The sequence below is a fragment of the Sorex araneus genome, chromosome 7, assembly GCF_027595985.1.
Source record: "Sorex araneus isolate mSorAra2 chromosome 7, mSorAra2.pri, whole genome shotgun sequence".
In the NCBI taxonomy this organism is placed as follows: Eukaryota; Metazoa; Chordata; class Mammalia; order Eulipotyphla; family Soricidae; genus Sorex; species Sorex araneus.
Genome location: NC_073308.1, coordinates 27,280,532 through 28,433,964, shown reverse-complemented (window position 1 = coordinate 28,433,964; position 1,153,433 = coordinate 27,280,532). Strand labels below are relative to the sequence as shown.

Genomic DNA, 1,153,433 nt, shown 5'->3' with positions numbered 1-1,153,433 from the left:
ATATTTTCTGGTGGACACACTTGGCACTTCTCAGGGCTTACTCCTGGCTCTGCACTCAGGGATAAATCCTGGTGGTGCTTGGGAGACTATAAGGGTGGAGAATAAACCCTAGTCAGTTCAGTACAAAACAAGAATCCAGCACTTATACTCTCTCCAACCCCAAGGAGAAATATTTTTAATATTGATTTTTTCCCAGTAACTTTATCCTGGTATACATGTTTGTACATTAAAGATGTTATATTGATAGAAATATATAATGGGAAAATTCTTGAGTTTATTACTTGAAAAAAAATGTCACCAAAGGGCCCTTTGACAAAATATATTCACATTAGACTTTGTATAAAGTCAAATACAATCGAAACATTTAATGCTACTTAGTTCCTTTTTTCAAGTGTCATAAAGATGGCATTTTTAATTCACTCAGAGAGATGTGAGAATTGGAACAGTATCTCTGACTATATGAAACTTAGGAAAGTGGCACCTGAATGACATGAGCCAACATTTATGTTGGGTTAACATTACTTTTCTGCAGTAAATTGGAAATGGAACAGGGATAATCTAAATCAAGTAATGTATAGGAACTTTACTGCGTGAATGCTATTGCAAATTGCTAGAGAAGAGTTTGAGAATGCCTATAACTCCAAAACCGAAGTTCCTCACATTTTATATATATTATATAGTTTTCAAAATCATAAATTCACATCAGTTTAAATGGAGTTCTATTACTAGTATTTAAGTTACCCTAGAAAGAAAAAAACTGTTTGCCTTAATTCTTGTTATTGGATCTCTTACCATCTGTCTGAATAATCATAGTGACAGAAATCTTAGTCATGAGGAGTCAATCCAGCTGCTTTCAGCAGATAATGAGTTCATTAAAAGGATATTGAGCAGTTCACAGAGAGTGCTGGCAGAGAAGCCCGAGGAAGAGCAGCCAGGAGTCATGCCCTAACCACCATGCAGCCCTGGACAATAGAATGAACTGTAGTCACTGTCAAAAGCTACTAAGAACTGTGACTCACACCACTGTCAATTGTGAAATGGGAACTAAAACTCACTGCAGTTACTAATAGAATCAATGCTACAATGTATTCTAAATGTCCAGGCTTCTGGTATTATCAACTTTCAATGAACATCTGCTGCTTAAATATCTTCTGGCAGTCTTCAAGTATCTATTGAAACCTGTAATAATATCACTCCTGGCTTCTGTATGGTTTTGTAGAGACAAATTTGTCCAAAATAATTGTGAAGAAAGTGTGGCTAGGTTCTTGTCAATAAGATATGAGGATTTTATCAAGAGAGAATATATAAATATATATTTGTATATATTTATATGTGTGTGTAGTCTTCTTTCCTTTCCCCTTTTAACTGACTAAAAATGTTAAGTGGAGAAGCCATTTTTGACTGAGCAGATGAAAACACCCTGAAGAAATTGAAAAACAGCTATAATCCTTCTTTACTTCTAATTCCTGAGGAGAAGGGGGAAATGTGGTACTAGTGGAAAGACTTTTTATTTAATTATCGAATGACAATTAAATTAGTGAGTCATACAGTTACAAAGTTTTTCATGACTTGATTTCAGTCATATGATGTTCCAAAAATAGTGGAAGTATTCTGGACATGTTCACTAACTGAAAGAAGTCTTGAGAAAGTAGAGGGTATTTTATCAAAGAGTGAGAAAAGTACTCTAGAAAAAAATGAAGGATGAAGGAGATCTAATGATAGGTATAAGAAAAATGATTTTATAAATTCTTTTTAATCTCTATTCTGGTATAAAAGCACCGCCTTTGTAGCTTACTAGACTAAACTGCTATGTATATTAGAGTCTCTGGTTTTTCACTGCCTATATACTTACCATCAGCACGCTGCTGTCTTTACCATAATTTGATGATAAACATAGTACTTATAAATATTGAAATAGTATCTTTTTAATTTAATTAATTTATTCCATTTAATTAATAAGCCATGATTTAATTTAATTAATAAGCCATCATGTAATACTTAAATTTACAAAGGAAAGTTGAATATCAGAGATTTTATATTTTGTGTACTTCAAAATTAATTCAGAAGCCTAGTGAAACATTACAGCCTGACAATTCCTTGCCATACCTGCAGCCAACCCCATTCAATATCTGGTACACCACATGATTTCATGAACTGCTCCGGACTGATCCCTGAGCACAGATCCAAAAATAAGACCTGTGAACCACTTGGTATATCCCAAAACACAAAAACAAAAACACACAAAAAATAAAGTCAATTCAAAAATACTGGAACAATATACTGGCACTAAGTAACTTGGTTTTCCAGTGAATCATCATATATTTATCCCCAAATTTAATATTTTCTTCTCAAAGTTTTCCTTTCCACAGTGGGTAGGGCATTTACCTTGCATACAGCCAACCTGGGTTCGATTCCTCCGCCCCTCTCAGAGAGCCCAGCAACTTACTGAGAGTATCTCGCCTGCACAGCAGAGCCTGGAAAACTACCCATGGCATATTCAATATACCAAAAATGGTAACAGTCTCACGATGGAGACGTTACTGGTGCCCACTCGAGCAAATCAATGAGCCACGGGATGACAGTGATACAGTGACAGTGATAGTTTTTCTTTATACTTCCCTTCCTTCTTGGCTACCAGTTAGCCTCAGGTTTCTATCCTCAGCCCACTCACCTCTCTGTTTTCAGTGGAAAAGTGACCTTCTCATCTTCATATAACATTGTAAATTGTCAAATCAATCTTTATAGCTGAGTTCAGAATCTGCTCAGGATAAAAACAATATAAATTCATGGAATATTCATTTACCCTCTCTCGGTGCTCCCTTAAGTGGTCAGCAGCTACTGTTCCTACCTACATCATGTCCTAGATCATTATCTTATTGTTTAATTAATATTTTCAAATGTTTCTTTTTTCTTTTAAGTGTTTTATTAGTGAATCACCATGAAGTACAGTTATAGACTTACAAACTTTCTTGCTTGTGTGTCAGTCATACAATGGTCAAGTACCCATCCCTCCACCAGTGCCCATTTTGGTACGTCTACACAATGGAATACTATGCAGCTGTTAGGAGAGATGAAGTCATGAAATTTGCTTATAAAATAGACATAGAGATTATCATCCTAAGTGAAATGAGTCAGAAAGAGAGGGACAGACATAGAAGGACTGCACTCATTTGTGAAGTATAAAGAAATATAACATGAGACTGAAACCCATGGGCAGAATATTGCTCCATAGTTTGAAGCCTGCCTCCTGCGCAGGGGGAGAAGGCAGCTGGAATAGAGTAGGGATCACTAGTTCAATGATGATTGGAGGTATCAGTCGAGGTGGGAGATGTGTGCTGAAAGTAGATAAAGGACCAAATGTGATAACGTCTAATTATCTGTATTACAAACCATAATGCCCTAAAATAGAGAGAGAATATGGAGGAAATTGTCTGCCAGGGAGGCAGGGGAAGGGTGGAAAAGGGGGATATACTGGGGAGATTGGGGGTGGGGAATGTGCACTGGTGGAGGGATGAGTGTTTGATCATTGCATGATTGAAACTTTAACATGAAAGCTTGTAACTGTACCTAATTTTTCAATAAAATTTTTTTAAGTCAGTGCTTTCAAGAGTCAATCCTAAAATCCCATTTTACCAGCTCAAATGTTTTCTATATGTGTTTTTAAATTTTATTCCTAAAAATATTCATTTTTACAACTCCCATATGATCTTGACTATACTTCTACAGGGATTTCTGAAGTGCTATTTGAGCTGAGTCATTCATGTATTCAATAATTTTAATGTGCAGTGAATATAACAGATATTGTTTTAGACACTAGTGAAAGAGAAATGACTCCCAGGTAAAATATATTCTTTTATACAACCTCTCCCTGTATATGAATATGCAGAGCATAAAAGTAAATAAGTTTAAAAATGAAAGTCATACATGATAACATAATAGAATGAAAATGAGAGTCAATAACTATAGAGATTTTGGCTAGGGTGATCAATTGTCATATTGTAATAATTATAAGGGCATTTGTACTGAACAATACAAATGATTGTACTAACCCAGTAACTAGGAAACCATTACAGCTGAAGTGGAAAGAGTGAAATAGAGATTGAAATGTACAACATTGGCGAGTTAAGGAGGAGGCAGACCATATGCATGCTCATGTCAGAGGGTTCCTGGGCATTTTATCAAAGCGACAATTGTTGTTTTGTTGTAACAATCAATTGTGCCCCTTCATCCTCATATTCTTTTACATGAGAATCACATGATCATTCTACTTAAAGAATAACAAAAGATCACCTAAAAGATGTATGATTAGCTGAGAAATGTGTGGACTATTATTGGTGAGGAACAGAGAGAGGAATAAGAACCATTAGAGGAAATCAAAATTGTACATTGCAGTAGTGCTAGGATTGCTAACTAGGGAACTAAGAAGGGCTAAGACTGCATGAATGGAGCAGAGGAAATAGAGCCAAAATCTGTTCAGGAGACAACTGCTGTTTTCAGTTACTAGTGTATTATCTTCCTCCATGCAAGTTCAGATCAACTGTATTAACCTTTCTCACAATACAAATATATTGAACCCTTGTTATTTTTCTTGCTGCACTGGGATGTAAATAAAAGTTTTGAGTTGAACTTAGTAAAAAAGAGAACTGATATCTGTCAGCTAAAATATATTCTTTTATACAGAATATGTTTTAATCTATATAACCTCTCCCCGTATATGGAGACACAAAGCATAAAAGTAAATAAGTTTAAAAATGTGCCCCTTCTGGCATGCTAAGGGGAACATGTATGGTGCTGGAATTGAACCCAGTTGACTTTCTGCAAGGCAAGCACTTTTCCCACTGTTCTATCAATCTGGTTACCATAAGCTTCATTTTATAAACTGCAACAAAGTGATTTTATAACCTGTTGAAGTTGTTACATGTAGATAGTTCAAAGGCCTATACCATGCTACTTGCATGCAAGAGGCTCAAATTTGATTCTTTCACTGCCAGGGCTTGCTCCTAGGTACTACAAAGTGTGCCACATAATAATAATAATAATAATAATAATAATAATAATAATAATAATAAATTATTTATGAAGCAAGTGCTCAAGAAAAGTGGATACTACTTCTAAGTTATGAATGGAAAGCTTATTTTGAGATTGATAAAAAGAAAAGAAACATAGCCATTAATTTTTAACCTTTGCTACCATTAATTTGAATCCTGCATAGGTCATATCTTCTTTCTGAGAGTCTCTTGCCCGCATGCCTGGCTGTCTTCCCCGGGGCCCCTCGGAGGGGATGGGCTCCAGCTTCCCTCCCCACCCTGAGCAGAGCTCCCGGCGGCCGAAGACCACTGGAACCTAGCCACAGTCATGCTCAAGGCCCCTCTCCACACATTCGGACAGGCCTCATTCATGAAGGTACGGCAGAGGAACACAGGTATGTGTAATCCCATCAACGGCCAACATCCAGAGACTTAAAAGCAAGCTCCCAGAAGCGATATCTTATAACCTACTTCTCCCTCTGGGAGAAACTAGCAAGCTTTACTGAGTTTCTTGCCCCTGTGGGACAGCCTCTCAAGCTTCCCATGGTGTATTCATATGCTAAAACCAGTAACAAGCTGGATCTCATTCTCCTGACCCTGAAAGAGCTTCCAGTGCAGCATCATTGGGAAGGCTGAGTGGAGAGAGACTTCTAAAATCTCAGGGATAGGACGAATGGAGAGTTTACTGAGCCCGCTCGAGAAATTAATGATCAACGGGATTTCATGATTTGTGATTCGTGAATTTGAATCCAATTTAAAGAGAAAATAGCATGTTAACTAATATTAACCAACTAATTGATACTATATCAGAAATAAAGAATAAAATAACCACAATTATAACAGGTTTCATACAATTTTTTAAATAAAATTATCAATTAATCTGCTTAGTGAAAATAGACTACTTTATTAATTCAGTTTATCTTGAACATGAACACTGGCCTATGTAGAACTCCAATGACTTTTAATTTTTTAATTTTTTTTTTCTTTTTGGTCACACTCAGCGATGTTCAGGGGTTACTCCAGGCTCTGCACTCAGGAATTACTCCTGACAGTGCTTGGGGGATAATATGGGATGCCGGGGATTGAACCAGGGTCAACTGCGTGCAAAGCAAATGCCCTACCCACTGTACTATCACTCTGACCCCAAACTTCAATGACTTTTAAAACTGAGCTTTGTGCTTAGATTAATGGAAATTGTTAATAATTCAAAAACAAAGAGAGCAGGAGAGAGAGCTTAATGGGGTCAGTATATGCTCTGCATATGTGATATACAGGCAGACTGACCCCTGCACCACATGGTCCCCAAGCATTGCCAGGAGTGATGTCCAAGCAAGGTACCAGGAGCAGGCCTTAAGTTGCTGGTGTGCCATTTTTTTTTTTAATTTAAGCAATATGAACAAATTTAACTTTGATTCTGTGATTTTCCTTCCCAGTTCCTTATGCATCCTAGAGTTGCAAGAAAACTTTAAAATGATTTTATACATTCATAATCACTTTTAGTTTTTGCTATTTAATCTAATCTGTTTATACATACTCTTCCTGAGTATGTACATTGTCATTATTTGACAATAGTCATTTAGAAACCAAGGCAAAACATAACTTTTACCATTTCCTCTACAAAAGGTTTGATTTTCAAACTTTCAAAAGAGGACCTAGTCTTCTAAAGCCTCATTAACTCAAAAAAAATACAGAATGCTTTATGATATAATAAATCATTAAATTGGCTTCCAAAAGAAACAATAATTTTAACTGACACTTTCTTTTACATTCCATGTGGTTTTGCTCCCCAGAATAATAGATCTGAGTAAAATTCAGAATAGCAAGAATGTGTGTTACTTTTTCAAGTGGGAAATATTTGGAGGGAAGAATACATGGAAATTTCAACTAGAATAATTGACATCACAGCAGTGCCATGAAACATGAGTAGGCTCTAGCTAATTGTTATGATTTATATCATCACCTGGGTCAGCAACAGTAGTGGAAAGAATATTAAAAATTCTCAGGTAGAATGCAAAAGTTACTGTTTTTCTTCCACAGATAGTTTACTAGGGTCTTAATTCAAGTTCAAAATTGATGTAAAGTGAATTGTAAGAGTTATATTTAATTTTCTAATTTAATAATCAATCTGGATTTATTATAATTTTTCAGTTTTTACAAACTTGTGGCCATGCACTAATTCCATTGTCAAGCAATTTGCAGCATTATATGAATCCTGCTATAAAGCATAATTAGTGTGGAATGATGATTATTTGCAGAGGATGGCAAAAAAGCCATTGGAAGATTACACATCCCAATTCTGGACTGAAAAAAAAAAGTGCAATTTCTAGATATTCAGAGTGCACAAATCTAAAGGGTTTTTCTTTTCTTATCTCTTCCAGAGTAAGACAATGGTTTCTACTCTCAACACAGTTATTCAACAGAAAATTAAAAGCCATACCCTCAGGATTAGGCACTGTATCACTGTATCACTGTCATTGATCATCGATTTGAGTGGGCACCAGTAAAATCTCCATTAGCCCTAGCCCTGAGATTTTAGCAACCTTTCTTTACTCGTTCTTCCCAGCATTGCCACATTGGAGGCTCTTTCAGGGTCAAGGGAATGAGACCCATCATTGTTATTGTATTTGGAGTATCGAATATGCCATGGAGAGCTTGCCAGGTAATTAGGCAAGAAATATAAAGAAAGGATACACATTTGAAAAGAAATTAAAATATGGCTTTCTTCAGAAAGAGAGGGACAGGCATAGAAAGATTGCACTCATCTGTGGAATATAAAATAACAGAGTAGGAGACTTACATCCAAAATAGTAGTATATAATGCCAGAAGGTTGGCTCCATAGCTTGCAAGTGGGTCTCACATGTTGGTAGAAAGTCATCCCAGATAGAGAAGGGAACACCAAGTAAAATGTTATTGGAGGGGCCGGAGTGATAGCACAGCGGGTAGGGCGTTTGCCTTGCACGCGGCCGACCCGGGTTCGATCCCCGGCATCCCATATGGTCCCCCAAGCACTGCCAGGAGTAATTCCTGAGTGCAAAGCCAGGAGTAACCCCTGAGCATCGCTGGGTGTGACCCAAAAAAAAAAAAAAAAGCAAAAAAAAAAAATGTTATTGGAGATCCTGCTCAGGGAGGGAGATGTGTGATGAAAGTAGACTAGAGACTGAACACGATGGTCACTCAATGCCCCTACTGCAAACCACAACACCCAAAAGGAGAGAGAGAGAGAGAACAAATTGGAATGCCCTGCCACAGAGGCAGGGTGGGGTGGGGGATGGGATTGGGGTGGGAGGGATACTGGGTTCATTGGTGGTGGAGAATGGACACTGGTGGAGGGATGGGCTCTTGAACATTGCCTGAGGGGAAAACAAGCACGAAAAGGTGTGAATCTGTAACTGTACCCTCACTGTGACTCACTGAAAAAAAATTTTAAAAATAAAATAAAATATGCCTTTATGTAGATGGCATTATAATACACACACAGCACCCTAAAGGTACCACTAAGAATCTATTTAAAACAATAAAGCATAGTGAATTCACTTGTATACAATCAACAGAAAAATATATTGTATTCTTAAATGCAAACAAACAAGTAGAAGAGACAGAAAAATTTAAATCCCATTTATCACTGATTATAAAAGAATAAAGTACATAGTTGATTTCAACTTAAGAAAGGAGGTAAAAGAATTTTCATCAAAATTTCAAAACCAACACAGGGGTTAGGCACTCATTTTTCAGTTTCAATCCCTGGTAGAGCATATATATACAAGCATCATCAGAAGTGATCTCTGACAAAAAGTCAGAAGTCAGTTTTGAGCACAGGCAAGTGTGCACCCTCTTCTCCAACAACAACAGGATATTCAAAGCATTAAAAAAAATTCCAGCACCATGATTTTTAAAAAAATTACGTTAATGAAAGGAAAGAATAAATATGAATATTGTTAAATTGGTCATCCATTCTACCTAAAACATTTTATATATGTATATATATATATATATATATATATTCAAAGTGCTCCCTGTCCAACTCCAAGTGACATTCTTCAAGTGCCAAGAACATGCATTCATAAAATTGTATAGATGCATACATCGCCCAGAAAAATGAAAGGAATCCTGAGGAAAAGAAGAGAAAATGAAGACGAGAGGCATCATGTTACCAACTGTAACCTGTATTTAAAGTAACACAAGGGCTGGAGCAGTTGAACAGTAGGTAAGGTGCTTACCTTGCATGTGACCATCTCAGGTTCAAACACACAGTACGCAGAGCCCTGCCAGGTATGATCCCTGAGTGTGGAACCAGGAGTCTGAGTTCCTCTGGGATTGCCCCATAAACAAACAAAAAGTAATCAAGACACAAAAAATTAGAAAAAAATAAGACACTCAATATCAGCTAACTGTAATTAAGAACATAAATATACACATATTGACGGTTAATTTTGAGGTAAAAGAGCAAAGAACATACTTTGTAGAAAGTCTCTTCAACAAAGTAGGGAAAAACTTGACAGTCACATGGAAATACTAAACAATCACAACCTTACACAATCTATGCACAAAAGTAGAGAAAAATGCATCAGAGATTTATTTACCCAAATTTATACAAAAGATAAAGAAAAATAGGTAAACTGTTGCATACGTTTGACTTGACAAAGAAAAATAGGTAAAATATTGCATAAGTTTGACTTCCATAATGGATTCAGTGATCTGCTACTGATGGCAATAGTAACAAAAAAAAACTGATGGGGTCATATAAAACTTAAAAAGTTATGCACAGTGAATGAAATAATAATTTCTAAAACAAAATGATGTACTATTGAATGGAAGGTAAGTCTCTATAAACTTTACAACCAACAGAAGACTGATATTGAAGATATATGAAGAATTCACAACAGTCAATATCAAAAAAACTTAAATACCACAATAAAAATGGAGAAAAGTGCTAAACAGACATGTCACCGAATGGCCAACAGGTCCATGAAAAACCGCATTATCACTGATCTCCACAAAACACAAGTCAGAGTGTCAATGAGATATATCAAACTGCCTGGAGAAATAAGTGCAGGTGGAACTGTGGAAGACAATGAACTCTTAAACACTTGGTGGGAATGTGAAACAGTAGAGGATGTGTAAACCTGTAGACAAAACTCTGAGAATAGAAGAGTATCTTCAGTATGATCCAGCAGTTCTCCTCTGTATCTATCCAAAGAATACAGACACTATAACTTAAAAAGACACCAGGACATCTATATTCATTGAAGTGCAATAAATAATAGCTAAAATATGGAAAACCTAAGTATCTTATATCCCCCAGGAATAAAGAACATAAGGAGAGGAAAAGAAGAAAAAAAATTTACTCAAAATAATCACCCAAAACCTCCTTCAAAATGAAAATTTTCTAGCAGAAACAAAGACATTAGATTACAATCTACTAATTCACTGTGATTATTTCCTTTATTATGAAGTATCACATATTTATTGGTTGAACTTCATGATAAAAATTATTTCATCATCATCATCATTATCATCCCATTGATCATTGAATTTCTCAAACGGTCTCAGTAATGCCTCCATTTGTCCTATCCCTGAGATTTTATTTATTTTTATATATATTTTTTATTTTATTAGTTTATTTTTAATTAGAGAGTCAACGTGAGGGTACAGTTACAGATTTATACATTTTTGTGCTCATGTTTCCCCCATACAAAGTTCGATAACCCATCCCTTCACCAGTGCCCATTCTCCACCACCAGTAAACCCAACATCCCTCCCACCCTCCCCAGTCCCGTCTCCCCCCACCCCACACTGCCACTATGGCAGGGTCTTCCCTTTTGTTCTCTCTCTGATTAGGTGTTGTGGTTTGCAATAAAGGTGTTGAGTGGCCATTGTGTTCAGTCTCTAGTCTATATTTGGCCCGCATCACCCTTCCCCCACATGACCTCCGACCACATTTTACTTGGTGGTCCCTTCCCTGAGTTACCCAGAATGAGAGACCAGCCTCCAAGCCATGGAGACAACCTCCTGGTACTTATTTCTACTATTCTTGGGTATTAGTCTTATAGTCTATTATTCTATATTCCACAGATGAGTGCAATCTTTCTATGTCTGTCTCTCTCTTTCTGACCCATTTCACTTAGCATGATACTTTCCATGCTGATCCACTTATATGCAAACGTCATGACCTCATTTTTTCTAATAGCTGCATAGTATTCCATTGTATAGATGTACCAGAGTTTCTTCAACCAGTCATCTGTTCTAGGGCACTCGGGTTTTTTCCAGATTCTGGCTATCGTAAACAGTGCTGCGATGAACACATAAGTGCAGATGTCACTTCGACTATACTTTTTGGCTTTTCTGGGATATATTCCCAGCAGTGGTATTGCTGGGTCAAATGGGAGCTCAACCTCTAGTTTTTTGAGAATCGTCCATATTGTTTTCCAAAAAGCCCTGAGATTTTAGAAGCCTCTCTTTACTCGTCCTTCCCAATGATGCCGCATTGGAGGCTCTTTCAGGGTCATGGGAATGAGTCCCAGAATTATTACTGTTTTTGGCATATGAATATACCATGGGGAATTTGTGAGTCTCTCCCATGTGGGCAGGAAACTCTTGTTAGCTTGCCAGGTTCTCCCAGAGGGAGAAGTAGGCTATGTCCGGGAGCATGGCTTTAAGTCTCTGGATGTTGGCCATTGGTAGGATAACACGGCACCGGGGGCAGTCCGTGGGTGTGACCACCTAGCTACTAGAAAATGGGAAATCTGGGTGGAGGAAGCCCAGTCCCAATCTGAGCAGGCTTGAAGGTCTCAGCCTCAGGTCCCACATACCTGGGTTCCTCTGCTGGTACCTTCATGAATGAGGCTCATCTAAAGGTGTGGAGTAGGGCCTGGATCATGACTGTGGCTAGGGTCCAGAGGTCTTTTGCCATGGGGGCTCTGCTCGAGGCGGGAAGTGAAACTGGAGCCCACTCCCTCGGAGGGGCCACGGGGAAGACAGCCAGGCACATGGGCAAGAGACTCTCTTAAAATTATTTAGGGCCATAAATTTCTTTTTTCCAGTTGAACACTGATCCTGATTTTTTTAAATGCAACTTTTCAGAAAAATGAATATTTTATATGTATATGCATCTATAATATGAGTTACAAAACATGGTACTTTTTATGGATTCATGGAATATCTAAACTTACCAAAATTCATTTAAGTGCTACGAATCAAAACTGAAATAGCAGATAAACTGAATCAGTTATTTTTAATATTAGCTTTCACTCACTTTAGAATTAAAAAAATTCAGAATCCTTGCATTCTGTGTCTCATATTTCTTTCATAGTGTATGTAGAAGAGAGGTCAATTAATCATATGTCTGACAGAGTGAAGCCTTGAGAATTCCAGTTACTAACTCAAAGCCTTAAACACGGGAACTAGTGGAAGATTTTGACACCTAAAAACTTAACAATGATTATTTACGGATTAACATGACTTCAATGTAATAAAATGGGATAGCCAACTTTGGAGTAAGTGAATAAGGTTTCATGGGCCAGAGAGCTAATACAGGAAGTAAGGTGCTTGCTTTATATGTAGTCTAGCTTGATTCACTCTTTGGCACTGCATAAGGTCCCCTCTGCAGCACCAGCAATGGTTGGACACAGAACCAGAAGCAAACCCTGTGGATCACCCAGTGTGGTTCAAATGCCACTCCCCTCAAAGATGCCAGGTTCAATATTGTGTATTTTAATACACTTTATTTTCTCAGGCTGGAGCAATAGCACAGCAGGTAGGGCATTTGGCTTGCATGCGGCCAGCCTGGGTTTCCCTCTTGAAGAGCCCCACAAGATATCAAGAGTCTCCCGCCTGCTTGGCAGAGCCTGGCAAGCTACTCGTGGCATATTAAATATGTCAAAAACAGTAACAAGTCTCACAATGGAGACACTACTGGTGCCCGCTTGAGCAAATCGATAAGCAACAGGATGACAGTGATACAGTGATTATTTTCTCAGATATAGCTTTTAAATGTCTCAATACCCTTTTTTAGGTATTTTTGAAGCCAAATAATTTGAGAAACAATTCTAAATAACTTTTAGTATATCACTGTTATCTGTATACCTCAATATAAAAACCAATTATCATTCATTCCGCCATAGTCCTTAAACTTACGCATTGCTTATTAAAGGCTACCTAAGAATCATGTTTTTTATGTGAAATATTAAATCAATTTCTGAAATAAACATTTTTATCTTTTCATTATAATAGAATAAAATTACATTACATGGGCTGGGGCTGAGGGTTCCAGCTGCCTGCCTTATCATCGGCTTGGTGTGCCTGGTTCAATACCACAAGGTTCCTTAAGCACAGCCAGGAGTCACTTCTCAGCAGTGAAACTGAGGAAAGGGGTAAAAACATCTATCACAGTTATTTAAGAAAAGATAACAATTCTAGAGACTATCTCTGGTTAACTTTTTGAATCAAGACACATAGCCAAGAATAAAATCTGAGCATGTACAAACTTGGGAGACAAATGCATCCTTCAAAAGATCTGAGATATTATCTAGTCAAGAAGGGAATGTATTGAAATGACTCCTCCAGTCACTGCAAAGTGGTGCGAATTGCGGGATATGAGACTCTGATCTTTTCAACATTGGGTGCTTGGGCAAGGCAGTGTGATGCTGCTGCTCATGTCCAGTGGGGATGGCAGCCACAAGGAACAGGGTGTTGCTTGGAGGCCACCATGGCAAACAACTCACCTGATTGGTCTCAAGGGACCAAGCAATACTAAGCACCCAATTCAGTATCTCTGCAAGCAAGACAAACACTCCAATCCTTGGAATTTTCTCCCTGGACCAATATATTACTCCGTTTTATATTTCAACAAAATTAAGTAATGCTAGTACAACATTAAGGGATAGTAAGAAATATCTACTTGCATTTATAAATAAATAAATAAAATTATATATAAATTTATCATATGCATAATTAATAAAATAATATATAATTAATATATTATATTATATTTTTATTTTATAAATAAATATATTATAAATATATAATTAAAATATATAAATTTATTATATATAATTAATAAAATTATATATAATTAAAAATAAAATAAATAAAATAAATATATAAATAAAATTACTGAACTGAACAAAGTATTTTGCTCTCACATACTAACCATATATAATGCACCATGGGTATGATTTTGCAGTTAAATACACAATGTGTGTTCTTCGTGCTACTTTTGAGTTTTAAGCAACTTGTGTTCAAAGTTATTTCAGAGAAGTTATAAAGGTCATTTCCCCACAGATTTCACAGCTTCTCACTTCTAGCTCAGTTCATTGAAGTGAACATCTTCAAAAACTGATCTTTTTTTTTTTTTTGAGTTATCATCAAAAGAAGTGACATCAAAATCTTAGCTTATACTCCTTATTAGTAACTTTGTTCTGTACATGGGAAAAGGGACAAAAAATTCACAGTTACATCTCACATACACCAGTGACATTTTGGCTTAGGAAATTGGGACAATAATTTTGTCTTTTTAAAGAATAGAAGTGGCATACTTGAGAACAGTGAGAAAGATTGACTGCCTGTCATCAAGCAGTTGCATGCGTTCTGGGACCAAAATAAAAGCAAGTTGTTTTTTTTTTTAAATTGCCATTTTACAGAATGCTTTAATTCTTGAGTCTCTTCCTAAATTCCCTCTACCTACCCACTCAACCTGTCTCTTTTTGGATAATTTGAAGCAGTTTATCCTTCTATATTTATAAGGATTCAATTAATTTATGCATTTATTTTCCATTATAATTGCTTTAATTACAAGGAGGGTGAAAAAGAGAGCAGATTTGAAGCAAGGCAAGGATCAGAGAGATCAGCATTATCAAGAATACTTTGTAAATTACAAAGAAAAAATGAAGAACAGAAAAAATATGTGAATATTTCTTATCTAGACTCAAGAATTCACAAATGGAATAATTATTTGAATTTATGTGTGCTCTATTTCTGTGTCTGCATGTTTTCATATTTGCTGCTATATATATAGATTAAATGGAGAGAAAAATACTCATTGTTCACAAACAAGAAAAATAATAAACATATTTCTTGACTCCAAAAGCTTGCTATGTCCTTTTTAATATTTTGACTATTAATGCATAAAAGAGCCAGTCTTTAACAAAAATTTAAATACAATGCTACATTTTTCAAACATAGATATGGTATTGTATAATTTCTCCAGAATTTATTTAAGAACATTGTCATATAATTCCTGATCATTGTGTGTTCAAGTTCTTTGCCTATTTTTAGCTTAGTCAGTTTTGTTTTTCCCTATTTTTATGCTGTTTAAATGACATTTTTACATATATTTTTCTTTCTTTTTTGTTTTTTGGGGGGAGGAATCAGCCATGTGGTCAAAAAAAAAGTGTAGTCAGAAAAGAGATCTTAAAACCAGGTGAAGAAACTTTATCAGGAAAGAGAAATCAACTGTGTCATATGCAGTTGAGAGTCCAAGAAAGCTTATAACTGAAAAATTGGTCCCTGAATTTTTCACCTGATATATAACCATTAATCTAAACTAAAATTCTACCCAATTTTACTTAAGTAGAATTGGTAAGTAAAATTGGTGGGTGAAAAATCAAATTTTAGTGATATCTAAAGGAGAAGGTACAGTAAATAATTGCATAGAGACACAAAAGCACAAAAGAGACAATTATAATGTATTTTGAATGGAAAATGTGGTCAAAGGACACTTTAAAGATAAAAATAATACACAAAAAGTATGATTGAACAAAATAAAAAGTGTGTGTTTGTAACAAAGGTATGAGGCATACAAAATGAATGATGTCATGGAAAATGATTTATTTCTATTATAGCTTCAATATTTGGTCATGACTAACTGGTTCAGTGATGCAGACTATCTCTGAGTTGGTCACAAATATATAATATTTCTCTGTAAAAGGAAGCCGAAGTGCAATTTCAGGATTGATACCGTGCTCAAAACAGTAACTGAAGTACTCATAAATTATTTGGGTTAAGTTTTAACTGGGTCATGACCCATAACACACAAAAAATAGTTTAGTATTTCTTCTGATAGACACTTGATCTACTCCATATAACTTATTCAGAGACTATGTTCAAAGAATGAATTTTAGGGGCTGGAGTGGGTGGGGCCTTTGCCTTGCACACAGCTGACCCGGGTTTGATTCCCAGCATCCCGTATGGTCCCCTGAGCACTGTCGGGGGTGATTCCTGAGTGCAGAGCCAGGAATGGCCCCTGTGCATTGCCGGATGTGACCCAAAAAGCAAAAAAAAAAAAAAAAATCAAAGAAAGAATTTTACCCTAAATCATTTTTCATCAAATGCCTAACATATAGCAGTGAATAAAACCAAAGGGGAGAGGATAACAGCAAGAAAGGGCCCTCCTCTGCCGCTACAGAAAAATAAACAGCATAACTAACTTTAATTTTGACTTGTGAGTGCTATTCAGAAATAAAATTGTGGCACACTATCTTCATTTATGTAAGAACTTTAAAAATACTAAAAAAACTATCAGACATATGAGAACAATAAATGCTGCAGAAAAGGGGAGATTATATTCAGATTACTATCATCTACTGAAAATATCATTTTTTCTCAATTTGAATTAACATTAATAAATTGTACCTGCCCTAGATAGCTCAGGAACAAGCCCTGAGTTAAGCATAGCAAGAACAACACAGTTTTTTCTCAGAATCTAGATGAATTGCAAGCAACTCATTAGTTCAGCAAATCATGTGTGGCTTCGCTTGGCAAACACATCCTTTAGATGTCAGTAGTTTTCATTTTCTCATTAGATCTGCAATAGCTAAACTAGAAACCTTACTCTGCCATGAAATTCCATTTTCTTGTACTTAGGGTGAAGTTAGAAAAACTATCTCTGCAGTGCTAAAGTCTTTTGTAAAAAAAAAAAAAAAAGGTTTTGCATCATTTTGTGCTCAGCATATTTGGAGAGATCCTCTGGCCTTTCAATCTCCTGTCAATGGAACTTCTCCAATCAACATGCACATTAAAGTGATGTTTTGAAAGTACAAAATTATTCATACTAGCCTCCCACCTAAAAACTTTATATTCTAAGTTAATTTAGTAATTACAGGTACAGCTAGCTATAAAATTGTTCTCAGGGTCAGAATGATAGTACAGCAGATAGGAATGCTTGCTTTGTTCACAGCCAATACGTGTTTTAGCCCAGCACCCAATGGTCCCCTGATCCCCACCAGGAGACCAGGTGCGATGCCTGAGCACAGTGCCAGAAGTAAGCCCTATGCACTATAGGGTGTGTCAAAAATCCAAAATAAATAAACAAATGAACAAAAATGCTTTGTATTTGCAGTGTGTATTTCAGACTGGTGCTTTAGAAGATATTTTTCAGCTGGTGATATAACAATTAACTGCTAATAACTGAGAACTTTGGCACACAGACATGTTCACGATCACGATCACAAAATCCTGTTGATCATCAAGTGGCTCGAGTGGTCTCAGTAACCTCCACATTCATCCTATCCCTGAGATCTTAGAAGCCTTTTTCTTCTTGGCCATCCCAAAGATGCTGCATTGGAGGCTCCTTCAGGATCAGGGAAATGAGATTCAGCTGGTTACTGGCTTTGGCCTATGGATACACCATGGAAAGCTTGTGAGGCTGTCCCATGTGGGCAGGAAGCTCTCAGTAGCTTGGGAGTTTCTCCTGGACCAGAGGGAAAAGTAGGTTATAAGATACCTCTTCTGGAAACTTGTTTTTAAGTCTTTGGATGTTGGCCGCTGATGGGATTACACACAACTGGGTTCCTCTGCCTGTACCTTCATGCATGAGGCCTGTCCGAACGTGTGGAGAGGGGCCTTGAGCATGGCTATGGCTAGGTTCCAGTGGTCTTTGGCCGCTGGGAGCTCTGCTCGGTGCAGGGAGGGCAGCTGGAGCCCATCCCTCGGACGAGCCCTGGGGAAGACAGCCAGGCATTCGGGCAAGAGACATGTTAGTTTTTAGTAATTCCTTATGCAATTATTCACCGTTTTCTCAAGTTAACGGGAAATATCCAAATTTTCAATAAGAGCAAGATTATTAAGTGTCTCTATTAACTATTTATGCTTTAAGGAATATTTATAGTTAAATTTTTTTCTCAGTTTTGAAATCAGAAATAAAATAACATATATAAAATTTAACAGCAATATTTCCCATAAATCAAGTATTGACTTTTCAGTAAAAAAATGATTTTTTTATATCAGTAATATTCTAATTATTGTTAAATGGAGTTTTATTTTTGTATGATGGCAGTACCATTTTCTAAATCTTTTCCTTGCTTTGAAAATACTTTGCAGAATATTATTTGCTTTTTTACTTTTTAATTGTATATGTCATATAAAAAATAATAATTATTATTCAGATAATTTATATAATCTATATAAATTCTCTTTCCTATCACAATTTGTTTAAAGTCCTTTTTATATATTTTTTCTTTTACTTATTTGTTAAACAAGTTGAAAACATACAGAATTATGAAATATGCATATTATTTCTTTTTTGTGATAATTAAATAGATTTTTTAAATTTTATTTTTCCCTTACACTTTATATTAACACCATGGTTTACTAAGTTTTTCACAATGACTTGTTGCAGACAGTCAATATTCCAGCACCCATCTAATCATCACTATTTACAATTTTTGCAACCACGCCTTAAGCCTTCCTCCATAGAAGATCTTCAATCATTTATTTTATATTGCTTGCTATAAACAATGTGCTAAAAGAATGATCAAAAAATGTTTCATTAGAAGAAAGTTAGTGAAGATTCTTGTATCTCACCACAAAGCCATTATAAGAGATTACTAAAATATTGTTACAGGTTAAGTTTCTCAGTATATAGTTTGTTAAACGAGATTAGATACCTTCTACATTACATCTCATCGAACTTTGTGTACTTCTCCAAATTTATCAGTGTAGCATTGAAGATATTGCTCCAGAAAATCCAAAATGTTTAACAAGGTGTTACAGCCGGAGTTTAAGTTTTAACTAGATGGCAATTTGGGGCATGTATGTGTGTGACTATCAGGGCTTCTGAAAGTACAGAAAGATGGGTGGGAAGAACTCAGTGAAAGCCTGGAGATTTCAATCACAAAACCCAAATACCTGAGTTTTTCAACAGATTAATTCCTGAATGAGGCTTAGCCCAGAGTGAACTCTCACTGGGAGCATGGTGGTGACTTTGGAATGTGGAGGTTTTCGGCTGCTTGGGCACTGGGGTGCCTCAGATGACTCAGCCTTCGGGGTCCAGAAGAATCTCTGCAACTTGTAGAACTCTTTCAAAATTTATTTCTGAGTCTCTGGATCAGAGCCAGTGAATGAGTTTATTTGACTCCAGCTGGTTAAGCTTAATCCCCAGCACCACATTTGCTCCCCAGAACCCTGCCAGAGGTGGTAAGTTCTTTAGATAACATGGTATGAAAGTACAGGTGAATCGTTAAACATACTGTTTTAATCTAATTTTTGTGCTTTAAATATTAGTTTCTTATTGATATTATTTCCTTCACTAGTTATTGAATGTTACCACTAATTTGAAATACTATCGTTATTAAATTTAACTTTATATATGAGTTTTTATAATTGGTATCTAAAATCAATGAATTCAATTTTAATTTTTTCATATTTATAATCCAATAGACAAACTTTAGTATTCTAATTTAGAAATGCCTCCTTATTTCAAAGTGACCATTCTACTCAGACTGCTATTGTTTAGAATTTACTCTTGTGAATAATTAAGTTTTTCTCTAAAGCAAAAATATTGGCATTGTTTAACTTTGATTTCTCTGAGCTTGTTTATTAGAACATCACTGTATCACTGTATCAACACTGTATCAACACTGTACCTGTTGCTCATCAATTTGCTTGAGTGGGCACCAGTAATGTCTTCACTGTGAGACTTGTTAATGTTTTGGGCATATAGAATATGCCACAGGTAGCTTGCCAGGCTCTACCATGTGGGCGAGATACTCTCAGTAGCTTACTGGTCTCTCTGAGAGGGGTGTTAGAACATAAACAATCTAATTCAATACATTTTTTTCATTATAACACATTGGGTAGGGTGTTTGCCTTGCATGGGGCCGAACCAGGTTCGATTCCTCTGTTTCTCTTGGAAAGCCCGGCAAGCTACAGAGAGAATCCTGCCCACATGGCAGAGCCTGGCAAGCTACCCGTGGAGTATTCGATATGCCAAAAACAGTAACAACAAGCCTCACAATGGAGACATTACTGATGCCTGCTCGAGCAAATCGATGAACAATGGGATGACAGTGCTACAGTATATAGTCACTTTAAAAGTCTAAAATTTGATAATAGACTCATAACTTTCAGTGATATATGATTTTACTGAAAATGCTTAAGAATGTGCAATATTATTAAATTTCCCATAATAATACAAAAAAACAACTTTGCTGTTTGGCAGAAACCACTGAAAAGTGCGATCTTTAACCTGTAATTTATACAATCAAGATCTAAAAATTGTTCTTTCAATCCTATTGAGATTCTTACTTTACATCTCCTTAATTCATCTTTTATGAACCACTAGATCTCTTAAGTCCTTTCATTAATTATACAGAACATTTATACTCTCAAGACATTTCACACCTGTAGCATATATAAATTTTAGAATGATTTTAATGATGATAAAAGTCATAACAAATCTATACAGATATGAATTAATGAATGCAGGATAGTGATATTAAGAACTTCAAACAATTTCTTTATTTTTAATCATTAATCATTTGCTGCTCAATACATTTCGCTTGCTTTTGTGAATACAATTTTATTATTTTTATTTTGTATGAATTCCCTTGAATATTAAAGGAAGGTTGAATCTAGGTCATTTTTTCTTCTTATACAATGATAAAGGTATTATTTGCAGATAAAATGTGGAATTCTATAACCATTATTCAATAACATTATTATATGCACAGACATATTTATTATAATCCATGTACAATTTTAAAGACTATATTATTATACAATTATTAAATGGATTTTCCTCAATAGAATTTTTTGCCATCATGTACTCAATTTAGCATAGATGGACACTTTAGTAACTGTTGTTCTATAGCTCCTTATTCATGTGGAAGAATAATTTGTATCAAAATTGAAACTGCATCTAATTTTGACACCTAAAATCACCATCCAAATTCACATACTCAGTAGAGAGTATGATATCATAATCTCTGGACATAACACTGTCCAAAGTATTATGTCCAACACTTTGGACATAATCACTGACGTAACATCAAAGAAGGCAACCATAACTTGAATAAACTCAATTCTGCCTGAAAAATGAGTTTTTACTAAAACATTTTAAAGTGCTTGAGAAAATGAATATGTAATTTCTAAATAACTATTTTCTTTGAAATTTTTATTTAGTTTTATTTCTACATGAGCTTGAGAGTGCAAATTTAAAAATATTTCCAAAATGCCAAAGTAATATGTACAGATTTTATTGTAACTTTTTTTGCACAAAAAAGGTTATGCACAAACACATAACCTTTAATTTATGTGTTTAAAGTTTATTATGCATTTATCGATAATAGTTCCATTGCAATTTACATGAGTATAATATGCTTACCTACAAATTATATATAATGATCTATACACATAAAGATTAATTTCAAATGCCTCAATAATTATAAGTTACTGCATATAAGTTTACTGCATATTAATAGCCAAAATATTTGAAAATAAGTAATTCAAAAATGCGTGTACACAGAGTTTTAACTGATGTCCTTCTAAAAAATCTGTTTAGAAACTCCATAGTAGGGACAGAGCACTATTAGAATGGAAAGGGTCTTTCCTTGAACGCAACTGGTCAAATTTAATCCCCAGCATCACTTTTGCTCCCAAGAACCCTGCCAAGAGTTCTGAGCACAGAGTACTGAGTACTCACAGGTATAGCCTCAAAATGCAACAATAAAAAATTAACTCCACAATAAAATTGCTTTTTCCCAGTTTTATTGTAACAAATCATTCTAAATCATTAACTTTTTTTTATCTTCATTGCTTTCTGAATATATCAAGACTTATTTGTCTTTATGCCTCCCTCTTTACCAGAGCATACAATATCAAATCATATAGATTTTGATATTAATACAAAATTAGTATCATATATTAAAGTACCTTCAATTGTGTGACAAATCCTCAGAATATTAAATATGTTAAGAGTATGTAAATCACATCTTTCCGAGCCATATCTCCTAGTCATGCATCTCCTCTTCATACACTATGCTTTGGAATAAAGTGAAACAAATTTATAGGCAAAATTTGCCTACCAGAGTACTATTGTGCTGAAATTAATGATTAAAATTCAGAAGTGAGAGATTAGATGGTTTTCCAGGTACTTAGTACACAATTATAGGTCCATATATCTTTGAGAAATTTAGCTGGAAACAGTCTGGAAATCTGACAGGAATAAACATTCACTACCTCCCTCTCCCATCCTCCGCGCCAATCTATTGGCAAGACCAGAAATGTCATGAGAACTAGACTGTCACACAGAAATATATTTTCTACTTCACTGGTTTCTGAACTGCTGCAGACACCTAGTTCTATGCATGAATACATTAAATCATATTCTCAAAGCTGAGGAAAAAAAAGGGGGGGGAAGCAGTAGCATTCAATTATCCTCAAGGTTTTGTGCTTTTGTTCGAAAATCAATTGATCGTCGAGATAACACCTGGTATTTCTGTTTGGAAGGAAGCTCAGGCTAACTAGATAGATTTTATAAGTGCTGCTTAAGTAAACATATGAGGCAACACAAATATTAGTTAAAAACGAATTCAATTTTTCAATATGTAAATTCCTATTAAGATTGTGGAGACTTATAGCTATTTAGTTTTATTTTTTTAAGGATTTGATCTATGTACATAGAGAGGTAGCATAATACCAACATATTATTTAAGTATCCACCTCATTTCATTTTATTTTACTCTGGGCACAATTAAGTCTAGATAGCACCGTTCGTATGTTTTATGGAGCATTGAGCTGGAAGCATATGAGAGAGTCACGGCCGTTACTGCTTCAGTTTCTGACCGAGTGGGGAGATAATAGGCCAATCTTCTCTCCTGATGACTCCTTCCTGACCAGGGAAGATGAGGTGGTAGTGGAATTGAATCATTTTAAAAGAGGCATTTGTGCAAAATGGAGAGCGAACTATCAATTGAGTTGTACTTGACAGAAAATGACACTTTGCCTTTGGGCATCTTTTTGAGAGTAAGAACAAAGTTATATTTAATACCTTCTTGATTTCAAGCAATGAACATTGAATTTAACTGTACATATATCAGAATAAATGGTGTCCTCGTGTCAGTGTTATTACCATAGATAACTTCACAGAAAACAGACTATAACTGTATTTAAGCACACATTTCTTATGATTGAATTTGCTTATATGAAAGTAATGACTAAAAAGATGCATTGGAATTTCCACACACTGAATTTAGAATACATAAAAATAATGAAATTCCCATATATTACATAATATGCATACAAACTAAATTTTACTTACAGATGATAGTGATTCATAGTCATAAAATATCATGAATACTATTCACATGTCTATTGGGCTAGAGTGATAGCACAGGGTGTAGGGCATTTGTCTTGCACATGGCTGACCTGGGTTCAATTCCTCCATCCCTCTCAGAGAGCCTAGAAAGTTACCAAGAGTATCTTGCCTGCATGGCAGAGTCTGGCAAGCTACCTGTGGTGTATTTGATATGCCAAAAACAGTAACAATAAGTCTCACAATGGAGACGTTACTGGTGCCCGCTCGAGCAAATCGATGAGTAACAGGATGATAGTGATACAGTGAGAGTGATACATGTCTATTATTTTCCTTACCTATTTAAAATAAAAAATAAATGTTCTTTCTGTGTCTTCTGAGTACCCATAAAACAAAATAAATTACCTAAAATTTTCTTTTCCTAATGCTTTGAATTTGACTTGCTTTCCAACAGGGTATTATATAGCCTTTCAATAATGTAATCATTTTTATTCTATTTATCACAATAATTATAAACATATATACACATCAGAAAACCTATGAGTTGATTTCAAAGAGATATTGAATTAGTAGAGAACATTTAAGCCTATAATACTTTAGGTTTAGAAAAGTTTCAAGTTAAATACAGTGAACTCCATTGAGCATATGACAAATTTGTATGAATACATATCAAGTGAAATTTTTCTAAATTAGTGAAATAGACATTGGTAACAAAACCATAATATTTTAAATATATTTTAATAAGAAAGGAACAAAGGAATTATTCTGAAAATACATTACTAAACTGCTGAGTCCATTTTCATCACTGTAACACTGTCATTCCATTGATCATCGTTTTGTTCAAGCGGACCCTGTAACGTCTCCATTTGTTCCAACCTGAGATTTTACCAGTATCTCCTCACTCATCCTTCTCAACGGTGCTGCATTAGAGGCTCTTGGGGGTCAGGGGAATGGGGCACATAATTGTTACTGTTTTTGGCAGATGAGTACACCACAGGGAGCTTGCCAGGCTTTCCCTTGCGGGCAGGAAATTCTCTGTATCTTGCCAGGTCCTCTGAGAGGTAGAACTAGGCTATAAGATGTCATGCGGCTCCGAATGCAGCCACATGCTTCCGGAAGTTTGGTTTTATAGTTTCTGGATGTTGGCCATTGATGGGATTATATGTCATCTGGGCATTTTGTGGGTGTAACTGCCTAGCTACTGGAAAATGGGGTTTCTGGGTGGAAGAGGCCCAGTCCCAATCTCAGCAGGCTTAGAGATCTCAGCCACGTATTCCACACACCTGGGTTCCTCTGCCAGTTCCTTCATGTGTGAGGCTCATCTAAGCTTGTGAAGACTGGCCTTGAGCATGGTTGTGGCTGGGTTCCAGAGGTCTTTAGATGCTGGGACTCTGGTCGGGGTGGGGAGGAAAACTCAACCCGTCCCCTCTGAAGGGCTCCACGGAAGACAGCCAGGCAGGGGTGTATGAGACTCTGCTGTTCATTCTCAAATATATATATATATATATGTATATATATATATTTATACGTATATATATACACACAGATATATGTTTGTATATGTATATATACATGTATAGAAAGCATATATTTATATATGTATAAGGATATGTGTGCATATATATAGGATTAGATTGATGATGTAAGGTGAGTATATATTGTTTCTATGAATTGGTCATATCAAAGAATAAAATTTTTTAAACCTTCTAGTTCCTGGAGCAGAATATTAGTATAGGGGGATGAGGTGTTAGTCTCGCATACAGATGGCACAGGTCCATCACCAGGATCACATACAACTCCCCACCACTTTAGGAGTGACTCCTGAGCATTGAAGAAGGAGTAAATCCTGAGCACAGTCAGGTGTGTCCACAACACCAAACTAAGACAAAGCAAACAATATAAAAATTCCCTTTTTGACAAGCCTAGAAAGTTACTAAAGTACTTAAACTGCACTCCTTCTTTACTTGGACAGATCTGATAAGTACTTGATGTTACTTGCTTAAATAATCCAATGGATAGAAGGGATAAAGATTTATCTAAGGGAATGAGGAAAGTTGTAGTCTTTTCCTAGTACCCATGAAAGATAAATATTGTTCAGAGAATTGTAAAAAGGGGCAAATGTGTGTCCCTCATGTGATAAATGTATATAAGCTAATCATTCAGAGCAACAGACTTGAATATAGCATAATACAGGGCATGACTCAAAGGACAGGAGAACACTGACCTCACAGTAGATTTGTCTAAACAACAGTACCTTTGAGATGTACACTTCTTAAGACTTATAATGCAGAAAGCATTTGCAATCAGATATCCTCGCACTGGTATTTGGTAATGCATATACTTCGAGGAATTAAAAATTAAAAAAAATAAGAAACATAATACCTTTAGGTAATTTTTTTTAGAGTAAGAAAGAACTGGGCTTGCCATTACATTTTAAGAGAAAGGATGTCTATATTTGAATGAATATTTCTCATTTACAAAAACTTCAGATGAAAATTTAACTCCATTTAAGACAAAGCTGTGATCTTTATTGATATTGTACTATTTTTAATTTATCACAATCAATTTCTTTGAAAATCATTTCTGCCTTCTCTCTTTTCAATGTTTCCTGACATTAATAAAAGACTAGACAGACCCAAGCCAGATAAACTCCAAAGTAAATTACTGAAATATTTTAACAGAAGTTTCTTCAATTCATCTCAGGAACTAGATTCTGACTTTCTTTCATTTTTCAGTCTTACTTTATTAGGCTCTGAAGCTCAATCACAGAGATGAAAGCACACTATATCATGATGTCTTTTTGAAACTACAATTCAGAATGTTCATTTCATATTCCTTGTGTACTTTCACATATAATCACACTAATGAGTTTCCATGTATATTCCCATAGATTTTGCTACTGATAATGAAGAATTAATTTGCTAGCATCTTAATCTCCAAATAAATCATTTATTATTATAGTGCTATTTTCAATTTATAAATAAATGTGGTTCCTAATTATCAGAACTTCTAGGACTATTAACATTTATTTATGCTTCAAATTGAAGACAATCAGTTGTTTCATGTTGACAAATGAAAAACAAAATATTCATTATTTGTTTTCCAAAATGCAATGATATTTTCCATCTGAATATTTAAAATTATTAAAAATATTACATAGCCTCAGAATTTCAGAGTTTTAAGGCATATTCAATATTATTCATAAGGAAAAACAGAAATATTTTATGTTTAATTTTATCAATTTGTATATATGCGTTTATCTATACTTCCATTACCATAAGTGAGTAATAAATTCATTGCTCTCTCCAAAAGTGTCTTAAATCCTTTATTTAAAAAATGATTATTATTTTGGTATCAGCCATTTTTATTGTGGTGTCAGAGTTTACAAAATTTCAATACTCTTATAGTGAAGAGATGGTACAGTATTTAAAGTTCTATATATGTATAGTTCAAATCAATTTATTTCAATGCATACATACTTATTAAAATTTAGCTGACTCTAAATAAGCAATTCTAAGAATCTTACCTATATTTTTACATTTCATATAATTCCATTTGTTTTGTTATTTTGTGGAGGTGATATAATTGGGCATTACTTAACTCCTCTTCTGCATAAAATTCTACTGAAAAGACTTGCTCTTCAAAGACATGCTTATAAAAACATATAAAAATATATATACACTTTTGCATATATGTTTATATAACAAGGTAATATTAAACATTAAATAGTAATATATTATATACTGTACCTGCTAATAATAATTAAGGAAGCTATACAGTAAAAATTTCAGAGTTACAAAATATAAAAGAGATTCTAGCATTCCATGGAGTCTCTAAGTATAAAATTATTATTATGATTGGCAACAAATGGCTGAAAATTTGCTCTGAATAGCACTGTAGATAGATATAAAAAACATACTGAAAATTGTAGCAATATAGTTTGAATCCCTTTTTAATTTAAAAATTCAATAGACTTATTTATTCTGTATATACAATAAGATGCACTGATATTCTATAGTATTCATTGAAACTATTATTAGAAAATATGCGAATCTATTGAAAAGGTTGAGCTAATAGGACAGTAATGGATAAGCTTAGAGTATTAACATATGGATTTGGAGGCCATACTTGGAATTATTCCAAAACAACTTCTGGCTGAGTGCTTGATGTCACTTCTGGTTCAATGTCTGGAGTACCAAGGATATAAAGCATGAATCTGGAGCAAAGACATGCAACCATCATACTTTCTCCAAGGCCCATGATTACATTAGTTTTTTTTCAAAAAAATTTTTTTTTATTTTTGGGGACCATGAATAATCCTCTCCATTGCCCTTCTGGGAGATGTGTTAGATCCATCAGGATGTCAGAGGGCAGTCACCTTTGTCTTGAACTTGGCTGAGGACAGGTGAACATTGCAAATACTTTCCCAACTTTTACTCAGATTTCATCGACAGCCACGTCCACCTGCCCACATACCAAATTCCACAGGATGGATTTATCATTCACAACGTCCTCCCTTCCAAAATCCTGCATGCCATTTCGTCAGTAAAGACGCGTACAAACCTGGTCCAGACAAGGTCAGACCCGAATACCTGAAGAATCTGCTGCCCGTACTCATCAATACACTGGCTCGGCTCTTCACATGCTACCTGTGCATATGCAAGGTTCCGTCCCATTGGAAAACCAGAAGGACCATTCTGTTGTACAAGAAGGGAGACATCCGTGACATCGGCAACTATCACCCAATCTGCCTACTGCCTGTTATCTACAAGTTGTTCACTAGAGTCATCCTGAATAGAATAGGCAGAACAGTAGGTGAAGGACAGCCATATAAGCAAGCCAGGTCCCGAAAAAGGAATCAGCATGATCAACCATATCCACACAATGACCAAACTCACTGAAGTTTCATGAGAGTTCAAGATGCTGCTCTGTCTAACATTCATTGATTCAAAGAAGGCCTTTGATTCTGTTGAGACTGAAGCAGTCATTGAAGCCCTTGTCAAGCCAGGTTGATAGTGCATCAAGATTCTCCACAAGCTGTATTAAAGATTCACCACCAGGATCTCACCATTCTACAAGGAAGTAATTATCAACATAAAGAGAGGGGTTTGGCAGGGTGATACCATTTCACAAAAACTCTTCAGTGCCAACCTTGAGAACATCATGAAAAGACTGGAATGGGAAGGAATGGGAGTGAAGACAGATGGTCGGCAACTATACCCCCTCTGCTTCACTGATGACATAATTCTATTAACACCAAACATTAGCCAAGAGGCACAAATGCTGGCCGACTTTGACAGCAAGTGTGGAAAGGTCAGACTGCAGCTGAATCTCAGCAAAACAATGTTCATGAAAAACGAACTAGCCCCTGACGTTACATTTGCTCTCAACAGAACGAACATCTCCAAATGCAGCAACTGTATGTATCTGGGTCGAGAATTCAACTTGAGGAACGACTTGGTGTCAGAACTGAGCAGGAGGAAGAGAGCATCGTGGAACGCCCTCAAGAGCATCCAAGAAGTGGTTAAGAGAATGAAAAACTTCCGGCTCTGGGCACATCTTTTTGACTCCATAGCTCTCCGTGCACTAACATAGGCCTCAGAGACCTGGGCCCTATGCAAACAGGATGAGAATGCTATTCAGGTCTCCCAAAGAGGAATAGAAAGAGCTATGCTTGGATTAGCACATTTCACGCAAGTGAGAGAAGGAATCCAGAGTTCCGACCTCCTTCGACGATCAAGAATCAGGGATGCTGTCTAATTTGCCAAGGCGTCAAAAATCAGCTGGGCTTGACATGTAATTTAGAGATGAATGCTAGTCTAGAGCTGTCATTGACTGTACTCCACAGGATATCAAAAGACCGTGTGGCTGCCCACCTACGAGATGGTCTGACTTCCTTGTCAAAACCCTGAATGAACAATATGAGGCTTTCCAAGTTCCTGGAGTGAGAAGATACCATTGTACTACACTAGCACGTGACAGGGACGAATGGAGACATTACTGGGGCCCGCTTGAGCAAATCAAAGATCAACGGGATGACAAGTGATACAAGTGACAAGTTTGGTTACCACATCTAGTAGTACTCAATGCTTAGTCCTGGCTCTGCAGACAAGGATCATTCCTGGAGGTTCTGGGGGTTCACACGGGGTGCAGGGGTCCAAACCAAGGTCAGCCCAGTGCAAGATAAATCTCTTCTGTTCTTTATTTAAAAAATAAAATTAAAGAGAGACCATGTAAAAGAAAAGTTATACAAAGATCAATTTCTAACTAGTAAACTATTGAGCAATCAATTATTTTGCTTCAAGATCTATGTAACATTTTGTTGAAATTGACTATTTAGGGGCTGGAGAGAGACAATTCATTTGCTCAAGGCTGATCCTGACTTGATCCCCGGCATTTCACATGATCTCCTGAGCACAGACAGGAGTAATTACTGTGTACAGAGCCAGATGTAATATAACCCCGGAGCATCTTTGGGTGTAGCCCCAAACAAAACAAAAATAGTGATTACATCTGTACATTAATGTAACGTTTTTAACTTCTATTCCAAAGTTCCCATACTCAGTCAGATACACTCATTCTCCCCTAACCTTCTTGCTTCCCTGTATTACTGATGGGGAACCATACACCTTTCAAATGCCCCATATTCCATAAAGCTTTATACTGCAGGAAGAGTTATTCAATATCAATTCTTACATTAAACACAGTGGAGTTTTTGTGCTATTTAGCTAAAAATAAAATTATGTGAGAAATCATATTCTTTAGCACTATATTAGATTACTGAAGAATAAGAATACCTCTTCAATCCAAGGTAGGGCTTGGGAAGATGCCAAGTGGAAGCAGAAGCAGAAAGTGGGTGGATAAACATCTTCACTGGCACTGTCATTGTCATCCCGTTGCTCATCGATTTGTTCACGTGGACACCAGTAACGTCTCTCATTGAGAGACTTATTGTTACTATTTTTGGCATATCCAATACTCACGGGTAGCTTTCCAGGCTCTGCTGTGTGGGCTCGATACTCTTGGTAGCTTGCCAGGCTCTCCGAGAGGGGTGGAGGAATCGAACACAGGTTGGCTGCGTGAAAGGCGAAGGTCCAATCGCTGTGCTATGGAAGCAACTTCAGACTTTGTCATAAGTATAATTGTTCTATTTAAGTTACACATTATGGTACCTTTTGCTTTTTTACTACACACAATTTAAATTTTAAGTGTAAGTCAATTGAGTCTCCTTTGCTCAACTCAACTGCTTGCGCCCCAGACATATTTCAAAGCATTGTCACTTTATTCTTTACCTAAATGTATGTAAGTACATGGCCCACACAAGCTCTTGGTTTGGCCCTGGAATAACACAGCATAGACACATCTGCTTCTTGTTCTCTGCCTGTGGCCATCTACCTGCACGTTATGGTTTCTGGATAATGTCCCAAATATCCAATGGCCCTTGACAGAAATATGTTCCACAAATCTGAGACTGTAAGGATTTACACATTTGACTGCATGTCAATTTCTTTACCATTTTCCTTTTTTTTTTTTATTTTGGAAGTGTTGGGGAGGGGCACACCCAGTGAAGCTCAGGACTTACTCCTATCTCTGTGTTTAGAGAGCCCTCCCGGCAGACTCAGGGTACCATATTCAGTGTCAGGGAAGCAATCCCGGTCTTCGGTGTACAAGGCAAATGCCCCATTTCTGCTGTACTTTCTCTCCAGCCCTAAAAGCTAAGGTATTTCAATGAGTGAAAATCATTTTATCACATTACTTATATTTTATGTCAAAACAGTCTTTGCAATTTAATAATATATTCATTTTTAATCATTTCACTTCTTGATATTTTTGTTTTCATGGGTAGGAGCATTTATTCCTATATGGAGACCACATTTCAGTGAGCTAATAAAATGACTGTCTCTTTAATAAAGGATCTCAACAACTGACCACCAGGCTTTCCAGAGCTTGAAACCAAGTTGGGCAAGTACATGTTGTTTAGTGCTGTTCTATTTCAACCTGATGAAGTATAACAGATGTATTGCTCATATGGATCTGGAGATGCGCCCTTAACAGATTTGTGTGAACAGATGAGCAGTCAGAGAAAGTTTAGGAATGATATAACCAACAATATAGTTATGACCTTTAGAAACATTGCTCACTGATTAGATCTTATCTTGTGACTTTTGAAGTTATTACAAAATAACCTCACATATATTTGAAGTCATCTTAAAATAGCCAGGCATGTGTGGGGAAGATTTTTCTATCTGAATTGCTCTGATTTCAGCTGAAGAAGTTTCATTTAACACAACTCTGCTTCAGCTATTTACTTTGATGTCATTATGTCTTAGGAAAGTATCTTATTAAAAATCATAGCCTTCTTAAAATACACTTCCCATGTGTGGCAAATGCAAAATTTATTAGAGAAAAATATTCTTACTATTTTTAAAGTTCTCTTTCAGCTATTGATTTTATTATGCTCTATTAAAGAAATCACGGAACACTAAAAATATTTTATTTCTATGGCTTCAGTTTGTTATACAGATTTTCTTGTTTATGTTACATTCTCATAGTGGAGCTAAGTCAAGTGTACATACATAATTTGAAGAGTGAATACAAATGCTTGTTCAGGCTGAAAGTTGTATGCATTTAGATAAGAGAATGCAAGTAGCAGTAAGACAAAATAACCTTGAAAATCGTCTTATATGTTTGCTAATTTAGTATGCTTAAATAATCAAATAACTTTCATGAATTTTCAACTTAATCTTTATCATAAAAATACAAAGAGGAGCTCTTTATAGAATTAATGTTTATTTTCAAATATTGCCTTGAGTGAAGTTATGTTAACAATAATATCTTGAAACAATATATACTAATAAAATATTTGAATAAAGAGCATCAATTCCCACAACTTTTTACTCTTATAGTTCTACTTATATGGCAGAATAAAGAAAACAATATTCCTCATTGTAAACTAAAATGTTGTTATAAAAAATTGTAGTGGGGGACTGGAGTTTTAGCACAGCGGGTAGGGCGTTTGCCTTGCACGCGGCTGACCCGGGTTTGATTCCCAGCATCCCATATGGTCTCCTGAGCACCGCCAAGGGTGATTCCTGAGTGTAAAGCCAGGAGTAACCCCTGTGCATTGCCGAGTGTGACCCAAAAAAAAGCAAAAAAAAAATTGTAGTGGGTTTGGTAAATAATTTTTATAATTTGAATGAATTTACTCCTTACTTTTCAATAATTAGCTTATTTGACACCATGTTTTATTTTCTCTTCGTGTAATATTTTATATTAAAAACAAACATTGGTAAGAGATGAGTATAACATATTACAAAATATGTATAGAATATATTGACTTTGGAGATGCAGAGACAGTACAGCACTAGAAGGCTTGCCTTATACGCAGACAACCCAGGTTCAATCCACTGGCATTCCATACATTCCCCCATGCACCCCAAGGAGTAATCCCTGAGCGAAGAGCCAGGAGTAAGCTTACTCCATGATCACTTCTGGCTTTTGCACAAACAACACCTACACCCTAACGATTACCCAAAAATTTGGTGTAGATGTTTATAATTCCATCACAACTATTAATTGGTAATGAAAAAATCTGATTAATATGTCAAATAAATATTTGTTTTTATTTAAATTAAAGAATATTATGGCAATGAATCACATTATCTAAGGTGGTATAAATAACTATTTCATCAATAAATTCAAGCATGTAACTGTAAACTGAACATAATCTCAGAAGTCATGTATGCACTTCTGCATTTTTAGTGTAGCAACTAAATACTCAACTAAAAATCTGTATTTGCTCAGGTTGAAGTAGTGAAATTTGTATATAACAGGATAAAGTTTTAATCTGTTTAGATACAAGCTTTCCAAACTATGGGGCTATTTTCTTTAGAACAGTTGTGCTGTAAACTGTTACAAATATGAAGAACATTGTTACTCTCAATTAATAAGTCACACAAATAAATAAAGCAGATTATCACTATCATAAAAGAAGTTATTATAATAGCCCTTTTATCACCAGTTGAGGATTTTAATTAAAGGTGTTATCTTTAATGTTTTAAATTTGATGGCAGGTAGAATATTGGCAACATCTAATTCACTTTTAAAAGGCTGCCCATAAAATTGTATTTGACTAAGGAAATGTAATATGATTTTGTAGTTAAATTAAAATTAGATTTTTATTTCTAATTTATTCCATTTCATCTATTTCCTAATTAAAATTAGAATTTAAATTAGATGAATTGCAATTAGTATTTTGCTATTATTCTTGTTGTAGTTTGTGGTTCCAGACTCATAAGCTATTTTCTGGTATTCATGTCAATATAAAATCCAAGGAACATTTCAGACCATGGACATTAACATAACCTGATAACCTCTAATAACCATATACAGCATTTGGCCATTTACAAAAATTGAGCTGAATGCATCATTAAGCAGTTTTTATATATGGTGGTTATTTTTCCTAGTTGTACAAAGTTAATAGTACATTAAATGTTTTACTGGATTACACACAAAATTAAAAACAATGATATTATGGAATGCATCAATATTTTAAACAAAAATTAATTTAAGAAAGCAAAATAGTTTTTGGGCAGAAAAGCAAAACAATATAATAACATGTTTTATTAGAAATTGGGTCCTTAAAGGCAGGGATTGCATCGCACGTATTATTTTATTCTGCTCTAACAAAACATTGCTGCTAAAATGCCAAGGTTAAAAAAGCATTTAAGTCACTCTGTTCATCAGTCTCTAATTACCCTTTGTAATACATATTTATTGCTTATAATTCTATGATAATGGTAAACAGTTATCTTTAATTTTAATTTTATTAATTTTAATTATATTCATTTATTTTTATTTTATTTCATTTTATTAATTTTAATTTTAATAATTTCTTTAAGGACAGTTATCTTTAATCCATGATATAGTAAAAACATAATAAGTCTTTGGGAATAAGTAAAATATTGAATTAATTATGAATAAATTAGTGTTCCAACCTATTGGAAGAGAACACTCATAAAAGTCTCAAGTTTTCTCATGTTCTATTAATATTCCTTTTATCATTTGACTCTCATTTTGCTATGTGTTTTCATTATTTCTAAGGGAGAAAGATAATTTGATATTCTGTCTTGACCTACTGATCCAACCATGTGTTTCTGATATGTACTAAGTCACTATTTTTTTCCTTTTAATGGAATTAATGAAATTAAAAATGAGTCACAGAAGATTTCAAATATTTCCACAGGGCTTTTTAAGTTTGATGAAACTGGTGCCATGGAATAATTATTGTCCTGATCAGGTTTATAGAATGATTTAATTAAATAATAGTTCAAACTTTACAGAGAACATTTTAAAACCAACTTTTTTTGGTGGCTTTCCTATGAACTCTGAAAAACTTTGAAAATTGAAAATTTTCCTGGGCAAGAAACGAAGACTTCAGGGCCAGAGAGATAGTCCATTGGGTAGGCACTTGCCTTGCACAGAGATAACTTGGGTTCCATTCCTAGAACAGGAACAAGCCCTGAGTACTGCCAGATATGGCCTTCAAATGAGCAACCAAAAAAACCTAAAAAGTATCAGAAAATCATAAAGACTTGTCTAAAGGGTCTGTGGAAGTTTCATCTGAGGAAGTATTTTTTTTTTAATTGGTAAAAGTTTGTCACTTAATTTTTGTCTGGGGGTCATGCTCCTGGCCTACTTCTAGCGCTGCACTTAGGGATCATTCTTGGTGGATCTTGGGGGACCTTATGTGGTGCCCAGAATTGAACTTGTATCGGCGGAGTACAAGGCAGAGCCTACCCACTGTACTACATGTCCAGCCCCAAGTATGCCAGATTAAATAGAATGAATTATAAATAGATTGTAACTAAAAACTGAATTCATGCTTTATATTCTATTAGGCATATACACATGCTTATTCTAAAAACGTGCTCTATTTTTACAACAATAAGTGTATATATTACATATTTTCATGAAGAAGAGAATCAATTGATCAATTAGCAATTATTATGCATTTTTAAATAATAATATATTGTGCAACTATATGAGTTAGTCAGAAAAGCAGCAGAATGTTAGATAGACAAAGAGAATATCATAAATTAGTCATTAATTTTAAATGGTAAAAATAACTTTCAGTAGAGAAAAGCAAACACTAGTGCCTCAAAATAATAAGACTACTATCAGTACTATATTAGTAGTACTATATTAGTATACTACTTTTATTTTATTTTATTTTTTTCCCTCACACGGCAGAGCCTGGCAACCTACCCATGACATATTTGATATGACAAAAATGGTAACAACAATGTGCTCTTCGTGTTCCTGGAGTGAGCAGATGCCATTGAGCTACACTAGCATGTGACAGAGACAAATTAAGACTTTACTGGCACCCGATGGAGCAAATCGATGAACAACAGGATGACAGTGATGCAGTGATCAGTACTATGCATCCACATCACCATCCCATACATCCTATTCGCATACACTATGAGGGCAATCTAAGTCCATTGGTGTCCCTGAGAAGTATTTATCCAGAACAGAATCAGCATGCAATCCCAACATATACTCACTCTACAGAATGACTATTCACTTCTAAAATAACAAAGTTAAAAAACACACAAATTTCATGAGACAGTGCTACTAATGAGAAGAAAATCGAAAGAATTGGCAAGCAACTAAAATACATTTCATTTGCCAGAAATTTCATAGGCTGGAATCAGGACTGGAGAAAAACAACTTCAAAGCCATTAATGGGAGATGTGGCTTTTTCTGGTGTACATGTTAAATGTGACAGTGATGGATTATATCATTTAGCCCTTTAAATAAAATAATACATTGTTTAACAATATGTAGATATAGTCAGAAATCTGGATATAAATAGAACATGAAATAATAAATTGAATACAGCTAAGTGATAATTAGATGTAGGAGCAATAATGTATTTATAAAGCATTATAGATGCTTAAATTAATGAAAATTTGATGAGGGACATGATTGCATGAATATATATATATGTAAAAACCTGTGTTCACTAATAGGTATGCTTTGTGTGTATCTCCAACTATCATATAATGAACACATATTTGTGAGTGTATCTTAAGTTAACCATTATGTATAAATGAACATCTAATTTTACTAGTTGCCTAGACAATTCATAAACTATGACATATGATTGAGATAATTTTTGATATGAAAATTTTATAGAAGCATTGTTACCTTTTTTTAGTATTTTCTTCAAGGTTCAGGAGCTTGCTCTCCACAGCGCTGACCTGTTTCAAATCTGCAGGGCCATGCATGGGGTCCTCAAAACATCACTGACTCTAAAGCACAGAGCCAGCTGAATGGCTTTAGAACAGCCATGTGTGACCCAAACCCCAAGCCCCCCAAAAATATATCTTTCCATGAATAAATCCGCCCCTCTCCAAGAGCCCAGCAAGTTACCAATAGTATCTCACCCGCATGGCAGAGCCTGGCAAGCTACCCGTGGTGTATTCGATATGCCAAAAATGGTAACAAGTCTCACAATGAAGACATTACTGGTGCCCACGTGAGTAAACTGATAAAAAACAGGATGACAGTGATGTAGTGATACTGTCAGAATTAAAATTTTCAGCTTTGAATTCTAATTAATGTCTGAGACATATGAGTCATAAAGCCATTCTGAAAATGATACTATACACAGAGTAGCATTTCATTGCTGAATAGCTTAAACATGATTTTACAGATATCTCTCAAATCTCAAAATGAAACACAATGCTGCCCTTGTAACGAGCACATTTATACTCACAGAAAATTCAGGAAGACAAAAAAACAGAATTACATGCTGAAATTCAGAATCTAGCATGTTATAATGAATACCTTCCGGTGCGTGACACATCATCATAAAGGGAAATATATATATGCCTCTTGAAGAGCCTGACAAGCTACTGAGTGTATCATGCCTGCACAGAAGAGCCTGGCAAGGTCTCCATGGCGTATTCGATATGCCAAATACAGTAACAAATAACAGCTCTCATTCCACTGGCCCTGAAAAGAGCCTCCAATCCTTGGGATAAAACAAGTAAGGAGAGGCTGCTAAAATATCAGGGCTGGGATGAATGGAGACATTAATGGCTCCCACTCGAGTAAATTGATGAACAACGGGATGACAGTGATACAGTGATAGAGTGATTAATTGAAGTAAAATAATTTAGAATTTTTTTTTGAGAGGAGGAGTGTGAATGAATATACTTAGGGTTTATTATCACCCTATCTCCTAACTTAAGTTCTCAATCTTAGTTCAAAAGTCCTTTCACCTAAATACATGAGTATAAACCATCCACATAAAAGTTCCGTTTCTTTTTAAAGGCAGGGAGGGACCTGCAAGGTGGACACAGCCTGGAGTGGAAATGTGACTCAGATTTGTTCGAGCGGGCACCAGTAATGTCTCTTATTGTGAGACTTATTGTTACTGTTTGGGGCATATATAATATGCCACGGGTAGCTTGCCAGGCTCTGCTGTGCAGGCGCGATACTCTTGGTAGCTTGTCGGGCTCTCCGAGAGGGGTGGAGGAATCAGAACACAGGTCAGTCGCATGAAAGGTGAACGCCCTACCGCTGTGCTATTGATCCAACCTGGAAATGTGACTACTAAGGGTATTAGCTAGCTCAACTCTGTACATTTTCTACACTTGAGGACAGACTGACCACAAACTTAGCATCTAACTGCAACACCCATTCATTATCTTTTATTTACCTGAGGCCAGGAATTTGGCACAGAGTAACTAGGTTTTCTTCTCAGAGTCTCGGAGGTGTTAAGCAGTTAAACTTAGATTAACTGCTTAGATTAAGATTCTGAGAGCCCTAATCTCATTTAAGGTCCATAGTTTTCCTCCCAGCTCGTCAGCTGCTGACTGAACACAGTTGCTTGTTATTATAGAACTGAGGTCCCATCTTTCTTCTTGACAGTTCACCAGACTTACACAAGTGCATAAGGACTGCCTGCCATTCTCTGCTGTGGGACCTCATCTACTACATACTGGTTTTGTTTATAGAAGCAAGAAGGCTGGGGCTTCAGTACGGGGGTAAGGGTTGGGTGCTTACCTTGTGATAGGAGTGGCCACAAAACAAACAGAAAATACAACCAGAGATTTTGTCCTCACTTTGACACAGCCACCCCTCTATCTCTAAGTCTGCAGTTGAGTTCCCCACATTTGGGGAAATCTCTGGGCTCAGCACAGCCAGAGTTCAATGAGTGAGCCTCGATCTGGGAGGCTGCGTGATCGTGGTTACCTCCCCTGGAAGGTACGTATTCACTCTGAGTCCTTTAAGTGTTTCCTCTGATTAAGTCAGGCCTCCCCGAGTTAAGAACTCTGTGGATTAACTGAAAGTCAACTATTCAGCACCATCACCCCATCTTTGAAATCCTTTTTTTGCATTTATAGAAAGAAATAAAATGACGTCTATTTGCAATGCCCATTGCTGCTCAAGGGTACAAAATGACAGAAGATGTACTATAGGGGCCCAGAATCTTAGCAATCTAATCATTGGTGGGATTATCTACTGGGGAATGTTATATTTCTAATGATAAGGTTTAAAGGAAATACCAAAAAAAAATAACTACATTCCTAAAAGTTATAGATAGACCTTATTTTCTGGGACTCATGCCAGCTGTTTTTTTTTTCTTTAATTCTGGGAATTTTCTCTCACCTGTGCAAAGTAATAATAGTGAATAAATATTTATAATTCTATATCCTCCACCCCCTCAGAGATCCTGGCAAGCTACCGAGAGTATTTCGTCCACATGACAGAGTCTGGCAAAATACCCGTGGTGTACCCGATATGCCAAGAACAGTAACAATGAGTCTCACAATGGAGACATTACGGTACTTGCTCAAGCAAATTGATGAGCAACGTGATGACAGTGATACAATGATATATACACACACAATTATGAGGGATTCATGTATCTCCACATCACAATGTATCTATTTTTATAATATGCCCTTTTCCTACATGAGGAATAATAAAACTGTTGATATGAATATGTGTTACAATAAATTGAAATAGTAATTCTAAGTCTACTTAGCTCTTAATGCATGACTAAAAGGTATCTCCTTTCCCTTGTGTAATAGGATAAAGCATATTTGACAAACTCACATAATTTAGTGCTATATGTTCATTATTACTCAGATTTACTATTAGGTGCTAATGTGAATCATAAAAACATATGTCACATGATAGCTGCAGATAATGAAAACTAAATTCTCAATTTCACAGGTACGAAAGGAGTATTTAGAAAACACATGGGAAGACATTCACCCTGTGCCGAGAGTGGCAGGTCTGACTGAAGACTTGTGTCAAAGGAAGCAAAATAGCTTGCCCACCACCCCACCGCAGTCAGACAACACCTGAGCCAAAATTGTGTAAGACAACCTGCAAAACAAGCACCTCAGGCTTCCACATTTCTTATATTTTTTTCCACGCATTTGTAGATGGAATAATTCTGAAATTCCTTGATCATTTATTGCATTTTTTCATACTTCATTAATGACTACCTTTTAAAAAATATTGTTATTAGTGAATCACTATGAGGTACAGTTACAAACTTATGAACTTTCATGTTTGCATTTTGTTTACATCCCTCCACCAATACCCATTCTCCTCCACCAATGTTCCCAGTATCCCTCCAACCACCCCCACTCCAATCCCCACCACTTTATCCTGCCTCTGCGGCAGGGCATTCCCTTTTGTTCTCTCTCCTGTTTGATGTTGTACTTTGCAACAGAGTCTATAGTCTACTTTTGATGCCATAATTTTATAATTAAACTTAGCTACTATAGTTCTCAGTCCTCTCTTTCACTCTCTCTCTCTTTCTCTCTCTCTCACTCTCTCGTTGGTTTTGCTAGTTTTATTAATATTTATTTATTAATATTCCCTTTCCTATCATCTTTATTTTGCATACCAAAATTCAAACTTATTCCTAATTATTTGGAAGTTCAGTGGCTGGAATTGAAACCTGGATCCAGGAGGGAGGAGAGAGAGCACGCAGACGACCTGAGTTCAATCTCTAGCACCCCATTTAGTCCCCTAAACCCTGCCAGGACTGATCTCTGAGTCAGAGTCAGCGGTAAATCCATAGAACCTCTGGGTATGACCACTAAACAAAAAAAAATACATTAATAAGATTTTAAAAATAAAACTTTATGCCCAATGAGTGGATCTAAACCTCCTCCTCATCCCATCTAGGAGTCGGGATTTGGCTCTCTTGAATTCAAACTCTTGAACAGGTCGTATGGTAACTTCTAGCAAAAATATATATGTGAGAGCAGAAACATATTTTAAATATGTCCTTACCATGCTATTTTTGACTCTACATAGATAAGCTGGTCAGGTAAATTACTATGGGGTAATAGCCAGTTCTCTTGTTCTCCAGTACCCAAAAGCTGAACATTACTTCCCTCAGGAGGACCTACTTAAAAGCATAAAACAAACCCTGTAAAAACGCAAAGTTCAAAATTCCACATGCTGTTATGATATTTTAAATACATACATTTAACAATTTAAGTCCAGAAACATTATCTGACATAATATGCAAAAATGCTTGCTAGCTTTTTTTTAAGCATTTATTTTAATGCTTAATTATTTTAAGCATTTTGCTTAAAAATGACTTGAAGTATATTTAGGTCTTTGATTCTAGAGCCCTTTGTTTGCTCTACTGGCAAAAATTGGGCTATTATTCTCTTGTACCCTTTCTAATTATGTTAATTTCCATGACCATAATTTAATTTCCTTTCATCTCAACAAGGAAAATGCTAACATTTTCTCTTTAGTATATCTAATTCTCTTCACTGTGAATAGAATTCTTATAAAACTTAATGCCAAAATCCAATTAATACTCCAGAGTTTGTGCTGTGTGTGTAATTATAATTGTTTTCATCAGAAATATCTGCCACTAAGTATTCTTTGGTGGTAAATTGTATAATGACCGCAGCATGCTGAAGTCTCAATATGGCTTGGAATAGAAAGGAGAAAAATTCACTGTGGCTCCCAAATCTTCAAGTCTGATTTGTCACACGCTTGTTTTCAACGTTAATCTCCACTGCCTGCCTCACTTTGTCTTTGCCGTGAATAAATGAACATATACCATATATATTGGTTTCTACCATCATCATTATATCATCATTGTCATTGTCATCCCATTGCTCATTGATTTGCTTGAGCGGGCACCAGTAACGACTCCATTGTGAGACTTGTTGTTACTGTTTTTAGCATATTGAATGTGCCATAGGTAGCTTGCCAGGCTCTGCCATGCGGGCGGGATACCCTCAAAGGCTTGCCCAGCTCTCTGAAAGGGATGTAAAAATCAAACCCAGGTTTGCCGTGTGCAAGGAAAATGACCTACCCCCTATACTATTGCTCCAGCCCGGTTTATACCATAAGAAAATAAATTACTCCAATCACTATATACACTCAGGTGTTGCAGAATTATCATATAACTTAGATTTGTAATATATTGTAAAACTTAGTTGTAGAAAAGAAAAGAGGCCTCGGCCTTCATGTTGTTTTTGCATAAAAATGAATAGACTGACTTTGTGCCTAGAAGAATTCTAGTTTTATTTCCACTTAGTGAGATCAATTTGGCTGGAGCGATAGCACAGCGGGTAGGGCATTTGTCTTGAATGCTGATCTGGGTTTGATTCCTCCACCCCTTTCAGAGAGCCCAGTAAGCTACTGAGAGTATCCCGCGTGCATGGAAGATTCTGACAAGCTACCCATGGCGTATTCGATATGCCAAAAACAGTAACAACAAGTCTCACAATGGAGACATTACTGGTGCCTGCTGCAGCAAATTGATGAACAATGGGATGACCCCACCTTTTTTATACTACCTTGAACCCCTTAAAGAACTATTCTTTAGGGGCTGGAGCACAGAACAGTGGGTAGGGCTTTTGCCTTGCGTGCTGCCAGCCTGGGTTCAATCCCTGGCATCCCATATGGTCCACGAAGTACCTCCAGGAGTAATTCCTGAGTGCAGAGCAGGAGTAATCCCTTAGCATTGCTGGGCATGACCCAAAAAGAAAAAACAAAACAAAACTATTCTTCAGAACTGGGCACAGATGTCTCTTTCTCACACACTTTTTCCTGGCATTACTAACAGGCGTGATGGCATTATTCTCTAGTAGTTCAATACATTTTCATGGTCAGAAAATTTTCCTTATACCTTTCAAGCAGGACTGGGCTGTCGTGGGATTGTCCTGTTAACCCTAAATATGTGGAAATCCATCTACCACATTTTGTCCAACATAAATGACAACTCCAAAGCATAATAAAATGCCCGTGAGGATGGAATAAAAAAGTGCAGAATGTCATCAAAGCTGATGTCCAAAGTATCAGAAACAAATAGGACAAGGAAATAGCAAAGCTGAAACCAAAAAGAAAGACAAAAGTGCTTTCACTGTTTTTTGCCTTTCTTCTTGGTTTCAGCTTGGTTTCAAACCCTTCTGATAATTCACATCATTTTAAAAGTTTAAGATCAAAACCAGAAAATATTAAAAAACTAGAAACATTAAAATTCCAAGTGTGTGCTTGTTTTTTGGTTAATGCAAAAGCTCATTTAAACATATCTATGATAAGTTTTTATAGGTTATTAAACCAGCACTGCTTACTTGAACATCTTATATTTAAGTATATAGGAAGCTTATTAAAAATATGCATCTTATCCAGTTTCTTAAAAAAACATCACATAGGAAATATAAGCTTAGAAATTTTATATAACATATTTCAATATTTATTTCTGTCATAAAATGCATATAGTATTAATAACATGAAATCTAATTATTTTGGTTTATGTGTATTAATATATACAAGCATAGCTGGATACAGCAGGTTTCAGTCAGGTCAGTAACAGTCATCAACCTGCAAATCATTAACATGTGCCAAATCATTAATGTGTAGCAATAGTTCTTTTATTTATTTGGTTTGTCCTACATCTTCCAAGAAAAAAATTCTCTAAAGGTTACTACTCTGTGTGGAGAAAACAAAATTTGACTTCTTATACTATCATTAATCCAACAGAATGCTCACAAGCTAATTAAAATATTTATCCTGCAGATTATTAGTAAGTCACCTGTGCACAGTGTGGGTAGAAAAATAATCGTTTAATACTTTTGTGGTTGGTAAGATGTGTTTTCTATTCATGGAACTGATAAATACTGCTAGACACTAGGAAGAAAAAGGGAATAACATTTGAAAATTTCAAATGGTATGTTAGAATCTTTCCATAGCTTTATGTGTGTGTATGAGTATATATATATGCATATATACACATACATATATATGATTACATATATTTTACTGGTTTCATATAGAGACATATAACTTTGTTGTTTGTTAGTTTGCATTTCTTTGGACTATGTATATTTTATATTTAATTCTGACTATATATGTTATGTACATATGCATTTTGGTTTTTAGTTTTTTAATTGCTTGAGGCCCACACCCAGGTCTCTAAACTCCTGGTTATTCTGCCCACAGGCAGCGGTACCCTGTGATGCTCACGAGCAGGTGGATCCAGCACTGGCTTTCTCATCCAGGGCCTCGAGTATATAAGGAACTTGAGCCATATCCTTAGCTTAAATTATCTTTAGTGCTTTTTCTATTAGTGAAATTTCTTTACGATGCAAAAGGTAAAAAATATGATTGAGTTCCATGTTGTGTTTTCCAGCTAACTCCTATAGTAGAAATTTCTAATAAGAACCTTAATAACATCTTTCTTAGCATCTTTCTCGGTTCCTCTGCAGGCATTTCAGGGACAAGGCAAGGTGAAAACCAGGGTCTCAGTGCTCAAGGACAGACAGGAATCCAAAGTTCATCCAACATCTCGCAATGAAGCTAACTGGTTTTGGGTGAGAAGGTGACAACTTCCCTATTTGAATAAAGATTTTGCAGGATAAAAAGCAGAGGGAAAAGCCTACAGAGTGAAATAAGAAGTAGACATACACATACATATATTGTTGTTGTTTGTTTGGGGCCACACATAGTGGGACTCAGGGCTTACTCAGGGATCTACACTTACAAAATATTTTTGATGATACTCAGATGACCATATAGATTTTTTGGGATCAAACCTGGGTTGGATGTGTGAAAGATAAGCACCCTACCCACTGTACTATCACTATGGTACTCATGCAGTATTTTTAATTAAATTTTTTGGGGAAATTACAATCCAATGGATAAATAATTGAGATCAGTAAAAAAATGCATATAGACAATTTGAGGGTGAACTCATTATTTATGAGTTACTTGTAATTGGTTTAAGTGGAATGGATATCCAATTGACATTTAAGAAATGTCATTTACCATTTTGTCTAGGATATTGAATAGAAATTTAAAAATATATAACATGTAAATGGATATTTTCCACTCTCCATGGAGAGTCTCTTGCCCACACACCTGGTTGTCTTCCCCAGGGCCCCTCAGATGGGATGGGCTCCAGCTTCCCTCCCTGCCACGAACAGAGCTCCCGGCGGCCAAAGACCACCGGAACCTAGCCACAGCCATACTCAAGGCCCCTCTCTACATGTTTGGACAAGACTCATGCACGAAGGTACCGGCAGAGGAACCCAGGTGTGTGTAATCCCATCAACAGCCAACATCCAGAGACTTAAAAGCAAGCTCCCAGAAGCGCAATATCTTATAACCTACTTCTCCCTCTGGGAGAAACTAGCAAGCTACTGAGAATTTCCTGCCCACATGGGACAGCCTTGCAAGCTTCCCATGGTGTAATCATATGCTAATGCCAGTAACAAGCTGGATCTCATTCCCTTGACCCTGAAAGAGCCTCCAAAGCGGCATCACTGGGAAGGCCGAGTATAGAGAGGCTTCTAAAATCTCAGGCATAGGACCAATGGAGAGGTTACTGAGACTGCTCGAGAAATCGATGATCAACGTGATTTTGTGAGTTGTGATTCGTGAAATGGATATATCAACATTTTAGAAGGATAAATGGTGACATCTGAATCACCAAGGTGGTAATGGGCAGGGATAGAAATGGAAAAAAGAATTTGGTGTTCTAATTATAATATGTGGTGATGAGTGGAATGTGTTGTATGAGAAAAATACAAAACTTAAAACCTAGGACCCAGGTAATTTTGAGTGAATAGGTGTATGGAAGTAGATCAAACATAAGAAGGAAAAAGAGGAGCTGGAGCAATAGCACAGCCAATAGGGCATTTGCCTTGCACACAACTGACCCGGGTTCGATTCCCAGCATCACATCTGGTCTCCTGAGCACTGCCAGGAGTAATCCTGGAGTAACCCCTGTGCATCACCAGGTGTGACCCACAAAAAAGAAAAAAAAGGAGGGAAAAGAAAGGAAGAGGCCATGAGATCCTTGAGTGAGGTAGATGGGTTCAATGCTGATGGATGTTGTATTTGATTATGAGAAAGAGAAATCATCATTAGCAGTATTATAAATCAGAGGCTCATCCAAACTTTATCATCATCATCATCATCATCATCATCATCATCATCATCATTCCATTGATCATCACATTTCTCGAGCAGTCTCAGTAATGGGATTTTAGAAGCCTCTCTACTCGTCCTTCACAATGATGCTGCATTAGAGGTTCTTTCAGGGTCAGGGGAATGAGACCCAGCATGTTATTGGTTTTGGCATATTAACATACCATGGGGACTTTGTGAGGCTCTCCCATGTGGGCAGGAAACTCTCGTTAGCTTTCCAGGTTCTCCCAGAGGGAGAAGTAGGTTATAAAATGTCCGGGAACTTGCTTTTAAATCTCTGGATGCTGGCTGTTGATGAGATTACATGGTGCTGGGGGCAGTCCCTGGGTGTGACGGCCTAACTACTGGGAAATGGGAAATCTGGGCAGAGGAGGCTCAGTCCTGATTCGAGCAGGCTTGGAGGTCTCAGCCCCGGGTCCCAAACACCTGGGTTCCTCTGCTGGTATCTTCATGCGTGAGGCTTATCCGAACCTGTGGAGAGGGGCCTTGATCATGGCTGTGGCTAGGCTCCAGAGGTCTTCGGCTGCCGGGAGCTCTGCTCAGGGAAACTGGAGCCCATCCCCTCTGAGAGGTCCTGGGGAAGACAGGGCAAGAGACTCTCTGCAAACTTTATAAAAAATTAAAATTCTGGGCAATAGTGAAATCATATAGCCACTTTTGATATGAGTATACACTGTAACACTGTAGCACTGCCATCCTTTTGTTCATCAACTTGCTTGAGCAGGCACCAGTAACGTCTCCATTGTGAGACTTGTTGTTACTGTTTTTGGCATATTGAATATGCCACGGGTAGCTTGCTAGGCTCTGCCATGCGGGCAGATACTCTCGGTAGCTTGCAGGCTCTCCAAAAGGGATGGAGGACTTGAACCCAGGTCAGCTTCGTGCAAGGCAAATGCCCTACCCACTGTGGTATTGTTCCAGTCATCATGCATCATATGAGTACGATGTTACAATATTCATAAAATTCTTTACCCTTTTAATGAATGGAGAGTGTTTAACCCGCTGAGTGAAGCTCCAAATGTAAGTTCACTTTCCAAGACTTTTTGATACCCCAGTACTGCTATGAGCAACAACTGTATAGCCTTTGAGCACCTTTAAGTGTGAACCAAGCCTCCTTCCACACTCCTAAAACAACAAACTTCTTCCAAACTCTGTTGCTTCCAAAAATTTTTAAAAACAAATTTTAAAAATGTGATGACTACTAGGGCAACATTGAGGATTTTAAATAAAAAAGGTGGATAAGTAAGCATAGGTATAAACAGATATGCTTAGAAAGCGATTGTAAGTGGATAGACATGAAGGCAAAGTTATTTTTATTTTCAAATTCCTAGTGTCTAGAATTATATAAAGTATGGACGTGCCAGATCAGATTAAATTTAAATGATTATATTTATCAAAACATCATTAAATATCTGAAATAAAAATATTCAAAGCTATGTGCTTATATTGTAGCACTGTCACTGTCATGTTAAAAGCTATAAATCAGTATTAAAATACAATAGAATCAATTTTAGCTTTCAATATTAAATTATAAAAAATACAACACGACTGTTCATATCACCATAAAAATGCAATGTTTTCCATAAACTGACTTATTCCTATGCTACATCCAAGAACTATGGTTAGCTGTTTAAATAAAGAGCCAAAATTGAAATATGTATTTAAATATTTATAGTAGTTTGAACACAGAATGAAAATAATGCAAACATTTTTCACTTTAGTGATGAGCAAACTTGGTCCAAATTATGAAATTATGCTAACAAAAAGTATAAATTATTAATACAGAAATCAGAAATCCCTACGAAACAGGTATGAAACTTCAAGATGTCAAGTGAGGTAAGATCCAAAGAAACACTGTAACAGTCCTACCATACAATTTGTTCTCTTCAATTTAAGCTATCTGCAAACACACAAATGAAACTTGGACCCAAGAAACTTGTGGCAGAAATGGCTCTGGACTTTGCAATAGGCCTTTTTTGCCCTGCCACTCTAATTAGAGGCAGGTGCTCTCCTTCATCATGCCCTCTAAGAATCCCAGTGGTCACCATCTTCTAGAACTCAGTGAAAAGTTTCAGGAATGGGTGGTGGTGGTGGGAAACGCTGGGCCTCACGGGACTGGGGAAGAGTCAGTCCTTCTCCTTCCTCTTATACTATGAAGAAATAGAATAAAATATGCTATGAAATATCATAAAATAGTCTCTGCTGCTAAAGACTATAATCCGAGACGTCTTCTAACCCATTTTAGCACCCAGAGTGGCTTCTTATAGAAATGCATCTAGACTGTGAACTGAGCTAAAATATAAGAAATCCAAAACGGCGTGGCCACGAGCTCATAGAGACTTCATTCTCAACAATGAAAAGAAATTAGTAAATGATGCCATTTTAGCAGGCCTGATTATCGGGGGAAAATTCCAGACAATAATAGTGAGTTTTCTATTGAAATATTGAATGTATTCAAAGTATAGAGAGAATAAAGTGAAGATCATTAGCTACTTAGGTGGGGGGTGAGTGGGAGGGGGGCATATTCGGGTTCTTGGTGGTGGAACATGTGCACTGGTGAAGGGATGGGGGTTTAATCATTATATGACTGAGACTTAAACCTGAAAGCTTTGAATTTTTTTTCATGGTGATTCAATAAAATAAAAACTTAAAAAAAATAGCATAAAATAGCCTTCATAAAATGACGTCCCCATGGCCATGCCACCGGACTCCAAGCCAGGCTTTTTTCACTTGGGGTGCCCAGATGGGAGTGGGTAAGAACCCCCCCGCACCCCAAGGGACACAGCCCCTGCAGCCGACCTCCACTACCCAACTCCCAACACGCTCCAGGCCGCTTTTGGCTGTGAGACACATTATAAGACATTTCTTACCCATTTTCCATAATTACAACACCATTGATGGGATTACACACACCTGGGTTCCTCTGCCGGTACCTTCATGTATGAGGCCTGTCCGATTGTGTGAAGAGGGGCCTCTATCATGGCTGCAGCTAGGTTCCGGTGGTCTTCAGCCCCCGGGAGCTCTGCTCAGGGTGGGGAGGGAAGCTGGAACCCATCCCCTCCGAGGAGCCCCGGGGAAGACAGCCAGGTGTGCACACAAGAGACTCTCTGCTGGAACCTAGCTGCAGCCATGCTGGAAGCCCCTTTCCACACGTTCGGACAGGCCTAATGCATGAAAGTACCGGCAGAGGAACCCAGGTGTGTGTAATTCCATTAACAGCCAACATCCAGAGAGACTTAAAAGCAAGCTCTCAGAAACGAGTTTGCCTACTTCTCCCCCTGGGAGAAACTGGCAATCCTCTGAGAGTTTTCTGCCCACATGGGACAGCCTTGCAAGCTTCCCATGGTATATTCATATGCAAAATCCAGTAAAAAGCTGGATCTCATTCTCCTGACCCTGAAGAGCCCCCAGTGCAACATCATTAGGAGGGCTGAGTTGATAAGATCTCAGGGAAAGGACGAAATGAGATGTTACTGAGCCAGCCCGAGAAATCGGTGATTAATGGTATATCGTGATCATGATCGTGACCACACCATATTTGATGGAGTTCAGACAGTAGGCAATAAATCACAGAGAGTAATACACATATACATACATATATTTATGTATGTATATATTACACACACATACATAACTCTCGGAGAGCTTGGCAAGCTACCGAGAGTATTCACCCACACGGGCAGAGCCTGGCAAGCTAACAAGCTAATATAGCATATTGGATATGCCCCAAACAGTAACATTAGGTCTCATTCTCCTGACCCTGAAAGGGCCTCCAATCGTTGACAAAGACGAATAAGGAGAAACTGCTAAAATCTCAGGGCTGGGGAGGAATAGAGATGTTACTGCTGCCACTTGAGTAAATTAATGAACAACAGGATGACAGTGACAGTGACAGTTACATTTCTCCATAGTTCAGCTTGAAGTGTACTATTCAAACCCCCATTTTATTCTGTTTCACTTATGTCAGTATCTTTTGAGGTTATTTGGCGACCTTTGTACTTCAACATTTTGTTTTTTTTTGCTTTTCGGGTCACACCCAGCGATGCACAGGGGTTATTCCTGGCTCTGCACTCAGGAATTACTCCTGGCGGTGCTGGGGGACCATATGGGATGCTGGGAATCGAACCCGTGTTGGCCGCGTGCAAGACAAACGCCCTACACGCTGTGCTATCACTCCAGCCCCACAACATTATTTTTAATGATACTTTTTTTGGCAATAAATTATCAAAGTTAGGGTCTCATATATGTGAATAATATATATCCCCATCCCCTAAATATTTTGACTTAGTGTTCTATTTCTGTAAAAAATATTTTGGGCTTTTGACTTTTAACTAATTATACTAAATGTGTATATGCTTTAGGTAATCTAAGCATTTTAATAATATTTCTTCTAATTTTTGAGTGCAAGATATTTTTCTATCTTTTTGTTTCTATATTCATGCTACATGCTGAAATTTTCAAAAAATACATTTTTAATATTTGGATGACTTACTTCAAGGCATTTGTTTCTTTTTGACACAATTGTAAATGAGGTTGGTATGTGGTTTGCCTCTCTGTTAGCCTGTTATTTTCATATAGAATGGCAATAAAAGATTTTGTTAATTTTTGAGCCTATTATTCCAAATATTATTATTTCCAAAAACTTTGTACTTGACTTTGTAGAATTACTTCTATGTTAACACATTTTCATTTTAAATACTGTTGATATTTTAAGATTCATAAAACTTATTGCCTGCATTTTAATGAATGACACTCATTGTTACATTTAACAAAACAAGGATTAACATCTAATGAAATTTGGTCATTATATAAGAGTAAAATATAATATTTTACTCTTTCTGCTTTTATCAAACAAATGATTGAAATATAGTTCAGATATATTTGAAGCTCATTAAAAGCAATGTTTTACAGAAATCCTATGGCTATAGGAGCCACCTAGTCAGAATAAAAATGCAACTTTAGTCAAATATAATAGTAAACAAATATAAATATTTTTAAAAGTGAGCTGGAGTGAAAGCACAGCGGGTATGGCATTTGCTTTGCATGCGGCCTACCTGGGTTTGATGCTTTTGCCCCTCTTGGAGAGCCCAGCAAGCTACCAAGAGCATCTCGCCTGCAAGGCAGAGCCTGGCAAGCTACCTATGGTGTATAAGATATGCCAAAAACAGTAACAAGTCTCACAATGGAGATGTTACTGGTGCCCACTTGAGCAAATTGATGAGCAATGGGACAACAGTGACAGTGACAGTTATTTTTAAAATTATATACATTTTCTTATGATTAAAAGAAAATTAATTTCTAATATTAAAGCAAGTTTTTAATCCCAATTATCTAACTACTGCACTTGGACCAAGGTTCATCTCCTTTTTGAGCTTTTGACCTTTGAAATACAATTTAATTACAATAACATTATTGTTTATCTATTTTAATGTTTTGCATTATTAAAAGCAATGAGACTATGATAGAGATATAAATTGGAATAAATGATATGAAAATTCTATTATTAAACTTTACCATTACAATTGCTCATTATTCACATGACTAAAGGAAATCATCAGCATTAATTCTAAGCTCTAATCATTATATGCAAACAATAGTGTTATTTCCTTTCCCCCACCCTTTAATTTTAACTAATTTTATGCTATGTGTGAGCATATTTTATTTTGGCAGTATTTTGCATACTTCTCTAGTAATTATAAATGTTCTTATTCTAGAGATTAATTTAAAATATATTAAAGAGATATTAATTATTATGCTAATTAAAATTTCCACTAGTAGACTTTCATTTACATAAGCTGCCAACATTTTATGTGTTAGCATCGCATGCTATGATCAATGGCACATTATTTACAATTTATTGATCATGCACTGTATTTTCTAAGCTTGTGAACTGTCTTCTTCTATGGGGAGTTTAATTCCAATTATCTGAGTGGTTGATCTACCAGAAAAAATATCCAGTTAACTTTAGCATTCAAATTATGTTTGGAATTTTCTAGAAGGGTAGCTACATTACTGAATCATCAAATTGTTATTTACAAAACAAGCCCGATGGAACAGGGAGGAACCATGTTGAATGAAAAAAGTCAGAGGGAAGACACTGCCAGATGATTTCACTTATATGTGGTTATAGAGAAACAAAACGAGGATAATACACAGAATTGAATTATGACAATCACCTTGGATTACTTCTAAGATTAATTAGTATTAAGGAAAGGAAGAAGAGGAATAAAGAGATAGAAGTAATGTAGGGACAGTGGTGGAGGTTCTTGGCACTTGGTGGTATTGGTGCAGTAATCAAAACCATAAATGTGACTTATGTAATTTTTATTTTTAACTGAAATTCCAGCATCATCTAGATATGGATAATATTTAATCACAAGACTTTTAGGCTATAAATTTATGGAGCCTAGTAGTTCCTTATTTTAAAGTATCATATTAACTTGACATCATATTAGCTAAGAGAATTTTACCTTTATCTTCCTTATTAATTTTAAGATGATTACATAATTCAGATTAAGAATTGGGATTAAGTTTCTATGACACATGACTAGTGTTTATAAATCACCTGAAAAAAAGGTATGTAAGGAGAAGCTTGAACTAAACCCCCCCATACACACACACACACACACACACACACACACACACACACACAAATCAAATGACATTTGAAAACAAAGTAAAGACAATTCCACAAACAAAGTATCATCTTGCAACATGTCTGAAAAGGAACAACTGGATATTCATATTCAGGAAAATGAATCTTCAGAAAAAAATTATCTGAAAACACATCACAGACCTAGATGTAAAATGCTAAAGATATAAAGCTCATACAATTTAAAATAGAACATACACATAATTTTAAGGTTGGCAATGGATATTTAGATGTGACAAACTAAAAAGACAAACCCTGAAATAAAATGCTGATCAATTACACTTCATTAAAACAAAAACCTATGCTCTGTGAAAGACGCTGTGAACACAAGGCACTAAGTAGAAGAAAGTATTTGCAAAACACATCTGATAGAGGGCTTTTGTACAGAGCAGTGGATTCTTCACACTTAGCTACAATAAAAACAGTCACAAATCCCCAAGTAACCTAAGCCAGGGAGGTGGCTCAGAGAGACAGAGCACAAGCCTTAGTAGCTCATGCTAATATCTTGCAGTTTCCCCACTGTTGGATATCATTGGTTTGTCCTTTCCCCCTTGCCACTAGGAGCTTAGGTTTATCAGTCACACCCATCAAAGTGCTCCCGAGTCACTCCCATTCTTTTGTTTATCTGTAACCAATTCTACCAGTTTATCTGCTCTTCCTTAATCAAACTCTGTTAATTGGTAAGGTCAGAACTTCCTAGGACACTGAATATTATAACATTGCCTTTCTCTCCTCTTTATGCCTTTTGAATAATTTACTTTAAAGCTATGTCTTTTTGTATAGACACAAGAAGACAATATTATGTTCTTATAACTTAAGACTTAATTGGCCTCGATATTCCCTTCTGGGCATCTGCTCTCTCCACTTAAGCCTCAGTTGCCCTCAGTTCCTAGCACCCCAAAGTAGGGTCCCCGACGTGGGACGGGAAGGATCCAGGGCAAGCGGTGAGTTATGTGCTACCCTGGCATCGAGATGGGCCTGGCCAAAGTGCCTAATTCTTAACTATAAGTTAAGAGCTTGATCATAGACAAATACTGTCATGATCCAATAGTAATTATGAGACTGGGACCCTGCCAGGGCTAGGAAAGACTGATCTGGCCTGAGCACTGTAGTCTGAGATTGAGATGGCCCCAGGAGAGCAATTCTATAAGCTTTAATGCATCTCTTATTGTGTCCATACAGAATGATTAATATTATGAATTCTTATATGCTTGCTGGCTGAGGAGAAGAGAAACACATTCATGGGACTCTGCCCTTGGGTGGATCCTCCTGCTGAAAGAGAATTAAGTCCTAGGAGAAGCATCCCCTGAGGGAAAAGAACCTTACCTGACCACACCTATGTGTATGCCCCAACCCCCTCATGCGGTGGAGATTTAACTAGGCTGGAAGAGTGGGTTGGGGGCCAGATCCAGATCCACAGGGGCCAGAGCCAGATCCACGGCGCCAGATCCACTGGGGCCAGACCCACGGAGCCAGATTCATGGGGGCCAGATCCACGGGGGCCAGATCCACTGATCAAGAGAGAGACCGAGAGCCGGGAGAGAGGCAGAGAGAGAGAGAATGAAGTAGGATGGGGGAGAAAGAAGCAGGAGGAGAATCAGAGGAGAATGGAGATGGACATGAAATAAACCGATCGAGCAACCAGCTTGGCCTTGTTCCTTCCTTCACCTGCCTCGCCGCCTGCGCGCCCTTTCTTTTTCTTTTTATTATTACACACCCCACCAGCTGAGTGTCACTACAGTTCACCCTGGAAGGCCCGAGTGCCACAAGAGTGGCCCAGGACCACTGGGTTCATCCGTATTGAAATCCTTGGCTCTAGCATGGAAAAATATTGGTTGAAGATGCACACAGGAAATATGATTTTTATTTCTGACTACATTCCTGAAGTCATATAACTTTTCTTTTTTGTATAGACACATACCAAAAATAGGTCCTTTATAACAATCTTTAATTCTTATTTCTGGATTAGACTATTTTGAAGATTGGCCCTAAATGGTTGAAAACAAACCCAAAGAAGACAGTATGGCAAGAAAACTAGCCTATGCTGGTTATTTAACTACCCACGAGAAAGTTCCCTGGAGTGAAAGCACACCCAAAGAAAACTATATGGCATGAAAGTTGGCCTTTGCTGGTCACTTAACTACCCTTGAGAGGGTCCCCCGCTTGGTAAAATATTAAGTGTTCAGAGTTAAGGCTATGGAGGCAGAGATGGTATGGAAGCATAGGTCCTTGACCTTCCTTGCCTTTCATGTGGTTGACCCCAGTTCTATCCCTGGCACCAGTTTTTCTACTGAGCACCGTCAAGAACACCCCCTTAGCACACGGAACAGGAGTAAGCCTTAAGGACAGAGCCAGAGCACAAAGCCAGGAGTAATACTTGAGTAAGTAAAAAATAGCCCTACACACACACACCCCCCAAAAAATAAAGACTATAAATAGAAGCAAATCCTTGGACTCATAACACTGACTCCAGAAGGAACAAGAAAAGGGAAAGAGAGATGTGGGAGGTATGTGAATCAAAGATTATAGTGGTAGGATCTTGGAACCCTCCTAATGCTGTGATGTAGTGACAAAATTTAAAGAGACAAGAAATTGTGTCCTTAATACACAGTTATGGAAAACAGTGTCACTTCAAAATAATAAAATAATTCAAAGACTGAGATCTGTGATTGACAGAGTGATATCCATTTACCCCATCCACTAATGAGGCTCCTTCTTTCAGGCCTGGCATTTGTGGGAACCTTGTATTCCATGGCAAAGCTGGGATGAGTCAGGTTTGCAGGTAAAGAGAAGTTTGTTCATCTGACATTGAGGCTGCCCTGAGATATCCAAATGAGCCCTGAGGAATTACAAGGTCCTAAAACAACTTGAAAGGAAAGCATTAGAACTGAGAACAAGTGGGCGTATGCAGTAGGACAACTTAGCCCCCAGTTACTGGCAATGAGGAGCAGGGTCACTGGCCAAGAAATAATGCATCCTCCAGAAACGGGAAAGGCATCCAGCACTGGGGAGAGAGTGGTTCATTAACCAGAATATTTCAGAAGGAGTGCAGCCTACAGCCTGATTCTTGGAGCCCAGATCTATTTCTGATTTCTGACTTTCAGAAATGGAAGATTTTTTGTTTAGTGAAGGTGCTAAATATGGAAATGTTTGATATTGTAGTAGTTAATTATAATAACTAGCATAGATCTACTACAGGAGAAATCATAAAGTTGAAAGTCACATGGTGACCCACGGAATGGGTTTTTCATTTCTTGCTTAGTAACTTGGTGACACAGTTCACAATTCCCAAAAATCTTTAGTTTCTTCAATTATAAAAATGAGAAAATAGTATTTTCCTCTTATTCTTTTGTATTAAAAGATTTTTTAAAAAATTGTTACAGACTTACACACTTTGGTGATTCCATTTCAGTCACAGAATGTTCAAGTACCCATCCCTCCACCAGTGCCCATTCTCCACCACCAATGTTCCCAGTGTCCCTCCCTCCCGCCACCCACTCCTTTCCACCCCGTGTCTGTCTATCTCTCTCTCTCTCTCTCTCTCTCTCTCTCTCTCTCTCTCTCTCTCGCTCTCTCTCTCTCTCCCAGGTGTAATTAAATGATTTAATTTCCTTCTAAAAGCTGTCTTTTTTAAGAGCTGGCTTATTTGTCTGTGTTTTTATTGCTACTGATAACATTTTGGTCTTGAAACTGTCAGCAAACCTCCATGCTTAGGGACCTGATGTCCAGAATGCAGCTGTTTTTAGACTTTCACCTACTTGTGTTTTAATAACTGCCAGAATCTTGAGCCTTTGGGGAGTAAATAAGTTCTCCCTTATATTGTGTTCTGCTGTACTCGTGCTATATGTATTGATCTGTTTCTAGAATTCTTCTTGGGAATCTCTTAATCATGGATCCCTGGTACCTGAAAATGCAGACAGATTTGTCTTTTGACTCTGTTTAGTCCCTTTGCTTCAACAATCATGTATTTGGATTCCCCTTTGCTGACCCATTTCCTGCCTAATGTTCCTTATTGCCTCTCCTACTTTCAGGCCTTTCACCTGTCACCATGATTGCTACCTCTTACATTTATAGACTCTACTGTCTGTGTGCATGGAAACAAACAAACAAAAAATTAGATAACAAAATAACTGTCTTTAAAAATAATGCTGTTAAATGCATATAATTGCAGTATACTTTTTTTTAAAGTTTCCAAGTCTAAAAATTGCATCAAGAAATTTTAGATAAAATTTGCAAGTGCCTAGTGCCTTGATCAGCATACTCAAAGGGAGGCATTATGGTACCTTCTGTAAAAATCATCAGCTCTACTCTTTCCTTTTCTCTTTAGGTTCATGTAATTGCTTGCTGTCATTTTGCCCACTTTTTTTTTCCCTGGGTTTCACATTTAATTTGTGTTAGCTTTTCCCTAAGGATGTTTCCTAAGAGTGATACTCAAACATGAAAACACACATGGGAAACAAACAAATTAAGTTTAGTCCTGCAAAAAAACACTTTGTTAGTTTTGAGTTATTCTTATTTTATATATATATATATATATATATATATATATATATATATATTATTGAGTCACTTTTGATTTACCCGAGTGTGAAGAATGTGGCTATTTCTGTGATTTATCGACCCAGTGGGACTGTTGTCAAGGGCTAGGTCAAGTGGGGCCTCTGCCACAAACACTCAACCTGGCTTGGATCCAGACTGGCACAGTCTATGGTGAACATCTATATCACACAGATGTTAGAGTCCTGCCTGCCCCAGGAAGCAGCCATCAAGCTGGAGGTTTTATGCATAAAAATTTACCTGGGCATTGTCAAGCGAATGAAAACCTTGCACTGCTGATGGTCTTCTCATAACTTCAGCCCTTTCTGATGATCTTTTCTTGAACTCATACTTTCTTCTGTGTCTTCTGCTTTTCTCATGGTTCCACCCTTCTCTGGGTGAGGGCTTAAATTTCTGCATCTGGGTGGTGCCTCAATTTCTTCTTTCCAAAGAGCTCAGGATTTGCATCTCAAAGAGCTGTGCTCTCCATGCTTTTGTGGTACTTCTGGGATAGGCAATCTCTTGGGTGTTAGTTATTTCCTAAACATTATGGCCACTTAATGCCAGAATTGAAAACCACAACACCCAAAGGGAGAGAGAGAGTAAAAGGGTGAGGGGGAGTGGGGATGGGGTGGGGGTGCTGGGAGGGATACAGGGGACCTTGGTGGTGGAGAATGGGCGCTGGTCGAGGAATGGGTACTCTACCATTGTATGACTGAAAGGTAAGCATGAAAGCTTGTAAGTGTGTAACTGTTCCTCATGGTGATTCATTAAAAAAAAAATCACTGTATTACTGTATCACTGTCTTCCTGTTGATCATCAATTTACTTGAGTGGGCAACAGTAATGTCTCCATTGTGAGACTTGTTACTGTTTTTGACATATCGAATATGCCACTGGTAGCTTGCCAGGCTCTGCCACACAGGCGGGATACTCTCAATAGCTTGCCAGGCTCTCTGAGAGGGATGGAGGAATCGAACCTGGGGCTGGCCTCATGCAAGACAAACGCCCTACCCGCTATGCTATTACTCCAGTGAAATTTTATTTTATTTTTTTTATGGGCATGTCAGGCTCCCTACCTACTTGCCTGCATCAGAACCAAGGCCCTCTCCCACCACAGCACCTGCAGCCCTCAGTCAGCTGAGTTTATTTCCTTCCTCCCAACTGCTTCTGGTTTGCTCTTTTGTTGGGTGGGAAATCTCAAAAGTACTTGCAGGCATTTCCTATGTTTCTCTTCTGCTTTATTCTTGGATGTTTTGTTTAATGTAGAAACTGGAGGCTAACAAGTGTGTGTCTCAGTGTCCAGGCCGGAGGACACCTCTCTACATGGGTCTATATGGGTCTCCACAAGACATGCTAATTGTTTTTTATCACTTATTCCCCCAGCTCCCCCCCACACACATCTTTTTTTCCCTTTTCTTTTATCTGGAGGAGTGGGGATAACAACTCATCCAGTTGTGAATAGGGGTTACTTCCAGCTCTCTGCTCAGGGGCCCTTCCTGCTTAAGACTTTTTTTTTTTTATCTTATTTTGGTTAGGAGGCCCCTCACCCAGAGGTGCTCAGAGCTTGCTTCTTGCCCTGTACTCAAGGATTACCCCTAGCAGTGCACAGTATCCCGTCTGGGGTGTGAGGGGATAGAATCTGAGTCAGCTGTGGGCGCACTAGAGCCCTGCCAGATGCATTGTCTTTCTGGCCCCAAGGCCCCTTTTTGTCTCATTTAAATCCATTAAGTCATTAGCTCTCTGTGCAAATGATGTTGATCTACTCATCTACTCGATCTACACAAAATGATTTGGCAGATGGGTTGTACAGAAGCAAGCAAAACATAAAAATAGTCACTTTCTATAACTTAGGCAAAATAAAGGATGTATAGCTAAAATAATGTGGTATTTTAATGATTGTTCATTTCTACAAAGACCCAAGCAATTTCCTCTCTCTTGATTAAACTGCTGTTCATTGAAATTTCACTTCAACTCATGATACATTTTTAATACTAGGGAAAAATTTCTATCACTGAACTACCAACTTAATGGCACTTTAAGAAAGAAGGCCTGACTCAGGCAGAAAAATTTCTAGCTGTCCCTCAAATTGTATTTACTCCCTGCCCTTTGGTAATAGAACCATAGTTTTACCTGAAAATCTGACTGCCAGAAAACTGACCTCATTTTAGAATCTTCTCTCAATCTATTTATGACACTTAATATCCCAGAGGAATGGAAGAAATTCCAGACTGCATATAACTTCCAAATCATACTCCTAAAGTGAGAGGGGTTCTCTCTACTTTCTCCCTTACCATTCTTTTATTAACAGAATAGTGCTCAGCTTCGAATTTTTACTGATGTAATTCACTTATGTAAATTACCCCCAGATCAAGTAACAGAATCTAAAATTAAAATTAAAATTTTAACAGATTTAAAAGAAAAAAAGAAAAGAATGGGATGATGTCTATTCTGATTTCTCCTAGCAAAGATTAGTTCAAGTATTTTTAAATCTCCATACTTAAATAATATAATCTGTGTGTGTGTATGTGTGTGTGTGTGCGAATGTATTCCTTTTACTTTTAGAATAGATGCATGGATACACAGAGTATCGTAGGTGGGTACTTTCCTCGAATGTGGCTAAACATGGCATCTCTATGTGGAGCTAGGTGTAAATCCTGAGCACAGTCTGGTGGGATCCCAAAAGCAAGCAAATAAACAAACAAAAAAATCCCCAAACAAACAATCAAACACACACACACACACACACACGCACACAGACACACACACAAACTCTTAGAAATGTTTTTTTAAAACATGACACAATAATGAGTTTCTGAATTGTCAACAATTTTCAATTCTAACTCCTTTCCCAAATTGTTATTAGAGGTTTTCATAATTCTGCACTCTAACTTCCTGTGAAATATATGTTAGCCCAAACTCTAGTGTTTTGATATTTTTAGCTAGATTCTATGTCTTCCTTTGCCAAACTGGGCTGAACTAAGTCTTGCACTTTCTTCCATAGTTTATTTTCGTTATGGTAATTCTAAGATCAGATCTATTTCTAAACCATTTCTTCAGCAATGATTTTAGTATTCTCTGTAGATGCTGGAATAATATGGAGATGATATTCTTCTCCCCTTTTATATAACAGAGCTGTGGTGAACCTCAGCGCTATAGCAGGAAACGAGACTGTAGTAACCTGTGTGATGAGTAGCAGAATGCACTAGGCCGAGGTCACTAAGAGATACAGGAAATGAGAAGAGTTATTTTTTTCTCATAGCAAGATTTAAGCTGATAGTTTGAAGTGCCTCTTCCACTTTTATATGCATCAGCTTAAGAATGAAGCACATGTTCAATAACAAATATGTCCATAAATCACAAAAGACTAATGCATGCCAGCTTAGTTACTCCCAAAAGCCGACCTGAATCTAGGAGTAGTTTTTTCATCATGCTCCAAAATAAAATTTACACAATTTCTTCTTTATATAGAGAAAACAGAGGGCAGTCTCCCTGGAGCAATATGTACTTCTTCCAAGTGAATTTAAAACAACATTTGGAACTGGAGCTGGAAGGATCGTGGAGCAGGTATGGTGCTTGCCTTGCACACAACCTAACTGAATTTGAGAACCCAACACTACATACAGTTCCAGGGAGCACCATCAGGAGTGACCCCTGAGCACAGAATCAGGAGAAATCGCTGAGCACAGCATGGTGTGGCCCCCAAACCAAAATAAATAAATTATCACATTAATGATAGTTGTGATAAACATGACATAATTCCACTGTAAAAAATGAAAGTTTATTAGACTCAGTGCCTCTTAGAGTTTCATTGTCAGTGTGTAAATTACTAAACGATGTTTCTTGATCCTTAAAGCTTTAAAACTCTTTTTCTAATTCTTACATGAACTTTTAAATTTAGAAACACAAGAATTCAAGATGCGAAATACTGTTCAAATATAAGCTATTCTTAAAATAACTGGTGAATCACATTAAGCAAATAATTAAATTTGATAAATACTTTGCTGTAAAATTAAAGAGAAAAAACTAATTCTTTTTCTTTTTAACATAAAGCATTTGTTTATTATTGCTATAATCAAGGCAAAAATCTCTTAAAACAATTGGCCTTGATAATGGAAGTATAATCAGAATCCATGAATTTACAGTTTGTCATTCTCTTCTGCTGTCAGACCTGTTTCACACACACCATCCACCACAGACCTTACTTATGGAGGGAAGGGATGTAGAAGTCACGAAGTATAATAATAACCACGTGTCTGGTTATCGATTTCAGACCAATCACGCTCCCACTGTGAACAACCTGCCTTATCCTGTCTAATGGTGAGAGGGTAGGGACAAAAGGGGTGGGGGGAGGAGGACACCAAGAAACTCATTCCCGCAATGAACCGAGATAAAATGGGAGATACTAAGAACTCAAAGGAAACTGACCTGTGAACACAGGGGAAAAAATGATAAAAAATAGACATCACTAATAACAGTGCTTATAAACCTTGCCTAGAAAGGGTAGGAATCATCACCACAATCTGTATTCCTGGCAGCCTGCATGACAGTCTCCAAGAATCAAAATCCCTGGGGTAGGACAAAGGGTGCTAATGGCCATGCCTCCAAACTCAACTGAGGAAGGACCTGGCTTGATAAATCATGTAACATGGACCTAGCTGCCCTAAAAACAGTGTCAGTTTTATTTTTACATTAATATACAGTTGTACAAGCAATAATAAAAAAAAACTATTATTACACAATGATTGGTGAGGAAAAAACTAATTCTTATAATGAGAAATATCAAATGGCATGTTGCTATGACTTAGGCAAAACATATGGAAAATCTAATTTATTTCACTTCGCTTTCATATATTTTCTGAGGACTGAGCAAAACAAGGAGCTGAACCATCACATTTCTAATGAAGAATAAAAGCATAATGACTGAGATAAAAAGTTCCTAAAATGTGACTCAAAAATGATACTATAATTTTGATGATTCATTAAGTATTAAAAACTCAGTAGCAAAAAATTGGAAACACTTATTTAGGCACTGATTTAAACTTGGCCTTTGCTTTTAATCACTTATATATTATTCTACCCACAAAAAGTATTTCAATCGGGCACCAGTATAAGACAAAAAAATGGGAGTACATAATAGACGTGAAAGAAAATGTTTACCACAATAATGAACAGTTAATGGAAGAAAACCTGTTCTATATCACACAAGAAATATGTGACATGCTTACTCAGCTTGAAAATTCTCACTGCAAGTTTACACATTTTTGTTAATATCTGCAAATTCAGCAGTTACTAGCTGACACCCTTCAATTTACAAAAGAAGTATAGGCATGACAAGTAAAGAAAATGAAAATTGTTCATTTTAGGTAACAGCATATTTTGAATTCCAACATGTCATTTAAGATAATATAATTATTCTATCCAGTTTCTTGTGATGTTACATTAACACATTTTTCTACTTAAAAAAAGAATATTCCTGGGGAAGGTGGGGGTATACTGAGGATTGGTGGTGGGGAATGTGCACTGGTGGAGAAATGGGTGTTTGATCATTGTATGATTGTAACTCAGACATGAAGGCTTGTACTATATCTCACAGTGAATCAATAAAATTTTAAAAAAAGAATTTTTTTAGAAAAACGCATGTTATTTTGCCTATATACCTGAATAACATAAGAAAATATTAAAAATGTTTTAATTGTTGAAATTAAAGAAAAAATATTAAAGTATTTTGTAAAATGCAGAGTACTTCATTTATAATGTAGATAGACTTTGTTATTATAAAGCAGTTCTATGGTAGATTTTCTTAAAGTCACATCACAAGAATAAAAATTATAAATCTAGTTTTCATAATATTTCTCTTTTTAAAATATAGAGCTAAGGAAAAATGATGTATATTGAAATGACTTTATCATAATAATATCTGAAAACTGTTACAAACTTTAACTTTTTTTTGAATGACTTAAAAATATATTATTTTATTAATTCTCTTGACTAAATCTTGTACTGAACTGATAATACCAGAATAAAGATGGTATCTCCCTATTTCTCCTTAATCTACTCACCATTATGTGAATTCAAAGACACTAAAAAAAACTATCTATTTGATTCCATAGTATAATCCCGTCATGCCCCTGTTAACAAAGTCCCATCTCTTTTTTCTATGCATATTCTCCTTCAGTCTCATAATTACCTTCATGTAGTTGGGTCTTCTATTTTTTTTTTAAATCTCCAATAATGTTTAATGTCTTTCTAATATTTTTACTAAAATAGGCCCAATTATAGTGGTTTTGGGTAAATATTTCAAAGTTGAATTCATACATAGTGCTACAAATAAATCTTTCATTCTTCCTTTATCTATTAACCTTTTAAACTGTTTAACATGAGAACTTAAATGCTATTGGTAAAATTTAGTTAAAAATCATGAGGGTTCAATGGCCATGGTCCCAGAGACACACAAACAAATCTCGGAACTCAGCGGCCTTTTGGCAGAAATGCTTCCGGACTCTGCATTAGGCTACTGCACCAGGCCACCCCAGATGAGAAAATGTGTTGTTCCTCTGTCTATTCTCAGTCCAGTGGCCTCCATCTCCCAGAGGCCATTGTACAGTCAGGTACAGGCAGCAGTGATGAGACACTCAGGGCCTCACGAGATGGGGGTGGAGCCAGTCCTTGTTCTCCCCAACACCAACAAGACCGAAGTTGCTGCCCACGAATGGCCCCTCCAGCTATTTATTAAGCTCCTCAATGGCCATGATCCCAGAGACACACAAACGAATCTCGGAACCCAGTGGCTTTTGGCAGAAATTCCTCCAGACTTAATTATTAAAATTTCAGAATTCCAAAATTGTGCAGCCGCTATCATGGCCACGTAACCTCACATGCTATTTATAATCAGAAATAGAAAACAAATTGTCTAATGTTACCTTTTCAGAAGGTCTGAGGGTTGGGGGAAAATCCCAAATAATAATGTTGGGTGTGGTGGCAAAATATTGAATGTGATCAAAGTTGAGAGAGAGTAACATGGAAATCATCTGCCACACAGGTAAGGGAAAAGGTGGGATGGGGGGGTATACTGGGGTTTTTGGTGGTGGAAAATGTGTACTGGTGAAGGGATGGGTATTTCATCATTGTACAACTGAGACTTAAACCCAAAAGCTTTGTAACTGTTCTAAAGGTGATTCAATAAATAAATTTATTTTTTAAAAATTATAAGGTTATTTTAGGTGAACATCTAGCACAGAAATGTAAATATTTAATGACAAGGTATTCTGAAAATTTTAATTTAAAATTTAAAATTTTGTTTTTATTCTTCCATAATTTATTTTGGCACTTCTGAAATAATAAGTTGCAATTATTTATTACTCTTTGTACACTAAAATTTATTTTTAATAAATTATTAGGTGATAAGAATCCACTAATGAATAAAACATAAATGTCAAACGATTTAAATATTAGTAATAACACTGATATTGGAACAGATCTAACAATTCTATTCAATCTATCAATCCATCAGATCAAGCTAATTGTGGTAAATAATAGTGACTGGTTAAACCCAGAAATGACTGTTGATGAGATGGGTCTTGGTTTCAGGCAAAAGTTTAACTGTCACAATTCCTATATATTAGTTAAAAGGAGAATGCATATTCTCCTAATAATGAGTACTTTTTGGTTTCTTTGTTTAGGGGCCAAACAGCATATTAAAGGGCTCCTTTTGTCTCCGTGCAGAGGAATGATCCAAGGCAATGCCCAGGAGACTAAATGCAGTGCCATCTCTCCTGTCCTATAACTGAGGCTTAAAATCTGAGAGTGGGAAGTACGAAGGTCCATTTGCTACTCTTATTCCTGGCACTGCCAGGGCATCATAAAGCTATTACATTTTGTATCTTACTACTGCTATTTCAAACTAATTACCCTGAGTCTTAGTGTCTGAACTTCATAACCATTTACTCAACTCAGCATACACTACTCAGTGGGGTTATTGTTGTGGGTATGATTTATGCTGTCACGTGCCTATGTTCTTGGCTGCCAGTGGTAACTACCTACTGAAAATTGTGTACTTGTGTGTGTATATAGAGAGAGAGAACAAGTGAAAAAAACCATTGGTGGAAGGAAGTGACTAATAGAACTTAATAAATCAAGTGAAAGAAGCAAAATAAGGTAGAAAAGTAATCTAATCACTGACTTGTGGAATTATACATGACACTGTTAAATAACTAGTCAAGATAATGAGAAAAGTAAACAAACTACCAATATAAAACTTTAAAACTTGGGGGGCGGGAGGGGTACTGGAACATTGGTGATGGAAATGGGAACTGGTGGAGGGATGGGTACTTGATCTTTGTACAACTGAAATGTAAATCACGAAAGTTTGTAAATCTGTAACTGTATCTCACGGTGATTCATTAAAAAAATTTTAAAAATTAAAACTTTTCATAGTAATATAAATTATTAAACAAAATATGAGACATCATAAAAACTCCATATCAATACATTAAATAGATTGAAGATATGGGTACATTCTCTAAAATGTTAAAAATTTCAAAGTTGAGTGGACAGAGTAACATTACAGTTGGTAAGGCACATGACTTGAAGAAGGGCGACCTAGGTTCAATCTCCAGTATCCCATATTTTCTCTGAGCACCAGTAGGAGCAATTCCTGAGTGCAGAGCCAGGAGTAATCCCTGAGCATCACCAGGTGTAGTCCAAAGCCAAATAATAAAAAAAGTTTTTAATGCCAAAGTTGAATAAGATACTATTACCATCCGTGTATGTATTAAACTTTTTCTATTTTTTGAAAAACTTTCACAGAATGAGAAATTCCAGTGTGCTTCATTGGTGAATTCTGAAAGATATTTCAAATAGCAGATAACAAATTCTACACAAAGTTTTCCAATCCCCATCTTGGATGTTATGGACATTATAACAATAATAAAATAAGTGAAAAAATACCAATATTAACAAAGATTTCATAACACTGATAATAAATGTTAATTCATTGAAAGATATAATCTACAAAAACCATATAAGGATGACACAGGTATATGGTTTACCTTTATTTCTGTTGATTGACTCACTAATCCATAACCATTGTAAAAAGAGCAGCAGGACTGAAGAGTTAGTACAGAGGCTAAAAGCACAGGCCTTTGGTGATACTGACGCCAGCTGGGGCATCTCCAAGTTAGACCACAAGTACCTCTAGATGTGGCACAACAACAGCTGCCCAAAACAGAATAGAGAGACCACTAAACAGAGACAACTATCCAGATAGTTTCCTGATAGATTCTACCATTTTAGGAAGAATCGAGACTAATCCTCCACAATGATAGACAGATCAAGAACATAGAAAACACCACCTAGCTAACCCTATGACATGATTGTTATCCTATTACTAAACTTATATGAATGCATTTCCCGAAAGGAAAATTACAGATCAACAGTTCTCTTGATCATAGATGCAGAATTTCAGCAAACTAACCTAGCACTATATCAAATACATCATTGCACTATGTTTTGCTAGTATTTAGGATAGATATTAAAGAATATTTCAACAATCAATAATCAAGGATGGAAATCCATCACAAAGACAAAAGAGGAACTTTTATGTAAGATAATATCTACTGATCAATAATAACAAAATAGCCAAAATACAACATTTGTTCACAATGAAACTATCAGCAATCTCTAACAACTACAAAATCATACCTTGATAGAAAATATCTATTAAAATTTATAATAAATGTAATACTTAATGCTGAGTGACTGGTGTGGACACTTTTCCTCTAAGACAAGAAGGGAGCAAGGCTGCTCTGTGCTTACTCACTAATGACAAGAAATGTCAGCTAGCAGAATGACCAAGGAAAAGAAAATATATGGTGATTGGGTACAAGTTAAACTACTCGATGCAGATGAGATAGTAGTGGTGTACAGAATTTTAAAGAATCAGGAATTTCCAGAAATATTAAGCATGATCATAGGACAGAAAATTAATATACAAGAGTCAATTATGAAATGTGATGGTATCAGTAAGCTGAAAGTTTCACCTTCCCTCCCCTAAGACCTCTAGTTCGATAATGACCATGGATAAAAGTATTATGTCCAATAGAACAGTTTCAGGACAGTAATTCAAGAAAATAACAACAGAGATTGGATAAACTCAACAGTATACGAGTAATTTTCCTTTTACCTGTATCACATTTCCTCCATGCCAGCCCAGTTTAAAGCCAGGAAGGAACTCAGCGTTGAGTTCTCCTGCAGGAAAAAAGAATGAACACATAAGGAGAACCTGATTTCCCTGCTGTGCAGAGATTGTTGAAGAGGTGCCCCAAACAGGTGTCAATGGAATGATTCTCTAAGGTAATAGCAGCCAGGATCAGGAATGAGCTGTATCAAAATGAGGCATGTTCTAGAGAGCTCAGAAGTAACAGGTGTAGTTGTCTAGAAATCCCCTTAATTACCAGAATGCCCAGTCCATTAAGTGCCTTGCATATATGCACCCTCATCCAGTGGGCAGCCCCTTGGATGTAGTCATGATGGCATTTACAGGAAAAGCTTTTTTACATATTAGCATAAATACGCATGCACACACAAATACACACCCAACCCAGCCTGTCTCAGGAAGTGTGAAAGAACACAAAACTGAGCAACACCCTGTAGATAAGCAGGAGGTCTGGCCTGACTTTTCAGAACCAAGTGATTTCATACAACTGGAAGAATTCAGCTAGAAGACCGCCAGAAGCATGGGGTAAGAGTGTCCATGGGAAGGTCAGAGAAACCTCAGAATCACTAGGACTAATAGATTAGTCTTGTCACTCCATGTCGATAAGAGAGGGCGGCTTCTGTAATTGCGAAGACCATGGGCCAAGATGCAAGAGGAGGAGGAAATTTTTTTTTTGCATTTATCAAAATATATTGGTTATAAACAGATAATTCTTTGCATTATAATAGAGAATGCATGATTTATAGCAAAGTTATAATTGAATGGATTTATTTATTTATTTTTAATTTTTTTTAAATTTTATTGAATCACCATGAGATAGTTACAAGTTTTCATGATTGGTTTACAATCTCACAATGATCAAACACCCATCCCACCACCAGTGCACATTCCCCACCACCAATATCCCGGGTATACCCCCCTTTCCCACCCACCCCTGCTTCTAAGACAGACAATATTCCCCATACTCTCTCTCTACTTTTGGGCATTATAGCTTGCAACACAGACACCGAGAAGTCATCATGTTTGGTCCATTATCTACTTTCGGCATGCATCTCCCATCCCAACTGGTTCCTCCAGCCATCATTTTCTTAGTGATCCCTTCTCTATCCCATCTGCCTTCTCCCCTCCTCTCATGAAGCAGGCTTCCAGCTATGGGGCAATCCCCCTCTCCACTGTATCTACCATCCTTGGGTGTCAGCCTCATATGATGCTACCCCACACTCCACAAATAAGTGCAGTCCCTCTATAGTCTGTTCCTCTCTTTCTGACTCATTTCACTTAGCATGATACTCAAGGATGAGGAAAATTAAGGGCATGTGACACCATCGGTGGGGCTCATGTGGTGGAAACACCTGCCTGGCAAATGTGAGACCTCGAGTTCCATGCCCAACACCAGCTGGCTCTGCCAGAGGTGACCTTCAGACATCACCAGCGACACTTCAAAGAAAAACAGAATTCACACTAGTTTTAAGAATGTTGGGTGAACAGCAAAAACAAAACAAAATGAAAAATAGCAACAGAGATAAGTGAGATACATTAATTATTTAAACTACAATTCCATTATGTCATCAACGTCAAGAGACAATTCAAAAATCAGGAAGATAATATTCAGACTCACACACACACACACACACACACACACACACACACACACACACACACAAGTCATTTAGGAGGTTCAGGAATCCCAGAATGGGATGTGAAATAAAACAAGATCCATTATCTAAGGGGTGTTCAGTAATGAAATCTGTCTATAAATAACATAAATAACATGTGACATTAATTCAATAAAAAGAAAACTAATAAAAAAACCCAAGAACTTACTGTCTGGTTAGTGTTAACTTTTGCTCAATAACATTCAAAAGAAATAGTTCCCAAATATTTACTGTGTGACAGATTCTATGTCTAAGTTATTCAGGTGAATCTAGTTTCTGTAACTAGAAGTTAAAATTATTTAACTATGAGTTATCTTGATGAGTGCAGTGCAGTAAGCATTAAGAATGCAATCAAGAAATTGCTATTTGTGGGCCTGGAGTGATAGTACAGTGGGTAAGGCATTTGCCTTTCATGCGGCTGACCCGGGTTCGATTCCCAGCATCCCATATGGTCCCCTGAGCACCACCAGGAGTAATTCCTGAGTGCAGAGCCAGGAGTAACCCCTGAGCATTGCCAAATGTGACCCAAAAAGAAAAAAAAAAGAAATCTCTATTTGGGGAGTATTTAATAACTCTAGAAAATAGCTTGGTACTGATAAAATTAGAAGCTATTTCACCTCCGGTTTTATGAGGAAGAGATTTTCTTTCATCAAGATCTTAAATATTCTTTTCTTAACCTAGTAGAGAAATCACATATCCTCTGCTGTCGTTCATTCAAATTATAAATGAGAGGGAAAGAAAGAGAGAGAGACTATAGACTATGATTCTACTAGCTAATGTTTTATAGAGATAAGTGAGATATATCAATGGTCTAAATTATAAAGGAAGCAATACTTCTATTATATATTTGAAGCAATATTTTGACAGAAAGAAAAATAGAACTAATAATAACAAAGAACATTTACCCATCATGTATTTTACATAAAATCATGCTGAAAGGACCGAAACATGTACAAGAACCTTTGAGAAAATTTGTCGTACAGTGATCTTCTATCACTAACAATGAGAAGGTACAAGCTGATAACCAATCAAAGTTCTAGCTACAACATTTTTATGTCACAAGCTCAATACTCTTCATTTTTTCAAGCCAATTTGGTTAGCAATTATTTTTTTCTTGTAATTCATTTTACTTCACAAAGGAATATGAAAGTTTTATAATTTTTATAGCATGCTTTGCAATACTAAGAGATTAAGTTCAGAATCGATTGGCTGACAAGTGACAGTACCCCAAAGTTAAGTTAGTTTAAGGCAAAATGAAATTCTGTTGCCATAAAAAAAAAAAAACTTATGTAGAAACTTATGTGAAAGATGACTTCAGACACGGCACCAGGCTCAAATTCATTTCCCAGGCAACACAGAAGGGGCCGGTAGGCCCAGCACCAGCCTCAGGAGAGCCCCAGCAGCTGGAAACCTCCAGAACCCAATCACCAACATGCTCTTATCTCATCTCCATGGGCACAGGAGGAGCTTCATCCATGAGAATGAATCTGCTGAAAAATTTAGGCTTTTGTGTTGGAAATTTCCAAGCTCTCATCAATTGGAAATGGGTGACATCCCCCCCTTTCTCTGCCTTGCCAGGAGCTTGGTGGCCATGCCCAAAAATTGCCTCTAGCACCATGTAAGCTCATTAAAGGCCGTGATCCAGAGACTCACAAATAAATCTCAGAAGAGAACAACAAACTGCAGAGATGCCTCCAGACCCAGAAGTCATCTCCAGTTGTACCACTGTATCACTGTATCACTGTCATCCTGTTGTTCATTGATTTGCTCGAGTGGGCACCAGTAACATCTCCATTTATGCTAGCCCTGAGATTTTAACAGCCTCTCTTTAACTGTCCTTCCCAACAGTGCCACATTGGAGGCTCTTTCAGGGTCAGGGGAATGATACCCATCATTGTTACTGTTTTGGGGGTATTGAATACTTCACAGAGAGATTGCCAGGCTCTGCCGTGCGGGCAGGATACTCTCGGTACCTCGCCAGATTCTCTGAGAGGGAGAACTAGGCTATAAGAGGTGGTGCAGCCACATTTGCAGCCATGCTCTTCCGGGAGCTTTGTTTTATAGTCTCTGGATCTTGGTCTTGATGGGCAGTGCACCTGGGTCAGGTTGTGGGTGTGACTGCCTACCTACTGGAAAACGAGTGTCCTGGGTGGAGCAAGCCCAGTCCCGATCTGAGCAGTCTTGGAGGTCTCAGACTCAGGTCCCATATGCCTGGGTTCCTCTGTCAGTTCCTTCACGCATGAGGCTTGTCTGAGAGTGTGGAGAATGGCCTTGAGCATGGCTTGGATAAGTTCTGGAGGTCTTTGGCTGCCGGGGCTCTGCTTGGGATGGGAAGGGAAGCTCAACCCAACCCCCTTCGAGGGTCCCCAGTGAAGACAGCCAGGCACGACGGCAAGGGACTCTGCCAGTTGTATCACACTATTTAAAATTTTAGAAGTCCTGGCCACTGAAATCTACAGTAGAGTAGATTTTACACTCTATTGCACAGATGTACCAAGAGTAGGATACTACATTTGATAGGGTGTTAGGTAGAAGGCAACTGATCTTGATCAATCAATCAATCAATCAATCAATCAATCAATATTACCACAGAAGGCTCAACATATAACAACATGTTAGTAATCTCTTATACAAGGGTTTAATGGCCCCAAAGTGAGATAACAATCTTCACACATTTCCCCTAAGGCAACTTTTTGGGATCATTTTTAATAAATTATTCATAACAAGCAGTACAAAACAAATTACTTAGGACCTGCTTTTGGGACCCTGGGTTCGATTCCTCTGTCCATCTCGGAGAGCCCGGCAAGCTACCAAGAGTATCCTGCCCGCATGGCAGAGCCTGGCAAGCTACTCATGGCATATTCTATATGCTAAAAAGAGTAACAACAAGTCTCACAATGAGACGTTGCTGGTGCCACTCGAGCAAATAGAGGAACAATGGGATGACAGTGCTATAGTGCTACAGTGCTTTTGGGGCAGACTTGGGTGGTGGTGGTAAAATTTAAAATAATGGCGGTGGGAAGGTGTAATTGTGGTCGGAAGGTATAATGGTGGTGGGACTGGTGTTGGAATATTGAATGTAATAAATTACTGTGAATAATTTTATCACTGTAGCACTGTAGTCCCATTGCTCATAGATTTGTTCAAGCGGGAGCCAGTAATGTCTCATTTTTCCCTGTCCTGTTTAGGGTCAGAGGAATGAGGCCCATTATTGTTACTGTTTTTGTCATATCGAATATGCCACTGGTAGCTTGCGAGGCTCTGCCGTGAGAGTCCGCATTGCTCTCTTCCAGGAGCTTTGTTTTATAGTCTCTGGATGTTGGTCGTTGATGAGAATATATGACAAAAGGGGTGGTTTGTGGGTGTGGCTGCCAAGCTACTGGAAAATGGAGGATCTGGGTGAAAGAGGCCCAGTTGTGATCCGAGCAGGCTTGGAGATCTCAGCCATGGGTCCTGCAAGCCTGGGTTCCTCTGTCGGTTCCTTCACGGGTGAGGCTTGTCCAAGAGTGTGAAGAGTGGCCTTGAGCATGGCTGTGGCTGGGTTCTGGAGGTTTTCTGCTGACAGGGCTCTGCTTGGGGCGGGGAGGGAAACTCAACCCCCCCCCTCCGAGGGGGCCCCAGTGAGTACAACCTGGCATGGGGGCCAGTGAGTACAGCGTGGCGTGGGGGCAGGAAGTTCTGCCTCCTGAATAACTTTGTAAAAATGAAATTGGGAAAATAATATACGCAGCTCAAATTTAAGCATGATTTGAACAGAAACTAAATTTTCACTTGGGCTTTCTTTTTAATGTATTTTTATTTATTATAGTTTGGACTGGAGTGATAGCACAGGGGGTAGGGTGCTTGTTTTGCACATGGTCAACCCGGGTTTGATTCCTCTGTCCCTCTTGGAGAGCCTGGCAAGTTATCCATGATGTATTCGATACGCCAAAAACAGTAACAAATCTCACAATGGAGACATTATTGTGGTGCCCTCTTGAGCAAATCAATGAACAATGGAACAATAGTGCTACAGTGCAGTTTGGATAACAATATTGCAACAGTGGTAACATTTACAGCATGTATACATGCAAAGTCACTGCACTGCACCACCACTCAAACACCCAATATCCTTAGGTTGCTTCTATTCCATTCTTCACTCCCTGTTTCTTGCTTGATCATCTGTTTAACCTATCCTCTGCATTTTCCATTTGCCTGTGTTTCATTTGTTTAGATTATTCTTTAGCAATAATCTAAATTATTATTATTAAATCTAAATAGCCACAATAGCATCCCACTCCCTTGTCATCACAAGACTATAAATTTCTTTACATAAAAAGGAGAATCAAATTCTTAAGTACTTTGAAAGACTGATGTGACTTCCCTCAAACTAAAGTATCACCAATGAATATGCAATTTTTACACAAGTTCAATCATTAAAACATAGTAGCCTTGGTTCTCGTCCTATCCCAACCACTGCATCCTCTTCTCACTTTGCATAAAACAACTAATAAAATTCACCATCTCTGTTCTAATGATAATCTACTGGAACATAAAAGGAAGAAACTCATACACTAATGCCATATTGTGATAAACCGCTGCAAAAATTAAGTAAGTGTAGAAACAGTATGAAGAACAAAGAAGCAATGCTCTGTTTAACATAAGGTGGTCAGGGAAGGTTCCCCTGATATGGCAAAGGCAACATGTAAGGAAAAATAAAAAACTCGAAGGCGGTTATGAACATATGGCTCTCTCCATCTGGCTAGAGTGGAAAGTAGAGAGATACTGTGCAAGCAATCAGTACCATTCCAAAATGTGCTGGGCAGAGTCTAAAATAATAGACTGACTCTGCCAATTTATAATGCTTCCAATCCGTCCTCCCATTGCCACGGCCATTTTTGGAATATCCTGGTCTTTTTCAATGTTTGACTATTGCAGGCGAGATCAAAATAGAACTGATTTGCTCTTTGAAATTTGAAGTGCTTACCTAATTTTCACATAGCACAAAAATCATGCAGAAATGAGTGCCCATTTTATTTTTCACAATAACCAGTGAAATGTCTGGTAGTTATAGGGAATTGTGAATAAAAAAAAAGAGAAAATAAGACCAGACATAAAACTGCAGATTTTAGTATAGTCTGGAAATATTCAATTCCATAAAGAAGATAGCTATTTAGTTAGAATCTGTCTCTTCACATTATTGCATTCTTCCTGCTGTACAGTCTTTGAGACCAAGGATCATAAAAATAGCCACTGTATCATAAAATATTAGTACATGTCTTTAATATATAAGCTATTAAAGTTCTAGTATCATGCATTTCTAGACCAACTTTTTGTATTTTGATAAATGGCTAGGAATACATCCAACTGTGCCAAAGTATTTATCCAACAGTACTTCCATGCAAAGTGCTAACTTTGAAGCAGGGAATATGGCTTAAGTTGTCACCCCAATGTCGTTCAGTTGTGTGGCCCAGTCTCTACCCCCAATATCATATAACCATCTTAGCATCCACGGTTGCCCTCATTGACCTCTGAGCACTCAGAGGTCTCAACTGATCCTGGAGGACCAGAAATACTGAGAGGTGTGGCCCTGGTCCCAGTGCTACAGGTGCATATTTGCAAGGCATGTGCTCTACCTTTGAGCCACTTCCTAGGCCCATAAAATTAATTGTGAAATACCTTTTTCCCCTTCAGAGTCATTTTTACTGCTTTCATGAATATGTAGTATACTTATATATATTTATTTTTCCATAATTAATATATTTATATTTCCATAATTAATATATTTATATTTCCATAATTACTAGATTCTGGAATATATAAAGATCTATTTTATATAATATTACATTCATTAGTAACATAAAACAATGATATATTGTTTACATAATTTCATACTTATATGAACAAAAATGATGAAAAGTCAGTATTTTTCTTGACTTATTGTTAAGTGTTTATACTTTTTTGTACTTTTGGGAAACAAGTATAATACTACTAAAGAAAAGGAATGATCAAAGCACCTTCCATCATTTATGTATTTAAAGAGAATGGTTTCAATGTGCAATAATTCTGTGTGGAATTCTATCAACATTTTGTTAATATCATTTTTAAAATCAGAGTTGTCTTTTTAAAAATGTCAGATCTCTTTCAGAGTTGACGAGATGGTTCAGTGGATAGGACACTTTTCTTATAAGAAATCATCAGGGTTACTAAATTCCCAGCACTTCATATGGTCCCCGTAGGCATACCAGGAGTGATCCCTGAGGGAGTCCTGATCATCATGGGGTGTGGCCCCAGTCCTCCCTCCAAAAATAAGGCATGTTCTAAAATTATCAATTGTTGAAATTATATTATTTCTTAATTACACTGAAGTCATTTTCTACAGCTATTGAAAAAACATTTCCCTTATTTTGTTAAAGTGAAAAAATATATATATTTAGTGTCAAAGCACTATTTGATTCTTAAAAGCAACCATCTTTGAATGACAAATAACAAAATTTTCACTCTTCAATGCTTTTGTTTTATTTAGCATACTGACATATGTACTAATATGCCAAAATGACTAATTCACATCCTCCTTATCAAGTGGGAGAGGTTTATGAGACCAAGGTAATTCAATAAGGTAAATTAGTAAGTACGACTTAAAAGATGTCCATATAATGACCAACAAAACTTCACATAAAATTAATGCCTAATGGTTGTCATTTCTGATTTGTATGGTTATTTTATAGACATAAAGATAATTTTATAAATATTTTATAAAAATATTTTATAAATATTATTTTATAAATAAATTTTATATTTATCTAGGTTTACAGCCTTTGAACATTTCTAATATTTTTCACTTTGTGATAAAATTGTCTACTTTTTCAAATTTACCAATCAGTTTACCAATCAATTTGTGAAGGTTTTTTTGTGCCATACTTGGCAATGCTCAGGAGTGTTCCCTGATGATGCTAGAGAGACCATCTGCAGTGCCAGGATTCATACCAGGGTCAGAGGGCTGAAGGGCAAGTGTCAAAACTCCCTTACTAACTCTTCAGTCCTAACATTTTTTCAGGTTTTTACTTTCCTCCTTCTCCTCTCTCTTTCCTTTTCTAGTTTTTCATCCATAGATCCAATTTTAAGCTATGCTGGATATTGAATTTATTTTTCATTTATTAATTTTTATCTTCGGATATTTTTTAAATTCCTTGTTCAATTCCCTTTGGACTCATTCTATTTATCTCTCCTTTCTCTCTATACCGGGCTGGAGTGGTAGCACAGCGGTTGGACATTCACCTTTCACACAGCCGACCCGAGTTCGATTCCTCCGCCCCTCTCGGAGAGCCCGGCAAACTACCTAGAGTATCTCGCCCGCGCGGCAGAGCCTGGCAAGCTACACGTGCGTACGGGATATGCCAAAAACAGTAACAATAAGTGTCTCAATGAGAGACGTTATTGGTGCCCGCTCGAACAAATCGATGAGCAACGGGATGACAGTGACTCTCTATACCTGAGTTTAGTTCATTATATTTTAGCATTTTTGTTTAATAGAAGTTTAAAATATTCACCCTACTCTCTAAATTCCACTTAATATGTGTTGTGAATAATTTTATCATTTATTTTCAAGAATTTCTACTACTCATTATATTTTGTAATAGTATGCAGTGTTTAAAATGCAAGTCTTTTTGCTACAGAGATGAGTAGTGAGAATTTCTGTGTTAACTCATACCCTCCTATGCAGTTGTTTTTCTCTGTGAGCCTCTAGGGACTTGCTCGTATGTTCCTGCAAACTCATTTATGCATTTAAATTATACTTGTTATACAATGCACAATATTACTTGGCTTTTTAAAATAGCAAAATGTAGTTCACAAATTTGCTGGGAATTTTTTAGAATCCCTTTCATTTGAGACCCAAGCCTTTCTGTTCCTTAGCTTGCAATCCTCATGGAAAAGCTCATGCAAACCTCAAGTCCATCTGATACATTTCTAGATTAGATCTATCTAACTAAAATGTACAATTAAACAGTTCACAAACTAACTCTGTTATCTTTATTTTACTGTATTTTTGGTTTGGGGTCCACACATGCCAGTGCTCAGGGCTCAGTCCTGGCTCTGCACTCAAGGATACTCCGCATGGACTCAGGGGACCATCTGAGGAGCCTGGGGTGGAACCTGGGTTGGCTATGTGCAACACTAAGCACCCTACCATCCTACTCGACACAGTCTAATATACTAATACTTGAAGGGAATTAAATAATCAAATAGTTGTATTATGTTCAATAAATTTAGATTCATCTTGAACAGATTATCTTATTTTTATTTTTAATATACTATCTCCTTAGCTCATCATTAAGAGTTTTTAATCAGAGGCCAAAGAGAGAACTCAGTAGTCTGAGTATATGCTTTGTGTACTGGGGTACCAATTTGATTCCTGAAATTATAGTCCCCCAGCACTTCTGGTACCATCCCAGATCACTGAATCAGGGGTTGTCCCGTGCACCAACAGAGTGTGCCCATGCTTCCCCGAACAATGCTTTTTGACCACTAAAAATTTATAGAAAGAAAAAATGCTTTAAATTTGAATGCCTTTCTATATAAATCTGGAAAGCATGAATACTTTAATTTTCATGGGAGTTCAGAATAATTTTTTGTTTTAAAAACAATAGTTATGGAACAAATTGTTAGCAAATAGTTAAATTTAACACAATAAAAATAACTTAAAAAATATTTGACTTTTTCCCACAGATTTTCTATGTCATTCAGAAGGGTCCCCTTTGGAATCTGGGAGCAGGAACATAACATCACTCAGTTCGGCAAAAAGTCAGCGGAAGCTTCCGCTAAGTCTGTTCTTTACTTTCATAATTGTATAAAAGTTTGCCTTCGCAGCTTACACTTATCTCAAGAATCTCACAAGGAAGTGCGAAGTTCTTAGTCATGGGAAATCTTGTTCATTACATTATTTTCTTATTAAGTCACTAATATTAGAGTCAGAAACTTGACTAAAATTAAGGAATGAACAATTAGACCCTGGTGTGTCTGTGGGTGTTTTAAAAAATATAAAAATATATTACAGAACTCCTTCCCTTAAGACACTGTGAATGCCACAAAAATATTGGCTGAAAATCACTGAACTGACACCCTAAACACGTATTGGACATATCCTTAAGCCATCGGGGCTCTGACTTTGCTATAAATTCCTAAAAAGCCAGAAATGTGATAGGATGCCACATCCTCACTGCAGCAGTGATCACGAGGTCCTCTGTATCCAGGGGCCCTGCTGGGGTCCCCTGCAGCTGCTGCCGTAAGTCTGCTGCCGTGGACAGATCTTATCACCTGTCACCAAAGAGATAGCGAAAGGAGACATGTTGGTGGGGCAAAAATTCAAGTGATGATTGGCAGCAAAACCAAGCAGAACAGTAGGAAAACTCCCGGCTTGTCGTGAGCGGCACCACTGCTAGTGAAGAATCCTGAGCAGGATCCTGCCAAGGCAGAATCGCTTGCTTCCGCTTTTGACATTTCTTTAATGAGGTGGGCAAGCAATTTGTAAAGTTCTCTGATTAAATTTAGATGCTGCTAGTTTAGTTCCACGATTATTTTGCCATTAGGCAGTCTTATGATAGCCTCTAGCTCTACGGCAAGAGAATTCTGGAGCCATCCTGGACACCAGTACAGAGAGAACCAGCTAGAACAGCTTGCTTGGAGAGGCGGGCCAGCCAGTGGGGATGGGCCCGTTTCCTAGCAACCTCACCCACAAGACAGTGCCCCGCGCCTGGACTTACTGATGGACTGGGCAGTGAGCCAGGCAGGTCTTCAGCTTCTGCCTTGAGGCTGGACTGGAGGGAGGCCCTGGCCATGGCAGTCAGTCTGACAGCCATTAAAAAAAAAAGGCAAGAAATACGATGATTCTTAATCTTTATGCCTGTCCTAACTCAAAACTTCTCTGCTCTAGATTGTTTTTCTTTTTTTTTCTCCCCCTCTCTCTTTTTTTTCCCCCTCCTTTCAGGTTCTTAAAACATTCATTAGAGTCTTCAGTCTCAAAATGTAAGGTTTTGAACTTTTTCCTTGGGCATTTTCCCAACTTCAGTGCAGTGTCTTCATTCAGTCGAGACTGTGTTTTCTTGACTAGCTGGAATAAAATATTGGTAGTTAATTACCCAAGACACAGTCTGTGTTGCATAGAATTATTTTAATAAGATGCTACTTTGTTTATTTAAACATCCAGAATTGAGGTTTCCCAAGTCATTATCAACTGTGTAAATTTTTCATAACATTAGAGAGAAATTTCACTAAAAAAGAACACCGCGAATCCAAATTTTATTTTAAAAATAATAAAAAGAAGAATTTTGGGGTCATCTCCATGAGAAGTTAACTTTAATTTGTGGAATAATATAAAAATGAATTCCTTGTAACAGGATATCATAATCTTTACTATAAAATCTATTAACCAGAGTCCTTGTGCAAATTGCAGTATTAAAGTTATGAAGGGATCATGGCTATTGTCTGATTCATTGCAACAATTTCCATGGGGCTAAAAATGGAGCAAACTTGATTGGTTCCAACAAATCTGCAATTAAATATAAAATAACCAATATAAACATGCATCTTAAATTTTATTTTGACAGTCTCAGGTAGATGAATAGAAAATACTCCTTTTCCTTAATATACTAGCAGTTAGAAAATTTTTAAATAATACATATGATATTCTACAACCATAATGAAAACATGTATTAGATAGCCTGCATATTTATTTCAATAATATTCAGAGGATAGAGAATGAGAAGCCAATTTTACTTTAAAGACTTTTCAGATGGATCCGGAAAACACTAAATAATCATATTGGAAATTCGGAATGGTCTCCAACTAGTACAGACTGAAGTGTTATGTAATTAGAGGAAAATGTTCAGCTTTGTTCCGTTGAAGATTTCCCAAAAGCACCTGGAAGGGTTTCTCATGGAATTTGGGAGTAGGAAGAAACAGCAGTACTCAGGCAGCCATAGGGTCTGTGAACACCTCAGTATTGCCCTTCCATGAAAGAATCCCTAAAGATAAAACAAAGGCTCCAGAACAATAGAGCCACTTTTCCTATCTTTGGATGGCCTGGATATATATTATATATATATATATATGTCTACAGAGGAAAAAAGATACACTTTGTTTGTGTGCTTGATTTGGGGAGTTTTCTGAAATAGACAGCAGGAACTTCCCTGAATAGAACAGGCCTTCTAAACTGGAACTTAATGAACTAGATTTTTCTACTGAACTAGACTTTTATTTTTTTTTCCTGCAAGAATTTATTGAGTTTACTGTTCTTATTCACTGCGTAGGCTTCACATTGCACCTGGGGTGCTTTAAAAAGATGTGCTGGAGCCTAGGTACCATCTAAGACCAATTACTACCTTTGAAAGGGGTCCTGACATTGGTAGATTTTTAAAAGCTCCCTAGGTGATTCCAGTAACGGTCAGCATTGAGAACCACTGTTCAATCGCTTCCTCTTTAACCTAGCTGAAGAAGTCGCTATAAATCCTCTTTGCTCTGCCAGTCCTATTCTACAAGATTAATGTTTTCACTATATTCTCTGTTGTAAGACCAAATACGCAAAATGTGATTGCTATGACGAATTCAACTCAAACCCTATTGAACAGACAATTTTTAGCACTTTCTTTTCAAAAAGTTTTGCTTCTTATTATATACATATTATATATAATTATAGAAATGTGATATAATATATATAATATATATTAGGGCAGTCGCAGTATTCTGGCCCCAAATGTGTTCTTGATTTTGTACTAGACACATATGTGTGTACTGGTCGTAGTAGTCACTTAAGTCCACTAGGCAGAGTCACAAAATATAAAAAGAAAAAATCAAAACCAGAAAAACTCCTTGACCATGCTCTAAAAACAGGGAATGCAGACTGCATTCTATATGTATTTATGTACTATGTAGGTAGAAAGACATTATAGGAAGCAGAGAACTACACCAGGTCAGCACTTGCCTTGTATATGTGTAACCAAGAGTAATTGCCCCGCACCACAGCATGTGGTTCCCAAAGAAAACAATAAAAAGTCAAGGTACCACGAAGCAACACACTGATAACTCACTTTACTTTTCCACCAATTACAGACTTGAAATCTGCTCATTTTCTTCCATGCCCACACACAATAATCAAAGGGACCCCATCACACAAGGACAGAAGTTGTACCACAGTGCAGTTTATGGAAGAAATATATGTCACAGGTTAAGCTACATAGTTTCATTTATCCAATAATTTTAAAGGTAATGTTGTTTTTTTTCTATTTAGAAAATAATTAGCATTAAGTATTTGAGTAGTTTTTAGCATTAAGATTCATGATTTCTCACAAATCTGAACAGATTAGTTTAATCTGATACAGTGGAGTATCTTAATTTGATACTGCTCATGATTATGCCATTACTCCTTTCAAAAAGGAAAATCAGATATACTCTTTATTCTCTTGGATTTTCTCCTTAAAATAAAACTTGAATTAGCTTCAATGTTTATTGTCAGTCAATGCTATATAATGAGAAGCACAGTGATAAATAAATTTGTTAAACACTTGACAATCCACACCAAATAGTAATTGTAATGCAAAATATATACCAAATTGTATTATAGTATGTAAAACAGATTGTATTACATTATGCAAGAACAAAAAATGAGAAGGCTTGTATGTTGAATAGAATAAATTTTACATTTTTTAAATTTTACATCTTTTAAAAAATTATAAGAAATTTCTCTTAATAAAAAATCTAAGGTACTGAAATTCCAAAAATTCCTCCCCTCAAAATGCAAAGTTCTAGGCAATTTCATGTTATGGGGAAATTACAGATATCTTTATTAGGGGTATATGCGACTGAAACTGAAAATCACTGTGACTGAAAATCAGATTTTCCAGTCTAGAAATGAAGTTCAAGTGGTACAGTGAATTCTGACAATTCATGGCTTCCCAACTACCCTCAGGTGTGGCCCCAATAACCAAAACTTAAAATATTTATTTACAAATTTTCATGCTGTGCACAAGTGATTAAATATGGAGATTTGCTCATTATCTATTGGAATCACTCAGCTATCACTCCTATCAGGAAGCTATAACAAAACAAAACTGATATTCTATATTTTTTTGCAAACATTTTAAAATCATTACTTTCATGAAGGTAAATCTCAGGTGTACATAAGTATATGCAAATTTCCAATGAATGACTTTTTTCCATATTGTTATTCCTTCCTTGTGCCTGAGTACTTGTCTAATATACATTCCTTTCCAATTTCCTTTTGAGTTACCTGTGAAATACCTTTCCCTGTCTTAAACAATGTGGAGAAAAAATTGGCAGAATATCTCCTACATTTATATTTTAGTTTTATTATTTACAACTGTATGCATCAATAGATATATCTCTATTGAAAAGAATGTGCATAATGTGATGGTTTAACCAGTTTGTGGAGTCAGATAATAACTGTTTAAATTAACAATTCACCACTAATCAGCTGTTTGCCTCTGGGCAAGATAAAAGGATTTCTCTGTATCCCAATTTTCTCATCTTAAGTAGAGATAATGACAGAACATTCCATAAAATTGTTCTGAATACTAAATTACAAAAAAAGTTTGTATATTTGTGTATTATAAAACTTAGAATGGTACTGAACAATCATTTGTACAAGCCTTATTAACTAATATGAGTCTCTGCAGCTACCCAAATGTATCTAAATGTATCATAAAATTTTTTCGTTCTATTTTCCTTTTGGTGTAGTGCTAGCAAATGTGGAACATGACATGCTGACATCAATTATCTTGACTTCTGGTGTTTACATCATGCCACAATAATCATTTGTGAAGGTAGTATTGTACCATTATTTTTTTGTCTATGTACACAAGAGTTCTCTAACAATGTTCATTTAATACAAAGATTATATTAAAGTAATAGAATATAATAAGCTTTCATAGATATGATTAAATGTTTCCTTTGGAAATTATTCTAACATCTCACTCCCATTTTCAAAAAATATGGTATTTTTGAAAACATTTTCCATGTTATTGATTTAAAAATTCTTCACTTAATGCAAATAAGTAGCATCCTTTCTAGCATCTACTTTTAAATATCCAGAGAGAGAGTCCAGGAGTAAGACACTTGTCTTTCATGTCAACAAACCAGATTCGATCCCAGCACCACCAGGAGCAAGTCCTGAGCACTGCTGAGTGTGACTCAAAACAAAAAAATAATAAAATGAACCACAAAAGGTACCAGACTCCAATGGCTAATATATTATGGTTGTATCTGAAGTCTGCTCACTCAAAACCTACATATTTATGAAATCAGAAATAAAAATAGATAACAAGAAACAAGAAAACATTTATTCTTAGGGCAAGATTTTATTCTTTCTCTTGGTTTTACATACACAGCATCACTGATATCCTGCCTCTTAATTTTACCTATTTAATCTCATTTTCCAACTCCTAGTTTTAATTCTTCTAGTTTTTCATTGAAACATTTTCACTGCCTGACCTCGGAAATATTTCTCTGTATTAAGTTATTAAAATGCTTTGATGAACCAGCCCCAGCGCCTCCAACTCCATCCATCCTAATTTCAGTTCATCATTACTTCAGGTTTGGGCTTAACATTTAGATATAAAACTGTACTCTCTTTGTCTCTCTCTGTCTTTCTGTCTCTGTCTTTGTCTCTGTCTCTGTCTCTCTGTCTCCCTCTCTCTCTGCATCTCTCTCTCTCTCTCTCTCACACACACTCTCTCTCTCTCTCTCTCTCTCTCTCTCTCTCTCTCTCTCTCTCTCTCTCTCTCTCTCTCTCTCTCACATCCTTTTTCTCCTGAGGCAACCGCTTCTTCTCTTATCAGGGGTCAATGCACTGCAACCTCTTCCGTTCTTTACTTGCATCTGCCGAGATTCTCTATCTTCTCTGCTAAATTTTAGCAACAACATCACTTATCTGTGCTGGTCCAGACTGAGCAGCTAGCTGCAACGCAACCTTGAACAGACCTCATGGTGCAGACATAAATAAACTGAGTGAGTGCAAGGAAACGTGTATGGAAACAAGGGAGTTCCCAGAGGGTTAAAAAAAAACACCTCAATTTAAAGCGAATGAAAGTCAGTGGGCTAGTGGGCTGGGTGGGCGCCTGTGACCTGGCACATCCCTTACTTCCTATGACTGCTGAGATCACAGTTTTGAGGGTGTTTTATGTTGTAAAGGATAACACTGTAGAGTTTCATTTATCCATTTCATCTCTCCTTGCTCTTGCATATCTCTTTTTCACTGCTGGCTTGCTGGCTCGGTAGGGAAATAAATAGTAAGTGAACTCAATTGAGTCCAAGCAATCCCTCTCACAAACCTTTAAATCTCGACTAGGCTTGGAGATCTGGTCTAATTTATGGATCCTAAACATAGCTTAGGCTCACCACTAAGGAACTTGCAAGTGCGCAGAGTTGATAAAGGTATGTTCATAGCATATTAATCTGATTATATATATACACATTTAATTTCTTTTATCCATGAAGCTCAGAAAAATACTTTTTCATAGCAGCCTGAGAAGAGAATAATTTTTCAAAAGGAAAATTCAGAGAAATTTTGTCTGATATTATCTGCAAAAGAAAATACCAATATCAAACCATTGGTCCACAGTGCCTTTTGGTAAAAAGATGTTTTGTTTTGACAAGGGTTTGAAAAGAAATTTTTACTAAGTTCACCAATAACTTACCTAGGGTCCACTGGTTTATATCTCTGAGCCTTGGTTTCTCATCAGCTAAAATTACAGTTAAGAACAACAAGTTCAAAACATGTAAACAAGAAAATTTATGTGTGATACTCCCAAAATAAAACAAAAAATAAGTTAAAAATAAAAACATAACATTTATGTAAGATATATATATTTTGCAATAAATATGTTTTTCACAAATTGTGAAATCATTGTGATTCAAGAGTAATTACTGATGCCTTAGTTCAGTTAGGAATTATTAAAAACACTCTTCTTTTGATAATAATGTGCTGAGGTCATCTGGATTATGCCCCTGACTAAACATAGTAACTCATCTATATAAACTTTATAGTATGGGAAGTTGGGACAAACATCTGCCCATATTAGAGCTGCCAAGATTAGCTTCATAAGGTCCTTTCACAAGCCCACTTATTAAAGATGCCACCAACCAGTTTAGAGTCTACCTCTTTTCTCAGTCTCTCTTAGTTCTTGGTGTATGGGGTCATTGTCAAACTTCACTTTAAATTGAGGTGGGTTTTTTTAACCCTCTGGGAACTCCCTCATCAAACTCTAGAGATTGAAAACAAAACAAAACAAAAAATCACCCCAAACTACTTCTAATACTTGAATTTATCTCTACCAACATAGGACTTCAATTATAAGTGTGCTTTCTTTCTTGACAATTTCATTTTTTTCCTTCCATCTTTGAAACTTATTTTGATTAATCAAAACAAAATTACGTAAATTAAGCACGTTTTAATATTCTAATGCCCTGATAATTATTGAGAAAATAATTATTGTTAATAGAAATATTTTTATTTGTAACTCTGGTATTGTCAATATAATTTCTTTATTTTGTATATTAAATCCCTTTTCAAGAAATAAGTGTAAGAACACACTTCTTAAACAGATGCTTCTATTTTCCTTACGTTTCTAATGAACGTTTTCCCTCATATCTGTTCAATAGAGAAATGCAGTTATAAAAACATTCTAAGTACTATTTAGTGTATGACAATGTCAAATTTATATAAAAACACAAAGTAAAATAGATAAGACCATTGTGAAACTTAATTCTATTTTTAATTTATTTTGCTAAGAGAACATTAAAACTATTTACCTAGCACTATTTTGTTTATATCATAATTTCAGTGATGGAGCTTAAAAATATAATTTAGCACACAAATTATGAGAAATTTTCAGATAAGGAAACTCTCTTAACTGTATGTAATCACACCACACACATACACACACAAACACACACTTGTAACTGTCACTGTCATCCCGTTGTTCATCGATTTGCTGTATCAGGCACAGGTAATGTCTCTATTGTGAGACTTGTTACTTCTATTGTGAAACTTATGCTATAGCTCCAGCCCAAACACACACCAAGACAGATAAATATCTGTCCAGTCTCTTCCTCTTAACTCTCTACTAGTGCTGTTACTTTTAACACCCTAAGTATAAATCATTGTATTCTGTAACCTATGATAAAAATAAGTTACAGAGTAACTGTCATAGATTGTTAATCTATGATAATAACAATTATCATTATCTGCAAAAGAAAAAAAACAATATCAATATCAAAAAAACATGAATGATGATAACAATTAGAATCCTGCTGGCAAATGCAGTTATTCTGATGTCCCAATGACCAGGTTTTTAACAGTGCAAATCTGTAGAAACAGAAAAAAAATTGCCCTTGTCTAAAATACAAAACTAATTTTATGCATATTTCTCAAATATTGTGAAACTACCAGAAACTGAATAGCTTCGTGCAATATATTTTATTTTTCTTAAAAATCCATTTTGAATTTTCACTGCTACTCATGCATATATAGAAATGACTTCTATCTATATACTCTTTTTGAAGTAAAGAAGATATATTATTCTGAACTGAAGGTAGGCAAGAATAGAATAATTTTTAGGTTGAATGATCAGCAAAATATTTTTCCAAAACATGCAAAATCACCCTGACACTATGCAATACTGAATCACCTTCAAAGCGCCAGGCATCAGGGATTTGGGTGTTCAATTTTTTTTCACTGAAATATCTATTTTTGATTGATATATTAAAAAGACTACTTATTCAGATGTGCCTGGTTGTGAGGAAAGAGGAATATGACTAAACTCAATCACCAAAGCCCTTCCTGACAGTGATGATAAACATATCGTTTTAATATATTTAAAAATACTTTGTATTTTGTCATTTGTTAAATAATGTGACATTTCCCAGTCTGGCTATATTTAATATGAGACACCCTGAAGAAATAAAGAAACTTGTACCGCCTAGCACATAGCAATGTTGGATAAAATATCACAAGATAAAAATTATATAAAAATTAGGATTGAAGGAGCCAGAAAGTGGATGGGATCATTGCCTTGTATGCGGTTGACCAGGGTTCCATCCCAGGTATCCCTTATGGTCCTGCATGTACCACCTGAGTACAGAGCCAGGAGCAATTCCTGAGCATTGCCATGTGTACCCCCTGCCCCCAACACACACATGAAAAACAATTTTTTTTTTAAATAGCAAAATTGTACCAACTCACAAACTTCACAACCAATGGCTATGCTAAAACACATTTACACAGCATCTTCACCCCTGCATTTCTCTAAAAGGCTAACAGAACAGCAATTCCTCACCATCTAAAAATCCCACATAGGCATTCAAGCAACACTCTTGGCTTACAAACTAGCCTGACATGCCCAACCATCATTAATGATTAACTCCAGTTCCCTAAATTCTAAGTAATTTTTTTTCCCTAACCATCTTCTTTCTGAGCTACTTCTTGGGTCCCTTGATATGTATTCCCTGCTGCTTCACTACATAAAACTTCATTCAAGTAGAGGCAACAATTGTCCGGTGAGTCTACAAAGATTTTATAAGATTTTACTAGAGAGTTAAAACTCCAGACCTAGTAATAAGATTTACGATGTAGTCTCATCCTATTCCAGAACAATTTATTCCTTATAATTTCTATACTTAATTAAGAATTTAAAAATTTAATTGAAATCTTCAAGAGTTGAGCCTACTTACTTTACCCTAAAACTAAGCCTTCCCACCAATGGATTTCTGGTCATATAATCAGATTTATACTCATGTTCTTTGCCGAAAGTCTGCAGAAACACAGTGCTGCAATATCCATTCGATTTGGCTGTCTACGGGCTACATAGTGAAACGTCGATCAGAGGAAATACATAAGGCAGGAGACTGAAAAATAGTTCAGTCTATCAGCTTCCCAAATAAATCTCAGGAGATAACAATTTCAGTTTCCCTCAGCTTAGTATCATTCCCATAAATTACAAAACCTTATTAATCTAGTTCTGAATATTTACTGTACAGGACAAATTGGCTTCAAAAGGGAGCCGCTCTTCACATCTCTTCTTTCTTGGAGGATACTGATATTTGCATCAACACGTTCTCAAGAGACGCTTCACTTCTGACTATCAGGCAGTTCCTTATGGACTGATTCATGGGCAGGTTAGCACGCACATCCTCTGACTGGAAAATATATTTTCCTTCTTGATTTATCTTCCCAAATGACATAACTTCAAGCACAATAATAAATTTCAGTTGCATATTGGAGGAATTCTAAGATGAGCCAAAGTTTTCATAATAAATTCTCCTATAAAATGCTAATACCAATACTAACTAGAATTTCCATGTTTAAAAAAAAATTATTCTAAGGCAAACTTCTCTGTTCAAATGTCAACCCTGGAAGGCTATATCAACTGTAAATTAAAGGGAATTTGCTTGCTTATCAGTTGATTGGCTTAAAAAATAGGTTGGAAAGATTAGAGATTTTAAACTAGATTTTTCAGTCTAAGTAGTGATGTGTTTAAATTGAGTTTTAAAGGTACATAAAACAAGGTCAAAAGCAGTAAATATCAAATAGGGCATTTGCCTTGCACAGAGCTGACCAAGATGAGATCCCTGGCACCACACACTCCGAGCATCACCAGGAATGAAACCGGAGCAGAGTTAGGAGTAAGCCCTAAGCAATCAGTTGTGGCAAAAAAAGAGAAAAAAAAAGTTCACAAAATGGCTTCTCAAGGAGAATCTTCTTATAACAGAGTCATGTGTAGAGCCATTCACATTATAAAGAACAACATGGTGATACTCAAACAAATCTAATAGCTTCAAACATTTTTGGGTCTTAGTCATAAAAGTATTATTAATTACTAACTCATTGTATTATCTTCTTGCCATGGAAGAACACAATTTTATTTACAAATGACACATTTTGCTGCAAAGCCTTTCATATTTTCAAACCCAACTCAGATGCTTTTCCTTCCACATAATCTTTTCTGAATTCCCAGTTCAATCATGAACCAAATTGCCTGTATAACCCAACACAGTCCTGCCTAAATATCATTCTTTTATACATTAATCACACATAAAAGCTGTTTTGTTCATGACTTCCTAAAAAATCCTTTAATGACAATTTATATAGCTTTGTATATTTGTATATTTTTATTTATATGAAAAGGGTATTTCCAACATCCAGAGCTAATTATTTTAGAGGAAGGGATTTTGAAGACTTTTTAATCAATGACACATTTATAATCTGTACATCTTGTTGTATGAGCTGGAGCGATAGCACAGTGGTAGGGCTTTGGCCTTTCACGTAGCCAACCCGTGTTTGATTCCTCTGCCCCTCTCGGAGAGCCCAGCAAGCTACCAAGATTATCTCGCCTGCACGGCAGAGCCTGGCAAGCTACCCTTGGCATATTCAATATGCCAAAAACAGTAACAATAAATCTCACAATGAGAGATATTACTGGTGCCCGCTCAAACAAATCAATGAGCAATGAGATGACAGTGACATCCTGCTGCATATTATGCTAAATCTAAAGTATTCTTAAAAATAACTTAAGTATTAATGACACAAGTAATATTGATGTTTACTATGAAGTTCATTAACTTAGCATTGCACTGTAGCACTGTTATCCCGTTGTTAGCTTGCCGGGCTCTCCGAGAGGGGCGGAGGAATCAAACACGGGTTGGCTACATGAAAGGAAAACGCCCTACCTATGAACAACGGGATGACAGTGCTACAGTGCAATGCTAAGTTAATGAACTTCATAGTAAACATCAATATTATTTGTGTCATTAATATTTAAGTTATTTTTAAGAATACTTTAGATTTAGCATAATATACAGCAGGATGTCACTGTCATCTTGTTGCTCATTGATTTGTTTGAGCGGGCACCAGTAACGTCTCTCATTGTGAGACTTGTTACTGTTTTTGGCATATCGAATATGCCACGGGTAGCTTGCAAGTCTTATTAACTTAAGAATAAAAATACAATTTTTGTCATACAAGTTCAGTGAACATCAAGGTAATCTGAAGTATTCTTTGTTACATGAAAAAAATAACATTTCACAATCCAGCCATTTATGAAAATTTCAAAAGACAGAAATGTTTAATGATTTTCATGTATTGCTAAATTGTAGCCTAAATTCTAAGATTTACATTATGTATTAACATTTATTTTCCATTTTCTAGCTCAGAATTTGACTCAGTCCTACAAATTTTTGACCTCTAAAGATGTAAAGGTTAGCTTGAGTTTTAGAATTTTCTTCCCTCTTGTCTTCTCTATTTTCTTCTCTAATGTCTCTCAATTGTTATTATATTGGTGAAGCTTTAACAGAGAAATGTGTTCCAAAATGGTATTTGAGAGACATCCCCAGCCTACTTCTAGAAACGTGCTTATCTGCTGAAAGGAAGCAAAAGGAAAAGTGTAGATAGAAACCCACAAAAAGGAAAGAGATTTGAGGGGCTGGAGCAATAGCGATTTGAAATGTCTTTAGTCGACTACTCCAACATTGGTCTGTTAGTGCCCTACTTACTCCTTTAGTGTCTGATCCAGATGAAGTGCTAGAAAGGTAGCGGCTTGAAGTGATGAGGAGGAGGCGAAAGATCAGAGATGAGAGCAGGAATAAGAAACAAGTGTTGAAAGAGGCTATGCTAGTTCATTTGGAGACCAGGATAAAAGCAGAACACATTTCAACTGCTTCCACATTTCAAATTCTAAGAAGATGGAACTCAACAAGTTCCAGGAAGCTTAATAAAGAACAGGAGAAGTGTCAAGCCCTGGGGATTTTAAGGCATATACCATTAGGCAGAACGATGCAAGGATCATTCTATAATGTGGCATTTAGTGGTTTCTATCCCCATTCCCTATTGTTTAAGAATCATAATTTATAAAATTGTTACTTATAAAGTGTGGGGCATTCAAAATTTCAATTCCAAATCACCACCAGTGTCAGTGTCCCTCCACCCGTGATCCATATTTCTGTTCGTAATGTGAACTCCTAACCTATGTTTTACATATGACTAAAATATGATTTCTATTACTCATATATACTCCATTACTCTGCAGCACCAATTCCTAGTCAGCACTTCAGATTGCTGTATTAGTAGTGATGGGATGGTGGAAGTACTGTGGCAACTCCATGTTAAATATAAATAAGAAAATAAATCATTAAAATTAATGAGGGGCTAGAGTGATAACACAGCATGTAGGGCATTTGCCTTCCACGCAGCCAACCCAGGTTCGATTCCCAGCATCCCATTTGGTCCCCTTGAGCACTTCCAGGGTTAACTCCTGAGTGCAGAGCCAGGAGTAACACCTGTGCATCGCCAGGTATAACCCCCCAAAAATAAAAAAAATATAAATTAAATTAAATTAAATTAGTGAGCACTAGAGGCTAGAGCAATAGCACAGTGGGTAGGGCATTTGCCTTGCACGTGGCCAACCTTGATTCGTTTCCCAGTATCCCATATGGTCCCTCAGCACCACCAGGAGTAACTCCTAAGTGCAGAGCCAGGAGTAACCCCTGTGCATCACTGGGTATGACCCAAAAAAGCAAAATAAATAAATAGATAAATAAATAAATAAAAATTAATGACTACTATAAGACTATATTCAGCAAGTGACAATTAATATATATGAGTCAATGTATTGTCTTTATAATTCCTAATGTTACAACATATTCATGATCATATTTCTCAAAAAAAAGAGATGTATAAGTCTCTTTTCATAGAGAAGTAGGTGCTTAATAATAAATAACTATTTGAAAATGATATTAATTTATTGGAAATATGTACCCAAGTATGTTTAGAAACATGTATCCAAGTCATTTTGTATTGTTTGGCTCTGGTTTGATTCTATCAGAAAGACAATATTATCCGTAATTATTTAGCAGAAAATAAAATCTCTGGAAAGAATCAAAATAGAGACAAAACATCAATGATAAAGTTTTGGGCAAAAATAAATGATATCTAATGCTGTTATTGTCTCCTATTTCTCATAATTCTAAGAATTTATAAATAGTAAAAGTGCAAAGGAAGGTAAAAAAACAAATTATGAGTGCCAACTAGTAACATTAAAAATACTTTATATTTTTTAAAATATTTAGAAAAGGCTGCATTGTTGAGGATACTTAGAAAACTGTGCTAACCAAGAAGAATTTCCATTTCAATGATAGAATTTATTTGGAGAATATAGCTTTGGAAATATTTATAATACAAAATCTTTCCTTTGGGTGTTCTATAGATTTAAAATAACGTATTCTCACTTTATAGTTAATGACTTTTTTTCTTTCTCCTACACATAAACTTTATCATTGTTTTTCAGGAAATTTCATATATATGTAAATTAATTGAATTTAAAGTGTTACAATCAAGTAAAACATAACAGACTCTTTAGTGTAAGTTGCATTTAGTATACTTAGGCCATTATAGTACATATACTTTGGGTTTTGTATTTGTTCTGTTACTTCCTGTCATCACTGTATAGGAGGTCTCTTTCCTAGAGTATTAAGAACTGAGCACCACCAGGGGTCACTCATGAATACTGAGGTAGGAATGGTACCTGAACACCAGAATATGGTTTCCATTCCCCTTAAAAAAAATAAATAACAACAAAAAAAAGTCATGTGGTTGTTATAATCAATAACACGTTTATGCAAAAATTATTAAATATATCATTAGTATGGGCTGGAGCGATAGAACAGTGGGTAGGGGGTTTGCCTTGCACGTGGCCAACCTGGGTTCCATTCCTCCATCCCTCTTAAAGAGCCTGGCAAGCTACCGAAAGTGTCTCGCCCACCCAGCAGAGACTGGCAAGCTACCCATGGCATATTCGATATGCCAAAAACAGTAACAACAAGTCTCACAACGGAGCCCTTACTGGTGCCCACTCGAGCAGACGTGGGTATAGATGAACAACAGGATTACAGTGATTCAGACAGTGATTCTCATTAGTATATATCTCACTAAATATTTTTAAATAGTTTTCCTAATAGTACATTTACTCTTTTTCTCCTTAGATGTTAATAATATATGCTCTGAATATATTTTTAGCACTGTTTATACTAAAGATTCTGTAAATTTCAAAACAATAGACATTCATAAAAAAGAACCAAACCCGAATATGCCTAATTAAATAACTAGTGCAAACTTGTTCATGGTAGGTCATTTTAATTGCAATTTTTGTTTGCTTTTTAATTTGGGATGCTGTCTTTTTAAATGAAAACATGTATATTTCAGAGTCAAGAGCTATAACACAGGAATTAAGGTATATGCTTTGCACACAGCTGGCAATCCCCCATTCCAGAAGGTCCCTGAGTGTCACCAGGTCACACCAAGCTGTCAGTCTAGTTACTGGAGGATCCCCAGAAGGAGCCACCAGGTCACCTGAGCATAGCTGGGAAAACTGGGGAGTGGGAGGATACTTTTCCCCTTTTACATCCTATGGGCTTAAAATGGCAGCAAAATTAGAGGAATTCAGGCAAGTAATGTAGATGAAGAGACAGCTATTCTAGATTATATATAGAATAATATTTCAATCGCTCTATTGATTGTTAAGTAACCATTTTTATCCACGAATAAACATAATGAAATCATGAATAATTAAATATCAAGATTATATATAAGTATTTGATGACATGGTCATATAAAATTAAAAATAAGTGAGATTGGCACTTATTGACTTGGCAATGACAATATAAATTTTCCTCATACTTTCTTAATTTTTCTAATTAAAAAATTCATAAATTACTTATTTCAAAAAAAATACAATAATGTATCTTAAAAGTTCAGTCAACCTATATCATTTAAAAGGGAAAAAAGGCATGGGTTTAAGAATAAATTGAATAATACATGGTATTGGTCATTCAAGAATGTAAAAAAAAGATACACAAAGCTAATAATCTTTTAGTTCATTATGATTTTTATTTAACAAGCTGTGAAAATTCTATCTGCCCAAATTAGGCAAAACCTAAATTAACCTAGGAATTTGATTGCAGCAAAGACAGCATGCGAAATTAATGATTTAATAATTTATCATATTTGTTCAATCATCAGTTTAAATCATGATTCACAATTTTCTTAATTTAAGCAGGTAAATATTTCAGCATATTTTGCTTCTATTGTATGTAAGACTGTTAATGCCCCACGTGGCTTGAAAGGGTAAGATGAATGAAGTTAAAGTGTTTTTCAACACTATCAAATTGTATAAAGAAAGTGGATTCACAAGTGTATATTTACGTAGGATATTTCTTATAGTTCTTGAACAAGTAAGAGTGATGACCTGATTATCTCCTGAGAGTCTAATAAGCTGCCATTTATACTTATCATTGGTTATTGCTAAAAAATATGAATGAAATATCTTAACATTATTAATATTTTTCATACTGAAGTCGCATTTGCTAATGCATTTAGATATTTCAAGTATTCCTCATGAATATGATGTAGCTAGGGGAAGGTCACACCCCCACCTCCGAATTCATGGCAGTGAAATTTCTGGGAAGTAATAAAGCCACCAGTCCTGAGTGTGACCCACCTTGTGGATACAGACACCTTGTGGACAATTAATAAGACCTTCCCCAGTAGCCAATCCTGGAGACTGGAGCCCTCCCTACAGAAAGGGCCTGAAGCAACTTACTGCAGAACCCTCCATTCCTTCCAGTAGTCTGATGAACTCTCCAGTAGACCAGATCAGAGAAAGTTGGGCCCACCTCCCTTACACAAAGGTGAAGAAAAGGAGTTTCAAAGAAGACCGTTCCCAACTCTACCCATTTAGCAACAACCCTAGCAACAGACTTACCTAGTCAGAAAGCCCCAAGGGGCAGCTTGAGAAAACCTATCAGAGCCACCTTGAGCAAAGGAAGGGCACACATATGCTGCCTGAGCCCATGTAGCCAAGCACATATGGAAATTGAGCCCATGTGGCAACTGCATCTCCCCTTGAGATGTATACTTTCATACTTCCATATCTAATGCTGGGGTGTGTGCAGGAGCTCTCTCCATCCTCAGAAAAGCCCGAGTACTCTCTTGGGTGCATTATTCTCTCTGTCTCCCTCTTTCTCTGTCTCTCTTGTTCTCTTGTTCTGTCTCTCTCTGTCTCTGTCTCTGTCTCTGTCTCTCTCTCTCTCTCTCTTTCTCTCCCTCTACCCCTTCCAAAAACCTCCAAGGTTTGTTTTACTTCGCTATTCATCTACTCCTGAAGTTCTTTTCTGTAAGACAAACCAAGAACCCGGTAGCCCTGCATTAAGGTCTAAGACTGGCTCTCCTTTCCGGCAAAGAGTGATACTTCAACCCAACCTGAGTCCGTGGCTCCCTGAGAAATTGGGTGGTGGGGATCATCAACTCCCTAGAAGACCAAGCAGATGTCAGGTGTGGTTAGCTGGCCACATGGTGGGGACGGCTGGGGCTCTGATAGTGCCCAGCAGGAGCACATTGCAGACTTCATCAATCCTAAACTTCCCAGGTGGGTCTCAGGGTGGTAGAGGTGCAAGGGGATAAAGTGACCATCTCTCTCTTCCCCGCCTCACATAAGCCCCCATAGGGGCCACAGACTTCAAATTCTGCCCACCATTTTCATCTGAGTGCACAATAATGGCACACAATGGAATTCCCTTGTGAGAGTAGACAATGAGACCTGGTCCAGAAGGGATGTGAAGATGCACTTTTCCTGTTCTGAAGAAGAGCCTAATCTTTTCTCCCTTGGCCTTAGAACCATAGCTCCATTAAAACTGGGGGAAAGTGACCAGTTCCCACACCAGACAGATTTAGTGGAGGCCACTGATGCTGGCACAATCATGACGCCTTGCAGGGCAGTTATAAGGACCAGCTTGATCTGTCCTGACTGTCCTCACCAACACAAATGCCGGGCTGTGCAGGAAGAGTCCTGTTGCTATTGGGGATTCCTAGTGCACCCTTGAGCAGCAGCCTGATTACTGTACAAATGCAAACACTGAGCCATATAAACTAAAAGAGGCCACATTATTAAAGAACATTCCAGGAGGCAACAGATGGCAAAATTCAGGCAAAACTCAACTGCTGATGAAACAGAAAGCAAAACTTGGTGAATTGTAAGACTTGTGGTGAAATGGAGAGCTCCCTTTATCTTTGGCCTGTCTAAAGATAAGCAAACTCACTCATAATGTTCTTCCCTTGCTTGGAGCAAAATCCCCTTCCCCACTGTAGTTAGGCTTCATCCCTCCCCCAGAAACTTAAAGATAAAAGGTCTGACACTCCAGATGATTACATTTCCAAAGGAGGGCTCCAGAGTCCTTGAGAAAGATAGTCCTTGAGTTGTAAAGCAGGCAGGAGGTGTTTTGAGAGATTTACATCTCAAAGAAGCAGAAAAAGGATTTACAATGACAGGTTTTCTAAAGTAAATTCTCTAAGAAAAAGAAGGTCAGGAACCTAGAATAAAAGAGAAGTCTGTCTAAAATTAAGCCAGACAGAGGGAAATGGAAAGGTCAAGAGTCTTATCAGTCACATGTTCCAATTATTTTTAATAGAAAAAACAATCCATATCCATATCCAATACGCATGGGTAGCTTGCCAGGCTCTGCTCCGTGGGCTCGATACTCTCAGTAGCTTGCCGGCTCTCTGAGAGGGGCGAAGGAATCGAACTCGGGTCAAAAGGTGAACATCCAACCGCTCTCTCTCAATGAGAGACGTTACTGGTGCCTGCTCGAACAAATCGATGAGCAACAGGATGACAGTGACAATGACAGTGACAGAAAAAACAAATATGTAGAAATTTATATTTTATATTATTCCAAAGCTTTTTAAAATTAACCTTTTAGTAAATTAAGAATGTTGATTGAATATGTAAAAGTGCTATTTTGTCTTAAAAATGATACCTATATCTATTTCTATAATATTAAGATTATGTTTGCAATTCATATATATTTTTCTTAAAGTGTATAGCTATTTCTGCATGAGTTCCAAAAAATTGTATTATAATTGAAATTTTATTTTCAGCTGATGTCTGGACTGGAACGATAGCACAGTGGGTAGGGCATTTGCCTTGCATGCTGCCCACCCGGGTTCGATTCCTCTGTCCCTCTCAGAGAGCCTGGCAAGCTACCAAGAGTATCCCGCCTGCACAGCAGAGCCTGGCAAGCTATCCATGGCGTATTCAATATGCCAAAAAAAAAAAAAAAGTAGCAACAAGTCTCACAATGAAGACTTTACTGGTGCAAATCAATGCACTTGAGCAAATCAATGAACAACAAGATGACAGTGCTACCGTGCTACCTTTGATGTCGGTGGGTCCCACAGGTGGCTTATGTGAAGCAGAGAGCAGAAAGCAGTCACTTTCTCCAGATGCACTTCTGCCAACAGGGTCCCAGGGCTGCTGGGTCCTTGTCTCACTTCACAGAGAAGAATTTCAGGAGTAGAGGGGCAGTGAAGTAGAATGGGTTTATTTGGAGGGTTTTTATAAGGGGTGGAAGGAGAGAAAGTAGGAGAGAGTGGAGACTAATGTGCTCAACAGAGAATCTGACTTTTCCAAGGGTGGAGAGACCTATCTGAGTGTCAGATACGAAAGTATACATCACAAGAGGGGAGATTCAGGCAATGCATTGCTCAGGCACCACATGTGCTTGTCCACACAGTTACAAACAGTATGTGCACCCTCCTTTGTTCAAGGAGACTTTCTATACTTTTTTTTCCAACCCCCCACCCCCTCCCACACACACATGATGGAGCTTTCTAGCTAGATGAGAGTCCTTGCTAGGGTTCTTCCTAAGTGGGTAGGTTTGGGAATGGTCTTCTTTGAAACTCCTTTTCTTGACCTTTGTTCCTGCTGGATCTTCTCCCAGAGGGTGAGTCCAGCCTTCTCTGATATGGGCTAGCTGAGGGTTTATCAGATTAAAGGAAGGAAATGGGGGTTCTCCAGCAATTTCCTTCAGGCCCTTTCTGTGGGGAAGGGCCCAATCACCTTGGGGTCTGCTACTGGAGAAGGTCTTACCAGGTCTTGCTTTCTGTATCCACAGAGTGTCAGACGTAGGAATATTGACTTTATTACTTCCCAGAAATTTCATAGGGGGGAGCTTCCCTTAACCCACCTGCCTATATCACCTTTATAGACCATATTCCTTTCTTTCAACTACTTATAAACATACTTTCTTACTCATGAAAAGTCAATAATTTTAAACATTTTCTATCCCCTTCTTATGTAACTCTTATTCAAAAAATGTTTATATTTAACTGTATAAATTGGTAAGTATATTGGAGGATTTGTCTTCATTTCAGAATTACTTGTATCACTTGTCATCCCGTTGATCTTCGATTTGCTCGAGTGGGCGCCAGTAAAGCCTCCATTTGTTCCTGTCACATGCTAGTGGAGCCCAATGATATCTGCTTGCTGGCGGAACAGGAAGAACCTCAAACTGTTCATTCAGGGTTTTGACAAAGAGGTCTAACCATCTTGTTGGTGGGCAGCCACATGGTCTTTTGATTTCCCATGGAATCCAATCGGTAACAGCTCTAGTCCAGCGGTAGTCTCTAAATCACATTACGTGTCCAGCCCATCTGATTTTCAAGGCCTTGGCAAATGAGACAGTGTCCCTGATTCTTGATCATCATGGAGGTCAGAAATCCAGATTCCTTCTCTCACTTGAGTGAAACATGATACTCCTAGCATAGTTCTTTTGATTCCTCTTTGGGATACCCGAATAGCATTCTCATCCTGTTTGTATAGGGCTCATGAGGTATATGTTAGTACAGGAAGAACAGTGGAGTTGAAAAGATGTGCCCAGAGCCAGAGGTTCTTCATCCTCTTAACCACTTCTTCAAAGCTCTTGAAGGCATTCCATGCTGCTCTCTTCCTTCTGTGCAGTTCTGGCGCCAAGTCATTCCTTATGTTGAGTTCTCAACCCAGCGACACATAGCTGCTGCATTCGGAGATGTTAATTTCATTGAGAGCAAATGGAATGTCAGTTCATTTTGCATGAAAATTGTTTTGCTGAGATTCAGCTGCAGTTCAACCTTTCCACGATCACGGTTGAAGTCAGCCAGGATTTGTGCTACTTGGCTAATGTTTGGTGTGATGAGAACGATGTCATCAGTGAAGCAGAGGTGGAGTAGTCGACAACCGTCTATCTTCACTCCCATTCCTTCCCATTCCAGCTATCGCATAATGTTCTCAAGGGTGGCACTGAAGAGTTTTGGTGAAATGGTATCACCCTGCCGAACTCCTCCCTTTATATCAATGATCACTTCCTCATAGAATGGTGAGATTCTGGTGGTGAATCCATAATACAGCTCACAAGGATCTTGATGTGCTTAGTTTGAAAACCCTATTTGGCTAGGCCTTCAATGACTGCTTCAGTCTAAAAGGATCGAAGGCCTTCTTAAAATCAATGAACGTTAGACAGAGCAGTATCTTGAACTCTCGAAAAACTTCAATGAGCTCAGTCACTGTGTGGATATGGTCGCTCATCCTGAATCCTTTTCAGAACCCGGCTTGCTTACATGGTTGTCCTTCATCTAGTGTTCTGCCTATTCTATTCAGGATGACTCAAGTGAACAACTTGTAGATGGCAGAAAACAGGCAGATTGGACAATAGTTGCCGATGTCGTGGATGTCTCCCTTCTTGTACATCAGAATGGTCTTGCTGGTTTTCCATTGGGACGGAACCTTGCATATGGACAGATAGCATGTGAAGAGCCACGCCAGTGTATTGACGAGTACTGGTGGCAGATTCTTCAGATATTCAGGTCTGATCTTTTCCGAACCGGGTGCTGTACACGTATATACTGACAAAATGGCGTGTCAGGTTTTGGAAGGGAGGACATTGGGAATGACATATCCATCCTGCGGAATTTGGTATGTGGCAGGTGGACATGGTTGTCAAAGAGATCTGAGTAGAAGTCGTGAATAATTTTCTCCATTGCCTTTCTGGAGGATGTGATAGATCCATCGGGACGTCAGAGGGCAGTCATCTTGGTATTTAGTTGGCAAAGGACAGGCGGGCATTGCAAATACTTTTCCTGTCTGCTGCCACATCTCCAACACTACTGCTCTTCTCTCTTTGAGGTCTTCATTTATCACTTTTCTGCACAGCTTTGCGAGCTCAGACGTTAGTTTGTGACTGCCTGAGGCTCATGCCAAACCACATTGGCGAATGAGCTTGAGAGCTTCTGCAGACAGGCATCTGTTTGTGGCTTTCCCACTATCAGCATTCTTGGGGCAGTTATGGAGGTGCTAAACCAGTCGATTGTATCCCTCGTCGATGTTGTCAAGGATGGCATTTTCCCATGTTGCCACAATAGTGACAAAGAGCTCCCAGTTAGTGGTCATTCTGGGAGTTCTCTTCTTAACCTTAAACTTTGCAGACCTTTCTTCCCGCTCTGTGAAGTAGAATTTTGCACAAAGGAGAAGGTGATCCAATCGCGTTGGACCACCTTCAACATTGGTCAGGCAAAAGCTTCGTTGAATATAATGTGGTCAATTTCATTGTGGAACTGTCCACTGGGAGACACCCATGACCAATGTTTAGATTTGGCCTTCTGGAACTGTGAGTTACCATGGATGGTCTTGGTCGACATAATATACTGTCTGTCACCCTGTTCGTTCCATTCTAGGCCATGGGACCCAATGTGGAATTCTTCTGGTGACCTTCTTGGTCCAATCATGGCATTAAAATCACCAACAATGATCGTGTAGGTGTGGCCTTCTTTGTAGAACTTCTCCAGCTCCATGTAGAACTTCTCAATTTCTTCTTCAACATAGTTGGATGTTGGTGCATAGACGACGAAGATAGAAACTGACGGTAGTGAGCCACATCTATTCAAGTGTAATCATCTGATTCGGGTTGTTAGGCATTCGAAAGAATCAATGATCATGGCCAAGTTCGTGTTGACAAGGACACCAATGCATCCAATGCCTCTGTTGTCGCATGTTCCAAGGAACAGTTCTTCTCCAGCATCAAAAATGGCGTGATATGATTGATGCCTTCTCATTTTGGTCAAACCAATGATGTCGTACTTGATCTTCGGCACTTGAACAATCAGGTCCTTCATGGATGCTTCTAATGCCAGCGTACGTGTGTTGAATGAAAGTACAGACAGTCATTTTAGTCTTTCTTCATTTTGGCAGTATAGTTTGTCCCTGAGATTTTATTAGCCTCTCCTTGCACATCGTTCTTAACGCTGCTGTATTGGAGGCACTTTTGGTGTCAGGCAAATGAGGCCCATTGTTGTTACTGTTTTTGGCATATCAAATATGCCATGGGTAGCTTGCTAGGCTCTGCAGGGCGGGCGGGGTACTCTCAGTAGCTTGCCAGAGTCTCCGATAGGGATGGAGGCTCCAATCGCCCTTATAGGTGTACCCATGGTTCACACCATATTTGAAACCCATTAAATATGATGTTGACATTATGGAAAATTGGTATTAAGAGTCTTATGCTGTGTCCGGAAAGTGGCCTGGAGCGTGGTGATGGCTGGGTAGTGGAGGTAGTGGAGGCCTGCAGGTAAGGTATTTAACTGGCTCCGGTAGTGTGAGTCATCTGGGTTTGATCCCTGGGCCGGGCACCAAAGATTGGAAGAGGCAGACAGAGAATCTTGTCTCTGAACTAGGTAAAGCGGAACTTTGTAACCTTGGATTCCAGGCTCAACGAAACCCAGAAACAAAATCTTCTAACACTAGGGCCAAATCTCACACATTGAGTGAAGTCGCACAGAACCAGATAAAGTAGACCTTTGTGACCTTGGACTCCAGGCCCAACGAGATCCGAAAACATTTCAGAATATGCTTCAGATATATATATATATATATATATATATATATATATATATATATATATTTTCTTACAAAAATTTATGTATGTTTTCTCTGTTCTTCACAAAGTATCATAATGTTCACCATATAGCTGGGCCAATTTGCAGTGCTGTCGGACATAGAGCTGTGGTGGCAGTGCAAGAAGTGACTCAACCCCTGTGGGGTTCTGTCAGCCAACCATCGGGTGACCTGGGACTCAGCACAGATGTTTGACCTGGCACAGACCCTCTTCGATAGGGTCCTGCTCTGCCAGCTGCTCAACAAGCTCCGGGTGCATTCCATCAACCTTAAAGACATCAACTTGAGGGTGCAGATGCCCCAGGTGCTGCCCAGAGTTGCAGGCAGGTGGGTGTTTGTCAGTATACAGATCATTACAACATGCCAGTTGACCAAAAAATTACATTCAGTAGACTGGGAACATTGTAAAGGCGATTAGAGACTGCCCCAAAAGCCTCTGTTCCTCTCAGAGAGCCCAGCAAGCTACCGAGAGTATCCCGCGAGAACGGCAGAGCCTGGCAAGCTACCCGTGGCATACTTGATATGCCCAAAATATAACAATGACAGTCCTCATTCCCCTGAAAGAGCCCCCAATATGCCATCGGGCTACATTAGCACATGACAGCGACAAATCGAAACATTACTGGCGCCCGCTCAAGCAAATCAGTGAACAACGGAATGACAGTGATACAGTGATACAGTGATATATACTTCCAAAAGTTATGTTTATATATTAAAATACTTCAATATTTTAATGTATATCTATCATTAAGATTATTTACTCATCTTTTGTATAGAAGTGATGTAGGAAATTAGATGGAGAAAGGCCCCCAGGGCAATAGAATTCCTAGGGAATAGTAAACCACCTAATCTTAAGGCCTCCACCTTGTGAAATAAGGGCCTTTTAAGATAGTCACCTGGTCCATTAGACCCAGAGAAGGCTCCTAGGTCCTCTCTTAAAGAAGATCCAGCAGGAAGAAAGGCCAGAAAAGAATTTCAAAGAAGATTATTGACCGCTTCCAACTCTACCCCCATGGCAAGTACCCAGTAGTGGACTTTTACCATGGGAAATCCTACCCCAAATTCCCACAGATATAAAGGCAACCCAGGAGAAATACTAAAATATCATTCAAATTGTTACCAACCTGTTGTACTAATAAGGAGAATGTGACATACAGTACATGTGTATTGCTTTTCTGATCATAACTCATTAAAAAAATGTATCTGTTGATGCCAAAAGCAAGTTCTGTAAAAAAGGTATGCAACACAGTAGTCTATATAAAAATTAGGACTGCTAAACAGTTTTGTGGGTAATAAATGCTATGCAATCTACTCATTGATGAGCTTTATAAAACGCAAATTTAGATCATTTGAGTGCACGCATTCTATAATTATTGTGATAGAAGTAGTAATTAATTTAGATGTTGCTTTGCTTTTAGTTCATTGGGTTTCCATTAGCTAATGCAGCATTATTACACTATTCCATTAGAATAGAAAGTCATCCATCTATTGTGTAATTCTTTAAAATAGCAACTGTAGTTCTATTTTAATAGATTACATAAAATGTAATTATATACAAACAAGTTTCATGAGTAATGATCTTGGCTGCAAAAATATCAGGTGTTCATATATATTATGACCTTGTCATAACATTAGGAAGTACCACCATGATGTTCTGGTGTCAATCAATGCCACTGTAGAAATAAATAAATATATGAATATATCAGATTTGTGGAGCAGAGATGGTGCATGCCTTGCACACAGTCTATGAGTTTGATCAAACATAAGTTTGATTTCTCTCATCCATTAATTATGGTTCCCTAGCTCAGACAATAGTAATCTCTCAGTGGAGAGGCAGGACCAAGCCTTGAACACTCCAGATGTGGTCACAAACAAACAAACAACAATACCAGGTTTGGATCTTTGAAATAAACATTTTTAAGTGGTACACAAGCTACCCGTGGCATATTTGATATGTCAAAAACAGTTACAACTAGTCTCACAGTGGAGACATTACTGCTACCTACTCAAGCAAATCGATGAGCAAGGGAATGACAGTGATACAGTAATACATACTGACATCCTAGCATAGCCATTAGAATTCTCTACAAACATCTTCGCTCACACTTACCCTCTGTCAAACTAGAACACTAGTTACACATACAGACAGCTCAGTAACTTTGGCAAACAAGTTGAACTTCAATAGCAGAGTTAGAAAAGAGGTAAAGCAAAATATACATGATTCAATGTCTTGGACTACCACCAGTGAAAAACAGAAACTAGGAGAGAAGAATGGAACAAATTCTCAGTTAGAGCTTCCACAGAAAACTGTCCTTGGAAACACTATGATCTTGGTCTCTAGCATCCCGACAACAAAACACATTTTTAAAAAAATCAGTTTGAACAACACGGCTTATGACACTTCTCTATACAAATACTACCATAAATGATATTTAAATGATAGAAAATTGACCTACTAATGTAATAATCTATCTTCCTCGGGGCCCTTAACTAAAACAACATTTTAATGTGATTGAGAAAACTTTAATAATGGACTATCACTGGATTAATGTCATCTCATGGTTTCAAAAAAGTTAGAAAGTAATTCCAACTCAAAGGTGGTCACAAAAATAGAAAATGTTGCTCACTGCATTTTAACTCACCAAAAACTGAGTATGCTAACCACTTTATGTTAAGTTATTGCATAAAGCACATTATCTTTAGTATGAAGCAAAGAGAAAGCCCTTGGAAATAATTAAATTTACATGTGTTATGGTTGCATTTTACAAATGAAACTAATAATTTATTATAAAACCATTAGCTACAAGTGAATAAGACATCATGTTATGGTTTGTAACATACCATTTTGTTTTTTATTTTTATATTTTTTGCTTTTTGGGTCACACCTGGCATTGCACAGGGGTTACTCCTGCCTCATGTACTCAGGGATTACTCCTGGCAGTGCTCAGGGGACCATATGGGATGCTGGGAATCAAACCAGGGTCGGCCGTGTGCAAGGCAAACACTCTACCGGCTGTGCTACCACTCCAGCCCCTATAATACACAGTTGTGTAACCTAATGCTATATCATTCAGAAACATTAAAAACTAAGCAATTAAAGCATTTTTAAAACTAGAACTAAGAATACTCTTGAGCTAAAACTTCCCCTAACAGTTCTTTTTTTTCTTAAAAATTATAGACTTTTTAACATTGAGTCTTCCTGTATTGAACATTGAACATTGAGCTTGCCAAGCCAGGGAGGGGAGATGGATGAGAGAAAGAACAATTCAATAGAGATGGTAGGACATGGTACTCTTATGGCCGATGCATTTCAATAACACTGCATTCCTAAAACAGTAGCATAAATCATAACATGTCAGTAAAGAAAAAGACTAACTTTGTAAAAGTCTATAATTTGTGCTACATAGCTTAATTTTCTGTATCTCAAATGAAATTATAAAATGATGACATATTTAAGTATTTAAATAAACTGAAATGCAAGGAATATTTTCTTTCAACATTGTGTGTTACACAAATTAACTCTGAAAGCGTTAAACTCTTGACTATTAGACTTCATAGGTTGCCTATCTGACATCTATTTTAGAAATTTTATGACATTCCTAAAAGCTGTTTCAATGATAATCTGAGCAATATTAAAGCAATAGCTTTATCATTAGGGGTAAAAATGTTCAGATAATTTAGCATAAGAAATATAAGTGAAAATTAACTTAAACACACATAGTCACCTAAAATAACTGATCCTTAACATTTTTAAACTTTGCAATTACATGATATTGCAGTACAGAGTCTACAAAACATTTATTTAAGCTACTTTGTGCTAAATTTGCAAAACTAAAATGTGTTTCAATGAGTTAAATATTTTTACTTTTAATATTGACATACACAGTTATATGTCAAAATATATTATAGCAATAATCATTAAAAATTAGAAATAAAAATCTAAAAATTCTTTAGCTGTCCCAAATTTACTTCTTGAAATTAGATAAAAAAAAAAAACTCGAGTTCCTAATATATTATGTAAAATAGCATAACAATAATGAGAAAAAAATAGCATGTGATTATTTATAATGGTAAAGAAGAGCCAAGGAAAATCAAGGAGAAACAAAGTTAATCTAATAGGTTGTTCAGAATACGTTCTGGTAGGGCTATGATATATGACATCATCTATTGATATGATCAACTTGGATAATAACTTCAACTATAAGGAGACAATTTTTACTTTATTCTTCTGTAGGATTTACTTTTGAAACTGCATTCTCTGATTTTTTTAAATGTACTATTTCTATTTGCAGATTTTTTAATGAATAATTAAATGAACTTTTTTTTCATAGATAACCTAACTCCAATATATAGGTCTAGGACTATTATCATCTATGGGAGAACAAACAACTATTATACCTAACTGGTCAAAAATAACCAACATTGTTAAGTGTACAGACTCCCTGAAATAGAGAATTAATACAATGTAACACTTAAAGTTTAGCCTGAGGAAAGAAATTCTCTTTACTAGAGATTAAGTGTGCTGGAATTGATATAGGAAAAACAAAATCATTAAACCTTCATGTATGAAAATAAGACTGACTCGGGGCTGGAAAGATAGCACAGTGGGTAGGGCGTTTTTGCCTTGCACGCGGCCAACAGAGATTCGATTCCCAGCATCCCATATGGTCCCCTGAACACCGCCAGGGGTGATTCCTGAGTGCAGAGCCAGGAGTAGTCCTTGTGCATTGCCAGGTGTGACCCAAAAAGCAAAAAAGAAAAAAAAAAGACTGACTTATTTTAAATGCAAACTTTCATAATTCACATCCAAATATTTAACACTAGAATATCATTCTTAGAGTGACTGAAAAAAGAACGACTTATGAGTCACAACTTCAAAATTTCACTCTAGGGGGCAAAGAGGCGGGCTTAAAGGGATGAAGTACATGCTTTGGTTGCAGGAATCCTATATTCCTTCCTCCCTGAACACTGCATGGTCACTGGAGCACTGCCTGCAGTAAACCCAAAGCAATGAGCCAGGAGTCAGCTCTGGGCACTGCCAGAGGGCATGCTCCCCAGACCCAATTTTTAAAACATTATTGAGCCTTTTGTTTTTAAATCTCAGTCAAATAATGATTGAACCACTATCACTTCACCAGTGCACATGTTCCACCACCAAGAACCCCAAAATATCCCCCTCCCACCCAGCCCCCCCTAAATAGCTAACAATATTCACTTTATTCTCTCTATGCTTTGAATACATTCAATATGTCAATAGAGAACTCACTATTATTGTTTGGAATTTTCCCCTAACAATCAGGCCTGCTGAAAAGGCATCATTTAATAATTTCTTTTCATTGTTGAGAATGAAGACTCTATGAACTCATGAGGCCGCGACAGCAGCCACGTGGTTTTGGATTTCTGATATTTTAACTCAGTTCACAGTCTAGATGCATTTCTGTAAGAAGCCGCTTTGGGTGCCAAAATGGGTTAGAAGACCTCTGGGATCATAGTCTTTAGGAGCAAAAGGTCCGTTTCGCACTCAGCAGCTCCGGATCTTATCTGGGCCAAGGGCGTGAAAATTATTCAGCGATACATTTTCGGTAGATGCAACATATTTCATATGTTCCTAGATGCAATAACTGAAGAAACAGCACCCAAGCAAATCTCCTGAAAAGTAAAAAATAAATAAAATTAACAGCTGGCATATATTTATGCATAAGAGATAATAGTCTAAAACAAATTCATAATGGATAAACTATAAAATACATATACGAGGCATTATAGAGAGCAAACTTTGGAGTATATCGAAATGCATTGTATTAGTGTGTCAACAACAACAACAACAACATGTACTATGAGTAATTTTAAGCAAATGACATCCCTGAATTTATAAATAAAAACCTCGTTATTAAACCTCACATTTAAAAAAAAAAGCTGGAAGGGCATATAAAATGAAAGCAAAATGAAAGCAAATATATTTTGAAAACACATGGGTGACTGGTAATACATTTTTTTTTCAATTAGAAAATGTTGTAAACACAGGTGCAGTATTTGTAAATCTACTATTTGAAGTAAGTGTTGAAAACATGAATTAATTTAAAATTGTTGAACGGAAAATAATGAAAGCAAAACCTGAAAATATTGTATTTTGCCAGTCCATCTGCATATCTCTCTTGGTTCTGCCAGTCAATCTCAAATTTAGAAAAGATATTGTTGTCATTAACCACAAACACAATAAAAACATTTTTAATCATTTGTATCACTTGTCATCCTGTTGTCCATCTATTTTTTCAGGCAGGCCGGGTGCCAGTAACATCTCCATTCTTCCATTCTTCCCTATCGTGTGCTAGTGTAGCCCAATGGTATCTGCTCACTCCAGAAACACAAAGAGCCTCAAACTGTTCATTCAGGGTCTTGATGAGGAAGTTTAACCGTCTCGTAGTTGGCAGCCACGCGGTCTTTTGACTTTCCCTGAAATCCAGTCGGTAACAGCTCTAGTCCAGCAGTCCTCTCTGAATTGCATTACATGTCCGGTCCATCTGATTTTTGACACCTTGGCAAATGAGAAATCATCCCTGATTCTTGAACGTCGACAGAGGTCTGAACTCCAGATTCCTTCTCTCACATGAGTGAAATGTCACTCCAAGCATAGCTCCTTCAACTCCTCTTTGGGATACCTGAGTAGCGTTCTGATCCTGTTTTCGTAGGGCCCAGATCTCTGAGGTGTATATTAGTGCAAAAAACATTTTGAATACCTGCCAAAATATAACGCCAAACATTAGCCAAGCGGCACAAATGCTGGCCAACTTTGACTGCGGGTGTGGAAAGGTCAGACTGCTGTTGAATCTCAGCAAAACGATGTTCATGAAAAATGAACTAGTCCCTGACGTTCCATTTGCCCTCAATGGAACGAACATCTCCAAATCCAGCAGCTATGTGTACCTGGGTCGAGAACTCAACATGAAGAACGACTTGACGCCAGAACTACGCAGGAGGAAGAGAGCCGCATGGAACGCCTTCAAGAGCTTCAAAGAAGTGGTTAAGAGAAAGAAGAGTCTCCAGCTCCATGCACATCTTTTCAACTCCACCATTCTTCCTGCACTAACATATGCCTCAGAGACCTGGGCCCTACGCAAACAGGATGAGAATGCTCTTCGGGTATCCCCCAGAGGAATCAAAAGAGCTATGCTAGGAGTATCACATTTCACTCAAGTGACAGAAGGAATCCAGAGTTCTGACCTCCATTGATGGTCAAGAATCAGAGACGCTGTCTCATTTGCCAAGGCATCAAAAATCAGATGGGCTGGTCATGTAATGCGATTCAGAGATGACTGCTGGACTAGAGCTGTTACCGACTGGATTCCACAAGACGTAAAAAGACCGCGTGGTCACCCACCTATGAGATGGTCAGACTTCTTAGTCAAAACCCTGAATAAACGATTTGAGGCTCTTCCTATTCCTGGATCGAGCAGATATCATTGGGCTACACTAGCACGCAACAGGGACAAATGGAGACATTACTGGCACCTGCTCGAGCAAATAGAAAATCAATGGGATACCAAGTGACAAGTGACCAAAATGTAGGATTTTAAAAAGTTAATCATTGGGTAGAGTGCTAGCAAACGAAAGAAAAAGAAAGGAGGAATCAAAAAAGTATAGAAATGCACAACAAAAAATAGGGGGTGGAAACAGTATGCATATATTGTCAATTAATTTAAATGATCACTGAGTAACATGAGCTGGAGTGATAGCACAGCGGTTGGGCATTCGCCTTTCACACTGCCAACCCGAGTTCGATTCCTCTGCCCCTCTTGGAGAGCCTGGCAAGCTACCGAGAGTATCGAGCCCGAGAGGCAGAGCCTGGCAAGCTACTCATGCATATTGGATATGCCAAAAACAGTAACAATCAGTCTCTCAATGAGAGACGTTACTGGTGCCCGCTGGAACAAATCGATGAACAACTGGATGACAGTGACAGTGACTGAGTAACATAAAACAAGGGGATTTTTTTTTGTATTAAGTTGGCCCCAGAAGTCAAGAAGAAAGCCCCTGTTTCTCCCAAAGCCAAAGTCAAAGTTTTGAAGGCTGTGAACACAGCACCAAAAGGCTTCCAGAGCCACAAGGAGATCTGCACATCATTGACTTTCCAATGACCCAGCATGCGTCAGAGAAGGCAGCCCAGAGACCCTCAGAAAAAAAACAAGCTTGACCATTATGTCATCAGTAAGTTCCCTCTGACCACTGAATCAGCCATGAAGTAGAAGATAATGACACACCTGCATTCATTGTGGGTGTCAATGCCATGGAGCACCAGATTCCACAGGCCATGAAAAAGCTCTGTGACATGGATGTGGGCAAGATTAATACTCTAGTTTGACCTGATGAAGAAAAGAAGGCTTATGCCCCCGCTGGCTCCCGATTATGAGACCTTGGATATTTCCAACAAAATTGGGATCACCTAAACAATCCAGTTGGCTAATGCTACATTTAGTTTTTTCACCAAAACAGTTTAATTTGAATATTAAGCTATGAGGACTTCAGTAATGGAAACATCGGAAATTTAATAATATAGAATACAAAATGTGAATAGTAACATCAAAGCCATTCAATTTTACCTATAGTTGGCAACATGACATCTGACCTCTAAGACTAGCAAGGCTAAAATAGGATGAAAATAAGAGAGAGAAGAACACTATATAGTTGAAAGTTTGTAGTGAGCAGGGTCAGAAAGAGAGTTCAGTGGGTTAGGATTTTTGCACACACTCAACTGGAGTTCATTTTCAGCACTGTATACGGTATCCCAGTGAAGAGAACAGATGCCTACCAATTCTCTTGACAGTAAGTACTATAGGCTTATGGAAACAAGAAAGTTTTAGGTCCCACAAAGAAACAAGTAATCTAGTCACTACACTGAGTTTCTAATTAAACTACTGATTAAAGTAAGGTTGAAAGCAAAGCAGAAAATTTATACAAAACGAACTTACTAAAACAATATATTATGCTTTGGTTGCTTCTGGCTCTGCACTCAGGGTTATATTTGGCAGGACTCTGGGGACCATATGTAGTGTCAGAGATCAAACCCAGATCAGGCTCAGCCTCGTGCAAGGCAAGCACCTTATCTGCTCTACTCTCCCTCTAATCCAACTAAAACCAAGTTTCAGACAAATTCATGGAATATTTGATTGGGTATATTGTCCTAAGATTTTGCTAAAGTTTAAAAAATAATGTGAGTTGGAGAAGAGAATGCCATCATCATTTACAAGTTATCTTTTTATATTTCTTTCTATTCGCTTTTTTCTTTAGAAAGCGGACAAAGACACTTAAGCAGAGTTCAGGGGCTCAGGGACAATTCCTGATTATTTGTGGCCAATTTGGCAGACATTGTGAGTGCTAGAGCCCGAGTAACTTCTCTGGTAGCTAACCAAATATTCTGCATTGCCTGATTCTGACTACATTTTGTTTAATCTGGGATGAGATTCAAGGCCTATCTGATTTTTGATGCCTTGGCAAGTGAGACAGCATCCCTGATTCTTGACCGTTGATGGAGGTCAGAACTCCGGATTCCTTCTCTCACTTGAGTGAGACGTGATACTCCTAGCATAGATCTTTTCGATTCCTATTTGGGATACCCTAATAGCGTTCTCATCCTGTTTGCGTAGGGCCCAGGTCTCTGAGGCATATGTTAGTGCAGGAAGAATGGTGGAATCAAAAAGATGTGTCCGGTGTCGGAGGTTCTTCATTCTCTTAACCACTTCTTCGACGCTGTTGAAGGCGTTCCACGCTGCTGTCTTCCTCCTGCGCAGTTCTGGCACCAAGTCGCCCTTCAATATATTCAAAAAAGTTGACAACATATAATGTTTCCTAAGCCTTGTGGAATCTTCAAATTCTGTGCCAGCTGATGCCTTCACAGTATAAAGAATAACAGCAATTTCTTTGAAAGACGCTTTGTCAGGAAAAATACTTGTGAGCATTCTCAGGTCTGTTGGACTCCCTGGCAAATGCTTAATGGGATGTTGTACTTCATTGCCGCATTCAGCAAGTCCATTAGCCTTTGAGCAGACATTGGGTTTCACCGTGGGCTCCAAAACTCTCCTAATTTTGCTCATGGAATCTAGTCAACATTATCTAAGTATTACATTCACTCCTCGGACCCTTTCCAAGAGAAACAACACCCTGTCTCAGGAAGGACGTGCCCTGTAATACTCCCCAGCAGCTCATTGCCAGAAAGTCCTGATGAACATTTCCTGCTTCCCCAGCTCTATTTCCCAAGGACTTGACAATCAAAAATATTATTATCAAAAGTAAAATAAATGGTAAAACAAACTATTTCTTCCCCACTCCCCTCTAATCCTAGTCCTTTTCTAACCACTTTCATATGCATCTTTGAATGAATTGGTTAAACTCAGTTTTTCTGCTTGGATGTTCTGACCTTCCAGTCTTGTTCTTAGTTCCACTTAGATTCTTTCTCTAAAGCCTGCCCATGGGTACCTATAAATGAAGTGGGGCACCTTGGTGCTGGAACGTTTACTTTATCAATGATATGTGTCACTTTTCACCATTCCTCTAATGCATTTTTATTTGAAATGACAGGGGATTTCTAAGAAAGATATTGGTTGTTTACAGAGAGGAGTCATATTCTTTGCATACGGCAAACTGGAAAAAGGGTAGATTAGTCATTTTCAGATCTCTCTCAGATAATCATTTCTCCCAGGAGCCTCTGAAACCCTGCTCAGCTTCCATACTGCCAGGAATAAATTTAGGATATAGTCGGTTTATAAATGACTCCAAAGAATCTATTGATTTGTTTTTTATCCTTCAATTTAAAGGTGTCCTATTAAAAAAAATACTTCCAAATAAGCATAAAGAAAATGCTGTACACTTATTTATATAAATTTGTATTTTAAAGAAGAAACTTTAGTCTTTTTTTCAGAATTATATTTGACATATCTGATCTGGGACCAAGGAGATAACTCAGTGGCATCTAATGTTAAGTCCTTCAGTATTAGGTCTTGGGTTCAATCCCTGCCACCACAGGCTTCACCCTGGTCACTAGCACCACTTGTGTGCTGGTCCCCAGCATGTCTGCCTCTGACCACTAAGCCAAGCTTTCTGGCATGGGCACCCTGAACACGTCATGACAGTACACTGCCTCCAACTGCCTAGAATAAAAAAAATAAAGAAAAGATTTTTTGCCTATTAGTTATTACTGTGGACTGGAGCAATAGCACAGCGAGTAGGGCACTTGACTTCCACATGGTTGACCCAGGTTCGATTCTGCCATTCCTCTTGGAGAGCTTGGCAAGCTACTGAAAGTATCCCACCCTCATGGCAGAGCCTGGCAAGTTGCTCATGGCATATTCGATAAGTATTACAACGGAGAAGTTACTGGTGCCTGTTCGAACAAATTGATGAACAAAGAGATGAAAGTGCTACAGTGCTATTTATTACTGGGTCACCTTTCTTCTGATTTCAAGTTTTTGGTTTTTCAGCTTCTAGAAATAAATGAGGACATGATAAATTCATCAGTGTTTATGTGCCACTTAATTTATTTGAAAAAAAGATTTATTAGGAATCCTTACATTCTGCATACTATAATACAGATAAAGGAGAGAATGTCTTTAGACTCTGAACTCGAAATTATTACTTGTCAGTTGTCATTTGTCATCCTGTTGATCTTTGATTTGCTCAAGTGGGCACTAATAACATCTCCATTTGTCCCTGTCACGTGCTAGTGTAGCCCAATAGTATCTGCTTGCTCCAGGAACACGAAGAGCCTCAAACCATTTGTTCAGGGTTTTTGGCATATCGACTACGTCATGGGTAGCTTGCCAGGCTCTGCCATGCGGGCAAGATACTCTTTTTTTTTTTTTAATGGCTTTAATACATCGTTAAAAGATTTTAATTTTTTTTTAAATTTATTTATTTTTAATTAGAGAATCACCGTGAGGGTACAGTTACAGATTTATACACTTTTGTGCTTATACTTCCCTCATACAAAGTTTGGGAACCCATCCCTTCACCAGTGCCCATTCTCCACCACCCGTAAACCCAGTGTCCCTCCCACCTTCCCCAATCCCATCTCCCCCCCACCCCACCCTGCCACTGTGGCAAGGCATTCCCTTCTGTTTTCTCTCTCTAATTAGCTGTTGTGGTTTGCAATAAAGGTGTTGAGTGGCCGCTGTGCTCAGTCTCTAGCCCTCATTCAGCCCGCAACTCTCTTCCCCCACATGGCCTTCGACTACAATGTAGTTGGTGATCGCTTCTCTGAGTTGACCTTTCCCCGGAACGTGAGGCCAGCCTCGAAGCCATGGAGTCAACCTCCTGGTACTTATTTCTACAGTTCTTGGGTGTTAGTCTCCCACTCTGTTATTCTATATACCATAGATGAGTGCAATCTTTCTATGTCTGTCTCTCTCTTTCTGACTCATTTCACTCAGCATGAAACTTTTCATGCCCATCCACTTGACTACAAAATTCTTGACCTCCTTTTTTCTAACAGCTGCATAGTATTCCATTGTATAGATGTACCAAAGTTTCCTCAACCAGTCATCCGTTCTGGGGCATTCGGGTTTTTTCCAGATTCTGGCTATTGTAAACAGTGCTGCAATGAACATACATGTGCAGATGTTGTTTCGATTGTACTTTTTTGCCTCTCTGGGATATATTCCCAGCAGTGGTATTGCTGGGTCAAATGGGAATTCAATATCTAATTTTTTGAGAGTCGTCCAAATTGTTTTCCAGAAGGGCTGAACCAGTCGGCATTCCCACCAGCAGTGAAGAAGGGTCCCTTTCTCCCCACATCCTCTCCAACAGCGGTTGCTTTTGTTCTTTTGGATGTGTGCTAGTCTCTGTGGTGTGAGGTGGTATCTCAAAGTTGTTTTGATCTGCATCTCTCTGATGATTAGTGATGCAGAGCACTTTTTCATGTGCCTTTTGGCCATTCGTATTTCTTCCTTGGTAAAGTTTCTGTTCATTTCTTCGCCCCATTTTTTGATGGGGTTGGATGTTTTCTTCTTGTAGAGCTCAACCAGTGCTTTATATACCATTGATATCAACCCCTTATCTGATGGGTATTGTGTAAATATCCTTTCCCATTCTGTGGATAGTCTTTGTATTCTGGTCACTGTATCTCTTGCGGTGCAGAAGCTTTTTAGTTTAATGTAGTCCCATTTGTTGATCTCTGTTTTTACTAGATTGCTTAGTTCCGTGTCACCTTTGAAGATACCTTTATCTTCAATATCGTGGAGGGTTTCGCCGACCTTGTCTTCAATGTACCTTATGGTTTGTGGTCTAATGTTGAGGTCTTTAATCCATTTTGATCTGACTTTTGTGCATGGTGTCAGGTCAAGGTCTAAACCCATTTTTTTGCATGTGGTTGTCCAGTTGTGCCAGCACCATTTGTTAAAGAGGCTTTCCTTGCTCCACTTCACATCTCTTGCTCCCTTATCAAAGATTAGATGGTCATACATTTGGGGTTGTGTGTAGGGATATTCCACCCTGTTCCATTGGTCTACGGCTCTGCCTTTGTTCCAGTACCATGCTGTTTTAATTGTTACTGCTTTGTAGTAAAGTTTGAGGTTGGGGATGGTGATGCCTCCCATCATCTTTTTCCCAAGAATTGTTTTAGCTATCCTTGGACGTTTGTTATTCCATATGAATTTTAGGATTGCTTGATCCATTTCTTTGAAGAATGTCATGGGTATACTTATAGGGATCGCATTGAATCTGTATAATTCTTTAGGGAGTATTGCCATTTTGACAACATTGATTCTCCCTATCCACGAGCAGGGTATATGTTTCCATTTCCTCATGTCCTCTTTGATTTCATGGAGTAGCGTTATGTAGTTTTCTTTGTAAAGGTCTTTTACTTCCTTGGTTAAGCTGATTCCGAGGTACCTGATTTTCTGGGGCACGATTGTGAATGGGATTGCTTTTTTCATGTCCCTTTCCTCTGCCTCATTGTTTGCATATATGAAGGCCATGGATTTTTGGGTATTGATTTTGTAGCCTGCAACTTTACTGTATAAGTCTATTGTTTCTAAGAGTTTCTTAGTAGAGGTTTTAGGCTTCTCTAGATATAGTATCATGTCGTCTGCAAATAGTGAGAGTTTGATTTCTTCCCTTCCTATCTGGATGCCCTTAATCTCTTTTTCTTGTCTAATAGCTATCGCAAGTACTTCCAGTACTATATTGAAGAGGAGTGGTGGTGAGAGTGGGCATCCTTGTCTTGTGCCTGATCTCAGAGGAAAGGCCCTTAGTTTTTCCCCGTTGAGGATAATGCTCGGGCAAGATACTCTTGATAGCTTGCCAGGCTCTCCGAGAGGGGTGGAGAAATCAAACCCAGGTCAACCGTGTGCAAGACGTACGCCCTACCTGCTGCGCTATCGCTCCAGACCATAAGAAATCATAACAAATATATTTTATCTGAAGAAATTATTTTAAAAATTATATTCGATATGCCAAAAACAGTAACAACAAGTCTCACAATGGGGACATTACTGCTGCTCACTAGAGCAAATCGGTGAGCAATGGGATGACAGTGATACAGTGATCTTTATCATTTTTAGATATTCTTTATCTGACAGCAAATGAACAACAATGTTGATATCTTATCATGACATTCTGGAAACTTTTTTTTTTCTAGAAAATAGGCTCTGTTTACGATCCACAACACTGAAATCATGACACCCATACTTTAACAAACTAACTTAGAAAGGTGTGTATCAAGAAAGCAGGTGGGGGTGGAGATTTGGGGAGATATATAGAAGAGAACCTGGGAACATTGGCAGGGGGAAGTGGACACTGGTGGTGGGACTAGTGCTGCAGTATTGTATATCATAGAACTCAACTATAAATAACTTATTCATAATTTAATAAGTTATAACATAATAAGTTATAACATCACTGTATCATTGTCACTGTCATCCCATTGCTCATCAATTTGCTCAAGTGGGCACCAGTAACGTCTCCACTGTGAGACTTGTTGTAACTATTTTTTTGGCATATTGAATATGCCATGGGTAGTTTGCCAGGCTCTGCCGTGCAGGCGGGATATTCTTGGTAGCTTGCTGGGCTTTCCGAGAGGGATGGAAGAATTGAACCAAGGTTGGTCGCATGCAAGGGGGCCACTGGGCTATTGCTCCAGCCCAAGTTATAACATAATAACATAAAACACAATGCTTTATGTTTAAAAATGTGGAAAAATATAAGCTAACGTGCATTTCATCAACAAAAGGAATCTACAATACTCAAATATGTAATAGATATTATTCATTAATATTAACATATATAATATCACTATTTGTAGGGAGCCATTTTACAAGCCCGGCTCTTATCCTCTAGTCAAGTGGAGGCTTACTTGGGATTCCTGTAACAAGGTCACCACTGCTGACCTTACTGATCTTATCAGTTCGCCATTCCTCTCACTAGCCAACGCCCATACCTGATCTGCCCAACGCCCATGCCTGATCTGCATTTTACTATTGTTCCTATGGGGGTCCAAGCATGCGTACTGCCCCCTCCCACCAAGAGGTATAAGTATTGTAACTGCTGTGAATAAACTCTCTCTCTCTCTCCTCCTCCTTCTGGCTCTGCATCTGTTCATTCGGTTACATCCCCTCCTTAACTCCACGAAGGGTCCTCCCTGCGGGACAGGACGGGACCCCACAACTATTTTAAAAATATAACCTCTTTTAATTGTATTGAACCATATTTATGTTTTACAGATCAAGTATCTAAAATTTAGGAGATTAAAAAGGTGACAGACATAGTAATTGGCCCCGCATCTATTTCATTTTTCTTTTTTTTCTTTTTTATTCTTTTTGCATCACATCCAGCAATGCTCAGGGGTTAGTCCTGGCTCTGCACTCAGGAATTACTCTTAGCAATGCTTGGGGGACGATATGGGATGCCAGAGATTTAACCCGGGTTGTCCGTGTGCAAGGCAAACGCCCTACCTGCTGTACTATAGCTCCAACCCATAACCCTACATCTGTTTCACATTATAAACTGTCTCAGTAAAAATATACTGAAACAACTGAATGTCACATATCAGAGAAAAGGGCATCCAGATATTTAGTATCTCCACCACTTAGCTTAATCTTATTATCGGAGCTTTGCATCAGAATAAGATTAATTTAGCTTGAGAAAATCAGACCAAATAGGCTGAAACTGCATGCTACTGATTTCAACAAAATGAAATGCTCTCATTTTAGATTATATGCAAATAAATTATCTCTATTTATTTATACAACTGACCTGGGAAAAATTCAGTAAGGGTAGTTAAGATTTTAAAAATTCTCATTCTTATAATGCTCTAAGTTTGATTCATGGTTCTTTTTTACTTAAGAAACAAAAAGCTAAGAACATTTAAAAAAATTCACAGAGCTTAAAGTTTAATGACAAATCATGTTTGAATACAATAGCTACAGTTTAGAATTATATCATAAAACATGGAGAAAATTAGGAGCAGTTGTAACATAGCAAAAAACATCAGGATATAGAAGATATCTAATACTCATAAATATCAGGAACTCAAAAATAGTGACACAATGATTGGTTGTCAACAGTGTTTAGTTGAAGAGATAATTTAATACCTAAACTTATTTGTATATATTAATTTGTAAGAAAGAAAATAAGATTGCCTTTGGAATTATCATTAAATTCAGTGACATTAATTTATATAAAGAGTATCTGGCAGGACTAACTTTACACATAGCTGTCCATTGTGTCGATCAATGAGTATCAAAATAAAAGTTTCTATTTTTCTAATGGGCACTTGAGAATCACTATTACCATAGTTAGATTAATAAATAAAAATATACCATTATATTTTAAATTATAAAATATTAATAATTATCCAGTATGTGATCAAGCCAACTGTGTTTATTATTTCTTAGCAAACGCAGAATCAAGTTATATTGTTGCCTTTAAATATATTGTTCATTTTTATCTATAGCTATCATTGTGAAATAAACATACTAAAAAAATTCTACTGCCTGCTCTCATTTAAAAAAACACCTTACAATAAAATGTGTATACTCTTTTTCCTTTGAATAGAAGGAAAAATTGGGGATTTTTATTTTTGCAAGAAAACCAATTATATTCCTAAAACTGTACTACAAAAAGACCTCATAGATATATGCAACAATGACTCTGCTGAAAATTGTTATTTTTCTACTCTCAGTGAAAATCCAATTTCCATTTTAATGAAGCTGTCTTCAAATACCATATACAAACACATTTTAATATTAAATTTATGCAAGTCCTACTACATTGGAAAATCTGTCTCTTTTACTTATATCAGTTTTATCTATACTTCATCAGGTTTTCTTTGTATATAGAGCTAATACTCTTAAACTGCCATCAACTGACAAGTACATTTAGTTGTTTTGTCAATAACAGTGACAGTTTTGCCCTGAGCAGTCTTAATTATAACATCCAATTTCTTTTGTGACAAATAACATAGTTTTATGAGATATGAATGTTTGAAGGTCTATGAGTAGAGAAAATAATCATGCTGCTTGAGGTAGTCAAGTCTTTCTGTCAGAACTAAAAATTTAAGATGATTATAAAACACTTTAAAACAAATATATTAGGACTTCAACTCATAACTATACTATGATATATGTGTAAATAATACACATAATCATTAAATAAGATTTAAAAAGAACATGTATAACAATCCTGATTGTGAAAATAATTACTTTGCTATCTGGAGGAAATCTGTTCTTGAGAACTTACATCAGAATACATAAAAGAATCAGACACCACTGTAGTTAACTCTGTGGTTCCTGGTACTATAGAGAATGAGAATCTAAGCTTAAGCATATAAATATGTATTTGATAGCAAAGGACTGTTGTCAGGATTATTATTTTGATAGGATATTCCACTTTTAATAATTGTATGCTATATTTCATTTATTCATTCATGTTGCAGAAAATTGCTGAGCCCTAATTATTTATAGAAGAGATAAATATGAAAAATCAGAATCACTGACAATGCGTGCATATTTTTATATCTAGTATATAATTCCATAACCAAATACTTTTAGTAACTCATTATAGGCAAACATTTTATTATTTATTATTTATTTGTTTATTAGCTCTGTGCTCATTCTCCTCTGGCAGAGCAAGGGAAATGTATATAGTGTCATAGATTCGAACCTGAGCTGGTCACATGCAAGGCAGGTGTCTACCTGCTGTATGATCACTCTGCCCACTTATTCTGATTTGAAAGTAGACACAATTTAGAAACACTTTTACTATCTGGTGTATCTTTAGAACATACTTTATAATAGTCATTTAAAAAGTACAGTATATATATTAGCCTGTCTTTTGTTCCAAAGTGTTATTTAATTATTGAAAATCATTCATGCCTCTGGCTGGTATGACGTATTAAACAGCAGTAGGGAGTTCACCTTTCACTCGGCCGACCCATGTTCGATTCCTCCGCCCCTCTCGGAGAGCCTGACAAGCTACTGAGAGTATCTCGCCTGCACAGTAGAGCCTGGCAAGCTACCCTTGGCGTATTGGATATATAAATAAGTGTCACAATGAGAGACATACTGGTGCCTGCTCGAACAAATCGATGAGCAATGGGATGACAGTGACAGTGATACATGCCTCTGTTAGATAAGTACTGTTATCATACAATTTATTTTTACCATTTTCAGATAATTTTTTAAAACTGAGAATTGTGCACTTGTGACAGATGATTTTTAATATGTTATTGTGTGCTCTTTATTAATCAAGAAATATAAATATTTCTTAAAATTTAAATATATAATGCACTATGGACTGGAGTGATAGCACAGTGGGTAGGGTTTTTGCTTTGCACGTGACTGACCCGAGTTCGATTCCTCTGTCCCTCTTGAAGAGCTCAGCAAGATACTGAGAGTATCCCGCCTGCCCGGCAGAGCCTGGCAAGCTACCCGTGGTATATTTGATATGCCAAAAACAGTAACAAGTGTCACAATGGAGATGTTACCGGTGCCCATTCAAGCAAGTCAATGATCAATGGGTTGACAGTGCTACAGTGCTACAATGCACTGCAGTTAAAAAAAAATGCATTACAATTAACTATAGGTAAGATGGTCATAGAAGAGTGTAGAAATTATTCATTTTGCAGAAGTGAAATTTTATAACCAATAAAGAGAAATCCCCAAATTTTCTACTCCCTAGTCACTGAAAATCACCATTCTAATTTCTGGTTTTATGAATATGACTATTTTAAATACCTCAACTAATCGGAATCATTCAGTATTTCTCCTGCGATTGGTTACTTTTATCACATACTTTTTTCAACATGTACTTCTTCAAGGTTGTGGAAAACAAGGTAAGTCGGAAAAATTATCCCAGCCAAGAGTAGCCTAAATGAAGTAAGAACTATTTTCAATGACATTCTGTAATAACAACAACAAAAGTAAGAAGTTAAGTTACAAACTAAGGAAATCTGTACAAAGTATGAATTTTAATCAATAACAATATATTAATATTAGGATCTGGAGCAATAGCACAGCGGGTAGGGCGTTTGCCTTGCACACGGCTGACCCAGGTTTGATTCCCAGCATCCCATATGGTCGTCCCCTGAGCACCGCCAGGAGTAATTCCTGAGTGCAGAGCCAGGAGTAATCCCTGAACATTGCCGGGTGTGACCCAAAAAGCAAAATATATACATACATATATTTGTAAGAGACTCTGTCGGCAGAGGAACCCAGGTGTGTGTAATCCCATCAACGGCCAACATCCAGAGAGACTTAAAAGCAAGCTCTCAGAAGAGAGTGATGCAGAGTCTCTTGCCCGCACGCCTGGCTGTCTTCCCCAGGGCCCTTCGGAGGGGATCGGTTCCAGCTTCCCTCCCCACACCAAGCAGAGCTCTCGGCGGCCGAGGACCACCGGAATCTAGCTACAGCCATGCTGGAGGCCCCTCTCCACACGTTCGGACAGGCCTCATGCATGAAGGTACCGGCAGAGGAACCCAGGTGTGTGTAATCCCATCAACGGCCAACATCCAGAGAGACTTAAAAGCAAGATCTCAGAAGCTTTGCGGCCGCACAATATCTTTAGCCTGCTTCTCCCTTTGGGAGAAACTGGCAGTCTTCTCAGAGTTTCCTGCCCACAGGGGACAGCCTTGCAAGCTTCCCATGGTGTATTTATATGCAAAATCCAGTAACAAGCTGGATCTCATTCCCGTGACCCTGAAGAGCCTCCAGTGCAACATCGTTGGGAGGGCCAAGTCCAGATGGATTTCTAAGATCACAGGGAAAGGACAAAATGAGATGTTACTGGGCCCGCCCGAGAAATTGGTGTTTAATGGGCTATTGTGATCGTGATCGTGATATATATTAATATTAGCACAGCAGGCAGGACGTTTGCCTTGCACGTGGCCCACCCAGGTTCAATTCCTCCGTTCCTCTTGGAAAGCCCAGCAAGCTACCGAGAGTATTTCACCCGCACGGTGAAGCCTGGCAAGCTACCTGTGGCACATTCAGTATGCCAAAAACAGTCAACAAGTCTCACAATGAAGATGTTACTGGTGTCCATTCCAGCAAAGCGATGAGCAACGGGATGACAGTGACAGTGACAATACAGGTATTAACATTAGGTGAATCTTGGTATACAATCACTAACTCTGTATTAAACTCTGTATTGTTCTGAAAAATTTTTAATTAGGATGAGAGAAATGAATTAAATTTAAGGCACTTGCCTTACATGCAGCTGATCCCAATTCACTCTGTTGCCCCACATATGCTCCCCTGAGCACCACCTGAAGTGACAATTGAATACAGGAATAAAACCTGAACACTGAGAGGGTTTACTTCTCAATTTTACTGCTTAGCTTCTCCACTTCCAATAAAAATTAAAGTAAATAAAATTTTAAATTAAATTAAAACAATGTTAATAACACAAATGAAAACGAAAGCATATAAATACAATGATAAACTCAAGAAAACCTATTTTATTTTTTGTTATTAAATTTCTACCCCACAGAAAGCTTTTATATGCTTATGTTTTTTGCCTTCAATATAGGCTTGCAAGCTTCAATTTATAATAATAGTATATTGATGGACTATGGTATATTTTGTATATAGATTTTAAACTGCAATACAGAGTTTTCCCTAGAAGGAAATAATCTAATATTAATGAGAGAACTATTGATGAATTATATGTGCATTAATTGATTAAAAGGCCTTAGAAAAAATAGGAATAATTACATATTGTCATATAAAGACATGGTGGTTCTTTTTGAGGCATATATGATAAATTGATATAATAATAAAGATAAAAATGCAAATGAAAATGGCCTTTAAAGTCTGTTGTGCAATCATAACATTGTGTAATTATAAAATTTATTTTTCTATTTGCTCGCTAGAAAATTGCCAGAAATATTTTTCTTCAGAATCATTAATTTGCAACTTGCAAAATAATATTGCTCTATATACTTATCAATGCAGTCAATACAAGTATTAATTTTTTTTAAAATGCAATGAAATTCAAAATCAGGGTATCTGCATAAAATTCATTAGAAAAAATACATAAAATGTGAGCATAATTTCTAATACTCAATAGCTAAATTCACTTTAAAAGGCAGGGAGATTTATGATCCTTGTGCTAAAAATACCTTCTGTGTGGCACAAACACATTGACACATCTTTGTTTTTCAATGGTTAGTAATAATGACAACAGTATAAATGAAGAAATAGTAATGGTGTTTGGGAATATAAAAAAAAATTATTACTAAGTTGGTAAAATTGTTTTATGGAAGAAGTATTCACATAATGGAATATTCACAAAGGTTGGTCCCCACTTAAATGTTAGACCATTGTGAATCAATGTAGAGAATAGGTAACAAGAGAGAATAACTAGTGATATCACTTAAATGAGACATTTCAGATCTTACTCACAGATTCCAATTAAGCACACCTCTGTATTCAAAGGACTATACACTATATAAGAGACAGGCAATCAAATCTTCACTCAATTAAAAAAAGTGAAATTTACATCATGCTCTTAACTGGTAAGTGTATGTATAAAATCTATCTGTTCCCTAAAATGTTTTTTTCCTAAAATAAAAAAAAATGTAACTGTGAAAAAAAAAACTTGAATACATACTTCTAAAAAATGTCAAACAGATGGCCCATAGAAACATGAAAAAATATTCAACAACACTTATTACTAAGGAACTTTAAATCAAAACTGAAGGAGAGATCACTTCACACTCACGATAATGATGTATTTTAAGACTGGAAACAAGGGTTAGCAAGAATGTAGAGAAAAAAAAAAAGAATGTAGAGAAAAAAAAATTCGATAGGCATTTATCTAAAGGATAGGAAAACAATAATCCTAAAAGATATTTGCACTTCTATTTCATATTCAAACCAGCATTATTTACAGTAGCCAAAACATTCAGACTAAATATATATACATATATATAATTTTAAATATAAATATATATCAGAAGAAATCCTACATGAATTATGAGACAACTGTCAAATAAAATATTATAAACATTAGATACAAGAAATAGAAGAAGGAGCACACAAATGAACCTCGGACCCAAGCAACTTGCTGCAGACATAGCTCTGGACTTTGCAATAGGCCTTTTCCACTGGGCCGTTCCAGACGGAGGCACGTGCTGTCCTTCCACCATTTTCTAGAAGTCAGCAACAAGCTCCAGGTACGAGTGGCGGCAGACGTCAGGCCTCACGGGACAGGGGAGTGTAAAAAACTAAGGCTCGCCAGCCAAGGGGCGAGTGCACTCGTGGGCTCTCCGGGTGGTTCTGTCTCACCGCCCTTGTTCGGTGCCCTGGAACCACCGCTGTGTGTGCTGTCGGTCAAGGGCAGGCTGACGGAAGGAAGAAGGCCAAACTGGTTGCTCGATCAGTTTATTTTATTCTCTCTCCCTGCTTCTCTCCCGGCTCTCGGTCTCTCTCTGGATCTGTGGATCTGGCCCCCCTGGATCTGGCCCCATGGATCTGGCCCCCCAACCCACTCTTACAGCCTAGTTAAATCTCCCCAGCATGAGGGGGTTGGGGCGTACACATAGGTGTGGTCACCATCAATAGGGTAAGGTTCCTTTCCCTAGGGGATGCTTCTCCTAGGACTTAATTCTCTTTCAGCAGGAGGATCCACCCAAGGGCGGAGTCCCATGAATGTGTTTCTCTTATCCTCAGCCAGCAAACATATAAAAATTCATAATATTAATAATTTTGCATGGACACAATAAGAGATGCATTAAAGCTTATAGAATTGCTCTCCTGGGACATCTCAATCTCAGACTACAGTGCTCAGGCCAGATCAGTCTTTCCTATTCCTGGCAGGGTCCCAGTCTCATAATTACTATTGGATCATGACAGCATTTGTCTATGATCAAGTTCTTAACTTATAGTTAAGAATTAGGCACTTTGGCCAGGCCCATCCCGATGCCAGGGTAGCACATAACTCACCGCTTGCCCTGGATCCTTCCCGTCCCATGTCGGGGACCCTACTTTGGGGTGCTAGGAACTGAGGGCAACTGATGCTTAAGTGAGAAAGCAGATGCCCTGGAGGGAATAATATTCGAGGCCAATTAATTCCCAAGTTATAAAAACATAATATTGTCTTCTTATGTCTATACAAAACAGACATAGCTTTAAAGTAAATTATTCAAAAGGCACAAGAAGAGGAGAAAGGCAATATTAACTTATATAATATAAATTCAGTATCCTACGAAGGTCTGACCTTGCAAATTAGCAGAGTCAGATTAAGGAAAAGCATCGGATTAACTCTTTTGGGGAAGAGAGCATGGAGAAGTGATTATAGCTAAACAAAGGGATGGGAGAGATTCGGGAACACCTTGATGGGTGTGACTGGGGTAAACCTAAACTCCAGGGAAAACCAGGACAAGCTACTTGTGGCAAGGAGGGAAAGGACAAAGTAATGTCATCCTACAGGGGAGGAGTGGGCCCTTTTCCTTCCACCTGCCCTGATGGGGATTCTGAGACAACGCCACATCTGGCCACCATCTACCTTAGCTCCCACACAGCCATGATCCAAAGACACACAAAAGAACCTCGGACCTGAGCAACTTGCTGCAGTGATCTCTCCAGACCCTAATTATTAAAATTTTAGAATTCCTAGAGTGATGACATTATATTGGATCCATAAAAAGCAATACAAAACACATTGTCTAGCATTGTCTTGTTGGCAGGTAGGAGTGGTGGTGGAATTGGTCTCGAAGTACGTAAGGCAACTAAAGTAGAGAAAGAGAGAGTATTGTGCAAATTGTCTGCCACACAGGGAGGGGGAGGTGTGGAATGGGTGATGGTTCGGAGGGGTGCAGATTTTGGTGGTGGAAAACATGCACTGGTGAAGGGATGGGGTGTTTGATGACTGTATGATTGAAGCTCAAACATGAAAACTTTGTTACTGTACCTCACGGTAAATTATAAAATAAATAAATAAATAAATGCACTGTAGCACTGTCATCTTGTTGCCTGCTCTACCTGCAGTGCTATCGTTCCAGTCCAAAATAAATAAATAAATAAATATTTTTTTAAAAAAAGAAGTGGAAGAAATGATAAGTGGGTGGAGGCCTAAGTAAAGAAATAAAAGCTTCCAGATATGTGACAGGATATTCAGGTACAAGATGCTCTAAGACACCAACTGATTTAATCCAAAGAGATCTTCGCATTCAACCTAAAAAAAAATGGAAACCTGCCTTTTGACACTGAGGAATCTGAAGGGCCATGGTGCCATGAAAAATAAGCCAGATACTGGAAGTCTGGTAAAATTTTAAAAAGACAATTCAATTTTTTTAAAAAAATAAAATGCTTGTTGCCAAAGGGTAGTATATGGGATGTTGTAGCTCAAGAGGTACACATATTTTCACATATAATGAGAATAAGTTCTAAGGGTCTTATTAAAAGTTTGGTTCCGACAGTTAATTTTATGGCTTGGCAGAAATTAAAGTTGATGAGAGTATCCTTAACACACAAACCCACACACGAGTTCATTGGGTGTATCCATGAACACCCATTCATGAACTTCGAGCAGATAATAACTAATCTATACTATGTATTTTATTTGTTCTAACAAATAAAAAGTTAAAATAGATAAAGATTATTTCTTACACAGATCTCAGTTTGAAGGGCTATATTAATCACTGAATATGTTTTGTCAAGGGAAGGATTTTGTAGAAGTTAGTTACGCTTCACTTTATTGCCCTGTGCTACAATAGAGTGAAGTACAGGTGCTACACCCCAGAAGTACTTGGGGTGGAGAAGGAGAAGGATTCTGTGGCTGGGCAGAAGACACTAAGGAGCCACCACAGCTACAGTTGTTGTGTCGAAATGTTCATGGCTGGGAACATATCCAGGGCCTCATGAATGCTACACAATTCTGCTCCCACCCCTCCCCACCTCACCCATACCCCTGAGATGCATCTTATGGGAACTAATAAACATTTTAATCAATTATTGTGTTTTATTACAATTTTAATTATTTATTTATTTCATAAAAAATTGAGTCACTGTGAGATAGACCCTTTAAAAGCTGTTCATGATCAAACTTCAGTCGTACAGTATGCCAACACCCATCCCTCCACCAGCGTACATTTCCCAACACCAGTGTCTTCAGGTTCCCTTTCATCACCTCCTCACCCCCTGCCTGGCTCTACACCAGGGTTTTTTCTTCTCTCTCTGTCTCTGTCTCTGTCTCTGTCTCTAACTCTTTTTCACTTTTCGGGCATTGTGTTTTGCAATATTGATGCTGAAAGGTGATTAAGAATATTCCTTTACCTACTTTTAACACTCAGTTCTTGTCCAGCATGATCATTCCCAGCTATTATTGTCATAGTGCTATTGTGCTAATGTCATACTGGTCTCTTCTATATCTTACCTAGACTCCACCCAAAACACACATGTGGTTGATTCCAACCACTCACTTGTCCTCCTAGCCCCTGTTTTCCCTGGCCATGGATATTAATCATTTCCTATATATGTTTTAGATGCCACAAATGAATGCAGTCATTCTATATGTGTCCGTCTTCTGACTCCTTTTGCTCAGCATGATACTTTTCATGTCCATCCATTTATAGGAAAATTTCATGACTTCATTTTTCTTAACAGCTGCATAGTATTACATTGTGGAGAATTGCCATAGTTTCTTTATCCATTCATCTGTTCTTGGGTACTCAGGTTGTTTCCAGATTCTGGCCCTGGTTAATGACCAAGTGGGATTCATCCTGGGATGCAAGGATGGTTTAACATTTGCAAGTCAATCAACATAATTAATCATATTAATAAAAGATAAAAACCATATATCTTATCGATAGATGCAGAGAAAGCATTTGACAAGATCCAGCACCTGCTTATGATGAAAACTCTCAGCAAAATATGAATTGAAGGAACTTTCCTCAATATAGTCAAAGCCATCTATTACAAACCCATGGCAAGTATTATTCTCCATGGGGGAAAAAACTAAAAGTGTTCCCTCTAAAATTGGGGACAAGAAAAGAATGCCCAATCTTGCTACTTCTATTCAATATAGTACTGGAAGTGTGCTTGTCATAACAGTTAGGGAATAAAAAGATATTAAGGGAATCTAGATAGGAAAGGAGGAAGTGGAACTTTCACTATTTGCAGATGACATGCTAATATACTTGGAGAATCCTAAAGCTTCTATGAAGAAACTCCTAGAAACAATACACTTATAAAGCAAAGTTGGAAGCTATAAAATCAATACTCAAAAGTCCATGGCTTTCCTATATGCAACTAATTAAAGAAAAAAAGTGATATGGAAAAATGCAATCCCATTCACAATCATGACTCAGAAAATCAAGTATCTTGGAATCAGCTTAACTAAGGATGTAAAGAACCTGTACAAAAAAAAATTACAAAATGCTACTTCAAGAAATAAGAGAGGACACTAGGAAATGAAGACAAATCTCTCTGCTCATGGGTTGGGAGAATTCACATTGTAAAAATGGCAATACTCACCAAAGCACTATACAGATTCAATACAATCCCTATAAGGATACTCATGACATGTTTCAAAGAAGTTGATAAAACACTCCTGAAATCCATATAGAACAGTAAGCCACCATAAATAGCTAAAGTAATTCTTGCAGGAAAAAAAAAAGTGGGAGGCATCACGTTTCCCAATTTTAGACTGTGCTACAAAACAGTAGTAATGGAAACAGCATGGCATTGGAATAAAGACAGATCCACGGACCAATGGAATAGGGTTGGATATCCTTACACACACCCTCAAATATATGATCATTTAGTCTTTAATAAGGAAGCAAGAAATATGAAGTGAAAGAAGGAAAGCCTCTTTAACAACTGGTGCTGGACACCTACATGCAAAGAAAGAAAAAAGAAAGAAAGATAAGAAAGAAAGAAAGAAAGAAAGAAAGAAAGAAAGAAAGAAAGAAAGAAAGAAAGAAAGAAAGAAAGAAAGAAAGAAAGAAAGAAAGAAAGAAAGAAAGAAAGAAAGAAAGAAAGAAAGAAAGAAAAAGAAAGAAAGAAAGAAAGAAAGAAAGAAAGAAAGAAAGAAAGAAAGAAAGAAAGAAAGAAAGAAAGAAAGAAAGAAAGAAAGAAAGGAAGGAAGGAAGGAAGGAAGAAAGAAAGAGAGAGAGAGAGAGAGAGAGAGAGAGAGAAAGAAAGAAAGAAAGAAAGAAAGAAAGAAAGAAAGAAAGAAAGAAAGAAAGAAAGAAAGAAAGAAAGAAAGAAAGAAAGAAAGAAAGAAAAAGTAGGCTCAGAACTCTACCTAACTCCATGTACAAAAGTCAGATCAAAATGGATTAAAGACCTCAACATCAGACCAGAATCCATAAGGTACATTGAAAAAAGGGTAGGCAAAACCCTCCATGATATTAAAACTAAAGGTATCTTCAAAGATGAAACACCACTACAAATGGGACTATCTTTAAACTAAGAAGCTTCTGAACCTCAAAAAAAAAAAAAACAGTGACCAGGATACAAAGACAGTCTATGGAATGGGAAAGAATATTCACCCGGTACGCTTCTGATAAGGGTTTAATATTAAAGATATACAAGGTATTGGTAGAATTCTGTAAGAAAAAAGCATCCAAGCCCATCAGAAAATGGGGCAATGAATTGAACAGAAACTTTCTCAAAGATGAAATTCAAATGGCCAAAAGGCTCATGAAAAAATGCTCTGTATGAATAAATATCAGGTAGATACAGATCAAAACAACAATGAGATATCATCTCACGCCACAGACATTGGCACTCATCCAAAAGAACATGAGCAATCAGTGCTGGCATGGATGTGGGGAGAAAGGAACTCTCCTTCATCATTGGTGGGGATGCTAACTGGTCCAGTTTTTATGAAAAACAATATGGACATTACTGAAAAAACCAGAAATTGAGCTCTCATTTGACCCAGCAATACCACTTTTGGGAATATACCCTGAGGGCCAAAAATCACACAGCAAAAATACCTTCTGCACTCCTATTTCATTGCAGCATTATTACAATTTGAAAAAAAAACTTTTTCAGGTATTGTGTTTTACAATGTTGTAATGTTGTTAATAAAGTTTTAGTAGGGTTTTATGCATATAGCATCCCAACACAATACCCAGAGAGTCCGTTGTCTCAGCCTTTTTATCTGCCCACCCGCCACTTCCAAATAAGCTCAGTTCTGTTTTACTCTCCTTAACTCACCAACTTCATATATTAATAACTAGACAAATTTTAAGACGCTCACTGAAGCCTCTGATTTAAAGGTGATTAGAAACATAATCACAGTTAATCATCTCATTAGTATCTTACAGGCTACTCAAAATTATGTGAATCCGCTTTTAATAACACAGGCAAATTTTTTGCCTCACTCTCAGTCAATTTTAGCTGGTTTCAGCTTAATAGACTGCAAAAGCTTTCATGATTCCTATGGCTTCTCAACTTCTTGATTTCAATGTCTTTTTTCTGTTATGTATAAATTAGTGAGTTTTCAACACTGCTTAACTCTTGTTCAAGCTTAAAACTGTTGTAGAGAAAGTCTACAATGTGTTCACACCAGAAGTAAATTTTATGGCACTATTCAAAATGGGTAAATCTCAATTATCTGGCCTAAGTTTTAATAAAGTAGGCATTAATTCTTGACAGAGCATTTATCAGAACATTCAAAGACCTTCTAGAATAAGTTCTCAAGAAAAGCATTTTATTGTTTCTTACACACTGAAATTGTGGAAGAATTATACAGAAATAAATTCAACATTCTTAAAATGTCATAATTTTGACACAAACTGAAGAAAATATCTAAAGAAGCACATAAACTACCACTATTCTCTTTATCCTTATCATTGATCATCCCTTCATAGATTACACTAGAAATAAATTTTTAGAACTATAAAATGTTCTTGCTTAACTGCTAATAATTTTTCCTTGAATCGTGTCAAGGTCAGAGAATCCTAATCCAGCAAAGTTTTATTTGTGAGTGTATAAATACCTTTTACTTCTTTGAATTATATTAAATTTAAATTGATTTAGTTATATTATCTTTAAGTTAAACTATATTTAATTATAGTACCTTTAATATTGTTATCTTATAGGTAGTAATGAATATAATCAAGGCTCTAACTGTATGTTTTTGACAATAAATCATACCAATGTACTTGAGAGAAAAATTGTACTAGTAAAGGATATATTTTATTTGCCACGTTGAAATATTAAAATCTGTAAATCAATGCAAATAAATAAGCTATTCATGAATTCAGATCACATTATTTTGACAATTTGATAGGTCATAAAATTTCAAAAATATATGATAGGGATTAAAATAATACATCTATAATCATATTTGGGGTACCACGTGTTGACATTTTCTTTTTTGTTTAATTCATTTTAACTTAAATTTTTTGTATTTACTTACTATAATAGCTAATTCAAATTAGACAGCATAAGACACTTAATACCCATCTTCCATAATTTTTGCACCATATTTGATGGGGCTCAAATATGGTATGAACCATGAAAACACCTGTAACCGTGATTGGAGGCTGCCCTAAAAGCCTCCATCCTTCTCGGAGAGCCTGCCAAGCTACCAAGAGTACCCCACCCACATGGCAGAGCCTGGCAAGCTACCCATGGCATATTCGATATGCCAAAAACAGTAACAACAATGGCCCTCATTTGCCTGTCACTGAAAGAGCCCCAAATATGGCAGCATAAATAGCTAATTCACGTTTAAATTTTTACTAATAAAAAATTTTCCTTTTCTTTGTAGGTGTTTTTATGCTACTTACAAAATTTCTATGTTAAATGAAATAGACTGTTTTATTTAAAAATCTTTTAAATAAACTATATTTTAAAATAAAAATCTATGAACAATTAATTTAAATTGAAATATGGGTACACACCTCAATTAATAAATAATATAAACTATGCAAAATTGTGTACAGAAAACAAGTCTAGAATCTCTCTTAATCTAGTTCTTTTTGTCTGTCATCAGTTCAGTCAATTTATCTTTTAAGGGAATTAAAATCTCTCAGAAAGGCAGCTAGAAAGGAAGATATAGTATACTGAACTCCAATTATACAGTATTTTATACAACATGAATAATATGAACATAAACAAAAAAACAATGTCCATATGAAAAAATGTTAAAAATTGGCACATAAACAAAAAAAAGTTAGGGGCTAGAGAAATAGTAAGTGGGTCAAAGAACTTGCTTTGCACCCAACTGACAGGACGGATCCCCCATACTCCATATGCTCCCCTGCACTTTGCCAGGAGTGATCACTGAGCACAGAGCTGGGAGAAATGCCTGAGCACTTTCAGATGTGGTCCCCAAACAAGCAGCAACATACACAAACAAAAAAATTTAGTGATACTTTTTTCAATTTTAAACTTGAGTATACCACAGTCCAGAAATTTCAAGACTCTTTGCAGCTTTCATTACATAGACTATAAATGTGTGTGAATTTAAGGCAAAAATCTGAAACTGTAAATTACAAAATGGATTAAAAAAATCACTGCATACTTATTAACAAAGAAAAAAATTAAAAATATACTGCAATGTGAGATTCAATCTTCTTTTAAAATTACAGTGTCCTCTGAATTTTTATTTTGGATTTTGGGTCACACTTGACGATATATAGGGGTTACTCCTGGTGGCACTTGGGGGACAACGTAGAATGCTGGGGATCAACCTGGGTCAGCCTGGTGCAAGGTAAACACCCTATCTGCTGTATTATCACTCCAGCTCCTGCTCTGTGAATTTTTAACTTGATTTGTAAATACTGAAACTATTGTGTGGTGTTTATAAAATTTGGTGTATATAATATACATCAGGAGTACATTTTGCTCTGTTTTTTATTACTTAGTAGGTTTTCATTATAGTCCTACTGCCGTGCAAGCAGCTAATTAAATTCTGTTAGTATTTCACTTTACATAAAAATGCCTTGTTTTATATTAATTACCTTTTCCAAATTCCAGAGGCATAAGAGTTGTTTTTCTCTTTGGGTCACACCCGAGCGATGCACAGGGGTTACTCCAGGCTTTGCACTCAGGAATTACTTCTGGTGGTATTCGGGGGACCATATGGGATGCTGGGAATCGAACCCGGGTCGGCTGTGTGCAAGGCAAACACCCACCTGCTGTACTATCGCTCCAGCCATGCGAGGGACATAAGACTTTTAAAATGATAATAGTAAATTATTATGTACAAAGTAAAAGGGAGTGTATTTATGATTAAGGCTTTGTTTCTTTAAAACTGAAAAACAAATATAGCTAAATTAAAAGGTCAAATTTTACATTGGATATGTTTCATTAATAAGTGTCTAGAGAGAGTAAGATCTATATAATCATCTAAATAAAAAAAAAAGAAGGCGTACCAGAATGTAACTCAGATATTATAATGGAATTAAAAACAAAACTTGATACTTAGCTGGCAGGGAAGATTTCACAATAATGAAGGTGGTTTTCCTAGGACAAGGCTTATCCATTGCCCTGTGGATGTGCCAAGTCCCTCAGTATCCCCAGATGTGGGAATCTTGACTGCAGAATTTGTATTAGTGGGGAACTGTGTTCACACTCTCCTCTAGGGGGGAAAATTGTGGCCTATTAATTAATTATATAACTCCACAAATATATTCAAGACAGAATGTCTAATTTACTGCAAAATTATATTTATTAATATAAATTAATTGGACACCATAAACACTTAATACCCATTTTCCATAATTTCTGCACCATATCTGATGGGGTTCAAATATGAGTGAACCATGGGAACACCTGTAAGGGCAATGGGAGGCCGCCCTAAAAGCTTTCATCCCTCTCAGAGAGCCCAGCAAGCTATCAAGAGTACCCCATCCGCACTGTAGAGCCTGGCAAGCTACCCGTAGCATATTCAACATGCCAAAAACAGTAAGAACAATGGGCCTCATTCGCCTGACACTGAAAGAGCCACCAATATGGCAGCGTTACGAAGGATGTGCAAGGAGAAGCTGATAAAATCTCAGGGACTAGCTAGACTGCCAAAATGAAAAAGGACTACAATGACGGTCTGTACTTTCAATGCACATATGCTGGCATAGGAAGCATCCATCGGAAACTGATGATGCAAGCGCAAAAGATCAAGTACCACGTCATTGGTCTGACTGAAACCAGAAGGCATCGATCACATCAAGCCATTTTTGACACTGGAGAAGAACTATTCCTTGGGACATGCAACAACAGAGGCATTGGTGGCATTGGTGTCCTTGTCAACACAAACTTGGCCATGAGCACAGATTCATTTGAATGCCTAACAACCCGAATTGGATGATTACACTTGAATAGATGTGGCTCATTGACGGCAGTTTCTATCTTCATTGTCTATGCACCAACATCCCACTACGATGAAGAAGAAATTGAGAAGTTCTACATGGAGCTGGAGAAGTTCTATAAAGAAGACCACTCCTTCTACAAGATTATTGTCGGTGATTTTAATGCCAAGATAGGACCAAGAAGTTCACCTGAAGAACTCCGCATTGAAACCCATGGCTTAGAATGGAACGAACAGGGTGAGAGATTGAGTTCATCATGTCGACCAACATCATCCATGGTAACTCACAGTTCCAGAAGGCAGAATCTAAACGTTGGAGATAGAAGTCTAGCGGTGTAAAGTTCTACAATGAAATTGGTCACATCATATTCAATCAAAGGTTTTGCCTGACCGATTTTGCCGTTGTACCAAAACTCCAAATGGGATCAGACCACAGTCTTCTTCATGCAAAATTCTACTTCATAGAGCAGGGAAAAAGGTCTGCAAAGTTTAAGTTTAAGAAAAGAACTCCCAGAATGACCACCAACTGGGAGCTCTTTGGCACTAATTCGGCAACGTGGGAAGATGCCATCGTTGCCAACATTGACGAGGTATATGATCAACTGGTTCAGCACCTCCATGACTGCAGGAGGAATGCCAAGAGTGGAAAAGCTGAAAACAAATGCTTGTCTTCCAAAAATCTTGAGCTCATTCGCCAATGTGGTTTGGCACGAGCCTCAGGCAATCACAAGCTAACGTCCGAGCTCACAAAGCTGTGCAGAGAAGCGATAAAGGAAGACCTCAAAGAGAGAAGAGCAGCTGTGTTGGCCGAAAAGGCAGAAGCCAGTAAAAGTATTTGCAATGCTTTCCTGTCCTCGCCAACTGTAAGACCAAGACGTCTTCTTGTCCTGATGGATCTATCACATCTTCCAGAAAGGCAATGGAGAGGATTATTAACGACTTCCACTCGGATCATTTAGACAGCCATCTCCACCTTCCCACATACCAGATTCCGAAGGATGGATATGTCATTCCCAACATCCTCCCTTCTGAAAGCCGACATGCAATTTCTTCAGTAAAGACTCGTACAGCATCTGGTCCAGACAAGGTCAGACCTGAACACCTGAAGAATCTGTCGCTGGTACTCATCAATACACTGGCTTGGCTCTCACACGCTACCTGTCCGAATGCAAGTTTCTGTCCCAATGGAAAACCAGAAGGACTGTTCTGTTGTACAAGAAGGGAGACATCCATGACATCGGCAACTATTGCCCAATCTGCCTGTTGTCTGTCGTCTATAAGTTGTTCACTTGAGTCATCCTGAATAGAATAGGCAGAACACTAGACGAAGGACAACCATGCGAGCAAGCCAGATTCCGAAAAGGATTCAGCATGATTAACTATATCCACACAGTGACCAAGCTCATATAAGTTTCTCGAGAGTTCAAGATGCCGCTCTGTCTAATGTTCATGTATTTAAAGGAGGCCTTTGATTCTGTTGAGACTGAAGCAGGCATCGAAGCCCTAACCAAACAGGGTGTTCAAACTCAGTACATCAAGATCCTCTGCAAGCTCCACCAGGTGGATTCACCACCAGGATCTCACCTTTCTACATTCTTCATTGACATAAAGAGAGAGGTTCAGCAGGATGATACCATTTCACTGAAACTCTTCAGTGCCACCCTCCAGAACATCATGCGGTGACTGGAATGGGAAGGAATGGGAGTGAAGATAGACAGTTGGCAAATACACCACCTATGCTTCGCTGATGAAATTATTCTCATAACACAAAACATTAGCCAAGTGGCACCAATGCTGGCCGACTTTGACCTCGAGTGTGGAATGGTTGGACTGCAGGAGGAGGGTGAAAAATGGGGGTTATACCGGGGATATTGATGGTGGGGAATGTGCACTGGTAGAGGGGTGGGTGTTTGATTATTGTGTAATTGTAACCCAAGCATGAAAGCTTGTACCTATCTCGCAGTGAGTCAATAAAATTTTAATTTTTTTTTTTAAAAAAGAAAGTTTGGACTGCAGCTGAATCTCACCAAAACTATGTTCATGAAAAACTATTCCCTGACATTCCATTTGCTCTCAATGGAACAAATTGTCCGAATACAGCAGTTATGTGTACCTGGGTTGAGAACTCAACATGAGGAACAACTTGGCGCCAGAACTGCGCAGAAGAAAGAGAGCAGTGTGGAACGCCTTCAAGAGCATCAAAGAAGTGGTTAAGAGGACAAAGAACCTCTGGCTCTGGGCACATCTTTTCGATTCCACCATTCTTCCTGCACTAACAAAGAACAAAGAACACCACAATCAGAGAATCACAAATCAAAATAAATCTTTTTCATATCTCCAACTACTAGCAACACTTCCTTATCATCAGCCATCTGGGTCAACTATATGATTACAACACATGGTGAAAATACTGAATAAAATTCTGCCCATTGTAATATCATTCTAGCCCCAACCTGGTTGTTTTAAATGTATGTCTATTGTATGAATATGCTTGTAAACAAGTAATTTTAGTAATATTATTCAACAAGTGGAAACTTAGTGACCTATCATATCCTGGTATTAAAAGAATATTTTAATACATAAAATGATGTGATTTAAGGCAGGTATCACTGTTTTTACTAGAAAGACAATAAACATGCTTCACAAGAGAAAGTGTCTTAAATGTATCTTAATTGTAATACTAACACCTTCCAACTATAATTTTAAATAAACAATTACATACTTTTGACAGAAAATTCCATGATTAAGTGCCATGTCTTTTTCACACAGAAAAGCCCTGACTAGAATGCAGATGCCATTTGCTGGGTGAGAGGTAGAACAATGGGAGTGGGAAGAAATCATGGAGTGGATCTTGGAGCATGGACTGCAGTGCAGGTGGGAGAAATGTAGCAGAGACAACAAATGCACTGTGCAAAGCAATCAGAATATAAAATAGATTCAGGATGTACCAATGAAGGGGTCGAGTGTGTGTGTGTGGGGGGGGCGAGTTAAGTAACACTTTCAAGATTGTCTGGCACACCCAGATGGAAGAAGACAGTATCCTGTCTACGGGAAAAATTACTGAGAAAACAAAAATAATATTTAATTGGAAGGACATGCAAAGGCTTTTAGAGCTACATAATTCAACACTTGTTATGTGTTATCAATATACTGGAAGCATTTAAAATATGTTTGAGGGGTCAGAGTGATAGTATAGAGAGAAGGGCATTTGTTTTGCATGTGGCCAATCCAGGATTGCAACCTTCAGGAATGATTACTGAACACAGAGCCAGGAGCAAGCCCAGAGCACAGATTAGTGTGCCCTTCCAACTTTTCATAAATATAGATAGATAGATAGATAGATAGATAGATAGATAGATAGATAGATAGATAGATATCACTGTATCACTTTCATCCCATTGATCACCAATTTGCTCAAGAGTTTCTCCTGCCTACACGGGAGAGACTGGCAAGCTCCCCATGGTGTATTCATATGCCAAATACAGTAACAATGATGGGTCTCATTTCCCTGACCCTGAAGAGCCTCTAATGTGGCACTGTTGGGAAGGATGAGTAAAGAGATGCTGCTAAAAAGAAAAAATATATATATATACATAAACATATATACATACATATATAATATACACATATATACATATATATTTCAAGGTACATATATTTGAATATCCACACTTATTTTTTGATATGTGTTTACTAAGTTTTAAAAGTTAACAATTCTATTAGTCAACTGAGAATGACAGCTTAAGGACATTCAAATGTCAGTAACTGATAGCTGATGTGTGAATTTAAGTTTCCACACATACTGTTTATATATCAAAATCTGTAAGATAAATACATTAGCATATGAAAATATAAAAATAAGAAAAAAATTAAGTACTTATGGTAAAAAATATATTCAATAAGGAATCATAGTTTCCAGTTCCTTAAAACACGATTTCTATATGCATTTTTCAAAAAAGCTTTATCAATAAAGCTGAATACTGGGTCATTTTAAATTAGTAAGACTAATATAAAAATTCCACTCCCTTCTGGCAACATGTTCTCTGTTTTAGCTACTGTCATTTTCATATTTTCTTACTCTTTGCTAATGCAATGAATCATTTTTAATATTTTACATAGCTTTTTCATATATCATTACTAATTCACAAATAAACTATTGTTTCCATATCTAAATATTATATTTTTTGAAATGCCAAACTTTAGTCAGCCCAACTTCTGTTAAACATACAATATTCTACAAAATTCTACAGTATTTATTATTATAGTTTCTATATTGAATAAAACTAAAACTTTCCACCCATGATACAAGAAAGTAACTTGATAATAATGAAGTTATTCTACTTTGTTTTATTAATAATTTTACCAGTTGTCCATTGCATTAACAAATGAGTTATTATTTTATTATAAACAATAATAGTTGTATTAATGTAAGCAGTTTATTACTGTCAAAGAAGGACTAGCTGTGAATACACACATACAGATATGTTTGTATAATCCTTTGGAGAATATGTGATATATAAAAGTATAACATCTTTCAAAACATCATAAGATTAAAGATCAAATATATATTCAATAGTTAGAAGAGATAATATTATTTAAAATTGTTTTTTGCACGTAATGTATGTAGGTCTGTTGTATAAACTTGTAAGTGAATGCAGGTAGAGAAGAGATGCTATAATATTGTCGCTTATGCAATCTTAGGCAGAGATGCATGTACACAGAAGGTACAGAGTGAGGAGTCTGTACAATGTACACTATCATAGCATTAGCATCAGTTTCAAATTATGTTATTATTTTCCCCTTCAAAAATCTTCCAAGATTTGGTAGCACTGTAGCACTGCCGTCCCGTTGTTCATTGATTTCCATTTGCTCGAGCGGGCACCAGTAACGTCTCCATTGTGAAACTTGTTGGTACTGTTTTTGAATATGCCACGGGTAGATTGCCAGGCTCTGCTGTGTGGGCAGGATACTCTTGGTAGCTTGCTAGGCTCTCCGAGAGGGGCAGAGGAATCAAACCCTGGTCGGCCATGTGCAAGGCAAATACCCTACCCATTATGCTATTGCTCCAGTCCCAAGATTTGGTATAATAATTAATGTATATATTTGATAACTGTTTTTTTCTTCAATGTGCACATAAAGTGATTAATTTGTCTTTATGAATCATGGAATAATAGATTATTGATGCTATGAACACTTTATATGCCAATACTTACATGTAAAATGCGATTCAATGTGCATAGGTTCTGAAAGATCTATATGCCATTTTTATGCTTCTCACTAATAAAGTATGCTGCAAAATCATTAGCAATGCAAATTATAGATCATAAAGTGAAATATTAGATCAAATTAAAATTCAGTGTTAACTTTTGAAATCTATGTTTTAAAAGTAAACATTCCACTACTGTTTATAAAACATCAAACAAAATAATCTCAGAAGCATCATTATAAATGTGATTTCACAGAAGTTAAAGTCATAAATTATTTTCTGAATATTTATGAGGCTAAAGAAATAGAAGGTATATTTCAGAAGACTGACAATTGTTGCATAATGAGAATTCCTGATTGTTCTTTCATTTATAATGAGTTTTACTAAAAGAAGACATGTGAAGTCTATTCTTTAACTTTCACATACTCTAAAGAAAAATTATGATTATTCAAATATATCTATCAGCTCCACACAAATAATTTAACTGAATGTAGCTCTACAATAGGGAAAATGTGCTGATTTCTTAACATGGAATATAATGCTCTACCTCTTAATTTTCAAATTTCTCCGCTTTATTCATTTGATGATGTCTGAACTAGTATGTGAGGACTTACTGCTCTTCCTTGTTCTATTAATATTTTCAAACAATGACCCATGGAGGTCCAGGGAAATCTAGAATAGTACTTTACATTAGCTTTAAGAAATCTATAAGGGTAATATTCAAACACAGTATGAGTTCACTTATCTATGGTATCTAGAATAACTGGACCAGGGAATGATACATTTCAAAGTGTGTGTGTTGGCGGGGGGGGGGGGCGCATGTGTACCTATATCACCCTAGATGCCAGAGTAAGAGAAAAACAGAGGAGGAAAGAAATTAAGCAGGGAAAGACAATGAGAAAGGGAATTAACAGGGGAACACGAGTCAGGGGATTCAGGTATAGCAATGATGTGGGGGCGTGGTACAGCTCTATATGCAAACCATAGACTCAACAATTCTGAACACATGAGATCCAAGCTACAACCACCAAACTCTTTAATTTCCCTGGCAGGGTCGCAGGGTTGGGAGTGGGGAAGGGAGCCTGGATGCTGGTGGAGGAAGTTGTTCGTGGTGGTGGGATTGGTGCTAGGCCATCATAAGCCTTATAATAACTTTGTAAATCATGGTCATTGAATATTTTTTAAGACAATTGTCAAAGCTTTGTTTACATACTTGACCATTATTTTTATGACTTTGCCCTGGTGTGGAAAATGTTTTAATTGCTCATGTCCTGCCCAAAGAAAAAAGACATCTAATACCATTTTGGAGAAATGTGTATTTTATCGGAAAAAGAAATGGTTGTGCCAAAAACTTTATAGATTTAGAATCTAATAAAATAAAATTAATTATTTCAGTTTTACTTAAAATGAAGAAACACAATTTTGAATTTTGAGAAAAACCACCCATATTCTACTTTTAAAAGTTTTGGTATACTTTCTTACATATTTCACCTACCTAAATTTTATTATCATTTTATAAAATTGCAATAAAAATTAAATTTGACCTTTCTAAACATAGAAATCTTGTAGAGGTTGGAGTTTGTCACTTAGAAATATTTTGTTATGCAAGTTCCTGATCTGCTATACTCTCTCTAGTTCCGAATTTCCTACTTTTACTTTATATAATTATTTCTTTACATTGAAAATAAAATAAATTTTACCTATTTGCATCTTTAAAAATCACTTGTATGACTTGTCATCCTATTGATCTTCAAGTTGCTTGAGCGGGCGCCAGTAATGTCTCCATTTGTCCCTGTAGAGTGCTAGTGTAGCCCAATGATATCTGCTCACCCCAGGAACAGAAGAACCTTAAATCATTGATTCAGGGTTTTGACGAAGAAGTCTGACCAATCTTGCTGTTGGGCAGCCACTCGGTCTTTTGACATCCCATGAATTCTAGTCGGTAACAGCTCTAATCCAGTGGTCCTCTCTGAATCGCATTACGTGTCCAGCCCATCTGATCTTCGACACCTTGGCAAACAAGACAGGATCCCTGATTCTTTTTATTTTTAATTTATTTATTTTTAATTAGTGAATCACCGTGAGGGTACAGTTACAGATTTATACATTTTTGTGCTCATGTTTCCCTCATACAAAGTTCGAGAAACCATCCCTTCACCAGTGCCCATTCTCCACCACCAGTAAACCCAGCATCCCTCCCACCTCCCCAGTCCCATCTCCCCCCACCCCACCCTGCCACTGTGGCAGGGTATTCCCTTTTGTTCTCTCTCTCTAATTAGGTGTTGTGGTTTGCAATAAAGGTGTTGAGTGGCATTATGTTCGGTCTCTAGTCTACATTCGGCACGCATCATCCTTCCCTCTCATGGCCTCCGACCACATTTTACTTGGTGGTCCCTTCTCTGAGTTTCCCTCTCCCCAGAATGTGAGGCCAGTCTCCAAGCCATGGAGCCAACCTCCTGGTACTTATTTCTACCATTCTTGGGTGTTAGTCTCCTACTCTGTTATTCTATATTCCATAGAGAAGTGCAATATTTCTATGTTTGTCTCTCTCTTTCTGACTCATTTCACTTAGCATGATACTTTCCATGTTGATCCACTTATATGCAAACTTCATGACCTCATTTTTTCTAACAGATGCATAGTATTCCATTGTATAGATGTATCAAAGTTTCTTCAACCAGTCATCTGTTCTAGGGCACTCGGGTTTTTTTCAGATTCTGGCTATTATAAACAGTACTGCGATGAACATATAAGTGCAGATGTCATTTCGACTATACTTTTTTTGCTTCTCTGGGATATATTCCCATAAATGGTATTGCTGGGTCAAATGGGAGCTCAACTTCTAATTTCTTGAGAATCGTCCATATTGTTTTCCAAAAGGGATGAACCAGTTGGCATTCCTACCAGCAGTGTAGAAGGGTCCCTTTCTCCCCACATCCTCTCCAGCAGTGGTTGCTTTTGTTCTTTTGAATGTGTGCTAGTTTCTGTGGTGTGAGGTGGTATCTCATGGTTGTTTTGATCTGCATCTCCCTGGATGATTAGTGATGTAGAGCACTTTTTCATGTGCCTTTTGGCCATTCGTATCTCTTCCTTGGTAAAGTTTCTGTTCATTTCTTCACCCCATTTTCTGATCAGGTTGGATGTTTTCTTCTTATAGAGTTCAACCAGTGTTTTATATACTATTGATATCAACCCCTTATCTGATGGGTATTGAGTAAATATCTTTTCCCATTCTGTAGATTGTCTTTGTATTCTGGATACTGTATCTTTTGCGGTGGAGAAGCTTTTTAGTTTAATGTAGTCCCATTTGTTGATCTCTGTTTCCACTTGGTTGGCCAGTTGCATGTCATCTTTGAAGATACCTTTATCTTCAATATCATGGAGGGTTTTGCCGACCTTGTCTTCTATGTACCTTATGGTTTGTGGTCTGATGTTGAGGTCTTTAATCCATTTTAATCTGACTTTTGTGCATGGTGTCAGGTCGAGGTCTAAGCCCATTCTTTTGCATGTGGTTGTCCAGTTATGCCAGCATCATTTGTTAAAGAGGCTTTCCTTGCTCCACTTCACATCTCTTGCTCCCTTATCAAGGATTAGATGATCATACATTTGGGGTTGTGTGTAGGGATATTCCACCCTGTTCCATTGGTCTACGGCTCTGCCTTTGTTCCAGTAGCATGCTGTTTTAATTGTTACTGCTTTGTAGTAAAGTTTAAGGTTGGGGAGAGTGATGCCTCCCATTGCCTTTTTCCCAAGAATTGTTTTAGCTATCCGTGGGCGTTTGTTGTTCCATATGAATTTTAGGATTGCTTGATCCATTTCTTTGAAGAATGTCATGGGTATCCTTATAGGGATCGCGTTGAATCTGTATAATGCTTTGGGGAGTATTGCCATTTTGATAATATTGATTCTCCCTATCCATGAGCAGGGTATATGTTTCCATTTCCTCATGTCCTCTTTTATTTCATGTAGTAGCGTTTTATAGTTTTCTTTGTAGAGGTCTTTTACTTCCTTGGTTCTTGACTGTCTACGGAGGTCTGAACTCTGGATTCCTTCTATCCCTTGAGTGAAATGTGATACTCCTAGCATGGCTCTTTCAGTTCCTCTTTGGGATACCCGAATAGCGTTTTCATCTTATTTTCATAGGGCCCAGGTCTCTGAGGCATCAGTTAATGCAGGAAGAACGATGGCGTCAAAAAGATGTGCCCAAGCTGGAGGTATTTCGTCCTCTTAACCACTTCTTGGATGTTCTTGAAGGCGTTCCACGCCGCTCTCTTCCTCCCACGCACTTCTGGCACCAAGTTGTTCCTCATGTTGAGTTCTCGACCCAGGTACACATAGCTGCTTAGATTTTTACTATTTAAAAATCACAGATAGATTTTTGCTATTTTAAAATCATAAATATATTCATTTCATGTAAGAATTGTAATGAATATCAATCATATTCAATCCTGCATGACAAATGGGGGGGGTGGTTTGCCAACTTCGGTCAAGCAAATAACTTCCCTTCAGCAGTAGACACCATGGAGATGAATCTATAATTAGACTCCCCACTGCACAGAGCACTACCTGACTACCCTACATTTTAATGAGCAATTTTCTCTCTTTTCACATCTTCTCTTCTTCCCTCACACTCACAGAAACAACTCTTAGTAAATAACCTTTATTCCTATTGACCAAGGAATAAAACCTATCACAAGGCATGTACAATATTCTATAATCATTCTCCCACATAATCTTTAACCCATATCTTGTTTTTCCTCCTTATAATGTATGAATTTTCCTTGCTTCTCACTGTTTCTAGCTCATTTTGATATTAGATTCCATCTTTTGAGCTATTCAAAGGAGATGATCCTTTACTTCATTCCTTTTTAGAATGAAAAGATTTATTTGTCACTGGATTATTGCTATCAGAATAGAAGTGACTCTTCTTAAGATAAAACTTACAGACCAACATGTTCTTCCGTTCACTGCTCTGATTCTCTTTTATGGCAAAACATTGAGGAGAGCTGACCAAGTCAAAGGTTTTGACTTTCTATGATGTTATTCACCTTTGGATTGGCAGCTATCTGTATACTTCTCTCTGCGGATCACTGAAGCAGTGGTGAAGTGGGTCAGCAATATAAGATGGATTCAGTAGTTATATCTCACTTCTCACCTTAGCAGAACAACTTCACTGAAGCATTTGCTGCAGTTATCGATTTCCTCGCAACCTTCATGAAGATTTTTAAACTCTGAAGAAATGGGTTGGCACCAAGGAGGCGTCGAAGGTGGTAGAGCATATGACTTGCAAGCGTAAGGCCTGGGGTTCATCTCTGAAGCACATTGGCACCTTGTGTGTCACTGCATGGAGTGGCCCCCACATGAGCAACAATGGACAAAACACCCAAAGGAGATTTATTCAATTCTCACCAATGTGTTCTGTCTTATGTTCTACTTAACATGTAAGTGCTAAATGCAAATGCTTCAATTTGTTTGGTTTAAGTTCCTAAACTTATTTTCACCACAAATTAATAAATTATGTATCAGAGACAAATGTATATTCATGAGCAAATATACTTAAAACATGTTTATATCTAAGTGTAACATGCAGTTAGTATTACTCAAAATTATTAAAGAATGGTATATAAACAATATCCTATAAGAAAATTATATTCAACTTATTTTCTCTATGTTTATCTCCTAATTATTAATAACCAAAAAGTGTTCACCTATTACTCTGTCACATAGCTATTTAATACATACAAATAAACATATGCACCAAGTACAGAGATACTTACATAGTTGTTTTCCCTGTAAAACTGCTGTTAAATTTGATTTTACTTAAATGACCAATTTACACAGTGCATTCATAACCCTTTCATTAATGCCCAAATCTTGATTCTTTCTAGTAATACCAAACTCACTTCTTAAAGATCAGAACTTCCCATTCACCTTTTACTTAGGAACAAACAAACTGCGAATGGTCCCAAAATCCATTCTCTTCCTTTATCAGGGACAGTCAGGAAAGTAAGAAAGATGATCTAGTCAAATACCTTGTAAGATGCTAATGATACACCTCCTAGAAAAAATATATAGTGTCCTTTAGGAATGGAGAGTCCTTATCTGGTCAATGTTAGATTCTTTTACACAAACACAGTTTCTATGAATTCAAGGGTATAGATCTCTGAAATGTTCACAAAAATAATAAAATGCTAGCAACTTATATACTATAGATATAGTAAAAATCTAACAGAAGTTGTAGATGGGAAGATGAGAGAAAGGAAGAGATTTAAATTAGGATACTAACACATGTATCTCTAATATATGTAATTTATGGTATTTGATATAGTAAGAAATATACATCCTAACAATGGATGAGCTCTAAAGTTTCTAATTCCTCTGAACAGAAGCAATAATGAACTAGGACTAAATGCATATCTTTCATTTCTTATCATTTTAGTGAGAGATTGATAGATAGTACCTCAGTTGCATAAACAAGAAATAGAAGCATAAGGTGAATGTTCAAATCTTTAAAAATGTATAAGAATTTTTTTTAAATGATTAGAAGATGTTAGACAGGAAAAAAAAGCATTATGGCTTTTTATGTGATTGACTCTTCAAGAAAGCATGTATTTGTATTATATTTCTATCACCATAATATCAATTAGCACAGTTGGAAAGGCTTAAGGTGACACAAATATATCATAATTCTCTGTAGTTTATAATTCCAAGATCTGCCTAGTGCTACAGGGTTACTGTCCTTCTGAGCGCTTTAAGAGTGATTGATTATTTTCTTGCCTTTTCAAATTTTAGAGTTGTTCATTTCAGATATGAAATCTTGCATCTTACAACCCAACAATCTCTGACCATAGTTCAGAGACCATTGCTATGAGACCCTCTAATCCTCTGCTTCTCTCCTTCTCTCTTTCACTTGTAAAACTTTGACAATTAGTCTATAATCCAGGCGAAGGTCATCATTTTAAAGTCAATTAATAAAAGATTTTTTTTGGTCCCTCTTTTGCTTAAAATTCACATACTCACAGGGATTAGGATGTGAGCATCTGTAAGGTCATTATTCTACTTGATATGATATTGGACTTTATAATAATTTTAAGTTATTCACTGTTACTGTCCCTGTCATCCTGTTGCTCTTCGATTTGCTCGAGCAGGCAGGCATCAGTAACGTCTCCATCCTGAGACTTATTGTTACTGTTTTTGGAATATCGAATATGCCACAGGTAGCTTGCCAGGCTCTGCCATGTGGGTGAGATAATCTTGGTAGCTTGCCGGGCTCTCTGAGAGGGGAGGAGGAATCAAAACCAGGTCGGCGATGTGCAAGGCAAACGCCCTACCCGCTGCGCTATTGCTCCAGCCCTCTTAAGTTATTATAACAAATATTTTTATTAGTGATAAATGAACACATACTTAAACTTTTAGAGTGTTCCAGACGTAATGTAAGAATAGACACCTAAGAAATACTATAAGCAGAAATCCAGTTTGATCCTTACCATCACATATGCTTTCTTGGACCCACTAGGAGTGATCCCTGAGCACAGTGGGAGGAGTAAACCCTTATCACAACTGAATATGATCCCCATGGAAGGAAAAAGAACAATCTGAATTAAGCAAATCACTTAATCAAAATCTACTATAATATATCATGTCCCTGGGTTCAAACCCAGCTTTATAGAATGAGAATGAGCATAAGTTATCATAGTTGATATTATGAAGTGCTTTAAATAATTTGGGGGTGGGGGGAGAAGGGGTTAGCAGACACCAACCAGTGTTCAGAGAACTATTGGATCTGTGCTCAGGGATCACTGCTGATGGTGCTCAAGAGCACATGTGATTGCAAAGATTGAGCTGGGGTTAATTACGTGTAAGACAAGCACATTATACCCTGCACTATCTCTCTGACTTCTATCCTAAATATCTTTTCTATAAGAATTGGAAGTCTAGGGGACTGGAGTGATAGCACAGAGGGTAGGGCGTTTGACTTTCGCGCAGCCAACCCAGGTTCGATTCCCAGCATCCCATATGGTCCCCCAGCACCGCCAGGAGTAATTCCTGAGTGTAGAGTCAGGAGTAACCCCTGTGCATCACTGGGTGTGACCCAAAAATCAAAAAATAAAAATAAAAAGACTATTATGAGGATGAAGATGTCATTTTCTCAAAGAAATAAATGTTAGAAATATGTGCAGGAGAAGCCATTATTAAGAGCCATTATTATTACAAATCATATAATCTCAAAAATATATAAACTAAAAAGAATACAAATAATACTGTATCACTGTCATTCCATTATTAGTTGTTCATCTATTTACTCGAGCAGGCACCAGTAACATCTCCATTCATCCCAGTCCTGAGATTTTAGCAGCATCTCCTTACTCCTCTTTCCCAACAACTGGAGGCTCCTTTCAGGGTCAGGGGAATGAGACTGCTATTGTTACTGTATTTGGCATATCGAATAATACTGTCTGTCACTGTCATCCCATTGTTCATTGATTTGCTTGATCGGGCACCAGTAACATCTCCATTGTGAGACTTGTTGTTACTGTTTTTGGCATATTGAATATGCCAAGGGTAGCTTGCCAGGCTCTTTGGTGTGGGTGAGATACTCTCGGTAGCTTGCTGGGCTCTCCGAGGAATCAAATCCTGGTTGGCCATGTGCAAGGCGAACGTCCTACCTGCTGTGCTATCGCCAGCCTGTGGAATAATACATTATACAAAATTCATATAAACAGAATAAATATAAATGTTTTATTCACAGGATATAATTTTTTAAATGCTTCTAAAAAATGTTGAAATAACAACCACTAGGGGGCAGAAAGAAAGCCCAGAGGGTCAAACAGATGACTCTAGGGGAAGAACATAGAAATGACAGCAAGGTCCAAAGCTCAATTCCCAGCCACGTGTGACCCATCGAGAAGCCCAAGTGTGGTTCTGGTGGGTCCCATCATCACCTGGCCTGGGACTTAGCACTGCTAGAAACGGTCTGGGATCCTGAGCAAGAGCACATGTGGCCACTGTTGAAAAATCACTGGAGAGGGTCTGAAGATTAGTGAAAGAAATCTGAATTCTGGATGAATACGTAACAGGAAAAAATGTAATTTTTGTGTAAATTAGTAAAAAGGTGCACAGTTTTCTCTGTGAATTATTTAATGTCATTGGTATTTATAATATACACTTAACACAGCATATCTAGAAACATAAACTAAACATCTTGTATGGCCTATATATTAATTTATAAGAAAGAACCAGTGAAAATTCTTAGTAGTAATATTCCATTTCCTCCTTTGTTGTTTATGCATGAGGAGTCTGGCCACAGTAACTATACTTAATGAACAATCATTAATCATCTGGTGGCAGACATGAGCAATAAAAGCAGAGTACATGGGAGGAATTTTAAAGGGATTCCAAGAATTGCTCTGAAACTTCAAGTTCTTTGACGTGATGGAAAAGTTCATAAAGACCCAGGAAGTTGAAATGTAAAATGCGATTTTTAAATCTGGCCAAGTCATTTCATTCTTTATGTTGTTTTAAGCTCTTGGGCTCTTTGCATCTAAGGGGTTCTTTGTATCTTTAGGGCAGAATTTATAATAGCTATGAGTTAGTATCTCAATGACCAAGTCTAATTTATCCTCGTATACTGTTTTAGACTTAAAAGCAGAGGTCGCTTATTTTTTGTATACGCGACCCTAGCTGCCAAAAGAGTACCTGGCATTTAACAACTGGCGAATAAAAATTAGCACCATGTGCATTTGAAATGAAAATAAGGAGCAGAGGAGATTCTGTTAGAAGCTTATTTGTGGGCTCACGCAGGGAATCACCTGCCCTGTATGTGTGGGGCTGTGGGTTCAATTCCCGGCCATACAAACAAATAAATACATGTTTCTAAATGGCTTTCTAAAAAGAATAGAGCTCTTCAATTCAAGCAAGGTATTTTATATTCTCATTTGTTGGTTTGTTTTGTCGTTGCTACTTCCGACTAAAGAATATAGCAAAGTAATTAATGCTGTGCTTAAAAATTACATAAATGCACAGAGAATGTTTTCCTCATGAAATTATTGTTTATAAAATATTGAAAGTTTTTTTCAATAAATATATTAAGATTAACATTGTTAATAGATAGCACTGCACTGTAGCACCGTTGTTCCATTGCTCATCGATTTGCTCGAGCAGGCACTAGTAACGTCTCCATTGTGAGACTTGTTGTTACTGTTTTTGGCATGTCCAATACGCCACGGGTATTAAATAAAACAATGTACAAATAATAGAAAGAATCCTAATCCCCTGAATATAATCCAAAGAGGCAAAAATAAAAACTCACGATGATCAAGATTTGAAAATAGATTATGATCCTGATAATCTGTTGACAAAGTAATTTCTGTAAATCAATAAAAATGTTATTCTTGAAGTAAAATGAATATTAATTGCATTGCTTTGGAATAGTATTTATTTTAATGTTAAGTTTAAAATATTTTAAAATAAGAGGTCTATGTTGCATTTTTATGTATTCAAAGATGAGTACAACCTACATAGTATAGGAGATACATATTAAATAGGGAATTTATATTCAAGATCCATCCAGTGCTTTAGTAACTAATTAGATATGTATAGAAAGTCACGGTAAAGATGTTAAGAAAATATCTAGCCACTTAAATGGAGTTCAAGTATGTTAGCTGAAGCAAATTACATACTAATAGGCAAAAAATATTAGATGAAATGAGAGAAAATTATGTGACAGTGATGAGACATATAGGAAGTTTAAAGAGATCAGGGCAAGTATAGGGATTGGAAAGATTAGCTGAGCAAAGCAAAGCTCACTGAATACTGCAGGGCCAGAGCCATTGTACAGCAGTTAGGGCACTTGACTTGCACATGACCATCTGGGTTCAGTCCCTGACACCCCATATGGTAGCTCAAGGCACAAGGAGTGATTCCTGAGTGCAGACCAGGAGTAATCCCTGATCACTTCCAGGACTGGCTCAAAAACTTAAAGAAAAAAATCCTACTAAACATTAAATCAACCTTTATATAGTCAGCTTTGGGGCAATGGAAATGCCTAAAGAAATGAATTTCATGTGCTAAATGTGTGAGGCCCCAAGTTCAGTCCCCAGTACCAGATGACTCTTCCTTCAGCAACACCATAACTCCCCTCGCGGGTCCCAGCACTATGGGACAAACGACCCCACTGTAATGGGTGTGGGCACAGGATTTTTATGACTGAAGAGCTGAGTTGAGTGTCACTAAAAGTCATACACTAGTCCTCTGAGCATGGTTGGGAGGTCCTCTGCAAAGTGAAAAAGGGAAAAAAAATCTATTTCCATCAATACATTTTTCAGTAAGGGAGCTGGGTATTGTAACAGGTTCTGACTAACAAACCTGGCAGTTTTACAGACATTCTACATTTGGTTTTGAGTAGTAAAAAGATGTCTTTCCCTACCAGTGTCACAACTCAGTGACATTGTAAACCTTGTGTTCCCATGTTGATATCACCTTGTAGAGAGGACTAGATTTCCTAGTCTCTGAGAGCATGATAGTCCAAGCAAACACAATAGGATACTGTGAGAGGCATAAACATCCTGTTTTGTTTTGTTTTGTTTTGTTGGTGGTTATACCCTGCTGTGCCCAAAACTTGTTCCTGGTTGTGTGCTCAGGACTCAGTTTTAGCATTGCTTGGTTAAAATCGATAAAATCCGAGTTAATAACATGCAAGATAAACAACTGTAACATTGTGCTATCTTTCTGTCCTCAGAACAGTGAGGTTTTTTGTATGCCTGGTGGTCATCTGAATGTCTTCTTTGATGAAATTTGTATTTAGATTCAGTCTTTATTTTAAAGAAACTGGCTGTGAGATTTTTATTGTTGATCTGTATAACTTTGTATATTTTATGTTAATTTCTTGTCATATAAACACATTTGCAAATAACTTCTATTCAAGAGGGCTCTTTTATACTGTCAACTTGGCTATTATGATAGTTATTTTACAGTGCACATGTTTCTGTTTAGTCCTATTTATTTACTTTTGCTTTTCTTTCACTTATAGTTGGAAATGAACACACAAATAAAGAATAATCTAAGGATCAATCAAAAGAGCATACTGGTAAAGTTTTCTCCTAGAAAACGGATGATTTCAACAACTGTATTCAATTTTTTTATAATTTTAAAATTTTAAATGTGGTTTAATCCCTTTTACTACTACTGCAAATTATATTCTGAGTAATTTTTCTTTCTGCTAGTTCATTTTTCTTATCAAAGAGTCAATTCATTTGTAGCCTACAACCTTACTCTGTGATTTTTAATATTTATGGCAAAATCTTTCTTTTTTCCAAATGTATATCATGTTATTTGCAAATATTGGCAATTATTTTATCCTTTCCAACTTGAATATTTTTTATTTCTAGTATTATGTTAAATAGTAAGAGTAGACATATTTGTCCATTGTAACTTAAAGAAAAAGCTTAGTTCTCATTAAGTACGATGTTGTTTCTTAATTGTTCATAGAAGGCCTATATTATATTTAATCATGTTCTTTGATATCAATTCTTATAGGATTTAGAAATACTGGATCCTATGAAATGCTTTATATGTAACTACTGAGATAATAACATATTTTCTTTACTGCGGTAACATTTGTCGTAGCATGCTTATAATGTGTTAATGTATTATGGTCATGATGTGCAGTTACTGCACCTCACCACAATCTAAGTGCCCTAACCCCTCTACCGATGTTGTAATGATACTTCTAGTCGCCCTCTTCATTCATTCTGCTGTGCCCTTCCAGCTTGATAATCTCAGTCCAGGATCAATGATCGATGATTATATAACTTTTATTCTTCATTTTGTTAGTCTGATGCATCATGTTGATTGAATTACAGATGCAATGTAATACAATGTGATTCCTATAAATATATCACTGCCATTTTTCATAGAAGTGAAAAAAAAATCCCTGAAATTTTTATAGAACTACAAAACCAACAATCAAAATACTCTTGATGAAAAAAATAATTAAATAGGCAGGTTCATGCCTCCCGAATTCAAACTACACTACAAAACTTTAATAAATGGTGTGGTATTGGAATGTAAACTGACTAATGAAATGGAATTGAGAGCCCATAAAGAAAACACGTATGTATGGATCTCTAATTCACAATGAAGGAGTCAAATATAAACGTGTTCTTTTAAATATATAGACCTCAAAAAATTGGATGGACATGAAGTGCATTTTCTCAATCATTTATATTAGACAAGAATTCATACACATGTACATTTCTGTGCACTATATGCACTGTATTATTTCAAGAACTAAACACAGTCAGAACAATGTCATTGAAACTAGGGTACTGTTTATTACTGTCTTTGAAACTAGGGTACTGTTTATAGTAGGAATACTGACTATACGATAAAAGTGGAACCGTGTCCTTGTACAGTTGGATTCATGTTCTGAGCAGGTCTATTTAATTTATTATTTCCCTGATCTCTTATCATACATACATAATCTTCTTTTTCCATCAAAACCAAATTCCTAAAGTAGCTTTTGATGTTTTGGCTTCTTGTTTTGTTTGTTTGTCCATCACCATTTTGTTTGTTTGTTCTGGAAGGATTTAGGGCTTACTCCTAGCTCTATGCTCAAGGATCACTCCTGGCAGGGGCACAGGGAATCAGATGGAGTGCTGGGGATTGAACCTGAGTCAGCTCTGTTGCAAGGCAGTTCCCAACCTGCTGTATTACTTCCGGTCCCTTCCTATCACATTTTAGTAATTTTGACTCTTCATCCCATTCCAAATTATATCCTAAATCTATTACTCAATCATCTAATATGTCTGAATTACTTTATGTCTGTTTCAGTATTAAATTTTGCAATGAGCAATACTATTTGTGATCCCTCAAAAATTTTTCAATTCCCATAAATTTTCTTCCATCATTATGCTTCTATTGATTTATTCATTTTAAGCTACTTGGTTGGTAGTTGGTACCCTACTTTAAGTATAATGCATATAATAAAATTTCTGTAATTTAAGATATAAAGAAATAAAGAAACCAATGCATACATAAAACTTGCTCTAAACCCCCATACCCAAAGTGGACATTGTCAATTAGCCGATACATCAATCAGTTAATTATTTTTCTAGGAAGTTGTAAATCTTAAGAAATTAAAATATTATTATGTCTATGCATATAATTTGTGTAGCCTTCTGTTTAATTTACAGAATAATAATTCATATGAATGTTAAGAACTTTTACACAAAATCTATTAGGTATACTAAAGTTAATAAAATTGCTTGCACTTATTAATACTTAACATATTATCTTTCAAAACAAAAACATGGATGAGGAATCTGAGTGATCTGACCTTAGAAAGGATAAAAGAAAATACAGATGGGAACAGGAGACATGTTACAGCAGGCAAAGAAACTTTTTTTGCACACAGTTCACTCAGGCATATCCCTGGCACCACATCTGGTCTCCCGAGCACCTTAAAAGTGATTTCTGGGTATGGCCGCCAAACTTCAAAACCAGTAAAAATAAAAAAAAATTCATATCCCAAGGTTAGTAAAGAAACTAGAATTTAACCTAGTCTTTCTGAACAAGTGCTCCAGTCTGCGTCTGTATGGTACGTTTGCAATAAGGAAGACTTCTCCAGGGAAGAGAGGAATCTTAGGCAACAGTGGACATACTTCTATTTTTCAATTTGGAAGTTCACCTGTTTACAAAATTAAATTATAAACGCCTCCATCACATAATTCCCATTACATGTCTTTTCATTTCACCCAAAGCTTCATTATTTATACATTTTCATTTATAGGGCATTAGTCTATTTGCCAAGGTATTAGAATCATTTTTAATACCCTTTACACAGTGCTGGAAGAACAATGGAAACGGGCCTAATATATCAGGGCAAGCTGTGGTTGTACCTACATTAATCAACTTGCACAAAAGTACATTTAGCTCTTGGTTTGATAAACCCTTCTTGGGAGACACTTGTCACCTGAAGAGAAAGGTTAACGTTCCCCTGTGTTGTGGTGTTGTCACAGTAATCAAGTCAAAGGGTCAGGTTGTTGCTTTATACAATACTGCTGAGTTAGCTCCTTGGCAGAATGTGAGGGGCTGTGCCAGGCTTTATCCTGGAAGAGAGCTCTCTGGGACAGAAGGATGCATTACTCCCATCCAGAGCAACATTTGCATGTCTCATTACAAGTCTTCCCAGTCCCACTTTATCACTCTGGTTTGAATATCAGGGCAGATCTATCTCAATGAATGCACCTCCTGTTTTCTGGGTCTGCCTTGCTGCTTATCTCATTAACTTTCTGCTCCAAAACAATCCATTTTCTCCCTTTAAATTCCAAATTCTATGGCTTTCAAATTATTTTGATGGGAAGTTGATAGGGGAAATTCACAGGAAAAGCTAATTCTGCCCAGATAAGGCATATTCTTTGGAGGTGACAGCATCTTAAGAGCAAGACTTTCTCACACTTGCACTGTTCCAGAGACAGGTGATTCTCTACCCATGCTTAATTGTTTTCTCAGCCTTTTCTTTCTTGCAGCTGGGAGCTAAATTCACTTGTCTGCTAGAAATTCCACTGGCATGTGCTTGGAATTTCACTACTATTAGGTTTTAAAGGCTCACTTAGATTGCTAATAATTCTTTCTCTCAAGCTGCAGCTCTCAAATGGCATAGTTAACCTGAGTTTTCAGGTTAAAACTGTAAAGTTAAGCATTGCCATTTTCATGCCACCTGGCCTTTGTTTTATGCAAATCTTTTCGAAACAGGAATTGTATGGAAAAATATCCTGAGATACACTTCTCTTTTTTTTGTTTTTTTGGGTCACACCCGGCGATGCACAGGGCTGACTCCTGGCTCTGCAGTCAGGAATCACTCCTGCTGGTGCTCAGGGGACCAAATGGGATGCTGGGAATCAAACCTGCGTCGGCCACATGCAAGGCAAATGCCCTACCCACTGTACTATCACTCCAGCCCCAATGCATTTTGTTTTCAGTACAAGTTTAACTCTGGCTTTACAGGCTCCTACTAACTTAACAAATTTACTTAATTGATTTATACATGATTTATACAAGGGCTGGAGCAATAGCACAGCAGGTAGAGCATTTGCCTTGCATGCGGCCATCCCAGGTTCAATTCCTCTACCCCTCTTGGAGAGCCTGGCAAGCTACTGAGAGTATCTCACTCACACGGCAGAGCCTGGGAAGCTACCCGTGGTGTATTCGATATGCCAAAAACAGTAATAACAAGTCTCACAATGGAGATGTTATGGGTGCCCGCTTGAGCAAATTGATGAGCAATGGGATGATAGTGACAGTGATTTATACAAACATAAATTATGTATTACATAATTATGTTATATATGATATCACTGTATCACTATCATTCCATTGTTCATTTATTTACTCGAGCAACCAGTAATGTTTCCATTTGTCCCAGCCCTGAGATTTTAGCAACCTCTCCTTACTCATTATTCCCAATGCTGCCATATTGGAGGCTCTTTCAAGGTTAAGGGAATTAGGCCCATTATGATAACAATATATGATATGTATGTTACATTATATGCAGTATATGATATATCTGTTATATATTATATCTTTAAATGCCAGCAGGTTTTTCTGTCTCCTTTAAATATTACTTTCAATATTTGTTGTACTTAAATGAAAAAATCTATTCTCCATTATTTTTTTTCAAAATTGAAAGAATCCATTTTTTTTATATTGTGCATCAATATATCAGATGTTATAGATTAGCAAAATTAATAATGACTGGGGATGATCATTAGTAAGGAGCTTAATTCAAAAGTTAAACAAACAGAGTGAAATTAAGGATTTTACATTTGAGGTCCAAATCAATGTGATCTCATACCTTCAGAAAAAGCAATTTTCAGTCATTATAATGAGATTCATTAGTTGATGTGAAGTAACTATTCAACAGTGATAATATAAAAATTATTTTCTTAAGTCAGAATATTTTAATTATAATGATATGCAGTACAAGTTAGAAAATGACAGAAATTATAAACAGAATATACTTGTTCTGATTTACCACTGACAAGAAGTTTCAAATACTCCCATAATGGGACTTTTCAATCTGAAAAGTACAATGTGTCAGACAGGAGAGTTGGGTCCTGAATGAAAATTTGTAATTCTAAGAGAAAATCAGGGGGACTGAAAGTCATTCATCATTTTAACTCTTCCCTGCAGACTTAGCAGAGATAAAGGATTCTGCTCACACAAGAATTTCCAGGTTTTTGAAAAGATGTATCACTCCTCATCTACTACAATATTATATCGAAACTCATGAAGCATTTGCAGATAAAAGTGATAGAGTTTAGAGGTTCATGAAAAATAGTTTCTGTAGTCACCACAATTGAAGTCTGCATTCTAAGTAAAAGTATATTGAAGGGGAATTTTCTTAAAAGGTCAAAAACCATATAACCCACAGTTGATCATCTGGCCACAGTAAACAGGGCAAGATAAGCAATAATGTTAGCCCAGGTTGGTAAATTGAGGAAGAGCACATCATTTATATTGTAAATTGTAGTTTTGCTTTTACTACTCTATAAAAAGTAGTAAAAGCCAAATAAATACAACTTTCTTTGGTTTATATTTGATGCCATGTTTCTTTTTCCCCTGGAACAGGCTTCTGTATTACATGAGACTAAGAAGAGGTCAGATTTTAACATTTCTTCCTATTCATCTTATGTGGTCATATTTACTTTCATGATTGATGCTTCAGTATAAAAAGCTCAAGATTCATGAACTTACATTTTTCAGCAATTCCCCACTGCAAATGGACTATGTGGGTCATAGATGTCCTCCAATTTTTACTAAAACCCCATCTGCTTTAAATTCCTTTAAAATAAAGAAGTATCTTTAAAATTATTAAGATAATCTTTTAAAGTAAAAAAAAGTAATTGATGTATAGATACACACAAGTCAAAACTAGTTGATAAAAAGGAACACTAGGCAGTGAAGATTCTAATATATATATATATATATTTTTTTTTTTTCTTCATAGCACAATGTCAATTGAGAGCAAAGGTCCATTCTAGAAATTCTCAACTAACAAGATATAGTAACTAAGTAAGAAATAAGAATATATGCATATGTATGTATTTATGAAATATATATTTATATATAAGAATATGTATAATATGTATATGTACATATAAACATATATATTTAATCTTTAGGGCTAATAAAAACACTATGTAAGGAACTGGAGTGATAGTACAATGGGTAGGACATTTGCCTTGCACTTAGCCAACCCAGGTTCTATCCCTGGCACCCCGATGTTCCACTGAGCTCACTAGGAGTCATCTCTGAGTACAGAGTCAGATGCAAGCCATAAACACGGCCAATGTGGCCCCCAAATAAAAACAAACAAGGAGAAAAACACTCCTTAAATCTGCTATGTTCTACAGGTTTTACCTAAAATTTCCTATTGCTGACTGACAGATTGAAATCTTATACTGAAAGCCTCAGTTTTGATTCTCAACTTGATTTTGGAAACAAAGACAGTATCTAATTAGTCTTGGCAGGGATGTGGAGAAAATATGAACCTTTGCACCTTGTTAGTATGAATGTGAATTGGCACACTGATTATGGAAGATAATATGGAGGGTCTTCAAGAAACTGAAAATAGACGTTCTCTAGTATTCATTCCTCTTAAATCTGTACCCCCAGATACCAAAGAACTGAAGCAGTAAAAGAAGTAGTTCAAAAATATAACTGCTCCCATATCCACAAAGTATTCCTCACAAAAGTAAAAAAAAATGGAAAGAACTAAATGTTTGCCAGTAAATTAAAAATAAAACAAAAACAAACATAAAATCCCTACAGTGACTATAATTACTAATACTGAATTGAATACTATAAATTTTCTCTGAAAGTAGATTTAAGTTGCTTTTATCTTACACACCCAAATGTGTGCACGTGCACACGCACACACACAGAGTAACTGACAAGAAAATTATATGTTAACTAACTTGACTGCAGTAATCATTTCACTGTGTATTTATATGCTAAATTATAAATTTTTATACCTCAAGAAAATGCTGAGTTCTTTTAAAAGCAGTTACCTCCATTTTAACTATTTAAAATATCTCTGATAATTCTGGCAAAATTTTTCTCCAGAAATGAATACAGTACAAAATTTACTTTTTGCTTTCTTCCTCAACATAAAAATAGCTGATCACTCTACTTTCAATAGGGTTGATTTTATTTCAATATCTAAATTTCTTGAAAATCTGAATAAATCTATTTAACCACATATAGGTTTGCAGGTAAATATTAGGAAAGTAGTCATAGCACTCAAACAATGAACTTGTAAGAGCATATTATGTTATATAACTTTATTTGGTTTCTAAACAAGCTTGTTTTCTCACAATCTCATGAAAAAATTACAGTCAAAACAATCACCCTATCACTTAATCACTGTCATCCTGTTGCTCATCGATTTGCTCAAGCGGGCACCAGTAACGTCTCCATTGTGAGACTTGTTTTACTGTTTTTGGCATACTGAATATGCCAGGAGTAGCTTGCCAGGCTCTGCTGTGTGGGTGAGATAATCTCTGTAGCTTGCTGGGCTCTCCGAGAAGGAAGGAGGAATGGAACCCAGGTCGACCGCATGCAAGGCAAGCACCCTACCCACTGTGCTATCACTACAGTCAAAACAATAAGTGGACAAATAAAGAAACACAACTTTCAGTTTGGACACAATTCCCATACATTATGTTGCAATGTTTAGCAAAAAAACAAAAAGGTTTTGGTATATTACATAAAATATGATATGGAATAAGAATCATAATCTTCCATTCACACCTTAAAACATTTTTACCTCAATGATAACGTATACTTAATCTTAGATTTCTTATTTATTCAACAAATATTTATTTAGTAATTGTCCAAGAAGAGATACTGCTCAGTACTAGAGTTAAAAAATTAGTAAATATAGGTTTGGGGCATAAATAAGTTCAGTGCCATAAACAACATATTTGGTTGCTAAAAATTACTATTATGTGATAAAAAAAATTAGATGACATAATGAAGATTGTGACAAAGTTTGTCCAGATTTCTCTGAAAGTATAATGTGATAAGCTGACCACCTGATTAGAAATTAAGGATTATATTTGATTGGAAGTATTAACCAAATACTCAGTTCTAGTGATCTAGTGAAAAGGTTGATAATCAAACAAAAAAGATAGACTTCGGGATGTCAAAATATCTAAGCTAAATATGAATGTTCATGGGGGTCTGGAGAGATAGCACAGCGGGTAGGGCATTTGCCTTGCACGTGGCCGACTCGGGTTCGAATCCCAGCATCCCATATGGTCCCCTGAGCATGACCAGGGGTAATTCCTGAGTGCAAAGCCAGGAGTAACCCTTTGCATTGCCAGGTGTGACCCAAAAAGCAAAATAAATAAATAAATAAATAAATAAATAAATATGAATGTTCATGTGGGAAAAGCAGAAGTTTAAATCAATATGCAATAGATGATCATGTGAACAAATTGCTGCTGTGAGCTTTATCTTTTGGGAGAGTCAGCTTCTTACCTGGCTATGTAATGTTAAAGCAATGTCATGTTCTCAGTTTATCTTCAAACAAACACATAAATATATAAATAGAAAAAAGAAAAAGATGACAATGATATTACAGCATAGGTATGGTTTAATTGTAATTATAAGCATTATCTGATATATGCTATTTGCTACTTAATATTATATTTCTTTTTATCTTTTTTTGGATGGGGGAATGTTGGCAAACACCTGACTGTGGTCAAGATTTACTTCTGGCTCTGTGCTTGATGAGCACCGCTGGCCAGTTCAGGTAACATATGTGGTCCTGGAGACCTAACACAGGTTAGCTGCATGCAAGGCAAGCATCTCACCTGCTATACTGTCTTTCCCGCCTTCTTTTGGCCATTTTGAATGTCATTATTCATTGTTTTCTGATTTGCTAGGGGATCCACTTAATTACTTAAACTATAGGAGTAACATGATCAAATGTAACTGTTATTAAAGTCATGCGTCTATAATGTACTTTGCATACTGTCCTCATTTACAGGAAGGCTGATGATGAAATGTAGTGGGGCGGCAGTGATTTGACAGAGAAAAGTAAATAGATTTAAGTAATAGTAAAAAGAAATGCAGAGCTATAGGATAACATTGGGTTTGTTCTTTTAGCCTTGCGGCAGGGAACGCAGTTTACCTTAAAGCAATGTTCTTTCTGTATGGACACAGGAAGACAGTTAATATTATGCTTTGTAACTTGGGAGCTGATTGACTCCAATAATATTTACTCCTGGGTATCTGATTTCTTGACTCAGTTTCCCTTAGCTCCTAGCACCCCCAAAAGCAGTGTCCCTAAGAGGGACGACTGGACCCAGGACAAGCTGTGAGCAAGCCTCCATCCCTCTCAGAGAGCCCGGCAAGCTACCAAGATTATCCCACCCACACAGCAGAGCCTGGCAAGCTACCCATGGCGTACTCAATATGCCCAAAACAGTAACAACGATGGTCCTCATTCCCCTGACCCTAAAAGAGCCCCAAATACGCCATCAGGCTACACTAGCACTTGACAGGGACAAATGGAGACATTACTGGCGCCCACTCAAGAAAATAAATAAACAACAGGATGACTATGGTACAGTAATACAGTGATATTAAACACACATACACATATATAGATACTTAAATAGATAATGCTTTTTACCACAAATTCTTAAGTCCAGTTTCCCACAATTGGGAAATGCAGGGGTCATAAGTCCCAGAGTGCAATGGTTAAGCCATAGCCTGGAAAAAACACCTTCATTATCATGGTTTCTCTTCTGTTAGTTAAGTATGGGAAGTATATATTTTTTAAAAACTTGGTGGTAAAGTAGAATTAAGATACCACTGTAGCACTGTCATCCTGTTGTTTATCGATTTGCTGGAGCGGGCACTAGCAATATCTCCATTATGAGAGTGGTTGTTACTGTTTTAGGCATATTTTTGGCATATTGAATATGCCACGGATAGCTAGCCATTTGAGCGGGATACTCTCGGTAGCTTGCCAAGGTCTCCTAGAGGGATGGAGAAATTTAACCTGGGTTGGCCGGTGCAAGGCAAATGCCCTACCTCCTATGCTATCACTTCAGCCCTAGAATTAAGATAAATTAATAATTGAAGGCAATCTGGAGGTAAAGATAGGTCTTCACACAAAACAGGAGAGCTAAATGTGTACATAACTGCATGTGACTCACAATCACAATCACGATATCCCCTTAATCACCGATTTCTCAGGCGGGCTCAGCAACATCTCATTTCGTCCTTTCCCTGAGATCTTAGAAGTCTATCTCAACTCAGCCCTCCAAATGATGTTGCACTGGGATCTCTTCAGGGTCAGTGGAATGAGATCCAGCTTGTTACTGGATTTTGCATGTGAATACACCATGGGAAGCTTGCAAGGCTGTCCCATATGGGCAGGAAACTCTCAGAGGATTGCCAGTTCCTCCCAGAGGGAGAAGTAGACTAAGGATGTTGAGCGGCCACTTTGCGGCCAAGCGCTTCTGAGAGCTTGCTTTTAAGTCTCTCTGGATGTTGGCTGTTGATGGGATTACACACACCTGGGTTCCTCTGCCAGTGACTAGTTAGAAAATAAAGGTTCATGAAAGCAAAGAATAAACAAAGGTGAATATTTAGATGATAGGCATGTCTTGTCTCTAATGAGTGCTATATAAAGGAAGACTGAAGATTCACAGGAAAGAGGCTAGGGATTTAGATAAGGGTGAGAGCTCATGGGAGTAAGTGTCTGACACTGACTCCATTCCTGGTACCAGTGTCCTCACCCTCAAGCATTGGAGGGTATAGTGCTGGAAGCTCCAAGCATCACTAGATAGAGACTTAGAACTGCCAGGTGTTGTCTTGAAGACACACCAGCACTACCGGGATAAGCCTGGATGTCCCCAGCATCCTTGGGCCTGAGAGTACCACATCATCATGCCCAAAACTGAACCATGGATGGGCAAGGTTGGTTATCACAGACCCAATGTGAGGCTGGAAGGCTATAATAAATTCATAATGAAGATTTCTTGGTTAATAGACAGTTTATATGTGATAACCTATAAAACATTCTTATCTTCATTGCTTATATGCTGATCAGAAAGAACTCCTATACATGGAGTCAGAGAGATAGTGGGTAGAGCATTTGTGTTGCATGCGGTCAACCCAGGTTCAATCCCTGGGATGCATCATGGTCCTCTAATCCCCACTAGGAGTGATCCTGAATGCAGAGTCAAGATTAAGCCCTGATTTCTGTATTTCAGTATTTTAGTAACTAAGTCCAGAGAAATTTCTGCCAGAAGTTGCATCATTGCTAGCTCGTACCTCTCAGCTACATTATATCCCACATATGAGTGCAATCTTTCTATGTCTGTCTTTTTCTTTCTGACTTATTTCACTCAACATGATAGTTTCCATGTTGATCCACTTATATGCAAATTTCATGACTTCATCTTTTCTAACAACTGTATAGTATTCAATTGTGTAGATGTACCAAAGTTTCTTTAACCAGTCATCTGTTTTAGGGCACTCTGTTTTTTTCCAGACTCTGGCTATTGTAAACAGTGCTGCAATGAACATAGAAATGCAGATGTCATCTCTACTATACCTTTTTGCCTCTCCGGGATATATTCCCAGGAGTGGTATTGCTGGGTCAAATGGAAGCTCAATTTCTAATTTTTTGAGAATCGTCCATATTGTTTTCCAAAAGGGATGAACAAGTTGGCATTCCCACCAGCAGTGAAGAAGAGTCCCTCTCTCCCCACATCCACGCTGACACCAGTTGCTTTTGTTTTTTTGGATGTGGGTGACCTTGCGGCTGCTATTGTGGCCACACGACCTCATATCTCTTCATCCTCAGCAATGGAAAACAAATTATCAAATGCTTCCTTTCCAGCAGGTCTGACTTTGGCAGAGGCGGGGGAACTCCAAACAATAATAGTGAGTTTTTTGTTGAAAAAATGTAATCAAAATAAAGAGAAAGTAAAGTGAAATTTATCAGCTACGCAGGTGGGGTGGGGGTGTGAGGGGTGGAGGGTGGGGGGAGGTTTACTGAGGTTCTTGGTGGTGGAATATGTGCACTGGTGAAGGGATGGGTGTTTGAGCATTATGTAACTGAGACTTAAGCCTGAAAGCTTTGTAACTTTCCACATGGTGATTCAATTACAAAAAAAAAAAAAAAAAAGATTAAGCCTTGAGCACAATTGCTTGTGCCCCAAATCCCCATCCTGCTGCCATGAAGGAAAAAACCACTGTACTATGAGAAAAAAACAAAAGGTGTTGCAAAGTTTAAACCATAATACTTTGAAATTAAATTATGCAGAGTATAAATAACATTGTTTGCTTTATAATGCTCATCCATAAGCCTTTATAAATACAAAATTTGATGGTGGAATTAATGATAAATTGTGAATGTGGCTCACAATTTGAAAATTCTACAATTATGATCTATGAAATATAAAGTGAGTGTTGAGAATATTGATTCTTGCTGCATATTCTATTCCCACAATAAGCAGGACAGACTGAGGCATAAAACATATTATCTAATGTACTTAGCATTCACTATTATTTATAAGGATTGAAATAGTAACAATATAGTGAGTAGTTTGTATTATTTCTATCCACCCTCCTCCATAGAGGAATGGGGGATGAACGTGAAGAAGAAAAAGTATCAATATCTTGGATAACATTGTATACCCTACTATGTGATTTTACTTTTATACATGGGAAATAAAGGCACACTGATAAATTTTAAATAGATCTGAAATGTATATTAAGAAGAAAAATGGCAACAATGAAAGCAAAGTGCATATAATTTGACAATAAAAAACATTATGGATCAAACAAAACGAGTAGAAGTGAAAATGAAAACATATGTAAAATTAAAAGATATTTTGAAGAGGCATTGACGCAATGAAATACCAATCTATGTGATGACTGAGTTGTTATATGCAAAGGAAATGTCATTAGTATACGTGTAGTTTCATACCAGTACTGTGGAAAAGTATTCATTGGTACTGTAAAAAAACATTTTGCATAATCTTTAAATAAGCCAAAGTCATTTCCCCATTTATTATATGAAAACAGGTGATTTAATCTTGCATGACCTTGCATGATCAGCCTACAATTCATCTTAATGTAATATACTATTTGTTGCTTGTTTTAAGTTTAGACAGTTTATCATTTTAATTAACAAAACACAGAAGAATCTATAAAATCATGTAATATACTTTTTATAAAAATTTTTGAACATTAAGAAAAATTAACAAAAGGGCATTATATTTAAAATACTTAAAATAGAATCTCTGACTATACTAATTATATGAAAATTAATTCTTCACAGTGTAACATAAATATCTTTTACACTATCTAAACCTTACTTATGAAATAATAACTCTGTGTGGAAGATATTCTGCCTCACTGCCCTTTATGAAGAAAATGCATTATTTGAATTTCAATAGATCAACCTCCTTTTTTTATAAAATTTCATTCTGTTGGAATAAATCTTTAGGATATAATTTAACTTAATTGTTCTCCTGTCATTCATAAACTACTTACTCTCAACTCATATAGTTTATGATGTCAGCAGAAATTAAATTATACCCTTGTGTTCAGTTGGGAATCATTTTAAAAAAATAATCTGACATCAGAAAGTAAAAAATTGTCTTTTTCTAATATGAGATAATTGTGGTTCACTATGAAAATGGAACAAACTACTGACATTCTCATTTTAGATTTAAAATAACAGTATGTGAGGACTCAGATGATTTGATAAAATGAGTTTGAAAGAGAAAGTACTATAACCTACTTACAAAACGTAACAAAATCATAAATAGCTGAAAAGAATTTATAAATACAAGCTGGCTTATTACTCTCATCAGAAACAGAAAAATTTATTGTAAAACTCAGAATATTGTTTTCTTTAAAAGCTACAAAGGGACGGGGAAAAAGATAGAATCAAAGGTGAGAGAAGGACAGTGCTGAGGGTCTTGTTGGGGTACTTGTGCAAAGTGACTTTCTGCAGCAATATCAGAAACTATAACTCAATCCTAATATTACCTAGAACATAGTAACTTCTCAAAAGAAATAAATCGTTCTATATTATTTCTAGAGGAATTACACAAAGTTTAATTGGTGAATCTAAGTTGGGTAAATTTAAAACAATTGCCTTTGTGCCGCCATGAGAGATCGACCCCGGAGGCAACTGAACCACTTTGGACACGAGTGGTGCCCCCAAAATGCCTCCAAACTGTGTGCTCGGAGATACTGGCCCAGGCGCTGCCGGCAGGGTATGGTCTTTTCTCTCTCAACTCTTTCTTTTTGAACGCAGCGAGGCAACAGCCAGTTTTTAGACTACGCAGGAAGCCCGGGAAAGCCGGACTTCCGGATCCGCCCTGTGCCGAGGATATTTAAGCACAGAGCCATGTGGGGACGCTCGTTTGTGCCGCCACGCAAGATCGACCCCGGAGGCAACTGAACCACTTTGGACACGAGCAGCGCCCCCAAAATGCCTCAGAACTGTGTGCTCGGAGATACTGGCCCAGGCGCTGCCAGCGAGTGATGCAATTACCAAAAGAAATTTCCTGGACTTCATATAGAAATCCAAAACCGCACGGCTGCTATTGCAGCCACGCGACCTAATATCTCTTGATTGTCAGCAATGTGTAAATGTTCCTTTTTAGCAGGGCTTACCTTGGGGGCAAACTCCAAACAATAGTACTGAGTTTTTTGTTGAAGGGTAAAAGATTGTAGCGATAGAATTTTAGGCAGAATTTTCCCTGGACTTTATATAGAAACCCAAAACCGTGCGGCCGCGGCAGCCTAATGTCATCTAATCATCAGCAATATGAAATGGTTCCTTTGTAATGGGTTGGACTTTGGGGGGACCATAATAGGGTTAAAGTTTGTAGCGACGTGTAATTTCTGGCTGTACTTTCCCTGGACTTTATACAGAAATTCAAAGCCGCGAGGCTGCTGCCATGGCCGCGCAACCTATTGTCATTTAATCATCACCAATATGAAATGGTTCCTTTTTCACTGGTCAGACTTTGGTGGGAAATCCTAACAAGAATAGTAAGTCTTTTGCTGAAGTATTGAAGGCAATCAAAGTGGCAGCCATCTCTATAGACTGAACTAAGCCATATCCCCACGCCGGCTGAGAAGAAATATCCTTCTTTCTCGGGAAGAAATGCGGCGTGGCGTTAACCATAGTATGATGTCCATTAAGCTGACACGGACCTGGTGGTGTGGGAATGGGATACAAGGGAATAAATTATTATGTACTTGGAACAGCGGGACGCTGGTGGAACCTCGAGCTGGGGCCGATACTAGCGTATTACTTTTGGTTCCAGAAACTGCGGGCTGACATTCTACCAGACCATCAACTAAGCCAGAGCCCCACACCCGCTGATGATGGGAAATAACCATCTTTTTCATTTTTTTTTTTCCCTTTGTCAGGCAGCGTGGTGATTACTAAACAGGCGTGAACTCGGTGGCGCGGGACGAGGGGGGAAAAAAATAGAAAAGTTATGTATCAAACAGCGGGACTTAATATCTCTACATTCTCAGCAATGGAGAGCCATCAAATGCTTCCTTGACAGTAGGACTATCTTTTCTTTTTTGGGGGGAAACCCTAGCAACAATAGTGAGTTATGTGTTGAAACATGGAATGTAACCAAGATAAAGTGTAAACGAAGTGAAATTTATCACTTTCAAGGGCGGGGACTGGAGAGGCGGGAGGGGGCGGGAGGTATAATGGGGTGGTTGGTGATGGAATATGGGCACTGGTGAAGGGAAGGGTGTTTGAGTATTGTATAACTGACTTATCCTGAGAGAACTATGTAACCCTCCACATGGTGATTCAATAAAATTTATAAAAAAATAAAAATAAAAAAATAAAAACAATCATCCAACCTTTCTCTCTTTTTTTTTTTAATTTAAATTTTATTGAATCACCATGTGGAGGGTTACATAGTTCTCAGGATTATGTCAGTTATACAATACTCAAACACCCTTCCCTTCACCCGTTCCCATATTCCATCACCAACCACCCCATTATACCTCCCACCCCCTCCCGCCTTCCCAGTCCCCGCCCTTGTAAGTGATAAGTTTCACTTCGTTTACACTTTATCTTGGTTACAGGCCATGTTTCAATACATAACTCACTATTGTTGCTAGGGTTTCCCCCCAAAAAAGAAAAGACAGTCCCACTGTCAAGGAAGCATTTGATGGCTCTCTATTGCTGAGAATGTAGAGATATTAAGTCCCGCTGTTTGTTACATAACTTTTCTATTTTTTTTCCCCCCTCGTCCCGCGCCACCGAGATCATGCCTGCTTAGTAATCACCACGCTGCCTGACAAAGGGAAAACAAACCAAGAAAGATGGTTATTTCTCGTCATCAGCCGGCGTGGGGCTCTGGCTTAGTTGATAGTCTGGTAGAATGTCTGCAAGCAGTTTCTGGAACCAAAAGTAATACGCTGGTATCGGCCCCGGCTCAAGATTCCACCAGTGTCCCGCTGTTCCAAGTACATAATAATTTATTCCCTTGTATCCCATTCCCACACCACCAGGTCCGTGTCAGCTTAATGGACATCATACTATGGTTAACGCCACGCCGCATTTCTTCCCGAGAAAGAAGGATATTTCTTCTCAGCCGGCGTGGGGATATGGCTTAGTTCAGCCTATAGAGATGGCTACCACTTTGGTAGCCTTCAATATTTCAGCAAAAGACTTACTATTCTTGTTAGGATTTCCCACCAAAGTCCGACCCATTAAAAGGGAACGATTTCATATTGGTGATGATTAAATGACAATAGGTTGCGCGGCCATGGCAGCAGCCTCGCGGCTTTGAATTTCTGTATAAAGTCCAGGGAAAGTACAGCCAGAAATTACACGTCGCTACAAACTTTAACCCTATTATGGTCCCCCCAAAGTCCAACCCATTACAAAGGAACCATTTCATATTGCTGATGATTAGATGACATTAGGCTGCCGCGGCCGCGCGGTTTTGGGTTTCTATATAAAGTCCAGGGAAAATTCTGCCTAAAATTCTATCGCTACAATCTTTTACCCTTCAACAAAAAACTTAGTACTATTGTTTGGAGTTTCTCCCCACATTAAGCCCTGCCAAAAAGGAACATTTACACGTTGCTGACAATGAAGAGATATTAGGTGGTAAGTTTCACTTCGTTGCGATAGCAGCTGCGCGGTTTTGGATTTCTATATGAAGTCCAGGGAAAATTCTTTTGGTAATTGCATCACTCGCTGGCAGCGCCTGGGCCAGAAGTTCCGAGCACACAGTTTGGAGGCATTTTGGGGGCGCTGCTCGTGTCCAAAGTGGTTCAGTTGCCTCCGGGGTCGATCTCGAGCGGGGCCGGAAAGGAGCGTCCCCACATGGCTCTGTGCTTAAATGTCGGCCGGCACAGGGCGGATCCGGAAGTCCCGCCCATCGGCTTTCCCGGGCTTCCTGTATAGTCTAAAAACCGGCTATTGCCTCACTGCGTTCAATAAGAAGGAGTTGAGAGAGAAAAGACCATACCCTGCCGGCAGCGCCTGGGCCAGAAGCTCCGAGCACACAGTTTGGAGGCATTTTGGGGGCACCGCTCGTGTCCAAAGTGGTTCAGTTGCCTCCGGGGTCAATCTCGCACGGGGCCGGAAAGCCAACCTTTCTCTTTAAATTCAATATTTACATATTTCCTTGAGGATTCAAAGAAACAATAAACCAGTTGTCACTGATGGTCGAATGAAGTTAATAACTCAATCTTGCAAAATAGCACAACAGTATTCCCAGTTGCTAGATGATTAGCACTTATTTATAGACAAGATGCCATACCTGTAATAAATAGCACATGATCAATTTGTAGACATTTTAGCAATAAGAATAGGACAAGCCAAGATATCCCATTGCTCAAAAATAAGCGTATTTCTCTTGTAACAATAAATAGCACTGTAGCACTGTCATCCAGTTGTTCATTGATTTGCTCAAACAGGCACCAGTAACGTCTCCATTGTGAAACTTCTTGTTACTGCTTTTGGCATATCAAATACGCCAGAAATAGCTTGCCAGGCTCTGCCGTGTGGGCTGGATGCTCTCAGTAGCTTTCCGGGATCTCCGAGGGGAACGGAGGAATTGAACCCGTGTCAGCCGCATGCATGGCAAACGCCCTACCTGCTGTGCTATCGCTCCAGTTTCCTTGTAATAATAAAACAAATAAATTCATCCAAAAAAGTGGGGAGAAGAGGTGAACATACATGTTCTTATGAAGACATATACATGAGCAATAGGTATATGAAAAAAATTCTGTTATCACCTGAGACATGCAGAGAAAATGAAAATGAAATACTAACTCACAAAAGTGAGGTTAACACACATAATAATAAATCAAAACAATTAGTGTTAGTGTGGATATAGGAACCCTCACCCTCTGCTGGGAGATACAGAAACACAGAACATCATATGTTAATCCCTTTCCAAAGCAACAGTATCAGCAGCTGATGTGGGCCAGATGTGACCTCCTCCAACATGGCAATAATCCCATCTGTATGGAGCACTGTCTGCTCATACCACCAAAAAAAATAGGTCTGTTGAATTTCTACACACCAAGTATATTATTATTTTTATGGCAGAGTTAGAAGCATAAATGTTTTCAATCTGAAAATTTGCATCAAGATTTCTTGATAACTTCTTCTGGTCTGGGTTTATCTGCATGTACATTTAGTACCATGGTGCATAATAGCAACATTATGGAAACAACAGAACTTTTCTAGAAAGTGATATGCACAAATAAAATGGCATGCAATGCTAACAGGAAAATAATAAAAATATTTAAACATATGTATGACACTTTATACAATCATGTGGGAAAATATTTTCAAAAACTTATAGAAAGTTTAAATCTTTCCAATCCTGATGATCTAGAAATTCATCAGGAACAAATGAAGGTAAGTAGTTGAACAGACATAGGCACTCCCCCCCTGTTCACTGCTGCATTATTTATAAGAGCCACAGTATGGATATGACCGTTGTCCATCAATGGACAGATGAATAAATAAATGTATATACAACAAAATATCTCAGCTATAGAAAGAGAGGGAAATCTTATTTGTGACAAAATTATAAAGCATCATGCTACAGCCAGTTTGGGTTCAATTTCCTGCACTCTATATGATTTCCTGAGCAGCCAGGAGTGATCCCAGAGCACAGAGCTAGGAGCAAGTGCTGATCATTGCCAGGGATCCCCACCTCCACCCCCAAAAGCATTCCGCTAATGAAAATAAATTAGAGAGAGTAGACAAATACCTTATAATCTCATTTATTCAATCTATAAACAACAATAAAATTTCAACTACAAAAACATCAAGAAAGATTAGTAGTAGGTGCAGAAAAAATCGGGCAGGTAATGATCTGAGATTAAGTGTGTGTGTGTGTGTGTGTTGGGGGGGCAAAAGGGAGGTAAAAAATGTATGACTTTCCAGTTATAAAATAAATGTAATAAGGATTTAATGTAGATCATGGTGATCATAGTTACAAATTCTATATTGTATATATAAATGTTACAGAGGGTAAATCTTAAAACATGCTCAGTGCAAGAAAAGAAATTGTGTGGCCTGGAGATTGTATAGGGGTTAAGTTGCATGCCTTGAGGTTGGTAGCCAACCTTGGTCCAATTCCTCAGTGTCTCATGGTCCAATTCCTTCAGCATCTGAACATCCAGGATGTGGCTCTGGAGCCCCCTGAGTACCATTGGGATGGTCCATGTCACAGCCAGGACTACAGTTCCAAGCAGTAGGTCATTCTCAAATACTTGCACTGGACCTTTGGCCAAGATGGCTAAGAATCTCTGGAGGGGCCTCCAGAATTACAGAGTACCACTTGAGAACCCCGTCCACCCAACGCAAATAAGTTAAGCACATACGTATGTTGGAATCAACCAGACCTTCTGTAGCCACCATTTCACAAGCTATCAAAATACATTAGTATTTTACTTTATACTGATAATGAATATGCATTGTTAAGTACAAATTATGAAAGTAGTGACACACTAAGGTTATGAAGTTGCATATATCTATGTGAGTCATTTATGTACACACATTTATGCACATATATATGCATAGACACAAACACACACTATATATGTATATATATACACATATGTGTGTATATATATACATATATATATATATACACCAGGGGTTGTGGCTTAAGAAAATGTTAAGAACAACTAAGAAGTAATTGTCAATAAATGTTAAATGTAGGTTGACAGGATGAGAGAGAAATGCATAGGTAGATACAACTCAATGACATCATATCAAATTTTCAAGTTGGATGCATACTACTTGAGCCTGGGTAAGAAAATGGGCAGAATAACATAGATTAAAAACATAACCTCAGGAAAAATCTTTCTTTGAGTACTGGAGAAAATGAAAAAAAAACACTCTAACCACAATGAGATGCTATTTTTTACAACCAACACTGAAATTCCTCAAGAACTGTCCAAATCAAGCTACCCTTGGAGAAAAAAATGCATATTCATGAATCAATGTTCTGGTAAATGTCATCATGAAAACTTTTCTCACACATCTAGTAAATTAACACCACTTGACCTGTTCTCCTTTTGATTCAGATAATTCCCAGTACCAGAGTACAGTACTGGAATAAAGGCTGGCTGTGAACCAGTGGAACAGAATTGATGGCCAAAGATAAAAACTTCATAAATATGGGCAGTTGCCACTCCTTAGACTATTGGGGAAATGTGTCCCAACAGTTCTCATGCATAAACACATATTCAAATACACAATTCCCACATGCTCAACTTTCCTACATATTCATTTATAAAATCTATCAAGCCAACAGTAGGTCAAAAGCATTCTCTCAGTGATGACAAAAAAGTTCCTCCACTACCACCATCACCCTCTTCCATCTGTCCTTGACCCTTTAACCATAACCATGTTAACTTCAGGAAAGAAAAAGACAAACCCCCAACCATCTGGAATCTTACCCTGGGGTTATTGCAAGCACCAACACCAGTAACAATGCAATCCGTGATTTTAGAGAACATTTCTCAAATGCCTACCCAGAGACTCCAAAATCTCCCTCAGATATTTCTATCCTTCCTTTTGAGTAGTCATAGCAACGATTCTCTTTAAAATGATTGTAGTGGGACTGGTGAGATAGTACAGTGGGTAGGGCACTTTCCTTGCATGTGGTTGACCTGGGTTCAATCCCCAAATCCCATATGTACCCCCAAGCACTGCCCAGAGTAATTCCAGAGTGCACAGTCAAGAGTAACCCTGAGCATCAGTGTGTATGGCCCCAAAACAAATAAAAAAGTGTAATTTAGTTGATAAGGCCATTGATGAAATTACATGGTACCAGGGGCAGTTTGTGGGTGTGACTGCCAAGCTACTGGAAAACAGGGATCTGGGTGGAGGAGGCCCAGTCCCAATCCGAGCAGGCTTTGAGATCTCAGCCACGGATCTCACATACTGACATAGGAACCCAGGTATGTGGAACCCAGGTAAACTCAACACATCCACATGAAAATCCTACTGTCTCACCATCTCAGTTTTTCCCTGTAGTGTCTACTCATTATTCTTCTAATTGCATTTTACCTTGATTTGGCTTCCCAGAAGAAGAATCACAGCCACAAACTCTAGAGAGAGCAAATTGTGTTTGTAGATAAGAATGTCCAATAATCTTATTGTTCATGAATTTGATATACACATCCACTGCACAACATAGACACCAAAGTGTCCTAGACCTTCAACTCCTATCCTAATGTTACCTTTAAAGCAATAATTCTTGTACAGAAGACAATGCTTAGGTCCATATCCTTCAGAGTTCTGACTCAATATTCCTAAATGTATGTGTCTCATGAATTCTGGTCCAATTTATAAGTATTTAATCCTATACATGAACTAATAATGAAATAATTCACTTTGAATAAATTAACAGTATATTATACCTTGTATCTTCTTTTATTATAAAATTTTAAAAATGAACTAGGTTAGAAAAAAATCAAAATGATAACTCAATATAATAGTGTCCTAAGGAATCAACTTAACAATGTATGTGAAAGACATAAACAAAACCTGTAAGTCACAATTGAAGAAAATTAGACACCAGGAAATAAAAACAAACTTCATTTGTAAGTAATATTTAGCATTGTTTAAATGACTATACTACACATATCATTATATACAAACTCAACATCACTGTATCACTGTCGTCCTGTTGCTCATAGATTTGCTTAAGCAGGTGCCAGTAATATCTCCATTCATCCATGTCTCTTTCAGGATCTTGGGAATAAGGCTTATTATTGTTACTATTTTGGCATATCGAATATGCCACAGGTAGCTTGCCAGGTTCTGCAGTGTGATATTCTGCATTTCTCTCTTCCGGGAACTTTGTTTTATAGTCTCTGGATCTTGGCCATTGATGAAATTACATGGTACCAGGGGCAGTTTGTGGGTGTGACTGCCAAGCTACTGGAAAACAGGGATCTGGGTGGAGGAGGCCCAGTCCCAATCCGAGCAGGCTTTGAGATCTCAGCCACGGATCTCACATACTGACAGAGGAACCCAGGTATGTGGAACCCAGGTAAACTCAACACATCCACATGAAAATCCTACTGTCTCACCATCTCAGTTTTTCCCTGTAGTGTCTACTCATTATTCTTCTAATTGCATTTTACCTTGATTTGGCTTCCCAGAAGAAGAATCACAGCCACAAACTCTAGAGAGAGCAAATTGTGTTTGTAGATAAGAATGTCCAATAACAGGAAGCAACAGAAGTTCAGCCAGGGAAGGGAAAACAAATAATGATGGGTATATCAATTTAGGCAGTTTCTACAAGTAATCTTTATATATAGGCATAATATAATCACTATCACTGTCAATCTGTTGTTCATCGATTTGCTCAAGCAGGCACCAGTAACATCTCCATTTTCCTATCATGTGCTATCATAGCCCGATGGCATATTGGGGCCTCTTTCAGGATCAGGGGAATGAGGACATTTGTTGTTACTATTTTTGGCATATCGAGTACCCACAGGTAGCTTGCCAGGCTCTGCCACGTGGGTGGGATACTCTCGGTAGCATGCCGGGCTCTCCGAGAGAGACGGAGGCTTTGGGGGCAGCCTCTAATAGCCTTTACAGGTATTCCCAGTCTACCAAATGTAAGCTTTTGGTCAACTGGCATATTGTAACGACCTGCACACTGACAAATATGCAACTGCCTGCGTCTCTGGGCAGCACCTGGGACATCTGCGGCCTCAGGTTGATCACCTTAAGGTTGATGGAATGTGCCTGAAAGTTGTTGATCAGCTGGCAGAGCAGGGCCCTATCACGGAGGATCTATGCCAAGTTGAACACCTTTGCTGAGTCTCAGGTCACCCAGTGGTTGGCTGACAGCACCCCATAGTGGATGAGCCACTTCAAGCGCTGCTGCCATGGCTCTATCTCCGATGGCATTGTGACTCAGCCTGGCCATGGCAGGCGGCAACGCTAGGGCCGCCATCGCGGTTTCTCTGTGCCCCATCTATGCCATTCTGTCTGAATCTTACAAAACAGCCAGTGATGTCCATCAGTTATCACTTGTAGAGTTCCAGCAGGGATCACGCATAGAGTTCCATACCTGGCGTGCTGAGCCACACCTTGTCTAAGGCGAGATGGTGAGCCGGGTTTGGGAGAGCACGAGGGGTTTGGGCGGTGTCAGCACCATCTTGTCTCTAATCAAATATGGTGTGGTAATTATGGAAAATGAGTAGGGAGTGTCTTATAATGTTGCAGTCATGGGGTTTAGGAATATGTTCACTCATACATGAAGCTTGGCCTGAGCATGTGGATAGTGGCCTGGAGTGTGACGGTGGTTGGATTGTGAAGGTCAGCTTTTGGGGCTGGGTCCCTTGGGGCTCTCACTCTTTGGGGCACCCTGAGTGAAAACAGCCTCACTTGGAGTATGGCGGCATGGTTATGGGGGCCTCATTTTATTCTCCCTTCTGGGAGAAGCAGCCGTGAGTTCTGGATGGTGGCCGATGAGATTGTCTGGCGCCAGCAGGAGGTGGTTTATGGGCATGACCCTGGATCACTGAGACTGGGGGAAGTAGGCAGAGGATCTCTGCTCCCGGGTCCCATTGAGCCCAGAGTCCGTGAGATACTGAAAGCATCTGTGTGTTATGTATACATATATGTACATTTCAGTATGAATTGACTCCACTTGGAAGTCACTTATCAAGAGGAAATATTGTAAGAAATTATCCTCCAGTACTAATACTAACAGTAATGATAAAGAAATGTGTGTGCACAATATAATGCACAATAATGTGCACAACAGTGAAAACCAACAAGAAAAGTGGAAAACTACAAACAAGTAAAAATATATACTGGGAAAAGCATAAAACTGCAAGAACGTGAACCACTGCCTGGACAAGAAATACAAATGAATCTTGGGAAGAAAGCGTTGAATGAAAACAGCAAGACACAAAATCACAAATACTGAATACTTTAACACTACAAAGTTCAAAATCAGTCCAAAATTATCACCAACTGAAGTAAGGATTGAGAGAGTGAAGAGTGACAAAAAGAGCAGAGGGAAGGAAAATTTTAAGGGATTTTTTCTATTTCTATTCCTAAATTTGGTCATGTTTCTCTGTGAAAGCAAGCTATGCATTGGTGATTTACATATTTTTCTATAAAAATGATACCACTTGTATCACTTGTAATCCTGTTGCTCATCGATTTGCTTGAATGGGCACCAGTAATATCTCTATTCATTTCTGTTTCATGCTAGTGTAGCCCAATGGCATCTTCTCGCTCTAGGAATACTAAGAGCCTCAAACCGTTCATTCAGGGCCTTGATGAAGATGGTCAGACCATCTCATAGGTGGGCAGTCAGGCATTCTTTTTATGTCCCATGGAATCCAGTTGGTAACAGCTCTAGTCCAGTGGTCATCTCCAAATCGCATTACAGGACTGGCCCATCTAATTTTTGGTGACTTGGCAAACGAGACAGCATTCCTGATTCTTGATTTTTGATAAAGGCCAGAACTCTGGATTCTTTCTCTCACTTGAGTGAAACATGATACCCCAAGCATAGCTTTCTATTGCTCTTTTAGACCCGAATAGCCTTCTTATCCTGTTTTCATAGGACTCAGGTCTCTGATGAGTATTTTGTGCTCAGAAAGGTGGAGTCAAAGAGATGTGCCCAGAGCTGGAGTTTCTTCATCCTCTTAACCACTTTTTCGATGGTCTTGAAGGCGTTCCACACCACTCTCTTCCTCCTGCGCAGTTCATTTGTTTGTCATGTTGACTTCTCGACCTAGGTACACATAACTATTACATTCAGAGATGTTCATTCCGTTGAGAAAAAATGGAATGATATAAGGGTGATATAGTGTAAATTTTACCAATATACAGCGAACTGAATGACAGTCATCACTTGGATACATTTCATTTGTTATGTCTATAAACTGCAGCACTGTAGCACTGTCCTCCCATTGTTCATAGATTTGCTAGAGCTGGCATTAGTAACGTCTCCATTGTGAGACTAGTTGTTACTGTTTTTGGCATATCAAACACGCCATGGGTAGCTTGCCAGGCTCTCCAAGAGGGACCAAGGAATCAAACCCAGGTCAGCAGCAGGCAAGGCAAATGCCCTACCTGCTGTGCTATTGCTCCAGTCCGTATAAACTGTAGATTTAATTTTTCTAACTCTAATCTTTCTATTACTAGGGACAACTAAGTAAAAGTTCTCTACTTTGTAATTTGAAAACAAGCCCCCACTAAATTTTGTACAGAGGTCTTAAATAGCAAGAGAGGCAAAGGATATTAATCAAAGTTTTAAATCAGTGACTAATTTATTTTCATCGGTATTAAGTCTTTGAATTCTTTATACTTAACTCTTTTCTAAACTGCATTTTTTTCCTGTTTTTAAATGACAAGATATTTTTTTCTAGGTCTATTCAAATTTCATGGTCACACACCAGTTATTTTTACAAGCTCAAATACTACCATACTTTTGGGACATGGGATTCTTTCTTATCGGCCACAAGGATACAAGTCCTTTGGCATTGCTTTAACTGAAGGAGAGAAAGATACCATTCTCCCATCTTGATTCGTATAAGGAATTTTACCTAAAGGAGAATGTGCACTGCTTCCCAGAATGAAATCTCCTTCGTGATTAAATTGGGTATGAAACTAAACCCTAACAGACATATTATAATCTGTAATTAACAGATTTTGTGAGACTTCCTGTCTTCACCCTCTTTACTACCAAGATTAATAACCACACGAGGGCCAGAGCTTGAGCAGTCATGAATAATGCTAAGATAACCACATGCTTTAACAAAGTGCTCAGACAGTCGAGAACTGGATTCCCCAGTAAAGTACAACCTTTCATGAGAGAATGAACACTTTAGATTTAAAGGACTGTAGCTGATTATCAGCAAATGATACATATATTCCACTGACTGAATACAGTTCTTAATTTATATGCTTATGAATAACTTAATGATTCCTATACTTTTTTATTAGAACTTAATATAATTGCTTATGGTGCTCTATGAGAAAAGGCAATGTATTTTGTTGTAAACAAGGCTGCAATAGGGAATAAAGTATGTGAAGTAAAAGATAAATTTACATATTACATAACACATTTCCTCCTTATCTTAATCTAATTCCCAAATCTCCTTTCACATTTTAAAAATTGCCCAAAGCATATTTGTTTATTGAATGCATACAATTTCTATATGTGTGCGAAAAATGTGAGCAATTATCTGTTTGGTCCAATTACGTGGTAAATGTTTATGTCTTACATTTTGAATTACATTTCAAGCATATCAGCAATATGGATTGTTCACTATTTTGAATTATCCCCCTAATTATATGCACACAGTATTTGATTAAAAGAATAACAAACAGGAACAGAGAGAAAGTATAGGGATTTTGGTGCTTACTTTGCACACAGCTTACCTGAATTTGACCTCTAACATCATGTATGGTTCCCTAACTATTGCCAGGGGTGATCCCTGAGCAGTGAGTAAATGTAAGCCCCAAGCAAAAGTGGATGTGGTCCAACAACTCCCAAACAAAAACCTAGAAATATATTTAAATTTTATTGACTAAACATGAGAACTCTTATTACAAAAATAAAAAGTGTTCATAATCTAGTTATTTTCTATGTTGAATTTCTCAGAGGGTATTTTTAGATATAGATATTTAAAGAGAAGATGAATAGATGAATATATCCATAAACATAGAATGTTGTAAAAAATTGAACCTCTCTTTGGTAAAAGAATAAAGGTGTTTTTAATGTATTCAAATATATACATGTATAGGTACAATACAAGTATAAAGAATGTGCAATAAAAATAATGCAGAACTCCAATTGTTCATTAAGGTATATTAAAGATGCTTAATTAATGTAGTAAAAAAAAAAACTTTCTATGCTCTTGATATAGTAACATACAGCCTGCATTACTTTTGTTTTATGTTATTTTCCAGTTCTGAGATAACTAATGGTAGCGCTTTAATACATATTTGCTTTGATTTCTTCTAAACACAATCTTTCGTTTGTTCCATTTTGGGGGTGTCACAACCAGTGGTGCTAAGGACCTACTTCAGTATTTGCTCTCAGGAATCACTCCTGGCAGGGCTTGGAAGGACCTTACGGGATGTCAGAGAATGAATCCAGGTTGGCCACATGCAAGGTAAGTGTACTACAAGCTGTTCTATCGCTCTAGTCCCCAAATCCAATATTTATACTGGGTATATATCAGTAGACTGGTGAGAACCTTACACTTTCTCTATGCAAAGTTACATGCCAACTGTAGCTGTATCATGACCACTACAATTCTCAGTTTCACTGGCATGAATCTGCCAACTCTGTTTTTGCTTTGATCTTCTCTTTAAGGCATCTACATTTTCTATATATAGTCACTGTTCTCTTTATGAATATGTTATGGGTATAAAAATCTTTCTAACATGATTTTTTTTAAAAAATAAACTTTGATATGAAAATAATTCCCAGTATCACACCACTCTATATTTCTTAGAACCACTTGCCCACGTATAAATTTGCCACTGTTGTCTATATGTATCATGTTGCCATTTTGCAAATTTTATGAAGTAGATGTTTTCTCACATAAAGGCCCAATGAGTATAATATATATGGGAAATAAAAACATCAGAGAAAATTAAAGCAACTGCTAATATAAGTTAAATTTTTAAATGCAAATTCAGTTAGTACATCATGGTTCTTATAAAGAATAAATAGTTGGTTTTTTTTTTTTTTTTGGTTTTTGGGTCACACCTGGCGATGCACAGGGCTTACTCCTGGCTCTGCACTCAGGAATTACTCCTGGCGGTGCTCAGGGGACCATATGGGATGCTGGGATTTGAACCCGGGTCGGCCGCGTGCAAGGCAAACGCCCTACCCGCTATGCTATCACTCCAGCCCCAAGAATAAATAGTTGTAAACCGCTATTACAAAATAGAAATACGTAATAAAATTAATGCATGATTTAAGTTTGTTTACTGCAAGTTTAATGCCAATCATGGAAGTGAAAAATTCCAATAACTCTGACAATTCTTATTAAATTAAAATACATTTCATAGAAAAGGTAAAGAAACTAATTTATTACTATTATAACAAAGCTTCATGTTACAGTAAATAATTTGAAATCATACTAATAAGAGAGCTATATGATATGATATATATTATATTTAATTGAGGATATCATTTAATGCACATATTCAAAACCAAATTATTTAGTATACTTTTGCATATTCATTCAGGGTTTTGACGGAGAAGTCTGACCATCTCATTGGTGGGCAGCCACGTGGTCTTTTGACATCCCGTGGAATCCAGTTCGTGAGAGCTCTAGTCCAGCGGTCGTCTCTGTATCGCATTATATGTCCAGCCCATCTGATTTTTGACACCTTGGCAAATGAGACAGCGTCCGTGATTCTTGGTTGTGGACGGAGGTCGGAACTCTGGATTCCTTCTGTCACTTGAGTGAAATGTGATACTCCTAGCATAGCTCTTTTGATTCCTCTGGGGGATACCTGAAGAGCATTCTCATCCTATTTACGTAGGGCCCAGGTCTCTGAGGCCTATGTTAGTGCAGGAAGAATGGTGGAGTTGAAAAGATGTGCCTGGAGCTGGAAGTTCTTCATCCTCTTAACCACTTCTTCAATGCTCTTGAAGGCGTTTCATGTTGTTCTCTTCCTCCTGGCACCAAGTTGTTCCTCATGTTGAGTTCTCTACCCAGATACACACAACTGCTACATTCGGAGATGTTCGTTTCATTGAGAGCAAATGGAACATCAGGGACTAGTTCATTTTTCATGAACATCATTTTGCTGAGATTCAGCTGCAGTCTGACCTTTCCACACTCGTGGTCAAAGTCGGCCAGCATTTGAGCCGCTTGGCTAATGTTTGGCATTATGAGACGATGTCATCAGGGAAGCAGAGTTGGTGTAGTTGCCGACTGTCTATCTTCACTCCCATTCCTTCCCATTCCAATCGTTGTCACATGACGTTCTTGAGGGTGGCACTGAAGAGATTTTGTGAAATGGTATCACCCTGCCGAACCCCTCTCTTTACGTCAATGAGCCAGATTCAAAGTTGTTATAAATACCTCATTTAAAACTTAGATGTCTAGTAGGGTGTTTATTTTGTATGTGGACAACCCGACTCAATTCCTCTGCCCCTCTCTGAGAGCCCAGAAAGCTACTGAGAGTATCTCACCTGCACGGTAGAGCCTGGCAAGCTACCCAGGCTTAGCATATCGTGGTGTATCTGATATGCTAAAAACAGTAGCAATTCTCACAATGGAGACATTACTGGTACCCGCTCGAGCAAATAGATGAGCAACAGGATGACAGTGACAGTGACAGTGACTTTTGCATAGTTACATTACTATTGCAAGTCATCCTTGTGCAGGGGCCATGCTAATCTTCTCCGTTGTTCTAATTTTAGTATATGTGTAGCACAGCTAAAACCAGTAACAACAAGTCTCACAATGGAGATGTTACTGGTGCCCGCTGAAGCAAATCAATGAGCAAAGGGATGACAGTGATACAGTGATACATTACTTTTAAAATAAAAGTCTTGAGAGTCCTGGAAGGTAGCTCAAAAGGTAAGGAGCACATATCTTGCTTGCAAAATGCCTGGTCCCAGAATTGACACTGCATCATCCCCTGAGCACCAAGCCAGATCAGGTCATGAACACTGCCAGGTATGACCCAAATTCCAAACAAACAAAACTAGTCTTGAAAAGTTAATAATGTAGGTGTACAACTAATATAAAATAACACAAAAATTTCTGGGTATTATATGTAACTAGTTTCACTTGAAAACCAAAATATTAATTGTATCCTCCCACTTCCTTCCTCAACTCCACTCCTCATCTCCCCTGTCTCTCTGATTCTTTTTCCAAAAAAAAAAATGCAGTTCCACCCAACATGAAAGAAGCAAAAACTAAAAAAAAAAATTATGCAATCTCCCATTTGCTAATGTATCATGTTTCATGCAAAACTATAAAATCTGTCTGAAATGTTTAATATAGTATCAACCAAAAACATTTCTGGTGTCACAAAGCATTACTGAAGTAAAATATCATAGCAATGATAAACAAACTCCCATTATATGGCCCTAGAAGAATTTTAGATGCTTCTACTTTTTGAGAATCTGGACATCCTCCTTTGTAGTAGCCCTACCACTTCTCTTTTATTTCTAGGACAAAAAAATTCTAGGACAAGTGAAAATACGTAAATGCATATAAATATATATACATATATGAAGGTATTAGTAAAATTTTGACATGCTTTAGGGTAATGACAAAATATGTCTATTTGTACACAACCAAATTAAACAGAATACTTCATATGAGACACAATATCATTTCTCCCAATGTCATCAATTATGAGAAAAAAATTGACAAATATTGAAAGTCACAAAATTATATGTTTAAGCAAATGGAAAAGTTCAGGCAAAATATAAATGTTTAAAAAATGTGTTATGGGTTTTAATGCAGCTTTTGTTTCTTGTACTTGGAATTTGTAAATGTTAATATTACCTTTTGAAACACTATAATTGTGTAAAATTAAGAGACTAAGATTACATGTATAACTAAAAAGCTGTAGTAGACATAAGTAACATTTGAAATATTAGTTATGCTATTGGATGGGAAATCACATTATAAAGACAAACCCAGCCCAGCTATGTGTATGTTCTGTTTTCCTCTTTCTGATAACCAGTTTGGAGGAATTTTCCAGGAAGTACTGGAAATCATGGGTTTCCTCCAGAATTACAGACAAAGAAAAGTGAGCAAAAAATATGTACATGAATGTTATGGCTATAAGTGTTCAATTGAAACATGCAGATTTGAGTCATTTGATTGTATATGCAAATAAAAATATTCTAGAAGCATTTATTTTGAATTATAGTCATGTTTGATTATCTCATGCTTTCAGTTATTTTATAAGTTTTTTCAAGTATCTAGTATATTGTTTACTTAAAAATGGAAAAAAATCTTTGCAATTTTTATTTGTAGCCATATATATTCTAAATCACACCTGAAAATGTAAAACCATACAAATGTCACGAAAAAGAATATTTTAATTTCTAGACAGAGTTAATTAATTTCTACACTTCATCTGATTATTAAAGAAAGTACTGGAAAGAACTTAATTTATTAAATGCAAAGTATCAAATAATGTTTATGTCTATATTTCATTCTCCAAAGTATATGTAACATAAGTACAAAAATATTCTAAAAATACTTTCTAATATGTGTATGATGCATATCGCTTTTGAGTTTAATATATATCCTATTAATATAGTAACATACTTAACTTCTTCCAATATATTTTGATGTTGACTCATATTTGTACACTTATATTTAAATCATATCTAAGTTACTAAGAAAACACTTTGGGAGTTTGAGACCACACATATATGTGCTCACGGTTGCCCCACTCTTTTTAGGGATCACTCCGGGCAAGGATCTGGGGACCTGTGAGGTACCAGTGATTAAACCTGGGTTGGCTGTGTGCAGGGCAAGCACCTTACCTGCTGTACTCTCTCTCTGGCCCAGAAAAAAGTACTGGAAGTACTGGAAATACTTTATAGGAGCTTTAATTTTTCCTAGGAGTGACATTGAAATAGTGTTATATATTCAATACTTCAAAACTAGCAATTTAAAATGTATTCAAGATGTCTTTTAAATAACTTTAATATCATGGATGTTTTGCTGATTTCATTTAAATAGTTTATGAGATGGACATGTATTTACATTTATTTTTCACTATATAATTATCATTCTAATTACAATCTCCCATAAAAACATCTTTGGAAGTCATGCATACTCTCAAAAAAAGTTCAACTTTTGCATGCAATGTTAATTTCATATATCTGTAAAGAGGACTATTTGCAAATTGGCAAAGAGCAATGAAAAAGAGCTGCTGAAAGCATTCATTTCACCAATGCCATTATGTATGAAAGAGTTTGCGTGCTTTCCAAAATGGTCCTTTTGCCAGGCTTGTCAGAGATGTTTGCTGGAGGTTGGACGGAAATTTAGCATATTCTCTATTCTTGGCAAGAGCATGAAAAAATGTTTTCAACAATAAATTTTGATCCGCTGGTATATACTTCAAAATTCATCATTTTCAAGAAAAAAAATGATTCACTTTAGGACAAAAATAACTGATATGTTATAGCTACTTAAGTATGTATTTTGTTTTGTTTTTTTTTGTACTTTTGCAAACATTTTAAAGTTACTGTTTTTTAGTAATATTGTTATCTTCAAATCACATTATCACACCATGTGTTGAAATGATGAAACTTTAAAATCCATACTGCATGCCATCATATAGCTATTGTCAAAGTACACACTGCAAAAATTACTAAAGAACTATACTGATGGTAGGAGGGGTCAAATCCATTAACTCGATCAATTCATTAAAAATAAAAATAAAAAATATATGAATTATTTTTACTGTCACTGTCACTGTCATCCCTTTGCTCATCAATTTGCTAGAGCGGGCACCAGTAATGTCTCCATTGTGAGACTTGTTGTTATTGTTTTTGGCATATCAAACATACCACAGGGAGCTTGCCAGGCTCTGCAGTGCAGGCGGGATACTCTTCGGTAGCTTGCCAGACTCTCTGAGAGGGACAGAGGAATCAAACCCAGGTCGCCAACATGCAAGGCAAACACCCTACCTGCTGTGCTATCGCTCTAGCCCAATTATTTTTACATTTATTAATAAAATTGGGTGATAATTCACAAAATACCTCACTCATTCTGGATAAATTAATAAAAAGTCAAAGAGTTACTAATAAAATACTATTCAATTAAGTTAATCATATAAATTATTGAAATGAAAATATGAATACAACTTAGAACTAAAGAATTAAAATTCAATCATTTTGCTCATGTGAGCTGTATGCCAAAGTTAAATATGTAGAAGAGAAAAATCTATGATTCTTAGTGCTAAAAACTGTCTTACATTCTTTCATTTAAGATAAAATGAATTATGTAAGGGAACTCTGGAGAAGGTCAAAACCATACATTTTGAGGAACTAAAACTCATTTGAACTTAGAATGATATTATCTCCAGTGGATATTCAAATCTGTACTTCACAGAGGCTTTTAGATTTTTCATTTTCTATGAAAGCTGTGATATCCTTCCAATATCATTTGTAGGAAGGGTCAAATCCATTAACTTGATCAATTCATTAATTACTCCTGAAAACTGTGAAGGATTTGACCTTGCTGTAAAGTTTGGGGGGGTCCTCCCATGTTTTGCTCTGTAAGCCAGCAGACCCCTCTTGTAGATTCTTGGCCAACTGGGCCATCAGGACAATGCAAGAAGCCAAATCTGCATGCAGGTCAGACCCCACAGTGCCAGGAATCACCAGAGGGACAGCCAGGGTTGTTACCCTATTGGATAACATTGGTGTGTCCTTTCTCCTCCTGCAGGGAGGTTAGGTTTATTGAGTTGCACCCTTCACAGTGCTCCAGAGGCAGACCCAATTCTATCGGGCACTCCTAATCCTTTATTGCTTTTCTCTTTCCTTTATTTCATTTGCATGACTTAGCAATGTCCTTTTTGTATAGACACAGGAAGACAGTTGATGCTATACTTTTGTAACATGGGAGTAACTTATTCTGAATAATTTTTGCTCCTGGGCATTTGTCATATTTACTTCACTTAAGCTTCAGTTACCCTTACTTTCTAACACCCCCCTAAAGGAGGGTTCTGGCAAGGGACTACGATGGACCCAGGGCAAGCTATAAGCTTCTCTGGCATCGAAAAGGGATGGACTAAACACCATTAGAAGCAAAGATTAAGAACATGGTCATGGAACAAACTCTGCTATGATCCAAAAAGAAGTAACTGAATAAGGACCCTTAGGGTTAGGAAAGATTAACCTGGCCTGAAGACTTGGTCTGGGGTATATAGCAAGATATCCTTAGGAGAACCACCCTTTATGCTTAATATGTCTCTCACCGAGTCCATACAAAATGACTAGAAATATTATTAAGAAATAAATTTAATATGATTGTTTAAATGAATACTGGTTAAGGAAAGAAGAAAGAAATATACCCTTGTTGGAATCCTGCCCTTAAGCAGATCTCCTAGTAATCTTGAGTGCTGAACCCCCAGAAAAGATTTATGTCCTTGAGTTAATCTCCTAGAAGAACTTCTTCTGAAGGAAGGGCTTTACATCTGTTTATTGTTACGATAATGTCCAATCACACCTATGTGGATTCTCATGCCTCATGATTTCTATATAACTATTGCAGTGAGCCTCGAATAAATGGTCACTGATTACCAATCAGGCTGTGGTCTGTCCCTTTGTTTTTCCTTTGCTATCAGCCAACTGAGGTGGGGAGGCAGCTCTTGGCCACTGAATTTATGCTAGGCACACCCACAGTTTGAACTCACAGTGCTCGATGATTAAAGGCAGGATAGGAGATACTGGATATTGAACCGGGATCAGTCACATGCAAAGCATGTCTTTTAACCCTTATATTATCTCTCTGGTTTCCCTGCCTTAAAATATTTAATGAATTAAAAGAATACTATAGTTCACTAAAAAATTTCTTCTGAGTTCTCCTGAATATTGCATAAGTTTTGTTAGTTGGCCAGTGTTTGTTATTGTTTCCATTGGGTGGTGGATGGAGGGGGGGATGTTTGTTATTGCTGCTGTTTTAGCATGATGCTGGATATACACTTAAAAGGCAACACTCTGGCAGTAATTTAGAAAGGAAGAAGTTTGCAATTCTGCAGAGTGGCACTGCATTTCCTCTTGAAAAGCAGGAGTATTATTTTATCAAGGAAATTGGTAGTATTTTATAAGTTGTATCTTACATTTCACAATAGCTAGCTAGAAGCAATAATAATTTATTAAAGACACATAGCTGTAGAGGTATGTATTTCTGACCTATTATCTATTTACCTATTGTCAATCAACATATTCCCAAGCTTCTGAGGGTATTACTAATACACAGTTCTTGGTTGTAAACAAGTTTCAGGAACTTCCTCTATTAAGAATAAAAACACTCAGATTCCTGGCCACTGAATTTATGCTAGGCACACCCACAGTTTGAACTCACAGTGCTCGATGATTATCTTTATGCAGTAAAACTTACTTGCCTCATTTTCTGAATTAGACACTATTGTAGGGTATCACCCCCAATCTGGAGTACCTTAATGAAGTCTGCATGGAAACTGCTTCTCAGTGATCCCAAAGAATCTATCCCAAACAGTACTCAATTTTAGAGTATAGGTGAAAACAAAACATAATTATCCTAATGCATAATACCGAGGTCTAAATGATAATTTTCAAATGATGAAGAATCCTGTATTTGCATTGGAGAACAAACACACAAGTGAATTTCTTCTCTTAGTGGCTTTGTGTTTTTTATGGATAATGTTGGAATACAGTTTCGAGTCAACCAAACACACCAGAAACCAAAGTTGTTAGACAATACTGCACAGAATAGCACTCTATCTCCACTTAAATAGCAGTGAAATTGCTGTTGTACAATGGATGGTATCTTGATGTTTTGATGTATTTTCTTATAATGTGAATGCACTTAATTTGTTTAACTCTTGCCACCACAATAAGATTGTATTAAAAAAAAAACTCGAAAGTGGCATAGTAGCTTTCAAGCATGCTTTAGATAAAAAGGCAAATTTATATTTTAGCAGATGCATCTTTGTAATCTTTCACTGAGTATCCAAAATTCTATTCAGCGGAGTCATTAACATGCTGTCAAGGTTTTTATTATTCTGAGAAGAAACTTCATATCTGATATGTAAATAACTAACAAACAAAATAACACACTCTTTCACAAACTGCTGAGGATTCTAATACGTTTTTAAGATTACTTCTGAAAAGATAATTTCAGATTTTATACTATAAGTGCTTCATATATTAGTATTTTCCAACATAAACCCAATTTATTTAAAAGTACTGGAGATGTACTATACATATAGACAAGATCTTTATTTGGAGAAAGAAGTGTGGAGGACTTTAAGGTGCAGAAGTCACTTCTCCACACCTTTCCAGACCCAGTGATGCAAAGTTAAGTTGATTTTTTGCCTCCGCCTAGTACCAGTTCAACTAACTTATACTGAATGTGGTCCTGCCTTCTATTTGCTCCTCTCCCCGAGTTAGGCAGAAATTCTGTAACAGCATGGTATCGATCCTCTTTTAATATAAAAATCTAAAGTGGATCAGAGCTTGCTAAAGAGTTAAAATGTCTCATTATCCTCATGATAGCAAAGCCTTAGGGCAAATTTATATGAAACCTGCTCTCTCTCTCCCACTCCATAGCACATAAATGAAAGTGAGCCAATATAAGAAAGAGAAGGCACCATGCCTGTGGCTTGAGGATAAATGGAGATAAATTAGGGAGAAAGGAAGAATAGATGGATAGTCCAAGAGGAATAATATGCTGTTATCCTCCATGGTTTGTACATAGAAATGGATAACGTACCAAGTTCCTAGCTGGGGAGAAAAGTATATGGCAGTAGCGATAACTGAGAAAGGCAGAAGGATCAATGTTGATGATTTAACTATTCGTATTGCCTTGTTAAGAACTGAATGCACATCTCAAACCCAAACTAAATAAATGTTGTTGCTCCTTCTTTACATTCTTCTAGGTTCTATGGATTTTTACTTAAAGGAATTGTATTTGGACACCAAATGCAGTACCCTCATTCCGACGATAATGGTTTAATTGTGGTATTGTAAAATGATTCAATAAGTTTTATTTAACTGGTTAATGTAAAATGATAAGAAAACACATAAATCAATAGGTTCCATTTGAAGGTTTTAAGTGGGAAACTGGAAGGGAAGACAGATTAGAGAGGGTTTCAAGGAGGAGTCACTCTTTTCGAACTGAATAAGGTGATAAAATATGTCACAGGCAGAAGCTCAAGGATAAACAAAAAGATGCCTGGAAGTACTTTCCACCAAGCCATCAGAACCATTAAAGAAAACGGTAAGAGAATCAATAAGTCTTAACTAAATGTCATTTATAGGTTCCTGGAAACCAGAACTTCAATGAAACAAATTTTTAATAAAACTCATTTGCTCAATGGCTAATTGAGATAAACAAAAGTTCCTGGGATATCAATGGTTGAATAAGAGCCCAAACACTTCAAATGCCCAATAATAATTTATATTTATTTATTACTTTATCTGGGCTGGAGCAATAGCACAGCAGGTAGGGCGTTTGCCTTGCATGCAGCTGACCCGGGTTTGATTCCTCTGCCCCTCTTGGAGAGCCTGGCAAGCTACCGAGAGTATCTCTCCTGCACGGCAAAGCCTGGCAAGCCACCCGTGGCATATTCAATATGCCAAAAACAGTAACAACAAGTCTCACAATGGAGATGTTACTGGTGCCCACTCGAGATTTACTTTATCTATTCAGTCATTTCCCAATCTATTTATTCCAACTTAACGTGGCAGGTAGCTAAAGTTATCTCAGTAGTTCACGTTACAGGCAGGACACAAGGCTGGACAAGACACCCATCCATGACATGCTTCTCATACACAAAACATACACACATTTACCACTCACATACTCTCCTAGTCTCTTTCAGTCACTCTCTTACATGTGCCAATGAACCTCACCAGTACCTATCTGGGGTGTAAAAGGGAACCAGTGTGTCTGCACACAACACACATAGACATGAGAAGAACATGTAGGCTCTGCAAAGTCAGTGACCCAGGTCCAGCATCAGTTTATTTCTCCTCATCAATATTGCAGGAAAAAGACTTTAGAAATTACACTATCAGAGGACCTGCTGTATTCTAAGCCTGCGTATGCAGGAAATAAAACAGAAGTAACCGTTTGGTGGCCATTGTGAAGGACATATATGCCCAATGTTGCTGTCAGACATGCTAGACAGGCAGAGGCTGTCCTAAGCCCCAGAGTTGTCCCTTCCTCACTTGCGATTGGGGTGTCTGTGTCCCCCAAAGTCCTTGCATGGAAATACCACCAAGGTAGTAACAGTGAGAGTCAAAAAAGAAGTAGAAAAAAATCTGGATATTTGCAAACATGAAGTTTCAAAGTTAACACAGGACACGGTTGTTAGGAAACTGACTTGAAAATTAGAACAAGATAAGAAACAGCATGAAAAACAAGCACTTTTATGTCTAAGAAAAAATAGCAAGAAGTGGAGACAATAGATACCACTGAAAGCAAATTTGCATTAGTTTGATACAATAAGATTAAAATATGTTAAAATATTTCTAGCTATAGATCAAATTTGATCTTTTTAAAAAGTAATTGACAGGACACTCCAGGCATTCTATGGCAGTGCCCTTCGGTATGATGCCCGCTTTCCTTCCCATTCTTCAGTATCCAGCATCCATTCTCAGCTTCCTCCCTTGCATAAAATGACCACAGTATTCCTGTCACCATGACCATATTCTATATCATAGTATGAAGGTCCAATACAAAAAATCCAGTCATGTTACACATTTCAAACCAGATGTCTTAAAAATATCAAAATTAGCTCACATGTCATTGTTAAGTACATAGATAGAAGATTGGATTTAGTTTCAAGGTAAACCAGCTAATAAATCTTTATTCTAAAAACCAATAAGCCTGTTTTATGGAGTCAGAAGGATATACAGTCACTAGCACAGAAGAGATATAGGTAGGGATACACAACTGAAGGAAATTCAAATGTGCATAAGTGTCTCTTGATCTCTAGAGCTCTTCTATTGCTTTGTGTGACACACAACTACACTCCCACCCTAATGAGACTCAATATGCCTCCTTTAAGAAGAAACTAAAAAGCAGATTTTTGATCATGTGAATATCAGTCAGAAATGAAAGCGAGAATGTGCTGTCAGTTAGGAAACAAAAGAAGGAACTGGTGAATGTCAGTATACCGAAATGTTACAAACACCCAGGACATTCCTCTAACTCAGTCTTCATGTCCAGGTGAATTGGCTAGCCCACAAGGAAATCCACAAATGCTCATCTCAAAATCCCAGTAGATTTTGATGAATCTTCCCTCCATTACCCTATGTTATAACCAAATAATTAAAAAATTTCCTCAAATTACCCAAAGTGTCAGATCTTCATATTATCTGACAGCTGAGGATATTCAGGAATTATGGAGAAATCTAGAAGAAGAGATAATCCAACCAAAAACGTTTGAAATCTGAGGCAAAATAAGATCTGGAAGGAAGTTAATGAAACTATTACATAGCCTGGTTAAAATTGTATGAGTCATAGTTCAGCGGGTATGACACTTGCTTGCATATCAATGACTGAGGTTCAATCTCCAGCCCCACAAATGGTCCCCTGAGCTCTCCAGGAGAAATCTCTGAGCATAGAGCCAAGAGTAATCCCTAAGCATTGCTGGGTGTGGCCTCTAAACCAAATAATAATAATACACTGTAGCACTGTCATCCTATCGTTCATCTATTTGCTCAAGCGGGCACCGGTAATGTCTCCATTGTTTGACTTGTTGTTACTCTTTTTGGCGTATTGAATATGCCATGGGGAGCTTGCCAGGCTCTGCCGTGTGGGCGAGGTACTCTCGGTAGCTTGCTGGGCTCTCCGAGAGGGACGAAGGAATTGAACCTGGGTTGGGGCACATGTAAGGCAAACGCCCTACCCACTGTGCTATTGCTCCAGTCCAAATAATAACAATAACATTAAAAAGTAAAGTTGTTAAGATATTCATTAAAATATTTGTTAAGATATTTGCTCCTATAAAATAGGAACAAAAATAAGTTTGTTCCAAGATGGCAACTACAAAGAGCTATGTAAAATTGTGCATTAATGACAGGCATTGAAACTTTCTTCTCCATTACATTCCCAAAATAGTATTGCAAATTGTATTCAACAACATTACTATCATCATTTCCAAGGTCTACCAACATAACCTTGGTTAAATGACCCAAATTAAATTCATGCAAATGTACCTCCTTTGATACAGGCAAAAGAATTGTGCAATGAAATATTCAAGTAAGGAAAAATGTGTGTGCTTTCTTGGGCCACACCTTCCAGTGCTCCAGGGGTACTTCTGGCTCTGTAATAAGGAGTTACTCCTAGCAGTGTTCAGGGGATCATATGTGGTGCTGGAGATCTAACCCAGGAACACTACATTCAAGACAGGCACTTTATCCCCTGAGTTATCTTTCTGGCCCTTGAGCATAATATTTTGAAAGGAAAGAAGATTTTTAAAAAATTGGGACAGAAGAGATAGTGCAGTTAGCAGGATACTTGTTTCAACCTGGCTAACTCAGATTTGGCCGTAAGCAACCCCATAAGGGTGCTGTGAGCACTGTTTGGAGTGAATCCTCAGCACAGAGACAGGGATGAGCCTTGAATACCAAAGGGTAAGGCTACTAGATAGATAGATAGATAGATAGATAGATAGATAGAGAGAGAGAGAGAGAGAGAGAGAGAGAGAGAGAGAGAGAGAGAGAGAGAAATAAATGTAGCACTATCGTACTGTTGTCCCATTGTTCATTCGGGTACCAGTTGTTTCCATTTTTGGCATATCGAATATGCTATGGGTAGCTTGCCAGGCTCTGCCGTGTGGGTGGGATACTCTTGGTAGCTTGCCAGGATCTCCAAAAGGGACAGAGGAATTGAACCCGAGTTGGCCGCATGCAAGGCAAATAAATGCCCTACCGGCTGTGCTATCACTCCAGTGCATATATTAAACAACTATATTTATACAATTGTTCTAAATTAAAGCATGATTTAAACTGTCTACTTTTTTTAATGTAAAAGGAGAAAGAATGAGTTAACAAGGGCAGAGTTTAAGGGAAAGGAAGAACTGAGGACCCAGAGAAGTCACTGTCACTGTCACTGTCACCCCGTTGCTCATCGATTTGTTTGAGCTGGCACCAGTAATGTCTCTCATTGTGAGACTTATTGTTACTGGTTTTTAGCATATTGAATACACCACGGGTAGCTTGCCAGGCTCTGCCGTGCGGGCTCGATACTGTCAGTAGCTTGCCGGGCTCTCCGAGAGGGGCAGAGGAATAGAACACAGGTCAGCCGCATGAAAGACGAATGCCCTACCACTGTGCTATCGCTCCAGCCCACCCAGAGAAGTACTATGACAATTCCCTTGCATGCTGATGACCCTGTATCAATCCCATCCACTTCCTTTGGTCCAGAGCACTACCGAAAGTGATGATGAGCACAGATTGTGCCCAGCCTATGGAATTGTGTCCTGGAGGTGAGCACACTGTGGGGAAAATATTTCTTGGAAAGAAAGACAAAGACAAAGAAAAAGAAAGAAACAAAGAAGAAAAAGAAAAAAGTGAAAATTGAGAAACCCATGCAAAACATTGTTAATTTTTTTAAACTTGTTTTATAGCTTTTCTTGTTTTGACAGACTATATTGACAAATATAAAATCCCAGACCTCCAAAGAGATATGAAAAAAAAGCAATTCTACCTCATAGAGAATTCAAAAAGGAACATTCTGAGTATTTTGATGAAACAAAATTATATCCTTCCCTTCACCACTTTCTGGGAACTACAACTATATTTCCCTGAATACTGAGTATCCTAAGGTAAAAGCAATAGATAATGCATTATGGCCTAAGTACCCAATGCTTAAAAAAGTTATAATAAAAAAACACATATTTCAGCTTATTTGTAAATGACTATATGTTACACACAGATGCATACAAAATTGAGAAAAAAACGGAAAACTAGTAAAGCATGAATCTCAAGAAATTATAAGTATGATGAGAGAAGTTTTTAAAAACGCCTTTAGAAAAAAATCACATAGTTTCTGACATATTAAAAGTGAACTTCACTCCAGAAAGACAGTTTTGCTCTGTTTTAAGTCAGTTTATATATATAACATATGGTGAAACAGCTGCTTTACAAACTCTCTTTTCCTAGAAAACTGTATGAAAGTAGACTTCTTATTGTAACCACCTTGGGACCAGGGTAAACTCAACAGGGTTATTCTAAAACGGGGACAATTTTAGAATAACACCATACCATCCACATAAAAGTACATATCAGGAAAATAAATTCAACCTATCTGTTGTTTAGCAAACTCAACTGCAATTGGACCATCCATAAAATAGGAGTCCAACATAGCAAGTGACATAATTACATGCAACTAAATGACTCTTTTACTAGTATCTGAGGTCAGATACTGGGGAGGGGAGGAAGGGTATGGAGTGGCTGAGGTAAGAAAGCAATAAAGGAAGGGAGACCGAAGTAGAAAGGTGAAAATGTCATTTTCCATTCTAGAAACACATTCTAGAAATAAGGACTTATATATTAGAGGCCTAGAGCTTAGACTAAAGGTATTTTATCTCTAAGGAGTTTTGTGGTGCTGCTGTTTTTGATTTGTTTGGGGTCCACATCCATGGTACACAGGGCTCATGCTTGAACTCTATGTTTAGGGAACACTAGTCGTGATAACCCAGGGACCACACCTACTGCCAGCTATTAAACCAGGGTCAGCTGTTTGCAAAGCAATTGCCTTAACTCTAATATATCTCTCAGAAGTCTAAACAATGAGAATTACATAAGTTAAAGAAAGGCAAGGGGTCAACTTCCCACACAAAGACACTAACAGCATAGGACTAGAAACAAAACTGAGAAGAATTATTTATGTACTCTGATTAGAAGTTGCCTGCTAATGCATGACTATTTTTGGATCTGTAATGGATTTTACCATACATAAACTCCTTCCACAATTAGAGGAATAGAATTTACACATATAAACCAGCTCTTATTTTCTTATTGCAATGCAATTGCCATTAATTCAGGTAGAATTTTGCCTAGAATGTCTAAATAATAGGACAGTTCTCTGTATAAGAAGATTGACTGCTGGAGTGGATTAAAAGCTTTCAGAGAAATCCTCTGCTCAGTTATATTAGAGTGAGAGAATTTGATTTTCCTTCCAACAGAAATAGCTGTTTTATCCAGTTTGTGTTTCTAAAGGGCATCCTAAAATATTGTTGATTTTTATGCCACTCAATTGTTATGAAACATTTATCCTGCTTAATTTTATAGTTTACTTTCTGATCCTCTCAAATATGAGTTTTCATCTCAAAATACAATAAAATGTCTTTTAGTAATATTTTAATATCATATGATAGCCTAAACAAACAATGGTACAGTATGTAGTTAAACAATAACTCTATTAATTTTACTTTTATTTAAAATATTCCTGTTTTGAAGTTTGATTCAACAAAGCTAAAAGTCCTTTTGCATATATTCCTTGTCAGAATTCATTATTTTCTCATTATTTGAGAATTTCAGTAGGCTAAATTCAAATTATCTTAATACCTATGCCATTAATATCATCTGACTTCTTTTCTCTATATCTTTAACATAAAAACCACTGACTTTTCTACTCTATATCTTCAAAGTTTAGAAAGTAATAGAAGCTTGTTCACAGGACGGGGACACCGGCCTCTAATCCAATAGGCTGACATGATGAACAGCCCTAAGCAAATGGGCTGACTCCAGAGAAGTCCAAAATGAACAGAAAGTTCCATCTCCTGTCTGCCTCCCCTGTTAAAAGTACATTTTGTATTGCGGTATTACATTTTGTCATAATAACCGAGCTTATTTATCTTATTTTTCTGTTTTTCACTTGGGATGGGCTGGGGAGAGTTGAGCTAAAGAGAACGTAAGCACAGCTGACAGGTGGAATGATTTATAGGGAAGAACTCTGGTCTCCTCCCATAATGCAGGTCCCAGACTTGCACTTTGGGGCTTGCACAGCCAGAGGACTCTGTTTGACAGGATGGGGTTTATTAAGGATATTGGGAGGAAAGTGAGTAAAATTTGGGAAACAATTGAGATGGCATAGCTGGTGGCTATGTTCTGAAGTGCTTCTTTATCCAGATGAAAAATAAATACCAAAAGATAAATACAGGATGACAGTTTTTGTGACTGACAGAAATATCCCTTGTCAAGCTGTCCACGCTGTAGCAGAGGAGGTGGCACAGTCTCTGCAGATAATCTCAAAACCTCCCAGTCATGTAAAGGTTGGCCTGCTAGGCGTAACTTAGCTGCATATGCTGCTGGCAGGCTGCTGGCCCACACAATTAGTTGTGGCAGGAACTCATCTTCAAAGACAACAGGGGGGTGATTGGAGATGAAGTAATTGGGAAAGCTTTGAGGCCTGAGTTATTGCACAAAGGATCGGGTAATTGTCTTACATGTGACCAGTGTGAGTTCAATCCTTGGCACCACCTATGGCCCCTGGAGCATCACTAGGAGTGTTCCTTGAGCACCAATCCAGAAGTAAGCATTGAGCATGGCCAGTTGTGGCCACATCACATATAAACACATACACAAAACCAAAATGTGGAAAGCTTTGATGGTCAATCTCATGTCCTCAGCTGCTATTGAAATATAGAACCAGTTAGAACTGCTAGTGAGAAAAAAAAAAGCTTGGACTCTTGAAGGGAAGTATGGAAGAGAATTGTGTATCACTCAGTATCAAATATCACATGTTTCTGATTCTGAAATCAGGAAATTCCAAGCAGAAATGCATCAGAATCGTATTATACCCATTACCTAGTGGCAGATGGGGAGAGGATTATAAGAAACAATTAGCTCAATACATAAAGAACAACATAGCTCCTAACTCAGTGCACTGAGTGAAGGGTCACTGTACCTTATAGCATGTTCTCTGTGAATTCTGCTCTGCCCCAGACACTGGGGTACCATAGTATACAAGGATTCAATGATGCTTGTACCCGGGAAAACCTTGTGCAAATCAGATAGTAATCTCTACTCTGATCTCCGTGTCCTATTGCCTTGCTCATGTTCTCAATGTCTGTGGGTGAAAGAAGACTTGTGGGGCAGAGGCGATGCAAGAGAATTAGCTGTTGTTATTAAGCAGGCATAGGCAGCCATTAGTTCACTGAAAGGTCATTTTAGTTTTCCTTCTGTCTCTAGTGGGTTTTCCTGCAGTCATTCAATCAATCAGTAAGGAAATCATGAATCTTTGTGTTCTTAAGATAGTACTGTAACTAATATAAAATTACTACAGGCACACTTTGATGACATTAAAAGATGGTGCTTTTATAACAGAATGATTTTTATATTCCCTAAATGGAAGTAGTGGCTCACAAAAAAATGTATTTTAATGGAATTAGTTCATTATTCATTTTTATGTTAACAAATCAAAAAATATCCACGGACACTTCAAAAAGTATATCAATAGACATCTGCCTAATTAAATGACCTCAATATGAAGTCAGGGGCTAGAGAGATAGTACAGAGGTTAAGGACTTGCCAATCCCAGTTTGAATCTGGGTACCACATATATTCCCCTCAGCACAACCAGGAGCTACACCTCAGCACTGCTGAGAGTGGCCCAAAAGCAAAACAAAAAAAATTAATAAAATATAAAGTTAGCTAAAAGAAGAGAAAAATTAACAATTCTATTAGTACAGTTTAAACTAATAAATTAATTTTAACATGTAGCCCATTTAGTTATACGCCACAAAACAAAGCTTACAGACTACTTGAACATGGCTTTTGATTGTTAAATTTTGTAACTGTTTGAATATAAAAAACATCTGAAACTATGACCTAGTTATGGTTACTGAAAGGATGAAACTGGCTAACAGGATCTGGAACCTTCTCTACTATACAAATTATGACCCCATCATAACGTGAATATTTAAAGTACATACTACTGAAGTTTTTTTTAATCTAAGTAGCTGGTTTTCTATTTTGGAGTAAGTGCACATCTTACTAAAATTAACATGAAAATATAATTTATTCATATTAATTGATCTGCCAAGAATTACAACAATTATTTCATCTTTTCCCAATCCCTAGCATATAAATTAGAACATGCACTATAATTTAAGGGAAATGGTGATAATTACCTAAGTCCTTAGAGTCCAACAGCATTTAAAAGCTTCCTTTTAAGTGTTTCAAAAGGATGTCAGTTTTTGGTTTATGAAAAATATATAGTAATCTAAATTATTATCTTTCAGAATAGACCAAAAAGAGGAGTATCCTTACATAAAGGGCCAGTTTAAATAAAGCTTAAACTATGCCAAAGGATCTTAGTGTTCCCCAGAACATTGAGCCTATTCAAATGCAGAATCAGTGTGTATCCAAAAGCATATAAATACACATAAAAGTATTTTAAAGGTAATTATTTAAGAATTTAGGTGGGGAGACCATCAAATCATGAAACTACTCTTGTATCATTTCACATGTCACCTGGGTACACTTGTGCTTAAATAGAATTGTTTATCCCCAAGACCATCATTGCACATTTTACTTAGATGTTCAAAAAGCTGATGAAAAGGAAATTCCTTTATAAACACTGATGCAGAAATGTTAAAAAAAAATCCTCCTGAGTACTCAGTATTTACTGGGTCACTTAGAATCAATGCTTCAGTATTGAATTTATAGGTCTGAAGTTTTATTTTATTTTTTAAGATGCTTAAATGAGCATTTAAATACATAAACATTTAAACATTAATTCTAGGAGATATAATGTGAAAAGGAAAAATTCCAGGAAAATATTTCATCCTAATTGCTATAAAACTTATCTAGAATGCTAATTTTTTAGAGATAACTATGTTTTGTTTTGTTGGATTTGGGACCACATCCAACAGTGCTCAGGGTTTACTCCTATCTCTAATCACAAGAATCACTCCTGATGGTGCCCAGGGAAACATAAGAAGTGCCATGGAACAAACATAGGTTAACTGCATACAAGACAAGTACCCTACCCATTATATAAACTTTCCAGACCCAAGTTCAGAGAAATTTTATACAGACATTATAAAATTCAGAAAAATAGCAGAAAAAAAGTGTTTTGATTTAAAAAAAATCAAGTCACATTTATCATTTCCAACTTACTATTAATTACATGAGTTTAATTTTTCAGCTATTTTTCTTGGTAAATTGAAAATTAATGCGATTGCGTGTGCAAATACACATTAACTCTCAAAATATCAAAAGTAGATCTACTGCATATTCTGGTAATTCTACTCTTAGGAATCTAATCATAGAACACAAAAACATTAATTTGAACAGATACAACCACACCTACGTTCACTGCAGCCCTATGTGCATTAAAACTTTTGGGTTAGTTAAAAAGAGAGGGACTTCTACCCATTGATTTCAATTCTTTGACGAACATTGTAAACAACACATACTGTATCACTGTCATCCCGTTGCTCATGGATTTGCTCAAGCGGGCACCAGTGACATCTCCACTGTGAAACTTGTTATTGTTTTTGGCATATCAAATACGCTATGGTAGCTTGCCAGGCTTTGCCGTGCAGGTGGGATACTCTGGGTAGCTTGCCGGACTCTCCGAGAGGGATGAAGGAATCAAACAGGGTCAGCGGCGTGCAAGGTAAACACTACGCTATCGCTCCAGTCCTAAACAACACATACAGTAGGTGTAAAAGAATATTTAGTGTAAAAATTCAAAAGGAACAGTAAACTGGAAGCATTGTGTGAAAGGGCTGGAGGGATAGCACAGCAAGTGGGGTGTTTGCCTTGCACATGGCCGGCCTGGGTTCAATTCCTCCTTCCCTCTCCAAGAGACTGGTAAGCTACCGAGAATATCCCGCCCAAATGGCAGAGCCTGGCAAGCTACCATGGCATATCCAATATGCCAAAAACAGTAACAACAAGTCTCACAATGGAGACATTACTGGTGCCCACTCAAGCAAATTCATGAACAACGGGACACCAGTGACAGTGATCGTGCAAAAATATTCAGCCTCCCTGCGGTGCCCAGCGCAGGCATCCCTGCTTCTGTATCTTCTCAGACGGAGCAGACTGGAGTAGGCCCGGGTTTCAGACCCGTCCTGAAGCAGGACGAAGGGAAGTCAGTGCTTTTCTGGTATGCTCAGTCGCTCCGGTGGCTTACGGTTGGCAAGAAACCGATGTAACACTGGGGAAGGGCCTTGCCTGCAGGAACCCCAGACGCCGCCTCCTGAGCCTCTGTTTCATTCCCTGCAGGCAGTTCCTTGGAAAGGAGAGACAGGAAGCAGAGGCATCTGAACCCCCGCTTCATCTGGGCCCAGTTTCACTAAATTAAAGGGACGAGGGCCCAGTGCACTTTGCAAGGAGGAGCAAAAAGCCGATGCCATGTGGCGAGAGAGTGCGGCGCTGGACCACCTGGTGCACGGAAAATACATGCTCATGTACCACCTGCTCATCCCGCCTGCATCCACTGTGCAGTGCAACCTCGGGGAGCATCGGGGGGCAGGTGCTGGCATACCCGACCCATGGCCGCTGCCTCCGTAAACACTGCCGGCTCCTCCAAGGATGTGGACCTATTTAGTTCACACCCGAGAGGGGGTCTGGGACTTTCTCCCACGAGGGCCTCTTGATCCCAGTGTCTCCCCCTGCTCCAAGGTCGGCTTCCCTCCCATCACAGACAAAGCGTTGACAAAGCGGGAGAAAAACAGGCCATCCGGGACTCGGCGCTCCTATGCCGTCGCAGGGAGAAATGAGCAGGACCTTGATGGACTGGTGGACGCCTGAAACTTTGACATCTTCATGCAGGTCCAATATGTGAGAGCCCCTCCACGGCTGAGGACTTGCCTTTTATAGGGTCCCGCCCACACCTGGAGCATCTCAGGGCAGCGCTAGGAAACAGAAACCTAGTTTCAGATTACCATTTGGGCAGGTGAGTGTTCCGGGTGTCAAGTGCCAAGGGAAGGTAGCATCAATACTGTGGAATCACAGAGCCCTCTTGCACGAACAGTGTTTATTGAAGAACTCACTATAGGAAACAGTTTTAATTAAGATTCCACTCACCATTGTCATGCACTGACCTAAAACAATTTCAGAATTATTCCTAGACAAGGAATGTTCCTTTTCGATCACTTACTAATAACAATTTTTAAGTAGTACTACCACCGATACTAAAGGGACTAGAAAATATAGCCTAAATATGTGAATTTCTGCACCATAGATTTGGTGGCATGCATTTTTTTTGATGATTAAACAGGAAAATTACCCTTCATACACTTTATTCAGCTGCTTTTCTGAATAGTGGTTTTTCATTTCAGTTGCTGGTAATAACAATTCATAGTTATTTTCTATGTAGATGAACAACTTGTTTAGGCTACTGAAGAATAATAGAAACTTAAATATCCATTATGTTTACCCTTCAGCAACCAAATTCCTACAGTTTATAGATGAGATTAAAATGTGTAATACATAGACATCAAGTAGAACTGGGAAATCTGAAGCATCTTAGGAAATAAGAATCAAATAGCATCTAACTGCTAGATTTGATTTTTAGATCTCACAGGGCTTAGTTGATGTGCCTACAAGAACAAACAATCCCTAAATCCAGAGATTTTGAGGACTCCAAGGCAACAGTTACATTTGTCCTAAGAGAGAACTCTCAAGATGTACTTATGGGATATACAGAGTAACTAAGGCTACTAGCAACATCTGAGGTCAGTGGGGAGTACTAAAACTTCAAAACTGTGACATAAGCAACTCTATGATACATCTTATTCCCTCATTCCTGTAAGAAAATGGTCTAAAATACGCTCCAGTCCTGAAAATTAATGAGAGTAAAAGCCATGTCCAAGTGGACTAATATATTAATTTTATTGAATATTTAAATAATAATTCTAGAAAAGAGAAAATTCACAAACTCCTGAGAAAGGGGGATAAAATTCCCTGGCCTGGAGCAATAGCACAAGGGGTAGGGCATTTGCCTTGCACGTAGCTGACCAGGGTTCGATTCCTCCACCCCTCTCGGAGAGCCCGGCAAGCTACTGAGAGTATCCCAACCACACAGCAGAGCCTGGAAAGCTACCCCTGGCATATTTGATATGCCAAAAACAGTAACAATAAGTCTCACCATGGAGACGTTACTGGTGCCCGCTTGAGCAAATCGATGGCAACGGCATGACAGTGATACAGTGAAAAAATTAATAAAATCACGGGCCTGTCATACTACAGTGAATAGGGCACTTGTCTTGCACAAAGCTAACCCGGGTTCTGTCTCCAGCATCTCATATGATCTTCTGAGCGCTCTAGGAGTGATTCCTGAGTGCAGAGACAGAAATAATCTCTGAGCACCAGCAGGTATGCCCCCCCAACCAAAATTAAATTAAATAAAGAAATAAAATTCTAAAAGTTAATTACCCATGTATTTCCTGAAATAAAATATTCTAAAAAGTAGAGATATTTCAACGGAATAGTAGAATTGCAAAAATATACATAAATTTAATATTATAATGCTTAGTTTAAAATTATGTTTTGTTAATGATGTATAATAACGATATTTTAAGTGACAATTATGTAAACATGCAAGTTGAGTGAAGAAGATGCAAAAGATAGGACTTAACTTCACTTAATGTTTTATGTCATTTGGTTATAAAATATATTTGTGTATATATATTTGATTAACGGCAATCACTAAAAATATCACTAGAAACTTTTTATTATTCACTAAAATGAAAAGTGAGTATATATCTTTGAAAATGTTAGGGGAAATGAGATAAAATATAGGCATCAGAAATTAGAAAGGAAAAATAATTTTAAAACATAATGAGAAAAACACAAAATAAAATAGAATGAGTATGTCAGATTAGGCTAATATCTGAATGAATCATGCAAAGATTTATCACTGACTGGGAATTTACATATAACCATCTTAAGCTTTGTCAATGCTTATAGTCTTACTCCATTTTTATGGCATATAATTTACTAATCTGCCTCTTTTTCTATTCTTAATTGTGCATAGCATACCTTTCGTAGACTTCTAGTCATTATTTTCACAAAGACACTGATTTAGCATTCTTCCTAAAATAGGCATAGTACTATAATATATTCCGTGCAAATTGAGAACAACATTTATAACATTTGCAGGGACATCTGGCTCACTCTATGTGGGTGTCCAAGCTACAGGAATCCATCTTGGATAAAGTAATCCTACCTCTAAATGCACACACCCTGTATTTGTGATGTTTCTGTTTCCTCACATGATGGGTAACCACATTATGGTTAGTAATGACAGTTGATGGCTTCCTGAAGAAGAATAAAAATAATAAGAGTTAATGAATAAAGACTGGGGTCTATGTTCTCCCCAGAAACAGCTTAGTAAAAACGAATGTACTGATTGAAGTGCTTTAGAGAAATTTCTGGGTGTTCCCATATCAAAGAGACAGAATTTGCCATTTGCCCATTCTATCTCATCTGTATATGACATGATGACTTACTCTAATTAATTCCTGCTTGGAGGACAGTAGAAAGTTTAGAGTGGTTTGATTTTCATAAGTTATCCTGCATAAGGAAGGCCCAATCCTCTGCCAAACTTCAAAGTCTTACTTGGTAGCTCTGGCCTTAAATGGATGAAAAATATAGTACTACTATCTGCTCATTATAACTTCCTTCCATGCCCTTTTATCTGTGAAGATTTTAAGAAAGAAAGAAACTTCTGAGAAAGAAAAGGGCCTAGCATGCAGTATATTCTGTATATTATAGGTGTGATCCTATTTCTGGATGTAAATTATCTGTACAGGAAGCACCAGGGTCACCCATGAGATATTAGAATGTTTTTTGAAATTCTTTAGTAAGGGAACTATATTGAAAAAAGAGAAGCTATAATTGAACCTAAAGGTGACTCAATTCAAAACAAGTAATTTTTTTACAGCACTATTATTCAGTGGTCAATAAGCACATAAATACATGCTTAAAAGTATTTTCCATTATCAACTTGAAAATCAAAACTATAATGTAACATTACTACATGCTGAGAGAATGGCCATAATCAAGAAGACATTTTAACTGTTACATATTACTGCTGATAACAAAAACTAAAGGAACCTGTTCAGAAAACAATTGGGCAGCTTCTCAAACAGCTAAAATTAGCATAGAACCTAGAAATTCCATTCTTCAGGGAAATCACTTCAAGAAAAATGAAGATATAAAAGCTAAGTTATGGCAAATATACACTCAAAGAGTTAAAATTATAAATGTCTTAAGTAGATATGAATGATGAAAAATGTGTAAGAAGCAGTATTTCTGTGCAATGCAAAAATATGAAGTATAAGGCACAGAGATAAACCTTGAAGATATGCTAATTGAAGAAAGCAGTTAGAATGGACCACAAATTGAATATGCATATGCAATGTCAAAATTAAGCAAATTGTATTAAGAAAACTAAATTACCTGTTTCTCAAAGATCAGGCTTTGTCAAAAGGGAGATGGAGAATGAGCTTGCTTTGGGGACAATTATGTAGGACTCTGAATATAATAGACACAATCTTATCATATGCTTCAACTGTGTGGTACATGGCATCATCAACAAATTGTTTAAATAGTTGGAAAACCAAATTTGTTAGGAAACATATAACATGAGTTCTCACTGAAGTCTCACAACATGTATTTTATTTCAATGTCATATAAAAGCATAATTTAAAAATAAATAACATCACAGTTCTATTTTTCAAATTTCTCTACCTTCAAGGTAATGAATATAAACTTTAAATTTCCTTATGAAATGAAAATAAATTCATTATAGAGAAGGGAACACCAAGTAATATGTGATTGGAGATCCTGCGCGGGAGGGGAGATGCGTGCTGAAAGTAGACTAGAGACTGAACAGGATGACCACTCAATACTCCTATTGCAAACCACAATACCCACAAGGAGAGAGAGGGAACAAATTGGAATGCTCCACCACAGAGGCATGAGGGGGTGGGGGGATGGGATTAGGGAAATGGGAGGGATACTGGGCTCATTGGGGTGGAGAATGGACACTGGTGGAGGGATGGGCTCTCAAACATTGCATGAGGGAAAAACAAGCACGAAAATGTGTGTATCTGTAACTGTACCCTCACTGTGACTCACTCACTAATTAAAAAATAAATAAATTTAAATTAAAAAAAGAAAAGAAATTCATTATTTCTTGAGAACAATAATGTTTGGAATCTTCACAAGTTTATACATGAATAATCTGTTACAATGGATACAATGTGCAAATATATTTGCAAAATAAATCTTAGAGACAAAAACTTACCTAATCTGTACCAACATATAACACAGCCTCGAAAAAAGACCTTAAGTCATATTATTTTCCTGCCCATTGGACTTGTACTATATAATAAAGAACAAATTCTCTGTTTTCTTATGCCAAAAAGATCATTCCACAGAACTCAGTAAAAAGGAGAACAAGCTAAAGCATCCTGCTGGGCATCACTGAGTGACTCTTGTAATTTGACCTTTCAGCCATTGAGTTTATAGGAAAGATCATTACTACATTCAGAGAAGAAAGAGTGATTTCCTCTTGCTTTCATTAAGAAAGCAAATGTTTTCTTGTTTATTCATTGATATACATTTGCGCATTCCAAAATGCACTGCATAAGGAAATACAGGTTTTCTTTTCCCAGGAAAAACTCACATGCAACTCTTATTTAACTTTCAGAAAGGAGTCATTGGAATGTTTTTGTCTTTTATCATTTCGGTCACATATGCTGTTCCCACATGAATAGACCTAACTATGATTGTGCCAACTCTAGCGTCACAATTCTCTTTATACAGGCTTTTTGGCTTTTGTAGATTTGCTTAAGGCTTTTTACATTGAAGGGATAAGTTTTTCAGAAGACTGGACTCGACAGAACCTTTTGTGCATCGCCAATAACAACAGTAGGCTTCTGATGTCTGAAGGGCCACATTTTAACTCTGATACAACAGCATTTTGAAACTACTTTCATACAAAAAAGGAACTGATAGGGTGCTGGTATATGTAAAATTAAAATATGACATATTTGGAGATAAAACAATGTTCTTCAGCATTCTAAACTATCTTTTCAATGATGAAGAGGTATTATGGATGTTCTATTGATAATAGAAATTAGGGTATTAATAATGCTTATATTTTAATATACTATTATCTGTCCAAACCACGTTAAGAATCATAAAAAATGAAATATATACTCTCACTTTTAAAATATGGTGTATTTTATGAGTTAGCAACTTTACCTACAGAGTTATCCATAATCAATTTTGTTACCTGTATTATCCAATATACAAAGCTCTTCTTAATGGATACAAACACATTTCAGAATTTGAAGTCCTTAAGTGCAAAAACTGAAAATAGGTGTTAAAGATAGTATTTATAATTTTATTATTAAGACTTTTTTCCTCTAGGAAAAATAATTTTCTTCAGTAAAATGATATGTGTGGTGATAAAGTGGAATTTATATCTAAACAATTATCCAAGCAATAAAGACACAATAACTTTGGCAGAAATAATATATTCATTACTCAGATTATATCTTATTTTCACATATCTAGATACTTACCTGTGAGTTTACCTAGAGATACCTATATGCAGTAATCACAAATAAATGTGCATAACTAACTAAAACTCAAAACATGTATGTGTACAAAGTAAGGACTATTTTAGGTAATCTAGATCACAAAATATAACATGAAATTGTGGTGTTTTTTAAGTACTTTATGAATAATTATCACAGTTGTTAGAACATGGCTTTTTAAGTCATAAATATCATTCAAGTCAGACATTAAACTTAAAATCATATAGATTGCTCTTTCTGTGTGCAAATTCATAATTTTTTCCAAGATTCTATGAATTCCATTTTATAAAACAGTATTACAAACATTTATTGAAATGTTAGACACATTTTAGTCTATAAAGTTTTATAAAATATTATTGTATTTTTGGGGGCTGGAGCTATAGCACAGGTGGGAAGGTGTTTGCCTTGCACACAGCCGACCCGGGTTCAATTCCCAGCATCCCATATGGTCCCCCGTGCAACGCCAGGAGTAATTTCTGAATGCATGAGCCAGGAGTAACCCCTGTGCATCGCGAGGTGTGAACCAAAAAGCAAAATATATATATGTATATATGTATATACATAATTGTATTTTTTATTCAAAAATCATAGGGATAGCAAATGAAATTTCAGTTCCCTGGATATCAGTCTATGCAAGTGGTAAAATTGACAATTAGAGACTCTCAATGTGGTTTTGCTCTATTACTATATTTAGCTGAACATAATATAACTGTACATGAATGAAGATTGTTTACATGCTTCCAAATAAATTCAATAGTAGAAAGTATATTTTAATATGCCTTTAGCAGCAAATAATATCAACTTTTCTGTTAAATATTTTATTTACTTTTTATTTACTCACTACTTAAAATACAACAACATTAAGTTATATGATATGATGGAGGAACATAGTAAAGAGAAAGAAAGAATTATCAAAAATACAAAATGGCCACCACTGTGTATATTAAAAATTTTTAACAAAGATTCTTAGACTACCTCATTCTCATAAAGAAAAGAATCTATAAAATACTATGTAATAATTCTATTATTAATCACATTATGAATATATTTATAGCAATATAAAATATTATAAATTCATTTCTTACATAACAGAGTTAAATACTAATTTTTAATTTGAAAATAAAGATAATGGGAGTTAGAGTGATTTGGTAAATTGATTCATACAAAGCATTGGTCCTAATACTAGGCTATAAGAACAAAGCTTCTCCACATTCAGCATCTATGCTATTATTGCCCAATAATATTATTTATTTTAAATTTAAATACTAAATTAGTATATATATATATATATATGTATATATGTATCTTGGCCATTGATGGGATTACATGGCACCAGGGGCAGTTTGTGGGTGAGGCTGCCTAGCTACTGGAAATTGTAGGGTTAAGTTGAGGAGGCCCAGTCCCGATCTGAACAGGCTTGGAGATCTCAGCCCCAGGTCCGCACACCTGGGTTCCGTTGCTGGTTCCTTCATGCATGAGGGTCGTCTGAATGTGTGGAGAGGGGCCTTGAGCTGTGGCTGGGCTTCGGAGGTCTTTGGCTACCAGGGTTCTGCTCGGGGTGGGGAAGGAAACTCAACCCACCCTCTCCGAGGGGCCCCCGGTGAAAACAGCCAGGCAAGGGGTTGAGTTTCCCTCTCTGACCCAAGAGGAGCCTCAGCATCCAAAGACTACCGGAACCCAGCCACAGCCATGCTCAAAGCCCCTCTCCACACATTCAGATGAGCCTCATGCATGAAGGAACCAGCTGAGGAACACAGGTGTGCGGGACCTGAGGCTGAGATCTCCAAGCCTGCTTGAATCGGGACTGGGCCTCCTTCACCCTGATCCCCCATTTTCTAGTATCTTGGAAGGCAAATCCACAAACTGCCTCCAGTGCCATGTAATCCCATCAACGGCCACGATCCAAAGATTATAAAACAAAGCTCCTGGAAGCGCGACCTCTTATAGCCAAGTTCTCCCTCTTTGAAAACCTGGCAATGTACCGAGAGCATCCTGCCCACACAGCAGAGCCTGGCAAGCTCTATGTGGAGTATTCGATATGCCAAATACAGTAACAATGATGGATCTCATTCCCCTTACCCTGAAAGAGCCTCCAATGCGGCACTGCTGGGAAGAACAAGTAAAGAGAGGCAGCTAAAATCTCAGGGTTAAGATAAATGGAGACACTACTGGTGCCTGATCGAGAAAATCGATGATCAATGGGATGACAGTGACCAGGATATATAAGTGTGTATAATATGTGGTTACATATATATATATATATATATACATATGCATATATGTATATATATATATACTTACTTGTAGTTGATTATTGTAGGAGAACATTGGCTTGTCCTTTCTCCTTGGCCACAGGGAGCTTAGGTTTATTGAGTTACACCATTTACAGTGCTCCTGAGGCACTCTCTTTTTTTTTTTTTTTGCTTTTTGGGTCACACCTGGCGATGCACAGGGGTTACTCCTGGTTCTGCACTCAGGAATTACCCCTGGCAGTGCTCAGGGGACCATATGGGATGCTGGGATTCGAACCCGGGTTGGCCGCGTGCAAGGCAAACGCCCTACCCGCTGTGCTATCACTCCAGCCCCTCCTGAGGCACTCTCATTCCTCTGTGTTTATCTTTAACTTCTCTGTGCTCTCTTCCTGAACTGGTTAATCACCTTTATCCCCAAGCAGTACCTGTGACTTTTAAAGTCAAACTCCCCAGAAATCTCTGGAATTTTGTTTGTCAGTGAAATATTGCTTTTCTCCTTCCCTTATGTCCTTTTGCATAGTTTACTTTAGAGCAATGTCCTTTCTGTATAGACACCAGAAGACAGTTAATGCTATGCTTTTTAATTTGGGAGTTAATTGATTCTGAATAATATTTACTCCTGAGCATTTCATATTTTCTCAACTTAAACCTCAGTTACCCTTAGTTCCTTGCACCCCAAAAGCAGAGTCCAAAGGAAGGAACTGGATGGACCCAGGGCAACCTGTGAACTACCCTGACATCAAAATGAGCCAGGCTAAACACCACAATACTTAAGTCTAAATTAAGAGCATGGTTATGGACAAATTCTGTCATCCAAAGAGAAACAACTGCTTGGGGTTAGGAAGGGCTTCTGAACACTGGTCTGGGATCTATAGCAAGATGTCCCCAGGAAAGCCATCCTGCAAGCTTAATATATCTCTTACTGTGTCCATACAAAATGACTAGAATGATTATTAAGAAGTAAGTATATCTAAAATGATTATTTATTTTTTTTCCATTACTGAGAATGCTTCTTTTTCAGCAGGTCTGACTTGGGGGGGGGACTCCAAACAATAATAGCGAGTGTTGAAATATTGAATGTAATCAAAGTAAAGAGAAAGTAAGGTGAAATTTATCAGCTACACAGGCTGGGGTGGGGGGGGCAGGGGGACCTATACTGTGATTCTTGGTGGTGAAATATGTGCACTGGTGAAGGGATGGGTGTTCGAGCATTGTATAACTGAGACTTAAGCCTGAAAGCTTTGTAACTTTTCACATGGTGTTTCAATAAAAAAAAAAACACTAGCAAAATAAATAAAAGAGGGCAAAAAGGAAAAAAAAAGATTATTAATATACTAAGGAAAGGAGAAGTATGTCCTTAGATAAAATTCCACCCTTGAACAAGTCTCCTAGCAGGAAATCTTTGTCTTTACTTCGAAGAGCTTCCTCCCTGGAAGGAAGGGCTTTCATATGTCGATTATGCTCTCTGACCTATGTGTCATTACTAACCCCCCAGTCCTTGCTCTATAACTAAGCTGTGGGAGTGGGCTGGGGAGAAGAAGGAATAAGAGGAGAGGAGGGGGCAGTGGGTGAGACAGAAGGCTGCAGAGGAAGAATAAACGGCAATTGATCACCAACCAGCCTGTTCCCCGTTTTCTCCTTTCCCCTACCTATTGCCATCGGCCATCTGGGGTGAGTGAAGTGGCCCGAGACTACCCAATGCAGGAGGCAAGAGAGCGCTGCGGCTTCCTATTCATTTTTTGCATACACAGATTATAATCTTGATTACTAAATTTTTACAGCTGTCTGCTCTAAACATAATACATATGTTATATTAAGAAGAGTTAGAGACAGAAATAAAATTAGTTCCATATTTTTTCTATTTGAGGGGTGGGGGAAGATAGGGTCACATATTGTTGCTTGTGTACATGGCTTACTCTGGGGTCTGGGCTCTGGATCAGTCCTTGTGGGGTTTAGGATACCAGTCCTTCAGAGACCGGATGTGATGCCAGAGTCACCCACATGCAAGGCGAGTCCTTTAACACTTGTACTACCTTTCTAGCTCCCCAGACTTTAGTTTTATGCTTTTGCTTGTTTTGCTTTGTGGGGCCACACCTGATGATAATCAGAGCTGACTCTGGCTGTGTCCTCATGGATCACTATTTGCCGTGCCTGGGCATCTTATGGGGTGCTGGGAATTGAACCTGGGCCAGCTGCATGAAAGGCAAGCATCCTGCCCTGCTCAAACCCCCATTCCAAATGTTTTCTTTTTTTTTCTTTTTTTGGTCACACCTGGAGATGCACAGGGGTTACTCCTGGCTCATGCACTCAGGAATTACTCCTGGTGGTGCTCAGGGAACCATATGGGATGCTGGGATTCGAACCCAGGTCAGCTGCAGGCAAGGCAAACGCCCTACCTGCTGTGCTATTGCTCCAGCCCCCCCAAATGTTTTCTTAATTGAAATACATTAACAATTTGTTGGGCTGGAGCTATAGCACAGTGGTAGGGCATTTGCCTTGCATGCAGCAGACCTGAGTTGATTCCTCCGCCCCTCTCAGAGAGCCCAGCAAGCTACTGAGAGTATCTCGCCCACACAGAAGAGCCTAGCAAGCTACCCGTAGTGTATTCAATATGCCAGAAAGAGTAACAACAAGTTTTAAGATGGAGACGTTACTGGTGCCCACTCGAGAAAATCGATGAGCAATGGGGATGACAGTGACAGTGGCGGTAACAATTTGTTATTTCACCAGCATATATTCATTCATGTTTAGATAGAATTTTAAAGTAAAATAAGCCCTCAACTTTCATACAGCAGCAAAGGTAAAAATCAATAGACTTGTACTTTTTTAATATAGTAAAGGCTTTCATTGTACACTTAAGTTTCAGAAAAGTATAGGTAATTCATGTATGTAAATCTTAATGCAGATCATCATTCTGCTTTTATTTTAATGAAATGGAAGTCAGTTTAATTACTATGAACTCAGTTGCAATGCTATAAAAAACTGATGTTGCCATAACCTTCAGATCTATGATTGTGTTTTTCTTTGGTGACATTAGAATAGTCGCTTCACCTTCAATTAGTTTTCCCAGCGTGTTGTCAAATAAATTATACTGAGCTGCTCTATCTAAAGACTGTGCTGAAATTTGAGCTTCCTTCTCTGACATGATGCTGTAGCTTCCTTAAGTGAACTCTGTACTAGCTGTCCCGCATCTCTGTTCTATAGATTATTACATACTTTCAGCAGAGCCATAGGTTGTGTTGTGTCCAAGTTTCAGAAGCCCAATCATGGAGAGACCAAGTCCACACACAATAATGCAAAAACAAAGGAACTTTATTGCTAGCTCGAGCTAGGATCCAAGTCATGACAAGGACCCTGACTCCAACTCACAAGCAGTTGATGTAGGGTTCAGTTAAGAAGCGATTTTCATTGCATTGGATGAGACCATTAACTACTAATTGTGTAAAATGTAAGCATGTTAGTTTGTCTTGGGGGGGGTTATGGCAGGGGGATAATATCATGCAGTACCTAGGTCTTACTCCTGGCACATTTCTCATGTATTACTCCTGGTATGCTCAGGGGACCATAAGGGGTGTCAGGGATCAAACTCAGGTTGACTGCATGCAAGACAAATGCCCTTCCCATTGTACTATTGCTCTTTGCTGCTTTTTGAAGAGAATATTTTAAGAAATAATCTGCTCAAATTTTTATATCCCTTGGCAAGAGATCTTTGAAAATATATATCAAATTTCAGAGTATTTACAGTGGGCCGTGGATAAATATTGTGAAACTTTTCATTAGTATGTAGTATTACTAACTAGTATTAGTAGTTACACAGAGAATAATATAAAATCTATCTATGTCTATTCAAATAGTCAGTCTTCAGGATTTTATGTTCATTCTGTATTTTGTTCTTCTTTGCACATGTTGTCTTTAGGCAAAATTTAATAAAATTTACTTTTTCATGTCTAGAATTCTATCAGATTTATATAATCCCATCAACATCATCTCAGTACTCTTTAAAAGTATGTTTGTATTGATTTACAAGACAGAATTCAATTTATTAGTAATAGATCTCCCACTTAAGAGATCATACAATCTTCCAAATACATTTAAATCTTGGCATCTTACAGATTGGGAAAATATGATATTCTAAAATCATATCTAAACTTTTTTACTCTGATATTTTAAGTATTTTAGAAATTTACTTGCTCAAGTTTACCAGTTTTATGCCCACTAACTGACAGTATAAGTCACTTGTTCCAGTAATCTTCACTGTCTAGTTTCCTTCATGTAATTAATGTTTGCCACATTCACTTCTATGATTGTACTATGTCTTGTTAGACAAAGTCTTGTCTAAACTTTCCCTATTACTTTCATTATAAATCCCAATTTTCTCATCCATTTTGGTTTAAAGTTTCCTAAAAAGTGTTTCTTTTGGGTCAGTTTAATATTATGGTATTTTAAAAATGCTCGAGTGAAAAAATAATTATTTGCAATTTGTTATTTTGATTGAGTTAAAGAAAACCCAGCCCCTTGGGGAGAGAGAGATAGGACCACAGATAGGGCAATTGCTTTGCATGCAGATGGACTCAATTCCATTCCTCATACCTCACATAGTTCCTGAGCCCACCCAGGAATAATCCCTGAGCACAGCAAGAGGAGTAAATGCTGAGCACTGCAGGGTGTGACTCAGCCTTCTCCTACTCCCCCCTCTTCCCAATTCTGCTCTACACAGATATTTACTAGTAAATTGAAGAAGCATACTTGTTTCCTAAAATAGGCATTCTCAAAGTCCTCCAGCTACATACTGGTTGAAATCCCTTGTTAAAATTCTTTCCCTTTATCATTTGAGACTTTTTATAAGTCCTTCAAACATCAAGTGTATGTAGTAGTCTTGAACATAGTGAAATATTTTTGCTCTCTTATTTAGTATGCCTTTATTTTAAAATAGACTATGTTTCTTTTCTATTTCCAAGTATGGCAGTAAGAAGTACTTCAGTAGCAAAATTTCTTGGGTTCCTTTTCAGCTCTTGCACAATGAGCCATAAAGGCAAATTCTCTCACTTCTCTATTCTTAAAATTTTTAATGTATAAAAGAAAGACAACTATAGTGCTCATGTCATAGAGTTCTTTGAGATTAGTTAGATAAGTGTGTATATATAAACGCCGAAACATATAAACAGATGCACATACATAACTGAATCCCTTCTACTAGAGTGTTATTTATATTTTCCAATATGGTAAGGAAATTGTGATGTGGTTTTTAGGAGCAAAACATAAATTATATTATGTTCCTATTCATATCTGTAGTAATGTTCTCTAAAATTATGAAAATCAGAAACTAATATTCACAGCAAGAAATTTGGAAAAGAGCCAGAGATTTGCAATATATCCATATTGGAAAAAGGTAAAAAAAATAGAGCAATTTCTGCATAATTAGACACAGTTAGGTGATCTTCTCTTTTAACTTAATTGTTTATTTTACTGGGTTTTTCCTGAATGGGGTCTATCCCTCATATCCCATCTCTCACACACATCTATTATGGGTCAAGATAATTGAATAGTGTACAAAATCTATAAAGATCTTTAATTATGTAGCACGTTAGAAAATTCTTTTTTTGTTTTCTATGTTATAGTAAAGAAAATATACTTTTCTTATACTATAGTTTTCTTATACTATACTACAGTTTAATAATTAATTTTTTTTAAGAAAACAATCTACCCAGATACCTTCAGTATAAGGTTAATTTAAAAATGTTTTATTTTGGAAGAGCTAAAGAAATAGTCTTGTGGGTAGGGCACTTACCTTGCACATGGCCAACCCAGGTTCCATCTCCAGCACCACATATGTCCCCCAAAGTCTCACCAGGAGTAATCTCTGAGTACAGAACCAGGAGTAAGCCCCAAGCAGAGAACTGCTGGGTGTGGCAAGAAAAAGTATTTTTATAGAGGCTCTAGGAGAGTTTTCTGTCAAAAAGTGAACACCTTGCGAAGGTGAGGCTGTGTCCCATGCTTGCACACAGCTGAATCCTAACAGATCTGCTATCCGGGACCCCTAATGCCACAACAAAATATTTGATCTCCTGCCAATTGTGTGTGGGCACCAGCTCAGCTCCAGAATAGGTGATCCCTGGCAAGCACCTCAACTAGTGGTATGTAAGTGCCATAGCCAGGAGAGTGGCCATCTATGCACATTTGTGAGTACCACACATCATGTCAATTGTGGTGTGTGCCCCTGGTAAGCAATACAGCCTAAGATTGGACCTTAGATAGCATCTTGGCAAGAGAGCGAGACTCTGTGGTTGCTGCAACAACAGTAGTGAAGGGAAGGGGATAGGAGATGTAGGATCGGGGAAGGGAGAATGCTATTTGGAAAGGAAAAGTTTGAGAAATAAAACAGTCTACATTTTTTAATAGAGATGTGATCAAATGATGATCCGAGGGTCTCACCCCACATTGAAACACACACACACACACACACATATACACACACACTCACAACTACCAAACTACATATTACACATGCGCCCCACCCCCGGCATTGTACTTGGAAGTTTTGTTCTCTGAACATTTATTCCATGTGAATCCTAACATCATGTTCAACACCTTCTGGCTTCTGGCTAGGTTTTACTAACAAACAGTTTCTAGGGGAGATTAGAGGCTGAGTGAATAGCTTGGGTAGGAGGGTTTGTTCAGTTCTGCATATTTTTTTCTTTCTCCCTATTATAACAATTTTTTTCAATCCTTCAAACTCTACTGTTAACAGTTTACAAGCATGTGTTTGTAACTTTAATCTAAATAAAAGGAAACCAGAGGTTTCTAAGATGTTCTAAAACCTAGTTCAAGTTGAATGAGTTTCAGTTTCTGAACTCTCAAGAGTATGTTTGTACAAAGAGAGAATGAATGGAGTACTGAAAAATTAATATGCCCAGCCTTGTAGTAGATACTGAAGAATACAGATTAGATATTGTATTTATATTTAAGGAGCCATAATTCACAAATTCTTATTATGTGTAAAGTAAAAAAAAACATATGACCCATGTCTTATATGAAATCTATATGAATTTATAAAACTAAGAATATCCCAGAGATGAGTCTAATGGGGTTAAGTGCATGCCTTGCGTGTGCCAGTCTTGGAGTTCCATCGGCATCACTGCCTGCCACCACTGAGGAGTCTGCAAGAATGTGTGCAGGAGGGCTTCAGAATTGAAAAGTCCATAGAAATCACCGGACTCTTGGTGGTTTGGCTTGAACCATGAGCCTAGAAGGGAAATAGAATATAGATGCTGTCTGTTTTCCTTTGGGGTTAAAAATCACTGTATCACTGTATCACTGTCATTCCGTTGCTCATTGATTTGCTAGAGCAGGCGCCAGTAACATCTCCATTCATTCCTGTCATGATCAGGGTCAGGGGAATGAGGCCCATTATTGTCACTATTTTTGGCATATTGAATACATGATAGGTAGCTTGCCAGGCTCTGCGTGTGAGATTCTGCATGGCTCTCTTCCGGGAGCTTTGTTTTATAGTCTCTGTATATTGGCTGTTTATGAGATTACAGGGGTCCCACATACCTACCTGGTTTCCTCTGATGGTTCCTTCATGGGTGAGGCTCATCTGAGCATGTGGAGAGTGTCTTTGAGCATGGCTGTGGCTGGGTTTTGGAGGTTTTCAGCAGATGAGGCTCTTCTTGGGACCGGGAGGGAAACTCAACCCACCCTCCTCCAAGGCGGGCCCCGGTAAAGACAGCCTGGCATGGGTGACAAATCACTTGTATCATTTATCACCCAATTATTCATCAATTTGCTTGAGCAGGCTCCAGTAAAGTCCCCATTCGTCCCTGTTCCGTGCTAGTGTAACCCAATGGCTTCTGCTCGTTCCAGGAACATGAAAAGCCTCAAACCATTCATTCAGGGTCTTGATGAAGAAGTATCACCATCTTGTAGGTGGACAACCACGCGGTCTTTTGATGTCCCATGGAATCCAGTCAGCAACAGCTCTAATCCAGCAGTCATCTCTAAATCACATTACGTGTCTGGCCCATCTGATTTTCAGTGCCTTGGCAAATGAGAAAGCATCTCTGATTTTTGATCATCGACAGAGGTCTGAACTCCAGATTCCTTCTCTCAATCCAACAATGTCGTACTTGATCTTCTGTGCTTGCACCATCAGGTCCTTAATGGATGCTTCCGTTGCCAGCATACATGCATTAAAGAGTGCAAAGTTATTTTAGACCTTCTTCATTTTGGTAGCCTAGTTTGACTCTGAGATTTTATCAGCCTCTCCTTGTTCAACCTAATGATGCCGATGCCGTATTGGGGGCTCTTCCAGGGCCAGAGCCCCATTGTTGTTTCTGTCTTTGGCATATCAAATACACCACGGGTAGCTTGTCAAGCTTTGTTATGTGGGCGAGATACTTTTGATAGCTTGCCAGGCTCTCAGAGAGAGATGGAGACTTTTAGGGAGACCTCTAAGCACCATTATAAGTGTTCCAATGGTTCACACCGTATTTGAACCCCATCAAATATGGTGCAGTAATGATGGAAAATAGGTAGGATGTGTTTATGGTGGTCTGGAAAGAGGCCTAGAGCATGGCGGCAGTTGGGTAGTAGAGGTCGGCCAATGAGGAATTTATCTGGCACCAGCAGGGTGGGTCTTATGGTTGTGACCCCTGGGTGACAAATAAGTTCGAAAATTGATTGTGATCATGTTTGTACAATTCTTTGAACAACCCAGTAAGCAAGCACCCTGGATCAGTGGCTGGTGAAGCCACATAGGGTGTGTTTAAGAGGGGGTTGGGTGCTTCAACACCATTGCTGTCAGTGTCAAAACTCTGAGGCTGGTAGCGAGAAAGGTCTGGCTGGCCAGGGGCCTGCATGTGAACACAGCAGGCAGAGGGTCCTCCTTTCTAACTGGGTGTGCTTTGGAAGTTATAGTTTCCATCTGTGAAGGTGTGACTTGCTTGCTCAAAGTCTGATCCCTTGCTATTTGCTAGGAGAAAGCAAGCACTTTCCAGAAGAGTCTCAGTCCTCAGCTAGTGCAGCTCTGCACAACAGTGAATGGAGCTCTCTCTCGAGGGATCTGCCTTCAGCATTGGTTACCAAGGAAAGTGAGATTCCATTTTCTGAGGTCACTATGATGGTAATGGCCAGGCCAGCAATTCCATCCCTTGTTTAACTTCAAAGTATAAACTGTGTAGTGTAGAAAAGCATGCAAATTGAGGATGTATGATTCGGTGTCATGCAAAACATGGAAATGCCTTCTTCAGAGTTTCAAGAAGAAAGTGTCCCTTGATTTTTTTTTTTTTCCCTCTCTCTTCCTGGAAATTTGGTCTTAATACATGAAGTACTGAATTTCTCAGGGCACAGCCCCACCCTTTTCCTTTCTGGAATGCATTACAGATAGGGCCTGTGATTGTCAAGGGGCTCAGAAAGGGGACTGCTTTCTTATGCTTCCCGACACTTCATCTGTCTCACAGTTCCATCACCTACCCAGCCCCCACTTCAGGCATTTCTTGACACTTTCTCTTTATTCTTATCTCCTTACACTGGCAGACTGAGATAAATGACTGAAATTTCTTCTTTTTTTGAAAGAGTGCTCAGGTCTTTTTCAGTACACATTTGGAAATTTTCAACTCTTAATCACGTTTTTGCAAAATTTAAGCTCCTTCAATAATGTACGTTTTTGTGCCTTTTCTTTCCCTGCTAGAAAAAAGATATTTCACACCTAGCATGACAGTAATCTAAAAAAAATAATAATAACAGGAGCTACATAGCCCACTGGCACTTTTATCAGTTGTCACTCTGAAGTTGTACAACGCCAAGAAAATATTCTGTTCTTGCAACATCTGCGGAATTGAAATAGTGAATTTCTTTCTAGTTTCAGTTCACTCAACTGCAACTTCAAAATTCCAAAGAACTATCAGAGTACTTGCTTCAGAACCATCTTTTTATTCATATAAACCTACAAATCTAGACTTTTTCTCACATAAATATTTATGTAAAGAAATGACACAAACATCTAGGCTATTACATGGTAAAAAAAAATTGACTGAATACCCAAAACTATCATTTCAATTTTTTTTTAAAGTAGGTTCCCATTTTGTTGAAAGTGTTCTGGATTTAATTTGAGAGGTTTAAAGGGAGCATATAAAAATAAGGAATAAAGGATAAAGGAAAGTGAAATCAGAGGCAAGTAGTTCAATGACAGGCCAAATTGGAAGAATCTGACACAGAAGCCATGAGGATGTGTGAGTCATCTGAAGGCCTGCAGGTTAATTAAAGGAAAGTTGAGAGACACACTCCATGTGAATTCAATAGATGACTAAACAAATGATCAGGCAAGGATGGAGAACCATCAAACAGAGGGGACCAAGAGCAGCTAAAGGAAGTCAAAGCACCCTTGGTCTTGATCTGTTCTTGATCCAGGAAGCAAGAACATTCATATGCATGTAAAGTGGCTGAAAGAAGATGAAGGGTTGGAAAAAATTTGGGGGAAAAACATCCTAATTGGCACTGTAGAAAATGTGAAAAGAAGCCAATTAACTAGAAATAAAAAAGTTGCTGAGTCGGGTTGAATACCTAGCCAAGGTTAGAAATTATAAATTTTGATGAGGCAATTAACGCTGTGATCTGATTTCTTTGTACAAGGCCTTGACTGCGGGGGGAGAGGGGGGCAAGGATGTTAACCTAAGGAAGGGGCATTCATTGAGTGGTAATGAAGGAAAACAGAGAAAGAATTAAAACTTGTTTCTGGTTTGAGTGTCTGAAGTGTGATTTAGAGAGTTCTTAGATTAGTACTAAAAACTGGATCTTTTTTTCTTAGTGAGCACATATGTTAAATGTGTGTTGACCATTTTATAAATACCCCTTAATGTACTATTGTGACGGTTATAGTTTCCAGCTCCTGATTCAAAGGGGTAACTCTGTGCCACGGCCAGAGATCAATTATGTTCTTCTCTTGATTAGGTTTTATAATTGCTACAGTTGTCCTGGATTTAAAATGACAGACATGCAATGGATAGAGAAGGTACTGTTTGAGCACATGTGTTCAGTTTCAGCTAGTCTACAATTTCAATATGAGGATATATCTGATGGTATTTTCCATTTTGATGCAAAGCTTTCAACAAAGAATGAGAACTTTGAGGTTGATTGAATCTGCCTAAGAGGTTCTAAAGTACAGGAAAGTGAGAAAAGTGATTTTTAATGGCATCTGTGATACCTAAGAGGTTTTGCATGTATTATCAATGTCAACTCCAAGATTCCACCTCCTAATAGATATTATTTGGGTGTGTAGTTTATCTTTGTATTATCATGTTATCTATAAAATGAGTTAGGGTTGTTGAATACTAAGGAGACTTATCTGTATAATTCTATGCATTTTTTTTATCAATTTTGATTTGGAGCTGGGGAAGTCAATGAAAGAATATTTGAGCTCTTCTAGAAAAGTAAAGTATCAAAATTTCATTACATCCATTAGTCCTAGAAAATATCCTCACTGTATCATATGTATAGCACGTAGTGATTCAAACCTTCAAAACTACAGTATAAATATTAAAAGAATGTTGAGAAAGGATGCCATAATTTATGCATTTAAATTGAGAAAACAAGGACCCTCTGCGCCTAAAGACTTTGACTCCAAAGATGTAACACATTCGGGCATCCAGCGCGGCACCCGAGAGCGATGCACTGGGACACCAAACTGGGCTACAACTCGGTGCTGCTGGGGGTGGATTTTTTTTTCCTCCCCACCCTGTCTTCCTGCATGGAAAGCGGCGGGCTGGCGGCACCATGTGGCAGGCGCCATCTTCTGATTCCAGACCCACAGGTATTCGGATTTGACTTTGGGGGCTCCCAGGAACTCATGGGAAGGGGGCGTAACCGGCACGCCCTCGGCCCAGATAAACCCGGAGCTGCTGAGCGCGAATCGGACCCTCTGCGCCTAAAGACTTTGAACTCAGAGACTTCTTACAGCAATGCACTGGGACTGTGAGCTGGGCTATGTAATTTCTGGCAGAATTTTCCCTGGACTTTGTGCGGAAATCCAAAACCGCGCGGACGCAGAAGCGTCCGCGCGACTTAACATTTATAATTGTCAGCAATGTGAAAGGGTTCCATTTGAACAGGTCTGACTTGGGGGGGAAACTCCAAATAATAACAGTAAGTTTTTGATTGAAAATATTGAAGGTTTTTAATGTAGCAGCCACTTCTGGACTGTGAACTAAGCAAAAGCCCCACGCTGGCCGACGTGGCGTGGCGTACACCATACTATGAGGCGCAGGCAGGGGGATGAGGGGGAAAAAGAAAAATAAAAAAAAAAAGGAAAAAGAGAAAAAAAAAAAAGAGAGAGAGAGTTATGTCAACTATAGTGAGTTTTGTGTTGAATTATGGAATGTAATCAGGGTAAAGGAAAATGAAGTGAAATTCATTAGTTATACAGTAGGGGGTAGGGGGTGGGGGCGGGGGGTATACTGGGGTTTCTGGTGGTGGAATATGGGCACTGGTGAAGGGATGGGTGTTTGAATATTGTATTACTGACATATAAACCTGAGAACTTTGTAACTTTCCACATGGTGATTTAATAAAAATTTAAAAAAAAAAAAAATTGAGAAAACAAGGGTAAACTCAATGCAAAGAGAAAAATGAAAACAAAGCAAATTTGAATTTGAGAGGTTTTTTCAAAAGATTTGTGATATAGGAAAAGAGATGAATTTACGTAGGCTCAAAGAGGCTACTGTTACAAGGACAATGATCTGATTATTAAATTATCAAGTATCTCAAGAATTATGCAGAAAGAGGTTTTCTCTTGTAGTAAAGACTAAAAGCATCACGTATTGGGGAAAGTGGATGAAAATGTGCTGTGATCAGATAGTACATTAGTAGATCTGAATTATGATTTCTTCTATTTTTCAAGCGAGATTGCTGATTAGTGATTATGTGCTAGTGGTGGAGCAGAGTTCTGGGATCTGGTGATGGGCCAGGATGTTCTGGGGTTCCGTGAAAGAGATATATCTGAACCAAAGATTTTTATGTTTTGTTGTGAAAATCCCATGCATGGAGGTGTGTAAACTCCTTCGCTCGGGGATTACACGCGGAAGGATGTTTGAGGGCTCTCCGGGAAGCTCTCTCTAGCCAGCCGTGCTTGGAGCTCTCTAGCCACTTCTCCACCTGGGAAGGCTGTTGCCTTGGACCAAGCTGGTTGCTGATCAGTTGCCGTTTATTCAATCTCTCGTCTCTCCCAGGTCTCTCCAACCACCCTCCCCCTCGATGTGCCCATCTCTCTCTAATCGTGCAATTCTTTCCTCCTGCTGTATCTGTCTCCCTCTCTTCTCTCCTCCTTCAATGCCCCTTCAGCAACCTTTTCTCTCCTCCTAGCAGCCACTGTTTTGCTTCTCTCACCTTGCCTTCCCAACCACACCTCCCCCCCGGAAGGGCAATCAAAAATGTTTTTCTAGTCGTCCAGACCACCTGCGGCCCACAAGGGCAAAACAGGCCTTAAGGTGTGTTTCTCCTATCCTTAGACCAGCAATGTAATTAGCATCTTTAACTCTACTTCCTAATATTTACCATTCTGTATGGACACAGCAGTAGACACTTTTAGACTTGTAGGGTGACTCTCCTGGGGACATCGCACCACAGACTCAGACTACAGTGCTCAGGCCAGATCAATCATTTCTAACACCAGCAGGGTCCAAGTCTAGTTATACCTTTAGATCATGACAGAATTTGTCCATGACCAAGCTCTTAACTTATAGGTAAGCATTAGGGCACGTTGGCTAGGCCCTTTTCAGTGCCAGGGTAGCTCATAGCTCACTGCTTGCCCTGGGTCCAACCAGTCCCTCGTCGGGACCCTGCTTTTGGGGATGTAGGAAGTAAGGGCAACTGAGGCTTGAGCCAAGAGAGCAGATGTCTAAGAGGTAATATTTTCTGGAGTCAATCAACTCCCAAGCCACAGGCTTTTTTTTTTTTAACTGTCTTCCTGTATCCATACAAAAAAAATTGCTCTGAAATTGCTAACCATGCAAAGGACAGTAAGGAGAAGAGAAAGACAATATTTGCAAGTTGGAGTCTGATCAGGAGACAAAGATAATTGCCAGGTTGAGGGGCAATCAACAAAGACAAGCTCCCAGCGACCAGAGAGGAAGGGTAAACCAACGTTGTCCTACAGTTTCTAAATAAACATTTCTTCTGATTGATCACTAGTGAACAGTTCAAATAATGGTTAGTAAAACATATAGGGTCCATCTTTTTAATTTTTTACTTTTTATTGTTTGAGGTTCTGTGATTTACAATATTGTTAATGATGGTTTCCTGTGTACAGAATCCCAACTTACACCTATAACCAGAGTACCCACCTCCCTCCACCATGGTCCCTGATGTCTATCTATTCCATGATCCCTCACCAACTCAGTAGTGTGGATTAGCTCCCCACTGTGGTGCCTATAGTCCTTTGTTGCTGGCATGCTCTGAATCTTTTAGTCCCACCCATGAGAATTATCATTCCGTATCCATCCCTTGCCATGGGAATGACTTTACTCAGCATGATACCCTCCACTTCCATTCATGCCATGGCAAATTGCACTGCTTTTTTTCTTTCTTAGAGCTTCATAGTATTCCATGGTGTACATATGCCACAACTTTTTGATCCCCCATCCATAATTGGGCATTTGTTTTCTTTTCCCTATACCTTAGCTACTATACTAAGTGCTTCAATGAGCACAGGTGTGCACATATCCCTTCAAATTGAAGTTTTTGTGTTTGGGGAATCTATGTCAAGAAGTAGTATTACTGGATCATACAGTTCTATTCCTTTCATTTTTCTTTTTCTTTTCTGTCTTTCTTCTTTTTTACGAGACACACACAGAGACAGAGACAGAGATCTTACTGCTTTCCAGAGAGACTGAATGTTTTTTTTTTTTTTTTTGCTTTTTGGGTCACACCTGGCGATGCACAGGGGTTACTCCTGGCTCTGCACTCCGGAATTACCCCTGGCAGTGCTCAGGGGACCATATGGGATGCTGGGATTCGAACCCGGGTTGGCCGCGTGCAAGGCAAACGCCCTACCCGCTGTGCTATCACTCCAGCCCCTGAATGTGGGTCTACCTTTAACCTTGTCATCAGTAGATAAATGAGGCACCCTGTGAATCTTACCCAGATAAACTGGTTGGTTGTTGTAGTTTTTCATGACACAGGATTCACTTAAAATCAATACTACTGTGGTTATGTTAATATCAGTACAGAATTAGATCTTATTAGAAGAATATAATGGCAGAAGAACATAATGTTGACTCAGAAAATCTGTACAACTTTGACTCCACCTAAATTTAACTACAACCATCCGTTGGTTAACAGTGGGGGAATTTTTTTTCAGGACATCCTTCCTACTCATCATCTAATCCCCTAGATATCAAAACACACAAATCTCCAACCCTTTATGATCAGCCCTACATTCCTGCAGGCTTGCAACAGAGGATTTAATCAACCAACTGCTGAGGTTGGTTGAGCATGCAAATTCAGAACCTCAAGGATAGAACATTTTAATATAAGTTAGACCCATGCAATTTAAACCTGTGGTGTTCAAGGGTCAACTATATAGGTATATTTTAAATATTTGCTTTATTAATAAATTCTATGTTGTATTAAATCTAAATAAGTAGCTCAGTTTTAGTTGTCTTTTAAATATGAAGTGAGAAATGAAATGTCTTAGTGCCTCCAAGTAGTCTTATTCCTAAGATATAGGTGGTAGGATAATATATTAAATATAAAATAACCACCATCAATAGTATTATAAGCCAAAAATAGTAAACTTAAACAGGATAAAGTAAGTATAAAATAAACTCTCTTCTCAGTAAAGAAATCGAATATGACCAGGCACCACTTATTGTCTTCATATGCAAAAAATAAATGTTTCTATTGAAAAATAATTATAGAAAAAAATTCATTGGTGTACTTCGGAATGAATAAATTCCCATTGAGAAAATCGAAGATTAACGGGATGACAAGTGACTTCAGAATACAAAAATACAAAAAAATGTGGGTGTATGTTAAAAATATGGTAGCATTTATGCAGTGAAATACAGGGTAAGGTCAAAGAGAACAGGTAAATATTTTACACAGTTATTCTTTTCTCATTCAAGAAACATAGACAGCAATGCTTGAGGGTCGTTGCAGTTCATTTTTGAGATCACAAGCTACTCATGTGATCTCTCCCTTTAGCCACTCACAGTCCCTACCTATTTATCTTTATAGTCTTTTCAATTGTCTCACACTGAATCAAGACCAAATACCTTAGGGTGATATTATAGTTACCCATATTTTTATAATTATTATACAAACATGTGTTTTTATTTTCTTTAACTTTCTAAAGTAAGAAACTTTAATAAATCAACATTTTAATACCACATCTATGCAAAAATATCTTCATCTGCTTATTCTGCCAACTGAGCTCAAATTATTAATAGTCTGCTTGGCAATATTGTATCACAATAATTCTTTGTGACAGATAAGTTTAATACTTTCTGGAATTTTTTCCACAAGATCTTCAAAATATCATGTGGGAAGAACTATTTACTCAAGGCCAAAGAAAAATGGATTAGGTGCTTGCCTTGTACATGACCAACCCAGTTATGTTCCCAACACCAAATATGGTTCTCTGAGCAGTACTTGAGAGAAATTATTAAATAACTGGTATCTTTGCCTATGATGTATTTATAGAATGATGCTGCCACATTAGAAAATTTTTGGTCAGATTGAAGTTCCTAAGGATTTATTAACCCATGCATTCTCAATTAGCTATTTATTTTACATTTATTATAGTGATTTTCTGCATTTGAATTGCAATAGACATCAAGATCCAAAAGCAACTGAAATACTTTACCCAAATAAGCTTATGTGTTGATATCCAGTTGACAAACATAAAATTGACTTTTAATAATATAAGTATAAAAATTACCCTACAGTTTAAGGATTTTTACAATGACTACATTTATGCAGGTTTGACCACTGTGGATCTTAGGTGTGACTAAAATATCCCCATGTTAATCTGTTTCTAAAAGCACATTATATGTCTTCAACTCTAAGCCAACAGCAAGAAATGTAAAACAGATCACTAATTATTGTATATTGAAATGTGAAAGTTTAGTGAGGTAGAGAGACATATTCATGAAATGTATGCTCTGTGTTTCTGTAGATAATTGCAATATCATTAAAAGATGAAGAACTTGCACAGAGAAATTTGGGCATGATGGACATCAGTGGAGATTGAGTCTGGAAGGTAACTAAACTGAAAGATTCCCTGGAAAATTTAGCTGCATGAAATGACCAGTATTCCTCACCTACCTAAGACTTCTTTGCTCTATAATTTCTAGATACTATAAATTTAATTCAGTAATTATACTTTTTTTCCTCACAGACATATGTACTATTGCATTTGAGTGAAAAATTCTCCCACTTTCTCTTACAGTTATGTTTAATACTTTGAGATCACACACTGAAATTTATTTTTCTGAAAATCTCCTTTTAACTTTAAGATTATATGATACATTTATTATGCTCCTTACATTTTTATCATAATAAAAATGTAGAACTGTAGCACTGTCATCCCATTGTTCATCAATTAGTTCGAGCAGGCACCAGTGCTGTCTCCATTGTGAGACTTGTTACTGTTTTTGGCATATAGACTATGCACAGGTAGCGAGCCAGGTTCTGCAGTGCAGGTGGAATACTCTAGGTAGCTTGCCGGGCTCTCCTAGAGGGACGAAGGAATCAAACCCGGGTCAGCCATGTGCAAAGCAAACATCCTACATGCTATGCTATCGCTCCAGTCCAATATTATATTATAAGTAAACTATGTATATTCCCAAAATGAAAGAGTTTCAACAATGACTAAAAATTATGTTTTTAATTTTAAAATTAAAATTTTAGGACCAGGAACATAGTATAGAAATTAAATAACTTGCCTTGCATGATGCTCTGTTTTAAGGCCAGCACCACAAATAATCTCTTGACAGTTATTCCACAAAGAGCCAGAGTCAAGCCCTGTGCACTGCTGGCTGTACCTCAGTATCCACCTACCCAAAAGAATAACTGAAAATTGATTGTATAATACTATAATATTAGTCTCTTTATATGCAATGGTATGTAGAGGGAAAATATTCTCATGATGTGTTTTTATTTTGTAATTTTTATATCTTGGATAAGTTCCGAACTGTCTCAGTCACAGTCATATGCTAGCTCTCTTATTAGAAATTATGAGATAAATCATAGGAATATGCTCTTGTCAAGTGCTACATACTGTATTGCCATCATTCTCCTTTCAATTTAAGTGTAGCGTGCAGAAATGAATGGGTGAGTCTACATTTTATATATATATATATGTACATATATGTATATATAACAATGAAAGAGAAAGTAGTACTATAATATTAATATAACACTGTATTGTATTATGCTCAAATGGCCACATGATTATTATGTATTTTGTGTTTTTATAGAAGATTAATGTTATCAGGATTTTAACACCTCAATGAAATTTTATCTTATTGTTAGCATTGTTTTAACTAATTGATAGGTTAATTTTAAAGAGCTATTGTTTTAACATCTTTTTGAGGTCAATTCACTGCTGAAATAAGAAACCACTTATAGCCCCATCAGTTCTTTTCCCAGGAGAACTATCATTTTATTTCATCCTTCTTTAAACTAATCAAATAAGTCCAATGCAACATGCTATAGCACAGCTTGTTATATTAGTTGGCTTTAGCTTTTGCAATCTGACACTCTGCAGTTCAAATCTTCCACATTTTATGCATTCAATTGGAAAAAGGCCGTTTTGTAGAAGCAGCCAGCTGCAAACAGAAAAAGAAGAAAGGGGGGAAAAACAAGATTTATCTTATCCGTCTCCATCCAAAACAAGGTGCTATACTTTCTGTGACTTCAATTTGACAAGTAAAGCCCTGGGCAAGCTGTAGCATCACTGTGTGTCACTGTAAGGCAGCAGAGTGGAAAAGATAGGGAAGGAATCAGCAAGTCTAGCAGGTAACTAATTAAGATTAGGAAGGAGTCAACAGTGAAAGATTTTCCAAATCCAAGATACCCAGTCCTTCCATATCTAGCACCACACAACACTTACGTAACTGCTCTGCAGAAAGTGCATCTTCCAAAATATAAAGAAATTTTTGGTAACTTTAAAAATTAAAATTGTATATGAAAATCTGCAAGTAAGACAAAATTGTGAGCATTGTTTGTTTTGTGAGTTTGTTATCTCTTTCCCTCATCTTTCTGTCTCTCTCACTTTCTCTCTCCTGACAACTTGTATACATATTTTTATAGTATGCGTAATATCATGAAAGCCAATGTGTTACATAGAATCATTGTGGTTTAATTTTAAATATGTTTTGTGGTGTTTGTTTAGATGTATTATATTATTAAAGGAGAGATTGTCTCCAGCTAAATAGTATAATGTATAGAAATGTACTAGTAAAAGTAGGACAGATTTACTAATATAAATAAGGATTATTTTCATGTCTGCAGTGCTCCAGTTTTCAAGGTTAGTATTTGCTGTTCTAGTTTCAGGGGTGACAGGTGAATGATGTAAAAATCACATCTGTGCATCTTTCTCCACATAAGGAACAGATGAAATGGGTTAAACCAACGCTACAATTACTAGAATATAGGACTAAGATTGCATACCTTTTATAAATAAGTCCTTTTTGTAGATGAACTCATCCAGTTGTTTATTATAATTTTAGAGCATTACTAGGTGCTTCCATCCAGCCTGTTTTTAGTACAGAGAGGAATAGAAATTTGAAGTTTACGTGGTGCATTTACTGCTGTTCTCCCGGCCTCACATATTACTGGTGACCCATAAACATTTCAATTACAACAGTGTAAAGCATACTGTGATCATGCTATTGTGCAAGAAACAAATTCTGTAGGAGGTTAGGAAGAGTTATACTTCCTCCGGGATGGAATCATCTTCCGACAGCGCACTGCTGACAGCAAGCTTATTCGTATTCACAGACAGTTCAGAGTTCTGTGATGTTGCTCCCACACTTTCCAAGGGTAAAACTCTCTCTGTTCTTTGAATGGGGCATAGAATCCTGTGGCTAGAACATAACGTAGTCAGGTGAGAGTTTGGAGTTTAGACTTAAGCCATTTTGAAAGATTTTCAGTTGTAAGGGTGTGTGTTGGGGTGGGGTGGGGTGGGGGGTAAGGACGGGGGTTTGGCAGGGAGAGGGAGGAGGTGATGCACACACAGGTTTTTATTCTGTACACCATGTGGAACCATAGTCTAAGTTTCACAAAGGTGTAGTCAAGATATCAGACATGAGGAAAAGTAGAAGGCCTAGAAAAAGAGCAGTAACAGACTAACAATTATTGGGATGTTGGTTGAAGAGAAAGAACATTTTCAGTAATTTAACTGAGAATAGGGGTAGTGACCAATGAGGAAAATATAATCTGTAGACATAGAGTAGAAAGTTTGGTTAGGTAGGTCTAAACTTTTGATGAATTAAGTGAAATATCCAGTGGCAAAATAGAAAGGATTTAGCAGTTTAGAAGGCAGTTCTTTAGTTAATAAATGTGACAAGAATATAGAACTTTTAGTTGGAATTCAGAGAAGGAATGAGAAATTTGAAGAATAAAATGTATAAAATAAGGGAAGGGAGAGTAGTAAGTAGTTTGGTGATTTTTTTTTAATTTGTGTATTTTTAAGTTGCTGAGAAACCAGAGAACAAATGCAAAACTTCAGTACACTAAGAAATGGAATGAAAGCCAGGTGATTCAGGAAAGATGAAATTAAAATATTTTAAGTCATGTTTGTTTTTTACAATAAACATATTATTTAGTGATTTTACAATCACTAAATTGATTTTATCAATTTACAGAAGAAACTACTGGGAGCAAAGATATTAAATAACTTTCTTTATATAAGTGAATAATAGAACTGGGAATTTACTCAAATCAATATACAGCAATAAATTTCCCTGGATGGAATAGAATAGGCAATCATTGGTGCATTAGAGAGGATAAATTACATTATATTGCAGCAAGAAATTAACCCTGCAGTCTCAGTTGCTAAAGACCACAAATATTCTATAATTGTATGGCTAACATGTATTGATACTATGGTTTGAGATGGAGAGTCCTGAACCAAATTCATTGTTAAGTCACATATAGGCCATCACATATGAAATGTTACCATTACTGGCAGGGAAAAATTCCACTGCAAGTGTCTTCACTTTCTTTCCTATGCATATTTCCCAAAGGGAATACTTGTCATTTCTGTACACAGCCCATTCCATAGAATCCCTGAGAAAGTTATGAACAGCTGGAAAACGGTTTGTAAATATGAGAGGACAAATGTTATATGTGAAGAGCTTATCCAAGGTAAAAATAGAAGGAACAAAAATTTTAACTAAGAGACCAATTAGGATCAAAAGATAATTGAGATTATTTATGGTTATAGACTCAGGAACTGTAATATAAAGAGAAATTTTTTAAGAAACGAAAGAAGAAAAATATATATGAAAAGAAAAATAAGATTACCACCTAAGTGTATGAAGAATCATTTTTTTAGGAGGCATCTCTCATAATCTAGGAACTTCCCATCATTCCTAATCCTTCCCTTAATAAAGTCTTCCTGAATTTAGCTATATAAAAATAAATAAAAATAAAATGAAAATGCATCCTACTGAGTAGGTGTATATATTTATATACATTATATCTTACAGAGAGCTAATATCTTATATATGTAAAGATTGCACAAAGTTCAATGGTAAGAGAAAACAAAATCCCATTCAAAAATGGAAAAAAAGTATAAAACAGCTCTTTCTCCCCCAAAGATGAAATGATAGGTATGAAAACTGCTAATTTTCACTTGTTAACACAGAAATGCAAATCAAAACCAGAGTTTGAAATTTCCTCCTGCCTGTAGGAATCACCTATTATAGAGGTCAGAAAGTTCTGAAAGAGTACATAGAGAGGAAAGAAACCTCAATACTGTCTTTTAGATTAGTAAATTGATCCAGCTCCTATGGAAATATTATACAGAGCTCTCGGAATGTTAAAAATACATCTACAGTATGATTCAACAATTTTACTCCTTGATATCTAATCAAGGAACACAAAGACTGGTTCTGCATGGTACATACAAGCTTGTGCTGTCTAAAACATTTTTTTTTACAATAGCTGAGATCTGGAAACAACCCAGGCATCCAATGGTAGATGAGTAGACACAAAAGATTCAGTACAGGACAAAATAGTCATGAGGATAAATAAAATCTTGTCTTTTGCCACGAGATAAATGGAACTAAAGTGGGTTATGTGAAGCAAACTAAGGAGAGAGAAAATGTCATATGAGAGATGGTCTCATTCCTCTGTGATTAGAGATGAAAAGAGGAAACTTGACAAAACGTAACAAAAAGCAAATCTCTGGATTCAGAATGGTGAAAGGAGATTAACAGAGGTGAAAGAGGAGAGGAGGATGGTAAAGGTGGAGGACAATCAGGGGACTCCCCAGTGGAGGAGTATATGTACTTTGGTGGCAGTCGAGCTTCAAGACATATACTTGTATCACTTGTCATCCTGCTAGTCTTTGATTTGCTCGAGCAGGCACCAGTAACATCTCCATTCGTCCCTGTCATGTGCTAGTGTAGCACAATGGTGTCTGCTCACTTGAGGAACACGAAGAGCCTCAAACCGTTCATTCAGGTTTTTGATGAAGAAGTCTGACCATCTAGTAGGTGGGCGGCCATGAGGTCTTTTGAACTCTTGCGAAACCTCAATGAGCTTGGTCACTGTGTAGATATGGTCTATCATGCTGAATCCTTTTCAGAACCTGGCTTGCTCACATGGCTGTCCTTCATCTAGTGTTCTGCTTATTCTATTCAGGATGACTTGAGTGAACAACTTGTAGATGATGGATAACAGGCAGATTGGGCGATAGTTGCCAATGTTGTAGATGTCTCCCTTCTTGCACAACACGATGTTCCTGCGGGTTTTCCTTTGGGATAGAACCTTGCATACGGACAGGTAGTGTGTGAAGAGCCAAGCCAATGTGTTGACGAGTACTGGCGACAGATTTTTCAGGTGCTCAGGTCTGACTTTGTCTGGATCGGGTGCTACCAACGAAATGGCATGTCGAATTTCAGAAGGGAGAATGCTGGGAACATATCCATCCACCAGAATTTGGTATGTGCACAGGTGGACAAGGCTATCAAAGAGATCTGAGTAGAAGTTGTGGATAACCTTTTACATTGCCCTTCTGGGAGATGTAATATATCCATCAGGACGTCGAAGGGCATTCATCTTGGTCTTATAGTTGGTGAAGGACAGGCAGGTGTTGCAAATACTTTTCCCGGCTTCTGCCTCTTTGGCCAACACTGCTGCTCTTCTCTCTTTGAGGTCTTCATTTATCGCTTCTCTGCACAGCTCTGCAAGCTCGAGCATTACCTTGTGATTGCCTGAGGCTCACACCAGACCACGTTGGTGAATGAGCTCGAGAGTTTCCGAAAACAGGTGAATTTTTGTGGCTTTCTTTCTCTTGGCATTCCTCGCACAATCTTGGAGGTGCTGAACCAGTAGATTGTATTCTTCATCGATGTTGTCAATGATAGCATCTTCCCATATTGCTGCAGTACTGCCAAAGATTTCCCAGTTAGTGGTCGTTCTAGGAGTTCTCCTCTTAAATTTGGGAGCCCTTTCTCCCCGCTCCATAAAATAGAATTTCACATGAAGGAGACAGTGGTCTGATCCTGTTTGGAATTTTGGAACAACAGTGACATTGGTCAGGCAAAACTGTTAATTGAATATGATGTGGTCAATTTTATTATGGAACTGTCCACTAGGAGACTCCCATGTCCAGCGTTTAAATTTGACCTTCTGGAACTGCGAGTTACCATGGATGGTCTTGATCAACATGATGAACTCAGATAGTCTCTCACCCTAGGGAGATGTTCCTTCCATTCTAGGCCATGAGTCACAATGTAGAGTTCTTCAGGTGACCTTCTAGGTCCTTTCTTGGCATTAAAATCACCGACAATGACCTTGTAGAAGATGCGGTCTTCTTTATAGAACTTCTCCCGCTCTATGTAGAACTTCTCAATTTCTTCTTCATCGTAGTTGGATGTTGGTGCATAGACAATGAAGATAGAAACTGCCAGCAACGAGCCACATCTATTTAAACGTAAGTGGTTTGAAAAAAAAGACATATATTTAGAGGCATTAAATTGCATGTACACATTTATATAAACTAATGTTACCTGCATTTAAAAAAAATGGTTCATAAAAGTTCAAATTTTAAAATTAAAGATACAAAAATATCATGAAGAAATATTAACAGAAAGAAGAGGTTTTAATAAAATTTTCATAATAATTAGAGGAAATCAAAATGTAAAAGATAACATCGATAAAATGATAGTATTTTTTTTCTTTTTGAGTCACACCCAGCAATGCTTAGGGCTCTTCACTCAGGAATTACCCCCAGCCGTGCTTAGGGGACCATATGGGATGCTGGGAATCGAACCCGGGTGGGCCGTGTGCAAGGCAAACGCCCTACCCGCTATGCTATCACTCCAGCCCCCTAAAATGATACTATTTGAATCTTATTATCACAAAAGTACAATTTCAGTTTGAATCATCAGGCAGCAAGTTTGAAGTAAAAATTTTACAAGGAAAATATTGTCATAATTATAAAACCAGAAGTTCCTAAATTTGGCTCATTATAGTTTAAGAAAGCAAGTACAAAAATCCAGAAATTGATATTATCAAAATAATAATACCATAAATTGTTATTTTCTACAGAGTACAATAAAATGATACAGAAATATACAATGTATATATAAAGAAAACACTAATTTTTTTTTTTGTCTTTTGGTTGCACCAGGTGATGCCCAGGGGTTACTCCTGGCTCTGCACTCAGGAATTACTCCTGGCGTTGCTCACGGGACCATATGAGATGCTGGGGATCGAATCCGCATTCAAGGCAAACATCCTCCCTGCTGTGCTATCAATCTGGTCCCCAAACACTAACATTTCTTGACAAAGCAAAACTATAAATAAAGCTAAATATATGGATCATTGAATAGACACCTATTGTTTTCTTATTGTTTCTCTGGGCAAAGTTCAGGTAATGAAGTAAAACTCATAAGAGCTCCTTCAGAAAAAAACTGATTTTGAGCATAGATTCTATCCATGGTAAAGGAATTAGATTACCCAAAGAGACTTTCTAAATGCAAGTACTTATATTGTTAATAAGAGGGTATATGAAAACATCGGCAAGCAATAGAACATTAAAAATAATGTAGTTTGATAATAAAATGGTAATATATCTGTTTAAATTAAAGATGAGATGCTAAAACATGCTAGAATATTTTAAGTTATGTGGAAGAATGCAGAAAAATGGATGTAGAAACTACTTCTAACAGGTGTAAATGATTTATAAAAATTATTTCTTCTATCCTTGTATCCAAAAAGTGGCAGGAGTGAGCTGGAGAGATAGTCTGAGGGTAATGTACTTGTTTTGTATGCAGCTGACCCTGGTTCAGGTCGAGGTTCACATATGGTTCACATATGGTTGCCTGAGCATTGCCAGGGAACACAGAACCCCTGAGCACAAAACCAGGAATATTACTGAGCACCTGGGGGTGTAACCTAATCCCATCCTCCCCAAAGGGGATACTGGTTAATTTAGGGTATTATCTATATTGACAGGTTCATGGATAGCACTGAAGCACTGTCATCCAGTTGTTCATCTAATTGCTCGAACAGGCACCAGTGACATCTCCGTTGTGAGACTTGTTACTGTTTTTGGGATATCGAGTATGCCATAGGTAGCTTGCCAGGCTGGGGTGGGATACTCTCAGTAGCTTGCTGAGCTCACCAAGAGGGACAGAGGAATTGAACCCTGGTCGGCCAAGTGCAAGGCAAAAGCCCTACTCACTGTGCTATCACTCCAGCTGATACAATAAAAAGAAATTCATAAGAAACAGGTCTATGATGATTTGGCTCACAAGGTCTATACCTGGCAACCTCTTATATAGTAATTATTTTAGTATTGTCCTGGTAAAATACTGGATGTGCATATGTATACTTTGTCACAGATCAAAGAGTCTCAGACAAACAAACATGCATTCTATTACATTTTGGCCAGAGTCTCCTTTCTTTTCTTTTCTTTTCTTTTTTCTTTTCTTTTCTTTTCTTTTCTTTTCTTTTCTCTTCTCTTCTCTTCTCTTCTCTTCTCTTCTCTTCTCTTCTCTTCTCTTCTCTTCTCTTCTCTTCTCTTCTTTTCTTTTCTTTTCTTTTCTTTCCTATTCTTTTCTTTTCTGCTTTTTGAGTCACAGCCAGAAATGCACAGGCATTACTACTGTTTCTGCACCCAGGAATTACTCCTGGAAGTGCTCAGAGGACCATATGATGCTAGGAATCAAACCCGTGTTGGCTGCATGCAAGGCAAATGCCCTACCTGCTGTGCTGTCACTCCAGACCCCAGAATCTCCATTCTTATAAGCCACAGAACAGTATAAGAAAGTGACATGTAATTTTAGTGTTATCATTTGCATCAACTTCAAGTTTAAGATTCCTGGGGCTGGAGAAATTGCAAGTTTAAGTTACAAATGACCTTCACAATATACAATGAACCTTATGGGTATATAGTTAAATTTAAATATATCTTACTATGTAGAATCATAAAGAAGTAGAACTTTTTGTGGACTGGAGCGACCACACAGTGGGTAGGGCGTTTGCCTTGCAATCAGCAGACCCAGGTTGGATTTCTCCATCCCTCTCAAGAGCCCGGCAGGCTACAGAAAGTATCTTGCATGGCAGAGCCTGGCAAGCTACCCGTGGAGTATTCAATATGCCAAAAACAGTAACAACAAGTCTCACAATGGAGACATTACTGGTGCCTTCTCAAGCAAATCGATGAACATGGGAAAATAGTGCTACAGTGCAGTGCTACTTTAACAAAATCTAAAAACTATAATTTATTTGTTTTCTTTGTTGGTTAGAAAACAATGTTTGCTAAATTTGTCTCAAAACGTAGCTGTTTTTATTATTATCCTAAAGTTTTCAAACTACCAATAGATGAAATAATTAATATAAATGAATTTATTGAATCATTAAATCTATTACAAATTTGAGAGCAAAAAACAACACAATGAATTTAGATACATTTCTGCAAGATGGATATAGTCAATATGATATCTGAAGCAAATCCTCACTTTTTATTTCATTTTATTTATTTTAAATTTTTTATTAATGGATCACTGTGAGATATAGTTACAGACTTACAAACTTTCATGATTGCATTTCAGTCATGCAATGATCGAGTACACATCCTTCCACCAGTGCCCATTTTCCACCACCAATGGTCCCAGCATCTCTCCCACCACCCCCACCCACTTCCACCCCACCCCGCCTCTGTGGCAGGGCATTCCCTTTTGATCTTCTCTCCTTTTGGATGTTGTGGTTTGCTATAGAGCTATTAAGTGGCCATCATGTTCAGTCTTTAGTCTATTTTCAGTCTCTCTCTCCCATTCCAAGCAGGCTCTCCTAGCACCCTTTGCTTGGTGGTCCCTTTTCTATCTGAGCTGCTTTTTTCCCCAGTTTGTGAGGCCGGCTTCCAAACTGTGGGGCAATCCTCCTGGTACTTATCTCTACTATTCTTGGGTGTTAGTCTCCCATTCTGTTACTTTTATTCTGCAGATGAATGCAATCTTTCTATGTCTGTCCCTCTCTTTCTGACGCATTTCAGTCAACATGATACTTTCCATGTTGATCCACCCATATGCAAATTTCATGACTTCATCTTTTCTATCAGCTGCACTGTATTCCATTGTGTAGATGTACCAAAGTTTCTTTAACCATTCATCTGTTCTCAGGCACTCGGGTTTTTTCCACATTCTGGCTATTGTAAACAGTGCTCCTCAGACTGTTTAAAAGCTTATGTAGAAGACTAGAGCTGAGCCATCCGCAGTTCCCACCAAGACTAAGACTTCCAGGCTCAGAAGAAGAGCAGAGAGCAGAGGTGTGCCTTGGTACAATATGTTGGCCATCAAAGAAAAGAACACCCAGTTCTTTCACCATCAGCCTTACCTGCATAAAACACAGGAGTCAGATGTTGGTCCAGGTGTGTGTTTTCTAAAGAACTTTACTAGGATGAAAAAGAGAAGTGGTTATTTTCAGGGGAAGGATACTTCTGAGCTGTTGGGTAGAAGGCGCTCTCAGATGTTTTTCCATCCAACTTCTTGAGACTCACAAATGATACAGATATTCCCAATACAACCATCACAACCATCAATCTGTTTTGTAACCAAAGAAGGGACCCTGTGTGACAGAAAGGAAACTCTCACGGGAGTGTGAGGTACTATGGTGGGTAGGGCATGTGGCCTTGCATGTGGCCAACTTGAGTTCAATCCGTAGCACCAAGTATGGTGTCCTGAGTAGAGCACAGAGCCAGGCTTAAGCCCTGAGCACCCCTAGGTATGCTCCGAAGCCAAATTAGTAAATAAAAGAAAGATTTTAATGACAAATATACAACATAAATTGACTTTTATAAATGCAAACTGACAGTAAATAATAAAATGAATTAATGAATAAGATAATCTTATTCAACAAGCTAGTTTAAAGAGTATTAAATTATTTAGGAATAATTATATTAGTGTAATTACAGTTTGAAGATAATAGTGTACTTCTAAGATAATAGATGCTCTCTAATAGAAAATCACACTTCGAAAATTAAAATTTGAAGATATTAACATCATTAAAATTTTCTAATAACTTCAGATTAAGAAAGCAAAATAAAATATGAAAAAAAGGTGTAAAATACACAGAGGATAATCCAGGAGAAAAAAATCTTTTATTGGGTGAAATATTCAGATCATGAGACAAGCAATTATTTAGCAGTGTAATGAAGAATAAAATTTAAGAGCAGAATAAAGAACACAAAGATAAAGCAATCTGATAAAAATTTCTTATGATTTTCAAAGCTACAGAAAAATAGTTTGAATTATCTTTATGAGAAGATATAAATATTGACTTAGGAAAATATATGAAATGAAGGCAATTATATCTGGGACAAAAACAAAGCTGTAGCAAAAAACTCTCAGTTCATATAAGAGGCGAACACTAAGGACTGTAATTTTAAACACCAGATGATTCAGCACACCCCCTCAAAAAAAAAAAACAAAGAAAACAAGAAAGTCTATAATTTTGAGGAACAGATTACCAATACAATCCCGCCAAAACAAAGAAATACCTATAACAAAATTGTGGAATATTTAATTTTGTTAAATTTGACTAATTGAAAATTTATTTGAATAAGCAAATGTGACCATAGAGTACAAGTATAGATCTAGAATGTTTCTCTTCATATCTGTTTTCAACAAACATTTGCATCAGGATTATCAAAATATATTTGCAAGTGGATTCACTTATTATCTACATATTTCTGTAATTACAAAAATTAGCATCATCATTATGATAAGAAATTTTTTTCTTATTAATCTTGAATGGCAGGAGAAAAATTTGTACCTTCTAACTTCCTAGATTTTTGTACGTTGATCATTAGAAAACAAACAAAAGAGAAGCTCAAGTAAGATTTATTTGTTTTCAAAAAGATAGAGAGTAAACTTTTACAAAAGTTACTCAAGAAGGTGGGCTGGAGTGATAGCACAGCGGTTGGGCGTGCGCCTTTCACACGGCCGACCGGAGTTTGATTCCTCCGCCCCTCTCAAGAGGGAGAGCCCGGCAAGCTACCGAGAGTATAGAGCCTGCGCAGCAGAGCCTGGCAAGCTACCTAACAATAAGTCTCTCAATGAGAGACATTACTGGTGCCCGTTTGAACAAATCGATAAGCAACTGACAGACAGACAGACTCAAGAAGGTAAGGGGTGACAACACAAGAAGATTTTCAGTGGGGAAAAATACCAGGAAAAAAAAAAGACAGAAAACAGAAAACCTTAGCAACCTTTTATTTTTATTTAGAAATTTAAAAGGTGCGGCTGGAGCAATAGCAGAGCAGGTAGGGCTTTTGCCTTGCACTCAGCCGACCTGGGTTCAATTCCCAGTATCACATATGGTCCCCTGAGTATTGCCAGGTGTGATTCCTGAGTGCAAAGCCAGGAATAACCACTGAGCATGGCCGGGTGTGAGCCAAAATGGGAAAAAAAAAGAAAAAAATAAATTTAAAAGGTGATTTTTATGACTCTAGATCCCTTCATGGACACCATTTTCTTTTTAGGTATATTTCTCTTGTGCACCAGAATAATAAACAAATCAGTTTTCACTTTTGCTAGAACAATAAAATCATGCATGAATGACAAAATAAAATTATAACCATGAAGATCTACTTTCCCAACTAATAAAAAGCCACATGGGATTGATTGTTCACCATTTGAACAGATGTAGGCTCCTTCACAATTTGTCAGAAAGTGACCTAACATCTGAAGGGCGAATTCTCTTTCTTAGAAAGATAAATTCACAGTGAAGGGGAAGGATAGCTGAAGAAAAATATAGTCATAAAATCTTTTCTAAATTTCATTTAGAAATAGCAAGAAAGTTTGAAGTCAGAAGCATGTCAGCATTTTTGGTTATTCACATACATTTAAATATATCATCCACACAAATATATTGTATCTATATAATGAAAGCATGAAAACTTATGAATGGGGTGGAGGTCAGGGAGATAGCAGTTAAGGTACTTGCCTTACCTATCAGCTGACACAGGTTTGATCTCTGACACTGCATGTGTTCCTACAAATTCTATGTGATCTCTGAGCACATAGCCAGGAGCAAGACATGAGTACTGTTAGGTGTGACACCAAAACCCAAAGAAACCAAATTTTGAGATATGGGACACAAGAGAGATATCTCAAGTACCCCTACGTGTGACCATTGGAAATATAAAAAATCTGTACATATCTTTGGGATATGAAATAACAGATAATTTTGCACTTTTAAGTATTATTAAATGGAAACCACATGGTTTAAAAATTTAAAAATTGAAAAGGAATTCGCAAAAGAATTTTTCCCTGGCTATGCCTATATTAGAAAAATGTAATGATTAGATCACTGTGCCTTCAAATAAATGCAGACACTTTAGTACTACTTATCAATAAAAAAACCATAATTCAACTATTTGTTTTCTGAAATTTCCAATGAGGTCTTTTATATTTTATAGAAATGTCTGAAGAAAGTCTATAAACAGACATAGTTTCATTCTAAAATTGATGACTTTCCGTGAAAATACATTGATTACCAAATCTATGAAGGCATCATTCATAGCATTGACATTTTCCCAGTAATCTTACAAAAATCTTTAAAACCAATGAATTATGTTTATCTGGTATCTTATACCTAGAAACAGGGAGGACAATAGCAGAAAGTGGAGAAGAAAAGTCTAAATTGGCAAATCGGGGAAGCAATTAAAACCATATTCATATAAGAGGCCAAAAAAGAATAACAGGAAGGATAATCCACGTCATTATAGTGATGCTGTACGTGTTAGTGTTGATTGGCTCTTGTCACCAGTCTCAGAAGACTGAGACACAGGAAATAAAATATTCAAACTAAAATTAAGTATTTATTTGAAGGCACAAGCAAAACTGCAGGGAAATTCCTGGGGGGTGGGGGGGGGGTCTCAGAAGAATAAGTCCACCTAGAAGTGATTGCCCTCCTTTCTCCTGCTATTTTTAACTCTGGTGGTGGACAAGCATGTCTTACCTGTTTTGTTTTTATCTTTCTTCTTTAAGCCATGCTCCCACACAACTGGCTTACACAGAATCCTTTTGACCTTGAAGCAGAAGGTTGAGACTGCTACTGTCTGGTCCGCCGTGTTATTTCAGACCAACTTTGAAAGGGCCGATCTTGAAACACTCCATTCCATTCCTTTCCCAGTGCCCCATTTTAACCTCCCACCTCTTTTTTTTTTTATCTCATAAAAGAAGCTGCATAGGTCAAAATGGATGACAATTTAAATAGGCATGAATGTTATTTTCATTCTTCTTATCTTGCTTTCACGAAGCATATGAATGCCACAAACTAGAACATGCATCTATTTTTGAGATAAACATCTATTGCTTGGAAATTAATGCTGAATAATATAGATTGTTCTCAATTCTTATATTGAGCCTAGGGTTTATGTAATTCTTTCCCCATTATTTTTTTAGGCACCATGATTTAAAATTCTAAATAGAAGAGTTTCTGGCAAACAGTAGTGCAATCCTATATCTGGGAGAAGTGTCAGAATTCCTCCATTAATGCCTCCAGAGGTTCACCCCTTGGCAAACTTACTGATTTATTTCATTAATTTTTTCCTTGTTTTTTACATAAACCACACTAGGCTGTGGTCAGAGCTTACTCCTGGCTCTGCACTCAGGAATTCCCTATTCTTTATTAACTGCTGCACAATGCGGTCTCAGGGGAATTGAATACTGGTCTGGTCTGCCTGTGTAAGATAAGCACCCTACATAAAGTACTGTAGTTTTGATACCATATTTATAATCTGTCCATGACCCTTTACCAATGTTCTTATGGTTCACTTTTAACTTTGAACAGAAACAAATATTTCACAATTCCTCAGCAAATCAAAAACCCATTTGTCTTTGTCCAAGTTTCTTATCTATCTTATTCTTTCTATACAAATTTCTGGTCTACAATTTTTATTCCACATCATTCATGATTGCTAATTTACTAAAAACTACTATACTTGTACTTTATATATATCAATAAATACAATTTTCTAACCTTTTCCTACCACCTAGTTGTGACACTGAGAAAAGATACCATAATTATCAGAAGGATGAGATTGTGGCTTTCATCATGCAACTTATAAATGGTTTTAATTAATTAATTATTTATTTGCTTTTTGTGTCAGTGATGCTCAGGAATTAATTCTGGCTCTGCACTTAGGATTTACTCCTGGCAGTGCTTGGGGGACCATATGGGTGCTGGGGATCGAACCCAGGCCGCCTGCGTGCAAGGCAAACACCCTACCTGCTGTACTGTCGCTCCAGCCTGAATGTTTTTGTTTTGACCAAGAGAAATTTCTTAATATTTGAGACTAGATCATTTACCACTCTTACAGAACTATGATATACTAAGTTCATTTTACAGTTATGTAAGATGAATTCTTGAAAATTGAAAATAGGAAATTTCATATGTTAGGAACATTATAAATTGCCAAATATAAGCACTTTTATAGTAATGACAAAGCTGAAAGCCAACTTTGTTATTCAATTGTCTATCAAACACTTACTGAACACTTCTCTAAACCACTCATTGTACTAAGTGCCAGGAAATCAAAATGAGTAAGTCTTTTAGGTATATAATGGTATGGTAATATGCAAAAAGCTGGGGAAAATACATAATTTTTGTAACTGTCAAAAACATGAACAGGAAATTATGGAACAAAGAATTATAACTCTACAAAAGGAAGCCAGAGGAAATCAGGTAAATTTATCCAGAAATGCAGATACCTTAATTGAATCCAATAAGGTTCGTGAGAGGTAGAGAGGTTCAAAAGATGAAATCTAGATTTGGAGGAGGACTATCCTATAATCCTATAGACTCAAATTGGGGGAGGGAGGTTAAAATCACTGATAATCATTAATTCATTTAAAATCAACAGCCCTGAATACTAAATACTTGTATTCATGGACAACATATTGAGATAGGACTCCAAAGAAATATGCATTAAAGGAAAAATCTCCAAAGAGAAAAGTAAAACTCTAAAAAGTCTCTTAGTAAATTCTTTTAGTAACACCTCCTGCTGTTCTCTGAGCTGAAACAGATTAAGGAACACCAGCAGAGAGAGTAATGCATCTTTTAGAAGACTCTGAAACAGTAGCATTTAACCAGTCAATAAATCAAATCCAGGGCAAGCCTAATACAGAAAGGAGAATTGCAGTACTTTTAGGTCCAGGTAGGTAAGCTTATGAGCCTAGAGCCTTTATCTGAGCATGTTCAAGGGAGCCTTGCTAAAATGAAGTCAGGGGCCTTCCTACTGAAACAAGATGCAAAAAGTCTGCTTAGTGAAACTTAAAGAAGTCAATGTTGAAAAATTGCAAAATGCAACGCTAAACACAAGACTTTAACCTCAGCTTTTCAGGGCATCAGCTACTTCCTCTTAGAACAGATTCTCTTCCTTTTGACAGATGTGAATGATTAAAAGTGGGGAAGGCTTGAATCTATGAAGGTCACAATCCTAGGACAGCGGAAGAAACACAGGAACTGGGTCTGATACATCAGTTGTGACAGGGTCGTACTCCTTCAAATCCAGAAATGTATTCTACTTAGGTTATGGATCAAGAACTATCACTGACCTTGTAGCTTCAAAAATAAATTTCATACTGCATGTGAAATCTTTCAATTTGTCGACAACTACTCCCTCTTGTTCCTTCACTGACAAATCCAGATTAGCAAAAAATAAGCCTAAGAGCTCTTTCCCAGCCAAAAAACCCTAAACAACATGCAGCTTGTGGCTCCATCTGTGCCTCATACTTTCTCTCCAAAACAATCAAATTTGCCTCAATCAAGCCAAGACAAGGTAAGAAATTGAGCAGTGACTCATACCCGAAAGGAGAAGAGGAATCAGAGTGATGGCATAGAGGGGCTTGTGAAGTTAAAATGATTTTGCCCAGGACTACAATATCATTTGATTCTGTAGAATAGCTTTTGTGATGCATGTGAAACTTTAGGAAGACAGGCATATATCTTGAGCTAGTTACTGTGGGTTAGGGGGCTTGACTTTCTGTTCCAGATCTGCTTCCAGGTCCTGCTACTGTTTTCCAAACAGCAAAATAGAGCAGTTCAACTAACTTACACTTTTGATCTCCTCAATACCGGTGTGAATGAGCAAAATTTTGGGTATTGGCAGTGGATATAAGGTTCTCTTCTTTGCTGAAGTTCTTTTTTTTCCGCCCCCACTGGCACCTTATTGATTTCTATGAGGTTTGGGAGAGGTAGAGGGGTTAAAGCCGTGAAATCCAGACTTGGAGGAGGCATATCCTGTAATGTTATAGACTCAAATTGGGGCGATGTGTGTGGGGGAATCACTGACAATCATTCATTTATTTAAAATCAAGCCCTATACAATGTTGCAGTTTCTGGCAGATATTTCTCTGGACTTAGTTACTAAAATACTAAAATACAGAAATCCAAAACCGTGCGCCCTCTAGTGTGGCCACTCGACCTCATATCTCTTCATGCTCAGCAATGGAAAACAAATTATCAAATGCTTCCTTTTCAGCAGGTCGACTTTAGGGGGGAGAAACTCCAAACAATAATAGTGAGTTTTTTGTTGATATATTGAATGTAATCAAAGTAAAGGGAAATTAAAGTGAAATTTACCAGTTACACAGGCGAGGTGGGGGGTGGGGTGGTGGGGGGAAGAGGGGAAGGTATACTGTGATTCTTGGTCGTGGAATATGTGCACTGGTGAAGGGATGGGTGTTCGAGCATTGTATAACTGAGACTTAAACCTGAAAGCTTTGTAACTTTCCACATGGTGATTCAATAAAAGAATAAATTTTAAAAAATAAAATAAAAATAAAATAAAATAAAGCCTTAAAGATTTAATACTTGTATTCATGAACAACATATTGAGATAGGACTCCAAAGAAATAGCAACTACAAGAGCAACATGTAGGAAGATGGAGAATTGACTTAACTTCAAGCTGTGGCAGAAAGGTTGCATTTGTCAGTGCTCTGGGTCCTGCAGCATGCTAAGCGTCAGGGCTGTGGTTTGCAGAATTTAGAGATTATCCAGGGGTAAGCAATACCCAAGTAAAAGAATTTGTGACTCAAATACAGAATTTAAAAACTGGAAACAATGACACATAAACCAACAGCAGAAATTTGTCTTAAGTCTAATTAAGTGGAAAAAAAGTAAAGAACAAAATTAAGAGGCAGATAATGGAAACTTCACAGGAAGCCTTCTTAAGAGAAAGTCACAAGAGAGGTTGTAAATAGCATAAGCTCTCTTCTAAAATGCCAAATTAGAACTAGAGCAGTGCAAGAAAAAATATAAGACTTCAAAGCAACAGACATCTAGGAATTTTTTTAAAGAAATTAATCTGTTAAACAGTTTGCAAAGCCTTATGATGAACATCAGAATAAAAATAACAACTAAGATAGAAATTATAAAATTAAGCTCAAAGAAACCAGAGCATAAGATATCAAGAAGAATATTTTGACACTTTTAATCAATTAGTCATTTACTGACATCAGATAAATATAATTTTAAAGGGTGATATTTCTAGAGAAAATTGTTCACTTGTCTAGGAGAAGAAAATTTTCTCACAAAAATACTTTTACTATAGTGAATTTATCACAGTGTATCAAAGTAACAAGAAGAATTATTCAAGTGATGGCAGTCAGTTTAATCTTAAAGACAAATCAAAAGTGAATCTAGGTCAAAAAGTAAAATAAAATACCTGTAATATAATAACAGTGAGCCTCAGAAACTATAGCTACATTTACTTTATGAAACAATGGAGCAATGCCAACAAAATCTGAGAAAAGTAATTAACAAAAGATGTTATGCATTTGTGAATAATCCTTTAGTATGATTGTAACAGACAAACACGTGTGACATGACAGAAATCCAAAAATATAAGAGCAGGATATGATCCAAACTGAAGAACAAAGGAAAAAATAAATTAAAAATCAATTTATTAATTACTAAATATATTTTAGAAGACAAAGATATCTGAAAATCTCTGTAAGTACTATAAATCATTTGTATTTTAAAATTAACACCTCAACTATAATCAAAAGATAGAAATTAGAAGTTTCTGTGACAATTGTTACTTATTTTATATAACAAGAACTAAATGTATAGGGTCCAGAATGATAGTACAGCAGGTAGGGTGTTTGCCTTGCATGCGGCCAATTCAGGTTCAATCCCTGGCACCGTATATGGTCCCCTGAACATTGTCAGGAGTGATTCCTGAGTGCAAAGCCAGGAGGAACCTCTGAGCATCGCCGGGTGTGACCCAAAAACTGAAAACAAAGAAAAAAAACCTAAATGTATAGAAATGAAGAAAAATACACAACTTTATTTTTCTATTTTATTTTTTTTGTTTTTATCAGATTTTATTACATGAGGTCAAGGACACAAAAGGCATCTAGCAACACAATTCTACCTCTTTAGACACAGATTCTAAACATAACATCCATTCTCATTCTCCGGGGAAAAAAGGAAATCAAAAGATTCGCAACTTTCATCACATTTTGCCCTTAAAGTCCTGTAATAATCATTGACACCGTGCATAGTACTTTTGTGGTCACAAAGAAGAGCTGAACACAAGTGAAAAAAACAACTAGTGTTTCCATGGCCCTTGGTTTGGTGGGTCAGACAGCTTGAGGCAGTGTGGCTGTGTAGACAGATACAGGGCTGAGCTGCCCGCCTGCCAGAGAGCTTAACAAGCTGTTCTCTCAGCTACCTTAGTGCCTAAACAGCTTGAATACATTGATTTTAACCTATTTGTGTTTAAAATGGGCCTGTGTATTTTATGTATCACTAACTTCACTGTAGCACTGTCGTCCAGTTGTTCATCGATTTGCTTGAGTGGGCACTGTTTTTGGCATATCGAATACGCACCACAGGTAGCTTGCAATACTCTGCCGTAAGGGTGGGATACTCTTGGTAGCTTGCTGGGCTCTCCGAGATGGATGGAGGAATTGAACCCAGGTCAGCCACGTGCCAGGCAAACACCCTACCTGCTGTGCTATCGCTCCAGTCCATCACTAACATCACTTATCATAATTACTCATCTGCTATAAATTCCTAAAGATGTTTCCCACAATCCCCCACTTTTGGACAAAATCAACTTGGATGTAGTTGGACAATTTTTTTGGATTTTTTTGGCTTGGGAACACACCCTGAATTCATTTTTGTTCTTATTTTTTTATAGTTGCCCATATTGTTAGAGATATCTCTATAATTATTACCCAGAAAATAATAATAATTTTAGGGTTTTGGGTGATGATTTTTTACAACAGTTTTTTTAGTTTTACATATATTTAAGACGTTTTTGTGGTTTAGTGTCATTTTAATAAAGTTAAAAACTTCATAAATAAAATTCTAAAGCATGATGTTCCAAGCTAATTGTTGAAAATTATTAGTGTGTCATTGTTACATTTCTCATCTATTTGAATTAAAAGTGTTTTTCACAGAATAATTCAGAGATAGCATGACATAGAACATATTTGGAGAAGTTTCTCATTTAATTAAGCAGAAATTAATTGTTAGCAACATTAAACTATGATGAACTATCATTAATTATAGATAATTATCTACATTACTATAGTTTTGCTCACTTGAGTTATAGAAGAGTGCTAAAATCTTAACCCCAATAATCTCTATATGTCAATAGAATTAATATTTCAAGTGATTTCCTATGATTAATGCATGTACATATCCTTATTTCATAGAAACACAAGAATTAATATGGCATCTACTTGAAAGACAGTTATAAAGCCCAGAAATGGAAAACCAAATTCATAAGAAATATTTAATTTACTTGCCATAGGAAAGAACAGAAATTTTATCCTAAATACACTTGACCTGTTTTTTTTTTTTAGCAACCCACACAGATCTGTTAGGATTTTAAGCCCTTTCGAAAGAAAGTAATATGGTACCATTTTATAGATATCAGTTGAGTCTGCCTTGGTGGTAGATTAAACCATATGGCTAATACCAACAGGAGGTTTAGTGTTCATCCCAACAGGGGAAAAATGAGTGCTTGCCAACAAGCTTAAGCTTTCAATAGCAACACTTGTGCTGTAGCTCTTCTGAACTATTAATCAACAAACCCCCCAAACCCAACTGCTTCTCCTTAAAAAAAAATAAAGTACAAAATGCCAACAATCAATCAAAATTCCAAAGCTTGTGTGCTTTAATTCTTCAATATTTGTGGGGAGGGGAGGGTTAGACAGAAGTGAACTCCTAAAGCGGTTAAGTTTTAAAGTAATGATTAATTACTTGATCTGAATCAGAAAAAAAATATTGTTAAATAAGAAATTTAAAACTAGTTAATAAAATGTCACTAATATTTCTTAGATCTTCTGTTTATCTGTAATCTATGAAATGTGACTGTCTTCATTTCTCACTACATGGATTGTTTTTTAAATAACTGTTCAAATAAGCAAAACTTGTTATACTCCTTTTCTGCCCAAATCCTGTTTTTCTTTTCCAAACTTATTTATTAGACAAAGCCAAATTTCCTTAGTGCTAGTCAGTTTGACAGATAATCAATGAAGACCGGAACCATCATATTTTCAGTAAGTCACCCATTATCAACCTGAATTCACAGAGATATGCAGAAGATATTTTGTTGCCTTTAAAAATGCTAAAACTTTGGCCTCACACACTGATCCATAGGCCAGGAGATGACTTCAATAGCTTAAGCTTATGAGGACCCATTGCCTTAGCAATAATTGGTTTTGAAAACAATACAAAACAGTTTAACAAGTGGCTAACACATCTTTTAGCCTTAGAACACTGCCAAGTATCCCCATTGTGAGTTATTATGGAATGACATGTAAAAAGGAATTTATAAAGGCAAAGAAGAAGAGCATTGCAGCAAAGAGCAATAAAGATATCTGATTTCAAGTCACCATCCCAGGTCTTCCCAGAAAGCCTCTTGCTAAGTTGTAGGCACCAGGCCCAATTACCTTGTTGACTTCTTGACATAACATGACCTTCTATCTCTATAAATTATTCAGTTTATACTTGTTTCAACATAAGTTTTAGAAGAAAGTGGAGAGAGAAAATTTCACCACTAAGAGGTTGTATATTTATTCAGCATTATCTGACCCTGCAAAAGTTTATTATTCTACCTCTGCATATAGCATCCAGTCATGAATTATTTGTAGCTAACCAAACACTTTCTATTATTTTTTTTAAGCCCTTTCTCCTCACCTTGTCTGAATTGGGTGCTGGAGCTCTGAATTCTAGAACACACAAGATCACATGTATAGTGCAATTATTTATCTCTTCCAGTAGACTGTGGTTTTTGAGACAAATGATAGCCTCTGTTGCCTTATATAGGAACTTTAACTTTGACCATCATTTTATTAAGTATTGGATAAGAAACTAGACAGAAACTTCCTCTTAAAGATAAAATTCAGTTCATGACTGGAGGTGATAAATTATCTAATAACAAATATATTGATTTTATATTGTAGAATATAGAAAATCAATTCTCGGGGCTGGAGCGATAGCACAGCGCGTAGGGCGTTTGCCTTGCACTCGGCCAACCCGGGTTCGAATCCCAGCATCCCATATGGTCCCCTGATCACCGCCAGGGGTGATTCCTGAGTACATGAGCCAGGAGTGACCCCTGTGCATCGCTGGGTGTGACCCAAAAAGCAAAAAAAAAAAAAAAAAAAGAAAACCAATTCTCAATCACAGACCTTTTGAAATAAAACATTCAACTATATGGGAGGACATTAATTTACCCCTTACTCTTCACCAATATTCCCTTTTCAGGAATCCAGACAACACTGGTTGCTTTTGTTCTTTTGTTTAAATTTATTATGTTTTAATTTAAAGTAGAAAAAAGCCACCACTGTTGATACAATTCTAGAATTAACATTGATTAGACTATTTTTGTTCTTTTGGATGTGTTCCAGTCTCTCTGGTGTGAGATGACATCTCATTGTTGTTTTGATTTGCATTTCCCTAATGATTAGTGATGCAGGGCACTTTTTCATATAACTTTTGACCATTTATATTTCTCCCTTGAGAAAGTTTCTGTTCATCTATTCTCCCCAAATTTCACAGCTATATAAAATGTCCATTATGTTTATTTTGATTCTTCATAATTTCATTAATAACATATATATTGTCAGAATGAAAAAATACAGCTACAGAGGGAAATGAAAGAGGATCTTGAAATTCTGAGAAATTGAGTAATTGATGCACATCAGAATGGCCTACTGGTTTGAATTCAGTATCTTCACTTTTACTTATCCATTTCTTTTCACTCACTCGAAATTGAAAAGAGAGGCAGTGAATAGCACTTGGTCCAATGATCACACTTACTGGATAGATTCAGAGAAAAACCTTTAAAAATTGAGAAATTATAACTTATTTATTCAAGCACAGTATCACAGAAAAGAAAACATTTTAATGAAAAGTGGTTAAAATGCCACAGCGAGATAAGAATATGTAATGTAAATAAATGATAAGGTTACCTCTATTTTTAAATTTTAACGTCTTTAGTTTAATAAAATACTGTCCTAAGAAGCAGGTGCTTGCTTTTAGAAAAGGGTCTCAGAAATTATTTTTTCTCCCTGTTTTTCTGAGCTGATATAATTCATATTCACTAAGCATTATGCTGTTTGACATTTTGACTTTTAGGCCTTAGGGTTTAAGCATCGTGGTTATTCTTTCAAAGAACTATTATAATAATAACTGTCAGCCATTTAGAGTCCTTTTAATTACAGAACACTTACTTTGCTGTCAAAGTATAATAAACAAGAAATTAAATTCTATATTTACTAAGATACTACATAAATTTTATTCTAAAATTTGGCATTAATATTTTTCAGGAAAAAATGAATAAACACCAATTATTATAGGATTTTACCTTGATAAACACAGCTTAATGTGTTCATATACATAGAAAGTCAAATTTTGTATTCATCTTGGTATCTCAAAGACAGTTTGCAATATCAGACAACTCATGTCAAACTTTAATTTTTGGAATATCATTTTGCTTACACTGATAAATCACTAATTAAAGACCTGACAGGCTTGGGGCCTGGAGTGATAGCACAGTGAGTAGGGCATTTGCCTTGTACTCAGCTGACCCAGGTTTGATTCCCAGCATCCCATATGGTCCTCTGAGCACCGCTAGGGGTAATTCCTGAGTGCAGAGCCAGGAGTGACCCCTGTGCATTGCCGGGTGTGACCCACAAAGAAAAATAAAAAAAAATAAAAAGAGCTGACAGGCTTGAGAGCTTACAGACTAAAAGACATTTGCAAGAAAAATTTAAGGAAGATTAAGAATGAAAGTAAATAAAGCTCTTCTCATATCCATTTCTCTGTTTTTCTTAAGAAGTAATTGGACTGAAAGTTTAAGGAGAAAGTATAGAATGACATGTGCTACGGATCAAAGGTAGTATATTTTCACTGAATGTTTATGTTCTATGTCAATATAATAGGCAACCCATTAAATATAACATAAAATGCAAAGGGGAAATGAAACTTTAATTGATGATTGTTCTAAGGATGTACAAAATTGAAATGTAAATCTAAAAATATCTTTGGTTGCCCAAATTAAATCCCTTAGAACAGTAAAGAGAAAATATCAATCACAAATTGGATTTAATCTATAGGATACCATTTTTATGTGTCTATTTATTTATATTAATGCCTAAATTCCTCATGCCTGACATCCATATATAAAACCCTCAAGTCAGTATTTTTTCAAAATGCATTAGTGACTACCCTCATTTCTAATTTAGTTGAGTTGTCTGGTCCCTGTGAAGTAGTACCTCCTTGGACTTCAACCCACACTGCTTTCTTCCATGTTGTTATTATTGCAATCCTGTACTCATTCCTCTTGCATAGTAATGGCCGACTTCTATATCTAATACTATTCTCTGTAAGTACACTTCTACTTCACTTGCTGTTCTTTTACCTTAATTTTAAATAATGAACTTGAAAAAAATCACTGTATCACTGTTCTGTCAGTAATGTCTCCACTAGTCGTAGCCTTGAGATTTTAGCAGCCTCTCTTTACTTGTTCTCCCCAGCAGTGCCACATTGGAGGCTCTTTCAGGGTAAAGGGAGTGAGACCCATCATTGTTACTATATTTGGCATATTGAATACGCCATGGAAAGCTTGCCAGGCTCTGCTTGCAGGCAGGATGCTCTCGGTACCTTGCCAGGTTCCCCGAGAAGGAAAACGAGGCCATAAAAGGTCACACTTCTGGAAGCAGAAGTCTCTGCTTTATAGTCTCTGGGTCTTGACCATTGATGGGATTACACGGCGCTGAGGACAGTTCCAGGTCCCAAACACCTGGGTTCCTCTGCTGGTTCCTTCATGCATGAGGTTCCTCCGAATGTGTGGAGAGTGGCCTTGAGCATGGCTGTGGCTGGATTCTGGAGCTCTTTGGCTGCTGGGGCTTTGCTTGGGGCTGGGAGGGAAATTCAACCTGCTCCCCCTCTGAGGGCCCCCGGTGAAGACAGCCAGGCACGAGGGCAAGAGACATAATAAAGAAAAAGGAGATAAAAGAAAGTCAACCTCTGGGCATACTTTTCAGCCTTCTTCTTGCTTTCCATCCACTTTGGACTATTTAAATCACAAGACTACTGCAAAGACCAACTCTGACATGACTCTTAAATCTTCAACCCTTAGCCCATAAACTGCACACACTAAATCTTCACTACTCCTTTCAGAGGAACGTGTGGTTCTCTCAGATTCCTCACTCTAATTGCTGCTCCATTTTCTCTATTGACTTCCTCCTCTCCTTCAAAACAGCTCACAGATTCACAGACTGTGAAGGAAGGCTTCTGTTACTTCCAAAGGAAATCAGTACTTTCAATTTCTGTGTTCACAGAGTTGCATTACTATATCTAGCCCTCACTACTCTCTATGTGATTTCTTTCCATAAATATATATATGCATATATATATATACACATATATATGTATATTTGCCACATTCCATTCTGAACTCTCTGAGAGAATAGCCCATTTTTTAGTTTTGCTTTGACAATGAGATCTTAAGTGTCCCTAAAAGTTTATGATAATCCATAAATAAACTGCTATGATATACTGTCTCTAAACAGCAAAGTGCAAGAATAAATTGTCTTTTTTTCTCTTTAAGGAATTATATTTGATCTAAATTTAGAATCTCTGTGAGATCTATTTTCAGTATTGTCTCTGGGACTATCTTGTTGTAGGTGTTATTGCTGCTACAGCATAGATTTATTTATACAATGCAAGTGAAAATTGATTTTTTTTTGGTTTACAAATAGGATATGTTTTAAATGTACTAGAGTAATTTCTTATTTAGGCATAACTTGAAGAGTATAATTAATTTTTATATCCTCAAATATAACCTTAGAATATTGGATCTGTTGTTTTCTCTCTTAGTGTTTAAAAAAAAATTTGGAAGTAAAACAGATTTTTATTTGGCGGTCTGGAAGGGAAGGAGGAAGAGAAAGTGGGAGAGAGTGGAGAGTAACATGCTCAAGAGAGAACCTGCGCTTCTCCAAAGGCTGAGAGAACCCCTACACACATCCCAGCAGTAGACATGAAAGCAAGAAAGCACACATCTCAAGAGGGGAGATGCGGCAGACACATGTGCTCGGCTACATGGGCACAAGCAGCACGTGGGCTCAGGCAGCATATGAGCCTCTCTTTTGGTCTCTTATTTATTTCTCATTAAGGGGCTACATACAGTAGTATGTGCTTGGAGCTGCTCCACGCAGTGTTCAGGGAACCCTGTGGTGTGGAGGGTCGATAGAACTCAAACCTCCTACACGAGAAGCATGAGTTTAGCAATTGTGCTCACCCCCAGACCCTTTTTGTTAGTCGTTTAATCTGAGAATGTACAAACAGCTTCTCTTTGCTATACACCCATTATATCCATTCCTTCTGCACTGCTCTGAAGATTCACTCATCAGCTTTCCAGAATGCAAACTTTTCCTACTGGAGGGGAATAAAGGCAGATTTCTCAGAATATGTCTGACAGAGTTTAATTTTACTTGAGGAACCATAAAGGAAGAGTAGAAGTTGCTTTGTTAGAGATATTTCTGTGTAGACATCTCACTCACCACACTCTCCCTGGAAGACCTGATTTCATTATCAGAACTGAAATCTGCACAGCGCTAGTTTCTCTGCACCTTCCTTCATAATCTTCCTAATTGAAACCCCACCTTTTTCCTCCAATGTCCTCTGTGTTAGCCAAGTTATTAAAAGATAGTGTCTAAAACAATGGGATGAGTTCCTCAACTTTTCTGGGTCTCTCCCAGGTTTATAAAAAAGTAGAAATGTCCTTAATTTAATTTTTCTTAAAACTCTATTTTTAATTTTTTAAATCAATCTGCCCCATGCTTGTTTATTTGCTGAGCCTCTGAAAAGCCCAGAGGTATACAAATGATTTCATTTGTACTACTCTGACACTATTTATTTTACTGTCTTCTTTCTTAACCCGCATCAATTTTGTCCAGTTCTGCAACAGTGGAATTACAATGATGCAGTTTTCCAATGAAAAACTATGCTTAGAAAAGCTTTTTATTGCTGAATATAATTCCATCAATTTGGTTAATTTTCACATTTTAAATATAAATTTAAATATGTTTGTTTTCTTTTTTTTTTTTTTTTTTGCTTTTTGGGTCACACCTGGTGATGCACAGGGGTTACTCCTGGCTCTGCTCTCAGGAATTACCCCTGGCGGTGCTCAGGGGACCATATGGGATGCTGGGAATCGAATCCGGGTCAGCCACATGCAAGGCAAATGCTGCTGTGCTATTGCTCCAGCTCCTGTTTGTTTTCTTAATGATGACACCTACTGATATTTCAACTAGCCCTATTCTGTACACTGATCATAAAAGAATCACCATTATAGTTTATTCTATACAGATTTTTTAAAAAAACAAATGAATAGTTCAATATGTGCCTAGAACTAAACTTGAATAATTAAAATCACTGATCTATATTCACACATACATACCAGGGTTCTAAAAATATTCTTACCACTTACTAAATTCTTAGTATTAAGTTTTACTTGGGATGTTTTCATAAATTAATAATAATTTATTAAAGAATTATTTATTGATTTTAAAAATAAAAAGTGCAGAGACATCTTAAAAGACAGTTTTGCAGTATGGTTATTTTGGTATGTAATTTTTTTTAACACTATGCCTGCTAAAGACATATATATTTAATCTAAATTTAGGATTTCAAAATTTAACTATTTACTGTATAAGGAACTCTTTAAATGGAGTAAACAGATTCGTTACCATCAGTGCTTATTTAACTTAGAAATTCCATATCATTAAAATATTGGTGCCAGTCAATTTAGATTCATGCAGAAAAATCAAATTTAAGGAAAAAATATGCAAATCTAGATGTTCAAGTGATTTGATATTAAAGTTAGAAATAGAATTTTGCCCAGTGTATGTGTGTGTGTGTGTGCATGTGTGTGAGTGTGTGTCTGTGTATGGGGGGGGAAGCCATATGACAGCGGGTAGGGTGTGTTCCTTGAATGTGACTCATTTGGGTTTCATTTGCCCATCCCCAGTGGCCTATACAGTCTCCCAACACCGCTAAGAGTAATCTGAGTGCAGAGCCAGGAATAATCTCTGAATATAGCCAGGTGTGACCCCAAAACAACAACAACAACAACAAATGAAAAAAAGAAAAAAAGAAAAGATGCCAAATGATCACTGGAAAAAAGGAAGAAGCCATATAGTAATTTGGCTAATAATTTTTTTAATGGCTTATATTTATTACTGGGTGGGTAAATGGTTTAAAGGATCATTCTTGGGAGAGGAGAAAATATTCACCAGAAGCTTCTGTTGTTCAAGCTTAATCCAAAAGAGACAAATTGTATTATTCTGCATTATTAGTTTTGAATGTTTAGTTTGCACTGAGAAGGAGGTGCTTGAAGATGTTTTAATTCCCCCAGTAGCTCTGCTCGATCGTGGAGATCTGAGAGCACTATTAAAGAACAGCTTAAACCAGAGTCAGAATTTGATCTGCCAGAGAAAACAAGGCTTATATTTGAGGTCTTCAGGAAATTGAAATTCAGGAACACCACATCAAAGCAAGGACATGCAGGTGTTTCAGTGTGGGAAGCAAAATAGGAAGCTTATCCAAGTAGAACTGACTCTTACAGATACTTAAAATCCTTTAAAAGGTGAAAGAAAATTATTTAAAAAGAAAGGAAGCTGCATATTTCTTGGTGACATTTATGATATCAAAATTTCACTGTAAATGATGGGGCAAATACAATGAAAAAACACTATCATTAAAATTAACATTTAAAGTAGTAGATCAGGCCAGTTTTTTTTTTTTGGGGGGGGGTAAGTGTTGGGAATCACATCCAGGGCCTCAGACATGCAAGCTGGGTGGTCTGCCACAAAGTTACACCCTTATACCCTTGTGCCAAAATAGTAAGTACTGAAATACTTAATAACAATTTGGTTTATTTTCATATCATTCCATGATTATGACCTTTTAGGGTCTTCATCTTAATTTTCAAAGCAGCTAATTATAAATTTCACTTTAAATTCATTTTCTATTTTATCAATTTCATAATATATGTAGACTTATGTAATTTTCAAGAGCTATTGGGGAATTTTCAACCATTTTCCTTGAAATTAATGAAAACTCTCAGCTTCTTAAAAATGATAGTGTTTACAGTGTCCTAAAAATACATTTAGCTGTATAGGAAGTAGATGTACTGTGTTGGACTTCTAGCTAATCATCTAAAGATTAAAACGGTAAAGAAGTTGTAGAGTTATTTTCCTCAAGTCAACCTAAAATTTGTAATACCGTAGCTAGTGGTATAAGACCTATTTATCAGTTTAAAAATCTCAATATGTTGAACATAGGTATATTTATATTTTGCCTAGAGATGTCTGCATAATGCCCCCCCCTTTTTTTCTGTAACAACAGATGCGTTTTTGAAAATCAGTTATCATACCATCCAGAGAATGTTGTGGGCATCATCAAGTTGATGAAAAGAATTTGTGCTGGTCTTTCCATACCAGCTATTAATAGTTGCGGTTGATGAAAATGCTTTACCAACCCCATTTTGCTTTACTTCAAGGGTTAACAGTGAAGGCCGGTAGAATGACAGCTTTTTTCCAGAGACATCATAAACTACCACGCATAACACATTGAGATAATATTTTACAATGTGTTTAGGACTGGTATAAAGTGTAGATGGCTTTGTTGTTGTTAGTGGTGGTGGGTTTTGTAGTAACTTTTTCAAAGTTTTTTTCATACGCTTGTCTTGGAAATAGACACGTTCTCAGCAAACATGGATTGGGAAGAGTTGATGTGCTTTATAAATTTCTGCCTCCCCCTTGTTAATATTTCAGTGTTAAGATTTTCAGGTTTATAAATCCTGCTTTTATTAAAAAAAAAACACACATTTGCTCCATGAAGTCTGTTGTCTTTGAACTTCTGTTCTCCAAAGTTATTAACAGCAACACATATTTCGAACACTGAATATAAAATTCTAAGACAAGGATAGCCTTGTCTCCTATTCAAAATAACTTGTAGAATAGTATACATTTTATTGTCTTCATAATCACCATCACGATATCATTGGAGATGCTCAGACAGGTAAAATCTATTTAACTTTAAATGCTTTCTTCCCTTTACACTAGATTCAAAGTTTTGTTAAAAACATCTTGTTCTACTTTACAAATATTTTATGTTTCTGACAATTTTTTCCATTCCTTCCTTCCTTTTTTTTGAGAGGGATCAGATCCTTAAGTCAGGCAGGAACTGGAAAATCCGTCAGAATTCTAGATGTGAGTCACTTTTGTTTCTCTTTCTCTCACATTTCTTATCCAATTGAATGGAAAATTATTAGCCTTGTTATCAAAACCATATTTAGAATCTTAATCTCACCACTTTTTATGTATTCCAATGCTATAGTCCCCATAAGAGCTACCATTATATCATATCCAGAACAACGGGAACTTTCAAAGGTTTCTTTGTTTCTACTTCCCACATCAAGAGCCACTTTTAAAACTAGATTAACATAAAGTCAGGGCCAGATAGTACAGCAAGTAAATCATTAGACTTGCTATATAGAGGGATAGCACAGCGGGTAGGGTGTTTGCCTTGCATGCAGACGACCCGGGTTCGATTCCTCCGCTCCTTTCGGAGAGCCTGGCAAGCTACCCATAGCATATTTGATATGCCAAAAACAGTAACAACAAGTCTCACAATGGAGTAACATCTCGTTAATTGTTAATCAGTGAGCAACGGGATGACAGTGATACAGTGATGTGTGTGTGTGTGTGTGTGTGTGTGTGTGTGTGTGGAGGGAGAGAGAGAGAGAGAGAGAGAGAGAGAGAGAGAGAGAGGAGAGAGAGAGATTGGGTAAAATCACTGTCACTGTCATCCCGTTCCTCATTGATTTGCTCGAGTGGGCACCAGTAACATCTCCATTGTGAGACTTGTTGTTACTGTTTTTGGCATATCGAATATGCCACAGGGAGCTTGCCAGGCTCTGCCATGGGGGCGAGATACTCTCGGTAGCTTGCCAAGCTCTCTGAGAGGGGCGGAGGAATTGAACTCAGGTCGGCTTTGTGCAAGGCAAATGCCCTACCGCTGTGCTATCGCTCCAGCCCTGGGTAAAATCAAATCAAGTTTATACTCAGAAATTTACAATAGCTCCCACTCCCCATTTTATTTAGACTAAAACCTTCCAAATTATAGTTTCTTTCAAGTTTCTTCATTATCTACATGTAACAACACAATTCCTTTCTGCTCCACTTGACTCTCTACCATTGTTCTCCATCTACATTATTCCTCTCCCTTCCTCCTCTCCATCTACATTACCCCAATGATGAAGCAAATACGTGTGAAGACACTAGACCTTTGCTCGACCTGTAATATCTAATGCATTGTACAAGTATCTAATTAAACCCTCACTATAAATTTTATACTACGTATCACTCATAGACTTACACACTTCTATACTAGTACATAATTTACTTGTACATATTTTATCAATATTTTAACTAAAATATAAACTCTACAAAGGAATAATTCTTTATACATTTATAGTTTACTGCTTTAGATCAATTATAAAAATATATTTGTACAGTACTTAGCAGATACACAATATTTAGTATGTTAAGTATTACAAAATGAAAGAATTTTGAAAATTGAGTGAGTGATTCTGAAAACAAAGTTATATTTATAATTGTTTCGGGGTTTGGGAGGCTTTGTCCACGTGTGGCTGTGTTCAGGATTTACTCCTGGCTCCACAAATAAAAACTACTCCTGGTGGTGCTCAGGGTACCTTATGTAGTTCCAGGGATAAAAACTGGGTAGGCTGCAGGCAAAGCAAATTCACTACCTATTGTACTATCTCTTCAGCTTATCATAATATGCCATATAACTTGAAGATGTCTTACATTCCTATGAATTATTGAATTTTATATAAATTCCATTTTTACTGAAGCAACATTTTGTTTTGTTTTGTTTTGGGGCAACACCCAGTGGTTTCCAGGATAAGTTATCCCTGGCTCTGTGCTCAGAGATCTCTCCTGGCATGATCAAGGGACCATATGAGGTGCTGGGGATCAAATCCAACGTGAATCCTACCTGCTGTACTGATTCTCTGGCCTCTTAAAGTAACTTCTGAAGTAAAAACATTATATCATCTATTTGTCTTAAGAGTCTCCTCTCATAAAGTATAACAGATAAGCAGGAGGCAGGGGTAAGATACTATATACAAACAAATCTAGGAAAAAAAGCTATTAAGAGATTCAAAATACAGAAAGTAGCATTATCAGGTTGAATTAAATTTCAAGAGCAGGAATTGAACCCCAGAAAAAAAAAGCCCAGGGGAAATAATACCAAGAAAACTGTATCTTATGTGAGAAGTAGGAAAGAATTACCAATAATGCCATCCATAAGTTATGGAATTGCAGTTGGTCTAACATAAAAGTAAGATAGAGGTGGCTCTGTAATGAGACTAGAGGCAGAAGGTAGTCCTATTCAATGGGAATACAAGCTAGATACTTTAAAATCTAGCTAGATACTTTAAAATCTGTGAGCACTGCACTATATGACAGATCAATGGACAGACACATTCACTGAGTCTGGCACCACCTTTTTCTGTTTCAAAAGTGTTCATTCTCATAGAATATCTACTTTAGACCATGTGGTTTTCTAATATCCCACCTAACACTAAGGTACTGGCACAAAGCAATCCAAGGCATGTTATGATTTTACACAGATCCATTTCTTTAAACACACACACTAAGATATATAGCATTGTTTCTTGGATGACATTTGTCTTCACAAGTCCATTTATTGCTGCTGGTCAACATAGCACATAAAAAATCTATAGGAAGAGCTAATAATCGTGTCTCCTTCTATTCAGAGCAATGAAAATGTCAGCATTCTTATAAGATCCCAGCTATCCCTATACACCAGAACACACATGACAGTTAACTTAATATCTGGCATAATGGAAAACTCCAACAAATTTAACAACTCCCTTATGGCTTCTTGCCACAGCTGCTTGATGGGGGAAGAGAGTGTATCAAATTTTTATTCCCAGTTAAGCTCTAGAGAAACAGGCTTGTTTATTTATAGCAAAACAATGCTTCAACAGCAGCACTTAAAATATATTGCCTGCCATTTTTAATATTTATTATGTCATAAGTGACTGATAAAAACTGAAAGAAATAAAATGTTAAAGACATAAAGAGACACAGATTTGTCAAATTCCTTCTGTAACTCTGGTTAAGAAAGCTTTCCATGACAGCTACTTTGGGGAAAGAGACATTATGGAGTCAAATTTCAAATAACAACAAATTCTATGATAACAGATAAGAGAAACCTGGTATTTAACATATTTGTTTTATACTATAAATTTATGCTGTTAAACAGATACTCCCTGATTCTCTTTATAAAGTAGCTATGTGGACAGATAAATGAAAAACTAAGGAATCAAAAAGGTGTAGACATCTGCTTCCCTGTGTTGAAGCATGCCGAGTCATTCTGAGGGGAGATTTTATTTTAGTTTCGTATTAAGCACCATAATTTGAAAAGTTCTTCACTGTTGAGTTTAGCCACACTGTTCTATACTAGTGTCAACCTCTTCCCAGCAGAGATCTGAGGTCTCCTCCACCTCCTTCCCCTACGTCCCAGCCTACTTCCTGGACAGGAACATTTTATTTTGTTTTGTTTTGGGGGACGCTCAAGGATTCCTCCTGGCTCTGCACTCAGTAATCTCTCCTGGCGGTGATTGAAAAATCATGTGGGATTCCAGGCATTGAGCCTGAGCCGACTGCATGCAGGGCAAGTGCCCTACCCGCTGTTCCATCACTCCCGCTCCAGAAAGGATCATTTTAAAGTGTGGTTGCTGTGGTCTGGCTCTCCTCCTCCCCATTTCAGTGCTATCTCTGTGCTTCGAATGTATAACTTTGCTGCTCCTCTACATCACCCATGTATCAGAGTTTCTAGACTCCCGCCCTCTGTTTCTTCTTGCTACCCACCTTTATTTCTTGCCCTCTCTGTTTTAATCTTTCTTACATTCTGGGACCAAGGTGATCAAGTTATTCCTCTTATTTAGTACCTTGCATTCCCTCACCTGGTTATTCTTTATATCACAATGTACCCCTCTTCCTTCAAAAACCTCAGGCATGAATATAATCCCTCCTTAACATGATCCTTCTGAGTTGGTTTCCCCTTTTAATCACCTTCTCTGTCTCTGGTGGAAACTTTTAGCCAAACTTTAAAACTGAGCAGATAAAAATTAAACACATAAGCAATCATTTGTATTCAGAATATTTCTTCTAGTCTGTATTTGGAAAGAAGCAAATTTTAATTAGTTAATTGATAATGTTTGTGCTTTGGCCATACTGATTATACTTTCAGTGGGCTTACAACTGGCCCCATGCTCAGGGATCACTCCTGCCAGCTCACAGGGGACTATACAAGGTGTCAGAGGTTAAACCCAGATTGGCTTTTAATACAATACACATGCCTTAGACAGTGTATTCTATCTTTATTTCCATATTACATGCATTTTTAATGCCATGAAATTTTTAAAAGTCACAAGAAGAAGGGTTTTTAAAAACTAGGTGGACATCAAGAAAATTTCAATAAATCAGAATGAAAAAAATTATAACATATAATATACATACACAAAAATTCAGAATATTATGGATATTGACATGTTAAGAAGTTGGACAGACTAGAACTGAACATATCATTATACAGCATCCAAACACTAGTATACAGCATCCAAACAAGGATTCAGAAAAAAACAACATTCAGACAGATCAGGATTACCCATTTCCCTAAAAATCAGGAAACAGAATAAAATGGTCTCCAGAATCTCAGGAAGAGAATTTCAGAAATTCTTTCTGTAGAAACAAAGGTTCTGGGGTTGGAGAGATTGTACAGTGGATAGGGTGCTTACCTTCCATGTAGCAAACCTAGGTTTGATCTCCAACACCCTATATGGTTCTATGAGTCCCACCAGGAGTGATCCTTGAACACAGAGCTAGGAGTAAGCCTTTAGTACCATCAAGTATGCCTCCTGAACAAATAACAAAATGAGGAACTTAAAAATATTTATCATGAAAGACTGGCATTGTGCTAAGAACTTGACTATCAATTAGGGGTCATATTGCCATGAAATCTGTGGAATTAGCAAGTAACTGTTGTGTTCCAGAGCCATGCTATTGGTTGTATAGCATTATCAAAACAACTCAAATCTTAAAATGGATTACATATCTCTCAAATATATGGACCAAGTTGGATGTTATAGTAATTTCTTTTGCCTATTCTGCAGCATTTAGTGTGATGCTTTGATGTGGTGTGACACATGACAAGATATTAGAGTACTTAACAAGAGAAGTAAATGTCTGAAGAAGGAAATTACTGGCATTATTTTGTGTTCAATGTGCAAAACTTCTTGGCTTTATGCGAAGAAGTAATTTCTTCAACTTAAGGTAACATATTAACAAGAAAATGTTAATATACAAGGTAAAGTTTTATGATGATTCTTTGTCATATCAATAGGTGAGCACTGCGGTAGAGGAAAAGGGGCACAGGAGAGGGAGGAAGGAAGGAAGGAAGGAAGGAAGGAAGGAAGGAAGGAAGGAAGGAAGGAAGGAAGGAAGGAAGGAAGGAAGGAAGGAAGGAAGAAAGGAGGGAAGGAGGGAGGGAGGGAGGGAGGGAGGGAGGGAGGGAGGGAGGGAGGGAGGGAAGGAAGGAAGGAAGGAAAGAAGGAAGGAAGGAAGGAAGGAAGGAAGGAAGGGAGGGAGGGAGGGAGGGAGGGAGGGAGGGAGGGAAGGAAGGAAGGAAGGAAGGAAGGAAGGAAGGAAGGAAGGAAGGAAGGAAGGAAGGAAGGAAGGAAGGAAGGAAGGAAGGAAGGGAGGGAGGGAGGGAGGGAGGGAGGGAGGGAGGGAGGGAAGGAAGGAAGGAAGGAAGGAAGGAAGGAAGGAAGGAAGGAAGGAAGGAAGGAAGAAAGGAAGGAAGGAAGGGAGGAAGGGAGGGAGGGAGGGAGGGAGGGAGGGAGGGAGGGAGGGAGGGAGGGAGGGAGGGAGGGAGGGAGGGAGGGAGGGAGGAAGGGAGGGAGGAAGGAAGGAAGGAAGGAAGGAAGGAAGGAAGGAAGGAAGGAAGGAAGGAAGGAAGGAAGGAAGGAAGGAAGGAAGGAAGGAAGGAAGGAAGGAAGGAAGGAAGGAAGGAAGGAAGGAAGGAAGGAAGGAAGGAAGGAAGGAAGGAAGGAAGGAAGGAAGGAAGGAAGGAAGGAAGGAAGGAAGGAGCATTCCTTTTCTCACAGAACCCTGGCTGGTCTTTGACATGCAGATCTCAGGTATTAGCTGGCCTGATCTTTGATAGTGTAAATCACAGGCTTTGGCCCAGCCTAGTCTTTGGGGTGTAAATCCAAGTGCCTGTAGCCAAGAAAGGTTTCAGTTTTGGCTTTGTATCTTCCCCTGCTCCACCCCCACTCTCACCCCCCACCCCCGCCCCAGGCTACAAACCTGCAGGTACAAGGAAACAATATAAACAATATGTTTCCCTGTCTCAATGTTCTTTCTATAACTTCCTTTCATGTCTTTGATGATATCACTGTATAGTGCCCTTTGAGGTACCATGATCAATAAAAGGAGATTATTACAGGGCTCTCTACTTCTGTCACAGAGTCAGAGAGAACCTTGGCCCTCCATGAAATAGATTTCTTCCGTGTTCCTTGTCTCAGCACCTCCAACTGCACAAATATTCCAACTGCAACAAGGAAAAAAGGAAGGAAGGAAGGAGGGAGGGAGGGAGGGAGGAAAAGTAGGAGGGTGGGAAGGTGGAAGGTAGGGTGGAAGACAGGGTGGTAAGGAGAGAAGGACAAACAGGAGAAAATGGGAAGGAAGATTCTAAAGTATTAATACTTTCATCGAAAGTTATTCATAATATTAACATTAGACTATAGAAAGTGAAATCATTCTCTCCATATTAGTTTATGTGGTGTAAAAAGTATTCAGTTTTCCTTAAAACATGAAAGTCAACAAGGTCTTTATGAATATCAACTTGACTTAAAGTTTAATCTACAGTTAATTGAAAGAGAAAAATGGAAAACAAACCCCTGGGGTCTTTGAAATGTTGATGAGATTCTTTTAAATGTAAATACTATTGAGAATGTGGTCATATGCAAATTTCCTAAATTAATAACACTGAATAGAAGATACAAAAACATGAATTACAGTTATAATACTCAGACACCAATGTCAAGCCTCAATCATGATATTGGCAAGTGACTCTCTCTGAATATAACAGTTTATTTTTTCATATTTATTCATATAAATAACAGAGTGAGTAATTATATAATCAAAATTTTATAGAATTTAAATATTCTGACACCACCTAAGGAACTCTGTTAGGGGCGGCAGATCTCTGCCTGGGGGAGGCTCAGAGAAAACAAAAGAACACAACCAAGACAACTCTTTCTGCAAATGCATGGGGTTTATTTAAGCCAATATAGCTATATTGGGACCTTCAACCATGCCTCAATAGCATGGCATAGCCAGGTCCCGAACTCCAAAAAGCAGGCTGTATTTATACCCTTTTGGGGGAGAAGGGAAAATCACACATATTGCAACATCAAAGGGAAATCATGCCTATAGATCAAAGGGGATCACAGATAGGTCACTTAATTTGCGTATCTAAACATTTGTTGACTGTTAACTATTTCTCTGCAAATGTTTGCTTAGAGTTCCTTGGGCAGTTTGTTGGCCCATTTGGTGACAGTTTCCTGCCCAGCGGGAGGTCAGGAAGAAAATATCTTTCAAAGCAGTCAAACAGTTACAGAGGCAAATTTAACTCTTAACCTGCCCTCCTCTTCAACTCTTAGTTAAGTTTTACTCTTTAAAATAATGTATCTGCAAAACTTAAAAAAATATATTGGAATGATAGTACAGCAAGTAGGGTCTTTGCCTTGCACAAAGATAACCAGTTTTGATCCATGGATCCCTGTATGGTACCCTGATCCCCACAGAGACTGATTACTAAGCACAGAGCCAAGAGTAGTCCCAGAAGACCACTGCGTATGGGCCCAAAACAAAAACTAAAAAAAAAAAGAATTCTATGTCAGATTCTGAAATATAACAACATCAATTCATATTTCTTTTACTCATAGATTTGCAAATAGAACTCTTAGAAGAATTTTATGAAAATTTGCATGTTTTTCTTAGGAAGAATGTTCACTTATCAATCATTACTCCAATAATATCAAGTCATTTTAAGGATGTTATTTTGTCCCTTGATCAGCATACAGGATGATCAAATTGTTCATTTAGCTTCTATAGTAAAGAACATGATAAAACATAACAGCAGCCTGTGTACCTGCAGCTCAGCAAAATAGCATACTGGATATTGACCCCAAGTGTTTTAGGATTCATCGGCGAATTGTTCCTTTTCCTCTCCGAAGCAAAGCTTACAGTGCTCTAAAGAGCATTCCAAATCTCCCAAGTTTTATTCTAATCTTTCCTTTGTGCTTTACCACTCTGTTAGTTACAAAATTTCCCAAGCTAGTCTTGGTTACTCATAAAGTCAAAACTTCTGGTATCTTTGGACTTTGTATCTGTAGTGAAATATTTGCCTTTCTCTTTCCCCTACAACCTTTCCACATTTTACTATAAAACAGTGTTCTTTGCAACAGAATGGAAGACTAACACCCAAGAATAGCAGAAATAAGTACGATATTTGATCCATGGCTTGGAAACCGGCCTCACATGCTGGGGGAAAGGGCAGCTCAGATAGAGAAGGGAACACCAAGCAAAAATGTGGTGGGAGGACCTGCTCGAGATGGGAGAGGTATGCTCAGAGCAGACTATAGACCGAACACATTGGCCACCCAAGACCTCCATTGCTAACCACAACACCCAAAGGGAGAGAGGGAACAGAGGGTAATGCCCTGTCAAAGACAGGGGTGCGGAGGGGGATGGGGTGGGAGGGGGTGGGAGGGATGATGAGGTCATCAGCAGAGGATGGGCACGGGTGGAGGGATAGATACTCAAGCTGTATATGACTGAAACATAAGCACAAGAATATGTAAACCTGTATCTGTACCCCCACAATGATTCATTAATAAAAAATTAAAAATTAGATTTGTATCACTTGTAGTCCCATTGATCTTCGATTTGCTTGAGCGGGCACCAGTAACATCTCCATTTGTCCCTTTCAAGAGCTAGTGTAGCCCAATGATACTTGCTCGCTCCAGGAACAGAAAGAGCCTTAAATCGTTCATTCAGGGATTTGACGAAGAAATCTGACCATCTAGTTGGAGGGAGGCCACGAGGTCTTCTGACATCCCGTGGAATCCAGTCTGTAACAGCTCTAGTCCAACGGTCATCTCTGAATCGCATTACATGACCGGCCCATCTGATTTTTGATTTTTTTTTAATTTTTAGTTTTTCACTAAAAATTAAAAAAAATTAAAATTGGATTGAAAAATTTTTTAAAAAACAGTGTTCTTTGTTTAAACACAATAATAACATGAATGCTATGCTCCTAATATTTGGGAGCAAATTGACTTTGAAATATATCTTATCCTGGGCACCCATCATAATTACTTGAATCAGGCTTCAGTCACCGTGATTTCTTGCATCCCCAGGTGCTGGGTCCCATCAAGAGCTCTCTGGATGGGCCCAGAGCAAGCAGCAAAACTACCCTGGATTCGGTGTGGGACAGTCTAGAAATCACGGTCTTGCTACAAGCCATAATGACCTAAAAATGTACTCCCAGTAGAGTAGGCAAAGCTAAACTGGCCTGAGGACTTAGCCGAGGATTACAGTAAAAGCCTAACCAGCTTTTAACCTTAGCCCCCAGAGCCCAGAGAACTAAGTTCTGGAATTTATGTTTCTTACTGTGTTTATCCAAATAACTGCATATATTAATATTAATTAAGCTTAATTGTTTAATATACTAGCGGCAACAGAAAGAAAAAGCATAGTTGGAATATGGATCGCCCCTGGGGTGGAATTTCTCAGTATAGCCTCTAGACAGAGCATCTCTTTGAGTTAATTCCTCAAAAGAATCACCTAACTTGAAACACTTTGCCTCTGTACATGATCAATCATACCTACGTACAGTTCTGTATCTCAGACTCCCTCAGATTCTCTATAATAAGGCTCTCTGATTCTGAATAATGTCCACTAACAATCAGTCTGTGGTCCCTGTCTCTTCGTCCTTCTATTGGGGAGGCAGCTTTTGGCCACCACCGAATGCGTTATACCAAAGGACCCCTCTGAAACATGATTTTCAATCACATCTGGGTAGGCTAGAAACCTGTGCACACTTTATTCATAATGACAGTGGTAGAAAAAAAACTGTCATCAAGTAAACTCTTGAAAGCAAGAATTAGTCAGGGCATGTTTTCATGGCCTTGCCCAACATTAGCAAACTTCTGAGCTATAATTTGCCTTCATTAGCTCTGGTTCTTATGCCAGGAACTGGGTTCAAACTCATACAACTGGATGCCACCCTCTCTGGAACTACAAAGTCGTGGCTGTCAGCACCCATCAGAATAAGCAGTTATTAGAATTCCACAGAGAAATTAGGCTACAACTTGCTTACACCTCAGTCTTTGAATCAGTTCCTCACCTCAGGAAATTACATGCACACAAAACATTGACTGCGTCCTTCTCCCTCTCCGGTCTTCTGGGGCAAACAGAAAGTTTTTTATTCCTTTCACTCACAGTTGGGACTTTAAATACTTCATATCCTGAATTCTTATTATCACAGCTTGAGTTTATTAAATTTCTGTGGCCTAATCCACAAGAAAGCTTCAATGTCAAGGGAAGGTGTAATAACTATAAAAATTTTCTGAAAAAGTTGGATTATGAAGACTATTATCTTGAAACATTACTTGTCTAGTAATCAAAAGAAAAGTCTCTTCTTTCTTTTTGCATCACTACTGTAAATCCTATTTATTTTTGAGACAAATGGAACCTCCAGAATACTAAACAAGGAGTCATGACATAGAGGAAATATTTGTTTTTAGTTTACCATCTTCATTTTGCACTCAGGCAAATAACAGACAAAACAAAGTAAAGGAGTTTAATGCTGTGTGAAAAAATAAAGAACCAGAAAAAAACCTAATCACGTTGTGGTTCAAATAATTGAAGCCTAAAGATTTTTGCTTCCTCTTGCCATTTCTAAGGTTATCCCCTGTATGCCAGGGATAGGGTGGACAGAAATACCGGTGGTTCAAGTAGGAAATATACTAGTAACATGTCTGTGAAATACATCATCTGACCAGCAGACAACTTTGCCTAAATATCAAGAAATAATCTTGCTTAGAGAGTTTTGTTCCAGCTGGTAAATTCTTTCTTGGAATTTCTTAATTTTCCTTTATTTTAATGTTTCTTCTCTTTCTAGTGTAGAATATCTTCCTAGTCTCCTGTGGTTTATAAATAATTAACAATATCCTGTAGGTATGAATATTTTCTATCTCCTTCCTCTCGTAGATAAAGAGAATTTAGAACTTCTGGTCCTATGCGTAGAGAAACATAAATAAATCAGTTACCTGATCTCATTTCCAAGTGCGAAGTGGACATATTGCTGTGGCTATATCTAAAAGTAAAATCTAGATGTCTGAAATGACAAAAATTTTCTGAAAAGTCTCAAATTTCAGTGAAAGCAGTTATTTGATCATAAGTAGTAGAGAGAAATCACATCCTATCCCGGATAAAATGAGTTTTTGTTCATTTTATAGATTTCTTTGGACTTACTTTGCCCTCCACAGGACTGGGCAATCAGAATGCTAACAAGTGTCTCCAGCCAACAGGTAAATCATATGCTGGTAGGGTAAGTGCATCCTGCTTTGGGATCACCATCAGGGTGTGTGATCTTGGTTATTTCAGTACTAAACTCTCCATGATATCCCAGCTCTTTTCCTTAGGCTTTGTCCATCTTCCTCATATTCTTGTACCAAATTCCTCCCTGAACTGATGCCTAAGTCATTTTTCACTATTTCTTTCCCAGTTTCTAGAATTCAGTCTTCCTTCTACCCAGGCATAGAAAGTTTTACAGATATATCTGATAACCAATGCTATCTCATTTCTATCTTTCCACTTTTTTTTTAATGATTAGGAAAATTTGGACTGGAGCGATAACACAGTAGGTAGGGTGTTTGTCTTGCATGCAGCTGACCTGGGTTCAATTCCTCCATCCCTCTCTGAGAGCCTGGCAAGTTACCGAGAGTGTCCCGCCTGCATGGCAGAGCCTGGCAAGCTACCTGTGGCATATTTGATATGCCAAAAACAGTAACACCAAGTCTCACAATGAAATGTTACTGATGCCCACTCAAGCAAATTGATGAACAATGGGACAACAGTGCAACAGTGGTATAGGAAAATTTATCATTTATCTGGAACGTAGACCCAGATTGCTGTATTTGATGTAGTTTTCAGCTATGATGTCACTCCTCCATCTTGAATACATAAAATCAGTCTGAGTCAACAGCTCTCCTTCAAGTAGTGACTCTTTGGTGACTGGTTCTGCAAGCAAGTCTAATCTATCCAGAGAAACAAGATCTGTCTGGTGGTAACTAGGATTTGGGGAGCAGGGGCAGAAGATCTCTTTCTTATTGGTCAACACTATTGGCCAATAGTGTTGACCAATTCTATTTTCAGGGAATAATAGTCTTTTCTATTGCTGAGTAAGAGAAGTAAAAGTAGACAAGCATGTGGTTTTATTCCAGACAAGGAATCACAGTTCCTTGATCAAAGTAAAAATTTGATTGTGACAATTGGCCAAGGAAAGCATAAGAGGTCATGTGATAATTTAAATCTCTGCCTTGGTTTCATTTAAGACTAAAACAGTCATAATATAAGTTTAGAAGGTATTTTTCAGAATATTTTTTCACATATTTTAATCAAAAAATACTCTTGGCTCATATTCATAAAAATACAGGGTTTTCATTTTTGATGCAAATTGAGTATGGATATCGCTTTTTTTCAATTTTATTTAACCCTAACAAGTACATAGCCTAGTTCTTCCTCTCGGAGGACCTGGCAAGCTACCAAGAATATCCTGCCTGCATGGGAGAGCCTGGCAATCTCCCCATGGCGTATTCATATGCCAAAACCAGTAACAATGATGGGTCTCATTCCCCTGACCCTGAAAGAGGCTCCAATGCAGCACCGTTGGAAAGAACAATTAAAGAGAGCCTTCTAAAATCTCAGGGCTAGGACGAATGGAGATGTTATTGAGACTGCTCGAGAAAATCAACAATCAAAGGGATCATGATGATGATGATGAGTATGATGATGATGATGATGAACAAGTACATAAAATGTAATGGACATGTCATAAATTGACTAAAAATATGCATCAAAGCTGTTCTTACAGATCCGATTTGTTTGATATAGATCGTTCATTGAGCAAAATCGATAACCAATGGGATGACCGTGCTACAGGGCTATGGAAATACATATATTTTTAGGGCTTTTTTGAGGGGAGGTGGATAGGGTCATGCCCTCTGTGGTCAGGACTTACCCCTGACTCTGTGCCTAAGAACCATAAGTGGAGCTTGGGGGGAAATATGTGGTATCAGGATCAAACCAAGGTTGGCTGCATGCAATGTAAGTAGCTTAACCTGCTATACTATCTCTTTGGCCTCTTTATGATCTTTCTTAAACCACTGTAAAAGATTCTGTGACATATAAATAAAATTTTAAGCCATGCTTAATAAGGGTGTCTTTTAAAAACTGAGTATGAGTTTCGTAAGTTGTCTTTCACATAGCAGTATATCTTTAAAGTGTGAATGAGAAATGCACTCTTTAACTTTAGGTGGTACACTTTATTATAAATTAAATTATGTTGAGAATATATGTTTAAAGTTGATAGATGCATTATAATGCTGTTCTAATTCTGAAATATGAATGAACTTTAAATAAGCATATTTAAATCTGGATTTTTTTAAAAAAGTTCTTCTCCCATGGAATATATCTAGAAGGTATGATAAGCCACTTACAAAATATCTGCTTAACTATTTTTCCTAAATTAGCAAGTTAATATGAGCTTACAGGTAAGCCAGGGGCAAGGGCTCAAAGACAGCCATTTAAATTTTAAAAATCTATTTTTATCACAATCCTCGTTATTCTAAAATGAAAAAAGTTTTGATTCACCATTAAATGTATATGGTGAAAGAAATCCCATTCTTGTCTACCATTTGTGTCTATCCTTTCATTATTTTTAAACTAGTCTTAAGGAACATCTTCTACATTTTATGAACTATTATCTTGCTCAGAATATATTCCACCCCCATCTATCTAATAAATGGCTATTATTTATTATCATTGCTAAATTTGCACATTTAGAAAATATTTATTGAACACCAGGACATGAACACTATTTTGTGACTTCTGTGGTATATCACCAGAACTCACAAAATAGTGCTTACCTCCTGGTGTTCAAACAATATTTTCTGAACACCATAAAATAAGAATGATGGGAAGTCTTTGCTAGGTCAGAGAGTGCAGATTTTTAAAGACTTGCCTGGTAAACAGTAAAAGTAACAAGTTATGCTCCAAAGTCTGACTAACATTACTGATTAAATAGTAGGGGTATCACTTGAGAATGTGAACACTGGAAAAGGAGATTATGAAAAAGAGCACATGCTCTAATTTCTTAAGTTTCAAATTGTCTCTTAGAAGTTTAGGTAAAGAAATACATGGGACATAGCAGAAGTGTATTGGCTAAAGATATGCATTTTGAAATCACTGGGATATATGAAGTGTCAAAAAATCACTAAGTGTGATTTGACAGAAGGGGATAGAACCAATTATAATGGGGCCAGAGTTCTACCTTGTGGTAGAGCATGTTTGTTGCATGTGTGAGGCAACAAGTTTGATCGTGGCACCAAAATCAAAAAATGGAGATGTTACTGGTGCCCGCTCGAACAAATCGAAGATCAATGGGAAGACAAGTGATACAAGCGATGCAAATGACATGGTATCAGGTACTTAAGGACAATAATGAGTAAGGGTGCTTTGAGATACTGACAATGAGGATAAGGCAGTGGTGATTAAGACAGCATAAATTACAAAGAGCAGAGTAATTTCTGAAAGAGTAGAGAGCTAATGATGTGATTTTTGTCCATCAGTTGTTAGCTCTTTCTGCTTCTGCTTTAACACCCACTCTTTAGATTTCAACGCTAGATAAACTTTGATAATGGTTAATAAACTTTGATAATGGCAGAGTCTCTTGCCCGCATGCCTGGCTGTCTTCCCCAAGGTTCCTCGGAGGGGATGGGCTCCAGCTTCCCTCCTCACCCTGAGCAGAGCTCCCAGCAGCCAAAGACCACCGGAACCTAGCTACAGCCATGCTGGAGGCTCCCCTCCACACGTTCGGACAGGCCTCATACATGAAGGTACCGGCAGAGCGACCCAGGTGTGTGTAATCCCATCAATGGCCAACATCCAGAGAGAGACTTAAAAGCAAGCAAAGCGGCCACTCGATATCTTTAGCCTACTTTTCCCTCTGGGAGAAACTGGCAATCTTCTGAGAGTTTCCTGCCAACATGGACAGCCTTACAAGCTTCCCATGGTGTATTCATATGCAAAATCCAGTAATAAGCTGGATCTCATTCCTCTGACCCTGAAGAGCCCCCAGTGCAACATCGTTAGGAGGGCCGAGTCGAGATAGACTTCTAAGATCTCAGGGAAAGGACGAAATGAGATGTTACTGAGTCCACCCGAGAAATCGGTGATTAATGGGATTTCGTGGTCGTGATCATGATTTAGTGAATGGTTAATATCTCATTTCCTAACACAACTGGATTTTCAGTGCAGAATCAACCTTATCAAAATAGGTTACAGAAGAAATATTTTCCTTTTCAACCTAATCAGTTGTTTAATATACTTCACAATCATCCATGCACATATGCATACAACTTACATTCTTCTACATAAAGGTATTTAGGGGTATAGTATTGCCAAATATCTACCATTCTTTTATTACTCAAAAGTCTTTCTTTATACTAGGAGTAGAATAAAACTTATAGTGTATTGGAAAAAATATTAAGACATAAAAGCATGGGGCAAGTCTAGGCATGCAACAGGTATTTGGTAAATGTTACTTTGATTCTTTTGCAAATTGTTATATCTGAAGAAATCAGCATGGAAGGCAGCCCAGAGTTCTACCATCATTGAAAAGGAGTCATGATTAATTAATTAACACTTATTTCATGGCTCTTCTTCATAAATACTTGTAGTGGTAGCTTCACTTGAGCATTGTCCTCCTGTTATTCATCGATTTGCTCAAGTGGGCACCAGTAACATCTCCATTGTGAGACTTGTTGTTACTGATTTTGGCATATTGAGTATGCCATGGGGAGCTTGCCAGACTCTGCCATGAGGGCAGGATACTCTCGGTAGCTTGCCCGGCTCTCTGAGAGGGACAGAGGAATCAAACCCTACCTGCTGCAATATCGATCCAGCCCATGAACACATGATAGCTGAAAAAAATGGAGCAAAGGGAAGCTTAGTCTTGACAAAGTTATTGTGTGAGCCTGGTGCCATTTTAATATCCTTTTCACCATCAATTCCACTTATAACATTTATTTTTACGTTTAAACCAAATGTGTAGTGAGAAAAGTAAAGGTGACAATAAGAAAACATGAAACATTTTGGTCAAATAAGTTGGAGTGTTGGATTGCAATGAAACATTAATTATCAGCATAAATAATAATAATTGTATTATTATTAGATATGATATCAGAAAATAATAGATAAAATAAAACTAATAAAGTCAATTTAGGGCTTGCCAAACTGTTGCACAGTGACTAGGGGATTCAGGGATAGAATCTTTAAGGAAATTGCATTTGAGCAGAGAATTTTATTAAATAAGAAATGAGTCATATGAATATGAGGGGAAAACATTGAAAGTAGTCAGTAGTAGATAATGCCATAGTTTTGGCACTTTTGAGGAAAATGATTTTAATTATATCTGTTGATTAAAATTAAAGTCTAATTTAAATCACTGTGTATTTGACTGCCATCTCTAGTTTCATTCCTCCCCTACACTCTATCTTGGCTTTTATTTTCTGACAAAGATTGCATAGATTGGTAATAATTCCAATGCATGGAATTAGTATAATTTGCTTATGAAGCACCTGTGCCTGGATATCTCATTTTAAAAGCTCTTAAGTTGTGATTTTAATCATAATAGATGTTCAAATGATTCCTTTTCCACTGAGTTGGTAATAGGAATTTAAAGAATTGTTCTGTTTCATCAAAGTTGTTGAAATGATAAACATTCATTTATTTGATTGTTTTTAATTCCTTTAGTTTCTGTGGGTAGAGTAGTGGTGCATTCTCCTTAGTTCTTCATAGGTATTATTAATATTTTATCTGTCTTTTGTCTGTCGATCTTACTTGAGGTTTTTCTATTTTTGGATTTTTTTTTGTCTATGAATCAGCTTTGGCGTCACCAATTTTTCTTTTCTTTTTTTTTAATTAATAGTTTATTTTTAATTAGTGAGTCAACATGAGGGTACAGTTACAGATTTATACATTTTTGTGCTCATGTTTCTCCCTTACAAAGTTTGATAACCCATCCCTTCACCAGTGCCCATTCTCCACCACCAGTAAACCCAACATCCCTCCCCCCATCCCCAGTCCCGTCTCCCCCCACCCCACACTGCCACTATGGCAGGGTATTCCCTTTTGTTCTCTCTCTCTGATTAGGTGTTGTGGTTTGCAATAAAGGTGTTGAGGGCGTCACCAATTTTTCTGTAAAATTTTCTGTTAAGTTTTATTCTATTCTGTTATGTTCATTATATTCCTTTTATTTAATTGATTTTTTTTCTTTTTGGTCACACGCAGTGGTGCACAGAGGTTCCTTCTGGCTTTGCACTCAAGAATTACTCCTGTTGGTGCTCAGGGTACCATATAGGATGCTGGAATCGAACTCGGGTTGGCCGTGTGCAAGACAAACATCCTACCCGTTGTACTATCGATCCAAACCCTATTTAATTAATCTTTAAGTAAGTCATTATAGTAGTGGTTATATGTGTGCTCTTGGTATAAAATAACCTGCTTATCTACCAACACCAAAGTGTAAAGACAACACATTGACACCCCAGTGGCTCATACATGGATTTGGCTTATTACACAAAAATTTCACTGTTGGTGTCAGCAAGTTGAGGTAAAAAATTTTGCTGTTATTTTTATATCATACTATTTTTATGATATCATACTACTTTATGATATATTTATGATATCTATATTATATTATAGATCAGTCTATATACTACTTTATACTTATTGCACGCAATTTCATGTGTTGTATTTATTTTTTCTTCAGTTTAGTAGCACTGTAGCACTGTTGTCCTGTTGTTCATCAATTTTCTCGAGCAGGCACCAGTACCGTCTCCATTGTGAGACTTGTTGTTACTGTTTTTGGCATATCAAATACACCACTGGTAGCTTGCCGGGTTCTGCCACTCGGGCAGGATACTCTCCATAGCTTGCCGGGCTCTTCAAGAGGAATGGAGGAATCAAACCCAGGCCGGCCAAGTGCAAGGCAAATGCCCTATTGCTGTGCTATTGCTTCAGTTTCATAGACGTAGAAAATCGATAGCCTTTGAGCAAGACAGAACAGCAGGTAAGTTGCTTGCCTTGCACTCAGTTTACTCAAGTTCTCTCTCCAACCCCCAATATGGTCCCTTAATCCAACAGTAGTGATCTCTGAGTGCAGAGCCAGGAGCAAGCCCTAAGCACTGCTGGGTATGGCCCAAAAAGGATTATAAAAAAAAAAAAGAAGGAAAAGAAAATGAATAGTCTGATTATTTTAACCTTCTTTGTAACATTCTTTTTGAACCATGTTTTATTTTTGGAAACAATATTTCTATATATGCTAAATATCAGTAAATGCCTCCATATATCTTATTTTTTCCAACTAAAATTTTAGTTTGTTCTCACTCTAGTGTGAAGACACATTACTGTGAAAACACGTTAATTGGATTGGAGGCAAGATGGTGCCAATGCCTCCCAAACCCCTCACACTCTCCTGAACCCGGCTCACCATCTCACCTTAGACAACGCGTGGCTCAGCACTCCAGGCATGCAACTCTATGCATGATCCCTGCTGAAACTCTACGTGTGATTCTTGATGGACATCGCCAGCTGTTTTGCAAGACTCGGACAAAATGGTGTTGGTCAGCATGGAGAAACTGAGGCGGAAGCCACAGCACTGCTGCCTGCCCTGGATGGGTGGGCTGAGTCGCAGCTCTGTTAATATACAGCCCTGGCGGCAGTGTGTCCAGTGGCTCATCCATTGTGGGGTGCTGTCAGCCAACTACTCAGTGACCTGGGACTTAGCATAGGTATTCGACCTGGCACAGACCTTCCACGATAGGGTCCTGCTCTGCCAGCTGCTCAACAACCTCCGGGCACATTCCACCAACCTTAAAGAGATCAACTTGAGGCCGCAGATGTCCCAGGTGCTGCCCAGAAACAGAGGCAGGTGTGTGTTTGTCAGTGTGCAGATCATTACAACATGCCAGTTGACCAAAAGCTTACATTTGGTAGACAGAGAACATCTGTAAAGCAGATTAGAGGCTGCCCCCAAAACCTCCATCCCTCTTGGAGAGCCCAGCAAGCTACTGAGAGTATACCACCCGCATGGCAGAGCCTAGAAACTACCCGTGGCATACTTGATATGCCAAAAACAGTAACAATGACGGTCCTCATTCCTCTGACCCTGAAAGAGCCCTCTATAAACCATTGGGCTACACTAGCACATGACAGGGATGAATGGAGACATTTCTGGCGCCCGTTCGAGCAAATCAATGAACAACAGGATGCCAGTGATACAGTGATACGGTGAAAACACAATTCATGAAATTTCTAGACTCTGAAGTTTGTGATGTATTTATTTTCTTGTCTATTATGTGGTCTGTCTTGGTTCCAATTAAACTAGTGAATGTGTGTGGAGTGTTCAATAGAATGTTGATTAGGACACACTGATAATGTTTTTAAGTTATCTATATAAGTTATACACGGTCTGTTTATAGTTTCTCTTTCTTTATGCTTCAGACTTAGACTACTGTATATTTTCAGTAATTTTTTCATATCATTTCTATTTCATAATTTTTTGCATATCATTTAGACACTGTGGTCTCTATTAGTATGACGATCAAATATCTAATCATACATTCAGTATCAACTACCACTCTTTTTTTTTTCTTGTTCTTTAGTTTACAGCTCTTGAACACTGAAATCTCTAAGTTCTAAGGCGACAGGTACTTATCTGGGAGGCCTGTGTATAGTTTTTCCTCTGCCATCCAAGCTATCTCTGAGTTTTTAAGTTATATTATAATTTTCTCAAAAGCTAAATTTTATTGAGTTATGACTTGTGATTCCTTCAGCACCCTGCAATAAGGTTCTCACCAAAGCAATCCAGAGTCTTTTTTATATAATACTTCTAATAACACCAAATAGGAAAACTACTCTTGAGTAATAGGGGAAACTTCTGCTCCATTTTGCACTTTTGAACATAACTAAAATATCTTGGTTTAATGTTATTTATGTTTATAGATCAAATACATATATATTTCTAGGTTTGTACTTTCCTAAAGCAGCTAATAATAAGGATTAAACGAAAAGTTTAAAATCTCAATAAAAGACTATTCAGGGACAATAGTATAGCAGGTAGGGTGCTTGTCTTTCATACTGTGGCTGGCGTGAGTTTGATTCCCAGCATCCTGTATGGCCTCCTGAGCCTGCCACAAGTGAACTTGCTTAGCACTGCCACTTGTGGCTCCCAAACAACAAAAGACTATTCAAATATTAATGTAGGTTAGCACTGGTTTTGGAAGTGTTAAATTTATTTCTTAGATACAAAATGGGCTGGAGCGATAGCACAGTGGATAGGGCATTTGCCTTTGCATGCCGCCAACCCGGGTTCTATTCCTCTGCCCCTCCCGGAGAGCCCGGCAAGCTATCCGTGGTGTAGTTAGTATGTCAAAAACAGTAACAACAAATCTCACAATGGAGACGTTATTATTGCCCAAGCAAATCAGTGAGCAATGGGAATACAGTGATACAGTGATACTTCTAATAACTATGATAGTTCACTTAGTACTCATTTTTTATTAGGTAGTTCATATGTATGTTTTCAGTAGATGATTTTATAAGGATTGTTGAAAATCTACATTATATAGATATTTGAAATTTGGTAATGGGTAGAAAAATAAATATGTTGGAGCATATGGAATAAATGACATTTACACATATATGCCTACACTTTATCTAAATGATAGTACATTTTACTGCCACTCTTTTCTGTCTTAGGCAATCTCTGATCCAGCATCTTCTGAATTATCAGCCTAACCAAATTCATGGTGATTGTAAGCACTTAGTACATTAAAAATGTTTATAGAGACAGGTTGCTTTAGCACAAAATTTAAGAGTAAGGATTCTAAGGACATTAAGCAAAATACATTTGCCATATATTATGAAATTAGTGTATATTTACAGTTGTGTATTCTACAACTTTATTTAGGCTGCTGCTTTTCTGAGAACTTTATTATTCATATAATATATTTTGAAAAACAAAGCAGCATAAGATATTTTTAAAATTTCAATAAGACTTTGAACATGGATAATAGCCATATTGTTAATGATACTTGAAACTGTCAGAAATGTGTTTCATCTCTTTCAAGTTTTAATTTTAAAGTAAAATTGATTCACTACCAGAATACATTGTGTGTCTTACTTCTGATATACTGAGTTATAAATGATACTTCCCTTCAGAAGCTATTTCTGGTTATAGAGAGATTTATTTTGGTTTTAATCCATATCAAAAGAAAAAGGTACATTATGCTACTCCTTGCAACCAGTTTTTAACAGAAAAGATGAATAAGAATCCTCATCAATCTTTCTGTCCTAGCAGTTCATTATACAGTTTTTCTATCTGGTTCACTAGGAGAGTTTTGAATAGGTCCCATGTATTCATTTTTAAATTGCAATTTGAATCCTTCACACTAAATCATTTAGATGATATTTTTTTTTGCCTCTGAAGATTAAAGAACAAAAATCTTGACACAGTTTTTTAAAAATAATCTTTTAAAAAGAAGATGAACTCAGCCTCAGCGTTTCTTTGCTTTTTTTTTTTACAAGTATACTAATTAGAAATGAGTCAATGGCAGAAGATAGAAAGAGTTGAAACCCAATTTAATTTCATTTCCTGTAGAACAGAAGTGGGTTGCTGTATTATTCCAGGTAAGTATTAAGAATCATTTTGTATTATTAGTAAAACTAATAAAAAATCATCTTTTGATCATTTAACTTGAATTCTATCTATGTTTTCAGATTGATTTTAATTGAACCATGGAAAGTTTAATATTTCCCCAGAATTTGTAAGATGTTCTTGAAATATTTCCCCAAAATGGAAGATGTTTGCAAAACTTACAAGTTTTAGTAAAGATATAGAGCCATTTGGAGTAGTTAGTATAAAATCCTGTTATTCTAGCTGATATAATATCAAAGAAACTGTAATTTCACAAGTTCTTTGCTCATTAAATGTCCTGGAATTCATTTTGTAATCAGAAAATGTTTCAAAACATCCTAATAGACTGATAAAAATGATTTCTAATATGGAAAAATTTATATGAGGGTAAATTAATCTACATAATACAATGATATGAAATGAATGCATTGAAGTTAAATATATTGATAAGTACAAAATATTATTATATAAGAAAATTATTGTACAATGTGGAAAACATGACTATATTTTATTTTTGGGAGTGCAGACGGAGATTGGGTCCTGGATCTTTGCTTAGAATTCACTCCTGGCACTTCTTGAGTGTAATATTTACCTCATAAAAAGTGTATGGAAGAATTCCCTTCAGTTTTTTTGGAATTCCTTGAAAGGAGGGGTAATAGGTCATCTTTGAATGTTTAGTAGAACCCATTATTGAAATCCTCTGTTCCTGGACTTTTGTTTGTTGACATTTTTTGATTACTATTTCAATTCATTCCTTGTAAATGGTTTGTGCAGTTGTCTGTGTCCTTGTGAGTCCTTTCATGGTGGTTGTATGATACGAGGAACATGTCCATCCTTCTAGTTTCTCATGGAAGAAAATTGTTCATGGTAGTCTCTTAAGATCCCTTATTCTCTTTTGTTATCTGTTGCAACTAACTTTCCTTTCATTTCAGATCCTCATGAATTTTTTCTCCTTTTTCCCCCCAAAAAGTCTCATTGTAGAAATTTTGTTTATTCTTTCAAAGAACCATCTCACTGTTTTATTGTTTCTATCGTCTTTTGTGAATTTTCTTCTGTTGATTTCCATTCTACTTTCACTATTTCCTTCCTTCTAATGACTTTAAGTTTCATTTATCCTTGTTTATTTTTTTTATTTGAATATTTGTTGATATTTTTATTTTCTGTTAAGAGCCTGCATTTCTGCGTTTCACTATTACTACTATGTTTTTGCTGTGTCTTGTATAACCTGTGTCTCATATCTATACTTTCATTTGTTTGGTCTATAAAAATTCATTTATACAATATGCACTCATTACTATTTGTATATTCTCCATATATTTTAGATTTTCTCAGATTTCTTTCTATGCTTGTTTACTAGTTGTATAGAATTATGGCATTTTTAGACCACAATAACTTTTAAACAAAGTTAATATATCTTAATTTTGATGAGTTTATTGAAATTCATGTCTTGTGACCAAATATGACCCCAAAATGTTCTAAGATGGAGTAAGAATTTCAATAAATTCAAGTGCACTTGGATAGTATGAATATTCAGCCTTTGGGAAGTGTAAATGCAGTAATGTTTGCAATATTCACTGTCACTGTCATCCCGTAGATCATCAATTTGCTCGAGTGGGCACCAGTAATGTTTCCATTGTGAGACATGTTTGTTACTGTTTTTGGCATATCGAATATGCCACAGGTAGCTTGCCAGGCTCTGCTGTGCAGGCGAGATACTCTCAGTAGCTTGCCAAGCTCTTCGAGAGGGGCGGAGGAATCGAACCTGGGTCAGCCGCATGCAAGGTGAATGTCCTACCACTGTGCTATCGCTCCAGCCCTTATAATACTCATAAAGTCAAAATCCCTATTTAAGTCTATTATTTTCTTCTTAACTGAAATCTAATTATACAAGTCTAATTGAAATTTCATTAATGAAGTGTGTTAAAATTGCTACTACTAGTGTGTTACTACCAATGATTCACTTCATGTTTTGAAGATTTACATTATCTAGTTTTATTCTCCTTCCTTTATGTCTATGTCAATACTGTTTAAAGTTCTCTTAAGGAATTGATCCTTTTATCATAACATAATGAGCCTGTCTGTCCATAGTTACTTTTTTCCTAACTTAAAATATCTTATCTGATATAAGATAACTGCCTCTGCCTTTATTTTTCATTTTGTTTTGTTTGGGGACCACATTCAATGATGCAAGGGGCTACTCCTAGCTAAATGCTTGGGGATAATTCTCAGCAGTTCTTTGGAACCATTTTTATAATAAATGGGTTCCAATTGCATCTTGTTATTATTTTCTTCTATTTTTGTATTGAATATAACATGATATTTGTGCCTAAATTACTAATCCTATAGCCTATTTTTAAATGAAAAGCAAATATTGAGTTGATTGCAGAACTCCATTTTATTACTCTTATTTTCCCCACATTTTTAGTTTCCAGGTACCTCTTCTTTCAAAGTGAATCTTATTTTCCTTTCATTGAAGTACTTCCTATTGTGCATGGGCTGTTTTCTGAAGATGAATTTCTTTATTGTTATCTCAAAAGTTCTTTGAAATGTAAGTTGAGATATCTAGGATATCTAATAGAGTATTTTTTATTATTATTAGAGCCAGTCTGAGCAGTGAAGAGATTTCCTGACTGGTTTTTCAGAGTCAACTGTGTGTTAAGACTAAAGGAATCTGGATGACAATGATTGTCTTAAGATTTCAGTGTGTATTCAGTAGAGACCAGATTACTTTGGTTGGTGGCTGCTCTGCTGCTAATGGTGAACTTTGGGTAAGGTACTTAAAAAGTGGTGATAATAAAAACACTGTAGTATTAGAACAAACATGTACACACAAACCAATAAAATAAAGCTGCTTCTCCAGAATAAAATTACCATACATGTGTAAATTTAATTAATTTGTGATAAAAGAATCAAGAGAATAATATGGAAAATTGGAAATGTGTTCCAAAATTAGTGGCAGTAAATCACCAATCTGGATAACCATATTTCATGAAAATTATACTGAAGTATTGTCTTATACTATGCAAAAATTAGCCCAAACTGAACTGAAAACTTTTATCTTATACATGAAAACATAAAGGGCATTTAAGCAAATATTGGAAAAGCATCCCATGTTATTGGCTTCTTTATGCATTCAAGGATTTTCTTCTAACATAAAGGGAAGCAAAAGCAGAGATACATGAGTGGTAATGTAATAAGCTACAGAGCTTCTGAAGAATTAAATAAATATTCCACTGATATGAGTATTTCCTTAGCTCTGAATGAGGAAAATTGAATGGGGGAAAATATTCACTCACCATACATGTAAAAATGGGATAATTTGTATGATATATAAAGAGTTAAAAAACTAAGCAACAAGAGAAACAAACAAAACACCAACTCCATCAAATATTGGGAGAATAGCTGATAAACAGATAATGAGCAAGCACATGGAGAAGGTGTCATTTTCATTCATTATCAAAGAAATGTGAGTCTAATATGAGATGTCACACCTGTTAAAATAATCTACATCAAAAGGATGAGAAATGGCAAGTGCCAATAGGAAAAGGAACACATGTGGGGTGAAAAAAGATCCTAGTACACTATTATTTGTAATGAAAGTTGGTTCAGACTGTGAAAAATAGGGTGGATAACTCTCATATGACATGCAGATCTACTCTGTGACTCAGCAATACCAACCAGGTGTCTCTTCAAAAACACAAAATCACCATTTTTTCTTAACTTTATATCTATTAATGGTGATATATATGCATATATACATTTTAGTTTTTAAATTTTATTAAATAATGTGATTTATAGTTATTAATAGTTTAGTTTTAATACTAAACTATTAATTTAGTAGTATTAACCACTGCCCTAGTTCTAATCCTACCACCAGTGTCAACTTCCTTGTACCAGTGACCCAGGTTCCCTCTTGCCCCTCGGTCTGACACCCTGACAGGCACATTTTTTGATTGGTTGTTGAAGTTTTAATTTCATGATTTAGAGTGGTTGAGTCTGTGGTGTGGGCATTTAGCTATACCACTACCTGACACCAACAATATACCCAAGACTCTTGACCCCTGATCTGATCCCCACCCCATTACTTCCCTTCCACCTCTTCCTACTTTCCCTCTTGACTGTTTCCCCTCTGTGTCCTTCTCCTCCCTATATACCAGTTTTTAAAGATTTATGCACACCTCTGCTTACAGAAATATTTACAATTACCAAAATATGAATGCTTAGCACAGCAGGTAGGATGTTTGCCTTGCACGTGGCCAACCCAGGTTTGATTCCTCTGTTCCTCTCAGAGAGCCCGGCAAACTACCAAGAGTATCCTGCCCTTATGGCAGAGCCTGGCAAACTACCCATGGTGTATTCGATATGCCAAAAATTATAACACGTCTCACAAAGGAGAGGTCACTGGTGCCTGCTCGAGCAAATCAATGAAAAAGGGGATGGCAGTGGTACAGTGCAGTGCTATCAAGATATGAAAACCACCAAAATTTAATGACAGATTAGTGACTAAAATAACATGGTATAAAAGTGGTTTATATTCACTCTTCAGGTATAAGAAAAGTTGAAATTTTTCCTTTTGTATCATGGATGAAATTGGAGATTGGTCATGTTACGTGAAGGAAGGCAGAATGACAAAGACAATTGTATGAAATCATTCACACACAGGATATAGGAATGCCATTGTCAAATAAATTTTAAAAACTCGTGGTTTCTAACCACTCATCTGAATCTCACATGGGAGAATGTATAGGGAATAGAGCCATGTAGATTGGAGGGAGGGATATTTGAACTTTGCTGGTGGTTAAAATCATGTGAAAGGTAAAATCATGTCTCTAAAATATATGCAGTCTTTTAAAAATCCTCCAGGCTCTCCCAGTGTTGAGAATGGGCCCTTTCCCCCACCTCACTTCTGGCTTCTGGCTACCTGCAGTCATGCCCATGAACTATCTCTGGGTGCCATATCAGCTCATTAACAGCCATGATCACAAATAAATTTGAGAAGAGAGGAACATGCTACAGAGATGCCTCCGTACCCTCAAATCACCATCCAGTTAAAAATTTAACTCCAGCTCTAGTATTCTATTTAAAATTTTAGAATTATGGGATCGACATCTCATACTTTATGCCACTGATATACCAAGAGTAGCATACCACACTTGATTGAGTGTAAATTGGAAACTTGTAACAACATGTTAGTGATCACTTATACAGGGGATTAGTGGCTCCAAGGCGAGATAAAACAATTTTCACATACTTTCCTCTAAGGAAAACTTTTTATCGTTTTTTAGTGGATTATTCATAATAAGCAATACAAAAGAAATTATTTAGTATCTGCCTATGAGTAAGGCTTGGGTGGGTGGGAAAACTCATATTAATAGTGGTCAAAAGGTGTCATGGTGGTGGGATTGGCATTGAAATAGTGAATGTAATAAATTATTGTGAACAACTTTATAGAAATAAAATTTTAACTAACTAAAGCTAATATAAAAATTTTGGGAGATCAGGGACTAACATTTCATACAAATGAAGAATTTGAAAACAGTTATTTCAGTAGATATAAGCCTAAGTCTCTTTGATAATTAAAATGAACAAATTTATATGTTTTTTACAATTAGAAGGGTTTTTAATTTTTTTTTACTATTTTTAACGAGGTACTAGGATTTACAATACTATGATGCAAAGTTTTTATGCTTGCATCGCTCCAACACCAGCTTCCCACCACCCATGTTGAAGACCCCTTACAACTCTCATCCTCCCACCCCAAGTAAGGTCACTTCTATAGACAACATTTTCAGTTCTAATAATTTTATTTTTTAAATGATTTATGGCAGAGAATCTACTATATTGAGGTAGGGGTAACCGATATAATTCTATTACCTTCAAAGTCCTGCTATCTCTAATTTAAATGTATCCATCAGTAGGTGTTAAAATCATCCTCTCCTTTGAATGCATGTGCCTCTGCTTTGGAAGGAAGAAAGATCACCACTCCCATTTTACTAACCAGTTATGTGAGACAAGTTGTAAATCAAAGTTTTTAAAAATCCTTAAAAAGGGAACTGAATGAACAAAATCCAGTATATGAGGAACCCTCCTAGCAGAAATGCTCCCAAAGACCTTTTTAATGAAGGGAGGAGGACAAAAATCCCATGGGTGAGAATCCAAGTTGAAAGTATAGCTCAGTGAGGGCTGTCATAATGATTGAAAGGCATTAGGGCTTAGGACCGCGTTAAGGGCACACCCTACCACCTTCCCTCTCGTAAGCCTTTACTGCTGCTCAGATGCACTACCTGGGGAAGTGGGGAGCTGAGAAAAATGGTCCAGCCCAGGCTCTGAAGTCTCAGAGCAGGAGAGCTGGAGGAGATCTCGGTCCAGGTGCAGGCTCATGGGCTGAGGGTAGGGCAACAAGTGAGCGACCTTTATCAGAGGAAACGTCTGAACACACTTGAGAGGAAGCTGTAACCAGGGTCATAACTGTGGAGGGAAGGGTGGACACAGGGAGAGGAATCTGTGCGTTGGCCCACCAACATGGGGAAGGGTCTAAGTAACTTCAAACCATATTGTTCTTTCTCCCTAACTCACCTGTAATCTGATTGGTTAGTGCCACCCGTGGGTGCCCCTTTGTTTTATTTTTTCCATACCTGGCTGACCACTCAATTTCTTCTTTTTACTGATTGGCTGACACTATATGGAAGCATTGTAAATTTTGATGGTTCCTTTCCCTTTGCCAATATGTAGTCTCGGGTTCATGCCCAGTTCGGCCATCAGTTACATAATCATACAGAAAAGCAAAATGACTACTAACAACTAAAGTGGCTGTACTTTGGTTCTAACAATAGAAAGATTGTTTTCAATAAAAATTTACTTTAGTCTCGTCTACCATTTTGAACACAACGTATTACACACCAAGCTCTGATCTGTAAGAGGACGTAAGATGTGATGTATTGGTATGTTTTTTTTCTTTTTAAGCAAGCAAGAATCTTAGAGATGAAACGTATCTTAGTATTCAAACTAACATTTTTAAAATAGCATATATGTAAAAGTATTCAAATCTTGGAAGTTAATGTTTAAAACATTGGGTCAAAAAGTCAGAGAAATAAAATATAAATCAAATAACACTGTAAACATAACATCAAAGTTTGAGGAATGCTGCTAGACGGTTTAGAGGGAAATGTTTGGAATTTAATTGCTAATTAGAACATAAGTAATGATGCTTGTTTTTAGTGTTAGAATTTAGAATGCTGTATAGTAAAAGCAATGTCAATAGAATAAATCAAAGAAACAAGTGTAAATCACTGATGGAAAAACACACAGCTACGGGACTAAATCAACAAATTTACCATTTATTAACTAAAAGTAATAGCAATATTATCAATATTGAAGCTTAATAATTAGAAAAATTTATGCTGTGAACATTAGGTGTTTAGAGTAAATTATAGGAATATCAAAGGATAAATAAGGAATATTAGAAAGTGTTTCGACGTCCAGTAACTTTGATAAGCTAGATGAATTCTTAGATACAATTATATGTCTAAGATATATGAGCACAATTTATGACTCACAAATACTGGAAAAAGTTGAAAATCCTAATAGTTTTATATCTTAGACAGAAATTGAATTTCTAATAGAAACTTGTTCCACAAAGAAAACACCAGACCGAATAGTTTCTCAGGTGAATTATATATATATATTTATTTATATATATTTATTTATTTATATTTATTTATATATATATTTATATATATATAAATTTCTTTTAAAGCCGTCTTATACAAATTCCTTCAGGAAACAGAGAACATAAACTTCCCAGTTCATTAATGAGGCCAGTATAAATCTCAAAATATGAAACAGAAAATGGTGTGACAGTAAACAAAAATTTCAGACCAATATCCTTCACATTAACAAGTTGCTAATCCTGGGGCTGGAGTGATAGCACAGCGGGTAGGGCATGTGCCTTGCATGCAGCTGACCGGGGTTCGATTCTCAGCATCCCATATAGTCCCCTGAGCATCGCCAAGAGTGATTCCTGAGTGCAGAGCCAGGAGTAACCCTGTACATCACCAGGTGTGACCCAAAAAGAAAAAAAAACATGTTGCTAATCCTTCATTAAATATTATCGGGATTAGGGTGCAAAACCCAACACCTCATTCCCACTCCCTACCCTCAGCATCACCTGCTATAGTCATGGGAGCACTCGAGATGTGTCACTGGGCGGCCTGGTAGTCCCTAGCCCTTAGGGCCCAAACAAAACCAAAAAGTTATGTGGAATATTATTCTACATAAGTTTAATATTCACTTTAAAACTCTTAAATGAAGACAGCAGGATCTTGGTGAATGAATGAGTGTGCAAATAGATAGATGGAACATAATAGATCCTGCAAACAAAGAAAAACAAACCCAGACACAGATTGCAATGGTTGTGAAACAAGTCTTCAAAATAATTAATAATAGAAAAGAATCTATTATGATCAATAAGCTTATAAAGACAATCTATTTAAAACCTAAATACTTGTTCTACACTCTACATTATATAACAATTACTTCAATATTAACATAGACCTTAATATATAGGATAAAAAGGGAATGTTAGAATAAATTTAAAAATACCTCCATAAACTTGTAGTAAAACTTTTATATTACAACTCCAAAAACATTAACTATAACAAAATTAATTATATACAACTATATATGCACATATATAGTAATATATATATACGTGTATGTATATATATTTTTAACTGAACCACCGTGAACAACACTTACAAAACTTTCATGTTTGAGTTTCAGTCATACAATGATCAAACACCCATCCCTCCATCAGTCTACATTTTCCACCACCAATGTTCCCAGTATCCCTTCCTCACCCTGTGTCCTACCTCTCCTCCTCCCTGCCTTTGTATGTTTACACACACACACACACACACACACACACACATATGTTTGTTTAGGGGCCATCCCTGGATATGCTCAGGGCTTATTCCTAGCTCTGTACTCAGAGATCAATGCCAGAGGAACTGAGGGGAACATTGTGTTCGTATCAAGTCAGGGTCAGTCACATGCAACTCTTACCCATTGTATTATCTCCCTGGATTTAGATTAGACAGTTTTTGTTTGTTTGTTTGGGAGCCATATCTAGTGATACTCAGCTTACTCCTGGCTCTGACTTAGAGACCACTGCTAGCAGTGTTCAGCGAACCATAGGGGGTGCTGTCCATTGAACCCACTGATAGTGTCACACCCTACCCCATATTTTCTCTCCAGCCATCGAGAGCATAAGCAATGTGTTTCATAACAGCATACTTGATTCCAAAGGGGAGGTATACAGAGGCAAAATGAACAAATGGAATTACATCAACTAAAAGCCTTCATCCCTTGAGGAAATTATTGTTAATACCAAAAAAACTCACTGAATGGAAGAGAATATTTTTATATAATCATCCAACAAGTGGTTGATAACCAGAATGTATTAGAAACTCATAGCATTCCCGTTAACAAATAACATTAAAATAATAGCAGAAGTTTTGAACAAGCATTTTAGAAAAAAAAGATATATAAGATGACCAATACACATATCCAAAAATTACTCATTATGATATATAATAAAGGTAACACAAAACATTGTCACTATGAAATTATTACTTCAAAAATACAGTGCTTTAGATAAAAAAGACCCAAAACTATACATGCTTATAAGCAAGAGGAGAAAGATAAATATATCGTTCTTTTTCCAGAGCACTGGTATACGAGCATTTTATATTTTGACATTATATAAATAAAATATTTACAACTGTCAGTTCTCTAATATAAGCAAATTATTTCTATATCATCATTTTATAGGTTATTATTACATCAGATCAAAGAGTTGTATGTACTACCTTTACTGTAGCACTTACCCTGTAATAACAAAAAAGTAGATAATTCTTACTCACCAATGACTTTATAGTTAAAGACTGTATCTGCCAAAGGAAAAAAAACACTAATCACAATTTTTAAATCCTTGCTTGATCATTCCTTTTGCCAGTTAAAGTATGTATCTTGCATTAATATGATTTTTTAATAACCTTCAATTCAGTGGGGTAAGAATGTAAATGAATGCAGCCTGTATTAGCTAAGCCATGTTCTGTGTCTTTAAATATGTATTTTATTATTTAGCACATTCTTTATATTGATTCTTTACTTCAAATATTTTTATTCTAGATACTTTTATAGAGTCACCAGAAAACTCGTGGCCAATATTGATGAAATATATTCCCTTTTAAACAAAGCAGTATATTCATAAAAAAGGATAACACCTTATTTTATTATCTTTCCGTCTCTAGATTAATGAATTCCCATATCCCCTCTCATTATTTACATTATTCATTATTCTATGTTCTCTCCTTTGGTTAATAAATTTTATAAAATTTCAAAATCTTCATTGACTATCACCAGGTGAATATCTCAAATAGGTATTTTTATTAACTTTATAAAATTTCATCATTTGAGGCAAATTTTTAAAGACTTTGTTTTTGGAATAGATTAAAGGAATCCCAGAAAAATTGAGAGGAAGAAATCGATATTTACCCATGACCCCTCTCAACACAGAGTCTCTCCCATCATCATCATCATAGCCAGAGGGTATATTTATCATGATTTACCAGTCTGCACTGACACTTCCTTGGCACTCAAAGTACATGGCTTACATTAGTCTTAACCCTTGTATTATTTATATACAATAGGGGTTTTCTTTGTGGGGTCCTACAAATGGGTTCACTCATGGTGATTCTTGGTCTGGCTATGTGGGCCTGATAGTTTGGTTCTTAGATGGTTTGGTTGATAGCTTGGATATGTTTCTGCTGGGTCCTGGCGGGGCTGAGGGCTGATGGGGCCACACATGAGAGTGCTGTGGGAAAGGTGTGTGGTTCTTGGATTGAAACTGTGGTGTCACATGTGCATGGCACATGTGGAAGTGTTTTCAGTGATCTCTTTGGCCTTGGTCTTATTGGAATTGAATTGGAAAACTAGATAAATGTATAATGAATATGTCATGACTATAGTAGCATGCAGAATATTTTTACCTTCCTCAATAAGTATATATTCTTTGCCTTGATACATTGCCTATAGATTTTTTCATATTATGACATTTTATGGTGTATTTTTTTGGTTTTATTATTTAAGTAGCAGGATGTACCATGTTAAATTTTTAAACTTATAAAATGCTTATGTAGATGTTTATATTTTTTGATAGACATCTTATTTACATTTTTTAGCCAATTAAGGGAGAAAGGTAGTTACAAGCACCTATGTACATAATTTTGTGAGGAGATTTTAAAATTCTTTTGGATAAATGTCAAGACACATGAGAAACAGATCTCATAACATCAGTCGGTGTAATTCTTTTTTGGAGGGGTCTGTATCTAGTGGTGCTCAAGGCTTATTTCTAGCTCTGTATATACTGAGGGATAATTCCTGGTGGGACCATATGGGATGTGGGGGATCAAATCCAAGAAGGCCAGTGCATTAAGTACTGTACTATTACTCTGACCTTTCAGTCAATATATATTTTTAGAAACACAAAGATTCTGTCTCATTTTGAATTTCTATCATTATTTTGTTTTTTATTTTATTAGTGTCCATTTATTTAACTTTCTCATTGTGTAAGCACTATTTCCTGTTATTGGTGTTTCGGATTTTTTTTTGGCATCTAGCTGTGCATTTGTCTCAGCAAAGAGAAATATTATTTTTGCCTCCTTGCATTGCCTCTGCTACTTTAACAAAGAGCAGTTTCATAGAGTTGCACGGATCTATTTATGGGCTATTATTTCATTAATCTCTGGTATGTACTTTTACCAATACCACAGTCCTACTGACTGCAACTTTAAACTGAGTCTTTTATATTGATTGTGAAGTCAAATGCTGTTAGTCCTCAAAATGTTTTGTGAACGGAGGAAGGTTGAGGTCATACTGACAGTGCTAAGAGCTGATTTCTGGCTTTGTAGTCCATGATTACTCCTAGTGGTAATTTGAGGATTATATGCGGTGCAGGAAATAAAACTGAGGTTTTCTGCATGAAAGGCAAGAACCTTAACTCCTGTGCTATTTCCCCAGCTTTCTAGTAAACTTTTACACAACCACACACACACACACACACACACACACACACAAATCTAAAACACTAATTTGAAAAGATATACATGTAACAGATGTTCATTGCATCACTATTTATAATAGCTAAGATTGAAAACTTAAATGCAGTACTATAGGTGAGGGGATAAAGAAGTTGGGAAAAAATGTGTATATAAAATGTAATTGTAGTGAGCTTTGATCATCATTATCATCATCATCATCATCCCGTTGATCGTAGAATTTCTCGAGCGATCTCAGTAATGTCTCCATTCGTCCTAGCCCTGAGATTTTAGAAACCTCTCTACTCGTCCTTTCAACGATGCCGCATTGGAGGCTCTTTCAGGGTCAAGGGAATGAGACCCAGTTTGTTACTGGTTTTGGCATATTAATACATGATGGGGATCTTGCGAGGCTCTCCCATGTGGGCAGGAAACTCCCGGTAGTTTGCCAGGTTTTCCCAGAGGGGGAAGTAGGCTATCAGATATCGCATGGCCGCTTTGTGGCCAAGCGCTTCCAGGAGCTGGCTTTTAAGTCTCTGGATGCTGGCCATTGATGGGATTCATTGGAACTGGGGGCAGTCCCTGGGTGTGACCACCTAGCTACTGGGAAATGGGAAATCTGGGCGGAGGAGGCCAAGTCCCGATCTGAGCAGGCTTGGAGGTCTCAGCCCCGGGTCCCACATACCTGGGTTCCTCTGCCAGTACCTTCATGCGTGAGGCTCGTCTGAACGTGTGGAGAGGGGCCTTGAGTATGGCTGTGGCTAGGCTCTGGAGGTCTTCGGCAGCCAGGAGCTCTGCTCGGGGTGGGGAGGGAAGCTGGAGTCCATCCCCTCTGAGGGGCCCTAGGGAAGACAGATAGGCGTGCAGGCAAGAGACTCTCTGCAAGAGACTCAGAGCTTTAACAAAAGATGAAAATTTGTCTTTTTGCTACCACACATATGGAACTGAAGGGAATCATGCTAAGTGCAATAAGTAAGGAGAAAGACAAATTGCTGGTAAATTCTTTCATAAGTGGCATATAAAAAATAATGCTAGGGAATAAACATCACCCATGGAAGATCAGCAGTCTGGAGTCTCAGGACAAAATGGTATTTACTTAAGCAGAGATGGGGGAAAGGGAAGGGCCTTTGGATAGTTCTGAAGGGATAATGCCATTTTGGTGGTGAAATGGTAAAATAACTACTACTAAAACATATAAAATTTTAAGTAATTATAAAGAAATGTATCTCTTGCAAATGAAATCATAAGAGAGAGAGAGGGAGAAGAGACTGTACAGGATTTAAATTTTCCTTGCATGTAGCCAACTCCATTTCGAGTGTCAGCACTGAATATTTCCCCGAGCATCACAGGTTGTAACACTCAAGCACAGTTAGGAATAGTCCCTGAGCACCACTAGGTGTGGCCACATCCCTATATTAAATAAAAGACATGATTACTAGTATCCAAAACTTTACCACTGGGAATGGGTCAGCATCATACAGAAAACCAGGTACTGCAACCTTACTATCCTATACTTACAAGCATTGAAATAGTGGCAAGAAAGATAAGAAAAGATGGGGTGCAACGAGTCACTGACAGGCATCGTTTTGTTGACATCCTTGCCGAGACCTGTGCTGATGGATGCCATATCGAATCTCCATAGCAACACAGCCCGAGGGCCAATTCCCCCAGAACTCCGGGTTACCCCTAGCAAGTAGCTGAACTATCTAGGGGCAGAGAGCCCCTTCTGCAGTGCTGGCGCCCTGCCAGTCCCAGTCAAGCTGTATCCTCTTTCGGAGAACACGCCCTGAAGACATCCCTGGGCAGAGCCCGCTAGCTGTGGAGCTCCTCTCTGCCGTGCTCCCTTGTCAAGTCACTGTCAGCCAGAACCTGCTCCGCGCAAGCCTTCCAGGGCGGAGTCCGTGCAGGTAAAAGAACCTTGAAATCCACCGAAAACGATTCCCCAGCCAGTGTTCCTCCGGTGTGTGAAATCTTTTGGCAGGCGGGTTGCTTTCAGTGTGACCCAGACCACAAATTTGACATACTGGTGCCTCTGGGTACCTGTAACTGGCATCCCGAGTTGTCAGCTGACACTTGGCATGCAAAAGCCTGAGAGTATGTGTTAGCCCAGACCCTGCCCACCCGCCCCACTGGAACTGAGTACCGCAGCTGAGTCAGGTGAAATGCGGGCCTCTTTTTCGCTTTTATTTGTATGGGCTATAGTTGTGCTTCAAGAGCAGTAATGAAGCGTGAATTGGTATAAACATAGGAGCCGCACTCAGTTAAAACACAAATCCTCACTATGACGTAGAAGAGCTATCAGAGTCGGAACCAGTCTTCTCCCCAGTTCCTCAGAACTGATCAACCACCCTGCCCTTCCACACGCATTTCAATCTACTTACCTCCTTTGGTTTGCTTTATTTTGCCTCATGCTTTTGAGCTTAACTTTTCACTTACATGATTGGTCATTTTCACCATCAGTTTAATGGGAAAACACAAAATGTCAAAGAGGAGATTATTTGCATCTCCCCCACCCCCACCCATCATTATGTGGAGGCGAATTGATTCAATGCCTATTTTTAATGAATCAGCTTTTGCTTTTATTTATTTTCTCCTTGGATCTCTATTCCAAGTAAATTGAATTCTGGTCTAATTATTATTATGTATCTCCTTTATTCGCACCTTGTGGATTTGTCATTCTTCTCTTTTCTGAAAGTTGAAGTGTAGATACTTGTTCTTAGATTGTCTTTTTATTCAAAAAGATTAAGAAAAAGGCCCTTCCCTTGTATTCCATTGGATGGAAAAACTTATCTCTGCTCTTACATTAAGAGCTGTTTTTTTGTTTGTTTTTTGGACTCTCGCTTGGTCAAGATTTTTTATGTTTTTTTTTATAACATGAAAATGATTTGCTAAGATTTCAGGTTTTCTTTGTATCCTTTAATTTATACTTCTCTGATGTTCTCTTAAATCTGTGGTTTAGTGTTTGACATAAATTTGAGGGAAGTTCTCAGTTATTATTTCAAATATTTCCATTCTATTGTTTTTCTTCTATTATAGTATTTTCATGATGCTTATTTTAACTTTTGTTGTTGCTCCACAATCTCTAGATATTGTTTCGTGTTTGTCTTTGTTCTTTTGGTTTCACAGTTTTCAAGGATTCCATTGAAATATCTTCTGGCGCAAAGGTTCTTTTCTCAGCTGTGTCCTTTTTACTGGAAATCCTTTAAAGATATTGTACATTTAAAGGAGTTTTTCATCCTAGATTTTCATTTTGGTCCATTCTGACTTCTACCTTCCTGCTTATATTGCCCATGAGCCCTTGCATGTTCCCCATCAAATTAGTGTTCTTTGTACATTAGTTATGGTTGTTTAAAATGCTGCTGGATAATAATAATATCCCTGTTGTGTGTGATTCACCTGCTGATTCTGTCTCTTCAAATTGATATCACTCTTTTGGTTTGTCTAAGTCATTTTTGCTTGGGCATCTCAACCTGGTGCACTCTGAAAAAAACCATTGTAAACAGGCCTTAAGAACATTCAAATTAAGTGTTTCAGAAGAGAAACTCTATATTGCCCTCTGATTAGGCTCAGTTTCTACTAAGATATGTCTCTTGACTGAGCTGCAGAAACATTTTTAAGTTGTTCTTGCCTGTGTGGGACAGGATGTCGAAAATGGGCTGGACTTGGGTTTATCTTTTCTCCATTAAAATTCTGTAGCTGTTTAGAATTAGATCTTTGGATCCCTCAAGCCAGAAAGGCTCTGATGAGACCCAAGCACGTGTGACTGGTTATTTCCTTAGTTGGCGGACCTTATTAAGAGCAGAGTGTTTGAAGGTATTTAAGGCAGCTTATTTCCCTCTAAGGTGCTTCATTTTCCAGGTCCTCTACTAGACACTAAGGGGATTTGTTCTAGATTTTACTACAAGAATCTGGTTGGTCTCACAACATATGGAGCTTCATGGATGATACTATCCCTTGGGAGTTTCCCACTTGTTTGCATTGAGTCTCATGTAATTTGTCACATGTGGTTCAGCTGGAGTTTCTGCTCTGGTAAGTTGTGATTCTTTGTATCATTGTTAGTGCAGTTTCAAGAGCAGCTGTTGGCTCTGTGGTCCTAAAAAAACACTGCTGATGTTTTTTTGCTTTCCATTTGTTCAGTTTCGTGTTTGCTTAGGACAGAAGGATGACTCCCATGTTTCTTACATGCAGAACTAAAAATATGTGAGACCATTTTACATTTGACATTTAGAGTTCAAATATTTAGTGAATTTGTATTTGTCCTTAGAGGTGACATGCACATTTCAAGAATGAAAGATCATAATACGGTTTAGTCTAGTTGTAAAGAGCTAAAATTACTCTGTCTAAAAAAAGAACTTGTGTTTTCATGCTTTTTCTCGGTTTACGTGAAATTTTATTTTCCCAGCTGTTTATGCTTTTCCTCACAGAATCGTTCTCGTGGTCCTCACTCTGAGCGAGGAGCTGTTCTTAGTATTGGAACTACCATGATATAAACACAAAATGTTGCTTTGTGAGTCTTCCAGTGAGGTTTTTAAGTTGTGTCGTTTTATTTGTAGATGCTCCATTTGAAAGCTTTATTTCTCATTTACATGTTCTATGTTCCTTTATTCAAATGTTTATCTCACAGAGTTAGAGTAGTTGATTTAAATGCTATGCTGATGTTTCTGACATCTGAGTCAGGCTTGAAAAAATGGCTTCCTTGGTTCCCTCTTAAAATTGGACACTTTTTCCTAGGTTTTTGGTGAGTTTTTTTTTTTGTATGTTACTTTTTTTTTTAAATGGCATCCTCCACATTGTGAAATGTCATGTTGTATAGACTCTGGGTTTTGTCATAATTCTCTGCAGAATGTTGGCTTATTTCTGGAGGCAAATAACTTTTTTGTGTGAGCAGACTGCCAGTTGTTATCTTTTGGCCTTTTACTTCGGTGTTCAGATCTCAGTTCTCAGCCTTGGCCACACTTACAGGGCTTTTCGGTTGGATTATTAGGCTGAAGAGCTGCAGATGATCCAAATGGCAATTGATCTCTGAGTTTGTGTCATGCATTTAGGTCTGTGCAGACTTGTATAAAGTTTTCTGGGAGTGGTAGTATTTCTCTACAAGAAACCTTGTTTTTCTTTCAAGTCTTCCTACCCAAGGCTTTTGCTCGTGTTCTCTTGTGCAAGGAGTTGTAGATTACTGTGCAAGGGGATGTGTGCCTATGCAGCACACCCCCACCATTACTGCAAAATAAAATAGAAGTGACAAAAAGAAAACCAGGAAACTCAAAGATGATTTGTGTTTTAAGCTTTAATTCAGGTCACCTTGTGATTTTGATTACTTCTCTGAGTCCTCTAGTCATCTTTTTTTTTTTTTCTTTTTGGGTAACTTATCCCAACATTATCATTGTAACCAATGAGTTACCTATTATAACTGTTGTGACTCAAAAGAATGGGTCACAAGAGGTGACCCCATTGAATGTCAACCTTTGGTAAGTGATATTTTCCTTCTACAGTGAGATGCTGAGAGGATTATCATCACACAGTTTTCAAAACTAATCAGTTTGCAGCATTTCTTAAGGAGTGTTGATGAGTCAGCAGATGGTACAGGTTTGTGACCCAGTAGTTATTGGAGTCATTGCTAAATTGAATACACATGCCAATGAATTGGCACCAATTAGTTTAGCATGCTTTGTAGCTGCCCAGCTGCTTGACAAAGAGCAAATCAACTTTCATGGTTGTGTCTGAGACTTCTACACATATATTATTGTTGAATTTAAGCAGCAGTGCTCTCTTCTGAAAACCAGAAAAACACATTTATCTTAGCAGAGTGCTTGATTTAAAGGACAGAAATGTTTCTGTAGTGACATTTTAAAACAGATTAAATCCTTTTGCTACTACAACTCTGGTATTTACAGACAACTTACTCTTGAACTAGGAAATAATTTCAATTGAGTTATACATGCTTTTATCATTACTGACTTCTAAGAGGAGACAAAATTAACAGAATTGGCTGTTTGAATGCTTAATCTTCAAATGGGTAACAGCAACAGTCAAATCCAAATTAATGATCATATTTCCAAAGAGTTATATTTTAGTTGCTTACTGGTGGTAGTCTGATATCCTGAATATGGCTTGTTAACTAATTTGTACCTGAAAATATTTTAAAACCAGCAGTGGTACAAAGTATTGATTTAATAATTCATGTACATCTGCAGTATAATGGGGAATATTGGCATTAATAAATGCAGGATATGATTCTATTTCAGTAATTCTCTAGAGGATAATCCTGAAAATCTGTTACAATTTTCTCATTAATGTTCCTTTTATTTGTGTATTAATCCCTTGTGTTAGTTAACTGGGTATGCAATTTCATTTTCTTGTAACAACATACATTGATTTGTGATTTTTCTAATTCCAATAAATTTTATTCATTTAGTTTGTCATAATGCTAAGTATAAAAAATATAATGTTAAATTAGTATGTATCATAATTTTGAAGATTTATTGATTTTCCCTCTACAAGTCAATTTACTTCTAAGTAATAAAACCATATATTCATAATCAATTCATTCATAAATTAGCATATTTTAAAACTCAATTTAAATTGCCTTTAAAAAAATCTCACATGTACATCAATAAAATGTTAATTTTACCTTAAAAATGTTAACATCTGAGACTCTGCATTTTATTCCTGACATCACACATGTGGTAAAAATGGAATAAATTGTAATACCAACTTAGGAATAATATCAACATTAAAAAAAGACACAAACTTTTGAGTGCTTCACTTCCCTTCTATTATGTTCACTTACTTAATTCTGAGACTCATCAAAACTTAAGCTGAATCTAACTGCCTCTGATGGACTTTTATTTACACTTTTCTTCAGGAAAATAACAAGTACTTGAAAAAAATCATTGAATAGGCAAATTGGCAAAATAAACAGGAAATAGACATTATTTTAAAATTGCACATGTATTTAGAGACTAGTGTTTAGAGAGAGTTGAGTGGAGTCAAGTCTTTTCAAAAGCAAATATTTATTGAATAATTACTTAAATCATGCCTTTTACTGCAAAACAAACTTGAATTTCATTCTTGTCTGAGATTTCTTTATAACCATTTTGCTGTACAATTCCCATGAGTAGACAGTCAGCTGAATTATAATTGCCACTAATTCAAAGAACAGTAGTTTACTTTATCTTGTTTTTTAGTTTTGTATTCTTTCTTATGATAAAAGCACCTATAACTTTAGCCAAGTTCTATTGAATCAATGAGTCATATAGCTGTCAAGATCCTTATATACTGTGGAGACGTAGCAAAAGACCAACCAACTTGTAATCATGATGTGAATGTCTTCCATTGTGTCATTCCATCCAGTCAGTGCTTATCTTCTTTTTGGAGAACTATGAATTGTAAGATGAAAAAAAGACATATTTTCATTTGACTTGTTAAGTTTGTTCAAGTAACTTAAATTTGTTCCTTTGTTTCTTGACTTTATACATAAAATGACAAGGACAGGAACTCTAAAACCTATTCTACTCGTGATGTATAATATAGGCATACCATTTTATTAAATTTTTAATTAGTTGATGTATTTAATTTGTGATCACTGCATTTAGAAACTGTTTCCAAAGACGTTGTAGCTCCATCAAGTTAGGGTTGCTACTCACAATTTAAGAAGCCAGATTCTCTTGACAAATAAATTCAAGAACATGTTAAATCCAGGAGTCTAAATGAGTAAGAAAGTAACTTTCTTTGCTCTTCTTATTCTACTTTATTCTGAATTTAACTTAGGTTCTAGAAGGATATATTTTGGTGGGGTGGATGAGTAGTTGAAGAGGTGTTACATTGTATTTGATATTCTTAGAATTGCTTATTTAGTTTATGGTAGCCTGCTGATTGCAAAGAATGTCCCTTGCTCAGTGTTTTCATAGGAGCTAAGATTGGATTAATCATTTATTCTTGCATTTATAATTGTTAAAAATGTGTAGCAATACCTTTTAAAATAGCTAAAATCACCTGAGACTCAGAAAGCTCAGATTCAGTTTTCACATTCTCACCTATATGTGTAAGGAATTAAATAGATAAGGATGCTTAAGTAGGTGACAACAGGTAAATGACATTGCAAGGTTTTAGTTATATAGCACTGTTGTAGTACTGCCATCCTGTTGTCCATCGATTTTCTCAAGCGGGCACCAATAACCTCTCCATTGTGAGACTTGTTACCGTGTTTGGCATATCGAGTATGCCACGGGTAGCTTGCCAGGCTCTGCTGTGCAGGCAGGATACTCTTAGTAGCTTGCTGGCTCTCCGAGAGGGACTGAGGAATCAAACCCAGCAAGCTACTCAGAGTATCTTGCCCTCACCTCAGAGCCTGGCAAGCTACCCGTGGCGTATTTGATATGCAAAAAAGAGTAAAAAGAGTAAAAAGTCTCACAATGGAGACATTAATGATGCCTGCTCGAGCAAATTGATGAGCAACAGGGTGACAGTGATACAGTGATACCCACATAGAATAGCAACTTCATCAGGATTACAGTAACTTTTGAGCAATTACACAAATGCTTATGTGCTTAAAATTTTCTGATCTTAATGATGTCCTCAATTATTTTCAGTGTGTTTATGCATCTTTGTCAGAAGCAAATGAGACTTACATTATAAAAACTTATATTTATAGTAACTATCTGGAAGTAAGACTTTTATCTGAGTTCTATTCAGAAAGTGCATGTTCTTTAAAAGAATGAAAATGTCAGATGATTATAAAAGTTGCATTCATAGTAATTTAGGTGGATACTAGAATATAATAAGGCAGGAAATCAAAGACCCGGATAGAAACTAAAATGAAAAAATCTGTAAAATTCAAGAAAATTTTAAAAATAAGACTGTTTTCATTTGCATATGGTTGCACAATAGAGTTCACCTGAGGGTATTTTGTCTTATTTATATTTAAACCTATGTTTTAGTTTTACCCAAGCCTAAATAAATGGGGCCAGGTACATCAGTATTGTTCAGATGTTTTCCAGATGGTATTAATGAGAAGTCAGCTTATTCAATAGCATAAAATTCTACTTGTTGGAAGAGTACTCCCCCTACAAAATTTTAACAGTCCCTCTGATCTCTGCTAAATGAAAGGACCTCAGAAAGCTTCAGAGACTACACCTGTCTTTTCCTCTTACATATGGTAATGCACAAATAATATTTCATCCTTGCATATCTGATCATCTCAGTACTGGTCTTGAGCAAAAATAGCAGTTGAATAGTGAAGATATAAAAATGTGATTTTCACAAAATTATAATCAAAATAAATTTATATATGTATAAAATGTAAGGTATGAATATAAAATTTACAAATATAAATGACCTTTAGTTCATGTGATTTCACAGAAATAACTACAGTAAGTGCTTGTCATAACTAAGAGAGTAAACTCTGCAAATTGAATATTCATATTACAACCAAAAGTTGATCAAAGAATTTCAAGGGAGAAAGGTTAATGCCCACAACAAAAGTATTCCATATTCTCAAATAAATGGATACAAATAGATGTGGGAAATGTGCCCAGTGAGAATTTGTAGTAAGCCATCAAGTAAACTAAATATTTTAAAGATACTTGTTAGAGAATTGCTAAAGTCCATATGTAAATAAAACTTTTCAATTTATATGTTTTCAACTTAACTCAGCAGCATTATAGTGGATGAAAATAGGGTATATTTCAACTGCAACTATCTGGAGTGTTAGTATCTTATTTTTCTAAACATATTTTATTACCTGAAATTTGTTATTACATATTTACAAAATGATAAAATGTATTATTTAGTATTACTGGTCTTCTAAAATAACCAGAATTTAGAAAACTTTCTAAGTTTTACTTTCATTACGTTTTACAGCAATACTGAACTGATTTCATGGAATGGCTGTGAACAGAGATTCCCTACAGAAAACTCAGTCATCTCCATCAATAGTCATTGATGAGACTGATGAGAGATTTCCTTAACAAATGCTCCCTTGAATATGGTCGGTAACTTTGATCTTGCTGTACCTCAAGGACCACAGTAATGTGCTGACTTGCATCCTATCCCTCCTGAGATAAATGAAATTGTCTATGATTAACTGCAGTCAAAATTGATTTCACATAAAACAACTAGAAGTTTACAGGATAAAGGTGGTAACTAACTTCACATTTTCAAAATGGAAGATAAGATCAGAATCCATTTTGAAATTTGTCATCAAGAAAAACTTAACAATTTGTAAGAAAGTTAAGAAAAAAGTGCTTGGTAAAATTGTTCTAGGAAAATACCAATTTAGGTTAATATAAAATATATTCTACATTTTTCCATCAAGGTTATTTATGGTTTCAGTTGGTTTGAATAATTACCAAAATACCATCTATTGTTTGACAATTTCAATATGTTAGACATTGCACATTTTAGCTGATTTTCAGATGATATTTTTTCTGTAAATTTCAAGAAACTTCTTCATACATTGCCTAAATATAAGCACAGTAAAAATAAATACTAATATTTATTATAATAGTATAAAATTATAAAAATAAAAATTTCTAAAGAATTTTTAAAAATATAAATAATAATAATAATAATTTGTTCAAGCGGGCACCAGTAACATCTCCACTGTGAGAATGTTTGTTACTGTTTTTTGGCAATCAAATATGCCATCGGTAGCTTGCCAGGCTCTGCCGTGGGGGCGGGATACTCTCAATAGCTGGCCGGACTCTCCAAGAGGGACGGAGAAATCAAAGCCGGGTTGGCCGCATGCAAGGCAAGCACCTTACCCACTGTGCTATCGCTCCAGTCCATTATCGCTCCATTATAATAACATCACTCCATTATAATAATAATATATTTTAAAGAATTACTGAACATAAAATTTTTTACTCAAATCCCAGTTTTTTGTTGATATTTTCTCTGTATATAGGAAATCTCATGGGACCTTTTAGCTATTTATTACCTAAATATCACATTAATAAAAATCTCCAGCTTTCAGCACACACTTTGTTTTATATTCAAACTTGATAGAGTTTGTGATGGTTTTTACAGGCCTATCAAACTACATGTTACAATAATATAAACTGAACTAACAAAAACATTAATAAGATAGATTATTTACTTTAGGATTTTAACATATATTCACAGCATGCTTGTGCCTATGGAATCAATGACTTTAGAAAAGGAATATCATTCCCATATTTAAGAGCCCTTGTTTGAACTCATAACCCCCCAAGGAAATACTCTATGCCCATCAAATGCAAGATAAAATAGGTCTGAATTAATCACCCGATCAGTATACACGTGTTAGCATTTTTCTCCAGGGATAAATGATTAGATATATGCTTTCTTGATTTCTGACATGATTATATATTTTTTTGACTTCAGAAGATAAATGACTAACCATTAACCATTACAAAGATTGACGTTGTAGACTATGCTCTTTACTGTCATCGAGAAATGGTGGAAGTTATTTACTCAATAATGTGAATCTGTGTCATTTTCAGATATTTTCATCTAATAAAACTGTCTTATACCTAGCAAATTGCTAGTTTGGGGAAATAAAACTTTGTAAATGGAACTGAAGAAATAGCACAAGGGTAAAGTAATGAGAATTTAGATACAGAATCTTGTATCTAAAGACTCAAGTTTGAATCTTTGACAGCATATATGGTCCTAGAGCACCACAGTCAGTCCTAAGCAGAGAGCCAAAAATAGCCCTGCAATATCACAGTTAGAGCCCCCAAACCAACCCCTCAAATTTTTCTTTATTTTTTTAATCAATTATTTATTTATTTTTAAACTTTTAATTAAATCACCATGTGGAAAGTTACAAAGTTCTCAGGTTTATGTCTCAGTTATACAATATTTAAACACCCATCCCTTCACCAGTGCCCATATTCTACCACCAAAAACCCCTGTATACCCCGCCCCCACCCCCTACCCCCTACTGTATAACTAATGAATTTCACTTCATTTTCTCTTTACCTTGATTACATTCCATATTTCAACACACAACTCACTATAGTTGTTGGAGTTTCCACCCAAGAGAGACAGACCTACTACCAAGGAAGCATTTGATAATTAGTTTTCCATTGCTGGGAATGAAGAGATATGGAGCCCCACTGCTACAAGTACATAACTCTATTTTCTTTTTCTTTTTCCTTTTCCCTTTTTTTTTTCACCCTCATCCCCCATCCTGCGCCTCATAGTATGGTGTATGCCACGCCACAAAGGCCTGCATGGGGCTTTTGCTTAGTTCACAGTCCAGAGAGGTGGCTGCTACGTTAATAACCTTCAATATTTCAACAAAAACTTACTGTTATTATTTGGAGTTTCCCCCCCCCCCAAGTCAGACCTGTTCAAAAGGAACCGTTTCACATAGCTGACAATAATAGATGTTAAGTCGCGCGGACGCGGCAGTGTCCACGCGGTTTTGGATTTCTGTATAAAGTCCAGGGAAAATTCTACCAGAAATTGCATAGCCCAGTTCACCGTCCCAGTGCATTGTTACTAGAAGCTTCGCTGGATGCCCGAAAGTGTTAGGTCTCTGGAATCAAAGTCTTTAGGCGCAGAGGGTCCCCTTCCCGCTCAGCAGCTCCGAATTTATCTGGGCCGAGGGCGTGCCGGTTACACCCCCTTCCCGTGAGTCGCTGGGAGCCCCAAGTGTAGAAATTGAGTACCTCTGGGTTAGGATTCTTTAGGATGGCGCCTGCCATGTGGTTGACGCCGCTGCCATTTTTCATGCAGGAAGACAGGTTGGGGAGGAAAAAAATCCACCCCCGGGCAGCACAGAGTTGAAGCCCAGTTCGGAGTCCCAGTGCATTGTTATTAGAAGCTGTGCTGGATGCCCGAAAGTGTTAGGTCTCTGGAATCAAAGTCTTTAGGCGCAGAGGGTCTGCTTCCCACTCACTCAGCAGCTCCGAATTTATCTGGGCCGAGGGCGTCAAAATTTTCTTTAACATATTTCTTTGTTTTTTTTTTTTTTTTGGACGGGACTGCCTTTTTATTTGGGGGAAGGGAAGGTGCCACACTTGGCAGTGCTCGGGCCTTTCTCCTGGCTCCACATCCAGGGATCGTGTCTGGTGGGACTTGGGAACCATATGGGACGCTGGGGATTAAACCCAGGTTGGCCGCGTGCAAGGGAGATGCCCTACACACCGCTGTGTTATCCATGCCCCCATCCAGGAGGATGTTAGGTTCTACGTGTTTCGGCGTTTGAATTTGGTGGGAATATGCCACAGGGATGGAGTTGTCTCAGCAGTCAGCCTAGGGCCAAACCAGCTTCCTTTTTGCCTGGTCTCTTAAAAGCAGCAGCTCCAAGACCCTGTCCAGAACAGGAAGTGACATTCTGCACCCTAGAAACGTGGGTGGACCCCTGGGACTTGCAGACCAGGTGGATCTTGTGGATTCTTGCTTCGATGCCGTGCTCGCCAGGGTGGTCTTGCAAATCCACTGCACTTCTTGATGCCAAGCTCTTGAGAATGGACTTGAGTGCTCTGCTGGGCCCCACTTCTGATCCAAGGACGCCCGACTAGGCCAAAGTCATACTACAGTGGAATTAATGTTCAATTCATAGTATATGAAGAGAACCTTCTTTTAACATAATAGAACTACCATTTAAACAAATGTTTAACATTTTGAAATAACAAAATAACTTGAAATTCCTTGAAAAGCAAGTTTTGATTTCAAATAAATAAAATACTTTTTGGACAATATAAATAAAATTCACTTTAGTAACAGTTTCTCCAGTTTAAATAAATAAAATATAATAAGCCTATAACATACTTATGACTTGGTTATTATCTCTATTTTCTATATTCAATTCTTGAATTTTACAAGTTACTATTTTTACTATAAGCAAAGTGATGAATTATAAAAATTTTATTTATATTTTTTATTGCTCATTGTCAAATATTTTCTTGTTTTCAAAATCAGTGCCAATGTTTTGTATAGGTGATATTTGAGTTAGTTACAAGTCGGTAAAATATGGAAACATCCTTCAGAAAATTAACTCAAATAGAAGTTTTACTTTATCTGGGCCTTTGTAACCACAGAGAAAGTGACTGCAGGAAGTCACAGACAGAACGCTTAACATTCTGATTTCAATACCCAGAGAAACTCCATGAATATTGGATGAAAAACAATATTAAGGAAGGAATGTTGGGAGGTGTCCCACAGAAGTAAGTAAACTGCTTACTACTTTGCTTAGAGTGAAGTTTGGTATAAAGAAGCACTTTTAAAAAGTACAAAAGGGAGATGCAGAAGTTTTAGGAAAAAGAGCCTCTATGTATTGCCCTGAGTAACATGTCTTTTTACTCATAAAAATGACATAATGGAAAGTACAGAAAAAGACCTTAGCAGCTGGAAAAAATGCTTCGGTAGACAGAAGAAAAAACAAGAGATGCACAAGTGTGAGGAATCTAAAAAATAATATTTCAGAGAAACATAATGTGACATAATATTCATTTAAACATCTCAATTTGTAAGGATGTTATCATTTTTTGCTAAGAATTTGCACTTGGAGCTAATAGACATTGTTGTTATGGACAGGGACTGTGACATCTATCTGCTGGTATAAAACGCATATTTATCTTTTTGCATCCTGAACTGCTTTCTAATTAGACCTCAGTGTATTAGCTATATTCTTCTCTTTTGAAAACAAGAGTCATGGTATAGAATAAGTGTATCAAAAATATAAAGCATGCCTGTACTGCTTATATTATGTAGACTGCCAGGATTCTGATATATGGTAAAAATTAAATATCTAGTGAATTAATTAAAAATAGGTTGTTTTTATAAGTCAATGGTATGTGAGATTTTATATTTTTTATATTTGCACCTATGCATTTTTCTCATTCTCTTGTGTTTGCATCCCAGTTCAATTAGATGACCTGTTCATGTAAGATCATTCTAGTCTAAGATCCCGTGTGTATGTAGACTGTATTCACACTGTGTTTGCCAGAGGTACATAATAGTAATATCCAAATGTCATTGCTGATGCAAAATATAACTGCTTATAATTTTTAAAAGAATTTTCAGATTTAAGCATTATTAGTTAATCGCTAATTTGAGGGATAAATTGGTGCCTTTTTTATGCCACATTTTTTGCAAACTAATTCAAAATGTTCCGATGATTATACAAAATGAAGAACTTTCTATGAGCTAGCCTTTTAATAGTCAATAAACATTGTGGTTCATAAATAAGAAACAATAGAAAATATGATGCAAGATGGATGCATAAATTTGCTTATTTTGGTTTGAAAATGACTTAGGAACACTTTGGCAAATACTGTGGAAGCAAACTCTGAGCAAAGATCAGAAATGGGTGTCATCTGTGTGTGTGAATGTGTGTGTGTGTGTGTGTGTGTGAGAGAGAGAGAGAGAGAGAGAGAGCGAGAGAGAGAGAGAGAGAGAGAAAGAGAGAGATGATCACCAGATCCCATATTTCTTTCTTAATCTATGTGCAATTCTGTTAATAGTTACTCTAATTAGAATAAAGTGAATTGTAAGTTTCCTTTTTATTAGAGATGAACAACTAGGGAACTGTATAATCAAGGATGAAATGTAGGTTATTAATTTGTATTCAAGTCATATCATTTTATCAAAAAATAGAAAACCTTTGTATAGTCACAATTAACCATGAACCACAGACAATAACTGTCAAAATTTAGACTCATAAAATATGTGGATTTTGATTGAAGTGAATTGCCTTTTTAAATTTGGACTGCTGTATTAGAAGTATTGAAGTGCTATTGTCATTTCAAAAGCACACTTTCAACATCAGGATGCTGTGGAGTCTCGAAAAGTTATTATGCTGGGGCTGGGACACAGCAGGTAGGGCATTTGCCTTGCATGCGGCCAACCCGGGTTCGATTCCTAGCATCCCAGATGGTCCCCTGAGCACCAGCAGGAGTAATTCCTGAGTGCAGAGCCAGGAATAACCTCTGTGCATTGCCAGGTGTGACCCAAAAGGCAAAAAAAAAATATTATGCTACATGCCAAGATTCTTTGTTCCAAGTAGGAACATCTACGTGCTAAAAAATCTTTGAGACTTAGAAGAAGTTAAACAATTTGTACAAGCATATTTTGATTCCAGAATTAACAGTTCTGATATTATTCAGATGCTCTTTTTTTTAGAACAATGGTGGTTAAAAGTGAATGGGGTGATTGTGTGTGTGTTTGTGTGTGTAGTATGGTAGATTTGATGAAGTTAGCACTGTAGCACTGTAATCCCATTGTTCACTACTGTTTTTGGCATATCGAATACACCATGGGTAGCTTGCCAGGCTCTGATGAAGTTAGGTAACTTAAAAACAATACTTATTGACCTCAATTTTGGTGAGGATCCAGGATCACTGTAACAGTTAAGCTCCTCCCTTTTATGCTTCTGAAGCTAATTGAGTATTCTTTGGCTTCTTACGTTCTTTATTAAATAATTATGATTGGCACTAATTGGTAGTTAATGTTTAGACATACAATGTTCCAGTCCCACCACCATTGCCTCTCCTTCCCTTAACCAATGTTCCCAAGGTCCTTTCCACTGCTCCACCCTGCTACTTTGACAGGCACATTTTAAAGTTCTGTTCATATGTTTTATTTTAATATTTTATTATATGTTGTTAAAAAAATTCAATTGCTATCGTTAGCAATATACTAGCTTCTCTTTTAGATGCTTCTGATTCCTAAAATTACTGTGATGATTTTTCTAAGAAGCTTTCATAATGCACATACATAGAATATTTTATGACTTTATGTCTTAATATGTACTGAGTTTGCTATAAGGTATCTTTAACTTTTATGATTACATCTGGTACATCTTCTAACATTTAATAGGTATGCATAAAGCATCCAGCAATAATGTATGAAATCTGCCTTTAAAATTCACAATCTCAAAAATTAGGAAATTGGTGAAATGTTTTTCTTGTGTGGCATTAACATTTTTTTCTTCACACTATCAAAATACATTTTTATAAAGTACTATAATTGATGCCACTAACACATACCAGATGTCAGTTCAGATTCTATTAAAACATATTTCAGTTAGACACTGTAATAAAATTTTCTTATGCTCAGATTCTGTGCCACAGCAATGTTTATTCTAATAAAAGTAGACAAGTGATATCAGTATATTGTGTATTGGAGCTGATGTAAAAATGAATCAAATGAGAGCTACATGCCCTGCTGTAGAATAAAATGACAACAAAATGTGGAAGGCTTCAAAATCATCACACTTTTCTAAGTTCAATTGTGTGAAAATATTTTAATTATTTGACCAAAAATTTGCAGTTCTTAACTTCATGACATTGAACAGATTTAGAAATAAATTTCAGCAGCAGGCATGTCTGTCTTCTTCCAAGAGAAGTGAGTGTTTTTCAAAATCAAAGTTTCCAAAGAGAATGGTTGGGAATCTAGGCACTCGTGGAATAATCAAGGAGTGGGAGATCAGAGTGTTTCAAAAATGACAGCACTGGCATAAGAAGTAGTAAGACTTGAGACTGGAGAAGTAATTCGGATGTTAATATTATCTTGCACACAGTCAAACCAAGTTCAACCTCCAGTATGGCATATGGTCCCCAGCACTGCCAGGGGTCCCTCCTGAGCATAGAGCCTAAGGACACTGAGTGCGACATTGCAGAGCAGAGCACTACCATATCCTCAGGCCATAGCATTGTACCATCTTGCCTCATTGGTTTAAAATCGGTGATGATAGTCTTTCCTTGCCAAATAATTTGTGATGCGTGTGTGAAAGCTGTTACTTCATAAAGCTGCAAAGTGTGGGTTGAAATGAAGTAGCAGTGCACTTTTTCAGTTTTCTTTACTTATGATCAATCCGGAATCACTTTGTGGAGGGGAGATGGAAGACATGAGTAAATCAGACACTTCTAAATTCTCAAAATAATGTCGGTATTTCATATTGTCAAAGCCTTTCTACCTTTATTGAATAATATTATGTGTAGAGTGATCATCACTCATTTTAGGGAAACTCCTATAAGTAGTGTGGAAAATAGTGAAGTTTAAAAAATTATTAGAATATATTTATAAATAACTTCTTATTTGCAGCATCAAAGCACATCAAAAAAGCATATTAATTAATTGTCTTAAAGGACACCTTGGTGGAAGTTTTTAATGAATAACAAATGGACTCTGTTTCATGTGGACTCTTGAAATACTATTTTTATTTCAATGAACTGTTGTGAAAGTACAACAGCAAAGAAATTAAATGGAACAAAACAGCATAGTCTGTTCCCTGGAATAATGTTAGTTCTAATAAGAAAAGGAAGAATAGTCTTATTCAGAGGCACAATAGCTGAATTTCCATTTGTTTCTTCTAAATCAAGATACACTTAATAACTTTTGCATAATGAGGATGTATTTTGTTTGCACTTGTAAAGCTTTGTCTTTCTGCCAGTGTCACTAATTTTATAATAGAAAATCTTTTTCTCATATCTCATATTTTATAAACACAAAATAAATCTTCAAAATTAAGTTCCAACAAATAGACTAACATGTTCAATGGACGGTATCATGTTGACTTTGAAAATGTGAAAACCTGTATATAAAAATTCCATTCTCTTCAGTGATAACAGAAATTTTCTGAAGAAGAAAATTAACAAATAATTGAAAAAATATAGCTCTGGGTCCACTTTATAGCATTATTGCTATAATGGGTTTTGCTACAAAACAAAAAATTGGCATCTTTTTTAAAAATTGTATTTAATAATACTTTATACAAATCCTATTAGCAGTTAAAATTAAGATGTTAAATATTATAAACAAATCTAAAGTTAATAAGTATTTAAAATATATTAAACTCTTTATTCTCTCTCTTCTAAATAATAGGTCTCTCGTCTCTCTCTAGAATTTAATTCTTCCAAAATACTTCTCTTATTTATATCCTCTTAAGTTCACTAAGTAATTTTTTAAACTCTCTTCTGTGCTTTAGCTAATATTTCTATGGTAACTATAGGCTAGTCATAAAAACTTAGAACAATATAATTGTGTTCATAAAATAAAATATTTTATACCATATAGACAAAGAGAATAATTGTACTAGAGTGAAAATGAATTTTGATATCACAAAACATGTATTTCTGTGTAACCAAGAATTCTCATACAGATTAAGATCATTTTAGGTATCTACACAGAAAAAGATAATCTTTAGGTTGAACTTAAATATCAGAAATTGTTACTTCAATTGTTGCTTGTTTTTTTTTGTTTGTTTGTTTGTTTGTTTTGTCACACCCGGAGATGCTCAGGAGCTCCTCCTGGCTCTGCACTCAGGAATTACTCCTGGTGGTGCTCGGGTGACCATATGGGATGCTGCAAGGCAAATGCCCTACCCGCTGTGCTATCACTCCAGCCCCTATCTTTGTAAGTTAAAGTTAAACACTACAGAAAAAAGGTGTCATATTGACTTGAGAGTCCTTTCAGGATAGTTGTATGAATCAAAATAGGATTTTTTTTAAATGCCCATTGCATTCATTTTCTTGGCATTGCAGTGCAGTGAGTTAGTGGAACAGTAGTCAATTTTGTCTATTCTGTTTAGTTTGACTGAAGAGCAGAAAAGTCCTGTCACTAGCTCAGCTTCCATGGGAACACAGCCCTTCTGTCCATTCTTTAGTGTGGACCCCCACTCTTCCATGGCCTCATGCTCTCTTATGAGCAGCTCTCTTTCACATCAAGTTACTAGCACAGGGAGCAGTTGCTCTGTGTCTCTTTATTCTTATCAATTGTTCTCATTGCTATAGAGTAATAGGGTGAGGGTCTGAAAGTTTGTACCACCACTGCATTCACATGTTGAATCCTAAAGCCCACCCATTGCAATGGTGTTCTGAAGTGACACCTTTGGGGAGGTGATTAGGTCATGAGGTGGAATCTTCATGAATGATGTCCTCATAATGGAGACTCAAACAACATCTAGCCTTTCAAGTATGTAACATACAGTTACAAGTTGGAGACTGACTTCTCAGGAGAACTATAATAACACTTGATCTTGGATTTCTCATCTTCAGGACTGAGAAATGCATTTCAATTCTTTTTGAAGTACCCAGTTTGAAATATTTTGCATGGAAATCAACAGGGTGTATATTTCTTAAATCTTTCTTTTGAAATTTATATTCTGTTCCCATATGAGAACACTGGGGAAGGGAAGTTAACATGAGTGGAGGGATTGGTGTTGAAATATTATATACCTAAAAACTGTTGATGACTTTGTGTCTTTAGAAACAAAAATATTTTTAATAAGACAAAAATAAAATTTATATTCTGTGGCTTACATACAAATAATGGTTTCTCATGTACATAATTCCAACACTACATCCAACACCAGTATACCCTACTCCCACTCCACGTACCCCAACACCCCATCCTCTCAAACCCTCCAATTCAATTAAATGGATTAGTTTTCTATTATGTTGCCTTTGGACCTACCTTGCAACCTTGTTATGTTTCTTTAAGTCTTATGTATGAGAGAGATGATGTTGTATTGATCCTTTTCCTTCTGACTGAACAGAGTACAGGTCTTCTTCTGTAAAGCAAACTTCATGCCCCACAGAGTTGGTTTGATGAACTCCCATTAAATTTTAATTTCTGCTTCCCTGCTTTGAAAACTGCCTTCCCCTCCCACAACTATTGCTCTGTAACCCAAGTTATATGTTGTTGTAAAACATATTTTGAGATTTACTGTGAAGTATAGGGAGGCTATAGAGTGACCACCTATGGCTAAAATGCAGCAAGACAAGTTGGGTTAGAATTATTTTTCAGGGAGCGAAGAGGCAGCTTTACCTAGAGACAGATTATCTGACCACTTAAATGACAAGCCTCAGGAAAGTTTGTTTTAGCTTTTCCAAGCCCCAAAGCGTCCTTTTAAGTGTTTAATTCTGGGTGCTAGGAATAGGAAGAGAAGGGGAAAAGTTGCAAAAAGTGTTGTCATTTTAGTGTATATTTCTATTTTACTTGTTAACATTGTGAAACCATGATGAGACGATATTGAACATACAATCTTGGTCTGCTTTTCTGCTTTTGTCAGAGTTTTTATTTTGACCAACATTTTTCAGTCTATGAAAAGTTTTGTAACCAATTATGAAGATTAAATCCCATCCTATTGTATGAATATTAAATCCCATCCTATTGTATGCAAAGTCCTGTTTGTTAAATATGCAAGCAGTTTCCTAAACCATTTTGGTTTTGATTTTGTTTTTACAAAAATGTCCCCAGCTCCCAGTTTTCTAAGCTTTTATTTATTTATTTATTTATTTTTGCTTTTTGAGTCACACCCAGTGATGCACAGGGGTTACTCCTGGCTTTGCACTCAGGAATTACTCCTGATGCTGGGAATTGAACCTGGTTTGGCCACGTGCAAGGCAAACACCCTACCCCCTATGCTATCGCTCCAGTCCCCAGTTTTCTAAGCTTTTTAAGTAATTCTGTATTCTCATGCATAACAGGAGAGCCTGAGATTATGCCCTACTCATCAGCACCATACATATATTAATTAATGTTTATTGGACATAGCAATAGACATTTTATTCAGATTATAGCAACATAGCATAAATGCTAAGTAACCAGCACTAGTTTAGGAGAGTTTCCTAGTTTAATTTATCACCAAGGAATAATATATTGACTTCCTTACCCATATGTTCCCTTTTTGCACAAGGTAAATTTTGCTGGGAATTAGAAGTGCTCTTAAAGTTCCTCACCAAGGGTATATACGCCTGAACTTCTGGGACATTCCTGAATATATTCTTCAATGTTTTTATTAAATTCTTTAAATTTGTATCTAATTCCATCATATTTGCCTTTATATTATTTTCTTTAGAATTTCTGGCATTTTTTGATTGGTGGACATTATTTTTCTAACCAAATTATGAAAAATTTGGCAATTATTTAGTTCAAGTGGTAGATAAGTGAATATTTCAGATGTTTTCTGATATTACAAAGCCTCATTGCTTACAGTTGGAGCATATTACAAACACAGATTATGTCTCTGGCTTTGTAATTTTTTGTAGTGTTCTATATCTTAAAATTAAGTACTACTTTATAGCTCACTGTGATTTTTGCAGTGGACTGGTTAGACAACTTTATATACTGTATTTGCACGTTGCCTGCTTTGAATAGGTGCTTCACAAATGTTTCCTTCCACCTTTTAATCACTTAAATGAATGACCTCCTCATGCTTTATTATTAAAAGGCTAAAAAGACATAATGGTACTATTAATCAGAATAAGAGAGTGAAGTCACTCAAAAGAGTCCAATTTTACTTGACAAGACATGGAATGTGTTGTCTGATTTGAACTGACAGATACTATACATCTTGCCACAATCAGACGTGGGGAAACTGTTTTTTGCCATAGGCAACTTAGATAGTTCTAATGTCATTTATAAGCCTACCTTTAACTTAAAGAGGAGACATAATACAGGAGCTAACACCAGGATTTTGGAGGCCTGATATGGCCCATGGATCAGATGTTTCACACCCCTACTGTAAATGTTTAGAATGGGAAAAAAATATACATCCAATTTTAATCCACATTCACAAATTTTATGTATAAACATTAGACTCCATATTTTTAAGTCACAAAAATTATCAACAAAAAAGAAAACTATTTTATATAAATTGTTTCTAATATATGTCTACTATATCTATAAAATACAGCTCAGAATACAAGAAAATGCATATGAGAATATGGAGTGAAAGATTCAACTAAATGCAGGAGCAAAATACAGAGAGAGTAAGAATTTAAGATAGCAATTTGTTAAATCCTGAAAGACAATAAAAGAAAGACCACTAATTAATATAAAAAGAATTCTTAGAGGTTGTATAGAATCATGTAAAAGAAAATGGAGAGCTAATGGAATATTTGCATAGATAATTTAATGATACGCAGCATGATAACATTTACTTATATAGTGACTTAATGTCATTTATATAATTTTATTGAATGCAAAAAGGTATAATTAAACCAAATTATTACAATGGATGTACTTTAAAATATGATAATGCAGAGGTAGAGAGATTATGACTTTTCTAACTTACCTAACTCTTAAACATGTTGTGATTTTTAAAATTTATTTTATTTTTGGACTTTAGTTCCTAACTCTGTGCTCAAGAGTAGCAGAGTGACACAGGCTGTGCTCAGCAATCATATGCAGTTAGGAAGCTTAAACCCAGGTCAACTGAATGCAAAGGAAGAGTAACCCCAGCAATCTGACTAATTTGAAGATGTCAGTTCTTAATGGCCAATTGTGGCTTTGAGTCCTGATGTTTAACCCTGGATTCTAGGCTGATACTTACTAAACAATTTCTTATTCTGTAGAAATTGTTATACTAAAAGTCTTTCTGTTCCATTACCTCAAACACCAAGTGTTACACTGAGATTATCTACGAGAGAGGCAAATCTGGAGATAACTACAAAACTGCATCTTACCAGAAGGTGATTCATTTAAGCCACTTTAATCTTTATGCATCCTTCACTTTAATTCAGTGGCAGAAACTATCATGAGGATGGCTTTTGCAATCTCAGTTTTCTGTAGTATAGTTATGGCATGTAGTAAACTAGAAGTTTGTGTAAGGAAATCTGTAAACATGAATGTTTTGTTTGTTTAGTCTGATATATAAATATACACATATAGAAAGCAGACACATAACAAATGAATCAGAAAACTCCATATATAGATAAACTAACCTAAATATCTAAATTTTGTTTGAATAGTTTTATTGTTTTCATGGTAAACTTAATGCATGCTTCCTGCTGTATGAAGTGTGAGTTCGAAATGTGGATGTGTAACACATGCACTCTGTATCCGAGAGCCGCTTCCAGATCTCCCTTGCAAAGGAACAAAGAGACGGGGGACCACAGAATGATGGTCAAAATGGCCTGTTTAATGCAGAGCTGTTAGCATATTTATAGCACATCTGAGGGGGTTGGAGGTAAAGGACTGCACGTAGGTGGGACTGATATTTACAGAGTAAAGCGTTTTGGCAGAGGCAATTCTCTTGGGATGATTAACTCAAGGAGACACTCTTGCAGGGACATCTATATTGCTTTTCTCTTTCCCTTTAGTTGTACATATTAAACAATTAAATATACTTCTTAATACTATTTTCAGTTATTTGGATAAACTCATTAAGAGATACAGATTCCAAAACAGTTACCTGGGATCCCAGGACAAGTAAGGGTTTCACTGTAAATCCCAGACTAAGTCCTCAGGCCAGTTCTGCTTGTCCTTCCTTAGGGGGTTCCTGTCTCTTAAATCACAACTGCTTGCATTAAGACTATGTTATTATGCTTTCTATTTCAATGCCTAGGTGCCAGGGTAGCTTTGCCACTTGCCATTCAAGACCAACAGTGGGACGCCCCTTTATGGAGAGATAGGAACTAAGGCAACCAAAGCCTGAGTCAAATTATTATGATGGATGTACTGGAGCGATAGCACAGTGAGTAAGGCGTTTGCCTTGCTGCAGCCAACCCAGATTCGATTCCTCCGTCCCCCTCAGAAAGCCCAGCAAGCTACCGAGAGTATCACGCCCGCACAGCAGAGCCTGGCAAGCTACCCATGTTATTCGATATACCAAAAAAACAGTAACAAAAAGTCTCACAATGGAGATGTTACCGGTGCCCGCTCAAACGCTCAAGCAAATCAATGAATAACAGGACAACAGTGCTACAGTGCCCAGGAATAGATATATTTCAGAGCAATCAACTGCCAAATATTACGAGCATAGCATAAATTGTCTTTTTGTCTTTCTGTGTTTAAGCAAATGATGTTGCTCTAGAGTAAAATATGAAAAGGTTATAGGGGAAATAGAAAAGCAAGTCATAGTATAAATACAAAGTCTAGAATCACCAGAAGTTTTGACTTATAACTAACCAAAAGTGACTTGGATAATATAACAATGAGAGATAAGCACAAAGGAAAGGTTAAAGATAAATTCAGGGCATAGAGCTGCTCTCTAGAGCACTGTATATTTCTCTGGGAGGAGGAAAAGGGAACTTCAATGATGAAACCTAAAACACTTAGGTTTCAACAATGAGGAAAATGAAAATAAAATTATAAGAAAAAAAGAATAAAGACATTGTAAAACTATACATTTTGTGTCATTTTGATCATCCTCTACATTTATTGTAAGATATTAATCTGGGACTAAAACAAATTCAAAGAAGCAAGCACTAATACTGCTGTTATATGAAACACAGTATTTAATTTAGTATTAAACTAAAGAGGAGGTTATTAGGACAATGAGATTATAATACCTTGACAATTAAATTATAATACTTTAGCAGCATACAAACAAGTTGAAAACTGAGCCAGAATATTCAATGTCAGCAAGAGCTGAGACAGAAATAGTATAGGAGATAAGATCCTTATCTTACATGAGGCCGACCTAGTTCAAATCCCCAGGACAATATAAGGTTCCTTAAGCTCAGAGCTATGGGTGATCCCTAATTACTTCCATGTATCGCCCATGTATTTTTCCATTAAAAATAAGATCATTGAAACCCAATCGTGAACATCGTTGTAGTTCTGAATCTCACTGAAATTCCATTTTTAAAATATCAAAAACTAAGTACAAACTTAAATACGAGCTGGAACAATAGGTTTGCTCATATAAAGTAATCTCTTTAAGTTAGAGCCAAATTTCTCCTATGCTTCTCTTCCACGTTTTCAATGACTTTTCCTTGCTCTTACTGGTGTTTTTAGTGTTCCTAGATTTTTTTTTAATGGCTAAATCTTACTTTTGAGGAAGTGAAGTTGAAAAAGAGGTCAATCTGAAGGTAAGAATGTTCAATCCTAACCTATAAAACCCTACTAGTAATCATAACATTAATCATAACTAAATCTACAAATCCCTAAAAAAACTTTAAACCAAATCCTAAACAATTACAACTAAACTCTCAAATGGCTATTAAGATTTTAAAGTCTAATATCTCATCTGCCAAGTGACCCTGCAACATGAGTTGAGATTATGTAGTCAAAATGTCATTGGAAATAAATTTTAATTTTAATATATACCTATTAACAAACTCTTACTAAAAACATGCCTATATATGCATAGATTATGTATATATGTCTGTATATACTATATATCTTTCTGTTTCAATGAATTTAAAGTGATTATTACTTAAGATAGCAAAACTGCAAATATATAGATGAATCCTATTGAGGTTCTAACTGCAGCAATATTGTTTAATCTTTTGAGAAATTATAAAAATTCATAGTAACTTGTCAAGTTTTCATTTTATAAAGTATTTTTGATGCTTTAAAATTCAGGACATCATTATCTCAAAGACAAATTTAGAAGGAAAATCAAATTAGGGATGCAAAGTAGACATTTGTGCAAATTAGAAAAAGGATAATCACTTACAGTTCAATGATAATTTATCAATTAATTAAAATACATCCCTGGCTTTCACTATTACAGGGAAGCTAGCATGTTTATTAGAGTGATTCACTTCTCTTGTATCTGTGGTTCTCAATGTTAAAATATATCAGAATCACTTGGATGGCTAATTAATATACTTTTCTAGAACCTATCCACAAAATATTCTGAAATTATCATTCTGTAAGTTCAGAATGATATGCTGCATTGCTAGTTTTAAGTTTTGCAATGATATGGTGATAGTTTTATTTGTCAGGATCACTCACTGGTCTAGCTTATTCTTTGCCAATTTACACGAGCATGAGTCATCATTCAGTTGAACAACTGATACTTTGAAGACATGATTTCTCTGACATTAAGTTTGGGTGGCTCCAGATTTTTTTTAAACATCCTACATTATTTTTCAGATGAAGTAAAAATTAAAAACACATATACAAATATCTAACTGAATAGAAGGAAGATGAACTGATTCAATGCTTGCCTTGGCTGTAGTGTCTTGGGTTCCCATCTCTTTGTGAGAGACACTTGGATGATCAGACCTTTGTACAAACTGGACCATCCCCATCTTCCCTTTAGCCTGTGTTTTGCCTTGGTAGAGCTGAGAATTACTTTAAAATGTTTAAATAAAAATTCAGTTTTGGGACACTCTGCAATCAAAACAACTGCTGAAATACCCATCTCTGAAGACAGAAGGTTTCTGTTTTGAAAAGAATGACTGTACTCGATGTTTTTCATTGGAAATGCCTTCAATTAATAAATGAATTTTATCAAAAGGAAGCATGTATTTTTACAATAATTTCAATTTTAAGACACTGAAGAAACACATTAGCTGTAATTGTTGCAGTTATTTGGAACATCTTTAGCAATAGACCATTTTCCTTTAGCAATAGAACATTTTTCTTTAGCAATAGAAACATCTTTAGTAATACACCACTTTTGTAATGCATTGCAATAAAGTGTGATTTCATAGGCTCAGATTTAAGCATCAAGATTATTACATTTTTGTAATATAACCTAAAGTATATGGTATTTAAGTATATATGAAGAAAGTGTATGGAGTAGGGCAAGATATGGGAGGTCCATAACTTACTGTAATTAAGGCTTACTCCTGGTTCTGTGCTAAGGGGTAACTCCTAATGGTGCTTAGGGGTCCATACGTGGTTCTAGGGATGAAAATAAGGCCAGTTGCCTGCAAGGCAAGTGTTTTACCCCTGTTGTTGTTGCGTGAACGGTCATGCAGTCGGAGGCGCTGAGATAGGAACGCGGAAGAAATGCATTGATTGGAGGACTAAGGCTCGCTCTGGCTCTTAGCAAAGGCAGAGGGCCTCGTGGACCTCCTTTTACTGATCATGGTACCCCTAAAGGGCGCAATACAGTGACGTCACCAAAGGCATTAAAAGATGTTACAGGAAGAACATTGAGGCAACATTTTTCCTTCTATCCGCAGGCCAGTAATCTAGGCCTCCAGATAGAAGATGCAAAGCCAAAACTGAAACCTTCCTTGGGCTAAAAGCACTTTGATTTACATCCCAAAGACAAAACTGGGCCCTGCACCTGAAATCTACATCCCAAAGACTAGGCTGGGCCAGAGCCTACAATTTACAATATCAATGGTGAGGCCTGGCTAACACCATCTGCATGTCAAAGACCATCCAGGCTTCTGTGAGAGAAGGAAAACTGCTCTTTTCAGTAGACTGAAATTATTTTTCTGAAGGCAGCTTGAAGGGGGAAAATGTTCAGCTTCATCCAAACCAGTCAGGACACAGGAGAAGTCTCGCCCATTTTCATGGGTCCCTATGTTCCTGTCCGTAGTACACGGTACAGTATACATGGGCTCGCCCTGGTAGCTCAGTCCAGCCCCAACACCCTGTATTATCATTGTGGCTCTAACTGGAAGCTATTTTTTCCTCAATATAACAAAACACCAGTTGAGAAGAAAATTACTGCCTTGAAAGCCTTACAAAAATGCAATAAAATAGAAGATTGAAGATTGGTTTTAGAAACTGTATGGGTGATAAACAGGAAAAATGAGATAACATATCATTAAATACTTTATAAGAATATGAAAATATTAAACATTGTGTTTCCCTTAGAAAAAACACCAAACTCATATTTCTAGTCATTGTCATACTTTAAAATCCAGAGTTTGTAAGGTAATAGCATAGTGGACAAATGGTAATCCTAATCAGATATGACTATCATACAATATAGCAAGGTGTACTAACTGCTTTTTGGTTTTTATAAATGCACTATTTCCATAGCTCTGACAAGAATAAACACTTCCAATATAATATAATGCATATTTTTTCGGTGAGAAAAGTGCCCATTTCTGGAGGAAATTCTTCATAATTCTCAGGAATGTCATTACAGTCAGCAAACAATTTCACACAGGTATGTATACTGATATGAAATACCAGTTCCATTAAATTCGAGGAAAATTCTAAACAGCACATGAATTCAGCCACATAAATTATACAACTTAAAACCCAACATAATTTATAGACCTGTATGTTTGAAGTGGTAAAGGTTTATTTATTATCATCTGTAATTATGCAAACATTGATAAATAATTTTGTTGCAAATTAGCCTGAACATGGAGAATTTTTGGGGTGAAACTTGGTCCTGTTACCTCTGGCACTACAATCAGGGGTCACCCCCTGGTGGGTCTCAGAGCACCATATTTGGTGCCAGGGATCAAACCTGGTTTTCCATGAGCAAGGGCAGCACCCTACCTACTTTACTATCTCTCCAGCCCGTAAACACATTTTTATCCCCTACACAATATGTAGTGAACTCTATGCAGACCTTTTAAAATCATTTCATTATTCCCATTTTATGGAAAAGTTGACTGTTTCTGGACATGGTGTTCAAGATGAATTCTTGCTTATTCTTGGACTAAATAGGAGAATGACTTCAAGAATAATTGAACTGTCACTTAATAATGAACATGGCACCCTACATGGAACTAAATACATGAGACGATTTTCATTTGAGCAGCATGAGTTACCATGCCTCAACTGGTAAACAAAAATGAGGTCCAGATCACCAGTTATCTGCCTACATAAAAACTAGAAAAAGCAATGAGGTGGAAGTTGAGTATACCAGAGTATATTGAAAGTTGTGAGGAATTGTTGTTGTTGTTTTCCCTTTATTTAAACGTGAAGAACTGGGAAATTTAGTATTGTCTGAATAACAAATATGTTTGGACATTGACTGGAAATTTAGGTATGAAGTCATCTTCCTAAACAAGTTTAAATTTGAACCAAGCCAATGTTCAGTGATGAATTACCATATTGTTTTCTATGAAGAAACTCCGCTTCCATGCAACTAGTTGGAATTCCAGTCTTCTTTTTCTTCCCCAATCTTCCTATCCATCAAAGATCATTCAGCAAAATCCATGGTTACATATATTTGAATCTCAAGTATTGCTAGTTAAGATTTTCTCTACTCCTCTCTTGCACTTATCTGAAAGTAGAGATCTGTAAAACTGAATATTTAAAAATTAGTTAGCTACCTTATAATAACCAAAGCTCTTCAAAACTCTCATTCTTCCAAAACAGCTTACTCACATACCAGAAAATTTATATGTATTTATATGTACTTATATTTATTTATAAATATATATTAAATTTATTTATGCTCACAGCCTATTATCTGTGCAATATGCAATATAGAATGTGTGTTAAGAATCCCTACCCCTTCTCATGGCTATTTTATGTATTACTCTAAATGGGTTGTGTAGACCTTATGAACCTTTTCTGTATAAATAACTCCAGACCTCATGTAGACCTTCTAGTTCCTATTAGTTTCCTATTTCTACCTCAGTATTTCATGATTCACTTGTTCTACTGTAGTTTGACTTTTCCATGTTTAAATATATTTAGTATATTCATATAACAACTCTAAATTTTGTTTAAAGGATAGAAGAATAGTTACTTATCAACCTTGGACGCTTTCAATCCAAGGAGAAAACAATCCTAATTCTGACCATAAAGTAACCAGTAGAATAATTGATTTTAGGGAAGAGCAGAGGAGTTTATCCATCATCCCTGAGTGCATCCTTCTCTGAGGCCTTGGGTCCATTCTTGATGGCACTTGGGTACTTGGGTCCACCAATCTAGGTGACATTTGGGGGACCATATGTGGCACTGGAGATCAAACTGGGATGGTCACAGGTAAACACTTAACTTCTATTTGACTACTATAGAACCCTTATTTAGATCTTGAATCCAAAGTTTTGCAGTATTATGAGTGAAATAATACATTTACAGACATTTTTATGAAATTCAAAATGAGGTTGATGAATTACAGAATGCTTTTAACTATGTAGTTTTTACAGCTGGTGTTGAAATAAGGATGCCAAGATTCAGTAAAGCAACTGTTGTTTAGTCTGAATCACTTTCTTGAGAATTACAAGATATCATTAACTCATGAAAACTAGTGGTAAAGAGTCTGACACAAATTATGACCAATGTTCCATAAGATTCCTTTAAATTTCCTTTGCTTTGAAGGGAATCATGAAAGATCAAAATGTGATCCTATATAAAACAAACACTTTGGGGAGTTGTTTTATTCTCAGAGCTTTTCTAATTTCTTAATTCTGTTTTATAGAACTCCTGTTTCTTTACTGAAAAAAATAGAGATATAACAAAACATAATAAAATGAGTAAAATTAATTGGATCATCCTTATATTTGAATTTGAATTCTTGACTATGTGAGTTAAACATAGCATAGATTTTTGATACGTGTATTTATACAACAATACATTAATATGCTTAGATATAGAGCTTAGAATTCAATGATTAGGGCACAACAAACTGAACTCATAAAAGCCTTTGAATATGAACATGACTGTGGCCAGTAAGAATTCCTCCAGCTAACTACCGATCTACCTGTTGATTTAAATTTGAATCATATAAGTAAGCAAGTTATGTCCAGGAAAATATACATAGAAGTTCAAGGAAATAGTGGATAAGAAACCTGAACATATCTATGAAGCTTTTCTAGTGAGATGGTCTCAGAAGGAAAAAAAATAAAGAAAAGAAAAGAAAAAAATATAATAGGGTCTGATTGTTTTTCACATTCCATTGACTTATATGGACCCTTTACAATCTTGGCTACAGAGAAAATTTATTTCATAATTATTACTCTGCCTTCCCAAGGTTCTGTTCTGGGACTCCACACTTCATCCTAACAGAACAGGGAAAAAGGCATGAAGAAAATCATAGTGAAATTCAGCTACCTATTGGTCACAATGTATACCTTGAACTGTACCTTGCATTGTCCTCCTCCTATATGATCAACCCAATGTTAGAATTTTGTCATTTTCTGGCATTTGTTGTTTGTGCTACATCAACAGGTCTTAGTTATAATCATATAACCAACAAAACCAGACATATCACTCACCACACAGAAAACCAAACACACAGACAACAAGAAGCTTTCCACTGAGAAATCTTCAGTTTTGAAGATACCAACCAGGGAGATTAGAGCCCAAACAAACAAAAATATGAAGGTAAGGTGAAAGAGGTGCTTAAGGGACATGATTATCATGAAGTATGGAGTATTTGAGAATGTCTTTCACATCAGCTTGGTACAACTGAGAGGTTGTGCTCAGTGAGTGGTTAAATAATTTCTGGGAAGGAATGTGCTTAGTAAGGGAATAACATAATAGATGGTATCAACACTGAAGAATGAACACAGGAAATTTCTAGTTTATGTTGTCCACTTAATTAGGGAAAAAATCAAGCTGGGAAGGCTCTTGTACCATCTGCCTGATAAGGTTGCCAGTACTGAAATCAATGTATCAAATGCAATTGGATTTTTATAGTATATCAATATCAGCTATAATACGTTTTCATGCAATGGTTAAAAGTTATTTGGAAAACTGTGAGGAAAACTTAATTCTTTTTAAAAGTTTGTATGGGGGCTGGAGTGATAACACAGCGGGTAAGGCATTTGCCTTGCATGTGGCCAACCCGGGTTCGATTCCCAGCATCCCATATGGTCCCCTGAGCACCGCCAGGAGTAATTCCTGAGTGCATGAGCCAGATGTAACCCCTGTAAATCACCAGGTGTGACTCAAAAAAGAGGGAGAAGTTTGTATGGTAGTTAATATAATACAAATATAATAGTGTTAACTTCCCTGGTTTTGATATTTGATCTATAATTTTTTTGAATTTTCACCACCAACAAAATACCCAGGAGCCTCTACTTCTGTCCTGGCAAAATTTCTATTGAGTGTTTTATACAGATGGCAAATCAAGATAAAATAAGGCCCAAATGTGATCTATAAAACTGAAAATAGGGTTTTTAATTCTGGGGAATTGGATCAGAGGTTGCTAACTTGTATTAATAAATATTCAAGGTATAAATTAACAAAAAAACACACTTAACTGTAGAAATTAAAAATTTTCAATAAAACATCACATCATATACTTACTCAAAAGCAACACATTCTGTATAAATATACCTTACTCTAAAATTTGAATTAAAATCAAGAATATATTGAAGTGTGGATTCATTGATATTACCAGTTATTTAGCAGTAAGAATTTACCAGTTAAATTTATCAGTTAAATCATTTTTTTCTTTGTATGTGAAAAAGCATTTTCCATTTTCTCTTTGTCTTCAAAGTTATAAATGATACATTTCTGTTGCTAGCATATGAAAGGAAACTATTACTATTTTGGCTATTTTCAAGGATTTTTTCCTTTGTCTCCAGATTTTTAAAAGTATGATTTTAATATTTTTAGTTTTGTATCTCATGGATTTATTATGTTTGCTGTTATGTAAATCTCTTAGAACTCTAGATTTTATTCTTTACCAAAGCTTGGACATTTCTGCTATTAATCTTCAAATATTCTTTCAACTCTACTTTCTTTGGGGATTTCAATAATAAAAAATACTGGAGATTGTCTTCCTGTTGCACTGATCTCTGAAGATTTGTTCCTTTTTTTATTCAGCTAATTTTGTTGTTGTTGTTCTTCAGATTAAATGAACTCTCTTTGTGTCCCAAGTTTATAGCTGTTCAACTTTGTCTACTAAAAAAACCCTATGAGATTTAAATTTTAATTTTTATAGATCCAATTTCTTTTATTCTTCCTTATAACTTTCTTTGCAAAGATTTTCTATTTTTATTTTGCTCCAAGAGAATTTAGAACTGATATTGGAAGTAATTTTATGAGAACTGCTTTAAAATTATGGCCAGATACTTCCAATATATGATACTAATTTGTGTTGGCATTAGGTGATATTTTTTCTCATTCAAGTTTACATATTACTAATTATTAGTATGATGAATGACTGTTTATTACTTCTTGGACTTTTGTTGGGAGACTGTGTTTCCTACTTAAATCTTTTATTTTAGCTGATAGTCATTTAAAAATAGCAAGTGGCATTGGCCTATTTTGATGTTGAAATATATTTGTTTCTTTTTATTTTTAAATTTTATTTTTATAAGGTTATTCACATTAATTGATTACATTCATTATTTCAACACCAATCCCACCACTATTACAGCTTCCCATCACCATTATTTCAAATTATCCCACCACCATTCGAGCCTGTCTGTCACAGGCAGATGCTAGATAATTTATGTTCTATTGCTTATTATGAATATCATGAGAGGTCAAGTGGATATGTGGTCCTGGAATTCTATAATTATAAATGATTGGGGTCCGGAGACATCTCTTTAGGGAGCTAATCCATTTTGAGATTCATTTGTGAGTCTCTGGATCATGGCCATTAATGCACTTAAATGGCACCTGGAGGCAGTTTGTGGGTATGACAGCCAGAACCCTGAAGGGGCAGGGAGATGGGAAGGAACAGCCAATACCCACCACTGCCACCATGGCCTGAAGTCTTCAGTCCCCAGTCCCATGTACCTGGGGTTTTCTGGCTACCGCGGCATTCATCTGGAGTGGGCAGAGTAGGGGATACCTGCTCCATCTGAGGTGCCCTGGTGAAATCGGCTCAGCACAGGGTCTGGAGAAATCTCCAGCAAGCTGCTGTCTTCCAGGATTCACTGATGAGCCATTGATTTTCAATGATACTTTTTAGTCTTACACTGTTATTATGGCTTGCTTGATTTTTCAGCTCCTATTGTTATTCTCCCTGGATGCGCTGTTGTTACAGCCCTTGCAGAGCAGAAGGCATAGCCTCTACCAGGCTATGTCCCTACCAGGTTGCTTGGCATGGTGTGTTGAGGAAGGGATGAGGAGGAAACCTATCACAGTGCCTTTTTGCTGCTGGGTATCACTGAACAGATGAAAAGATACCAGAGCCTGTAGAAAAGCAACTTCTGGGCTCCTACTAATGGTGGTGACTGGGTCCGTTTTTATTTTTCTTTTATTTTTTCTCCATTCACTTGTTAGACATTTCTTGGTAGTCTATCTTAAGAATCTCTAGGAGATTCTTAAAATATAACTCCCTCAATATTACTTGGCTGATCTAATGCCATACCACCCTCCACATGCCTAATCTCCTAAATATGACTTGCGTTGTAATCAGAAGAGCAAGGAATAAAAGTCAATTACTCTCTCCTGATTCCATTTACTTCTCTTGGCTTTCCATGGTCAAGAGTATACATAACAACTCAGCCTTTCTTTGTTCATGTTTTTATCTTCATAAATATGTTCTATAAAAGTGAGGTGAATTTTGGGGCTGGAGTGATAGCACAGCGGGTAGGGCGTTTGCCTTGCACGCGGCCAACCCGGGTTCAAATCCCAGCATCCCATATGGTCCCCTGAGCACCGCCAGGAGTAATTCCTGAATGCAGAACCAGGAGTAACTCCTGTGCATTGCCAGCTGTGCATTGCCAGGTGTGACCCAAAAACCAAAAAAAAAAAAAAAAAAAAAAGTGAGGTGAATTTTGCAAACATTCTGTCCTCCTCAAACCCACTCTCTTTATCTTCTCTCTTTTTTTCTCTCTCTCCTTTTTCTCTTCTCTCCCCTTCTCCTCTGTTCTATTCTTCCCTCTATTATTCTCTTCCTTCTCTCCCCATGTACATAGACTAAGGGCTTATTTTCAATGCAAAACAATCTTTCAGTACCATTAATAAAAATAATACAAGAATTCAGTGTACAGCCAAATTGTGAAATAGGAGCCAGATTTATTCTTCTAACTGTATTAATATAAAAATAAAGCAACTTATATGACATAGTGGTTTTCAAGTACTGACAAGTAGAAAAGTTATTCTCAAACATATGAAGATGACGTAAAGAACTCCAAGGCTTGCTGTCAGAGAGATCATTCGCTGTGGTACAGGATGAAAATGCTCATACAGAACCTGCATAATATCTTGAGTTGAAGTGATGCTTACTAGATTCTGGGAAAAACATCAAATACAAAAGGCCATAGAGGTAGAAAGGAACAATCTTTTCTAAGAATATCTGTTATCTGCAGAAGGCCATCTTAAGTGCTGAGTTAGAATAATGATGAGCTCACATGTGAGAGGTATTACTTCTGAACGGAACAAGGAAACACATGAAAAAATAAAATGAAACAGTGCTCAATACAGACAGGTGGCCAACATCTGGGCATATTCTCATTATAAAATATGAAACACGGAGCCAGAGTGATAGCACAGTGGGTAGGGCATTTGCTTTGCACGTGGCAGACCCAGGTTAGATCCCTGGCATCCCATATGGTCCTCCAGCACTGACAGGAGTAATTCCTGAGTGCAGAGCCAGGAGTAACCCCTGAGCATCACTGGGTGTGACCAAAAAGCAAAAAAAATATATTTTTAAAAATAAAATATGAAACAGTAGATTAAAAATCCAAAAACATCTTACATTTTCAATGAAGGAAAATTAGCCTATACCAACACTATCTTAGACTCTGTAACAAGTTCTGAAAACAAGGCATGGTAATTATTGAACAAATTCTCATTGTTCAATAGATATAGTTTAATCTATGCTACATAAACACATTCTAAATATCTGCTCCTCCATACAGTACCTGTAAATTCTTCAAGAGTATGGTATTGTGAATTTCTAAACTGAAGTATTCTATAACAACAACAAAAATTGACCAAAACTGACAATACAGGAGAACCCTAGAATTATTAAACATGTATATTTCAAAGCGAGCCACGTATATGAAAGTCTAGAGAAGCTTGGACTAGAAATAGTTCACAGGTCAGAGAAAATGAAATGAGGAATTCATAGAAAGAAGACATTCAATAATGTGTAACATACAATAAAATAATCCTAGGCTTGAGCAGCAGATGACTACTTACATTCATCACGATCACAAAATCCCGTTGTCAAGTTGCTAGAGTGGTCTCAGTAACCTCTACTTTCTTTCTATCTCTGAGATTTTAGAAGCCTCTCTCTTCTCGGCCTTCCCAGTGATGCCGCATTGGACGCTCTTTCAGAGTCAGGGAAATGAGATTCAGCTGGTTACTGGCGCTGGCATATGGATACACCATGGGAAGCTTGTGAGGCTGTCCCATGTGGGCAGGAAGCTCTCAGTAGCTTGCTAGTTTCTCCCAGAGTAAAAAAGTAGGTTATAAGATATCGCTTCTGGGAGCTTGCATTTAAGTCTCTGGATGTTGGCCGTTGATGGAGTTACACATACCTGGGTTCCTCTGCCAGTATCTTCATGTGTGAGGCTTGTCTGAATGTTTTGAGAGGGGCCTTGAGCATGGCTGTGGCTAGGTTTTGGTGGTCTTTGGCTGCCAGGAGCTCTGCTCGGGGCGGAGAGGGAAGCGGAGCCCATCCCCTCTGAGGAAGACAGTCAGGCATTCGAGCAAGAGACTCTCACTAACATTCATAGGTAGAAAAAAGTCATTCAGATGAATCAAGTCATAACTGACAATGATTCTAGAATTAGCAGAAAAGGTGCAATGTCGGGTTGTAACCAAGTTAGATAAGTTACATTACAACTCCATTTACTCACCAAAACCATCACATATGCTTTTAAAATAAACACATTGATTGGATTTCATCTGATGAAAACTCTTAGAAAGATAATGTTAGTGTTAGATGTGAAGTAAGGAAAATAAGTTGATTTGAAGCTATGATAATAAGAAGTATTGAATATGAAACACAGATAATAGAAGAAAGAAAAGTTTATAGTATAAGTGTCCCTTTAAGAACTTAAATAAGCCTAATATGCATTTATTTAGAATCCCTGAAGAAAAAGAGATAGAAGGGAAGAGAAACATAAAAATATGGGGAAATAGCCAAAATTTTTCCAAATTTGATGAAAAATATAACAATAGATTCTACATAAAGTACATAAGAAAACTGCATCTATTTCCAACAAAATATATTCCTCGAAATAAAGAACAATCAATTTTTAAAATATTAATTTCCTCACAATTCTAATGTCTCGATTTCAGAAAACAAGGTACTGATTGGGTGATATGATGGGGCCTCTTTAGGTATCTTTCTGAGTCTTAATTACGATGGTCTTTACTTCATATCTACAGGTAAATTTATTTTTCATATCATCAGCCTGGATTAAACCTATGTTAGTGACCTCAATTAACTATGCAATTACCCTTTTAAAGATCCTGTTTACAAATATAGTCACACTCTTAGGTATGAAGGTTAGGAGTTCAATTTTGGAATATGGATATGGGGTCATGGACATCATTTAGTTTAAAACATAGTATGAATCTTAAATGATGCAGAAGGGGAAAACAAAGTATTACAAAGGAAAGACAACAAAGACATATTTATTAATCATTAAAAACAATGAAATCATTAAAAGCAATGAAAAACAAGGAAAAATGTCTTTGTAGAAATAACATATTTACAATACTAAAAGAAAAACAACAAAAATACTCAACCTAGAATTCAACTGCCCACCAAAAATGCCTTTTGAGATTAAAAATTAAATCTTTTTGAAATACAAAAGCCACAGTAAGTCATCAATAATAAACCAATATTATAAGAGTGATAGCACAGCAGGTAGGGCGTTTGCCTTGCCCTCGACTGACCTGGGTTTGATTCCTCGGCTCCTCTCAGAGAGCCTGGCAAGCTCTCTCTCTCCCCCTCTCTCTTCCTCTCCCTCTATTTCCTCAAGATCCCACCACTTTGAATTAAATATGCACTACTAGGCAGAATATCATTTTCTATTTTTTGAGAATATCTTCATTTTGATAATAGTTTTTATTTTTCTGTTAAAAATTTTAGTTTCACGTAGGCCTCTTTATTTTTGCTATTTTTCCCTTGCCTTTGGAGTTGAGTGTCTAAATATATCTTAGCTCCAGCGCTGAGAAGAGTTCTGTCTGGTTTGAATTTTATGATTTAAGGTGTTATATTTAGGATCTTAATCCGTTTTGAATCTTCATAAAGAATAGTTATATTTAATGCGGCCTCCCAGTTTTACCGATATCATTTCTTGAAGAGAATTAGCCTGCTTTTTAATTTATGCTTTAAAATCACTTTAATGAACCAAAATTTAACAATGTTAAGAGTTCATGTCCTTTATTATTAATCCATACAGGTAAATTATTTGTTTTCTGGTTTGTTAAAACAGTATGTCAGACAACACTTGCCACAATGTCTGTCAAAGTGTTTGGCCATAAGCACTCCATCAACACATTCATCTGATGGGCATATCTGGTGAAGGAGGCTGATTTTTTCATACTCATCCACCTTGTAATATTTCAAGACAATCAGTTTAACCTTGTTTCTCTTATGCTTATTCTTAGCAGTAGTGTAAGACTTCTTCCCTTTCTTTGAGACACCCCAAATTCTCAAAACAAGATGAAGAGTGGACTCGTTTTGGATGTTGTAGTCAGACAAAGCACTTTCCCCATTTGTTTACCAGCAAAGATTAATTTTGGTTGATTGGAAGGAATTCTCGTCCTAGATCTTGGCCTTGACATTTTCTTTTGTATCCGAGGGTTCAACCTCAAGAGTGATAGTCTTCTCTGTAAAGGTTTTCATGGAAAGCTGCATCTTGGGAGGGGGCCCACTGTGGATGGTGGATCAGAAAGCTAGCCTGCTTTAAAAAAAAAAAAAAAACAAAACAACTTTGCATACATTAGTTGCCTGTATATGTGCCACTTGACTCCTGGAATTTCAATTCTTATTGATCTGTGTGTCTCTCTGTGTTCCAACTTCATACTTTTATTATAACATTAAAGCATTATTTAAAGTTATAAAGCATAATTTCTCCAATTTGTTTTTAAGTAGTTGAGGGCTATTCAGTGTAGTTCCAAATACATTCTACAGGGAGCTTGATGTGTATTTCATTAAATCTGTGTGTAGTTTTAGGAAATATAGTGATCTTAATAATGTTAATTTTTCTGACACTTTAACACAAAATAGTTTTCCATTTCTCTGTAATTACTTTCACTCCCGAGTGTCTTATAGTTTATGCTTTATTCCAATGCGTATAGTTCTTTCTGTTGTGATTCTAAATAGGACCATTTTCTTAATACCTTCACTAGTTTGTCATGTGTATGCAAATGCAATGGACATTTTATACTGATTTTGTAGCCTGTCTCTCTATAGTCACTGTGTATTATTTCTAGAAGTATTTTAGGCACTAATGATTTCCTAGGTATATTATCTTAACAGCAGAGAAGTGGGAGTTTTGCTGCTTCTTCCCAGCTTGGATACCTACACTATGCTCATCTAATTGCTCTGGCTTAAACTTTGAACCCTATATTAAATAATGTGATAAATTGTGGCATTCCTGAACTCAGAGGAAAAGATTTCAGCTTTTTATCATAAATTTAATTTTTGTTGGCTTTTATTATAGATGACTATTTTATATTTAGGTTTTTTTTCTATAGTATTGTATTGTTTTTATTTAAAAAAGACTACTGAATCTTCTCGATAATTTCCAATTCTATCAAGATGATCATATATGTTTACCTCCCTTTATTGACATATAAGTGTCATATTTATTGAAATATCCTTGCTTTCCTGGATCAATCTTAATTTTTTAATGTTTTGTTGGATTTAGCTTTTTATAATTTGAAAACTCCTTGCTTTACTGATTCACCTAATTTTTAATGTATTGTTGAATTTGGTTTGCTAATATTTTAAAGAATTTTTCTACCTATGTTCATCAGAAATTTATTTTTAATATTGTCAATTTTGGAGTCAAAAAATGAGTGCCTAATTCTTCTTCAAATATTTTTGTAGAATTTATTTTTAAAACCATTTGATCCTAGTCTAGTCTCTAGTGTGTCGTTTTAGTGTGTTGTTGATTTCAATTTCCATAATCTGATTTTCAATTTTTTTTCATTGAACTCTAAAATATATATTCAATTTTTTCAGTTTGAATTGACTATTCAGTTTTCCCCATAAAGGTCTTTATAAAATTATCTTGTAATACTTTATATTTCTATGCTATAAGTTGTAATTCCTTTTGTTATTTTGAGTTTTTTTTCTCTTCTTTGTGTGTCTAGAAAGTTTAAATGATATTATATATTACATAAAGCTCAATGCTTGTATGAAAAATCAGATAGATGAGAAGGGCTGGAAGAAATAAACACGCAGGAAGAAACATTCTGGTTAATGGATATGTTCATAATTAGGTCATGGAAACATATGCAAAGAGACATAAAATTAAATATTTTAAATAAGTGTGGTAAATTTTTTACAGTTCATAAAAAGCACCTTAATTCACTTTCGAGTGCAACACATGGGGCCATATTTTCCAACATATGTCATATGTGTTACTCAAATATTTGCAAAATAATTTCAGTCACACACTTAATTCTACAAAGCTTCACATTCTTAATCACAGGCATCTGTGTACAGGTATTTAGGTAGATAATGTAGCTGATGTGATATGTTTATTAAGCCCTGTGAGCAATGTTAACAATTATACTCCTCAAGCTAATAGAACATTCATGTTTGATGTTTAAATAATTTCATTATCAAGATGAATAATAGGATTGACTTTGACAACTTTCTTAATTGCTGATTTTGACAGGAAGCCAACACTAATTAGAATTTCATTTTTAAAAAATGAATACACTGTTTGTAATCAGCCAAACATCCCTCAATTAAATCAGAGCTCTAATATAACCCATGTTGTCATTTTAATTACTGCATAATATATGTAGAAAATAAGTATTTGTGTTAATTTTAAAACATTACTTTGTAAGCAGACCAACTAACTCATGTGAATTTGAGGGGGTCTACTCCAAATTCTGCCATATCTGACAGCCTTAAGAAATATATTTAAATTTACTTCTTTCTAAGAAACACACATTTTTAAAGATTAAACTTTCCTTTAAAAATCAAAACTTTTACTCTCCTCTAGGAAAAGGAACTTTATAACAATCATAATGGAACTCAAAGAACTTGGTTGGGGTTCCTCAATTTTGACTTGTCAGACACAGGTAGATGGTGTTTCAATTTGCATATTCTCCTCAGCCATCTGGTAGACCATATGGTTCCTAGTAGTTACAATTGTAGAATCTACTGTTTGTGGCGGAACTGCCCAAGGGATATCATTTCACTATGGTCTCTTTGTCCTTAGTTAACAGTTAGTGGGCATCTCCACCCCATGAAATGATGATGAAAAAATAATACTGCTTGTGGGTTCCACAGCAATGGTAAATAACTTTTTCTTTTTTTTTTTTAAGTGTACCTGTGTGCCCTTGGGGGTTTCAGACTTTGTATAAAAAGCCAGGTGTTAATTTTCATTCCATAAAATATGTGAACCTTAGAATTAGTCATATGAATTCTTCAAGTCATTAAGGTCATGGAAAATGTCAGGGCAGGTTTAGTTGGCAGAATTATACTACATGGAGTTTAGGTTAGAACCTGGGCATTCTTTTATATTGCCTGCTTTATCTTAATTAATGTCTTAGGCTATGCCAAATGTATGAACAAAGCCACCTTATTTCCTAAACAAGATACTGAATATTTACAGGTTTTATTTATTGGAAATGTGGTGTGCAAGTCTGAAGTCAATAGTACCAATCTTCTTCATTTAGCTGTTAGGAAGCTCTTGATAGTAACTTTCACTAAATGTCACATAAAACAATGTGAACTGATTAGTTTCAGCCCCTATCAGTCAAGTTAGAATCAAAGTAACTGCAGATGTGATACATCTATGAAAAATATCCCACCAGAAGTAAATGGTATAAAAATGAGGAAATGGATGTTTTGGGGAGATAATTCTCCTGAATCTCTCTTATTTCAAATATTATTTTGTGTACTTTGCTGTACAAACACCCTTGAAAAAGTCAACCAAATAGCCCTGGAAGAGTGTCTCACTCAGGGCTAGAATATACATACCTTTGTGAGCAGTATATTTTACTGTCATCCCGTTGCTCATCGATTTGTTTGAGCGGGCACCAGTAACATCTCTCATTTTACTAGTTATCATATTCTTCCATGAAAACAGCAAGGTGTATTTGCAAGTTCACCTATTTTTAAAAAGTGGAAAATTTCGGAATTTGAGGTATTTCAGCAGTAATACATTCAGTACATCCATCTGGGACTTTTCCTATTGCCTGCCTGGTCTCACCAGGAAAAAGAAACTCTTAAGAGCATGAATCTCATCTGCTTAGTATATCCTAATATCTTATGTTCTGACCTGTAAGTCTCAGCGTCTCTTATCCACATCTATTAAACTAGGTCAGGTTATTATTTGCAATCGGGGTAATATTCACTTGGTAGTTCTTGATATTCTTTACTATATTCTAGAACCACATAATTACTTCCTGAGCTCAAGATGGGTAATTCTCTTTGCTTCTTATGCACATCGTTTGGCCAATCTATAGAAACATTGCTACTTAGTGATCTACAGACTTTGAGTTAGCAAAGTTTGAAGTTCCTGAAGGTTTGGGTGTCATTTCTTGAGAATGTAGTGACTCTATTAAATAGCCTCAAGTCCCTCTGGAGAAAGGATCGAGGGAATCAATACTTTGTAAATTAACATGGCTCTGTGGGATCCTTTTCAGTGATGACCCAGATGCCTATTTTAATCAAGTAAGATGAAGAACTAATTTAAGGTCAAATTGGCACGAAGTCTGTGACTTTAACTAGTGTGGTCAACAATTGCCTAGGCTCTTTTCTTTTTTTCTGGGGGGGGGGGAGGATAAAAGCTGTAGTCTATGATATACTCTCATATATCATCCAACTGACTGCTGCTCAGATGTTTTTATATATTTTCTTCATTTTTTAAATTCTTTTTTTGCTTGTATGTCATACTCAGAGAAGCTCAGGACTTTCTTCTGGCTCTGTGCTCAGAGATCACTCTCGGCAGTGCCCAGGAGACCATGTACAGTGCCAGTGGTTAAGCTGGGGTCAGCTCCATACTAGGCAAGAACCTTACCAACTATACTATTCTCTGATCTCAAATATGTTATCCATTATAATAATTGAAAACAATGTGCTTCTAAAAATTAATCACCAATAGCTTCTGGTGTCAATTTTCCTGTTTTTTTTTTGTTTTTTTTTTTTAGGTTTGACCAATTCTCAGCTCTGGCACACATGAAATATTCAGCACTTTTCTTCACAGTGATAGCAATGCCCTTCTTAAAAATCTCCCAAGCCTTCAAATCTCACCCAATTTGTAGGCACTTGATGTGACATAGTATGTCTATTATATTGTGCCAAACTTTGTGTAAGTCATCTGAATATATGCCAATCTGCCATGATTGTTATTTTCACTAGTTGGAGACCATCACTTTCTCGACACTCAAAGGGCTTTGCTAGCAGTGTGATTGAAATCTCCGCTGGCATCTTTACCAGAGTGTTTATTCTCTCATCAGAAGCTTGCCCCAAGTGGAAAATAGTTACCAGCATCATATTCTGTCCCTCTTTTTCTAGCTACTTTCAGATGCATTTCATCATCTATTTCCAGGACACCTGTGCTGATTTCTAGAGATCAGTAAAGATAGAGCGTTATTCCTCCTTTGCCTGACATAGCACATTATCATCAGAAAACATCATGACAATCCTAGTTATTGATGACAGTATCATAAATCCGTACATTGTGAGGGAAACAGATACATTCTGAGTGAGATGATTATCCTGAAGTGCAGTGGAGTGGACTGCTTCAGAACATCATTTGAGATGAGAGTCTGAGATTTCAAGATTTTTAGTGCTCCACTGGAGTTTCTTAGAACTCATGCTTAGGGTACAAGGTACTAAGAAATAAGATAAAGAGTGTGGTTTCTAATGCATCTTTTCTGCCCTATATGTTTCAGTCACCATTTCTGCATAATTCCCTCTCTTCATATTTTACTCAGGTGCATTGTGTGAGGTAGGAGTTTTATCCTTCCAATTCCACTGTATACATAAGGAGACAAAGAGGGAAGTGAAGGAAAGAGAAATAGAGGATAGGGATAGAAGCAGAAGAAAAGGATCAAGTATTCATTCTGCTCCTGTTGGTTCAATATTGGGAAGCTGGCCCATATTCTAGTTTTATCTCACTTGTACTCTTTAATCTGGTATAATAATAAGAACTGGAATGTGTTCCTTGATGCCTGCTAAATCCACTGTCCTTCTTCAGTAACACTGACATATCTCCCTTCTCCTATTATCGGGGACACCCCTGTAGCCTTACCACCACTGAACCCGCCTCCTATTGTGTTAATTTGACATCTATAAAATATGGAGAAGAACCAAATTTATTTTCAATATGGCCTTTGGTCTTTCACCAGTCCCCAGGCTCAGGAGTCTAGACTCAACCCCCATCTCTCTGACAGCCTGCTGTGGCTGATAGAGTTCCAGTTCTACTCTCTATATACACAGTGATATCCACAGAGAGTCTCTTTGCTCTCACACTGGTGAAAGACACTCCATTATAAACCTACTTGTCAACAATGGAGATCAAATATAATAGCCTGATTTGAAGAACCTGTCTCACTGATTTAGAAAGGGATGGATTAATGAGCTAGTTGCAAGCTGCAGTCTTATTAACAGTTGAGATAGAGGTAAAATGGAGGTAAGACAAATAATAATTCATGTATTAATGGGAAAAAATCTACCTCAGGATAAGAAACATGATAACTATGAGTCTTTGTATTGAAACATGACCAGTAGAATATAGGAGATTTAGAACAAAGAAAAAGATAAATGTAAGAGGAGGTGGAAAATGCCAAAGAAATTTTTAAAAAATTTATTAACTGGCTTATTTAGTAAATTTTGATGGAATCAATTCATTGTCAATAACAGTATGTGAATTACTAATTTAAGATAGTAGTCATGCATGTTTAAACAAAATTAGCATTACAATAAACAAAACACTCATATTAAAGTCAACAAAATTAAAACTATATTTCTTTTGTCCTCTTATTGACACTTTCAGGAAAAGACAAACACTAAGAACCATAAAATCAGTCATTGTGTGCAGTTCCTTTTAATTTGAGAAGTACTGCTGAATTCTTTTTTTTTTTTTTGGCTTTTTGGGTCACACTCATCAATGCACAGGGGTTATTCTTGGCTTTGCACTCAGGAATTAATCCTGGCAATGCTTCGAACCTGGGTCAGCTGCGTGCAAGGAAAACACCCTACCCACTGTACTATCACTCCAGCCCCAGGACTGTTGAATTCTTATCAACAAAATAACCTTTCTAAAACAGAATATAGTATGGACATACATATGATTGTTTTCTTCCTTTCTCACTACACATAAAATAATCTCATTCGTAAGTTTTTGTCATTATTCTCATAAACCAATTTCCTTTAAATATATATGCATATATATACATATATACATACACATATATATACAGCTTTTGGGTCACACCCGGTAATGCCCCAGGGTTACTTCTGGCTCATGCCCTCAGGAATTACTCCTGGCGTTACTCAGGGGACCATATGGGATGCTGGGAATCAAACCCGGGTCAGCCGCGTGCAAGGCAAATGCCCTATCTGTGCTATTGCTCCAGCCCACATTTAAATATTTTAACAAGCATTACTAGTAGAATTCCAGTACCTGGTATAGTTTAAGAAAAAATGCTTGTGACTTTAGAGAACATTATCAGTTTCAAGAAAGTATTCTAAGTCAATTATTCTCTTTGGAAAGAAAATGTCTAACTACAGAATGAAAATATAAATTTTGTAAACCTGATATTATATAAACAGAAACCAGCTCCAAATGATACATGTCATGAAACAACATCAATAATAAATGTTTAGCAAATTCTTAGACATGTAGTCCGTTCTTGTGATGCAAATGAAAATATGGAAAACTTATCTAGAGCAAATTGACTTAGAGTTGCTAAAATACAGCATCTGAACCGCGTCAAGAGCAGAGTGTCAGAGGAGTGTGGATGGAATATCACCATCTGGGAAAAGAGAAGAAAATGAGGCCCGAGGGGGGGGTCTGTGTAGGGCATTTTGAAATATATGACACATTTCTGCTTACATGTGAGATGTTTTAAGCAGTTAGAAACTGAGAAGAGGTCTCATCTGGTCTTTATAAATGATTATTTATATTGATATGCAGAGAAGAGGTTGTAAAGAGAATACAATGTGAATTTTAATAGAGGATAACAAGTTAGGACTATTTCATAGTCAAATAGCTACCAACAGTAAATTGGATTAAGAGAAAAGTAGAATTTTTGACAAATGATGGACTGAAAATATGCATAACTATTTATATTCTCTCTATGCTTGCAAAAATATGTACACACATACTACTTTTACTACCTTCAGAACACATTATTGAAAAAATCAAGTAAGGTTGTTTCCAAATTTTTCAGCCTAAGCAATTGGATAAAGAAGTTGTACATATATGCATATATTTAGTGGTATGCTGTCTAGTGCTGGAGCGATAGCACAGCAGGTAGGGCGTTTGCCTTGAACGCGACTTACCCAGGTTCAATTCCTCAGCCCCTGTTGGAGAGCCCGGCAAGATACTGAGAGTATCTGGCCTGCATGGCAGAGCCTGGCAAGCTACCCGTGGTGTATTCGACATTCCAAAAATAGTAATAAGTCTCACAATGGAGCCGTTGCTGGTGCCCACTCAAGCAAATCAATGACCAACGGTATGACAGTGATAGAGTGATAGTGTCTAGTAAGAAAAGGTGAGATCATGCCATTCCCAGCAATCTTGACGTGACAAATAGTAGGATAATATTCATGATTTCAGCTGCATCATATTTGTGTTTTTATATTAAATATGATTCTAAAATATAGATTAGATAGCATGTGACCAAAAAATACTAAAGAATCTCATAATCCAGTCTGATTTTTTCCCTAGTCAACACCTTTCCCAAAGGTAATTTTACCAACTTTACCATATAAACCAACAAAAAGTCTTAAGTTTAAATTCAGATGTTTAACAAATTTAGAATTTATGATAATATGTCTTTCCCTCAGCAAGTATACTTCTTTCTGTTACAGATATGGAAAGCAGTAGAAGTGCCAGTCAAGTGCTCAGCTTCAGTAGATACGACAAAATTACACCTATAGTTTCACTCAGTTGTTAGTCTTTTTCTTATTAATATTTATAGCATTTGTAATATGTTGCAAATATTTTCCTAAACTGTTGTTTGACTTTGTTCTCAAAAAGGTGAGATTCTCTATTTCCCTGTCTTAATCTTGTTCAGTTTATTCCTTTTCCTTTGGGTTACATTTGTTTCCATTTTGGTGGCGGTTTGTGGTACCAGACATGACAATGCTCAGGGATCACTCCTGGTGTTCTCAAGGGACCACATGTAGTTCTGGGAATGGAATCTAGATCAGCCACGTGAATGGCAAGTGCCCTACTTGCTGTGCTGTTGTTCTGTCTCTAGATTTGTTTTCTTATTAAGATTTTATTTTTTTTTTATTTTTTTATTTTTTTTTACCATCTTTTTATTAGAACCATTGATTCATTTTGGTGAAATAAAATGCTTGCAAAGTAGATGTAGAATTCACCATCATGGTGATGTGAAGAACCTTTCAGATTATTTTTGATGGTAGGAAATACACCAAGGCACCAGACGAGCATCACTAATGTACCTTACACAGTTGGCCCAACTTAAAGCAACAGTCCTGGGAACTTTCCTCTCCACCACAACCCACACCATAAACATAAACTAGTCTTTCCGCTGTTCACACTGCATTAAAATGAACAATTTTATTTCCCTCTTGGATTATGATTCCCTTTCAGATCTCTGTGTAGGATTAATGAGTGTCCATGTGCTGAACTAGCTTTATCAAGTAGATTGAGGGTGCTGCTGGGATCCTCTGACCTCAAGTGCTTATTAAAGAATTATATAGTAAATATGTGGGATAGAGAGAGTATGAACCAAGTCTTTTCTTATGCAATACTGAAAAAAAACCTTGGGTCTCTGGGTTATCAGTAGGAGCTTTGCTGATAGGGTAGCTACCCTATGAGAACTCTGGCTGCCCCTTTTGTCTTATGAAGTAACTGGAGTCACTGAGATGATGACTGGGGCTAAGGACTCTCTGTCAGCGATAAACCCTATTCTTGTGGTATAGGGCAGACAAATCAGACAAGGGCACATTCTGACTCCCACCGTCGTACCCATCTTTCCAAATTTCTTCAGGTGAAGACTGTAAGACTATGTATGATGTGGAGTGGTGTGCATTAGCATATGTGTGCACTTGTATGCATGTGTGCTGGCCATGGTGAGAGACAGGAGGGAAGGCAGATGAAAGAGATAAGAGGGAGGCAAAAAAGCGAGGGAGAGAGATGAACCGAGAGCCGCGGCATGAGAAGCAGAGCCTCCGCGCCCATTGACCGCGATCCTGAGGTCTCCCAACCCATCTTGGCACCAGAGCGGATGCTCGAGCCATGCATCTTGACTGCGAACCGAGCCACAACCTCGTGCAGCCCGGGGAGGGATCCCTTTCCCTCTCCACCCCATTTCCCCGAGCGAAAATGGCGGCAGCGGCAGCAGCCACGCGGTGAGAGCCACCCTCCAAGACCCCTCCACCAGGAGGCAGGACCTTCTTATTAAGATTTTAAATAAACATTTCCTATGTTTTCTTCTATACGGTTTATTGTCATTTAAATGTCATCATTTATGAGGTTATTACATTTAAAGTCATAGTCTGTCTAAAGTTCACATGTGTTTTATGATGGAGTCAAGATTGTACATCATTTACTGAAGACCACTCTTTCCATGTTAAGAAACAGCATCTATCCACAACTTATTATAGGTCTTGTTTGTGATTTTTAAAAAATTTCCTGTGTCGGGGCTGGAGCGATAGCACAGTGGGTAGGGTGTTTGCCTTGCACGCGGCCGACCCAGGTTCGAATCCCAGCATCCCATATGGTCCCCTGAGCACCGCCAGGAGTAATTCCTGAGTGTAGAACCAGGAGTAACCCCTGTGCATCGCCGGGTGTGACCCAAAAAGGAAAAAAAAATTTCCTGTGTCCCTTTTCTCAATGCTTAAGTTAATTGAACCAGTTACTTCATTATCAGTTGTGATATATCACACTGCAAGTCTTCCACTATAGTTGGTCTTCAAGATTATTCTTAATACCCTAGCTTTCAGCCATCACCATATAAATTTTGAAATCAGCATTAAAAAAATAAGTGAGTTTTGAGTGCATAGAGACATCTCAAAGGGCTGAGTGAATGTGTTGTGTGCGCAGGAGATCAGGGGTTGTCCCTGGCACCATAGCAATAATGGAGTACTGAGCTAGGAGTAGCCCCTGAGAACCACAGGGTATGCCTTCTCTGAAAACGCAACAAAATTAACTCAAACCCATGGAAACATCTTCAGAAGATAACTGTTTGATAAATACATAGATTTGAGATCATGTAAGAATTTTCTATATTGTGTTATCACTGTAAATGTAGCTTATCTTAAAGAGCCTACAAAATAAACTTCTTTGGTTAATCTTCATTGATATGGTTATATTAATTACAAAATTAATGCATACAGTATACATTCTATATACATAATGCGTTATAGACATCATGACTATTTTTTCAGTACCACAAGAGTAACTGTAGTAGTTTGTCTTCAGAATATTATTTTGTAGAAGGAAGTGGAAAAAAAAACTTACATTGATTATTTTAAGGCTTTTTAAAATGAATTAAATTTTTGTTTCTGTTCTGCACTAAAAAATTTAATTCTGCATTACTGTAATATGTATCTATAATTTTCAGTATTACATTGCTGAAATTTATAGAATGCTATAATTCAGTTTCTTTTTAAAAAAATTAGAATAGAAAATAATCTTTAGAAATTTTTAAGATACTTGAAAAAACACAGTAAATATGCTTAGCTTGTTTTAAACTATGGCATTTGTAATATTGTTACCAAGATAATGGTTCTATTTAATCAAAACATCCTTTTACTGCATCAGAATTGAGACATTAGAAAGTTCAGTTAATAATAATTTGTGCAGCGGATGCAAAACAGAAGTAACCTTTTGCTTATTAGAAGGGCTTTATTCATTTCTTTTTTTAGATGAAAGAGTAGCTTTAATGGATTCTCAAAATGCTTAATTATTAGAGGAACAAAATGATACCTATTTAAAAATGACTGGAGGTCATAATAAGTAAATGAGGAGTCTGTTCCACTTACCTTTTTTAAAGGTACAGGTTCTTACTTTACTGGTAATATTAGATGAAGTGTAGCTGACTGAATTTTTTGGGAGATGTTACTACATTCTAATCATAAAAGTTCAATAGTGAATTAGTAAGACACTAACATCATGAATGAGATTACCTCCGTGTCCCACCAATTAACTAGCTATGATTTTTTGAGATCATCATATCTCAGCTTCTCATCTTCACAATTGTGTAAATAGATATTACAAGATTAATATGGGAATTAAGTTACTTTATGAAAGGTGTTTCCTCAAAACACCTGGAGTAATAGTATAGTGGGTAGGGCGTTTGCCTTGCACGCGACTGACCCGGGTTCAAGTCTCAGCATCCCATATGGTCCCCTGAGCACTGCCAGGAGTGATTCCTGAGTGCAGAGCCAGGAGTCAGCCCTGAGCATTGCCGGGAGTGACCCAAAAAGCAAAAAAAAAAAAAAAAAAGGTGTTTTGAACTGTCAATAAATATTTTAGGAATTGTTGTTGGGCTCAAAACTGAGCTATTTCATTTTGGTTTGTTAATGTTTAAGGGTTACACCTGCCTCTGCTCAGGGCTTACTCCTGGCTCTGTGCTCAAGACCACTCCTGGTGGGCTTGGGGGACTGTATGGGGTGCAGAGGATCAAAAACAGGTCAATCACATGCAAGAAAAATGCCTAACCCATAGTACTATTGCTCTGCTCCCCAACTGAATTAGTTGCTAAGGGAGAAAGGCATATTCTATTTTTTTTTTGAGAAACAACAAATTCTTCAATTTATTATTATTATGACTAAAAATACAGGTGGGAAAGCTACTAACAACAAGAGATTGTAGTAGCCCACAGTTTCACAGTGTAACATTTTTAAATGTGAGGAATCAATCATATTGTCAAGACTTGATTTTATTGTTCAAATTAATATAAAGAATCAATTATGGGTATTTATGTTTTCAACACAGTATATTAATGGAATAGAAATAGACCTTTTAATTAAAAACAGACACTGTAACCTTTTGATCTACTCTAGTCTTTAATGTACAATATTTTTCATAAGAAGTTGTTTCAAATTAATCATATATTATTTCTATTCTACCCCTAGGATCATTAATTTCCCTAACACACACTTTTTCTTTGAAATAGAGTGCTGTGTTTAAAAATCTGGTAGAAACTAAGACTTAGCTAGCAGTAACTTCATAACTAACTCAAACGTAAAGCAGGGATTTTCATCTTTAGTCTTATGTACAGTGGAATGTACAGTATGCATATTTTGTTTTGTTTGGGGGCTATAACCAGAGGTGTTCAGTGATAACTTCTACCTCTAAGTTCAGGATCATTCCCGGTATGGCTCAGGGGAACATATGAGGTGCCAGGGATTGAACCTAGGTTGGCTGTGTGAAAGCCAAGTACCCTACTCACTGAACTATCTCTCTTCCCTATTAGAACCTTATCCTGAAAATATACTGGGTTCAACTTTTCATAGTAAGTGAAGATGAAAATTTCATGAAATCATAAAATAAAGAAAATTCTAACCACTCTTTAGTCATCTGTCTTGATCAACTCTAGGTGTTAGTACTATTTATTTATGAATATATTTAACAACAACTGTCCACTTACAATTATTTATGAATATTTTTCTTGTCATTTGCATCAAACAATACTCTTGATTAATCTAAAAACTTAATTGTGGCATTATTCAGTGGATAAATCATCTTAGAGAAGTTACTGCAAGAAAAATTAAGCCATAACCATATATTACTCAAAATAAATGACATTATTTTCTTGTGGTATGTAAAGGTTTATGTTTTCACAGCATCTGCTCAATGTCAATTCATATCCTTTCTATAAAAGTTATGAGTAGCATAATCTTTCATATTAGTCTGCCTCATGCCAGTCATTAATCCTGCACATATAACCATTTGTCACTTTGTTCTAGACGGTAAGCATTGAGCTAAAGAACAATCATTGGCAATATATAGGTCTATTTCTTCTGCTCAGTCTATTTTAGGATGAAAGAAATAATTGCCATTTGAAGCTTAGTACAATGAAAGTCAGTGGATTTTCTGAGATAATGTAAATATTTTTTATCTAGATTGATCACTGTATTTGCCAAAAAAATCTTCTATTTTCACATTCCAGTTTTTGAAATCTACAAATAAAATTAGAACATTTTTTGTGTTAAATTATACTTTAATAAATTCATTATGATGAGGTAAATTAATAGCAGTAAATGGTACAAGAGCCTATATTGGCTAGTTTGAAATGCCTTCATTAGATACATCTTTTGTATTCTTCATGCTCATGCTTCTTATTCTAGTTTGCATGACAAGCATTTTCTCTTGTCCTGTCCAAGTTCCTCTGGTGGCCTTATCGAATTATAACTTTAGATTTCAAGTTGATCAAATATTCCTCAGTGGGTCAGGAGCTAGCTTGAGTGATAATAATGTTTTCTATATAAGCACACAATTTGCCTGATGAAAAGACAAGTTTTACAAAAATAAAGCTATTTTAAATAGAAACTTGAATATAAATTTGCAAAATATTACAAAAAAATTACCAATTATTAATGAGCAATTAATTGAGAAGAAGGGACAATGTGTCTGAAAAACTAGGTAGCCTGAAGAACACATCACCAGTCCTTCATAAGTCTTGAGACTTCAGAATGGGCTTGCTGCATATTTGATTTTGATCTGTGAAACATCATTATTTAGTCTTTCTTTTATAAAGGAAGCATATAAAATAACTCAAAGTTAAAACTAGAGCAATTTGACCACCATCTGGAGATTGACTCACCCTGTGTAAGACCTCTCCCAGTTTCACATTACAGTTCTATGTACCCTTTGATGCAGAGCTACAAATTCTCACCAGGAAGTGATTTATATGCAAAAAAAGTGTTATCAAAAAACAGAGCTCTAGGGGACCTTCTTCCTTTATTTATTCACTCTTCCTATTGCTTTAATAGAATTTCAGTAGTTAAGTCCACCATATTTACATAATTATCTTTCAATGAATTTCTGGATGCAGAATTTAACTTTTCAAAACATTGCAAGAATTACTAAGTGGCCAAACAGATTCTAATTTTAGTTGCAAATTATTCTTGCTATCTTGAATTTTATTTAAAGTACATTGTATTGCATTTGAATATCAATGTACTTTGTATAATTTTGAATTTCCAGGGATTGTGGAGGGGACACATCCTAAAGTGCTCAGGAGCTGCTCCTGGTGGTGCTCAGGGCACTGTATGTGGGTGGGAATCAAGAGAGGCTTGACCATGTGTAATGCAAGTGCCAACCCCTGTAATTTCTTCTTGTCTGAAGAATATTCATTTTTAACTAATTCTTTTCATTTTTAAAAGAATTGTGTAGCATAATTTATAATAAATAGTGTTTATATTTAAATCTTATTAGTGTAACACACTTACCTTCAGAGTGCCAATATCTTTGCACCACAATCAGAACACAATTTCTTTTCAAAAGTCATACTTGGAATTTACCAGACTTTTAAAATTAAGTTTTATGTAAATAAAGTTTTAAAGACTGGCTATGTTAAATTATTCAGCCCAGATCTTGTTTTGCTTCATTGCCAGTGACAGCCTTAGCATTAGCAACCGCATGTCCAAGGCTGGCACAATTGAGAAAAATGAGAGGAAAATGGGATTTTCCTTCTCCCCTAGATAGCAGCCGGTACTAGAAACCTTTTACAGATTTAAGTTTGTAAGGATTCACTTGAAAAATATATTTCTTATTAGCAACAATCATGAAATCAATATTGCCTCAAAGGAACTCTGGTAATTTGGGCAAAGAGACTTTCTAAGATATAGAAATTCAGAAACTTCTGAATTATATTTAAACAAGAAATATGTCTGGCAAACTACTACAAACATTGCCACACAGTTTCTAGGTTTTTTCTAGTTTTTTCCATTTTAATATATATGTAGGAAAATATTTGACTCAGTAGAGAAACATATTAAACGTTTTTTGTTTAATATTTTGGGGGGACCACGCTCAGTGGTACTTGGGAATTGCTCCCCGCAGTACTCTAAAAACCACATCTATGTGGTGCCCGGGATTGAAACTGGGCTCTCTGAACTATTCCCACAGCAACTTCAATCTTAGTTGAACTCACAAATTCATATATAATGCAGCTGATTTTCTAAATCAGATTTGTTTATAGTATAATTAAACATTTATTGAAACTTAAAATGGACATTACAAACATGGTTGAGGCAGCTACAACAGAAAATACCCTCTATAAAACTTACTAATATAATCACTTTAAAACTATCAATTTACAGCCTGCTCTGCTCGAGAGACCCATGCACTCATGGAGCTTAAGATTGGTGGTTGTGGCTCATGGAATTGTAGCAGTGAAGAAAGGAGAAGAATATGGTGGGCATGGTGATTGTCATTGTTTGCTGAGTGTTATGGATTTGAGAGAAGAGTCTTTTTTAACAGTAAACTTATGGAAGGGACAAAATCATTGACTCAGACTGAGAGTGGGCTACTAAATCCAGATAGATTGGTGGCATGCAGTAGACTGAAAAACCCTTGTCCCCTCCACAGGTTTGAGTTCAGAGATCTGACAATGCAGGGATGCTGAGGTTTGACATGAAGGATTTTCACAGAAATGGAACCTATTTTTACCATGGAGTCATGCATGCCATTTGGAAGTATACCTCTGTTGGGTCTTCTTCCCATGCATAAGACTTAATCAATGTTGGATGTTGTAACTTGCCCTCTTCCAAAAATAAACACATTAACATAGGAGAATTTCAGTATTAAAGCCACAGTGCTGCCTGTGTGAAAACAAAAAAATGGCAACCCAGATGGAAAAATAAACCAGCAGGAAGCCATCTTAAAAACAAGATGGACAATCTTAAAGAAAATGATCTATGTCTACAGCTCAAACTTAGAGGCACACAATTGAGGGTTAGGAGCTATCACAACAAAATTTAATGAAATTAAAGAATTTCAGGGGCTGAAGCAATAGCACAGTGGGTAGAGTGTTTGTCTTGCATGTGGCCAACCTGGGTTTGATTCCCAGCACCACATCTGGTCGGTCCCCAGAGCACCGCCAGGAATAATTTCTGAGTGAATGAGCAGGAGCAACCCCTATGCATCACTGGGTGTGACCCAAAAAGCAAAAAAAAAAAAAAAAATCAACATAGACAAGTAAGTCCATGATATCAGAAAAAGAAAAAAGGAGTTGATGATGCTTTTCACCAAGGGGATTGATGCTAAAAATAAAAAAATTCAAATAGAAATTTTGATGTGAACTACACAGTGAAATTAAATTTATACCCTAAAGCACTTTCTATAACTGCAATATTAACCTGATTCCAATGAAAAAGACAGAACAGACAAAAATGGAACTATAGGCCAGTGCTTATGATAAAGATAGAGGTTTAAATTCTCATTGAAATCTCCAAGTAAAGTTCAGCAATTCATGAATCACAGTACATGACCAAATAGGATTTGTTCCATGAATGCAAAGATTATTTGAAATGGACAAATTAATTTAATATACCACAGAAGAAAAAAGATAAAAATCATAGTACCATATAACATAGCAAGAATCAACACACATGCATTTATAATAAAAGCTAAAATATATTGGAATGCATTTCAATAAAATAGATTGTATAAAATGAATTCATGGCTAATATTATATTCAATAATAAAAAAGGAATAAGAAAACCATTTGCACTGGTAAACACAACTGTAACATCATTTTTGATGTTACAATCATAGATATGAGAAAAAAAATAAAAGGCATCCAAATCAGGAAAAAAATTATTAAAGCTCTCACAATTTTCTGTTTATATAATGAATATAGAAACGCAATTAAAAATTCATACAAAGCTAATTTAAGTATATTATAAAGTGGCAGAATATAATATATAGATATATATTTCTTTTTATGTGATAACAATCGAAAGAAAATTAAGATAACAATCCAATATATGAATGCATCAAAAAGGAAAAAATACTTGGGAGTATGCCTAACAAAGAAAGTGGAAGAGCTATAAAATGAGAAACACAAGGCATTGTTACTAAAGGGTCACAATCACGAATCACAAAATCCCATTAATCATCGATTTCTCGAGTGGGCTCAGTAACCTCTCCATTCGTCCTTTCCCTGAGATTTTAGAAGTCTCTCTCGACTGGCCCTCCCAAGGATGTCACACTGGAGACTCTTTCAGGGTCAGGGGAATGAGATCCAGCTTGTCGCTGGCTTTAGCATATGAATACACCATGGGAAGCTTGCAAGGCTGTCCCATGTGGGCAGGAAACTCTCAGAAGCTTGCTAGTTTCTCCCAGAGGGAGAAGTAGGCGACAAGATAATAGCGCAGCCACAAAGTGGCCATGCGCTTCTGGGAGCTTGTTTTTAAGTCTCTGGATGTTGGCCATTGATGGGATTACACACACCTGGGTTCCTCTGCCAGTACCCTCATGCATGAGGTCTGTCTGAATGTGTGGAGAGGGGCCTCGAGCATGGCTGTGGCTAGGTTCTGGTGGTCTTCAGCCGCAGGGAGCTCTGCTCGGGGCAGGGAGGGAAACTGGAGCCAATCCCCTCCGAGAGGCCCGGGGGAAGACAGCCAGGCATGCGGGCAAGAGATTCTCTGCATCACTCTCTTCTGGGAGCTTGCTTTTAAGTCTCTGGATGTTGGCATTTGATGGGATTACACACACCTGGGTTCCTCTGCTGGTATCTCCATGGGTACTAAAGGGTATTAGAGAATAAATCAAAGGGTATCTCATTCTCAGAGATTAGAATAATAAACATTGTTTAAAAGTCTCTCTTTCCTAAAGCAAGTTGTATTCAGCACAATCCCTATCAAAATCCCAATGGCGACATTCAAAGAAATAGAAAAAAGATAAAAATTTGAAATCACAAAAGATCAGAAATAATTAAGCCAATATTGAGAGAAAAGAATATAAATGGAGATACTTCTCCCATCTTCAGAATATACAAGTTAGTGATACTAATTTGAGCACACAATAATAATTAAAACAAAACCCATCTAATATCCAAATGAGGGATAAGAAATAGCCAATACATATACTGTTAAGTTATGACACAGGACCAATGCTATATATAATGAAGAAAAGAAAGTATCAACACATACCATTGGAAAAATCACATGAAACAAAAAAGAATTAGTACTGTGTAGACTAAAAATGCAGTAAATAGATCAAAAATGCCAGAGATTCAGATGACTTGAAATAATAAAATACATGAATATTTTAGTTGAATCAGTTCTATATGCTGACCTCGGGTTTATTTAAGACTGAAAGCAAGTAGCATGAGAAAGAAAAGTATACAAATAGTTCTATATCAAACTAAAACAATATTTTGTACAATAAAAATACCAGCACTAAAGTTAAAAGTTAGCAGACCAAAATGGAAGAAGCTATTTGCACACAATACACAGGACAAGAAGCCTGAAATATATAAAAAACTCATACAGTTCAACAACAAAGATCAAATGGACCAATCGTAAAATGGGCAGAATTTAATGCCACAAATGAAGTGTCATTATTTTGAAAAATAGTTTCCAGAGGGTTTAGGAGGGGTGAAGGAGGAAGGACTAGAGCGGTTCAATTTGATGCTGTGATAGGCCTAAAGCTTTGGGAGTGAATGGATAAATCATATACATGTAATAAGATGTTAAACTGTACTCTTTAAATTATATGGTATTAATAAAGCAGTGGTAAATCCATATTTTTAAAAAATTCAGACTAATATTAAAACAAAAACTTACTCCTAAATATTATTGTTCAGAATAAAAGGAGCAATTAAATATTATTTGAATCTAAAGGGTGTCTTGAACGTCTCCAGCCTGAGAACTAAGCCGCGACCCCATGCCCGCTCAGGAGGGGAAAGGTATTTCTCTCTCTCTCTCTCTCTCTCTCTCTCTCTCTCTCTCTCTCTCTCTCTCTCTCTCTCTCTCTCGCCTCTTCCTTTCTGGGGATGAAGGGCTTGGGGACTGCCATATTATGATGACCACCTTGGGGTTTACAAGCTTGCAATGATCCAATATCCGGAAGAAATCTCCCTGGATTTTCTCTTCACAACAGGTCTGACTCTAGTGGGGTACTCCTAACAATAATGGTGAGGTTTGTGTTGAAATATTAAATGTAACCAAAGTAAATAGAAAGTAAAGTGAAATTTATCAGTTACAAGGTGGGGGTGGGGGAGGGGCGGGATGGGAGGTGTACTGTGGTTGTTTTTTGGTGGTGGGATATGGGCACTGGTGAAGGGATGGTTGTTTCAGCATTGTATGACTAAGACTTAAGCCTGAAAGCATTGTAATTTTCCACATGGTGTTCAATAAAATAAAATTCTTATTAAAAAAATAAAATAAAGGGTGTCTTGAGGGCTTTTTGAGATCAATATGAAAGGAAAGAAAAGTGAAATGTGAAATAAAAAAATTTGATGTAACTGTAGTCTGATCTCTTTTGGTAAATGATTGAATAAAGGACTATCTTATCATTTCAAATCACTATTATAACACAAGTTAAGAGAAAGCTAAAGATGCTTTTAGTTTGCTTTAAATAGGCGATTACTGTGTTTGTAATGTGCTATGCCCTTTTGGATAAATCATTTGCAAATGTATTGGCGGCTTGTCATCCAAAGTTTTATACCCCTCCTATAATGCAACTATAACATTATTGTGGTTAGTGTCACTCAATATTGCTCCCTCACCCGACCCACTGGGTTTCCCATTTTCCCTTGCTGAGTATCAGACTCCATCCCATTTCAAATGACCTAAGCTATTCTTTTGTTCTTAGAGATTCTGTGAGTCAGAGATTAAAGTCAGAGGGAACAGCTGTTCTGTAACCTCAATGTCTAACGCCCAGCAGGGAGACTTGCATATCTCAGGGTTGCTTAACATACTGTCAGGGAGGGAACATTTGGAGCTCCTGGATCTAATTTCAAGACAGTTTTCTTGTTTTTAAATTAAAATGTCTGATTCTTGCTGGACTGACTGTGGACAGATCCAGTAGACCTGTGTATTGGAATGTTTCAGAAAATAATTTGGAGACTAAACAGTGTGGGGTTCATAGCTTTACCATGCAGTCTCTACAATAGTTGCTGGGTTGTGTTTTCTAGGAGCATTTCTCTTGAAGTCCTGAAAATTCCTTGTTTGAGAGATTGCCAAAAGACAGTGCAATCAACAGTCTCTGCTGTACCTTCCTTCAGCTATTCCAACTCGGGGCCAAAGCACTATTAAGTGATATGTATATTCAATGGACTCTTCTACAAGAGCTACTTATAGCTGTAAAGAATCTGCTGAGCATAGATAATTATAGAAGAGATAGAAACTCAAGTCATGTCACACTTATTATCAAGTATCAGTTATATTAACTACCTTCCTACAGTTTTCTAATTTTGATACCTATTTTTTTTCAGGAAAGTATAATATTTCCAATTTCCAAATTTGTGGGACTGCTAACAATAAGATGATAGTTAAGTAGCACTGTCATCCCATTGTTTATCAATTTGCTCGAGTGAGCACCAGTGGTATCTCCATTGTAAGATTTGTTGTTACTGTTTTTGGCATATAGAATATGCCACAGGTAGCTTGCCAGGCTCTGCTGAGTAGGCGGGATACTCTTGGTAGCTTGCCAGGCTCTCCAAGAGGGACGGAGGAATACAACCCGGGTTGGCCACGTGCAGGGCAAATGCCCTACCTGCTGTGCTATCACGCCAGCCGATAGTTAAGTAGATGAGTTATAATATAAGATGAAATTAATTAAATATATTGGTTATAAACTTAACAGTAATATCTAAATTTTTGTATATTTATCAAGAAATAATTAACACTCCATATTTCGTGCTACTTATTTATCATTAATGACTTATATGCCTGAATATATCTGTGGAGTTAATTAAAAAATCTCAAGGACATATTTTTGAAATTTATAATTCAACAATCATTTAAAGGCAACTAAATTATTGCCCTCTCAAGATGATGACGAGTTCATACATTTAATTCCTGATTTTTAAAAACCAATGCAATGCTGGAAAATAGGGAAGGAAATTACCCAATTTTGAGAAAAGCAGAAAAAGAACTATTTTGACAAAGATTATAGTAAATTACTGGAAGAAAAAAGAGGATGAAAATAATGAAGCAGAGTTGAAAAACTAAAAGCCATGATGGTGTCACGAGGAAGCAGTAGTGAAAAAGAAAATGAACCTGCATGATAATTCTGAATTGTGAGAGTTGGAATTCGAGGGGAAAATGGAAGATGGGAAAATTGGGGAGCTGGACTTTAAGTCAAGTGACTAAAAGTATATTCAGGGAAAGGAAGCCAAAATGGCTCTCTTTCTCCACAATTTTGCATTTTAATCTTCGTCAAATCCATAATTATGTCCTATCACTGTATCACTGTATCACTGTCATCCCATTGATCATAGATTTGCCCAAGTGGGCCCAGTAACATCTCCATTCATCCTAGCCCTAAAATTTTAGCAGCCTCTCTTTACTCATCCTTCCCAATGGTGCTGCATTAGAGGCTCTTCAGAGTTAGAGGAATGAGACCCATCTTTGTTACTGTATTTGGCATACAAATACACCATGGGGAGCTTGCCAGTCTCTCCCCATGCGAGCAGTAAACTCTTGGTACCGTGCCAGGTTCTCTAAGAGGAAGAACTAGGCTATCAGATGTTGCGCACCAGCATTGGGGCTGCAAGCTTCCAGGAGCTTGGTTTTTACAGTCTCTGGATGTTTGCCTTGATGGGATTACAGGGGGCAGTTTCTGGGTGTGACCGCCTAGCTACTGGAAAATAGGGAATCTGGATGGAAGAGGCCCATTCCCAATCCGAGCAGCCTTGAAGATCTCAGCACCGGGTCCCGCACACCTGGGTTCCTCTGCCAGTACCTTCATGTGTGGCTCATCTAAACGTGTGGAGAATGGCCTTGAGCATGGCTGTGGCTGGGTTCTGGAGGTCTTGAACTGTCAGTTGAATCACATTTCTAATATAGAAGGTTAATTTTCAGATGTCAAAAAATCTGTACAATGCTGTTCAGTTAGAATGTGAGAAAGCCTTGATTTTTATCCAGATTTTAAGCCATATTTTTTTTTGTAAATGAAAATATGAGAACCTAAAGTAAGAAGGGGAAAAATAGTTACAAAAAGAATCGTTTATTGAAATCTGATCCTGGAGGAAAATAGAGAATTAAAAGTGCATTTTATTAGGCCCTATTTTTGAAGTCAACTGTGCCTTCAGTAAATGTCATTTCTAATCCTATGTGTCTACAAATTCTGAGAGATTTAATTGTTATTTTGTTTTGATTTTGCTTTTTTATTGGAAATTTATGTTACTTTGGGGTTTTGCCTTCAAAATTCGATTTAGATAAGCTAGGCTAAAATTATGTTAGAAGTCAATGATAGATTCAGGAACTGGTAACTTGCTATTTAAAATTTACCATTAATGGTGGTTCTTTTCTTCATCAATTTCTATTCTCTGTATTATTTCACCAGGCACACAATGCCCTTATATTTCTGAGGGCTCAATGTTGTTGATGTCTGTGAAATTTCAAATCCCTTCTCCTGAAGCTTTCAACATTATTATTTTTTAGTTAACTTAAAATACATGTCACATTGCCTCAATAGTATTATCCTTAGGTCTGGGGACTCTGGTACCTGGCCATTAATAATTTATGAGAGTAAAACATTGTTGAAATTTTTCTTCTCTTTGACAGATACCTTAAAGCCAGGTTTAGGTAATGCGCATATCTAAAACGTATGTGTTTTGTCTTAAGTGATATAGTACTTAACACATATCAGGGTATCTATTTGGAAATTATTTCATTATACTTATGTTTTACTCTTTATTATTAATAGCTGCATCAAAACTTTGCATCCCATTCTTGGGGCTAGGTTATAACCCAAGTAATAGACTATATATCTAGCTTGCATAGGTCCTGAATTGGATCCTAGCAATTGACAGGCATAGCCACACCAGCCATGCCAAGCTCAGCCATATATATGCAATCTTGGGAAGGTGCAACACTGCATCACTGAGCACATACTCTTAACTATGAAGTCTGTATCCCAGAACAGGTATCACTGGGTTCCTAAAAGCTCTTCTTGGGCTGGTCCCCTAAAAGTATATGTTGAGTTCTTATTGGTCTGGAGTGATAGCACAGCGGGTAGGGCGTTTGGCTTGCACGCAGCCGACCTGGGTTCTATTCCGCCATGTCTCTTGGAGAGCCGGGCAAGCTAGCAAGAGTATCCCGCTCGCACGGCAGAGCCTGGCAAGTGCCCCAACATATGCCAAAAACAGTAACAACAAGTCTCACAATGGAGACGTTACTGGTGTCCACTCAGGCAAATCAATGAGCAACAGGATGACAGAGTTCTTATTAAGTAACTAGATACTAATCAAGAATTAATAATATAGTGTTACATAAAGGGTGCTAAGGACTATATTCTTCAAAAAATTACATTTAGACAGCATAAATAAAAGTAGATAAGCTTAGTTCTAATCCCAGCATCCCATATGGTCCCCTGAGCACTGCTAGGGGTAATTCCTGAGTGAAGAGCCAGGAGTAACCCCTGTGCATCGCCAGGTGTGACCCAAAAACCAAAAAAAAAAAAAAAAAAGTAGATAAGCTTGATTTTAAAACCTGAGCAAATAGTGTCATTATAAAGAGTAGTGATAACTAGTACAGACGCAAAATAGAAAAGACATTGGGGCTACATGACTGCAACTAAGAATCTGAACTGAAGAACCAAGAACATGAAGGAGGCAGTTGGAGAGGAAGGTCTCCTGGCCAGAGTGGACCACTGTGCTGGGATGTGTGCAGAAGTAGCTTTTGGTTTTCAAAGGCAAAGGAAGTTCAGCTTGAGATATCAAAGAAAATAAGTGATAATACAATAGCTAGGTAAAAACTCGATCATCCTAGGATTGCAGATCAAATAAGAAATTTGTCACATATATCAAGTGCAATGGGGAAATATGGGCGAGTTTAAAGCAAAGAGTGAGATGATTTAATTTTAAAGCTATAGAGATGACTCACGCTATATTGTATATAACACACTGGAAGGAGAAGAAATATAAGCCATGGTTGGCACTTAAGAGGAAATTACCGGACTCCAGGGAGGATCCAGAGTTGATCTGTACAAGAGTGGGAGGAATAAAGAGTAGCACGTTGGGAATCAGAACACTGGGAAGAAGAATCTAGTGAGAATTGAGGTAAGAGGTCACTCTGGGTTTCACCCTCTCGCTTATAAGCCAGAAGATGAGAAAACTGGAATCAGTGACATTGAAAGTGATGTTTGTTGTAAGCTACCATCAAATTTGCTCATAACCAATATATTCAGTCTTTTCCCAGAGAAACATATGTACACAAGTGTAAAGGGAACATTTTCTGTATGGTTGCAGGAGCCTTTAAAAAATACTATTAAAATTGCATTCATTTGTGAAATTAATGTATTTCTCTTAAGATGCATGATTACGCTTAGTTTACAGTCGATGAGCCTTTAACATTTTGGGATGAAAAGCTTCAGTCTGAGAAAATGTTGGTTCCTCAGTAAGCATTTTAAACGTACTTATCACTTGAAAACATTCCACATTTTCTTTATTTTTAATGTAGTCTCCATGGTAACCATAGCTGTTTCTTGTTATTGTGTCTCAAAAAAAAAAGTCACATCACTCTAGATAGAAATGATTGGCATTGTAGTCTGTAGTTTTACTATCTCTCCATGACCTTTTCTGCTTCTTATTAGGATAACATAATGCAATGATAAATTCTGAGTACATAATGTCAACTTCCTGAGGTTTGTGGCCCATATATACCTCTTGGATTCATGTTGTTATAATTTAAAAAGTAAATGAATACATGATTTTAACACTTAAGTAATAGACTATTCTGCAGTGTAAAAATTGACTGCTATTTATATGAGAGAACTTTAATTATGCTACATAAGTTAACATCATAAATTATTGGAAAAATTATGTTATAGAAAAATTATAGAAAAGATGAGTTTATGACTTGAATACTCGGGATATTTAAGACGTGAACTGAGCTATTGTGTGCTGTGTCTGCACACCATAATGAATAACCCTGAAGTCAGATTTTTATTTATATGGGAAATAAACTGCCAGTATAAGAGAATTTCAGCTAAATTTTAATTTACAACAAAATCTTATAGGGGAAAGATCTTCTCTTTGACTGTCCACTAGCTATTTTTTCCTTCAAAATAAACCCTTTTAGGAACAGAGTTATAGTACAGTGGTAAAATGACTTGCAAACATCTTGCAAGTGCCAATCCCCGTTCAATTCCTGGCACCACATATAGTCACCTGAGCCCTGAGTACTGTCAGGTATGGCCGCAAAACAAATAAAGAAAAGAAAAAGCTTTATTTAGAATGAAAATATCCTGCTTTTCTATCAGGTCAAAGTTGCTAGTGAGCTATAAAAAGAAGTGAGTTGGTAGGACTTATGAAAAAACTTTAGAAAAATGTCCTAACTCCCCTGGGAGGTATGCCTTTTTGTTATTGCCCTCTCTCCTCATATACTGTCCATAGTTTATAGCCTATTGTCTATGGATCTCACTGATGATCATAAAGTACTTTAAGCAAGGAAGTTTTGTACTAGGGATGACCAAGAAGAAAGAGCAGTATATGGGACCTTATTTTCTGGAGCTTTAATACAGTTCTCTAACTGCCTACATCTGGATTTTATGATATGTGAATACAATATTCTTCTTTTTTTTTTTTTTTGAGGAGGATGGTTGGGTCACATCCAACTGGGTCTCAACAACCTGACTGCACTCAGGGATCACTGCAGGCAGTGTTCAGCAGACAAAAGGGGGTGCCAGAGATCATACTTAGATTAGTTGCATGCATGGCAAATACCCTACCTGCTGTCCTATCTATCTGGTCCTAAAAAAATAAATCTTTTTTTGTATTGGTTAAGTTGCTGAGTTTTCTGGTATGTGCTGTCTCATATAAGACCTAGCTTATGCTCTTTAGACACTGAGCACTGTTGTTCAGTGTGCGTATTTTGATATTCAGCATTTGTCTCTAGCAGTAAAATTCTCGGAGATTTATGTTATGTTTATTCTTTATGACTAACATTGGGTATGTTTTAGTACACATTCATAACAGTTCTATGAAATATATCACAACCTTTGTTTAGATGAGATTCCAATGAACTAGAGAGAACAAGGATTTCTGCCAAGGTCAAGCTCAAACTCTTTTTTTTTTTAACTTTAAAAATGTAATTTTTGGATACGTTATAGAGATACCTACCAAGCCCGCACCAGGCTGTTTCATCCAGTGCAGCACGGAGGGGTCTGGGTGAGTTTCCCTCCCTGCCTGAACAGAGCCCTGGCAGCCAAAAACTTTCAAATCAATTGCTGCCATGCTCCCGGCCCATCTCCAGAGGTTTGGACGAGACTTATACATGAGTGAAAGTTCTGAAAAACCCAGGTATGCAAAACTTTAGGCTCTCACAGAGTCGGGAATTGGAGCCCTCCCCTACCTCTCTGTGTTTCTGGTAGCCTGGCAGTCTTACCCAGGGACTGCCTCTGGCACCATCTAGGCTTATTAAGAACCATGATCCAGAGACTCCTAAATAAATTTCTCAAAAGAGTGCAGCACAGTACAATACACCATAGAGATGCCTCCAAAGTTACCATCCAATTAAAAAAATTAAATTAGCCTCAGCTATATACTAGTATTTAAAATTTTGGCATTCCTGAATGACATCTCATACTCTACACCACTGGATGTAGCAAGAGTAGCATACCACATTTGATGGGATGTAAAGTAGAAGGCAACCCATTTGGGGAAGAAAAAAAATATATGCACATATATGTGCATATATATAAAGGACACAAGGCTCAACCATTAACAGCATTAACAAAATGTTTGTAATCTCTTATACTAGGGTTTAATGGCTCCAGGGTGAAATAGAACAATCTGCACACACTTTCCTCCAAGGAAATTTTTTGGGGTCATTTTTAGTGAATTATTCATTAGAAAAAAACAATAGAAAATAAATTACTTTGGTCCTGCTTTGGGGGCAGGGTTGGAGATTGGAATGAAAACAATCAAAATATGTTGGTGGATAGGTATAACAGTGGTGGGATTGGTGTTGATATATCAAGTGCAGCAAGTTATTGTGAACAACTTTCAGTGCCCCTGTCACTCTGTTGTTCATCAATTGCTTGAGCAGGCACCAATAATGTCTTCATTTGTTTCTGTCATATGCTAGTGTAGCCCAATGGTGTCTTCCCGCTCCGGAAACATGGAGAGCAAGTAGTTGCTACTGTTATTGTTTTTGGCATATCGAATACATCATGGGTAGCTTGACAGGCTCTGCCATGTGGGCAGGATATCCTTGGTAGCTTGCCAGACTCTCTAAGAGGGACGGAGATATTTGGAGTGGTCTCTAATTGTCTTTGCGGAACCTTACGGGCTCCAGGAAAAATTGATGATGCAATGGTGTGGTAATTATGGAAAATGAGCAGGGTGTGTCTTATGATGTGTCCAGAAATATGTTCACTTATATGTGAAGCTTGGCTGAGCATGTGGAAAGTGGCCTGGAGCGTGGCAGCAGTTGGGTTGTGGAGGTCAGCTGCCAGGGCTGGGTCCCTTGGGGCTGGGAACACTCTCACCCACCCCCAATGAGGTACCTCGAGTGAAAACAGCCTGGCACATAGTCCTGTGGCATGGTTATAAGGGCCTCATTTTATGCTCCCTTTTGGGAGAAGCAGCCATGAGTTCACGAGGGTGACCAATGAGGAAATTATCTGGCGCCAGCAGGAGGTGGCTTATGGGTGTGACCCCTGAGTTGCTGGAGACTGGGGGAAGCAGGCAGAGGATCTCTGCTCCCAGGTCCCATAAACAATTTTATACAAATGAAATAAAATTTTAAAAAATAATTACAAAATTAAAATATAATTTTCCCTCTATCTTTTGGAGGGAGGAAGTTGGGCCATCCACAGAAATGATGAAAGCTTACTCCTGACTTTATGCCTGGGAGGGAGGCAGGGCTAAGATACCAGGTTTGGTGGTACCAGGAATGGAACCGGTTTCAGCCATACACAAGGCAAATGGTCTACCTGCTTATTATCTATTTGGTAACTTCACATTTGAAGGTCAATTTTCTTTTTGCTTTCTTTCCTTGTTTTGTTACTTTCTATGCCATGTATGAGAGATTATCTGGCATAAGTCTTGTTTTCCTTCTGACTGAATTCACTTAACATGCCTCCTCCAATTTCATTCATATCATTGCAAAAGGCAAGATTCTATCTCTGAGTAATACTTCCTTATGTATCAAAAACACATCTTATCCATTCTTTTGTTATTGAACACAGGTTATTTCCACACCCAGACTAGTATAAATATTCCAGCCATGAATAGAGGCATGCAGAGAAATTTTTGGATTAATGTTTTATGTGATTCAGATAGATATTTGGAGTCTCTTTTATTTTGAGAGGTCTCCATACTGTTGGGTAGAGACGGTGGACCAATTTCTATTTCTATCTGTGGTATATGAGTGTTCCTTTTTCTTCAAACCTCTGTCAGTACTTAATCTTTCTGATCATTTTATTTTTTTATTTTATTGAATCACCGGGGGATATAGTTACAAGATTTCATGTTCGAGTTACAATCACACAATGATCAAACACCCATCCCTCCATCAGTGCACATCTCCCACCACCAATATCCTCAGTATACCCCCACTTTCCCACCCTCCCCTCTCTGAATGGCAGACAATATTCCCCATTCTCTCTCTCTCTCTACTTTTGGGCACTATCATTTGCAATGCAGATACTGAGAGGTTATCATGCTTGCTCTACTTTATCTACTTTCAGCACACATCTCCCATCCCGACCAATTCCTCCAACCATCATTTTCTTAGTGGTCCCTTCTCTATTCCAGATGCCTTCTGCCCTCCCCACAACCCGCTCATAAGGCAGGCTTCCCGCTATGGAGCAATCTTCCTGGCCCTTGTATCTACTGTCTTTGGGTATCAGTCTCTTGTTATGTTATTTTATAATCCACAAATCCACAAATGAGTGCAGTCCTTCTATATCTGTCCCTCTCTTTCTGACTCATTTCACTTAGCGTGATACTCTCCATGTCTATCCACTTATAAGCAAATTTCATGACTTCATCTCTCCTAACAGCTAGCTGCATAGTATTCCATTGTGTAGATGTTCCAAATTTTTTTTAACCAGTCGTCTGTTCTCGGGCACTTGGGTTGTTTCCAGGTTTTGGCTATTGTGACATGTGAGGTGATACATCTCACTTTTGCCTTTGTTTTCATTTCCCAAATTATAAACAATATGGGTATATACATCTTTTGACCATCTTATTGCTAAAATAGCTGTTTATCTCATTTCACCAACATTTTTGGGCCACACCCAGCCTTGCTCAGGCTTACTCCTTGCTCTGTACCGAGGAATCAGTGCTGGCAAGCTCAGGGAACTATATGAAATGCCAGGATTGAACCTAGGTTAGTCATGTGCAAGGCAAGTGCCTTACCTTCTGTACTATATCCCCGGCTCACATGTTTCCCCATTTTTGATGAGGCTCTATGTCCTCTTACTGAGTTTTGTGAATTCCTTTTATATCTTGGTTGTGAGTCTTTTGCCAGATGTATGTTGTATGAACATTTTCTATTGTTCATTAGAATCTTTTAATAATAGTTTCACTTGTAGTGCAGAAGTCTTTTAGTTTGATATAATCCCATTATTGTGTTTTTTCACTTGCCACTGAAATTGAATAAATTGTTTAACCTTTTTGTTAATGTGGTTTATGGTTTCAATGTAGTATCCAAGTCATTATCCCAAATTATCATTTGTTCATGATTCAAAATAGTATTCAAGTTTTATTATTTTTGTTTGTGACTATAGAATTTTTCCATCTTATTTTCCCATTTCAATTGTTTTTTTCAGAACAATGTTTTTTGAAAGAAATTATAGACAAGGGAGAAAAAGAAACAGACATGTTAAAGAAAGGACACTAGTTTTTCCAGAAATGAAAAGGCCAGTTTTGTGGCTGGAGCGATAGCACAGCGGGTAAGGCGTTTGCCTTGCACGTAGCCAACCCGGGTTCGAATCCCAGCATCCCATATGGTCCCCTGAGCACCGCCAAGGGTAATTCCTGAGTGCAGAGCCAGGAGTAACCGCTGTGCATCACCGGGTGTGACCCAAAAAGAAAAAAAAATAAGAAAGAAAAAGAAAAGAAAAGGCCAGTTTTTTCATTTATTTTTCTTTCTCTTTTGCATGTTTTGGTCTCCTTTATCTTAAACGTATTCATATAAGTGAATAATTAATTTGGGCTCTACATTCTCTTCCATTGATCCAGGCGTTCTATTTTATTTTAATACCATTCTGCTTGATTTCTATAGCTTTACAATAGGTTTTAAATCTGGAAGCATATTGCCTTCATTTCTCTTTTTCTATCTCAGGATTGCTTTAAATCTTTGAAATTTTTTTTGTTTTCATATAAACTTTAGTAAAGTTTTTCTACTTCCATGGAGTGAGATTGGAATTTTGATAGGGATTTCACTGAACTGGTATAATATTGTTAGTATTTTAATTCATCAGGTCTTCCTTTTTTAATTTTTTTTTATTATATTGAATCACTGTGAGATAGTTGCAAGCTTCCATGTTTGGGTTACAATCTCACAATGATCAAACACCCATCCCTCCACCAGTGCACATTTCCCACCAGCAATATCCCCAGTATACCCCCACTTTCCCACCCTTCCCCTGCCTCCATGGCAGACAATATTCCCCATACTCTCTCTCTACTTTTGGGCATTATGGCTTGCAACACAGACACTGAGAGGTCATCATGTTTGTTCCATCACCTACTTTTGGCACACATCTCCCATCCCGACTGGTTCCTCCAGTCATCAGGTCTTCCTGAAGTAACTTTATGTTAGAGGGGGTGGGGCATTGCCGTTGGAGCTTCCAAGGTAGTCCTTTTGACTACCTCTTGGGTAGTCAAAAGGCCCTGGAACCCATTTGAGATGCTCTGCAAACCTATAGAGGCTTGTAGTTCCAAGTGCTACCAGGGATCAAATCTAGGTTGGTATCATGCTAGGCATAGACGCTACTGCTCTACTATCTTCCAGTCCCTGTGTTGACATTCTTAATCAGTGACATCATATGCTTCTTAGATAGTTTAACTTTGTGTTTGGTATAAAGCTCTAAAATGTAGCTTGAAATAGTAATTTTGTTGCTGAAGTGAATAAGCTAAAAATATAATACACTGACAATCATATTCAATTGTCCTCTGCAGCTTATTATCTGGTTTAGCAATAATTTAATTTGCTTTTAACATCATTTTTCAAGGAAAGATGATGGGTAAATAGAAGCAAGTTGCTTTTCCCATAGTTAATTTGTTATTAATATTCTATGTGTTAAAATAGAAGTGTGAAAGTCAGCCTCAAGAATCTCAGAAATTAAAATAATAATATCGTAATAAAGAGTCAGAATTCTAGAAAAGCCTTTGACTATGGGAATTAGTAAGATGCATACTGCAGTCTCAAATATCAATTATTTATTGAGTGAACTCTCTATGCTGAAGTCTATTCTGAGCTTAGTATATAAATGATCATATTTAATTCAAGGGGCAACATTATGCCCAGGGTGAACTACTTTCCACAATTTATAGATAAATGAAGACTAAAGGGATTTCAGGTAATTTGTTATTCTCAAATGCAGACTCTGGAAGAGCTGGAATAATATCCTCATTTCATATCATATTGCTTTTTCTAAAATGGTGCCTGTCACATAATAAATATTCAGCAATATTGGTTTCAAATAAAAATACATATCTGAGAAGAGAAGTGCCAATTCTAACATGGCCTCGTGTAAGTCACAATGAAGATTTAAATCACTTCAATGGTATGTAATTGATGAGAGGTTGAAAATTATATTCTAAAAATTGAATACATCAAAGATTTAATATATATGTATACATACATATATATGTATACTCTGGTAAGGTAAAAACTATAATGCATAGGTACTGCTTTGTGAGGAAGATTCCTTGACTATTAAAAGAAAACCAGAAATTTAAATGCACAGCCAAGATGAACAAATTATATATTGTGTATATAAACATTTATAGCTTTGTTGTTATGTGAAACTTTTTAATATTTAGAATATGAAAATTAACTTTGAAATGTGTTTATTTTTGGCCAGGAGCATCTGCTTAAACTAGAGCTATGCAACAGATAAAAGTTTGAGATACATATCATTAAACCTAAACACTTTACTCAAATAGTTCATCACATAATAAAAATGCAATGCTTTTCACCTAAACATAAAATAAAGGGTATCTGTAATTTTAAATTTGCTGGTCATCTTATTTATGACTTTTACAAACTGGCAGGTCATCTATATTTAGAAGGGATATGACAATGTTTGGTTAAATTGATGTTCTAAATGCCACTTTGTGTATATGTGTATGTGTGTGTGAATTAATGTATACATGTATGAAATAGGTGTTGGTCATATTAACTATATACTTATAGACTATGGGATGGGTAAGACTGGAGAGATAGCACAGCAGTAGGGTGTTTTCCTTGCACGTGGCCGACCCAGGTAGCCTGGCAAGCTACGGAGAGTATCTCACTCGCACGACAGAGCCTGGCAAGCTACCCGTAACGCATTCAATACGTCAAAAACAGTAACAAGTCTCACAATGGAGATATTACTGGTGCCTGCTTGAGCAAATCAATGAGCAATGGGATGACAGTGACAGATGTATCTGAAGTATATTAAAATAATTCTGACAAATTGAATATTTATTTAGATCATCTAATTGAAATATAAATAAGTTCCATTAACTTTTTTCTATTTCTCCCTGCCTCCAGGAGGTTATTTATTTCAATATTTCATCTGTTTCAATGATCTTGGAGGTGATAGTAATGATGACTCTATAAAGCATATAATAAGGATATTTGTATAGTGTCATTAGTCAGAACTTTATACTAATATAAATAAAGAAGTTGATAGAGAGTTATAAGACTTTTCTGTTTCATTATAATATGGGGATGAACTTTGAAGTACTTATAAAATAAGTACGCCATTTTTTTATATACTTCCATTCAGGACACTAAGTTTAGTTCCCCTTCACTTACATGGGAGCTTGATTCAGAGTCTAAACAGAACAGAGCAGAATCAAGTGTATGACTGAAGAATCTACCATAAAGGCACTGAACTCAGTTCTGTGCTCCCTTCTGATCTGCTGATAACGGGTTAAGCAGCACTATGGTCCTAAAAACATTCAAGAAACTCTAGAGACAGTCCCATGTGGCAAGGAACTGAAGTCATATGCCTGCCACATAGGACGACCCCATCTCTAGAACAGATCCTGACTCAGCCACCAAGACTTCTAACTCTTGTAGCTGTGTTAGTGTTTTGATCTTCATGAGAGTTCCATCAGTGCAGGCTTTCCAAGAACCGCTCCAAAACTGTGACCCAAAGAAAGTTCGTTTCAAATCCGAAAACACAAACGTGGCAAATGGTTAGATACTTATTAATAACTTACCTGCCATATGTAGTAAGTTGGTACACACTTTTGCTTCTTGTTCTATTTCTATTTTTACTGTGGAAATATATTCTGAAGGATTCAATTATTATAACTAGCTATCAACAACGACCTCTTCTAATATTGAGGTATTTTTGAATATCTTATGTACTTGTTTTGGTCACAATTAAGATTACTTTTACATTGAATAGTACTGAGAGCTTCTAAACACCTGTACATTACAATATTTAAATTTCATGGTTGCTGGAAGGTGCTTTAATCATATATTACTTCTCTCTGAAAGACAGAGCACTCAGAGCTTTTAAATATTATGTTTCAACCGTTACACAATAGGTAACTCAGCAAGTCTTTGATTTAAGAATAAGGCTTCTCCAAGGCACCCTTTGTGTCTATTAATGGTTTCTAACATGTGAAATGAGAGGTGGGATGAAAGGAATGAAATAGGCAAACTGCATTGCCATTATTAAAATGTATCTGAGTATTTAATAGAATTGTTACAATACGTGTCATAAAATATTTTTTAGCAAATCATCAAATAACGATGCAATAAGACTTTCTTTTGTATATATTTTTAATTGAAATGTCATATTAACTAGATGAGTTTCTAGTTATCCATTACTATAAACCAAGGGCTTCTCATCCATGGCTCTACTTTCATGGATCAGTCCTGGTGGACTTCCGAGTCCCATATCTGCTGCCTCAGAAAAACACTTGGTCAGCAACATGCAAGGAAATCCCCCTAACTGCTGTAGAATTGCTCTGATCCTTGGGCAGAATTCTTTTTTTTTTTTTAAAGTAAAACAGATTTTTTGGAGGTTTTGAAGGGGATGAGAAAGAGAAAAAAAGGAAAGAGTGGAGACTAGCATTCTCAAGAGAGAACACGGGCTTCTCCAATGGCGGAGTGAGACCCTGCACACCTCCCAGCATTAGGCATGAAAGCGTGAAAGCACACATCTCAAGAGGGGAGATGAGGTGACTCTTGTGCTCGGCCATGTAGGTGGTGAAACAGCACAAGGGCTTGGGCAGCACATGCATGGTCCCTGGGCAGAATTATTTCTTTTTTAATTGAATCACTGTGAGATATACTTACAAAGCTTTCATGCCTGAGTTCCAGTCATACAGTGCCTCATTCCTCCAACAGTGCACATTTTCCACCACCAATGTCTCCAGTATATCCCACACACACACACACCTCATCCCAACCCTCCTCTGCCTCTATAACAGACAATTTCCCCCAAACTCTCTCTCTACTTTTGGGCATCATGGTTGGCAATATAGATACTGAGAGGCTATCACATTTGGTCCTTTATTTGCTTTTCAGCACACATCTCCCATCCTGAACGACCCTCCATCCATCATTGACTTAGTCACCTCTTCTCTATTCCAGCTGTCTTCTCTCCCCACTACCACCCAGGCAGAATTCTTACTGTGATTTTTTTTTATCTTGGTAGTGCTTGCTAGTTGATAACCTAAAATGTTCATTGTATAGAATCTTTAAGACTGATGTGGTGATATGAGTAGTATTTGTATGTGTGTGTGTGGGGGGGGGGGGAGAGACACCTAGGGATAAGTTAAGCAGGAGGCCCAGAGTCCCTTCTATTCACTACAGGGGCCCAAGGATTAAGGGTACTGCTCAGGTCCAGCAGTGCCCAGTCTCCCAACAGTGCTTGGAGATCTCCAGGGCTGCACCCAGTGATGCTCAGTGATGTAGTGCAAGAAGTTGAACTACCAATTGCAAGGCCTGTGCTTAAACCCTCTGCTATCTTTCAAGCCGCAAGACTGATTTTTTTGAACAATACTATTTTTAAAATAAAAATGTTTTGATTTGGGGTTGCTCCTTATAATTAATACATTGTAATCACATGTTAAAGTAAATACTAAGATTCCTATAGAGACATAGTAAAAGGGACACATGAAGCCCCCTCTTCAATAATTACTTTTTAAAATAATTGTGCATGTATTATATTTACACTCTGTATGTTTTCAAGAGAACTATTATCTTTAAAAATAATAAATTAGGTCCAAAGCAGTAGTACAGCAAGAAAAGCTCTTACCTTGCAGTTGGTTGAGCCAACTACCTATGGTCTCTTGAGTCCATTAAGAGTAATCCCTGATGGCAGAGCCAGAAGTAAGGCCTGAGCAGCACTGGGTGTAGCTCAAAAAACAGAATGGGACATAACAATTTTATTTTTTTAATTATTTTTATATTTTATGATTTTTAATTGAGACACTGTGAGAACAGTTATAGGACTTTCAGGATCAAGTCTCAGTCATACAATGATCAAACACCCATCCCTTCACCAGTGCACATGATCCACCACCAAGAACCCCAGAGACCCTCCCTCCCTCTCTGCCTCTGCCTGTGTGGCAGATGATTTTCAATTAACTTTCTCATTGTTATGATAACATTGAATTTTTGACTGAAAACTCACTATCATTATTTGGAGTTTTCCCCCCAACAGTCAGACCTGTCAGAATGGCATCATTAGATCATATGTTTTCTATTGTTGATAACAATGAGCATATGATGTTGCATGGTTGTGAAATTGGCCGCCCAGTTTTGGGATTCTGGTATTCAGTTAAGAGGTATTTCTGCCAGCAGCCGCTGCATTCCGAGATTGGTTTGTGTGCCGCTGGGATCATGGCTGTTCAGGAGTGGGGGAGCTGTTCCTGAGAGACCTCTGGGGTCTCATTTGGGCAGGAAACAGGGCCGGTTCTGCCCCCCATCTCGACATTCCCCATGCACCCCATCATTGCAAGCTCCTACCTCTCTATACAATTGGCACTAAACAGTGGTGGTCGCCATGCTGCCGAGAGGGGAAAAGGATAAGGACAAAAAATCCTTTCCCTCCCAGGGCTGCACGTAACCATAGTTTAGTTCAAAGTCCATGGGTGTACTTTGGAAACAGCCACTGGGTTTCTGTGCCTCTGGTATAATGGCCCCTCAGGGGTGGCGGAGCTGTTCCTGAGCATTTTCTTTGGATATCAGGAAAAGTCGGGCAGCCGCATAAGCGGCCGTGTGGTTTGGAGAGATATCCCAGTCCCACAAACCAGAGTCGTGTTAGTAGAAGCTCAGTGTTTCCTGGACTCCATCTGGAGAAGGCGGGGACTCTGCACCTTCTCCATCTGGCGCCCCGGTGTTGGGACAGAACAATTTTAAGAAGTTCTTTTTAAATGTTATTGTCTCTAACTTTTCCAGAAGAAACTGAAAGAGATATGGGAAGATCATACATCGCACTAAGATATTAAGACCTTAAAGAAGGAAAGACATGATAAGGTAGTTACAGACCTAGGCTAGTTTTCACACTTAGTAGAAGTGAAACTTAACTGATTTGATTAGATATGAAATTCTAGACTAGTTACTTGAATTCACGGTCTTAATTTCCACAGATTTTTATACCTTTTTTAGCCATGGAAATTTTTTCTGCTAACAATCATAATTTCTAACTGAACACTTGAGATTGTGTTCTTTACTGAATTATTTCTGTTACTTTCCATTGGACTGGAGCAATAGCACAGTGAGTAGGTCGTTTGCCTTGCACACAGCCAACCCGGGTTCGACTCCTCCATCCCTCTTGAGAGCTTGGCGAGTTACCGAGAGTATCTCACCCTCACAACAGAGTCTGGCAAGCTACATGTGGCATATTCAATATGGCAAAAACAGTAACAAGAAGTCTCACAATGGAGAAGTTACTGGTGCCTGCTTGAGCAAATCAGTGATCAACATGGAGACAGTGATACAGTGCTATTTTCCATTATTATCAACAGTTTCAGAATAAGTACTTAGAATAGTACCTTTCTTGATAGGTTTTCAGTATCACCTACATTGAATCTTCTCTATCAGTGCCCCCAGACTGGAATAAGATAGGTATTTGTTGAAGAAAATTGTCCTGCCTTTTTTTCCCTCCTTTTTCTAGAGGGAAAAATACAGACCAGATCAACAAATAAAGTTTATATTTTGTTCCAGGGCTGGAGCAATAGCACAGCCAGTAGGGCATTTGCCTTTCACCTGTCCAACCCAGGTTTGATTCTTCCGCCCCTTTCGGAGAGCCCAGCAAGCTACCAAGAGTATCTTGCTTGCACGGCAGAGCCTGGAAAGCTCCACGTGGCATATTCGATATGCCAAAAACGTAACAAGTCTCACAATTGAGACATTCCTGGTGCCCGCTCGAGCAAAGTGATGAGCAATGGGATGACAATGATACAGTGATACAGTGATTTTGTTCCAATAAATATGTATTAGAGGGGGGCAGAGCAGTAGTAGAGTGGATAGGGGGTCTGCTTTGCATGAAGCTGACCCGAGTTTAATCCCCAGCATCCCATATGGTTCCCCAAGTACTGCTAGGAGTGATTCCTGAACACAGAGACAGGAGTCATCCCTGAGCATTGCTGGGTATGACCTAAAAGCAAACAAACAAACAAAAACAGGTTTTAGCTTAGGACAAAGCTTTTTCTGAAAGTATTCCTTTCACTCCTATTTTCTGAGAGCAGTTGTGTAAACTTGGATTTATTTCCTCCATAAAGGTCTGCAGGAAATTAGCAATGAACCACATGGAGTTTTCTATGCTGTGAGGTATTGTATAATGAAAACAAATTTGTTTGATATACTACTCAGGCTATCTTCTTATTAAAAGAGTTGTTGTTTTTAGTTCATGTCTTTAGGAATTTAAAAGATTTATTTAGTTGTGAGATATACCAACAAAAGGGTTTTCTTATGTCTGTGTTATACTTTTAAGAAAGAACAGTAAAGTTTGTGGTAAAGTTCCTATTTTTATTCCTGATAAGATGATTTGTGTCTTTCCTCCTATTTAGTTGATCACTCTTTTGGGGATTTTTATCAATTTTATTGACTTTACTGGAAGCCATCTGTTAGATTTTTTCTTCGTTTTATTTTTAGTTTCATTGATTTCCATTTCTTTATTGTATCATTCTTTTTGTTTGTTTTGATTTAATCTGTTCTTATTCCTCCATTTAAAGGTAAAAGCTATATCATTTGAGACATTTCTGAACTGGTAATAGTATTTGTTTTTAAATATTAAAGATATAAATTGAACAGTTAGTAATATTTTTACAGATATCCCATGAATTTTGATATATTGAATTTTCATTATAAGATAAAAATGTCTTTAGAATGTCTTATTTATTAGTGCTTTTGTCTTTAATTTTTTATGGAAACTTACTTTATTTCTGTTTTAACTCTATTTCATAATGGAACTAATAGACTCCCTATGATTTAAATACATTTAAATATGAGTAGATTATTTATAGTCTAGAAAATAATTGACTATAATTTTCCTTAAGCTCTTCTAAAGAGCATATATTTAAAAATTGTTTTAAATTGTTCCATAATGATGTATTCAATGATTTCCCATTATATTAAGTTGCATAATAGTGTTATTCTTCTCTTTTTTTTTTTTTTTTTTTTTTTGAGGGGTTTATACCCAGTATTGCTTTCAGCTCTCTCCTAGCTCTGAACTCTGAGATCATTCTGGGCAGTACTTTGGGAAACTACATATAGTGCTGGCAACTGAATCGAGCCACTAGCAAGGCAAACTCTCTACCTGCTGTACTATCACTGTAGTCCAACAAATCTCTAATATTCTGAAATTTTTGGACTTGTACTCTGTAGAAAAACAGAAAACAATCTCAACTATAATTTTAGGTTTCATTCTCCTCTTATTTTAAGAACAGTGTTGATTTAAAGTTTTTTTTTTTTTAAAGTTTTTTTTCATAATGTTATATGTTTCTGCTACATGGCGGTATACTCCAACCTCTGCATGCACTGCCTGTGATCAATTTTTGGGTTCCATTCACCTACATTCAATGGACTCTCCTGCTGTTTCACCTACGCATGCAAACTATTTCCCATGGCAACCACCAATCAGTTCTCAGAACCTATGATTTTTTTATTCAGGTTAGTTCTGTTTGTTCATTTATTTCTTTATCATGCACATCTGAGTAACATCATACTGTGTTTGCCTGTCTTCATCCCACTTATGTAGCATAATTTCTTCAAGGTACAAACATGTTGCCAATAGGGGCACAATTTCACCCTCTTCTTAATAGCTGAGTAGTGCCATTTTTCTCAGTTTTCAAAAAACTTCAATTGCTTGCAACTTCTAAAAACAATGCATATTAAAACTGAGGGTTATGACATACAACAAGAATATTGGATATAAGTAACTTTTGACCTATTTATATGTGACCCCTGAACATTGTCATTATAAAAGAACATCAAAATAAACACACATATCTGAAAATCTTCCATGTGTTTCTGATTAACTTGACTCTGATTAAACATCACATTGTATGCTGAATAAGTACAAATGTAATAATAAAACAGGAGAAAAAACTGTCAATGATAGCAAATTGGGAATAGCAAAGAATCTTGCTGTTGAGGGAAGAATGCTTTTAAATAGGTGAGGATGAGGTGGGAAAAGTATGGAGAAATCATTAATGATCTTTGCATTTAACAATTATCCATTGAAGAGAGTCAAAGGTCACTTAGGGCTGTGATTATCTGTAATTTGATTCCTGGTCCTTCAGTAGGTCTCATAAAACATGTTTAACTAATACTGTTCATCTAAAATATATGTGAAGGTTGTAAAAAAAAAACACTATAAAATAATGGAAAAAGTGTTGAATCAGATTATCAATGATATAAAAAAGATAAAGTCTGAATAACAAAAACTTAAGTAACAAAAATAGATGCAAATATATGAAGAAACCAAGTGATAAAATGAGAGAAGAATGGAAAATAATAATTTTTCAGTAGGCCTACTTCTCTGCCTGAGCCATATGATTAAGAACGTGGAACTCAGCTTTTGCAGAGGCTACAAATGAAGATACTGTGAAAATATTGTTCCAGAAATGCAGCCAACCCTTCACTTTTTAGTAAAAGCCATCAAATTTCTTGGTTTATTTTTATTTTTTTGACTCATTTAAAAGTGAAAAGATTTGAAAAACATGAAAGTCACTGTCTATGGCCCAGAGTCAATATAAACAGGGGAATTGCATTAGCCCCTTCAAAGATGTTTTTTAAGTACAAAGAGAAACAAAACAAATTCATCAACCAAACTTTCTTTCTGGCGTTATATTTAGATTGAGTTTCAGAATTTTTAGAAGTTTGACGAAAATTGACAAGAACCCTGTGGGTGACACATTGTTAATGCTTCCCTGTTTATGCTTGTGACAATAATTAATCTCTGACTTTACCATACAGTACTTATGCATGCGTTGCAAATATTCTTTCATGCTGAGTGTAGGAAGGCACAATTTTTCTTTAGAATAGCATAGAGTTAAGAAGCTCTTACAATTCACAAAGGACATTCAGATTCTTACTGCAAGGTTAAGTGACAGTTAATTTGCATTTGTACTTCAGGGTATGGGTTTTTTTTTAAATTTATTTTTGAATGCAGGTGAAATTTTTGAAGAGCAGTTAGAGTCTCCTAAAAATAGAAACCCTTGTTTGAAGCCTCTCACCAACTCCACCCGTCCCCATTACAGTAGGAGGGAAAATACATATCTGGCTCTCAGAATTTCCCACTGGGGAAAATTGACACTGCATTGTTGAGCCTTCACTTTGTCCATCACAACGGATATTCCTTCCTTAACTGGCCCCCTTTCTCCAGCTCATTGCCATCTTCAGTGACAGGGAGTGTCTCGCTCTCTGTTCAATGTTGTGAACAGCAGAGCAAGTAAAACCAACAATACTGCTTCTTTTCATGGACTTTACAATCTGGCCAGTAACTTTTAAACATGGTATTTTCATTGTGGTTCCATGCAGAATCTTGAGTACCAAACAGAGCACTTGGTATCAATCAGGTTACTTTTTATGTGAAAGCAGAAGCATTCAAACTTCAGGAGCAAAGGAGTCCTCTGAGGAAGTGAAGTGAAACCGTAGAACCAAGTTCATTTTGGATCCAAGGGGCAGCCGGCAGGCAGCATCCCTCCACAGGAAATGTCTCCCCAGGGTACTGGGATACCCGTAGGTATTTGACCTTTCAAGTTATCTAAAGCAGCTGAACATCCACTCATAGCTCCACCTCCCCCGTTGTGGACCTCCGGGATGTTCCAAGTCAGGTGCTCAGGTGGAGAACACCTGGAAAGAGATTAGGGGGTTACAGAAGTGAAAAGTGCAGAAAAGTGAACCAGAAAACAAAATAGGCAGGAAAAGTTTGGGAAACCATGTAAGAGATCCCACAATCAATCCACCAGAGTTAGAAATCCCGCCACAAGTAGTTTTATCATTTTACCAAGTTGATGCCCTCATGTCCTCTATGTGCCATGCTCTTGGCATACATATGTAAACATTGGTTATGGGCAGCACCCAGCTCTGCCCAGAGCTCATTTCTGAAGAGGCTGGGAGCAAATCAGGTTTTGCTGCCAGCCAGGTATGTAGCATCCACTGTACTATCCAGCTCTACTTGACATCTTTGAACTCACTTAAAACTTATTATAATCCATGGCCAGAAATATTGTGTCTATTTTATTTACATATTGTATTTAACAAGGCGGATGCAGAGGTAGAAAAGAAATATTCTGGTCCTGTCTGCTGCACTCCAGGCCCGGGCCAGCCTCATGGCCCAATGGGGAAAGCAGATAAGGAAATTTCATAAGACAGCTGTGCAAAATGGAGCTGGAGGAGCCTTATTTTTGCACAGAGATGCTCCTGAGAATAATGCAGATACTCTATTTGATTTGATACCAGAAAACTATAAAAGGATAGAAGCAATTGTGAAAAGCTACCTAGAAGGACACAAAGTGGCAGCTGGGCTTAAATCCAGTCCTGGATTTAGCACAGACAGAACTGGATGGTGACCAGTCTCTGTTATGTTGCAGAGACTCTACAAGGTTGCAGAAGTGCTACAAGTACCTCCAATGAGAGTGTATGAAATAGCAATGTTTAATACAATGTGTTATTGAAAACCAGTTGGAAAGAATCACATTCAGGTCTGCAGGACTATACCTTGCATGGTACCAAAGAGCATCCTGGTGGCTGCAGGTCAGAAAAAACTTGGGATAAAGGCTGGGGAGACTACTCCTGACAAACTTTTCACTCTTTCAGAGGTGGAATGTTTAGGAGTCTGTGTAAATGCACCAATGATTCAAACAAATGACAAATACTATGAGGATCTGACCCCAAAGGACATCGAAGAAATTATTGATGAGGTGAAGGCTGGCAAAGTTCCAAAACGTGGGCCAAAGAGAGGACCTTTTCTTGTGAGCCAGCTGCTGGTCTGACCTCTTTGACAGGACCACCAAAGGACCTGGTTTTGGTGTGCAAGCAGGCCTTTAATTTATATTCAACTGTAAATAAGTCTCTAAAAATGTGAATTGCTTAACTACATAAAAAAAATTTTAAGGGTCTGGATCAATAGCACAGCGGGTAGGGCGGTTGCCTTACTTGCGGCTGACCCGGGTTTGATTCCTAGCATCCCATATAGTCCCCTTGGCACCACCGGGAGTAATTCCTGAGTGCATGAGCCAGGAGTAACCCTTGTGCATTGCCAGGTGTGACGCAAAAAGGCCAAAAAAAATTTAATTTTAAAATATTCCAATGCCAGATAGTTAGAAAGATACACAACATCTTTATTGATTATGTGATTGATGCCTGAGGTCTGAGAGAAATGCATTAGAGAAGAAATTTCTGACTACTTTTTTTTTTTTCCCTTAATAGTGGATAGGTGTATTTTCTATGTATTTTAGGATCCATGTCAAATTGAGAGCTTGGAATAGTGAGCAAAATAAATAAATAAATAAATAAATACATACATACATACATACATAAATAAATAGATAGATAAGTAGATAAATAAATAAATAAATAATTCACTAGCTAGTGAAGGAGATAATGTCTCAGGAATGGTGACAGCGAGACATATTGGTCCAAGGTTTGCAAGTTCTTCAATATTTTCAAATACTGAAATATAAAGATGCTCAGTCTTGGAATTGGAAAGATAGAAAAGTTTATTTAAAGTAAGAAACTTCTCAGACAGAGCAGAACTTAAGACTACATATAACTCCTTATTTAGAGGGTTTATATAAGTAAACTGGGTCTTTGTTATTTATCAAATGACAGGATTGTTAAAAGGGGGGGACTTTATATTTGTTTACAGAGTTTTAGGGTCCTTTAGGTTACCTATTTTACAATTTTACCATTTGCGTAGTTCTTGTCTGTTCTCTCTTATTTCCCTTTAAGCCTAAGGAAAAATTTATGGACTTGAGAAATTTTTGCCAGTTCCCGGAACTTCCCAGTTCCCAGAAGAGGAACTGGAATTTGCAGGAATATATAAAATGTGCAATGGGGACAACAGAAATGGAGCTTCTAGCAGCAGCTGCAGGCAAGGGGAAATAGACTTTCTCTTTCAATAGGGAGATTTTACTTTATTGAGCTCTTGGTAGCACTGTCATCCTGTTGTTCATCGACTTGCTTGAGTGGGCACCAGTAATGTCTCCATAGTGAGACTTGTTGTTACTGTTTTTGGCATATTGAATGTGTTACAGGTAGCTTGCCAGGCTCTGGTGTGCAGTCGGGATATTCTCGGTAGCTTGCTGGGCTCTCTGAGAGAGACAGAGGAATCGAACCCAGGTCAGCCGTATCCAAGGAAAATGCCCTACCTGCTGTGCTATTGCTCCAGTACTGAGCTCTTGGTAGTTGATGAAATTTGACTTCTGTGGAATACTTTATGCACACCCTTCTTTATCTGGATCTGACTCATTGTCACTGTGAAACTCATACTTAATTTTTTCCACAAGAACATATCTTCTAGAAGATAGAGGCTATTGTCAATGTAAATATTGTGCTCTCAAAGCAACTCTTTGCATTCTTCAGTCATTGATATTTTTCATAATCTTAAAAGCAGAAGATATGAATTTTGTATGTGAGAAGTAAATATTCTTGTCCTTTGTAACGTAAATAATGTGAATGTAATTTTTTATTAGTGTAATGGTGATTGATTGTGAGGTTGCGAAATCAATGGCATCATTCCAAATCTGGAATAAAATTAAAAAAAAAACAAAAAAGGAATACTGCAGGATTAAAATAAATTTTAAAAGCTTAAATATAAGTGGAAATAAAGTTTCTATCATAACTAAACAAAAGTAATTACAGATGTCTTTTCAGAAAATCAAGACTAGCTCCTACTATAATTTATATACCCTCATAAAATATTTGCTGAATGAGAAAACTTTTTCATTTACAAAAGGTTTCTATATTAAATGACAGATACAAATTAGTGTATGTAATGCTACTTTGCCATACATCATGAAAGTTCAAATTAAATATTTGTAAGTAAATCTTTGAAAGCTTGAAGATTACATTAACTTTAGAGCAGGTGAAGAAAAGGTTTAAAGAAATACTAATTATCAAAGATTAAGTGGCCATATATTTGGGGATCTGTGACAGGATATTCGACTCTGTTCCACTGGTCTGCAGGTCTGTTTCTAGTCCAATACCTAGTTACTATTGGTTTGTAGTAGAGTTTGAAGTTGAGAAAGGTGACACCCCCCTCTTTTTTTCCCAAGGATTGCTTTAGCTATTCATGAGGGTTTATTGTTCCATATGAATTTCAGGAGTGTTTTGTCTATTTCTTTGAAAAATGTCATGGATATCCTGATAGGGACTGCGTTAAATTTGTAGAGTGTTTTGGGCAGTACTGCAATTTTGATAATGTTAATTCTCCCTATCCATGAGCAGGGAATGTGTCTCCATTTCCTAGTGTCCCCTTTTATTTCTTGAAGTAGTGTTTTGTAATTTTACTTGTATAGATCCTTCACCTCTTTGGTTAAGCTGATTCCAAGGTACTTGATTTTCTGAGGTACTATTGTGAATGGGATTGTTTTTTTAATGTCTCTTTTTTCTCTTTCATTATTTGTATATAAGAAAGTCATGGACTTTCGGGTATTGATTTTGTAGTTGGCCACTTTACTATATCGACCTTTTGTTTCTAGGAGCTTTTCTGTAGCCTTTAGAGTTTTCTAAGTATAGTATTATATTGTCTGCAAATAGTGATAGCTTGACCTCTTCCTTTCCTATCTGTAAAATGTGAAGTGTAACAAGGAGAGCCTCTTCAACAAGTGATGCTGGGAAAACTAGATAGGTACCTGCAAAAAAATGAACTCGGGCTGGAGTGCTCACACACCAGGTAGGGCGTTTGCCTTGCACGCAGCCGACCAGAGTTTGAATCCCAGCATTTCATATGGTCCCCTGAGCACTACCAGGAGTAATTCCTGAGTGCAGAGCCAGGAGTAACTCCTGTGCATGGCCTGGTGTGACCCAAAAAGCAAAAATAAAATAAAATAAAATAAAAAGAACTCTGACCTCTGTCTAATGCCAGGCACAAAAGTCAGATCTAAGTGGATTAATTATCTCAATATCATACATAAATCTATAAGGTTCAGAGAGAAAAATGTAGGCAGAACTCTCCATGACATTGAAGCCAAAAGCATCTTTAAGGATGAAACAGCACTGACCATGCAAGTGGAAGCAAACATAAACAAATGGGACTACATCAAACTAAGAAGCTTCTGCACTGTAAAAGAAACAGTGGCCAAAATACAGAAAGATCCCACAGAATGGGAAAGAATATTTACCCAATACCATCTGATAAGGGATTAATATCCAGGTTATACAAGACACTAGTAGAATTGTATAAGAAAAAAACCTCCAACCCCATCAAAAAATGGGGAGAAGAGACAAACAAAAGTTTCCTCAAAAAAGAAACACAAATGGCCAAAAGGCACATGAAAAAATGCTCCACATCACATGCAGAGAGATGCATATCAAAACAACAATGAGATATTATCTCACAACACAGACTGGCACACATTCAAAAGAACAAAAGCAATCAGTGCTGGCCTAGATAGGGGGAAAGGCACGCTCTTTCACTGTTGGTGGGAATGCCGACTGGTCCAGCCTTTCTGGAAAACAATATGGACAGTCCTTCAAAAACTAAAAATTGAGCTTCCATATGACCCTGCAATACCACTTCTGGGAATATATCCCAAGGATGGAAAAAAGTACAGTAGAAATGACATCTGTACCTATATGTTCATTGCAGCACTGTTCACAATAGCCAAAATCTGGAAACAACCCAAGTGCCCTAGAACTGGTTAAAGAAACTTTGGTACATCTACACAATGGAATACTATGCAGCTGTTAGGAAAGATAAAGTTATGAAATTTGTTTATAAATGGGTAGACATGGAGAGTATCATGCTAAGTGAAAAGAGAGAGGGACAGACATAGAAGGATTGCACTCATTTGTAGAGTAAAGAATACCATCACATGAGGTTGACACACAAGGACAGTAGATACAAGGGCCAGGAGGATTGCTCCATAGCTGGAAGACTGCTTTATGAGTGGAGGGAAGAAGGCAGATGGACTAGAGAAGGGATCACTAAGAAAATGATGGCTGATGGAACTAGTTGGGATGGGATGTTTCCCAAAAGTAGATAATGGACCAAACATGATGACCTCTCAGTGTCTGTGTTGCAAGCCATAATGCCCAAAAGTAGAGAGAGAGTATGGGGAATATTGTCTGCGATGGAGGCAGGGGAGTGTGGGAAAGTGGGGGTATACTGGGGATATTACTGGTGGGAAATGTGCACTGGTGGAGGGATGGGTGTTTGATCATTGTGATATTGTAACTCAAACATGGAAGCTTGGAACTATCTCATAGTGATTCATTAAAAATTAAAAAAGAGAAATACGAATTATAAAGTGAACAGCTAAATGTAGAATGTTGAAAATATTTATAATGTTTGAGTTCTTTAAACATCTTTAAGACTATTAAAGAGCAAAAGCTGAAGTGCTTAGAAATATTAAGATTTAATACAAAGAAATGACAACTAAAATAGCTAAAAAAGTTATTTTAAAAGAAATAGTTGATGTCCTTTCTAACCACTCTTCCCTCTCTAGGTCACTAAGTTTAATATTGTGATGCATACACAGGAAAACAAATTTCTGTTTCAGCTGTATGTTGGTTTGGTAGAGTGACTATTTGACATATGACATGTAGCTAGTGGATACTTTGCAGAAAACTGTAAAGGAGCAAGGTGGGTTCAGACATAGAAATAATCATTTACCTTATGAAGATGCCTGAATAAATGTGATGATGAAAGAGAAAGTTGGAAGGTAAATATTTTTGCGCGCATGAGTGAAAACCTTTTTATTTAGTAAAATTCAGTTATTTTTAGAACCGAGAATAGCCAATATTATAATTTCTACACACAATATCATGTTATAAATATACCAATAAAGTATTCAAATGAAAACACAAAAATCCTAATTTATATATCATCAATATCTGTTGTAATGGATTATGAACAAATAAGCCTACTCATTAAAGCAATAAATTCTTTTTTTTAAAACTAGAATAAATTGAACAAAAGAATTATGTAGACCTAAATAAATATTATGAAATTTACTCATATTTTAACAAATAGAAATAACTATAATTGAGAAGACAACTGAACATTGCAATACATTATAGTGTGCAACTATAATTATTCTCAGGGAGATGTAAAACTGGGGCAATGATTCTGATGCTTAGCATGAATGGTAAATGAATAAGTATAAAAACTGAAATATAAGAAAAGTTCTATCAGAACAGTGCAGCCCAAAATGTATTATTAAGAACTGATTTACTTATTTAAGTGTTTTACTATATTTAATATTGCAGTGATGTCACTGAATTCATTAATTCAATGAGAAAACTCTCGAGAGAACAAATATAGGTTTGAGAAGCTATAAGCAGAGTATGTAAAAATAAAAAAGGTGTTAAGACGACAGACTAGGAACCCCATTTGAATAGTTAAAAATATATGAATACATGTCAGGGATTAGGGATATAGCATTTATTTCACAGGGTTTAAGCATTCAATCTGGCATGCCTCTGTTGAGTATGCCCTCAGGGCATGCACATTGATGTAGAGCCCCTTTCCCTTGAACAAAAAGAAAATTATTAAAATGATTGCAATGAATAAAAAAATTGGCACATAAATGACATGGCATTAGTGTATTATGAATTGTTTTAAGTGAAGATTTATGTTAGCATGATTTTAAAAACGTACATAATCTGTCATCTGTCAGATTAATGAAATCACACTTATGCTTTTTATCCTTGTGGATATGCTTGAACCAATCTTGCTAAACCATGTCCCTTCAAGCTTGGGAACGTTTTGGTGGACCAGTTCAATGTTTCTGGTACTTAACCGCTTAAGTTGTTAGAGCTTAAAATTCCCACATTTTCCATCCTGACATGTTTTTTGTCAGATTAAAAACTGTGAAAATGCAATCACTGAAGTCATTGTTAAAAATCAAATGAGTATTTTATGAACTGCTAGATATTATTTGACTATGACAGCTAAATCAAAGTGTAGGTGCCTAAGTAATGTCTTTTCCTAAAATGTCCAAGTTTCATCATCAGTAAGGAAGATTTGGAGTAACCTTCCCAATCTGCTCAAATGTTTCATCATAAATTTCCAAGATTATTCTGTCCTCAAAATTAACACCTTTGTTTATAACTCAAGAGAACAAAATCCATATAATCTCACCAGAACCTAAACTACTGTGGTCCCTCAAAAAGCTCAAATTCTCTTGTAAATAATAACTGACATAACTTAAGAAAATAAATGAAAAAGTGTTTCAAACCTTGGTCCTATAAATCCTCCACAACTGTATTCCCAAGGAATACATTCTGCTTCATAAATTTCCACTCTTTTGGTTCTGCTTTATATTACATATAAGATTTGGTAGTTTACCCATTTTTCTATATTCTATATCTGTTTATAAAATTCAACAGGTGGAATTAGATCTCAACACTCTTTATACATCACTATGATTTTCTTAACTTCAATATGTATTTGGGCACTTAAAATCTTATCTATAACTTTGTGGTAAAGTATTCTGTAGTTGTTACATCCTATGATATCCTTCCAATGACACTGATATTTGCAACCCTAAATATTCTAATCCCTTAATATTCTGAAATGTTAATCATTCTTTAGTGATTATCTATAATTAAAATTTACAATTAAATATCATTACTAAAAAGGGAACTCTAAAATAAGCTAATCTGATAAGATCTGGCTTTGTTTTGCTAACCTGTAACAAATATCAAAGAAAGGCCTTTGAGAAGTTCCCATAGGATAAAGTATTTTCAGTGATAGGAAAAAAAAAATCATTTCCAAATGGAACCAGCTAAGACAATGGCAAAAAATATGTACAGTGTAGAAAATGTTCTTGTTGGCATATTTGAAAAAGTTATGAATTCATAAACTTTAAAGTGGTAGTGTTTCACTTTATTATTTGAAAAATTACTTTGAAGACAGTATTTGAATATAGCATGTTACCAAGCTGTTTTCAGCAACAAACCAGAAATATGAGTTTGGTATCCCAGTTTAACCTCACCACAGCAGAGTTCACTCATTGGTCCAGATGGAGTTTTATTTTTCACACTTTTGTCCAATGCTAAAATAATTCTGAATGAGAAGAATCACACTCAACTCTTATTATGTAACAAGGAGTATCTTTGGAAAATTGCTTTAGCTGCAAACCTAATAATGTTTCTTAATGAATTCAACCTAAAAATACAAGGATCAGAATGTTTCTATTAAAAACTGGTACTCCGGTAAAATCACTTTGATAACGTTGTTTGAGTCATGAGTAATGTCAAACTGCTTCTGTGCTTCTTGTGCTGTCAAAAAATTAAAAATTAGAACCATCCCCACATATATTTGCAGCAAATATATTTTCTGAACTCAACTCCAATTCTAAGCAGCAATTTCTGGAGCACAATTCCAAATGCAAAGAAAATTTACATATTTCAAAATTAATGTAACTGCACACATGAAAGGCTTCCAACTAATCTTTCATTGAAAGTTCTATACCAACAATACACTGGCATGCTAAAAGGTAAATATCAAGTAATAAATACGAGAGCTACAAAAACACATCTCCAAGTGATTAATGTACTCAATGCAGATTGGGTTCATTTGCAGGGATCAGTATTTGAGAGGACTTACGTGCATAAAAATATATGTAAATAGTGGACATAGTGCCCAAGGACACGCACAGCTTTTGCTCCCTCTCACTCTATGCCCACAGCACTACTATTAGGCAACCCCCTAACACAGACATGAGGAGCCCTTGCACTGTCATGCACTGTCACTTAAATCTCCTCCAAGAAAGGTGAAAACAATTTAAACACATATGACATTTCATTACTCATCAGCATTATTATTCCCAATTGATTCTGAAAAATAGGAAGCACTAACTTTATTTTATTATTATTTTTGATTGAGATATAGAATTACAAAGCTAATCATGGCAGGGTTTCAGTCATATAATGTTCCAACACCCATCCATCCACCATCCACCACCGTATATTTCCCACCATCAATGACCTCAGTTTCCCTTCCCCCAGCCTGTCTCTATAGCAGGCGCTCTCTCTCTCTCTCTCTCTCTCTCTCTCTCTCTCTCTCTCTCCCTCTCTCTCTCCCTCTCCCTCTCCCCTTCTCTCACTTCCCCTCTCCCTCCCTTCCTCCTTTCCTCCCTCCCACCCTCCCTCCTTTCTTCTCCCTCTTGTCCCACTCCCCCCCCCCCCCCCCCCGCCTTTTGGGGCATCATGGTTTGCAATACAGGTACTAAGAGGTCATCACATTTGTTCCTTTACCTGTTTTCCTGTGTTCCTTTACCTGTTCTTATCCAGAGTGATCATTTCCAACTACCTTTGTCACAGTGGTCCCTTCTCTGTCCCAACTGCCTTCTCACCCAATACATAAGGCAGGGAAAGCACTAACTTTAAACATCATGAAGTGCTATCTCTTGCCTGTAGAGAACCCCATTCTTCTCTTTAGTTGATCTACATTTTCATGTAAAATACTCAATTATTTAGTATTATATTTAATTCTATAGAGATTTTTTCTATCTTGTTCTAGAAGTAGTTCAATATTATTTTTAATGTTATGGTTTTTAATCTATGAAGTGTAACCCCTTTAGAGTGTTTGCTAACCCCTGATTTAGATGTCAATTGTCAGTATTTGAAAAGTGCAGTGAAAATGGATTATTACTGACAGTTTATCTGGTATAGTTTAAATTCTGAAGATTACTTATTAAATTAATAGAAAGGGCTCTCTGAAGATAAATTTTCAAGACTAGAGACATCACATCTGCTATGCCTGATAAAAATATTTATATTCTCAAACACCAAATATAGATTCTATATGATTTAAAACCTATCAATATTATTATTTAAATATAATTAAATATAGTTAAATATCAATCATTTTGTATTTCAAGGTATAAATATTATTTCTTCAAATATTTTTTCTTGGCTAATTATTAATATCATGGTTAAATTATATATCAGAAGGCAGTTCAAACATAAAGCTTAATATTAATGAAAAGTATATCATTTAAATTGTTACATTTTTTAAGGAAATTTGGTACTTAATGCATTGGAATTAGTTTGAATTATTATATTATTTAAATAAAACATATTCTTAAAATTATAATTCAAGTGTTACCAAGTCCATAATTATACCTAAAATATCCCTATAGTGACATGTGCCCTAAAAGTATTATATTATTGTAGGTATAACAGAAATATTTGGAAACCTAAGCAAGTGTGCAGTAACTAACAAGGAATATAACATTATGATTTTGTAAAACAGCAGGTGAAGATATTCCAGTATAGAACATAGAAGTACTCAGAAGATAGAAATTTATACATATGTATTCACATGCAATGTTTACCACATTTTACATGTAATAATATATACATATGTGTATATATACTCTCACACAGACATACATATATGTGCATACATGTGTTTAAATGTGTGCTATATGTGTAGATGTCTGTTCTTCCTGTTATAATTCAATAATGGGAATGTAAAACAGATTTCTGTGGGAGAAAATAAAGTATAGAGGTTTTGGGGAAAAAAGAAATGGGCTTTAGAATTCAGTTTTATTTTGAAAAAATGAAAATAATCAGTTATCTCTGAACTAAAATCTAAGCAGAAGTTTCTCAATATACATCCAATCATAAGTGTCACGTTTCAGAGAAAGGAATTGCAAGTGACAAAGAGGAATATGGAGTCCATACATGCAAAATATGAGTCCTCAAATCACAGATGTAGCTGATGGGATAATGCGATACTCCGACTCTTCATTCAGCTGTCAATGGCCTGTTACCGTATTTGTCACATTGGCTTTAGGGGTGGTGATTCTACTGTATAAGATGGTGCATAAGTGGAACCCCATTGTGGGGACTATTGTCCCCAATGTAAGAAAGCTCTGTTGTGCCTTATAAAACAAAAGACATGAGCATAGCTCAGGTAGGAATCGCAGTCCTGTTTAAGAGCCTAATGTTAATGGATGAGTAATGTCTATTAAGATGACTTTGAGCAGAAACATCTGCAGAGACTGGGAAGATAGGATATCGGTTAAGGTACATGTCCTCTGTGCACCAAACTTGGTTTGGTCCCTGGCACCAAGAGGTCTTAGCATTTCCAGCAACAGCACTGGAGAACTGCAGGGGCTGGCTTGGGTGTTGCTGCCATGAACAGGCCCAAGCAGCCCTGAATCACCAGGTCAGGCTGGCAGGGAGTGGCTGGGAGTGGCACATGAATAGACCCAGCAATGCTAGGGAGGCTCCACTCCCCCAAAATAAATGTCCAGAAAAAAAATAACATAAAAGATTATATTTTGGTAGTGCGAGAAAAAATATTCTATGTGCTCACAAGAATTTAACCCTGTGAATTTAACCGTTGGAGCAGTGTCCAACATTATTTATTACAGTATTTTTGGAGAAACTTTCTAGGAGAACCACCATTAATGCAAGAAATCAACACTAAGAAAAATATTTAACTTGTTCTGCTTTGTGCTAGGCTTGGAAAAATGGTCACCAGTTGACCATCTAGATGCAATGAACTAATTTTTACACTTTTGTTCTTTATCACCTTATGAGAAGTTTACAAGACAGCAAGAAAAACGAACATTCGCTATAGATAAAAGCATTGAAACAAAAAATATCTTACCTTTCATAATGTTCTAGTTTTGCAATTATATATACCTATAATTGGCAATTTTACTTTAATGCACCTATCTACAATCTTCTGGTAGAAAACAATTTTGTAAGCACTGATCCTTAATTATAAGAGCATTTATAAATAGTTTTAATTTATAATTATTCCTGGTTCAAATTCATTTACTGCTTTGCCAACTTGAAATACTTTTTAAAACTTTGATAACTCAGTATTTCTGATGAGTACATCTTGTTCCTTAATTTAAAACACTATGTCCAGATTCATAAACATCAAGTTGAATGGTCAAACCAATTAATATTTTATTTCTATATTCTCTAATTATCTGATACAAGTATACTTTATATTTTGCTTTTAATTTCTATTTACAAAATTATGCTAGAGATACAAGATGAAATATAATAAAAACATTGTTACAACTTTACAAAAAATGGGATAATCCAACTTCTCTCTCTTCTGTCTTCCAATACTTTACATTTTCACAGTCTACTAAGATAACCTTAAATATTTTCTATTATATAATTTATGTGTGTGGGCTTATTTCATTTAGGTATCCATATCCACCTTTGTTGTCATAAAGGGCAGGATTTTATAATACTTTTATAGTACTGAATAATACTCTATTACATACTATGCTACTTATTTTTATTCATTTTTCATCGCTACTACTGGGAAATATGTGAATAAGATTGTGTCCATATTTTAGCTATAATCATCAGTGAGCTTAGGTGTAGGAGTGTCTTAAGATCCTAATTTTTAATTTAAATGAGTACTCATAATTGCTGGATTTTGCGGTAGCTGTAGTTTGTATTTTGGAAGAAACCGTGCATCATTTCCCTGAACAACTATAAAATTTAGGTATCCACAAAGTACCAATGATCTCTTCTCCTCATCCTTGCTATACGTGTTAGTTATTTTCTTTCTTTTCTGACTGGTGCTAGTTATTTTCTTTTTTTTTTCTGACTGGTGTGAAGAGATAACTCAGTGGTTTTATTTGTACTTTAGGTTGATTAGTGATATTAACTATATATTCATATACCTCTTGGTCATTTATGTCATTTTTAGAGTTCATATTCTGATCCCATTTTGAAATTTAGATATTTTTTTGCTATAGCACTGAGAGTTATAGACAAACACATATATTTCTACACACACACACACACACACACACACAAAGCTGGTGTCTTTTCAGCTATTTTCCTTATTGCTTTTACATCCATCAGTACTGGAACATTTCTCTTAAGCAGGATCATGCCTGCAAGTGCTCTAGGGGTGATATATTTCCAGGAATCTAACTTGTGATCTCATGAATGCCAGGCATGTGCTCCATCTTACCATCCACTCTATGGTAAGATAGTTTGAAAGTAAGAGTGATGCCTTCAGTTTTGTTTCTCTTTGTCAAATGTAATTGGCTATTCAGAATCTCTTATGGATCCTTATTATTTTTTTCTATTTCAACAATGAATGTTATTGAAAATTTTATATGAATCTCATTGAATCTACGGATCACTTTAATGCACATGGACATTTTAACAACATTCATTATTCTAATTTATGAGCAGATATTTTTCCACTTGTAGTTTTCTCACTTTTATCAGTATAAGTATTATACATTTTAGTGTGTATATCTTCATTGACCTCCTTGAATAATGTATACAAGTTTTGTTTTTAATGACAGTTAATGAGATTTCTTAATTTTTTGAGATATTTGGTTGCCATTCTACAAAAATACAACCTATTTCCATGTGTTGCTTGTATCTTACAATTCTAGTAAATTCAGTTAACTTTTTTGTGAACTTTTCAATTATATATGTATAAACAACTTATCTGCAGATAAAAATTTTAACCACATCCTCTCTAATTCATATGTTGTTTATTTTTTTTTCTTGACTTACTGCTCTGCCTAGGAACTCACATAATATAGCACTGTCGCACTGTCGTCCTGTTGCTCATCGATGTGCTTGAGTGGGCACCAGTAACATCTCCATTGTGAGACTTGTTACTGTTTTTGGCATATCGAATATGCCACGGGTAGCTTATCAGGCTCTGCCATGTGGGCGGGATACTCTCGGTAGCTTTCTTGACTCTCCGAGAGGGACGGAAGAATCGAACCCGGGTCGGCTGCGTGCAAGGCAAATACCCTACCTGCTGTGCTATGGCTCCAGTCTTTACATCACTTCTATGGGCAGTGGGTTCTCAGTTTATACTCCTTATGGTAATATATTGAAAAGAATGATGACTGTGGTCATCTGTTTATTCTTTATCTTACAGGGAAAGCTCTTAGCTACATGCTATTAAGTGTAATACAAGTTTTTGGCTTGCTATATGTGGACTTTAATATATTGAGTTGCATTCCTTCTTTACCTACAATATTCAATTTTTATTATTTTTTCCAAGAAATGTGTTTGTGTAGTCTGTAACATTTATTGATTTATCTGTTTTCTTACTTCCCATGAATAAATATTACTTATTAAAGCAAGATGTTCCTTTTATCCTGCTATTGAATTTGATTTGCTAGTATTTTGTTAAAGATTTGCATGTCTATGTACTGTAGGGATATATTCTTAGTTATCTTTTCTGGTATGTGTCTGGCTGTGGAATCAGGTAATGTTAACAATCCTCAATATTTGATGAAAATAATTTAATGTTAAAAAAGACTCCATGAAAATAAGTCAACCTAAACTCTAATACAGAAATTCCATAGGGCTAATGTTCTAATTTTTCAGTGTGTCAATAGTATGAGATTTAAAATATTAAGAAAGGGAGACTATTGCAGAAAAATATACCTTAAAGGAGTAAGATAAAATTAAAATTACTTTCTTTAGAACCTGTTTTAAATGTAAGGTATATTTTACATTTATACCTCTAACTGTAAGGTATATTTTAAGAAGATGAAGTTGTTATTAAAAATATTAAAAAACAATTTTTTACTGATAAGGTATTACAGTCACAGGAAATACAAAAGGATTTTATGTTAGAGTACCCAGACAAAGTATTTCTGAATGGTACAATGTGGTGTCTTGGATATGGCCTTCAGAATATTTCTGATAAGGCCAGAGAGATAGTACAGGGATTAAGGTAATTGCTTTGCACATGATCAACTCAGTTTGATCCCCAGCATGCCTTCACAACATATAATTCCCTGAGCACTACCAGAAATGACACCTGAGCACAGAGCCAGAAGTCAGTCCTAAGGAAAGCCAGGCATAACCCCCAAATGCAAAAACAAACAAAAATCTTGTGATAAAATATTATTAGTGGATCAAATTAGATTAGTTAGATTGGTTTACAGTCAGAATGGTTAAAAACTGGTTAGTTTTGATGAGAGTCAGTAACTAATTATACATCATGTAATTCTCTGTGATTTTCTTTGTTTACAAAAATTTCCATAAGTAAAAGTTTAATGTTAAAAATATTACTTTTTCTGGGGCTGGAGCGATAGCATAGCGGGTAGGGCATTTGCCTTGCACGTGGCTGACCCAGGTTCAATCCCCGGCATCCCATATGGTCCCCCAAGCACCGCCAGGAGTAATTCCTGAGTGCAAAGCCAGGAGTAACCCCTGAGCATCGCTGGGTGTGACCAAAAAAGCAAAAAAAATAAATAAATATTACTTTTTCACCTTCCTTAGAAATAATTGAACTGTAATAAAACTAGTAATATGAGTATTGAAAGTTAATAGGCAATTATTTTAGAGATTAGGGATAAGATTTTTAATGGAATTCATACACCTGTCAATTGGCTCATTACTAATTTCATCTTCCCTATATTACAAAATTGATTTTTAAAAAGGAAGCAATCCAGTCTCTAAAATTTCCACTTTTGCTTTATAAAATCTACGCATTCTTCCCAATCTTTTGACTTTTATAAATAGCATGCCTCCAGCTAACTCTTCAGTATGAAATTGATATTCTTTGGTTTTGTGAAAAGTTGATGTTTGTGAAGCCATTTGAAAATGAATGGAGGAGCCATTACATGGAGAGAAGCTGCATTATCTGTTTCATTTAAATTGGGCTTAACACCTTTGAACTATACCAAAGACTCCTGGAATGAGCCCAAAGCAATTACTTTAAGAAACCATAAAGCAAATGGTTTTGTTTTTTATTTTTATCTTTTGAGAACTGATTAGCATTTAGCCAGAGGATAGATACATTCTACTGAATCAATCAGTAAGCCTATGATGGGATGATGTAAGGCCAAGAATAGTGTTTTTTTGTTTTGTTTTGTTTTGTTTATTTAGTCCTGGGACTATACCTGATTGTGCTTACTTCCTGGCTTTGCAATCAGGAATCTTGAACTCCTGACGGCCTTGGCCAACCACGTGGGCTGTTGGGGATTGAATCTGCATCAGCTGCCTGAAAACCAAGTGCCCTACCCTCTGGGCTATCTGGTTTTAGGTGTGGGGGGAGGCGGGGAAGGGACCCACAGGCGATTCCCAGTTCAGGAGTTCTTGCTGATGGGAATCAGCATCAGGAGTGATGCTGAGAAGCAGATGGTGCTAGGGATCAAATCCAGAGTTATATATGCTAAGATTCTCCTCCAGCACTTGGCCATCTTCCAGGTTCTCAGCTCTTTTCCTTTAACTTATTACATCCTCCTCCACTTTTCTTCTCACGAATAATTGTCTTTGTTCCTCCCTGGGACACACTCTAGGGCTTTTAATTAAATCTGTACGAGATATTGCAATTCTCTGGGTTATCTAACTAAATCTGTAGAGAATATTGGAATGATCTGACCCCAAATAAAGTCCCTAGGAAGTTGTACTCCATCACATATTTTCAGAATTATCTTGTATTTGTTGCAACAAACAAAAACCACAGGTTGCATGTGACTTAGTTTTAATAGCAGGAGATAAAAGTTTTTGGCCATTTTCTTTGCCAAAAATTTTCTGTTTCAATGAGCAAATTTATCAACCAAATTATAGTTGTAATTTCATATACATAACTGTATTTCTCCATAATTTTTATACCTGGTAGAATTAACTCAATATTCCTTGAAGTGATCAATAGTATATACTCTATATCCTAATAGATAAGGCACAGGTAAAAGACCTGAAACTATCTACAAAGTAAAATATTTTAAATAAGCCCACATGCTATACCATTTTGTCTGGATAGTACTTTTTTCTGTATAGTAGCATTTAAGGTTAAACCATAGTTAACATAAAGATACTTAAAATTTGCTTAAGCCAGTCTTGTTTGATTCTACTTGTCTTTTCTATTTTGTAATTTCTTGATTATTTATATTGATCATATGTTAATACCAATATTTTACCTTTTAGTATGTTCTGGTTTTCCTATTTTATAAGTACCTCATTTACTTATACATAAACTAATAATTATTTTAAACCTCTATGTACTAGATTCAGTCCATGAACCATCTGAGTTTGTATCCGTTGGCTTTGGCATTTAATAAAGTGTTTTTCACTATGAAAAGCTGAAGCTCTTAGAAGATATTTTTCTCTTTTTTGGTATTTTGGCCAGAAAAACAAACCTTTCTAGCTTTTCTTTTAATGTATCTAATTGGTCACTCTGTAGGATTACCAATGACTTGGAACAGGTTTACCTGAATCATGAGGATTCTTCTCTGCAGTGAATCGCTCTGCTATTACTCTTCACATTTTAGTCATGTTTCCACTCTTAAAGCCCTATGACTTTCTCCTCAGCACAGTAGTACATGGACCCTAGTCCCCACTGGTTCTTATTTTCCTATGAGATGATTTGGATTAAATTCATGATTAGTGTGTAATTAAACTTTCTATGTCCGGGCAGTCCTACCCAAAATAATTGTTGGATTCATTACTACTTTATATCTTCTTTTCATTGCCATTGCTATTCTCATCTGTAAATGGGGCTAAACTTTTTTACCAATATTTTAAGATTCTTGAAAGGATTGAATGTGTTAATACAAATGAAGCATTTGAACAAATTTAGAGCTTAGGAATGCTATGAGTAATATTCAGTAAAACCCATGTTATATGACTACAATTTGGAAAAAGAATCCTTATCTGTAATCCTCCCAGCATGATCCTTGGGGAAAAAATGTAGCTGTGAGTTATGAGGCTTATGCAAAGCTCTAAATCATTCGGGAATTAGTGTCCATAGATATCACATGATGAGTTAAAAAAATCTACCAACCAAAGAAATTTAAATAGATCATTTCAAGGAAACATCTGCTAGCTAAGAAACCATCTTTTTGGTGCTACTAGATTTACTAGAAAATTAAACTAGAAATTTCTATTTGTTTAGTGATCTTTGGTAGTTAGTTTGGGAAACGAGCTTGCATGCATGTTTATGCTACTTATGTGTAGGTTTTCCTCTGATGTTTGTATGATTTTCAAATGTTACCTGCATTAGAACCAACAGAACAACCACTGGCTGCCTACTGATGTAATTAAGTCAACGATTAAGTTTGTGCAAAAAAAAAAATCATAGATAAAATCAATTTCTACTAACTAGATATCACTTACATTTTAAATTGTATTTTCTTATTCTCTCACACAAATTTCTTTTAGAAAAATATTTTTTAAATATATCTACATATTATATTCCTAGCTATAGATTGAAAATTAGAACTGATTAGAAACACATTCAAAGTCAAAGTACAAGTGTTAATTTAAGGCTAGGGAAAATTATTATTTTAATTATTCTAACAAAATGAGCATTGATATATGCTGTTTAATATTTATGGCAATAAAACTGTTACTAATTTTGTGTGATATAGACATTTATTTTTAAAAATCTCATTCTAAGAAATTAACCTTCACTAGTTAATTAAATTTGTAACCAAACTCTGAAGCATTCTGTCAGTCTCTAAATTACAAGGAGCACTTTCTAATGGGAATAAAAGATTTTTACACTAATCAATAATGTAGTATTTCTTGCATCTAAATCTTTTTATCTTCTCTGAAAAATAGAAATCTGCCTAGTAAGAGATAAATAACCTGTGTGTTTAGAGTTGTCACAAGTTAAAAAAAAAAAAACTAGGAGTAGAGTTAATGATAATTTGAGAGAGAAAAAGACAGAGAGAGAGAGAGAGAGAGAGAGAGAGAGAGAGAGAGAGAGAGAGAAATAGTTCCAATCCTCAACCTTAATGCACATGATTATCCTGGTATGAAATAATACTTCTTTAAATGTGTGAAAATAAAAGACATTTCCTATTACCATTTACACCAGTGTATAAGTGAAAAGTGACCACAGAGTTTGAGTAGCTTGTTTATTCATTCACTTTGAACTTGTGAGGGCCATTCATGAACAAAAATTTGGTTCTGTTTCTTGCAAAGTTGATTAATCAATGAAAAGGTAAGCTTCTAGTGTGAGATTTTTTTTTCTTTTGTAGCACTTTTACACAATATATAATTAGGTTTCATATAATTATAACTGTATATGTCAACCTAGTTGAATTGGGCTTAAATGAAATCTGCTTTTAAATACTTGAATATTTTGCTTGTGATTTATATAAACTTTTTCTCCACGTGTATCTAGACATTTAGATAGGCTTGATAAAGAGGGACAAAGTCCAATCAGTAATGAGAAAGTATATTTGTAAATAATGGGTTTCAAAATTCTGGAATTTTCAGTGTCTCTCCTTTTTTACTTTGAAGACAATAAGCTGGTATCATGACACTGGAGTCACAGTAATAGGGATGTTTTAAAATGGAGTGAGGCTCAAATAAATCATGTAACTCACTGGGCTCAAGAGAACCAAGAGATAAAATTCAAGTTCATCTAGATCATATTCTGAGCTAATATACAAGATTCGGAACCTAATTTAAAATGTGGTATCAAGGAGGATTGGTCCACAGTTGTAAGCCTGCCTCAGTTGCTGGGGGAGAGGGCAGTTGGGATAGAGTGGGGACTCTATGACAACTATGGTTGGAAGGGATGGCTCTGAATGGGAGATGTGTGCTCAAAGTGGGTAAAGGACCAAACATGACATCCTCTCAGTATCTGTATTGCAAGCCATGATGCCCAAAGTGGGAGGGGGTAGAATAAGAGAGGGAGAAGGAAGGAGAGGGTGAGAGGTGGGGGAGAGAGAGGGGGGAGAGAGGGTGAGGGAAAGAGAGGGGGAGATAGGGGGGTGAGAGAGAGAGATGCCTGCCGGCAGCAGGCTGGATTAGCGGTGATGGGTGGGGGTGGTGGGAGGGATACTGGGGATACTGGTGGTGAGCAATATACACTGGTGGAGGGACAAGTGTTGTAACATCATATGACTGAAATCTGATCATGAAAACTTTGTGAGTATCTGATGGTGATTCAATTTTTAAAAATAAGAGAATGGAAATATAAAAATAAAAAATGAATAAAATAATAAAATGTGGTATTTAGTATTTCCAGTGATTCCCCTTTAAAGATTATGTTGTTAAATAGTGGTGAAACTCAAAAGTCAGATCAAAGTGGATTAAAGACCTTAACATCAGACCTGAATCCAAAAGATACATGGAGAAAATGAAGGCAGAACACTCCATGACATTGAGGCTGAAAGGATGCAACACCACTGACCAAGCAAGTGGAAACAAACATAAACAAATGGGACTACATTAAACTAAAAAGCTTCTGCAACTCAAAGGAAATAGTGACCAAACTACACAGAGAACCCACAGAATGGGAAAGAATATTTACCCAATACCCATCTGATAAGGGGTTAATACTCAGAATATACAAGACACTAGTAGAATTGTACAAGAAAAAATCCTCCAACCCCATCACAAATGGGGAGAAAAAATGAACAGGAGCTTCCTAAAAAAAAAAACAAATGGTCAAAAGGCACATGAAAAAATTCTCTTCATCACTAAACATAAGGGAGATGCAAATCAAAACAACAATAAGATACTATCTCAAACCACAGAGACTGACACATATCAAAAAGAACAAGAACAACAAGTGCTAGCGTGGATGTGGGGAGAAAGGGACTCTCATTGTTGATGGGAATGCCAACTGGCCCAGCCCTTTTCAGAAAACATTATGGGCATTCCTTAAAAAAACTAGAAATTGAGCTTCCATATGGCCCTGAAATACTACTTCTGTGAATATATCCCCCGAGGGTGCAAAAAAGCACAGTAGAAATGACATCTGCACCTGTATGTTCATTGCAGCACTGTTCACAAATAGACAGAATCTGGAAAAAACCCGGGTGCCCAAGAACAGACGACTGGTTAAAAAAATTTTGGTATAGCTACACAATGGAATAATATGCAGCTGTTAGGAAAGATGAAGTTAGGAAATTTGCTTATAAATGGATGGTCATGGAGAGTATCATGCTTAGTGAAATGAGTCAGAAAGCGAGGGAGAGACAGAATTATGTGGAATATAAAATAACATAAGACTGACACCCAAGTCCAGAAGAGACAGGGCCAAGAATATTTCTTCATGGCTGGAAGCCTGCCTCATGGGCTGTGGGAAAAGGCAGCTGGGATAGAGAAGGGTTCACTAAATCAATGATGGTTGGAGGAATCATTTGGGGATGGGAAATGTGTGCTGAAAGTAGATAAAAGACCAAAGATGATAGCCTCTCAGTATTTGTATTGCAAACCATAATGCCCAAAAGTAGTGAGAGAGTGTGGGAAAATTGTCTGCCATAGAGGAAAGGGAAGGGTTGGGATGGGGGGAGGTTACTGGGGACATTGATGGAGAATTTGCACTCGTGGAGGATGGGTGTTCAATCATTATATGATAGAAACTCAATCACAAAAGCTTTGTAACTGTATCTCACATAATTCAATTAAAAAATAGTAGTGAAACTGATCATCTTGAAGGACTATCAGGCAGTTTGCTAATTAAGACTCTCAGAGGTAAAAGAGAGCAAGTTAATATGAATCAATTGCCCAAAATTGAACTTATTAATGATGGTTTGTTACTAATTGTATTACAATAAGTCATAATTATGTGTATTATTTAAAGTAACGGACTGGAGCGAAAGCACAGCAGGTAGGGTGTTTGCCTTGGACAAGGTCAACTTGGGTTCGATTCCTCTGTCCCTCTTGGAGAGCCTGGCAAGCTATCAAGTATCCCGCCTACATGGCAGAGCCTGGCAAGCTACCTGTGGCATATTCAATATGCCAAAAACACTAAGAACAAGTCTCATAATGGAAATGTTACTGATGCCTGTTCAAGCAAATTGATGAACAATGGGATGACAGTGCTACAGTGCTATGGTTTAATGTAATAAAAATAGTCAAATTTGAAGTAAAAGTTTAATATTGGGGAGAGAACAAATCTATTCACGATAAACAGTGGCAATCAGTTTTGTTAATATATCTGAATAACAATCCATTCCTATTTAAAAAATCCTTACCATTTAAATTACTGTGAGATCATCAGTTTAAATGATAAGCCTCTGATTATTATTACTTTTAGGATTCTTTGAATTTATATTAGGCAGTTCCTGGTTTATTGGGAGTAAATTAAAACTGGGATAGAACATTTATTGTCTCTTAGGGTATCTTATTAGCATTTGGAATAATTCCTTCCCTCTAAAACTAAACCGTTGTGTTAATATTCCAGAAGCCAGCCATTACCAAGCAGGTGTTAATGCTACAGCCACACTGAATTCCATTCTGATGTTCTTGATGGATTTTTCTCTGGAGAACAAAGTCTCATCTCTATTCATTGTGGACTCAAGACATTAGAACTATGAGAAATTGATTTTTCTGACATTATAACTCTTTAAATGCTGAACCATAGGGAGCAAACAGTTTAATCAAACGCTATTAAGACAAAAGTTAAAGAGTCATAGCAGTTCTTTTCCCTTTTAACATCTAGCAAAAATATCATAAGTTTTTAGATTTTAGAATATTTTGCTGGGCTGAAGGAATAGCACAGTGGATAGGGCATTTGCCTTGCATGCAGTAAGCCGGGTTTGATTCCTCTGTCCCTCTTGGAGAGCCTGGCAAGGTACTGAGAGTATCCCGCCTGCACGGCAAAGCCTGGCAAACTACAGGTGGCGTATTCGATATGCCAAAAACAGTAACAACATGTCTCACAATGGAGACGTTACTGGTGCCTCTCAAGCAAATCAATGAATAGTGGGATGACAGTGCTACAGAATGTTTTACTCTGCAGCATTTTGACATGTATGTAAGTGCATACTACCACATGATCTAGTGACTGAACTCAGATTTTTATTTATTTGTTAAAAATGAAACTGTTTATTAGAGAAAAATTATCAATTTGACAGGGAGTATTTTTATTAGTTTGTAATTTTTCTTTTTCCCTTTAATTTATTTTGAACTATTTATTGAGATTCTGTGGTTTACAGTGTTACTAATGATAATTTTGCATACATACAATTCTAACAAGTCAACTATCACTAGTGTTAGGATTTTTCATGTGAACACTGTAGTGTCTAGATTAGAAAGGCTTGTTACTTTGTTTTTGATTCTAAACTTTCAATGAGAGTTCAGCCAGAGAGCAGAATCACTTCTCACATCTGCCATTGTTCCTTTTATCTCATCGTTGGAAAGCATTTTCTACTATTTTTTCTCTATAGAGTCTCCCAAAGCAGTGCTCAGGATACCTGTATGACTTTCCTTATGACTCTTGTCAGATGGGCCTGAGGATCAACATGAGGGCCTAGAATGCTATGCTGTTCATTGGGGTACAGGGGCCGCAGGGCTGCACTTGGTGATGCTATTAGAACTGTTTGGTGCAGGGGATGAACCTGGAGTCACCACCTTAATCGTACTGTGTCTTGGGTTCCTCTTACTTTCTGATACTTTAGTATGTCACATCATATATTTTAAATTTTTAAAATGACAGTATGCAAGATTTAACAATGTAAGTGACTTCATAATATATAACAATGTAATATATAATATATTATATAATAATAATATTATATAATATATTATATTACAGTGATATTATTTATAATATATTTATAGAATTATATAATTATAAATAATTATATACTATATGTAATTGTATGTATTTATAGAATTATATATTATATAACATATAACAAGTGGCTTCATAATATATATGATATATAAATCTTTTTATTATGCCTCCCAAAAGACTAGCTTCTTTTTTTTCTTTTTGGGTCACACCTAGTGACGCACAGGGGTTACTCCTGGCTCATGCACTCAGGAATTACTCCTGGCAGTGCTCGTGGACCATATGGAATACTGGGAATTGAATCAGGGTTGGCTGCATGCAAGGCAAATGCCTACCCGTTGTGCGATTACTCCTGCCTCAAAAGACTAGTATTTTTAAGGTTTTACTAAATTGGAGCTTCTTTTCAGTCATATTTGCTTTTTTTTTGTTTCTCTTCTACTAATATTTAGTTCTTCCAAGGTTGTCACTTTTGAGGTCTTCAAAATATATCTAGATTATAACCACTTTCAGATAATCTTTCCTAATACCACTCTGGTTGGGGTCTCTGCATTTCTCTGAGTAGCAAAGTCAGTACTTTGGAATGGTGGTTTTCGAGGCTAGACTAGTACAAATGAAATAAGCATAAATCTACTTTAAGAGGGCTGGAGCGATAGCACAGCGATAGGTTGTTTGCCTTTCACAAGGCCAACCCATGTTTGATTCCTCCGCCCCTCTCAGAGAGCCGGGCAAGCTACCGAGAGTATCACGCCCGCACAGCAGAGCCTGGCAAGCTACCTGTAGCATATTTGATATGCCAAAAACAGTAACAATAAGTCTCACAATGAGAGATGTTACCGGTGCCCGCTCGAACAAATCGATGAGCAATGGGATGGCAGTGACTACTTTAAGACATGTTTTGAAGATGATTTTTTAAATTGAATCACTAAGAGATACAGTTGCAAAGCTCTTATGATTGAGTTTCAGTTATACAATGATAGAACACCCATCCTGTTATACCTGGGTTCTAGGTTTCCGATTGCAGAGAGGCCAGTTCCACAAGTGAGAATCCAAAAGCAAAAGAACCTTTATTGCTAGCTCGAGCTAGGGTCCAAGCCTCATCCAACGCAATGGAATCTTCACAAGGACCCCGATCCTAGTTCCAGGGAACATTATGTTGAATATGGTTACATAAGCAAAGTTGGCAGTTTTCCCAAGAATTGCTCTGAAGCAGTCACAAGTCTGTGAGCTAATTGGCCATGCCCACCTACTGTGCCTGGAGATATCCTACTTATCATAGGACTGGCTAGAGGCATCTAGGGGATTTCCAGCTTCTGCCAAAGGTAGTGTCAAGGAATGTTTCGTTTTTTGGTTTTTCTTTGGGGGGGGGTAAGGGGGTGGTTACAGAAACTTAGGCTTACTGCTTGTTTTGCTGAAGTGCAGCCGTCGTGACAATATGAGGTTTTTTCTCAACCTCACAATCTCTCTGCCAGTATAGTTTTCCCACCACCATCTCCCCCATCTCTCTCCCACCACCCCCACTCCACCCCACCCCCTGCCTCTATGGAAGGCACTTCTTACTCTCTCTCTCTGCGTTGGGGCATTAAGGTTTGAAATACAGATACTGAGAAGCCATCATGTTTGGTCCTCTGTGAAGACTTTTTTTCTAATGTGCTTTGAAGTACTCTATATAATGCAAAATACACATATCTGATCAAATTAAGCTTTAATGAATTAGCATTGATAACATTGAAGAAAGTGGCACATTAAAACTATGCCTCTAGATCTCAAATTTTATGGAAACACCAAGTATGCTACATAAAATACAGATCCTGGTTCAAAGAACTGCAGATTCTAGACTTCTAAAATTTTCCAAATAATATTAACATTCCTGGTCCGATTGCTAAGTTTAGTTTGCTAATGTGCTTGAAGAAAATATATTCATTATAAGTAGCATATCTCTTTCCTTTTTCTCTTATACAAATGGTTTTTAACAATTAAGGTTTCCTTGGTTGCCTACTAAAAAACATATTCTCTTCAAATTTTCTAAAACATTTCCCTCTATTTATGGACTTACATAAATCAAATCTCATTAAGTTTTTCAGAAGGCTGCCTACAATGGAATTAATCCTTACTTTCCACTCATCTGGGTGAAGAAAATAATTCTAATTGACTGGTAGTTTACAAAGAGAGAGAGAAGCAGACATTGCTCTAGCCATTGCTTGCTCTAGAAACTTCAACTGCTGTTCAAATTAAGATCCTACAACAATAAGCCCAAGAAATGTCGTGCTGCTTTCACGAACACTCAGCACCTGCTTTGTAGAGGTGGATCTGGAACATTTAGAAAAATGCAGTGAAAGAAAATAATTAGTTCAAAGGGAGTCTCTACACAATCCAAACACCTGGCAGTGTAAAAACTAGGGATTCTGTATTTGAAGAGAAGGAAGAATTTAAAATTGTCATCGAGGAAGCAGCAGGAAATAGTTTAACTTGTGAGATCAATTTGAAGAGACTTATTGTTTAATCTCTTCCTTTGGACTGTATACGTGAGAACGCAGTCTTGATAGATGGTCCACAAATTAATAAACCATTTCAGGGAGGATGAAGAAGTCATGGGATTTAACTTTTGGAGATGATTCCACATTGATCGGAAATGTAGAACCCTTTGGATGATCTACTTTCACCTACTCATTCCTTTCACCATCTCCCTTTCTCTGTCACCCTCTTTTATCTTATTCTTTGGGGACTTCCCAACGGTAATAGCTTGTGGCTATTACTTTTTCAAATGCCAATTATTTTCCTTTCTCTTCTTCCCAGTTTTGAACTCTTAAAATGTAAATATTATTCCTTTGGGAACTATTGTTTATAGTTCTTATACTATCCGTGTTACTGTTTTTTTTGGGGGGGTGTCCTCTAGTTGATATTTGAGCTCAATAGTTACAATATTTTGCCTCTTTCATTTTGTTTTATGAATTTTTTCCAAACTTTTGTCTTGATTCAATTTCTCTCCAAATGTCTGGTTTCCATGAGGGTGTGTGAGGACAAGGGTTTGGCACCTCCCTCCAATGGGCATGGGATTTTGAAACAGCACATTCCCACAGCAGTAAGTTGTTACAGGCCTATGGGTGCCTTAGGGAATATTATGTAGGTGAATGACAATGACGCTGCCTCTGGGTCACACTTCAAGGAGGCCTGATTTAATCCTGAATATTCTGTCAGAAGTGTATAGGTCAACTGTATTAAATATGGCCCATAAGTTTTCAGAAATGCTGTACAACTAAAGCAAGGAAAAAGACACATCAATCACTGTCACTGTCATCCCTTTGCTTATCGATTTGCTCGAGTGGGCACCAGTAACATCTCTCATTGTGAGACTTATTGTTACTGTTTTGGCATATCGAATACACCATGGGTAACTAGCTGGGCTCTGCCATGAGGGCGGGATACTCTCTGTAGTTTGCCAGGCTCTCTGAGAGGGCCAGAGGAATCGAACATGGGTCAGTCGCATGAAAGGTGAACATCCTACTGCTGTGCTATCACTCCAGGCCAAGACATTTCAATAGTCTTATTAAAGAGAAACTGTTAAAAGTAAAAGTGGAGATTCAGAAAATTTACAATAGCAAAACAGGTTCCAGAGGAAGTTACTTCAATAGTTAGAGCAACAGATTTCAACAGATTTTAAAATTTTCAAACATTAACATTTTTAATGTTTTTAAGTTTTGTATTGCTTCTTTCTGAAAAAAGAAAAGAAAAGAATAAGACAAGAGAAGAAAGACAAAGGGACATTTAGGGGACCATCAAGCTTATTAGGAAAAAAGAAAAAGAAGATTGCTTGAATGACAAAAAAAGTCTTGAAACACATGAATCAACATATCCTCAGAACTTAATACCAATTAAATAAAATAAGACTATTCACAGGGCTAGAGCGATAGCACAGCAGTTGGGCATTCGCCTTTCACGCGGCCCAACCCGAGTTCGATTCCTCCACCCCTCTCAGAGAGCCTGGCAAGTTACGGAGAGTATCGAGCCCGAGCGGCAGAGCCTGGCAAACTACCCGTGTGTATTGGATATGCCAAAAACAGTAACAATAAGTCTCTCAATGAGAGACGTTACTGGTGCTTGCTTGAACAAATCGATGAGCAACGGGATGACAGGCAGACAGACAGACAACTATTCACATCAGTTTTTATTGAATTCAGTTTCTATGACTATTCACTCAGAATATTAAAGTACATAGCATATCTTGAAAGGAGCCAGAGAAACCCGACATCATTTACCACAATTTCTCCATAGGACCACTAGCTGAGGACAGGGGATTAATGTAGGAGCTCTTGGTTTTTCTGTCCCCACCTAGAAAAGATTAAAAAAAAAAAGCAGAAATCAGAAATTATCAGAAGCAAGTTTTTCAGAATTCTGGGAAACAGAAAAATTGATATGAATCAAATGATGAATAAAAAAAGGATTATCTCAAGAATGCTAAATTTTGTGTTATGTTTACTTATTTTGTTTTACTGATAGCATAATATTCTACTTGAACACAACAAATATTGTTTCTGGAAGGCAGAGAATATTGACAAATTATTGTATATATGTGTTCTAACTTGGCTAATGGCACGTGAAGAATCATCTACTATTTGTTTTGTTTCCTGGGCAATATCAGATGGTGCTCAGAACATATCCCTGGCTCTGTGCTCAAAACTCACTCATGGCAAATCTCAGGTGAATATAGGCAACACTGGTGATTATACCCAGGTCAGCTTCATGCAAGGCAAGTACCCTACCCGCTGAAATTTCTCCCTACCTAGACTCCTTTCGCCGCCCCCTCCATTTGAAAATCTGCATTTTTGCCTAACTCAGAATTTCTGTTGAAATAACAGTGGGTATTAGTCAACAAGCTAAACTAATATGGGGACAAATCTTTATAGTCTAAGTTTATAATAGCTCGACATAATACCTGGGACATAAGATCTGGGAAATATCTCTTTGGGAAATATGTATATTACAGTGTACACATTTTATTGGAGACTTTAGAAACAACAAATGTCAATACAAAGTATGCTCAGAAGCAACCTCAAGCTCTCATTGTGGGATCTCAAGTTTCTAAGTTCATGTGCAACCTTGTCTGGGTATTAAAAAGTCCCCTGGCACACTTTTTTGAGTTGTATCTGCAATGCAAGAAGATTATTTCCTTGTATAGTAGGCAAAAACTAGCTCAGAATTGGGGCCAGAGTGATAGCACAGAGAGGAGGCAGTAGTCTTGCACACAACTGATACAGGTTTGATCCGTGGCACCATCCATGGTCCCCAAGCCCCACCAGGTGTGATCTCTGAGGAAAGAGCCAGGGGTAAGCTCTGAGGGCTGTTGAGTGTGGCCCAAAGCAACAAAATACCAACAAAATATTATTAATTCAAAATTGAATGTAAAGTAAAACATATAAAACTCTTCAAAAATAGGGAGATCTTCATTGCCTTGAACTTGGCAATGAATTGCTTCTCATATATCACATAAAAGCATGAGCATCAATATAAAAAATAAACTGAGCTGTACTACAACTTATAACTTTTCTAAGAATGCTGCATCAAAAACTGAAAAGATGAAATAATGGAATAAAATATTTGGTATTACATATGGTAATAATCTAATAGTAGATTTATTAAAGTACATACATGACAACAAAGAGATATACAGTTTAAAAAATAAGCAATGTATTTGAATAGCTACCTTCAAAGAAGGTATAGAAATTGCCAATATTCACATGAAAAGATGTTCAGCATCATTAGTCAACAGGTAAATGAAAATCAAAATTACAATGAAATATAATTTTCCACAGTCTGGAAAATAACAAATGCTTGCAAGAATGTTGAGAAATTGGAATGTTTAAATTTTGCCAGATAAAATGTAAAATATATAAGATTCTGTAGAAAAGTATGCGTTGATACTTCCTCAAGAAACTAAACATAAAACTGCCATAAAATCTAGAAATTCCATTCCTTGGTTATAGACCTTATTAATTTTTTTTGGCTTTTTGGCATGTGACTTTTTGGGAGCAGGGTTGGGGGGTGCACACCTAGTATTGCTCAGGATTTAGTCCTGGCTTTGTATTCAGGACTTATTCTTTGCAGTGCTCAGGGGACCATATGGGATGCTTGGAATCAAACCTGGTTGGCCTAATGTAGAGCAAACATCTACCTATTATACTATCATTCTGGCCCAGACCTTACATAATTTTAAAAACAAAGGAAGAACTGTATGTCAGTGTTAATTGAAGCACTGTTCAAAATAGCTCAAGTGGGAAATAACTCACACTTGCCTCTATCAATGAATGTGTAAATGAGCAAAAGCATATACACATAGTGGAATATTATTTAACAGTTAAATGAAGTACTCATATATGCTACACTGTAGATATGCTATGAAATAATTTTACTAATGGAAATAAGGCTGTATTTAGTTATCATGGTTTTAATTTGAAGAAATTGGTCCAGTTTTGTTAAATTATTTATAATTTATTTAACCACCATTACAAAGTTATTTGTGATTGGGTTTCAGGTGTACAATGTCTCAACACAGATCCCTTCACCAGAGTCCACTTCCCTCCACCAATGCCCCCTTCTCATTTGCTTCCCATCTGCTTTTTCAAGAGGAGCTTTTTTAAAAAAATATGTTTTGCAATGTTATTTACAATACTGTTGCTGATAGGGTTTCTTACATCCCACTTTCCACCTTTTAGCACCAGCTCCTCCTCCTGGTTGAATGCTTTCCTCTTCCATTGATGTTGCCTCCTCCCCTGTCTCATCCCACAGCCCCTTCAAGCAAAATACACATTCTTCTCCAATACACACAGGACATTGTTCAATAGTGACAATATGCTAGGAGACAAAACATACCTCAGACAAGTCACGAGCATAGAAATCAATCAACCATCTCCTCAGGCCACGGACACTGAAAATAGAAGTTAATCATAAGCAGAAATGTAAGAAATAACTCAAACATCTGGAAATTAAATAGTTCTTACTGAACAACCACTGGGCAAGAAAAATCTAAAGATCTCTGGAAACAAACAAGAATGAGGACACAACGTGCCAAAATTTGTGGGACAAAGCAAAAAGCAGTGTGAAGAAGGAAGTTCATAACTATGCAAGTATTGCTCAGGAAGAATAAAAAGGGACTCCATAAAGACTGTGGCTGTACAACTTAAAAAATGTAAAATGACCCACAGACAAAGAGTTTTCTTAACCATAATACTTTTAATCTCATCAGTATTCGTCACAAAACAGGTCCTATCCAATTCACCTTCCTAACTCATATGAGAAATCAAGTGTTGGTAACTTGGACTTCTCATTCTGTTTTGTTCTATAATCTGCACAAAAAATTGTAAATGTATGCTAAAATAGAGATGGATGGTAACCATCGCAACTTACTCAGAACACTGAAATCATTCTTCTGATAAATATCATATTTGGTAAACAGGTCATTCTTCTGATGACATATCAGTATATGATACAAGTCATTAAATTGGAGTCTAACTTGCTGAGGCCAATGATATATATTGTAATATCAATGATATTTCATTTTGTTAGCTTATCCATTTGTGTCTCTATATATTTCTTAATATTTGACTAGATATAAAAAATCAAGTCTTAAGAATTACTGTAACTTTTATAACATAGTGCTTTTTTGATTATTTAAAAATATTTATAATATTCCAACTAGCTAGAATATCATTGTCTTCAAATAATGGTGTTTGTGTAGCTCTCTTAAGTATGATGCTCACAGGCACCTTCTGTAATCAAAGCATCATTGATGGGAAAGATATGCTGGATCAATGGTGCATTAATAATTAAAGTGCTATTTCTACTTATAAATCACTATTGAGAAAATTGAGGCATAGTTTCCATAGCCATATGTGAAAAGGGATCATAGTTATTTAGAACCTATGCTAAATGTAATTTTACTGAAATAGACTTTACACCCATTAAAGCTAGGAAGCATATCAAATAATTCTGGATACACGTGTTGCTCTACTTACATGAAATGTTTTCAGAATAGAACAAACAAAGCACTACCATTTCTTCATCTCCTGGTTATCATAATTACATTACAAAACCAAGATCTCATTTGTAATCCTCATTAGTTTTAGGAAGAAAATGGAGTTGTTGTGTCACTTGATGAAAATCTATGCCAAAATGTTCTGTGAAATTAGAGTTATTCTCATTTTGCAGGCACATAAAATGCTATCATTAGCTAACAGTATGATGCTTCTTATACTTTAAAGTGCAGAGAAAATTGCTTTATTATAAGAAAAAGGATAGATTAACTTAACAATACCAGTTCCATATTACTGAATTGGTATTTCTAGATGCTTAACTTGGATAGAAAACCTAAGAAACCGAGTTCAAGATCATTATGAAATCAAGAATGCAGAATTTACTAAGAGTTAAATCAAAGCTGAACCTTCACAAAGTAGCAGGGTGACTAAATTGTCCCATATGCCCACTGAAAAAGCTAACAGAAGTTTACATTTGTGACCTGAGCAAATGCAAAAGCATGTGAGGAGGACATAGCTAGTGAACAGCACCAAGAGCTTTGTCCTTCCTTGGGTCTTACATTCCATTTCAAATGCCCAGGGAGAGCCTGGAGAATATTTGATAAGCTCTGGATTGTTTTTAAAGGTGGACATTGTGCTTCTCCAAATTCTTTGCTTCCCATTTTCTTTGTAGCAGTGTTGGTCCTACAGTCTAATTTATAGCTTTTTCCCCAACCATGTCCTTTGGCTTGTCATATCATGAAATCTGGATAATACAGTAGATATGCATAGAAATCAGCAGTGGAAGATTTTTTTTCTATTTGGGTCACACCCAGCGATGCACAGGGGTTACTTCTGGCTCTTCACTCAGGAATTACTCCTGGCGGTGCTCAGGGGACCATATGGGATGCTGGGATTCGAACCCAGGTCGGCTGCAGGTAAGGCAAACGCCCTACCCCCTGTGCTATCGCTCCAGCCCCAGCAGTGGAAGATTTTGTAGATGTGACATTTGTTTGAGCAAAACCCTGACAGGTGAAATGAATACAACTCATTTGGATTCAGAGATTAGAAAGAATGACAACATGACATTCTGTCAGGCTTACTACGAAGGTATCAACTGGACAAGGGTACAAGTGAGTCTGGGAAGCCCCTGTAGTGACCTCCAGACTGAGGCATCTCTCTATTGTGGTGGTCAGACAGCCTGCTAAGAGTCAGAAATAATTAAAGTTAGAGAAGTTGTGTCATGGGCTTTGCTGCCTTCTGTACAATTACACACATTGAGAAGTAATGCTTTATGCCACTGAGTTCGTACTGACTCGTTTGATTAACTGTAGGTCTAGCTGTGGGTGGAAATGAGAACTGTGATGTAAACAAATAGGAAGGTTAATCTTCAAATAGCCTGGATTCATATTCATCTCATTTTGCCTTCTACTTTTCTGTGCATTGTTCTACATTTTGTTTTTTTTTTTAAATCATATACTCCTTACCTACCAAAGGTCCTCCAAATACTGACCCAAATCGGCCCATAGGGAAAAACTGCCAAAATCTGCAAGCTATTTGGGAAAGGGGTTGCCCATACTAAGCAGTGTTCAAGGATATCCCTAGCTCTGTGCTCAGAAGTGACCCAGGTGCTGCAGTGACCTTAGGTGGTGCTGGGGATTCAAACTAGCGTCAGTGGGATACAAGGCAAGAACCTTAAACTCCCTATTATCTCTCCAACCCCAAATATAAATGCTACTAAATTGCCCTTCAAGTAAATGTGGTACATATTCATGACTAGTATGTGAAAGTATCTGGCATTAACAAGTCATCTACAAATGAGTACTGTGAAAACATTATTTCAGATCAAAATGCATTCTTATTACCACTGGAAATATAAATGGAAATTGGAAAGCTGGATGTCGATATGGATTGATTTAGGATATGCTTGTTTAGCTATACATTGCAAATAAACTCAAAACCCTAACAGGTTCAACCACAAAAAATTATACTTATTGGCTATAGAGAAGACTTTAGGCACCGTAACTCAAAATGTTTCATCCAGGGTTCCCTTAATTCCACATCTACATTGGATTTTATATATATTTTCAGGTAGATCATAGATATATTTTTCAGATACTGCTCTCCAGTCTTCCTTTATCGTTTCTAGAAAGGTGCTTTGTAATTTGGAAAGTAACTGTAGTCTTTTTACCCAACACACATTCACATTAACTTGTGTGTTTAAGTAGTCTCTCTGTTGACTTTGAGAGATGCAATGTAAGTGCTACATCTCACTATAACTGGACAAAATTTCCTGAAATTCTCATACCCAAACCACTAACTACTGAAATAGATTAATTAAGAACCTTAACCCCCCCCCCAAAAAAAAGAACCTTAACCCATAGAGCTAAATGACTCACATTTACTGTTGTAGAAATTCATTGTAAAGAATTTAAAGTAACTATGTTGAGAGGGAAGGAAAGAAAAAGAAACAGGGTACATCAAACAAGTATAAGAACTTCTCAATTATGGGCTAATGCACAAAGCTGGGATGATTCATAAAACCATTTTGGACACAAATGTCAATTTCTGAACAATTTTTTAAACAAATCTTTTAAACAAATTTTCTAAGTTATACCCTTAGGGTATAACTCAGAAAGGTGGATTTTTCCAGATGGTTTGGTATTGATATATTCATGGGTTTGAGATATTTCTAGATACAACAAACTGTTAGGCACCTACAGTCAGCATATTGTACCACAAGGAACAAGAATAAGAGAATTCCAGCTTCCACAACCCCCCTGACTGAAGACTAACCTACTGACTTTCCATGACTGAGAGGGTCCCATTGACAATTTTGACTTAGATCTGAGACAGTCTTGGGACCCACACTGCATTAGTTGCCATGTCTCTTATATAAAGATAGGTCTTTTTATATGTGATAGTTCCTCAATCTTTTTCTTTTTCCATATCATGACCACAAATCCTGGTAAGAATGTTGATAAATCCTATTTTTAGACTGACTTAATTTGATTTTGACATATTTTAAAATTCATGAGAGATATGCATTTTCAGAAAGAAAACTAGAAATGTTATGTGCCCTGGCTCATGATGGGAGAATATATTGCTAGGTCTGAAAAGCAAAGCTAATTTTGATGATCTGGACAGTATGGTTTTCTACTATAAGCTTATTATTATCCCTTTTATCACATAGATTTACTAGGGGGAAGATACTTAGATAATATATTATCTCATTTTTGTTTAACATTGATCACTCTTTTAATACATATCTGGGGATTGGGACACTTGAAGTGCTCAGAGGCTACTCCTGGCCCTGGGCTCAATAAGGAAGTGACTATTGCAATGACTATTGGCGGTATGAAAATCAAATGGGGGAAGTTGGCTCCACACAGGGAAAGTACCTTATGTTCTATAGTATTGCACTGATCTTTTAGCACATATTTTTTAAAATCTTGCCGATAGGAAATATTCTTAAGTAGAGTGAGTTGGAGTTTATACTTCTGTATTTTAAATTGATTTTTTTTCTTTTAGGGGCACACCCAGCAATACTCAGGGGTTACTTCAGGCTCTGCACTCAGGAATTATTCCTGGCAGTGCTTGGGGGTGATATGAAATGCAGAAGATAGAACCTACATTAGCCACGTGGAAAGCAAATACCCTACCCACTGTATTCTCACTCCGTCCCCTGACCCTCTTCTTCTATGTTGATTTACTCTAGTGATGGATATTTGTATCACTTCGAGATATTATCTCTTTTCTTTTACTCAACAGTACTGTTTACATATTTAGTAAAATATGTAATTGTCTTTTGCATCTTGGTGTTGCTATTAAAAAATTTTAGGGCTAGATGATAGTATATATAGCCAGCTTGCCTTGTTATGCACTTAACCAAGTCTTAAGTGGCACTCCTTAGGAATATGCTAGTATTATGATTCCTATATTGATATGACACCTATATTTACAAGAATGTGGTTGGATTGAATTGTGTGTCTCATAAAATTTGTATATAGTATATAGGAAGTTATTTCAGTTTCAACATGGATACATTTGGTACTAAATATATTTATTTTACAGTGTATAGTCATTTATGGAATACTATGCAGTTGTTAGGAGAGATAAAGTTATGAAATTTGCTTATAAATGGATAGACATGGAGCGTATCATGCTAAGTGAAATGAGTCAGAAAGAGACAGACAGACATAGAAGGACTGTACTCATTTGTGGAGTGTAGAGTAGCAACACATGAGATTGACAGATTGACACCCAAGAACGGTAGATAAAAGGGCCAGGGGGATTGCCCCATAGTTGGAAGACTGCTTCATCAGCTGAGGGGAGAAGGCAGATGGAATAGAGAAGGGATCACTAGAAAATGATGGCTGGAGGAACCAGTTGGGATGGGAGATGCATGGTGAAAGTAGATAATGGACCAAACATGATGACCTCTCAGTGTCTGTGTTGCAAGCTATAATGCCCAAAAGTAGAGAGAGAGAATGGGGAATATTGTCTCCCTTAGAGGCAGGGGGAGGGTGGGAAATGGGGGTATAATCGGGAAATTGGTGGTGGGGAATGTGCACTAGTGGAGGAATGGGTGTTTGATCATTGTGAGATTGTAACCCAAACATGAAAGCTTCTAACTATCTCACGATGATTCAACAAAATTAAAAAATATATAAATAAGCAATACTGCAATCTCAAATAAATAAATAAATAAAAATCACTTTTTAATTGAAAAAAATTGTATTGCATGGATACTGAAACTCTTGTAAAAAGTATCTAAATTTCATATCTCTTAGCTTATATTTCAGTTTTTATAGTGTCTTACTCTTTAGATTTATTTAATCCTTTCCCATTCTTTGAATTTTTAGTTTTCTGCCATTTATTTATTAAAAGGTTTTTTTACTTGATATTCTTTTTTTCAGTAGAGTCCTTTGTTTATTTCAATGATGTCTCATCTATGTATTTTTATTGAGAAAGCCAAGGTGTTTATATATGTGTATGTATACATACTATACAACATATTGTACATGACATAAAATATATAATGATATCTTTGTATATAATTACATGTATATGTGATAAAAGCGTATTTTTCGATTTTTCCTTGGTCCCAATAGTTTTAACCCTGTCTCTATAATTTGCTTTCATATTCATATTTTATAATTAGGATTTAATATGTTGGAATAGGGTTTCGACCTCTGCTGGGAATTTGCCATGTGTTGAGGAATGCTAATTATTTCTATTTGCTTTTAATTTTTTTAAAGGACTATTTCTCTAAAGACTTCTTTTCTCTGGTAATTTTTTGGCACATTCGTAGAAGTGGGTGAGAGGGTGAGAAATCTTGTGTTATACTCACTATAATTTAAATGTACTTTTCAGCATATTTTTCAAACTACTTCATCTATACTCCTGCCTTCAAACTTTTTTGAAATATATCTCATTCATTTTATCATTCTTTTGATACTATATTGTTTTTTCCTTAAAATAGGTCTTTTACTACAGTTCTAGTGAAATTATAAAAGGAAACAAAAATATATAACCAACTGCATTCAACCCATATTTAACTATGTTTAACCCTTAAAATTTCCAATTTAGTTAATATCTACACAAATCATGAAGAAAAAATGATGAAATTTTAATCAGTTTGTTATTGATTTTTTAAATTTAGCATCAATAATTTAGTAAAAATTAGTTCTTCACTGTATAATTTCTTTTCTAATAAAAGAATTCATAGCACTTAATATACTTCAGCATATGAAAGAGCCCTCAGCTGCCCCCCCCCTAAATTTTCATTTAAATTGGGGAATTTATGCTCATTGGAAAATAATATTTTTGGGGGTGGGTTCTGATAGAAGAAGCCAACTCCTCCCTCATGAAGAGTGGATTAAAAAAGTTAAAAAGAAAAAGGAACAGTGCACCAGTATATTCTGGGGAAATGACAAGATATGTAATACGCAGTTATGGTTTCCTGGAATGACTGCTGGATTCCTTGCTTCTGCCAGAAGAAAAACTGGCCCTAAGGACATAATGGAATTTTTTTTGTTGTTTTTGTGTGTTCTTATGCATGAGTATGTGTGTGCTTGTGTTTGTATGTTTGCTTCTCTACTGCACAAAGCACACTGATTTGAATGAGTCTCTGGCTATATTTTTTATGGCAATGTCTATGAGTTGGAGTCAGTATGTCTTAGGACCACTAGGAACAGTAGTTGAATTATAGTGTTAGTATGCAGAGTTGTGGGCATAAGGTCATTTGTAAAAAATAAAGTCAGTTAGGGAATTCAGGTCTCATAATACTAAGTAAAATGTGTGTCTTGCTGGAAAAAAAACCCAAAAATGCTAGTATAAAGGTGTATCATCTTTCAGATATTGTTATGACTTCTTTATGATAGTTATAGTTATTTAAATGTAAAAGGTGAGGAACACAGGCATTGTAAATCTCAAGTAAAAGGAAAATTTAGAAATAAAAATATTTCAAGCTCAAATAATAATCACAGACTGTGAGAATAACTAAAATTTTAATCATAAAATTTAAACATAATCAAAACTGTGAGAATTACTAAAATTTTTAGAAGTTAGTATACTTGGAAGGTTACAGAATGAAGGTTGTGTTTCCAGAAATGTACTTATTAAAGTAAGTTCTTGTGCTTAATAATTTATCAGAGCAATGTATGGAAGGATTTTTACATATTTACATTAAATTTCTCTGTGGATTCTCTCATGATACAGGGTGAGAACTAGAAATTAATATCAAGGTAGTAAACAGAAAAAAAAAAACCTAACTTGTATTATTCTGTATAAAACCAAGGTAGAGAGAAATAACCAAGTCTACCTGAGACCCTGGACATGAGGTGACAGGGTCCCTTGGTTTTCTTTCTTTTTTTTTTTTTTTTTTTGCTTTTTGGGTCACACCTGGCGATGCACAGGGGTTACTCCTGGCTCTGTACTCAGGAATTACCCCTGGCCGTGCTCAGGGGACCATATGGGATGCTGGGATTTGAACCCGAGTCGGCCGCGTGCAAGGCAAACGCCCTACCCACTGTGCTATCTCTCCAGCCCCAAGGTCCCTTGGTTTTCACAAAAAAGAAAATTATGTAAACTAAAAAAGAGTAAGAGTAAGTTTAAAGGGTCATTCTTCTAAAACTAGAATCCCTATAATGTTCCTAACAGAATTCATAATTATACAAATCCCAAACTGATACCTAATGAAGGCAATGGCCAAACTTACAGTTGAAAATTTTAGCACTCAAATATCAATGAATAGAACAACTGAACAATCACCAAGGATATATCAGAAATTCATAACTGGGCTGGAAAGACAGTATTGGAGTAAGTTGCTAGTTTTAACCTACAGAGAACCCCAAGTTGGAACCCTGACACCACATAAAGTCCTCCAAGAACCACTAAGGATGATCCACAAGCACTAGTGGGTGTGGCCAAAATCAATCAAACAAAATTTGACAGCTAAAAAAAGTAATATTTTAATCAGTGTTTTAGCATATAGGTGGATACACATGATTTTAACTGTATGTTGGGCATATCCAAAGACAAAATATCTAGGGCTATAAAACAAATCTCAAAGGCTTAAAATGATTTAAACTATACAGCTTGTTCTCCAAGCACAGTGTAATCAAACTAAAAATCAATATCAGAAATATAGCAGAAATATTTCCAAACATTTGAAAAAACATTTCTAAATAACTCGTTTGGTCAAAAAGGAAGTCTCAAGGGAAATTAACAAAACAACTCATTGAGCTAAATTAAAAAGAAGAGTTAATGACTTGCCATATAATTTCAGGAGACAAGAGAATTATTAGCAGAATTAAAAATATACTGTTCACATCAAAGAATAGAGAACCCAGACTTAAATTTTCCTCAGTCGGCCTAGCTGATTTTTTACAGAATTTATAAAAGCATTCATGAGGAGATAACAACTTTTTTTTTTCTCATTGGCTTTTTGGGTCAGGGGTTATTCCCGGCTCTGCATTCAAGAATCATTCCTGGCAGAGCTTGGGGGACCATATGGGATGCTGGGGATCAAACCCAAGTTTGCCACATGGAAGGCAAACACCCACTATTGCTCCGGCCCCCAATACGGCTTTTCAACACATGTTACTGATAATTTGTACAGTCATAGGACACAAAGTAAATTATGATTTTTTTGGACCCCACCTGGTGGTGCTCAGGGTTTGCTTCTATTTCTGCACTCAGGGATCATGACTGGTGGAGAACATAGGACCATACGGGTCGTGAGGAATTGAACTCAGGCCAGTAGTTTTCAAGGCAAGCAGTATGTCCACTGTACTGTCTCTCTGGCCCTGTGAACAATGATGTAAATACTCTCTTTACACAAAAAAAGTTAATTCAAAATAAGTGACAGGAAAAAAAAAGAGCTAAAACTTTCAAATACCACACTAAAATATTCCAGGGCTATGTAAAAGCTTCTTAAACTTGATACCAAAAGCAGTATATATTAAACCAAAAATTGTGAAATTACATATAATAAAAATTTAAAAGTTTTCCTCGGTGAAAGAGATGAAGAACCAAAAAAATAAATATCTAGTTTACCAATTCTAGTTTTTTAAGTTAATTTATGTTCTTTATTCCTGCATAATTTTGCATAATACATTATTTTCCAAGAATGTCTTTATTGGATTATTTGAAAGTATTGGTAAACAGCTTCTTATATTTTCATTCTGAGAAAATTAAATATTCATTGACAGAGTTAATGAAGTATAAGATTTGATAATATCTTCTTTGTGTTTCTGAATCCAGGAAAAATCTATTGGTCAAATAGGTATTATTGGTTAGGTATGTACTATACTTGTTTTTTAAATATTGAAAACTTAAGCTTATATATAATTTTTGTTAATTTATCCATATGAGAATTTTTATGTTAAAGTATTTACTTTAGGCTTACTGGAAAACATGATGATGAAGTGAGACAAATAAGACTATACTGCTACAGAAGGAATAAGAATCTCTCTTGGTACAGTGCACTGAACATGTCAGTCTTTTAATTGTGTGGTCAAGAAATACAGAAACCAGAAGGATAATATCAAAATCCAACTTTAAATATTCTAAAGAATGGAAAATTTTATCAAGTACTTCTCAGACTACAGCAAGAATGAGGATGCAAAATTTTTATGGATTTGGAATGGAAAAAGTCACTGACAACTTGATTTTCCCCATTCAAACTGTGGAGACAGGAAGCAGAGTTGCAGTAGAAGTGTTTGTGATGAGTGGGAGAGGAATAGACAGATTCATGAGTTGCTATACTTTGTAAGAAATTTAGTATCATGAGAAATTTCCCTCCTGTTCCTAGATACCCATTTTGTTATTGGTAATAAAATCCAAGTTTATAGCTCATCCCTTGAATGAATTTAGAGAAAGTGATTTTAAAGACCCAAAAAGGCCAAATGATATCTAGTATGCATCTATTTATAAACACAAGCAACGGCACTAGAAACGTTCATTGGGAGAATTCATTGGGATATATCCACAATGCTCACTGGAATGTATTTTCAAATATATTCAGCATTTCTATAGAAATGTTCAAACCTCAAAAGAATGGTGATTGACAAAGGCTCAAATAACCCAGATATAAGCAGAGATTTTCAAACATTATCAAGGCCTGTTTCCACTAGATATTAAAAACTTGGGTGTCACCGAACAAAGAAGAACATTTTAAATTACATTGTGACTATTTTTACTGACATAGTACCTATAATTTCAAATTATGGTTATTCTCTTTGCTCTCTAGTCCTCAATAAAGTTGTTATTATTCTATTACATTTTATTTGAGTATATGTGTCTTTGCACGAAGTAGAATTTTGCATGAAGTAGAATTTCTACTTCACAGAGCGGGGAGAAAGGGCTGCAAAGTTTAAGAAGAGAACTCCCAGAACGACTACCAACTAGGAGCTCTTTGGCACTACTGCAGCAATATAGGAAGATGCCATCCTTAACAACATCGATGAGGAATATGATCGACTGGTTCAGCACCTCTATGATTGTGTGAGGAATGCAGAGAGAGAGAAAGCAACATAAAGTCGTCTGTCTTTGGAAACTCTCAAGCTCACTCACCAACGTGGTCTGGCGTGAGCCTCAGGCAATCAGTAGGTAAAGCGATAAAGGAAGACCTCAAAGAGAGAAGAGCAGCAGTGTTGGCTGATGCAGCAGAAGCCGAGAAAAGTATTCACAACACCCTCCTGTCTTTCACCAACTATAAGACCAAGATGACTGCCCTCCAATGTCCTGATGGATCTGTCACATCTTCCAGAAGGGCAATAGAGAAGGTTATCCACTACTTCTACTCGGATATCTTCGATAGCCACATCTACCTGCCCACTTACCAAACTCCACAGGATGGATATGTCATTCCCAGCATTCTCCCTTCCAAAATCAAACACACCATTTCATTAGTAAAGACACATACAGCACCTGGTCCAGACAAGGTCAGACCTGAACACCTGAAGAATCTGCCACCAGTACTCATCAATACACTGGCTCGGCTCTTCACACGCTACCTGTCTGAATGCAATGTTCAATCCCAATGGAAAACCAGCACAACCGTCCTGTTGTACAAGAAGGGAGACATCAGCAACTATTGCCAGATATGCCTGTTGTCCATCCTCTACAAGTTATTCACTCAAGTCATCCTGAATAGGATTGGCAGAAAACTAGACAAAGGACAACCATGTGAGCAAGCTGGTTTCTGAAAAGGATTCAGCACGATCAATCATATACACACAGTGACCAAGCTCATTGAGGTTTCACTAGAGTTCAAGATGCCACTCTGTCTAATGTTCATTAATTTAAAGAAAGCCTTTGATTCTGTTGAGAATGAAGCGGTCATCAAAGCTCTAGTCAAACAGGGTGTTCAAACTCAATACATCAGGATCCTCTACAAGCTGTATCACAGATTCACCAACAGGATCTCACCATTCTACAAAGACGTGATCATCAACATAAAGAGAGGGGTTCAGCAGGGTGATACCATTTCACCGACACTCTTCAATGCCACCCTCAAGAACATCATGCAACAACTGGAATGGGAAGGAATGGGAATGGAGATAGACGGTCAGCAACTAAACCACCTCCACTTCAATGATGACATCATTCTCATAACACCAAACATCAGCCAAGTGGCATGAATGCTGGCCAACTTCAACCATAAGTGTGGGAAAGTCGGAATATAGCTGAATCTCACGAAGACAATGTTCATGAGAAACGAACTAGTTTCTGATGTTCCATTTGCCCTCAACAGAACAAACATCTCTGAATGAAGCAGTTATGTATGCCTAAGTCGAGAGCTCAACATGACAAACGACCTGGCACCTGAACTGCGCTGGAGGAAAAGAGCAGCATGGAATGCCTTCAAGAGCGTTGAAGAAGTTGTTAAGAGAGCGAAGAACCTCCGGCTCTAGGCACATCTTTTCTACTCCACAGTTCTTCCTGCATTAACATATGCCTCAGAGACCTGGGCCCTACGAAAATAGGAGGAGAACGCTATTCGAGTCTCCCAAAGAGGAATCAAAAGAGCTATGCGTGGAGTATCACATTTCACTCAAGTGAGAGAAGGAATCCAGAGTTCCAACCTCAAGATTCAATAAAATTTAAAAAAAAAGTCAGGACACTGTCTCCTTTGCCAAGGAGTTGAAAATCAGATGGGCCAGACAAGTAATGCGATTTAGAGACAACCTCTGGACTAGAGCTGTTACCGACTGGATTCCACAGGATGTCAAAAGACTCATGGCCGCCCTCCTCCAAGATGGTTAGACTTCTTCGTTAAGACCCTAATGAGCGATTTGAGGCTCTTCGTGTTCCTGGAGCTAGCAGACACCATTGGGCTACACTAGCACATACCAGGGACAAATGGAGATGTTACTGGTATCCGCTCAAACAAATCTATGAACAATAGGATGACCATATGGAGGATCAAGTGATACAAGTAAAGTGATATGTGTCTTAGTTTCTGTAAGTTTAATTGTAGAATAAATTTCATGCTCTACATCTACATTAATGTCTTCTGCATAGAAATATATATGGAGATTTGCAGAACCAATTGGAATGTATTCTGAACTTTGAGTTAAGGATTTTGTTGTTAACACTATGTTTATTTTATTCATTTTTGAAAATCTGGGATGCTTCACAAATTTGCATGTCATTCTGTGCAAGGCCAAGCTAATCTCTTCTATATCATTCAAAATTTAGTATCTGTGCTGCTGAAGGAAGCACTGTTTATTATTAAGTAGAGAATGTCACCTCGATTATAATGCAATTTTTATTAATCAGTTTCTTATAGGTATACTGATAATAATGGAAGATTTATTTTGTGTGGCAGGATAGAAAATGCAAAATATAGTTCAACTCCTGGCTAGGGCATATTATCAAGTATTCATATAGTGTAGTGCACAAAAGGAAAATGTCTCAAAGCACATCATTTGGTCTTTGGATATTTCAAAACAACTATAGCATTCTCTGTATAGTAACTCAAAATCTCCAACTAAAATGCCTATGCATTGTCCCTGGTTATTCCAGTTGGAAATCTTTTGTGTGAGTTTATGAATTTAGCATATACTTTATATTACTGTATTTCAAAGAAATTTGAAGACAGTCCTTTGTTTACTCTTAAAGGGTACATTTCTTTAGTTGCTTCAAACATTGGTGACCTTACATTTCCACATTCTTATTAGTCATTTAAATGGCCAGATTGTATGATCTATATTTTTCCTCCTCCATATACCTCAGGGATATGGATTGTTACCCACTACACCACAGTGGATGGCTCGCTGTACTTCTGGTATGAATGCCGCCCTTACCCACCTGCTGGTCAAGTACTCCAGGATTGCATAAAGCTTTTTGCCATGGTATATTTTGTCCTACAGACTGACAATCTTTTTTCTCAGTTGTCATATGACTAACTTCTTCCTATAGTTCAAAATTTCCCTTGTGGGACCAGAAAGATAGCCCAGTGGCCCAACTGCTGTGCTCACATCCTGATGCCCTGTAGCTCTGGAACCCTGCCAGTATGGTCCTGGGGCTTACCATCTGGGCTCTAGAGAGGGTTCAAACAGCACTTCATCCATCAGCCTTGTGGGTCCAGGACCTCTATGAGTGGCCGGGGGTTTGCTGAGGACTGCCAAGGATCCCCACTCTGAAAAACAAAAAAGGATCAAGCCTGCTTTGAGAACTACCATTTAGGAGAATCAGTCACATGCTCAAGGCATGTGAACCATTCTCATTTTGTAGTTTGCTTGTTTCTTAATTTTTGTAACCATTAACAAGTCCTCATAATTTTATTTATATACTACTTTATAGAAATGAACCGCTTCTATCAGCCTAATGACTGTATCTATATTCAAAATCGTATTTAAATAAGCAGTTAACATACCACAGTAAAATGCTCAGTTAATAGTTGTTTGATGAATGAATACGGTGAGATAAATATATGTGTGTGTGTGTCTGTGTCTGTGTCTGTGTGTGTATGTAGTGCTAGAGCGATAGCACAGCAGGTAGGGTGTTTGCCTTTGCATGCGGCTGAACCGGGTTTGATTCCTCTGTCCCTCTCAGAGATCCCGGCAAGCTACCAAGAGTATCTCGCCCGCACGGCAGAGCCTGACAAGCTACCTGTAGCATATTCAATATGCCAAAAACAGTAAAAACAAGTCTTACAATGGAGATGTTACTGGTGCCCGCTCGAGCAAATTGATGATCAATGGGATGACAGTGACAGTGACAATGTATATGAATACACATATATATAAAGATTTAATTCAGTGTTGCAAATCACTACTTTAATAATGGCATAACAGAAAAGAATGACACTGTATCTATTTCTAAGACCTAAGTATTGAACCAATTGTATCTACTTTTATACTCCCTACCAATGTATTTATCTGGAATACTTGAAATATTCAATTAAAAATCAAGAGTATGTTCATTCAAATTACTAGGCACACACAATCTAGTATTAAATTGCCCACCTGGGCCAGTATCCAGCTGTCAATCTCAGGAGCCTTACTTTATTTCAGAATCTGATGGGTAGAATTATTTAAAAATTGGATTTTAGATTCCATAGTTTCGAGGTTAGGCTTCCCAGGTGGTGCAAGAAGGCCTAGGTGTCCGTCAACAGTTCTTGGTCATCTGGGCAATTTGTGCCATCACAGGCCTGAGGATGTGGTGTTGCTCAAACTTTTGCATACCTGGAATTAGCTGGCTCTAACGGCAGTGCTCAGAGGCCTCCAGACCACAGCCAGCACTGCTGGGTGCCTCCAGGGATGCACCTGTAATACTTAGGGGACCAAGAGGTTTGAGGGATCAAGCCAGGATGTGCAGTGTGCTAAGTAAGCACCTTAACCCTCACCATTATCTTTCTTTTTTTTTCAATCTGGACTTTATTGATCTAATAAAATTACATTAAGAATTGAAATGAATTATACATTATTGTGCTCATGTTTCCCCCTTACAAAGTTCGAGAACCCATCCCTTCACCAGTGCCCATCCTCTACCACCAGTAAACCCAGCATCTCTCCCACCCTCCCCAGTCCCGTCTCCCCCCACCCCCACCCCACACTGCCACTATGGCAGGGTATTCCCTTTTGTTCTCTCTCTCTGATTAGGTGTTGTGGTTTGCAATAAAGCTGTTGAGTGGCCATTGTGTTCAGTCTCTAGTCTACATTCGGCATGCATCACCCTTCCCCCGCATGATTTCCGACCACATTTTACTTGGTGTTCCCTTCTCTGAGTTGCCCAGAATGAGAGACCAGCCTCCAAGCCATGGAGTCAACCTCCTAGTACTTATTTCTACTATTCTTGGGTGTTAGTCTCCTAGTCTACTATTCTATATTCCACAGATGAGTGCAATCTTTCTATGTCTGTCTCTCTCTTTCTGACTCATTTCACTTAGCATGATACTTTCCATGTTGATCCACTTATATGCAAACGTCATGACCTCATTTTTTCTAACAGCTGCATAGTATTCCATTGTATAGATGTACCAAAGTTTCTTCAACCAGTCATCTGTTCTAGGGCACTCTGAGGGGTGCTCCTTTGTATATGATCTCCTTCTTTGATCTTGCTGCTTGCAGTATTGTGTCTCTATCCATAGCATCCATCATTCTGACTATGATATGCCTTGGGGATTTTTTATTTGGGTCCCTTTTAGCTGGTACCCTTTGGACACCTTGAATCTGGATGTCCATATTTTCTAGCTCTGGGAATTTCTTAGCAATGATGTCTTTGACTGTGTTTTTTTCACTAAGATTGGTCCCCTGTGGTTCTGGTACTCCAATGATTCTTATGTTGTTTCTCTTGAGGTCATCCCCTAGGATTCTAATTCGCTCTAGAGCCATTTTGAGGTCTTTGGCCATTATTTGTTGTTGCCTATATGCTTTCTGCAGCTTGTCTTCAAGATCGCTGATTCTTTCTTCGGCAGCAGTCATTCTACTATTGAGGACTCCTACTGAGTTTTTTATTTCATCTACCGATTCTTTTAATTGTGTCACTTCTGTCCGTAGCTTTGAAATTTCTGCTCTCATTTCTTCCTGGATTATCTTGGTGGATCGTTCCAATGCTGCATCCATATCCTCCCTTAATTTATTGGATGTTCGCTCCATCGTTAATTTGAGTTCTTCAACCATCTTCACGATTTCCTCTCTGAATTCTTTATCAGAGACGAGACTATATTTCTGGGGGGTCATTGCTGGGGTTGCAGAGATCCTCCCTTCCATCTCTGCTGGTGGTGGGGATTTTCCCTGTTTCTTCATGTTGATATGGGTTTTACTATTTGGCGCTCTCCTTAGCTTGAGAGGGGTCTCAAGAGAAAGCATGTGGCTATGATCTTTTTACAAAGGACTTTATGCTGCTGCTCCATGAGTTAATTAACAGTCTTTGTGAAATAAGGATAGGCTAGGTCAGTTGACTATTAACATATAGTGACTGAGGTGACCAGGGTATTCTTCAGAGGGATAGATTCTATCGATTAAGGCCACGCCCCTTTTGAGGCCACGCCCCCTTACGTGTGGTCACGCCCCTTACAACGTAATGGAGATGGGAGGGGTCAGGCCCGAGGCAGGGAGACTCAGAGGCGCGAGATGGAAGGACAGGGTCTGGGGTCTTCGGGGGCCCCAGCCCGTGGCCGCGGGGGGATCCGAGCGCTCTTCCACAGGGGGTCGGGTCCGAGAGGGAGAGTGCCAATCACCTGGTTGAGATGGGAAGGGTCAGTCCCGCCGCAGGGAGACTCAGAGGCGCGAGACGGAAGGACGGGGTCTGGGGTCTCCGGGGCCCCAGCCCGTGGCTGCGGGGGGATCCGAGCTCACCATTATCTTTCTCACCCTTGTTTTCTCCTTAACTTTTCATCAAAAGTAGAACCACAATGGCTTCTATCTGCTATTGATCATGCCTAAATGAAAAGTCCTGTTCTTTGCCATATAAACCTCTAACCCTAGATAATCTATACAGATTAACTCAAGTTTTCCTATTTGTTTGCTTCTAACTAAAGAATCCAGTTTTCTCTTTTTTGTTTTATTCTCCATTTGCAAACAGTGCAATTTGTTTTAATATTTCACCATTTAAGGGTAACAAATAAACATTAGTGATTTTTACTATTATTAAGATCCCTTAGCATGGATTCAGTGTGCTGCTATTTACTTATTTATCCTGGGACAGACCAAGATTTAGAATTCTGTTAATAATTGTCCCAGACTTGGAACATCATAATGTTCCAAGTCTGTACCCATCACCTGTGTCAGCATCTTCCACCAATGTACCAAGGTCCCCTCCCTTTCCCATCTCTCTTTAGCAAAGTCACACTGTTTTAAATTTGACTATTCCTCTGTCCAAGATTCTCCACCAACACACTTCTATTACTTCTAGTCAAACTAATTATTTCCCTGACAGTTTTCCTGTTCTTGGCATTCTTAGTAGTATAATCCAGGACCAAGGGTTTGCCATCATTTGATACTTTCCATTCTCCTGTCTTAGTTATGCTCCACTGGCCAAATGAGAGAGGTCATCCTATACTAATCTTCCCTCTGACTTGCTGCACTCAATTAGATATGCCCCATGTTACAGCAAACGGCATGATTTCCTCTTGAATAGGGTCCACTTTAATTCACATTTTCTCCCATAATTTCCACAAAGGAGTCACACTCATACTTTAGATCCACTTACAGTACATTGCTAATTATAATTCTATTTTCATATTCACATTTCTACTGTCTATAATGCATAGCTAGATGTCCCTACTCAGTGTTTAAAATATTAGCATTTCTGCTCTCCATATCTCTCTAGGTAATACAGTCCCCACTGAGTAAAGAAAATCTCCAGCCCATGTTTGATAAATTACTATATTCTCATTTAGTAATTGGAGTGATATTTTAAAGCTTGAAAAGGATAATAAATTAATATATTTACAGCTAGTAACAAGACACATTTTTGGCTTTATTGCCCTTAAGAAATTAAAATACTTGATACTTATAATTGTGGGATTCATGATAGTTTGCATGTTCTTATAAGGGAGGGCATATGATTTCACCACAGGAAGCTATAATATCATACACAAAATGAGGCAGCATTTAAGAACAATTTCCTGAATGAAAATATCCTATCTTCTTTTGCCAAATTATGTTTGGTATTATTCTGGTAGTGACATGAGCGCTAATGTTCTCTGTAGCTATTCATGCAGAACTATGGAATCAGCGGGTGAAGATAATGAAGTTGTAAATGTGGAGAAGTATTGTCACACTAAATGAGATAATTCACTCTGTCAAACATTTAATCCAATAACTCATTCTTGCAGCTTGCTTCCTTTCTATACTCTTTTTAATTTAAGGAGGGGACAAAAGACTATTTTGGTATAACAGGCAGTGATCATAGGTTTCATTCTAAATCCCTGTATGTTTTTATTCCTGTAAACATTGGGAGCTCTCTACTGTTGGGATTTACATTATGCAAGTATAAATGACATAAGGTGGATATAAGTTTGGGGAAAATGTATATGTAATATTAAATTAGTAATATCACAAAGAAATAATTTGGCCAGACATAGCAGTCACCCACTTGGTGAAGTTATGGAAATGAGGGAAAGCTTGACATTTCAATTAGTAGTTTGGAATTTTGAAATTTAATTTGTTCTCTGAGAGTTTTACATGAAAATAATTTCTAACCTTCCAGAAATTCTGTGAAAATCATTTAATTTTTTTTAATACTAATACCTTTTAAAAAAGAAATGAGGTGAGCTTTACAAGATGGTTTATCATAGTTAATTTCAGTATGCGAATGCATTCTGATAAGTTGTTACATGGGACTTATGATCATGTAGAATGTTACTAAACCTGTTTTCATCCATTCTGTCAATCGCCTTCTCCCTCCCTCCTTCCTTCCCTCTCTCCCTCCCAATCTCAAAAACTCCACTCTTGGTTTCTTTGATCTTTCTATATCATCTTTTCATTTCTATTTAACTGCAGTTTGTATTATTACCTTCCACCTGACTTTTAGTTCTTTAGTTTTATTTCTAATGTCATTAGATATAAAGATAATTGTTAAGTTTAAACAGATAATACAACGGGTAAGGTTCTTGCCTTGCACAAAGACAACCTGAGTTAGATCTTTGGAAGTAGCAGTGAAATATTCTGTATTTATCCATCTGATCTCTTTTTGTTTTCTGGCCATAGGTGGCATGGTGCTTAAAGATACTCTTAGCAGTGTTTAGGGAACCACCTGTGGTGCCAAAGATTAAACCTACAATGCCACAGTCAAGACAAAGGCCCTACTCACTATACTATATCTCCAGCACCAAAGGCATTGTTTTCGTTTATATGTGTGCAAATGCATTCATTGACAGACCTGTTATTAAACCCAATCACTATCAATATCCTCCTTTGTGTCTTTGTCTTTTTATTTTTCATGTATTTAGTGATGAGAAGTTGAAAACATACATGTTAGTGTTCTCTTTTTAATGTAGTGACTTCATCATTGTATATTATTATTTTTGTCTCTTGTTAAGTTTTGTTTGAGTGTTCTTTTATCCTCATATTGCTGTTCCTGACGTTTTTAAGTTGGTGCCCACCTGGAGAAACATTTCTGATCTCCTTACCTTAAGCCTGCAGTTATCATTAGAGATAAAGTGCATCTGTTGGTGATAGAATATAGTTGAGTTTGTTTTTTAAATTCCCCTAGTCAGTCTGAGTCTTAGTGATTTTAGTCACTATTGATATATAAGTCTTATAACATTTTATCTTTTTATTCTATGGGCTGAAGTGATAGCACAGCAGTTGGGTGTTCGCCTTTCACACGGCCAACCTGTGTTCGATTCCTCCGCCCCTCCCAGAGAGTCCAGCAAGCTACTGAGAGAATGGAGCCCACACGGCAGAGCCTGGCAAGCTACCCGTGCGTATTGGATGTGCCAAAAACAGTAACAATAAGTCTGTCAATGAGAGATGTTACTGGGGCCCACTTGAACAAACCGATGAGCAAAAGGATTTTTATTCTATACTCCATAGAAAATATTTTATTTTTATATTGGATCAATCTATTAGTCACTATTGATATATGAGGGCTTCTATCATTTTTCTATTTTAATTTTCAATATTTAAAGTTTTCTTTTTTCTTATGTTTCTCTGGCATTTCATTTGGTATAATTTTATAATTTTTTTCAGACTTCTATTTTAGTTTTTTTTAACCCCTACTGCAGACTTTTGTTTTCTGTAGTGTGTTTGTATGAAAATCTCAAATATTCTATTTTTTGCTAATGTTGTCTTCCTGTTATTTGCCTATTGAGATCTTATTCTTTCTATCATCTCTTGTAATAATTTTTCTTCACAAATTGTTCCTTTGTTAGTGAGAGCATCAAAAACTAAAGGCATCAATAGTTATTTTTGATATTTATTTCCCATTAAATCACATTCTTTAATTCAGGGTATAATATCAGGTTTTTATAGAGTTGCAGATCTCTAATATTGCTTATCTATTCCCTTTTTCAAACTTGTATGTTTCAAATAAAGGAGCACATTTCAATAATTTTTATAACTGAAGTGTAGTCATAGTGAACACCTTTTGTTTGTATTAGAAGGTTTTTATTTGTCCTTCATATGTGAGAGAGCTTTCAGAATAGAGTATTTCTGGGTGGTAATTTTGGGGAAGGGGTGGTCACATTCAGAGGTGATCAGGGTTGTTCCTCGTAATGTTTGGGAAACCACGTGATGCCAGTAATCACATCCAGAGCTGAAATGTCAAGCACGCATTCCAGCTCATTGTGTCATGACCGTGCACCAGATAGAGTCAGAAAGAAAGAGACAGACATACAAAGATTGCACTCATATGTGGAATATAATATAACTGAGAAGTGCAAGTTTGCAGTGATGCAATTTCTGGCAGATATTTCTCTGGACTTAGTTACTAAAACACTAAAATACAGAAACCCAAAACCGTGAGGCCACTAGTGCGGTCACTTGACCTCATATGTCTTCATTCTCAGCAATGGAAAACAAATTATCAAATGCTTCCTTTTCAGCAGGTCCAACTTTAGGGGGGATAAACTCCAAACGATAATGTGAGTTTTGTTGAAATATTGAATGTACTCAAAGTGAAAGTAAAGTGAAATTTATCAGTTACACAGGCGGGGTGGGGGGCTAGGGGTGTGGGGTGGGCTAGGGGTGTGGGGGGGCGGGGTGGAGCTATACTGTGATTCTTGGTGGTGAAATATGTGCACTGGTGAAGGGATGGGTGTTCGAGCATTGTATAACTGAGACTTAAACCTGAAAACTTTGTAACTTTCCACATGGTGACTCAATAAATAAATAAATAAATAAATAAAATAGGATAGTTACTTAGAAAAAATGTGTATATTAAAAAATTTAAAAATAAAATTTAATGTTTTTAGATATATGTTTTTATATCCATTACTGCCATATGCATTTTCCAATAAGAAGTATGATTTGGGAAAGTCATATGTCTTCATTTCCTTTATTAAAAAAACAAAAACAAAAGAAACTCTCTGCGCCTTTCTTAATCTCTTCTTCCTCTGGGATACTCATTATCCTTATATTATCACAGTATCACTGTCATCCAGTTGCTCATCGATTTTCTCGAGTGGGCACCAGTAGTGTCTCCATTGTGAGACAGGTTTGTTACTGTTTTTGGCATGTTGAATACGCCACAGGAAGCTTGCCAGACTCTGCCGTTCAGGCGGGATACTCTCCGTAGCTTGCCAGGCTCTCTGAGAGGGATGGAGGAATCAAACCAGGTCAGCTGCGTGCAAGGTAAATGCCCTACCCTCTGTGCTATCGGTCCCGCCCACCTTATGTTATGTTTACTAATAAAGGTAGATCATTCCTTTGGTACCTTAGGATTTTCATCTTATTTATCAATTTTCTACCTGGATAATTTCTAGATTTCTACCCTTAAGTCTGTTAATTCATATGATCCAATTCCATATAACCAGCTTTTATCTCTAGAGCTTTCTATAATAGCAACTTTATCTCGTTTTATAATGTTGTTCAACTATTGAAACTGCAAGTACTTTTTTAATTCAACCTCTTTATAAATCACTGCTCATTGAACTGTGTCTCTGAATTTTCTCATATGTTTTTGTTTCTTCATGATAGCTAATTTGAATTATTCATTAAATAATAATTTTTCTTGATCTTATGTTTAGTTTCTGGAGAATTATATTTGTTATTTTAGGTTACACTGAAGCTTTGAGTTACTTGATGAAAATTTTCTGTCTCATCTACATAAGGCAAATGGCAAATCTGGGTTCCAACCCTAGCACCCATCTGGTCCTTGAGCACTGCCAGGAATGATCCCTGCACACAGAGTAAAGACTGAGCACTGCCGGATGTGACCTCAAAACAGAAAAAAAAAGTTCTATGACAAATTTTCATCTACAGTTTGGGAATACCTAACACTTCTGGCTTTCTGACACTTCGTTTCCTTAAATTCTAGATCAGCAGTTTAGTAATTGGGCAAATTTTTTTTCTCTTTTGTTCAGAAGGTGGCGCTGTGGCTTTAGATTTTTGATGGTTGCTTTTTGTTGTCACCGCCTCCATTCTTGTTGTGTCACTGTGGAGATGGCAACATAGAGGGGGTGTTGGGAACCACTGTCGTGGTGGGTGTGGACAGGTAGGAGTCCTCCATGGCCAAATGCTGCCCGTCTTCCTCTCCTAAGCCAGGCTGAGTCTCAGTTCTAGAGACACTTCAGGGCACCAGGACTGGGGCAGAAGGGGGAGATGGGTGCTTGAAGTCCTTCCGTTGTTTCTTCTGTGGGTGTCCTGACTGGGTCCCAGCCTGTGTGATGGACCTCATCTTTGCAGCCTTGGGATTGACTGGGCAAGCAAGCATGGGTCTTACAGTGCCTTCGTCCTTCCCTCGCTGGAGCTCAGGGGCAGACTATGGCCAGATTGTTCTTCCCCAACCTTTGCACAATCCACAAGGGCCAATTCTCTGCTCCTTCCATCCAGTCAGACAGTTGTGTTAATCTCCTGGATGGCCTGCTGTGAAGAGTAGAGGAACTCTTGGAAAACTGTTGTTTATAAAAGGGAATAAGCACCTTCAGATGTCATGGTACTGAATCATTCCATTTCCTTTTCATTTTCTCTTATGGTTTAAAGTTTTCTATGGCGGCATTAGAGTATCTGGGCCAGTGGAGTATAAATGTCTAACATGCTGCTGAAATCATCAATTGAATTCTTAATCTCATTAAAATTGAGACTTTCAGACTCCAAAGGTCAATTTTATCCTGTTTCATTTTCAAAAAAAAAATACATTGTTCATACTTCTGTGTATGTTGCTTCCTTTTCCTTTGCTTCCTTGGATAAATACTTTGAATAGATGTTGCCTGCAACACTGTAATATTGTCTAGACATGCCACTTATGTGAGGAAAATGCTTCCTATAATTTTCTATACACATGCTATTTTGGTTTTGCTGTTCTGTCACCTATAACATGCAATTGCACTAAGGTTAAACAGGTGTGAAGCAGAGACAGAACTTGGATCAGTCCCTGTCGCGGCATGGTTCCCCCAATAATCTAGGTTTCTACCCTTGAGGCCCCCAAGACATCTGAGGTGGCCTGGGTAATACTGAGTATCCCTGACCTGGCTGACACTACGCCCTGCAGCGCTGGTTGGCTAAGAATCACCAAGGAGGCCCCTGGGCCCCCTGTCATGTGGGAAGCCCCAAACAACAAATCAGATCAGTAATTTTTACTCCATATGAGAATGCTTCTATATCTTAACTTGTAAGCTTGTATATGTATATATGTGGATAAATATTAAATATGATGGTGTAAAATCTAGAAATAACATGACTAGTGTAAGAAATTTGTGACAAAAAGTAGTCGTATTTTACCCATAATTTAGATGTATAAGAGAAAAAACAGGTTGTTTGTTTGTTTTTTTAAATTTTTTTTATTGAATCACCAAGTGGAGGGTTACATAGTTCTCAGGATTATGTCAGTTATACAATACTCAAACACCCTTCCCTTCACCAGTGCCCATCTTCCATCACCAACCCCCCCAGTATATCTGCCGCCCCCTCCCACCTCCCCAGTCCCCACCCTTGTACGTGATAAGTTTCACTTCGTTTACGCTTTATCTCGATTACATTCCATGTTTCAACACACAACTCCCTACCGTTGCTGGGGTTTCCCCCCAAAAAGAAAAAGACAGTCCTATTGCCAAGGAAGCATTTGATAGTTCTCCATTGCTAAGAATATAGAGATATTAAGTCCCGCTGTTTGTTACATAACTTTTCTTTTTTCCCCCTTGCCCCGCGCCACCGAGTTCACGCCTGTTTAGTAATTGCCACGCTGTCTGACAAACGGAAAAAAAACCGAAGAGGATGGTTATTTCCCATCATCAGCCAGCGTGGGGCTCTGGCGTAGTTGATAGTCTAGTAGAGTGTCTGCAAGCAGTTTCTGGAACCAAAGGTCTTGCGCTGGTATCGGCTCCGGCTCAAGATTCCACCAGCGTCCCGCTGTTTCCTGTAAAAATCATGTACATAATTTTTCCCCTTATATCCCATTCCCACGCCACCAGGACTGTTTGCTTAATGGACATCACACTATGTTTGACGCCACGCCGCGTTTCTTCCCGAGAAAGAAGGGTATTTCTTCTCAGCCGGCGTGGGGATATAGCTTAGTTCAGTCTAGAGAGATGGCTACCACTTTGATTGCCTTCAATATTTCAGCAAAAGACTTACTATTCTTGTTAGGATCTCCCACAAAAGTCCGACCCATTAAGAAGGAACCATTACATATTGCTGATACTAAGATGACATTAGGTTGTGTGGCTGCGGCAGCGGCTGCACGGTTTTGGGTTTCTGTATAAAGTCCAGGGAAAGTACAACCAGAAATAACATCACTATAAACTTTTACCCTTTTATGGTGCTCATAAGATGGAGAAACCTAGAGAGAGGTTCGGCGTCTCCATTTTGCACTCAGAAAGCCGTGGCCCCTGCGTGCAGGTTGCTGGCGGGCTGCTGGTGTCCAAAGCAGCTCCCTTGTCCTCTTCAATCATACTGGGGCTGCGGGCGCGGCGAAGTGGGCAAAAACAGGTTGTTTTTAATGAGATAATTTTAAATTTTGTTTGACTGTGTCATTAAAATTTAGCAAACTGAAAAGCAGTGAGCACCACCAGTGGCTCACATTGAATATGGGAGAAGCACCGCAAACTGCAGCTTCACATCTGTGCGTTTAATTCTATCAAAAATTGCCCAATTATAATCTACTTTATTATGCGTAATCTAACAGTGAACACAAAGGTTCACAGAGAATACTTTTTTAAAATGTGATTGCTTATACATGAAATTATTAGAATCACCTCTGAGAACATGAAAACACAGAAGGGGCTCCAGCATAAATCCAGAAAGCAGAGCCCGCATACTCTGTATGAGTCTAGTGCTCCTGCAGGGCTTCCCCACAGCCTAGCAGAAGGCTGACCAAATACTCCCATGTTTTAGGCTCACCTGCCAACTTGACCCAGCACTTTAGTTCTGTTTTGTATTTTTTTTTCAATAAATCCTCAGTGACTTTAATAACACCATTGTGAGATTCAACAATTTTCACAAATTTTCTTTTATGCAACTATTTTTTAAAAATGATTCTCTTGACCCTTTTATTGTAACAAACAATATAAAATACATTATTGTGTTCCTGTTATGGGGGCAGGTTTGGGGGGGTGGTAAACTGGGGACAATGGCGAGGGGAAGGTCACACTGGTGACAGGATTGGTGTGGAGCATTGAATACCCAGACAACTGTATTATGAACAATTTTGTAATTATAAACTTTGTATTAGGATCAATTTTGTAAACCACAGTGATTTTCCTTTTTTATTTATTATATAGATCTTGTATCTATATGAGAAGATTAATATTAGTTGAGTCTATTGTAATTATTTCATAATATATCACTGTATTCACTGTATCACTGTCATCCCATTGTTCATCGATTTACTTCACAGTGCACCAGTAACGTCTCTATTTCTCCCAGCCCTGAGATTTTAGCAGACTCTCCTCGTCTTTCCCAATGACTGGAGGCTCTTTCAGGGGCAGGGGATGAGACCTATCATTATTGCTTTTGGCATATCGAATACGCTACTGGTAGCTTGCCAGGCTCTGCCCATGTGGGTGAGATACTCTCAGTAGCTTGCCAGGCGCTCCGATATATATATATACATATATATGTATACATATATATATGTACATATATATGTGTACATCTTTATATGTATATACATATATGATTTGTTGCCTACTGTCTGAACTCCATCAATATGGTGTGGTAATTATGAAAAATGGGTAGAAGTGTCTTATAGCTGCCACACGGTCCAGGCCTGGAGCGTGGCAGCGGTTGGTTAGTTTTAATAATGCTAGGAGAATTCAAGTAGATGTGAGTGAGCAATAGAGACCGATGGCTATATATTTATTCTGGGTAGGAGGGCATACCTGGTGATGATGTTCAGGGACTGTTTCTGGCTTGGAGACCCTATGTGGTGCCAGGGATTGAACCAGTGTTGGCCAAATACAAGGCAAGCACCTGAACTCCTGTACTACCTCTTCATTCCCAATATAATTTAGATATATATGTATATATATGTATATATATATGTACATATATATATACTTAACTACATATTTGAATACTATGTTACAAGAAGCTTGTATAATTTCAGAAAACTTCATATTGTATCAACATTCTTCATGTAAGTTAAAGTAGCTATAGACACAAAAGTTCATTAGCCAAACATCTGTTACTCAATTTATGGAGATTTTATTTCTTATTTAACTTTGTGATACAAGCATTATGTTAAAAGTCCTTTGCAGATTAAAACTAACTTTGAATATATTGTTATTTCTTTATGCAACTTAGGAGCTAATAGTATCACTTTCCTAATTTTATACTCAAAAAACCTTACATTCTTTGATTGACTGATTAATAGTCACTTGAAGTCAGTGAACTTGCAAAGGTTGAACTTTACCTAAACAATAAAAAAAATTCAGAATCTCCATTATCCTATTCTCTATTTAAAAAAATTTCATTTCTAAATTTAATGTTGAAGACTGACTTAACTTTCTAACTGAAGGAAATACAGAAAACTAAACCAACAAAAATGAATGTATGCCACAGAGCAGTTTTGATATCTTCAGATCTACATTTGAAGTGCAACTTTAATACTTTTAAATAAGTTTCTCATTTTAAAATATCATAAAATTATCATCAATGCCATTTAATTACACACACTAATTCTTATTAAATTCACTTTGTAGAGGTAGATTATAATTTTAATTTTCTTCTTTTAATGAAAAATAATTTTATATATCTTTCCCATAAATTAGAAAATGGTACTTTTTCTATTTTTTAAAAAATAAAATCAACCTTATCCTTTGAAACCAATGCTTTGAAATGTCACCATTAACACTTCCCTTAAGTGTTAAAATTATAATAGGCCCACACAAATAAGTGGGATGTGCTAATGGACACCAATTACATTTCCCAAATGCAGAATATTTTTTAGGAAAGATACTGAAAAAGATGCACTTAAAAAGCTGAGTGATTTTACTTATTCTTAAACAGACATAAAAATGACCACAGAGACAACTCCAATAACTATTAAAATAGTTATACATTTTTTATTTAAATTAATTTAAATTTGGAGGTGTTTATGGTGTATGAAACTTACCTTTGTCTATTATGGAAGAACCTGGGTTTGACATAGTGAATGTCTATGGTCTCTTGACTCACAACATATTCTTGGTATCAGAAGGAGCATAACTATGTGTCTCCCAACTTTCCCTTTGAATAACATAAAGATATTACAAGCGGCATAATAGCTTTAAATGGTTCTGTGATGAACTATACCATATGTTTCTATCTGGACCTCTCAAAATCCCAATCATCCACCAGCTCGAACAGCTGCTGCCATTTTGCAGCTAATTGCTGTAAGATGCATTTGTCCTTCCCGTGTTGATTTCTCCTTCTGTTTCTGAAAGTCCAATTGGATGCTAGCTCATTCCTCCTTCTAAATGTGTCTATTTTCTTCTTGAGTTCACATTGCGAACTAAATACTTTCATCCAAGAAAAATTCTTCCAGGTGTGTTATCTTTCCAAGATACATGAAAATTGATGATAAAGTTGCATCCTCTGCTTACTCTGTATTCTCAATAAATATTTAAATTGAATCCAGTCTTTTAACATATTTTCCTGTTTTCTCTGGATAAATTGGTTGTGAGTTTTCTCCAGAGCCCCATATGATGCAAAGTATTAAGACCCTTTCTTTAAAACCAAGGTGGAATTGCGGCACCTTATTTGCTTTTAAAAGTTAAAAATATTTTAGTTTTGGATTCTTTCATGTATTAATTTTAAGGAAATATAAGAAGACTTAGCTAATAGAAGCATGGGAATATTTTATAATCATCATAGAGCTATTTCCACAAATATTTCTTACCTTGATTAAAATATTTCATATTGATGTCATATTTATTCACAAACACTTATTATAACCCACATTTTTGAGAAAACTTTGACATCATATTTTTCCTCCTTAAACTTCTAAACTTTACAGATATAAAAATAAGAGTATTGAAATATTACTGAAATATGAAAAAAACTTACACATACATCTAGGATTATTTAAATAGATTATTTTCTCTTAAAAGTCAACATGGATTTTAGTCACAGCTAAGAGAACTCCATAGGTTGTACTCAGATAAGAAATTAATACTCATAAAGCCATGACTTTGACAGATATAAATGGCTCCTCTATCTGAAACACTTCTTTAAAAAGGACTATTGGGGCGGTGGTCAGGCACAGAGCAATATAATACAATAGTACAGCTGGTAGGGTAAGACCTTTGCCTTGCGTGCAGTTGACCCAGGTTTGATCCTCAGTATCCTATTTGGTCCCCAGAGCACTTTCAGTAGCTTTTCCTGAGTGCAGAGCCAGGAGTAACCCCTGAGCATCTCCAGATGTGGCTCAAAAAAAAATGAAAAAAATAAAAGGACTATAGGGTCTCTAATGACATTTTATCACACATGCTTCTCAAGAACTGCTGGAGAAGGCTACCTTCATGATAATATTTTCATTATCACATGGTGATCAATTTTGTTATAATACCCATCCTTAAGAGAACTAAGTTTTCTTTTGGATTAGAGTCTACCAAGAATAGACAAGAAAACAATGATCTTTTTTGAAGACCCAGATTTGCAACTGCTCAAATCTTTTGGTTAAGAAACTCTTATTTGTGTCACATCGCTTGATATTCCATCAAACTAATAGGAAAAACTTAATTCTAAAAACAGAATTACTCTTTATATATTATCTGAGCAAAAAGACTGGATTATGGCCATACTTGCTACAGCAGATTATCCTTAAAAGTATTAAAATCTGAGAAAATTGCAAACTTCCTTGTTATATATATTGGTGGGTTTTACAAAAGTCAAATAATATTTAGGTTATGAAAATGATTGTAACTTAAGTAGAAGGAAAAGTCATTGTTTTTTGATCCAAATATGAGTTATCACTGCTAAACACAAATCATATTTAGGTTCAATAATTAAAGTTTAGTACTTGTATATGAAAGGGTTATCACAAATAAGGACTAATAAGTTTAATACTATTAGAATCATGAATATTCTCTTCCACCTATGGCAGCAAATATTGAAAATTTCAGTGAATTATTTATTTTGTTTCAACATACTTAAGTTGACACAACTTTGGACTGCAGAAAAAATCTTTTATGGTAAAATTACATATAAATTGATATTTTTTCCATTTGTATACATTTGGTACACATGAATTATAATTTCAAAAACAATATGCATCTAACTCAAATAGTGAATTTATTCAAATATAATATCCATCGTGTGTGCTATTATGCACAAAATTGTATTAACTTAATCATAATATGTGGCTTATGATTTATCATTTAATTCATCTGTATATTTACGACTATAGCACTGTAGCACTGTCATCCCATTGTTCATCGATTTGCTCGAGCAAGCCCCAATAACGTCTCCATTATGAGACTTGTTACTGTTTTTGGCATATCGAATACTCCACGGGTAGCTTGCCAGGCTCTGCCGCGCGGGCAGGATACTCTCGGTAGCTTGCCAGGCTGTCAGAGAGGGATGGAGGAATCGAACCCAGGACGGCCACATGCAAGGAAAACGCCCTACCCACTATGCAATATATAACCATATCTTATAAAATGTGATATATCATGATAAACATAACCTTAACTACTTTCTTCAGCTTAAATGCACTATAGACTGGTAATTTCTGGTTACTGTTTAGCTCATCTTAAGTCATGCTGTTTATTTCAAGGGAGTTGAGTTCAAGGCATCTTTCCTATTTCAATTGTCTTGACGTGTGTTGTATTAGTGTCAAATAAAATCTGTTGCTTTCCTTACTGCCTGGCACAATTTTTCTTTGATATAATAACTCAGATATTGCCATCAACCTACATTCTCTTTTTTGCATCTTCCTGTCTCCTAAGTCAAGGCAATCACAGTCATGAATATCAGTTGTCTTCTTTCCTTGAACTTTATTTTTATTACATATGCATGAGTATCTAAACAATATGATGTTGAGCAGTGTGCTGTTATTTTCAATCTGTATTATTTTACTAAGGTCAATCCATGTTTTGTGTATAGGTCTCATGATCAACAAACACTCAAAGTTGTTAGATATTTTATATAATAAATATGTTATGAACAGAATTTCAGTATGCATGTTGAGTGTATTTCTTGATACAAATTTGTAGACTTTTTAATTTTTTAAATTTTTTTGTGTAGACTTTTTTGAGCATCTTCTTGGAAGTAAAGCTTTTTAGAACATGCAGATGGCAAAATGTTCACTAGTACCATGGTGAGTTTTCCAAATGACAATAATGAATTTCAGTTTGCTACATATTATTCAAGACTTGATAATGTCAATTTCAATTGTCAGAATGCAGATGTTATTTAGAGATATGCCACATGAAGAATAAGAATGAAATACTATAAAACTATTTTACAGCTTCAAAAAATGCAAGCCAAAATCTGGGACAAAAATTGACAGAAATTTATTTCAAAGGGGACTGTAAGTGTTTAGCTGCGTACTCATAGATCACTCCTGTCAGTGCTCTTGGAAAAAATATGTGATTTCTCCATTCTGGGGCCATTAATGCAAGGCAAGTACCTCCCCATCTCTACTATCTCTCTGCTCATGGTCCTTCATTTTATTGGAGAGGATGTATAATTCTAATAAGAAAATGAAAATATTTTTAAGTTTGATAGTAGATGTTCCCAGTACTCTCCACCACTATTCCTATGTGTTCTCTAGTTTCATTCCCTCCACCACTTCCCCACAATTATTTCACAATCTGAGTGTTATAATCCAAGGCCAGGGTTTGTCACTGTCCTCTCTGGTCTATTCCTTTCTTTAGTGTCTCTATTCCACAGGTGAGTGATATCATTCAGTAATTATCCTTGACTTCTTTTGCTGAACATAAAACTCCAGTTATAGCCACCTTGCAGCATACGGAAGACATTCATCTTTGTTTTTTGCTTTGGTGCCACACCTAGCAGGGATCAGGATATATTTATGGCTCAGAGATACTCAGAAAACTCTCCTGGCAGAGCTTTGGGACCATATGGGGTGCTGGGAACCAAATATGAATCAGCTTTGTGCAAAGCAAGCACCCTAATTGTTGTACCATCCACCCTCTGGCCCTGAATCTACCTTTGCTTATGGCTCCATTGTATTTATAAACAAAACTTCTTTATCCATTTATCTGTCATTGGATATTTGGGTTGTTTAATATTTTACTTATTGTACTCAATGCTGCAATGAACATACATGTATGCATGTACATTTTCTTTTTTTTTTTTTTGCTTTTTTGGGTCACACCTGGAGATGCACAAGGGTTACTCCTGGCTCTGCACTCAGGAATTACTCCTGGCGGTGCTCAGGGTGCCATATGGGATGCTGGGAATCGAACCCGGGTCGGCCGCATGCAAGGTAAACACCCTACCCGCTGTGCTATTGCTCCAGCCCCTGCATGTACATTTTCAAATTAATGTTTTTGTGTTTTGTGTTCTGTGTCTTTTAACAGTGCATTTAAATTTTTTTATGCAGGTCTTTGCCTTTATTAAATTTCTTCTTAGGTATTTATTCTAGATTAAACTATGAATGTGATAACTTTCTTAAATTTTTATTTAAAATACAATTTTAATTACATTTATTTTTAATTTTTAATTTTATATTAAATTGTAACTGGGTTCACTTTTTAAAAATTTTTAATTGCATTGTAGCACTGTACTGTTATCCCATTGTTCCTCAATTTGCTCAAGCGGGCACCAGTAACGTCTCCATTGTGAGACTTGTTACTGTTTTTGGCATATCAAATATGCCAAGGTAGCCTGCTAGGCTCTGTCGTGCAGGTGAGATACTCTCAGTAGCTTGCTGGGCTCTCTGAGAGGGGCAGAGGAATTGAATTCGGGTTGGCTGCATTGGCTGCATGCAAGACAAATGCCCTACCCACTGTGCTATCACTCCCGTCTGAATTTTTTAAAGTAGAAATTTTAATTTTTATTTATCATTGTAGATTAAATTGCAACTGAAATTACTTTCTTGATTTTTCTTATTCATTAATTTGTGTATAGTACTGCAATAAATTTTAATGTATTGATTTTCCAACCAGCCCACTTTGTTTTTGTTGTTTCTGAAACTTTTTAATGAAGTCTTCAGGGCTTTCTATATGTGTTTCTATAAATGTTTAATATACATAAATATCCTAATTCATCATTTAAATTATTATTTCCATATTAATGTTTAGTTCATTTATTCATAATGGAGTTGTTAAAATCATCTATTTATGAGTTGCTAGAACTATCTATCAATATATTGCTTATTTTATTATACTACCTCATTGTTATATATATGTACATATATATTATTAGTACTTTATAAGAGCATATATGAAATTTTATGTAAGCATAAGGCCTGTACCTATTTGTTATATTTTATTAGCTGGAAATCTATGCTACCTGATTATAATTATAGCTATATGTTGCTTTTATTAGGTTACCGTTTGTTTGTAAAATTATATTCCAACCTTTAATTTTGAGCCTGTATTCATTTTGAAAATTATTTCTCCAGTAGGCAGGGGTAAAAGAGAATTAGATTATGTTTTGGGAACAATTCTGCCATTCTGAATTCTCATTGGTGAACTTTTAAGCATGAACTTGAAAAATAATTATTGAAATATGTTTGACATTTTATTATTTTAGGTCTGTTCTCCATTCTTTTATTTGTGTGCATATTTTCCTCTCTTGTATTTTAGCATTATTCCTAAGTAATGTTTGAGTTACTTCTCTATTTTAAATCTTTATTTTATAGATTTTGATTTAAGGTTGTCCAGAGTATTACTAGGTTCTAAATTCTATATCTTTGACCTATTAAATAATTTTTGCATCACAATTTTATTTTATCTCCATCCCACAAATTATAGTTTTGGTGTCTTTTTTTACTTTTAGGTGTGATTTCTGAGTCTCTGAGTATTATAGAGCTGATATTCTAATTTGTTGATGCTGAGTTAACTTAATTTTTAATTTTTAAAATTATTGCATGTCTTTTGACTCAAAAAATCATGCAGTACAGAGTATTTCTAGTTTAAAAATTTGAACCACATATAGCTCAGAATATTTAATGTTGTATGATTTCAGTAAAAGTCTTTTTTCTGTAGATGTTTGTAGCTTGCAGTTATCTTGAGTTTTTATTATTTTATAACTTTTATATTGGATGTGTACTCTATTTTCCAAATTAGGGAATTTCTTGTTTTTATTTCTCTGAATATAATTTTTACCCATTATTCTCTCTCTTCTGTGATGTTTCTAATCTGTTATTTTTCTTGACATAGTAACATAGCAATATAGTAACATAGTTTGGGGGGCTGAAGGGATAGCATAGGATAGATAGGTAGGGCGTTTGCCTACTCAGCCAACCTGGGTTTGATTCCCAGCATCCCATATTGTCCCCTGAGCACTGCCAGGAGTAATTCCCGAGTGCAGAGCCAGGAGTAACCCCTGCACATTACCCGGTGTGACCCAGCACACACACACAAATAACAAAAACAAATATCAAAGCGTTTGAACAATTCAAAAATTTTTATGTTCTTAACTCACTATCATTCTTACCATTAAGGAATCATCCTACCACCCCATAATACATACATTCACTTGGCAAATTCATTTTATGGACATAAATTCTATTGGAAAATATTTACTAGCTTTTCTATTTTGCTCTAAATCTTATTTTTAATTTTTTTCTGATTTCGCTAAATACCCCTGCTTTAACTCTAGGCAAGGTACTAATTTTCATTGTATTTGCACTCTATTCCTGGGTTTTACTTCTGTTACATTATTTGTGGCAAATTCCCATTTCCTCTATTTAATAGAATATATTAGCAACTATGTGTTGAGTTGAGCAGCTATCTGCTCTGGGGTCTATCTGCTATAGGATACAATCCTAGGTTATGTGTCAGCACAGTATGGCTGGCGTCTACTGCTTTACATTCTCATCATCCCACACCCTTTAATGTAAATGAATGTGACCAAAACAAAACAAAACAAAACAAACAAACAAACAAAAAAAACAAGAGAATGGAATTCAATCCTCCAAAGGGGTTACTAGTGCAAGCTAAAGGGGCACAGATCTACAGATCTCTCTCTTCTCTGTGTTATTCCTAAAATCCATTCTATCCCAACCATTTCAGGTTATCAGTTATCTTTTTATCAAACTGGAGGAGAGCAATATAGGAACTATTCATTTGGTGACCCATGAGATCGCATCTCAATACTAGTCAAAGGTAGTGAGGGTCCTTTTTTTTTTATATTTGTGTTATCAGTGAGAAATGTGATGCCTTCCTTATAAGCTAAGTGCAAGCTGGAAGCACTATTAGCAAATACAGTACTAGAAACCGTCCCAGGTGTCTTGAGTAATCCAAGACCAGATGAATCTCATAAGGAGCCTCTCTTATGAGATCAAAAGTGGATTGCCAGTCCTATGTCCTCAGACTTGACCTCTTGCTGCCTGTCGAGGGGCTATGCCAACAATCATAAGAGTTATTTTCAAGCACGACCCACACGCAGCCCCAACACAAAATTTAAGGACTTGATTGCCAGTGTCTACTGCTGGGTAGAGGGAAGGCTTGAACATTTGCAGCCATCCTCTGTGATGACCTGCCTCCCCACATGTACCCAGGCTGAACTGATCTGTTTCTATCTCTACACCTTTAGGCCATATTTTACTGTGTTGATCATTTAGTTGACATTGCAGGGAGGAAATGATGCCAGAGCTTTTCCTCACCCCTGCATCCTGGCAGAATACAACATGGATTGTAGTTTTGTTTTTTCAGTTTTTTTCTATAGATTTTATTTCTTATATTTTAGATATTAACCCCTTGTAGCTGCTTCTAAAATGTATTTTCTTATTATTCAGATTGCACTTTTTAAAAAAATTATTGAATTGTCTTGAGATACAGTTACAAAGGTTTCATAATGGAATTTCGATCATACGATGCTCCACTACCCATCCCTCTCCAGCACACATCTCCCACCATAAATATCCCCCATATTCCTCCTGGCCCCTCCACCCTGCCTCTATAGCAGGCACTTGTTTCTTCTCTCTCTCTGTCTTGCTCGCTCTCTCGCTCTCGCTCCCTCTCTCTTTCTCCCTCTCCCCATCTCTCTTTTTCTCTCTCCCTCTACCTCCTTCTCTCCCTCTCTCTCCCACTCTCCCTCTCCCACTCTCCCCCTCTCCCCTTTTGGGCATTATGGTTTGCAATACAGATACTGAGAGGCCATCATGTTTGCTCTGTAATAATTTAGTTGAAATAACACTGTGGTCTGGGCGTTTCCTCCTTTTGCCTTGCCCCCTTACACTTTAACTTAGAAATAAATTCCATGGGCCCCAGGCAATCCCTGGCACTACAGGGCTGGAGAGCAATAGGACATTCTCTGCTCTTGGCGCTGAACCTCGCTTGGCCCGACTGGCCCAGAATGCTAGTGGAGATGCTCTCCCCCACCCCATCCCCAGCTATTTGAGTGCCCCATCCTGCAAATTCTATTTTGAGCTGAGACAATGTGATTTATACATATTAAAAAAATAAATTTTGCAAGGTATATTTTTTGGTTGAACCAGTCTGTAGTTTCTCTGCTGAAGAAAATGTGCATTGTACTGTCGAATGGAGTGATGTGTATGTGCCGGTTTTATTCAAGTGCTGAGCTCAGCTGTGTCCTGTGCAGACCCTGCTGAAGAGTCCGATGATTAAAGAGAGGGGCATTGTACTGAAGTCTGCAACTCTGATAGTGCGTTCACCTATTTCTCTTTGTATTGCTACAGATTTTGGCTCGCAAAATTGAACAATTTTGAGCCCATATGAACAATTGGTATTTTTACAATTAGCAGATTTTGTCCATGATACTTTTTGTCATTTTGATATTATCCCTGTCTAAAATTAATACAGTTGTTCATGTTATTAAAACATTAAGATTAATATGCTATGTTTTTGAATGCATCCATGCACTTCTGGTTTTCTTGTTTATCCTGACGATTAGGACTTTATTAAATTAAAGAGAATGCTCTGGAATTATTTCAAAATGCTTCTTTCCTTCCCTATATGACCAAAACATGAAATTTTAGGAATGAGTTAATTTTTTTCAATGAAGCAAAAGTTTTTATCGAAAGAAATTTAGAATTGTGTGGAGGGAGAAAGCGGTGTGTTCAAGAGAGAACACAGGCTTTTCCAAAGTGAAAAAACTCAAGTTTTAATTTTCTAATTGAGGTGATGATGGTTTAGTCATTCAAAGATGAATGATTAATTTATTCAGAGATGAATATTTTTAATATGTCTCTTTACTGTTTTTATATTTTCCTTCTGAAAATGTTTGCTTGTTCATCTGCTGTACTCCTGTTTGGTTTTTTTTTTGCTTTTTGGGTCACACCCGGCTATGTGCAGGGGTTCTGGCTCATGCACTCAGGAATTACTCCTGGTGGTGCTCGGGGAACCATATGGGATGCTGGGAATCAAACCCAGGTTGGCCATACGCAAGGCAAACACCCTACCTGCTGTGCTATTGCTCCAGCCCCCTCTACTCCTATTTTTATGTTTCATAGTTTCAATCTCTCCACCAGTGTTTCAAAATCCTTCCACCATTCTGCTATCTCGCTCTCAGTTCCCAATCTCAAACTCCAGATTCAGACTTGTTTCCATCAGGAAGTGTGCGTATAATCCCTTTCTTTGCTTTTTATACACTCTATCCATGACGAAGAGCTCCTGACATTTCTACTTTCTGACTTCATTCAGCATGACACCCTCCAATTCCATCCAAGTTACAAATAACCAAATTTTCATCTTTTCTCATAGCCGAATGCTGTTCTTTGGTGTACAGGCCACAATTTCTCTATCCACTCATGCTGGGCACTGTTATTACTGTATAAGGTGATATCTCGTTTGCATTTACATTTCCCTCATAACCAGAGGTGGATATTTTTAATGTACCTGTTTGCCATTTTTTACATTTCCTTCTGAAAATATTTGTTCATCTCCTCTAATCCTGTTTTCATGTTTTGACTGAACAGATGAGTTAAAATCAAGATTAAAAACACTTAGTTTTGGTTTATTTATGATATACACATGAGACTTTTTTATGTACCCTGATAATTGTGTTGTGACTCATGCATTTAGAACATGGTCGTTCAAAATTCCTGTCATTGTTATATTAATATCTGCTACACTTATTGCTAGGGCTGGAGCGATAGCACAGTGCTTGGGCTTTTACCTTTCACGCGGCCAACCCCTGTTCGATTCCTCTGCCCTTCTCGAGAGCCCGGCAAGCTACTGAGTATGGAGCCCGCATGGCAGAGCCTGGCAAGCTACCCGTGTGTATTGGATATGCCAAAAACAGTAACAATAAGTCTCTCAATGAGAGACATTACTGGTGCCCGCTTGAACAAATTGATGAGCAATGGGATGACAGTTCAGACAGTTTAGACACTTATTGCTACTGTTTTCCGCATGTCACTTTTGTTCCTACTTTTTCAACTCCTTTCCTGACTTATCCTAAATCATTCCTCCTGTCCCTGATAATAATTTCTGTGATTCACTTCACTCATATATACATAGATAATTTCATATATATTTGTATAAGATATTATTTATAATTTTGAGAAACGTATAACTTACTAATAAATAAAACCATATAACATCCCTTATAATTTCTTGTATATTTTTCCATTATTTATTTCCAATATAATTTGAAGAGAGTTAGAAGGGGTAGGGAATTTCTCCAAAACACTAAATGTTTCACTGTGCTGTAACTGCTTTCATAGTTTTTGAAAGGAAGTCAAATATCGATTTTTATTCCTTTATAAATGAAGAGTCGTGCTTTCAGATATTTCTCTCTAAACTTCTTGTTTAAGTTTTACATATATTTAAGGGCAGGGGTAAATGTTCCTGATTGATATGTTTTAAGCTTACTGAAATCTGTGACTTGGTGTCTAACATAAATGGGGTAATAATCAGTCATTATTATTCAAAATATATCTCTTATTTCCCCCTTTCTCCCTTGGTGGCATTATTATATATATGGTATGTCTTTTATAATTCTTTCATGTCTGAGGAAATTCTGTCCAGTGTTTCATAGTGTGTGCTTTTGAAAATTCTATGAATAAATAGTTGATCTCAGAATCTTCTGTCAGTTGTATTTAGGTTACGAACTACACTGATTCCATAGGAGAAATAATATTTTAAACCCTTGATTTTATTTTTGTCAGGATTTACATTCTGCTAACCATGAGCTCTTGTATGCTATTCATAAAGGGGTGAGTTGTGGGATCAGGTATGGAGTCTGTGCTTTGGAATTACATATTTCCCATCCTATTCTACTGATTAGAGAAAGCTGAAAATTATTTTCCTTTCTGGGACCAGTTTGACTTCTAATAATCCAACAGGTTAGATGTTGACAAACTAGTTTCTTGGTGAACAAACACTGTTAAGAACAAAATGCTCTGGCGTGTTTCAAAGTAGTTTCTTTTCCTCTCCCCTGCTGGAAGTCCGGGGATTTGTGTCTGATATTTACTGTGAAAACCTTCAAGTAAATCTCACAAAATTATGGGGGTTTATGTATGACTAGCTCCCCTGGCGTTTTAAAGTTTCAAACTTAATCATACTGAATTTATAGCAATTTGTGAATTATAGTCCAGGTTTTCTTAACCCTGTACTAGTTTCTGAGATTTCATTTATAATATTGTCTTTGCAATGTGTTCTGATCTACCTAAAGGGTCCAAGAAGGATCTTGTACATTCCCATTTCTCTTCCTACAAACCTAAAGGAATTGGGTAATAGCATATACTCATGTGTGCATTGATGCTAAAGCCTTGGTGCACATCAGGCTACAGTATCTTGGATTGTCTATGTATAGTCAAGATCAGGGGGTTGAACCCAGGCCTTGCTACATGGTTGCACTATGTTTATTGCATCCTCTTAACTCGGAAAATAGGAACTGTTTCAGGTATTAGCAATTAAAATGAAATAGTAGAAGACCTCTGCATGCAAAGTATTATATAAAAGTTAACTATTTGTACAGAAATTTAACAATTATAAAAGTAAGCATAAGCTTATAGGATCTTAGGAAGTTATGAATCATTTATTCTCCTTTAACCCAAGTCTGTCAAATTAATTTTGTTGCTAATGTGGATTATAAACTATGTTTTAAAAATAAAAATTATAGGGACTGGAGCAATATAAGAGCAGGTAGGGCATTTGCCTTGCAAAAGGCTGACATGCTTTCCATATTGTCCCCGAGCACCCCTAATATTATATTCTCCTTTCAGTACAATTCTTACTGCAAATGTCATCAATTACTACATAGATATTTGAACTTTGTCAAAAACAAAGCAAGTATCTATTAACTGTGATCCAAAAAAAATTATAGTTCCACGTAACTACATTTTCTAATATTTTCTTACACTATTCATTTGAAAGACTTTAATGACCTTTACAACAATAAAAATTTGAATTTTTATGCTCAAATAGACATATTATAGTTCACATGTGTATTACTACAATCACTGTTTTATACTTTTGGTGGTATTCCACCACCCCCTTTATTCATTCTAAATAAAATGTGAATTTTTAACAGAGTGGGAGACTAACACCCAAGAACTGTAGAAATAAGTACCAGGAGGTTGACTCCATGGCTTCGAGGCTGCCCTCACGTTCCGGGGAAAGGTCAACACAGAGAATAGATCACCAACTACATTGTAGTCGAAGGCCATGTGGGGGAAGGGAGTTGCGGGCTGAATGAGGGCTAGAGACTGAGCACAGCGGCCACTCAACACCTTTATTGCAAACCACAACAGCTAATTAGAGAGAGAAAACAGAAGGGAATGCCTTGCCACAGTGGCAGGGTGGGGTGGGGGGGAGATGGGATTGGGGAGGGTGGGAGGGACACTGGGTTTACGGGTGGTGGAGAATGGGCACTGGTGAAGGGATGGGTTCCCAAACTTTGTATGAGGGAAGTATAAGCACAAAAGTGTGTAAATCTGTAACTGTACCCTCACGGTGATTCTCTAATTAAAAATAAATAAATTTAAAATTAAAAAAAAAAAAAAAAAAAAAAAAATAAAATGTGAATTTTTGTCCTAACATACAAGTCCATATATAATGCTCGGAATCAAATCTGGATAAACTATGTGCGAGACAGATGCCTTGCCCCCTAAACTTCTTATTTCTGCTTACATGTCCTCTTTTATCATTCTTTATCCTTGATTTGGTCTTTATACTACTTATTAATATGGTTCCTGACATTATATATTATCCATTGGGGGGGATGCAGAGGGAAAGTGTCAATGAAACTTTTAATACTAAAATAAAACTTAGCCCATACAAATCATAAAATGGAAAACATCTTATCTATTACCTGTCAACAAAATCTTAAATATAAATTAGTTACTGTTCTAAAACAAATCAAATATAAAAACTGTCTGAATATATCATGACTATCTTTCACTTGGTACTTACCAGATAGAATCAGAGTAAATTAAAGTTTGCTACAGACAAATGACGGTAAAATATATCTGTAATTGATATATAGTTGGAATAAAAAGAACAAAGGTGCCTCAAAATAAACCCACATAAATATAGACAACTAATTTATAACAAAGGAACCATGATTATACAATAAAGCAATGAAAATCTTTTAACTAACTCATACAAAAATAATTCCTGAGGCATGACCTATATTAGAGTGGGTAGGGCGTTTGCCTTGCACATAGCTGACCCAGATTCAATGCCAATATCTAAGATGAGATGCCCTGCGGTGCTCCTTGATATTGACCTTAAACATTTCTATGACCCTAGAGTTTTGTCCCCAAAGAAAATTGGACTTCATCCAATTAAAATAGTTTTTTAAACAGTAAAGGAAATTTATTAAAATAAAAAGACACCCTATTGAATGGGAGAATATATTTTCATATCTGACATTAATAACCAAAATATAAAAAAATATATAAAATACAATCTTAATACACAAACGTAAACATGAAACACAGTCACCATTTTCTTTTAGAGAAATAAAAGTCGGAACAATAATAAAGGATGTGGAGGAAATATGAAATCCTGTATACTGTTGTTAGGAATGAAAGTTGCTGTAGCTATGGAAAATAGTGTGGAAATTCTTCAAAACGACTTTAATAAGCCTCTTACCCCATTTTTGTCTAATGTTACAAAGATAGCAAAATCATGTTTCTGAAAGAGCCTGAAGTACTCCAATATTCACTCTGCTATTACATACAGTTGCCAAGACTGGGAAACAAATTATGTGTACATTCGCAGGTGATTGGTGGAAAAAAGTTATAATTTACATATATAAAAGAACCCTAACTAAAAATATGACATTTGCAACAGTTACAAACAAATACTATATGATTTCAGTCACATGTCTCAGATAAAGAAATATACTGAAAAAAAATTTAGGCTATGATAAAGTTAACTTAAAGAAGTAGGTAGCTAAATGAGACTGATGGTAAAGATAGAAATTACTTAATGATGAACTTAATATAGTCTATACAGATGTCACTTTAATCAGTGTACATACACAAATTTTTAACCTTATGGAATTTGTTATATCAGAACAGTTTACATATCAGTCCTCAAGCTGTGAATGCAGTTATTAATTTTACTCTCACCTCACTCTCCTATATTACTCATAAATATCTCCTGGTGGTTTGTATCTCTTTTGTTATCTGACTTTGTTTTCACACAAGCAATGTACTTTATCTTTTGAGACAAGACCAAGAAAATTATTTATAGGAAGAATTTATGTTTCTAGTATACCACCTCTTATGTTTTTTCATCATCAGAGATAATATAAGTCACCACCCAATGATTATAAAGAGCCATAATCAGGTAAACACACATGATTTAGATTTCTTCCTCATATGCTTTTTAGACTGCAATGCAATGAAAAGAGAGTAACATTGTCAATTAAGAATAGTGACTTGTGTGGCTGGAGTGATAGCACAGTGGATAGGGCATTTGCCTTACACATGGCCAACCTGGGCTCAATTCCCAGCATTCCATATGTTCCCCCAAGCACCCTCAGTGGTAATTCCTGAGTGCAGAGCCAGGAGTAACCCCTGGGCATCGCCGGGTGTGACCAGAAAAGCAGAAAAAAAAAGAATAGTGACTTGTGTCTGCAATAATTTAGAAGCAAAGGAAATGGAGTACAATTAATAACATCCTAATTGGACTACATAGTAATTTGTAATTTTTTTCTTCTCTTCTATTATGGAACATAGAGCATTTGAGTAATGATATAAATAGAAGCATTAAACTGTATTCTGGAGCAATGTAATACAATTATACCATCTAATGGGCTTAATATTCTTCTAGATCAATGCTAACTTCTCGAAAATAGAATCTGGTTCTGGTTGCTCTGTAAGAAAATGGACCTTGTAATCAGGAAAGAATGCCAGACACCATTAGAAAATCTCATCCTTGGAAATAATGATGGCATGACTATCATTCTGAAAAGAAGAGTGCAATTATAATATATCCCAAATGAAATTTTCCATGTTCTCTATCAATTTAAATAATTAGATGTGATGTTAAAGACATTGGAGATTTGGCATATGGGAGAATTCTGGAAACAGGACATGATTTCAGAGTTGTTTATAAGAACACACATGTGGTAATACTTCCAAAATGTTGATTTGTCAACAAATATACTGAAAGTAATTGAGAAAAATTGGAGAGGGAAAATTACCTGACAGGAGAAAGTAACATTTGAATTATTTAAATTACCTGATATAAAATGAAAAGCTTAGTATACCATTAGGCCTGGTTCCTTGTATAAAAGATTCACAAGAACATGTAAAAAAGAGTAGAACACTGATGACTTTTGACTGTCAACTGTGACTGTCAACTCATCTTTCCTTAAAAAAAAAGAAAATATGCTCCTCTTATCATATATAAGAAGTTGTTTATTCTCTGACTAGTGTTTTAGAAAATGTTTTTCTTTGTTTACTTGCAAAATATTTCCATTCTTGCTTACAATCTTAAATAATGCAAAGTCGATGTACATACTTCATTATCAGTGTGCCACCCTTCTTCCCCTTGACCTCCCTATCTTCAAAGACTATGGTTATAAATCCTGGAGAATTAAAGCATTTGTTTTCAATTACATTTGAGGAGCAGAAAGTTCAATTTTTTTCACTAAACTTTATAAAATCATTTTAAAATAAGTAACTTCTCTGTCTTGTTAATGTTTTCTTAAAATAACACATTACTATTACTCCAAGTATAATTTTCACATAAAAAATATGTCTTGAAACCCCCTACCATGAATATAACAAAGAATTCTTTCCAGTAGTACCATGAAGTAATTTCATAATAACTATATCAAGGAAGGCACGTAATATATTTTCAATGCAATAAAATCACTTATTTCAGATGGAGTTTATGCACTATATTTTTCTTATTTCCTTATCTGTTTTGGATAGTTTTAACATTGCATTTGAGAAAATCACTATTTTTAGAGAAAAATCTCCCAACAGTGTGATCTACAAAATACAGCTGAGAAAACCCCATGCCCAAAAGTAACCTACTTTTCACAGTTCTATTTTAACGTATGATTGTTAGTGTTAATGCTTGTTAAATCTTCTTAGAGTATTTTTCCACTTATTACCTTGTAATACACCTTTAGGCTACATAAATTTGCTTTGTATGAAATTAATGTATTCTGACAGTGTTCTGTTTTAGTCTGCCAATTCACATGGGAGTGTAAGAGACAGGAAGTTATATTTTAAATTTTTGAGGCTAGAAGGTCAAGAGAGCATTGACAATTTTCACAATAGTCCTGGGATATTTCAATACATACCCTCCTCCAAGAACCATTGCTTGACAATCTTTTAAAATCTATAAATAGAAATATACTATAATTCAAATTAATGATAATTATTCCTACACTATTTTAGAGGAAGTTAAATCTAGTATCTGAAATCAGAACAATTACTAATTCTTATAGGGAATTTGAGTGGTCCCAGATAAGAAATACAGCCTCTCTTACATTGTAACAATAGATGAAATCTAAAATACAATATATAACCAAAGAAATATGAATAATGAGTGCAGATCTATACTCACTACTTCTCTAAAAACTTGCTACAAAATAAAACAATACAGAAAGTAAGGCACTGTTCTGTGGCTAACCCCTGGTGCCACATATGCTACCTGAATATGGCCTGGTGTGACCCCAACTCTGAACTCATTTTCCTCATAAGTTCATGGTAAAATTCAGTACAGTTAACAAAGGCTATAGGCATTTTAGGTCCTATGACAGATGCAAAGTTTGTAAATAGCATATTAGACTAACACCTTCAATGAGTAATTGTTAAATGAATCTAGTTATGGTGACTAAAAAGAATTTCCAAAATAAGATCCCTAAAACTCAAAGACATTTTTCTTATTTACATATGTCCTTTAAGAATTTAAAGAAATCTACAACAAAAAGTTAAATGAATACTTAGATCACAACATATTTGAGGAAATCTGTATTTTAGATAGATATTCCATCTATTTAGATATTCCATGTCTTACTTGACATGGAAATTAGAAAGTTTTAAAACTAGCATAAATGAGATTTTATATCAAAAGATGCCCATGATTTTCAATTCTTAACCCAGCAAAACCCTATTACACCATCCGATTAAGGAATATTACGCAAGGGACATCAGCAACCTTTCCTTTTAAACTATAGCCAGATTAACTCCCCTGTTTATATTTATGAATGTGGTAGTAGAGCTAAGAGCATGCACTTCCCCAAGTTTTGGCTGAGCAATAGCTTACAGGCTGAAACAAATCTCAGAAAGCAGACAAAATATGAAGAAAGTGAGTAGTAAAATTATCACAGAGGAAACTAATGGATTGTAGGGAAAGGGCATCAATTTAATAGTTCAAATGTATTTCAACTTTAGTGGAGAGAGTACAACATAAGCACATAATAAGGTGTGGAGCTGTATCCCTGAAAATTATTTTGAAATTTTAACTAACAATACAAAAATACTCAAGAACAAATATAGAGTAACTGGCATGGAATATGTCAATAAAGATTACAAGCTAAGTTTTATGGTACAATAATTATACTAGCAATTTTCAAAATTGTATATATCTTGAAAGACTCCAACAAAAGACAGCAGCAACCTTATTGAAATATTTGTATCACTTGTATCACTTGTCTTCCCATTGATCTTCAATTTGCTCGAGCACCAGTAACGTCTCCATTTGTCCCTGTCGTGTGCTAGTATAGCCCAATGAATTCTGCTCACTCCAGGGACAGGAAGTGCCTCAAATCGTTCATTCAGGGTTTTGACGAAGAAGTCTGACCATCTAGTTGGTGGTCACCAACGCAGTCTTCTGACATCCCATGGAATCCAGTCTGTAACCTCTAGTCCCTCAGTTGTCTCTGAATTGTATTACATGTCCAGCCCATCTAATTTTTGACGCCTTGGCAAACGAGACAGCATCCCTGATTCTTGACCATCGACAGAGGTTGAAACTCCGGATTCCTTCTCTCACTTGAGTGAGATGTGGTACTCCTAGCATAGATCTTTCAATTCCTCTTTGGGATACCTGAATAGCGTTCTCATCCTGTCTGCGTAAGGCTCAGGTCTCTGAGGCGTACTTAAATATTTAGAAAGTAAAATTATATACTGGATTAAATTGCATCACGGGAAACTTGAAAATATCAAAATAGCTGAGGAAAAACTTAGTCTAATGATTTGGGGGAAAACTATATTTCACATATATTTTTAATGAGTATTGCTGGTGAAAGTTTCCTTACAAGAACATTGGAAAATGTTCAGGAGTTCTTAGTAATATATATATATATATATATATATATATATATATATATATATATATTTGCTTTTTGGATCATACCCAGCAATGCTCAGGCGTCACTCCTGGCTCTGCACTCAGGAATTACCCCTGGCCATGCTCAGGGGACCATATGGGATGCTGGGAATCAAACCCGGGTCGGCCGCGTGCAAGGCAAACGCCCTACCCGCTGTGCTATTACTCCAGCCCCAAGTAATATATTTTTTATAATTTAAAAAATACTACTTAATCCAGATTGGTAATTTATCATTTACAAGTCATAGAATTATTCCTACTTTGAAATAAAATATTTTGTCTCTTATCATAAAACATAATTGTGATATCTATTTTCTTTGAATAATGATTTCATAAATATAGACAATTGAAAATATGTCAAATATGTCACTAGCTATCAGCAAATTATTTTCACATCCACTATTTTTCATTGAAACATATGTTTACATATGACGTTTACATCATATACGGATGTGGTGAAAAGCAAACTCTGGCCACTATACCCATTTTAGGAATACTTTTACAGACTGAATCACAAAAATAATTACAAACAAAATATGTTCAGGAGAATGAACCTGAAAATTAAGGTTAATAACTTAGCATTTACAAGTTCTCTTCTTCACAACACCTTAAAATATTTGCAAATAAAGGGTGTTTTCTGATTTCAGCCAGAATTTACACTGTCAAGAACAATACAACTATTTCTAAAAACTACATATTAGTGTTGCTCAATTAAGTATTCTGGGACTTCTTATTGTATTAATTAAAGAAGAACAGAATAGCATTTTAAGCTATGAGAAACATACATTCTCAATTATAGTATTAAAGTTATTATTGCTAATATTTATAAGAAAATGCAGTTTCTTAAAAAATTGAATAATAAATGTATAATTAAAAATATTAAAACATTGTGAGATAAACCATTACAAAGATGTTTATGATTGGATTTCAGTCATACAGTATTCCAACGCTCATCCCTCCACCAGTGTACATTTTCGAGCACCAGTGTCCCCAGGTCCCCTCCCATCACCCCCCACCCCCATCTATGGAAGGTGCTTTTCTTATCTCTCTCTCTCTCTCCTCCTTCTCTCACACACCTTTTGGGTATTGTGGTTTGCAATATTGATACTGAAAGGTTATCAAGAATAACATAGTTTTAACCCTCAGATCTGGTCCAGTCTGGTCCTTAGCAGCTATTATTGTCATACTAGTCTCTTCTCTATCTTACCTACCCTCAGCTCCACACACACTTGTGGTTAGTTCCAACCATTGACCAGTCCTCCTAACCTCTTTTTCCACCACTGGCTTTGGATATTATTATACCATATTACAAATGAATGAAATCATTCTATATTTGTTCCTCTCCTTATGACTCATTTCAATTAGCATGATATTCTCCATTTCCATTAATTTATAGTCAAATTTCATAACTTCACTTTTCCTGACAGCTGCATAGTATTCCATTGTGTAGATGTGTCATAGTTTCTTTATCCATTCATCTGTTCCTGGATACTCAGGTTGTTTCCAGAGTCTGGCTATGATGATAGTGCTGCAATGAACACAGGGGTGCAGATGGTGTTTCTGCTGTGTCTTTTGGGGACCCCAGGGTATATCCCCAGAAGGTAATGCTGGATCCAATGGGAGCTCAATTTAGTTTTTGAGAAACATCCATATAAACATATAAATGCATGGTGCTGGAGTGATACCACAGGGGTAGGGCGTTTGCATTGCACATGACTAACCTGGGTTTGATTCCCAGCATCCCATATGGTCTCCTGAGCACTGCCAGGAGTAATTTCTGAGTGCAGGGCCAGGAGTAACCCCTGTGTATTGCCAGGTGTGACCCCTCACAAAAAAACATTGTAAATTTAAACCTGAGAAATATTAGATAAATTCTCCTAATGTATTTTTCAAGTTAGAACATCATTTCACAAGCACACAATCACTTTTTTAATTTTATTGAATCACCATGAGATATAGTTACAAGCTTTCATGTTTGAGTTACAGTCACACAATGATCAAACACCCATCCCTCCAGCTCTGTACAATCCCCACTTTCCCACCCTCCCCTTGCCTCCATGGCAGACAATATTCCCCATATTCTTTCTCTAATTTTGGGCATAATGGTTTTCAGTGCAGATACTGAGAGGTTATCATACTTGCTCCTTTTTCTACTTTCAGCACACATCTCCCATCCCGACCGAGTCTTCCAACCATCATTTTCTTAGTACTTCCTTCTCTGTTCCAGCTGCCTTCTTCTCCCCACCCCCACCTCCCTCATGAGTCAGGCTTCCAGCTATGGAGCAATCTTCCTGGCCCTTATATCTACTGTCCTTGGGTATCAGTCTCGTGTTATGCTGTTTTATACTCCACAAATGAGTTGCAGTCCTCTATATCTGTCCCACTCTTTCTGACTCATTTCACTTAGCGTGATATTCTCCATGTCTATCCATTTATAAGCAAATTCCATGATTTCATCTCTCCTAACATCTGCATAATATTCCATTGTGTAAATGTACCAAAGTTTTTTTAACCAGTCATCTGTTCTCAGGCATTTGGGTTGTTTCCAGGTTTTGGCTATTGTGAACAGTGCTGCAATGACCATACAGGTACAGATGTCATTTCTACTGCGCTTTTTTGCATCCTCAGGATATAACCCCAGAAGTGGTATTGTGGGGTCATATGGAAGCTCACTTTCTATTTTTTTGAAGAAACTTTCCATGTTGTTTTCCAAAAAGGCTGGACCAGTTGGTATTCCACCAACAGTGAAAGAGCATCCCTTTTACCCACATCCACACCAGCACTAGTTGCTTTTGTTCTTTTGAATGTGTGCCAGTCTCTGCGGTATGAGATGATATCTCATTGTTGTTTCGATTTGCATCTCTCTGATGACTAGCGATGTGGAGCATTTTTTCATGTGCCTTTTGGTCATTTGTATTTCCTTTTTGAGGAAGCTTCTACTCATTTCTTCTCCCCATTTTTTTGTTTCTTATATAATTCTACTAGTGTCTTGTATATCCTGGATATTAATCCTTTATCAGGTGGGTATTAGGTAAAAATTCTTTCCCATTCTGTGGGCTCTTTCTGTATTTTGGTCACTATTTCTTTTGAGGTACAGAAGCTTCTTAGTTTGATGTAGTCCCATTTGTTTGTTTGTTTCCACTTGCTTGGTCAATGGTGTTTCATCCTTTAAGATGCTTTTAGACAAGCACATAATCTTGACACTTTATTTTGCAGAATATATCCAAAAACTTTCTCTCACCAGAAAAAAACTCTTTTACATATTCATATATTTGTGTCCTTGATACATACAGACTCATTCTTTTTTTTAGGGAGAATAGCACCTTACCTCCCTATGAGAGGAGAGCCAAGCATTAGGATTCTGTGCACAATGTGGTCAACTATATCTAAGTGTACAATCATCAACCTAACAGAGAGGTTTTTCAACTCATATGGTCTACTGCCTCCCCCCACCTCGCCTTTTGAGAAAATAACAATTAGTGCCTCCACAATTGCATACTAGGTCAGTACTGCCCCCAGGCCCCTTCCAGTAGCTCTGAGGGCAGGCTGGGTGAGGAGATATTCCCCATTCTGGGAAACACTGAATATGTTTTATCTTTGTCTTTTTTTTATTTTAAAAATTGGATTTTTAACTACCTGAAACTTGCAGTTCTTTATTCTTGGCTCACCATTATGATCACTCTGGAATAATTCAAGTATGAGCACTAAAGTCTGTGTACCAAGAATCTGAAGCTTCAGTGAGCATCTCTGGGGATATTCGGGCATTTTCAAGATGGAGAAATACTGATTCAGCTTGAATTTACATGGTATACACTCAGCATTTAAGGACATTAAAAATGACCCCATTATGTGCTACTATCAATCATTTAAACTTGCATTTTTCTCTATCAAAACTACTAATTAAGTAAACCTTTGGATTTACAAGCACCTTAGATTGTGAACTCAAGGTTCACCTTTGACCCACCTCAGAACACTGAAACTCTCGCTATTCCACTAAAATTATTACTTTATTTTCTGGTGCTGTCAACAGTAATATGAGCTCTAATTGTCCCACTTAAAGACACTTCCCCATGTCCTAATTCAGGATCTGCAGCTATTGTAGTTATTGTAATTTTTTCTTACTACATAGTGCCAGATATTTCACTATACAATAGATAAAGGAATACCTAAGAGAATAATATTTTGAAATAATTTCACAACCCATGGTTATAAGCATAAGATGTCTTTCTGATGAGTACTATCCAACGCTTCTTGCCAATAAGATTTCATATTTCTAGAAGTTTATTCTGTGAAAATATTGCAACTAAGTTCAAAGTTTGTCAATAATAAATGGTGTTCATTAAATAAAATATTAGAAATGAATTGTGATTAATTTAAAAATGATTACATATAATGGAATATTCTATAGCTAATATATTATTAAAAAGATCATTTAATGACAAAGGAAAGAAAGGTGATTTATAAAAATATCAAGATTATCTCTCTTTAAAATATTAAAATATTAAAAGTAAAATGAATATTATACCTTTTAACATATCTGATATGCCTTTATTTTTCATATTAAATTATTTATATCTAAAATATTTAATTTATACTTAATATGCAACCTAATTACATATGTATACATTCCCAGATATAGGAACCTCTTCATTGTTGTGGTTAGTATTTATGTAAGCAAAATTTGTAGGTCATTCGACTCTTCTTTACATCTGCCCAACCAAATCAGATTTGTTAACCTATTATCTCCCATGGCATTAAATAATTTTCTAGGTCTAACATAAAGCCACTAGTGCCCACAGTGACACATTAGCAAACAAAATATGAATAATTTTTGTTTTCCCATAATTGCCCATAATTGTCCCAGAAGCACATAATATATTCAGTTGTTCTTCAAAACAAGACCAACTCTGGCCCTTTAAACAAGATTGATAGTGGGATCTAACAAATCAGTGTTTTTGTTGTCCCTCATATTTTATTAATCTTTGAAAGCATCTTATCTTCTGCCACCTTTTAAGCTCTCACAGAACATCTACTTTATAAAACAAGTGTTTCTGGGGATAGTAGCTAGGTCTTGTGCATGCAAGGTATGTTCCCTAACCCTGCACCATCTCCATAGCCCATATGATTATTTCTTATAATGGGAAAGTAACAATCCCATGCAAATTATTTCAGAAATTGCGCAATACAATTTTGCGCAATTGATTCTTTGCATTTCACCTGCAATTCCTTTTAGATAACAACATTTTCTCTTATTGTCTCAAACACATTCTTTATATCTTCTCAGGAAGAAAAGTTTTAAGGCCCTAAGTATATAGCATTTTATATGTCATTCCTTTTATGGAGGGACATACTTGGTGGCAATCTGGATCAAAGGAGGGTCAATTGCATTTAAGGCAAGAGCCTTAACCCTTGTACTGTGTTTCTAACCTTTTTACGGCCTATTATTATTCTGTTAGAACATTGAGACAGTCTTTTATACTCAAAGGGCTCTCATTTGTAAATTAGGACTCCTTTCTTTCCTTTCATGGAGCCATACCCAGAAATTCCTCCTGGGGTATTCCAGGCCTGTATGCAATGTCACGGATGCAAATCAGGACCCAACCCATCCTAGTCACAATGGAGGCAAAAACTCCACTTCCTACTCAGCCCATGCTCCTAGTTTTGCATAAAGATTTTTATAGAAAATAATCCCATTAAAATAAATTCAGACATTCACGTGAAATAGATTCAAATATTCATGAGCAGTGTTCACAATCAATTTATCCTTTAAAATATTTGTATCTTTCTCATTTTCATCTATAGTGTACATACAGATGAGAAATAAGGACATACAGATGAGAAATAAAGCAGGGGTGTAGAGAGTAGCTATTGATAACAAATCCAGTTTATTGGATTACAGAACTGAGAATACCAGGATGGAGGTGCATAGTGGGTGTGGGAAGTAGTGAGGTGGACTCAAAGGAGCACAAGGGTATTGGTGGATGGTCATGGGAACTATGGGGGTGATGTGGTAAATATACTTCAGAATGAAAAACATTAATGCCATTGTAAACAAGTACCACTGTCATCCCATTGCTCATCAATTTGCTCGAGCAGGCACCAGTAATGTCTCCATTATGAGACTTGTTACTGTTTTTGGCATAGCGAATATGTCATGGGTAGCTTGCCAGGCTCTGCCATGCAGGCAGGATACTCTTGATAGCTTGCCGGGCTCGCTGAGAGGGACAGAGGAATCGAACCCCAGGTTGGCCGCATGCAAGGCAAACAAGTAACTTACTATAATGTAGCTTAGTTTCCATTTACAATTATACATTACTTAAAATATATAACATATATGAGGAGAGGATGCATGAAGGTACTGGCAGAGGAACCCAGGTGTGTGTAATCCCATCAAAGGCCAACATCCAGAGAGACTTAAAAGCAAGCTCTCAGAAGAGAGTGATGCAGAGAGTCTCTTGCCACATGCCTGGCTGTCTTGCCCCTTTGAGGGGATGGGCTCCAGCTTCCCTCCCCACACCGAGCAGAGCTCCCGGCGGCCGAGGACCACCGGAACCTAGCTACAGCCATGCTGGAGGCCCCTCTCCACATGTTCGGACAGGCCTCATGCATGAAGGTACAGGCAGAGGAACCCAGATGTGTGTAATCCCATCAACGGCCAACATCCAGAGAGACTTAAAAGCAAGCTCTCAGAAGTGCGGCCAGCGCGATATCTTTAGGCTGCTTCTCCCTTTGGGAGAAACTGGCAGTCTTCTGAAAGTTTCCTGTCCCCATGGGACAGCCTTGCAAGCTTCCCATAGTGTATTCATATACAAAATCCAGTAACAAGCTGGATCTCATTCCCATTACCCTGAAGAGCCCCCAGTGCAACATCATTCGGAGGGCCAAGTCCAGATGGACTTCTAAGATCTCAGGGAAAGGATAAAACGAGATGTTACTGGGCCGGAGAAATCAGTGATTAACAGGCCATCGTGATCATAATATAACATATATACTATTTTTTGATGCAGATATTTTGGAGAGGATGATTTATGGATTAGTATACATGTAAATTCAAGTACATGTTGAGTAGATCGTTTGAATGAGGTGTATGCATAAGAGACAAAAACAGTTATGGTTCTATCATTGGTCAAATCACTGTTCATATGCATCATATATGTCTTTTTATCAACAAGTTCAATGTGTAGCTTCGAAAGAAATAGCTTATATAAGTTTTGAAAATACAGTATGAAAGACAACATTATATTCATAATTCCCATTATACTGCAATCTGATTTCCACTTAAAACTTTTTTTATTTCTTTCAGGGTAACACTCTTGACAGTCCTGCCATTAGTCATAATGAGAACCAGCTTGATTACTGCATCACTTTCCTTCCCATTTCAGTGATTGTACCACCCACTGTTCTCTGTCAGACAGAACATACCCCTGTCTTTCACTAGACACCTCTAACCCTTATATCTTACTTGACTATATATTCTAAGATAAATGGAACCACTTCCATATGACAGATGTACACTGAGACTTTATCGTAGTCTTAATCTAAAATAACGCCCCATGCTGTTGAAATTTGTAAAAACAATTCCCATTTTGTTTGTTTCTTAAGAGATGCCAACCCCATCTATGTATCTTGCAAGGAAAATTCTTTTGCCTGACATTGTAGTTGCAGAGGAGAGACAATACAAATTTTTCAAAACAATTTTCAGAGATCCATGCCTTCCTTACTCTAACACCTTCCTCGCTTTTTACGAGACAATTTTGCTTGGTGGGGTGTAGGATATCATTGGTTTGTTCTTTCTCCCTTGCCACAGAGTTTGGGCTTATCTGGTAATAATCTCTAAACTATTCTAGACTACATTGGTATGTCCTGCTCCCCTTGCCACTAGGAGCTTAGTTATATCAGTCACACCCATCAAAGTACTCCCAAGTCACTTCCATTCCTTTGTTTGTCTATAACCACTTCTACCAGTTTATCAGCTTTTCCCCTAATCAGACTGTTAATTTATAAGGTCAGACCTTGCTAGGACAGTGAACTTGTATTGTAAGTTAATATTGCCTTTCTCCTCTCTTATGTCTTTTGGATAGTTTACTTTAAAACAATATTTTTTTTTGTATGGGCAAAGAAAGACAGTTGTTAATATGCTTTGGTAACATGGTATTTAATTGGCTTCGAATATTATTCACTCCCAGGCATCTGCTTTCTCGACTTAAGCCTCAGATGCCCTTACTTCCTAGCACCCCCAAAAGCAAGGTCTCGACGAAGGATGGGATGGACCCAGGGCAAGCGGCGAGTTAATGTGCTACCCTGGCATCAAGATGGGTCTGGCCAAAGCACCTAATGCTTAACTATATGTTAAGAGCTTGGTCATGGACATGTCATGTCATGATCCAAAAGCAACGACGAGACTAGGACCCTGCTAGGGATAGGAAAGACTAATCTGGCCCGAGAACTGTTGTCTGAGATCGAGATTACCTCAGGAGAGCAATTCTATAAGCTTAATGCATCTCTTGCTATGTCCATACAAAATGATTAATAATATGAATACTTATATGTTAGTTGGACAAAGAGAAGAGAAACACACCCATGGGATTCCGCTCTTGGGCCGGTATCCTGCTGAAAGAGTATCTGTCCTAGAAGAAGCATCCCCTAAGGGATAGAATGTTACCCCCTATTGATTGTAACCACACCTATGTGTAAGCCCCAACACCTCATTCTGAGGGATTTAACTAGGCTGGGAGAGGGGGCTGGGGGTCAGTCCCAGGGCCAGTCCCAGGGCCAGTTTCAGGGCCAGTCCCAGTGTGAGTCCCAGAGCGAGATCTGGAGAAGCTAGACCAAGATCCAGATCCAGAGGAGAAAGAGAATGAAGTAGCATGGGGGAGGAGAAGCAGGAGGAGAATCAGAGGAGAATGGAGATGGGAATGGAATAAACTGCAACTGAGACCAACCAGACTGGCTCCATTCGTTCCTTCGCCTTCCTCATCATCACCATCAACCTTCCCGGTGTGGTGCCTGCTTCTTTTCTTTTTTGTGTTTTTACACAGTGGGGAGTCAAGAATGAGCGCCAATGATAGAATGGGAGAAGGCCAGGTGCAAGGGAATGCCTTAACCCCTGCATAGTATCTGACTGCTGAGACTTATCTTCAGAGGACTATTTAGGCCACATAACTCCTGCTGAAGGAACTCACTCATCAGAGTTACTGATGAAACAATGGTAAGAGATAACAATACTAAGTGCTGTGTAACTACCATCACCAGGCTAGTAAATTGGCCACAAGGAGCAGGTTTCCAGCTCACAGCTATTATCACTGAATATACTAAATATTCCCCCGTAAAATGCCCAGCATCCAGCATTGTCATACAGACATGATTGTATCAACCTCAGATACACTACTCTCAGCAGTGATCAGGTACAACTGCTTTCATGCTTAAGCATTACTTTTTTCCAGCCAAATAGGACTGTCTCCATTGCCCCCCTCATGAGAAGTAACTAAAGAAAGCTAAGAGAGAAAAAAAATATTTAGTTGGGCGAGATAGTGTGAATCTTTTCAGGCTCACAATAGTCTTTCAATCTTCAGTACCTTAAAGTGTCTGATAAGCTATAGGACACAAGATTATTTTCAGGGTAAGGAAAAGGGATGACAAAGAGCCAGTAGTTTAAATACACAGTGAGAGGGGTATATTCCTATTCAACCCAATTCCTTAATGGCACTTACATTAATTTCACAATTACTTTTCACAACAACCTGTTATTAGGATGTTCCATTCTAATTTACAAACTTTCCAAAAAAAGCTCATAATATTTATGTATATGCACACACATCATTAGACCTGTTTAATGCTTTAAAATTATTTATATTGTCATCCCGTTGCTCATCGATTTGTTCGAGCGGGCACCAGTAACGTCTCTCATTGAGAGACTTATATTAGCTTTAAAAAATAAATGCTAAGAGTCTTATACTGCCTCCCTTCCCTTTCTGATCTCATCTCCTGATTCAAGTAATCTCCTGCTACAAGTAATGATTTTGAATTTTGATATTATGGATCTAAAACATGGATAACACATGTATAAAGTTAAAATGTAATATGTTTACATGCCACAGTATTATCTTCCTCATGGCTTTAATCAATATCTATATCACAGCACATATGATCTACTCCTTGTATTTAAAAATAGCTAGTCTTTTATACAACTTCTTCTCATAGGTGATTATTTTTTTGACAAACACTTCTACTTAATTTTATTGGCTGGATCTTACTCAAGATTCTTGTACCCACTTGATTGACATTTGTGAACATTTCCTAAACACTTAAGACTTGATTAGATACTTAAGAAAAGTGCTTCAAAAGTGCACTGTCATAACCATGAGCCCAATATTATTTTTGTAGTGATGCTAATAATTGATATCTAGTAAACTATGAGTACCAGGGATGATAGACTCAGTATGCCTATATAAATGCTTATCATGATCGCTTTGTTACAGTGTTTAGCATGTTATTGGAAGATCACTGAATAGGAGGTGGAATCATCTGCATGGTAGCAAAACTCACACAGGCGCTTTGGTACCATCCTTCTAATATGTATACCAGGCACAGTGATACATTTTGCATTAAAAAATCTGTATATGTTGCCGCACTGAAATGAAAATGAAAATGAAGCTATACTGAAAGAATTGGCAATGTTTATTATTATCGATAAAAACCTCCCAAAGGCAGACATGTGTTCGTAACTAAAATGGCAAAGGTACAGTTTTATAATGCAATAGAAAAACAGAAAAATGCAGGAAGAAGCTCAAAACAAATTATAATATTTTCTCCCGAAGTCCCAATTAAAAAAAAAATCCATGCATGCTTATGGAAATGTTACTTTCTGCTCTCCCTTTTGCACTCTGTGGTGGGCCTGTGCCAAATACACAAGCTCTTCCCAGCTAATCATAATGGCTCAGACACTGGCTTCATCACTGAGAGCACCCTGCTACTTGTTGGCAACAGCCTCTTTTCAAACCAAAGAGCACAGATTCAGTAATCATGATGTCGACCTTTTTTATATGTGATGACGTTTATTGTTGTGGCTTTCTTAGTTAATACCTAAAGAGAGATCTTTGAAGATAGCTCTAACCTAGCTAATTTAAAAAGGAAAATTAGATTACTCAATTTGCCTTAGTTCATAACATATGACCATTAGTGTTCTTAATGGATTTGGAAAACTCAATAATTCCTCACACAGATTAGGTTTTATTAGATTTGGATGTCTTTCATACTAACTTTTAAAGATCTGTAGACAGTGTAATCAGATTAGAGTCCCAGACTCAATGACTTCCAATATATTAAAACATTTTTATTGGCTCTTCACAAGCACCTAAAGTCACATTGAGAAAATATACAGAGTTCACAAAATTAAAGTCGGGGCAAGAAAATGGCAACCCCTAGCACCATTGAATTTTTCCTCTGTTAAACTATGTCTGCATTGTTTTAACAAGTATTTTAGTTTTAAGGGGAGAAAAAAATACATTGTTTATAAAATAAGAATACATATATTTTATATATCTTATGTATATATCTTCGAGTAGCAGTTAAAATAGCAAAATAACCTTTATTTTGAACATAATCTTGGATGCATGTTTATAGTAAGTAACTGGCATTTTAATTTTATTAAAAATTTTCTGTAATTAAACACCAAAATAACAAAATAATGCCTAACTACAGACTTCAGAGAAAATAGCACTTTAAAAAGTTAAAGCAGGTATAAGTGGTCAATTAGATACTGACAGGTAAATTTTTTAGTGGTACGTCACTGTATTACTGTCGTCCCATTGCTCATCGATTTGCTCGAGCGGGCACCAGTAACATCTCTATAGTGAGACTTGTTGTTACTGTTTTTGGCATATCAAATATGCCACAGGCAGCTTGCCAGGCTCTGCCGTGCAGGCGAGATACTCTCAGTAACTTGTTGGGCTCTCCAAGAGGAACAGAGGAATCAGATCAGCCGCATGCAAGGCATATGCTGTACCCACTGTGTTATCGCTCCAGCTCTTAGTAAATATAGTACATTAATATTAAAATGTAGGGGTTTGGGGGCACACTTGGTAGTGTTCCAAAGCTATATGTAGTGCTGACAATCAAACTGGACCACATGCAATACAAGAACCTTACCCCTGTTCTCCTCTCTAGCCGGAAACATTTTCTTAATAATTCATACCAAAAAGTTATAATCTTTTATCTATCCTAACTCCCCCAATATACATTACTGTGGCTAACTTCCAACCATTAACCAGTGCTCATGGCCCCTATTTACTCTAGGATTGCATATTAGTCTCATTGTGTACACACACACACACACACACACACACACACACACACACATGCAGTCATTCTACACCTGTCCCTCTCTTTTTGATTCATTTCAATCATTATAATACTCTCCATGTCCATCCATTTATAAGGAAATTTTATGACTTCATTCTTTCTAAGGGCTATGAAGGGCAGTTAGGATAGAGAAGGGATCAGCATGACAATAATAGTTCAAATTGATCATTTTGGACAGGATCTGAGTGTTGAAAGTAGGTAAAGGGATATACTTGATAACCTTTCATTATCTGTATTGCAAACCATAAGGCCCAAAAGAAAAGAGAAAGGCAGGGAGGTGAGGGAGAGAGAGAAGAAAAGGACTGCCATAGTGACAGGCAGAGAGGTGGAGGGTGGGAGGCAAATTGGGACTATTGGTGGTGGGAAAAGTGCACTGATACACTGGTGAAGGGATGGGTGCTGGAACATCACGAATCACGAAATCCTGTTAATCACCGATTTCTCGGGCGAGCTCAGTAATATCTCATTTCATCCTTTCCCTGAGATCTTAGAAGTCCATCTCAACTCAGCCCTCCTAAGGATGTTGCACTGGGGGCTCTTCAGGGTCAGGGGAAGGAGATCCAGCTTGTTACTGATTTTGCATATGAATACACCATGGGGAGCATGCAAGGCTGTCCCATGTGGGCAGGAAACTCTCAGATCTCAGAAGCTTGCCAGTTTCTCCCAGAGGGATAAGAAGGCTAAAGATACTGCTTCTGAGAGCTTGCTTTTAAGTCTCTCTGGATGTTGGCTGTGATGGGATTACACACACCTGGGTTCCTCTGCCGGTACCTTCATGCATGAGGCCTGTCCGAACCTGTGGAGAGGGGCCTCCAGCATGGCTGTAGCTAGTTTCCGGTGGTCTTCGGGTGTGGGCAAGAGACTCTCTGCTAGAACATCATATGACTAAAATCCAACCATGAACAACTTTGTTAAATATGTTTATCACTGTTATTCAATAATTTTTTTTTCAGTTATAATGAAGTATTCCCACACTTAGAAATTGAAGAGTTAGCTTTACTGCTAAGCACAAAGTTTTCTTAAATAAAATGCAAAACAACAAAATCACTATCAACTTTTCAAATGTATGAAGAAATGATTCATTTTAGCTTTGTATATTTTGTCCCACATGGCAGAGCCTGGCAAGCTACCTGCAGCATATTCGATATGCCAAAAACAGTAACAAAAAAGTCTCACAATGGAGATGTTACTGGTGTCCGCTTGAGCAAATCGATGAACAATGGGAAGACAGTGCTACAGTTCCGTATTTTGTTTTGAGCTACATACAGCAGTGCTCAGGGAACTGTGAGGTGCCCAAGGTCAAACTGGGGCCTTCGGCATGCAAACCCATGTACTCCTACTCTATCACAGTTTTGTATAATTCATTTAATTCAATAAGATTTCACCTTCATTGGTATGAAAACACTGTGGATATCTCCAAGTGCAAATACTGTATTTATGTATGCACTGTAAGGATAAGATGTGAAAGTGTGTGCGTTTTGAGTGATTAATATATACAAATGTGAGAACATTTCTTTCTTCAACCAGGCTTTTACATATGTTTCTCCTCCACTGAAGAACAGGTAGCAAGCAACACAGCCTGATTTAAAAAAATACACATATGTACAATGATCCTCATTATATTTAGATACTATTGTACTGTCCTGTACTTCCTAAATTATTAATCTTCAGAATAAATTACCCATGGTATCATTATTATTAAAAGATGAGGCAAGGAAAATTCACCAAGTTATTTTGTTAGAATACATTTTCACCTAGAATATATCCTAAAACTAGAAAAAAATATTAATTGTAGATTGCCAAATGGTAAGTGCTCCAAATATTTTAAATTATATTTGATGGTCTAGGCTACATGATTTTTTTTGCTTATTTATAATCTTAAAAAAAATGCCAGTCAAGACTGTGGACCATAGTTTGAAAAGCCATCTAATGAATCAAGTAACTACACTCTGTTATGTATAGTTAAATGCTTGATGTTTGTAAAATTATAATAGATTTATTCTATGATTTTGTAAAACTTCCATACCTACCAAACAGGATGTGAATTTTCCATATGTGCATGGTTCTTAAAGTACTCTCAGTGATTACTCCAGTTAAAATGCATTTTTACGTGTGTGTCTCCTTGACACACTACACTCACTTCCTTATGAAGTTGTGCATTTTTTCAGTCATATTCTATTATATAATTAGATCATGGGGTGCAGAATCACATAGTTTCCATTTGCATTCGAATTGAAAGATTTACCAGTTCAGTTTTGACAAGAAATTTTATTTATTGTGCCTATGGCTCCTCTTTTATAAAGCTGAGTAATGGTGACATTTTACCAAGCTCTTAGTTCCTCCAATTTGTAATGGTGCCGAGTATATATAGTAAGAGCTCAGTAATTGCATTCTATTATTTTATTCTAGGCTAGAGTCTACTACATAGAATTATAGTTGATTAAAATATTATAATTTATTCCAATTAAATAATAATCACCAAATTACTACAATATGAGGCAAATGCTAACAAACAGTGAGGATATAGTGTATTTTTTTTAATGAGGCAATGTCTCTGCCCTTGTAAAGACACTATATTATTATCTGAATAATTATAACTATCACCTATCATGAATAATATTTTTATTCAAAGTCATGAAGTACCAAATGAAGTTATACTCTATTAGACTGTTGTATTACAGAGAATCACAAAAGCTTTCCATAACATGCAAAACACATTTGAAATGTTGAAGAGAATTTGAAAGGAGAGTGAGTAAAAATCCCTTTATAAAAAAGAAATAGCATCAGCAAATTTACTAATCAGAATCACAAACTATTACAGTGATAAAAGGAAATATTGACATACAATAATTTGTAGGCAGACTTGTTAAAAGTAAGGATCACCCTAAATGCCAAGACATTCTCTAAGTTCTTGTCATGAAATATTAGAAACTGTGTCTCTGGGGTGTCATCAATTTTAGGATTGACCTAATTGGAGAATGTGTTAATAGTCCCAGTAAACAAGTACTATCTATAGCAACGGTTTATGAAGCACATAATCAAGGAGTGGATATACGAAAATATCAATGAATTTGTAACTCAAAAGAGTGCACTGGTAAAGATGAGATTGACTACCAAGGATTATATTTCTATAAGATTCAATAGAACTATCCTTTTTTTTAACCAAACGTAATCAAAGATTAATATTTAAGGTACATGAGATAAAGAGATAATTATACTTATCTACCATTTTTAACCCATTTTGGCACCCAGAGCAACTTCTTACAGAAATGCACTAGACTGTGAGCTGTGCTACAACCCGTGCCGCCTGAGGAGGGATTTTCCCTCTCCACCCTGTTTTCTGCGCAGAAAATGGCAGCGGTGGCAACATCCACGTGGAGAGAGCCACCTCCTAAGACTCCCAACCCAGAGGTATCAGTTTTGCAGTGACGTTGCTTGTAGTCAATCATGGGAGGGGGGGCGTTAACCGGCACACTCTCCGCCCAGATAAGATCCTGAGCTGCCACACTCGAAATGGACCCTCTGCTCCTAAAGACTATGATTCAAGAGGTCTTCTAACCCATTTTAGCACCCAGAGCAGCTTCTTACAGAAATGTATCTAGGCTGTGAAATGAGCAAAAATATCAGAAATCCTGACAGCAGCCACGACAGCTCATAAAGTCTTCATTCTCAGCAATGAAAAGAAATTATTAAATGATGCCTTTTCAGCAGGCCTGATCACTGGGGGGAAATTCCAGACAATAATAGTGAGTTCTCTACTGAAATATTGAATATATTCAAAGTATAGAGAGAATAAAGTGAAGATCATTAGCTATTTAGGTGGGGGGTGGGTAGGAGGGGAGTATATTGGGGTTCCTGGTGGTGGAACATGTGCACTGGTGAAGGGATGGGGATTTAATCATTATATGACTGAAAATTAAACCTGAAAGCTTTGTATATTTTTCACGATGATTCAATAAATTAAAAATTTTAAAAAAAGAGCCATTTGAGAAAATAATATTTTTGGAGTGAAGGTGTTAAAGAAAAAGGCAAACATCAGTCGGGCCCGTGCTCGGCTCCGGCCGGCCGGGTTTTCGGCCCGGGCGCCCATGCCCCTGCAGAGCCGGTGGTTGTGGAACAAGCGGGAACCAGAGACAGCTTTAGGAATTGGGGTTCCAGCAAGTGCCTGCACCCATGTATGGAGACTGTGAATTAAGCCTTTGCCCCACGCCGGCTAACGGAGGAAAGAACCTTCCTTCTTGGTCTCTCTCCCCTCCGGGAGAAGGCGTGGAGTCCGACATTTTGTGGGTCCGTTGAGAAGGTACGAACTTGGTGGCGCGGAAAAAAAAAAAAAAAAATGTGTGCTTTGAACTTGAAACAGCCGCAGGATACAGAGCCAGCCCTAGTCGGGCCCGTGCTCGGCTCCGGCCGGCCGGGTTTTCGGCCCGGGCGCCCATGCCCCTGCAGAGCCGGTGGATGTGGAACAAGCGGGAACCAGAGACAGCTTTAGGAATTGGTTTCTGGCAGAATTTTCCCAGGACTTTATACAGAAATCCAAAACCGCGCGGACGCGGTTTTTAACATTTATAATTGTCATCAATGTGAAAGGGTTCCATTTGAACAGGTCAGACTTGGGGGGGAAACTCCAAATAATAACAGTAAGTTTTTGTTGAAATATTGAAGGTTCTTAATGTAACAGCCACCTCTGGACTATGAGCTAAGCAAAAGCCCCACGCTGGCCAACGTGGCGTGGAGTACACCATACTATGAGTCGCAGGAAGGGGGATGAGGGGGAAAAATTAAAAAAAAAAAAGAAATGGAAAAGGAAAAAGAGAAAAAAAAAGAGAGAGAGAGAGTTATGTCAACTATAGTGAGTTTTGTGTTGAATTATGGAATGTAATCAAGGTAAAGAAAAAATGAAGTGAAATTCATTAGTTATACAGTAGGGGGTAGGGGGTGGGGGCGGGGGGTAAACTGGGGTTTCTGGTGGTGGAATTTGGGCACTGGTGAAGGGATGGGTGTTTGAATATTGTATAACTGACATATAAACCTGAGAACTTTGTAACTTTCCACATGGTGATTTAATAAAAATTAAAAAAAAAAATAAAAAAAAAAAAAGAAAAAGAAAAAGGCAAACAGACAAAAAGTATCACTTGTATCACTTGTAGTCCCATGGATCTTCAATTTGCTCAAGTGGGCGCCAGTAACATCTCCATTTGTCCCTATTGCAAGCTAGTGCAGCCCAATGATATCTGCTCACTTCAGGAACAGGAAGAGCCTCAAATCATTCATTCAGGCATTTGACGAAGAAATCTGACCATCTAGTTGGTGGGTGGCCACAAGGTCTTCTGACGTCCAGTGGAATCCAGTTGGTAACAGCTCTAGTCCAGTGGTCGTCTCTGAATCGCATTACAAGACCGGCCCATCTGATTTTTGATGCCTTGGCAAACAAGACAGCATCCCTGATTTTTGACCGTTGATGGAGGTTATAACTCCAGATTCCTTCTCTCACTTGAGTGAGACATGATATTCCCAGCATAGCTCTTTTGATTCCTCTTTGGGATACCCTAAGAGGGATACCCATTCTCATCCTGTTTTTTTAGGGCCCAGGTCTCTGAGGCGTATGTTAGTGCAGGAAGAACAGTGGAATCAAAAAGATGTGCCCGGAGTCAGAGGTTCTTCGTTCTCTTAACCACCTCTTGGACGCTCTTGAAGGCATTCAATGCGGCTTTCTTCCTCCTGCGCAGTTCCGGCACCAAGTTGTTCCTCATGTTGATTTCTCGACCCAGGTACACATAGCTGCTGCATTCGGAGATGTTCATTCCATTGAGAGCAAATGGAGATTCAGGGACCAGTTCGTTTTTCATGAACATTGTCATGTTGAGATTCAGCTGCAACCCGATTTTTCCACACTCATGGTCAAAGTCGGCCAGCATTTGTGCCGCTTGCCTAATGTTTGGCGTTATGAGAACGATGTCATCAGGGAAGCAGAGCAGAGGTGGTGTAATTGCCGACCGTCTATCTTCACTCCCAGTCTTTCCCATTCCAGTCTTCGCATGATGTTCTCGAGGGCGGCACTGAAATGGTATCACCTTGTCGCACCCCTCTCTTTACATCAATGATCACTTCCTTGTAGAATGGTGAGATCCTGGTGGTGAATCCACAATACAGCTCGCAGAGGATTTTGATACACTGAGTTTGAACGGCTTGTTTGGCCAGGGCTTCAATGACCGACTCAGTTTCAACAGAATGGAAGAAAGACTAAAATGATTGTCTGTACTTTCAATGCATGGACACTGGCATCAGAAGCATCTATCCAGGACCTGATGGTGCAGGCACAGAAGATCAAGTATGACATCATTGGTCTGACTGAAATGAGGAGACAACAATCACATCACGCCATTTTCGACACTGGAGAAGAATTTTTCCTCAAAACATGCAACAACAGAGGCGTTGGTGGCATTGGTGTCCTTGTCAACACGAACTTGGCCATGAGCATCGATTCATTCGAATACCTAACAACCCGAATTGGATGATTACGCTTGAATAGATGTGGCTAACTGCCGGCAGTTTCTATCTTCATTGTCTATGCACCAACTTCCAACTATGATGAAGAAGAAATTGAGAGGTTCTACATGGAACTGGAGAAGTTCTATAAAGAAGACCACACCTTCTACAAGATCATTGTTGGTGATTTTAATGCCAATATAGGTCCAAGAGGGTCGCCCAAAGAACTCCACATTGGGACACATGGCCTGGAGTGGAACGATCAGGGTGAGAGACTATCTGAATTCATCATGTCGACCAAGACCATCCATGGTAACTCACAGTTCCAGAAGGCCGAATCTAAACGCTGGACATGGGAGTCTCCCGGTGGATAGTTCCACAGTGAAATTGACCAGATCATCTTCAATCTAAGGTTTTGCCTGACCAATGTCGCTGTTGTCCCAAAATTCCAAACGGGATCAGACCACCGTCTCCTTCATGTGAAATTCTACTTCACAGAGCGGGGAGAAAAGTCTGCAAAATTTAAGTCTAAGAAAACAATTCCCAAACAAAAAGTAATCAGTGGAAATAGGAAACTAGATGGGAACTATTTTTAGTCATAATACAACCGTTGAATCTAACAAAGAACTCAAAAACAGAGATGCAGAAAAGAAACAGGAATCCCCCAAAGTTTTCCAGTATTGTTCAAGGATTTTCAGTGTATTGGAGTGTGACAAAAAAGAAAACTGGCAAAATTATTTTTTGTCACTGTAGCACTGTCATCCCATTGTTGATTGATTTGCTTGAGTGGGCACCAGTAACATCTCCACCATTAAACTCGTTACTGTTTTTGGCATATTAAATACGCCATGGGTAGCTTGCCAGGCTCTCCAAGAGGGATAGAGGAATTGAACCCAGCTTGGCTGCGTGCCAGGAAAATGCCCTACCTGCTATTTTACCTCCTATTCCTTGCCCCTTAATTCTTATATTCTGTTCATTTATTCTCTAAGCCATTATTAATAGCAATGATACACACTACTTAGAATATTGGGAAAGTAACATCTTATTTCAACTACCTATAAAAACAAATCTTTAGAGTCATAATGTTATTTAACCTCACACAAGCATAGCATGATCCCTGGAATGTGTCAAGCATACTCATTTAGTATGCATTACAAATTAGTTGATCATTCTTTGTCAATTGTTAATAGAAGTTCTTTCAGTATTAACCTTTTAAGGATATCTTAAGTAACATTCCAATGTAAATTTCAAAAGAAAATGACCATGATAACATTATTTTTACTATATTTTAACTGTCAGTTTCCTAACAATATTCCTGTTATGAAGATGCTGACACTCTTCTCGGCCCTGTGCCCTACGTTGTTCTGGGCACCTGGAGGGGAGGCAGTTGTGCCTAGCACCCACCCAAACAGAGCCCCAGCAGCTGAAAGCCTCCCTACTTCACAATCACTGCGATGCTCCCAGCTCAGGATGAGCGTCATCCAGATATTAATCTGATGAAAATCTCAGGTATGTGGGTTTTGTGACATATCTCTGGAGTCGAGGAGGAGCTACTTCCCCCCACCCCCTATATTTCCAGAAGCCCTGGCAGTTACACACATGCCTCAAAGCAACCACTCAGTTAAAAATTTAATTCCAGTTGTATCACTCAGTTAAAAATTTGGACTCCTGGAATACATGGCCTCTGAAACTGTACAACACTGATAAACCAGGAGTAAAACACACACCACTTTGAATGGGATAGAATGTAGAAGGCAACCTATCTCAGTTAACAAAATAAAAACACAGAAGGTTTAACCTGTAGCAACATTTTAGTAATCCCTTACCACTGTATCACTGTCATCCTGTTGTTCATCGATTTACTCAGTTGGGTACCAGTAGCGTCTCTATTCCTCCCAGCCCTGATATTTTAGCAGCCTCTCCTTACTTGTCTTTCCCAATGATTGGAGGTTTTTTTTCAGGGTCAGGGAAATGAAACCTATTGTTACTGTTTTTGGCATATCGAATACGCCACGGATAGCTTGCCAGGCTCTGCCAGTGAGTAATTTCTTACACAAGGGCATAATGGCTCCATGGTGAGGTACAATAATCTTCACTAACTTTCTTCTAAGGAAACATTGTTTTATTATTCTGTTAGCAAATTATTCATAAAAAGCAATATAAAATAAATTATTGAGGGCCAGCTATAAGGGCAGGCTTAAAGAGTGGCTGGGAAAATTAGAGATAACGCTGGTGGGAAGGAGCAATGGTGGTGGTATTGGTGTTGGTATATTGAATGTAACAAATGATAAGAAAAAAATTTTTTAAAGCAAATATGCAAATGACCAATAAACATGATGAAAAGATGAAAAAATACCAGTTGCTAGTTATGTATATTGTTTTATTATTAAGAAATTATGTAAATCATACAAATTGTGGGTATTGAAAGCAAAAAAAGTGTTGCCACAATAATGCTAAATCATATGTAGGGCTGATGAAATCATATAGAGGTTAAGGCACTTGGCATACACACAACACTCTGTTTTGATCCCCAGTAGTAAATATGGTCCCCTGAGCTCTGTCAGTAGTGAAAACCCCAAACAAAAATATTTCAAACAATACTAATATTATCTTATTATCTTAAGTTCTGCTTATGTCTCCTCCTAAGAACAGAATTGACCTAGACCATATGGCAAACTTCTTCACTCTTAAGTTCTAGTTACCTCGATAAACTCAAAACATTTTTATAAATCACCATGCAGAAAAACTGAGCCCCTAACTCAGTCTTTTCAAGCTTGTGTGACTAAAGTCAGTCGAACAACAGAACCCAAGATAAAGTAGTTAAGGATGGAAATTCAGAGCAACTTGGTGTTAGGGCGCGGATCGAGATTTCCCTATAACGACAAAGAGACTCCAGAGACTGCAAACAGCAAGCAGGGTTTATTGTAAGACTGGCTAGCCAGGGTCCAGCCGCTTACGCGGACACGTAGGTCCAGCAGGTTGGGCAAAAGACCCTGAGCTTCTCCAAAGGAGATCTTATATAGGCCTTCCCCGGCTGTTACAGCAGAGCCCGCACATTTCATAGCCAATAGATTTGTAATATTACAAACTTTCTTAACCAATCCATTTAAAAGGACATCACTCCTTAGCCTATGGTTTTAGAGATCAGTATTCGCGCCAATATTCAGGAATGTCCCGGTTCTGGGGGCAGTCCTGGGTCTTGTGATATGGGTCTTGTGATATGGGTCTGGTTATCTGCCTGACCACCACCCTTCTTGCGACCCAGGGTGCCTGTATCCGAATTCCTTGCTCAGGGGCAGAAAATCAACTTATTTTGCCATGCAGACTCCTGTAAAAAGAGTCTTGAGAAAGCTAAATTGATTTCTGTGGTCTATTCTGGGCCAGTTCCTCACACTTGGGGACTCATAATACTAGAAATGTATACTTTCATGAAGAGTACTATATTTGAACCTGTAAGTTATTCAACCACAGAACAGGATCTTTTATTCCATCCTCATTTTTTCTTATGTTGAATTAAAATTAATGAGTCAGCAAAGATGTGTTAAGTCTAAGCTCAATTCAATCTTGTATGTTTTCATGGCTTATGTCTCAGCATGACTAACATTTCTACACATCTCCAAAAAATACTCTGTGGTCCTAAAATTAGTTTTATTACTGTATATACATATTAGATGAGAAATAAACTATTGTTGCATTAAATATATCCAAAATACTCCTGTGATTAATGAACTGTAAATCATTGGTTTATGTCTTTTCCTCAGACTTCAACCTTTGCAAGTAACAGACAGTAACTGAATTGTATTGAGATACAGTTTTAATATAAATAGGCCTGCTTTAGATGGTGTAACTTTAGTAAGCATATTTATGAATGTTAGGAATAACTAAAATTTTTAAATAAGGATAAAAATTTCTAATGTCTTATAAATATTATATTAATCAGTGAGTGGCACATTTGGTTACTTCTTCAGCAATTCCCCAGTAGTTTTAACAATACCTTTACTGCTTTCAAAGGAAGTGATCAATAAATCAATACTCTATTTTTGTATAAGGTAGATTCTTATTTAATCTCTGGCAGAAGGATGCTCTTTTTTGTTTTTAATTATAATCATATACAAAATCACATTTTAAAGCTGAAATGAGTCCCCCCCCACCAAAAAAAGTGCAAATTTTCTAAATTTTTAACTTTTGGTCTCAGAATTATATGAGAACTATGAAATTATATTCACACTTTGGTGGCTCTACATAGTTTTATTTTTCTGAATTAACCTATGTATTAATTTTCAAATTAGGTAGGTTTATAACTAACACAAGAAATCAGACTATTTTTAAATATTATATGTTAGAAATTTTATGTTAGAAAATGACTTTCTATTTATGTAACAATAAGATGCATTTATTATCTCATTTTCCTTTCTAAGGAGTACTTGGACAAACTGAGGCACAAATGATAAAACATATTTAGTGGCAAGCAAAAATGTTAAGTTTCACAGCTTCCTCTTTTTTTTGGCAACTGTCAAAGTTTAGATGAGACAGCAGAAAATAACCAGTGAGAAAAAAAATCACACTTAGAAGTAGTTGTTAACTTTGACTTTCCTAAGCTGTTTCTTATATTTTACAAGAGAATATAAATGCATATAATCATATGCATCAATAAAATTTAGCCAGTATTAAATTTAATACTGGTATTGACTAGGGCGATAGCAGAGCAGGTATGGCGTTTGGCTTGCACGCAGCTGACCCAGGTTCGATTCCTCTGTCCCTCTCAGAGAGCCTGGAAAACTACAGAGAGTATTTTGCTTGAGTGAAAGAGCCTAGAAAGCTACCCATGGCGTATTCGATATGCCAAAACATTTACAACAAATCTCACAATGGAGATGTTACTGGTGCCTGCTCGAGTAAATTGATGAACAGTGGGCCAACATTGTTACTGGTATTAATAAAAAATAAAAATATTTTGTATTGTGTTATCTCATGTATATTTTCCTGATAGCAGTAATAAATTTAGGAATATGTAAGATATGTATCCATACGATATTTGGAATTATAAGTACATATAATTAAAATAAGTATTAAGAAATAACCTTATATAGCTACAACTCTGTAAAGTTGAGAAAATGGTCCAAGAAAATAATGATGAAGGTGTCAGAGATGAGTAGTAATATAAAAACTAATGAGAAAATTTTGGGGCTGGATTGATCTGTCAAGATGAGCGTATGCATTTAGACTGCACCACACAACGGGCAGGAACATTGGGACCCATGAAAATGGGCGAGATTTCTCCTGTGTTCTGACTGGTTTGGATGAAGCTAAACATTTTTTTCTTTAAACAGCCTTCAGTAAATAATTTCATAAATTTCAGTATATTGAAAGAGGCAGTTTTCCTTTTCTCACAGAAGCCTGCCTGGTTTTTGACATGCAAATCTAAGGTGGGAGCCCAGACTAATCTTTGAGATTTGAATTTCAGATGCTTGCCCAGCTGGTCTTTGGGATGTAGATTCCAGGTTTTAGCCCAGCCCAGCCTTTGGGATGCAAACCCAAGTGCTTGTAGCCCAAGAAAGGTTTCAGTATCAGTTTTGTATCTTTCCTTGGCCTAAATCCACTGTCCTGCAGAAGCAAGGGAACAGTAGATGCCATGCTTGCCTCAATGTTCTTTCTGTAACTTCTTTTGATGACATCACTGTATTATGCCCTTTAGAGGTATGATGATCAATAAGGAGACCTCAGGACACTCTGCCTTTTGTCACAGGATCAGAGAGAGTCCAGTGATCCTCCATGAAAATAATTTATCTCACATTCCTTGCCTCAGTGCCTCGGACTGGACAAAAGTTCATGCATCAAGAAAAGTTGTTAGGCAGGGTGGGGTGGGGGGGATACTGGGTTCATTGGTGGTGGAGAATGGACATTGGTAGAGGGATGGGCTCCCGAACATTCCATGAGGGAAAAACAAGCACGAAAATCTGTAACTGTACCCTCACTGTGACTCACTAATTAAAAAATAAATTAATTAAAATAAATAAATAAAGCTTGGGGAAAAATAAAAATAAAGAGAAAAAAGAAAAGTTAAGGGTGCAATGTGATTTGCTCAGTAGAGAAAATAACACTATATTACTTGTATTAAAAATAAACAACTGTCCACAGGTTGAATGGTAAGTTATAAAACAGAAACTTCATACTGAGATGGTAAAAGAATATATATATTTAAAATTGATACTTTAAGGTGAGTAAAGTTTAGTAACTGGACAAAATACTTTCTTTACCCACTTGACTCAATTCAAAATATGTAATCTTCCATGAAAATAATTTTTGACTAAGCATTTTAAATGACTTACAGGACACCAAATACAGTTTTAAGGGCCCATGAGCACTGCTAAGTGCGGCTGCTATTAAAATGATTCAAATATACGTAAGAGAAGACAATAATGAATGTCATTAAGGTAGGCAAAGAAATGCTTGATGAATTCTTACTGCTGCTCTTAAGCGTGAGGGTTTTAATAGAAGAAATCAGTTATTGTCTTTTCATTTGCCAGAATTGAAATTAATTGAAAGTGTTAGAACATTAGGTTCAGAGAACCATTTTGAGACTACATAGTTGTGAAAGACTGGCCCAGGACAGACCACAGGAATCTAATTAGCTTTCTTAAGACTCTATTTACAGGAGCCCGCATTGTAGAATAACTTGTCTATCTGTCCCTGAGCAAGGAATTTGGATACAGGCACCCTGGGTCTCAAAAAGGGTGGTGGTCAGACCAGATAACCAGATGCATATCACAAGGCCCAAATCACAAGACCCATGTCACAAGACCCAGGACTGACCCCAGAACCAGGACATTCCTGAATATTGGCGTGAATACTGATCTCTAAAACCATAGGCTAAGGAGTGATGTCCTTTTAAATGGATTGGTTAAGAGAGTTTGTAATATTACAAATCTATTGGCTATGAAATGCACGGGCTCTGCTGTAACAGCCGGGGAAGGCCTATATAAGATCTCCTTTGGAGAAGCTCGGGGTCTTGCCCAACCTGCTGACCTGCGTGTCCAAGTAGGCGGCTTGACCCTGGCTAGCCAGTCTTACAATAAACCCTGCTTGCTGTTTGCAGTCTCTGGACTCTTTGTCGGTAAGGGAGATTTCGATCCACACCCTAACATAGTTACTCTGAAAATATGATATAGGGGAAGTAAATAATCTGTGATTCCTTGAGTGTAACACATAAAATGGGAGGTAGAAATTTGCTTATAGTCAGAAATAAAGTAAATTATCTGCCAAGTTCCTTTGAGCTTGATGATTAATCTAAACATAAAGAAATGTAATATGCAATTGCATTAATTTGCTCTGTTCTCTTCTTACACAGTTAAGCACTTACACATAAACTGCAAATTTAAAATGCAAAAGTATTGGCACAACCCTTCCTAACTGTTAATATAAGCCCATCACAATGGAACTTATGGGACACATTACTAAAAAGTTATAAAAAGGAAACTAAGTCATCGCATCATACCTTAATTCCCACGAAACACTTAAAGTTGTTTTTTAAATGACTGGAGCACAAAATTGTAATAAAGAGAAAGAAGATTATGCGCTTTTACGAGTATCCTGACAAAAGGCACAGTGAGCTCACAAAATGAAGAGCTACCTGGGATTAGATGTTTCCTCAGCTTTTCAAGAGAGTCATTGATTCTATGACTTTCAAAGTTTATTAGTGTCTGGAGAATTTTTGCATCAGATTTGGGATAAGTAAATGTGTGATCAGTCCATTATCACCACTTTATTATCAGACACAATACTATTCATGAGCTACAAAGCAAGAGAAAACAATCATAAACAACTTCGAACCCCTAAGCAGTCAGGTACATAGACTTCTACCTGAAACCAACTAACCAACAAAAAACAATAAAGGAAAAAGGAATGGAAGAGAAATTATAGGGTCCACAATAAAGCACCTGCTTTGTAGACTGGGGTCACACGTTTGATCCCCAGCACTTTTCCATGGACAAATACAACCTAGGTAGTACTGCCATTTCTGACCTGGGTAGCTGGTGGATCAAGTTTCTGTTTCCTAGGCACCACCATGAAGAGTGCCATGAGTGTGCAAACACCATAGGTACGTATGTCAGTGACTGTGTGTGAAGCAGTTGGCCATCATAACACAGGAAAGAGGGGGACAAATAAAAGCATTAAAAACATGCAATCAATTTAAATACATTGACTAATGTCAGTATTCATTAAGCATTAGTAGTCATGGTACAAAACCTTGTACCAACTGCTCTTGATTAAAACTTACAAAAGTAAATACCATTGCTCAACTAAATATTTCTTCTACACAGAGTTTTGTCATCAGGCCTCTCATCTTTTGGCTCTGTTTCCCTGCAATGACAGCAGTAAGTTCTGGGCAGATATTCTGCTTCTGACCTTTATTTCTTGGACATTTCTAACATATTGATTGTTTACTCAGTTACCACTGACACCATACCTTGGATTTCACTATCTCCAATGGACAGATGTGTACAAACACATTATCTTTCCCAGTAATGGCTTTTATAGATAGACACAGCTTCTTGATTAGGCCACTCTACCAATTTTTGATAATCAGATCCTTATTTATATATATTTGACATAACCATTTTTTCCATTCTTTGACATAAGGTACATGACTACTTAAGTTTTTCCAGATGCCTTCTAAAAGAAACATTTCTGGTTTTTGTGTCAACACTATATTTTTATTCAATATTTTATTACACTTTCCAGTCTCCCTGAACTTCAATGTTTTTTCTGTTTGTCTAGTTGTACATTGCCAACTACCTAAAGCCATATGTTTTCCACTGTATTTACCAAATACAAATTACTTTATGACATGTTCACTGAACTAATTTAAAATCAAGTGTAAAAAGTTAGAATTTCAAGTTAACAACTGAATGGAAGAGACTTTTAAAAAATATAGAACGTTACCAATTTTGCTACATTTTATAATTCAACAGTATAAAATATGACTTGAGTGCTTAAATTATTGCCTAGCATTTTCAAAAACATTCAACATTGATCAATCAAGTATCGACATATAAAGAGTTCAAAATTTCTCTATAAGTAGAAAATATCAACTTGCAGGTAATTGATGACAATGCAATATTACTAATCGAGACAGTTCGGCATAGCATCCATGGGTAGCACAGATTGAAAGAGTTTCTAGGGGCTGGAGCAATTGCACAGTGGGTAGGGCATTTGCCTTGCACCCGGCCAACCCGGGTTCGATTCCCAACATCCCATATGGTCCCCTGAGCACCGCCAAGGGTGATTCCTGAGTGCAGAGCCAAGAATAACCTCTGTGCATTGCCAGGTGTGACCCAAAAAGAAAAAAAAAATTAAAAAAAAAAAAAGAGTTTCTATTGAAGAGGTTGAGGATTCCCAGGAAATTCAGTGACTTACATAAAAACTGCTAGTATTTTTAACTCTTTACCATGGGAGAATTCTGAAGTACAACTTACAAGAATTATTACTGAACTGGCCATATTTATAGTATGCAAGACTGCTAAATGACAATTAGTAAGGACAGTGCACACAGATAAAATACTGATTTTTCAAGGTGTCAATTTTTTTAATAGGAAAGGACAGTCTTATGCCATACACAAAAATTAATTTAAATTGAATTAAGCACATCTGTTGCTAAAAATTCCCTGTGGTTAAAACAAATTATACCCTCTCAAAGGCATCCTTCAATGAAATAGAACAAACACCACTGAAAATTGTATAGAACAAGCCAGGAATGGTCAATGCAGTCATGAGAGATAAGGATAAATGGACCCATCACACTTCCTGCATTCAAGCCCCAATTTAAAATTATAACCATATCTATGAGTACTAGACAAATTAGATATAAGTGGGATCAAATTGAGAGCCCAGAAATAGACCCACACATATAAAGGGCAATCAATTTATGGCAATTGAGCCATCATTTTGGATCATATGATCCAAAAATGGCACAATGCAACTGGAACACTTATGTCTTAATATCGTACACAACAGTGAAATCAATAATGTGGATTAATGAGTAATACGATTTGACTTGAGCCATAAATTCCTAGAAAATAGACAGTAAATTCCTTCACATTGGTCTCAGTGATTCCTTTTTTACCACCATTTTCTTTTTAAATTAAAGCACTGTCATTTACAAAGTTATTCATTGTTGAGTTTTAGACATACAATATTGCAGGACTGATCCCACCACCAGTTTTAGTGTCTGTGACTCTACTGTGTTTTTGCAAAAATATTAACCAAAAAGGTGTGATACATCAAACTAAAATACTTCTGAATGACAAAGCTTTCCAAACGATACCTACTGGATGAAATAAAATATTGGAAAATAATAACTATTAAGAGGCTAATATCCAAGATATATGCTCTAAAATTCATACATAAACTTCTTAGCAAAAAAGTCACTTAAAAGAGAAGCAGAGACTAAATCATTATTTTCAAAAAAAAAAAAAAAGACATCCAGATGGCCAGTGTATACAAAACTAATGCTCAAGCATTACAAATTATCAAGGGATTATAAATCAAAACTATAATATATCATCTCACACCTGCTACTATTATCATGTTATTTTTGTCATCAGATATTTAATCAATGTAGAAGACTAGAATCCTTAATACTAAGAGATAAATTTTGCTTAAACTTATGCCATAAGGATCTGTAATCCCATTTAAGTATACAATTTTTTTTATGTACTTTAAAAAATGTTCTTGTTAAATTCTAATCTAGGGGTTGGAGCGATGGTATGGCAAGTACAGCATTTGCATTGCATGGGGCTGACCCAGGTTCCATTCCCAAAACTGCATAGTCCTCAGAGCCCTGCCAGAATGATCCTAGAGCACAGAAACAGGAGTAAGTCCCCAGAACCTCTGAGTGGGGTTCAAGAACAGTCGAAAAATCTAAACTGTGATAAATTTGAAAATACAATCAAATCTAAATATATGACTGGAGAACTCCGTCAGTGGGTGACAGCGTATGCTTAATCCTAGGGGGCCTGGCTTAAACCTCCCCATACAACATGGTGTTATAGACACTGCGAGGAACAAATCCCAAGACCACACTGGGAGTATAGGCCCTGAGCAAAACCAGGTATGGCTTCAAGGCCAGCAATAAAAGGAATTGTTTTGTCATTTTCATATTATTGTTTCAATCTAGTGCTTTTTATAGTATGTTTTGTTATGAAGGATGAAGGCATTCACAAATGCTCTAGAAAAGTCCTTTTCAACTTTATTATGCCTGGGGCCAATATCTGTCCACAGAGCAGCATTTGAAAACCTAGAAACTCTCAAATGCAGATCTGTGTGAACTGAGATAAAATCAAAGTAGTTAAGAATCTCCAGGACTAATGCAAAAACAAACAAACAAAAACAGATTAAAGCAAATTAATTATATGGGACTGAATTAGCTGATGAAAAAAATTACAATTTTATAACATTCATAATTATTATGACAGAATTATTTGTTTTAAGTTTGAAATTAAGAATAATTTATTTCAAGACTTGTGTAGTTGTCATTGTAGACATAACTGGAAGGAGTTCATGTTGATACTGAATGATTTTGAAGTAGGGACAGGCGTTTAGACCAGTGAGAGACTACTTTAACCCATTGCAATGTGTGTATACAGATAAATGTATATAGTCATACGCATTCTAATGTGCACCTATAACGACATTACTTATAAATAATTTGTTGGCACCTAAAATTAACCAATGTGTGATAAAATTGAGATTTTCTTATTTAAAACAACTTATATCTAAAATTAGCTTTTGGTATTGCCCATATTGGGCTATTGCTTTAATTAAGATGTGTACATTTTTTTATAATATCTATAAAACACTAAAATATAGAATATCAGTACATGTCTCACAGGAGAAACTCATGTTAAACATCTTTACTTTGAGGTAGAAATAACTTGCACAGCAATAAAATGTGTTTTGTAATAAAAACAAACTGAAAATTAACCAGTATCTTAACTGATATCTTATAGGTGAATATCATAATTGCCTCAATTTCCTATAAAGTAAATTACTTGACTAGGTTACTATATTTTACATCGTACTGAATGTACTATGTTTCTGGTTTTATTATTGAAAATTGCAGATATCACAATTTTGAGAGACACAATTTTCTGCCTGATTCTGTATGAAACAACAATCTCTCTTTGGTTCTACCTAAGATGAATATCATTGCTTCTGCTTCAGTTGATTAGGAGAGACTGATCAGATTTTTAAAAAAATACATTATCACCATTCTCACTGAAATTACATTTAAATTAGGCTTACACAAAACTAGGCTGATTTAGCAAATAAATTAGTTTACCATGCCTGTATTATTTCATATAAAAGAGGTTAGCTCCAGTATGAAAAATATCTTTTGGTAATTCACCTTTATGGTAATTGGTATCTAATATTGGTAATTGTATTTGAGATCTTTTTCTTCCTATAAATTGGTTTAGATTCTGAATTTGTCTCATGCCTCCATTATCTGGATACTCCCTTCCATATGAATGCTTGCGTTTTTGTTTCCAATCTTTTATTTGTTTTTGGAACCATACAAACAAAACTCACTTTGTCCCCTGCAAATTGAATGCAAGGGCACCACAAAATCTCATGTTTAGAAAATGTTTGTGCCTGTTGCTATGGGGGCCGCTTAGAATTTACCTGTACCATCTGGTGTTGTCATCAGAGACATTCACAGTACAAACCAGAAAATCCATCACAGCCTCTGCTGCTCTCTCTCAAGATGCGTCGTGCCTGACATCTAGAAGATTTTACATGGTGACTATCAAAAACTCAGATCAGATTTATACTCAGCTCAATTATTAACCTTTTCTTTCCACCATAGAAATGCTTGTTAGATATTATCTAATTGCTTACATTGCTTACAACATCTAGGACTAATTTTTAAACAGAATTGGGAAGATTTACCCAATTTCTTTAAATATAAGATCTTCTAGGAGAGCTTCAAAGGAAAGAACATTGGGCTTTAGGGCCAGCCAACTTCAAATATTTGAAAATAGAATATTATTATGAAAACAAATTTATCAAACAACAAGTGTAAGATATTTTTATACACTTTTCCTAAAACTCCCAGTACTTAGAGGTCAAGATAAATTATCATCAAAAACAGAACCAATAAAACTATTTAAATCTGGCATCGTTTTTACTAATCAGTGAAAAAGACTGCATTTTTCTTGTCTTATTATTTTTTCACAAATTTTTCTCTAAAATTTGTATTAAATTTACGTTACCTTGGTCATGTTAAAGATTATATGCAGAGTCTATATTCTTCAATGCCTCTGAGATTAAATTTGCATTTTATTTTGCTAATCTACCTTATGTCAATTTAACTGTTAGACAGTCAAAAAATTATAAGAGTAAAGTGATAAAGGCTTTTATCCCTTATAACATTTGTTAACAAAATTAACAAACTGCAATATAGCCACAAAATAGTACTAAAATATCAAAATTTTACTATATTAAATAATGAACTCAAAATATTTTAAGTTAAAAGATCCAAACATTTAATCATGCAAAGTAGAAAAACAGTCCACACACATTTGTGGGGTTGGGTGGGCCATATGTCTGATGGTGATCAGGACTTACTACCAGCAGTAGTAAGTAGTAAGCAGCACTGGTAGTAGTACTACTACCAGTGCTAGACATGGAATTGGGGTTGCCTGTGTGCAAGGCAAGAACTATAAGCTCTGTATTTCTCCTGTCCCATAAACATGTATAATTAGAAAAAGTAAAAGAACAGTCCAAACATGTTTTAGAAGTGCAAACACTAGTTACCTTTGTGATATGAAAGGTTTGGATTGTAAATAGAAATTCTTTACATATTGTGGACAGTCTATATTTTTGTATTTGATAGCTACTCCCCAAAATGTATGCATATATGTAAAAATATTCAAATAGTTGATATTAGTGTAATACATAACTTATTTCTCTTAAGATATGTAATAAGATAATATGAAGAGTAAAACAATGAGATGTTTTTAGTGGTTATTAAAACATTGGGACAAAAAAATCAGTTGGTACACAAAAGTATGGAGAAATTTACCTATTTATAGATAAATAATTGATCTGGAGATGCTACTTCAGATTAAAGAGAAAATTATGGAATTTTCAACTAATGGTACAAAAACTGATTCTCCAGAGCAGCAAGGGAGAAAAAACAAATATAGATATGTGCTTTGTGTCCTACACACAAAAAACAAGTGGATTATAAATTTTAAGTGTTTATGTGATTAAGCATCATTACACTGCTAAGCACTTTCCATGTTTATATTGATTTACTCATAAAATCTTCATAACAAAGAACTCCAGGCTGTCCTATAATCTTCAGTTTAGATGTGAAGAAATTGGGCTTAGAGAAATCTTTCACTTTCTTTTGCTTGATATTTACAGTCACATGTTTAACAACATCAATAATTATTTAAATGTTTCTTGTGTGGGCAGAGTGATAGTACAGTGGATACTGTAGCATATGTCTTGCATGTGGCTGACTCACGTTCAATTCCTGGCATCTGATATGGTCCGTCATGATTCCTGGGGGGGAGTTGAAGGGGAGATGGGAGGAAAACTGGGGACACTAGAGCTGGGGAATGTATACTGATGGAGGAATGGGTGTTGAAACATTGTATGACTGAAACCCAATAACAGTAGGGTTGCCTTTATAATCAAATTAATTTTTATGGGTGAGGAAGCTATAGGGTTTTTTTAATACAAATTTTTATTTTTATTGAATGCCCATGAGAGAGAGCACTATAAAGCTGTTCAGGATTGGGTTTCAGTCATACAGTGTTCCAATACCCAACCCTCCACCAGTGGAATTTCCAAGTTCCAATGAACCTAGTTTTCTATCCCCCCCATCTTCCCCTGTGGCATCGTGTCTCTATAATAGGCACTATTCTCTCTATCTCTCTCATTTTTCCTCTCATCTTAGCCATCATGGTTTGCAATACAGATGTTGAAAGGTTATCATGCATATCCCTTTAATTAATCTCAACTTTCATTTTTTTGTCCAGAGTGATCATTTCCAACTAAAGTTGTCATAATGGATCCTTCTCTACCTTAACTATCCTACACTCACCACGCCCTTGTGGTAATTTCCAACCATTGATTCATCCCCCTCCCCATTTTCCCTTGCCTTGGATATTAGTTTCATACTATTTGTTTTTATATCTCACAAATGAATGCAGTCATTCTATATCTGTTCCTCTCCTTCTGACTCATTTCACTTAGCATGATACTCTCCAAATCCATCAATTTATAGGTAGATATCATGACCTCACTTTTCCTAACAGCTGTGTAGTACTCCACTGTGTGAATGTACCATAGTTTCTTATCTACCTGTCTGTTCTCAGGTACTCAGGTGATTTCCAGATTCCGCCCATTATGAATAGCACTGCAATGAACATAGAAGAGTAGGTGATATTTCTGTTGTATGTTTTGGACCTCCAGGATATATTCCCAGAAGTAATGCTGGGTCAAATGGGAGCTCAATTTCTAGTTTTTTGAGGAATGTCCATATTGTTTTCAAAAATGGCTGGACCAATTGACATTCCCACTAGCAATGAATTAGGGTCCCTTTCTTCCCTCATCCCAGCCAGCGCTGGTCATTCTTGTTCATTTGGATGTGTGCCAGTCTTCTGTGGTGTGACGTGATATATCATTGTTGTTTTGATTTACATCTCCCTGATGATTAGTGACGTAGAGCATTTTTACATGTGCCTTATGACCATTTAAATTTCTTCTTAGAGGAAGAAGAGCAATCTGACTATAACATACATATGCAGGTCAGATCCATTTGACTGGGATTGTCTACATTTAAAGCACTAAAGTCGACCAAGAGATGTTATGGTTTATTAATGGTAGATATATATTCTGGAAGAAAATACAATCCTCTAAAGTAAGCTTAGCAAATAGCTGGCCCAGAAAATTTTATAGAAATGTAAGAAAAAAGATAGAAATGCTTCTTATGAAGCTCTAAGAATAATAAAGAAGTCAGAAAACTATGATTATTTACAGAAAATGGCCTAAAAAACAATGTTTTTGTAAAAAGTTTGTGATAAATTTAAATGTAATTTACAAAATTAAAATATTTTTATCCCCGTAAAGATCGCAAGGCCAAATTACAAGAATTCAGGGATGCAAGAGTAAGGTGACATATAAAATGAGAGTCAAAAGTATGCTGTGGAATATCGAAGGAAAACTGGCAGAAATAGCAAAATTGATGGAAGGGGGACCAATATGTGTCACTGTAAAAATCATTGGAACAATAGCACAGAGGGTAGAGCATTTTCCTTGCCTACAGCTGACCCAGGTTCGATTCCTCCATCCCTCTCAGAGAGTCTGGCATGCTACTGAGAGTATCCCACCTGTATGGCAGAGCCTGGCAAGCTACCCTTGGTGTATTTGATATGCCAACAACAGTAACTCCAAGTCTCACAGTGGAGATGTTACTGGTATCCACTCGAGCAAATCAATGAAGAATAGGAGGACAGTGCTACAGTGCTATAGAAATCACAGTAAGGAACATGATAATAGTAAAGTGAGAAGAAAAAATAAAGGAAAGGAAAGAGTTAGGCTGGAGAGAGAGAGCTGGAATTAAGGAGCTGGAATTGCATGTAGCCAACCCTGATTTAATCCTTAACACATCCAGAAATGAGCCCTGAGCAAAGAAAAGGAAAGCAAGGGAGTATAACTGAAATTTTAAAAAGTAGCAATTCTAAATAAAGTGTTTAAAATACTAGGACAGAATTGTAAGTGTGAAACACACACACAAATAGCAAAATTGACATTTGCAAATTAGTTTCCAAGGTAAAAAGACCTAAGATTAATTCACGACATTTTCATATCGGATGTCCAATGCTGTGTGCTGAAACCAATCATGGAGCCTTAGGTGCAATTGCTAACATAAATTAACCCATCAAAGGTATTGGAGGTCAAATTTATTGTTGGTTTTGTTGCCATAGAGATTAATACTAAGAAGAAACATCCTGGGGGGGGGGTGCTGGAACAATAACACAGTGGGTAGGGCGTTTGCATTGAACTCGGCCTGCCCAGGTTCAATTCCCAGCATCCCATATGGTTCCCTGAGCACCACCAGGGGTCATTTCTGAGAGCAGAGCCAGGAGTAACCCCTGTGAATTGCTGAGTGTGACCCAAAAAGCAAAAAAAAAAGAAGAAACATCCTGGGGCTAGAGTGATAGCACAGCGGGTAGGGCATTTGCCTTGCACAAGGCCGACCTGGGTTCAATCCCCAGCATCTCATATGGTCCCCCAAGCACTGCCAGGAGTGATTCCTGAGTGCATGAGCCAGGAGTAACCCCTGTGCATCGCCGAGTGTGACCCAAAAATTAAAAAAAATAAAAAAAGGAAACATCCTGCATATAATGTATAAATATACCACACAGAAACTGCTAGTCATATGGAAGAAAGACCTGGTAAAGAGAGTCCTGGAGTTGCAAGTTAATTGACATTTTAGGCCTTCTCAGAAGTGCCTGGGGCCAACGGGGTTCCATCCAGGGCTGCTACAGGATCTTGTGGTTCCAGGGATCAAACTGAGGGCTCTCACATGCCTTAAGTGAGCTCTCTGATGCCTGTGTATTTATACAATAACATATAGCAAACAATAGTGAATAAAAAGACATGACTGGGAAAATAATTCAGTGATCAAGGTGAGGGTCAAAAATCAGAAATACTATTGGGTTTAGCTCTAGAATCCTTAAACACGACTAGGGTGACCCTGGTGGTCCCCAGTATTGCAGGAGGTAGGGAGCATGGCATTTTTATATAGAAAGTTCAATTGCTGAGTCAGGTTTTCCCTCCACTTAAGACATATTTTCATGTTTAAACTCAATTCTATCCATCTTCTCTTTCATTACAATTTGCCAATATTATTTCTTCTTTACCTGTGTTTTGCCTAAGGAAAGAATAAATAGCATCACATTTCCATTTGGGTCATCCATTCTAGCTCCTCAGAGACAAAAAAGAAAAAAAATAGTGATTTTGAACTTTAAATCTCCAGCTAATAAATAACAAGTACTGGGAAAGCATAGCTTTCATGGATTTCAGAGGTAACTAAATGGACAAAAATAAGATTCAAAAGGCACTTCACAAATGTAAATCCTACTTTTATATTGCTACTATATCTAAAGAAAAAGTTATATTTTTTGGGAATAACTAAAATGGGGCTGGAGCGATACTGCAGTGGGTAGGGTGTTTGCTTTGCACGAGGCTGACCAGGGTTAGAATCTTCTGCCCCTCTCGGAGAGCCCAGCAAGCTACCGAGAGTATCTCGGCAGAGCCTGGCAAGCTACCTGTGGTGCATTTGATATGCCAAAATCAACATCAGTAATAAGTCTCACAATGGGGACGTTACTGGTGCCTGCTCGAGCAAATCGATGAGCAATAACAGTGACAGTGAACAAAAATGATGTGGATATACATGTCATATTCATATTTTAAGCTAACAAACCATTTACATTGGAAAATTGGGATTGCAAAATAATGTGCAGGTTCATAAATATATTGAGTCATGATTGAATATAAGCATATTTTTAAAAAAGTGAAATATACCAATTCACCTTCCAAATACCATGTTGTTGATTTCAAATGGTCAGTTATGTATTTAGCAATATGACAAACTATGTGCTAAAAAATAAATTATATATAGATCATTCTTAAAACAAGTAGATAAAGTGAACAGAAAAGAGTAAAGATTGAGTTGGCAGACTCTTTGTTATCACTTTAAAAATAAAATAAATCCACAGAGCAAGTTATACAATAGAATCAGAAGGGAAGAAGTTGAGGAACTTTGATTAAGAGGACATTATCAAACACGACAAAACGTATTCCTCAACAAAAACATCTAGGTTAGTCACTTTAAATAGCTTCAGACTCAAAAAACCACAAACAAAATTTGATTGAATATAGATAAGCAATAATAATCACTAAACAAACAAGCATTTCATGAACCATATTGACTAAATCATTGGCAAAATCTAGATACTTTGACCTCATATCTGGGGGGGAAGCACAATACAGAATGTAACAAATAAAAATACTTCAAAGATTTTAGAATTTTTGGATATTTCTCATAAAACTAAGAATAGAACTTCAATATGACCCAAAAATTCCATTTCTCAGCATCTAACCTTAAAACACTCACTTGAGAATTGTGAACCTGTGTTCATTTCAGCCCTCAGAACAATACCAATGATATGGAAATCACATAAATATAAAATACTGATGAATGGGTAAAAAGCTTGTGGTATATTCACATACTGGAATATTTTTCAGACATAAGAAAAGATGAAATCATGCAGGTCACTAAAACAAAGATGGAACCAGAGAGTATTACATTAACCAAATTCAGTCAGAAAAGCAGTACATGATTTCACTTACCTGTGATAACAAGGCAAGGAAATGGAAGAAAGAAAATAATGGCTAGTGCTTGGTCCTGGATTACAGAAATGAAAATTTCATAAAGGTATGAAAGGGGAAAGAAAAAGGAGGAAAAATGTTGATAAAAATATTAATTTGCTAAGGACCTAGGGTAGGAGAGAGAGGGCACCTTGGTCACTGGTGGAGGAATGCTGACACTTTTGGCAGGTTTTGGGTTAGAACACGGAATGCCAGACCCTTAATATTTACGATTTTATAAATTACAAAGCCTAAATGTAAAAATACAATGTTTTAAATGTGAGTAAATATGGTTTTGAGAACAAAGAGTGCCTATAAGAAAAATTTCAATAACTGAAATTAGAAAGATAGGCATGAAAAGATTACACAAAATAGTATCTATATAAATGGAAGTGTGAAATCCTGATTAGACTATATTGAGGTGATCGACCAAGTATCTTGTAAAAATTGCAAAAGGAAATAATTGAGGGTGGAAAGACAGTATTTGTAAAAGTACTGACTAAGAATTTTAGTAACTGCCAGAATGAAAATAATCAGAAACTTTCAAAAAATCTGCAGTTTTCAAAGTAACCTCTAAAACTTGAAATGGATAGAAATCATTGCTAGAGAAGTGGAAGATAGGATGGTATTAAAATATTCCAAGAGAAAAGCCAGATATTTACAATGAAAAGCATTCTACTGCTTGCAAACTCCACCACAGCATTGATTTTCAGTATGTCCAGCCTTTGAGGTCCTAACAATTTCCATAATAAATCTGTGCTCATTCTTTCTGCTCAAATCACCTTGTTTTTTTATTTATAATATTATTGATTTGTGTTCCTTTCTTTTGCTATTTAGTTAGGTTATTTCAGGTGCATATAATTTTTGTTGATCTTTTTAAAGAATTCACTCTTTGTTCATTTTATTTTTATCTGATTTTTCTTTAATTCATTTCTGCCATTTTCTTATTTCCTCTTCCAACTTATTTAGCTATATGTAAAAAACTAAGGCACACCGAGGGGTGTGTGCACTCTTAGTCTCTCTGGGCGGCTCTGTCTCACTGCCTGTGTTCGGTGCCCTGGAACGCTGTGTGTGCTGTCGGTCAAGGGCAGGCGATGGAAGGAAGAAGGCCAAACTGGTTGTTCGATCAGTTTATTTCATTCTCTCTCTCTGTTTCTCTCCCAGCTCTGGATCTCTCTCTGGATCTCTGGATCTGGCCCCCAACCCACTCTTACAGCCTAGTTAAATCCCCCAGCATGAGGGGTTTGGGGCGTACACATAGGTGTGGTCACAATCAATAGGGTAAGGTTCCTTTTCCTCAGGGGATGCTTCTCCTAGGATTGACTCTCTTTCAGCAGGAGGATCCACCCAAGAGTGGAGTCCCATGAGTGTGTTTCTCCTCTCCTCAACCAGTAAACATATAAGAATTCATAATATTAATCATTTTGTATGGGTACAATAAGAAATGCATTAAAGCTTATAGAATTGCTCTCCTGGGGCCATCTCGATCTCAGACTACAGTGCTCAGGCTGGATCAGTCTTTCCTATCCCTGGCAGGGTCCTAGTCTCGTCATTACTTTTGGATCATGACAGCATTTGTCTATGATCAAGCTCTTAACTTGTAGTTAAGCATTAGGCACTTTGGCCAGGCCCATCTCGATGCCAGGGTAGCATATAACTCACCCCTTGCCCTGGATCCGTCCTGTCCCTCGTCGGGACCCTGCTTTTGGGGTGCTAGGAACTGAGGGCAACTGACGATTAAGTAGAGAAAGCAGATGCCTGGGAATGAATAATATTTAAAGCCAATTAAGTCCCAAGTTACAAAAGCATAATATTGTCTTCTCATGTCTACAAAAAGGACATTGCTTTAAAGTAAATTATTCAAAAGGCATAAGGGAAAGAGAAAGGCAATATTAACTTATAATATAAGTTCAGTATCCTAGGAAGGCCTGACCTTACAAATTAGCAGAGTCAGATTAGGGGAAGAAGCTGATTAACTCTTTTTGGGGAAGAGAGCATAGAGAAGTGATTATAGCTAAACAAAGGGATGGGAGAGATTCGGGAACACCTTGATGGGTGAGACTGGGGTAAGCCTAAACTCCAGGAAAAACCAGGATAAGCTCCTCATGGCAAGGGGGAGAGGACAAAGTAATGTCATCCTACAGCTATACTTTATTTTTCTTTTACAATCTTCCTCATGTTCCAATTTAGGTTGGTCACTGGCTTTAGAAGTATTAAGGACAGCATTTGAACTTTCCCTGTACAAACCACTTTATTTGTATCCCATGAATGATATTATATTTGCTTTTGCCCTGCAGTTCTAAAAACTTACTGACACCTCTTTTGAATTCATGTTTTGTATCCCATAAATGGTCTTTTATTTGCTTTTGCCCTGCAGTTCTAAAAACTCTCTCATATATCTTTTGAATTTACATTTTGCTTAGACATTGTTTTAAAAATGTGCTAAGTTCCCAGGTATTTGAATTTTGTTAGCTATCTCATACTTTATTTCTAACTTAATTTCGTAGTCAGCAAACATCGCATGTTTTTTAATCCTTTTTAATTTTATGTAGAATTATTTTATGAACTACAGAGCATGGGATGTTGTAGACATGCAGTGAGAATTTTGAAAGAATGTATACTCTATGTGTGTAAGTGTCATAACCTCCACAATTAAATTTTTCAAAAAAAAATCTTTTTTTTGTTTTTTTGGCCACAACTGTTGGTGCTCAAGGATTACTCCTGGTTCTCTCCTCCAAAATTTTGCCTGGAAGATTTTGGGAAACCAAATGAAATCTCAGGGATCAAACCCTGTTCTCTTTGTGCAAGGTAAGTGCACCACCTGCTGTACTATCTCTCCAGCCCCTAAAATATATATCTTTTTCAGATCTGGAATATAAAGAAACATAGGAATGGGACTGAAGATGGCCAAAGGAACCAAAATTGCAGAATTTTCCTGTACATCTAAAGTTACATGTGCATGTGTGGCCAGGACAGGAGAGGGGATGTGACCTTGTGATACTGGCGGAGAGAAGCCGACACTCTGATGATGGGCAGAGGGGTGTGGCGTTGGAATGATGTATGCATGAAAACTATAATTAACAGAATTATAAATTCCAGCATTTCAATAATAATGGTCAAAGATAACACCTGTTAAGAAAAAAGTATAGACTTCAATTATAGAATATAACTTTCTAAGGCCTTCAACCTTCATCATTTTAATTTTTAAAAAGGAGAGTAAGAACAGTTGTTGACTTAGATAAGAATGGAAAACTCCACGGCTGCTGACCTTGTGGTAGAGGGTTGTCAGGCCATTAACTAATGGGGACGTTTTCTTGGACATGTGCAACCATTTGAAAATTATACTTTCGATTCCTTTCTATGCTTACATAATAACTTCTTAATTTACAGAAATGACACCCATAGATGGCCAATTCACAAAAGAGGAAGAATCCTCAGAATTCTTAATGAAAGTCTGCTATTGCCCTGTCTCGGAGGCATTCATTTAATGAAGAGGAAATAAAAGAGTGAGTTATTCTTATTCTGAAATTTTCCCTTGTTAAATTGCTTTATTAAATTTTAGCAGTGCATTCTTTTCCCTAAAATAAGTGGGAATCGAATAGAAAAAATAAATAACAAAACAACAGAAGTGGGTTGTTACATTTATACAAATTAGCAGTACAAAGCTAGAAAATGATTAATAAATTAATCTCTAGTTCACATATTTCCTGATTTGAGATGCTAACTTGAAATTCAAATGTTGTTATGGGTTGAACTGGGGAAGGAAGGAAGGGAAAGAAGGGAAGGAAGGGAAGAAGGCAGGGAGGAATGAATTGAATTCCTCGCCCCAGAATCTCAGAATATTATCATACTGGACATAAGATCTTTCCAGAGATGAAGGTAAAATGATGTTATTAGCAAGTGTCTTAATCCAATGTTGGTGTCTTTATATACACAGTATCCAACAATGCCAAAACTTTGGCCATAGATTATAAAACTGATTAACAAGCAGTGCATGTGTGCTGGGAAGTGAGAGACAAGAGAGGAGCTGAGAACAATGGTGGGTCTAGTAACTTTGGAAACCAATGCATAACTGTTAATACTACTACAACCATTTTAGCTAAACTAGATAAAAAGGATTTCATTAATATTGAGAAGAAATATGTCCCAGAGAAACAGAGATGGAGAATATGGCATAAAAAGATGAAGCTTTTCTGAGTAGAGAAATATATATAAGTCAGTGAATGGAAAATATCAGCAGAAAATATCTCTCCCCTCAGAAGCTAGGGGAGAGACAAGGATTGTCCCCTGTTCTGTTGGCCTCATGAAGTCACACTTCTAGCTCCCATAACTGTAAATCAACTCATTTCTTTAAAAGCCTTGATGTGTGATGCTTAGTGAATGTGGACTTAACATGCAAATACAGGAGATTCAATATCTTGCTATTTCTCTTTCTCTAGATAAAGACCCTTTTCTGTCAGCTTTACTTATTTATGAAACTGTCAAGAACTATATTTCTTAAATCAAGAAAAGAAATAAATTGCTTAATCTAAATTTTCAAGCAGTACATTTTCATTTTTGAAGTTTCTTTTATAATACTCTTGTGGGTTTAAGAGAAAAATAATTATTTTACATAATAGCTGAAAAATGAAATAAGAAATACTAGCTTTAATAAGAGTGTTCAGCTTAAAACATGAGCTTCAAGACCATAATGAAAGTAAATATAAAAGTTCTCAGAATGATCAAATAGAAAAGTTATGTGTAGTGTTCTAACCATCAAAAATCAGTTACATACCACTTACCCAATAAGGAATATAAGTAAAGAAATAATTATGAAGAAAATCATAATGGAATTGTAGGATGATCTTTAGAGAGTTTTAAAAAATAGAATAATTTTCTTCATTTATTGATGCCATGACTCCTGATCTTCATCCTAGGATGACTATGAATAAATCAATGAACACTAAATATTATTTCTGTTTATCTTAAAATTAGTTTAACCAGGGGGTCTATGTCCAAGATGCCAAGACAACAGATAAAGCAAACAAGTCAAAACTATTTGCAATTCTCTTTTGAACTGAGTATAACAGTTTCCACTTAAAGGATAAAGCACCCCGCTTGCAATCATTTCCCAACCCCTCTTAGTAAATTGCTAAGTATAACATTCTGAATAATTTGAGTAACTTATTATGAATGAAAAGTTACACATATCTGATAGAAATCTATAAGCTAAAGGATTTAATCTGTTTTTCAAGTTGTCACCCTACCAGAAATCTTTCTATTCTTTAAATAAAGTTGCTCACTAAGACAGATCTGTTCAATTTTCAGACAAGATAGTAGTGCTCAAATTCCAAAATAATAGAATGAGCGACTTTAAATAGCAAAATATGAAAGCTGATTTCCCAGCCCTGCTTTCTGCCAACTAGGTAGCCACAAGACATTCTAAAGGCATCAGTACCAATCCATTTTTATTTAGTACTAAATCCAGTACTCTACTCAGCTACCCGACTCCACCCACTCACCCTACTTAAAGAGTGCTGCAAACTCATAATAACCAGGTTTTGCTCCCCTAATACCGAGCACCATCAAATCATGGCCATGGAACAAATGAAAGGTTAAAAATAACCAAAATAACCCACCATTTTGTTGCGCATACAAAGCAGCACTACATTTTAAAAGTTGAATGCATGGCAAAATCACCAGTTCTTAAGATTAGAGAGCAAATAGTTGCACCCAAAACTGAAGAACTGGGCTGATGCAAACCCTTCAGCAGTCTGGAAACTCACGAGCTGAAATCCCACCAGAATAAGGGCAGAAGCAACAATCTAAAAAAAGTGCAAGTGAATAACTGAAGTTAAAAAAATAGAATGTTCCTGGGCTAGAGAGAGAGTACAGTGAGTAAGGCATTGTCTTGCATGCAGCTGACCAGGATTTGATCCCCAGCACTGCATCTGGCCCCCTGAGCACTACCAAGGGTGATCCCTGAGCACAGAGAAAGCCATGAGTACTACTGGGCATGGCTCCTTAAAACCAAAGCAAACAAATTTACCTCAAGGTGATGAATTAGATACCTTAAAATATAATTCTCAAAATTATAGTGTTTGGTTGTGTAGGTTGCCCTATATATTTTACTTGACTGCTGGACTAGAGCCGTTACCGACTGGATTCCACAGACGTCAAAAGAACACATGGCCACTCACCTCCAAGACGGGCAGACTTCTTCGGCAAGACCCTGAATGAATGGTTTGAGGCTCTTTATGTTCCTGGATCTAGCAGACACCATTGTGCTACACTAGCATGTGACAGGGACGAATGGAGACGTCACTGGTGCCCACTCGAGCAAATCAATGAGCAACAGGATGACAAATGAGACAAGTGATATATTTTACTAAATTTGATAATATATATGCTATATGAGTTATTTTTAAGTTCCATGTAGTAAAATGAAAAATTAGTAAAGAGATAAAAGGGCAGCTTAAAAGTGTTGTGGTACTATAAGCACACAAATTTCCCAGAAGCAATATAGTATTTGAAGTAGTTTGAGATAAATATTTGAAACTCTAGGACAAACACTAATTTCTTACAAATTAACATATGCTAGAAAGAGAAAAATTATATCATAGAAAATGCTAATTTAACAAAAAACATAAAAGTAGGAAAGATTGAATGAGGAAGAATATAATGCTACAAATAGAAAAACATCAGTACTCCAGGTATTAATCCAGCTATATGGGAAACCATGTTGGGCAGACATCTATTTTTTTCTTTTGGGGTCACTCCTGGCTCTGCACTCAGGAATTAACCCTGATGCTCAGGGGACCATATAGGATGTGGGAATCGAACCCAGATTGGCTGCGTGCAAGGCAAATGCCCTACCTGCTGTGCTATCACTCCAGCCCCCTTGGGCAGACTTCTGACTGGGAGCACCCAAACAGATATTTTGTGTTTCCAGCTCTCTTTAGACCTCAACTTGCTGGGCCAGAAAACCTCTAGTGATATGTCCATGAGTTTGGGCCAGCACTCTCTGCTCTCCTGACTCTCCCCTTTTTTTTTCTTTTGCTTTTCTTGGGGTCACATCTAGCAATGCACAGAGATTATTCCTGGCTCATGCACTCCAGGAACTACTCCTGGCAGTGCCTGAGGGACCATATGGGATGCTGAGACTCTAACCAAGGTTGGCCACATGCAAGATAAACACCCTACCCACCATGGTATCGCTCCAGCCCCTCTTGACTTTCCCTTAACACACATGGCTAGGATGGAGGCCTCCTGGGATCAGCGAACAAGAGTGGCTAAGGGACTCTTCACCTCTCCTGTCCCTTCTTAGCTGCCACTCTGCAGCCTGTCCTGAGGTTGGATGTGTCCCAGCTCCTCTAGCTGAGTCCTCCCCCGCGGGCACACTGAGACCCAGAGTGCCCAGGGGTGTTGCCATGAATCCTGGTTCAGATTTCAGGACAAGCTTGGACCTCCAAGGCGTGGATTCTTCATCCCATTCTGCCCCATCCCACTTGTTATGACCTGGTCACTCCTTCCTGTCACGTGTGTTTAAACATTTCCTCTGACAAAGGTTGCTTACCTAGTGCCCTGCCCTCAGCCCATGTGCCTGTGCCCAGACCAAAGTCACTCAGCTCTCCTCCCCTGAGACTGCACAGCCCTCTGAGCACCAGCAAAGGCTTATGAGAGAGAGGGTAGTGGGGTACGGCCTTAATGGGATCCTGACCGAGGGGCTTTAAATCCTCACACCAGCCCTCACAGAGCTCTACTTTCTGCATTGAATTTCTGTTCTGCTTCACCTTAGGGATGAGGTTTTTCCGTCCTCCCTTTACCTGAAATATTACATACAGCTTTGGTGGGAGATGTGGAGAGGGGGTGCTGGGTGAGGGGCAGGCTTCTTTCCTAGGTGGGCTTCTCACTGGACATTGTTCATTGGGTTTCCTTGAGTTCTCAGTTCTTTGAAGGGTTTTTAGGAAATATATTTGGGAGGCTGGCGTGATGGCATAGCAGGTAGGGCATTTGCCTTGCACAACGCCGACCTGGGTTTCATTCCCAGCATCCCATATGGTCCCCTGAGCACTTCCAGGAGTTATTCCTGAGTGCAGAGTCAGGAGTAACCCCTGTGCATTCCTGGGTGTGACGCAAAAAGACAAAAAAAAAGTAATTTGGTTATTTTGCATTCCTGACTGGTAAGATGGGGGTGATGATCTTTTACTTTCCTCTTCCTAAATAGAGGTTAAAGCATTCAAAGGTGGGGTGGGGGGGAGTGAGTTTTCAATGCCAAACTAATTAGTATATTTTAATCAAGCATTGCAGATCTGTGAAGGTAACAGAACTCATCCTTTTACCTCCATAATGGAGCAGAGTCTCAGACAAATGAAATTTTTAAAAACATGTTGGTTTGAATTATCAGACTTATACTTCCAAATGCCTAGATAATTCTCAGTTTCTGTATTCTTCTGGTGTAATGAAACTCTGTAAAGCTTCTGATTTAAAGATAATTTGATATTAGCTTTTAATTAATACTATATTCATAGGAATATTTCACATGCTTCTTGTATAATTCTAAGAAATATATTAAAAAATACATCTGGGAAACATGTATCACAGCTTACTCAAAATGGTTATTTCTTAAATCTATTTTTGTGTAAGTTGCTTCAAAAGTAGAGTGAAAATCATTGAGAAGCAAAAATTTAAATGGTAAACATAATGGCTTGATAATTTTCTACACAGAATTTATATTTTACATATTTCTAATTAAACATCAGAAGAGAATAACTAGATATGACTTCTTAAGTTAGTATTTGAGAAGTTTTAATTATAGATTCTATTGCTACTAGTTGAAGATAATAATAAAAATCAAGCATCATGTACACTGTCAATATACAGTACAGTCCGATTCCAATTGCCTCATGTAGTTTAGAATAATTTCTAATTCTCTTCTGCAAAACATTCCAGTTATTGTAGCATTCATTATAATTATTTTCCACATGGGAAAGTAATAGAACATAAAAAATAAAATGAATTTATCTAAATATTATATACTTGAAAGCCACTGTAATTATCCTTTGTGTGTGATTAAATTTTTATGTATTTTAAATTGTCTAATTATTACATTTGATATCAAATAATTTTATTTATTTATAAGTTAGTGTAAAGTAAAATATTTATTTTCAATAGTGCAATGGGGGGCAGAGAATAGAATAGGAGTTAAAGCGCTTGCTATGCATGTGGTTGACCTGGGTAGGAATCCCCAGGGCTTCCAAGATCACTGCCAAGGGTCACTCAGGAGAACAGAGCCAGGGTAGCCAGAAGAGCCACTGAGCACCTCCAGGTGTGACCCCCTACCCCACTAAAATGGAGAAAAAATGATAATCACTTGACAGTGGCATTAGCAATTTCTCATAGATGTATGTCAATTTATTTGGACTGGAGTGATAGCACAGCAGGTAGGGCATTTGCCTTGCATGCGGCCGACCTGGGTTCGAATCCTCTGTCCCTCTTGGAGAGCCTGGCAAGCTACCGAGAGTATCGCACCCGCACAGCAAAGCCTGGCAAGCTACCTGTAGCATATTCCATATGCCAAAAACAGTAATAAGTCTCACATGGAGGCGTTACTGGTGCTTGCTCAAGCAAATCGATGTGCAACGGGGTGACAGTGATCCATCAATTTTTTTTTCTTTAAATAACCCAATCACCTTTGATCATTTGTTGGTATCTCACCTTTTTCCAGCTTTAAAGTACATTCTCAAAGACATTAAAGGTAAAATGTTGGGCCATGGATTCTGCTCTCCCTATACTCAATGAATCGCCTGTCAGTTATTAAAATGGCTCTACCAAGTCAAAGCTAATCTGGATTTAGGACAGTGTACCCTGGCGTGTGTACTTTTGTTCCTGAACAACTTACTGGATTCTGAGTCTCTAATACACAGCTGGGGCATTGATAGCTGATTTTCATTTATCTGCATCTACATCATCTCAGCCTTTCCAAACTCAGAGCTCCTGGAGTATGCTGGAGGCTGACACTGAGACCTGACTTTGACTTTCTAGTCTAGACAGTCTGCCCTGAGGTGTAGGATGACAGGGCTAGTATGTGCCTCCTTTGTCAATGCATTTGGAAGTTCTCTAGTTAGATTCTCAGTGACATTTAATGGAAACTCTCCATGGCTGCTTAACTATGAAACAGTATGAATTTCTCATTTCCTTCAATGTCATGTAAAAGTGATTTAAAGTTAAACTAGATAATCATCTAGCTCCACTACAGATATATATTTGCACTTTTACACCCTGGATGTGTAGTGAATGAAAATAACCTACATGGTTATTTTCTTGCAGAGTGCTAAAGAGGAAATGTGATAAAAAAAATAAGCCTGTGTTTCATTTCCCTTCCAACCTACCTAGCAGATCTAGCCTTGGGGACTAGTTTAGAAAGCCAGGGTAAAGAATGACAGGACTAACCTGCTTCTACCATCCGACTTCCTTATTTCACAAACTGCAGGTGTTAAAGAGTTCAGACATCCCTTCTTTTCAGACAGAGTCTACACGTGCTATGTCCCGTTTTCCCAATCCACTACCAACCTTTCTTCTTCATTACAAAAACAAAAATCAAAGATTTATTAAGGACATTGATAATTTCTTAAAGAAACTGTAAATATTTTAACCAAAGTTAAACCTTCAGGACCTTATCTTTGTAGAGTTCAAATTCCTGAACACAGGTTTTTCAGATTCTCAAATTATTCAGTGGCTATTTAATCTTTCCACAGAGGTAGAGAGCCACAGGAGGACACATAAAGAAAGGGAGTTGGCTTCCATATGCAAATGAAATAACAATAATAAAACTACTTAATTTTTTTGGAAAGCTGTCTATTTTGCTTGCTTTATAAGTAGACAACATCATTGTTTAAATATACCTGTCTCCTATTGGAGCTACAGTATTTTTGATACAGCTCTCAAACAAATCTATTAGCAACTTTAATGACAATTTTTCAGGGAAGTTTTACACAACAAAGAAACATACCATAGCTGCCATCACCATGCAACCTTAACGGAAGTCATATTTTCTCATCTCTAATAGTAGCATGAGATTTTCCAAACAAAAATTAATGGAGCACAAAGAAATTCTATGTGAAAAAAATAATTTTACTTCAGTAAGAAATTTGAAGTAAATACTAACTGAAGATTTGAGGCTAGTCATTTTTCTAAAAGAAACACCCCACTGACAAGTTACAGATATTTGCTTCAAAGAATTACATAAACATTTCATTTAGATTACATTTTGCTTATAGACTTTTCTGGGTCACACCCAGCAATGCACAGGGGTTACTCCTGGCTCTGCACTCAGGAGTTACTCCTGGCGGTGCTCAAGGAACCATAGGGGATGCTGGGAATTGAACCCAGGTCAGTCATGTGCAAAGCAAATGCCCTACCCTCTGTGCTATCGCTCCAGCCCCTAGACTTTTATTTTTGAAGGATTTCCTGGAAGTGAGGGAGACACAACCAATCCTTTCATCAAAATCTAGAAAATCTCTTTTCTGACAATAAAAGATTCAGCTTTCTTGGGGCCTTCCTCCTCCTATCCACAGGAGCATTTTTCCCTTGACAGTCTTAAATGGTGTCTCCCTTTAGCAGGAAAAACACTTTTGCTGACAAAATGCCTTGATAAAAAATATTTGCTAACTCAGTTTTTATGGAGGACTTGAGGCTGTTGAGTTCTAAGGCTTTCCAGAAGGTGGGAAACCTGATAATAGTGACTAGTGCACTATTAGCAACTTCAATAACAAGCACAAGAGTGAATGTAGTGACTTGTGAGGGTAGGGAAGGAAAGGTAGAAAGAAGGCTGCGTTATGCACAAAGCAGATTCTCACATGATATTGAAATATCTGGGGGTGAGGAACCAGACAATAGAGTGGAAAGGATATTTGCCTTGCATTCAGCGGACCAGGTTCCATCTCCAGTAACCCCCCCTCCCCTCCCTACCCTACATACACACACATACACACACACACACACACACACACATCTGGGACTGAGGACATGGCTTAAGTGATAGGGCCCAAGTCTTGAGTAAATAAAGTCTGAGTTTGATGCAAAGTGATTCCTCAGCTCCATAGAGAATGACCCCCACAATAGCAACATCCAATAAAATAGACTCGGAGTTCTATAAAACACATGAAGAACTTTTATTTATTTATTTATTTATTGAATCACCATGTGGAAAGTTACAAAGCTTTCCGGTTTAAGTCTGTTATACAATGCTCAAACACCCATCCCTTCACCAGTGCACATATTTCACTACCAAGAAGCACAGTATGCCTCCCCCCACCCCCACCTCCCCACTCCCCCATCCTGCCTGTGTAACTGATAAATTTCACTTTACTTTCACTTTACTTTGATTATATTCACTCTTTCAACAAAAACTCACTATTATTGTTTGGAGTTTCTACCCCCAAAGTCGGACCTGCTGAAAAGGAAACATTTGATAATTTGTTTTCCATTTCTGAGAATGAAGAGATATGAGGACGTGTGGCCACAATAGTGGCCGCATGGTTTTGGATTTCTGTATTTTAGTATTTTAGTAACTATGTCCAGAGAAATTTCTGCCAGAAATTGCATCATTACAAGCTCATACCTCTCTGCTACTTTATATTCCACATATGGGTGCAATCTTTCTATATCTGTCTCTTTTTTTCTGACTCATTTCACTCAACATGATACTTTCATGTTGATCCACTTGACAGCTGCATAGAATTCCATCGTGTAGATGTACCAAAATTTCTTTAACCAGTCATCTGTTTTGGGGCAGTCTTTCTTTTTCCAGATTGTGGCTAATGTAAACAGTGCTGCAATGAACATAGAAATGGAGATGTCATTTCTACTATACCTTTTTGCCTCTCCGGGTTATATTCCCAGGAGTGGTATTGCTGGGTCAAATGGAAGCTTAGTTTCTAATGCATGAAGAACTTTTTGAGTCTCAAATAAAGGTTGGCAGATTAATAAACAGATAAGTGAAAAAAAACCAAAAATCTTTCATGTTATTGTCTTTTAAACTGATTTCCCACTATCATATGTAATAGTTATTAAAAAGTAGACAAGAGGGGCCGGAGTGATAGCACAGCATGTAGGGGGGTTGCCTTGCATGGGGGTGGAGGGGGGCTGAGTTTTATCCCAGCATCTCATATGGTTCTCCAACACTTACCAGGAGTGATCCTTGAGCACAGAGCCAGGAGTGCTGAGCACCATCAGAATAAGGAGCAATAAATAGACATAGCATACAAAAACCATAAAACACAATAATTTAAATAAATGGAAAATAAAGGCAGAAAGTCTCTTGCCCGAATGCCTGGCTGTCTTCCCCGGGGCCCCTCGAAGGGGATGGGCTCCAGCTTCCCTCCCTGTCCTGAGCAGAGATCCCAGCAGCCGAAGACCTCTGGAACCTAGCCACAGTCATGCTCAAGGCCCCTCTCCACACATTTGGACAAGCCTCACGCATGAAGGTACTGGCAGAGGAACCCAGGTGTGTGTAATCCCATCAACGGTAAACATCCAGAAACTTAAAAGCAATCTCCCAGAAGTGTGCGACCGCTTCGAGGCTGCGCGATATCTTATAACGTACTTCTCCCTCTGGGAGAAACTAGCAAGCTACTGAGAGTTTCTTGCCCACATGAGACAGCCTCGCAAGCTTCCCATGGTGTATTCATATGCCAGTAACAAGCTGGATCTCATTCTCCTGACCCTGAAAGAGATTCCAATGCGGCATCATTGGGAAGGCCGAGTAGAGAGACGCTTCTAAATTCTCAGGGACAGGACGAATGGAGAGGTTGCTGAGATCACTCGAGAAATTTGACAATCAATGGGATTTGGAGATTTCGTGATTTCATGGAGAATAAAGTCATAATCTAATACCTACTCAGTAGACTTGAAGAAAGTGTCAAGTATTCCTTGCCTTCTTCCAAATCCTGAGTCAGGTCTACACTCTCTTTGCAGTTTTACCCAATTATGAGAGGTGCTTTGTAATAAAACGTATTCTGAATGGCATATGTGAAACCTAGTCAGAAGCTTTTTTAATAGCCAGAGAGTGATTTGACTTCCGCTTCATCTCAGAAACTGTGACCTGCAATACTCTAAGCAGAGGTTACCCAGTCAGATACAGATTTAGAATGGGAACATTATCTTTATTTTAATGATGGTTGGTGATTTTTCTCCTTAAATATTAGTTGTTTCTTTGGTATCTTTATTACCTCATTGTTGTTGATGAATGAGACTTCTTGCAGAAATTGTAACAAAAGGCTAGTATTGGCATGTTGGTAAAAATGAATTAGTCTGATTTTTGTTCTGTGATAGTTCTGCCTGCCTCCTAGATTTGTAAATTAGCTGGGAACCCTTCCTCATTGCCAAAACCCTAGCAATAAAAATATTTTTCTGTCACTAGATGCTATAGTATCTTGGTCAACAAGGAGCTGAGAAATCCTCTTTCATACCTTTCTCTCTAGTCTGGGGCTAAGTTTACCTGGGACTCTTTTCTGCTTTCTGCACAAACCTCAGTGTTTGCACTTCAGACTCTTTGTAGACAGAAGCTCCTACTGTGAAAGCCACTTTGAAAATTAACCTCAGAGTAAATGCAACATCTGTTTGCAACTCAAGAAAGGTGAGTGCTGTGCCCATCTGTCTTTAATGCAATCCTGATGAATTATTCTGACAATTGGTCCTGAACTTCCAGCTTCTTTCTTCACGTGATGTCTGTGAACTTGACTATTTTTGAACTGCTGTTTCTCATTCTAGTAAGCATACTTGACCTTTGGTGTCCCCAATCCTCACCCAACTCCTTAAGTAGCAATGTATGTATCTCCTTGCTTGCTTTCTGCTGAATTTCCAGATTATTCTAAATTTATTCTATTTCAAAGCATTCAATAAATTTAATCTTAAAAATTTTTTTAAATGCAGGATATTAATATCTCTGTTTAATTTCCAATTATTTTATTTCTCACTGTTGGATCATCTTTGTTTTAAATGATATGCTGAAATGAAATTTGAAATAGAATAGGATAGACTTTACAATGTCAATTATATTTTCTGGATAGAGTTATTTCTAGTATAAGCTTTATACCCAATGTGACCATTAAAAAGTTATGAAGTGCTCTGAAACATTTACTTTAACTCTGATTATCACCCCATGCCATTAAAATGTTGCTACAGAGATCTAATTCAGCTTCATTTTCACAAATAAACCAAACCAAGTGGTGAAATTACTTACATGAAGATATTTAACCAGGATAAAGACAGGGACAGGCTGTCTTAGTCTAGTTTGTTAAATTTTTTTTTAAAAGGGACTATCAGGGCCACACCCATCAAGGTGTTCAGAGTTTGAAATTTTCTTAAATTCCTCTTTTGCTACTTCTTTGCTTGCTGGGGTAGAGAGCATTAAACATTATTATCTTTTTGTTTTCATTTTTTTCTTTGTTTTCAGGCCACACCAGTGGTCCTTAGTGCTTACTTGTGGTTATGGGCTCAGGGGTCACTCTTGGTGGGGCCTTGAGGAACATATGAGATTCCAGGGATTGAACCTCGGATTGGCTGTACTCGGGGCAAGCACCCTACCTAGCATATTATCACTCTGGCCCCTAGGCAATATTTTTAAGGACAAAGGAACCAAAACTTGACGCATATTTTTGTTTTGAGGTTGAATGCTATTATATAACACACACATATATCTACATATCTATATTTACGTATCACTGCATCACTGTAGTCCCGTTGCTCATTGATTTGCTCAAGCGGGTGCCAGTAATGTCTCATTTGTCCCTGTCGCATTCAGGGTCTATATATAATAAACTATTTCTATTACTATCTACACTTAAATCCAGTGAATTACATAAAAATACATAAAAGTGTCTGGGAATTTTAATTTCTCTCTGCCTTTAGAACATAAGTTTAATTCATGCCCCACATGTAATTGTGAATAATAAATGGCTTTGCGTCTAAAAATATTTGATAAATAGAACACATGATTGAAAAAATAAAAGGAAAGATTTCCCAACATTTCCTTTCAAATGGGATATCTAAACACTGGTCAACTTTGCTTTACTTGAAAAGGTATTAAGTCTTACATAGTGTGTCACCTAGAAATTCCTAGGAGTAGCTATGTGTGTCCTAGTTTAGAAGTAAGTTTGAAAAGAATGCTCTAAATACATCATGTTTCTCTAATCTTTAAAGTGAAAAGAAGTAGATTCTGACTGATATCCTTCCACAGTCAGGTCATTCCTTCAAACTAGTGTCATTCAATTATAAGTTGCTTGGGTATTGTTTAAAAATAAAAGAAAAATGTCATCACTACTATCAACAGACTTGAAAAAAATATATATGCATTTCTAGATGAGCATGAGGTTAGCATTAGATATAATATAGTATTACAATATATGCTTTAAGGAAACAATCTTTGATTGAATCATAGTAATATATCATGGACTGAATTTTTTTTTACAATTGAATGACCTTTTATGTATTTCAAGCATGAAAATATTTTCACTGAAGAAATTTTATATTTTCTATAAATCCCTAGTGTCTATTATCTCTTTAGGATTACAGCATACTTTAGAAATGCACAAAGTTTTAGATTCTGCAAATCATTTAAATATGCAATATACATCATATATATTTAATACTAGTATTTTAACCGACTTCCACCAAAAATGTTGGCTAATGTTACAGAGAAGTTATAATCCATCCTTAAACTTAAAATAAGAGATATATAGGAAGACAGGATAAATAGTACAGTGGGTAGGACACTTGCCCTCCATTCAGTGGACACGGGTATTATTACTGGCACTCCCTATGATACCCCAAACCCCACCAAGAATGATCCCTGAGAGCAGAGCTAGGAATAACTCCTGACTGCTGGGTGCAGTCCAGAGAGAAAACATTATTTTTTTTTCTTTTTGGGTCACACCCAGCGATGCTCAGGGTTTACTCCTGGCTTTGCATTCAGGAATTACTCCTGGCGGTGCTTGGGGGACCATATGGGATGCCCGGGATCGAACCCGGGTCAGCAGCGTGCAAGGCAAACGCCCTACCCGCTGTGCTATCGCTCTGGCCCCAAGAAAACATTATTTTTTCTGATAAGGGAACCACTGAAATACTTCTAGGTAAATAACATTTAAGAGATGAGAAGTCTTTATTTCAATAGCAAGTATGACAACAGCTGTTTTTTAGAAGAAATAAATGTAAATGTGATAATAATTTTGCTCCCAAATTATAAGTAATCTAGACAGAGTGTCCATAAGTGCTGACATATATAATTATGAACCCTAAACTAGATCTATTTCTTTTTAAATATGTGATTTTGGTAAATGATATTAAACATTTTGTTTCCTTTCTAAAAGCCAATATCAAGTCAATTTGGAGATTATGTTAGCCTGGAGAGATAGCTCAATAAGTAGAAACAAAGACATTGCCCGCAATAGACTTAGGTTCAATACTTGTCACCACATGGTTCACTAAGCAGTGCCTGAGCACAGAGTCATGAATAGACCAAACCCAAAAAAGAACAATTTCAAAACCAAACAATATAGTTGAGCATATAGGACATAATAGTTTAGTCTGTCCCTTTGAGACTTTAAAATGTTCCCAGATCATTTTGTATATAAAATATGATAAGCTACTGTGTTCACTGATCCATCTATCTTAAATTCTTTGCCAAAAAAATTAACAAAATTCATTTTCTAAGAAATTTTTAGAGATCTAAAAAATCTGAATGTTATGCTCTAGTGAAAACATATCTAAAAAGAGATATCCAAAGCAAATTAAATCATGAATTATTTAATTATTTTAAATCATTCAGAAGAAAATATTTTTACTTACATAAATCATTTCTATAAATCAGAATAAATTCTTGCTAATCACACAAAAGTATTCTTAATTTGTATTTTGAAAGATAAGTGTTTTAGTTCCCAATTCTATTACTGTAAGGAAATGTAATTAAATCAGCTATCAATCTTTTCAACTACCATTCACTCATTTCTAATTAACACACCTGTATATCCTCCCCCCCATAAAAGAAATTTCTGTGGCCAATTTCTTCTCATTAAAAAGATTACTTAATTCAAATAGATTGAAGTATTTCTTTGATTTTCAAAAGCAAGGAATTCCATCAAAATGATTTAACATGGAGAACTTGAACTGCAATTTAAAAATGGATATGGGGCATAGTAGACCTTCCGCTAGTGAACCCAGATAGAAAAGCTGTATAATGAACTATTGGGACAGGAAGATTGATGATGAATATTACTCATCTTTGGTAGCAAAGTAGCAGCATAATGCACCTCTTTCTTTTGATATGGATTAAAACTAAAAGGGATCAGAAATAGCTCTTGAAAAATATCATTTATATTCAGAATACCAGAAGTAAGATATACAATGTGTTCTGTAACTGAATAAATTTTACTTTAAAATTAAAAGATTAAAGGGATAAAACTGTTCTCAAGTTATAGGCCTATGGCAACTTAATGGTGTTAGTTACAAAGTAAACTTTTCAACCATTACCCAGGCAAGGTGCAGAGGATTTGTCCAGCAGTGAAAGTACTCTGTATGATGCCGTAATGCTAAACGCCCAAACGTAGTTTTACAAACTCATAAAATATACATCAAAATGAGCCTTGAGGACTCTGGGTAATAAGGATTGCCAGTGCAGGTTAATCTGTTGTGATAAGTGTGCCATTCTAGTGGAATATATTGCTACTGGTAGAGGCCATACTTGTGCAGGGCAATTGTTTATGGAAAATTCTGTACTTTTCTTTCAATTTTGCTGTGAGCTGCTAAAAAATTCTGGGGCCAAAGAGAGTACTCAAGGAGCTGAGTGCATGCTTTGCAGGAAATTCATGTTAGATCCCAGTACTACATGGTTCTGGTTTCCTGAACACTGCTAAGAGTTTTAGCCAAGCAAAGGGGCAGAAAGTAACCCCAAACATTTACTGGGCACAGGGGATCCAAAAAATAGTCGTAAATTTTTAAAAAAAAAACATTTTTTTGAAGTCTTAAAAAAATAATGCGAATATTTTATGAATTAGTGCAAAGAAAAACATCCTTAAAGACCCAAGATTAAACATAGATGCACACATATATGTATGTGCATATATCTGTATAAATTCACACATATGTATTATGAATATATGCACAGTTAACTGATTAAAAAACCCTCAGTGACAAAGAGATTTTAGGACTCTGCATTTCCTGCATAATGAGGATAATATTTCACCTTACTTTTAAGATTGCTCATTATTAAGATTATTGAGCATCACCTATGTACCTATCATTGTTGGCATTTTATAAATTCATAAAATCAGTTTCATGTAGTCATTATTAACCCTACTAAACAGGGCAAGTCCAGAGTACTGGTGAGATTAAACAGTTGGCCCAATGTCACATAGGTAGAAAACAGAATAACCAAGAACTGCAGACTAGATTTTTATTTTCTCTCTGCAGATCATTCTTCTCTAAACGATAAGTAGAAAGAAAAACAATCAAAACATGTATTCAATTAACTGTCAGTATTTCATTAATGTTATATTCATATGTTTCTCCTTTTATCTTAAAAAATATAGATATTTTTCCCTACAAAAGCTGGGAGGAAAGCAAATTAAGCATTTCACTCACCAATGTTTATTTGTGAATTGCAAGCAAAATGATAATGTGGTATGATGTCACACTTAGAGAATAGTCTATACAGAAAAGACAGACATAGAAGCCAGAGAGATAGTAGCACAGGAAGATACCTCTCTTGCAAGTGGCCTACTGGGATTCTATCCCTGCTGTCCACTGCTCCAAATGGCTGTCCAGACACCGCCAGAGTGAACCTTAAGCTCAGAGGCAAGAGTGTAAGCCCTGAGCATAGCTGGGTGTGGCCCCAAACCACCACCCTCTGCCAAAAAAAAAAAAAAAAAGTCACTTAGAACAAGTGTTGGGAGGGGAGTGAAGAAATAGGAATTATTTTTCCCTGCTGGAAATGTAAATTGATCCAGACTTTCTGGAAAACAGTACAGAGATTCCTTAAAATATTTTTTTTAAAGAAACAAACAAATCTAGGATATATTCCAGCCACTCGTAGGTATCCAAATAATACAAAAACACTAACTTGAAAACAGATACACACATATGTCCACTGTAGCACTAGGTATAATAGTCAATATGGAAGCAACCCAAATGCCCAACAACAGATGGGTGGATAAAAAAGTTGTGTTCTATTTATGATGGAATACTGCACAAGTACTTCTCTACTATAAGAAATGATGAAATATTACTTTTGCAGCAACATGGATGGAACTGGAGGTATTTATGATGCTGAACTTAGAGGAGAAAAAGGCAGCAGATCCTGCTCATACACAGGATATAGAGACAGATAAGGGAACAGATGGAACCAAGGAAGAGGAAATACTTGGTCTAGTGTCACAGAAATAGTGATATCAAAGTTCTGGAGACCCGGGAGAGAATGGAGGAGATTCAGTGAACACTGTGGAGGGATACTAGACTTTGATGGTAGATACATAATGGCAGAATATTCTGGAAAGAAGTAAAATTTTACCCCTAAAAGATGTACCCTCGGTATAAACCAAGGTTCTCTCAATAAGCAAGGAGTAGTTGCGGCAAGTCCATGTGGGATAGAAGGAAATGGCGTTCTGAAGCTGACCCCTGCCTGGAGCACAGCTCCAGCTCAGACTAAAGAAAGGCTGATCGATGCCCCAGAACTGTGGATATAGATGTTGACTGGACTCAACAAACTCAGGCCAAAGCTGGACCCTGCCCTGACTTTCTCATTTGAAAATTACAAGTCAAAGGGTGAATATTTAGTATATCCTTGAGACACAAACACACACATCAAAAGTATGTTCTGTCCCCTGTGCTAGAGAAACCAGCATTCTCCGGATCCTACCTGGTTGCACACTGCTCAGTTCCTGCCCCTCGCCCTTTGAGGTGTGTGTTCTCCACACTATCCCAGGCTTGGTTTAAGGGGTCAGCAGTCCTTGCTACATCACTGTGCGTAGGCATAATCCCTTCCCCCAATAAACTTGGTCTAGGAAAAAAGAGTTCTAGTTCATATTTCTTTCTTTTTATCTTTGAGAGGCACACAGCCTGGGTTTCTTAATATAGGCAGCAGAGGCCCCTGTGGTAGAAAAAAAAAAAACAGTTCCGAACAAAGGAAGTGCAGAAAACAAAGAGATAATACAGGGAACAAGGTGTTCACTTAGCACACAGAGACCTAGTTCAACTCCTGTCACTGCATATGTTCCCCTGAGCACTTACAGATATGCCACACCAGCAACAAACAATAAACACCAGCCAAACCAAAGCTGCCGGATAGTAAAAAAGTGACTGATTGTTGATAGGAGTCCTTCCCACTAGCATTTTGGTTCTTTGTAATCATTATATAGAATTCACTTTAAAAAAAAAAATATATATATATATATATATTCAGCTTCATTTACCTGTACTGAAAAATAAAATGCCATAGAAATTCAATGTGTCAAGAAATACATATTTTCAAAGTTTATTATCTATGTACAAAGAAGAACAAATATTTAAACTCTTTTTGCTGTTTTGTTTCCCAAATATCATTCTCTATAAAATTCTTCATAAATGCAATGTTCTAAATTGCAGTTGTGGAAAATGCTATTGTAAAGGCATGTCCTTTATGTAATATTTGCAACATTCATTGTGGTTGGTTACGTGAAGTCCAAAAATGATCACTTTTGCATTTTTGGGGAAAATTATTAGTCAGTATTTTACTTACAGAATGCTCATGATGACCATGAGATTTGGAACAGGATAACCATTCAGATTAAGTGTAATGAGGACATCATAACTGAGGCCAGCAAGCAGAAGCAATGCAACAGATTATGGTTCAGTTACTAACGTAGGCATAGATTTGTAATATATGTTCTATAAAATTGACATTTATATCTTTGAAATCATTGCTCTATTCCAAATGCATATACAAGTTAATGTTCAACATGTTTTGGTGAAATAAGTTTATTCAACAAATACCTATTAAATTCCCAATAGAGTTGCAGATATGAAAGCAATACCACCATTATCTTAAGATGACAGAAATTGGATTCTGAAGATATCAAGATGAATTCTGTAGTGCTAAAAGACAGATAATAAAATTTAGTAGCACCTATATCCTAGAAAATTAATGCCTCCAGTTCAAGATTCTTGAATTCCCTGCTCTTGGCTGCAGATAGGTAGCATGGTGACAAGAGAATGGAATAAAAGGATGCGGAAAATAAACCACAGTGAGATGAGGGAAACACATGCAGTTACACCTTAGATTTGAAATATTTTAATTTCATTTCAGGTTGTGTCTCTTTTTAAAAAATAAGATTGTAATTCAGGTAACATACTAATCTTTAGTAGCCATGTTAAGAGTGTTAACATGGGGCTGGAGCCAAGCACAGCGGGTAGGGTGTTTGGCTTGCATATGGTCAATCTGGGTTTGAATCCCAGCATCCCATATGGTCCCCCTAGCACACCAAGGAGTAATTCCTGAGTTTAGAGCCAGGAGTAACTCCTGAGCATTGCCGGGTGTGACCCAAAAAGCAAAAAAAAAAAAAAGTGTTAACATGTTTGGGTTTTATGTAGAAAGTTACTACACCTTCTACAAATTGCCCAAATGTACTATTCAAATGGTTGAAAATCAAAATCAATGACCCCAAAGGCAGAGAGAAATGGAAAACCAATGGTGACTATTAGATATTAGACACTGAATTTGCTCTCAGAGATGCTAAGGCAATTGGTAAGCATAAATCAGTAGAGATAGCAGGAAAATGGTTGTGGTAATGGATTTTAAAAAATGAATTGATAAGGAAGAAGTTATAGAAATATCCAAAGAATAGTTGGATGCATTAAAGACTTCTGCAATTTCAACAGCCCTAATTTAGCTTGGGGCTATACGTGCCAATGCTCAGGGCCTACCCCAGGCTTGGGGATCAATCCAGTGTTTTGGGGATCATATCGTGGCAGGGATCAAAACCAGACCGTCCGACTATGGACTTTTAGAATCCAGCAAACTTATTCTGTTCATCAGAAAACCAAAGTATTCAAAAGATGAAATTAATTTTGCCAAAGATGAAAACAACTGAAAGGCATAACAGATTTTACAGATAACAAAGCCACAGCTACTAAAACTGCATTATTCACCAAAGGATTAAAATTAGATACTCGCCCAGCGATATGGGTGCTTCACAGACTGGTGATGGAGGGGCCTGACCAATACTCAACAGTGGTGGGAGGAGGAAATAACACGGAGTACTGGGGTTGAGTCCTTGAGTCCGTGGCATGCATTTGAGGCCTTTGACCTAGCTCCCTAGCTAGCTCCTGAATATTTTTAAATTCTCATTTTATTTGTGTGTGAAAATACTTGATTGTGTAGGAAGAGCTGTCAGGGTTTCATGGACTATTTGTAGACAACCCTCAGAAAGGGAGCCTGAATTCTCAGAGGATGCAGTCATTTCCTTGGCCCATATGATGGAATGATATGCTCATCCAGTCACCAAATTCTCAACAATGAAAGTTATTGATCCAGCAAACAATAGTCAATAGGATGGTTCATACTTGCCCAGGATACATCAATGGCAAGTTTTTGTTATTTATTATGTGTCTAAAATAAATATTCTTTTGTGAGACTAGAGCAATGAACAATCTTACTATAATTGTCTATGATCACTGGAGTTATAGAAATGATTATATAATCACTCTTGGATTATAAAGGCAATTCTGCATGTGGTTTTATGTATTAAAATAAATAACATGTTAACCATTGCAAATTAGTTCATAAATAACAATAGTGTAGAAAGAACTGTTAGCCAAAAACAATAATTAATTTTCATTTGAGTTCCAGAACTTTTATTTTTATACTGTATTTTCTAATATCTTAGTTTTAGCTTCACATTTGAACTAGGAAATATGTGACAGGGGCAAAATAAAAACTACAGATATCTTATGTATATAAGTAATAAAATTCACTAATAAAAATAAGCACATATTTTTTAGCATGTCCTATCAGCTGAACAATTAAGTTGAACTGAATAGTCTCTATGATCTCATAATTCCTACTTTAAACCAGAATCTTATTATCTTCACACACTAAATGCCTACATGGGCATACTATTGACAAAATATCATGCTACTATCTTACAAAAAAGTGGCCAATTTGAATAAATCATAGTCATGATTTAAGCTTACTGAAACTTACCAGGGAAATTTAATCCATAGTGTCATTTTCTACAATAAAATAAGTGGTGTAACAAAGTATAAATGAGGTTGAATATCTGATTATTTTATGACTAAAGTGACTGTCATAGAGTGAATATAAATACTTGTTTGCATTTTAAATACAAAATAATGAGACAGTTAAGAATGGAGTAATGTTTCACCTTCCTTTACAGAATTCTAACAACAATGCTTCTGCTTTCTAAAGAACAGTTATTATACTCTTGTGTCCCCCATTGGTACAAGTGCTAAGACAAGATGTTTAATAGTTGGAGATAAATTTATGACTGCAAAGGTAAGCCAAGATAAAGTTTATAGCAAAATTCCAGAACAAATGCACTTACACGGATTCCCAGCATAGCTGCTCCTCCCTGTCCCCAAGTGCTACTAGGTAGAGCCCCAAGGGGCACCAGAAATTCCTCAAGAAATACCTCAGCTCTTGGCAGACCACTGAGTCAGCAGGCTGCAGAGTATCAAGGTGAGAGAATTATGGGTCCCACTGAAGAGCCCTGCAACCCTCCCAAATTATACAAGCAGTTTAATATCAATGGCAATATTTTCCAAATTTTGAAATATCTTTGAGTGTTACATAAAAGAATAGGAATAAGGCCAAAGAGATAGTAGAGGGATGAGGCACTGGTTTTGCCTACTTGCCTACTACCCAGCTCAATCCCTAGAACTACACAGCTCCCACCCCAAGCACTGAGTACAGAGTCATTAATAGCTCCTAGCACCACCTGATACAGCACAAACCCACTTCTCCTCTCCAAAATCAATGGAAATACTCCTGCTACATATCATATTTGTTTTTTCCCTCTTTTCCTAACTCAGAAAACCACAAGTGGAAATAAGATTACTTCATAGCAAATATAATAAGTATGTTTTCTACATAATCTAGAATCCAAAATCAGTCTCTCAAGATTTAGTGAAAGATTTACTGCCCCTGGACACAGGGCAATAAATAAAAGACCAGCTTCTAAAAAATTGAAGTAGGCTAAAAATGTGTCAGGAAATTAAAAATGTAAAGTTCAGTTGTGCTCCAACAATAAATTTCAATGAACACATCCTGGTGATTCTAATAGGAAAGAGTGTTTAGAATTTGCCTTTGACATGGTAATCAACCCATTATCTTTGATACTTGGTCAAAATTTGAAATTCTCTTTGGAGGCAAATACATAATGAAAATGCTTTCCCACAAAAGTATTGTTAGTATTAGAGTTCATATGCTTATCACAGCTGTTCTTTAACCAACATAAGCTTATAAAGGACCATATTAAAGCTTTCCAGTATCCCTTGAGTATATTTTAAATTGTATTATTTCTTGTGTACTTTAATCAATGTGCCTTCATAGGCAAGACTGAGGTCTCTGGAATAAACCTGGACATAATAAAAAATACTTTCTAAAATATTGATTCCACAAGCAAGATCACATTTAGTGCTACCGAAGTTGCTAAGACTTTTGACATTCCTTTCTGCAATCTATAGCAAACTTCAAAACTCAGAGCAGCATTGACACAACTAAAGTTTGATAACTACATACCATGAGCTATTAATTATAATCCTGGTAAGTTCTAGAGGGAGAGCAGTGATAAAGACATATAAATTGTACCCAATGGCACTTACTTTTTAATAAGCAGGACAGAATATAATGGAATAAAGAAACAGGAATAGTATATTTGGGCTGTGAAAACTGCTATAAACTATCAAAGTAATAAAATAGAGATCAAAGATTTGGAAACTCTCTAAGGAGGCAAAGAGTCAAACCTATAAGAAATATCTTAGCTGAAGTCTGATGAACTGAAAAGTGCAAAAAAAAAGAGAGAAATAGATATAGAGAGAAGGAAAGTACATGTAAAGTTCTAAAATGAGAAACCAGAGAAAATTAGGGGTTCCCTTTTGAACAAAATAAACTTTAAAGCATAAGAAATATCTAAGTGAGAGTATTTATAAGCAAATGGGTTTTAAAAAACATTAAGCACCTCTCTAGCAATCAGGAGAGAGAGGTGCTTAATGAAAGTTTGAGAGTTATTACTATGCAAACTGTTAGAAAAAACAGAGTACAATAGAATACAGAGCATGAGAGAGTAGACATGTTCCAAAGTATAGTGACCTGAGAGTGGAAAATGAAACCCAGAGACCATTAGAGTGAAAAAAGAAGAACATGAAATTAAAGAAATGTGTGTCTTAAGAGATGGAGTGAATACTTAGGCAAAAGTTAAAAATAAAGAAAGAAAACAGCTGACTGGATTAGGTAATAGACACTGGACACTTCTGGGGGTTGAAGAGTACTGAAATGTCTTGAAGAAACAAACTTTCACTTTTGTAGAATGGAGAACTAGATTAATACCTAGTCTAACTGCTGAAAACACTCTAAGAAATATGGAAGGTAAGAAAAACTGAGAACACACACAGAACAGGCAGATAGAGAAGAGAACACACACAAAATCTGTAGTATCTTCCCAGAGTCTTTTTAAGCAGTCTTCAAGATCCCCAGACAGACCCATTTTCCTTGACTCTGCTCTTTGCTATAAGAATAGTCTCATGTTAGAACTAGTGTCATTCAGTACAGCTCCTGACTAGTGACTGTATGTCTTTCAGGATTCAAGAATGTAGTTAGATCAGGACTGTGTTGCCTAAAGGTTACAACTCACATCAAAACAAACTGAACCATGGGGATAGATTAAATTGTGGCATTTATCTGAAGAATTATGAGCACCCAGTTAGCCTATTGCAAACATTGAAAATTGCACTAATATCTGAGTTTGCTTTGTTTCCAAAGTGGCAATAGAATTGCGTGCTTTTCATTCCATCTAATTTCATAATCACTCTTAAGCTGCATACAATTGAAATGCTCTTTGACATTTAAGAATACTCTCTAGAGTCTTGCTCAGAAAAAAAGTAGTCTAGACTTTACAGAGTAAATACAGATTCAAATGTCAACAAACTTTCATCTCATCATCCAAAAGTCCTTTGACATTTTTGAAATAATCCCACTGTAAACCTGACTAGGATTTGTAAACAACATAGGCACTTTCTTAAATTTAACACTGCATGAATGTTATTACTCAATAAACTAGTTGTACCTATTTATATACATAAATATAGAGATTTATATTTGCATAGATCTAGTTATTATTCTATGTAGATAGGAAGATAAAACTATAGTTCTGTAGTTATATGTCATACTGAATAAAATGCCAGTATTTGTTACATATATATATATATATATATATATATATACCAACACTAAGCATCATACATATATTTCATTTTTCCCTACAATGATTTGAGTACCTCCTCCATTTCAAAATTTTGAATTTTGGATTTAAAGCAGTTTCTTCCACATTACAAGTTTTCTATGCAGGTGGAATGAAGACAATTTCAAAGCACTGTGATAATGGCAGTTGTTAAGCCACCGATAATATTTTAATGTGATTCTAAATTATGGACATCTATGTGCCTGGGGGATCTGTGGGTTTGTCAAAAATGTGGCATTTTAGGCTTTGGAAAGGATCTTTTAGGAGACTGGAAAAAGAAAAATATGCTGGCAAAAGAAATGTCACTGGGATATGTGGAGCTATCTTGAAAAGACCTCTCAGACTTAGAACTTTGGTCATTGACAAATTAGGCTAATCAGCGAAAGAGCTAAATGACAATAGCTGGAGGCATTCCACACTGATACCTGTTAGAAGAAATAAAGAACAGAGACATACCATTTAAAGTCAAAATATGGTCAAGCAAAAACTTAGTTAATGCTTTTAGAGAAAGGCGTAGATACTACCATCACCCATTGGTAATGTACTAAGTACAGGGTTTAGCTTATTCATAAAACTGGAGCAACCAATATGATGTCTTTTCAGTGTCTGTGTTGCAGACTGTAATGACTAAAAAGAAAAGAAGGGAAGGATAAGAAAAGAGAGAGAGAGAAAAGGGGTGAGAGAGGGAAAGCGAGAGAGGGGGAGAGAGGGGAAGAGAGAGAGGGGGAGGGAGAGTTTGAGAGAGGGAGGGGGAGAGACAGAGAGAGAGAAAAGTGCCTGCCATAGAGGCAGGCTGGGGCTTGGGGAGGGGTGGCAGGAGGGAATACAGGGGATGTTATGGCGGGAAATATACACTTCTGGAGGGATGGTGTTGTAACATTGTATGACTGGACTGAAACAGCACTGTAGCACTGTTGAACTGTAGCACTGTTGTCCCTTTGTTCATATATTTGTTCCAGTGGGCACCAGTAATGTCTCCATTGTGAGAATTGTTGTTACTGTTTTTGGCATATTGAATATGCCAAGGGTAGCTTGCCAGGCTTACTGAGAGGGACAGAGGAATCGAACCTGGGTCGGTATCGTGCAAGGTGAATGCCCTACCAGCTGTGCTATAGCTCCAGTGCCCAATCTCAACTGAAACTTAATCATGAAATATTTGTAACTATCTCATGGTGACACAGTAATTCAATAAAAAATAGATAAAAATTTTTTAAAAATTAAAAAATAAAAACTGGAGATGCAGCTACCAGATTTCAGAGGGTGGTGTATTCCAGGTGAAAGAATCAGGGCTTTATATACTAGGAAAAAACAATTGGGGAGCAGCTACTAAAATATAATGTGATCAAACTTCTAATCTTGAAGCCTCATCGAGAAGGAATTTTAGTGGAACAAGATAAAATAGAGGGAGAAAGGTTACAAATGTTTGAGTGCTTGGTGATATTTTCAGTGAACTCAATTTTGGGTAGTACTTTGAACATATAGAACTGCATCATGCTAATTCACTCTGAAAAGTATTTTCCTCTGCCTGATTAGCTCAAAAATCTGGAGAAAATGATAGCGTAACAAGCATGCTCCATTCATTTGGGGCCTTTGTAACAGCAATAGTAGGTGCATGTGGTAAGCATGGATGATAGATATTTTCTTTAAGTTACTGAATTAAGCTAGTGGGGATAAACTAACGCAGAGTGAATGAAGGCTGCTCCTTCCTCCTCCCACCAGCATCTCTAAATGGATCATAGTTTCTGTTCTCAACCTCTGGTTTACCCGTGTTGACTGCCCCACCGGAAAAATAGCATTTTGAAAATTTGAGGTAAGGGCAAACAGGTACACAGAGATATGAGCTGCAAAATTTCCAAAATCCAGTTCAGTGACAGGCCAAAGCCAAGTTGAGATTTCTTGATTGAGTGCAGAGAGGAAGCTTTTCTAAGCATGGACACACCACCCACAGTACTCAAGGTCATGTTTGCTAGACTGCAAGGGAGGAATGAAAAGTGGCTCCCCGAGACGGCTGTCCAGAGAAAAGACATTGATAATGCCTGTGATACTTTTACTTCAAATGGAATGTATCATGCGCAGCTCTTTTTAAATCATCTTGAATAATTTACTTGATGCAGGCTATAGTCATATTTGAGCTGAACGAAGCCTGAGGTTGACACAGTGATCATAACCATGATAGTTAAGGGCGCTGTCTTCATTTCTCTATCATAGAGCGAAAAGGAAAGAGAGGACCCATGTGGTAGGCAAGCAATTTTTCATAGGGAATACTGGCAGTAGTGACAAAGATAAATTCTACATTCCCTTTACTGAATTTTGAACAGTACATACTGACAAGGAGACAACAGATAAAGGGCACGGGAATGGTGTGGGTGAGCGACTCCTGAGATCTTGTGAACACGTCTACATCACCTCAGAGAACTACTTTTAGAAGTTTGAGGATGAATGCCCTGCATTCGCTCAGTGCTTACCTTGTGTATAAGTACAACTTCATTTGTATGCATAATAGTTAACTCTGATATCCTCCGGGGGAGGAGATAGGGAGAGGCGAAGTACCTAATAGTGTAGAGTTACTATGGTAGCCTCAGACCCATGAGTTCTCAGTTGTTTGACACTTTCACAGAAAATCTTTTAAAATGGTGAGAGGAAAAGACATTCTCAGGAAATGGAGAGGCAGTACACAAAACATGTGAAGGGTTTTAAGAATTGCATCTCTCCGGCCCCTCCCACCACCGAGATGTGATCCCGGGGCCGCACGCGTGTGCGGCCTCTTCGAAGCTGCACAAGCGTGAGTCCAGACCCAGCAAAACCTCTTTCGGCGTGGGCAACTCCTCGCAGAATGTCTCCAGCCTGAGAACTAAGCCTCGGCCCCGTGCCCGCCCAGGAGGGGAAAGGTATTTCTCTCTCTCGCCTCTTTCTCTCCGGGGATGAAGGGCGCGGTGTCCGCCATATTAAGACGACCACAGATTGGGTTTTCAAGCCTGCAATGATCCAATATCTGGAAGAAATCTCCCTGGACTTAGTGTTAAAGTACAGAAATTCAAAACCTTGCGGCCGCAGTAGCCTTATTTGTCTTCACAGTAGGTCTGAATCTAGTGGGGTACTCCTAACAACAATAGTGAGGTTTGTGTTTTAATATTGAATGTAACCAAAGTAAACAGAATGTAAAATGAAACTTATCAGTTACAAAGGAGGGGGTGGGGGGCGGGATGGGAGGTGTACTGTGTTTTTTTTTTCTTTTTTGGTGGTGGGATATGGGCACTGGTGAAGGGATGGTTGTTTCAGCATTGTATAACTGAGACCTAAGCCTGAAAGCATTGTAATCTTCCACACGGTGATTTAATAAAATAAAATTTTTATTAAAAAAAAAAGAATTGCATCTCTAACAAAGGACTTGTACCTAAACTATGATACACAAAGAATTAATGCAATAAAAAATATAAAATTTTCATTACAATAACAAAAATGTGAATATATATTCATAGCATCTTCATCCTTTCATTGTAATTTATTCTATATTATCCAAATATAGGAGATGCCTTCTAGCATGTGAATGGATAAATCACTATGGTACATCAGCAGAATGACATAATATCCACTTCTAATAGATCAGCTAACAAAGCAACATATGATGAAAATTTTATTTTTTTTAAATTTTTTATTAGTGAATCACCGTGAGGTACAGTTACAAACTTATGAACTTTCATGTTTGCATTTCAGTCATACAGCAATTGTTTACATCCCTCCAGCAGTGCCCATTCTCTTCCACCAATGTTCCCAGTATCCCTCCCCCCACCCTTATCCCAACCCCTACCACCCAACCCTGTCTCTGTGTCAGGGCATTCCCTTTTGTTCTTTCTCCTCTTGGGTATTTAGTTTGCAATAGAGGTATTGAGTGATCATCATGTTTGGTCTATAGTCTACTTTCAGCATGCATCTTTCATGCTGAATGTCCTCCCAACATTCTCTACTTGGTGTTCCCTTCTCTATCTCAGCTGCCTTTTCCCCCAGCATGTGAGGTCAGTTTCCAAGCTGTGGGGCAGACCTCCTACTTCTTATCTCTACTACTCTTGGGTGTTAGTCTCCCATTCTGTTACTTTATATTCCACAGATGAGTGTGATCTTTCTATGTATCACCCTCACTTTCTGACTCATTTTACTTAACATGATACTTTCCATGTTGATCCACTTATATGCAAATTTCATGACTTCATCTTTTCTAACAGGTGCATAGTATTCCACTGTGTAGATACCAAAGTTTCTTTAACCAGTCATCTGTTTTGGGGCACTCCATTTTTAAAAAAATATATACTACTAGATGAAAAAGTATATCTGTAAAAAGCTATAGGTTACAGCAATATGCCTTTCTAGAAAATAAAAGACTACAATGGTAATTTATAAAAATAATCACTGTCAGCAGGGGTGGAAGAGATATAACTTGGCAAAGTACTGAGGGCATTTATGACAGTGAAAATGTTCATATATGATACTGTTGTGATGAACAAATGGAATTATGCATTTATTCAGAGCTTATAACATTGAGAGTAAACCTTAATGTAAATTATGTACTTTGGGTAATTTTGATTTGTCAGTCTAGGTTTATCAACTCTAACAGAAGTAGTGTTCTGGTGTTGGTGTGGAATGTGGATTATACATGCGGATCTCCCTCCTAATTTTGTTATAAACCCAAAACTACTCTAAATAAGTTCTTTAAAACGAAGTCTTTCTTTAGAACTTTGTTCCACTAAATTATTTAGTTTCCTTTTTGCTTTACCATCATTCCTTTCCTGTATTCCCTACTGGCTCTGCCTCATGTAAGTAATCTTCAAGCTAATCTTAAATATATGACTGCTTTGCTCACTTTACCGTATGATCTAACCCCCCAATAGTTACACAAGAGTCAGTCACAATCCAGTGTTCACAGGCCCCTAAAAGTTATTGCTACTCCAAAGTTCTCTTCTACACATCTAATGTGTAATTCCTACTACTTCTTACAAGTCAACTTTGTGATATCACACTGTCACTGTCACTGTCATCCATTGCTCATCGATTTGCTCAAGTGGGCATTAGTAGCATCTCCATTGTGAGACTTGTTACTGTTTTTGGCATATAGAATATGCCACGGGTAACTTGCCAGTTTCTGCTGTGCAGGCAAAATACTCTCGGTAGCTTGTCAGGTTCTCTGAGGACGGGGGAGGAATCAAACCTGGGTCAGCCACATTCAAGGTAAACGCCGTACCTGCTCTGCTTTTGCTCCAGCTCTGATATCACACAGGAATTTCAAATTTAAAGGTAATCTGTTGCTATCACATCTGAATGTGAATTTTCTAATCTTTGTACTAAGATTGGAAAATGGTAACAATCTGTGTCCATCTTCTCACGTATAGGGAGACACCTCTGACTTACCCCAATTTCCACACCTCCTGATGTACCAATTGATACCAGGACTACTTTGCACCATATCCAATTTGATATCCATCTTCTCTTACTGGATTATTTAAAAAGTCTTCTTCCTTTCTTACCTTTTCTATTTTTATATTTGTAACACAGCACTCAGTGAATTCTGTGAACATAAGTAATATGTCACTTCTTTACACAAAATTCACTAATGGCTTCCTACATCACCCACAATAGAAATCATAAAAATGAGGCAGTTTATTGTTTCTGTTCACTGTTGTGTTTCAAGCACCGAGAATAATGCCTGGTGCATAGGGGACTGTCTACAAATGTTTATTAAATGAAGAAAGGGACTTGACTCCCCATTTATAGTCAAGCCCATTGCTTCCACAATAGCTCAATAAATCATTCTTCTTCTTGTAGAATTATCCATAGTAACTCAAGAATTCATTCCCTTCCTTCTTGAATTCTGAAATAAATCATTGACCTACCACAGTGACCCCAGAAACCATTCTCTTTTCAGAATTTCAGAATACATAATTAGCTATATTATAATTCTTGCCAGTTGCTGTATTCTCTGATATGTTATCCACATTTTCAGACAGACTTGTAGTCTTAGAGTGCAAACATGAGCACTCATTCACTTATATAGCAATTTCTTAGACCAAAGGTCAAATGTTGAAAAAGCCTGAAATCAACCTACATGACTGTCTCCAGTTTTTCTTCTAATTTTTTCCATATGCCTCTTACTTCAAAAACACAATCTATACTAGATGTCTTTGGAATTCTACAGTAGTCTTTTTTAAAAAAAAATCCCTTCAGTAATACTAGATTCTACTTATTTCTGAAAGACTGACTTAAACACATCCTCAGAATTTATATTAATTCAACTCCACTGCAGAAACCTCATCTTATAAACAAACTTAAATCTCCTTGCCTTTATTCTATGATGATACCCCTTTATCCAACTTAGGTACTACTTAGCACCAATTCACATCTATTGATTGATCTATGAAATTTCCTTTCCCCCAGAACATTTAAAAAATATAGGGATAGATAGTTATAAAGAGAGAGAGACAGATATCAATATTATCTCTAGTGACTAGCTTCTGTTTCTAGAAATAAAGTTTCTGATAATAATCCAGTAAGTAACATATCCAAAGAAGTCCTGTCTTTAGAATTAGAAAGACCTAGTTTGAATCCTAGTAATGTCACTTTGACTCTTGGTGAAACATTCACTTGACCTAACTATATAAAAATATAATAATGCTCATCTTAAGTGGAAAGGATAATAATAATATTTATGGTAAAATGTGAAAAAGTACCAACCACAGAGTAAATTACTATTATATTGAACAACACAGTTTCTTCTTTTGTAGTAAGTAAAATTTTGGACCTTAAACCTAGGCCTACTTTCAGTTTCCAATCTGGAACTTTGGGTAATTTGCTGAAATGCTTCCACCATCCCAATAGCACATTGATGAATGAGACTAGATCTATCTCACATAATAGTCACAGGAACTCATTTGGATATTAAATGTCAAATGGAACTAAGCAGAGAGATATTCAAGAAGTATTATCTACTATTAAGATTCATAATGGGAACTTAAAATTAAAATGCTGCATAAGGAAATTATGGATATGTGTGTATTTCTCACTAGAACAGAAAAATTACTAATTTTCATTTTAAATGTATGCATATATTTCACATATTCTAATGGATATGTCAAAGTTAGTTTAGTATTTAAAAAAATAAATAAAAGCAACTTTTACATAGTTAAATTGAATGATCAATTCACGTGCTATGAACATCCTTCTTCAACAACCTATTTATGACTCTTCCAAATTGGGAATTAACACTATTCCGGTCACTGAAATCCATTTTAAATACATAATTTAAAATTGTGGCAAAGAAAGCTTTTATTTGTAGAATGGATTAGCTATTGCTGTGTTGACCTTGTCAATGACTGGGGTTTCCCTTAGAGATGTAAACTTTCAGAAAATCTCTCAAGTCTATGAGACTTCTCTTGCACATGATCATTTACATATACACACAGACACACACACACACACATAGTATAAATAAGACAAACGCATTTACAAGTTGAAATACACATCCTTAAATTATACTTTCACATTTCTTTTGTAAAGGCTAGAGAGTATAAATTGAAGTTTAGCTGTGGAATAGTGTTTTTCACTGAGTTTCTGCTAGGCTGGGGTCTTATACTGCCTTTATAAAATCCTTTTAAAGTGGCTTTTGATTGATTACCACACATATCCCAGCTTTAAAAGAGCACCTGGTCAGTCTTAAACAGAAATCAAATACATTTCAGTGCAAGCGAGATACATGTAAAGATTGCAAGAAAACTAATAAGGAACCCATAACATAAGTCCCAGGTAGATGCTTCCTGTGTATGTTACATAATATAGGCATATTTCATATGTGTTTACAGAAACAGCTGCCATTTTATTTCCAGATTACTTCTGACTAGAGAAATTTGAGTAATCACGTTATACAGGGCACTTTCTTTCTTAGCAGTTGGTTGCTAAGGTACTGAGTAAAAACAACACGTGAAATAATATAGTCCTGCACACCCAGGTAGGTGAGTTTCTTCATTTTCTGTAGTTTCTTAAAGAAAAAAGAATTTTGTTTCTGTTCCATAGGACTCTCTGAGAGAGTCTGAATATTTGGGGAGACTGACAGACTGATCATGATTATGCATGTCTACTCTATTGTAAAATTTTAAAGATTCGTTACATATCAAATTATTTGTTCTGCCTATAATCTTCCTTTCTATACCAAAAACCCCTTGAAAAAATAGATAACTGTTTCATTCTCTTGCTATATCCCCAGATCCCAGCAAATTCCCCTCATCATAAAAGTCTGCATTTAATAATTTATGAATTATAAATAAATACAATGAATCTGAATACTAAGTAAAGAAAATAAAACTCAGGATATTTTGGAAGTAAAACATGAGGACTTTCAGGAAATCAGGGATCAGAGCCTGAAGTTCTAAGGAGTATCTATAAAGATATTATTTTTGCTGTATTAATTAGAAGTTAAATATAATATGTGATAGTTTATATTTAGAATGATACCTTTTTCAAAAGAATAGATGCAAAAGGGAATGAAAACCTAAGAAAAATGGGTCCCAGGAGATAATATAAAACAATATTCTTGGAATGGAAAGTAGAGGATGGGTGACTTTGAGCAAGAGACTACAGGGAAGGGAGAGGAGGGGACAGGCTATATTTGGGGCTTTTGCATCGATGCAGATAATGGTTCAAGTTACAAAATGAAGAAATACAGAATGAGTAGCATATTAAGAAGGAAAGATAATGAGTCCATTTTATACACAGAGAGCAAGAATGAAAAAAAGAATGTAAGGATATGAATTTTAAAAGTATGTATTAAGGTTCTGAGAACAAATGATGTAATCAGGAAAAGGTAAAGAGGGAGAGAAGCACACAAGATAGTGCCCTTAGATTATAACTTATATTTGATTAACTGAATTTAATAATTTAGTTCATTAATGAACAATATTTCACTGTCACTGTCATCCTGTTGCTCAATGATTTGCTCGAGCAGACACAGTAACGTCTCCATTGTGAGGCATGTTGTTACTGTTTTTGGTATATTGAATATGCTATAGGTAGCTTGCCAGGCTCTGCTGTGCAGGCAAGATACTCTCGGTAGCTTTCCAGGCTCTCCGAGAGGTAGGGAGGAATCGAACCTGGGTCAGCAGCATGCAAGGCAAACACCCTACCCTCTGTGCTATCACTCCAGCCCAAACAGTATTCAATTCACAAAAATATTTGCTGTCAATACAGACAGAAATGTATTGTTTAATTATGATAAAAACAAGGGTGATATTGTTAATTAAAAAATAAAAATAAAAGCACCAAAATCCTAGAGTAGGCAGTTAATATCAAAAGACCGCACCTTCAAAAAATTTTGCTAGTCATTAACTTTTTCAGTTTCTCCTATTATCATTTATCTACTCAACATAGTATACATTTAGGAGGAATCTATAATGAACGAGATATTTCTGTAAGTGATGATAATGTATCAATAAAAAACAGAAACTAAATGTCTATCTTCATGGATCTTACACACTGATTGATGGCTGATCTCCTTGCGGGTGAAATGACAATTCAATTAATTTAAGGACATTGTGGGGGGAGGAGTTATTAGGTCACATCTGGCAGTACTCAGTAGCTGGAGGTAGAGCTAAAAACTTGGAGGTACTGTCATTGACTAGTGCCCTCTAGACACTATTCTTCAACCTGCTTTAATTTTAACTAACTACGATTAGTCAGCCCATTTGACTGGGATATCCACAATGCTATCTGATCTCCCCTAATAATATTCAAGTATGTTTATTTTTTAAAAATCATGGCTGCAAAAGCTGTTCCACAAGTTTTCTAGGCAAGTAGACACAGACAGGGAATTCCAAAAAGAAGTGGTTCTTTAAATATGTATAGCTACCAAGTAAGAGTAAGAGATTTAACAGATTCCACCAAATCTTGTAACCTAGGCAAAAAAAAGAAAGAAAACAAAAACCAAAAACCCTTGATGTAAAGTTTTAGCTGAATAATAGTGAGCCCTATTGGGGCTGGAATGATAATATAGTGGTTAGGGCACTTGCCTGGCACATAGCTGACCTGAATTTGATTCCTGTTATCTCATATGGTGCCCTGATCCCATCTGAGTACAGAGCCAGGATGCCAGGAGTAACCCCTGAGCATCACTGGGTATGATCCAAAGATCAAAATTAAATAGCACTATAGAGAGATGCTTCTTCCTGGAGGTTTACATTTCAAGGGGGTTGGAGGATGGGGGGCCGGATACATAGAATCTGGAGCCATAATGGCAGCCACCATATTGTAAAGTTGAAGACATTAGTCTTACTTCCTCCATAGGAGTGTGTTACAATGTGCTATTATTTACATTCCCAAGAGTGTAAAATCAGTATCTTCCCCATTGTGTTTCCAAGGTAACTGGGAAAAGGAGCAGGGGTTGCTTACTTTTCTAAGTGCCCAAGTTCAATGCTAAAGTTCTTTGCAGACTATAGACCTGCTATATGGAAGATTACACCTGGTTCTCAAAATACCATCTTAGGGATCTGAATTGGACAAAGGGAAGTTGGTGCAGCTATTTTTATAATAATTACAATTTTTTTTTATTCTAGAAATCTCATGTTGACATTTGGGATAATATTAATAAATAGAAAGATCAAAATGTTAACACTAAAAAATAGCACACATTTTTATTCTGGGGGAGTGCTGAGAACCTACAATAATCATAGTGGTCATTTAAATATCACATAATAAGCGAGAAAGCATTTATACTTTTACATGAATAGATATGACAGATGGCTCAAGATAGATAATTTTTAAGCAACTAGAAATAAACTACAGGTTAGAATACTTATACTGATGAAATGGTTATCATTTTAATGGCGTAGCCCAGTGGCATCATTAAAATGTAGCCATTGGGCTACACTAGCACTCGACAGGGATGAATGGAGACGTTACTGGCGCCTGCTCGAGCAAATTGAGGAGCAATGGGATGACAAATGATACAAGTGATCATTTTAATGCTATTTTAGTGACTTTTCTTTTTCAATGAAAGTATCATGAAGCACTGTTTTTACTAGGTGGCCACTGGTGAAAAAAATTGTCAACTTTTTTTTTTTTATTCACGATTGCAAGAGAAGGAAATTTTATATAAAGGTAGTTCATTCTCTCCCAAATCATGATTAACTTGGCAACTACTAAAGAATAAAAATGTAGACTGAGGTGAAATCTTACACAGGTTTTTTTAAGAAAAAAGTCATTTACTTCAAGTATGGAATCTCTTAGATAATCCCCATCAAATTTACATTTCTAGCCCTTTGTTGAAGTCTTTCTGGTCAATAAGTGACTCTTAACACTGAGCTCTGGACCGGGCATCCATTTAACATCCTTTTAACGTATGCATGTTAAATTCTAATCGCAAGGATTGCATTTGCTCACAACTTGGATAGTTCTGGATTCAGACATCAGGGTAGAAAGGCAGCCTCTGCTGAGTTAAGATGTTGGAAATTGCCAGGAGTGCATCAAAAGACAAATATTTCCCATATTTCTAGCTTACTTCAAATGTAAATTTCTCCTCTATTAAAGATATACTACTTGCCAAAATTATATATATAATTATATATGATTATAAATTATACACACACACACACACACACACACACACACACACACCTGAAGACTGTTGAAGGAGGAAAATACCAGAAAAGACACTGTCTGATTTGGATTCACGGTAGCCTTAAAGCTCAGAAAGTTTAAAACTCTTTTGGTCCAATGCAGAAATCACAATCACAATCACAATCACAAAATCCCGTTGATCATTGAGTGGCTCGAGCGGTCTCAGTAACCTTTACATTTGTCCTATCCCTGAGATTTTAGAAGCCTCTAAAGGCTTCAGGGCCAGGGGAATGAGATTCCGCTGGTTACTGGCTTTGGCATATAGATACACCGTGGGAAGCTTGTGAGGCTGTCCCATGTGGGCAGGAAGCTCTCAATAGCTTGCATGTTTCTCCCAGAGGGAAAAGTAGGTTATCAGATATTGCTTCTGGTAGCTTGTTTTGAAGTCTCTGGATGTTGGCCGTTGATAGGATTACACACACCTGGATTCCTCTGCCGGTACCTTCATGGGTGAGGCCTGTCCGAACGTGTGGAGAGGGGCCTTGAGCATGGCTGTGGCTAGGTTCCGGTGGTCTTCGGCCACCAGGAGCTCTGCTTGAGGCAGGGAGGGAAGCTGGAGCCCATCCCCTCTGAGAGGCCCCGGGTAAGACAGCCAGGCATGCGGGCAAGAGACTCTCTGCATCGCTCTCTTCTGGGAGCTTGCTTTTAAGTCTGGATGTTGGCCGTTGATGGAATTACACACACCTGGGTTCCTCTGCCGGTACCTTCATGCCAGTGCCAATGCAGAAATGATTCCTTTAATTAATGCAGGACCAGTGGAAAGTAGTAGCTGTGCATGTGATTTCCTAACTCCAGTGTTTGTCAGAAATGTCGTTTGAAAATAGTGTGCAACACATTCCCTTGACTAAGCCCTTCTTCCAACTGCTGCTTTATTTGGACATTTCTTCCAGAGCAGTTAGCTTCCACATGAAATGGGGAAGGGACACAGACAAAGAGTTTCTGGGGAGACAATTTCTCATAGTCACAGGTTCTTTCTGAAAAAAGGAGCTAATTTTATCAGCAAAGGAACTTTTATTTAGGTCTCCATAATCCCATTCTGCTGATCTAAGAAAAGTTACATAATGAATGAAACAATTTGATTTTCAATTTCATTTCTTGCAATGTGCCATATGCTTATAAAATATTAAGACCTAATAATAATTTATGAAAACAGGCGTACGTTGACACATTTAAATAAGATGACTCTGGTGTTTTCATGGTATGCAACTGAAAAACTTCCTGCTTTTTGAATAAATGGTATAAATCTTAATTTAAGAGACTGGAGATGTAATACATGTACTAAGACCCTTGTTTTGCATATACCTATCCTAGTTTAAATCCTGGTACCACAGGATTCTGAGCATAGCCTCGTGTCACCCCTAAAGAATAATCTGAGCAGTCAGTCAGGCCCCCACAATCTAGTTCAAAATTCTTATAGCTACCTAAGACCCTGTTCTAAATCTACCTTAGTAGACATGTCAGTTAATTTTCTTGATATCTATTAATGGGCTGGAGTGATAGCACAGTGGATGGGGCATTTGCCTTGCATACGGCTGACCCGGGTTCGATTCCCCCGTCCCTCTCAGAGAGCCTGGCAAGCTACTCTCAGTAGGGCAAAAGCAAGGCAAAGCCAAGCAAGCTACCCATGACATATTTGATATGCCAAAAACAGTAACAACAAGTCTAACAATTTGTTGTGAGATGTTATTGGTACCCGCTCGAGCAAATTGATGAACAGTGGGAGGACAGTGCTACATTACTACCTAAGACCAATTTCTTCCCTTGAAAACATATATTCAGGAGACTTGTTAGATTTGTTTTTTGCAAGGGGTGGGGATCTGTGGGGGAAGTGGGTCATACCCAGCAGTGCTCAGGGTTTATCCCTGGCTCTATGCTCAGGGATCACTCCTGACAGTGCTCTGGGGGACTATAAACAGTGCTGGGGATTGTGCAGGGAATCAAACCAAGGTTGGCTGCACATAAGACAAACAACTGAGCACCTATATTCTCTATCTCTGTCCTTCAAATTTTTAAGGGGATATAATGGTTCTACTCCATACAATATCTATGCAGCTCTGAAAATAAAACCTTAAAACAAAAATACAAACTCCTTTCACTTGGATATTGATTATACAGTTGAAAATAAACTAAACTATGTTTGCAGTTTCCATAATAGGGCAATTTTCCCCAAAACTAGTAAGGGGAGGGCTGTAGCAATAGCACAGCAGGTAGGGTATTTCCCTTGCACACAGCTGACCCAGGTTCGATTCCGAGCATCCCATATGGTCCCCCAGCACCACCAGGGGCAAATCCTGAGTGCAGAGCCAAAAGCAACCCCTGAGCATCACCGGGTGCAACCCAAAATGCTAAAATAAAATTAAAATTAAAAAAATCAAAAACTAGTAAGGGGAAAAGTAAAAGTTTTATCAGAACCTTGTGGAACAAAGAACAATGTTTAAAGCAGGATTCAGAATATAGCTATTTGAAAATATATAGCTATTTGAAAACCTAACCGAGAACATTTCCATAAGCTCTTAAATAATTTATATATTACTTCCTCTATGTGTGAGAGAGAGAAAAGCAATTGTGGGGCTGACCACTAGGGAAACTTCTCAGTTTCAGTTTATAGCACTGAATCTGGATTCTAGAAGCGAATTTAATTCTGCCCAAAGTTTCTTCCAAGTTCCTCATATGTGTTTGAGAGCCACTGTTAACCTTCAATAAGAGAATGGCAAGATTAGAGGGCAAACCAACATGCATATATCTGGAAGAGACAGAATCACCACGGAAATAGGTTAAAACCTCAAAGATGTCCTGGATTGAGCCAAGATCTAGAGGTGCTTACAGAGAGCAAAGGAAAGATAAGGGAATGGAGGATGAGGGAATGGACCAGAAAGGAGTGACAAGGTAAAAAAAACAGGGCAGTGGTGAGGTCACAAAGTAAGAAGTAGGTCAATACCTTCTAAGTTCTTTCAAAAACTAGTTCTGGTTGACTTCTTGTAAATGTGGTGCTTTGGCTTAATCCAAAGCTAAAAGCCGGGTAGAGAGGAGAATATTTTTTTTTGATGGTTTTTGTTTCGGTGATGGCTTTTGGAGACTACTTCTTTTTTATTTTTTAATTTTTTAAATTTTATTGAATCACCATGAGATACAAGCTTTTATGTTTGGGTTACAATCTCACAATGATCAAACACCCATCCCTCCACCAGTGCACATTCCCCACCACCAATATCCCGGGTATACCCCCCTCTCCCACCCTCCCCCTGCCTCCATGGCAGACAATATTCCCCATAATCTCTCTCTACTTTTGGGCATTATAGCTTGCAACATAGACACTGAGAGGTCATCATTATCTACTTTCAGCATGCATCTCCCATCCCAACTGTTTCCTTCAGCCATCATTTTCTTAGTGATCCTTTCTCTATTCCATCTGCCTTCTCCCCTCCGCTCATGAAGCAGTCAACCAGCTATGGGGCAATCCCTTGTATCTACCGTCCTTGGGTGTCAGCTTCATGTGATGCTACCCTACACTCCACAAATGAGTGCAGTCTTTTGGGGACTATTTCAATAGAGTTCCAGGGACTGCACTTTTCACACTTGCTGTACAATGGAAGATTGTCCTGACTAAGCTGAATTCTCTGATGACTCATACTATTTCGCCTTGACTGAGGAAGGGACTTACTCTGACAGGTCAAACAGAGCAGAGATCTATGGTTGACCTCATGTGGCTCATTTGTTGAGGTGGATAAAACCTTGGTACACAATGTTTCTTATCAACACAACTCAAAACAGACTTGGTGTAGGGAGTATGCATTATAAATTGTCTAGAAATAAAACCACTCTGGTATGGGAGAAGTGGATGTTTGGGTCACTATGCTCTATTCTCTGCCCAGACCTCATTCATTACAGATGAAATATATCAATGCATAAATATATAAATGTGCAGAAACTCCCTTTGGTTTCAGTGGAGGTAAGTTGAAATCTGTGGAGTGACTTCCTTTGAGCTTTGACGGGCTGGCATTGATGTAGTTCTGGGAAGGAGAGAGGTCAAATCACTGATTGTCCCTCTCTCAGGGTACCCGGAGAGCCATAGTGCCCAGGCTGAACTGGGCATTTGCATTGACAGCTTTCCCTGAACATAGTGCCAAAACTTCATGGATTAATTTGCATAGAGTTTTGGCCTTAGCATCCAGGGATCAAATGGGATTCTTAAATATATATCAGATTGGTTTTCAGGTTTGTTTTTTCTTTTGGAACCAGACCTTACATTTTCATCTAAAACCTGCACTTTAACCGATGAAATTAGCTGAAGAATTATCACATGTTTCCTATGTGTGTCAGAATAAACCTCGCCACTCTGAAATTTACTTCATCTTTTTCTCCAGGCCAGCTAATTCAAAGGAAACACAGAGTGTTATATTACTAATATTAGCACCGTGGTTATTCTAGAAAGGAATCTATCCTGTAAATGTAATCAGCATAACTCAAGAGAAAGAGATAAGAATTGGATGTGCAATAGAGTAAGAAAAGAAAATGCAAAATAGTGTCATACACACATACACACATGCACATGTGCGCACACACACACATACACACACTCAGAGGCTTTAAAATATAAACATGAATTTGTAACAAAGAGCTTTCTAAATAGATTGTATATACTCCAGTCTGTTATAATACAAAATATATTTTATGATATGGAGAAGGTTAAAGAAGGGCATATTTACCTATTTCTCAAATTTTAGTTAAGTTTCATGTTCATGTGAATATGACACTTTTAAAATTATATTTGTTATACTCTAGGTATTAAAAATTAATTTAAATTATCTAGAACATAGGTCAGCATTGCACTAGGCCAAAAAAAAAAAAACCAAGAAGCTGTATCCTGATACCATCCAATTTCACTATAAGAATATAGCTAGCTAGTTATTTGACTGAGTGACTCATATACTATAGAAAGCCTTTAGATCAACAAATAATTGTGCAACATTAGATGACTTGAAGGTTTCACTCTAAAATCAGGAATTCCAAATGTTTATTCTTAAATATTAAAATAATAGGAAATATCTTTGATGTGTGGGTAATGCAAAGGAAAATACCCTGGATAAATAATGTTTCTCTTTCAGTCAGTAACACATGAAAATAAATTTAAATTACTTGCGCTACAATTTTTCCAATGACATTTTTAGAATTCCAATATATTTTACTTTTTCATACAAAAAAAAAAAAAGGGCAAAGTATATATTCCAGTTCTTTCAGCCTTTGTATCCCCTCAATGAGATATTCAAGTGAAATAAAATTTTCCTTTCTTCACTATAATAAGAATGAATTAGTGTATTCAATTAAATATGTATGGGTACTATATACAAATATATGGAAACTTATTTTTCTTCATTTTCTTTTTTAACAATAAAATTAAAACATTATACTAGAAAGAAATATTATAAGGAATTTTCCAACTATAAGATCATGCCTCATATAATAACACATGTATATAAATATAATACTGCCAAGTCCTTTTAACAGGAGCAAAGAACCTAATTTTTATTACTAATGCCTTATTTGACAAACGTCAGCTTTTGTTGTATAATTTTCTGATCTTACAATGTTGAAATGTAATGAATTTTTTTTTTCTTTTTTGGTTGGATTTCATACTTTTACATAGTGATCCTAATTGCACAATGTACTCTGCCACTGTTTTACTTTTTGTGATGAGCTCTTAGAATAATAGAGAGTACAGGAACCACCCATTGTGCCATTGTGCCAAATGATTTCTGATAGTGCTACATATCAGTACAAAAATCCAGAAACTTACAGTCTACACTGTCCTCTGTGTAATTCACCCTGGTACTATTCTGCTGCATACCCAGAAAGCCAAAGCAGCAGGTACTCTCAGAACACGTCCCAAATTCTACTTCTGTTTAGAAGAGATTTTGAAGGAAGCTGTGGTCCAGGGGGAAAAAGTTCAATGTGTGTGCTAAAGTTAAGGATACAGTACTTACTTGCTTTAAGTGTGTATGTCTGGGGTTCTCTTTACATTTAAGAGGTCATGTCATAGTTTAGTAAAAAAGGAAACTTTTTTTTGTTTGGTTAGGTATAATGATGTCAAATTTTCTATGAGACTATTAAGGGCTGAATTGGGTTCCCCACATTCCTACTGTACCCACTTTATTACTTGACTCTGATGTGACTATACAAACCAAAGCATAAAATTAGAAGTCTGTGTACACTGCTTTAGAAAAGTGTCCTATTTCCTTGATGCCAGGAGTAAACCAAATAGAAACATTAGGCAATTTTCAACTAAATGAATACAAGAGACATCACAGGATGTGATCATCTATTGTTGGGGATACATTTCGAGCAGAAGACAAAAAAAAAACAGAGCAAACTGGAAATAGCTCAATTCACTTAAATTTGGTCCTTGGGGACAAAAATGGACCTATTTGCAACCATGCAAAGCAGGAGTGTATATGCTGATAGGAAAATCCAGGCAGATGCCAAATGGGTGCATTAACCCCCCTTGGCATAGTTAATGTAGACATGCCCTTAGGGATCCTTATAAGACCCATCTGTTCAGTCAAGCATTTGCTTAATTGTGTCAAATGCCTGGCAAATGCAGTGTCAGTTAATAGATAATAGATATGTAAATGCTGTTTGTGTTCTTGTATGTATGCCCAGGGGCTTTATAATAAACACATCACATTTTTAAAAATAATTTTCTGTGGGGGATAAAATGATAGTCTTGCTGGCAATCTGATATCCATGATAGTCCAAAGCATTAGAGTATTAGAGTATTCAATAGTTTATAACATTCCAGTGTCATTTAAGGATTCCCACTACCTTTCCATATTTTGTAACTTTCCATATTTTGTAACAAATTCTTGTTATTTAGCCTCAACTTTATGAAGAGATAAGATATTCTTCTGTTCTCTCATTTCACACATTCCTCAAATATGCATTAACAATATGATTCAGTGAAATGGACATGATAGATGGGCCAGCACACTTGTCCAAGGAGACACGAACAGATATGCAGCCACCAGACAGTGACACAGGTTTTTGTCTCAGTTCTTCCTTCAAGAAATGGGAGATAATAAGTTTGTTCTCACAGAGTTCTGAACAAAGTACAATAGGGCACCACGAAGCACATGCCAAATCTTCAATACATGCCTATTCCCTTTCGTCTTCATATACTATTACAGAGCATGATTTAGGTTACATGTGCCTCTTGTTTTAATCTGTCTATGACACTACTGACAGTGTGGAGAATTAAGTTCTTAATATCCCCTTTCCCCTACATGATGCAACACTATTATCAATGACACATTTGACAACTCTGAGGGAAATGGCTGCCAAAATGTTTTAGTAACAGCTAGATTGACAGTTGAAAAAGAGAGTAGTCCTTTCTAGGTTTTATGACAGAAAATCCTTAAAGCATCTTTTCCACCTTTGAAAGATTCTTTATGGCTTTTTCTTTTTAGATAGCAAATCTAAAGCCCAAAGAAAGCACAGCATATGGAATTGGGTGCTGACATCTTCTCCAGGACTTAGGAAATAATGAATCGACATTGATACTAACAGTTCATATTTTTTGCCAGGACTGGAGCGATAGCACAGTGGGTAGGGTGTTTGCTTTGCATGTGGCTGACCCGGGTATGATTCTTCCGCCTCTCTCGGAGAGCCCGGAAAGCTACTGAGGCTATCCTGCCTGCATGGCAGAGCCTGGAAAACTACCCATGGCATATTCGATATACCAAAAACAGTAACAACAGTTCTCACAATGGAGACGTTACTGGTGCCTGCTCGAGCAAATCGATGAACAATGGGACTACAGTGCTACAGTCCTACAGTGCTTTTATTTCCTTCAAATTAACCACACCTATTACTCCTAGATGGGGAATACAGAGTTGCTTAAAAAACACAGATTTTCATATAGTACAATGTACCACCTGAGGAAAAAAAAAGAAAAGAAAAAGTTACTCAATTTCCATCCTCTTTAAGGTTCAAAAGCATTTGATTGATTTGATGCACCAGACTGAAATGACATAGCCTAGAATATCAGCAGAATTAGATACTCAGGGGCTTTCTGGAGTGACTACTCTGGCTTGTTCAGGAAAATGCCAACAAGAGAGGGGCAGGCTTGGGAAACAGCTTTCCGAGGAGGCTGGACATCTTCCTAATCTTAAACTACCTTTCATTCTAAAACTGCTTCATAAGCAATAGATTTTTTGTGGCTGTTGATTTGCTTTGTCTTTTTAATTTTTTTAAATTTTATAAAGTAGTTCGCAATATTTGATTACGTCTAATATTCAAACACCAATTCCACCACCATTACGGTCTTCCCACCACCATATTTTAGGTGTTTCCATCTTGAACCCCAATCCCTGCCCCAAAGCTGAACCAAAATAATATATTTCCCTCTAAGTTTGGTTGCCTTCTACTTTGAATCCCATCATATGTGGTATGGTACTCTTGGAGTATGGGTAGGGTGCATCCTATGAAGTGTCATGTAGCCACAAATGCGGCCGTGCGGTCCAGGGAAAGGTTCACTCATGGGTGAGGCTTGGCCTGAGCATGAGTGAGGCCGTGAGCAGGGCGGCGGTTGAGTTTTGGAGATTTTCGATGCTGGGGCTGAGTCCCTTGGGGAGGAGAGGAATCTCACTCACCCCCCCTCCCGCCGCCGGGGCACCCCGAGTGAAACAGTCTCATGCAGGGCCCAGTAGCATGGATATGGCAAGTGTCATGTTGTACCCTTCAGGGAGAGAAGGGTTATTTTTTTTTACTTGGGGCCACACCCAACAGTGCCCAGAATAAAACTAAAAGATTATGGGTTTGGTGGACCTTATGGAGATGCCAAGGATCAAGCCTGGGTCCCCTGCAAGGCAAACACCTACCCGCACCACAACTACCTCTCGGGTCCAGCAACAGTTAGTTTTGAGGGGGATAAACAAACAACATGAATTTTCTCTATATTCCAAAGGGCTTGGTGGAAACCCAGAGTTTCCGGTTTTAACACTTTGAACTTTGTTTTTCCCTTTCACACCATGAGAAACTAAGACTTCTAAACCAAGACTGACCATCACAGCTACAGGCAGAAGTAAAATAAAGGAGCCTTGTGTTTAACTGAAGTCATTATTTCAGTGCATTAAGAACTGCATGCTGAAAGTAGGTAAAGGAACAAGCAGGGTAACTTCTCAGTATCTATATTGAAGCTATAATATAGAGAGGAGAGAGAGAAAAGAGAGGAGAGAGAGAGAGGGAGAAAGGAGAGGAGAGAAGAAGAGAGGGGAAGAGAGGGAAGGGAGAGGAGGGGAGAGGAGGAAGAGAGGAAAAAAAGAAAAGTGCCTGCCTGCCATAGAAGCAAGCTGGTACTGGTGATGGTGGGAGGGAAACTGGGGACATTGGTGGTGGGAAATATACACAGATGGAGTGGTGGGTGTTAGAACACTGTATGACTGAGACCCAACCATGATCAGCTTTGTAACTGTATATCTCATGTTGATACAATAAAATAGCAAATAAAATAAAGCGAACATGGAGCCGGGACCATTTCCAAAATGGCGTGAGTGATCCCAAGATTGTGCACAGCCGTCACAGTGCAGCAGCCCGGAAGGGTCAAGGACACCTTGACGGAGCTGAAGGTGGGGATACTGGCCAGTCAGAGGCTCTCACTAAGGAAGAGGGTCAGCTGACTCAAACACACACAGAAGGATGGTGATGGGGTTAGTAACTAAAGGTAAAACTCTGAGAATATGTTTGGGGTTCAAAAATAAAACATGGGGTGGAGAGACAGTATGGCAGGTAGGGAGCTTGCCTGGCACATGGTCAACCCAGTTTCAATTCTTGGCACTTAGAGCACTGTAGCACTGTCATCCCATTGTTCATCAATTTGCTCGAGCGGGCACCAGTAATGTCTCCATTGTGAGATTTGTTGTTACTGTTTTAGGCATATCGAATACGCCACGGGTAGCTTGCCAGACTCTGCCATGTGGGCGAGATACTCTTGGTAGCTTGCCTGGCTCTCTGAGAGGGATAGAGGAATCAAACCTGGGTCCGCTGCATGCAAGGCAATCACCCTACCTGCTGTGCTATCGCTCCTTGGCACCTATATTTTCCCCAAAATCTGCCAGGAATGACCAATGAGCACAGAATGAGGGTAAGTCTTGAGCACTACAGGGTGTGGTCACAAAAATAAACAAAAAAACAAACAAACCTTTTCTATTTTAGAAATCACTTATCTGGACTCCCCAGCATGAGGTAGCAGCCACCGTCTCTTGCCCTCAAGGTGGGTGCTTGGTGTGATGCCATGAGGAAAAAGAGTATCGACACAGTTAGACATTTTGTAAAGTAAAAAGGTTACAGGAAAAAAGTCTTAAGAGAGAAAACAAATTTCCAGTTTTAAATGGGGCTCAGGGTCAGAATAACCTTATTAAACTAAAAGATTGTTGAATCAGAATTCAATCAAATGTCCAGCTACCAGTAATTACTGAGTAGCTTGCATTGATCATCTAGGACTTTATTAACAAAGCAACCAAGGGAAAATGCTCTTAACCCAGGAAGTACTTCCATAAGTGTCAGGTAGGATTATCCCCATCACATGGGATGACAGTCGCCAGTTTCACAGAGCAGAAGGCCCAAGAGGATATCTCTATTTGAAGTCCTAGTGAGGTTTTTGACAAGACTCTTGCTGTTTGTTGTATGTCCTTGTAAAGCAGATTGAACTTGACTTGACAACACCTCTCACATTCTATAAGGTTGACAGAAAGTCTTTCAGGCACATCTTCATTTCATTCATCACCTTACGTCTTATTTGACTTTGCCAATGCTTTCCCCATTGAAGAGCTCTGGGTGAAATCATTTTATTTTCTAACACAAAAGAATTCTGGTCCATATTGTCTCATCAACTTGGCTTGCAATGCACAATCCTATTTTTAGATTATCTCTTCCTACCTAAAAATGGTCAAATGTTTTAAAGGAATCCAAATGATTTTTTTCCTTCTTCCCGAGGTCCTGATTTATACGGATCCAACAGATACCAGCTTCTGCTTTCCAAATCAGCACAGGCAACTGTTTGGCTGATTTTTCTGACACCCAGTGATAGTGACTACATTTTCTCCACTTTTGATGGTTTTTCTTGAGGCCTTTCCAGGCTCCAGTGGCAGTTCCTTTGCTCTCTGCTATGTTCTTCCCACTACTAAGTCCCAGGGTCAGTGGCACATGCTTCAGAATTTTTTTAATTAGTATTATTATTACTGCATTCCACTCTCACATGCTGATTTCTAACAGCCTGAAATAAAAACAAAACCTTTTGGCTTTTTGGAAAACAATATGGGCATTCCTCAAAAAACCTAAGAATTGCAATTCCATTTGACCCAACAACCCCACTTCTCAGGATATACTCCGAGGGCCCAAAATCAAAATGGAGAAAATACATTTGTATCCCTGTGTTCCTTTTTAGCATTATCTACAATAGCCCAAATCTAGAAACAACTATATATATAATGGAATTATATATGTTCCATTATATAACAAGTATATAACGGAATATTACTTTGCATAAGAAAAGATAAAGTCATACAGTTTGTTGCGACACAGAGGGATGTTGAAAGAATCATACTGAGTGAAGTTAGTCAGAGAGCTACAAACTGATGTGGAATGATATGGCTCCAATCAGTAGTATAAGGAAACATAAAGGGGAGATAATAAACGTCTAAAGACAATGGAAATAAAGAACATAAGATTTGGTCTTCAGTAGGAAACATACCACCTGAGGGGGCTGGAGGATCGGACAGGGAGGGGCAAGAACTACAGTGGAGCAAAAACTAGAGGGGGCAGCGGTGCTAAAAGGTGGTAAATGTTCTGCATGAAATCCTATCAGCGACAGGACAGTAAACCATAATGCAAAACCTTACATATTTTTTTTAACAAGTGCCCCCTGTAGAGGCAGACTGGTGGGTGGGAGACAGAGAGGAGAGGGGAAATTCGTGGAGCAATATAGGCACTGGTGAAGCGACTGGTGTTGAATCTACATATGCCTAAAACCCAATCATAAATAACTTTGTAATTTCACAGTGACTAATTTAAAAAATGTGGCTTACTACTACATTATTTCTGAAATCTGTTTGTGTGCTTCATCTGTCAGTCTAGCCTGCTGGTGACACATGTCTCCAGTTATCTGGATCTCTTGATAAGGTTCACAGGCTCTATCCAGCCCCAGGCCTGGCCAATGATGGCCGGAATGGTGCACCAGCTTCTCTCTGCATCGTCTTCCATCCCTGCCATCTATACTGTGAAGATGGGAACTTTCATCTCAAGGTTGCCACAACTCTTTTGAGTCTGCAGTGAAGTATCTGATGATTCCTCTGAGGTCATTATTTGTGAAAGGAGTCAGCAGGTACCGACGATGGGGACATGGTGTGATCTGCCATTTTTTTCTTTGCCATACATATGCCAGACTTCCACAAACTTCAGATGAACAGCCTATGTCACTTCTATTTTCAAGTCACAGGCAAGTTTTCACTTGGCCAACTCTAACCTGGAGTCAGACTGAAAAGGGCCTCCGGAAACAAAAGATTCCCACCGAATGCAGACACAGATGTGAATCTAACTAATTACCATGTTTGAAAATAATTCAGTGCCCTTCATTGGGATGTCCACAATTGTTGGAGGCAGAATTCTAGGAGTAATCATAAACATTGTTCAAGGTGGGGGTTGGCAGAAACTAACAACAGCAATGAAATGGCTTGTTAATAGTGGTAGGATTGGAAGGTGAATTTGTAGGAAGCAAGAAGTACCACGAAGCATGGCAGCTCGCAGAGACAACATGAGGACTACCACACCATCTCCACTCCTGAGACTCAAGGGCCAAAACAAAGTCAGTAGAGGTATAAGAGAAGACTGAGAAGACCTCAAAGCGTTAAAAGGAGGGTCATGCAGTACCCTCATTGTGACTCACTAATAAATAAATTCAAAAAATAATAATAAAAAAATAAAATATTGATAAAAATGCAAAAAAAAGGAGGGTCATGCAGCATGAATGTTAAAGCAGAGGCCAGGTGTGAGCTAAAAGACCCCCCAAAAGTCTTTAACACACAATTGCCTGCACCCCCCAAAAAGCAGCATGGAACAATGACAAAGATGATGCAAGCTCTGGAGGCTGGCTGCTCAGAGAACAAGGGGTAAAGAAGGAATGATAAAGGCAAGCAAAGAGAAAGATGAGCACAACTCTGTTTTTCTCTCAGCAGTTTCACAGGCCAAAATAATTTAATCCTATGGAGACATACCCGGTATTTTGCAGCATAACTGTTACCAGTTTTTATTAGACATTATAAAAAATAATGATTTTTTTCTTAAATATGTCATATGATTTTTTGGTGAAACATTCCATATGGTCCCCTGAGTCTTGGCAGAAGGAATCCCTGACTGCAGAGCCAGGAGTAAATCTGACCACATCTGGGTGTGTCCATTAATCAAAATAAAACAAAACAAAACAAAAAGATTTATTAAAACCTGGTCTTATTGGCAATATTTTCATATGCCCCATAATTTCACGCACCCCTTAAGAAATTAACCGCAAAGCAGAATGATAGGATCATAAAAGCCAATGTCTAGTGTAATCTGTGCACCTATTAAAGGACTAAAGAAGTCTCCCAAGACCACTCAGATGCAGGGGAAATATTTTCATATGTATGAATACTTCCGGTATGCAAGCCAATTCCTACTTGATGTTCTCTAAATTCTTAATCCCATAAAATAAAAGACCAGTAGTATTCCTTTTTACATAAGAGAGGCTTTTTGATGCTGCAACAAACTTGCAGGCACTTTTTTTTAGCTCTAATTTGTATTCTGACACTCTTAAAGGGTGAAAAAAATGCTCAACATTTTATGGTGTCAGAGATTAGTACTGCAAAATTAAAAGAAAAATGTTGATTAAGAAAAACTAAAATATTTAATCAAAACTAGAAATTCAAAGTATATTAGGGTGAAGAATTGGGTACTAGTAGGTCAGGAACTTCCTGTACTTGAGGGGAGTGTCCACTTCAATGGAGAGAGACTTGGTGCAATACAAACTGACCACAGTGCCAGAAGTTATTATCATGGAGATTGTGAAGAAGAGGCAATCACAGAAGACATAGTGGCTCCAATTTTCCCCAGAATGATTTAAAATGCTATTGTCAGACTTAGGAGCTCCATGTATCTTAAAAATTCCACACTGAGACAGGAGGTTTTACTCAAGTGCTGGAGCACTTATCTTGACTGGGTGACAGGCTCTGGATTTGACCCTCATTACCACATGGATCTCAAGTACTGTCTATGTGTGGCCTTTGTATTCCCAGAGCACCAAAAGGGAAAAGTCTCCACAACAATGAAAAAAAGAAATTTATACCTAAATACTCAATAATAATAATGGCAAAAAATTAAAAAGCAAACAAAAGAAAACAAAGAACTTAAATAATTTTTTAAAAAATTGCTCAGGGGCAGGGAAAATCAAAGAAATGAATGATTATTTTCAAATAAAATGAGATCTTCAATTAGTTAAGAGAATATATTGAATTTTATGCTGAGAAAAATCTCAAAAATTAAGGAAAATAAGGACATGTTAAAAGAGTAAATTCTAAGATATTAGTGCACCTTCACTAAAGTAATTCCTTATCAATGACATATTTCATAGGAAAGAAACATTATTCTAGATGGAAATTTTGGATCCAAAGACTGAGTAATCAAGAAAGTGGTCACCTGAATGATAAAAAGAAACACTGCAGAGAGACAGAGTAATATGATAATGTCAAATTTGGAGGATAAGGCAAGTTCAAAGTACACAGCTAAAAATTGATAAAAGACAATTGATATATTTTGAATGAGGGATAAAAATATTGAATGTATACAGTTCTATGCAAAATACACACAGCTGAATAACATATAACATACTTCCAAATCTTTAAAACACTAAAATCTGGGACTGAGGAGCCAAGTTAAATGGGCGCATAAGCCTTGCATGAAGGAGACCTTGGGTTGGATCCCAGAGTAACAATGCCATGCTGACTCTCCCCCATTCGCTCTTTGTCTCTGTTTCTGTCTCTGTCTCTCTGTCTCTCCGACTCTTTCTCTCTCTCTCTCTCTCTCTCTCTCTCTCTCTCTCTCTCTCTCTCTCTCTCTCTCCCCTCTTCCTCCCATAACTCTCTCTCTTGTATACTTCAGGAGGGGATCCAGGGCATCAAGGAGTATTGGGAGCCCCTTAAGAAAAAAATGAAAAACAATATTATAAACTCAATATATATTTTCTCACCAATCGTTAAAAGCAAAATGTCATGGAAGAACAAAACCTGATTATCAAGAGAAGAGAAGTGAGTGAATGAGAAAGGAGAGAGCAGGGCAGGATGAGGGGAAGAATGAAAAAGGGGAAATGGAAAGTCACAGGCAAAGTATAGTACAAACTAATAGGAACAGGTCCCTACCTGATGCTAATCACAAATAGTATCAAACAGAGATAAGGCCTTGGCCAAGATAATAGGCACAGCTACATTCTTCTTAACAAGAAAAACATCTGAAATATAAAGTAGTTACAAAAATAAATGAGGCAGAAAAAAAACCATCAGTAATTATACAGTAAATTTAACTAGCACACCAAATCAGTGAACAAGATGGAAGGATGAATTATTTTCATAATTGAAGCAGAGTTAATTTTTAAAATTGAGATTTTAATACGTTTAATTTCTTAAATAACTACAGGACTCCTTTTTCCTCTTAAAACTTGCATTTACCAATGTTTTCAACAGAGATGTTTTTAAGTGGAGAGAAATGACAAAAAATCATCCTGCTTTGGAATAGACTCTAATAGTTTACAAAGATGTTAGTGTTCTCTCTTTTTTCTTACTAGAGGGAGATATCATAACGAACTTTGGGACCTGAGAGACAGTTGGGATTGAAGCCATTGCCTCGTACTGTGCTGAGCTGGGCTCAGTACCAGACATCATGTATATTTCCTCAAACCCCACCAGCAACGATTGCTGAGAACTGTCAAGAATAAGTTGGTTCTTAAGGCCACCTTTCCCTAAATTACCAATATAATGTATAGAATGGTCAAATCACCCTGACCTTTGGTTTTTAATCTTTAAGGAGAACTAATAGAAAATCACTGTCACTGTCACTGTCACCCGTTGTTCATCAGTTTGTTCGAGCGGTCACCAGTAACGTCTCTCAATGTGAGACTTATTGTTACTGTCTTTGGCATATCCAATACGCCACGGGTAGCTTGCAGGCTCTGCAGTGTGGGAGAGATAATTGCCGGGCTCTCCGAGAGGGGCAGAGGAATCAAACACGGACCCGCTGTGTGAAAGGTGAATGCCCTAATTTATCAAAAGCTTTTGAAACAGTTGTTTTTCAAAAAGCAACCTTTTGAATCATATGACCAACCAAAAGATTACATATGCAAAATAAAAATCAAATAAAACCATAAAAATTGGTGGGATATGTTGACCCATTACTATGTGCTAGTCGTTTTCTTTTATATTAGATCTTGTTATTGCTCTGGGGTAGATGCTGTAATTGTTCGCCTATGGCAAGATGAGGCACAGTCTGACATAAAGGAATGCAATGTCAATTCTTTGTAAGCTTTGAAGTACTGAGTAAGAGTGTGTCACTGAAAGAGAAAAGAAAGCTCCCTCACCAAGGTGCCATCTTCCTCTGCAGTGGCAATCAGCAAGTCATAAGATTGCAAGAGACTCCACAGCCATCAAAAACTAAAAATGACAATGAAACGCAAAGCAAGAAATTGTGCCTTCAAATGCATTGTTAGGATCACAAGTTTCTTGCTTCTTCTCATTCCAAACTAATGCTTTCTAATTCTATTCTAATTCACCTCTGCAAAATGTCTTCTTCCCTCTCCCACAATAAACTAATAGCAGGCATTAACAGCCAAAAAGATGAGAGTCTTTGACTGAATGACAGCTTTTACAAAGATTACTGATATATCTCCACTGCACACTGATCCACAGATCCTAATTTGCAAGACTCAAACAAAAATTATAGATCATGACATGTCTTGTTCAAAAGTTATACTTCTAAATTGAAGCCCAGGTTTCCACTCCAGGGAAATCATGAAATCATTATTTAAATTTCACTTCAATTTTCTCATTTGTTTACTGAGAGTAATAGCATCTGAATATTATTTCTAAGAAGCCTGTAACAAATAGATAATTCAGGATCCTCCAAATATTTCATATTAATAAGATGAAGCTATTGTGAGTAATAGAAATATGAATAATTTAATTTGTAATACCTTTCTACTCACTCTTGAATTCCTATGCAAAATGGTTGTCAAGCTACTCTCTCCTTCCAATTTTTATTGTTTTTTTTTTCCTTAAGGGATATGTCTCTGGATCAAACAAATGCATATCTGATATAATTCTCATAGTTTCTGGTTCAGCATTTATTGAACCAGAAGAAGACAGTATTTATTGGGTGAAAGCACAGGCCAAAAAACTTAAGTTAAACAGTTACTCCCTTATTACACTGCTTCCTTCAGACAGAACACAGAGGAATGAGCAGAGCTTGTCAGGCATTAACTTTCTGGTGAGGAAACTGGCCCTGAATTACAAAGACATTTAACTTTTATAATCAAAGAAATGACCAACTGTAGGATAACATGGGGTTTGTCCTTTTAGCCTTGCCAAACTAGCCTTGGTAAACTAAGGGAACTTAGTTTACCTTAAAGCAATGCCCTTTCTGTATGGACACAGGAAGACAGTTAATATTATGCTTTGTAACTTGGGAACTGATTAACTCCAATAATATTTACTCCCAGGCACCTGCCTTCTCAACTTAGTTGCCTTTAGTTCTTAGCATCCCAAAAGCAGGGTCCCAATGAGGGACAGAATGAACCCAGGGCAAGATGTGAGCTACCCTAGCATAGAAATAGGCCAGTCCAAAGTGCCACAATAATCAACTATAAGTTGAGAGCATGGTCATAGACAAATGCTGTCATGATCCAAAAGTAACAACAAGACTAGGACCCTGCTGGGGTTAGGAAGATTAACCTGGCCTGAGGACTGTGGTCTGGAATATATAGTGGGTGTCCTCAGGAAGAACCAAACTTTAAGTCTGATAGATCTCTTACTGTGCTCATACAGAATGACATTGCTAGAAATATTAGAAGTAAATTTACTATAACTATTTAAGTAGATTACTAGCTGAGGAAAGAAGAAAGTTACATACCCTTATTTGGATCCCACCCTTGAGCTGATCTCCTAGTAATCTGGAGTAATCTCCTTAGATGAGATTTTGTTAATATCTTCGAGAAATGGTCTTACCCCCTTTGTTGATTTGTTAATGTTTAACCCACCTTTGTATTACCGCCCTATGTGATTGCTATATAAACTATGACTGTAACGGAAGTAGGGAGAAGACACAGAAGCGATTGAGAAGAGGCAGTGGTAAGACAGAAGCAAGGAGAAGAGACAGAAGCAGAGAGAAGACACAGAAGCAAGAGAGGAGACATAGAAGCAGAAAAAGAGAGAGGTCGGGAGACCAGACGAGAGACTACAGAGACAGAGAGACAGACAGAAAAGAGCACAGCGGCACACACCACACACAGAAGCAGAGCACAAGGAGGAGTCATCCCGATCCGGTCTATACACAGTGGCTCGAGAGCACCAAACATGAGCGGTGAGAGAGAGAGAGAGAGAGAGAGAGAGAGAGAGAGAGCACCACTCCGAGATCCCAGGAACAACACAACACACATCACATCACCCCCTCCCACGTGCCCGCGTTTGACTTTTTTACAGCCAACCTCAATATTGACAATATAGGCATCATGACTTGAGAAACTGGTGGACCTTCTGCGTCATTCTACCATGTCTGCATTGTGGGAGTGTAAGTCCCTATGCCTTCCCCAGCTTCTCAAGAAACAGAGCCAGAGAAATGGATGGCTGAATACAGGTACCAGCGAAAGACAATTCCTGGGATTCTCAGAAAAGAGGCAACTTCAACAGAAATGTAACCTCAGCTTCTTCTAATGAGGCCAAGTGAATCTAAAATACCATTACAGATTTTATAATGTGCTATAGAGGTGAGCTGATTCATCACCCCTTGGAATGAGTGCTTATAGCGCTGCACTTGAGTCAATTGAGACTCAGAATGTTAAAGGAGTCTAGAATCTGAGGGAATAAGTTTTGAAGAAGTTAAAGTCTTACCTTCATGTCGTCCATAACAGTAAAATTAGATTTTTTTTTAACAGCATGATATCCCTATCTAAGGAGGAAGGTAAAGCTAGAAGGACTTTAACAAGTATCTAATATAATATCCATATGACAGAGTAAGAAATAAAGTTTTCAGCAGCAAAATAAGATACAAATTTCATCAAATTCTTTGTGTCAGTTCAGTTCTGCTGAGCCAAATATTTCATGTTGGTTTAGATAAGCAAGAACTTTCATGGGGGAAATGGCTGTCAAGAATAACAGGGAGTAAGCAGAAATCAGCTTGTCACCATGCAAACTGTGATACTGTTCCGACATTGATGGAAGTAGATGAAGAGTCACATGCATTTCTAAATAATTATCAGGATGGTATGGCATGAGCTCAGGTAACTCCTGTCATCATAAGTTGACATAGCAAGTGAAAATGTAGAAAACACAGTTGAGTCTACCTAAGAAATTATTTTTGTGTATGTAGTCCCCAGACTGGAGCCATAGCACAGTGGGTAGGGCGTTTGCCTTGCACGTGGCCGACCTGGATTCTATTCCTCTGTCCCTCTTAGACAGCCTGACAAGATACTGAGAATACCCACCCGCACAGCAGAACTTGGAAGCTACCTGTGGTATATTCAATATGCCAAAAACAGTAACAACAAGACTCACAAAGGAGAAATTACTGGCGCCTGATCCAGCAAATGGATGAACAAAGGGATGACAGTGCTACAGTGCAGTCCCCAATTATGCCATGTATACCCATCCTAAGAAATTACTAAATTTTAATCTCAAGTTACACTGTCCTATTTCATCCAGCAACCTTAAGTTCAGGAATTCTCTCTAAGGCAGAAATGGATTGGCACTCATATCCACATCATGTTCAGGGATTTCCTGGGAACAATAACAGAAAATCTGTCCTTGATGGAAATATGGAAACTGAATGAAAGGTGTTGGCAGTGGGAACTGTCAGGCCAACTACGTTCCTCACAGCACATTAGTTCATGCGGATGCCAAATAACATAATTTTATTTAAGAAATATAAGAGTGGAAGGGATCAGCAAGTGAGAAAGGGAGACCCTTAAGAAGAATATTACACACCCAGAAAACACAGTGCATACTTAGAATCTAGAGCATAGCTAGCCTGTCTGACAGGGAGTTCCTAACTCAGATGACATGCAAAACTTGGGACATTTAATATGCATCCTCTAAAGGCTGGAGATAGACAACAGGCTGATACTTGGCTCACCTTAAAAATCCAGAGCCAGAACCCTGGGAGAGAGCACAAAAGACTGAAACACATGCTTCACATCCACATTGCACCAAACAGGACCAGCTGTGTGGCCCTGGAGACCCCTGACACCTCTGGATTGGAACAGATCCTATTTCTGGCCATCTCTGGGCTCCAGAGTATCAAACTGTCTGGGAGGGTTGGCTGAGTCCTGATAGAAGTGACCCCCAAGCTCTCTGACTATTGTTTGGAAGTTGTCCCCACTCCCTCAAATAAATTATCTCCCCAGAAGACCTAAAGGGGAAAGTGACATCTGGCTGCTACTCTGTGAGCTAAAATGGAACTGACTGCTTTGAAGGGCCTTAGTTCCCAAAACTTGTCATGACAAAGAATGGGTGCAATTTGCATGACGAAGATAAACCAAAAAGGGTATAGGGGCATAGGGTGACTCTAGCTAATTTTGATGATTCAAAATAATTGTTTTGGATAGATTTAGAATAGAGACTGTATTATCAATGGTTAGGGATTTGGAAGAGAATCAGCAATGAGACAGACATGCATCTCTTGAATAAAGGCTGCTCTGATGAGGGTTCCTGAAAAGAAGTGTCTGCAAAACCAAATATACGTTTTCTTTAAGTCACACTACACTATGGTAATAAGCGACTCCAAATCGCAATGACTTATAACAGCAAAACATAATCCTCCTTCTTGTTACATGATTGTCCTTGAATGTCAACTTGGATGGACTGTGGTTGCTGGGAAGGATTTTTTTCCATGTGTCTTATCATTCCAGAATCCAGATGGGAAAAAGACAATGCAGAGAATGCTCTATCTTCATTCTCTGGGGTAAAATGAAATACACATGTTCTCTAAAGTCTCCCCGAAAAATTGTTGACCTTGTTACATCTACCATATGGTGAGGCAAACTACTGCCAAGCCCAAAGCCACTGGGATAAAGTGACTGTTGGCAAATACTATGAAGTCACAACATGACAAGGGTCAAAGATGAGTAACTGTATTACAAAAAAGCAACAAAATTTTGGAATCATTATGGGATGCCCTGAACTCCCTCAAATAATATATTTATAATTAATATACATTGTAGCACTGTAGCACTGTCATCCCCGTTGTTCATCGATTTGCTCCAGTGGGTACCAGTAACTTCTCCATTGTGAGACTTGTTACTGTTTTTTGGCATATTGAATACACCAAGGGCAGCTTGCTGGGCTCTCCCAGAGGGACGGAGGAATCAAACCCAGGTTGGTCACATGCAAGGCAAATGCCTACCTGCTGTGTTATCACTCCAGTCCTAATATATCACTGTATCACTGTCATCCTGTTGCTCATCGATTTGTTCGATCGGGCACCAGTAATGTCTCTCATTGAGAGACTTATTGTTACTGTTTTACGTACGGGTAGCTTGCCAGACTCTGGCGCGCGGGATTGATACTCTCGGTAGCTTGCTGGGCTCTCTGAGAGGGACGGAGGAATTGAACTCGGGTCGGCAGCGTTAAAGGCGAACGCCCAACCCCTGTGCTATCGCTCTGGCCGTTTCCATTTCCTCCTAATATATATTATTTATAAATAATTGTAAGTCTAGTAACTCCTTGAAACTATGAACAGAAATTATTGGGATATAGGACTTTACAGAAGCAATCAACTTATAATGAGGCCAGTACAAGGCCCAGGGCCAGCTCAGGGGTCAGTGGTACATGCTCTGGAGACAAGTTTAAATTCTAGTATCAAACGACTTCCCACACAACTTGGTGTGGTCTTGGAAGCCCCCAAGCACCACCCAGATTGTCCTGGTTGTTCTTGAGAGTACCGCATCCCCATAGCTAAGCATTCTCTAGCCCTGGCATTGAATCACCTGCAGGTCCCAGAGTACTGCTAGGAGGAGGGACAGAGGGAGAGAAAGAGAGATAGGAAGAAAGAGGGAAAGAGAGAAAGAGGGAGGAGGAGAGGGAAAGGGAGAGAAAGGGAGTGAAAAAAAGAGAGAGAGCAAAAAAAAAAACCTGCTCTACTCCAAATAACCTGTGCTTTTGTAAGAGGAAACTGAATAGGGTGGGCTGGTGTATAAGGTGCCTGCCCCATTCAAACCCCAGTACAATATATGGTCCCCGGAGCATGACCAGGAGTGATCCCTGAGCACAAAGTCAGGCGTAAATGCTGGGCACAGCTGGGTGTGGCCCCAAACCAACATTAAAGGAAAATCAAAGCACAGAGACACAGTCACAGACATGGAAACACCAAATGATTTTCTCAGGCAGAAAAGGGGGTTCAACCAGCAAGCTAAGGAATGAAAAAGGCAGCCAGGGGATAGAAAAGAGGCAGAGAGAAGAGTCTCTGGCACAAATTTCAGATGAAGCAGCACAGACAAGACCCCAAATGTCTAGATTTAAGAATATATATATTTTTGATTCAATAGATGATTATCCTTTCTCTCTGTAGGGTTTGCTTTATCTAGACCTTAAATGTCACAAAATAATTCATGTGCCCATATTTCTCTCCATACTAGACTTCTCTCGTATGTTTATTTATTAAGTAATGTTTTCTGTAACAGTGCTAAGAGCATGTTTTTCTTACTTTACCATTTTTCACTTTTTTGAGTGGGATGAACAGTACTTGCGAATGGTTTTATCATTCTCAATACCGTACATATGAGCTAATTAGAACTTCAAATTAAATCACCTCTTCCCGGTCAATATTTTGTTGATCCAAAAACATCACTCCACTGTTTCTTCAATGAAAAGATATGTTTGCAATATTGGTACTGAAAGGTTATCAAGAATATCCCTTTACCTACTATTAACCATCAGATCTTATCCAGTGTGATCATTTCCAGCTATTGTCATATGGTCTTTTCTCTATCTTACCTACCCTCAGCCCCACACATACTTGTGGTTAGTTCTAACTATTATCCAGTCCTCCTAGCCCTTGTTTTCCCTGACCATGGATATTATTCTTCTACTATACATATTATAATACTTTTAAAAATTCATTATTTTTTATACCCTGCAAATGAGTGCAATCCTCTATGTTAGTTCCTCTCCCTCTGACTTATTTTACTCAGCATGATACTATCCATGACCATCCTTGTATATGCAAATTTCATAACTTCACTTTTCATAATAGCTACATAGTACTCCATTGTGTAGATGTACCATACTTTCTTAATCCACTCATCTGTTCTCGGATGCTTGAGTTGCTTCCAGATTCTGACTATTGGGAACAGTGCTGCAATGAATATAGGAGTGCAGATGAGTTTTTCATTGTGTTTTTGGATACTAGGTTATGTTCCCAGGAGCAGTATGGCTGGATCATATGAAAGGATTACATTCATTTGCAGCATTAAACAAAAAACCCACCAAGAAACATAGTATGTTACTAATATCCAAAAAGAGTAGAATCAAGGGCCAGGAGGACTTATCCATGGTAAGGAGCATACCACCAAAGGGAGAGAGGAATGCAGTTAGAACAGAGAAGGGACCACTATGACAATGATAGTTGATAGTTAGAAATGATCACTCTGAAGACAAAGTGAGTGTTGAAAGAGGTAAAGTGATATGTGCAATACCAAACCATAGTGCTGAAAAGGAAAATGAGAGAGAGAGAGAGAGTAAGAGAGAGAGAGTGAGAGGGAGATGGGAAGGGAGAGAGATGGGGAGAAGTATCTCCCTATGGTGCAGGCGGCAGGGGTGGGACAAGGGGTGGCAATTGGGAGGAAAACTTAAACTGAGCTCATTGGTGTCAGGAAATGTACACTGATGATGGGATGAGTATTGGAACATTGTATGGTTCAAACTTGATTATAAACAACTTTGAAACTGTATCTGACGGTGATTCAATAAAAATAAATAAATCAAAATCCATTAAAAATATATACATATATTTTTGCTGTTGAAAACCTCTAGTTTCTGGTACTCTTCTTGTACTAACACCCACAAAGACTAATATTAGAAATGATAATTTAGTGCAGGGCACCAGAAAAAACTGGTAACTTTTAACATAAGCCAATTCAGAGAGTTCCCAAGACCAGATAAGGGAGCAACAAATAACCAAGACATTGGAAATGGAAAGTTGACCTATAGAACTGAGTCATCTGGAGTGATGGTAGGGAGCCTAGGAGGGGTCTCTGAGCATTGGAAGAAAGGGAGACCATTAGGAAGGAAAGTATACGGTGCAGTGCTGGAACAATCATGCATTCAACCCTATCATTAACAGTATTGTAAATACATAGTTTCTTGCCCCCACGCCTGGCTGTCTTCGCCGGGGCCCCTTGGAGGGGGGCAAGTTGACTTTCCCTCCGTGCCCTGAGCAGAGCCCCAGCAGCTTGAAGACCTCTGGAACCCAGCCAAAGCCATGCTCAAGGCCACTCTCCACATGTTCGGACAAGCCTCATGCATGAAGGAACTGGTAGAGGAACCCCGGGTGTTCAGGACCCGGGGCTGAGATCTCCAAGCCTGCTCAGATCAGGACTCGGCCTCCTCCACCCAGATCCCCCCATTTTCTAGTAACTTGGCAGCCACACCCAGAAACTGCCCCCGGCCATGTAATACCAACAACAGCCAAGATCCAGAGACTATAAAACAAAGCTACGGGAATCGACCCCTTATAGCCTAGTTCTCCCTCTTGGAGAACCTGGCAAGGTAACAAGAGCATCCTGCCTGCATGGCAGAGTCTAGCAAGTTCCCCATGGCGTATTCAAAATGTCAAATACAGTAACAATGATGGGTCTCATTCCCCTTACCCTGAAATAGCCTCCAATACAGCAACGCTAGGAAGAATGAGTAATAAAGAGCAGCTGCTAAAATCTCAGGGCTAGGATGAATGGAGACTTTACTGGCACCCACTCGAGTAAACAGATGATCAGTGGGATGACAGTAATACAGTGATACAGAAATAATGGAACCTGAATAAAATTGTGGGTGGGGAGGGGTGAGGGCTGAATGAAGATGAAGGTCTCTGTTCTCCTTCTAACTCCTCTTGACAGCTTTAATCCTTGAGGAATCAATAAATATAGGGTTCTTTATTTAAATTGGGGCTAAAAGAAATCTCAAATGTATATCCAATAGAGAACCTTGATTAGTATTTAAGAATGGAAAATATAATTACAGAGCTAAAATCTTGTTTAGTAACTAACATTGACCAGAAGTCTTTGTGATAACTGATAATAGAAATTTTATAGGTTTTGTGAAAGGATTTTGTTCATGGCCAAGGAGAAATCAGGCCTCAGAGAAGACATTAAAAGCAAAATGTAGCTATAATTGTATTCAAAAGTTTTGCTTGTTTGAAGAAACACACTTATTTTGCAAATGAAACAACTTTGACAGAGAGAATGGAAGTGAATTACTGAAACCAAAACAACTAACTAGTGACAGAACTGGGACTAGACTCAGAGTTTCCCCAGTTCCTTTTTAATTTCTCCTCTGCTCACTTTTTTTTTTCTTTTTGGATCACACCTGGCATTGCACAGGGCTTACTCCTGGCTCACGCACTCAGGAATTACTCCTGGTGGTACTTAGGGGACCATATGGGATGCTGGGAATTGAATCCAGATTGGCTGCTTGCAAGGCAAATTCCCTACACACTGTGCTATCACTCCAGCCCTGCTAATTTTTATTATACAGTATAGAATTATTTTTCAGCTATCAGAAGTACCTTCCTTTCATACAGCTTCAGTAGAAAAGAATTTGGCAAGTCCTCAAAATGCTAAACATAGAATAACTATGTTTAAGTGTATGACTTAGTAATTCCATTAATAGCAAAATATTCAAGAGGACTGAAAGCATATGCCTGATAAAACCATGTATATACCTTTCATAGTAATATTCATAGTCTTTAAGGGGAACCAATCAATATGTTCATCAATTGATAGCAGAACAATGAAATGTGGGATAACATACAGCAGAATATTATTTATCAATGAAAAAGACTAAAGTACTATTATCTGGTGCAACACAGGTAGCAAACAAGGTAGGCCAGAGTGATAGTACATCAGGTAAGGTGCTTTCTTTGCATGTGGTGGACACAGTTTCATTCCCCAGCACTCTAAATAGTTCTCCGAGCCCACTACGAGTGATCCCTGAGCACAGAGTCAGGAGTAATAATTCATTATTATTAGGTGTGCCCCATCACCAAAAAAAAACTCATGCTAGGTAGGAAAATAGGTTTTTATACACAATAAATTATGTCATTATACTTACATAAAATGCCCAAAATAGGTAAATTTTTAGATATGATAATAAATTAATTGACCTCCTCTCCAGTGATTTGAGGAATATAGATTGTCTACAATGGACAGGCTGCATGAATACAGTAGCAACCAATCAACTATATGATTAAAATAGTCCAATGGACTGTAATATATAAAGCACATCTCAAAAAATGTTTTGTTAAAGCACTGTGTTTTTTTTCTCTAAAGTGAAATAATTTCATATTAAAAATATTTGTTTATTAAGTGAACAGAAACATTCAACTATTTTTCCTAAATTAAATCCCCCCACAATTTTTTCCTTAGTCTTCAATTTAGGCAAAACCCTTGAACATAATCAGAGGCAAATGTGTCATTAGGGTCAAGTAATGATTTACCTGACACAAATTCAAATACAGTGAACCTAGTTTCGCTAAAAGAAATTGTGTTGAACTCTTCTCAAACAAGTCAGTATTTTCACTGTTCCAAAAAAAATTTAGTGAACCCGAATTTATAGCTTCCTCTTTTTACCAACTCAGCAGCTCATATATTCATGTCACACTGCTTAGCCCTGAATAGCCTTATTCTCAGCAGACATCATTCATAAGTTTAGTACTCTTACACTGGAGGAAATTATGATCTTTAGATACCTCAAATGAGGATAGAATAGCATTTCTCTATGCTTTCAATCACTGCTATAGTCACATAAAGATTATAAAGGGGCTGAAGAGATTGATAGTACGGCAAGCTTTTCGCTTGTTTGTAGCCAACCCAGATTTGATCCCTGTCCTCCATTGGTCCTTGGATCCCTTCCAGGAGTAATCCCTCGGCACAGAGCCAGAAGTATGTCTTGAGTAGCCAGTTGTAATATAACAAAACAAGCACTGTCGTCCCATTGTTCATTTCTCAGAATTAAAAGAAGCAATGCAAGTAGCACTGTCATCCCGTTGTTCATCAATTTGCTCAAGCGAGCACCAGTAACGTCTCCATTGTGAGACTTGTTGTTACTATTTTTGGCATATCGAATATGCCAACAAAACAAAAAGATACTATATAATATGATGCCCTTCGAGCGGGCACCAGTAATGTCTCCATTGCGAGACTTATTGTTACTGTTTTTGGCATACCGAATACACCATGGGGAGCTTGCCAGGCTCTGCCGTGCGGGTGGGATACTCTTGGTAGCTTGCTGGGCTCTCCGAGAGGGACGGAGGAATCAAATCTGGGTCAGCTGTGCAAATGCCCTACCCACTGTGTTATAGCTCCAGTCCTTTGTTATATACTAGAAAATAACAAAATATTTTCAAGATAAATTACACTATAAATATAAGATCATTAAGTACTATAAAATTCAACCACTGGTGCTAATTTAGCTCCATAGTGAGACTTTAATCAACTTCACTTTCTTTTTAGTTTACCACAAACAAATTAAGCATAAAGTCCCATAAGAGAAACATTTAAATGATTTTGCAAAAGCAATCTTAGTGACAAAAATACATATGAAATATAGGGAAGATATTTACGAAAGTAGACTCAGCAGATAGTTCAGTTTTACTGTAAAGGTAAAACAGGAATGCAGGAAAAACTAAAAATGCACAATAGACATGAGATAAAACTAAGTGTGAAACATGGTACAGGAACAAGAAGCAAGATACCAGAAGCAAGATACAAGAAGCAAATACCAAGAATAAAGATATAATGCTCATGTTGATATAATTTGAAAATGGACAGAATGAATTGAAGCATCTGGGGTTGCAGGTTACAATGGGAACTTCAGATACTCAGAGATAAGGAATTAAATTCTAATTCCTTCACTCTTTAAGTATTTGACCAAGAAAATATATTCTCCAACTCTCAGCTTCCATACATAAATCTGTACAAATGCTTATTAGGTGAGTGTGCTTTAATACTTCCAGGTGATAGGTCATCTCATTTCTGCTCTCAAACTCAGAACCGTAATTCACACACACAGGAAAAAACTCAAGAGGCATTCAGTAATTCATCCTGTGTCTAGTGAGCAAACAGCTTTAGGCATAGCCAGCACTCCACAGGACAGTGGGATGTAATACACACACACACACACACACACACACACACACACACACAAAATCAGGGACCCATGATATGATAAGTTTTGGTAAAATATTCCTCAGTGAATGGAAGTGGACATTCAAGTATTTGAAATTTCATGGAGAATTTGATAGCAGGTAGAGCAGAAAAGGTGTCAGAAGGACATTCTATAATTCCATATTGCCACCAAAAGACATGGCAGGAACATGGAAGCTGCCATATGAATTGAGAAGACACTGAAGAAAGTGCCTGATATTTAATCAGCACACCAGAGTTAACAATATACATACCCCTGCTTCATAAAGGAATGCCCCCAGAACTTCTGTTACCCCAGGTCTATACTGGGGTTTCCCAAACACATTCAATTTTTTTCAAAAATGTTCAGTCCTGCATTTATAATTGTCACTCATTTATTTTTGAATTTTTGCATTGTTCTAGCAAATTTTGCTTTTATTTCTAATATACCTTCTGAATTTGCAACTAAGATAACTTTTTTCTGAGTTAACTTTATACCTTGTTACTTGAAAATTATCTTTAGTATAGATTTAACAGAACCCCTTTAAACTAATTGATGCTATAACAAAATACTATAAACTAGGTACACTTGAAATGACCCAAATTTATTCCTTTACAGTTCTGAAAGTCAGAAGTCTAAGATGTGTTTTACTAACCAAAATCCAGGAGCTTCCTGGGGACTCGGGGAAGAAGCTGTTTTCTGCTCACTTTTAAACTCTAGGAGCTGCCCGTGATTTTCTTCCAGTTCCTCTTTGTCCTCACACAAGGAGTAGTGCGTCTTCCACTTGACCCATTGTATCTTTCTATATCCACTTTAATTGTTACATCACCTCGCACCATTACTCAGCTTTGTCCCTCTCAGAAAGATTCCTGAGTTTCGATTAGTGCCATTTAGATGCTCCCAGATTATCTCTACTTTTCCAAGACTCTACATGTGCAAATGTCCTGTTCCTTGAGGGCCACCTACAAAAACTTTGCAGTTGGGATGTGCGGGGTCTATTTTTACCCCACCTTACTTCTTTCAAACTAGAGAAAGTTTGACCTCTTCCATTAGATTACCAATCTAGTTTCTTTGTCCTGTCTAAATTGTATTAAATATGACACTAAATTATGAATAATAATATCTGGTGACATGGAGCGATAGCACAGCGGGTAAGGCATTTGCCTTGCACCAGGCCTAGCAGGGTTGATTCCTCCATCCCTCTCGGAGAGCCCAGCAAGCTTCCCAGAGTATCCTGCCCACAGGGCAAGCCTGGCAAGCTACCTGTGGCGAATTTGATACGCCAAACATATCAAGTCTCACAATGGAGACGTTACTGGTGCCTACTCGAGCCAACTGGACAACAGTGCTACAGTGCAGTGCTACAGTATCTGGTGACGCTAATATTAAAGCACTATGTCTAATAAATGGCATTCAATCTGCACTTTTTTCTTCAGACTAATAGCTAGTGAGGGGGTGCTACATGTGTATAGAAATTATAGAGCCCAGAGAGGTTGGACAAATTCAAGGGTCTCAGGTAACTTTGCTGGAGTTCAGATGTCAAAGTGTCAGTAATAAACACCTTTGGTTTTTACTTATCTGTGTACACTAAGCAACATATCTTAAAGAATAATTTTCATTTCCCTAAGATGTTGTCATGTTTCTCAGTTTCTCTCTTTTTTATTTTTGGTTTGAGAGCCAACCCAGACATTAATAATGCTCTGGAGTTTATGTGGCAGAAATCAATCCAGAACCCAAATAACCCACGGCAAGTGCTCTACCATATACCAGTGAGTTATATCCTGGGTCTATTTTTTTTAATAGTTTGTTGGGTAACTAATCCCAAATGCACCTTAAAAAATATGACAGTGCAATACTTTGAAACCTAAAATTTTTTAACAGTATGCTTTAAATTGAACTGGATTTATTTTGGTATTAAATATCCTATTTCTACAGATTCACTGAAGTCTTCACCTTTGTGAGAAATGTCAGGCAGCATATCTAATATATAGACTGCACTTATTTCTGTGAGTTCATTTTTACTTTTATTCATTACTTTGAGTTTTTATGAAGTGTCACCTAGTAAAATTCAGCATTTATCAAATCAAAATCCATATTTATTCACTGCAGAATAAAATGCAAAATTTACTTGACAAATAGGAAACATGACTTTTTTAATAATGTAAATTTGTTAAAAGTTAAAGATCAAAGTAAAAAAACTATATACTTAATACAGCTTTTGTAGAAAGTAAGGTTTTAGAGTATTTTCTTATTGTGAATATAGTCATGTTTTGATCTACCCTACTAAACTTTTAAAACTTAAGCAGTAGCCTATAATGTCTCATAATGTTTGATTATATAGTTTACATTGTGAATGTTGTTCGACACTCTTTCATGTTAATTTTATTAGTCAATCTTAACTTCAATTTCTACGTTATGTTCCGAGATCCTTAAAAAAGCACATTTTACTTTTCCCAGGAATGCCTGGGAAATAATTTTGCTTATTCCCTTTAGTTTTCAAAATAAACTTTGAGAATTACATAAAACTTAAGAGTTAGAGAGGAATTTTGGTTTGATTACAAAAAATTCTTCTAATATGTCACATTACTAAATACATTTAAACTGTTTTATCTTTTTGATTCAAGTACCTCAGTTTTAGAATTTATACACTGATTTGAATCAAAGACATTTTAGGTCAGGAAATTCTAGGTAGTTTTTTTTTTTATTCCATTATCATTTCTGTGTTTGTCTCCCAGAGCTAATATCCTGCCTTTTACATACTATGGTCTCACAAAATAGTTGCTACTATTTTAAGTTAATATTATTTCTCTGCTCCTAAACATCAATATTTATTATAGGAATTTTACTTATGTCTGTTTTCTATTTTACTAGGTTATTTATAAGTTGATTTGGTGTACTTTTTGATTCAAGAAAGAGACCTAACAATAGTGGGAAACAGTCTATATTGTAGGAGGAATGCCTTTTCCAGGAATGATACTACCAATGCTATGTAACACTGTTAACCCTGATGCAATTTCAAAGAGTGTGATATTGAATTAAAGTGGAAAAAAAGAAACTAATTTTATTTCCAGAATAAGAAATCCAAAATACACTTATAATTATGTGTTATGGTTTCAGGGTTTTTTTGTGTACTATTATAATTTAGCAGCAATTTGACTAGGTATGAACATACCCAGTTATAAGTACTGAATTTGATAGCAGTGTGTGCTTCTTCTTAAATATAGAAAAAGGTGTCCAGATCGTACCAAATTATGTAGTCCATCGAACAGTGTAAACTTTACAGGATATTCTTTAATAAAATCATATATAACTTATTAAGTGAACCAATTAAACAAATGAATAATTTTAAGTAGGTTAGCTAACTTGGCTATGTTCAATCTCAATGCTGTCTAAACTAGGACTTTGCTTGCTGTTTATCACCAAGGCATACACATGTAATTTCCCTTATAAATATATTTTTTGTTATATGTTTTAATCTGTGTGAGTGATTCAATTTCCCATAATGTTTTTGTTGTGGCAGTTGGGAACTGTACAGCCTATTTCATTTCAATTATTAGAATCATTTTGACTATTATTCTACCCATAAGAACCATGGCAAATGCTTTCTATACGCAAAGTTTGATTTCAGCTACCAGCTGTTCATTATAAAGGAAATGCTTTTAATGCCTCTGATTCCAAAACACTTAAGACTATTTGGCAACCATGAAGGCTGTTTTCTCTAGTCTTCAGTGTATTTTTTTAAATTTTGATTTGTTTCTCTGCTATTTTATATAACTATTTCACTGTCTCAATATGTTGCCGTAGGAGAAAATAGCAAAATTCAGTTACCTATAATAAAATTACTTCACTTGACCCAACCTCTGGGTGATAATAAAGAAAAGAGAGAAGCTCCTAAAATAGATGAAATTACCCCAAAGAGGTCCCTTTTCTATGAACAGTTTACCCACAAGCAATCTGGCCATGTCCTGAATGAAGACTCTTACATGTATGTTCCACCTCTATTATTGAACATTTGGATGATTACTAGATCTTGGATATTGAAAATATTGCTATAAGTAAATATAGGAAAACATATAATTTCAAAATAGAGTTTTTGTGTTCTTTGGCTAGGTACTTAGAAATGGAATTTCTGGATCACACAGATATATTTTCAATATTTTGAGAAATCTTATGCTGTTTTCCATAGAGACTACACCTATGAACAATCCTATCATCAGTGTTTAAGTGTTCCTTTTCCACACACCAAGTTGACATTTATTTCTGAAGTTTCTGAAAAGACATACTGAGTGGGGAAAAATAGATGTACACCACACATGTAACAAAGGACTAAGATACAGGATATATATGAGTAACTAACAAAACAGGAAAACAAATGCCCCATCACAAAATTAGAAGTGCTGAATGGATACTTCATCCAAGATAGACATATGACAACCAATAGGCACATGAAGACAGGGGTGGTATTAGGGAGCCAGGCGGGGAGGCGCTGTTCGGGGAGGCGGGGCTGGATGGCTGCTGGATGACCCAGCCAGATGGCCTCGTGGGAATCGGTGGGGGACCAATAGGCACATGAAAAATACGTCATCACCTGCTTCATGAGCGGAGGGGAGAAGGCAGATGGAATAGAGAAAGGGTCACTAAGAAAATGAGGGCTGGAGGAGCCAGTTGGGATGGGAGATGCATGCCAAGTAGATAATGGACCAAACATGATGACCTCTCAGTGTCTGGTTGCAAGCTATAATGCCCAAAAGTAGAGAAAGAGTATGGAGAATATGTTCTGCCATGGAGGCAGGGGGAGGGTGGGAAAGCGGGGATATACCCTGGATATTGGTGGTCGGGAATGTGCACTGGTGGAGGGATGAGTGTTTGAGCATTGTGAGATTGTAACCCAAACATGAAAGCTTGTAACTATCTCATGGTGATTCAATAAAATTTAAAACATTAAAAAAAAAGAAAAATATGTTCTCACTTAATACCAGGGAAATGCAAATAAAATATAGTAAAACATGAATTCATGTCTACGAAAATAGATTTTATCCATATGACAGAAATGTTCTAGAAGTACTCATTAGACATAAAAATATGTTTCAGGAGAAAATGCTGTATGTTCTAAACATCTCCCTGATACATACTTGCTCACTGTCTATTCTCACTTAACATGCATATTGGAAAGAGGTTTCTGCACAAAATTAGGGAGATGGGATAAAGATGTCTGTTGAACGTAGGTATGTGAAAATATATGCTCTCTGATATTCTAGCTCTATTAAAAATACTTTTTACTTTATGGGTTATTTAAAAAATAATTGAATTTTATGGTTCTATGACACTGTTTGCTCACTATTGGTATCATGTCACTGTCACTGTCATCCCGTTGCTCATCAATTTGTTCGAGCGGGCACCAGTAACGTCTCTCATTGAGAGACTTATTGTTACTGTGTTTGGCATATCCAATATGCACGGGTAGCTTGCCAGGCTCTGCCGCGCGGGCTCCATACTCTCAGTAGCTTGCCGGGCTCTCTGAGAGGGGCGGAGGAATCGAACTCAGGTTGGCCGCGTGAAAGGCAAAAGCCCAACTGCTGTGCTATCGCTCCACCATGTGCAAACCAAAAATATGAATTTTGAGTTATACAATTTTTCTAAGTCTAACAACTTTTACTAAATATTCTTTATACATTTTTAGTCTTGAGTACATAATTTAAGAACAATATTAGCATCTAATTATAGAGATATTACGAAGAGCTAGAGAAACAAAAGCTTTACAAAAAATAGACCTGAATCCCAGCCCATAACTTTTAGCCTTAATTTTTTTCTCTTCTTTACCATAGAAATATTATCTCTATAAACCAATTGCTGTGAAAATTAATAAAATTATTTATAAAAAATGCTTAATGCTAGCTTGAAAGTGGCCTTTATTAGAATTTCTCCCTATCATTGTTGTTCCAACAAGTATCATTAAGAGCAAATTCATAGCATACTCAAATATCCCTAATGGCCAGTTTAATTTGAACAACAATTGCAATTATATTCAAATAAAAAATGAAATATGAACAAGCCCATGGAGATTTACTTGATTTCATGTTTTGACTCATGCATACGAAAACATATATATATTTTTTGGAGGCGGGATACCCAGTAATGTTCAGAGCTTACTACTGGCTCTGCACTCAGGATGTCTCATGGTAGCATGTAGAAACACATAGGGTACTGGGTATCAAATCATGGTTGACCATGAGCAAGGCAAGTAGGCTTGTTGCTGTACTATCGCTCTGGCCCTAATAACTCACTTTTATGTTTTTTTTTATTTAATATAGATGTAGACTCAACTTCCTGACGTGACTCCTCCATCCTCCAACATCACTTATACTAAATACTCCTTCCTGTCCTCTGTAGTTTTCCCCTGACGTGCCGCTTAGTAAGCTTGGTCCTCTACATCTTAGTCCCGCACTCATCTGAGAGAGAGATATAGAGAGATAGAGGAAAGAGAGAGAGAGAGAGAGAGAGAGAGAGAGAGAGAGAGAGAGAGAGATATGTGCCCTGGTCTACATGCTGGCTTTCACCCTTCCTTGACTTCTGATGTAGTCTCTTAAGAACTGCTATATTCTTCTCCTGGACCTCTCAAAAAATTGATCAATTGCTTAAATTAATTAAGTCTGATTAATAAACTGTATTCCACTTGCCTGGTGAACTTAGTTTAGTTTGAACTAAGTTGAAGTAAATAAACCCACTATCTCATAACTTAAATGTTCATTTAACCATCACGGAAGGAACTTATGGAATACAGACCTGCTTTGTTCTACAAGCAGAAACATACTACCTCATTTCATTTATTCTTTATCTTCATAGTTTGAGTATTTTAATTTAGTGGTATAAAAGCATTAACATGCCAGACAGATACCAATTTTCCAACAATTAAATGATAAGCAATGCACTATGAAATGTGACCTGTTAATTTTAAAGTAGGAAGTAAGTAACATCTACATCATTTTAAAAATGAAGTTGCCATCGAAAGGTTATTTCTTCATAGCAATTTAAAATTTTAATTTAGCCGCTAGGTTGACAATACCCACAGAGACACACAGAACCATGATTACAGTTAAAATCAGGGCACTGTGTGGCAGACAAAGAAGTCAGGATTCAATAAGACATAGGCATGAATTAAGGTTGCTTAAGATGGAAGACAGGTGGAGGTGGATGGACTCTAATAAAGGGTAAAGGAGGAAAACAAAACCCCATAAATTTACCTGGAGAATGTCACAAATGGGTCAGCTGTTAACACCAGGGGAATTCTCTGTGTGAGGTACCATTTAGTGATATCATTTTAATTTAATAATAATTCCAAAATTACCATTTTAGAGTGATCAGGATTCCTCCAGCATGATGTCGAGATCCTTCACATCCCCTTGGCATGACAACCATCCAGTTCTGTCTGACTTGCAGCAAACTGCAAATTTTCATCTTTTCTTGTAACTGATTAATATTCTCCTGTGTATTCAGACTGTTTATCCTCTCATTTGTTTTTGGGCACTTAGGTTGTTTCCATACCTTGCTCGCCACATAATTGCTAAATTTGTAGCTCACCAACAAGATAGAAGTGTCTCTTTTTCCCACCCACCAAGAGAGGTGATGCCAAATACCTTTATAATTGGCACCAATCTGATAAATGAGATAGGACTCTTGACTATTGCTTTGATGTTAATAATTCTATTCCACAGATAGAAATAAATATTTTCCTACTGAAAAAAACTAGAAACAGTAACTGTTTCTGTAAAACAGTAACTGGTCTGTTCTTCAGCTGGGTTTTTCCAGGTACATTTGTGAAGAATCATTTTTAATAGCTTTACGGGGGGGGAATGGAAATTACTCCATTTTTCTACTGAAGAGAAGGCATAAGTCTAATTGCAGACAGATGCTAATTTGAATCTCTGATTACCCTCTTTGTTATTGTTCTTTACATTTCACAGATAAGGTAAAGAAGAACCAGGGAAGGTCAGTGCACCCAATATCATAGCTATGAATGATCTGTGTGAGCCTGGTTTTGACTAAAAAACACGTTAATTACATGAGAATGTGATTATAAAAAATATGGAAAGGTACTTTTCCCATACTAGAAAATATAGTTGATCTATTACAATCATTCAAAAATGCATATTTTACTTGACACTATTTATAAATCATGTGCTTCCCTCTCAGAATAACTTGCAGTAGTACAGAAATGCTTCCATATGCCAGACATTTGTCGGTTCTTCTGATGAGGGAGAGAGAATGTCATCCTGGGGCCTGCTTGCTTGTAGTCACTCAGCTACAGCTTGGGTAAATTTAGAAATGGTATTCCCACAAAATTAACTCGAATAACTTTCCATTCCTGCAGACCTCACATGACTGATAAAGTTACATATTGCCACAAAATAATGGCTCCCAAGGCTTCATAATTTAGACCTCAATAAAAATTTGCAAATTAAATATAAGCAATATTTAATTTCTGATGCACTAGAATTCCAAAGTTGTATTTAATCAATGGTTATTTAGTTGCATTGTAACATTGACTCAACTATTGAACTACGTAGCTATGTATGCTTATAAAAAAAAAAGTCTAATTTAATGTCTGTGAATCAGTTTTTTAACCTACATTTTGATATATTAGCATATAACTCAAGAGATGTTTTGAAAATAACCACCAATGAAATCCTCCTATGTACACTACTTAATTGTAAATTTTTAAGCAAATAGCAATTATGATTAACAGTGGTAAAAAAAAAGTCTAAGGACTTAGTATATTAAAAACTGCTCTGATTTAACAATGCACGTCATTGAGGTTTACATTACTCATGGTTCTGTCTGTCCCTTCTCAGTATTACATTTGGATAAGATACTTTTTTTCAAACTCAAACCCTTGCGGCTGTTAATGTGGCCTCTCGACCTCATATCTCTTCATCCTCTGCAATGGAAAACAAATTATCAAATGCTTTCTTTTCAGCAGGTCGACTTTAGGGGGGAGAAACTCCAAATCAATAATAGTGAGTTTTTTGTTGAAATATTGAATGTAATCAAAGTAAAGTGAAAGTAAAGTAAAATTTACCAGTTACATATGCGAGGTGAGGGGCTGGGAAGGTGGGGGGAGGGGGAGATATACTGTGATTCTTGGTGGTGGAATATGTGCACTGGTGAAGGGATGGGTGTTCGAGCATTGTTTAACTGAGACTTAAACCTGAAAGCTTTGTAACTTTCCACATGGTGATTCAATAAAAGAATAAATTTTTAAAAATTTCCTATGTGAAATGAGGGAAATTAAATAGTTTGCAAGGTCAAAGGCCAGTGAAAGTAGTTTATATATTTTTTCCAACTTCCAAGAATTTTTGACAAATTTGCTATTTTGTTCTAAACCTATTGTCCAAGAAGAACATTATGTCCCATGCTCATCATTTCTTTGGTGTTAGGACACTCCTACTTCTAATATTCATTCATTCAGAGACGTATTTCATTCTGAGAAGGTCAGTTTTACAGCTTAAAATCTTGAGATCAAAGGCAAAAGGTGAACACCCTTAAACAAGAAATGCTTATTACTTAATCCTCATTGTGAAATATAAATACTTTGTGGACCTAGATCTTCTTACAAAATATATTTGTTTATAACTAAAATTATAGCATAAGACATTACATTTTATTATACTCTGGTTTATTATGTAGACTTTATTATATTAGGTTAACAATTTTATATAAACACTTCGATAATATAGAATGGGTTGGAAAATATTCTAGATATAACCATGTATCATTAAATATATTGCATTATACCCCCAAATAAATAACTGAGTTATAATTTAAAGTTTTGTATTATAGAAAAATAATTTAATGTAAATAGTCCCTAAAAAAATTTCAACACCTTTTTCAAGATTCTGTTTTCTACTTAACTGCAGAACCATTCAGAGTCACAGAAAACTATCAATGTTGATAGCTTTCCTAAGGCAATGCTGATAATGATAATGATGCCCCACACTTAGAATGAGCAAAATAAACAATGATTTTATTATAAACATATATTAAATGGCTTCTATTTACTAGACACTAAGCTGGATCTTGTAATAAATGCAGAATTATAGAGCTACCATGTACACTCCTAAAATCTTTATAATCAGAGTTGGTACCTAAATGCTGGAAGCAAGTAATACAAAAAGTACCTGATAGCAGCTAATATGGATATAAAAATCAGAATTAAAAGATGAATAAATAAGATAAATAAAGTCTTCTATCAGATTAAGACTTTTCATTAAGGATAACTTTATTTTGTGAGTGAGGCTAGACAGGTAGTATAGTGGGAAGTGCATTTCTATGCTTGTGGCCCACCTGGGTTTAATCTCTTGTACCCCATACAATTCTTTGAGCCTTCCAAAAGTGATACCTAAGCAGAATCAGGAGCGAGCCTGAAATATAGCTATGAAAAATATAAGTGTGTCCCCAGATTTATTCGGAAAGCCTGTGCTAGATTTTAACATAAAATGCAGAAGATAAAATATAGAACATATCTTAATGGATAGACAATATTTTAACAGGAAAAATGTTTGTTTTGTTTTAATAGGGACAATACTAGAGATTCTGGGGATATAGTGCCATTCTCAACATACTCCATTCCTCAGAGGAGGACTGCCTGGCAGTTTGGGGTACTAGGGCCTCTCACACCTGGAACTTCAAGATCGGGGTTCACTGCCAGGGATCCAACTCAGGGCCTTACAAATAATACACATATGTTCTATCTATTTTCCTGTTGCAGAATTAAAAGCTTTTACATTATATAAAACTCTGATAATGTTCTTAGCCTTAATCTTTCAAAATGTATGTGCCCCTTAGCCTACTATATTCACTTCCACAAAGAAAATGCTATGTGGCTTTATATCTCAATTGTTTAAAACATTTCCATTCAAGTAAGGAACAAAATCAGCTGATTGTCAACTGTGATTAAAAGCACTGCCCTGTCCAAGGAGGGGAAAAAGAAATAGACATCTTGTAATTATTTGCATATTTTTGTGCTTTTTAAAGCTGGAGCGATAACACAGCACATAGGGCGTTTGTCTTGCACGCCGCCTGATCTGGGTTAGATTCCTCCGTCTCTCTCAGAGAGCCTGGCAAGCTATCCATGGTGTATTCAATACACCCAACACAGTAACAAGTCTCACAGTGGAGATGTTACTGATGCCCGCTTGAGCAAACTGATGAGCAATGGGATGACAGTGATACAGTGATTCTTCTCAAAGAGATAAACTATGGGTGGAGCAGTGATGAAAACGTATCTCCATTTTGCATGAGAAGTATGAGATGATTGAGCACTGTCAGGAACACCTCGATTTATGATGCATTTGATTCTGAATTAAACTTGGAATCTGTATTTGGAAAACATTTTCTGTTGCCAAAGATCACAACCCATGTTTCAGAGAGGCCAAAATACTGATGTGGGAGCAGGAGCACTTTAGAGCAACTTCTTTCACTTATGAACATAGGTTGGGTAAAATAACCAGAAATTCCATTTCTGTTTTGTTATACTGGGATGGTAGCAATGACGCCAAGTATATCATTACAAAAAAATACTTGTGTGAATAAGTATTTACTATGTAATACATATAATACATAAATAAATGTATAGAGAATAAACTATAGTACCTAGAAAAACAATTTTGCATAAAAATTTGCTTGTCTAATGAAAGAGTGGGAGCATAAAGGAGGGGGAGAGAGGAGGCACAATCATGGAGAAGGCAGAGTTAGACAGAAAAAGAGAAGGAAGTGAAAATCACTTATTCGTGACAGTTCTCTGTATTCTAGAAATATAATCATTTCCATGTATTTTAATAGACTGTTGTTTAGTCCAAGGCCACATTATAAGAAATTAAGAAGCACTGTAGCACTTTAGCATGATCATCCTGTTGTTCATGGATTTGCTCGAGCGGGCACCAGTAACATTTCCATTGTGAGACTTGTTACCATTTTTGGCATATCAGATATGCCAAGGGTAGCTTGACAGTCTCTGCCGTGCTGGTGGGATACTCTTGGTAGCTTGCTGGGCTCTATGAGAGGGGCAGAGGAATCAAACCTGGGTCGGCCATGTGCAAGGCAAACACCCTACCACTGTGCTATCGCTCCAGAAAATAAGAAAAAGAATACAAATGGCGCCCTATGATTTCTAAGATTTAACAGACTGTGCACACTGCATGTCTTTATGACATATCTTAAAAGGAACATACGTCTAGCTTGGCGTTCTAAAATCAAAGTGGCTGGTAGAATTTGCCCCCAGATTTTCACTCTGTGATTATTCAATGAGACACTAATATATAGGCCAGTGATTCTCAGCCTTTTCCCAACTGTGGCACTCTTCCCATTTTTTTTCCTTCTTGTGCTCTTCTTCCTACTGATTGCCCTTTCCCTCAGTGCCAGGTCCTGCTTTAGACTCATTTAGGCTTTTTAAAACTTGTGCCACTAGGACTATCCTGAGGACACAGGAGCCATTCAATTCCTGGTTGAGAAATGCTGGTATAAGCCAGCAGAGTTTGTAGAAAGAGTCAGAAACTTTACAATCTGGAGAACACCTTCAATTACTAGGGGCACCCAATCTAGGCATTTTTCCCCCGCTATTTTGGGGTCACACCTGGCGATGCACAGGGGTTACTCCTGATTCTGCACTCATGAACCACTTCTGGTGGTGCTCAGGGGACCATATGGGATGCTGGGAATCGAACCCGGGTCAGCCGTGTGCAAGGCAAATGCCCTACTCACTGTGCTATTGCTCCAGCCCCACTCTGTGTCTTCAGAGCAGGGGGTTTTGTCACCCAGATGGATTCACAGAGATGTGTGTTAGAGTAACACTGAGAAACTGGACTAAGTAAGACCCAATATTGGAACTCCGAGAAACACCATGTAATGTTGTTTTCTCTCACCTGTAGAAACTACGTGAAAAACAAAGTCAGACCCCTCAGGGCTCAAGCCAAATTTGAGAATGATGTTGAGAGGCCCTAAGAATGAAGACTCGCCCCTGGTTTGCAGGCTGCAATGCTGAGACCCTGGCATAGAACTGTGAGAAAGTGAATTCTGCCAACAAGCTGAACCATCCTGAGGGCAAATCTTTCCACAGAGCCTCCAAAAAGGAAGCAGCCCCATTCTTAATCTTGCCTTTAGCCCTGGGGGGCTGCTCTCAGACACACAGTCCCATCTAAAGGACTATATGCTGTGAGTATGTGTCAAATGTGTGCTAATATGTTAAGGAAACAATAGAAGTGTATCAAAGTAAATTTCTGCTTCTGGGCTGCAAGTAAAAACAAGAAAAATCCCACCCAATTTGCTGTAATGTCTAACATAAAATAGTCTTTTCCCTCGATTCTCCAAATCACGTTCTAAATTTTATGTTTCTAATCTCATATATCCATGAGCTCAAGAAAGGAAACTTGATTTTGTTCTAAAATAACCACCACATTAGTTCTGCTCTATTTGTTTATAACGGGTTTACACCATTTTATTCATTAGAGGGGGTGTGATTGCTTCCCCAATAATTGCTCTAAATAAACATAAATATTCTATAAGACATCATTTTATCTTCTAAAATTTCAATATAAATATGTGGGAATGCATTGCGTTTGCATCTCAGAAAGCTACACAAGTCAGAGAACAGATACTAAATATTTGCTTCCTTGACAGGCAAAAGGATGTGGCTCTTCTTGCTTGACATACAACATGATACAGAGATCAGTTCTTCTGATGTGAAAAACATGCCACTTTCCATGTGGCCATGGAATTTGTGATCCAATTGTAAAATCTATTGTGCATTATGATTTGGATGTTTTCTTTTAGTTATCTATGTAAGAACAGGATATTCTTTTTTGTATTCATTCTCCTTTGTTCTGTAAAGGCATTTTTATCTACATAATTGTTCTTGGCTTTATTCTTTGGAAATAAGTAAAACACAGTTTGAGGGAGGCATAATAAAATAATTAGAAAGACTTATTTTTAAATCCTGAATTTTGTTTTCTACCAAGGGGAATTAGCAATTAAAAGGAGTATTTTACTCATCTGATGACTACTAGACCAAGACGCTGCCCTGATATATTGTAGATATTTTTAATTATTTCAAGTTCCTTGCCAAATACTGTCCTTCTAAAGAAAAATAACTGCAAAAGTAATGTACTATGTCTCTCCTGTATCACTGTAGTACTGTCATTCCATTGCTTATCGATTTGCTCTAGCAGGCACCAGTAACGTCTCCATTGTGAGGCTTGTTGTTACATTTTTTGGCATATAAAATACGCCATGGATAGCTTGCCAGGCTCTGCCGTGTGGGTGGGATACTCTCGGTAGCTTGCCGGGCTCTCCGAGAGGGTGGGAGGAATCGAACCCAGGTCGGCTGTGTGTAAGGCAAATGTCCTACCTGTTGTGCTATCGCTTCAGCCCATATATCATATATGTGACACTAATTTTGTCTTGTTTTTATGGGTTTTTTTTATACTTGATATTTTGGTGAGGGCTAGAGTGACAGCACAGTAGGTAGGGTGTTTGCTTTGCATGCTGCCCAACCTGGATTAGATTCCTCTATCCGTCTCAGAGCCTGGCAAGTTACCGAGAGTATTCCGCCCATAGGGCAAGGCTGGCAAGATACCTGTGGCAGATTCGATATGCCAAAAACAGTAACAAAAATTGGTTACATGGAAAGATTTAATTTTCATTTAATTATTATTTTAACAAATATTAATGTCCTTTATGTGAGACTTTTCTTGGTACATCAAAGAACAAATCAAATCACACCCATGGAGATTGGAGATAAAAAATAATAATAAAGTGAGACTTTTCTTGGTACATCAAAGAACAAATCAAATCACATCCATAGAGATTGGAGATAAAAAATAATAATAAAAGATAAGGAGTTGTGTGTGGAGAAAGGTGTTAACATATTTCAAGAAGAAGGGAATGGACATCAGAATGAACTGAGAGTGAGTCACAGTAATAATAATGAGGAGTAAAAGTTTCCATTTTGAAGGCCTTTGATAGGGAAGTGTCGTGAGCTTGTTGGGGCAGCAAAAAATGTTATGCTAAAAAGTAAGCTAAGGAAGACGTGAGACAGAAGATTAGCCAAGACTCCATTTAAGCATCACCAAGATTTAAAACTCAAAAAATCTTTTTTTTTTTTTTGCTTTTTGGGTCATACCCAGCAATGCACAGGGGTTAACTCCTGGCTCTGCACTCAGGAATTAATCCTGGCAGTGCTTGGGGGACCTTGCGGGATGCTAGGAATCAAATCTGGGTCGGCCGCATGCAAGGCAAATGCCCTACCCGCTGTGCTATCGCTTCAGCCCATATAACTCAAAAAGTCTTTGAAAAATTTAATGACATTAGTCAGAAGGAAAGAGATTGGCATGGAATAAGCTCTCTCATCTGGACAATGGAAAGAAAGAATATAAGAACTGGGATTCAGTAGGAAACATGCCACTTGAAGGTTGGAGAACATGACAGGGAGGGGCCAGTATCCATGGTGGAGGGACGTGTTCACCAGGAGGAGGTAGAGCTGAAAGTGTAAAAGTGTTAGGTATGAATCCTATCTGCAATGGTACTATAAACCACAGTGCCAAAATTTATATATGTATATATTTTAAAAGTGCCTCTTGTAGAGGCAGCCTGGTGGGTAGGAAGCGGATGGAGTTTGGGGGAGGCACAAGAGAACACTGGATAAGGGAGGGGTATTGAAACACTGTATGCCTGAAACCCAATCATAAACAACTTTGTCATTTCACAGTGACTAAATTTAAAAAAATAGTGAAAAATATAAACTGGTTGGTTGCAAGTTTACAGTATGATTCTAATGACCAAGGGGTAAGTAGATTGGTATAAAATATAGAACCAAGCATTTCTCAGAAAGGACACTTAGTAGATTTTACTAATCACAGTCCAAATGAGGAAGACAATGATAACATAGAAAAGTATGGAGATTAAAATTGGAGTTGTTCATGAACTCAACATACAGAGAAAATTAAATATTCAAGATGGCCTCTATGTGCTATTTAACCCGTGAAACTGTGGAAAATGCAATGCAGTTGATTAAAGTGAAAAGTTTTGACTGTTTCAGAATAGAAAATAGAGTTTTAGTCTTGTTGAACTTGAGATGGGTACCAGGAAACCAGATGAAGAGATCATGTTCAAAATTGGATATAAGCATCTGGAACACATGGGAAAAAAATCTGTGACTTGAGATATAAATTTAAGAGTCATTAACCTTTAGATGATATTTAAAATGATGGGGCTAGATGGCATGACTTAGAAAATAGATTTAGACAGAAATGAGACTTACTCATGAGACATGATAGGATTTAAAGTCTCAGAGAAGTTGAAAGCATCATAAATAGGAAAGAAACCACCAATAAACTAGGAGGAAAAATTGGAATTTGTGCTTTCCCCAAACAAAGTAAATAAAGAATGTCAAGAATAAGAGGACTGAACATAATTGGATGTTTTTGAAGGTGTTATAGGCTTTGACCAGAACTTTGGATTTAGCAAATTCTAAAATTCCATTTAAGTAGATGCAAGGACAGAGTGTAAAAGAAAAGGAAAATATAGAGACAAACTTTTGAGCACAATGACAGTAAAATGTTAGGGAGAGACAATGGTGGAGTGCACAAAGAAATAGAAGATTGGCAGTGGCATTTGGCTTGGATAGCAATGACAGCCAACAAGAGTCTCAACAAATAGTAGATGGGGCTTTTGGTAGGAGCACTTATGAAACTTCAATTTCTAGCTAGAGAGAGGGCTGAGATTAGGTTTGTTAAGAATGCTTAGAGTCTTGAGGAAATAAGCTCAAGTGATGAGAGAATACGCAAGAATTTACAACAAGAAACTTGGACTTCTTGATAAAGATCAACGTAAACAGTTATATGGCATAATAATGCTAAATATCATTATCATTTCTAAAGAGAATGAATCCCATTCTCCATTTGTTGCCAGTTTCTTGGACTCAGCTTAAGACTTATGACTGGAAATGGTCTCTTAGTGGCTTCTCAACATACTTTGCTGAAAATCACGTATTCTGGGTCTATATTCTGATTTCAATACCACATTGACATCATATATGATACACAAAGATATATAATATATGACACATATGTAAAATGTATAATACTATAATAATACACATAACACTGTAGCACTGTCATCCCATTGTTCATCAATTTGCTCTAGCAGACACCAGTAACGTCTCCATTGTAAGACTTGTTACTGTTATTGGCATATCAAATACTCCACGGATAGCTTGCCAGGTTCTGCTGTGCGGTCAGGATACTCTCAGTAGCTTGTGGGCTCTCCAAGAGGAATGGTGGAATCGAACCTGGGTCAGCCGCAAGCAAGGCAAATACCCTACCCACTGTGCTTATCGCTCCAGTCCAATAATACATATATTATATATAATACATAATACATATAGAGTTGTGTAAGGCAACATCACTGTAATTAGAAAATAAATTTAAAAGATGAATGAGGATATATGTGTGTGTCCATGTGTGAATGCACACACACATAGAAAATACATTACCTAGTGAAGACAAAAGTGAATATTTTCCATGCATAGGATTCTACACTGGACGCTGAAACATTTAATGGGTACTGGAAAAAACTGTCCAAACTTCATTTCTCTTTAGAGTGGCCTGTTTTATCTTCAGTGGATCAGATAAATTTCAAGATCTACCTATAAGGTTAAAAATCTTGTTATTGTAATTATCTCTAAAATCTACCAAATTGGCACTTTTATTCTGATTTTAAATTTATATGGGAAGATTTAATCCCAAACAACATCTGAACACTTTATAGTCTGTGGACTAGAGCTCTATTTAAATATTCCGCCTGTTGCTTTCCTATTTAGTTGTATAACAAAGTCAGTTTCTTAAGATCAGAGAGATGTGATGCTTATGATTTCTCTAAGCACTATAGTTCTTACTCGTCTATAAAATTTTTGCAACTCGGCAATTCTATTGGATAATAAAGTGGGAAGAAATACTGTCCAGGGATTTGATTTATAAATAAAGAGACATTCAACTGACTTTCCTCTAGCTCCTGTGAGAACACTAGCTCAACAGTTTAGAATAGTCCCACCAGGTATCTAATCCTTAATAAATTGACTTAAGGGATTTTCTATAAGGAATAATAACTGCAAAGAGACAGGATTGCTTAATTTAGGTAGATTTAATTGCCTTCATGACCACAATTCCAGAAGGGAAAAAATAAGCATTCAAATATGTATGAAATAATACATTGGCTCTTTGGAAAAATAACTAAATGCTTCTATTAATCCTGAGGCTTTAAATCAGGTTTCAGGAGTATTGAGAGTTGAGTCAGGACTGATAGTAATAGTTCTTAATTATAGAACTAATATATGTACACAATGATATATGAGGGAATATGATTACTTGGTTTTTAAGAACTAAAAATTACTTTCCTAAGGAGACCCTTAAAATTTTCTATTATGGATCTAAGCCATCATGATTATGATAAAGTAAAATATTGTAAAGCCAGAAAAGAGTGAGATGGTCAGTTCAATATTCCAAATTTGTTATCATTTTTTTAAATCAAAAGGAAAACTTAGAGCCATTTCAGCACACATGACCTTATTCTCTAAAAATGGCAAAGAATTGGCATAGTCAATGTGTTGCCTTACATGGAAAAGAAGCAGGAAACATTTGTAGTAAATTGGATGTGAGCCAGACCACAATGACCGCAACTGAAATTGAAAAATTCACAGGAGACTGATTACAGAAGTGGGAAGTTAAAGATATGGAAATTATACTTGATAGACATGGCACAATTTTAGCTAAGGATAAGAGCTCTAAAAGTTATAAAAATGAAAAGTGATCCATGGAAAACAATCATGAAACATTTCCATCCAAGACTTTTTTTGTTGAATAAATGAGGATTTTTTAAACTGGATTAAAAATAAGTACAATATTATTGACACTATTTAATTGCTCATTGAAAACTATGTTGAATATTTCTGCAATATGTAAACTTTTGAAATTACCTAAAAATATTTTTGCAATTAAATTAAAATAAGAAACATTTTAAAACCTTTCTTGACCCGGAAGCTACATTGTAGAATACTACAGAGGGGGCATGAAAGAAGTTTGTTCATAAGTTAATATCATTTGCAAATCTGAAATGTAATAAATTTAATAATTGTGCACTGAAGACAAAGTAGAATTTTGATTTATAACTCCTATAGCAAAATATTTTCATACCCACTCCCCAAACATCACTGGCAAATATGTAGCAGCTCAGAATAAAGGATACTCCCAACTTCTCCACTCTAACTTTATGTATAGAAATGTTTGAGGGCTCAATACTTCATACATAAGTCTTCTCTAGTTACTCTCCCCAATGATAATGATTTTGTCAGGTACATTTGAAGGCCCTAGTTGTGTTTGATTTTTTTGTGTACAGTTGTGTACAAAAGTCTACCCTACAATTTCACAATGGAAATAAAATAGATATCTCAGGGTTCATACTGACAAAATAGAATCAATTCTTTGTTGATTTCTATAGACAGCCATTCCTGAGATTTCCCTCTTTCAGAAAAATGCATCAAAATCCAAATTTTGATGAGACAAGACTAGGAGTTACATTTTTTTGTATTACTTTTTCCCTCCCACCCTATAACCCCATCATGTGCATGTCTAATTAACTCCACCACCAAAATGAGTATAGAAAATATTCAAATCCATACTATCTCTTCCTAGTTTAATCTGTCTTGCCCTATAGTATAATTCATTAACACTTATGTGGAAACACAAAGTTACTGTGACGAAAATTAAGTTTCATTGATTTCAAAGCTTCTGCCTTAAAATTTAAAAATTAAACCTTGTTTCAAGTTATTTCAAGAAGCATTTAAGTGATACACTACAGAAACAGGACATACTGCAATTTTTAATTTACCAATATTTATAAAATATTTACTATATGAAAGTACTGTTGAAATCATTTTGCAGCTATTAAATGTTTAATTCTCATAGTGACCTTTAAGGAAAATGCTATTATTGCTCAAATTAAGTTGCACAGATGGAGAAAGTGAGGCATAAAGGGATCCAGGGAATATCCCACAGGCACACAGATTCAAAACTTGAACCTAAGCACTCTGTTTGAGGTTCCAGGCATTTCACCACAATGTCATAATCTCACTGTGCTGCCAAACACATAAAGAATAGTAGATATATATATATATATATATATATAAATAATTTAAGTATAAGATACGATTTGTTTGGATTTGTTTGAATAAAGTTATGTACATTCAAATTTGTATATGTGTGCTATTATTGGTATAAAACTTTATATTCATTGCGGATGCACTACATTATGGTTCGAAATTTTTGTGCATTAAAAATGATCACCATGGAGGTTGAAGCAATAGCACATCAGGTGGGGCGTTTACCTTGCACTTGGCCAACCCGGGTTTGATTCCCAGCATCCTATATGGTCCCCTGAGTACCACCAGGGGTAATTCCTGAATGCAAAGTCAGGAGTAGCCCCTGTGCATCGCCAGGTATGACCCAAAAAGAAAAAAAAATGATCACCACAGAACATTAGTTAACATGCATCGCCATGCAGAGTTACACTCGGGGAGAGAGTTTGTACAAGAACTTGAATCCAGGGGCTCACACATCCTTTGACAGTGATCTACTACAGAGACATATTTATGCCCCATCACTTCTTTTTCTTATGATGAGAACTTTTAAGATCTACTCTCTCAGAAATACTTGAGTAAACTGAACAAAAATATTTTTAACTACAGCTATTACATTTTGTATCACATCCCCATGACATTTATGAATGCATATTGTATCTTTTGACCCCCTTCAACATTTATAACTACCCTGTTCTCTTCCACCTCTGACACTATTAAATCCATAATTATTTATATGAGTTTGATTTTTCTTTGCTGTTTCTAGATTCTACATCTGTGAGATAATTCAATATTTATCTTTTTCTTAGTATACTACCACGTAATTTCATTAACTTTTTAGCAATGGCAAGATTTAATTGTTTCTTTTACTAGCAAAATAACATTCTACCATAAAAACTTATTCATACTCAACTCTAAAAAATATATTTAAATATATGCATATATATTATTTAATGTATATGTGTGAAACATATCACACTTCATTCCTCACTGGTGAACATGGGTTGTAAGCCATAACTTGGCTATTTCAAATAATGCTGAAATGAGCATAAGGTCTTTAAGGGAAACTCACATTTTAATATTTTTTTAAAAGATCAGAAACATGGGCAGGGCTTATAGTGGCAAGAAATCCTGGTTGTAAGCCTGAGACTGAAGATTCCGGCCCCTGAACTACTCACAGGTGCTGGGTGCTTTGCTGGCAGTTTGGCTCTGAGCCCACCACCGCTGTAATAGAGTATGTCATCTACGGGGCTGGAGCCATTGCACAGCTGGTAGTGCGTTTGCCTTGCATGCGGCTGACTCGGGTTCGATTCCCAGCATCCCATATGGTCCCCTGAGCACCGCCAGAAGTAATTCCTGAGTGCAGAGCCAGGAGGAACCCCTGTGCGATGCCGGGTGTGACCAAAAAAGCAAGAAAAAAAAAGAGTATGTAATCTATAACTTGCTGCAATGAGATGTGTGTGAACACTCACCAAAGTATGTGACGCTGCACTTGCTCGGCTCTGAGATGCAGCACCACAGCTAGAATATTCAGTCAGCACAACCTGGTGTATATGTGTGTGGCTCCAGAGCTCAGTGCAATAGCAGCAAGAGGGAAAGGAAGGAGGAAGGAAAAAAATAGTGCAAAACCTTTTTAATTTGGAATATGCAAAAGAAAGTGAAATGTAGGTTTGTCCTTTTAGTCTTGCTGAAGGGAACTTAGTTTACCTTAAAGCAATGTCCTTTCTGTATGGACACAGGAAGACAGTTAATGTTATGCTTTGTAACTTGGGAGCTGACTGACTCCAATAATACTTACTCCCGGGCATCTGCTTTCTCGACTCAGTTGCCCTTAGTTCCTAGCACCTGAAAAGCAGGGTCCTAATGAGGGACGAAATGGACCCAGGGCAAGCTGTGAGCTACCCTGACATCGAAATGGGCCAGGCCAAAGCATCACAATACTCAACTCTAAGTTGAGAGCATGGTCATAGAGAAATGCTGCCATGATCCAAACGTAACAACGAGACTAGGACCCTGCTGGGGTTAGGAAGACTAACCTGGCCTGAGGACTGTGGTCTGGAATATATAGTGAATGTCCTCAGGAAGAACCAAACTTTAAGTCTGATAGATCTCTTACTGTGCTCAGGCAGAATGACATTGCTTGAAATATTAGAAGTAAGTTTACTGTAACTATTTAGGCAGATTACTAGCTGAGGAAGGAAGAAAGGGACACATCCTGACACACCCTTGTTTGGACCCCACCCTTGAACAGATCTCCTAGTAATCTCCTTAGATGAGATTTTGTTAATATCTTCGAGAAATGGTCTTACCCTTCTTTGTTGATTTGTTAATGTTCAACCCACCTTTGTGTTACCGCCCTATATAATTTGCTATATTTTGACTATATATGACTATATATGACTGTGGGGGAAGACGGGGAAGACAGAAGAAGAAGACAGAAGAGACCGAGTGGAGAAACAGTAGAGGACACAGGAGACAGAAGAAGATACAGAAGCAGAGAAAGTCAGAAGAGACCAAAGGAGAGACTACAGAGACAGAGACAGAGAGACAGACAGAAGAGAGCACAGCAGCACACACAGAAGCAGAGCACAAGAAGGAGCCATCCTGATCCAGTCCATACACAGCGGCTCGAGAACACTCAATGCGAGTGGCGATTTTGAGAGAGAACTGCCCCGAGTGCCCGTGGACAACAGAACAACACGACACATCATTGTCTCCCATTCCTGCGTGTGCTGCCTTTGTAATTTTTTACAGTGAAATACATTGTCTTTAAAGGAAGAATAATAGGAGCTAACTTTTTTTTTATTTGTAGCTTGACAATTTCCAATACTGCGAAGGATAAGGTTTCACATATACAATGGTCCAAAATCAAATCTTATTACTAATGAGCAGCATTGTTTTCTTTTCCTTAAAATTGATATCAAGGGTATATAAGGCACTGGTTGAACTCTACAAGAAAACAACCAACCCCATCAGAAAATGGGGCAAAAAATGAACAGAAACTTTCCCAAGGAAGAGATACAAATCGCCAAAAGGCACATGAAAAAATGCTCTTCATTACTAATCATCAGGGAGATGCAGATCAAAACAACCATGAGATACCACCTCACACCACAGAGACTGGCTTACATCCAAAAGAACAAAAGCAACCGCTGTTGGCGAGGATGTGGGGGAGAAAGGGACCCTTCTACACTGCTGGTGGGAATGCCGACTGGTTCAGCCCTTTTGGAAAACAATATGGACGCTTCCCAAAAAATTAGAAATTGAGCTCCTATTTGACCCAGCAATACCACTTCTGGGAATATATCCCAGAAAAGCAAAAAAGTATAGTTGAAATGACATCTGCACTTATATGTTCATAGCAGCACTGTTTACAATAGCCAGAATCTGGAAAAAACTCGAGTGCCTGAGAACAGATGACTGGTTAAAGAAACTTTGGTATAATGGAATACTATGCAGCTGTTAGAAAAGATGAAGTCATGAAATTTGCATGTAAGTGGATCAACATGGAAAATATGATGTTGAGTGAAATGAGTCAGAAAGAGAGAGACAGACAGAAAGATTGTTCTCATCTGTGGAATATAAAATAACAGAATAGGAGAATAACACCCAAGAATAGTAGAAATAAGTACCAGGAGGTTGGCTCCATGGTTTGGAAGCCGGCCTTACATGCTGGGGGAAAAGGCAGCTCAAATAGACAAGGGAACACCAAGTAAAATGTGGTTGGAGGACCCGCTCGGAAAGGGAGATGTGTGCTGAAAGTAGACTTTAGATTGAATACGATGGCCACTCAATACCCCTATTTCAAACCACAACACCCAAAAGGAGAGAGAGAATAGAAGGGAATGCCCTGCCACAGAGGCGGGATGGGGTGGGGGGATGGGATTGCGGGGTGGGAGGGATACTGGTTTCATTGGTGGTGGAGAGTGGGCACTGGTGGAGGGATGGGTTCTCGAACATTGTATGATGGAAACACAAGCAAGAAAATGTGTTAATTTGTAACTGTACCCTCACGGTGATTCATTAATTAAAAAATAAATAAATAGTCATCTCACACCACAGAGACTGGCCCACATCTCCAAAAACAAAAGCAACCAGTGTTGGCGTGGATGTGGGGAGAAAGGGACTCTCCTTCACTGCTGGTGGGAATGCTGACTGGTTCAGCCCTTTTGGAAAACAATATGGACGATTCTCAAAAAGTTAGAAATTGAGCTCCCATTTGACCCAGCAATACCACTCCTGGGAATATATCCCGGAGAGGCAAAAAGGTATAGGAGAGATGACATCTGCATTTCCATGTTCATTGCCACTCTGTTCACAATAGCCACAATATGGAAAAAACCAGAGTGCCCGAAAACAGATGATTGGCTAAAGAAACTCTGGTATATTTACACAATGGAATACTATGCAGCTGTCAGAAAACATGAAGTCATGAAATTTGCATATAAGTGGATCAACATGGAAAGTATCATGCTGAGTGAAACGAGTCAGAAAGAAAGAGACAGACATAGAAAGATCGCACTCATATGTGGAATATAAAGTAGCTGAAAGGTACAAACTTACAATGTTGTGATTCCTGGCAGACATTTCACTAGACTTAGTTACTAAAATACAGAAATCCAAAACTATGCTGCTGCTAGTGCGGCCTCCAGACCTCATATCTCTTCATTCTCAGCAATGGAAAACAAATTACCAAATGCTTTCTTTTCAGCAGATCGACTTTAGGGGGGAGAAACTTCAAATCAATAATAGTGAAATTTTTTTATTGAAATATTGAATGTAATCAAAGTAAAGTGAAAGTAAAGTGAAAAAAAATAAAAGATTCCATTAGATTTAAAAATAAATAAATAAATAAAGATAAATAAATAATCATAAAAAATGTTTACTCATCACCTACTTGACACAAAATTGGTACTGAGTACTAGACAACAGGATGCCCAAGTCTGCTCTCACTGAGATTAAAGATGAGAGGAAGGGGGAAAATTAAACAGTTAGACAAAGGCATGCAAATAGTAACAAATGCTGTGAAGAAAACAAAATGAGATGGTTAATGGCGGTGGTAAGCATGAGGGAAGACCATCAATGGGAGAAAAAATGGTTGAGAAGAAATGAAGCCAGAATACAAGTCATTGGTTCCAAGGATGTCATGAAGGCCATGGGGTTTGCACTCAGTGAGCCAAGGAGAAAATGCATTGGTTCCTCATGGAGTTTTAGGGAGGAAAATGAAGTTTTCAGTTATTATACACACAATAAGACACTTTAAACAGAGTTGCAATTGAAGAATAATCCTCTTTGTTTTATGATCGTCGACTTAGGTTTCATATCAAAATTGATTATAATATAAATCCACTGTGTTTCTGAGTTACATTTTTAATACTTCAGGATCTAAATGAAGGAACAAACCATAAGATATCACTGTGCTGGTGAAAAAGGAAAAAAGAGTAGTGGTGTCACTGAATGTTGTCTTTGAAGTTGTGACACATAAAACTTCCACTCACATACTAATAGTGAAGTCTTACGGCAGAGTCAAAGCAGTGGCAGGAAAGTATGTGATCCTTTATGAGTAGGGACTATGAATATGCTGTAGAAGCAAAGGACTTATGGCTGTGGGGCAAAATTATAGCACTAAAATTAGATTTTGAGTGGCAGTACTGACCCAGATACAAGCAATCTAGGCAAAAGTTGATCACAGCCATCTTGACAGAGAATGATAGTGAGGAAAGATAGAGAAGGTTACAGGGTAAGGTGGGTGGTGACAACCACCTTCAAAGGATTTGATGATGGATTGAATGAAAGCAGGGTTGTAAAGGTTGTAAAGACAAAAACAAGTGCTGTGAAAGAAAGCTAGAAACAAACTGGCTTTCAATATTTTCACCATTCAGACAATATAAAAAACTTTGGAACTTGCTAGAATCACTCCAGCTGTCTCATTCCCAATGTCAAAACTCAACACCTTTCACATCTTCAGTAATAACAAATCATATAAATATTAAATGCATTCAAGCATTTTATAGTAAGATATTTTTTATATAAAAGACCAAAGGCTGCCATGAATAGTTAATAGGGAAATAAGGAACTATAATGTCTATCTCTGAAAATAGCACTCAATTAATTATCAAACACAATTTTCAGATTCCTATAATTTAATCTAAATATATGTTTGATCCCACTAACTAGAATTAGGCAACTGAGCTACTTGAGTCATAATTTTCAAAGATTAAAAAGAACAATAAACACTACTATTGGCATAATAGTAAAAAAGGTATGTTTACATAATTCTGGAGGTAGCATTCTAGGGCATAATCTGATGGTAAAAAATAATACAGTGAAATTTATGGGGGGGATGTTTAAGTCAATGAATTCGGGGGTAGAAATCTTAGACTAGTAGATAGAAGTCAAAACAAAGTTTTATGAATAAAGATGTTTCTTATAGTACTACTATGACATCAATTATAAGATTCCATTGATATTCATTAATAAGTCAGTTTTTATGTACATATAGCTATTATATATTGCTAATTTATTAAAATTAGTAGTATATTAACATAAATATTTAATATAATAAGTATTAACAATAACTGTGATTTGATAATATAAACATATAATGAAAACATCCATGTATTTTACCTTCTTTTTTTTAAAGCCTCTTAAGTAATGTTTGGTTACGCAGTGCTGGGGATCAAACTTGGGTTATTCACAAGCAAAGAATGCACTATAAGTCTGTAGCCTTCTTTCCTGGTAACAACTCCCCTCCTAATCATGTCCTCATATTTATCCATAGGAAAGCCACATCTATATCACTATATGATCCCCCAAGCACCACCAGAAGTAATTCCAAGCACAGAGAGAAATGGAATTCCTGAGCACTGAGGAATGTGGTACATAATTAAATAAAAAAAATAAAGATTTGTTTTCACTAGAGATATTATGGCAGCCCTAATTAATTTTATTCATGAATGAATAAATATCAATTTATTTTTAGAACATTATTTGCTTATGTCTAGGTAGTAAATAATTTTAAAGGGGATACAAGTGAAAGTTAAGATTCATGGAATAATAGTTCACTTTTTATTTTGAATAGACACTTCATATTTTAGAGATTCAACTGGCTAGACAGAGATAATGATGTTCTGCAAGGAAATTGTTAAACAACTTGGAGATAGTAAGCATCCTTCAAATGGCAAGAGTATCTTATGTCCAAAGGAATTGTTTTTCAGTAATTATTTCTAAATATTCATTTAAATAATGCATTGAGTTTCAGTAATTATTTCTAAATATTCATTTAAATAATGCATTGAGCTATACCTATAAAGCTATACTATACTATTAAATGTTATATACACAGTTCAGCCAATATATTGATGTATCTGGCTTGCTATGATAAAAAGGTTGTAGACTGGGAAGCTCGAACAATAGGAATTTCTCACAATCCCAGAGTTAGGAATGAAAGGTCTGACTGGGCAGGTTCCATTCTTAGGCCTCTTCTCTTAGACTGTACGTGTTAATCCCTGAATATGTGCTCACATTACCCTATTTATATACACACATATAAGAGAAAAAGTTCCCATATGTCTCTTCTTATAAGGTCACTAAGCCCCTAATAGGTCACCCGCATGACTTCACTAATTTTTATTACCTCCCATCATTCCATTTCCTAATTCCATCACGTTGCGGGTGAGGGCTTCAAATGGCATACTTGAAACTAAGGGCCAGGGAGACACAGTCCACAACACCTGAAAGTGCAAGAAAGATTTTCTACAAGAAAGATTTTCTACAAGTTTTAGGAAAATTTACAATTCAATTTCTATTGGTAGAATTATCAGTTTCAGTCACTTTTTTCAGCTTGAAATGTGTTGCCTTAGAAAGCCTTAGGGTTGTGGTCGCCTGTGATGGATTTTTTGGTCCATATACTATACATCCAGTACATCAGACTTCCCTATCACATGACCCCTGATGGCTTCATTTGGGCATCTGGGTCATATTTAAGAAATAGATATTTTACAAAGCTATGGATGGATAAATGTGTCAGATATGCCAAGCAATCATTCCCATTCAGGATGTTCCTGAACCCCTGCTGAACCCACAGTGCTCCCTCCTTCTCTCCCACTCCCTCACTCCCCTCCACCCCTCCTCCTACCACTCTACCTCCCTCTCTCCCACCTCTTCCTCACCCTCTTCGTGAGAAGCTGAGAACTTTTCTAAACATTTCTTCAGAGCAGGATTTCAATCCAACAGAGTCATTTCCATCTATCAGATTTTTCAAAGTCAGGATGTTTGGAATTAAATATTATGTTTCTCTTGGCTGTGACAGCACACAGAACTTCCTTAAAACTATTTAGTTATATACTAAAATCTCAAAGAAGTGAAAGGACTTTCTGTTAATTAGGAAGAAAAGCCCAATATCAATTGACACCTAAAACAGAGATTAAAAAATTTTATATTGCAATAGCAATAAGGAAATCACAGATAACTTAGAGAGAAGTTGGAACAGAAGGACTGTCATGGAAGGCAAAGTGTAATTAGTTGAGATTTAAGTAAAGTCCATAAAACAGAAAACTAATAAGTAAAGAAACAGGATTACGAAATAAAAGTGCTAAATAGAAAAAATACATGGTTCATAGAAAAAATACGTGACATATTTATCAGTTGATTTACCTTGGAAAAAGATAATATATTTATTAAATAGCATAATAGTTCAAATGCAAATGTTTATACAACTGTTAGAACTATTATCATTTTTTCAAAATAGAAACTCTATTTTAAATAAGTAGTTTCCCAAATAAAAATTTTGTGATAGCTTGCTCTCTAAAACGAAATGGATCTTCTTTTAAAAGATGAACCATCTACCTAACTGTCCCTTCTAAGAAACTGCTTAACAAAGGAGGAAGCAATAACTCTAAATATTAATATACAAACACTTCATTGAGTTTTCCTAGGGGATTATCCTAATACTCCTTGTAATATGGATCACCCTAGAATATTATGCACTAATGGCCTCTTATCCTCCAAGTTATTCTCTCCTAGGACCTCCTACTGATACAGAAAATATTACCTTATCTAGATAGCAAATAGTGATTATTAAATGTACTATATGTAAAAGAAATAGGTATTCCATGAACTCATCAACTGTCTAAAGGTGATAAATTTTAACAGGGTGGCATATTTCAAAATTCATGGTTTCCCTTAAGAAAATCACCAATTATACTGAATTAATTTTATGTCATTTGCAATCTTTCCTTGAATGTGACCCTGGTGAAATGATCTGAGGTGAGCTTGCAGAAGAATCTTGGGGACTATTTTTTTTCTAAATGAAAATTTAAATATTTACCTTGACATGATGGACTGGAGCGATAGCACAGTGGTTATGGCATTTGCCTTGCACGTGTCTGACCCATTCAATTCCTCCGCCCCTCTCGGAGAGCCCGGCAAGCTACCAAGAGTATATCGCCCTCATGGCAGAGCTAGCAAGCTACCTGTGGCCTATTCGATATGCCAAAAACAGTAAGAACAAGTGTTACAATGGAGACGTTACTGATGCTTGCTCGAGCAAAATCGATGAACAACAGGAGGACAGTGCTACAGTGCTAATTTTATGTAGTAAATGGATCGGCAGAGCCTCGCAAGCTACGTGATATGCCAAAAATAGTAACAAGTCTCACAATGGAGACGTTACTGGTGACCGATTGAGCAAATTGGTGAACAACGGGATGACAATGCAGTGCAGTAAATGGTTACAAAGAGGCAAAGTTAAAATAAACTCACTTTCAATTTATGTGTCATAAATTCTATTCCAAATCTAATACTTTCTTAATAAAATTTAATAATAAGGCTATAGGAACATCATAGGATGTGCTAAAATCAATATAGAGGCGTGAAAGAGTAAAAAGCTTTAATAAAGTACCATTAAGTTGTACTAATATTGATATAATCATGCAATTGATTTTTGATTATTAACTAAATACAAAATAATAGTATTCTTCCAGGTTCTAGTAAGAGTTCTAATTTAGGATTGACTTCTTATATTAAAATTAGATTATTATAAAAATAACAAACAATAAGGTAAATTTATGATATATATCTCTATTATAAGGTATATGGAGAAGAGACAAAAATCCAAGGTAAGTCCTGTGCAAAATTGGTCTGAAGTAAATAGACATGTAAAAAAGGTTCATCTAAGTAAAAAAATCAATATTTTGAATTGACCTGTTCTTTTTAGTCTTTTAGCTATAAAAGTCAAGTATCCTCAGTTGAAATACTTCAACTGAGCTGAAGAAAGTTAATATGGGAAGAAACAGTTGAGAATTAATTTGTTTAAATGCACCAGAATGAATAACAACAAATGATAACGTGAGCAGATATACTTTCATATAAAACTAAACTACAGAGGAGAATATAGAGAAAAACTTCATGCTTAAACAAATGCATGATTAAATTTTAGTAACAATAATACTTTTCTTCTTGTAAAGAGAATTAAGTCATGATTTGCAATGGGTACATTTATTTCCCTGGATACAAGTCATTTCTTCAGTAGCTTAGTGTTCGAGTACTTGGTCTGTGTATATATGAGGCCCCAGGTTTACTTCTGGGTACCACAAAAAATAAAATAAAAATTAGGTTTTTCTGAGTGGAGAATAGTACAGGATAGTATATAGGTTAATATGATTGTCTTGCATGTGGCTGACCCTAGTTTGATCTCCTCCAACGCTTATGCTTCCCAGAGCACAGACAGGAGTAACTCCGGAACACAGAGCAGAAGTCCAGAGCACAGCCCTGTGTGATCTGGAAACAAATAAAACATCTTCTTCAGTGTTCACTATCTTTATTCTTCATGACTATAGTTATGTCTTCAATGCACTTTTGTATATGCATGTATAAAAATTCCTACATGTACAGATATTTTCCAAAATGAAGATTTGGGTGGGGAAGAAGAGGTTGGGTCACAGCCAGTAATGCTCAGGGGTTACTTATGGTTCTGCAGTCAGGATTTACTCCTTGAAGTATTTGGGGAATACAAGGGAATGCAATCAAACCCAGGTCAGTTTGATTGTACTCTAGGTAGGACATTCGAGGCAAATGTCCTACCTAGAGTACTATCCCTTCAGTCCCCAATCATCTAAAATTTAAAACTGCCTGTTTTGCTTTTTGCTAGCTCTTCTTACCCTGGAGGAATAGGAACAACGTGGACTCATAGTTAAAGGGAGATTCTATAAATTTGCAATCTGAATTCTTTTCCAGTATTTTCTATGCATCCCTTTCATTTTGAAAGTGGACAATTAAAACATTTTCTAAGTGCACACCAACACAAACAACCCTTAAAAACAGGTAGTTTCTGTTTATCCTTGTTTCTAAGAAACATTATTCTTGTTTCTAGGAAACAACATCATCACTTTTCTTTAGAATTTCAGTAATTCCACCCCACTCTCATGATGCTTTAATAACCTAAAAACATTCACTAAAAACATTCACTGTTCAGGCTGCAAAATATTCAATAATTTATTTAAGAAAAGAGTTGCAAGTTTTGTACCATCAATTTACTCTGTATACATCATACTTAGAAATCCAAAATCAAGTTACCTGAATTCTTACCTCAATAACACTGGCAATTCACCACTATGGACACTTTATATATATTCCATATATTTTTCCAAGGCAAATAATATACAAGTTGTCTTAATTCTTAACTTATGGTATAGCTCTCAATTGTACTTTATTTCTTGATAATTGTAATCAATTGAAATTCCATCTCTGTCTGGAAACTAATTTTTTCCACGTTATGAGAGGTCTCTTGCTTACCTATAATTGAATCACATGTTCCCAAACTTAATCATACTCCATTTTTTCTATATTTTTCCCTATACTTTTGCACTAATTCATAAACTTAGAGACTTTTCTTTGTCATCAGTGCTTTCCAGTTTAAGAGTCAACTGCATCTACAGAATTTATTTTATAATTGAGGATTTTTTGATAACATTGTTGACATATGTAGGACAAGATCAACATGGAGCTAAACCATGGAGAAACCCAAACCTGGAGTGTCTATGCACTTTATGCAGCCACAACAACAAAAGGCATGAGACAAAGTCAAGCTAGACTGTAATTCCCAACTCTCAAATAGTGCTTCCTTCACTGAAATTCTCAAAACAGTGGCTACTCTAATAAACATATTTATTCTAAAACTAAATTATAAAAATATTTTAAGTACAAAAACTCGTGAAACATAAAGGTACTTTTGTGCTCATGGTTTTTCACTGGCAAATGTTTAAGTTGCGTGATCCATGCCTGGTAGGAACATTTTCCAGTCACAGTTTCTTCATTATATGGAATGTGATAATAATCTTTCATAGCAGTGATGAAAATTCCATCTTCCTAGGTGATCTCATTTTAAAATATATCAGTCTTGGTGGAAGCGTTAGTTTGGGGGGCCACATATTGGAGTGCTCAAGGCTTATTCCTGGCTCTGAGCTCAGGGATCACTTCTGGCAGTGTTTAGGGGACCATATGCAATACCAAGAATTGACCTGGGCTGATCTGCAAGCAAGACTAGCATAGGTGCTGTACTATAACTCTGGTTACTACATTGAACTTTTTGCTTCCAAGAGCTTGGACTGCTAAATTACATTAACTTTCCTGTACAGCATCCTATTCAAAGCCAACCCTCTCTTACTTTATTTACCCCTTATATTCCTTGCTATAAACATGATTCAAAGCTCTTTTCAACATATGTCTAAATCTCTGTTTCTTCAGAGATAAAAACCAACTGAGTGCTTTCCCCTTTCTCTATATACATTTGCTGTATTAATGCATACAATTACATTCACAGCCATAGAGTTATGCCTCCATATAATGCATTTTTGATTATGTACATACATATATTCTCACATAGGCATGCACATATTTCAGTTATGGTACTTGTGTATATGTGAAGACAACCAAAAGACAGAATGCCAGGCTATTAGATAGACTAAATCCCAGCATCTATCCTGAGCTATTTAACAGTGTGCAAGATATTTTACACTAGAGACCTGTAAGATCAAATAATACGTATTTAAAGAAAATGCATTCTAATGTTTCTTGCAGTACCACAAAATTACTATATTAATATGTCATCTTTAAGCTGTAGTAGTCTCATCTCTGTTTCCTCTGTTCTCTAACATCACACTTTCTGTCACATCCCAATTCAATTTTTATAAACCTCCACCAGTTATATTTTATAGTATGTGAATTAGCATCTTAACTTATTCCCATTCTTATAAAAGCAAAATGTTTAGAGTAAGCCAAAATCAACTTCAGAAACAAAGATTCAGTAGGTGATCTAAAACAGTGATTTATCACTTATCTTCCACATTACCTGAATTGACATAAAATGAGGATCTTCAAAAACCTGCAAGAATTTATGTAACATATAAAATATATGTGGCTTTGTGTTTGGATTCTTGGATATTTTGAGATTATCTACTCAAGTAGTGTACACTTAATGGAGAGAAAGGAATCAAAAATATTTTTTGGTGCATTGAAAACTTTTCCTAAAGTTTCTATTTTTTTCTCCTCATGTCTTTATTCGCAAAAATATTTCATCCTTCTTCAAAGATTAGAGCTTAATTTCTTGGTTATAATTATATTATCTATGATAAATATATGTATCCTATTAATTTGGAAATGTCTTATCTATTAATAGGTCACTAATGGCTTTGTCCATTCGGATTAATACTCAAAATCATATAAAAGTGACATAAGCATACTGCTCATTTTAAAACCATAAATTCTTGGGTCAGAGAAGTCAGCAGGTTGGAGTACAAATATTGTGTATGAAAGCCAAGATTTGAACCCTCCTTAGCCCAGTGAGCAATGCCAGGAGTGATACTTGAACACTGAACCAGAATAATTCCTGAGCACCATTGGATGTGGCGCTGCTACTACTACTACTACTACTACTACTACTACTGCTGCTGCTGCTGCTAGTAGTAATAGTAGTAGTACCACTATAATATTTTAGAGGAAATTAAATTCTGTGGAGTAAAATTACCCATAGGCTTTATTTTTACAATAATTTTTCTATATGACAAAGAACAGTTATAAATGTACAAGTAATCAAACTAAGTAAACGTAAATATGCTTTATTTGCATGTCTCATTTTTATACTGAAACACTACTAAGAATAGTCATAATTCATAATATCATGCTCAAAACTTATTTTACTATAGCTATTTTCTTTAAAAATAGCAATAAATTAAAGGTAGACAATAAAAGCAAAACCAGAACTGTAGCATTGTAGCACTGTCTTCCCATTATTCATTGATTTGCTCAAGCGGGCACCAGTAATGTCTCCGTTGTGAGACTTGTTACTGTTTTTGGCATATAGAATCCACCACGGGTAGTTTGCCAGACTCTGCCCTGTGGGCAGGATACTCTCAGTAGCTCGCTGGGCTCTCTGAGAGGGACGAAGGAATCGAACCCAGGTTAGCCGTGTGCAAGGCAAATGCCCTACCTGCTGTGCTATTGCTCCAGTCCAAACCAGAACTAGAGGGAGAAAAAAATCATTCAGTTCATTTTGCTTATTCGAGCAAGTTCAGGGAATGTAAGTCATTGGTATTTCAAATGATTATTTTTTTTCATCCAGATTAAACAGATTTTAAAATATATCACAGAAAAGGCTGGACCAATAGTACAGTGGCTAGGGCATTTGACTTGCATGCATCCAACCCACATTCAGTGCCCGAAACCCCATAAGATCCCCTGAGCCTACCCAGAGTGGGTCCTGAGCTCAAAACGAGGAGAAAGCACCTCCAGATGTGCCCAAAACAAAAAATAAAGTTCATTTAAAACAACTAAATGTTACTATAGAAAAAAAAACAGTTTTTATTATTGAATTTTTGCCACTTCTATAATTTTTATATTCATATATCAGAGTGAAAATGTTCAATATCACTGTCACTGTCATCCCATTGCTTGTCAATTTGCTCAAGCGGGCACCGGTAACATCTCCATTGTGAGACTTGTTACTGTTTTTGGCATATCAAATATGCCACGGGTAGCTTGCCAGGCTCTGCTGTGAGGGCGAGATACTCTCAGTAGCTTGCTGGGCTCTCTGAGAGGGGCAGAGGAATCAAACCGGTGTCGGCCACTTGCATGGCAAATGCCCTACCCACTGTACTATTTATCCAGCCTGAAAATGTTCAATATATAATACATACTTCAATATCTGAGGCATCATTGGGGAAGATATTATGAGAAATATTAAAATATGGAATTCTTGCATTTATAGAGTTTAAAGTTTGAAACCTGCTCAATTTTTATTTATTTATATTTGGAGCAGGGCAGCCAATGATCACACCCAGGGCCTCAAACATGTAAGGTAAGAGCCCTACCAGTGAAGTATACCATGGTCCTAATCACTTTTGAATAATAAATATACTTAGGGCCAATCAGCATCAAGTCCAGTGAGAAACTATTTTTTAATAACAAAATGTTGACTGAATTTTGCAAATGATAATTACACTTCATATAAAATAGCTACCTCTTCAAAGACCATACATCCCAAGGGATATTAATTTAAGTGCTTTATAGAAGACATAGTTTTCATCAAATTGAGACTCAATTAATTCAGATGAATATATAAAGCTTTTTTATGGACCTAATAAATATTTGATATCTCCAAACAGTTGTATATATGATGTTATAGTACAGGCAACATTATTACAATATGATAGCCATTAAATGAGAAAAGAATAATTATAATTGAATGCAGACTGCAAGAAATGAAGGATAAAATGCAGTGATATTCAATATATATAGATACTAACAGGAGATGTTTACTTAATTTTATCTAGGCAATATTGCTTGAAATTAAAACTTTAATGAATGTAATTACTAGTGCACAAGCAAAAGAATATTAAATCCAGATATAATTTTTCATTAAAGGTTTTAAATCAGTTCCCTATTTTACCGTGCTGTATAGTCACGAAAAATATTGACTCATATATACTGTTATTAAAATAATTATCCCCCTTTATGTAGTTAAGAACTTAATATATGTATATATAAAATGTTACAGAATAATTAAGGGAGCAAGTTATAGATGTTCAAATGCGGTAAATATCAGAGACTGAAGAAATTTTATAATAATACATGACCCCCTTAATATTCTATTATAAATGAAAAAGTTGCTTATAAAACATTAAGATCCCATTTCATCTACTTCAAAGCCATGGATGTCCATATTTAAGACAGCTTATACAATCATATGTCAGCAGCAGTTATTCATAATCGAAGTATAAGATAGATCAAATTATTTGAAGTTTTTGTTCTTGACCAACTTTATAAATAGTGCAAAAATCAAAGAAGGATTACTTCCATAGAAAAGAATATAAACCCAACATGCATTAAAATAAGTATTTTAGGTAATATGATAGTAGTTAAACAAAAAATACATGAAATACCCACTGATATTCAAAGGATATGATTTAATAATTGAATATGTGATATATTAAGATAAGCTGATATTAGTAATAGAAGGAAAATTCCTACAATGAATATTTTTAGATAGCTTTACAATTTACAAACCACAAATGAGAACTAGCCTTAATATTCCAGTTTAAAGTTAATGTCCTTAGGAAGTATCCTCACTGTCTCAAAGCTTCCTGAAATTCATCTGAAAACTCTATTCAGGCAGATTAGCTTTTAAAATATTCCAGGGCAAGGGATGTACCTGAGATGTAGTGTACATCCCTCACATGTACAAAATCTAATCCATGGTTAGATTTCTCACGCCACCACAAAAGTATATTGCATTTACCAACCTAGTAATAATGAAACTTTAAGACTTTCTAATAATGTAAATTCCCAGACCTAATTTATAATACAAAAATACTTAAGAAATTATGACACAGCAAAGCTGCCCAGGTTTCTCTTACAGGAACCTAAAAACTATATACTTGCCCCAAAACTGTATACTATGAATCAAACTGAGATCAGACAGGAATGTCATTAGAAGCAGAGTAAGGTTTCGGTGTTATTTTTTTTGATGTGGAGCCAACATGAATGGTACTGCCAGGCTCCACCATGTAATAAACTAAACATAAATGATTATCATCATCAATCATCATCATCATCATCATCATCATAATCCCATTGAACGTTGAATTTCTCACGTGGTCTCAGTAACATCTTCATTCGTCCTAGCCCTGAGATTTTAGAAGCCTCTCTCCACTCGTCCTTCCCAATTATGCCGCACTGGAGGCTCTTTCAGGGTCAGAGGAATGAGACCCAGCATGCTGGGTCTCAAACATAAATATATTATTTTAGAATGGCAAAAGTAATTGTATACATATTCTAGTAAAGCAAAGATTTGAGTGGGGCTGGAGAGATAGTATAGCAAGTAGGGAGCCTTGCATGTAGTCAACCTTGGCTGGATCCAGGCATCCTATATGATCTCTAAGGACCACCAGGAATAATTCCTGACTGTAGAGTCAGAGTAGCCAGCAAGAACTGCCAGGTGTGTCCCAGCCCTCCACCCCGACCCCCCCCCCCCCACACCTGAAAAAGCAAATATTTTAGTAATGGTTTTCATGCTAATAATTTAGATCAAGTACAAAATACAATTCCCAAATTGTCAAGGGATGCTTTTCAAAGAGCTTTACATTATTTGCTTTGGGACTACACCCAGAGGTGCTCAGGGCTTACCAATTACTAATCTGTCTTTTTAACTATATTAACAGTTCTTACATGAAAGTCTTTTTGAGATTACACCTTTTAAAAGTTGCAATCTGCTCTCTACCCTCCAATAAAATTGCATAATTATTTTATTAATATTTTAGCTTTCTTTTACATTTTTCATCTAATCAGAATCACCTACTCCCCAATAAATACTAACAGATTTTATTGTAGCTTATTTTTCTCAGTGCATCTTTCTATTTAATTTGCTTGTTTCCATTTTGGTTTTGCACAGCTTCCTTTATTTACATTAAACCCAGTGAGCACTATTCTGTCAAGCACCGAAGACACTTATAAAATGGTGTACATTAAACCATTACATAAAACTGAGTGTAACCAAATACTTTTACCTTTAAAAAATTGCACCTATAATATCAGAAAGTATCTGGCTGCATTGTAGTTGACAAGTGACCTAACTGTAAGTTTCTATTTTACACTCTCTTTTTGCTGAAGAGTAAAAAATTTAAAGAAGGAAGGTAGGGAGGGAGAAGAAAATCTTCAAGATTCTCATTTGAATATCTGAAACTAGTATGCTATAAATGCTTTGATTCTGATCGAATGGTTTGCATATTGCATTATCTACAGGTATTATTTTCTTTATTGAGTTTCATACTTAAGAGACTACTGTCTTGCTTTTCTGCACAAACACTGCTTTAATGACACAGGTTTGGGATAAACGTTTTATGCTCCTTGTGATTGAGGGGGAAGGGGACAAGGGGCAGGACTGTTCACTGATCCACTGATCCCTCCACCCTGAGACTGTCATGGAGAGAATGATCCTTGGCTTTCTGTGACATCCATGACCCTGCTTTGCTTCCTCCACCCATTTTTTAAAATTCAAGAACTGTGGTTTATAAAGTTATTGATAGTTGAGTTTTAGCCATATAATGTTTCAAAATCAACTCTGCACTACTGCCTGGTCCCCTCCAACAGCATCCCCATATTCCCTCCTTACCCCAACCCCTGTCTCGTCCCTGCCCATCAACTTGACAGGCATATTTCAGAGTTTCAGTGGTTGCAGCTTAGATCTCATCTTTTCAGTTTTGTTGAGTCTGTGTTTTGGATACCACGCACCCACATCACCAGTATAACTGAAGCCCTGATGCCTGTTCTCCCATTATTTCCTGTTCTCTTCTTTCCACCTTGATTTCTTTCCTTCTCTGTCTCCTCTCTAAACACGGGGGCAAGAATGATCAAAGCAATGTCCTCTTACTACAAAACATTTCCTCATCCAGTATTCTATAACACAGTTAAGTGAGATCATCCTGTGTTTGTCTTTCTTCATCTAACTTACTTCACTCAACATGATATCATTCAATTCCATCCAAATGTTGCAGCAAATTGCAATTTTCATCATTTCTTGGAACTGCACCGTATTTTATTATATACACACACAACACATCTTCATAATCCATTCACAATGGGGTGCAAATGTAATTTGGAGAGTGTTTTTATGTCTGGGGGTAGATCCCCAAAAGTGATATTGCTGTGTCACATGGCAGTTCAGTTCTAAATTTACTGAGAACTCTCCATACTGCTTTTCACTGGGGTTGTGCCAGACAATATTTCCACCAGCAGTGAATGAGAGCTCCCTTTTCACCACATCTCCGCTAACACAGATTGTCCCTAGTATTTTTGATATGTGCCATTTTCACTGATGTGAGATGATACTCCATTGTCAACTTGATTTGGATTTTCTCGGATAATAATTGCATTGCTATCTCTGATTTGACAAAGGTATCCCTTTTGTTTCCCTTCAGAAAGGTTCTCTGCATAATAACTTAGTCATGTACTTTACAGGTTAATTTTCTGGTATATAAGCTTCAGGAGCCCTGTGAGGGCTTTTGTGTCTTCTGTCTTCTTATCATTAGGCTCTAGTCAAAGTTTGGTGCACTTGATAGGTGCTCAATAAAAAAAGTGTTTGATGAATATCGAGAGAGAGAGAGAGAGAAAGAGAGAGAGAGAGAAAGAGAGAGAGAGAAAGAGAGAGAGAACAAAGAACCCTTTTGAAATTTTGTTTAACTAACATTACTGGAGATTATACTGATATGAGGCAATGTTTTATCACATCAAATCTTTAATAACAGTAATAGAAATGAATACTCACCTAGTACTTATATACTCAGCATTGTCCTAAAATCCCTAAAAGTATGAACTCTTCTGAGCCTTAACAGACCAATTGGTGCTTTTTTACATATAAGAAATTTATTTAAATTTATGTAACTTAAAAATAAACATTTCACCCAATATCACTATTATTTGACAGAATAACGATTCATACTAAAGTAATCTAACATCAGAACCATACCTTCTTTTTGCTTTAAGTTTTGGTCACATCTGACAGTACATGCTCAGAGCCTATTCTGGGCTCTGTGCTCAGTAATCACTCCTGGAGGGCCTCAGGGGACCATATGGGATGCCAGGGATCAAACTTAAGTTTGCTATGTACAAGGCAAAGTGCCCACTGTACTATCTCTCCAGCCACAGAAACTTATCTTTAGGTCATTATGCCATTCCACATTTGATATGGAAACGCTTTCTTGATATTTTAGTGTCTAACTGAATAAAGTAGGTTGGCATACATAAAAATATCTACCAAAATATCTACCACTTAGTTGGCATTAAGTTCATTTAAAAAAATATTTCCTTCCTGGGTCTTTACATACCACTCTATAGGAGGATGAAAGTTTTCATTTTCATATATTTTCTTTCATCATGAACCATTTATGATAGCTATTCTATACATATATTTAATCTTCAGACTTACATGCATATAAGTATAACAATAGAGAGCACTCATTTCCTACATGTAACTTAATTCAAAGTCAGTTCCTTTTGGAGACAAAGATTTATAACAAACCATCTGCACTATTAATTACTCAAATCTAGTATGATACTGCCTTCTGATTTATGAATACCAAATTTAATTTTTATCTAAACAAAATCAGATATATTCCCATTTAAAAAATGAAACGGATAACTACATTTGTATCAAAGCCATCGAGTTATGCTTGAATGTCTTAGTTTCAAATGAACAATATTTTTGATTCTGATTTCTGTGATATTTTTAAATTAACATAAGGGAGTGAAAAATGGATGACAAAATGCGTACTGAAACGTGTTAGAAACTGCTCAGTGAGGGCTGGAGTGAGTACAGTGGGAAGGGCATTTGCCTTGCACACGGTCAACCCAAGTTCAATTCCCAGCATTCCATATGGTCTCCCCGAGAACCTTTAGGAGAAATCCTGACTGCAGAAGGAGTAACCCCTGAGCATTTCTGTTCTGGTTGTGACTCAAAAATAATAATAATAAGAAGAAGAAGAAGACAGGAGAAAAGAGAAAAAAGTTAAGGAAACTGCTCACTGAGGTTGCTCTCTCTGCATGATACACTAGTACATCAATGAGAGATACTTCTGTTCTGCAGAATAAAATGCAGAGTCCATGATGGAGTATTTACTCAGTCCTTGATAAACTAATATCTAATACTGTTGACAATGTTTTCACTTTTAAGAATTGTTGGTATTTTGCATGAAAGGAGTTGCCCTTATTAAATATAACAGAATTTTTGATTTTGGTAATGTTTCACAGCCTCCTTCCTAATATTTAAAACCAGTGAGAAAGCTTCTATATCCCTGTTCTGCAACGGCCACTAGCTTTCCAGTGGGAATCAATCACCATTTCCATATTTACTTTCAAACAATTCTGGCCTTCGTTCTTGGAGATCCTCTTCAATTGTAAAAATCTTCCTTGGATCCTTCAGCATCTTCGTCCCTAGATAGCCACAACATTTTATTTTTAAATCTTCCTTTCAGCAGTTTCCCAGCACTAAAGTTAATGGCTTGCTAAACCCTGGAATACTATCTAAAAGCAAAAGTCTGCACATTTGTCTTATAACTTTGTGTCTGTTCTACTTTCCATTCTTTTTTAAACAGTTGCTCTTCTATAAAGACTCAATAGGGAGCTGATCCCAACAGACTCAACCAAGTGCTCACTTTGACCTGGCTTTCTAGCCGTGAATATAATGTCCTTATTTGAACAAAATTAGATTCTTGTAAAATGTAGTGAGCTCTCAATTCATCCGGTATAATACAAAATAAACCAAAACCAAACCCCTGTGTTAGCAATCTTAGAAACACATCATCCATCAGATAGTTTGTAATAATTTTTTTAAAATAATTAAAACTTTACAATTACATAAAAATTAGAAAACTGGAATATATTTCTTTCATTAAAAAGTCTCTACAATGTTTGTACAACTGCTTTTTTAAAAATTAAATATGTATTAAGTACTTATAATACATAATGATATATTCAAGAGATTCACACTCATTCACACTTGGCATCCACTTACCAAGCAAGAGGAAACAAACATAAACAAATGGGACTACATTAAACTAAGAAGCTTCTGAACCTCAAAGGAAACACTAACCAAAATACAGAGAGTCCGTGGAATGGGAAAGAATATTAACAAAATACCCATATGATAAGGGGTTATCCAGGATATCCAGGATATACAAGGTACTGGTATAACTGTTTAAGAAAAAAAAAACCTCCAACTCCATCAAAAATGGGGAGAAGAAATGAGCACAAATTTCTTCAAAAAATAAATACAAATGGCCAAAGTGTACATAAAAATATTCTTTTCATCACTAATCATCGAGGAGATGCAAATCAAAACAATGAGATATCACTTCACACCACAGAGATTGGCACACATCAAAAAGAACAAGAACAATCAGTGCTGGCACGGATGTGGGGAGAAAGGAACTCTCATTCATTGTGGGTGGGAATGCCAACTGGTCCAGCCTTTTTGGAAAACAATATGGGCATTCCTTAAAATACTAGAAATTGAATTTCCATATGAGCCCCACATTACCGATTCTGGGAATATATCCCGATGGTGCAAAAAATCAATGGAAATGACATTTCCACTTGTATGTTCATTGCAGTACTGTTCACAATAGCCAAATTATGGAAAAAACCGAAGTGCCCGAGAACAGACGAATGGTTAAAGAAATTTTGGTATATCTGCACAATGGAATGATGTTAGTAATAATGTCAGTAATAGCTGTTAGTAATGATGAAGTATGAAATTTGCTTATAAGTGGATGGTCATAGAAAGTATCATGCTAAGGAAAATAAATCAGAAAGAGAGAGTGAGACATAGAATGACTGTACTCATTTGTGGAATATAAAATAAAATAATATGAGACTGAGACCCAAGGACAGTAGAGACAGGGCCAGGAATATTGCTCCATGTTTGAAAGCCTACCACATGAACTGGGGAGAAGTCAGCTGAAATAAGGAAGGGATCACCAAGTCAATGATGGTTGGAGGGATCATTTGGGATGGGAAATGTGTAGATAAAGGACCAAACATGATAGCCTCTCAGTATCTGTATTACAAACCGTAATGTCCCAAAGTAGAGAAAGAGTATAGGGGAAATTGTCTGTCAAAGAGTCGGGGGGGAGGGGTGGGATGAGGGTAGGGGGTGACATTAGGGAAACTGGTGCTAGAAAATGTGCACTGGTGGAGGGATGGGTTTTCGCAGATTGAAATTCAAACATGAAAGCCTTGTAACTGTATCTCATGGTGAAGAAAATGGAAGAAAGAAAGAAAGAAAGAAAGAAAGAAAGAAAGAAAGAAAGAAAGAAAGAAAGAAAGAAAGAAAGAAAGAAAGAAGAGAGAGAGAGAGAGAGAGAGAGAGAGAGAGAAAGAAAGAAAGAAAGAAAGAAAGAAAGAAAGAAAGAAAGAAAGAAAGAAAGAAAGAAAGAAAGAAAGAAAGAAAGAGAAAGAAAAGAAAGAAAGAAAGAAAGAAAGAAAGAAAGAAAGAAAGAAAGAAAGAAAGAAAGAAAGAAAGAAAGAAAGAAAGAAAGAAAGAAAGAAAGAAGAAAGAAAAGAAAGAAAGAAAGAAAGAAAGAAAGAAAGAAAGAAAGAAAGAAAGAAAGAAAGAAAGAAAGAAAGAGATAGAGAGAAAGAAAGAAAGAAAGAAAGAAAGAAAGAAAGAAAGAAAGAAAGAAAGAAAGAAAGAAAGAAAGAAAGAAAGAAAGAAAGAAAGAAAGAAAGAAAGAAAGAAAGAAAGAAAGAGATAGAGAGAAAGAGGGAAGAAAGGAAGGAAGGAAGGAAGGAAGGAAGGAAGGAAGGAAGGAAGGAAGGAAGGAAGGAAGGAAGGAAGGAAGGAAGGAAGAAGGTATTGCCAATTTCAGACAAATTTCAAGCTAATAAGTCACTTTTTTCACAAAATATCAACACTCCCCAAAGTTAATCAATAATAAATTTATTATGTATAAATATCCCAAACTTTCAATGGAGTCATACCATATCTAAACATATACACCACTGCTTTGATATTACTATTTGTAAAGAGAAACACTGGAAGATCTATATAATAGACACATGCATATATAAGAGAGCTCTAAAATTACATACTGAGAAGGAATATACCGCATTTTATATAGTTTTTAAAAGGATATACTTGGTTTCAATGATCCTGGGGGCAACATATTGCCACTAGACTTCATGACATATTCCATTTCAATCCAACATTGAGCTAATACAAGTTTCTAAAGTATCGTGTTATTTTCCTAGATACTTATTGTGTCTTGAATGGTAGATGCATAATTAATGAAACCAGTTCAAGTACAGGATGTTCAGTACTAAGAATAAATTGTAGGAAACGATTCAGCTCATCAGACTCAATATAAAAATCACTTGACATAGGAAAAAGCCAAATCAAGTCTGTTCTATTTGCTCTACAAATGATTTAATCATTTTTCAAAAATGGCAGGAGAAGGGTGGATATGGATCAACGGGAACAGAGTGAATATAATAAATCTGAAATGTCATTCATCAAAGAATTTGATTATTATAATCACTGCTTTATTTATCTACTACCATCACAATACTTCTACATAAAAAACAAATATAAAATAATTCCTGGTCTTGAGATTTCATCACAACTTTCACTGAAGATGTCATCTTAAATTCTAATTTGGTATTATTTTACTTATTTTTTCTGGCATTCTTTAAAATTATTTAATGGTGTTATTTTAGCAATTTTCACCATTTCCTAATATGATCCCTAATTACAGCATATATTTTAATCCTATAAATCATTAAATAAAATTAATTAAAAATGTATTAATACTTTGTAGGATTGGAGCTGGAGCAATAGTACAGCAGGTAGGGCTTTTGCCTTGCACGCGGCCAACCCGGATTTCATTCCCAGCATCCCATATGGTCCTCTGAGCATTGCCAGGGGTGATTCTTGAGTGCAGAGCCAGGAGTAACCCCTGTGCATTGCCAGGTGTGATCCAAAAAGCAAAAAAATACTTTGTAGGATTAATATAAAATCTTATAAAGGAATGAAGACGAATAGTTCTTTCCAGTGTTTATAAAGGTTAGGGTAGTTTTAAGTATATTATTGCCAAAGATGAGCAAAAAGAGAGATTGACAGGATAATTTTACGTAGTGAAACATTAAACTGTCATTCCAACCTGAGAAGTTGCTATTTGTCATAACTAAAGCCTCTGATAATAGGGATAGAGTTTGTATACTGGGATTCAAATTCTCTGTTCTGTTTAACACAAGTGCAGAAAAGTAGTTAGCGCAGCATAAAGAAAATTCCCTATACTATCAAATGTATCCAGTCCTTTTTGCTATTTGAACCACATTTCACACTATACTTAATTATATGGTCCCAAACATGTCATCGATGTAAATGAGTAAAGTGATAGTAAGTCAGGCACATCTTCCCCAAAGTAAATTAAATGGTGCAATTAGTTTCAAGAGAAACATCTGCTTTAATAAAGCAAAACACTTTCTTTAGCTTTATTATTTTGACTATTAGGATTACAGATTCCTTTTGCTGGGTTTATGAAAGGTTGTTACAGGATGGGACACCAACATTTAGCAGAGCTTGACTGTGTTCTTCTTTGATTATAAATTATAGTTAGTTTAAATGACATTTTGAACACAACTTCAGTTAAAAAAGAGATATGACTTGGAGGGAGATTACATGCTCCACTTGTGTGAGGCACTGCATTCAGTCCTAGGCACTGCAAAACAACAAAACAAAACAAAACAAAACAAAAAGCTTGAGTCACGAAACAACAAATTGCTAGAACAAAATGAATCTTCTGTATGCCACAGTTGTTAGCATTTCTTTTACAAAGATTTGGTAAAAGACAGAACTGAGCCAAAAGAAGTCACCTAAATAAGATCTAAACCTTGAAACTACTGATGACACTGCAGTAGCCTCCCCAGGTCACTACCGCACAAAGCAACCCAGTGTTTCTGGAATAGAAAAATTCAGTCATGGCTAATCAGTTTCTATCAAAATTTATCTGGGTTGTTCATTTCTCTTGTCAGTGAGTGGGCACTGCATTATAAATCTTTAAAACAGACCCTTAGTAGTATATTAAAATGGATCAAGTATAGTGATCACTTACATATTAGAACTCATTAACATTTTTAGTTATTGTGATTTGGGTCTTTTCTCATTATTCAATAAGAAAATAAGATTTAATTTCAATTTTGAAATCCCTTTCCAAAATAAAAGGACTGCATGTTTAATTTTTATGAGAATCTATGTAGGAAATAAAAGCCTACACTTAACTTTTTCACAAAGATCACAGTATTTGTACAAGGGACTCCAGGGACTAAGCCAATTATTTGTAATCAACATTGAAAAGTATTTGAAAATGCTGATATTCTTTTTAAAAGTCCTACATATATTCTAAAATATCCTATTAGTTTGTGATAAATACAACTCTTAAATCGATTACATTTTTTCTTCTTGTGCCTTTTATAAAATTTTTAAAATTTTATTTAACTTACAAAGCTGCTCATGATTGGGTTTCAGACAATGTTCCAACACCAACACCCGTTACTTCACCAGTGCAATTTCCCAGCACCAGTGTCCCCAGATTCGATCCCACCCCTCCAAGCTACCCCCACCCACAGCTGCCTCTATGGCAAGCACACCTCTTTTCTCTCTCTCTCTGTCTCTGTCTCTGTCTCTCCTCCCTCCCTCCCTCTCTCTCTCTCTCTCTCTCTCTCTCTCTCTCTCATTTTAGGCATTATGGTTTGCAATACAGATGGTGAAAGGTTAGCATGTATATCCCTTTACCTACTTTTAACACTCAGTTCTTGTCCAGAGAGATCATTTCCAACTAATGGTGCCATAATGGACCCTCCTCTATCTTAACTACCCTCTCCTCCCACACTTTTGTGGTCATTTTCAACCATTAGTCAGTTCTCCTGACCTGATTTCCTTTGCCTTGGATATTAGTTTCATACTGCTTTTTGTATTTTAGTTTTTTTTTTTAATCCCACAAATAAATGCAGTCATTCTATATCTGTCCCTCCCCTCCTGGCTCATTTCACTATTTCACTCAGCATGATACTCTCCAGGTCCATCCATTTATAGGCAAATTTCATGACCTCATCTTTCCTAACAGCTGTGTAGTAGTCCATTGTGTAGATGTACCATAGTTTCTTTATCCATTTATCTGTTCTCGCCTTAATTGAGGAGGTAAAGGGCCTATACAAAGAAAACTACAAAATTCTACTTTAAGAAATAAAAGAGGACACAAAGAAATGGAAACACATTTCTGTTCATGGATTCGGAGAATTAACATTGTCAAAATGGTAATACACCCCAGAGCATTATACAGATTCAATGTGATCCCTATAAGAATACCTATTACATTTTTCAGAGAAATTGATTAAACACTCCTGAAATTCATATGGAACAATAAAACCCCAGGAATGAGAAAAAAAGAAGATGGGAGGCATCACCTTCCCCAATTTCCAACTGTACTACAAGGTATTAGTAATTAAAGCAGCATGGCACTGGAATAAAGACATATCCACAGACCAATGGAATAGAGTTAAGTATTCTGGCGCAGACCTTCAAATGTATGATCAGCTAATCTTTTATAAGGGAGCAAGAAATATGAAGTGGAAGAAGGAAAGTCTTTAACAAGTGGTGCTGGTAAAACTAGACAGATACATGTAAAAGAATGAAACCTAATATCATGCACAAAAGCCAGATCAAAATGGATTAAAGACTTCAGCATCAGACCTGAATCCATAAGGTACATAGAAGAAAACATATGCAAAAATTTCCATGACATTGAAGCTAAAGGCATCTTCAAAGATGAAATACCACTGGCCACGCAAGTGGAAGCCAAGATTAACAAATGGGAGTACATTAAACTAAGAACCTTCTGCACCTCAAAAGTAAGAGTGACTCAAATGTTCTTTTACTGAAATATTTTTCATAATGCCAATAGCCATTTTGTCGTAATATGTAATATAAAATAAACTATTTTAATGCCTGCTAAGGGAGAAGACTTTGGGGGTGGATGGCAAATTCTGGAAACAAAGGTGAAGGGAAGGTAACCCTGCTTGGGGAATAGGGGTTGGAACATTGAATGCTGATACCAATTGTATTATGAACAACTTTGTAAACCATGTCCTCAACTGCTTTGTTGTGATCATAGACAATATAAGCACTGTAGAACTGTCATCTTATTGTTCATCTATTTGCTGGAGTGGGCACCAGTAACGGCTCCATTGTGAGACTTGTTATCACTGTTTTTGGCATATCAAATATGCCACTGGTAGCTTTCCAGGCTCAGCCGTGCGGGCGGGATACTCTTGATAGCTTGCTGGGCTCTCCAAGAGGGGTGGAGGAATCAAACTCGGGCCAGCAGAGTGCAAGGCAAATGCCCTACCTGCTGTGCTATCGCTCCAGTCCAGACAATATAAAAAAGCGCTAAATTCACTGAGTAAACAACCTACATCAATGCATCAAATGTTATGGAGTCGTTTGAAAGCAAAGCAAAAGAAGCATTTGAAAAGCAAAGGAAAAGAAGACACATACAATGTTATCAGTAGCACTGTAGCACTGTCTCCCTGTTGTTCACTGATTTGCTCGAGTGGGCACCAGTAATGTCTCCATTGTGAGACTTGTTACTGTTTTTGCATACTGAATACACCACAGGTAGCTTGCCAGGCTCTGCTGTGTGGGCGGGATACTCTTGATAGCTTGCCGGGCTCTCCGAGAGGGATGGAAGAATCGAACCTGGGTCAGCTGCGTATAAGGCAAACGCCCTACTCGCTGTGCTATCGCCGCAGCCCAATGTGTATTAGTATTGAAAATAATTTAGTTTTAGATTTATTTGGCCCAGATGTCAAAAATTATAAAGAGTGGGGCTGGAGCAATAGGACAGCGGGCAGGGTTTTTCCTTGCACGCAGCCGACCCGGGTTCGATTCCCAGCATCCCATATGGTCCCCTGAGCACCACCAGGGGTAATTCCTGAGTGCAGAGCAAGGAGGAACCCCTGTGCATTGCCAGGTGTGACCGAAAAAGAAAAATAAAGTATTATAAAGAGTATGAGGCAATGCTGCTTTTGTAATTTTTTTTATCATAGGATGTGTTCCTTCAATCATTAAGCTGATTCTTAAAATTCAGTAGAAAATAAACTTAAATAATAACATCAAAAAAATCATTAATACAACATGTCATTTACAAACTAGCAGATAATAATATATAAAGTAATGGGAAAGCATTATTTATTTATAACTTGATAAATGTTTAATAATTTAAATGTAAAATCATTTGCTTAGCATTAAAATAAACATGGTAAGTCATACAAAACTTTGGCCTGATTACAACTGAATAAACATTGGAAATATGTGCTAAGTAAAAAAAATTCTAGAGATTATAGGATAAATATGGTTCCTTTTACACGAAATTCCTAAACAAAACATGATGATAGATATCAAGTTAGTAATTGCCAAAGAATCAAGGTAGGTGGGAAAATGAAGGTGTGTTGTCTGAGAGAGGTTTCTGTAAATGCCATGAAATATTCACAAACTAACCAATCAGGATGGCTGCCCAACATTGTAAATGTTAGCAGTAACTGAATTGCACATTTAAAAATGTCTATAATGACAAATATTATATAGATTTTGCATACACACAAAAAAAACTGATGTACTACCAAAATTTCCAAAAGTCATTGGAAAACAGCTTCAGCCCATTTATGTAAGAGGTTACTATATTACAGCATAAAATCCTAGAATTGGAATTGGTACCGTGATCTAGAAATTCTTTGAAAACAATCAATAGTGAATGGGAAGACATAGATGACATTAGAACTACAGTCAATGAGAAAGAATAAATCATGTTATCATTTGGACGAATTTGTGTCAAGATTATTTGCCACTTAGAGCATCTTAAAAGATGCAATTAAGATATATATTTGAAAAAAGAATTACAAGTAAATTTAAACAGTAAACCTGAAATAAGCTAAAGATTGTCAGGAAGCTCTATACTAGATAAACCACAAATAAGATAGAAAGAAAATGCAGAGGTCAATTGAAGTCAGTATCTATCCACCCCAAATAAGATTGATACTTTGGAGTCAGGTACACAGTATTTTATTTCTGATATCCAAACTATTTAAAGATAATGCCATCCCTGGGTATACTTGTATGCTATGAGATACCACAAGTCTCAAAATGAATTGTTAGACCGAAACATAAAAAATACAGTTGGGGCTGTTTTTCTCTTGAAAGATACCCCTAAGAAGAGTTAATAGAATATGTCTTTGAGATATGGAGAGAGCTGAACTGTCGTGAGATTTACAACATGAGTCTGTGAATGTGAATATATGAAAATTACACCCACCTTTATGAAAGGTCACACATGAGGCTTGCCGTTAATTTGCCTGGTATCACCTCAATCTGCTTACCAGTGTATTATGTAAAGGTATTTTCTGAAGAATATAGAAGTCAGAATAGTTACTATTTTCATAATATTAACATAAACCACTACAGTATTTCTACTGGGGGTTGCTGAAAGGGTCTTCCTCATGGCAGCTACTAGTCACTTTTGTAGAATTATATTTTCAAACAAGTAATGCATTGTTGCTTTCTATCACTTGCACTGATGAATCTCTGTGAAAGCTCAGCTCTGATTCACTTTATATGCAAAACTCATAGGAAATGTCCTAAGAATGAACGATTCTAAAGCGTCACATGTCAGTTAATTGCATTTTTCAATGAAAAATTGATCATATGGCCTAGGGAAAAATACTTGGCCAAAATTATTTGGGTTGATAATAAAAATGTTCTTTAAAGCTTAAGTAGCATTATAAATTATTAAGCAATCAACAATTTTAAGAATAAAATATATGTAAATAATAAAATACAATGATCAAAGAACTGAGAAAGGAGCCTCAATATTGGTATATTTTATCTAAATTTTATAATACATGATAAAATAATACTTAACATTTAATTCTAAACTAAAAATCAAAAATGTGACACAAATATAGGTTTTATGTGAGTGGGTTCTAAGTTTTTTAATGAGTTGGAAGATTTTGTTTTGCTTTGTTTGTAAAATGATTGCAATAATCATTTTAAGTCCATTGTTCAAATCCATTGCCCTAATTGAATGATAAATTCTTATGACAGTATCATTAGGCTCACTATGTTAAATGAATACTAAAATAAAAGTTTTAATCAAACAAAAATGTGGCAATCTAAAGCAGAAGCTAATGCAGCTTGTAAACAGAAAGGTACATATCACAAATGTAGAAAATCTTTTTTACTGTTCTGCCTCAATGAAGCTTAAATTGGCAAGAAACAAGTCTTGGATTATCTAAATATAAAGTTTGGATTCTGAACTGCCACCATTTGATAGTAAAATAATTTTAAGAATACATGCTAATAAAGTCATTAAAACTATTATAGGTTTATCATCCTGCTGATAACCCCAAAATTTATAATAATCTATGCTGGGGAAGAATCTATGAATTGTTAAATTCATTGTTAAATCTATTAATTTAACAAGTTCAATATCTTACATTTCATTCATGTATCCATAAACCAGTTTTATGATGCCACTAAAAATAATTTTGTGTGAATTATCCTCTGACCCTGAAAGAGCCTCCAATGCGGCACCATTGGAAAGGACGAGTAAAGAGAGGCTTCTAAAATCTCAGGGCTAGGATGAATGGAGACGTTGCTGAGACCGCTCAAGAAATTCAGCGATAAAGTGGATGATGATGATGATGATGATGATGTAAATTATCAGATTGTAATAAGGGAAGTTATTATCTTCAATTATTTCTATATACAATATAAAAAATAAGAAATATCAAAAGTGAACATAATTTGATGTTGCTATTGTTTAAAATTTTCAACAGCCCACAAAATTAACATATACTAAAAATGGTCCCATGACTATGGATTGTTTTCTGGACATTGTAATTTTGTTAGGCATAAAATATAATTATTCTACTTTATATATGCTTCCTTATATTTCTTCATGACATTTCTTTGAAAATATATATGTCATTAGATATTATTATACAATCCTTCTCAGTCATCTTATGTCTTAATTATTAATTTGTATCTTTGGTTTTTTTTTTGGAAGGGAGGGGAAATGGGGCCACATCTGGCAGTGTTTAGGACTTATTTCTGGTTTTGTAGCTCAGGGATCACTCCTGGGTGGCTAAGGGAACCACATCTGGTGACAGGAGTCAAATCTGGTTCTGCTGCATGAAAAGCAATCATTCTACCTTCTATAATATTGCTTTAACCCTTTCCTTATAATTATTTTTTTTTTACTTTTTGGGTCACACCCAGTGATGCTCAGGGGCTACTCCTGGCTTTGCACTCAGGAATTACTCCTGGCAGTGCTTGGGGGACCATATGGGATGCCAGGGATCAAACCCGGGGTGGCCGCATGCAAGGCAAACGCGCTACCTGCTGTGCTATCACTCCAGCCCCCTCCTTATAATTCTTATGTTGAACTGAGACTATCTAAATTTAGATTCTGTGTGGGTGGTCAAATGTGTGTCCTGTTTGTTGATGCACATCAACAGTCCTTCACTTCCTATCATGTTTATGAACTAAGTTGGATGTACAATGGTTTTGACAAGAGTATAAATGGAATCAAGATCTTTCATTAACAAGTTCATGTTAGCAACAATGGATATTCAATGCTTAGACCTTAATGAATTAAGTTATTCATTCATTTAACAGTACCTAAAAAACACCTAAAAATATTTGTATCATTTTGTCTTTATTGATTTCATTAAAGAATTGGGGACGAAGAGATAATACAGTGGGTAGGGTATTTGCCTTGCATGTGGCCAACCTGAGTTTGATCCTCAGCACCCAAAATAGTCCCCCGAGCATCACCAGGAGTGATTCTTGAGTGCAGAGCTGGGAGTAAAGCTTGAGTATTACCAAGTGAAGTGTGACCCCAAGACTCAAAAAAAATAAATAAATAAAACCTGTCCTCGCCACCAAAAATATAGCCATGTCATTGCACTAATTAAATCTCTTTGGTGCTTTAATGCTGAAAATATGGACTGTACTTTAAGCACACGTAATGTTATTACTTTAGTGAGCCAGTGTTGGTTAAGATCTTTAAAAATGTAAGACCAAATAAGCAAACATACTCATTTTATTTCACCTTTGTCCAAGCAACTTGTATTAGTAAACAAAAAATCAAATGTAAACAAATGATGGAATCAATAAATAATGTGTACTAATACTCAAGTATCAAAATCATATTAGGGCACTCTGAAAAGTTTTGAAAATTAGGAAAGTAACTCTGAAATTGTTTCTACTTGAGTAAGACTTGACTGAGAATGTGTAGAACTTATTATCACAAATTTAGTCCCCTCATTAGGAAAGAAGGTCAGCAGCAGCATTTTTATAGTAAAAATTTTAACTAAAATTATTATCTGTCAGCCACTCTACATGTATGGCTTCATTGAATGCTCACAGCCATTTTCTGAACATGTTCTGTCACCATCTTTATTTTAAAGATTAAAAAATATGACACTGAGAGAAATGAAATAATTGTTCAAGGTCATGCAGCTAAGAGATGTGAAATAGAATGCAAAATTGAAATGGAGTATCATTAAAAAATAATCTGTCAAAAATATGATGCCATTAAATTTCAATAAAGCACAAAAAGAGCTACTAAGTCCAATCAAGCCTTGAAGTTTAGATAGTGACAAGGAAACAATGCAAAACATATTTTAATAGAAGGAAAGATTATCACTCACCTTATATATATTGATAAGAAAACAAAAGTAATTTTATATTATCTGAAACTAAGATTGATCCTTAAAAAATACAGAATTTTCTTATCTTTTCACCCTGACATAAAATATACTCCCAATCCACAATTATACACAAATCTAAAACTGTAAGACCATCTTTAACCCAACTCTAGTAATAAAACTAGTCCTACCTATTGAGCTAAAAATATTTCAAACTCAGAAAGATAAAGAACAATATGAAAACAAAAATGTCTATAAAAGAATGGAGAGAATGTGTGGGTGTTGCCTTGCACACTTGCCTTGCACACAGCTACGCAGCTTTAATCTCTAGTACCACACAGCATTCCTGCAGCAACAGGTGTGATCCCTGAACCCAGACCCAGGAGAAAGCCTTGAGCACTGAGTATGAGCTGAGGATGGCACCAAAAACAAACAAAAAGGAAATAAAATGCATAATACAAATATTTATACCAGAGAAGCCCCCTTCATGGCCAAGATGCCCTCTGAGCACCTGGTGAAAGAGGACCCCCAAAAGTCTTAGGAGTTCGTCAGAAGTGAACTGCAACCTACGCACAGGCCCCAAAGCAGTCCCTCCCCCCAACAGGGACAGCAGCTCGGTGGCTGCTCACACAGACACATTTATTTTTCCCTTTCCCAGCACTTTAGACGCACATCTCAGCCTCCATTCCCTAATTCTGAAGAGGGCAGCCTGGCTATCTCAAACACATTAGGTCAATAGTCACTAGCCTATTCCAACCAAAATACTCCCCCAAACCCACCAAATAATGGTGAACACAAGACTCTGAACAAGCCTAATGTAAAAGAACACATCCCCTGAAGTTGCACTAGTGCCATCACATAAGGCACAGAGGAGCACCAAATAGGTGTTTTGTGTGTGTGTGTGTGTGTGTGTGTGTTTTTTCGTCACTCCCGGTGATGCTCAGGTCTTCCTCCTGGCTCTTCATTCAGAAGTTACTCTTGGCGGTGCTGGGGGGACCATATGGGATGCCAGGGATCGAACCCGGGTCAACCATATGCAAGGCAAACACCCTACCTGCTGTATTATTGCTCTGGACCCAACAGGTAGTATTCTTTTATTGAGGGGGCGGGGTCACAACCAGCAATGCACAGGGGTTACTCCTGGCTTATGGACTCAGGAATTAACTCCTGGTAGTGCTCAAGGGACTATATGGGATGCTGGGAATCGAACCCGGGTTGGTCAGTGCAAGGCAAACACCCTACCTGCTGTGCTATCGCTCCAGCCCCATATTCTTAAAGGGGAAAACGGAGACCACCATGGACTGAGCCCATCTAGAATCCTCCCTTGCAGAAAGAGGGGGTCACTGATAGTGAACTGGAGGGACTCACCTCCACAGTACCACAGCACATGAAGAAACATTGTGGATCTTGATCATGAGGAGTGGATGAAGAAAAGAGCCCTGAGGCCTCAATAGAGAATACCCACAAATACAATCTCTCTGATAAAGAATTCAGAGATGAAGTGTTGAGGATGTTCAGTAAGTTCAAACAAATAGAGGAACAGGCATCTAGTAAATTGAAGGAAGACATAAAGAAAACAATGGAATGGATGGCCAAGAAAATACAGGAAGAAATGAGAGTAGAAATAAGAAAGCCACAAACAGAAGTGTCACTAATAAGGAATTCAGTAGATGAAATTAAAAATTCAGTGGGCACTCTCAACAGTAGAATGACAACAACCGAAGACAGAATCAGTGAGTTTGAAGATGAGCAGAAAACATACAGGAAACAAGATATAATGGGAAAAGACCTCAAAATAGCATACGGGTGAATAAGAGACCTAGGGAATGAATTAAAGAAGAACAACATAAGAATCATCAGAGTACCAGAAGGACAGGGAGGCAACCACAAAGAAGTAGCAACAGTTAAAGATATCATTGTTGAGAAGTTCCCAGAGCTGGAGAATGTAGGCATCCAGATCTAGCAAAAAGAGACCCTAATTAAATGACTCCAAGACATCATAATCAGAATGACAGATGCCACGGATAGAGACACAATACTGAAAGCAACAAGTTCAAAGAAGGAAATCACATACAGAGGAGCATCCCTTAGATTTACAGCAGACTTATCAGAAGAAACTGTCTGAGCCAGAAAACAATGGTGAGATATAGTGAAAAAACTTAATGAAATGAATGTCTCACCAAAAATACTCTATCTGGCCAAATTCTCACTCAAACTCAAAGGAATAATACACTACTTCATGGACAAACAACAGCCCAGGAACTTCAAAGACTCAAAACCAACCTTACAAGGACTAAAGAGGCTACTGTAAAATTAGACAAACCCCTACAAGCACAGAAACCTCTATATAAAGATGCCACAAAACCCCATGACAATAATCTCTCTCAATGTCAAAGATCTAAATGTACCAATTAAGGGACACAGAGTCTCAAAATGGATTAAAAAACTCAACCCAACATTCTGCTATCTACAAGAAACACAGATTCATAGAGCAAACACAGACTCAAAGTCAAAGGATGGAAAACAATCCTTCAAGAAAACTACTCCCTCAAAAAAGCTGGTGTGGCCATACTAGTATCTGACAACATAGATTTTAGGCTGAAAAATATTAGAAGGTACAGCGAAGGCCATTTTTAGTAATCAAGGGATATGTACATCAGGATGAAATCATACTCCTAAACATATACTCACCCAATGAGGGGCCAGAAAAATACTTAAACAGACTAATAACTTCAAGGAGAACACTGATAGCAACACAATAGTAATCGGAGATTTCAACACCACCCTATCACCTCTTGAAAGATCAACAAGACTAAAAATCTCCAAGGAAGTACTGGCTTTGAAGGAAGGAATGGAAGAAAGAGGGCTAACAGATGTATACAGGGCTTTTCATCCCCCCCCACGAAACCAAATACACATTCTTTTCCTGTGTACATGGAACATTTTCCAAGACAGACCACGTGCTGGGCCACAAAACACACCTCATAGAATCAGTAAGATAGAAATTCTATCACCTATCTTTTCAGATCATGATGCACTGAAGATAGAAGTTAATAACACACAGAAATGGAGAATCAAATCAAACACCTGGAAATTAAACAGCTCAATGTTGAACAACAAGTGGGTCAGAGAGGAAATCAGGGAAGAAATTAAAAAATTCCTGGAAACAAATGAGAATGAAGACACAAACTACCAACTTGTGAGACTAAAGCAGTGCTAAGGGAAAATTTTATAGCTTTCCAAGCATTTCTCAGGAGGGAATAAAGGGCCTATATAAGTAACTTGACATCACAGCTTACGATCATAACCAACAAAATGAGCCCAAACTAGGAAAAAAATAATAAAACTTAAAACAGAAATTAATAACATGGAAACCAAAAAAAAAACAATCCAAAAGATCAATGAATCTAAGAGCTGATTCTTTGAAAAAATAACAAGATTGATAAATCACTAGCAAGACTCATAAAGAAAGAGAAAAAGAGAAACCTAATAAACCGAATCTAAGATGAGAAGGGGGAAATCACAACAGAAACCAAAGAAATTCAAAAGATCATAAAGATTACTTTGAAAGCCTGTATGCCACAAAACAAGAGAATCTAGAAGAAATGGATAAATTTCTGGATTCCTATAACCTCCCAAGGCTGAGCCAAGAAGACTTGGAATACCTGAATAGACCTCTCACTTATCAAGGAAATTGAAACAGTAATCAAAAATCTTCCCAAAAACAAAAGCCCAGGTCCAGATGGATTCATTAGTGAATTCTTCCAAACATTTAAAGAGACGGTATTACCAGTGCTTTTAAAGACTTTCCAGGAAATTGATGAAACAGAAACATTCCCAAACAATGTCTATGAGGCACATATCACCCTAATACCAAAAACAGACAGTGACACCAAAAAAAAAAAAAAAAAAAAGAAAGAAAATTGCAGGCTGATAACCCTGATGAACACAGATGTGAAGATCCTTAACAAAATATTAGCAAACAGAACCCAACAACTCATGAAAAATATCATACACCATGACCAAGTGGGATTCATTCTAGGGATGCAAGGATGGCTTAACATTCTCAAGTCAATCAACATAATCCATCATATCACTGTCACTGTCATCCCGTTGCTCATCAATTTCCTTGAGCAGGCACCAGTAATATCTCCATTTTGAGTAACAGTTGTTACTGTTTTTGGCATACTGAATATGCCACAGATAGCTTGCCAGGCTATGCCATGCGGGCGAGATACTCTCGGTAGCTTGCAGGGCTCTCTGAGAGGGGCAGAGGAATCGAACCCAGGTCGGCTGCATGCAAGGCAAATGCCCTACTGCTGTGCTATCGCGCTAGCCCAATCCATCATATCAATAAAAAATAGAAACTATATGAACATGTAAATAGATGCAGAGAAACCATTTGACAAGATCCAGCACATGTTTATGATGAAAACTCTCAGCAAAATTGGAATTGAAGGAACTTTCCTCAATATAGTCAAATGTTGACTATATTGACTATCTACCACAAGCCCACAGCAAGCATTATCCTCAATGCGGAAAAGTCTTCCCTCTAAGATCAGGGACAAGACAAAGATGTCCACTCCCACCACTTCTATTCAATTTAGTACTGGAAGTTCTTGCCACAACAGTTAGGTAAGAAAAAGATATTAAGGGCATCCAGATGGGAAAGCGGGAAATCAAGTTCTCATTATTTGCAAATAACATGATACTATACTTAGAGAACCCTAAAGACCCTACCAAGAAGCTCCTAGAAAAAACATATTGTATAATAAAGTCACACGCTATAAAATCAATATCCAAAAGTCCAAGGCTTTCCTATATGCAAATAATGAGAGAGAAAAAGTAATATCAATAAGACAACACCGTTCACAAACATGCTTCAGAAAATCAAGTACCTCAGGATCAGCTAAACTTAGGAGGTAAAGGACCTGTACAAAGAAAACTACAAAACACTACTTCAAGAAATAAAAGAGGACACAGGAAATGGAAACATATCCCCTGCTCATGGATCGGGAGAATTAATTTTGTCAAGATGGCAATACTCCAAAGCATTATACAGATTCAATGTGATCCCTATAAGGATACCCATGACATTCTTTAAAGAAATTGATCTAAACACTCCTGAAATTCATATGGAAAAACAAGCCCCCACGAATAGCTAAAGCAATTCATGGGGAAAAAATGATGGGAGGCATCACCTTCCCTAACTCAGACTGTATTACAAAGTAGTAATAATTAAAACAGCATGGTATTGGAACAAAGAGAGATCCACAGACCAATGAAATAGGGTTGAATATCCTTACATACATCCTCAAATATATGCTCATCTAATTTTTGATAAGGGAACAAAAAATATAAAGCAAAGCAAAGAAAACCCCTTTAACAAATGGTACTGACAAAATTGGACAGCTACATACCAAAAAAAAAATGCGCTAAGACCGCTACCTAATACCATGCACAAAAGTCAGATCAAAATAGATTAAAGACATCATCATCAGACCAGAATCCAGAATCCATATGGTACACTGAAGAAAGGTTCGGCAAAACCCTCCACAACAACAAAGCTAAAGTTATCTTTACAGATAAAATTCACTGACCAAGCAAATGGAAACAGAGATAAATAAATGGGACTATCTTAAACTAAGAAGCTTCTGCACCTAAAAAGACACAGCAACCAGAATACAAAGACAGTCCACAGAATGGGAAAGGATATGCAGCACTCAATACCCTTCTGATCACTGTATCACTGTCATCTCATTTATCATCGATTTGCTCTAGCGGGCACCAGTAAGTCTCCATTGTGAGACATGTTATTACTGTTTTTGGCATATCAAACACACCATGGGTAGCTTTGCCAGGCTCTGCTGTGTGGGCAAGATACTTTTGGTAGCTTGTTGGGCTCTCCAAGAGGGACAGAGGAATCGAACCTGGGTCAGCCGCATGCAATGCAAAAGCCCTACCCACTGTGCTATACTTACTACTTACCCTTCTAATAATGCATTAAAATCAAGGATATACAAGGCGTTAGTAAACTCTACAAGAAGAAAACATCCAATCCCATCAGAAAATGGGGTGATGAAATAAACAGAAACTTTCTCAAAGAAATCCGAATGGTCAAATGGCACATGAAAAATGTTCTTCATCACAACTCATCAGGGAGATGCAGAACAAAACAGCAATGAGATGCCATCTCACACCACAGAGACTGACACACATCCAAAAGAACAAAAGAAACCCATGTTGGCATGGATGTGGGGAGAAAGGGACTCTCCTTCACTGCTGGTGGAAAATGGCAACAGGTCCAGCCATTTTGGAAAACAATATGGATTTTCTAAAAAAATTAGAAATTGAGCTTCCATTTGACTCAGCCTTACCACTTCTGCGCATATATCCCAGAGACGCAAAAAAGTACAGTATAAATGACATATGCACTTGTATGTATTGCAGCACTATTTATAATAGCCAGAATTTAGAAAAAACCTGAGTACCCGAGAATAGATCACTGGTTAAAGAAACTTTGTTATATCTACACAATGGAATACTGTGCAGCTCTTAGAAAAGATGAAATCATGAAATTTGTATATAAGTGGATGGACATAGTATCATGCTAAGTGAAATGAGTCAGAAAGAGAGGGACAAACATAGAATGACTACACTCATTTGTGGTATATACAGTAACATAATAGGAGACAAACACCTAAAGATAATAGAGATAAAGGCCAGGAGGATCTCTCCATGGCTTGGAAGCAGGTCTCACATGCTGGGGGGAAAGGAAGCAGGTCTCACAGCTGGGGTAAAGAAGGGACAACTAAGTAAATGATGGCTGGAGGACTAGCTTGGGATTGGAGATGCATGCTGAAAGTAGGCTATGGACCAAATACGATGGCCACTTAGTACCTGTATTTCAAACCATAACACCCAAGAGAGAGTAAGAGGGAATTTGCCTGCCACGGGGGGGGGGGGGGTGGCAAGAGGGACACTGGGAGCATTGGTGGTGGAGAATGGGCACTGATGGAGGGATGTGTACTCGAACATTGTATGACTGAAATGTAATCACAAAAGTTTTTAAATCTCTAAAAATAATTAAAAAATAAATTTTAAAAACAACAAATATTCATACCAAACTAAAAGTAGCATGTGTATTTATGCATAGCAGATTATTTCTTAATCATGGCATGTTAGGACATTTTAGAGTCTAATTAAAAGTTATTTTAAATATAAAAGTGATTATATTTCTTTTGTAATATTTAACTTTGATGCTCAAGCCTCACACATGAAGGAACTGGCAGAGGAAGCCAGGTGTGCAGGACCCGGGGCCAAGATCTCCAAGGCTGCTCGGATCGGGACTGGGCCTCTTCCATCCAGATTCCCCATTTTCCAGTAGCTAGGCAGTCACACCCAGAAACTGCACCTGCGCCGTGTAATCCCATCAATGGTCAATATCCAGAAAGTATAAAACCAGGCTCCAGGAAGCTGATAACCTAATTCTCCCTCTTGGAGAATCTGGCAAGCTACCGTGAGTTTGTTGCCTGCACAGGAGAGCCTGGCAAACTCCCTGTGGTGTATTCATATCCCAAATACAGTAATAGATATATACATACTTCTTGGAGAGCCCGGCAAGCTACCAAGTATATCCTGCCCACACAGGCAGAGCCTGGCAAGCTAACCGTGGTATATTTGATATGCCAAAACAGTAACAATAGGCCTCATTCCCCTGACCCCCTGAAAGAGCCTCCAATCTTTGGGAAAGACGAGTAAGGAGAGGCTGCTAAAATCTCAGGGCTGAGAGGAATAGAGACGTTACTGGTGCCTGCTCAAGTAAATCAATGAACAATGGGATGACAGTGATACAGTGAACTTTGATGTAAGACAGTGAGTCTAATTTTGTAAACAGAATACTTAATGCCCTAAATTTAACTTCACCAATTAAAAAGACAAAATATAAAGTTTTGTTCTAAGAACAATGAGTTAGGAAACACTTCCAAAAAATGGTGGAATAGGACAAGCAAGTCTCCTTATAAAAGCACAACTAGAAGTCAACTACATCGCAGAAACATATCACAAGCCCAATGTCTGGTTTTGTACCTGAAAGAAAATTCATTTGTATACATGAAATGGTAAATGGGTGGTGGCATATAGAAATAGAGAATTGTACCCATCAGCGAAGGGAATCTACTAATGGTGTAAACCAGCATCTGGGCCCGTTGCCAATCCTGGACCTGCTGGGGAGGGCAGAGACTGAAGAACTAAGACCTTCCAAATAGGGCTGAGAAATTGTTCTGTTGCCAGAAACCAAAATATTTGGAGACAGAAACCAAATTAAATCAATGAAATATCGGTGTTTAAAAGCAGCATCATCTGGACCAGTTGAGTCCTCTCCCTGAACTGGAGAATTTATTAAATCAGATAACTGGCCGGGATCCAGATGAAGAGAACTGCAATACAGATGCCTGGCAAAAATAGGGATCAGGAGTGGCCCAGAGCTAAGAAGCTGCATGAAACTATTTTTGAGTTGTTCCCCTCCTCTACTAGTAATCAAATTTTTGATCTCAAGATCATTCTTCCCCCCCACCAGATCACCCTAATAGACAAAAATTTCCAACAATAAAGGTACAATGCCACCGGTAAGAAACCAAAAAGAGGCTAACCCATATGAAAATTCTGCAAGAAGCAGTTGTAAAAATAAGTTGAAGTTCCTTAAAGAAAATAAGTCTTCAGAGGATAATCCTAAAGAAACAAACTATAGTTGTAGGAAATTGGGGAAAGGCATCATTAAACACCAAATTAACAAAGTGAAAGAATCTCAACTAGAGAGAAGAGTGGATTTGAGATTTCAACACAAGCTCCAAGAACAGAGTAATTTCTTAATCAAAGACAGTGGAAAAATGTAAAATTTTTAAACATATCCTGGGTATTAAGATCATACCCAGGAGATTTAATGAAATTTAATCTAATATGAAAAGCTACAAGAAGGATCAATTTGAAAGAGTAAAGAATATGAGAAACTGAGGAGTAAAGAGAAGAGAAAAATTACTAAACAAATTCTATAAGTAATTCTAGACTTCATTCAAAAATCAAATATAATAATAGTAGTAAAATAAAAGATAAAAAGGAGCAGAGACCATTTTCAAAGCTGCAAACCTTGAAGCCTACAAAAATAATCATTGATAACTAGGAAACTGAGAATATCCAAATTTATGCATCCAAAATGACCTATAACAATATACATCATTGTTAATCAAAAGTCAGTAATAATTATCAAAATACTTAAAGTTGTTAAGAAAAACAAAAAGTAACAGAAATAGATGCCCCAATTAGGCTATAATAAAACTTCTCAACAAAAACCTTGTAGGCTATAAGAAAGTCTAATAGCTACAAGATAAAAGCTGTTGACAAAACATGTACCTTGAAAACAGAACAAAGAAAATTTATACACATATGTATGTATGTATATACTGAGATGGTATCAAGTCACATATATATATATACATATATATATAAAGCAAGGCCAATTAGAAGGAAAAAAATGAAGATATTGAGGAATCCCCAAGGAAGAGCATCTGAATTAAAATGATGAAAAAATGGGAAAATATAGAAATATGAAATAATCATAAACAAAAGGTAAAATGACAACAATTATATATAATAATGGAACACAACAAATATCTAAGAGATATAAAATGAGAAACCGAAGGAAAGAGAAATGCAAGCATAGAAAAAATTGTAAAGTCAGATATAATAATAAAAACATTAAATTAGTAATAGAATAACTTCTATTGCTGAAATATAATGATTGTCAAAATAAATTATGTGATATTTACAAGAGAACTATAAAAGAAGCTGGTAGGATGAAATTAAATCATGGCCAAAATAACACACAGCACTGTAAGCATAAGAAGACTAGAGTATGGATTCTAATTCTCACCAAGATGGAGGAAAAGATACACTGCCCAAAACAGTCAAATCACTCAAAAGATGTGAAAATAGACTTCAGACATTTAGCAGATGGTATGCTGCAGTGATTCCCGAGGAGAAGTGTAATAAAAGAGGTTACTAGAATTTTACTAGATAACAAGTCAAGCAAGTTTTCAGAGGCAGCCCCGAAAAAGAAAAGTTGTGAGTAACCCAACAATCTCACTCAGGGTAAAGAAGGAGTTGCAGACTTCAGGGCAAGACGCCAGAGAAGACAGCTGCACAGAGGCTACATTGAAACCCTGAAACACGTCCGCCTCAGTCCCCAGCTGAGTCCTGATCAGCACACACGTGTGAGAAGAGGATCTCAGACTGGATAAGGCGTCTAGAGGGGCAAAAATAAAAGAGCAATTAAATTACACAAGGAAACAATACCAGTCACCCTACCTACAAATGATAGTGAAGCTTTGGGGTCTTGCTTTGGTTTTTTTTAAAATAAACAGAGAGAATCAGAAAATCATGGTCTTAGACATGAGGCAAAATTGGTCTTAGACTTTCCAATCTGGTTTTCAAAGCTTAAATAAGGTCTCAAATTAATAAAGTATTTACAAAGCACCTTATCACATCCCATAGCAAAGCTCAAAATATTCTTCGAGGCATCACTAAAATAAAATTTATAAATTTTGGTATCCAATAAAACAAAATCAAGAAGCAGAAAACTTTGAGATACAGTAAAGAGAAGACACAATTAAAATAGAACCCAAGTAATACAAATGTTATAATCAGTAAGTATGATACTAAAATAATTATTTTTACCATACATCATCTGCCCACAAGTAAAAGGTAATGGGAACCTTTTAATAAGAAATTTGAAATATTTTAATTCTAAGAAAAATATTAGAAATATTCTTATATATTCTTAATAACAAGTATATTACTTGTTTTGTTTTTATTGTTTTTTATTTGTTTTGGTTCACACCCAGCGGTGTTCAACTGAGGTTTAGTACTGGCTCTTCTATAAGGGATCACTCCTGACGGAACTTGGGGACCACATGCAGCCTAGGGGGCCAAACCACAAATGGGTGGGTGCAAGACAGGCAAGTGCAAGACAACCATCTCTTCAAGGTATATAACAAATGTATCATTTGACCACCGAAGCATTAAAATATGCCCTCTATCATTTTCCCAGCCTCCTTCAACACAAAACGTTTGCACACAAGTTATGATTATCTTGATTATTTGTGACCTACATCAGTGAGTCCTGTGCAAACTGAAACTAACCCTGAACAGTTGATTCTGGATGTGCCAATAATTACATTAAATGTACGATCTAAACATCCCAGTTAAACAATGGTGATGGTCCAATTGATTAAAAATGCAACACCTAGGGCCAGATCATACAGGGACTAATATACTTCCCTTGCACATAGCCAACTTTGGTTCAATTCTTAGCACGGTGTACCATTGTATGAGCATTGCCTTATATGACCTTACTCAAACAACCACACCCCATACAACACCCATATTCATATTTCCTATAAGCACATATGTAAAACATATATGTTACAAATAAAGGGATTGAAAAAAGGTAACACCCTAATACCTCTAAAATAAAAACAACTAGAAATAGATCAAGTACCACCAGTTAATAAATGGAAAACAAAGTATATCCAGAAAATGAATTTTATTTTGCAATAAAAGGAATAAAACATTCGTACATTCATATAATCTTGGGGGAATCTCAGAAAAAGACAAGTTGAATTAAAGGCACAAGAAACACTCACAAAAACAGAGTACAGGGAACATATATTAATTTAGAAAAAATATTAGAGAATAAAAATATATTGTGACAGAAATCTGATTGTTCTTAGCTAGGGCAAGTGAAAATATGGCCTAGAAGGAATTACAAAGTAAAAAAACTTTGAAATGATGGATATATTCACTATCTTCAATGTGGGTGGGAATGAATCATGAGTTTGCATATGTTAAAAATCATGAAGCTACATGTTAGTATGTACAGTCTACACGTTTTCATATACTTCATCAAGAGAAAGATATGTAACACATAAATCTACTGCAGAAATAGGAATATGATCCAAAATTTTAATTGCTATAAAAAGTGAAATTAGAATTTAAATATGTAATAAAATAAATGATATATTACTGCCTGGATATACATATGTTTTTCTTTTATTATCCTCTAAGAATAAATTTTAGTCTCATGAATATTAATTCCTTGCCTGTAGATGTTATTGCAGTCTATTTTCTCATGCTATGCTTTGTTTCAAATTTATGATTTCAATTTAAAAATTTTACTGTGTTTGAGCTAGTTACAAAAAAAGATTTAAAAATGATAAAATTACAGAAACATGGAATAACAATGTGATTGGGAATAAGAAGGCATTTTACATCTTACATGAGCATACTAAAGTTTTAAAATAAAAATTTAATAAATAATTTAAAACAAGTAGGACTCATAGGGATTTGTTTTTATGTAGAACAAAACAGAAATCTAAAATTTTCTTGCTATAATTCTAATTGTTATTATAATAAATCCTCATATATACTTAGCTCATAACCATAGTTGTCATTCCTTTCTACTGGATTTGTTTTCGTTTATAAGAATATCAAAACATTTCATTAATTTGTCTACATAAAATTTTCCATGAAGTTACTTTCCCCAAGCTTTTTCCTTTTAAAAAAAATGGGTGGGTTCTTTAATTACTTAGGTATACTTGCTTATGTGATTTTCAATCTTAAAAAATTATATTATTGTGTACTTTTGTTAGTACAGTTGACAAGGCAGTTACTTTGTATGCAGCTGACCTAGGTTCAATCAGTAACATGACATAAAGTCACTGAGCTCTTCCAGGACTGATCCCTGAACAGAGCCAGGAATAATCCCTGCGCACAGCCAAGTGTGCCCAACCTCAAAAAAACCCAAACATGTAAATATGCATACACACTAGTGAATAGTAAAAATTAAAATAAATAAAACTGCTCCCTTCAAAAAAGTCATTTTAAGTTGTCGAAAACTCTTTGAGGTGACTGACTTACACTGGGACTCATGTTTCATGCATATACTTCACTCCTCTTCAAAATGTTTTCACACTGCCCCCTCCAACATACAAATAGCCTTCCAATGTACTCTGAATCTTATTACCTTCACTAACTTTATTAACTTTAATTAACCAAGATGGACACATAGTTAACAAACAAGTTTTATCTTCCTAGCCCGGAGCATCAATTATTGAGAATATCCTGCTGAATTTAATGAAGCCAGTTTCTTCACTGTTATTACTTCACAAATAGCTATAAATAGCATTACCAAATGTGCAGGCATATCATATTTTGTTACTTACAAATAATGTTTTGGCAATTGACCAAAATTAGATGCACTGCACACATTTTTTAAAAAATGAATTATTTTAAATTAAGTACATGCTTTTCTCTGCATAAAGCAATCACGCAAGATTTTTTAAATTTTATTCTTTTACATCACAGATAGCAAGGCTATTGAAATTATCTAGACTGAATTCCCCATGAAAACTTACTTTGTACATACAGCAATTTTATTTCACCCTACATTGATGGGCAAGGATATAGAGAAACTCCAAATTACTCCTTTTTTTGTGGTGATGCTTTTGTTTTCCATTCCACTTAGCATAGCCATGCAATGACAATGAGGGGCTCAACATTCCTTATCTCTCTAAACACAAAATACAGTTTCTTTTTTTACTTTATTTATCTCCCCCACACATACACACTTTATTTAAACACCGTGGTTTACAAAATTATTCACTATGATTTGTTGCAGGCATTCAACATTCCAACATCAACCCCGCTAGGATTGTCACCCTTCCTCCGCCATTATCTCCATTTTCCCAACCATCCCTCAAGCCTGCCCTTGTAGCAGGTCAACAATCATGTATTTTATATTTCTTCTTACCCCTAAATGGCTAACATAATGATAAAGAAAAAAAATGTGTCTGTACAAGAAAAATTGTAAAGTTGTTGTATCTCACTATGGGAATGTCAAGTCCTCATCTTGAGGGTTGACTTAGCTGCTGTTGCAAGTTAACCTTCGGTGTTAATGTTTGTGCTAGTCTTGATTGGTTGGTTTCTACTTTATAGCCTAGTCATCTATTTCTGGGACCTCAGAAAGCATTTTTTCTGTGTTTTGCTTTTGTTGTTTCAAAATACGCAACTTTCTATCATACAGTGCTAAAGTAAGCACGAGCTTGTAAATCACCTTGTAAAATAACCATGAACAACAGAAAACACCAATTTTATTGTTTAGCTCTTCAAAATCATTGTTATAGTAATTGTCCTCTGAATGCCAAAAAAATTAATGAGCAAATGGATCTAGTCTGAGAAATGTACTGTGCCGCCTGAAACCCCAGTGAGGGAAGTTTCGATCCTGGCTGGTATTTTCCCCCCTGACGTCTCTAATATGTTTCATCTGAACTTGAAAAGATCGAATTTTTTTCTACCTAACCGGCAACATCTATAGCCATTTGACGGTGACAGTTTGCTGTCATTTAATACTAAGAAGCAGATTCTCTGGGCTCCCATTTCCCAGTTTCTTTTGTTTCCACTGCGAAATTTTCAATGACTCTTAGAGTGAGCTCAGGACAATTTCACTGCATGGGACTTCATTTTCTAGGGACTTTCAGGGACTACAATGAGATAGGGCATGGGATAAGGGGCCATAAATTAAGGCATTTTATTCTGAGGTGTGAAGTCAAAAATAAATTGTGAAAGAGCTACAGGCTTACAGGAGCATTTACTCTGGTGGTTTCAAGAAAAGAAGCGTGACAGTTGATGCATACTATCTAGAAAAACCATTATTCTTAGAGATAAAAAAAAAAAGGATACACAAGAACCAGGAGCAACAGAAGTTGGGTCTGTACTCCGTGCAAATTCATGTCTCTATTTTCCATGGTGTCACTTTTTAGGTTGTTATTGTACGCTTTTTGGTTTGGTTTAGTTTTTAATCACTATAACTTACCATTTTCCAATACTGCCAATAACGCGGTTTCATGACTACAACATTCCAAAACCACATCCCCCACTATTATGTTTCCCTCCATCATTGTCTGAGGGTCCCCTCTTCATCTTCCTCACATAGTCCCAGTCCTCCCCACCCTGGTCCTCCACATTTCCGGTCATGGTAAGCTCAATTCTTAGACCAGGTTTTTAGATTGTGTTGCTTTTGCAAAGGGAGTAAAATTCTATTCACTGAGAACAAAGGCTTAGAAAATAAGCTTGCTCTAGACATTCTCAAAATTACTTGAAGACATTCCTGTCAGTATGAAAATGAATCCACAGATACTTAAAACACAAAAAGTGATCATATCCACTAGCTAGATGTATTATGCTAAAGAAAAGCCAGAAGAGAAATGATAGAAGAATTTGAATTTTGAAAATCACACAGTATCAATTAGAGACAGGAAGAAGTAATGATACTTTGAGAAAATATCTAAAGCCCCAAATCCAAAAGGAGGCTTTAGTGGGGATATCCAAAGACATGTTTCTGTTCATAGTGCTTCCTCACAAAAGAAACTTGTGATCATTTGTAACAGGAGTACAGGAGAGTACAGGAAGAACTGCCCATGTATGTAATACTGGAATTATTATAGGAATGTGGATTGGACCACAGTGCACACAAAATGCTTCAAGTTTGGGTAGTTGGACATTCCATGTGTCTTTGCACAAAAATGTGATGAATGACAGACTAAATCTCCCCTCATATCTCATTTCCTACAATATTGCAAGAATTGCTGGAAGCTGACCACAACTGAGACAGGACATTCTGTTCACTCAAGTTAAGACATGATCTATCTCTCAGGAGGTATTGCGAATGTGTTCTTTAGTAGCACTACAGCACTGTGGGCCTGTTGTTCATCCATTTGCTCGAACAGGCACCAGTAATATCTCCATTGTGGGACTTGCTGTTACTGTTTTTGGCATATTGGATACACCACGGGTACCTTGCCAGGCTCTGCGTTATTTAGTAAATGAAAAAAATTAATGATTACTAAAAGAGAACACAATTTTAAAATCTTTCTACACAAAATAACGATTTTAAGAGAACGAAAGCTTAGGGGTTATAATTAAGCTTCAATTTTGTACAAAGTAAAAACCTATAGATTATTGAATACAGTAGAATGTACCTAAAATTGATTCTAAGGCACATAATAATAGACTTATCTGAAAGCCTTAGATGTTTGAATTTTACAAACCATTTCTAACTGCATGCTCCCTTCTGAAGCCCTCTGCCCTGGGCGCTGACATGCTACACTCTTTTCTTTCCTTCTCATTCTCTTTTCTCTTAGACCGCCACTTTCCCAGTCTCCTTACTTCAGGCACCCAGACTTGGAGCCATGGGGTAAATCCAGCCTGTTTACATAACTAAAGTTACAATTCAAAACAATAATAGCATTGTTTATGGGTTATAGATATTTGGGGATTTTTTTCATCCAATTATGACAGATTTAAATAGTTACAATAGAGATAATATGGCATAAAAAATTTAAAAACTGTCCTTATCTGGCCATTCACATACACAAAAATATAGTTCCAGTATCACTGTATCACTGTAACCCTATTGCTTATCAATTTGCTCGAGCGGGCACCAGTAACATCTCCATTATCAGACTTGTTACTGTTTTTGGCATATCGAATACACCATGGGGAGCTTGCCAGGCTCTGCTGTGCAGGCGAGATATCTCAGTAGCTTGCCAGGCTCTCCGAGAGGGACAGAGGAATTGAAACTGGGTCAGCTGCATGCAAGGCAAATGCCCCTGCAGTGCTATAGCTCCAGTGCAAGATGTATCATAATTTATCTAAACCAGTCTCAATATGGGTACTATTGGCATTCAAGTAGGGACAATCTTTGATATGGGGGTCTGGTCTATATTCAAAGATGGTTTGGCATTACTGGGCCATACTCCTGGCAGTGCTCAGGGGACCGTATGGGATGCTGAGAATTGAGCCTGAGCAAACAAGGATGCTACTCCTGGCAGTGCTCAGGGGACCATATAGGATGCTGAGAATTGAGCCTGAGCAAACAAGGATGCTGAAAATTTGCCTGAGCAAGGCAAATAGCCATGTCCTCTGTGCTATGGCTCCAGCCCTACCCATCCCATAGTCTATGGCCATACCACCCTGAATGTGCCCAATAGTTCCAGTATTGACTTTTTTTAATTGTTTCCCAGCATTTTCCACTCTTCTTCCTACAAGTGATCATTAAATGTACTCTCCAATATTTATAACTTTCATATCTACAAGTGCCACCCAGAGCTCCAATTTAGGTTCAGACCCCCAAGTACAATCAACATTATTCTGGGAATATCCAGGCCAGAGAGTCCAGTGGACAGGGCACTTGCCTTGCAGTCATATGATACAGGTTTAATCGCCAGCATCCCATGGCATTCCCTGAGACCTGCCAGGAGTTGTCCCTGGTACAGAACCAGGAATAAGTCCTGAGCATAGGGTGTGGCCAAATATATATTCATTCCAATATTGAATAGTTTACTCGCTCTCATTTTATTACAAAATATAATCATTCCCTTGTTACCAAACCATGCTTACCTTCATAAATAGCATCACATTCTTTTAAATAAAAACTTTTGCTGTATCTCCCCCACCCATCTTATACTCATTGCCCTGTCATACATACCACCTAATCCTTCTAATTTCACTGCATCCACTACCACAGACAATGCCATCATCTCTGAAGCATTTGTTAATATCTTCACATAGGTTTTCCTTTCTCTAGGCATTTATTTCATGAAACCAACATTATTATGGCGATAATAACATCAAGACATCAACTCAATTGATACATATACTCTATTGTAGTTCCTGATAGGTACTAAGCAATAATTATTTTAAAATGAAGACATTTTGCATTTAAATGAAGAGCTAAGAATTCTCATCAAGAGAATGTGTGAGGGGATCATAAGTATTGCTTATAATGGATAAAATGTCATTAACCTTAACCCTTGGTGGTCTTTTATTTTTCTATTTGATGCAGGAAAGGATGGCAAATTGGGAGCATTAGTCTTAAGAATAACTGAGGAAAAACATAACAATAAAAATACCCCAGTTTTTGATTTATTACTCTAGAAACTTCTTATCAATAACACTGAGGTAATGTGAATAATAATCCTCCAAATATCATATGTTAGTTGCAGGAGGGTGCAAATTTTAACATATTTTTAAAAGAGCCTCTTCAGAAATGGGTAGGAATCTTTCAAAATCTTGGTATGTGACATTAGCCTCAAGTATTAGCCAAGACAATGACGGTGATACAATTCAGAGAAATGTGAGAGAAAACAAAGGAAGTATGGTAATAAAAAAGCATGTCCTGTGAGAGCATGACCAAAGGAATGAGTCCCAAAAAGATAAAAAAAAAGAGGCTAAAGGTGGATTCCTCCCTAGAAACTTCAAAAGGAAGCACAGAGTTGGCACTTTGATTTGGGTCCATAAGACTCATTTTATGCTTCTGACCTTCAAAAATATTAAAAATGATAATAATTATTTATGTCAGTTCAAACACTGAATTTGTGGTGTTGGTGACATAGGGTTCTTAATAGTAAAAATATAAGAAAATGATAAAGCTAGACAGAAATAGAACTTTGAGAAAGCAGAGAAAGACAATATAAATGATACTTTTATAAGAAATAGAGAATATATGAGGATATAATATATGGTTAAGAAAATGAACTCAGGGTACATATCTGGTAGCACTCAGAGGTTGCTTAGAGTCTACTTCAGTCTGTTAGGGGTTGGCAGATCTCTGTCTGGGGGAGGCGCTGGTGAACAAAAGAACACAACCAAGACAACTCTTTCTGCAAACGCATGGGGTTTATTCAAGCCAACATAGTTATATCAGGACCTCCAATCTTGCCTGAAAAGCAGCAAAGCTGAAGGCCCCAAACTCAAAAAGCCAGCCATTTTTGTACCCTTTTGGGGAGAAAAGGGAATCACACATATTGCAGCATCAAAGGGAATCACACCTATTGGATCAAAGGGAATCACACATAGGTCACTTAATTTGCTTATCTCAACATTTGTTGACTGTTAACTGTTTCCCTGCAAATGTTTGCTTACAGTTCCTAGGGCAGTTTGTTGACCCATTTGGTGACAGTTTCCTGCCCAGTGGTAGGTCGAGAAAACATCTTTCAAAGCAGCCAAGCAGTTACAAAGGCAAATTTAACCCTTAACCTGCCCTCCTCTTCAAGTCATGCTTCAGTTATGAGAAACTCTGGAGATCATGTGATGTTGGGGCTAGAATCCAAGATCCCACATATAAACTATAACTTCCAGCCCTTTGAGTTATTTCTCTGAAAATATATTTTGAATTTGTGGCACTAGAGTTGAGATGGACTCAACTAATTTAATGAGGAGAAACAAATGATGCAGTAGAAAATGAAGATAATCAGAGAGAAATCTCTAAAGCAAAAACAAAGCAGAGGGAGCATGATTAAGGGAGGAAATAGTGACCCTTGATTAAAATACACCTCCTCTTAAGACTGTAAGAGAAACTATCTTCTCCAAGTACCTGGGGAAAATACATTAAGAGATTGTAAAGAAAATTCCTCTACCTATTAGAGTTGCTACTAATGAAGAGACAAGAACTCTCTGAAGTTAAGTAATTTGAATTTATTAAAATTATTTGATAGTAAAGTGTGTTTATAGAATAAGGTAGTATTGTTCCAGAGCTGATGATAGTAAGTACATCAACATAATTAGGTATCTGGTTCTTTTTGGTTTTTTACCACCAACACTCAATAATAGATAGAATCATTGAGAACAAAGAGGTTAGGGTCTGTGGAGATTTTCTGAAAGAAGAAGAATGAGAAAAACTCTGGTGAATAAGTTGGAACAAAGGAGGAATAAGTTATAAGTGCAACAATTTCCACCATCATGCATGTGAGACTAAGAAAAAGAGACAAGGGTACTTTAAGCAATCCTGTGCACAAATGGTCCTTTTTACTCCAAGAAATGGAAAGCGACAAAGATTGCTGTCAAACATCTTCAAAGAGAGCCTGAACTGGAGTGAAAGAGGCAGAAATAAAAAGAACAAAATAGGCAGAATATTGTGGTGGGATTTATTTGAAGATAGTTTACATGAGATTTCTTTGAAGTTAGTTTACATGAGAAACTAAATACTGTGGAATAACGCACTTATCAAGGCAGTTTTACACTTTCAACTTTGGAATATACATATAGAAGGTAAGAACAATAACCACATAAATATGATGTTACTATTGTTCGTCTTCCTTTAATTTATCTCTAACAATATCATGTAGGCAGGAGAATCAGGAAATCCTCACCCTATGGCAATGGAATCCTGGGGAGTAGTAAAACCACGCAGCCCTAAGACTGTCAGGACCCACCTGTGGCTATAGCAACTAGGGCTTGATAAGATCTTTACCTGGAGCTATCCCAGACCAAAGAAGGCTGGACCCTCCCTCCCAGACAATCTCCATCAGTAACAAAGGCTAAGGAAAGGAATTTCAAAGAAGATCACCAAGCACTCCCAAATCTAGCCACTTGGCAACCACCCTAGCAAAGGCTAGATTTGGGAGTGCTTGGTGATTGGAGAACCCTTATAAAAGCCACCTTGAACAAAGGAAGCATGTGCTTCTGCTGCCCCAGCCCATATGCTGTTTGTGCCCACGTGGCCAGACACATGTGGTGCCCAAGCACATATGTCTTCCGCATCTCCCCTCCTGAGATGTATACTGGGGCTCTCTTCATCTTTGGAGAAGCCTGCGTTCTCTCTTAAGCACGTTACTCTCACTTCCTCTCCCTTCTTCCCCTTTCTAAAGCCTCCAAATAAAATGTTTTACTTCATGCTTGTCTACTCCTGAAATTCCTTTAATGTATAGGACAAAGACCTGTAAGTCCTGGGTAAGGCCTAGGACTGGCTTTCTTTTCCTGCAAAGAGTAATTCCTCCCTCCAGCCTGAGTTCATGGCAACCCGAGAAATGAGGTGGTGGGTATTTTACTCTGGTGCTGAGAAAACCAAGTGGACACCAGGTGTGGCTTGATGGTCACTTGGTGATGTTGGCGGGGTGCTGACTTGTGCCGTGCAGAGGCTCATCACAGACTTTATCAGTCCCAGCCTTCCCAGGCAGCCCCAGAGTGGCAGTGGCAGATTGGGAGAAAGTGACCCTCTCTCTTCTCTCCTCACATAAGTCACCCACGGGGGCCCACCTAGTTTATTAGGAATACTCCATTTGAATCCATATACCCTTGCTCCTGGCTGGTTATAAACGCAATTAAACTCCTCTACTCACAGGACCTGTGTAAATTTGTCATACAATGTCAGTTCCTAACCTTTTAGTAAGAGAAAATACTCTTGTTAGCATACTCAGAGAAGAACCATTAGCCAGACTCACTGTGTAAATATAGAGTCTCAATGAAAATTAAAAGTTTTATGAGAGTCCTAGAATAATAAGGATCAAATCATTCCTTAGCTAATAAAGACTGACACTAGATAGCAAATTCTAAAAAGTTATAAATCCTGTTACCCTACAAGTGTAAATAAATGAAATAAATATTTTAACATATAGGCAGTTTATCTATTTTATTTAGGCAACTTGATTTATAAAGCTGTTGACTATAGAATTTGGGGCAAGCAGTACTCCAACTTCAATCCCATCATTAGCATTACATCTCTCCACCAGTGACCCCAGAGTCCTTCCCTTCCCCAAATCCCACTTCTCACGTTTAATTATTGTAGTTTTGGTTCCATGTCTACAGTAGTGCTGACTTGAGTGATTCAGATACTCAGATGCCTCGCCTCAATACCATGATGAGTCAAAGGCTCCTCCCCACCCTTGTTCTTGTGTTACTTCAGAATTTCTAAATATACTCTGGAAAGGAGATGATCGATACTGACTGGATAGTAATCACTGCCTTTATCTAAAACTCAGAGCAATTTTGTTAAAAGACCGAAACAATGAATTCACTGCTTTTATCCTCTTGATCTTATGTAACTGTGCTTCAGTTAACTATACAATTCTTCCCTGATTCATCACTTATGTAGTAGCACTGTCATTTCATTGTTCATCAATTTGCTCAAGTGGGCACCAGTAACATCTCCATTGTGAGACTTGTTACTGTTTTAGGGCGGGCTCTGCCGTGTGGGCAGGATACTCTTGGTAGCTTGCTTGGCTCTCTGAGACCGATAGAGGAATCGAATCTGGGTTGGATGCATGCAAGGCAAATGCCCTACCCACTGTGCTATCGCCCAGTCCACTTATGTAGTACTTAGAAAATATTCACTACATTCTCTCTTATCTGAAAACCTAGACAAAATCAGAGCTAGGCTTGGGGAGAGGACAAAATGAGAAAGACTGGTCCTATCTTTGGAGTTTGGGGTGAAAGGGTAAACAGAGGACAAACTGTACTTATCTCTAAGCTTATGTGCAAAGACCCTTGTCCTCCTATCTACCTATGGCCTATTTTTACAGATACATACACACATATGCATTATGTCACTCATATGTACATATAGGGATACATATATACATATAATAGATAATTTCCTTCCATTCCATCTGCATTAATTTTTTTATGCATTACCAAGGGTTTCCTTTGAACTTGTAAAACTTATGGGATTGTTGAGCTGTTGAAACACATGAATAAACCAATATAAATATATACTCCTGTGCTGATACACCTAATCAGGGTGAAGATCCCAAGTGTTTTTGTATTTTTAGTTATCGCTCATCCACCATACCCACGGGGTTCACGCAATCTCTTCCAAAGACCCTTCATACTATCCTTCTCCTTCACCAAGAAATTTGCAAGAGTTCGAGAACATTCATGCTCCAGGCAAATCAAACTCAATTTCCTGTGTCTTCTATTACTCTGGCTCAGCCAACTCAGCCTCAAGTTTTTCCCCAAACCATATTTTTAAAAAATCTCCTTAAATTTTGATAAATACTTAGTCTCCCAATAATCACATTTAGGTAAAATATATTTAGTATATATTACAGAGTAGGATTTCTGAAGAATGTTTGATGTGGGTCCAAACCAAACAGTGCATTTCAATCTTCACCTCATGTGCAAAACCTAAAAATTAAAGGACAAGGCTACAAGTTTTAAAAACCTAAGGAGGAAATGCATCCCACTAAAAAATAAATCTTGAAGAATGATGCAGAAATACACAAACACATCATACATATTTTGTATAAAATTATACACCAAAAAGAACTTACAAAAACACAAGCAAAGAATACTATCAGGTCTTAATTCAATGGTACCTATTAAAGAACAAAATTAATAAAACAATAGCTATGTCTTAAAGACTTGCAAAATGAAATTTTGTAATTTGAGAAACAAATAGCCTAGGGTTAGATGTAAAGTTGTGATGAGAAATGGAAGTTGTGATTTGATCATATTTCATGTCTCTCTGAAGAACAAGAACAGATTCTGTAATTATCCATCTGCTAGATTTGGAGCTAATATTTTAAATGAAACTGAAAAAAAAGAACAAAACAGGATAGACGATTTCAAAATTGTATTTAAGTCATAATAAAGAAGACAGTTTGTTTATATTAGAATGCTAATTTGCTCCCATAGAATTCTAGTAAAGAAAGTTTTAAACAAGCTGACAAATTTTATGTGATAGATTCAGAAAAGGAAATGGAATCAACTAACAGACCCACTCATTAGGTAAGACTATGATTCATGTGAGGTTATATGTGGTGCTAATTAAAATGTCCCAAAATCCAAAACCTTAGAGCTTCTTTGCCACAGTAGAAAATATTAAAAAATAGTTATCTTGTTATTCTTAATCCTCAACAAAACTGTAAAAATAATTAAAGGACAAGGCTATAAGTTTTAAAAACTAGCCTCATTCAATTCATTATGAGAAAATGTATGTCAGAAATTTGTTAAGATTTTAGAAACAGCTACTTTTTAAGTAACAGGCTTTATGTAATTTTTCTGTGAAAATTGTCTCATACTATAATCAAAATATTTTAACTAATAATACACTATATGCCTCAGGGAATTGAAGAAAAAAAGAGACTAATGGGGAAAGTCATTTGCATTTTATTTATAGAGTATTCCAAGAAATATTTGAATATTTGAAAAAAAGAAAAAAAAACCTTTAAACAAAAGCATAAAACTACATTTGAATAGAAATACACTCAAATTTTATACTCTATTGTCCTGAACAATGTGAAATCAAAGAAGTTCAGTTTCACTATATTTTGCAAACCAATGGTATTCAAACATCAGTCCATAGATCAGTCCCAGTCCATGGGAAAAAGCACTCATCTAACACCTTGGTTGTAACTGCTCCTCTGTGGCTCAATCTGAAGGACACACCCTAGGGAGAGAAGGTTGAAAAATGCTGCCATCAGCCCTCAAGAAAAGTCTTTTGAAAGAATTTAACTTTCAAAAGTTGGAGGAGTTAAAAGACAAGACACCTTCAGCTTCAGAATCCTGTCTTTGAAGATATCTCTTTACTTCTTAAAATTGGTTTTTAGAATAAAAGATAAATCTGAAATTCCAGTTTCATAGATGATAGTTGAGAAAGTGCACGGAACACACTCACTTATGCTGCAATTCAGATGATGTTTTTGACAATGAGATTACAAGGAGATTGCTCTTTCTCTACTCTGGAAAAAAAATTACAAGTAAAGAGTGGGTAGTCTGGAAGAGATCATCCAGAACAGAGGTCTCATTGTAAAGACTGAGTGCAAGAAAATGTGTGTGAGGACGGGGTTTGCAGTGTGATCACAGAAGCAGAGTGGCAGTTCTGAACACTTAGGAGATCCACCAGTGTCACCAGTCTTTTCTGAGCAGACTTCATTGCAAATCATAGGGGAAAAACATTAAGTCTTCCAGGAAAAGGGATATATACTTGCAATTCTGACCACCTACTTCTTTCCTGAGAAATAGAGGCAAGATGACAGTGCCATCATCATGTTTGTAGATTTTCATTTTCTTCTGTTTCCACCACCAGTTACACCCATGTTTCCATGTGCAGTGCCTTCCACAAGAGCCAGAATCATAGAGCTGAAGCAGTATCCTCAACAGCCAGAATCAGAGTTGAAGTAGTACCCTCAACAGCCAGAATCACAGAGTTGAAATTGTATCCGCAAGAAGAGTCCGGCCTATTTATCCTCCATTCTCAATGGGAGGTAGGAGGGCTAACTTCAGTGGGAGGCCAATTACCTGGTCTCATCTCAGAGAAAATCATTTGCAAACTCTGCAAGAAGAAAACATGCATAACCAATCCCAGTTATCAAGTTCTTTCCTAACAATCTGATAATATCTTTTCACTAGCCCAGCCTAGAGTTTAACTCCCTTCCCATGTTTTTCAATGGTCTTGAGACACATGTCTATTCTGTCTCTTTCCCCTGACCTAGCAGTCTTCAATAATATCTTTCTTACTATTTGACTTTGGTACAAACTTTTGCTTTAACAACTACTTTTGACTATGATGTAAGAAACACCACCTAGGGGCTGGAGTGATAGCACAGCAGGTAGGGCGTTTGCCTTGCACAAGGCCAACTCAGGTTCAATTCCCAGCATCCCATATAGTTTCCCAAGTACCACCAGGAGTAATTCCTGAGTGCATGAGCCAGGAGTAACCCCTGAGCATCACTGGGTGTGACCAAAAAAAGCAAAACAAACAAACAAACAAAAATCCACCTATCCTGACTGAATTATTATAAAGTAAGTCAATTACTTAAGTTTATAAAATTTTACACTATTTTATTATAAAATTATAAGAGCTGACGTGTGTTACAAAAACTGGAGAGTTGAATTAGGATGCTACATTATCAGAACCCTGAAAAATAGGCACAGCTGTTGAGAAGTAGCAAGTTGAGTTTATAAGAAAAATCTATTTAAGAAACTCAGTTGGAGAACACCAATCATCTGTTTCAAGACACCAGGTAGAACTCTGATAACCCATTCCTTTGGGAGGTAATTAGAGTAGAATGTTGTTTATAGTTTAATCCTTGCTGTGTTTAACAGGAATTCCAATAGAGAAATGAGTTCAGAAAAGGATTCCTTGTTTGACAGAATAGATTTCAGTGAATAGACTCCAGAATTTTGAATTATGGAGAGTTGAAAAGTAAATTGCTTCAGTGACATAAGAATTGGAAATAAGACTGAAAAACTATTTGGATGAGAAAAAAAATCCCTTTGATTTTACAATGTATGAGGGGAATGCACCCATGAGGCATAAGTTTATTTTTCAAATAGCATCCATTTAGTAGTGACAAAAAGAAAAAAAAAGAATGACAAGAGCAATAAGAGATGAGGGGGGAAAGGCCAATGAATAAAGGAAGAAAATCAGAACTTTCTCTTGTGCCTCAGCAATCTTCAAGTCCAAGAACCATTTTGGGCTGACATTGGGCACAACATAGATGTTGGGAAAATCATAGGAACATGCCAATGAGAGCCATCAGAAAATACTTTTCTGTTCCTAAATGCACTATGATATTCTGAAAGGATCATGAATTTTTACTATAGATATAAATATTTGTGTATAAATATACATATATAATATAGCTTTACCTAGTATCTGTCACTAATTCAGTGAGTCATCTTTGTCTCAATTTCTGCATTTGTAATCAATGTTGGGATTGTTCACTCAAGCTTCCTTCACATGACTTTTGTACTTCCAACTACAGTCTTATCTGATGGAAAAAAATTGCAACTAAACTCCTAAATAGGAATGCAAATTATGAACAATTACTTTAATCCAGTTCACTTCCAAACCAAAGGATTGGGTCAGAGAGCTGTACAGCAGACAGGGTGCTAGACTTTGTACATAGCTGACTTGGATTCAATACAGGACCCTCTATAGTCCTAAAGCCTGTCAGGAATGATTCCTGAGCACAGAGCCAGGAGTAACCTTTGAGCAATGCTAGATGTGGCCTGAAACAACAAAAAGAAAGAAAATTAAAAGATCACCCCCTGCTCTCAGCTAAGAAAATTCCAATTCATAGGGCAAAGAGAGTTCTGAACTCAGAATTAACAGAACAAGAAACACATAGACATGCAGGCATCTAACTGGGTACATCCATACTATTAGAAACCTTTAGAACAGTGTTAAGTAGAAGGCTGTAGCAAAATATTTTTCCTTTGTAAAAGAGATCAGTAGAACAAATAGCATTTCTTTGTTCATTATGGTATGATATTTGTGTACAGTTCTTTGCAATTGATTGTGTGCTAAATTTCAAGGAGTAGCAATCTAGTTCTTATATAGTTGAGTGGCCTAGATATTAATAAGGATATACATACTAATGATGATGAACCAGCTGTCCATGGAAAAGCTGATTTAGAGCATATTCAGTTTTATCATTCTGACAGCTCGCATGGGAAAACATACCACATTCATTCCCTTGCCTTGTGCAAAGAGTCGCATTAGAATTTCATTTAAAGATAAGGAGCCAATATCATAGTACTTTACATTTTCATCTTTATGACCTACTTATTTTTAATACTTGCTGTTAAGAGATGAGCATTTTTCAATGTCAGATGGGAGTGGTTTTATTTCTCTCTCTATTTTCTATGATACTGATTTTGGGAAATAAAGATTTTTTTCCCTCTCTCTAACTTAGCAAAAGTACTTTCTTTCATGTATATGAAGTCATCTTGATTCCTTACATTTTTATTTGAATACTTTGGGGGGCAAAGAACTCCTTCAGAAGTTCTTATTTCCTATTTAGTATGGTTCTATTATATTTAAGCCAATATTTAATAGTATGCAAACTCATTCCTAATTAGTGACATGATTATTTTAATTTTTAAAAAATAATAATAGATGCTTCTGCATGAACTCTAAAAATTATCATAATAGCATTTTGATTAAAGAATTATTAATTCAAAATTTTAAAGCACTCCTTCTTTGAAAACTGAACAAAAGAGGATTAAAAATCAACATATTTTATGAGGGATCATAGGGGAAAAAGTTTAATCAATTTTCTTTGGTGAGATGATGACCTCTCAGTGTATGTGTTGCAAGCCATAATACCCAAAAGTAGAAAGAGAGAGTATGGGGAATATTTTCTCTAGAGATGGAGTCATGGATCCCAATTGTTAGCATTAGCCTAGGCTTTCTGTGGAGCTAATTCACCCTACAGAGCCATTTCTTGGTTACTTGAGTAAAGTGGGGCTGGAAAAGAGTCTGCAGGGCTAAATGGATTGTTCCAAGAAAATGTTTCTATCATGTTTCTTATTTCTCAGGATGTGCCAGAGACCACCAGCTGACAAATTGCAGGTGCCGAAAATGCTGCGAGAATGTTACCTTTTACAGAAAGTATAAAATTCATAGTCATAATAATGATAATAATAATAATAATCAGCAAAATAATTAGGGGGGTTTTTTGTACTTTACTGTGTACTAAGTAGATTGCTAATCACTTTATATGTATCAGGCCATGAATTATGATCCTATCAAGAATTCCATGAAACAGGTAAATGTTATAATTAGCCAAAAATATTTGGGTATTTTAAAAGCACACTAGTAAACTATGTCTTCAGCAAAATAAAAATTAAGTGTCACACATCACCACATCCTGCACAGAAAAACATTTAAGTCAGATATCTTTTACTGTTACCCAAACCCTAATCAGTGGTGATCGCTTTTGTTCCTTTGAAGAGACACTGATCAGCGAGCTTTCCAGAAATAGTCTAAAATATCTGGAAATGAAGGTGGGAAGAACAAAATGTTGTGTCCTGGAGATTAAACAGAGAGATGTCAGCCCTCATAAATTAACCACAGCCAATTTAAGCAGATATTCTCTGTAAGGGAGAACAGAAAACAATATAAAATAAGCAGCTCCATCTTTGGGAAATACATAATTCATGCATCTATCAGGTCACTTTCTTGTCAGCATCACAAAGGGAAGTGAAGAGAAGGGCCATTTTCATACTAATCAGTCAAAGAATATTTACATTGCAGCCAAGTGCTGTTCCTTAAATGTGCTCTCTCTGCAAAAGCCGAACTGTCTTCTAGTTATTAAAGCATCAAGACAGAATTGGAACATTGGCATTTTAAAAAGTAGACTATAAAAAATTACCATTCAATTGCCTTTACCCTTCTCTCCCTACCATTATTCCCCCATTTAACAATCTGAGGTCTTTCTAATAGGCCTTTGATTCCTGTATTCTTTTGCCATTTTTGCATTACCCACATCGGAATCTTGAAGCTAAGAGCAGTCACCCTCATTTGCCCTTTTCTTATCTAGCAACAGATCACTACTTAATCCCCACCTATTTTTAAAAAGAGCTCACCAAGAAGTTTAAGATGGGAGAAAAGAATACTAAGCACTTTAATTACCCTAAGAGTGCTATTGCCATTGTTAGTGTCACCTTAGACTTACAGGCAAGACCCCAAAGTCTTGAGCTGAGGTGGATGCAGCTTTGCTGAATGGCCCTCTCAGCAAATGTTTTAGTTTGCACAGGTACACAAATCAGTAAGGTCTTGCACAACAAGTAATAACATAAGTTGAGAACAAAAGCCCTGGTACTTTGTTCTCCTCTCTAAGTCTCCCATTCAAAGAAACTCATTAAATCAGTGATACAGACCCATCCCAGCTCCTATGCACCCCCCACTTCTTTTTCTCTTTCATTCTATTTTTTTTCCCCCTGAAACTCTGAGGTGTTCTTTTTTGCAACCACATTTCATTTATCCTCTGTGCTTCAGGGAACAGGCCTCCTCCCAATTGCTTTGGGAAATGATGCCATAGTTTAATAGATGTCACCAGCACAGAGGAACTTTCATGATGTTGTGACTAAATTTTTCTTTTCTTAATTGCATACCATTATTCCTAATTATGTTTACTGGTATGGTGCTAAGTAATTATGCTCCCTTCTTCCTGTTAACACCCTTCAGATATTAGTAGCATTTATGTCCCTCATTAATTTTAGCTGGGAAGGCTATGTATATTTAATTTTGCATTATTTTCCAGATTTGTGTCGAATATTTCTCCTCTCCCAAGTTATTGTGCTTCCCTACAGTCAAGTGCTTCTGTGTCTTTTGAAGTCTGTGGTTTCCACACCTCCTGATTCCTTTAGTCCTCAATCTTCACAGTGATTGACAATTTTATTCTCACCCTTTCATCGAATTTTCAGCAAGATGCTCTTTTTGTCTTCATGGCATTGTGTTAATTCATCTTTGCCTCCCCTCACCTGCAGCTGGAATGCCTTAACAACCCGACTTAGCCTATTCAGGCCACTGTAATGGAAGGCCAGAGATGGAAGACTTATAAACAACAGAACTTTATTTCTCACAGATTTGCAAGTTGTAAATTTAAGAGCATTGCACAGCTAGTTCTGGGGGTTTGTGAAAATCTGCTTCCTTGCTTGGAGCTGTCTTCTCACTTTTTTTCTGGTCCCTCATATGGCAAAAGGGCAAGCCTGCCTCCACTGGAACGGGAGAGATCATACTACAGGAAATTGCTTGCCTTACATGTGGCCAACTTGAGTTCAGTTTCCTTCCAAGATATGGTCACCTCCTGACCCCTCTGTGTTTTGGGATCACTCCTAGCAAGACTCAGGAGACCACAGGTGGTGCCAGGATTGAACTATTGTTGGCTGCATGAAAGGCAAGTGACTTACTACTGTACTATCTCTCTGGCCCCATAAGAATGTTTCTTTAATATCCAACCACACATAATCCAATTTATGAGTATCTCAACTTTATGACCTAATCTCCTCTTCAAGACCCCACCACCTAGACCATCGCATTGAGAATTAGGATTCAACATCACTTTTGGAGGGATGCATTAGGTTTCCCAATACTGTCTCTTATTAGAAAAATTGTCCTCTTGAGCTCAAGGGACATGCTGATGTGTTCTGGGTTCTCTCTTCTCTTCTAACTTTAATTCCAATCCCAGTTATAGAGAAGACATGCCCTGATATGGCTGTGACTTTCTAGATGCAACTTTACTCTCTCAAAATGACTGATCTCACATCCAAGCTTCTCTCCTCTTACTTGCAGACCTGAGATTCTTTGATGGTACCTAAATTAAGAGGTCACACAATTCCCACAGTATGTTCACATGTACCATAGTGGAGGTGAGTTAGGGCTATGGTTGACATCACATAAACCAATTGTGGTAGAGGGGAGAAGCAGACAAACAACCCCTTCCTCCATGGCCCCTCCAGTCAGTCTCTGCCTCTTGAGCTCCCAAAAGCAGATTGTCCCACAGAACAGACACTGTCACTGTCACTGTCATCCCGTTGCTCATTGATTTGCTCGAGTGGGTACCAGTAACGTCTCCATCATGAGACTTGCTGTTACTGTTTTTGGCATATCAAATATGCCACAGGTACCCTGCCAGGCTCTGCCGTGTGAGCGAGATACTCTCCATAGCTTGCCAGGCTCTCCAAGAGGGATGGAGGAATCGAACCCAGGTTGGCCGAGTACAAGCCACATGCAAGGTGAACGCCCTACCCGCTGTGCTATAGCTCCAGCCCATAATAGATACTAACATGCTAATACAACTTCATGTGGCATCTGGGTCATTCACTCTTATATCCGCAATTGTAACCCTGGACAAAGCTTCAGTAAACAACCTTTGCTTCATTCAGACTCAGCTCTCTGGTCAGTCTGGGATGAGACAAATAATTTGCAAGCCAGCAGAAAAAAAAAATTCTTTAGAAAAGAAGGATCATTATTTAGTTTACCACCCTTTTTTTTATCTCTCCATTAGTCACCTAGGTTATTGAAAAAAATCTACTGTAAAGGGAACAGTAAGAGAAAAATAGCAAAGAGGACACGATGAGAAACGGAATGGAAGGAAGACTGAAGGAAGGAAGACTGAAGTTCATCACACAGCTTTGTAATCAGGTATGGTTTATTTGTTACTTTCATTTTTACAAAAGTTCTGAGTGGTAAGTGGTACCATTATATTAACTACTTCTTTATAAAGTTTAAAAACTAAGTGCAGCATAAGGAAGCTTATTTATTTATTTGGGAATTTTGGTTGCCGCCCACCCCACAGTGTACTCAGGGTTTATACTATACTCAGGGAACGCTACTGGTGAGGATCTGGGGACCACATGTGGAGCTGGGGATTGAACTCAGGTTAGCTATGTGCAAGGCAAGCAACCGACCACTGCACCATCTCTCTGTAAAGGAGGTATCTAGCAAAAAATTAAATTAAGTTAATTACCTCAGCTGCAGAACAAATGCCCCAAATTTTAGTGGGATAAACACACATTTCCTATCTTACAAATTTTATGAATCTAGAATCTACCAATTATTTGGATTCTCTTGTTGCAAGATCTTTCAATCATTTCAATCAAGGGATTAAACTATACTCTATCTTTACTTAAAAAATTATTCATTCATTTATTATCTATTTGGCTATACTGAGTGGCAGAGATTATTCCTAGCATAGTGCTCATTCCTGATGGTGCTCTGGGTACCACACAACTATAGTCATCTTAAGGTTTAGATACATAAGGATCAACTTCTAAGTTAATGTAACTGTTAATAAGATTGTTCACAGTGTTACTACTGGATTCCTCAGTTCCTCACAGAGTAGTAATCAGAAATTGCCCTCATCCTTGTAACCTTAGCCCTTTCAACATGACAGCTTGTACCATCAAGGTCCATAAATTGAGAGGGAATTCAAGAAAATCCATTTGCAAAACAAATATCACATCTTATTTAAGCTGATTAAGGAAGGGGAATCTATCAAAGCTGCTGTATTCTGCTTAATAGAAGCAGTTTTTCCAGGGGAGGGGATTATGCTATATCATGAATGCCTATGAGGATAGAGACCTTTGGGGCCATTTTAGAACTAATATCCTATCATGGTATTAATTTAGTAAGCAAACTGTAGCATTGTAGCACTGTCGTCCCATTGTTCATCAATTTGCTCAAGTGGGCACCAGTAGTGTCTCCATTGTAGAGACTTCTTGTTACTGTTTTTGGCACATCAAATACACCACAGGTAGCTTGCCAGGCTCTGCCGTGTGGGCAGGATACTCTTGGTAGCTTGCTGGGCTCTCCAAGAGGGAGGGAGGAATCGAACCCAGGTCAGCCACCTGCAAGGCAAATGCCCCACCCACTGTGTTATCATAAAAAAAATCATTTTTTAAGATGACATTGTTCTACAATGCAAATCATGTACTATAGCATATCATTTTAAATATAACTAATAAGTTGGAGTCCAGTTTTCAGAATCTATATTTCATCTGCTCCCACCAAACCATGCTCTTTTTCTATAGGCACATTATTGTCAGAGAAAGATTTTTATGAATTAAAGTTTTGACTCCCAGCTGGAAAATTTGTATTTGATTTAATTTGGGTTTTTGGCATTCTCTGAATGTTTTGGTTTAAAACTGTTGAAGTTCTAAGAGATTTATATGGAATACAGCTACCAAAAATATAGCAACCAATTCTTTATCCCTACTTGTAACTGGACTGGAGCAATAGCACAGCAGGTAGGGGTTTGTCTTGCACGCGGCTGACCCTGGCTCAATTTCTCCGTCCCTCTTGGAGATCCTAGCAAGCTACTGAGAGTATCCCACCCGCACGGCAGAGCCTGGAAAACTACCTGTGGCATATTTGCTATGTAAAAAATAGTAACAAGTCTCACAATGGAGACATTATTGGTGCCCACTCAAGCAAATAGATGAACAATGTGATGACAGTGCTACAGTGCTACAGTTGTAACTAGGTTTTTGGCAATGTGACTGCTACTCTGCCAGTTCCAATGTTAAAACTTGACTATGGGTTTGTCTTTTACTGCAATAGCCAATAAAGTGCCAAGTTGGCTTGCTCTTCAATCCCTTGTCCTCCCTTCGATGCATATCTTACTTACTTGCTTACTTATCTCTGTTTATTTTCTTGCCTATATCCACTTTGGAGTAGCCTGTATTCTCTCTTGAACATGTACTTTTCTCTTTTACACCTCTCACATCTTTCAAAATGAGTTGAATAAAAATTTTCTTGCTTGAGCCCCCCAAAATAGATAGCCGAGAAAGTCAACCTAATTGTTCTGAGCTAAACGGTATGAAAATTATATTTAAATAACCCATCATTTTTTTTCTTTTTGGGTCACACCCAGCAATGCACAGGGGTTACTCCTGGCTCTGCACTCAGGAATCACCCCTGGTGGTGCTCAGGGTACCATATGGGATGCTGGGAATCAAACCCAGGTCTACCACGTGCAAGGCAAACACCCTACCCGCTGTGCTATTGCACCAGCCCCATAACACATCATTTCTATTTAAATAATTTATTCAAGTTTATCTTTGAAAGTTTGATGAGAATAAGGACAAGTCAACTTATGAAGAACAAGAGGTCACAGGCAGCAGAGCCAGGAGAGAGCCACAGTCCAGATGAACGCCCTTACATGGGAGCAAGCCCAAGAAAGACCAAGGATATAGCTGAGCTGAACCACACAGATTAAAATCACACAAATAACTCCATCTCATACCCCTCAGCACCACCAGAACACCCAACCAAACACAAACATGAGACATGCAAGTATTTATTTTATTTTTTAGATTAGTCATTTTAAAGTGGCAGTATATATATATATATATACACACATATATACATATATAATAGCAATTATTAAATACCAATCAATAAGATAGTTCTAGAGAAGATAAAATTGATAAAGGGAAAATTGGAGGGAATACATTAACAGAAACCTACTAGTATAAAGTTATGAGGCTCTAAGCGACAGTAACAGCAGTTAAGAGAACATTCAAAATGCAAGAGTTGCAATTTTAATAATAGTTTCTGGAATTAAGTTCAGATAGCACTTAGTATACTGGAGGACCACATTCTTATCATCTAAAAAAAGTTATTCTCAGGACATAGTTCAGAGACTTAATCTTACTTTATTCTCAATTTTTACTTTCACAGATAATTTTAAATTATAATTATATTTTTACAGATTTAGACATGTTTGAGGGGGACTTGACCTCAACCCCAAGGGAAATAAAACCTAAACAAATAGAACTATACCACACTAAACAGTTTCTGCACCAAAAAAAAAAAAAACCAAAAAACAAAAAAAACCTTCACAACAAGATGACAACCTTCTGAAGAGAAATGGTACTGCACAATATACATCTGATACAGGGTTGCCATGCAGGATAGAACAAGACATATAACTTAGCAATAACAAAGCAACCAGTTAACACAACTAATTTTTACAGTGAGAATCTAAGTTCACTGCAGCTTTTAGTATGAAAGCCTGAATATGGAAACAACCCAGGCGTCAAGCAACAGCTGAATAAAGAGGTTGAGAGATAAATACACAAGGGAACTGCATGCAGCCACAAGAAATGAGGAAGGCATGCAATTTGCTGTAATTTGGATGGAGCTGGAGGATCTCGTGTTAACTGCAGTCAGAAACAGGAGCACCAATATTGGATGTTTTCACTAATCTATGGTATAGAAAATGACATGAAAAGGGAATAGAAATGAACAGAGGTGCGAAAACCCTTGGCCCTAGGTTCCAGAAACAAAATGCCATGAAAGGAAATAAATAGAGAATGAAACAAAAACAGGTGTTCTGGAAGCAATAGGAACAAGGATCAGGCTATGGACCCCTCCGTGGTATATACACAGGTGTAGGATCTGCATATTCTACACCACCACTGTAGTCAACACTACTCTAAACACAGGACCCAAACTGAAACATTTAAACTTAAAGCCAGACCTGTCAAGGAGACAAGTTGGCGGGATGGTGGGGTTGGAAAGAACCTAGGGTCATTGGCAAAGGTAGAAGGATGCCACAGCTGGTGGTGAGACTGGAATTGTATGAACATTGTATGCCTCAAACTCTTGTCAACAACTTTGTAATTCAGTGCCTAACAAAAAAATAATGTATATATTTAAATTAAGCACACTTCTCCATGGAAGACCTATAGGTCATGAGAGGAATAAAAAAGTACGGGTGGCTGGGAGGGCGGGGGGAATCAACGTTTATTATTAAGGAAATGCAAGATTAAGTACAATATTGACTGGAATGCATTTTAGAAAAAATATAGAAGGTATTTAAATGTGAAACCATAAATTAGACATACGTCTCACATAATCTATAAGAAGTTATCAGAGATACACAGGAAGACGCTCTCACTAGGGATGTAACATATTTTCTGTTTTCCTTTAGTAGAACTTGTAACCGGAAGATACTACAATCCAACATACATTTCAAAAACATCATGCTCCAAGAATCTAGCTCAAAAGTGGAAGGTTCTCAAGGATCGCATAATCAATTTTGTGGATTTTATTCAGTAAATATAAAGTTTTTATATTTTATAAAATATATTTTATAAAATACTGTTTTTATATTTTATATATAAAATAAAGTCTATATACATAAATTTATATATATTTATATATAATATAGTTTATATGTAAAATATATATTTATTTATATAATTCATTCTATTTATAAATATGTGTTTATTATATTTATATAATTATATATTGTATAAATATATATTAAAATAAAGTTTTTATACTTTATAAAATACTGAAAGTTATTCAGTAAATATAAAAACTATGGGCTATTTCATCTGACAGGACTTCTAAATGGTAGTTTTCCACATATTTAACCAAAACCCATCTCCTCCTAATTCCCATTCTTTGATTATTGCCAAGCCCTCTAGAGCTACACAATAAGTTTAATCATTTTTCTCTGTGCCAATTTTTCAAATATCTGAAGGCAATTAATTAGTGTATACCCTCAAGGTATTTTTCTCTTAGATTAATAACGTACAATGTCTTTCTTTTCCTATCCACTATTTAAGTAGTTTTAAATCTCTTCAATATTTTAGCAATTTCGTACAAAGTAAATTCAAATTTAAGCAAAAATAATTCTAAAATATAATGCATTCATGAAGTTCATATAGCTTAAATTCATACTGAACTTTAGTCAATGAAAAATTCAAATCTTTTTAAAAATATAGTCTCACGATATTCTTCAGTCAATTTCTCTAGTGTAGGCATTTGCAAGTTCTACTGATGATTTTGAAGCAGAATTTCCTGTATGTCTATGAATGGAATGTTGTCAAAAATATAAATATATCAAGTCCTATATCTAATCTAGTTCATATATGTATGTATACATATATAATTTTATTCTGTAAATTTAATCTCCCAAGTACCAAGAATATGACTTATGTTTTATTTTCAATCTTTCCCTGTTTCTAGGTAACCACAAACTTTCTTTTAGGATGTTTAACTATAATGACTTTGAAGGAGACTTCAAAGAAAGGCCCTGAATCTTCCCTCCTACATGTCAGATTAAGTGGTGAGCACTTTTGGAACAGTTTATGACTATCACAAAACCACCAAACTCCTCTGTTTTTCTCCCCGTTATTCCCATCTCATCCTCAATGCTGTTACAATAGATTTGATATGAATGACTCTAACACTTCTATAACAGACCACCTCTTGTCCAACAAAAAAAACCATTCAAATAACCTACCTTGAAGCTTTTTTCATCTTACAAAATCTGAAAAGTACTATTACACTAATTGTGTGCTATTGTATTATGTCATGTGGAATATTACAATCTTTTTGTTTTTAAATTCAATGATATGTTGCAATTACAATGGATCCTTTCTGAATATAAATTTTTCAAGTAGATTTCTAATAAATGATTAATCATATGACCTCATACTGTCTTCTTACTCGAGCTTGTTACGTGATCCAACTACACAAACACTCTTGCGATTGTGACAGTTCTAATCCTGTGCTTGCCGACTCACCTTCTTAGAATCAGAATATTTGCAGATAGGCTAGATGCTAGCAGAAAGAGCCTTTTGAGGGTGCATATTAATTTTTCACAATTCTAAAAAGGAAAAGTGCAGAATGATGGAAATCAACTTTGTGCAAGTTTTAATAAAATGGAAGTTAACTCAATTCGATAGATGTTTACTAAATGCTGACATTTCACCAGTGCAAACTAGAACCGTGAGGATATAAAATATATAAATGTGTGTGTGAGAGAGCAAAGGGAAAACATAATGATATGAAGAGATGAAAAAAAACAAAATATTTAAATAATAGCTCCAGACACAATTATAAAAGAGATGTCACAAGGAAGAACATGATTCATTGCCAGATGAATTATTCAAACAATAAATTTTACAAGAGTTCAGGAAAGGGAGGGTTCCCTTCAGGCTGGGGTTCTCAGGTCCATGAAGATAGATGGAAGTGGGGAGGGAAACCAGGTAACTGGACACACTTTAAACAGGGCAAGGGCGCAGGGAAGGACCCTGGGGACTTTGGCGCAGCACCAGAAGCAGTCTTAGGTGGAACAAACAAAGTGTAAGGCAAACTTTTTTTAGAAAGGCTTTAAGAAACTACCAGAGAGAAGAGTAGTCAGTAAGTTCTTGGAGGAGGTAGTGACATATTTTTGGAGAAAAGATTGAGGAAGCTATTTGGAAAGAGAGAGATTGAGAGAGGGAGAGAGAGAAAGAGAGAGATGATGATGATGTGTGAAATGGCTTGGAATCACAGCCTGCGCGGCATACGCGCTGCAGTAAGTAGGTAGACTCATCAGCAGTGCAGTCTGGAGCAGAGGAAGATGAGAAAATGGAAAATAAAATCAAGGCAGAGGATGCCTCTGGGAAGGCACTGAAAATGATGGACAATTCATCTACACTTGGTGCCTGTCTTTTAAAATTAGATTTACAAATATCGAATCATAAGAATTCCATATTGGTTTGTTTATTCAGATTATAGTTATAGACATATAAAATGGGATAAATGGTCAGTTGAGGGCTGTGCTGATATTCCCTCTCACAGTGCCCATCAGTGAGAAATCTATAAACCTAGGTAGGCTTCAAGGATTTGGTTCCTCTTAACCCAACCCATTCAGAAGTTGGGCCTGGGTAAGCGAGAGGCATTTATAGCAGTAGCAAGAGCCAGAATAGAATGCCACACCTAAAGACATGCAAGAACAGGAGACGGGTGGCATCTGTTCGATAAAAAAGCAGAGAGGTGCTCCCGAACAAGACTTAAAAAGGTGCTGTGGCCCACAGATGTCTCTTACATTGACACAGGGGGCTACTTCAAGATTAGTGCGTGAGAAGACAGTGTTGCCTGCGTAGAAATAAAAGATTTTATGCCATTTGAATTCAGATGATTTAATGCCTGGTCACAGTATGTCCACAACCACTCCAAGTAAAGCTCTTGTTCAGCCACTTAGCATGACACATACTGCCACAGGTGGTAAACATAGCCATTCCATGACTTCTTCCTTTCTCAGATTTCTCGTATATAGTCAGACTTAACCGAGCCTACTAACTGCCTTATCCTATATTATACTCTGCTTTTTATTTGTTGTATTCATTTCTTTATTCCATTTTTAGGGGATATAACTATTAACCTAAAAGTGTAAATGTATCTTTTAGGGATATCATGTTAGTACACCACACCCACCATGAAGGCGCCTACCTCCCTGCATTACAGGACACAAATTCTTTTAGCACTCTCCATAAAGAATCCCCCAACTTGGTGAGCCAGATTCTGTTGTCGGGGTCTAAGAGTTTGCTTCTACGTAAGCATTCTTTATGTCCTTGCTTATTTATTTATATACCACCTATCAGTGAAATTGCTAATATTTTTTCCCCATTTTTTTCACATGATTTTGTATTAAAAAGCAACATTTTATACTCTCTGCAGTTTAGCAGTGCTTTTAGTGTGTGTATCTATGTACATAAACATATAGTATCTTTTTTAAAACACTGACATGTCTATTGTTGCGGACTTGTGTTCTTTCCAGATCTTAGCTATATAGTAAATAGTGCTGCAGTGAACACACGTGTGCATATATCTTTTCAAATTAATATTTTTGGATTGGTGCCTGGGGTTAGAAATGTTATGTCATATGGTAGTTTTATTTTTAATTTTTGAAGAAAGCTCTACACTGTCTTTCATTGAATGGAAATGAGTTGACAGTCCCACCTACAGTGAATGTTAATTTCAATGTTCTGCATCCCCACCGGCACTTGTTTCTGGCTTTTTCACTGTAGGCCATTATCTGGTGTGATGTGATATTGCCCCATCTTTTTTGTTTGCATTTCCCTGATAATGAGACATGAAGTATTTCATATACCTGCTTACCATCTATGTTCTCTTTCAAGAAGTATCAGTTTAAGTGCTGTATTTATCATAAATATTAGCTCTTTATTGAAGTTTTGGTATATTCACATCTTTCATTTTCAGATTTTTTTCCCTTTTGATAGGATGTCTCCTTTTGGGGCCTATCTTTTGTTTATTTGTTTGTGGGCCACACACAGCAATGCTCAGGGATTACTCCTGGCTCAGCCCTAAGGGAGTACTCTGGGTACTACTTGGAAAACCAGATGGGGATTCAACTCTGTTCAGCTGTGTGCAAGGCAAATGCCCTACATGTGGAACTATTGCTTCAGCTACTGGATATACTTTCTTAAAGTTCTTTTGTGCAGACTCTGTGCTCATATTAGAAATTTGGCATTTATCCTAGTGTACCTAATAATCTAATCGCTAGATCATTTGCATATTATTATTCAGTTTCAATTTCTTATATGTATTATATTTTACATATGTGAATACCCGTATCGATATCAAGTCTTTTCTCATACATGTGAATTTCAGTCTATGTTTATTATGTATTTTATGTATGCACATATATACAAAACATATCATATTTAATAGGCAAGGATCTTTGTGAAGATGTTCTCTAGAGCAGAATAAATTTAAAGCTAACATGGATTACTTAAGACTTCTTCCTTTACTTTAATCATAAGTAACTAGTTAGTGAAGCACAATTAAGTGTTCATGAAATTGCTTGTTTTACCAAGTACTGTATCTTTGGTCTTTTGTATTGGTGAAAGTATTGGTCTTTCCCTAAGATATTTCACAAACAAATTTTAGTTGCCAGATTCCAGCTAAGAAAATATGCAGCTTTCTATCAGGATTCTTAGAAGAGTACCTCCCATTGACAAATAAATTGCTGGGGAGGATAATAACAATTAAATCCCCCACAGTGAAAAGAAGTTACTAGAAGAATAATTTCAAATTACTGGTAAATATTTTGTATGAAAAGGCCCACAGACCCCATATAGATGATGCAGATGGTATATTTCTAATGAAAATGTCTATATTATGTAGTATTATGTAGTTTTTATAATATATGAGTGTATATTTTACTACTCTGCCTATTACGCCAAAGAAAAAAGGGTCAAATGAAAGGAAATGTGTTGAAAGTATATGAATAAAAGAGGAATGATCTAGCATATAGCTAGTTTTGAATGTTCACATCTTTGACGAAGAATAAATGAAATATATTTTACCACAATGCCAGGGAAGTGACTTACATTTTAGTGACTATATTTTATCCCTACACTTATAAACCACAACTGAATAAAGCAAATCGTTATTTAAATTACAGAGCTAATGCAATTGTTATATAAATATGATAACTACTTTAAATACAACCAAGCAAGATAAAATTATAATTTCACTTATATTTTAGGAAAATCAAAGCAGGGTAATACTATAGATCTCTTAACTATGACAAGTATCAAAAAAAGTGTCTATTGTTAAAATTTTATTTTATAATACAACTTATTGTATTATGGAGGCTAATTATTCAAACACCTACTAATATTCAATTATAAAACTCAATTTTATCATAAATTGAGCTACCTCTCACTATATTTAATTAGTAACAGATTGGGTGATTTGCTCTAAACATTCAAAAGTCAACTTTCATAGAGATATTAAATCAAAGGAATTTAAATTGACAGGTTCTGACAGAATAATTTGCAAAATTAAAATTAAATATTTGCTTTTATTATACTATAAAGAACTATAAATTTATTTACCAATTATTTTTTGTTTTGTTTGGGAACAGGCTAACCCAGGACCTCGTACATGCAAGGCTGGTACTCTAACACTGCGCTACATTCTCAGCTCTACCAACAATTTTAATGTATTTCAGTTAATTTGCCAAGACAATGATAGGGTAAGTCTCCCTCGTCTCCTATTTCTCTTCTCCTATCTTAATTTTCTATACAATATGTCACTGTCATCCTGTTGCTCATCGATTTGTTTGAGCGGGCACCAGTAACATCTCTCATTGAGAGACTTATTGTTACTGTTTTTGGCATATCCAATACGCACAGGTAGCTTGCCAGGCTCTGCCGTGCGGGCTCGATACTAAGGTAGCTTGCCGGGCTCTCCGAGAGGGGCGGAGGAATTAAACTTGGGTTGGCTGCGTGAAAGGTGAACACCCAACCGTTGTGCTGTCGCTCTCGCCCATACAATGTGTATTTTTGTTAATAATAATTATTACCTGGGGACCAGGTAAGTAGTAGAGAGGCCTTTAAAGTCCTCTCGGAAAAACAGAACCAGCAAGCTTTTCACAAAAATTTGTATTCTCCTTTTCTTTGTGGATGCAGCCACTGGGATGGGAGCCAAATTTCCCAGATTTATCTTGCACTCAAAATAGTAGTCCAAGGCAGGACAGAGCCTAGGGTGAGCCAAGTAAGGAGTCTGAAACATACTTAAGGAGTAGGGTCTTATAATTGCTCACTCTGTGTTTAAGCAGTTTCAAGAATGAGAATCTCCTTAAATGTTATACCTTAGAGAGTTCATGGGTCCCACATGACTCTGGCAAACCAATAAAATGTGAGTAGAATGACACCTGTTACTTTCTAACTGTTGTATTTAAGAAGTAGTCATCTTTGTTGTCTGTACAGTAAATGTATGCTTGGCTTTCCAGAAATTCCTAAACTCTTTTCCATAGTGACTGTACCCTTTTATATTCCCCGCAGCAGTGTAATGCAGATAGCAGTTCCTTCTTTTTTTAAACCAACACTTGGTACAGTCTTTTTAATTTAGTTCTTTTTATTAAGTGCTCCGGTGCTATCTCATTGTTGCTTTAATGCTTTAATTTGCATTTCTAAGGTTCAAGCCATTTGGACCTCAACAGTGACTTTTGGGCAGGAGAGGGGGGAGGGGGGAGGACTGTTATTAGTTTGAAAATTCTATTTGCTACTGTTACAGAGTCTTTTGGCTTGAGTTTAAATTCTTGAGTTTTTAATATTCACATTGAAGTTTGTGAAATGCTCTTGTAGAACTGCTTTATTAGTGACTTCTGGCATCCTGAGTATTCTGCTTCTTCCCTATACTTACTGGACCCTTCAAGTATACTATAACTTTATTCTCATCATTTGGATTAGGTTCAGCTTCTGGGGCCCTCTGAACATCAACCTGGCAAGAAGGGAACACTCTGGGCTTTGTCCTGTGGCTTGCCAGTATTTGCAGAGGAAAAAATGCCTCTCTATCAGCAAGACATGAAAATGAACCCATTCGTAGCACAGGTTTCTAGAAACATTCCAAAACTCAAAAGCAGAAATCCAGTTCATGTACTTACTGCCTCCTTCTCCCAACCTGCTAGATCAGGAAAACAATGTCCTGTTTACAATGTCATTCATTTTTTTATTTCATGAATAATATTGTACACTTTTTATTTCTCTATCCTTCTCTTCCCCTGGTCATTATGTCAATGCCATTTCATCACTTAAAGCCAATTCTTTATGTAGCACATTTGCCAGTTATCTTTGTTATGTATTTTTCATTCAATTTTTTTTTTTTTTTGCTTTTTGGGTCACACCCAGCGATGCTCAGGGGTTACTCCTGGTTCTGCACTCAGAAATTACTCCTGGCAGTGCTTAGGGGACCATATGGGATGCCGGGAATCGAACCCGGGTCGGCTGTGTGCAAGGCAAACGCCCTACCCGCTGTGCTATCGCTCCGGCCCCCTCAATTTTTAATTGGTAAGAGTTCTTTGAGTCTCTTATGCCAAATGCATACTTGGTACAAATTAGCAACCTGTCATTTCTGTATTATCTAGTTTTGCTTCTCACATGACTTTGAAGTATATGTTACCCTTATATGCCAACTTTGAAAATAACTGTCTGGTTTTCTAATATTGCAGGGAAAAAAGCCCCAATAAATGTGATTCTATTTCTACTGCAACACGTTGTTTTATTCTTACAAGGTACACAGAATTCAAGGAATTTACAAGAATATACCTATGTCTGTTTTCTGGGTTACAGGTTCAGTAAGTTATTCTATTGTGTTCAGAATTTACTTTAATCTCTGGGACTGGATGTACTAGAACTTTGATGGAATTTGCTTTACTCTTGGTCCTAATTTTCTACTTTGATCCCTTTGCCCTCTAGACAACTAGTTTAAACTCTTCCAAGTATATTAATTTTATTATTTATTAGCTTGTGAAATATTGAAATCCTTTTAGTATTGCTTTTGCCTATGTTTAATTTGCAGAAATATTTGTCTAATAGACCTTATATTTCTTCTTTCTAAAAGGACTATCTTCCATGTATATCCATGCTATTTGCTGTGTCAATTGATTTCTCCACCACTGAAAGACACTATGGTTGACAACTTCTCCCTTCTAAAGAAAATATTGGATGAAAATCCTATCATAAGTTTCCCACATGAATTTGTCTGAATCTCCCTTATCTGTACACCCATATGTCTGAACATTTATCAAAAATAACATGCCTGATTAATTAAATTCTAGCTAATAATTTTTTAGAATAACATCTCTCATTTATATTCCCAAAAGGATACAAGAGATTTCTATGTTGTAACATTCTTCTGACACTTATGTTTGTTTTCCTTTCTCATGTTTGCCATTATAATGGGTGAAGTCCAATGTCATTTTTTAAATTTACCATTTTTATGACTATGAATTTGATTATTCCTTAATCAGTATTAGAAATTTGATTTTCTGCTCCATAAATTGCTCATTTGTATCACTTGTTCACTCTTCTCTTCTATTTTCTGGTTTGCCTAATGACTGTGGATAATGAAGAAAAATACAAGAAATAAAATGTACATCTAAAATGCACTAATATTTATGGTGAAAGATTCCAAAAAAGCACTTGCATAACACTTTATGGCAATCATCATAAAATAAAAGGACATGATATTTGGATATTTGGGATTTTTATCTAAATGTAAAATTACAAGTCAGAAAGAAATTTTTCCTCTAATTCTAATATTTTGCTGTGTGAATATTCATGCCAGTTCCTGTTATCTGGATGAGTGATTCCAGATCACAAAACTATTTGCTAGAGGGGCACAAAAGTTTTAAAATTTATTTGCATATGACACCTCAGGTTAGTGCAAGCAATATTTTACCATTTACATATTAATGCTTATAATTATATGTAGTCAAATATCCAGCATTATTCTGATCATACTTCAATATTTAATGGTGTACGATTATTAATCTTAGTCTCTTCTAAAAATAAAAATTAAATTTACAAAAACTAATCTTAAAAGCACAGTAAGAAAAGCAAGTAGTTCTTTTGAGATCTTTTATTTCTAGCAATTTTCAATTAGTTTCAACTTTATAATTTTTAGCTTCTTTGGAGATACATTTGTTTTAAAACATCAATTATTTTCATCTTAATTTTTAACTAAGGAACTTCCTTCTAAAAATTATTCAAAGTGATTTTGAAAGAATCACCTAACATGTAAAATAAGTTATTTGTGTGTGTAAAATTATCACTTATTTGGAATAGAATACCCAGGCTTTCACTAAATGTGAAATATGTACATGTTACTTAACTCATATTTCATTTTCTTCAATTGTAGAATATAGATTAAAAATAGTGCTTATCTCACTGATTAAATTTTAAATAAGTTTGACTGATGCAAACTGTACTTCTTATCACCTTCCTTCTCATATATTTTAAACTTTCATATTTATCCCCTAATTTGACAAATGATCTCACATTGTACAGGTTAGAAATAACCAAATATAATTCAAAAAGGTATTTGCAATCCTATATTCATTCTGCCATTATTTGCAAAAAGCAAAACATGAAAACATTTGACTTCAAAGCAAAGAATTCCATAAGAGATCAGAACACAGTGGGTGAGGCAGTAATGACTTGCCCACAGTCATCCAAAGGATCTAGAAAGTGCCTGGTGATGTTTCTCTACTATGTCCCTGGCCAGATAGTTTTTAGAATACAGAATAATGATGCTTTCTCATGTTGTATTTTAATGCTTTTTTTCATGATTTTCTTCTTTCCTAAATACTTAGTCATCTATTACCACAAGACAGATACTGCTTTAGTCACTAAACATACAAGAAACAAAATCAAACATGACCTTGATCCTTAAGATCAAGATTTAAGTGAGACAGTACACTAAATACTTATAGCCTCTAGATAACCTGTATTAGAAGCAAATTTGGATGTGGTAACTTTGAGACATGATTGAGTCATAAGAGAAGATCCCCATTGAAGAAATCAATAATACTCTTATAGCAGAGACCCCAGAGATTCTGTTCCCCTCATTCCATGTGAGGACGCAGGAATGAGGCTGAGATAGGTGCACACACAGACACAGGCATTCAAGAATCTTGTCTGTGAACTTCCAGTCTCAAGAATCATATGAAATAATCAATGTCTGGATGTCTGGTAATGATGAACTTCCAAGTCTTTGATATTTCTGTTATAGTATCCTAAACATACTAAGGCTGTGGGTGAAATAAAAAGAATACACAGAAAGGCATAAATCTTTGACTGTGACAGTGCTGTGACAGAAAAATCTCATGAAAAATTAAGTCAAAGTCAAAAGAAATGATCCGAGGTCCCTCTAGGTACCTGGTAAATAAGCAAAGACGCATCACAGAGTTTCAGGGTTGGGACATTGCTCAGTGTAGAAAACATGCTTGTCCTAGGTGAGGGCCTGGGTCAGAGACTCAACATGGAAGAGACATTGAATACTCTTCACTCAATGGCACTGAATAATATTGATTAATCCATGGAAACAAACATAAACAAAGCTTAATATAACTCTCGTATATACATGGTAGAGACAGCATAAGACTGAGGCCATAACACCCATAGAGCAAGGGCTGCTTAAAAGAACCTCAGCTAAGATGACAGACCTTAGGGGTAACAAAGGAAGATTAGCTTGTTCAATTCCCAGGGAAGGCACAGAATACAAAGATACGACTGCTTTGTACACTTAAGATTAGCCTTCTCCAAGGTCAAGATTTAGCAAGACTCTGGGTTCCTCTTACAGTGAGCAGATGTCTGTCCAGAGACTAATTTTCCCCTGCACAAGTAAATATCTCTGTCAAAAGGCAGTCTCAACCCAGCCTTCAGAGCCCCACCTGTGAAATAAACCATGAGTCAAAGATAGAAAAGTGGGGCTGGCACATGATCATTCCCTTATACTTACAAATCAGAGAATTCTCTCATTCAGAAATGCACAGAAAACTATTCCTGGGTGTCTGATGACTTACCTGAGAGTTCATAAAGCTACAGAAGCACATGGGGTGAAGAAAACATTGTAGGGACAGAGAAAAATAGCCTAGAAGAAACAGAACCCAAGAGTGACTGGTGATAAAAATGGAAAGAAATACAGTAAAACTAGAGAACAGAAACCAGCGACAACACGAGTCTTATTCAAACTTGTGCTGGATAGTATAATTTGGCCAGAAACAAAGGTAACATTTTCAACACTAATTTAAGAATATATAATAAGCAAAAAGAACTAAAGGCAGCCAACTGACAAAGAACAACAGAACTAACTTTTAGATTCAGTAAAAACTACGGTTGCTATGGGAGTGAGAGGGGAAAGGGACTTAAAGAATTGGCAGGAGGGTTTTGATGGTGGAATGACTGGGTCTTTGGTGCTATGTATGGTGATTCTTAGGGCGGAAAGTTATACCCTTGAATTTCTATAGCACTGCAAAGCAATGATGAAACAAAAGGGGGTATAAAGTTTAAAAGCAATATGTGGTATTAATTTAATTAGTATGTGCGTAATCACCGCACAACTTGGGAATCTGCAGCTCTCTCTCTCGACACCTGTGTTTGGTGGTCTCAGGCCACTCCCTGACCCAGGACACCCGATGCCATGGGCAGACACAGGAAGAAATGAGGGCCAGGCTTGTTGGTGATCAGTTGCCATTTATTATTCTCCCCATGTGCCTGTTCCAGTCTCACTGAGCCCCTCATCCCGTATCCTCCTGCCCACCTTGATAGCCTCTTGGCACTACCACTTGCTACCTTGGTCTCTCTCTAAGTCTCTCTCCAATTCCCCACATTGGGGATAGCAATCACACCCCATCCGCTGGTGGTAGCACAATCAACCTATGAAAGCCCTTCTTCTGCTCGAGGGCAAAATACTATTTAGGGGTGTTTCTTCTCTCCTTAGTCCAATAACTTAATTGACATCTTAATTCTACTTAATATTAGTTATCTTGCATAGACACAGTAAGAGATAAATTGAACTTATAGGGTGGCTCTTCTGGGGACATTTTGCTATAGATCTCAGACTACAGTGCTCAGGACAGATTAATCTTTTTTTAATTTTTTAAAATTTTATTGAATCACCATGAGATAGTTACAAGCTTTCATGTTTGGGTTACAATCTCACAATGATCAAGCACCCATTCCTCCACCAGTGCACATTCCCCTCCACCAATATCCTGGGTATTACTCCCCCCTTTCCCATCCTCCCCCTGCCTCCATGGCATACAATATTCCCCATACTCTCTCTCTCTCCTTTTGGGCATTATAGCTTTCAACACAGACACTGAGAGGTTATCATTTTTGGTCCATTATCTACTTTTGGCATGCATCTCCCATCCCAACTGGTTCCTCCGGCCATCATTTTCTTAGTGATCCCTTCACTATTCCATCTGCCTTCTCCCCTCCACTCATGAAGCAGTCTTCCAGCTATGGGGCACTCTCCCTGGCTGTTGTATCTACTGTCCTTGGGTGTCAGCCTCATGTGATGCTACCCTACACTCCACAAATGAGTGCAGTCCCTCTATGTCTGTCCCTCTCTTTCTGACTCATTTCACTTAGCATGATACTCTCCATGTTTATCCATTTATAAGCAAATTTCATGAGTTTATCTCTCCTAACAGTGCATAGTATTCCATTGTGTAGATGTACCAAAGTTTCTTTAACCAGTCATCTGTTTTAGGGCACTGGATTGTTTCCATATTTTGTCTATTGTGAACAGGGCTGCAATAAATATATAGGACTAGATGTCATTTCTACTGTGCTCTTTTGCATCCTTGGGATATACTCCCAGAAGTGGTATTGAGGGGTCATATGGAAGCTCAATTTCTAGTTTTTGAAGGACTGTCCATATTGTTTTCCAGAAAGGCTTGACTAGTCGGCATTCCCACCAACAGTGAAGGAGCGTTCCTTTTTCCCCACATCCATTGCCAGCACTGGTTGCTTTTGTTCTTTTGAATGTGTGCCAGTGTCTGTGGTGTGAGATGATATCTCATTGTTGTTTTGATTTGCATCTCCCTGATGACTAGTGATGTGGAGCATTTTTTCATATGCCTTTTGGCCATTTGTATTTCTTTTTCTTTAAATTTTATTTTATTGAATCACCATTTGGAAAATTACAATGATTTCAGGCTTAAGTCTTAGTCATACAATGCTGAAACAACCATCCCTTAACCAGTGCCCATATCCCACCACCGAAGCCCAAAAAAAAAAAAAAACACAGTACACCTCCCATCCCACCCACCCCCGCACCCTCCCCCGCCTTGTAACTGATAAATTTCACTTTACTTTCTATTAACTTTGGTTACATTCAATATTTAAACACAAACCTCACAATTATTATTAGGAGCACCCCACCAGAGTCAGACCTGTTGTGAAGAAAAATGAGGTCGCGCGGCCACTACTGCGGTTTTGTATTTCTGTACTTTAACAGCTAAGTCCAGGTAGATTTCTTCCGGATATTCGATCATTGCAAGCTTGTAAACCCCATCTGTGGTCGTCATAATATGGCATCTCCATGCCCTTCATCCCCGGGAAGGGACAGGCGAGAGAGAGAGAGAAATACCTTTCCCCTCCTGGGTGGGCATGGGGTCGAGGCTTAGTTCTCTGGCTGGAGACAATCTGCAAGGAGCAGTCCATGTTGAATTTGGTTCAGCTGGGTCTGGATTCACGCTCGCGCAGCTGTGGAGGAGCCGCATGCGCGTGCTGCCCCCGGGGTCACATCTCGGCAGCGGTCTGTATTTCTTTTTTGAGGAAACTTCTGTTCATTTCTTAACCCTAGCAAGGTCCTAATCCAGCTGTTATTTTTTTAGATCATGACAGGATTTGTCCATGACCATTCTCTTAACTTAAAGTTAAGTATTATGGCCCTTTAGCCTGTCCCACTTCAATACCAGCATAGCTCACAGCTTGCCCTGGGTCCATCCAGTCCCTCACCAGGACCCTGCTTTTGGGGATCTAGGAAGTAAGGGCAATGAAGCTTAAGTTGAGATAACAGATGTCCAGGAGTGAATAGCATTCAGAGTCAATTAACTCCCAAGTTATAAAAGCATAGCATTAACTGTCTTCTTGTGGCTATACAAAAAGGACATTGCTCTGAATGAACTATACAAAAGGACTTAAGGAGAAGAGAAAAGCAATCTTTACAAATTAACAGGGTCTGATTAGGAGATAAAGGTGATTGACCAGTTGGAGAAGTAGAGCACAAAGAAAGAGTTTACAAATAAACACAGAGCACTGTGATGGGAGTAAACCAATAAACTTAAGCTCCCTGTGGCAAGGCAGAAAGGACAAACCAATATTATCCTACAAATATGTTTCTCTTTAATCCAATGGTTCTAAAATAGTAAAAGTTTTGACCCAAGAGATAGTGGAGAGTGAAAGGCACGTAACCTTTGCACATGACCAACCCAGGTTCTGTCCCCAGAATTACAAATGGTACCTGAGCCAGCAGGAATTATCCGTCAGTGCAGAGCCAAGTGTAAAACCTGAGCGAAGTACTAGATGTGGCCCCAAACCCAAATCAAAAGAGTGAATTAATATTGTTTTAACAGGTGATGATTATAAAGTTATTAAGTAGTATTATTTCATATGTTTTATTTTTTCTTAGAAACTCTTCAAAATGTTGGGTCTATTTTATACTTAAAAAACATTCAATTTGGACTAGTGCATTTTCAAACCAATATATGTAAGTTTAAAGAAGATGGTAAAGTATCTTCTGAGCAATTTAAGGACAGTGTCCTTTGTCAAGATGGTAAAGTATTGTCTGAGCAATTTAAGACAGTGCCCAGTGGCTATAAGTGAATATGTTAAACATAACATGTGTGGTAAAAGAAAATGGTGGTATCATAATTAGATTTTCAACAGATCCCTCCTATTAGAATAGAAAGAACTAAATCTGAGGAATATAGATGTGATAATTTTGAGCTAAAGGTGATAATTTTGAACTGTCTGTGCTATAGATATCCCCTGATTTCCCCCGTCATTTAAAAAAAATAAATGAGAGTAATCAGCCTCTAACAGAGGATGAAAATAACTTCAATTTCAGATGTACTTGTATTAAGATCACTTTCTTAATATTGAAAAGTTAAAATAAAGGGTTGGCTTTACCAGTTTGGGACAGAGAGCAGAACACTGGAGCAGAAAAATTGAAAAACAAAAGTCGTGAGTGGTTAAGGCCCCAGTTTTCCTTAAAGAGCTTAAGGAAAATTGGATGGAAGTGTAGAACTGAAACTTGACTCTAAAACAAGTGTAAGCGTTGCATACCATTTTCTTGTGTTCAACTGCTTAATTGGAAGCATTCTCTTGAATTAGCATTCTCATTATATCTCCTAGGATGGAAGCACATAACTCTGAGCTGGTGGAGAGAGACTCTGGAATGCCATGCTGTTCCCTCCCTTAATGGGGAATACTGAATGTCTCACATATGGCTGCACCCTCCACTTCTTTCAAGAGTGATTGCTTACAACTCCACTTAGAATGTTCTCAAGTGAATGCAGAATAAATCTCTAGCTAAGTGTTCTTTGCAGTCCACATTACAGAGAAAAGCAAGTAAAAGAATTGACAGGAATGGAACAACAAAAAAGAAAGCTACAGGTTTTTTTCTCTTTCATTGTTGTGTTTGTGGGGCACACACCCAGCTGGATTCTATTTACTTCTGGTTCTATGCTCAGCAATCACTTCTCGGGGGTGCTTGATGGTCCGTATGTGGTGTCAGGAATTCCAATATGCATGCAAGGCTAGGGCTCAACTTCCTGTTCTGAAGTTCCTTTCTGGATGCAGAACATTCAATGTTTCTCCATGGGAGAAAGCTCCTCTGGAGAAAGACTGTCTGAAGGCGATGCCCAGCTTAAGACCATGCCAACTCAGATTGACATCATCCTGTAGCCAGCCCACAATGGACTGCTCGTGGTTCTTGTTTTCCACTGTCATTCAGATCTGCTTCAAATAAAAATAACCAAATTCCGGGCCAAAAATCATATTTTCAATACAATGGAATCTATTCATTCCTGTACCTGAACATAACAGAAATAAGGCTGGCTTCAAACACAGCTTGATCAAGTGGCTCAAACCAAATGCCATCAGGATATGACCCAGCCCCAAGCCCCAGTTTCTTCCTGTGATGACCCATTTTCAATTCAGCTCTAAGTGAGTGAAATATCTTGCAGAGATTTCATATCCTCTGAGCAGTGCTTCCAGGAGAAGGAGCTAGGCTTTGCCCAGAAAACCACCAGTGAAATATGAGACTGGTTGTTGGTGTGACAGGTCCATTGGCATTTAAAATTTATACAGGAACTGTAAAGACCTGCTTTGTTGCTGCTCTCCGATTCATAAACTCTTGTCCGTATACACTTAACAATGCTATAAATAGATATTTAAGAGGCATGATAGGTTGCTGTGGACGTCTTTTTAGAATATCTTCATTCATTTCTATAAGCATTGAAAAGGGCAAAGGAAATTAGCATTTTATTGCATAAATCTAGCACAGTGATATGAGTGGTATGAATTTAATTACACCATTGTTCAGATATGCCAAGAAAATGTAGCATCTTTATTTTTCCATATCTGACATGATATCTCTCTCGCAATTTTTTTTGAGAAGAGAAGAAACTCAAGCTTGCTGGTGAATATGATCACCATATCTTCACACTTAGTCAGTGTGTGCCAGTCAGTTTAAAGTTCAGCTCTTTCTCACAGCTATTTTAAAGGCTTGGTTTCAAAAGCTTTGCAACCAATGTGTTTTTTCCGACTTCCTTCCTTCCAGCCTGCCTCAGATTCATGGAGGTAGTATATGAATGCATGGAAGAGACTCTACTGAATGATCTCAAGTGCTGCAAAGAATTCTTTTTTAAGTTCTTGGATATTTTCTGGGAACGTGGTAGCCACTGTTAAGTGGTTATCCTTGACTAGTATCAGAAAAAGTGACAAATAAGGCACCCTTCCCTACTCTATGCCATTTAGGTCTAACTTACGTCCCTCTGAGGGGAGTCACAAAGCATGGAACGTGCAGCAAGTTGCAAATCCTAGCAGTTATGATAGCTTGTTTGCTCTAACTTAATCATCCCTTTTGATGCTGACTGGTACATGGGAAAATCCTGCATCTTCTTTTAATTACAGGGAAGTCAGGGTATGACAGGAAATCCCTCTCTGTCTTGCCCACCTAGCAACCTCTGCTATATTGCCAAACTCATTTCATAAAGGAGTGACTCAAAAGGTTTCTTTTGAGTGAGACACCCAGAGAGCAGTCACACACCCTTTGTCTCTCCTTAACTATGGATGCTGGCACCTCCAATTCCCTATTCAAAGAGCTTTTCACTGGAGAGGTACGTTTCTTTATCTACTTCCCTTCAATATTGCTACTTTACTTTCTTTCATGAATCCATCTGGTAAGAAAGCAATGAGTTCTCCATGCTCTATTTGGGAAGTACTACTAGTGTATCATATCATACTTTCCATTTCCCCACATGATTCACAACACTAACATAATGAAAAACATATATAAAATAATTATATATATATACTGTATCACTGTAATCCCATTATTCATCAATTTGCTTGATCAGGAACCAGTAAGGGTTCCATTCGTCTCAGCCCTGAGATTTTAGCAGCCTCTCCTTACATGTCCATCCAAACAGTGCCATATTGGAGGCTCTTTCGGGGTCAGGGGAATGAGACCCATTATTGTTACTGTACTTGGCATATTGAATACACCATGGGGAGCTTGCCAGGCTTGGCCGTGCACATATCTATGCATGTGTACATATATATATATATATACACACATATATATGCATATATATATCTACACATATATAAATTCAATTTAGCCACCTTCTTAGTGGAATCAAAAGAATAATTTTACAACTAAAACCTACTTATCCAGATTTTATAGTTATGGAAAATTAGTGGCTATGGTATGTGGCTAAATATTTACTTTTATAAATGTATACATCTGTCTTTTGTGTGTTATTTTGTGTTATATGGGGCCTCCCTAGAGATGCTGGAAGCCACTAGACGTACACACACTGGTATTTGTGTGTGGTGCTGGGGACTGAATTGGGGGTAGTGCAAAATCCAGGCATTTACTCCAGCCATTTGATTAGTCTTTCTCAATACTTTTCTATATGTATTGGGAAGGGGATGAAGGTAGAAATAGACAATTGTGTTTGCAGACCTATGTATCAGAAGCCAACTGGTTCGATTTCAATCAGGAGTTCAATCAATTCACTCTCTATTTCACAATGGTGGTATCAGAGATATTACATAACATTTGGCATGAGGAAGCCCACCCCCAATTTTTTTTGTCATAGAACACTGGATCTTACTAGATGGAAATCCCATAGCCCTGATTCTCTCATGACTGTGTACTTCTTCCCTTCTTCCCATTTGCTATCCTATGATCACAGAGGAAAGTTAAGGGCGCTACCAGGACCTTGAAGTAGCTAATACCAGCTGCCACAAAGAAAATGGACTCTAACCCAAGACTAAGAGAGGATATATTTTTTTCTTCCAAAATCAAGGTAGACAGAAATCTGAGGAGAAATGAGTTTCAATTGGCACATCTCAATGAACCATGTTCAATTAAGCTATGTTTCTTTAATATACAGACTGAACAACTCCTCTACACACATATACCCCCCTTCAGTCTTCTGTAAGACTTCTGTTAAAGGCTAAAACTGTCTACCACTTAATGTAATGATTCAAGTCGAGCACAAATAGCCTGGCCTCTGTTTAGTGATCTTCTGAAGCCTCCATAGAGAAAGCCATGCCCACAAAGAGGGAGACAGACCTGGAGCACAGCAGGAGTTACACTGGTGCTTGTGAAACTGTGTGGTGCTAAGGATCAAACTAGGGGTGCTGCAAGTTCCAGGCATGCACCCCAGCCTTTTTATCAGTCTCCCCCACCTATACATATGTCTGCATCAAGGAGTAGATGAAGGTGACAATGGGCAAACAAGCACGTGACTTGAATAAGCTCAAATGTTGCTTGTAGTTTCCATCCAGAAAGGATGAGAGACAGCAGCAGACAGTGGTTGAGAGATAGGGAATTTCCACCATGGTCCTGATCATCTGGTAACTTCTAAATGCCAGATACCTGATTTGGTTTCAGAAATGATTCATATCTTTGTGTTCTTCCATGTCCCATGGGTGAAAGTGGACCATTAATTAACCTTGATCCCACATATCTAAGTTTTTATATTCGATTTGGACAACCTAGTAAACAAACAACAGATCTGGAAGAACCACAGCATCTATTTGAGGCTAATTTCTAGAATGAGGTTGATCATATAAAAGAGAAATCCTTTAGAGACTTTCCAGATCACCAGGAATTATGATTGACTTGAAGTCAGGGATTCAAGATTATGCATCATGAGAATGGAAATGAACTGTTGATGAATTTTTTAATAAACTTTTGATTCAATGTTTAGAATACACTTGTTTTTACCAGACTTCACTGAGAAATTAACCCAATATATCATTTTAATGAATTTATGACTGTAATTTTGTATATATATATATGCTGTACTAACTGTAAATCTAATATATAAGAAGCAATATAAATGTAATATGGAAACTCAATTTTCACTGTAAGTTTATTTGGTTAGTGCAATAACAACTAAATTCCTGAGCTATCAAAAAGACTGTTTCACTAGATGTTTTATTTTTCTGAGCTTTTTTGTTGTTGGCATTTAAATAATAGCAAGTGTTCTATGAATAAAATTTTTAATAAACCTTTATTTAGAACTTAAAGACTGAATTTACCTGGGAAAAATGACGAAGATTTGGCAGCAGAGACCTTTCAAAGGAGTATCTTTTGAAAGGTCTTTTGAAAGTATTTAACTTAAAATACATTTAAAAAGATGCATTAACTTGTCTATATGTATACACCCCTATTCTCCCTGCTATGGTCTCTCTACTTTCAATCATAGGATTCTATGAACAAACTAATCTTCTTGGCTCCCCTCTACTCAACAAACAAGAAAATGTCTGTATTGGAAGGTATACCAAATCATCACTTACATCATCAACTATACTTAGGAAACCAGAATTGAAAGGCCAAAGCAATCTGGAAACTGAATTTCAAAAGATGGCATGGTCCTTGTGAGGGAAGATAGGATATACCAATCATTTTAATTTTGCCATAGTCGAGGAAGAATAAACAACCATGACATCAGGAAAGGAGAAGATTCATTTTGGATGAACTTATGAAGGCCAAATCTAGGCAGGAGGGAGAGACTGAAATTCCCAGCAGTCTGGACATCCCAGTAACTGGGTAGATTTGACAGTTCTTTTCAAAAGAGTCACTAATGCTCTAAAGAGCGAGAGGAGACAAGATAGAAATCCCAAGTGCCTCCCTTCTCCCATGTCATAAAAACACAAAATTCCCAACATTTCATGGTTGCTTTTGGCAACCAAAAAACACTGGAAGAAAGGCCGGGAATACATGTCTGATATTTCCCAGAAACCTGGGATGAAACAGCAGATCCAAGGGACCACAGCTGTCTGCAAAGACTAACATCGCTTCAGACAGGGAGAAGATATTTGCACAATACTAATGCAATCAAAAGGTTCTTCTTTCCAGGACTCTGAGAGACTCTGACTCCACTGACAATAATATGACCATGGATGCAATTAAAATAATGACCAAATATTTGAAGGGTATTTCAAAGATAGATGAAAAAGGTCACCGTTAGGACTCATTAAAAAACTACCATTAGTACAATAGGTACCAACCAGAATGATGTTTTAAATAATCTCAAGTATTTGAGCAATTGATGATTTTACATAGTGTAAGTAGAAATTTAAAATGCTACAAATTTTGGCAAGATTTTTGAAATTTGTTTCAAAACTAGACACTAGGACACAAAATCTCGTTCTTAAGTATGTTCTAAAAACCACAAGAGAAACCCTGCAAACTTAAAGCCATACAGAAAGGCCTGGTGGAGCAATGTTTGTAATTAAACTGCTTTTATTTGCCTTAACCTGAAAATAACATCAAGTATCAACTATTCAAAAAACACATTGCAGTACAATCAAACCAAATTTTCTTCAGAAATACAAAGTAACCATTGATATATTCAAATAACACATATGATTCTCAAAACTATATGTGAAGTAAAAAACATACGAAACAAAGTACCAGCTCTCATGGTTTCATTTGTCAGACCTGGTAAGAAAGGGCAATCAGATCAATAATGGCTGGGTCTAAAAGTAGTTCTTTGCAAACAGTTGTAGAAAGCAGTTAGCAGTGGATGAGACAGTCTGTATTTTGATTGAGGAAGTAAAATTGTTTTATACACTTGTTATTTTTCTTTGAAATGTATTTTTTAAGGAGTGCAATTTATATTTTGTGCAAATTATGCCTTTTATGTAAGCAAACCTGGAACTGAATACTCAAAAAGAAATTTGTGGAACCAAAGGAAAAAGTCTGTCAGGTACCAAGAGGAGCACAAGCCCAAAGCCAGAAATGTTAGAACGGGCAGATGACAGTGTTTCAGTTCATTCTATGTGATTGGGAAATGGACACGAAGATAGGAATAGAGACGAAATCTACCAGTGTGAGCAGAGAAACCAGTGATGATGGATATGTGAACCTTCTATATATCCAGTCAAAGTTAAGAAACTTTTACTTGGGCGCCAGAAAGTGTGTAAGGTATTTTCCTTACGCATGTCTGACTAAATTATTTACCCTGAATATATAGTCCAATAAACCCAGGAGGAGTTGCCTCTGAGTACAAAGCTGGGAGTAAGCCCTGAGCAAAACTAAGTGTGCCTCCTCAAAAAACAAACAAAAAGAAAAAAAAAATTACTCTGTGTGTGATAATGAAGGGCTGGAGCGACAGCACAGAGGCAGGGTGCTTGCCGTGCATGTGGCCGACCTGGGTTTGATTCCTCTGCCCCTCTTGGAGAGCCCAGCAAGCTACTGAGAGTATCTCGCCCGCACAGCAGAGCCTGGCAAGATACCCCTGGCGTATTCGATATGCCAAAAACAGTAACAGGTCTCATAATGGAGACGTTACTAGTGCCTGCTTGAGCAAATCGATGAGCAACAGGATGATGATGACAGTGACAGTGACCGTGGTAATGAAGTTACAAGGAAAGGAAAAATGTGAAGAACCAAAATTTGTATTCCCTTAGAGATTGAAATGTAGGGAACTGTTTAAGAAATCCAGAGTAAGCCATAAAGATCTGTGGAATAGAATATCACAATCCATTTTTGATTTTTGGTTGATGACAATTTAGACAAGTTTTAATTTTATTATGATTAATTAAACTGTGTATTTACTATAGTGTTAATGTTTATTCTTTTTTTTATTGAATCACCATGATATATAGTTACAAGCTTTCATGTTTGAGCTACAATCACACAATGATCAAACACCCATCCCTATACCAGTGCGCATTCTTCACCACCAATATCCCCAGTATACCCCCCCTTCCCCACCCTCCCACTGCCTCCATGGCAGACTATTACCCCCATACTCTCTCTCTACTTTTGGGCATTATGGTTTGCAATACAGATACTGAGAGGTTATCATGTTTGGTCCTTTATCTATTTTCATCACACATCTCCCATCCCGAACAATTCCTCCAACCATCATTGTCTTAGTGATCCCTTCTCTATTCCAGCTGCCTTCTCCCCAGCACATGAGGCAGGCTTCTAGCTATGGGGCAATATTTCTGGCCCTTGTGTCTGGAGTCCTTGGGTGTCAGTCTCATATTATGTTATGTTATATTTCACAAATGAGTGAAGTCCTTCTATGTGTGCCTCTCTGACTCATTTCACTTAGCATGATACTCTCCACGACCATCCACTTATAAGCAAATTTCATGACTTCATCTCTCCTAACAACAGCATAGTATTCCATTGTGTAGATGGACCAGAGTTTCCTTTTGTTCTCCCTTTGACCCACTTAACATGAAACCTTCTAGTTTCATCCCAGTAGCTAAAGGCAAAACCCTATCTTTTCTTGTGGTGTGGCTTTTATGTGACAGTAGAACCTATTAAAAATACTGGCTCATCTATCACTGACCACTTTAAATTATAAGCTTGCTTCCTCACCATCCCTTAACTATCTGTGTAAGACTATAGGAACATCCACATTCATTGTCTCAGTGCCAACAAGAAGCACAACACATACATGAAAATTGTGGAGACTGAATGGCACTTCCAATCCAGGCTCCAGAACAATAAAATCACTCACTCTTTTTTTGTTTTTTTCTTTCCTGAAGCCACATTTGTACTTACCTGAACCCTGTTCTCCTTTCCTTTGAAAGCCTCATTCTGTGAGTTCAAACATATTCACACACTCTTAGCCCATGAGTGATATCAGTCTTAATGATTAGAGTATCACGTTTAGTGTGGATTGATTCTGCCCTTCAGTCAGCTAAAAAACAGTGAGGATGCTACATTCTGAGTGACTATTATACATTTGGCCAAGGTGAGTAGGAAATAGAGTCCAGAGATGCTGAAGTAGAACAGGTAGGACTTCTTGTACTATTTAGAGTTTCCAAGAATGCCTTTGACTCAGAGACACAGATGGTTGACTTTGTTTTCAGCTAGAAAGAATAGAAGAATATGTCCAAAATATTGCATTTAATTGCAGTTAGTTTTAGCTAAGGGGCAAAAGGGAAGAGATGTGGATGGGGATTAAGTATTGGGGTTTACAACATATTTGTTTTGCACCCTACAGTAGCTGACCCCTGTCCAACTTTTGAATCTCATCTCTGGTTCTTGCTCCTGGCTCATGCTCCTATCCCCTGACTTGGTTTCAAGTTCAAGGCCCTGTGATACTATACATCCGCAAAGAGGTCCTCTCCATGCTCTTGCCTCTCTTATACTTCGCACCTTAAATATAATGTCCAATGAAATTTTCTCTATAACTCTTGTTTCACTCTCATCCTTTTCATCTTCACTAAAATCATAACCATGGATTAAGAGATACTATATGGGTTAAGATGCATGGCTTTTAAGAACCCAACCACGATTTAATCCCTGCTACCACATGTCCCCAAACAAGCACTGCTGGAAGGTTCTGGTGGCTTCTGGCACCTTAGGACACAAGAAACAACCCATCCTTGGATCCTCACATTGAAAAAGCTCAGTTGGCTAAAAATTGCCCAGGGTAGCCCCTAGATCTCAGCACCACTAGGATGCCCCCTACAGATCCCCCCAACAAAAGAGAATATTTTACTTCTCTACGTAAGCATTTTAAGTTCAGAAATTTTTTATTACAGATTTTATTGGGCTGGAGTGGTAGCACAGCTGTTGGGCATTCGCCTTTCACGCAACCGACCCGAATTTGATTCCTCTGCCCCTCTCAGAGAGCCAGGCAAGCTACCCGTGCATATTGGATATGCCCAAAACAGTAACAATAAGTCTCTCAATGAGAGACTTTTCTGGTGCCTGCTCAAACAAATCGATGAGCAACAGGACGACAGTGACAGTGACAGGTTTTATTTTATTTTTAACATGTGCCTAATGCCTAGAACTAATTGAGAGGCTTTCAATAAGTATTTCCTAATTTTTAATTATTTCTAAATGAAATTATCTTTAGACTAGACCCAGTGCTCAGCCCACATAGGATGTAATAAAAGCTTATTAAATGTAATTGCATATTTAAAAATAGTAGTGTAAAATGAGTAAAATGAGTTAGATAAATTAAATTCTTTTTAAAGTCCATTTTTGTATTAAAATGGTTTATAATATCAATTATATATGGAAATTAACAGTTTTATTAGCCGTTAATAAATAATAATTCCTTGTCTCATAACTATTAATAGGAGTCTCAAAGAAATCAATGGCCTGACTTTTTTAATTTTAAGTTTGGATCCTTGGTTTATAATTCTCAACCCAGTGCTATATATAAACTTTTTAAGATCAGCTGCTTGTGACATTCTGAGACAATAACTGATTTTGGAAGAATAATTCACACTTCTGACCTAGCAACAAGATGAATCTCTCCTGAAAGCAATCAGCTTGGTCATAAAATGGCCATTTTTTAGAGTGTCTTTACGTTTTATGACAGTAGGCCATGGTCTAATATTTCAAAATATGTTGTTTTTCAAATAAAATAAGCATACTAATTATTTTGTGACACCTTTTAACATTTTCTGTTACTTTTTCTTTTCCAGACACAAATCTAATTAGTACATAATCCTGAGAGATCTAAAGTAGGAAACTTTATTAAATGCTTTCAGACTTATTCTTGAGAGCTAGTAGAATAGCAAGCCAAGGAAATTTCAAGTGGCATTAAAATAATCACAGCCAAAAGCTTGAGAAGTAGAGATGACACAGTCAGCTTTAAATATGTATATTTTTACCACATGCGAATCATACTTGCAAAAGCTGTAGAATTGCTTATTTTTTTATCATTATTTGCTTGAGCAACTTACTACAATCTTGAAGTTAATTTGTCTGAGTAACTAGAGCTTCCACATATTCTACTAGTCTGAAAAGAAGAAATGGAACATAACTAAGTTGGAATTGAAAACTTACAGAGAAGAACTTCCAGAATACTAAGAAACAGAGCTTCATTATGGAATATAACAAATGATTTTATTATATTCCTCTCAATCTTCCTAACAAGGTGGACATCTAACAATCACTAAAAGTAATCAAATCAGACTTCTGGGACTCAAAAGACAAGCAAGATATTCTATAGAACAACAGGTCTTGTCATAGTTAAGGACTTTTACTTTCTCTGAAGCATACAATGTCTCCTTGTTTACCTGCCTATCAGTTTTGATTGGGTGTCTATGAGGTTTATTAATTTGTATGATCCAGATTTACTGAAAAAAAAAAAGAATTTTTTTCTATTCAACCAGTCCTGCGTTTCTACACTAAGATGCAGTTTTCAGTTCTCAATTCTGAAATAATTTATCACATATGACAAATCTTCAGTTACACACTGAACATTCATCTTTAAACACATGTTCTGTACACTCAAGGCAGTATCTCACAGAAGCAACTACAGAACAACCTAAAAATAGCGATCAAGTTAAAAGTTAATGAAATAAAAAAATGTGCTTAAAGGTTAGAAAGGATTTAGAAGTTGAAAGAGTTGAGGTGAATAGCAATGAATGATTTAGTTAGCAGTTTTCTTTGACCAAAAAAAATATAATTGGGTCTCAGCAGCTATGAATTTACAATGGATTCATTAAAAGTCAATATAAAAACAGAAGACAAGGTTGCAGATTAAATTATTTTAGAATGTATCCATGGGTCAGAAGTTTGTTTTTAATGCCTCGAGTAATCAAAACTTCTCAGCTTGATTGATTACTATCTCCTTTTCCCTGCTCCTTAAGTTGTGAAGGAATATATAATTATTCTTGTATAAATACCTGACTGCTTATTTGTATAGATCTCTTATTATTACCACAGACTAATTTTCATCTTAATTCTATTTTTCATGATAGTCAAAAATAAGCTACTGAGAGTTTCTTGAAAATAAATAACCATACAGGGGGCCAGATAGTCTTCAAGTGAAAGTATATGCATTGTATGAGAAGGGCCTGGCTCCATTCCCAGACATCACATGGTCCTCTAAGGACCGTCAGGACCAACACCCAAGCACCAAGTGGGAATTAGCCCTAGAGTCCTGCTGGGTGGGGCTCCAAAAACAAAAATATTGATAAATTTGTTTTAAAATAAACTAAAATAGGACTGGAGCGATAGCACAGCGGGTAGGGTGTGTGCCTTGCACGTGGCTGACCTGGGTTTGATTCCTCCATCCCTCTTGGAGAGCCCAGCAAGCTACCAAGAGTATTCAATATGACAAAAACAGTAACAAGTCCCACAATGGAGACGTTACTGGTGCCCACTCAAGCAAATCGATGAACAACGGGACAACAGTGCTACAAGGTGGGACTATGGCTCAGTAATAGAGTGCACAGTTCACAGGTGTGAGACCCTGAGTTCCCTCCCCGCCTTTACACGGAAACATACAGAGCCCATAAACACAATGCACTTGATTTGTCTTTTCTTCCCTGTGGGATTACTTAGCCTCTGGTAGTTTAAGTTTTTGGGGTTGTTCCCATCACAGTGCTCCCATTCCTCTGTGTTTTTTTGTAACTTCTCTCTTTTTGCTCTGTTGACTTGTAAATATTGATTTTCTCTTTTCCTTTGCACAGTTTATTCAGAGCCATGCCCTTTTGTATGGGCACAGGAAGACAGTAGCAAATGCTATGCTTTTGTAACCTGGAAGTCATTTGACTCTACATGATATTTTCCTCCTGGGCATCTTTCTCTGACCTAAGCCTCAGCTGCTCCTACATTCTAGCACTATCAAAGGCAGGTCCCGATGAAGGATGGGATGGAATCAGAGCAAGTGGTGAGTTATGTGCTACCCTGGCATCAAGATGGGCCTGACCAAAGTGCCTAATGCTTAACTATAAGTTAAGAGCTTGGTTGTGGACAAATGCTGTCATGATCCAAAAAGTAATAACTAGATTCGGACCCTGCTAGGATTAGGAATGATTAATCTGGCCTGAGAACTGTAGTCTGAGTCTGTGGCAAGATGTTCCCAGGAGAGCTGCCCTTCAAGCCTTGATGTATCTCTGTATTTTATTATGTCCATACAAAAATAACTAATCTTAAGACGTTAATTAAGATGCTAAGGAGGGCAATGCCTCTAGGTGGTGTTTCCTTTGAACCTGGTGGGCCCTCAGGAAGGGCTTTCTTATGTTGATTTTGCTGGGTATGACTAGGGCCCAGAGAGACAAGTAAGTGGGGAGACCAGTGAAGAAAGAGCAGAATCTAGAGAGCTGGGATGGAGGAATGAGGAGCTAGGGAGGAAGAGTGCTGGAGGAGAGCGAGGAGAGGAGAGAGGAGAAATGGGGAGCTCAGAGAAACTGGAACAGGCTCGTGAAGAGAATGGAATAAACAGCAACTGATCAATCAACCAGCTTGGCCCTCATTTCCTCTTTTGTCTGCCCCATGGCCTGGGCCAACCCAGCTGGGCAAGTGGTCCGGGATCGATCCCCCGAACCCAGGTGCCCAGGCACAGCCGATGGGGAATGCTACAATATTTATGATGATCCTGAAGATATCAGTTGTGTTCTACCCAAATTAATTTGATTAAGAAATAAATACCTCCTTCTGATTTGTTTCTGTATAAACAATGAGAGTTTGCAATGATTATCTTCCCGAAGTCAGAGCATTCTACATACAAGTTATGTTGTGAACAAGTGAACATTATTTTGCTTATCTTAGTGTTATTCTTCTCTGAAGAGTCAATTTCATAGAGTACAATATTTCAACAATACAGAGTGATAAAAGATTGTTCTATGATAAAAGATTGTTCTCTTCAATTTAGTAGTAGTAACATCTTTGAAATGCCTACTTATATGGTGAGCAAGTGAGCACTGTTTTGCTGGTTTGAGTGTTATTCTTCTCCAAAGAATCACTCTAACAAGGTACAATATTTCAACAATTGAGCATAATAAAAGATCATCCTATGATGAAATGGCTGATATATTTGTAGCAACATCTTTGAAAGTTATGTTTTTTTCTTTTAAACTGGATGATTGTGAACTCTTAGACTCAGGTCTCAGAAACTGAGGTAAGATTTTCTCAAAAATGAAAACTTGCATTGTACCATCAACTCACCTTTCCAACTATGAACTGTCCAAATCATACTATAATGTAACCAAACTTTGCATGGTAAATTAAGTCTCCCCAATCACTAATAAAATATATTACCATATACAAATATAATAATTCTGATTTAGTAAAAGTTTCAGGAAAAAAGTTAATATGCATTGATTGCAGTGCTATATATGCAGAATACTTTTTCAAAATTGTTTAATATGATATTAATTTAGGATGTCCCACTCTAGGCATTTCTTGCTTGCTTAATGGTATATTTTCCTATATAGCTTCCCAAAAGTAATTATATATTTGAAAAGTACTTTGTAGTCAAAAGAAGTCTTTCAAACTGCTTTGGATGTAATTAGTTACTGCCTAGATGATATTAGCTCTTTGATCACTATGTAGGGTAGGGGGCAGAGGAGGTATATATCATTTGTGAAAATACCGTGACAATGCCTTATTGTTATTTTAGTGATATGACCTGATAATATTAATGTGTTTCTGAATATCCATCACAGATCTGGTATAACAATTATGAGAAACATGATCTAAAAATGTGTTCCTCAGACTTTAGTATAACCAATTAAACTTTTTTTTTTTTTTGCTTTTTGGGTCACACCCAGTGATGTACAGGGGTTACTCCTGTCTCATGCACTCAGGAATTACTCCTGGCAGTGCTCAGGGGACTATATGGGATGCTGGGAATTGAACCCGGGTCAGCTATGTGCAAGGCAAATGCCCTACCTGATGTGCTATTGCTCCAGCCCCCCAACTGATTTTTTTAAATAATAACACATAGATTAAAGTTGAAGGTTTGCACTTGAAATCTTGATCACCAGTTTCCAAAAATCCCTTAAACTACTTACAAAAAATTATTATGACTTCTTATCATACACAGTACCACTGAGTATTACTAGAATCTGACATCTGCCAAATAGTTTGTTTTCTAAATTTTCATCTGTTTATGTGCTATACTCATAATCAACAGAAACATTTTTTCAAAATTAAAGTTTGGAATTTAGGAAAGCTCTTGTCAAATTCTCCTAGAATAGAAGAATGTAAAAGTAAGCCCAGAATTCAATTACCATATTTCTATCTCATTATCATGATTTTGTAGTGATGATAAATGCAGACCTTATTAATGGAGGTTTTATGTCACATTATCATCTCTCCTAAAGACACTTAGTTAGTAATAAATTCAATACTTTTTATAAGAAGATTTAAAAACCATTTTATGTATTCCATAAAATAAAATGCTCTAAATGAAAATAATGTATTCTTAATTTTCAAGAAAAACAACATGGAAAACTGAATGTTGTAGATGTTTTAAGCTATAAATTAAATAACAGTGAATAATGCCTGGTACTATTACAACCCAAACATATTAGAGATAATGACTTGACATACCTACTTAATAATTTATTCAACTTACAGAGGTACCTGTCATTCAAGCTGAAAATACCCAGAGACTCAGTATTTCTAACTCTTAAATAAAAGCAGAAACAAAAATCAGATGCCAATGTCATATGGTGGTCCACTACCTAAGTGCATAGATTGATAAGCACACAGAAAATAACCTTTAGAGCAAGAATTAAAAATGAGACACCTATGGGAACTTTCCACTAATTAAGAAGGAAGCAACACTTACGGTACTGGGGTTAGAGAAATAATACAGCTGGTAGGGCACTTGCCTAGTGCACAGCCACCTGGGATCATTCTCTGGCACGCCACATGGCACCCTGAGCCCCACTGCGAGTGATCCCTAAGTGCAGAGCCAGGGGTAAGTGCTATGCATAGTAGGGTGTGGCCCCCAAACAAAATGCACAAACAAAAACCCTACATATTAACTCTATCAGCAACTACCAAATAAAATAAGAAAATGCTTAAGAAATGTGAAAATGATCCCAAAATAGACATACTTGGATTTGTGATAAAAATATGCTGAATATCAAAATGACCACACTTAGCCTGTTAGAACAAAATGTTCTATGTTTATTACATAGAATTTACTAAAATAAATTACACACATTTCCATATCCTTCTTTCATTTTCCACATCTTTGAATTAACAAACATTATAATAAATATTATAATGTTAAACAATATTATAATAAATAGGTTAAGGTCAAAGACAAAACTTAATGTTCTAGAACCCAGGCTTTGATTCTCAGCACTGTGTGGTCCCCTGAGCACCACCAGGAGTAATCCTCAAATAACACACACAGTTACTGGGTGTGACCCTGTCACTGTCACTGTCATCCCATTGCTCATCGTTCGAGCGGGAACCAGTAACGTCTCTCATTGAGAGATTTATTGTTACTGTTTTTGGCATATCCAATACACCACAGGTAGCTTGCCAGGCTCTGCCGTGTGGGTGAGATACTCTCGGTAGCTTGCCGGGCTCTCCAAGAGGGACGGAGGAATCGAACTCAGGTCGGCCACGTGAAAGGCGAACGCCCTACTGCTGTGCTATCGCCACCACCTGGGTTGGGGTGTGACCCCTAAACCAAATAATGAAAAAAAAACATATTCATAAGCATATATGAATATATATAATCATATATACACGATTCATTTGAGATAGTCTTTTATCATATTATCATAGTCATTTAGACTATTCATTAGTGTTCACGTTTTCAAACACTAATTGCATTCAACCCAACTAATGAAGCATAGAGTCTCCCATGAAGATGTATCAAAGCAAAATACTAAAATCTCTGAGAAAGTCAGGGAATAGACTTGGATACAACAATCAGAAATACTGCAAACCTAATGCCTTTGAACAACACACAACTGTTTTCTGGACTATATCTCTGCCCTTTGGCCATCACCTCTCAGAATCCGTATCTAGGATGAGGTAACAGAAATTCATCAAAGATGATACTCAGAAGTGAGGTGTTATGGCTATTGTGCTTCCACGTAAACTTCCCTGGCATGATTTTTGTTATTCTAAATTTTTTAATTTTTAATTGAATTACAGTGAGATACACAGTTACAAAGTTGTTCATGATTTGGTTTCAGTCATATAATGTTCCAACACCCATCTCTTCCCAGTTTCCCCTCCCTCCCCACCCCTGCCTCTATGGCAGGCACTGTCTTCTCCTCTCCCCGCCTCTCCTCTCCTTGGACATTATGGTTTGCAATACAGATAGTGAAAGGTATACCTACTTTCAACACTCAATACTTGTCCAGAGTGATCATTTCCAACTGCTATTAGTCCCTTCTCTATCCTAACTTCCCTCTGCCTCTTGCATGATTTAATTATACCTCTCCCCTTCCTTTAAAGAAGGACCAACCACCTACATATAGGCCCTATTATACTCAGTCTATGCTTAAATATTAATAGTAAGCTACGTTAATTATATATTTCTGATATTTGTGTGCCATATAAGAGGCATACAGATATAACAGGAATATTATTCAGGCTTTCATTATAAATTTAAATTAGGCAAGAGAAATAGTATGGTGGGCAGGATCCTTGCCTTGCTTGTGGCCAACCTGGGTTCAATCCCTGGCATCCCCATATGCTACCCCAAGTACCACCAGGACTGAACCCTGAGCATAGATTCAGGAAGAAGCCCTGAACACCACCAGGTGAGACCCACTCGAAAAAAATGTAAAATCTCCAGAATTCTAAAGATCCATTTTTTTCAAGATGGAGAGTTATGATACCAAATGGAAAACACTTAGAGAAAGGTCAATGGTTAACACATAAGTGTGCAAAGAGAAAATAACTTAGCAGTTATCTTATAAGCCCAGATCTTGCTATGTTATTTTCTATAAAGGCACAATTTATGGCATAATGAGCCTCCAATTTGCTGAAGATACAAAGAGATTTTCCAATTTGGTAGTCAATATGATTTTAGCAAGTTATCAAATTGAGAGTGTTTTTTTTTAATTGAGAGTGTTTTTAAAGAATGGAAATATTAAAAATTAAAGGAAATTGAAAAGGGAGGGGTGCTGTGGAGGATAAAAAGAAGAGAAAAGGAAAAATTAACCACATTTCATAATTTTAAAACCACAAGTAAAAGATTTAGTTACCTTTGCTTTCTCTATTGCTTTTCTTCAGATATATTTTAGTCGGTTCTCTTCTAAACAGAAAACTCTCCCAGGATACAAGCATGTTGTAGCACGTTGAATAAAACTCTATTTCAAATTCATTCTTTGCTCTGATACCCTCAGCAATGAGACGAAAGTCTTTTTACATATCATGGGGTGAGGGCTATTTAATATTCAGTGATTTGTAAAGTGAAAACTTTTTTTTTTAAGTAGATTGTTTTCCTTATGTGTTTCTTTGGCAGATTAATTCTGAAATTTTGCTCTCCTGGGAAATCCAAGAGTCTCTTCTGAAATTTTCTTTTCTCTTTTTTTGGTACAGATAATGGCCAAACCTGGCAGTGCTGAGAATAGGATGGGGGGTGCTGCAGTATCAGGGATCACACCCAGGGTCTCACACATGCAAGGCTTGAGCCCCATCCCCAGCCCCCCAATTATTTTCCAATGTAATCACTGTTAACTTCCTAGGTCAAATAAAACAAAAGACTTCCATTTCACATTGTCACATGGGCTCTGGAAGTAGTCCCTCACATACCATTAAATATTCATTAAATACAGTATCATGCGTTATCGACCACATATGATCTTTGCCAGTTAAATTTGTGGTGGGTCAATAATCCAGTGAACTATATGTCACTGCTAAATTTGCTGCTAAATTTTACATCTATGAAAAAATGGATTCAATCTTAAATTTAGAATTTATTTAAAAATAACTGCATTTAGAAAAAAAAACAAGCGGTCTGATTTTAAATCAATGAGTTTGGCTGGTCAGAAAACAATGGTATCATTGAGAAGAAGAAGACATAGGAAAAAACACAGAGGTTATTGGGAAGGTCACCATCTTCACTCTTGAATATAATTTCAGCTAAGTAGAATAGTGTTATTCCTTTCCCTACTTCCAATTTTCTCTTTATAATGGAAAGTTCTACCAAGTAAAATGTGGTTGGAGATCCCGCCCAGGAAGGGAGATGTGCAATGAAAGTAGACTAGAGACTGAACACAATGGCCACTCAATACCCCTATTGCAAACCACAACACCCAATTGGAGAGAGAGAGAGATCAAAAGGGAGTACCCTGCCACAGAGGCAGGGTGGGGTGGGGGGGAGATGGGATGGGGGGAGAGGGATACTGGGTTTATTGGTGATGGAGAACGGGCACTGGTGGAGGGATGTGTTTGTGAACATTGTATGAAGGAAAAGCAAGTTCTAACCTGTATCTGTACCCTCATGGTATTCACTAATTAAAGAATAAAAAATAAAATAAAATAAAATAAAATAAAATGGAAAGTTCTTACAAATGGAAGAAAAGGGAAATCATGATGTAGATTGATTCCTCATTTCTTTCTTTTGTTTAATTTAAGTTACCTCAGACCCTCTCATCCTCAACACACATACAAAATAATTACTCATGTAAAACTATACATGTTTGAGATTTTGTTACATAACTCAAGTTACAGATAGAAGACTAAGGAATAGCTCAATGGAGTTATTTTTTCAACAAAGATATCTTATTAAAGAAATAATTCCTTATAATCTTTGAATACATGTGCATTTACTTGAATAAAAAATGTATAATCCATGGACACAAGAAATTCCTTGACTCTTAGAAATAACCAACCAGTCCAATAATTATATGTGAGAGCAGAAGAGTGGCATAAAGGAAGGAATCACAAAGCATTAAAATGGTATAGTACAGCTTTCCGGTGATACCTCTATTTACATATCACTGCCTTTCAGCAATCCAACTGTAACTGAATTGAATGTCCTAATCTTCACAATTACTCTTATAGACTTAGTTGTTGTTTCCACAATAACCATGTCCTACCAATCACTAACTGCACCTAGGCCTGCACTGTTGCTTTGATTTGGATAGTTTTGTTTGTATAGCAACATGACAGGGTCTCTTCTTAACAAGTCCATTAAAATCCCCTTCAAAAATGGCAGCAACCAGACCATGAGCTTGATGGATGCAACATAGCTTCTGGCAAAAGACTTTTCAAGTATAGAGACTACTGAAGAGTATTGAAAGTCTGAAAAGAGTTGTCAGGCTCCGTTACCTAAAATAAGTATAAAGATATAACTTGACTTTGAAATTTCCCCCACTATGTGCCATCATTTCTATTATTTATTAACCTATTAATAGTTCCAAATGCAAGACTGCTTAGAGCAAATATTCATTCATTGGCTGGACCTTTTGAGAGGCAAGCAAATAAACCTATAACCTAAATTTCTCACTTATAGCCTATTGATAGAGCTTCACATTAAAAGCTCCTATTTCACCGGAACTCTATTATCAAAAATAGCAATACACTGTCACAAATACAGCTGTATTTGGCTATTCACCATGTCTCCTTGGATGATTGTAAGGAATGGGTGTGTGTGTGGGGGGGGTACTCACTGCATGGAGATAGATCTTGGGAGACAAGGACTGAAAAAAAAATCCCAGAAAATTTGTAACTCAAGTGGTGAAAGTTAAATGGTCTAGAAAGTTCCCACAAATTTGAGAAGGGTGCTATTTAAGACACAGACGAATTTGATATTCGATGTCTACCAAACACAGTCTCATCACTTCACCCAGAGGCTTGGAATCAGTGCTGCCTGACAGTGTACTTAGTGCAAGCTCACTGCGGTCTTGAGGTTTGAGAGGCAGCAAAAGGGTTAAAGGCATTTGCCTTGCAGGCAGCTATCCCTGGTTCCATCCCTGGCAGCACATATCTTCCCCTGAATGCAAGTTTGGAGTAAATATTAGGTGTGGCCCAACACCCACACCCTGCCCCCCCAAAAAAAAATCATTATAGCCTTTTCTTTGTTGATTTTTTTCTTCCCTGTGGCCTCTGTGTGACTGTGAAGATTGCTAAGGAAATGCCCCTCTCTAAAAATACAGTTTGAAAAATGAAGATCAGAGCCAAAATTCATTTCACTCTCATTTACCTAGTTTTCAGGCCTTAATTATAAATGCTAAATGTTCTCCCATCATTCTTCCTATTTATACGCTGCTTAAATTTCAAGTTCAAAACAGTTGCAAGATACTTTAACCTATGAGAAACACTTGCATACGAATGATCAATTTGTTTACTGCTGCAAATTTAATTTTAGCTTCTATGGTAATGTCAGCAATTAGCTATATGAAGTGGTATTAAGTATAGTGAGTTGTTACAAATATTTCCTGAATGATAAAAGCCCACATGTGAAACTAGATTCTTCAAGCTAAAAATTACCCGTTGAGAGCTTGAGAGCTTTCTATAATCAGGTATATGTAGATGTACCTTCTACACACACACACACACACACACACACACACACTTGCTGGTATGAATTCAGAATCATTCTAAATGTGAGTGAAAGAAATTAAGAAAGGAAATACTTTGATACAAATTCAATTTTCACATCTCTGAGAAATCTTAATTCAAAGTCAAGAGAGGATATAACATAGGGTACTTTTTGGCAAGAATAAACTTCAGAATTGGAAGGAATTCTTCAAGAGAAAGAATCACGACTTTCAATTTGCAACCAGGTTCTTATGTGTGAACTGTGGTTTTCCCCCAGAATCCTCTTTCTCTTGATGGGGAAGTCAGGAGCACGTCCTCTGCATCACCTCAAGTGAAACAATAAATTGTGTGTATGTTCAGCCATGACTTCATTCATAGGGAAGCTTCAGTGACTTAATGCTGTCTTTGAATATTTTCTTAAATAGTCAGCCGGGTGTTTTCATTTGGCAGTTCCTTATTAGTCATATACTTAAGCATAAATCAATAAGAAACGCTAGTTTCAGAGAGAAAATAGCATGAGAATCTCAGATATTTACTCAGCAGCCAACTGACAGGCTTAACAATTTCATCAGTATTTACTGTACCTTCTTCTGCAACAGACTAAATAAATTTGTTTTCTCTCATTCAGTATAACTTACCTTTATAAGACTGCAGTCTGATGAAATGTCACAGAACAGTTTATGGCAACATTACAGAAGAAAGCAAACCATGCCTTCCTTGAGCATATTTGATCTCACACACAAGGGAAAGAACAGCTAAGAGCTCGTATTCAGGGAAAGAGTGAAAAGAGAAACATCCAAATGTATACAATGTCCTAAATTGTCAGGCAAAACCCAAAACTTATCTACCCACTACATGATTTTAAAAATGATACAGGGGCTGGAACAATAGCACAGTGGTTAAGGTGTTTGCCTTGCACGCAGATGACCCAGGTTCGATTTCCAGCATCCCATAGAGTCCCTGTGTACTGCCAGGAGTGATTCCTGAGTGCAGAGCCAGGAGAAACCCCAGAGCATCAATAGGTGTGAACCAAAAATTAAAAAAAAAAAAGTAATCCAAACACAAACAAGAGCAGCCTGAAAAGCCAAGAAAACCGTGATTTGGATAGCAGGTCCATCATCCCCCAGAGCAGCAGTTATCAATCTCTGAACAGCTGCAGACCAATTGAAACAGAAAAACATTCCATGGGCTCAAAATGACGTATGTATACACTTACCATTTCACTTATGTGGACACATAGTCCTGCTCCACTGGGCTACATGATCCGGGCTGATCCCATATTAAGAAGTAGTAATTTTTCCAGAGACCTGAAGGAAATTCCCCCAGACCAGTAGCAGTCTGAAGACAACACTAATCTCGATATTATTGGGCTTATGTAGCATCAGTGGGACTTTCAGTTTAATCATTTGTAAAGTACTATGTGTTCTATCCATGAATGTTCTTCCCCTGGTGTGTGTGTTTGTGGGTGTACGATGCCTGGTAGTGCCCCGAGGCTGGCTCTGGGCTCGAGCTTGGGGGCTGCTCTCAGAAGTTCTGGGGGTCATGTGTTTCAGGCACCCAACCTGTGAAATATGCACTCGGCCTGTTGAGTTTAGTCTCCAGGCCTGGATCTGTGTCTCACAGACAGTATAAGGCTTTGATTGTTATCTAGCAAAATAGCTTGGAATACGGTAAACTCTCAAACAAGCATGCAGGTTGAGTATTTTGCCCATTACCTTTATCCAGTTGCATTTAATGTTCCCTCTAAGTTAACACACCACTTATATGCTTATGGCTTTTGGCTATATATAGAAAACAGCTATCAAAAAGTGGCACAATACACTTTGCATCTTCTCTATCTTTTTTTTTTTTTTGCTAAGAGTTCTAGAGTACATTACTCATTTAGATGAAGTCCTAGAGGGACAGTGGTCCAACTGTGCTAACCGTGGCAAACAGTCTAAACTCAGAAAGAAAGTTGATGATAGATGCTATCAATTCTTATGCAAGGTCCAAAACAACAATGCCACAAATGTTTGCCTCCTAATAGACATTATCCGTGCCACTAAACTACATTAGAAAATACACATGTAGAGAGGGAGAGTAGGCAAGTAAATAAAACATAAAAGAAGAAATCTTGTGTATGGTTATCCTAGGTAACTATTTGCAGGATAAAACAATCAGCCATCCTACTATTGACAATCACTTTAAATTACTGTAATTGTCTTGATATCATGGAAAGAGCATTGGACTGAGTTTTAAGGTTGGTTTGAGTTCAGTACCTTTTGCTATGAACACATAAACTTTGTTAATTCTCCAAATACTTAGCAATTTAATGTTATCAAATGGTATTAACATCCAATCATGTGGATGCCATAGAGTTGCTTTAAGTTTAAGATAATGTATGTAATGCTACTAGAATACTGTGCATAAACAGTGAGCAGTAGAGAGTCATAGTAACTAAACAGCCGTGGACAGTGATGCTGACGACATTTCCCAAGGGAAAGAAAGAAATCACCCAGTACTTAGGAAGTGCTTCCAGGGCGAAAGCCCCATAACAGAAGCAGAATGAGCAGCAGACACCTTACACATGCTAGTCTCACAATCTGACCTTCTCACTTGTAAAATAGGAATTATCTCATTATTTAACATGATCATAAATTATGGTTTAAATGTAATCTTCTAAGAGCCTCCCACACTGAACACTCTCATTTGCTGCCCCAATTCTACTGCTCACCTCTAAATCCAGTGCTGATCTCAGCCACTGATGAAGCACGGCCCCTTGGTGAAGCCGACCTCTCTCCTCTGCAGGTGAACATGTCACGTCATCCCTGCTTCCTGACCTCTGGTAATCAATCACTCTGCCTCTCTGCCTTCAAAAGTCTAAATGGTCATCACTCGACATTTCTGGACCACCTAGTAGAGTCAAACACAAAAATGACTGAATTACCCCCTGCCCTGGATGGACTTCCAAGCAAAGCTCAGAGGCTCTCCAGCTTCCAGGAAGCAGAATTGGAAGATTTCTCAAACATGGCCATTAGCAGTGACCCAATTCTCACGAAACCAAGCCTTTTCAGACCCACTTCTACATTATTCTGACTTAACACAATTCTGACTTAACAATTCTCTCCACCCTGGATTTCTGTAGGGTTCCTGTACGTGGGTGAATTTTCAATATACATCTGGTCACATTTCTGAGCCACACCAGGGGTGATCAGGGGATCACATACAGTGCCAGAGATCAAATTCGGGTCAAACACATGCCAAAGAACTGTGCCTGGCCTGCTTTACTATATCTCTGACACCTATATCATACTTTTTTAACACATCAATGAAATTTCCTAATTCTGGAAAAATCTTTTAGGACACTACTAATTCAAAGGAAAAATAAGATTGAGAACTTTTAAAAATATATATACTTGAAGAAAGTGACCATGTAAATTCTTTTTCATCGCCAGAAGGAAAACCATCTGACAATGGGAGCGCATTAACGTTGATCACATACTTTAAGAACATATTTTAATAGCTTATATTTTTATAAATTTGAATTGGGTGCATAAACTTGCTAAAGTATAAGTACCTACTTCTCTATACATAGGACAAAGAATTTGGGATATAACTACATTTTAGTCCTCATCAACATTTCAACAGCTCTAGACTTAATTTAGCAACCTATTTTAATGAAAATTTCAGAGAAATACAGGAAAAGAACATATTTGAGAGTGAATTACCCAAGAACTTATTGTAGTGGAAAGGCTGCATGCAAATGGATAAAACATGAGAAATTAGCAGTGGATCCCAAGTGACAGAATGATTTAAGAGAATACCTAGCTGCTTTAAAGCTTCATAAATTAAATAACAGAATGACATAAGAGCTCTGAATCTAAAAGGAACTATCCAGGATCATGTGAAGATAATTTTGACTTTAAAAGGCACAAAAATAATTTCCCGTCTTTGATTAAAAAAGATTGCCATAGCATTTAAACCACTGAATAGCCTTATTAAATTATTGTTATGCCAATCTCCTTGTGCTTATATGTATTAGTGATATTTTTTGATATTAAGAAAAATAGTGCCTCAAAAGATTTTAGTCAATATTCACCACAGCATATTAATGTATACAATGTGTTATAATATAAATCACAGAAAGTAATTTATGTTGAGGTTGGAGACATAGGAACACTTGGAGAGAGTGCGGGATAGCCAGGGAACATGCCTTGCAAGTGGCTGAGCCCAGGTCAATTCCCAGCACCACAGGGTCTCAAAGCACTTCTGGACACAGCCTTGGAGACCTTCAAGCCCTGTGAGGATGTCTGGCAACATGGCATTCTTGGCCCTCACACTGTGCTGGTTAACCAAGTATCACAGGGCAGTCCCCTTGAAAAGAGTAACTTAATCTTCACAGGTACCTATACGGTCGAATTTTAACTTATGTAGCCTTGAATATATGTGAAAGTTTTAAAACAAGATAACCACAATATTGTGAGACAAATCACATAACTTTATAAAACTTTGAATATTATTAATATGCTTCTCAAATTTTTCTTTTATATTTGCTTATTCCTGTCCTGTATTTATTTTATTTTATTGAATCATTGTGAGATAGTTACAAGATTTTATGTTTGAGTTTCAATCATACAATGATCCAATTCCCATCGGTCCACCACTTCACATTCCCCACCACCAATCTCCCCAGTATACCCCCCAATTACCGCCCCCCCCCGCCTCCATGGTAGACCTGTCCTATATTTATCATTTTGCTGTAGTTGTTGTTGTGTCACACCTGGTGGTGCCCAAGGTTTACTCTTAGAAGTGCTCAGGGGTGTATGCAGTGCCTGTAATTGAACCTAGATCAGCCACATACAAGGCAAATGTCTAATCCACTGTACTACCTCTCTGGGCCCAATTGTCCATTATTCATTAACGGTATTTTTATATTTCAAAAAGGAAATTTGTGCAAACCACAACATCCAAAAGGAGAGAGAGAGAGAACAAATTGGAATGCTCTGCCACAGAGCATGTGGGGTGGGAGGGATGGGATAGGGGGGGTGGGAGAGATACTGGGTTCATAAGTGGCGGAGAATCTTAATCTTCATAGGTACCTATGGTGATCGAGAGCCCATCCCTCCATCCCTGGTGGAGGGAGTGACTCACTAATTAAAAAATTAGTGACTCACTAGTTAAAAAATAAATAAATTATTTTTAAAAAAGGAAATTTCGCTGCCCACGAACTGCTCCTCCACTTCCTGAATAACCATGACCCCAGAAGTACACAAACCAATCTCGGAACCCAGGGCCTTTTGGCAGAAATCCATCCAAGACTTATTACTAAAATATCAGAAACCCAAAATTGTGCAGCCACTACCGTGGCCATGCAATATCATATGCTTTTCATAATCAGCAATAGAAAACAAATGATCTAATGATGCCTTTTCAGCAGGTCTGATTGTTGGGGAAAATTCCAAATAATAATGGTGTTTTTTTGTTGAAATATTGAATGTGATTAAAGTGAAGAGAGAGTACAGTGGAAATTGTCTGCCAAACAGACAGGGGGAAGGATGGGATGGGGGGTATACTGGAGTTCTTGGTGGTGGAAAATGTGCACTGGTGAAGGGATGGGTGTTTGATCATTGTATGACTGAGACTTAAACCCAAAAGCTTTGTGACTGTTCTCACGGTGATTCAATACATTTAAAATAAAATTATTTATTCTCACATCTATTTAGGAACTAAAAAGATATGTTTCAAAGACAGGTTCACATGAAAAACAGCAGGGACAGACAGAAGGTGCTATCATAACTGGATTACTATAGGCTGCTTAATACAAACAGGTGAAAAAAAATCACCATTTTAGTAGATGAGAATTTTTTCTTGTATATTTGATTTCAAGTTTGCTTTTCCTTTATCTTATGATTTCTTGGTATTAAATTATTAGTAGTAGACATGATATTTTATCATTAAAATTGTCCACTGAATTCCCAAAGCAGTCTAAAGTCCTTTATATGGAGTTCAGTAGTACGCATTAAAATGTGTATTGCTTTTTATTTTATAAAGAACTAATTTAAGATTACAAATTTTAACAATGCTCATTTGAAGAATTATATTCCTGCACTAATAGCAAGGCCAGCCTGATGGTGGAGGCAGGGATGACCATGCTGCCATACTGACAGGGGCTGAAATATTCCTACTGAACTCCCTGATGGAGCCATGTTGCCTTTCTCCCACGATCTGGTGTTGGATCTGATCAGTGTCAGTCATTGCTATAATCACAGCCTTGACTTCTCATGGACCCCTCAAAAGACCATCGTTTTATGTTCTCACATCTAATGTATATAGGTAAATAACATACTTTCAGTTTAACAGAACACTTTGGTTTGTTCATCCCTTGGTTGCTACCATCTTCATGGGAACATTTTATGTCTCATTTCTACAATTTTCAGGCCCAAGCAAAGCTTCTTATAAACTTATGCTTTCATCTATTTCCCTTGGTTCAGTTTTTCTGAACATATCTATATCTTCCATCTTCAAACTGTACACAGGAAGTAACACACTAAGTCTCCAACATAAAACAATTCACTTTTCTATTTCCTTCCACTGTTCTCTGCCTCTCATTATAGAGCCAGGGAAAGTAATTAAACCTGTTTCTCTCTCTCTCCCCACCCACTCCTTGGCAAAAAAGAAATTCTCCTTGAATGCTTTTCCCTTCTTTGTAGCCTAAGATTCAATTTTTCCATCTCCTCTTTTCATATCATCCCCCATTCCTTATTTTATAGAGTATGATGATTTTACAATTTTCTTGAGGTACGCTATATTGAACTACATGTAAGCAAAGTAGATAATCAATTTTGATGATTGCCATCCATAAAAAAAGATCTAGTGCTTCAATAATCATGAACCTGCCTATGAACAAATTGATAATTTAGCCTATTTCACTAGTAAATATATGAGTCCTTTGGAAGGGAATAGAATCCATCACAGAAGGTCTCATGTAGTAAGTCTCTCACAATATTTAATATGAGATTAATAAATATTGTGTATGCAATGCCCCATTCAGATTTCATGAAAAGCATTTTTATCAAAAAAGCATTAAAGTTCCATAATTTCCAGATGCGTAAGCTTTATCCTCACCCCCCAAACTACTATCAAAATAAACTGGCCAAATGGAATCCATATGTTCTCAGTGTTACCACAGTACATTCTGCATTTTTCCATTCTAAAGGAATATGTTAAACACACAATGGAATACTATAAGGCTATAAGAGAAGATGAAATTTTTACCAGAGCAACTTCAGTTTAAAAAGTCCAGCATTCTGCAGAGAATACTGAAAAACTGAGTCCTATGGTAACTCAATTAAGGCTATTGCTTCTCTCTCCCCAACTTTCCCATGGACATCAACGATGACAGCCACCACTGGGTAAAGCTGACAATCATTCAATAATTTTTGCATTTGGCCCAATTAATTTTGATTGCAGCCTCAATTTTATCTCAGTTACTTATCTTCTGAACAAGAGTTCAAACAGCTTAAGTGTGTTGTTTTGTTTGAGAATCAGTGAGTCATAATTTTAACACAGACCTGCCTGATTCCAGATATCCTTGGTCCAACTGCTGGCTATTGTGTCTGCACATCATGCAGACACCGTATCATCTCCCTCAGTGTCCTGGAGAAGAACAAATACAAATTAAGAAATATATTGGTAATCTAACAAAAAGAAGAGCTCTCAAATGCACTTTCACTTTAAAAGTTAGACTACAATTAAAAGAATGTTACTGACTGACAAACTTAAGGGTCTTTATCTCCAATTTCCAGTATTTATTTTCTGGGTGAGGTTGGGAACACTCCCTAGTGTTCAGGGACTATGTGCCTGGTGGCACAGTGATGCTTGGAGGACTATGAGGTGCCAGGGATCAAAGTGTATTGACCACACACAAGGCAAAGCCCTGTGCTCTCTCTCAGTGCAGTTTCCGGGGCCTATTTAAATGATATCTGATCAATTGTCTTTCAGGGCCCCACATTCTACCACCTCTACCAAAATTCAGCCTAATTGGAACCCTGGTGGACATGCCTTGAAGCATGAGCTGCTTCACGTTCGGAGTGCACAGGACTTCAAGCCTCGTTGACAGAATGACCTTTTTCTCCCGTGAGCAGTGACATGAGTGATCTGGACAATACTACTGGGAACACTCAATGCAAGACAGTTGGCAAATTTCATTCTTCCGAGTTGAAGGTCTGTAACATGAGGGATTATAAAATTGTGAAGAGAGCCATAAAATTCCTGGCTCTCATCTACAGTGAGAAATTTGTTTTTCAGATAAGACCAATAATGAAAACCTTCATACTAGAAAGCACTTCTATTTTCTTTTCTAATACACAAAGGCATGAGTCCAAATGTATGCATGACAAATGAAAGCTCCTTTTATTTATTTAACACTGTTAAGATCAAATAAAGGCAAAGTCTTATAACAAAAACTTTGCAAAAAAAGATGACTGATTGCTACAAGCCAGCTTCTCTTGTGCTAGAATAATGAAAGGGAAAGTTTGATTCTTCCACAGTTTATTGAAGCAAAATATTGCATGGTTTTCTAGATAAGCTGGGTGAACATGAGAGCCAGAGACAAAGAGAGAAAACAAGCTGGTCAACAGTATATTCAAGATAAATACATGTCAGAAGTCAGGGCAGCCCTAAAAGAAAATCAGAGACATGTGCCTTATGTCCTAACAATACTATGGGAAGTATTCCACCAGCAACAGCTAGCTGGCAGAGGTTAATATTTGGAATTGGAGGTCTCAATCATGAGGAACTGCAAAAGATGAGACAGTTGCAAAGGTAACTGACTTCGGTGAAGTGCTGGGCAGAAAGAAGAAATTCGAGAACCACCAAGACAAGCCACAGACCTAAGAAAACCAACCATCAGTTTGATTCGAGTTGCTGCTAAGGGGCATTTCTTTTCTCATATCTCTGCCTTTTCTTTCCTCACTGGACTCCTAGATGACTGACAGGCTGCATCGTGCACTGTGGCAGAGCAGCAGAAATGCTCAATGGGAACCTGGGCAGGAAGTCAGAGTCTGTGCTTCACTTCTCTGCCATAGCTGCCCACCTTACAATGTCTGGGAGAGAAAAGAAGCTTTTTCATCTGCCACAGGAGGAAGAAAGGATTTATTCTTATATTGAACTAAACTGAGAATATTTTTAATAGAATAATAATGAAAGGATTATCTATGAGTGATCACACACAGAGACATACACACACAAGCATGCACTCACAATGATTTTACCCAAGAGCAAAAGAATTAGCCACAGTGGGCCAAAGAGTACGGTCAGAAGACTAGAGCTCATGCTTTGCAAGCGGGAGGTCTGGGTTCTATTCCCTGGACTGAATCCCCCACCCAAGCACTGCTAGGAGCAACTCCTGAGCATTGATCTAGGAGTAGCCCTGGGACCAGTTGGATATATTAGACATTCAAGAAATCAAAACCAAGTGAACAACAAAAAGATTTAGCCACAGAGCGAGTTATGATGTGACCCCCCCAAAAAAGATGCCTATCTATATATCACATGTTTTTCCTTGTTACACTTGAAATTCTTGAATTCCTTTAGGACACACTTAAAGCACTTTATACCCTGTTCTTCCTAAATCCTATTAGGAACTGTTGTTGCCTTGAACTTTCAGGAGCTTTCTGGATGAAATCGGAAACCCTGAATCTTGTACTGGAGAACAAGGAGAGACAGAAGGCAGAGGCAGCCCTTTCCGAGCAGAGGTGACAGTTTTGACGCAGGGATCTACTGAGAAGACTTATCTTAGGAGACTCATAATACGTTCCTCTCCACACCCTCCTACAAAAATAGTAACAGGACAGGGGCCATAAAAGGGTATGAGCACGTACCTTTCTTCTTCTCAGCAACATGGAACACTCAGGCAGACAAAGAGAGGAGAGCTTCCAATGGTGCGGATATGGCCGACAACTGTTGCCTCCTCTCTGTGCCCTCCGCTCACAAGCACCAGCCATCTTTATGTCTAGAAAACTTCTGCACAGAGTGAGTTGTCAGCTTGAAACTGGGCCTGTGCTATCCATATCCTTGCCATTCCCTATTTTCCATGGCATAGGTGCCGTAATTGCTATTAGAGAAGCCAGGAAAAGTGGCAACTAAAATCAGCTCCGGTTACTGATCTTATTCTTCTAGATAGTACTATGTGGAGTGTCTATATTATGTGGAGAGAAATGTGAATACAAAAAATGGAAGAAAACCTGTAAGTGAGAGTGAAATGAAAAACAATTCAGGTTTGGGGAGACAGTTCAAATGGTGGTAGTACATGTTTTGCACAAGGGAGTCCAAGTTCCTTCCATGGCACCCTGAGGACCACTAGTAGCAACTGTCTATCAGAAGTAAGCTGAGAGTAAATCCCAAGCACCCCAGGAGCACACTTGAACAGAGCCAGGGATGGGCCCTACACAGCATCCTCCAAAAGAAAAACAAATAGATATGTTCTAGAAAATATTCAGTATTGATGGGGACCTGACTGAGTTCCTCAAATTCAACAAACTTTTTTATGAAAAATAAGTCAGAAACATGACTTTGATTAATTTATGGCCAATCAATAAATGTTTACATTTCCCCCTGCTTAACCTTAAAAAGCAAACAGCTGTTCAGTTATAAAAATGTGCACAAAAGCGTTTTAAAGATTTATAGGAATCCAAAAAAAAAGATTATTTTTCAACAATTTTTATCAAAAATTTACACAGAGTTCTAACTCTGTTTTTTTAAGAGTTCCAACTTTATTTTTAAGCTTTCAGTATAAAATATCATTATACCCCTTGAGACTCATTTACCTACAAGGAGAAGGGTAGAGTGAAATGTATAAGATGAAACTTCGGGCACCTGAGGCCTTGCCCTAGGTTTGTCACTAATTAACTGGGTAACCTTGAAAATCATGTAGTGTTGATCTGACTTCGTTTTATTGAATCCGTTTCTTTAAGATTACTCATATCTTCTAGAAATGAAATGAAGCGTTTTTTAACACTCAGTTAGGACTAGTGTATCCAATTTTATTCATTTCATAAAACTATTAAGAAGGTCAAAACTATATGTAAAAGCATTAAAGGATAAAGTGTGAGTCAAATACTAGTAAAGATTAAAATCTCAATAACATACCAAACACAATTTGCAAGTGTACTTTGCAAGGATTATTTTACTAATCTTTCTAAAAAATGCAGGTCAATTAAGTACTTTTAAAGCCCTAATATCACAAAGGAATATACAACTATACCAAGGCCACAGAGACTATAAATAGTTGGTAACGAACAGCCAGAGGATGTGATATCAGAATAATGATTAATTTGAAATGCACAAAAATATACTGCTCCTAAAATTTATAGCTGTGTTCCTCTTATTCTCAGAAACATTTTCTTGAATGTATGACTCAAATGACATAAATGAAAACCATTGTTTGATTCTTATGGGGAAAAACATCAGAAAATTTCAGCGGTGATAGAATATATAGAATTCCAATATACCTCAATATAGAATATAGAATAATTCTACATCAATATAGAATAATTCTACATGACTACTCATTTTTTAAATTTATTTTATCAGAGCACCATGATTTATAGAGTTATTCATAATTGAGTTTTAGACATACAATTTTCTAGCACCAATACCACCATCAGTGTCAATCCCGTCTACCAGTGTTCCCAGGTTCCTTCCACCCCTACAGTCTGCCACCTTGACAGGCACATTTTTACATTTGGTTGTTGAAATTTGGATCTCATGTTTTCAGCATTGTTGACTCTGGTTGGGACACTTAGCTGTACCATTCTTGTATACCACAGATGTACCCAAATCCCCTTGACCTCTGCACTGCACTGCTTACTTACTGTCTCTTCTTTCCCTCCTAGATTTCTTCCCTCCTTTGTCCTCTCCCCTATACTGAGCCCAAAGGTGATCTAGGTACCCCCCACTTTAGTACCATGCATTCCCTCATTATACAAACCACATACAAGTGAAATCATCCTATGTTTGTCCTTCTCTGACTTACTTCATTTGACATGAGATTTCCAGTAGTGATTAATAATACTGATGATAACCATTATTAAGAGTCATAACAATTATCCATTGCATTAATAACCCAGAAAATAATGCCTAATGGTTTTCAGTTTCAGAATGCACATCTAAAACTGCCTTAATTTTCAGATACGAACATAATCATTTGGAAGCTGCAAAATAAACTGCATGAAGTCAGGAACTGAGACAAATTGCGAGGGCGCTGTTTGCTGTATTTTCCTTGGATACCATCTTCCTGAAGGGAAACACTAATGTATGAAAAAAGACTTCTTTGTTAAAGTTTTGTAACAAGTTGAGTAATGCTACTGAAAAAGGTGATTCTCCTAGTGGTTTTGACAGATTTTCCTAAATTATCAAAAAACAAGTAAATCAATATCCCAAATAGTTATTCACATCACATTGTATAAGCAAAATTCGCTAAATTTCTTAATTTCTATTCCTTACTATTTGCTGTGACAAAAAGCAAATTTGGCTTCGAAAGATTTCACATTTTCAGAAAGGGCAAAATGATTGTACTTCCTGTCCTGATCAAGAGTTCACAGGCCTTTGAGAGCTACTGACAAGATAGGAACAAAGCCCTGCTACTTTGAAAATTATGTATGAACTCATAACAAGGAGAGCATCTGATCTGTGTGTCATGGAGTGCCCTGATAGAATTCTCTGATAGAATCCCGGAGATCCTTATGTAATCCTTCCTTTCTCTCATTTCATAAGTCTCCACAACAGATTTCCATTGTTTTGCAATGCTTTGTAATCCATCTAGGGCTCACTGGAATAATTTAGTTACCCCTCAATGAGTTGAATTCAGAATCTCACCATCATTCAGTTGGAACTTTAAGGTGGCTCCAAAACTATTAGGGACACCAAGAGCAAAAGAAGAGAAAGAGAAAGAGAAAGAGAAAGAGAAAGAGAAAGAGAGAGAAAGAGAATTAGAGAGAATTATCTATTTGTAGTTTATAACTCAGATTTGAATGAGATGAACATGGTGATCCTATTGATCCCATCTCACTTAGAAGACAAAAAAAAATGAACAAGCAGTACAGAAATTGGATTGACTTTTTGTAAGTCAACAGCAGTTCCTCACTAAAATGTCAAATATATTGTTTACAAGTTCCATGAATCCTGTTATTTTGTATGGATTTCATTTCAAAAGTGTGACTCATTTTATGCTTATAACAATACTCTAATAATGAAAAGATGAGGTATTACTATTCAATAGTTCACTTTAGTTTAAAGAAAACAACTCTACAAAAACCATTAATTGCTTTCCACCTTTTTTTTATGAGTCTGAAAAGTAAAGTACTGCTTTATAAATACATTAAAATTCCTGTGTTTCAGAAGATGCAAATATCAGTTAACATACCTTTAAGTTGGCATTTAACTTTGGGGCTGCCTCTAACCTACAGATATTGAAATTATGTATACACCCCGGGGTGAGGTGCCAGGTGACTATAAAAGTGTTCAAAGAAGGCTGGAAAGATATAGAGGTTAAGGTAATTATCTTCCATGTGGCTAACCCTGATTCAATTCCCAGCACTGACCACTGCCAGGAGTGACTCCTGAGCTTAGATCCAGTAATAAACCTTACCACAGCCAGATGTGACTCCAACTCACCTTCCTCAAAAGTCCCCAAGGTGAAAATAATGAAGCATAGTCAACACTGTTAAGTGTCACCATAACACTGGACAGGAAAATGAACACAATCTTTCTCTGCGTGTGTGTATCTGGGAAGGGGCTGCCTATTACTGCAGAGACCTTCCCCTACTATGTATTTCATAAATCATCTTTGAATTTAGAAATGAGAAGTGAGATTTGCTCTTAAATAATCCAGTGAGGGAATTGGATATTTGCTGGAATTCAGTGAAATTGAGTCAGAAGTGCTGAGTATTCTCTATACGATTCTGCATTTTTGTACATTTGGAATTTTATACTAGAAGGAGGACTGGAGCGATAGCACAGCGGGTAGGGCATTTGCCCTGTCCACAGCCAACCCAGGTTTGATTCCTTCATTCCTCTCAGAGAGCCTGGAAAGCTACCGAGAGTATCCTGCCCACAATGCAGAGACTGGCAAGCTCCCCGTGGCGTATTTGATATGCCAAAAATAGTAACAAGTCTCACAGTGGAGACGTTACTGGTGCCTGCTCAAGCAAATCGATGAGCAAGATGATAACAGTGATACAGTGATACTAGAAAGCAAGCTAGAAGCCAGAGGGAGAAACGTACAAATGTGGGAGGGGCATGTTCAGTCCCAGGCACTCAGTCCCCATTCACAGCCAGGAGCATCCCCTGGGCAGAAAGCCTAGAGAAGCCCAGAGTACTGCTCAATGTGGCCCCTCACACACAAAACAGAAGAATGCACCTCGTCTGTTCAAGTGGAAACTCAGCCATGTTTCAACCTTTGCAGAGCATAGAGGGAACAGCAATATTCTTCTGCAAGGATCTCTTTTCTCAGAACACTATTTCCCAACAATCCTATAAAACTTCTTAAACATCTCTTTGTTTCTCTTTTTTTTCCCCACATGAAAATACTATCATTATATCAAGACTTATGTTGCCAATAATAAAGATGATGCCATGTCTATAAATTACGGAAACACGAGTATATTTAATGCCAGTGGCTTTTAGATAATTATGTTTTAAACACAAATAAAGTTATTGGCATAACAAATCATTCCACAGAGTACAAAAGAAGGCGATGTTTACATCAACGGTGCTCTGCCACTAACATTTTCCTTCAGGGATACAAAGCCACAAAGTCTCAAGTCTTTTCTCTTGACAGGTTATAAATATTCTCAGAAATAACTATTTTGATGTTGCCTTTAAAAACAGTGGGAAAAGGAAATAAAAAATACTGGGGCTACTTGCATTTTCACACAAATTTCTTGATCACATCTGACAGCTTAATTATATTGTTGTTATTTGCATTTCTCATGTTGCTTCATACTTTAGACTGCTAGCTAATGGCTTTCTGTAAAGTGATATTTCACAGTGTTCTTCCTTGAATGAAAGCTTATCTGAGTTTTTGGTTGTGCTAGGTAAGTTCAACCAATAATAACCATAAGTTAAGGACATTGAATTTTGTTTGTTAGAGTCAATAATTCCTTAAAGTTTGGGACAAGCTCAATAACCTTGTCTTAATTGACAAAACCACCTACAAGCTCTCAGGGAAGTCCCCAACTATAAGCTTATAACCCCTGCTCTTGTGTTTGAACCGCTGAAGATTTGGGGGTCCTTGGCCAATACAGCCTTTAGTAAAGGACTTATTAAATTGTTTTCAAAGCACAGAGCTCACATAATTTACACCAGAAACACCAAGGGTGGGGACGCTGTAGCTGCAGAGGAAGATGCATGAGCAGGTCCCAGCTGCACATTTTGAAAAATACAAACTTGATTAAATAAAAAAAAAATAGTTCAAACTTTTTAACCTTTGGGGGCTGGAGCAATAGCACAGCAGGTAGGGAGGGGCTTGCCTCGCACGCAGCCAACCCAGGTTTGATTCCCAGCATCCCATATGTTCTCCTGAGCACCGCCCAGAGTAATTCCTGAGTGCAAAGCCTGGAGTAACCCCTGTGCATCACCAGGTGTGACCCAAAAAGAAAAAAAAAACCCTCAAACACATCCCCCCCAAAAAAAACCTTTTCTACCTTTCTAATCACTTATACTGCTGTATAAAAATAGCAGGATAATTAAGATTTAAAAAAACTCTACTGTAAAAACTTGCCTGTTGTAGAGATTTAGCAATCTCACCTTAAGATTTAATTTCAAACACTAGAAATATATAGCAATTTAGGGGGCGGGGGACTGCTCCCTGGTAATGCATCTGCCTTTCATGCACGAGGTTCTGAATTTTATTCCAGAGCCAACACACACAGCACACCATGTGATCCTGGAGGAATTTCTGTCCTTGAGGTTTTCAGCCAAATCTATGTGAGCCGTGGCCAGCTCCACCACTTGCATATCGTTAAGGGCCTGGGACAAAGGAAAAGCTAGGAAAAGAGAAGAGAGCTTGAAAATAGGTTTTCGAAGAAGTTAAAAAGATTTTACATGTGACTTAACTTTTCCAAGCCACAATAACTTGTCAACCTATTATAACAAAATGAGATAAATGAAATTTTGCCTTACATATTTGTAAGTTGGAGTACCCAGAATCCTACTTTGGGAATATGAAACGAGGTCAAAGTCCATCTGGCACCTTAGAAGTTAGCCACCTAAATAGAGAGATGACAGAATCTGCTGATGCCAGAGAGATACTGTGTCAGAGGAAGCCAAAATAGTAAGACCAGATAGCTGCTATGACAAAAATATGACGAGGATAAATGAGCCTTAGGGTAAAGTTGGCAGAGAGTGACACTCCTTAGGTAAGATCCTGCCAGGCAAACTCATAGGCAGAATTGGTGACCCACCTTACTCTATCAGTAGAGTTAAGGGCATTTTCCAACTCAATACCAAGTTGAAGACATGGGCTATCGGTCTAATCTAGGCGACAGGCAAAATTTTTTCATGTCCAGATAAAATTCCATACATCAAAAATAGAAAATTAAAGAAAATCCCAAAAGGGCTCACTTATATGGTGCAGGATATTTATTGGTAAATTTAATGTAGTGTATAGACATGTCGATTTTTTTTTCTAGCTCTTGGCTATAGAGAATAGCACTGCAATAAACACAGGAGCACAAATACCTTTTCAAAGTAGTGTTTTGGAGTCCAGGAGGTAGATGCCAAGATGTAGAATTGTTGGGTCATATGAAAATTCATCTCTTAAAATTTTGGGGGGTCCAGAGTGATAGCACACTTGCTTTGCACACGGCTGACCTTGGTTAAATTCCCAGCATCCTATATGGTCCCCCAAGCACCACCAGGAGTAATTCCTGAGTGCAGAGCCAGGAGTAACCCCTGAGCAATGCTGGGTGTGACCCAAAAAGCAAAATAAATAAATAAATTGATCTAGCCCCTCGCCACCCTCCAGCGCGGCCACGCCAGTTCTCTCCCTCTTGCAGGTTAGTGTACCGAAACCGGCGCCATCTCCTCTGCGCCTATACCTTCCCCTGCACCCCCCGCCCCGCACTGTCTCCTCTGGGACCCTGACTCCCACCCTGCCTGAGCATCACTCCCTCCCTGCGGTTATCCTGCCACATTGCGATAGTGGGCGTGGTCTCACCAAAAGTGGGCGTGGCCTCCTCTTGAGCCAGCCAACACTCACGTGGCTGCACATATTTTCCAAATACCAAGCAATTATTTGGTACATCTAAGGGTTCATCACCTATGTCCCCAAGTATCATTTTAGTTGTCCCAAAAATAGTTCGCCAATAGGTTGCTAACTAATTCCAATTTTCAAAAGTACCAATGAATATAAGCAGCTCTTCAAGCCAAAGGTAAAGAAGCCATTCTCAAAAAGCATCACTTGAAGCCTCATGTTAAGAATAGAGGAATATCAGAGAGGGATATGTTCTAAAGGTGGTATAAAAGAAATTGATCACCACTGACCAAGCCCATTCAGAATCATTTATTGCAACCAGAGGTGAACTTGAAGGTCCATCTTCCATACCACCACAACAATATGAAGAAACAGCGCAAATCCCCGCCACAAGGAGAGGACGATGAAAGGAGTCCAGATGCCTCAATAGAAGTTTCCTACAAACTTGAGCACTCCGATAAAGAATTCAGAGTTGAAATCCTGAAGATGTTCAATGAACACAATGGAATGATTGACAAGTTAAGGGAGGACCTGACAGAAACGATACAACAGACAGCCAAGAAATTACGGGAAGAAATGAGAGCAGAAATAAAAAACCTACAAAAGGAAATGTCACAAATAAAGGATTTGGTAGATGAATTAAAAAACTCAGTGGGTGCCCTCAACAACAGAATCGGTACAGCTGAAGAGAGAATCAGTGAGCTTGAAGCTGAGCTGCAGAAAGCCTAGGCAACAACAATCAATGAGGAGGAACCTCAAAATAGCTCTAGGGAGAATCAGAGTCCTAGGGATGATTTCAAGAGGAACAACATTAAAATCATAGGAGTACCAGAAGGACAGGGAACCAACCCCAATGAAAAAACCACAGTCAAAAAAATCATTGCTGAAAAGTTCCCAGAGCTGGAGAATGCAGACACCCAGATTCAAGGAGCTAGAAGGGTGTCAGCTAAAAGAGACCCTAACAGAAAAACTCAAAGACATATCATAGTTAGGATCACAGACATAACGGATAGAGACACAATACTGCAAGCAGCAAGGTCAAAGAAGGAAATCACATTCAAAGGAGCACCCTTTAGGTTCACAGCAGACCTATCAGAGGAAACCCTCCAAGCCTGAAGACAGTGGTGGGATATAGTGAAAAAACTCTATGAAATGAAAGCTTCACCAAGGATACTTTATCTGACCAAACTCTCATTCAAACTCGAAGGAATGATACACTATTTTTGTGGATAAACAACAGCTCAGGAACTTCACAGATTCTAAACCAAACCTAAAAGAAGGACTAAAGAGGCGATTTTAAGACAAGAAAAACCCTACAAGCACAACAAACCCTTACAGAAAGATGGCCCAAAACCCCATGATAATAATCTCTCTCAATGTCAATGGTCTTAAATCACCAATTAAGAGACACAGGCTGGCAAAATGGATTCAAAGACTAAACCCAACATTCTACTGCCTGCAAAAAACACATCTGAATAGCCAGAACAAACACAGACTCAAAGTCAAAGGATGAAAAACAATCCTGCAAGCAAACAACTCCCTCAAAAAAAGCTGGGGTGGCCTTACAAGTATCAGACAACATAGACTTCAGGTTGAAAAAGATTAGAAGGGATAGTGAAGGCTATTTTGTATTAATCAAGGGATATGTACAGCAGGAATGATTCACACTCTTAAATATGTACGCACCCAATGAGGGACCAGCTAAATACCTACAACAGCTGCTAAGAGACCTTAAGAAGGACATTGTGAGTAACACATTAGTAGTTGGAGACTTCAACACTGCCCTATCACTTCTGGACAGATCAAGAAGATTAAAACTCACCAAGGAAATACTGGCTTTGAAGGAAGAAATAGAAGAGAGAGGACTAATAGATCTATACAGGACTTTTTATCCCCCCCCAAAAAAGGAATACACATTCTTTTCCAGTGCACAATAGAACATTTTCCAGAATAGACCATGCGATGGGCCACACAATATACCACAACAAAATCAACAAGATAGACATTGTACCAGCTATCTTTTCAGACCATGATGCACTGAAGATAGAAGCTAATCATGGACAGATACAGAAAACCAAATCAAACACCTGGTAATTAAACAACTCAATGTTGAACAATGAGTGGGTCAGGAAGGAAATCAAGGAATAAATCAAAAGGTACCTGGAAACAAATGAGAATGAAGACACAAACTACCAGAATCTGTGGGACGCAGCTAAAGTCATATTTAGGGGAAAACTTATAGTTCTGCAAGCATATCTCAGGAAGGAAGAAACGACCCACATAAATAACTTGACTTCACAGCTCCAGACTTTAGAAAAGGAACAACAAAAGGAGCCCAAACCAGGCAGAAGAAAAGTGATAATAAAACTTAGAGCAGAAATTAACAACATGGAAACCCAAAAGACAATCTGAAAGATCAATGAAACCAAGAGCTGGTTCTTCGAGAAAATAAACAAGATGGATAAACCACTAGCAAGACTCACAAAGAAAGAGAGAGAGAGAGAACGCTTATAAGCCGAATCAGAAATGAAAAGGGGGACATCACAAGAAACCAAAGAAATTCAAAAGATCCTCAGAGACTACTTTGAAAATCTGTATGCCATGAAACAAGAGAACCTAGAAGAAATGGATAAATTCCTGGATTCCTATAATCTCTCAAGGCTGACCCAAGAAGACCTAGAGTACCTTATTAGTCCTATTAATATCAAGGAAATTGAAACTGTAATCAAAAGTCTTCCCAAAAACAAAAGCACAGGCCCAGATGGATTCACTAGCGAATTCTTCCAAACATTTAAAGAGGACCTATTGCCAAAAGTAAACAAAGACACCACTAACAAAGAAAACTATAGACCAATATCCCCGATATTGGTCACCAATGCGAAGATCCTCAACAAAATACTAGCAAATAAAATCCAACAACTCATCAAAAAGATCATATACCATGATCAAGTGGGATTCCTCACAGGGATGCAAGGATGGTTTAACATCTGGAAATCAATCAACGCAATCCATCATATCAACAAAAATAAAGATAAGAATCATATAATCATATCAATTGATGCAGAGAAAGCATTTGACAAAATCCAGCACCCGTTTATGATGAAAACGCTCACCAAGATGGATATAGAAGGGACCTTCCTCAATATAGTCAAAGCCATTTATCACAAGCCTATGGCAAGCATCATCCTCAATGGGGAAAAACTAAGAGCCTTCCCTCTAAGAACAGGGATGAGACAAGAATGTCCACTCTCTCCACTTCTGTTCAATATAGTACTGGAAGTACTTGCAATAGTGATTAGGCAAGAAAAAGATATTATGGGCATTCAGGTAGGAAAGGAAGAAATCAAGCTCTCACTATTCGCAGATGATATGATGCTATACTTAGAGAACCCTAAAACCTCTACCAAGAAACTCCTAGAAACAATAGACTCATATAATAAAGTTTCAGGCTATAGAATCAATACCCAAAAGTCCTTTGCTTTCCTATATGCAAGGAATGAGAGGGAAGAAAGCGACATGATAAAAGCAATCCCGTTCACAATCGTGCCTCAAAAAAACAAGTACCTTGGAATCAGCTTAACTAGGAGGTAAAGGATTTGTATAATGAAAACTCCAAAATTCTACTTGAGGAAATAAAAGAGGACCTGAGGAAATGGAAAGACATCCCCTGCTCATGAATTGGAAGAATTAATATTGTCAAAATGGCAATACTTTTCAAAGCATTGTACAAATTCAAGGTGATCCCTATAAGGATACCCTTGACATTCTTCAAAGAAATGGAGCAAGTGCTCCTGAAATTCATATGGAACAATAAACTGCACGAATAGCTAAAGCAATTCTTGGGAAAAAGTAAATGGGAGGAATCAACCTCCCCAACTTAAAGCTCTACTACAAAGCGGTAGTAATTGAAACAGCATGGTACTGGAACAAAGGCAGAGCTGCAGACCAGTGGAACAGGGTTGAATACTCTGACACACACCCCCAAGCATATGGTCATCTAATCTTTGATAAGAGAGCAAGAAATGTGAAGAGGAGCAAGGAAAGCATGTTTTACAAATTGTGCTGGCAACACTGGACAGCTATGTGCAAAAAAAATGGGCTTAGATCTCCACCTATCACCATTTACAAAAGTCAGATCAAAATGGATTAAAGACCTCAACATCAGATCAAAATCCCTAAGATACACTGAAGAGAAGGCCGGCTAAACCCTCTAAGACATTAAAGCCAACAGTATATTCAAATATAACACACCACTGGCCAAGCAAGTGAAAACAGAGATAAATAAATGAGACTATCTCAAACTAAGAAACTTCTGCACCTCAAACGAAACAGTGACCAAAACACAAAGACAATCTACAGAATGGGAAAGGATATTTACACAGTACCCATCCAATAAAGGGTTGATATCAAGGATATAAAAGGCACTGGTTGAACTTCTCAAGAAGAAAACTACCAACCCGATCAAAAAATGGAGTGATGAAATAAACAGAAACTTTCCCAAAGAAGAAATCCGAATGGTTGAGAGGCACATGAGAAAATGTTCAACATCACTAATCATCAGGGAGATGCAGATCAAAACAACAATGAGATATCATCTCACACCACAGACACTGGCCCACATCCCCAAAAACAAAGGCAACCGGTGTTGGCGTGGATGTGGGGAGAAAGGGACTCTCCTTCATTGCTGGTGGGAATGCCGACTGGTCCAGCCCTTTTGGAAAACAATATGGACAATTCTCAAAAAATTAGAAATTGAGCACCCATTTGACCCAGCAATACCACTCCTGGGAATATAACCTGGTGAGGCAAAAAGGTATAGTAGAGATGACATCTGCATTTCTATGTTCATTGCAGTACTGTTTAAAATAGCCACAATATGGAAAAAACCAGAGTGCCCAAAAACAGATGACTGGTTGAAGAAACTCTGGTACATATACACAATGAAATACTATGTAGCTGTCAGAAAACATGAAGTCATGAAATTTGCACGTAAGTGGATCAACATGGAAAGTATCATGTTGACTGAAATGAGTCAGAAAGAAAGAGACAGACATAGAAAGATTGCACTCATATGTGGAATATAAAGTAGCAGAGAGGTACGAGCTTGCAATGATACAATTTCTGGCAGAAATTTCTCTGGACTTAGTTACTAAAATACTAAAATACAGAATCCAAAACCGTGCAGACGATAGTGCGGCTGCTCGACCTCATATCTCTTCATTCTCAGCAATGGAAAAAAATTATCAAATGCTTCCTTTTCAGCAGGGGGGAGAAACTCCAAACAATAATAGTGAGTTTTTTGTTGAAATATTGAATGTAATCAAAGTAAAGTGAAAGTGAAGTGAAATTTATCAGTTACACAGGAGGGGTGGGGGTCTGGGGAGGTGAGGGGGTAGGAGGGAGGTATACTGTGATTCTTGGTGGTGGAATATGTGCACTGGTGAAGGGATGGGTGTTCAAGCATTGTATAACTGAGACTTAAACCTGAAAACTTTGTAACTTTCCACATGGTGATTCAATAAAATAATAAATAAATAAATAATTTTTTAAAAATAATTTTTTTAAGACTCCATACTGTTTTCCTCAGAAGCAGAACCAGAAAACATTCTCACAATAGTAAAGATCTGGAAAGAGTTCAAGTGTCCAAGAGCAGATGACTGCATAAAGAAATCATAGTACAATACACAATGAAATACTACTGTAAGAAAAGATGAGATGATGTAATTTTCTGCTTCATGCATGGAACTAGAGGGGATCATGCTGAATGAAGTCAGAGGGAGCACAACAGTCACAGAATAATCAGTCTTGTACAAAGGATGTAAAGAAACACAGCAAAAGAGTGACAAACAGCCAGTGGCAAACAGCTGAGAGGTACAGAACTGAGTTTACCAATGGGCTCAAGTGAGGGGTGAGAGGGACACTTGAGACATTGGTGGAGGCGTGCAAAACTCTGGTGTGGGTGTGGTGCTCAAATATCATATGCCTCGATGTTCATTAACCGTACTGCAAATCATAATGCCTAATTGAAAACACATCAATTTCAGTAATACACACCTGAAAGTTACTGTATTGCAATGCCACATGAGTTTGGAATATAAAAAAGATAATCCCCCATAGTCATTATGATAGAAAACAACTATTAATAACAACTATACAATATTACAATATTAATTCAATATTAAGAAAACTATTGAACAACAGTCCCTCTCAAGTTCAAATTATTTCACTGTGTTCATTATTGTACTTCACTGTGTTCATTATTTTGTTACCTCCTTTTCAAAAAAATCTAGGCTTGTGGAGTTTTCAGGGTTTTTTTTTTTTTGAGGATATTTGTCTTCTTATTGTATGTGTTGTTTTGTCACTGACTTTTCAGAGAGGGTTGAGGCCATACCAGATAGCGTCCAGGACTTACTCCTGGCTCTGTGCAAAGGGATCTTTCCTGGTGAGCTTGAAGGATCATGTGGCATGCCAGGAATAGAACCCTGAGAGGTATCTTTCAAGGCAAACATCTACCCTTGTGTAATTGCTCTGGCCCCACTATTTTGCTTGTTGTTTTGGGCAAAGTAACATTCATGGTGCAAATATCAAAACAAGTATATGAAAAATATATTAAATAACTCGGACTGTACTGCAAAGAGTATTTCTTATGGATGATAAACAGATGTTATATGTGCATGTATAAATATTATACATATATATATATCGTTCTGACAGAGAGAGAGAAGGGAGACAGGGTGGAGAGTGGAGAGGGGAGAGAGAGAGAGAGAGAGAGAGGATACATTCTAATGTGACTTTTTGATGATGTAAAAGCAGCAGCTGTCAGTCAGTCTGGCTAAGCTGCTGCCGTTTCTATACAGAGGATGAAATCTGAATAACCACTGGATAGTTTTCATTGAAATGTTCAGCAGATGTTGCCAAAGAGATAGAGAGTCCTTTGAAAGGGACAAATGTACATTTTAAAGTGTGTAGAAAGATGAGGCCTCAGGCAGGCAGGACCACGAAACAGACTTTCAAAGGAATATCACTCTCATTTATTTTACCAAAATTGAAAGAAAAAGTGAAAAACACTCAATATCTAAAATTCAACTTCTCAGCTGATTTTTTTAATATAACTCCTAAATGACATGCATGCTTTGAATGTTCAGAAGATATAATAGTCTGAAAGTAACTGTATGATCCTATATGTTAGTATTTGATAAATAATATATATGTCTAAAATAAACAATGACCTTTATATTTCCAAAGAACTCATTATAAGACATAGTTTGGAGAATGGAACCGATGAAATTTTTTTCTCATGCATTATTTGAGATAATATAAAAGTAATTGATAAAATATAATAATGCTAACCTAATTCATTTTTTTAAATTTATGAAAGTTTAAAACACAAGTTTCAAGGGGTTTTGATATATGAACTAAAAAGGTCATTATTTTACTTCAGGTCTATGAACTCTTCAGGTTATGAGCTCCTCCCATTGGCAACATAAACATTGGAATTCTGGGAATTTGTAGCACTGTAACACTGCAGCACTGTCCTTAGTTTGTTCATTGATTAGCTCGCTGGATAGGGCACCAGTAACAGTCCATTGTGAGACTTGTTACTGTTTTTGGCATATCGAATAAGCCACAGGAACTTGTAAACAAGTGAAAATTCTCTGGAGGTTGGAACCTCTGAAGAACAAATGATGGAAAATGAAACAAAATGTCTAGGTAATTTGATTAGTTGTTTATCTGAAACAATAATCTCTACTAATACAAGATCTAATTCTAATACATGAGTTGTACTATGACAAGAATTTGCATTTCCCAAGCTTGCCTTCTATTTCTTTAAGGGGAGGTTTATTCCCAAAGAGAAGGCAGACTTTTAAGAAAGCAACTGTTTGTCCCTGCATCTTGAAGCCCTTGCTTCTTGTGTTCTTAAAAGAGGGAAACAACTATGGAAAAGAGAGAAAACAATCCTTAAACTCCAGATAATTCAAATACAGGTGAAAGAGAACAATGGAGAAAGAAAACAGTATCAGCTCAAAAAAGCTGTTAGGACTGACAGAAGAGCCAGTAGGTGTTTGCCTTGCATGTTGCTGACCCAGGTTCCATCCTCCAGCACCACCAGGAGTCATCCCTGAGTGGAGGCAGGAGTAAGGATTCCTGGGCACCATGAGGTGTGACTTCAAACCCCAAGAAACAAAACGCTGTTGTGAGGAGTGAGCATCATTAAAATCATCTGGGATACAAACACACACACGTAAGTATGTGTTGTATGTTCAAATATCTTCCACCATATGCACAGCCTCATTAAATGAGAATGTCTGGGTGCACAAACCCAAGCATCATTTTAAAAAATTCACATTAATGTTAATATGCTTTTGCTTGGTGCTATTTTCTGATACCTCTGCAAGTAACAGAATACCCAGGTCATCTGTCAGTTATTCTCAAGTAGTTGCTAAAATTGTATGTTATGTACAACCCCAGGTTCTTGGAACTTCTAGACTTCAGCATTTCTCAGCCAAACAAGCCTGAAATACATCAGGCATAAGTCTTAGGATCCTAGAAACAAGAGAAAAGTACTTTGGAGTGCATAGTAGACTCTCGCCCAACTCATTCCCTATCAAATTCAGCGTTGGACCAAAGCCATAGGCAGTAGTAGGTGGTCTTGGTCACTTGGGTATTGGCAAAAGAATGCATGACTTTTTATATCAAACTCATGTTACGTAAACTACAATATAAAATAAAAGAAACTGTAAGCTTTATATCTGCTTTCTATAACTGTTTCCATTTCATTTTTTTAGAATTTCAAGCACATAAACATATGTGTGTATGTGAACACATATATACAAATATGAATGTGCATAGAATACACTTATAAAATTGGTTATACATTGGATATACTAATAAATATAAATTTTATGAATGTCAGCTCCTATATCTCAGTGGAATAGTAATGTTAAAGTGCTATATCATGGAAAACACAGTGGCATCAGTCACCATCTTTTCTACTGCTTCAATTAGGATGCCAAGAATATAATAACATGAAAAATGTGAAACACACCCAAACTGCAACATAACTACATTTATCTAAAAGTAAAAAATAGCTTTCAGCAAATAGAAAAATGCAAAACCCCACAAAAACCAAGCTTTTATTCCTGCAAAATTTTAACAGGGTATTCAACAATCTGCACCAAAAAAATCTCAACTATGAATTTTAGACTCTGATTAGTGTTTTTGAGGTAAAATTAGGAATATTTTAATAATTCAGGAAGGACTGATGTATTCTTTTATATGAAAAACACTTCAGAAAAATGTGCTAATTGGAAGCACAGAATAATAATAATTATTAGTATATAAAGAATTATTATTTAAGTCACAAGATTCAAAAATCACGCAATAATATTGAGAAAGTGGCAGGGTTTTTTGGGGGGGTTGTTTTTATGTTTTGTTTATGGAACATAACTGTCAGTGCTCAGGGCATACTCCTGGATCTGCACTCAGAGATCACTCCTGAAAGGCTTGGTGGACCATATGAGGTGTTGGGGATTGAACCCCGGTCATCAAGTGGAAGGCAAATGCCCTACTCACCATTCTACCGCTCAAGGTCAGAGAAGGAGGCAGTTTTAAGTTAAGGGTTACACATCAAATATGAATAAAGACTAAGCACCTATAAAACCTATACATTTGTTGGTAGTTATGTTATTTATCTACATCTTAATTAATATATTCAATCTGCATTCTACTTAACAAAATATAGTCATATCTACAAGATTAGCAAAAGTGGGAGACAGGCACATAGTGAAGGAGGTAGGGCACTTGCCTAGTATGTGTCTGAAACAGTTGCTTCCCTGTCTCAAATCCCAGGCACCATATATGTTTCCCTCAGAAATTCTTGGGTCACTCTTCTGCACAAAGCCCAATATAGCCCCTGAACACCACCTAGTGCGGTCTCAACGCCACCCCAAATTTAAGATAAGCAAAAGTCAAAAATATGGTAATACATAGAATTGGGAGGGATAGAAGAAATAGAAGTGATGGTAAATTTGACAGCTTATATGTGATACAATCCTGCAATAATTGAAACATCTACTTGGATATATAAAACATGAAATATGGATAAGGATACTTATTCAAATATTGCCAACATAGGCAGGAACTGGGAAGACTTGTTCCATGCACTACTACCAATTTAACTTATGCATTAAAAGGAAATAAACTGTTTAAAAATAGCTCTAGAAATACTAAAATGATGTCAAAATAGAATCAAATATGTATTAAAAGTAGTAATTTCAGATGCATGTGCAAATGCATAAATTCAAGTTCCTTTTAGAAGATAAGTCTAGGTGCCCTGACAAAAAACAAAGGAGGTATTTTTCAATTTTATATTCTTTTGTTTCTTATTCTGGGTATGCATAGTGCTGATTTGCTCCTGACTCTGCTTGGGGATCACTCATGCTGATTCTTGGGGGACCATATGCAGCACCAGGAATCACACCAGGGTTGGCCAAGTCCAAGGAAAGTGCCACATCTCATACCATTTATTTACATGGAGTAACATTTTTTTTACAAACTAAGTCAGAGAGACTACAAATTCCTACTGATGATCATACTCAGGGAATTATAATAACGTTTGTGATGAGAACCTGGCATTCTTCATGTTTATATAAGTGAATTAAATCCTGTCTCTACTATTACATATGAGGAACAGAAGTTTAATTCTCCATGTCCGCTAAAGTGACAGAACCTGAATTTGAATTTAACTCAATTTTACTCTACAGCCTATGATTTTAGCCACCATACTGTAAATGCTCTTTGGATATTAGTTTATAAAAAGGCTCTCTAACCATTAGAAATATGTTGACCTCTTAAGTTTTATTTTGGCATTGGGCCATGTTGGAGGGCTACACCCAGTGGTGATTCAGGGCACCGTGAGGAGACAGGCATGGAACCTGTGTGTGCCAGCATGAAATTTCCAGTGCATGCCACATGCCACCCCTAGTGCATGCCAGCATGCCATTCTGGCCCTGTGAGCTGTTTCCGCAAGATACTAGATTTGGAGCTTTTAAATTGACATACTTAACCTTTCCCTCTTCCAATAACGCACAATAATCATCACTGGTGAGTTTTATCATAAATACTCTGGTTTTTTAAATTCAACTATTTCTGCATCAATTACAAAGCTGAAGCTATTAACATACCTATTTAGAAAGGCTTTCTGAAGTATTGACCTTTTCACTTTCTGAATTATGCCACTTTGACTTTAAAAACCTCCAAAATGATAATTATTTTGTTAATTAACATACAAGCGAGAGGAAATAAGTCCTGGCTGATAACTATAAGAACTAACAGTATCAAATTCCAAACTCAACCTCACAACTGTTTTGAAATGATATTTTTTAAATCAATCCTCTTAACCACTGGAAATTTTGTCTCTAAAAGGAGGAGAGCAGCAAAATGCACCATCCTCCCATATTATATACAGTCATTAATTAGTGTTTAGTTAGCACTTTCAGATTTGGCTTGAATGGTGCTACATCAATGCAAAGCATCGGTAAGCTACTTGAAAATCAAATTGTCACCTGCTCCAGAAACACAGGAAAAGCCTGTAGTTTGCTGATAATGAAGTTGACTCCTATGAAGTAGGAGATAATGAACTATAAATTTTTAGAAGATAGTCATAGTGGAGTTTATTTGAGTAACATTTCAATAAATTTCTCTGGGAGGCTAATAGAATAATAGTGGCACATAACATGTTATTGATGATTATATGACTAAAATCTATCAGCTCTCAATTACTTTAATAAGCTAATTGATTTGTGGATTATTTGTGGCCAAATGGGCAGGAATTTCTGCTTTTCCAGAGCCTTTATGAATCACAAAGTTCTAAGAGGAAAGGATCAAAAATCCTGATGTGACCTCAGCTTCAATGATTACCAATTTAGTCACAACCAGTCCTGAAACTCAACAAAGACAGAAACTTCCCAGGTCTTTGCTGTACCTCATCCCAAGTAAATCCTCATATGTGTTGATCCCAACAAACATGTACTCAGAAAAAAACTGTGTTGAGTTTAGCTCTTCTTCCATAAGATGTGAATTTCTTCCACTTGGTTTTAACCAAAAGGAAATGAAATAATATATTCAAGTGAATTTTGAGGAAAACACATATGACCATTTATTCCAAAGAGCCAAATGAAAATAATGAATTATGATCTTCAATTTGCTCCTCTTGTCCTTGCAACTTAAGAGAGTCTTTTGTCAATGCTCCCATGTTGTACAGTTACTTTTCTGCTAAATGAGAGAACTTTGTCATCGTTCATGCACTAAGAGTCAGCTGTGAGACCACAATTGTTTACTTCTGTGTCTCATTGCTTATGAATTAAGCTATGTGGGTTTTAACATAATTGAAATAAAAATTCAAAAGCAGCTCTGATCACAGAAATAACATGTTTTTTAATATCTTATTCATACTCAAGGAAAGACTTTGTTAAAAATTCCTAGAAAAATTGTAAATGCAGTTGTAAATTTCAAATGCAGGGAAAACATGTATTTTTAAATGTAGAATTTTTTTAAAGGAACTGGACAAATAAATACTGAATAGCCATTTTGGGTAAAATAATTTTTAAAAACATCAAAATGAAATTAGTTTTTCATTGATGCTGATGCATCCTACTAGTGGCTTACACTTGAATGTGGTTTAATTAACACAAATTGCAGTGCCAGAGTCAACATGTTCAATAATATCCTCAATTCTTTTTCTATCATTTTATTTATTTTTAGTTTCAGGGTCATATCAGGCAAGATGCAACTCCCAATTTGGGGGTCACTCCCAGGGATGCCAGGGGGATAACATGATATCCAGAGAACCCAGGGTTCCTGCATACAAAGCATGCAGTCCAGAAACTTGAGACATATCTCTGGTCCTATTTACAACTTTTAGTGTAAGAACGTTTTATTTTTAATAATAAGATAAAATGAAATAAAATTAAGTTTCAGAGATTGCTGTTAAGAATAGTATTAAATTTCTATTAAGGATAGTATTGAGGAAAGAATTAAAATAGTATGAATCTGGGGCTGGTGCGATAGCACAGCGGGTAGGGTGTTTGCCTTGCATGCAGCCTACACGGGTTCGATTCCCAGCATCCCATATGGTCCCTTGAGCACCGCCAGGGGTAATTCCTGAGTGCAGAGCCAGGAGTAACCCCTGTGCATCGCCAGGTGTGACCCAAAAAGCAAAATAAATAAATAAATAAATAAATAAAAATAAAACAGTATGAATCTTTCTGTAAATAAGTGAATCAACATCAGGCAAAATACATTAGTGGACTATTTTCTAGCTAAAAATGAAATTCTACTGCTTCAGAATATACTAGTCTACATTTCCATGTACTTTCTACTACAGAGTATGTTGGCTGAATCCCAGTACAAAATTGACATTTATCCTTGTAATTCTGCCTGATTCTCTGACAGACTCAAAGTACCAATGATCTAAAAAGAGAGATATAGCACATCACACATAAAATGAGATTAAAAGTCAGTTTCCAACACATTCTAGTTGACAGGAAAGAGCAGAAAACTTTTAAAGTATAAATTTTTACAAAGTATAAGTGGAAGTTAAAAATATTTTTGATGGATCTTAGAAGCTAAGCCATATGCTATTTAAAGGAGGAGCCAATGAACCAGACAAGGGGCTGGTCGGTAACAGGACACATTCCTCCCACTAATTTAGTCCCTGGGTGTGAGCCCAGCACTGAGAAGGGGAATAAAAGATCAAAACTAAGGCCAAGAAAATATTAAATAGTTTCTAATAAAACTGATATAATTGATTAAGACAAAAGTAGACTTTAAAGGAAAATACCTTGAAAGCAGTGGCAAACTGGAAATATCTCTAGGGTCTCTTGCAACCTGGAAACCTGATGATACTCTTTTGCTTAGATCACTAGCCAGTGGAAGGGATGCTGGAGGCATTGCAGAGCCTTGGGTATCAGAACTCTTAAACCCTAGGACAACTCTGGTATTGGGAATCTAGCTAAGTTCACAGTGGGGGATTAAGTGCTACCCAAGAAGGTCAAAGCTGCCAAGGAAAAAGGCCAAATCCAACTGCCTGGCAAATTGTGACCATGTCCTCCTGGGCACTTGGATTTCACTCAAGTCATTAAATGACTGTAGCTTGTACGGGTCCCAGGCTTGGAAAAATGAGAATTTTGAGCCTGATACAAACCACAAAATATCATGGGAATTCTACTGTGACATTATAAGTCACCTTGTCACCAAGTTAACAAGTCTAATTATGATATAAGCTTACATGATGCCTCAAAAGATAATGTAATAACTGGATTGGAGAGCAGACTGTGCTAGATTGTGAAAGTGTCCACGGGGGTGGGATCTATATCTTCAACTTTTCCACCCATATGCATCATCAGTGCTTTACTTGTAACCAACTGAAAATATAAACCCTAGAATTTAAGAGTAGATAAGAGACCTTATTTTCTTTTTCCCTCTGAGATCACCAGCAGCCTGGCAATAGCCTCATCCAACAACTGAAAGAAAAGAGACGTGGTGAAAACAGATTTGCAGGAGCCAACAGCCAGTACAGAATGGCCAGACAGAACAGACCACCGTGGAACCTCCAGTCACTGAGAAACTGTCAAATGGTTGCCGTCATAAAGTGTCTCCAAACTAGGCCACCTAAGGAACCCTGTCAGGAGAGATCAGGTCTGGGAAACAGAAGACTGGCAAAAGAATATCCATCACTGTAGTGAGAGACAGAGAAAGAGACAGAAATAGAGAAATAGAGAGTGGGTAAGAGGTCTACCAGGGTAGAATGGACACCTTTAGTTGTGATTAAATGCTGACATATATCATAACAATTAAAAATAATTAACTAAAACTTTCCTATGTTCTCGGCCCCAGAGTATAGGGAGAGTAAGGGCAGAGGAGGAAATAAACTGAACAGGGAAGAAAAGATAGATGGAAGCACTGGGGAGCAGGGGAAAAGGGGGTCTGAGTACATCAGTGGCATAGAGGAGTGGGAGAATTCAATATTCAAGCCACAAATCAATGATACTGAAAAGAGATCTAAACTTCAACAACCAAATCAAAATTGTGAATTCCAAAATGATCCAAACAATTCCAAAATGATCATTTTTCAGAATATTTCCATATATACGTATGTGTCTGATAAAGTATTAATACATTTTTAAAAAGAAAGAAATTCTGCCATTTGCACAATCATGAATGAACCTTGAGGAGAGCATATTAAAATAAACTAACTAGACACAGAATTGCTGTATTTATCTGTGAAATGTAAAATACTCAAAAGCATAGAAACAAATGGTTTGTCAGGGCTAGGTAAAGGGTATATGACGTGATGTTGATCAATGGTTAGAAATGTTTCAACTCAACAAGAGGAACAGTTGGAGATCTAATGTACAGAATCCTAAGCCCCGATAGACAATACATTTTGTACACTTGACATTTGTAAATATGATAGCTCATAAATTAAATCTCAACACATGTACAGTGATAATTATGTAGATGTGAGATACATATTAGCCTGATTGTGATGATCTTTTTATAATGTATACATATATCAAAACATCAAGTTTAAATGTGACATCTTAAATAGTCATAATTAAACTAAGTCTATGATAGTTCATTTCTAAACTCTATGCCCTAATTCTTAGTGAATAAAGATACTGCTTCTTAAAAAAAAGAAATTAATGTATTAAAAAAATTATAGTCACTATAGTGCTATATTGATATAAAGCTCATAACTGGAATATTAACATTCATATTAATATTTGGTAATATGACTATAGGAATAATGAAAAATACCTGAGTTTGGATTAATAAATTACAAATCTTGAATTAGAACAAATTTAGTATGTAAGAATAAGGTGACACAATTCCTTCTAAAAGTCAAAGAACCAAATTTCCTCAGTAGAAAAAAATTTAATCATGCATTAAATTATTAAATTGTTTAATCATTAATCAAATTTAATAATTTATTAAATCTACTAAAATGTCATTAATTAAGCATTTCCATTTGAAATTTTCTCTATGCTTTCATTGACTTGTAGGTGTTCATTGTATACACAACAGATTCCTTTATCTGAATTTCAATAATGCTTGTGATGAAAGTTTTAGTTTTAATACAGTCAAACATTATGTAAATGGTATTTTTTGTTTGCATAAGAATTATTTCACTTCTCTTAAAAATATTTTATCTCCTCCTAAACATTACACTTTGTTTTCTATTCATAAATTCATTTGGAAATGTTTTTAACAATGACAGTACTGACATAAGGTCTAATAGATTTTTTTTTCCATATAGTTGCTAGTTTGTGGCATGAATATTTTAAGTGTCTATCCAAAACTCACAGAACCTATGATCTACCTTAGCCATGTATGAACACAGCTTTTCATAAGTGGACTTTAAGCTTTTTATTTTATAGTAAATTTATAATAAGCCTCAAGCTCTGCAAAAGGAAGTCTTCCTATATATTTTTCTGGTTGTTTTGGTGAGGATTAATACATATATCAACATAGATGCATTTTCACATATGCATACATTTATGTGGAAATATATAGACAATGTCAAGGTGCATGGTTCTTTCTCATATTTTGATAGTAATTGCACTAACTCTAAGGAGCAATTCAATGAGAATAACATAGGTTTAAAATTAATCCTGAATTCCTTCTGCCTCTAAGTCTGTTTCATAACTTCCCAATGAAGTTTTATACTTTGCTCAGGAAAGACCTGACAGTTGTTCAGTTAGATTTACTTTGTAAAAGTTGGTGATTCTCGATATTTACTTTTATATTCTAGCTTCTAAAGATGAGGTACTGGAATGTAGGGGAAAATTATGAATTCTGATTTAGATTTTCTAATCCAGCCCGATCAGGCATCCTTCCTGCTCATGCTAAAAAAAGTTTGTGGGTGTTTATGTATTTCTATATACCCAATCATTTGTGAGGAAAGAGAAATAGCACTTTCCAGTCCTGATCTATGCTGTAAACCAGTTCTTCCCTCAGAGTTTAAGATCTAGCCACCTAAAAATATTACTGAGGAAACATGGGAGGTGTACCAGTCACCTGGTAAGATAAACATCTAGCCTCATGGGGACAGTTAAAGAGGAGAGAGGAGGAGGAGGAGGGAGGGAAAGACATCAGGTAATCTAGTAGTTAAAATTGGTTCCTTTGAATCTCATCAACCTTAGGGTTAACTAGTCAAGTGAACTTATGAGACTGTCTAAGGAATAAGAACCTATCAAAGGAAACTGATGTCAGCTTTGCCCAGGCAGAAGCAGAAAAATAGTAGTTTTTACTCAAGTGGTTTGACAACAAAGGAAAATCAGAGGGACAAAGAGCAGGGAGGTATTGAGAGGCCAGTGGAGTCCTAGAAACAAATGACCACAAGACACCAGCCAGGGTACCTGAGAGAGACCTGGACATTGACAGAGACCCAGATGCACCCAAACTGTGCAATAAACAAGAACCGCAAACACCTGGAGTCTAACTCTACACACAAAATTCAAGGACTATCCCAGGAATCCTCCAGGGGGCAGGAGTCCTGCCGCAGTCCCTGGCAACACAGTTCCACATAGCCAACATATGCAGTCCCACATAGCCAACACATCATCACTAGCAATAATCCTGGAGGTCCCCAAACATTGCTGGGGGTAGACTTGATGGTCCCTGTCACCACAGTGACCAAGCAGCACTGTATCTGTAGATGCTCACAGGAACCGCCAACCCAGCTAGTCAACTGTCAGGGTGAGTGACCCTAGGTCCTCCTAAGCAATGCTAAGCCAGCTTCCTCACCCCTACTTCCCACCAAAAAGCAAGAGCGGAACATTTTTAGTGCTTGCAATCTTTAACACCTAATACCTTAGCCACTGTCGAGTATACGGTAGTTAACTGTACTCAGAATTGATTCATCTTACTGAAAGATGACTTGACCGCCATCTCTCTCTTCCCCCAATGCCCAGTCCCTGGCAACCATCAATCCACTGTTACTGACACATTTATTTTAAATATCCTGCATATAAATGACATTATTTGTCTTTACTGACATATCTCACTTTCCGAAATGCCTTATTTTATCTATGTTGCAGAAAATGGCAGCATTTCAATCCTTCTCAGGCAGAAAAATATACCACTGTGGATAGTAGTGTGTGTGTGTATACAGATACATATACATATATACTTATTGTTATACAATAAGTACATGATGAATATATCACATGTTATTTGTCCATTCATGCCTTGATGGACATGCAGGCTGATTCCCTAGCTTTAAGGTATTAAAGACATGGAATTAATGCTGCAATGGATTTGGGTGCACATGAGTTCCTGATTTCCACCGAAGTACATATTAGTCATAGAGCCAGAGGCTGGATGGAGCATGCTCAGTCCTTAGGATGTGGCAAGTTGGAGGTCTGCAGCTGGGACCATCTAGTAGGGGGTCAGCTGCCCAGCTAAGGACATGGCCTCTTCATATCAGAGCTCTGCTCCTCGCTTTCAGACACTGGGGGTGGGGGGTGAGGAAGGAGCACCCATCTCCAGTCTGGATCCGAAGTTCCCACTAGATTTTTGTTAAGGACAGATATGATCAGAGATTTTATTTGCCTCCCATGTAGACATTTCTACCCTATTTTAATAAATATGAACTGCCTAAATTCCCTTTCTAAAAGAAAATATTCTCAAACAAGGTTAAAAACACCGGCATACCAAAAAGTGATAATGTACAGCAAGATAAAAATGTGCCAAATATGTCCCCAAAGAGAAAAATTCCCCAGCACCTAAGATTGCCCCCTCCCCCGACACTGTCAGGATGGATGCCTAAGTGCAGAGCTGAGAGCAGCCTCCAAGCACAGGCAGGTGTGGTCCCAGGCCCTCATCCATATAAAAATTATACAAAGAAAAGATGATATAAATATATCATCTAAAGTAGATTTTAGATTAATACCAATAAATTCTTTTTATCCCTGGTATCAAACCTTAATTTAAAAAAAACAATTCCTTTAAAGGAGTTTTCTGTGGATACAAGTTCAATCCAACTGATGTTGTCAAATTCATGATAATTTTGCAGAGCAAAAATATTTATAAAGATTCATGAAAAGTAACTTTGATTTTCAGACATTGGCCTGTCATAAAAAAACCACACATGCTCCCACTCTGGAATCCTCTGTCCCTTTCTTAATTGTCATCTTTCAGACAACAGCTCCCTCATGGAAATTTCAAACCATCCCAATATGGCATCGCCTGCCAGCCAGTGCTGTGGGGACTCGAGTCTTTGCCAGACAGCCCAAGTGCTGATAGGTGAGCGCTTGCGAAGGCATCGGATCCTGGCAGCAAGAACAGCCCCCTTACCACTTGGGGCAATTTTCTAATCACTGAAGCCTTCTCCCGTGTGAATTATACACTCAAGTCACTGTGAAAACAAAATACAGCAGAAGAACGACTTTTGACGCACAAAGCATTTTAGCCCACAGGTTGTTGGATTGCTGGTGAATGAGTGTGTGTGTGTGTATGTGTGTGTGTGTGTGTGTGTGTGTGTGTGTGTGAGTCTGTAACTGAGAAACTCAAAAATTATGTTGAACAACAAGGAAGTTTGGTACTTGGAGGAACTGCCTAGAGTACTTATGCTTAAGAGGAAAATATTCAACTTACATATAAGCAGCCATTTAGAATCTAAGTGAGAAGCCACAGCACTGCAAGGAGTCAGATGCACTAAAAAAAATTACTCTGCTCTTGCTTCTCCTATTTGCAGAAAGCTTAAACCACCTGAACATTTTATTTCAGACACGGTTACATGAGTTGATATGTTTAAGGAAAGGAGGCCAAAGGCACCTGAACCCCTGTCATTTAATGTCTGCACTTGAACATTGGGGCTGGCTTGGATGAGTTCTGCTCTCCCTAAGTTAAAATTAATACCAATGTCACCAAGTCATGACACATTCTTCTGAAGCCCATTGCAAGAGAGGCCCGAACTGAGCAGAGCCCCCAAGCCAGCTCAAATGTGCTCTGGCAAGGACAAGAAATACGTTTTGGCTCCATGATATTTTTCCTCTGTCAGGTAAGCATAGCCTCTACATTGAATAATCAACCAAACTTGAAAAGCTGGCTTCCACTTCACAAAACTTCACATCGCTACCCCTTTCAGGCTTTCTACATTATTTAGAGTATCTGAACGATAGCCAAAGGGCACTTCAATTTGCAGACAATTTTAATTGACAAGGCCTAAGTAGTTTTGACCTTCCAGAGAGCCCTAGAAAGCATTCAGAAAGCCCTAGGGGAAAGGTACACATTCACATCCTATGCTTCACTTAGCTGGTGATTTTTAAAAAACCTACAATTGGATGTGCCTGGAATGTAAATTTACTTAAAGAAGCTTCTGCACCTAAAAAGAAATAATGACCAGAATAACCCCACACTAGGAAAGAGTATTAGTCCGCCACTCATCTGACAAAGTGTTAATATCCAAGACAAATAAAGCGCTTTGAAAATTTAACAAGAAAAACAAATAATCCCACAAAAAAAATGGGGAGAAGAAGATACAGGTGGATAATTGTTACATTAAAACAATGCTCTGCATCACTTAGCAGGAAAATGCAAATCAAAACAATGATACAACATCAGTGACACTGACTTATATCAAAAAGAACCAAAAAAAGAATAAAAGCCGGAGGCTGGACATATAGTACAGAAGGACACAGTTTTACACACAGCTGACCCAGTTCAAATTCCCAGCACCCCATATGGTCCCCAAGAGCCTGTCAGGAGTGACCCCTGAGCACAGAGGCAGGAGTAAGCCCCAAGCACTGCAGGATGTTGGCCCAAAACAAACAGACACACCAAAAGACATACTGTTTTGACATGGATGTGGGGAAAAAAAAAGAATCCTTAGACACTGTTGATAGAAATGTTAACTGATTAAACTTTTAGGAAAATAATGGACATCTCAAAAAACTAATAATTAAGCTTTCATGCGATCCAATAATTCCACTTTCTGGAATCTACCCAGGGGACAAAAACTCTATTTAAGTAGAAATGACATTTGCACTCCACTGTTCATTGCAGCACTATTTACAATAGACAAAATCTGGAAGCCACCAAAGTGTCCAAGAACAGATTGCTGGATAAAGAAACTATGATATATAGACACAATGGAATATAACTCAGCTATAAGATAAGATCATGAAATTTGCTTCTGTGTAGAAAGATTTGTAGAGTGATTATGCTGGGTGAAGTAGGTCAGAATAAGAGGGACAGATATGGAATGATCTCTCTCATGTATGGTATATAAGGAGACTAGGTGAGGAAATAAATGGCCAATGGCAACAGGACCCTGAAATCTGGCTTACAGAAGTGAACTTACCATGGTTGGGTTAGGAGGGATACTCTGGTGAAGGGTGTGGTTTTGGAACATTGTGAGCATGAAACTATCATTAACAGTATTGTAAGCCACAGTATCAAAAACAAAACACTTATGTTGATTGATATTTTTCTTCTTTTTTAGTAGGTCTAAACATAGACCAATAAGCATAGACCAACGTAGAACGCAAACATTTGATCTTTAATTTTTTTTATTTTTTTATTTTTTTTTGCTTTTTGGGTCACACCCGGCAATGCACAGGGGTCATTCCTGGCTCATGCACTCAGGAATTACCCCTGGCGGTGCTCAGGGGACCATATGGGATGCTGGGATTCGAACCCGGGTTGGCCACGTGCAAGGCAAACGCCCTACCCGCTGTGCTATCACTCCAGCCCCAACATTTGATCTTTAAAATAGTCCAAAATGCACACTTACAGACTTTTAAAAACAATTTTTTTAATTAAAAAACCCTTCATTATTTCCACAGGCAAAAATCAGCTCTGGGCCAGAGAGATGGTTGAACAGGCTGGAGCACATATCTGCGTGCTGGAGGCCAGGCTGGCATGCCCAAATTCCAAGAGGGATTCCTGAGTACCACCAGGGAAAACCCTGAGCACTGAGTCAAGAGCAGCTCCTGATTACTGATGAATATTCTCCCAAGCAAAAGGGGAAATAATACAGGAAGAGCTCTTAGTTTTGTTGATGTTTTCTATTTCTCTGATCTTTTTTCTCTGCTATGATTTTTTTTATAATTCTTGCACTCTGCTTACTTTGGGCTACATGCATACTTTTTCTAGTTTCTTTACGTCTAGAATAAAACTGTTTGAGATCTTTCTCTCTGCATAATGTGGGCATGTATTGTTATAAAATTCCCTATTCAAGCTGATTTTTCTGCACTCCAAGACTACTGGCACATTCTGAGTTCATTTTTGTTTCATGCAAATTTTATAAATCTCTTGATTTCTTTCTTGTCTCACTGATTTTTCAAGAATGTCTTGTTTAATTTCTACATATTTATGCATTGTCCGGGATTATTACAGTTACTGCTTGCCAGTTCCTTGCTTTTTCAATTAGAAAATGGGCCTTGTATGTTAGTCTTACTAAATCTGTTACGACTTGTCTTGCGGCCTAATATATTTATCCTGGAGAATATTCTGTGTGTTCTCTTGGGTTTTCAGTGTGTTGGGTTTGGTTTTGGAACACACACTGCAGTGCTTATGGCTTTTTCCTGACTCTCTGCTCAGGGATCACTCCTGGAGTTTCAGGGGACCACACAGTCTTCCAAGGTTATGAACTCAGGTCAGCTGTGTGCAAGGCAAACACCTTATCCACTATACTGTCTCTCTGGCCCGGTTCTTTGTGTTGTTGAAAGAGAAAGCATTTTACCTTTGTTGAGAGGAATGTTCTTTAGTAGACAATTTTGTCTAAAGGGTAGTTGAAGTCCACTATTTCCATATTAATTTTCTGTCTAGACAATCCATTGTTAAAAGTAGAATATGAAATCTCCTACTGTTAATGAATAGATTTCTCCCTTTACATCTGCTACAATTACTTTCATAGAAGAGAGCTCTACAACGTTCAATACAAAACTATTTACAACTAAAATCCTTTTTCTGAGTTGACTCCATTTTAATTATACATTAACCTTCTATAGCTCTTGTTGCAGTATTTTACTTAGTCTATTTTGACTCCATATAAATGCTTTTGGTTATGACTTGAGTAGACTGTCTGTTTCTTTTACTTTGAGCTTCCATGTATCCTTAAAGCAAAAATTAGCTTAGCTGTATCTTTGTCCTTTACTTAATGCATTCATCTTCTAGGTTTTATTTGATTGAAAAAGTTGATAAGTATTTGTTAGGAATTTCCAGATTTCCATTTCTTTGGGGTCAGTCACTGAAAAATTATGTGTACCTTTGGAGGTGTTCTTGTTTGAATATCCGGATCTGTTAATTTCCTGGGTTGCTGTTTTGCATCTGAAGAAATAATCAATACCATCAGCCTTTAGAGTGACTTAAGGAAAAAAAAAAAGGCAGTCACCAGAGAGCCAAGCTCCACATTCTTACTCTTTCGGGGCTGTTCTGTGGATATAGAGGTGCTCCACAAGTCTTTTGCAAGTCTCAAGATTCTACACTACTCTCAATTCCGTGAAGCCAGGCCACTGTGGCGAGCCTCCTGTCTGTTTTCCCTAGGGCAGTGCCCTAAACTGTTGGTTGTTTTCTCTCTCCTGCGGAGTTGGCAGGTTTTCTTGAGTGCTCTCCAGCTAACTGCAAAAGCTTACTCTCACCATCTGGAGGTGCACATGGAAAGTTAGCCATGAGGCAGACGTGGTGAGGTGCAGGAAATACTCGGGGGATCCATAGGGCAACTGGGATATCTATAGATATGGTGCCTCACTCCACGCGGGCGGGGGGAAGGGTTCGTGATGGAGTTATGCAGAGTTTTTGATTCCCCAATAAATTTCTGATCCTGGTTACTTTGCTCCCAGCCTCTCCCTAACTCAGCCAACTCCCCAACCATCACAATATTCTGTGTGGGGCTAGAAATACCTGGCCCTCTTGAACAGTTCTCTGAGTAGTTGCTGAAGGTAACTGCTAACATTCCTGGTGGGAGAAAATCTGAGCTTTCTAAGCACTGAGGGTGCTACCTAGGAAAGGACGATGCAGGTAAAATCAAACTAGGCTGCTTCTATTTTTCAATATGCTTTTCAATATGCTATTTTTCAATATGATTTTTTTAGCTCCGATATGATGCAATGTCTTTGCTGGACTAAAGCACCTTTATTCCTGAATTGGTGCAAAGTAACTTTTCTGTGGGAAATAATGGTGGAAAATTCCCATTCCACAGTTTGCTGACATCACTAACACAGTCCTATTGTTAAAAAATGTAGAATGCTCAGATGCCTATATTCTGAGTAGAACAGTGAGAGCTTTACAATTTCAAAACAGCAAGTAATAAGACTATAATTTTCTTAACCTTTCATTTTAAAATATTACATGTAAATATGCTGAGTTACGTTCAAAAAATTAAATGCACTCTCTTCATCTGCCAGTTTCTAACTTCTTATTTCTTTAAACTGAATTAAATAGAAGTGCTTCTGAGCTGTGACAGACATCACAATCAATATTTAGACATTATCCAGTTCCTATCAGGCACTGTTGTCGCATTAACAGGCAACTTCATTAGAGACTTTGAAAATAAAATATCTGGGTTCAAACTTGCCAAGGAACCTGTTCTAAGATTCAGAAATAATGACTAAAAGGAAAGTAGTGTACAAACAAACATCTGTTTAATAAAAATATAATGGCACTTAGATGCATAAAATCTTGAATATGAGTGTGATATTAAATAACTATTAATATAGAAAATTAAAAGTCACACATCTCAATAACAATATTTTAGTTTCCCTACCTTATATTTTTATTTTCTCAGGTTAATATTAAGTTTCCACTGCAAACTTTAGATAATCTTTAAACCTATATTGATTTAATTCTCACAGAAATTACTCTTCCATTTTTCTTTAACCTATAGTAGTATAAGTTTTAGCTAAATGATAAGCAAATTCCTGTGAAAACTCTATAATATAAAAATATAATTCTTTTATAAACTCTTGATAGTCTATAAATGATTAAGTGAATCGGTGACAGTACACTAAATGTTTAAAGCTCAAGAAACCATCATGATACAAAATATTTAGAACCAAAATAATTATTGAATAGGTGGCTGAAACAGCATATTCTACTTCTACTTAAATTTTTAAGTCATTTGCCTAAAATTGAGGAAAAGTATTTACTTCAATAAAAGAAAATTTTATGCTAGTCTTCATATTTCTAAATGACTAATTCAATGACTTGTTTCCCACTGTTTTGTGCTATGGAGGAAATAATACTTTATAACAGCTGGGTCGAATAGATATACTGCAGGTTAGGTGTCTGTCTTACACACAGTGACCCAAGTTTGATACTGGGAACCATGCAGGAGCCCTGAACACCACTTAGGTGTGGTCCCAAACCCTTTTGAAAAAACCCACAATTACTAATAAATTCCTAGGGCTCAGGGTTTGGTTAGGTGTTTTTCTTGTTTTGGTGGTGTTTGAGTCACACCAGTAATTCTCAGGGGTTACTCCTGGCTCTGTGCTCAGTGATTACTCCTGGTGGTGCTGGGTTGGCCATGTACAAGGCAAATAACCTATTGCTGTACTATCACTCCAGCCCCTACCTAGTTTAGTTTATATTTTAAATAGTATGGTTCAAAATACATGACAGTGTCAGGTAAGTTGAAAGTTTGGTTGGTTCTTTTGTTTTTGCATACTGTTAAAAGATTAAAATAACTGTTTTTATTTTAAATCATATAGGTTCAGAATATAAAGTCAAGAGACATTTTTGACATACTCCTAAAATATTATAATAATTTCAAATATTATTCTCTATAGAAAAATGTGGTACAACAGTAGAGAATTTGGAGGGGGAGACTAGAAGAGAAAAGTGAGGAAAAGAGGGAAGAGAATGAGGGAGGGTAGAAAAGGAAGAAAAAAGAAAAAAAGAATTAAAAGCTGAATGAAAGGCGAGATAAAATGGAGGTATCTCACTGGAGAAAGTGAAGATTATTCACTAAAGAAACAAACTAAAACTATGTCACTTGAGACTGGAGATAGAATACTTTGCCTTGCACATGGTTAACCTAGATTTGATCCCTGGCACTACCACTGATATCCCTTATCACCACCAAGAGTGGTTCCAGGGCACAGAGCTAGAAGTTAGTCCTAAGGACCTGAACATTGCTGTGTGTGGCTTAGAGCCATATGTGTGTCTATATGATACATACAAATGCATATATGTGGATATGTACATACATATATGTATACATTTATAGACAGCTTTCCTTCTCATCATTCAATGAGGTTATATTCTTGTTCAGTTTTTCAGGGGCTTTAAATATCTGTTCTAATAGCCCTTAGTCAAATGCATGAGGTATTTTTCCCTGTTTAATAGAATGTCTTTTCATTTTAATGAGTTTCTTTTGCCATGCAAAAGCTTTGTTGAGTTTTCTGTAGTTCCATTTGTTTCTGTTTTGGCTTCCCTTGGTATTGGAATTGAATCCCTGAATAGACTATAGATACCAGTATTTGGAGCACTTTGCCTACTTTTTTTTCAGTGCATGGTTTCAAGACTAGCAATAAAGTCTTTATTTCATTTTGAGCGAATTATTGTGCATGGTATGAGTAGATGAGTCAGTTTCCCAACACCATTTATTGAAGGCACTTTCATTTCTTCATTTTATGATCTTGGCTTCTTTCTCATAAATTAACTGTTCATATTTATGAAGATTTAACTTTGAAATCCCAATTATATTCCATTGAGCTATATGTCTCTTTTGAGTCTAATACCTTATTCATTTTATGACCAGCATCATATCCTCAGTCATAGAAACAACACCTTAAACTACTAGAACCCCATGTTTACTGCCATGAGAATTATAAGGTACTAAATATTATGATATTTAGTCAATGAGTTAGTCAACTTAGAACCAATTATCCTTTAAATGTATCATTTGAGAAAGTTATGAATTAAATATGCAATTTCTTTGTATTGTTACAATTCACTCATAATTTCAACACGTTATTATAAGTTGTTGATTTTAGACTTAGACTAACATTTCATTACTGCCAGATGAACTTTTCACAAAGTTGCCGGGATACTGTGCATATGGAGTCTGCCGAGAGTTCACAGAGTTCAGAAACATGCCAATTCTGTATAAAATCAGAGCTGCGGTGCTCAGGGTGCGGATGCTGCTGAGTCTGCAGCAGTACTTGGTAATTAATCTGAGCTTTGGGGAATTTCAAATGTGGGCAAACATGTTTTAAATTTTAAATCTGTTGTTGGAGGGTTACTCCCAAGTAGAGGTCGTTCTATAGGGACAAAAGAAATAGATGTTTGAGCTTAACGTGCACTTTTTATTTTGTCCACTGAGTGAGCACAAATATTTGCATACGTATAATTTGGTTTAAAATAAAGGGTGCACGTGAGCTCCAATGAACAAAATACATATTTTTTCCTGAAAAATGGGCTGATAATTCATGAATTCACTAGGTACTAGATTTTTAATTTAGATGTTACTGGTCTTCTAGTATTAACCTAAGATTCAGTGAAAGTAAAGATTTTACTTAGTATCATCTATATCAGAAATGCATATGGGCATCTCTGCAGTACAGATTCAAATATAAGCCAAAGCCAACCACTACAAGGCAGTAGATAATATGAAATACAAAGTATATGGAAATGAACTGAAGTACATTTACTTCAAATGTACTTCAAGTAAAAAGGCACCTCAAATACAGGAAGGTGGAAAAGACCTGGAAGAATTTCAGAGGCACAGAAAAAAAAAAGTGGCTTTAGGAAGATAGTGATTTAGAAATGAGATTAAATCATTAAATATGTATCACTTGGATGAAAGACATTTAAAATTGTGATACTATTAAAATACTTGAGAAGGACAAATAAACAAGGAAAAGGGTCTGATCAGAAAAGAAAAAGTAAAGACAGAACAACTGACCTTAGGCAAAAGTTAGTCAGTGGCTGTCATATTCAATAAAAAATCCAAAACTTTTAGTACATAGTTATAATTTAATATAAAACTAAAAGACTATAGTTGCTTATTTTTGAAAGGGACTTTGTTAGTTTATAGTTACAGTGGATTGGATAGACAGTATAATTCAGTGCTTGCCTTGTACTTGGCCAACTGGGGTTTGATCCCTGGCACCCTGTACAGTCCCCCAGGCCCCTTCAGGAGTCCCTAGGAGCAGAACCAGGAATAAAACCTGAGCACAGCCAGGTGTGACCCCAAAACAAAAATAAAAATAGTTTTGGTGATCTGTTCAATATTTAATATGTTTGCAAACATAAAGCTTAAAGACCTCTAAAGCTAAAGTATACTTATGCTGTTATAACCACTTACCTACCTACAGCAGCAATAATATGTTAAAGCAGACATAGAAACAAATGGCTATAATATATTGCCACTTGCCCTCAGGATGCAGTGTCTTCCCTGGCACCATTATGCTCTAGCATAGCATCTTTGCCCAAAAATGAATATGGAAGTTATTGCATTTATCTCATCACAAAGAGCTCTGTGCTCATCACAGGCAATGTAATTTCATACTGCATAGCTCTGGATTGCCCCCTCTGAAGTCAAGCCATTTCAAGACTCTGTTTTTTTTTTTTCTCTTTGTAGTAACTATTAGTCAATAAATATTTACTTAGACTTCAAACTGAGTGGGAGTTTATGACGTGGCATTCACTGGAAACTATAATGCTCAGAAAAATAAGAAAACACTGAGATTTTTTGAGATTAGGCAGTTCATTTTATTTTGGGTCAAGAATATGGAGTTCATAAGCAACAGCCCCACGCTGACCGAGAAGAGGAAATATCTTTCTTTCCCGGTTGTTGGTTGTTTCCCATTTTCAGGGAGAAACACGACATGGCGTCCACCATACTATGAGGCGCGGGAAGGGGGATGAGGGAAAAAAAAAAGGAAAAGGAAAAAGGGAAAAAAAAGAGTTATGCACTTGGAGCAGTGGGGCTACGTATCTCTTCATTCTCAGCAATGGAAAACTAATTATCAAATGCTTCCCCCCAACGACAATAATGAGTTTTATGTTGAAACATGTAACATAATCAAGGTAAAGAGAAAATGAAGTGAAATTCATCAGTTATACAGTTGGGGGCGGGGAAGCGGGGGCAGGGGCATACTAGGGTTTTTGGTGGTAGAATATGGGCACTGGTGAAGGGATGGGTGTTTGAATACTGTATAACTGAGACATAAGCCTGAGAACTTTGTAATTTTCCACATGGTGATTCAATAAAAATTTTTATAAAAAGAATATGGAGTTCATTTCACATGAAGCTTAATAACTTAATATGATAATAATTTAACATAATGGATAGAGGCTGGGAATATAGCCCATAGGTCACATAAATGAGGTCTTGGATATGATCCCGGTATAATCCCTGCCAGCACGTACACAAACATACACAGTAATCTAGGATATGTCTATCAATAGTTTTACTGTTGACTCAGTGTCTAGCTACCATTAGCATATTGAAATATCTAAAATTTAGATATTTCATTCATTTTCAAATGTAAAAATCAATAAAAAAATTCTAACAATTTGGGATTTACTTCCCCTCTTTACAGTAAACAATCAATTAAAATTTAACCAAATATTTTCTGTATTTCCCCTTCTTCCCTCCTCATTAAAACTATGAGGAAGAATTAACACAAATAAATAACTTTATAGCTAGACATAGGGTACTGTCATTTAATGAATAATTTACTTATCTGGACATAATTGGGATCCCCCCCTCCACATTTTTTTCTTTTATTTATTTTGGCCTTTCAACCCTTGCTCCAAGGGCCTCCCCGTGATTCCTGGCCAACCAAGTTAGTGGTTTGATTTCAGGACCTGAGCATGGAGTGATGCTTGGACTCTGTGCTATCGGGGTTACTAAGGCAGTCTTGGTTGGGTTCTGGGGCCTCTGGTTCTTGGGGGTCTACAGTGCTTATGGGACCATGTGGTTCCAGGGACTGAGTGAGGTCAGCTCCATGCAAGGAGTGTGCCTAACCTCTCTAAACTTATCTCTCTGGGCTCACACATTTTTAAAAAAAAGTGTGTGTGTGTGTGTGTGTGTATGTGTGTGTGTGTGTGTGTGCACATGTGTGTGTGCGAAAGGGCAGCTGTTGGACTGGATTGCTAGAATTTCATGCACTAACTTACCAGTCCCAATTAGGCAACTGAACACACTTGTCTTGCAAGTAGCTCCTTGTTCTGGGGCCAGGGAATCTATTCTCAGCCACACACCCATTTCCATTACATGCAAAGCCAAAGAACGAAGGGGTCAATCAAATGTGAGTGCCTGTGTATTTTCCACAATTCCCCGTTGAGACTATGCGGTGATAATAGAAATCTCAAGGAGGAAATCCAGCCAGGTGGGGAAGACATAAAGGAAATAGGGAGGATAATTTTATCAATTCTTGGCAGCCATCATGATGCACAGTTTGGGATTAGGATAAAAAAGATATTTCTGGTAATTAGAGCTACTCAAGATTCAATAGTTTTAGAAGAAAATTAACTCCAAATCATAAAAAGTGCTCAGGAAGAAGGTAAACTCCATCTGTCAGGGTGATGTGGAAAGGGGCCTTTCCTTGAGTGGGAGGTAGCACTGTCTTTCCTGTTGTTCATTGATTTGCTTGAGAGGGGACCAGTAACATCTCCATTGTGAGACTTGTTACTGTTTTTGGCATACTGAATACTCCATGGGTAGCTTGTCAGGCTCTGCCTTGCAGGCGGGATACTCTGGTAACTTGCCCGGTTCTCCAAGAGGAATGGAGGAATCGAACCCGGGTCAGCTGCATGCAAAGCAAATGCCCTACCCGCTGTGCTATTACTCCAGTCCAACTCTGGCATTCCACAGCTTCATGAAGTGGAGCTTGAAGAAAATCCCTGACAACTTTTAAATGACTTTGCAAACCCAATGTGCGTCAGTGTGTGTATGTGTGTGTGTGCCTGTGTGTATGTATATCAGCTGTCAAATTCCTAACAATTGCTAATGCCACCAAAGCATTTAATTTGCCTCAAAATTAGAAGAAAAAATAGAAGGAAAACTAAAATTCTTTACCTGCAAAGATGATCTAGTTACTTGCTTTAAAATTTGTCTCTTCACTTCCTAGAAACAGAAGAAGTCCGGGAGCCACTTCTGAATCTGCCCCAGGGCAGGAGAAATTAGAGAACAGAAAAGCTGAAGCAGGTGCAAAGCAGCTAAAGGTCATGGCATCAGGAGTTTGATGTGCATGAACAGAATTGATTCAAGAACCATACATTTTCTCATGTAATCAACAGTAAAAAAAGAAAAAAAACAGTAGCAAGTGATAGAATATTGCAGATCCATTGTGGAAGTTTTAAAAAAGGAAAATTCTTTGCCTCAAGGTCAAATAACTTAAATATGTGAACTGAACAACTGTTCCAATAATCAACAGTTTGGTCCACTAGAATGCATGGAAAGTAGCTATGAATATGAATCAATATAAATATGTATTTTGTTCTCTGACATGTTCCCTGAAACAAAAAATATTTTTAATACTGAGTCAGTCAATATTTAATTTTATGGAATAATGAAACCACAAGCTTTTCAACTTATTCCTAAGTTTTAAATTTGGGTTTTGAGTGGAGGGTGAACCTCCAAACAGTGCTCAGGAAGAAACTGGGCCTCACCAGAGACTCTAAGTCAATCCGGCAGGCAGTTCAATTTAAGGGTCTGGCCAGGTATACTGCTCAGGTTTGGGGAGAAATCCTCAGGAGACCATGCAGTGCCCAGAACCCCACTGGGCTGAACTGTCTCACAGTAGGAGACTTCATTCTTATAAATATCTAAAATTGAGATTTCAGCTTTTAGCTCTTTTAGCTTTTTAGCTCAGATGCTGAAGTTTACCAAAGATCATCACTAATGCCTTATCTTTGAGAAAACCATGGAAAAAATAAAGCATTGAACTTCTTTCAAACCACTGAAGAACTATAAGTACGAAGAATTAAAAGAGGGTTAAGTTAACCCTTAAAAGTGGCCATATCTGGTTAGAGAGCTAGTATCAAGCTTAAAGTGGTGGTCTTGCATGCATCCAAATTGGTTGAAACCCTGACACTGCAGTCAGTTCTGTTCCCCAGTACCACCATAAGTAACCCCCTAAGCACGACTAAATATGCACCCACCCCCCAAAAAATAGCTGATGGCCTTCAAGATAAAAATTGACTCCTTAAGGTGTGTATGGCAAAGAGAGACTAGGATTCTTTAAGCAAAAATGTTACTGCTAAAAGAATAAACTAATAGTGTCTTAATAGCTGTACTTCTACTTCATGGGAGAGCCTGGCAAACTCCCCATGGCATATTCATATGTCAAAACCAGTAACAATGATGGGTCTCATTCCCCTGACCCTGAAAGAGCCTCCAATGCGGCACTGTTGGGAAGGATGAGTAAAGCGAGGCTTCAAAAATCTCAGGGCTAGGACGAATGGAGACATTACTGAGACTGCTCGAGAAAATCGACGATCAAGATGATGATGATGATGATGATGATGATGATGATGATGATGATGATGATGTACTACTGCTTCTGTGGTAGGCAGAAATCCAAAGGAATCCCAAGTACAAAGTTTTCCCTTCCTGTCCACTTATTTTATTACACAGAAGATTTGCAGAATACATGTCATCCCTGGGTATAGACAGAAGAGCCAGGCAGATCTCACAGGTTCAGGTGCATGTGAAACAATGAGATAGGATCCTCCCCTAAGCAAGGTCAGAGGTGAACAGATCACCACCAGTCGAGCCCAGAAACACTGCCGTATCTCATTGTAATTTTTTGTTTTTTTTAAAAATCAACCCTCCCTCTAGTGACTCAACAGGGGAGAAGCTTTTGCTGAAATATTGTTTGTTTCATTGTCCAAAAATCAATTATACCGACACTTGCATACAACAAAACTTTCTGAAGCCTAGGCAAGTGTGACCAGCATCAAAGGAATGTAATGATAACAGAAGCTGACTCAGCAATGACACAGAATCATATGCTGATGTCAGAAGAGAATCGTGTGTAACTTAGAATAAATATTTTCAGGGATAAATTGTAAGAATTCTAGTCTAAAACTAGAAATGTATAATTAAAAATAATCAAAGAATTTGAGAACCAAAATGGAAATGTGTCGGTACAGGAGTCACTCCTGGCAGTGCTCAAAGGCACATGCAGTGCCAGAATAAAACTGTGCAACTTCTATCCCAGTCCAGCAGTGCCTTTTCCAAAGAGGGAAAGCAGAATTATCACAGACTAGATACAGAGATAATGAAGGGCAGGGAACCCAAGGGGAGAATAATATAATTACACGGAAACACAGGGAAAGAACAGAAGAGAGCTCTGTGGAATTACATATGGAACCCAGTTTGAGAGGAGAGTAAGAGCATAAGAGATTTACAATAATCATGGTTTTTTCAATTTTCTAAATAAATTTATTTAGCCATACTCTACTAAGCTTGGTGAATCATTTGAAGGACAAAACCAACAGCACACACAAGGGCATCAGAGCTTTAAAAATAAAAATTAAAAAGTAGAGGGAGCCGTGGGGAATGACATTATGTTCAGGGTCACAAGAATGAGAGTAACAGACAAGCGATTTACAATTTTAAATGCAGAAGTCAATTGTTACCCTCAAATTCTACATGAAAATATGCTTAAAATACAAACTCTTTCCTATAAAAGAACTTTTTCAAATGAAAGCTGAAATAATTTGCTCCCAGAAACCTCCAGTTAAAAATCTTAAATAATATTTTGCTACCAAAGGGAAATAATCCAAGGTAACAGACCAGATGGCTACAATGTGTTAAGGGAATCATAAAAGAAAAATAAATGGGAAAATACAAAATACCATATTAAATATATTTTAAAGAACATTAACACTGTAAAACATAATAATGTATTGCATGTACAGTATATGTAGGAATAAATTATCTACCAACAATAACACAGACTAAGAACAGACAGTTTTGTAGTGTCTAGAAAGAATACAAATATTCAAAGTAGATTACAATGAGCACTTAATCTCCTACACAATTACTATATATAATATAAAGATGAATACTCAAAGAGTCAGTGGAGAGATAAAGTGAAATCCTGGTGCATCCAATTAATCCAAAGGAAAGGAGAACAAGAAGCAGAGGAAATATAATGAAACAAGCCCAGAAAAATAACATGGTAAGTCCAAATGTACCAGTAATCATATTTCATATAAGTATATTAGACATTTCAATTAGATACGAAGGCTTTTAGATTGTTGTTGATAACTATATGCTATTTATAAGAAACATTTAATATATGATAAGAGCATGAGTCAGAAGCAGACAAAAGAGATATCAAGCAAGCACTAATAAGAAATAAAGTGTGAATATACTAAGAACATACAAAGTAAACTTCAACCAAGAAATATCATGGAGAGGATGGTTCATAATAATAATGCAACAATCATATAAAAAGGAGAGATTTGCTCTTCTTCTCAATAACATGACATTTTTTCTTATCGCTTATTCACTCTGATAAAAAAACAAAATACTCTGTGAACATCAAGATTGCTTCAACTTGCAAACTAATCTGCTCTCGACAAACACACTCACCACTGCCAGAAACAGGAGAAATTGTACCTTACTTTGAAAGCAACTTTGAATTCTCTCTCCTCTTACAGCCGAAGGAAATACTCTTCTGTGATGCACTGCTCCCTGAACTCAAGGCTTTACTGAATTTTAATTACTGGGAAAATATTTTCTAAACAAAACGAATTTAAAAATCAGGAAATAAGTCAGTCGAAGAAGCAGTTAGCTAAGCCATAGGGAAGTCAAAAGTAAATTAGGCTTATCATTGGGCAGCCCACAGTGTAGATGCAGAGTCAAATAAGCGAGTGATTGCAGGACTTTGTGAAAAGTGTGTTAAGGACTGCTCAGAAGAAACTGAGCATACAGGCAAAGCATCTAATTCACTGCCAAGAGGAAGGACTTACAAAGGAATGTACAGTGCTGTGTAGAGTACCATAGTGATACCTGGTAAATCAGAAAAGATCAACAAGCAGTTAATCCTCCCTGTACTTCCTTTGAATTGCCATTTAATCATTACTGAGGGGGGGGAATTTGAATATCTAGCCAGAACTTAATATGCAGCAACAATACCACTCAAATATTTATACTGACCTAAAAAAAATTAAAAACCCACAATACACTAAAATTCTACCTGGCGTGTCGGAACAACAGAGTACAGGTTGCTTGCCCTGCATGCAGCTGACCCAGGTTTAATCTCTGGCACCCCATGCGGTCCCCAGAACCCTGCCAGGAGTCATTCCTGAGCACAGAGCCAGCAGTAAACCCTAAGCACCACTGAGTGTGGCCCCCAAACAAAATTCTATTTAGCTTGATGAAGATACACTCTGAATCTATACTAATCATACTATGCATGACACTTCATTCTCATTTCTGCAACATTTTGTATAATACCCAAACTGATAAATATTAATCTTGAACCAGTGAGATCATCTCCATTTGTGCATTTGAGAAAAAAAAAGAAACAACTCTGTCACAGTCCTAGGAATACATCAAAGGTGATAATGAGTGTGAAATATAATCAAGCACTATAGCAGTTATCTGAGTTTTACCATTTCCCCATTACTTTGCATCAGTCTTGAGAGAAGATAAATTACAACAAAGTGGTCCAAATATGCAGAGAAATAATAAATAGAAAGCTACATAACATATTTGTAAATAGCATATTGAAAAATGATAGCAGAAGCCCAATATAAAGATACCCCTTTGCACAACTGGTTAAAGAACTGGCTCCTAAACTCCAAGCCTATTTATAATTAATTGAGCTCTGAAATGTTAAATTTGTGATACAGTCCTTATGAAAGTTCTTAGAGACCAACTTTTACTTATCTTTCTACCTACTATAAAAATCTAACTGCTTGAATAGCATGTCATCAACCATTATTTTCAGTCTTTTACTTCTCTATTCTATTTTCCCTTAGCATTTTTTTTCTGGCCATTCTATGATGAATAATGAATGTATCCCTCAAACCTTTTAGTTCAATGATTATAACCTAACTCAATGAATTTTATTTCAATTGTATTTTCATTATATTTCCCTACAATAGCAATTTGTTCTTTTCCACCAAATCTGTCTACAAATTTTGTATCCCTTTGCTGATTCTTTAGAATGCCATCTTTTATGCCTGTATATCTTAATTATTGTGCATTGTGAACAATCATGATCATCTGTAGGTCTGACTTTTTCACCTGTTCTGCCTGTTCTCCTAAGCAACTTAATTTTCTTGGAACTTCATTCTGGAGATTTTCTTTGAAAATTTTAGATTTTGCTTCTGCATCATATAACAAATCCAATTAAAATGAACTTTCTCCTCTCCAAGTTTCAGGACAGGCTACCCAGGAATCATGAACTCGTTACTGAATGTGAAAGAGTGGGCTACCACATAAATGGGGAGATAAGCATTTTCATTCCTTGATCACCAAAAGTAAGTGGGAAACATAACTGCAGCTAGCTCTTAACTAAATAAGACAGTTTATATGAACTCTAATTAGGATTGAGGCTGAAGAAGGGGGGTGGGAGTTTTCTCTGGCACCTGTATTGCAAATGTCACTGTTTTAAAAACACAAACTTTCCTATCTGTGTGTTCTATAGATGTGAAGACTAAAATGGATCTCTTCTATCTAGAATCAAATGTCACTAGTGCCAAGTTTCTTTCCAGAGCCTCTAAAGGAAAATCGTCGTCTTTGTCTTTTCCAGTTGCCCAGATTCCTTGGCCCCCAGCCCTCTGCAGTCATGTTACAGCCAACAATGACTGGGCAAGTCTTTCCTGCACTCCCTGGCACTACATTGCCTCTGCTGCATTCTTCCATTTCCATTCCATTAGGCCCACCTGAACAATCTATAAAATGATAATGATGATTTTAATTGCTAATTAGCAACCAAAAAAGAGGCTCTTTTGGGCAAATAGTTATTAGCTACTCAGAAGGAAAAGCCTGAAGGGAGAGAAAGTTTTCAAATGTAGAAGACCAGATAATTACAGGAGCACAAGTGTCTGAGACTTAAAGGACATCCATACTAAGATGTCAGTCATCCCATTACTCATTGATTTGCTCAAGTGGGCACCAGTAACGTCTCCATGTGAGACCTGTTGTTACTGTTTTTGGCATATCAAATATGCCACAGGTAGCTTGCCAGGCTCTGCCATGCGGAAAGAATACTCTTGGTAGCTTGCCATGCTCTCCGAAAGGGGCGGAGGAATCAAACCTGGGTTGGCCACATGCAAGGCAAACGCCCTACCCGCTATGCTATGGCTCCAGCCCTATACTAAAATATAGTGAAAATATCTTTTAATTCAATTAAAGGGCTCTTTTCCATGAAAACTAAGCATAAGGATAAAAATGGATGAGAATTCTGGTGTGGAAGCAATGGAATTAAGGTGATTGAAGTTCTCTGAAAAAAAAAGGTCCAACATGTGCATTAAGAGAGAACAATTGGGTTAGAAATCATTTAAGAGGCAACAGAAGTGGAATTGTTCTCTGCAGACAATAGGAGGGCAAGTTGGACACACAAGTTCTGAGAATTTCTGAATGGGTTAGAATGTCCAGATGAGATTGGACACTAATAATGCATGCATACTCACATACAGGAAATGAAGCCAAGGGGAGAGTGCCCCCAAGAAGGTTAGAGAAACCCACACGAAGTAGAGTATAAAGGAAAGAGAGAAAATTCCAATTTGGATAATATGGAAGGGCCAGGGAGTCCAACAGTGATGGTATTAAGGATTTGGTAGAAGGTTTACAGAAAAGAAAAGAAAGCAAAATGAGGTCTAGAAATCATATGACATGAGAGCATATTTGTTTGAGTACCTGAATTCCTTGTGGGAATCCCTTGACTGTCAGGCTGTCAAAATCTGCTCTTCTAGGAGGGCTGTACTGGGAACTGAGCTTCTGCTTCTTAGGATTAGCACCAGAGTTGGAACCCACAGCCCCATGCTAGCCAAGCAAGTGCTCTTGCCACTGAGCCATTTTCTAGGTCAGAAACCTAGTTTGAAAAGTGGAGTGTGGGGCCGGACTCATAGCACAGCAGGTAGGGTGTTTGCCTTGCATGTGACAGACCTGAGTTCAATCCCCGGCATCCCAAATGTTCCCCCAAACACCGCCAGGAGTAATTCCTGAATGAAGAGCCAGGGGTAGCCCCTGAGCAACGCTGGGTGTGACCCCAAAATAAATAAAATAAATTAAATAAAATTAAAAGCCAGAGAGTTTTGTTTTTTTTTTTAAGTGGAGTGAGGAGACCAGTGAGTAGGGCATTTACCTTGCATGTGACTGACCCAGCTGTCATCCCCAGCATCCTACATGGTTGCCCTCAAGCACCCACAAGTAAGTCCTGAGTTCAGAGCCAGGAGTGACCCCCAAGCATCAACAGGTGTAACCCAAATATAAACAAATTAAAAGTGGAGTGCATGTGTGAGGAAGTCAGCTGATTTGAAGTGGTGGGAGACTAAGTCTGATCATGGGAAAGTGAAACAGGGTGAAGGCTCAGTCATGAACTGTGTGAAACTTCTTCCTCTCCTCACTTCACTCATTCAACGGGCATGCTAGACAGAGCCGTCAATCTGGCAAATTAATGCCTCAGTACAGCATTTAAATGTTACCTTTCTACCACAAGCCTTTTTTTTTTAATAGATGAACAGTTTTCAAAGGTTTGAATCTAAAAAGTAAAGGATGGAGGTTTCAGCCCATTGTCTCTACTGTGGAAGAGATATTTTTGCCGGAGTGTCAGAGAGTCAAGCCTCAGTGAGACTCCCTCGGGACCACCGTGAGCTTACATCTGCATGCCTGCAACTTCTTTCATGTCTCACTTCCACACAGGAAGGGAGGACTGGATCCTCTGTGTCCAAACCAAAAAAATAAAAAAAAAATACATGTGGCACATATGGTAGAGAAATCTCACTTCAGAGTCTTAAAGTCATACTGAAGCTAAAATTCTGTCACTGTCATCAGTTACTTTCTTTCCAACCTGTAATCCGAATGCCCCAAACGTGCATGCTATTTGCATAGCATATCCAGTTCTCTGGTGGATTTTACTTCCCTTTGAAGATATGTCTTGGGGAAGTCACCAAAGTAGCTGTTGTTTTTGGTGAGAGCTTATTTTTGCTCCTTATCCAGATGGCATTCATTCATACTTTCCCAAGTACAGCACATATTTTTTTGCATCCCACATGCCTTTATGTTCCGGTACCTGAAGAAAAATTAATATATTTATAAATGTTCTCAGTGAACTCTAAAGCTAAATCTAAAAAAAAAAATAGTGAGCAGCAGCATACAGGAAGAAACCTTTATCTCTACTTTAAAATAATGTATTGAGATTCCTGTCATTTGGTGAGGAACATATTAGGAAAGGGTGCCTGATCATCAGAATTTACAATGGCAAATGCATCAATTATCATTTTGCTCACTTGGATATTTCCTTTTTTCTTTTGCAGTGCCAGGAATCAACCTCAGGGCCCTCACACATGCAAGACGAGTGCTTTACTTCTGAGCTACAACTACAATCTCCTTTAAAAGAAATTAATTAAAAGTATTGTTCAGATTTTCCTGTGAAATCTTGTGCATGTTTGAGTAGTTTATAAGTACTCATTTTTGTGATCAAAATTCTGTTGTCAAAGTATCCGGGTATAATTTTAAAATATCTTCTTTCTCTCTTCCCTGCTAGAGTTTGTTCTTGCTTCACAGATCATGTTTCCACTTACTGGAAGGGATCCGTATATAACGCATATACCAAATGACAGTATCTTGTGTGATGGGTGATCAAAATAAAAGTTGTCAAATCGTGACATTACAAATCTTTATCTAAATCAGAAATTCAAAAGCAAACTTAAACACCATGAGCATTACTTTGATTTTCAAAATCTCTAGGGAGTTTTGGGTCTATAAATCAAAAGAGATTTTATTGGAGGAATTTCAACTGTGACAAATATAAGTTTGCTCCAATTCCCTGAACACTACAATAGCATGCATTTTGCTACACTAAGCAGTTCTAAAGGTCAAATAGTTTTTGGAATTGTTCAATCTAACAAAGTAAAAAAATAATTAATGTAAAACATGAAATATAATTGAAATTATTTACAAATTTATTCCAAATAAACATTGAATTAGCTGTTCATAATTGCTAGAATACTTTAACATTCATTGTAATACTTGAAAATTTTTCCTAATTATTTAACGCTAATAAAAATTTCAAATATTCTCTCAAACTAAAGCTGTAAAAAAAGAGAGTCTCTATTTCATCTAAAGAACATCAAGTTTTCCTTAAATCTGACTTATTAGTATCAATATTTTCCATTTACCAAGATACAAAAAAAGTGATAAGGTTAACAAATCTATCTATAAATTAAATTCATTTTCTCTGCCTCCAAAAATTCCACTTAGAAATGCTACTTAGAAATGAATAAAGTTGGGTTGGAGTGATAGCACAAAGGGTGGGGCATTTGCCTTGCACTCGGCCGACCCGAGTTTGATTCCCAGCATTCTATATGGTCCCCTGAGCACTGCCATGGTAAATTCCTGAGTGCATGAGACAGGAGTAACCCCTGTGCATTGCCAGGTGTGACCCAAAGGGGAAAAAAAGGAAAGAAATGAATAAAGTTTTTATAAGTATTTGATATTTTGAAAATCCACTGTTCCAGGCTGGAACGATAATACGGCATGAAGGGCACTTGCCTTGCACGTGGCTGATCCAGGTTCAATCACTATCGGTTCATACCTCTGAGCCCACCAGCACTGATCCGAGTGCAGAACCAAGAATCAGTCCTGGGCACTTTCAGATGTGGCCCCAAAACAAAGCAAAAATTCACTGTTTCAGATTGACTTACGTGAGGAAAATAATAAACTACTAAGTTGAAAAAGCAAATCGAATATTCAGAAAAAAATTTATAATTTAATAATATACCCAAATTATATTATCTATATACTGAAGTATTTTCTTATGCAATTAATAACAACTTATTCTAAGTGTGTGTTTATGAATTGTATCTGCCTGTATCTGAAATCATTAGAGATATTTTGCTAGAAGTACACCAAATAAATTTATAAATTTGATGAAACTGAAATTTTTAAAATGGGAACAATAGCTCTAAGATAATAGTCAACAAGTATACAAACACACCTGGTATTTGGTATTTAGTAAGAAAATGAAAGCTATTATTTGGAAATAAGGAAACTGTGAGAGACTGAAAAAACCACACTTACCAAGATTTTACTCACAATGAATCAAGTTTGAGTCAATAATTGGACAAAGTAAATATGGTTTTGCCCCCAGGAGGAACTGATCGATTCAATGACGGTCATTTGTGACACAACTAATCTTGATGCTATGAGTAAAAGCAGAGAGTCACAGGTGCATTTGAAAGTGCTAAGATCCGGAGAAAACCCAAGATTTGGAGTAGGACTGTGTGCACCATTTGGGGTGAAAAGGGACTTATGTGCCTAGTGTCGGGCAGACACAGATCAGCACGCGGCCAAAGAGAACAGGATGAGGAGGGACTGACTTCTGCTCACTTGGAGGACGCAGCCTGCAGGCCCACCTGGACAAACCTCTATGATCCCAGCAAGACCTATGGGCAGACTTGTGGGAAAGGGATGGCATGAGCAGAAAGGCCTGGGGTGGAGGGAGTCAATGCTCTACGCAGCTAACAGTCTTGCCATGGAGAAGTATATCCCTCCCCAAACAGATCAGAATTCTCTAGCATCCCCCACTGAATGGTAACATTCTGTAGAACTGTAGCACTGTCATCTGGTTCTTCATCGATTTGCTTGAGCGGGCACCAGTAACGTCTCCACTGTGAGACTGTTGTTACTGTTTCGGGCATATCGAATATGCCATGGGTAGCTTGCCAGGCTCTGCTGTACGGGCAGGATACTCTCGGTAGCTTGCCGGGCTCTCCGAGAAGAATCGAACTCGAACAAACACCCTACCCGCTATGCTATCGCTCCAGTCTCATCCTCAAATGGTTACGTAAAAATATCTTCTCGGTAGGCACAGAGCCCCCAGGTGTTGCAGCTTGGGGTTCCCCAACCTGTTCAGCTCAACATCAGGTGCCATTTTCTTCAAGAATCCCATACAGTGCATCCAAAAACCTAGGACAGTGAGCGCACAATGCAGAATACAGAGTTCTAAATGCAACAGACAACACTGTGCTTGCCTTGAACACAGCAAGATTCAATCCACAGCACCCCCAGGCTCTATCAGAAGTGATCTCTGAGCATCAACAGGTGTGTCAGAAAGTGAGAGAGAGAAGAAAGAAAAGAAAGAGGGAAAATAGGAAGGAAGGAAGGAATAAGGAAGGAAGAAGGAAGGAAGGAAGGAAGGAAGGAAGGAAGGAAGGAAGGAAGGAAGGAAGGAAGGAAGGGAGGGAGGGAGGGAGGGAGGGAGGGAGGGAGGGAGGGAGGGAGGGAGAGAGGGGAAAGGATAAGGTAATAGCATAAAGTCCTTGAGCTGAATCCTGGGATGAAAAGAAATTTATTATTTTTAAATATATGGACTTCTATGATGTAGAAAACTGTGATGAAATATGAAATACACTTTGATCTGTGGATTAGGGAGAGATCCTACCCCCAATTACTTTATACTAACCATCCCACCACTACTTTTTCTCCTTTCTTTGATATGAAAGTGGTTATATAATAAAAACATTTATCATAAAAGTTATCACTACTTAATTTAATCTATCCATTTTATTTTTACACGCATATAAGTAAATTTAATAGTCTAGATTGAGTGCTAATCTTTAGATTATTTTATGTATGACCTGAGGAAAAAATATTAATTCCAGGTAGAAATTCTCAAGCCATTAGGCAAATTACAAGATTTCAGTCTCCATCACTTGGTATATGATCTAGAAATATACAATGTTAAGACATAATGAAGAAAATTATTAGAACATAGGCTTTAAAGAGTGCAGCTTAGGGATTTTTTAAAATTTTGATATCATTAATTTCTTATACCAAATATAACACACAGTTTTTGGACATTGCCACTACTAATGAAAACTCTACACTGTGGTCCAAGTTTGCAATTTGATTGGACATAATTGAGTTTCTCTGCATGGCATAATCACCACCAGAGAGGGCATGACAGTTTTATCACTCTCAATTCTCTTCTAAATTATGCAGATGCTATTGGCTCTTTTAAATAGTCCTCTGCATCATCCCTTATAAATTGCTTAGAAACCCAAGACTGATTAACCATCAGAGTGAGTGACTATGCTGGGAAAGGCGTTAGTTAACCATTATGCTCAGCAGCTTCTCAATTAGCTTAAGATAGACTTCAGCCCACTCAGCTGTGCAGTCTTGGATAAGTTCCTTAATTGCTCTATGCTTCATTTTCCTCATCTGTAATATGGGACTGATAATAATAGTATCTACCTCATATGATTGTTATGAGGACTGAACGCTAATATTTGTAAAACATTAGGAAATAACCTTGCACACACAAAATACTCTCTTTGTGACCGAACAGAATTTACTTTTTTCTCACCCAGAGCCTTTCTGTTGTTGTTTCGCATCTAGGTTATCCTGCCTGTGCTCACATTTCTTAATACTATCAAGTCACAATCTATCTCAAAAAGAACTTGATAATAACCATTCAATAAAATTACACACATTCATCCTCCCACAGTGATGTTGGATTTTTGAAAAAGAATGAATTATTCTGGTGGGTTATTAAAACTTAACAGGGATGTAAATAGCAAAGATACGTGCTGGCATTTTTGAAGACCATATTTTTTTTTAAAAAAATCCAGCAACTTAGAAGACTCTGGATTCGAGGCATAAATTTTGGAAACATAAAGGTCAATTCCTACCACTTATATAATTCATTGTCATTTTTAGAAAAATGACATAAAATGCATGAAAAAAAAATTTCCCAAGAGTCAGTTCTACTATTCCCAGCCATAGAAGTGAAATTCCTTTCTGCCTTTCTCAAGTAGAAGAATCTCATCCTGTTGGAAGCAAAGGGGAAGAGGCAGATACAGATCCTGGTCCCTCTACTCTAAATTAAAATCCACAAGGTTTTGGGTCCTATTAATTTGTTCACTAATATCCTCCCCACCTCTTCTCCTAGGTTCCTTCTCTGTCAGTCATCTTCTTCCACTGAGTTGTAGATTTACATAATTTTCCCCCTGCCTATCACATCCCCTCTCCTGTGGCTCGCCTGTATTTATCCAACTCAGCATCCTCAATTCTCATCTTCCTTCTGCCCCATGAGCCCTGGTAAAATCTCAGCCAGACACTAGTTAAATCTAAACTGCTGAGCACAGTTGAAGAAAGTAACGAACATCAGATGCCTCCACAAATTCAGACTTTCACAAGAGCACTGATCAGGAAGTTTTACAGATTTCCATGGGCACCTTTTCCTAGTTGTATTTTTCATATTATAAATTTAAGAATTTCCTTATACTCTTTTACTAGTTCCCCTCACTCTCAGAGTGTGTGTGTGTGTGTGTGTGTGTGTGTGTGTGTGTGTGTATTCACGTGTTGCTGTTCTGGCATGGTCACTGATACGCCCACTAGTGCGAGGGTCCCCTGGTGCATTCAGTGGGAATCACCATCTCCCTGATGAGCCAATGTCAATGGACAATGAAATAATGGAGACTACGAGGCTCTTTGGTAATACTGGTCATTTATTCAAGTCTCACAGCGTTAGTTATAGAGAAATCATGAAGGGCTGGGGGGTAGCAATTACACCTAGGTGTGGTGGAATATTATAAACATAATATTTTATGTTTAAATTCCAATTTATTATGGCTCATCATAAACAATGAACAGAAGTAAAGCCCTTCCTTCAGGGGACGTTCTTCTAGGAGATACTCAAGGATAAAATCTCATCTAAGAGATCAGCACTCTGGATTCCTGCAAAGAGATCCACCCAAGGGCAGAATTCCATCTGAGGGTTTATTGCGTTCTCCTTTCCTTAGCCAGTATCCATTCAAACAGTCATCTTAAATTTACTTCTTAATAATATTTCTATTCATTTTGTATGGACACAGTAAGAGATATACTAAGCTTAAAGAGTGACTCTTCCTGGGGACAACTCACTATATATCTCAGACTATAGACCTCCGACCATATTGTTATTTCCTAACCCTAGCTGGGTCCTTATTCAGTTACTTTATTTTGGGTCATGACAAAGTTTGTTGCATGACCATGTCTTAACTTATTATACTTCTTATGCCAGTTAGTCTGTCCCTTTTTAATGCCAAGGTAGCTTAAGGCTTGTCCTGTGTCCACCCAAATCCCTCACATGGGACCCTCCTCTTAGGGTGTTAGAAACTAAGGACAACTGGGGCTTAACTCAAGTAAGTATGATGGAATACACAGTATTCAGAGTCAATTAACACCCATGTTACAAAAGCATAGCATTAACTGTCTTCCTGAGTCTATACAAAAAGGACATTGTTCTAAAATACACGAGGCGTTGGACATAAAGGAGAGAGGAAAGCAATATTTCACTTACATATACAAAACCCAGAACCTTCAGAAGAATCTGACTTTACAAGTCACAGGGTCTGATTTGGGGACATAAGTGATTACAGATAGAGGAAGAAGAGCACAAAGAAGTTCAAGATAAACACAGAGGACTGGGAGTGCCTGATGGAACTGGGTATGCCTCAGGAGCACTGTGGTGGGAGTAGCTCAATAAATCTAAGTTCTCTGTGGGAGGAGTAAGGACAAACCAATGTTATTTCTTAAAATGCTAGAACTGTGATCCAAAATGTAGGGTATTTTTAGTTATATATTTAGTTATATATAGTATCTTTAGTTATATATTTAGAAATAACAGATATACTGAAATTCTTAACCTTGTTCCCCTAGCCAAGCATACCTAAAACATACATTTGGAGAAGGGGGTGGTTTGGGGACATGCACAGCAGTGCTTAGGTCTTATCCCTGGCTCTGAGCTCAGAGGTCACTTCTGGCAATTCTCGGGGGACCATACTTGGTGCTAGTGGTCAAACCAGGGGCAGCTGCATATAAGACAAGTACCTTACCTTACTCCCTATACTATCTCTGACCCTTCTCTTTGTTTTGGGGCAACACCAGTGGTATTCCTGGCTCTGTACTCAGGGGTCACTATTGGCAATGCTCAGGGGACCATATGCAGAATCTGATGACCATGCTCTAGGCAAGTGACCCCTCCCCCACTGTACTGTCTCTCCAACCCCATCTCTAGCTCTTAACTTATGTCCTGATGGTGCTATTTTTTGGTTTGTGGCCTATGCCTGGTGGTACTCAATGATTACTTGTGGCCCAATGCTCTGGAGTAACTCCTGGCTGTGCTCAAGAGACCACTGGTACTGAAAATTAAACCCAGGCCTCCTGCATGCGTCCTGCTTGCTATGCATGCCCTCCAGCCCACTTCGCTCTCCCTCTGGTCTTGTGCTACTTTAAACAGGAGAAATATGCCTTTTTTTCCCTCCCTTGAATATATTCCACTTATCTTTTAAAATATTTACCTTTCAAATTTCATTCTTCCCTGGAAAATATTATCTGTATTTTTGTTTACCAAGAAAAAGTCTCTGAGTGACTTGGGGTTTTAAAGCACCGGGGGTTTCAAAAGTCTCATCAATTAGCTCTTATATTCCAAGAGCAGGAAAGGATGAGTTTAAACTTTTCCCAAGCCCTTTGTGGATTCAGGAAACTTGGAAATAAAGTCCATTTATCACAGATACTTTGGTAGCTGCAATAGGAAATCTTTGTAGTACTCAGAGGAAGTGACTGAGAGCATCATGGTTCAGGAAAATGATCAAAAAAAAGTGTTACTGGTAACTGGCAAACAAAATGAAGGACCAAAAAATTTCCTCTCAAGAGGTGGGAAATGGGTGAATTCCTCTTTTAGTATAGCAGAAGGATCTGGATTTCAGCTCTGGATTTGGATATTGTTGAACTCAAGTATCAAGACTACTGCTAAGAAAAGTTAATTCCGGTATGAAAATAATAACATTAAATAATATTGGTAAGGGGGATAAATGTCAATAAATAAAATCAGGAACCAGAGAGAGAGTACAGGGCTAAGGCATTTCCAAATTCATGTGGCTGGACTACCATATATGGTTCCCTAAGCACTTTTTAGGATAACTTCTGGATAAAAAGTCAGGAGGAGATAGAGAATATTTAAAAGACTTCAGTGAGTTAAAAGGGGTAAGTAACCAGTTGTTCAAAGGCAAATGCAAAAAGGTTAGGTTAGAAGAGGGCTGAAAATTGATCAACAGATTAGCAGTATGAAGTAAGTGAACAGTAAGCTTGGAAAGAGTCATTTCAGTGAGAGCAAAACTTTGATTGCAGTGGATTCAGTAAAGATTAGGAGAAAACATTTAGACAAAGTAAGTTACTATATGGAGTTAAAGTCTATACATATATAGACTTTAATATATATTACATATATATTTAAATTTATATATATTTATATATAAATTTTATATATTTATATTTATATGTAAATGTATATATAAGTAGGAAGGTAAGTTACTGGTAGACAGCTCAAGTGAGTATGTGTGTGTGTGCATGTGTGTGTGTGTGTGTGTGTGTATACACTCTTTTTTCAATAGGTGTTTATAGCATATGTGTATGCTGATTGAAATAATCCTAGAAAGAAGCAGTAATTATGTAGCTGGAGAGGGAGTGTTCTCAGTGCTAAGACATCAGTTAGGAGAAAATACAGGGAAACCAGGACACAAGGTTTAGTATTGGCCACTAGAAAATACAGGCGCATCGAGGAAATTGGAGGGAAGTTGGGTCTAGGAGCAGATGCAGGAGGAGGAAAGCAATTCAGTGGTTTCAGGATCTGAAAATTTTCCTCAAATTGCTTCTATTTTCTCAGTCAAGTATAAAGAAAGGTCACCATTTGAATGTGAATTAGGAGGTAAATTGCTGCAGATTTGAGAAGAAAGATAAAAGTATAAATTATATTCAATCTAGGTTAGAACTAGCTCCTTTGAGTTCAGAGATTCAACTATACATATCTTTTTCCAACTTCACTTTCAATAAGGTCACAATAGAAACTTTAAATCAAATGATTTGGACCAGCAAAATCAGTGAATGTTCAAATCCAGGCTCTCCCCATCTCACCCTGATAGCTGGTATTCAAACATTTACCAGCACACCCCTGGAATTTGCAATGAAAGGAAATCATCAGAAAAACATATTGTCAGGTAGCAAACCAAGCACTCACTAAGGTTAATGGCCACTGATTTAAGATGACAAAAGTCAGCATAGTTGTGTATGTGGGGGGGCGGGTGTGTTGGGGCGGTGCCTTTTGGAAATAGTATGGGGATAGGAGGCAGGCTAGGACCACATCCTGCTGTGCTCAGGGGTCATTTCTGGCAGAGTTCTGGAGATTAACCTGGGTTGACCACTATATATTTTCCCCACTTCCCCTCTCCCCACCCATCCCCGACCTTGGCCATTCTTTTCAGGTAAGACTGCAGAGTGATTTGCTGAGCCAGAGCTGAGAAGTTTTTGGTACAAGAGAGAAAGAGAAGTTCAGGAACAAAGAGAATTATTCTCACGGTGGCTGATGGACTTCTATTAGCCGGGTAAGGAAGGAAAGAGGAATGAAGCAATGACAAGTGCAGTTTACTAGTGCAACAGGGGACAGAGGGCCATTGGAAAGAATCATTTGAGTTGACAGACTGAATCCATGTCCTCTGTAACTCAATATATTATCACGGGGGCTCAGACAAAATTTGCTGATTGTTCCATGAAGGTATAAATAAACGTCACGAAGCACACTGTTCCCCAGTCTGTGTGGTATGGCATGCTTGCTGTGGTAGTTTACCCAGAAGATGCTGCGGCAACCAGCTGTTTTCCCTCATTGCTGAAAGTACTGTCAGCACAGAGGGCACCCAAGGTCACACCTCTCATGGGACAGGGACAGGCCACAACTAATGGGTGATTCACAGTGTTCAATCTCCCAAAGTGTTGGCTGAGAGTTTGGTCAAGGCTATCTTTCAGCTCAGCTTCTCCCCTTTACCAAATTTGCACAGTGACACTCCTTCCCCCAGAGCTTGACCAAGTACCCTGCACAGTGATGTCTGAGAGTCAGTTTTATCCTAGTTTTAGCTAATCCAAACCCTGACAATGTAGAAGAAAAAAAGCTACTGTTCTAAATGGAGCATGTGCAGACACTGTGGCAGTAGGAAGTGCCAAATGAGAACATGTTAAATCCATATAATTCTAGTTTACAAGAACTAACCTCCCGCGTGATTGATAGATGCTTGAGGGATCAGGTTCATCTATTTTTTTTCTAAAAAGTGATAGAATGAGGGGGGAAGTAAAGGATTAGGATTGAAAGGGAACTTAATGGAAACATTTTTCTTGCAAATTCTTTAGTTCATCTAATTGTTTCAATTTATCTTCTTGACTCTTTTCCTTCGAATAATGACATTGAGTAAGCAGTAGGATTCACATTATGCAGGCATGAGCTTAGACCATGCAATATTCTTGTTATTATTATCCAGTTAAGAAATGTATTACACGTCTCTAAATTTCATAGCCGGAGAGGAAAGTAATCCGTTGATGTTTTCCCCCTCACTGCACAAAGACTCCTAAACATTCAATGACTGTTTTAATCACAGATCTTTATTAAGTAAAACCAAAGAGGAGTTAAAAGAAGGCCTCTGGTTCTTAAAACAATTATTCCACAGGTTGAAGTTTATAAGGCCGACCGAGAAACTAAACTTTCTTATTAATGGCTCCAGCATCAATTACAGAAGACAGGCTTAATTGTTTTTTAGATAATATGTGACTATCATTACAAGTTGTACCTAACATTAATCCTGAGGCATGAGTATAAGATTAAGTTAGAAAATTTCCTTTTGGCATGGGACAAGTCAACATATAGAAATAATGCTGATACCTTTATACTTACAGTGGGTCTGCATTGAGAAGAGACATATTCTGTTCAAATGCATCAAACTGGAACAGAGTTTCATCACAGTGTTATCAGTATAGGCCAATTCTTACAGGAAAAAATAAACTATGTATAGCCAAATTTTAGATACTAAGAATAATACCTGGGTCAGGCTGAGGGGGCTGAATTAGGGATCACTTGGTTGTCACATAGCACCTGCTTTGCAAGTGTAACTTTGACAGAGTGGCCAATCCTCATACTACCACACCCTTCATGTGCAGTTCTGGTTGCTCTGCCATTTGGACACCACCACCGGGTAGGGTACACCAGAGCCTGGTATGTGTGATCCCCACTAATGGAGAGTGTGACTCCCGGTGAGCATGTGTGCAGCACCACAAATGAAAAGCATGCACCCCCTGCCAAGCATTGAGGGAACTTGAAACGCAATGTAGTGGACAACACCTAAAGCTCGAATGACAAAATAAACCAAGAACACTGGGGAAAGGAGATGCTCAAGAGCACTCTGCATGTTGAGGCCAAGACACAGAGCTCGCAAGAGGCAAACGCAGAACCAGGCTCTGGATGGGCACTATCTGATAAAAACTGTTTAAATGCAAGCCACTGACTTAATGCTGAACTTTTCAGTATCTACAGGAGGAAAAAACAAAAGGGTGTTACTAATTTTCGCTGATACAGATTATAAAAAATTACAAATGCACACGTGAGGGAGTGATATGATGTGTGTGTGTGTTGTTGTTCACGGCTCTCGGGGTGACACTCTCTCGCCGCTTGCGTTCAGTGCTCTCGAGCCGTTGTGTATGGACCGGATCAGGATGGCTACTCCTTGTGCTCTCTTCTGTCTCTCTATTTCTCTGTGTCAGTTTCTGTAGACTCTACTCTGGTCTCCTCCAACCTCTCTCTGTCTCTGTCATCTTCTCCTCTGGTCTCTTCTGATCTCTCTTCTTCTGCTCTCTCTCTCCGAAGCCCTTCTGCTTCTCTCTCTGGAGCCCTTCTCACTTTCACTTCTGACTCTGATTCTTACTCGCTTGGTGCTCTTTCTTTTCCCTGCTTCTGGCTCCAATGATTCTCTTTCGTTCTGTGCTCTGCTTCTGTGTCTACTCCCTCGCTTCTGTGTCTTCTCCCTCTGCTTCTCTTACAGTCTTAGTTTATACAGCAATCACAAAGGGTGTGACACAAAGGTGGGTTGAACATTAACAAAGAAACAAAGAGGCATAAGACCACCCCTCCAGAAGATTAACAAAATCTCATCTAAGAAGATTACTCCAGATTACTAGGAGATCCAATTAAGGCGGGATCCAATCCAGGGTGTGTTGCTTTCTTCTTTCCTCAGCTAGTAATCCACTAAAATAGTTGTAGTAAATCTACTTCTAATATTTCTAGCAATGTCATTCTGTATGAGCACAGTAAGAGATATATGAAATTTAAAGTTTGGTTCTTCCTGAGGACATATCACTATATTTTCTAGACCACAGTCATCAGGCCAGGTTAGTCTTCCTAAACCCAGCAGGGTCCTAATCTCATCGTTACTTTTGGATCATGGCAGCATTTGTCTAAGACCATACTCTTAATATATAGTTGAGTATTGTGGTGCTTTGTCCTGACCCATTTTGATGCCAGGGTAGCTCACAGCTTTCCCTGGGTCCATTCCATCTCCATCCCTTGTCGGGACCCTGCTTTTGGGGTGCTAGGAACTAAGGGTAACTGAGTCGAGAAAGTAGATGCCCAAGAGTATTATTGAAGTCAATCAGCTCCCAAGTAATGAAACATAATATTAACTGTCTTTCTGTGTCCATACAGAAAGGACATTGCTTTAAGGTAAACTAGGTTCCCTGCAATAAGGCTAAAAGGACAAACCCAATGTTATCTTACAACAGATAATTTGTTTAACTCAATATATTGGAAATGCTATTCCATCATGAAACCAAGTAACATCACAAGTTAGGTTTCCTTTTCATAATACTAAGCCTTCAAAGTCCAGCATCTGTCACTCCTATCCAGCACATTCTAAGTGGCTGATATCACAAAGAGGGGAAAACAGACTGAATATCTCAGCTTTTCAGAGCTCTGACTTTGGCCTATAAGTACTTCTTCAACTCCAAAATATTCACAAACCATTGTGAAGCTGTATTTGCAAATAATATTGTCCCATCTGTCAACACCCAGCTATGTAAGATATATTCTGTTTTATTCTGAAAAGAAAAAAAATAGCATTCATCAATTGGGTAGTGCTATTTTGAATGTATTTTTTCAAAACCTGTTTAATGGATTCAGATGAAGTGGCACTGCTTTAATGCACAGTGTGCTGGAATACAAATATACTTTCTTTACCTACTCATTGAAACTGTTTATGAATTTCATATTTTGGGGTAATTTACTTGAAGTACAACTGGAGATAGGCCACAGCCTGAGAGGTACTTTATTTCATAAGGTGCTCTCATTTCTTTCATTTTCAAAGACCACTGTCAGAGAAAAAGCATTTGAGTCAGAATCACTTACATTGATTTTAGATGGCTTTTACTCTAGGAAGTGAGCTGGAAATGTTTTTTTCCAAAGATAATGTCTAGAAGCAAAGTACAGGTTAGTATGCTAAAAGCGTGCTCATTACCCCCAAGCTTTCCACAGTATTGTATACTTGACTGAGGTCACAGGGTATGCACTAATATTATACAATCCTAACAGCAAATGGCTCTGTCTCTTGGGTTCCCAATGGTGTTTGTGCTTTGCTTTGATGAAGCAGCACCCTCTAATGCAAAGGCTGGGGGAAGCAGGGATTGTGACCCAGGTGGTCAATACAAATTCATGAGCAGTGAGAGGCCAAGAGAGCTCCTGCCTAAGTTACAATTAGTAGGTGGTCCTGAAAACTCATGTGTGAAATGTGACCTAAACTTGGGCATCAGCTTGAGTCAGATCTAAGATATTTCCTGGACCCCACCTAGATGTGTTCTGATGAGGGCATGACTCCCCCAAAACATCATATTTGATCATATATCATTTGACCTAAGTGATAAAGCCAATTACATCATCTGTCCACAGAAAGGTACCACAGGAAGCACTATTGAGAGAGAAGCTTGTATTAAGAGAGAGGAATATACACAGCACTGTAGTCACTTCAAATGGAGAAAGAGGAGAGACAACAATAGGAAACTCTATAATAGTATCACCTTTCAATGCTCTCATTACCTTTGGTGGTGGCACAGTCATCAAAATGTGCAAACTAGGAGGCTAGAGGCATAGTACAGCAAATAAGGCACTTGTGTTGCACGTGGCCATCCCAGGATTTGTCCCAGAATCACATATGGTCTCCTGAACCCCTCTAGGAGTGATCCCTGAGTGTAGAGCCAAGAATAACACAGAGTGTGGCCCAAAATAAAAAACAAACCAAAAAAGGTAATATGTATTAGACCCAGTGACCACTATTTTGCATGATCTTATGTATTCTTAGTAAGTGGCATAGCAACTTCTTGTATGTATTTTAACCATTATATATATATATATATATATATATATAAAAGCATTGGTGAAATTTTTATGATAGGCATTATTCATATGTTAATGATGGGAAAACTGAGAGGTAAAAAAAATGTATCCTAATCTCACTAAAGAGTAAGAACCCAGAGGTCTTTCAAAGTACATTAATAAAAAATTTAAAGAGCACTGTTTTTTTTTTTCAACTATTGTATTAAAAGATGGTGGTGAAAACTGAGTACAGACTTGGGAAGATCAGGAGAATGGAGAGTTTGAGTAAAATATTAAGAATGTGTTTGGGGATTGAATGATATAACAGATTATGTAGTAAATCAAAACACTGTACCCGGGTACCTTGAATAGAACAAGTCTTCAGGTATGCATGTACTGAAATGAAGAGAACTAAATAACTATGTGTTCAACATCCATCACTATATGCCTTCAATGATCAAAAAATTTAAAAAGCCCTCAAAAAGAGACATCACTGGGGTGAACACCAATGTGATGCTTTCTGGTAATAGAAGCAGGAATACCTGTCCAGTGGAGAAAGCTTTCTTCCACCCTTTTGGGCAGGCCAGTGTCACAAAATTTCTCCATGTGAAATACTGAGTTGCTTTTATTTTCCCAGAAATTCTATCACAACAACTGTAATTCTTTCCCATTGTTCAAAAATACCCTGAAGCCAAAGACCTCCAGATCCCAGCCACATCCATGCTCAAGGCCCCTCTCCACACATTCAGACGAGCCTCACACATGAAGGAACCGGCAGAGGAACCCAGGTGTGCAGGACCTGGGGCTGAGATCTCCAAGCCTGCTTGGATCAGTACTGGGCCTCATCCGCTCAGATCCCCCATTTTCCAGTAGCTAGGCGGTCACACCCAGAAACTGCTCCCGGTGCCTTGTAATTCCAGGCCAACATCCAGAGACTATAAAACCTAGTTCCTTGAAGTCTTATAACCTTGTTCTCCCTCTCAGAGAATCTGGCAAGCTATCAAGAGTTTCCTGCCTGCACAGAAGAGCCTGGCAAGCTTCCCGTAGCATATTCATATGTCAAAACTAGTAACAATGATGGGTCTCATTCCCCTGACCCTGAAAGAGCCTCCAATGCGGCACTGTTGGGAAAGATGAGTAAAGATAGGCTGCTAAAATTTCAGGGCTAAGAAAAATGGAGACATTACTGAGACCACTCAAAAAAAATCAATGATCAGTGGGATGATGATGATGATGATGATGATGATGATGATGTTAAAGAATAACTCCATTGTAAGAGACTAAATAAGATAGCAAAATTAGAAATCACTATCTGACATGTTGATTCAATAATATATTCAAATGGGCACAACATAGAAAACTGCAGAGTAAAGGAAAAAAACCATTTCCAAAGAATATGCTTTACCAATTTCAAGCTTCAACCTTCTTTGAATTGTCATTACATGTAAGCAAAGTATCCTTCTGGAGGGCTTTGAAAAGGTTGGCTGTATTTTTCCCCAACTGAGAATGTATTGCATCTTCACATAGTCATGCTGTAAGGGCTGGAACACAATACAAGTGCACCGTGAATGGTTTAGTGAGCTTCCAGGCAATTGTAATTTACAAGCTTCATTTTATTTTAATGCAAATTACCTTTCCTCTTAAAATACATATTTTTCACCTTATTAAACCTATGATTCATTTGGAGGGGAAAAATTGTGTTCATACCAAATAAAGCTAGGTATATAATGAAATGTGCTTTCGACTTTCTAATAAAACTTTTTTCTTTCACAGACAGATCTAAACCTTACTGCAGAAAGGTTTAGATAGAACTAAATAACTATGTAGTTTATTTCAGTAGGTTATTTCAGAAAGGTCTCTGAAATAAAGGGATCCACTAACTATCAAGTGACCATTAACCTTCTCTGAGGCTATGCTTTACTCTTCCTCAAAATCAGATTCTACTTCTTGCTAAACAACCATTCTATCAGATTAGGATTTCGCACTCTGCACAACCACAAAATTATGTTTCTTATATTGAGAGTATTTAGATGATCTGTAATTGTGTCTTTTTTTCTGCCACTACAATTCAGGTTCTCAGGAAACAGGGGATGTCTAGGGTCTTGGCCTGATTCTGTGGAGACCTGTGAATGAACAAACTGGGACAGAAACACTCTAGTACTTTCAGTGTGTACTATCAAAAATACTAAATGTCATAAACTCTTTTCCTGTGTTTTTGTACTATTTCAAGTCTCTTTCTATGTGTATTATATTCTTGTTAGTCATTAGACATTAATCTAAAAAATCTATTTATTTCACAAAGAAGATGCCTTTTTTAAACTTTTATGAATTACTGTATGGGCGGTATCTTATATTTTTAGATATTTTAATTTTAAAAACTTCTACTAAATGGACCTAAGAGCACAGAGCTAGGAGTAAGCCCTGAGCACTCATAGGTGACCCAAAGGAAAAAAAAGAAAGGAAAATTGCTTTTTATTATTTAATGTGCACATAAACTCCCTGGGCACCAAGCAAGCACTCAGAACACTGTTTCTTGGGTATTCATGAAGCTTCATGTTAAAAGGAAAAAGTAGCCTTAAGATACTGTACATAAAAGAGTTCATAAAATAATTTATTGACAATAATAAACAATTAAAACTTTTTAAAACTCTCTTGCTAGCAACAAGTTAGATCTCTTGGCAAAATTATTACAATAATAAACTAAATATGGAATTCTTTTATAAGGCAACTTGTTTCCCTGTTTAAAGTCTCTTGGTTTGCTATGTTAAACCTGGCAAGTCTAAAGAGCAGAGAATTTTTGTTTAAAAAAATCAGAATTTGTTATGAATCATATTAATGGTGAAAATAGTCATAAAAATTTTGTGTCAGTAGGTTTATCTTCCTACATATGTGAACTATAAAATATCAACACATGCATTGGTGTATAGTGGTGAGCATAGCTGCCTTCCAAAACATCAACACAGTAGCAATCTGTCACCAACCCAATTTTAAAGCATATAGAAAGTGAGAGAGATTCAAACTTTTAAGTGACCAAGTGACCTGCTCTTTGTACCTAGATCTTACAGTCCAGCTAGCATAACAGACATTTAGGCAACAATTATAACTGATCTAAGAATGAAATAAGCTAGATATTTAAAAGCCATTCAGTGGAGTAGCAACAATGAAGCAATCAAAATTAAACAGTCCTCAGACTGAGAGAGAAAGAAGAAAAGTGCTTGACAGAGAGGTGAGGGGTGGAGGGTGGTGGGAGAAAAACTGAGGACATTAGTGGTGGGCAATGTACACTGGTGAAGGGATGGGTGTTGGAACATTATATCACTGAAACAAAATAGAGAACAACCTCATAACTGTGTATCTCACTGTAATTCAGTTAAACTTTCAAAAAAACGGGAAAAAAACAGTTTTGAGATATGTGAGGGATCCTTTTACATTGTAAGGAAAGGAAAGAAAAATGAATTCCAGCCTGAAAAATGTAATGATCAATGACACACAGATAGTAGTTTCGGTAGAACTTTGTAGGAGTTATGGGCAACAATAAACTTTGCTTGACTGTTTTATGAGGTGAAGCTGGCATTTGTGTTAGGATCAAGGAGGACTCAAAAGGCCATCCCCAAGGCATCTTGAAGAGTGTAAATTTATCATCATAAATTTTTAAAATATATTCCCCTGAACTCTCTCCTACCCTCCATACCAATACTTCAAGAATTATGCTAACAACACAAACCCGTTTCTCAGACACAGCCAATATGCCCACAACTCACACAAATACGAAAACACACAAGATGTGGGGATTTGGAGAATGGAATTTCTCACCCACTCCTACTCCCTTGAGCTTTCTTCTTCTCCCAATTTCCTGTTTGTATAAAGGAAGCTGTAGTGGATGGGTAGGGTATTGACTAGAAAGAATTCAAACACATATGAAAACATTTTGGAAGCCAGTGAAGTGAGATTTATATTTTCCAACAAAAACATAATTAAAGTCTAGAAAACAATACAAAGATTAACTTTGCTACACTACTTTGATCTCATTCCCCAACACCCCATGGGCCACTGAGCATCACCAGGTGTAGCCCTGTAGGCTTCCAAGGATTTCCAAGTGTACCCCTGGTGGTCCCAGGCACAAGTGACTCCAGTACCCTCTGAATATTGCTTGGAGACCCTCCCCAAAACAACTAAGATAAAACTAATAAGTATAAATATTTCTCTGGAAATTGTATTAAGCTAGCGAGATAGCACAGCCAGTAAGTGAGGGTTCAATCCTCAGCACCACACTTGGTCCCCCAAGCATATCGAGGATAATTCCAGAGTACAGAGCCAAAAGTAATCCCTGAGAACTGCCAGATGTACCCCCTCCCCACCTAAAAAAAATAAGATCCAAAAAGCAAGAAATAAAGGAAACAGAGTTGAATTAGTAATGAATTTTGAGATTAAAAATACTAGAGATGGGGTAGATTCTAAATCAAATGGCTAGTTTCATTAGGAAAGGGAAGATAATAGAAAGAAACGCACAAAGGGAGAACTGTGAGGAGGGACAAAAAGATGGTATTTGAAATGACTCATCTGCAGTAGGGAGCACCAAGGCTTAGCACCTAGAAGCCAAGGAAGCAGCAGTTTCTTCCTTTGAGCCTCCAGGAAGCATCAACTCTACCAATACCAATATGCTGATTGCTGACTCTTATCTCCAAAACTGAGAATCATCCCATTTAGAATTCGTTCATTTGAATCTACAGTTAATAATACTTAATGACAATCCCGGGAAACTAAAAGATTTGGCACTACAAAATATGGAAATACCAAATCCCAAACAAGGTGGAAATGCCAAAACAAATGCGTCATGAGCCGAGATGATATTTGAGTGATGGATCTATGAGCTAAGAACCAGAAATTGCAGAAGTCACCAGACACCAGGGGAAAGGCAGAGTTTGGCATCTTCATTTGGAGCCTTCTAAAAGGGCCAACTGCACCCAGAGTGGCTTCTTACAGAAATGCATCTAGACTGTGAGCTGTGCTACCACCCTGTGCCGCCTGGGGAGGGATTTTCCCTCTCTACCCTGTTGTTCTGCATGGAAAATGGTGTCGGCAGCAACACCCACGTAGCTAGAGCCACCTCCTAAGATTGTCAGCCCAGAGGTATGAGTTTGCAGTGATGTGGCTTGTAGGCGATCATCGGAGGGGGGATTGTTACCGGCACGCTTTCCACCCAGGTAAGATCCGGAGCTGCCGCACGCAAAACGGACCCTCTGCTCCTAAAGACTATGATCCGAGAGGTCTTCTAACCCATTTTGGCGCCCAGAGCAGCTTCTTACAGAAATGCATCTAAACTGTGAACTGAGCTAAAATATCAGAAATTCGAAACTGCGTGGATGCTGTTGCGGCCTCGAGAGCTCATAGAGTCTTCATTCCCAGCAATGAAAAGAAATTATTAAATGATGCTTTTTCAGCAGGCCTCATTGTTGGGAGGAAATTCCAAATAATAATAGTGAGTTCTCTATTGACATATTGAATGTATTCAAAGTATAGAGAGAATAAAATGAAGATCATTAGCTACTCAGGTGGGGGTGGGTGGGAGGTGGGTATATTTGGGTTATTGGTGGTGGAACATGTGCACTAGTGAAGGGATGGGGGTTTAATCATTATATGACTGAAATTTAAACCTGAAAGCTTTGTATTTTTTTCATGGTGATTCAATAAGATAATTTTTTTTTTAAAAAAAAGGGGGCCAACTGGGTATGGGCAGAGGGTGAGGGTGAAGGAAAAGAGGGTCTGGCAGTAAGATTTTTCAGGGAAAAAAATGAGGAAGAAATTGCCTAACTTTGAAGTTGCCCAAAGGCATGAAGGCTGCCATCCTTAGAGATGCAAATTCTGAGTTCATAGTGGATAGAGAACATAAGGTAGCACACAGATGCTGAAGCCAAGGCCCCACCCAGAGACTCTGGAACCTTCTCAAAAAAGAAGCTATAGAGAATCTAAATGTCATAAGAAATTAAATGGACACTCAAAAGTCTGGACTCTTAATCTCAATGCACTTTCTCTGCATTTGCCCTCTCTTGAGGAAGGTCTTGCTTTTGTGGTTGTTGTTTGGTTTTTTTCTCTATCCTTTTCCTTCCCATTCCCTCTCTCCACCCTGACTCTCCAATGTGAAAATCAAACTGTCAACAAAAATCTAACACATTTTTTGCATAGTATACTTAAACTCATGTCTCTAGAAGAAAACACACGACCAAAATAGGACTAAAATTACTAGTAATAATAGCAACAACTGCTGAACTACTTGATGTGTACCAGGCACTGAAATTCCTTGAGAAATATTTACTCACTTGGTCATTTTCACAATACTGAGAAATGGGTGTTATTATGGTTGTTTTTATTGGTATAGAAAAGCAATAAAAAAGTTAAGTAACTTGCCCAAGAAACCTCAGCATAGTCAGAAACTAAATTATTAGAACGCATACAGCTTGTATACTTAACCACAAAAGAAAATTAAAGGCAGTAGCTCATTCGAGTAAGACAGGAAGAAAGAATAAATAGATGAAACACGCGCGCAGTTCCAGTAAATGCAAACAAAAAGAAGGGGGAAGGGTAGTACAAGAAAACCTGCAAGATCCAGGTGGTAGTTTATGCCCGAATGCAGAGATGGATGTGTCAAGCTCTGAAGCCTTGAAGTCATCAAATATTAAGTCCCCTGGCTTCTCTCTCAGGGTTCCTTGCTCACCAAAAGTCTCTTTCAATATAATGTGCATACAAGGAGATGTGTTGGCTAGGGGAACTGAATGTATATTCCATTAACAGCTTTATTTCTCATGGTAAACAGATCGACCTTCTCGGCTCACACATTAGTCTCATGTAAACGTCATTGGGATGTGTAGGCTTCCCTGGGTTTAATCAACATTGGCAGAAAGAGAAAATCATGCTTCTGCTATGCCTAGCATCAGTGGGCTCTGGGCTGGATGCCAAAGGTTCTGTCTTTCTTTCTGGCCATGAGGTCTTGGCTCGAATACTGCAGCTCCCCTTCTGTTATTAGCCATGCCCACTATCCCAATTCATGCGATTCTCGCCCTTTTCATGGGACTCTATTCTCACATCATTTAAATAACAGAATTAAAGATTAAGACATGCCAGGTAGGAAGAGATCTTAGAGATTTCCCAGATATTGTCCGGTGCCTGAGTGGCCTATAAAATGTCATTTACAAACTATTCCTAAATGAATGCTTTTAAACCTCTTATGATTGGTTTTCAGAATCTCTCAAGGATGCAGGTTTCACTGGATGAAAAATGAAAGGTTTGAGGCATATTTGCTTTCTTGAAACCTGCCAACAGAGGCAGGAGATGCTTAAACATGATTCATTCTTTCTCCATGTGCAGACATGCAGTGTCAGAAAAGGGAGGAGAGAGAACACAGGCGCTAAGGAGCTCGTCTTTTCTTCAGCCAGCCTGGTCAGAGCCCAGGCAGGGCATATAATGCCCCCAAGCACCTCAGGGGTCACTCTTGAACACGGAGGCAGGAACAGCCCCAGAGCACCATGGGGTGTGGCCCAAACACCCACCCCCCAAAAGAACATTCTCATACGTCCATGAATCAGCCCTTCTCAAACCAAGCGCAAGTATTCATCTTTGTGAAAAGCTTTTACCCAGTCATTATCCAAGTCTTTTCCTCGCACGGCTCGGTGTTTAAACAATAACCTCTGACTAGCAAAAAGTAGTTCTGCGAACTCACAAGCACAGAAACATCACCTCAGTTGTCTATTTCCACAGAGGGGATAAAATTGCATTTGAATTACCAAGGTCCCATTGTTGAGAGAAATTGAAACAGCAACATCTTTTTCTCAGAAGCTTGTTTTTTTTTTAACCACATCTTACTCATCAAGTGTCTTTATTTATTTACAGTCGTTAAACTGACAAACCCTGACAAGAGCTCCTGGATAAGTGGCTTGAAAAAACCAACACATACCAGCCCTTTCTCCTTCAGCCTGGAGAACCCATTCAGAGGAGTAGAAGAAGCAGAAAGAGAACTAAATGCCAACTTTCTTTCCAACAAAAGCTGAGTGGGGAGGAGTGGCTCAGCCACGCATCGGCAGAGCTTCCACTCAAAGGCCAGAGTTGGGATTTTCAAGCAGAGAAATAGATTTCAGCCTCCCCATTTGTCATGCAGAGAAGTAAACCAACCTTTATACTTTCTACAGAAGTGGGGCCGATGGGGAAGTGAGCTATACCAACCTAGTTCTTGGCTCTCCTCAACATATTTCTTATATTTCCTATGTAGTTAAAGGTTAAATAACCCAAGGAATCTCAGATAAAACTGCCACACAAAAATCTGGACACTATAAGACCACCATCAACATTTTCCAGCTTGTTTCCTGGCCACACTGGGTTGAACCAGGATGCCTTTGGTCAAATATTGAAAAGGTGATGATGGAGTTAGTGGGGAAGTGAGAACCAATGCAAGACTTTTGTCTTTCTTTAGGCAGCTCTACCAAAACACCAGATGTCTTGAACAATAAACACTTAGATCTCTCGTTTCTACAGGTCATCCAAGATCAAGGTGCCAGTAGATTTCATGTCAAGTGAGAACCTGTAGGATAATATAGCCTCAGGTAGTTTAGGTTTATTGGGTTACTCCCGTCACAGTGCTCCCATTCCTCTGTGTTTATTTGTAGCTTCTTTCTTAGTGTTCTGTAGACTTGTAAATATTGTTTTTCTCTTCTCCTGGAGTCCTTTGCATAGTTTATTCAGAGCCATGTCCGTTTTGTATGGACACAGGAAGACTTAGCAAATGTCATACTTTTGTAACCTGGGAGTCATTTGACTCTACATGATATTTTCCTCCTGGGCATCTGTTCTCTCGACCTAAGCCTCAGCTGCCCTTACTTTCTAGCACCCCCAAAAGCAGGGTTCTGCTGAGGGATGAGACGGACCCAGGGAAAGCAGTGAGTTGTGTGCTACCCTGGCATCAAGATGGGCCTGGCCAAAGCGCCTAATGCTTAACTATAAGTTAAGAGCTTGGTCATGGACAAAAGCTCTCATGATCCAAACAGTGATAACTAGATTTGGACCCTGCTAGGGTAAGGAATGATTAATCTGGCCTGAGTGCTGTAGTTGAGTCTGGCAAGATGTTCCCAGGAGAGCTGCCTTGCAAGCCTCAATGCATTTCTTGCTATGTCCATACAAAAATAACTAGTATTAAGATGTTAATGTTTGGTCTAAGGAAAGGAGAAAAACACCTTAAGAGTCAGGAAGGGCTTTCTTATGATGATTTTGCTACCTGGCTGTGTGTAGCCTAGTGGCAAGGGGGAGAGAGAAAGAGGGAGGAGAGAGACAAGAGAATCCAGAGAGGCTGCAGTAGATCCAGAGAGAGGACGGAGCTGGGAGTGCGGGAGATGAGAAAGATGGAAGATTGAATAAACGGTAACTAATCAGCAACCAGCTTGTTCCTTGTTCTTCCTTCGCCTGTCCTTGGCCAACAGTCATCCCGATCCAGCCCATACACAGAGGTTCCAGAGTACCGAATGTGGGCGATGAGGCAGAGCCACCCGGAGAGCCCAGGAGTGCACATGCCCATTGGCGTGTCTTAGTTTTTTTATAAGAACCCTCATCTCCTTTTCCTTCTTCTTGCTCTGCTTTCTATTGGTGGAAAGTTCCTCTCTCCTGATAGTGTCACTAATTCCATTTATTGGGGTTCCACCCTCTTGAACTGAGTGCTTCTCAAAAGTCCCATTCCAAATATCCTCACACTGGAGATCAGAGCTTTCATCTATGAATTCTATGAAGGACATAAACATTTTGTCTGTACGAGCCACAAATCCACTCATCAGGAGGACACTTCTAAGGCTGCAGTATAAACTGCACAAATCAGATAAAAACAGATGGAAGGAACTAAAGTAGTTGTTCTTCCTCTCAAAGTAGGCTCAGGCCTTACCATCTACACTCTGGAAAAGCAGCTGGATTCTCAAATGACTGTTTAGTGTTCTAAGAGGGAAAAACTACACATTTCATCTTCTCAAAGCTAGCTCTAGAATTTATCCAATATCACTTCTACCACAGTGTTGCAATTCTAGCAGCTGGGTGGTCACTGGTCTGCCCATGGTGACCCGAAGGTACTTTTGGTGCATTCAGGGCCAGTCACTCTTCCCACAACCAGCTGACGGCAACAGACAAATGAAGTAATGGGGACTACCAGGCTGGTTGGTAATCAGTGGCCATTCATTCAAATCTCATGGCATTAGTTATAGAGAAATCATGAAGGGTTGAGGGTAGTGATTACACATAAGTGTGGTAGATTACACATAAGTTTCAGCTCTTGCACACATGCATGGCTGTCTTCCCTGGGGCCCCTCGGAGGGGATGGGGCTCCAGCTTCCCTCCCCTCCCCGAGAAGAGCTCCCGGTGGCCGAAGACCACCGGAACCTAGCCACAACCATGCTCGAGGCCCCTCTCCACACGTTTGGACAGGCCTCATGCATGAAGGTACCGGCAGAGGAACCCAGGTGTGTGTAATTCCATCAACAGCCAACATGATATCTTAGAACCTACTTCTACCTCTGGGAGAAAGTAGCAAGCTACTAAAAGTTTCCTGCCCACATGGGACAGCCTTGCAAGCTTCCCATGGTGTATTCATATGCTAAAGCCAGTAACAAGCAGGATCTCATTCCCCTGACCCTAAAAGAGCCTCCAATGCCCCTTTAGGAAGGTTGAGTGGAGAGAACTTCTAAAACCTCAGGTATAGGATGAATGGAGAAGTTACTGAGCCCACTCAAGAAATCGACGAATAACGGGATTTCGTGATTGTGATCATGACCGTGGTAGAATATGATCATAAACAATGAAGAGAGTAAAGACCTTCCTTTGGGGGACATTCTTATAGGAGATACTCAAGGATAAAATCTCATTTAAGAGATCAGCACTCTGGATTCCTTCAAGGAGATCCACCCAAGGAGGGAATTCCATCTAAGGGTTTATTGCTTTCTCCTTCTCTTAGCCAGTATCCATTTAAACAGTCATCTTAAATTTACTTATTAATATTTCTAGTCATTTAGTATGGACACAGTAAGAGATACACTAAGCTTAAAGGGTTGTTCTTACTGGGGACAACTCACTATATATCTCAGACTAGAGTCCCTCAACCATGTTACTCTTTCCTAACCCCTGCAGGGTCCTTATTCAGTTACTTCTTTTTGGGTCTTGACAAAGCTTGTTGCATGACCATGTCTTAACTTGTTATACTTCTTATAACCTTTTTAACACCAGGGTAGCTTACGGCCTGTCCTGGGTTTATCCTAGTCCCTAACTTGGGACCCTCCTCTTGTGGTATTAGAAACTAAGGACAACTGGGCATAAGTCAAGTAAATATGATGGATGCCCAGGAGTAAATATGATGGATGCCCAGAGTCAGTTAACTCCCATATTACAAAATCATAGTTTTAATGTCTTCCTCTGTCTATACAAAATGGACATTGCACTAAAATAAACTATGCAAAAGACAAAAAAAACAAAAAGCAGTATTTCACTCACATCCAAAAAATCCAGAACCCTCAGAATAGACTGACTTTATAAGTCACAGGGTATGATTTGGAGATATAAGTGATTAACAGGGGAAGAACACACCTGAGAGGTTAAAAATAAACACATAGGATTGGGATTGGCTAATGAAATTGGGTGTGCCTCGGAAGCACTGTGGTGAGAGTAACTCAATAAATCTAAGGTCCCTGAGGGAAGAGAGTGGACAAACCCATGCTATTTCTTTTTTTTTCTTTTTTGGCTTTTTGGGTCACACCCGGTGATGCTCAGGGCTGATTCCTGGATCTGAACTCAGTAATTACTCTTGGCAGTGTCAGGGGGACCATAGGGGATGCTGATAATCGAACCCAGGTTGGCCACATGCAAAGCAAATGCCCTACCCGCTGTACTATCGCTCCAAACCCCCCATGCTATTTCTTAAAATGATTGGAACTGTAATACAACACCATATGTGACTGGTAACACAGTCCTGGTCCAGCCCATATGATGGGGAAGGGACAAACATCTATTTTTAGTAAGAAGAACACCAGGGAATGTTCACTTATCTTTCGTTAAAATCCTCATGGCATGCTGCTTTCCTCATGCTTGAGAATGTCTAGTCATCTTTAATTTGTCACAAATTTCCCTCTGGCTATAAATTGCATTTTGTTTGGTTGCAAAACACTTTCATCCCCTCCCAAGTCCCTCGTATTAAATTCAGGCTTGAGGCTCTGAAGTATCTCATCATCTAAATTAAAATGAAGAATAAATGAAGCTTGCCTGCCGTATCACCTCTAATTTGGTGCCTTCCAAATCAAAGACCCATGAACGAAGCAATATGCTGTCACCCACACATGAACAGGCATGTGGAAGACAAGAACAAGACAAATAAGTATATGAAGTTTAAATACAGTTCAAAATAGTTCCTTCAGTCCTGGAAGCCAGGTGAGGTGGGGAGTATTTGTGGATGTATTGGATCAATCTCTCATTGGAATGACTGATTCTTTAATGGCAGAGTAGTTACATTAATCTACAGTATATTCCTCAAATATCACATATGCTAATCCACAAGCTCTAGAAGTGACCTAAGGACAGAGGTTCAAATTTGGGCACTTGGGTTGGGAGGAAGTAACTGAACACCCAAAACATCAACACTGCTGTCGTCATGTAGCAGTAATTTATATGTATATAAAAATTCTCAGTGTTACCTCAGAGTGTCAAAAGTTAGAAGCATGGTATCTCTATTTCTATAGCAATTATGGCCAGAAAAATATGTTTCCAGAATTGGAAGTTCTTATCAATAAAGACCTTTTAAGGACATACACATACCAAGAAGATAATTATTTTTGGTCTTAGCTTTTCCTATTTTCTGATGCATTTATGTGAGATATCTAGAATTTAACCTTATTTATCTCAGTAGAAAAAGATAACCCAATAGAGTATGAAAATATACATCATTACAACACTGCCAACCCCTTTTCCATGAAAAAGAAAAATCAGTTCTTCAAATGCCCCTCTATTTTGAACTGCTCAATATTTTTGTACATTCAGCATGTTTTTCTCGCTGCTCATCTACTCGAATTCTGGTATATCATTTTTTTTGTCTCATATTAAAATCAATACTTTATTGAAAAATCACAAATCAACAACAAGTCTGTATTTCACCTTTTCTCTATAGAAAGTTTCAAAACATCAAATAAAAACTTTAGTCCATCCCTAATCGGGAACTCTTTTTCTTTTATAGAGTTTCCACCAAAATCAGCAATAGGAGCTCACCAATTTCATGCACTTTCTCTAAGTGCTTTGCCACTGAAACTAGCTTCTGGAACAATAAATGAAGCCAGAGGAAACACGAAGAGTTTTTTGCTTCTCCTCAACTAATTTTTTTCCTCTTATTAACCATACTCTTGGCCTTACTTTGAGAGTGTCCACAATGGAGAACACTGAAGCAATCTAATATTTTAGCAGTCATTCAATCTATCAATTATTTACATAATGCCACTAATCTTCAGTGACAATACTCATTCATCATTTGCTAGGCATAAATATGAAGTTTGTTCTTATTACTGGCCTAATGTATCATTTAAAAAAGCATGAAATACATTTAAAATAAGATAAGTGAAACATTCCATGACTTAGAGATATTGGGGGAGGGGAAAGGGGAACGGTTAAGTCACACAGTCAGGAAAATGAAAATAATTAGGATTCCAGTATCTGAAAATAAAATGTCTACAAAGCCAAATTGCCCTAATGCTGACAATTTTGAACAAAGTAGACAGGCAGCTGCTGCAAAACGCTGTGTATAACTCTATTATAAAAATATAATTAGCATGTCTAAATCAAGTATGGAAGAGAGTACAATTCTAGGGAAAGTCACTTTATCAAATACAAAAACTTATATTAAAATAACAATGATATACCTTTCTGCATAAAGAAAACTCTTCTATTCATGTAACACTCTGTAAGCCTCTTCCCATTTGAAGATTTGGTGCTTGTTTTAATGATGTCTTTCTAGTGCCTGAAAGAAACTAATTTGTGAGGCTCCTGCTCTGCATGTGGCCAATCCAGGTTTGACACCTGGCATCTCAGATGCCTCCCACCACCAGCAGTGGCAGGAGTGGTCCTTGAGCTCAGAGTCAGGAGCCAAGAGTCAAATTGGAGCACAGGTAAGTGACCTCCACAACCCCCAAAAAAAGAAAGAGAATGATATCATTCTAAAGTGAATTACAGTACAATTTCATATATTTTTCTGCCTTTGCATTCAAATTTGTATATCCTTTTAATATAAGTGAATAAAGGAATTTTTCAATGAAATAAATTTTATCAAATATTTCCAACTGTTCTATTTAATTAATTTGTGTGATTTATGTAAAATTTATTTTCAAGTCCTTATCAACATTTATGACCTATCAATCCTTTAATCTTTATTAAAATATATTTGACATATTTTTGTAAAAATATCACATGAGTACCTGTGAATTTGATAAATTTCTCCATTAGAATGTTATTGCCATTGTAGTGATAGCTCAACCTCTCTATCAAGCCTCTTAATTATCAAATTTCATGATGATCATAAAATGTTATCTATATTCACTAGGCTGTGTTAGCTCTCCTTGGATTATTTACTGTTTGATGACAAATTTTTAGCCCTTAAAAACACATCACTTTTGGCCATCTAGTCCCTGTCTTGCTAACAGCAATTTTACCCTGCTTTTATGACGTTTGTCTTTTTCAGTCTGACTTATCTCACTTAGTATAGCATCTTCAAGGTCCTCTAGTTGATGTAGATGGCAAAATTTTATCACATTGTGCATCTGTAACTTAACGGATATCTTCAAGAAGCCAAGAGGCAATGAGTGTTAGTGAAGATGACAATGAAGAACACTTGAACATTGTCAATGAGAATGTGAAATGGTCCAGCCATGCTGAAAAACAGGATAGCTCTTCTTCTTCAAAGAAAAAAAATTAAGATTAGACTCTCCTGCATGATCTAACTACTCCACTTCTGGGTTGATACACCAAGGAAATGAAGACAGACATCTGCTGTCTCATGTTCATTAAGCAGTATTTACTACAGTCAAGAAAAGAAACATCAGAAGGACAGTTCATAACACTGAAACTAGATGTATCTTCATGATTCAATATCATTGTTTAAGCAAAAGGAAGCAAAAATAAACAAATGGGATTATATCAAATTAAAAAGTATTTTCAATGCAAAGGAAACAAAGACCAGAATAATAAAAAGACACTCCACAAACTGTAAGAATATACTTGCCCATCATTCTTCAGATAAAAATTTGATCTCCAAGATGAAGAACTAGTAAAACACTATAATTTTTTTTTAAATGAGACAGTTAAGAGTATCTTTAAAAACCAAAACAAAAAAAAACTTAGTAAAGAGGGGCTAGAGAAGTAGTACAGCTTGGTAAGGTGCTTGCATTGCATTCAACTGACCTTTGTTCAATTTCTGGTATGACATATGACCCTCCAAACACTGCCAGGAGTGAGCCCTGGGTGCAGAGTCAGGACTGAGCCCTGAGCACCACCAGATGTGGCCCCAAAACAACAAAAAATGCAAGAGATGAAAAGAAACCTGATGATCTCATCTGTATGGACACATATAAATGACCTAAAAGTATATGGAAAAGGGAAAATACTCATAACTTCTCAAAGAAGTGCTAATCCAAACAAGATATCATCTGCACACTCAGAATGGCATATGTCACAATGAACAAAACATCGTGTTGAGATCCATGTGGCGGGAAAGGAACCCTCATTCACTGCTGGTGTCAACTGGTCCAATTCTTTTGGGAAACAATATTGGCATTTCTCAAAAAACTACAACTGGAAATTCCATGGTGACCCAGCTATTCCATTTCTGAGCATCCACTCCAAGGGCTCGTAAACTCTATTCAGAAAAGACACTTGCACCCTTATGTTGATTGTTGCAGTATTCACAATAGCCAAAATCTGGAAATAAACTGAGTGGCCAAGAACATGTGACTGGATATTGAAACTACAATATATATACACAATGGAAAACTACTCAGAGTGCTACTTAAGAAGAAATAAAATCATGCACTTTGCTGCTATGTGGATGGATCTGGAGAGTATCAAGCAAAGTGAAGTTAGTCAGAAGGAGAGGGACAGAATTATTTCTCTCATATGCAAAGATATAGAGAACTGTAGGGAAATAACATGCAAATCTGAAAACCTGTCTTCAGTAGTAAGCTTACCACAGAGGGACCAGGGAAAGAACACTGGGACAATGGTAAATAGGAGCAGACACTGGGATGGAGGGTTCTATTTGAAACTCTATTAGTAACAGTCTGTAAAGCATGGCTCCAAAAAGAAAATCATACTTACAAAAAAGATGAAAACCTGTCACAGGATAAATGGCTAAAACGGGGGATAGAAAGTTGGCATTGTCAATCATGTCTGTGCTCCTCCCTCTCGAGAGCAAAAATTTTTGAACATTTCACAAATACCTTGCATGGCTTCTACTATCTGATGGATGAATTTATTTGTATACTGCCTCACCTCCAAGGATGTATTATTCTCTGCCTGATTGCCATCTCCAGTGAGAGGTCTACACTGGAAGAAACTGGAGTTTCAGGGAAGCTGGGCCCTGAACATGGCAGGTGCATTGCTATCAACTGAGTCTTAGCCCCACTCCTGAATTGTGAACTTCTTTAGTCCTGATATCTTGATACTCACCAAGTTCATAAGAAATGATCAAGGTAGCCCTTGAATTCCCATAAATAAGTTGACAGTAAGATTGAATTTATAATCACAAACATTTGCATTTAAGCTAATGCTCTTACCAAATTATATTTTTGCTGGAGAATATTCCTGTTAGATAAAATGAGATAGTATTTAAGTTTACAAATTACATGATAAAGAGATCCATAAAATACATCACTGGCAAATATCATATGTCAAGCTGTTTCATCAAAATGAGGTTAAAAAAAAAGACGCTCTAAAATTGTATTCACCTCACCTTTTTCTTTTTCTGAAACCAGAAAACAATTTAAGAGATGAAAGCAAAGAACTGGGGAGGGAGAGAAGCTTCATGTACGTATGTTCTTTCATGATGTGATTTCTTTTCCTTTTGAAATTCCTAAGACACTGTCTGTTATATTTTTAGAACAAAACCTGTCCTTTACAACCTCCAGAATAAGAACAACAACAACTCGGAGCTAAGCTGCAGCTAGCCACTTTCCCATTCCCTACAGTTTTTGCATCAGAATTAAAATGGCAACACCACTAGACTTTCTCAACCATCCCAAGTAGCGTGGCTGTTATTCTGGTCTTCTATAGTGTAACTGACTCTTCAATCTAAAATGGCCTCTAGAAATCATGTTTAGATCCCTGTCCTAACTTTGCCATGCCTGCCCAGAATTTTGCTTCCTTTTCTATGGAGGTGACTGTTCAAAATGTATCCTTGTCCTGGCACCCAATACAGACATCTTTAAAATTTACTTTTTTATTGCCACCTTTAAATTTTATACAACTTATTTAATACTCAAAATATAATGCTGTGACATTACTTACCTATAAAAGCAATTTTAAGAGTAATAGTCTTTGTTAAGCAAAGACAAAACAAAAAGGATTCTTAGTAGACATTTATTTTTATGAAACCATTTCTTCCTCTATAACTAGCAGACGAGACCCCTTTTACATTACAATTTTGTGAAGAACACCACCTGTATAAGAACATAGAAAAAAAGAAGCCTACTGTTCATTTGATAACAGGGTGAAAGGTAAGCCATATTTAAAGAATATTTTAAAAGTTAAACTTCTCATTAAAGATTATGTTTTGGCCTTGATCTCAATTATAAACTTGTTTATATCATTAGCTAATATCACCAGCATAAAATATCAGTTCACATATAATTTGCTTTATGTCATGGTAATATAAACATGCATTACAGAAACAGACTAGAGAAACAAGACCTTCAATGAATACATATTTATAAGTTCTATTCAGAACATTCTGTGTATACTCTAGGTGCAGTAAAATGTGGTCCTACCAGTTTCAGCTTTCAAGATAAATGATAAAAATAATGAGAGTAGGTACTTACATTTGAAAAAAGAGACATGAATAAGTACCCAAATAAAGGAATGGCAGCTGTGGCTATAAATCCCTTTGCTTTGTCAGCCTGAGTAGGATAATAGAAGATATGATTCATGTTATTTTGATACTGCTATTTGTATTCAGTGAACTCACAGTCTGATTCCATAAAAATTGCAGTAAGATGTCAATTTACATTGTCCTCAAAAGTATAGATTTTATCATTTTCTATGGGTACAGCTTTCAAAATATTACTACACTTGATATTATTACAGAGAGAGAAATATAATAAAATTTCAATGAAATTTGTGCTGACAAAAGTCAAAGAAAGCTGTAGCAAAAACCCATTAATCATTTTTAATTGAGAAATGTCTGGAGAAAAAATATGATAAATTGAGTTAAATATAGTGGGGCAAGATGGGGGGGGTGTTACATTGCTTAGCTTGCTAAACATGGAGAAAATAACTTGAAGATACCGAAACTAAAACATGTGAAGTCTGAGATCTGGAACTAAGGTTCAGCCATGCGCCTTGCATATGGTGAATCCTGACTCAATCCTAGACACCATATATGATCCCCCGAACACCACCAGGTGTGACCGTGAAGGCCCCTGAGCACTCCTGGGGAGACCCAGCTAAGCCCCAGCACCAGTAGATCAGAGCAGCCACAGTCTCAGACTCCGTTTGAACTCAGACTGTGTGTAGCTGAGCAAAGGATGCTAGGAGGTGCTCGCAGGGCCGCCTGCATGCCCAACCCCACCCCAATAAACTAAAACATGTGGGCACTTCCTTGCAATTCTGCCTTGCGGTATTCTGTTACTCTTATTTTGTTGTATTTGCTCAAATCACAGCAGAGCCTGGCAAGCTACCCATGGCGTATTGGAGATGCCAAAAACAGTAACAAGTCTCACAATGAGAGACGTTACTGATGCCCACTCGACCAAATCCATGAGCAACGGGGTGACAGTGACAGTGACCCCTGGATAACAATAGATGTTTGTGGCATTTTCATTTGCCCTCTGTTTCTCGGGCTTTTTGCTGCCTTATTGAATTAGATGCGCTACCGCAGTCAGATCTTCATTGGTTTGCTTCCTCCGGGTAGCAAGAGCTGGAAATACACAGAGAGAGACACACCTTCTCCCTATAGGCACTTGGCCTGCCAATGACAGAGCTGTCATCTTAGACTCACTTCTCTAGGATGTGCCTCGGCCAGGACAACTTTGTGATAAGAATCTCAGGAAGGAAAAAATCCCTATTGCTCTGTGTAATAAACCTGCCTCTGTTTTCATTTGTAATCTTTCTTTTTTCATTTTCTTCCCCCCACCCCCCACCATTCCCTTTGTTGCTGCTGAAGCTTCTGTGATGTGTGGATGTTGCACACTTCACATTATGAGAAGGATGGTGCCCTGACATGGTGACAACAGGGATCTAAGCAGTAGAACTGCTGGGACTGGACAAGGGTATGTGGAATGAACGTGAGGCCTCACAAGACGTTTACAAAGTAGCTTCATCCCTCCTCAGCTATCCCTTGGTCCTCATTTTCATCACCTTCTACTTTGATTATCCTACATCCTCCACCTCTTTTTACCACCTGTTCTCCAAGGCTGTGCAGATTCCTTCTGTATGTACACTTCACCACTTCATTTCCTAAAGACCTAAGCTATGGTTTCCTGTTATGACCATTATTCAATTTTTTAATTCTGTTCCTAGTTTGTACTTTAGGGAATTACACTCATCAAATATTTTCTCTGTATTCACCTTTAAAGATATGCCAAACAACCACCTAAACTTCTTCCATCACCAGATTTTTCACAACTGTGAATTCTGCTTTTCATGTTTCATGGAAGAGAAGAAAAGGTGTGAATAAATTTCTCAAAAAAATGTAAATTTGGGAGAAATAAACGAGATCAAATTACACAGAAAAAATAACACTAAGAGCTAATAAAGTTAAACATTCAGGCTTCTCCTATTCTGTAAATCAGAGTCTCGCTTATTCTCAAATAGGCTATTAAAGTGAAAATCTACTGCAAAAATGAAGATCCCGTTGATCTATTAGTGCAATCTAATGGGCTAAACTACAAAACTTAATGTGTACATCTCACATCAGATGTCCAATATGGAATGACTACTCAATGTCCAGACTAACCAGATATCTAATACTGAATGACTACTTAATGCCTAGTCTAACCAGGATTCCTTCCTGCTTCCCAGCTTGCTGAAGGAAAAAAAAGGAGGGACAGGGGAACCTGAGGATATGTCCACGGGCACTCAATGAAGTGACAGAAAACATTTAAATACATATTTCATTGTGCAAAGTCAAACATATGATTTTAACCTCTTTGCAGATAGTTAAGAAGCATACTTCAACTGAATGCTTAGGAGGAGGAAAACATGAGTATTTCAGAGTGGGTACAATGAGATTCTCTATTTTATATATTTAAATGCATAAAAGGCTTATTCTTTATCATCATAAAATGTCTTTGAGCTTTAGAAAGGGTCACATGTTGAGTACTCACTTGAGTACTAATTTGAAGTAATACTCCAACTGACTTGCTCTCCTTTACAGTATTCTAATTCCATTCTCACATTCTCTTCCAACAAATTCCAAGGTGCCTTATTCATGTTTCCTCTGCTTGCTTCATGTTTTAGTTCTATCTACACTTATTCCCAAATGCTGGTGTATTTTCAGAGACCTGATATTATTTCTTCTGATATTCTGTTTTTCCCCCAATAGTGCAGAATCCAACTCTATAAGTGTAGAGATCAAGTTTCATCTCTCCACATCTAGCTATTATGTGGAAAACTAATTAACTTCTACATGCCCAGTTTTTTTCTATCTATAAAATGTGAGGAAAGAGTATTTCCTTCATGGAATTGCATTCATTTCCTGACTTAACACATATAACAAAGTTGGAACAGTGCACAGTATACAGTAATTGTTTCATGCCTATTCTATAAGCTCTCTGAGTATTACATATGCTTAAGTTTTTACTACCATATCTTGGCAGAAGACCATATTGCAAAAGAGCTAACTTCATAAGTCCTCTAGAGACAAGTATTCAATTCCACTCTTCTAAGTATTTAAAATTCAACTTGTTGGCAAAAGGTGCCACCTTTCATCCTAAAGCTGCCTTCTCTCCCAGTTTTCTATTACCTATCAGTATTGACTCAGAAACCCAAGCTCTAATATGACTCAAACTTATTTTGCAACTTATGCCAACTTTCTTTTAAAATCCACCCTTTCCTTACATTAGCTTCATGGTCATTGTTGTTTCAGATTTAGTTTCTGCTCTGGCATTCTAATTCTCTACTCTGCACTATGGCTCCTGATTACCAAATACACTTGATGGATCATTTAAAATTAATCATTTCTAATAACAGTGTAGACAATGTTATTGTCTACAATGCATATCCACCTCACAAACTTCCCTTTACTTCCAAACCTCTCTCAAACAGGCAACCAAGTTGAATACTCAGACCTGAGACAAGAGAGTGTCATCTACATTACATATCAGAGAAAATAGCAAAGCATGATCCAAGAAAGGAGCAAAGAAAAACTATTTCAAAGATGTATCCCAAGGAAGGAATCAAAAACCAGAAACTGAATCTGTTCTAAATTGTCTTGCATGAAAAGAAAGGAATTAGAAGGATTAGAACATGATAAAGAAATGTAGACATGTAGGGTTAATAGATATTAAAATTTGTCTGTGTGTGGGGGGGGGAGGGGAAGCAGTAGAATATAAGCAGTATTTTTTCCAGCCTTATCTGAGAACATGAAATTTCTACATATCACTTGACTTTCCTTTCTAGTCAAAGCATTTCACTGATTTCAGTGAAGCGGTAGAAACGCCAAACTACACTGCTAAATGTAGAATTTTTTTTCCTCACTTGCATAACCTTTTCCCACTGTATGCACTACTTCATCCTCTCCACTATCCCTTTCTTCTCCTGGCCAGCTCACCATGATCCCCTTTGTGGTGAGATATTCTTCAGCATTAAGTTGTTCCTAAATCATCTATCAAACAAGATTTCATGTTCCTTCTAACCACAAAGCTCTCATAATTCTTCAATATCATGTTTTCACAATTCTTACTGGGATGATAAATGGCTAGGAATGGGAACTTTTATATAATTTTCCTGTGCATATCACAAGTATTTTAGAAATAAGTATTTTCAAAGAAACTGTTCAAGAGATAAATGCTGAATCAGTAATAAGACTAATGAGTTCGCTAATAATTAAGCAGTATAGATCTCAATCCATTGTTTCATTCTCCTATGAAGAATACACTTTTTATAAAGAATATTAGATGCCACATCATATTTAAATTATAGTCAACTAGTAGAAAATTATAGGAGCATTTAAAAGCTGCTTGTGAAATTGAACTTTGTCTCATTATGTTTTATGAAAAACTTAACTCAGGGGCTTTTCAAAAAGTCCTGGCCATAATAACTAATCTAAGTTTTCCTAGAGTTCCTTTCTTTCATCTGCAGAACAGACTAATCGTATTAATCCCCATCAATTTAAATTCTAATTTCTCAGACAATAAGTCATTACTGATTAATTTAGACTACCAAAGTAATAACTAGACTCCAAAGAATATAATGGAATAAGTGCAATCTAAGAAAAGCACATAATAAGCTAATATACCAAGTTCAGAGAAAATAGAAAACTATAAGGACAATGTAGTTTTAAGGTCTTCGTTTCAGTATAAAATTCTTTTTGTTTGGGGCCACACCTAGCTGTGCTCAGGAATCACATCTGGTGCGGTTCAGCTGACCCTATGAGATCCAGGGGTCTGAATCTGATCCACTGCCTGCAAGGCAAGAGCCCCTCCTGCCGTACTATTGTCCCAGCCTCTCAATTCCTAAGGCTCCAAGGAAGCTTGAAAAATCAAAAAACTTATCTTGGATTTGGCTAACCAAAAATGCTACTGTGCAGAATAAAATGGTTTTTAATATTGCATAAATCCTAAAATGGAGTTGAAATATGAACCTGAATAATCACTATATTTCAGGATCGGCTCTGAGCCAGGCTGGGAACTGTGGGCATGAGGTCTACAGGGCTGGCAAGCACCATCTCACAGTCCCTTCCCCTTTATATTTCTGGACAATCTAAAAACCTCCAGGGAATCTTACTTTTCAGGCAAAACTCTACAGTCAACAGACAAAAATGCTATAAATTTCATGACAAAGATTGAGATGACTATTTCCTCCCTCTAACTGGTATCATTCATTATTTAGATGATTTCTTAATATTTTATCATTGTATATGTATCTGAAACTTCTTTTCTTGACAACAGATATTACATACAATATTTTTAAGTGATTTAGTATGCCATTTGAAGTTGCAAATAGTCCTCTTTGGAGGACTTTATTTCAACATTTTTATTGAAAAAAATACTTCTGATGGGGACAATGAATAATCCCTTAAATTATTACTGAATTTATAGTCTTTGATACTAAATCATTAACAATCACAATTTATGTCCTCATCAATACTACATATGTGTGCCTCTGTACCATGCATCTACACAAAATTCAGTGGCTAACAATTACATTAATTTACTACTTTTCAATTCTGAAGGTCAAAGTTTAGAACAATTCTCTCTAGCCAAGCAGCACTCTGCCTCAGGGCTTGATCTCATTCCATCCCTTAACCGGTTCCTCTTATGGCAGATAGAATTCCTGGGCTCTTGATGTTCTTCACTCGCTGTTGTATCTCTTCTACTCCTACTGTTGTGGTATGTTCTCTCTCCCTGCTCTTTTCTCCCTCTTCTAAGGTTTTTGATTACATTGAGTCCACAGACTCACATTAGTCTACTTAGCATCCTAAATACTTAATCCTACATGCAAAAAAAAAAAAATCTCTTTCGCCATGCAAAAGAAAATAATCAGAAGTTCCAAAGATTAGGACAAAAGTATCTTTGGAGAGGAAAAGATGCCATTTAACCTGCAATAAAGTTATTCTGAAAAATTCCTATGAGATAGCTTGGAAGCTGGTCTCACATGCTGGGGGAAAGTCATCTCAGATAGAGAAGGGAACACCAAGTAATATGTAATTGGAGATCCTGCATGGGAGGGGAGATGCGTGCTGAAAGTAGACTAGAGACTGAAAAGGATGACCACTCAATACCCCTATTGCAAACCACAACACCCAAAAGGAGAGAGAGAGAGAGAACAAATTGGAATGCCCCACCACAGAGGCAGGGTGGGGTGGGGAGGATGAGATTGAGTGGGGGTGGGAGGGATACTGGGTTCACTGGTGGTGGAGAATGGACACTGGTGGAGGGATGGGCTCTCAAACATTGCATGAGGGAAAAACAAGCATGAAAATGTGTGAATCTGTAACTGTACCCTCACTGTAACTAATTAAAAAATGAATTAATTAAATAAACTAATTAAAAACCATAAATAAATAAATAAGAGTGCAGATAGCCATTAAATTGATCTAGAATAACCACTGTGAAAGCAAAATGAGTTGACTGTGATTTTGTCAGTTCTGAGAAACCCACCAACCAAAGTTGCCTGCTAGATAAGTGAATGATTATGAAACCTGACTAGCTGGAATTAGGTTGCATTCGTACCCCTGTGTGCTCGAGACTGTGTGCCCCTGTGTGTACCCGCAGAGCGGGTAGGGCATTTGCCTTGCATGCAGCGAACCCGGGTTTGATTCCTCCGTCCCTCTCAGAGAGCCGGGAAAACCACTGAGAGTATCCCGCCCTCATGGCAGAGCTTGGCAAGCTCCCCATGGTATATTCAATATGCCAAAAACAGTAACAAGTCTCACGATGGAGACGTTACTGGTGCCCGCTCAAGCAAATCAATGAAGAATGGGATGACAGTGCTACAGTGCTACCGTGTGCTGAGGAGAAGAGGGGAGACTGGTCAAAGGTCAGGGTAAATGCAAAAGGGTGATGATCAGAGCTCAGGCAATTCCACTCCCTGCTGCAGGAACTCTGTTTGGTGCATTCCTCTACTACTGCTAAGTTTCTCTGTCATCCCACCCACTTCTTTTCCATATTTACGTAGTCTTGAGTTCCTTTCAATAAACATTTATGACAGGGCATTGAAGGCCCAAAAGAAAAAAGACAAAAATCACACCTCACAGGAAGGTTAGAAACCAGTAGAAAATATAAAGAGTATATAAAATTTTACCCCTTATACAATATGCAAGGAATAGACTCCCTGTTCTTTCTAGAAGTATGCATGTTAATATGGCTGCTGGTGGCACATTTAATGTGTACCTCCTTTGAGTCTCAAAGTATCCCAGTGGGGATGACAAGGGATATGCTCACCATCCTCAGTAGCGCACACACCCGCTATTCTGAGCAAGGCAAAGATTAAGCGGCTACAATTTCCTGGATAAGGTGCTGATTCAGATAAGAGAAGGCACAAAAGAAAGCTGGACAAATCATTGTGGGAGGTGTGCTGTGGGCACTGACTGCAAAATAATCTGACAAAAGATTATTTTGAAAATCTTATGGCCATAAACACCAGGGCAATATTTTAAAATAACCAAAGAGAAATCACATATAGGGCCCAGGAGGAGAAAAGGATTTTAAAAAACCCTGAGAAAAACAAAACATCATTGGCATGAATTTGTAATACATAAGTTAGTTACTATTTGGAGAACAATTTTAGCTTGCAAAGGTTTGAGAAGAGCAAATAAATATCTACTTAGCCATAAAAATAAATTTCCATATTTTGTCACAGAGTACCTAGTTTTATGCAATTTAACTCCCATTAAGCTTTTTAAGAGTCTTTTTTTGGTGAAACACATATGACTGAATCAAACTTATATGTTACATTTCTTATATTAGACTAATATAGAATGGTTACTCTACTGTGCAAAAAAAAAATAATGATCACTTTAGTAGCTATTTTTCACACAGACCAAAAAAAGAAATCCAGATATTGTACCTAGTTATGTGTTAAAACAATTCCTAGATTGAGATACTACAGATTGCTATACGGAATAGGATAATCTGTTACATGTCCTTACATCAGAAATTATTTATAAGCAAAAGCTTTACTGTTGTAGCTCTACAGGGAACTTAAACTTCTCAGTATTTCAGAATGCCAAATATGGGCCAATTGATACCATTCTTTAGAATCCTGTTTAAAAAAAAAGAAGGATCACATTTACAGAAGCAATATACCTGAAGCTATTTTATACTTATAGTATCTGGCTTTAAAACAACCCCCCAAAAAAGTACAAGAACAATAAATCTGTACTTGTAAGTAAACTTCACAAGTAGCTTGATGAAAAAGAAAAAGAAAAAGAAAGAAAGAAAAAGAAAAAGAGCAAGTAGCTGAACTTCACTAGTTGTTTTCTCTACGAGAAATGAATAAGTGACTCCATAAAACAATGTGTGAGTGATTTCCTGAAGGGAGACCGTAGCACCAATGATTATCCTCTAAAAATTAACTCTTAGATTATTAAAAATAATAATTTTGTGACCAACTGAAATTTCTTTGGTTTTATTTGGATTAAATAATTTGATCTGAATGTAAAGATTTATAAAATTTCAAAATATTTTTACAACAGTTACACAGCATGCAGTATAACTGAATTTGCATTTAGGTATTTAAGCAACTTATTCAGTATTTGTATCTTGAATCAAAAAAGTAGCTGCTAGGAAATAAGAAAAAGGTAGGAAACACTGAATGATACTGAAATTCTACTGGGTATTAGTTAAGGCCAATGTGTATATATACATACACGAACACATTTAACTTGGCCAAATTAATCTAATTACGAACTATAGTAAGATAAATGGAGAATTATGTTCTGGGAGCTGCTGAAAGCTAGCATCATTACAAAGTATCACAAAGTATCACAAGTGTCTTATTAAACAACAAAACATGCATTGTCTCAAAATAATGCAAAGTGGAAATTTAAAATTAAGAGGGGAGCAGGTCCTATTCCTAATAGCTGAAAGGCAGAATGTCCATTGCTCTCCTGAAACTACTGGTTCCCTCAGGCACTCTCACTCCTTAATGGCATTCCCAAGGTCTTTTTGTCATCTTCACTATGGGAATATCAGTCTTTGTGCTGAATTTCTACCTCTTAAAAGGATTCCAGTAATTTTGCATTTGGGCCCAAACTAATGAGCTCTTCTTGACTAGATCACCCAAAGACTCCAGTGACAGACACTGGGCTTCAACATTTAAGATGGGGCACAAATTCAACCTATACGTGAAATTTCCGTTTATGAAGATCAGTGAGGTCAAAGGGGCCAATTTACAGGGAAAAAAAGGAACCTGAATAGTTTCCAGGCATATGATAAGACAATAATGTGCTGTGCCAGAAATCAGGATAAGAAAAGAGACCATTCTTGTGATGCAAAAGCAAGAATTTTATTGCTAGCTCAAGTTAGAATCCAAGTCCCCACCAATGCAACAGACTCAGAAGAAGGACCCACACTCTAATTCCAGAGGGCATCATATAGCATATGATCACATAAGCTACTCATTCTTTGTGGTTAACAAATGACTGGTACTAGCACTGCTAAAATGGCACATGGTGATTGGCTGAGCCCACCTGCCCCAACCCCATTACAAAATGGGAAGAAGAAATGAACAGAAACTTCCTCAAAATAGCAACTCAAATGGCCAAAAGAAACATGAAAATATGTTCTACATCACTAATCATCAGAAAGATGCAAATCAAAACAACAATGATTGCTGTTTCTTACACCACAAAACTGGCATGCGTCAGTAAAAACAAGAGCAACCAGTGCTGGTGTGGATGTGGGGAGAAAGGGACTCATTCATTGTTGGTGGGAATGCCGACTGCTCCAGTCTTTTTGAAAAACAATATGAACATTCCTCAAAAAACTAGAAATTGAGCTCCCATATGACCCAGCAATACATATATCCCAGAGAGGGAAAAAAAAAAACCCAACCCAACCCACAGTAGAAATGACATCTGCACTTGTATGACTATGGCAGCACTGTTCACAATAGCCAGAATCTGTAAAACACCCAAGTGCCTGAGAACAGATGACCGGTTAAAGAAACTTTGTACATCTACACAATGGAATACTATGCAGCTGTTAGAAGAGATGAACTCATGAAATTTGTATATAAGTAGATGGACATGGAGAGTATCATGCTAAGTAAAATGAGTCAGAAAGAGATATAGAATGACTATAGAATATAAAGTAGCATAATATGAGACTAACACTTAAGGACTGTAGAGATAAGGGCCAGGAGGATCATGCCACAGTTTGGAAGCCAGCCCCACATGCTGGGGAAATGGCAGTTGGGATGGAGAATGAACCACTAAGTAAATGATGATTGGAGGGATCGTCCAATCAGCACAATTGGATGTGTGCTGAAAGTAGACCAAGGACCAAACATGATGGCTTCTTAGTATCTATATTGCAAATCATAATGCTCAAAATTAGGGAGAGAGGAAGAAGGCTTGCACCTGCCACAGAGGCAGGGAGTGAATAGGGCGGGGATGGCGGGAAGGACACTGGAAACTATGGTGGTGGAAAATGTGCACTGGTGGAGGGATGGGTGCTCAATCATTGTATGACTGAAATATAATCATGGAACTTTGTAACTGTATCTCACGGTGGTCCAATAAAATTTATTTTTTTAAAAAAAGTCTGTTCTCTCCAAATGATTATATGTATTCATAGAACCAAGATTGAATACTTAGAACCAGTTCAGATGTCCTTTCTCAGTACTTTAGCCAATTGACAGGCTGGGGGAAAAGCAATGGACTTTGCCCTTTGAGCTGAGGTCACCCGTGGTAAAGCACTGGCTTCTGCTTTAATGGCCAGACTGGTGACAGCATGTGCAACACTGAGTTTCTTTATAGACTAGTCGGCTTACTTACTGAATTACCCAATTATTCAATCACCTTTGTAAAACTAGAATCTAATTTTCACAAAAGAAGCAAAAAAAACACATGGTTTTCCCTCCACTATCATTTCAAATTTGCCAGATGGCTTAACAAACCTGGCTTGTTCTTTTTCATAAACACAGTGAGATTGGCTCTATTTGGGGTACCCTGTTATTTACTGAGAAGTTGTGGGGATTGGTTAAAGACAGGAGACACACAATTAGTGGCAATAATTTTTTTTATCAGACATGTCAGAGTTACCCATGACAGGCTGCTGGTAATTAAACTTGGTTGACCGTGTCCATGGCAAGCACCCTATCCTCTGTACTATCTCTCCAGCCTGAAATCCTTTATATTTATTTTCAGCGAACACAAGAGCAAATTGGCTCAGACACTAAGATCTAAAATTTCAACCCAACTGATAGTTTCCAAGGAGGAAATGACCAGTTCACTGTGGCAATTAAAAGGTAAGAAAGGGCATTATTGTTTTAACACTAGAAAGAATTGGGTCCCCATTTTATTTAATGACAATGTAATCTCTAAAGTGAGCCAACAAGACAATTTTTATAAAGTCAATTATAGGTTTCATTACATGTAATGAGTCTTGAAGAAGTCTGGGTTGCATGTAATGATACGCAAATGTTTCTATTTCTATCATTGCCTTTGTTTTAAAAAGGAAATCAAATATTACCAAAATAATCAGATGTCTTCGAAGTGAACTTTCACTAGAGCCTTATTCAATAACTGGTACTTAAGTAAGCTTTTAGGGAAGTTTTCTGAATTGAATATGTTTCCTACTTTTTTTTTTTTTTGCAGGACCTAGGGGGTAAAATGCAGGAAGAAGCATAATATTTTGAATAAAGGTAAGTATCATTCCTGATTTTTATTGGAGTCTCAACCACAATTCACAAAAACAATCAAGTTATTGACTAAAGAAAAGTATTTTTAATAAACAGAGAGAAAACATGCTTTCATATCACCGGAAATTTCTAACTGATTCAGAGACCATAGGCAGAGCCTGGCTCTCAGACAGTGCTCACAATTCACGTTCCATATGAACACTGATTGTCAAGATTTGATGTTGACCCAGTTCAACTCAACCCTAATTCAAAAGTCAATTTTTAAAAATTCACTATATCTTTCAGTTTTTTTCCCTGTAGGAAAATAACTCCTTCCTTTAGTGCGTATCCCAACCCCACACTTGGTGTACACACACACACACACACACACACACACACACACATACATATACATATGCATATATATACATACATATACATATAAATGGGCTGAGAAACAGATTTACCTGTCATCTGGTTTGATAGTGATATATTTATATGTGTGCAATATCCAACAAATGATTCTGTCTCGAGCTGAGGATGTATAAAAACTGGTCTTTTAAAATTCAAGTTCTGAGTTTATCCAAATGGAACCACAGGCACAGATTTCTAAAGGGACAAACACAGGACGCAATAGAGGCTACTCTTCCTGATCCATTGAGCAGCTGCTGTGAAGGAGCCCCAAGCAATTTCCAAGTGTCCTGGAAACTGGCCCAAGAACACTGGGGCTGGTTTGAACTGTGTTCTTGCATGAGGGAAGGTGAGAAAACAAAAAAACAATAGCTGTTACACAAACACTTGCAATTTCCTTTTAAGTGTTAATTCATTCAATCCTCAGAGCAGACTACCATGTAGAGACCATTAGTATGTCTATTGGGGGCAGGAGAAAAATGAGGGAGAGAGGTTAATTAACTGGAATAAGGTTAAGTGATGAGTAAGTAGAATTGGGATTTAAATTGAGAGAGACAAACTGCAGGTCCATGTTCTCTACCACTGCACTTTACTGCCCTTTAACAATCACAAACTTAATAGATCTGAGTCTCTGGAAAGAGGGACTAGATCTAAGCATATTCTAAACATTGCAGTTTCTTATTGTCTTTTTATGCACCTTCAAAGTTCTGTAGAATCCTTGCTCTGGATTTGACATCATCCCTGAAATTTAACATGGGTTGGGTGAAGGCTAAATGCTCTATGGGAGTCTGGAGCAAGATTTCTATCCATCAATTGCTAAACTGCAAAAAGAAGCATATTTAAAACTATAGCACAACTTTGGTATAAAAAGGAACTGATACAGCAAGAGTACAATCCACAAGCATCACATCAAGTAAAACAAATCAAACCACAAAAGGCTACATGATGTATAGTTCTATTTATATGATATCTTGGAAAAAAACATAAGCACTGGGGCAGAAGTTAGAACAAAAGCCAGGGGCTAGAGGTAAATGAAAGAAACCAAAGACTAAGAGTCGCAAGGGAAATCTGGGGGTGAAGAAAATAAACTATGTATTGATTATCATGGCTGCTATGACTTGGAACTAGAAATAAAACGGACAAACTTAAAAATAAATTTACCTTATAAAATATAATAATGTGCATGATTGTATCACAATAAATCCTAGGTAGCATAATATTGCTTAAACACACTAGGATCTAATGGTTGATACAATCTGATTTTACACTAGCTGACTGTAAGAAGGACGTGATACAAAGATGCATTTGTGAAATTCGGCAGTTTTCTCTCCTCACACCTTGTCCAGGAAAAGGAACCCCAAAATTTGGAGGCATAATAATTGAACAGAAAGAAGCCACAGGTATACTGAAGCATAAAAATCATGGCCAAATCTTTAGAAAGAAATTGTATCCCGAAAAAGAAATTTTAAACTCAAGCATACAAAAATTAAGGTAAAGACAAGCACATTTAAGAAAAAGCAACTGTCAGTTCTAGGACTGAATGTATTGTACATGAATTAAGGAGCTTGTCTTGTGTGCAGCCAGATCTGGCTGGATCCCCAAAACTGCTTATGTTCTCCCAGGTACTATCCAGGACTGATCCATGAGCACAAAACCATGAGCAAGCACTGAACAGCTGGGTGTGGCTCAACCAACCCCCACCCCTACAAATTGTCACTTCAAATAGACCATTTCAATCTACAAGTGTATTAAAAGCATATATATTTTACTAGATATGTGCTCTGCATAAACAGAAATTACCCAGAAATCTAGGAGCTTGAAGAAATCATATTCCCAAAATTTGACAGGTTATGTCATCAGAGGCAAAGAGCATGGAGAAAGACATCATGAGTTGTTTCTAATCTTCCAGTCAGAAACAATATGTGTACGGTCACATTTCCTTAATTAAAACTCCAACTCAAATTCAAAATGCAAATTCAAGTGTGAAAAAAGAAATTCTATTGATAAAATACTGAAAAAATTTCATAGGCCAATTGCTTCCTTAACACCAAGTATCTTCTCTTAAACATTTTTGTATTTAAGTCAACTTTGAGATATAATCTATGCATACAACAATTTTAAGTACATGGTGCTTATGTCTTGAAAAGTGTATTTACCCATCCAACTGCTATCACATGAATATGTCCGTCATCCTCTGAATTTCCTAGGGATCCCTTTGCTACTAGTCTCATATCTCTACTCCTGTCCCCAAGAAAACACTGGCATTTATTGTCATTACAGGCAGTTTCCCTAATTCACTTGACAAACCAGTCATAGAGAACATAGATTTGATTTGGCTGATTTTAATAGCCCACTGATTTTCCACTCATTCATATGTGCAGTGCTCCCCATTTTATATTATAAATTATTTTAAAATATCAAATTAACAAAAATTGTGTAAATTATTATTCAGATGCACACATTTATGTACATATTTGTTTCATTCCTTTTGGAAGTGCAGCATTGTCAAATGCTTGTGTTATTTTGCTCTTGTTCCTGAGAACTAATAGTTCCAGTTATGGGTAATACTCACCAGTATCACCATTCTTTGGCAGTAAGTTGGTGTGGCTTTAACCAGAAACTTCCCAAAAATTGCATTATTTAGCAACTTCACATAAGTCATTTGGGCTTTTGTAAGTTGTCTTTGGAAATCTGTCCCAGACCTCCTGCTTACTTGATTTCTAAACTATCTTGTATTGAAAATTTTCATGTATTTTGGATACAGCAGCTAAGGCAAACATAAACCAACCTTTCACCATTCTGTGGCATGCCCTTTGACTTTCAGATGATTTAAAGATCAGACAGTTACTTTTATAAAGTTTCATTTGTTGATTATTTTGTCTATGATTAAATTTTGCTTTTCCAGCCTGCCACTCCATTTTTTGTTTAACCCAACTTTGTGAAAAAAATCGCCAACATTTTCTTCCTAAAGTTTTTTCTTTTATGCTTCAAGAGTTCTACAGTATATGGTATGTGGTAAATCTAGGGTCTTTTATGTTATGCTCCCCAGTTATTCAAGTACTAATTGTAGCAGCAATCTTCCACTGAAGTACTAGAAAAGATATCTCAACTACTTTTACAAATGTATGGTACATTCCTGTATTTTTGAAATATTTTCATAATGCCTCTCCATTTTTATCAGCATTATAGTGGTCTCAAAACAAGATGTGATAATGCAACTTTTCCAGTTTTCCCTATATGCTTGAGGCTTATATAAATGTTCTCTTTAGTATGTAATAATGAAGCTATTTGTATCTAGACCTTTTGTAGGAAAATTTGTTTTAAAATTGGTTTCTTTAATGTATGTGGTATCATCTAGTGAAATTTGTCTTCCCAAAATTCATTTGATGAAACTAATCACCAATACCTCAGAAAATTATTTGGAGACAGGGTCTTTAAAGAGGTAATTAAATTGAGGTCATTAGGATGGGTAAAATCTAATAGAACTGGGGAATTTCTCAGAGGAGATTAGGACACAAACAGTGGTAAATTCTTAAGAAGGGAAAAAGAAAGCTCTTTACAAGCCAAGAAGAAGTTTACAAGTCCTGAATAAGTTAGCTATAGAAGACTGCTAGTTTTCAGAACTGTGAGAAAACTCATTTCCAATGTTGACATACTCAGTTCATAGCACTTTGTTAAGGAAGCTCCAGAAAACTCATACAAAGGCTTGATCAGACTTCATTTCTCCTTACATCTATTCAGTTACCTGTTACTCCCAAGGGTTTCTTCATTGCACCTGACTGCCTATCTTGTTAGTCTATTAGCCAGTTGAGACAGTTCTTTACTTTTTTTTTTCTAACGTTCTTAAGACCTCTATAACCTACAGTATTATCCCTTCTTTTGTTTCTGATATTTAAAATTGATGTCATCCATTCCCCCTACCAGTTTAGCAAGATTTTTTTCTTTCTTATCAATTTCTATTATCTTTCCAAGCACCAATTTTTCCTCAATTATTTTCTATTGATTTGATTTCTCTTTTCAATGCTTTTGCTATCGTATATATTTGGGGGTCCATTTGTTATTTTTCTAATTTCCTGAGGTGAGTGTTTAAATTACTGCTACATCTTTTGGAAGCTAGAGGGATAACTTCCAGAGAGGTTCTGGGAAGACTCCAGGTGCACTTCCAGTGGGTCTCAGCCCACCAGGCCCACAGCTCAGTCTGAGGACCACCAGAACATAGTCCTTCTCTGACCACACCCAAAGAGTCTCACCCAGTAGTGACGAGGGCAGGGAGACACCCATGTGGTGTCGGGATCATACCAGGGTCACATCCCATGAAAGATAAATCATGCTCTTTAACCCGTGTTTCGCCACCACACCCCAATCTCTCAGGTTCTGACAATAAGTACTTAAAACTCAGAGATATACTACAATCACTGCTATGAATACATTCCAAATGTTTTTAGTTTTTTACCATTTCATTTCAAATATATTCTATTGACATTTAATGTTTTTGTTTTTTATGCCAAAATATTTTTTATTTCCAGTATTTTAATTAATATATTGTTTATACTTTTTTTTTTAATTTTATTGAGTCACCATGTGGAAAGTTACAAAGTTTTCAGGTTTAAGTCTCAGTTATACAATGCTCGAACACCCATCCCTTCACCAGTGCACATATTCCACCACCAAGAATCACAGTATAGCTCCACCCTGCCCCCCTCACCCCTAGCCCCCCCACACCCCTATCTATTGTCATTTTAATTTCTTCAATATAGGTTGCTTCAAAGAATGTTACCTAAGTCCAAGTACTGGGGGACTTCTAAGACATTTTGGTATTATACCTGCCCTAACTCCATTCTGGACTGAGATGGGTGTACAGTATCATTATTTCTGAACATACTGACATATTTTATGATCCAACATACGGTCAATTGCCAGTATGTTCCTATGCATTTGAAAATAATGTGTACTGTGAGTTTTTTCTCCACATATAGGAGATACATAGACATATAAACTTTAATTTACATATTAGTTTTACATATTACATGTAAATTTAGATTTACATATTACAGTCCTAATATTTATATAAACAAATATCACTACATGGTGGTATACAGATTTGATCATTTGATATCAGTATTCTGGTTAGCTATATAATAATTTTAATTTTTATTCCATTGCAAAAATGATAAAATTTTCATTATTATTATATTTTTTGTCATTTTCTTGTAGTTCTATTAGATTCATTTTGATTGTTTTAATTTGGGTATTTTGTATTTGTTTCAGGGAAATAAAAATTTAATATCTTTTGAGAATTGAGAATTTGGCCTCTTCATCTTTCATGAAATATTTCTACTTAAATGATTTTCAGTTGTCCTAAGATTTACCATGTGCTGGAAAGTATCATGTCAAGTGAAATGAATCAGAAAGAGAGACACAGACATAGAAAGATCACACTCATCTGTGGAATATAAAATAACAGAGTGGAAGACTAACACCCAAGAGTAGTAGAGATAAGAACCAGGAGGTCTGCTCCACAGCTTGAAAACTGGCCTCACATGCTGTGGGAAAAGGCAGCTCAGACAGAGAAGGGAACACCAAGTAGAGGATCTTGGGAGGACCCATTCGGGTTGGAAGATGCAAACTGAAAGCAGACTATAGACCGGACATGAAGGCAACTCAATACCTCTATTGCAAACTACAACACCCAAAAGGAGAGAGAAGAAAAGGGAATGCCCTGCTGCAGAGGCAGGGTGCACTGGTGGGAGATGGGGTGGGGGTGGTGGGAAGGATACTGGGAACACTGGTGGAGAAGAATGGGCACTGGTGGAGGGATGGGTAAACGGTCACTGTATGAGTGAAATGTAAACACAAATGTCCATAAGTTTGTAACTGTACATCACAATGATTCTTTAACAAAAAAATTTAAAAAAATAAAATGAAGTGGAAAAAAAAAGATTGACGATGTGCAACGTTACACAATCTTGAAATATTAAATCATTTAACCAATATAAAGCTTTAAGCAAACTTACTTCTTTATCCTTTGTGCACTTTTCTACAAAGGATTAATTCTAAGTTATGAAACTCAAAACACATGATTAATTCTGTTTTATTATATTTGCTTCTAAGGGGCCTGGGAAACATCAACCCCCTCCAGGGCACCACACTTCTGTCAGTCTTTTTTCTGCAACTTGGGCACACATAAAATCACCTCGACTGTATTACTGCTGAGTCATGCATTTTGTTTAAGAAACTTTCAATATTTTGAAAACATGTCCACGGGCTATAGATTTCTATGCTGAAGGGCACAGTGGGTGGGCACTTGCCTTGCATGTAGCTAACCTGGATTTCAGCCCCAGCATCACAAATGGTCCTCCAAGCCCTGCTAAGAGTAAGCACCATCTGCATTCCCCACACCCTCTTGCCCCCAAAACAAAGAGAAAAAAATTTTTTTAATTTTTTATTTTTTATTGAATCACCATATGGAAAGTTACAAAGCTTTCAGGCTTAAGTCTCAGTTACACAAGCTCAAATGCCCATCCCTTCACCAGTGCACATATTCCACCACCAAGAACCACAGTAAACCTCCCCCCCACACCCTAGATCCCCAGCTCCCCACCCTGCCTGATATCAGATAAATTGCACTTTACTTTCTCTTTACTTTGATTACATTCAACATTTAAAAAAAAACTCACTATTATAGTTTGGAGTTTCCCCCGCCAAAGTCAGACCTGCTGGAAAGGAAGCATTTGATAATTTGTTTTCCATTGCTGAGAATGAAGAGATATGAGGTCGTGTGACTACAATAGCGGCCACGAGGTTTTGGATTTCTGTATTTTAGTATTTTAGTAACTAAGTCCAGAGAAATTTCTGCCTGAAGTTGCATCATTGCAAGCTCGTACATCTCTGCTACTTTATATTCCACATATGAGTGCAATCTTTCTATGTCTCTTTCTTTCTGACTCATTTCACTCAACATGATACTTTCCATGTTGATCCACTTATATGCAAATTTTATGACTTCATGTTTTCTAACAGCTGCATAGTATTCCATGAAAACAGAGATAAATAAATGGGACTACCTTAAACTAAGAAGCTTCTGCATCTCAAAAGATACAGTGACCAAAGTACAATGACAGCCTACAGAATGGGAAAGGATATTTACCCAATACCCATCTGATAAGGAGTTGATATCAAGGATATACAAGGCACTGGTTGAACTCCACAAGAAGAAAACTGCTGACTCAATCAAAAAATGGGGTGATGAAATGAACAGAAACTTCCCCAAAGAAGAAATCCGAATGGCTGAGAGGCACATGAGAAAATGTTTGACATCACTAATCATCAGGGAGATGCAGATCTAAACAACAATGAGATACCACCTGACACCACAGAGACTGGCCCACATCCCAAAAAACAAAAGCAATCAGTGTTGGCGTGGTTGTGGGGAGAAAGGGACTCTTTTTCACTGCTGGTGGGAATGCCGACTGGTTCACCCCTTTTGGAAAACAATATGGACGATTCTCAAAAAATTAGAAATTGAGCTCCCATTTGACCCAGCATTACTACTCCTGGGAATATATCCCGGAGAGGCAAAAAGGTATAGTAGAAATGACATTTGCATTTCTATGTTCATTGCAGCACTGTTTACAATAGCCACAATCTGGAAAAAAAAAAAAGAGTGCCCCAAAACAGATGACTGGTTAAGGAAACTTTGGTACATCTACACAAAGAGAGAATTTTATGATAAAATTTAGTTTTCCTTTTTCCATCGTTTAGTTGGGCTGGCGGAGAGAACAGGTCACATTCACCTGTGTTTCATGACCGTGTTCGGGGATGGCTCCAGCTCTGTGTCCCGGGGTTGCTTTCAGCAGTGCAGGGCACTGGACTGGCTTGGCCACATACATGCACCTTATCCCCACACTCTCTCTCCTGCCCCTTTCTGGTTTTAAATATGTTGCTCTATTGCCTTGTAGCTTTCAGTTTCCCAATGTCAGTTCTGCGCTTTGTAACATCTTTATTCTGTCCTTATTTCTAACTGCTTTTTAAAACACCTCTGACTCTGAAAGAGCCTCCCTCATTGGGAAGGACAAGTAAAGAGAGGCTTCTAAAGCCTCAGGGCTAGGATAAATGGAGACATTACTGAGACCGCTTGAGAAATTTGATGATCAACATGATGATGATGATGATGATGATGATGATGATGATGATGATGATGATGATGGTGATGATGATTTTAAAATACTGGTATTGTTAAATGGGTTCATTGGGTGTCTCAGATTTATAGGCTATGAATTTTCAAATTTGAGGAGACTGGGGGTCAATATTTCTTCAAATATATTTCATAGTTCTCTCTCTAGTTTCCCCCTTCTCTCTCCTAACTCCCTGCGACATGTTTACAAGTACTAATCCATGTGGTATGTCAAATAGGTCAAACAGGTCACCTTGTTTAGAGCTGTCATTTTCATTTTCTTGTTTCAGTTGGAAGCTTTTTACTGTTTTCAAGTTCTTTTTTTTCTTGCACTTTATAATCTCCAATTAATTTCAAACACCTACTTTAGCCTATTTCAGATGATTTATTTTCAAGGCTATTTTTAAAACCACTCTTTGATCATTCCATCATCGACGTTGTCATTATTATACCTCCTTGGCAGATTTTTCCCTGGCTTATGGATCTAACTTGGCTCTAATTCTTCTTATGTAATCATTTTTATTGGAAGTGGATTATGAATATTCAACTTGGACTCTTTGTCTTTAAATTGCTGAAGTTCACTTCGTTGGGCAGAGGAATGTTGAGGAAAAATATTTTTTCTGTGTATAAAGTTGCATGATACAGCATTCCCAAACTGTTGCAAAGCACATTGAATTTGGGGTGAGAGATACAGAACAGGGGTTAAGATGCTTGCATGTAGATTTTGGTTGCAGCACTGTTAGTTTTCTGAGCACCACTGGGAGTGACCCACAAACCCAGAAGCAGGAGTAGCTTTTAGGAAGCACCAGATGTGGTCCAACCCCCACTGCCAGCATATTAAACATAAACAATTGCAGTTTCTTCCACACCCAGACAGCTCTGTGAAGTTGATAGCCATCATTCTTAATCTTACTAAGAATTCTATAAAAACCAAAGGGGGGTTATTCCCAACTCCTGCAAAATACTCTCAATACTCCAAACATATTGCCCACCATCATTTCCATGCTCTGAGTTCACAAATGCCCTATTTTGGCCTTTAGTTATCAGGGGAAAACATTAAATAGATCCATTTGAAAATGCATACCTCTTTCTTCTAACAGTCACCCTAGTTCTTCTCATTTATAGTCCCTTTTGGTGGCAGTCCAAGCAGAAGAGAACCTATGAGATTTAGAATTCTGGTTCAATTGCCTGCATTATTTTGTTGTGTTTATATGATACCAGATCTGAAGGGAAATGATCAACAGTTGAGTGGGCTGCTTAGTAAATTCCTTTTCAGTAGCCTGCCCAGGCCAAAGAACAAGACACTTGACTCTCTACCTTTTATTTTTAAAGAACCCTTCACCTTTTCGGTCTGAGCATGAGTGATTTATAATACCACCACCTGGAAGTGAACCTCACCCCACTAGACAAGGTTGCTATGGACAGAAGAATCAATTGAGACATCTTCTTTGCTAGCCAAGGTATAGATGATATGCAATTATTAATATACTATGCTCTACTTGGACAAATGTCTCAGGGTCTAGAGGAAAGGCTGGAACAGAAACTAAGGCAAAAGGGTATCTTGCCTTAACATGGCACACACCATAACCATGTTCTGCACCCCATTCCAGGCTGGTCCATTCGGGATGCCCCGGAGGTGGGCGGTTGAGACCCCTCCCCAACTCAAGGAACCCAGACCCAGCAGCTAAAAACCTCCAGAATTCAACAGCCATCATGCTCACAGCTGCTCTCCACACACTAGGGCCAAGGCTCACCCACGAGTGAACCTATTCCTGGACAATTCATACCTCACACCACCCATACTCCAAGAGTACCATGCCACATCTGATACAGTTTAAAGCAAGAGGTAACCAATCTTAGAGGGAATTTTTTTCAGACATATATATGTGTATATATATGCATATATGTATACATATATATCTACATACATATAAGCACACAAGGCTCAATCCTTAACAACATGTTAGTGATCTCTTGAAGGGTGAAATACAAAAATCTTTGCGCTCTTTCCTCTAAGGAAACTTTTTTGGTAGTATTTTCAGCAGTTTTTCCATAACAAACAATACAAAATATATTATTTTGGTTCTGCTTTGGAGCAGGGATTGGGGCTCGGGATGGAAACATCCAAAATATGGTGGTGGGAAGGTGTAATGGTGGTGGGATGGGTGTTTGAATATTAAATGTAATGAAATATTGTGAACTACTTCATAAAATAAAAAAATTAAATCAAAAAAATTTAAGAGACTACTGGTTTGTGGGGGTGTGTTTGGCGAGACTGGGTCATAACTGAGGTCATGGCTGCAGATTGGTCTCATTCTGCTGCTGGAAGTCCTCTTGATATTGGCCTTAATTAAGTGTTCTGTGAGAGAAGTAGAACAGATTTGGTTCCAAATATTTCATTCATCAGAGTAGCTAACATATTGGCTGATTGATGGGGAAATGTACCAAAAGACAAAAATAGTATAGAACTGACGGTGACTAATGTTGACAAACAATTCTCCCTAGATCTTTCTCACATTTTCACAACTCTTATGGGCAAATCACTACTCATACCTTGTTTTGTACCATTTTTGTTTGTTTATGCTCAGGGCTTACTCGGTTCTGTGCTCTCTATTCATTCTGGTGATGCTCAATGCACCCCATGCAGTGTTGGGAATTGAACCCAGGCTGGCTGCATGCAAAGCAAGGGCCTTAACCCCTGTACCATCAATTCATCTACAGCTCTTTGTATTATCTTTTAAAGATATTTCAGTAGTACCAAACAATGGAAAAAAGAGATACTATCTTCATACGGGACAAAGGGGAGGTATGCTCATTTCTCATTTAAAAAAAAAAAGACTTCAGATTAAGGGACCAGAGAGATAGCACAGTGGCCAGGGCACTTGTCTTGCTTGCATTCCAACCCATGTTCAATTCCACGTACCCTAAATGGTCCCCAGAGCCCACAAGGAGTGATCCCTTCGTGTAAAGGCAGAAGTAAGCCCTGAGAACCACTGGACATGGAAAAACAAAAACAAAAACTACAGTTCAGGTTAGATATTGATTCATATAACAAATCCCACTGCATTGCACATAGCTCTTTTCACTGTGTGCAGGGGTTGATGCTTAGGAAAACAACACATTACACACAAACAAACACATGCATGCATGTGCATACACACATGCACACACAGTGGTTACAATTACTGCTGCAAGTTGCTGCAACTAATGAACTACACTTTGTTTCAAATTCTGTATTTATTTTTCCCTACCAGATTTTATCTACAGAAGACTAACATGTTCATACACAAGTGAAATTTCACTCAGATCCTGACAAATTTTTGATGTTTCTTGCACATTGTTTTTTTTTTTCAAAATTCTTTGAAAAGACTTTTTAAAATCTGTTAGCTTGGGATTAAAGTAACCTTTATTCTATAGTAATTTTAGCTCTACCACCACGGTGTGAGACCTTTACAGATTCCCTAACAAATGTCTGTGATATTCAAAAGGTCTCCTGACTCTGACTGGTAGGAACATAGATGACTCCCAGGCATGTGTGAAGTATGGCTTCTTCACAGCATTTCTTTGCTTTGCCATGTGGAATTTCTTCTTTCAAAAACACTTCACAAGTCCACTTTGCTGACCTTTGGAGTGCTTTCAATAAGTCAATCCGGAACCTTTCTTGAGTCAAATATTCTAATCTGTCCATGCCTGCCATATTCTACACTCGGGATGAAAGAGAGGGATTTGTTGACAACTAGAAAGAGACCTATCTGCTGATCATGGCACCTGCACACATCTTGGGGTCATCTCTTGGCCATGGACCTAAATCATGGCTCCCACTCTCAAAAAAGGAAAACTTCAATAATTATATTTCTTTCAAGTCTACAATACCAATTGTCTAATATTGTACCCCACAATCTGCACCTGCTGTGACTATTCCGAATTTCTTTCATTCTGTCTAATTGTGGATGTTTCTTCTCTTTGCTGTAATCCAGGTATTTCCTTGCAGTCAGACAGCACAGGAAGAAGAGGTCACCATGTCTGTGTTTCCCATCTCAGGGGTCAATTATGTGACCCCTTCTGTTACCTACTGTTGTTTTGCATATAAAACATGTTTATGGCATCAAAGGCTGTGTCATACCTTTAAATTCCTAAGCAGTAGCTCTTCCTTTAGTATTTGAGATATTTTTGTGGAATACAATTGTTTTATTCTTAAATCTCTTCTTTAGTTATTCATCTGTGTCTGTTTTGTAGAATCCTATTTTTGTAGGTGTTCCTGTCTACAGATAGACAACATACAGTTTCTGTCAGTGTTAACATTTTTCACCTGCTTTATATTTAAGCTCACAAATTATGCTTTACGCTAAACATCCATGCATTGTTTTTTTTTAAAAAAGAGCAAAGCTTCCATCTAAAACTAATAATTTGCTCCAGTTCTACGTATAATCCACTTTCTATGCTCCATCAAGAATTCCTTTGTTTTCTTAAACCAAAATGAAGGAGTACAAATTTAATTTAATGCTCCGTTCAGTTTAGACACACTCTATTGAAATCCACATTTAATTTTCACAGAAGTAGTACTAAAGCTTATGCTTTCATTAATATACCAAACACCTCTCATAACCCGTGACATGGCTCTGTCTATACATTATTAAGGGAATAGTATAATGTCTGATTTCATCTGTAGAGAGCAAATAGAATGATATTTTTAATTGTCAAGGAGAATGTAGCTCAGATGGCTACAAATATGTAGCTCTTAATTCAGTACGAGGGAAGCACTCAGCAGAAATTTAAATCCTGCTTAGCAGGAGTAAGATAGTCAAGCACTATAATATTCCTTCACAAAACATGTGTTTAAATGGAAATACTTTGTCAGACTCTATCATTATCAAAAGCCTCTGGGGATTACCCTGTTGCAAATGATGATATCATTTTTTAAAGAGATGTCTTTCTTGCTCCAAAATCTAAGTTTAAAACATATCCATTTGAGCCAGGATAGTGACAAGGGACTATCACCAATGTCACTCGACAACTCCAATATTTATTTCCACACATCAAATGACACCATAAGGGGAAAAAGTCACCGATGCTTCTATTTTAACCATACAAACATATGTTCCTTTTAAACTGCTGCATTTTTAAAGGAAAATATTAAAACTACCTGAGATTTTAAATGTATTTATATTTGACTAGTAAACTAAGTTCCCAAGAAACAATTTTTCACAAACAAAAATCAATGAAAACAAAATATCCAATGCTTCTTTACCTTATACAATATCATTAATGATGAACGGACACTCATCCTTTTGCCTGGTGACCTAAAAAATCTATACCAAATGATTTTGCAGATTTAAACTTTCACTTACACTCTTAGCTCCTTATAGTCATAACCAATTCATTATTCTTCTGTAACTAGGTTTAATTCATTTTTTTACTAAAGCACACAAAATATGCATTCCTTAATACCCACAAATTAATAGGTACTAATTAACCAAAGGGGCTAGAGCGATAGCACAGCACTAGGATGTTGCCTTACACTCAGCCAACCCAGGTTCGATTCCTCCACCCCTCTCAGAGAGCCTGGCAAGCTACCGAGAGTATCCTGCCCACATGGCAGAGCCTGACAAGCTACTCCTGGCATGTTCAATATGCCAGAAACAGTAACAACAAGTCTCACAATGGAGACGTTACTGGTGCCAGCTTGAGCAAATGGATAACGGGATGACAGTGCTACAGTAATAATTAACAACAACAACAAAAAAAATGTACAGAAAAATCATTTGCAAATTCAACATTTGTTCCTGATTTAAAAACACAAAAATTGGAGCTGGACAGATAGTACAGCAGATAAGATGTTTGCTTAAGCCTTGCACATGACTGACTTAGGTTCAGTCTGGCACTACAGATTGATCCCTGAGCACCACCAGGCGGGGCCCTCAAACACAGCAAACAAAAGCAACTCGAAACTGGGTATATACCACTTAAATTTCATATGTGACAAACCCTCAGCTAACATCATACTCAACAGTGAAATGCTGACAGATTTTTTGTATAAGGTAATAAATATGGCATGGAAAACCACTCGAGAAGTGGTTACTAGAAGTTTGAGTAAGAGAAATTAAGCAAAGAAAAACTATTAATGACATTCAAGTTACAAAAATTGCAAAACTATCTCCATTCACAGATATATATTATATAAATACTTGAAATGTCTATCAAAAAACTGTTATGAGCTAATAAACTATTTTAGTAAAATGGCAGGATAAAAAAATCAATAGGCAAAAATAAATTATATTTCTTTAACAACAAACTGTCAGCAAGATTGGGAACCAATTTATAATATCAAAAAGAGATAAAATACATAGGAATGCAATTAACTAAGTAAATTAAAGTTCTACACAATGGCAGGTATAAAGCATTGGCTGAAAAAAAACTGAAAAAGACAAATAGATATTCCATGTTCATGGACTGAAAAGTATTGCTAAAATATCCTTAGCAATATTACCCAGAGCAATATTTAATTCCCTATTAATATTCTAAGGATACTGTCACACAATTTGTTTTCTACAAATAATCCTGTTTTGCATGATTCATAAGAGATCCCCAAATCTAAATTAATCTTGAGACAAGCATAAGTTGAAGCATCAGACATACTGATTTCAAATTATATTACAAAGATAGAGCCATTCAAGTATAAAATATTGGGATGGTGGAGATATACAGACTAAGGAATAAATTAAAAAGCTCAGAACTAAATCTACTTACATATGATAAATTAATCTAGAACAAAAGTAGCTCAGAACACAGAGTGAGGAGAGGATATTCTTTTAATTAATGATACCGGGAATAATGACTGGACACATGCCAAAGAGCAACTAAAGCTTAACCTTTTATCATACACGAATGCTAATGGCAAATGGTTACGAAAAGAACCGAAGTCATAACATTTCAGACTAAGAATGGGCAGAGGAAGTGAGGAGGAGGGAGAGGAGAGGAGGAAGAGAGCTGAGGTGGCAGCAAGGGGAACATCATCATCAAACTAAAGTTTTAGCAAAACAATCAACAAAATTAAAAGGCAATACCCTGTACATAATTGGAGAAAGTATTGGAAATAAAGTAACTGACACCAGATACAAAAAGATGTTCATTATCACAAATCAAATAAATGCAAAGTTACAACTAGAGAGCACATCACACCAATTATATGCATATTCTATGCTAATATAAAAAGCCAAAGAGGATGTACAAAAATGGAAATGCTTGTCATCTATTTGGGGGAATATACATTTGCACAACCATAGTGGAAGACAGTGGAGGTTATGTAAGTAACTCATTACTTCTGTATTCAGAGCAACATTATTTCAAAAGCCAAGTAGGAAAGCAACCAAGTATCCTCTGACAAAAAGATAAAGGTCTGCAGATACTTAATAATGTTAAGGGGGTGGGGAGGAGTTAAGAAATATGCCATTTCTAACAGTACAGATTAACCCTGAGACACTTGTGCCAAAATAAAATGACAAAGACAAATATTGAAAATAGATTTTAATGTATGTGGAATTTACTAATTTTTGAGATTATGAAACTTAAAGTAATGGATTATAGAACATCCATGAGAGTAGTATTGGGTGAGGAAGTGTGGGAGTTTGGCTAAAGAGGACAAACTGCTGGGAGAGAGAGAGAGAGAGAAAGAGAGGGAGAGAGAGGGAGAGAGAGAGAGAGGGAGAGAGAGAGGGAGAGAGAGAGGGAGAGAGAGAGAGAGAGAGAGAGAGAGAGAGAGAGAACATTGGGTAGGGCGCTTACCTTGCTTGTAGCTGACCCGGGTTTGAGCTAACCCGGGTTTGATTCCTGACACCCTATATGGTCCACTGAGCCCTGCCAGGAGTGATCTCTGAGTATAAAGATAGAAGTAAGCTCTGAGCACTGCCTGCTGAGGTCAAAATACCAAAATACTTTTTTAACATACAAATTTATATTTATAGAATGAGTAAAATGTAAAGATCTGATATACAATGTGGTGAATACAGAAAACATTTATTCTATCTATAATCAAAGCATGCTGAGAATAGTCCATGAATCATAATCACCATCATGTTGATCATCAGTTTTCTCAGTAACATCTCCATTTGCTAACCCTGAGATTTTAGAAGCCTCTCTTTACTCATCCTTCCCAACGGTGCCACAATGGAGGCTCTTTTAGGGTCAGGGGAATGAGACCCATCATTGTTACTGTTTTTAACATATGAGTACACCAGAGGGAGCTTGCCAGGCTCTTCTATGAGGGCAGAAAACTTTCAGTAGCTTGCCAGGTTCTCCGAAAGGGAGTGCTAGGCTATCAGATGTCTGTCGTGTGGCTGCATTCACTTCTGGGAGCTTGGTTTTATAGTCTCTGGATGTTGGCCGTTGATGGGATTACACGGCACTGGGGGGCAGTTTCTGGATATGACCACCTAGCTACAGGAAAATGGGGGATCTGGGTGGAAGAAGCCCAGTCCCGATCCAAGCAGGCTTGGAGATCTCAGTGCCAGGTCCTGCACACCTGGGTTTCTCTGCAGGTTTCTTCATGCGTGAGGCTCATCTGAACGTGTGGAGAAGAGCCTTGAGCATGGATGTGGCTGGGTTCTAGAGGTCTGTAGCTGTCGGGGCTCTTCTTGGGGTGGGGAGGGAAACTCAACATACCCCCTCCGAGGGGCCCCAGTGAGGACAGCCAGGCGAGGGGGCAAAAGACTGACCAAAGCAATTACTCAGATGAAAAGCTATTTCTTACTAAGACCTTTTTGGCTACATGAGAGTCTGAATAGTGCATTTATAGAAACGTATTAAGCAGCTGTTCAGATTAATGAATTATGAGGGGGAGAGGTAAGAGGATGCAGGTATCTAGCTGTGCTCAGGGCTTACTACTGGTAGTGCTTAGGGGAACATATATGGTGCTGGCAAACCCACGTTTGCTTCAAGACAAGCACCTTACCTACTGTACTGTCTCTTGGGTTCCTGAAAGTATTCTTAATACAAATATTATTCCATCAGTCTCCTAAGCAAATTACTTCTTTTCCAAATTATATTGTTAATATTTTAGAAATTAGAAGCGGCATCAATGATCCCTAAAAATAAAAAGGTCATAATTTTCCTTAATATAATTAGACTGGGTTTCCCTGGTCATACTGTGGGAAAAATTGGCAATGGATGAACAGTGGATTAATAGTTGTGAGGCCAAAGTTCCCACTGAGACCCACACAATGAAACTCTTTTATCTAGTTTTTTTTTTTCTTTTTGGGTCACACCCAGCAGTGCTCAGGGGTTACTCCTGGCTTTGCACTCAGGAATTACTCCTGGCGGTGCTCGGGGGACCATATGGGATGCCAAGGATCAAACCCGGGTAGGCCGCGTGCAAGGCAAACGCCCTACCCGCTGTGCTATCGCTCCGGTCCCGAAACTCTTTTATCTAGGGAAGTCACTTAATTCATCCAGAATTTAATACCTTTATGTGAGAAAAAAATTGAGTCAAGATTCTACTTAACGTCTTTTTCCATTATAAAATTCTTTAATTTCATGAAATATCCAAAACCTGTAAAATGTTCCCACTATGAATGTCATATATTATTGTTTACCCCATGGTAAAAACATTTAGTGTTTCTTTTTTCAGGAGTTATGACTACTTAATATATTAATAAGTAGTTTATGATAAGGCAGTGCAATATATACAAAAGTACTCTAGAAAAAATCTAACAATAATGGTGATGATAGGCTATCCACATTTCAGTAGGTGCTTTGTTCACAGTTCAATGCTTAACATAAATTACACTTAATCCTAACAATTTTCCAAAACAGATATAACTATTCTTTTGTTTGTTTTTTGTATATGTGGTGCCAGAGATCTAACCCTAGTTGGTTACATGCAAACCTTGGTTGACCACATGCAAAGCAAATGACTTACCTGTGCTGCACTCTTTCTCCAGCATCTTACAATCTTTAATTTTACTGATATTAATTAAAGAAAAGTCTAGAATCATGAAACTAGACACTGAACAGTATCTGGACAGAATAAACTCAAAAGCTCCCACAAGGTGTAAAGAATGCATGTTCACCAAATCTTCAGGTTAGAACTAAAAGATTCTGAAAGTATTAACAAAATACAAATATAATGTACAAAATAAAAATGTAACAGCATGTAACAGTCGACTATAGAAATTTCGCTAGCAAAAGTTTTATTGTGATGTGTGTGCTGGTGATCAAACTCTGGGCATTACCACACATGCAAGGCAAGTGCCATACTATCACTGAAAGCACTACAGGCCCAGAGCTTAGAAACGGCTGATTCATAATTAGCTCAGTAATGTCACACGTTAATAAGATGTGACATGCTAAGCCAGATACAAGATTCAGAGAGCAAATATTTCTAAAAAACTAATGTCAACTTTAGGTGAAGAGCATGGGTATGGTTCCAAATTCCTCAAATAACTTGATGTGAACCTATTGTGCTATATATTTTTCTCTTTCCTTTCGGGTATTTGTACTAGAAGCTGGGATTTCATGGGTCAGAGTTAAAGCAGCGATAGAATCATGTAAACAGACTGTTCTGTTACCCCTCTTACCAGCCTATATAAGAGCTTTTCTACTACTACATTTTGATTTGATTTGGGGGGCTTAAAGTTGAGGTGCTGAGAGATTACTCCTGGCTCTTAGCCCAGGAAACACTTCTAGCAGGACTCAAGGAACCATATGGGGTGCTGGGATTCCTGGGTCAATCATGTGCAAGCCAAATGCCTTCACCTTCTGTACCATGAGTATTATGATTATACTCAAGCATTTCTGATAATACAGTACTGTAGAGTTGGTGGTACTTAATTATACCAGTGAATTTGATTATTTGGTTAAGATAGTGTCTGCTGCATTTTTTAGCTGCTAAAATATCTTTGTAGTAAACACTCCTGGGGAAATACTTTAAAATTTTTGTAAATATTTTAATTCCTGTCATATGCTGTCTGTTTTTAACATCTCATGATTTTTGTGTGCAACAATTATTGTGATATTTGCCAAATGGTGATTTTCTATTTCTCTTATTCCTTCTACTATCAATATGACTGACAGTCCATTGATAATTTTGGTGCTCATAGTGTCCCATCATGTTCACAGCATTTGAAATTTTTTATTATTTTTGAGCACTTGATTTTCAGAATTATAAGGTGTTCCAGGTTCATCTCATTTTTTCTTCACCAGCTTTACAGTCATTCCGTTTATCCAAAGCGACTGTGATTCCTTTTGTTGAAGAATTTAATATTTAGAAACTATTGTGTTGGTACTTTGTGTGTTCATTGCCATTACAAGATTGGCGATACTAGCCCCATTTTATAGATAAGGAAAGCTGAGTAAAGTTTCCATGTCTTGTTTATAACAGGCAGGTAGAAGTGATAAAGTTGGAACATAAGCATATTTCTTCGAGAGCCATAATAATATGTATTTTTCAATAGTTTAGTTATCTTTCCTAACAAAGATAGGGCACAATCTAAAATACACCTAAGAAGATTATCTGCTAAGAATACTCTATTTCAAAACAGAAGATACTTGTTTATACGCTATTTCAAAATACAGTTTTCACATGTTAAGTCCTTGCTCTGTGTAAGGCAATATGTTAGACATTGCTTATGTTTTATGTATATATGATGGAGGGAACATTGTCTTGAAAGCTCTAGTTTGTTTAGGTGACTTTTCCCTTCCTCAATATTTAATTAAAGGTTATAGGTAAGTTTTATGATGTGACTATTATAAATGTTACCTATTAATCCAAATATTTATCTTGTTTAGATTTATATCTATTTGTGCTTCATTTTAGTATATTATCATTTCATAATATTTATCTAGCCATTAATTGATCTGTTTGCTAAATAGTTAAACAAATTTTATGTTCTTTTAAAAATTTTTTTTTTTAATTTAATTTGGGAGGTTACATCTGGTGGGGTACAAGGATCACTGACTCTGTGCTGAGGGGTCACTCCTGGTGGACTTGGTGGACCATGTGGGATGCCAGGAATCGAATCCCAGCCAGCCATATGCACTTCAACACCATACATGTTGTACTACTGCCCCAGTCCCAAGCAATTTATTGTTTTAGTTCTTACTATAGAATCTTGATTTAGACTTATTTTTCCCATATTCCACATAAGAAAAGAGACAAGTAACTTCCCCAAGGCCAAAAGGCTTAATAAATTATGGATTTTAATCCATTTTCTATTTCTATAGTCCATAAATATCTTTATCAAAAAATAACAATGAAAGGTGCAAACACATTCTCTCGTCACTACCACACGGGCAGTTTCACATGTGTGCTCTGCCCATTTCAGCACTGATCAACTATTCTGAATTACACATTTTTTCCTTAAACAGATAATTGCATTCAAATCAATTCAATCTCAAATCTAGCTCTGGCCTTGAAAGACACTCTTCTGAAGCAAATTTTGAATGTCTTTATTCTGATTATGTATTGATTATATAATTTAGTTTGCCTAAAGCAGCCTTAATTCCATGTTCTTGAGTGGAATTTTTTTCCAGTGAATTCATATTTATTTGAAAGATAGAAGCAGCAAACTGTTCACAATGTCTTACCATCCTATAACTGAGAAAAAGTGTTTTATAGACTTGTTTTTTAAAAAATAAATAATGATCCAATTCCCTGAAACTATGAATGGGTTTTCTGTTTAATTTGGATGCTAAGCAAGTAGGCATTCTCCCCAAGGACAATGAGACAGAGGTCTTTTTAAACAAACTGATCTTCGGTGGAAGAAGTATTTATACTTAACAATTATTAAAGCATTCATTCTCTGGAAATATTTTAGAGATTTATAAAAATCTTGTTAGCCAACCAATATTACATTATTCAGGTAAAAGTGACACTTCTGGGTTTAAAAACAAATCTTAGGTGGAAGGAGCCCAAACCCTATACAAAAAGTTCAATCTTCCTGATGAAGAATCGACTCTGACCACTCAGTTTATTATTTATATTCCTGGTGGATGAAATATTTCTGAATATATGAGACTTTTATCAGATGGCATCGAAATTTATTCTAGTTAATGACAGTACAAAATGGGCACTGAAATGAAACTTGGTGGAAGGCTGGAACAAAGAAGGACTAAGTAGTAATTTATTAGGAGAGAAATTTTACCACTTCACTTTCCACATTTATTCACTATAAATTTATCATTTCATTAACATTGCTAGAAAAGCCTCCCTCATGAAATATCCTTCAGTGTATGCTTGTTCCACATCTCTGTTTCTTACTGTGAAGCCCTACCACCCTCTCCCCACAATATTCCAATCTTTATGATTTCTCCTATCTGATTCCCATTTCCTTAGCTAATTAGTCCCTTATTTTGCCTCAGTCAGAGGCAAGTAGTAAGAGATAGATTCTTATGGCAAAAAAAGAAAAGGTATCAATTTATACATTTATATATATATTTTAATTTCATGTACTGAGCCAGAGAAAGACTGCAACTAAATGAGCCCATGGTTTGCATACAGGAGGTGCGGGTTCAATCCCAGGCACCATAAAGACCCTGGAGCATACTTAGGAGCCACTCCCAAGCTCTGAACTAGGAGTCGTTACTGACCATAGCTGAATGTGATCCTGGAGGTACCTGAGCTCCCTGGATGTGGTCCTGGAGGTCTCTGAGCACTGCCCAGGTAGCCTGGGTTATCCCTAGCACTACAGGGTCCATGCAGTACTATATCCTCAGGCCCTAGCTTTGAAACATTGGCCAAATAGCATAGAGTGTCCAGGAAGGGGACCCAGGTCTACTGAAACTATTAGTAGGGCCCCCCAAATAAATACATAAGATAAACATTTAAAAATTTAATTAAGCTGTATTAATATAGTTACTTTGTGTAAACTAAAAGAGGCTCCTACATCTCTCTTTACATGCAAAAATAGACAATTAATACAGAACTTTCAAATTAATGGTGCTTACTGTAATAATATAGCTAAACAATATATATTCAGTTTGACTATATGCAATTTGCAAAATTATGGTCCACAGATTGAAAAGTAAATTTTTTAAAGTGTAAAAATATGTAAAAGTGTTAGGGGCCAGAGCCCCTCCCTACTAGGTGGATCCCAGCATCCTCCATCCCCAAACTGAGCCTTATTAAAGGTTACACCACAGGGGCTGGAGCAATGGCACAGTGGGTAGGGTGTTTGACTTGCACGCAGTCGACCCGGGTTCAATTCCCAGCATCCCACATGGTCCCCCCAGCACTGCCAGGAGTAATTCCTGAGTGCATGAGCTAGGTATAACCCTGTGCATTGCCAGGTGTGACCCAAAAAGCAAAAAAAAAAAAAAAAAAAAAAGTCACACCACAGACCACAGATCCATCCTGACCTTCTGCTTGCTGCCCCACCATCCCAGGTGAGGCTTTCTTCCTGCTGACGTCACTGGGTAGCTGGAGGTAAAGCCACTTCCTACTGGTGGAACCCAGCAGCTTCCACACACTACCTGTGCCATCATAAGGGCCCATATCGCAGCTCCTGAATGTTTGGCCACTTATGCAGCTCTATTAAACAAATTACACACAGCTCACAGTTATTCCTCCTGTAACTCTGTGAGGATGAGCAGAGAAGAACTACAGCAACCACGAGCTTAATGCTTCAGCATCTTCCAGGGATTTAATACTCACCCCCAGCACAGCAAGAACACTAGTAAACAATAGTGAAGATGCATAGAAACCCACCAAGTGCAATGAGTCAAAACATTATCGCCAAAGACATAAACTATGTCTTTCACTGTATCACTGTCCTGTCATCCCATTGTTCATCAATTTGCTCAAGCGGTCACCAGGAACTTCTCCATTTTTCCCAGCCCTGAGATTTTTAGCAGCCTCTACTTACTTGTCTTTTCCAATGATTGCCTCCAGTCTTTCGGGTCAAGGGAATGAGACCTGTTATTGTTACTGTATTTGTCATACCGAATACACCATGGGGGGCTTGCCACGCTCTGCCATGTGGGTGGGACACTCTCACTAACTTGCTGGGCACTCCGAGAGTGACAGAGAATGTATATCAGAGAATACAAGCAAGTGTGTTAAAACCAAACACATGTGTGCTACTATAGGCACATCAGTGGGCTAGACTATAAGAGGTAAACTTCTGGGAGCTTTGTTTTAGTCTCTAGATCTTGGCCATTGATGGGATTACATGGCACCTGGGACAGTTTCTGGGTGTGACTGTCAAGCTACTAGAAAATGGGGCGGGGAGGGGGGGTCTGGGTGGAAAAGGCCCAGTCCCAATCCCAGCAGGCTTGGAGATCTCAGCCCTGGGTCCCGTATGCCTGGGTTCCTCTGCCGGTTCCTTCCTTGTGAGGCTTGCCCAACTGTGTGAAGAGTGGCCTTGAGCATTGCTGTGGCTGGGTTCTGGAGGTTTTCAGCTGCCAGAGCTCTGCTTGGGGCAGGGAGGGAAACTCAACCCGACCCCCTCTGAGGGGTCCCAGGGAAGAAAGCCTGGTGTGAGGGTAGGAGTTTCTGCATTGATTTGGAGATTATGCGTGGAGATTATAGTGACATAAACACCACCAGTAAATCCTCAATGTCTTTAGTGACATTATGATGAGGATGGTCAATGAGCTCAAAGAAACGGTAGTACAGGTAATCAGCAAAGCACAAGAAACTATGAGAGTTAAAATGAAAAACACTGCTAGTCAGAAATAAAGAATCATGGTCAACGATTTTTAAAAGTTAATAGAAGCTCTGAACAACAGAATAACAGACACTGAGCAAAAGATCAAGGACCTCCAAGATGAGAAGGAAACTGCTAGGAAAATGCAGAAGAGGGAAAACTGAAAAGAAATGAGAAGCGTACCAGACAACTATGGGATGAGTTCAGAGGAACAATATAAGAATCATAGAGTCCCTACAGAGCAGGAAGGTAGATGTAATGAAAAAACATCAGTTCAAGAAATTATCGATAAGAATTTCCCAGAGTTGAGGATTACAGGCACCAGGATCCAAAAGGCCTAAAGGGTCCCAGTAAACACAGACCAAATTAGGGAAAGTCCAAGACACATGATGCTCAAAATTACAAAATCCAAAGATAGAGAAAGCTTCAAGATCAAAAAAAGAATACACACAGGAAAGCCCACCAGATTTATAGAGATATTAAATGAAACTGACTTTGAGCCAGAAAAACATGAGAGGATACAAAAACTCAATGAAATGAACACCTCACCAAGACTACTCTATCCAGATGTATTATCATTCAGATTTGAAGGAACTATACAGAGTTTCAGAGGCTGGAGCGATAGCACTGCAGGTAGGGAGTTTGCCTTGCATGCAACCAACCGGGGTTTGATTCCTCTATCCCTCTCAGAGAGCCAGCAACCTACTGAGAGTATCCACCCACACAGCAAAGCCTGGCAAGCTACCCATGGCGTATTCGATATGCCAAAATGAGTAAGAAGTCTCACAATGGAGACATTACTGGTGCCTGCCTGAGCAAAATCAATAAGCAAAGGGATGACAGTGATACAATGATACAGAGATTCATAGACAGACCACAGCTTGGGGAATTCATAGCCTTCATACCTGTTTTGCTATGAATTCAAAGAAACATTCAAAGAGCTCCTAAAGGAGAATGTCACTCACAAATGTCGCACATGATTGTGCTCTACTAAAGTTAACAACATAGCAATTTAGCATCACAAAATGACATTTACAAATTTATTTTCTGATAATTCTATTTGCACTCCTTAAGTTTAATGGACCAAGTAATGTGAAATAAATTCATTACATGCCTGCCAAGGAGGCAGGCCAGGGGGTGAGGGGAAGAAACCTGGGGATATTGGTGGATGAAAGGGGACATTAGTGATGGGATTGGTGTTGGAACAATGTATGCCTGAAACAACTCTACTATGAACAACTTCATAAACCAAGGTGCCTCAATAAATATATATACATATATGCATATATGTGTATGTGAGGGAAGCATGAAAAAAATATCTGCAACTTTGAAGCTAAACAGAAATATTCCAGATGTCATACAAAAATAGCCATTTAAGAAAAATATTGGCAAGTAGGAGTTAATAAAATGTAGAAGCTTTAGTTATTTACATATTGCTAAGAAAATAAAGGTAAGTTTCAGGCAGAGATATTATATTTTTAGTCAAAATATCCAGAAATGTTTTATGACCACAAATTATTAAGACCCAACACCCAGGTTTAAAACAAATATTATATATAACAAAGAAAGGACCAGAGGAACAGAAGCAGATTTCCTATTCCAAAGCCATTAGACATCAGAAACACAAACTAAACCACAAAGAGATAACACTGACATATTTTCTGGAGAATCTAAAATTGAGAGACATCCATCATTGTCAAGAAGGTAGGACAATCGGAACTTTCATACATAGCTGGTGGCAATACAAAACTATAAAACCACTTTGGAAAACCTCCTCAGAGCTTCACCAAGTCAAACATGAACTTATCCTCACCACCATTTCAATTCCTAGGTACTTACCCAAAACATCTGGTTGAAGTGTAGGCCAATATCTCTATGTACACCATAAACATAAATACTACTATAGCCATCCCCAAAACTACAATTTAAAAAAACTAAAAGAAATTAAATTCTAGTTCCACATCAACTCATATACAAATGAGAAGAAAACAAAGTAGAAGCTAGAGAGGTAGTAGAGGGGTTAAGGTGCTTGCCTTGCATGAGGCTGGCCTTAGCTGTATCCCTGGCACTGCATGCCATCTCCAGCTGAAAACTTTGAGCCGTAGCCAGGAATGAGTAAGTCTGAGCACCTCCACATGTGTCCCTCATACAAAAAAACTAATCAAATCCTGGAAGTAACTCAAACATTTATCAACATGTTAATATATAAACAACTTGTGATATGACCATGCAATGGAAAATCATTTATTAATAAAACTGATAATCCCAGAATAAAACTAAGTAGAATAATCATTCCGATGAGCTGGAACTCTGACAAAAGCAATATAATCAATTTTTAGTTTAGAATCTGTGATTGCTGAAGGCTAGGGTCTGAGAGTGGAGTTTAAGTTGGGGAGACAAGTTGACCTTTTAAAATGAATAAAACATTCTAGATCTTAATTTCGATCTTGGTTACTCGGTGTGTACCTTTGTCAAAACTCATCAAAATCAACACTAAAATGTGTAGTTTATGTGTATTAGACAAGAAATAGTTGACATTTAAAAACGAATCTCAACAAAAAACTTAACCAACCTAATTTAAAATAAATCTAATCTGTGGTGGAGGAGACTTTAGGGATAAAGCAAGTTCCTTTTGCAGAATTTGCCCATTAAAGCCCTGCAACTCAATTTTATTTACTCACCACAGATCTTATATTGCCAAAGAAATTCTGTCTTAGAGTCAGTTTAAGACCTGGCAGTCACAAGTGATTAAAAATGCTCTAGAGACATGTTAAAAAGTGATGTATCACAAATGATAAACATGAAATGTAGGTCACAATCTTAGAAGTTTTTTCAGTTATATATAAAATTTATTAGATAAATTAAAAATATGACACATTTACATGTTTGCAAGAGAAATCCAACCAAAGGACTGACATGAGACCAATAAATTATGATGCTGAATTCTTTATTTAAGAAAGAAATTCAGGCCATTTTAACAACTCTCACTTTATGTACTATCAAAGGGCCTGTTTTCAGCACACTGCAAAAGCCTTGTCCTAGAATGTAGATTACTCTACTTAAAAATAGCAATAACACAGGCACTATTTTCAAATCACATGTGAATATGTATAGCCGAGATACAGTGAAGCATTTATTGACTACACTAAGCTACTGTAGCTGCTTTCTATTTCTACTTGATATTAGAAACCCCCAAACATAAAGGCTGAAAATTGCCAGTTCATTTGTTGATCGTTCTGAGCAATTTGAGTGAGGCTCAACTGGGCAAATGTTCTGCTGGTCTCAGCTGGGGTCATTCCTATCTCAACTGAAGCTCGGCAGTCTAGGACACTTCAAGCACTTGATTGCCACATCAAGTTACCATGGGGCTGGGTGTCTTTGAGAAGGCCGATGACCTCACTCCATGTGTCAACACCTCCACAGGAACGAGAGCAGAAGTAGTAAGGACTGTTGAACTGTGACTCTGAACTCCTAAAAGTCACTTTATATCAAATGCTTCCTTTATAGCAGGTCCGACTTTGGCGGGGAGGGAACTCCGAACAATAATAGTGAGTTTTTCGTTGAAATATTGAATGTAATAAAAGTAAAGAGAAATTTATCAGCTACACAGGGGGGTAGGTGGGGGTGGGGGGGAGGTTTACTGTGGTTCTTGGTGGTGGAATATGTACACTGGTGAAGGGATGGGTGTTTGAGCATTGTGTAACTGAGACTTAAGCCTGAAAGCTTTGTAACTTTCCACATGGTGATTCAATTAAAGAAAGAAAAAAAGAAAAAAAAGTCACTTTAGATCAAATTTATTGGTCAAAGCTAATAATAAGATCAGCAAGGATTGATGGGTAAAGAAACTGGCGGCATCTCAAGGGGGAAAACAGTCAAAGAGCTGGTTTTTATTTGTGTTTTTTTTTTGGGGGGGTCACAACCAGCAGTGCTCAGGGCTTACTTATTCCTGTGCCTGCTCCTCAGGGATCACCCCTAGAAGCTTTGGGGGACCATATAGGGTGTTGGGATCAAACCTATGTCAGCTGCATGCAAGACAAATGCTCTCCCCACTGGTCTCTCTCTTCACATCCCCCACAAAAAAAAAAACATGTTTTTTCTTAAAGCAAAAATCATAAGTGACTACTTTTTGAGCACATTAAATCTGCATGAGTATAGTATAAATCATAAAAAAAAGTTAAGTAACTTAATTTAGTTGTAACAGCTTCTACTCCATCCTATATTAATCACCTCATTTAAAGGTTTCATTAAAGTAACATTGCATTTAGTCTTATGTGAGTTTCAGTTGTACATAATAAAAATCATTTTTTAAAAAAGAGCATATTTCATTAAGACAGCACTATAAATCCAATCCAGCCCTCAACCATACAATTTTCTCCTTCACTCAATTTACACACCAGCTATCTGCTCCATTCCTTTCAGCAACACCAATTGATCTTAAAGTCCAAGAAATCATTTTGTATTTGGTTCACTGGTTTTGTTTCTTATATGCCACTCATAAGTGAAATTTTAAGGTTTTTTTTTTCTTTCTCCATCTCACTACTTCACTTAGCTTAACACGCATTATGCCCACCTGAATGGTGGGAGTTCATCTTTTGTACTGTTGAATAGGATCCTTTGCAACTGTATCCTTTTTATGATGAGCATCCAGCTATTTCCTGGAATTTAGTAGTAAATTAGGCCATTCAGACCTCTGGTCTAAACATAAAACCATAACTCCAAAGATTTCCTTTTCCTGTCAAATACAGAAAGTTACAAGGGGCTGTTTTTAAGCTCTACAGACATCAGTTTCAGGAAGACTGAACATCATATTTTAAATAACAGGAAGGAGCAACTAACACCCTCAAGCTGAGCAGAATGCCATGAGGGGAAAGTTTCAGGAGGATTGCTGAAGAAATCACAGATTCAGGATTCCAAAAGGTGGCACTCTGAAAAGGAGGATTTGTACCCTGGATAACAGGGTCTAGGTTCATTATGACGGGGCAAGAACAGAAAATCAGCAGCAGCTTTCCTGTACCTTGTTGACCAAGAGAAGTGACTGAGGCATATCTACATACACAGACACAAACAGACACACACAGATGCACACAGACACACACACTGCAAACCAATCATATATGTAGGAATCAGTTTGTCCCTCTGTTATACTTCTAAAGGAAAAGAGATTTGAAATGAAAAGACTAGAGAGTTATCTATTCCAATCCCAAAGTTACCTTTAAAAATAACTCTGATGGAGAAGTTGCAGTAACAGCTGTTAAAGAAGGTCATCATGATGATGTGAGCACATGACTGGACAGGGTCAGTTAACTGTTTCTCACTACTCTGAGCATATGAGTCCCTCTCTCCTTTCCACTCTCAGATGCTGTCTAAGGACACATGCCTGAGTGAAAATCTGTTCCTAAGACCATCTGGACTATGCATGATGTTAAACCAAATTCAAACCTCTTCATCTTCATAAACTTGCATAGAGACCGTAAGAAAACTATAAAACAAAAAACTATTTGAAACATGAAAGTGAAAAAATGACCACAGACAAGTTGGGGACTCTAAAGACCAATTTAAAACAAACAAACAAATGCCAATTAAAGGGGATCACAAAACTTGCGTGCAGCAACTCATGAAAATGCCGAATAAACAGAATAAAGGTAAACCAATTGGAAAGAACTTGAAAAACCAGGAGTTCACAGTAATAGAAATGATGGGGTTTGCATAAGAAACAATACATCAGGAAGCACAATGGCCATAATGGTGAAAAGAACTGAGCAAGTGAAAAAGAACTTAAGGTAGAAAAATAGACGTGGAAAAACATCAGTGAACTATATATGTGTGTGTTGTATGTATATTATATTTATATATACATGAGTGTGCTTGAATTCCTAGAAAAAAAAGTACGGAATAATAAAAAAGTTATGATTTAAAGAGTCCAATGAAATAAAATTGAATCCAACCATAGTAAAATAGGCATGCAGTCAAGGAAATGAATTAAAACTTGTTCCTTTTCTTCCTGATATCCAATACAGTTTTTAACATTATAGCTAGAATAGGAAGACTCTTAACATTATGATGCATAGGAAACCTAGCTAAAAAGGCAGGTATTTGCTGAAAGAAGAAAATCAAGAGATATTCCCCCCACAGAAGTAAAGAACAGGTCAATGTCTGCTTTCACCTTTATTATTTAATATTATGTTAAAGGTACCAATGGATTCAATTAGCCAATGACTTTGAATAGTCTATAAATTTAAAATAAAATTTAAAAATAAGTCCAGTGGGGGATAGAGCAATAGTACAGTGGATAGAGTGTTAGCCTTGCACGAAGTGACCCCAGTTCAATCCCAAGATCTCTTATGGTCCCCAGAGAATCACCTGGAGTAATTCCTGGTGCAGAGCCAGAATTAACCTGAGCATTGCCAGGTGTGGCCCAACCCCACAAAAAGTAAGAAGAAGAATTCTAGAATCCCTGCATCTTGGAATCCAAATCATGAACTGAAAAACTGTTAAACAATGAGAACATTTTTACAAAGAAAGATAACGAGTTTATATAGAACAACTTGTTTATATAAATTATCCAACTGACCATTGGATATAGATATAACTACATTTATAATGCAAATATTTTTGAGACAAAAATAAAAGGTTTAAATTTTTTTAAATATTGTGTAAAAATTTGACAATAAAAACTTTACATTACTTTTAATTTTTTTTAAAAATTTATAAAGTTGTTCGTAATTGTTTACATTCAGTATTTCAATACAAATCCCACCACCATCACACCTTCTCACCTCCATTACTTTGAATCTTCCCACCAGCACCCCAGTCTGCACGTTAGGCAGATGATAAATAATTTATTTTGCATTGCTTGCCATGAATAGTATGAGGTATCACACAGCCGCAAAAGTGGACATGCACTCCTGTAATTCTAAAATATTTAAATATTTGGGGTTCTGGGGCATCTCTGTGGCCTGCTGCTCTCTTCCAAGATTCATTTGTGAGTCTCTGATTCATGGCTATTAATGTGTTTAAATGGCACCCAGAGACAGTTCTTGGGCATGAATGCCAGGAAAATTTGGGATTTGGGGGGAGGTCAACCATCCCTGACTCTGTGAAGCCTGGAGTTTTCAGTCACTGAAAAATGTGGGTTTTACAGCAGATTCATTCTCATGTGTGGGGGGCTTTGGACCAATCTTGTGAAGTTTGGCCTTGAGCGTGGTGGCAATTGGGTTCTGGAGGTTTGCAATCCTCAGGGTTCATTTGGGGCAGGTAGAGGGACACACCTGGACCCCTTCGAGATGCCCCAGTGAAATCAGCCTGGGGTATCAGGAAGGCTGAAGGCACTGTCAGGCTTCTGATGCACTCACCCTGCAGGCACAGGATTGGGAAATTTCTATTCACTTTCTTGACCTTCTTTGCCCTAAAGTTGCCCCTCCTCTAGTACCCCAAAATGTAGTGTGTCTGAGCTCACCAGAACAAGTATGTTACCAATTACTTCATAATTCCACATGAACAATCATGGAGAGTGTAGCTTATCTGTTTCTGCTAGCAAAAGGATCAGGCACATGGGGGAGAAAAGATTTAGCAAATGAATGAACACATGACAGTCAAAATAAGTCATAAAACTATACAGCATAAACAGATCTTGTACATATTTAAGAATGTAATAGGTCAGTGCATACCTTTAATAAGAGGAAAAACAAGTATAAAAACTGCAGCAACTGTCTAAAGGAAAGTACTTCCTTCATGTCTTGAACATGACAATGAATAAAACTGGCTGAAGTATTTATTAAAGAATACATTTGTGACATTTATTCATGCACTCATTCATTCAGTAAATATTTGTATATATTCCATGGGTCAGCCACTCTTTTCAGCCTACAGGGGCATATCTTCATTATTTAACTAAAACTAGCTCACATTTAATGAGGCTTGATCCTATTAACCAGCATTTTCAATCAATCAAACACTACTCCATTAATTTTTATGTTAAAGAATCACCTGAAAAGATTTAAAGTCAGAGTAAAGATTGGAATCTAGTCAACCTAGAAAGGTTTAATCCAATGTATATCCACACGAAAATGCTCCTAGAGCAGCAAGTTAAAGTGGGCTGCTTATAATATCTTTGAAATTCAAATACATTAACAACTCGCATTCCCTAAAATGAGAAAGAATTTTGTTTTATGATGCATTAAATAGTTTATGAAAAATATAATAAATTTGGATACCTGCACTTAAATTATTAAGACTCAAGTATATGTAATATCAATTTATCATAATATTTCATTTCTCTCTCTTTTGGGGCCACATCCCATGACATTCAGGGGTTACTCCTGGCTCTGCACTCAGGAATTATTCCTGGCAGTCCTAACAGTGTTTGGGGGACTATATGTGGTGCCAGAGATCAAACCCCGGTCAGCCATGTACAAGGTAAATGCCTTCCCCACTGTACTATCACTCCAGCTCAGAATATTTCCATTTTTGACTCATTTGCACAAAACTAATGTTTTATTGAGGAAATGAACCATGAAATCTATTTTTAACTCTTGATATCTGTATTACAGGTATAAAAAAATACTGAACCTATAACATCAAAATATCACAAAATATTGACATTACAGCTCATTTTATTATAGATTAAATCTCAATTCTAAAATGTTCTAAGAATCTCTGATGTGCAGAAACAATACTCTACTCATTCCAAATAATACTTAAGTAACAGAAGTTACTAAAGTATTTTTTCAAGTCTTCTCTCCTTGAATTTTGTAAATAGAAAATTGCCTTAACCCACCTGTTTTTCATTTACTAGAATTTTCATGTCTCAAATAATATAAATATTTTTTAAAGTATGCTTTAGGATAACATAGCCTCAGGTAGTTTAGGTTTATTGGGTTACTCCCATCATAATGCTCCTATTCCTCTGTGTTTATTTGTAACTTCTTTTTGTTCTGTTGATTTGCAAATATTGCTTTTCTCTTTCCCTTGGGTCCTTTGCATAGCTTATTCAGAGCCATGTCCCTTAGTATGGACACAGGAAGACTGTAGAAAATGCTAGCTTTTGTAACCTGGGAGTCATTTGACTCTACATGATATTTTCCTCCTGGGCATCTGTTCTCTTGACCTAAGCCTCAGCTGCCCTTACTTCCTAGCACCCCCAAAAGCAGGGTCCCGACGAGGGACAGGATGGGCCCAGGGCAAGTGGTGAGTTATGTGCTACCCTGGCATCAAATGGGCCTGGCCAAAGTGCCTACTGCTTAACTGTAAGTTAAGAGCTTAGTCATGGACAAATGCTGTCATGATCCAAAAAGTAATTTGGACCCTGCTAGGGTAAGGAATGATTAATCTGGCCTGCATGCTATAGTCTGAGTCTGTGACAAGACATTCCCAGGAGAGCTGCCCTACAAACCTCAATGTATCTCTTGTTGTGCCCATACAAAAATAACTAATATTGAGATGTTAATTAAGATGTTTGGAGGAAGGGAATGCCCCTAGGTGGTGTTTCCTTTGAACCTGGTGGGCCCTCAGGAAGCACTTTCTTATGTTGATTTTGCTACCAGGCTGGGGGTAGCCTAGAGAGCAAGGTGGAGAGACTAGAAGAAGAGGAGAATCCAGAAAGCTGGATGGAGGAGTGAGGAGCTAGGAAGGAAGAGAGCTGGGGGAGAGAGAGAGGAGAGAGGAGAAATGGGATTCTCAGAGAGACTGGAACAGGTGTGTGGAGAGAATGGAATAAATGGCATCTGATCAATCAACCGGCTTGGCCCTCGTTTCCTCCTCCATCTGCCCCATGCCCTGGGCCACCCTGGCTGGGTGAGACGCCTGAAACCGAACACCCCTGAAACCCAGGGGCAGCTGCTGGTGCTCTCCCCCAGTTGCCCCCTGCCACAAGTATTTTACATTATACTACAATAACTACTCTAATATAATCCTATACCACAACTATAATTTAGAAATATTTTTAGTCTAAACTGCAAGCCACCCAATAAGAAAACTAAAATGTACCAAGATAAATTAAGCACACTTACTGCTCTGAACTGAAACAGTTAGGTTTAATTAACCCACAGGTTCTCAAAAGGCTCTGAAGGTCTAGAAGTTTCTACATATAAAATAAACCTGTTTAGGACAGCAAAGAAAAAGACCACTTGAGTATAAATAGCAAAGCTAATCATTGAGATTATGCATCTATTATGTTAAAGCCTTATGAGAGTTTTCAAGGAGTGGAACACCACCTCAGGTAAGGTTTTGATAGTATGTAATGGCCTGAAATATGAAAGAAATGAGAGTTCACCCAAGCTGACAGGAAGTCAAGCTTCTGCATTACCATTTTGCAAAAAAATGAAATAAAATAAAAGTCAGTAACTTTTTATAAAGTATTTAATTGTACATTTTAGTAGATTGCTTCAGGAAATTTAAGGTCAGCATCAGATAGGCAGATTAGTATGCTTTCTATGAAACTGTAGTATACACTAAAAACTTCATATAAATATGAAATGTCTTGAGTTGTTCAGTGACAGTTTCAAAGAACATTAGGCTTTGAAGAATCAACTACTGGCCACTTTAGGCCTAGAAATAAACTGTTCAGTCCAGTGGCCAAATATTTTGGGGAGTAACCCCACATTTTCTCCCCTTCACCACCACTGCCCACTATTGCTTTGCATTGCATCCATGGGAAAAGCATGGATATTTACTATGCCCATCAAAAGCTTGAAAGATCCAAGAAGGTACAAGTCTTCATATTTATATTTTCCTAAAAACTCAACACACTGTATTTTCATACTAAACATCATATTTCCTTAAATTCTTCAAAGTTCTTTTTTCTCCCTTCCCTAAATTTGCATTTCAAACTCACCAGTGTAGGACAGAACTCTGGAGCATGAGTTATACATATTCATTGCTAACGGCCCTTCCAGAGTGCCCTTCATTAAGCACTTTGGAAGAACAAAAGAGTCTGAAAAGAAAAAAAGTGGCAACAATAACAGCTACCAAGATTCCAAAGACATGTTACTCAAAGATGCAGTAAGAGTCAGGCATTCTATGTTAAATAGAAATAATGAAAGGAACAAATTCACTACCCCTCTACCTCTCAGCAATTTCCATAAGTGGAACACAGTGCACATGAATAAAGAGTAAGGAACATCTTAACTAATTCCTGTTATTTTCATATGATAATTGGAATATCATACAAATTGAATTCTAGTGTCAAAAGTCCTTGGTTTTCTTTATTCAAAGGGAAAAAATCTGCAGACACAAAACAAAAGCTTATTGATAGCAAAAGATACATCTCTTACATTTATGTTTTTATATATTTATATATTGTCTTCGATGTTTTTGAGACATTCCAATGTCAAGGTGTATATGTTCTGCCTATGTAAAAACACAGAAAATTCCATACTTCTTTTTTATGTAAATCTCCACTGTGTTCAAGAAAGAGGAGATAGGAAGAGCCAGAGTGTTGCCAGCATAGTATTGTATGACTGAAATTTGGGGTGCCTGAATGTGAGGATATTAACAAATAAAATAATTTTATTAAAAACAATCTCATTAAGAATCTAAAACTCTTTTTTTTTTGTTCAGACAGAGATGTATCCTTCCTCACCCACCCAGTAAACCTCCAAAATCTTCAGTTTAATGTTATTTATGTATAGGGCATAAATTTAATGTAGGATGGTGAGTAAAGAGGAATGAGTTCTGTTTCAAGAATAAAGAACAAAGGCTAAAAGCGAAGGCTACCTACATTTGAGTATTTTTCTAGTTCAATATTCTCTTCATCAAATCTATGCAAAATTGTTTTCTAAATTCTACTTGACATCTACAATAAAGGTGTTCTTTATAAAATTATGAATTTATTGAGGTGAAATTAGTATACAACAATGCAAAACATTATGTTTCAAGGGGCACAATGTCTGCTCACCATACCTACCATCATAGAACCAATATTTCTCCACCATAACAAAGATCCTTCATTCCCTCTCCCCAACTTTCTTTGAGGTGATCACAATTCTGTGGTCAATCTACAGGTTGTTTACATTGGAAACTAGCTTTAAATAGTTCCTCTAGGGACCGGAGCAATAGCACAGTTGGTAGGGCTGTTGCCTTGCATGCAGCCAACCCAGGTTCGATTCCCAGCATCCCATATGGTCTCTCAAGCACCGTCAGGAGTAATCCCTGAGTGCAGAGCCAGGAGTAACCCCTGAGCATTCCCAGGTGTGACCCAAAAAGCAAAAGCAAACAAATAAAAAAAAATAGTACCTCTAAGTGAAAGTTCTAATATTAAAATAAAATCTTACCTCTAAGTAAAATTTGACTCCTAGTATACAGTTCTTAGTTTACTCTCAGCAGACATAGAGAAATTATTTCGGTCATCCCTATGTAAGAATATTGAAGCAATTGGTATGGTCCTCATTGCTTCAGAAATACTTTTAAAATGTAAATCAGCCTTTACAGCTCATGTGAGATTAACAAAGAGCCTTAGAAAACTGTAGTTGTTCTATGAGATAAATAGATTACACTACATTCAACAATAGTGTATTTTAAATGTGTTCTAAATAAAGCTTTTTCACCCAGTTGAGGTATAGTAATTTAAGCAGAATCTCTAAAACTATTGTATGTATTAAGATGGAGGGCAGATGAGAATGAGGAGGGGAGGGAGACAAGTACTCTGATGATGAGTGTGTGTTAGAATCAAGTCCATGAGAAATCATTCTTAATAGAATTATAAGCCAAAAAAAACCATAAGATATATTTAAATACACTTAATGAAACAGAAAACTTTAAGCTATTTTTCATTTTGGAGCAAGTACATTGAATATAAATGGATTCCGTTTGAAGTTTACTTATAAGATAGTCCTCATCTGCTTCTACTGAGAAACTTAATAAAGACACAAAGGCCATATAAAGAATACAGCAGATATAACAATTGCCTTGCAGCCACTGACCCAAGTTCAATCCCTGGAACCCCCATATGGTCCTCTGAATCTGCCAGGATTGATTTCCAAGCTCAGAACTTAGAGTAGGCCATGAGCATCACAGGGTTTGGCCAAAACAACCCCAAAGACATGAAGCAGATGTGGTCCTTTCCATATCTGACCCAAAAGGATGATTTAATTCTGACCTTAATGTAAAAAATACACATCCTACTCAAGATACTAATGAACTCTTTTCAACCTTTCTAATCACCCAAATGCACAATATTGAGTATACAATCACTGTACGACAATACAGATAGAAAAATAAAACATTTCAGAAACAAAATAGGAACTGAAATTTCTATAAAGAGAACTTAGGCTCTAGAACAAATGGACTGGGTTGAGTCAACCATGACTCTGCTCTTCAATATGTCACTTACCAACCCCAAGTATATTTCCTTATCTGTAAGTATACATAGGAAAATATACATCAAATAATGTCCTACGTGTGATTTATACTATTGTAATAAATGAGAGGATCTATGTAAAGAACTTTTCATAATTTTTGAAATAATACAGAAATAATAATACAGCTACTCACATAATCATATTTTACTGTAATCACAATCACTGTCACTGTCATCCCGTTGCTCATCGATTTGTTTGAGCAGGCACCAGTAACATCTCTCATTGAGAGACTTATTGTTACTATTTTTGGCATATCCAATATGCACAGGTAGCTTGCCAGGCTCTGCCGTGAGGGCTCCATACTCTCAGTAGCTTGCCAGGCTCTCCAAGAGGGGTGAAGGAATCGAACACGGGTTGACCTCGTGAAAGGCGAAAGCCCAACTGCTGTGCTATCGTTCCAGACAATGTCCAACATAATTACTCCACTGACCTGACTTTCAGAGGTAAGAGGCCTCAGGAACTCTACAAATTCATGATACATAAAAAGTGCTTAATAGGCATGTAGCAGGAGGGGGGGAAAGACTGAATTAGATACAGATCATATGATATACTAGAGTTTTCTGCAATAAGAAAAACATAATCAAAAAAATGTATTAGGGGAAATCTAGGCAGTAAAAGTCATCATGTAATTCACAAAATAAAATATAAACTGGATCATATCCAACTATTCATATAGTTGATTTGTATTAGCTCTTCAAGGAGAATTAAAAATTTCTATCTGTATACTCTGGTTTTTCTTCATTTTGCATGAATCTTTCAACTTATTAAAAAATTTCTATCAACACTAAAGTGTGTTATTAGGGCCAGAGAGATAGAATAGGGGTTAAGGTACTTGCTTTGCACATGGATGATCCTGGTTCAATATCTGGAACTCCTTATATTCCCGCAGAGCCCTGCCAGGAATGACCCTAAGCACAGAGCTAAACAAATAAAACGGGTTTGTTGTTCAACTTACTGTTCTTCTCATATATGTACATCTCAGTCTGGAACCCTTCCCTGTGGAAAGATTCATCGTCTCAATTCTGCTAACCCCAGATATGAAACGAGAAGTCCATACCAAGCTGTATGCACCTCAAGAATATGTCAAGAGATGTGCAATTTCTCAGCGAGCATAAAGACCAAGGTGTGCGAGGCAGAACGTCAAAAAAAACAAACTCAAGCATGTTGAACAACTGAGAAGGTAGGTTTGCCTGTTTCCAAAGTATAACTTTGCCTACATCAAGCAGAAAAGCAAAATTTCATTCAACATGATTCCCAAGCCCATGTGCGTCTAGCTATATTTAACTGTGTAAGAAAATGCCCATCATTCTGATTCAACGGTGAAAGTTCATGAATTTTATTCTTGCTCCTTAAAATATTTTTATAAAGCTTAAAAAATCCCTTCATATAGGCAAAAAATACAACACAATTGATTTCAAATATACTTTAGTATGAGGGGTAATTATTGTGTGGGATAACATTTAAACAGTTCCTATACAGAATGTGTCTGAACCGCACTTATTCCTTTTTGTTATGGTACTCACCATCTGCGTCACTATACTTGACTTTATACCTTCCTTAAATGATTAATCTTAAAGCTACCAAAGGAATTTTGTATGGATGCATGTTTATTTTAACGTCATATATAATACTTCTGTCATGATGTGACATAACATTTCTTAGCATTTTATAAGTATCTCTAGGACAATAACATAATTCAGTTATATGGTGGGTAGTTTACGTGTATGAGGCTCTGGGTTTAATCCTAGGGGAAAAAGAAAAGTCTGTCTATAAATATTTTTTCATTGTTAGATCTATACAGATCTTACAATTCCCTATACAATTACTTCAAAGTGGGAAGCCTAGGTTTGGTTTGGTTAACAATATGCAAAAACAAAATCAATTTGGACTAAAGATATACTAATGATATCAATAAATCAAATCCACACAGTAAATTACTTTATATGGCTGAAAGTAGAGAATTTCCAATTAAATATCTTTAAGCAATTTTTAATTTTCAAAGTGAAATCTTAATACCATAACGCATATTTCACACTATTATAAATATAGTTTTCTTTGATGACACAAGAGAAATTCATGATTTTAGGGCACCTCTGAGATATTTTGTAAACCTTATTCATCACTGTACTTGTAAGGATGCAAAAGTGCCAGTTACTTCAGTGTGAATGTAATCTGAATTGATAATAAAAGGAAAATGAAAGCTATATATATGAAAGTTTGTAATACTATAGTTGCTATTCAGTTTCCATGAATATTCAGAGGGTATCATGTGGCAGGCTTTAAGAACAATCTCCAAGGTAAGTAAGTTAAGGCATTTTGCTTCCAAAATGTTGTCTCATTTCTATAGGTAAAGCTCAAGTTTTCAAGATCAGCCTGTTTTGCCCGGAGACCTGTCTTTTCTGGCTCATAAACACCTAGAAAGGAATTTGCTATTTCCCTTCTCAGAAGTCACTGAAATAATAACATCAGCCATGAAATGGTGAAATGCTCTGACAAGGAATCTTAAAGTAAGATAAAATCATTTGGTGAATTGTTTGATATTCCACAGTGATTCAATTTTATACCACTGGATAAGTCCAAATGAGCACAGGAAATATCCTAGTGCTACAAACTTTTCCCTGGGGCAATTCTACAATATCTGGATACTACCAGTTTATTGCAGAATAAGAACTTGCATAAACTATTGAATTGGACTCAAATATGCTTACATGATTGTAATAACACTTTCCTAATTTCAGAGGGGAAACATGCCTTTAAAAAATATTTTAATGATCAAAACACGAAACTATAATTTAAATACAAAAATTAGAGCCTATTTTAAATATTTCAAAGGTACCACAGCAGGAAAGGATTACATTGGGGGAGTAGGTAAATAAATCTTTCCCCACACTTCACAAAATCATAAAATTTCACATTTCTTAGTCCTGTTCAGTGTGCAAGGGGGGTTCATAGACCGCAGTGCTCAGGGATTATGTCTGGAAGGGTTCAAGCAACCAATGTGATGTTGGGGATCAACTCAAGATTGATCATTTATTTTTCAATATGAAGTATTTCTATTGAAATATTATTTGCTGAATAAATCACCTCTCTCCATTGAATAAAATGCCATGTTCACTAAATGAAAAGTCATATAGGTCTGTCCCTGGACTCTTCTATTCTACTTGGTCACTATCTGCACCGGTGCAAGTGTTCTATTTAAATACAATTCAAAATTGCTAAGATCATTCTCTGTCTGCATATATCCCTCCCCTGCACCTCATTTCTCCCCACTTTCTCTCCCCTGTTGCCCCTTTGTTTACAAATTTCCAGCTGAAATTTATTGTCATTTTTTTTTCATTAAAAAAATACTGTGCTTCAGTCAAACAAATCATTGCGGAAAACTTCCCACAGCTGGACAATGCGGGCATCCAGATTCAAGGCGCCCAAAGAGTGCCAGCTAAAAGAGATCCTAACAAACACCAAGTAAAATGTGATTGGAGGTCATGTGGGGGAAAAATGATGCGGGCACAATATATACTAGAGACTGAACACAATGGCCACTCAACACCTTTATTGCAAACCACAACACCTAATCAGAGGAGAGAACAAAAGGGAATACCCTGCCATAGTGGCAGGGTGGGGTGGGGGGAGATGGGACTGGGGAGGGGGGGAGGGATGTTGGGTTTACTTTTGGTAGAGAATGGGCACTGGTGAAGGGATGGGTTATCAAACTTTGTAAGGGAGAAACATGAGCACAAAAATGTATAAATCTGTAACTGTACCCTCACGTTGACTCACTAATTAAAAATAAACTATTAAATTAAAAATAAATAAATAAATAAATAAATAAAAGAGATCCTAACAGAAAAACCCCAAGACATATCATAGTTACAATGATGGACATCGTTCAGAGAGACATAATACTGCAAGCAGCAAGGTCCAAGAAGGAAATCGCATACAAAGGAGCACCCCTTAGACTCACAGCAGATCTATCAGAGGAAACCCTCCAGGCTCAAAGGCAATGGTAAGATATAGTGAAAAAACTCAATGAAATCAACACTTCACCAAGAATACTTTATCCGGCTAAACTCTCATTCAAACTAGAAGGAATCATACAATACTTTGGGGATAAACAACAGCTCAGGAACTTCATAGACTCAAAACCAAACCTAAAAGAAGCACTAAAGGGGCTATTGTAAGACAAGAACAACCCCTACAAGCACAACAAACCCTTGCACAAAAATAGTGCAAAATCCCATAACAATAATCTCCCTTAATGTCAATGGTCTGAAATCACCAATTGAGAGACACAGACTGACAAAATGGATTGAAAGACTGAACCCAACATCCTGCTGCCTGCAAGAAACACATCTGAATAGCCAGAACAAACACAGACTCAAAGTCAAAGGATGGAAAACAATCCTGCAAGCAAACAACTCCATCAAGAAAGCTGGGGTGGCATTTCTAGTATCGGACAACATAGACTTCAGGTTGAAAAAGATTAGAAGGGATAGTGAAGGCCACTTTTTATTAATCACTGGATGTGTACATCAGGAAGAAATCACACTCCTAAATGTCTACGCACCCAATGAGGGACCAGCTAAATACCTACAACAGCTGCTAAGAGACCTTAAGAAGGACATCTTGAGCAACACAATAGTAGTTGGAGACTTCAACACAGCACTGTCTCCTCTGGACAGATCAAGAAGATTAAAACTCACCAAGGAAATATGGCTTTGAAGGAAGAAATAGAAGAGAGAGGGCTAATAGATCTATACAGTGCTTTATATCCCCCCAAAAAAGGAATACACATTCTTTTCCAGTGCACATGGAACATTTTCCAGAATAGACCATGCGCTAGGCCACACAGCATACCTCAACAGAATCAAAAAGATAGACATTGTACCAGCTATCTTTTCAGACCATGATGCACTGAAGATAAAACTTAATCGTGGACAGATGCAGAAAACCAAATCAAACACCTGGAAATTAAATAGCTCTATATTGAACAATGAGTGGGTCAGGAAGGAAATCATGGAAAAAATCAAAAGGTACCTAGAAACAAATGAGAATGAAGACACGAGCTACCAGAATCTGTGGGACGCAGATAAAGCCGTTTTAAGCGGAAAATTTATAGCTCTGCAAGCATATCTCAGGAAGGAAGAAAGGGCCCACATAAATAACTTGACTTCACAGCTCAAGACGTTAGAAAAGGACCAACAAAAGGAGCCCAAACCAGGCAGAAGGAAAGAGATAATAAAACTTAGAGCAGAAATTAACGACATGGAAACCCAAAAGACAATCCGAAAGATCAATGAAACCAAGAGCTGGTTCTTTGAGAAAATAAACAAGATTGATAAACCACTAGCAAGACTCACAAAGAAAGAGAGAGAAAGAACCCTTATAAGCCGAATCAGAAATGAAAAGGGGGACATCACAACAGAAACCAATGAAATTCATAAGATCATCAGAGACTACTTTGAAAATCTCTATGCCACGAAACAAGAGAACCTAGAAGAAATGGATAAATTCCTCAACACCTATAATCTCCCAAGGCTGAACCAAGAAGACCTGGAGTACCTGAATAGTCCAATTAACATCAAGGAAATTGAAATGGTAATCAAAACTCTTCCCCAAAACAAAAGCCCTGGTCCAGATGGATTCACTAGCGAGTTCTTCCAAACATTTAAAGAGGACCTTTTGCCAGTCCTTCTCAAGCTTTTCCAGGAAATTGAAGAAACAGAAACCCTCCCAAACAGTTTCTATGAGGTGCATATCTCCCTAATACCAAAAGCAAACAAAGACACCACAAAAAAAGAAAACTACAGGCAAATATCCCTGATGAACACAGATGCGAAGATCCTCAACAAAATATTAGCGAATAGAATTCAACAACTCATCAAAAAGATTATACACCACGACCAAGTGGGATTCATCCTGGGGATGCAAGGATGGTTTAACATCCGGAAATCAATCAACATAATCCATCATATCAACAAAAGAAAAGATAAAAATCATATAATCATATCAATAGATGCAGAGAAAGCATTTGACAAGATCCAGCATCCGTTTATGATGAAAACACTCGCCAAAATGGGTATAGAAGGGACCTTCCTCAATATAGTCAAAGCCATTTATCACAAGCCTAAGGCAAGCATTGTCCTCAATGGGGAAAAACTAAGAGCCTTCCCTCTGAGAACAGGGATGAGACAAGGATGCCCACTCTCTCCACTTCTGTTCAATATAGTACTGGAAGTACTTGCAATAGCGATTAGGCAAGAAAAAGATATTAAGGGCATTCAGGTAGGAAAGGAAGAAATCAAGCTCTCACTATTCGCAGATGATATGATACTATACCTAGAGAACCCTAAAACCTCTACCAAGAAACTCCTAGAAACAATAGAGTCGTATAGTAAAGTTGCAGGCTATAGAATCAATACCCAAAAGTCCTTTGCTTTCCTATATGCAAATAATGAGAGAGAATAAAGTGACCTGAGAAAAGCAATCCCATTCACAATTGTGCCTCAAAAAATCAAGTACCTCGGAATCAGCTTAACAAAGGAGGTAAAGGACTTGTATAATGAAAACTATAAAACACTACTTCAGGAAATAAAAGAGGACACGAGGAAATGGAAAGACATCCCCTGCTCATGGACTGGAAGAATTAATATTGTCAAAATGGCAATTCTCCCCAAAGCATTGTACAAATTCAATGTGATCCCTATAGGGATACCCTTGACATTCTTCAAAGAAATGGAGCAAGCGCTCCTGAAATTCATATGGAACAATAAGCCCCCACGAATAGCTAAAGCAATCCTTGGGAAAAAGAAAATGGGAGGAATCAACCTCCCCAACTTCCAACTCTACTACAAAGCGGTAGTCATTAAAACAGCATGGTATTGGAACAAAGGCAGAGCTGCAGACCAATGGAATAGGGTTGAATACTCTGACATACACCCCCAAATAGATGATCATCTAATCTTTGATAAGGGAGCAAGAAATGTGAAGTGGAGCAAGGAATGCATGTTTAACAAATTGTGCTGGCAAATCTGGGCAGCTACATGCAAAAAAATGGGCTTAGACCTCCATCTATCACCATGTACAAAAATCACATCAAAATGGATTAAAGACCTCAACATCAGACTAGAATCCATAAGGTACATTGAAGACAATGTCGGCAAAACCCTCCACGACACTGAAGCCAAAGGTATCTTCAAAGCTGACACGCCACTGGCCAAGCAAGTGAAAACAAAGATAAATAAATGGGACTATCTCAAACCAAGAAGCTTCTGCAACTCAAAAGAAACAGTGACCAAAATACAAAGACAATCTACAGAATGGGAAAGGATATTTATGCAGTACCCATCCAATAAAGGGTTGATAACAAGGGTATACAATACACTGGTTGAACTCCACAAGAAGAAAACTGCCAACCCAATCAAAAAATGGGGTGATGAAATGAACAGAAACTTTTCCAAAGAAAAAATCCGAATGGCTGAGAGGCACATGAGAAAATGTTCAACATCACTAATCATCAGGGAAATGCAGATCAAAACAACTATGAGATATCATCTCACACCACAGAGACTGGCCCACATCCCAAAAAACAAAAGCAACCGCTGTTGGCGTGGATGTGGGGAGAAAGGGACTCTCCTTCACTGCTGGTGGGAATGCCGACTGGTTCAGCCCTTTTGGAAAACAATATGGACGATTCTCAAAAAGTTAGAAATTGAGCTCCCATTTGACCCAGCAATACCACTCCTGGGAATATATCCCGGAGAGGCAAAAAGGTATAGTAGAGATGACATCTGCATTTCCATGTTCATTGCTGCTCTGTTCACAATAGCCACAATATGGAAAAAACCATAGTGCCCGAAAACAGATGATTGGCTAAAGAAACTCTGGTATATTTACACAATGGAATACTATGTAAGCTGTCAGGAAACATGAAGTCATGAAATTTGCATACAAGTGGATCAACATGGAAAGTATCATGTTGAGTGAAATGAGTCAGAAAAAAAGAGACAGACATAGAAAGATTGCACTCATATGTGGAATATAATGTAACTGAGAAGTACAAGTTGGCAAGAGGCCGCTAAGTGTGGTCACTCGACCTCATACCTCTTCATCCTCAGCAATGGAAAACAAATTATCTAATGCTTCCTTCTCAGCAGGTCTGACTTTAGGGGAGAGACTCTCCAAACAATAATAGCGAGTTTTGTTGAAATATTGTATGCAATCAAAGTGAAAGTAAAGTGAAATTTATTAGTTACACAGGCGGGGGGGGGCTTAGGGTGGGGGGGTTAGGGGCGTGGGGGGGGTTGGGGTGTGAGGGGGCGGGGTGGAGCTATACTGGGATTCTTGGTGGTGGAATATGAGCACTGGTGAAGGGATGGGTAGTCGAGCATTGTATAACTGAGATTTAAACCTGAAAACTTTGTAACTTTCCACATGGTGACTCAATAAAAAATTAAAAAAAAAAAAAAGGTATAGTAGAGATGACATCTGCATTTCCATGTTCATTGCTGCTCTGTCTACAATAGCCACAATATGGGAAAAACCAGAGTGCCCGAAAACAGATGATTGGCTAAAGAAACTCTGGTATATTTACACAATGGAATACTACGTAGCTGTCAGAAAACATGAAGTCATGAAATTTGCATATAAGTGGATCAACATGGAAAGTATCATGCTGAGTGAAATGAGTCAGAAAGAAAGAGACAGACATAGAAAGATCGCACTCTTATGTGGAATATAAAGTAGCTGAGAGGTACAAGCTTACAATGTTGCGATTCCTGGCAGACATTTCTCTGGACTTAGTACTAAAATACTAAAATACAGAAATCCAAATCTATGCTGCTGCTAGTGCGGCCTCCTGACCTCATGTCTCTTCATTCTCAGCAATGGAAAACAAATTACCAAATGCTTTCTTTTCAGCAGATCGACTTTAGGGGGGAGAAACTCCAAATCAATAATAGTGAATTTTTTTTTGTTTAAATATTGAATGTAATCAAAGTAAAGTGAAAGTAAAGTGAAATTTACAGTTACACATGCGGGGTGGGGGGCTGGGGAGGTGGGGGGAAGGGGGGAGGTATATCGTGATTCTTGGTGGTGGAATATGTGCACTGGTGATGGGATGGGTGTTTGAGCATTGTATAACTGAGACTTTACCCTGAACGCTTTGTAACTTTCCACATGGTGAATTAATAAAAGAATTTAAAAAAAAATACTGTGTTTGGAAATACTATTGCCTCCACATTGGTATTATAAATAATAACTTTAGAGACCACATATTCTTATAATATCAAATATTCCACTAAGGACTGGGATATTAGATTAAAATCATGAAAGTAGGATAGAGTGGAACAGAAACGATGTGTAGATGATGAGTTATTAAAATGGTTTAAAACATTTTGGTACTTTGAAATAATGTGGAACTTCTTATAGCCAAACTGAAAAGTACAGCTCAATAATCAATGTTGTCCTTACAAGACAGATGATCAGAGGCAATGAATTTTATAATATAAAACTATAGTAATCAAAAAAGTGAGGAATTAAAATAAAAATAGATAGCAATATCAGAATGGAATTGAGATCCTAGAATAAAGCTCAAACATTTTGACAGATAACCTACAAAGTAAAAGCCAAGAGCTTAAAACAGAGAAAAGAGCACTTGGTCAACAAGTATTCCTGGGAAAATTGGATATCCATGTGCCAAAGAATGAAACTGGACCACTATATCACATCAAGCACAAAAGGTTAACTCAAACTGGATTACAGAAAAACTGATCTTAGTCTCAGATCTGTAAAATTCTTTGAAACAAACATAGGTGAAATAGTCCATGATATTGACATTTTGGTATCTTCAGTGATTCATTTCCACTGGCAAGGGAATCAGCATAAAATTAATTGGAATAATGGAAAATTTAAAAGTTTCTGCCCTGTTTAAAGGGACTATCTCTGAGACAAAAGGACATCCTAATGAACGGGGAAAGAGTACTCGTGCATTACATGACAAATGGCTAATATCCAAAAGATATAAAGCACTCACAATGTTCAATTAAAAAGCATTTTAAAAAATTGAAGTAAAAGAGAAATAATACAAGGCTTTAGGCACTTGCCTTCATATTTTATTTACTCTGCTTTTACCCCCAGCATCCATTATGTTCTCCTGAACACTGCTGGGAGTGATGCTTGAGCCCTGAGTACCCCTTAATGTGACCTAAAACCAAACAAAGAAGCTAAGAAAAACAGGACAGACATTTTTCAGGCATGACATGGTCAACAGATATACAGATGAACATAAAGTTTATCATCACTATAATAAAAATGCAAATAAAAACAATGAAATTGTCACTTCATACCAGTGAAAATGACCAAAAGGCCAGAAACAAGTGCTGAGAGGAACATTTTTTAAAAAGATAAAGAAGAAATAAAAGAACTTCTATTCACTGTTAAAAAATAAATAGTATAATTAAATATAAATTGGGACAGCTTCTATGGAAACCATTATAGGGATTTCTCAAAGATTTTTTCAAAGATCCAGCAATTTCTGACTAAAAAACACCAAAAAGACTAGTGTAAAAGCACCAGTGCACACCTATGTTAACTGCAGTATTACTTACAATAGCCAGATCTGGAAATAACTCAGGTGCGCAACAGATAAAAAAAAAATTGTATTATAGATATGCATTGGAATGCTACTCAGCTCTAAGAGAAGATAAAATCTAGCCTTGCCAAAACACAAATAGCTCTAAAGGGGATGATCTAAGCAAAATACATTAGGGAAAAGAAAGACTAGGTAGTTTCATTCATGTAAGGTATATAAAGAAACAACGCAAGGGAACCAAGTCCAGTGATGATAAACTGAAGTAAGAACATACTCTATTACTATGTCTGAGTGAGGAGGAGTGAACAGGGATTCTGTGGTTAGTGGTGGAAGGTTATTAGCACTGTGATGGTGAGAATGGTAAAGTAACATTACACCACTAAAACATAATAACATCTATATTTGCAAACTAATTTTATCTCAATTAAAAAAACTGAACATAATCTTACCTCAATTAAAAGAAATTGAACACTGAATATGGTAACTTGACAATGAAAGAACATTTTGGCTTTTAGATGATAATTAAGAACCTATCTTTAGTAGGTTATCAACATTCCAAAATCCTCTGAAGAGAAACCAGTGTTTCAGGGAATTACTTGCTCTCACACATGAAGCAATCCTAGAATGAAATTAGATTGTGGTATCATAGATGGCCCCGAAACATCCTAGTAATATATATAAGATGGGACAGAAAAGTCTTCCTCTATTTTTGTCTAACATTTTTAATGTGGATTTTGAAAAGCAGATGTTCCCTTCTATTAGTACAAATAATATATATATATATTATGTTTGAAAAGCAGAACAAGTTTCCATGCATTAATATACAGAGAAAAATATGTATGTATATATATATATATATAAATATATATACTCTGGACTGGAGCAATAGCCCAGCGGGTAGGGTGTTTGCCTTGCATATGGCCTACCCAGGTTCCATTCCTCTATCCCTCTTGGAGAGCCCAGCAAGCTACCAAGAGTGTTCATCCGCACGGCAGAGCCTGTCAAGCTACCCGTGGCATATTTGATATGCCAAAAACAGTAACAAGTCTCACAATGGAGACATTACTGGTGCCCGCTCCAGCAAATTGATGAGTAATGGGATGACACTGTTACAGTGCTACATATATACTCTAACAAACAGTTGTAAGAAACAACTATAGGGGCTGGAGCAATAGCACAGTGGGTAAGGCATTTATCTTGCATGCGGCCAACATGGGTTCGATTCCCAGCATCCCATATGGTCCCCTGAGACCGCCAGGAGTAATTCCTGAGTGAAGAGCCAGGAGTAACTCCTGTGCATTGCTGGGTGTGACCCAAAAAGCCAAAAAAAAAAAAGAAACAACTGCAGATTTAGGAGTTGATATTGCCTGATCCCTCTGCAGGCTGCTACTGAGAGGACTTCCAAGGTGTTAGTCAGGAGAGAATGCAGAGTAACATGCCATGATAGCTCTGGATTTGAAATCAGAGGATCCAGCTTCATGTCCCAGTTATTTAAGGAGTAGCTTAATCTGTGAATTCCATCCATAAAGAATAATGGCGTCTCTCAAAATCTCAGTGCCCGTTGTGAGATAAGATGTTGGACGTACTCTATAAAACAAACATCATCTCAATTTATCAGCTTGGGTCAGAATCGGGCTTGAGCCAAAATGACGTAGATCATTTATCAGAAAGTCTTGCTGCTGCCAGGAGCTACCAGCTGATTTCACATGCTGGCCAAGCTCATTAGAAGGCGCCCTGCAGCACAGGAACAAGCCTCGAACTCGCCATCGCTCAGTTGGAAGGGGCAAAGCAAAGGCTACTCCTTTGGTCTTGATGCCTTTTTTGTAACATGGGAATCAGAATCCAGAAATCATTATCTTTCCCCAGCCACATGTCTATTGTTCCTTCTCCAACGTTAGCCATTCCATGGCTTTTATTAACCCAACTCTAAGATTATTATTAACCCAACTCTAAGCAGCAGAGCCATCAGAGGAGGAGTAAACTTTAATTACAAGTTGTGAGAGACTTTTAAACCAGGCATATCACATCCAATCCTGTCACCTTTGCCACCTGGGTCATTTAAAAACAATTCTCCATCCAGTCATGGCCTCTAAAATGCATTCATCAACTTAATTGTCTTCCTGCCTCTTGCTGGTCTGCATGCTAACCACCAATGCATGTCATGCATATGAGGAGAGATTTGCGACTCCATTAAAGACTAATATGAGGGCTGGAGCGATAGCACAGCGGGTAGGGCGTTTGCCTTGCACGCGGCCGACCCGGGTTCGAATCCCAGCATCCCATATGGTCCCCTGAGCACTGCCAGGAGTAATTCCTGAGTGTATAACCAGGAGTAACCCCTGTGCATCGCCGGGTGTGACCCAAAAAGCAAAAAAAAAAAAAAAAAAAAAAAAAGACTAATATGATTTTTTTTATCAAGCAAGGCTCAGCTAGTTTGTTCGCCTTATTTTAATCAGAATCAAGTGTGTATGACAAGCTGAGGCAAATCACCACTGCTCAGGGGGCTGATGAGATGTATTTCTTCCCAACTCCAACGGTTTATTTTTTCTTTTCATCAGGGAGCTCTCGGGAGTACATACACTGGGTGCATCTTATTGGAAGCAGGGAATTGACGCTTAACATTTCTTCAAGACTGAGTAAAATAAATTGATACAGCACTCACCCACACTCTCTTTACTCAGGCTATCTAACAAAACATGTTTCAGTTTGTCAACCCAGGGCACTCTGAGTACACCGAACAAGGAAACAGTGTGAGAGCATTAACCATAATCCCACAGTACCCCACTAACCCAAGACCCCGCCAAAATGTGTCACCTAAATTTATTGCCTGATAAAGCACATCACTCTGATACTTTTACAAAACACAGGCTGTAAGGCTAAAGTGTCACTGCCATAAAACAGTTCATACAAAGGGACACAGTATTGCAACTAAAAATACGGGCCAGAGAAATCGTACTGGGGTTCAAGTGTGCTTGCCTTGCGTGCAGCCAAACTCGTTTTGAATTCAGACACCACAAACAGTCCCCTGAATATGTTCAAGACACTCCTGAACACAGAACCAGGAACAGCCATTGAACATTACCAGTAGTGGCTCCAAAAAAACTCAAAATAAAAAGCTTAAATAATTACAATAGCCAAAGTTGAGGGCTCAATATAAATATTTAGTTTCCTGTGTACTTTTTTGTCATATAACTAAAAGAAAACATTCAATGCTAATAGAGTTTTCACTTAGGAAAATTGGATAGTATAACCCTAAAAATAAAAACTGTCATTTAAAAATTTAATCCTTGGATATAATGAAACATGATGTGTCTACTTTTCTATAAGCAGAGTTAGAGATTGCTTCTGAAATTTTTTTAAGTTTGTAAATAAAGTCTTTTGCTGATTTCATATTGTGAACAATACTACAGCTTACTTCAGTATATTCATTCTTCTTTGTAGTTTAGAATAGCAGCTTGCTTATAGAAAAGCAAAAGTAACTATTATAATAAAACAATGGTTGGTTTGGTTGATAATAAAATATAAAGATGTAAAACAAAAATGATAAAATTGAACAATCATAGCATTTAATTAATCATCTGTCTAAAAGAACTAATATCATCAAAAGCAAACATTTCAGGCCACAAATATAGTTTCATACTCTCATTTGAGAGGAAATAAAATATACATATATATGAAAGTCTGAAAGTCATCAACCTAAAGAAAACACTGAACACAGGCTGATACACTGAAGCATCAAGAAATAATAAGGAACAGAGAAGAACTATAATAAATGCCATATAAAAACCAACAGTTAAAAAGGTAAGGCATTTGATATAACACAATATAACCTTATATTCAGTGGACTTCAATAATTATAAGTTTATACTAATTCATTCAACAACTACATAATTCATTGACTCATTCTTACATCTAGATTGAATGATCTTTAAAAACAAAAGACTTTGTTTTTGCTTTTTGGGTCATACCTGGTGATGCACAGGGGTCACTCCTGGCTTTACACTCAGGAATTACCCCTGGAGGTGCTCAGGGGACCATATGGGATGCTGGGAATGGAACCCGGGTCGGCTGCATGCAAGGCAAATGCCCTACCCACTGTACTATCACTCCAGCCCCCAAAAGACTTTAGGTATTTAATCATATCATGGAATCTTTGTCTCTAATAGTTGTTTGATAGAGATGACAAGCAAGTGATCAAAGATAACACAGCATCTTAGGCAGTGTGACTGAAGTCATGAATGTTTGTGTTGATTTGCATGAAAGAAGGAGAAAGGGAGAATAGAAGAGAAGCTTGGCTTAAATATTTCATATAAAAATATAATTAAGAAGTCACCAAGTCAAGAAGAGGGAAGGTCCTTCCAGGCAGCATGTACACTTGATGTGACAGAAAAGTGAATGAAACAACTTCTAAGATTTAAGAAGACAGGGAGGAGTGGTGAGATGTACAGAGAGTAGAGGTCTACAAGAACCCGGCACAGAGGTTTCATCTGCCATGTGGTGGAGATAGGACTTAGATCTAGAAAACTTAGAAAGCCGTAAAAAGAGGTTCTAAAATTGTGCATTTATTAAGATGTCTCTGAAAATCTGAGAGCAAATAAAATTGAAAATATTAAGACTGAAGGCAAAACTCAACATGCGGCATCACCAAAAAAAAAAAGGATTTTAAAACTACAGATATAAATATTAGCAAGCTCATAAGAACTAGAGTAATGTTAAAATTGTTGCTGCTTACTGGTAAAATTCTCCAATTACCAAAAATCGTTGGGTAATTTAAAGATATACAAGTGTTCTTAAAAGTTCTACTGTCACAATAAAGCAATTATTAGAATCATAATTTAGCAATCCTTAACCCTTTTCATGAATAAAAGAGTTTGGAAACTGAATCTTGAATTCTACCATTTTATTTTGTGAAATAGTAGATATATTAAACTGGATCATAATAAAGTTAAAAATTCAGTAAATAATGTTTGCCCATGACACAAAACAGTCATTCTTGCTCAAAGATAAGCCTTTAAATTGTTCCTCCTTCGGTCCCAGAGCAATAATACAGTGGGTAGAGTACTTGCTTTGCATGCACCCAACCCAGGTTCAATCCCCAGCATCCCATATTGTCCCTCAAGCACCATCAGGAGTCGGGAGTAAACCCTGAGAGTGGAGCCAGGATTAATCCCTGAACACTACTAGGTGTGGCCCAGAAAAGAGAATAAATTGTTCCTTCTTTAATTGCTACACTGAGTGATGGCTCAAGAAGGATAGGTGCATATGACTGTCTCCTATTTTAGACCACAACAAAAGAAAGCATAGTTGAATTGTGTCTATTTTAATGAGATTTTACTAGTATAGTGGTATTTTTAAATTTTAAATTTTCTTACATTTGGGGGGAATAGCTTTAAAGAAAAACAGAAAGTAATTGTTCAGAGTTGTCATATGCCAATATGACTTTAAGATGCCAGTGTTTTTACAGCTACAGAAATAGAAGTATGCAGAAGTAAGTGAGGTCAAGCAAAGAAGAGAAAGGAGAACTAAAATTCCCAATAAGTAGGACAATTTTGTTATTAAATAAATTTTCTCCTTTGTGTTAATTGTTCTAGCATGGCAATTTTGATTAATCAACTGATTTTGGAGAGATAAGCTCTTCTTTAGTACACTCCTTGAATACTTGTTTTAGTCTTTTCAATCCATCATAGTAGAAACTCATGAGTTGACTTCAATTTATCATTAAATTATCTAGCAGTATTTTCAGAAACCTACAAGGATAAAGCATGAAGCTCTCAGGTTAAATAAACTAGGGAGGTCAAATTGTGATGCGTCTGGACCCTGAAATATGACCAGCTCATTTTACTGAAAGTTTTATCATAAAAGAATATCTTAAAAGAGTTTTTGTGTTCATCTGGCTCTTATTTTGATGGTTAATACAAAAGTGAATATTTTTAATTATATAACTGCTTTGGATTTGCTCTAATCAGTAAAGAATCACTTAAGCATTATGAAAGTTCCTGTCATAGTCTGATTTGTATTTTTCCTGCATTAATTAAATGTTTTTAATTTAAGAATCAAAGACTAATAGGAGAAACAAATACTTTAGAAAATGAATAAGGTCATTTAAGGAATCCTGTGATAAACTTTATTGAGATGTTATTTTAAGTTTATCCAATATTTTTCCAAATAAAAATGATACAACCTCTCAAACTATAGAACATCAGACAAATGAAAACATTTTTCAACATACACACACATATAGTTTCTACACCAAAAGGTCTTGGTGTTTCCTTATTTCTAAATGGAAACTTTTATGTTAGAAAGTATTGCAAACAAGCAAAAGCCAGACCTGGAAAAATAATACAATACAATTGGCCAGCTTTCAAGAACAAATTATAAACTTAGAGGAAGAAGGAATGAGAAAAAAAAAGAATCTATACACAATAAGAGATACATAAGTCATACAACTAAACCATGTGGGCTTCATTTGAATACATATCAAAATGTATAAGTCAATCAAGGAAATGTCAACCCAGACACTAAATTATAATATGGAATTATTAAGACGTGATGTTAAGATAGAACAGTGGCACTGTGACACTTCTACCTCTATCACAGAAAGCTCAATACTGAAATGCTTTCAAACTAGGTTTTATTTCTGGGATTTGCACAAGTATCTGGAGACATATGAAGCCTTGTGGAGAAGGTGTCTATAATCTTGGTTTTTGATAAAATCAAAAGAAAAAACAGTCCAGTTCAACTTCCATGCTTTATAAGCCTCTGAGTTTTGTATCACAACTTCAATTACACTCCTTTAATGAAATTATCTTACCAAGTGTTCATGATAAGTATCTCTTCTGTACAGACAGGAGATTCTCATTTATTTTGGCCAAGGAAGAACTTCCACCCATGGAGCCTGAATAAATGCCTTGCATTGTTAAGATTTCAGGCTTGAGATTAGGGACAGAAGATTCAACAGTCACAATGACTTTTGCTCCTACAGCCTTCTCTAATTCCCTTTAGAAAAGCAGAAACATATCACCAAGGAAAATCACAGGTATATGGCAAGGTCCTAATTTTGTTCCTTCGGGCATTGCTGTCATTTCTGTCTTCTTCCTTAGAAATAGACCATGGTGTGACAAACAAGTCCCACCCTATAACAGAAAACAGTTCTGAAAAACTGCATCTCAGTACCCTGAACAAGAGGGCTTGGTCAGTTAGTTTACCCAGTGCCCCAGGCAAACCAGACCCTGGTTTTAAGGTGGTCATTTAACTATTATCTACACAGTACCGTATTTCAATGCATGTAGATAAAACATTGATCTTGTTCCTCATTCCTCCTCAGCCAGAAACTACCAAATATAAGAACTTGAAAATGTTTGGCTACATAGCTTATTTCAAATCACAGCATGGCCCCAGGGATACCCATTGGTCTCTTAAGTCTTGCTGAAATGCATCACATTCCATTAAGAAACCAAGAAATGCTCATCCATCTTCCAAGGAGTTGCTTTTCTTTTCCTATTTTAGGAAATGTTTCTTTACAGTGTAATGGCTTGTGGTGAAGGCAGAAAGATATAAGTAAATGTCTTATTGAAAGCTTGCAGAACAAAACTTAAGTTTAAAATGCAGGTATCAGGGGCCAGAGCAACCGTGCAGTGGGGAAGGCACTTTACTTACACAAGGCTGACCAGGGTTTAATCTGCACCCCAGAGAGAGCCAAGGGCCAGAATTGATTACCTAATGCAGAGCCAGGAGTAAATGCTGAATACTGCTTGGTATGGCACAAAAGCCACCGCCATCCTTACCCCAAAGGCAAGTATCTCAAGCTTAAATTTACCAGGGGCATGAATAACTGAATCTTCTTGTGACTGTATTCATCTTCAATTGCAAAATTATGGGTTTTGTTCTCCTAAAAATTAAAATTAAAATCTCACAAATTTGGGGATATTTTTCAACCTATCATTCTCTATATTCAATCTAGTGTGAAAATTGTGATAATTTTTTTAAACTTCTTTTGCCAGTTTAACAATTCTCTTTCATTACTGCATATAAGACAGAACACAAAGGTATACATCTATTGTGGGTGCTTATTTTAAATATCTTGGATATTTGTCACTGACTTGCTTCTATATGAATCAGTTGCCCTTAACCCTTGGGTTCCACAAAATTTTCATATTATTTCATATTTATTCATATTTCATATTATTTTCATATTATTTCTTTTGATTACTCTCTGCCCTTGATGATTCAGTATTTGGTTGTTTCACTGGTAATGCACATCTATACTTTCTGAGCACAATCACTTATTTGTGAGAAGAGCTAGACTTACAGAATGAATCTGCGTCACAAGAAATGGTTTCCTAAGCTCACAAGCATCGAACCCTCCCAAATGTGTAGCTTCTTGCTCTTCCTCGTGGCACTCATACTTTCTTGTGCATCAGGAGTATTCTAGATACCACAAGATGAAGAATCGGTCTGAAACTTTAGATTTCTTTTGTTTTAACAAAATACTTTTATAAGTTAAACATTCTTTTAGTAATTGTGGCTAAAATATAGTATCTATTTTCTACCTGCTATTAATCCACCAATATATTAACTATAATGCACATTCTAGTTATGAGTAGCGATGATGACATTTTGTGGATTTTTGTCTTTAAAAAAATACAGAGCCATAGAAGAGTTATAGACCATATGGGTCAGCTTCACGTCTTCAGCTGAAATTTAGTCCCCTGGAGAGGCCTGTGCTTTTGGACCTGACCATACTTTTAGAACCTTCTAGATCAGTTTTTAACCATTGCTCTGTGGACCTGAGCTGGTTCACAATAGTAAAGTTGTTGAAAATCACTGCTCAGTATGAATCTGATTATTTTGTCTTTGGCTGTTTACATCAATAACAGTTCTATTTTCTCCTTTATATGAAACAATTCAACCAATTCTAGTAATAACCCAGTGTTATCTCAAAAGAAAAGTATGATGACAGTGCTTTAATGGTTTTCTTTAATCTTGAATACATTTTATAGTCATTGGCACAGTCCATCGCAATCAATTTTTTTAAAAAAGCACACACAACAATAACTTCAACATTATCTCTATGTTTACAATTATTAGAAAAGATGATTTTTACAGTACTCAAGCTGTAGCTCAGAGAATAGTTAAGAGAGTTTCCCAAGACAAATCAGTTAGTAACAATATTCATCGCATTTATTAGAAGCTTTTATTAGAGTCCCTTCCAAGTTAATCCCCATAGCAAGCAGCAGCTCTGATCATACCTGGCAGGATGTAAGAAAAGCTACCTACTGGAATACAGACCTGAGAGTGCCAGATCTGGGAGGAGTGGGGGAGGGGATGAATAGGTGGACTCAAAATAACAAGAGAACATAGGTGGAGTGTGCTGAGCACCTGAGGTAACAGTGGGTACCAAAACTGTCAATCAACAAGCAATGGGTGGGAAGGAAGAGGTCAAACCAGAAGTAACAGACATGGAGGTAGAAGGCCATAGGCTCTTTGAGGAGGGGGGCTGGTGTAGTAATTTTACCTCTATACCATAAACCTAAAGACTATTGTAACCCTATTATCTAAGCTAGAATTAAAAATAAAATTTTTATTTATTTTTTTTTTTTATTGAATCACCATGTGGAAAGTTACAAAGCTTTCAGGCTTAAGTCTCAGTTACATAATGCTTGAACACCCATCCCTTCACCAGTGCACATATTCCACCACCAAGAACCACAGTAAAGAAAAAGAAACAACTCAGGTTCTATGTTAATTCTGTTGAATCAGAATCTGGGCCAGACCCTCACTGATACTCATACTTCCCAGGGGAAGCACGCTATAGTTTGAAAACAATAATCCCATTCTACCCTGACTCCCTAAAACTTGTATGAATTTTTTTTCTGCCCACCAAAGTGACAGCTAGCTGTCCCTTTCAAGACAATCCTGATGCTTTTTCAGGGAAGACTGTGATTCATTTTATGTATATGTTTTAGTTCCTGAACAGTCAAAGCAATGGGCAAGCTCTGTGCTGTTTGGGAAGGGAAGATGCTAGCCTCCAGCACATCTAGCTATTTTGGCAATTACATAAGGGTACTATGTCTTCAGATCATTTTACCTGTAAGAGCCAATGGGAGAAAAGCTGTGGTTTGAGCAGAGTTAAGTGGCTGTGTGTGTGTTTTTTTTCTTGGAAGTATTTTACCGGCCAACATCATCTCCCAGGAACTCACCACAAAGCTGCAACCCAACATCTACTTGCATAAAGCTGAACAAGAGACAAAAAAAAAACTATACCTATAGTTTATTTGTGAGTACTTTATTTGTTAAGTATAATTTAATTCTTATTTTCAAGTAAAACCCTTCACCGAAGATCATTTCCAATTATCTGCTCCCTCTCCCTCTTTCTCTCTCTCTGAAATAAAATTGTGGGCATGTGGGCAAAGTTAAACTGTATCAATGCTATGCCAGAAAACTTCAAACGGGTCTGGAGATCTACAAAATAAATTGATTTTTCTGTTGCTATCTCAGATGCCTGACCTTCTGCCTCAACCCTTCATCTAAAATCGCCACAAATGTTCTGTAACCAGGTCAAAGCATATTCGCTTGCGGGAAGAAAGACATATTAAAGAACATTCAATTATGTCTAAGACAAAAGGAGCGAGTGAAGCAAATGTAATGTCCTGTCATAAGACTGAGGCATAATTTTCCAGTGTCTTCGCTTTCATCCCCCGTTGTCAACATGTGACTGTCTTCCCTGCTGCTCTCCAGGACTGCATGGACTAAATTGCTGAAATTTATATTTATTCAAGTATTTGTGCTGTCCCCTTATTATTTGTCTTTTCTACAAAATTGGTCTTCCCAGAGAGCAGCATATTTTTTCTTCTTGTGTACTACTCAGATCTGCTTCACAGTTCTAATGGCTTTGCTAGTCTTCAAGATTATAGCTGGAATTTCCCTAAAGATAGGGCAGAGTGCTTGTAAAATTTATCACATCACGTGAAATCATAGCAAGGCCGTCACTTGGAATTAACTTGCTTAAGGTCAACAGAAACAGTGAAACTTGGCATCTGGCAAGATCGACTCCATCTTTCATGGCACTTCTGATGAATCACTGGCTCTTTACTGGTATACTCAACTGCTTCTGATCTGAAATGCCCCAATACTAGTCTCTCTTAATATGCAACAAACATCTGAGGCAGCCAGTGTGCCAAAAAGCCAAGAAGGAAAAAAGAAAATCAAAGGAGTGAGACCAGAAGACAACCCCTTCGTAAAAATTGGCAAAATTAATATAACAGTGCATAGCCTCTTAGTGATGTCAGCAGCACCTGAAATGATAACCTGAATGTTAATAGCCAATATGTTTTGAAAACAATCCCCTACTACCAGATTATGGCTAATCTGGGTAAATATTTCTATAGTCAGAACACTGTAAGCAGATTTTAGAATCAATAAAGGCTGGTCACAGGGGAAGAAAAGTACTTGTCAATCAAAGTGGCTGAGGGAGAAGCTTTCCATTGAACTGTGCAAAAAGTCAACTATTTCGCAATATTCCAGGATCAGCATTTCAGAGGCAAGGCCACTTCCTGGCCTCCTCATTGAGACTTCTTAAATGGTGTGCCCCATTTATTCTCAGAAATGTTCATTAAGGAAACAACAATCTCCAGTTCTTTCCTAATGTTCATTCCCCAAACTCACCAGAGGCTGTGGTAGGAACTAAGAGTTGTTACATTAACATAGAACAGAAGAGAAGCTATTTGTATTTCAACCTTGCAGAAGCACAAAGTGTGTATGCCTGAGCAACAGAGAAAGCATCAGCTTCCATCATTCTTTTCACCAACTTTTCACCTTTCCCTAAATGATGTCAGAGTGTGTGTGTGTGTGTGTGTGTGTGTAGGAAGAGGAAACAGGAAAAATAAGTAGTTAAAATAAAAATTTCAGAGCCCAAGACGAAGTACAGGGTTAAGGTGCTTGCCTTGCAGTTCAGTAACAATACCACGTATGGTGTCCTGAGCACCTCTAGAACTGATACTGGAACAGAGAGCCAGGAGTAAGTATTGAGCATTGCTCAGCATAGCCCAGAAATTGAAAACAAAAAAAAATTTTTTAGACGTCATTTACATTGGTTAACAGTCAAATTGTGTCATCTCAAATTCCATTTTAGCTTTGAAACTACTTCTCATCCCTGAAATGGAGATCATGATAACTTAGAGATCTTCACAAACACCAAATGGGATTATATATGCCACAAATTTACCAACCAAGAGTGACTTCATAATCAGTACAAACATATAAGGAACTATGGTCACAAGAGACTGAATGTTAGTATCCATTTTGCACAACCTTCCCCCTCAAGGCAGGACAAGGATCATACATCTCCTCACTATGCCTGCTTGGGAATACTTGGCGTTTACCAAGCAAAAGGTGAGTGAGACATTCCAACTTCAGATCTTACAGAACTGGAATAAAAGAGTCGTTAGTTGTGCTTCTCTGCCCACCTGTTATACTGGACAGATTATTAAAATAATTCTAAGCTTCTCCATCTGTTAAAATGCAGTAATGATAGCAGCTTTCCCAGATAGTTAATGAGGGCATTCAAAATGATAAACTATTGAACAAATACTGTATATACTAAGTACTCAATAAATATTAGATATCATAATTAATCAAGTGCCTCCCTGTACAAGTATCCACCAATACATCCTAACAGTTTTCTCCACTAAAGATAATACTGGATTCCCATAGATAGATGTCTTAATGGAACACAGCAAAGCTGTCAAACTAAGTATATCCACATTTGCTCTGTGTTTTAAGCACTAAATGGTATTTTCATTTTAAAATATCAGAATAACTTAATGTAAGCCCACACACACTTTAAAGAGATGTGATTTTTCAAAGAAAGCAAATTCTTTATCATTTGTGTTTGCAAAATGGTACGTTTCAAATATTTGAAACTCTTTCATAAGCTTTTTGCTAATGCATATTATTTTGCATTATTTACTGATATCTGAAGTGTGAAAAATTGTAATTTTAAAGTACAACATTGAATTAAAAAAAAAGATGGATTCAAATCCCTGTTCACTTCATTGTAGAAAAATCCCAAGATTACTGCACTAGTCTCCCATCCCCCATGCTTTATGTCATGTACCTTGGATATTCATGAAGTGGTCAGATATATATTTGTTCCAATTAACCTGGGAAGACCTATATGATGATCTCAATCCAAAAATAAATAAATAAAGTGTAAGTGATACATAACACTCATGGCTTGGCTATAAAAAACAGTCCAAACTTCTGCTTATATTTCTTGGAGATTTCATTCTCATAACCCAGACCTCCATGCCATAAAAAGCCTAAACTAGTGCCTGTAATGAGAGTACATGGTGAGCACCTCTGCAGGAGCTTCTGCTAACAGATAGCTAAGGATAGAACCAAAGTAATTGCAGCCTTGTAAAGGGTCTCTAAAGGATCATTGCCCAGATGTCCATCACATCCAGCATTCAAGTCTCCTGAGGCCCTCGACACTATATCCCAAGAATTCCCTCTTTCAATTCCTGACTCATAGATGTGTAAAGCCAACATAACTCTTTTTAAGAGCCATGCAGTCCAGTAGAGATTTGCTATGCTGCAATTTTAAGTTCAACAGTACCCTTGACCAACTTCGCAGCCCTTCCAAGGATTACTTCCTTAGTCACTCATCTAGGAGGTATAGCACCTTGAACATAGGACTGGGGCAGAATTTACCACACAGAGAAAAACAAAGTATTCCCAGATTTCTCCCACTCAGGAGAATCCTTAGTGTCAATCTGCTCCAGGGAAATTGTAGTGCTGATTGAGATAGTACATAAAAATTAAACATTCAGAAGATATTGTGAGCACAAAACAACTGTTTTTGTCTTACAAAAACACGTTGGAAAAGAAAAATATCCAGACAAATAAGAGGAACTTTTGGATGTTTTACTAAGAAATATATTTATAATACAATATTAGGAAATTTTGCTCTACATCTTTTTACTATCTTCAAGACACAGCTCAGATAGCATCAGGATATACAGACATTATGCTTCAGTGCTTTGTATAAATGGTTGTGTTATATTGGCAATGACACTGGTGCTGAATGGTTTTAAAGCCAGAGGTAGGAGATCCAATTTTACTTGGATTTCACCAAGTATTAAACATAATTCTGTCTCCACTGTAAAAATATATTCTGAAAAATAACACCTCAAATAGAAAGAATCCTAAAATAGACTGATATTTAATTATTCATCTTTAGTAATCTTACGGTCTGATAAGAAAATTCTAGCACCCATTTCCATACCCACATAATATTACCTTATAGTAACTTGTTAGCTTGCCGGTCTCTCCAAGAGGGACGAAGGAATTGAACCCAGGTCGGCCATGTGAACATTGGGACAACAATGCTACAGTGCTACAGTAACTTGTTAAATTTTTTTTAATTTAAATTTAATTCAACCATTATTTGAACCAGAAAAAAAATTGTTTTCATTAGGTTAGTATGGAATATTCTAAAATACTGTTTTGACAAATATTTGCTAAGTGGCCTTTTTCTGCTAAAAAACACCAAGAACAACAACAAAAAAAAAGGGGGTATAGGTTGCCTCTTTTCTCTAAAAGCCTATCTAATATTCCCACCAGAATAAAAGTAGCATAAAACAAGTAAATGATAAAATCAGTAAGGGTCAGATTACAATTTTAGTCCAAAACAGAAGACTCCCAGAAAAAGATGTTAAGAGAATACATATAAAAGGTATGATACATTCCGATAAATAATGGCATTATGGGGAAATATATGGAAAAAAATTATGGTCATTAAATGAGACCTCAAATAAGAAAGATTGGATTTGTGAAATGCAAGGGGAAAAAAATGCACAAACCCAGGATATAAAGCTGCAAGGTTAGTTTTTGTATTGTTTGTTTGGTTGTTTTACTTTGGTTTTCTCTTAGTAAACTAGCTAATGCAGAAAGGGTACAAATACAAAAGCAAAAGTGAAAAAACAATATTGGCTCTGTGCTTTTTCCCTACAGTCATCAAGGAATTACCAACAGTTCTAGAAGGAAGCAGCAAACAGAGTATTTTATAATGTCTATTCTGAAGGTTTGTAGAAATGAGTTAGAGGAAAATTTGAAATTAGAGTAACTGATTATTTTTGTTATAGATCTGAGCTGCCTAAAAATAATATTTAAAAAATTCTAAAACTAAACAAAACAGCCTTAGAGAATATTTTGGTATCTCTAGCTCTAAATATCTCTAAATCTAATCCCCATCATTACAAGTGTTTCCTAAGTAACACCACTCCACATCTTGAGGGTGCGGAAAGACCCAGGTGAGGTTGGAGGATCCTCTCTGTTTACTTAAAGGAGGTAGTTTCCTAGGGGACTAAATGTCATTTTTTTCCTCCTGGAAAGGAGGTGATAAGCCAAAGCAGTTTTGGAACCTCTAACTAAAAATGATGTTATGCTAGACAAACCACGTCTAAGTGAACCAACAAATGGGGGAGCTAGATTAGAAACCAAAATGCTTAGATTTTAGTTCCATTCCTGCTTCCTTCCATATTATGAAATACCACCCAAACACATCTTGTTAAATACTTCAAAATTGTTTTCATTTGAATAAGAAATCATGACACTTCAAGAGAGGATATTTTTGCATCTTTCTGAACTCTCAAGTCCCAGAATCTCTCTAAAATAACTTCACAGCCATGAGATTATATTCGAGTAACAGTGCCACATTTATATAACCCTTGTCAGAGTGGAGCATAACTAAATCACAAGCAAAAGTGTTTTTGTTATAATAAGTTCAGTATTGATTGGTAAGTAATACTACTGCCTATTCTTCACAGTTAAAGACATATCTGAGACATTCAAAGAGTGTCTATGTAGACTATCAACATTTTAAAACAACGTTCAGTTAACTACCTATAATCATTTCTGAATATATGTTCCTGCATCTTTGTTTTTGTTATGTGTCTATGAGACAAGGACAAGTAGATGACTACTGGCTAATCAGTAACTATAACAGTGGAGATTTCTGTCAAACCAACAGTAGAGTCACAAAACTATTCACATTGGCAAGATGAGCAAGAACTTGGAGTGCAATTTGGAAAGGAGTAAGATTTCTGACAGTGTCTGGAGAAAGGAATTAATTCAAATAAAGAATGATTTTTATCATTTTATAGTTGAACAAAGCTAAATGTTACTACCTTGGATCATGTTTTGTATGTGTGATCTCATAAATCCTTAATACTAATATTTATGCAAATTGTAAAGAATTTGGTTAGTCTATAAGGAAACATAATTATCCTCCTTAACAGTAAGCTGTTAAATTATCATGATCCCCATCAATTGATTGCAATATCATATTTGTATGCCAGTTATTTTAAATCCTAAACACTTCTTGAAAATCATTATCTTAAGCCACACTCAGAAACTCCTAAATTCGTACCACTGATGTCACAGTTGGCTACATTACAAAAGAAAACCTTTTCCAAACTTTCAATTATAAGAATCATAAACAGCATTTCATTCAACACAAATTCACACTGCTGCTGGTCTGTCCCTCAAACAGAACTATTCTCAAATGCAAACAATGCAGTTCACACACACACACACACACACACACACACGCATAAATACCAACACAGTCACGCCTGTACTGTTAAAGCAATACCTTCCACACAGGCAGCAATTTACAATTTGGAAAGCAAATTTGCCTGAACTGTCTGCAGAAACTTCCACATGGATGCTATTTTAAAAACATCGTCAAAATTCCTATTCTCTGTGTCTCTAAGTCCACTAGGCACCAAGTCTGTCTTTGACTCCATTCTCTGATGCTATTTTCCAGTAGGTTATTTTTACCATTTCACCGAATAGCAGCAAACCTCACATCAGTCTATTGTACTGTAAGGCCCCGATAGTAGCATGTAAATAGACATGAAGAGTCAGAGGGAAGTCTTTGTGAGGTTACTTGAAACACCTGGAATAATGGGGAAATGATTTCAGCAGTTAAAAAAAAAATCATCAGGGACAGAAAAGTGCCAGCTCTGATTAGGAGCCTTGAAAGCACTAACCAGCGCATCTCAAGGTAAAATAGGATTTTCAATAACTCACCCTGCATCACAGCACTTGTAAGTGGTGAGAGGTGATTGGAGGGGGAAATAGAATTTGACCTTTTCTTAGTGAAGCAAAAGAAGAAGTTCATCCATTGAACTGGAAGCTTTTAGAGGAGTTACTAGAAGACAAAGCCACATGCTTGAAAGGAACAGAAAGTGCAGAGCTTCACAGTTTTATCAGAGAAGCTGCTTCAATCAGTTTATGTTTGATTGAAACTCAAAGGATTCCTACAGAAACCCTGAACATTCCCCTTTACGATTCAGATTTTCTCATAAATTTCTCTTTATTAAATTCAACACTCATCAAACAGTGCAAAGTGCACTAAGTACTTTAGAAAACATTAGTGCACTGAGGCATATCAAAGATTATTAAAAATTATCATGTAGGAGGAAACAAAAATAGGGTCTGGGAAATGTTCTAATGACTATCTTAGGCTGTGTTGCACTCAAAATACCACCTTTTCCTTCTGCCATGTAACACTGCTGATCTGCTTTCATTCCATTGGAAGCTTTGGTGTTCGGAAGACTCTGGTCTACTTTCCACTGGACTGTCTTACTTGATGCCCATACAAAAGGCAAGTTTGTTTGTTTGCTGAATAAATTTTAAACCAGCATTTGTGCTGAAAAGGTAATCTCCTGCAGATAATAAATGAGTCTTAAGTTTTATGATAAACTGCTGCTCATTTAGGAAATCTGCTTTTTACAACTACAAAGTTTGTTTCTCCATCACTTTAATGGGGGGTGAGGGAGGCAACTTCACAAATGAAAATGCCCGGAGGGGAGGAATGGCTAGTCGCTCATTTTGTCTCTGGAGAAGTGTCTGGTAATGCAAAGAGAAGAAGCAGAACTGATCGGCTTCCCGCTGTCTGATGTGAGTCATTACTAATTCTTTGTACCCTGAGTCTTGCACAGGTAGGCAGTAAATAATCAGTTTTACAAATGAATAATAAAAATGAAGTAAAAGGCAGACTAAATCACAATACCAGTCATTATTAGAACAGATATATTTATCAGAACCTGGCTAAGACCCCTTATAAGAAAAATAACTGTTCTGGTGAAAAAAAAAAACAAAACAAAACGCACTAGGAAAGGAAAGAACTATCTAAATAAAATGAGCAACCAGGAACTCAGAGAAGCAAAGGTTGGGTGTGATAGTGAGAGCTTCCCCAAAATATTAACACCCTAATCCCCAAATCTGTAAATAGTACCTTACCTCTCACCCCAAAATTGTTAAATAACTAAATTAAGGATACTGAGATGGGAAGATTATCCTGCACTCTCTGGGCAGAATCAGTGTCATCACCAGGATCCCTTTCAGAGCTCAGCAGGAGCACTGGACTCTGAAAGAAACTGCAGCCATGAAGGAGGTATCTGTGCAATGCACTGCTAGCACTGCAGGGGTCTCAAAGGGGCACTCGTCATGGAAAACAGACAGCCTGAAGCAGCTGGCATGGGCAAGGCAACATTATGCTCAAAGCCTGCCTCCAAAAGGGATGCAATCGCTCCTGGAATTTAGTCCATTCCATCACAGTGAATCCATTTCAGACTTCTGATCTCCAGAGCTGTGATAACTGCTTCATTTTTACGCTACTAAATGTACAGCAGTTTGTTGTATGTGCAGGAAGAAATGAATGCCTTGGGCTACGTAGTTATTTTTCTAAATCAGTTCCAATTACAAGGAGTCATTTTCATAAAAAAAAAGAGAACTAGGTGAGCAAAAGAATACAAAGGAATATGAACTTGTTTCACACTGCCCATTTTCACAAATGCTACTAAGTCCTCTAAAATAATGGAAACCGGCCTCGCCCACTGAAGGTGGGGTTCCACTTAAGGGACAATCTATTTGTCTGTGACTTTTAAGCCAAAGTTAATTAAACTGAAAATGCCATCTTGCCTTCCCATAGTTTCCTATCTGCTGTTCAAAACGTGCTTAACAGAGAATACTTGAGTTTTTCAATTACAAACAATTACTTGGTCTCCCCCAACCCTGCCCAGATCCTATCAGCAAAGGAATTCATAATTAAAAAGAACTTGAAAACCTCAGGAGATAGAAAACCAAGAATCCCCAGTTTCCAATGAATATGCAAATTTTCTTCCTGACTCTCGAACCAGCCTGTGGATAGGCTGCACTGACCCCCATTCAATGGTCTTCACAAGCTTCCTCTGGGGGTACCTTTCCTGCTGCCTAAAAAAAAAAAAAAATTCCTGAGTATGACTGCTAAATGGTGTTTGTTTCTTTAAACACAAAAACATGTCATCAATCCAGTTTCCTCCCTGAGAGAATCTTTGTTTACATGCATTATGGGGATTTTATTGTATCTTATTAAGGAATAATGGCAAATGAAAGCAACTACATTAGCACAGTCTCGTAATAAAAAGTAACATTTTCTGCTATCCCAATTAGTTACTCTCCTTTTATGAGTGCACGGCGCCAAATCCTTGGTTTCTTCTACTCTGCAGAGTGGAGGGAAGTCTCCTCCACTCCCACTGCAGGTGTGCGCCTGGGCTGGCTCTCCAAGCTCCGCCAAATGTTAGCTGACAAGAGCTAGTCACGCTGCCAAAAGGTCTCCCCACAACTATGTGCCAAAGGGAAAAGAACCTCCCAACAAAACTTGTATGTTGGCCTAATTGTCCCCTAGTGTAATTAATTAGGTGTGTGATGGACCACCTGCCTGCTGTAGGACCAAATATAGGCACAATTAACTACACTTGAAGTACCTGGGGATTTCAACTCACATGTGGAAAAACTGTAGGTGCCTGGAAAACACAGCTCTTGGCAATTTCTGTGTGATTTTCTGCATAACCTGGAATTTTTCTGCAAGTTACATCCCTTTGTTAAATACAGCCGGGATGGCCAGCTTTTCCACCTGCTACTTCTCATACGACTCTTCATTTAAAAAAAAAAACCTAACCACCATGAGATAGTTACAAAGCACCCATCACTACACCAGTGTACATTTCCTACCACCAATGTCCCCCATTTCCCTCCACCACCTCCCCACCCAGTCTGCCTCAATGGCAGGCACTTTTCTTCTATTTCATCTCTTTCTGTATCTCTTGCTCTTGGGCATTATGGTTTGCAGCGCAGGTACTGGACTGAAGCAACAGCACAGCAGAGCAGGTAGGGCGTTTGCCTTGCACACGGCCAACCCGGGTTTGATTCCCAGCATCCCATATGGTCCTTCAAGCACCACCAGGAGTAATTCCTGAGTGCATGAGCAAGGAGTAACCCCTGCGCATTGTCGGCTGTGACCCAAAATGCAGGAAAAAAGAAAAAAAACCACTTGCAATACAGGTACTGAGAGCTTCTCCGTTCTTTATAAATGACGGATGAGATGAGGGAATGAGACCAACTGTGCTCCCTGACCAGATGACCTTTTAGTAAGCAAGTGGGGGAAAGACATTTGCATTCTGATTAGATGCTGCAGCTTTTTTTCATGTGAGTTGTAACTCTACAAAACAGGATTCTTTTAGTAAAGGAACCTAGCTCATACATATTTGTTTTTATTTGATTTTTTGGGTTTTTTGCTTTTGGGGTCACTCCTGGCTCTGCACTCAGAAATTACTCCTGGTGGTGCTCAGGGGACCATATGGGATACTGGGAATTGAACCCGGGTTGGCAGCGTGCAAGGCAAATGCCCTACCCGCTGTGCTATCACTCCAGCCCCACATCTGGGTTTTTTTTTTTTTGGGGGGGGGGATTTGGTTTTTGCTTTATCCTAACAGCAAAAACAGCATGTAGTTCATTTAATGGGGGTGGGGTGGGGGTGTTAATTAGCTGAATTTCTTTCAGAGAAACTTAAGTGTCAGTGAGGATTTTTCTTGGGAGTGAGGTGGGACTTGAGCCACAGCCAATGGTGCTCAGAGCTAGATATAACATCTGGCAGTGCTCAGAGGCCAGTGCCCCAGTGCCGAATGGGGTTCCTGGGATCAAAACTGAAAGATAACAGGACCACTGAGGCTCCATTTTGAAACTAGACCCCCTTTGGGGCCTAAAGGTGATGAGTTTAGAAATTAAGTGAGGAAAAAACCGCAAGGAGAGTGACATGCAGATTCCAATATTAAACCACAGATAAGGAGGTAACTGCCTCAAGACATCTAGATACTTGACTAACCTCAGCCCTATGACATAGGTTGAAATAATAATTGATTTACAATTTGCAATGAGTAGGCAGGCTTAGTCGATGAACCACTTTGTTTGCATTTGTACATCTACTTCGCCTAGATGGAAAAATTAGAGATATGACACACATTCCTTTTGCCTTAGAAGATGTGTAAGAAGAGAATCAGCCCAGTGCTCAGGGTCCCAAGCCCAGGGAGCGGTACCCGCTTGGGAAGCCTCAGTGCTGAGTCCCTTGTAGGAGTGAATTTCGGTGTCTGTGAATAAAACTTTGAAAAATCTCTCCTGGGGGCTGGAGTGATAGCACAGCGGGTAGGGCATTTGCCTTGTACACGGCCGACCCGGGTTCGATTCCCAGCATCCCATATGGTTCCCTGAGCACTGCCAGGAGTCATTCCTGAGTGCTGAGCCAGGAGTAACCCCTGAGCATCGCTGGATGTGACCCAAAAAGAAAAGAAAAAGAAAAAAAAGAAAAATCTCTTCTGTCTGTGTGCCTCTCGATCGGCTGCTGAGCTCAGGCTTGTGGCCACTTAAACCACCGGTCAGCTATATGCAAGACAAGCACTGTTGGACATGGAGCAGGGCAGGAGCAACTCCATCAAGCCTGGTTCCTGCTTTTAAGTTTTGTTTTACTTAAACATTTTTTTCTTAAAACCCTGCTTCTCTCCCTGGTCGTCTGTGAGGGAAGGTCATTAGGGCTGAAAACTTGGCCTTTGGAAATAGCTTCATAACTGCTATTCACTGTCTATAGAAGCCACCCAGACATAAGAAGGGTGGGTAGCTGCCAGAATGTTCTGAAAACATGTCTAGATCACCTATCTGTAACCCCCTCTTTGTACTACTTGAAATTATATTTTCTTCTGAATCATGAAACTTGCATTTTCACTTGTGTTTCTGTTAAAATTCGTACATGCAGGTTATGATGTAAGCAGATGTAAACATTAACTATAAAACTTGCAGATTTTCCCTTGTTTGGGGTCTTGCTTGGGCCTGCATTCCTAGAAGCTTGACCCCAGCTAGCTGGCTTAATAAACTCCGCTTGCGTATTACATTACCGGCTGAACCGGTTTGGAGAGGGGGAAATTATCAACACCGGACCCTAACAGCACCTTACCTGCTGGTCCCAAATGTCAGTGAATTCTAATATGTGCTGGTACCCAAGTGGGATTTATTCCAGCACCTGGCTAGATCTCAGAATATTCGTTTATATCTTACTTGCAACCCAAGTAAAAGCCAGTGATTCCAAAATCATGTCATCTCCTCATGCACGAGGGAAGTGAAGAGCAGCCTTTATCTACATTTGGGGGGAGGGGGCTTGGGGGGCAGGATACGGCGGCTCAGGAAGGATTAGAGAAAATGGCCTACAGAACAGAATTCAGAAGTAGTCCTAGTTCTTTCCTGACAGATGACAAGCAGTTGCTATTATGTGTGGGCATATCACTATTTACTTACAAATTCCTATAGAAAAAGGCTCAAGAGAAACTGTCAGCTACCAGAGGGAATAAAGTCAGGACCAGGTTGAAAAACGAAGCTAGTCTGACATGACTAGAGTTTTTATAGTGGAGGGAATTTCAGGGAACATGCGTCATCTGTGAGACACGAACATAGGTTTCTCTCTTACAGACTGGCACATCCACTTTTATAGACTTTACTCTATAGCCAGTGATTCTGAAAAGGTTTTTTTAAACTAATTACAAGGTCTTAATGTCTTAGTATCAGTTTATTTCCTTTTCATGTTTATCTTATATGGGATTTGTTGTCAGGAGTCAAAACTCACAAGCTTCTCATCCTGGCCCCACTATTAAGAAGATTATCAGAACCACTTGAGTGTGAAATAATATACAAAGAATTTAGTACAGGTAAACCAGAATAAAACATGAGAGTCAGCTCTAAGCAATATGAGAATGTCAATATTTACAAATACATACACAAGAACACATATGTATTTTACATGTATATCAAAATATCAAAGAATTTAAATCCAGGTAAAATTAAGAAAAAAATATGAGATTCAGGGGCTGGATCAGTAGCCCAGCAGGTAGAGCATTTGCCTTGCATGCGGCAGACCTGGGTTTGATTCCCAGCATCCCATATGGTCTGCCACGAATTGCCAGGAGTAATTCCTGAGTTAGAGCCAGAAGTAACTCCTGTGCATTGCTGGGTGTGACCCAAAAAAGAAAAAAAAAAGAGATTCAGCTGTAATTGATATGAAAATCTTAGTATCTTCAAATACATGTACAAGCATATATATGTATATATGTATTTGACATACATTTTATAAATACTTAGTTTTTTCTGATATGTGCATACTTCAGGTCTATGATATTGTATATGCAATGACCTGATATATGCATTTGTCCCCCAAATGTCTACTTATCGATGGAATACACTTCACTCGCTCTCATAATGACAAAACACTAGAGACAACCATTCAATGCATATTTATCTGTGATGAATATTCATTTCACCCATGTCCTTAGGAGAAACCTCACAATTGACAGGATAATAAATAAGCTTTCCTAGGTCCATTGTAATTCTGGGTTTATTCACTTACTCCACGGCTATGACTTTCGACAAGGCCAAATCAGTATGTCTGTGGCTTGACTTGGGAAGTTCTAGTTTCACCTGTGTCCTACATTAGCTCCCTTAAACATAAAATACAACTCCAAGAACAGTGATTAATTAGTTCACAGACTTGCCATCTGCTTCAGTCAAGTCCTACCAGGTGAGAAATGACAAATTTGGGCCAAGAGACAGTGAATGTTAATGAGGTTGGGATTCTACCCTTTGAAACAAACAAACAAAAAAAGAGCATGTGAGACATACACATGCTGGCAGATAGTCCACCACTTCCTTGGGGGGAGCTGATGTGTTCAGTCACCTATTTTTGAGGTGTAAACACTCCCAAGACCGATCCCAATCTATCAACCTGCTCTCCCCACCTACAGGGTTGGAAGGAGGTGCTGGGTAGGACACAACTGCTTCTCCTTCATAACAGTGCCACGGATGTAAATAAACTAATAGCACAGAGAAAAAGAAAATGTAGCCAAAGATTTAGAAAGCATATGTTTCTAATATTACTCTTGTTTTCATAAATTGAATTCTAAGTTTCTTAGTGCTAAGAATGCTTACACTCAACATAAAGCTCCAGCAATTCCTGAAAGCTTATCGTCTTCTTCCAGCTGATCCGGGCCAACTTTCAGGAGCTCCAACACAGCACCACAGAGGGTCTATATTTAGCATAAAATGTGAATGTGCTGCTCTTTTCATGGAGAAACTATTTCATTATTAATGAAGTTTAAAGCAACTCACTCACCTCTCACCCAGTTCCTGTCACTCAGGCATATACATTTATGTGTGCCTATAAATATGTGAGAATTTGGTCTACAAAGCACGTGCCTATAACAAATGTCTGAAGACATGGAATCTTAGTGATTTTAGCATCTATGGAATAAGGGCTGTATGCCCAATGACTGTCACTATGAAGTAGTTGCAAAGTGCCAGCAACTACTTCAACACTAAAACACTGCGTTAGAATGGTTAGAATGATATTTATCTGGAAAAATAGGTCTCACAGTGCTCCTGCTCAAACCTTCACCTATTGCTCCCTCAAACAAAAAAAATAAAAAAAAAATAAGTAAGTTGTTCGGTAAGAATTCTTTGGAAATTTTCAATGAATCTTGAACCAGTGACTATTTCACATAATTACAGGCACAAATGAATTCTCTGGAAATCTTCCAAGCAGTGCTCAGAGTAACCAGGACTCTCTAGGCCTATACGTGATAGTGCTAGGAATAACGGGAAGAAGAGGCTAGATGCAACACGGATCAAACTTTAAGCCTTGTACACGCCAACCCAGCACTCGAGCCTCCTTTGACTATCTCCCTAGCCCCACAAATGAATGTTTGAGGATTTTCAAGGGTTCCACAAGATTAAAAACTTTAGAGACTGGATGTTTTAAAAGAATCAGCAAGGCATACTTTTGCCCTTTTCTAAGCATTTTATATAGTTGTTGAATACCTAGAAAAGTGCCTAGTACTTATTAGTGCCATCAACTTTTATAAAAAGGAAAATCCTTAATATGGTCCACAAAGCATTGTCACTATGCTACCACACTGTTAAAAGGTAGCTCTAACATTTCTTACAGATAAAATGAAGCCACTTGAGTTCTTTCATTCTGTCTAAAGATAGAGATCAATGAATTTGATCAGGTTATATTAAAATTTGGGGGCATTTCTTCCCTCTAAAAAGGACAGTTTACAAGATCATTTTGGAATTTTAAATTGAATAAAATTCAATTCTTGGGTATGAGGTAGTGATAGAGAGCCAGGGGAAGAAAAACTCATCATTTAGTAAATTCTGAACATGAGAACTTATCACCCAAGAACTGCTACTCAAAGGAAAAAAATAAAAACACTGTCATTGTGTGGAGCTTTCTGAAGATATTCACCCACACAGTGATAGAGAAACCATGGGCCTCTGAGATTGCAAAACTTCAGATTTTCTATAGAACACACCAATATTTGGGGCTCTATTTGTGAGGGGTCTTCATTTCTGCATCTAACTCAACCCGGATTGTTCTTTCCTAACTTTGGTCTCTTCTGATCCCTTTGCCCCCCTTTTCATCTACCCAGAGTATTGATAAGTAAAAGTTATTTTTCCTTGCCAACATCAACTCCATCTCTGACCTGCTACACTCCAATCCAGTTTCCTAAGAAAGGTCTCAAAGGCTTGCTTGCTTAACATTGTGAGAGGAATGGTGAATGTGTTATTGGCAATTCTACAGCACTTTGGCACAAAAGCAGTCCAGAGGCCCAGAAAGATAGCATTAAAAGCCACTGAACTTGTAGCACTAGGAGGGCATTTTAACATAGAATTGGACCATCTGTTGTCAAAACAACTGCAATTGAGATTTTACAACCAAAATATGCGCTTTTATGAAGGCATTTTAATGTTGCACCATTAACATTTACTTTAAGTGAAATTTACCAAATTAAGATTCAAAATATATTAAGTATATTTAATTCCATAAGTGGAAAGATTATTAAAAATAAAGGGGTGTAGTTATTTTTAAAGCTGTTCCAACAATACACCTAAATTATAACAAAAACATTATAATTTGTGGTAATGGAAAATAAGGGGGTAGAGGGGCAAGGAAATTAGGGAAAGGAAATTAGTTGTATGGTGACTAGAAGTAGATAAACTAAATGTAGTCCATATGGACACTTTTCAATGATGCACACCAAAAACATGTATAATAAAATACTAATTAAGAAAAAAATATTAAATCCCATCAAAACATGGTGAGAAAAAATGAATAGAAACTTCCTCAAAGAAGAAATACAAATGACCAACAGGCACATGAAAAAATGTTCTACATCACTAATCTTCAGGGAGATGCAAATCAAAACAATAAAACATCATCTCACACCACAGAGGCTGGCACACATCAAAAAGAACAAGAACAACTAGTGCTGGCACTGATGTGTGGGGGGAGGAGGGGGAGAAAGGGACTCTCATTCATTCTTGATGGAAAAGCCAAGTAGTCCAGCCCTTTTGGAAAACAATATAGATATTCCTGAAAGAGCTAAAAATTGAGCTCCCATATTACCCAGAAATACCACTCCTGAGAGTATACCACAGGGACCCCAAAACATACTGCAGAAAAACCATCTGAATTCCTATGTTCATTGCAACACTATTCACAGTAGCCAGAATTTGGAAACAACCCAAGTACCTGAGCACAGACAACTGGATACAGAAACTATGATACATCTATACAGTGGAATACTATGCAGCCACCAGGAAAAATGAAGTCATGAAATGTGCTTATAAATGAATGGGCATGGAGAGAATCATGTTTAGTGAAAGGAGCCAGAGGAGAGGGACTGACAATAGAATGATTGCATTCAACTGTGGGATATAAAAATCACAGTAGGAGACTAATACCCAAGGACAATAGAAACAAGGGCCAGGAAGACTGGCTTGTGGTTAGAGCTTGCTACAAGTAGCAAAGGTGGGGGAGGGCAGTCAGGATAGAAAAGCCCACCATTGACAGTGATAGCTGGAAATGATCATTCTGTACAAGAACTGAGTATTAGGCAAAGGGATAAACATGGTAACCTTTCAGTACCTATGTTACAAACTATGATGCCCAAAAGAAAAGAAAGAATGAGACTGAGAGATAAAGAAGAAAAGTTCCTGCCACAGGGGCAGGCTGAGAGGGAGGGGGACATGGTGGGAGGGAAACTGGGGACACTGGTGGTAGGAAATGGACACTGGTGAAGGGAAGGGTGTTAGAACATTACATGACTGAAACCCAATTGTAAACAACTTTCTTAACTTTGTATCTCATGGCGATTCAATTTTTTAAAATGCTTCTTCAATCAAAATTTAAGAATGTTGTTTTTCAAAAAGATATTTGCCTTTTAAATCAGAAGTTTGGGGGCTAGAGAGGTAGCACACCAGGTATGTTACTTGCTTTGCATATAGAAGACCCAAGTTTGATCCCTGGCACCCCATATGGCCCCCTGAGGACTGTCAGGAATGAGTCCCAAGTGCAGAGCCAGGACTAACTCCTGAGCATCACAGGGTGTGGCCCTAAAAAAAAATAGAAGTGCTTTATTTTTGTACTACCTTTGGATGATACAACTAAATTTTCATTATTCTCCACACAGAACTATGAACAAAAAAAAACCTGAGCCTTAAAATTAAGTCAAAAGCACTATATGCATGAAAACTTTGAGATGATGAATGGATTTCTCATGACAATATTTATGTCAATTAAACTTTTACCTGCAGTGATATGTCTAATAATTATGGTGAATCAGTCTTGTGGTAGATGCATGCGGAAACACTGAACCAACTGACATTTCCGTTAGTAACACCATACCTTCCATTTCTGGTGGGTGAAATGAGCTTGAGGTAATACCTCAAAATGCTTCCACTTCCAAAACATTGTAATCTTCTAACTCTAAATAAATCTGACCATGTGTAGCATGGCAACAGGCACCAGAGCAGATGAGATCTGTCCCTGCATAGCAGATAAGAACTGTCCCTGCTGGAGGCAGGGTGAGGTGGTGGGGGTTGGGGTGGGGGTGGTGGGAGGGATACTGGGAACATTGGTGGAGGAGAATGAGCACTGGTGGAGGGATGTAAACCAAATACAAACATGAAAGTTCAAAAGTTTGTAACTGTACCTGACAGTGATTTACTAATAAAAATTTAAAAAAAAAGAACTGTCCCTGCATAGAAACCCAGTAGGGAGTGTCTGGGCGCATTTTACAAGCACCCGGTATCCATTGGTTAGTCTCATCCCCCAGCAATTGTCACCAGAGTGCATTCCTATCTAGCCCTAATTGGGACTAGGCTGGTGCAAAGCAGAGTTGGAAAGGTGAGAGGTCAGTAATGCTAAACTTTATGTGACTGGACCATCCTCTTAAGCCGAGACCCTCTATAAAATATATGTGTATTTGACAATAAAACTGAGCGGCCACCAGCTGTGCTCAGAGTGCTTTCTCCATGAACCCGTCATTCTTGAACCCACATCTACCCATACCCAGTATGCAACGTGTCTGTGCATGTTGGGGAAAAACTGTTCCCCTACATGACCACAGAACCCTGGCAACACATGCATGGTCTCCTGAGAATTGTAAGATGCAGCACTCAAGGCCAGATTGACTGAGAGGCACGGGCAGGACCCCTTGACCCCTGAGCACCATGCTTGGTTGAGCCCCAAAACTAAGCAAAGCAAAACCAAACACATCACCTGGTAACACTTAAGTTAGTCAAAAACCTAAGACTTGTCTTACTATAGCATCTATTATTAATTTATCTATTATCAAAAGACTAGGGGTAATGTCTAGATATCCTTCTACTTGCAAAGGTGACACACACACCATGATTTTATTTGGGGGCAAAAAACAGTAAGCAGGGACTACTCTCTGTACAGTGCCAAGGGGTCACTCCTGGAGGAGCTCAGGGGATCTTGTGGTGCCAACGATAGAGCCTGGACCTGCAGAATGCAAAGCCTGCATTCAGCTAGTTACACAACCTCTCAGACTCAACACCATGATTCTTATTGCATTGTCCACTCTCAAGCTGCAGCATCTTTACTGAAAAAAAATATTAACACTGACTCCCTAAAATGTAATGCAGGATCAGAAGACAAAGTCAAATTTTAGCAGGTGGCAAAACACTGGTTATTTTCAAAATCGTGATTAAAAAGTCAGCGATGGGGAAGCTACAATGGTAAGACCAGGGTTTGCAAGAACTTCCAGAGAGAAGCACTGTGACTTAACAGCAGGTACTGATTAAAGCAAATGAGTCTCATTTTAAGTCACTGTTTAAATCCAAGTCTGAATCCCACTATTCACATGAGAAAAGGCTCCATGCATCACCAATTACAGTGACCTTGCTTACCAGCCATGGGGAATGGAATATAATGCCATCCGATAGCTTGCATTATGATATGGACAGGATTAGACATGACAGAAAAATTGATCATTTGTCCAAATAGTTTAGGCCAGTCACAGAGTATCAATCAGAATGTTGGACAATTGATGACACAGAGGTCAGACAATCCACGTAACAGGACTCTTTCTCATCACACAGTATTTCGCCCGGGTAATCCACCCATTATGACAGCCAAAAATTTGTGATTGATTAGGCGATTTGCAGTTCAGGTCTAAGACACCTGACATTAACCCCATTGTTTACCATTCAGTGCATTACTTTCTCATTTGAAATCAAACTGTCTCAGAGTAAATGATGGTTTTTGTGACCAAATGCCTTTTACAGCTGCTGAATGGAAATGTTGACTGAATAGCAATATTAGTGGGACAGATGAACTATTAATGTAAGAATTTTTTCCATTTTCCATTTAATTATCCAATGGTTGGGGTGAAAATTAAAATATTTATATTGATTAATGAAAATAAAACTGCTTAAAATGACTTCAAATATTCCAGACCTTGAAGGTCTGTTTCAGATATGAAATGACACCATCTGAAGACAACTTTAAAGGACTTATGTTAGCACAATAAGATATACTGAGTCTATTCCTAAAAGAACAATTTTCAGAGGTTACAGGTATCAGAGCATGAAACAACTGATGGCATCAGGGAACAGCACACAGTTCTGCATGGTTGCAACAATTCAGGGGACAGGACCAGAGAAATATCTATGGGTTCAGGTCTGAGAAAAGATATTAAAGCACCTCAATAAATATGCTGGCAGAGGATTTTTAACATGAAATGTGTTTAGAAAATACCTTTTTAGATCACCCTAAATATCATGAATTGCTTTTCTATTTGTCTTTGGGCCTCAGATGGCAGTGCTCAGGGCTTACTCCTGACTCTGAACTTAGAAATCACTCCTGATGGTTTCAGGGGATTATGTGGGGTTTGGGGGATCAATCTATGATCGTCTGTGCAAAGCAAGATGCCTACCTGCTGTCGTATCATTCAGGACCCCTCAAGATCAAGAGCTGATGCACCAACCTTGAGTGACTAAAGTGAAATAGTTATTTCTGTAGGAAATTCATATCTATAGGGAAAACACTGCAAAGTACTCTAAAACTAAGACAAAACCAGGGTTTCAATTAGGCAATGTGTAGAGAGGTATTTAGGATGGTGAAAAAAAGAAGTGGTTTAAAAAGCTAAAGAGACAATAATAGTAAGTCTTTTGTGTGAATGTAATCAAAGTAAAGAGAAAGTAAAGGGAAATTTATCAGCTACACAGGCGGGGTGGGGAGCTGGAGAGATGGGGGTGTTGGTAGGAGGTTTACTGTGGTTCTTGGTGGTGGAATATGTGCACTGGTAAAGGAATGGGTGTTCAGGCATTGTGTAACTGAGACTTAAGCCTTAAAGCTTTATAACTTTCCACACGGTGATTCAATAAAAAATAAAATTAAAATTAAAAAAATATATATAAAATCAGTGGGAGTGGAGAAAACGCATGGAAATTTTAAAAAAGGCTAAAGAGATAAGAATTATCCACTACGTACAGATAAGGGAAAGAGAATCTGAAGCTAGGCTAGTAACTAAATTTCTGTCTCTGAGGGAAACACATGATAAATTTGGTATTATTGAAAAAGTTCTGGTGTCTGGGTGATTTACACATGGAAGTTTCCAGTCAGCAACAGAAGTGAAAGATCTTAGACAGATGAGCAAATAATTAGTAGTATACCGTTTTTGGCAATCAAATGGCAGTTGAAGGCATACAGAAGGATAAAGTTACTTCAGGAAGTCTAGTAAAAATGAAAAATAAATGTTAGACCCCTGATAAGACCACAGCATATCAAAATGGGGAAGTCAAAGAGGAATATGGGTTTATTTCACTAGATAAACCTTGACAGAACTATGAGGGTAGGAGGTAATTAGTCATTCTGACAGCCAAAAATTTCTGATCATTTTGATAACTACCAGTTCTGCATAGCAGGGGATGTTGCCAAGCAGTGAAGGGAGGGAAGATTTTCAGGTTAATGGGTGTAAATGGTGCTGCCAAGACCATCAGTAGGTTGGAATTGTGGAGACACAAAAATGCTCACTAAATATGTCAAAGTGGAAATCTTCGTTGAATTCTGCATGGGTGGTCGAGAGATCAGCCTCCTACTAACACGAATGCACACTTGGTCTGAGCTGAGTCTTTTCCAAGGACAGATGCTCAAGTCCTCAACTTCCAATACCCCAATATGTAAACTCTTTCATGGGAAAGGGGTTGCTGCTTTTAACCAGCTAATAAAGTGTCCTGCTAGATTGGGGAAAGTCTTGAATCCAGAATGGGGAGTGTTCCCATAAACAGACAGTTGTATGAAGAGTCATAGGAGAAGACCAGAAGAATGACAGAGCAAGAGTTAACTGCCTGCGAGTACTGAGAACTGATAAGTCTGGTCAGAAGCAAGGAGCAAGGAAGGGGTCTACAGAGTCTTGGTGAGAGCATGACCTTGACTGAGTCTCAATTTCAGACTTGCAATCTCTTGACTGCACTTAGAACCAAAGCCCATTTGTTCTCCTGGGCACACAATCTTTGGTATATTGTTACAGCAGTGGGGAGCTCACAGCACTCTAGGGGGCTCACAACTCAACACTGGAGGGGAAGGGACAGTTCTAAAGCAGGGCAGAAGTGACCTGCACCCCCCCCCTTCACTCCCTGGCCATTAGATGATGTCGAACCTATGGTCTAATTTTAGGAAAGGATCAGAATCCATTCTAGTTGAGCAGTCATCTTAGTGTCTTGAGTTCCATGATGTCAATAACCACACTGAGTTTACACTTAAAAAAATTAATTCTTCTGGTTTTACCTTGCTTAAACTTTGTTTCACGTGCAAGGTTAACTGGATAATTAAAGTCATTTTCCGGAAGATTTAGGTCGGGAAAATAATTAACCTGAATTATCTAGGCAATAAATTTTTTTAGAGGGGTGGTGTTATTTTCTCTTGACCTGTATATTAAAGTGCTTTAGTTTTCATTTGACTTTTGATGCACAGACCCAGTTCCACTAGATAAAAAAATTAAAACACATGAATTCCTAAAAGGCATATACATTAGTAAATTCCCATTTTTATTTTTCCCCATTTTGATTATGTTTTCATTATTAATCACTCTTGATCCCCTAATAGTAAATGCTATGTTCCTAATTTTAGCTGACTTACCATCTCCTGAAAGTTCTTGGGATAACCTGTGTGTTTCATGTTTGCAATTTCTTTTTCAGTATAGGAATATATATTTCAAGAAAAAAAATCCAGCACCTGAGGCAAAATGTAAGGGGAGAACAATTCAACACAATCTAACGTGCACAATAAATCTGTTCTGTCAGGTCCTTGACGGGCATGTTTATGGTGACCTCTTTCTGTATCCAGAGAGAGAAAGAAAATAATGTTGATCAGAGTTTAGTGCAAAATGTAAAGAAATTCGGACAAAAAAAAAAAAGTCACATGGATGCCCCACCCAAGCAGTACTGCATTTTAATTATGAAATAAGATGAATGTGAAATGCTTCCTCATTTGTCCCCCACAAGGTTTATAAAAGCTAGGAATGCTAAGATGATCAAGCTGACAATGCTTGATAATGGCTTTTCTTGTCTTCCATGCACAAAATGCTTTATTCTCACCCCATAAGAGTCCTAAGATCTCGGTACACCTGGTTTACTGGAACAAATAAACAGGCTCAGATCACACCTATCTCTTGAATACAACAAACTGAATGCCTTCAAACATCCTTATCTGGCTAACCTTGTAAGTGTATGTCCACTAGCTGATGCACACGTATTCTCTGTTATATGTTTGCGATACTGTCTAGACCTAACAATACCGAACATTATATTACTGTCTTTTTATTAGAACCTACTAGAACTTCTGAAGATTATAAAAATTCACCTATGTTAAAACAGATCTGGATTTCACATAGTGTGCATATATATGTATATATGTGTGTATATGTGTATACATATATACAAAATGTGTGTATATATACATATATACATAAACATGTATATACATATACAAAAAAGAAGAGAAAAAGAGAGAAGGGTGATCCAGAATGGCAATTATTTTACTTCTATAATTTCAATATACTCTCAGGGAAGAACTTACTACCATTATATATTTTCTTTTTTTTATTAGTGAATCACTGAGAGGCAGTTACAGTTACAGGTAGTACTTTTAAACTTTCATGCTTGCATTTCAGTCATACAATGATCAAGTACCCATCCTTCCACCAGTGCCCATTTTCTACCCACCAACCCCACCCCGTCATCTCCCCCACCACACCCTGCCTCTGTGGCAGGGCATTCCTTTTCACTCTCTCTCTCCTTTTGGGTGTTGTGGTTTACAAGAGAGGAATTAAGTGGACATCATGTTTGGTCTATAGTCTACTTTCAGCATGCATCTCCCATCCTGAGCGGGTCCTTCTAGCACCCTTTACTTAGTGATGCCTTTTTCTATCTGAGCTGCCTTTTCCACCAGCTGGCTTCTAAGCTATGGAGTAAGCCTCCTGGTACTTATTTCTGCTATTCTTGACTACCATTGTTCTTTTTAAATGGTAAGCTTCTAATGGAAAATAGGAGATGCAATCAGTTCAAGAAGTGGGTATTATAAAGCTAAAATATGGGTTTTGTCACCAAGTGTATGCTACTATTGGATGTTCTTGGCTATTTGGAGTGATACTCAGGCTCCTGTTCTGTGGATTCTCCAACCTTGCAGCCTGACACACAGGCAACCACTAATCAATGCCACTTGAGTGCCCTCTAGGTGGCAGTCACAATGCTGGGAGCTATAGGGATCCAGAGATGTGGAAAGACATAGTATAATGCAAATCATTATTTCTCTGTGAGAGACCTTGATAAAAGCACGTAAGAGAGAAGGCATGGGAGACAAAACCTTTCTTTGAGTTTGGGGGATCAAAAAATATTATGGGTTAACTGTACAGTGGTCATTTCACAATATATACAATGACCAAATGTATATAACATAAACACCATGCTATATGTCAACTATATCCCAATAAAACTGGGCAGAAAAATTAATTTTAGTAAGACTTTGAAGAAGATACACAATTTAAATGCACATGGATAGAGGTTTTGCAGATAAATAGTACATAGAGCAGATAGATAATACAGCAGTATGGTTCTTGCCTTTCATGTCGCTGACCCCATTCAGTGCCAGCACTGTATACAGTACTCCAGGCACTGCCAAGAGTGAGCCCAGAGGGCAGAGCCAGAAGGCTTGAGCACAGCCAGGTGTGGCTCCCAAACAAAACAAAAGGTCCAAGATAAAGCAGAACAAACAGCTTGCCTTGTACACAGCTCACCCTGGGACTCCATTAAGGTCTAAAAATCAAAACCAACAACCACAAAATACATTGCAGTAGTAACATACAAGCATCTGTGACAGATCATTTGTGAAAATGAGGATTATAAGCAACCTACATTTCCCCATCAGTCATATGATCCTGAGGATAAATGGCCGACACTTCTGAGTTCTCTGCAGCAGAAACCTCACCAGAAGGGAAAAGTTGATCTTCATCACCAGGGAATTTACTTAGCCCAACACTTCCAACTTTCTTAAGACTCAGTGTGCTTTCTGCTGTCTAGAAAAAAAGTGAGAATCTATGCCACATAACTCTTTTCACCTTCCGTTTAGTCTTCAATACAGTCAAAGAGATATTCAGCTCTTTACTAAAAAATAGACTATATTATGGTTATGGTCTTTACCCAACAATAAGTGAATATAAGAGTTCTGACAACATCCACAGAAGGGTATGCTGAATTATCAGGTTCAACTGGTTAGTTAAATTCAACATCCAGATAGGGACCCACACTCTGAGAGTTGACTGAGGTATGTATAGTCAGTGTCTAAGCTAAAACCCACAAGCTGCTTTGCAGCTGATGAATTTGATCCCTGGCACTCCATATGGTCCTGAGACTCCACTAGGAATGATTCCTGAGCACAGACCTGGAAGAAAGTCCTGAGCACCACTAAGTGACCCAAAACCAAAACCAAAGTCATACCACCAACTTAGCATTTTAAAGCGGAAAAATAAAAACAGAGAGCTTTAAGAAGAAGCATTTGTTCTCCTGCATTCTCTTCATTAATGTATCCAAAATATATTTTTACACTGAATCTTGAATGAAAAGCATACAATTCAAAATGGTAGTTTCCCTCGGATGCAGCATCAGAAATGACTAAAAGTCATTGTCAGAGAGAGCAACAACCTTGAAGTGCAACTTCAACAATCACTGCTCCCTTCTGCCATAGTTCCAGAACAGTCTCTCTAGACTTGATTTATTCACCTCCAAATCAAAGACCAATGATAAGTCTTACTTCTTCAGATCTCAGAGAACAATGTAAGCATTTCACTTCTGAGTAGAAATTCTACACTGCTCTAGAATCACACTACTACAACAGAAATAGTCAAGTATTTATTTCCTTTTCGGGGTGATTGACACACACACAAAAAAAAAATTACAAAATAGTTAACCATTCTGACGCTCTTGTATTTTATTGGCAATATGTTCCATTGCTTCTTTGAGCTCCTTATGCATCCTTCACAGCTCCATTCTAAATTCTTTATCCAAGAGGTTATATAATTCATTATTACTGTTTGGTTCACCTGGACTAGTTATCTTCACTCACTAAGCCAGGTGAGTTTCTCTGTTGTTTTACCATTGTGACTTTGGAGTTTGGAGTTGTTTCTTGTATGCTGCTGTGTAGAGACACCCCTGAAGTTAGGCTTTTTGTATGCTACAATGAGTTATGGAGTGGATTCACTGGTACCTCTAATATAGGATATAAATGAAGAGTCTGGGGGCCGGAGCGATAGCACAGCGGGTAGGGCGTTTGCCTTGCACGCGGCCGACCTGGGTTCTATCCTTGGCATCCCATATGGTCCCCCAAGCACCACCAGGAGTAATTCCTGAGTGCAAAGCCAGGAGTAACCCCTGAGCATCGCTGGTTGTGACCCAAAAAGCAAAAAAAAAAAAAAAGAGTCTGCAGGGGTTTTGAGAAAGAGGTTTTAAAGGGATGCCATGAGGGCTAGTCCAGGGTTGAAATGCTGAGAGTCCAGCCTTCCCTTTTTGTGGGCGCTGGGCTTCAAGCTGGGGGAGGGTGAAGCTCTGAAGCTTTTCTTCTAAGATTTTTGTTCTTAGACATATACATGTACTATCTATCCACAGCCGTGAACTTGTTTTACACATATATATAACAGGTCCTCGGATAATATTAAATATTTCAAGTACACAATAATCCTGCATAATTTTGAACATAACCGTATTTTTCAATCGCCTGCATCCAAAATGTCATTTTGCTTGAGTCAGTTTTCAAGAACATTTGAGGACTTACTGCATGCAGTTTTTATATTTAAATTGATAAGTCTAGAGTAATCCACTTAATATTAAACTTAATCTGTATGAAAATCATCATTGTCTCCATTTTGTAGGGAACCCAAAAAGGAGGCTTTTGAAGTTACAGTGCCAGAGTTGATAACTGTCCATACATAAAGTGTGGCTCTATGTATTTTAGCTGATGGCATGAACAGCGAGTTCTACTTCCCTCTTCACCACCGACACCCACCCCCACCCCACCTTCCTAGACAAGCATTCAACTCAGCAGCCTTTTGAGGAAAACAGGGAGATTATTTTTCTCTGTCCTCATTTAATGTATGCACATTTCCATCTAGGAATTGAGACACTCTTATTGGCAGTTGGTTAAGTGGCTGAGAATTATCTCTGCCATCAAAAATGATATTCCCTGTGCAGGTATACTGAATACACTCACTAATATTACCTTTTCCAAGATAAACCTAAACCCTTACCAAAATGAGAGGACTCTGGAAAGACCACCTTCAATTGATTTAAGTCAAAGCAGTTTAACTGGATATTCAACGTGTCTCATTACAACCCTAGATGAAGTTCTCCCTTTGTACAACACTTTATCTCTTCATCTTATTCATTCCATTAGTAACTAGATGATTTCCACGTGGAGCTCAGGGCCTAGTCAATGAGATTTATTTCTGTGTTATTCCTTTTCACAAACTGCAGAATTGGCTCCTGTTTTAATAGCTAAGCTTGCTGGGTTTCCTCTCTAATTTATTCCACAAATACCTCCAAAAGATTTTTTAAAGAATATTAAGTGTTAAAAAGGTCATCCACAAAGAAAAGGAAATTTTTCTCACTAGCAGAAAGAACTAGGAAAAACAACACATACATCATTAAAAGGGAGAACTTCTTGATATGAAATGAAAGCAATAGGCTTGCAAATCATTTAGACTAATTGCCTATCTCATATCTATTTTCTGCCCCTATGTATTTGTTGAATTGTTACTATATACCAAATTTTTCTTATGTTACTACTCAGCCAATGTAGAAGGAAACATAATGTTCCTTGACCTTTTGAAATTAGGTTCTAGAAGACCAAACAGAAAACAACCAAATGGCAGACATGCAAGCAAGCTAATTTCTTATAATTAACTCATGTGACCTGATAGAGAATGACAGGCATTGGCATAGCAGACAAGGTGGTAAGTGAAGTGGCGGAGAAGAAAATGAACATAAGGAAAAGATGGTGTCTTGTCTTTTGCTACCTCGTGGATGGAAGGAACTACAGGAGCTCATGCTAAGCAAAATTGGTCTGGAAGAAAAAGACAGGCACCAGAAGAACTCACTCATATGTGGCATATAAAGAAACAGTCAACGTCCAATGAATAAACCCTTAGAAAGGTCAAGAGCTAATATAGCAGGTAGAACACTTGCCTTGCATGTGGCTGCTGGGTTCAAAACCTGATACCCCATATGGTCCCTCAAGCCCACCAGGAGTGATCCTGGAGTACAGAGGCAAGAGTAAGCACTGAGAACCAACTGGGTGTGATTAAAAAGGCAAAAAAAATTATTTTAAACCACCAGAGTCTAATCAAACTTACAAGAAGATGGAAGGAAGGGGTGGGATCCAATGTGATTCCAAGTGCCCAATGGACTGTGGCAGCGGTGGTGGTGTGGTGTGATAGCATAATTACCCAGAAGCATATAAACAGTCATACTCTGAAAACTATCTCACGAACACATAATTCTTCTAACGAAAATTTTGGAGGTGATCTTTAATGTCACAGTCAAAGACATTAATAGTCCATGACAGCAAGTGATTTACCCAAATTTACCCACCAGTATATCAAGCAAAGGTGAAGGAGACAACATGAATGAAGGCAACCAGCTCAGTGGCTGTCCCCATTTCAATAATCAATAAGACATCCCCCTAAAATGCACATTACTTTTCCATGTGTGTTTGTCACATTAATAATAGTTCAAAAACAAACCAAAAAGTTGGTGGTGGGAGGGGTTGGGTAATCAGAGTGAGAGTACAGTGGATAGAGCACTTGCCTTGCATGCAGCCAACGCCAGTTCAATCCCTGGTATTTGACATGGTCCCCTGATGCCCACCAGGAGTAATCCCTGAGTGCAGAGCTAGGAGTAAACCTTGAGTAACCCTGGGTGTGGCCCAAAAAACAAAGGGGTTGTGGGGTGGGAGAAAGAAAAGCAAAGTTCAAAGGTACAAAACCTATTTATCACACTCATAGGGTAACTGTATTCCAGGGTTGAATCATCCTAAAGTTGAATTATTGGAACTTGCTTTTTTGAAAGAAAATACAATATAAAAATAAATGGGATAAACATTTGGGGAGGGGCAGCAAGGCAAACCACAAGCATCGTGGGGGACCATATAGTATGATGGATGGAACCCAGCACTCCTATATGCAAAACATGCATGGCAGCCCTTTGAGCTGTTTCTCCAGCCCCAGTTATTATAAAACATTTAATTATTGGTTGTAAGTTATATTTTTGCAAACTATTTGCTTTTATTAATGATTGTTAGAAAGACATGTAAAAAAATAAAACATGCATTTAAAAAAACAAACGCAGTTGTGGTCATCAATTATATGTAATGAATGGGGAAAAGCATTATCATTATAAATATATTTATAAGTACATTATTTATCCTTTATAAATGAATGCCTGGTTTACGTGACTAATGAAAAAAGAAAGCCAAAATAACAAATTCCTAGTAGGCTAGGAAGGGCCACTTCCAACCCACTGGGAAGCACTTATTTTTGAGAACACTCAAATTATACTGTCAAGTACTTTACAGAACAGATTTTCAAGATTTGTAAACTGCTATTTTTCTTCCACCCACTGCCTTCCTACACACAGGTATACACAAGGAGACATAACCTACTACCTGCCAAAATAGTTTATATTCGAAACTAGTTTGCTATTCTCTGGACTTGGAGCCATAGCACAGCGGGTAGGGAATTTGCCTTGCACACGACTGTCCCAGGTTCGATTCCTTTATCCCTCTTGGAAAGCCCGGCAAGCTACCAAGAGTATCCCGCCCACATGACAGAGCCTGGCAAGATACCCGTGGCATACTCAATATGCCAAAAACAGTAACAATAAATCTCATAATAGAGATGTTACTGGTGCCCGTTCAAGCAAATGGATGAACAACGGGATGACAGTGACAGTTCTTTTAAAAAAAAGCAGAGATAAGAGGTCAGAGTGGCCTATCATTTTTGTGTTGGAAATATAAGAGGTGTAGAAGATGTGAAGAAGTTCTCACGATACAAAATAAATCCAGATTTGTTTGTTTGGGGTAGTTGGAGGGGGGAATTTGGAAAAGGATAAAAAGGAAAGAATCACACAGGCAATTCTTGAAGAGAATGAGGCCCTTAAAAAAAAGGTGTGTGGGCTCTAAGAGACCCTCCCCTAGATAATCTAATGTGAAATTAGACCTGGGCAGATCTCATGTATGCACATTATATTCATTAAGGGCTCCTAAGTCACCCTCTTCTCCATCTTATTGGCACTAATTATTGAAAAGGTTCATATTGATCTATGCTCCATTTTAGCTAGCTCAAGTGAGTAAATGGGTGCATTAAGTAATATATGTAGACAGAATTTAAAGAATCAGTACATTTACTTTCAATACAGCCCAGTACCAACTGAAGAATTTTTTTCTTTGCTATTGGGTCACACCCAGCAATGCACAGGGGTTTGCTCCTGGCTCATGAACTCAGGAATTACTCTTGGTGGTGCTTGGGGGACCACATGAGACTAGAGAATTGAACCCGGGTTGGCCATGTGCCAGGCAAACACCTTACCCACTGTGCTATTGCTCCACCCCACAGCGGGTAGGGCGTTTACCTTGCACACGGCCGACCCAGGTTCAATTCTTCCGTCTCTCTCGGAGAGCCCAGCAAGCTACCAAGAGTATCCCACCAGCATGGCAGAGCCTGGCAAGCTACCCATGGCATATTCGATATGCCAAAAAACAGTAACAAGAAGTTTCACAATGGAGACGTTACTGGTTCCCGCTCAAACAAATCAATGAACAATGGGACGACAGTGCTACAGTGCTACTAACTGAAAAAAGTTCCCTGTGGTTCATTTGAGACTTTAAGCATCTACCCCTCTCCCATAACGAGTTGCATGTTTCTGCCAGGCCAGTCACTGATTGAAAGAAACTAAACTACTCACAACTATAGGCTTCAGAAGTTCAGCTTTCTAACATGGGAATAACACATACATGGGTAAAGGAATTGAGGGTCAGAAGAATCCAAATCATGTATAGAAATTCTCTAGGCTTTGAGACCTGGGTTCAGATCTTGATTTTAGCGGAAGTGGCCAGAAGTTTTAATTCTAAACACTACCACAGTATTTGACAGATCTTAAATGCTATGCGAATTTGAAAAAATATATATTTACTCTAAATTCTAATTTATTTGCAAGCAATCAAACATAACGCCTACTGGACTATTTCTATGAAGAAGTCAGATGATACAGATTATATATTTCATGATTTCTGACTATGACATCAGGCTTATTCCTAAAGACAATACTCAAGTTCCCAGAAAGTGACTTATTTTCTTTCCCCTTTCAGTCGCTAGAGAAAACGGTACATGCTCCTGCTTTGGGGTGACTCACTGTGCTCTACTCTCAGAAATTCCTAGAGGAGAAACAAGCTGATAATCCAATTTAATCTCTAGGTCAAGAAAATAAAGGGGCCTTGGAGAAAACATAGGAATGATGTTGGCTATTAGGAAACATATTGTCTTTTCAATATTGAGAGGATATTCATGGATGGAAATGAACCCAGTGCCCCTGGAGTCCATCATGTCTGCTTGGGTCCCATCTTGCTCTCAGATTCACTATACTCTCCCGTCCATCACCCATCTGAAAGTTGGAAGGCAAACAACTCCCCAGGGCCAAGGTTACGTTAGGCAAAACAAAACACCAGAAAGGGCACCTGTTAACTGGGTTTAATCTCTAAGGGACTGCAGACTGAACCTTCCATCCAGTCCACTTTCCTGTTTTCAACAGTTACATTTATCATTCTATAAATAATAGTGGCCACACCCAGAAGTGTCTGAGACCTGGCATCTATCCCTGCACTCTCACTGGTGGTGCTGGATGGGCACCAGGTGCAGGAACTCGCATCTGCCCAGGCAAGGCATGTACTCTTCACAGGTGCTAGTTCCCCATCCCCGGAACACTTTTATACATGATCATATTATATATAAGATAAGTATATGGCAGGAAGACTGGTCAAGTAGCAGAGCATATGCCTAGTGAAGGCAAGGCCCTTGGCTTGATAGCCAGCAGCACATGGCACCCTAAGTACTGCCAGGCTTAAGCAGGGAACTGTCACAGACCTTTAACATTGGGTCATGTGTCACTAGGACCAGATTCAGACCCCTAGACATTGCTGGGAGTGGCTCAAAAAAAAAAACTAGACCATTATATAATTTTTTATCAATATGCATTTGTTTTTCAATAAAATGTTTAACAGGAATGACTCAGTGGTCTAATTTATGAAAAGATGAAAGAAATGTTTCGTAGATATAAGCAAGTATGGGTTTTCATGCAAGAACTCTGATTATTTCCTGAAGTACCTAAGGTCTGACAACATGTTATTTTAATATTACATCACCTCCATCTTCCAGCTCAAACCAAAAGACAAAGTATTCTGCTTCATTTTTCTAACTTCCAAAGTGTGATATGCATCGCCTGATAATAGATTAGATTCATTTCTGACATCAACAACAGCACAACAAAAAAGTTAATATACACTACAGAGTATATAAATGAATTTGCACAAAGTAAATTGCCTGACTCAAAGTTTTTGTACATGTATGATTTCATTCGTCTCTCCAGCTAGGCCATATGATAGGCATTACTCTATTTTGTAGCTGGATAAATAAGTTAATGGGAACAAATGGTTGACCTCAAACCCAAATCTATGAAAGCTAAATTTAAATACTAGACTTTAGAGGTCCAAGACCAGGGTTTATTATTTTTTTATGGAGCCCTGAAAGATCTGAGACCTTCTATTACTTTCTTTTTGTCTTTGGGCCACACCCAGCAGTGCTCAGGGAACACTTTTGGCATCTCAGGGGGCCTGATGGGTTTTCCAGGATGGAAGCCAGGTTGGCTGCATGCAGCACAAAGCCCTTACCCACTATACTATCCCTCTGGCCCTATCCTACTTCTAAACTCATAAGTCAGGCTACGTTACATTAGTTTCATGGTTGGAGGGAGGATGCAAGACTTCTGGCTCAGAAACAGAGGCCAACTTCTCAGAAGGCAGCAGCAGTAGCCAGAATGTCAGCATTTGCCCTGGCTCCCCAAGTTCCAGTTCCCACAGAAAAGGGACTCAGATGACATCCACACACGTGGTACACTGTGCTCAGAACACTGAGGCTAATGAACCATATATAATGGGCAATGAGGATGCTTAGCCTTTGTGCCAGCAGGATCAGTGATCATGCCTGCCTTTTGCTCCAGGGGGAAAACTATCTGCATCAACCACAGCTGTTGACTATACAAATATTGAAAAAGACTTGAGAATGAAAACAGTCAGTGCCTAACTCTGAGAGCCATGAAGAAATGCAAGAGCCCCACAGAGAATTGTTTCCCCATGATATATAACCTTTCCTAGTTCCCATTTATTTGCAGAGAGTTATTAAAGGTGATCATGGCAAATGGCATGGATCTACAAGCCTTCTGCAACTTCCAAGCCTCCACACACAACGGATATACAGGCAAGTCTTTGCTAAACTTGTATTCACGACATATTTAAAATGCCGTTGGGACTTTTATAAAAAGAAGAATCATCTGAGGATTCCCGTTTACGAGAACACTTGTGGAAACTGATTTTAAGAAACATATCAGATGGGGCCAAAGAAATAGTACAAGAGACAAGGCACTTTCCTTGTACACAGCTGACTCCAGTTAAATCTGAGATATGGTCCTGCCAGCACCATCGGGGATCACTCCTGAACCCAGACCCATAAATTACCTCTGAGCAGCTCTAGGTATGGACCAAAAGAAACCTATGATACATGTTATAATATCAGTCATTAACACTTTATTCATGCCACTATTTGATACTCTTTTACACGAGAGAAAAGTTTTAAATGGCAGAATTTTTTCAACTGAAAACAACTGTGGTTTCTCTTTCCAGTTGACTATTTCTAAAGCATCACATGAAGCAACTTCCACATGTTGTACTGCCTCTGCATTAGAATTCTCGCTGAGTTTGAATGAAACAACCTTGGGTTACTCATAATTAATCTCCATATTTGATAACTTTCTTCTACTTTGTATGAGCGAGTAACAAAAGAAATTCTAATTGACTCAAATTCACAAAACGCAGCACTGATGCCAAAACATCCATTAGGAGATAGCTGGTCTATTTCTGGTACTGTGAAATCAGGCAGCGATACCCAAATTCTTAGTGTCAAGTGACAAGATTAGTAGATGACTCCTTACAGCTGCCAGTACATCAAATGCTGATAAGAGGGAGAAAAATCTCTTAGATTACATTTTACCAAAACTTTCCACACTGATACACAAAAGCTATTCTATTTATTTCAACCTAATGAATACTTTTTTTTTTTTGCTTTTTGGGTCACATCCAGCTATGCACAGAGGTCACTCCTGGCTCTGCACTCAGGAACTACCCCTGGCCATGCTCAGGGGACCATATGGGATGCTGGGAATCGAACCCGGGTCAGCTGCATGCAAGGCAAACACCCTACCCACTGTGCTATCACTCCAGCCCCTGAATACATTTTTAAATGATTCCAGAAGATACATCATTTGAAAGAACTCCAGAAGGATCATCATCATCATTTTTTTTTTGCTTTTTGGGTCACTCCCGGGGATGCTCAGGGGTTACTCCTGGCTCTGCTCTTAGGAATTACTCCTGGCGGTGCTGGAGGGACCATATGGGATGCTGGGAATCGAACCCAGGTTGGCCAAGTGCAAGGCAAACGCCCTACCCACTGTGCTATCGTTCCAGCCCCAGGTGTCTAAATGTCTTAATTCCACCTTTTTCCTGGACAGTTGGTTGCTATACGGTCTGCGAGTGAATGAGGAAAGCACATTTTTTTAAGTGGGAGATTTTGAAGACAAAAGAAGGGGGATGCCTATTTGATGCCCCTTTTACCCTCATGAGCTCTCAGTATCACTGCAGAAACAAAATCTCAGCATGTGAAGGTCACAAGGAAAGCGTGGAGTCAAACAAGGAAATGTGCTTTCTACTAATTTCACAGAATTTGTGGGCACAAATATGTGACCACAGGAAGGAAAATCCACCAACTTCAGCCACGAAGTGAAGCCACCAGTTATGCTGAAGTCCCCCAGGAACATGACCAAGCAGGAGCCATTTCCCAGAGACCCCCAGAGAGACTTTAGTGGGATGTGTCACAATGTGAAAATCCTAAGGCCCAAACCACAGAACAAATGCATGAGCCTCCAGGCCAGTGAGTGCATAAGGCAAACATGCTTTAAGAACAAAGAAAATTTGTGCATTGACTGTCTTTCTCTGGCCTACCTATAGGTTGTTTTTTCGGGGGAAGGGGGTCACACCCAGCAATGCACAGGGATTACTCCTGGCTCTGCACTCAGAAATTTCCTCAGTGCTCAGAGGACCATATGGGATGCTGGGAATTGAACCTGGGTCGGCATTGTGCAAGGCAAATGCCCTACCCACTGTGCTATTGCTCCAGCCCCTTAATTATAGGTTTTAACTAGACATTTTTATATACAAGAGGAATACAGTATATTGTATTTTAGACAGTTTCACAACAGTAGAATAAGTTTATTTAGTATAATCTCATGCCAGAAACTCTTCTACACACCATTAATGTTACCTCATTTAGGCCACAACAATCCTATGACGCGAATATCCTAACAACAACCCCCAACTTTATGGATAAATGAGACTTGGGATCTTTCCCAAATCTTACCCCAAAACACATAACTAGTGAGTTGTGGGGTTTTAGAGCCAGGGTTCAGATATAATCATTCTGGCTGTGCTGTCTATGATTTATTCCTTGAAAATATTTGTTTAGGAGACTATCAAAGGTCAACAGTTTACAAAGACAATTGCCTCAAAGAACTTACTAGAATGTCTACAACCTAACATATGACATATATAGCTACAATACATGTGTATATGTACATCGGTACATTTATTTATTTTACTCAGTTCTCAAAATTAAAAGAAGTCAGGTTTCAGACTTTCAGAGCCACAGAAGGAATTCACTAGTGCCCACAAATACAGGCTTTACGAGAACTTCATAAAGAGGCACAAGCTTTAAAAACAAAAACTTCAGTATGTAAATATTAAGTATTTTTCTTTACAGACTGTGTAATACACCGAAGGCATATTTCTGTTCCCAAGACATACACATTAGTACATACATATATCCTGCACCTGGCACACTGGAATAATGTCAACTGTGTTTACTTCAATAATTACCTTCAAACAAACACATGTAGTGATTTCATCTGAATGTCAGCTCCCACATGGATTTTTTTTTGGTCTAGGTAAGGCCTTAAGGAAATGTATTAATGGAACAAAACCAGAGAAAATCCTAATCCAGCTCTTGAAATATTAAGGAGTCCTGGAATTTTAAAGATTTCCCAGGAGGTACTACATTCTTCTCTCAAATAATAAGTAGAAAGGCAGTTAAATCTCACAAGTAAACTTGGTCGTTAGAAAGGACATGCTGTCTACCCCATAAATCAACAGAAGTTATTATATAAGTGAAAACAAAATAGTTTGATGTTCATCTGCTCTTTTCCAAAATTTTTTTATGCATTGTTTTATGCAGACAGAAAAGACTTTTGGATCTGATCCTTTCTGATACACAGTTTTACGCAGACCAAAAGGAAGACTTTGGTATTTGTCCCCTTCCAAAATCTGTTGTGTGGCTCCTTCCCACAGATTCTGGTTTAATTAGTCCCTTCTGTGGTTTGGACGTCCTGGGAGTTTCACAGTCTTTCTCGTATCTAGTCCAAGGGAGCAACCCTGAACAGAGAATAGCTTTGTGGATATTTGACTCATTGCACTATATGCAATCATTAGCTACTGTGTGAAAAACAAAAGCAAAGTAGAAAAGTGACTTATAAAAATAATTAAGGATTGTATTTTGTGGTTCTTCATCACCTAGTTCCTGAAGATGAGTTCAGGTAACAGCACTTCTACCCTCCTTCGAATGGCCAAAATGGATCAGATTAGCCCACCTCACTGCAAATAGGCTGGGAAGTGAGAGGCTTAGTGCTGGAAACAACTGAGAATCACCACACCAGTTAGGGGCCCTTGATGAGCCAAAGGAAAAGACCGCACACATACTGCAGTCCAAGGACCATAATTAGGAAGTTGAAGAATATGATCTACCTCCATTCACTAGTACTCAGCTGCAGTTCTGCCTGCCATAATGTCCAACACAGATACAATAATACTGGGGTGGGGAATTTTACTTAAATATATAATTATCTGATTATGAAGTTATCTTGATAAGAATGTTATGTTCACAGAACCAAGATTACAATTTGGTTGCTATGTGAGTTAGTAGTTTCAGATACTGAAACTCTAAACCAGCTCATGCAGCTTATATTCAGTGTGTGCTAACATGGCAGAGGATAGGTAGATTATAAATCCTCAATATCATCAAGTTAAGATACAACAACATAAATTGCATGCCATATTATGAGCCATTTTTGTTTGCCAAAACAGACATACTGATCTGACTGTTCTGTTGACAATCTCTCATTTAATAACTCTGGACTCCTTCCAGAAACTTTCATTACTCCTTCATTACTGTTTACTTGTTTGGGCTATTTTACATAGTAGAAACAGCACATCAAAAATAAGACTTTTTTTTTACATATAGGTTTAGAAACTATGTTTAATGAATAACTTCATATGAAGTCAATGGAAAAAGTTAATAACAATGGAAGTTTACTCTAAGCAACTCATTTTAAGATGAAGGGATTAATATATATGTATATATATTTATTTTTATTTTTAAAATTTTTTTAAATTTTATTGAATCACTGGGAGATAGTTACAAGCTTTCATGTTTGGGTTACAATCTCACAATGATCGAACACCCATCCCTCCACCAGTGCACATTTCCCACCACCAATATCCCCAATATACATCCCCCTTTCCCACCTTCCCTCTGCCTCCATGGCAGACAATATTCCCCATACTCTCTCTCTACTTTTGGGCATTATAGCTTGCAACACAGACACTGAGAGGTCATCATGTTTGGTCCATTATCTACTTTTGGCATGGGAATTCTATATTTTAAAACACCTAAAATCTTCCATACAGAGTTAGGTAATTTTATGAAACAGCATATGTTTCATAATTTTTTTGCTTGTATGATTATTTAGACACAGAAACTGTAGGTATCAAATTATTTTTTACTGGCATACAAGAAATTTCAGCATGAAGTTTATAAAGCAGATTAGACTAAATGAAACATTTAATAATTCTAATGTATAATAAATTACCTGTTGCCAGTGGACACTGTGGACATAATTTTTAAAAACCTGATGCCATACTTTGTGGAAAATTCATGACTTGATTAACTTCCATGCAAAGTAGTTTTCTGGTGAGGAAATAAGAAAAAAAAATTCCTTTCATGTACAAAAGCATTAGAACATGAAAAGAAAATGTTGTTTCCAAAGCACTAATATCCTTATAAATATGCAATATGGTGTATTTATCTTACTTATACTTAGAATATAATCTTATTTTTTAAAGTCCTGAATATGCTTTGCATTCAAAAGTATTACCACAAAAAAATATCTCTTTGAACTTAATTGCATCTACCAGTAAGATGACATTTTCCTAAGCACTGATGTCATAGCGTGATTTTGTAAAATGCAGGCATGGTGTTTCAGCTGAGTACATGGATGATAAAAGAGACAAAACTAAACAGACTCAAAAAATTAAAAGCTCCTGTAGTTATCTTCTGAAGCCTGAACAGAAGACCATTACTCAGAGAATGGCATACTCTGAACTCCAAATGGAATGGATTCTCACCTCTGAAGAATTCTCTCAAACTTCTGATTTAAGGACGATCAACACTCAACAAGCCAGCATAAACCATTACTTTTTCCATGACTAACCTCAAGTCCAATTAAACTTTTCATTTGAACAAAATCAACAGCACCTGCTCCTTTTGCACACTTTTCACTGTCATTAGTTGTTCCCAGGAAGAACATGCATCCAACCCCTTCAAATTCTTTCCCTGGCAGGAACCTGGCCCTTCCTTGCCCATCTTCAGTAACTGTTTCTTTTCTTACCTTGCCTGTTCCTTTGAACCTGATAGACAAGATCATGGCCTTTCCCACCTATTACCATTCCTCTGACTCTGTAAGCTATGTGGGGTCTTGGAGCTCACAAGAAAACTGTTTTGAGAGGACCAAGGAAGGGCTAGACTGTTTTATACAGTGCATAACATGATCTGACTTGTTTGAAAGGCATCATTTCATGCTCAGTGCTGAAAGTAAACTCAAGGTTTAAAGAGTTTTATCAGAGAAACAATAAAACCACTTCAAGTAACTCCAGTAAGAAATAATCCACCAGGGTTATCTGAGCAGAGGTCAAGTTCTAGAGAACAAAGATTATGCCGCCAAAATTTGCAGAATCACATGACGTATATGGTTTAGACCATTACATGGGGGGAGATTAGTGGGAGCCCCTGAGACACTGGTGATGGGAAATGGAAATTATGGGAGGGATGTGGCCTTGGAATGATGTCATCATAAGAACCATAAGCAACAGGAAGCTCAAGAGAGTATAGTACAGTGGGAAGGGCACTCTCCTTGCACACTGCTGACCAGGGTTTGATCCCTAGCATCCCATATGGATTCCCAAGCACTGCCAGGTGTAATTTCTGAATGCAGAGCCAGATGTAACCCCCTGGGAATCACCAGGTGTGGACCCAAAGCAAAAAAATATTAAACAAATTATTAATAAGAGGGGCTGGAGCAATAGCACAGCGGGTAGGACATTTGTCTTGCATGTGGCCAATCCGGGTTCATTTCCAGCATCCCATATGGTCCCCCGAGCACCGCCAGGAGTAATTCCTGAGTGCATGAGCCAGGAGTAACCCCTGTGCATCGCTGGATTTGACCCAAAATGCAAAAAAAAATTATTAATAAGAGTTATGAATTGTGATTTATCAATATGGTAAAGAAATAAAAGAAAAGAAAGAAGAGAGAATAACGTGCTATGTATCTTCACATGCATCTTAGAGAAATATTTTATATTTGGGGACTTGACTCCAATGGCAAGGGAAGCAAAAGTCAAAGTACATAAATGGAACTATATTTAAAAGTTATTAAGAGAGAGACAGACGGAAATAAGGGGAGACTCAAGTGTTTTATCTGAGCAATCAGAAAGAGAATGGAGTTGTCATAAAGAAGTCTGGAAAGGCTCATGTGAAACAGTAAAACAGAATTGGAAGGTCAGAATTCAGAAGGTTAGACATAATCAAGTGGTATATTGGTATTTCGATGTGGATATGAAGGCAACAGACACATGAGGCAAGAATACAAGGAAGATATCTAGACTGAAAAATATAAGATATCAAGGATTTTTGAGGACAAATTTTATCTAATGTTACTATTGACATTTGTATATAAATCCCATAAAAAAATTGGCATTCCAGTTAACCTCTGTCATTTATAAGATACATGTAGTATAGTCATTACTAAACAATGTACTAACCATTAGCTTCATTAAAAGCAATTATATTTACTCTAATTGCTTTACTCAAGTATTTTAAATAGAAAATAGTTATTATTTATAAAGTAGGACAAAAAAGTCAAAAATAAGAATTCTTCTAAATTAATCTCAATTGGTCCCTTTCTCCAGGCAATTTAACTGAGTAAGTCATTTTGATCTTTTCACTGTGGGTCTCCTGAAATAAATATACAGATCAATCTGTAAGAGCCAACATGCCAAATCTGACAGTATATCTGTACAATAACTATTTGGAAATTGTCCTGTTAACTTGATCAATAGGGACCCTCAAGGCAAATGACTCAGGATCAGGATGGAAATGTTTAAAGAATATTAAAGATTCATTTACCTGGGAGCCCAATATTTCACTATTATTTATTAATGCTGTTTCCTCACTCCTGGTTGAAGAGGTAAGCCTATCCAATCTATTCTAAAAAAAAGAACCCTTCAGTGTTGGTTAAAACTCATTTATACAACTTCTTTTCTTCGATTAGTAGTACAAAAGAGAGAATGTTAAGTCATTTTGAAATGCTAAAGAAAATCAACTTTTGATGGTGAAAGAGGGAAAAACTGGGAAAAACTTATTTTCCTTTATTAGTATATATTCATTATACAAAGTTTGAAAGTGAATTAGACAAAATAAGTTCTCTGGCATAAAAAATCATGTGTATTTTACCAAATAACTTCAGAAAATATCTTATTCCTTGAAGAAGCATAGATATGTTCAAATAAAAGTCAACAAAATATCAGAAATCTCAATTGTATGCTAAAAAAGGTCATATATGTTTCGTGGAAACATTTTTTAAGTCACTGATAAGCAACAGAACAGACAACATTCCAAAAGGCAAAATTGGATCTAGGAACCTTGTACTTTTCCCTGGTTACAGTTCGGAACAGAATGTGAAATGAAAATATTACTATATTAGAAATTTCTGTATTTGCCAGTGATTCAAAGTAATGAAAAGGCTAAATCTGGCCACCTGACAGATCTTGCTTTTATTAGAGTATTCTGGTTTGGTAAATTGGAATTTGAAGCAGTTTATCTTCAGTGCAATAATACCAGGTTATATGGAAAATAATAAAAAGTGGTGTTTCTCCTTTTCTATGAGCAATTTACTTTGCAGAGCTGAATAACTTCCTGCACATGAATTATGCAGTTCCCATTGTCTTATTGGTATAATGGGAGAGGCAATCACCACCCCAGGATTTACTGGTTCTGGGAACCCAAGGCAAAATGTATTTCCTTCGGGACTTGGAGAAGGGCAAAGCGTTCTAGCCACATGGATTTTATACAAAACCTAACCTGCATGATCACTATAAAATATGCTTGGAAAAAAAAACAAAGATTTTAGAAGGTGCAACTCTTCTCCAAGCATTAACTTGGGTGTGCAATCTTTATTTCAACTTTTCCTTTAATTACATGATTTCTGCCTCGGCTTGGAATTTTCCTCAGAAAGAGAAACTTTTTCCAGTCACATTCAGAAAACCCTGGTCTCCCAAAGTCTACACTCAACCAAGTGAAAAAAATCTTCCTTTTCCTGCCCTGTGAAAAGAGGTGGGAGCAGCAGGATGTCTGGTGCTGACCCTTCGAGCCCTTCTATCTCTGTGATGTCTCATCACCCGCCCCCCCCTCCCCCGACCCAGTGTACTTGCCCCAGCCAGAGGACTATGCATATTCCATGGCTGGCATTCAGCAGTCCATCCTCTCCTGTGTAGCAATCCATGGAGGCAGGTCTGTCTATCATCTATCACCAGCTGACACATTCAAGTTTCCCTCTGTGCCGTGCCCAGAATCCTCTCCACCCGATTTACGTCCTCCTGGGCCACACGGACAGACTTTTAAATGTTCTTACTCCTCTTCTGGTGCCCTCTAGTGAAGGCCTCATTCAGCCTCATCTGCCTTACTACCCTGTGCAGAAACTTCTCTGCTGTCTCAACCTGTAGGGAGTAACACACATTTTTTTTCTTCTTTTTTGTCATATTGAAAGTTTCCTAGGAAGCCATGACTTTATGTAGAACACTCATTTCTAATCTCCAAGACAAAAGAGGCCTTTTCTACCAAAAACTTAGAGACAAATGTATGCTAACTAAAGAGAGAGGTAAGACAGAAGCAGCAGAGAAGACACAGAGGAGAGAAGACACAGAAGTGGAGGAAAGACAAAGAGGCAGAGGTAAGACAGAAGCAAGGAGAAGAGACAGAAGCAGAGAGAAGACACGGAGACAAGAGAGAAGACACAGGAGAAGACACAGAAGCAGAGACAGAGAGAGGTCGGAAGAGACAGAGATCGAGAGACAGACAGAGGAGAGCACAGCGGCACACACAGAAACAGAGCACAAAGGAGGAGCCATCCCGATCATACATAGCAGCTCAAGAGCACCAAATTCGAGCAGCGAGCAAGAGAGACAGCACCGCCCTGAGAGCCCATGAGCAACGCATAACACACATCACATTAAACCCTCCCAAGTGTGTGCACATCTATATTTTTTATAAACTAATACTAGCAGCTAATTCTCTTAACTTTTAGGCAAACATTCCTCACTTCACCACACAGACTGGATGCTCAAATCACTGTATCAGGCTGCTCGGTTTCTTACATCATAAGTATTCCTGCCTGTAGTTTGTAGAGACCAACAGCCACGGCTGTGTGATCCAATTCTAGAGCTTCTCCCAATACCCTTCTCTGTTTTTCAATGGACACACTGACAGTTTTGACCTCTTAAGTGTAGTAGGATCACTAGGTTTAGGATAAAGGAAATAGTCCTGGATAGATCTATCTGCGGCAGAAATGATTACTCTATAGCACTAATAAGAACTTTGGAGTTAGAAAAAAATTTTATTTGGTTCCATTATTCCCTTCCTCCCTTCAGCCCACTTAGCGCCAGAAAATGTAGTTGACCCTCAGAATGATGATGAAACAAAGTATAGCACCTCACCAGCACGGATCTTACAATAAATTAAGAATCAGGAAAACAAAGACAATAATATTTTTCTCTATCCAACATGATGACCCCATGGTGGCTAGAGAGTATTTCCTATGTCAATGCTATGAGAACTTCCAAATGAAGGTGTTAGCCTGGCAAAGAGGGTGAACGAAACAATGGGACAGAACAGAGAACTGGGAGAGCTGAGGAGTGGTCAAGGACCAGGCCACACATTCCTTGTGGAAAGAGGAATCCACTAAAATGCTTGATCCAGAAGAGATACATAATCACAGTTTGCTCTGGTTCTGGAAAGAACTCCTGGCTATAAGGTAGAGAAACAGAGTAGAGAATGTTTCCTTGCCAACTCTATTTCAGAACCTCCAAATTATAGGCAGTAATAGGAAGGATTTGTAATATTAAAAAAATAAACATAGCAGACAGTTGGCATGAAAACAGGCACAGCAAATATCCAATAAATGTGTTATAATGATCAATGCAGAACTTAAAGATAAAAATCCATAGGGTAGGGCGTTTGCCTTGCATGTGGCCGACCTCGGTTCAATTCCCAGCATCCCATATGGTCCCCCGAGCACCACCAAGAGTAATTCCTGACTGAAAAGCCAGGAGTTACCCCTATGCATGGCCGGGTGTGACCCAAAAAGAAAAAAAATCCAACACATTACAGTGCATTAAGGAGAAATATAAGTATCTTTTCAACCAACTGTGTTTATTTTTCACAATTATTTATTGTTCATGAATTTAATTATCCCATCTTAAATTTCATTTTTTCAGACAAAACAATTATAACCCAATGTATTTTAGAATACTACTGTGAAAATAAATTGATGTGAAAAGGCCTAGAACAGAGCCTGATAGTCATTTTTTGATTTTTTTTCTCATTTTTGTAATTTTAATTTTCATGGTATTTTAAATTTTTTTATAAGTCACCATGAGATACTGCTACAAAGCTTTCATGATCAGGTTTCAGTCATACAATATTCCAGCACCCATTTCTCCACCAGTGTTCATCCTCAGTATTCCTCCTGCCACCACCTCCTCCTCCCCCCACCTACCTCTATGGCACTTTTCTTCTTTGTCTTTCTCACTCTACTTTAGGCATTATGGCTCGTAATACAGAGAGGCCATCATGTTTGGTTCTTTACGCACTTTCAGCACATAACTCCCATCCAGAGCAATTATTTCCAACCATCACTATCATAATGGTCCCTTTGCTATTCCAACTGCCATCTTCCTCAGCCCTTGAGGCAGGCTTCCAACCGTGGACCAGTCCTCCTGACCCTTATTTCTACTGTTCTAGGGTGTTAGTATCATACTATGGTTTCTTAATATGTATTCCATAAGTGAGTGCAGGCATTCTGTGTTTGTCCCTCTCCATCTGACTTATTTCACTCAGCATGATACTCTCCATATCCATCCATTTATAAGCAAACCTTCCATGACATTGAAGCTATAGGTATGTTTAAAGATAAAACTCTACTGACCCAGCAAGTGGAAGCAAAGATAAACAAATGGAACTATATTAAGCTAAGAAGCTTCTGTATTTCAAAAGAAATGGTGACCAAAATAGACAGCCCACAGAATGGGAAAAACTATTTACCCAATACCCATCAGATCACTCTATCGCTGTATCACTGTCATCCTGCTGTTCACCGATTTTCTGGAGCGGGTGCCAATAATGTCTCCATTAGTCTCTGTCGCATGCTGGTGTGGCCCAATGGTGTATTGTGGACTCTTTCAGGGTCAGGGGAATGAGGACCATCATTGTTACTGTTTTTGGCATATTAAGTATGCCACAGGTAGCTTGCCAGGCTCTGCCAAGTGATCCATCAGATAAGGAACTAATATCCAGGATATACAAGACACTAGTAGAATTGTATAAGAAAAAAAACTTCCAACCCCATCAAAAAATGGTGGAAAGAAATGAACAGAAACTTCCTCAAAGAAGTAACATAAATGCCCAAAGACACATGAAAAAATGCTCTACACTGCTAATCATCAGGAAGATGCAAATCAAAACAAAAATGAAGTATCACTTTACACCACAGAGACTAGCACACATCAAAAAGAATAACAACAACTAGTACTGGCATGGATGCTGGGAGAAAGGAACTTTCATTCATTGTCAGTGGGAATGCCAAGTGGTCCACTCTTTTTAGAAAACAATATGGGCATTCCTTAAGAAACTAGAAGTTGAGCTTTATGATCCAGAAATACCACTTCTGGGAATATGGCACCGGGTGCAAAAACACACAGCCGAAACGCCATCTGCACGTTCATCTGTATGTTCATTGCAGCAGTGTTCACAACAGCCAGAAGCTGGAAACAATCCGAGTGCCTGAGAACAGATGACTGGTTAAAGAAGCTATGGTACCACTACACAATGGAATACTAGAATCATTTTTGAATTAAGATTCTCTTCCTCTCTCCCTTTCTGGAAGAATTAAGTCCTTGGGAACTATTTGGTGCCTTTTTAAATTTCTATCATGTGCAATTCTTGCTGCTTGATTATACTTGAGAGATTACTGGCCTCAAAGTATTAATTCCATTTCCCAAAGCACGTAACTTACTACTCATTTACATGGTTGTAAAAGAGAACTCATTAATTAAAAAAAAGAAATTAAGCAAAGAAAAGAAGGCAGGAAAGCATAAAAATAAAGAAAATGGGAGAAGAAAATACAATAACTTACGTCAGTTTTAGCAGAAAGCCTGTGATTCATTTTAAGTAGCAAAAATGAGAACAGATCAGGGGGCGGAGTAGGGGAACACACAAGTTGTCCTTGTAATCACTTAACTTGTGATGGTGAATAGAAAAGCAGACTCTCCTTAGAGCTATCTTTGACTCTCAGCTTCTTTTTAACTTACATTTCTCTAAAAAAAAAAGTTGAGAGGTTAACTTAAGCACATCATCACAGTGTTTATTTTCATTTTGCTAGCTGTATCATCCACATATACCTCTTCTAAGAAGGAGGGTGAATACCTAACTCTTTAGCCACCATTTACTTTTCTGAGAAAGACACTGTAATTGAACAAATGGGAATAAATTTAGTCGTTTTCATGGCCTTTCCGGTCAGCCTTATCCTCTAATGTATAAATTAGAGTGGCAGATGCACTGGAATCTTTCCACGTTGGTTTGTTCAAAGGTGAGTTGCCTGATGCCAGCAATATTGCAAACCAGAAGGCACTGATTTAGCCTTCTCAGGTCTGAGGGCCAATACTGAGGATAATTTGAACGAAAAGGTCATCACCCAATCACTCAACCGTTTGCCCCTGAAATCTCAGAGGCTTCTTAGAATTCATGTAAGCTCTAGGAATGTGGGTCAGTGCCAGAATTCACACACTATGAAACTGGGGCCAGAGACACTGGAGATCAACTAGTCTAAGACACTGTTTTTATTTTAGGTGGGAACAGAAGTACCTGCTATAAGATTCATGGCAAGATGAAGACAATTGTAAAACTAAGACCAAAATAATGACTCTCTACTCAATTAATGATGCCCAAATTAGATCCTCATGAAACAGTTTCTTACCTACCATGTACTGTCTCTAATCCTTAGTAGAAACTTCAATTTTAAATATTACCTTTATGCTCTCTGCTAATATTCACCCTTGAGATTCACCTTTGTTGGAAACATTTTTCTGTCTGTTGTAATGTTGGGATGCGTCTCACACTGTTAAGTACATTTAACTCAATGTCTATTTTTCTGTGCCATTAGACAACAGCGTATCAAAGAAACAGCAGGTCTAGAAATAAAACGCAAGCATTTTTAATAGGAGAAACCCCATACAAATGATGACAGGCAAGTTTTCAATGTAGCATAATTTATAAACAAGGTCAGAAAATAGATCCACTTGACACCATAACCTCAAGTTGCTCCACTTCCACTTCCTCACCCAGACTGAAAGTTTTGTTGGTCACAGACCCTATCACGGTGCAGGCAACAGTCACTGATTTTGTGTTTGGGTCCATTCCCCAGTCTGGGCTCCACCTAAGAAAGTTTCTTTGAGGAGCTGCTCTTGACTCATTATGTACCAGCCATGATGGCTGAAGATTCAAATTAAAGAATTCTATTTCATTCATATGTATCATAGTTGAGAGCTTGAGAAATGAACACAGGCTGATTGTAAAGGATGGTAATGGAATCAGACTGAGAGAAAAGTTCAATAATTTTGTCACTCAAGTTTAAAAATCAGTAGTCTTTCTCCCCACAGTTTGAAAGGGAGGAGTACAAAGTCCTAATCATTGCAAGGAGTCACATGGCAAGCCCAAGGGATGTCAGCATGAGGGTTAAGCAGATATATGACAAAACTGCACCCAAGTCTATAGAAAACCAAGTCTGAAAACTGCCCTGGGTTAGAGCTTACAGTGATAGAACCAATGCATTTCCGTCACTGCTGAAGCCAGTTCACGTTAATATTCCCATTATTTATAACTACTACAAGAATCAACCTCTGCATCACTCAGGGCTCAACATAAAACTCATAAAACAAAAGGAACACCCCATTCTAACCAAGCCCTGTATCTTTAGGATGAAGTCCTGCTCAGCTAAGTCTAATACCCTGCCCAAGTCCAAACATGTCACTATACCAACCAGCTTGTGTTTCATAAACAGTGTGCCAGGAAACATCCATTTATATTCCAACATATAGCCAACAACTTTTTAAAAACATAATGACATAAACAGATCTCATGCACTGTCATCCCACTACTCATCGATTTGTTCAAGCAGGCACCAGTAATGTCTCTCCTTGTGAGACTTATTGTTACTGTTTTTGGCATATCCAATACGCCACGGGTAGCTTGCCAGGCTCTGCCGTGCAGGCGCAATACTCTCAGTAGCTTTCCAGGCTCTCCAAGAGAGGCAGAGGAATCGAACACTTGTCGGCCGTGTGAAAGGCGAACACCCTACCGTTGTGCTATCACTCCAGCCCAGATCTCATGCACATCTTCAGGAATCATTCCATCTGGAGAACCAACAGCCAACAAATTTATCATAATTTCACATGAATTCTATCATTGAAAGAAATGCATACTGTTTCAAGTCTCCAAACAAGACTAAATAAAACTATGGATAAAGTTTCCCTCTGATAACCCCAGTCATTTTGCTTATCACTCCAATGCAGAAACCTCACGGCTTTATGTTCTTCCTTGCTTTGGGGTCCTCAGAATTCTATTAGGCCCACTGGCCCTGAGATATCTTACTCTCCTTCTGCTATTAAATTAGAACTATTTTTGTGCTACACTTACCAAAAACTCTGTCTCTAATAGCACAATATGTCAAATTTACATCAATTTCCTATATGTGCTACTGAATGGTTGATTCTCTACTCATTTCTCACTTCCAGGACTAAAAATATAATAATCCCATACTGTGATAAGGGAGAATTACATACAAGTGGTCGTTCATATACAAGAGCTGGTTGTTTATATTCTATATTATGTGATATTTCAGTTGGGCATTCAATGACTAACAGAAGCAAAGAAGCAAAAGGGAAACATAGCTAGCTGAACATTTGGAGATTATGCAGAAGGCAGTGTGTATTTCTTAAATGATATTCACCAAATTAATGTCAGTTGTGAAAGTCAAAGCCAAGACATAAATATCTTCAGTTTTTGTCTCTTACTCATGTATTGTTCCCCAGCTATCTTTATGATTTTTATTTACAAAGAAGCTATACATATATGTAACAAAAAATTATATTCAATGATGTAATAAGCAACTCCACAATGTTTAACATAAAACTCCGATTCTTGGCCCTGATGTGGTGGATACTAAGTTATCACCCCTGCTGCAACTCTGATCCACTCAGAGTGAGTCAACATTTTTGGGGCTCTGTTTACAAGTCTCTCCATTCTGAGGTAGAGGTAGATGGGCTGGCTGTTTGATGCATGCTGTTCTTATGGCATGAAGAAAGAAGCAAGAGCCAAACACACAAGGGGTCTACAGGAGAAGGTGTCATTTGCATCTTATTAGCCAAAGAGAAGAGTAGAGCCAAGAGTAGAGCCACGTTTCAGAGAAGGAACTCCTCTACAGTGGATAAAGCCTGAGTCAGAAAGATTGTACAGGGGATAAAGTGCTTGCCTTGTGCACATCCAACCTTGGTTTGATCCCCAGCACCACATAGGGTGCCCTGATCTCTGCCCAAACTGGCCCTTGGACACAGAATCATAAGTAAGTCCTGTACACCACCTGTGGCCTTAAAGCAAAGCAGTGGGGAAAAATTAATTATATGGACTTGAGGGATAATGCCTCATCTCTTGGAAGAAAGCATGAAATATAATCCAACTGACAAGACAAATAAGCCTTTGTTCCCTGGCATTCAAGTTAGTTCTCTACAGCAAATGGCCTCCATTTTTTTCCCTTGTCAGCACAGTTGGGTTACATTTCCCAGCCTTCTTAGAGTTAGATAATTCATATGACAGAGTTCTAGGTGAATGAAATATAGGTAAAATGATGTAGGTCACTGGCACATTTGATACAGAAGGACTGTTGCACACAAACCCCATTATCTTTTCCTCTAAGAGCCCCAGAGGAATACAGAGTCGTGGATGGACGGAACCAGTCTAGTCACTCCTTGGAGAAGAAATGCTCAAAGGAGCACTGGCTGCAGCCTTAAATGTATGAGAAATGTTTTTATTATGTCATTACTGCCATTTCATTGCTCTTCTTAGGGGTAGGAAGTATTCTGAAAAATTCACTGCATCAATACTAACTACACTTCCTGACTTTTTCTTTTCATTTTCAAAAATCTTTCAAATAATTGGTGTTTTCATTCAAAATAACAAAAACAACCAGTGCTGGCATGGATGTGGGGGAAAAGGGACACTCTTTCCTTGTTGGTGGGAATGCCCACTGGGCTTCCCTTCTGGAAAAAAATTTGGACAGTCCTTCAAAAACTAGAAATTGAGCTTCCATATATCCTGCAATACCACTTCTGGGAATATATCCTGAGGATACAAAAAAAAGCACAGTAGAAATGACATTTGTACCTTTATGTTCATTGCAGCACTGTTTACAATAGCCAGAATCTGGAAACAACCTGAGTGCCCAAAAACAGATGACTGGTTAAAGAAACTCTGGTACATCTACACAATAGAATACTATGCAGCTGTTAGGAGAGATGAAGTCATAAAATTTGCTTATAAGTGGATAGATATGGAGAGTATCTTGCTAAGTGAGTCGAAAGAGAGGGACAGATATAGAAGGACTGCACTCATTTGTGGAGTATAAAATAACTTCAGACTGACAGTCAAGGATGGTAGACACAAGGGCCAGGAAGGTTTATCCATAGTCTGAAGCCTGCCCCATGAGCGGGGCGAAAAGGCAGCTGGAATAGAGAAGGGATCACTAAGAAAATGATGTGTGCTTAAATTAGATAAAGGACCAAAAGTGATTCCCTCTTAGTATCTGTATTGCAAACCATAGTGCCCAAAAGTAGAGAGAGAGTATGTGGGAAACTGTCTGCCATGGAGGCAGGGGGAGGATGGGAAAAGGGGTGTATACCCGGGATATTGGTGGTGGGGAATGTGCAGTGGTGGAGGGATGGGTGTTTCATCATTGTGTGATTGTAACCCAAACATGAAAACTTGTAACTATATCTCACAGTGATTTGATAAAATTAAATTAAAAAAAAAGAATTGGTGTTTTATCGACAAAGAGTACTTTTACTTAGTTCAGCTGAAACAAGTAGAAAATACAGAGAAGGATTTGTCAGATTGAAGAACATCGGCCATTTATTCAGGCATACAGGTCACACCCATGTGCTGCCATCTAGAATGACAAAGTTCACTATTCCCAGGAGCCTGTGTAGAATAAACCCCTTTCCCACTCAATCTGCAGTCATGTGCATGACCTATTTCCAAGTCAGATGCAGATCAGTCACCCATCTCTGGCAGCAATGGTTCACCGTCCCAGGGTGCCTCCTCGAGTAACTAGTCCCATAGTTTTGCCCCAACAACAACAAAATTGGTTAATTTCAGATATGGTGCCTATGCTGAGAACTCTGATGGTTTTTATTTGGAGTCAGAAGGGTACCGCCTCTCAAGCCCCCAACCCATACTTCCAGAAGCCCAAGTGGCCACAGTCATCTTCCACAATCAATGCCATGTGGACTCACTGGCCAAGACTATAGATACTTAAGTCTCCAAACCACAAATACATCTGCATGACATCTCTTAAAAGCAACAAACAGTTTAATAAGTTCTTAGACAAGAACTTAGAAACCTTGAGATCAGATATAACAATGTTCACATAAATTGATTTTCTATATCTAGTGATTTTAATATTGCAGCTTTGTTATCTAATCGATGTCCATTCCAGAACTGACTCGAAAGTTATGATTTTTACCACAATATTTTTTTAATTTTCTAAAAAATAAAAGATCAAGATATTTTTTAAATGCTTATATGAAATATGTCTTAAGTTTACTACATCCTCTTAAAGGCATCAGAGATTGTATGAGTAAGAGCACAGTTAAAATTCTAATTTTTTTGAGAATGCACTGAATTGATATTGGTAAAGCATCTAGGACAGAGAAACCAGCATAGAATAAATAATCTAACCAGCAACAAGCAAAGGTTTAGAATTTATCTCCATTTTTGAATTGATAAAGAATAGAGAAACATTTTTCCAAGATCACATTGATTCAACCTGGGATTATCATGCTTTCTACTCTACCACTTTCCTTTTTGAGAATGCTATTAAGTACCAAAATCAGACTTAAGACTGAGGTTACCTATTTAGGAACAATCATTATTTTCCTTTTACCATGGTCCGGTATGAGGTACATCTAAAACCAAAACCGCTATTATAAGACTGAATGTGTATTCAACTCTGGAGCCCAAGAGGTTTGTCGGTATTTTTATTAGAGATGACAACTGCCTCGCTCTGACTCCATGAGATAGAATGTCCCCATGGAGCTCGCTGGGTGAGGCTAGGAAGCCCTAAATGAACCATGTAATGAAATGAAACCCACTGGAAGGAAAGCATTTAGAACAAAATGTCAACCTTGACTTTATTCCACAGATAGGACATTAACGAGGTTACCTGCAGAGAGAAAGAGCCCCGTCTGCAGCCCTCCTTGTTTCTGTTCTTCCTTCTGGGAAATTTCTGTCTTGTCTCTTGAGACTCAGGAGTAAGTTTCAAAATGCAAAAGTATATCCATGCTTTTTAATACGATGCTTCTCTTCCTCCAAGTGTTTCCCTTTGAGAATAATAAATTTCCGGTTGGAACTTGAGCCTTGGCACAAAGCTTCTCAATTTTCGAGGAAGGGGAAACACACCACGGAGGTAGCAGAGCAGAGCAAAAGTTCCCTCTCCTGAGCCCAGGAATTAAGAGAATCCAGACTTGCCTAAAGGAAGCCAAGTAATTAGTCTAATGAAAAGCAAAATAGAAACTTGCTCTGGGTTGTTTTTTTTTTTTTTTCATTCTGTCCCTTCTTGTCAAATACTCTAAAGGGCCTGCATTGGTGGAGGGTCTATTTACTACCTTCAAGTGAACTAAGAATTCTTACTGAGACCCCTCTCTGCCCTTCCATCTCTTCATTCACAAATATCTCACGGATTATTTCATGGTTTGGAGCAAACCCGTGTTTCCTGCGCAGGGACTCTCTTTCCCTTTTCCTTGTCAGCTGACCATTTCTACCCCTCTACCCCCGCCAATTGAACTTTGAATTAAAGATCATGTCTCATGCCATGCACATATACTGTCAGCTGATAACTTGGTAGTAGGAACAATGGTCCTGCCCATTTGCTTACAAGGACGTAAGTGATCCCATGTCACATGTAAAGGGCACAAATAAGTTGAAATCATTTTGTCAAAGGAATAAAAGGCAGAGCTTAAATGATGCTAAAAATGTGAATGATACACCATGCTAAACAGAAACACCTTTAAATGATAGTGGGAATGTAAACTGGTGCAGCCAATGTGGAAATTAATAGAAAATGCTGGGCCCGAGCAGTACTACAGTGAGTGGGGCATTTACCTTGCACGTGGCAGACTCAAGTTTGATCCCTGGCACACACCTGGCTATGGCATGCCAGAGATCACACAGTCTGTTGCCACGCCAGTGGGTGGGACTGTATGTGGTCATGTGCAAAGCACTGGGGATTAAACTCGTGGTCATGTGTTTGGAGGAAGAGGCAGGGTTTTCTTAGTTTCTCTGGGGTTTTCTGTACATTAGCCTTTCCCCGGGTCTCTTACTTTGCACAAATTAAAAAAAGAAACTGTTTACAGAGGAAATGGAGGGATAGATAAAAAGTTTTGATGGTTTTACAAGTCTTAGCTTCCTGGTTATCAGGGCTCAAGCTGCTGGAGACAGATCCATGCTATATTTAAATATGTGGCCAGTAATTTTGCCTGGTTTCCTATTGTTTTGCACATCCAAGGCAATCAATCAAAAAACACAATAAAAAATCTGATGGGAGGCCAAGGAATAACCTTTCATGACAATGTCTGGGCCACATATGATTTGTTTCCTGAAATTGAGGTCCTAAGTGACAATTGTTTTTGACCTTGTATTCATTCGAGGCTTTATGTCTGCACTTGTAATGAGTTGGCCAGCCTCCGTCTTGGTCTCCTCTGTTCTGTGGCATGTCATTATCTCTTTCTTGTTCCTTTTCTGTTGTTTCAGTCTATGATTTGCTAGGGCTTGTTCTTTTAAACCACTTCACTGTTATCTGTCACACATAACTTTTTTTTTTCACCTAGGTACTTTGGCTCTACATTCCTCCTTCCTACTAACCAGGAAAAAAAAAATGCCACCTGAAATATATGGATTTGTTTTCTTCCCTGATATAGGAAATAGTATTTATAGCCATGTCCATTTTCTAAGTCCAGGAAAATAAATCTTTACATAGGAAAGTAAAGCATGAAAATATTATCTGAGTTACCAAGTTTCCCATATTAAATACAGTGATCATTTAATTTCCATATACAATAAAATTACTCTCCCTTTGTCTACAATGATAGGGAATGGAGTTATTTCACCTAATCATTTAATTGATGAAAAATGCCAAACAGGCAAAAAATATTTTATAGAATTTGTGGGGAGGGGGTGTGTTGGACTATACCCAGCAATGCTCAGAACTTATTCCTAGTTCTGTGCTCAGGGGACCTAATGTGTTGCTGGGGATCTATCTGGCGTCAGTCACATGTGAGGCAAGTGCCATAACCCCACAATCATCTTTCTGACCCCTAGAAATACTCTTCATAATCTAATTTCTATGCAAGAGTGAAGATAAGTTGATATATCTCTGTGACCTACAAGTCCTTCAAATATCCTGAACTCCCTCTTGTAACGAGAGGAAACAAAGTTATTTTTTAAGTTTAAATGTCACACTTTGAACTATCTGAACACCTGGGAGTTGATGGAGTTATAAATATGATTCTCATTACTTTCTACCCAGATTAAGTTACAATAGCTTCCTAATCAATGCATGTGACCTTATTTTCTCACTCTAACTTATCCTTATAAAATTTTTTCAAGTTATCTCATAAGTCCAAAATTTTCCAGATTCCCATGTTTACAGTCACTATAAATCTCTTTCCTTTTCTTAGGCTTTGCTTATGAGGAGCCAAAATTTGAGCAACACTGGAATGGGGAACCAGAAGGTTTGAGCAAGTGATAGCAACCAGGTGGTTTGGATGAAAAGGTAATGATATTATTGCTTGAAGTAACAATGATTCCAGAAGTGTGGTGCCAACAGGTTACACAAATGCCATGTAGGATCAAGTATTCACCACCACTGTGTTAGCTTAATCTGAAGGCCAGTTTGACCGCTAGAGCAAATGTACCCATCACAATTCTAATCTACACCACCAGATTGTGTGACACTCAAAAGATGTCTAGGCCCTTCTCAACAGTGAAGTCTTCTCCAAAAACTCACAAGGACACATGCTCTTGCTTCACAGAACAATGATTTAAATGGTGAGCAAGGAAAATCGGATCCATTCTGACCTGACTAAAGCAAGAAAGTGTTCCCCACTATCAGGCAGGGGGAGGAAGCAAATCTCCAAAGCATGAGAAACACTTGCACAAAACTGGGGTTCTGTAACAAATGGCCAAAAGCAACAGACAATGACAAGCTACAAAACTGAACTGACCTGAGTGAGGTCACCGAGGGAAGGGAAGGTGAAGGGAAGCAGACACCCACAGCACGTGTGGTGCTGAACACGGTATGCACAAAACTCCATCACGAGCAGTATTGTAAATCACTGCAGCCTCGCTTAACTATCTGTTACAAATTTGGGTGCCTTTAGGAAGAAGGTAGAAGGGATGAGTCTCAGAGGCTTTCAGGTCTTCGAGCTAACCCAGGGCCAGCCCATGAGTAGGGAAGAAAAGTCAGCAGGACTTGCATTCACCATGCTTCAAGGGACTTGGAGAACCAGTTAAACTATTATTAGTTAACTAATTGAACTGTTTACATCTATGAGAGACAAAGGAGGAGAGAGAGGGACTAGCAGATCCAATAAAGCAAGGAAAGAAACATGGACAACGAAGTCCAACTAAAGGGGAGACTGAGTTACGTTAACCGTTCGTGTGGGGGTCCAGGCCTTGGAAGCAAGTCCTTGCCAATCAGAGCGTAGTAGGAGAGTCTGAGGACTAGACAGGCTTTTAGGGATGAAAGTGATTAGAATCCCATGGGGAGCTGATAGTAACCAAGTTGAAGAAAGCAGGCCATCAAGAGCTAAATGAGGCCTTCAGGTCTGTGAGCTAACCCAGGACCCAGCCCATCAAAATGATTCAGCGGGAGGTACAACTTAAAAAAACAGTGACTTCTTGATAGCAAAGCTAGAAAGGACAAAATTGAGCTCGTAGAAGGGAAAGTTATTTTCTGCAACAGGAAGGATGGTTTCCTTAGAGAGGGATGACAGAGAAGTGGTATTAATTTAATGAACTCATTTAGTTTTTACAGGGCATAAGCAATTCAAGCAATCACATAAGCAACAATTTAGATGTAAGAGGTGATTCTCATCATATACAAAACAATTCTTAAAAAATATAGAGATTATAGAATTGTATAGGCTTTTCATTCAGTAGTTATATAAAATGGCCGCAGAAACAAGAATAATCTAGGTCTTTAACATAGAACTTCTCTGGGGTGGGTGCCCAGAAAACAGACCTAGGGAACTGCAAGAACACCCCGCCCCCCCTTGGCCAAGGTGCCCCTCCCACCACCCGGGCCAGAGGGATTCCCCGCCAAGCATTACAACTGCATCAGAAGGAGAATGGGCACTGGTGGAGGGATGGGCTCTCAAACATTGCATAAGGGTAAAACAAGCACAAAAATGTGTGAATCTGTAACCATACCCTCACTGTGACTCACTAATTAAAAAATCAATAAATTATAAATAAATAAATAAAGAGAGAGAGAAAAAACAAACAAAAAAAAAGAAGTGGGACTTCATTATTTTTGCTTTTTTTGGTCACACCTGGCAATGCACAGGGGTTACTCCTGGATCATGCACTCAGGAATTACCCCTAGCGGTGCTCGGGGAACCATATGAGATGCTGGGAATTGAACCTGGGTTGGCTGCCTGCAAGCAAACGCTGTGCAAATCACTCCAGCCCCAGAAGTGGGACTTTAATTCAGCTTGGGCACTGATTAGGCCAACTCCATCACAGGTGCAACCTGGCGGGGGGTTGGAGGGTGGCCTCTAGGGTGGTGCAGTTATTTTCCCCTTTCCCAGCGTTCTGGACTGGACTCACATCTCAATCTCCATCATCTAATTCTGAGGAGAACATCCTGGCTTTCCCAATCACATTAGGCCAATAGTCCAGTAGCCTATTCCAATCTCACCAAAATCACAATGAACATAAGAAACAGAACAGGCCTAATATAACACAGAACTTGACATGTTGAACAATGGCCTTCCTTTTCCTACATATCATTCCAAATTATTAGGACACATCATCTAAATTACATCATTAAATGGAAATGTGCCTGTGATGTCATCCTGCATGTTTTGAGGCCAATGTGAGGATACAGGAATCTAAGAGCCAAAGCACCTCCCAAATTCAATACACACAACATATGGGGAGTCATATCTCCACAACAATTATCCCATTTCTATCAATTATTAATTACATCACCACTTGCTTCATAACTCCAGTTTCAGTTTTCTCAGCTATGATACAGGCCTAGTACTATCCTTTAGGAAGCAGAATTATAAAAGAATTACAACAGAGATTGAAGCACATAGTATCCAACCAATGTTACATACCATTGTATTATAAATAATTATTACTCATGGAATGCAACCCAACAAGGCTGTCTTCTTAAAAATGCTTTCATGTTTCTCCTAATGAGGAAATAATAAGCCCTGATCCATCCCTGGATGTTAAGTAGGTCAAGACAGCTAACTCCCACTGATCTTCTAATAAGCCCCAGGATAAGTGAATTGAGTGAGTTCAGGGTCCACAGACAAAAATGAATCTCAAGGGGGCCACTGCATTGTCTGCTTCCTAGGAGACCTGTGGGATTCACAACATCCTAGACCATCCAGTTTAAGCAAAGATGATTAGGGCTATTTGATGTCTTTATGCTCCCTTGCAGCAGAGCAACTTTGAACCCAATTGGCAATTGCATACCCCAGGCAATTGACATCTCTAGAGACTCATATGCGTTGGGTTTCTGCTGAACATGCTTAAGAGAGCTGCAATACCTAATACATCAAGAAGCAGTCCTTTTGAAGGGCTTGTTCACCACTTGTTGAGTTTTATTGCAGGAGTGAGCTAAAGGTGCTTCATTCCTGGCCAGGCCATCATTTATCTTATCTGAGGAAGGAACCCAGCATTCAGTGGTCCTGAGCAATCACTCACAAGAGACACAGTAATGCATATGGAAGGAACACAGCAATCCTTCCAGATGACACCTGAACTCAGACACCTACAGCCCTCAGTGAGGGTCTCGAACACTTTCTTCTTCCAAATTGGGGACAGCCCAGATTCCAAGCAAGTTGACGTGGGGTTTTTTTGTATCATTATTTTTAATGAATGACCATGAGGTCCAGCTACAGAATTACAAACTTTCGTGTTTACATTTCAGTAATACAATGATCGAGTACCCATCCCTCCACCAGTGCCCATTCTCCACCACCAATGTTCCCAGTATCCCTCATCTCCCCCATCTCCTTCCCCCACCTCTTTGACAGGAAGATTCCATGTTTACTCTCTCCTTTAGTGTGTTGTGGTCTGTAATGCAGGTATTAAGTGGCCATCATGTTCGGTCTATAGTCTACTCTCAGTACACATCTCCCATCCCTAGCGAGTCTTCCAAGCATCCTTTACTTGGTAAATTGACATTTTCAGCATAAGCCTAGAAATTCCAAGTGTTTTAAAGATGAACATAAATGATAGACCAGCAACATTCCAAGGGTACTTTAAGTGATGTTGGTAACCATGGGTTTAATAAATCTTGGTCACATGACAGTGACATGACTCTAAACAGGCCTCATGAATTGGAACTCGTGGGTGTTGCCAACAACAGTCTTTATACTGAGGGAAATATAACTCCATTAACCACTGACAGAAAATTTTAATCCACATCTTAATATCCCATCTTTGGTTCATGAAGTAGTGTTTCCACTATATTCTTACATAAGAATGTGTCTTAGCTCGGACTGCTATAACAAAATACTCCAAATGGGATTAGTGAAACAAAAGCAGTATTTTAGAGTTCTAGAGGCTGGGAGATTGAGAACTGGATGCCAAACTGGCTCTGAATTTCTGATGAGATAGTTTTTTACTGAGTCTTCATTATCTCAATAATCATCTCTCCCTCTTCTTAAAAGGCCGAAAGGAAAGCCTCATCCTCATGTGATAGTTGTATGCCAATCATGCCCTTAAGGCTCAATGCCAAATAATAGCATACTAAATGTGAGGGCTTCAGGATTTAAGGAGCACAAATATTCAGACCAAAATAGTCAACTATTTCAGCTACTGACTGTGTGTGAATTCTAGATTACATTATGGAGCACCCAAACTGCACCTTGTGTGTCTAGGTATTTGCCTGTCCTGAACACTTCAAAATACAGAGCACTGAAAACTATCAAATCATTTTTGCCCCTCTTAAGTATCAATACATGGGTGTGGATCTCTTTCTCCTACCACTATTTTCAAAAAAAATCATCAGAATTTTTTTTTTCACGGTGCACTTTTCTACTTCTGCCACATTTGTCATGCTGGGAACCACAATAACTTTTTATTGAAGCAAAACATACAGAGAAAATTATACGCATTTTAAGTATAGCAATTAACAGATTTTCACAAATAAAACCCACCTAAGCAATCAGAACACAGAACAAAATAAAATAGCTGCATGACAGAACCAACCCACACACCCTAATCCCAACCACCCATACTCCTCCTCACTCTTCCCTTCTCAAGAACAAATAGTCTCCCCAAGTAGAACAGCTACATTGACAGAGTAGCAGTTACAGATAGTCATTCATTCCCCATGCTATAGAATATTTTGTTGTTTGAGTACATAAAATTTTATATGAATACATAAAAAATTACCCATACTACTAATAACAAGCAGTTAGAGAATATTAAGCTTCAATAGTGCTAGTACAATGTTTTGGCACAAGAGTCAAGAGTAAGCCCTGAGAACCACTGGGTATGACCCCAAAAAAACCCAAAATTTTAAAAATGTATATATATATATATACACTTAAATATATATATCCTATTCTGTAACTTTTTTCCCCTTCAATGAAGTGTCTTTTGTGGAAAATAAGTGATCAGTTTTAACATAGTCTAATTTTTCTCCATAAGATTTTTCCATTCTGTTTAAGAAAATTTTATAAATTTAAAAGTCAGATATCTCATGGCTGTTTTGATTTGCATCTCCCTGATGATTAGTGATGCAGAGCATTTTTTCATGTGCCTTTTGGCCAAAAGTTTCTGTTCATTTCTTTGGCCCATTTTCTGATGGGGTTGGATGTTTTCTTCTTGTACAGTGCTTTATATACCCTTGATATTCAACCCCTTATTGGATGAGTGTTGGGTAAATATCCTTTCCCATTCTGTAGATTGCCTTTGAATTCTAGTCACTCTGTCTTTGCAGTGCAGAAGCTTCTTAGTTTAATATAGTTCCATTTGTTTATCCGTTTCTACCTGATTGCTTAGTTCCATGTCATCTTTGAAGATACCTTTAGCTTCAATATAGTGGAGGGTTTTGCCGACCTTGTCTTCGATGTACCTTATAGATTGTGGTCTGATGTTGAGGTCTTTATTCCATTTTGATCTGATTTTTGTGCATGGTGTCAGGTCGAGGTCTAAGCCCATTCTTTTGCATGTGGTTGTCCAGTTATGCCAGCACCATTTGTTGAAGAGGCCTTCCTTGCTCCACTTCACATTTCTTGCTCCCTTGTAACCGCTGTTGGAGAGGATGTGGGGAGAAAGGGACCCTTCTACACTGCTGGTGGGAATGCTGACTAGTCCAGCCCCTTTGGAAAACAATATGGACGCTTCTCAAAAAATTAGAAATTGAGCTTCCATTTGATCCAGCAGTACCACTTCTGGGAATATATCCCGGAGAAACAAAAAAGTATAGTCGAAATGACATCTGCACTTATATGTTCATTGCGGCACTGTTTACAATAGCCAGAATCTGAAAAAAAACCCGAGTGCCCTAGGACAGATGACTGGTTAAAGAAACTTTGGTACGTCTATACAATGGAATACTATGCAGCTGTTAGAAAAGATGAAATTATGAACCTTGCATATAAGTGGATCAACATGGAAAGTATCGTGCTAAGTGAAATGAGCCAGAAAGAGAGCGACAGACATAGAAAGATTGCACTCACCTGTGGAATATAAAACAACAGAGTAGGAGACTAACACCCAATAATAGTAGTATATAATACCAGGAGGTTGGCTCCATAGCTTGGAAGCTGGCCTCACATGCTGGGAGAAAGGCATCCCAGATAGAGAAGTGAACACCAAGTAAAATGTGATTGGAGATCCCGCGCCAGAAGGGAGATGCGTGCTGAAAGTAGACTAGAGACTGAACATGATAGCCATTGAATACCCCTATTGCAAACCACAACACCCAAAAGGAGAGAGAGAGAGAGAGAGAGAGAGAGAGAGAGAGAGAACAAATTGGAATGCCCTGCCACAGAGGCGAGGTGGGGTGAGGGGGATGGGGTTGGGGGTTAGGAGGGATTCTGGGTTCACTGGTGGTGGAGAATGGACACTGGTGGAGGGATGGGCTCTCGAACACAGTATGAGGGAAACACAAGCACGAAAATGTGTAAATCTCTAACTGTACCCTCATGGTGACTCACTAATTTAAAAATAAATTATAAAAAATAATAATAAAAGTCATAGATGTCTTTTTATTAGATTTATTGTTTTACCTTTCACATTTATAATCTATCTGGAATTAATTTTCATAAATGGTTAAAATGTTGCTTCATGTGATATTTAGATGACAGAGCATTATTTGCTGGAGAAATAAAAATAAAAAACTATTCCTCCACTCACAAACACATCAGCTTCAGTGCAACCATAAAAGAAGTTCATATGCCCAGATGTTTATTTCTAGGCTTTCTCCTCAGTTCTACTGTCTTGAATATCCTGACAACAATGTCTTATGTCCTTTCTGCCTGCTGCTGTAAATAAACCAGTCTTATTTCCAAAACACTACCTTAAATGTTGTCTACTTGGTGCTGGAGCAACAGCACAGTGGGTAGGGAGTTTGCCTTGCACACAGCCAACCTGGGTTCGATTCCCAGCATCCCATATGGTCCCCTGAGCACCATCAGGAGTAATTTCTGAGTGCATGAGATAGGAGTAACCCCTGTGCATCACCAGGTGTGACCCAAAAAGGAAAAAATAAAACTTTAAATGTTGTCTACTTGTTCTTTGAATTTTCCTAAAATAATGAAACTAGCTTGTCAGTGTTCTCACGCACATAAAATCTTGCAAAGGTTTTTATTATGATTGTATTAAATACAAAGACCATTTTTGTTAAATATATAGATTGTATTAGGTCTATAGCTCAATCTATAGATCAATTAATTATGATCACATTCAACCGACAGTTCAATTTATTTAACTGACATTTACCATTTGTCTCTCAATCTATAAGCATTAGCGATAGCACAGCGGGTAGGGCATTTGCCTTGCATGAGGCCAACCCAGGTTCGACTTCTCCGTCCCTCTCAGAGAGCCCGGCAAGCTATCGAGAGTATCCCGACTGCATGGCAGAGCCTGGCAAGCTACCTATAGCATACTCAATATGCCAAAAACAGTAACGATTAGCACAATGGAGACATTACTGGTGCCTGCTCGAATAAATCGATGAGCAATGGGATGACAGTGCTACAGTGCTACTACTATTTCTCATTCATGCTCCTAATCACTAATCCTCTTCTATTCTCTTAGCCTGTGTGTCTTCTCCTAACTCCGGTACTTCCACTTTTTCTATATTGTACTTTTTTCTGTACTGTACTATACTGAAGCTTACCACATCTAACACCTTAATTTTCCCACTTGTGCAAATTTCTAATTTTATCTCCTGTCTTTACCAATAATAGGCACTAAACAAAATTTGTTTAGTGCGTAAATTCTACCAAGACACTTTAACTGATGCCCCCCACCCACCCCCTCTGCAAAAGTATCTGGTATATTTTTAAAGACCCAGCTAATGGCACCCAGCTAGCTCAGCTGGTAGAGCATGAGGCTCTTAAAAAGCCCAACTGTATTCCATGTGTCTCTGACAATATTTATAGTTAGATGGGACTACATACTGGCTCTATTTTCTTTCAATTGTTTATTCAATTTTATTCCCCATAAAATGGGTATTATGATATACTTACTGTGACTACTCACAGAGCTAGTAGGAGGTACAGTTAATTAACATGTGCTGAAAGCTCTAAAATTCTTCTCTAAAAATGTTTTATGACTCCAAAATCCCTGTATTTTATTCTATAATAGTAGAGTGGTCTAGTTTGTCTGTTTGTGGTGAAAAATGAAAGGACATAAAGAATGTAAGCACATAAAAAGACATTATGAATTCTGCAAACCTTGGAAGCATTTAGTCTCCAGATTTTAGAGATAGTCATTTTAATACATATTTTGCAAGTGTGTTTAAAGCAGGGATGACTTCTGAATTATGGAACAATTTTCTTGAATTACAGCTTAGATGCTAGCACAAAAGTTGACTACTTTCTTGTGAATATTTTTGAAATCATAGCAAATATAGGAACTGCATCTCAATGGGTTCATTTAATGGTTAATTTAAAATATGTATATCAGTGAAGTGCTATTATTAGAAAATAATAATACTCTAAGTGCCCTAATCAGATGCTTATTTTATGAAGTCTACATATTATCTTACAGAATTTAGATCTCTATCTACATACCTTAACCTAATTCTTAGATATATGGTCCCAATGTATCTATACTTTTCTTAAAATCAGGCTATAATATCACCAACAGAAATACTTAAATATTGAATTAAATCATTTATATGGAATCCAAATAGAGTTCTCCCAAAGTCAAGAATGATTTTAATATAATTTTCACTTTATAAATAAATGGACATGTGTAGGTACAAAATTCATAATATGTACTTCCCTGATGCCTTCTGGAGTAAATATAAAATTTTCCAGAAGGGCATTTTCATAGTTATTGATGAAATTCAGATAAATTGAAACAGGATAGTACTCCAAGTACAATTTATAAGAAAATGTTAGTAAATTCAGTCAAAATCATGACAATTTCTCTTTCACACGGTATACCTGTGATGTCGTGGATTAATTCTTTCATTTGTATGTTTCTAGGAAACATTGATTACAACCATTTAAATAACAAAAACACATAAATTTAACAGCAACATCCTATACAAATATTGTATTGCTTCCATAAGCATAGTGCTTTAATATCTGATAATATAATTTTAAGGGGTGTCTGGGGTTGGGGATGACGTGGCCCACCCCAGAAGTGCTCAGGGGTTATTCCTGGCTCTACTCAGGAACAATCCTTGTCAGTATTCAGGGAACCACCATAGCACATGCCAGAGATCAGACTTGGGACAGCTACATGCAAAGCAATCACCTTACTTCCTGTACTATGTCTCTGGTCCCTACAATTTTTGACAGATGCTCTTTGATGCAGACTTCCAAGCTCTCCCAATCCCCACCCTCGACACAGGCCCCAGTTTGGTTGTCATCTCCTTAAGGCTTCAGCTCCTTCTATAGTAAGAGTGGTTATAAGTAGAGATTAAAATGTTGAAATGAGTCCCTTCTGTGCCTGCTCATCTCCTAGTTGCACACACACTGATGCAATCAAGTCAGAAACTTCCAGTCCCTGGTTTCTTTTAATAAGGCAAGCAAGCCAAGACACCCTACTCGCTTCTGCCTCTTGATAGCTTTTGAAGTGTGTCATTAAGACAAAGGCTATTTTGAACCAGATTCCGTTTGTCTCTCTCAATAGACTCTAACCACTCCTCGATTTCTTTATGATGTAATTGATAAGAGTGTTTCTAGTCTTTACCCAATTAAACTGTACAAGGCTTTACAAAGCTACTGCCAGCCTGAGAAAGCTGATGAAGTAGGCCCTCAAATCCAGTCATTCTCCATGTTTACTCGACCGAAGTTTGCTTTCCAGGGATGGCAATAGGTACCAGATAGAGAGATCTTTCTTTACTAAGGGAATTCTGAGAGCTTTCACATGTGCAGACTAACTCTTCACCAAGAGGATAAGATGAGTGTCATTTCCCAGTCCAACTGTAGGAAAAAAAAAGATCATTTTATAGAGCATCTCTCAGGAATCGAGATCCATGAAAACACTTTTGAGCAGTGTTTGAAGCAATTATTCTAGAACCAAGTATACTTACTGTGCCTACCTCTTAGCTGTTACATTCCTCTTGCAAACGCCGCTGAAAAGTGTGTTCATAAATGTAGTCTTTGCTTCGGATAAGATCTATGCGAAGTAAACATCAGCTCTTCAACGCTCTTGCTCCAACATCTGAGAGTTTCCAGTGCTGGTCTCTGGATCTCTAGCATATCAATGGATCCAAATCCTGTTTACAAAATTTTCCCAAGTGCCTTTCTAGTACTAAGCTCCAAATAACATCTTTCTATAGCTCCAAACCCAGGAGTTGCTCTTCCTTCCCAACTCTTTGCAATGCAAAAAAGACAAACTCAATCTTAGTTCAGAGGTCAGAATGCTACCTACATGTAATCACAAATATGAATCTCTGGGCTCAGATGTTCTACATGTGTTGCATATACCTGGCATTGACTTCTCTCTGTACAATTGTTTTATCCCCTTTTACTTGATATGGTTATCAGGCTGCTGGACTCAGATTCAGAAATCTTAGGACTAGCAGCAAGTTCTTCCCTTGATTCACATTTTTACTCTCCTGGGCCTGTTTATGTGGCTGACTCCAGTTCCCATCAAATCTGTCCTGCACTTGACTAAGACATAGTTCACTGTTAACATTTATTATCAGCATGCTGGATAATGTTATCTAAGGAATATTTCCCCTAAATCTTGACAGAACTGATACCATGTTTTTAAAGCTTACCTTATTTATTCTAAGGTATAACTGATACACAAATTAATTCTGGACATTTAGGGTCCACAGTTTGATGAGTTGAGACATATTACAACCACAGTTGTCTGATTTAAATTTTCCATTTGGAAATGTAGAATAACCCCCTCATCTCCCACCTAATGACCACCAAATTATAAAAAGTTTAACAGCTGTCTTGTTTTGTTTTGACACAATCTGTACCATTTTGCTTCAAATATACTTTTTGCAACTAAAGAATCACCAGGAAGAATGTCTTACAGTTTCAAAATGGTAATATTAAAAAATAAAATGGTTGGAAATATTTTTTAATGTTTACGCATCTATTTTAAGCTCTCCTCATACTGACACCAATTTCTAGGAAGAGGCTATGCAACAAGTACAGACTGATTCCTCACAGGAATATGAATCCATTAAAAATAATGAGCAGAGACCATTTCACCTGAAATACATTTTTACCCAAACTAGAACCAGCCTTCATGACCACTTAACACCATAGAGATACGCGTTTGGTGGAATAGAGGGTAGGGTTGCCCTTCTCATGCACTTCCAGCCTCCAGAGCACTGAGCTTGAGAGCTTTTTTGAGAGCCGCAGGAAGCTGCCACAAATGTACCACCCTTTCCAGGAGCTGTCTCAATGATACTAAAGTTGGTGTCTAAATACCCCAACTTCTTCTACTTACATGTAGGTAATGCCAATATCTACATTTGTTTCACTTGACAAAGTCTTGTTGGAGGTTTGAAAACTGCAGGTACTGGGTTGGGTTAATCACCTTTCTTTACCCAGGTTTACCACAGAAATATCACATGCTTGGTTTCAATATTCGCAATAAAAGTGCAAAAAGTCACACAAATATTTTATGTCACAGGGCATATAAAAGACATGATTATACTATTTATACTATAAGATACATTACACTTAGTTAAGTATACAAAAGCATCATGTTTAAAATGTACATATCACACCTCAATTAAAAATACTTTATTACTTAAAATGTACGTATCACACCTCGATTAAAAATACTTTATTACTGAAAAGTGTTATCTGAGCCTCCAGTGAATCAATATTTTTGCTGGTGGAGATCTTATTAAAAACACTATCTTGGAAACATAAAGTATAATCAATAAGGTATGCCTATAATTGCCTGTCATTGCTTCCATTTCTCTTCCCTACTTTGCTCTGAAAAATTTCTCTTACCTTTGCTTAAGGCAAAACAGATTCTTGCTGTTTTCTAGTTCTGTCATCAACCTAATTTATAGTAATTGTATATTTATCTGGTACTGGTTTGCCTAGCAAAGTTTTAATTTATGCCTATAATCCTAGAGTACTTATTAATAAAATTGCAGTCTCTGAAGTATTCTAGTTTGGGCAATAAATTATATTTTTCCCCATATAACCTGATTGCTTCGTGAGGCTTCTCAGCTGCAAACCATAGGGGCAGGCTTTGTTTTATTTTATTTTGGTTTTTAGGCCACATCTAGTTCTGCTCAGGGTTTATTCCTGGCTCTTTACTCAGGGGTCACTTCTGGTGGTACTCAAATGACCATCTGCAGTGCCAGGGATCAAATCTAGGGTGGCTGTGTTTAAGGCAAGCATCTTAACCTCGGTATTATGTCTCTGGCCTCAATAAGAAAAACTTTAAAGTTTATAGCTTTCTTTGCCACTGTAGGCTTTCCTATTTCTGACTTCTTAGCCAAATTTATTTCCTCAACCTAGGTTCTTGTCTGCTAACTGAGAATTCTGAATGCTCGGGTTAGTTATTACTTCCCTTAATTGGGAACTTTCCAATTTACATGGAGCAATAGCACAGTGGGTAGGGCATTTGCCTTGCACGGGGCCGTCCCGGGTTTGATTTCTTCATCCTTCTCAGAGAGCCCAGCAAGCTACCGAGAGTTATCCCGCCCGCCCGGCAGAGCCTGGCAAGCTACCCCGGGTGTATTTGATATGCCAAAAACAGTAACAAGTCTCACAATGGAGACGTTACCAGTGCCCGCTTGAACAAATCGATGAGCAACAGGATAACAGTGATACAATGATATATATACACACAAAAAAAAAAAACCCTTTTGATCACAATATTTTTATTATAATCCACATAATCCAGACATTACAGCAAACTGGTGTGCCAGTGAGAAACCAAGGGGCAGAGAAGGAAACAGCCCAGTGCTGTGTAGGGTCAGACTGTATCAAGGGATAGCCAATGTCTGAGCCAAGATCTAAAGAAGGCATATTTGAACAGAGGAGTAGTGCTGATTTTGAAATCTTCTAAGAGAACATTATTGGTCAAGTGTTCCTCACATTTAAGGGGATGATGTTTTACTTTCTGAAACCAATCTGTGTAACTAAATAATGATGGTGTTGCAGAGAAAGTAACAGTAGACATGGTCACAGGCTAATGGGAAGGAGCTGTTTCTTTGCTGCAAAGTGGTAAGAGTGACATTTGCATTCAAAGCGACAGAGGAGAGAGCATGTTGTATAATGGAACTGGAAAAAACTTGTTAAAGCCGAACACAGGTATTACTAAGAGCCTTAATAAATACTTCAAAAGTATACCTAATTCCATTTTACTAAGTATATTTCAGTTCTACTTTTCCTGATTGCTTATTTCTTTTTTTTATTGTCATTTGTATTTATTTTTTTAATTTATTTATTTTTTAATTAGTGAGTCACCGTGAAGGTACATTTACAGATTCATACGTTTTCATTCTCGTGTTTCCCTCATACAATGTTTGAGAACCCATCCCTTCACCAGTGCCCATTTTCCACCTCCAATAAACCCAGCATCCGTCCCGCCCCCCCCAATGCCATCTCCCCCCTCCCTGCTTCTGTGGCAGGGTATTCCCTTTTGTTCTCTCTCTCCAATTGGGTGTTGCGGTTTGCAATAGGGGTGTTGAGTGGCCATCGTTGTTAAGTCTCTAGTCTACTTTCAGCACACATCACCCTTCCCCCACGTGGCCTCCAACAACATTTTACTTGGTGTTCCCTTCTCTAACTGAGCTGCCTTTTTCCCAGGATGTGAGGCCAGCTTCCAAGCCATGGAGTCAACTGTCTGGTACTTATTTCTACTATTCTTGGGTATTTGTCTCCTTCTGTTATTTTATATTCCACAGACAAGTGCAATCTTCCTATGTCTGTCTCTTTCTAACTCATTTCACTTAGCATGATACTTTCCATGTTGATCCACTTATATGCAAAGTTCATGACTTCATTTTTTCTAACAGCTGCATAGTATTCCATTGTATGGATGTACCAAAGTTTCTTCAACCAGTCATCTGTTCTAGGGCACTCGGGTTTTTTCCAGATTCTGGCTATTGTAAACAGTGCTGATATGAACATATAAGTGCAGATATCATTTCTACTATACTTTTTTGCTTCTCTGGGATATATTCCCAGCAGTGGTATTGCTGGGTCAAATGGGAGCTCAATTTCTAATTTCTTGAGAATCATCCATATTGTTTTCCAAAAGGACGGAACCAGTCGGCATTCCCACCAGCAGTGTAGAAGGGTCCCTTTCTCCCCACATCCTCTCCAACAGCGGTTGCTTTTGTTCTTTTGGATGTGTGCCAGTCTCTGTGGTGTGAGGTGGTATCTCATGGTTCTTTTGATCTGCATCTCCCTGATGATTAGTGATGTAGAGCACTTTTTCATGTGCCTTTTGGCCATTCGTATCTCTTCCTTGGGAAAGTTTCTGTTCATTTCTTTGCCCCATTTTCTGATGGGGTTGGATGTTTTCTTCTTGTAGAGTTCAACCAGTGCCTTATATACGCTTGATATCAACCCCTTATCGGATGGGTACAGGGTGAATATTTTTTCCCATTCTGTAGATTGCCTTTGTATTCTGGTCACTGTATCTTTTTCGGTGCAGAAACTTTCTAGTTTAATGTAGTCCCATTTGTTTATCTCTGTTTCCACTTGTTTGGCCAGTTGCATGTCATCTTTGAAGATACCTTTAGCTTCAATATCATGGAGGGTTTTGCCGACCTTGTCCTCAATGTACCTTATGGTTTGTGGTCTGATGTTGAGGTCTTTAATCCATTTTGATCTGATTTTTGTGCATGGTATCAGGTGGAGGTCTAAGCTCGTTCTTTTGCATGTGGTTGTCCAGTTGTGCCAGCACCATTTGTTGAAGAGGCTTTCCTTGCTCCACTTCACATTTCTTGCTCCCTTATCAAATATTATATGATCATACATTTGGGATTATGTGTAGGGAAATTCCACCTTGTTCCATTGGTCTGCAGCCCTGTCTTTGCTCCAGTACCATGCTGTTTTAATTGTTACTGCTTTGTAGCAAAGTTTGAGGTTGGGGAGGGTGATGCCTCCCATCGTCTTTTTCCCAAGAATTGTTTTAGCTATCCATGGGCGTTTGTTGTTCCATATGAATTTTAGGATTGTTTGATCCATTTCTTTGAATAATGTCATGTGTATCCTTATAGGGATTGCGTTGAATCTTTATAAGGCTTTGGGGAGTATTGCCATTTTGACAATTGATTGCCTTTTTCAATTTAATTAGGAAATGTAATTTTTTAGACCTGACATGTTACCAATATTATCTTTTGGTTCAAAAAAATACAGGACATACCTCAGTGTATCCCCATTGTCCTTCTTATGAAGATTCACGAGATATATGCCAAAGTATCTTTAATATCCATTATCAAAAGTTCAATTGTATAAATAAAATTTCAATGTGCCTTTTTATGCATATTATTTATTGAAAAACATGAAGAAACTTTACCATAATTTTCATTCCATGAAGGATGTTAATCTGAAATATTAATACATATTTTTAATTTGTGATTTTCCCTTGTTTCTTCAAACACAAAGGAGTAATATATTACTATGCCCCTTTCAATTTAAAAATGCAAAGCTTCCAAATTGCAGAAATTGATGAAGCTGCTTCCTGAGACTATAGACATCATTTAAAAAGTTTCCTTGACAATATAAAATAAGCTAAAGCTCTAATAGGGTTGGTTGAAAGGAATGAAAGCTTTATATGATGAGGAAACCCTAAAATGAAGTCAGTACTCATACTTGATTTAATCAATCACTGAATTCTATACCACACCAACTCTCTAGCATCTCACCATCAATTAAGCAATACTGCATACAAACATATGCACAGAAAATCCTGGAAATTCTACAGAATTGCTAAGATTGTGCATGTATGACCATAGAGTCACCACATAACAGACAATCCCTAATCCGTGTAATAATTGAAAATGAGCCTATTTAGTAAAACCACTCTATTTACCCCCCCCAAAAAAATGTTTTGGAATTCCAAATTTTGAGAGCTAAGATTAAACTATTCTCCAAGTAGTTTGATCCAATGTAAAGTCATCAAGAATAAACTGAAAATATTTTCAACAACCCTAATATTTGGATAATCTTTCCTTGGTCAGTTTTGTGAGTGAAATGGTGGTACACAGCATCACTGTACTGTATTCACCTTATTATAAAAATGATCATCTTTTAGCTCAATAGCCTAGAGTGCATGCTTGACAAGTGGAAGTTCAATTCTATCTGAAATTACAGTATTCATTTTTACTTGTCCTTTGTGTTTTATATTCATTTTCTTAAGCATTTCTAGTAAAATGTATTGGTTTGTAAATGTCCACAGAAAGGCATAGCAAGTAACATTGTGTTCTATGTATGGCAAACATTTCTCCCAGTTAGAGCTTTCATTTGGTGTCTGACACTTTTCTTTACAAAAGAAATCTATTTATTGGGGCCAGAGAGGTAGTACAGTGGGTAGGGCACTTGATTTGTGCACAGCTGACTCAGGCACAGTCTCCAGCACCCCTGTTTTTCCATATGGTTCTCCAGGCCCTCCAGAAGTGATCTCATGAGTGCAGAGCCAGGGGTAATTTCTGACCGCTGTTGGGTATGTCCCACTCCCCAAGAATATGAAAAATACTTAGTGTGCATTAATATAATTATCTTTGTCTTCACAACTTACACATCATGTGCCATGCACAGAAAATCTACTCCCAGTTAAAAAAAAATCTTACTATGCAATGTTTTCTTTTGCATACTTAGTTCTAGTTGGGAGAGCCTAAGTAATAAATTCTCCCATCTCCCAAAAATTATAATAAAAAATGATAGCAAACTGTCATCTTCTAGCTGCCTCTCATAGTTCTGGAGATGCATCTCTGACTGTGCTCACTGAGGACATCTGCTGTGATTCAAAGTCCATGTTAGAATGGGAGGCATCTCAGCAGCTTCTTTACTCAGGTGTCTTCTGGTCAAGACCTTTCTTTGTGGCTCAAGGAAGTGTCTCAAAAAAAGGAATGACAAGCTGCTGGTTCCTTAAGGTCATTTTGCATTGACCACACAATTACAAAGTGCAGAGTCAACAAGGAGAACGTCATCAACTTCACTTCAAGGCAAGGAGCTTAATGAAGCACATGTTTGTATTCAAGTGGCCACTATATTTTATAGTTTAATTTTATTTTTAAAGTAGAATCAGTTTGATGGGGTGTGATGTGTGTACAACTGACTGATTTTAAGTACCCAATTGCATGAATTTTAACTGATACATAAAATAAACACCATCACCAAGATATCAAATATTTCTGTTACTCCCCAAAGTCCCCTTTTAGCATTACTCTATTTTACCGTTTTTTAGGCTTTCATACCAATGCAATCAGATACATGGCATTCTGTCCCTGGCATATTTCAGTTCAAAAAATGTTTTTGGGATTCATTCTGTTATTGTATACTCAGTATTTTATTCCTCTTAACATTGTAACATTTCATATTAGGGTCAAATTATAAGTAGTTCATCCACCTGCTGGTGAACATTTGTGCAATTTTCTCTTTGGATTATCAAGAATAAAGTGGAGAAGTTTTATGTACAAGTGGGCATATACTTTTATGAATATTTGATAAATGCCTAGGACTGAATTTGTCACTCATATTCATTCTTGTTAGAATGGAACGTCTTCCTTTTTACTATTTAAAATGTAAAAATTTGCCTGTTTTTTTTTAAATTAGGGAGTTTCTGCAGTTTGTCTTGAGGTGGTCAATTTCTGAGCATCATTGATTGAATAATCCTCTCCTTACTGACACTCCTGTATTAAATGCTAAACCTCCCTATGTAGTTGGGTCTGTTTGTGGATTTTCTCTTTGTTCCCACTGAGAGGGTCAGAAAACAGTCCTCTGGCCATAGATGTTTGTTCGACTGAAAAATCAGCCAGCAGCTTGGCATGGAGAGGCCTTGATTTCTAGTTCCAGCAAAAATGGCAAGTTCCTCTAAATCGGCTGAGTGAGGGGCTTCAGCCTCTTCTCTTCTTTCCTGGTCAATCCCAACTCCACAGTGAAATTGATAACCCACAAGGCAGTCCAGAGCTCTGACCACCTATCATGAGGCTGGCTATCTGTACCAACCCCCAAAACCCTGCCAAGTGGTTTCTATCTTACAAGATATTACAGGGGTGAACAACCAGTGCCAGGTTAAGTAGCTTCAGTTTCCAGGAAATCAGATATCCCAACAAAAGGAGGAGATAAGCACCCTGGCACCCAGGTGCCCATTCAGGCTCCCATGGGGTGTCTTTTTTGTCTCTTTCTCTCTTTTCAATAAATTCACTTGGCACTCAATGTTTGGGAGACTGACACTGCCTGAAACTCTTCAGAGATTCAGAGAGAGCCTGTTCCCAGTAGAATGCCACTGGGTGTTGAACATGAAAGCTGCTACTATCTGTCACTCACTGCCTGAAACGCCTTACATGCATGAGCTCACAGAATGACCACACCAAATGAGATGAGATGAAATCCAGGTGGAAAATTTGTTGCAATGACCAGGGATTGCACACCAGCCACGGTGCTCACACACTCAGCTGAGCTATGGTTCACTTCTATTTTTTTTTTTTTGGCTTTTTGGGTCACACCCACCCTACTGATGCTCAGGGGTTATTCTTGGCTCTGCACTCAGGAATTACTCCTGGTGGTGCTCGGGAGACCATCTGGGATGCCAGGGATTGAACCCAGGTTGGCCACATGCATGGCAAATGCCCTCTCCACTGGACTATTGCTCCGGCCCAACAAGGTGGAAAAGTTGTAATCCCTGAAAGGTACCATATGTTTTTCAAGACTCCACAGCTAGAAAGTAGAAGCAAAGATACTAAGTTAATCTAGACATGTGCCATTAGAGCCCACAGACACAGACCATGGGCTGATCCAACACTGAAGTGTGAGCACTATGACATTACAAAAACCCCACTTCTGCGAGGAGTTGTTCTTCATGTTATCACTCATTTTGTTATCCCAAAATACCCTTTTGGCAACCGGGCTTGTATAAAACTACAGATTGGGCCAGGTTGATATAACTCTTTCTGAGTGGACTATATTCACCTTTCAACCCATTTCTCAGTTGCTTTCAAATCCGAAATATCATGGTGTCAAATTTGACTTGCTACACTTTACTCAGATCAGCCACGTCTAAAGACAAACACAAAATAAAACCAGTAACCTCATTTTCCCAAGGAGGACGATGGAAGCAGAGCAGAGTCTTAGGGAATTACAATTCAAAGACCATCCTCAAGCCGGTGGACACAGCTGGGATGAGGCAGAGCTCTCAATGTGGAGAGCGCACATGTACGTGCACGTACACATCTCACCATTTTTTATCCTGCCTGACAGACCATTAGAGCTAGACGGGCCACTGGACTATTCAGGATGACATGCTCAGCTGCTCCCGGACTCCATGCTTCCCACTCCCTTGACACTCCTCCAGAGCTCCCGAAATTTTACCTCCCAGTGTAGACGGCTAGAGTTCTGTCCTAAATACATCCATGTGAGTGCTCAGGGGCAAGAACCAGCAGCCTGTCTTCAGAACAACCCAGCCCTCCAGCTCTCAGGAAAGGCAGCTGAGGCTAAACGAAGGGTCTCTCATGTCCATGTCACTACATTTGCAGTAGTGCCAAGGAATGTGTAACTTTTCCCACCTCTGGGAGAAGCACCAAGAAAGTACCTGGAGGCAGGCAGAGGCCTGCCTGACTTCAGATCCATCCTCTGGCTTTCCCCTCCAGGGAGGCTCAGGCAAAACCCCTTCAGACCAAATTCGCATCCTCATTTCTAAATTTGGGAAAGAAATACAGCTTTATTCTTAGTGAAGCTGACAACTTCTCAGTTCCTTAGAACTTGTATTCCCTATACGTCGATTAGGAATTTTCGAGTGAAACACATATTGAGAGCAAGTGGATTCTTAATGATCTGTAATTTAAAAACAAAAACAAGCAAACAAAAGTGCTCTCCAGGAAGTCATTACCGACACACGCTCTCGAATGCAACATCAGTGAAATGTGGCTTTTCCATTTTGGAATTTGGTCTGTCTTTTTTGAAAGCCATTTCTCAGGGAGAACCCCTAAGGTCAGCCACCACCACTGACCTGGGGAAGCATGTTGCACAGCAAAACAGTTTTTGCCTTTGCTGGAACCTCATTGAAAGTAATACAGTTTACAAATAATGAGCAATTTAGGGATCCTATGAACTGACTGCTTAATAAAACCCAATTATTCTCTAGACCAAAGATGAGGAAGTGGGCTCAGAGAGGAAAAACAAGTTGAATAGTCTCGAATACCTTGAATCCCAATCGTCCTCTCTTTCACAGCCTCCCATGGCTAAGGGTTTCATCTGTTTCAAAGATAAAGGTAAATAAAAAGATAGCATTTTCCCCATAATTTTTATTAAAATGAAATTGAGCAATGCTTTCCATATGATTATGCTTTATGTTAAGGCATGTCAAAAAATGTAATCTTCAACAAATCATACCACACTAGATAAATACATTTCAAACAAACAACAGAGCCTGCACTCTATAATTTGGTGTTGTGCACTTCAAGATTTGTGGAAGAGAACAGATCTCGTGTTGGTCATGGGACAAAAAGGAAAAATGACACAAGTAAACTTTGGAAGGAGTTTTTATGTATGTATATTAGTTGATGGTAGCAATTTTATCAAAGGTGACCTTGCAAGTTCAAAGTCAAAACGACCTCATTAAATATTTGTGACTCTTTATATATAAATAGTACTACCATCAAGCTGCTAAAAATAATATTAATGCATGTCAGCAGTCTCAGCTCATTCTATAAAATCATATACGGGTGGTAGACATAGATCAGTACTTTCTATGGATCTCTTTAAGCTGAGGGGGCCATAATTCCTACTCTAAAAGAACAACAACTCCCCAAAGTCCAACAGCAGTGTCTCTACTCTTTCTCTCTTGCCACTGACTACAGGCAGGAAGTGAAGAAAATTGGCTAGGAGTCACCATCATGCAAATTTTCAATGCTTAAAATGAGCTAAACGGATTCACTGAAAAGCTAATCTCTGGCACACAGTATTGTGGCAAGTTTGAATAAAAACACACTTGTGCACACACACATTCTCTTGAATACAAAAATTAATGATGCAGTCTTATACAGAAATTCAATTCTCACAAGTCACAACAGCCTGGTGGGATAATCTGTATCAGACACCTTCAATCTTGTGAATGGCTGCTACCGTGTTGAATCCCAGCTGACATCAGTCCCCTGGAACCAGGCCCCCACCACATTAGCCAAGAAAAATACCCAATTAAAATTTTTACACTGGAAATTTAAAAAAAAAAAAACGAACAGTTTATGCCCCTCATGTCCTACACATTTTCCTTCTCAAGAAATAGTCAATCCTTTATTCCAGGGCTCAGGGCATCTTGGTAATATCCTGACCTCAGTCAAGATCTGTCACAGCAGCCATGAAGAATTTTTTTAATGTGTTCAAAATTCTCCCACACCTTTGCCAATTTTCATCATGTCACCATTTGGTAGTGGGAGTGGGAAGGGGACCAAACCGTTGGAAGAAACTCTGAAGTGTAATGGCATATAACGGCCCTTGTGATTAACCTCACACAGTTGCCAGTGTACTCCTGTTAAAAACAAATTCAAGTCATACTAGGTCACCCTTGAAATTAAAACCCTTCAATTCACAGAAATGCCCAGAGGCTCACAACAGACAATAATTTTATCAGTGATCCCTGCCTCCCACTGCCATTCTTCACATCGCAAGCCTTCCACTGCATGCCAACCCACCATTCCCAAAGACTCGCTTTTCCATTAACCACAGTGCTCTTTACAAAGAAGTCTGCTTGGCTCAGTCCCATCTTCCTCAGTCCTATGTTCTTTCTGAACAACCTCTATTAAACAGTAAAGCATGGCAACTGACTCTCTGTCAGAAGACCAGCTTCCCTCCCCAAGTAACTATGATAAGCAATATCAGAGCAGATACTTTCTCAACAGAAAAGGAAAGGCTGTAACTGATGAGTAGTAAGTTCCTTTAATGACTATCTTTCCGACATATTCCTAAAAGCATTTGATGCCAACCTATTCCAATGTCTTCCCATTCCTATACATGGGATAACTCTTAATATTATCACTTTGATAGCCATGACATCCTTATTGACATGAATTGACCTCTCAGACTTACTGAATTACCACGTTAATAAGCTTGAATCCTACTGCTGATCACAGATCCAGATCCAATCCAGATATACAACCTTGGAAAGACCCCTCTATGAAAGGAGACACAGGGCCGTTGCCATAAAACAGCAAGTAAGGTGCGTGCCTGGCACACAGATGACCAACACAAAAGGAAGCCCCGAGTACCACCAGCTGCGGTTCAAAAAACGAAAAGAGGTTGGTCATCTCCAATCATGCAACTAGCTGGTCATAATATTCTGAGTGCAATTTATAATACTGATATTAATGCTCATCTAAATTAGAGATCCACAGTATTTTTCTTCTCCAACGAGTCAGATGATAAGCATCATGGGGTATAACAGCCATCATGTCTCTGGCACATAGTTCAGTGCTCCCCTCATTGGGAGAAAGTTAAGACATAGATACCAAGTCTATGCATATAGCAAAGCCAAAGACAATATGCATATTACCAGGCATATGGCGATACAGTTTATGGGTGATTTGCTAAACTAATTTGCTGTACTGTTTAAAATGTGATATTTTTTTTTTAAACCTGTGCAGTAGTGAGCAGATACAAAAAAAACAATATATCTGATTCTAAGGATTCTCATTTAGTTACTTTCCTATAATGAATCACCTGGAAGTTTTCTTAGCAACTCTCTTCATAACCTCATGGAGTCATTTGTAATAAATTCACCACCAGAATGATACCCCTGGATGTCATCTCCTACCAGCAGTCAGGGGGAAAAATGGGATAATGTTAGCCATTCTAGATAGATGTGATCGGTTAACATGTTTTAAAAATTAATGACTATAGGTTACAAAATGAATATCAGGGGTGTTAGATTCCAGTGAAACATTTGATATAGTGCCGCCCAAAGCCTTCATTTAAAAATTCATGGAAATTGACTCCGATAGGATGACTCCTGCAAGGACTGCAAAACTGTCAAGAGAAACGCAAACAACAGGGCATGAATGATAAATAACAGCCTGTCACATAATGAGGAAGGAACCTGGTACCCAGGGATTGGTGTTGAGCCAGTTCTTAACATTTTATTAATGATCTGGAAAAGTGAGTAAACAACCTTTTTTTCATTACACGTGCCTATGAGGACTTGAGGAGGAAGAGTACAAATCAATGAGGAGCAGCATAAATTTGGAAAGATTACATCTCCTTCTGGAGACGCAACGGGGAAATAATACACGTCAGTCTTTGCTGAGATTATGTTATTCAATGAAAGGAGCATAAAAATAGGAAAAATTTAAATGGCGTTCATTAAAAGATAATTCCTCCTTCAAGGCAGAAATAATTGTGTCCTGAAAAGGAAGACATCTAAAAAAGATGTTCCATGGCAGCATCTGCGTCACTGACTCGGGAGAAGCAGGGACATCTAAGACACAAACCCTCACGATTCCCTCATCAGGAACAAAATAATTTGCTACAATTATGTAAGAGACAAGTGAAAATTTTATCGCCGTATTTTTTAATTATCACAAAGCGCTTACTAGGTTTAACCCTCACGTGGCAAGTACACAGAAAAAACTCAGCCCTTTGTCCTGCATCCTGGGTGCTTTATTAGCATGCATTTTTGTGTACATCAAAGAAATTCCATAGGATGCTGTTCATGCTCTTTCCAACGCCTTATCAGTCAAACGTAAATGACCGGGTGAAAACTGCCTGCATTATGAGCTCTAAATTAAAATTGCTCCTATAAATTCACTGCTCAAATGATCTGACAACTACTGTTGCATTAATTTTGTTGCTGAATACATTAAACCACTGCAAATTCACTTTCTTGATAACATGATAATTACTTCAGACATTGTTCAGGTATTGCCACTACACACGTAGGGATTCATTTAATATTTAAAGCCTATTTAAAAGCCAAAGATTTATCTCTGGTAAACGACCTTGCTAATGTGACATTATTTGCCTGCACACTGAAATTATAGATATTGTCATGAAAAACAGCTCCCATTCCATTGAAAACCAAAGCAGACCTGGGACAAAGCTGCGATTTTTCTTAGATGCTCCTTAAATGGGAAATTCCAACCCTGAAATCCTTACTTTTAAGTAAAATTCTATTTTTAAAAAGCGCTGGAGAGAGATATCACAGGAGATTAAGCACATGCCTTACACATGGCTAATTCCAGTTTGATCCCTGACAACTCACATATGTACTGCAGGGTGTGACCCAAAAAGAACCCCCCTCAAAAAAACACAGAAAACAGGCTAGACGCTCAGTTTCTATTCTACTCAGATATTCCATGGCTCCCACTCTAAGGCTTAGAGAACTTGGAAGTTTTTCACTTCCATTCTCACAAGCAGATATCACTGGGCTGCACTAGCTCACGACAGGGACAAATGGAGACGTTACTGGCGCCCGCTCAAGCAAAGCGAAGATCAATGGGACTGCAAGTGATACAAGTGATTCTCACAAGACAATAATTTAACAAAGAAAAAAGTCCTGTAAATCTTCAACTCTTCTTAAATCAGAAAACTGAGGTCACAGAGCAAACTACTGCCAACACTGTGCCCACAGATTGGATTATCAAGTGATTTGATACTACATTTGATATTAAAGTCCCACTTACTACAATAGAAACCCCCAAACTCAAACCAATATCCAAGAAAACACTTTACCTGTATTACACAGACTGTTTGAAGTTCAGTGGAAGTAAAATTTAAATATCAAAAAGGACTAGTAGTGGGTGGGGGACCCCCCATTCTTCCCTCTTTGCTCTGAAGCCCAGAGGAGAGTATCCTCTTGCTCCTAACAGAGAAAGGAGGGGAAATGCTCCTACTGAGTCTTGTGTTCTCCATAACAAGGCCTACACTCAAAGTTGACCATTACAGCAGAGCTTGGCCAACTCGGAGGATAATATTCAGTTTATTCAAGTCTAGCTCCCTGAAGAGATTTACATGAGCAAAGTAGGTATCCTGCCCCAAATCCCGATATCTTTAAAGGTGGCTAAAGAAAATGTCCAGAGCAGTGAAGAATCCTGGCCGGCGGGCACCACAACACAGTGGAATGCTCGGGACCCCAAACTGAGCCGATAACACCGGGGTTCCCCAGATGGAGCAGGTGCAGTCTCCCCGCCTTCTCAAGATGGAATCCCAGCGACCATGAGCTCCTACAAACATGGCTCTGGTATGTGGGGACCAAGACTATTTCTCCAAACTGCATGGGGGCACTGGAACTGGGCAGTTCCATCCCAGCTTCCAGCCCACCCCTGATCCCAGAAATCACGCCCTCAACCCACCCCCGGCTCCATCTTGCCAAACTCAGCAATGAAGAATCCTGGCCGGCGGGCACCACAACACGGTGGAATGCTCCGGACCCCAACTGAGCTAATAACACCAGGGTGCCCCAGATGGAGCAGGTGCAGTCTCCCCGCCTTCTCCAGATGGAATCCCAATAACCATGAGCTTCTACAAACATGGCTCCGGTATGCAGGGACCAGGACTATTTCTCCAACTCTAGACCTTTCCGGATATACAAAAAAACACTCAGGAACGGCTCCTCCACCCCTGAACGGCCATGATCCCAGACGAACACAAACCAATCTTGGAAGACAGTGGCTGCTGGCAGAAATGCTCCAGGACTGTGAACTAAGCAACGGCCCCGTGCTGCCCCGGAAGGGGAAGGGTTTTGTCCCTCAGCCTTTTCCCCATTGTGGCAGCATGGTGACCGACCGCCACCTTTCAGAGCCAATTGGACAGAGAAGTAGGAGCTTGCAGTAATGGGGTGCATGGGAAATCTCACAATGGAGAGGCGAAACCAGCCCTGCTCCCCGCCCAAAGGAGACCCCGAGTGGCTGCACACAAATGGCTCTTCCGCTCCTGAATGGCCATGATCCCAGAGGCACACAAACCAATCTCGGAACACAGTAGCTGCTGGCAGAAATACCTCTGGATGGGGCTGGAGAGACAGTACAGCGGGTAGGGCGTTTGCCTTGCACGCGGCCGACCCGGGTTCAAATCCCAGCGTCCCATATGGTCCCCTGAACATGGCCAGGGGTAATTCCTGAGTGCAGAGCCAGGAGTAACCCCTGTGCATCGCCAGGTGTGACCCAAAAAGCAAAAAAAAAAAAAAAAAAAAAAGAAATACCTCTGGACTTAATTACTAAAATACCAGAGTTTCAAATCTGTGCAGCCACAGTGGCCACACGACATCATATGCTCTTCATTATCAGCAATAGAAAATAAATGATGTAATGACCCCTTTTTCACAGGTTTGATTGTTGGGGGAAAATTCCAAATAATAATATGGGTTTTCTGTCAAAAACTGGATGTAATCAAAGTAAAGAGAGAGTAAAGTGAAAATCATCTGCCACACAGGCAGGGTGGGGGTTGGGATGGAGGGTTTACTAGGGTTCTTGGTGGTGGATCATGTGCACTGGTTAAGGGATGGGTGTTTGATCATTGTATGACTGAGACTTAAACCTGAAAGCTTTGTAACTGTTCTCACGGTGATTCAATAGAAAGAAAAAGAGAGAGAGAGAGAGAAGAAAGAAGGAAGGAAGGAAGGAAGGAAGGAAGGAAGGAAGGAAGGAAGGAAGGAAGGAAGGAAGGAAGGAAGGAAGGAAGGAAGGAAGGAAGGAAGGAAGGAAGGGAGGGAGGGAAGGAGGGAGGGAGGGAAGGAGGGAGGGAAGGAAAGAGAAAGAAAGAAAGAAAGAAAAGAAAGAAAGAAAGAAAGAAAGAAAGAAAGAAAGAAAGAAAGAAAGAAAGAAAGAAAGAAAGAAAGAAAGAAGGAAGGAAGGAAGGAAGGAAGGAAGGAAGGAAGGAAGGAAGGAAAGAAAGAAAGAAAGAAAGAAAGAAAGAAAGAAAGAAAGAAAGAAAGAAAGAAAGAAAGAAAGAAAGAAAGAAAGAAAGAAAGAAAGAAAGAAAGAAAGTCCAACCCAACCTCTCTTAAATACTAAGAATCGAGGCGGGAGAGGGCAGTGTTTGAGGGGCAACACTTTGGTGGAGGAGGTGGTATATTCATGAAACTATCATTAACAGTATTGTATATCACACTGCCTAAAATGAAAATTCAAATAAACCACTAAGATTAAATCTTAAAAGTGGTTCCACGCCCCTACACCATCAAGGAGGTCTTGGGATGATAATTAAAGCTCAATGCCCAATTTAAACAATTTCTAATAAAGTCCAAGAGATAGTTAAAACAAACTGAGAAGACTTTTTCCCCCAACAATCAAACCTGCGAAAAAGGTTTCACACTTTGATTTTATAGCAAACAATTATTAGCAGGATAGAAAAAAATGTCTTGTACTAAAGCTAAATATCTACTAGTAGTTTTTACCCAATACTTCATGTCTGGTACTCAACAAAGCATTTTGGCCTGCATTTTCATACACAAAACATCCAAGCAAACACCAGAATCAGACACATATCAACAAGTTTGTAAGCAACCTAGGAATTTAAGTATCTATGACAATAATATTAGGGGGGCCCTGTCAGAAAGGTAGACAAAATTCAAGAAAAGCAAAGAGAATGAAGAACCAAAAGAAAATGCTAGAACACTAAACCGTTAACACAAATTAATGCCTTTGACAGTCTCATCAATACCGAGCATGGCCAAAAAGATATCCAGGGAGCTTAAAGACACATCATTAAAAACTTCCCAAACTTAAATTACAGAACTATGAGAAAAAAAAAGGTGAAATGTGTGTAATGGGAATATCAGGAAGCAAAGAAAGAACAAAGAAATTTCTTAAGTAGTAAAGCAATAACAGAGAATCTTCTGAGTTAATGGCAAAATGTTACCTTCATCTGATTGTTTCCCCTAAGCAGCCCTGTCATTGATAGAAGAATCTAGTTGGACTGGGTATTTGAAATCATTTCCTGAGATCTTTAATCTCCTTTGCTTCTGGTGTGCCTATTATCCACAAGAGTTAATACTGTGTTAACTTGGAGACTAGACAATAGACTCTATTGTTCACATCTATCATCTCTATTATCCTTAAGGAGATTAACTGCATAACATTTATTTGTAACACGATGTGTTCATAATAAATTTATATTCTCTTTTCACGTGGATTAAGAGGAAAAAAACACCATGTTTTGACACAGCAGCAACTTTCCTTTATTTAACTCACTGGTACCAATTTGATTAACTTCATAATTGTGGAAGGATAGCTAATGGTTTTTACTACAAATTAGATCTATATTTCCATAAAAGACTTAAAAATTACATGAGGGTTTTTTAAGGGAAGAGCGAGAGGAAGGGCACACATCTGGTGATGATCAGAGCTTACTCCTGTTGTATTCAGAGATCACTCCTGGCAGTGCTCAGAGGACCATATGCGGTGCTGCAGATAGAACCCAGGGTCAGTGGCAAGGTAACCACTACTATCTTAACTAACTTAGAACAATCTGATTTGCAAAATGTTGCAAAAATTATCATCTCATATACCCCAGTCAGTTTATAGTATTAACATATCATAGGATATATTTGCCAAAATTAATGAATCAATATCGATTCATCACTACTAAAATCCAATTTTAGATTGGATTTCCTTGGGCTCATCTTCATCTCCCTTTTCTGTTCTGAGACCCCACTTAACATGCCTCATTGCTTGTGACTGGCATATGGCCTTGAGCATATGGCTGCAACAGTGTCCTACACTCTGCTCCTGATAATTCATAAGTTTCAAGTTTGGACCTGACAGACTGTACTGCAGGAACAGCCAACTTGGGTTCAATCCCCAGCAGCATACATGCGCACCATGCCCAGACCCCTGCCTTGACTGCTCCCTCGGCACAGAGCGGGAACATGCTCTGAGTACAGTGGGGTGTGGCCCCCAAACAAACCAAAACAAAGTTGGAATTTAGCTCTTTTACAGACTATCCACCACCTGGAGTCATCTATGTTTTTCTCATACCAGCCTCAATATTTAGCTTTGGAGGAAAACCACAAAGCATTTTTTTCATATAGTTTAAGGGTAATTACTATCAAAATGGATTTCACTGCTGATGTTCACATTAATAACCTTGATCAGCTAGTGTCTATTCTGGTTTCCTGTTGGATATTCTCTCCTGCCCTCTCTTTCCATACTGTGCCCAGCCTTCAGAAGTTACCATGGGCAGTCCACATTTGAGAGTAAAGAGTCTACATGAATGATTGGGCAGTTTTCTGCACCACCTCCTCCTTACATTTATTTACTTAAACATTTATAGAAATGTGGACTTGAGGATCTTAAACATTGGGTTATCTTCCAATAGTACTTTAGCTCACTGCTCAAACTGCGCAATTTGGATCCTTAGGACAACTCTGTGTTGTCTCTGGTGTTCTCTGACAATAGTCCCATCACTGAGGAACTTGAGAATTTCCTGGCATCACATGATGCTTCAAAACTCATGTATTTCATGCCCTACCCTGAAATTAGACATTTCTCCAGGGAGGCCTGGTTCCACTAAATAACAACTACATGAAAATATTATTAGAAACTAAGATCTAAACACTTTCTATGCTGGTTGCCCTGATGTATCATTTCTTTGAGGTTCACCTAGTTGATGAAACAGGGAAAAGTGTGTTTATTATCCCACTACATAACCATATAAAAATGTATGTAACCACTTCTATACATGTGAAACTAAGAATACATACAAATCAATGCCTCTAATTCTTATCAACACTTATTTCATTTATCTGTCCTTATATGTATTTTCTCACCACAATGAGAAACTCAAATATCATCATATACTATTGAATTATCCAACTCTCATACTTGTGCATAGCAATATTAGGAGTTCACACATATACCTCCTATTAAGAATAAATTTTACTAACTACAAATGTTTCCATATCGTTCCTTTCACCTTTATCATCTATACTAAAACTAGGTTACTTATGTCAATTACATTCCCCACACAAACCTCAGTGAAAATATTTCAAAAGTTTGCAATGTAATTAGATTGTTATGTTACATTCTATATCCTTTCTTGGAAATCTCCCAGTTCTGTAAACAATATTCTAAGTTTATATACACTGAATTTCATACATGACTATCACACTCAGTGGGTTTTCATTCTCTCCAGGGCCTCAATATCTCAGAGGTACTTTGAGACTCAACTGCCATGACAAAGAAAACAAAACAAAGGAAAAGAAATGGGACTACCTCAAATTAAAAAGAATTTACAAAGCAAAGGAATACTACCACAGAAAGCAAATAGATTATCTAGCAACTGGAGACAATACTTGAACATTATACATCTAGAAAGAAATCAATATCCAGAATTTTATTAAGATCCCACACATCTCAATAAAAACAGACAAACCAATCAAAATATAAACAAAAGAAAACCTGGGAATTTTGCAAAAGGTGACAGAAAAGGCATAAAGGCATATGAAAAGTTCATCACTTACAATTAGAAAAATTATACTAAAGCCATAATGAAAAATAGTCTATCAAAAATATTAGAAACAAATGAAAACCAGTGGAAAAAAATGAATTCTAGTATACTGTTGCTAAGAATATAAATTGGTATCGCCACTATGGGAGATTGATGCTGTGGAGCTTTCCTTCAGAAGGGAGTATGGAAATTCTGTGTGATGCCACAATATCTCCCCTAGGCATTTATCTGGAAGATATGAAAATACTAGCTTGATAGAATATTTGCATCACACTGTGTTCACAGCAACATTATTCACAGTAACCAAAACATGAAATCAACCTAAGTGCCCATCAGTTGGACAATGAAATCTGTGGTACAAAGACTCACTATGTAAAAACCACTCTGCCATTTCAAAAGATGAGAGTGTATCTTTTGGGACAACACAGACAAATAATTATATAACTATGCTAAGTGAAACAAGAAGTGAAGTGAAATACAATTACCTAATGGCATCACAGAAATATGCTGATAAATAAGTAAAGCAAACCGCAAAAACTAACACCACACTCATTGAAAACTGGTGTTTTTGAGAGAAAGCAGCAAGAAGGAGGCAGAAAGATAGGGGTCTGTTGGTAATGGGCTGGCCCAGACACTTTGGTGCTGGATTTGGTGAGAATTACACATGCACAGGGATGAAAAGCTAAGCCTCTAAAATTCCTTAAGATTGTAAACTAACTATAACACAATTTTAACAATGTTCTTAAAATAATCACTAAGAATGCTGTGAGTTTTGTTTTTTGTTTTTGCTTTTTTGGATCATGCCCAGCAATGCTCAGTGGTTACTCCTGGCTCTGCACTCAGGAATTACTCCTGTCAGTGTATGGTGGACCATATGGGATGCCGGGGATCGAACCTGGTTGGCTGCATGCAAGGCAAACACCCTACCTGTTCTATCACTCTGGCCCCAAAAACACTGAGTATTAAGAAACACAAAATGTGGTATTTTTTTTTTGCAGTGTCAAATTGAAGCTTCAAGTGTCAAGTCTATTCTATGCTTTATCTTTGTAACTCTTCCCTTTTTAAGCTCCCTCAAAATGAATCTAGGCATGAATCTAAATATGAACCCTAGTATGAATCTTCTCTAGAGTTCTATGTCACTAAAAATAGCAAAAATGGAATTAGTGTGTAGTCTTTCAATATGGGTTTCTTTCATTCTCCCACACACAAAGATACAAAAAAAAAAGTTTCCCCCATATCTCTGCATGCCTTGATAGCTCAATTCTTTTATTATACCTCTTTAAAATGGTATCTCATAAAATGGAATTCCACTTGGTGAGATATCACAGTATATTTATTCATTCACCTACTGAGAGACACGTTAGTTATATCTATACTTGGGATATATAGATTTATTTTATAGATGTAAGATTTCAAACCAATTGGATGAAGATCTAGAAGTACAACTGTCATTAAGGTAAGATTTAAATTGATAAGGAATGACTAACCTATCCTCCAAAACACTGTGGGAACCTCCAAGACTATGGTTGCCATGGATGTGTCATTTTTTATCCTAATTCATACTCAATTTGAATACCATTTACTACAATTACTACTGAAGTACTCTCACCAGTTTATGGCTCCATCAGCTTCTGCTCCAGAGAAAATGCTCTCAGCTGTGACTCTAATTCATCATTCCAGATTTCATGGCGTAGACTAGATTTGTATTTCATCGCTCTGATGACTCCAAGAGAACTTAATGTTCCCAGTTCCCAGAAGTGACTGTTAAGCTTTTGATATATCATAGCAAAAACTGGTAAAGTTTCCAGTTATTACCTTGAGCTTAAGTTCTAAAATAGAACAGTTAAAATAAACTGCATAATTAACTTTGTCTACTTAAAAAAGCCAAGTAAGCAATATAGTACAGTGTGAACTAAACAACAGAGGCTTTGAAGACCAACTGCCTAGTGTAACACCCTAACTACTTAAGCTTCCAGTGTCTTATTCGTTAAATGAGGAAAAAAAAATGCCTCTTAAGAGGTTTTCAGCAAGAAAGCACAATATCTGGCACATAGAAATTACTTGATAAATTATGGCGGTATCTAAGTCAAAATGTTCCATATACTTGATAGATTCAACTCTGTAGACATACGTAAACTAGTTCAAGAATCAACAAACCCAAATTTAACCTAGAACAGATCATCTGAAGGTGTTAAAGGCAAGAATAAATCTGTCATAGGCAGTTTCCAAATCATAGCTCAAAGCAAACTAAGTGAAATGGAGAGGAGAGAAAGCAGCCTATTTCCCTCTGAAGTATTCCACTTTAGCCTTCACCAATTAATGGTGTGATAATAAAACTAATTTGACCATTTCCCCAAGACCAGAAATCTCCAGGTCACTTGCAAATGAGGGTCAAGTTAAGTGGTCAGAAAAAAATTAGTCGCTGTTCACTGGTAAAATGTCTCCAGTTTGTGTGTTAGGTACAGATGAAAAGATAGTAACACCTCCCAGGAAATCAATTGCTAGGAACATAGTTTAACTTTAAATAATATGAAGGAAAACAAACCTAATATAACTGTGTGTGAATATATCAAATTTATTTAACACCTCCACTTGCTAACGAATGTCGCAGCAGAAAACTGACATTTTGGTCCCTTGGGAGATATACAATGAAAGAGCCAGGATTATTACAAATTCCCTGTAGCTGACAGATAATCAGATACATATCCAAAGTCTCCAAAAAACAATTTTGAGAGGTCAGGAGGGTTTAATATCCTGGAGTACAAGGTGGGAACAAAGCTTCTCCAAGTCCCAGACAGACTCCATACTGTTAATGTGGACCTAAGGCAGAGAGGGTCCCGGGTCATCTAGTTCATTTAAAAGGTCCATTTAAGAGAGATGAAGTCATGAAATTTGCTTATAAATGGATAGACATGGAGAGTATCATGCTAAGTGAAATGAGTCAGAAAGAGAGGGACAGACACAGAGGGACTGCACTCATTTGTGGAGTATAGAATAACATCACATGAGGCTGACACCCAAGGACAGTAGATACAAGGGCCAGGGCATTGCCCCATAGCTGGAAGACTGCTTCATGAGTGGAGGGGAGAAGGCAGATGGAATAGAGAAGGGATCACTAAGGAAATGATGGCTGGAGGAACCAGTTGGGATGGGAGATGCATGCTGAAAGTAGATAATGGACCAAACATGATGACCTCTCAGTGTCTGTGCTGCAAGCTATAATGCCCAAAAGTACAGAGAGATTATGGGGAATATTGTCTGCCATAGAGGCAGGGGGAGGGTGGGAAAGAGGGGGTTCACCCGGGATATTGGTGGTGGGGAATGTGCACTGGTGGAGGGATGGGTGTTTAATCATTGTGAGATTTTAACCCAACATGAAAGCTTGTAACGATCTCAGAGTGTTTCAATAAAATTTAAAAATAAATAAATAAATGAAAAGGTCCTTTTAAATCTCAGCCACGCATGCTAGTGTGGCCTCTCGACCTCATATCTCTTCATTCTCAGCAATGGAAAACAAATTATCAAATGCTTTCTTTTCAGCAGGTCGACTTTAGGGGGGAGAAACTCCAAATCAATAATAGTGAGTTTTTTGTTGAAAGATTGAATGTAATCAAAGTAAAGTGAAATTTACCAGTTACACATGCAGGGTGGGGGGCTGGGGAGGTGGGGGTGGGGGGAGGTATACTGTGATTCTTGGTGGTGGAATATGTGCACTGGTGAAGGGATGGGTGTTCGAGCATTGTATAACTGAGACTTAAACCTAAAAGCTTTGTAACTTTCCACATGGTGATTCAATAAAAGAATAAATAAATAAATAAATAAATAAATAAATAAATAAATAAATAAATAAATAAATCTCAGCCACCCAAGAGGTAGCCAGTCAAACTGGCCCATGGGCATGACTGGTGGTGGAAATTAGTGAGATATGAAAGGGAGCCACTAGCTAGGTAACTTCCCACATGACCCTACGCCTGTACCCAGATCCCACAGCCTAATTGACCCATCACCTGTACCTAGGCAGACAGGAGCAAAGTAGCATGTGCACATGGCTGGAAAACAAGTCCAACCAAAGGGATAAAGAGCTGTTGGCCTCCAGGCCATGAGAGATAACTCAAGAAGTTCTGGAGATTGACACCAAGTGGCAGCAATGGAACACAGGATTTGGGGGTCACCCATAGGCCTCAGACTTTGCACAAATACCAGAGCTCCATGCATGGGAATGGACAGCCGAAGGACAGGGTGAGAGACCTGGACATTAGCAGAGGCTGAGAACTACCTAAAGCATACAGCAAAGATCACAGTTAACTGTAGCTTTGTGAGCCCATCTTTCAGACATCACTCTGGGACCCACGTACATGGGAACAAGCCCTATTCTGCAGTGACACAGACCCTGCTCAGGGAGTGCCTGCTGTGGTGGGGAGGTCTGAAGGCAGTAATGCTTGCCTGTCAGCTGCAAGAGCACCTACAACTTGATACAGCTGGATCATTCACCAAGAGAACCCGTGGCTCCTGCCTCTGTCCTTACAGCCTTGAGTCCATCACTATCCAACTGATTCCTCGATGAAAAGTTCACAGCTCACAGCGGCTTGAACCCAAGGATACTGGAGTAAGGATCATCACTGAGTCAGAAAACTGTCGATAGAAACAGCATTCCTCTGGTTTTACAATTCTTGACTTTGAAAGGACCCGACTCCCTGCCCCTTTTCCCACTGTCTCTGCATAACACTGGGAGTTCCAAGTAAGTCTGGGATCTGCCAGGAAGGTCTTTGGATAATTTGTGGTCGGATCAGAGAGACAGTACAGCAGGGAAGGCGCTTGTCTTGCACATGCCTGACCCAGGTTTGATCAACCCTGGCATCCTGCATGGTCTCCCAAGCCCTGCTAGAAGTAATTCTTAAGCAAAGAGCCAAGGGTAATCCCTGAGCACTACTGGGTGTGGCCCCAAGACGAAGTTATAAGTAGCTAACTTCTGGTAATGGTCCATTCTTTCCTCATCCACCTTGGTCACATCAAAGTGGATCATTCTGAAAGAACACCTGGAGAGCATCCACTTCTTCCTGATGCTGGGGAGTGACCATGAAGCTGCAGATACACCTAAACCATAGGAATAAACAGTGCCAAAGAAACAGTCTTTAGGTTTCACCCTGACTTCAAGAAGCTAACCAAAAGATGATTGTCAATCCATAGATTGTCATGGATTGTCAATCCATAGAAATGTGACAATGAGCAATCCTGAAAAGTCTTAAAGACAGCCTCTTTGGGAGATCACTTTAAAACATGCTCACATGTTTTAAATAGTTGAGGGAGAAATAGTTGTTCTTTCATGTCAGATACACATGTTTAAAATTAATCCATATGAACTATATTTAAGCACATATTCCCATATATCAAATTGTGACATGGGTATGTTGGGCTGGGGTGCTATATATTTTGAAAGCAAAGTAATTATAACTTTTTTTCATTGCTAAGAATGGTCCAAAAGTCAAATACAATCAACTGAAGAAATTCACTTCTGACCTTACTGCTTCACAGAAAACTAACATAGCAAACTATTATCAGAAATATTGGTCCAGATTAACTACACTTAAGAGTCCTCAGACCTTCAACAGGAAATGATTTCAATATCGGAGGATGTTTGCTATTATCTGTTACATGCTGCAATATCCTGGAGACCTCTCCAGAGGTAAAAAAAAAAAAAAAAACATATTCCATTTTATTCCTGCTCTCACATCAGAACTCCTAGAATCTTATCATTCTTTTCCTATAAGAAATGCCATTTTATAACAGTCTTCATCTTATAAATGGAGCTGTTTAATTTAGAGCCACAGGATGACTCCAGCGTTTTCACAGCACATTTATTGAATGTGTAACTATAATGCCTTTGGATATGTATTATATTTGCCATGTAGTCTATTGATCCATTGAAAATATTTTGCTTCTTATAAGAGGCACAACGGGACATCCATAAAGAAAGTGAAATGTGCCTTATTCTTCAAGTTCTAACATTAAATATAATGGGATTGGTGATATGAATAAAAGACTGAACCATACCTGGTACTTTATATTAGTTGTATATAATTGAATTGAGTTGTCCTTTTTTTCCTGATGCCTTCAGGCAGTGCCCATTAAACTTTAGGTACAAATGCCCCTGGGACCCACTATGACATTCCAAATAATTTGTGGGGATGGTGATTCTTAAGGAAATCAATTTTCAAACCTGCCTAAGCATGTGTCCATGTTCCTTAAAACTGAATTGCCTGCACACTTTCTGAGTCAAGCGTGCCATTTAGAATCAACTCATCCATTCTCTTTTATGATTACACTTCCCTTAGTTTACAAAGGACAAGAATAGTGCCACCCTGGTACGTAAAAATTTTTGAGGTTCCAAACAAATGGAAATAATGTGGTGCTGGAATGTTTTATGCATGAGATCCCTCCATTAGTGTATTAAACCATGGTGTCTAAAAAAAAAAAAGAGAGAAAGAGAATGTAAACCATTTTATTGACAGATAGTGTCTTGCTAGTCAGGTATGTTCGAATGCTTTGCTTGAAAACAAATCAAACAGGGCTGTCAGTTGACAAGTTGCTAAATATCTATTTTATGGATGAATGGCTGTGTAATTTTGAGCATGTAACTTTAAAAGAGTCAAAGAAGAGAATGACATCACCAGGAGAAAATGTACATGTCCCTGGTTCCACATCCTTAAAAATACAAAGGACAGTGGGAGAGATGTACACTCTGGTGGAGGGTGTGGTACCTATGGCACACACACTAATGGTTTTTAAGTTGCTTACCTCAGTACTAAAGTAAAAACCAGAATTCAAGGATTTTAAGTCCTCCCTCAGTTTATTATGATCAATGATAGAATTATTTAAAAATTTAATTATAACTTATAAAAACATACTTAAATAATTTGTAAGTAATCCATTGAAGTCTCTAATCACTGGCTTGCAGAACACCACCCAGAACTTTTTGGTTCAGTCCATAGTCCAAGAACTTGCTAGCCATCATGTCCCTTGCTCCCACCACTTAAGGAACCTCTGTCTTTAACACTGACTCCACTGAAAGTGTTCCACTGTTTTCAGCAAATACTAACCATCACACACTTTATTTTCTTTTAGAAACTCCTTAAAATGAATTAGAAAATCGAGGTGTATGCAATTTGACAAATATCCCTAATGACTTAGGAATTCTCATATAACAAATTCACAATGCTTTAAAAGAAAACAAGAAAATAGATGTGACTTTCAACAAACATTTACTGAATCCTTCCTAACTGCCAAGGATTGGTCTAGGAATCTGAGACTAGTAGCTACATTGAGTTTCCTTCTTCATTTGTAATCAAGTCTGCTCTCCTTACACATACTCAATCAAAGGGAGAAACATTTGATTCCACAAGCATGTGCCATGTAATTTAATTCTACTGCCTGGTCTGCCTTTATAGGGGGGTCTTTTATTATAGCAAATTTCCCATGGTATTTTGCCTCCTATTATGAATGTTCTAAATTGAAAGTTCAAGTTTAATTTTAATTTTAGAAATTGGTCAAGCACATTACTTTTTAATTTTTAAATTATTCCCTTTGTGTCCTTATGGAAAGTATACCACCTCCCTGCTACTATTTCCAAAAGCCCAAAGATAGAAAATAACACAAGGATTTACTACTTAGATTATTTTCTCAATATACTGTATTACAGTATGTTAAGCCCTCAGTTATTTTTAATCATTTTGTCAAATATTTAAACATCCCATTCTAGGAGTCAGAGCTATATTACATGGGAGGAGCATTTGCCTTTCATGTGGCCAACCAGGGTTCAATCCCCAACATCCCATATCATCACATGAGCACTGACAGGAGTGATCCCTAAGTGCAGAGCCAGGAGTAACCCCTGAGCAGTGCTGGCTGTCTCCCCAAAACAAAAAAATCTCAGTCTAATTCTTACTCTTAGCTCTTCAGAAGGAAACCATCACAATAACTAACTAGAGTTTAATAAATTGATTAATTTACCCAAATCTTAATCTCTTTTATTTTACTACTTTTGTTAATGTGTTTCAACTTTTCCATTGCTGGGTTCTTAAATCTCCAAATTCAACAGCTCCAAATTAATCTTATTCTTACCATTATTATTATGTGCATGCGTTTTCAGAACTTACTCTTATTTACATTAAAATCATCACTAAATTGCATTAAAGGGTATGTTTCTATATAAGCTCAGAGACTCTCTTGCACATATGTCCAAAAGGATTGCTCCAGACAATGGCTGATTTATGTTCTTTCATGTTAAATGTCTGAACACAGAAGTTAACATCAAGAAACAATATTCTGTATAAGTAAATTCACAAAGTTATCATCAAGAAACAATATTTTGACAGGTTAATTAGCTTTATACATTGTTCAGTAATTGATCTGCTACTGATTATGGATGCAAAATACTTATGAGAAAAAAAGTCAAAACAAGCTTCAAGTTTTTAAAGGGAGAGAGAGTCAAGATGATTGGTTGGAAAAACTTGTGTTTAACTCTTACTTGATCACAGTAAGACGATGCCAACCTTTAAATCAATCTATGCAGGAACTGACCCAAAACCCAGAGGATCATACCTTCCACAACAAGGAGCAATAAAGTGCTAAAACAGATATGGAACAGAGCTACAGTCCCCCCCCCTGCAGAACCCCTTCACTGTACACTAGATTGGTGAAGCGAGATTGTCATTGGTGGTGACTGTGCTGTTGGAACGTCGCAGGTATGAATCTGTCATTAATAGTACTGAAAATCAGGGGGCCTCAATAAAAATGGGGGTGGGGAAAATATCAAGGGTAAGAACTTAATCCTAGGGGTGCAGTCACCAAACATTCAGTACCACGAATCCTGTGATCCTATCATTATACCACTGTAAAGATAAGCATTATCATTGGATGGATATGGCTGGAGCGATAGCACAGTGGGTTGGGTGTTTGCCTTGCATGTGGCCGACCCGGGTTTGATTTCTCTGTCCCTCTTGGAGAGCCCGGCAAGCTACCAAGAGCATCCCACCTGCATGGCAGAGCCTGGCAAGCTACCCGTGGCGTATTCAATATGCCAAAAATAGTAACAAGTCTCACAATGAAGACATTACTGGTGCCTGCTTGAGCAAATCAATGAGCAATGGAATGACAGTGCTGCAGTACAATGATAAGCAGTAAAACACGGGTATAAATGGGCTTGAGTCACTAACAGATGTAGTCTTGGTGCTTCTCGCAACTCCGCTGGTTTCAACACAGATTAAGACCAAATTATACCTCATTCTCCATAATGACAGACCTGAAAGGAAACCCCTAGTAGTTGCTCCAGCTACGTACCAAGTAACTGAGCTCATTGAGTGCTCAGAAACAATAACCCAGAATGCTTACTACAGGCAAATAGACTAGGCACCTGCCAGCTCTAACCTGTTCGCTGGCAAACATTCCACAGACCTCCCAAAGCACAGCCGGCTAGAAAGTGTTCCCCCTTAATGCTTTGCTTCCTGCTGGCTATCACACACTGATCCCTACTGCTTCAGGATGCATATTCCAACAGCACCTGGGACTATAGTCCCAATCACCTTTCACATCTGGGCCTCTAACATTTGCTTTCAATTTAGACTTTAAGAGGTCACAAAAGATAGCAACAGTTACCAGGGAAGAGAATAGTAAAGACAAACTGCCTGGCAACTAGAATTCACACACATAGACACACACACACACATAATAAGCATATCAATAAATGATAAATTCACTAAACAATAGTCTGAACTCATCAAGAAGAAACAAACCAAGGAAACAAAATGAAAGCCATAGTCTGCTGACAGGCCTGAGGAGAGCAGAGAAGCATGTACGGGTGTAGGGAGTAACTTCAGAGTACTGAGTTGTCCATTAGTCTGTGACAGGATCTGAGCACTTTTGTTGTGATCCTCGTGTGGCAAGAGACATTTTGAAAAGGTACAAAATTATATCCGTCAAAGAAATAATCTCATAAACCAGTGTTACATCAGTGGGGAAAAAATTTTTATTAACCTTAAGGAAACTGTAGTAAAAATAGAAATTGAGAGTTCATAACTCACGGTAGTCATTTAACTAAAACAGTAAGAACTTTAGAGTTCTAGAAGATGAGCAAAAAAAGAAAATATATAGGTTGGTTAATTTTAGAGCTCTTCCAATATTAATTAAGTACTTTTACTCCACTTGCTTGCACAAGGCTGACCCGGGGTCAGTCCCCAGCATTCCATGAAATTCTCAAGGCACAGCCAGGAGTAACCATTGAGCATTGCCAGGTGTGACCCCAAACCAAAACAAAATGTGTTTATGTAATAACATATGGGTTTCTTTTAACAGCTGATAAGTAGTTGGCTTGTGGTTCTTACTGAGGAAGTATCACTAATTAAAAGCTTTGTTCTGGTTACTGGGACACTTACAGAATGGGATGGAGACTGAAGAGCAGCACGGGGGCACGGGGTGGGGTAAGAGTGTGCTGTATATCCATGATACACATCTCCCACCTGCGTTTGGCTAGCTTTCTCAATTTTATGACTTTGTGGAGAGAAGGAAGAAGCCTTCTGATTTGAATTGAAGAAGAAGAAAAATACCATTTTTTCCACCCCATTCTTAATAAATCTTCCTTCTTATCAGTGTTTTTTATTTTTCCTTTCATCAGTTTTCCACTAGACATCTAGTTAATAAATTTACCTTTGAGATATCTTACAAGTCTTAATCATTCCCTTTAAAATATGATTGAGAACAACTGCCCCAACTAGCTGATTACAAATTGACTTGAGATTGTCTTCTAAAGGGAGGGAACAGATCACCTTCTAAGTGAGGCAATTTGGGCTGTTACTAGATCATGGAAAATGCATCTGACTGAGAAGGTGGATGCAAAAAAATACTTTCTTCTTTTCTCTACTGTTTTACTTTGAAAAGATCCCACGTGTTTAGCTCAGTGTTTTTAATAAGTATATAGCAAATAGCCAATAGCCATGCCTTGCACACGGCCAACCCAGGTTCAATTCCTCTGTCCCTCTCAGAGAGCCCAGAAAGCTATTGAGAGTATCCCGCCCACACAGCAGTGCCTGGCAAGCTACCCATAGCATATGCCAAAAACAGTAACAAGTCTCACAATGGGGACGTTACTGGTGCCCGATCGAGCAAACTGATAAACAATGGGACCACAGTGCAACAGGCAGTGCTACTTTGACTCCAAGACATTCAAGGCATCTTACAGATTGGGGAGAAGGCCAGGCCCAAGCATGCAAAGTGTGAAAATGAAATTATAGTGGAAATAAAGATAAAAAAAATACTAGAAAAGAGTTGTAACTACTTACAGCTTTTACTATGACTAAAAGCATTTTAATATTTTTGTCAATAGTCAATTAAAATTTAAATAAAACTTTACAGGTAACTAGCATTTTTAAAAAACTGAGAGCTTACAAAAAGAACACTTTACACTTACTGTTTGATCTTTGGATTTTCTCCATAATCACTTCCAATTCAGAACTGTACACAAAATTCATTATTGGACTTATGTATATACTTCCAGGTACCTATTCTCCAACCACTTCTATGAATAGAAGTCTTTAAAGGCAGTTTTTTTTAGGACATCTTTTAATTTTAACAAGAAAGACCTTCTTTTGTGTGCTACTATCTACATTTGATACCTTATCTTTTTCTAAGGAAAATTTTCTCAGAGGTACCTTTCCTCTCCCTCTATTCACATGTTGGAGCATGTCTCGCAAATTTCCAGTTGCCTCACAGTCAATTATTGAGCTAAATCAATCCTGAAACTCTTTGTCAAGAATTCTTGTGTGTTCAACATTTATAAATGCATACTCATCATTATGGTTAGCAGCAGTTTGAATGGCTCCCACCCACCCCAGACAGCCCTGCCTTACTGTTACGGCCTATCCACAAAGAGAATATTGTTTCTTAATAGTACACTAATATTTCATCAGATAAATAATTTGCAGTTATCATCTCACATTCCTAGGCTGCCTTTTGATCAACAGTCCCCCTCGCTGTGTATGTTTCCATTTGATGAAGTCCTGCTGTTTTCACTACTCTTCCCTCTGGCATAAAAATCCAGAGCCATAACTAAGACCAATGTCAGTGAAACTTTTGTCTGCGTTTTCCTATGATGGTTTAGGTATCTAGTTCAATTCTGTATCCAAAATTAAGCTAATTTTTGTTCAGGTTGTAAAATTGTGTCCCAGTATTATTTCTTCGCATACGGCTGATCACTTTTCCCATTACCACTGGTTGATAAGACTCTAGTCTATTTTATTTGCTTGTCTCCTTTTTAATACATTAAAAAAACATGATTGCGACTATTTCTGAGGGCTCTACTGTTCTACTGATCTGTGTATTTTCTTTTTCAAATGTTGAGACACGGTGATTTACATGCCATTACCATTAACAGTATGGCTTCATGCATAAAATGTTCTGCCACTGTCCCTTCTACCAGAGTATCTGCTTCCCTACACCACTGACCCACTGTCCGTCTCTCTCAACCCCTACATTAACCCTTTCCATCCCCCTGCCATGGTAACATTCCCACTGAAAACCGGAGCTCAGTTTCTATTCTCTTTAACTTCCTCTATGTCTGACTTTACACGAATACCACCTTTCTTGATTATCATAGCTTTTCTCTATAGTTCCAAATTGGGATGTATGATGTTTTAGGCTTTGTTCTGCAATTGTATTGGATCTTTTGTGCTTCCATACTAATTTGGGGTTTTTATGTTCTATATCTGTGGGGGAAAAAAATGACACTGAAATTTCTAAAAAGATTGAATTTAGTTGACAGGCTGCTTTTAGTAACATAGATTTTAGCATTAACACTTGAAAAGTATGAGCTTGGAAAAGTCTTTTCATTTCATTGCCTTCAGTTTCTTTCAAAGTTTTATAACTTTTTACTGTATGACTCTTGGTTTCTTGACTAAAGCTACTCCTGTTTTATTCTTTTGGATGAGATTATAGATTTTACTAAAAGAAACATATGGCAGAATGATCAACTTCACTATTGTATCACTGTATCTCTTCATCCTGTTGTTCATCAATTTGCTCGAGCGGGCACCAGTAACATCTCCATTATGAGACTTGTTGTTACTGTTTTGGGCATATCAAATATACCACGGGTAGATTGCCAGGCTCTGCCGTGGGTGGGATACTCTCAGTAGCTTGCCGGGCTCTCTGAGAGGGATGGAGGAATCGAACCCGGGTCGGCCACGTGCAAGGCATACAAAGCAAAATGAATTATTGCCTCACTCCTATAACAACAGTTATTATCAGTTCTGGGGGGATAGTACAAGAGTTAAGATGCTTGCTTCGCATGAAGTCAACTGTTTTGATCCCATCACTACATATGATTCCTCAAGTGCTGCCAGGGGATGATCTCTGAGCACAGAGTCAGAATTAGGACCAGAGCACCAATGTGTGTGACCCAAACACAAACAAGCAAATGCCAGGGTGGGAGGGGAGCAAATGGTTAGGAAAAAAGTTGTTGCAATGCTGCAGAGAAAATGGACTCCTCTTATTGGCTGGAATATTAAAACAGCCACTATAGTCAAACATGGAGATTCCTTAAAATAATAAACCTTTGTGATCCAGAAACTCCACTCTGGGCTTTAAAACAAATATAACAAAATACTAGTGAGAAAATATATGTACACATAAGTTCACCGAAACATTTTAATATCCAATGTATGTAAATTATCTAATTATCCACTGATGTATGAAGAACATGTGGTCCACATAACAGAACACTACTCACCCCATAAAATGAATGCAATCATGTCATTTACATCAATAAAGATAAACTATGAGGCTATTACGCTAAGTGAAATAAGTCAGAAGACAAATTTTATGTAATTTCATTTATAAACATCTTAAATAATAAAACTAAAATCAGGAACAGAAAACATCAGTGGTTATCAAAGATATCAAATGTTAGTGGGTAGGAGAAATGGGTCAATGCTACCAATAGATACAACACTCCACTTACCAAGTCAGTCAATGGCTATGATATACAACAGAGATATTATGATCAATATGATATTGAAATTTTGGAAGTTGTGAGACAGACTTGTGACTATTTCATATTGAATACAAAAGTCAAATCATATGTTGTATACCTGGCATTAATAATGTTGTGTGTCAATTATACCTAGAAAAAACTGTCAAGGATATGCTGTAAAGGAATCCTCATTGAGACATGTCGGCTGGTCCAATGAATGGCCTGCATGCAGAAAAACTGGAGGATCCCATATAAAATGGCACTGCATCATAGAGAAAAGTAAAAGGAACTTGAGACTTAGTTGAAACAACACTTCTTGCTCGGGCAGGTTGAAGCCTAGGAATTGTGGAAAAAATAAGAACTGGGGATGATTATAAAGAATATACCATCAAGGAGGTAGGCTTCGGGGAGTGGGGTATGGGAGGGAACCTGGGGACACTGGGAGAGGGAAGTTGACACTGGTGGCAGGATTAGTGCTGAAACCTAGTATGCCTAAAACTCAATGATGAATAACTTTGTACATTACAATGCCTTAATTAAAAATTAAAAATTTAATTTAAAATAACTTTTAAAATACTCTAGACTAGTCCAGGCTCCTAAAATATTTTCACTACTTTCTGAAATGTGGCATTTCTAATTATGTGAAAAGGTTCTGGGTTGTTTATTTTTATGGCTTTTTGTTTTTGTTTTGAGGTTTGCTGGTGATAGGCTAAATTGGGTTTTCCCAGCCACCACACGGCTTCATGACAGGGCTACGCTTGATTACTACTTCTCTCTCCAGCACACGTGTACTATAAGGGACTGTTCACTTACCACTCAGCATTTTGTCTTACCACATAGCATTATTACAGACATACAACAGGCACATGGAGATAATCACATTTAGTTATTATAAAGCAAATGGAATTATATGCAGATTAGTGCAAATTCCCTCCTACCAGCCTGTTATACAGATGTCATCTAGTTTGGAAATTGATACAGCCTTTCATACAAGAAAATACAAGCCAGTTAGTGTAAACCTGGTCTATGCATGACTTGAGAACAGTGTTTCTCTGGGGGGGGGGGGTGCTCTATGGAACCCCTGTAAGATCCCAAAATATTCCAAGAAAACCACAGGTGAAAATCCTATTAGTGGGGTGTTGGGGGGTGGGCACAGGACAAGACCAAGAGGTCAACTTGTAGGACAGTGGGTCACAGGCAGGAGACAAGGTGGAAAGGGCAGGACAGTCAGACAATGGTTGGGAAACACTGCTTTCAAAGTAATTTAAAAAAGAAAAAGAAAAATAGAAGTCTTTTACAAAAGAATGCTATTGTTTTAAGCTGAAAGAGCTTAAAATATATAAGGAAGAAATCACTGGCGATCAAACTGAGTTAGCTATTTTTTCAATTTTCACAAGCTGTTTGGGTCCTTCTCACTCTTCAATTAGATTTAGGGGTTGAATATGTATTATTCCTGGCAAATGAAAATACTGCACGCCCTCATTCATGTCATTTGACTTCAAGTTTGCTTTAACATTAAGAAGAGTAAAAACATTCAAATTTTTAAGGGTACAGTACATAATTTTTCACTGAATTGTGGCATATTCTTTATTTTTATGGTCTTAACTTTTAAAAGATTATGAGGGTAAACTATGTTACATTACAGATCTTATTCTAACCAGCCATCTTACTTTTATATTCTGAAGGTAATACTATTTGCGTTTCAGCAGTATTTTTCATACATACATGATATTTTTAAGGAAGAAACAAATTGGTAATTATCTTCACTAATGAAATGTGCCATCATTTTAGTTAGATTTTAAATGGGGCACAACTTGCATTCATAAGGCCCATTGAATAAATGCCTATTAGGTATAGTTTAATGGCTTAATACTTGATTGATGTTTTCTCTCTGTGGTTGATTCTTACTGCACATTCAGGACAAGAAATTTGTTTTCCTTTCTAGTACAGCTATAATTCCCATATTCAGACAGGTTTGCTCAGCAAAACCTAGAAGTCAAAATTCAAACTGAAAAAAAAAAAAAAAAGAACTTTCTCTGGTTGTGGGGATCCTTGAAATTTGTGTTAAACCCATTGTTTTAGGAAATGCAGGTTTAGCATTAGTAACCAGCAAATCACAATTATTCTGAGCTTTACAAAACAATTTCTGCAACCCTTGAAAAAGCTACTCATGGGGCCGGAGCGATAGCACAGTGGGTAGGGCATTTGCCTTGCACGCGGCCGACCAGGGTTCGATCCCCGGCATCCCATACGGTCCCCCAAGCACTGCCAGGAGCAATTCCTGAGTGCAAAGCTAGGAGTAACCCCTGAGCATTGCTGGGTGTGACCCAAAAAGAAAAAAAAAGAAAAAGCTACTCATTTCTTCTCCGTGTTCAAATCCAAAGTCAAATAAGAAAACTCTTGATAAATTGAGAAAAATCTCCCCTAAGAAAAAATTAAAATTAGAAAAGATTGCATCATCTATTCTTAAACAACAAGCAACAACACACATCATTGTATTATAGTAGTCTACATTTTTGGATTTACACACATTAGTCCTTGAATGCTAATATAAAATTTCAATTTTTACATCATTTAAAATTGTTCTTAATATCAGTAATTTCACAGAAGGAAAGTAAATGATTATACATGTGCACATAAAAAATGATTTTTTTTTTTGCTTGTTCGGTCACATCCAGCAATGCTCAGGGGTTACTCCTGGCTCTGCCCTCAGGAATTATCCCCCTGGCAGTGCTCAGGGGACCATATGGGATGCTGGGAATTGAATCCAGGTCGGCCTCATGCAAGGCAAACACTCTACCCGCCATGCTATCACTCCAGCCCCGATTCTTTATAGTTAGGAAGTTAATATGTTTTGCATATATTCAGACTAAATTCTAGTACTTCTTTGACTCACTAGTTATTGGGCTGCTGAAAGTAAGGTTTAAGTATCTGGAAGGTGTACATTTCTCTGGCTACTGTGTTTATCTACATCATTTCCCTTTTTATTCTCTTTTCTTTACAAAAGATAGAAGATATAAATTTCTAACTGCTTCACTTGAGATTCTCACTATCCCTTTAAAAAGAAATGTAACTCATCATTTGTTACATTAATCAGAGCATAGATTTGCTAAGGTTTTTCTCTTGCCTCAGCAATTTTTCACACGCCTAAAAAGTACCTTCTAGAGTAAAACACTTCCAATGAGCATGGCTGTTTGTGTGTTAAAGACAGATGAAAGAAAAGAGGGATAATTAAAAGATGGAAAATATATTTATATTTAAATGTTTTTTCCTTCAAATTTTCATTCTATATTGCCTTCATTTGTGCTAAAATGACATAAGTGGAGATATTGCTAATTCAATGCTGGTATTTCCAATGCACTCACTAAAGAATTGATAATTTGCTTTTCCAGTGTAAAAATAAAAGAGAAGTAATAGGACAACCAGAGAATGAAGGAAAATCAACCAGATATGGCAGAGGAGTTAGGGATGATTCTTCCTTCTCATACTCAGGAGTTATAAAGTAGCTATTTCAGCTGGGCTAGCTCAACAGAGTGCAACATGCTCTGCATACAAGAGATCAAGGCTCAATCTCCTACATCATGTAGCCCATTCCAACACCACCAGGAATAACCCCCAGAGCACAGAACCTGGCCCTCAGAACCCGAGGGCTACCAGTGTCCCAACACTCAAAACGAGTAGATTTTCAATAACTAATTGTCATACATCAGAGACTATATTACATTTGTATGGACTCACTAGGGATACAAATAAGGGAAAATGATAAAGGCAAAAAGAACCCCAACATACAGTTACCAAGAGATTCTCCCCCTGCCAAAAGAAAATCAGGTAGGCCCTTGACAGTTACAATTAAAGAGTCTAGTCATATGTCTCTAGGATAAACACTCCCACACATTCAAACACACAGCTTATTATTGACTTGGGACAAAAATCACTCATTATGATGCACAGTTAAGTAGCTGTAAAATCCCTTCATCGGACATTGTACTGCCTAGGTGATTGTCTAGGCCAAGTTTAGAATATCAGAACAACACCAGCATCTCCTAACACTACAGATCCTTGAGCAGTAAATGAATATTCTTGACCCATTTTTGCATATTCCCCAATATTACAATATCTACCTGGTTGGGGATTTCAAGACCAAAAGATATGGTTCCTACTAATATTTTCAGGCACTTGGTCTTGTACTGGGTCCTTAAAAAAACACAAACTGTTTGTAAGAACATACCTGTGGTGGAAAGAAGAAAACCTGTAACAGTATTTGTGAGCTTCTATCTCAGCAAAAGCACCAGCCACTTACATGACCTTGATCAAATTACGTGAGATTCCCTAGAGCAGCTTCCTCATCTCTCCAAGAGGCCTACACCCAGGCAAGAGGTTGTTCAATTATCATTAGGGAAATACAGAGCTGTAACATTGATTTATGAGAATGACATGTCAAAAAAAAAAAAGTGAAAGGCAACAAGTTAAAAAGGATTCTCCAACAAAGGAAGTTTCATACACTTCAGACACTTTTACATGAGGCTAAATTGGTACAGTCCTTATAAAAATTTAGGTGAACATTCCTCAAAAATATTACTAGAAATTTCTTATGATGCAGTTATCCAAATTCTGCATACAAAATAATTCACAACAATGTACACACACCACACAGTCACTGTAGTATTAGACACAATACCCAAGAGCTGGAGACAACCCAAGTGCCCAACAATAGATGAGTGGGGAAAGAAGATACAGTATAAGCCCAATGAAATATTAAATTTTGCTATAAAGAAAGAAATCCTGGATGGACCAAGAGGGTATTATATTTAGAAAATCGAGTTAGACAGATGGGGTAAAATACATTATCATATGCATATGTGGTAGAATTTTTTTAAATAAAGAATAAAATCAGATATTAGATGGGAAGAAGGAGTTTCGAGTACATAAATCGGGCAGAAGGGATCCACTGTACAAAGGCACAAGGAAATTAGATCTTAGGTAATGAGCATAAAAAAGGTATAGGTGTCTGTAAGTCTGAAGTTTCTAGCGATTTATAAGTCAATGTTACTTCAATAAAAACAAATAAGCACCAATAGAGACTATATAAAGATGAGACATACAGGTAATGTAAAATTGCATAAAGGACCGTGTTAGTATTTATTAAGTCTCCACAAGAAATCAGAATATGTCTAAAATGATCTCACCACCCCACCGGGCTCAGATAATACAAGGAACAAGCCTGCCAACTTCTCTCCTCCTCTTCAGCTATGGACCTCACTAGAAAATGATTATGTGGTCTGTCTCCCCACCTGTTGCATCACTGAATTGTGTGAATTCTGCCTAGAAAAAAATGTTTGTCTAGGCAGGCCCACTAGGGATGGGAGACACAGGCTGAAAATAGACTATAGGCTGAACATGATGCCTACTTAATACCTCTGTAGCAAACCACAACACCCAAAAAGAGAGAGCGAGCAAATGGGAATACCCCGCCACAGAGACAGGGTAGGGTGAAGGGGACAGAGTGGGGGTGGTGGGAGGGATGCTGGGACCAGTGGTGATGGAAAATGGGAACTGGTGGAGGGATGGGTACTCGATCATTGTATGACTGAAACATAAGCATGAAAACCTGTAAGTCTGTAACTTTGTCTCACAGTGATTCACTAATTAAAAAATAAAAAATTTAAAAATTAAAAAAAAATGTTTGTCTGCCTCCTCACAGCTGTCAGTTACCTGGCCCAACGCCCTGCACACACTCCCTCAGACACCCAAGCAGCTGCTCTGACTCCCGCCAGGCACCGGAATGACATTCTGAAGAAAAAACTGGCCTGCCACAGCTCTGGTGAGACTCTTGCAGCTGCTCTGCTCATCCTGGGGATCCCCTTTTCAGGGGTCCACCAGCAGCTTCTTGGGTTTCTCTCACACTTCCCCACGTGGGCTGACTGCCAGCAATCCGCCATGCATTACTCCCTCGCTCCAAATTTCACACACGCTCTCTCAGACAGAAGATGTCTTCTTCAGCTCAAGGAGGAAGCATCCGAGTTTCAGCTGAGGTACCACTGCCTCAGGGACACTAGCTCTGACGAAGCAGGAGCTTCTTCCCCCCACAGACTCCAGGATGGCACCCTTGGTTCCCACCACACAACCTTCACCACACTGCAAGTGCTTCCTTTTCTCTCACCAGGCCAGCCAGAAGCTCCTTTACTCTCTACACCTTCTTGACACATGTTCTAAGCCACACGTAAGGGACACAGATTCACAATCCAGTCTGTCACAGGATTATATGTTTCGCTACTTCTGAGGGAAGAAACGAAAACTGAAAAGCACTCTCATTGTGTTTCTCTCTTTGCAAGAAGCTAACAGAGGGAAAGATTCTATTTTGAGACCCTTTCTAACTCAAGAGTCACACTTCCACAGCTTCTTCACACAGGTTTCAATTAGGGGTAACTTCAAGATGATAATGAGAAAAAACTATGAAAAGTGTTCCTTCAGCTCCAAGGCAAACCTCTTCTCCACAGCGGCAAACACTCCACCCTTCTGCAACCACCCCCTCCCCAACCCTGGGCCAAGAGAAGAAATCTCTGCCATCACCCCTGGCACCTGCGCACTGAATTCCCAGAGGCATGACAGGAGGAGCATGCCAAGGGCACAAGGCAGCCATCTGTGTCATCCTAGCTAAAAGCCGCCCCTGGAAAATGCACACCAACATCCCCTTGGGAGACATTAGGCCTGCTCCACTGCGCTGCCTGGCAGCTCCTCTCCCCTCTCCTCGCTCCCTCAATGCCAGGCTCCAAACCCTCCTCTTACAGGGAGAAGGTGCAAGTCACACGCCATCACCATCACTTCATGTTTCCCTGTGGAGAGCGCAGGTGGCTTGGGGGAAACCTCATCTACTCTTTCAAGCCAAGGAATGAAGTTGTCCTTGGCTTGAAGGAGCAGAGATGTCAGGATGCTCCCTCAGAGATGGCGACATGCCCCTGAGGGGACAGGAAACCAACAGCCTGCACCAGGGCCCGCTTCACCTCGGGTCCACTTGCATTTGGGGACCCTCTCCCAGACACTCTCACCAGGTGCTCTGCCCTGGGATCTGCCAGCCAGCCAGCTGTCTCAACACTGCTTCTAGGACCACTGACATTATATCCAATGGCTGGTTTTGTTTGGGTTTTGGGAGATTTTTTTTTTCTTTCAGGAGAATCTATATTTAAAAAAATCAAACAAGCCCCAATGATTAAGAGACATTTGTTCTGAAGTAAAGCCCTAATGAAATCCAACTTCAAAGACACTGGCTCACCAATCTCCTGTCTGCAGCAGCTCCTCTGGCAGTGCCTGGAAACAGTCTCCTAAGCCATTTTGTGACAGTCCCCTCCACCACACACAGAGTGCCAACAGGAGAAGAAAACGGTGTTTTCATAATGTCCATGACAAAAACTGAGAACCTTTCAACAGTCTGGACAGATCGTCAATTTACTTCAATGGAGAAATCCATATTGGGCTCCAAATGTCAAAGAGAGAAAGAAATTATTTGAAACAATAATGTATTAGTACCAGGAAGAGAAGATTTCTATTTTTGAACTAGTAATTATTAGTAGATATGTCTCCCACAGCTCTGCATTATTAATTTAGATTTTATTATGTCTTGGGTTACCATGTTTATTATATTGTTCTTTATGGATTTTTAAAGAGCTGATTATATAGTTTTTCAGTTAATTAGGTCACTTGGCAATGCCAGAATATAAAAGGCATCTTGGAAACAATAAAGGGAAGAATTTTCTAATGTGTGATGACAATAAAAGTAAATCATTTCATCATTTGTTGGAGAGAATGCAAAGCAACATCAGTTACTACATTTTATACTTGGGTAGGTTTTGAAATATAGAAAGAACTACAACACACCAATCCACTGGTTTGCTCTATGAAATTAGAATTGCAATGATTCTAGTAAGAAGATTAGTTAAAATTTAAAGTGAACACATCTGGAATGTCTGTCTCAATCCTGGCCCTGACTCTGCAAACGGTCCTCACTGTCTTACTGAAAGTGTGACTCTGGGTGTCTGAATGGATCTCTCTCACAGGAGGCCTGTGACCCAGGACCCAGCCTTCAGCTGGTCTGCATTAGCCAAACCACACAAGAATTTCAATATAAGGAAATCCAGGGGCCACTTACGGCAGACCCATTCATAGTTTAGATACTCTCAGTGGGTCATGTGACTTCTGGTGAATAAACAGATAAGGTCAATCAGCAAGATACGGAAGAGGCCAGAGAGATAGGATAGTGCTTAAGTGACCTGACCAGTTGAAATCCCTGATATTAGAAACCCCCCTCCCATCCACAGCAGCACTGCCAGTTATGGCCCAAAGAGGATAATATAATATTGTAGGACTGGAGAGGGATTCACCTGTTTGCCTTGCATGTGGCTAACCCAGTTCGATCCCTGACTCTGCATACATCCTGAGTCCTGCCAGCAATAATACCAGAGCAGAGCCAGGTGTAAGCCCACAGCACAACCAGAAAACAGATCTAGAAGGATCATCTTGATCTTAATAGATGAGCACTCTCTGGAGAGCATACCCTTGGAAGAGTGAGCTAGAACAGCACATCAGAAGGATTTGAGGAATAAGCTATTCCCTTTATATCCACAGCTACCCTTACCCTCTCCCCTGCATATTTAGAATACATATGGGTCTGATTCTCCTCAAGCTTCTATCCCATCCCCTGCCAATTATTCTCCAACAGGTTTTCCTCTTTTAAGTTAGAAAAAGAATTTCTTTTTGCAAGCAAACAATCCCTATTGAAAATAGCACCTAAACATATGAACTTGCCTATTAAGTACACTTTTGCCATACTGAATCAGTGATCATAAAACTCAATGTCACGTAAGGAAAAAATTCAACTCACAGCCAAATCAGTACTGATAAACAACAATCTCATAAAGTTTCAGGTTGGAATCAATTCCTTTTTGCCTGTTTCTTTGTTGATTATAATTTCAACATTTATTTGTGAATAAGCTCACAAATCCAAAAGGGTGGATACAAATCAGCATGTTGTACAGGGGGTGGGGCGGGGGTGATTGAGCAGAGTTGGTTTGTAAGATTTGATCATTTCGGTGGTGTAAATATCCCCACTGTGCCCAAATTCAACTTACTGACATGACATCACTAAGCACGGAACTGAGGAGAGAAACTCATCAGGCAGCTTTCACAAGCCACTGCAAGCCAGCCAGAGATGAATATTCAAGTCAAAATAACTGAACTAAAATCTAATCTACCACTCACAGATGTGAAACAAGGAAGCCTCTGGCCACACACACTAGGGACAAAGCCTGGAGCTCTCAGGAACTGATTTTCAAACAGAGTGACGAACGTACCATACTAATGAGTAAGTCTAACTTCGATAACTACCAGGTAAGTCCTTCCTCTGCAATTTGCAAACTAATAACATTCAAATTAATATGCCTCGCATTCAATACTGATGTCTTTAATTTTTTTGTAAGACTGCAGATCAAACTCCCAAAACATTGTTTCCTGGCTGGAGGGGAAGAAAGATTCAACTAAACATATGGCAGCTTATCAATTGCTAGTTAACATTAATTATACTTAAAATTTGTTAAGTGTAATTACAGAGTCTGGTGGACTCCATGGAAAGAAATGGATTCCTCTTCAAGCTTAACATGACAACCAAAAATGTCATCTTTAATAACAGCTACTGTTCTACAATTATACCAAATAATTTTCCTAATAATAACTTGCTCTAAAACATTGTGTTTGTGCATGTGTAGGAGGGAAAGAAGGTTGGGCAGAAGGAGAAGTAAATGAAATGACAAAAATTTTAACAGGAATTCAGAGACTGTTGCCCAATTTTAGAAGCCAAGAAAAGTCAATTCACTCAAGATTATTCTGCCCTGAACATGCTCACAACCTGCAGTGTTACTTTCTTTGTGTGCTGCATCTTTCTGCGTCAGTCCCTTTATCTGCTCCTTCTTCCAACAACAGTCTATGTCCCGCTAAATGCAGAGGTGGCAGGAAATACCCCAGGCTGTGACTCTTGACAGGCTGCCATGCCAGAAGGGGTTGCTCATTCTAGTTCCACAGACTCATTTGAGAACATGTGAAAGTTCACTTTCTCTGGGCAGCAACTGACCAAAACTCACAGAAGCAATCTTACCATACAACTTCATCAATGCATTTGACTGAGATAAAGGTTCATCATGTGTAAACATGTGTCTTCAAATGGCAGCTCGGGAGCTGAAGAGGCAGTGCACAGGTGAAGGCAACCTGCCTTGCCGGGGCCAACCCCAGTTCCATCCCCTGCATCATGCGGCTCTCCGAACACCGGCAGTGAGCCCTGAGCCTGAAGCCAGGAGAACTCCCAAGGGCCACAGCTGAGACTCCAAAGCCAAACTGCATTCCAATTCTCAAAGAATGGTTGCATGGAAGTGTGTGTGTGAGTTAAAAGGGTCTTAGTTTTTAGTGTCTAATCTCATTATTTTAACTACTTGTTAGTAATGCATTGTTTGCAACCAAATTTTAATTTTACAACCCATTTGTAGCATTTAGGATAACCTAAGCTGACAGCCACATTTCTACTGTCTAATTTACTGATGTGGAGCTCCACTAGTTCCTATTTCCCTGATCTGAGCAAAAAAAAAAAAAAAACCTAGCTATGTCTGAGAAACGAGAAAGGTGTTCTGCAAAAAGCAGATATGAAATGTTTTCATTTTTATAAGTGACTTGCCTGTACAGTTCTCCTCTATTATATATTAAATGGTCCCTCTGATTTGAAGAACTTTCAAGCCAAACCTACAAGCCTTACAGTATCACCCAATATAAACAGTCATTTGGCAGGATGAGAAAAGTCATTCCCTCGCCTCTTTAATCTTTATGCTTCCTTCTTTGCCCCCTTTCCATTTGCAACACAAAATGGACCTCAGACTATCAGTCTTAGCTCGTCTATAATGCAGTAATTCTTCCAAGAAAATTCGGTACATCACCAATGGAGAGGAAATGAAAATGTGTCCCAGCACCTGATTAACTTCATATCGTATTTAGATCGACTTAATTTTTTCCCATAGAATCCAGAAAAATTGAAAATGCCCTTGGCTGGTGTTCAGAACTCACATCCCTGAAGAAAAGGCAGAGAAACTTCCTCCTAACAATTCTTCCTGATTCAGAAGGCAAACCCACCCCTTTAATTCATGCCAATAAAAATGCTGCAAGTCTGTGTATGAAGTCAGAAGTGATCAGAGAAAAACGCAACCAAGTTTGAGTTTAAGAACTGTGGGAAATCTGAAGAACTCAGTGGCCAAATAAACCACCTGCCACCAAGACAGATGTGTTTATATCCTGGAAAACGCATTTTGTGATGACACCCATAGTTTCTGCACAAGAGTAACTATCTATGCTTCCACCCGGCTTTGTCAATAAACTTTATATTCTCAAACACTGATTCGATCAATAACAGAGCACTATTAATCATGATTATTGCTGAAATGTGCTTTCACTTTTCTGGATATGAAAGCTGACGTAAGCAAGGTTAACGCTAACCCTCCTAACAGAGTTTGAAACAAAATTTCTGTCAGCTGGATTACAGACACTACTCAAGATTTTCTTGCCTCTTTACAGCATTTCTAGGTTCCAGAATTTTTGTTTTAATTGGGGGGCCACACCCAGTAGTGCTCAGGGTGCAACTTGGGGTACCATATTGGTACCAAGGATTGAATCCAGATCAGTCATGCAAGGCAAAGGCCCTAGCTGCTGTACTATCTCTGCAGTCCCTCACTTCTTTCTTAAATTCCCATTTATCCCTGCCCTGCTTATATTCCTTAAATTCTTGCATCAAGTTATTTCTCTCCTATATTTTATTTCTCCTTATTTTTCCTGACTAGCTCCATGCTCAATTCCACAGGCACAAATGCCAAAGAATTTAACTTAAATATAGTTTCTTCTCTTTAAATTATTCCATCATTAATCTCTCTATTCATTCCTATTTTGTATTACAAAATTAGTAACCATGTATCACAATAGAAAATTAAAAGGAAAAAAAAGCAGTCCCTAAAAGTAAATCTCCATCATTAAATGTTTGCATTTTGTTTATTTGTACAGGATACTTCATCAAATCCATGATATTAAGTATATAATTTTTCTCTTTTATAAGCAAAGCTGCAACAAATTTTGTTGCCTAAATCTTTAAATTCATGGGTGACTATAATCTTTGATATTTCAAACATTTTTGAAAGAATAGTAAATTGCATGTGGATGGGTTCAACTTGCCCTTGGACCAATTAGGACCTTCAACTGTGATAGGGCTTTGGTTTCTACTCTTTAGTACTATTAATTTCAAAATGAATTGCGACATTTTAATTATCCAATGCAGTTTGCATCGCTCCTGATGTCTACACATGATTTGATAATGATCATACCCTGTTTTAGAAACTTCCCCTAATAATTACTATGGCATCCGTTCTCATTTTTATCTTTTTGTCATTCTCTCACACCCACACGTCTTACACATAAATATGATTCTAGTTCACTTTTCGGAATTTCTCATTTTATCCTCCCTAAACTGACTGTATTACCCACTTTTGATAAAAGTAGTCATTTCTCTGTCTCCAAGCTTGTACTGCTGACCTTCAATCTAGATGCTCCCCAAATCTCTGGCTTCTTCCAAGAGAGAAACTCACCCCTATGTCCCACTGCTCATCTTATATATCAGGTTTTAACACAATTCTGCCCATTTGTTCCTCTCTCTAGATTTCCTCTTGTGCAACTTCCTAAATTGGGAACTTGACCTAAACATTTGCTCCGACTGAAACTAGGAGTTAGCACAGCAGGTAGAATATTTGTTTCACATGCTGCCAACACCAATTTGATCCCTGGCACCCCATAATTTCCAAGCACCATCAGGACAGGTGTAAGCCCTGATCATTGCCAGTTGTGGGCCCAAAACCAAAACTTAGTTTTCCCAAACCATTCCCCAGCCTCTCCTGGTCTCATGTCCCTGCCCCATGATGACGACAAGGACTGTCCCACACCTGGGCCTGTGGCAGGTTCATCTGGACTTGCCTTCCTCCCAATAACCCAAGACTCCAATTTTCTCAGGACTCCTGAAGGCCCTCCTGTGTGCCCTTCTAACTCCTCCACACGCCACACAGAAGAGAAAGCAGAGTTGAGCCCACGAAGAGGATTGGAGGAACTCTGGCCCCCTGAAGTTTCAGTTTTGACTTGTGGTTTTGGCTTTCAGATGACAAGCAAGGGTGGGCCTGGACCAGAGGCCGGATGGGGGAAAGCACAGGACTGGGCCTGGACAGGAGTGGCCTTGGCACTGGGCGGGGAGCCACCGCAGGCTCAGGAGGCAGCTGCAGAGCATCAGTGCGGGGATATACTGGACGCACCAGCACAGGAGACAGGGCTGCTGGCAAAGCCATGGTGTGAAGTGTGGGCCTTGGAGAAGCAGAGATGGAAGGAGCAGGCACAGGAAGAGGAGTCAACAGACGGAGGTGGAAGACAGCAGATGGAAGACAGGGGTGGAGTCAGCAGATGGAGCAGGAAAAGGGAAGGGAGGGGAGGGGAAGGAGCACGCAGGGGGGAGGGGAGGAGAGACCAGGGGGAGAGGAGAGACCAGGGGGGAGGGGAGAGACCAGGGGGGAGGGGAGGGGAGAGAGCAAGGAGAGGGAAGGGAAGGAGAGACTGGGGGAGGGGAGAAAGCAAGGAGAAGGGAGGGGATGGGGAGAGGAGAGACCAGGGGTAGGGGAGGAGAGTGAGCAAGGGGAGGGAGGGAAGAGAGCAGGCAGAGGGGTAATGGAAGAGAGAGCAGGGGGGAGGAGAGAGCAGGAGGGAGGGGAGAGAGCAGGCAGAGAGGAGGAAAGGGAGAGAGGGGGTAAGGGAGGAGAGAGCAGGGTGGGGAAGAGAGCAGGCAGAGGGGTAAGAGAGGAGAGGGGAAGGGGAGGAGAGAAGGGGGGAGGGAGTAAAGAGAAGGAGGGAAGGGAGGGGAGAGAGTAGGCAGAGGGGAGGGGAGAGAGCAGACCAGGCAATGCTGTGCAGCAACAAGGTGTGATGGGCGGGACCAAGTCACCCCGGGGCATTCTAAAACACAGGCAGGAGAAACAGTTTCCTGGCCTCAGAGTGCCACCAACCAGAGGTCCACATCAGAGAGTCGAGAACACGAGAGCTGGCAGAGAACTGCCAAGGCACAGACTGACGTGCAGGAGTCCACGAAGACGTGGATACGAAGAGCAGCACTGAGAGGTGGAAGAGGCGTGGCTTCCCATCATGATGCTGGCCAAGTTTCACGGCAGCCACACCAAGGAGGGTTTGGGACGGACCAATATACGCTCTTCCCTATAGCACCTCCACGGTTCCAGCTTTCCTACACTCGCTTGTTCTCTACAAATCCTGTAATAAATATTCAGTAGCTGGTGAGCACTGGCAATCCCTCCAGATGGGAAGCTAATTAGCCACTGAGACCTGGGCTTAGCATGCAGCGCTCCAGGACGGAAAAGGATCCTTTCTAAGGTGTTTGTTTGGAATGTAAGAGATAAACTGGGAAGTGTGGATTAAGACCTCAAAAGTGTGCTCTCAGAGGGTTCTCTTCTTCAGCAAAAGACAAAGATTAACAAGAAAATCAAATTCTTGCAGGAGTTGGGGGTGGAGGCACAAGGAAGGAATCTGTAAGAAACCTAGTATTGCTCGCTGATTTTTAATGCTGTAAGCATTTAAGCTAATTATTTTATCCCACAGATTTTTAAATAAGCCCTTCTCAAAAAAAAAAAAGGCATGAGTCTCAAAACATTAATAACTTAACAGGAAACATCACTTTCCACGAGGAGAATTTGATCTTCCCAATGGCTTATTAATTCATCACCAAGTTTGGTCCCTTGGGGCAGATGATGGCTGTGGGGCTCGCACTGCTATTTGCACTTAATCTCCAAACTCACCCACCTAAAGACCCTGATTATATTGCAAGCGGGCAATCATCTGTGCAGGCTACCCTTGGTGCACAAGCACCCTACATCCAACTATGTTTGGGAGTGGAGGAGTGATGCTCCCCTGAAGTGGCCAGTCCAGGTACTGCTTAGGGGCCACTAGGGTTCTATCCAGCAGGACTCAGAGGGCCTCATGTTTCTGGACTCAAATCCAGGGCTTCACTCATGCAAGGTGAATATTCTACTCTTTGAGCCACAGCTGAGTCCAAAACTAACCAATCTCTGCTAACTGAGCAGGACCGTGGCCTGTCTCATGCACTTCAAACAGCATCGAGCTGGCTCAGGAGGCACCCCCTTTGAGCCTGAACTTTGCAGACCCTGGCTGCTCCCTCCTGGCCCATCTGGGGACTATGTGTTCAGAAAATTCGAGGCTTCCTCTAGGCTGTGTGCAAAGAAAGCTAAATCCCTGTGGCTCCTGCCACAAAGGTGACCTTGTGGGGGCTCCGAGGGCACCCCAAAATGACAGTTCTACGCGGCACTGATCCGGCAAACCTGAAGTACAAGTTCATTGTGAAGTGAACAAAAAATGTTCTCCAGGTTGATCTTAGAGACCCAGGAGATTGAGAACTTTCTTCAGAAGTTTCTACAGGGCCTGGACAACTATTATTCACAAGCAGATAATTTTGTGCAAATCTTAAATATCTACTGCCAACATGTGGACATCCACCCATCCAGAAAAGATGGGGCTGTGGACCCCCAGCCGCCCAAGGACAAGCCCGAGGTAAAGGAGCAACCATTGCCAAATGTTACTGAAATTTCTAACAGGGATTTGCCAGCAGACCGTCCCTCCTCGGCATCAGAACAGGCGCCAGGCACGTCTCCCAGTGGAACAAAGGCCAAGCCCCTAGACCCTCCTGCTTAGGGGATGAGCCATGTAGCGACATGTCCTTGTCCTGCCCAGCCCCTCCAAGAGGTCCTGCAAAGGGGACACTGCATCCAGGAGCAGACCCAAGTAATTTCTGAAGTCCACATGCCAGAGGACACCCACGATGTGTGGGAAGGGCCAATGTTCTGTCCTCACAGCCCACGAAGGGCGACTATACCCCTGAAGCTGGAGATTTGGAAGCTGAAACACAGGACCCTCATGATGACCTGTGGCAGGGATGGCGTCAAGGTGTGGACCTGGAGGCCAGGCAGTGGAGAAAAAGGTCCCAGAAAATCACCTCTATACGCAGCACCTGTCACCTGACATCAGACAACACAAACTTGCTAAAGGCTGGCACCAGCCTGAATGTGTGGCCCTGAAGGGGACCCACCCTGCACATGAGGAGCAAGGCCTCTCCCGCCAGGGCAGCCTGGCAGTATCAGGATCTGGGACCCATGGAATGGACAGGTGGTCAGGGACCTGGTGAGCCCCCATGGCCCAGTCACCAAGACAGTGGCGAGGGAGCAGTTGGTCTGGGCAGGAAATCTGGAGGGTTCCCTGCGGTGCTGGGACCTGCGGGGCCCTGCCGAGCCCCAAGAATGCCAGTTTGATTCCCAGATAACAGTCCTGTCCCCCACTCCTAGAGGAATTCAAACTGGTGGGTCTGGGCAGCAGCCAGCAGTGGCTGCAGCCCACACTGGGGGCTTGAAGCAGACAGTGCAGTGCAAGGAAAATATCATCCTGGACCTCGTCTCCCCCTGAAAGGCCAGTGGCAGGCGAGTATGGGGATGGCCAATCTGACTGTAGCTACCACCTGCCTGCAGGGACCGTGCAGCTCTGGGTGTCCATACCCTCCAGCATCAAGTGTTGTGATGTGGCTCAGAACAACTCTCTCTTCATCGAGGGCTCCAAAGGCCACTCCACCATGTACCAGACCCTATACTGACGGCTCAGCCGGCCAGTGTCTGCACAGGAAAACATGGGATTTGCTTTTTTTAACATGCTTTTCTCAACATGCACGTGCTTTCTCTTCTGTTCAAAGAAAATTTGCAATTATCATTTGCATTTCAGCTTTCTCATTTGAGGAGTATTTATTCACTTCCCTGAACAGGATGCTATAAAGATTTTAAACGCACCAAAAATGTAAAGCTCATGTTTAAGGCAACTGAAGCATCTAGCCTTTATTTCTCCAACAGATCTGAAGTCAATGCGAGGCTTCAAAGTTTTCCTCGAGTTTTAGTACTTTGCTTAATATGAAGGTTCTATAACCAGGGAAACATGTATGCACCCCATGATGTACAGCGGGTATCTTATGCAAAAGAGGTTATCAATTCTAACCAATGCCACAAGTTACAGGTTTAAAGGATAGATCTGTTTCCTTTAGGGTAAGTTTGACTGACAGAAAATAACCAATGAAGTGATATTTTTCCCACTATTGACACAGATCAGGCAGAAGCGGTGGGGGCGGATCTGTGTTCATTCATGATTGCCAGGTTCTTCAACATTTTCAAGAATGAAAATATTGAATAATAAAGATGCTCAGACTCAGAGTTGGAAAGTAGAAAAGTTTGGGGGGGAAGTAAAAAAGAAAAGGAGCTCCCCAAGTGGGAAAGAACTTAGTATAAGACTGAGTTAAAAGGGAGTTTTGTGTAACCCCTTTTAAAGGCTCTCTGGTCAACTGAATTTCTTATCATCTGACAAATGTTACAGAGGAAGGAAGTTACCAGTAAAGGCTCTTCCTGTAGACTCTTTTAGGTGGAAACTGGGATCTTATCAATTGACAAACATTACAAAGGTTGTAGGGAAATTACTAGTTTGTCCTTTTTGCCATTTGCCCTGGCTTCCCACCTCCCCCCGGCCCCATTTACTGTGTTACTGCTTTGTTTCATTGGTTGTGGGTATGTTGGGGTGAGGAGATGAAAGGGATGGGCTCCCTCAGCTTGAATTGCTCCAGCCAAAGGTGTTCATATTCATTCATTCATTCAAAGTGAACCCTTCAGAAGCCGAACTTGACAGCAAATGGCTGAAAGTTGGGGTTCTTTGGATGTGGAGGGGAAAAAAAGAATACAAACATACCCCACCCTGCCCAAGGGTCTATCCTTTGACCTCAACATGCCCTCCCACTTAACCGGCAGCAGAAAGAACTAGAAACCCACAAATATTCTGCCAATATTCAGGAACTTGCATCAGGGAGGGATTCTAGAAGTCAGCAAAACACAGGTGTGTAAGAATTTTACTTTTGCCAAATAATCTCTCCTGCTTCCCTTCTCTAGATAATTGAGAACTATGTCATCTACTATCAAATTTATGTACTGTGGCCAAATGTAAAAGCAAACTAATTACGTCTTCTGCTATCATTAAGTCCAGCCTCGGAAATGCTTTTGTTTAATTTATAAGAGTTTGGGGGTCCTGTGTGATTTATCACAACATAGATCAAAATAAATGTGCACATTTTTACAGTGCGCTCGGTAGGAGGTAAAGATTTTATCCTCCTCCCTCCAAGAGGCTTCAAGGATTAATGATGCACAATTTGCTGCATGATTTACATTCTCACTGGTTCGAATCTTCATTTAATAACATGCTGCAGCTGGGCCTGTCCGCTTAAACACAACCTGTCTTCCCAAATGCTGGAGGGAGTGTCACACCTGCCCAGATGTGGGACCTACAAGACCTCTGAATAGGAGATAATTATTTATCCTGTGTGTATGGTTATCTTTATGTGAATCCATGTACAAATGTGTATGTGCATACAACTATAACATAAATATATGAGGAGAAAAGGACTAATCACAAAGAATAGAAAAAGGGACAGAAGGGAAGGAAGACTGATAACGAATCTTAGACTATGATTATGACCTAAAGGAAGTCTATGGTTTTTATTATGCTCATGATTTACCAATTTTTAAATCATTACTGTTTTCTCCCTGTTTGCTTCATTCATTTAAACTACATCATCATGCACTCCAAATAAAGGCAACAGGTTTTTTTCAATTGAATATTAAAGCAAAATCTTTATTGTCTTTAATCAACATATCTAAATGGTTGTTTACTTGTTCAAATTTGTCACGTGAGGGAGATGCTAGGCTTACTATAACAATGCAATCAGTGTTAAAAATTCTTGAAAATCATCCTCTGCCACAGCCTCTAAAGTACATTTTGTGTAATATCCTCAGTGAGCACAAATTTTCATCTTATGATGGTACCTATGAATAAATTTCAAGATTCTGTTGGTGATAATATTTGGAGTCTTAAAATTCTATTTAGAGCTATGTGCGGAATTAAGCAATTAGCTATTTCTGGAATGTACTAAAGACTATATATACAAAAGGAATAGTTTTGCTGCTAGTATAGCTTGTTGTCTGGAGGGAGAAAAGGACATGCAAATAGATCATCTAAAAATGCTTGATGGAGAGACTTACTATGAGACTTAAGCAAATGAAAGGGGTCAAGAAGAATATTCCAAGCAAATAATTGTGTCATTAAAAACTGATCAGTGGGAGAAATCATTTTAGAAACTATTGCATGAATGGCAAAGGTTGGAAGACTAGAAGGAGCAGTTATGTCCTGGCAGACGTTGGTTGAATTTTACCTCTAAGGAGCATTATAAGAGGAAATCAGGGAATTATTTTCAGAGTTTGAACATCTCTCACTATTAAGAGCAGAGCAGTGATAGAATAAGTAGGAGAGGATAAATAACACACATACACATCTCCTGGATATTTTAAGGGATATCCTTTTTCTTATCAATACAGCATATAGATTGAGTTACAAGTTACCGTAAGGGGAAAATTTTTGAGAAGCTAACCTTTTCATCAAGGAGAAAATGTGAATCTCAAACACAATACAAGTTCAAATTGAATTTTCAGTTTAATAACAACAATCAATAGTCTTAGCCAAAACAAAGAGACCAAACAGGATTCAAGCAGAAGCATCTTACTGCTTCAAGGGCCCCAAAAGTTGACTACCAATAGCTCTCCCAAAAAAAAAAACAAAACAACTCACAAACACAAACTAAAGAGGTCAAAGATGTACGAGGGAATGAGGAAATAAATTGGTATATAAGTGGATAAATCAAAACAAAATTGTCTGGATTATACACACGTAACAATATCTGATGGAAAGAACAAAAGGAAAAAGAAATAAAACATTGAACCAGGCATAAAGGAAGAACAAGGTCTAAATTTAAAGAGGCAGATAGGCTGTTTAGCTCAAAGGGATAAAATTTAAAAGCTTGACAGATTAAGAACATGTATTTCTTGAGTAAAAATTTAAGAGTAAGAAAAAGTTGATACTCCTGAATGTGGAAACATAAAATTCTATCTAAATTTGGGGGGCCACACCAAGTGTTCAGGGCCTATTCCTGGCTCTTATTTCTCACTTCTGGCAGGACTCCGGGAACCATACGTGGTGATGAGGACCAACCCGGGGTTGGCCGTGTGCAAAGCCAGTGCCCTACCCACTGTACTACTGCTTCAGCACAGTATGAACATTTTTTAAAAAGAAAAGTTTTTTGAAAGTTAATCAGAACATTAGATACTAGATACTAAAGGTTAAACAATTGACTAATCTGTGTGACAAAATATACCGAAGTGGAGCAGGAGAGATACTGCAACAGGTGAGGTGCTTGCCGCACGCTCTGTGGGCCCAGGCCTCAACAGAGCAACCTGACTGCAGAGTCAAGAGAAAGCCCTGAGCATCACTGAGTATGGCACAAAAGAAAACAAAATAATATATATGTATTTAATTAACCACTACTGCAAGCAAAAGATGCAAGATACAATGTTATCATTTTGACCAGTACCGTATGAAATAGATAAAGCAAAAGTCTCAGAAAAAATTTGAGAGATTTATATCATTCCATTTGGCAATGATAAACCATACCACAAAAAGGCAGAAAAGATTAACTTGATTTATAAGTGTGATGGAATTAGTAAACATGCATATAGACACACATGTATATGAGCAGATGTACATATACATATTGATACAATAAAAAGTCAAAGATTTTTGGAATATACCAAGGAAGCTATAGCCAAAAAACTTGAAATACTCCCTAGAGTCATTTACTGACATGCAGATCTCATTGTAAAAACAAAAATGAAAAAAATTAAGGCATATAAAGTCAAAATTTTTCAAATTTGCAGATAAGCTGATAGTTCACCAACTATTGAGAGATTTTAGGCTTCTCAGGTTAATAAACTAAACAGAGAAATCAGTAAGACTAAAGGCTTCTAAATAATAATTCATGGTTTTTATCATTTGAAGATTGTATATGTATATTTACAATAAATATGCATTTTCTTCAAGACAGATGCAATGCTCTCAAATTTTGACCATGGATGTGACCAGCAAGTCTTTACAAATTAAATGCAATCATAAAATAACCTACAGAGAACAGTCTAGTTAAAAGGCAAAGTTAAAAATCAAAATCATAATAATTTAAATGATGAATACTGAGTAAGTTAAAAATTTTCATAAAAAGGACAAAATTGAAAAAAAAGGGGGGGCTGGAGCAATAGCACAGCGGGTAGGGCGTTTGTCTTGCACACGGCCGACCCGGGTTCGATTCCCAGCATCCCATATGGTCCCCTAGGCACCGCCAGGAGTAATTCCTGAGTGCATGAGCCAGGAGTAACCCCTGTGCATCGCTGGGTGTGACCCAAAAAGCAAAAAAAAAAAAAAAAGGGGGACAAAATTGAAATTTTAAGATTGGATGAGAAGAAAAGCACAAGAATTTGAAATCATGATACAAAAAGCAAAATTTAGAGCAATATAGAAAACTAGAAAGATTAAGATCTGAAACAAGTGTTAAAACTTGGAAAATCGAGAAGAATAAACAGAGAGGAAAAAAAAGCTAATTGTTAAATAAGAAATGATAAAAACCTGCCAGTAAAACTATTAGTTAGTTCTTTAAAAAAAAAAAAAGTAGTTCTTTTACTGATAGCTTTATAGTGAGAATTGAGGTCAATGCAATAGTACAGCAGGTAGGAGACTTACTTTGCAAGTGACCAACCCAGGTCCAACCCCGGGCATCCCATATGATCCTGTAAGTCCCACCAAGAGTAATCCCTGAGTGCAGATCTAGGAGTGATCCCTGAGTAGTGCCAAGTGTGTCCCAAAAGCAAAACAGAAATCTATAAATGCCTAACATGGGAAACCCAAAAGCATACTAGTAATATATATTATGCTACGAGTGGAAAACACATCAGTGTAATGCACCTTGTATCTTCTGTAACTCAGACTTACTTCATGTCATACTGGGAGCATCAGAGGACATTGTCTATGGCAGTATGTCAGGATAATGGAATCTGAGGAACTGCCCAGTGCTCAGAAGAAAGCTTTTTGTCAAGTGATAACAGAAGCCTCTAAGAAGGTAGTATAGCCCCTGAGATTCACTAGAACATACCCTTCTGAATTGAGATCAAAATAAATACTCAGGAATTCACTCCCCTATCTGACCACCTGTTGGGCTTTGCATTTTTTTGATGAAGTGGAAGCAGGTTGTTCAGGATGCTAAACTGAGCAGAAATGTTAGACTATGTGCAGGCCACTCAGTGGCGGCCAAGTCTTCTCCCCTTTGTGTTCACCAATGTGAGTCAGGCTCATGACAATTCTTACATTATCCTAACTTCCTAGTCCTTTGCACTCCTTTTCCAAAGATTAAGGACTTAATATGAAGCTTCTTTAAAACATATCTCATTGATTGTCAGAGAAATTTATCACCCACATTTTGCAGATTGCCACACATAGGTTCAGTAACTAAGTCTAGTAAGTGGCTAAGTCAGGCCTCAAAATGACACCTAATCAAAACTCCATATTCTCCATGCCATACAGTGTCCCTGCCCAAGGTCAGGCAAAACTATGATAGACTTTAGAGCATTCTAAACTGCTCTAAAACCTTCACAAAGTCCCTCACCCCAGAGGCCTACCACAGAGCGTGGCCTCTAACTTCTTTTGTCAATGAATACTTGAACAAGTGAATATTAAAATAAATAAGTTCTAACTCCTAACCATGTAAACTATTGGGAGGCTTGGGTTACTCCTATCAATTTCTACACACAGACTGAATTCCTCTTTTGCCCTTGGAGGAGTCAGGATCCTCTCTTCCAATGGAAGCTAAACAGTGCTCGTGTTACTCTGACTTCTGACTGACTTCGATCATAGATCCCACAGACTGTGGTCCAGTGCACGCCAGGTTCGCCCAGGAATACAGAAGAAACAAACTGGAGATGATTCTAATGTGTGTTGTCTCCACTCAGGAGAAGCACTAAACCAAGGACTGAGTCCAGAGGCAAAAAGACTTGCTGTATCCATTTTTCAGTTCTCACATCTTCCTGTATTCTTAAAGGGCAACCCCCTGCCAGATCAGAAATAATGCTCCAGACACACAGTGTGTAGTTCATCCTGGGCTTTATTAGTACTATTAGAGAATACTGCCCAACAACCAGGAAGCAAACGGGTTTCTGAATTAAATGGGTCCTGTCTATCTAGTTCAATGTACCAGAATTGTAAACTTTATCTACAGGCTCTCTGCAGATTTACCTTTGTTAAACTTTCTATGACCTTTTACTGTCAGTCGCCATTATAAAAAAGGATGTCCCAACTGCTTTGCTTCCATCTTCTTATATTAAAAAATGTCACCTGGCCAGAACCAAATTAACAGTTACCAAGCCCTTAAATAAAACTTACCTGTCATAACAAATGTTGCTATTGCCCCTAGTCTCAACTTCCCTTCAGAAGGAAGAGATTCATTCTAAAGAGCTGATTTAGTGACAATCTAATTTATCAAGCTTCCTGAAGTCACACTTTGATGATTAGTCCTTCATCAATAACTACAAGGAAAACATCACTAATGTTTATTTTTCATTGTTACAGTCTAACCATATGGGGATTTAATGTCTACCAGACTGGATTTTGAGGAAAACAAATACACACAACTAAATTATAAATCTTAAGGTGAAAACAGGCCCTAAAAGCTACACAAGCCTTGGAATAGTGCCAAAAGGTAAATAGGGTTTAAACATCAAACTATTTGCTGTCATCATTTTTACACATGTGCGCGCACACACACACACACACACACACACATCAAAACTGAGAACTACTAAAGTTCTTTGTGAATCTTGCGGGTGGACTTAAAAAGATAAAGAAGGTAATAAGGACACGAAGGCAAAGTGAAAAAAGCTAAAGTTTCTTTAAAAGATTATGAGTAAAACTTCTTGGGACCTGGAAGAAATGCAGAGAAGCAAACGGGACCCATGAACACTGCCACATGGGGCTCATTCACACTTTTATGTGCTGCAAGGATGGACACAGGTGCCCAATAAGGGTCAGGTCAGGTCAGCCTTCTAGATCTTGAGCTGACCCTTCACATGCTCTCCACAGACATGAAATCAGGCAAAGATGACTGTTAAGGCTATTACTTAATGCAATTTCCTTGTATTTTTACATAAAAGTAATGTTTCAAATTTAATGATTATTCATTCATGGTTGAGGTCTCAGAAGGCCCATGAGCCTTACTGGACCAGATTTCCTACAGAAACGAATTCCAAGTTCTTATGTTGCAATGATGCTAGTAATTGTTTTGTTCTATTGTAAATTTAAATCTTTATTTCAATTTTTTTCTGCTTTTTAAATTAGTCATTTGTTATGTGAATGTGAGTTTAAGTTGTTTTTTTAATTCAGGCATAGTGAGTTACAAAGCTATTAATACTAAGCATTTCAAGCATACAATGTTCCCGACTCCAGTGACATAACCAATGCCCAGTCACACACCCATCAGGGTCCCCATTTTCTCCCACCCAAGCCTAACTTGGGACACATTTTTTAGTTTAATAATGTGACATGGGCCCCGGGCTTAGAGTAGTTTAGGCTCTAATGCTTTTTATATATACATATAGTATCTATACTTGATTCAATATGAAGACTCTGAAGATTTACCTTTTTTAAACTTTCTATCACCCTTTACTGTCATTGGCAACTATAGAAGAATGTCCCCAACTCCTCTATAGAAAAAAAATGTCACCTGGCCAGAACCAAACAGTTACCAAGCCCTTAAACTAAAACTTACCTGTCATAACAAATATTTCTATTACCCGTGTGTGTGTGTGTGTGTGTGTGTGTGTGTGTGCGTAAAATGCTGATTTTGTGTAGGCCAGAAAAGATCAAGTATAGAAGAAAATTAGAGAATTCTAGAAAATCCAGTTTAGGAGTTAGGAAAGTTACCATACTGTGGGCAAAGTAGACGTGATATCATTTTTTTAAGATTGTGATTAAAGTCCGTCCAAGAATAAGAACTGTGCCTTTCAGAAATAGACCAACGAGCTTCATCGTCATTGCCAACTTTCATGAAACCACATAGGAGCAACACAGTGACTGAAGACCATCAAAATCACATTGCAACTAGTAATTACAGTCAAATTTTAACTGTCAATTTATGTGAACAGATATTTATTTATACATATATAAAATGGCACCTGGCACAGAGGCAGGTAAGAGGTTCAACAGGAACATGCAGGTCAACTAGTGGAGATACCACAAGGCCTAGAAAAGTGAGAATGGTCACACAGCAGAGAAATCAGCAGTATGTCCAGGAAACTGGTTTTGCTAAGATACACCTCAAAGACTGAAAAAGTGTTTCTGACAGTTGGTAGGTAAGAGGAGGAAGAAGACCCGTACTCCAGATATGAAGTGTGATAAATAACAGGAAAATAAGAAAACAAGAATATTTAAGAACACAGTAAGGCAGTCTGCCACAGAAACCAAATAGTGCCAGCCTTCTGTGCTGGCACACAGACTGAGGCAAAGGCCTGGGATAAAAGAGATAGAGGCTGTAAGAATAAAAACTTGGCAGCCAGGATGGAGCAAGGAAGGAAATATGGAGTGATGGATGACTGAGGAAGGACGAGTCCCTACTCAAAACGAAGCCTTGTTAGGAATAACTCTGCAAAATACCTTTCAAGAGGCAACAACAACAACAATAAAAAGTTTTAAGACACTTACACGGTGCAAAGAAAATGGTACTGGTAGAAGTCTGCTAAGATTATCTGCTAATTCTAAAGCTTTGGAAGCTCCATTAGCTATCACTATGAGTAGCTAACTCCATATATGGCTGAAGGCAAATATCACCTACACACACTACATACACTTTTTTTTTTGAGTGGAGGTGTGAGGCAAACCTAGCAGTTGTCTGGGTTTGCTCCTGACTATCCTCAGGAATCACCCCTGGCATAGCACCCTACGGTCCACATAGGGTGCTGAGGACCGGTTTCACGTTAGTGATGTGTAAGGCCTCTCCATTTTACTATTTCTCCAGCACCACATTACATGTGCTTCTACCTTGACTTAGTACAAATTAGTATATCCATACAAGTTGATTTTTTCAGACTACCAGAAAAAGGGACTTTAATATTTTTCTAGCTAGACTTTTGAGAAATCAATAAGTTGGGAAGAAGTATTAAATATAACATCCTGGGATAAAGTGTTTCTAAAGTAGCAAGATCCCATACATGAAAAACACAGGTCAAGATGCATATTATATATAATTTCTTCTCTGTTGAAATGTTAAATATCAGAAAATATACAAGAATCAAAGGAATCTATCAATCCAGAACAGATGCCCAAAGGAGGCCTTGGTAAAGGACAGAGACTAGAGTCACGGGGCCGGAGAGTACAGAGGCTATGGCACTGCCCTGCACACTGCTGACCCAATCCTTGGAGCCCCATATGGTCCCTGAGAACAGAACCAGGAGTAAGTCCTGAACATCACTGGTGTGCCCAAAAACAAATTAAAAAAAAAAAATAAGGAAAGCTTGCTGTTATGTGGCTAGATGCAGAGACTATCATGACTAATAATCACTGCCTCCTCTTTCCCATTCCAGAGCCTACAGGAGGCCCATTCAGTAGGAGACTCACAATAAACTCAGAATCCATTACACAGGGAAATGAAACTAGAAAAACTAGTCCAAAGTGCATCCAGCCCTGCCCATGAGGCCCACCGTGCAAAATACGGTGTGTCTTCTAGGTTAGAAAATTTTGTTTCTTTCCATGTTGCCATTCTTTTCTTATTTTAATGTATAAGGTTATTAGCAGTTACACTTAGATAAGTTCACTTATTTGGTGCATTAAATTAGGAAAATAAAGACATCTGGAGAGTAGTTAGAAAGAGAGGGATGGATACAGAATGATCTCCCTTATATGTGGTATACAAATAAACACAGTAAGAAACGACATATGCCAAAAACCAACAGAAATTGTGACCTGGTTTCTAGTAGGAAATATATAACTGAAGGGTGAGGGGAGAGGAAAAGGATCGTTAGATGATGGGAGGACATTGGGAAAATGGTGGAGGGAAGAGAACACTCTGGTGGAGAGCATGGTACTGCGATATTTTCTGCATAAAAACCTGCACTATCAATACTGCAAATGACAGTGCCTAAAATAAAACTGAGACTTGAAAGAAGAAAAATATAGAAGCATGGCCAGTAGTATATTCTGTGAAATCAGAAGCATGAAGATTTTCTGTAAGGTATACTTTTTTCCACTCTTTTAATTAAAGCACTGTGATTTACATAGTTATTCATAGTTGAGTTTTAGATGTAAATATTACAGCACTAATCCCACGACCATTGCCAACTTCCCTCCACTGATGTTCCCAGGTTCTCCCCATGCTCTGCCAAATCAAGCTTGCCCTCTTGACAGGCACCTTTCTAAGTTCTGTAAAGTTTGGGTCTCTTGATTTCTGTGTTGTTAACTCTGGTTTGGGTATTTGACTCTATCATTCCTTAACACCATCTCTCTACCTAACTCCCCTGACCTGACCCCTGTTGCTTCCAGTCTGTCTTTTCTCCCTCTTCTTTACACTTTTTCCTTCTCCTCCCTATTCTCCAGGTGAAATGGGTATTTTTATGATCTATGATCCATTCCACAATTTGTTCCTTTTGTTTTTTGCCATTGATATCTTTTCAATATTAGAATGGGATTTGATGTAGTTGTGTATGTTTGACTTGCCTAATTTAATGCACCAAATAGGTGAACCCACCTAATGGAACTGCTTATTTCATACGTTTTTAAATTAAGGGAAGGAAGCAACACATAATTGAAACTTTCAACCGTAGAAGACACACCATCTTTTGCATAGTGGGCCTCATGGTCAGGGCTAGATGTGCTTTGGACCACTTTCTCCGGTTTCATTTTCCTAAGTAAAGGGCTTTGAGTTCATGAGTCTCCCTCCAAATGGGCCCCCTGCAGGGTCTGGGAAGAAAGAGAGGAGACAGTGACTGTCCTTCATGTAAGAAATTCAGACTGCTAGCCAGCCATTTAAACCAACTGAAAAAAGGCAGATCATTGTTCTTCTATGACATTTTTATTTGTTCTTTTTTTCATTTTGAGAAGGTAGGGGCATGCCCAGTTGTATTCAGGGATCATTCATGATGGGGCTTGGTGGACCATATGTGCAGCCAGAGACTGTATAAGGCAAGCACCGTAGCTGTAATACTATTTCCCCAACCCTGGTCTCATGGAGAGCGATATTTCGCCATCCACCAACAGAAACCAAAGATATTTTACCCTTGGGCTCCATTCCTGCCTCACTGTGATGTTTCATAACCTGCATCCCCACCTCATAGATGCAAACAGAAGCTGACAACATGAACACTTCTATCCAGGAAAGAATGGATGTTATCCAGAAGAACTGCTTAAACAACCATATTAGAATGAACTTTGACTCAAATCATTTGTAGACATTGCAAAGACTTTTTTTTCCCAGCTAAAAGTTGACACCATGAGACTCTCCACTCAAAAAGTGGTTCCCCACCCAAAGTTAGTGACTATAGTTTGGCACTAACTCCTAATGGTAGGAAAACTCTCTTGTATTTTGAGTCAGTCAAACATTAAGGGGCCGGGTTCCAGAGTGATAATGCAGTGGGTAGGATGTTTGCCTTGCATGCAGCTGATCCGGGTTCAATCCTGGACATCCCCTATGGTTCCACATACACCACCAGGAGTAATTCCTGAGTGCAGAGCCAGGAGTAACCCCTGAGCATCACCGGGTGTGAGAGAAAAAGAAAAGAAAATAAGGAGACTTCATTAGTATTGCAATTGGTTCCTGCTTTATAAGGCAAAAAAATGGCTAACAACTCTTCATCTTTTTCACAAAAAAGCAGGGTTCATCTCCCATTTTCTCTCCATTTGGACTTAAATCCCACAGCACTGAAATAAAAGGAAGAGAGGGGGAATCTATCTTGCTGATTCACATAGTCACTTAGAGAGATTTGAGCACTCTCGGTGCCCAAGAGACCTTAAGATTTCAGACTCCCTACCCCCCGCTTTGAAGCAGCACTGAATCCCTTTAAATCTAGAGGATTATGTTTTTTAAAAGACTGGAATAAGGGGAAAAATCTTCTTTAAAAAATCCTCCTAAAACATCATAAATCCAACCGTCAGTATTCTTGCTTGATTTACTTGAGTCAAGTAGGTTTATATTACCTATTCAGATATATGTTCACTCATTTTTATAAAATATTCTCCCAGAGACCCAGGTGTCAGGTACATTCTTCTCTGATCAAAATTATAAATTAATTTCTAGAAACCATTTGAAAGGGCAGTAGTTGGAGAGCCAGAACTGTCCCCCAATGCTGCCTGGCTTTTGCATCTCTCATCCATTCTGAACAGCCTGCCCGGGATGACAACTGCAGGCAGGCAGATCCTTTTTGTCACAAAGAAAAATGGCTAGCTTTATTTTAAAAAAAATGAGGAAGTATCCAGCTATTTCACCCTGAGAATTCGTCCTTTTTCCTCCCTCACTCAACAGTCAGTAATTGCTGACACGATAGAGAGGCGAGAAAAGTTAAATGAAAATAAGAAGAGATGAAAAGAAGAAGAAATGCCAAGGTGAAGGCGTCAAAGCTCTGATACAACAGATTCTCACTGAGTGGAATCTTATACTGGATTTTGTTCTGAGGTGTGAATGGCTAAAGGCCTATTTATGTGGCCCAAACCAATCTCCTTAACGTTTGGTTGTACTGTCACAGCAGCAGCTGGTCCTGAAGCCCAGGAAGGCTGGCAGATGTTGAGATAGGAGGAGTATTTTAAGGTTGGGGTCTGGGAGAATGAAATGTGGCTAATGGTGCCTGTGGCAGAACAGAATTAGAAAAGTGATGATTACATCACTTCTGTGAGATTATGAAAGAATCATCTCCTTGTGATCTTCACTTTTCAACAGAACAGGCCATTTTATTGTAACAGGAAATTTTAATGTGAGTCAGTGAGTCATTTCAACAGTGAGCCAACTTAGGAAACATTTCCCTGAAGATGAAGACTTTGTAGGTACCGAAAAAGTGAACATTTAGGATGTTTTTGTGACAAACCACTGCTTCATGCTCTATACCTATGTAGCACTGTAGTCCCGATTTGCTCGAGCGGGCACCAGTAAACGTCTCCATTGTGAGACTTGTTATTGTTTTTGGCATATCAAATATGCCATGGGTAGCTTGCCAGGCTCTGCCGTGTGGGCGGGATACTCTCGGTAGCTTGCCAGACTCTCCAAGAGGGACAGAAGAATCAAACCCGGGTCGCCATGTGCAAGCCAAACACCCTACCTGTTGTGCTATCGCTCCAGTCCATCTATATCTATATTCATGTAAAATTTAAACAGAATCTACATGCTTTTAAAATAAAATTTTAAGACCAACTACTCTTTTAATCAATATTGCACAAAGTTCTTTTATAAAAAAGGAAGGTTCTAAGTTAAAGAAAGGGGTACACAATTATCTCTAAAGTGTCTGGGCTTTGTTTGAGGGGCACATCACAGGGGACCATAAAGGTACCAGGAATTAAACCTGGGTCGGTCGTATATGAGGTAAGTACCCCAACTATTGTACTACCTCCCCAGCATCCTATCTCTAAATCTCAAGTATTAGGCTCTTTCTGCAGACTATTCAAGTATCTAGGGTGACACTCCCCTGTGTTTGGGGACTGTGGTGCCCAGAAGAGAACAAGGCATCAAAGTTGTATGCAAGGCATGCACCTTTACTAGCTCTCTAGCACTGGCTATATTTTTTGTCAACTGCTTTACTTCACAATTATCAAAATTATTTTTCCTCTTTGGTCATTTGATGTACTACTAAATCATATCAGTTACTACAGATCTGTTACCTAAACAATAAGGTTTGCATTTATCTCTATGGGGTCTACATCTTCTATTCCATATATGTAGCTTTTCACCCTATTTTTACAATAGTGTGGTCGTAAGCACACACTATTTGTGAAAATTGTGCAATTAAGGACATAGTTATTATGGTTAGTAGAAAATAGAACCCAATAGGACCTAGTAAATTCTGCTGGTAAACTATGAATCTGCAATTAGCAATCTGGGGTTCAGTTATATCAAACTCAGAGGAGGTAGAAAACACCTAAAATATCATTAGTCTCTGTGGAATTCAACTAGTCATCAACATTTTTTAACTGTTGAGTCAAAAGTAAAATTTTGCATGTAATTCATATTTACCATTTCAAATTGCAAAGCAAACTTATGCTTTTCTCTCTGGTTGTACCATTTTGACTCAACCAACATAAAATAATGACCCGTCAAGATGTCTTTACCCAAAAGGACTCTTGCCCAGTCAAAACTCATGTGAACTTCTAAATTTTTTCCCATATTATTTATCCCTTTATGTAGAGTATGATGCATTTGTTATTTCTCAAAAACCTATGGCCATCTTGTAATGACTTAAGAAGACTCTAACAACTTTTCCTCATTTTCAGTCTGGTCAAGCAGGCTGTATTTCAGGCTCAGAAAAGCTATGTATAGAATTAGTATCACTAAGAAAATGCTGTTTTCTAGTCCCACACCAATTTCTGTACTTATTTAGCTCTAAGTGCATAACACAGTAACTGTCTAGTAATTTCACTGTTAGAGTCCTTTTAATTTGCTATCAAAGTCTTACGGGAATTTCAAATTGACAACATTCCAACAAAAAGGAGCAGGTGTTTTTAGTAAAAAACTTTAACAACTATCTTACTTGGTTTTGGATGAGATTAAATAGCCATGTCATTATGGCTACAGCCAGTACATAAGAACTGTAGAACTGCAGAAACCTAAACTATGAAAGTTCAAGTAACAAAATTTTCAAATTTCACTTAATAAAAAATTAAAGTTTGTTTTAAATTTTCAGGAAATTAAAATGCACAACTGTGCATAATCTGCAATAAAAAGCATAATGGGAAATCTTACATTTTAATGTCTGCTTTCTTTTTATGATTTTAAGCAACACCTAACTGTGCCTTTACAGGTCTTATTCCTGACCCTGTGCTCAGGGATCACCCATAAATTTTTCAGTATGAAACGTTTACCAGGCTGGAAAATAAAATGGCTGAATGGTTTGACTACATTCAGGAGGCCTGGGTTGATGCCCAGAGCCTCACAGTTCCCTGAGTGATATTCAACGAGCCCAAAGCACAGAAGTGTCAAAATAGCCTGAGCACTCAAGTATGTGTGGCCCCAAAATCTAATAAATAAAATTTACAGGGGCTGGAGCAATAGCACAGTGGTTGGGTTTTAGCCTTTCACTCAGCCAACCTGTGTTCGATTCCTCCGTCCCTCTCAGAGAGCCCGGCAAGCTACCGAGAGTATCGAGCCCGCACGGCAGAGCCTGGCAAGCTACCCGTGCGTATTGGATATGCCAAAAGCAGTAACAATAAATCTCTCAATGAGAGATGTTACTGGTGCCCGCTCAAACAAATCGATGAGCAACGGAATGACAATGATAATTTACAGAACAGCACCAATGAGGTCAAATAGAATGAACTCAGGTTTGCAGTTTCTGGTGATCACAATCTTTACACCAATACTCAAAACCAGTCTTGAAACCTCAAGAGACAGAAAGAGAGCACCAAATGGAAGACACCCAGAGAAATGCATTCACCAAGACAGGCCCTTACCATGTAGCAAGAAGGTGCAACCACAAAAAGATTTCTAAGATATAGAACTCTGCCCTGGGGTATGAGCTCTGTATGCTGAACACACAGCTTTCCAAGCCCACTAGCCTGTAGATTACAACACTCAAGAGGTAGGCAGGAAAGTGGCTGGAGGGACTATCTTGACCACCTTCCACATCCCTGCTGATACAAGTGCTGATGTGAACACCTTGAGATCTCAGAAAAAGGACCCCCAAAAAAGAGCATGAGGCATTTCTTTGCTATTTCTCAGATGTCTGTGGCCATTTTATAAAGCCTGGTATCCCAGCCCCACAAATGAACAGTGGTTCTGGGGGGAGGGCGGGTTTAGAGAGCCAGGGAGGATGACTCTATACCATTCAATAGATCTGGCCCCTTCTCATCCACCCTTGCAGTCAGAAATCTCCCAAAGCAAAATCTGAATAGTTCCTCTTCCCTTCTCCCCCAGACCTTTGCCAACCCCGGAGGGCAAGCTCTCGACAGCGGCCACTCCTTCTAAAGACACATTAGCAGGGGTTTGCCCAGCTATAACCAGGGCTATACCTACCACGGAAATCCAGGAGCTGCCAGGAACTAGTGCCCTGGAAGCCCAGATTGGGCACAGATGCCTACAGGCACTTGAACCCGTGCATGCTGGGTCACTACATGCCTTTGCACAATTGTGCAGAGCCACTGCTGGGCCTGGTGAATGCAGAGCCCTGGTCCCTCCCAAGCTGGAATACAGGCATCCACCTCTCAGACCTGTCCTCAATTGGATGCATAGTGGGCTCAGGACACTTACAAACTCCACCTGGAGGTCACAGCCCAGAGTTGTGCTCAGATCAGGCACACAGGTACACACTTGACACAAAAAGCCTTGTCAAGCACCCAAGATGGACACACCACAGCGTGCTGGCCCAGGTTTCCATGCCTCAGCACCAGCACTGCTGCAGGTCACTCGTGATTGGCAAAGCTCCCAGTACCACGCAGGTCATAGAATGAGAGAGCTACCAGAAGCCACTTGTGAGCATGAGGCTTGGCCACTGCCCAGGCCCATGTGATTCACACCACTGTTGCTGTCAGGCACCAGCAATTCCATCCTGGTTTTCAGCCCAGCTCCTCTCAGGCTTAGAGCAACAGCAACTGCAGAGCACCTGTGACCTTGAACTCCTGGTGGTCACCCCGCTTCGCCCAGACTCCCTGCCACAGTCCTGGCCTCCCATTTGCAGTTCTGAATACTGCCCACCACACAGGTCCTTTGAAACATGGTGTCCAGGCATTGAGAGTTGCCTGTGCAACATACCTTAGCTGAAGGGTATCACGTGAAGCAAAGTAAGCCAGAGGAGAAAATAAAAGATTCTGGTTAATCTCATTCATATGTGGTACTGATGCAGGCAAGGCAGAAGTGGCTGTGGTGGGTCTCTGTGTTTGTTCACAATTCTCAGGTTCTTCAATATTTTCAAGAATGAAAATACTGAATCATAAAGATGGTCAGACTTAGAGATGAAAGGTAGGAAAGTTTGTTGGAAAGTAAAAGAGAACCCCAGTCCTGTACTGCAAGGCAAGCTACTCCCATCATCTCTCGAGACCCCCACGCCCCTGCCAGTCACTGCCGCTCCAGCACCCATCTTATTTCCTCCGTCAGGAATGTGAATCAGCCTGGCTGGTAAACCATCACCCCTGCCTGCACTTCAGCCATGAACCCCAAGGCAAGCTCCTCCCAGAATCACGTCCAGACCCGCAGTCCCCTTTGAGCCACCAGCCCTCCAGTGCCATACCTAAATCATCCATCAGGTGTGTGGACCCTAGAGTCACTCCCCAGATCTACCCATCTGGCATACCTTTTAAACCCCTAACTTTAAAACCGCAAGGAAGCTAGTGCATCTGCACAAAGTGATTTTGTCTGCACCACACATTTGAAATACTAATTATCCCAGTCCTCATATATACCTATCAATAAGCCACGACAACGCAAAAAGATAGCCCATTCTCAGGGGCCAAAGCATACAACATGAGAAAAAAACTCCAAAACAAAAAGGCCAATATGGAAAACAATGCAGAAACTCACCAAGCCTAATGACTAAAGTTGCTAACCCAGATGAATCAAACAGTACGACCTCTACAATCTCTCAGATAAGGAATTTAAAATGGAGCTTTTAAGGATGTGTGAGGAGCTCAAAGAAGCAATGAAATGAACTGCTGACAAAATACAAGAGGATATGAAAGTGGACGTAAGGAAAATGCAAACAAAAATACAAGCAGAAACGACAGACCTAAAAAACTTGGTGGGTGAAATGAAAAACTCAGTGGAAGACCTCAGCAATAGAGTAACAGCTGATGAGGGTGGAATCAGTGAGCTCCAAGATGAGGTGCAGAGACTCTCCAGATAATAGCAGAAAATGGATAAGAGTCTCAAAATAAACCAACAGATGTCAAGAGAAAATCGAGATGAAGCCAAGAGGAATAACATAAGAATCACTGGAGTCCTAGAGGGACAGGAAGAAAACCCTAAGGAAGAAGAAACTGTTAAAGACATCATTGCTAAGACATTCCCAGATCTAAAGAAAACATGCGATCAAATTCAGAAGGCTCAAAGGGTACCAGCTATAAGAAATTCAAATAAAAATATTCCAAGACGAGCCGGATCAGAATGATGAAAACCATAAACAGATAAAATTTTGAAAACAGGAACATCAAAGAAAGAAATTGCTTATAAAGGAGCATCTTTAAGTTTCATAGCAATGAAACCCTAAGGGCCCGAAGACAGTGGGGGGAAATCATGAACAAACTCAATGAAATAAATGCCTCACCTAAAATCCTTTCCCCACTAGACTCTCATTCATATCAGAAGGAAAAACACACAGCTTCACAGACAAACAACAACACGGGGAAGTTCATAGCCTCAAAATCATGGCTACAAGAGTGACTAAATGAACTACTTTATTTTTTTTTAATTTTTTTATTGAGTCACCATGTAGAAAGTTACAAAGTTTTCAGGTTTAAGTCTCAGTTATACAATGCTCGAACTCCCATCCCTTCACCAGTGCACATATTCCACCACCAAGAATCCCAGTATAGCTCTACCCTGAACTCCCACACCCCTAGCCCCCCCACGCCTCTAGTTCCCCCACCCTTAGCCCCCCCTGCCTGTGTAACTAATAAATTTCATTTTACTTTCACCTTGATTGCATTCAATATTTCAACAAAACTCACTATTATTGTTTGGAGAGTCTCTCCCCTAAAGTCGACCTGCTGAAAAGGAAGCATTAGATAATTTGTTTTCCATTGCTGAGAATGAAGAGGTATGAGGTCGAGTGCTCATATGTGGATTATAATGTAACTGAGAAGTACAAGTTGGCAATGATGCAACTTCTGGCAGATATCTCTCTGGACTTAGTTACTAAAATACTAAAATACAGAAACCCAAAACCGAGAGGCCGCTAAGTGTGGTCACTCGACCTAAATGAACTATTTTAAAATAAGACAAGGCCCTCAAATACACCAAATTTTGGCATAAAGATGAGGAAAAAGCCCGTAATAATGATCTCTCTCAATATCAATGAGCTAAATGCACCAATTAAAAGATGGAGTGAGAGGATGCATTTTAAAATTGAACCCAACACTCCGCTGCCTGCAAGAAACACACCTGAACAGGCAGAGCAAACACAGACTCAAAGTGAAAGGATGGAAAATACTACAAGTAAACAACCCCCTAAAAAAAAAAAAAAAACAGGAATGGCTACACTAGTATCAGACCAGACTTCAGACTGAAGAAACTTACAAGGACAGTGAAGGTCATTTCTTAATGATCAAAGGATCTGTACTCCAGAAAGAATTCAGACTCCTCAATTTATATGTATCTAATGAGGAACCAGCAAAATACTTAAAATGACTGCTCATAGACTTGAAAAAAGACACTGATATCACACAATAATATTTGGAGATTTCAACACCACTTTATCACCTCTTGATAGATCAATCAGACTCAAGCTCAGCAAGGATATACTTTATCTGAGGGAAGAAAGACAGGGGTCTAGTACATATATATAGGAAATTTCAACCCCCAAAAGATGAATACACATTCTTCTCAAGTGCACATGGGACATTTCCAAGATAGACCACACATTGGGCCACAAAACATACCTCCATAAAACTAAGAAGATTAGAAATTTCAAAAAATTTCAAAAAGAATTTCAAAGGGAGCAGAATTCCTTCGGGAAAGGGGTTTGCGCTCACAACAGGGCAACTGGAAGGGGTTTTTCAGGGAGGGGGGACTTCCTTAATCTATCTGCCTACATCATATTCCCCTAGAGATTTCACCACCTTAAATCTTTAAAGGGAAAATGGCTGAAGTTCCGTCTTCTGTAGCTGCTTCCTGCTGACAGAGGGGCGCTGACCCTGCCTGCACAAGGGGTGAAATCTCAAGCTACTTTACTACCTTACAAATATTCTCTAAATGAGGTATTAATCCCATAATGGAACAAGAATTAAGAGCTGTTTTTTAAAAAAAGTCTCTGTTCTCTCCAAATGATTATATGTATTCATAGAACTAAGAATGAATACTTAGAACTAGTTCAGATGTCCACTCTCAATACTTTAGCCAATTGACAGGCTGGGGGAAAGCAATTGATCCTGCCCTTTGAGCTGAGGCCTCCCCTGGTAAAGCACTGGCTCCTGCTTTTCTGACCAGACTGGTGACAGCATGTGCAACATTGAGCTTCTTTATAGACCAGTCAGTTTACTTACTGAATTGCCCAATTATTCAATCACCTTTGTAAAACTAGAATCTGGTTTTCACAAAAGAGGCAAATTACAGAAACATGGTTTTCCCTCCACTTTCATTTCAAATTTTCCAGACATCTTAACAAACCTGACTTATTCTTTTGCGTAAACACAGCAAGATTGGAGAACTCTGCACTTGGAGTACCTCGTTATTTACTGAGAAGTCCTGGGTGTTGGAGACACACCAATAGTGGCATTTAATGTTTTACCTCACATCAGGTCTACCCCACTGCATATGGTCCCAGAGCATTATCACGAGTGACCCAACTCCCCTCAATGCCCCCCCCAATAAAGAACTGTTGGACTATGCATTACATATATATGTGGATATTGAATATACATTCACAGTATTCATTGAACATATTTTTTACAGTATTCATTCTTTCTGAAAGCCAGGAACTTAAACATCTTTGCTTCTTCCTTCCAATGCTTTCTCTGTCCTAAGGGATGGTGAAAGATGGAAGCATACAATACACCATAACAGGAATACAAATGTATATTCTTTCAGCCCAAAGGAAGGGTTGGCAATGGAACAGATTATAAATAATTTCTCCTGTTCCATATTCCATGGAGTTCAATTTCAACCTGCTACGAGTGAGCCTGAACAGCTGCCTCTTCTGAAACTATAATGTATTTTGTAATTTAGGTCATAATATCTTCAGGCACAGATTAAATCCAAAAGTGAAGGTACATATCAGAGTTCGCTTTCAATCTCTCATGCTCACGCTCTGCCTTATTGCAGATAAAGAATGCAAAGTGTGTCCTGTGGCACCCGGCTAAGACCTTGAGGAAGTCACACTAATGTCAGCCTCTTGTATACTAATAACATGTTAAATGGAGTGAGAGGAAAAGTAGATAGAGAGAGAAAGGCAGTGGAGTAAAAAGGCAGCGGGGAGGGGGGAGACAAAAAGTTTGGCTCAAAGTACGAAACCCAAATGAGAAGGATGGAAACTAATCTGTTTTCATAGCTAATACAGCTGTGCTATAATTTTATTTTTACTCTAATACCATCTAGCTGGGCTGGAGCGATAGCACAGCAGGTAGAGCATTTGCCTTGCATGCGGCCGACCCGGGTTCAAATCTCAGCATCCCATATGGTCCCCTGAGCACCGCCAATAGTAATTCCTGAGTGAAGAGCCAGGAGTAACCCCTGTGCATCACCGAGTGTAACCCAAAAAGAAACAAAACCTGTCAATCAAAGGCACCCTAAAAGGAAAAGACACCGATAGGAAAATGAGACCATTTCCTACCCCAGGAAAGCAGCATTCCATAGGATATTACTGTGCTCTCTCTCCCCTCATGACTAGTTCAATCAGAAACTTTTGATGAACACAGGCAAATGGTTTATTTTTTTTTTATTTATTTTTTTATTTTTTTTTTTTATGATTCTGCAGGAAACCAAATCCTACAGAAACTGGGGCTGAGGAAATTCTGCCAACCACGTGTGTCATACCAAATCTGTCTTGAGCGACAAAAGGAAATCAAAGAACCGCCTCCTCAGCCTTCCTATCACATGCACACATGCTGGGCTTTTGGAGGGCTTGGGGTTACACCCAGCTCCCTCCTGGTTCTGCACTCAGGGATCTCTTCAGGCAGGGCTCAGAAACAGGGTCCTGAGGATTGAATCCAGGTCAAGCACAGACAAAGCAAGCATCCTACTCATTGTACTATCTCTGGCCCATGCTGCTTTTATTGTTTTGTTCTTTTATAGTTGTCCGAGTCATTCAAAGTGCAACGTTGGAAAAAAACTTTAATGCATCTGATCCTTGAGCTCATAGATATTGATCTGTGTGCAGTGATCCTCATTATCTGCTGCATAAACATCTGAGCACAACTTCAGATGCTTTACTGAGATTTCAAAACTGGACATATGAAAGCATGTGCACAAAACAACTTTGAACAACTGAATTTTCCCTCTGGCCTGCATGCCATTTATAGTAACACTTTAGAAGAGCTGGGAAAGCCGCTAACGAAGCCAGGGTTCTGTGATGCACTTAAGCTCCTCATAAAGTGCCCTCCCCAGCAGGCTGCCCCACTTGCAAAGATCCATCTCATCTTGTGCTGACTCCAGGCTTTCTTCTGCAAAAGATGACTTGGAAATAGCCTGTCAGGAGTTAAGACAGGGTCTCACAGAAATGAGTTCCTTTCGACTCATCACGGCGAGCCTCGAGAAGCTATCGCACTGCCTGACAGAAGCTGGGAGAGAGGCCGCCTGGCCAGCCCTGCTGCCATCACTTATAGAGGGACCTCTGGAAAGGGCGTCATGCTTCTGCCTGGGAACCCAGCTAGAAAATGAGGTTAATAATCGTTGCTGCCTGCCATGGCTGTGGAAGTGAAATAAGTTTTAAATACATGGGAAGTGCCTAGGACCATTTCTGGAATTTGCCAAGTGCTCGAAAACACACGCTGATTACCTGGTGATTATACAGAAAATGCATGGAGAGGGGAGGGAGGCTGGGATAAAAGGAGGGTCCTCGGGAAGGGCTTCTTAATCTTACAGGATCGCCCCTCTGAAGAAACTCATTCCTACGGGGTCACATTCACTCACCCCTAATAGGCACGGAGGACAACTTACAAATGGCAGGATAATCCTTGAAGGTTGAAGCACAGCAAGAAACCAGAGGCACAGAACAGGAAAGTGCCAAAGATAAATCGCCTGCATTTCTCTGTTTTGCATGAGCCAGCCCTGCAGGTGGCTGGACCGACGCCCAGACATTCCCAAAGAATTGCTTAAGGAGCATAATTTTCAGAGCCTAAGAAATATAGAGCCCAGCGGCCCTAAGAAACCAGAAAAATACTTGAACAGAATTGTAATAGTCATATTCCCAACTTCACGCCCTCTGTGTTTTTTAGCACTCAATGTAATTCATAGAAGTGCCCTAGTAAGATGCTGAAGGATACGAAAATAATTCACTCTCCTCCACTCGGCATCCAACAAATAATTACAAAAGCCAATTCATTTAACCTCATTTAACCATGTTTATGGCCAGGAGGACTAGGAAAGAGAAGCAATCATTTTCAAATTATCATTGGCCATTCTAGATGTTTAAGTAACTTAGTGATGAATTTTCAGAAAAAGCGTGACAGCACTGTCAAATATGCTCATTACTACAGTCCTCAATGGAAATAATGCAGACCTGAAGGGCTTGGGGGGAGGAGCCCTATATAATACCAGGGCCCCTCCACAACATACAAGAAATTGTGAGAAGAATGTGGAAACTGGGTTTTGATGCTTACTGATCCACCTCTCCGTCTTTCAAAGAGAATTTGATTTAAAACTCACACGTTTTTAAAAATCTTTCTTTCCTCTCCCACTTCTCTCAAAACTCTTTGACCCATTCAAACCTCTCCTTCCTACTATGGCACTACAGGGTGCTGGTTCTTCTCAATGATGCAAACAGACCCAGGGCCACTCTGCTCCTCCCCTCAGCATTCTACCTCAGCTGCCATTAAAGCTGTTCAGGAAGAAAAAACCTAGAAACTGACCGGGCAAAAGGAATCCCCCCACCCCACACACAGAGAAATTTTAAAAGAGGCAAAAATTATTTCCAAAGTTTGAGCTCAATGCTGACCAGTGCCATGCCTCAAATGCTCATAAACGAATATCAAAAGTTTTGAGATTTGACTTCAAATTGATCCAAGTGAATTGCTCAACAGACCTGAAGACTGAAAGTCAAGTTGTATGCTGACTACAATCACATGAGTGACTTTCCTCTTGGCTTAGAGTTTCAGAATGTTTTACTGGAAAAATTTTCCGTCAATGACCCACACCCCCCTGCCAGTCATCACCACTCCACTCGGACCCTACTTCCTCCATAAGGCGTGTGAATCACCCTGGCCAGTGACCCACCCGGATCTGCACTCCAGGGCAAATTCCTCTCAGTATCTCACCGGACCCACGCCCCTGCCAGTCACAGCCCCTCCAGTGCAGACCCTACTACCTCCATCAGGTGTGCAAATCGTCCTGGCCAGTGACCCATCCTCCCCAGCCCCTGCATCTGCACCCCAGCCCTGTGCCCCAAGGCAATCTCCTCCCAGCATCTCGCAGGGCCCACCCCCCTGCCAGTCACTACCCCTCCAGCGCTGACCCCACTACCTCAATCAGGTGTGTGAATCGCCCTGGCCAGTGACCCATCCCCTGCCGCTGCACCCCGGCCCTGTACCCCAAGGCAAGCTCCTCCCAGCATCTAGCAAGACCCGAACACCCCCTACCAGTCACCACCCTCCAGCACGGGCCCTATTAACTCCATCAGGTGTGTGAATCGCCCTAGCCAGTGACCCATCCCCCACCCCTGAGTCTGCACCCCAGCCCTGTACCTGCAAATTCTTCAAAGCATCTCGCTGGACCCACACCCTCCTCCCAGTCGCCACCCTCCAGCGCGGACCCAACTACCTCCACCAGGCATGTGAACCGCCCTAGCTAGTGACCCATACCCCCACGTCTGCACCCCAGCCCTGTACCCCAAGGCAAATTCCTCCTAGCATCTCACTGGACCCACCCCCTGCCAGTCACAACCCCTCCAGTGCAGACCCTACTACCTCCATCAGGCTTGTGAATCATCCTGGCCAGTGACCCATCCCCCCCAGTCCCTGCATCTGTACCCCAGTCCTGTATCCCAAGGCAAATTCCTCCCAGCATCTCACTGGACCCACCCCCTGCCAGTCACAACCCCTCCAGTGCAGACCCTACTACCTCCATCAGGCTTGTGAATCATCCTGGCCAGTGACCCATCCCCCCAAGCCCCTGCATCTGCACCCCAGCCCTATACCCCAAGGCAAGCTCCTCCCAGCATCTCGCAGGGCCCACCCCCCTGCTAGTCACTACCCCTCCAGCGCTGACCCCACTACCTCAATCAGGTGTGTGAATCGCCCTGGCCAGTGACCCATCCCCTGCCGCTGCACCCTGGCCCTGTACCCCAAGGCAAATTCCTCCCAGCACCTCACTGGACCCACCCCCTGCCAGTCACAACCCCTCCAACGCAGACCCTACTACCTCCATCAGTCTTGTGAATCATCCTGGCCGCTGACCCACCCCCCATGTCTGCACCCCAGCCCTGTACCCCAAGGCAAGCTCCTCCCAGCATCTTGCTGGACCCAACCCCCTGCCAGTCACAACCCCTCCAGCGCAGACCCTACTACCTCCATCAGGTATGTGAATCGTCCTTGCCAGTGACTCATCCCCCCCATCCCCTGTGTCTGCACCCCAGCCCTGTACCCCAAGGCAAGCTCCTACCAGCATCTCCCCGGACCAACCCCCCTGCCAGTCACAGCTGTTCCAGTGCAGACCCTACTACCTCCATCAGGCCTGTGAATCATCCTGGCCTGTGACCCATCCCCCCTGCGTCTGCACCCCAGCCCTGTACCCCAAGGCAAGCTCCTCCCAGCATCTCGCTGGACCCACCCCCCTGCCAGTCACAGCCCCTTCAGGGCAGACCCTACTACCTCCATCAGGCGTGTTAATTGTCCTGGCCAGTGACCCAGTCCCTGCATCTGCACCCGAGCCCTGTACTCCAAGGCAAGCTCCTCCCAGCATCTTAACAGACTGCACCCCCCCACAAGCCACAGCCCCTCCAGCATTGACCCTACTTTCTCCATCAGTTGTGTGGACCCCAAGTCTCACAGTCTTGCCCCATATCTCCCCATTGAGCATACCCTTTAAAACGAGTCCAAGTGAAGAAGTGATTTTTCTGTGCACCCCATATCAGAGATAATAGTTAACCCAGGCATCACACATAGATATCAATAAGCCATGAAAACACACAAAGATAGCCCAATTGCAGAGGTCAAAAGATACAACAACATGAGAAAAAAACTCCAAAACCCAAAGGTCACTACAGTAAAACAATGAGAAACTCACCAAGCCTAATGATTGAAGCTGCTAACCCAGATGAATTAAAGAGTAACAATGAACTCTACAATCTCTCAGACAAGGACTTTAAAATGGAGCTTTTAAGGATGTGTGAGGAGCTCAAAGAAGCAATAGAATGAACTGCTAACAAAATACAAGAGGATATGAAAGCAGAGGTAAGGAAAATGCAAACAAAAATACAAGCAGAAATGACAGACCTAAAAATATTGGTGAGTGAAATGAAAAACTCAGTGGAAGGCCTCAGCAACAGAGTAACAGCTGATGAGGGTGGAATCTGTGAGCTCCAAGATGAGGTGCAGAGACTCTCCAGATAATAGCAGAAAATTGAAAAGAGCCTCAAAATAAGCCAACAGATGTCAAGAGAAAATAGGGATGAAGCCAAGAGGAAATAGAAAAGAAATCAAAGAGGAAATCAAAAGATTCCTGGAAACAAAGGAGAACAAAGATATGAGTTACCAGAACCTCTGGAACACAGCAAAAGCAGTGTTAGGAGGAAAGTTTGTAGCTCTACAAGAATTCTTCAGGGAGAAAGAACAAGCCTACACAAGTAACAACCTCACAGCTTCAGATCTTGAGAATGATCAACCAAAGGAGCCCAAACCAGACAGGAGAAAAGAAATAATAAAACTTAGAGAAGAAATTAATGACATGGACACCCAAAAAAACAATCTGAAAGGTCAGTAAAACCAAGAGCTGGTGGTTCTTTGAGAAAATAAACAGATTGGTTAATCACTAGCAAGACTCACAAGGAAAGAGAAAGAGAGACCGATAGTAAACAGAATCAGAAATGAAAAGGGAGACATCACAATAGAAATCACAGAAATTCAAAGGATAATCAGATTACCTTGAATAGCTTTATACCAAGAAACTATACAACTTTGAAGACATGTTTAAATTCCTAGACTACTATAATCTCCCAAAGCTGATCTGGAATACCTGAAGAGACCTATCATTATTGAATAAATTGAAATAGTAATCAAAAGTTTCTCAAAATACAAAAGCCCTGGCCCAGATGTATTCACCAGTGAATTCTTCCAAACCTTCTAAGAGGACCTACTCCCAATCCTCTTCAAGTTTTCCCAAGAAATTGAAGAAACAGAAACATTTCCAAAAAGTTTCTATGAGGAAAATATCACACACTCAAAAGCAGAAAGACACAACACACACACACACACACACACACACACACACCAATAGAATTACAGGCCAATATTCCTGATGAAAACAGATGCAGAGATCCTCAACAAGATACTAGCAAATACTAAAAAAAAAACTCATCAAAAAGATCATACACGTGACCAAGTGGGATTCATCCCAGGGATGCAAAGATGGTTCAACATTCGTAAGTAAATTAACATAATACACCATATCAATAAAAGGAAAGATAAAAACCATATGATCACATCAAAAGATGCAGGAAAGGCATTTGACAAGATTCAGCTCCCATTTATGACAAAGAAAAACTCTCAGGAAAAGGGAAAGTGAAGGAGCATTCCTCAATATAGTCAAAGTCATCTACCACAAGCCCACAGCAAGTATTATTCTCAACGGGGAAAAACTAAGAACCTTCCCTCTGGGATTGGGAACAAGACAAGGTTGCCCACTTTCACCACTTCTATTCAATATAATACTGAAAGTACTCGACATAGCACTTAGGCAAGAATATCAAGGGCATCCAGTAGGAAAGGAAGAAGTGAAGCTATCACTGTTTGCAGATGACATGATACTATACTCAGAGAACCCTTAAGGTTCTACAGAAAAACTCCTAGAAATAATATGTTTATAGAGTAGAGTGGCAGGTTACAAAATCAATACCCAAAAGTCCATGGCTTTCCTGTAGACAAATAATGAAAAAAGGAAGAGATATTTAAAATCCCATTCATAATAATGCCTCTGAAAATTAAGTAACTTGGAATCAGCTTAACTAAAGAGGTTAAGGACCTATACAAAGAAAACTACAAAACACTTCAAGAAATAAAAGAGGACATTAGGAAATGGAGACACATTCCCTGGCCATGAATCGGGAGGATTAATCTCATCAAAATGGCAATACTCCCCAAAGCATTGTACAGATTCAATGTAAAGAATACAGAATCCCTATCAGAATACCCATGATATTTTTCAAAGATATAGGCAAAACACTCCTGAAATTCATATGGAGTAATAAAACCCAAAAATAATGCAATCCTTGGGGAAAATATGGGTGGTATCACCTTTCCCAATTTCAAACTGTACTACAAAGTAGTAGTAATTAAAACAGCATGGTATTGGAATAGAAACAGACCCATATACCAATGGAACAGAGTGAAATATTCTTACACAGCCTCTAAAGTACATGATCACTTAATCTTTGATAAAGGAGCAAGAAATGTGAAGTGGAACAAGGAAAAACCTCTTCAACAAGTGGTGATGGGGACCACCTTCCAGCGCCGGCCCACTGCTCCGCTCCCCTTTTCAGGTTAGTGGAGTGAATGGGCGCCATCCCATCTGCGCCTGCACCCCTGGCCTCCCCCCCCCCCCTGCGCCGTCTTCCTCGGACCCTGGCTCCACCTTTCCTGAGCACCGCCCATCTAGACCCTCACCACCTTCCAGCGCCGGCCCACTGCTCCGCTCCCCTTTTCAGGTTAGTGGAGTGAACGGGCGCCATCCCATCTGCGGTCACCCAGCCACATTTTGTTAGTGGGCGTGGCCTCAGCATAGTGGGCGTGGCTTCGAAAAGTGGGCGTGGCATCCTCCGCAGCGGCGGCGGCAGTTTTTTTTTTAAATACAAAGCAATTATTTGGTACTTCTCAATATTCATCACCTATATCCCTGATTATCATTTTCAAGGGTTTTAAAATACTTCCTTAATACATTCCAAGCTAATTCCAAATTTCAAAAACTACCAATGAGTAGAAGCAGCTATTCAAGCCAAACCTAACGGACCTCACTCTCAAATAGTATTGCTTCAACTTTCACATAAATAATAGAGGAACATCAGAGAGGGACATCTTCTAGAGGGAGTACAGAAGAAATTGATAACCACTGACCAAGCCCATTTAGAATCCTTTTCCACAACCAGAGGTCAACTTTAAGGCCCCTTTGCCATACTACCACAGCAATATGAAGAAACAGCGCAAATCCCCGCAACAAGAGGAGGAAGAAGAAAAGAGTCTTGATGCATCGCTAGACCTTACCTACAAACTGGAGCTCTCCGATAAAGAATTCAGAGCTGAAATCCTCAAGATGTTCAATCAACTCAATCGAAAGTTTGACAAGGTATTTGTTACATTAAAGGCGGACCTCACAGAAACCATACAACAGACAGCTGAGAAATTACGGGAAGAAATGAGAACAGAAAGAAAAAACCTACAGAAGGAAATCTCACAAATCAAGGATTCCGTAGATGAATTAAAAATCTCAGTGGGTGCCCTCAACAATAGAATGACTGCAGCAGAGGACAGAATCAGTGAGCTTGAAGATCAGCTCCAGGAAGCCTATAGGCAAGAACAATCAATGGGGAGAGACCTCAAAATAGCTCTAGGGAGAATTAGAGTCCTAGGGGATGAATTCAAGAGGAACAACGTTAGAATCACTGGACTACCAGAACCACAGGGAACCAACCCCAATGAAAAAGCCACAGTCAAAAAAATCATTGCTGAAAAATTCCCAGAGCTGGACAATGCAGACATCCACATTTGAGGAGCCAGAAGGGTACCAGCTAAAAGAGACCCTAACAGAAAAACTCCATGACATATCATAGTTAGAATGATGGACGTAACAGATATAGACACATTACTGCAAGCCGCAAGGTCCAAGAAGGAAATCACATACAATGGAGCACCCCTTAGGTTCACAGCAGACCTATCGGAGGAAACCCTTCAAGCTCGAAGGCAGTGGTGGGATATAGTGAAAAAATTCAATGAGATGAATGCTTCACCAAGAATATCCGGCCAAACTCTCATTCAAACTCGAAGGAATTATACACTATTTTGCGGATAAACAACGACTCAGGAACTTCATAGACTCTAAACCAAACCTAAAAGAAGGTCTAAAGGGGCTACTATAAGACAAGAAAAACCGCTACAAGCACAACAAATATTTACAGAAAGATGGCACAAAACTCTATGACAATAATCTCTCTCAATGTAAATGGTCTTAATTCACCAAATAAGAGACACAGACTGGCAAAATGGATTCAGAGACTCAACCCAACATTCTGCTGCCTGCAAGAAACACATCTGAATAGCCAGAACAAACACAGACTAAAAGTCAAAGGATGGAAAACAATTCTGCAAGCAAACAACTCCCTCAAAAAAGCTGGGGTGGCTTTACTAGTATCAGACAACATAGACTTCAGGTTGAAAAAGATTAGAAGGGATAGTGAAGGACACTTTTTATTAATCAAGGGATATGTACAGCAGGAAGAAATCACACTCCTAAACGTGTATGCACCCAATGAGGGACCAGCTAAATACCTACAACAGCTGCTAACAGACCTTAAGAAGGACATTGTGGGCAACACGACAGTAGCTGGAGACTTCAACACCGCCCTATCATCTCTGGACAGATCAAGAAGATTAAAACTTACCAAGGAAATAATGGATTTGAAGGAAGAAATAGAAGAGAGAGGGCTAATAGATCTATACAGGGCTCTATATCCAAAAAAAAAAGGGAATACACTTTCTTTTCCAGTGCACATGGAACATTTTCCAGAATAGACCATGCACTGGGCCACGCAACATACCTCAACAGAATCAACAAAATAGACGTTGTACCAGCTATTTTTTCAGACCATGATGCACTGAAAATAGAAGTTAATCATGGTCAGATGCAGAAAAATAAATCAAACACCTGGAAATTAAATAGCTCGATGTTGAACAATGAGTGGGTCAGGAAGGAAATCAAGGAAGAAATCAAAAGGTACCTGGAAACAAATGAGAATGAAGACACGAGCTATCAGAATCTGTGGGATGCAGCTAAAGCCGTTTTAAGGGGAAAATTTATAGCTCTGCAAGCACATCTCAGGAAAAAGAAAGGGCCCACATAAATAACTTGACTTCACAGCTCAAGACCTTAGAAAAGGACCAACAAAAGAAGCACAAACCAGGCAGAAGGAAAGAGATAATAAAACTTAGAGCAGAAATTAACGACATGGGAACCCAAAAGACAATTCGAAAGATCAATGAAACCAAGAGCTGGTTTTTTGAGAAAATAAATAAGATTGATAAACCACTAGCAAGACTCACAAAGAAAGAGAGAAAGGAAACACTTATAAGTCGAATCAGAAATGAAAAGGGGGACATCACAACAGAAACCAATGAAATTCAAAAGATCATCAGAGACTACTTTGAAAGTCTGTATGCCACGAAACAAGAGAACCTAGAAGAAATGGATAAATTCCTGGATTCCTATAATCTCCCAAGGCTGAACCAAGAAGACCTGGATTTCCTGAATAGTCCTATTAACATCAAGGAAATTGAAACGGTAATCAAAAGTCTTCCCAAAAACAAAAGCCCAGGCCCAGACGGATTCACTAGCGAATTCTTCCAAACATTTAAAGAGGACCTATTGCCAGTTCTTCTCAAGCTTTTCCGGGAAATTGAAGAAACAGAAACCCTCCCAAACAGTTTTTATGAGGCTCACATCTCCCTAATACCAAAAACAAACAAGGACACCACAAAAAAAGAAAACTACAGGCCAATATCCCTGATGAACACAGATGCGAAGATTCTCAACAAAATATTAGCAAACAGAATTCAACAACTCATCAAAAAGATCATACACCACGACCAAGTGGGATTCATCCCGGGGATGCAAGGATGGTTTAACATCCGGAAATCAATCAACATAATCCATCATATCAACAAAAGAAAAGATAAAAATCATATAATCATATCAATAGATGCAGAGAAAGCATTTGACAAGATCCAGCACCCCTATATGATGAAAACTCTCACCAAAATGGGTATAGAAGGGACCTTCCTCAATATAGTCAAAGCCATCTACCACAAGCCTACGGCAAGCATCATCCTCAATGGGGAAAAACTAAGACCCTTCCCTCTGAGAACAGGGACAAGACAAGGATGCCCACTCTCTCCTCTTCTGTTCAATATAGTACTGGAAGTACTTGCAATAGCAATTGGGCAAGAAAAAGATATTAAGGGCATTCAGGTAGGAAAGGAAGAAATCAAGCTCTCACTATTCGCTGATGATATGATATTATACTTAGAAAACCCTAAAACGTCTACCAAGAAACTCCTAGAAACAATAGACTCGTATAGTAAAGTTGCAGGCTATAAAATCAATACCCAAAAGTCCATGGCTTTCTTATATGCAAATAGTGAGAGAGAAGAAAGCAACATGATAAAAGCTATCCCGTTCACAATTGTGCCTCAAAAAATCAAATACCTCGGAATCAGCTTAACTAAGGAAGTAAAGGACTTGTATAATGAAAACTACAAAACGCTACTTCAGGAAATAAAAGAAGACATGAGGAAATGGAAAAATATCCCCTGCTCATGGATTGGAAGAATTAATATTGTCAAGATGGCAATTCTCCCCAAAGCATTGTACAAATTCAATGCGATCCCTATAGGGATACCCTTGTCATTCTTCAAAGAAATGGAGCAAGTGCTCCTGAAATTCATATGGAACAATAAGCCCCCACGAATAGCTAAAGCAATTCTTGGGAAAAAGAAAATGGGAGGAATCAACCTCCCCAACTTCCAACTCTACTACAAAGCGGTAGTCATTAAAACAGCTTGGTACTGGAACAAAGGCAGAGCGGCAGACCAATGGAACAGGGTTGAATACTCTGACACATCCCCCTAAATATATGACCATCTAATCTTTGATAAGGGAGCAAAAAAGGCGAAGTGGAGCAAGGAAAGCATGTTTAACAAATTGTGCTGGCAAAACTGGACAGCTACATGCAAAAAAATGGGCTTAGACCTCCACCTATCACCATGTACAAAAGTCAGATCAAAATGGATTAAGGACCTCAACATCAGACCAGAATCCCTAAGGTACATTGAAGACAAGGTCGGCAAAACCCTCCACGACATTGAAGCCAAAGGTATCTTCAAAGCTGACACACCACTGGCCAAGCAAGTGAAAACAGAGATAAATGAATGGGACTATCTCAAACTAAGAAACTTCTGCAACTCAAAAGAAACAGTGACCAAAATACAAAGACAATCTACAGAATGGGAAAGGATATTTATGCAGTACCCATCCGATAAAGGGTTGATAACAAGGATATACAATGCACTGGTTGAACTCCACAAGAAGAAAACTGCCAACCTGATCAAAAAATGGGGTGATGAAATGAACAGAAGCTTTCCTAAAGAAGAAATCCGAATGGCTCAGAGGCACATGAGAAAATGTTCCACATCACTAATCATCAGGGAAATGCAGATCAAAACAACCATGAGATATCATCTCACACCACAGAGACTGGCCCACATCCCAAAAAACAAAAGCAACCGCTGTTGGCGTGGATGCGGGGAGAAAGGGACTCTTCTTCACTGCTGGTGGGAATGCCGACTGGTTCAGCCCTTTTGGAAAACAATATGGACAATTCTCAAAAAATTAGAAATTGAGCTTCCATTTGACTCAGCAATACCACTCCTGGGAATATATCCCGGAGAGGCAAAACGGTATAGTAGAGATGGCATATATATTTCTATGTTCATTGCAGCACTGTTTACAATAGCCAGAATCTGGAAAAAACCAGAGTGCCCCAAAACAGATGACTGGTTAAGGAAACTCTGGTACATCTACACAATGGAATACTATGTAGCTGTCAGAAAACATGAAGTCATGAAATTTGCATATAAATGGATCAACATGGAAAGTATCATGTTGAGTGAAATGAGTCAGAAAGAAAGAGACAGACATAGAAAGATTGCACTCATATGTGGAATATAATGTAACTGAGAAGTACAAGTTGGCAACGATGCAACTTCTGGCAGATATCTCTCTGGACTTAGTTACTAAAATACTACATTACAGAAACCCAAAACTGAGAGGCTGCTAAGTGTGGTCACTCGACCTCATACCTCTTCATCCTCAGCAATGGAAAACAAATTATCTAATGCTTCCTTTTCAGCAGGTCTGACTTTAGGGGAGAGACTCTCCAAACAATAATAGTGAGTTTTGTTGAAATATTGTATGCAATCAAAGTGAAAGTAAAGTGAAATTTATTAGTTACTCAGGCGGGGGAGCTTGGGGTGGGGGGGCTAGGGGTGTGGGGGGGTTAGGGGTGTGAGGGGGTGGGGTGGAGCTATACTGGGATTCTTGGTGGTGGAATATGAGCACTGGTGAAGGGATGGGTATTCGAGCATTGTATAACTGAGATTTAAACCTGAAAACTTTGTAACTTTCCACATGGTGACTCAATAAAAAATTTAAAAAAAAAAAAACCAAGTGGTGATGGGGAAACTGGATAACTACATGCAAAAGAATGAACTGAGAAACTCAGACCTCTTTCTAATGCCAAGCACAAAAGTCAGATAAAAACGAATTAAAGACCTCAATATAAGACCTGAAACCATAAGGTACACAGAGGAAAATGTAGACAGAACCCTCCACTATATTGAAGCTAATGGCATATTCAAGGATGAGACATCACTGACCAAGCAAATAGAAACAAATATAAACAAATGGGACTACATTAAACTAAAAAGCTTCTGCATCTCAAAAGAAACAGTGACTAAAATACGGAAAGAGTTCATGGAATGGGAAAAAATATTTACCCAGTAACCATTAGATAGGGGCTTATATACACCTTCTCCAGATGGAGCCCTGGCGACACTGAGCAGCAACTAACACGGCTCTGGGATGCGGGACTGGGACACATCCGAGCCTCGGGGGGTCACTGGAGTGGGGCGGCGCCAGCCCAGCCTCCAAGTGGTCCCGGCCACCGGAAGTCACGCCCTCGACCCACCCTCGGCGCCATCTTGCCACATGCAACAGAGCAGCAGCCAGGCATTCTGGTGAGCAACGTGGCCCGGAGAATGCTCCGGACCCGAATCAGGGCCAGCAACACCAAGAATCTGGACCGGACGGAGGAGGTGCAGCCACCACACCTTCTCCAGATGGAGCCCTGGCAACACTGAGCAGCAACTAACACGGCTGAAAACATACAATCTTTTAATGGAAAACTAATTATCAAATGCTTCCTTAGTAGGGCTGTTTTGTTTGGGGGTAAAACTCCCACAACAATAGTGAGTTTTGTGTTGAAATATTGAACGTAATCAAGGTAAAGAGAAAATGAAATGAAATTCATCAGTTATACAGTTGGGGGTGGGGGGCGGGGGCGGAGGGTATTCTGGGGATCTTGGTGGTGGAATATGGGCACTGGTGAAGGGATGGTGTTTGAATATTGTATAACTGAGACATAAACCTGAGAACTTTGTAACTTTCCACATGGTGATAAAATAAAAATTAAAAAAAAAGATAGGGGCTTATATATCCAGGATATATAAGACACTTCTAGAACTTCACAAGAAAAAAACCTCTAACCCATAAAAAAATGGGGAGAAGAAATGAACAGAAACTTCCTCAAAAAAGAAATTAAAGTGGCCAAAAGGCACATGAAAAAATGCTCTACATCGCTAATCATCAGGCAGATGCTAATCAAAACAACAGTGAGGTATCATCTTATGCCACAGAAATTGGCACAAATCAATAAAACAAGAATTACCAGTGCTGGCTAGCTCGTATGCAGGGAGAAAGGGATGCTCATTCTTTGTTGGTGGGAATGGTGACTGGCCCAGCCTTTTTAGAAAACAATGTGGGCATTCCTCCAAAAACTAGAAATTAAGCTCCCATATGACCACAATATCACTACTGAGAATATATTCTTTGGATTTAAAAAAAAAAAAACAGAAATGACATCTGTACTTGTATGTGTACTGCAGCATTCTTCACAATAGCCAGAATCTGAAAAAAAAAACAAAAACAAAAACAAAAAAAAAAAAAACCTTGAGTGCCCAAGAACAAATGACTGATTAAAGAAACTCTGGTACATCTAGACAATGGAATAGTATGTAGCTGTCAGAAGAGATGAAATCATGAAAGTTGCATATAAGTGGATGGACATGGAGAGTATCATGCTAAGTGAAACGAGTCAGAAAGAGAGGGACAGGCATAGAATGACTACTCATTTGTGGAATATAAAGTAACATAATAGGAGACTAACACCTAAGGATAGTAGAGGTAAGGGCCAGGAGGATCGTGCCAAGGTTTGAAAGCCAACCCCACGTGCTGGGGGAAAAGGCATTTGGGATGGAGAAGGGCCCACTAAGTAAATGATGATTGGAGGGATTGCTTGGGATGGAATATATGTGCAGAAGTAGACCAAGGACCAGCCATGATGACCTCTTAGTATCTGTATTGCAAATCATAATGCCCAAAATTAGAGAATAAGAAGTAAGTACCTGCCACAGAAGCAGGGAGTGGGATGGGGTGGGGGTGAAGGGAAGGACACTGGGAACAATGGTGGTGGAAAATGTGCAATGGTGAAGGGATGGGTGCTGAGCACTGTATGACTGAAATGTAATCATGAAAGTTTGTAACTATCTCAGAGTGATCCAATTAAATTTATTAAATAGAAAAAAAAGAATTTTCTGTCAAGTGGTATCTCAGTTTGAAGCTTCGGGTGACTGGGACATTTATATAAAGCACAAACACTTGTAGTCCTGGAATTTTCTACATTTTGCCATGTTTCAGTTTAACCCATAGTCTCCCTCCAATTTAAGTAATTTATTCAAACCTTAATATCTATTTTTCAAGTAATCCCTCACTTTCCTCTTAACATTTTGGCAATCAAGAGTATGGGGAAGTGTGAACTTTTTGTTTCTTTTCTTCTCCTCCCCCAAGAGTTTATTTTAGGGTTTTTTTTTCCTTCATGCATCTTCAGAATAGATGGTCTATTTGTGCTCATTAGCTAACTTCTGATTGCTTAGCAATTCTCTTAGGCTGAGTCAAGATTAGCCTTTTTTTCTGCAAATCTAGTTGTGTGTTTTGCCTATCTTCCCTCTTGATAGTATCATTGGGTAGAAGAAGAAGAAAATAAAAAGAGTGACAGGGAAGAGGTGAATCCAAAAATAAAAGCAAGTAATTCTCAAAATATACTCTTTGGTGCCTGACAATGTCCTAGAATACTGAAGCTCCAGGTGGCATTCCTGGCATCAAAATTCTCAGCATGCTCCTGACCTTACCAAAACCCAAGAGGGGATATAGGTTAGACACTGTCAGGAGAATCTGAAGTACAGGATGCAGAAACAAGGTACAGGCTTTGAATCCCAAATGCTGTGGCATTTGTTTGTCCTAAGCTTTGATTCTGGGGGGCTGGGGGTAGAACAATTGTTCATCTTATCCAAATCATTTTTGCTTTTATTTTGAAGCCATGCTTCCAGACAAGTCATCATGACAACTGGCCTACTGGCCCCACATGCCATCTTCCTGTCAGTTGCATTATGGAAATGTTTGTGTAGATGAGAAAATCATTTAATTTCATAATTATATCAAATAATTTAATTGTTTTCCCCTAACCATCACTCCCCTCATTTTTCCTTTTTCCTACTGCTCAAGAAATAGGTATCTGGGGTTGGAGCAATAGCACAGCAGGTAGGGCGTTTGCCTTGCATAAGGCCGACCCAGGTTCAATTCCCAGCATTCCATATGGTCCCCCGAGCACTATCAGGAGTAATTCCTGAGTGTATGAGCCAGGAATAACTTCTGTGAATCGCTGGATGTGACCCAAAACGAAAAAAAAAGATATAGGTATCAAAAATATAAATAAGAAAAAGGTAAGACTTGTGGCTGGAGAGTTTTCCATTTGCGAAACTGAATACAGTTCCCAGAGCATCATAAAGAGTGATCCCTGAGAATGCCAACTGGTCCAGCCTTTTTAGAAAACAATATGGACATTTCTCAAAAAACTAGAAATTGAGCTCCCATTTCATCCAGCAATACCACTTCTGGGAATATATCTCAGAGATGCAAAAAAAAGTACAGTAGAAATGACATCTGCCCTTGTATGTTTACTGCAGCACTATTTACAATAGCCAGACACTGGAAAAAACCCAAGTGCCCAAGAACAACAGGTGATTGGTTAAAGAAACTTTGGTACATCTACACAGTGGAATACTATGCAGCTGATAGAAAAGATGAAATTTTGAAATTTGCATATGTGGATGGACATGGAGAGTATCATGCTAAGTTAAATGAGTCAGAAAGAGGACAGACATAGAATGACTGCACTTATTTGTGGAATATAAACATAATAGAAGACTAACACCTAAGGACAGTAGAGATAAGGGTCAGGAGGATCACTCTATGGCTTGAAAAGTCAGTCTCACATGCTGGGGGAGAAGGCAGCTGGAATAGAAAAGGGACCACTAAGTAAATGATGGAAGGAGGGCTTGCTCGGGATGGTAGATACATACTGAAAGTAGACTGAATCAAACATGATGGCCATGTAGTACCTGTATTGCAAACTATAACACCCAAAAGGAGAGAGAGAGAGAGAGAGAGAGAGAGAGAGAGAGAGAGAGAGAGAGAGAGAGAGAGATGTGCCTACTATAGAGACCGGAGGTGGGAAGGGTTATGGGAGACAGGAGGGATACTGGGAACATTGGTGGTGGAGAATGGACACTGGTGAGCGGATGGGTGCTTGAACATTGTATGACTGAAATGTAATCACAAAAGTTTGTAAGTCTGTAACTATCTCACGGTGATTCATTAAAATAAATTTTTTTTTGAAAAGTGATCCTTGAGCAGAGAGGCAGGAGTATGTCATAAGTGCCACCAGATACGGCTCAATTCCCCCAGACTCAGACTCCCCCCGCCCCCACCAACAAACACACACACACACCAGAGAGGGTGAAAAAGTTACTTGAGAAAATTTGACATAATTCTAATAAGTCTGTCTTATTATCATCAAATAAAGGGAAGCAGTAGTAGTATTAGGTTCGCCTAAGAACAGAGATTGAAACTAGGTAATGCCTCTGCTTAGAAAGACCTGTGTTATATAAATAAAATTTGTGTTATTCTGCTGTGTTTATACCCACTGCTTTCCATGAAGGAAGTGGGGAACCAAGGGCAAAATTTAAACCATTATTATATTTCAGGTATATCTAAAGGACTAGGGCAAGAAATGAGTCACCTTGGAGAGCAGACTTAAAGAAATCAATCAGGGTTCTGGCATTGAAGCAAATCAGGCTTGGCTTGTGACCAGCTGCAGGGTAAATGGCCAACTCCAAGCACAGAGTAGCAGTGGAAGCTGGAGCCTGTCCCAACTCAGCAGCACTCATGGGAGGTGTGCACCCAGGGAAAAAAAGATTTTAAGGAGGATGCATTGTCTCGCCAATTGCAAACATTTCAAGGATGCAAGCAATTGTGCCGCTGGACTTCATGACACAGTGAAATCAATGCTTATCTCACTCCCCCCCCCCCCCAAAAAAAAAACCTGCCAAGTATTCCTGGCACCAAGTGAAATGCAAACCAAAGGGGTAGGAAATTGTGGGAATTTTTTCTGAGGGATGAAGAGGTTCTAGAGAACTGGGAAAAGCAGATTCTTGACCCGAGTAAGTCCTGGAAGCCACTCCGGGACCTCCTGCCCTGATGGAGAGAACTGAACATTACAGGAACCCTCAACTTTTATCAGAAGTACCTGGAACCTTTCAGGACTATCACCTTGTGGCCAAGAATCTTTATCTGTAAGCAAGGGACATACAGATGCTGGGTGGACAAAAAGTGTGAGTTCAAACTATGGATGCATGGCACGTGCACTCAGTGGCTAAGAACCACCTCTCCACTCCAGCTAACAGTAACAGATGAATGAAGGAATGAAAAACAAAGAAATGGAGCCATTGGCTGCTTGGTAATCAGTGATCCTTTATTCTTTTCACAGCATTAGTTATATAGAAATCATGAAGGGTGGGGGTACACATAGGTGGGATTGAACACTATCATAACAATAAACAGATGTAAAGCTCCTCCAAGGAAAGTTCTCCTAGGAGATTAACTCAGGGACAAAATCTCATTTGGAGCTTCAGCACTCCAGATTACTAGCAGATCCACTCAAGGGTGGGATTCCATCTAACGGTGTATTACTTTCTCCTTTCATTAGCTAGTAATCCATTTAAATAATCATATTAAATTTACGTCTTACAAATATTTCTAGTCATTTTGTGTGAACAAGTAAGAGACATAGTAAAGTTAAAGAGTGGCTCTTCCTGGGGACATCTCGCTATGTATCCCAGACTACAGTCCTCAGACTAGGTTAGTCTTTCCTAGCCCCAGCAGGGTCCTTATTCAGTTACTTCTTTTTGGGTCATGACAGAGTTTGCTCCATGACTGTGCTCTTAACTTATATTTCTTGTCCCTTTTCAATGCTAGGATAGCTTACTCTTGCCCTGGGTCCATTCAAGTCCTTTGCCAGGGCCCTTCTTTTGGGGGTGTTAGTGAGAGTAACTGAGGCTTAAGTAAATATGGAGGCCCAAGAGTAAATATTATTCAGAGTCAAATAACTCCCATGTTACAAAAGTGGGGAGGCACCTGCTTCCTCCACCATCTGACAGTCATGTAGAAAGCCACAGGGTCCCCTGAGCCCACGTCTCAGTACTCCATGAAAGATTTGCCACTTTTTCTTTTTACTACTATCAAGGGAAACTATGTGGACAAGGACTAAATTTCACCTACTAGGTGAATGAAAGCACCTAGTATGAATAACTATTTCATAATATGGGTATTTTCCATTAATTCAAGTCGCCCCAAAACTAAACAGGGAAATACATTTTCTGAAAATAAACATACCACTTATTATATAATAAATACCCACAATAGCACAGCGGGTAGGGCATTTGCCTTTTACATGGCCGACCTGGGTTCAATTCCTCCATCTCTCTTGGAGAGCCTGGCAAGCTACCGAGAGTATCCTGCACACACAGCAGAGCCTGGCTAGCTACCCGTGGCATATCTGATATGCCAAAAACAGTAACAAGTCTCACAATGGAGACATTACTGGTACCCACTTGAGCAAATGGATGAACAATGGGATGAGAGTGCTACAGTGCTACTATAAATACGCCATATTAAATTATGGATTATCCCAATTACAACACATAGATACTTAAGCCTGCATAAGTTTTAAATATATAAGCCATACTAGCAATAGTGAAAGTTGGAAAAGTTTTGATTTAATGCCATTAGTACACAGAGCTTAAAATACCTTCATAAAAATCTATTAAGATAGGAAAATACTCCAGAGAAAAAAAATGAATCCAGAGGGGAAACCAGGGATGGAAATCAATGACTTCCTTTCTTTCCCCTCCTCCCCCACCCCAAATACCCACAAGTCATTTTAGCTTGCAGAATAAAGTTAAAGAAACAAAGTGGAAGGCATCCAATAGATTAGAAGTCAAACCATAATCCCACACACACAAAAAATGGCACCTGAGCAAAGAAAGATGAAGGAGTGAATATTACAAATAAAACCTGCCATACAAAGGAAGGCAATATCAAAAGTTATCTCAATAGGCAAAGGTCAGAGGTGGAGAGGAAGGGGGAAAGGCTTGCCTGAGAATTCTTAATAATATAGCTAACTTCATAAGAGAAAGATCAAAATTTTTATTTTTTATGACCTGAAAAACCTCAAGCTGAGAAGTTAAAGTAGTCCAAACTGTCCAACTCTCAGATTCCTGGGAGAGACCACACATTTTCTGAGAAAAATTACCTTCACCTCAGACCTCAAAGTATTGCCACAGAAGAAAAGTGTCACACACAACAAAAGAGTGAAACCAACAGGATGTGATCATGCTAAGTGGGACTCGTACCACAAATTAGACCCACAAAAAAGTGCAGATGTTCAAGTTATGAGACAGGATATGAAACAAAAATTTAAAAGTAAAGTAGGATAAGAAGTGTTGGAATATTTCCCCTTTTCCAGCTGCCTTCTGGAGTTTTGTCACAGAAACCTTTTGTCACAGAAACCTAGCTGATCTTTGACCCGAAGTACTTAGGTGCTAGCCAGGCTTGACTTGACATTGTAGATTCCAGGCTCTGGCCCAGCCTAGTCTTTGGGATGTAAATTTCAGGTGCTGTCTAGTTTGTAATTGACATGTAGATTTCTTGCTGCAGCCCAGCCCAGTCATTGGGATGTAAATCTGAGTGCTTTCAGCCCAATGAAGGCTTCGGTTTTGGTTTTGTATCTTCTTTGGGGGGGCGGGGGCCTAGATTAACGGCTTGCAGATACAAGAGAATTATGTTGCCTCAATGTTCTTCCTGTAAGATCTTTTGGTGCCTTTGGTGACGTCAATGTATTGCACCCTTTGGAAGGGCCATGATCAATAAAAGGGGTTTGGAGAGAAGGAGAAGGGGCGGAAAGTGTATGGAGGGCGGAAAGTCTATAGAGGAAGAGTGTATAGATTGGAATAAACTGCAAGTGAGACCAACCATCATGGCTCCGTTCCTTCCTTTGCCTGCCTCGTCATCGCCATCAACCTCCCCGGGGTAGGGGAAGCGGCCGGAGGCTACCGAACTCAGGTAAAGGGAGAGACAGCTGCTGCCCTAGGCCCTGTGCCTGGCTCAGTGCGGTGAGGCGTCCCTTCACTCGCCCGTGCCTTTTCTTTTTATTTTTATACAAAGAAGTATACCTCAAATACTAATATTAATACTATTATAAATCATGGTACTTCAAAAGAAGAACATGGGAAAATAAACATCAAGACACTTTAACAGAACACATAAGGAGAGCTGAGAAGTACAATATCATGTCAGAAATTTAAGGTTTGTCATGTAACATTTGACACAACAAAAGCGTGGAAAGACAAAGCAAAGCATACAACTGGACATAGATTGTAATGCAAAGAGATGGGCAGAAAATACGTTGTCTTAAAGGTTAGAAAACATGATATTCAGGCAAGAAATCTGAAAGAAATCTAAAATAAAATTATTTTATTTTCCAAGGGAAGTATTCAATAATAGAACAGAAGCAGTAGTTTAAGAAACCTCAACAAGTAACTGAAATAGATGCTCACCCTCAGAACTCAAGACCCTAAGTCTTATCCACTGCTGGTAGGAATGTTTCTGGTACAACCCCTGTGGAAAACCATATGGAGAGTTCTCAGTAAACTTAGAATTGACCTGCCACATGACCCAGCAATTCCATTTGGGGGAAGCTACCCCCAGACATAAAAAGACACTCTCTCAAAAATACATATACACACTATTAATCATTGCTGCACTCAAGACAATAGTAAGATGTGGGCATAACCCAGCTGCCCAATGACAGATTAATGGATTGTGAATACATGGCATATATACACAATGGAATACTATACAGCTGCAATGAAATCTGAAATCATGCAATTTGCTGTAACATGGTTAGAAATGAAAAATTATGTTGAGTGAAGTAAGCCTACGGAGAAATACAAACAGGAGGATCTCACTTGTCTGTATAATACAGAATAGTGGAAGAGAAAATGAATTGTAGTAAAAGGATGATGCTTAGGTCATCCTTGACTTCAATGTTTAGAGAGGAGACAGAGAAGGAAAGAAATCGGGGGGGGGGGTGGAAAAGAAGGGAATAAGGAGTTAACAACAGTCATCAGGGCTTCAGTTATACCAGTGATATGAGTGAGGTGTATAACCCTATATCTAAAACAAATTCAACAGAACTGAAAACATGAGACCTAAGTGGCAATCACTGGAGCTTTGTAATGTTCCTGTCAAACAGAGAGATGGAGTGAGGGTTGGGATGGGGAGGGAATCTTCGAACACTAGTGAAGGGAAGTTGACAATAGTGGAAAGATTGATGTTGAATTATCGTATGCCTAAAACACAACTATCAGTAACTTTGTAAATCATGGCTCTTTAAAAATAAGTAAAGGTACAAATCTTGAAAAATAAGTAAAATAAATTTTAAAAAGAGAATTCAAAATCCCACACAAGGTCAAGCTAAGCAAATGGAAATCTACTTCTACACTTGGTCTGATGACTAATCTAAGGGACTAAAAAGATCTTAAGAGTGACCAGCCAAGTGAAACAAGTAGACTGAAATATGACTATGGAAAGACTGAAATAGAAGCTCAAAAACAGCTTAAGAAAATCTTCAAGTTGATGACAAAGAGTGTCTTAATTGCCAAATGCTTTGACATAGGCGACATGATTATTCAATGGGGAAAGAAAAATCTCTACAAATGCCGCAGGTAAAAACAAAACAAAATATTCTGCTGGTAAAGCAGATAACCAAATGTACAGAATGAAGCTTGACCCATACTTTAATCATGCACAAGAATTAGCTCAAAGTGGATAAAAGAAAAATTGTAAAGACCCAAAACTATCAAAGTTTATAATAAAACAAAATTTTTATGTTACTAGAATTCATATATCTGGGCTGGTATACCAAGACATAGGCAATTAAAAGTAAAACTACATGGACATTTAAAACTATACAAAAAACAAAATCAACATGTAAAGGCAATGTAATAAATTGGAGAAAATACAAATCATTTCTCTGAAAAGGCATAATGCACATAATCTTTTAAAAATGCTTTGAATTCAGCAAAGTACTGAATATCTTGATTTTATAATAGGCAATGTCTTCAATAGTTATGTTTCAAAAGATGACAAAATGACTGACAAGCATTTGAAAAGCTATTCAACAATAACTATTACAAAAGTGCATGCTAATACTACACACACACACACACAAACACACACACACACAAACCCTCTCTCTAATTCAGGCAACTACTCTAAAATATATATTTTTTAAAAAAAGAAAATAATTTTGGCGGGAATTCAGAGAAACTGAAATTGAACCCCATGTGCATTGTTGATAGAAGTATAAGATGGTTCTATTATAGAAAACATATGGCAGACCTAATAAAAAATTAATTAGATAACTCCAAAATTCCACTTCTTGACAAAGGAATTTTAAGGAGGAATTCAGAAACATGTGAATATCCATCTTCTAAATGTCACTGTTCACATGGGCTTATGAAGTAAAAGAAACACAACTAAACATCAATAAACTAATGGGTGATCAAAATAATGGTGTGGTACTAGGCATGGACCATAGGGAGATGAAGACTGAAGATTAAATATTCCTATCAACTTGAGGGGTGATTTGCTTTTGACACCTAAAATAAATGTGATATTTTTTAAAAATAAAGATGAACTCACAACACTTAATAAAACATCATCAATAACTTAGAAAGCCCTGTGTTCTCTTACCAGATTGCATCTCTCCAAACGTAGCCACTACTGAACTACTGAGATGTGTAAAAAATTACAAAGGCAGGCTCGGGGGAGGGGGTGATGATGTGTGTGTTGTGTTCTGCTGTTCGAGGGCTCTCGGGGCAGTTCTCTCTCGCATGCGCCACTCATGTTCAGTGTTCTTGAGCTGCTTTGTATAGACCAGATCGAGATGGCTCTTCCTTGTGCTCTGCTTCTGTGTGTGCCGCTGTGCTCTCTTCTGTCTCTCTCTGTCTCTGTCTCTGTAGTCTCTCCTCTGGTCTCTTCCGACCTCTTTCTCTGCTTCTGTGTCTTCTCTGCTGTTTCTTCTCCTGTGTCTTCTCCCTTACTTCTTTCTTACCTCTGCCCTCTTCTTCCCTTACAGTCTTAGTTTATACAGCAATCACACAGGATGGTGACACAAAAGTGGGTTGAACATTAACAAATCAAGAAAGAGGGGTAAGACCATTTCTCCAGGAGATTAACAAAATCTCATCTAAAGAGATTACTCCAGATTACTAGGAGATCTGATCGAGGGTGGGGTCCAAACAAGGGTATGTTGCTTTCTTCCTTCCTCAGCTAGTAATCCACTTAAATAGTTATAGTAAATCTACTTCTAATATTTCTAGCAATGTCATTCTGTATGAACACAGAAAAAGATATAGCAGACTTAAATTTTGGTTCTTTCTGAGGACATCTCACTATATATTCCAGACCACAGTCCCCAGGCCAGGTTAGTCTTCCTAACCCCAGCAGGATCCTAGTCTCATCATTATTTTTGGACCATGACAGCATTTGTCTATGACCATGTTCTCAACTTTCAGTTGAGTATTGTAGTGCTTTGGACTGGCCCATTTTGATGCCAGGGTAGCTCACAGCTTGCCCTGGGTCCATTCTGTCCCTTGTCAGGACCCTGCTTTTGGGGTGCTAGGAACTAAGGGCAACTGAGTTGAGAAAGCAGATGCCCGGGATTAAATATTATTGGAGTCAATCAGCTCCCAAGTTACAATGTATAATATTAAATGTCTTCCTGTGTCCATACAGAAAGGACATTACTTTAAGGTAAACTAAGTTCCCTGCGGCAAGGCTAAAAGGACAAACCTAATGTTATCCTACAGAGATGGAAGGATTTAATGTGGGGGATTTATTCCTGGCTTTAGGCAGGCAGAGCCTGGGAGACAAAATGCAGTACCAGTGACAGAACCAGGGTCAGCCACAGGCAATGCAACATCTTAACCTCTTCCTATCTCTGGCCCACTAGCTTTACTTTTATGTTCATTACCATTTTACTTGTTACAAAGTCACAAGGACTTATTACCATGCTGTTAGCTTTGTCTTGAATCTTATACAAATTCCCTGCATGTTTGCTGATCCTGCATTGCAGCCTATTACATATAGATATGTTTTCCTGTAATGTTTAAAAGAACTGGGTTTCAAGGGGCTTCAGAACAGATCTTGTAATATACATTTTCTTAGGAGAAAACGAAAAACTCATTGCAGTACCATACTACCTCAACTTAAATAATGTTCAATGCTACAACTGCCTTGGTTCCTACTTCCTTTCCCTCCTGCTCGCCCCCTCTGCTCCCCCCCTCCCACACACACACATTTTGGCACTTAAACTCAGCTTCAACCTTCATGCTTTAAACAGCTTGACAAGCACACAACACGCCTAATGTTTGAGCTCTAACCCCAACTCTGCGCTGGCAACTCTGATTTTAGAAAAGGTCAATCGATTTGACATTTTATTGGTAAAATGAAAAAATTCACAACATCTCCACAAATCCCCTCTGGGAAAGTCTCTTTCAGAGGACGCCCTGTCACTGTTTCACTGGCTGGCAGTCAGCAGCTCTCGCCACCTCATAGAAGTCTCAGGGAAGGGGTAGGAGGGGATTCACGTGGTTTCTCTGCCCAAATCCAAGACTCTGTAGATGAATTTTGTAGTCCCCTATTTTTCACAATTTAGTTCAACATTTCCGTGTTAACCCTTCTACAGTAAACATCCTTATCTGTTGCTCACATCACTGTGATGATGCTAATCATCATTTCTTTTCCTTTTTTTGTTTGTTTTTTTGGAACCACATCCAGCAATGCTAGAAGTTACTCCTGGGTCTACACTCCAGAATCACTCCTGGCAGCTTGGGAGACCTAGGGGACATCAGGGAGCAAACCTGGGTCAACCACATACAAGGCAAGCACAGTACTGGCTATAGTATCACTTCGACCCAGATAGTGGGTCTTACTGATAAGTCTTCACATCCATTGCCTCATCCTGCAATAGTCATCCTGGTGATCACTTAAATTATGGAATATTTAGGGCATCTCACCCTTATCTACGAAAAAAAGAAGCCAGGAGCCTTTCCTTAATGTACAAGATTCATCTGCAATGACAGGGGCGCCTGACTTTATGGTGAGGGCCAAACTCCAGCTGCCAGCCTCCCACAGGGACTGGGACAGAAAACCACACTCTGGGGAAAGGCAGAGGGATCAGGTGCTCTTCGCTCAGAACCACTCGGGAAGCCTCCTCCAGACAACGTGGATGAGCCAAATGGAGCATATGCTCACAGTGGGGGATTCAGGAAACAAGGACAGCCAACAGCCACATCCTAGCAGGAGTTACTCACCCTCAGACAGCGCTCCCAACTCCCCTGCACAGAGGAGAGCCAGCCCACATTTCAGTGAACTGGGCAATACACATGTCCCCAAGCCTGCCTTCGCCGACTTCACAATTGCCAGGCCAAGTTGACCGGTGATATTTGCAAGCTGGCACTCTCTCAAAACATTGCCTGTTTCATGTTAATGTGTTATTTTCTTTGAAAAGCTTTGTCTTGCTCACCCACAGCCAGGCTACAGAGCACTGCATTCATTGTCAGCCAGATTGGCGGTAACCATTCTCATAACCCTTCACTGGATTTGCTGACATTCTGTTTTTATTCCCAGACATGTCATGGATAATGTAGTAAATGTGCTCATCACGTGCACAAATGTCCAGGAATGCCAACAGAATTCAATCAACTGTCTGATATTTGACCAAAAAAAAATTGGGAGTAAATTATTCACAGTTTCTCTCAGCCTCCCACAGACACGGGGCATTCCCTACCCAATCTCTCTTGAGTTTGCTCTGGTTATTATGTTCAATTATGCTAACACTAGTATGATTTTCTATTAATCCAAACATCTGAAATGCATCATAAGACTGTTTCACAGTTCTTCCAAATAACAATGGTTTTGCTCATAAAAATTCTCATTCTGCATCTCTAAATCATGATGTAGTCAAAAACAGCTATTATATGATCTCACGTGTGTGATCAGAGGGGGAAAAAAACTCAGAAAATAAAAAAGAAAACATTCAAGGTTAGAGTCAGAAAACGGATAGAAGGCAGACTAGAGAAAGGTAGACAAAAGGCACAAACTTCCAGTTAAAAGTACTAGGGATATAATACATAATGTGTTGACTATAACTAGTACTATCATATGGCATATAGCCAAGTTGGTAGGAATATATCATAGTAGTTCATCTCAGACTTTTTCCCACTAATATGGGAAGAGAGTTGTGGTCTGTCCAAAGCTGCACTCAGAAGACCCAAGAACCGCACTGGTGGCTCTCAGCCACACACCATGTTAAGGCAAGGGCACAGGACATTCTGCTGCTCAGACAGTCCCAAGGATTCCCCAGGTCACCCTTGCAGTGCTCAGGGTCTCTCCCAGGCCACAGCTGAGATGATGCTCAGAGGACCATGTGGTGCAGGGATAGAACCCAGAGAGCTGCATGCTGGTACCTTACTGCTGTACCATCTCACAGAACTGTGGAGATCCATTCTGCTATATGTGTATATGGAGACGTCTAAATTAACACAGTGATGCCTGTCCATCATTTATCAGTATAAACATAGTATGGGATATGTGAAGGGAACAAGAGAGCCTCAAACCAAAGAGACACCAGTCTGATTCTTTCAAGAACACTCCTACCTTTCTGAGGGCACACTGAAGCAGAGAAAGATCACCGGGTTACAGCAGGAAATACAGTCTTCCACTTCCTATTCAATTCACTCCAGCTTAGTTTCTGTCATCAGCTTTATTAATATATATCTGATCAAGTTTAATGTTTTTAAGGGTATAATGTACATCAGGACTTAAACATTTTTCCCACTAAATCCACTTACCATTAAAAAAATACAACACGAGTTAAATGCTTCCAGGAAACACTTTGGATTTATTACATGGTTGACTTTGAATTTTTGGTTATTCCATGTTCAGAAACTTTTTATTATTGCCAAGTTTTTCAAGAACCCCCCTCCAGAATTACACAACTCCATTGGGATAATGGTCATTTCTAGATTCCCATTTCATAAATACATTCATGACCTATTTCATATATTTGTTGAGAACAAGTTCTACTTGTAGCCAATTTCTACTTTATATCATGGCACTATCAACTATAATTACATGTTGTATACATTCATGACCTATTTCATATATTTGTTGAGAACAAGTTCTACTTGTAGCCAATTTCCACTTTATATCACAGCATTATCAACTATAATTATCATGTTGTACAGTATTTTTACATCTTATTTGTCTTAAATCTTCAAGTCCATATTCTTTTACCAACATCAACCCTCCTTCTCTCCCACTTTGCTCCCAGCCCCTGGTAGTAACTTTTCTATTATTTCCATAAAGTGATTATTAAATAATGTGATGCATAATATAGTATTTAACGCTGCCTTATCTCACTTAGCATAGCTCATGCAAAATACATATAGATATGTTTCATGTAGATGAATGTCCTTCCTCAAGGATGAACAAAATGCTATTCTCTATACACATACCATATCTTTATTCACCCATTAATGAACACTTAGTTGTTTCTTTTCCCCCTGTCTTCTCATTTTCTTCGGCAATAATCTAGTTAATGGCTTCAAACTACACTTCTAATACCCAGGTCCAAATACTCAGCCCCACGGAGCCAGAAACATAGTACAGAACCATAGTACATAGTACAGAACCATAGCACTAGCCTTACATGTGGCTGCTCCAGGTCTGATCCCTAGCACTGCAGATGGTCTCCCAAGCACCAGCAGTAAGTGATCCCTGAGTGAAGAGTCTGGGGTAAGCCTTGAAAATTGCCAGAGGTCACCCCAAATAATCACAACAAAAATATTCAGCCCCAGTTTTTACCCTAAGCTCAGAAAATTCAGATTTCCACCTACTCTTTCAATTAAATCTATATATATATCTTAAAAACAATTCTCAGTATTCCCACTGAGAGAGTATTTTTCACTTTAAGAGGTTTGTCAGACTAGCTTCTACTCTCACTTTTGAAGGTCCATCTCCAGTGGACTGAAACTGCTACTTTATACAGTAGCCCAAATGTTCTTTATAGAGCAAGTTAATTCCATAATTGCCCAATGAGTAACATCTTAAAACAATTGTCACTTTGACCCCGACTACCACCCTTACCTTGTACATTACACTATGTAGACAGTGGTGGGAAATTTGCCTTCCAACACAGAATCATTCTCATCCTTGGCTTCTATTCTTTGTACTTTTCTCAGTCTTCCCCAGATTCTCTCAGTTTGATCTCAGCTCAAATGTCCCATCACAGGAAACTTTCCAAACCCAACTAACTAATCACTTATTTTCTATGCCAACTGTATCTGATTTTCTTCTTCGAAATTTTGAAACCCTTTAAGCATATTATTTATTCATTTGTTTACTTAAGGACTGCAGACTATGCCGTATTAATAATTACCAAATGGATCAAATTCTATCTTTCGAAATCTTTGAGATGATAATGTAAAGCCATTGGGAAAATCAAAAGAAGCAACTTTCACAGAAGATAGAATTTCATTAATTATTTTTCAGTTGTTAGCAGTCACATCTATGCTAATTTGGGGCATAATCAAAAGGATATCTGTAACTACAGGCACTTTACATAAATATTTTTGTCCTACTTTATGTTGCCCACACACACACAACACACCCAACAGTATTATTTATGAAACTCTTGTTTGATTAAAATTTTAGAACTTCAACTTTTTCACCAAGAAAATTTTAACTCATCTTGCATTATGTTTAAAACTGGACTAGACTGAGTTCATTTTTTTTGTCCTTGGTCAGCACAAAAGCTCAATTCTAAAATATAAAACATACAACAGATAAATTGAGAACCTACATATTCCTCAGGCTCAAAATGGTAAAAATGGACTATACCATCTCTGCTTTGGCAAGCCATGTAACTGCTTGAGCTTGCAATTTCAAAACTGGCAATAATGGTAACATAATTTGTCCCCAAATTAGATAGTATTGGAGGAAAATCCACACATGACATAAAGCAGCTGAATCTTCTAGTGAACAGCTACAAAAAAAAATATAGATTTGCATAGTGGCAACTCCGGAGAACTACCTAGTGTATTTGGTCTATCTCATAAGGAATGAGGAGAAACTGAGGCTCTGAGCAGTTACAGAACTTAGTTTACATCACTGAAAGGTAAACTTCAGAACTGAAATCCAAGTTTTCTAACCCTCAGTACAGGATCTCATTATGCTTACTTTCCACATTTGCAGTATTCAAAGACTTTTGAAGGTCTGACCTAAAGCTAACAGACATAATTAAGTCATCTCCACTGCAATTTTCAGTCATTCTATATGGCAAAAAAGGTTAACTCTCAAAGGGTTAATGTAATTTTTTAAAAGATACAGAACACAGTCTTTACAACAAATGTGGTGTTAATTTTTACCTCAGATAATTAGATGATGTGAAAAACTTTAACACCCATGAGTAACACTGCTAGTGGGCATTCATGTCTCCAAATTTCTCTCTTTTCAATAATTAGAATGCAAAGGAAAAAACAGGTTAACATTTACCCTAGAATAAAAATTAAATATAGCCAGCATATTTTTAATAGTATGATAAAAGATCGTTTCTGTATTGTACAGATGACCTTAAAGTCATTTAGATTCCGAAATTTCAGAAAGTCAGAAGTGGAGCTAACTTTTGGGATTCTCATTTATGTGGAACATCTCTCAATTTCTTTGCTCATCTCTAAGCTCTTGGATTGTATTCCCAAATCTCTGGTAATTAAAGAGAAAATTTACAGTGAGATAACATTTTCTATTTTGGACAGATTGTCCAAGTACAAACCAGCCAGGCAATGACAATCACAGAAAATGATGCATCAACGTCCCAGAATAGAAATTAAAGTGCCGCAGGCATGCCTTGACTCCTCAGCAGTAAACAAAACCCTAGTTATTCACACACCCAAAGTGTATGTCCCCAAGTTAACCAATGCTCACCTCACAGCTTTCATGTGAGTTTCTATGTGGGCTCCCAGATAAAATGGGAAGAGCCGGGCCTTTGCACAGCCTTTCTCAGAGGCCTTGCAAAGACTGTCTCCTCACACTCCTTATCTCTACAAAATAGATCAATGCTGGACAAGTCTAAGCCTCGGGCAGCTTTATTTGTGATGAGGCAGATTTTCACTGGGTTTTTATACAAATGTTTTGGGAAAAGCACTGGTTTCTTCTAGAAATAGAAAGCTATAATTTTGACAGGAAACTCGGCTCCCAATTTTTCATTATTAAGCATATTTCTGTTATGTTTCATGCAAATCTTGTGCTTCATTTACAACTCAGAATTCTACCGGAATGGAAGGAGAAGAGGAGGAAAGTGGAGGAAAGGAGAAGAAAAAAATGGTTAAGTACAGAATTGGGTGTAGTGCAATGTATAGAAATACCAATCTAACAGTGACTTCAATTAAAAACATAAGAAAATAGTGTGATCTAATGGTAACTTTATATCAGTCTGTGCAGTAAATTTAAAAACTCATTCTAAGATTATATACTACATTGTAGAAAGAGTCACATAAACAATTTCTGTTTTTCTGTTTCAGTAATATGTTGTTTATTTACTGTGATCCTGGAAGTATCAACTCTGGTACTATAAAATAAGAAACAATTTCTAAGAAATTAGTCACCAGCAATGGTTAATGACTTGTTTGATAGTTCTATTCAAAGGCATAGGCCAATGAGCTACATTTACACTCTAACAGGCTACTCATTAACTATATTAACAAATACTTTTGCCAATGAAAACTATAATTAACAGTGTGTAAGCAAACAGCAAAGTGCCAGAAGACATAGTAAAGTAATTGCAGGAACTTGTGCTTGGTTTAGTTCTTCAAAACTGAAGAGAAAATGCTTATTATGTTGAAATAGACTACACATGAAGGGGGAAAATCTTCATTTGAGACTTTAAACATTTTTCAGAGTGGTTCTCTTTTACTCAGTTAAACTCTTTCCGGCATTAGAGATACCTTTGCACATCTTTCTTAACTGCTTTTTTTTTTAAATTTTATTGAATCACCGGGAGATAGTTACAAGCTTTCATGTTTGGGTTACAATCACACAATGATTAAACACCCATCCTTCCACCAGTGCACATTCCCCACCACCAATATCCATGATACACCCCACCTTTTCCACCCTCCCCCTGCCTCCATGGCAGACTATTCCCCATACTCTCTCTCATGAGTGGAGAGGAGAAGGCAGATGGAATAGGGTAGGTATCATTAAGAAAATGATAGCTGGAGTAATCAGTTGGGATGGGAGATGTGTTCTTAACTGCTTTTAACCCCCAAATCTGAACTTTCCTTATCACCTTCCACAAGCTTGTTTTCCAGTATCACTTTTCACTTATTTATATTATTTCATATACCTGTGTTCTATCTTTATCTTAAATGATGCTACATATTTCTATTACTCCTCTGAACCTTGGTTAACTCTCCTGCTTCCTAGAGACTGAGAAAGGAAATCTGCTAGAACTCACACCCTACTTTCTCACCTTTTTCCCATTTTACTTAAAAGAACCCTGACTACTTTTCTTCGAGCTATTTCATCTTCAGTCTCTTCATCTATCTTCTCTAGACCTTAAAAGAGCTTTTTTTGTTTGTTTTAATTTGAAAGGGGGAGGGGGTGACACCCATCTCTACTCAGGGCTTACTCCTGGCTCTGCACTCAAAGGGGCTCAGGGATCACACGCAATGCTGAGGACTGAACCAGGACTGACTTTGCAGAGCAAGTTCCTTTAGCCCCAAACTCTCTCTCTAGCTCCCAGATAGTATTACTTGCTATGGTGCTTTATCATTTACTGTGCAGTATTTACAACTTTTTCTATGACTGTATTTTGGTCAACCATTCAACAGATAATTACACTTTTTAAAAGCCCCTGGTTAATAGAAGCTTAGTATTTAACTTCTATTTTGGAAAGAAATAGTGAAAAACCTGAACTGTCTCAAAAGATCAGCATTTATGATCTAATAGGCTACTAGAAAGTCAGAAGACATCAATTTGGAAAACTAACATCAACTTTAAACTCTAGTAATATTTTAATAAAGCTGTGCCCTGAGGTAATAATTTGATACATTTGGCTATTGGAGATGTTTGCATATTACTGTCAAGCATGATTCTTTCATATAAAATGCTATTTTTTTAATTTTGCATATGTTTGATTCCACATCTTCTTGTGTAAAATAAAACTGAAACAATAGCTTCTAATGTGTTAGTTCCATTAATAGAATCTTTACAGACAATTCAATGGTGTCTGTTTTTTATCTTTCAGTGGTTTTTTCCAAATATCTATTAATAGTAGATGAAAGACAAAGATCATGATTCTATCTATAGATACAAATAAAGCTTTCAAAAATACATCCACTTATGATTTTAAAAACACTCAATTAGGGATAGAAGGAAACTTTTTCGAGATAATAACAACCATTCACAACAAACCCAAAGTCAGTGTTATACTCAATAGTGCAAAACTAAAGCCTTTCTTTGAGATCAGGCACAAGGCATGGATATCTGCTATTTCCATGATTATTTCATATAGCATTGAAGTACTAGATACAGTAATTATTCAATAAAAATAAATCTAAGTGATCCAAATTGGGTCAGAAGTCAAACTATCACTATTTGCAGATATCACAGTTTACGTAGAAGACCATCCGGATTCCACTTTGAAAAAAACTAGAAATAGACCAGTAGAGAAAAAGCAGAAGTTTACAAAAACATATTTTAAATTCCATAATAATTCCTGTATCAAAATTAACTAGAAAAAAAATCAAAAGATTGATTTAAAGTAGTCCCCCCCCCAATTCCAGTACCTAGGGATGAACTTAAAATGTGTAAAACCTATACTTTGAAAACTATGAAGTTTAGTTTTGATGTTCAAAAATGCACATTTTACTAAGAAATGTTATTTTGAAAATTATTTTATAATCCTGGCAAGCTACCCATTGAGTAGTCAGTATGCCAAAATCAGTAACAACGATGGTCTTCATTACCCTTACCCTGAAAAAGCCCCCAGTACACCATCGGACTACACTAGCACACAACAGAGACAAATGGGGATGTCACTGGTGCCCGCTCGAGCAAATCGATGAACAATGGGATGACAGTGATACAGTGATTTTATAATTCAATTCTGTCATACACCCACCAATGGGACCATTTTTTATCATAAGATAAAGCATCTAGATTTTTCAGAATCCCATTTTATTGATATGCTTGGTTTGATAGTGGTTATCAAAAGTAAAGCTAGATGGTGTCTCTGCATCCTTCTACTTCATTTCCTTTTTTGTTTTGGTATTGGTTTCCGGGCCACACTCAGCAGTGCTCAGGGCCTACTATTGGCTCTGTGCTCAAAGGTCACTCTTGGTAGGGCTCAGGAATATTGGTCCCCAAGGATTGAAACCCAGGTTGGCCAAACGCAAGGCAAGCACCCTCTGCTTTACTAGGTGTCCAGTCTCTCCATCTCCTGATCTGATGCTAACCCCGCTCTTTTTTCTCTAAATTTAATTTTATTTTTATAAAGTTGTTCACAATAATTCATTACATTACATTCACTATTCAAACACCAATTCCACAACCATTGCACCTTCCCACCACCGTATTTTAAATGTTTCTACCCCAAATCCCAAATTGTGTCCCCAAAAGAACATTTAATTTTGTATTGCTTGTTATGAATAACCCACTAAAAATGGTCCAATAAAGATTCCTTAGAGGAAAGTGTGTGAAGATTTTTATATTTCATCCTGGAGCCATTAAGCCCTTGTATCGGAGGTTACAAACATGTTTGTCAAACCCAATCAAATGTTGGGTTCTACTGTTGGTACATCAGTGGTATAGAGTATGAGAGGTTGTGCAGCCGCTAATGCAGCCACACCTCTAGGAATTCTAACATTTAGAATATGATTATACAGCTGATTTGCTCCTGGGTGAGGCCTGTGTTGCTTTCTTCTGGGAGCTTTATTTCTGAGTCTCTGGATCATGACCAGTGATGAGATTATATGGTTCCCAGGGCAGTTTGTGGGTGTGAAGCTACTAGTAAACTTGGGAGATGGGGGGAGGAAGCCCATTCCCGCTCCAAGTAAGCTTGGAGATTTCAGTCACAGGTCCTGCATACCTGGGCTTTTCTGCAGATTCCCTCACAGGTGAGGCTCATCTGAGTCTGTGGAAAGTGGCCGTAAGCATGGCAACAACTACCCCCTCTCTTGTGAGAAACCAAGCCCAGATGCTGAGTGACAGGGACGGATTGGAACCCCCACACACAGTGAGCTTTGGACTTGCACATTATTGCCCCATCAGGTTGGATACTCAAACCTCAAGGAGCTTCCAAAGCCAGCTACTATTTTAAAACTTTAAAACAGACTTTATTCTATCACCTTTCTGAATATTTCTGAATTCTACTAAGGGAAGTCGGTTTTATGCTTTTAGCTGGCCTTTTCTGAATTTTTTTTTTTTGCTTTATGGGTCACACCTGGCAATGCACAGGGGCTACTCCTGGCTCTGCACTCAGGAATCACCCCTGGCGGTGCTCAGAGGACCATATGGGATGCTGGGAATCGAACCCGGGTTGGCCACGTGCAAGGCAAATGCCCTACCTGCTGTATCATTGCTCCAGTCCCATGGCCTTTTCTGAATTTTTTAAGAAAACATTTCCCAAAGCTTCATAATCTATTATGTATAACTTCTTGACCTGGGCACTCCATATTTGAAGGACAATGTTTAAGTAAGGTACTGACCTAGAATCATCCAAGAGCAGTCAATGCATGTAATTAGAAATGCATTCATCTTCACAAACCCAGCTTTAGCAGATCCTACAGATAAACTAATTTGAACTTTTTGTAACATGAGAAATTACCGGGCTTAGGTCTCCTTTTCTTACTCAGTCAAACCTCGAATTCTAGGAAATTAAGTATTGAGTGAGTTTAATCAAGGAACACTTATTAAATTCTAGGTTGAATTCTTCTCAAGGAAAATAAAAATTCACAGTGCATCATCCTAAAAGAATTTTCCTCCCGGCCAGCCAATGTGCTCAGCACTTTCCACTCATTTCTTCTTTTTAACCAGTTGGTGCCGTTTTGGTACCAAACTGGAGATTAAACCCAAGGCCTCTCACACGAAAGATCTGAGCTGTACTTCTTAGTCATATTTCGGCACAGTTACTGAAGAGATTTTCTCAGTACTACCCACCAGTACTCAGGGCTTACTCCTGGCTCTGTGCTCAGGGCTAACTCCTGGCAGTACTCAGGAAACCATATTCAGTGCTTGAGGTGGAACCCAGTCAGCTGCTTGAAAGACAAGCACTTTAACCCCATACTATCTCTCCAGTTCATCATTCTGGAAAATATTTTAAGTCAACAACTAATAAAATTGAGTCATGCTATGTAAACATCAAACTGGAAAATCAGAAATCCAACATAAGAAAAATAAGGGGCTGGAGTGATAGCACAGCGGGTAGGGCGTTTGCCTTGCACGCGGCCGACCAGGGTTGGAATCCCAGCATCCCATATGATCCCCTGCGCACCACATGGGATGGTTCCTGAGTGCACAGCCAGGAGTAATCCCTGTGCATTTTGGTGTGACCCAAAAAGCAAAAAAAAAAAACAAAAAAAGAAAGAAAGAAAGAAAGAAAGAAAGGAAGGAAGGAAGGAAGGGAGGAAGGAAGGAAGGAAGAAAAGGAAAGAAAGAAAGAAAGAAAGAAAGAAAGAAAGAAAGAAAGAAAGAAAGAAAGAAAGAAAGAAAGAAAGAAAGAAAGAAAGAAAGAAAGAAAAAGAAAAACCCTAAGAAAATTTGAAAAGTATCCTTATGTGTACTTAAAAACTACTTCTGTACTTCAAGTCTGTATTGCGGTCATCTTTTATCATGAAATAATTCCATAGCTTAGTGATCTAAAATGACCTTTTAATTATCTGACTGCTCTGGATCAACAATGCAGGCAGAGCTCATTTAAGCAGTTATGTTCCACAAGGATTTATTTTAATTACAGCTTAAGTAATAGGATTGCAATCATGTTCAAGTTTATAGTGTCTATGTACCCAGTTATAGCACTCCAGCACCCACAGTGCCCATGACCTTACACCATTGTCTCTACGTGACCTTTGGTCTGACTTTCTTCCCCCTGTGATTTCCTACACGTGTGCTCATCAGTTTCTTAATCCAAGGCCAAGGGGTTGTCATTCGATACACTCCATTCCCTTGTTTGTTCTCTATGCTCCACAGTTTAATTTTTCAGTATTTCTCTTCCTCGAACTTATTTTAACACCTTGCCCTCCAGTTCCATCCAAGATGTAGCAAACTACAAAATTTCATTTTTTCTTACCACTTCAGAATATTCCATTGTGCATATATAAACCTTGGGGACGAGGGCAGTGTCATATTTATCTTCTCAGGGTTTATTCTGGCTCTGTTCTCAGGAGACCATCTCTGGCACCAGGGATCAAACACAGGAAGGGCACATGCCAGGCAATTGCCTTCACCACAGCCCTATGTCACTGACCCTTACCATAATTCCTTTATCTGTTCATCTGTCTTCAGATATTTGGGCTGTTTTTATATAGTAGGAACTGTACCAAATGCTACTATAAACAGGTATGCATATTTTTTTAATTAATGTTTTTGTGTTTTATGTTTTGAGGAGTAGAATCACTAGATTACAGGTGAGCTCTATTGTTATAAAAATTTCCACACTTTTCCATAGAGGGTAAATCAGACAATCCCACAAGGAATTGACAGAAGTTCCTGAGTTGGACTCAGCTAGTTGCTGGGCACTTCAGGAGGGTCAAAGACTGCCTTAATTGTCCAGCACCATCACACAAATATAATCAAACACTGCACGTGGGAAATACACTCAGTGATACACGTCATTAGGTCATTTTATTATTGCATAAATGCCAAGAGTATACTTAGAAATGCCAGGTAGTATATAGGTCTCCTACACACCTAACACAGCCTTCTGGCATCCCTCTATGCAGTGAACAAGAATACCGGAAAGCAAGTTAATGAGGGTGGCCAGGCAGCATGGACAGCCAACACCAGGCGTCAGACTGAGGGGGGAAGTGTGGAAGAGTATAATTTCCATCTTCCTGCAGAGAGCAGTGAAGACAGTAACTTTCTAGCCAAGAATACACTACATGAGAGGCATCCTGCCACATACATGCATATGCACAATAGACACTGGATGGTGGCTTTCTCCTTACTTTTAATTTTTATGATAGGTTCCACTATGATTTCATCACTGTGAATTTAAAAGAGTATTTAAGTTCCCTTTACATGGAAACCTGAATTAATTATGACATTAGCTTCATTGCTAGAAAAATAAAACAAAAAACCCTTAACATTCTAAAAATAAAGTGGCTTAAAACAAGAAGGATGAAGTTCATTGCTCTCTCAGCAGCAAGTGGGCAAGCCAGGGAGGGGAGCTGTAGTCTGTCCTTTCTGATTTTCTGCCCACTTCAAGGGTTCTGCCCTTCCCAATACCTACATCCCAGAGCACGAACAGAACAAAAGACACATACACAAGTCACTTGCTTTAAAAAAACTGTCACTAAAGTTTGCCCCTAAGTGCTTCCACCACAAAGCTGGATCTCCAGGGACTGGAGAGACAGTGTGGTGGGTGAGATACTTGCCTTGCACGCAGCCAACTCTGTATCAATCCCCAGGACCACATATGGTACCCAGAGCACCACCAGGAGTAATCCCTGAGCACTGCTAGATGTGGCTCAAAAAAAAAATCACCACCTTAATTTCCAAACCTAGTACAAGGAAGGTGGAAACACATTTGAAGCTAAACTTTAAGAGGTTTCAGTTCACAAAGCTAAGATGAAGCCAATACCATAGTATAATTAGCATTTTCATAGGAGTTTTTCCATTATCTTTGTTAGTCATTTTAACAATTACATTGTGGTTAGAGAGTGATGTGTACAATCTGTCATTTGAAAAATACTGATGGCACATGGCACCCTAAATGGCCAATCTATGTAAATGTTTCCTGTGAAAATGAATAATAGAGGCATATTAACTGACTTAGGACTATACTACAAAGCAACAGTGATTGAATTTATGATATTGGTGGGCAGTTGAGTTAGTACAAGATTAAGGCAGACACATGTAGTTGACCCAGGATTGATCCCTAGTGCCAGATGGTCACCGAAGCACTGCTGAATCCCATCTTGTAGACTCAGGTAATTCCTAATAACACAGAACCACAGCCTTGGCCATCCACCTTAGGCCCTGTTCTAGTTCATGGAGGACCACCAGGAGGCAGCCCAGATTTCTTGAGTACCACTTTCAAGGCCTCACCCACATCCATCACAATAAAACCCCCTCTTGAGGTACTAGGGGAAAAAGCATGTAAATCCATGGAACAGAACTGAAATCCCTGAAGTAAAAGCACATGTGTAAAATTACACCCTAAATCTAAGATCCTACAATGAAAAATCTCTTCAACAAATTGAGTGGGGGTGCACTTGACCATCCCACACCAAAGCATTAAAACTGGACTCTACTCCTAGATACAAAATCCCTGTTAAGGGCTGAAGAAATAGTTCAGCAGGTAAGGACTTTCTGACTGGGATTCGATCCCCAGCATCCTGTATGGTCTCCAGAGCAGAGCCAGGAGTCATTCCTGAATGCAGAGCCAAGAGTAACCCCTGAGCATCACTGGGTGTGGTCCAGAAAACAAAGCAAAAAGCAAAAATAGTTAAGGGCCAGGGATGAGGCTAAACAATGGTGTATGTGCCTTGAATGCGTGAGGCCTGAGTTCTATCCCTGGCACCAAAAGATGTAAACTTCAAACTATTTTTAAAATTTCAAATTTGATTAGACTTAGAGAAAAAAAAAAAGAGAACACTTGTGCATTACTGTTATGTTACAATTGTACAAGTTCCATGGACTTCCATAAGAAGCTAAAGATAGAGACACAATATAATCCAGCATCCCAACTTTGAGTTTCTATGGGAAAGTATGTGAAAATTTATACAAAACTATAATTTCACCAATGTTCACTGCAGCCTTGTCTCAAACTGCTAAATATGGAAGCAACCAGGCCTTAACCATGAACAAAGGGCCCAACAATAGTTGTATAAAGATATTTACACAATGGAATTCTATTGGACTATTTTAAAAAGATAAAATTTTGCTATTAGCAAAATGGATGAAGGTCTAGGGAAGTATATAAAGTGTGTAAGAAGGGAGAAGTTCCTAATTTCACCTCTATGTGCAATTGAAGGTTATAAAGTTGATCAATGTAAAAAAAAATGACAAGCATGTGGGCAATGGTAAGTAGAATCATGGGTAACAGGATGGAAGAAAAATGTGGGAGGAAAGAGGAGCAGTGAGAAGTGAGGCACATGTCTTCTTGTGAAAACAAATTTAAGGAAAATCTGAAACAAAAATATCAGTACAATGAATGCTCCCACACTTTGAACTTCATATTCCCAATCTGGTCTCATTTTCATATAAAATTATTTTAAAGTAAATATCAGGTATGATTCTCACATACTGCCTAAGCGTTTGATTCACCTTTTAGAAGATGTAATTTCTTAGAAACAATCAGCAAAAAAAAAACCTCTTGGAGCAAAATCTCCTGCATCATCCTCCCTTCCTGGTTTTATCACAATTTAAGACTTCAATTCTATAAGTGAGTTGCATGTGTAGATATCAGGCCTCTGCTTATTCTAATATGTCACTGTGTAATCGTTTTTATCAGAAATTTCACACTCTTATTATTACTAATACATTCTGATTAGATTACAGCTTGCATATTCCCCTTTTAATATTGATCTTTTGTTTTTTAACTTTTAACTTTTTTTTTAACTTTCTATGTCAATAGTTCATGTTTAAGTCACATATGAAATTCACACAGAAAAATTGGATCCACTTAGAAATATCTCATGACATATTTGTTTTACATCTTCTAAGTATTTGTAGGTACAAGTAAGATAAGAAGTTAATGTTTAATTCCAGAATGTTTTTCCCAGAGTATTGCTGGGGAATGTAAATTGGTGAGCTCCTATGAAGAATAAAAAAGTGATTATTCAAACTAAAACTAACCTACAATGTGATTTAACAATTCCACTTCTGAGTATTAATCCAAAGAAATTGGAAACACCAACTTAAAAACAAATGTTCCCCATGGTTATTGCAATACTCACAATAACTAACATATGGACACAACCTACATATCAACCAATGTAGGAATTTAAAAAAAACAGATTTATCAAAAATAAAGGTCATCTAACCATTTGCAACTTGGGTGTACCCTGAAAGCATTAAGCTGTGTGAAAATTAAAAACTATTATGATTTCCTGACTCCACTCTTTGCTGGTCTGAAGCAAAGCACTCATCATTCTACCCAATCCATTTCAGAAATCCTGACAAACTTAATTTTTCTGCATATAGACTACTTTATATATATATAAAAGCAGACAACATTTAATTCCACATTACTTTAAAACTAGAGACTGCTCAAAGGATGCCTCACAAAATTTCTAGTTTTCCTTTCCTTTCCTTCTGCACTTATATCAAATGAAACATCTCTCCCTTATCTTCCCCCTTCTCTTTTCTGCCCTCACTCCCATACATTGCAGTGCAGAGAAGCATAAACTATTTTGATTACTGAGGCACCCTTTTCCTTCTCCTTTTGGCGGGGGGGGGGGGTGTCACACTCCGCGATGTTTAGGGGTAAGTTACTCCTGACTCTGCACTCAGGAATTACTCCTGGCGATGCTAGGGGAACCATATGGGATGCCTGGCATCAAACCCAGGTCAGCTTCATGCAAGGCAAATGCCCTATCCACTGTATGATCGCTCTAGCCTCTCTTCTCCATGCTTAAACAGAGATACACACTTGAGAGTATACACACAAGCAGCATCTGTTCATCACAGTTTCCTCATCACCCTTCTCCAAGTTGAGGTCTATGGGTACCTTTAGTGCTTGATGAAATCCAATATGGGATCATTTCCCTTGGACACGATATATAGGTGATATACTATTGAAGCCCCATAGTGTTTGCATCATTATTCAGATTCTTCCTCCAGACACATCATAGAATGCCATGGCCCTGCTCCCTGGGAAATGAGGCGTGGCCATATGACTTGCTGTGGCCAATGAGATGCAGACAGAGCTGATATGTTACTTTCAGGCTCATTCCTCTCCCACCACTAAAGTGATCACAAAAATAGCTATTAAAATAGATCTTCCATTAACCTGAGGCCCTGAGCAGAGCCTCATGCTAACCCAAGTAGAACATATACGAAGAATATGAAACATGTTTTTCCTGTGGTAAGCCACGGAGATTTGGGCTAGGCTCTTCAGGCTGAAATGCACCTGAAACCTATGGTAGTTCCAGCAGTTTTCTTTTTATGGAACAGGTAAATGACTCCCAGGCTAATTGTATGATTGTTGATGAATGCATTAGTGTAGCATTTGTAAATATTATAATTATTTATTTCCACTCTTACCTAGGAAGTTTGTTCTCGATCTGGTTCTCTATAAGGTGTCTGTTCTGTCCTGGAATAGGCTTATCTCATTTCTTTTAATTATTACTTTTTCTTTTTATTGAAGACATTGCCTCTAATTTATTGGATTCCTAATAGTAGTAATTTTTTAATTGTGCATGTGTAGAAGCCTCACATTTAGTTACAACAACTTTGTATTAAATCTCATGTGCTAATATTTTTATGTAAACTTTAAATATTTCCAGTAACTTTTACACTGTTCATGTATTTGTTCTGGATTATTTCTCCAGCTTCTGCACCTCCTTTAAAAGCACCATCTTTCTTCAATTGATTCTCAGAAACTTTAATTTTTTTTAAGTTAGATTAAAAATTTTTATTTTCTGGAAAATAAAAAGCAAGCCTCTGCACAAAGACAGCAAAAATCTCAAGCACCAAGTTTGATCTTCTGCTAAAAGATCTGGAACCGTCTTTAATGTCTCTAATCTTTACTGCTAAGCATCTCAGTAAAAAAAAGCTCATCCCAACCATTAACTAAATAGGCCTCTTACACATCAGAGAAGCCACTAAATACTATGGTCCCTTGTACCCATAGCTTTACAACTCTGGGAATATGATTATTTCACTAGAAAGAAGATTCTGAACCCCAATTCTTTGATATTCTAATTTACAACTGAACCTTGCTCACCTCACATCCCTGCAGCTATCAGGTTCAATTTAAGTAGTAAGCATTCTGTCGGAAAATAAGGGAATCTGGCCAATAGATATAGTACAGGAGTAAGAGTGCCTGCCTTAAAGGCAGCTGATCCTGGTTCCATTGCTGACACTGGTTGCCCTGAACAGAGCTGTGAGAGACCCAAGACAACAACCTAGAGTGTCCCCAGCACTGATGGCCTAACCCAGATTTCTTCCCTAACACAAAAGAATTCACTGTGTCTTGCCCCTGTGATTCATTCTAGAATAGTGTCCTTACTCCTCAATTGCTATATAGTCATCTCATTTTATCCCTTCAGAGAATTGACTTTGAAATTGCCTTGTTTATCTGTGATTTTGTCTCTTATCCACTGGAATGTACATCCCATATCATTGTGAATTTGTCTATCTCATGGACTAAGACATATTCAGATGTGCTGTAAATATTTACTGAAATGACAAAATTTGTCTTTCACTATTTCCAACCACTTACCCACTAAAACCTGAATTAAGAGTAAAATGTTTCTTAATTTAACAACAAATACTGCAACAAGTTATCACTGTTGGTAGATTTTAAGTAATAATTTTTCTGACAATACTGTCACAAATATTCAAAGTTCCTATTTGTACCCATTAATATATTTGAGAACATGATATTGCTGCTGTAATTAATATCTGAAATATTATATAGGGCATCCATCATATATTTATATACACATAAGCTTATATATATTATACTTACTCATTTTTATTCTAAAATAATTTTATTGCCAATAATTTGGAAAAATTAACACAATCCCTTCTAAACTCACTTTCTGGAAAAAAAAAGAGTAAAATGTTTCTTCATTTTAATGTAATTATCATTCTTCTTAAATTATAACCTCATCTAGAGATTATAACTCTATAGAATTATAGAATTCTATAGTTATAGAATATAACTCTATAACAAGAGTTCTTATGCTGCACAAATATTTCTAATGGCCAGTTAGAGGCAGTGCTATAAATGCTATACAGTTGTCATTGTTCACACACCCTTTCCTTACCCTTCTCCTATATTCACATCCATTCCAAAATATTATTTGACTGAACTATATCCAAATATCTTCTCTACATAGAATCAAGGTACATTCTCAATTCCTTCGTGTCAAAATGTCACTCATTGGCCCTCAGAGGTAAGTGACAGCTCATCTGGATAGAATATTCTTTGATTACCCATTTCTCTTCAACATTCTGTAGGACTTTTTTCCCACTGCCTAACTTTCCAATCTGAGGGTTAGAAGGCAGAACTCATTACTAGAATCACTGCCCTGACTTTGTCAGGAGTACATTTTTCTCTTTAGAGCACTGTAACCTTTTCTTTGGCTCTAACATTCAGGAATGTCACAGAGAACAAGCCTCCTGGCTCTTCCAAAGCGTGAGAACTGGTAAAAGGAGAATGCACATGGCTTGCAATGCCTTAGTCGTGAGGTTTGGCAGCTGTGAGCATCAGGGAATGCCCTGCTGAGGGTGCAGACCCTGGACAAGCCAGAGGGCTGGGTAAGTAGAGCCTGAATAAGGGTTTCCTGTGTCAACAATTATTCAGGTTCATTGAAAGTAGAACTTAGCAAGTTCTCATTAGCTGAGAGTCATCAAATAAATGTACGTTTTAATGCATAGTCACTTAAATTGTTATTCAGCTTATGGCTTTGAATTAGCCACTGCAGCTCCAAGCAGAGACATGTACTTAGTGTACTAAAACCGTTCAAAGATAAATCAAATTTTAACTGTATCAACAAAAAGAAAAATTGTGATTATACTTATATTAAAGAATTTCCTGGGTATTGCCTTCAACTTTTATTACCTCAAGTGGCAAAACAACAAAGGGGCCACTGTATGACTCAGCAGTGTCATACTTGCCTTTTGTGTGAGGTCCTGGTTTTGATCCCTGGCAAAACACACATCCACACACTTGGGACCAGAGAAGCAACTGAATGGGCCGGAAGTGGGGGCTTATCCTGCACACTGCCCAGGTGAGATTCCCCAACACCATACATTTCCCCAAGCATTGCCGGGAGTGCTCCCAATCACAGGGTGAGCAACAACCCCGAGCAGCTGATTGTGACCCAAAAATGAACAGCACAAAGTACATAGTAAGGAAGATATTTTTCCCAAACAAGGTGTCCAATGTGTTTGCTTGTCTTGTCCAGCATTATAAAGGTGAGAAAATACTAGAAATAAAGTTTCTCAGTTGAGAAACAAACCATCTCAAAATATATAGTAAATTCACCTAAAATAGTGAGTGGTGTGAGGAAAAAAAAATACTGAAATATAAATATTTTTCCATTGTGTAAGCATTCTCAATGAGCCTTGGTCATAAAATAAATCCTTTGAATGTAAATTCTGTATATAATATTTAATGTTTACTTTAGAACAAAAGACCATTATACCATTTCTAAGAGTAACACACTCACTTGCTACAGCAACAGCTTTTCCAAATAGTTCATACATAACATAGAAAACTGTCACTTCTGATGATCATGAGGACATTTAAACTTTAACACTGAACTTGATCTTTCCCAAATTTCTTGACATAAATTTATAAGTGTAGCATTATCTTCCAATTAACTTTGCTCCCCAAGGAAATCCCTTCCAAGTCCACCAGAACATTTACACTGGTCCATGTTCCCTGGCCACGTCCCCAAACTTTCTGTTCTCTAGTATCACACACATATTTGACTTTTGCCACTTGTATTAAAAATGGCAACATTCTGACTCTACTCAAATATTAATAGATTTTATCCTCTTTCTATTTATCAAGCATTTTCGTGGCTTGACAGTCTTATAGAAAATGCACTTTAAAAAACATTATCTGCAACTCAACCACAAGGAGTTCTTTATTAAAGCCATTACCAAACCAATACTGTGATAGGCCCCCAAACAAACGCAATATTTTCAATGCACCTCTTAGCGTGCCGTGCCTGGCTTTGAAGGTATGCTTCTTATAAAAAGAAACCAAGCTCTCCTTACTAATGGCGTGGCATCAAGTTGGAATAAGAAAAGCAATCCTCTAAGCTCATTTGTTTGCTGTCCCTCTGCTCCAACTCTGCCTCATCTTTTCCTTCTATAATTTCCGCACTTTCTGAAAGATTTAGACAGAAAAGCCCTAAATAAGTTAGCTAGTTTCTCTCTCTCTCTCTCTCTCTCTCTCTCTCTCTCTCTCTCTCTCTCTCTCTCTCTCTCTCTCTCTCTCTCTCTCTCACACACACACACACACACACACATGCACGCACGCACACATACACAAACACACAGAGAAAGAGCTTCTGAAAGAACAGAAGGTACAGCTCATGCCCCATCTCCACATTCTCACATTTTAAAGCTAAAAAGGAAAACTAGACACTTTAGGAACCATCCACCAGATAATTATGATACTAGTGTATAAACAGGGTCAGTTTCAAAAGCCATTTACTCGAGTGCAGAACGGCTGCCAAATTCTTCCCTCCCAGGAAATACTTCATGAATAGCAGATAATGAATTGTTTAGAAAACCAGTCTTTAACAAGAGCCCAGACCAACGTCATTAGTATTTCAGTTCTCTTTCTTTCAAGATAAGAAATTCTGACTTGAGAACTTCTCAGCTCCAGCGGGCCAGCAAGGAAGCACAAAGTTCTGGCTGGAGGAGGAGGAGGGGGAGTACGGTTTTGCTTCTGAAAATTCAAAAGCTGTTTGTAAAGTCTTCCTAGACACTCATTTCCAGATGGGGACTAACTGCACACATTGCAAAGGTCACTATGGGAACAGGTGAAACGCAAGCTAGAACACGTTAGAACTCTTAACGCCTGCCCCATGAAAGACATGGCAGGGCTAGGAGAAAAAGTTAGAAGTGAAAAATCAAGCATGACTTGGAAGAGAACGCCAAAGGGATACTAGCACAGAGGTTCCTCAAGATCTGGACTCTCAGGCTACCTGCTGCTCTCGTGGCTACACGGACCACTGCAAAGGACTGCCAAGCCTGAGGCTAATCCCAGGTCTGCTACTTAATGCACAGAAAACTACCCACTTTCTCTTGGAAAAAAAGCTATTGCAATCCCAGAAGTCACTCCCAGCTCACTATAACGTCACAAAAAGAGAGGTAAATTCGTTTCCTGTTTATGGAACCATCAACCAGAAACATAGCTGCTTGCTGTAGTTTAAGCCAGGTGGATAAAAATTTAAACACAAGAGCTGGAGAGAGACCAGCTGCCATGCTTGCCATGCTTCCCAGTAAGCCAGGTTCAAATCCCTGTCACCGTATAGGGTCCATGGAGCATAGCCAGAGGTCAATCCTGAGCACAGAACCAGTAATAGTCTCCGAGAACTACCAAGTGTGGCCCAAATGCTGTCCCTCCATCCCCAAAAATGTCATCAGAACTTACACCTGGAGGCATTCAGAAAACACGTTTCCCTCATTTGCCAACTTTGAAAATTGATTTGAAGCTTTTTCTGGGAGCTCTGGGAATTCATGGGCTTTTCCTCCTGTCACTCCAACCTCTTGGTCCCACCGTGTCTCCTTCCTGGCTCCTTCTCATGTGCCTCTTAAGACCCTGCGACTACTCTGAGCCAACTCTAATCCAGGGCAAGCCACACTGAGCAATACCCTTAACAAAATCCCTCTGCACAGCCCCTTCTGCCACCTTAGCTAACAGGGATCAGCATGTGGGATCCCAAGGCAGAGGAGGCATTATACAATCAACCACAAAAGTATTTGAGGGGATGGGGCTGGAGTGATAGCACAGCGGGTAGGGCATTTGCCTTGCATGCGGCCGACCCGGGTTCAAATCCCAGCATCCCATATGGTCCCCTGAGCACCGCCAGGGGTGATTCCTGAGTGCATGAGCCAGGAGTGACCCCTGTGCATTGCTGGGTGTGACCCAAAAAGCAAAAAAAAAAAAAGTATCTGAGGGGAAATCTGCCACTCACTCAGCTTCAGGGTTTATGTGTCCTTTTACATCAGGCTTCTTCAGGTTCTTGTGTTCACCATTATTTTGGTGAGTTTCGGGAATATTTTGATAGGAATAGGCTACTGGCCCACTGGCCTAATGTGTTTCGGATAGCCAGACTGTCCTTGTAAGAATTAGGTAATGGAGGTTACGATATGAGTCCAAAGCACTATGAAAGGGGAAAATAACTGCGGTCACAGCCCTAGAAGCCACCCCACACATACCCTGCTGCCATACCCACATTGGTACTGTGTAGGATAACATAGCCTCAGGTAGTTTAGGTTTATTGGGTTACTCCCATTATGGTGCTCCCATTCCTCTGTGTTTATTTGTAGCTTCTTTCTTAGTGTTCTGTTGACTTGTAAATGTTGTTTTTCTCTTCTCCTTGAGTCCTTTACATAGTTTATTCAGAGCCATGTCCTTTTTGTATGGACACAGGAAGACTTAGCAAACGTTGTGCTTTTGTAACCTGGGAGTCATTTGACTCTACTTGATATTTCCTTCCTGGGCATCTGTTCTCTCGACCTAAGCCTCAGCTACCCTTACTTCCTAGCACCCACAAAAGCAGGGTCCCGACGAGGAATGAGACGGACCCAGGGCAAGCGGTGAGTTGTGTGCTACCCTGGCATCGAGATGGGCCTGGCCAAAGTGCCTAATGCTTAACTATAAGTTAAGAGCTTGATCATGGACAAATGTTGTTATGATCCAAACAGTGATAACTAGATTTGGACCCTGCTAGGGTTAGGAGTGATTAATCTGGCCTGAGTGCTGTAGTGATTAATCTGGCCTGAGCCTGTGGCAAGATGTTGCCAGGAGAGCTGCCTTGCAAACCTCAATGTATCTCTTGCTATGTCCATACAAAAATAACTCGTATTGAGATGTTAATGAGTGTTTGAAATGAGGAAAGGAGAAAAAACCCTTAAGAGGTATTTCACCTGCTGGCAGTCAGGAAGGCCTTTCTTATGTTGATTTTGCTACCTGGCAGGTGTAACCTAGGGGGCAAGGGTGAGAAAGGATAAAGGGAGGAGAGAGATGGCAGAGAGAGCTGCAGCAGATCCAGAGAGAGGATGGAGCTGGAGTGCGGGAGATGGGAAAGATGGAAGATTGAATAAACGGTAACTAATCAGCAACCAGCTTGGTCCTCATTCTTCCTTCACCTGTCCTTGATCACCGGCCGTCCCGATCCAGCCCATACACAGCAGTTCCAGAGCACCGAACGCAGGCGGTGAGACAGAGCCACCCAGAGAGCCTGCGAGTGCACATGCCCCTCGGCGTGCCTTAGTTTTTTACAGTACTGGTCCTGGGTTAGAGTTTTACTTCCAGCGCACTACTAAAACCTCAGGAGTCTCCTACGGCCTCGGTGCTCATCTGGTACCTTTGCAAAAAGGGGTCTTCCAGTTGGTTGTGGCTGCTTGCTCGGCACACCGCCCAGAGGCCCCACCTGATGATTTTTCTAATGTTCCAAGTGATGACCACTAAAGACAGATGCCAAAACAAGAGCAGAAACGGCAAAATTATATGGGAGCATGCTAATATGGATATATGCCAATTTAGAATTCCACTCTTCAAGAATTAGTCAAAATAAAGACGTTTTCAGATAAAAATGAACAATGTTTATCACCAACAGTTTCTTAGACAATTGACTTCTGAAGAATCTATTTCACTCAAGAAAAATTAGTCCAGATGGAACAAGTGTAAAGGAATGGTAAGCAAACCAACTAATAATTTCAGAAATAAGTTCAATTACTACTGGCTGGTTAATGCCTAATGTGGAGGGTAAAGTTAAAACGAAGATCTTCAAGAGAAGTAGTGTCATGGGGGAATGGGGTGAACACCTGAGGGAACACGAGTGAACACCTCTGAGGGCCTAGATTTGGGAGGAGAGCAAACACTTAGATTTATTGTGTAACTAAAAGTAGTTATAAAAACCTTTCAAATAGACATAATCTAGAGGCAGCAAAAACATGGCATCATAGCATAGTGTAAAAAGGGAGGGAACAAAAGAACAATCACATAATCAGAGAGTAGAACAAAAGGACAAAACAAATACTCAAGAACTTACATTTGAGCTGCAGTTCTCTAGTTAAATGACAAAAGCTGCCATTCCATTAAATAAAATCTAGGCAGGAACAGCATTCCAACTAGTTCATAACTACACAGTGCTAGTATTGATCAATTAGAAGGGACTTGTGAACCTAGCAGAACTACCCTATTTTAAACACTAAACAGAATTTTGGCATACTATAAAGCTTTAGTATGAAGAAAATAAAATTACTAGAGCTAAAAGTGTTATATTAAATGGAGCCGTATGCTGCCGTATCACCTTTTCATTTATCATTCTACAGTGCAGCAGTTACTCATCTTCTGCATGCCCCCCCCCCCCACTGTTAACATGTAAGCAGAAAAAGCATTCCAAGGCTAGGACAGAACACCCCAGCAGTCTGTTACTATACCCCTAAGCTTTCCCCTATCATCCTGACTGGTCTCTTTGGTTCATAGAAGGAATGTGGGATATATGGTTCTGTATTTATATTGGATTCTTTCTCAGTTTGCTTGTGTCCTGATTTTGTGACAGATCTGTTACTCCAACACTGTTTCATTTGCCTCTTGTGCAGTCTTTCCAGAGTAGCATGCCAATCTGTGTCAGCTGGACACTTGGTTAGAACCTAACAGAGCACCAAGAGTTGAGACAGGCTGCCTGAAAATCTTTAAGTGCCCCAGAATTAAGTATTTGACTCCAGTTCGCATGCTTGCTAAATAAGACACATTATACAGTGTTCTTCACGCCATAGTTATCTTAAAATGAATTAAAATTCAAGATCTGGAGAAGAATGAACCATTTGCTCTGCTTACAGTTTCAGTAGAGAGGAAAAATGCTTTATGAAAATGCCAGCAATTATCCTGTGTATTTTATTGTAATGCAAGCAGCTAAGTAACTGCAATAGAGGGAAATGAATAAATCCCTGTCCTGTTATCTCTCACACCCTGTGGATCTGGAGAAGTTGAAAAAGAGAAAAGGAATGTGAGGAAAGTAACATTGGGAGAAAAGGTTAACGCACAAGAGCACAGGGAAAAGAAAGAACCATTTAATTCTTCCTGCTCACTTGACCACTGACAGAGAAAGCATCACTCATGGGACTGGTGCACTGTAACTTTAACCAAAAACTAAAAGTATTTGGAGCAACTGTCCTGTTCTTTGTGCAGATGAATATTAGAGAGAAGCAGTAAAGATACAAATTAACTGACAGTAAGGAAGCAGACTGGTGGGAACCTAGAGTTGGGGCACAGGGAATAAGGAGAATACAAGAAAACAGAGTGATGGACATCTTCCTTTCCTGAGCGGCATGATGGTTTTTCAAATGTAGCAAGTCAATGCTCTGCAAACTGCATACCTCAAGCATGTGCAACTGTTGCCAATTGTACCTCACCAAAATGATTTTTACAAAAAGGAATGGATCCAAATTTTCTTCTCATGAATGGTTGTGCCTAGGTGAACTGATTAAACACCATAGTAGTCCCTATTTACACTGTAGCATGTATATTATTATACAGAACATACCTGAATTCTCATTGTTAAGCTAATAATGCCTTGGGAACATATTCTCCATGGAGAAAGCCCTGATATCTTTGGTGATTAAGGTTCATGTGTTCCCCATATAAGATACACACCTAAACCAGTTCAAGACCCAGCACCCCCAGAGATTCCAGAACATTGTGGGATGCAGCACTGGAGGTTGCTAAGCACCAACCACAGTGGGGGCCATGCACTGACCCACTGGCCCAGATGGCCAAGGATCACCAGGAGTGACTCCAAACTCCCTGTGTACTCCGTGGGAGCCTCGCCAGAAAAACCAAATGGACTGCATTTGGGTAGATACATCTCCAAAGAGGACATACACCTGACTAGCAGGCATAATGAAAAAGACATTCTTCATTGTCACTTATTAAAGAAATGCAAGCCAAAACACCCAAGAGATCACCTGAGAGAAGAGCTACAATCAAAGTGAGCAAGGGCTGAGCTAGAGAGATAATACATACTTCAGGGCCTGGTGCAGGAAGCCAAGCCCAGTTCAATTTCTAGCCCCACATCTGTTCAAAGAACTTCTAAGGGTGACCCCAGAGCCAGGAGTAGCCCCAACCCGACCTCACAAAAAAAATAACAAGTGTTGTAGAGTGTGTGTGTATGTGGAGGGAAGGGGGTAAGAAGGAAGGAGGTACAGGGAAGGGGGAGGATACCACAATCACCTTTGAAGTGCAAATGCACCAATTTTGAAAAAATGTGAACTTCAAAAAGTCAAAATCAGAATCACCACATGATTCCAGCAATCTTGAGTATGTAAAGAAAGTAAATCCATGAACAAACTATTATATTCAAAATACTATTATACTGCAACATTATACACAAGATATGCAAGTGCCTATCAATAGATAATTGGATAAATATGTAACAAATAGGGGCTGGAAAGACAGTAGAGGCATTAAAATACTTTTCTTGTTCATGCCTAACACCAGTTCAATCCCTGACACCACATATGGTTCCCTGAGCACCAGGCCAGGAGTGATCCAAGAGCCCAGAGTCTGGAGTGATCCCTGAGCTCTGATGGGTGTAACATAAAACATATCACAAAAAATTTCAATATATGTGGACTATTAAGATATTAATAAACTAACTTTAAATGTCTTTGTCACCTATAAAAAAAGGGGGAACTCAATGGAGTTATCCAAAATGAACAAAATGAACTCAGAAGACTTGAATTGTCTCACCTGTCAGAAGGAATGAAGAACTGAATTGTTTCACCAGTGTATGCACTAGATATAAAATGGTAAACACACAAAAAATAAGTCAGTGGCCATTGACAACAAAATTAAACATACTATTAGGGCAATAGGACAAAAGGAAGAGAACATGGAGAATAATAGGCATTATTTTCTTTGGGGAAAAAAGAGGAAATTCCTTCACAAAACAGAGCAAAACTCATCAATATGGTGAAATCATCTAAATTCTCATAGGAAACATACAAATCCATGTAGCTTACCTAGATAGCTAGATAGATACCTAGATATTCAAGTTTTAACTAACTTACTAGTAAGTAGAGAACATATGAACTGCCGTGATAGCATTGGTCATGTTCATCTGAGAACCTGGCACAATTCCAGTATTTGTTTTTTCTTTTTGGGTCACACCCAGCGATGCACAGGGGTTACTCCTGGCTCATGCACTCAGGAATTACTCCTGGCGGTGCTGGGGAGCCATATGGGATGCTGGTAATTGAACCCAGGTTGGCCGCATGCAAGGCAAACGCCCTACTCACTGTGCTATCACTCCAGCCCCACAATTCCAGTATTAAGCACAGACTTTCAGGAACTCCTCATTGTTCTTGATGGGTGTAACAGCCAGGATCCAGCACTTGTTTGCTCATGGAGGTCAGCATCATTTCTTAAGACTCCTACTGTGTGCCTGTCTCTATACTAGACATCCTAAATACCTTAATTTTTTTTTCTCCAACAATTATGTAAGGTGGCTAGCATCCTCACTTTATAGGAGATAAAAACAGAAGTCCAGGAGCAACATGCTCTAGGGCACAATTCCCAAGTCCAAGTATCAGACCTTTCCCTAAGGAGAATTAGAAGTCTGTCAAGCTGAATTTCCTACAAACATACATGTACTGACTATGCCAATGCTAGTAACTTTTCACCAACAGAACAAGTTGCAAGAAATTGCAAGTGTTTCATGCAGTTTGACATAAAATTGATCCAAAAGACCAGAGTAGTACTGAATGAGGTGTTCCTTTAGTCAGCTCTGCCCAGATTCAACCCCATATATGGCACCTACTACCTATGTTTGTGGTCCTTGACTGATCAGTTGTGCGCGTGTGTGGAGAGAGTTCTAAGTTGATAGCTTGATTGTCAATATAAGCACCACAACTTAGTCATTGACCATTTTATGCACATACAACAATATTGTCACTATTCCTTGGAAATCTTTGCTCCCATTAGCAAAAGGAATTATTACCCAGTCTATTGGTTTTCTTAGCTCAAAAGATAGTTGCCTGTATCTTAACATAGAAGATTCAATATTACAATGTGGTTGTTAAGTCAGGATTGAGCTGCCTTTCTCAAGAGTAGCTGACAATGGGCTGCAACATTTACCTTCAACACAGTTACTCAGTAAGTTATTTTAGAGGAGATTGTCCCAACAACAGTATTTTTGTGGTACAGCCTTGCACCCCACTACTCCAACATTGCTACACATACACAGGCTGTATTTACTGAGATCTGAGAGTAAATACAGATTTACTCCCTAGGGACCAAAGCAATAGTACAGTGGGTAGGGCCCTTCATTTGCATGCAGCTGACCTGGGCTAATTTTCTGGTATGCCACATGGTCCCCTGAGCACTTCTAGGAGAAATACTCAATTTCAGAGCCAGGAGTAACCCCTGAACATCACCAGATGTGGTCTACTCCCCCAAAAATAAAACCAGTGACCTTTAATGAGCAGCAAATAAACACCTAAGAACCATTCATAAAGTCATTTTTTTTAATTAAAGACATAGGAGTTGGGCAATTGTACACCAGTTAAGCAGCACTGACTTCAGAGAGCTGATATCTTAGCCTTATTCATATCCTTCTACACTACAGGTTTGAGTTTAATATCCACACCAGTATTTTCCTGTGAGAAAGACACCCTAAGGATAAAGACACATTTGACTTTGTCTTACCTAGAAAGAAAATTAGAACATCATTATAGCCAAGGATCCACATACTTTATTTATTGGCAGAAACTGTATGGTGCTCAACTTGGTCAAAGAGCTAAATTACTTTCATATAGAATAAATTCACTGTATCACTGTCATCCCGTTGTTCATCGATTTACTCGAGCGGGTGCCAGTAATGTCTCCATTCGTCCCAGCCCTGAGATTTTAGCAGCCTCTCCTTACTGGTCTTTCCCAACGATTGGTGGCTCTTTCAGGGTCAGGGGAATGAGATCTGTTATTGTTACTGTTTTTGACTTATTGAATACGCCACGGGGAGCTTGCCGGGCTCTGCCGTGAGGGTGGGACACTCTCAGTAGCTTGCCAGGCTTTCTGAGAGGCATATATATATTTCCCTCTATGATTTTATGGAATGTGGGTAGGTTGTGTATTATGATGTGTCACACGGCATTATGTTCACTAATGCCGAACTCACGGCTACTTCTCCCGGAAAAGAGCATAAAATAAGGCTCCCATAACCATGCCACTGGACTCTGAACCAGGCTTTTTCCACTCAGGGCACCCCAGAGGGGGGCAGGTGACAGCCTCCCTGCCCCAAGGGACCCATCCCCAACACTACCCAACTTAATTACAATAAAATAAAAATACTATAAACTGGTCCTAAGGTCGGGAGACAGCTTCAAGGGCACTGCACGATGAGGTGCTGAGGGTGCAGCTGAGGCCACCTTGAAAGGCCTTCAGCACAGCAGGACCAGTCCGCACAGTGGGACATGCCCCTGAGCATCCCTGAGCACCCCTAGGGCGCCCCTCAAAAGCAAAGTAAATTACTTTCATAAAAATTGAGGTCATCTACTTCTCTGCTCTCGAATGGAGCACTGATGTCCTAAAGATACAACAAATGAAACCAAATTTTCTACTTTTAATTAGTTACCTTTTTTAAATTTTTAAATTTTTTTAATTTATTCTTTTATTGAATCACCATGTGGAAAGTTACAAAGCTTTCAGGTTTAAGTCTCAGTTATACAATGCTCAAACACCCATACCAGTGCACATATTCTACCACCAAGAATCACAGTATACCTCCCCGCCCACCTCCCCAGTCCCCCACCCCGCCTGTATATAACTAGTTACCTTTTTGATGCCAACTCCTAGAGAGCATGACAGGGATCAGTTCACAGGAAGCTCAAGAGAATCAAGGCATCCCAAACATATAATGTTTGCTCCATAACTTTTGAAATTCCCAGTTCTCACTCTCATATTTGGAATGCCAGGCAGAGGGGCTAAAAAACAATTATAAACTCTCCTTATTCTCTCAATAACGGCTTCTCCATTTTCACAGCCTCATCTAACTGGCCAACAGAGACTTAACTCAGGAGAATTAAGACCTGCTAGATACACTGAATAAATATTACAAGTTCCTTAAGAGGCACTCAAGAGACTTGAATATGTCATAGAGTCCTAACAACTGCCAATATTTGTATTTGAAGTCATCTTTCACTGGGGATTGAGATATATCAAGAATCTGGGAAAAACTTTCTGAATTCCAGATGATAGCATAAAAAGTTTGCATTGTGTATATACTGATACCTCCCGAGTGAATTAAAGCCCCATGGATTTTCCTAGATTTGGAAAATCACATGAACTTTACAGGAAGTCAAAAGCAAATGCAAGGGGCAATGGTATAACAAATTGAACTGGAGCAAATTCTTGCAAATCACATGAGATGGAGCAAGGGAACTTTAAAACTGTCATCATTTATTCATTCATCATTGAAATAGTAGTTGGTAGCTTCTAGCTACATAAAAAAAATAGATGGGTGGTGATCAAGTATTAACTTTAGAAAGCCAGCCTATGACTGGTTTTAGCAGGTCTAAAAAAGATTCTGAATCTAAATTTTTATGAAGTACTGAAAGTAGTCGCGATGCATATGGCCTGAGAACTGCATATTGAGAAGCACATATACTCTGACTCTAGAGGAGAGAGAAATTCCTTCTTGGTAAGTCTCTGGCAGGGCTGCCAGAGTGGTGAAAATAAAGAGGCATGTTTTAGAAGTGAAATGAGGAACAGAGGCCAAATTCAGATCTGGCCATTGCTGTCTACTTCTTGAAGGGACAAAAAAAAAAAAAAAAAGAAAGAAAGAAAAAAAGAAAAAATGGGGCTTGCTTACCACTCCCTGCTCCTGTCAACCTCCCAGGTCCAGAGGAAGCTGCCCAGCCTGGCAATGGTCCAACAGTAATGGGCCTCTGGGCCAGCCTCTCTGGTGCCAGATGCCTGCCGGAATCTCAGGCCTCTTCCCAGCTCTCGTTATGCTCTGACATTGCCTGTTTTTGTCTCTGAAACCTGCCATCCTGTTTAGAGGTCACACTGACAGCCGGTCTTTCTGCTGTGTCCACTCTCAAGTCTTCTCCCCCCCAAGCTTCTCCATCCTGAAGTTCTCAACACTCACTTTCATAGCTCCAATTTCCATCTCCTTTTGATCTAAAACGTATGAACCTGTCTATAGTGAACACATACAATGAGGAATGGTCAAAACTGGAGGTCAGAAGTCTGACTCAACCTACCTTTCAACTCCAGGATTTATCAGAATCGTCATCAAGGTTTCCCCCTCACCCCAAAGGCCCTGAATTTTTATGGTTAGATGGGTTTCCTTAGGCTATTCTGAGGGTCTCAAAAAGTTTTTCCATTTTAATAGCATTGAATTACCCCCCCCCCCCCAACTAGCCCAGCAAAGCCACTTTTGAGGCAGCATGGCACAGCTGCACCAGCCCAGATCCCCGGCCCTAAACACTTAGGTGTGCATTAGCATGTGTCTAACCAGAAGATCCAGGCCTTCAAGAACTACCAATAGAACTGCACTCACTCATGAAATATAAAATAACATGAGACTGACACCAAAGAACAGTAGACACAAGGTCCAGGAATACTGCCCCAGAGTTGGAAGCCTGTCTCATGAGGTGGTGGAGAAGGCAGCTGGAATAGAAAAGGGATCACGAAGTCAATGATGGTTGGAGGAATCGCCCGGGATGGGAGATGTGTGCTGAAAGTAGATAAACATGATAACCTCTCAGTAATTGCGAACCATAATGTCCAAAAGTAGAGAGAGAGTATTAGGGAAATTGTCTGCCATGGAGGCAGGAAGAGGGTTGGAAAGGGGGGTATACCGGGGATATTGATACTGGAGAATGTGCACTGGTGGAGGGATGGGTATTTGATCACTGTATGACTGAAACTCGAACATGAAAGCTTGTAACTATCTCACATGATTGAATAAAAAAAAAAAAAACTAGAAAAAAAAAAAGAATGACCATAGAAATTAGCATTTCCCCAGTAAACCAGACGTGTACACATGCGGGGTAATTTTATTTTTCTTCATTTAACTTATGTGGAAATTCTAGGGAAACTTTTCTGGGATTACAGCTTGTTTACTGCTGCTTGAAACAGAAGAGCTTGTCCTGTCTTCTTAGAAGTTCCCTTGAGAGAGGAAGGAAATTGGCCTGTGTCTCAAAGCCATCTTTGTGAGGCGTTTAGAACCAGATTCCTTCCCTCCAATGTCCTTCCAGCTCAAAAACTCTGAGAGCAGTTCTTAAGTTTAGACATGCTTCGGGTGTTTGAATTTCCATAATCACATCCGGAAATTTTTCCTGCAATGACATGTGTGGGCCTTGTGGCATACTTGCACTAAGGCGGCCCTGAGACAGCTTCTCAGCAGTGCACAACCAGCTCCCTCCAGCAGAAAGCAGGCCTGCTGAATGCGCTACTGAGCTTCCCCCGACAGGAAAGTCAGGGAGAAGGCAGAAATGACTCAGCATTCAGCATGGGCTAATCCAGTCCAGAAATCTGTTTTCCAAGGTGAATGCCAATTTCCCAATCGCTTAAATATTTGGGGCGGGGGTGTGTTACAATACCTAGAGATAAGCACATTCCAACCTCATAGAGCTCTCAACAGGGGTCAAGCACTTCATATGTGTTAAACACTGAGCACTTGGTGCCATCAGAAGTACTGCAGGCATTAAAATAAACGAATGACATCCCCTGAATTGCACCCTGAGCAAACAGTGTGCCCTGCACCCCTTCGATGTTAGCAGAGCTCTCTAATGGGTACTCAGCGCTGCTAGTGTAGCAGAGAACTTGAGCTTTCCAAGTTTCCCATAGAACCACAACTTCTGTGACCCTATGTTGAAACCGAGACTCCACCCACCTGTCAGAATGAGTCCAGGTCAAAGCTGCTTTGTCTTTAAATGCAAAGTGGTGGTAAAATTCAAAATAATGGTGGAGGGAAAGTGTAATGATGGTGGGATTGGTGTTGGAATACTGCATGTGATAAATTATTGTGAACTTTATAAAAATAAAATTGCAAAGTTGTCCATTTGGCTAAAGATGAAGCCAGAGCTAAGAAAACCTCAAATACACCAAGACTCCTCTGGGTGACAATTATCTATCCCATGTATTAGTTCATTCTTAAAGTTAATGATCTAAATAGGGAATAATCACCCAGACCCCTTCCCCTTCCATTGTGTCCCCTTCCCAAGAGAAGTAAGGTTGTGACTCAACAGCATGGCTGTTTGAACAGTATTTTCCCAAACAGCTTCTACCTGCTAAACCAACAACAACAACAACAATAACAACAACAACATATATATAATATATATATATATATATATATATATTTCCCCCCTTTGGCCAAATTTGAACAGGCTACAGTTTTTCTATCTACAGAAGTCACCTTGTGCAAATGGCAATGTCCAGACACATCATCCTTCCCTGAAGTTTACCCAAAAATTCCCATAAAAGAAAAAAAAAATTTTCAGTCTTGAAGGAAGTTTCCCAAGGTAAATGGTACCAGACACTTCCAGAGATGTACCCAGCTCCCAGCAAACATTGCTGCTTCTATCTGCTCATTCTCTCTGGGTCTTTTCTTCCAGCTCCCTCTCATTTACCACCATTGGTCCAATCAAGGTCATTCTTACACTTCAAGAAAAGGCAAACACTTTACCCTGAAAACCTCGAATCCCACACATACCCTTACCAAGATACACAATCATGCAACTATTTGACCAGGATGGCCTGACTCGTTTCTGAAGCTCGAATTTTTATTCATCTTGAAAGTGGGGAAACAATGGAAAATTTAAAGTATGAGGTGAAAAAGCATATAACAATCAAGCCTAAGGTAAATGCTCAAAGCATAAGTATATTTTTAAATCATTTTATTTTCTGAGGCCAGAGTGATGGTACAGTGGGTAGGGCATATGCCTTGCACATATGCCAACCTGGGTTTGATTCCCCACATCCCAGATATTCCCCCAAGGCTTCCTGGAGTGATCCCTGAGTGTAGAGCCAGGAATAACCCCTGAGCACTGCCAGCTGTGGCCCGTAAACAAAAACAAACAAAAAAATTCTACTTTCCTTTATATTACTGAAAAATAAATTGCTGATAGCATTGACCCTGACACTAAAATATTTTGTTAAAAAATACTCCCTCTGAAGCAAAAAAAAAGGGGTTAATTTAAAATAACCTTTCAAAGTTCTATAATGCCTGTGCTAATAGGTCATATCATTAAACTTTGAGCAACAAGGGTTTGCACTGCCAATCCACAAAAATGACACATTTCAATAAAAATTATAGTGCATAAAGATCTATACCTGCAATTATTTTACTTTGTCTTTTCATTTTTATGTCTAATGCTATGATGTGTATAATATCCAGTGTTTCATAGCACTTAAGACAATACTGATATAGATAGGAAACAATTCATCTTATAAAGTGACAACATGATCTTAGCATCAATGAAGTGCAGTAAGATTTTCCTCTTGATTTTCTTAACGTTTACTTCTGTAAGAATACAGTGTATAGTATATAAAAGCAAAATATATTAATCAGCTGTTCAGGTTCTCAGCAAGGCTAAGATATGTACACAAAACCCTCAAAAATTATTTTTTTTAAGAACAGTTTGTAGTAAGGTGAGAAATGACTTAGAAGTAATTACACACTACAAGGTTGTTAGAATAAGCTTCATATGCCTTAAAGAACTACTTGGATTAAAGTACAGTTGCATTTTGAACAAAACTATTGCTTAAACTGCCACTGATAATGTCTCACAATAGGTCTGTCCATTTTATTGGGGTGGGGAGGGTACATGGGGGGAGTGTCCATACCCTGTGGTACTCCGGGAACCATTATGTGGTGCCAGGGGTGAACTCAGGTCAGTTACATGCAAAGTGAGCATCTTACTTGCTGTACCCTCTCCATCCCTGAACAGTGTATTAGAAACATTAGCTGAAATTTCAAATTGAGTTCCGACCTGAGGTCTATGCTGATGTTCGCAATTGCTTCCTACAAATCAAAGCAACTCAGTTAAGCTAATTGCTACCATTTAAACTTTTAAAGTGCTCTGAAAATGGGGGAGGGGGGAATGCAAGTGACAAATTCTATCCCTTAAGTAAATACTGAGCAAACTCCACCAAGGGGCATGGGGGTGAAGCTGGGTTGAGTGTCCCGGTGCCTCAGAGCCAGTCTCTGTCCCCCGGGTAGGCTGTCTGCTCTCTCAGGCTCTGGGCTAACAGGTGAGGAAAACAACAATTCCAAGTTCACTGCTCGGCAAGTCTGGACAAAAGGGGGTCCCCACCTTTCCTCACCCCAACAAAGATGCAAAAGGATGCAGATTTAGAGACCCAAGAGCTTGAGGTAGGTCTGTCCCCAAGTCCTGCACAAATGGTGCATCCTACACTTTGAATGGGCCCAGGCTTTGACGGGGCAGCAGCAAGCAGGTGGCCAGAACTACAGTGGACAGTTCCGTGTCAAAGGCTTAGTCCAGACTGGCCCATATGGTGAGCCATTGCTGGTGGGTAATCTCAGGCCACTGCTGGTCAACATTGCCAGTGGCTATGCTCCTATTTCTTCATGAAAGCCACATGCTCAATTTCAAGGTGCCAACAATCAGGGAATCAATATTTTTGGAGTCCTGGATGGGGGAAATGCCAGAATTCCTATAATTTCTGGATATCTATATTAAGAGAAAATTCCTCAATGATTGAGACCCATCCTTTACTCACCAACACACCAATTAAGACAGAAAAGCCTCTCACTGAAAATTACCAACCTTATCTTACAAAGCAGCCCAACTGTAGGATTTAGGAAGCTTCTCACATCTAGAAATGCAAATCTGAATTTCCCATCCAACAGAATTAAGTCTGATTAAGCACTTACCTGTAAAATTCAATTGGCTATTAATTATAAAGAGCAATTGCCCAAAGACATTTCTTCTAATGCTGTTAGCATACTAAGTAACATGATTTAACTTGCATCGCTTATTTTTCTGCCTATTTTCGAAAGGGTACTCTGTTTTCCCTTATGCAGTACTGTCTAATACAGTATCTTAGCTATTGGTATTCATTGATCTGCCCTGGTATTTAATATTCTCAAAAGAAAAAAAAATCCTTGTTCTCTTTTGTCAAGATCTCATTAGAGCCCACAAAGAAATACTAAAAGAAAAGTTTCTAAGTATGAACTTATCTGCATATCTAACAAAGATATTTTCCCTAGAAAATCAAAAGATTTCTCTTCAATTTTCACACTTGCCTGAAATTTTGGGAGTAGCTTATAATACAAAGACAAAACTTAAGAGAAATAATGCATTCTTAGTTTTGATAAAACTTGGGCACAAAATGAAAATTACAGTTATTTTCTAAAAGTATTTTCCATTTAAACTATAACACATTTTTCATTTTGTTTTTCAAATCTTTTCATAGCATATAACCATTATCCTAATATACAGTATTAGCAAACTATGTTCCCAAAATATAATCATTTTCATATTTGAATAAACAACATACAGGGGTTTATCAGACCCATGAAACAAAATCTAGTGATTCTAATTCCCTCACAGTCATTGAAGGTACTGCTAATTAAGATTGACCCTTGATTTTTTATCAGTAACTAAAAAATCATACTACCAAAACATGAGAGAGCCTGGGAATCTCACCTCTAAATACAGGTTGGACTTTAACACCTGTCTGAATGAAGAACACATTCCTGTCTCAGGTATTGATAATTTTAACGTGGGCTCAGTGGCTGCACGGATTGATCTGGAGCCTGAGAGAAATAGTCCTTCCATTTAAGAGCCTGGATAGAAGGGAAACAAAGAGAATGAAGGGAAGCAATTTGGGAAAGTCAAGTCCGCACTGAGAACTTGTGCTGCCCTAACTGTTGCTTCTCTTTTGTCCATGAAGATAACCACAACCAACCAATCATGGTCAGTATCCAGTAAGGGCCTGCTCCAGAACCAGGGTGCACCACCCACATCTACCTCAACCCAGGTGAAAGAGGGAATTACATACAGCTCAGGGGCTTAAAGCCCTGCATATATTTTTACTACATCCTATGGCAAGCTCCCAGTGGCATACTTGATGTGCCAAATACAGTAACAATAACAGGTCTCGTTCCCCTGACCCTGAAAAGAACCTCCAATCATTGGGAAAAAACGAGTAAGGAGAAGCTGTTAAAATCTCAGGGCTGGGATGAATGGAGACATTACTGGTGCCTGCTTGAGTAAATCAATAAACAATGGATGACAGTGACAGTGATACAGTGATGTTTTTTGAAGACTTAAAGTTTTCCTTAATAAAGAAGACAGAAAACCATCACTAAAACAGCTGGGAAGGGAAAGCACCATCAGATTAAGTAAACGTCATGATACCCTTAATTTTTTCCATAAATTATGACATGGAATTTTAAGAATTTAAGTGGACAGGTGGGCACCGATAACCTCTTAAAAACACCTCTGGGTGAGGGGCAGGGGCAGAGAGACAGTTCACTGGGTCAGGCAATTGCCTTGAACACGGCCAACCAGGGCACAATTCCCAGCACCTATTATGGTAGCCCAAGTCCACCAGGAGTGCTCTACGAGCACAGAGCCAGGTGTAAGCCCTGACCACTTCTGGATGTGGTCCAAAAGCAAACACCTTGACCAGAGAGGTAGTAGAGGTGGTAGAGCACTTAATGTTGCATGCAGCTAAACCTAGTTCTGTTCCCATGAGTACAGGGCCAGAGGGAGCCAAAAAAATAAAAAGGGGGGGGTGGGCTGGAGCTATAGCACAGCAGGAAGGGCATTTGCCTTACACGAGGCCAACCTGGATTCGAATCCCAGCATCCCATCCCAGAGGTCCCTAGAGAGCACCACCAGGAGTAATTCCTGAGTGCAGAGCCAGGAGTAACCCCTGAGCATCGCCCAGTGTGACCCAAAAAGAAAAAAAAAAAAAAAGGAGGGAAGAAGCGGAAAAAAGGGAGAGAGAGGATGGGAGGATGGGAGCCAGGGAGGAAGGAAAGAAGGGAGGGAGGGAGGAAGGGAGGAAAAGAAACCACCAAAAGAGAAAAAATCACCTCTGGAGTCTATTCTAAGAATGCTTTACTTTACCTACTAATTTCTTTCTAACACCAACTAGCAACACTTATAATCCTGTGCAATGTTCTATACCAACAAGTTGACAGTTGACAAATTCAACTGGATTGTCAAAAAGCTTATTTTCTCTTAGTTTCCAATGACTGTTATTTAAATAAGGCTGATTCAAACTCTAAGGGTCATGATCAGTGAATCACATTCTTAAGTTACTTTGGAAACTCTGACTGTAAGAGTTCAATGCTAAAATCAGTTCTTGAAAGATCACCAGCAAAATTCCCCAGCAAGCAGCTTCCACCGTGAAAAACCCATCAACAAAGAGCATTTGTGGAAAAGTGCAACAATCTCCTGATGTCACTCTCAAGATTCAGGTATAGACAGTGAGGGCTCAAAAGGCTCCAGTAGGTGCCCAGGGTCACCCCTGGCACTCATATGTTCCCCACTCCAGAGGTCCCTGGCCCTGTTGGGTGAGTCAGACTTCCCACCCCAGATTAAAGTTATTAGCACATTACAGAGGAAAATTCTAATACCTTTGAGGTAAAGAAATCAGTCTATGCAAAAAGATGTTTGAAGCACATTCAATTCTATAGGAAGTCAGCGTCAATGGAGCAGCCTCCATTCATTGAGGTGGTTTTAGTACATTTCAGTTCATACAGGGGCCAGGAAAATTGTACCATAGGAGGGTGCCTGTGCGGAGCCCAGCTCGATTCTGGCATCACATGTTCTCAGCACAGTCTCAGCAGGTACGGCCCTGAAGGTCCCTGAGCCCTTGGTGGTGCCAAGACCAAGGTGTGTGCAGTAATGCAGCCTCTGACCGTGACACTGAACTTAGCTGAATGTCACCGAGGGGCCCCAGGATCCATGGTCATCACTGGGGAAACAAAGAAAAATTCAAAGGTAAAAAGACTACCTAGGAAATTCTAATTTTTTCTAACCAGGTGATTTCCATTTAACTATATTTGCCACCACCATAACGCTGCTGATTAAAATATGCAATTAACAAGGCCCCGAGCCCCACTTTGGGAAAGTAGTTTCAAGAGAGACCACCTGGTTGCAAAGGCTTCAATATTAACTAGTAGCTGGTCTTCCCCAGTTAGGGTAAAATAGGCTTCCAACCCCGGCCCAAATTGAAGCTGAAACTTCAATATCCTCCGCGCTCTGTCGCTCTGGGGAAATGTCAGCTTGCCTATTTGCGGTGAGTCCAAGTCTTAGCATTTCAACTCTGCAGCGCAACTGTACTTCAACGGATCAGTTTCCTGACAGCTGTCACAAATTCACACATTGCTGAGAGGGAAAGAAAATGTGCGTATACACAAGGCTTCTGTGTTCTAAATCTGCCTTCTGGATGCTCCTTAGGTACGGGTCTCATGTAACATAGAAGGCAGGTGTGCCACAAGTGTGACACTATCCCGGCTCTTTCCAATGACCTGAACAAGTGATTAGGCAGACACTTGAAAAAGTCTTGTCTCCAGCTCTGCAGCGAATAAAGAAAGCCCTGAATGTGAGCTGCTCATCTCACATGCAGAATGGACACCAATCAATCCATGTTAGCTCCATCAAAGCAGATTTCTGGGCCAGCAAGCCCTTAGAAGACAAATGGTCAGCAGAAGTTCGCCCAGAGTGAGCTGGCATGTTGGGAAGGAAAATGAGGAAGAGCTATTTATAGCTTCACTCACTTCTCTGCTTTATCTGAGCAGGGAGGGCTCCTACTGCTGCTTGCCCATGCACCTTCCTACTTGCCCTCTCTGCTCCCTTTCCCCCATTTTCACACCTTGGAAAAGGAGAACAGAAGCAGAAACATAAAGCATGAGAGTGACATTAGTCCAGGCCCTTCTCCGTTTCTGCCCCTGGCCCTAGCCCTGCCCCACTAGCTGTGGCTACCAGAAATTTTGCTTTGAGAGCTATTACAGACTGAATTATAAAATGAGAAACCACCCAGAAGGCAACAAAATGTTCTGCCACACGAGAGATGGGCCACATGCATTAAACAGTCCCACTAATTAATACAAAGCCTAACACAGAGAAGCAATTAGGTGCAGAGCCAGAGGAAGCCACACTGCTTTCAAACAGGAACGTTAATAAATATGGAAATCTTGACCTATAGCTCAAGGGTGTTGTCAGCATTCAGATTACAGTTTGGGTCAAGACAGGGCAAAAAACAAGGTAAAAGGGGTAACGGCACAGAGATTTAAATGATTCTAGCAGAACTACTGAAGACTTAGCCAGCTCTTCGGGGAAAAATGACCTTTATTTCTGGCAATCATGCCATCTTTGGGGACCTAGGAAGATCCTTTCCACAGGAAGAAGCCAGTATTCATACCCACGGGAAATACACGTAGAAACAGACTCTTCAGCTCCAAAGGACATCGATAAATAAAAGCATAAAGCTTTGAAGCTGGAAAAACCTGAGGCTCTGTGTCCGAGTCTCAGATTTTCTCTCCCTCTGCAGTACTGTAGCCCTAATTAAAAGCGGTAATTAAAAGGAGCGGGGAGGGAGCAAGGAGGAGGAGAGAGCGAGGTGAGGAGAAATATGGACAGAAACGGGATGTTCTAAGAAAGCAGACGAGAAAGCTGCAGGAGCACACACAGGTCTAGGCAACAAATCTAAGAGGAAAGAATGAAAGTGTAGGAAGGGGCAAGATGCAACGCTAACAAGGTGTGTCAGCACGGGGAAGCCTCAGCAAAGATGAAAGGAGAGAAGACATTAACTTAAAAGCAGAGAGCCAAGGAACACTTTCTCAGACACCGCTGGAAAACCCAACCCACAATGAGACTGGCTATATGGTGTTTTTTTTTTTTCATTATTGAATTCCAAAAGGAAAGATAATATTCATTTTAGTTCTGGGCGAGAGAAGTGTAGGGAGGGGAAGGCTGAGGTTTACAAAGGCAGCCTCAGAATTCTAGAAAGTGCAGGAAGAGAGCTCAGGCTCTTCCAGGCCAATGACCAGAAAGAACCAAATGTTCATTATTCTTTTAATGAGCTCTAGGGGAGGACATCCATTTTCCTATCATCCCACCTCCTACAAGAATGAAAAAATGGCGTTTTCTATACTTCTCTGAGCTCAGCACAGAGACTCATTACATATTGATTCACAGAATGAACTCATCTCTTATTAATGTTGCAGAATACCATGGGTTAAAGGACAATTGAAATTCTCATGTGACAGTTTCGGGTAGCAACCAACTCTTTCTGAGGTTGCAACTCTAAATGCTTAGCTGCAAAGCTAAGGCATCTGGAAAAGCAGACCGCCACTTAATAAGGCCCCGTTGGAGGGGGGGGGGCGCGGGGACGAAAGACTAAGCAGTTTGCCTACAATCAATCTTCACATCATTATCTGCCAAACAGCTTAAGGAACTAAAGCTGGCCTAGGAGTCCCCTGGAGGAACTGTGCTTATCTAAAAGGATAGGAACCTCGCCCAGTCAAGACTTCAGTCTCCACCACTTCCTTTTAGAAAATGTTTGACACCAAGAAAAACTATCAGTCAAATAAGTAAATGAGTGAATATCTACCATCAGATTATTAGATTATTGAACACACAACTGGGGTGAAGAAAATACAGTCCCTTGCCAACTGGTCGCATTTAAATGTCATGTTAATCTCCAAGTGGAACTATAGCTTTGATATCACAATCCAAAATCAGGCCATCATACACACACACACACACACACACAAAATCATGAGTCAAGATGTCATTTTTAAATGACCATAGGGAAAAGGTTCAATATTTACAAGCCAGGGAAATGCGGGAAAACGAAGTAGGAGCCAGTGAAACAGCACAACGTAAGAGGGTGTCATTAAAGAGCATTTCAGAAAAAGCAGATACAAACAGGAGTGTGCCCAGTGGCCGAGATATGGCTCACACACGCAAAGCCCTGTATTTGAGTCCCAGCACTTAAAAGAAATGTCGGGCTCCTGATACTTTAAAAAATATATTTTTCTAACTTTTCCAAAACTCCAAACTGAAGGCTTAGATTGGTGGAGAATGTTCTAAGGATGAGTGTTTAGAGGGCAGGAGGGCAGAGTAGTGTGGTACACCTAAATCATCCTAACTGGCAGTTCAGAGGCTGGGAGGGCCAGAAATGACGTCAAAGGCAAGGCAAGAGGCCCCGCCCTACCATCATTGGCTGCACCTCCCTCCCAGTCCTACCTGGGCCCCCCCACTTCACTCACTCTTTCCTACCATGGACTTACCTTTCATACCTGGATTAAAACCCAACTGCTCTCCTGGACGCCAAAGCCAGGATTCAACTCAAATAGCAAGGAAGCTTCCAGAAGAGCATCCCTGTGTCTGCCGAGATAGCGGGAGACACGGGGCTCAGCCCCAGACTAGACCTTTCCTCCGAGCTCAGCTGCCCGCGACCCAGATCCCAGCTTCTTAAACTGTGGGTCAGACCCTACACAGGCTTAGAGCTGAATGCGGAATGTGTGAGTGGCAGAAAGTTTCGCAGGGTCCAGAAAGACAGTGCGGGGGCGGGGTTCTCGGTGCTTGTTTTCCACACAACAGACCTGGCTTCAAACCCACGCACCACACAAGGTTGGCCCCTGAGCGTGGCCTGTAGTGGACCCGGAGAAGCGCTGGATGTAGTTTTCACACCCAAGGGGAAAAACAATTGGGTGTTTCTGAAAGCTCTAGCCCGTGTGGCGTTTGGGGGGAGGTAGAAATGCAAACGGTTCAAGAAGTCCTCAGAGCATGGACACACAGACCCCTCCCCCACCCCAAACACACACACACGCACAGACACGCACACACACACACACACACACACACAAAACACATGCCTTGAAAACTTCACCAACAGATAATGCCACCTGGCCCGCCCCTCCTCTCTGGAGGGTCACCACGCTCTCTCTCCAGCGTCATTCTGCCCGTACTGCTTAAACCCTAACTCTCGATTCACTGGAAATTCGTGAAAAGACCCCCTGCAAGTCTGTTATTTCCGTTCGCTACCCACCTCTCCCTGGCCAGCCCGGTTCCTCTGCTCTGTCTGTCTGCGCGTATCCCGCAGCTGGTGCCTACCTTAAAGCAGCTTCTCCGCTGGGTCGGTGGGAATGAGACCTTCTCGGGGTGCCAGGACACTCCACCGGGGCCGCAAGCGAAAACTGAGCGAATGGGAGGGAAGGGTGGGGCAAGAACGAGACTAGGCCAGGGAATCTCACCCGGCACGAGATTCTCCCAGCTGATGGCAATCCCCAACGCGGGACCTCACATTGGCATCACCTGGGCTGGGCCCCAGGTGGGGGTGATTCTGTTGCCTTCGCTGTGACTGTAGTGTGGACCTCAGCCGGGTTGTTGGGCGTATTAGAAAGACCCTGTGAATCTTTAAAGCCCTCCCAGTGTTACAAGAGTTACAAGAGGCCTGGGGTCACCACCTTCCCTCACCCCCCACCAGCTCATCCTGCAGCAACCCCAAGCACTCTGCAGAGAGTAGCCCCAAAGCACTGCAGGGCATGGGAAAGGAAAATCAATCTTTTTTGTTTGTTTAAATAATAAAAGCTCTCCAAGTGATTCAAATAAGAAAGGAAGATTGAGAACCTCCAGTTTCCCTGAGACAAGCCTGGATCATTGCAAGACCACCATCTCCTCCATAATCATCCTTTCAAGCGGAGCTTGCTCTGGCAACCAGCTCCTGTCTTTCCAGCTCATTTTCTCTGTCACCTTCCTCGTCTCACAGACCTCTGATGCCACTCAGAAAGGTCCTATAATCCTTTGCTCCTTCCAATTCCAGGGACTTCTCTTAGTCCCCGGAATCTGTGTCCCCTTGCCTCATTTATTATTGTAATAATAATAACCACTATTCCACAAACCCATCCTTCACTCCTCTGAATTCCCTCCACCACGCTCACACCCACACGGTTGAAGATAATTCTCTCTTTATCCATTCCTTGCTTTGTCTAAAGCTGGACTCGCGACTCAAGCTGAGCTGCCTTGCATGTGGGAAGTCCGGGCTGATCCACACAATCCCCTGAGCAGCACCAGGAACAACTCCCAAGCACAGACTGAGTAGGCACTGAACACCACTGGGTCTGACCCACAACAAAAGGGCAAACACATGCAATCACTGTGGCTGGTCTTAGATTTTAGACACGGACCTTTATTAAAGTCATTGTTCATTACCTGAACCACAAACCATAGTGCCGAGAGAGAGAGAGAGAAGAGAGAGGAAAAGTGACTCCCATAGACTCAGACTAGGGGTGGAGGGTGGAAGGAAGGAAACTGGGGACATTGGTGGTAGGAAACGCACAGTGATGAAGGGACAGGTATTGGAACATTGTCTGACTGGAAATCATGGACAGCTTTGTAACTGTGTCACAGTGATTTAATACAAAATTATTTAAAATATATATGTCCTAATAAACAAAAAAACAACAATAAAGTCCCTGTTCTGGTTTAGTCATTTGGACTGGGCTAACCTATCCTCGCAAGGACACACACATTTAAGGCCTTGAGTGAGGTTGCTAGAAAGGCTGAGCCAGCTGGGGCTCCTCCGTCTCCATCAAAAACTATATTCTCCGTCAGCATGAGAATGGAAGCTCTCATTAGAACATCATTTCCTTAGCATCCTATTAGACTGGGCAAATCACAGGACCAGCCTACAAGACTGTGCAAAAGACTTCATCTCTCTTGGGGCTGGAGCAATAGCACAGCAGGTAGGGCATTTGCCTTGCACGTGGTAGACCCAGGTTCAATTCCCAGCATCCCATATGGTTCCCTGAGCACTGCCAGGAGTAATTCCTGAGCACAGATCCAGGAATAACCCCTGTGCATCACCGGGTGTGACGCAAAAAGAAAAAAAAAAAAAGACTTCCTCTCTCCAGGCAGGACAGTTTACGAATGCCTTTTCACCCAACACACTCTGCCTTAGCAGTTCTCGAGAGACCAATGTTTCACAAAAAGAAAAAGGTAAGCAAAAGCAATGCCATACTCTAATTTTTTTTACCTATTATATTGTCATTCACATATCAATTCAGATAACCAATACTCACTATTCTTTACTTAAACAATGATTAGAGTACATGCTACAAATTGTCTGCCTTGAGGTCAGCACATAGGCCAAAATCAGGCTATAAATGAGGCTTTTTGGAACAGAGCCGGTGTTCTTTCACTTGTCTGTGGCAACATTCACACTTCAACAGTGCAATTGAGTAGTTACAACATTGTATGGCCTAAAGGTCTAAAATATTTACTATCTGGCCCTTTACAAAAAAAAAAAGAAAAGAAAAAAGCCAACTACTGTTCAGTGGCATCATTTTCCCATCTCTGAAGTAAGACTATTGATTGTACAGAATTAACAGACATAACGTCCATTACTCAAGTCCCTTAGGTTTATGCAAAGAGATGGCCTCTGCAGAACCACACTCAGAGACTCAGCCTTTTATGTTCAAGAAAATTCTTTGGTAGGCCTTTCAGATTCCTCCATATGCAATGAAATATTTATTTTACATTACAATAGAACTCAAAATTACCTGCGAAGAAACACTTAGTGCAGCCACCTCTTCAAATACCACTGAACTTAAGTAATCCATAAGGCCATCATTTACTTCTCTGTAAAATAAACCCATTAATAAAACAGAGGAATAACACTTGGATATGGTCCTTAGACTTTATTAAACTTCAGAATCATCTGGGAAGTAACTTCAGGGATTATTTTCAGGCCCTTCTCCATTTGGTAAGTTGGAAGGATGACCCAGAAGCCTGCATTCTTAAAAAGCATCATCTTGAATTTGAGGCAGGTGGTAGAGGCGTCACCCTAAAAAACTCTAAATTAAATGCTCAAGGAATCAGAAAAAAATATAAAGACTTCACAAACCATTGCTGTCACTCTTTTCATTTTAGAAGAAAAAAAAATTCTGGGACTGGGATGTTGCTCAGCTACAAAGCTCTCGTCTTGCATTGGATTCAATTCCCAGTACTGCAAAAAAAAATTAAATATCCTTATAGAAGTGCCACAGTGATAATACAGAAAGCAGCTCTTCCCTTGTATGCAGCTGACCTAGGTTAGATCTCTAGCATCCCATATGATCCCCAGAGCCCTGCCAGGAGTGACTCCTGAGCACAGAGCCTGCAGTAAGTCCTGAAGACCATTGGGTGTGACCCAAATAAAACATAATTAATAAATTAAATATCCTTATAGATTAACAAGTGAATAATGAGCAATGTACTATTTCCTTAGTATAGGATTTCATTGGTTTGTCCTTTCTCCCTTGTCACAAAGAGTTTGGGTTTATCTGGTAATAATCTCTAAACATTTTAAAATAACATTGGTATGTCCTGTTCTCCTTGCCACAAGGAGCTTAGGTATATCGGGTCACACCCACCAAAGTGCTCCCAAGTCACTCCCATTCCTTTCTCTATCTGTAACCACTTCTCTATGCTCTCTTCCCCAACTAGTTAATCAGCTTTTCCTCCTAATCAGACTCTGTTAGTTTGTTAGGTCAGATCTTTCTAGGACACTGAACTTGTATTGTAAGTTAATATTGCCTTTCTCCTCTCCTTATATCATTTGAATAGTTTACTTTAAAGCAATGTCCTTTTTGTATGGACAAAGAAAGACAGTTGTTAATATGCTTTTGTAACATGGGATTTAATTGGCTTCGAATATTATTCACTCTCAGGCATCTGCTTTCTCGACTTACGCCTCAGCTACCCTTACTTCCTAGCACCCCCAAAAGCAGAGTCCCGACGAGGGACGGGACAAACCCAGGGCAAGCGGTGAGTTATGTGCTATCCTGGCATCGAGATGGGCCTGGCCAAAGTGCCTAATGCTTAACTATATGTTAAGAGTTTGGTCATGGACAAATGCTGTCATGATCCAAAAGTAACGACGAGACTAAGATCCTGCTAGGGATAGGAAAAACTAATCTGGCCTGAGCACTGTAGTCTGAGATTGAGGTGACCCCAGGAGAGCAATTCTACAAGCTTAATGCATCTCTTGCTATGTCCATACAAAATGATTTATATTATGAATACTTATATGTTAGTTGGACAAGGAGAAGACAAACACACTCATGGGATTCCGCTCTTGGGTGGGTGTCCTGCTGAAAGAGTATCTGTCCTAGATTCATTGCATTCATTTCCCCCTGAGGGAAAGAACTTTACCCCTGTTGATTGTGACCACACCTATGTGTAAGTCCCAACCCCTCATGCTGGGGGATTTAACTAGGCTGGAAGAGTGGTCTGGGAGGCTAGTTCCAGTGCCAGATCTGGAGAAGCTAGATCCAGATCCAGATCCAGAGGAGAAGGAGAATGAAGTAGCATGGGGAAGGAAGAAGCAGGAGGAGAATCAGAGGAGAATGGAGATGGGAATGGAATAAACTGCAACTGAGACCAACCAGCCTGGCTCCGTTCCTTCCTTCACCTGCCTCGTCATCGCCATCAACCTCCCGGGGCTGGGGGAAGTGGCTGGAGACTACCGAACGCAGGTGGCAGGAGAGATAGAGTGCCACTGCCCTGTGCCCGGTGTAGTGCCTGCATGCCCTTTTGTGTGTGTTTACACACCTTAGTTCCCACAAATGTTCTGTAAAGAAGCAATCAATCTCTGAGACTGGATAGATAGTAACAGTGTACAGGGTACTTCCTTTGCAAGCAACTGATCTGGATTTGATGCCCCATGTTGGATATTGACCCTACATGTTTTATGCCTCATCAGTGAATTGCCCCTTTTCCTTCCCCCAGAGAAACTTACAGTGCTCTTGTGAGCACCCAAGTTTATCTTTAATCTTTCCTTTGTGCTTTATCTCTTATTGTTACATTCCCCAAATCAGTCTTGGTTACTTATCAGCCAAAACTTCTGGTGATTCTGGACTTTGTATTTGAAGTGAATTACTTGCTTTTCTATTTCCCCTATAGCCTTTCCATATTTTACTATAGAGAAGTGTTCTTTAGTTAAACACAAAAAGACTGTTAATGCTTTGATTCTAATATTTGGGAGTTGATTGACTCTGAAATAGATCTACTCCTGAGCATCCGTCATAATTACTCGTTCAGGTTTGGTTGCTGTTGTTCCTAATAGGAACTACAAAGGGAGGTCCAGCCTGGAGACTAAGATGGACCCTGGGGCGAGCCATGAAGCTACCTGGCATTGAAATGGGACAGTCTAGAAAGCATAAAAGCATGGTCTTAATGCAAACCATTATGACTTAAGAGAAAAAAACCCATGGAGAAGGACAAGCTAAATCAGCCTGAGGACCTGGTCTAAGATTTGCCGTAAAGCCTGGAAGGTTTGCCATCAGAGCCCAGAGAACTCAATTTTGGAATCTGGATCCCCCTTACTGTGTTGATCCAAATAACTACAAGTATTAATAAGAAGGAAGCTTAAATGTTTAACATGTATAACTAAAGGGGAAGAGAAAAGATGTCCCTGGGAGTCAGAGCATCTTGAGTTAATCCTCCCAAGAGAATTGCCTCCATCAAAATGCTTGACCTCTGTAAATGATCAATCATACCTATATGCAGTCCTATACCTAGAACCCTCTCAGATGGTCTATAAGTATGCTAAAAGCTCTGCATTAAATGGGCCATCGTGACTGTCAGTCTGAGTACCCCTGTCTCTTTGTTCCTCTGATGGGTATGCCTGTTGAGGAGGCTCTTAGCCACCAAACGCATTTGTCGTGCACCCACATTTTGAACTCACACCCCACAACTCATATGCCCCCCAAGGCCCACCAAAGTGATCCTTGAACACAGTCAGTAATAATTCCAAGCACTGCTGGGTACCTGCCTCTCCACCTACCCTCCACTGAAAAAAAGAAAAAATAAATAAATAATCAAGTGCTGGGAATTTTGGATTCTAGTCCAAAAGTTTTTACTTTGGCTGAACCTTCCTATGTTCTTCATGCAAATACTGGTTGATTATATCTTTCTTTTACCAGTATTTTGGGTGTATCAAAACTACTGGAACTTTCTAGGCTTTCTGTAAGGCACTCCGCCATCCACCACCACCTCCTACCCCTCTCTCAACCCTGATATTTTCTGATACTTTTCTTAATAACAGAAAAGAAGAAGAGAATTGAAATCAGAATACTTACTTTGTGCATTCTCAAAACAAAATTCTTGCTTGTAGTATGAGGGGACTGAATCAACTTCACTCTGCCATGCACAAGAAATTTGACAAGTTGTGACCTTCTCTTCACATTTAGATCAAGGTTTCAAAGATCAATTTCAAATGTTTACATGTAACATTTGGGGAAATAAAAGTAATTTTCTAAACTTTTATGGTCATACATTTTGCACCTATCTTTAGCAGATGCCTATACTTTTTTTCAAGTGGGAAACTGTATCAAAATTGACACCTATAGGAGAAAATGGAATTCTCTTTTTCTTTTTAAATCTATGAATACATGTAAAGCTACATTTCATTACAATTTCAATTGTATATGACTCTATCATTGGAATGTTGCTAGTGAAATTTGATGCTAGCTTAGGCCATCGGTTCACCTATGAATAAATGAGATGTCTTAGCCGGGTGAATTCTCATTCCACATTGACTATTTTTGCTACTCTCATAAATAATGCTCAGCCAGAGCTATGCAGAAGAAAATGAAGAATCTGTGCACTGCTTTGGATAGCATAGGCCTAGAAATGCCCCCAAATTGTTCTGCTTTTGTATTAGTTTGCAGCTACATAGCACCGTAAATGTAACTTAAATCCCATAGAAAATAGAGGCATGATATTAATGTCTGGAAGAACCCAAACAGCACAGGACTCAGAATGGGACAGGGAAGAAATGCAAACCTCTGTGATTATGATTTCATAAACAGTTTATTTGCTTTTATTGTTGTGTGCCCATATGTGCAAGGGCAACACTAAACACAGTGATTTCCCATAGAGGCGCCTACTCATCTACAAGTAGACATATAACGCCATGTCTAATGAACCTAGAAAATGAACAAATGATTTTTTTCTTGTAATTGAAATAATTAATCTTTCAGTCTTTAAGCTCAATCAAGTGCGTAAAATTTATAAATGTTAATTCTTGACTAAACTGGATCTCTTGTTTCATCATTCACTGTATCACTGTCATCCCGTTGCTCTTCGATTTGCTCAAGTAGACACCAGTAACGTCTCCATTGTGAGACTTGTTACTGTTTTTGGCATATCGAATACGCCATGGGTAGCTTGCCAAGCTCTACCGTGCGGGCAAGATACTCTTGGTAGCTTGCTGGGCTCTCTGAGAGGGACGGAGGAATCAAACCCGGGTCAGCCATGTGTAAGGCAAACCGCCTACCCGCTGTGCTATCGCTCTAGCCCTTGAAGTCACATATAGTCTCCTAAATCATGCCAGGAATGATCCCTGAACACAGAGCCAGGAATAAGTCCTGAGCACCACTGGATGTGACTCCAAAACGAAAACCAAAAACCTGGTCTGTCTCCTACCTCGTCTAAAGGTCAGACATATAATGCAATGACAGGGACTTAAAAATGCAATGAATCATTGCCAGAGAGATAGAACAGCAGGTAGGGTGCTTGCCTTGCATGCGGCCCTCTTGGGTTTGATCCCAGGCACCCCATATGGTCCTTGAGCCTACTAGAACTGATTCGAGCACAGAGCCAGGAGTAAGGTCTAAGCACATCTGGGTGTAGCCCCCAAACAAGTAAACAAACAAAACAATGCAATGAATCACAACCTTCCGAGACCACAGTTCTCCAGAGTGCCCTCGCCCCCACCCAGCAAACACAGAAGTGATACTCCTAGTCCTATATAACTGCTTGAGGACCAGGCACTCTTCTAAGTACTCTACATGTTTTCTTCTATTTTCACAAAGCTCAAATCTCTTGAATCCATTTTCAGTGATGAGGAAACTCCATGTGGAAGGTGAGGACTGCATTGCAAAAGACAGCGTGAGAAAGACACAGAGCCCAAGAGTAGCTGTGAGTAACCGCAGATCTGTCTCACCAACTCATCTGGCAAAAGCTTTCCTTCTTGATAGCAGCATCTGCACCTCACAATAAGCCACACTGCCACCTGACTTCGCCAGAGTCCCACAGCCCTGCCAGCAAACTGTGTCCAGTTAAGAACATCAAACTCCTTAGCCCATAGTGAGCTCTTTCATCTCTTCGCCTCTGGCTCCACGGCTTCACTATCTGAAGTGAAAACGGTAGAGCTAACAAACATACTCCCAGAAAGAAAGAAAGGATGAAAACTGATAGTAATGCACTATCTTGGTAGCACTGCACTGTAGCACTGTAGTGCCGTTATTCATCTATTTGCTCAAGCGGGCACCAGTCATTGTCACTGTCACTGTCATCCTGTTGCTCATAGATTTGTTCGAGCGGGCACCAGTAACATCTCTCATTGAGAGACTTACTGTTACTGTTACTGTTTTTGGCATATCCAATATGCACAGGTAGCTTGCCATGCTCTGTCATGAGGGCTCGATACTCTCGGTAGCTTGCCAGGCTCTCCAAGAGGGGCGGAGTGATTGAACCTGGGTCGGCCGTATGCAAGGCAAATTCTCTACCCACTGTGCTATCACTCCATCCCATATACATTCCCTAAAAGACATAATACTCAGTCTAAAACACTTATTTTTGGTTCTGTGTCAGACTAGTGGTACGGGTAAAAGATCTTTGACTGGTCATCCATCTCAGTTTGGCCAGGCTAAGGACATGGGACGTGCAGGGCTAAAGTTGAGCCAGCCCGCACAGAGCAGGGCCTTTCTTTCCCAATGCCCTGAAATCAACCAGAATGCTGTCGCCTTAGGTTGACTGCAGAGAGGCCAGGACTTGTCTTACTCACCAAACAGACACACTTAAACATTAGTTGAGCAGAAGCTCGGGGAAGAATGATGGCCTAAGCCTGTGCCACAAAACCAAAAATGTACATAACCCTCAAGCCATTCATTTAGGATTGCTCATCAAATGTCAGCTGGAAACATTCAAGAGAAGCCTGGCTATTATCACGGGAGCGCCACACAATGACATTGGACTAAAAGTTTACATGTTTCCCCTCTGACTTCATTTCCATGGAATCTGACTTATTAAAGTATTTAAGATTGATTTCACATAAACCTACTCGAAATGGAGCTTACAGCACCATGTGTGTGTCCATCCATTTCTCCCAACATGAGCAGCAAAGAGATTAAGACAGTTTTTAAGTCACATTGGCCAAAATGTCGAGGGACTTAAATTTTTAGATAACCTATCACATTGAAATGACATGGGGGGAGGGGAATCTTTTTGGTTGGGGGCCACATCCAGCAGTGCTCAGTGCTTACTCGTTGCTCTATGCTCAGGCATCACTCCTGGCAGAGGACTCAGGCTTGGGTGCGGGGGACTGAACTCAGGTCAACTACATGCAAGGGAAATGCCCTACCCACTGTACTACTGCTCCGGCCCAAACACTTATTACTGGATATGTGAGAAGCTATAAGAGTTTCTCTGAATGGTGCCATTTTATAAACCTAGTCTAAATTTACATAATAATCTAATTTGTATATTATATCTACTAATAAACGTATATGATATGATAGATAGTTACATAGCACAGTAGTTAGGGCATCTGCCTTGCACGCAGTTGAGCCAGGTTCAAATCCTCCATCCCTCTCAGAGAGCCCGGCAAGCTACCGAGAGTATCCAAGCCGCATGGCAGAGCCTGACAAACTACCCATAGCATATTCGATGTGCCAAAAACAGTAACAAGTCTTATCACAATGGAGACGTTACTGTTGCCCGCTCGAGCGAATCGATGAACAACGGGATGACAGTGCTACATTGATATGTGTCTTGAATAGAAATTCTTTTTTTGTACCACAATCCAATGAAAACATGGGAAGTGCAAAGAATATTTACACTATGCCAATAGACTGTAACAGCATAGCGTTGCTCTAACTTTCTTCAACTACTTTCTCAGTTAAATAGCACCTCTGTGCTTTGTAGACCTATGATGCCAGAGAGAGCAAAACACAACCAATAATACTGAGAACATTCCGTGCCTGTTTTAAATAGCAAACTATTTCTACTCATGCTGATGCATTTCTAATCCAAGGAAACAGAGAGCCGCTGGAGTGTGAGCAGTGCTTGCAGGAAGCGCAGCTCAGTCCCTGGCACCACATCATGTCCAGAGCATTGCCAAGCGCAGACAAGAAGAGCCCTGGAGTACTACCTGGTGTGGTCCAACAAACATTAAAAATAATAAATAAGTAAGAAAAGAAACCACAGCTTCCTTAAACACTTCTTTCTCCCAAGTCTCATGGTTTCTTTCCTGAACCTCATGCTAGGTGGAGAAACACTGAGAGGAGGCAGGAGCAATGAAAAACTCAGTCTTTACCGATGCACGATTTTATAGCAATGACATCTACCTACCTAAATTTTTTCCTTTCTTTCTTTCTTTCTTTCTTTCTTTCTTTCTTTCTTTCTTTCTTTCTTTCTTTCTTTCTTTCTTTCTTTCTCTCTTCCTTCCTTCCTTTCTTTTTTCTTTCTTTCTTCCTTTCTTTCTTTCTCTCATATTCATTCCTTTGTTTCTTTCTTTCTTTGCTTCTTTCCTTTTTTTATTTTGTCAGATAACTATAAAAGGGAGAAAAGCAATTTCTAACTTTCTCCACTAATACTAATTTAAGTATATAACCTCAATTTATTGGGAAGAAAGGATTATAAATGAAAGGGTGATAACATTTCAGAACCATCGATAATTAAAGGAATTATTAGTGATGATTCCTGATATTAGTACATATCATGGTATATCGCTTTTTCCTGAACACCAAGATTGATGTATCAATTTCCTTCTATATCACATAAAACTATGCCATTCCTATCAGTTCTGTTCCATCTGAAAACTAAAGGGAGAAAATAATGTCAGTGGCATATTAAAGGTTAGATTTTCACTCTTTTTATTTTTTAGATTTAAAGAAAAGAAACATGCAAAATTTACACTTCAAGGTGCCTTTTTAAAAAGTAAGAATATAGGATCTAATTTTGAGAAGCTCAGCACATTGGAAGCAAGCAGGATGCGTCTTCAATCTGTCACATGGCCTTTATGAGCCTGAGAAACCTAATAATGAGGAAAATGAGGAAGAAAACAACCAACCACATTCCCTGAGATTGTTTCTAATGGAAACCTGGTTTTGACAACCCTACCACCTGCTTTAGATCATTAAACTGAAGAAGACTCTGAATAGGAAGGGAGTGGGGGAGAACTGCTTATAAAATATTTAAGGACATCAGGAAGAACCATGCCAAGCTTTTAGTTTACCCAGAAAAAGCATCTTCCGAAAGTATCAGTCAACCAAGATTTACTGTATTAATAAAATCACCTTCCGATGATGAAAGTAGAAAAAATACATAAAATGCAGATGGATTTTGCCAGTTTTAAATATCTGGAATGAAATGTTTTAGAGGAAAGACAAAGGCAGGCATCGTGCTCTTTGTGGTTGCAATATTTACTCTGGCCTCACCATTCACCATGACTGGTGTTGAATACTAACATCTGAAGAATATCTAGGAGCCATATTCTAATGGGGCAAGATGTCCACACGATGTATTTATTTGGTATTTAATATTCCTTGAAGTCAACAAACCAACCAGCAAGCACGGATGACTGCAATACTAACTTCTGAATTACTACCTCCTTCACAATTATTATTGCTGGTAGAGATGAATGATGAATTGCATGCAATGGAATTTACCATACTTCAAAGGTGCATTTTCCTCTTGAACACAGAAATAATGATGGTCCCAGAGAGCCATGCAGATTGCCCAATCTATCAGCATTTTTCTCCCGGGCTGACTTTCATTCCTCTGTATGTGATTGCTTCTGAAATAATGGTAGCAGAATTGAAAATGCTTTTTATATTCCCCGGGTGATTTTCATTTGTGATAGATAAGCAAATGCAATTTTCGCCATTACTCGAACCGGGAAAGACACCCCCATACATTAGCAAGTTCAATAAATACTGGGGCGGAGATGTCATCGGGGGTTCTAGCCCATTCCAAGAGGGAAATGCAGATTAAATGCAGCTAAGCAAGAAAAAAAACTCGGGTTTGATCCACACATTCTTCGAAGATGACTGGACATTCTGTAATATTTCTGTCTAATACCTGGATACTTCTGCCTAATACCTGGACATAATTTCTCCATAGTGAAATGAATTTAAAGAAAATCCTGTCCAGAGACATTTGGACTAATTTCCAATGATGTGAGAAGCTCAAATTATCTACCACTTGGGTACATTTGGGTTGTTATGTGCCTAACTTCAGTTTCGCTACAACAGAATTTCTCTCCACCCCCTCATTTACCTCACCCACATACCGAACAAGTCAGTTATGAACAATAGGAAGTTGTTTTCCTTATGGCATTTAGAATTTATCACTGACTTTGGAGGGGGTCTGCGGAGGAAAATTCTTAAGAGTTTTGCCAGAAAATGTGAGCTGTCAGCCTCACTGATCTGCATAAAATCCCTCTGCATCTCCAGTCTTCTGCTTTTGTTTAGGGTTATTTTAAATGGGCAAAGAAAATAAAAGGAAAATGGGGTTTTCTTTCTTTATTTCTGTCCTTTTTTTAAAGTTCCATTTAGGTTTCTTTCACTCCTGATTCTGTTACTCTTCTTTTCTGGCAAGAAAGAAAATCTTAATCATGTTAGAGAATAACCCAGTTTTCCACTGATGCAAGGCACAGATAAGCAAGTTTGAGGAAGTTAGCTACTCAAGATACTGTTAATCACTACCCCAGGAAAAAACAAATTCAAAGGTTATTCTTTGTTCCCTGGACTGTCTTTTGCAAAGCTTAGCACACTCTCTAAAAGGCACACAAACTTGGTATGGAGAGCACTCGAATGGGAAAAGGCAATGAAAATGTCTTAGTCTTAGAAGTTGAGTCTTAGAAATCAAGTTACTAGGGGCTAGAGAGATAGTACAGCAGAGCACTTGCCTTGCATGCACCCAACTTGGTTCGACCTCTGGCATCCCATATGAGCACTGTCAGGAGTTACCCTCAGAGTTGCTGAGTATGGCTCAAAGGCCAAAATAAAATAAAATAAAATATTTTATTTATTTATTTATTTATTTATTTTTTTGCTTTTTGGGTCACACCCAGCGATGCTCAGGGGTTACTCCTGGCTTTGCACTCAGGAATTACTCCTGGCGGTGCTTGGGGGACCATATGGGATGCCGGGGATTGAACCCGGGTTGGCCGCGTGCAAGGCGAATGCCCTACCCGCTGTGCTATCACTCCGGCCCCATTTTTTTTTTTTAAATAAAATATTTTAAAAGGCTAATCCTTTTTCCCCAGCCCATTTTTGGGTTTTGTGTTTGTTTTCTTTTTACTTGAGTCACCATGAGATACACAGTTATAAAGCTGTTCATGATGGGGTTGTGGTCATACAACGATCCAACACCCATCCCTCCACCAGTGTCCATTTCCCACTGCCAATGACCCCAGTAAATATAAGAAGGAAAAAAACAGCACAGTAGATAGAAGACTGCATAAGATAGAACCTATCAAATGAAACCATTTTGCCAAAAAAAAAAGAGCAATTTCCATTAGAAATAATATTGAAGGCATTCTAAGAGCATTTCTAACTAAGGCTAGAAATACTGTTTCCCATTTCTGATCCAGTTCTTGGCAAGCATCGTCTTAGGTTGGTACTTACATGCAGAACACTTTACTTCATCACATTATACTTGGATCATAAATTATTATTAGAAAAACATCCTAACCTTGAAATTCAATCTGTTCCATTTGGGTAATTTTGTAGTGTTCAGAAAATGCATCAACACCAAAACTAAAAATAAAATAAGAAAATTTAAAACCCCAGTGAAATTTTAATTGAGGATAATAAGGTAAGCAACAGATAAATAGATGATAAGGAGATATCGAAATGTAATTAATTGAGGGCACTATAAACTTTATTGTTTTATGTGCCCTTTGGTCTGTCAAAGAATCACCAAATCTTTATTTGCAGCACTGATAGCGGGATCTTCCTTCATAAATGTATTAGGTTACTAATCTCGAGAAATTTCACTGGCTAAGGGTTTCCCTGGGTTTTCAGGTGCTTAGGTTATCCCAAGAGCTTTCTTCTGATCTCTTGCTCCTTTGTGCTCTTTTTTTGCTCTTTAGGCTTTTTTTTTTTTCAGTTTTAAAATGCAGTGACAGGTACTGCACTACATGCAAAATTCTCCCCACTGACACATAACATTGCATATCCGACACAGAGATGGGCTGTCCGGACACACTGAAAATCACTGCCACAGTGCATTCAACATCATTTCTCACACAGTTACAGTTTTTTCATGGGATGACAACTTTTAAGGTGTACTCTTTGCAGCTTCCAAATGAAGCAGGCCGAGAAGCGAGTGTGTGTTTGGGGGTGGGGGGGTGGCTATGAGTTTATAAGCAGCAAAGCAAACAGCTATGGGGGACTAGGGATTTCTCTGAAGGACTAGTGGAATTGTCAGCCATCAGCCCTGAAGTAGCCCACAGGCCTGAAGGCCTTCCCCAGGAAATGAGCAGCAAAGCAGAAGGTCTAGCTGGAGTGCGGGAGCACTCTGCCTTGAACCTTTCATCTTCCTGCTCCCCACTTCTTCCCGCAACGTCAACTGCCTACATCATTTAGCAAAAGATGCAGAAATCAGGAGACCTACAGCACAGTTAAACAGTGCAGTTGTGAATGCTAGTCACCAAGTTGCACATCACCTATCTAGAATTTATTTACCTTCTAACTCTAAGTTTGTATCTTTGACACCATTCGCCCATTTTTCCCACTCAAACCCACTATAGACAACCATCAAGTTGTTTTCTGTTTCTAAGATTCCCCACACTTTTTGTGTGTGTTCATTTGTTTGGGGCAGCACCTGACAGTGTTCAGGGCTTATTCCTGTGTCTGTTCTCAGGACCCCTCCTGTGGGGCTCAGAGGACCCCCGGGTGGGGTGCCTGGAATCAAATTCTGTTGAGCCACATACAAGACAAGTGCCTTACCTCCTGTGTTATTTCTTCAGGTATCTTTTTTTTTAAAAAAATGATCCAGATATGTGATATTATTAAGTATATCTTTATTGTCTGACTTCATTCACATAAAACATTCTCTGTTATAACTTTCAGATTTGGGTTGATACTTTCATAACCTTGAACATGTTTCACATCTTAACACCTTCTTCACATTCATTTCTTTTTCAATATACCCAGGGCAATGTCTTGTCTCTACTCTGAACACAATCATAGAACTTATTTTTCTTCCCTCCAATGAAACAACTATAGTTTTACTAAAAGTCTGGGAAGACAATGAAACGATGCTCACAAAGAAAGAGTCCCAAAAGTGCAGAGGAGACAGTCCTATTCTAAAAGCAGCTCTGGCAAAAGCAGTCTTTTCTTCTGCTCCTCCATTCTTTTCTGGGTGCTGCCTTCTAAATGCCCCGTCATTATCAGCCGTTCAGAACTGTTTCACTTCTTTTTTTTTTCTTCTTTCAGATCTTGCATGCCAGTCACACTTCTCACACTTAGCAAATTTTATCAATGTGTTTTTCTTACTAAAGATAGTTCTTGCCCAAAGGAGAACCTAGATGTCTACTTAAGATAATTGTTTCACCCCATATTTAATCTCATTTGTTCTCAAAAGTCCTTAGTTTTAGGCTAAACTGATAGTTATCATCCTATCTCACACTTATGAGATCATGAATCCAGGAGAGAAAGTTACTTGCAATAGACACTCAGCTTAGTGGAGTCAAAATTCTAACTTAGGTCGCCTTGAAACTGGGTCAAAGATCAATATTCAACAAGGACTGCTGCCTTTGTCCCAAAGCCCAAAGGTAAGGACAGTTTGTCCTCAATTTACCGTTTTCCCCATTTACTTAGTTTTTGGTGTGGAGATGAGATAGAAAGCCCCATGACTAAGATAGTTGGAAGTGATCACTCTAGATAAGAACTGCATGCTGGGGGCTGGAGCGATAGCACAGTGGGTAGGATATTTGCTTTGCATGTGGTCGACCCAGGTTCAAATCCCAGCATCCCATATGGTCCCCTGAGCACCACCAGGAGAAATTCCTGAGTGTAGAGTCAGGAGTAACCCCTGTGCATTGCCAGGTGTGACCCAAAAAGAAAAAAAAAAAAAAGAACTGCATGCTGAAAATAGGTAAAAGCACAACTTGATAACCTCTCAGTATCTGTGTTGCAAACCATAATGCCCAACAGAAGAGAGAGGAAGAGAGAGAGAGAGAGAGAGAGAGAGAGAGAAGGGAAGTCTTTGCCTTAGAGACAGATTGCGGGGAGGGTGGAAGGAGAGAAACTGGGGACAGTAGTGGTGAGAAATGCACACTGGTGGAGGGATGGGTGTTGGAACTTTGACTGCAACCAGGCTATGAAAAGCTTTATAATTGCATATTTCATGGTGAGTCAATTAAAAAAAAATGGAGGATCTCACAAAACCAGTCTTTCTTCTCCGCCCTTTCCATATATTAACCCCTTCTTGTGACCATGCAGACAAAATGGTGGTTTTAAGGACTTGAGTCCACCATCTTCAACCTGCCCTGTGTGTGGTCAATGAGCTCTTTCTATGACCAGTTTTCTATGGTCGGCACTTACGTAGCAGTGGGGGGGGGAAAAAATCTATGGCCCAGAGTTCGCTCCTCTATGCCTCTACTTATTAGCAAGGCAAATGCTCAGATTCGTGATTGCCCTACTGAATTAAGAACACTGGCACTGGAACACTGGGATCTGGACTGAGTCTTTCTCCTGGTGATTTTGATACACCCTAAAATTTGAGACATTTATCAAACCAATTTCCTCTTCTTCATAGGCAGAGAACTGAATTGCTTCCCAGGCACTGTAGCTGTTGCTTATTAAAATATAAATAAAATCAATACTCGATTTCCAGATTTTGCCCATAAAAGGTATCTTCCTTGCTCTTCCTGCCTAGAAGATGGTGAAACCACTGAACAAGAGGGTTCATTTCTGAAGTTCTGCTTGAAGGAAATCCACCAGTTGATCAATATCAAATTTGTATTAAGTTACTTAAAGATTGATATTTATCTGTTACAGATGATACTTTTAATACCGAAAGTGTTATGTGAGGTGAACAAACTTTAAAAAGGGAATTTAAGATACACAAATGGCAAATTACCTACTCTGGCATGACAGTCTTTTACCTTTAGATCATCACATATCTATCATAAAAGTCCACGAACCTCTAATTATAACTAAGTTGATAGCCCCTTTGTTATACAACTTTTTTGTGTTTTTTGTGAGGTGTGGGGCACACCAATGCTGTGCTCAGGGATCACTCCTAGTGGTGAGTGATCATATGTGGTGACAGGGGATTGAACCCAGATTTGCTGCATATAGGATAAGTACCTACTGGACTGTCTTTCTAGCCTCAGCTTTCAATCTTCAACACTTGCAAACCAGCACTGTCTGTGGACCGATGTTTGAAGACGGTGCTCTAACTGTCGATTTCTAAAGAACTAGAGATTTTTTTAAGTATTATGTCCTAAAATAGCATTAATGCTGTGGCTATCAAAGGGACAGTGATGGGTTTTGAGAGAGAACAAAGAAGAAGAGGAGAGAATTGTGTACCAGAAAAGAAGGGTCAGAATGCCAATAGTCATTTGCCAGTGAAAGTAGATAATGTGGCGCAGGGCGTGGTGTTAGGACATTGTGGGCATGAAACCCTATCATTAAGATCATTGTAAATCATGTTGCTTCAAATACTTTTTTAAAATTGAGTCACCATGAGATACACTTCAAATACATTTTTTAAAGATTGGACAATGAGGTCTTTTAATCAGCAATTAACAGGCAAAATCATCTCACTGTACAGCAATCCTACTCACCAGAATTTTAGTGGCAGAACCCAGCCAAGAACTCAGCCCTCCCTTCTTTAATACTGGGGTTATTTCCTATCATGTAATGTTTCCAAGTTTGGGCTTGTTTTTGTTTTTTTTTTTTTAACTTCAAGGCACTTTCTTATAAATATCATTTCCTTCTCTTATATTTCACACACAGAACTGACTAGAGGGTTAAATACACTGAACTTGGCTTTTGTGCCAATATTTTAAGAATTCTGACAGTTTTATTGACTAGATTTCTACAATAATAGGGGATTCATTTGTCCATGAGAAGCTACAGGTAAAGAAAATAATCCCCAAACTCTCTTTTTTCATGAAAGCCAGCACAAAGCCCAGACAGGATTGAGAAATGGAAAGGCTGCTAGGCCTGGTGGAATGCTTCCAGAGACCTATTGATTCTGAGGCAGCACATGGATTGGCCATCTAACTCCACACTCTGGAATGGCTCGTCAGAGGATAAAGTGTGGCAGCAGATATAAGATGTCGGCGATGTCACCAATCGTGATCACAAGTTTCCAAAAGGGACTGTGACAGTTAGTGAAACATCTCTTTCCTTTTCGTTCCCAGAGATGTGCTGTCAGGCAGTCGTCAGGAAGATCCCTGAGAGTACTTCAGATAATTCCACTTTCTACTCACGCACCGTTTTAATATCTAGGTTTGTCTGTTTTGTTGGGTTTTCTAAAGACATATTCACTTACACTGTAATTTTGTGTTGTCAACTGAAGAAAAGTTAGCAAAGGAAGAGAGACTTTTTTAGAGAGTCCTTCACTCTGCTAAGGCTGTGTTCTATTAATCATGTAGGTCTGAACACCGTAAGGGCCGCAGAGGGTAATATTGAACAGAACCACTATTAGAACAGCATTACAGACACACAGGCTGAAGCAGGTAGCCGGGGTTCAAACCCACATGTCAGCACTATTGAACCAATCTGTGTTACAGGAAGGGATAAGACATAGTAACTACTTCATAGGATTAAGGGAATTTCTGTTTTTCAAGTGATTGGCACCATTAGTTTCATAAAAAAAAATCTGTTTTATATTGTAGAGAATAATAATAATAACTCATACCTAGACAGCTAGGTCAACTTGGGGACACACCAGACTTTGTTACTATTTTAGTGTTTCTGGGCAGATAGTTGCACTGACTAAAATGACTCAGACTGCCCTCAGGTGAAAAAGTAAGAATAGGACATTTGGTTTGTCAAATCCAAAAACCAGCACCTCAACATCACTAGAAAAGTTTTTCTACAGCCTGCTCACCCCCTCCAGTAAATCTGTGAAAACTCAAAAGGGAATTTATTTTTTATATGTCCAAGAATAAAAATTACAAGAACAATCCATCTCCTTTTGTTTTTAGGAATATTTAACTAGAAGTTAGAGAGTCTACACCCCTCAGCAGGATCCCCCAGACACCAGTTATTGTGTAGTCAAGGAGTGCCAACCAATTAACCAGAGCCAGCATGGATAAAAAGGCAAATCTCCTAAAGTGGAAAAAATATATTGATCCCCCAAATGATTACTCTCTGCCTGAATTATAATCACTACTGAGTTTCCTATTCTTTTACAGTTGGGGTGATCAATCAAAACTTGACCATACACCTTTTTATAGTGTGCTAAATGTTTCTAAAGGATATGAGAAATAAACAAAGCTAAATATGGCTCTATTAAAATAGCAGTCAAAGTGATAAACCACAGAAAGGCAATAAGCAAAAAAAAAAAATCTAAATGTAATGAGGAATGAAAATAAATTATAAGTGAACAAAAACAAAATCCATCTATCCAACTTAAAGGGGAAATAGAGCTTCCATCAGGAATGGCTACAAATTTTTTTAGCATGCATAAAAACAAGTCAAATATCCTTCCAAAAATGTCTTTTGGATTTTCAAGATGGCAACAGCAAGACATAAAATTAAATATGGTTCCCTTCTAAGTATGGTGCCCCCTGGATCTGCACATTATAAACCATGCAATCTATGTCATGGTTATGAAGGCAGGAGCTTGTAAATAAAATGGAAATGTGAAAACTTTTATTTATATGGATTGATTTTTTAAATATGTGTCTCTCCACATCAAACATTTAGATAGTAAAATTGTGATCATTTAGTATAGAGTGTAAAGGGAATGAGAATATATATATATATGTATATATATATTCATGAACTCATTCAAAAGTCTAAAATGCCAAAGAGAATGTATTGTGAAATATTGGAATACCTAGCAAAATATACCAGATTTAGTGAATGACATGGAATAGAATAGAAAATTAGATGAAAGAATGAACAAATTTTAAGACCAAAATTGAAAAAAAAAAACAATATGGAGAATGACAAATATCATGTAAGTATTTATTTGTGGAATTTAAAAACTAATTAACACAAGAAAACCAATCTAGAGAAATAGAAAACAGATTTATGGTTACCAAAGAGAGCTGTTAAGAGGTCAGCAAAATAAGTGAAGGGGATGGTGGTATACAAATCTCCAGCTACAAAATAAATAAGTCATGGGGATAGGATATATAACATATATTTATTAGTCAATACAGTACTGCAAACTTGAAAAAATATACTAGAATAGATGGGAAATAGACTTACTGTAATTGCATTTTACATTGTACATAATGGTCAAATTAATAAATTGTATGCCTGAAGCTATTGTAATGTTGTATGTCACGTATACATCAGTTGAAAAAGAAAAGTAAAGAAAGCAAAGTTAAAAAAGCTAACATCTGAAACAACCTTACCGATAGAAGCACAACAGAAGGATGGAACAAAAAGAAGGAAATGCTTATTTTCATCTACATATAACTAAGCAATTCTGTAGTACTATGTGCTTTCATATCAAGAAAGTTATGATTCCAGTCACACAGGAAACCTAATTAAAAGCTGGGAAAAGAGAAGAAGGATTGTGAAAAGTGCAATGACTAAGTGTTATGAAGTTCTCTCAATGCCCTTTGAGTCAGAAAATGTCTAAATGCAGGTCAATCTATTTTTTAGAACAAAGAGACTATCTGACAATTGGAACCATACTGCTATTGGTAGCTTTTCAAATGATGGAAGAGATAGGGCACTTGAACGTGAACAGATGAAACTATTCATTATGAAGCATTGCTTTATTTTATACAAAAATCAGGAGTTTGCTCAGGAGCTTACTTTTATATAAATGATAGCTAAAATGGATTGTCGGACACTACGCCTAGCCAGGAAGGACAAAGTTGAAATTTATAAAGCTGAGTTAGTTCATATTTCTATTGTAACAATAATCAAAATTATCAACTACTAGTTGAAGTTCATACTTTGACATTTAAAAAGAAATTCCAGCGTATGTAGCACTGTCTGTAGCACTGTCTTCCCATTGCTCATCGATTTGCTCAAGTGGGCACCAGTAACATCTCCATTGTGAGACTTATTGTTACTGTTTTTGGCATATTGAATATACAACGGGTAGCTTTCCGGGCTCTATCGTGTGGGTGGGATACTCTCGTAGCTTGCAGGACTCTCCGAGAGGGATGGAGGAATTGAACCAGGGTCGGTCTCATGCAAGACCTGATAGCCCTGCCCACTGTGTTATCACTCCAGTCCGAGGTATATATGTATATCAAATAAATTGAATCATTCACATCTATTAAGTTGAAAACTTTTGCTTGGAGACTCAGAAAGCTCCAATTGCTTAAAAAAATGTTTAGAATAGTCTTTCTTTGTGGATTATTTTTAGCCTAAAAGAGCTTTGGAGTTTTTTAAATCAAAATCTGGAGAGTAGGCTGTGAAAAAAATATATATATATATGTAAGAAACTGGTTTTCTTTGTGATTCAAACCAGTCCTGAAGGTAAGACAAAAAGAGAACTCATAAAATGTTTGAAAGTGATGACACCACTATGGAATAAGAGATAAACTATGTTGTTCTGCATTTTCACTAGATGTAAATCTGTCAAATTATTCACATTGAGAACTGTAAACAACCTCCAGCCTATAAAATCCTGCCTATTGTGTTCAGGTAAGTAGAAGAAGATGCTCATGTATCAGAAGCAACCATCTGAGTTTGCTCAAAGACCATTTGAACACTGATGAGGCATAACTAGAACTTAACTTTCTTTTGTCCTTTTGCCTTTACCATCCACTAGAAATCGTTTTTGCCAAACAGCATAACCTTCTAGAAATTCACTGTGAGCCACAGGTATCATCTACAAATGACTGATTCCTCACCATTTCTGAAAGGCAAGTCAGTCAGCTCTGGTTGTCATGGAAATATTTCTTCAGCCTACCAGACTGGTGACTGCATATGTAAAATGCAACTGAACCAGACTGGAATAAATCTTATTAAAACAGCATTCTAAAAATACTCTGGCTTACCTGGCCTGGTCATTCTGAGCTCCATAATCTTCACAACAATTGTCATTCAAGTTCAATTCAATCCAAATATCTATATTTAACAGTATCAAGAAATAGTCTTGTCTTGGGACTTTGGGTGGATGATCAGGAAAAAGTGGTTGAGAATAACTGAAATCAACATGATCTTTTCAAAATGTAAAAGGTTTATGCATTAGCATCAATACCTACACAGAGAACATATGAGATTCTATATGAAATCCCCGCAGTAAAGATATGTAAAGACTTCTCAAAGTAAAGACTTCTCAAGTCTCTGATCTATTACTTTTTTCTGGAATTATCTATATTTTTTCCTGACCCTTAGGTACTCTTTTCCCATGCAAGCATGTAACATGGACAACATCTTTTATTAGAGCATCAATATAGTCTATACTACAGGTCTATACATGTAAAATTCATATTCAAAATAACAGTTGTCCCTTGAAGTTTCCTAAGATAATCTGTCTTCCACAACCCAATCTGGGATGAGGTTATAGGGGTAAATGCCTATAACCAGCGACTACATATGTGTTTTCGCTCCTAGTTTGAAAATATCATTCTGTAAGCTTATAACAACTGTTTGAGATAGGAAAAGAAATTTCCAAGTTCAACTCAACCTAAAAACTGATCTCCTGCAGGAGAAAAGGAGAAATCCTAGGAGATTCCTTAAGTAAATGCTACAACCTTGTTTTGCCATTTAAATATTTCATGATTCACACAAGGGACAGTTCAAACATTCAATCATGCATGCAATTCTTCTCTGCCAGAGGACGGTTTTCAGATCTTTTTTTTCCACGGGTAACTCAACGTCTAACAGCTGGGTTATGCCATATTTGCCTTCTTCCCCACTGTAAAATTCTCAGAAAAGAAGAATCACTGACTCACATCTGAATGTTACTAGCTATCTGCTGTTAGTATCAACAGGACTGACAACTTCTGTTATCTCTCCTAACTAACCCCTTCCTAACCCACTTATTGTTCCTCCTGAAATTTTAGATCTATGAACAACAAACACACTCAAACTGTCACCCTTTCTTTGACTGTCCCATTGTCCCATGTTATTTTAAAACTGTAGCTTGCCTCTAGGTAAGAAACAGAAAAAGGAACTTGGTGTTCATTTTGATCCACATAGATGCTTTGCAACCACTATTTCTCCCAAAGACTTAAAAACCCACTGCTCCTTTAAAGCTATGTCATCTTGCTATGCCACCTCTTATACTCCTGTGGTTCTATTTCTGTGGCCCTCCCACTTACTGCAGACATTGCTGCCTTACTCCCTTACTTCCTGCATTTCTTCCACCCCTACCCCGTTCACCATCCCTCAGTATGTCAGCAATGCGAATGACACACCTGAAACTCCCCTAGTTCTCTAATTCCTCTTTCATCCACTTCTCCATCACTTAGTCTGCTACTCCTTTCCTTGGGAGAAAACCTGATTAGTAAATGTATCACCACAAAAATCTCTTTCTCAAACATTCCTTCCATTCTTTCCTTCTAGATACTACCCTCTGTAACAGTCCATTTTCCCACTTCACTGGAATTTCTATTTGAGGCACATAGCAAAAGTCAAACACTGGCATATCAATATTGCCTTAAATTTAGGATAACAAATCTAAAATCATGTCAGCAAATCCATGCATACAACCTCCAAGTTTTCCACTTCCAAGTATTTTCCAAGTAAATCCATCATTCCACTTCCAAAGACAACTTTCCTTTTTCTGAAAAGTTTTAGGAGGAGGAGTAGAAAGTAGAGGAGGAGGAGGAGGAGAATGAAGAGGAGGAGGAGGAGAAAGAGAGGAGGAGGAGAAGGAGGAGGATAAAGGAGGGAGGAGGGAAGAGGAGGAGGGAGGATGGAAGAGGAGGAGGTAGAAGGGAGGCAGAAGGAGGAAGAGTGAGGAGGAGGAGGAGGAGGAGGAGGAGGAGGAGGAGGAGGAGGAGGAGGAGAACTGCCATCTTAACCACAAAATCTCCCTTGACCTTATACCTTTTTCTCCTTTTCTACAGCAAAATCTCTTAAATATACAATATACCATAAATATGTGTTTCTGCTTATTTCTAATTCACAGTGCTGGAGACATCACGTGTCTTTATGTGACATCAGAAAAGCAGAATAGGAGGAGAATAAGTGAATTGAAGAATATGGATCATGATGATGGAGTCAAATTAAATATTACCTAAAAAGAATTAAAACTTAAAAACAACAAAAGAATCTGAAGTGAAATTATACCTATAAATATACATAATCTTCTATATCAACTTTGTTACCAACAAATAAAAACAAAAATCACCTAATTTGGCAAGAAGTGCTGGTTCTTACTAAAGGAATAGGGAATGAATAAGCTCCCCTATCCACTTAGCCATGCTCCTTATCATCTTTAGCTCCAGGTCCAAGTATCTAAAGTCTAATTATTAAGTCTTCACATACACCACTATATATCACATAAGCTAAGGCTTCTTAAACTTTTTCCACTTTCATTCCCTTTTCACCCACCAAATTGTTACATGATCCCAGGTTATATCATTATATAAAATAGGTTAGACAAATCAAATATTTGCTGATAATAAATCATAAAATATTGCCTTAAAACAAAGTCTTCCAAAGTTACACAATCCCATAGGATGCTGTGACCCACAGTTTTAGAAGACACTGCTGAAGAAACCAGTTGTCTGCACCAGATTCCCCAAATAGAATCTTTGTAGTGTGACTTATACTTCTTGTCCCCTTGTTTCTATATCTGACTAAGGTACTGGCAACTCAAAATTCTGTAATGCATTGTTAGTTCCTCATAAGATCAGATCAGCGGAGAAGCAGCCAATGATATATCATCCCCATTTTCCTCTCTCTTTTTTTTTTTCCTTTTGGGTCACACCCAGTGATGGTCAGGGGTTACTCCTGGCTCTGCACTCAGGAATTACTACTAATGGTGCTTGGAGGACCATATGGAATGCCAGGGATTGAACCCTGGTGGGCCACGTGCACGGCAAATGCCCTACCCACTGTACTATCACTCCAGCCCCTTGTCTCTTTATTTCACAAGCCTGCCTCTTCTCTTTTGGTTGTTATAATCTCGCAAAAGATATCTACATGCATGTGAGATTTTTTAACCACAACTTTCAAAGAAAATCAAACTAAGATACTTAAAGCATTATTTGTATACGGTAGAGTCAGAAACAACGTAAGTGCACATAGTTTGGTGACGATACAAATAAAATGTGATGCATATATACACAATGAAATACTATTCAAGTTTAGAGGAAAAAAATCTGCCATTTGCAACAACGTGGATGACCCTAGAGTTGCATGCTTAGTAAAATAAATGAGAGGCAGAAAAACAATGTGTGGTTTCACTCATTTGTGGCATATAAAAGAAACAAACAGATGAGCTAAATCAGGCAATAAAAATGGTTAGACTTATAAGATCACTTAATGCTTACCAGAAGGGAAGAAGCAGAAAGAAAAGTAAATCAAATAAAGAGACACATATTGAATTTCAATGATGCACACTTGAAACTTATATAAATGTTATAACGAATGTTATTTCAATTTTAAAAAATCACATTTTTTAAAATGTATTTATTTTTAGTTAGTGAATCACCATGAGGGTACAGTTACAGATTTATACATTATTGTTCTCATGTTTCCCCCATACAAAGTTCGAGAACCCATCCCTTCACCAGTGCCCATTCTCCACCACCAGTAAATCCAGCGTCCCTCCCACCCTCCCCAGTCCCGTCTCCCCCCACCCCAAACTGCCACTATGGCAGGGTATTCCCTTTCATTCTCTCTCTCTGATTAGGTGTTGTGGTTTGCAATAAAGGTGTTGAGTGGCCATTGTGTTCAGTCTCTAGTCTACATTCGGCACGCGTCACTCCTCCCCCGCATGACCTCCGACCACATTTTACTTGGTGTTCCCTTCTCTGAGTTGCCCAGAATGAGAGACCAGCCTCCAAGCCATGGAGTCAACCTCCTAGTACTTATTTCTACTATTCTTGGGTATTAGACTCCAAGTCTATTAAAAAATCACATTTTTAAGAAACTAATATTGGGGCTTGAGAGATAGTACAGGGGTTAAGACACTTGCCTTGTACATGGACAACTCTTGTTTGTTCTGTGGCACCACATATGGCCCCCCAAGCACTGTCAGAAATAATTCATGAGCCAGGAGTAAGCCCTGATCACAACAGGAAAAGTCCTGGAAACCAAAAAAGATTAAAAACTCAAAATAAGAATAAATACTGGAAAAAAATGTTATTACTCAACTAATTTGGGTAAGATACACACCTTGCATTTATTTATGTCTTAAACTCAAACTTTGAGTGGGTGGCACAAGAAAGTCACCTCGGAGAGCCAATAGTTACCTTAGTGTGTGAAGAATTCAGTTTCTGGGGTGTCCTCAGTACCCCAGAACTCTGGACCTACTTGTCTTCACTGCCGGCAGGTTCTTCTCTAAAGCTACTGCCGAGAGCCTGATCAGATCTGCTAGTTGCAAATAATGGGCCTGAAGTTCCTGTAATTAACCCCTCAGGAGCAGCCCTCAATCAATGGTGACTGATGGGAGTGTAAAATTTGTTTTCTGCTCCAGAGAAATAGAACGAGAAAAACACAGAGACAGAGGAAGGGACATGGCAGCAGAGAGTTTGAATACACAGGAAAGCTAGAGATATTACTATGTGCTAGAGACCGAATTGTGTACTTTCCCCAAAATGTTGGACCTTTCACCCTTTATGTATCAGGAGATTCCTTTGGAAAGTAACTAGATTTAGATAATATCATAGGGTGGGGCCCTCCTCATGGGATTGTGATCCAGATGAGAAGTGAAAAATAAGTCATCTGTTGACTGGTTAAAGAAACTTTGGTACATCTACACAATGGAATACTATGCATCTGTTAGAAAAGATGAAGTCAAGAAATTTTCCTATAAGTGGATCAACATGGAGAGTGTCATGTTGAGTGAAATAAGTCAGAAAGAAAGAGACGGACATAGAAAGGTCACACTCATATGTGGAATATAAACTAGCAAGATGAGACACTAACACCCAAGAGTAGTAGAGATTAGAACCAGAGGTCTGCCCCACAGCTTGGAAACTGGCCTCATATGCTGGGGGAAAAGGCAGCAGAGACAGAGAAGGGAACACCTAGTAGAGAATGTTGGGAGGACCCACTCGGGTTGAAAGCCGAGTACCAAAAGTGGACTATAGACCGAACATGATGGCCACTCAATACCTCTATTGCAAACTACAACATCCAACAGGAGAGAGAACAAAAGGAAATGCCCTGCCACAGAGGCAGGGTGGGGTGGTAGGGGTTGGGGTGGAGGTGGTGGGAGGGATATTGGGAACATTGGTGGAGGAGAATGGGCACTGGTGGAGGGATGTAAACCAAATACAAACATGAAAGTTCATAATTTTGTAACTGTACCCCACGGTGATTTACTAATAAAAATTAAAAAATAAAAAAGAAAGAAGTCATCTATAAGCACAGAAGTAGACCATCACAAGAACTAAATCATCTGGACTTTTTAGCCTCCAGAACTCTGGAGGATTTCTTTTGTTTTTATTGTTTTGTTTTTCAGTTTGGGGGCCACACCAGCGGTACTCAGGCTTACTCCTGGCTCTAGACTCAAGGATCACTCCTGACGGTGCTCAGGGTAGAATATGGGATGCCAGGGATGGAACTAGAGTTGGCCGTGTGCAAAACAAGCACTCTATCCACTGGACTCTATCTCTCTAGCCTCTATCTTTCCAGAACTCTAATAGATTCCTGCTGTTAAAAGCAAACTACTAAGCTTGCAATGTTTTATTATGGCAGCCAGAGTTCAGTAATAGAGATACAAATGCTGCTCATCCCTGAGAGGGTATTCTAACCCATTTCTAAGATTTCACTCCAAGATTAAGTGTCAATGGGCATTAGTGGTAAATGGCCTGATGATGTATCTTATGTTGGTTGTCTACTTTACTTCCTTATTCCATTTCCATACTGAAATTTCCTACATTTCTCAAATAAATTATTTTCACTAGGAACCTATTTCAAAACCTGTTTTTGTGGGCACCCAAATGGAAACAATTCTGTTGGCATTGGAATCTCTAAAACACTGCCGTGGGTTATACACACTAAGAACACTACAAATTCAGCTCTTTTACTCACTATTGTTAAACCAGTTTATTCATGAGATCTGGAAATGAGAAATGAGAGCTTAATTCACGAAGGGATCTGTGAGAAGAAATTTGGTTTGCGTGTCTGTTTTTAAAGTACTTATGCATTGGTGTCTATGTAACGCAGGACTAAACTGAGAAATTTTCTACTGAGCTTTTTTTTTATTTGTTTATTTGCAAATTAATCATAAATTTGATTTTCATTTGTAACTAACTCTTTTTTTTTTTTTTTTTTTTTTTTTTTTTTTGCTTTTTGGGTCACACCTGGCGATGCACAGGGTTTACTCCTGGCTCTGCACTCAGGAATAACCCCTGGCGGTGCTCAGGGGACCATATGGGATGCTGGGAATTGAACCCGGGTCGACCGCGTGCAAGGCAAACGCCCTACCCATTGTGCTATCGCTCCAGCCCCTGTAACTAACTCTTTGTTTCAAAACATTTTTACAAAAGCAATGTGAGCTGTACTGTCTTTACTGTAGAATAAATAAAACATAGCTAAATTGATCTTTACATTTTTTCAATCTTTTCATATAGTGTCTTCAAACATTAAGCCTCTGTCTAGAATATACATATGTGTATGTGTATACATACATATATGTGTATATATACATATATACACACATACACATATACATATATAGGACTGGAGTGATAGCACAGCAGGTAGGGCATTTGCCTGGCACGTGGACGACAAAGTTCGATTCCTCTGTCCCTCTCGGAGAGCCTGGCAAGCTACCTGTGGCATATTCGATATGCCAAAAACTGTAACAAGTCCCACAATAGAGATGCTACTGGTGCCCACTCGAGCAAATCGATGAACAATGGGATTACAGTGCTACAGTGCTATACATATATATGTTTTTAACATGCCAGTATCATAATGTGTTACTTATGTCTTTCTCTATAGCCATCCCAAATCTATGAAAGATAAATCTGAACCAAGGAATGTGCCTGAGTTTATGAGATGGCACTACCTGACCTAGATTATTCCTACCCAACCTGACAAGAAATACGGTGTATTCTCAATGGAATACTATGCAGCTTTAAGAAAGAACAAAATCATGCAATTTGCCAATACATGGATAGAATGAGAGGATATCATCCTGAGTGAAGGAAAATGAGAGAATTATTTCTGTCATATGTGGGACTTAAAGATACACAGTGAACAATGAAGCACCAAGGGCAACACAACAAGAGAACTGGTCCGTAAAACTGAGTTTGGCAGCAGGGGGTTGGGGGAGAGTTTGAAGAGAGGGCCATGGAGAGAGGAAGATCTGTACATTGGTGATGGGTGTGATATTTGAACTAGGCACACATGAAAGCATCATTAACAATATTATAAATTACAGCACCTCAGTTTTTAATTTAAAAATTTAAAAATAAGAAATATAATGTCTTATTTGGAAACCAATGTTGAAATTGATTTAATGAGTTCCTCCTCATTGCAAGTGTTTAGACAAAATTATTCTTTGAAAATTCTCTCATATTTATTTTAGCCATATCAATAGATTTCCTCCAATTCTACTATAAGAATGATGAGGAATGGTCCCCCAAGCACCGCCAGGAGTAATTCCTGAGTGTAAAGCCAGGAGTAACCCCTGAGCATCGCTGGGTGTGACCCAAAAAGCAAAAAAAAAAAAAAAAAGAAGAATGAGGAAAGCCAGTGGATGAAGCAGAATAGGAGAAAGAGGACAAAAGTGTAAACTTCCTGAAAGATCTTATCAAAATACAATGGTTAGAAAATAACTCAAGTGAAAGAATGGAAAATAATAAGAAAAAGTTACCATTATTTACTGGAGTAAAGGGACTATCATATAGATTCTATGAACAAAACTCCTTGAAATTTTTTATAATTCAACACAGTACTTAGAGAAATTCCTATAATATTCTTCACACACAGAACAAAAAAATCATTAGATTTATCTGGAGCTACGAAAGACCTCAGGGAGCAGCAAAACTAATAACAACAAAAACTCTTGAGAAAAAAGGGGAAGAAAGTAAAGGCATCATGCTCCTTAATTTTAAACTACACTGGAAAACAATACTTAAGACAACATAATAATGGGCTCAAAACAAGTACACACAGACCAATGGAACAGAATGAAGAATCCAAAAGTAAAACTGTACATATACAATCAGTCTACGACAAAGAAGCCAAATGCCTTGAAAGGAGCAAAGAATGTCTCATCAATAATAATAACAGTCACTAGCAAAGGAATGAATTAGAGTACTATATCACGCTGTATACCAAAACTAATGGATTAATGACTGGGCCATACAACCTGAAGCCATAAAATACACCGATGATATATACTCCCTGGATATCAATCTTCTTTTTACTTTGGAATTTACAGCATGAATTGAAAATGTTTAATCTCTGCTAATAACTTTGTTTTTGTTTTTGGGCCACACCTGCTGATGCTCAGGGGTTACTTCTGGCTCTGCACTCAGGAATCACTCCAACAGTGCTCAGGGGACCATGCGGGATGATGATAAGTGAACCCAGATCAACTGCGTGCAAGGCAAGTTGCCCTATCCACTGTACTATCAATCCAGACCCCATGAATAATTTTAAAGGTACAGCGATAGCACAGCGGTAGGGCATTTGCTTTTCACGCGGCTGACCTGTGTTTGATTCCTCCACCCCTACCAAGAGTATCTTGCCCACACGGCAGAGCCTGGCAAGCTACCCATGGCATATTGGATATGTCAAAAACAGTAACAATAAGTCTCTCAATAAGAGACACTACTGGTGCCCACTTGGACAAATAAGTGAGCAACAGGATGACAGTGACAGTGACAATTATTTTAAAAAGACGATAGAGTATAATTAGGGAAAAATACAAATATTTGCTGAATATTTCCTATGTACTATATATTGACTAATTCCTGGGCAGTCAGTATTAAATGACCATACATATTTCATAATGCTCTAGGAGCGAACATCCACTATACACATAAGAAAGGAATTTCCAGATTTAATTACAGTATTATAAATGTGGCTGCTGAGATTCTCACTTGGATGCTACAAGAGTTCAGGTAAGGGTCTTCTGGTGAGCCCCAGGATTCAGCTACCTGCAAAACACTTCTCTACCAAGACTTAATGAAAAACCTCACCTCCTGCCCTAAGTCCTCCAAAACTAGTACTTTTTTCCCCATTCATGATGAGTAGAGTTTATAATTGGAATTTACATAATGGGGTGGAAATAGAAAATTTGATGAAGAAAACAGTATTAGATAACATAACCTCAATGCCCCACTAGGATATTCTTGCCTTGAAGTGTGAAATTTGATTCATCTATCCTAGCAACCAAATCTTAAACAAAAAAAAATACCATTTAGCTACACAAGTACTTAGGCAATATTAGAGAGAAGAGGAAGAGGGTTTTCGGTTCTCTTGGATTCTGCTATTTATTTTACCTTTTTACCAACGTTCACAGAAAATGGCTTCACGTCTTTTCTTCCCCCTCCGGTCGAGACATGGCCTCACGTTTTGACTTTCTAAGCTCTCTGAAAAAATTAAAAGGCCAAAGTCAGTAGTTTTCCCAGACTTGTCACTTGGTCTTACAGCACAAGTTTCACATGGTAAATCCCATCATGACTGGCACCAGACATGACATTGAGCACCAGAGATAGAGAAATGAGGAGAAACTCTAACTTCGGGTCTAGACAGGGGTGCCGGAAAAGGTTCCGTGATTAGAGAGAGCGGTTGTGGGGCAAGAATGAGGCCAGGAGTTCTATTCTGACACCACAGCATAACCAAGCATTGTCCTGACAGCTCTGTTCCCCGAGATCCCCACTGGGTCAACTCTTTTCCAGCCACTCTGTGAGGGGTGAGGGGTCTTAAAGCACTTGCCTTGCACTTGACCAACCCTGGTTTAATCTCTGGCATTAATATGGTCCCTGAGAACTGGCAGGAATGATCTTTAAAGCACAGAGTCAAGAACAGGCCTTGAGCATCTCTGCATTTGGCCCCAACCCCACGCAAAAGTGGATTGGAGGTAAGAACTTCCAGCTATTAACATGATTTGCTCATTTAATTCCACGAAAATTAACAAGGGAATATGAGCCCAGTTAGAATTTTTTGGCCACACCCAGGGATGCTCTGGAAATACTCCTGGCTTTGTATTCAGGAATCCCTTCTAGCGGTGCTCCAGGGACTTTGTGGGATGCCAGAGATAAAACTCCTATCAGGATCACACAAGGCAAAAGCCCTACCTGCAACACAATCACTCCACCGCTGCATAGTTAGAATTTTATCTTTCGAATGAACTGAAAAGAAGCCGGGGTTTTTTTTCTTTTTGGGTTACACCCAGCAATGCACTGGGGTACTCCTGGCTCTGCACTCAGGAATTGCTCCTGACAGGGGATCATATGGGATGCTGGAAATCAAACCCAGGTTGGCCATGTGCCAGGCAAATGCCCTACCCGCTGTACTATTGCTCCAGCCCTACCAGTTTTTATATATGTATGATTGACTCAAGTTAAGGAAAGAATTCAAGTCACAGATGTGTACACATCTGAGAGGACACTGCTGCACTCTGCATTATTTTCTATAAATATATATACATATATATATTTAATTTTATCGAATCACTGTGAGATAGTTACAAGCTTTCATGTTTGGTTTACAATCACACAATGATCAAACACCCATCCCTCTACCAGTGCACATTCCCCACCACCAATATCCTGGGTATAACCCCCCTTTTCCACTCTCCCCCTACCTCCATGACAGACTAGTCTTCCCTGGTAGTCTAGTGGTTAGTATTTGGCCCTTTCACTCTGAATTTTTTAAGGCAAGCACTACGTACACAAATAGTGTTCTATGCACTTTTGCAAGTTAGTTATAAAAAACCTTGTAATTGTCAAGCCCCAGGAATTGATAATGACAGAAACTTGGCACTCAAAGTAAGGCATATAAAAATAAAACATATCAGGGCTGAAAAGATAGTACAGTGAGTAGGTCACTTGCCTTGCACGTGGTGAGCCCAGGATCTATCCCTGGCATCTCATATGATCCCCCAAGAGAGATCCCTGAATGAAGAGCAGGAGTAAACTCAGAGCACCTCCAGGTGTGGCCGCAAAACAAAAATAAACAAAAGACAAAACCAAACACATTAAAGAAATGTTAGCATGCTTTCTACACTTCCTATCCAATAATTTTTAAAAGAATTTTTGGGTTTTGGCTCACATCCAGTGGTGCTCAGAGTTTATTCTTGGCTATGTACTTAGAGATCACTCCTGGTAGTGCTCTGGGCACCATATATGATACCAGGGGTTGAACCAGGGTTGCCCACATGCAACACAAGTGCCTTACCTGCTGTACTATCTCTTTGGACCTATAAATAAATTTTAAACAACATATATCTTACTGAAAACTATTTATGTCCTTAGCTTCTTTGGCAACTAGAGAATGAGAAGGAATCTCACATAAAAACTTGCCATATGTTTTTCCCTGCAATGGAAGAGTCAAAGAATGTGTGGGTCTCAGTCCCGAACTTATTCACACTTTGTCAGGACAAAGACAACATTCAATTTTCTTTAAAAAAGAAGAAATTTAAATTGAAATGATCTAGCCCTGTAGAATTAATAAGGGTAGACAACCTCTGTTCTGTACAACAAAGAAATGCAAAGGCATAGGAATCCCGCATATGCAGAATGGGTAGGTGGAAAGCAACCATGGTGGGTCAAGTACATTTCAAGATGCTGCCAAAATAAAATTAGAACTTGATAGCCTTGACCTGAAGCATTTGAAAAGAATCAAAAGTAATAAAGTTAATTAGGTGGCTAATGGCACAAGATGAATAGTTATTTATAGTTAATGCCAAATAAAGTAAATGCATTGGCATCTAGAAAATAGTTGATATTAACTCATAAACTACCAAGACAGTTCAGATCTACAGTCTGATTCTAGTACATATAGCACTGTAGCACTGTTGTCCCATCGTTCATCGATTTGCTCGTGCAGGCACCAGTAACATCTCCATTGTGAGACTTGTTACGATTTCTGGTATATCGAATATACCACCGGTAGCTTGTCAGGCTGTGCTGTGCAGGCAGGATACTCTCAGTAGCTTGCCAGGTTCTCCAAGAGGGATGGATGAATCGAACCTGGATCGGTCTTGTGCAAGGCAAATGCCCTAGCTGCTGTGCTATCACTCCAGCCCTCCAGTAGGTATAAAAACCATAAATTTCCCTATTATATTATGAACATTATATTAACAGTGCCTGTTATATTATCAACTCTTATGAATTGCTTTAAAACTTGTACATAGGGGCTGGAGCCATAGTACAGCAGGTAGGACACTTGCCTTGCATAAGGCTGCATGGGTTGGCTACCCAGCTTCTATCCCTGGCATCACATATGGTTTCCTGAACACTGCCAGGAGCAATTCTTGAGTGCAGAGCCAGAAGTTACACTGAGCATCTCCAGCTGTGGCCCCAAAACCAAAAAAAAATGTTTTTCTTAATTTAAAAAGTAAAAAAAAAAAAATTAAATAAACCATGTGCACTGTTTTCCATTAAATTTACTTTTACCTTCTTATTTTATAATTCATGTATGGTTTCATGTTTCATAACTTTCAGCATTTCACTGGAACTTTTATAAAAGACTAAGCTGTAAGGGAAGCCTTGAGCCAGTTTCATGCACAAGTGAAATGTCATTCAAAATTTGGAGCAAGTCACAAAAATTAATGTAGAAAAGCATAAGAAGTTCACTGATGTGGTATTACATTCCACATTGCAACTAATCTTTTAAAAACTTCCAATGTTGAATATTTTTGTGTGATCAAAAAAGGAATAGCATAACTAACTGAAAATTTACTATAGTATTCCTCTCTGTTCCAACTATCATATCTGTGTGCTGGTGTATTTTCTCCCTATACTTCAATCAAAGCATTAGCACAATTTTTTTTATTAGAAATAGTGATTTCTTGGGGCTGGAGCAATAGCACAGCAGGTATTTGCCTTGCATACGGCCGACCCGGGTTCAATTCCCAGCACCCCATATGATCTCCTGAGCACCGCCAGGAGTAATTCCTGAGTGCAGAGCCAGGAATAACCCCTGTGCATTGCTAGGTGTGACCCCCCCCAAAAAAAAAGAACAAAAAGAAAGAAAAAGAAATAGTGATTTCTCACCAACAAGTCAGCTCAAAAGGCTGGAGTAACATACTTTGCACTCATGAGTCCCAGGCTGGGAACAGACCAAAAGACTCTCAATTGGATAAAGAAGCTGTGGGATATATATATATATATATATATATATATACATATATATATGTGTGTGTGTACATATATATTCACATATACACACATACATACACACACACACACACACACACACACACACACACACACACACATATATATATACTCTAGGTTTTTAAAGGAAAATGGTGAACCTTTCCTTTTTTGAGGGGTCTCCCCAACAGTGCTCAGGGACCAGTGACATGACCATATGAGCCCAGTGGTTTTATGATCAGGTCCAGCAGTGCTAGGGGTCACTCACACCCTTTATCAGTCCTCAGGAACCACACACATGATCAAACTTACAGCCTAATGCATGTAAGTTTGTGCTCAGGCCTTTAAGCTATCTCTGCAGCTCAAGAATAGAACCATCCTATTTGAAAACAAAATGGAGGAGAATGAGAGGGGCAGGATGGAGGCCACACTCAGGGTGCTCAGGTGCCTAATTAAAGAAATTATAAATGCAGCCTCCTTTGTAGTGGCCAGAATGACAGAGTATAGGACTTAAATAGTAGTAAATTTGTTGCACAGCTAACACCCAGAAAGGGGAAATCTTTATTCTTGCTTGTTGGTATACAATATCCCATAATCTCAGGCCTAGCTAGACTTGGATGTAAACGTCGTTTTCTGTTACTGTAACTGTTACTTTAACTGACTATACTTCCGGGTATATAACTGACTTTGATACTGTTTCCGTTGACTAAGTTAATTTGCATATTCTGCCTATGTGGCTGAATATCATTGGTTAGTCCATCAACCTACTTAATAAAAGGGGGTTGAACAGGCTGCTCTCGGGCAGGCCACAACACAAAAACTTCCAGAGACAGTCATGTGATCCTCCCAAAAAATGTATACTTTTTCTGTGAGTATGTCCTAAAAGCCTGCGACTGTCAAGTAAAATAAAACTGCAACATTGTTGCAACACTTGCTATTAAGAATGAATGGGCTGGAGCCATAGCACAGCAGCATGGCGATTGCCTTGCATGTGGCCGACCCAGGTTCGATTCCTCCACCCCTCCTGGAGAGCCTGGCAAGCTACTGAAAGTATCTAGCCTGCCCGGCAGAGCCTGGCATGGTACCCGTGGCATATTTGATATGCCAAAAACAAGTCTCACAATGGAGACATTACTGGTTGCCCACTCGAGCAAATCGATGAGCAATGGGATGACAGTAACAGTGATTAAGAATGAATACTCGGGGAATTACTCAGGAGGTGCTCTGGGGACCATATATGATGCCAGTTAATCCAAACATTAATTAATCAATTATTAATGGTTAAATAATTGATAATATACTAATTGTTTTAATTAATCAAATAACACACCTCCTTGACTCTGTCTTCGGAAGTGGCTCATGGTAGATCCCAGGAATCAACTTCATGAAGGGCTAATGCCTTACCTCCTTAGGGTGTTTTTGAGAAAGTTACCCAACGAAATATTAATTTCCTCATTTGGAAAACAGAGTTAATATTAACTCTTTTCATGCCATTTTATGCACTTGAGTAAAATTGTGATTTTTTTTTTTTTATTAAACGCACACAGAGAGACCTTTGGCTGTAGAAAGTGCTTAGTATCACTTGTATCACTTGTAGTCCCGTTGATCTTCGATTTGCTAGAGCGGGCGCCAGTAACATCTCCATTTGTCCCTGTTGCGAGCTAGTGTAGCCCAATGATACCTGCTCGCTCCAGGAACAGAAAGTGCCTCAAATCATTCACTCAGAGATTTGACGAAGAAATCTGACCATCTAGTTGGTGGGCAGCCATGAGGTCTTCTGACGTCCCGTGGAATCCAGTCTGTAACAGCTCTAGTCCAACGGTCATCTCTTAATCAAATTACATGACCGGCCTATCTGATTTTTGATGCTTTGGCAAACGAGACAGCATCCCTGATTTTTGACCATCAACGGAGTTCAGAACTTCTCTCACTTGAGTGAGACATGATATTCCCAGCATAGCTCTTTCGAATCCTCTTTGGGATACCCTAATAGCATTCTCATCCTGCTTGCGTAGGGCCCAGGTCTCTGAGGCATATGTTAGTGCAGGAAGAATGGTGGAATCGAAAAGATATGCCCAGAGTCGGAGGTTCTTCGTTCTCTTTACCTCTTCGATGCTTTTGAAGGCATTCCACACTGCTCTCTTCCTCCTGCGTAGTTCTGGCACCAAGTCATTCCTCATGTTGATTTCTCGACCCAGGTACACATAGCTGCTGCATTCGGAGATGTTCAATCCATTGAGAGCAAATGGATCTTCAGGGACCAGTTCGTTTTTCATGAACATCGTCTTGTTGAGATTTAGCTGCAATCTGACCTTTCCACACTCGGTCGAAGTCGGCCAGCATTTGTGCCACTTGGCTAATGTTTGGTGTTATGAGAACAATGTCATCAGCAAAGTGGAGGTGGTGTAATTGCCGACCGTCTATCTTCACTCCCATTCCTTCCCATTCCAGTTGTCATCGCATGATGTTCTCAAGGGCGGCACTGAAGAGTTTCAGTGAAATGGTATCACCTTGCCGCACCCCTCTCTTTACATCAATGATCACTTCCTTGTAGAATGGTGAGATCCTGGTGGTGAATCCACAATACAGCTCACGGAGGATTTTGATATACTTAGTTTGAGCGCCCTGTTTGACCAAGGCTTCGATGACCGCCTCAGTATCAACAGAATCGAAGGTTTTCTTTAAGTCGATGAATGTTAGACAGAGCGGCATCTTGAACTCTCTCGAAACTTCAATGAGTTTGGTCACTGTGTGAATATGGTCTATCGTGCTGAATCCTCTTCGGAACCCGGCTTGCTCGCATGGTTGTCCTTTGTCTAGTGTTCTGCCTATTCTATTCAGGATGACACGAGTGAACAACTTGTAGATGACAGACAACAGGCAGATTGGGCGATAGGTTGCCAATGTCGTGGATGTCTCCCTTCTTGTACAACAGAACGGTCCTACTGGTTTTCCACTGGGACGGAACCTTGCACTCAGACAGGTAGCGTGTGAAGAGTCGGGTCAATTTTTTTTTTTTTATTAAACACACACAAAGAGACCTTGGGCTATAGAAAGTGCTTAGTAAGTTAAAATTTCTATCGTGAAACCCCACAGCATAAGGTGAATATGTGACAGACGTGTAGAGAATAGCACAGCATTATAAAAGTTAAGAGAGAAAGAAGTTTCAAAAAAGAAAAACCATCATAAGTCTTGCAATCTCTGTGGTTCCTTAGGAAATATTGGAGTGAGTAGCTGGGAAAATGGTGTCCTGAGCCAGACTTCAAGGAACTGGAATAAGCACTAGTAACCAAGTGTAGTCTGGGAACATGGTTCTGCCCTTCGAGCTGTCCATGCAGCTACAGTTCAGTGGAACACACTAACCTAGTGGAATCCCCCGACTCAGGAACCTTCTCAGCCAGTTACTGAGTCCCAGCAGACAAAAGTTCTCTGGCAGCTGTAGATCCCATGAGAAAACTAAGTCAATGTGGAGGGTTCCACCTCCTCTTCCAGTATATTCTGCATTATTTGAGGACACTTGTGGAACAGGGCATCTTTTAAAATACCTTCTCCAGAATAATACTAAGTAAAAGTGAATATTGAATTTAAGAAGTTAATTTCTATAGTATGGACATACAAGGCAACTCAGACCACAGAATCTCATAGAGCTGTCAGGGCGGTGTTGGAAAATGCATGAGATTTTTGGTTTCTTGATTTCCTGCTCACCATGACAAATTCCTCTGTGCACTCATCTAATTTATTTATTTGTACTCACAATCTCTTAATAGCCAGAATAAAAGATTCATCTTTCCAAGTGTTATCTGTGCAACAAACTTACTTTCTATTATTAAAGTCCTATACTCTGTCATTCTGGCCTCTCATAAAGGAGGCTGCATTTATAATTTTTTATTAGGTTTGAACCCAGATGGCCTATATACGACATGCAATTAAACTTTGTTAATTTGGATGAGCTAATTTGGAATTTTCCCGTACTCAGGTGCACAATCCACTTACTTTTTGGTACTTCAGGAGAAATTGCTTTATAAATAACTCAAACTCTGACCTACATTTTAACTAATAAATTAGTTAAAATGATAACTTTTTGTGCTCGATCTCCTTTCAACTTTAAAATAAGTAAAATGATTGGGTTTCAAAGAGTGAGATCATTAAAGTCAACTGGGAAGATTTTAAATACAGATTCTTTCTTTTTTGCCCCAAACTTACTGAGTTAGATTAAGAGTTTTTAATTCTGTTCAGTATACAATGCACCATGTTACATTCTATAATTAACCAAGATTAGGGACCACAAGTTTTAAAGTATTTCAGTCAATTTAATCTGATTTATGCTGTGCCAGCTCTGAAATTTTGGTAATTAATAAGAAAAACTCTATTTCTTACTCATTTTACATATTTAGTATAATCCAACTGAGGCTCTACTCCATGTCTAGCATTGCCACTCCCAGGCTCCCACTAATAGAATCACTTTATCTAGAGCTTTACCTGCCTTAAGGGAGAAAGAGAAGAAATGGAAAAATCTGAGACAGCTCATAAAACTTTGTTAGGAAATGATATATGTCACTTCCACCAACATAACATTGACCAAAGCATGTCACATGGCCACTCCTGTGTTTAAGAGAGTAGCCTGACAACTTTCCTGCAGAGAGAGAAAATGAATAATAGTGGCTAATAATACCAACTACCACTGGCCCTTGCAACTCTAAAATTATACAATAAAATCAATGATTCCCATGCCAACATAAGCAACATTGATTATAAAAATGATCTGCTTTTTCAAGAAAACAGTGTCAGAGGAAAACAAACCCTAAGACACTTACTGCAGAACTGAGGACACAAGAACAGAGGTTGGAGGATGGATTTGAAGAAGATGGGGCACAACGGCCTATGACAAAGGAATGTTGGTAATTTGATTGTGAGTGCATTTGGGTGAAATATATTTTATAAGAAGGATATAATAATATATGCCTCAAAATTATAGTTTTATAAATTAAAGTTACCTAAAGAAAGAAAAAAAGGAACGATGATAACATAAAGCAACCATGTAAACTAAAAAATGCAATAATTTCAAAATCTAAATAGATTTATTTTATTAATGTAAATAAAATATGCTTTCAAAAAATAATTATATTGGACTGGAGTGATCACACAGCGGGTAGGGCGTTTGCCTTGCACAAGGCCGACCCAGGTTCAATTCCTCTGTCCCTCTCTGAGAGCCCAACAAGCTACTGAGAGTATCCCGCCCATATGACAGAGCCTGGCAAGCTATCCGTGGCATATTTGATATGCCAAAAACAGTAACAACAAGTCTCACAATGGAGACATTACTGGTGCCCGCTCGAGCAAATTGATGAACAACGGGAGGACAGTGCTCCTGTGCAGTGCTATATTAAGAATTAGGAGGTGGAGAGCTAGTACAATGGGCAGGGTAGATTGCCTGATGCAGGTTTGATCCCAGGAACCCTATATGGTCCTCCAGACCCACCGTGAATGCTTCCTGAGTGCAGACAGGAGCAACCAGTCACACTGAATATCACCAGCTGTGGCCCAAAACCAAAACAAACAAGCAAACAAACAGACAAGTGTTAATCCTCCAGTAACATGAATGGACTTTCTCCAAAGATCAAAAAGATAAATTCCAAATGATCTCATTGGAATCCCACTTCTGGGTGTTTATCCAAGACATATACAAATATTAATTTAAAGAGATATCTGCATCCCCATGTGTAAAAACCTAAGGCTCGCCGAGGGGCGAGTGCACTCGCGGGCTCTCTAGGCAGCTCTGTCTCACCGCCCGCGTTCGGTGCCCTGGAACCTCGGTATATGGGCTGGATCGGGACGGCCGGTGGTCAAGGACAGGCGAAGGAAGAACGAGGACCAAGCTAGTTGCTGATTAGTTACCGTTTATTCAATCTTCCATCTTTCTCATCTCCCGCACTCCCAGCTCCAGCCTCTCTCTGGATCAACTGCTCCTCTTTCTGGCTTCTCTCTCTCCTCCTACTTGTCTCTCCCACCTTGCCCTCTAGGCTACAACCAGCCAGGTAGCAAAATCAACATAAGAAAGCCCTTTCTGAGGGCAGGGCATTCCAAAACCCTTCCTCACTCTTAAGGTTTTTTTCTTTTCCTTAGTCCAGGAACTTATTAACATCTTAATACTAGTTATTTTTGTATGGACATAGCAAGGGATACATTGAGGCTTGCAAGGCAGCTCTCCTGGCAACATCTTGCCACAGTCTCAGACCACAGCACTCAGGCCAGATTAATCATTCCTCACCCTAGCAGGGTCCAAATCTAGTATCACTGTTTGGATCATGAGAGCATTTATCCATGATCAAGCTCTTAACTTATAGTTAAGCATTAGGCACTTGGGCCAGGCCCATCTCGATGCCAGGGTAGCACACAACTCACCGCTTGCCCTGGGTCCTTCTTGTCCCACGTCGGGACCGTGCTTTGGGGGTGCTAGGAAGTAAGGGCAGCTGAGGCTTAGGTCAAGAGAACAGATGCCCTGGAGGAAAATATCATGTAGAGTCAAATGACTCCCAGGTTACAAAAGCATAACATTTGTTAAGTCTTCCTGTGTCCATACAAAAAGGACTTGCTCTGAATAAACTATGCAAAGGACTCAAGGAGAAGAGAAAAACATTATTTACAAGTCAACAGAACACTAAGAAAGAAGCTACAAATAAACAAAGAGGAATAGGAGCACTGTAACGGGAGTAACCCAATAAACCTAAACTACTGAGGCTATGTTATCCTACACCCATGCTTATTACTTTGTCAGTTAAAATCTTCAATAGCTGGAAATAACTAAAGCATTCATCAGTGGTTATTGGAAAAATTAGATGTAGAATACATACACAATATAATTTATATGCACAATACACTAAGCAATTAAAAAAAAGTCCACCATTTGCAACATGGATGAACCTAGAGGGTATTATGCTAAGAAAAAAATAAGCCAAAGAAAGGCAAACACCGTATGGTTTCACTCACATGTAGAGAAAACAAACAGATGAACCAAATAAAGAAAAAAAATGGCTTTTGAACTTAAGAGCAGTTAGTGGTTACCAGAAATGAAGAGACCAGGGGACTGGGGAATAGGAGAGGGTAAGTCAAGCAGAAATAAAAACAAAAAAGCACACACATGTTGGTTTTCAATGATGTAATATCATAATAATACTCCAGTTAAAAGAATAATAAATGAATTCATTAACCATATATCTGGTATCCCTAACTTAGTAAAATAATGAAGAAAAAAGTGTTAAACAGATATTGTTGATTGGCATGGGGTTTTGTAATATTTATTTAGATTCTACAGAAGGAAAGACATTTCGGTAATAAATGTTTGTGATTTGACTCTAGGAATTTAAGCAACATATGGGAAGTAGGAAGGAAGGAAGCTTAAAAGACATGGGCTCAGGAAAATGCTAATGTCACATTAAAAAAAAAAGTTCCAAAGTCCCCATCTTCTCTCCCTAGAGACAGACGGAAGTAAAAAGGAGTCCCCAGTCATAAATGCCTATTTGACTAAGTTAGTCAGGTTTCTGTAGGTCATTAAAGGAACTTTCTTTCACAAAGTGAACACCCAGGCCCACCCCTTCTTCATCAACTGTTAAGCAGGCTTGCAGAAGACATATCAGCTGGCAGAGCCCATTTCTTTTATTGAACTAAAGGTCGCTTTGTGCATCATCCCAGCTTAATCTTCTTACTCCAGTTTGTACTTCAGCTTCTTCATTAACCAAAATTTGACCTGACCTGGTGTACCTAGAGATTCTGTTTCTAGCCTTAATGGATGGAAGCCAGTTAACTCGGCATCTCCCCAGGCTGACCTTCCCAGGGAGCGTTTATTTATGATCCTCCCCGATACCAGCCTTTCTTCTTCCTGACCAAGTTTTGCTGCCTTTTGCACGCCTGACATTCTCTGACCCTTAGTCAGCTTATCACAAAAATTAGACCAAATAGCCAACCCCTTGGGGAAAAACAAATGGAAGTGGCCTGCCCTTTTTCACGGAGAAAGTCATCTTTTTTACTCCCTGGTCAAAATTCAGCAGCAGAGTGCAACTAAGAGCAGTTTCTCTTTTTTTTCCCCACAGGAAATGAAAACCTTAAAAAATTGTAGCCCCTGAGTGCTTTCATAAGATGATAAGGTTTATGCTCCAGCCATCGTTTAGCCAAAAGCAACTTTTTTTAGAAGCTTAGGATATTTGATAGAGTGTGATTATAAACGTCTTTTCACTCTCACCAAAGAAATTTAGATTATGTAAACATCCCTGCGTTCTCTCTGAAAGGCAAATAGGAAAGCATGCTGAAGAGATATTGTCCGGAGCCCCATGCTCTGAGACGGAACTTCCAACCCACTGCAGGGTGACCTTGGCCAAGCTACTCAACATCTCAACACATCAGCGCCTTCATTTGCTAAATGGAGATAAGAAAGTCAACATTATAGCATGATTGTAATATGTGTGTACATATATATGTGAATAATATAGAGAAAACGTGTTTTACTATAGTTGTCTTCCCTGGAAGAGGAGAGAATCGCTCTTCATTACAGAGATCAAAGAGCTTAGAAATAAATTTTGACAGGGGCAAATGCTTTGATACTCTTCTTAAGAGTGGGGTGTTCAAGAACTGTAGAAATAAGTACCAGGAGGTTGACTCCATGGCTTCAAGGCTGGCCTCACGTTCCGGGGAAAGGTCAACTCAGAGAAGCGATTACCAACTACATTGTAGTCGAAGGCCATGTGGGGGAAGGGAGTTGCGGGCTGAATGAGGGCTAGAGACTGAGCACAGCGGCCACTCAACACCTTTATTGCAAACCACAACAGCTAATTAGAGAGAGAAAACAGAAGGGAATGCCTTGCTACAGTGGCAGGGTAGGGTGGGGGGGAGATGGGATTGGGGAGGGTGGGAGGGACACTGGGTTTACGGGTGGTGGAGAATGGGCACTGGTGAAGGGATGGGTTCCCAAACTTTGTATGAGGGAAGTATAAGCACAAAAGTGTATAAATCTGTAACTGTACCCTCACGGTGATTCTCTAATTAAAAATAAATAAATTTAAAAAAAAAAAAAAGAGTGGGGTGTTGCCCCAAGGACAGTAGATACAAGGGCCAGGGGGATTTCCCCATAGCTGAAAGCCTGTTTCATGAGTGGAGGGGAGAAGGCAAATGGAATAGAGAAGGGATCACTAAGAAAATGATGACTGGAGGAATCAGTCAGGATGGGAGATGTGTGCCGAAAGTAGATAACGGACCAAACATGATGACCTCTCAGTGTCTATGTTACAAGCCATAATGCCCAAAAGTAGAGAGAGAGTATGGGGAATATTGTCTGCCATGGAGGTAGGGGGAGGGTGGGAAAGGGGGGGTATACCCAGTGGTGGGGAAAATATTGGTGGTGGGGAATGTACACTGGTGGAGGGATGGGCGTTTGATCATTGTGAGATTGTAACCCAAACATGAAAGCTTGTACCTATCTCACGGTGATTCAATAAAATTTTTTTAAAAAAAAAGCTCAAAAATTTAAAAAAGAAAAAATTTTAAAAAGAAAAAAAAAGAGTGGGGTGTTGGGAGGGGGCACACCCATGATGAGTGTGGTGTTAGAATTATGTGCATGAGAAACCATTTTGGGGGCTGGGGGGCACAACCAGCAGTGCTCAGGGCTTACTCCTGGATCTGCACTCAGAAATCACTCCTGGTGGGTTCTGAGGACCATGTGGGGTGCCAGACATCAAACCCAGGTCAGCAGAGTACAAGGCAAATGCCCTACAAGCTTACTATTTCTCTGGCCCTGAATATCATTATTAGTAGCATTAAAAACCACAAAATCTCAATTTAAAAATTTTCAAAGAAAAGGAATATAAAATTATTGGTGTCAGGTGAACCTTCTGGAAGATGATATATAAACTGAGCAAGCTATTTAGTAAAAGATAGGATTGAAGGTTTTAGTAGTGAACTAAATATTCACTGGATAATGTGTTTATTTATAATGAACACATCTGAGGCTTACATAATATTCTAATGTTACTTTTACTTTACTTTTATTCTGATGTTACTTCTATTTTTTAAATAAAAGGCAGGCCTATGCATCCCACCAGCAACAGGATTGGGTACAGACTTGTAATGCTTTGAATTCTACTCTAGGGAAGAGGGGCCACTATCTGTCAATCCAAGGCCGGCTCACAAGAGTTTATGCAATTCCTGCCTTGAAGCTCATATCCACGTTGGGATACTCCCCAAAGGTGTTGCTGCTCCTCAGGACCCTGTCCCATGCTGGAGAAGGCTGAGCAACATGGAGAGACCAGGGCTTTGTCTGCAGCCACTAGGTTTTCCAGCTCATACATGTGAGTGTAGGAATCCCAGACCCAGAAGAAAGTCATTCCATAGTACCTTTCCCCAAACATTTGCCCAATCCATCAGAATTGCCCTATTTTGCCCATCAGTGTTCCTTTTGAGTGAAAATAATATTCTATAAAAACAAAAACAGCAGCAACTTCAATAACCTATGACTCTGAAACAACTACCATGCTTCAGTCGACACCTATTTTTCTAACTTTATTCTTTCAAATAACACAGTATAAGTTTAAAGTGACAATGTAATGATGGGCATATATATGTATACATATATATATGTATATATGTAGTGAAATGGTTCCCAAAATAATGCTAGTCCACCACCTCCATCCTCTCGTACAGTTGCAAACTCTAGGGACTGATGTGATTTAAAAAAAAAACACAAAGAACAACTTACAGGATCTAATCCCATGGTAACGTGACATCTTCACGGTGCTGTGACATGTCTTTCACTGCATCTTATTGCTCTAATAACTGGGAGTGTGCACCTGGCATCATCTCCCTACCTCCCCCCACCAACCGAACCCTGACCCTGGTAGCTACCAATTCATTTTCTGGGTTTGTGAGCTCAGCAATTGAAGAACTCCAGGTGTGCTTTCATCCTGTTACACCGAGTGTTAAAATTACTCTGGGGTAGATATTTGATATAATTCATAATCTTTACGATTCATAAAGTCATTCTTAAGTGTAACTGGTGTTTTGTAACTGCCAGTGTGCAGCCATACATAATTAAAGGACACTAGTATACTTTGGTAATAAAACTTCAATTCATGCTAAGATGCCAGAGGTTTTGCCATTTCTTTGTTATCATGCTTGCAAAAACTGTTTTAGAATTACTATGAAAATAACTTTTATTCTAAAATACCCAGAAAAAAAAATCTCAGAGGCCCATGTAACTGTCCTTTGACAACTCCCAAGATAAGCACAAAAGTATTATAAACAATTGCAAGTAGAATCCCTCATTTTTTTCTGCCTTGCTAAAGTAAGAATTAAGTTTGCAAAGCATGAGGATTTTTAGCCATAGGATGTAATGGTAATATCACTTGATCACAGCTCTGAAGAGTTGTTGAGTCTCAGTGTTTTTAGTTACTAGAAATAGGATCACAGAATAGTTAATTGTGCTTCTTTTCATATCAGCCCCTAATGTCATCTAACTTTTAGTACCTTTGGATAAACGAGCTATTCGAAGTGTGGTTCCTAAATCTTCAATAACAATGTCACTTGGAAACTTGTTGGAAATGTAAATTCCAAAGTCCTAATCCCTGCATGTTAAATTAGAATCCCTGGAATTAAAGCCCAGAACATCTACTTTATTTCTCTAAATGATTCTTACCCATGTTAAAGTTCCAAAGCACTGTTAAAACCATATAAGATGAGGATTAGAAATGACAAGCTGTACATTTATGCTATAGAGATTAAGAGCCTTCCAAACTGAGCCCCGGCCACTGAAAACCTCCAGAACCCAATCACCACCATGCTCACAGCCAATCTCCACAGGTTCAGATGAGCCTCATCCATGAATGAATCTGCTAAACTCACATATGTGGGTTTTGTGACTAAAACTTCCAGGTTCTCATAGAGTTGGGGATGGGTGATCTCCCTCCACTCTTTTCTTTTTAGAGCCTGGCAGTCAGGTCCACAAATTGCTGCTGGTGCCATATAAGTTCATTAACTGACCATTATTCAGAGATGCCTCCAGACTCCAAAGTGACCATCCAGTTAAAAATTTTACTCTAGCTCTATCACCTTATTTAAAATTTTAGAATTCCTGGAGCATGTGGCCAGAGAAGGCAATCAATCTCTATTTTAAAACATCAGCACTTAAAGCTCAACCTATAACAACGTTAGTAATCTCTTATACAAGAGAGATTTACTCCAAGGTGAGATACAACAATCTTCGCACACTTTTTTCTAAAGAAATCTTTTTTGGATCATTTTTAGACAATTATTTATAACAAGCAATACAAAATAAATTATTTAGGGCCTGATATTGGGGCAGGCTTAGGTGGTGTTTGGGAAATTTTGAAATAATGGTGGCGAGAAGGTGTAATGATGGTGGGATTGATTTTGAAATAGTGAATGTTACAAATTATTGTGAATAACCTTATAAAAAATAAAATAAGAAATTTTTAAAAAGAATAAAAATAACTTTAAAATCAGAGGGAGAGAGAGTAAGGGCCATCTAGGCAAAGAACTTCATAAAAATGCTAATTAATTTGTTCCCCTCCCAACAAAAATATTAAACATAACTTATTCAAATTTTTATCATCTGCCATAGGGTAACACTGATCATCCTATTGGTATGAAATATATCTGAGTTCCATGGAAATCCAACACATTTTTAACACTATTTTTTTTTTTATTGCTGTTGTTGTTATGAGGGAATTCCTGGATAACTTCTCAGGGGTGACTGACTCCTGGCTCTGCACTAAGGGGTCACTTTTGGCAGTGCTAGGGAGACCATATGGGAATGCTAAGGATCCAACTCAGGTCTACTGCATTCAAGGCAAACACTCGACCCACTATACTATTGCTTTGGTCCCAAATATTACTTTTTAATTAGGATTTTTAAATACAAAGTCATGACACATCCTGGAGTAAGAGGAGAAAACAAAGACTACAAATGGAGAAGCAATGGGAAATCATAGTGGATGTGGCTAAAATATGGGATATTATGTTTATACTTAGTCAACAAACATGATAGCTTCTTAAATAGTAAAATGAAATATGAAAGGTATGATTTAGGAAACTGATTTTAGAAGCCATACGGTTTAAAATGAACCAGAAGAAGAAAAACATGAAATGCTAAGGTGCATTTCATTTGAATCATACATTTATTTGCCTCCCCATAGAATAAGGAAACATACATCCAAATTTGGACAAGATCCACAAAGTTACAGGTATTTTTCTTGTAGAAGTAAAGCCTAGACAAAAGAAAAAAAAACGTATATACTATTTGCTTCAACCCCTGAGTTTTACCTTGGGGTAAAACTTTCCCTTTTCCAGCTCTAAGCTCTTCAGTTTAATCATTAAACTCAACCTCTATTTTAATGGCCAACCACACTCTTTTATTTCTTTCCCAGTCAATGCAAGACATTTTTACTTATTTCCTATCATGTAAATAACTCTGCATACTAAAACTTTCTAAATGTCAGGAATCTATTTTTACAAGAATTTTAATGCTTATGGAGAGAAGAAATGGATAATTTCATGTCGTGGTCAAAGTTTACCTCTCTTCCTAGACATATGAGCAGTTACCAAGAGCTTTTCTAATATAATTATTTGATTTTAGTGTTAGCAAGAGAATATCAGGGGTTAAGAATTTGATTTCATAACTTGAAATAGGATAGAAGCAATGTCTCTGTGACACTGCGTTGAGAAGATTAAATCAAAAGCACAAGGACCTTGGAGCTAAAGTTGAGTTTATCTGTTTGTGTGTTCTGAAAACAGATCCAGGTCAGAATGTCCTGCTGGGATTTATCTATGCTGGGAAGGAATTACCCTGGGTAAAATGAAAGCATTTAATGTAGAGAATAGGATAGCTATGGTTGGAGAAGCCCCACAGGTTTGACCCTTAATTAAGCCAAGCTAATTACATTAATAAAAGATTATCTAAAGCTATCCCTGTCAAAAGCATTCAAATTACTTTGCACTTCTGGTTCTAATTACAAAGAGAAGGGGAAGCTAAGAAGACATGGGGGAGGGACCCAAATCATGTGATGCTGGAGCTTGGAAGTCAGAACTTCAACATCACCCAGTGGGGAGCAAATTGAAGAGTGGAAAGATTTCAGCAGAGTTCATGGTGAACAAAGGCGCACGCCTTTAATCTATTTAAATTAAGTGCACTCAGTTCAGTTAAATGGGGGAGTATTAGTCCCAAACTTTTGAAATGTATCTAAAATTTTGGAACAAAAATTCAACTTCCTAATAGTACCATGACTTTTTAAAAAGAAAGGCTTAGAGGCCAGAGAGATTGTACAGCAGGTAAGGTACTTGCCTTGCACACGACTGACCTGAGTTCGAGCTCCAGCAGCCATATGGTCCCCCGAGAAAACCCACTCTATCCACCAAAGGAAATCTTTAAAATTCTTTAGGGCTCAGGGATGGAGTTAAAGTGATAGAGCACCATATGCTAAGTCTTGAGGTTGACCCACTGCCTGAAGTTGACGCTTTAGAACTGCCAAGTGTGGCACCAAGCAACACTGCTACCAAAAAATATCCCCAAATGCCCTCCCTTACCTAGTATTGATTGGAATAAAAGCATAATAATTTACAAAGTTGCTATTTGATAATTTAATAACTTGATCCCCTTTTTACTCATTCAAACACCTAGCTCATTCTTAGGTAAAAACAAAAATCACGGTAAATAATGCATAGATTTGGTTCCTATATGCATGGAGTTTATGTTCTAGTAAGAATATGGAGAACATGACTGTAAATATACAACATATAAAGTGAATCATAAGTGTCATACAGAAAAAAAGTGGCTAAAATAGTGAGGAAGTTATTCTAATCAAAATGATTAAAAGAAGCTTCTATTGCAGATGACAATATTAAAAATGAGAAATTTAGTGGACATTGGTGAAGGGATCAGTGTTGGAACATTGTACACCTAATCTTAATTGTGAATAACTTTGTAACTGTAATTCATCATTATTTAATAAAAAAATTTTAAATGAAAAATTATACAAAGAGAGAAAGAACTATTTGCCATATAGGCAGGTTGGTAGGGACAGGGGGGTGCAGGAGGGAAACTGAGGACATTGTTGACAGGAAATGTGCATGAGTGAAAAGATGGGTGGGTGTCAGAACATTGTATGACTGAAACTCTGTAATGAACAACTTTATATCTGTATATCACAGTGATCAAATTTTTTAAAAGCAATTAAGTGAAAAAAATATATGTAATAGTTTCTCCATAATGTGTAAAATTTAAAATATAAAAGCTTGTATTAATAAAAAAAGAAAAATTATCCATGCAAAGAGTGGATCAAAGCTATCTTCTGCCAAAACAACAATAATGGGTAGAACCTGAATAGGGAAAAAACTAGGTAGAATCAAAAGTCTTTTAAGAAACATTTTTTATCATTATTTTAGGAAATTATTAGTAACAAGCAATATAAAATAAATTATTGAGGGCTTGCTCTGAGAACAATCTAAAGGGATCTTAGGGAAAATTGGAGACAATAGTGGAGGGGAGATGTAATGATGGTGGGATTGGTGTTGAAATATTGAACGGCTGGAGCGATAGCACAGCGGTTGGGCTTTCGCCTTTCACGTGGCCGACCTGTGATTCCTCCGCCCCTCTCAGAGAGCCTGGCAAGCTACTGAGAGTATCGAGCCCGCACGGCAGAACCTGGCAAGCTACCCATGCGTATTGGATATGCCAAAAACAGTAACAATAAGTCTCTCAATGAGAGACGTTACTGGTGCCCACTCAAACAAATCGATAAGCAACGGGATGACAGTGACAGTAAAAATTCATCATCAACAACTTTGTAAACCACAGTGTTTATATAAAGTGTAGGGGGAAATTTTACATATGTAGGTCTTACCTATTCCATGTAAACTCCAAAATATATGAACATAGAATTAATTGCTTTAGCAGCTTAATTAATGACAGTTGAGACATGATTATTACCAAAATGAGATCTAAGTATAAAATAAAAATTTAATGTAATATACCTTAGATTCCATAGTTGAAAACATTTATGTAAATGAAAATAGACATTTCATTATATTGTATTAAATGGTTTTAATTTTCATATTTACATAAGTCAAAATCATATAGTAATCACAAATTGGCTCTTATTTGATTTATTTTCTGGTCATTCTATTAGCCATTTTTAAAGTTTTGCTGGAATAAGCAATATAAAGTAAATTTGTTATGTTCCTAACAGGTGGGATTGGGAGGGAAATTGGAGATATTGGTGGGGGGAAGGTCTAACTGGTGGTGTTGAAACACTAAACGCTTGAAACAACTGTATAATGAACAACTTCGCAAATCACTGTTTTCAGTTAAAATTATTTTTTAAAAAATTTTAAAAGAATTACATTATATAGTTGCTTATTTTCCTAAATACACTTGTTTGCAAAGACTATCATTGCCAGTTCAGCAGAATTTGTTTGTTTCAAAACATAGGCCTACAATTTTGTTTTTACATGTGATCAGCAAAACGTTTTTGGACAAAAGATAAAGGGGGTACAGAACAGGGGGGAGTGGCACGATGATGAATTACTACATACAGTTTTGCAGACATTTCTTTTCAATAACTTTTTATTAAATTATCAGTGTCATGTTACTCATTCTTTCCATCCATGTCTTGTTCACTTTTCAGAGCAATGTCGTATTTAATTTGTTTCTTGGAAGGAGTATCACCAACGAGTCACCAAACATGTGTCTTCTCTGAAAATGTGGGTCTTTATATATTCACTCATTTACTTTCTATTACTAAGACTGGAGCGATATCACAGCAGATAGGGCATTTGCCTTGCACACGGCCGACCTGGGCTCGATTCCTCCATGCCTCTCAGAGAGCCCGGCAAGCTACCGAGAGTATCCCACCCACACGGCAGAGCCTGACAAGCTACCCGTGGTGTATTCAATATGCTAAAAACAGTAACATCAAGTCTCACAATGGAGACGTTCCTGGTGCCCACTTGAGCAAATTGATGAACAAGGGGACGAGAGTGCAGAGAGTGCAGTACTAAATTAAAAACAAAATTGTGAAAGATGCAACATGAAGCATATTTACCATGCCTTGTCCAACTGGATTTACAGACCATCCCTACACATCACAGCAAATGCTGTTGTAGTAGAAAAGAGTTTTTAACTTTTGAAATCCAAATGCATTAAGTTATTTTAAGCTCTGCCATCATCAGTCAGTTGCCTAGTGTGGAGGAACATATAACTTAGATAAAGCTAGAGCAGTTAGAGCAATCACCACAAATCACCAGTTAGAAGGCTGCTTGCAGCAGTGATACAGGCTGAAAAACCCCCCATCACCCCCCCCACACACACACACAAAAAAAGCCATGAAGAAGTTGATGTGGTGTGAGAGCTAATAGTTTCCTGTTGCTGGTACCATCTGTCATCCCACCGGACCACACAAGTCGGAGTCTAGAGGAAATTAATCTTGCATGTTGACATCACACAATGTCATTCTTTATTTATAGGAATTGGTAAATTTCATTTACTATCAAAATTAATCCAGGAGTTTTAAAAGAAATGGTAAATTTCAAATGAAGTTTCCAAAATCTCTAAATGAAGGAAAAGCCCCTAAACTTTAGAATCATTTCCTCTCCTCTTGTTTCTTGCATGTCTCCTATTGCATGAGTCCCCTATAAGCAATTTATTTTTTTCAACTTTTCCTGAATCTACTAAAAACATCTTCCCTCAAAGGTTATATATGGGTTCATAAATGCAGGTTCATTTGAAGTACTCAAAACTTTTTTCCAAATTCCAATTCAGAATAAGATTCCACTGTATAACCTCAGAATGACTACAATAAAACTCAAGGTAAATGCTAAGAAAACAATGAGACAGAATGCTCATATATTGTGGGGTGAAGGTATATTGGTAGATAAGTAAAAATAAATTTGTAAAACTGAGAAAAAAAACCCAACTACTAATGCTGGCAGTATGCTGGTAAATGGTAACCAGTTCTCAGATGATGGGGAAGGGACTGATTTCAGTACAATAAATCTTTATTTTAAAGCTGTTCAGAAGTTCTGAGTAACTGCAGCTTTAAGCAAAACAGGTAGAAGGAAACTAATGTGACATATAGGCTGTATCACTGTATCACTGTCATCCTGTTGCTCATTGATTTGCTCCAGCGGGCACCAGTAACGTCTCCATTGTGAGACTTGTTACTATTTTTGGTATATCAAATACGCCACAGGTAGCTTGCCAGGCTCTGCCATGACGGCGGGATACTCTTGGTAGCTTGCCGGGCTCTCTGAGAGGGACGGAGGAATCGAACCCGGGTTGGCCACGTCCCAGGCAAACCCCCTACCCACTGTGCTAAATGATATGTCACTGTCACTGTCATCCTGTTGCTCATCGATTTGTTCGAGCGGGCACCAGTAACAACTCTCATTGAGAGACTTATTGTTACTGTTTTTGGCATATCCAATATGCACGGGTAGCTTGCCAGGCTCTGCCGTGCGGGCTCAACACTCTCGGTAGCTTGCCGGGCTCTCTGAGAGCTAAATGATATAAATAGGTTAAATTCCTACAGTGTTTTCCTGGCCACAACACTGCACCAAACTTCTCCAAAAGACCCCAGTCAGTGGCCAGAGAAATAATAAAGGGGTTAAGCTGCTACCCTTGCGTGTAACTGACCCCATTTTGATCCCCTGCAATTGGTCCCCAAGTATCGCCAGAAAAGATCCCTTAGCACATAAGCCCTAAGTGCCACAGGGTAGGACCCCAACCCCCCAAAATCCAAATGTTTCTAATATTAAGCAATCATTTCTGTGCATTTATTCCTCCCTGTTCCAAGGGCCTCTGGGTTGCAGGAGACTAAAGCCCCTCTCAAGTAGCTAAGGGCCAAGATGGGGACAGAACTCTGATAGGACATCCTTCCCCAACAGGGGCCTCCAACCACACTCACTCTCACTAGGACAGTGAACCCCATGGACACATCTCTGGGGTGGGAGAATACCTGGGAGACATCCAGAAAATGGGGAGAGCATGCAGGAACCCAGAGTAAGGAAGGCCTTCAGTTTAATTAATCAATTCACTCATTCATTCATTCCATTCAATGCAGTCTCTAAAACTTGATACAACTCAAAAATCTATAGTTTTTCTCTCCTCAAGATCATGACAAAGCAGTATCTCAAATGGGACTTACATGGCAAGTCTCTAAGATGCACATCTGAGCCTTGTACAATATGAAGCTGGACATTACATCAATTGTCTTTTAAAAGAAGTGTCTTGAGGGCTGGAGAGATAATACAGTAGGTAGGGTGACTGCCTTCCATGCTGCAGACCCAGGTTCAATCCCCAGCATCCCATATGATCCCCCGAACACTGCCAGGAGTAATTCTTGAGTTTGGAGCTAGGAGTAACTCCTGAACACCAGTGGGTGTGGTCCAAAAACAAATCCAAAAAATGTAGTGTCTCCAGTTGGTCTCCATCCTATTATCATGCTTTGTTTCCAATATAACATGCATTGGTTGCTGAAATGCTGGCAATTGAGTATCTTTCTTCACAAAATGACTCAACCCAAACAAACCAAACAAAGTTAGGGATTTTGGAACTCACCGCTATGTCTTCCAGCAGTAGAAGAGTGCCTGGCAGATACTAGACCCCCCACTAGATAGGAGCTGAGTGGAACAACAGGGTCATTTATGAAATGAACTAGATTTATGAAATGAACTAGATAGCCTTTGTTCCCCAGAAACACGGGATTGGTGTATTATCTAGGATGTTCTTGATGTAATCCAGGTTGGAAATAGAGGATTCTCAGGAAGTAGTTCCAGACGTCAATAGAGTTGATAAATTTGGATGCATTGTAAGAAAAACTGAAGAGTTGATTAGTTTCTTGTAGCACTCAGTTGTTATGTGACATTTCGGGTTCCCTTAATACTGCACACCCTTCCCTCTCAGGAAAAGCTCAGTAGTCACACAAAAGGAAACTAGGTTGGGTGTGGGACACCACCCTGTGACAAATGCTTTCATCTGACAGTTTAAACACAGAAACACGAGCTCCCTGGTACCGTTAATGTAGACGTTGTGTCAGTGTGAGACAGGATCTTTGTAAATGCATTGTTCACTTTAGGATGGTACTCAGGGTCCTGATCCCCACTAAAATTTTGATAGAGAAATTTTAAGGCCCCTGCTTCAACTCTTTTAAAAGCAAATTTTTTCCTATACCTGAACAAACAGAATCTTTAAAATCCTTAATGATTTTCCCAGGTGTAAAATGAACAATCCTTTCAGGATATTAAAAAAAAAATTATTCATCTACACAGAGTACTGTCTCCTGCAATCAGGGTTCTCTTTCTTCCTGTCTATTCTGGAGCTGACAAGATAATAATTCACAAAAATTAAAATCTATTACCAACATGTAAACCAAGCATCATGGGAGGTTTTTTTTTTGTTTAAGTATTCCTCTACACTTAACAGTTAGGGCTTCTGTATTAAAAATAACTTAATTTAGCAATTCCCAGAAGCATGAGACTGATATATAATGATATATAATTACTGTAACAAGTTATAAAGGTCACTGTCTATAAAATTTTCTCAGTTAATATGGGAGACATCCAAAGGATTGTTTAAAACAACAAAGACATGTCAAACTGAAATCTTAACTTTTTTTTTAAGTCACTTCAAAATATAGGTTTAACTTAACCTAACACAAGAGGAGGAGTCTACATCCTTTTAGCAAAGACAGATGAAGAAGGGCTAGGGTGGGGCTGCTATGAAGGGGCAGGAAAAGGTGCACCAGAAAGACAAAGGAGCACACAACAAAAGAGGGAGGAAGCATAGAGACTCAGCCTGCAGTGCTGTCTGTCTTAGAGAATTAGTAGCAGAGGAAGAAAGATGTTGATACCTTTGATCAATGAGCAGCCCTGGAGAGCGAAGCCTTACACAGCCAGGGTTAAAAAGAGATTAAAAACCAAATGCTTAGAAGAGATGACAAGGCAAAGAGAGGCAGAATTTTCTTGTAAAATAAAGGGAGCCAGCAAACACAGGAACCGTGATCAATTTCTAACTCCTTCCACTTCACTCGGGGCTTTCTTTAGATGGCTGAAATCATGTTACTTCACAGCATTTGGCCGACTTTATAAAATATTTTTAAAACTGTCAAGGAATTTCTGTTCAATATCATAATTTAATAAATGCTATTAAAAGGAAACTTATGTAGCAGGTTTAGAAATTGAGACACTTCTCCTCAAGAGGCAGCCTTCTTTTTGCTGCCCAGATGGCTATGTTGACCTTTATTAACACAAATTAGATTACATATAACACCTGAATTGTGCCTCAGAGTTTTGACAAATAAAAACAGTAAATATTAGCATTCTAACTTTAAATAGATATTTCTTCTCTGGTATAAGAATAAAAATGCATCAGGTATAGCCCAGAAGATCTTGAGTCGTACTAGAGTGCCCCGTTAATTCTCGACACCCCAGGGCCTAACCCGTACTGCGGACTTAGGACATTGCAAAGAACCCCTGACTTTTGCTGCACAATGGCACTAGAAAGGATCGCACTAAGAAAAACAACTCAGAAGGAGAAAAACAAATACAAATATTGGATGATCTTGCTTATGCATGCTACGGAAAAAAGCAAAAGAAAGAGAATGTTTAGCAGTAAAGAAACCATTAGATTTGATCACAGGGCTGAGGTTACCAAGTGGTAAAGTTGGGGAATGGGCTGAGTGAATCCTCACTACTGACTGTAATGGAGGTAAATTACTACTTTGGTGGTAGGCCTGGGTTAATAATATTGTATTCCTAGAAGTTGTAGCACTGTAGCACTGTCATCCCGTTGTTCATCGATTTGCTCAAATGGGCACCAGTGACATCTCTATTGTGAGACTTGTTACTGTTTTTGGCATATTGAATATGCCACAGGTAGCTTGCCAGGCTCTGCCATGCGGGTGAGATACTCTTGGTAGCTTGCCAGGCTCTCTGAGAGGGACGGAGGAATCGAACCCAGATCGGCCGCATGCAAGGCAAACCCCCTACCCTCTGTGCTATTGCTCCAGTCCTCCTAGAAGTTATATATGTTTATACTCTTGTAAGCCAATGTTACCTTAATAAAATAAATAAATAAAACACATTTAAGTTAGGGAACAATTATGCATAAAAACTTGTTCTTTACATAATCAAAGTAAGGAACTCTACAGAAGAAGCATTATTAGAAAATATCTGTACAATCAATGATATAAAATTCTGATGGAATCAACCCATATACAGAGAAAGGAAATTTTAGAGTCAGATAGATAGTACAGAAGTTAAGTTGCTTGTCTTGTATATGACCAATCCCAGTTTGATCCCAAGCATCAAGTATAGTCCCTCATAATCTATGATTATTGAGCATAGAGCCAAGAACATAAGCCCTGACTGAGCACAGGGAAGTGTGGTCCAAAGATCCTCTCTCCACAAAACAGGAAAGCAACTATAACCAGAGTGCTAGAGCTATATCAGTAAGCACATGAGTGCAGAACAACCTCAAGGAGTGAAAAATCCACATTAGATATCTTAGCATTTGAGTAATGCTCAAAATTTTATTCCAACAGTGAATGTCAGTTTTCACGTTTGTTATAACATGAACTGTACTTAGAACATGAGAGAAGGATGCAGGAAAGACAAAAAAGAAACTCAGAGAAATCAAACTGTAGTTCCAAATTCCATCATTTAGAGTAAGAGAATCAAAATTCTAGCTAGAAAGACTGTGTCAGGCACAGGTTCAAAAGGACTCTGGAGAAGAGCCACACAAATTCCTACTTCACTTCTGCAGCCCTCAGCGAAGCCCAAGCTTGATTCCTTTGCACCTCCTACTTCCTCTAATACTGGGATTGCATTGGGAGCAGCCACACAGATTTCATACAGGGTGTTGCAATCTTTTAGTCACTTATTTGTTTTTTGAATTTACCACAAAGTGGAGCCAGGTTCTCCACATTGCTGGGGTCTTTATCAGTAAACGGAGAGTCCTCTGGGTTCTCGGGAATAATGTTATAATGACTAAATTCAGAAGAGATATCAGTTAACGAAGAAGCCCATGCTTCAAAATAACACCCCGAAGTAGACATTATGATGCTCATTTCCACATGAACATGGTAAACTCTCCAAGATAACAAAGCAACTAAATGTAAGAGCTGCTTTTCAAATTTCAGTCTGCAACACTGTTATACTACCGTGCAATGAAGGAGTCTAGAAAGGTCTTAGCCCATAAAAAAGATGGATGAAGGTGCCCATATTTTACAATCTAGTGGTATGTGATCAGTGATTCACACATGTGACCTGGAAACTCTTGGGAACCCTTCACACATTTTCAAGGAGACCATGATGTCGCAACTAATATTATAGTAATTTTAAGATATTATTTGTCTTCTTTTTTCTTGCTTTTCACTTGGGGACACACCTGGTGATTCCCAGAAATTATTCCATGTGTGCTCAGAGGTCCCTCCTGATGGTGTTCAGGGGACCATGTGATGCTAGGAAGTAAACTCAGGTCTCCCACACAAAAAAACCACTGACCCTTTGAGATATCTCCACGATCCTATTTTTGTGTTTCTCCTTCTCCATGACTTCCTCCTTCTCTCAGGTGCACATAGTAAAGTTTTCCACAAACTATATGACTTGTGATATCACAACAGACTGAATACAGAAGCAGATATAAGACTCCAACTACCTTCCATCAAGTCAAATACTAGAGAAATATGCGAAAGTGTAAAACAATACCACTCTCCTAACTAAGATAACTAAGATTTTCTGTCTTAGAAAACAGTTATTTTCATTCAAATGTTACTGATGTTTACTAGTATCACTGTCATCCCATTGTTCATAAATGTACTCAAGCAGCTGCCACTAATGTCTCCATTCTACCCAGCCCTGAGATTTTAGCAGCTTCTCCTTACTCATCTTTCCCAACAATTGGAGACTCTTTTCAGGGTAAGGGGAATGAGACCTGTTATTGTTACTGTTTCTGGCATATCGAATAAACCACGGGAGTTTGCCAGGCTCTGCTGTGCAGGTCGGATACCCTTGGTAGCTTGCCAGGCTCTCTGAGAGGCATATATATATATATATATATATGTGTATATATATAGATATATTTCCCTCTATGATTTTATAGGGTATTTGCCTTGCACATGGCCTACCTGGATTCAATTACTCCATCCCTCTCAGAAAGCCCAGCAAGCTACCGAGAGTATCCCGCCCACACAGCAGAGCCTGGCAAGCTATCCATGGCATATTCAATATGCCAAAAACAGTAACAACAAGCGATATGCCAAAAACAGTAGCAACAAGTCTCACAATGGAAACTTACTGGTGCCCACTTGAGCAAAATTGATGAACAACGGGACAACAGTATTACAACAGTGCTATAGTGCTATGATTTTATGGAAAATGAGTAGGGAGTGTCTTATGATGTGTTGCATGGCTGCTCTGTGGCCGCAGAGTCCAGAAAAATGTTCACTCATGCATGAGGCTCGTTACTATGCTTACTAGTAAGATTTATTATTCTTTTTTTTAATTTTATTTATTTTTTAAATTAGTGAGTCACTGTGAGGGTACAGTTACAAATTTACCCATCTTTATGCTTGTGTTTCCCTCATACAATGTTCGAGAACCATCCCTCCACCAGTGTCCATTCTCTACCACCATGAGCCCAGTATACCTCCCACCTTCCAATACCGTCCCCCCCACCCCACCTCTGTGGCAGGGTATTCCATTTTGTTCTCTCTCTCTCCTTTTGGGTGTTGTGGTTTGCGATAGGGGTATTGAGTGGCCATCATGTTCAGTCTCTAGTCTACTTTCAGCACGCATCTCCCTTCCTGCGTGGGATCTCCAACCACATTTTACTAGGTGTCCCCTTCTCTATCTGGGCTGCCTTTCCTTCAGCATGTGAGGCCAGCTACCAAGCCATGGAGCCAACCTCCTTGTATTATATACTACTATTCTTGGGTGTTAGTCTCCTACTCTGTTATTTTACATTCCACAGATGAGTGCAATCTTTCTATATCTGTCCCTCTTTCTGACTCATTTCACTTAGCATACTTTCCATATTGATCCACTTATACGCAAAGTTCATGACTTCATCTTTTCTAACAGCTGCATAGTATTCCATTGTATAGATGTAGCAAAGTTTCTTTAACCAGTCATCTGTTCTCGGGGACTCAGGTATTTTCCAGATTCTGGAAATTGTAAACAGTGCCGCAATGAACATGTAAGTGCAGATGTCATTTCTACTATAGCTTTTTGTTTCTCCGGGATATATTCCCAGAAGTGGTATTGCTGGGTCCAATGGAAGCTCAATTTCTAATTTTTTGAGAAGCGTCCATATTGTTTTCCATAAGGGCTGAACCAGTTGGCATTCCCACCAGCAGTGTAGAAGAGTCCCTTTCTCCCCACATCCTCTCCAACAGCGGTTGCTTTTGTTCTTTTGAATGTGTGCCATTCTCTGTGGTGTGAGGTGGTATCTCATAGTTGTTTTGATCTGCATCTCCCTGATGATTAGTGATGAAGAGCATTTTTTCATATGCCTTTTGGCCATTTGTATCTCTTCCTTAGAAAAGTTTCTGTTCATTTCTTCACCCCATTTTCTCATGGGGTTGGATGTTTTCTTCTTGTAGAGTTCAACCAGTGCTTTATATACCATTGGTATCAACACCTTATAGGATGGGTATTGGGTGAATATCCTTTCCCATTCTGTAGATTGTCCTTGTATTCTGGTCACTGTATCTTTTTTGGTGCAGAAGCTTCTTGGTATAATATAGTCCCATTTATTTATCTCTTTCCACTTGGCTGGTCAGTTGCGTGTCAGCTTTAAAGATACCTGTAGCTTCAATATCGTGGAGAGTTTTGCCGACCTTGTCTTTGATGTACCTTATGGATTGTGGTCTGGTGTTGAGGTCTTTAATCCGTATTGATCTGATTTTTGTGCATGGTGTCAGGTCGAGGTCTAAACCCATTCTTTTGCATGAGGTTGTCCAGTTATGCCAGCACCATTTGTTGAAAAGGCTTTCCTTGTTCCACTTCACATTTCTTGCTCCCTTATCAAAGATTAGAGGATCATATATTTGAGGTTGTGTGTAGGGATATTCCACCCTGTTCCACTGGTCTGCTGTTCTGCCTTTGTTCAAGTACCATGCTGTTTAAATTGTTACTGTTTTGTAGTCAAGTTTAAGGTTGGGGAGGGTGATGCCTCCCATTACCTTTTTCCCAAGAATTGTTTTAGCTATCCGTGGGCATTTGTTGTTCCCTATGAATTTCAGAATTCCTTGATCCATTTATTTAAAGAATTTTATGGGTATTTTTATAGGGATCGCGTTGAATTATGTATAATACTTTGGGGAGTATTGCCATTTTGACAATGTTGTTTCTCTCTATCCATAAGCAGGGTATATGTTTCCACTTCCTCGTGTCCTCTTTTATTTTATGGAGTAGTGTTTTATAGTTTTCTTTGTAGAGGTCCTATACTTCTTTAGTTAAGCTGATTTCAAGGTACTTGATTTTCTGGGGCACGATTGTGAATGGGATTGCTTTTTTCATGTCCCTTTCCTCTGTCTCATTGTTTGCAAATAGGAAGGCCATGGATTTTTGGGTATTGATTTTATAGCCTGTGACCTTATTGTACAAATTTATTGTTTCTAAGAGTTTCTTAGTAGAGGTTTTAGGCTTCTCTAGATATAGTATCATATTGTCTGCGAATAGCGAGAGTTTGATTTCTTCTTTTCCTACCTAGATGCCCTTAATATTTTTTTCTTGCCTAATTGCTATTGCAAGTACTTCCAGTATTATATTGAATAGAAGTGGTGAGAGTGGACATCTTTGTCTTGTCCCCGATCTTAGAGAAAAGGCCCTTAGCTTTTCCCTATTGAGGATAATACTTGCCATAGGTTTGTGGTAGATGGCTTTGACTATCTTGAGGAAAGTTCCTCCAAAACCCATTTTGGTGAGAGTTTTCATCATGAAAGGATGTTGGATCTTGTCAAATGCTTTCTCTGCATCTATTGATATGATCATATGGTTTTTATCTTTACTTTTGTTGATATGATGGATTATGTTGATTGATTTTCGAATGTTAAACCATCCTTGCATCCCCGGGATGAATCCCACTTGGTCATGGTGTATGATCTTTTTGATGAGTTGTTGGATTCTATTTGCTAATATTTTGTTGAGGATCTTCGCATCGGTATTCATCAGGGATATTGGAATATAGTTTTCTTTTTTTGTGGTGTCTTTGTTTGCTTTTGGTATTAGGGAGATATGTGCCTCATAGAAACTGTTTGGGAGGGTTCCTGTTTTTTCAATTTCCTGGAAAAGCTTGAGGAGAACTGGCAACAGATCCTCTTTAAATGTTTGGAAGAATTCGCCAGGGAATCCGTCTGGACCTGGGCTTTTGTTTTGAGGGAGACTTTTGATTACAGTTTTGATTTCTTTGATATTAATGGGTCTATTCAGGTAAGATTTATTATTTTCTAATAAATTATTAGTACATATCTTTTAATGTTTTCACTTTAAAGACTGAATACACTAAATAACTCTAAATATTGGGAGCTTCATTAATTTTTAAGAATCCTTAGGAATCCTAAGAGTAAAACACTTAAGACCCTTAAATAACATTCATATTATTTATGCCATGGTCAGTACATAATCATAGAAAACAAAATTTATACAAATGGTGTTTTTTAATGAGCAAATTTAGCTAGAAAATTATCTGGGTAACCTAAAACCAAGGGTTATTTCTTTCACTACATACACCCAAAATGAAGGCATTTTCCACAATAAAAGACTTTTGAAAAGATGATTGCCAGGTAATATTGTGTACTTTCTTAAACTGTGAAGAAGTAGAATAGGGCATGAATTAGGAAGTGAGTTTAATTCTTTTATCACAATGAGATTTTTATAACAGATTTTAATAGGATGCTATACATTAAAAGATTGTCAAAGTATGCCTTCAACATAATACAATGAAACAGACTGAAGAATTTAGCGTACTATAAACTGTGATTAATCTTTTACTTTAAAAACAACATTCTATGAAAGTATGTGTATAATAATAATACAACTAGCAATAATAAAATTTTATATAATCTATATTACTTCACTATCAGTATATCTTGTGTATTATGATAAATGTTAATACAGAAATATAGCTATAACTCATATCAACAAGTTATCTGAAACAAAAAATTTGGGAAAACTCCTTGTTAACTTCATCAGTATGACAAGTTTCTTCATATTTGGGCAGCTGTTTAATATGAATAACACACCTTTTTGGAAAATGCATACATTTAGATGCTTATTGTCATCTCTAACCTATCTTCAAAGTAATCACAGATTAGTTTTTAAATAATTTCAAATGTTTTACTAAAATTTGAAACATTTTATAATTTACATCATGGCTTTTTATCTTTTCTTTTGTTTTCTCATATATAGAAGGAAAGGAAGGAAGAACCTCACATATTTAGATCAATACTACGTCACTGTCACTATTACTGTCACTGTCATCACTCATCGATTTGCTCGAGTGGGCACCAGTAATGTCTCCATTACGAGACTTGTTTATTACTGTTTTTGGCATGTTGAATACGCCAGGGTAGCTTGCCAGTCTCTGCCATGTGGGCGAGATACTCTCAGTAGCTTGCCAGGTTCTCCGAAAGAGATGGAAAAATCAAACCCGGTTTGGTTGCGTGCAAGGCGAACACCCTACCTGGTGCGCTATCGCTCCAGCCCTCAATACTATGTAGTTTAAAAATGTAACTACCACAACCTTCAAGAATGATAATGATGAAATACATGAAGATAAAATACAATGTCAAGAGCTAAACGAACTCTAGCATATCCATATATTATCTACAGTAGCAAAAACACTTGCCGACAGACTCAATATACCTTACAGCAGGTATTTTTAACTCCAAGATTTCTTAGATTTTTGGAGACGGGTGGACAGATATAGTATAGCTAGAGCACTTGCCTGCAAGGGGCTGTAGCAGCACTGGTTTGATCCCCAGTACTGATTATGGTTCCCTGAGCACCAACAAGGGCCACCAACAGGATCACTCCTGAGCTCGAAGCCATGAACAGGCCCTCAGCATTGCTAGCTGTGGTCCAGAAACTAGAAAGCAAAAACAACTACCAGCAAGATTTCTTAAATTTTCACTTTGACACAGACTAATCAAAATAAATACAAAAAAACAAAACTTGTGAAAATAACAGTGAAGTTCACAAAAAAAGGAACAAATGCCAAACCAAAGGTCCTGACCACAGAGACAATACAATCAAATGGTGTTGAGCTCTCCATAAACATACAGTCATTTTGGTAAGCAGGTGTTGGTGTGGCAGAGGGAAAAAGATTGACTTTACTATGAAATGTCATTAGAGTTAACAAGTATTTACTCAGGACTGTTTTTCTCTTTGATTTACATAAAGGTCAACCTCTGAAAGATGTGTCTCAGGTGGGATGTTTCATTTCCTAGGTGAAACATCCAAGACACACACTGGCACATGAAATAAGGACTTTTTATATTCTAAAGAACAAATATCCAAACAATGAGGACAATCATGTATATATATATATATGTGTATATATATATATGTGTGTGTGTGTGTATATATATATATATATATATATATATATATTCTTCAAGGTAACATTTTCACTTGCTAAAACTAATCTAAAGTATGCCAACACACATAAAATGCAAACCATCACCACTGAAATTCAACTTTAGGAATGCATCCAACAGCAGATTTTAACAAGGGCTCAAAAATGTTATAAATAGGAAAGTTTAAGTATTTAACTAGATACACATATCAGAATTTTGTTAGCCAGTTGGCATTGTTGGCTGCTACATTCTTGTTAAACAATTTTTGCTTTGTTTTGTTTTTGTTTTGGGGTCACATCAGGCGATGCACAGGGGTTACTCTTGGATCTGCACTCAGGAATTACTCCTGGCAGTGTTCAAGGGACCATATGGGATGCTGGGAATCGAACCCACATGGCACACGTGCAAGCCACATGCAAACACCCTACCTGCTGTACTATCACTCCAGCCCCATTGTTAAACAATTTTGAAATAACCATCCCTGTTCATAATATTCTTGAGTGTAGCAGCCAACAATGCCAGTGGATAAAGAAATTAAACGGCACAACTGTTTAGTGAAATATAATTCTGCCACCATATTAGAGATAACTTATTTATTCAGAAGAAATATGTCAAACTTATATATAATTTAAAAGCACTATGTGTGCATAAAATTATTATAAAATGATGCCTGGATATGATATACATAGAAAATTAATTTGCGTAAGAAATAACAGTGGAAATTCAAAGACTAGATCTCTAAACCCCGTGATTATTACCTACCTTCTAGATCAACACACATGCATAAATTTTTAGGCAACATGGTACTAATAGTTATGACTTTAATAAAGTCAGGATAAAGTTACATATATAAAGCATGTTCTCTACCTCTAAGTTATATCCCCACCTGAAGAGTCAATAAAGAAGTATTTTTCAGGATCAAAGTGACAGTACAGCACCTAAGTACTGCACGCCTTGCACGCAGTCAACCTGACCTGGGTTCAATCCCCAGCACCCCATATAGTGATCCCTGAGCACAGAGCCAAGAATAAGTCCTGGGCACTACCAGATATGGTTCAAAAGTAACAACAACCACAACAAAAAAAGCAATTTTTCCTGATGTATATGACAGACTTTTCACATATTTCAAACATCTTTCTGACTCACTACCACATTTTGTTAGCTCCCTCTTAAAAGTTTAAAGACAGTATTCTCTGCAGACATTTTTCTTAGGATTTCATTTTACTTTGATTTTTTAATTTTGGTGCCACACTGAGCGGTGCTTGGAGCTACTCCTGGGATTTGCTCAGCTTGGCACAGAGAGAATCTTGCAGTCCTGGGTTCTGGGGTTCTCACATGCCAACCATGTGCCCCAGCCATTTGTGCTATCTCCCAGCCTAGGATTATATTTTTCAATTGCAAATTAATTTATCAAAACTAAAAAGCATTCCGTTATTTAATTTTTATTCTTAAAAGTTAATTTTATCGGGGCTGGAGCGATAGCACAGCGGGTAGGGCGTTTGCCTTGCACGCGATCGACCCGGGTTCGATTCCCAGCATCCCATATGGTACCCTGAGCACCGCCAGGAGTAATTCCTGAGTGCATGAGCCGGGAGTAACCCCTGTGCATCGCCGGGTGTGACCCAAAATGAAAAAAAAAGTTAATTTTATCTAGGTAATTTTACAACAAGAATAGCACTGTAGCACTGTCATCCTATGGTTCACCTACTTGCTTGAGCAGGCACCAGTAATGTCTCCATTGTGAGACTTGCTGTTACTGTTTCGGCATGTTGAAGCTTGCCAGGCTCTGCCGTGTAGGGAGATACTCTTGGTAGCTTGCCTGGCTCTCTGAGAGGAATCAGACCCAGGTCAGCCGCGTGCAAGGCAAATGACCTACCCGCTGTGCTATCACTCCAGTCCACAATAAGAATAATAAATCCAAAATTCAATATACTTTTCTAATGGCCATTCTCTTTCACCACTGATCGAACTGGAGTGATAGCACAGCAGGTAGGGCGTTTGCCTTGCATGCAGCTGACCGGGTTCAATTCCTCCATCCCTCTCGAAGAGACTGGCAAGCTACAGAGAGTATCGCGCCCATACGGCAGAGCCTGGCAAGCTACCCGTGGCATATTCGATATGCCAAAAACAGTAACAACAAGTCTCACTATGGAGACGTTACTGGTGCCCGCTTGAGCAAATCCATGAACACCAGGGATGACAGTGCTACAGTGCTTTCACCACTTTGAAATTACTTAGAGCATGTGTTTCTTTTAAGTTATGTTGGAAACAATAATTCCTTGAGGGCGCTCTAAAGCCACAAACGGATAGAAACCTCTACAAGGAAAGCAGAAAGCAGACTTTGTCAGAATTGCAGGTGTCTGGATGCAGAAAAACTTGCTATCCTTGACTGAAAACAAGTAATCCGACAAAAAAACAGATAATCAGGATCAATTTCTCTCTAAACAAACTAGCAGATACCCAGAAAGTTAATAAATGTGGTTCATAGTTAAACAGGCTGGATTTATCCAATTGTCCATAGCAATAATGTTAAGAACATTTATAACATTCACCTGCAGAGCTCCAAACCACTTATCATCAGGGTCAATTTTGCCTTTCCTGATATTTTTTCTATTGTATCTTATCCAGTTGTATTGATCCCAGAGGAGTTGAAATTTAAAACCAATCAACACTTGCTTTCTTTGTTAACAAGAGCCAAACTAATTTGGACCATTAACATTAGCAGATGTTTTCTTTTAAAGCCAGCTCAGAGGGCCACTTAACCCTCTTTATCAAAACAGAAACAATCCAAACAGCAAGATGTCCTAAACTTACTTCCTGCTTCTGCTTGAAGTGCTTAATTAGGGCACCCCAAATACAGAAGCAGTGGGAAAGAATTTGTACCATCCCCCAAACTGCCCTTGAGCTAAGAGCTAAATTATCTAAACTCAGCTATATTCATCAGAAAATGAAAACCATGTTGTTTTAGAGAATTTCAAGTCAGAACTATTAAATTGACACAAAACCACTGAATTAGACCTGGAAAAAAAAAATGAAACCATAAACAACCCTAAATTTTATTTAGTTTCTCTGGCGAAGTGAGTTAACTCCATAAATTTCAGCCTTTCTTTCCTTCCACACTTTCTCACTTGGACACACAGTCCTTCCCAGGCTCTGTACTTCCCCTGTGAAATTCAAGATTATAACTTCCTTTAAGAAGAGTGATGAAAGAGTAAGAGAGAGGCAATCACTTCAGATTGGTAGGTGGTGGCTTGTGAGCAAGAGAACATATTCAAGGCTTATCCTGAGTGACTGAAAGACAAACACGTCTCCGAAGCTACCTGTCAGAATTTTAAGAGCTTAGAAAGAAGCTTTAACAGATCTCAGCCACATATCCAGTTGAGATGACCTTAGGGACACCTTGCTTTCTCTTTGAAAAGGCTCCTCAAAATGGAGTCATTTGTGAATTTGAGCTCCTGCTCTTTAAATATGTTCTTTGGTGTGCCTTGCTCTACCAGTTTGAAATAGCTTTTTCACTGGAGGATTCTTAAAGAATCTTCTCACAACTCTTTCTCACAATTCTCCTCCTGGGAAACTTTGTTTTCTCTCCTTTATAACCCTAACTGCATACATTTTTAGTAATATAGAACTGCATAATTTCTTTGTCCCCCTCTTGCCTGCCCGCGCCCGAGCTGGAGCTGTGTGCTCTCTTTTCCCCTGGGTGGGCAAGGGGGGGTTACACATTAACAGATGTTCTCGGGATATCGGGGGGCTCTCTCTCTCACCGCCTGCGTTTGAGCTTTCCAACCACTTACCCGCCCTGGATGGCTGTCGCCTTGGACAGATGACGGAGGAACAAGGGCCAAGCTGGTTGCTGATTAGTTGCCGTTTATTCCATCTCTCGTCTCTCCCAGTTCTCTCCAACCCTCTCTCTCTACAGTGCTCTCCAACTTCTTCCGTCTATTCTAATTCCATGTCTCCTTCAATCCTCCTCTAACTCCCTGTCTCACTCAATCTTCCTCTCTTTCTGTAACTGTCCCCCCGAACCCCGTGCTGCTCTTTTTTTCTTCTCTCTCACCCACGCATCACCACGGGAAGCGCAATCAAAATGTTTTTCCAGTCTTCCAGACCACCTGCAGCCCACAAGGGCAAAACAGTCCTTAAGGTTTCTCCTCTCCTTAGACCTGCAACTTGATTAACATCTTTAATTCTACTTCCTAATGTTTACCATTCTGTATGGTCACAGTAATAGACACTTTAAGGCTTGTAGGATGACTCTCCTAGGGACATCTTACCACAGACTCAGACTACAGTGTTCAGGCCGGATTAATAATTCCTAACCCCAGCAGGATCTAAATCTGGTTATTATTTTTTGGATCATGACAGAATTTGTCCTTGATCATGCTCTTAACATATAGTTAAGCATTATAGCACTTTGACCAGGCCCCTTTAAATGCCAGCGTAGCTCATAGCTCACCTCTTGCCCTGGGTCCATCCAATCCCTTGTCAGGACCCTGCTTTGGGGGATCTAGGAGGCAAGGGCAACTGAGGCTTAAGTCGAGAGTGCAGATGTCCAGGAGGAAATACTACCTGGAGTCAATCAACTCCCAAGCCACAGGCTTGTCTTTTTAACTGTCTTCCTGTAGCCATACAAAAAGTCATTGCTCTGAAATAACTAACCATGCAAAGGACAGTAAGGAAAAGAGAAAGACAATATTTACAAGTCAGAGTCTGATCAGGAGACAAAAGTAATTGACAGGTTGAGGGAGCAGTCAGCAAACACAAGCTTCCAGTGGCCAGGGAGGAAGGACAAACCAATGTTATCCTACATAGAACTATGTCTATTCTGATTCTTTGTTTGGGTTTTGTCTCCTTGCTTTGCTTTGCTCAGGGATTACTCGTGGTGAGCACCATGTGCAGTGCCAGGGATCAACCCAGGGTTGGCTGCTTCCAAAGCAAGCACCTGTACTGTCTCTCTTGCCCAACTCAACCCAATCGTGTTTTATTATAATGAGGTGTCACCATGTAGGCTTTTATTTTCAGTTTTTAATAGTTTATGCATTTTAGGTACTTACAAAATTCTTTTGTATAGGAAAAAAAACGTAAGCCAGCTTCTTTAGACTATGATTTGCCATTTAGTTACAATCTTTTATATATAGCTAAAGTATAGACTGGCTACTGAAATTTATCCAAACTACAGTAGATATGAAACTCACTTTATTTACAAACTAAACCATTTTAAAATAATATGATTTGGGAGAGCTAGAGATAGTACAGAGGGTAAGGTACTTGCCTTGCAAGCAGCTGACCTGGGTTCCATCTCCTGCACCCCATATGGTTCCCCAAGCCTATCGGGAGTGATCCCTGAATTCAGAGCCAGAAGTAACCCCTGAACATTGTCTAGTGTGGCCCAAAACAAACAAAACAAAATAAAATTTGGGAAAAAGTAGCATCATTTTAATTTCAAAAAAAATCCTTTCTACACTGCTGGTGGGAATGCCGACTGGTTCAGCCCTTATGGAAAACAATATGGACGCTTCTCAAAAAATTAGATATTGAGCTCCCATTTGACCCTGCAATACCACTACTGGGAATATACCCCGGAGAAGCAAAAAAGTTTAGTCAAAATGACATCTGCACTTATATGTTCATCGCAGCACTATTTATAATAGCCAGAATCTGGAAAAAAATCGAATGCCTGAGAACAGATGACTGGTTAAAGAAACTCTGGTACATCTATACAATGGAATACTATGCAGCCATTAGAAAAAATGAAGTCATGAACTTTGCATATAAATGGATCAACATGGAAAGTATCATGTTAAGTAAAATGAGTCAGAAAGAGAGAGACAGACATAGAAAGATTGCACTCATCTGTGGAATATAAAATAACAGAATAGGAGACTAATATCCAAGAATAGTAGAAATAAGTACCAGTAGGCTGGCTTCATGGCTTGGAATCTGGTCTCACATGCTAGGGAAAAAGGCATCTCAGATAGAGAAGAGAAGACCAAGTAAAATGTGGTTGGAGATCCCGCGCGGGAAGGGAGATGTGTGTTGAAAGTAGACTAGAAACAACACAATGGCCACTCAATACCCCTATTGCAAGCCACAACACCCAATTAGAGATAGAGAGATCAAAAGGGAATACCCTGCCACAGAGGCAGGGTGGGGTGGTGGGGAGATGGGAATGGGGGGTGGGAAGGATACTGGGTTTATTGGTGGTGGAGAATGGGCACTGGTGGAGGGATGTGTTTGCGAACATTGTATGAGGGAAAAACAAGCTTGAAAATGTGTGAATCTGTATCTGTAGCCTCATGGTGATTCACTAATTAAAGAATAAAATAAATTTTAAAAAATATCCCTTAAAATTAGCCATTCATCTCATAAACATTCACATGTTTTACAAAGTGAATTTCTAAAACTTTAATTCCATTACTAAGCAAGCTGGCATCTCTACTATTTTGATTTATGTACAAAATCTTCTCGTGTTGTTGATCTAAAGTTCTACCCTCATGATCTGCAGTTTTTGAAATTTCTGGATCAAATCATGATCACATACAAAAGTTTTTTAATTTCTAAGACTTTCAAAGGCCCTCCATAAAATGTTAAGATTCAGAGCATATGAAAACGTCAGCCCCAACAATTTTGTCAGACATATATTAAACACAAATAAAATCCTAATAGACAAGCATCCAAAATATTTTGGATGTTACCTTGAGAATAACTCTTCTATCAATTTTCTGAATGGTAGCAAAGAAACTAAATCGGTAAATAAAAATTTTTCTACTTTATAAAATGTATATCATGTCTTTACATGTATCTACCTATAACCAATAATCAGAGAGTAGTAACAGTACTCTAACAGTACCTGACATTTGCTATACCTCAGTATTGAATAAACAATATTTTATCTGATCATTAAAAATTTATTAAATAATCCAACTCTACATACCTGCATATTTATAATTTGCCCCCTCCATTAAAACCTTTAAAATATGGCTACATACTTTATGTTAATGTGCATATTTTTAATTTTTAATGCAGTGTACATTCCTTGCTTGTTGGTGATTTGATACTGGCAATAAATTTTTCCAAACAACCACCATAGACATAAAACCATTTTTTTCTGTGTTCTTTGTGGATGAGTCTTTCACCAAGAGAAATAAGAATATTAAAAGTATCATCATGGGGCTGGAGCAATAGTACAGTGGGTAGGGCATTTGCCTTGCATGCGGCCTACCCGGGTTCGATTCCCAGCATCCCATATGGTCCCCTGAGCACCGCCAGGGGTGATTCCTGAGTGCATGAGCCAGGAGTAACCCCTGTGCATCACCGGGTGTGACCCAAAAAGCAAAAATAAAATAAAGTAAAATAAAAGTATCATCATGAGTAGAACCAAATATTTCACTAACATCACAGGAGAATTTCATGCCAGAAAATGCTTACCTTAATTTTTAACAATCAACTCCAGATTTTTGCGTTTAATTTCTTTAAGTGTTCACTCACTTGCAATTTCTAATCAATTTCCCACCAATTTATTCTTCAAAGACTACATCAAAAATTCTTGTCAGCTAGGGGAAAAAGTAGCTGGGATGGAGAGAGGATCACTAAATAAATGATGGTTGTAGGGGTCGCTCGGGATAGTAGATGCATATTGAAAGTAGACTATGTGCCAAACACAATGGCTGATTGTTGCAAACCATAAGACCCAAAAGAATGGAGAGAGTAAGAGGAATTGTGCCTGCCACAGAGGCAGGAGGTGCTAAGAGGTGTGGGTGGGGGAAGAGATACTGAGAACATTGAGGATGGGGAATGGGCACTGGTGGAGGGGTGAGTACTTGAACATTGACTGAAATGCAATCATGAAAGTCTGTAAGTCTGTAAATGTACCTCACGTTGATTCATTAAAATAAAAAAAATTAGAAAAAAATATTGTCAGCTCATACTTTAGCTTCAATATTGTCACTGTCACTGTCATCCCATTGATCATCGATTTGCTCGAGCGGTCACCAGTAACGTCTCCATTGTGAGACTACTTGTTACTGTTTTTTGGCATATTAAATACTCCACAGGTAGCTTACCAGGCTCTGCCATGTGGGCGAGATACTCTCGGTAGCTTGCTGGGCTCTCCGAGAGGGGCAGAGAGTCGAATCGCTCCAGCCCCAGCTTCAATATTATTTTATTTATTTATTGTTAATTTGTATATCAGTGGGAGATGAGCAGAAATTCTCTAGTTCTTCTGTTTTATAGATGAGTCTTCTACACTGACCTTGCCTGTTCCTTTCTAACCTTGTCCCTACAGCCAGACTGTGGGCTCAAATAAGGTCTCTGTTCAAGTGTGATTAGTGTTATTGGGTGCTACTAACAGCACCTTGAAGGCTAGTTATTTGCCAGGAAGGTTCAGCAGACACTCATAGCTAAGATTTGTAATGGGAAAAGAATACAAAACAAAATCAATAAATGGTAAAGGTTAATTGGATAAGATTCATCCAAAGGAAAACTTTCAAGGGGCCTCTCCCTGTGAAGTAAAACAGGACATGGAGAATCCTTCAACATTGAATTACAAAGTGTTATATGTACCAGAGAAACTTGGTAACACTCAGCGCCAAGGGCTTTTATTTTATAATCACATACGCAGATTCTCTTTGGCATATACCAAGTTCTCAGACTTCTTGAAAGGAAAAGAGTATTTGGCTTAACCTGTAGAATGTCCATATTGTTGGAACAAATGACTTAGGCACAGTGAGACCTTTTAATCAATTAGGGTGGTGCTAACACTCCTAAAACTCAAGTTCCAATTCAACCTTGCAAGCAGGTCTTCCAAAGGAGAGCAGTCTCAGGCCTATCCTATTAAATCTTCTTGGAAAATGAATCTATTCATCCCACTTTCTGGGTATCTGTCCCTCCTTCCACTAACTCTAGAGAGATTGTCAATACTCTATACGTAGTATTGACAAGCATGAATAAGGTATACTGGGTTAGAATACAGACTCAGACGTTTAATTATACTAAAATTTACACAGCCCACAGAACTTCCATGTCTTCATCTATAAAATGAAAGTAATAACTGTAACATTTTCACAGTGTAATTATGAGGGTTCTAATATAAAGCGTTTTGAATGGTGACAAGGACTCAATTTTTGCAACCATGAATTTTCCAAATAAACAAAAAAGAGAATGGATACTGTGGTACCACCATTTAGTTTGGGCTTGTTTTGAGGCAACATAGATTTATATAACTATATATGTTTTATGGGTATAATTTCATTCCTCTTCAAAGCTTATGCTATCACACCACAACCACCACCAAAGGACCTATATGCCTTCACCTCAGTTCATTGGACCCCTCACCCCTTCGATCTATTCTTCCTCTTTTTCTGCTGGAAAGCAGAGTTTCACAATCTAAACCCATCAGTTTGTTTTCATTTGCTTTTGTCTATTAGCTTGCTTTTCTTCTCTATCTCCCATATGTGAATGAGATCATCTGATATTTGCCTTTCTTCTTTGGACTTGTTTGATTTAGAGCTTGTTTCATCCATCCTGCTGTAAAAGGCAAGGTTTTATTTTTTTCTTACAGTTGAAGAGTATTCCATTGTGTATGTATGTATACACACACCACAGTTTCTTTATCCATTCTATGTCACTTGGGTTTCTGCCACGTATTGACTATTACAAATAACACTGCAGTGAACATAGGTGTGAATAAATCTCAGATTAATGTTTCTATATTCTTCAGATACATACTTAGGAATCAAATCACTAGATTATGTGGTAGACCTGATTTTTTTTCATGCCATTTTTCAATTTATATTCCCGCCCAAGGGATGAGACTTCCTGACCCCCAAAGACACATGGTGTCCCTGATTTTGTGATATATCATTCTTGCTGGTATGAGAAATTATGTCATAGTTATTTTTATTTGCATGTTCCTGATAATCAGTGATGATAATTTCTCATGTGCCTACTGGCATTATGAATGTAGTCTTTGGAGAAGTTTCTTCAATTTTCCCCTCCTCCATTTTTAATAAGATTTCTTTTTCCTTGTTTTTTGTTTCCTTATTGAGTTTTGTGAGTTCCTATGTATCTTGGATATCAGCCCTTTGTCATATGCAGCTTGTGAAAACATTTTCTCCCATTCAGTAGGGTGTTTTTTCATTTTAGTTATTGTTACTTTCACTGTGCAGATGCTCATTAGTTTGGTATAATCCCACTTGTTTATTTTTGCTTTTGTTTTCCTTGTCATTAGTGTTATATCCCCAAATACACTCTGGAGGCCAATAGCATGGAGAGTTTTGCTCCTGCCTTTTTCAATATATTTTGTGCTTCTGATCTAACATTCAATTCTGCTTTCTATTTAATTTTATTGAGGTAGTAACATTAATATACAAAGTATAAATGTTTATACATTTTAAGACTACAATGTTGCCAAACCATGCCCCTACCAAAATGCCAGTATCCCTCCATCACTGTTCACTAGAACTTTTCCCTCTACTTCCCCCGGTAACACTGTTGTGTTGTATGGTCAGTCTAAGGGTTTGTTTCATTGCATGTTACCTTGCTTTGTGGTTATATACCACAGATGAGTGGAATAATCCTGTATTTTTCTCCTTCTGACTTATTTTGCTTAACATAATCTCTTTCAGTTTCATCCACAATATCCAGTTATCTATTCCATTTGGAGTGAACTTGTTCATTATAAAAATACTTTATTTATTTATTGAAGTCAGGACTTCTCAAACTAGGGCTTGTGCACACCCAAACTTAAATTAAACATGGTGTCACACTAAAACATTCATTTTACTCTCTAACAATATAATGCATAAATAACAACAGAAGGTATCAATCTACTCAGAGCTTCCTATAACAAAGGGGTTAGTTAGCTCTCATCACTTATGTTGAGCAGAGGCTAAAATGCAGACAGGGAAGTGGAAAAACTCTGGTCAGGAAAAATGGCAGGTTTTTATTTTGTTGTCATTGGAGATTGAAGTAAGTCATGGAAAAGATGGAGGTGAAGTAGCCAGAAGGGGGCATCTAATGGGACCGTTTATAAAGTATATTTGCCTTGTCTATGGCTATACCACACAGAATGTGCATGATCTCCTCTGACCGCAGAAGCTAGGAAGCATATGTGCCTTTCTCTGGTTGCTCCTGAGTTGGCAATTGGTAGAAAAAGAAAGAAGCTGTTGGTTATTTGCCAATTCTTTGTGCTCTCTGACGTTTGTTGCACAGGTTGTGGCTTGGCTTCTGGAAAGGGTTGCTGAACTGGAAAGGTTACCTACTTTCAGCATGCTGGAATCCAAGCTGTTTAACAGTGTCAGGGTTCTATTGGAATATATATTTTGACATTGTATAGTCAGTTTCTCGAGTGTAAAAACGCAAAACCTTGCAAGTCAAAAACCAATACTGCATTTAGGGAGTCGTCATTTGCTCTTCTTTCCTTTCTCTCTCAGCCCTTACTCATTTTCCAGAAAATCTAATATTGTCTTAGGTTCAAGTTGTTGCCACTTCTCCCAAGTTTATCATATATTTCTGACAAGCACCTATCTGACTTTCTCACAAATCTACTTGTTGAAATTTGTGAGTGCAAACAAGCTGCTTGGTTTCATATCATTCATTCATCAGGCCTTACTCCTTACTTAAACCAGACAGGCTCTCTGAATTACACCTTCTTCCTTTCACTACAGCACATGAAGATCTGCTCACTTATGGAAATCATTCAGAGGAGACCTTTTTTCAACAGAATCACTGTGAGATACACAGTTACAAAGCTATTCATGATCAAGTCATACCATGATCCAACACCCATCCCTCCACCAGTGTACATTTCCCACCAACAATGGCCCCAGTTTTCTCTCTCTCGCTCTCTCTCTCGCTCTTGCTCTCTCTTTCTCTCTCTCACTCACTCTCTCTCCTCTCTCTTTTTCTCTCTCTCCCTTTTCAGGCTTTATGGTAGCAATACAGGTACTGAGAGGTTATATAATGTTTGTTCCTTTACCTACTTTCAGCATGTGGTTCTTACCCAGAATGATCATTTCCAACTATCTTTGTTCTAGTGGTCCTTTCTCTATCCCTGCTCCTTCTCCCCCAACACCTGAGGCAGGTTTCCAACCATGGACCAATGCTCCTAGCACTTGTTTCTACTGTTCTGGAGTCTTAGTCAGAGGGGACTTTAGTGGCATTGAGACACCAATTCGGAGAAGCTGAATGACTGGACAAACTCCAAGAATGGCTTCCCTCTGGAAATATAAACTATATTTGGTCAAAATTAGAGCAGAAGAGAAAAGAGCTGTTATATTTCAAAAATTTAGAATGTACACCTTGCAGCGTCAAAATTTCATATTTTGAAAATCAATGCAATTATTTCCTGTTCTGAGATCCTAACCATAGAAAATCTTCAACCAGTATGATGTCATTAGTAATGAGAACTGTTGAGATAATTTTAATAGTAGTAATTAGAGTGTCGATCAAACAAATGATTTACTTTCTTTTATAAATTAAAATAGATCCAAGGCTCTCTCCCTTGGATAGGATGATTCTCTCACTCACTTGCTTTCCTATCTGTTTTCTAAAATTGGAAGAAACAGTTGAAACTGCAAGTAGAAAGAATTAGACATAACCTGCAATTTAATTTTCCTCTGCCACATCCCTTAGTGAGCCATAATTAATGATATGCCACTAAAAACTATAGCAATTATGGATCATTATAGTGATTCTGTTGCTAATTTTGTATTGGCGTCCATTTTCATTTGAGTGTTACTCATGGGTAAATTTTTATTAAGAAAGAAGCAATAAAGAAAGTATAGCAGCATATCTAGATTGTATGTTTTTTAATATCCTCCATATGAAAGGAAAAAGAAAATGCTTTTGCCAAGGAAGGATTTTGCAGAAACCCAATATACAAAATAGATAAATGTGGGATTTGTTCTAATTCAAACCTGGCAGAGGACTATATGTTCCAGTCAGTCTCAAGTTATTCTTCCTCATTGGTACTGAAGGGTATCCGGAGCTCAACACTCCCTGAAAATTATTTGAAAACCAACACCTTCCACTGACCTTTTGCATGTGCCAGCATTCAGAATGAGCACTCAGAATGCGCAAATCAAATGATGACCAACTATTGCTATTAGTGTTATTGGTCATAACGTTCCTCAAGCAATATTAACAATCACATTTTTAATATTAAGTTTATTAAGGTTAAGAGTTCATAATGTATTTAATTATCTATATTTATTAAATAGTTCAGCCTTCTTTTCGAGATCTCTAAACTGCTATGTTCATTACCGAACTATTCGTGATAGGCAAGAAAGGGAAACTGCATATATGTCTATCAAAAGATGAATAAAGAGAAAAGTGTAATACACGTATTCATAGACATAAACTCATGATGACAAGGACAGTGGAAAAGAATTTAACTTTAAAAGGAAAGAAAACCCTACTGTAAGCAAAGCAACAACTTGAAGTCATTATTACATATGAAATAAACCAGATTTTAAAAATGTACTCTATGGTCTCAGTAGCTTGCCGGGCTCTCTAACCCACCCTATTGGTAGGGTATTTGCCTTGCACGAGGCCGACCTGGGTTCGATTCCTCCATCCCTCTCAGAGAGCCTGGCAAGCTACGGAGAGTATCCCGCCCACACAATAGAGCCTGGCAAGCTACCCGTGGCTATTCGATATGCCAAAAACAGTAACAAGAAGTCTCACCATGGAGACATTACTGGTGCCTGCTCGAGCAAATCAATGAGCAAAGGGAGGACAGTGATACAGTGCTACTCTATAATCTCATTTATACGAGGTGGGGGGGGTGGCTTTAGGGGGCAAGGGCACACCCAGCAGCACTCAGGGCTTACTCTTGGCTCTGCATTCAGAGGTCCCTCCTGCTGAGTTCAGAAGATGAAATGTGATGCCAGGAATCAACCCCAGAACAGGTACTTGCAAGACAAATTCCTTAACCACTGTACTATCTCTCCCATCCCAATGAAGGATTATTTTTAAAGGTAAAACTCATAGAATTCTATTGGATAAAAGGGGTTGTAGAGGCAGTGGAGTAGAGGAAATGTAAAAATACTGCTCAACAATACAAAGGTGCTTAGCTATAATACTTGATTTTTATTTCTCCATCACTTTCTTGAGGGTCAATGTCTGGAGGCTTTCATTTGAGCATGTGCTGGCAAGAAAAGAACATACTTAAAGAATCCTTTTCCAGGCAAGAGAGGTTAAGGGTTTTTTATCCTGCCAACTCCAGTGGAATCCTGGGTTCCATAAGTAGTGCCACAGGTCATTCCTGAGCATAGAACCAGGAATAGTCCCTGAGCCTCCCACAGCACCACCCCACCTTTCCAAAGAACCCATTTCCTTTATTTTAAGTTGCTTATTCTTAATCTTTATTATCTCTTTGTTTATGTCTTGATTCAACAATTGGGAAACAAATACAGGGAGTTATCAAGTTAGAAAGATGTCCTATTTTAAACTATCTATAAAATTAACAATGTACCGAACTGAGTCAGGAAAGACATTTTTCAGAGAAGGGATTTTCCTACAATAAATCTCTGCATTTAAAAGTCAGCAGATTAGGAAAGGCAGTATTGATAGCAGCATTCTTCACAATTTTTCTAAAATAGATTTTCTATGATAAAAAACTTAGAATCCATGTCCACATGCTTCTCAATATTCTTTTTCTTCTTCAGTGTGTCTTTCCTATTAACTCCTTCACCACATTCTCAGGGACAGACAAGCAATCCACACAAACTAAAGATCCAGCTAGGATTTCAATTTTTCAATTTTCTAATATAACTATATCAATACACATAGGAGAAAGAGGAGTAAGACATTTCCTTCTTTATTTAAACATTACTTGAAAGTGGGCAGAATGACAATAATAAATTACCTAAAATTTTAAATGCAGGAGATAATTCTGCCAAGGGACTCTCAAACCTTTCTAAAGGTTATCTTTCTCAAGCTAGGAATTTTCTTTTTTCCCCCACATTCACTTAGAAGCAAAATTTTCTCATAGTGCAAAGGGGAACCTTTGACAAGTTCTTTATATTATATTATTAGGAAAGGTTGTGAAGGGAAAATAATTTTTACATATATTTTAATTTCTAAATCATCTTTATTGGGTTTCATTCTCTTTGCTACAAAGAGAAATTCTATTTCAGAGTAATTAGAATATGGCTATTTAGCAAATACCTGAAAATTATAATTGAGTATTATTTTATACTATACATATAAACTTCAATGAACTATTAATAAATTGGACTAAAAGATCTCTCTTGTAGTGGCTTCATAACAATACATTAGATAGGGAAAAAGTACATAAAACACAAAAACTCAAGCCTCATCTGGATTATTTTTCCTTCTGAGGATGCAAAAAATAAAATTCCATTATCGTCAGTTACTAGGGAAAATCCGGCTTCCATTCTATTCATCTCATTCCTTGTATGTTGTAGCTGGTGCATATCAGTAACCTAGCCACATGAAGAAAGAAAAAAATTAGATAAAGACAAGGTCTATTTGTTTTTATCTAATAATGGGCCATTAACCTTTTCAATATTGTTGTTTAAAAACATCAGCACTTAAGGCCAGAGAGATAGTTCGGGAGGTAAGGTATCTGCCTTGCGTGAGGCTATGGAGGTTATAACCCTAGTCTGAATTCCTGACACCATATACAATACTGTAAGCACAGCCAGGGATTAGATATTATCTGAATTGTACTGAGCACAGACTCAGGAGTCGCCCCTGAGTTCTGCCTCATATGGGCCCAAAACAGACAAACAAATAAAGATAATAATCTAGTTATATTCTAATTATACCACAAAAATTGAAACTCTTCGCTCCCTAAATCCTTTGAGTAACATTGTAGCACTGTACACTGTTGTCAGTCCTGTTGTTCATGGATTTGCTCAAGCGGGCACCAGTAACGTCTCCATGGTGAGACTTGTTGTTACTGTTTTTGGCATATTGAATATGCCACGGGTAGCTTGCCAGGCTCTGCCATGTAGGTGGGATACTCTCGGTAGCTTGCTGGGCTCTCCGAGAGGGACGGAGGAATTGAACCCGGGTCGGCCTCTTGCAAGGCAAACAAACGCCCTACCCTCTGTGCTATTGCTCTAGTCCTTTGAGTACCTGAATTAATTATTCATATACAGTACTTACTCAAGTCATTGTTGGTTCAAAACATGGAGAACGGGGAATCTCTGCTCTTTTGGAACTAAAAACCCAGTAGAATTAAAAAGATAGGAACATAAATCACTATTTTTTATGGTGTCAGGGATAGAATCCAAGTCCTCACACACGCAAGGCTAAGCCACATCTCCACCCCCTGAGCATTAATCATTCTTAAGACAGACTCTAATAATTGACATAATAGGTCTACAGATAAAATATGCGCCAGGAGGTACAAGGATGAAAAAGTCATTCCATGGGGCTGTCAAGCTGGAATGTGCAGCTAGCCGACTTCTGTAACCCTGGGGGCATTCGCCATTACCTGTTCAACTCAATGTTTCACATCTGCATTATTCCAGTCGAAAGGGTGGTTTGAATCAAGTGGGGTTAAATTACTTTTATTCCTCATGCTAAAACTATGTGTAATATAGTTTTCAGGATTGTGATATAATTAGGTAGAGATCAAATCACTTTTAGCTCAATTTTCATGTTCCAGATGCCCAGAAAGGTCACCTAGTCAGAGTACCTAATTCCCCTAGGGCTCTGAATGAGCTGAAGGGGGCTTGTACCTTTCTCTTCTTTCACTTCCTGTTTGATTTCTCTTAAATATTATCTCTTTAAGTAAGAATATCTGGTAGGATTATATACATTGCTTTGCTTTGTACAATTCTGACAATAAAATAAGCTTTTTTTTGAATGATGTGTATACAATTTTCGGTATCTCAATAGGTATTCATTATTTGGGGGAAATTGAGTACAATTCAGATAATATTGAAAAGGATATGCATTACATCTTATTTCTAAAAGAAAAAAAATAATGAAACCACCTAAATGTCCTTCCATAGGATATTTGAATAAATTACGGTACACAAATATAAAATAAAACTGAGATATCCTTACACATTCTGTTTATAATTTTTATTTTAGTCACCATGATTTATAATACCGTCAATTACAGGGTTTCACATATACAATGTTCCAACACCACACCCTTTCCCAGTGTCGGTCCCCTCACCAGCACCCCACCTTAAGCCCTGTCCCTGTGTCCCTTGCCATCTCCCTAGCGAAGTAAACTCTTCTCTCTAGACCATGTATCAGGATGCCTTGGTCATTTGTTAAGCTGCTTGAAACGTTCACATTCTTAAGGAAAGCATCTGCGTATTGGAGCTTCTAGCTAAGATGGAGTAAGAGAGACCAGGTTTACATGGCCTGATTTTACTGTCAGTGGGCCCCTACCTGACGCTCTCCCACTCTTATATGATAGTAGCAGTTACCAACTGTTCAGAGCTTCCCATCTGGCGAGCAGTGTGTGCAACACTCTCATTGACTCCTTTTAACACACTCCTGGCCATTACCAATCCAGCATGCAAAGTCTTCCCTAACACTCTTCCATGCCACTACTAGATTTAATACACAATTCCACCCAGACATCAGTCTGCACTGCACAAATTAAGATTATTTTCCAATTAAATAAGAGCAAATGCATGCCTATTCAACCTCTCCTCAGTCTGGCATGGTACCTGGTTGAAGAGTAAGTCTCAGAAAACAAACATTAAGAAACTTTGTGGAAATATCTAATGCTTCCTTTTCAGCAGGTCTGACTTTAGGGGAGAGACTCTCCAAACAATAATAGTGAGTTTTGTTGAAATATTGTATGCAATCAAAGTGAAAGTAAAGTGAAATTTATTAGTTACACAGGCGGGGGGGAGGGGGCTTAGGGGGGGAAAGGGGCGTGTGGGGGTTTGGGGTGTGAGGGGGCGGGGTGGAGCTATACTGGGATTCTTGGTGGTGGAATATGAGCACTGGTGAAGGGATGGGTATTCGAGCATTGTATAACTGAGATTTAAACCTGAAAACTTTGTAACTTTCCACATGGTGACTCAATAAAAAATTAAAAAAAAAAAAAAAGAAACTGTGGATTTTTCCTTTTTAAGGCGCTTATATTGCTGGTTGAGTTTATACTTCTTGGGGAAAACTATCATTGTTGTTTGTTTTTTTTAACCATGACACCATATAAAACAAACTGTGTCAAAAATAAATTGGGAAGCTGAAAAATAAGCTAAAATAATAATTCAAGGAATATATATATATTACACATATATTACATATATAATATAATTTTTTATTTTTATTTTAAGTTTATTTTTTAAATTTAATTATAAGAGCACATACAGCAATATCCAGGACCCGGAGGTACACACAGTGGTATTGGGGTGCTGGCAAGCAAGGGATTGGAAAAAAGGCACCAACATGTGACCCACCCCTGGGCCTACATCCTTGGTCTCTCAAAGGGTTACACTTAAAGTACAGATTCTAGAAGCTCTCTTGTAGTCCAACTACTCACAATAAAGAAAACGAAACTCTCAACTCTTGCTACCTAGTGTTCAAAACACCACAGGGTTTGCGAAAGCCATATTTGATACTAGATTTCTAAACAGTCTTTTTCCCTCCTTGTGTAAATGGGCCTTAAGTGGGTACCGTTTTACCTCGATGAAAACAAAGAGCAAGCAATTTTTTCAGGCAGGAAATTGCTGCGAGATATAGTTAAACTGTGTGAGATGAACAACACGGAACTGACAAGCCGCACAGCAGTGGGTTGGTAATGAAAACAACAAGAACCACTGCAGAATGTCCAAAGAGAGCCCAAGAAGGGCTCTTAGCTTATAAATGGAGGGGAGCGATTTGCCTTGTAATCTAAAAGCACATTTGTCACGTTAGTGCTGTGTCAATTCAATTCAGTCCAATAAAGCCTTCTCTCAGAGTCAGATTTACCCTTCATAAACAGGCAAAGGGAATTTTCATCGCACCAGTCCTAAAGTTAAGTGTCTTAGACACAAAAATACCATCTTCTGAAAAAATTGCTTTATCCTTATTTTCTATGATAAAACACTCTAATTTTCAATGAGTTTCTTTTTCACTGGATTTTGTTAAAATGATCTTCACCCTAAGTCATACAGAAGATGAGGCAGGTGTTAGCAGCAGGTATTTAGAGGTACTTGAGAGATTGAGGATTATGTCCAAGGTGACATTGAACTTGAAACTAGATCTATTCTTAAACCTGTACTTTTCCTGCTGTCTTCTTCTTTAGTCTTGCTGACCTTCAAGAAGTTTAAGGATGTCATCTTCTCCCAATATGAAATCAGAAAAAGTTCCTTGCATAATACCCGGATGACTTATATCCTCTCTCCCTTCGTTTCTTCAGTCTGCTCCTGGAAGGAATTCTTGTGGTACTCACCTCCCTGTATCGGGCCTCTACTCAGCACCCAGGAAATTGGTTTCTCAAAAATCATTAATTAGTTACTACATCCATTGACCTTGCTCAGATTTTTTGGTTTGGGGACCACATCTGGAAGGGCACAGGGACCACTCCTGGTGGCTCTGTGCTCAGAAATAGCCCCTGGGAGCGTTTGGGGGAACTACAGGCAGTGCCATGGGACTGTCAGACAAGCACCTTAACCTCTGTACCCTCTTTCAGAGGCCCAAGTTTTCTTTTTATTAAACTCAAAAATTACCAAGTCATCACATGAAGCTAAGAAAAATTAAATGTTTCAGAGATGTTTTTTAGATTCGGAATAACAATAGTAAATTATCTTAAAGAACCTGTTTTTTAGATTTGTTTTTCTAGGCAAGTGATGGATAATTACATGTATTTGTCTGATTTTGTTTTCACAGTAATCCAGTGAAACAACTCTTTTACACAGAAGAAAAGTTATCCCTCTTTTACATTGGAGAAAAGGTAGGTTTAAAGAAATGGGAAAATCTGTGTTGAATATAATAACATTGACTGGTGACCCTGGTTTCCTGATTGTCATACCTTTCTACTACATCATGGCTATGTCTTCTCTGTTAGGAAATGTGATGATCTGTGTAAATTAATTTTTCAGATCTTTTTAAAAATAGGTAAAATGACATTTACCATCAAAATAAAATGTATAAACTAAAATTTTTTTAATTATTTTTTCATTAACCCTTAAATAAAAAAGTTTTCTTACAGAAAGATTGTAAAGATAATTTGGCTCCTCTTTGAGCACAGTGATACTCTGAACATCTGTTGGATTATTCTGTCCGATAATATTCTATAATGACCACTTCTTAATGTATTTCTGCCTCATCACTTGGTATAGGGTCTTGTAATTCTTGCTGATATTCTGGCTTTTTATAATTTTTTCATACTACAGCTTATCTACATTGGTCATTTTCAGTTTGGGTGTTTTGATTTTTTTCCCTCTTCTGTCTTTTGTTGTTGTTGAAGGCCACAAACTGCAGTGCTCAAGGCTTACCCTTGGATCTTCACTCAGGGATCACGCCTAGCAGTGCTCAGGGAACCATATGTGATGCCAGGGATCAAATCCGGGTCAGTCTTGCACAAGGCAAGCATCCTACCTGCTGTACTATTGCTCAGGCCCCTACACTGGTTTTTCAAAGCTAGTTATTGGGAATAAAATAGATTGAAGTGTTAATACCTTCTTGGAAAAATAAACAAATAAAATCTTTTCTCTGTGAAAATATGAAGACTACTTGTTTTTCCCTTCAGCTAGGGATTTCTTTGAGACATGTTTCTTTTTTTGCTTTTTTTGGGTCACACCCAGCAATGCACAGGGGTCACTCCTGGCTCATGAACTCAGGAATCACCCCTGGCAGTGCTCAGGGGACCATATGGGATGCTGGGATTTGAACCCGGGTCAACCGCGTGCAAGGCAAACGCCCTACCCGCTGTACTATCACTCCAGCCCCTGATATATGTTTCATAAGTTAAGGGGTCATTTTGTTTGTTTTAAAGAAGGTGACCTGTGGTGTGCCTTAGGAATTCAAAGATGGGTGATTGCTTTTGGAAATAACATATGATTCCTTAGCCTTGAATATCTAACGCTTTAGCAAGATATCTTAACATTTTTTTAAATTTATTTTATTGAATCACCATGTGGAAAGTTACAGAGTCTCAGGCTTATGTCTCATTTGTACAATGCTCAAACATCCGTCCTTTCACCAATGCCCATATTCCACCACCAAAAAAAAAAATCCAGTATACCTCCCACCCCCCACCCTCAACCCCCCATCCCCACCTGCATAACTGATAAATTTCACTTCATTTTCTCTTTACCTTTATTACATTCCATATTTCAACACAAAACTCATTATTCTTGTTGGAGTTTCAACACAAAACTCACTATTCTTGTTGAAGTTTATCCCCCCAAAATACGGCCCTATTGACAAGGAAACATTTGATAATTAGTTTTCCACTGATGAGAATGAAGAGATATAAAGTCGTGTGGTCTCAGTAGTGGCTGCATGGTTTAGGATTTTTGTATTTTAGTAATTAAGTCCAGGGAGATTTAAGTTGGAAATTGCATCATTTCCCTTCCTGGGGCAGAATGGAGCAAAAGCTTAGTTCACAGTCTGGAGACATGGCTGCAAGCACTTACTGGGACCAGAAGTAATGTAGCTGGCTCTGGATCTTGGTCATTCAGCAGCAAAGCGGCCATGCAAAAGCATGGCCACCCGGGTTGAATCTTAGCGCAGCTCGAGCTGGTATTGTCCCGGCCCGAGACTGCCCAAGCGTTCCGCTGTTTCAAGTTCAAAACACTTTTTTTTCCCCCACACCAACAAGTTCATACCTGTTTAAACGTCCCATAATATGGCGGACGCCACACTGCTTCTTCCCAGAGGGAAGAAAAACCAAGGAAGAAGGATATTTCCCCCCTCAGCTGGCGTGGGGCAAAAGCTTAGTTCACAGTCTGGAGACATGGCTGCAAGCACTTGCTGGGACCAGAAGTAATGTAGCTGGCTCTGGATCTTGGTCGTTCAGCAGCAAAGCGGCCATGCAAAAGCATGGCCACCCGGATCAAATCTCGGCGGAGTCTTAACATGTTTTAACTATGAAAAATACCGATATTTCTCAAGCTTAACTGAATGCAGGATCCTTTCCTAATTCAGAAGAATCCTATAGGGGCTGGAGAGACAGTGCTGGGATAAAGGCACTTTCCTTGCATGTAGTCAACCCCATTCAATGCCGTATATCACTCTGTCCCCTGAGCACAGATATGGGAGCAGCCCCATCACTTCAGATAACCCAAGACCTCCCACAATCCCCTCCCCAACCCCCATCCCTGCAAAAAAAAAAAAAAACTTTGGGGAAATGCTTTCCTACACATATGTAGTGTTGTAACAAGATATAATTTTAGAGATAAAAGGCACAGGATCCCTGGCATGCATGTATCACTTGAGCACCACCACTGGTCACTCCTGAGCACAGAGCCAGGAATAGCATCTGAGCACCAATGGATATGACCCAACCCTCGCCCAAATAAAATAAGCACTGTAACACTGTAGCACTGTCATCCCGTTGTTCATTGATTTGCTCGAGCAGGCACCAGTAACATCTCCATTGTGAGACTTGTTGTTACTGTTATTTGCATATTGAATACACCATGGTTAGCTTGCCAGGTTCTGCCGTGCAGGCGGGATACTCTCGGTAGCTTGCCGGGCTCTCCGAGAGGGGCAGGAGGGATGAGAGGGAGGAAATCAAACCCAGGTCAGCCGCATGTAAGGCAAATGCCCTACCCACTGTGCTATCACTCCAGTCCTAATAATAGTAAACAAAAACAAATTTTATTATTAATCTCACTAAAAACTTTTATGAGAACATGAAAATGATTTCTGCACTCAAGTAATATTTTGCATTATTATAATTATTGTGTTTTCTAAGATAGACTCTCTTCTGGAAGGGACGGACTCCTAAGTAAGGCCCGTGAAACGTGACCTGAACATCCAGATGGCTTAGCACTCTGCCCTGTAGTTTACTCTTCCATGCACCAGGGGATGCCAGGAATCTCCAGGACCAAACCCCATGGTCCTGGGTACAGGTTGACCTGCTGGTGGCACCTCACCCCCATACCTCCATTTCTGTCCATGTGGTAATGAAGGCAAGATTTTATTCTTCATAGCTGAATAGTGGTTTTTTTTTTTTTGCTTTTGGGGTCACACCTGGCGATGCTCAGGGGTTACTCCTGGCTCTACACTGAGAATCACTCCTGGCAGTGCTCAAGGGACCATATGGGATGCTGGAAATCGATCCCAGGTCAATCCTGCATGCTAAGGATTGAAGATGAATTTCCACTCAAGCAAAGCATGCATTCTGACTTCCATATTTTCTCCTTACTTGAACTTTATAAGCTTTTAGACTCTTCATCCTCCCTATTTCTATATATCATTGTTCATAACTATAGCTAAACAGAAAATAGCTCCAGAGGTATGGCTATGATAGGCATAGGTATGAAAGAATCTCAAAGTTAATTGGAGTCAGGGAGATAGTACTGGAGTTAAGGTGCTTGCCTTGCATTGAACTCATATCACGTAGCCCCCTGAACACTGTTAGGAGATACTCCCAAGCACAGAACAAGGAGTAGCCCCTGAATATCAAGTCCCCCCCAAATAAACACTAATATAAATTTACATTAGATCACTATATAAAAATATTTAGAATAGTAAGCTTTTAGACAGTGAAGTTAGCATTTAAAAAGCATGTTCTCATCATCAGAACTTAAAGCATTTCCACGCACCTCATTTTCTGCATTATTCATTATTATTATAATGCTGCTGCTGCTGTTGTTATCCTTACAGCACATCTCAGTGTCCTGAGTAATCATGATAACAACAGTATACGCACGCATCACTTTCCCACAGGTAACTTTTCAGCTCTGATCTGAATAAAGTTCATTATAATTTTTACGCTTAACTGAAATAATTAGAACAGGTAGACAGGAATCAAGAAAGGGAATTTTAGAAAGAGATGGTAAAAATGTATTTCTCTGGAAAAATTTTGGTGCCTTGTGGTCCTCAAGCAGGTAGCCAATGGCAGATCAAGGAAAACCAAGGTTTAAAGAAGTTCTGTGCACAGCCTTTGGTTTTCCCTCTACCATGCTCCTCTTATCCACTGTGGATTTCACTCATTTAGTGATATAATTCCTCAGTCCCTCTCTGGAATCCTTCAGAATTCCTGAAGTCAAGAAACTACTAAGGACGAGAACTAGAAATTGGTTTATAGAAACAAGAAACACTATTCAAGGACTGGAGAGATAGCACAACGGGTAGGGCGTTTGCCTTGCACACAGCCGACCCAGGTTCGATTCCCAGAATACCATATGGTGCCCTGAGCACTACCAGGAGTGATTTCTGAGTTCAGAGCCAGGAGTAACCCCTGATCATCACAGTATGTGACCCAAAAAGCAAAGAAAAGCAAAGAAAAGGAAAGAAGAGAAAAAAGAAAAGAAAAGAAAAGAAAAGAGAAAAGAAAAGAAAAGAAAAGAAAAGAAAAGAAAAGAAAAGAAAAGAAAAGAAAAGAAAAGAAAAGAAAAGAAATGCTATTCAGCTATGAAGAATGAAATCTTGCCTTCATTACCACATGACAGAACTGGAGGTATGGGGGTGAGGTGCCACCAGCAGGTCAACCTGTACCCATTGGGCTAATGCATCAGCAGCCTGATGATGCCTTCAGTCTTCCTGATACCCCAAAATTGCTGCTATGCCTCTAGTCAAACCCCAACAGCCCAAGACCAAGTTTTCCAAGAAATTAAATGGCCAAAAGTTAGGTATGTGGGAGCCATGCCCACGAACCATCTCCTGCTCAGTTATACAAGCTTCAGAGTCCCATAAATAAATCTCAAAAGATATCCAAATCTGCAGTTTATCTTGAACTCAAGCAAGGCTGAATAGACCAGGGTAAATCAGAGGAAGGTGGGTTAGCCTAGTGTCCACTCAAGTAGAGCCCCCAGCAGCCTCTTGCTTCCACAGTCCAAAATCACCACCATGACCCAGGCTGGACTCCACCGTCTTAGGACAGACCTCACCAAGATATAATCTGCTGAAATTTCGGGTATGTGGGCTTTGTGACTGAAATCTCCAGGCTTTCTCGGAGTCAGGATAGGCTACATCCACCCCCCTCCCCGCCTCCCTATACTTCTAGAAGCCTCGGCAGTCACATCCACACCCCAAAGCTGCCACCCAGTGAAAAAGCTACTCCAGACTTACTTTCCTGTAAAAATACTAAGTGCCCTGAACAAACACAATGATCTCTTAGTACCTGTATTGCAAACCATTATGCACAAAAGGAACAGCAGAAAGAGAGAAAGAAGAAAAGTGCCTGCCATAGAGGCAGGCTGGGGGTTGGGCTTCGGGTATTGGGGGTTAATGGGAGGGAAACAGGGGACATTGGTGTTGGGAAATGTACACGAAGAAGATATGAGTATTGAATCATTGTATGACTGAAATCCAACCATGAACAGCTTTATAATGGTCTATCTACGGATATTCCATAATATTTTTTAATAGTGTGGAGTTCATACTCACTTCAGTCAGCTTAATCAGTGGCTGGCTAAATAACAGTACTCCTACATTAAAACAAAACAAAACAAAAAGAACTGGAGGTGCACTTAGTGATGGTAAGTAAATGAAGTCAGAATAGCAAAGAAAAACAGCAGTTGACTCATGCATCTGTGAAATATAGAGAAGTGAGGTAAGGTAGAGCAGATGAAAAAAAAAAGGAAAACAGACCGACCATGAATTTAGACCTCAGGTCTAAAATCACTAGAGGATACTCTGGTTTCTCTTCAGATCATATAAATCTTTTGCCTTTTAAAAACACCAGAGCAGAGGAGAGAGGTGGCGAAGTGGTGGGGAAAGGATGTTAGTATTTTATTTCTGTTTATGGTGTGGTAAAATAACATATACTCTGAGGAGTCATGGAATTATAACCCTCAAAAAATACTGCTGTGAAAATTCAATTTTTAATCTTTTTTTAAAAAAATTCATTTACCTATTTATTTACTTTGGTTTGGGGGCCACATCCAGCTGTGCTCAGGGATCCCTCCTGACTCTGTGCTTAGGAATCACCCCTGGTGGTATTTAGGGTGTACCAAGGAATCAGACCAAGGCTAACCTTGTGTAAGGCAAGTGCCTTAGACCCACATCTCTCCAATGCGCTAACTTTTCAAAAATTGAGATTTTAGAGCACAAAACAAGGAATATGTCCTGTGAACAGTCAGGTTGACCCTAAAACCAAAGAAAGAGAGAGGGAGGAGGGAGAGATAGATGGACAGTTTGGGAAGATGGAGAAAGTGTTGGTCACCTTACCTTGCATGCTACCAACCCTAGTTTGATTCCCGGCACCACATATGGTCCCTAAACACCACCAGAAGTGATGCCCTGAGCTCAGAGTCAATAGTTAACCCTGCACACAGCTGTGTGTGGCTCAAAATCCAAAAATAAGAATTAAAAAGGCAAGACTAGGACCCAAATCTCCTAAAAAGTAATCAAGGATAAAGGTTTTACTCCATCTAATTTCAAAAACAGCTAATTAACATTAAATTATAGTTCATTATGTTTTCTTGACTCAAAACAGGACCTAAAAGAAAACAGCACAAATACTGCAAAAGTCCTCTTATCTGATGCTTTTCTTCTCTGTCAGTAATTAGTCATTTCAAAAAGAGAAATATCCACTAAATTCATGAATTTCAGGTTGACGTGGAGTGCAAATATATTAGCAAACATTTGTACAGTGTTCCCTGTGTGCCATCTCTGTTCTCAGGGTGCTTGAGACAGGAATCCATTTTAACACCACAATTAAAATTCAGCTTTGTCCCTGAACCCTGGGATGCAGCCTCTAAACCTTTGGATTCTCCCAGTGATGCAGTATCTTTATTATTGGTAGTGGGTCCTAATGGTTTATGCTAATAAAGCGACCCTGAGTGACCCCTGACAACTTAAGCTAAGGAGATGACTTAGGAGGAGGCCTGAATATGTCACAAAGACCAGTCCTGTGATTAGAGAGTCAGGGTCTGGAGTCACTTAATAACAGCCCGATCTCCACCAGTGATTCGATCAATCCTGTTTGCAGTGAAAATGCTGGCATCCAGGTGGTCGCAGGCTGCTTCCTGGCTGGAAACACTGGTGAGTATTCTTCTACACAGATGTGCTGTTGAAAGCAACAGTGCGAAGGAACCCACAGGGTCATGCATTTGGGCTCTTCTCAGCCCTCACCCTCCATGCTGTCTCTCTTTCAGGTACCCTGGAGTTGTTCCCCACTGTGACAATATCACTGAGGTCATGCGTGCAGCCTGAATCCTGCCAGAAAGGCTACTAAATTCTCAAACTTGAAGGGATAGCTACACCCTCTCCTTCTAGCCAGTGGCTAAGAAAAGAGAGCGGCCTGAGGAACACCATGCTGAGGCTAGTGTCTAAAGAGAGACATTTAAGAAGGAATACACATGTCACTCCCCCAGCCAAGTCATTGGAGGCAATGTCCACAATGGTGCCCTATGGCCCCCATATTACCAGCGAGGAAACCGGGCACTGAGGTCACCACACTGCCCTGCATGTGAGACCAGATCTTAGTGTTAGCAGGTGTGGCTCAGAGTCCACAGTTTCATTATTGCTGCAATACGGTCCCCTAAAACACAAAATGCTTTAAATTAGGGGAAAGTTTTGAATCTTTTGCTATACCTCGTTTGAATCTCTGAAAAACAAATGTTAGCAATTACATTTTCTTGCATCTCTACCCGTCATGCAACCTACATTTTTCAAGGAAACAAGTGTCCTTTTTGCATTTCAATTTCATCCATTTAGGTAATATTTAGGTAAACCAGACAGCTTCCTGTGCAACCGGGATGAGGAAGCAGGAGCACGACACTCCCTGCAAGCTGACAGATCGGAGGGAGACGGCAAATCCATCACAGCAGTAGACAGCAGTCTGAACCTTGACACGGGCCAAGCTCAGAGATCAGATTTCCATGCAGTAAGAATGATGGAGGGAATGCAATTTTTTGTGACAAAGAAGAGGTAAGATTAAAAGTCACAGAGGATGACAATCTTCTCTTGAGTCCTTCTTTCTACTAGTTCACACCTCCAAGTTTTGTTCTCACAGTGGTATGTGTCCCATTGGTCCTTCTCTAGTCTTACACTCTATTCTCCACCTCCCAGGTTCACATTGCACCAACCCTGATTGAGAGTCTGTTTACTCAGACCTTATTTGGTCCTAAATCACCACAGTGGGCCAGCATTATCCTAGGTGCTCACAGATGTATCACCTTCATCACACGCAATTGACAGATGTGACACCAGAAAGAGGCTAAGTAGCTTACTGAATCTGTATCCTCTTGCTTTTTCTCCCTACCTACTGTGGTTCTCAGTCACTTCAGTGATTTTATCATTGTTGCTCAGGGACCAGCAGGCCATTAACCTTTTAGTATTCTCTAGTCCTGGAACATCAGATGGGTTTAAAAGAACAAAAACAGGTAAGTAAAATTGACATTAGTCATCTGGATGAACCCACTGCCAGTGTGTAGCTATCAAACATGACTGGAGAAAGATTCAATGGATACGAATTACCCAAATCGTTCCCAGATTTCCTCCAATGGTAAAAGATGATTTCCTCTAAAAATTATCATAAAATTTTATAATCCTATTTTAGCTGGCACTTTTGCATTTATCTACCTTTTAAGAGCACTATCTCTTTGAAGCTACTGTTGTATCCATTCATTCAACAAACATTTGAGTCATTTAGTTTCTTGTCTATTAGTATGTGTGACCATAATTATATTACCTGCAGGAACAGATGGAAGAGCTCCTGCTTGCCATTTCTCTATTTTATCAATATGTTCTAAGAGTCACAAAGGTAACATTTTCTAAGAATTGTGCAATTACCTTTTCCACAAAATGGGAAGTAAATTCTTCAAAGCAGGATTTGGCTTCCCATTAGGATTAAAAAAGGCATATTTGCATGACTTAATAAATTAAAGGATGAAAAATTACGAATTTTTGCATAATAAGTTGAAGTTAAAGTGAATTTAGTTTTCCCTCCACTTTGCAGAATCAACACAAGCACAGTCACTGGGTCACAGAGCACCAGTGATTTCATTAAGCCTGCTTCCCTGCTGGATAGCTCATTCGATATTTCCCTTCCTGACTTATTCCTCAGGTGGTAAAAGCAAACTGTTCTAAAATATAACTAGTCCTTTGACTGAACAAAAAGCTATCCCAAAGGCCATAACCCAAAATCACTTTGAATTTCAGAAGAGCACTCCTTACTCTTCAGTTACAGGAAGTCTAGCATTTACCTTCAGAAAAGCTTCCCTCAACATGAATGAACCTCTTTCTCTAGCTCCAGAAGGACAGAATTCACTTTTTTTTAAAGGTCTCCATGTGTAGGATGCAAAACATGGGGGACTTGACCGGCGGGGGATGGGGATAGAATGGAGAGGGGGACACTGAGACAATGACAGAGTCAGGTAGTCACTCTGGAGAACAGGTAAGTAAAATCGACATTAGTCACTTGGATAAACCCAATGCCAGTGTGTAGCTATTGAACATGGTTGGAGAAAGATTCAACGTATACATATAGTGTCCATCTGAAATGTGTCAGGCATGAAACCCTATCAGCAATAGTATTGAAAGTTACAAGGTCTTAAAAAAAAAGTGCCTAATATAGAGACAGGTGAGGGGTAGGGAGGGAAATTAGGGATACTGGTGATGGGATTGGTATGGGAACATTGTACACCTGAAACTCAATCACAAATAACTTTGCAAATCACAATGCCTTAAAAGTAATTATCTATAAAGTAGTGTGTACCTGCTAAAAAGGAAAACATGGGAGGTGGGTGAGAAACTGGGGACAATGATGGAGAGAAAGTCACACTGGTGGAGAAATTGGAATTGCGATGGTGAATGAGTTAACAACTGTATCATTAACAACTTTGTAAGCCATAGTGTTTAAATAAAATAAAAATAAATAGTGTTTAAAACAAAGAAAGGAATTTGTGCACACTTACGGTTCCTAGCAGGGACACCCCCCCTCATGAGTGCAGAATGGAATCCAATGGGACATCCAACAGAACCCCAAGAGGGACCCCGGAGAGTGAATGACCCTCACAACAACAGATGCTCTTTTGATGTTCCTACATATACTCCATGCCTTTATTAAGTCCTAATGGGATATTTTAAAAAATCTTGTTAAATTTATACCCTATGTCAGTTCTAAGTTTATCATTTGGCATCAGTTTCCTTAAAGTGTATTTATATTTAAATGAGAAGTGGTATTTGAGGAAAACTGGAATGGAAAAATGAGGAGCAAGAAGCCTTTTTTTAAAAGATTTATGAAATTCCTTTGACATGAAAACTTTTCATAAACTGGCCTTTTGTAGATTGAATAGGTTAGGAAAGAGATGGAGCAACTGTTTTTTATGAAACAAAAACTTAATCCCCCCCAGATAAATCCGGAGCCGCTGAGCGCGAATCGGACCCTCTGCGCCTAAAGACTTTGATTCCAGAGATGTAACACATTCGGGCATCCAGCGCAGCATCCGATAGCAATGCACTGGGACTGCGAACTGGGCTACAACTCTGTGCTGCTGGGGGTGGATTTTTTTCCTCCCCACCCTGTCTTCCTGCATGGAAAGCAGGGGGCTGGAGGCACCCATGTGGCAAGCGCCATCTTCTGTGACTCCAAACCCAGAGGTATTCGGTTTTTACTTTTGGGGCTCCCAGGAACTCATGGGAAGGGGGCGTAACCGGCACGCCCTCGGCCCAGATAAATCTGGAGCCGCTGAGCGCGAATCGGACCCTCTGCGCCTAACGACTTTGAATTCAGAGACTTCTTACAGCAATGCACTGGGACTGTGAGCTGGGCTATGTAATTTCTGGCAGAATTTTCCCTGGACTTTATACAGAAATGCAAAACCGCGCGGACGCGGTCAGCAATGTGAAACCATCCCTTTTGAACAGGTCTGACCTGGGGGGGAAACTCCAAATAATAACAGTAAGTTTTTGTTGAAATTTTGAAGGTTTTTAATGTAGCAGCCACCTCTGGACTGTGAACTAAGCTAAAGCCCCACGCTGGCCGACGCGGCGTGGCGTACACCATACTATGAGGCGCAGGAAGGGGGATGAGGGGGAAAAAGAAAAAAAAAAGGGAAAAGGAAAAAGAAAAAAAGAGAGAGAGAGAGAGAGAGAGAGAGAGAGTTATGTACTTGTAGCAGTGGGGCTACATATCTCTTCATTTCCTGCAATGAAAAACTAATTATCAAATGTAGTGGGTCTGTCTCTCTTGGGTGGAAACTCCAACAACTACAGTGAGTTTTGTGTTGAATTATAGAATGTAATCAAGGTAAAGAAAAAATGTAGTGAAATTCATTAGTTATACAGTAGGGGGTAGGGGGTGGGGGCGGGGGGTATAATGGGGTTTCTGGTGGTGGAATATGGGCACTGGTGAAGGGATGGGTGTTTGAATATTGTATAACTGACATATAAACCTGAGAACTTTGTAACTTTCCACGTGGTGATTTAATAAAAAGTTTAAAAAAAAAAACTTAATCCCATGGGGGAAAATTTTTTACTAAAAGCAGCTGACACCTTGCCAAGTTCAATCTACTGAAAATATATTCTGCAGAACCCCAACCTTTCTCACTCCTCCCATCCATTAAAACTGACTCAAGATGAGACTTAAGGTTCCCAATTTAGAGGTCACCTGCTATGTAAAAAATGGAAGTTAATAACTCATCAATACTGTGTCTCTTCATGGCTTCATGATGTCATGGACAATAACTTTGTTCCTAGATCTAACTATACCTGAATGTCAGTTAGGATTGTGTATGCCTCTGGCATCCTTCCAATACAGAGGGCTTGGATGATGGGTGTTAACTGCACATGGTAATTATTTTGCAACATATAAATCACATCAAATCATTATATTTTATTCCATAAAATTCTACCACATTATATGTTAATGACATATCAATAAACATTAAAGCAACTTCTTTCAGAGACAAGCAAACTTCTCGGCACTTTGCCACTGAGTGTGACATTCACCCACAGGGCTTATTGTTACCCTCTACTTGATTAAGAAAGCCTGTTCATTCTTTGCTTGCTAAGGAAGAGCACACCAGAAAACTGTGGGATGAGTCAAGAGAAATAATATACAAATCACTGGAGTCCTGAAGAACTCCAATGCAAACACAAAAGGAAACACGAGTAAGAATTTCCCGAAGTCGAGGAGTACAGGAGCTCACTTCCAAGAGACCCAATGGATCCCAGTAAAAATAAACCCAACAGAAAAACTCCAAGACATATGATAATCAGAATGACATAGCCAAAATCAGAGACAGAATACTGGAATCAGCAAGATCAAAACTGAAACTTATATACAAAGGAGTGCCAATAAGATTCATAGCAGAACTATCAAATGAGACTACAAGCCAGAGGGAATTGGTGGGATATATTACAAAAACTTTAGTGAAATGAACACTTCACCAAGTGTTCATCCAGCTAGACTATCAGTCAGTCTGAAAGAAAGATACAAAGCTTCATGAACGCATATATTCAGTAGGAACTGTTAAGTAAAAGTAGCAAGATGCATAGGAATCTATACTCTACAAAATCATAGTTGTTTTTGTGAAGCAGCAGCAAGAGGGTAGATGTGAGCAAAACTGTAAATACATGTGCATGTGCCTGTACGCATAACTAGTGTCACAAAGTTAAACAAAATCCTGTGTTTTCTTAAAATAGCATCCGGAAAACAAAGCACCTCTTTCATATGTGGGATATAAAGAAGCATAATATGGGAACAATAAATGACCAACATCATCAGCACAAGAGATTTTGTCTATAGAACTGAGCTTACATGAAGGGAGTGGCTGGGGAGGGGGTCCTGGGACACTGGTGGGGGGCAGTCAGCACTGGTGGTGGGTGTGGTGTTAGAATGATGTCAGCATCAAAAGGATAGTTAACAGTATTATAAGTCTTGGTAGCCCATAAAAATGGTAAATTAATTAATTGATAAAATGATTTTTTAAATATTTTTTTATTTTTTAATTAAATTTTTTATTGAGGTACTGCAATTTATAGTTATTCATAGCTCCCAACTTTACAATCAGCCAATATCAAATTCCATGTGTATGGTTTACCCGACCTCAGATCTCAACCTCATCACACATCACTCCCGCCTGGGCTCTAGGGCTATATAGGGTGCCAGGGACTGAACCCGGGTCAGCCGCATTGCGAGGCAAATGCCATAACCGCTGTCCTAGCATTCTGGCTCCTTGATAAAATGATTGATGTTATCACTTTCCCACTTTCTAGTTTCAGCTATTTATTAAAACACTGCAACGAAGTTCCTAGATTATTTATTGTTCTAAATCCATAAAGTTAGGTAGCAGTCTGAAATATGAAGACCAAGTTAAGATGTTGCCAGTGTGTGTTTTGAAAAAAAAAAAAGACAAATACCGGATCAAGCTTGATTGTTCTCAGTTTAATTAGCATGAAAACCTTCCAAAACACAATGCATTTGCAAAAAAAAAAAGTGAATCAAAAAGGAATATTCCATTTGTACTTCAAAAGACATTTGATCTTTTATCTTAATTTTACCAGGAGAAGTCAACGCTGGACTGGGCTTTCATCTTAGTCCATGTAGGCTAATGAATAAAAGTCAATTATATAGTCATAGACAAGAATTCCTTATTCCGAGAAATTATATTCATTTTCCTTACTGAATAAATAATTGGAAGTTTTTAGGTACCAGAAAATTCTAAGAAAAAAATCTCTCAAAAAATTCCTAGGTCTGAACGTTTATAATCCTCTCATTCCATGTTTGTGATTTCTGCCCCCAAACTTTTTAGTGTCTGTGATCTGGTCTTTCTTTTTCTAAAATCTACACCAGAAACAACATGACTGAACATAAGAGATGGCTGAAGCTTCAGGGCCTGGCAACTTGAGTCATTTGGCTGGGTGGGATTCCTCAGGCTCAGTTCCAGCCTTGGATTCTATTTTCCCACCAGGGGTCTTAGATTCTATCCTGCTCTCTCTTCACACTCCACCCTAGAGTGTCTTACATCTTAGAGAAAAGGGCTCCTTTGAGCATTGAATGAAACCTTCAGAATCTTCATCCCCTGAAAAATTCACACAGAAATTGAATTTTTCACAAGAATTCTGAAGGTCTGGGTCTCATAAAGCCCATATGTGTGTTCTCCTGCTAAACAGCTTCAGTGATATATATTTTCCCTGGATGAGCTCAGTTAGTGCCAAGACTTTCATCACCATCCAAGTCTGCACTGCCAGCCCAGGCACCTCTCTCAAGCACTACAACTTAATCGCCAACATCCCAAATCTTAATTTAGAGATGCCATTCTCACTTCCAACTCCCTAATCTCCTCTTGTGTGCTCTGATCAACAAGCAGGCTCAGCATGGATTCCCCTGCCCAAAGCAGAATGCTGGGAGTCATCCCTCACTAGCCTTTCTTCATCTCCCATCCCATTACCCAATTACTTTTCTGTTCCCACAAATTCACCTACTTCTTCCCACCTCAATGTTCCTACCTTAGAATAGCTTTGCAACCTTCAGATTTACACCTGCAAATCAGCCTGCAGCAAACACAATGATATCTCCCCACCCTTCCTAACAAACCACGTGTACTGGAACATGATTTGCTTTACAATAAAGGTATAGTGCTACTGTTTACAATAGCTAAAATCTGGGAAAAGAACGGAGTGCCCCAAAACAGATGAATGGTTAAAGAAACTTTGGTATATCTACACAACAGAATACTATGCAGCTTTTAGAAAAGATGAAGTCATGAAATTTCCATGTGGATCAACATGGAAAGTATCATGTTGAGTGAAATGAGTCAGAAAGAAAGAGATAGACATAGAAAGATCGCACTCATCTGTGCAATATAAAGTAGCAGAATGGAAGACTAACACCCAAGAGTAGTAGAGATAAGAACCAGGAGGTCTGCCTCACAGCTTGGAAACTGGCCTCACATGCTAGGGGAAAAGGCAGCTGAGATAGAGAAGGGAACATCAAGTAGAGAATGTTGGGAGGACCCGCTCGGGTTGAAAGCTGCGTGCCAAAAGTAGACTATAGACCGAACATGATGGCCACTCAATACCTCTATTGCAAATTATAACATCCAACAGGAGAAAGAACAAAAGGGAATGCTCTGCCACAGAGGCAGGGTGGGGTGGTGGGGGCTGGGGTGGGGGTGGTGGGAGGGATACTGGGAACATTGGTGGAGGAGAATGGGCACTGGTGGAGGGAAATGCAACCATGAAAGTTCATAAATTTGTAACTACCTCACGGTGATTCACTAATAAAAATTAAAAAATGAATAAATAAAAAATAAATTAAAAGTAAAGAAAAAATAAATGAAGGTAAAGTGCTAGAGTAAGATATTCTGGACATACTCTATGGTCATCAGTAATTGAATTGGTTTAATTTACTCACTGTTTCTCTTCCCTTCTACCATGTAAATAAATGACTGTAAAAAGTAATCTTTTATTTTAAATTTTAAAAAAAGGTACTGTGATATTATTACTGTGATAGAATGTGAAGAAAAACAAGAATAATTCCACCTCTACTTCCTCTTGTAAATTCTACATCTAAAACACATGGAGACTGATATTTTTTGATATTTTGGTGTGGTTTTATGCTTTGTTTTGCTTTTTAGACAGATAGGACATGATGAACCCATAGATTGATAGAGGATAGACAGAAAGATGGAGAAAGAAGTAGATGACTCAACAGTTTCTGTATTATGCACGCGGTCTGTACATTGCAGGAACATGTTTATTAATTTTAGGTGAATCTGTTAAATAATTCAGTGTTATGGGATTAAGGCAGACTGCAGATCGGGACACTCAGCCTTCGGACACAGCCCTGGCTCTTCAAAGTGTTGCCTGCGGATCAGCAGCCCAGCGTCACCTGGGGGCATCTACTTTATGAACACGAAATGTCAGCATGGCTTAGCCTAGAAAGTCACGGAAGCACATTAGACGCTGAGGACTCCTGTCTTCAGAGCAGCAGCCCACCCCCAGCCACAGTCGTGCCACCTAACACAGGCCAATGGAGTCAGCTCGGAATGATTTAGGGCGAGTGTCACAAACTATGTCAGTCAAACTAGTTTAGTGGAGACTCAAGGTTTCCGTATGTATGAAAAGTCAAAGCACATCATCCTCAAGGGCCTGGAGAAATAGTACAGGGATCTTGCACATCAGATCCCTGGCACTGCATAGGACACCCTGGCCACCACCAGGAGTGATCTCTGAGCACAGAGCCAGGAGTAAGCCCTAAGCACCACCGGGCGTGGTCCAAAACCAAATGAAACAACAGCAAAAATGCATTCTCTAATAATGGTGTTTGTCTGTAATCTGTGATTTTTTTTTAATTCTTTTATTGATTCACCATGTGGAAAGTTACAAAGCTTTCAGGTTAAAGTCTCAGTTATACAATGCTCAAACACCCATCCCTTCACCAGTGCACATATCCCACCACCAAGAATCACGATATACCTTCCCCCTTCATCTGTGATTTTTTTTAAAAAATCATCAGCACATTAAGTGAACACACTTCAGAAAAGTATCAGTATATTTTAACAACATATTTCCCAAGACATAACAGCAAGGAGTTTGTGGATCTGAAAACCAGAAGTTCATTTTTGATAATACTTGAAAATCATAAAGAAACTGAAATGAGGATAAGAATATTTCACCTGGGGGAAGTAAGCCCCAAGTATCTCTGGATGTGTGTGGCCCCAAAACAAAAAGATGATTTCCCCGGGGACACAGTTCCAAGAGCTGTGCGTGTGCTCTGCAGGGGGTACCCCACACCCCCACCCCCATGGTCCCTGTGCCCCCTCCCATATTCCTCCAAGCACAGCACAGAGCTCCTGAATCTGCTCGACCTCCAAAGCCCATTTGCAGGGTGGCCCGGGGCAGGGAGTCTGGCTCCTTGCGCGCAGAAGCGGGATCTCCTGCCCCACCGCCCCTCCTGCACTTCACCCCGCAGGCCACACGCTGCCAGGCACCCATGGGGTCCTCAGTCTTGACCCCACCGCCCCTCCGCATGGGATCAGGCCCCTCTCCTGTGCTGCCCCCCCCCGGCACGGCTGCAGAGTCCTCCCCTGGGTGTTAGTTTCTGGGAACAAGGCCCCCCTCTTGCTCTCTCTTGGTCCCTAACATCTAAATCCGTCCCTTACAGCTGGGGAACTGGGGCTGTCTCTGGCTTAGCTTTACCAACGCTCACAGCAGAAGCGAAGCTAAGAGAGGACAAGCTCTGCGCCTCCCCAGGGGCACCTGCTTGTTACTGCAACAGACATTGAATCCACGAATTCACAGTATTTCGTTAAATAAGCTACGGATCGGATTGGGGATTTTCTGTTGTTGCTCTGTTGTGATGCTCTCTGGCTCCTCTTCCCACTCACCTCCCTCCTCCCCAGCCCCTTTCTCTCTCTTTCCTATATCTTTCTCCTAATTTACTCTATTTGCTCATTCAGCTCATCTTGAAATGGGGTTCAGCTATTCAGGTAGTATATTTTGTGTTTAAAAACTCGTGGGAGGGGCTGGAGTGATAGCACAGCGTGTAGGGCGTTTGCCTTGCAAGTGGTCGACCCAGGTTCGATTCCCAGCGTCCTATATGATCCCCCAAGCACTACCAGGAGTAATTCCTGAGTGCATGAGCCAGAAGTAACCCCTGTGTATCTCCTAGTGTGACCCAAAGAGCAAAAAATAAAAAATAAAAAAACTTCATGGGGGCGGGGGAGCAAAGATGACTATACCTGTTAAGAATATGCCATTTCAATGGAGAAGGCCAGAATTCTATCTCAGGGGTGGCATTAGCTGCTTCTGAAGCCTAGGGGGCACTGTGGGGTGTGGGGTCCCCTCACCCCATGCTAGAAGCACCTGCATATGCTTGAGGGAGAAACGGTCTTTCAATGCACTTCTTTGAAAGCTGTTTCAGAGCGATTTTTTTAATCTTGTGTTTTCATTTACCTAATTTTAAGCTGAATCTAATAAACAGCAGTAGAAATGAGAGTCAGCTCCCAATTCAATCCTAATTTCCCAGAGACATTTTAAAATAACAAATCAGGATTAGATGTAATTTCTTCATTTTTCTAGTCACAAGAAACAAATTAGACATTTCTAAAACAGTACTAGATCAGATTTAAGATGTGAAAAATCTTTTCTATTTCCAAGCATTCTTTTGCTTGCTTTTTTTCTGGGCAAAAATTCAGGATTTTGAAGCATAATTTAGAATCCTTTGACACCAACTTCATTTTCTTTTAGCTACTGATTTTTTTTAAATGTGACGATTATTCTAAATTGGTAAAAACTACATATCCTTTCCAGCTAGTTCTTCATTTTCATATATTCTTGAGATTATAGTAAGATTGCCAGATTTGGCAAATAGAAATGCAGAATATCTAATTAAATTAGAATTTCAGATAAGCAACAAATAAACCTGCAGTGTAAGTACTTTGGATACATTTGTTCTTAAAATGATGTGGGGTGGTTTGAAGCAATAG

General features: G+C 37.9%; 3 non-coding genes and 3 pseudogenes across 3 annotated transcripts; 3 read left to right on the top strand and 3 right to left on the bottom strand.

Annotated features, from left to right (window-relative positions):
* The first annotated feature begins 133,774 nt into the window (after positions 1–133,774).
* Positions 133,775–133,938, top strand: LOC129406712 (U1 spliceosomal RNA). Its single transcript, XR_008631185.1, has one exon. It is a non-coding gene; the product is annotated as a U1 spliceosomal RNA (small nuclear RNA).
* Positions 133,939–181,793: 47,855 nt separating this feature from the next.
* On the bottom strand, positions 181,794–181,898 carry LOC129406631 (U6 spliceosomal RNA). The gene has a single exon (XR_008631119.1). It is a non-coding gene; the product is annotated as a U6 spliceosomal RNA (small nuclear RNA).
* Positions 181,899–330,338: 148,440 nt separating this feature from the next.
* On the bottom strand, positions 330,339–330,791 carry LOC101546067 (ubiquitin-40S ribosomal protein S27a-like; annotated as a pseudogene).
* Positions 330,792–373,164: 42,373 nt separating this feature from the next.
* Positions 373,165–374,144, top strand: LOC101547459 (NADH dehydrogenase [ubiquinone] flavoprotein 2, mitochondrial-like; annotated as a pseudogene).
* A 42,717-nt stretch (positions 374,145–416,861) lies between these two features.
* Positions 416,862–416,966, bottom strand: LOC129406633 (U6 spliceosomal RNA). The gene has a single exon (XR_008631121.1). It is a non-coding gene; the product is annotated as a U6 spliceosomal RNA (small nuclear RNA).
* A 540,456-nt stretch (positions 416,967–957,422) lies between these two features.
* Positions 957,423–958,368, top strand: LOC129406435 (transducin-like enhancer protein 6; annotated as a pseudogene).
* The last annotated feature ends 195,065 nt before the right edge of the window (positions 958,369–1,153,433 follow it).